At 34.1% G+C, this 882,461-nt stretch overlaps 1 protein-coding gene across 1 annotated transcript; it reads right to left on the bottom strand.

The window, feature by feature from the left end:
• Window positions 1-42,945: 42,945 nt before the first annotated feature.
• LOC140438392 (uncharacterized) lies at window positions 42,946-845,842 on the bottom strand. The gene is made up of 8 exons (XM_072528074.1): window positions 845,527-845,842; window positions 523,138-523,299; window positions 510,504-510,617; window positions 487,570-487,773; window positions 410,915-410,999; window positions 403,087-403,184; window positions 314,955-315,072; window positions 42,946-43,748 (listed from the first exon to the last, which is right to left on the bottom strand). Exons 1-8 carry the CDS (start codon window positions 845,680-845,682, stop codon window positions 42,991-42,993), a joined length of 1,695 nt encoding a protein of 564 aa, XP_072384175.1. The 5' UTR covers window positions 845,683-845,842; the 3' UTR covers window positions 42,946-42,990.
• Between the last annotated feature and the right edge of the window lie 36,619 nt (window positions 845,843-882,461).

Genomic DNA, 882,461 nt, shown 5'->3' with positions numbered 1-882,461 from the left:
GGAATCTCAAACAGGTTTTCGACAAGGAAGATCTACAATTCTACATTCTACATTCTAATTCTACAATCTATTCGTCAAATTTCAGAGGTTTCGATGGGCTGGTCATGTAGTGAGAATGGAAGTCGAAAGATTGCCGAAGAGAGCCCTAGATATTAAAATGCAGGGCGCAAAACCAAAACGAAGGCCACGAAAAAGATGGTAGGATGGGAAGAAGACGTGCAAAATTTACTAGACGTGAGTACATGGAGAAGATCGGTGCGGGACTGGTAAGGTTGGAGGCATAGTTTGGAGGAGTGTAAGGCGATTTGGGCTGTAGTCCCATTGGAGAGTGAGAAAGAGAGATATAGAGAGAGGGAGTGTTTTCGATAGCACATGAGACACGCAGGTTATCACATAAGGAACCATTGATCTTCATTCCAATTACAATTAGATCACAGAGAAAAACACAATAGTTTATTTAATAAATGTATTAATTTTAATCGAAATTGTTCCCATTATAAACAATAATACACCACAATTGCAAATAACTACCTTACAAATAACTGCAACGCATTATAAATACGCATTACTTCAAAATATAATGCAAGGAAAAATAGAAGGAAAACGGAATCCAGGCCGTAGAAGAATGTCATGGCTGCGTAATTTGAGAGAGTGGTTTGGCTGTACCACTAATGAACTCTTTAGGTCAGCTGTAAACAAGGTCAGGATAGCCTTGATGATTTCCAATCCCCGATAGGAGTGGCACAAGAAGAAGAAGAAGAAATAACTGTAGTATCAAAGTGATAATGTTCTTCTAGTTATTAGAGTAAACTAAATTTTAAATTTCAAATACAATCACAAGAAAATTGGAATACCTCGCACAGATTATACGTGGAGAGAGATACAGCTTGCTCCAACTGATTATTTGGGGAAACTTCCAAGGAAAGTGAAGTGTAAGAAGGTAGGTTAGGTTAGGTTAAGTTTAATATGAGTGGGCGCTGTGACTCATCCCTAGGTTAAAGATGTCCTTTCAACGCAGCCTTTTTAACAAATTCTAGGGAGACGTAGAATATCAGAGCTGCAGTCCAAACACCCTGCAGAATTGATTTTACAGACTTAAACTTGACCAGACAAAGGATAAATAAGGTTTCACTTTGAATGACCTTGTTTCTAAGTTTTACTATATTCCCGACAAATAATTCTCGTGCACATTTCATAAAGGGATCCAAAAATAAAACTGATTTAGATTTTTACATTTTTTTAAATTTTGGTTTAAAGAAAGCAGAAAATTGTAAATTGTAAAATAAAGTTAAATTATGTATACAATATTTGCATCATATATGTGAGTGGAAGCGCCTAATACCAACCCACGACACTTTTATGACCTTGAGACACAAGATGGCTTTAAAGCTGCACGCAATATGAATTTGTCTAATTTATCTTTTAACATGAACTGCTATATCAATTGCGCTAGTGTTAAAATATTACTATAATTAGAAGTTGAACAAAGGAGACCCTATTAAAATTTAAAAATGTTGTATCAAGGCAATGGCTCTTTTGATAGTCGAAAAACAGTTTTAACGACAATAATCCGATAAGACCACGTTCGTAATAAGATTCTACAGTCTCAACGAATGGTGACGATTTCTTGGATCTAAACTCCTAGATATCGTTGTAATAGCCTATATCTATATACAAGAACATTTGGTATTGGTATATTGGTATTGGTATATTGGTTCTTATTTGTTGAAGACGAGGAATGTATCTAGTTATTATCAATCAATTGACATATGTTTTATAGTATCTACTAATATAATACGTATAACACTATTGAACACACTAGTTCGTTAATTGATTGTTTAATAGCTCTACAAGTTAATCAAGAAGGATTTCAACTCTTTATTGAACATATCCTGAAGTAGATTGAATCGACCTTTGAATACATCCATGCGATCCACTTTCTTCTGGATCTTAAGCCATTTCATTGGTGAAACTTCTCTTGCTTTGTGAATTATCCAAATTATCCCACATTTGTCAGGTTCTGTCCCTCAACTACTATCTTTTTGTCTCATACAGTGTCTAGTTAACTTTAACATACATTAGGCCACCTTAGAAGAGTTTCTACTTTATCATTCAGTTTCAGTACGTCATGATCAATGTAAAAAGTAGCTCAAGCACCCATTTTTCTTTCTTTCTGTAGTCTTGTGACTACAGACTACATTTATTACGACTAACAGTCGTAATAATAAAAAAAAGAGTTCAGTAGGCGGTAAGGTAGACAAACGCAAACCTTTATATTAATCAAAAAATTGATCGTAGTCGGGTTTTATACAATAAAATTTGATAAAAAAAAATCACAGGCGCAACTGGTAAGTACCAGAAAACAGGGTAGACGATTTGGAAAGCTTAGGCGGATCGATGAGGTGACGTAAAATGTTGTTTTCTGCTCTTCTTTATTACCCCGTTTACATGCAGCTCACTTTAGCAGTAGTGAGCAGGGAATTGAGCAGGGAAGTTGGCAGCTTGAGTATGTAAATACGTCGCTCGCGCTGCCATTACTCATGAGACTTCTGCTTTCGTACGCTCCCTTCGTGGGCGGTTCTTTACCGGAAATCAAAGGACCTGGCACTGGCAGTGCGAGTAACAATGGCTGTTTACATGCTGATCGCTGTCTTGTCGGTGCACGGACTTACTTGTTTATTGTTTGGTAAATTTTTTGTTAACTATGGTTGAGTGGAGCAATTACCAAGTGCTGAAGTTTTTAGAGCTATATGCTAGTGCGAGATTATTGCGGGATTCTTCACATAAAGACCACAAAAAAAAACACAATGTGCCCGATGCGGTTTGTCCTTTAAATTTAAATTTGGTCCTTTAAAACGATATTAATTACTTTACATATATCCAGCACAATCAGCGGAAAAATTCTCCGGATTCCTCACAAGTCAGTTCATTAAAAAAGTGTGTCATATGTCCTCTGTAAAAAAATATTTGAAGCCATTTTCAGATTATTATCCAAATAAAAGACTTTTCGACGTCGACGTTTTTTTTCTACCTCATTTGTTTTTAAAACGTTAAGATAATTTTGTAAATTTAATTCATTGCTGATGGAACACTGATGCAACACTGTTGTAGCTGTATGTAAATAGTCATTTGCCTTAAATGCTACCAGAAATAATCACTGGCTCCATAATCCATTGTTGACGTATGCGAGGATAGTTTTCATTCCACTCCACACTTTGCTTTTGTCATCCATAACATGATGATTTCCAACCTTCGAGAGGAGATGAAAAAAAACTTCTAGAAATAGACAATATAAATAAATCGACAATTTCTATCACCTCCTACACTAAGTGCAAAAAATAACAAATACCATGTTAAGATGGTATGAATCAAGTAAATAATTATATATTGTTTATGATAGGTAGGCGTGTTAGAAAATGTATACGTTATTGTGATTAAATATAAAAAATATACAGATTTATGATCACACTGATGACTAATGTTCGTATTAAATAAAATCAATAACAACACCTTCGGCCGCGAAAGATTAACACTGTTGCAAATTACATATAAGTGTTTACTCATCATACCTTATTAGATGAATCATAAACAGTGCTCAAGATGGTGCGGTTTCAAACCACAACAATTTACAGTTAATAACAGCAAAAAAGAAGGTCAGTGTAAGTCCTGCATAATGATACACAATTATTCTAAAGATATTATAAAAACACTATCAACTTTCACCACAATGTGATAATAAAAACCACAATTGGATCATGCTTAGAATTATCGAAGTAGCCTGAACGAACTAGCCCTTTTTATTTATAATTATTTTGTTTGAAAATGTTTAAAACATGAAGGTGGTTTATTAAAACAAAATAAAACAAACAATAACAAAACTAAGGCGTACGAAAAGGATACAGCTTTTCTCTAGTTTTAATCACAATTTCCTGAAAAAGAATTTTAAGCGAGCAGGCGGTTCTGTTTTATTTCTTTTAGTCCATCCATATCAATCTTCTTCTTATAGTGCCATCTAACTATAATGCATTGGTGGATAATCTTAAGGCTAGGCGTCTATCGTTCGCGGTATGACACAGCTCGTCAGTGTTATTTATGCCTGTCCAATTCTCGACATTTATTTGCGACCCACTCCACTCTTAGCTCCAATCTTTCCTTAGGTAATGTTCTTTCTTTAGTTGAGGGATTGCTTATCTTTTCCCTTTCAGGATATAATAATAATAGCGTTTATTGTCCAACAGAATCCATTTATAGGACAAAATACAAAACTAAAGTTAAATGAAATATTAATAATTAAAGATTAGTACTAACTAAATAACACATTTTTCGAGTATTTTACCTTAACATAAAGAAACTACTCAATCACCTAGGTAGATCTCAGCCATCCTAGTAAGCTGCTTTAAACTGTAGTGAAATATATCGCAGTAAGTACTTAAGGAATTATAGTTGAACATGAGAAATAGAGGAGAATTTAACATAAGATTAGTTCTAGCTTGTGTATTTCTGAACGTAATCGAATTTCTCACTGGATAAGATGCAACGTTAAAATTTATTTGTCGAAGAATATCAGGGCAGTCAATGAGATTATGTAGTAGCTTGTACAGGAATATTAGGGAGGCATTAATATGTCTATATTCTAATGATACTAAGTCCAAACCGCTAGACAACTCACTATTGCTGATGCCCCTCTTGAGATATATGCCGTTAATTATGAAAGACAAAAATTTTAAAAATTCACGCTGCACCTGCTCTATAATTTGGATATGTACATCATAAAAAGGTGACCAAATGACAGAGGCATATTCCAGTTTACAGCGTACAAAAGTGTAATAAAGTAATTTAATTGCCTTAGTATTAGTGAGATTTCGACTATTTCTAATTATGAATCCATAAGATTTAAGTGCTTTTTTAACTTTTAAATTAACATGTTCAACAAAGGTGAGTTTATAATCAAATGTAACTCCAAGGTCTTTAATTTTATTCAAACGTTCAAGTTCATTGCCGTCGATAATATAAGGATGGTATATATTAGACTGTTTCCTAGAATAACTAACTACTTTGCACTTATTGGCATTAAGGTTCAAATGATTTGCATTACACCATTCATGTACACGATTCAGTTCACTCTGCAAAAAATGACAATCATTAAGGTCGCTTATCAATAAATAAATCGTTAAATCATCGGCATAACATAAACATGGTGCAGAAATTGATTCACACAGATCGTTAATAAATAACAAAAACAATAATGGACCTAGATTAGAACCTTGTGGAACCCCTGAAGAAGCTAGGTACTTTTCCGATTTGTAACCATTATAAGCAACAAACTGCGTTCTATTTGACTAGTAAGACCTCATAAAAGTCACGGCATCCTCAGAAAGACCAAAGAGACACAATTTAGAAAGTAATACGCCGTGGTGAATTATGTCGAACGCCTTCGTAAAGTCAGTATATATGACGTCAACTTGACTTCTATTATCTAGGGCCGCTGAGATATATTGTGTGACCATTAATAAGTTTGTCACAGTGGACCGATTGGAGACAAAACCATGTTGATATTGAGACAGCTGATTACGAGTGCGTGAGTAAATACGATTACACAAAACTATTCAAAACTACAGTTTTGAATATTGGGCACACTTTTGACTCCTTCCAGAGACTCGGATATTCCTTGTTAAGAAGACATAAATTAAAAATTTTTAATAGTGGCACAGTTAAGGCACCTATGCAATCCTTAACCAAAAAGGATGGAATATTATCAGGTCCACACGTCATTTTGTCTTTCAATTTCTTACTAGCCAAAATTATCTCAGACTCTAAAATAGGATAAAAATTTAAGTAATCTGCGTTAACTGAAGAAGAGTTAGCCTTGAAATTAATATCTGATGACAGAAAAACACTCTTGAAAATTCTGCAAACACATTCACAATATTTTGTGGGTCGGAGATAGTAATGTCATTATATTTCATCACACCAGGAATTCTTGAACTATTATTTTTCGAATTTACGTACGACCAAAACTTCTTGGGGTTGATGAATAAAGCAATTTGGATATTCTCGACATATACATTGTAGGAGAAACTGATTTTTGATTTGACAAGGTGTCTTAACCTTTGAAACTCAAGCAAATCACACTGATTTTTGAATCGTTTAAACTTTTTTCTAAACTTTGCTTTTAATTTGATGTTGTGAATGATATCAGCATCGAACCAGGGTGGGTATTTATGGCTAAAGTTTTTGTAAACTGGAATATACTTATTAAATACAGAAAAAATCTTATCATAAAAGTTATTTAAAGTTTCATTGACGTCATTAGAAGTATCCAGAGAGTTCCAATCCGTTTCATACAGTTCTCGATATAAAGCAGGAAAATTTGCTTTTTTAAAGTTGTAAGTTAATTGCTCCAAACCATACCTAAATTTAGGCTCTTTTACAAATAGGATATGGTCCAGGTATCCAATATTTCGTACCTTCATTAAAGTGAGCAATTTTCTTTCAGTATTTGGCCTTCTTAAGACTTCTTCGTTTCTAACCCTATCCGTCCGTGGTATGCGAAACATTCTTTACAGGGTCCACGTTTCGAAATTCTCCAACTTATTAATGGAGGATATTTTCAACGTCTATGTCTCCTTCCTTATAATAATATGGACCACACATAGCATTTAACCATTCTGTAGCAGAGATTAAAAAAAATATTACGATTACATAGTAGCGATTTAAATTTAACAAAGGCTTGTCTTGTTAGTTCGGCATTTTATTTCTTGTGGAGGGTCCCATTTACCAAAGCTTCTATACTGACGTTGTATTTTACTTTTTTTTTTCATCATCATCATCATCATTGTGGCTTTACAACCCTGGATGGGTCCTAGCCTCCTCAAGAATTTTTCTCCAGTCGTCCCTATCCATCGCCTTTTTCCGCCAAGCACGTATTCCCATATTTTTCATGTCTTTATCCATGTTATAAGAAACCTTGTTCTGGGTATTCCTTTTCTTCTCTGACCAATGGATCTATCAAGAAGCGTTTTTCTAGCTGGGTCATTTTGTTCCATCCGCATTATCCACCCCAGACGTTCTATCTATGTTTTAGCATAGCTGGTTCCTGGTATATTCTATAAATTTCGAAGTTGTATCGTCTTCTCCACACTCCATTGGCATTAACTGCTCCATAGATTCTCCTTAGTACTTTTCTATCGAAACATCATAACATGTTTTCATTACTTTTTGTTAGAGTCCAGGTCTCTGAACCATATGTTAGAACTGGGCGTATTATTGTTTTGTAAGGTTTTATTTTTGTATTAAGGAGGCTCAATCTCCTACTTTCTTTCTCCTACTTAAGGAGGAGATTGAGCCCAAAATATCATCTGTTAGCCGTGCAAATTCTGCGGTTTATCTCAGCGGTAGTACTATTTTCAGTGTTAAGGAGCGCTCTCAGGTATACAAATTTGTTCACTGCTTCGATTTTTTTAATGCTACATATGCCTCTCGTACAGCGTTTTCCTTTCTACTAACAATATTTGTATCATTAGCATAGGCAAGGATTTGCACTGATTTATTATATATTGAACCAATGGTTGTGATTTGTGACATACGTATTACTTTTTCCACAACCAGATTGAACAGTATACAGGAGAGAGGGTCTCCCTGACTGTTCAGACAGTTCCCCCTGAATTTTTATACATTCAACTTTTTCAAGAGTTAGTTTTGTTAAATTTACTAACTGATTTGGTATTCCTAGCTCTTTCATTGCTTTGAACATTTCTCTTCTATTCACAGAGTAGTAGTCTTTGTAGTCTATAAATATGTGATAAGTATCAGTGCCATATTCTAGTGTTTTTTCTAAAATTTGTTTCAATTCATCTAATGAATTGTTAATTTACCACCTCTGAAACGAGCCTGGTATTTTCCTACTCTCCGTTCTGCATATGGTGCCATACTTTAAGAGTACTGTGGAAAATATTTTATACGCTGCATTTAGAAGCGTAATTCCTCTGTGGTTAGAGCATTCAAAGATATCTCCTTTTTTGTGAATAGTGCAAAGTATTCCAATATTCCAATCATTGGGGAGGAATTTCTGTGTCCATATTTCTTTTGTAAGCTGCTGTAATGCCATTATGGTATCGTGACCGCCTTCTTCTTCTTTATATAGTTCAGCTGGGAGATTATCTATTCCGGTTGATTTGTATCTGGCTGGTTTTTAACTGCATTTTAACTTCAAGAATCGTTGGTGGTTCCTCTTCCCTCTCGTCTGTCCCCCTTACCTCGTCCCTTTCGTCTTCCAGGTTTTCTTCTTCTTCCTCTATATTATAGACGAAAACAAGCGAAAATTTACCGTTTTTTTTACCTTAATTTGTTAATAATTACTTAACCCCAAAAAATCGACTGCAGGAAACATATAGGTTCTTGTTATAGAGGTCCAAACTACTCAAAACAACTGTCAGTTGCCTGTCGGACGAGTGTCACAAACAGGGTACTTTTTTGCTTATTTCCCTGGTCTATTTGGTCTCTTATTGTTTCCATAATTCGAAGGAATAGTATTTTACTTTTTTACTACTTTAATTGATAGTATGCATATTTTCTAAAAAAAAAGCATATTCAATGTATGTTTTCTAAAAGACATGCATATTTAATGCGTATTTTTGGGTTAATCAGTGCATATTTATGAGCACACTTTTTACTTTTTTTGCGTATTTGCCTAATACGTCTAATGATAAGCTTTTAAATGTGAAGGGTGTGGCAGAAAATAGTTCAAATGGGCATCTGCGCCATGGTTAAAAAAAATTACACAAATTTTCCAAAAAATAATTTGCTGCGTGGCAAGATATATAAATATATTTCTTGGATTTGCAACCCTGTATGTTCTCCGCTAATAAATCTCAGCAATTGACACGGGCCTTTATGTGAACAAATACAAAAGTGCCGTCGATCTTTCCTTATACAAAAATGTTTTAGTCATTAAAAAATTTTTAGGAACTTTTCCCTTAGCATTTTATCCTCATTATATTTTTTTGTATCCGGTTTATTTATTTAAGATCAACAAGAATGAGAAACTGAGTGTAAAATGCCATAAAAACGATCTAATTATATATACTGATGATAATTTTTCTACCGTTTTAAAACAACCGAGCAAAATAACCAGTTGTGCCGGAAATTCGCACATTTTGCCACATCCTGAATGCGTAAGAAAGAAAAATCATGATGTGGTTTCAACGAACTGTAGTAATTATGTTTCTATATGATTAATATGATTTAATTTTGCAGTTTTATCTAGTTTATGTGGATGTAAATCAAACAGTGGCCCCGAGTGCCCGGCGTCCCTTTAATGGGACAGGGGTGCGAAGAATCCCCGGGTGGAGAAACAAATTTAGTGTAAGCGATTTAAAACGCATAGCAACGTGGAATATAAGAACACTTTATGAAGCAGGAAAATTAACAACAGTCATGCTAGAAATGGAGAGATTAGACATACAAGTATTGGGCCTTTCAGAAGTCCGATGGCCAAAGTCTGGAAACTACACCAAGGATAATAATACTATTTTCTACTCAGGCAAAAGCACTGGAGAACACAGCCATGGTGTTGGTATTATTATCAACAATAACTTAAAAGAGTTTGTGACAAATTTCATTCCCTTTAACGAACGTATGATGCTACTTCAGCTGAAAGCCAAACCTCTAAACATAAATCTAATCCAAGTGTATGCTCCAACATCTGATAGCAATGATGCTGAGGTCGAAAAATTCTACGCGGACTTAGAACTGTTAACAAAAAACATAAAGAAGCAGGAGGTAAAAATAATTATGGGCGACTTTAATGCTAAAGTCGGTCGAGGAAAAACTGGAAATATAGTAGGAAATTTTGGGTTAGGTAAAAGAAACGAAAGAGGAGACAGACTAGTCCAGTACTGCCAGGAGAAAGAATTAGTCATAACAAATACATACTACGACCTACCCTTACGAAGATTATACACGTGGACTTCTCCAAAAGATAACACCAACAATATAATCAGAAACCAAATAGATTTTATAACGATTAACAAAAGGTTTCGTAATGGAGTACAAAGTGCAAAAACCTATCCAAGCGCAGATGCAGATACGGATCATAATCTATTACTAGCAAACGTCAACATTAAACTCAGGAAACCGGAGAAAAAAGTTAAAACCACCAAAATTAACATCAAAAACCTAAAAGACGACAACTGCCAACAGCAACTAAACGCAGAGATAAATAAATTAACTGAAGGAAGCGTTGAATGGGCAGATATGAAAAAAGCCATACTAAAAGCGGGAAAGGAGGTCCTAGGCGAAGAAGAGAAAATAACTAAAAAAGACTGGATGACACCGGAAATAGTTGAGCTAATAACTGAAAAAAGAAAATACAAAAATAAAGATGAAAATAAATATAAAACCATCAAGAATAAAATCAAATATGAAATCAGAAAGGCTAAGGAGGAATGGATGAACAAAGAATGCCAGGAATTGGAAGAACTCAGCAACAAACATGACACCTCAAACTTACATAAAAAAATGAAAGAACTTACGGGCAACACCAGACAAAGAAGAACACTCATAACAAGAGATAATAATGGAGAAATACTTACTGAAGAGAGCAAAATAAAGGAAGTATGGGAACAATATATAATCCATCTTTTCCATGACGAGAGAGAAAATGAACAAGATATAGGTGAAGAAAAACAATACCTACAAATTTTACCCTCAGAAGTAAAGAATGCCCTACAGAATGCAAAACAAGGAAAAGCACCGGGTCCTGATCAAATTCCAGTTGAACTGTTAAAAGCCTTAGATGACGTTAATATAAAGAGACTCATCCGAATTCTCAACCATATATATGTAGAGGGCAACATCCCGGAAGAATGGCTTAAATCGATATTTTTACCTCTACCAAAAAACAACAATCCCAAATCATGTAATGACTATAGATTGATAAGCCTAATGTGCCACCCTTTAAAGATTCTCTTGAAAATTGTTCAAAACCGAATTTATAAGAAATGTGAGGAGCAGATAGATGAAACTCAGTTTGGCTTCAGAGGAGGCATGGGTACAAGAGAGGCATTATTTGCGTTGACGGTACTCTTGCAGAAATGTCGGGAATATAACAAGAGTGCATATGTATGCTTCATAGACTTTAGGAAGGCCTTTGACCGAGTGCAGCATATGAAGTTAATAGATGAATTAAAAAACATCAATTTAGACAAAAAATACATTGAGTTCATTAAGGCTATATACTGGAACCAGAAAGCAGTAGTAAAGGTGAACGATATAGAAACAAATAATATACCGATTGCGAGAGGGGTTAGGCAAGGATGCGTCTTGTCTCCGACGCTTTTCAACGTGTACTCACAGGTCATATTCAGAAAAGCCTTATGGGAAAGAAAAGAGGGAATAAGAATTGGTGGAGAAATCATAAACACCATGAGATTTGCAGATGACACGGTAATTATGGCTGAGAGTATAGAAGATCTACAAACTTTACTAGATGCAATAAATAGTGAATGCATTCAAATGGGACTTGACATCAACACAGATAAGACCAAATTTATGATAGTATCAAGGAGTCCAATAAATAATGAACAACTAACTCTTGGTGGACAGCAAATAGAGAGAGTGACAAAATATAAATATCTGGGAGCTTACATCAACACAGAATTAGATCCAGACCAAGAGATCCGGGTACGAATAGAAATGGCAAGGGCAGCATTCTTAAAATTCAAACAATTGTTATGTGACAAAAATCTGAATATTGCGCTGAGACTGAGGTTTGTTGAATGTTACGTCTGGTCGCAACTATTGTACGGGGTAGAAACATGGACACTAAAAGCGCAAATAGTTAAAAAGATTGAAGCCTTTGAACTTTGGATATACCGGAGAATGTTGAGAATCCCATGGACTGCCAGGGTCACCAATGAGGAAGTGCTGAGAAGAATGGGTCGAGACAAAAAATTGTTGAGAACGATAAAAGTACGCAAGACTGCATACCTTGGACACATACTAAGAAATAATAAATATAGCCTTCTGCAGGTCATCATGCAGGGTAGAGTCGATGGCAAAAAGGGAATAGGTAGAAAGAGGAAGTCATGGCTGCGAAATATTCGAGACTGGACAAACATGACTGTAGACGAATTATTCCACGTTGCAAAAGACAGAGAAGCTTTTAAAAATGTGGTCGCCAACCTCCGTTAATGGGGACGGCATAGGAAGAAGAAGAAGATGTGATATTTTAAATCAAGGTTTTTTTAGGAGTACTAAATGAACTGCAGTTGAAAATAAAAAAAGAAATTGATAAATATGAAAAGATATTTATTTACTTGATTTATAACGCTCTGGCGGCCATGTAGGGCTCTTTTCTCTCGTATATCGCTACAGCATAAGTTGTACCCTGGCCTCCCCCAACATCCGCCTTCAAGCATTCTTGGCTGCTCTCCTCTAGTTATCCAACCTCAATATCTCTTTAGTATCAGTCCTCACTTTATCTATCCACCTCTTCCATCATAGTTCCACTAAGCGCCCTACTAGGTGTTCTCTTATTATCCATGTAGGGCTCTTGAGCTTTTGATGTTCAACAAAAACCTTGAAATTTATTTGTAAATACATGCCATTCGATTCGTAAACTTATGGGTTAAAACTGTTAATTAGGGGTTGTCTTTCATAAGACGATGTTGCAGGACACTTTGACGTATTTGGTAGGAAATCTTGGATAAAGATTAAAGCAAGCACATGTGCTTTGGGACTTACAAAAACCTGGTCGTTAAACCCTGGAGACCATCTGTTAACGCAAAAAACAGAACACATCAATTCTGGAACCAGGTCGAATTCCTTTCTTGCTTAGTCGGCAAGAACGACGAAGAGGGAAAATTGGTAACTATTGACGACGGGCGTTAAACCTGTGTAGGTGATGGATATGTTGATGTGTACGGCTACTGAATGCTAGTCCAGGGAAAGAACTCCATGAAAAAGATAAGAAAATCTTTCTATATTCTATGATTTAAACACAAGAATAACTCAGACTTACCGCTTAAATTGCGAGTTCTCGATCACACAACCGTATTTTAACGTTAACAGCCATTATAACAACAAAACTAATACTTAATCGAATTATGGACATTTGTGTGTTTCATACTCTTTTTTCCAGACAAAATTAATGACATGGGAACTCAGATACGGTGTATAACACTAACAAAAATTGTAAGGGCTAGAAAAAAAGCAACGCTACACAACTAGCTCATCATACGCTGAGATTTATTTTGCCACTACTGTGCTTAAAAATTCCGAGGTTAAACACCATGGTGCCCAGGGTATGCATGGTACAGGCCCTTAAGCGATGCCCCAGAGAGCTGGCGACTTCTGGGAATTCTTAGCAGGGTAATGACCCAATTCAGATAATGGTGTCAGCTCGTGGGAATAAAAATGGAAAAACGGGATAGAAGTATATAAATAACGACATATCTGAACGAGCAGAAAGAAGACTCCAGTAGCTAACTCTGTCTCAGCTCCAAATATTAAGCCACAACTTGTCCCAAGGGAAACACACTCTGTTTCCTCTCTGAGGAGAGGAACTGGTAAAATCCGAGGGTATAACGGTACAATATCTATAGCTACGTTACAAAATTATATAAGGAGGGTTAAAAGAGACCTCGAGAGAAACACTAGAGTAGCTAAAATCCTAGGAGCACTAACAAGCAGATTAGGTAATATAGCAATGGGGCAAAAGCATTCAAGATGGTGGTAATATTAAGACTCTATCCTGATACTCAATTAGACCAGGCTCAAGCAGACCTGATCGTCAACGAATTGGAATTTGCAGTCAACGAGGCTTCTATTGGAAGTCATAATTAACTTCTAAATTTTAATAAAACAAGCTTTAGGCAGGGACCTGCGAGTGCTATAGTAAATTTATTTTATTATGGCTAAAACCTAATGTCGTGTATTCACCAAAAAGCTAATTAATCACGAACAATGATAGTCGCCAATAAAACCATCCACGTGTTTACTAATACACTCATCCCTACCAAATCCATGATGAAAAAAATAGAAGATATGGCTTTATAAAAGACTGATGACAATATCGAACGTGGATCCGTTCGATATTTACGATATACGATAAGTGCTACGAGCACTATCAAAAGCATCAGCTATTTGATGAAATAAAGATATTTAAACTCAAATATCTTCACCGCGTAATGAGAGGACCACAATATCAGCTACAAGTTATTCTACAATTAAAAGTCATGGGAAAATGTAGGGAGAATGTCTTGGCTCCAAAATATAAGAAAATGTTTAACTACTTATCTAGCTATTTCTTCAGAGCAACTATAAACATAATCCAAATAATCCTTGATAATCGCCAACCTTTGAAAAAAGACGACACCTTAACAAGAAGATTCTTATTATTCCGATCAGAGTTTTTTTAATTACATAATTCTAAAAGATTAGAGCTAATGTGAAATGTCTCGTCGCAGCAATACTGGTTGACCCTATTAATAAAATAATTTTTATTAGCAGCTTATAGCTACCAGCAATTATCTAATATAATAGCTTTATAAAACTCTGTTACAGACAATGAAAAAAAGACAAACAGAATAAAAATAATTTAGCAAAGGAATGTTTTACCTGCACTCGGTCGCGAGATCCCTTTCAGATGCCGGGTAACGTTTCTTTTCTTTTAATCTCTTACCATTTACCATTCAGCCTCGTTTTATTTCTTAAAAACCGTCTGAGTTTCTGTGTGCTTTTTCGAGCTTTTGTTTTGGGAACTTGCGAGATTTTGAGACCATTTACAATGCAAATAGACACGGGTTGGCGAGAGGGGACTAGGGAGCAGCTTTGGATTGTGTTTGCGTTTATCTTTCGGAATGATAAAATGAGTAGGTATTTGAATACAGGGAACTTCGAGTCAGAAACTTTGTGTTTAATAATACGAAACTCTAATCGGAAATGTTTTCTCCGAGTAGAAGAAAATGAATGGGGTTTTATATTAATGTTCATTAAGGTTCTATCTGTATTAATTTAAATAGTAGTGAATGTTTTTTTAATATCGTATGGGATATATGGTTTTTGAAAAAATTACCAGGCTGCATTAGCAAAATAACGAAATTTTATTGAAATTTAAATAGTAATTCAACTTGTATAAGTTATACAATTATAATAATTATATTGTAGATACAATTAGTAATAGTGATATAAAAACCATTCTACAAAAACCGATAGCTGACCAATGTCACTCATTGAAACACAACTTTGTCAAAACTTGTATTATTTTCATTTGGACTATGCTTAAGTCAGTTTACCGAAATTACCTAACAATTCTTACCAAAAATTATTATTCGTTTAAATTTTCCCAACCGTTTTTATGAACCTTTTAACTTCTTCGTGTGCCTGATCCTTAAAGGACATTGGCAATCATGACGGCCCATTTTACTCTGTCTGCAGAAGTTCTGAAGAGTTCTATTGTTGTTTTTCCACACCACTGCTTTAAATTTTTCAACCAGTACCAGCGTCGTCTCCCCAATTCTCTAGTTCTAGTTCCTTCCACTTTCCCTTTTGTAACCAATCGCATCAACCCATATTTTTCATTTTTTAGTATGTGACCAAAGTAGCTCATTTTTCTCTCCTTTATAGTCTTAAGTTTTCCTAATTCCATGGCAAGCAAATCTTTGCACCTTGCTTAATTTGAGGATGGCACTTTTTTGCTAGATATTTGGCTAAACTCCTTTTACCCTATAAAGGCCGATATGTAATTAAGATATGATCAGTGGGCCTCAAACAGTGGGACGTTAATATTTAATTCCGATCGCTTGAAAAGTAAAAATATTTAATTTCCTGTATTTTATGTTCAGTAATAATATTGGATTTTACAATATGTATAATATTGTAATATTATATACTCAATATGTTTATACAGGGCGGTTAAAAGAAGTGGGACGGAATATTTCGAATAATCGAAATTATTTGTCGACATCAAATGTTCATCAAAGTCTCTATTTTGCGTAGAGTGAAAATTATACGAATGGTTTTGCATGCAGTAAAATTGGAAAATACTTGCCAAGTTGCTGATATGTCCAAATTTGAATAAAATACATCCAAGACTTTACTTTCTGCAGACACTGTATTAAATATAACCTTGAAACAAATTGGCACTAAATCACTTCCGAGTTTTCAGCAAAACAAAAGGTTTAAACATGTGTAGTCCAGTAATTAATACCAAAGCTATTGAGAGTATGCAGTCCAGTAATTAGACCGAAGGTACTTTATCGTTTAACTTAAACACGCCACAAAGTCCGAATTGAATTTCCGAAACACTTTTTTGTTTCTTCTTTTTAGCAAACGATTGGTCCTATTCACTGTCTGATATTTCACTAGCAGAGTCGTCACTATCTGAATTGTCTATCCGAATAACTAGAGGCCAGTACTCATCTATAACTCGTTCGGTTTGAAAAGACTGAACGATTATGTCTTCCGTATGTCTAATACAATTTTGCCATTGTTCTGCCTTCATTTGTTCTAGCGATTCTTTCCATAAACCAAGAACGCTAGCGTCATCTTTTGTTTTGGATGCATGTTTATCATAAAAATTTTTGGCTATACCCCAAACTAACTCAATTGCATTATAGTGGCAATGGTAGGGCGAAAGTCGAAGAACTTCATGGCCATATTTAAGAGCCATTTGGTCAGTAACAAAATTTTTTTGAATTTTGTGCTCTCCACACCTTTGAAGTAAATCGACTTTTCAAAATATGCCACTGTGATAAATTTTCTTTTCTGTCAACCACAACTTTATTTCTTCTTTTGTCCAGCTGCTTGAAGGAAATCTCTCTTCTACTCTTGAGTGGTAGGATGCATTATCCAACACTATTATGGATGGTCGCTAAAATTTTTTTAACAAATTTTCTTCAAACCATTCTTCAAAAATATTTGCATCCATATTTCCATGGTAATCACCTGTATTCTTTGTGGACGAAAAAATTAAACTAGCGTCAGGAATAAAACCCTCATCATTTCCAGCATGAAGTATAATGTAGCGTTTACCATTACCGGAACGACTAGAAGAATAACATTTCGTGATGCCATCTTGCCAAGATGATTTTGACATATTTCCTTTAGCGAAAATCCAAGTTTCGTCTAAAAATACAACTTGCCTTGGACTATCAGACATTTTATTGTTCATAAATTTTCTTAAAAAATGCCACCGTTTTGAAACAACATTAGAGAGTTCACACAATACTTGTCTATTATTTGTCTTTTTATATCGAAAACCTAAATGTTTCAACACTCTCCACAAACTTGTTAAACTAATATCACACAGTTCCTTGTCTTTTATTTTTTGCAACAAAGCACTAACTGTTACATGTTCTTTGGCTTTATACATATTATATATAATATTTTTAATTGCAAGTTTAATTGACTGGTGAAAAATCTAAAGTTTTTGGATGTTGACGATTTCTCTTGCTTACTTTATTTATTTCATCCTCACTCATGTTAGTAATTCTTCGGAATGTCCTCTCTGAGATACCGCAAGCATCGTATGTGCGTTTCTGAACTGCCATAACAGATGCCAATGGACCCATATAATTTTTTTTCCAAATTGAAATAACTTTCGACTTTTAGAACTAAACGCCGTTCTTCTGGATATAACACTCTACGTTTCGACTGTATTTTATTTTCTTCCAAATTACTAATTTTGCTATAAAGTACCGATTCACTACACTACTATAAAAAATAGGTACTTATATACAACTACTACACCCTAAAAAGGACGAGGGTTGTACAACAGACGAAACAATAGAACACAAATTATTTAACAGCCAATGCTAAACAAGCATAAACACTGTATTGATTGGGATTGCAAAACCGTTCGCATGTTTTAAATTTGTATTTGTTTTTTATGTGTAAAACATAAATGTTTTAAATAATTAATTTTTAACGATAAACAGAAGAGAAATGTGATGACGTTTGCATTTGATCTACTTTGTCGATAACAGTGTCGTTAACAGAAAGATATTTTAAACAGCATGAATCATGTTTCAATGATTTTGTGGATTTAAGAAATACATTACTAAACAAATTTTTTAAGTGTGTATAAAATCTTAACTGTCTTTTTTCCGGAGATTACAATTATTATGACACATGGTATTTACTCCTTATTTTTCAAATAATATGTTACCTACATTATACGATACGTCAGAAAAAATTAAAAAAAAAATAACATTGCAATAAAATTATAAATCAATATACGAAAACTTGTTGAGCAGTGCTGATTGAAACAACAGAGCAGTAAAATGTTATTTATAAATGTAGTGTAAAATATATCGCTGCTTATCTGGTCCGCTAGTAATAAAGTTACCAGCATTTAATGGCAAAGCGGTCTTCTTAGGTGAAAAATCCTTTACCATACCATTGATGTTATCTTCTAATTATATATAACTTATATTATTCTGCTCCAACCATTCCTTAGTTCTCCCGATATAACCGCACGAAGATAGATCAGGCCAAAACTTTACTTGGTCGTTTTAATAATGGGTGGTAATAATAGCTTTAGCATTATAGCGCTAGCTGGGCATTGGGATTATAGCAGAATAGTCTGCTATCTTTTGGGACTACGGTATACAAAGAAGGTAACAGGACCAGTGCTCCGCTTCCGCCGCCTATGGTTACCTCTGGTTTTACCCAAAGTACTTATTTTATTGGAGTGGCTTTTGAACGAATGACAGCCTACAAGTAGTAAAGCCGTCATAAAAAAAGGTATAGAATACAACAAGCCATTGAAATTATTATTTGACTTTGATAAAGCACTTGACTCAATCCAGCATAGCCCTCTTAAGAGCTCTTACACAAAGCAGTATTGATCATAGGTACACACCTCTTCTTCGGGAATATATAATAGCGCAGCAGCTGCAGTAAGAATGTACTGTAGCGACATAAACATATGTCCCTTTGAGAAGGATATTAGACAAGGAGACACTACCTCTCTTAAACTTTTCACCGCTTTACTACAGAGTGCAATGAGAAACAATAAATGGAAAAATATTAAAGTCAACACAAATTACGAGTTTCTGAATAACTTAAAAGTTTGAAGACGACATAGTTCTTATTGCAGACCGGATAAAATATATCATGCCTGCCAACTTCGTCAAGACCTTCAGAGCTCTTGTACACAAGTTGGTGACCGTTTAATCCTAGACCTAGAAAAGATTTATGCCCCTCAGAATGTTATTGATAAAAATACAAAAAATCAACTTTGGTATTATTTCTACAAACAAATTTGTTTTATGATATATTCTAACTGATTATAAATATAAAACGGTTTAAACTGTCATGCGAACATTTTTATCAAGATATCGTAACAAAAATATTCTACAATAAAAGGGAAAGGTATTTGGTGAAGCAATATAAGAGAATAGACGGGCCCCAGAACAGTGGAACGAGGATATCGACTACATAGAAGAAGTCGACAGACAAAGAAAAAGACCTGAGAACCTTAACGAAATCATCCCTTCTACATCACCGGAGGAGATAAACGAGTTAATTAAAAATAGCTCGCCGAAAACGCACCTGGTCCAGATCAAATAACAAACAGGGCTCTAAAGTACCTACCAGCGAGAGCCATAGTGTATTTAAAAAATATTATAAACGCGATACTAAGATTTAAGAAATTCCCAAACAGATGGAAAGAGGCCCATGTCATAATCTTACCAAAGCCAGGAAAAGACAGCACATTTCCGCAAAATTATAGGCCAATAAGCTTACTACCTGCAATCAGCAAGATTGTAGAGAGAGTAATACTCAGCAGACTCCAAGCTGAAACAGACAGATTAGATATTATACCCGAAGCACAATTCGGCTTCAGATCAGAGCACTCCAGTGAGCTACAAGTACTCAGATTAACATAGTACATAGCAGCTGGATTTAACGACAAACAATACACAGGAGCTGCTTTCCTAGACGTAAGCAAAGCTTTCGACAGAGTCTGGCATAAAGGACTGATTTATAAAATGAGAGAATACGGTTACAGTGGAGCAATGACAAGACTTAAGCAATCGTAGTTTCAGAGTTCGAATAGGACAAGTCCTGTCCGAACTCGGAAACCCGGAGGTTGGAGTACCACAGGGAGCGGCACTGTCACCTCTACTGTACACAATATACACAGCAGACATAGCTAGAACACCAGGTACATTACTAAGTCTATATGCCGACGACACAGCGATATCGGCCAAACATAGAAACATAGACATCGCGGTAAACAACCTACAAACAGCGTTAGATGACATAGAAGAATGGAGTTTAAAATGGAAAATAGCTTTAAACTCCGAAAAAGGCTGTACTTTTCAAAAAGAGGCACCAGCAAGCAGAAGAATAAGTGACTGTGCAAAAGAACCCCGTCGAGTGGAAAAGCGAAGCGAAATACCTCGGAGTAATTATTGACAAAGGCTTAACGTTCAGTAAACACGTAGACGCCACAATACAAAAAGCCAACATGGCCAAAGTGTCAATAAGAGGCCTAGCGGGAAGAAAAAATAAACTAAGAATGAAAACGAAGATAAGATTAATAAATAGTATAATTCTTCCTATACTAACATATGCATCTCTCGCATGGGGACACATATGCAATACATCCAAAAAGAAAATACAAGCGGCACACAACAGCAGCCTAAAAGAAGCAGCCAACGTACGATACGTTGCAGAAAGATTCCTCTTCAGAGAATTGCAGCAAATTAGAGTGACTGAGATTATGAAAGATAAAGCAAGGACAAAGTTCGCAGAGATAGAGAAGAGTTTCCATAGATGGAAGTACAAAAGACCGAAACAACAAATAGTCGAATAATACCAAACATATACTAGACAGAAAATAACAAAAACACCAGAGAGAAATCATACAAAAACAACATAACAGCACACTAAGAAGACAGTTCGTAGCTCGAAAAAACTCGTGGACAACCACAATGAAAAGCGTTGGCCCAGTTACTTTAAGTGGACAAACTTTATATTGTCATATTTTTTAATATTATAATATAAACATTTTATTAATTTATGATTTTTCTGTTTCAGGCAACCTATAAAAAAAACAAAAAACACATAAAAAACGGCCTCAGCCATCAAAAAAATTTTAAAAATACTAACAAAAACCGGCGCAAGCCAACAAAAAAATTAACAAAAACCCCAAAACCCCTTGAGCACTAAGTCTCCGAACTGAGCCTAGCTCAGAGCGGAGACTTGAGGCGCAAGTAAGTAATTTTTAGTTTGCGGATAAGCCACATTAAGATAACAGGATCATAGCGACAATGCGCTGTCCTGAGTTTGATTCGGGTAGGAAACCATGTTGGAATTCTATTACCCAGGACTCCCACATGAAGAGCATTTGGCTGATAGTTGTGCCCCTATCGCGCATCAGAGTGCTATAGGGGGTAAAGGGATGGTCTGGAGCATCGCGGTGGAGTGACTCCTCTTTTTAACTCGAGTTAATAAACCTCGTTCCAATGAATTGTTACACCCGAACGTAATTCTTAGAGGTGAACATGTCTCACAGGCTGGGTTTAATTAAATTGCTTGCTTGCAGAACAGTGGAGAACTCATACATTCCCCATCATGTGGCGTGTAATGCCCTAAAAGTAATATTGGATAGGCAAACTAAGAAGTCTTTTCATTATTTTTGAATTTATTTTGTACTCTAATAAGTCGTATTTCTTAAATACCCCGTATAAATATATAACAATATTCACCTTGATCCTTCATTAAGAAAAACTGATTGTGCCTCAGGTAACATTTATTATTTGTAACCATTTCTGTTTTCATTATTCAACAATAACCTTGAAACGTCTTGGCTCTTTATACACAACGAACGAATTGGCCAACTCGATGGCATCCACCCATCATCATCATTATCATCGTCATCAGCAGCAGCAGACTCGGTCACTTCCTCGAGGCATCACGTCTTTTCATTGGAGCAATGCCATTTCAAACCCATGAAATTATGGTGTTTATGTTTTGCGTTCGAGAACGAATAAATTGCAGACCGTCAAGCGGGCTACATACAATAAAGTAATAACTGTTTTCGTTTTAGTACAGTCGGTAATTTAACAAGTAATCGTTTGAAATCACATTTAAGACTTTGATAAATGGTGCTTCACAGTAAGATTTCGATATTCTGAACACCGAAGTGTTATTCGACAAACAACGAAAGATAATTAGGATAGATTATGTAATGTTTGTACAGCGAATGAATAATTAACAGTACAATTCTGAAGATGATGAACCGTTTCTTGGTCAACCTATTTTTTAACTTGCTTATTATTCTTTCATCTCTATATAAAGCAAATTGCTTGTTTTTGTTTGATCTTCTTCTTCTCATTGCGCCGTCTCCTTTCGAAGGTTGGCGATCCAAATGGCAATTGTAGTTTTGGAAACTGCTGCGCGAAAGATCTCTGCGGATGAGCGGTCGAACCATCTCCTCAGGTCTTTCAGCCACGAGTTCTGGCGTCTTCCTACTGATCTTTTGCCCTGTACTTTTCCTTCCAGTATAACTTGAAGTAATTCATATCTTTCGCCTCTCAGCACATGACCCAAGTATTGCATTTTCCTCTCTTTGATTATTCTTAGTAATTCTTTTTGTTTACACATGCGACGAAGTACCTCAACATTAGTAACTCTTTGTACCCATGGAATCCTCAACATTCGTCTGTATATATACATCTCAAAGGCATCTATTCTTTTTTCTATTATCGAGTCCATTGTCCAACTTTCACAGCCATACAGTAAGACAGAAAAAACGTAACATCTGATCATTCGGATTCTAAGCTGTAGACTAAGGTCTGATCTTGTAAAAAATGTTTTAATGCTCATGAATGTTTTCCTTGCTTGTTCGATTCTTGATAGGATTTCTTTTTTTGTATTACACTGACTATTGATATTTGTTCCCAAATATTTTATGGAATTTACCTGTTCTATTATTTGACCCTTGGCATACACCTGTACGTTTATTGGTGTCTTTGAAAATACTAAAGTTTTAGTTTTGGAAACGTTTAGATGTAAACCGAACATTTCGCTGTGGTGAACTACCGCATTTATTATATTTTGTAGTTCTTGTGCGTTGCTTGCTATTAAGACGGTATCATCAGCATATCTGATGTTGTCTATGCTGATTCCGTTAATCTTAATTCCGCCTTGGACCTCGTCTAATGCTTCTCTGAATATAGACTCCGAATACAAATTAAAGAGTAGCGGTGATAAGACGCAACCCTGTCTCACTCCTCGTCGGATTTGTATGTCTTCGGATGTTGTGTGCTCTATTTCAATTGTTGCCGTTTGGTGCCAGTATAGTTCTGAGATAATTCGCAAGTCTTGTTCGTCAACTCCAGTTGTTCTCAGAATTTCGATCATCTTTTGATGGTTAACGCAGTCAAATGCTTTTCGATAGTCAATAAAACATGCATATACATCTACATTCATGTCTCTGCATCGTTGCGTTAACACATTTAAAGCAAAAAGAACCTCTCGTGTTCCCAATCCGTTTCGAAATCCGAATTGAGTGTCACTCATCTGGAACTCGCACTTCTTGTAAATTCGTGTATGGATAATTCTGAGAAAAGTTTTAAGGACATGAGACATCAAGCTTAATATTCGATAATCATCGCATTGTGAGGAATTCGATTTTTTTGGTAATGCTACGAATGTTGATTTTAGCCAGTCTGTTGGTATTTTACCTGTGTCATATATCTTATTGAATAGTGCTGTTATTAAATCTAGGCTTTTACTTTCGTTATCTGCAATTAGTTTAAGTCGATATCTTCAATTAGTCTAAATCGATATTACTTCTCAATCTTTCTCGCCAAATGCCAAATGCTTCTACATAATACAATATATTGTACAATATATGAATTATATAAAAATATTTTATTAGTATGGGACTTTTCCCGGTGGGCAGGTAGACTAAACCGCGAAAGTATAGTAGATGGCTGATATAGAGAGGGCCTCCCTCTTAATAATGCTGGATCCGTAGCTGGTTAGAGCTTAATATTTTAACAAAGCATATAACAAAGGCTGATTGGAGGAAATGATTCTTGGTTTTGATAAAGTAATAGTATAAAGAAGGTAGCGGAGGATATACTTAAAAAAGCATAGGTGCATTAAAACGTATTGGTTTGATGCTGCATGCTCTAACAGTTTGTAAACAAAAGAAATGATAAACAGGCGGACGGGCGAGTGTAAAATGATAAAATAGGAAACAAAAGAATAGGTAACTGTGTTTAAGGAAACGAGGAAAGAAAAATAGAGATAAAAACATAGAGAATATGAGAAATTCATATTAGAAGAGTTGGAGGAATATTGGCGAACCACAAATAAACACAGCCATTTTTATAAAAGAATTGGAACAGTAACGAGAAGGGTTTCCGGCCAAAAATAGAAATGATTGAGGAAAAGGAAATCATTTGATCATTAGATTTCAATGGGAAGGTAACCAATCCAACAAATAAGCCAAGGGTGAGCAAGAACAAAATAAAAACAACGCAATAAAAAATATGAAAAGAGAAAACAAAATCTGCTAGGTCACAAAATAAACTGTAACCAAAATGAGAGAATAATTATGCCTAATCCACTATCAATATCCAGAATATGATAGGTAATACGCGAAAGCGATAAACTGCAGAAGTTATGGAGGCGCAAACAGACTAAGATCATTGCCTAGTGATCTCAACATTGAGGGCTAGAATTTGAAATACTAGTAAAGAAAATAAAATGGATACAAAAAAATGGAATGTGCAAAAGCTGAGAGATGCAATTGCAGAACGGTACTCGGAAAACATCACCAACAGGCTAAGAAATCAAAATGTAAATAAAGAAGGCCAGACAGATATATACTCCTACTGGACCAGAATAAAGGAAGACATTGAAACAGCAGCCAAAGATAAAATAGAAACAGAAATTTGTGCCTGTAAAAATCATTGGTTTGACTATGAATGCAAGAATGCAACAAAAGAAAAAAATGAAGCCTACAGAAAGATGCCTACCCGACGAACTGGAACAACTGTAGAGAATTACCAGACAAAAAGAAGAGAAGAAAAGAGGATACACAAAAGAAACCACCTAAATGAGGAACTTAAATATGTATATAGAAAAATTCAACAGAGAGCAATCAGAGCATTCTATAAGAATGTTAACATCAACAGAAAAGAATTCAAGGCAACCACAAGACAATGCAGAAGCCAGAATGGTGACCTATTAACAACAAGGAAAGATGTATTGAATAGATGGGTACAATACTTTAACCAGGCACTTAATATAAAAGAAGAAAACCTGGAAGACGAAAGAGATGAGGTAAGGGGAACAGACAAGAGGGAAGAGGAACCACCAACGATTCTTGAAGTTGAAGTTGAGCAATATTCCGAAAGTATTGGGCGGCGACGATGATGATGCCATAGCAGCTGTACTAATTATTATAACTGCCCTGAAAGAAGGATGTACGGCCCTTCAAAGAGACTGCTAAGAGTATGGCGTTGGCGCGAGTTATCCAGGAGAATTTTAATACAGATATCCATTGACTCAATCTTCCTTGCAGAATGAAGAAAATGAGACCCACTGAACAGTATCCAAAAATCTATGGGGAAAATTAAAACTAACGAAGGAAAAATTGCCATACCTATTATGACTCCTTTTCGGATGTAGGTACAATAAATTAATTTTAAAATTTTGAATAACGATATTTACACCTTCAGCCAATTTGTACAAATATTTACTAGAAAACTAAAATGAAATGCATTGTATGACGCTAAACGATAACCTAAAAAGAAGTTCTTGGTGTCTCCTGCAAAACTTATGTAATTGAAGTTAGCAGGTATTGTCGCCGTAGATATTATAGATCAATTTAATGAAAGTGAAGCCCTAACATCAATTAATTAGCCTTTTAATCCCTTTCTGTCGCTATAATAATAATTGTTATTCTATGCTATGTACTTTTTAATTGATAAATAATATTTAATACTCCACAAATTAATATTAAAATACTATTTTTTCTAATAATAATAAAAATGTAATGACGCGATCGTTGCCATAAAGATTATTTTTAGTGATCTAATTTTAGCAACGAAAATAGTAAGAGAAAAACAACAAACAAGAAACAAGGTTTATTATAATAGAAAATGCCACATAGTGGGTCACTGATATCCAAACGAGCGACGCGACGTCGAAGCGGCTGGCATGGCGATGGCGATGACGGTGATCCGAGTAGCACACGCATGCAAAATCGAGTCGTCCTTGATATAAACGAAGCGGCATCCACAACCAGCCGATTTCCAAATGAGTCTCGTTTGCATACCAAATGCCGACGAATTACCAAATAGGAATGCCATACAGGTCAGTATCAGCAACAAAAATGGTCCGTTGCCTCCAAAATTGTTTTACGACAAAAAAATATAATAATACAAAAAAAAAAAAGATAATAATATTGTGTAACGCTGGTTGTTTGGGTAAAAGTTTTGGCTGTCAGTGGTTCCAATTTGATACGAGTTTTGATATTATATAAGAAGGAGTCCCACTTAAACTATTACTTTCATAATTTCTTTATTCACGTCTTTTTGTATCTCAACCTTGGTCTTATTATCGAATATTGTTGTTATATTATAATAAAGTGTCAATGTAATTATTTTTATATTTATTTTCAAAAATTATAATACAGGCAGGGACACTTCGAATTTCGAAAGTAGTTGATGTACGTTCTCTAAATAAAAATATAAATATACAGGATGATTCATGTAATACTAGTATTGCCTTTTTTTTTCCAAAGGAACTTTTTTCCAAAGGAATAACCCTATATAATTTTATAAACTAAGTAACAGTTTCTTGTGATATTTATATATTTCCGCTTCATACAGTAAAACTAATTTCACGTTGGATAAGAAAAGACACAGTTTTGGGTGCCACTATAGTATGCGGTCTACCACGAGAATACGATCGGTCTACCTGTGCATATAGCTCTATTATATTGTGCGGTCTACCGATCGCAATCTCAAAATTCTTGAAGGATTTGCACAAAATAATGAAATACAAGAAAACTCGTATAATAGAAAAAATTCATGCACCTTAATTTAAGAGAGAAAAGCAGTCAATGACTCTAGCTTGCAATGACATGCAGGCACCCTAACCAAATTTAAAAAATATCCTATCTAAATCCTTTTATATATGTATACTCCAGCAAAGAAATAATGAAATGAGTCATACGCGTGATATCGTAAGTTATTGTAAATTTAGCTGTCCTTATGAGTTTTACCAAGAAACGTATCAGTAGCGGAGAATTTATTTTTATTTAGCGTAATTAAAAGCAATATTTTTATAAGAAACGTTAAATGGATTACAAACGAATATCTAATATATCATTATAATCTAAAACATTTTTGGTCTCATTCAAGAATTCCATCTTCTTAGTTTTTCTTGCTGTTCTGTCAATATATTACCTTCCTTATCTCTTTACTTCTTTTGTTTAAATTCCTTTTTGCCTTTGTTGAGTTTCTGGTAACATTTTCTCGTCTCTATTGGCTTACTTATATCTTGTAGTTCTTTGTTCCTAGCTTCTCTCTTCTTTCTGCGCTGGATTTTCTTTTCTTCCTTGCGTAGTTATTTATATTCCTCCTCTGCTTGTCGGGTTCTATACCCCTGTTGCATCATTAAATATGCTTTGGTTTTTCTCTCTATTACAATCTGATATTCTTCGTCAAAACAGTCATTCGTTCTTGTTCTTCTTTGTTTACCTTTCATACCTAGTAATTCTTCAGCTGCTTCTTTCATGATATTTCTGCACCCTTCCCACTATTTATTTATGTTTTCATGTTTAGCCTGTTTTCTTGTTTGATGTTTATATTTTGTTTATATTCTCTATTTTTGTTTGTATTTTTAAGTCTTTCTACATTATGTCGTTCTTTTTTGAAACCTATTTCCATTTTTAAATGTTTAAAATTCCTGCCCTTACTCTACTTTCGATCCAGTAGTGATCAGTACCTACATTTGCTCCTCTTCTGGTGCGAACGTTTATTATATTGGATTGGTGTCTTCAATAGAATGATCTATCATATTTACCGTAAGTCCGTCTGGTAATTTCCAGATGTCTTTGTGTATATCTTTTCGAGCGAAGTTAAAATTATACCATCGATTCCAAAAAAACTACTATGAAAAAGAAGTCACTTTTGAAATCAGGGCATCAAAAATACTTAAAATTCGTTATTTCTCAAGCACCAAATTTTTTGACCAAATCATCAGTTGTGTTCCATACCATGCAAGTTAAACGTTTACTTTGTATTCCAGTTCTTCCTTTGACGGAATTTTTAGTTTTTTATTGACGCTTATAAAATGAAAGTATTTACTTCATTTTGTAGTTGCGGCAATCTGCTGATTCAGCTGTTGATTCATCTGTTGTGTCTTTATTTTGCTGTGTAAACACATTTCGACATAATGTCAGGACATTGATTAATTCCGTTATTAAATAAACTTCTCGGTTATTTGACACTTAAGAGAATTAAATTTTTCCCAGACATAAATTTCGAATCTCGATAATTGAGTTTCGTTCGGTTTACTGTCGTAAACGCAATACGTAGAATTAATTGCGGGGAGTATTGTATTTGTAACAATATGATTCATGTCATTGATGGGCATTGATTGAGGTTTGCATAAGAAAGCTTTTCTCGCCTCATCAATTTGAATGGGGCTCTCGATTGTTCCTATTATCGGGTCTCTTCTCGATATGATGGATATACAAACTTCTCGATACATGTTGTACAAGTCGGTTACAGTATTTGCTGACTTCCCCACTTTCTCGTTAGATGAACTGTCATGGTTATTGGAATAGCTTCCACTAAGAAAAGCTCTATTTCCAAAATATGGTATAGGGTAAGCTTTGATTTGATCCTGTTGTTGAGATCGGTGTAATGAAAAAACTCATTACCCTGACGAACGGATCGTGTTACTTGGCACAATGAGGTCTTTGCGAAGACAATGCAGAGCTGGCCTCGGTTATCCACCTCGCTCTCTGCATGTCTTCTGCTGCATGGCACTTCCACAATGATGGCAAGGTTGAGCATCATCTGTTTCGTCAATAACTCCGTGTTGTCGAGGAAACGCACACTCCTCTGGAAAAAACACGCTTCTATAAAAGTCTTTCAGCGTTCTCGTTCCAAATATTGTGTTTTGACAGTCAAGACTTAACTAATTTCTGTAAATCCAACAGGTTTATTGTATTTGAAAAAAGAGGTTGTTATTTGCGCAAATCCTTCTGGGTAACTATTATGGCGTTTTTATATAAGTTTATTGTATATTCCTAAAAATGTTTATTACTACTTAGCAATAAACATTTTGCCTACCAACGGTTTATTGCCTTTCATTATTGTATGCAAACCCTTCTGAGAAAAGATTATGGTGTTGTTTAGCCGCCGCCTCACACGTCGACAGCATCCCTTGATAGACCCCAAGCTATAGCAGAAACGCGACGGTAGACTACATACTATAGTGGCACCCAGTTTTGTTCTTTTACCGACGTTATTTGAAGATCAGACCTTTCGTAGTGAGTTAAAAGAACTTTTCACAAGTCATATGCGCTCTTTAAGTCGTTTATTGTATTTAACAAGGTCCCTATGTTGCAGAACTCTTATTCCTATTTGTTTTTCGTTTAAGTATATTATATTCTCGTCTGTTAATACTTCTGTTTTTTATGGTTTATTTTTAATCCAGTTATTTTTGCTTTATCCTTCAATCTATAAGTTTTCTTTTAAAAGCAGGTTCGGTCCTATCAGGCCATCATTAGTGAAAACATCTTAAAAGTAGTCAATAGCCACCAATTAAGGTCTATAACCCTTAGTAATATTAAATTTTAAAAAAGTTGTGACACGAGGTCAATGTTACAGGATTTCACTATAACATATAGGGAACATATAGATCCAAGCTCGAAAAACGGACCGTTTGTTTCTCCCTACCATTTTATTTAGAGACGAGACATCTCGTTCGCCTTATTCACCTGTTGCTGTACTTCTTCTTGCACTTTTCCATGAGTATATAATTTGATTCCCAAATATTGTTTTTTTTTTGTTGCCATTACAAAAAAAATACATTTCATTGGTTCCACTTACATTATCGTTTTAGTTCTTTCTGTAGGAAATTATACTGTAACTGTATTTACATATAAACTAATGGGACTAGATCTTTTATCCTGATCTACTTCATAATTAAATCATAGGTCTCTGATTCTTAAATAACGTTGTTTTTTTCATTAAAAAAGAAAAAATATATTTAAATTTTGTTTGAAAACATCGGAATTTAAGACTGTATTTTTCAAAAAATCAAATTATATAACCGTATATTTAAACTCATTTTAAAAACAAAATGGATATAGGTTACAAATTAGATAAATAGTCGATAATTTACAAAGCCGTTTTAAATTACTGGCATGAATTTAGCGATTTGCGTGTGAGACCTGCTTAAAATTCCAAAACGACGAAATGGAAATCTTATAGTTACCTCATATTTACATTTCGAACATAAATCATGCTGATATTTCCTGCATGTACGTTATATCCAATCCAATTGGAATTTTAAATGAAATAGCCTGCTTAGTAATGCGGCTGACTCTAGGTGTTTTCAATTCGGTGAACATTGAACTCTGTTCCTCATACCTATTATGAGAGTCAAGGTAATATACATAGTTGAGTTTGCAAATATACGAAGTTTATGAATATAACAGAATAACTTATGTCATATAGTTAATCTTCTTGCACGTTTTTTTTACAAATACGGTAAAATATTAGCCTTTGGTGTAAACAAAACCAAAAAGAAATCGAAAACATGGAAAATCCATTAAGGAAATTAAGAAAATAACATTATGTTTACGAATACATGACTTCATAGCTTATAATATTGGATGTGAGAAATAAAAGTGGACTTCTGTAAATCCAAAACGTAACAACGTAGCATTCTTGTGCGGATCTCTAGATTAAGGTTACGGTTGCAAAGTAAGTTCTTCAATTTTATGAACGTGTTTCTTGCCATTTCTATTCTAGATCTGATTTCTTTTGTTTGATCTCCATCTTCGGTTAGCCATGTTCCTAAATATTTATATGTTGTTACTCTTTCGATCGTTGTATTATTGATGATCAGGTTATCTAGATTTTGTGGTTTGTTTGAGAATATCATTGATTTCGTTTTCTTGAGATTCATTTGCAGTCCGTACCTTTCACATGCATTGTATACATGTTGTATTATGTACTGTAGATCTTCCATGTCACTTGCAAATATGACCGTATCGTCCGCATATCTAATATTATTAATGCTATTTCCGTTGACCAAAATACCTTCCACAATATCCAATAAAGCTTCTTATGACTCGATAGAGTCAGGCATGAACAAATGATGGAAGTGCTGACGAGGACAGGGGTAGACGGAAGAGACCTAAAAATAATAGCTAATCTGCATTGGAACCAATCAGCGGTGCTCCGAATAGATGAAGAATACACAGATCAGGTCAAAATCTTAATGGGAGTGAGGCTGGGGTGCATAATTTCACCACTGATATTCAATCTGTACTCGGAGCACATTTTGAAGAGACTCTAAAGATATTGATGAAGGCATATCAATAAATGGAGTCAAGCTTAATAACCTGCGGTATACAGATGATACAATAGTGTTTTCCAATACCATACAAGGAATGCAAAACTTAATGAACGAAATAACGGAGACAAGTAGAACATATGGACTGGATATAAACACCAGCAAAACCAAGCTAATGATCATCAGCAAGGAAAAGATAACTGGAGCAAATCTCTATGTGAACCAAAGGAGAACTGAACGTGTCTCACAGTACAACTTCTTCTTCTTCTTTTTATATAGACATGACTCTGTCTGTTTTTCAATGTGCCTGAAGTTGTCGTTCCTACTGATCGTCTTCCTATTGGGGAACCGTCTCTTACCGTCTTTACTACTGTATTTGTTGTCATTAGGCTTATATGATGGTTCCATTCTACTCTTCTATTCTGTTTGCTCTATTCACTTGATCTTCCACTTCGGTTTCGAGCTTTCCGTAGCTAGATAATGTGATGCATAGATATTTAAACTCCATCACTTGTTCTATTATCTGACCTTCCAGCTCCAATTTACATCTTAGTAAATTTGCTTTTGTAATTATGCATTTTGTCTTCTTTGGGGAAATTAACATGTTAAATTTTCTGGCGGTTATATTAAATTGGTGCTGCATGCGTTGTAAATCATCTTCACTTTGAGAGAGTAGTATTGCGTTGCGTCGTCTGCATAGCAGATTATTTTAATTTGTTTTTCTCCTATTTGGTATCCTTTTTTAATTCTTACTTTTTTTATTATTTCGTCCATAATTATGTTGAACAATAGAGGACTCAGGGAATCTCCCTGTCTTATCCCATTGGCAGCTTCAATAGGGTCAGTTAGTTCTTCTTCTACTTTTACTTTTATTGCGTTGTTTTGGTAGATATTTTCGATCGTTTTGATTATTCCTAGAGGTATCTCTCTTGCATACAGTAAGTGGATAACGTCTTTTAATTTGACCCGGTCAAATGCCTTTGTAAGGTCCACGAAACATAGATATGCCGGTTTGTTGTATTATTCTAATGATTTCTCTTGCACTTGCCTCATTATAAATATAGCTTCGGTGCATGATCTTTCCGACCTAAAACCTTGTTGTTCTTCTGCTAGTGTTATAATTTTATTCAATTTATTTGTTATCACTTTGGTTGTTAATTTTAGTGTTGTGTTTAATAAATTAATTCCTCTGTAATTTTCCGCGTCCGATTTGTCTCCCATTTTGAAGAGAGGTATTAGGATGCTTGATCTCCATTCTTGAGGAATTCTGTTTTGAGTTGAGTACAACTACTTGGGAACTATAATCAATGAGTCGTGGGACAATACTCAAGAGATTAAATGTCGCACCAGAAAGGCTAAAGTGCATTCTTGACTATGAGCTCTGTGTTCAAGAGCCATGACCTCACCCTAGAAACAAAATAAGGCTCTTTAAATGTTACGTGTACTCAGTGCTTCTGTACGGAGTAGAAACGTGGACAGTGAAGGCAGAAACTCTATCAAAGCTTCACGTTTTTGAGCTGGTTATACAGAAGAATTCTGAAGATACCATGGACAGACAAAGTCACCAATGAAGAAGTACTAAGGAGGATGAACACAAGTTTCCTAAAGTTCAACAAACAGGAAAGAGTGCTTTTTATTTACTAAAAAGGCCCTTAACAATTTTGACCCAAGATTACTAAAGGATATTTTTACTCACTAGTCAGTCAGGACTATTGTGTACATACCATGTACGTCATACCTTACATTTTTTAGTCGAGGTAATGAAGCACAAAAATCGGCTCAACCTTCGAAAATCGGAGCAGTAAGACGGATTGAGATACAGTTTGGTGCATTAGATTCGTGAATTCGTGAGAGCGTCAGAAAATGTTGTGAACTGATGCGATCATGAAGAAATGAAAAATTGCATTTGGAAAATGCATTTTTTTTTCAGACTTGCAAATTAAAAAAAAAATAAAATACGTCAAATTTTGCTATTCCGCGGTTTTGGTACGATCTCATGAAAGTCTCCGATGTACCTGATGCCCTAGGGTGGACAAAACATGACTCGACTCCGGAAATTTTATGCAGATTCCATACAAAATCATTCGAAACTCGTTTCTCGGGGGTTTTCGAGGTTGCTGAACACGAATATCATTTCAGCGAATGAGAGGAATGCAATAAAAATTTGATAAATATATGTAAAAAATTTAAAAAAAAATTATTTAAAAAAAAAGTTTAAAAGAACAATCATTCATTATTTATCGACTCACAATAGAATGTTCTGTCGGTAATTAAGCGCACAACTGAAAAATTCGACTGTTTTATTAATTTTGCACGTAATAAGTTTAACACTAAAAAAAATTAATACTAAAACTTTACTATAAAAAAAGAGATAAATTAAAAAAAAAATTTAAATTCCAGTAACAACATTTTTGAACCTGGATCTTTGGCAATTGGTATCCAGGTTCCGGTGACTTTCGCCAACATGATATTCGTGCTTAGCGACATTTTTTTCAATATTCTTCTTCTTCTTATGGTGCCGTGCACCTATAGTGCGTTGGCGAATTATCTTAAGGTCAGACGTCTGTCTTTTGCGGCATGCAAAAGTTCGCCAGTGTTAGTTACGCCTGTCCAGTTCTTTATATTTCGCAGCCACGACATTTGTTTGCGACCTACTCCTCTCTTGCCCTCAATCTTTCCTTGGATAATTAGTTGAGGGATTGCGTATTTTTCCCCTCTCAGGATGTGGCCCAGGTATCCAATCTTTCGTGCCTTGATCAAGCTGAGCAATTCTCTCTCAGTATTTGCTCTTCTTAGGACTTCCTCGTTTCTCACCCTATCTGTCCATGGTATGCGGAACATTCTTCGCAAGGTCCACATTTCGAAGGCTTCCAACTTGTTAATGGAAGATATTTTCAACGTCCATGTCTCCATGCCGTATAACAATATGGACCATACATAGCACTTAACCATCCTGTAACGGAGATTGAAGGAAAGATTGCGGTTACAAAGTAGCGGTTTAAATTTAAGAAAAGCTTGTCTTGCTTGTTCGGTACGGCATTTTATTTCTTGTTGAGATATTCACTGAGTTAAAATTTAAATTTACTACTCTGGAAAAAGCATTTTTCAAATGATTTTTCTTATGCACAAATAAAATTTTAAATTTCTTCATGCATTATTCGCATTAGTTCACAAAATTGCCAGACGCTCTCACGAATCGAATGCACAAAACTGCATCTTAATCCGTATTACTGCGCCAATTTTCGAAGGTTCATTGCTTTATTTCTTCCACTATTTGGCGTATAAAACAATAAATATCTATTATTTGCCCGTATTTATAATTCAATTGATATTAATTTTAACTTATAAAATATATTTGTCTCCTTCATTGGTAATCTGAATGACAGTTTCATCTTACTCAACTCTGGTTTTCAATATCAAATAGGCCAAGAAGGATGAAACGGACTACAGTTTCAAAATTACAGGGAGTAAAGAAATCGGTATGTATGATCATATTGTATTTGGTTGTTTTCCAAGTTATAGAGGAATTGATCTATCAGTTTTACTGAGGCCTTCCTAGCTTCCTAGATTTAGAATTTAAAAAATGTAATCACCGAAGTATTTTTCATTTTTTTTAGTGCATACGTGACTTTCAACGAAAAACTATTTATAGCAACATAAATGATTGGCGTGCGTACTGCTTTTGTCGGTTTATTAATCGAAACACATTTAATGTGGTATTGTTTTCTCATCGACAGTTGTAAATTAGTACTCAACGAGGTATTCGCTCGCATAAACCATTTATTATCCATTCTGAGGCATCAGCTTCCTGTTCTAACTCGCAACCCACAAACAAACTGATATCCGCATCGTCGTATTGATGAGTTAGTACAATCAAATTACGATACAAACTCTTGGTTACATAAACGTAATATGCTAGAATTATGTGATGTTTTCTTTATATGATTGTTATGCAAATTATTGAAACATTCAATTTTGAGTCTCAGATAAGTATTTATAAATGGATTTTCAACAAAATACAATATGGCTAACACATATCTTTTTGATGGCACAAACTTTCGTTATTCAGCCAGTTTCTAAATGAATGGCCGCCCCGAATAAGGTTGTAACCCAAAAAAATCATGTTTGGGCAGGAAACGTTTTTTTCGTTTGTAATCAAACTTAAGATCAATAATGTACTTTTTATTATTGGATAAGGAAAACACAAAGATTTATGGGAGGATAATATAGCACAAACTTATATATAAAAAATTAAGGCTATATACGGCAATAGAAAATCAGTTTAGTGGAACAACGTAAGGAAATAAGACAAATATGACTGTTTGTTAAGAAAATGATATTTATTTTTCAAGGAACACCTATACCTATATTTATTTAAATAAACCTACATTATTAACAAAGATGATAAAAAATTAATTCTAATTTTCCGTTGAAGTAAGGTTTAAATAAAATTCCCTATATTCTGGATTAGGAATATAAGCACACATATCCACTAAGTTCTTTTGTTTTCTCTCTTTACTTGCAAAGGATTCTTATAGAACACAGGACGACTTTCAATTAGAATGGCAAAAAACGATATTTAACTCCTCTTTCTTTTTTAGCCAAGAGATGGGAAGTCCAAGGTCGCAATACATTGTGGCTTTCACGACATAATAGATTTGTAGGATCATTACTGGTAATTTTGTACCATACCGCTTCGTTATTTTAGTCTTGTTTTTTAGTAAAGCTGACTCGACTATAGTTAAGTCTTTAAAATCGGTCCTCTCAAGAAAACACAATAAATGACTTAGAGGGTCCTGCATTGGCTATCTTCAATCCAATCTTTTGGATGATACACTATTGCTGTTTTTTCTTACGCTCAATAAGAGCGAAATCCCTATCGCAGGACAAGAAGCTGTGTTGGCTAATTAAAAACTTTTGCTCCACAGATGTAAAATATCTCATAGTGGCCAGGTACTGGTATAATACAATACTACGAAAAATTATTATTTTGTCATCTACATCGGTCTGACCAAACAATTAATTTTCTTTCTGTTTTTTTTTTCTATGGACTTAAAGTTAGTGGTGTAGGCAGGATAGTGTTTCAGCAGAACCTCTTTTTGCTACAATTTCATGCCACAGACACATAAAACCCTCGTTTGTACCCATATTGTGGATTGCTTGATTATAATATGAATATTGACGTTGGTAAAATATGTTAGAATGTTTTAGCGTCGTGCAAAACAATAACTGCTGTAGATCTGTACATAGAACAATAATATTGGGAATTATAATTCTATATCCCCGTTTAAGATAGCATATGCTTGTTCTGCTTTTGCGTGGTGCAGCTTGCTTTCGATTTGAAGTCTCCGCATTTCGGTCTCAGACATGGTGGCACATATAACCTCAACATAAAAATTATCGCATCGAGCGCAGATGTCCAATCTAGATGTGCCAAATCTCAAGTCGAATTCGGAATTATGTATCGGTAGAGATTTTCACTGTAACGAAAATTGGGAAATTTTGCCTTAAAAAGTAGATTTTAGTAGATAGCATTTTGTTTATGGATAGGTCTGGATGCAAAATAAGCTTTTAAGTGTTATTTCTGGAATAGTGGCTCAATTCTTTTGGGAAAAGATTTAATGTGCTCTCTTACAGCTACTTTTACATCATCGGAGATCGCATGTGGTATATTTTTATGTTTTCCTCTTTGATCAGACAATGTTTGATTAAACTTAATTTTTTCTTGAAATTTTTGGATACGTCTCAGCGTAACTTTTAATATGGAACATAGAGTTTTTTGACATACACGTATATTTGTGCTTGCAACAGGCAACATATAAGTAAACGAACAGTTTCGTCGCGATTCACCTTCAGGAACATATCGTCTTTTCACATCTACTAAATCCATAATATTGGCGTAACAACATTATTTGTCTATCGTAGCTAACACTGTAGAATTGTTTAAAAAGCAATTGTTTTTGCTCCAAGTTAATTTTGTTACACCCATACTTACAGGGACAAGTTCTAGCCTGCAACAAAAAAACGCGTTGAAGGAAAACACAGTTGCCAACAAAATTTCAGTTTACTGATTTTTGTATTAAAATTTATTTTTTTTATGGTTAATTAAAATTTAAAAGCTGCTTTCAATTATGATTAAACATATTTTTATGCAAGCACATTGTTAACCTAATTTATATATCTAAAGCTATTTAGTTACTTAAACATCAGGAAATTAATACAATTTTCTGTACTTACGTTTACTGGAGATACTTTTTCAGGAACAACAGTACCTTTTGTGGAAACATATTGCCTCCCAGTGTCTCGTAGGATTTTTCTTTTATTGTCCTTCCACTCACTAAGCCTAATTTTTCTTTTTCGAGACTTATTTAATTGTTTTTCTGTGGCCACAGTCACATTAACACATGCTTCATCCGCCATGTCTAATATTTCTAATGATATTACAACCTTTTACGCCGCGACTCGACTTGAATGCTTTCATAAACATGAAATGAGGTGATTTTCTGCGACCAATTGTATACCAGTATAACAGAAATTATGATTACAACCTTATTACGCTAATAGCACCGATTCACAAATATTGAGGGTTACAACCTTATTCGGGGCGGACATTCAAATTAGCCCAGTCTGATTATACAAAAATCATTGAATTCACGGCAAAATGTTTCGCAGATATCTTAAGCTTTTAACACATAGGTGGGGGTTACTAGATGACGAATAGATAAAAAGATACTCCTATTTTTACCTTGCGTTTTTTTTAAACAATAATTTATTGATCAGAATTTGATTTTTTATCTGTAAGTTTTTTCCCTTATAATTTAAATAAACAATATTTATACCATTTTTTATATCAAGAATATCTTTATTTTCCCGTTTTTTCAATTAAAATTGATAAATAATTTACGCAGATATTTGCAAAAAAGCAGTTTTTTGCACTAATTTATAAATTTAATTAATTTTTTTATTAACAAAATAAAATGTTATTAATACATTTCAACATTGAGGAATTACCGTCCTTTAAATTTGTGCGAAATTTCCCCCCGATCGGTCAAATAGTTTAAAAGTTATTCAATTTATTATTATCCCTGAGGCTAATTATTTAAACTATTGAGCTTTCCCCATATGTATGATGCTAGACACATTCAGCAAATTTCATAGGATTCTTTAAGACTTAGACTATCTCAGAAGTTAAATGCATATTGAGTTTTCATCGAAATTATTTACAAAATAAACGTTTGAAAAAGGGGTATGTTTTTTACTTATAAACAATTGTAATAACTTCTATATTTTTCAAGCTACAGACTTGTACGTAGAACCATTAGATAGCTGGTAAAAAAACTCACATTTAACAAAAAAAAAAAATAAACCTATGAACAATAGGAACGAAGTTAGCGACAATTTTTTTGTTAATTATATCTCTATTGTTTATAAACATTAAGAAGTAAAATGTGCACAAATTTTGAATGAAAATCTTTATATTGAATTTTATAGCTATAAAATTGATCCAATTTTTGGAAACTTAAAATCTTTCGAAACGAAGTTACTTTCGAAAGATCGACATAGGAAAGTGGAGGGGAAACTGTTTTAGCTCCTCGCTGCAAAATTTAATATTATGGTTACGAATTTATCATTCAAAAGCTTCAACAGTTCTGTAGGAATTTCATCAGGTCCATTTGCTTTTCCATTTTTAGCGTTTCTTATTGCGTATTCTACTTATTCTTTCTCATAGGTTTCCATTTCTTCACATTGTTCTTTAATCCACTAATCTTTGGCTTCTTTTATTCTCTTTTTTATGTGTTTATTTATCTCTTTGTATTTGTCTGGGTAATTCTTCATCTTTCTTCTTTGTTCCATCAAGTCTAGTATATCTTGTGTCATCCACCCCTTATTCTTTGTTGTTGTTTTTGTAAGATGTTTCTTTCCTGCTGTTTGTATAGCTGTATTTATGTACTTTAATTTTTGGTAAACGTTGTTTGTATCGTTAATTTGTTGCTGCACTGAACGGAGGTTTTCATTTATTTCTTCTCCTGTTTCTTGTCGTATATTTTTGTTTCTAAGTTTATTTAAACCTAGTGCCTTTCTGTGTGGTCTTCTAATCTTTTTTGGTCTCGCCTCTATCACAGTAACTACCGGGTTATGATCTGAGCCTATATCAGCTCCTGGGTACGTCTTACTACATTTAACAGCATTATGATACCTCCTTGCTATCATAATGTAGTCTATTTGATTTCTCACTATTTTTTCTTTGGTATGTTGTGGAGATGTCCATGTATATAACCGTCGAGGAGGTAATTTGAAAAAGGTATTTGTTATTACGAAGTCTTCACTTTGGCAAAATTGAATCAATCGATCTCCTCTGTCATTTCTGTTTCCAAGCCCATATTTTCCTACTTGTTCTCCTACCTTACCTTGACCCACCTTGGCATTAAGATCGCCCATTAATATGTTAATGTATGGAAAGACTGACTTAATAAGTGAAGACAAACAACCTGCAACAAAAAGGTTCAGATCTGACAGTGAAGTCGAATAAATGAACCAAATTTTAACTTTTAAACCAATGTATGTAAAGAAAATAAAAAAAGTAAAGTTCAATAAACATTGCAAAATTTAATAAGGCAAGTGATGAAAAAATCGACTTATTTTATCAAAGCAGTAAGGCAGATTAGATTAATATTGTATATCATATTTGTAAGAAAAATAGAATATAAATCAATATTGTTAATTATAAAAATACAAACAACTATAATTAATATAAGGAATATAATAATATAATGTGTAAAAAATTACCTGAAATTTAATTTATAAAATATATAAGTATTATTACATCATTGATATAAAATGAAAAAACATATGTTGATTTTCCGGGATTTTCCGAGATTTATGGGGGGTGAAAACTATGTAGTTATTCATAATTCGACGAGCTACCCCAGAATAAAAAAAGAGGCTTGCAGCTGCAAAGGAAGCCGAGATAATGTAAATTTTTCCTACGTGTTGCAATTTGAAGTTACGATGCCCAAAAAAAAAAACGGAGCTGAAACAGATATCCTCTCCACTTTCCTATGTCGATCTTTCGAAAGTACCGTCGATTCGAAAAATTAGATAAATTTTAAGGCTATAAGTTTCAGGGATAAACAAATTAAATAACTTATAAAATATTTGACTGATCGGGGGGAAATTTCGCACAAATCTAAAAGATGGTAATTCCTTGATGTTTAAATGTATTAATACCATTTTATTTTGTTAATAAAAAAATTAATTAAATTTATAAATTAGTGCAAAAAAACTGCTTTTTTGCAAATATCTCTGTAAATTATTTATCAATTTTAATTAAAAAAACGGGAAAATAAAGATATTCTTGACATAAAAAAATTACATAAATATTTTTTATTTAAAATATAAGGGAAAAAATTTATAGACAAAAAATCAAATTGTGACCATAAATTATTGCTTAAAAAAACGCAAGGTAAAACTAGGAGTATCTTTTCATCTATTCATCATCTAGTATCCCCCACCTATGTCTTAAAAGCTTCAGATATCTGCGAAACATTTTTCCACCTTTTTTTTAACCACACTGGGCTAAATATGTATCTTTGTTTTTGACTAGAAATATTGAAACCTATATATTCGAACCAGTTTTTTAAATTACTTTATCGAATATTTTGGTAGTCTTTATTCACACATATTTATAAAATTCATTTGTATGTTTTATTGAAGTTGACATTTTTTTTAATACACCGGATCTATGATAATATACTACTACTTACCCTAATCCAAAATATACCTACTTTGTTTATTGATATTTACCTGATTTAAAAGATGAATTAATTTTGTCTGCCCATGAGACTTACCTTACAGTATCTCTAGGAAACACTACATTGAAATTATTTGTTTCTTTTTCACCTAAAGTCTTTCTATATTTTATTCTTCCTTGGAATTTCCTATCGCTCTACGCCAGATGTAGAACTAATTAGTTATGGTTTGGATATAGCACAGTATAAAGAGGTTCCTCTTTATATTGTGGTTATAGTATATTATTATATTTTTCACTAATGATTTTTGAGCCTCTTTGTATATTTTAAGCTGCCACAGATTGGGGGAGAAATCGTGGAACTATTTCCTTTAATTATTGTAAATATTGGATACCTATTGCCTTATTACAATCAGCATAATGTGATTAGAATAAGTTATTTCATACTAATTTCATAAAGACCAAAAACATTCGTGAGTATGAGCAATCTAGTTATCCAGATTTTCTGTGAGTTACAGTTCTGATATTTGAGCGTGTAAGAAAAAATTATGCAGTAACTTCAGTCCTTTGCATCACAATAATGGTTACGGTTTTTGGTGTTACCGACAAATGACAGTCACCTACAACTTGGCTCATGTTTTAATGTTATATATAAGAGATCTGAAAAGATCTATGGCAATTTTAATATTATTTCTAATTATTTCGAGGAGAGACTTAGGACAATTCATGGTAGCTATCAACAGTTTCTCTTGCCTTAATATTGTTCTGAAGTTATTTTTTTGTGGCATGTTAGAATAATTACTATTTAAATGGGAATAGGCCACAATTAAAAGTTAAAATACGTTTATTGACGTTTCAATTTCCACTTCGGAAATCGTTCTTAAAATACCGTATTTTAAAAACGATTTCCAAAGTGGAAATTGAAACGTCAATAAACGTACTTTAACCTTTAATTGTGGCTTATTTTCATTTAAATAGTAATTTCTCTTGCATTAACGTTGTTAATTATTCCAGATAAGCATATCTCCTCTGATACAGCTTTCTTAATCGGAAGAGCAGTATTGGGTCCCGAACTTTAGTACTCCATTTTGAGCTGTCTTTCCACTGAGCTCCTCTTACTGCAGTGCTTAGTTCTATTTTATTTTAACGAGATTTAAGCCATACAGCTCTCACTCCCTCTAAGGAAAAAATTCACTCATCCCATATACCTGTGGTATCAAAAGGATTGAATTCTGGAGAGGCTCTTTCCATGTTAACGAGCCCTAGGGTATACTGAATTATCTTCCAAAAGATAATAGCTTCTGGACGATGCGAAAAGAACCACCTTTGCATGATCTTATAGAAATTTTCACTAAGATCCAGCTGTTTAATGTTGTCCAGAAGATTCTTGGGAATGACACCGGTGGTAGAGAGAATAATAGGTATAGTCTGGGTACTTTCAACTCTCCATTATCTTCGTATTGGTATCTCAATTGTTATTTTATTATTATTCATTATAGATTTCTTATTAGTTATTTTTACTGATGGTTGTTAGCAGTTACAAACTAAGCTTGATTCACAAGTAATTAAACCAAAGAAAAGATTCAGATAGGGATTCAATAAGAATATGTTTAAAGGGCATTTTTTATTATTTTATTAAAACAAATTTATATATTACACAAATATTAACAATTATCAGGTAAATAATATTCAGGTTGGTCTACTTCTTGGAATAAATTATGCTGTTCCGATTGTTGGTGTGATGGATTAGCATTACTGGAGCTTATTGTAGGATGGCACGGTGATGATATTTCTGTGAATGACGGTTTCACATCTTCCATTTCTTCAGTTTCTTCTAAGCATTCCAACTCAGCATCCGCAAACAATTTCGCTAATTCAAGCTTTATATGAATTTGGTGTCTTGGAGACAATTTTCTAAACGTATCTGCATAGCTCAAAAATAAATGATCTATCCCATCTTGCTTTATTTTCTTTTTATCATGTAAATATTCAATAACTTTATCTACATCTCCTTGTATGGGTCGTTTTTTGCGATTTGTTTGCTTTGACTCTACTGGTGCTTGGGATGTAGACGCCGCCATATCCACTAAAGACGGTGACTTTTCTTTCTGAGGCAAGTCGAATGATTGTAATGGCGTTTCTTCCTCAGGCAAGTTGAATGATTGTAGTTCTACAAAGCTGTGTGAGTCATTTGACTCTAGAGAAGGTGTGGCTTCTCTTGAAGATTGTAATGGTTTATGTTCTGAGGATGTGTTGCTGGAAGTTGTAGCATTTGAAGCATTAACATCGTCTAAAAAACTTAACTGGGAGCTCCAGATATACTGATGACTTTTTTTTCCATAGGAAATATCTCGTTTTACCTGTTTTTTATATTTATTGTAGCCATCTCTTAAAGTCTTCCACTTAGTTTTAACGGAATCATCTAAAAGAAAATGGATTAATTTTTATATGTCGAACATTGATTAAAATCATTTTTAACATTTATGATATAGTTGCACTCATTAATTGCTTGAATATTTTCAATTCTACGACAAAAATACTATTTTGAATGCATCAACGCATACATTTACAGAAATTTATTGTATTTAAAAAAAATCGTATTTATTTATACCTTATCAATGAAATATGTAAGAGGAATGTACGAGAGTTGTCTAGAAAGTTAGAAATGATTCCGCATCACACGCGGCGCCGATCCTCTATGCAGCGACTTTATCTTCTTCTTCTTCTCGTGCCACTCCTAACGGAGATTGGAAATCATCATGGCCACTGCGACTTTGTTAGCAGCGCGCCTAAAAAGTTCAATCGAACTACACCCGAACCATTCACGTAGATTACGAAGCCACGATATTTAGCGACTTTATGCCTGACAGTTACCTTTACCTCTGTCTGTTGCATCACGCTTCACGCATCAGTATGAGCCAAGTCGCGTTACTGTGTGGTTCTTTGCTTTTTTGTGATTTACTACGCATCTTTGTTTTATTTTATAACATTTTGAAATGATGGTGTCCATTGGAAATCTGCCAAATGTGAAGTATGCATTCGGTTTCTGAGTGCGCAAAGGGATCGACATTTGTAGGCAGATAAAGGTTGTTTATAGGGAGAATGTACTGACTGAACGACTCTTCAGTGAGGAAATCATTACGTTCAACCAACGAAGAACCAGTGTGCACGATGACGAACGGAGTGGGAGGCCATCACTTTTGACGGAGAAGTTGAAGGAAAAAGTTAATGACAAAAATCAGAAAAACCAAAATTGGATGACTCTTCTCCACAAATTTCTCGATCTGTCTAACCTAAAACAGTGACTGAGCACATTAACAATAAATAATGTGCATTCGGTAGGTACCAAAAGTTCTTACAGAAGTCCACAAATCAAAACAAATGGAAGCAGTCCTTGATTTCTTGACCCCGATATAAGAGTAATGATATAAGAGTAATGATGGTGACAAATTTCTCGTACGCATTGTAACGAGAAGGAAAACTTTAGTTTCTTACAAAACTTTTGAAATCCATGGAGTGGCATCATGCAAACTCTGTATCTCTCTCTCCCTCTTTCTCTTTTAAGACTTAAAAAGAAAAACCGGATCTGAACACAAGAAAATTTATAACAACTGTTTTTTTTTGGACCGGAATGGTTTCGGTAACGAAACTGAAGGAATTCTTGGGTTGAAAGTAGTTTGGAAACGAGGAATAACTCAAAGATGAAGTGGTATTCGGGCTCAGACGTTTGGCGGTAAAACAGTGATTCCATAATACAATAAATTCCTTAACAACCAATGCAGCTACATTGAAAAATAACCTAATGTGTTTCGACTTTGTAAATAAAGTTTTTTGTGTTGATATCTTGGTTTTTATTTTTTTATGCCACAACGTTCTTTACTTTCTGGACGACCAATGCATAATGAGTTTCAACTGCTAACTGGACTAAAATTTTTGTTCAAATCTAATAAAAATCGTACAACGATGACAATAAGACAAAATAAATTCTACAGCAAATGATCAGCTTAGGTAAAGATGAATATTTGCCAATTGGATATTCTTCAATTTAAAGAGCTAGAAAAATCAATTGAAGAGCTCAAAACGTCCCGGAATTTTGTAACTGTATATTCTTTTAGTTGAAGCCAATATGTTTGATCCTCATCAAAGTAGTTTCTTTTTAATTTCTTTTTTCTTCATGACAATAATAGCAAATTAATGTCTGAGTCAAATGATTCAGTGTAATTGGATCCAGCACAATTTTTACATGCCAAATTGCAATTCAAGCCATTCTTTCTACATCCACATGAGCTGCAGTAGTCTTTTTACAACTGCAAAAAATTAAACTCATAAAACTTGGTGGACCAGGAGCCAGGATGCTATGTCATCTTCACTGGATGATAGAAATTTTCTTTGAGCTCTCACCCCTAGTCTGTTTGATTCAAAAATCCTTCTCCGTATAACCAAGTATGAATTTCTAAATACACTCTTTTTAGATGCTGTGTTTCTACTTCTATTTTTGGAAATAAAGATGAGAAACATGGTATACGGATTACGTTTCAGCCAACTGAATATTTGATGGTCTATATCCATCCGGTATATTAATCTTTCTGAAATTAGGTGAGGCACCATACATGGCTAAAAGTGATTGTGATACATGCTCAACTATTTTCTTAACAGACTAACTTATTTGAAATATTTTACTTCGTGGACAAGGCATGTAAAAATAAAATATGCTTCAAAACAGATGGGATGAGAAACTTCATTTAATATCACTCTCAAACCGGCTTAATTATATCACTCAACGTCTTTTTTGGTCTGTATTAATCTAATAAGCATTAAAATAATTAACATTTTTTATATTCTTATATAAAAAATTGTGATTTTTATAATAATTTGAAATAGAGCAAGGAGAAAAAACGCACGTTTACTATGTAACTTGGAGGATATCTGTGTATTAGCACTTCACCAGTTTCTGGCACATCATCAGTGCTACCAACTGTTTAAAAGCGCCAAATTTAAAAAAATAATGTTTTGGATAATTTTTTATATAAAATTGCATGAGGTGTTCTGAGGTCATTTATCAACGCATTATTCGTCTTCGTAAATTAACATTATACTCCAGGAGACTAGGTTTACCCTGGGTACCAGGTAGCTCTAGGACCATCGTCGTTATCATATTCGTGTCTAGTTACATCGAAAACAACCGAGTAATGACTTTCGACTGATTTGGACTGAAATCAGCATGACACTCTAGTAGACGAGGTCCACTCTGGGCACCAAGGGTATGTCCAACACTTATTTCATCTTCCAAAATCAATTCTACAGACAAATAAATGGTGCCAAATGGGCTCCCCAATATCTCCAACAATTGCCAATATCTTTATGAAAGACTTCGAAACCAGAGCATTATCCACATCAATGCTCAAACCCACATGTTGGCTACGATATGTTGACGATACATTGGTCGTTTGGCAGGCATGCTTTGGTGTCTTTTCAAACCCATCTGAATGGTACATCCTAGTATCGAGTTCAAGATGGAGGTGGAAACTGATTCATTCCTACCGTTCCTCGACGTTATCATAAAGAAAAACAAACCAATTCCAAGGTTTTCATCACTCTGTTTATTGAAAACCCACAACCTTCACAAATTAATTCAGTCATTAATACGCCTGTTTCCAGATCAATACGCCTTTGCGATGATGCAAGCAGACCCTCTGAGCTCTCTAGTTTAAATCAAGCCCTCATCCAAAACAGTTACCGCGAAAATCTCATCAATATGAGCATCCATAGAGATCAATCTCAACCCAAAGACTCAGACCTTCATCATACGAAAGCTTTTCTTCCTTACATTTTCTTTTCTCTCAACAAAATACTTTTATCTCTTCTCCGATCAATCAAACACACTCCAAATGAAAGACACGGAGTTTATGAAATTCCTTGTGCAGACTGCCCCCGATCATATATATAGGCCAAACAAATCGTAGAATCCAAAATAGGATTTATATACATAGCCCCCATCCGCTTCTAAGAAACTAAACCTCTAAACCAAGAATTATTCGAAAAACCATAAAAATTGAAAAACTGCCGACTTGTCTCAATAAAAGATATGACGGCATACCTTCGACTAGGAAACCTCTCATAAAGAAAATACCGAGCGCTCCACCCGTCAATTAAAATCCTACTGTCAAAAATGTCCACGCCAACCTCCACCCAAGCCACATCACCATCGACGGTATAAATGATCCGTCCTCTATTCCCAGCACCAGTAATACATTGATTAGTAATCAGTGTAGTAGTGTCTGGAGGCTTGGGGACTGAGACCTCGGAAGCCCTGAAGAAGACATCGAAGAAGATGTAGAAAGCTGGGCGCAATGATAATCGAAGCGGTTCAACCCGGAAGACTGTTGAGTTTAATATTAATTCCTGTAATAGAATTATTCTTAGCTAGCTAGCATAGGTTTTGTTGCAGTTTCGCAACTATATATACACATTTATATAATATTAACAGACTTTGTGGTAGTTTTGATTCTCCCCGTATTCCAAGATTACAGCTTACAGCCCGTACAAAAATGCATGTGTTAAAAACTACATATTACGAGATGAGCCATCTGCAAAATGACACAGACGTGTATTTGAGATAAGAGACGATTCCATATGCCATATGAGACAAGCGTGCGTTTGGGTTAAGAGTATCTGAGACACTTTGCTTCGGTCCGGTGACCGAGAGAGTCGTTTTATGCAGTAAGGGTGTGGAGGTTGCTCCATTATCAACTTTTTGTGGTTCCTGTACGTCGCTGAAGGCGTCTTTTGCGATAGCGGTTGGTGCTATCATTTCATTGGGTAAGATACAATACACCATTTATGCTGCATATATCAAGTTCGTTTACTTGGTATATAGACTTCATATTTGTTTAGAACTTTATCTCAGCTGTGCCGCGATCGCGATTAAACATTGTCAATTGAACATTTTGCATTTGTTTTGTGTTATTTACTGTTTTCTATATTTGTATTTTGTTAACACCGATTTTATTTCACGTGTGTTTTGTATTAATAATTGGTTTAATTATTTCTATGCACCGCATTATTAATTTGTTTGTATAACGTTGACATTTGTACCCGTAATTAGGTTGTTTTTTTGTAATATTATTAATTTGTCTTTTATCTTTTTATGTATAGTATGTTTGCGGCTATGGTAGGTTTGTCTTTTAGTTGTTAAATACGTCATAGTTGTCGCTTTGTTTGATCTATTAGTGTTCTATCCCTTAAATGGTTATCTTTTTGGTGTCGTTTCATATTAACTAATATTTAAGTTTGTATAAACTCTTGTTTAGTTATAATTGTATGTTTGGTTATGTATATTTATGTTTGATTTCACTTATTTTTAAAATAGAGTTTTGTATAGTCCTCTGGCTTTCATTTTTCTATTTTAATATACATACCCAATGCGAAAGGGAGAAGCCAGCGAGTTCTAGATTGAACATAATATCTTCTCTTCCCTCTCTGATGACCCAAATTGTTATATTGAGGTCATCGTATGTGCAGAACGTAACAGGTTTACATATATATATATATATATATATATATATATATATATATATATATATATATATATATATATATATATATATATATATATATATATATATTCAAGTATGCTAATTCATTATCCAAGATCTACCCCTTTCGGGTCTACAACTGTTATAATCTGTTTATTTTGCAGATTTTAGATTTCCTTGTTTGTCGAAACAAGGTGGCAGTCAAAATAATTTTTTTATCTTTTTTCTCTTAACGTTTTCCTACCTGCCTCATATCCCGCTGGAACTCATAACATCCAAATTTCGTATCCACGACCAACCTCGCCGCACAGATAGAATGCCGCTGGCATGTGATATGCTCCCGCTCTTAGTTCCAGCCCATTACGTTTTCAGACTAAAAAGATTACAAATGCGCGTGAAAGCATTTACAAGTGTTCGTACTCCGCATAATTTCGGTCGAATTTTGTGACCAATGTAAAAGAGAAACACCTCAGATCGTGTGAATGTTTTTATGTTCTGTTGCTATTTGAAGCAAATCAAACACATTCTTAATTTATTCTTAACCATCTACCAACCTAACCTTGGAAAATTCATCTTGATACATAGGTATCAAACCAAACTTTTTTATCTTCTTAAAATTAGGATCCATAAATATGTCGTGAGGTTGAAATGCTCTTTCAATGCATTTTTCTTTCTATTTTTAATTCTTTATCTTTAACCAATTCCGAAACATCAGGTTTCACTTGGCAATGCTTATTAAGCTTTTACTTCCACAAAACGAATCTGTTTACGATGTAAAGTTGAATTTAAATTATGAAAATATTTAAGGTAACAAGGTTTAAACTTCCTGTCCGCTAATATCATCGCTTTCAAGAATCTCAATTAGTATATTCTGAATTGCTATTGAATTCTAGCTCGTCGTTGCATGCTGTTTTGAAGATTTGAAGAGTTTGTCTATTTAACTCGAATATGACAGGCACGTGTAAGGCCGAAACGCTAGAACTACATTCAAGCCAGTGTCTGTAACAATTATTTATTTTTAGGTTCCATCTTCATCTCTTTTAATATTTTAATAAATTTCTGTGCCTTAATACCGCGCGATTTCCAAGTACCTATTTAGATATAGTATATACTACTTAACTACCTAACCTACCTTAACCAATTAATTAAATCTCGAACAAATATTATGAAACAATCACCTAAGAAGTTCCGTAAGGAGAAAATAGGTTATAAAAAATATAAATCAAATTTACCTTCTGTTACATTCAGTGAATGATCATTTGCATCAATAACATTTGATTGTTGTTCATTGTCTGTTTTGCTTTTACTGGCAAGAGAATAAGGAGAACATTTATGTCTTAAGAGACTTGCTGTTCCGGTTTTGGAAACATATCGCAGTATCTTTGTACAGTGATTACACCGTGCAAAATCTTGAACAGCTCCTTCAAACTCTATTAATTCAAAATTCACCCACACATCACTTTTTGCATTTTTATGTTTAAAAAATTTATATCTCTCGTCAGAAACATTCCTTTCCAAGTCTTTTTCAATTTCCTCTTTAGTTTTCATTCTGACAACGCGGCAATAAACCACAAAATACAAAACCGTAGAATGTTCAAACCTCGAATACACGTAATACTGCAACAGCGCTCGAATACTGAGATTAGTTCCATAACGTGAAGCGCCGTAACAGATGCAATGGGCGGAGGATCGTCCAATCGCGAATTGTCGTGACTCACGCTCACCCTCCATCGCTCACGTTCACGCCCATTCACGTGCATTCCATTATTTTACGAACCGCCTCACACTAGCAGTAGCGTGACCAAATTTATTTGTTATGGGTGCCAGGACCAAAAATTGCGTTTTTTGCATTAACATTGCCCACTTCTAACCGCTACTCAGTAACCAATTGTATTGGATGTTTAAAGTAAAATAAAAAAATTTCCTTTATAATGCTAATGTTTTAAATATATGTACCGAATATGGAATTGACCTATCAAACAAAAGCTTTAATTTTAATATATTTTATTCCTGACCTACCATGACCTAACTTCCACCAATAAAGGTACAAGACTTGGTGTTAGAGAGCTATAACTTTCACGCAACTGCCATACCAATAATTTGACATCGATCTAGTTTTATTTATATTTCATACGTTTGACATTTATCAATTGAAAATAAACTTATAAAGCTAATGAGAATAAGTACATGAAAAATACAGATCGATTTTATTTGATTTGCCAAAGAAGTCGTACGGGTAACTTTAGATAAGGAATTATTTAAAAAAAAAACATTATTGATAGATATTTGTTTTTAAGACATAATTCGCTTAAAGCAATCAATGTATATCGAAAAAAATAGATAAAATAAAGAAATGTTTAAGAATGAGAACATTTTAAGACTTTGACGAAAAACCAGTAAAACGAGCAGATATAATAACAAAAATGATGACCAAAATAACACACGAGAATGTAGCTCAAGCAATATGGAAAATAAAGTAAAATAAAGCAGTAAGATGCATAAAAAATATATACTTATTCAAAAAACGAAGCAAAAAAACATGAAATCACGCGATTTTTCTTTTTGCCCCATAACTTTTTTCCACGGGGATATAGATATAGGCATTAATTAACAGAAAAAACTTTCACCCTTCCTCTTCAAAATGACGTTTGGTAGAAGTCTTTAGAATTGTTCTATACCACCTCGGAAATCGAAATAGCTCAATATTTACCCACCCACGAAAAAGAAGAATACAGGATATTATGTAAACCTGAATTGGAAAAGGGACAAACTGCAGAATTTGCACGGCCAGTAGATGCTATCTTGGCCTCAATCTCCTTAAATCCACAATTATATCGAGAAATACAAAAATAAAACTCTACAAAACAATAATACGCCCAGTTCTAACACATGGTTCAGAGACCTGGACTATAACAAAAAATAATAAAAACATGTTAGGATGTTTCGAAAGAAAAGTACCTACTAAGGCGAATCTATGAAGCAGTGAATGACGAATGTAATACGAATGGAACAAAATGACCCAGCTAGAAAAACGCTCCTTGATAGACCCATTGGTTAGAGAAGAAGAGGAAGACCCAGAACAAGGTTCCTTGATAACATCGATGAAGACATGAGAAATATGGGAATACGTGCCTGGCGGAGAAAGGCGATGGATAAGGACGACTGGAGAGAAATTCTTCAGGAGGCTTCAAGACCCACGCAGAGTTGTAAAGCCAGAATGATGATGATAAATTGGAAAAGTCTATTAAAATTGTACAAAACATAAGAAAAGAGGAACTAAAGGCTTCTTCTTCTTCTTTGAGTGCCTCTCCTATCGGAGATTGGATATCATTAGGGCGATTCTAATTTTATTTACTGCTGTTTTGAATAATTCGTTAGTGGTACAGCCAAACCACTCTCTTAAATTTCTCATCCAGGACATTCTTCTACGGCCTGGATTACTGCGTCCTTGGATTTTTCCTTTGTATGATATTTTGTAGGAATGTGTACTTTTGTCCTCCCATCAGCTGGCCTAAGTATTCAAGTTTTCTCTTTTTTATATTCAGTATAACTTCTGGATCGGTATTTATTCTGCGTATTACTTACCTCTTCATTTGTAATTTTATCCATCCAACCTATTTTTAGTATACGGCGGTAGCACCACATCTCAAAGCTTTCAAGATTTTTAACATTCCATCAATTTTTAAGAGTCCATGCCTCAACACCGTAAAGCCAAGTACTGAATACATAGCATTTTAACATTCTAATTCGTAGCTGAATACTAATATCACGATTACAAAATAATTTTTTTATTTTTATAAAGGTAGACCTGGTAATTTCAATATCTTTTTATCTCGTGATTTTGGTCACCTGTCACCTGATGAGGGTTCCCAAGTATTTGTATTCGCTTACTTTTTCGAGTTGGTTACTGTTTATTGCGATACCAGTGTCATGTATTGGATTCTTACTGAAGGTCATATATTTGGTTTTTTTGACGTTCATCCTTATGCCGTAGTTATTACATATCTCATTCATACTTTCGACTAGATGTTGTAGATCTTCCGCTGTTCTTGCCATTATCACAGTATAGTCAGCATATCGAATGTTATTGATAACTTCTCCATTTACTATTATCCCTTCGTTTGCATGTGAGAAAGCTTCTTGGCATATTTGTTAGCTGTAGATATTAAACAAGAGCGGTGACAATATACAACCCTGTCGTACTCCTCTACGTATTTCTATTTCGTCCGATGTTTGGTCTTTTTATATTAGCTCGTTGATTCCAGTACAGATTTAATATTATTTGTATGTCTTTTTTACTAAAGAGAACGATTTTCGAGGTGGAAATTGAAACGTCAATAGACTTGTGGCTTATTTCCAATAAAATAGTATCTAAATTGACCATATGAAACAATAAAACCCTTTGAACGTTGTAGATCCTTTCTAAAGTACATAAACAATAGCCTAGAATGCTGTTGCAGAAATGAACATGTTTAGGTAGAAGAATCATCAGAATCATTGTCTTTGACTTTTGTATATACCTTTCTATCTATCTATCTAATTAGCCTTCTTCGGTCCATCTTTGGACATAGGCCTCCCCAATCCTTTTCCATTCTTCTCTGTCTGTCACTATAGTTATCCACCTAGAGCCCACGTGCTTCTTGATATCATCTGCCCATCTCATTTGGGGCCTTCCTCTGCTTCGTTTATATTCCCACGGTCTCCAAATTATAAGAATTTTGTTCCATCGGTCTTCTTTTTGTCTTATATTGTGTCCTGCAAATCTCCATTTCAATTTTGCAACTTCTTGTCTAACATCCCTCACTTTTGTTTTCTCTCTTATCCACTCGTTTCTCTTTTTATCCATTAATCTTATGTGCAACAGTTAATGGAATTCTGATAAATACAATCAGATATGCAGACGATACAGTTATTTTAAGTGATGACATGAATGGATTACAATGCCTTTTAAATGCCATTGATACAGTGGGAAGAGAGTTTGGCCTAAACATAAACTGTTCAAAAACAAAACACATGGTGTTTAGCCGTTTAGCATATCAAGATGCACGATTATATGTTGATGGTCATATAATTCAAAGAGTGTCCAGTTTTAATTATCTTGGTTGCCATATTACTGAACAACTAGATCCAGATCAAGAGATAAAACGTAGAATCGAGATAGCCCGCACGACATTTTTAAAAATGAAGTCATTCTTCTGTAATGATAACTTGCAACTTCAACTTCGAAAGCGCATGGTTAAATGCTACATTTGGTCAGTCCTCTTATACGGTGTCGAAGCATGGACATTCAAAATATCCACCATTAATCGTCTGGAGGCTTTTGACATGTGACTGCACAGACGTATACTAAAAATTGGACGGCTATGCTGACAAATGTGGCAGTCCTTGAGAGAGCAAATGCTGCTCGCGAGCTGCTTGATAACATCAAATGTAGAAAGATGGCCTATTTTGGACACGTAGTAAGGGGAGACCGATATAATATTCTTCAACTTATTATGATGGGTAAAATCGAAGGACGCAGAGGAATTGGTAGAAAGCAGGCCTCTTGGTTGAAGAATATCAGGGAGTGGACAGGAATGAGGAAAGCTGAGCAACTCTTTAGAATAGCTCAAGACAGAGACAGTTTCGCCATGTTAATCGCCAACGTCAAGGGCACGTTAAGAAGAAGAAGCAACATTTGTCTTTCCATTGCTCTTTGGGTTTTTATGATTTTGTCCATCTTTGATTTTGTAAATGTCCACGTTTGGGAACCATAAGTGAGAACAGGGAGTACGCATTGATTGTATACTTTGGTCTTAAGATGCTGTGGATATCTTTTGTTTTTAAGAATGTAGCTTAGTTTGCCAAATGCCGCCCATGCCAGTCTAACTCGTCTTTTTATCTCTGCTGTTTGGTTTTCTTTGTTAAGTTTTATAATTTGACCCAGATATATATAATCCTGAACTTGTTCTATTTCATCTTGTCCGATCCTCATTGTAATGTCTTCATCTGTATTTGTTATGATATTGGTCTTGCTGTAATTCATATTAAGGCCTATCTTTCCAGCTTCTACGTCCAGTTCTTTCATCATTTCAAATAATTCTTCTTTTTTATCGGTTATCAATGCGATGTCATCAGCGTACCTTAGATAGTTCAAGCGTTGTCCACAAATGTTTATACCTTTTTCTTCCCATTCTAATCTTTTAAAAATATCTTCCAGAGCCTGATTGAAAAGTTTCGGTGATATTGTGTCACCCTGTCTCACGCCTCTATTTATTTGTATTGATTTTGTTCCTTCATATACTTTAATTGTTGTTTTGGCTTCCTTATATATATATATATATATATATATATATATATATATATATATATATATATATATATATATATATTGGCTATTAGTTCCGTATATCTGTGGTCAATTCTGCTGTTAATCAAAGAACTTTTCACTGCCCAATGTTCGACACTGTCGAAAGCCTTTTCGAAATCTATGAACGCTATATATAGAGGAATGTGGTATTCATTTGCTCGTTCTATAAGTATTTTCATACTTAGTAAATGGTCACTTGTGCTGAATCCCTTTCTAAAACCAGCTTGTTTTTTCGACTGGTATCCGTCGAATTTTGTCGCCAATCTATTGGTTAAAATTTTTGTTAGGAGTTTATACATTACATTGAGGAGTGTTATAGGACGGTAGTTTTTTATATCTGCTTTATCCCTTTTCTTGTGTAGGATAATGGTTACGGATTCCTTCCAGTTGTTTGGGATTCTTTTTTCTTTTAATATCTTGTTAAAAAGGGAATGTAGAGTATTAATTACCACTTTTCCACCATATTTCAGCATCTCTGCAGTTATTCCATCTTTTCCAGGCGATTTGTTGTTTTTCATTTCTTTCAATGCCTTCTTTATTTCTGATTTGCTTATTTCTGGCTGTAGCTCTGAGTTGACATTTTTTATTTTAGCCTTAAGTTGGTTTTTAATTTCTTCTGGTGGTTCCTTTTTTGTTTTATATAATTCTGAGTAGAAATAGTGGATAATATTTATGATGTCATCTTTAATGTTTGTTTCTACTCCGTTTACATCTTTTATTTTGTTTATTTCACACTTACCTAATTTCGGTCTTAAGCATTTCATATTTTTGTTGTTCTGTAATACTGCTTCTATTTTTATTTCTTGTTCTTTTCTCCTCTTTTCTTTTATAATTCTGCTCATTGTTTTATTGATTTCTACATATTCTATAGATTTCCTTTTGCCTTCTTCGTTCAGCTTCCTTCTTTTATCCATAAGCTTCTTTGTTTCTGTTGATATATAGTTGTTCTTTTTTAGATCCGTTTTTGCTATTTCTTTTCCTGATGTAATCATCGTTGCTGTAAGTATGTTGTCTATTTCGTCTATATCTGTATCATCACTGTCTAATTTTTGGGTAAGTTGTTCTTTAAGTTTAAGGTGTATATACCTTTATGATGAGTAAAATCAAAGGACGCAGAGAAATTGCTAAAAATTAAGCCTCGTGGTTGAAGAATATCAGAGAATGGACTGGAATACGAAGAGTAGAACAACCGTTTAGAATAGCTGAAGACAGAGATAGTCTTACCGTGTTAATCGCCAACGTTAAGGGAACTAAGCACGTTCAGAAGAAGAGATACCTTTATATTAAAATCAAAAATCTAGAGAATGTCGACATTATCTGGTAAATGTCAAGCTTCCTATTCAAATATTAGGTAAATTTCCGAAATATTTGCTAAATATTCTTATTTACTAATAATAAAAAAACTTACCCTTTATAAGTACATTATTTTTCATTCGACAATATTTACACAAATTCAAATACAACATTACAACTTCATGTGTAACATTTTTGTATTTTACTTGCAATTCTTTAAGCATGCGTGTTCTTCCTCCATGACCAATTCTGGTGTGAGTTTCAGATAGTATAGTGAACAACTCATCATTGATAACGTAATACTGTGCACTCGTTTCTCCTGGTTTTAAAGGTACAATTAACTTTTCTTCATCGTCAACTTTTAAAACGTCAAAACGTTTTAATCGTCTGTAGTCTAAGGGTGTGCTGCACTTAGTTTTGGCAGAAATCACTTCGGAAATTGTTTTTGAGTACCTTTCTTTAGAAAAATAAAAACAATTGTCTTCCCGTTTAGTCGCAATTAATGCTTGTAATGTTTCGAAAAAAACGTCACGATCAACGTCAGTATCCATTCCTTCGTACATTATATTATTAGATAAAAATATAATATTTAAAAAAATATTGCACACAATAATCCTTAAATAATATTGAATCAACAGTCGTATTATAACAAAGAGATGCAACGTGACCTCATTTCGACAAAACCAGCGCCAGACTGTCGTTTAGTCGTTTCTCTATGGAAACCCGCATTTCATTTCACCTCCCCGCAACGCACAGGCATAGCGGTGCTTGTCGACATACACTGGTGATGGTCAGAGTGTAAAGTTGCCTCCCATATATCTATCGTCCGTCGGCAAATTTATACAAATAAAACTATATATGAATATATTCGGTTTCGTCTTTCATCTATATTTGTGGCATATAAATATTGTCTTTTATCAACTTTCGTGGTGTGTGATGTGATGAGTACAAACTTACAAGAATATATGTAGTTAACATTTAACTAACTTACACCTCTAAACGATTGACGGAACTCGCAGAAAACCTTTAGTTGTAGCATTGATTATAAACCACACATAGATACCTCACTCTAAGGGAAAAACGAATTCAGTGTTAAACTCCGCCCACTTACACCTCTTTGCACCTCACGCCTAAGTACTACCAGACTGTATGGTGGCGACATTAATTCAAATCTTTGCCAAGATTGAAAAATAAATTTGAGTTACCTGCTCCGGCCATTGTCTAGTGCAATAGATGACAATATAAGGATGGTATTCAGCATTTTCACAAATAATTTTAACGTGCTTGTAATCTATATTATTGAATTCCGATTTTACTTCAGAAAAAAACGCTAAAAATTGATTAATGAAAACAGTAGAGGTTTTCTAAAAATTATTTATTTATCAATACACTACAAAAAAAATAACAAAATATAAAATACATAATACAATTAGCAGTGATAAATTACATCTCATGTAAATTACTTTTTTGTAACTTTTCAAACAAATTAATTTCGAGAATTGATGCAAATTAAAATATTTCAAGCTAATATACAGAATTTATTTCCAGATTTAGTCTATTCACGATTTAACGAGATCTAATGGATCTAACGAGTTACAAATGCAAAAGTGTTAAGAAGGTTACAATGTTACAAAAGGATTGCGAGGTGATAAAGAACATCAACACAAGAAAGCTGGAATATTTAGGTCACATTACCGAAGGTGCGAAATATGAGATATTAGGCTCATAATACAAGGTAAAATTAAGGGTAAAAGATCCATAGGTAGAAGAAGAATTTCCTGGCTGAAAAACTTAAGAGAGTGATATAGTTGCAGCTCAATAGATCTTTTCAGAGCAGCCGCCAATAAAGTACGGATAGCTGTGGTGATGGCCAACCTTCGATAGGAGAAGGAACTTCGACAAGAAGAAGAGGATATAAATTTTGTTCTGATAGTAACATTGTACTATAAAAAATTGACAATTTATCTAGAAATGGCAATATAGAAGTCAATTATATTCTGTACAAAATAAGAAATTGTATAGAGGTGAACCAAAATAAATATGATTTACTGTTCGATCGAATACTTTTTACATTTAAAAATTTTCTGAGGACTATCTGGAATTACGTCATCGAGGTTTTAAAAGCAAGTAGTATTGAGTACCAAATGCAATTTTAACTTTGACAAAATACCAACGTTAAAAATGAATAATGCAAGTGCTTATCTTGATTAAATGACAGGGAATTTCCAACATATAAATAGTTGAGGGCCATCTGCCTAGGAAAAATAGGTAAAAGCTGATAAACGGATAGGATTAGAAAGTTTAAAGCATCACTAATTAGTTCATATTTCAAAACAAAGTAAATAAATATATTTGAATGTCAATTCTTTTCAAACTAAGATTGTAAAATAAAATTTTAGGAAAAAAAATATTTATTATTTCTTGTTCTCAAGAAGTACTTTCATTATTGACAATATCGAAACAATTTATTATTAAAAGTCGAGAACAATTAAAATCCACGTTCATATTTATATGAAAGTGCTATAAAAATAAAGGTATATTACTCTTGAGAAGAATTAATATTCTTTAACAAACTTGGTATACGACTCATAATATTTGACATCTGATTCTTTCATTTTGAGTTTTAGGACATGCAAGTTTTTATCCATAATACATTTTCCCCTAAACTGAATAAAAAAGTTTTCCATATGATTACAAGGTTTTAAGATATACTGATATTATAAAATACTTGTTAATATCTTATATTATATCTTGTTAATATCTTATTGTAGATAAAACGCATACTTTTGATCTAGCATCATTCTCTGCCACGCATAAAACTAAAGAAAAATCAGCTATAATTAAGTAAAAACACATGTTATTTTTATGAACGCCCTAGACTCAGTACATTGATATAGTTTAGATTTACATGTATCAAAGATATAGTTAGAAAAAAGACGTTTTCATATTTATTTTAAGTACAATTTGTGATGTTTCTGGTTTGTTTACTTTTGTGGCTGTCAGTCTGTTGAATTTTTTGATGTTTATTTGTCAAATTTTTACATTTTGAAGTTTATTTACCTTTACTTTTATCGAAAATAATTAATTTTCTGTGAATCTTTTCCCTTTTAGTTTTTTGTTTACTTTCATTAACGTTATACCACTGACAAGTTTTTAAAAGTTTGATTTTTACCAAGAATTTTATAATTTTTCTTTTATGGTCTTCACAGCTTTCAAGCCAATTAGTAGTTAATAAAATATGCTTAGTCACATAGGTTTCAATTTTTTCAAAAACTGTATTATCTACTTTAAATAAATCAAAAGCCTCGTCAAACTTTTCTAACAATATGGTAGTAATAGTAACAAATAAATATGATGGCCTCTGAAGAAACTTTATTTCTTCGTTTGCGCCATAATCTCTGAAAAGTAACATTAGTTCGTGTTTCTGTAATAGAATTTTATTGTCTTTTAGCAAATCTTCCTGGCATTTAATACAATTCAAATTCTTTATAATCTTATAGTAAATATAACCAGCGACATATGTAACAGCACACGTTTCTAAATTTGTTATGCTAGATTTGCTGGAATTTGCCGTGCTTAAAATTTGGTTGTCATTATTTTCCTTTTGCTTGTCTAAAGATTTTTCTACATGAACTGTTTGGGTTTCAATGGACTTGTCAGACATTTCGACGCTGGTTACTTCGTGGGTTAAATCTAAATTATCAGTTTGTGCTATTTCACAATTTCCATTGTCTAAAGCAATTTTTAGTTTAATATTTGTGTTATGCTTAATGGCAATTCTTAACTGACTAACACTAGGTGTTGGATTGTAACCACCCCTATTGCGGACAATCGAGAAAAATTTTTCTAGAGGATCTTGGTTCAGAAAAGATGTTAAAAGATATGACACATTATATTTTTGAAGTTCCTCCCACAAACATAAAACTGACAAAATTGTCCACTGAAAGCCGTGTAGACAGTGAATAATATTATTTCTCTCTTTCTGATTTTCAAAAACTTTAATTTTTTTAAAATATTCTAAACCTGCTTTTAAGTTTTGAGTTGACTTGCTTAAAGTTGACATTGGCTTTCTGTTTGGATTACTATCACTACAATATTTGCTGTTAAGACCATGAAAAATATTATTTATAATTTTGAAAAATTCAGCAGTATGAGGAGCCGTTTTGGTGTGTAACTGCCCTACAGCTATAGCTGTTAATATTGCTGAGGCAACTGAGAAAATGCTAATTTTACACGCATTTTTTGAAAATTATTAGGGTTTATATGAACGTCTGTTATTTTCACCATGCATCGTGCTCTCACATTGGTTCTATCGATATTGTATGTGTATTCAATATCTTGCCACGATATTTGTTTAGAATCGGCAAAAAACGTCAATTTTTTGTTAAGAAAATTATTTCTTAGACTTTTTAATAAGTGGGGTGTATCAAATACAGTGAAAATCCTCTGATTTCCTATTTCTATTGCAGGCTGATCCTTACATGCGCCTAACAGCTTAAATAAAGCTCTATTATTAGATGCTTGATCACACACTAACACTTTTGGTATATACCCAATATTTTGTAATTTTAAAACAACTTCAACTACAATGTTTTTTAAGTTGTCGCTATGTTTTGGACCACCTGTAACAAAATAACAAATAGGAATCTTCCAGTTATGTAGCAAGCCGGGCATCATGAAAACCAGACCTGTGTTGGCAAGTTTGTTTGTTCTTCCTAAAGCACCTAAATCTTGAAACCCTTCTATAATGTCATCTAATTTATTGTACTCCAATTGTTTTTTCAAAGAAATTTCATCAAACATTAACACACAAATTTTTTCTCACTCATCCATTGTCTCTGCTTTTTTCTTCAACTTGTCAATTAAGGAAGTGTTTAAACCAGTTCTTAATTTTATGACACGCAACCAAGTTTGAATTGTTTTTACTTGATCATAACAGACAAAAAAAAAACAGAGCATATTTACTGATGCAACAGGGGCACAAAACCCGACAAGCAGAGGAAGAATATCAACGACTACGCAAAGAAAAAAAGAAAACTCACCGAAGAAAAAAGAGAGAATATATGAACAAAGAACTTCAAGAACTACAAGAACTAAGTAAATCAACAGAGACAAGAAAATTTTATCAGAGACTAAACAAAAGCAGAAAGGACTTCAAACCGAGAACAACGATGTGTAGAGATAAGGAAATATGACGGCTGCATTGGATAGGACATGTAGAAAGAATGGAAGAAGGCGAAATACCAAACAAAATATTCAAACAGATGCCAGTAGGAAAAAGAACAAGACGAAGACCGAAGCTGAGATACTTAGAACAAATAGAAAATGATATAACAACCTTAAAAATAAAAAACTGGAGAAAAAAAGCACGAAACAGATCAGAATGGAGAAGAATCCTGGAACAGGCCAGGACCCAAAAAGGGTTGTCGAGCCAGTGATGATGATGATGATGATGATACTAACAACGCATTCATATTAAAAAATCTCTTTTGATTTAATTGTATAAAAAATATATAAATCACTCAATATCAACTGATTTTATATAAAATATATTTTAACAGTATTATTCTCATTGACAAAGCGCATTAGGGAAACATAAAAATATTTCCAAAGTTGAGTACTCACCTAAATCAGTTGCTAACTGTATAAATTTTAGAGGAACTGCATTTTTCCTTAATAATTTTCTTTGGCCACTTTGGTAAATATGTTCCACTGCAAAATGATGCTGGCAAATTACCCTCTGTTGCAGGTCACTGATATCCATCAATAAAATATCAATATTCCCGCAATTTCTTTGCCAAATTTTTGTGCGCTCTACGTCTTTCAGGGGAAATTTAAAGAAAGATATATTATTATTTGTTCCATCGTTTCTTTCAAAACATCCCGCGTAAACACACTTATGCGTTACAGAGGCCATTTTATTTAAAATCCTTTTTTTGATAAAATTCCGCTATAACTTCTCACAACACTAATCACAGATAATACACCTATAGGGTAAGTTCGGCCCTGACACTACTCCTATCTCCTTGCAAGTCAGAGAGAGAATGGGAAATCTCGATACGGTTTTCGAATGGCGCCATCTAGTTGTTGATACGTCTTTCGGTTACCACGAGGTGAGCTATCTAGGGTGTGGTTTATAATCAATGGTTGTAGTAAAAGGCACGGTAAACTGCACTGGCGTTCTCCATAATGTTTAATACTTTGCGAAATTTTAGGTATAAAATAAATATATGTGTCATTAACTCGATGTTCATTGTTTTGCATATTATGTTACATTTTTTTTTAATAAATAGTATTCTTGCATACTGTTATTTAACGTAAATTTCTTTCACTTTTACTTCTTCTTTTACTTCTTTTCACAAATTTGTTTTACTTGTTTAATAATATTTTTCTGAAAAAATTAGATATACAAAGTATTAAAATATCACTTTTAATTGTTGTTAAAAAATACTTCGGAGTAAACTAGAACATTTTGTCAATTTAAATAGTGGTGGTTAGATTGACCATATGTCTGTTAGAGTGTACCGTTTTTAAGACGTCTGCGATTACGGGTTAAAGTTAGAGTTTTGGTAAATATATTTAACTTTTTATTTTCAAATTAAAATACTCATACTAAAAATAAAATAATTGTGGGAACCATTTTAATTTATTTATGTACGGCTTCCAACCATTTCTAAACTATTTATCAAACATAATTAAATTACAATCGGCATTCCTAATGATCATTAGGCTAATTTGCTTAATGTGTTTAGGATCTTTGTAAGTGGTTATATTATATTTTACCTCTCAAGCACAACAGTTAGAAAGTTTCTGTCATACTAATCTAAACTCAGTATATTGTAATTCAAACGTGTAGTTTCAAGTGACCATCATGCATAGGCGTAGGTTGTATATTGATGAATTAATTGCAAATGTGCATAAATACCTTACCATGGAAAGAGACAATGGGGGACCTTTAAAGTCATTATTATGTATAAATCAACGCGTGTGTTTGTGACGCACTCGGGATAAGTGAAAGTAAGCTATAAATTGTAATGAAGACTGTCGGAGATTCTCAAGAAGATCTTACTGTGACTGAGTATCCCGAAGACAAGAAAACAACTCGTAAACATTCTAGGAGCATTGACTTACCCGATGGAGAAAAATTTTAAATCGCAATATTTTGTATAGAATGCGTGGAAACAATCAACATGTCAGTTTAGATACTTTACTGGCCAAAATAAGAGAAAGACAAGTTTCTGAAATTAAGAGTACTAGCCTTTGGAAAGTGTTAAGAGATCTAGGTTTTAAATTCAAAAAAGAAAATAATAGGTTACTTTTATGCGAAAGTAGTGTGGTTCACAAAAGAATTAAATTTTTGAGAGAATATACTAGACTTAAATCTGAAAATGCAACATTTGTATACTTAGATGAGACATGGATATGTGCAAAGGTTGGAATTAAAAGAATTTGGCAAGACGACGATTTCTTTATAGAAAAGGCAGATTTGATTTTTTCTCCAAAATCAAAATCATGTATTACCATGAAAACATGAATGCAGATATGTTTGTTAAATGGCTTGAGGAGAAACTGTTACGTAGTCTGAGTGAACCATCAGTTATAGTTTTAGATAATGCGCCTTACAATTCGGATATTTTGGAGAAACAACCAAAACAGTCGTGGAACGTACCGAGCATAAAAAATTGCTTAGTTAAAAATAATATCAATTTTCCGGATTACGCCTTTAAATCAGACTTCCGAATCTACTACTAAATCGCTACTAAATCCCGTTACACCCACCCTTAACAAGACACTTTGAGGTAGATGACTGGCCCTTCCCGAGCCTTCCTCACCAAAGGGCACCCTCTTTTCAGGTCTCTACTCTACGAATCCAACCATCTTTTGATGGTAAGAGTTTATTCAGTGACATTAAAGCAGAGGGAGATATTGGTCTTCTGTCGTTTACCACTCTCATTGCACAACGATATCTGTCCTAGTGAGGACTTGACCCAGCTACCCTCCGCGAGTTTTACTATAAAAAGCTCAAGAAGTTCTGGAAAGAATCATCATTTTAGGATCTATCCCAGATTAGTGTTTTTATCGAATTAACCACCCGAGCTCTTGCGAAGAAGCCCTCTCCGAAAATACACCTTACACCAGGACTCAGTCAAAGCAACACCGTCACCTTCTTCTGAGTTTTACTACGTTGCCATCGCGGTATTGGCAACATTAGTTTTTCAATCCTATCCAAAGTTGGATCCTATACCTTCAAGAAGCTAAAAAAAATTGAAGAGCCTAAATTAAGGATTGGCCTCATACTATCCTCCATCTCTCACATATTTTTCCAATTTTAGAGTAAAGTGGTAACAGGCGTGTCTCTAAAATTTGTTCATAAACTTTCAGGGCCAAGCTTAGAAATGTTCTCTCTCTCTCTCTCCAATGGCGCTATAGCCCAAATCGGGCCTTGGCCTCCTCCAAACTATGCCTCCAACCTTATCGGTCCCGCGCCAATCTTCTCCAGGTTCTCACGTCTAACAAATTTTGCGCGTCCGCTGCCACTTCATCCTCCCATCTTTTCCGTGGCCTTCCTTTTGGTCTTGCGCCCTGCATTTTACTATCTAGGGCTCTTTTCGGCAATCTTTCTGACTCCTTTCTTACTACATGACCAGCCCAGCGAAGTCTCTGAAGTTTAACGAATTCTGAGATCATTGTCTCTTTGAACAGTTGGTAGAGTTCATGGTTGTACCTAGATCTCCATATTCCGTTTTCGTTAATAGGTCCAAATATCTTTCTTAGATACTTTTCTTTCGAAGACTTCCAGTTTTCTTTTTGTCTCTTCTGTCATCACCCATGTATCGCATGCATAACATACTATTGGTCTGATAATAGTTTTGTAGACCCTGATTTTCGATCTCCAGTGTGTGTTTTTGGAGCGGAACACATGATCGAGTGAAAAATAAGCTTTGTTTCCCTTTACTATTCTTCTTTGGATTTCTGGTTCTTCTATTCCATCAGTGTTTAATGCAACTCCTAAATATGTGAAACTTTCTACCGTTTCAATATCGTCCTCTAATTCAACTGTGCGTCTGTTTCCCCTAGCTCTTGCCTGTGTTAACTTTTTTGTCATTTGAATATTTATTTCTAGTCCGGTCTCTTTTGCCTTTGTTTTTAATTGTGAATATATTTCTGCCGCCTCTTCTATTCTGCGAGACATGATGCTAATATCATCGGCATAGGCGGCAATCTGTATTGATTTATTTGTTAGGAGATTACCTCTTCCTATATTCAGCTGTCTTATCACATATTCCAAGGTCAGATTGAATAGTGTCGGTGCCAGCCCGTCTCTTTGCTTTATCTTTGGACTATTGTAAAGTTTTCAGTGAGCTCATTTTGGACTCTGACAGTTGCTATTGACGAATCCATTGTTTTTACCAGTCGGATGTATTTTTGGGGGATATTAAAGCTGTGTAATATTTGATATAACTTGTTCCTATTAATTTTGTTCACAAACTTTCAGGCCAAGCTTAGAAATGTTAGTGCTTTGTAATTATTAAAGTCTTCTTTTGCATGTATAGGAAAAATTATAGCAACTTCCCAATCTTCACGTATTTTTCATTCACGACAAGTTTCTTTCATATATTTAAAAACAGTCGTCCCATATATTCTAACATTTCATCAGTATTTTGTCATGTCCAAGAGTTTTTTTTTAATTTTCTAATTGATTCTTTTAGTTCTTCTTTCCTTTTTCCTAGTTTCTGTTGGTACTAGAGCTTTTACGATATCTAGGCTTTTAACTCTAGTTCTGAAGGTATTACTTCATCTTTTCATTATTAAAGTTTCTTGGGATATGATAGGTTCGTCTATCTTTAATTTTCCGTGTTTTTTATTCTATAAGACTTGTATATCTATATTCTCTTTACTATATCGTTCTAATTTTTTGTATAGAATACCATTTCTTTCACTAGTTTTATTTAATTCTGATATTCTTTAGTTATTTTCTGTCTTATTTGTTAAGTACTTTTTTCCTAACTTTTCCTTAATTTTAATTTCTTTATTTTGTTCAGACCACTGGTCTTGGTTACTAAGGATCCTATAGCAAATGAGGAACGGGAAACAGCATTTGGAAGTCATATCTTGGAACCTGTTGACAGATTCACATATATTGGCTCGCTAGTGACTACTACCAATAAAACAAGCGAAGAAATTAAAAGACGAATAAACCTTTCAAATAGGGCATACTATGGACTCCAAAAACAATTCCTCTCAAGAAATATTCAAAGAAAAACCAAAATTATTAAATACAAAACACTGCTGAGGCCGGTCCTCACATACGGGGCGGAAACATGGACTTTAAGGCAGAAGGTTGAAAGACTTCTGTGAATATTCGAGTGTAAAATACTCCGCAAAATATTTGGAGCTATAAACGATCAAGGGCAGTGGTGCAAAAGATTTAATTTCGAATTATGCCAATTCTTTAATGAACCAGATGTCGTAACGTTCATTAAAATATAGCGGACACAGAATATGAATGCCTGACAACATGATTGCTAAAAAGCTAACGACAGGAACAACTATGGGAAGAAGAAGCAGAGGCCGACCGCGAATTAGGTGGTTAGATGGAGTTGAGACTGACTTATAGATACTAGATAGAGTTCAGAAGATAACAACACGTTGCCAGAAACCGAACAGAATGGCGACTAATCTTAGAGCTAGCCAGAATCCACAGAGGATTGTAGAGCCAAAGATGATGATTTTGTTCAGACCACCAAGCAGTTTGCTTTTTATTATTTGTTGTTTTAATACTCCACATACTGTTGCTATTGGAATATATATGTAAAAGGGCAAAACTGACCGACAAGGGCATAAACATAAACGGAGAAAAGCTTAGCCATCTAAGGTTTGCAGATGATATTGTACTAATAGCTGATAGAATAGATGAGGCCAAAGAACTTTTAAATCAGCTCTACCTTTCCTCGCTAGAAGGGGGATTGAAAATAAATATATCTAAAACCCAGATGATGACAAATCTTGTAGTCAGTGAAGATATACCTATGCGTAGGAACAAGATCCATAGACCAGGTAATGGCCTATAAATACCTAGGTCATGAGATTCGCATAGGAAAAGATAACCAAACCATTGAGCTTCTCCGTCGTATAAGACTGACTTGGGCAGCCTTCGGCAAGCTGAACCATATTTTCAAATCGTCTGATATACCAATATGACTTAAAAGAAAAACGTTTAATCAGTGTGTTTTGCCAGTGTTAACTTACGGTGCGGAAACGTTGACCATGACAAGGAGAACAGTTCAAAAGATCCGTGTGTGTCAAAGGGTGATGGAGCGTGCTATGTTGGGCGTTTCACTACGAGACAAGATCCCAAATCGCCAGCTACGACAAAGAACAGGAGTGGTTGATGCAGTAGAGAGAGTAGCAACACTGAAATGGAACTGGGCAGGTCACGTGGCTCAAATGACAGATAATAGATGGACAAAGCGGATACTGGAATGGAGACCAAGAGATGATGCCTACCGAAGCAGAGGTCGTCCACCAACACGTTGGACTGACGATCTAAAACGTTGTCATAGGAATTGGATGCAAAAGGCACAAGATCGAAATAGATGGAAAATTATGAGGGAGATCTATGTCCAGCAGTGGATAAGCGAAGATTGAATGATGATACTGTTGCTGTATCTGTAATTACTTTTCTGAACACATCCCAGGGTTTTTCTACGTTTCTAGTGCGAAAGTCTCCTATAGTTTAGAATTTTTGGGTTCTCATATTGTATGTTCCACCCGCTATTTTGAATGTTTTTATCATTCGCCGTAGATTACCTTTGTCATGTGAGATCAGGATTGCGTCCTTATCTTCCCTGTTAAATGTTTTCTATGATTTTCCCCCTTACCATTGATTAAAAACTACACGTATGTATAAATCGTTTTTAATCAATGTCATTACTAAGTTAAAGAGATGATTTTTAAATTTGATTTATTATAACAGAATTTTACAGCTGTTGAATAATTCTAGGATGGTACTAAAAAACCAAAACATTTAAACAATAGAAGTAAATAAGTTTAGATGTTCAGCCGTCGAGTCCAAAGCAAAGAATAAGGCATTTAACTCCATAGATATAGTGGAAAGTGTAGAATATATCATCGAAAAGAGCAAATTACCAATAGTGCCTCATAGAAACAGAGAGGAACAAGAAATATGAGAAAAAAATGAGATAATAACTGATTAAAATCACTGAAAATCTAATAAAGAACAAACGATAGCGGTAGCTCTAGTTGCTCCACGTAAAATTAGTACATCTACAGAGTGTTTTTTTAGAGGTATAGAAATGTAAGTTGGTAACACTTTTTAAGTTTGGTTTGGCATTAGTATAAATAAACTTAATGCCTGAACAACGTTTCCAAATTGTACAAATTTATTTTGAAAATTGTGGTTCTGTTCGAAATACCTATCGCGCACTACGTCCATTTTATGGTCAACATAATAGTCCATCAGACCCAGTTATTCGATTAACCGAGCGTAGCATTCAGGAACACCCAAATCAGCCTATCTGTTATCGTGCACAGCAGTGGTATACGTGTCCATCCACTTTATGGAAGATTTTGCGTAACGATCTTGCTTTACGTGCTTACAAAATCCAACTTATGCAAGAATTGAAGGTACATCATCACCTAGCAATGGTCCAAAACGAGATTGCCGTTGATTCAGATTTTCATATGCAAATTTTGTTTAGCGATGAAGCTCACCTTTGGTTGATTGGCTACGTCAACAAACAAAACTGCCTTATTTGGAGTTAAGATAATCCTCAAATGTATGTTGAGAAACCATTACATTTAGAAATCTGACTGTTTGGTGTGCTTTATGGTATGGTGGAATCATTGGAATGTACTTCTTTAAAAACGATGCTGACCAGAACGTTACAATCAATTGTGACTGTATAGAGATCGCTATAGAGACATGATTACTGCCTTTTTCAGTCCCCAATTGTGTTACCATGATGTGCAGAAGCTGTCGTTTCAATAAGACAACGCAACATGTCACACACAGTTTCACGTTTTGGACCGTGAATTCACTTCCAAGATCGTGCGATTTAACACTGCTAGATTATTTTATGTGGGGATATGTGAAGGTGCTAATCTACGCCGATAAGCATGAAACGATTGAACAAAGGAGGACAACATTCGCCGCGTTATTGTCGATATACGGCGACAAATATTGGAAAAAGTGATCGAACGAAAATTGGACCTCCAGATTAAACTACGTCAGAGCTATGACGGCCATATGCCAGAAATCATATTTAAATTATAATGCCAACAGATTATCTTTAGAATAAAGTCAATTTCATGTGAATTTATAAAAATCATCTTTGTTTTATTCCATTTCAAAAATACCTCCAAAAAAAACACCCTTTATTTGACGTTACTTACCGTTTGTATAACATTTTTTATTAACCCATTCTCGTATAACCGTAAATTTCAGATTATGAGAAGCAATATTAAGTGAGTTACAAATGTCGTTAAAATGAGATAATTGAACTAACCATAATCTGTTGTAGACAAATACAATTTTAATATACTTACTACTTTCATTTAGCTCCTTTCCTATATTCGTCCAAACTAAATTTTTCAGTGTTATATTCTTATAATCTTTATGGCTTACATCATAAAGAAATACTTGTTCCCTCACACACTCTATTAAACGTTCAACATCCATCGCTGCTATAGTTAAAAACCGCAACTAAAACCGGTCCCGTCCCGTCGAACGCGACTTAAATAATACCGGTGATGTCGACCAGGAATGTCGATTCAGTAAAGCTACAACGCTGACGCCCCGCTGTTACCGCGCCACTATCGCGCTTTGTTCACTCACTGGCACTGGGCAGACGGCATTAATACACGCCTCGCCAATCACTAAGCAACGTTGAAAAAACAACGTAAAACAATGTTTTGAAGTTTTCTATTATTTTTATCAAATTTAATATTGTACGGTATAATACATTTTTGTAAATTTGATATAAAAAAGATTATTTTTCACATACTGTCTAACCAAAAGTGATCCAACATGATGTTAAACGTGATAACAGGGGTGCAAAAAAACTAGTACAAAAATTGTTTTATGCAAAATTTAAAAAAATTGATACAATACACTCTCCCTAAACTATACTAACTCTAGGCGGTCTAGAGTTGTTAGTATCACATATATACAGTAATACAGTGTGTCCGTAAAGTATGGAATAAATTTGATATTTCCTAAAAGAAAAGCCTTTTAAAAAAATCTAAAACACGCCGAAATGAAAATGAGCTGATTCCAAAAAAGTATAATACTGGAGGTCTAACGGATATAATTTGAAAGATATGCGCTTAAAAAATTAATTTTTAATGATTTTTAATATTAATAAATTATAAATAAATTATAATAAATAACTGGAAAGTAATCCAGTAATTAATACATGACTTCATCTTAAAAGTTCGAATGGTAGCCCTTGTTGTATTTGACAATAAACCAAACGTTGTACAAATTCTTGTAGAACCTTGTTTATGGTTTCTTGAGAAATATTGTTGATTTCTTTACGAATTCTTCTTTTTAAGTCTTCAATATTTGCAGGTTTCGTTTTATAAACAACATTCTTAAAATATATATATATTTAGGGATTCTACAGTATTCACTGCCTTCCCTCGCTCAACCGTTTCCATCTCTCTCTGTTCATTCAAAAAAGTGACCCCACATAAAATAATCCAAAGGATTGAGGTCTGGCGACCTCGCTGGCCATTCAATATGTCAAACACGTCTTCCAATCCACCTGTTCGGAAAAATTTCGTTTAGGCACCTTTTAACATCTACTAAATAATAAACTAATAAAATGTTAGTTAGTTTATAAGTGCAAATTAGTTTTAGTGTATGTTTTTTTTGCTTTTTTAAATTTATTTTATTTGAAGGGCGCGCGAGCCTTTGCTAAAAAAGAATACGGCAAGATTTACTTATTAAATCAAGGTGTTACACATACCGCTTTAAGAGTAGTATTCGTTGTGGGCTGAATTATATAGATCTGAATTGTACAGTCGTTGCTGTGTTATGGCGGCACTACACTTTGCTATGTGTTATTCGTTATGCGTAATATTAGTTCGCATAAGACGACGTATGGACGGTACATTCGTCAATTATTTGCTTTATTCGCACGCATATGCAAAAAATATCCAAATAACGAATAGGCCTATCCGTCCACTTGTCGGTTTTTGACACGAATAAGCCGAATGTATGTGACGACTGTCCACACTTCGCTAGCGCCGGTGGTTATCTCGCTGTTTATCCTAACCTAACTTTACCTTAATTCTCGTTATTCTTAAACCATTAATTCGACAAATTTGTGTTTATATACAACTATCGTACCTATTACGTTTTGATTTGTGATGTACCTATTGTGAAATGGAGTGGAAAAATGAAAAGGGAATGAGATTTCCGGTTTTAAATAAAAATAAGTTGCAGCGACCGTCAATACGTCCACGTCCATTTTTCTCCAAGTGTGGAATAGCGCCAAATATTTGTTATTCGCTGACGAATAACAAATATTTGGCGAATACAACGAAGCCGCATAACAAATTTCTCACAGCGAATTGTGGTGTCGCTATTAATTTTAGGTGTACCTGTTGAATGGTTTAAACTTAAACAAGTAAAAGAAATATATAAACTTGACTATTATATACACACCAGAGACAAAAAAAAATAGAATAAAATAGATGAACAGATTTATTCATTGAAAACAAATTAATTGATTAATGTCTTCCACTATTTCAAACAAAAAACCGATTTCCATTGTACTACCGGTCTTCTCGTTAAAAATTACTTACACATGCAAAGCGTACACATCCTGTCTACCTTACACCGAATAACAATTGATTAAATGTGGGAGTAAACGATGTGTGAACATCTAGTCGGTAATTTGGATATCTTGAATTCATTGACTCAATCGGTTTGCTGTTTTTATTGCATTCTGAGTTGTACAGGATGAGTCAATTATGCGTCAATGGAAGTTTATTTTCTTTAATTAATTGGCTCTAAATAACCGTGAAAATAATAATTGCGAAAACTATAGAGCGTTGAATGCACTCTTCAAAATATACTGCAAATTACAAAAAAAAAATCGGTAACCGACAACAATCAAGCGCACCACCGTTTGACCTTTCGCTTGGGGGTAGCGTTCTATCCCCTATATACTTCGCCATCTTCTTCTTCTCATTGCGCCGTCGCCTTTCGAAGGTTGGCGATCCAAATGGCAATTGTAGTTTTGGAAACTGCTGCGCGAAAGATCTCTGCGGATGAGCGGTCGAACCATCTCCTCAGGTCTTTCAGCCACGAGTTCTGGCGTCTTCCTACTGATCTTTTGCCCTGTACTTTTCCTTCCAGTATAACTTGAAGTAATTCATATCTTTCGCCTCTCAGCACATGACCCAAGTATTGCATTTTCCTCTCTTATATACTTCGCCATACAAGCGGTTTAAAATTTTTATATGATAAAGGTAGGTAAACCCATCCTAAATCTTGTAGGGATAGGACAAAAAGTTAGATTTGTATCACTTGAAGTTATTTTTTTCAACAAAGTTTTTGGCGATGCTTCTCCATCTTCTTTTGCGTTCTGTTTCTCTTCTCCAGTCCAAGACACCTACTTCCCTTAAGTCACTTGCAATATTTTCTAACCATCTTGTCCTCGGCTTTCCTCTCCTTCTATTTCCAAATAAGACAATTTTTAGCATTCTTCAGAATGTCTTTTTTTATGCATTGAAATATATCGTAGTTGAAGGCTCCTTTTACTGATCATACAATTCTCGGTTGTTTATTCTTCTGTATCCTTCCTCACTCTTTATCCCTACCAAAATGCTCATCAGCATTTAACGTTCCCACTTTCTAGCAGCTCTTCTTCAGTTTTATTGAGCACCCACGTCTTGCATGCATATGCAGTAGTTGGTCTTACTATGGTTCGCTATACTCTCAGCTTTTTTTTTCGGGATAGAAACTCTAATAATAACCTTCCTGGACTTCCATATTACCTGTTACCTTTTGACCGTTTTGCGATAATCTCGGTCTTCTCAAGGATGTCTAAAATGAGTCCTAAATAATTGAGCTTATTGAAATTTTGAAATTCATTAACTTAACCATCTTCTATTTTTATCTTCAAATTTTCTTCTCCTTCATCTTGGACCCTCCTCATAATAACGTATTTTAATTTTTTAATATTAATTTCCAGACTATACTTTCTTGCTTGTCTTTCTAATTTTTAGATTCCCTCATTAATTATATCATTGTGTTCATTAGTAGTTTTAGTAAGATAAGCGTTTTAATTGGGAAGCAGTTCGTTAGTAGAGTCTAGATTTTCGTTTGCCCTACTTTAATTATTTTCAATAGTGATGTAGTAGTTCTTTAGTAGAGTGTAGAGTGTTATTTACTGTAATGTAATTATTTTGAATGGTGATGTGGCGTCTGTGGGACAATGTGGTTGAAAATATTGGGTACGATAACAACACTGATTTTGTAAAAAGTGGCAGTGTCATTGCTGGTGTAAACGTAATTCGTAATAAAGAAAATTGGCTTTAAATTGCAAACAATAAATAAACGTCAAGCAGTTATGGAAAGCCAAAGAATCGTCAACAGACGTACTATATTTTTTACTGCAACTTATATACCATCCATATTTCGCTTATCGAAAAGCTCAATTTCAAGGATAAGTACCTTACGTTTTCAATTACACATTATAGTTGACTAATTTTGTGATTTTTTTTGATAACTTGTTTCAGATTAGGCGGCATGTTAGAAATCGATTACGACCGTCGAGGGATGATATATAGGCGAACTTAGGTGACTGTATAACTTTACTGACTTAATTTGATTTGACAGAAAAAACTATAGCTCTGTAGCATATAAAGTAACTTACCCACCAAAACTGTATAGAATCGTACTCGTATTACATACCTGTAACAAGACATTTATTTATAAATACAATTCAAGGAAGCAATATCTTAGTTTCAGAAATATAGATCTCGCTATAGAATAACGGAGAGAAAATAATGTCAATTATTAAAAATCGTGGGAAAATTGAAACCCACAGTGACTGCAATATAAAATATGCATGCCAAAGCTGTTCGTATCAAAACGATAAAAATTCCGCCCACTGCAGACATAAATTGCAGAGGGTTATTTATGTATTGCATATTACTTTTATAAAAGTAACGTGATCGATTCAGCTTTTATTTAGGAAAAATTTTTATATAGTACGCTCCATATTTATAGAATATATTTTATTAGCTTTTTTATTTCTTTTTAAGAAAAATCCTTAAAGAAGTCGATTTTATTTCAATGATAACACTTCCTGAATAAAATTATTTACCTCTCACTTCAACCCCTTTGGGGCTGCAATTACTCATTGGAGAGATAGAGTGTGAAGACTCCTTTTTAACTTTTAACCACAGACGGGGGTCAAATTGATCTCGGTTTCGTCCCATTTCTGTTAGATATGCGCCTGTACGTTTCAGCATCTATTTATTTCTTAGAATAAATTTTGTGAATATTCCTTTAAATAACTTCTTCTCTCTTAGCTCTACAACTCTAAGTGAGTCATGGCCGCGTTTACTGGAGTTCCTTCCACTCTTGCTAGTCCTGTGCAGCAATCTTCCATTGTTATACCCCCATCTTACGTAGATTACTTTTTACTGCATCTTTGAATATTTTTCTTGGGCGACCAACTGACCTTTTGCCATCGGGACTTTCCCAGAAGGTTGTATTTAGTAATCTTTCATCATTCGATCTCAGTACATCCGATTTGCCCTGATGTATCGTACTAAGTTTTCTTCTCAATAATTCTTGGTTGAGTCTGATTTTGCTTTCCTAACTGTGCGTTCTAAGGCGAAGCTGAATAACAAAGGGGAAAACGTTTTGTCGTGCGGTAATTCGTCATAGCGAAATGTTCGGTTTACATCTTAATGTTTCCAAAACTAAAATTCTAGTGTTTTCAAAGATACCAACAAACGTACATTTGTATGCCAAGGGACAAATAATAGAACAGGTAACTTCCATAAAATATTTGAGAGCAAATATCAACAGCCAATGTAACCCAAAAAAGAAATCCTATCAAGAATCGAACAAGCGAGGAAAACATTCATGAACATAAAAACATTTTTTACAAGATCAGACCTTAGTCTAGAGCTCAGAGTTTGAATCATCAGATGTTACGTTTGACCTGAGGGGATGGTTTGACCGCTCATCCACAGAAATCTTTCGTGCAGCAGTTTTCAAAGCTACAATTATCATTTGGATCGCCAACCTTCTAAAGGAGACGGCTCAATAAAAAGAAGTTGCATCTAGCGTTGACACTGAATCCTGTGGTTCCCCGTTCTTTTAAAATGCATTTATAATAGTTATTACGCTCGTGTTTTCGTAAGGGGTGATATAGTGGTTATTTTGATAAACTGAAATTGTTGTTATATGTTTAGTTTTTGAGTAGTGAGCACAAATTAGGAAAGCTTAAGTGGAGTAGATGTGGTAGATAGAATGACTTTAACAATGTAGCCAGGGCAACTAGAAGATGGACAATGTTAACATTTTAGGGATTGCTAAATGTGGCTGCAATTAATGCCTTTGTTATCACTAGTAATCCAGAGCATGCAGATCAAACAATAGGGGATAATACAAATATTCTAAAAGGCGTAAAGCAAACAAAATTCACTGCGCTCTGAACAACACGATTTTTTGGAAAACAAGAAATAGAAAGAGAAGTTAAGCTCAAGGTGTATAATGCAGTAACAATACCAACACTGTTAGTGTTGACATAATAGACATGAGTCAATAACACCAAAATGGACAGCGCCCTGAACCTCAGCGGAAATGAAACAACCAAGAAAAATAGCTGGTGTCACAAAAATGGATCATATCAGAAATGATTACATAAGAAGCGAATTGAAGCAGGAACCGATAGGATCTAAAATCAAAAGAAGAAAATTAAACTGTTTGCACATATTATTAAGATGGTACAGAGCACACTAGCAAGAAGAGTAATGGAATCCAAGAGATACGGTAAGAGAAGAAAGAGAAAACCAAGGATGGGATGGTTCGAACTATCACTGAAAATAGGCAAACAAAAAGGAAAATCATCTCAACAAATGAAAGAACTAGCTAGTTACTGGAAGGGTTGGAAGAGGTGGGTACAAGAAATATGAAAATATCACTCCGACGCCCAAACTGGACATTAAGGAGTTCCCGAGAAAAAAGAAGAAGACTATTTTTTGAATATAAATATTGATATTTCGCTCTTGTACGTTGATCTTTTGCTATGCCCTAAAAGCCATTTTGTTTTACATTGTATTTAAAGAATGGCTACGAAGTTTCGATGTATGAATTCTTGCAAATTTATTGTTTTCTATTTCGGATTCCCACTATATTCTCCATAAATTCATTATCCATAGCATAGTACTTATAATAGTAAGCTAGCAATATATACTTAGTAAACTTTGTGTCGCCATTTTCTTTGAGTTTGATTCTAAAGGCCTTATGGTGGCCTTCCCACCGGCTCCAAATTTTTGTGTTTACGATTTTTTTTGTGTATTATATGATCTTGTAACACCTAAAAAGTACATTATAATCGTATTTGATGAGTCTTTCACTTCAACAAATAAAACAAAATTCATTCATGTAAAGCAAATAAACAAATAAATAAAAAATATAGTCTATGTATGTAACATATAAATATTTATGTTAATCACATGCTGCATTATGTATCCATCAACAAAAATTATCAGACAATATAATCAAAATAAAAAATTACAATAAACAAGTAGTTAACAGTCGTGCCTGCTCACTTAGCATAAATATCGTTACAAAATTAGAAATCTAGTTCAGTGAACCCGAACTGCGATTAGCTGGCATAGAAAATCGATTTTTTTCGTCAAGTTTCACCTTGAGCCTTGTAATTCTCCGCTGAAAAAATGTTAATGGCGGTATGAATAATGTATGATTACGAAATAAACGAGATTTCTGGGAATAGTAATGATGGTTTCACCTTGAGAATCGCTTTTTGGTCAAAACTCGCCATATATCGGAATAACATTGTAGGCAGTGTGTTTTTATACTTAAAAAAGAGTATTTATAGCCAATAAAACTGGTTTGATTGGGCATTCGGTCAATAAGGATTTTTTTATAGTTAATTGATATTCAGTATAATAAAAACAACGGAAAAACACTATATATATATACGAAGTTGGTGTAATTTATAAATTGATGATAAAGAAATGAAAGGGAACATCGTAGATCTTGTTAGTTAAATATGTACTTATTATTATTACTAAATACAGAAGTGCTGAATATTATGTATGTCTATGCCTCTGGGATTGGCAGAGAGTGAAAGAAAAGTATTCAATGTTCAATTAGGACATATACTTAGAGATATTCCAACAGAGAAGATTGTAATAGGAGGTAGTGATTTTATGGTGGATGATAGAAGAGGAAGAATTCTAAATGATGATGGAGATAATATATTGAGGCAATATTATTAATATATTACGTCGATTGGTAACACAATTTCAAAAGTGAGAAAGTCAACTTATCTCATACAAAAGTGGACAAGATCATCTTTGTTGGCGAGCCACCATCTTCGAGAATACACTATGGGGACAATTTTTGCATGTAAGATGTTGCATATTTTGTATTTCCCAACAGTCACAGTTTACATTATCTTGGTTTATTTTCTCCCATTTTTTTTCAAGTTTAAATTTTACTAAAGCGACCCCCGTTCTTATCCTATTCTAGTTTTCCAAGTTTTAAAGTCTAGACATTGAATCTGGGGAAGAGGAAAATATTTGTGAGGTTCATGCTGTACTGTTCCAAGGAAGTTTCTCATGGATTTTAGTCGCTTTCGTGATGTTCGAGCTCTGTATAGGGCATGCTGTTCGTCTGCAATTTGTTTAATTTTCTCTATGTGCTCTGCTAAATTTATGCGTATTGAGCGATCTGTAAAACCCGCTGCTTTATATAGATTTAAGAGTGGCATCGATTTCATGCATCCCGTTAATGTTCTGCACGTCTTATTTAGCGCGGTATCCACTTGTTTGGTGTGAACAGATCTGTTCCAAACGGGCACGCATATATTCAGCAGTTGAAAAAAACAGTACATATGCCTTTGGTCTTAAAACACCAGGACATTTACACCATTTACTTCCACTTAGCTTCCTGAGCATGCTGTTTCCAGTTGTTACTTTCCCTCTCGTTTATATGCAGTATTTTCCGTGGGCCGGTCCAGAGTTACTTTAAGATACACTCGCGATCATAACATCCAGGTCACCTTGAACATTTCAAGTTTCTTGAATATTTTTGCCTCTGGTGCGGTAATAACCTTTTTTTAGACTAATTTATTTTTTATTTGTCATCAATGTTTGTTTTTTAAAAGAAAAAAAAAACGGTTTTTTATTGTTTCTTTGAAAAAGCAGAAAAAAAAACCAAATTGTTGATAAAACAGACATACGAAAAAAAAAAAATTGAGAATACAGAACGTGGTAAAACATCAGTATAATTTCAATGACTTGCAGACAACGGGGCATACTCTCAATTTTTTCTCTGGATTACATGTTGTAGTATGTTATTCCACTCTCTGACTAACAGATTCTTAAGCTCCTGTGCGTTGTTAGGAGGGGATGTATGGGTTTGAATACTTTTTTCAAATCGTCCCAGAGATGTTTGATGGGATTCAGGTTCCTAGCTGGCCAGGGTAACCTCGTAATTCCAACCTCGCCCAAGTATTGCATACTGATATAAAAACATAACAAAATATAAAAACGACGTTTTCTCTAAGCCCTGGCATGGTGGGCATAACATGTTCTTCCAGAATCTGCGTAATGTAGCTTCGTGCATTTAAGGACCCATTTTCGATGAAGGGCAATTCTGTGCAGAAGTCGAAAGACACACCTCCCCAAGCCAGGACCGAGCCTCCACCAAATGGCATTCTTGGAGCAATGCAAGCGTTTGCTTGCATTGCTCCAAGTGCTCCATTGTGAAAATCGTTCACCGATTCTCCTCGAAACTCTTACACAACCATTGGATCCAGTTAGACAAAAACGGGATTCATCTGAGAATAACACTTTGCTCCAATGGTTAATTCCCCAATGCGCATATCGTCGAGCAAAAGCTAGTCCTGCAACTCGATGCGCCTGGCAAAGTGGCGGTCCTGTAGCCGGTACCCGAGAAGATAGTCCAGAAGAACGAAGTCTTCTCCTGACTGTTGCAACGATAATATTGCGATTTCGTACTTCCTGTAGACGATGTCGATGCATAACCGCACTTAGGGGTCCGGTTTCGTAAAGTCTAAAACACGAGGAAAAGGTCATCTCGTGCCGCGGTCGTTCTTCTTCGTCCAGAGCCAGGTCGTCTGGTTAGCAAACCTGTCTCCTGAAAGCGTTGAAGCACTAGTTGAACCGTAGAAATGCTTACGCCTACAGTTCTTACGACCGTCTTCCACAAGCGCAACAATTCTTGACGTTTTGACAACAGTCAAATGCATTTTTGACAAAAAAATAAACAATCATCATCAGTTGGCGCTACAGCCCTTCGTGAGCCTTGGCCTGCTTCAAAACATTCTTCCATCCTTCCCTATCGAGTGTCTGTCTTCTCCAGCCCCTCACTCCAATCTCCCTCAGATCTTCCTGTACATCGTCCAGATATCTGAGTTTAGGTCGCCCCCTTCTTCTTCTTCCGACCGGCCTGTTTAGCATAGTTATTTTAGTGGGATCACTCTCATCCATCCGCATAACGTGGCCCACCCACCTTAGGCGGTTTATTTTGATGGTCTTCACAATATCTGCATCACCAAAAAGTCTATAGAGATCAAAATTATATCGCCTTCTATAAAAATAAACAATAATAAACGATAATAAATACTAATGGTGGCAATAATAAACGTTTGTTCGTTGCATTTAAACAGAAAGTCGAAGCACAAATGAGACATTTAAAACAAGCGACAGTTACAGGTACCGTTCATTTTGAGAAGTGTAGTTTTCCGCGAAATCGGCACTATTGGAATTCTTTGTTACAAAGGAAACCACTAAGCCGACAACAATTCTCAGAAACATGCATTAGTTTGTATTTGTGTTATTATTATTTACAATAAAGTTCGATAAAAATGAAATATCGGTGATAGTGTATTTAGATTGGTCTGTATGTTCTAATTTCTTGCCATTACACGCAATTTGGAGTTTTCGCTTAACTTGGAAGGTTTTAGAAGGATTGGGTCTCAGGAAATTCTGCAAGTAGTACACATTGTGTTTAAAGCAGTTTCTAGTTTCTCTTCTATTTTTTCAAAACTTTTTCCTTGACACGTATTAGAAGATCGTCAGCATAGGGGAAGTGCTTGGTTTCAGTCGGCGTAGGTTCTTTTGAACTTTTCACTTACCAGTATTCTTGCAGAAAAAATGCACGATCCTAACTAGACTGTGTCTTACTGAGTAATAGGCTACTGTTAGATCTTCGAAACCCTCTTGAATGCATTCTATTAGTACGAGGACTTGGTCGGTGAGGGATTTGCCAGGTCTGAATACTGCTTGTTATGGAATGAGTTGCTTGTCAACATTTTTTTCTGTACCGGTCAGGATGAATTTCTCGTATGGATTTAAAAAGTGACGCATGCAAATAGGTCTGTAGCTGCTGGGATTTTTTGGGTCCTTCCTGGTTTTAACAAGGCTATTATTTTAGATTTTCTCCATGATTTTGGAATTTCGCATTCATTACAGCACATGTTATAGAGCTGTAAGATCCATTGTTTTCTCCTTGGCCTAGGTAATTTATTTGTTCTTGGTTCTAGGTGTAGTTCTTTTACTATAAATGGTGTTCCTAGATGGTTTGCCTTCTGATTCAGTCTTCTTTTAGCTTTTCGGTCTTGACTCGTATATCGGTTTTTAGTATCTGTAACCTTGTCAGGTGGTTTATGTTCCTTAGGATCATTGCGAAATTTTTTAACAAGGTTCCTTGCTATTTTTGTACTAGGTGCCATGGTTTTTCCAGCATTTCCTTTGGACTCGTTGAACACCCCGGGAGTCTACTGAGACCTACTTTCATCAAAGTTTGAAACAGTTTTTTCAAAGGTACCGTATCGTATGCCTTCTCTAAATCTACAGATAGATTTATTGCCTTCCGTTTTTCTATTACCTGCTGCAGAACAAATATACCATTAGTGCACGATCTTCCTGCACGAAATCCATTTTGTTCTTCGATGTCTTCGTATTCTGATTATATTCTTTCTTTTATTATTCGACCGTACAACCTCCACACTGAGTTGATAACAGTTATTCCCCTATATTTAGAGCATTTGCGTTTATCCTCTTTCTTGAATATTGAGCTGATGTTTTCAACATTCCAATCATCAGGGATATTTTGTCCTTTTAAGCATTTGTTAAATAGTTTAACCAACATCTTATGTAATATTTTTGGTGCATACTTTACCAACTTAAATGGGATGTCTCCAGGTCCTGCTGCTTTACCGTTTTTCGATCTTTTGATGGCATCGCTTAACTCTCCGGTTGTTATGGTATTTACATCTATCCTATGTCAGTAAGACCTCATAATGGTTTTTCCACTGTTTCAGATCTATTAACTGTAAGTTAGATTTTTCCTTTCCTTCCCTACGGAGAGACTTTATCACCTCCCACGCTTGCCCAACTCTTGTTCCACCCATATACCTACCCACCTCTGCACATCTTCGATCCCACATCTCATTTTTACTTTTCACTACTTCTCTTTTTACATCTCGATTTAATTTTTTATATATGGTGTAATCTTCCTCCTTTCTCGTTGACATCCATTTCTGATAAGCAGTTTTCTTCTTGTTTACTAACGTTTGCATATTTTCCGACAACCATTCTTGATTTTTTGTTTCATGTTTGTCTTTATAACCCAAAGCTTCACTTGCAGCCTCATGAATGCATTTTTTAAGTTGCTGGTATAATTCTTCCGCCGATATATTTTCTCGATCCACATTTGGTAATTTTGTGGCCAGTCGTAATTTGTAAAGAAATTTCGTTGAATCTTCTTTTAAGCTTTCTAGGTTATATTTAGGGGATGTTACTTCTTGTCCCTTTTCTACATTCTGTACCTGAGTGTTATTGTTTTTGCGATAGTTAACTATCACGTTGGCCGGATGCCAACTATCACGTAAATGATGGTCGGATCCACATTCTGATCCACGGTATACCCTTACGTCAGTTGTTTTCAGCTGGAAAGTTTGAAGTTGAATTACACAGCCGATTATCGAGCGCAGATTCCTAGTAGATTGTATCCATGTAAATTTGTGGATGTCTCTCTCTATGTTGAAAAAATCCATTCATAATTTTGATAGACATTGTTTCACAAAAATCTCTAAGACGCATTCCGTTGTCATTGGGTATTTGTTTCCCATATCTTCCTACGACTCTGTTATTTTGTTCTCTACCTACTCTGCCGTTTAAAACTCCTAGTATAAAGATTTCACAGTTTTCTTTAACTTCAGAAAGTATTTCATTCATCTTGTTGTAGAAATCGTCTTTACTTTATGGATCTGCATCTTCATTTGGAAATTATTAATCTTTATAATTTATCAATCAGTCATTTTCCTATGGCTGAATAATAAATTAAGACGTGGATATGCTCCACATATTTATTTAAATAGTTTTTTGACTGTCCAAACCGTGAATGAATTAAAGATCATTCAGCCTTCATTGCTACATTGTAATCGAATAAATTGTTAAACCTTAAAACTGTTATGAGCAAGCAATAAGTACATGGTAATCAAGAGATCTCTTGGGGTGAAAGTAGTTCATAAAATAATATACCGCAATAATTGTATTCGATTTGATAAGCGAGAAATAACAATTCAAACTTCAAATCTAAACTAAAACATGTAAGTGGGAAATTTAATCTCTGGATCTAAATTGTTCGTAATAATAATACCACGTCACGGCTCCTATATCCAACGAGTATATTATATTATATCCACACCTACTAAATCTACCTACAGTGGGTTAGGTAAGATAATTCCGCATGATAGCATTTCTGAGAACAAAAAAAGTCGTAAGATCTTTACGTATCCTATTTGTATATTGTAGGATAATCAAGGTGAAGAATGCGGTTAAAAGTAATATTTTTTTACCTGCGTTTTTTCATCCGAAACACAACGATCAAGGTAGACATAGGCGTACCTTTACAAAAATTAAATGTGTAAAAAACTAAGCTAAATGATTTAGAGCAGGCAAATATTTTGAAAAGTATCTATCTATCTAAAGTATCTATCTACCCCTGCAGAAAAAAACGTACGTAATAAAGGGCAATCAGGAAGTAGTACAGTTTTTTCCGACAAGGTTAATAACAGTTCCGAAAATGGAAAAGTGTCTTTATGTCATAAAACATTTTAGCTATATACTACATGAAAATTTTAACACACAATTTAACATTTCATTTGGATATCCAAGAAAGGATATATGCAACACCTGTACAAAATTCTTAGTTAGTATAAGGCAACCTGAACTGGAATCTAATGAGGAAATCTTAAAAACACTTAATGGATCCTCCTCCTACGTGCCTTCTCTGTTGTGGTTGGCGACAATATGGCAAATTTCTCTCTATTATGGGCTTGATGAATTAATTCATTTTCTCTTGTGTGGGTCCAATCTCTGATGTTTCGTAGCCAAGATTTTTTCTTTCGTCCTATGCCTCTTTTATCTTCAATCTTATCTTCTAATATTATCTGGAGCTGTTCAAATTCCCTATGGCACATTGTGTCCTAGATATGACGTCTTTTTAATTTTGATAGTATTGACCAGATGAAGGCGTGTGTTCATTGCACTCGGTACTTCTTCATTCGTAGTTCTGCTGGTCAAGCTTATTCTTAGCATGCGGCGGTACATCCATATTTCAAATTAATTTAATTTGTTAACTTTATACTGTTTTAATGTCCAGTTCTCATAGCCATATAGTAATAGAGACCACACATAACACTTTAGTGGTCTCAATCTTATTGAGACTGATAACTTGGGGTTACAGAGCATTTTACGCATATTCATGAAACCAGATCTTGCTATTTCAATGCCTCTTCTAATTTCTTTTGAGTGGTTTGGTTGACTATTTAGTTCTTTGCCCAGGTATACGAAGCTTTGGGAACCGAAGGGTAATACCATTTATTTGTATGTTAGGTGTAACTTGTTCATGGGGGTTTTTGTGGAATACCAGAATTTTGGTTTTGGAAAAGTTACTGTCCAAGCCCAGCCTGTGACTTTCTTCTGATAATATGTTCATCAATATTTTAGTTGATCTTCTGTTTCTGCTAATATTACGGCGTCATCGACATATCTTATATTGTTAATACTTAACGGATAAGGAAATTCATCTTAAAAAAGCAGATGTATTTAAAACACAACTAGCTGAAACTCAAAAATCAACTGATTCTTCTGAAATAATTATATATTTTGATTATGATAAGAACCTGCCTTTGCTGTAACTAACGCACAAGATGGATATTATATTAGTCAGTTATGATTGTACGTTTTTGGAATAAAAACACATAAAACAACAATGTATACTTACAAGGAAAATTTTGCCCAGAAAGGGTTAACTGAGATTACAACCTGCTTGAATGATTATATTGAATAACACAAATTATGTTGACGATATATTGGTCATTAATACCCACGGCAAGGATGCTTTGATATCTTTTCAAACCCATCTGAGTGGTATACATCCTAGTCTTCAGTTCAGGATGGAGATGTAAACGGATTTATCATTAAAGAAAAAAAAAAACAAAAGTTTTCATCACTCCTTTTCCAAAAAACCCACTTATACCAACCGCTACTTGCATGCCAACTACCGATACAAATTAATTCAGTCATTAATATGCTTGTCTACAGATCAATACACCTTTGCCATTATGCAAGTAGATCTGCTGAGCTCTCTTCTTTAAAACAAGCTCTTGTCCAAAATTGTGACTGCGAAAATCACATCAATAGGAGCATGCACAAGCATCAATCTCCCGCTCAGGCTTAACCCAAAGATCCAGATCCTCATCATACGAAAGCTTGTCTTCCCTACATCAAAGATATCACTGAAAAAATCGACAAAATCCTCCAATCAAGTGCCATAAAGACAATATTTACCCCCAATAAAAACTTGCATCTCTCGTTCGATGAATCAAAGACAACATTTCAAATAAACAACACGAGTTCATGAAATTTCTTGTGATCTCTTTCCTGATCTTACAGAGGCCAAACCAATCGTAGAATTCAAAACAGGATTTATGAACATTTCATTTCTGTTCGCAGTTCTGATTCAATTTCAGCCCTAAGTCAACAGCATCAACACCAACAGTGTAGTGAAGAGATCTGGAAGTTCAGGAGAGTGTGACCCCGAAAGCTCTAAAGAAGACATCAGAGAGGATGTTGAAAACTCGGTGTAGTGAAAACCGACGCGGTTTAAGCCCGAAGCCAGGTGAGTTTGATATTAATTTTGTAATATGTAATAGAAATTAGCTTTAAGTTTAATTGTACTAATCGCGGAAACATTTCTTGTTAGAAATTAATTATTAATTAATTAATTTTTGTTTAAAATTATGTATGTCGTTATTGAAATAATATTTGTATTTTTAATAAAAGGTACCGTTACGCCCCTGAGCTAAGGTAACTAGTTCTTAGTGGGCCGTACCAGAAATCCAGTTTTTTTGTATTATTACTTTGTTTTGTAATACGAAATGAACTGGTCGACCGTTAAGGATTGTGAAATGGCAAAAGGTGAACAATGTCAATAGTGTTTCGTATTTCGTAGGTCAGCAACAGGTGAAATATAGATTAGTTTATATTCGCATGTTTGTTATTTTACTTTTTGCAGTGAGTAGTAGCTGTTAAAGTAGACTATTTTTACAGTGCACAACAGGCATTGTATGCCTGGGGCAAGTTAAAATAGATAGTCAAAGTAAAAAACCTTTCTTCCTCATCTTTTTCTTTAGCTGGTCATAGTCATTTTTATTAGTATTTTGATATAATCTGCTATTTTTATGTGATGTAGGATTTCGAGGCCGGTAGTTTATAATTGCACATTGTTTTCGAGGTTTATAAGCTATAGCCGGAGCACACTAGTTCACTTCCGAGGTCAAAAAACCCTTTTAATCATATAATAGTTCGCTCTGAAGACCAGAAGACCGTTGTTAGTGGTTTTATATACAAAAATTAGATCTGCCTGACGCTAAGGATACTTCCACTTACACATGGATTAATCAAGTATCTGAAGACGGCCTAAGGAAATCTCCAGAAAAATTGGTGGCAAAAATGCAAGAGCAAAATATCATATTTAATATAATTTCAATTTGTCTGAACTTTAGTTTGTAATGTAAATGTTGCCTAACACATAGGGTATTATTATAGGGGGTTGAAAATTGGGTACAGAAATTATTGGGGTAGAGATAGGGCAAGCAAAATAAACGAAACTGTTGCGAACGACACTCAGGGTTTATTTGGAGAGCTGGGTAGTGGATAAGTGAATGGCAAGGGGGGACCAGAAGACCGTATATTAGTGGTTTTATATGCAAAAATTAGATCTGCCTGACGCTAAGGATACTTCCACTTACACATGGATTAATCAAGTATCTGAAGACGGCCTAAGGAAATCTCCAGAAAAATTGGTGGCAAAAATGCAAGAGCAAAATATCATATTTAATATAATTTCAATTTGTCTGAACTTTAGTTTGTAATGTAAATGTTGCCTAACACATAGGGTATTATTATAGGAGGTTGAAAATTGGGTACAGAAATTATTGGGGTAGAGATAGGGCATGCAAAATAAACGAAAATGTTGCGAACGGCACCCATGGTTTATTTGGAGAGCTGGGTCGTGGATAAGTGAATGGCAAGGAGGTTGGATTGGGACAACTACAAAGATGAAACAAAAGGGGTTAGAAACTTTTTTTAAAATAAATAAACAAAATGGTTTAGAAAAAAAATTACACATTTATTGTTGTCTCCCACAAACAGTTACAAATATAGATAATAACAATAAAATACTATATAATTACTTATAAAGATAAATACCAAAAATAACGAAGAAAAAACACTTACTGTATCCTATCCGTTTACAAACTCTAGAAGATGAAGATACTACAAAACTTACAATTGTTATAATTGGTTTCAAATGAGTGTAGAGTAATAAATCATGAAGTGTCATAAAATTTGCCTGAATTTCGGTGTCGTCATGGGCGTAGGCAAATGGACGGATGTCAACTTCGTCGTCAAAAATTGATGTACCTCAAAATATCATATTTTGGATATTTTGTGATAACCAATTTTATTTAATTTTTCGATTAACTTATTCTTCAAACTCGTATTCCATTATATGGTCATTAAAGCTAATTACATTTTTATTTATAAAAACAAATTCACTTCCTTACTGAACGAATAAAAGCATTAGAAGAAACTGATAAGGGTATGACGCACCTCCTAATATTACTAAGAACTAAAATAAATCAACATGAAGACTAATAACGCGTAATGAGGTTTTACTTACACTTTCATTATAATCCCTCTTTTATTTTATTATTATCATTCGACATTCGACATTCGAGTTAGTAATTGTTGCTACACCAATTAAACGTACAGTAATATTGTGATATAGAAATAGTGAAAAAGTTATAAAATGGCGACATTTACTCCAAAGAAAAGAGGTGTAAAAAATTCTCCGCTATCTGTTAGTGAAAAAGTTATAATTTTAAATGTATATGATTGCATAAAACACGATCACCCTAGTTTGTCTGTGCAAGAAAGTGTTGAGCGATGTGCCTGAATGACTGGAATTGGACAGTCCACGATTTTTAAATTATTGCGAGAAAGAAAGATATCAGGCCAGTTAAGTCCATGCAAGAGAAAATCAGGAAGACCAATAAAAATCTTAGGTGAAGACACCAAACGTGACATTCGAAGAAAAGTTCATTCGTTTTATTTTAAAAAGGAAATACCCACCCTTGACAAAATACTAATGGAGATAAGCCAAGATAACGATATTCCTTTGATATCCAGAAAACTTTTATGGAAAACTTTAAAAAGTATGAATTTTTCCTGGGAAAAGCACAATCGAAAGGCACTATTACTGGAAAGTGATGAAATCATTTGCTGGAGACGAAAATATTTGAGAACTATAAAACAGTACCGCAGAGAGCACAAGAAAATTTTTTATCTTGATGAGACGTGGATAAACGAAGGTTATATAGTCCAAAAAATGTGGCAAGATAAAAATGTAACAAGTGCTCGCCAAGCTTTCATAGAAGGCCTTTCGACGGGTATTAAAGTGCCTTCGGGAAAAGGGAAGAGGCTTATAATTGCTCACATTGGAAGCGAAGAAGGATTTTTAAAAGAAGGTTTGTTAAGCTTTGAGTCGTGTCGGACGGGAGATTATCATGAGGACATGAATTCGGATGTCTTCGAAGACTACTTCGGGGAAATGTTAAAATTTCTTCCAGCTGATTCGGTCGTGGTTATGGATAATGCAAGCTACCATTCAAGGCGCATAGAGAAGGTACCAACTTCAGCTTGGAGAAAGCAAGAAATTATTAACTGGCTGTCAAATAAAGGTATTCAGTTTGAGACGAATTCAATAAAGAAGGAACTACTAGCCGTAGTAAAACAACATAAATCTCGCTTCATAAAATATGCCGTAGAAGATGTAGCAGAAAAGTATAAAGTAACTGTGCTACGCCTACCGCCATATCATTGCGAATTAAATCCCATAGAACTTATATGGGCACAAGTTAAAGGATATGTTGCAAGGCACAATACCACATTTAAAATGAAAGATGTCAAGGTATTGTTTGATCAAGCCATTATGGAAATCACATCAGAAAACTGGCAAAAAGCAATCCAGCATGTTTTAAAAGAGGAAGATAAAATGTGGGAACTGGACAACTTGGTCGATCAGGTGGTTGACCCTATAATTATAACACCAGGGGATGATGACAGTTCTTCGGATGAAGACTATAGTGATGTAGAATTGTAATAACGTATCCAGTAAAGTTTTTGTAGTTTTTGTGAATAAATTGATTTAAACTCCCCACAAGTGTTTCAATATGTAAAGTTCATTCGTGTGTGTTTGTGAGTATTTCCCGATTTCGGTTCGTATATATTTTATTGTTACATTTTATATTTTTTTAATAACACTGTTCTGCTGTATTACATTTTTATTTCCTTTAATATGATTTTTAAGAATGCATATTCTTTTGTCAATTAACCCACTAGCGCGCCTCTGGCTCAGTGTTTATCTGTCGATAACAATGGACTAATCCCTTAAAACAGGGTGATACCTACCTGCTCTTTATGAAACGACAGAATTTTGCAATGCGGACGGAATTTATTGACGGATTATTGACGGATTACCCTGTAGCGCTTTTGAATACTTCATGAGATTTTATTACTCTACACTCATTAGAAATAGATTATAATGGGCGACAATTTGTAGCAGAAATAAATTATTACAAATAAAAAATATCTTTAACTGAAACTATACACAGAGGTTAAACTTTTTCTAAAAGCAAAACAAAAAGATCTCAATTTGATTAGATATTTATTAACTGTCAAAAATAGTGCCAGCTGTCATATGGCAATACTAAATCTTAAAACAGAACAAATAATATGACAGCTATGGCCATACCCTATATTTATAATTTTAATTATTACAATTGCTTAAATTGTTATGAAAGCAATTATTATAAAAAAAATGTCTATCTTTACTTTAAAAGTCCAAACAAAAAAAAGTTACCTGGATTTCACTAAAATTTTTTACTTTACATTTCTGGACTTTACTGGACTTTAGAATTTCTGGGGTTAGAACTGGAGTTAGATTCACCGCCACACGAACAAATTCATCTATAAACTGCGATAGGACAAAATAAAATTGAGGTTGAAATTAACACACTGGACACAAAACGTTAGACTCGGCTTCTTAAAAAACTGGAACCATGTTGGTATTTTTAAAATTTGTTGGAAACGCCGTTTTACAAATATCTCAGATGAGAGACGGCTTACAAATAAGACACAGTGATTACTCTTATTGGAACTGACATATTACTTTGAGTATAAATCACTTTTCCAACAAATTTTGCCGGCTTCTTCAAACTAGACACCGACGTCTGTTCTCAATGACCAACCATGCAAACCTCTTATAACTACACATACTGCACAATTAACTGCCACAACACTACACATTTTCCCACGAAAAAAGTCGAAAAACGAAAAAACTACGAATTTGATGCTAAATTTGGACCCCAATAAAACTAAACACGCCTTTAACAGTGGCCGCCCTTACCGAGAGTGAGTAATTATCTTTGAAATTCATTCGCCCAAATTGGTATAAACGGGAATATTTATTTGAAACCCAGAATATTAAACGGCTTCGATCAAAAGAAAATACCAAAGAAATAAGCGTCCGTGGTATATAAACAAACTGTAAAATGGTTTATTATCGACCTCGGCGACGCAAATAGGATTGAAATATATTTTCGGTGTTTTAACTTGTACGATAGGAAACAGACATACATGGAAAATATTCTTCGGTGTTTTAAGACATATACGAGGGGATTACAATATGTACCAAGGAATTTAAAAATGCTACAAGTTTAAGTCAGGAAAACCTTATTTACAAAGAATAATTTACTTATCTGGGTAAATTGAATGTGACTACAAAATCAAACATCTGTTCTTTCGATCTCGAATAGAATTAATAAATTAAACTTAACAGTTAAAGCAGATATGAGAAATGAGAGAAAATTGTATCTTAAAAACCTTGTGTTTTGTTTTACCATTTTATTTTAGATAATTAATGATTAATTATTTTCATTTGTTTGCATGCAACCAGACGAAGGCTCCATTCCTCCTCGACACAAGCCAATTAAAAGCGAGCTCCTAAAATTTACGAAGGTTGCCTTTCTAGGGTTAAAAAGAAGAATACAAAAAAAGTTGTAAATAAAACCAACAAATTTATTTTACAGATGTATTTTTGTTCATTGTAATATTTGTTAATTTGTTCAATTAAATTAATAAAACACCTATATTTCAATAAATCCGAAATAGTTATAAACGATATTAATCTATTAAAATGACCAATTAAAAATTAATGTACTTTGTTCCGAGCAGCCATGTTCTAAATATGCTTATGCGAAATATTTAAAATCACTCTCATTGTGACGTCATGCGCGAACTCATCCCAAACTCGTGCTCGGGAGTATCATACCTTATGATACTCCCCAGTATCCTCCCCGAGTATAGTTATTCTTTGTATCATGGGTCCTGTCCATTTATCTTAATATCTCATATTTATTTAATCATCTAGTACAATATTAAATTGGTCTTCTTTCATTTGCTCGAACTTCGATCGTAGTTATACAAAATAACAATTTTATAACAAGAATGTGACCATCCTATCTATTAAACCATTTGGGGTAGAATTTCTTCAAAATTATGCCCGTATAATCTGTCATTTGTACGTAATATTTTTTATCAACAGATTTCAACATTATATTTAAATATGAAATTTTTTTATATAGTAAAAAGTGTTACTACACTTTAGAGCTTTGCATGTTAAGTTGCATTGCGAATAGTCCTCTTCCATTATAGGTCCTATTTTCAACCTCTACATTATTTCCAACTACTTCCTTCCACATTCTTTCTATAAAATATCAAGCAGTGCATTTTACTTGCTTTATATGTAAGACACAAAGTCAAATGTAATAAAAGTAACGTCATTCAAGACGTCCTTCACTATAAAAATCGCTCTTCACTTCTAATAAACGATGCACACACAACAGCATTGTATCCAAAATGACTCTTGGGGTGCGAATGCATGCAAAGCAAAGTCGGTAACCATGGCGACGCTCCCATTTGTCCCCATCGGGATGACGTGGAGATGAGAACGACGAGACGATAACTTTCCCGTCCTGGTGATATGACGTCGCTATAATTTAGAGCGCAACGAAATCGATTTACATTTACACACAAAACAAGTAACAAGGAGGCATAATAATTACTATCTGTCTGTCCTGCTTATATTTCGGTGGATAAACAGTGTTTACGATTGCGCAAATTGCTATTTTATCACTTGTACCTTATACATCTCTATCGCAATCGTAGATCACTTCCTCTGGGATTCATCCAGACCTTTGCAATCATCCATTGAATGCAAACTTCGTTCATGGCAGTTTGCAATTATTGTTGACGTTGTCACAAACTGCTTGCGTAAGTTAGCCAGCTAGGTGATTCTTGGCCTGTCGTCAATTTTGCTCGAATAATAACTTAGAGCCATCCATACTTTTCTTCCAATTAATTTTTATTTAAATTATTAAAATTATTGAAATTATTCCTTTCGACTTTTTATAAGTTCCGCTAACTATGAGCTTGTCTGAGCCCTTCTTAGGGATAATTTGATGGGCCCACATGAACTCTTATAAATACCTACATTTTAAACGCTTGTTTCATCTTCTCCATTGCATTTGATAAGTTCCATGCCTCAACAACGTTCGACAAAACAGAATAGACATAACATTAGAAAAGGTGTTTCTTAACTTGTAAGCTTAGATCTTTGCTACACAGTAAGTTCTTCATCTCAAAAAATGCAGGTCTGGCTCCTTCGATTCCATTTTATTTTTTGAAAATAAACATTCCTTCAACGTTCTTCGTTTGTCCAAACGTACCCATTTTCTTCTTTCTGTGCCGTGTCCATATATAAACGTTAGCCGTTTTCATGTTTACAATTTACCTAAGTTGATGAAACAGAAGTAGACGTTCTTTCAAAATGTACAATTATTTTGTAAGAGGATGCACACACTTCACAACTTAAAATATTTGAAATATTTCTAATTCGTACTAGCAACCTCATCCAATGCATAATAGACGTCGTAGTACGACCCAAATGCGAGTAGGCCATTACCAAGTTCAACAAATAAGCGACATTGGCGCTATAGTGCCACCCACCTTCATTACCGTGATAAAGACATCACTAAGCAGAATCTTTCTTTGGATTTTTGACCATCAAAAAGAAAGAACATGATTAATTAATAATAATAAACACTCATGAACATTACAAAACTTTTTTAGACAGAAGTTTTGAACTCCGTATGGTCCAGGAGATTTTCGGTTATGAAGCTCTTTGATAATGTTCGAGACTTCTTCTGTGGTACGACTAATGTCATTTTCTACAATGGAATTGAGTTAACCTACAGAACGCCTTCTCTGAATGCTCCCAAAAATTTTGTTGTGTGCTCTCCAAAAGTGGGTTGTCGTATTTTCGTTTGTTTGTATACTATTGTACTAACTTTGTATCTCCGTAAAGGGCCTGAATAAATGGAGATTTTGTTTTAATGTGTCCAGGATTTGTTGAGCTGTGTTGTTTTCTGGGTCATGTTGTAAGTGTCTTGAAGTCTTCAGCATTATTTCTTTAGCCTTTTGATTACTTCTCTACTTCCTACTCCTCGAATGTATTCCTTAATTTGTCAAATATTTCTACACAATAAATTTAACCTTCCACAGCAGTCGTTTTTCTCAGGGTGCAATTTTGTCATCAGTCCTTCCATTATTAATACCCCGTCGTTTTCTAATCTTAATGGCCATAACATTAGCAGTTTCTGTGCTGTAAAGCAACATCTAGTAGCGCATCTAGTTTCTTATAAGAGTTTATTCTTGATAGAGGTAGTGTGCTCAGTGGGTTTATACCTGCAACTCATTGTTGTCCTGCTGTGTATTATGGTTGAGTTTTATGTGTGGTAACCTCAGAAATCTGTTCATATATTTCATTGAGCACTTTGTCTACAACTGCTTCTTGGTGGTGTATCTCCCATTCGATTTTGCTTCTGATAGTAACGCGTCTGTCTCTGGGATAAGATTCTTTCTTATAATTACCCGGTATTGATCTGTTACTTACTGTTCAGATACTTGAATTTCTGTGTACTCACTGCAAAATTTGGCATACAGATGTTGTCACCTTGTCATAATAGAAATGCAAAATATTTTCATTCATGGACACAGTCAATTTCATGCGATGCCTCGGTCGTGTCGCTTGAGTGAGCGCCGGCTGATGTTCCAGCGCAGCATCATCTACGAATGAAGCTCTTGTTGTTTGACTCACTTGTGGTTGTTGTTCTTGTTGGGCTGTAGCTGATTGTATGACAGGGGCCCACTTCCTCAAAAGCCTACCACCGACGTCCTCTTATAGAGGCCATCCCACAAGCGCAGAACGCAACAGACATAAAAACAGTGTCTCCCTGGATCCCAAGTCATTTCTAAACTCACATTGCTTATCACCCATTTTGCTTTCGCATAGAAGAAATATTCGGTTCTGTAGAAATCGTAAAAATAAGTGTGTGGTTTTTCAAACTGGTCTGAGTCTAAAACAGCTGCATTTGGTGGGCCTGCTTTGATTTGGTAGGGTTATGATCAGCGACTACAACCAATCATCTGGTACTGTTTCTTCGTTGAAAATTATATTAAAAAGCAGTTAAATAGGTAAAGCTTTTCTTTACACAAAAGCTTTGCAGGGATTTGATGTGGTCCAGGTGCCTCATTATTTTTTATTGCCGTATTTCCCTTCTGATTTCAGATTTCAATATACTAGGACGCCTGTCTATCTCGTTTTCACAATGTGTATGGTGTATCTCTACCATTCCCCGAATTGTCATTCGTGATCACAAATATTTCCGTCTACATCTTTAAGTAAGTGATCATTTATTGGTTTTCTAAGTCCGGAGATATATTTTTTTTTTGTAGAACTTAAAGAAGTTTCGTGTTGGAGATCTTCAATTTTTCACAGGAATTATCGAGTTTTAGTTTCTAGCTTGCTTAATTCTTTTTATGAGTTTGATATGTCTCTATTTTTATATTTGCGTTTAATATCCATTAGGTCCAAAATTTCTTGTGTCATCCAATCATGTGTTGTCAATCTTTTAGATCCTTGATCATTTATAAACTTGTAGAACAGTAGAACGAAACGAAATATAGAACAGTGTCTACCCGATACCTGAGGGTAGTGGGTAGACATTTTTTTACTATTACGATAGAGAATAGGTCTACTTCAAGGAAGGGACTTTGCAAACACTGCCCATGTGTTGCTATCAATTCCTTACTGAGAGAAGCCATGTCCCGTTCCTTTATCCTTCCAAAATCTAATTACCTATTTCCTATCTCACCCTGGCAAAGGGCAGCAGCGATCATCAGTACCAGCTCAAGGCGCAGAGAAATGATCCTGGATCGGCTTGATACTGGACTACCACAAGCAATGACTGGAGAACAGCCAGTAACAATACAGGTACACGTAAACTCATCACCAATTAGCATAAATGCCCTTGTAGATAGTACAAACTCATCACCGCAATAAGTTGGGAACTATTTCAGATATAAGCGAAAATAGCACATACTCATAAATATTTTCATTAAAAAGTTCACTATTTAAAACCTATGCGAGATACGTCTAATAGTGTACTCACCAGCAGACACCCGATATAAATATATCAGTTAAATTTTAAAGCAATTCGCTTAAACTAATTTCTAAATTTAATAGATTATCAAGTAAACAAGAAATGTAACAGATAAAAGGCCTTTGGGCAAACATGCTGGTGATGATTTTACCTATCTGCGGTGATGAGTTTACCGATGTCCAAAGGATGCCGGTGATCAGTTTGCTATATCTCGGAGGGTCTAATAATTTTATGGGGGGCTATAAAGTGATGAGTTCGTATACGTCCAACAACACAAGATGATGTAAATCTTGAATGGGCCAATATAAAAAATAGCGTTGAAAAAGCAGCATTAAAAGGTTCAGACAGAAAGAAGAAAATTACAAATAGATGAGGACTCAGAATATGGAATGCGGACATGGCAAAAGCAGTTATAGTAAATTAAAAAGGGTAACAGATTTATTTCCAAAAAAAGACAAGAAATAACAAAGGAAGAACACAATCAGAAAATTCATGAAGCAAATAAAAAAACAAGAACGGTTAGTAACGAAAGCTGGGATAAATTTACCATAAAATCGAGAACGAAGTACACGGAAGACAATCCATGGCGAAGAAAATCATGAAACTTCTTAATAAATAAGAGAAATATGTGGCCAGTGCCCAATATTCATTCTAGAAGACTATAACATAAGAATATTCCAGAATCAGAGTTTGACGAAGAACCGGACAAAGACAACCATCATAATCTCGTAACACTTCAAGCCTTTTTAAAAAGCCAAGAAACGCAAATCCACAAGACAATACGGAATAAATAAATTCATTAAAATATGGGAGACTATTATTAAAATTGCTTTTGCTACAGTTATACTCTTTGCTGGAAGCACCGTAAATAATTTCATTCCCAAATCTATAAAATAAATGAATTTTGAATCTAATAAGCTGAAAACTGCCCCGAAAACCGTCGCCGTTATTTGTCTCAGTGTCAATTGTGAAGCAATCACATTTTATTAGTGCTACACAGAAATCGCTAGTCAGTCTTTACTGCTCGGATATTTTCGTCCTTTTGGTAAATTTGATAGGGATAACCGGAGAAAAAGGGAAAGTCTTTCCGCCGGAAAATGAGAATATTTTCGAGAATAAAAAAGAAGTTGGCATTTGTTTGTTTGAGAATTACGATAATTAATTTTTTTCTTATGTTTGAGTTAATTCCAATTAATTTTTTATTTATTTACGCTTTAAGGGAATATCGATTTCAAGGTCTGTGGTTGGAGGGTAAAAACGTATTATTATATAAAACAGTATATTTGTGGAGAATCGAGACATTTTCAGAAGAAAGGTTTAATGTCAACAGAAAAAAGATAAAATGTTTAGAATATTGAAATACAAATCAGGTGGTAATTTTGGGCAGTCAAATGATTCATAAATCATAGTTAAGTGTACAATATACGATAAACGCTATATCTAAGGAATAAATGAATATACGTAAGTAAACTTGACGCATGATGAATGAACTGGTAAGGGGGAAAAGTTGTGTGATAAAAAAGTATCGGAGCAAATGAAGTTTCACGCCTCGGCAGCGCTGTAGTGAGAACAATAACTTACTGAATGTGAAAATTCAGGATTAGTGGGTTCGAATCCGGCTGGAGATGGGAATTTTTCTGAAAAAGAAAGGTCTCATCTTTTTCAGATCGTTATATTATAAGCAATTCTTCGCAAAGACAATAAAGTGGACTTTACTTAGGCATTCAATTGAAAACAAAGCATTAAGTCAACACATATAAGTACTACAAAAAATTCTGCTAACGTAATTGCAAAATAATAATTAATAAGATGGTTTCACTCGCCTATTCGTAATTAGTAACATGGCGAATTAGCAATAAAATATATACATATAACACAATAAAATGGAACGTGTTTTCAATTAAAATTATCAGTTACTCCAAATAAACATAGTAGATAAGTTTGTTTTAGAAGCAATAGTAGATATTTAGCTTATATATGGTTAAATATATATGTATATGTGTATGTATATATGTATATATGGGTATATATAGGTAATAAATTCTAGCAAATATTCAGTAATTAGTGTTATACCCAATTTGTCCTTAACTTCTGCTCGTGACCTAGTCTAGTTTGTCTTTTTAACAATGTCTTGATGGGTCTCAAAACGAGAAACGAGTGTCTATGTTTTGTAGTTGAGAGACACTTATCCCTAATATAAAAAAATACAAATATTCTGTGGCAAATAGACATGTTCGAATGTCTCCACTCTCTACACACATACCCACAAATATAATAAATGGTGAGACCTTTAATAAGTGAAAAAAAAAATCGCGATGAAACTCATAGGCATCAGGTTATTGAATCGCAATCAAAGTTCTCCAAAACGGATTCGCTGTTAAATAAAAGAAGAAATAATTGGCGAGTACTAAATGAGGAATGTTAAATTGAGGTTTAGGGAACATTTTTTGCAGATACAAAAGCTCCATACGAACAGCAGCAGAACAAATGGAATTGTCGCGGGAAATTGTAAGATTCCATAGTTTAATAGTTTATAAAGTTAAAAAATGTAACTCAAGGTCAAATTAACAACATTTAAAGGGTTTTTACTCATATATTTAGTGGCTTCAAACATGTACATCTAGTAAGTATTAACCACACTTTTTGTAATAACCTTGGTCAAAGTTTTAACTTTCATGTTTGATTAAATTAAAGTGGTTATACTTATTTTAGGATAGCACTGATTATGAAATATTAATTCCGAAAACGTTCTGTGATGTAGCCCGATAGGGTGGTTAATATTATACCTTTTATAAAGGAATTTTTAAATAAATTTTTTGTGATACATTGTATACAGCCAGCTACAGAATTTAATTTCCTTAACTTTGGATTGGACTGTAAAATTTGTTATTTCCCAGTCTGTTTTCCATTGTTAGTAATTATACTTCCCAGGTATCCATAAGTTGTAACTATTTCCAATTCGGATTGTTTACATTTTATGTTTATTTCATTATCTTCCTTATTTTCTTTGCCGCTGATTATCATTATCTTACTTTTTTCCTCTTTTATTTCCATTTTTAGTTCTTCTATTTATTCTACCTATATATCCATTATTTTCTGCATTCTATTCTCGGAATCTGCTATTAGTACTATGTTGTTCTCATACATTAAGGGACTCTATTGTTACCGGTTGTAATCTATGGCATACTATTATTGTCTGTAGCTGGTTGGTTCTTACTCTAGTATTTCTTATCCATTCCTTCATTACTATTATGAATAGCAGAGGGCTGAGTCTATCTCCTTGTTTAATACCTCTCTTCCAATTAACCCTCCGATCTTTCTCCTGTTATTTGTTCTCTTCCTTTTAGTTCTTTGAAAGTACTTTCTATAATTTATATCAACGTATTTGATACATTTATTTTCCTCAAGCATTTCCCTATAAATTGTCTTTCTATCGTGTCAAATGCTGCTATTGGGTCTATGATTGCTAATACTAGTTTTCCGCCCGCGTCTCTGCTTCTTTCCATTAGGTTTCTAATGATATATATGTTGTCATTTGTCTGTCTTCCAAGTCTAAATGTCACTTGTTCTCTCTTAATTCCATTTCTACTTCTTGTCTTAGTGTTTTCTCTATTATTTTCGTATATGTTTAAAGCATACCGATGACAAACATATTGCTGTATAGTTGTCGCCGTTTACATAAGGAGATTCAAATCTTGTATTATGTAGATGACGTGGCGTTGGTTGTCGAAAATGAAGACTCCTACCTCAATTTAATCTCACAGCCAAATCGTTAGATATGACAATATTGTAAGATGTAAACTCGAGGTGAATGGATCAATTATGCAACAAGAGCTGAAGTGTAAATACTCCGGCGTAGAACTATCAGGCTATGGCAACGTTGAATCAGAAGGGAACAAATAACGAGAACAACAAAAATAGCTGGCTATCTAAACAATATAATATGACGTAATAAAAACTTTGGCATTGAGGCTAAATCTAGAATATTGTTACGATAGCACTGCTATGCCACTAATAGAAAATACTCGGCTATGCAGGTGTCCATCGACGGTTCTAGATTCCAAGTAACGACGCTCCACAAAGATCTAGATGTCTGACGTCAGGAGGGGTCTAGAAACCTGTCAGATGAGTCGACATTCCGCTTCCATGAAATTCCAGAATATCGGGACAAATCTATATCTATAACGAGACATTAAATTGTAGAGTTTAGTCGATATAATAAATTTGTACTGTTTAGTAAATAAATGTTATAAATTAATTATGTTTTTATGTGTTAGTGTTAGAAGACTGTAAATGAATTAAAATAAACATTGCAATATACAAAGCTGCTATAAGGTCTATAATGATATACACGGCAGAAACTAGACTATGATGATTAGATTAGATTAGACTAGAAACAGCAAAAACCAAAACATTGCTCGAAGGAATAGAAATGAAGGTATAGCTGGAAAGACTCTTCTAGACAGAGAAACAAGTGAAAACATAAGAAATACATGTGGGGTAGACGATAATAATGGCTGGGTGCTAAACAGGAAAAAATAGTGGAATTAACGTATTAGCAGAATGAAAGAAGGATGGTGAGAATCGCCCGAAATAAATCGCGAACGGGACGGAGAAATAGACCACGAAAAAGGTGGAGCGATATAATTTGAACGACTATCTAATCTAACGATAAAGTTTAAAGAGGCCATTCGATTTGAATAAAGACGGAAGAAGTAGAAAAACGTTCACAAAAAGTAAATGTGTGAGCTGCTATTCTCGGAAATGTGAGTATTGGGCCCTTATTTGTTAAAGGGAACTTGACAGACGATTTGTACTTATTATGCTTAAAGAGACCATTGACATCTTATAACTATCGGACTATAACTATCTGAAAATCGATGCAGAAGGTAATTTAGTCCAGCAAGAGGATCTTGTACGTTTCCAGTAGAACGGTGCTCCACCTCATTCTTCTCTTACTAACCGACAGTGGTTAAACAAGTGATTTCTGAATAGATAGAATAAAATAGATGGATTGGCAGAAGCGCAGGAATTAAGTGGTCTCCGTGACCTTCTTCTAAATGTGTCTATCTTCTAGAGATATTGACGACCACATTGACCCATTTTATTCTATTCACAGCAGCTCGAAATAGATCAGTTTACGTTAGACCAGTCCAGTTCCTAAGATTGGCCAGCCAGGATATACGTTTACGTCCAGGGCCTTTCTTACTTTCAACCTTACCTTGTAGAATCAACTGTAGAAGTCGGTATTTATTATTACGCATGATGTGGCAGAAGTAAGCCAATTTTCTGTTCTTTATGGTGTTAATAATTTCTTTGTATTTTCTTAGCCTCTGGAGAATAGCTATGTTACCTGTGTGGTGTATATATGAGACCCTCAACATACGTCGGTAGCACCACATTTCAAATGCCTCTAAAAAGAGACAGTGATACTCGGAGTATATGCACCAACAGACGATTCGCCGAGAGTAGAAAAAGAATATTTCACGGAACAACTCCAAAATCAAATAGAGCTAATTAAAAAGAACTTGGAGATAATTATAACAGGAGACCTTAACGGCAGAACCGGAAGGAAAGAAAACGATAAAGTAGTGGGGAGATTTGGAGAGGATGAACAAAACGATAACGGAGAACGTCTGATTAAATTATGCGAACTAAACAACCTAAAAATCACCAACGGATTCTTCAGACATAAAAATATTCATAAATATACATGGACGCAAAAAACACGAAAGCTGAAATCGATAATAGACTACATAATAATCAAACAAGATACCACAATAAAGATCAAATATGTGCGAGTCAAAAGAGGAGCAGAATGTGGAACGGACCATAGACTACTGAGAGCAAAAATGGGCATTAATTGGAAACATAACAAGACCCCCTTCACAGAAGAACCGTTGAACACTATAAGAGAAAAACAATACAATATAGAACTACTCCAAGAACAATCAATAGGAGAACTATACCAACAACGTCTAGACCAAAAATTAATAGAATTTAGATACGGCAACATCGAAGAAATATACGAGCATATAGAGGCGAGTATAAAGCAAGCAGCATTCGAAGCCCTTGGGGAAAAAGAACATATAACAAATAAACAGCACTATTATGAAATAAATGAACCAACAAAAAGAATAATTGAAGAAAAAAAGCAACTATACAGAAAATGGCTGACTACAAACAACGATGAAGTTTATAAAAAATATAGAGAAAAAGATAGAGAAGTGAAAATACAAATAACACAGCAAAACAATGAAGAATGGGAAAGAATCTGCTTAAATATTGAAACATATATAGGAGGTACAAGAACTTCGGAGTCATGGAAAGTACTGAGAGGATTGAAACAAAACTCAAAAGAAAAAATTAAATTGGGAAATATACAGGACAAAGAATGGAAGGACTACTACAAGGAACTATTAACAGAACAAAGACCACAATTCATTGGAAAAGAAAACAGGCGAAGACGAAGCAGATTCCCACAACAAGAAATAGAAATTACAGATAGGGAAATGAGAACGGTCATAAAAGCAATCAAAAATAAGAAAGCACCGGGACCTGGAGGCATCTCACCTGAGCTTATAAAATACGGATCAAAAAAAGTACACCGGATGATACAATGGATATTTCAGAAAGCCATAAATGGAGAACATCTCCCAAAGAAATGGACGGCGGCATATATGACATCTATATTTAAGAAAGGAGATAGAAAACGATGCGAAAACTACAGAGGAATAAGCGTAATATCATCAATAGGAAGATTATATGGGAAGATACTGCGAGAAAAGATAGAGCAAGCGATAAAAGGCAAAATCGGGGAGGATTAGGCAGGCTTCACGGCAGGAAGATCATGCATAGACCACATATACACACTGGAACAACTGTTGGAAAAGAAAAAAGCAAAAAATAGAGATATACACTTGGCATTTGTGGACCTGAGAAAGGCGTATGACTCTGTACCAAGGTCAGAACTATGGGAGGCAATGTACAAATTAGAAATACAGACGGAACTCATAGAAGCTACAAAAGCTCTGTATAAAGAAAATAAAGTGTCCATTAAAATGGGAACAAGAATCATAGGAGACTTCACCACAACAAAAGGGCTCCTGCAGGGTTGTTCCAAATCTCCAACCCTATTCAAAGTATACTTAGAGAAAGCCTTGACTACATGGAAAAGAAAATGCGAAGGCATGGGAGTACCGGTACGGAACGAATACCTATATACGTTAAGTTTTGCAGACGATCAAGTAGTGATTACACAAGACCAAGACGACCTCAGCTACATGATGAAGAAACTACAAGAAGAATATACCAAGGCTGGCCTAGATATTAACCTCGCGAAAACAGAGTACCTATCTACAAGTGAAGAAGACATAGAAGATCTACAGATTGATGACAACGTAACAATCAAAGGAAAGGATAAATTCAAATACCTGGGGTTTATAATCACGAAAAAGGCAACAACAGAGGAAGAAATTACACAAAGATTAGGACAAACAAGAACAGCAATCCGACAACTTAACTCAGTATGGTGGGATAGACACCTAAATATGAAGACAAAAAAGCAGATTTATAAAACATTAGTGCGAAGTATTATGACATATGGGGCTGAAAATTGGATCATAAACAAGAAAAACAGCAATAAGATAGTAGCAACAGAGATGGAATGCCTGCGAAGATGCTGCAGAGTAACAAGAATGGATAGGAGAAGTAATGACGTAATAAAGCAAATAACATCAGTAGAAACAGACATACTAACATATATAGAACAAAAAAGACTAAAGTGGTATGGAGATGTAAGAAGAACTAGCGACAGCAGATGGATAAAGAGAATAACCGAATGGAGCCCCATAGGAAGGAGGAAAAGAGGACGACCCCGAAAATCCTGGAGGAACGAAGTAGACGACGCCATGAGTAAGAGAGGACTAAACGATGGAGAATGGAACAACAGAGAGAGATGGAAACGGTTGAGCGAGGGAAGGCAGTGAATACTGTAGAATCCCTAAATATATATAATATATAAGAATTAACTGTATTTATTATCTCAAATATAAACTGTAGTATGAGGGACTTTCGAGTTAACTATTAAGTATATAGGTACTTCATTAATTTTATACATAAAACTAAAAAAAGCCCAAAGTAACCGTTTAGGAAGAAAATGACTATGAATGCAGGTTAAGATTCACATATTATCGGGTATAATCTCAAAAAGAATTAATAGAGCGGAACAAAAACACGGTTATGTACCTTCTCAGTGTATAATTCTGTGTATACACGAAACATTACACGTTTTATAGCGAGCCATAAAAAGTTTCCACGGTAGTGATTTTTCCGTTATGACTCAAATTACAGATCGTGTGCAAGCATCAACTTTCGATTTCGCCATCGGTTTAACAACCCAATTGTTAAAGCAGAACAATCGCGAATAGAATAACGATGTTTGACGAACGAAAACCACTTGGAAAGTTCACGTCGACCACAACACTCTTTGAAATTTTTCTAGAACAATTAAAATCGATGATTATGCAAAGTATTCATTTTTATTGTTCTGCCTTGTAAGCTGCCTTTAGGTTTTTCTTTCGCTATTGTTGCCAAGATCATTATTTTACATTTTTACGATGGGATCTGAACGTTTTTTAATTATTTGTTTAGGCAGAAGGCAAGTAAATATTTCTGTTACTCCAGTGAATAAGTGGTTAAGTCAATTTTGTATAGTTTTCAGGAGACGACTTACAAGCTTTGACATGTGATAAATCCATTTTATATGATAGAATACTAAAATTTTACAAAAAAAATATGATAGAATACAAACGTATTATTGGTCTCATTCTGTAACTACTAAGTGATTAGGATAATGAGATATGAGACTTAACCATTTATTCACCGTCGACTTACCCAGTTATTCACCTCAATATAGTCAATCTATGTATTTTATTTTTTTTGGTTTAATCACTTAAAACATAAAAAAGAATATTTCTTTATTTAAAACTTAACAAAAACAGTTTTACAGTAAGTTTAAAAACATTTATTCTGAATTAGGTTGTATATCTTGGTCAGGATCCAATTCCTCCAGGTCAGTTGTTCGTTCATTGTCTCGGCATTGTTAACACAATAACCTCGGATAATTGGTTTCAGCAATTAATTTTGATATTTCATAAGAAAGCCGTATAAAGTTTTTAGATTGAGCGTTCTGAGAAAAATTCAAAGACATAGTCTTTTCGGTAGCTATTAATTCTCTCTTTTTATTTATAAAAAAATCTACTGGCTTACCACTGTCTTCCTGGTGATTCAATTCCAAGTGCCGCTTCAAATTTGAAGGTTTCATTTACTCATTTGAAAATGCAGCATAACAAATAGCACATAATGGTTTGTCATCAGTACCCTTTATATAAACAGAATGAAATAAAAGAAGCAGCGGTGCAGCGGACGGAAATTTGTAATTTTGTGGATGTGATAGTGGAAGGTTTAAATAAAAGCGGTGATGTCAGTCAGAGCGCGGCTTAAAAAAGCAAGATGTGAAACGAAGAGGCGGGGCGACCCGGCATTTGGTTTCGTGGCCCGGTACCGGGTCGCGACACACCATTTGGGAAACACTGCTCTATATTTACATCTGATATAAAACGGACCTGAAATGTTGGAACATCACTGGAACAAAATCTCTGCATCGTTGTTACTTATGCGAAGCAACATCCACTAAGTTGAAAGGTATTGGCGAATTGTTAAATGCAGCCTTAAACGCTAATCAATACAAACTAGGATTGTCAACTCTACATGCATGGATTCGGTGATTGGAATGTTGCATACATATATCCTATCAAAGTGGCACACAAAAATGGCAAGCGCACAAAGCAAAAGACAAAGATGTGAAACAGAAAAGAAAACGTATAATCCAGGATTCAAAAAGAATTAGCTGCCTAGCGCACGACCTATTCCTTGTAGCTTCCTACGAGCAAACGGATGAAAATAATACTGCTAGAGTGCTGGTCCCTACCGGTCGTATGAGACGACAAATGAGATATCCGGCTGTCTCGCAGCGGCCGTGTCCAAGTAGCTCTTCGGAGCGAAAGGACAAACCGAATACTGCTAGGGTGCTGGTCCATATCGATCTTAAAAGTCGAGCAATGAGATGGAACGAGATTTGGTGGAGCCGTCGCTTCACGTGTCGGGATCGCAGCAACGAGCACAAGGTGATCTAGTTCTCACGCCCCATACGTAGGATAGTAACAGTAACCTGGCCGTCGTTTGAGGTGTCGGTAGTCGGTACGGGGACTACTAGAAGCGAGACGAGTCCATAAGTCGCACTGGTCAATGGGTTGCGTTCCTAGTATCCTAGACGAGCTCATGTGGGACCACTCTGCTTTCGTTTCACTTAAACTCTGCATAAGGGTTTGCAGTTCTATACTATCAATCCCAATCTGAACTTGCGCCTGTGAAACGTGCGTGTAGCTGGAGATGAGTGGTAGAGGAGTAGGCTCCTCGGCGGCAACCTGTCAAATGTGTTTGGCGGTCCGCTATCCCACCAGCGTGCAACTGTTCGCCCTCTCGGGATCACGAGCAGTGGGACGTACGGCAACCTTATACAAGCCCCTTTATTAAGAGAAGCATTGAGAATGCTTTTAAAATAACAGGCATATGTCCTTTAAACGGATATGTTATTTCAAAAGAAGCATTAGGGCCTTCATCATTAACTGACACAGCTCCTGCTTCTTCAGCTTCAACTCACGCAACACCTGAAACTTCTATTTTAAATCATGAACTCACAGTCGATCATATTTAAAAAAAACACCAAAAGCTTTAAAAGGTCCAGAGAGGTCAAGAAAAAAGAACTCTAGTGAAAAAATGCTTAACACCGACAATAGAAAATTCTGTGCCAGAAAATCTTCAGCAACAGCCCTCGACTTCGTACGAATGTGTTCAAAAAGCAAAAAAAAAGTAAAATAGAAGATGATTGGAAGTGTGGCTTATGTGAAGTCCTGTACTCAACTGACGTTAACAAAAGGAATGGAGCCAAATGGATTCAGTACTCATTTTGTTGGATACCATACCACGAGATTGGCATATCTACCCAAGATACTGACGCCGATGAAAAACTATATTATAGATGTGTAATATTACCAAATTTCATAACCACTAACACCAATACACCATACCGTGTCACCAACTTACCTGTCCTCCATAAGTTTGTATGTCAATTTGACATTTACTATCATTATTATTCATTTTTTGTTAAATTAATTCTTCTAAATGTTTACTACAAATAATAAGAAACTTAATAACGAAAAACTGACTTCTTGCTTAGTTGCCCTATTCCTATATTATTATTATTATTCGTATTTTTTATTTTTATCACCAATGTACCTTTCCTTGCCCTACTATAGTTTTTGGCCAATGTGAACATGGGGGTACCTCTCATCCTACCCCAAATATGTCCCGCTTTGAGAGCATCAACGATTTGGTCAATTTACCGCAGACGTAAAAAATTGGAGCTCTACCGCCGCTTCATTGAATGTGATATTAATCGATCTATTACGATAAACACGATATAAGGACTTGGCCATGTTGACAGAATGAACGATGTGGTGAGGTGGCGCCTCTAAAATACCCACATTTCCTAAGGTCAGATTAAAGGAGAAGGAGGGGTACGCCCAGAGCAAAATTTAAGCGCCAAGTGGAAAAACACAGACCATAAAAGATTGTTAAGCCAACGATGATAATCATGATGATGATGATGGGGGCTAAAATGAGATAGAAAACAAAAGATACAAATTGCAGTAGATTGCTTTGAATTGACGTATCTTAAAAAATTCAATTATTTATATTTGAGGTACGATTTTACAATAGCAGTCAAGTCAACCAGCTGTGTCTCGATACCAATTCAACACTAATATTATAACATTATTAATGCTGTTTATTTTTTACAAACTTATGCATCATGGAATGTATTTTATCAATCGAGTACTAGATATAAAGTATAAACCTATAATACTAGCTGAAACTATTACTAACATATTATATACTAAAGACACTTGGGCATTCATTACATTGGTTTGATTCTCATTTATCAGGTGAAATCTCAAATAAGATTACGGATTTTCAGGGTAATTTGTCTAGTATTACAACCTGTTGTTAATATGCCTTACACAATGTAACAACTATTGTTATAAGCATAATATTCTTGTTAAATGTCAATCAGTCAAGCTGGAGGGACAAATACTACTAATGATACAATTTTAACAATATTACTTACCCAGAAATAAAATCTAAATGAGCCTGTTACATACCTGAAACAAAATAATTAATTAATGCTCTACAAAATATTAATTTACTATTCATGATATTCTACAATTTTACTGCAATACAAAGCATAGTAAATCATATACCATATATTTTATTTAATATTCCACGCAAATTACATCGGGAAATTAATGAACCATTAGCAAAACTCCCGATAATTATTACATGGATTAAATTAAATTTTCATAGATTTAATGATGAATGTACTTTAAATTGGAGAATTTACGGAAATTTTCAATATTACAGTTTACAAACGCAAACTAGGCTACAGAATGCTGTAAAATTGACATTAACGTTAATATTTACTCTAATAAACATACTTCATAATGATTTCACTAGAAGAAAAATCGAATGATACAATTTGTAAAGCATATTGTACCAAACTTTTACCTTTAAAAACAGTTTAACCATCACTTGAATGAGCAGTATAAAAATATAAAGTCAAACAAGATATTTTAATAGATCACATGCCGTAAGTCAGTTCAAAAAATATCCGTAAGGGGCGCTTACGTCGAGGTTTGGTATTAAATCATAATACATAATACATTTCAATAAATTTTTGCAGATTTTCAGCCATAGTATCACAGTGTATAAAATTTGTGAAATTAGTGAGTTATTTAATCTTAAGTTTTAACATTTTTGGATAATGGATATTTCGACGTTGAAAAAAAAGTTAGTTTTTTTATTTTCTGTCTCATAGTTAACCAATGAAATAACGCAAATTAAATCTTGTAAGTCTATGTTATATTTTCAAAGTTTAAAACAAATTATTGTTGATAAATAACATCGAGTTAGAATCTATGGAGAAGCTATGAGCATATTAACGTGTGTATTAAAAACGGCGTAGGTAGGCGTGGCTAAATATGGTACCAATATGGCGGTGGGATCATGGCCGGACTCAATATTATTAAAACTACTATAAAAATATGACTAGTTATTCAGAAGATTTAATCATAATCTAAAAAAGTGCAATACATTTTTAATAAACTATGATTTATTTATCCCGCGGTAAACACTAAAAACACGATATATTATACATAAAGATAAATTAATACAGTCAAATATTATTAATTTATTCTCTGAAGTACGGGCCATTACTTTGTTTACATATTTGTATACTAACCTGTAGAACGTTATTCCTGAAGATTTTTTTTTAACATTGCTTCTGCCACTGCAACTACTAGGCGAGCGATTTACCCCTCAAAAGACGCTTAGAAACAGAATATACCGACTAAAATTCTTTTTGCATTTCTAATGCACCAAACGTTTTTTATTCAATTCTATATATTTTTCCAAGATGAAATGTATTTTTTTTTAATTTTTACAAACGGGCCGGCAATTGTTATTAACAAATAACTAATACAAAAAAAGCAATTTCACCGAATTGCTTTGGAATCAATTTTTTTAGGTGTATCTCATCAAAATAAACAATTTTTCTCTCTTGATAATTTTTCGAAAAATGCTTCCTTTTCGAGTTATTTGCATTTTTTTGTTGAAAAAATGCCTTAATTAGTGATTTTTGGGATTTTTTTTCTAAAAAACTACTAAATGAATTGCAATTCTACAAATAGCTTTATAATCTTTAAACCGTCGAGTACAAGTTAGAATATTTTGACAAGGATAATTTTTTTCTATCTTGCTAAAAACGTGGACCCAAATATTTCGAATATGCCTTTCGAGCAGTCTACCGCTAAGTGTGTACAGCGGTTGCGGCGATACAGGCGTGCGGCACGTAGAAATATTTGTTTAAATTTAAAAAACTAATTCAATACAAATATTACGTACAATTTATTAAAAAAAAAAAGATATTTCTAATTATTTTTATATAGACATATTATAATTAAAACAATTAAAATTATTTTTTTACAATGCTATAATAATGTAATTTTTCTTTTAATATACGTGGTGACTATATTATTGAATGTTTTATTACAGTGAAATACATTAAGCAATATATAATTAATTTTCATTGAAAAATATAATAAAATTAAAATATAATATTAATTATACATCGTTTTCATTGTCAATAATTTGAAAATTTTCGTCAACAGCAACAGGATTTCCATCTAATAAGCTGATTTCATTGTCTTCAATAGAGTCGTCTTTAACAGTTTTACAATTCTCTGGTGTACATGCACATACTGCGCAGCATTCTAAATTATAGGAAATACAATTACAATTTTTCGTAGAACATTTTCCGGTACATGAGCAGAAATACTTTTGTAACATATCTAAACTAGTTTCGCCTTCAAAATAATTATAATCGAAACAATTATTTTCCATTGTCCAACCATGGGTTAATGGATCAAGAGATGAAATAATATTGTTTTTTGCTTGAATCCATTCATTTATTTGCCACTTTGCTCTTAAGTAATGTTGTAATAATGCTGGTTTCGAAGGTGGTAATTTTTCATTAGATGCATTTTTTTAGCGCCTACAGCACCTCAACCGCTGTACACGCTTAGTGGATACTCTCGAAAGGCATATTCGAAATATTTGGGTCCACGTTTTTAGCGAGATAGAAACCATTTATCCTTGTCAAAATATTCTAACTTGTACTCGACGGTTTAAAGATTATAAAGCTATTTGTAAAATTGCAATTCATTTAGTAGTTTTTAGAAAAAAAATCCCAAAAATCACTAATTACGGCATTTTTTCAACAAAAAAATGCAAATAACTCGAAAAGGAAGCATTTTCCGAAAAATTATCGAGAGGGAAAAAGTGTTTATTTTGATGAGGTACACCTAAAAAAATTGATTCCGAAACAATTAGGTGAAATTGCTTTTTTGTATAAGTTATTTGTTAATAACAATTGCCGGCCCACTTGTAAAAATTTAAAAAAATACATTTCATCTTGGAAAAATATATAGAATCGAATAAAAAAGGTTTGGTGCATTAGAAATGCAAAAAGAATTTTAGTCGGTTGATGCTCTGCTTATAGGGGTAAACCGCTCGCCTATACGTTGAGAACAAGAAACCATTATTATGCACTATCACAATATATTATTACAGTTTCTATAAAAAGATTATAAAACTAAAAATATTCGAAAAACAACAAACGTAAATAAACATATACGATCTGTCAAAAGTGTCAAAACAATATGGCCGAAGTGAGGTCGTTTTTAGTCACGTGATGCCCTCTCCATAGATTCTAACTCGATGATAAATAGTAACAAATCACTAATATGATAATATGTAAAACTAATTAATAAAAAAAAATAAATGCTGTCCCACCAGGAATTCAATTGATCAATATAGGTAGATCTTAGATAGTGGTGAGGTTATTTGCGATAAAATCTTAATTTTTACCCGTTTGGGAATCGTTTTTATTCACATATTGGCCACACTTAGAAATCCTGAAAAAAAAATTTCTGGGCATGAATGGTTGTAAAAAATAAATATTTTTAATTACCAGAACAACCAGCCGCCGAACTATGCCTTAAAGCACAGCTATCAAAACTTGCCTTTTACTATATTTCTTACCGCAACTGTACATTAATAATTAAACATCCTTTGTTTATTTAAAATGTAACATTTATTGCATATATTAATTATTTCCGTTAAAGCACACATAATTTTTCCATTAAAGTACTGAGGTATTTTTTTTGTAATTAAGCTAGTATTGTGTTATAAATAGACATATTAACATGCATTTGTGTTGGTTGCTCGGATTATGGCAACAAATAAATTAAATCTGACCTTGAACACTGAACTGCACATTCCAACGCTAATGATTTATAATTGTATAATACATAATGTCTGACCTTATGTCAAAGCACGTTTTTTAATAAACGTGTTTAATCTATTGGACCGGAAATTTTTTTACCACATCGCAACTCTCATCAAGCGAACGTGGGAGAATTATTCCATTCTTAATATGGGAATCGCGTTAGACAATTTGTAATTATTATATCTTCCCATTTAATCGGTTTCGACTAGTTTCAAGAGCGAATGTCAGTTCAACAAAAAACATGTGATTTCTACAGGACTGTATCAGACTAAAAATTGTCTTGTAATACTAAAATATTTATGTTTAAGGATGCGTTTATGCACTTCGCTTATGTACAACGTAAAAACAAACATAAATATTCAAAAAATATGCATCTCTGACTTATTATACGGTTCTCTGCTCTACAGTATGCAGCTTAAGTCTCCATGAAATAGCCCTTTGTATGCAGGTTTCTTTTAACTGTCCGCATGGCACATGTCCTAAGAAAGCCTGTTGTGATTCTCAGTTGATTCAGGCTTCTTTTCCGCCCTACTTCAACCCTTTTAACACATGTCCGTCCAATATATATTTTGCCATGCACTTGAGTTCAGATCCAGGCTTTTTCCCGGTCTCAGACGGTGCTTTTGACATTCTTAAAGCTGACTCCGGACTGAAGTATTTTTTAGTTCATCCTCTTCTGGCAAGTTCATTAGCTCTTTCACTGCCATATAGTCTTATGACTTAACACCAATACCAATGTAACAATCTTACGTTTCGCCAGCTGATCAAGTTTTTCTCGTTATTTTAAACAATTAGATAACAAAGATAATTACAAATGTCTTTGGAATTTTGTCAATAAAATATCGCGTAATACAAAGAAAAAGCAAGATAACAAAGAAAAGTTAGATAAAAATATTTTGAAACCAAATAATTCTGTCGATAGAGCCGACATTTAACACAACTTTTTCGTAAACATTGACCCTGATTTATAGCCCATTTAGACATTGCTTAGCTTTGTGCCCTCCAAAATAAATTTTGGCAGGACCCCGGTCTACCTGGCCTTTCGGCATACGACCGTTAGCGCCTCCACTGCCCCTACGAGTCCGACACCAAATGAAGGTGGCACGTCACGTACACAAGGCACGTGTCGTGGGGCTCCACCTCCCCCGTAGTACTTGTGTTGCGATTACCTCACCTATCCGTTATCCCCTCCCACAGGCGGACAGGTGACGCAGGCAGATTAATTTTCAACTCGCACGTAGACAGGTCCCCGCCGAGGATCTCTCCTCTACCACTCTTAAATCTCCGGGCGGGTACGTGCCGGGACACCGACACAACGATTGGTGGTGTAAGGCCAAAAGAGGTGTATACGGGCCCAGCTCGTTCATCCTCGCCTGGTTCTCTTGGAATGAGAGTAGAGTGGTCCCACGAGAGTCTCGTCTCGGATACTAGGAGTGTAGACCGGTGACCGTGACGCCTAAGCGTCCGTGTGCGTTTCTACAAACCCGACACCTCAAGCGACGGCTCTTCACCTCTCGATTCCTACCCATTAGTCTTACGACAGGCAGGGCCTTCTCGCCTCGGCCGTATTCTTATCTCCACGAGCTAAACGGAGGCCCAGTTAGACAGTAAGCCCAATACGATAATTTATTTGAAACAATACTATAATCGAATCCTGACATTTATTCACATGTTACGATAATTTAATCTAAGCGAAATATTATCAAACCAAATATCCTTAGCCCAGAGCCCTGGTTAGATTGTGGTAACGGTAAATAATGGATGTCAATTTATTTCTTACGATGAAGTGGTACACCGCGCCAGACATAGTAAACAACCAATTAAAAAATTACCTTTTCACAATGGACCTAACTACACTTTTTGGGTTTTCGACTAGTTCGAAAAAATTCGAATCGTGTGAAGAAGCGTATCTAGATACAAGCGCCACTGACGTTCGATTCGAATTTTTTATCGAGTCACGGCATACTGTTTGCAATGATAAAAATTTCCGAGTGTGATATACGATCGAATCGTCTAAACGTGACAATTTAAAATTGCCACTGTGCCACTGAACAAATCGACAGCTTTCTCGATTCGATCAAAAATTTGATTCCGTTCCGTCTGAACGGTTAGGTATTAAAATGGAACTAACGAACAATATAAAAAACAGTAGTAAAAATTCTTGTCATAAAAAGATATTTCTAGAGCCCATCAATAAAAAGAAAATAAATAATATAATAAAAGAACTCGAGTTACATAAAATCTCTGTACACCAGTCGTCAGAGAAGAAAATGCCACTGAATCTCTAAAAATCATACGAACAAGCTGAGTTTTAAAATTATTGTAAAAAATGGCAAAAATCGCCCAACGTTTATTTATTTAACAGCTTTTTATACAAACTGATTTCATTTACGGCACGATGCAAAAAATGCATACGAAAGCTGCACTGTTCAACTTTAAAAAGCATTTTGATTTTTGACAATGGAACCCTCTGATCCAAAGATATTTTACGGTCAATTTGAAACAATTTTTACTTAAAAAAAATAATTTCTTGCGCCTAGCTGACATTTAAAATCGCCGGTCGCTTCAAGCGTTGTTTCTTAGAGAAAGGTTTATTCTACAGAAAAAGTGCTAATCAACATTTTTGTTCAAAATTATATCAGCTTCATTTCTTGTTTGAAACATTTTTTTCTCGACGTACATATTCTTGGTAAATCGATGTTTTCCATTTTTTCTAACTAAGAGAGGTGTATTAGTGGCTAACTTTTTTGCATCTTTGTTGGGATCTAAAAAATGACATTCTTAGCAAAATTCAACTTGTTCGTCATGTTTTTACAGATCAAATCTCTGACGACTGGACTACTGGTGTAAATGGTATTAAGTATACAGTATATACTATTAAGTCTTAAGCATTAAGTACATACTATCAAAAAAATTGCTCCAGAAATTGTCATACATTATTCCTTAGAAAAACTATATTTCCAGATGAAATAAGACTAAGTCTAATAAAACTTTTATATGAAACTGTAGAAAAATATAAAAAGTCAAATGATGTAGTATTATCAAATAGGTTATTAAAACAAGATTAGAACATTAGAAGTCTAAATAAAAATGAAATACTGTATACAAATCAGTTTGGTTTTAAAAAAAAGGGACATTCTACTGCTGATTTAACAAAACTTATGTACAGTGCTATCGATCAAAGTAGACCAACAATTACGGTACTTTTAGGTCTAGCAAACGCATTTGATACAGTATATCACCAACTTGCAAGACTAAGAATAAGGCTAATGAACTACCTTACGAAAAGAACAGAATGTCTTCAATTGGGGAAAATCCGAAGTAATGTACAGCGTTGAGTACCTTGAAGTATAGTAATTGAACCCATACTTTTCTAAACTTAAGCCAAAAGGCTCTCACTGGGAGCTTCCACTAAGAGAACACTAACTAATCCCAGGTTACTACGGTATCATATTGATACGATAAGACATATTGATAATAAGAGATATGGTTGATTTGGAAACCCTCCAGTTTTTTAGCTATTATTTGCTAGAGTATCTTTCCTACTGGGCCGTGTCGTTTCTTATATCTAGTTTGCAGCAAACGCCTGGCAATAACTGGAAAAATATTGGATATTTTATCCCTAACGACAGTTGTAGATTATTCACCTGAAGATGTTAACGATGTATTTCAGGCTATTTTAGTTAGAATAACATGTTCCTGAATGACGGCAGGAAACCCTCTGTTTCGGGAAACGTTTTCCTTGGTGCCATCTACAAATTGCACGATGTAAAGTAGCTGTCTCAGTCTGCTTCTAAAAAGACCATGGAAAAGAAAACAACAATTCACTACCTTTTCTTGATGTGTTAATCAGGAAGGAGGATATAGTTACATGTAACCAAAGTCACACCAACAGTAACAGAAAACCAACCCACACCAACAGATACTTAAATCATCACTCAAACCACACAAATATCAAAAACAGAATCACCAAATCACTATATCACGCCTGCTCCAACGAAAATGCATTTCAGAAAGAAATCATCTCTCAACATACAAACCAACTTACTGGCCAACCGATCGAAATAGACTGCCCGATTTACTTGACTTTTTTATCTATAAAGAACTACCAAAAAATACCTACACATAGAATCTAATGAAGACCTATCGTCAAATCATTTACCAATCATTGCAGCAATAATGACAAATCCATCAGGAAAATGTCCACCTCCAAGAATAACGAATAAAAAAACAGACTGGAATATTTTCAAATAAATCCTACAAGAAAAAATAGACCGAAAAACCCCACTAAAACAACCAAATGAAATAGAAATAACAATAGAAACACTAACAAAACAACTGCACAAAGCTGCATGGGAATCTACAAAACATAACTTTGAACGAAAACAGTTCTATAAGGATTGTCCAACAATAATAAGAACAAAAATATTAGAAAAACGAAAACTTTGTAAAAAATGGCATCAAACTCGTTCACCTCAAGACAAAACCAAATTAAACAGAATGTGTTAAGAAATAAAAGAACTACTAAAACAACATAGGAACTAGTTTCCAACATTACCTAGAAAACCTGACACCTAACGCAGTTAGTGATTACTCATTATGGAAGGCCACAAATAAGCTGAAGCGGCCACAAAACCAAATTCCACATATCAGAACAGAAGATTTAAAATGGTTAAAGACAGATAAGGAAAAAGCAGACACTTTCGCAAAACACTTAGAAAAGGTATTTTAGCCGCTAACAAACAGGACAAATGAAGATGACGATATCTATGAATATTTAGACCGACCCATCAGCCCATTACCAGTTATGTTCAAAGTAGCAGAGAAAGTCATTGAAAGTAGACTGAAGAACAACAATATTATACCTAATCATGAGTTTGGTTTTCGTCAAAAACACCGCACAACTGAACTAGTGCATGCGGTGTTAGAAAAGATACAATCAGCCTTCCAGGAAAAGAGCCGGCCGAAAAGGATCCCACCAGGCAATGTCTTGGGACCAATTCTCTGCACAATTTTTACAGCTGATTTCCCAACTCGAGAAGAATCCACAATCGCAATATTCGCAGATGACGCTGCAATTCTGGTTAAAATCTCAGATCACATACAAGCAGCTGAAATATTACAACAAACCATACATTTAACTGAAATATGCGCTGAAAAATGGAAGATAAAGATCAACGAAGCAAAATCATTTAACGTGGTATTTACTAAATGTCCCAAAGAAACAACAAATATTCTAATGCATAACAAGAATATTCCCAAAAATGATAATGTAAAATATCTTGGATTATACCTTGACAAAAACCTAGCATGGAGGACACACATCTGGATGAAGAGGAAGCAATTAGGAATAAAATTCAAAAACACTACTGGTTACTCGGCCGTAAATCCACCTTATCATTATCTAACAAAATATTAGTATACGGGATTGAACTGTGGGGAACTGCAGCATATAGCAACATAGCAATACTAGAGCGATTTCAATCTAAGGTTCTTCGTGGCATCACTGATGCTCCGTGGTTCATTCCAAATGCAATCATTTACAGGGACTTGATGATCGAAACAGTGAAGCAAATGATTGTTAAAAGCAGTGATAAATATTTGAAACGACTGGGAAAACACCTCAACGAGTTAGAAGTAAATTTATTGGACAACTCCAACCAACTAAATATATTGAGCATTAGAACTCCTCTTGATTTACCATTTAGAAAATAGGTCTCTAGACTTAGTTGTAGTTAATAATAATAAACTTACTAGGAGTTAATAATCATTGGACTAAAGCTCGTTCAACAAAAATGCTTAATGTTATAATGTATGTAGAGGTAATGGATTTTGACAAGAGCTGAGTCATGCCGATGCAGTACACAAGTTTACCTGTTATTTACAAGGTCATAGCTCTTGTCAAAATCCATTACCTATAACAGTTTGTATTTTAAAACAATTAAAAAAAACTTACCAGAGAAAGTTTTGGCTGTCCAAAAGATTTTTATTTCATATGTTTGATTTTAACAACTTTTTATAGACGAAATTTCCGGAGAATCAGTAAAATACTTTCTTTTACAACTCACAAATCACAAATCTTTTAATGGCAGAACCCGATGTTCATGAATAAAATCTAACGAGTAATTTTGGCGCTACATTTGAAAACGTTGGTAAAGGATTTCGTGATCAATTTCACCTCGGAGATGAAATTAATTCACCTCAAACTACAGTATTTAATTTATTTTTTGTTGCATAAAAATTTAAAAATCTATAACTATTATATGAATTTAGCCTGAGATAATAAAAAAACAATTAATAATTTTAGTAAAAAAAAACAATAAAAATAAAAATTTTGGCATTCAATCCATTATAGATTATCTAGTCAAGTCACAGTGATTCATATACGTAATTTATTATCTTCTTAATATATAATTATTCCAATCACGTTATGCGGTACTTAAATGAATAGTAATTGTTATAACCTTGAAACTACCTGTATATCTTTACTCATAAACTCATTTTTTTTTAATTGAGATTATTCTTCATTATTGAAGTACTTCTACATTTAATCATTCACTCTTGTGATACAAGAGTTCTGATTAGTACGCTCTTATTATTTTTTAATTGTTCGATTTAATTGAGTAACCACAACTGTAATTATTTAACACAATAGCAGTTAAGTGTGTGAGAATGTTATCAAGATTATTTATAAAACTTTACTTGGAAAGTAGTGATGAATTTTAGCAACAGCTAAATTGAGAGTGGCATAGGAAATAGCTATGCATCATGTACTCCAGTCATCAGAGACGAAAATGCCACTGAACTTCTAAAAATTATAGGAACAAGCTGAATTTTGCAGAGAATATTAATTTTGGAACACCAAAAAAGATGAAAAAATGTTTACCACTTTTATCCCCGGGCTTCCCCCTTAAACTCCCTCGTAGGAGCGCAAAAACGCAAAAAAAACGATTTACCAAGAATCTGTACGCCATAGAAAAAAATGTTTTAAATAAAAAATGTAGCTGAGATAATTTTAAACAAAAATCTTTATTATCACTTTTTGTGAAGAATGAACCGTTCTCTCACAAATAACGTTTGAAGCGACCGTCAGTTTTGAATGTGTTACGCGCGCGAAATCAGTGTTCAATAAAATTTGTATCAAGCTTACCATCTTCCACCGAACATATTCCAAAATTTTGCGATGTTAACAACGTGACATTTAACATTTTCTACTACATACCCGTGACCCTTGAACATGTGACCCTTTTCTTATATACAATTCATTAACACGGGATGAAAAAAATACGAAATACATGCATGTGGAAGGCGGCCACTTGAGGATAATGGAAGATAGATGCAGTGTCACGTTGTTAACATCGCAAAATTTTGGAATATGTTTAGTAGAAGATGGTAAACTTGAAAACAATTCTATACAGGTTGACGACGCATCTGTTATATCCCATTCGAAATTCTGCCCGAAGAAAATTTGTATCAGCTCGACGGTAAAATTTCGATATCTTTTGATTTAAACGTCCTATCGACAAAAATCAGGATGCGTTTTAAAGGTAAAAAGTTCAGCTATCGTATGCAATTTTTGTATTTTGCCGCAAATAAACTCAGATGTTGTAAAGATGATAAATAAATAAACGTGGCGCGATTTTTTATTATTCTCATGAGTTCAATACAATCTATCCTTTTTATTGACTGGCCACTATGAAGTTTCAATTACTAGAGCGTAACCTTCAAAAATCTATAGCATAAAATATTAGTTTTGAGTTTTGACAACAAATGTGAGGCATTTGAAATATGCTTAAAAAACGCTGAATTTAATCACATAACAAACAATCTAAAACGTTTAAAACTTTTTTTTTTCAATTACACTGGTACGTTTTTCAAAAGAACCAAGCTGTTGCTATAAATTACAGTCAAAACCGTCTCATTGGATGCATTTTGCGTGACGTGCGATTATTTGTAATGTAAAACATTAAATTCTGCGTTTTTTATTCATATTTCAAATGCCTCATATTTGTTGCCACAAATCAAAATTGAAATTTCACGTTATAGGTTTTAAAGAATGATTCTAAAAATGGAAATTTTACTGGAAGACTGGTCAATGAAAGTGATCAATTCTATTGATCTCACGACAATCGTAAGAAATGGAAAAATCGCGCCATGTTTATTTATTTAACACTTATACAAAAACTGCGTTTATTCGCGCCAAAAAACAAAAATTGCCTACGAAAGCTGCACTCTTTACCTTTAAAACGCATCTTGATTTTTGCCGATAGGACACTTGGATCAAAAGATATCCAATTTTTATCGTCGAGCTGATAAAATTTTATTGAACATTGATTTTGCGCTCGTAACTGGCCTTCAAAATCGACGGTCGCTTCAAGCGTTGGTTCTGAGAGAACGGTTCATTTTACACAAAAGTGTTAACAAACATTTTTGTTAAGAATTATCTCAGCTACATTTTTTATTTGAAACATTTTTACAGCGTAGAAATTCTTGACAAATCCTTTTTTTTGCATTTTCAGCACCCCTACGAGGGGTAAGCCCAGGGGTAAAAGTGGTAAACTTTTTCGCTTTTTTTTGTGGTCCTAAAATTAATATTCTCGGCAAAATTCAGCTTCTTCGTATGATTTTTAGGGGTCAATTCTCTGACGACTGACTAATGGAATATTTTTTAAAAATAGAACCAAAAATAGGAAGAACAAATAAGGCGCAACCCCGCGCTTGCTAGCCTAGATGTAGAAGATAGGTGTAAGAAATCGATTTACGTAACGGTAGGAACGGCCCTAGAATAATACGTCGTGATAAAAAGGCACCATATCTTTCCGGAGAGCCTTTTAAACGAGAGAGGAAGCAAGTACTTAATAGTCGCAATTGATTATTTTTAGCCTCTCCATCCTCAATCAGACGGAATAGTCGAAAGGCATAATATAACTTTGTCAATACCATTCAATGTTTGTCGCTGATAATCAAAAAGATTGGGATACTTTAATTCCTCGATTTCTGTTAGCCTATAGAAGATCCGAACATGAAGCAACTGGTTATTCTCCATCGATGAGAAATGAAGCTTCCTCAAGATAGTATTTTTGGAAGATTGCCACCATGCGAAAAAGAATGTTCATCCCTGACGTACAAAACATTTGGGAAAAGTCTACGAATTTACTTGTAAAAGTTTGAAGCTTCAAAGTTATAAAGCTAAGGCCGACATGCTTGCAACACGTACAACTTTCGAAAGAGGTGACGCGGTATGGTTATACAATCCTACACTTTGTCCGAAACTTCAACGAAACTGGTAAGGCCCGTACACCGTTGCAAAAAATAAACGATCTTATCTACTGCTCCATCCTGTTGCCATTATTTGGTCCTTAATAGATCAGTTATTCGAGGCGAATATCTATAAAGAGGGAGCAGTGTTTCGAAAATTCCGTAAGTTTTATCCCACATAGAAGAAGTCCCTTGACAAATAAAAGAAGTAGTAGAATTCTAGAATAGTCAAGATGCCATCGAAAAATCCTGAAATGTCTGGAACGTCAAAAATGTATATAAACAGATGTTGTTGGCAGTTTGGATAATAGTTGTAATTGAGTTTTTGAAGTTTATAATTGTCATTTTGTTAAAGTATGTATGTATGTAAACAACAAGGTGTTTGAATAAAGATATTTTAAAGAAGTATAGCAATATGGAGGCATGGACATTTACCAATGTTAATTTGTAGAAGGATCAGAATAACTTAACAAGCCATGTAACGATAGATCTTGGTAATCTTATTTTCCAATACCCATCTGGATCAACCGATACATCTCATGGAGTGCACAACGGGTACAAATAGCATAGACACTTAAGAAAGACCATCACTAAGCAAAATGAGTTTACTTGTGCTGCTGTATCGCCTTAATATTCGTTTATGCTGTCTGTTGCAGTTGAATACGAAACGTTAGAAATCAATAATTTTAGACTACGGCCTATAAACTCCTTAATCAAGGTACCATCGCAAAACATCGTTCACTAAACCCTACCTTGATAAGGCAGGGACGGTTTATTTGAAAAAGAAAAACAACAACAAAGGAGAAAAAAGACACAATACGTGACAATGATAATGAAATTGTTGTTTTTAAGACATCGCGTTCGCAATTGTCGGCGACCAAACATTCCGCTGCGGAATCACTTTCCGTTCCGATTTCGGTTCAGCTCGATCTAGCAGATAGTTCTAGGAAAACGCAGTTTATTTGTTCCTCGCAGAGTTATCTATTCCTTGAGAATTATTCATATGAAGAGTTTCAAGAAATAAGTCATTAGACTAATTGTGTGAAATTTTAACGAGGTTAAATGAAATGAAATAAAATTATATAAAAGTAACAGAAATTAGATCCGTGAGAATATTAAGAGTAAAAGAATTATATTTGCATCTATCATGATCCCTATTCAAACATATTAAAGTCATTTAAGTACATAATTTAGTCTAACAATAATACACGGAAAACTTTTGTTTTCGAAACTTCCACAAAATTTATTATAATTTATTATCACTACAGCTGTTTCGGCAGATTGTCTTTCTCAAATGATCTATTTTTGGTATGCGTTTACACTTTAGTCTTTAACTAAATAAGTTGAGGAGAGGAGAACCGTTTGTCTAAACTTGGTCATTCAGAATTATGTCTGTACTTTTTAATTTGTTAATTTCTATAGATTCTAATAAAGATACCCAAGGGCCTTTATTTTGAATGTGAAGAATTTAAAATTGGTCATTAAGAGAATGATTATGGTCTAGTAGGTGAAGTGCGTACGTAGAATCTGTTTTTCTATTATTGAAAGCTATTTTGTGTTCGGCTATACGTTTGTTAAAGGTTCTGCTAGTTTGACCGATGTAAGTTTTTGGGCAGTCGCCACATTTAAGTTTGTATACACCACCGTGTAAGTTCTTTTTCTTTTAGCTCTTGTTGTTCTTAATATATTTGCTTAAGTTATTGTTTGTTCTGTTTTGTTTCTGCTTGTCGAATTTATGTTGTGTAAGCTACACAACATAAATTGGCAGCCTACCATAGCATATTACATAAATTAACAGAAATTCCCATGTCAAAAAATAAATTAGAGATTTGAAATAATTAAGCAAATAACAGTAGGCAATGGATACAACGAACAAACAATAAATCAAATTTTAAATCAAAAGCTACAAAAGAAAGCCCTGACATTAGTATTTATATCACCAGAGAAAAACCCAGTATCTTCTGCTCGATTGCATACACAGGCAAGATATCAACAAAAACAGTCAAACACATAAAAAAGAAAGAAATAACACCAACTTTCAGAACAAACAACAACTTGGCAAATATATTAAGAACAACAGAAGCCAAAAGAAAAAGTAATAACACAGTGGTGTATACAAACATAAATGTGGCGACTGTCCAAAATCTTACATTGGGCATACTGGTAAAACTTTTAACAAACCTATAGCAGAACCCAAAAGGCCTTTCAATAATAGAAAAACAGATTCTAGGTACGCAGTTCACCTTCTAGAATCTAGAACATAATCATTCTTTTAATAACCAATTTCAAATTCTTTACATTCAAACTAAAGGCCTTAAGCATACCATAGATCACTTGAGAAAGGCACTCTGCCGAAACAGCTGTAGTGATAATAAATTATAATAAACTTTGTGGAAGTTTTGAAAACAAAAGTTTTCAGTGTTTTATTGTTAGATAAAATGAATTTCCATCAAGAAACGGTCGAATCCATCTCATATAATCTAGTCTCCCTCTTGTTTATGATTTCACGGTCTACAATGTCAAATTAGGTTGTTTCTGTAATAAATATGATTATTTACCTTCTCTATATGCAGAATGTAATTTATTCTAATTGTCTAGTCATGAACCCGTCTACGTACCATTTTGTACTTAATACAAATTCGTCGATCGATAAAAAACCTGATATCCAACGTTCTAACCGTGTCAGTGAAATCACCCCAAAACTACCATCAAACTCCATTAGTATCGGGAAAACCTGTTAATCTTATTCCGAAAATACCGCACCGGAACCCTGTCAAACTCTCTCCATTGTCGATCTTTAATTAAAATCAATTTGAGTTTCCCGTAGGGTTTTCCAACGGTGAAAAACAGATTTTCCATTTTCTCCATGAAAGGCAAACAGCGTATTCGAAACGAAAGTTTGAACAGTGTCGGGGATAAGAATAAAAAGTCTTAAACATAATTGGTTAATTTACTGATGTTTATACAAAATTTAATGGTGATTAATTTTTAATTATTAGCTGATAAGCATTTATAGATCATATTTTTTAAAGTATACATAGATAAAATATAATAAATAATGGAGAGGGTACTACAATTGCAAAGTCTTATCTGTCTTCAGCTGTTAAAAATTTAGCCCTGTCCATTGTCGGATGTTTATTAGCCACGATAGTCTTTTCCTTCCTAGTCCTTTCGATCTTTTCTTTCACTATTAGTTGAGCATATTGGTACTTGTTATTTCCGAGTATCTGGTTTAACAAATCCTCTGCATCCCCTTTCCGAGCTAATGTAAACAAAATTAGTATAGCCAATTTGATAGCCAACGCACGATAATCGAGCAGGGCACAAGAAGAAGAAGAATGTGGCCTAGGTATGATGCTTTTTTTAACTTTCACTGTCTTGAAAAATTCTCGTTCCTTGGCTATTCTCTGCAGAACTTCTTCGATAATGATTATAATGATAAACTTTTAGTACAAATCTCAATCTTAAATTACAGTATGTACATGTAAGGGTGCATGCTAGGAGGATGGATGGAAATATAGATGAAGAAAAGAGAGAGATAGAGAGAACGATAGAGGAGTGGCAGAGGGAATGGGCGAGTGATGGCGAAAAGGCAAGATGGACGAAGGAGCTAATTCCCGATATGACGCCGCGATGGGAATGTAAGTTCAGGAAACTAGACTTTTTCCTGACGCAGTGGGGTGCCGGATGTTCCCCCCATCTTTTCAACAGCCAGAGGTAAGCAAATCGAGAGGCGAATGGGTTTCAACCTAGATGAAAGTAACATGGTAAATTATTAGAGGAGAGAGAGAGAATGGAGAAAGCTACACTGTCTGATGTCTGGGGTAATGAAGAATAGGGAGCAGGAGGATAGAGGAGAAACTTGAACCGGGGATCTGAAATCTTGTTTCTTTTTTCTCGAGAGCCAGGAACCGGTAAGTATGAAAATCAGATTATGGCCTCACGGAAGTATATTTTTTCTTTTGTTTTCTTTTGTTAATAAGCATTACTTGAACCTTTTTTTATTTATTGTGATAGTTATGACTAGCTTCTAAGTTTTCCTTAATATAATATAGTTATTTTTCTTTTAAGGTGATGGTTAATGCATAGATTTTTAGTTTTTTTTTTTGAGTGGTAAGACCACTACCCTGGAGAAGACCCTGACGTCTTCTGGCCTAGTGTCATACTCCAGAAGATGCCAGGGTGTCTTTCTCCATGACATTAGATGTCTAAAAAATATTTCCCCCACCGCTACCTGTCAGAATTCAATGGATATCTTCTTAGGCTCGTACTGGGGTCTGGCAATACGACAATTAAAAAAAATTAAGAAGCAACGTTGTAGACTAATTTATAATTTCTGCCCTTTCTGTTATTAAATAGAGAAAACCATAACTTTTTCATAATAAAATATATTTTAAAAATTTGTATTACTGAATTTAATTAACCGCTTTGTCCTTTATTTGCCCTTGATTGCCAACAATTGAAAGCGTGAAAACATTACTAACATTTCAGATTTAATAATATCTCGGTAGCCTAGAGAATTATAAAAATAGGTAGAATATAATCGATTCGGTCCAATGAAGTTTTATATGCATTTATTCAAGAGAATCCCGATGAATTATGCATGGCCATTTGATTGGTAAACAAATGTATTCAAGTTGGGAATTGCACCATCCGTTTTCAACAGGAACGTATCAGGAATCGATTATAGGTATTTATAAATTTGATTAAATCCAATATTGATCGATTTTAAATGAACAGAATGTATTGCAACGACCTGCATACTATAAACGTTTGTACTAATTGAATTACACTTAAATATAATACCTAAGCAATCAGTCAGAGTATAATCCATGTTTACTCTTATAATAACGTTCATACATACAGTTTATTAATATATATTGTTGTGTTTCTTCTTTCCCAACCAAAAGAAAAATAAAATAAAAAATTCATCGAAATAAAATTTTAAGATATCAATATAAACAAATTGTATATAGTAATTTAAGATAAGATTTACTGTAGATAAGAATAGAAATTTGTTTGGCAAACGACCTTTTTCCGTTTCAAACAAAATTATCAAAAAACCTTTGTTTAGAATTAGAAGACATTTTACCTGTAAGTTAATCTTTTCATTATTTGTATAGTCGAGTATTAAATGACCATATTCTAATCTTTTGAAATATGTATAAATTGTGTATTGACAAAACCAATTTTAAAGTAAGCTATTTAGTTTTTCTCTGAAACCGAAATTAGGCTTTTCCAAAATCATGGTAAACACAATTTGAGCTTTTGATTGGATGGTCGTTTTTAAATGGGAATTTGTGAGCCGATCATGAGACCGGAGAAGTTAGTTATAATTTGGTCATCGAAAGAAACAGTCGTTTGTCTCAAGATAGAGTGTGGTTCGTGAGTTTGGATACCGGCATTGTGAAAAGAAGTGAATAGTTTTACAGAAGGAGATAACAAGTAGATTAAAAGAGGTCCTTGTATCTACCGTGGGCATTTTGTGAAGTATATGTGAAAGTATTTTTACGGCATCAAGTTGACAAAAGGAGGTCCTTGTGTCATAAATAAGTAACTGAGTATGGAGAAGTGAATGAGGTGTTTTTGTGCAGTCTGCAGGAGGTTTGCAGAGACGTTAGGAAAGAGTCGAGGTGCCAAAGAGGAGAGATCACATCGTTGAGGAGACTGGACTTTTCTGGGTATGTTCCAACATACAATTCAATAAGAAAATAAGCTGTAAGTGTTTTGTACAATTGAATTTTATATCTGTGAAGGATCGTTTTGACATCATGGTCATTAGCATTAAAATTTAAGAACTGAGGTTTTGTTAGGCTAATCAAAAGTTTAAAGTTTTGTTGTTTCTTGTTTCAAGTAAAGAAAAATTTAAGTAAAATTGGTTTTCACTTAATATAAATGTATGTAGATTTAAAATCTTATTATTATAAAAATTTGATTTATTTTCTTGTATGCTGATTGATAAGATAAAGACAGAAATTGATAATTGTTTTATTCGTTCATATAAAATAAAGAAACGTAAATTTTTGTAATATAATATATTTTTTATTCTTGTCCTTCTTCTCTATCCCGATAAAAGACAACTAGAAAATCTTTGAATCCATCGAACACAGGTAATATAAGGAGTTTATTTTACTTTTGATAACAAATAAGTTATATAATAATAATAAATATATAATATATAATAATATATATATATATATATATATATATATATATATATATATATTACTTTAGCAAATGTATACAGACAAATGAAAGCTAAGGTAAAAATTTATGAAAACACTCCAGAATTTCCTACTACCAGAGACGTTCGACAAGGAGACTCAATATCACCAAAGCTCTTCACTGCAACTCTAGAAAATATATTCAGCAAAATGAATTGACAGAAGAAAGGAAAATCAATTGATGGAAATACCTCAGCCATATAAGATTTGCAGACGACATCGTTCTGATTGCTAATAATCCTGCAGAACTACGAAAACTTATAAGCGATCTAAATGCAGCTAGCAATGAAGTTGGCCTAAAAATGCACTTGATAAAAACAAAAACCATGTACAACGAGCTAATAGATGTCCAAGATGTAATAATAAACAACACAGCGCTTGAGATAGTAGACGACTATGTATACCTGGGACAATGAATATATAAATCTGGCTCCTTACTTCCAGAAGTCAACAGAAGAATAAAACTAGCTTGGAAATCTTTTGGTAGAAATGCAGTTATATTAAAATCGAAGATGCCAATCCACCTGAAGAAAAAAGCATTCGATCAGTGTATACTACCCATCATGACACACGACTGCAAAACTTGGACACTAAAGAAAGAGATAATATCGAAACTCAAAGTCACTTAAAGGTCAATGGAGCGAGGCATGCTAGGTATAACAAAGAGAGATCGAAAAAGAATAGAATGAATCAGATAGAAAACTAAGGTTACTGATGTAATCCATAGAATTAAATCTTTAAAATGGCAGAGGGAGGGACATCTAGCGAGAAGAACTGACAATAGGTGGTCCACTAGAGTTACACTGTGGTATCCAAGAGGCGTCAAGAGGCCAAGAAGACGTCCAAATTTAAGATGGGACTATGACATAAGGAAACAAGCCGGTACAACATGGCACAGAAAAGCGAATTTTAGACAATTGTGGGCAGATATGAAGGATGAATATGCAAGGGAGGCTACAACATAATCCGTAGAATATGCTGAGAATGATGATGATGAGGATATATTATGTATATACAGTGAGGGACAAAAGTATGGGGAATAAATTGGAGACAAATCCCGAAACAGGTGGATGATTTTTATTTTTAAATTATGATTTTTTGGTGAATTTGGAATACTAAAGACGTTATCCATTTGGGTGTGATGACGTAATCGATAATTGTTTTAAATGATACTAGGGGTCGTGTGCTAGCTGGAAGGGATGCGCCCGTTTGCGAAGTCGAATAAAAATGTGCCAGGGGCAACAGACAGAGATAACCTAATGTTAGCGTAACCTGTCTCGTTTTAACTTCAATGCGCAAGTTGTGATTTTAGGACGTCGAAAAGGACTTTTTGGTTTGAAAACCACGTTTTTAGTTAAAGTAAATATTATTTTAATTTTCTATAACATCACCTTGTTCTTCTTCTTAGCCTTCTCTCGTCTTTTTTTTGTACATAGGCATCTCCCAACTCCTTCCATCGACCTCTATCCTGAGCAACATACTTCCAATTTGTTCTGGCTATTCTTTTGATATCGTCCATCCATCTCATCTGTTCCTCTTGGTCGTCTACCGTTGTACGGTCTCCAGTGTTGTATTGTGGCGTTCCAACCTTGCTCTTTTTATTTAGCAGTGTGACCTGCGAAGCTTGACAATTTTTGTTGTGATATCCTCCAACTTTTGTTTTTTGGTCTTGCCCAGTCGTTCCTTTTTTATCTGACAGTCGTAAGTATACCTAACATTGCTTTGTTCATTGCCCTTTCTATTGTAGCTAGTTTATTGATATTTGCCTTCGTTAGGGCCCAAGTTTGATATCCATATGTCATGATAGGAAGGATGCATTGATTAAACACTTTGTTTCTCAAGTATTGAGGATTTTGCAATTCTTCAGTATCCAAACTTTTCCAAATCTGAGTTTCCAAATCCCGACCATGCCAGTCTTGCTCTTCTAGTGATTTCCGCACTTTAGTTTTCTTTGTCAAGTTTCAGAATTTGGCTTAGGTAGATATATTCCTGGACTCGTTCTATCTCACTGCCATTTATATACGTCTGGGATCGGCTTACTTTTATTTTTATGATTGTCTTTTTTTGAAGCTCATACATTTGGTCGGTTGTTGGTTTGTTAATGACAAGAAACAAATAAACAATATCCACAAGGAATCTACGTTCCTGTATTTGGCTGTATACCATATATTAAAAAATTAATTAAAATCCTTTGTAAAAGGTATATATTTAAAATCCCAAACGGGCTGTGTTAGACAGAACGTTTTCGGAATACATCATTCCATCATCGGTGTCTAGGAGTACATGAATGTAGCCACTAAATATATGGGTAAAAACCCGTTAACAAATAATTAGTTACATTTGTTTGACATTATATCTTATAAATACTTAAGATGTTAAAGTTACCGTTGGATTAGGTAACATGGCGACATATGACTCCACGTTGAAGTTGCAAGTCCTGAGACGGTGTGTCTACGAGGACTTTATGGAAGCAACTTGCTTCCATAGGTTCACATTTTCTTTTCCAAATATCCAAAACCCCCTCCAAATAAATCTTAAAGAGTGTAGGTGCAATGCAGCAGCCTTGGCGAAGTCCTTTTATCTATTTGTCACTTTTTGTCCAATCTTTATTACACTCGTCATATCATCGTACAACTCCCTTACAGCATTAATGTAAATCGGTGGAATATTCTTGTCATACGCTTTTTTAAGATCAATAAATACCATGTGTGTCTCCATATCATGTTCCAAACGCTTTTCTATTGTTTGTTTTAGGCAGAACACATTGTCTATACAAGAACGACCAGTACGAAAGCCACTCTGATTTTCAGCGTCTTCCCAGCAATCTTCCATTCGGCAGGTTTCCATTTAAACGTCCTAAAATATTGAATCTATGGATACAAGCAGATGGTATGGACCATTGGAAACCATCAAAAACAAGCAAACTTTGTGGAGAACATTTTCTTCCAAAAGGTTATGTAGTTAAGCCAGGATTAACAGCTAAATTGTTAAAACCGGATACTGTACCAAGTAATTTCTCATTTCCTAGGCATTTATTGACAAAAACTGTACCAGGTAGAAGTATTCGAACACAAGTAACATATTTGAAATGTAAAGGCATCAATTCCTATTTAACCTGATGTTAATACATGGTATTTTCATGAATAAGTTAGCATTAACTTTATTATTAGGTATATATTATATATTAGGACAATATTTTAGGTATTAAAACGGAACCTATGGAAATTGATTTATCTTCTTCATCCACTACACATAGTGTTGAAATCCTTGTTAATAATGCAACTCAAACAATTCCAGATACTACTATTACAGTATTACGTAGAAAGGTCAAAAGTCTCAAAGAAAAAATTAAAAGAAGAGTAAATTTCAAATATAAAAGATTTGATAAATGAAATTTAAAAATGAGGCTATAGCAATGAAAACTTAGATACTGCCCTGAAGAACCAGTTTGAAGGTTAATATGACCTTGAGAGTACACCACAAAATATATAATATGTATTATGTACTTGTGTTTATAAGGTTACCTTTGGAACTTGTACTCCTTCAAAAACAAAACGATGAGGGAGTAAATTCTGAGCAACATAGGTATTCCCCATGGTACAATGAATACACAAGGTATGATATTGCGCATGACATTTGACTGCTGGCCCAGGAGTGTGACGTAGTTAAGATCGCCTGAACCACCTCGAACCCATTATTACAGCTTAACGTACACATTAATTTTGAAATTATGGTTAAAAAGTGATCTAATTTTTTTTTTTTATTTTTTTATTTTTATTTATTTTTGTTTTCATACATATACTAATAATAATAAGTACTCTTTTTGTATGCAAATCCCTTGAAATTTAAGAATTTTCTGCAGAGGAAATACTGTGAATGGGTAAATAGTAGTAGATTTGCTTATTCTGATTCACTGTTACTCACTTCCAAGCAGTTTTACTGAAATAAAAACAAAATAGAGTACAATAGAGACAAATCTGTTTTACAATTCAATATGGTATTTTAGATGAGTTATAATGAAATTTAGTAAAATAAAAAATATACACATTACTATAACCTACCGATTATTATATGCAAAATTTACTTATCAAGCAATATAATAATATGAAAATAAGACACAAATTACACAATAAATATCGACTTCAGACGACTTTACACCGGCAAGACAGAAAGCTTGTATAAAAACAAAAGTTCAACAATAATATCGGTTATCAATGGTGACTATTGCAAATTGCAAGTTATGAGATAATAAATATATTTTAAAGTATCTCAATACTGACTGAGACATCTATTTTATAATAGAAAAATAATTTAGATATATGCTTATATATGTGTCTTTATACAAATGGTATTTAGTTACTATTTATTTATACTGTATAGTATTTTTTTGTAAAACTGAAAGTTTTTATTTGCCATTGTATATCTGGTTTTGTACCTTTTTCAAAGTACGCTGTGCAATTGCTTGTTGCAATAGTGACAATGAAGATAAAATCTTTAGGTTTCATACATTTCCTAAAGATAGTGTGACCAGAAAACTGGATTATATCTTGTTGTAGATAGGATAATTTTAATTGTAATACTGCAAGAATTTGTTATACACATTTTAAAACTGAAGATTACCAAAGAAATCTACAACAGGAACTTTTAAATTACGTTTCTAAAAAGGGTCTAAAACTCAAACCTGAGGCAGTACCTAGTCTTTATTTGCCTAAATCAACATCGGCTACCCTTTTAACCAACCAACGCGTTAAAGAAACGCGTACAAGGAGGCGAACACAGAGAGTCCAAAAAGTATGTTGAGCAGCTTCTTACTACTTCTAGGTCAACGACGTAAGTCTAAATCTTTATTTTTATTAATTATTAGTCATGAAACCTTAAATGGTTTTTTCATATCGATTTGTTAAGTAAGAAACTAGCCTCAGCCTGCTATGCAATTTGCAATAAGAACTGTTTCGGAGGAAATCAATTTAGCATCTTCCAAAATAACATATTTTTCTTTGTTAAATCATGTTATCATTATTAAAATATACAATGTTATCATTATTATAAACAATACCAAGATAATTTTATGTGTGAATATTACAAAAATGTCATTGTAAATGTTGTGCAATATTGTGTGCCCTCACTACACTCATATTCGATGGCCAGCTAGCTCATTCGATATAAATAAAGTTGACTTTGTCATTATTTATTTTGATTTTGTGTTTAGTTCAGTAGGTATATATACGTACAAATTTTGTGTACCTCCATTACCACTTTTCTGTATCTTTTTAAACATCTGAAATATCGAACTCTGGAGTATAAGTTAATTAACCTGTACCTACGTGTAATAAAAGATAATTAAAACTTGTCTTATAAAGGATATCTATGTTTTATAAAGGATAAATATTATAATAACATAATTTTATCATCTCTTTATAATTACTATAATTAAATTAGCCAAATTATATAAAAAAACTTAAAATTAAAAGTCTTTCCTATACAACTACATTCAAATGTTGCGGGAATAAGCGTTCTTGACTACGTCATGCGCGAAAGCGAACCGATTTTGGAACATTATGTATCATACCTTGTGTATTCATTGTACCATGGGTATTCCCCACTAATGAAACAGTTTCCTCACACTATATATTTCTATTTTCCGAAAGCCTACCAATTTCTACGTCACCATTTTATATTGCCAAATGGAAGGACTATTAAGAAATGATTGAGTAGTTATAACTGAACTGCGAGCCTGGTATTCTACATAAACTGTTACAGTTTCTAAAAAAAGAAGTGATCGGTATACCATATTTGAAAAACTGTGCTCTAATTATGGATGCTATGTCAATCGGGAAGCAAGTTTTATGGGATAATAGGGAGGAAAGATTTTTGGAAAATGTGAATTATGGTGGTATAATTGATATCAATAGTGAAATGACAGTATAAGAAGCATTGTTTCTTCAAATTGTTAGTTACATTAACTTACAGATACAGTTAATAATTGCTTGTTTAAGATGTTTGTTTGATATTGGTATTATAAGATTAATAGCTGCAGATGGAGCTCAAGCCAATATTTCAACTTTCACTAAATTAGGTTTTAACTTAAGGTGGTAACTAAATATTGTTTTTTTTTTATCGTAATAACTCCAGAATAAAAGTGGATTGTATGATAAATATATGTCATATGTTAAAATTGGCAAGGAATGCTCTTCCGGAAAAAATCATATCTTCTAATTTAGGGCAAATAAGTTGGAAATACATAGAAGATGTATTCAGCGCAATAAACTGGCAGAACAAAGGCTATCCAATGATGGAGAATATTTCAGTCATCTAAGATTTGTAGACTACATCGTTCTGATCGCTAATAATTAAAGTCGATATGTTAATACTTATCATTACAGATTTCTACCTATACCAAAATTATAAAATCCAGATAATATAAAAAACGTAAAATTATTAATACATTTCATAAAATCTATCTATTTTATGTAAAGATATTGTAGATAGCATTAGTATAACTTGTAGCATCTTGTGATTATGAATTTTCCTACCAATTCTACAATTATATTACACTCTTATACATGTTGCAAATTTCAATGGAAAATATTCAATTAAATCAGCGGAGAGTTGCTACCCTTTACATTGAACATAGGTACATATTATCTTTTTGTTGTTTTCGCCCCCACTAGGGATTGAACCCCGACGATCGATGAAATGCTCAACAGACACGTTCCAATTTAAATGCAAACGTCACTTGCAATTCGATTTGGAAAACGATGGGATAACTTTCAATGTTACAGAACTCATAAAAGATAAAACTGATACAAAAATTATACAGGGTTGGCCACTCAGAATAGTTCCTAATATTTGACAATGTCTATTGGATTTTGTGAAAATGCTAAAACAGCTAAAACAGGATTTTTATTCCAAAGAGGGATATCTTTTAATATATATTATAGATATAGATATATATGTCATTTAATTTTCATTTTGTTGTTGCTGCACACAAGCACAGTGTACAAACCAACAAATTAAACACTACATCCTTAGCTAGGCATTCTCTAGAAAATAGCTATTCTTTTGATTTTGAAAATGTACAGATTTTAAAAAAAGAACAAAACCACAACAAAAGACGTATATTGGAGCAGTAAATACCTCTGGAAAGATGGTGAACACAGTCATGATTCCCAAACCAGGAAAACCCTCAACCAGTCCTGAATCCTAGAAGAGACTCGTGGAATGCCTAGACGCTCATTTCACCATTCCAAACTATCAATTCTGATTCAGAGCTGAACATTCCACACAAAATGCATTGATTGAAGCAGCAACCTTTTTATCACAAACAGTTAACCAAACAAATACGTACCTTGCTGGAATGTCTAGATCCTTCGTGAAAATAGTATATTCTGCAAGATCATATAACGGGACGAAAGAACAGGCGTCTATATTCGAAAGAGTCAAAAACTTATTAAACAGAATTGTTAAGTGGTGCAACAGATGAAGAGTAATACTAAACGCATCAAAACTTCAAATAATCTTTTTCAGATTCCCCCACAGCAGCAGTGTTGGAATGAACCAGTTAACCCTCCTAGGAGAAAATATTTTTAAGTTCATTTTAGCACGACTCTCAACTGGGACATTCATATTAACAACACCTTAGACAGCTTAAGAAAAAGAGCACAACTCCTGGGAGCGCTGTCTGGCAAACTCGAAAATACATCAAATAAAACTCTCTTGCACACTTAAAATACCTATGTAAGGCTTATCATCGAATATAGGGCGTGTACGCTTCACTTAATACTCGCCAAACCAACGCCTTCATGCCTATTGAAAGAAAAATCCTCAGAAAATGCATGAGCAAACGTGCAGATTATCCGTCACCGTTAATCCACCAACATAAAAATATTCCGTCTGTCAAGGGCAGAATCCGAACCCTCATCAAAAGATACGTCCTCTGCACAATAGCTCCAACAACAGAGCAAAGCAAATCTTAAAAACTCCATGCCATCGCCTAGAGCAAATACTCACCTCAAGCAATCCCCCTCAAATGTCGCAGAACATAACTGCGTGCCAAAAACGCTGAATGACTGGTATGACTGGTAACACCGGAAGTACCTTCTCCTCATACCTTGGCTGGCTAATCCAAAATTGTCCTAGCTCCATTCTTACACACAATACCGCCAATATTGGAGCCAAAATCGCACACTCACAACTGACTTTATTCCCACCTCTAAGCTTTACAAAAAAAGGAGCAGCCCTTCCTTGAAGAAGCGCAAGCTTAAACGGAGTTCGAGTCCGAGAACTAATCCGTTAAGAACTCCAACCTGGGCTATTGAGTATTGATCAAAAGTACAGCCGTTCCGAGAGTTCAAGCTAGAGTACGTACTGATCTGGTAAAAGCTTTAACCCGGGTTTTGTAGTATTGATCTAAGGCCAAACCATTCTACTCGTCGGCGATGGTATTGATTGGGCCCTTTCCGTTCCTTGGTGGTATTGAGTAGTGATAGATTTGGCCACCTTTAACCTAGACTCACACCCAGCTCACAATACGTCGGCCTAAAAATGAATATAAAAAAAAACAAAAATAATGACAAACACAGATGACCCCAGACGTATAACTATAAATGGCAGTGAGATAGAACAAATCCAGGAATATATCTACCTAGGCCAAATCCTGAGACTTGACAAAGAGAACCAAAGTGCGGAAATTACTAGAAGAGCAAGGCTAGCATGGGCAGGATTTGGAAAACTTAGTTGGATACTTAAGGACCGCAAAATATCGCAATACTTGAGGAGCAAAGTGTTCAACCAATGCATTCTTCCTATCATGACATATGGATGTCAAACCTGGACCCTAACCAAGGCAAACATGAATAAACTAGCCACAACAGAAAGAACAATGGAAAGAGCAATGTTAGGTATACGACTGTCAGATAAAAAGAGGAACGACTAGGTAAGATCCAAAACAAAATTCGAGGACATTCGAGGAGCAACAAAAATTTCCAAACTTAAATGGAGCTTCGCGGGCCACACTGCTAGACAAAAAGACCAACGTTGGAATACTACAATACAACATTGGAGACCTTATGAAAGTAAACGACCAAGAGGAAGACCACAGATGAGATGGGTTGATGGGTTGACATTAAAAGAATAGCCGGAACAAATTGGAAATATGTTGCTCAGGATAGAGACCGATGGAAGGAGTTGGGAGAGGCCTGAGGCCTATGTCCAAACATGGACGACAGAAGACTAAGAAGAAGAAGAAGAAGAACCCAGACTAAGTATTGATTAGTCTTCTCCTTTGTTTGGGGTACTGACATAAGTAGTCATATTTTAGTAGTTCAGTTTAATATCTAAAGAACTTATTGTAGTTTACCATATACTTTAAATTATTGTTATACCTATGACTTTTTTGGATCTTTTCATTATTAACTATTTTTTATTATGATGTGAAATCATTTTGTACACCCTGAGATGCGTTTTAGGCTTTTTCTACTTTTCTAAGTAATTATTTGTATCTGTTGTTTGAAATATTATATTATTATTTCTGGTATAATATCTGTTATATTTATTATACATAAAATTTTCCTTTTTTAGAGTTTTTATTTAAAATCTAAAAAGGATTAGTCAAACCTAACCCAAAGATTTTTTTTATTGCCAGAATATTTCCATAAACAAGTATTATAAATTAGTTTACCCTAATTCTTTACGGTATTCTTTCACGTACTGTCAGAAAGGTCAAACAAAGGACAAACGAAACAAGTAGCGAAATCCATTTCTTCTAAAAGAGTAACTCAGTTTTGATGAGTGTTTCTTTTCTTTTCTACTGGATGATTCATAGCTTGCCTAAAAGACATTGATTTTCTCCTTTTGTTTTATTTGAGAGGGTGAAAATTCATTTCTTTTAGATAGATAAGAATTAGGGATTGTATAGCGGTTATTTTTCAAAAAGAAAGCTCATTATTAGATTATCACATCAGACATTTGTGTATTCAAAACAAATTTCAAAATTCAATTCAATTTTGTGTTGTATGATCTTAGATTTCGATTACTGTAAAACAGTTATACTTTGCGTTGTTTACATATTATTAATAGTTTTAATGTAAAGTATTTATAAAGTCGAAATCTTCCATTTCCACCTTTCGACAAATTAATATTATCTTCACAAGAACAACCTTCACCAGGGATATCATAAAGTGCAACCGTTTTACATTTATTTATTTTTTGTAGTTTCTTAAAGAACTTATTCGTTCGTTCTACTAGTTTTATTTCAAATTATTAGTTTAATTCATCGACTAGATTTTCAAATACCTCTGCTTCTTTTGGCAACTTTGTAATTTTGAAAATCTGTGTCAGATCTATTTTCTTACTACCTTTTATACAGTGTTTTTTCTTTTATTATTTCTTGGACTTCGTTTCACTACCACTAGGTCTTCTTAGTCTAAAATTCCTTTCCTAAGGTTTTTCCTAATATCTCAATTATAGTGTAACTATCTAATTCATATTCAAATCGTATTAGTACTAACGTTATCTTGTAATATTAATAATTTCTAATGTTATCTCGATAAAGCATTCGGTAAAGTACGACATGAACAATTAATAAATGTCCCGAAATCAAAGAAGATTGACTACAACAGCGAGCAAAAGTACGTGTTAACGAACAGCTGTCAGAAGAAATTAAAATTACACGTGGAGTGAGACAGGGATGCGTATTGTCGCCAATTCTTTTTAATGCCTACTCCGAAGAGATCCTGAAAAAAGCTCTTGAGTGTGAAACAGCTGGAATAAAGGTAAATTGAGTTCTCATTAACATTAGATATGCAGACAACGCTGTGATCTTAGCCGAAAATATTGAAGATCTTCAGAGACTGGTGACCAGAATAGCGGTGTATGGAAAAGAGTACGGTCTAATAATGAACGTCAAGAAGACGAAATTTATGAGAATATCGAAAACTCACAGAAATAACGAGAATCTTCTAATAAACGGAACCAACGTCGAACAAGTGGACAAATTTAATATGCATATCTGAGAACAATGATTAACTCCACAAATGATTACATTCACGATATCAAAATCAGAATAAAAAAGGCTAGAGCGAATTTTAACAAAATGAGAAGAGTGCTATGTACAAGGGATTTAAAATTGGAACTAAGAGTTATGTTGGCGAGGTGCTATGTTTTTTCGACTTTGTTTTATGGAATGGAATCTTGGACCTTGCATGCGACATCAATGAAAAAACTGGAAACATTCGAGCTGTGGGTGTATAGAAGAATTCTGAAAATATCGTGGACAGAACACGTCACAAACAAAGAGGTTCTGAGAAGGATTAATAAAGAAATAGAAATTTTAAATACAATTAAAACAATAAAATTGGAATATTTCAGACATATTACACGTGGAGAGAAAGACACCTTGCTCTAACTGATTATACAGGGAAAGATCCAAGGAAAGAGAATCATAGGGAGGCGTAGAATGTCATGGCTGCGCAACCTGAGAGAGTAGTACGGATGTACATCAAAATGAACTTTTCAGAGCAGCCGTCTCAAAAGTCCGAATAGATATGATGATTGCCGACCTCCGCCGCGGAGATAGCACTTGAAGAAGAATATATGTTTTCCACATTTTCAATCAATATATGGTGATTGAAAACCACGTAAAAGAGACAAAAACTAATTATTCAGGAATATATATCGATCAGGAGAAAAACTAGAAAAAGAGTTAATTTATGAGTAAAATATTTGAGAATCTTTCCTCATAAACAAATACTCATTCGATAATAAATGAGCACTTAAATAAGCCGAACGTTCATCATTTAAATCGCCTTATTAAATGATTTTTACGGTAAACATTTTACATATATTATTAAAAGTGATTTGTAAATGCCGACCCACCTTAATTCATTATGTATTCAAACTTCACCATCAACTTCATCGTGGGTAGTAGCGTTTATAACAGAAATTAAACCGTTAGATAACTTTTGCTTATGGTCACATACGAACACGAGTTCATTTTATTTTATTGTACACTCTCGACATAAAGGAGACGTGACTGCATTACTAAAATATCAGCGCATTGTTCAACTTCCTTAAGAGAGGATATTATGCGCTTAATGGGGCATTGGATTTCCAAACTCGAAGCTCGGAATTTACCCCGAGGAATTTTGACTTACTGTCCTTGACTAACCAACTTCGTGAGTCTCGAGACCGTTTGTATATCAACTCGAAACGCTTTATATTTAAGCATTGTGCTCTGAGTTAGATCAACTTTATCTTTCCTTGAATATTTTCATTAGTAATAGGTAAAAGTAATGAAATGTATGAACAACAAGGGAGCTTTTCCTTTTTTTCTCAGAAGAATTATAATCCGTTTGAAATTTATTAATTGCAGTTTTGACACATCTGATAATTCGCAACCTAATATTATAAACCAGAGACGAGGAATTTGAAAATTATTTCAAATTACCAGTAGCAGTACATAATAATCTGTTATCATTAAGAAACCTGTAAGTTTCTTAGAAAGTATTTTGGCAACGATATTTGAAGAGGAAATCAAAACGTCAATATAAATTTATTTTAAAGTAAAATTTGTGGTTTATTCTCAGTAAAAGTAGTAAAAAGGATTACCAATCTATGTAAATATTCTCAATGATAATAATTATTTCAGTTAAAATTTACATTTTCGTTTATTTAGAATTTAAACATACGTGTAGAATTGTTAGTTTTATACTAGTAGCTAAAAGATCAATATTGAGTGAACTAGTGCAATAAAACTGGCACAATCGCCGTATTTAGTCATGTAAAAATAAAGTATCAGTTAACAGTGCTTTTGAAGACTGCAGTGTTAAGTGTACATGACGCTCTTCTACATGAACACCCAACTATAATCTTTTTGCAATACAGACGATATTTTACCTGAGCTCACCGGTATTGAGGAAATATAACAATAGCTGACCGATTCTTATTTTAATCTCTTTTACGAGGGTTGTCTTTTTAGTTTTGCATATAGCCGCTTAGATGGCGCCACCAATAAAATTTTCCGACAAAAATGTAACCTCAATATTTTGTTGATATAAATCGAGAGTTTCATTGTGATTCGTCAGCTAATTAAGAATGACCACCGTGTAACATATCGGGAGATAGAGGCATCTTTGGGCATTTCAAAGGCCTTGATTCAAAAGATCCTACATGAAGAATTGGGTGTTACGATTACGAAGTTGGTTTCCCGTTAGATCTCTTATTTGCTCACAGAAGAGCAAAAAGCGGTTCGCGTCAATTGTTGTCAAAAACCATTGGAACGGTTCAATAAAGGAAGCTCAAAAAACGTTTATAGTATTATTAGTGACGATGAATATTGGATTTACTCCTACGAATCGGAAAATAAACCCCAATCCGCTATGTGGATGTTTCACGATGTGTAAAAACCAACAAATGTGATCCATTCTCGAAGTGTGTCAAAGAAAATGGCCGCAACTTCTGTGTCAAAATCTGGTCATGTGGCAGCAATTGCTTTAGAAGATCGAAGAACGGTTACTTCTGATTGGTATGTAACTATTTGTTACCAGAAGTTATTGCAAAACTCCGACAGAGTAAGACACAACGCCGAATCACCCTACATCAGGACAATGCAAAAGGCAATAGAGTTTTTGTAGCTTCAAAACATCGAATTGTTAAACCATCCACCGTATAGCCCCGAACTAAGTCCCAACAACTTCTTCACGTTCCCAAAGATCAAAGAATTCAATGCGTGGGCAGCGATTTCAGTCGCCAGAAGAAGCAATCGATTTAAGATTGGAATAATTGTTTTATCAATTGGTTTGAATATATGCAAAAGTGTATCGATCTTGATGGGACAATTTAAAAAAATAATAATAATAAAGTACTTTCAGTTTATATATTTTTTGTCTTTATGTCTATATATAAAACTAAAAAGACTACTCTCGTAAAACATTGACGGGCGTAATTTTGAGAAAATTTTGGGGTGTTTGAATTATTCTTGAAATATTCTTTGAATATTTCTGGATGAATTATTAATTTTATTTTGTAACAATTAAACCCTGAAAATCTGTTATTAGTTATTTTGTATGCAAAAAATATATTTGTTAGCTACAATGTAAAAAAACTTTGAAAATAGCTCTAAGTTTCACAACATTTTGTTTGTAAATAATAATTTTTACTGTAAAAAGGGATGAAGAGTTCTTAAAATTACAAACTTTTTTTGTTCAAATTACTTATTAGAATGAAAAACTGGGTTTTAATTATAGAAATATTTATTTATTTGAGGTTTAACCATAAATATTATTAAAAAAATGTTTTTATGACAAACTAGTGAAAACACAAAGATTAATTTATAAATATTTTGTAGATATACAATTTATTTTACACTTTACATTTTATGACAAATCGTAAATTTTATATTAAAACAATTCAAATATATAATGCAGATTGAAAACCGTCACTAACCAATGATTTTAGCTGTACATTGTAGCTTTAGCTTCAGTGTATAGCATTTTTGTTTTCCACTATGTATAAGGTTTTAATTCACGTATTACAAATCTTCGAAAGAGGAACACTTGAATTCCGAACGAAAAGACATACTCTAAATGTTTATTTATACAGTTTAAATATCATCAAATAAGAGGAACCACGTCTCACAAATAAGCACAATAATTGTTGTTTACATTACCATAATATTTTTAAAATAATTACTGAGTTTTCAAATAAAGCGGGACGATTAAGCTATTTCAAGGTTAAGAGGAACACTCTTCCCCCGGAGAATTTTACCAAAGAGAGTGCGGGGATGCGTAAGAAATATGATTATCCTTGGTTTAGATCTCAAGGCTCAAGGCCAAGGGAGTCAGGTGGAATTCGACGAGACAAGTCGGACCGACATTTCGCCGGTACGGGCGATGTTAGAGGTATTTGGGGATTAAGAGTGTAACTCTGGCAGTAGTTTTAAAAATAGTATTCAGTCAATAAATAGTATGAGGTAAATCATAGTATGCAGTGACAGCAAGAAAAACCGAAACAAGAAATGAAGATTAAGTTGAAGCAGATTAAGTTCATCTTTAACTGTGGTGAATGCGCAATTCATTATAATTTTTTACCTTTTTTATATACTGCCGCAGCATATTCAATAACTATGCTGAATATTTCCTGATGGTGATCAATGAAGAGGGAAAAACACCTGTTATTATTTTTATTTTCTTTAACAAATCATGTACTACATTTTTATGGGGTATATTCCTTTACTTTTTGCATATTTGAATAACCATTGTTTTCGTATATACAACACCAAAATTATATTTGTATTTTTGTAGATTATATGTATATTGTAGATAAATTCTTCTACCTACATATCATGATATGACAATAACCCAGGTAAATTCTAATTTTTCATTTTTTTTTAAATTATATTTATTTTGAGATCATTTTTAAATCAAATATTTTAACATGTCTTCGAGAGAAATAATATTTAACTTTTTATAAAGATGTATTCTAGAAGGTATCATTTTGTATTGTACATTTCTGTTTGTAAATTGAAAATTGATATGTCCAGTTTTTTTATGATAACAACTCGTTGGTTGTTACCACTAGTTGGACTACGTCAATTTTTCGAGCTGGGAATTTGTATGTTCCCTAAAAAATCTAATCCTTTAACATCAACCTAGTGTGATAATAATTATAACATTTAATACAAAATGTGAAGGAAAGAAGTAAGCTTTTTTACAATAAAGAAAACAACAAACACAATACGCATACAACCACTATAAACGAATCGAACGAAATCACCAGGAGAGGACAAAAACGAACAAACTCCTAAAGTACGGAGGACCAGATCTGACAAACAACTAATAAAAATAATTATATAACAAAACAGAATTCCTTAAGAATGGAGATCAAGCATCCTAACACTTCTCTTCGAAAAGGGAGACAAATCGGACCCGGAAAATTACAGAGGAATTCATTTATTAAACACAACACTAAAATTAACAACCAAAGTGATAACAAATAAACTGAATAAAATTATAACACTAGCAAAAAAACAACAAGGTTTTAGGTCGAGAAGATCATGCAGCGACGCTATATTTATAATGAGGCAAGTGCAAGAGAAATCATTACAATGCAACAAACTGGTATATCTGTTTCGTAGACATTAACCCATTAAGGACGAAGTTTTCGAAAATCTTTATTTTACATAAATAATACAAATAACTCTTATGAATGGATAAAACTTACTTAGAAAAAGACAAAAATAATTATTAAATATATTAAAACCTAAAAATATTGCCTGTTGAGAAATGGCAACGCTAGGTTCCTATGGCTACATTAACCGAATGAAATAAAAGTAAAAAATATTCTATGAAATTGAGAGATAATCGGCAAAAAACTTTCTATAGCTGTGTATGAAATTTAACATTACACTTTGTGCACAAACCTACTTCACATTTGGCGCATCTTGTTCTCATGATCGACCTGCATTCTTCACCTGCACACCTAATTTTTTTTTTATTTGGTACTGGTTCCAGTAAATGCCCAACTCCATCGTATCTAATATCATAAGATACTCTATGAAAGGAACGACTTGAGAGTGAACTAGACGGTCGGCCACCTTGTTTTGCAGGCACTCCGTATTTGGTCAGATAGGCTTGCACAATTTCACGCCTAAACTCTAACTGTGTCAACTTGTTGCCGGATTTTTTATGTAGCACCCACGCATTTTGTATAGTCGCATCTAGCATCCAGGTAATCAAGCTCCAGTACCATTTTTTTGCCCTCATCCCTATTCTAAAGCGGTTTATATTTTCGTCCATTAGGTCGGCGCCCCCCATTGTATTATTATATTTACCAATCAGGCATGGACTTTGAACCTGGATGATTTTCTTTTCAGCTTGTGAATATCTTTTCACGAGCGATTGTGGTTCCACCCCATAACATGTTGACGCTACACTTACGACGCTGTTATCCAACCATCTTACAACTATAATACCAGTTTCTCTCTCAAGAATCGACTCTACATCACCCCTTTTGCGTTTCTGCATATTAGCTTTCGATTCTATAGGGCAGTTTTTGGGAATGCGATTTTCCCGTATTGTTCCGGTAAGGCTATAGCCACGATCCTTTATATGTTTCAAAAGGTGGAGGCTCGTAAATAAATTGTCGCAGAAAAATTTGTAGGGTAATCTTGATTTATCATTGGGCAGTTCATCGAGCATTGTGACGAATGGAGCCGCACATGCTCCAAAAACTTTATAATAATGATTATTTGCTTTGGGATCGGTTCCTTGGTACATGTTGAAGCTTACAAGATACCCACTTTTAGTGTTGAGGCACCAAACTTTGTATCCGAAACGAATCGGCTTTCCTTTTATGAACTGTTTACATGAGTGGCGTCCAAAGTATTTCACCATAGATTCGTCGTAATTTAATTCGCCTTCAGGGACGTAATATTCTTTATATTTTTTCTGTAAATAGTCAGCTAAGGGTCTGATCTTGTAATATTTGTCCCTTTCATCGATGGCTTCATTATTTGCAAGGTGGAAAAAACGCCAAATTGTAAGGAACCTATCTCTTCGCATAGCGTTCATGACCATTGCATTACCCATATCGCCTTTCGTATCTCAGTAAAATTTTTTTCCCGGGAGCCAATTATACCCCGATAGAATCAAAATGGCAAAGAAACACCTCATTTCTCCTGCGGAAATTTTGGGGTCGGGAAAGTTCTTCTGTAGTGCATAACTCGTGCATTGGTTGAGAATGTAACTAATTATATCCTCGTCGAAAAATAATTCGAACATCTCGACAGGTGTCAACGTATTGAATGGTTCGTAGCTATATTCTGGGAAACTAGCGGCATTGTCGACCAAATCACCCGTTATCCAATTTAGGGACTCGTATTCAATTTTCTTCACTTGAGAGATAGTTTGTGGGATGAAACTTCCGCTGCTTTCCTGGGAAATATCCATCGCTTGAACTGCATGCAAATCATGCAAACTGTTCTGCAAACTGCAAACCATGTTCAAAGCTTCTTGTAGAGAGAAACCCCGCCTGAAAAAACAAGATGCCTGTAGATACTAGAGTTGGCATATGGCAACGCGATGAATCAAAAAAAAAAAATATTGTAAAAGATCGCTTTTTTTCAAGGGTTGTCAAATATTCACAGAGGGAAAATGACCTTTCTATTAGAGCATAATTGTTACTTTAGCCACTTAGATGTAATAGTTATTCAGAAGTAATTGACAAATTGAGCTACTTACACAAATCTTATATCCATTTTTACAACTATCAAAAACGGTGACTATAAAATCTCACAAACACCAACGAATTAAGTTTTTGTTAGGTGTATATCTTCAAATCACTTATTTTCTGCAGACCGGCACGTTCTTGGAAACAAAACAAACTAACATAACCTCAAAATAATAAGATTCGCACGTCAATACCAGTGTTGCCATATGGCAACTCCAGTCCTTCATGGGTTAAGAAGGCATTTGACCGGGTTTAATTAAATGACGTTATCCACTTCTGGTACGCAAGTAGGAATAATCAAAACGATCGAAAATATCCACCAAAAAACAACAAAGTAAAAGTAAAAGAAGAACTAACTGACACTATTGAAGCTGGCAATGGGATAATACAGGGAGATTCCCTGGGTCCTCTATTGTTCAAACAGACAGTCATGTCGAAATAAAAAGAAGAAGAAAGAGGATTTATTACTTGATTATATAATTTAAGGCTAATTTGATTTAAATTTAAATTTCTCGTGTCTCCTTTTTGGTGGGACGTCCCAAATCACACATGGGACAGATATAGTAACATGGTTGCTACCACAGCTACATTCAGCCAACATCTACCTGAAAACTGCTACTTCAACTTACATTAATAATTGCCATCAGTATATTCTTGTAAAGCTTTAAGTAAGATTTGCTATTAAAATTCCTTTCTTTATGTATAATAAATATGATTAGTTAATATCATCTTTTATTTGTCCCTGTCAAACTCATTGTTCACATTTGAATTTTAGATAAGACGTATCTACACCTGAAACAGAGCTAGTCAAAGCCTTAACAATATAATTGCCTTATCAGGTGTCATTTTATAGTTACACGACTGAGGTGTCATTTTGTTGTTGAACAATTAGCACGCAATGATATAGCTAGCATGTTTAAGAAATGGAAACAAATTATCTGTAACCGAAAACTAAGCTTAGACATCCGAATTAGAGTTATTTAATGCTACGTTTGGTCAGTCCTTCTGTATGGAGTTAAAGCCTGGACATTAAAATTAAATACCATGAGACGGCTAAAAGCTTTTGAAATATGGCTTTATCTTTGTCTTATTACTTATTCTATATAAATTCTTGCCGGGTGCTCTGCATACATGTTCTTATTACGCAGATAACTTTGTAAACTACTTCAGTTTCTGCTAGTGTCTAAATGTGAATTTGGTGTTGCACTTTGTCAAAAGCTTTTTCAAAATAAATAGGGCACACTGCAGTTCTCTTTGAGTTAGCACTTAAACGTCAAAATAACATTAAAATTACTACAAAACGAAGTCCCAAACGTTTTGATTTACGGCAATGGAACCGACAGAAATAAAAAACCAAATAAATATATTTTCCAATATCTCGAATATAAAGTTAAATTTAAAGTCACCCATAAACCCAGCCAACTGGTAAATACTTGTCCGAACGGATTTTATTTACGTCACTTTCGAGCATGAAAAGGCTTCCTCGTATCGTGAGAGATAAAAGTTCGAGGAAAGTGCGTGCACAAGAAAAAAAGGGATATTTATGGCAACTGAGGAATTAATTTATACTCGTCACGAAACTATGTCGACACGGTTATCGTCGCAAGGCCTTTTTATAATTCTGCCGGGTTGTTTCTGTGTTGTTTTGTTGTATTTGGTTGGCTGGGTTTCCACATGTCGCTTTGTCATCGTCCTCGGAGTGTTTGCTGATGATGTACTATTAGAACTGACATCCAGGGTCTTACTTAGCCTAAATCAGATTTTGATTTTAAAATCTCATGAATCAAACACTATTTAAAAATACGATTTTATTGTTTCTTGTGCATTCTGTCGAAAACACTGTTTTTTAGTAAAACTACAAAACACAAACGCAAATCGTAATTGGTATTCAAAACAATCATTTGCCAAAATTATCTGGTAATAACCTGGTACGTCGCTATTTCACAATTATCTCACAAGAAGACAACCTCTCAGAAGTAGCAGAGCTAGCAGTAACATTAAATAGTCAGCCTATTTATTTAGTAGAGGTAGAACTGAACTTAAATTTTCAGAATATTCTCTAAACAGATCTAAAAAATCAATTAAGATTTCAGTGTGACAAGGTTTAAACCACCGAGTCTACAGACTGCGTCTATTTAACTTATATTATTATATTAGTATATGTGTAATATTACGACTGCGCTCGATTAGTGAGATTTAATATTAGGTTAGACACAGACAGGGCGGTTTGCGCCGCGTCTGCGCCTCGTCGGCTGCCGCGCGGCTTAAAACACATTAGGCGGTTTAACAGTGGCAGTAGTTTTGCCATTGTATTCGGTGTTGTCAAATTTAATCGAGTTTTGGTCGTAGAATGGTATAATGATGTCTCTAGAATCATCTAGTGAAAGTGACGACGATTTGTTTTTCCTAATAAGTGCAAGTTTACTTCATATTAGATCAAAGAAGAAGAAGAAACGCAGGTGTTGGATACATCCCATAGTAAATGAACGAAAAAATAATGGAATGTTTTACACGTTAGTTAAAGAAATTAAGGATGGCCCAGAAAAGTTTTTTAATTTTATCCGAATGTCTAAGCAATCTTTTCAAGAGCTATTAGAAAGTATTAAAGAGCCATGTTCAAGAAATAACATCCATATGAGAGAAAGCATATCACCAGAAAAAAAAACTAATAATAACACTAAGGTAAGTAAACTACGTAGTAGTCACATACTTTTCAAGTAACTTAAAAATATATTTGTAATTTTAACTCTAAACCCTGAAAATATAGGAAAAATACATTTTATAAAATAAATTTTTAATTTTAATTAATTTATCGATACATATCTATATCTTCCATAATATATACGAAATTTGGCAAACATTTACAAAAGCAACCAAATAAAACCGCTGCAAAACAGTCTGTGTTGAAGCACAAGATATCTATTACTGACGTGCCGCCAGAAGTCATAAAACTGCCGACGGCGCATGGTACTCTACTTAAAATTTTAACATCCTACATAATTATCAGCAACAGTGTAATGTATACCAACTAAATAGCATTTAAAGGGTTTTTGCACATTTATTTAGAGGCTTTAAACATGTATACCTAGTAGCAGCACTGAAGATAGAATATTTATTCCGAAACGTTCTGTGATTTAGCCCGTAAGGGTTCTTTTGAAATAAATATACCTTTTATAAAGTATATTTTTGTATTGGAAGTAATCTTAGAAATGTCATGCTCTATACTTGCTCTCATACTTCTATTTTAATTACCAATACATGCCTGTATGGGTTGCATAACACTTACTAAAGTTGTTGACAGTTTAACATTTAACATTTATGGTGATAGGGGCAGACAAAAATATATTATACTTGATTCGCGGTTAAATACCCGATTTACTTAAAAACTTCAAAACCTTCGCTGATTCCAAAACCTTCGCTGAACGCTTCCATTCAGTGTTCAGTGATTTGTATAACCCGACAAATAGAAAGATGTTTTATACGTTTTGGTTTTAATCTAAAAATACACTCTCTACTCACTATATACTTAACCCTGAACTATTATAGTGGGGTCAAATTTGACAAACAGGACTTTTAATTTCGTGCGTCACTGGTAGACAGTTTAGCAAACGACCTTGTTATTCCATGTATTCTCCCAATTAAGTACGTAGTTTAGCATACCATACCGCATACCGCTTAGTAGCAAACGATCAGTGGGATAGTGCACATGGGCTGCTGAGTTCCATTTGGATTTGAGCCCACCATCGCAGTTACGTTAGTATTATTGAAAATAATACATTAAAATGGCTTTAAGAATTAGCGGAAGTACGGTGACAAGTGATTGACACTTATAGTGACTCTAATAACAGTGATACTGACAGTGAAAGTGAACACTCTAGTCACTACACAGATTTAGAAATTGACGTAAGTGACTTCAAGCGACGAATGTGAAACAACATTTAATAATAAAACAAATTTTTACTATGGACGGCACAGATAAGTGGGCTAAAAATGCACCATCAAAAACTCGCGTACAGAACATTATTACACACCTTCCTGGTCTTTGTGGACCTGCCTTAAAAACAAAACCATCCAGACCACTTGCATCCTGGTCACTTCTTATAACTCCTGACATGTTGGCCTCTATTCTAGAGTACACAAATGAAAAAATTACCGAGCTCAGTGTGAATTACGGGGATACCTGTACATTTGCCGATCATCAAAACGAAGGTGAACGTAAGGCTTTTTTGGGTCTTTTATACCTTTCAGGTGAGAATGCCGATTCATTATTTTTGACAAGTGTTTTACGTAGATCAATTTTTCGTGCTACAATGTCAAAATAACGCTTCTTCTTTCAATAAGCAATAAGATTTGACAATCATGAAATAAGAGAGTAAAAGAAGGCCAATGGAGATCGACTTGCAGCAGTGTCCTATTTATTTAACTGTTTCGTATCTAACAGTATAGCACTACACCTGATCCGAATATGTTACAATGGACGAGATGCTGATTGGGTTTAGAGGTAGATATAATTTTAAGAATGTAATTTCAGAATGTACATGAAAGGCAAACCAGTCAAGTACGGCATCAAGATCATGTGTCTATGTGACGCAAAAACACATTATTTGGTAAATGCTCTTGTGTATACAGGTAAAAAAAAATGATCCTAACCCCGAAAAGCTATCCATACCTACAAGATCAGTGGAACCAATTACCAATAGTAACGGAAATGTCACTGGTAATAATTGGTTCACCTCAATAGAGCTAGTTGATGAACTAAAAAACTTCGACTTACCTATCTAGGCACCATGCGTAAAAATAAGAAAGAATTATATTCACGATTTCAACCAAATAAAAATTACGAAGTTATTACGATAAGTGTTCATTTGATTTTACACGAGACAATACAATCGTATCATTATGTTCCTAAAAATAATAAAAGTGTAATTATGTCGTCGTCCATGCATCGCGACAAATCTGTTGATCAGGAAAGAAAAGTTCTGTAATTTTTATTATAGCATCTTAATTTTCTTGAAATAAAATTTAATTTTACAAAAAATCTTTTTTTTATATAGGTACACATGCATTTACCAAAAGTACAAAATAAATAATAAATATATTTTTATATCTTGTTTAGAGATTTTTAAAATTCGGGTCATATATGAACCCACGATAGTAGTTCAGGGTTAAAACTTTGGTTTTCATATCGTACGAAACATGTTTTGATGATAATAAAGTATTATTTTATTATGTGGAGAAAGAGAAAATATTTAAAAAATTTGTTCAGTGATTAATAACAGAGTTGCCTCTTTTTAAACAGAAAACTCGATTAGAACCTAAAGTGTTTTCAAAGGTAATAACATTAAAGAAAGGAAAGAGATCCTGGCAAGCCTAACAATAATTAAATTCCGAATTCCATTGAACACATATATCACAAGATATCTACGCTGGTTACTATAATTTGAAACCCGACTCTGTAGGGGCGGTTTTTAGATAGGTCATAACAGCAAAGGGTCGCGTTCAATATCCACCTCACCGCATCGGATACATGCGAAATGCGAAACCTGCTTCTGCTTCGAGCAGGGAATTAATGGGAATAGAATGGATGGAATAGAGCCCATTTCACCGTCGCGGTCGTCTACACGGTAATACACTGTAAAATTTTAGATTAACGTCAGAGTAGGGAACGTTTACCCAAAATTATTCTACAGTTAAAACCTTAATTATCTTTTGTCCGTAATATTTATTTTATTATAGAAAAGAAATTGAAAGTGAGAAAATTGAATATAATATTCTTGAGTTTTCACTAAACTGTATGTGTCTGTCTGGCTCTCTAGCGTCTTAAAGTCTTTCGATATAAATCAATGGAATGAGTATCACCGAGTCGGAAGTTTCCATTTTTTACCACTATTGGGCCGACCCTATTCACCGACGTATGTTGATTTATGTCGCATTTAAACGTTGTGTTTTTCTGGGACTTGTTAAAGTATTTATCATAAATCCAACGTTAAGGAAAACTAGAAGAACCAAGATAATAAGCCCGGTATCTGGTTTTGTTGCTCTCAGGCAACATCATCTTTATAAGCACCTAAGTCAATTTCTACTATATCTAGCTGTTATGTGACAATGATAAATGTAAGCAACAAGTCGTGTTAGTTATATAAAACTGGTGGCAACATTCAATAGAGATATTTGAAAATCCAGTGGATAGCATACATATCCAACGAAAGTGTTGTAACATTTTTTTATATAATTAAAATATTAATTATTTTTATTCCTTTTACCCCCGTGATGATACGCTTATGTTCGGTTTACCGTCTTCAAAATTTTATTGAATGCCCGGAATTTCCTTGCGTCCGAAAGGTTTTTAATCCTTTCCGTCTTAATCCGGGTCTTTTATGATAGATTTGTAAATATTCCGAAGGCTCGTATAGTAATTTTTCTGTAAAGACCCAATCTCGGGATTTCATATTTTATCACGTGCCAAATTACCTCGAACTTTCCGATAGCCGTTATAACCTTATCTTCTCAGAAATACATACAGCTGGCCTATCATTTTTGGGGGGAAGATACCCTCACCTTTTCTTGGGTAGCTTGGTAAAATTTTAGAGGAACCAAGTTACTTATCGGTGGGCATTCGTCGAGTTAAGACGCTTAGTTCACATTATCGTATCTGCTACCTTACCGTCTCTGTGCATTTTCTTTATAAGTGTGTATACACTTGTTATTTTGAGTTTCTTCATCCTATACTATATTAGATTAAATATAGTCATAAATTCAGTGTTTAATACAAGTACAGTATTAACTTCAGTGAATTAAAGCAGCAGTCGCCAGGAATTACTGTAAGTGACATAATTTTAATATCTCCACCTATCTGGGCAAGTAACATGGTATAGCATCATATCATCTTCCATTATCTGGACGTATCCAACGATCATACATGTCATCAAATGTAGTTGAGAGTAGCTACTGAATTTTGCAGTCAATTAAAGAACATTCTATACTTTTTTTTGTTACGAACCAAATAATCGACTTAACCAAGTGCGGTTTGGTTAAATTTTTATGTTTTCACTTCAGTAACTTTTTTGTATTTTTGTAAATTTAGATTTTATTAATTTTTGTTATCTTTGGTTTTTGTTATAATTTTTTATTCATTTTTTTTTGCTGTAATATCTCGAGATACGCCAAAACTTTATTTGTGCATGCTTGTGTTATACTTATATCTTTGTAAAGATATTTTCTAATTATATTTCTGCCTATTTTTATATGTATACCACCATTTTATAGTTGTTGGTGTATTTTTATTACTTGTGTTGCATTCAGCAGCGTCATAATTTTGTTGTTGTTTAATATATTGTTATTGTTTCATGTATGTATTTTATTTGTCGACTCCTAACAAAGTTCCCTGATATATTTGCTTTCTACCTTTAAATATAACTATACCTTTGACCAGTAGAAAGATCAGGCTGATTCAAGTTTCGTAGGTGAGTAAGTGTAATACCTAATATATTTATTTTTTTGTTTATGTAGAGTGTTGACCAAATTTATTTAGTAATTAACTGTGATATTTTTTTTGGGTTTGATCTCTGAACCTAAATATCTTTCCTTATCTCTTTTCTTTTCTAAGGTTTCTTAATTTTCTCCTTAAATCCCAAAAAATTAAGTGGCGCCCTGTTCCCTATCTTGTCTTATCTTTGGTAATTTTACCCATCTATCTTTTTGTTTATTTCTGTATCTTTTTCTAATATCTCCTACCGTATCTTTACTTATTTCGTCCGTTGGACCCTTTCCTGGTTCCAAAAGCTAGTTTCGAACCCACGACTCGCTCTCCACCAACCATCTGGCTGCCGTCCGCAGTGTCTCCATTGGTGACCTTTCTAGCACCATCAAAAAAAGGTTTCCGAGGTTACAGTGTACTAGAATCCATTCACAAAAAAAACGAGAACTGATCAACACTATTAAAACGAAAAAGATACAATAATACTTCGATCATATAATGACGAGGCCTAAATATTGTTTACTGCAGTTAATTATTCAAAGCAAAATAAAAGGAAAACACTAGATCGGACAAAAACAACTATCCTGGCTGCGTTATATTAGATATTGTACAGGCTTTTTAAAGATCTATGTTGAAGGTATATCTGAGAAAATCCCAGACACTTTTCCCAATATTTTTTTCATCTTTGCAAGACTATAAAATGGGAAACACTACTAAATGTTCACCATAATCAAAAATTCTCCTGATTTTTTATAGTGTACTAGAAGTTTGTAATAGCATGCAGTTGCAGGATTTCGTGCCCTTATAAAGGGTTATTGATTAATGATTATATCGTATTCCAGTATAAACAACGCCTTTAAAGGGAACGGGCGTTCAACCCCTCCCGTTTTTAATAGAAGGAAGTTATACAGGATCAGGTTTTCATTTTTAATAACAAGTAAACAACACTAAAAAAGTTATTTAAAAACAACTCCATTGGCTTGCGAACTTCATTATATTGTTTTGATATCTTGAGTATGTTAATTTATTGACACTACTGCTGTTGTTGCTATTTATTGTTTTATAAAGTAATGGAAGTTAAACGAATGATTTTATTATCAAATGCATATTAAAGTCAGAAGGTGTCAAAAATTATATTAACACAGCTATTATTAGAAAATGTAGGCCTACTTTTGCTTAAACCTCTACACATTAAGTATATTATTTTACAATGTACGAACATGATTGCAAGTTTGTAAATAATAGAAACAGGGTTGTAGAAATATATTTTAGACTTACTTACAATCTATTGTATTTAGCTTAGGACGACCGCTTTCGACCACTACAATATTCTGGTCATCTTCAGGTCCCAGACAAGTTTTAAAAACAATTATTACATATTGTATCTAAAAGAGTATAACCGAATAATAATTTTTTTAGATCATACACCAGCCGGCAGAAACCCCAGGTAATAACCGACGGGTCTCCTACGATTCGAAGTTTCCAGAAGAAGGTCGGATGAAAAACCAGTCCGGGTGACCTTCTCGACTGTTCGAAGGGAATCGCCGGAATTCTAGTCTAACGGTTGTTTAGTATAAATATAGAGGACCCTTTTATTTAAGTTATAGTTAGTTTTGAATATGAAGTCGAGTTTTTAGTCCAAAATAAATATTGTAAATAAATGATATAAATTAAAGTAGTTGTGTTTTAGTTCTTAGTGATAAGTGTAAAACTGTAATAAATATATAAAGATTCTAATAAACTTGTAAGTGTTATAAATGTAGAACTTTTGATAATAAATAAAGACAACAAATTAGATTAATAAAAAATACTACAATAAGAATAAAATAGTAAGAATACTTGTACAGTGGGGGACATCAAAAAGATCTCATATTAGACGACATAACCACGATAAAGCACTACTATAACTACAAATATCTAGCTATCAATATTTAGCACGATGGAACATTAGACAAAGCTGTAAGAGAAAGAAATACAAGAGGTAGAAAATTCATCACAATGTTAAACAGTGTTTTATGAGACCAATCCATCAGCATATCGGGAAAGAAATGAAAGGCAGAATTTACACAACAGTCATCATACCAATAATGACATACGCGGCAAAACACGACCTGAAACAGAGAGGACAAGAAGATGTTAGAAACAGCAGAGATAAAAAGACTTAAAAAATTGATGGCAAGACATTATGGGACAGAGCTAGAAGTACATATATATGACGTAGATGCAAGGTGGAGAATATCAAGAACATCAAGAATGACAACAAATAGAGTAGTAAAGACGGCAAGAGATGGTTCCCCAATAGGAAGAAGATCAGTAGGAAGACCACGATGGAACAACAACTTACTGGAGGCACATTAAAAAACAGACAGAGTCATGTCTACATAAAAAGAAGAAGAAAAAGAAGAAGAATCCATTAGCAAAGAAAATAAAAAGAGGATATATGAGACTATAGTAAAAAGTATCACCCTATACAGCTGTGAGGTAAGACCACTGAAAGAAAGAACACTGGTAATGCTGGGAGCAACGAAAATTTTTGAAAGAGTGACACGAAGATCTAGAAAAAAAATTGATTACCAACGAACGCATTAGAAATATAATGGGAATCAAACGAACACACAGATGATTTTTCATCAAAACATTTTATCTGGTTCGGATATATATAAAGAATAGATGAACAACGAATACTAAAGGAAATACTAAAATGACAACCAACGGAAAGGAAAGACAAATCGTAGCGAAGGAATAGACAAAGAGCTGAGAGAAAGAAACAGAAGAGGACATATGGAAAAACCGGACGAAGTGTGATTGAAATTCAGAAAACGGCGGCGAATGTTGTAAACTGACATGTAGTAGTAGGGTTTGTTGCAAAAAGTGCCAATATTACTTACGTATGGTTTGAGGAAGTATATAAACATTACTTACATACCTGTGCAAGGATTGTTGTTAGAAAGCGTTCTGTATACGCCTTTCTAACAAGAATCCTTGTTGGGAATGCTTTAACTTCAATGTAAACGTTCGCAGTTCTACTCGCTTCTAGGATCCCAGCTTCTAGGATCCTAGGAAACAGTCCCAGCTTCTAGGATCCGAGTACTCGTAAATGTAAAGCCGGCATTACTTTGTCGCTAAGATCTTATCAACGGCTACTCTTACATTCTGTATAAGTCAGTTATTATAATTGTGAATGGCATCTAATATACTTTGTTGCTAATAATAGTCGAAATTTCTGTTAAGTATATCAAAATCTCTCTTGCTAAATTGACCGCTTTCCCTCTTCATCCATTCGGATTATGGGATATTTCCATCTATGGTTTCCTTGCATCATCCAATCGTTTATGATTCTAGTGTTGCACGAATATTTGTGTTTTTTTTTTCTAACCATTCGTATTTTTGAAACAATTTGTATTTTGTTCTAATCATTCATCATCACCATCTTCTTCATAATCATAAGCTTCTTTTATCAATCCGTAGTTAATGTAATGGAATGTCCATTTTTTGGAGACCTAATTGTAGGTTGTCTCTCCATCACATTCTGGGGTGCCCAAATGGCCTTTTTCATGTAGAAACCTAATCTTAAACAAGTTTTACAAGTTTCTCGTTATGCAGTCTCTCTACGTGCCCTGCTCACCTTAATCGCTGGTATTTAATCTCCTAGACAACGTCATTATCACTAAAAAGTTCTCGTTTTTGGTCTTATCGTGGTGAGGTACGAAAATTTTTCTAAGCAGTTATCTTTCAAATGGAGTCTTTCTTCACTTGCTTTGGTTATTGTCCATATTTCGCATCCATATACAGGTCTAACAATGGATTTATAGATCTTGAAGATATTTCAAGATATTTGAAAAGTTCAACTCTTTCGAAATTATGGATTTTGACTATAATATATTGTGTAATTCTGTCTCTTCTGCCCGTTCTGTTTATGCACATTATATTTGGTTTTCACATTTTTTAGCTTTTAAGTCTCTAGCTCACAATTTTTTCTGTTGCTCCCTCGACCTTATTGAATATGTCTCTTAAGGATAAGATAGAGTTTCCCATCAGATCGATGTTATCTTCGTATGATAACAGCAATTTGGTCCCTTGAGCTACTTTGAAAAATCCATCCTCCATAAATACTTTGGTCATCTCAATGAGTTTCTTTGGTATTGAGATCTCCGTCATTGCATTCCATGGTATTCCTTTCTTCTACTTTTTTCAAATATCTTGTCGGCTGTTTTGGTTATATTTCTGCAGTTGCTCTCAGAACATTTCCATGTCGATACATTATGTTTGTGAGTCCAGGGTTTGTTGGAATTCTTTTCTATATATTTTTGTCGTTTTGTCATATTTTGCAGTTCATCCCAATTCTATGGTAGGTTTCCTTTTGATTTAGTGTAATTGTGTAGATTTTCTTGCTTTCACTTCTGATCTGACTAACAAATGACCTATGTCTCCAGTCATTCCTCTGAGGCTTTTTACGTCTAAGATGTCGTTTCCATGATCAGTATCTACACTGTAAAATAAAATAGACAGTTTAGGTTTGATTTCGTTACAGACTACCACCATTCGCTGATGTGCATATTTCTACTTCTTGGTTTCATCAGAGCGAACTATATTCTCATCATCAATTTAGTTTTAAGGACTTGATCTTTTAAAACCAAGTCTGTCTGTGGATGTCTTTATGTAGAAAGATGTTTTTTATTAACATATTGTTGCTTGCTGCTATTTCTATAAGACTTTCACCACTGTCATTGAATATAATGTGGAGACTATGATGATCTGATGATCATCTTTATTCTCTCAAAAATATCGTGTCTGGGCCCATAACCAAGCCTGAGAATATTAACAAACATTTGCCCCTAAAACAGTTTGTTGACAAGAAATAACATAACCTAAAACTAAATAATTCTTCTCTTGTACGCTCTCGCATGAAGGTCAAATCTTTAATACTACATTAGTCCAGGAGCTTACGATAACAGACTGTTTTAATCTTATTCTCATTTGATTTTAAACTTCGAATGTTTTGCCCCATTATGTAATTTGTAAATGTTTGATGTTGTTTTGATGTTATTTTTATGTGCTTGTTTTCTGTGCAATGAACGTGAATAATACGTTAATAACGGTTTTTACCTATTTAAGATTGTTTCAATATATTGTATTGTATTTAAACGCAGTTTCTTACAGAGTTGTATCTAAGACACTTTCTGTCTCTCTATAGTAATCTCATTTTATGTTAAATCATAAGGTCTATAAGTTTTTTACAAACTATTACATTTTATATACCCTTGACAGTCTCTTATTACAACCAAAAATCAAATAGATCACATCCTAATAGAAACCAGGCACTCCTCTAATCTAATGGATGTACGTACTTATCGTGGAGCTAATATAGATTCAGACCACTTCTTAGTAGGCGCAAAAATAAGAGCAAGAATCTCAAATGCAAAAAAAGAAAAGGGCAAGAAAAGTACTCGCTACAATTTAAAACTCTTGAAAGAGCCCCGTGCACTAGAAAGGTATCAAAATTACCTTGAACATGAAAGCACAACAGATGAGAATTTTACAGCTAGCGAGCAATGGGATATATGTAGAAGAACAATTAAGAAAGCGGCAAACAACGTCCTAGGACCAGAAGAATCCACTCCACGCAACAGTTGGTTCGACGATGAATGTGAAGATATCACTAAAAGAAAAAATTATGCATATAAACTTATGCAACAAAGAAGAACACGGGATAAGGAGCAAATGTACAAAGATCTTAGGAAGGAGGAAAAACGCATACATCGAAGGAAAAAGCGGACCTTCGAAAACCAGATTATGCAAGAGCTTCAATAATTAAAGGGGCAAAATGAAACTAGAAAGTTCTATAATATCCTAAATAAGACAAGAAAAGAATTTAAACCACGGCTGACGATGTGTAGAGACAAAAATGGACATATAGTCAATACCGCTGACGCAGTACAAAGCAGATGGGTTGAGCACTTCAAAGAACTACTTGGTACCGAAGTGGAAAATGATGCGTCACCCCAAAAACCAAGAAATAACACTCACGTAGAACCTCCTTCAATATTTGAAGTGAAAGACGCAATCACACGACTCAAAAATAGCAAGTCCCCAGGAGTGGATTGTATCCCCGCAGAGCTCATCAAACATGGAGGTAACAGCATTATGCACCAAATTCACAACATAATAGTCAAAGTCTGGGAAGAAGAACAAATGCCAGAGGAATGGTGCACTGGAATCATATGTCCACTGCACAAAAAGGGAGATTTGTTGGAATGTAAAAATTATAGGGGTATAACTCTTCTGAATACAATGTACAAAATATTCTCCAACACCCTGTACAGCCGTTTAAGTACGTACGTGGAAGAAATCCTTGGAGACTATCAAAGCGGTTTTAGGCCAGGTAGGTCAACAATTGACCAGATTTTTGTGCTACGTCAAATCTTAGAAAAAAACCAATGAATTTAATATTGACACGTTCCATCTCTTTGTGGACTTTAAGTCAGCGTATGATAGCGTCCTAAGAGGTAAATTATACGAAGCCATGAATGAACTTAACATTCCCCATAAATTAATAAGGCTCGTAAAAACAACTATGAGTAAAGTGATCTGCAGAGTGCAAATACAAGGCGATATGTCACAAGCGTTTGAAACATATGCAGGGTTACGGCAGGGAGACGCGCTGGCGTGCCTTCTCTTTAATATAGCGTTAGAAAAGACTATAAGAGATGCCGAGTTACACAATAGGGGAACAATCTTTAATAAATCAACGCAGATTATGGCTTACGCTGACGATCTGGATTTGATCGCACGTACTACACGAGGACTTAAAGAGATGACTTCCACCTTCTTGACAGCCGCACAAAATATGGGCCTTAAAATAAACGAGGAAAAAACCAAAATGTTAGCATCTATTCCAAATAACAGAGATAGAGCTAGAAACGCCGAAGAAAACTTCAGTATAGACCAATATAATTTTGAGGTAGTAAATAAGTTTACATATTTGGGTTCTCTCATAACAAACGATAATGACACATCTGAAGAAGTAAAACGGAGGGTACTGCTAGCAAACAAATGTTATTTTGGACTAAGCAAGCAGCTAAAAAACAGAAATTTAAGCCAGAAAACCAAACTAATAATATATAGAACACTCATCCTACCAGTGCTGACATATGGGTCAGAAACATGGACCATCTCCAAAACAGACGCAAATCTTCTGCTCGTCTTCGAAAGGAAGATACTAAGAAGAATAATGGGCGCATTCTGTGAGAATGGTATTTGGAGAAGGCGATATAATTTCGAATTGTACGAGAAGTATAAAAAAATAGTAAATGGTAGAGATGTAATATCCTTCATAAAAATAGGTAGGCTTAGATGGGCTGGACATGTGTCAAGAGCAAATGAAAATTACCCACCCAGACGAACTCTATTATCGGTCCCAGTGGGAAATAGGAGTAGAGGCAGACCACGACTGAGATGGAGGGACGGTGTGGACGAGGACGCAAGGAAAATCGGCGCGGCAAATTGGCAATGGTTGGCGATGAACAGAAACGACTGGCGAAATAGACTAGGGAAGGTCAAGGCTCAACTAGAGCTGTAGCACCACTGATGATGATGATGACAGTCTCTTATTGTTCTGTAAATGTTATAATCAAAAGTAATAATAAACAAATTTTGTGCGTATAACAATTTGATATTTATTAAAAAATATAAATACTTACTTCATAGTAACTAAATCTGACTTGAACATTGCATAGAAATACCAAATTCAACATTTTTTCAAAAATGTTTTTCCCATTTATTTTTTTTTCGTTTCTTCCTGTTTTTTTTTTGTTTAAAAGCCACAATACATAACCAATTTTATACTCCTGCAATGGCAATGCGTGCAACCCTTCCGCTAAAAGCCACTTCCCTGTTTATGTCCTCCCTTACGGCAGCAAAATGTGGGTGATGCGTCAGGTAATGCCGTTCACGTTCGCCAATAAGCCGATTGGGAAGCGTTTGGGTGATTATGCCTTATCGTCTTTCAGGAGTTATGTCTCTCTGACATGGCATGATTGATTCGACAGAAAGTTAATTAAAGGAAAATAGGGAAAACCCTTTGACAAGGCTATGATGCACATTGCTAACTAATTTTATGCTTTACGAAGATCAGCAAAAATTTTTACTACGATTTGACGTAAATGACAAAATGAATAATAATACTCAAAGTAGGTACATACTAAAAACAAATCAAATCGCCAGTGAAGGTAAGGCATAAATGAATATTAATTAATAGTGGAACTATATATAATTTTAAATGTATAAACTTATAAAATAAGAACATAGCCAAACAATAAGAACATTATTTTCGGCACACTCACAAGTTTTTTATAAAAAGTTTCACTCTATCCAATCCAGTAATCCTATATTATCTCCAATAGCACAGGTCTGCAACCAAAAATCTGTTTCAATAAATTCAACTAATTCTTATGCAGAAAATGTCTAGGACGTCAGGATTTTTCACAAATTATGCATGCATATTTAGGTAATGTTGCCTTGTCTAAGGTATGAGATTTTGCACTTTATTGCATTACAGATGCAGCTCCTATCAACCTATCTTCATCTTGGACACGATGCTCGAACTCACTGCGCAGAACTCGAACTGCGCCTTGGTATCCGGCATAAGGTATATTATATATGTACGTTCAGTTTTGTTCCTAACCTTGATGGGATAATAATATCAACTTGGTTCCTTTTCGACAATTTATTCTATTTTGTGTAATGTGACCTACCAAGTTGGTATTATTATAATTTTGTTTACACAATAATTTCGTAGAGGAAGAACAAACGACGCTAGAACCGAAAACACCAGAAATTACCACAAATGAAGAACTTAATATAAATGTACAGGAAGTTTGGAAAATACTTGAAAGCCTGAAGAACAGAAAAGCAGCAGGTAAAGACGGGATACCAAACGAGTTACTGAAATATTGTGGAGCAGCAATGACAGAACAATTAACAACATTAATTAATAAAATTATAAAACACAATAAAATACCGGAAGAATGGAGAACGACTGACCTAATTCTACTATTCAAAAAAGGAGATAAAAACAGCCAGAAAACTACAGAGGTATAAACTTGTTATTAAATACTACGCTAAAACTTACAACTAAAATTTTACAAGTGCTAATAAATCAGAGGATAAGTTTATCAGATGAACAACAGGGTTTTCGTAGTGGAAGATCGTGTACAGATGCTATATTCGATATAAAGCAAATTACTGAGAAATCACTAGAGTATAATAGACAAACATTTCTGTGTTTGATTGACCTAAAGAACGCGTTTGATAGAGTAAGACTCCAAGATGTAATCCATCTTCTGTATAATATAGAAACTCCCCTAAATATTATAAAAACTATCGAAAACATCTACCAAAACAACAAAATGAAAGTTAGAATAGATGGACCACTTACAGAACCTATAGAAATATGCAGTGAAATAAGACAAGTGGATTTATTGAGCCCCATGCTCTTTAATTTGATCATGGATGAAATCATCAAAAGCGTTAACAAAGGAAGAGGATACAAAATGGGAAACAAAGAAATCAAACTACTCAGTTACGCAGAAGACGCAATATTGATAGCTCAAGATGAAGATAGTCTGCAAAGACTAGTCCACAGATTTAACATAAGAGGAAAAGAATTTAATATGACAATCTCATCTCAGAAAACTAAAACAATAGTAGTCAGCAAAGAACCAACCAGATGTAAAATAGAAATTTATGGCATCAGTATTGAATAAGTAATGGAAATAAAATACACTGTCTAGCTGTTGAGACCTGGACAAAGAAGTGAAAAATCAAGTACAAAAAGCAAATAGAATGGCAGGATGCCTTAATAACACTATATGGAGAAACAGACACATTAACACTGAGATGAAATCAAGAATTTTTAAAGCCAGTGTAAGACCAACAATGACATATGCCCCAGAAACAAGACCCGACACAGCCACAACGCAAAGGCTACTGGAAACGGCAGAGATGAGAGTACTGAGAAGAATTACAGGAAATACGCTGAGATCGAAAGAGAAGTGAAGACATTAGAATAAAATGTAACGTACAGTGTATAAATGAATGGACACAAAATAGAAAGAAAGACTGGAATAACCACATAAGCAGAATGGAGGAGACGCGTGTCGTCAAAATAGCAAGAGATAAGTCACCAATCGGCAGAAGTATCGGACGACCGCGCAAAAGATGAAGTGACAACCTTCCATAGCGGTATTAATCCGCCAATGAACAAGCAGAATTGCTTATAAAGAGGAAGCAGAAGAAGAAGAATAATTTCGTAATATAACCTTGCGAAAGTGCATAATTCAACAACTCAATATAACAAACTTTGTGAAGAAAATGTATTTTGTATATTTCGGACTAAAACTTGGTAATCAAGACAAGGTTTGGTCACGTCATAAAGTTTGCTTAAGATGTGTGGAGGATATTCGATACTGGTTTAAAGATAAAAAGAGAAGTTTCTGTTTGGGTTTCCTACGGTATGGCGAGAGCAGAGGAACCTTAGTGAGAACTGCTATTTACGCGCGTGTGATCTCAAAGGACTCAACTGAAAATCAAAGCATTCCATTTCTTATCCAAATATCCCGTCGGCTATTTGTCTTCTTCCTCATGACTCAGAAACACATATGACAAAGTCCCCTGTTACGCTAAGAGAGATACCAGACTCAGATGAATGGGAAGTAAAACATCGGGATGATCAGGACTCAAGCTCTGACTTTGAAGATGGCACTAGACTAAGATTGTTCTCTCAGGATGAAATAAATGATTTGGTGAGACATCTGGATCTTCCCAAAGATGAGTTGGTTGGATCCTGACTTAAAAGTAAAAATTTATTATTATCTGGGGTGTCTTTTTGGTTCAGATACTGGTGTGATACTAAGTGTGGCTTACTTCACCCAATATGGAAATCTAGTTAATTTCAGTGACATTAGAGTTGAGATGGTTTAATTCAAAATCCAGAATGAATCCACTCAATGACGTCCCTTTATCAGTTCGTTGGAGTGCAACTTAAAATCTGTTTTACTCCATAACGGTTGCTTCTATTCCTGTTGTACACTCTGTGTCCTTGAAAGAGAACTTTGTGAACTTGACAATGATTCTTTAAAAACTCAAATATGAAGATCTTGGTCCGAAAATTTGCTTCAAATTACCAAAGTTCTTGTGTATGCTGCTTGGACAACAAGAAAATTTTCTTGTTTTTTATGTTTGTCAATGACAGTCGCGACCGGAAAAATCACTGGTCAATGGAAAGGTGGGAGAAAAGGATACTTACGGTAAGACAAAATGAGTAAAATGTTCTGCAAGAAAACTTGGTCCTCACGAAAAAATCTTCTTCCTCTCCTTCATATAAAAGCCTTATGAAACTGATTGCCAAATCTCTACTAAAAGACGGAACCTTCTCAGGTTTTTCGGAAGCGAAATTGAAGGGATGTATATTTGTAGTTTCAAATATCAGAAGACTAAATATGTCAAACTGAAAAAGTAATTGTGCTTAAGACACTTAAGTACCTTAACACCAAAATATTGCAAAGGGTGTCGATTATACGAACATACATGACTGCTGGCGTTTTTAAGGAATAGTTTGTTCAAACAATACGGCTATAATATATAATTTAAACAGATTGTTTTGTTTAATGCACCATCCATTCAAGATTTGACAAATTTCTACAACTGCTTGGAAAAAACACAAATTATGCAATGGCTTCCGGGAAAGAAATACTGTTTGAAAATAATATGGTAAAAAGAGCTATTGTAAATTTTGAATGCACAAAAATATAAGTATTACTTATAATTCGTCTGTTATCACTGTTAACTAAACCCAATTGAGCACACTGCACTGAAACAGCAAAAAAGGTGGAAATGAGACAAAAATTTAAAAAACAGTAAAATTAGCTCATTTCAAAACTGATCATCTCCATTATTAAATATGTTCATTCAGTTATTATTAATTTAGGACACTTTTCATAGGATTTTTTCACCAACTATTTGCAACTAAAAAGTAAAGTACTAAGAGGTAATAAAACAAAGAATTAACGGCGATAACTCTAAGAACTCGAAGAACGGGGACCTGTTGACACAAGATAATAATGGAAAGATGGAAAAATATTTTCAAAAACTTTTACAGACAAAAAGAAGAATTTATAAGCTAAATATGTACATGTAATAATATTCTAAACAGTCCGGTATTTTTTAGTCAGTTTTGAATGACATTCCTGCTGTTTCGCAGGTATGTAGGCTATATATAATATTTATGTAATACGACTGGGTCATTGTTCTTGTCAAAGTAAACATAAAAAAACAATTTTTCAAATGTACGTTCTTGTCTACACTTCAAAAAGTACACTTCGTCGCTTACAGCGAACAAACAGTTTACCAGACAAAACGTAAAGGTCTCTTTGAAATAAGCTTTTTATTTGGCGTAAAAGGAATTTAAAATCATTTATTTAAGTCTGTGTCAGCTGCAGGCTTTCAGCGAACGAGGCAAATCTAATTTCTGAGAAGGTTGTGTGTCTGGGTTAATGCCAACAGAGTAATGTTTCACAGTTTCCTGACGTTTTCTCCTTCTCTTCTGTGCTTCTATGTGCTCGTAACTTGGAAACTCGAGTATGGGGAATAAGAAACGATGAAAAATAGACAGACATGTAAATTTTACGACTTTTAACTATGTAACCGGGAATGCAAGGTCGGATCTCGGAAGTAATGGGAATTAAAAGAAAATTAAAAACAGTATAGATATAAAACTTAAACGAAAAATACCATATACTCGTATGTATACAAATATATATACGAAAATAAAATAAAATTCTTTATACCGTGCGTTCATATTGTGTGGAAACCCTTCATATTGTTTTTGGAGGACAGAAGTCAAAGCCTCGTACGAAGACGGCTTTACCATTTAATGCTGATAACTTTATTACTAGCGGAACAAGTAACCGAGTATATAACCGAAGATATCTATTACAACTTATGTGTAACATTTTATTGCACTATTGCTATTGTGTCAATCAGCGCTGCTCAAAAAGTTTTCGGAATGATACGGAATATAATATTATCGTACTTATACAGTGAATTTATTAACAAACACGTTTTAATGATTTATTTGTTTAATTTCTTGTGATGTATAATATATTTTTACCTTTGCCCAATAGTCAAAGTTATGCCATTACAAGAACATATTATTACTACAAAAATATGATTTCATCCACATATCATTAAAAACTGATTCATGTTATATAAAAACTGTTATCGACAATAAAATATGTACTGCGGTGGCATGGTAAAAAACAACCACGTATGATATTGCGCACGCCACTATCAGCGATCCCCTTCTGTTGACGTCACAATGAGAGTGGTCGTCATTGTAATACATCTGTTTATAACGGAAATTTCATCGTTTTTTTAGCTTTTGGTACTTGTTGTAGATTTTATAAGATTTTGTGAAATTTAAGTTGGATTTGTAGGCTTTTTACTGTGAAAGAATTATTACTAAGAATATTTTGAACTCTTTAGGTTTCTACTTTACTTATAATAGAAATTATTTTGGTGTTTTATATGTTATAAATAAGGTATTGAAACTCGTTTCTTGTGGCATTTTAAAGTAATTAGTATTTAAATGGGAATAAGCCACAATTAAAGGTTAAAGTACGTTTATTGACGTTTCAATTTCCACTTAGGAAATCGTTCTCAAAATACAAACATTTTGGAATTCTCATTCATAAGAAAGGTAGCAAATAGGATATCAAAAACTATAGACCTATAAGTCTACTACCAATCGTATACAAGATATTCACAAAGATCATCAACAACAGATTAACAAACGCATTAGATGCTGCACAGCCGAGAGAACAAGCTGGCTTCAGAAGTTGATTCAGTACTATAGATCATATTCATACACTTCGAGATTTAATGAGTAGAGCTAAAGAATATGAAATACCGCTAGCATTAACCTTCATAGATTTCGAGAAGGCTTTCGATTCTATATATCCCAAGGCAGTAATAGAAGCTTTGAGCAACCAAGGCATTGACAAACCGTATATAGAAACTTTAGCAAATATATACAGACAAGCAAAAGCTAAGTTAAAAATTTATGAAAACACTCCAGAATTTCCCACTACCAGAGGCGTCCGACAAGGAGACGCAATATCACCAAAGCTCTTCACTGCAACTCTAGAAAATATATTCAAAAAATGAACTGACAGAACAAAGGAATATCAATTGATGGAGAATACCTCAGCCATCTAAGATTTGCAGACGACATCGTTCTGATTGCTACTAATCCTGCAGAACTACAAGAACTTATAAGCGACCTAAATGCAGTTAGCAATCATATTGGCCTAAAAATGAACTTGACAAAAACAAAAACCATGTACAGCGAGCTAGTGGATGTCCAAGATGTAATAATAAACAACACTGCACTTGAGACAGAGACGAGTATGTATACCTGAGACAATTAATACATAAATCTGGCTCCTTACTTCCAGAAATCAACAGAAGAATGAAACTAGCTTGTAAGCTAGCAGCATCTAACAACATCTAGCTTGTAAGCTAGATTGACACTAGCAACAGAAGAATGAAACATCTTTTGGTAGAAGTTCAGTTATATTCAAATCGAAGATGCCAATCCACCTGAAGAAAAAAGCATTCGAACAGTGTATACTACCAATCATGACATACGGCTGCCAAACTTGGACATTAAAGAAAAAGATAATATCGAAACAAAGTCACTCAAAGGTCAATGGAGCGATGCATGCTAGGTATAACAAATAGAGATCGAAAAAGAATAGAATGAATCAGACAGAAAACCAAGGTTACTGATGTAATCCATAGAATTAACTCTTTAAAATGGCAGTAGTCGTTACATTTAGTGAAAAGAACTGACAATAGGTGGTAAACTAGAATTACACTGTGGTATCCAAGAGGCGTCAAGAGGCCAAGAAGACGTCCAAATTTAAGATGGGACTATGACATAAGGAAACAAGCCGATACAACATGGCACAGAAAAGCGAATTTTAGACAATCGTGGGCAGATATGAAGAATGAATATGTAAGGGAGGCTACACCATGCTGAGAATGATGATATATATATATATATATATATATATATATATATATATATATATTTATATATATATATATATATATATATATTTATATATATATGTATATATTTATATATATATATATATATATATAAATATATATATATATATATATATATATATATATTTATATATATATATATATATATATATATATATTTATATATATATATATATATTTATATATATATATATATTTATATATATATATATATATTTATATATATATATATATTTATATATATATATATATATATATATATATATTATATATATATATATATATATATATATATATATATATATATATATATATATATAAAAGATAAAAGTAATCGTTCTACGTTATCAAGAGTCTTCATTGGACCCAACAATGGCAACTCTGTTTCAGAGTGTGCGGATTAAGTAACTAATAGCAATGTCTTATATAATATATAATTATTACTAAACTAAATAATTAGAAAATATTGTTAACTTACTTAAATTGTGTTTTTTATTTCGTTTGTTCATCTACGATTTCAATTGCACTGTGCTTACCTGAAACAAATAAGGCAGTTAAAATGTGTACGTATATATAAGAAAAGAAAAAATTAGTCAAAAGTTATATGTTGCTAATTTTCTAGCGTGTATTATAGTGCTGTGGCAGATATTGCCCATTGCAGTTATTAAAAGTAAGTGGAGACTTGGTCTAATATATGTAGTGGACTGGTTAAGAAATAGAAGAGTAGAATGGAACGATCATATAAGCCGAATGACAGCAAATATAGTAGTAAAGACGACAAGAGACGGTTCCCCAATAGGAAGACGACCAGTGGAAAGACCACGAAAACGATGGAACGACAACTTTCTGGAGGCACAATGAAAAACAGACAGAGTCATGTCTACACAAAAAGAAAAAGAAGAAAAAGAAGAACAATAAATAGAAGAATAAGAAAAAGAAGAAGAAGGGGAGATAACTTATTTTTATCTATCCTTACGGTTTCCCGAAACCATTCAAGTTGTCATGTTTTTTTTTTGTAGCATCCATGATTTGCTAGAATTAGTTTTATTTTTTTACAGGTCAAATTTCCCGATAACTTTAATAAATAATACCAGAACAGCCTTTTTTATAGGCCATTATCATTTAAATGCACCCAAGAACGGTAAAATCGAATTTAATAAGGAATAAACTGAAAAGAATAGAATGAAGATAAATAGAAAATAGATACATACTTATATTTCATTTCTTAAAAAAATTTCTAATTGTAATACCACAATACCAGTTAAAACAAAAAATATTATAGTTAACCTTGATGGAAATATGATAAACGTAAATATTATAAATGAAAATTAACCCCTTTAGATGGATTATTGTGCCGTTACTGACATTGCATTATAGCTTTAAGGTTGTTATCGACATCTTCCTTGAAAACGCCCCATAAAAGAGCGGCATAATACTGCAGGATCGTCTATTATAGCAGGATATACGGTAGAGGTCATTTGAAAGTCATTCGCGCGCAGTCAACTATCTCGGATTACAGTGTCGTTAACTTTTACGCTTTAATTTTGTAATTAAAATACGATATCTGTTCAAATGACATATTAATTGAATTTATATTGATTAGAGATAATTAAACGTTTGTAAAAACATCGAACTTGCTATCATCTAGAAGGAAAGTTATTTTTAATCGATCTTATTAATGTTCGCCTCGGGCTATCGTTACAAAAAACTACAAATCGTTTGTAGGTTATTATATAATGTGGGTAACAGGTTTTAACGGAAACGAGAGCGAAAAACTCAGATTTTGTTTCACGGTTGGTTACTTCTCGTGGTATAATTTAGAAGATATAATAGTCCAGTTATTGTGGTGACTTTAATATCGCTGGCTGGCTTTATTCAAATTTTTCCATTATAGAAATATGCACTTGATATATGTAATTCTAGTAAATTAAGAATTTTGAGTAATAGTTACATGTACAGATTTCCGAAAAATAGACTAGTTTTGGAAAAAAAAAACACCAAGGAGCAAATGATCAAAGAAGAGCAAATAAAATACTCGAATACTTTTCGGGCAAATTCAAAAAGACGGAAAATCCCAAAATTTATGTAGCCTACTTTCATCAGAAAACATTATATAAAAAAACAAGATAAAGAAAAGACAATTAACCAATCTTCTGATTTCTACTTTCTGGTTAAATAACAAGATATTAACATCATAATACTTTAGGTATATTTAGAGATAGTTTTGCTTTTAAGTACGTACATGCCATCTAAGTTTTGGCCCACCTCTACGTCTAATTCCCGCGGAGTGTGCCATAAAGACTCGTCTGGGAGGGTTTGTTTGATCGTTTTAGATGTCCTACCCATCTTAGTCTTCATATTTTTATATGAGTTCTCACATGTTTTCCACCTGATATGTCTTTGTATTTGTTATATATTTCATAGTTGCATCTTGTTTAAATATTCCTCTCAGGATTATGTCGTTTAAACACAAGTAGAAGGTGTTCATCTGCTTTGGAGATGGCCCATGTTTCGGAACCGTCTACCAAAATGAGTAAAATGGGAGTTTTGTATATTATTTTTCTTGTTTTCTAATTTTTTTAGTTCCATGAGCAAAACCGGTTTCTCTAGAAAGGTTTCTGGTCTTACAAAAGCCCTGCGGGTATACCATAACTTCCTTCTTCTTCTTTGAGTGCCTCTCCTATCGGAGATTGGATATCATTAGGGCGATTCTAATTTTATTTACTGCTGTTTTGAATAATTCGTTAGGGGTACAGCCAAACCACTCTCTTAAATTTCTCATCCAGGACATTCTTCTATGGCCTGGATTTCTGCGTCCTTGGATTTTTCCTTGCATTATATTTTGTAGGAATGTGTACTTTTGTCCTCTCATCAGGTGGTCTAAGTATTTAAGTTTTCTCTTTTTTATATTCAGTATAACTTCTGGATCGTTATTTATTCTGCGTATTACCTCTTCATTTGTAATTTTATCCACCCAACTTATTTTTAGTATACGGCGGTAGCACCACATCTCAAAGCTTTCAATATTTTTAACATTCCTTTGTTTAAGAGTCCATACCTCAACACCGTAAAGCAAAGTACTGAATACATAGCTAACATAACTTCCTGGAGATACGTTATTTTTCAGGTGTTGTATTGAATCCCGTATTAAAGGACGGGTTTTGTATGGTTACGTTTTTTAAGTGATAACAATAAAACACTGAAAACTTTATTTTCAAAACTTCCACAAAATTCATTATAATACTTTATCACTACAGCTGTTTCGACAGAGTGCCTTTCTCAAGTGATCTATTTTTGGATGTGTTTACAATTTATAGTCTTTAACGAAATAGGTTGAGGAGGGGAGAACTGTTTGTCTCAAGTTGGTCATTCAGAATTATGTCTGTGTTTTTTAATTTGTTAATTTCCATAGATTCTAACAAAGATAGCTTAAGGCCTTAATTTTGGATGTGAAGAATTTGAAATTCGTCATTAAAAGAATGATTATGATCTAGAAGTTTTCCTTTTATTGAAAGCCCTTTTTAATGTTATGTTTTTTCTATCTCTGACCCAGTATTTGAGGTGATAAATTTTCGTCATCTATTATCGGGGAGAGCAGATTCTTAAAGTGTTTAACCCTTGTATTTAGAACTTCTTCATTTGTATTGAACATAATTCTGTTCTTATCCTTACACATTTTAAACCTTGGTTTAAAGGAAGTTCTGTTTTCTTCTATTATTTTCTCTATTATCGGACAGCTATCATATATGTTTTCTAGCTCATCATGTAATTGTCTTCTTATTTATCTTTCTTGTCCTTAGTTTGGGCGTGTACATTAATAAGGCTTATACTTAAGAACTTGCTTCTCATTCTTAGGCAGCTCATTCTTGGACTTATTGGTTTTAAGTCATAATGCGATGTTTTACGTTGTTATTAACGATAAAAGCAACTTCGTTTTGTTGCAACGGCACTTCGTTACTGTAGTCATACTCTATAACTAGATATAATGATGAATTTATTCAATTTTGATTCAACTACCAATTAATGTACATTTATGTATGTGGATAAATTTGTCCTGGAATCATGGGTGATCAAATAAATATAGTATGTATAATACATTGATGATTACATTCTGAGTTCCCTAAATTCAAAATATTTTAAAGCATTTTAGTAAAAAAAACCATTTTATGCCATTTTACAAAAGGAAGTTTGCGGTAATTAAATTTTGACCTTTCAACCAGCCCAAATATAGTGTAGTAAGCACAGTACAGAGTTTAATTTAATTAGGTTTATTAACAACATTTACTAAATATGTCCCTGTGTTATCAAGATAATACTGTCTACCTGGATCGAACCTGTCTATCTTTGAAGAGTTATAAATTTCGCAAATCTTAACTCTAATCAATTGCAACGCGGTAAACTGTTGCTTTGTGGATTTTACCAAACCAATCTCTTTATAGAAGTAAATTGTGAGAATCTTTGGAAGCGGCATGTGTAGCTAAATGTTTCCTGCTGAGATTTGTATGAACAAAATTCTATATAGAACAAATCCATTTATCAGGGGAGTCGTGCCAGAAATGGAGATTATTTCCCATTATATTATATGATAAATCATGTGAATGACCATACGGAGAGTAATGCAAGAATGGAAGAAATCAGTGGAGAAGGCTTTACCATGTGGGACCGTTGACAAATCGTTAATTATATTCTCAAATCAACAAGGGGGATAGTTCATTATTAAAATTCATAAACTGTCAGTAGTAGTAGATGAAAAATACTATTCCAATAAAACTAACACGTGTTCATCGATAAGGATAGTAAAAAAAATCAAATAATTGTTTCCATCATAGAAAAACTTATATAGTACGTTAAGTTTTAAATTACATATACACCCTATAAATGGCAATGGCATGTACCCACCATAGGAAAACACAGCTTGCATGAAACAACGAACGAAAATGGTCACTTCCTAATTGATTTCGCGAAAGAAAGAAATATGATCATTATGAGCACGTACTTCCAACACAAAAGAATACACCAAGGAACTTGGAGATCACCGGATGGGAAAACCATAAACCAAATTGATCATGTGCTTGTCGAAAAAGATATGCAAAAATGTATAAAGAACATAAGAACATACAGAGGTCCAGATGCAGATTCAGATCACTTTACAGTTGGAATACAAATGAAACAACTTATTCCAGTGCTTAGAAACCAGCGGAAGAAAAAGTATAAAGCAACTAAACCTGTGAGACTACTGACAGAAGAGGAACAAAATAAATATGAAAGAATAGTCAGTAGAGGATTAGATAATATTGCAGAAAGTGGGGATATTGAACAAACATGGATGCAAATAAAAGTATGTATGACCAAAGCAGCTCAGGCCAGTAATAGAAATATAAAACACGAATACAAAGAATGGTTCGACGATGAATGTAAAATAGAACTAGATGAACGAAATAAATTAAGAATGAAAATGATGCAAGAAAAAACAACAGAGATAGAGAGAAAATACAATGAACAAAGGAAAAGAGCCAAAAGAATAATAAGATCTAAGAAAAGAAAATACAATGAAGATAAATTAAAATGTATAGAACAGAGCTATAAAAATAGAGAAATTAGAAACTTATATCAAGGGGCGAAAAAAGAGAAAAAGGGGTACCAAGGAAAACCTGTACACTATATAATATATAGTAGGTTGCATATAAAATACTTGCAGTATATATAAAAGATAAGCTATCTCAAAATATAGATAATGACATAGGGGAATATCAATGTGGATTCAGAAGAGGGCGCAGCACAGTGGATCAAATTTTCCTACTGCGCGAAATACAAGCAGAAAGCTACGAATATGGGAAACCTACAATGGCCCTATTCATCGACTTTAAACAAGCCTTCGATAGGATAAAAGGCAAAGAAATATACAAAGTACTACGTGAAATGGGAATTAGTGAAAAACTGATAAGAATGGTAAAAGTGACACTCCGAAAAACAGAGAATAGGGTTAAAATAAATGGCGAAGAAACAGATAAGTTTGAGGTCAGTGAGGGGGTGCGACAAGGAGACCGACTGTCATCGCTGTTGTTCAGTATCGTCCTCGAAGTTACCATCAGAGAAGCTGGAATCAACAGGTCAGGACATAGACATTATATATCAAAGAAAACACCAATGCTTAGCAATCGCTGACGACATTGTACTGATAGCCAGAAGTAAGCAAGAATTAAAAGAAATAATAAAAAGATTAGAAATGAAAGCGAGAAAGAAAGGGATGTACATAAATGAAGAAAAGACCAAATATATGGAATGGACAGAAAGAGATTACCTACAAGAACAATATCTGACAGTAATAACAGATGAAAAAACATATAAATTCGAAGAAGTAGAAATATTCCAGTATTTAGGAGCGACATTCACGAGAAGACCAAATATGAAGGAAGAAATCCAAGCGAGAATTATGGCCGGTAACCGTTGTATTTTTGCACTAAACAATTTATTAAGAAGCAAAAACATATCTAGAAGGGCTAAGATAAGAATATATAAGACAGTAATAAGGCCTATTGTATTATATGTCAGTGAAACATGGACAATGAACAAATCCGAGCAAGTCTTGCTGGAAGTCTGGGAAAGAAAAGTCCTCAGTAAAATATTTGGAGGTAAATTATGGAATGGTATATGGATAAAAAGACCAAATATGGAATTAGAGGAGATGTATGGAGAGCCGAATATCGTAGGGATCATAAAGTCACAAAGACTGAGATGGTTGGGACACATCTAAAGGATGGAAAACAAAAGGCCTGACTTTTGAGGCTTGAAAGAGACTGCCAAAAAGAATGCTAATGGGAGGAATAGGAGGGAAAAGGAAGAAAGGCAGACCGAAAACCAGGTGGAAGAAGGATGTTGGAAAAGACATAGAAAAACTTAAAATACCAAACTGGAAAAATAAAGCAACAAACAGAAAAGAATGGAAAAGAATAGTAACCCAAGCCATGGGCCTTCTAGGCCTGGAGAGCTAAATTATATATATATATATATATATATATATATATATATATATATATATATATATATATATATATATATATATATTTCTGTAAAGCAATGACAGGGTAGATTTTTAATTTATTTTTGTAAGCAACAACTTATTTTGTGTGTGTTTTTGACGGGAGACCAACTCCTTGCGTTCAGTCAATTCATAATATTTTTAAAAATTTTGAGACTTGTTATTACCTCAAAAATTGCAGAAAATGTCACGCTCAAGAAGTGTCACCAGAAAAATTTGAGGAAAGAGAATACCGGGGTGCACAAATGTGTGCAACAATCGAGGTAGATTCAACACATTCAAGTAGAAGCGTTGTTAGAGAGTTAGGTGTCAGCAATGTTACTGTAACGAAAGTATGAAAAAAGCACGGTTACAAGAATTTTAAAGATTCTAAAACTCAGCAGCTTTATCCAGACTATTACTTTCGAAGAATGGAGTATTGTGAAACTTTAATAACGAAGGCTAATGATGAACCAAATTTTATTACAAACATTTTATTCTGATGAAGTAGGGAGACACAATCCTTCCATTACGAGGTATTGGACGCGGGAAAATAAGCTCAGAAGTGTTGTTTACCGAACTCAACGTCTTCGAAAAGTTAACGTCTTGACTGGCATTTTATGAGAGTACTTAAACAATACTTTCCCGAATCGAGTTATCAGTGGAACAGGCGATATAAAGTGGCCTGCACGATCTCCAGATCTTACACCTATGGACTCCTTTTTTTATGGGGACATTTAAAAAGCATCATCGACGATTATCCTGAGGCTAGAGTCTGAATGAATTTAAAAACCGAATAAAAGAAGTTTTCAATTCTGTTAAAGCAGAAAGTTTTATGACAGATTGGGATACTGTTCAGCCGTAGAAGGTCAAATATTTGAATCATTTCTGTAGGTCATAAATAATTATTTCTTATTTTAATAGGAATAATGGTTTTATAATTTCAATAAGAGTCTATTTTTTGTTTTATCTTTTTAAAGAAATGCGCTTTTATTTTTAATTCAACCACAAAAAATTGTTCACATTATTAAAAACCGATACAAATGCACCGCCTTATAAAGGTTTGTTTTTTTATCGAGTTTATGTTATAAGAAATGAACCGGGCATACGTAATGAAAACAAAAATCGACGGACGCAGGTGTATATCCCATGCATTATTATGTGTTACTAAATGGTTTTCTCGTTTTCTGTCTAGGTGTCGCACGGGATAGGAGAATTACAATTAATAGATCGGAGAGGCAATATTGTCGATTTTAGCCATATTGTTTTTGAAAAAATAAGCAGTTTTTGATGTTTTATTTATAAAATGAGATATTTATTTGCAGTATTATTGGAATTCTTAATAATTTATCTGTTGATTTTAATTTAATTCTTTGGAAAAAAATAATATCAAACATATTTCGATGATTGAAATTTTTCTTGAAATTAAAACTCAACTTCCTGGACTAAAACTGTGGTCTATTCTAACGGTCTCTTTTCTTTCACAGAGAAAAGCAATTAGTTCTGCTTTGAGGTGTTTGAAATTTTGTCGGTAGAATAATTACCACTAGAAACACTTTTATACAGTAGACCTGCTATTGTTGATGTAATTTGGTAAACAACAACCTTGAAATGTGAATAAAAACGTTACCTATGCCGTACATAATTTAAGATAATTATATAGACAAAGCTATAAGACGTCAATTACATGAGAAGTAGAATCCAGTAGTAGACATTGAAGTCTATATTATTGTATTTGAAGAGACTTTTTAATAATTAGAAGCAAGTATCGATGAATATTATCATTTTTAAGGATAAAATCTTCTTACGTAATTTTTTACTTACATTATTGATGATAATTTGTCAGTTCTCTTTGTATTATAATCTTGTCATTAAGATCATTGGAAAGTTTAATGGTAACTAATCTACTCAACATCAATAACACCAAAGGAATAAGATACCGTTTGAAGGTGAAAGCATTGTGAAAAGTAATAATGCTAAGTATCTAAGATCGGTATTATACATTAATTAGGAAATAGATGGAGATAAGTGCAGTAGAGTTAGAGCAAGATGGACGAAAAGGAAGAAGGCGAGTGGTGTGTTCTGTGAGAGAAAAATTTATATATATAAAAGGTAAAATTTCATAGATAAGTAGATAAATAGTGATAATAAAGGTACAATTGAGAATACATAAAGAAGGAAAAATCTAAGGACGGCACCAATTGATCCCTAATTATAAAGCATATTCTGGAATTAAAAGTTCTGGGAGGACCAGGAGAGGAAGACCAAGTAATAACTATTGAAAACGCAATTATAGAAGCCGACCACAAATAGACGCTATTAAATTTTCTTCATAATCATCAATTATATCTGATGAATAGCTTCTTCCAAAAGAAACCACATAGACGATGGACATCGGTAAACCCAAGCGGAAAGATAAAAATGAAATAGATTTCTTCATAACAACACATAAAAGATACGTCAAAGATGCCACAGAATAATAGAGGAGAAATGATAAAATAGAGTAAACCAGGAAACAAAAATGATTATGTGAAAGCTATAAATGTGGCCTTAAACCACCCTTTATCGACGGACGTTGAAACCGTAAATAATGCAATCACAGAAGCATTAATAACTGCATAAAAACAGTACTGTGTTAAACTACCCGGAAAAGAAGAGATACTGAGTGAAAAAAGCAAAAAGTTCATTAAAGAAAGGAAAACCAAGAGACGGGGACGGAAAGGCGACTCAGTTGAACTCAGAGATCTCAAAAGCAATTTGTCAAGAAGGTCATAGGCAAGGATCAGAGAAGGGAGAGAGGAAAACGGAAATATGGAGATATTCACAAAAAAGGTTTGTGATGGTAAGCAAAAATTATTAAACTGAAAGACAAGGAAAGTAATGTAACAACAACCAGGGAGAGACTACTAGAGATAACGAAAGTATCTATGAAGAACTATATAAAAGCCAGTTAGCGAAAAAGGACAAATCAAATATTAACGAACGCACGAAGTCATAAACGAACGAAGTCATAAACCAAAGATCTAAACTACTGCATAACATAACGATAGAGGAAGTGAAATGAACCCTAAAGAAAATGAAAAACAACAAGGCTCAACAACAATACACGAAAAAAGAGGATATGTTATTAGACCTACAGAATTTGAGACCAATAAGTCTGTTGCCCATATTTACAAATGGTTTACCCGAGTCTTCATCAAACGTTTAGAAGGAAAATTAGTTTTTATCAGCCTAAGAAGCAAGCTGAGTTTGGTAGAGGCTACGGAAAAAATAACAATCTACAAGCCCTAAAAACACTGACTGAAAAGTCAATCAAGTTGATATTCGTCGACTTTAAGTAACTTACACCTTACTTGCAACTTACGTTGAAAAAGTAAGAACTAAGAAAGGCTACCAAATGCGAGTAAAATAACTTAAAATAATCTGCTATGCAGACGACGCAATACTACTCTCTCAAAGTGAAGATGATTTGCAACGTATGCTGCACCAATTCAATATAAAAGCCAGACAATTTAACATGTTAATTTCACCAAAAAAGGCAAAATGCATGGTTATAACAGCAAATTTACTAAGATGTAAATTGGAGCTGGAAGGTCAGATAATAGAGCAAGTGATGGAGTTAAATATCTAGACATCACATTATCTAGCTACGGAAAGCTCGAAACATAAGTGGAAGATGGAAGTGAATAGAGCAAGCAGAGCCGCAGGTTGTCTTAATGAAACAATATGGAGAAATACAACTGTCGGGAACGAAATGAAAGGCAGAATTTACAAAACAGTCATCAGACCAATAATGACATACGCGGCAGAAATACGACCTGACACAGAGAGGACAAAAAGGATATTAGAAACAGCAGAGATGAAAACATGTGGTTAGAAAAATTGTACAACACGATGGGTCAGAGCTAGAAGTACAGATATACGACATAAATGCAAGGAGGAGAACATTAAGGATTGGGCAAGATATAGAAGAGTAGAATGGAACGATCATATAAGTCGAATAACAACAAATAGAGTAATCAAGACTGCAAGAGACGGTCCAAGTAGGAAGACCACGAAAACGATAGAACGACAACTTACTGGAGGTATATTGAAAAACAGACAGAGTCATATCTACATAAAAAGAAGAAGAAGATATTCGTCGACTTCAAGAAAGCTTTTGATACCGTGGAATTGGAGTTCCATTACCGGAGACCGGAAGTATAATAACAACTTTAAAAATAAATTACACTTTCAGCATTGAAACGTTACAGGTTTAATATACGTAGAAAAGAAGTATGTCGATGAAATCGTATATACAGTGCACTCCGTATGTTTTTATAAACATGAGCAAGGCAATTGTTGCCTGATGGCTATCGAAGAACCGTCTATGACCAACATATATTCTTAACGGAGACCTATGTACAATGTCAGCTTTTTTAGTCGTTTTCGTCGTAGATAAAATACAGTATGCAGCTCGTTACGGTTTTCGCACGTGTCACAGTCTCAAATCGTTAAACAGCAAAATATATGCTTGTGTCTATCCCCCGCGTCGGTGGAAGGGACTTTGTTGTGGACGGGACTTTGTTCCCATTGGTCAATAGCTTGACAGAAAAGAAGAAGAATTGACAGATGGGAAATGGTTCCGGTCTTGGTTATGGTAAGGTAAGAGAAACAACAAGAAGTCCTTACCCTCTAAAAATGCTGCACATACTTTTGCCAGAAACCACGCACAGTTGTTGAGTAAATCCAACATTTCTTCTCATGTTTTATCTAGACCATCAATTATAATCTTGTGTTTCAATTCGTTATTGTTTTGGTCTTATACGCAATCAACTTTTAATAGTTAAACTTCTTCTTCTTCTTCCTTTGCCCTATCCGTTTCGGACGTTGGCTATTAACAAGGCTAGCAATAGTTAAACTAAAGCACATATAAAAAGCGTTTCCCATTTATAGCCTTTGTAGCAAATTATATAGTAGATAAATCATGATATTCTTTTCATTTTCGTTTTTTAGGACGAAATCCATGAATGATCTTGTTATAAGTATAAATTGCGTTCGTTTACACTATCCGCTTATCGGTTAAACTAGTGAATCCACAGACAGTAAAAGGTTATCGCAGTGATGAATAATAATTCCGTCAAAAACAAATTTGACCTCAATTTTAACAAATTCGTGAACGATGATAAGGTTAACAAAATTCTACATGCGCATAATGTACTCGTATTTATTTTGTTTACAATGATAAACAACCTATACAAGGCTGAATGAACCTTGTTCATTTATTTAAAGTTATTGTTGTAATCAAAACAGCGATAAACAATAATAAAAATATGCTGTTTTGTAGTTTAAAAGTAGAAAGGAAAACAACATTGTTTATGAAAATGTGAAATAATACTATTTGCATCATTTTTATTGGAAATATAACACAAGTATTGAAATAATAATACAATCAACTGTTGTAGATTTATGTTGGATGTAGAGTTGTTATAATCTTTTTTTTATCCCGGAGTTCATCAGCAGTTAATTTTTTTTAAGAATAAACTGCTCTCTTTCAATTGTTTAACACTTTTATAAAAATGCTAGAGTTTTCTGTACTTTCACTTTCACTGTACTTGTATTTTCATTTTCATTTATGTCACTGTCTTTACATAACTTAGTTACTTTCCTCGCTTTAAATTTATTTTATACAATAGCAACACTGAAAATATAGTGAGGCCATTTTTGAAGAAGCATTACTATCTCAAAGTGAAGGAATAATAATTAACGGAAGATCTATTAACAACATAAGATATGCAGATGACACCGTAATTATGGCAACCTCTGCTGAACAACTTGGACCTTGAATGCGACATCAATGAAAAAACTGGAACCATTTGAGCTGTGGGTGTACGGAAGAATTCTGAAAATATCATGGACAGAACACGTCACAAACAAAGAGGTTCTGGGAAGGATGAACAAAATAATGGAAATTTTAAATTCAGTAAAAACAAGAAAATTAGAATATCTCGGACATATTACACGTGGAGAGAAATACACCTTGCTCCAACTGATTATGCAGGGAAAGATCCAAGGAAAGAGAAGCATAGGGAGGCGTAGAATGTCATGGCTGCGCAACCTGAGAGAGTGGTACGGATGTACATCAAATGAACTTTTCCGAATGAAATGAAATGAAAGTCCGAATAGCTATGATGATTGCCGACCTCCACCGCGGAGATGGCACTTGAAGAAGAAGAAGCTGAACAACTCCAATTATTGATAAACAAAACGAACAGTTTCTGTGAAAAATATGGCCTAAAAATGAATATAAAAAAGACCAAATACATGATAATAACAAAGAAAACAAATATACCAACAAACATATATTTGGGAAATGTACCGCTAGAAAGGGTTGATAAATACAAATACTTAGGAACCTGGATTTCAGACAATAATGATCAAACAACCGAAATAAGAGCAAGGATAGAAATACCAAGAAATGCGTTTGTAAAAATGAAAACAATTCTCTGCAACAAAGACCTTAGATTACCATAGACCAACAAAGCACTGAGATGCTACGTGTTTTCGATACTGCAATATGGGCTTGAAAGCTGGACATCAAAGCAAGAACACATAAATAAGTTACAGTCCTTTGAAATGTGGTGTTACAGGAGGATGCTTAGAATAGCATGGACACATAAGAAAACTAACACGGAAGTATTGCGAAAAATTGTCAAAGAATGCGAAATAATAAACACAATAAAAATAAGAAAGTTACAATATCTGGGACACGTAATGAGGGGACAGTGATATGAACTGCTAAGGGTGATAATACCGGGAAAGATAAGAGGAGGAAGGAGTATAGGAAGAAGGAGAGTGTCATGGTTGAAGAATTTAAGGGACTGGTTTAAATGCAGTTCTATAGAACTCTTCAGAGCAGCAGTAGATAGAGTAAAGATAGTGATGACGATATCCAACCTCCGATCGGGAGACGGCACTTAAAGAAGAAGAACACTGAAAATAATTTTTTTTGTTTATTTTTTTTTATCTAACATGTAGTAGAAGCTAGAAGACCTCACATATTTTACATATATATCCTTTTATTCTTAGTTTTAAAATAATTAGTACAACTAGAACTAACAGTTTATTCAAGCCAAATAGGTAGACATTAAGGGCGGATCCAGAGAGGAGGTCATGACCCCCTTCCGAGAATTTAAAGAAATATAAATTTAAATATTTGAAGTTCAAACGTTTATAGTTTTCTCTAAATTTGGGATATATACACATTAACATTCTTGAAGACTTTGTCAAGTTCACCGACGCTTATGAGAACATAAAAATAATATGTAACAAAAAAACACTGGTTTTATTGTTACATAAAATGAATTTCCATCAAGTAACGATCGAATCCATCAATTATTATAGAAATAATAAGTGAAAATCAAGAAAAAGGGAGAGCCTTGGGAAAAATAGTATTAAACTTGTTGAAAGAACTGCATTTGGATCCAAAGAAATGTGTAGGAATCGGTACTGAATCATATTTCAAACAACTCCCTTTAAACTTCTATTAATGTATCGTCCGTCACAAACACAGTGGGAACAATGAAGTCAAGAGAAATGAAGTTTTAAACTGAAACTCGGACAAAATTTAATAAGTTTTTGTGAAACAAAATGGGTTGAGCGCCATGAAAGCGAAATCCAGTTCAGATCTGGCATTTTACATATAATTAAAGCACTAACATCTACCTCAACATGGAAGGATCCCAAGACTGCTACAATTGCATCAACTTTGCTTAATTCTTTATGCACATCTGAGTTTCTAGTGTCAATGATGTCACTTATGTCAATCAATAAAATTAACATTGCCACTATACCCGCTTCTACAAACAACATCTCTTGATGCTAACCTGGCGACTTAGGCTGTTTTCAATGCCATATCGACTGTGAAAGATAGAAGATCTAACTGCAAAGAAAGTTTTAATAAGATTGGATTATTTGTCCTTGTTTTGGTCAGTATTAATTTTATTTTTTTTTGTCGAAGTAGTCGAATAATAAATTTATTTACCCGTAGAAAAGTCGTTCTCCCATCCCGCAGCAAAAATCGCTATCCCGTCCCGCGTCCAGCCCCTTCCCACGGGACAAAATGCTGTACAAAGGGCGGGACGAGACGTCCCGCGTGCATCACTACCAAAATTATTCACCTTTTTTATGCTATTTTAATTTAATAAACTAAACTACATTTCTTTCTTTGCACTTGTTGGACTTTTACCTGGTTAAAATTTTCGTTGCTAGACAAATAAAGACAAATAAAAATACTTTAATAACGATAAGTTTTGAATGTCTTTATGGCATTCAAAAGTGTATGAAAAGTGCCTAAAAACTCACCATTTTAACACTAATTTTTTAAAATTTTCCCCAGACACCCCAACAAAAGTTCATGCCCCCCCTAGAAAATCAATCCTGGATCCGCCCTTGGTAGACATAAAAATATTTAATAGAATAAAGAACAACTATATTATAGTTAATTTGTAATTTTAATTTTGTAACACCAATATTTTGTTCAGGAAGGTAAAATTTTTGTAATGAATTGTCTACAAGGTGTTATAAGAAACGAGACAATTTAAATGTTTTGGATCCTGTTTCTCTTAGCAGCACATTAATGCAAGTATCTGAGAGTAGTATATATAAAATTATAAAACAAAACATAGAAAAAAAAATTTATTCATTTTTCTATAGAAATGAAATTTTAACATTAAAGAAAATTTCTGTGGAAATCGACAATGATGCCGCTTTACCAAAAATTTCACGAGAGGTACTACTACTTCATTTAATGAAGTTTAAATAAATGAAACGATATCGACGAAGCAGTTTATTGGAAAAAAAGTAAGTGAAAAATTTTTTATATGGCGTCGTAATTATCTTAAAAAGGTTTGTCAATATCGCAATGAAAGAAGAAAAATTGATTATTTAGATGAGACTTGGTTAAACGAAGGTCATACGGTAAACAAAGTTTGGCATGATTTAAATATTAAAAGCAGTAGACAGGCGTTTCTTGAAGGTCTGTCTATAGGTCTATACTAAAATCACAATCAAGATGCCCTAGAAATAAACAAACTAAGACACGTTAAATGTTACAAGGAGCACTCTCAAATAATGATTTACAATGTATATACATTGTATAAATCCCAAATCATGATTTATAAAGTTTATAGGTACAGTGTAAATCATGATTCGGGAGTGTTCCTCGTAACATTCAAGTGTCTTGGTTTGTTTATTTCTAGTGCATCTTGACTGTGATTTTAGTATAAAAGCATCATCAGGTAAGGGCCGACGTCTAATAAGAACACACATTGGTAGTGAATATGGTTTTCTTTCTGGCGGACTCTCAGTTTCTGAATCCAAAAAATCGGGAGATTATCACGAGGACATGAGCCACCACACATGGGATTACCACCATACCATTATGAGCTTATTCCTATTGAGTTAATCTGGGCATAAGTAAACAAAAGGTAGCAAGTCGAAATACTATCTTTAATTTATGTGATGTAAAAGTGCTTTTCCACGAAGCCATAAATAACGTTACCTAAGAGAACTGTTAAAAATCTTTTACACGCAGAAAGAAGAAGAAAATATGTGGAATTTAGATATACAAGCAGATGTCAGTATGGAACCCATTGCCGGTGTTTGGTGCAAATAGCGATGTGATTTCTGATGTTGAGTAAAAATAAGTTATGTACAATTGATTAATTATTCAGTTTGAAAAGTATTTTCATGAGTTTTCACCAAGAACGTAAGACGAAGTTTGATGGTATTATTGATATCTTTGGGAACACACATATATTATTTGTTGAGACCCATCTGTGTAACGGGTATAACTGGGTTGTATTTGTTTTTCCTCTGCCCCATCCGTCTCGTGGACTAATGTTTACCTGGAAAGATACTTTAGGACTGTATATGAGTATCAACCACATGGTCAAAATTCATCATCCGTAAGGTATCTCTTATTTTATGTATGATGTTACTGTTTCGTGATCTATTGTAAATATTATCCCGTTCTTGTCTCCTCCCTTACAACGATGTGCAGAAGAGAGACCTCCATCGATGCTGTTGATATGCATCTCACAGCCTCTGTAATTCCAAGGCAAGCAAGTCTTTGCACCTATTTTTTATAGCTTAATTTGAGGATGGCACTTTTTAGCAGCACCATTGGCCATCGTACCACTGGTGCTCCGAACTATCATAATCGGGCTGCTTTGTCAACTTTCAATGTAACCTGTTATTGCTCCCACTCAATTTAAGTGTGAGGTCTATGTTACAATTACAAATAGCTAGTTTCACTTCCTCGAACGCCCTTTTTATTATATCTGTTTGCGCTCGTATTTTTGTTACTTGATCATTAGTTTCAGAATTTCAGGCATATACTTGTATTTTCGAAATTTTTCCAATTTTCTATCTCGTAATTACATGTTTAGTTTTCTTCAATCTTAATGTCACTCGGTTAGTGACATCAAGATTGGAGAAAAAATTAGATTTCTACCAACCGAGAGAGTAGGCAGGATTCCAATCAAATTATGGTACCAATGATCACCTCCATACAGTCAAGACTCCATACTCCAAGACGATCAATGAAAAATCTATAGAATACAAGAAACCTCTTGTCCTCACTTTCATAGATTTTTAAAAAGCGTTTGACACGATCGAAGTAGACAGCCTTATAGAAGCAATGAATGACAGCAGGATCGACCATAGGTATAGTGAACCTATTTACATTATTTACAAAAATACCACTATGACTGTTAAGATATACGATAAAACTCGACCAAGAAAAATAAAACGTGGAATAAGGCAAGGAGATACATTGTCACCGAAATTATTCATAACGGCATTAAAGTATGCCTTTAAGATAGTCAATTGGAACCACAGAGGAGTAACAATAGACGGCGAAAAGCTTAACCATCTCCGTTTCGCAGATGACATTATCCTTATCACAGATAATTTAGGAGAAGTCAAAGATATGTTAAATGAATTGGACTTTGCATGTTCGAAGGTGGGCCTCAGAATGAACCTGACCAAAACTAAGTTTATGACAAATATGGTCCCCAATAACCATTTAACTATTCAAGACAAAGTGGTAGAACTGGTGGAGAAATATACCTATTTGGGTCATGAAATAAGAATCAGCAGGGCCAACATACCAATTAGCCTCAAAAGAAAAGTATTTAACCAATGCGTATTACCGGTCATGACCTATGGGGGTATGGGGCGAAAACTATGACTCTAACCAAGACTACGGCTTCGAAATTGAGAGTGGTACAGAGACGAATGGAACGGTCGATGCTGGGAGTGACGTTGCAGGACCGAATAAGAAACGAAGATCTGCGAAGAAGGACGAGTATTGCTGATGTTGTGGAATGCATAGCGGAACTGAAAACTGAAATGGAACTGGGCAGGCCATGTAGCGAGAATGCATGACTTACGATGGACGATCAAAATTACAAATTGGAGGCCAAGAGCAGACAAACGTAGTTGAGTAAGACCACCTACACGTTGGCTGATGACATTAGGCATATCACCAAAAATTGGCAACAAAGAGCACAAAATCGTAAGGAATGGAAAAGTTTAAGGGAGGCCTATGTCCAGCAGTGATAGTGATAGGACGTGATAAATGATTGGCTGGATGATGATGAACTATATGTTTAGTTCTGTATTGGCTCCCTTTGATATTATCATATTTATTCTTTTTCATATTCATCTTTTGTCCATATTGTTTAATTTAATTCAATTTTATTAGAAAAAATAGTCAAAAGAAAGATAAAATGTCATGTAAAACAACGTTTATACAGTGAATAAACTCCGGAAGTTATATGTACCTATACAGTATATTATTTTCAACCCTTAAAATAAAAGTTGCTCATGTAAAATATCTACCTTATAAATCCATATCGTGATCAAGTCGAATGCAGCCGTAATTTGTATACGTTCCACTAGTTTTGAGGTCAAAGCAATTTGAGGTTATGGTAAGCTTATAAATTTATTTCACTTTCTGCTAACTGCTTTACCGACCGGGTCGTTGCTTCAAGTCCGGAATAAATTACGTGTTATTACATTTTTTAGCGGCAGTTTGCTTTCACCGATTACGTTCGAAAGCAAAAAATAATCATGACCAGTGGCGTATACAGATGATGTAATTTTTCTGCAAAAACTCGCTGAAATCGCATGCGTTAAAACGAAAACAACGTAACAAGTAAAAACAGTTTTATAAAACAAAGATGTTTGTTCTTTTTACATCCTTTCTGATCTTTCAAATGAATTATCCCGTTCCAAAGTCCAAAATTAAAGATAAAAATTGTTGAAACATAAAAAATTTATTGGCTGACTTGAAATTTAAACCACAGACAGACAAATACAACCCAATAAACCCGCATAGGCACTTTTAAGAAATTTTAAGAAAACCAGAAGATAGGGGCAAATTTGCAATGGTTAACTAACTTTCATTAGTGGAGTCAGCACTAGAAAAAGAAAATTCTTATTGCTGACTTCTTTCAGTATAGGCATTTTCATCACAATTTGTTTCTGTTTGTTTGTTGTAAACAAACAAAAAACAAAAAATACGAAACTAAAAAATAAAGTGCCTCAATTAGCAAATTTTTTTTAATCGATTATTATAATGATATCTGTACGAAAAGGTACAACGAAGCGGTGTCGTTATAGAGTACGTAGGAGGGATACACGCTGTATAAATCATTTAAAGGCAATACATAGTATTATAAATTTTCCAAAGCAAAAAATTTCTTTAAAAACAATAGTGTGCTATAGTACATTTAAAAATTATTGATAGCATAAATTTTATAACAAACGTCTACATACAGGGTTGGTAAACGCAGAAAAAAACGTAATCATTGATACCTTTTATCTATATCCTAAAAAAGTTAACGTTTGGGCTGATATCATTAACAATAACATTATTGGCCCTTATTTTTTTGAGGGCACAGTTGATGGTGAGGTTTATCTAGATTTTTTGATTAACTTTTTAGTGCCTACATTACGAAGATTTTTTTCCTATGTTAATCATCCAAATAAGATAGATCGATCTATTTACTACCAACAAGACGGAGCTCCTCTGCATTTTGCACGTTTAGTTAGAAATTATTTAAACGAGGTTTTTCCCAATAGGTAGATTGGAAGACGTGGAACGATCGAATGGCCGGTTAGATCCCCCGATTTGACTTCTCTCGATTACTTCTTATGGGGTTATTTAAAATGTAAAGTATATACTTTACTACGCTATGTGATCTATTAAAATGGTCTTTAATAGACCAAACAGTATTGCTGATTCAAAAGTTAGGATAACGGAAGAAATTAACAAAATAACCCCCGAGGTCATACAAAATGTTGTACGAGAATTCCAAAATCGCCTCGGTTATTGTCAAGAAGTGAATAATGGTAGTCAAGTTAAAAATTTAATTTAATTGTAAAAATAAATTTTCTTACTTATGATTGCACAAACTTAAAAAACTTTTATATTGTTCAACAGAGGACTAAAATCCCTTTCTAACAAGGTGCCACACTACCCCCTTTGTTATTTAAAATATTCGAGGAGGTGCTTATAATTCAAAGGCGGTGCTAGAGGGGGATAATATTTTCATACTGTAAATTATCAATTTAAGAATAAAAATTGACTTGTTTCAGGTTTTTTTTCACATAGTACATAATAACGCTAAAAATTAATTTATTCCTTATACGTGGACTATATGGTATATTATTCGTAGTGTAAACAAGAAACAAACAAGTAACAAAGTAGACAAGTATCAAAGAACTTATCTCTGACAAGTAATGATGGTGTCTAACCTCTCTTGATCAAAACAGTACAAAACTATTGTTTCAAAATGGCGGCTGCGTATGAGCTCTTCACACGATAAAAAGGCCTATTGGTAACCAAAGCCTGCTACGTTCTATTGACGAGTTTGCTATATATTTTTCTTTATTTAGTAAAATGAGGGCTGCTTCTTTGATTTTAGTCTTTTTGCTGGCTGTTTCTTTCATGACTATTGATGCAACTTTCCCGATATCTACACCACTTTGGGTTTTTGGCCATAAAGTTTTGCTCAAATTCTTGCAAGAAAGTATCTGCTTATAATGAAGATAAGATGAATGTGTTGTGTAATCCAAAATGTTGTGTATAAAAATCGTTGTCTAATTGAAAATAGGCGTTGTCAGTGCACAGCATTCATAGCTCCATTATAGCTGATACATTAAGTTTTGATTTTGTTGTCAGTGTTTCCTCTCTAGTTTAGTTCTAATTACTTATAAGGCTTTTTCCAGGCAAATTAATGAATAGGCTGGTAATGTCCAAACTGACTAGCATGTTGCTAGTAAAATGTAATTATGATTATAATCAATTATGATTTTAATCCCACATAAAACAATATTTATCTTAAACATGCCACAACAAAACAGTTTCAGAATCACATTTTCTAACGCTTCTTTAGAAATATCTGTAGATATTTCTGATCGAAAGAGTTGAAAAAATGTGTGATAGTAGTCCTGTTGTTTATAATTTTCCATGGCTAAAATTTTCCATGTTATGTACTGAAATAAAAAACATTTTATGAAAAGAATATATTATATATTGCCAAAAGAACGTAGGAATCTATATTATTCTGTTATCGAGAACGGAAAAACAGAAAGTTATTTGTGTTATGATTAAGTACACCATCACTAACACGTAATTTCAGTTCGTATTGAGAATAGGTGAATGAAAACTTCGTCACCTATGGCAACTCTCCTGCATACTAGATGGGAATTTCTAGTGCCCTTTGGGATGTTTAAACAGAATTCCACTTGTGTGTAATTAGTCCCGTCTGTTGTCACGTAGTGTTTCAGAACATATATAGATAGATGGCTTTGTGTTTCAGAACATATAATTGAATTTTATGGAACAAAAGTACTTTTTGTCCGGTTTTGTTTATTTGTCTGTCGGTGTAATAGTAACAAAGAGTCTAGCTAGGATGAGATGGGAATTACTTGTTCTTATTTACTTTAGCAAATGAATGTAATTTAATTAAAAGTAATTTAAAAGAACATGTTTGACCACAACGTTTTATATCACGAACCGAACGTTTTATATATTTTTGTTTATTGTGGCAAAATTATATTCGGTTATTTTGAGAGATGCTAAATATTAACAATGTAAATTATTTTTAGCATTTTATTAACATATTTTCTTCATCTCTATAGTTTTTTAAAACAACTAAAATTATAAGTGTAAATAATGAACCATAAAATATAAATATATAATAATAGAATAAAGTAAGAACAAAGAATATTTAGTATTTTAATTGGTAATAAGCCACAATTTACGTTTTCCTGCCCCACGTTTTAAGCCAAGTTTCGATTTCCACTTTAGAAATTGTTCTCAAACGATTTTTAAAAACACTTTTCGAAGTCAAAATCGAAATGTCAAAGATAAACTTATTTTAAACTTAAGTTGTGGCTTATTCCCAACTAAAACAGTCATCATGATCATCATCAACCTGTGCGTCCACTGCTGGACATAGGTCTCTCTCAGCTCTTTCCATCTGTTTCTCTCTCTTAAAAGTTTATATATGTATGAAAGCAAACTAATAGAACGGTAGTTTTTTTAAATATGTTATGTCTCCTTGCTTGTGTAATAAAGTAATGGCTGCATTATTCCATTTGAGAAAGAGCTTTTCAAATAAAATACTAATATTAAAATAGTAATTGCATTAAAATGCCACAAGAAAATAGCTTCAGAACAATATAAAGAAATAATTTTAACTTCGTTTAATTTTTACTCTACACTAAAATTTTTACGTTAAATTTTTACTCTGTGTGTCGAAATTTTACTCTCTGACTCGTAGCAAGTATCACCTTGGAAGTTACTCCTAGTTATCCTATGTTAAAGAAAGATATTTAGCTGCTTGTTTAGTTTCTCCCCACATTTGTGGAAATGACCAATAAAGAACCATTAGACAACAATTTCTTGGAGCTTTGCGGCACCTCCACCAATCTTCCTTATGACTGAGACTTAAAACCATTTGATGATTATTTAAGCATTCTATTTCATTTATAATGTCTCGGTACATACGCTACTGAGGGAAGAACGATGATGATTAGTATTTAACCTACATGCACGTTGTTTTTTTTTTGTTATTGTACGCAAAAGGGATTTTTTGAGGGGTTATGTAATTAAGATGTTAATAAACAAATAACCATTTATTGAAGACATTGTTAGTAATTTTAAGTCATTATAGGGTATATGAGAGGAGCTCTTTTATAATGCTTGTCTTCTTTTTTAAACCACTCTATTCCTTCAATGTGGTATTTAAAAAATATTGCTGCATTCTATTAAGATTTCGGTAGTATGAGTTAATTTTATTTATTAGTAACAAAATGCTATGTGGTAGTCTTTGTAAAGTGAAATAATCACCGGTTTGTTGCTGTATTCCGTGTCAAGGGATTTTGATAAAGTCAGTGGGCTAAGCCCCAAGTGGGCCTACATGGTTTTGAGTGAAAAATAAACAGTCGAGTTTTAAAAAATCATATAGTTATCATCCAGGATAACCTGAGGCCCAGGTTTTGGTGTTTTTGTCAGCATCCATTTTGTGTCTTCCATGTGTCGGATCGAGATCGTTTGAAGTTTCTGTCGGGCAGTGTGTTTTTGTATTCAAATCTAAGGTAACAAACTTTTTTGATTAGATTAGTTAGAAAGTTTTATGGATCAGCTAATTGTCATATTTTAGTTTTCTTTTAAATAAAATTAACCTTGATAATTAATTAATAATTCAGAAAAGTTTAGTATTTCATTTTGATATATGGCAGTTAGTACATCGTTTCTGTCATTTGGTTCATAACCATAGGTTTAATTATGTTTAGTTAGAAGGTTCAACTCAATATAAGGTTTGTTGATAAATTTAGATATTTTTATTTATATTAACTGTTTATGTGAAATAAAAATAAATATGTAACGTTTCTCTTTAAAACAGAAGTTTAAAAATTATTTTTTTTTAAAGATATTCCTTGAAATTTTTTAGGAAAGAAAAGCCTTCCTTTCCAAACAACAAGAGGATTTTTTTAAACGGCGTCCTATTTTAAATAGTTTAGAAATCTTGTGTAGTGTTGCCCAGGACATCTCTGTAAGTATTTTTTTATTTCTTTTTGGTAGTTAGTCCTCCCAGTCCTCTCCATATAAAGGAATCCTCATCCACGACTCAGTTCTCCAACCAAAAAACGAGTAGCCGTTCGGAAACGTTTTAATTTATTTGCTTACCCTATCTCCAAGCCCAGTAATTGTTCTGTCCCTCTTTTAACCCCCAATAAGCAAAATGATAAATTGTTACAGCATCAGTAAGTATGTACTATTTTTTATTTCTTATAATCTGGTATTCTTCGTCAAAACAGTCATTCGTTCTTCTTTATTTACCTTCAACGCCTAGTAATTCTTCAGCTGCTTCGTTCATGATGTTTCTGCACCCTTCTCACTCTTCATTTATGTTTTCATGTTATAGTCTGTTTTGTAGCTTGATGTTTATATTTTGTTATATTCTTTATTTTTGTTTGTATTTTTGCGTCTTCTACATTGTATCGTTGATGTTTTTCCTATTTCCTTTCTTAAAAGTTTAAAATTCTGACCCTAATTTCGACTCAGTAGTGATCAGAATCCGCATTTGCTCCTCTTTTGGTGCGGACGTTTATTATATTCGATTGGTGTCTATATATCATTTAGAGTAAATTTAAAATTATACAATCGATTTAAAAAGAAAACTACAATGTAAGAAAAGTAATTTTTGAAATCAGAGCATCAAAAATATTTAAAATTCGTTATTTCTAAAGCACCCGATTATGTTTTCATTTTGTTGGGCTGTGCCATCATTCCTGCTACAAGCCATGCAAGTTAAACGTTTTTCCTAAACGTTTTAAAAGTATTTCCTTTATTGTGTAGTTGCAGCAATCTGCTGATTCAGCTGTTGATTCATCTGTTGTGTCTTTATTTTGCTGTGTAAACACATTGTAACGATAAGATTACTTTATCGTTACTGAGAAATTTAAAATAACTTAATTCTGCCTGTAAGGTATGCAACCAACTATACATGTAATCGTATTATCAATTGTTTATCAATTGGTCAAACTGCTTACCTGTCGCTTCCGCTTAGCTTGGAACTGACGGAAGCCGACGATTTTAAAAGTGTAAGAACTCACTTGATATCGAACCATTGACCGAGGCAGAGAACGATTGGTTGATACTCCAGCGACCAACCACGAGGTTCAAGTTATCAGAAAAGAAATTTTAAGTTATTCAGAGGTGATATTAAGTTGAAGAAGGCGTTTTTTTTTATATTAGAAGTTTTGGAAAAAGAAGATTTTGGTTCAATTGTTGAAATATTGTTGCGTTGGGTGAGTTTCATTTTAATTAAAGTACATCATTTTTTTTAACCATTATTAGTTTCATATTAAAATCATTTATTCAATAATTTTACCTTAATTATATTAGTCAAATCACGTTCAGAATTCTTTCTGTTAGAAATTCTCCTAAGTACACGTTCTCATCAATATCCAAGCAATTCGGTAATGTAAGGAGATCCTTCATTACTATTTGCCTATAATATATTCGTGATAAGTTAAATTTTAGTTCTTCAGTGAAATATTCATAGTAAATTCCCAACATTTTTTTTAAATACATAGTTTTCGATTAATTTTCCAAGGTCACAAAAAGTGTACGAAACCTTCACTAATTATCATCTTCTGACTAGTTTTTCTTGTCCTAACCGCCTTGTTGTTTATCAACTCTGAATAAAGCTAATGAGAGCTTCTTTGATTTTATTTTAGTCGTTGGAGGAAGAAAGAACATAAAGTCAATACAATAAACATTATTTTGGATTTGGTGTAATAGCTTTCAGTTGAGTTTAGTTTGGAGTTTTTTTTTTGGTTTTTCCCGAATATTGGAATAGCGGTTCAGTTTGGTGCTAGAACAGTGGGCTTACAGCTTTCACCCGAACGAGTCCCGGCGGCGTAAGGCGTCCGGAAGAAGAACCTTCTCGACTTGAGAGTAGACAGTTTTTTTTTTACTGTTTTTGTAATATCTTAAAAATAAGTTACTTAAATATTGTTTAAACTTGAACTAGTGAGTGAACGAACCAAAACTTAAAAATAATTCTAGTCAATTTTCATAATTCATATTTGCGTATCATTATATATATTACATTCAATTTTTTCTTAACATCATTTGCTTATTTTTTTTGTGTCATTAAACATTTTAAATATATATATATATATATATATATATATATATATATATATATATATATATATATATATATGTATTAGTAATAACAGGGTAGGGGTGGATATTAATACACTTTGTAAGGTCATTTGTGCACAAAGGTCCATTTTGTATTTTTACAGCCCTACTGGTAACGTCACTGATTCATCTTGGATCTGTTCCTTTCTGAACAGACCAATTGAAATATATCTACAGGTTATCTGATTGGAATCAACTTAGAAATTGTCGAACTGATACATTGTGTTAAATATAGGGAAGGGTAATAATTGTTTTAATATATAAATAGGTTGGTTGTAGTAAATTTTGTTTTAATTAATGAATAAAACTTCATAATAAAAGTTCCTACTTTTCTAGCATATTAGAGGGTGTAAATATATTGTAAATAGGGATCAATAGGTTTTTTGTATGATAGGGTATTTAAGTTAAATTGTACATTACGGTTTACAGGTTTTTTTATTTTATTATTATTAAATTGGGTTATAAGTAATAATCTGTTTTATTAAACAACCTTTTTTTTTAATAAAGTTATATCTAGTTACAGAAAACATAGTTAGCAGCAGCAATAAAGTCACTAGGTGAAGTGTTTGTTAGACTAAGAGTCCAATAAACATCTTCCCTGGCGCCCAAATCATTCTTCTCTCATATATTCCTGTTGTCAGTACTAACCCTTAGTTCGTTTTGGTTATTCTTATATTTTCTTAGGTAATATACATCTTTCCTATTCTTTACTGCTTTCTCAGGGCATGCAAATAGGCCTAACCCTACCTTGAGTATCAACTGGCCAGTCTCAAGCATACCCAGCTAGCCGAACTGCTTTCAGTTTCAACTCTTATTTTAATTTAGTTTCAAACTTATCTTCACACTACTCTACAGATCTTATAACATCAGGGACATAGTTCCAAGGGATCTGCCTACTATATTCGTTACAGTAGCGACCAAAGTGGAGCAAGATAAATTTTGTTACAACATGTCGACATAATGTCAGGATACTGATTAATTCCGTTATTAAATAGATCTCGGTATGTGACGCAGTTGAAATAAATTGTTCTCATGAATAAACTTCGAATTTTTATAATTAAGTTTCATTCTCTTTACTCCCATAAACGCTATACGTAGAATCAATTGCGGGGTATATTGTATTTGTAACAATATAATTCATATAATGCATGATTCGATGTATAACTTCTTCCAAATAAAGACGTTTTGGCATGTTTTTAGAAGATATACATACAGACCAAACAAGCATCTGTGGTTGCTAGTACTGTTTCTATTGACCGATTAAATAATTGAATATCCTTTTGAAATAAAAAGAATATACTAATTTGAGTATTTTACATCTTTACGTATATAGTCGATAATATATATATATATATATATATATATATATATATATATATATATATATATATATATATATTGTTATGATATGCAAAATCGAGAAAAATATTGGGTTGATTAAAATATTTCAAAGTTCAAAAACATTAAAATAATTCAGATAAGTAAGATAATAAACAACAAACATTTCAAAGAAGGAAAGTTATTAAATTCTTGGATTACCTGTACTAAACAAAATGTAAGCTATACATAAATTATTTCTTTGTTATACTTGAGTGACCCGCATAATTTTAAGTGAAATCCAAAGACAATTGAAACGGGTTTTCCAAAATACATTAATGCAGTGATTAGAGACAAATAGAAGAGATTTTAGAAAGAGGTTTTTGTTAGTTTTTAAGAATTATAGAAAATATTATTTGTAAATAAGTTTTAGGAAATTTTATAATTATAGGTAAAAATTTGTTTGTTATCGAAATGAAAAAATGGGGGAATTGTGACGAGTTTTGATTGGCGGAGATTGAAAAAGGTGGGATAAGTATGTAGGAAAAAGTTTAGCGAGATTGAGGAGAGAGAAAGGAGAATCAGTTGGTTTTCCAAGTCTGTAAGACGAACAGGGATTGTTCTCTGGTGGTTCCCAAGAAGTAGCAAGCAGTAGTGTTGAATGTTAGTGAGTTTTTGTGGAGTTAGTGTATCCGACAGAAGCTGAAGCAGCAAAATATTGTAAGTCATATTTTCCTACTTATATTCCAAGAGTCACTGTTCAGGCCAACGAGAGATTCAGTTTATCGTAAAGAGAAGATATTCCAAGAGTCATTTTTCACTCGGGCCAACGAGAGATTCAGTTTATCGAGAGGAGAAAGGCTATCATAATTTGAATGATTGTTGCTTTTGAAGGAGATCATTAAGGACGATATACTTGCAACAATCTGTTGTAAGATTGCTGATTACATAGGGAGCGGTTGAGAGGAGATAATACAGTCTACAAGGAACAAGGATTTGGACCACTCATCATCAGAGAGAGATATTTTTGTTTTCTGCAGTTTTTTTCTTTTATTGATAACACAATTTTTACACGTAATTTAGAAAGGATATAAATATTTGATTAGGAGAGTTAGAATAGTTTGGGATTTTGAGTTTTCAATTAATATTGTTTGTACCATTAATTTTGATTGTTCACGTACGGAGAACAAAATTTTGAGAATCCTTATATGAGATTTGTTTATTGAAAACGTTTGAGTGTGAATTATTTCATTATTTTTATTTCAATATATAGTGTTAGATCATATGTGTTTTTTATTATTCCGGTATTCTCTGGACCTTACCTTTCACATGTAATAGCATAGATATTGAAGCACGAATTTAACCCTGAGATAAAAGAATTAAAAATTGTGATAAAGTCATAATCATATCATTTAAATAATTTTAATTAATCAAAAAAATTAATTAGCTAATTATTGCTTGGCGCACCAAGACTTTAAATATCACAATAATATATATATATATATATATATATATATATATATATATATATATATATACATATAAAGTGACCAGAATTTCGTAGAAATCATGATGGTCACGTGATTTCGGCTACATTTTACCACTTAAGTGCGTGATTTCGGATGACTAATTTTATTTAATATTTGCCAGACTATAGTAATAATAAACTTCAGCCAGTGCCAGTGGCGTAGAATATAGAAATAAATAAATTTTCCCGTGCCACGGTCACATGCTTCTGATGATAGCTAGATATTTGTTACTATAATTGTATGTACTTTAAAGTATTTAAAATTGCTGCAAAATATCACAAAAGAATACGGACGGTGTTAAATGATCAAAAATCATTTTTAAATATTTAAGTAAAACAGTTTACCCTGTTTACGCTCATCATATTTTGACATCAAAATTGTCCAGTTTAAAATATTTATACATATTAATAAAACAAACGGTGCGGTGTATAAACCTGAAGCCATGCTAGAAATTTACTTAAATATTCCTAGTACTCTTAATAAAAATAAATCAAAAGGCAAAAAGCAGCACAATCAAAATCACATTTTATTTTCTATCTTCGATAGCAAATGACCTAATTATTTTCTTCACAGTGCAACTATTTGTATATAACAGTATTTTATTTTCAATGGACATAGTTTGGACGACTTCCAATAATATCATGTTAAATAAATTTATGATGAATTGTTAGAACGAGGTTGGCAGTTTAACAAACTTTCAGAAGCTATTTTTAACAACAAAACTATGTGTGATTGCTATTACTGGCAAATTAGCGATGTTGTTTGATATATGATATTTTTAGAAGCAATCTTTTTAAAATTAGCACTTGCGCAAGTGAAATGTTTATAAAATAAAGGGGAGATTTATCTGGAACTGACGACATTTGCTTTCTTTGAATAAATCTCATTTTTGATGTTTTGATTGACGAAATCTTACATGTGTGTGAAACGATTTGTAGGATTGATTTACTAAAATGTCAAAAATTATTTATATTTGTTGTAAAAATTAAACAGTCATCACACAGTGCCTATCTACGACATGTTCTTTGTTTGCTCGTAAATTATTTAATATTGCAATTTACTAACAGCAAGACAGAAAATATTTATACTGTCTATAAGGAACCGAGTTCTCATATTTTATACTTATAATATTTTCCTGTAAGATCCTCTTCGGTTAAGTATTTTTTCCTAATTAGTTTGATTATATGAACAAGGTATCCTAGTTTCGGTTTTTATACAGTTTGGAAAATTTCCATTTTTTCATTCATTTCCTCAAAACGTGACTATTAGATATGGGATTAAAAACACTAAACACTAATAACGTTTACTAGTGACCATACATCAGCTCCTTAAAGTTTTTTTGATATGTCTCTAACGAAGTAGTCATACATAAGGAAATCAAATAGTTTCTAATGTTTCGTTTTTCATATCAGAAGCCGTTGACAAAATATTCCGGAAGAGGTCCAAAAGTTTGGGCAAATACTTCTGATCTTATGATTAACATCCTTTTAAATATAACCTTTTATTCTCCTGGATTTTAAGTAGGTATTAATATATTTTATTTTTCCATTATCTCGGAAATTTCGTGATTTATTAACTTACTATATTCACTATCGATAATTTTGTTTTGGTCCCATTATCGTTCTTTTGTTTCGCGAATTTTAAGTCGATCTTCTTGATCTTTGTGTTACTTTTTGTCTATAATAAACTGCACAGGCCAACGTTTACGTTACGGAAGCTATTTACGAACGCTTTTGTGGTGCGCAGTTGAAGTAAACAGTTGAAAGAGTCCATTTACGCGACGAGGCGAGTCCGTTATATAATCTTCGCTTAATGTAACATTTAAGATGTTTCACCTACATAAAAATGTTCGCATTGAAAAGGTATTTTATAAACACAATTCTTTGTTCTTTCTTGTTCATTGTTTGGTTTAGTTTTAGATCAAATAGATCTCAATGTGTTTGTTGTTTTAAATGTTGTTGAAATGTTGAATTTATTTCCTATCGTTTTAAGTTTTTCCGTTAATCCTTTTTATACGGTATTGTTATTTTCCTTGTATTATTTCTTGTAAATCTTATAGGATCCCGTTCTCTGTTTTTCTGTTCAATTCGGTCTATTTTTGAAAATTCCTTCGACAGGGGATAATCATTTTTAAGAAATATTTTTCCTCTAAGAACGAATTTTCGTTAGAACAAGTAACTTTGGCTCTATCTTATAAGGATTTAATGATTTCCTTTTTAATATGGATGTTGCGATTTGATTTGTAATTTAGATATCTGTTATCTTATGTTCATGGGTCGAAATCTTAACTTGCAGCCACAGCCAATAGAAAAGTAACGACATTCAAATACTTTAGCTGTTGGATAACAGACAACCTAGGCCCTGACTTAAACAAGCCTAGAAATGGTAAGAACAATTTTCTTTAAGATGAAGACTGTGCTAAGCAACCTTAGCCTCAAAACAAGTGATTACGTAAAAAACATCGAAGAAAAATACTTCTGTTGAAAGTGATATATTTAATTAAAAATTAAATTTAAAAATTCAAATGGATTAAAAGTTCAGAACGTTTTCTGACTAGTCAGTCCTTCGTCAGTGAACCTAAAAGCAACTAATCCCACCAAATTATTAATACAAAATTTTGACTGTTATATGCAAATAGATATGTAGTTTAGATTACTTACTTTTGTAGTACTTGCGTAAATAACCGCAAAAACAGTGGTTGGGTTGTAACCGTCTCAAAAGCTTTAAATTATTTTTCAAAGTTTCAAAAATTTATTATTATGATTTCTGGTAAATATTCAAATTAATGTTGCTCACGCCATCTATCTGCTGAGCGTGGAAGCACCTGTATTACCTCAAGGATCCAACTGCATTTCATAATAGTTCCGACTTTGGCCCCAAAAGCGAGAGTTACCGGGCGCTGCTAACCTCCGCGTTTATTTATCTTTCGTTTATCTTTTTGAACGTTCAGCATACAGGACGAAATCTTGTTTGAGTGGTCTCTTGACGAGGTAAGCCGAAAAATTCCTTTTTTCTTTTATATTTCAAATAAATATTTATTTTAGACCCCTACCGGGAGCACTAACAGTTGCCAGAACTGTGTTTATTGGCCCGAGGTTATCTACATAGCTATGGATATCTGGTATGTGTTCTGAAACCAGAATGTATAGTTGGCCGCCATTCCATGGCACCTTCAGCAATTGGCAGGATTACCGTTATTTGGTATAAGTGCCTTTTGTGGAATATCCAGTTTGCTTTGTTGCACCCCATCCTATAGATTTTTATGGTGGATATTAGGTTTCTGCTGCCGATAGATTCAACGTTCTGAAATCCCAGCCTGAGTACCTAGTTGGTAAAAATTATATCCTCTCTATAAGTCACACAAGCATTTGGATAATTCAGGTTGTACCAATTTTATATTTTTTTTTATTGAACAGTAAAGATTATCTATGAAGTAAATAACAGTGACGTGATTTATTATTGGTCTTTTAATTACATAAATATGTACATAATATAATAAAATATCTTCTATTTAATAGAATATTATATAATATAATAGAATTCTTCCATATAATATAATAGAATTTTTTTATCTGAACGAATTTCGAAATTTGAGATAAAGTGTGATTTTATTTCCATATACGTATGTCTCATTCATAATCTAATGCCAAGATATAAAATTTTTGTTTTCTTACTACATGATTTTAAGTTTAGTTTCGTATGAGCGCGTCTCATTTGTAATTTAATACCTAAACATAGACTGTTTATTTCTTTCCCGGGAAGACCTAGTAATTCTCCTAGAATCTTTTAATAACTTTTTGTTAGTTACAAAATAATAAAGATTAGCTTTGTTTTAAACATTTTATTTTATTTCTTTGTCTGAGCTCGTTTCCTTACGAGGGTAAACTATTAAAGGATGTAAACTATTAAAGGTATATAAATTCTGAAAGAGCCACACCCAACCTCTTCCCGACACGAGCAAAAGGGCCTGGAAAACTCTAGGTTTCCATCGAAAGGGCTCTGCTGCATAGAGCTTTTTTAGAAACTATTTCTAAAAATAGTTTATTAAAATTAAAACAGTAGTTATTATTATTTTTATTTTTATTTAATTTGTTTATATTTTATGAATTAACTATAATATTTTATGAATATTATATTTTATGAATTAACTATAAAATTAAATTGATCAGTCCTGTAGTGTCCATATGCGCTGTAGTAATTATAGTTAATTGTATGTGAATAAAGTAATGTTGATGATAAAAAAAGTAAAAAGGAAAATATATTGGTTTTGAAGGTCAACTGTAGGGTTGGTTGTATATGTCTTAGGGGAATTTAAATTGTAATTGTAAAATAAAGATTATTTGAATGCGATGAAAATGTAAGGGAGTTCTAAGATTATTGATGTTAAGAGAAAGTTTTTAATTGGAAGGGGGATAAGATAAAATGTGGTAGGGATAGAAATATTATGAAAATTATAGTCAAAGTTGATAATGTAAAGTGTAAAATTATAAAATCATTAATTGTGTAAGAGATTCTGAATGGAAAGAAAATTATCTATTGTTTTGTGAAATGATATGATTGTAATGAGAAGATTTTATGAGAAATGTAATGGCAATTGAATGTTGAAAATGTAAGTTAAACTGTTTAAAACATTGAGAAAAAGAAGAAGACCATTAATGAAGGACAGGAAAGACTGGATGAGTTAATCCGGCTAAAATTAATATGAGGTGGGTGGTTTGTTTTCGTGAATTTAGGAAGGAATGAACGAAAACTAACTACCCACCTCATATTAATTTCAATCACATCAACTCAACCTGTCTTTCACATCCTTTATTAATGGTCTTCTGAAATATTTTTTTCGGGTAGGGATTTATGTTTCCGGTTGGTAATCCAATTTCATCGGCATACTGCCGTATAATTTAATTCTTTTAAGTACGGTTTCATCAGTGTAAACCCAACCAGTGTTTGGTTTTGCGGTTATTTATGCAAGTACTACAAACTTAAGTAATTCAAACCGTATCTTTGCACATAACATGCATTTATTGCATATAACTATGAATTTATTAATTTAGTCGAATTACTTACTGTTAGGTTGTAACGATGTGCTGAACGTCCTACAGCAACAGCGTTCAACAGTTCGAACCGTGGGAGTGTCGATAATCACGCATCCATTTCCACGACAAGACGACGAGGTGGGATCCAGAGCGGCTATTTAAAGCGAGCGGCTGGTGGAGTTAAATCAGTCTTATCTGATTGGCTAACGCTCTAGGCTCCCTGGCTCGCTAGTGCATTGAATCTGCAAGCCAACTCGGACAGAAAGACTTCCGCAGTGAGGATTATGCTCTGTCCTTAATCAAGCTGAACTCGTGGGTATAGTGGATTGAACGTTACCGTCAACTCTGACTCAGAGTATAACGTGGATCTGCACAATCGAATATTTTGATTGCGAGAGCGTTTGGCGCTTCCGCTGGACTGAAGTGGAAGCGAGTATAAGTCTGCGTGCGATCGAATTCGCGTATTTCATTTTCTGTTAGTAATAATAATTTTTCTTTTACAGACGTCCGCCGGGGAAATTCACTCTCGCGGGATCCAGGCGGGGATATAGAATATATTTTATTCTTATTTTTGTACCTACGTTAGAATTAATAGATTTTATAGAACTCCCGGAAATTACCCCTTTTTAAGTTTAAGTGATTATGGCTTGTTGTTAGGAGTAGAGGCTCGGACCATGAAAATCGGTACAATGAACCATCTTGAGTCATTTGAAATGTGTATATACCAACGGGTACTTAGAATATCCTCGGTGAATCTTAATCTAGATGAAAAAGATCGCAGACGCTAACTTATCTCTCGACAGCAGAGCTCCAAAAACAAATCACAGAATGAAAGATATAGAGTACCGCAGAGGATTTGGACGTAGACAATATTCCTGGCTGAATCACATACGCTTCTGAGAAACCAATTGTTTTGTGCCGTTTTAACAGTGAAATTGTTGCCAACCTCCACTGATGGCGACAAAACTTTTTATTATCAAAAAAGAGGATTTTAATTTTTATATACACAATACATACGCAAGTTCATAATTACGAGAAAAACATTAATCAAGTATTTTAATATAAAACGTCATGCAATAAATACGAATGACTCATTTTCTATAAAAAATTTACATAGTTATACTTCCTTTGGGCAATGTACAATCATCACGCAATATCATAATTTATAGCAATTTCAATAGCGTAAACAATGCAAGGTCAGGTAATGTTTGACTTAATTTATTCTTTTATAGGTACAATTACCGTATTATAATGAATACAATTTTAATATTATGGTCGATTAGTACTAGAGACAGATAAAAATACTATATATATGTATATGTATATATATAAATATATATATATATATATATATATATATATATATATATATATATATATATACTTACTCAATTATGTAGTATTATATATATATATATATATATATATATATATATATATATATAATACTACATAATTGAGTAAGTAATCGATGGATTTCTAAGAATAGTCGGGATGCGACTTATTACTTACTTTAAAATTTTTAAACATACCAATTTATTTCAATTCTTGTCGTGTAGTCATTTTAATCATCAATTGATGTAAGTATGTAATATCTACAGGTACAAAATTTATAGTTTACAATTTCCAAAAAGGAGAGGGTCAATATATTATAAGCCCTCAACTTTCTTAAAAAGGATTAAAATTTCCAAGCCACAGAACGTGTTTTTCAGATTGTAAATTATTTTAGTTAAGATTAACAGGTTGTGTTTGTAAAGTCCTGTGATTACAACACGCAATATTGTTAGTTTTATAATAAAAAGCGATATTAATCATATATCTCTGATTTAAATCAGTGCCAGAGAACTACGAACACATCAGTGCTTTGTTTGTCTTCGTTGGAGCAACATCTCTAAATGAAGTCAAACGTCCGTTTTAAATACCTAAATCTTCTTCTTCGAATATGAATTTGTTTTTTTTTGTTTTGTTAAGTTGGTTTTTATTATTGAGTAAATTATACAGTACATACATATATAAAGAATCAGTACATATATAAACATCGAGAATATACTACATATTGAGTTTTAAGTTATAAACTATTAACACCTGTATATCTTATAAACTCTTTTTCATCTATTGTTATTTTAGAGAACTGATGAAGCCTTAGAAATATAAGGCGAAACGTCTTCAATTAAACTAATGAAGTAGTCGACTTCTTTTTTTAATTTGCCAACCTGAATGACCGAAGTAAAAAGTAATGGCATGTCTCGCAAAACAGAAAACCAAAAATGGTATATCGATGGAAGGCAACCGTATATACGTATTTCTGACTATTGGTCGTCCTCAGTACGGTGTAGCCAAGTTAGAAAAGGAGAATATTAACTTGGGAAAGGATCAGTACAGGATATATATATATATATATATATATATATATATATATATATATATATATATATATATATATATATATATATATATATATATATATATATATATATAAATTCACAAACCATTACAAAAATATTCTAAAAGGTAGGTAGGTCTAAAAATTTATAAACTATAAATTTTATTTGTTAAACGGTCGAGGCAGCTAAAAATAACCGGGATATTGTGCAAGTTTCTTGTAGTTATTGCATTAATATGTTGTTTTTATCTTTCAGATACATACGAACAACGGTTTAATGCAAATAAATAATTAGCAAACCAAATTATAACTAATTCTATCCACCGTCAGTATATTAAGAAATTTCAATTGCAAATTATTTTTGATAGATACGTAAACAGAACCTCTTCAGTTCTGTAAACTCTAACAACAAACACGAATATAAAATGGTAATTACTACACGCAAAAAATGTTGTAGTAGAAATTGTTTTTACATACGATGTTTTATAAGAGTTCAGGATGTTGTGAGAAGTATAATTTATTCGTCATTTATTCATTCATGTTGATTTATTTCATCGTCTATGATACAGGACAAATAATATTACTAAAATAATAATCTGAAAGCTGCAGGACTATTTGATGAACATTTATGCGACATTATGACATTAATGAAAAAATATGTAAATAAAAGTACAATATCATCCAGTTTATTTAACCTTCCATCGGGCGCGGCTTGATTCAACGGAAATGATACACCGCGCTCATACCAAAATCTATTTTATTAATTTGTTATATATTAGTTATTTTTGTAATTACTATTCATTCATACTACTACTACTTATATTTTTTATTAGACACAATCATATTATACGCTTTAAGTCTAAAATTCGCTGATAATGACAAGTTGTAGTAAAAAATATGATCTGGAGGATCCTAAGATGTTAAGGAGCTACTCCTTAACAAATTGTTTTGAATAGATATTGTTTGAAGATAGTCCAAGCCAACTTACAGGTCGACTTTGATAATGAAGAAGATACAGATGGAGAATATGAAATCAAACGTCATGAAGGCGATTCTGATATGGAAGCAAGAGGTTAGTGGCAATGATGACTAAGATACGAATGGATCTAACACAGAGGATAACTTTTTTGGGAAGAAACAAAAGTAAAGGAAGGAAGAAAATACAATGAAACACAAATCCTATATCACAAAGAATTCAAAATCATATAATCTTATTCGCAAGTTACCGGATTTAATAGGTGCTGCAAGAATGACAAAAACTCAAAGATGCCAAACCTATTGACATTATTGAGCTGCAGGTGTATATTGTGGTTCTGGCGGTCACAGAGGTAACAGACAAAGTTTAGAAGACTTGTGGGTAAAGAAAAAAAGCAGATAAAATTGCAGTAAATCGAAAAATTTTTACAATGTTGGTGAAAAATTCACGAAAGACCTATAGTTTGAAAGAAAATGTAACGATTGATGAGAAACTGGAAAGATTCGAGGAAGATACGGTTCTTTACAGTAGATACTGAATAAACGTAATAAATATGGAGTTAAAATCTACGCACTTGTTGATTTTCAAGTAAACTATGTATTTAATATAGAAATATATGCAGGATTATAACTTAAGGGCCCACTCCATTGTCAACATTTTATATCAGACCGGACGAAATGTAACTGCAGATACATAACTGGTTTATCAGTATTCCATTGATAGACGATTTACGAAGTAAAACATATTTTACTTTGGAACATTAAAGAAAAATAATATCGAAATTCCACCTGAATTGCTGCCAAATAAGACGAAAGCTGTTAACAGTAGCTTGTTTACCTTCAAAAAAGAATGCACTTTGATTTCTTACGTTCCTAAAAAAATGTGTGATTTTGTCTTTTGTTTACACGAAAATAACTGTGTTGATCTTGATACCTGAGATGAAAAAAGAAGCCATGTATTATGACTTTTTAACATGGTACAAAATGCCATGAGGACTTTCGTGGCTTAAGAACTTAAGGGAATGGTTTGAATGCAGTAGTGCAGAACCATTTAATAAATTCCACATAAGTCCAATATTTATAGGTTCAGAAAGACCGATACAGACAAATGCCTATACTGCGAATACTCCCACACTGTTACTTACACAATGCTGGAGTGTAATAGATGGACAGTGGAGAGAAATAAAATGTATAGAGAAATAGGTATGAACCCTGTGACTGTGACAGAGATGATCCTGAAGATGATGGGAAGTAAGGACAGATGAAATAATAATGTACATAATTACATCCAAACAGTCATTAAGAAGAAAGAAAAAGAAGGGATACACCAGATGGACTAACAATAAAGATAAGATCTATATAAGAAAAGGCCCCCTCGTCAGCCTTACAGCGGCCATCCCACTTTTGGTATCCATCCCAAGTACGGTACGTGCGAGTCAGCTGAGCACAACTAGGTGAGGGTGATTTTAGTTGGTAGGCAGGATAACAGGAAGGCATCCGTTTGCAGGACCTCCTTCTAGGGCTATGTTGATTTCACTTTTGAGAACAAAATGATTTGCAAAAGGACAATTCTATTCATACCATGCGCAAAAATCTCTCCCGCTGCCTTGCGGTAGACACTTATCGATAATACATATTAATGAATCTCTTAGATCTCTGGTAGGACTTTACATGCTACAACAGTACCAAGAATATTAGGTAGTATCTATCGGTACTATCGGTAATATTGAAATATTGAAATAAAAAATGAACAATGGAATTTCCAGTTACTTAGTCATACCATTATCTACGGTTAGATAAATATTATTTAAAAACGGCCATTCGAAATAAATTGACGTTCATGCATTTTATGCAGTTTTTGCATAAAATATGTAAAATGTGCAATATATGCATTTTGCATATTTGTCCAACTCTTAATTATTATCTATTGTATTTATAAAGAAACTTGTAAATGTAAAAACTTTTATTTTGGTGAAATTAGGTCATTAAAGGTTAGAATATTTAAATATCACAAAGCTCTTTACTAAACAAATTAGCCTATAAAATTGCATGTTGTGATTTCTAATAAATTTATTATCAAAAAAAAAATATAATATATTATGGACGTAATCGTTCTTTGTTATTTTCTAAAATATTTATCATTTCTGTGTCACTTTAACGCCGTAAATAATAACCTACAGCCAAAATCACTCTTTTAAATAGATCACAATTTTCAACACATCGCTTAATTTTGCAGTAGAGAAAAAATATTTTCGTTTTGTGAGATGTCTGTTGTCCGTTGCACTCGACTGTGATTTATAGAATATTTCATAGGAAATTCCCGTTACTGTTGCAGACACGCTATTTTTTCCACTATCATGGCACTTCGCCAAAAGCAACATCATTGAAACATCCCAACAAACATACATTTTTCAACGAGCCACTAGTTTGGCAACTTGAGTCTCAGTATTACGGATATGAACAGAGAGAAAAATACAAGCATAAACCAATGTTTATTCAATTTGTGTTTCTATTCGATCTATTCAAGCGGTGTTTAGAGATTTTTAAATATTTTTAGAACTTATTTATTTTGTTAAACACAGTAAGTAAACGCAATAAGAGATGGAAAACTCTTACAAAAAATCAGGCAAGTTGAAAGGCCTGAGGTGGCAGCTCCCAATCAGACTTATCTATTTACAGATTGTTAACTAAAATTACAAATACACAGAAGACAGAAGCATCAAACTGAAAGATCAGACGAATCAAAATCACGACAAACCAAGCAAGTCAGGGATAAACAAGATGGAAGAACGGATAGATTAATTCTCCCTTCGTCTATACCTTCTTTAGATATATTATATATTATACTAATACAATTTCTTACTTTTTACTTTCACTATCTACTGCATTAGCTTTATGTATCGTTGATAGAAGTAAAATGTATTTAGTTTTAAAGTGAATACTTCGTATCACTCGGTATGATGTTTTTGCACAGGCCCGAAATAAGATTTGATTGATTAGGTAATGATATTTCTCCATATATCATCTGTTACGTGTACTGCCTGAGTCTACTGCTTGTTGAGAAGCTTTTTCATGATGTCTGCATAGCGCTGTGGAGATCTGCCGCGTTGGCGTTGACTCTGAGGCCTCCTTTGGACCACCAAACCGCTCCATTTTGTGATTACTTCAATGTATATGACCAAAGAACTTTAAAATTCTAGAGTAAACAGTACCAGAGGAACGATGATTGGGTTTCATTTCATCTATAACCGAGATATTCGTACGGCTAGCCGTCCATGGAATTCGAAGCAGTCGTCTACATGTCCACATTTCAAAAGCGTCTATGCGTCGTCTATCTGATTCTTTGTCTACATTGTCAAATATGGACGAGACCAGAGTAGAAACGAGTTTCTTCTTGTTTGTCATAGTAATGTCACGATCACGGTACATTACATTATTCACAACTGCCTGTATTGTTAACTAAAGCTCCAAGATATATCATAGAGGACATTAACTCGCATCCCGCAATAGTTCGGGTTTTACGAAACTGTTGTTGACGATCGATAATAATGATTTTGGTATTGTTGTAGTTAACTTTGTGCCCAATTGAACACTTTCTATCTTGAGTTTTTTTAATAAGTTAGTAATTTCTTCTGGAGTAGAGGTCTGAAGTGTAGTGTCGTCTGCGAAACGGCGAAAGGGAGATAAAACGCATTCTTTTTCGTACTCCTTTCTTCAAAGTGCATTCGTCAGATAGGTATACGTCCATTCATATATGCCAGGTTATCTTAATACAGGTTGCTAATAAGGCGAGTCAAGTGTGTAGGTACACCCATTTTCGTCAATATGTTCCATAGTTTGTCCCATCTAACATTATAAAATGCCTTTGTATGATCAACAAAACATATAAATATCGAGATTTGATATTCTCTGGCTTTTTCTATGATGTTTTTTACATTAAGGATTTGTTCTCTAGTACCTCAGCCCTTTACAAATCCAGCCTGCTCAGATGCTATTTGTCAACTTATGAAGTTTTCTAGACGACGTTTCAGGATATAGAAGATCACCTTACTAGCATGTAATATTAGAGCTAGTAGGCTATACTTGTTACAAATATTTGTTGGACTTTTCTGATATAGAGGTATGATTATGGTCTTTCTCCAATCCTTAGGTCAGATGCATGGGTACCAAATATTATTAAACAATCGAATCGATGTAATATTCTCACTCCATCTACCGGAAGATGCTTCAAGACATCAGCAGTAATAAAATCATATCCTGCTGCTTTGTTCAACTTAAGTCTTTTCAGAGCGAATTTCACTTCGGAAAAAAGTATGTCAGGTTCAGATTCAAAGCTAGTGTGTCCTGTTGAAGAAGAATGGAAAGTGAAGGCCTGACATTCAAGTACACATGGGGTGTACGCGGGGATCTGGTCCGTATCGTCATATAAAGACTTGCAATACGCTCTCCAAACATCTATAACCTTGTCCAAATCCGTCTGTACATTGCCGTCATCATGTTTAATAGACCAAAATTTCTACTTGAATTTACCTGTGAGTAGTCGGACTTTATCGAAGAGTTCTTTGGTATTATTTGTGTCGGCATGTTGTTGAATCTCTCTGCAGATTTTCCCTATATGCTTGTTCTAGTCTCGTCTACAAGCAGCCTGAATAGCTCTAGATAGCTGTCGGTACTGGGGATTTCTAAGAGGGTTCCCAATTCCAGCAATTTTGAGTTTGCTACGTCCTTCAATAAGGTCAAAAGTATTACAGACATTCACACTTTTTTTGGTCCGGCTTTTTTGAGTCGGCGGCAATCATGAGTGCCGATCGTTAAATCATCAAAATTATTAAAATGATAAATTATATAAACATATTTCAGTGCACAAAGCCGAAAAACTACAAGTTTTTAAATATAGTGAAGCAAAGAAGATGTTCAGAAAGACGAATAATATCGTGGTTGCAAACCTAATATAGTGGTAGGTAAACGAGCATATCTGATTCTCTAAGCGGATATACCTAGCTCTCAGGTAAACTCAGGGTAAAAAAAGACAGAACAAAAACTAAAATAGAACTTCTATATCTACAGATGACTGAGTGCAGTTATAGATTTAGTATACATTATACCAACTAAAACTCGCATTAAAAAAAGTTAATTGCAAAATAATAAAGTATAAAATAAAAATTAGTTAAGTAAAGTATAAAATTCTTTATTAAAAATTTGTTCTTAGTTTAGTAAATGTATTTAAACTTACATAAAACATCACGAGAGAGAAAATGAAAACATTTTCTAGCAAACATATATAGCCACATATTCTAAGGACACAACAATGCATCAAAAAGGTCAAACCAAGGTCGACCGTCGTCGGTAAAAATAACAGCCAGAAATCTTCCATTTGACAATATAACCGCCGAAAATAAATATGAAATATAAAAGAAAACTCTGATAAATCTTTTCATTTCCTTGCGATAACACATCAAAAGAGAAAATATAAAATATAGGCGACCTCGTCTTTTATGGCGTACAGAATGTAATAACATAAAGAAGGTAGAAAATGCTGCTGCTACCTACCTATCTTTTTAAACCGAGAAAAATAACTAGACTTGTGTGAGAGAGATGTTCGATATGGGAGTGATCGAAATAAAGAAAATGCACTATGTTAGCAAAATGGAGATATATATTTATACCAAAGTAATTATTTATTGGCTGCATTTCCCCAAGAGTTATGTATATAAATCTAAGACTAAATAAGAGATACAATCTGAAAATAATCCAGGTATACGCCCCCACCAGCGATTACGAAGATGAGATTGTTGAAGCCTTCTATGAGGAAATCGAAAGAGCAAAAAAGCAGGAACCGGCCCATTACAATCTGATAATGGGAGATTTTAACGGGAAACTCGGAAGGAAAAAGGACGAACAAGAAGTAGCAATCGGAGATTTTGGAATCGGAGTAAGAAACGAAAGAGGCGAAATACTTACCAACTTTCTACTGCAACACAAACTGTATGCAATGAACATCTTTTTTAAGAAGAAACAGAGTAGAAAATGGACGTGGGTTAGTCCAGATGGAAGAACTAAGAGCGAATATGATTATATAATAACAGACAAAAAGCAAATTATTCAAGATGTCACTGTACTTAATAAACTATCAGTAGGAAGCGACCACAGACCAGTAAGAGCTAGAATAACGATAAACCTACAAAAAGAAAGAGCAAAGATGATAAACAGTGGCAAACGCATAGTTTGGAATTCACCAAATCAGCCAGAAGCGTACATAAAAAATATAGCAGAAACTTTACAGAGTAATAATCCCAAACCTCTAAGTATCGACGATCATAATAAATTAATTACAGACTCGGTTAGAAACGCACAACTCAAATTCTGCAAGAAAAATTACACCAAAAGTGAAAAGATTAGCAAAGACACAAAAGCTCTCATGGAAATACGACTAAACCTAAGCGAGAAAGAAAAGGGAAACAAAGAAGAATATAGAAAACTAAATAAAAGAATTTCAGCGGATATTAGAAGAGATATAAGAAGATATAATACTAATGTAATTACTCAAACAGTAGAAAAGAACAAAGGTTTAAAGATAATGAAAAGAGAACTCACACAAAGTAAAAAAGAAATATACAAGCTAGAAGATAAAGACGGAAAGGCAACAACAGATAAACAAAACATTCTGAAAATAACTAGAGAGTTTTATAAAGACCTCTATACCAGCCAAAGATCACAAGAAAATTTACCGACACGAGTAAAGACTCTCATAAATCAGGGATCGGAAATACTTTTACCCATTACAGTGTCAGAAGTAAGATCAGCTTTAAAGGAAATGAAGAACCATCGATCGCCTGGTGACGATGGACTCGTTATTGAGGCAATAAAAGCAGGAGGAGAAATTCTATTAAAATCAGTAAGCGAACTGTTTAATAAATGCTTACATGCGGGTACGATTCCTAAAGACTGGAACAATGCAGTGATAGTCTTGTTACACAAAAAAGGTGATATTACTAAATTAGAAAATTATAGACCCATCAGCCTCTTGACACATATGTATAAACTCTTTATGAAAATCTTAACAAAGAGACTAACACCTAAACTAGATTTCTATCAGCCCAAAGAACAGGCAGGCTTTAGGAGAGGATATGGCACAAATGACCATTTGCACACCATAAAGATCTTAATTGCAAAATGCATCGAGTACAACATACCACTGGTTCTTGCATTTGTCGATTACGAGAAGGCTTTTGATACTGTAGAGTTTGAAACCGTACTGGAAGCCCTAAATCAAAGCCGAATAGATTACAGGTACACGTCACTAATCAAAAACATCTACGAGAACGCTACATCAAGTATACGACTACACGAAGACACAGAAAAATTCAGCTTAGGTCGAGGAGTAAGACAAGGAGACAATATTTCACCAAAATTGTTCACGGCAGCTCTAGAGTCAATATTTAAGAACACCCAATGGCAAGATATGGGCATCAATATAGATGGAGAAAGATTAAATCATCTGAGGTTTGCAGATGATGTCGTATTAATCGCAGATGACTTACAGGATACGGTTTCTATGCTACATTCGCTTAAAAGTCTGTCTGAAAGAGCAGGATTAAAGATAAACTTTGAGAAAACTAAACTTATGACAAATCTCGTAATGAGTGGAAATATAACTATCGACAATAATACCATACAACAAACAGACACTTACAAATATCTGGGACACGAGATCAAAATAAACAGAGACAATCAAACAAATGAAATACAGATGCGAATAGGCCTGACATGGGCAGCATTTGGCAAACTAAGCCATATTCTAAAAAGTTCAATTCCCATGTTTCTCAAGCGAAAAGTTTATAACCAATGTGTTTTGCCTGTACAAACTTATGGAGCAGAGACTTTAACACTCACGCAGAAATCTGCGAATAAACTAAGAGTTACACAACGAGCCATGGAACGTGCAATGCTGAATGTGAGCCTCCGAGACCACATAACAAACCGACAAATCAGGCAAAGATCAGGAGTTCAAGACGTCATCGAAAGAACCACGAGACTTAAGTGGAACTGGGCAGGACACTTAGCCAGAACACAAGATGGACGATGGACAAGACGAATTATGGAATGGAGGCCCAGAAATTATAAAAGAAGCCGAGGACGACCACCGACTAGATGGACCGACGACATAAAAAGAGTAGCGGGAAACTGGCTACAAGCGGCCCAGTGTAGAGAACACTGGAAAGAACTGAGGGAGGCCTATGTCCAGCAGTGGACGGGATTGGCTGATTGATGATGATGATGAATTATTTATTACTTGTTAAATGGGAGACCGGGGTTTACAACATGTAGGAGGAATACGTACAAAATGACAGGCGGGTTATTTTGAATTTGGCGGACTTTAACACGAAACAGACAGTTATACTCATAGATGTACTATGGTATAATTTCACTATTTGAGAGAGTGATTCATCGTTTAAAGGCGCAGAAATGCGGAAAGACGTATGAAAATCCAGTGACGTACACTCACTTTTATTTTAACGTTAATTATATTTTATTTTTCAAATATTAATGTTCGAAATAGGCCACAATATATTTATTTACTAGTTTTTACTGACGTTTCGATCTCTATATCCAAAGACCGCTTTCAAAGATATAAATGATTTTTATTTTATTTGTTTATTATTATATATTTTTATAATCTTATATTGTTTATTTTCTTTTTTTTCTATCTTTAAAAACGGAATAGAGATAGAAACGTCAGTGTATTAAACATGTAAATAGATATATTGTGGCTTATTTCCAATCTTCTCCCTAAAAATACAGAATGCCACAAACAAGAAGCTATAGAAAAATAAATATATCTGCCATTTGTATGTTTGAAAACGGTCTCTTTATAGAGATCGAAACGTCCGTAAATTAAACATTTGAATAAATATATTGTGGCTTATTCCCAACATTATTTCTAAAAATACAGAATGACAAGCGAAAAGCCATAGAAAATAAATATTACTATCATTTGTATAATTGAAAAAGGTCTCTGAATAAAGAGATCGAAACGTCAATAAATAAACATATGAATAAATATTTTGTGGCTCATTCCCTACATTCCCCTAAAAATACAGAATGCCACAAACAAAAAGCTATAAAAAACAAGTAATTTTGCAGAAAGTTTACTGATACCAACCGGCTGTCGCGGAAGTTACGCTAAAACGTCTTTTGACGTGACCCGTCCTTAAAGAGTTACACAATGAAATTTTTTTAAAACAAATTAATTTTAATAATTAATATATTTTAAGACAGTTTCCACACCACCCCAGAGGTATGTCTTGTGGCGCGTTACTTTTTTTAAATGGGTGTTCGCCAAGAGCCATATTGTCTTATTAAATAAAATGAACAAAACACGGAAAAAGTATAAAACAAAACAAAATAAAATCCTATAAAACAAAATAAAATTCTATAAAAACAAAATAAAAATAATGTTTGATGTAACAGAACATTGTACTATTCTATTTACACACAAAACACAAACACTATACACATTTAGTATGTTCTTCTCGTTTTTTTTTGTTTTTGGTTTTTTTTATGCTGATGTTCTTATTAAACTATTAGAAAATATTATTCGCTGTCTAAATCTGAAGATGCAGTGCTGCTATTGCTGTCACTACCTTCACCACCTGGTGTAATTATAATTGGCTCTAGTAAAACTTCGATATGAGTGTCAAGTTCCCACATAAGATGTTCTTCTTTAATTATGTGGCCTATACATTTAGCCTATTTCTCTTGAGTTACATGGAGGATTGCTTGAATCAAAAGTTTCTTAATTTCGTTTAATTTGAACGTTTTGTTATTGCGTGCTACTTCTACTTTCACTTGCGCCCAGATAAGTTCAATGGGATTAAATTCGCAATGATAAGGTGGTAGACGCAGAACTTTGACACCATAATCTTTTGCAGTTTCATCTACAGCATATTTAAGATATTCACTTTTCCCTAACCGTGCAATGTCAAGTAGTTAAATTTTGAGCATTGAATCTTCGTATGCAATCCCCTTTTCTGTAAGCCATTCTTGAATGCTCCCTTTCAATTTCTTTCATAATCACCTGTTTTTTTCGACTCAAATTGAAGAAAACCATCATCAAGAAACCCTGTATCAGTTGCTATATGGGTGATGATTAAACGCCGTCCCTCTCCTGATGGATCTTTTAATCCTGTAGATCAGCCTTCTATAAATGCTTCGCGTTTACTTTTGACATTTAAATCTTGCCAAACTTTTCCAACTGTATGACTTTCGTTAATCCAGGTTTCATCCAAATAACATATTTTGCGTCCAGTGCTGCGAATTTTGCATATTTCTTCTAAAGATTTTCTTCACACAATAATTTTTTGTGCTCAATTTTTACTATTGAAAAAACCATGTTTTTTGGTATTTTTATGACGGTAATAATCGCTGCGTGGAAGAATACAGGTTTTGTATGACCATAATTACTACTTGTGAACAAGAATTGGCTACACTGTACGACAACTTCTGGTCAGTTTTTCTATAGAGAAGCACAAATAAATATACTACTTATATATTGTGTAATTTCTTATGAGAAAACGCAAATTACAATTGAGAAAACGGGTAGTGTTCGAGGGCCGGTGTGTACATTTAAATTTGAGGATATTCACCGTTTAAACGATGAATCACTCTCCCAAATAGTGAAATTCTACAATAAACTAGATGTATAATTGGAGGACAATAAGTGAAACCGTTTTTTAAAGTGTAGTGTGCGTGTTGTCCGCTAGGTGGACACAAATAACGGGTCAACATTAAAATTCCACTTGTTTTCGATGATAATTATATGGAATTTTGTGTGCGTGGTTTTAAGTAAGATAATCTTCTGGTATAAAAATACACATTTTTACTTACACCAGTGAGAGAGATTTAAAGGAGCTGAAGAAACTATAAAGTTCATTAGAGCCCTAGATAGACCTTTGACTTCCTTAATTCTAGGAATACATTTGCAAGATATTAATAAGAAACCAATTTTTAAAAGCTATCATTCTTTTCTTAAGAAAGAAATGAATGATATTATTCTATTTACTCTAAAAACAGAAAAACGTTATATTACTGTATCCAGGAAAACATTTGCAAAATAGGATTTGCAATAAGTTGCCAGTCTGTAGGGCACACTGTATTTCCAAAATGTTGATTGCTGTCAGAGGATATGCCTTGACTAAAATTTCACAAGATGCGATAAAGATATTGTTCTCAAAAATTCGACAAAGGTATGGTTTTAATAACAAATCAAATTCATTAGGTACAATTTTTGTCAGCAATAAAACAAATTCTGATGAGAAATGATATTACTTCCTCTCCTGCTACCAATTGTATTCTATGGAATATTCGGAATAACAATGAAAATGAGGGAAACATATATCCAAATAGAGTGGAGAAGAAAAAAAAAAGAATACTGTTTGAAAATAATGAAATCAAATTTGCACCCAATATAAAAGAAGGCAAAGTTGACGGCAATTTCAATGATCAGTTAACCCAAAGAAGTAAGAGAATATTGAATGAGATAGAAGAGTCACATACAGTGATGAGAGTCCAGGCATCAAAGATGATAGGTGAGTCAAATAAAAGATTTGCTCCTTTAAAAAAAGGGACTAATGTTTTGATTCGAGTGCCGGATGTTGATAGAGGTCAATTAACTCCAAGAAATATATTAGCCATTGTTTCTGAAATTAATAATGATGGCTTGTACAAACTCAGTACTGAGAATGGACCACTGGATAAATTATTTTCAAGAACTGAACTTCTTCAAACCGATTCACATGTTTGAATCAAATGATATTAGTAGTAAGAAAATACCCTTGCTAACTGCAGCAAATATGTCATCCAAAGGTTCTGGTAAAGGTTTCCTCAGATGCAACTGTAAAAGGTTTTGTGACGACAATAAATGTTTCTGTAAACAAACGAACAAACAATGTAATTCAAAGTGTCATGGATCGCTGACATGCAAAAATAAATGAAGAAATTTGGTTCTAAAATTTTTTGTGTTTAGAACATATTTTTATCTTTTTTTAAATAAAATTAGAAGTTTCGTTATGTGGGTATTTGTATTTTTATTTGCATCATTTATCATCATTTACATCTTTTATAGCCATCATTTTTATTAACGTATTTTTATTTACATTTTTTAAATAAAATTAGAAGTTTCGCTTTGTAGGTATTTGTATTGCCCATAACGCGAAAAATTGTCGTGTGTATCCAAAGGTCTTCGTAGTTTAGCACTATCGGTCTTCGCATTATATCCATAACGCATTCTGTGCACGTCAAAAATACTCGAAACGCGATGTGAGAAATAAACGAAATTCAATGTTATTATCATATCAACGAATATATATATATATATATATATATATATATATATATATATATATATATATATATATATATATATATTAATATCAACGAATTCGGTTATTGAGTACAACAGTTACACCACGCGGCAATCACGGCACTCTATAATCTGTCAAATTTTGAACACATTCATTTCATTCGTCTTGGTCTCATGGCCGATGACAGGTATTCACACGTTACGATTTTTTTCAAACTGACAAAGTTTTTGTTCATATGATAAGTTTTTGGCTATTTTATCTATTTCATTCCTCAAACACTTATCTTTAACGAAGCAAAAAGAAGTCAGGTGACTTCTCTTCGATAGCGAAACAGGTGAAACGCAAATCCAAAAGATATAGATGTCGCTGCTAGCGTACGCAGGCATGTTATTTTACTATAACAGCCAAAGTAGATGGCATTTTATTTTAGTGTAAAAAGACGCAGGTGTTCATGATGAGAGTAAAATAACTCGAAACACATGTAGAATAATGGTGGTGTTCGAAGAAAATGCAATCGTCTATTTAATTTTACTTATCTTCAAATTAAATGTCGTTTACAAATTTTATTGTTTTAAAACGCTCCACAGACAAAAAAACGACATACATATGTAACGGATAAAATGGCATGGGTATGTCATTTTTTCCATAGCTTTTGTGTTATATGTAAGTAGGTATGTTTACTAAAAAAAATATGAAAAACGAACTTATAGATAAAACTCTTTCCCATCTAAAGACCCTAAAATCTACATCTAAAGTAGTAGAAACTTTGAAATGATAAAATGATATTATTCGTCGGCTCCTACGTCACCTCATCCGTAAGTATTTATCTACTTATGTATTGTTACATTGCGTCTACCGAACTAATGAGCTTAATTATTACTATTTTACAAGCTAATTTTCTGTCATAATCTGTGCGTGTTATAGACATCCTTATTAAATATATAACGAGACCTCGTCCACTGACTTACTTTTCACATACAGTTTTTGGTAGGTAAGTTTCAGAATCCTTTATTTAATTCATAGTGTTATTATTCTGTTTTGCTCAGATATGCCCAATTTTTGGAGAAGGATGGTACTCTGCACCTATCTGTTTACCTAACCTAGAGTTTAACATAGATTCTGAACAACTGAATGCCCATTTATATCTAGCATCGCATAGTGCCATCATGTAGCGCCTTAACCGCAAAGGATCCACTTCTACAGAAATTAGCTGATTTGCACTAAGCTGTAGGTACCTTAACTGCTGAAAAGTTTCAAGGTGAGGTCCGTGTAGAATTAATACTCTGTGTAAATTTGATGTCTGATCAACTAAATGGAGATCTGAATGGAATGCAATTGTTGAACAGGCCAAAATCCACAGAATGGTCTAACGCTAGAGGAAGAACAGAAGTTGATGTTCGTTCTTTTTTTTATTGTGCCATCTCCTATGGAAGTTTGGCGATCCAAATGGCAATTGTAGCTTTGGAGACTGCTGCAGGAAAGATTTCTGTGGATGAGCGGTCAAGCGATCTTCTCAGATATTTCAGCCACGAGTTCTGACGTCTTCCAACTGATCTTTTATCCTGCACTTAACCTTCCAATATGATTTGGAGTAATTCATATCTTTCGTTGGTAACTTTTTGTATCCATGGAATTCTCAGCATCCGTCTGTATATATACATTTCAAAGGCATTTATTCTTTTTTCTATTTCAGAGTCCATTGTCCAAATTTCAGAGCCGTAGAGCAAAACACAAAAAAACGTAACATATGATCATTCGAATTTTGAGCTCTAAACTAAGGTCTGATCTTATAAAAAATGCTTTCATGTTTATGAGTGTTTTCCTCGCTTGTTCGATTCTTGACAGGATTTCTTCTTTTGGGTTACACTGACTGTTGATATTTGCTCCCCATTGATGTCATGTTTGTTCAATTCAATTGAAATCTGGTCACCTCGGTATTGCATTCATTTATTGTTCTTAATAATGCTTTATCTGGACCCCTTAGCACTTCCTCGTTGGTGACTCTGGCCGTCCATGAAATTCACCAAAAACCTCAGTCTCAGCGCAGTGTTCAGAATTCTTTTTCAGTGTTCTTCTTCTTGATGTGTCTATCTGTGACGAATGTTAGTGATGATCGAGGCAATTTTTATCTTGTTTGCAGCAGCGAGGAAAAGCTGCACAGATGCTGTGTTGAACCAGATTCTGAGGTTCTTTACACAGGCTATTGTTCTTCTTACTGGACCTCGCTTTCCAAATATTTTTCCTTACAGGACAGCTTGTAGGAGGGCATAGCTGGATACATTTTGCATAATGTGTCCGAAGTATTGTAACTTTCGAGATTTCATGGTGATCAGTGCCTATTGGTTCTTCTTTATTCTTCTGAGGGCCTCCTTATTTGTGACTCGGTCGACACACATAGTTAGTTTTTCATTATGTATAGAACCCTTGGATATTATCATAAATTGTTATTATGAATTTGAATGTTAAGTTTTATTTGGATGCATTCGGTATTTACTGCATTTAGTCAAGTTTTTAGTTTTTTCATACTCTCAGCCATAAGTACCGTGTCGCTGCAAATCTTATGGTGTTTAGTATTTTGCAAATTTTTATTCTCTCCTTTCGTTCATCATCATCTTTGGCTTGACAATCTTCTGTGGATCTTGGTCTGCTCTAATAATCGTCGTAATTGTGTTCGATTTGTGGCGACGTGTTACCATCTTCTGATTTTTAATATCCCTAAGTTGGTCTTGACTCAATCTAACCATATAATTCGCGGTCAGTCTCTGTTTCTTCTTCCTATAGGTGTTCCTGTCGTTAGTTTCTTAGCAATTGTATTGTCTGGCATTAGTATTATATGTTCAGTCCATCTAAGTCGCTAGTTACATCTTGTGCATTAAAGAGTTGGTACAATTCAAAATTATATCTTTTGCGTCACTGCCATCGGTCGTTTATGGCTCCAAATAGTTTGCGGAGTATTTTACGTTCGAATATTCCCAAACGTCTTTCATCCTTCTGCGTTATAGTCCATGTTGTCGCCTCATGTGTGAGGACCGGCCTCTTTTTGTTCCCATAAGGCTTTTGTGAAGAAGTTAAACGCCTGGGAGACAAGACACATCCTTGCCTAACGCCTCTCACAATCGGTATATTATTTTTTTCTATATAATTTCTTTATATCTTATTATTTGTAATCGGAAAGTGAAGAATGTTTTTTGTATTTTCAAGTGTTATTCGACATAAAAACAGGGATATATAGAATATTTTAAATGAATACTTAACATACATAACGCTCTTTTTATAAATTTCCCAACCCATTACTTGAAAACATCATCTCCGAACAAAATGCAGATATTATATTTGAAAAAATTGCAGGCGAAAAGAAATAAAACGTTGAAACCAGAGAAAAATTGTAATAAATCTCTGCTTTCTATCCCCTTCGAGGCATCCAACGAGAAGTAAAAAAATATAACTGAAGACCGAGTAGAATGTAATAAAAGAAGCCATATTTAGTATCGGAACGGCATAAGCTATCTATCTCTATGGCAACCTCCCGCCGTGTGGCATCTGTTCAGGGTTTCAAGTTGCTTGACGCTCTCGCTCCCAGAAGAAAAATCGTCGTAAATTCTTTGAAAATTGTTTTTATATAACTTTAGAAAATGGGTACACTAAAGGAAGTTAATAGACTGCTTTTGCGTTTTTGGAATTTAATATCTCAGACAAATAAAGCTTTGGGAAGATTAAACTAGAGAGGATATTGTTTATATTGTTTATTTAACTAATAGAGACGACTGATACTTTATAAAAATACATTTTATTAGCAGAAACTTAAATTTTCTTTAATGTGACGATGTGACTTTTGATTATTTTTGTAAGTGAAATCTGAAACGGATAAACTGCTCTTAACTGCAAGCTTAAATGCGATTAACAATAACGCTTCAGCTCATTATGAAAATGTTCTTCAATTGTATCCCAAAGTATGTGCCTCATTGTGCGGGAATACGAGCTGCAATATTCTGGTTAATAAAGCAGTTCCTAAGACGAAATTAGCAACATGTAGCATGCTACAACGTCGTATGTTACATGTTGCCAGTTGTTGCCATGCTCGCATGCGGCTGAGCAATAAAAATTGCCATGTGCGACCTGTTGCACGTTGATCCACAAGGAATGGGGAAATAAGCAATTACTCGTGCGATTTCTTTTGTTTGTATTCAATTATTGTGATATTTATTATTATATATCCAGGTCACGTGGTATGAAGGAGTATCGCTCAAAAATTTTTTTACGCATTTAGATGTTCAAGGCAGTATCGCTATCTGCATGGATCGAGATGTTCACTAAGACCCAGTTGCTTTATGTTCTCTAGGAGCTTCTTCAGAATGACATCAGTAGTAGAGGTAGAGAATAATAAGTATCGTCTAAGTACTTTTATTTTCCATTGTCTACTGATTTGAATCTAAATATCTCCATACTTGTCGATTGTCTCATATTTAACATGCGGATTATTGTATTCCGGTATCGCCACATCGACCACACGAGCACAGTGCGGTCCCAATACAGCTTGTAGTAATTATTTTCATGTATACTGTCAGTGATTTATTGGTAATAAGTCCCTGATAATAATAAACGCCTGGCAGCCCCTGGTAAAATGCTGTATGGTTTTTTGGGCTTGGCATCTATAAGGCAGTTGTAGGTTTGGACCTGAGGGTCAACAATGATATTGCAGGTAATTTTAGGTTGGAATAATCTAATCCTGAATCGCGAGTAGCAAATCCTCTGTTTTGGAAAATATCTTTTCTGATGTCAAAGAGTAGTTCGAGCTGTACTGTCGACATGGTCTTGGTTGTAGTCTTGGTAGTCAAAAAAAAAACGCAAAAAACACAGACGGAAAAATTTGTATCACGAACAAGATTGCAAAGAATGGGAAAGATACATCAGTGACATTTTTGACAATGTTTCTCTATAAAATAATACACATACACATTCTACCTGTGATAACCAGTTAGAGAGAAGTCTCAGTATACTGAAATCAGAAATCAGAAAAGCGATACAGCAAGCCAAAAATAATAAAGCACCTGGACCAGATCAGATCTCTACTCAGCTACTTAAACTTTTGGAAGAGGAAAACAATACCTACTTAACTAACTTCTTTAATAAAATTTACAACGAAGAAATCATACCAGGTGATTGGTTGGAGGTACTGTTTATAAGATTACCAAAGAAAAGCAGGTCTACCAAATGCAGTGATTTTAGACTAATCAGTCTGATGAGCCACATACTTTAGATACTTTTACGAATTATACAATGTTTATAGGAGATTGCAGAAAAATGAAATACTATGGAATTACCGATCAAGCCATTCAAAAATAATAGGAAAAATTTATATATTTTTAAGATTCTCAGTGAAAAATATGGAGGCAATATTTTTAATTCAAAAAGAAAGATAAAAAACCTTGGAACACAGTTTCTTCCGAGAGCATAAAGTAATTACAAAAAGTAGTAGCGTGCTGCTCCCATAAGATGAAGTTGTAACGATTCAAAAATCTTTTAATTTTAACCCCATTTAATTCAGAAAACGGTAAAATTACGTTTTAAAAAACCGAAGAAAATAAGTTCCTATTTAACGCTTTAATTTCAAATTCGAAAATACACTTTAAGAATTTGTTTACAATAGGAATCGTGAGAACGCATTTTCGACAATTTTCTGTATCTACTGCTAAATTTAACATTGGGTTTATATTTTAGACAAATAATGCACAAATTTAAATTAGGTATTTATGTTATAATCCATACTTTCATTTAACACATAGAAACTATTTTCTAAATTAATGTTCTTGACATAAGTAGAAAGGTAGCCACTTCGGAGCATTTTGACCTTTGACCTCTGCGGCTTGAACCATACGCTCATCCATTTCGTACATATAATTATTTTATTCCACTTCGCGCATAACTCTCGTAGTTATACGTTACTAGACGCTCGGCACGTAATGGCGCGCGACCTTTAAAACTGCCTTATGGCATTAAAAAATGCATTAAGCCATACTTATAATATATAAAATTGTCTTGGGTCGTTCAATACGACTGACTATGTAACTTGCTTTGCTATACTATAAACCCAAAGTTTTGTTAGCTAAAAAGCTTATAAATAAATTATGTGCTTTTTTTAAATAAAAATATCCATTTATAATTGTTATATATTTCGATTATAATTACAGTTTAGTTTAAAAGCTGGTTGTTTTTCATTTTAGTTTGAACTATTATAAAGTTATTTTACTCACAATGAAGCCGAGTTACAAGTGAAAAATCGCCTAAATGCCGTAAATTTGCATTAATTTTGCAATACTTCCGCTTTTAATTAATGAATCAAGGTTTACCAAACATAATTTTGTAAGTGTTTTTTAAAAGAACAGAACAGAACTTTTTTTAAAAGTTGCATTTTGTAAATATGATTTATATTTGTTAGTTTACGAATTATAATCATTTAAACAATTAAATTGTTCATAACAAATTCCCGTCACTTCCGACGCAAAAGCAAGTTTGAAACTTGTGAAAACTTTTGAAACACTCTGAAACACCGTGGACTTTGATCGGTAACGAAACAGCCCTATAGGGTGAACTATCATCGCATGCCATGATACAATGAAAGAAATCGCATGCTACTAAAAATCGCACGTAGTTTGGGCTATCGGTAACATCGGTCTTGGTCTAATTCAGCCTTTAAAGTAAGGATCCTGACCTGTACAGAAAAATGTAAGCAGCTTCATAATGAAATAAATTTCTATTTGGTTTCCCCCTATTCTTTGGCAAGAGTGTAGAGATCATTAATTATTATTTTAGTATAATGAACCGCAAGATAAAATATGCAAACTAATACACTACCTAGTTTATCGTCAACTACCCCACAGTAGTTTATTTAAGTCAAATTCCAGCGCTAGTTTTCAAAGAATTACATTTTGTGAAAATACAGGAACTTGAGACTTATTATTATGATTGAAGAGACTCCAATAACGAAATTTTTGACACTTGAGCGATTGAAGATGATAATAAATACCACTGAACATTAATATTTTCCTAGATTTACAGCAAATGTTTTAGTATCATTTTAGAAATCGTAGAATATTCCATAGTAGTAAAAATCCAGGACAATTTTCAGATACTGTGTTATTTTTTTTTAATGGCATAGACATTAGTCATTCAGCCAGTTGCAATAGATTCTCCAATCAGACATTAGATACTGTTTTATATCTATTGATATTTAAATATTCACCAATTAAAGATTTGTTTTTTTTTTCTAGATGTTTCGTTTAATTAACATTGAATAATATGTGCATGTAAATTTGTTTTTTCAATATAAAATTTCATTGTTTGTGACAATGCACCTTTTGCTGAATAAGAATCTATTAAAAATACGTTACTTCCCTAATTTATCTTCCAAATCCTAAGTTATCATCCTCAAGCGGCAAAATGGAAGAAAAGAGCATTGTTATAAAGCATCCAATCTACTTAGGTGCCCTTTTTTATGAGCTACTTCCAAGGAAAGGTCGAGATCCTATCTTTAAAGAGAAGGGTCAACGATTTACAAGTCATCCGCCTTTTTTCTAAGATCCCTTATCGTACTTCAATCTATCTTTATTTTTATCCTTCACATTTTAGATTCAGTTCATTCGCTATCAACGCCTTGGATAACAGAAATAAACATTATTTTTGCCTTTTCTGTTCCTTACGTTCTCCTACAAAGATTTGTTAAGAGATGCGAAGGGAGTTCATAAATATTAAGTTGAAAAGTGTCTTACCGGATAATTTTTTTGAGTTAAATTTTCCAAGATCAACTTACTAATTGACTTACTGACTGACTTACTAATTTCGGTAGTACAAACCAATATAACAAATCACGTCTAAATTATATCTGGATTTCAAATTTCTAAAGAACTGATTTAGAGGAAGAGGAGAATAACCGTTGATATTGCAGAACCATTCCCAGAAATATATACTGGAATAAATATATTCTGGTGGCAATGAATTATTTTATAAAATGGGCTTAAAATATATGCAATTTCAAAACAAGTACCTTAGAAATACATTCCGACGAAGTGTAAAATTTCGAATCGGAATTTTTCCAAAATGTATGGCGATTGATTGGTGCTAACATGTCCAGAACGATACCCTTGTATCACAAGTCAAAAGATGAATCAAACACCTTTCCAAAGTTTATTCGACAATCACAGAGATTAGGACCAGAACATTAATTTGTTCCTAAAGGACTACCGATTAGCAGTGAATGCAACTACCGACCAGAACCTGAACCTGAACGTTGTGGCCTAAACCCAAACCTCGATTACGATTTCGCCTCTTCAAGGTAAGGCTGCTCTCTTTTTTTGTTGTGGGAGTTTGGAGGGGACGAGCCATGTCAGTTGGCAAAAGCAAAACTGCTAGTGTAACGGGAAAAATTTGAAGATGTATGAGAAAGTTTTTATTTTTGGATGAAGAAGCCAACACAAGCAATGAGTAGAAAACCAGATCCGATGTTACCAGCGATATAATACGAACGACTCTTAAATCAGCGTTTTTGGCATGCAGGTTATTTTATCTGCGATCTTGACACTCATCAGGAAGTGTAGAAGTTTAGCTGGAGGGAATGGAACTTTTTACTTAGAGAGCCTGGATTTTTAGCTCCGTTATTTGAGCTGTCTATCGTGCGTAGTACATATTTTATGCTAAGAGAACGGATTCTGTCCTTTATTGTGGGGATATTAGCAAGAAAATGGATTAATTCTGATGAATAATCTGCACGTTTCCTCATGCATTTCCTTAGGCTTTTCCTTTCTGTTGCCAAAATGGTGTTACTTGGGCAATTGTTTAGCGATGCATAGACACACGCTTTGTATTCGATTATAGGCATAATGAAGGTTTTGTAGGTGTGCAGGAAAGTTTTAGTTGTGGTATTTTCAAAGTTGCCAGACAGTGCACCCAAGAGCTCTTGTTTTTATCCTGTCTAGGGTATTTTTGATGGCGATGTTACAATTGAGAGTTCTACTAAATTGAACTAACAAATAGGACACCGAAGTATTAAATTCGAGCCTTTCTCCAAGGAGAACTATCTGGTTCCTCCCGTCTACACCTTAACTGCGAAAAAATCTAAATAGGATTATTTGAGTTTTGGAGGGGTTGAGTGTAACTCTCCATTTGTTCCACCACCTTATAATTTTGTTAAATTGATTTTGTGCTCTGTCTAATACAGACGCGTATCCCATCGTCCCTTGGAAGGTACCTGTGGAGAGAAGTACAGTATGGTAAGCATATAGCAGATCCTGATCTATTTAAGGAACAGGTGATGTCGCTCTTGTAGACTGTGCAAAAAATTGGAACTAAAATTGAGCCCTGAGCGACTCCAGCTTGTGCAGTGAATAGCGTTGAGAAATGGTTGGTGATGTTGACGCGGATTGTCCGATTGGAGGGATAGGAATATACGATTCTTATGAAGGAGGAAGACAGCTTTATAATGGCGTAGTTTTTCAATCAAGCCTGCGTGCTACACTTGATTAAAGGCCTTCTAGACGTCTAAAAAATACCTATGGCGTATCTATGAGGTTCGTTTGTGGATTGTGATATGAAGGTTACTGCGTCAATAAACGCATTGTGAGTAGAATGTCCAGCTTTGAATCCAAATTGAAAGTTTGGGATGAAGAAGTGTGTGTCTAGAAATTCTACGAGTATTTCCTTGAGGGAGAACAAATAAATCCAAATATTATGTTATGCAGACGACGCCGCCTTAATCGCCGAGACAGAAGACGAGCTAAAAAGATTAACATCTACAATATAACAGCCAAAAAATACAATATGATAATATCAGCAGAAAAAACCAAATGTATGACAACATGTAAATACCCACTACGATGAAAAATCGAAATTGATGGGAAAATAATAAAGAAAGAAGCAAGGTCTTGTATCTGGGAATAGATCTAACTAGTTACGATGTTTAAGAAGAAGTACGACAACAAAGCTTAAAGGCAAGTAAAGCGGCGGGATCTCTTAATGACACAATCTGTAAGAACAAACACCTAAGGCAAGACACATAAACAAGAATCTATAAAGCAGCAATTAGACCTATATTAACATACACGGCGGAGACAAGACCTGACACATCTAAAAGAAGACGACTGCTAGAAACAACAGAGATGAAAATACTCGATGAATATCAGGGAAAAGTCTGTTGGATAGGGAGAGAAAGGAAAACATAAGAAGAGCATGCAATATAGAAGACATAAATGGAAGGGTGACAAAACGGAAACAGGAGTGGAACACTCCACAGGAGTGAAACAGAACAAGAAGGAAGAAGAAGAAGACTGTTAATAATTTTTGAGTAAGTAAAAGGAGTAGAGTAGTTATCACTTTATTCAAATACATTTATTCAAATATTCCTTCAGTATTAAATATTCCTATGAATATTTAAACCTTTTTCGCAAAGTAGTTGTCTATCAACAACAAAATCTCTATGGATTTAACTAGTTTATAACAGCTGGGTAATTTAGTGTTAGTAAACTATATCATTATAACACAATATAAAATAAATTAAGGTTGGCTGCCACGATCCTTTTGTGTGGTGGTGTGACTCGCATAACTTCGAGCTATTGTTCATTTGTTATTGTTTAATGTTCTTGACTTTTAGGCCGGTAGGTGGAATTAACCAAAGGAAAACCTTCAACCAAAATTCAATTTATTTATCGTATCGTAATTTTATTAATCTGACAATAAGTGGATGATCAAAAAATCAAAATAATTTAATAACATCATACGGTAAAAAACTTAGATTATATCTGGACCTGAGTATTAAAAGGGACAAACTCTATTTTCGTTGTTTTGAGTAATAAGTCATTTAAATTTCAGGAAAAGTAAAATGTCAATTTTAAATTTAGTTAAAATAGATTTTTGATTACTAATAACGAAATTTCAAGTAAAATAAAAGTAGTATTTCTTATTACTAAATATTGAGTTGTCAAATGTTTAGTAAGTTTGAATTTTGAAGGAGTTTAGCCCTTTAAAAATTAAGAAATAGTAATTTTTTAAGGAAGGAGACCACGGACGTGTACGAACTCATCACTATATAGCCCCCCATAAAATTATTAGACCCTCGGACATATAGTAAACTGATCACCGGCATCCTTTTGAGATTGGTAAACTCATCACCGCAGATATGTAAACTCATCACCGGGATTTTTGCCTGGTTTCTAATGCGAAAGATTGCTTCTTACCTGTTATACTTCTCGTTTATGTTATAATTTAATAAATTCAGAAATTATTTTAAGCAAGTTGCTTTAAAATTTAACTGAGATATTAATATATCTCACGGTGTGGCCTATTAGACGTATCTGCCAATCTAAATGGTTTTGAGATCTAAAAATTTAGTTGCATAGGATTTCGATAGTGAACTTTAAAATGAAAATATTTGTCAATATGTGCTATTTTTGTTTATATCGGAAGTAGTCCCAACTTCGTTATTTGATTTTCATTGCATTTTTATATTTCTCATTGAATTCACGAGATAATTTGTTAAGCATAAATTCGGTCTAAGTCTTACTGTTTTGGCGTTATTTGACTATCTTGAAAATAATAGACGATTTTGGACAGTTAGTAAATATAAAATATCTGAAAAATAGGAAAAGCTAAAAACTTGAGTGTGCTATTAGTGCATTGAAGTAGAAGGAAACTAAATTTTTTACACGCGCAAAGCTTTACAGTTTTTGGCTTCATTGGCGGAAATTTTTAAATTTGAAGTAATCAGCAATGCATTTATTACGACAGAATGCATCAAAATACTTAAGTACAGTTTCCTGTACTATATCTTTCAATGACTTGTACAAAGATCCCGCAATTAGAGTGCTTTTAAAAGCAATGTTTTTACATTTTTTGGTTAGTTTTCGTCATTATTTTTAGGAGTCAGATGAGTTGTTCATTTCATTTTATAAACATCATGACAACTAACCTCAATAATTAGTGTAAGATACAAAATAATTTTTATTCTGTAATTTGTACTAATTTTGTTTATTGTAGCACCCTGATGATGCAAATAAAGATTTGCGAAAGATTGATAGACAAAAAAGAGTAATTCTTTATCCTATCTTCGGCTGCACACCCAAATATGTAGTTGTGTTTTGTAGTCAAACTGATCAGCGTTGACTACAAGCATTTATCGCTTTTTCAGTATATGTATATAAGAAGTCCAATTAAGTCGGTACCATATGGAAAAAATTTTTATTTTTAGTTTTATGAAAAAAAATTTATTCTCTAGTTCTGAATGATCTAGAATTTTAATCATCAGAATCAGATATTAGTATTCTTCAGTCATTTACGCGGTTCGTTAAACAACATGAATTTTATTAAGACTTCCAGAGAATATCCAAAATTCATTTTTTTGACAAACCGCGTATACAACTAAAAAAAATTTAATATCTGATCATTGTATTCTAGGTTTTAGATCATTCAAAATTTTTTATGTAACATAATTATTTTATATAACAAAATTCATAAAACTAAAAATAAAAAGGTTTCACATATGGTGCCGACTTAATGTATATGTATATACCCTGTCCCTGTATATATATATATATATATATATATATATATATATATATATATATATATATATATATATATATATATATATATATATACATATAACAATGTGACTTTAACAATTTAATTAGAAATCTCAAAATGTAATATCAGAACAGGTAATCTACAGCAACAAAGTAATATTATGCCTTGCCTACAAGAAACATCTTATACAGTTAACTTAAAGAACTTAATTACGCTGATTTTTTTCTGTTTGATCAGGATGATTCGCGAAAACCAGTGCGAAACAACTAAACAAAAACGGTATAAAATTTCTACTCACCAGTTGTATGACATTTAGCCTTACACCCTTCCGTCGCACAAGTCCACAAAAGGCAATTCGATTTTTTTAGAGTTTTCGCAATTGAAATTTGAAATTATTGATAACCATCATTTTTTGTCTACATTGGCTCAGGACGTAATAAATTAGCAGTTCACTATCCATGTTAAAGAAACAAGGGCAAATGAAGAGAAATTTTTCTTTTCGCATGATTTTAGGTAGCTATCAATAGAATTTTGTGGAATTCCCAAATAAAAACCAATAAATTGCAGTTGCATTGAGGACATCTGGATTTGGATTATTCTGTGAAATCACCAAAAACTAGCCGTTTGCTGGGATTTTATGGTCTATACCTGATCCGGGGTGCAGGTAGGACAGTGATCAGTTTACCAATCTCTTAGGGTCTATTTTGAAAACCCTACTTTTATGGCGGTGATGAGTTTGTACTATGTACGAGGGTATTTATGGTAAATGGTGATGAGTTTACGTGTACCCGAGACCACATAGGAGCATACGGTCTAGGTACCAGGAATAATAGAGGAGATAGACTTGTACAATTCTGGGTAGACAACAATCTATTAATAGCCAATACCTTCTTCAAACAACATCCTAGAAGGTTATACACATGGAAATCACCTGCAGACAGAAAAGACAGAATTGTTAGAAATCAAACTGACTTCATTTTGCTCAATAACACCTTTAAGAAGTACATACAATCTACGAAAACATACCCTGGAGCTGATATACATAGCGATCACAATCCAGTTATGATGGATTTTAGATTAAAAAGATTTCTCAAAGTCAAAAAGAAAACAGTGACAGCAAAAATAGACATCTCACAACTGAAGAACCCTGAACAGAAAAAAGAAATAAGTATCAAGCTTGAGGAAAAAATAAAAACCATCGAAACCTTGTTACAGACAGACATTCAAGTAACATGGACTGTTCTAAAAACAAAAATAACAAAGATACAAGAACACATCGGGTTCATTAAATACAATAAAAAACACGAATGGCTAACGCAAGAGATCATGGACCTCATAGACGTAAGACGAAAACATAAAACAAGCCCAATAGAATACAAGCGAATCAACAAAATTATTAGAAAAAAGTGCAGGGAGGCGAAAGAAAACTGGATGTGAATAAAATGCCTAGACATCGAACAACTTCAGGAAAAATAAAACACCTTTAATATTCATAAAAAAGTAAAAGGTAGACACAAAAAGAGACAAGAATATTAAAAAATGATAATAATACTGAAAGAATACATACAAACTCTTTTTGACGACGATATACCTTGTTCTCCACCATCCACAGATAATCGAATAAATGAAAAAATCCCAGAAATAAGAAGAGTGACCAAAGAAGAAGAAGTGATTCACGTAGTAAAATCACAGAAAGATGGAAAAGCCACCGGTCCAGACCAGATCAATGTCGAAATACTTAAACTAATTGCAGATAACGAAAGTAAAAGACTAGATTTAATATCAGCACTATTCAATAAGATATATGACACAGGTAAAATACCAACAGACTGGCTAAAATCAACATTCGTAGCATTACCAAAAAATCGAGTTCCTCACAATGCGATGATTATCGAATATTAAGCTTGATGTCTCATGTCCTTAAAACTTTTCTCAGAATTATCCATACACTAATTTACAAGAAGTGCGAGTTCCAGATGAGTGACACTCAATTCGGATTTCGAAACGGATTGGGAACACGAGTGGCTCTTTTTGCTTTAAATGTGTTAACGCAACGATGCAGAGACATCAATGTAGATGTATATACATGTTATATTGACTATCGAAAAGCATTTGACTGCGTTAACCATCAAAAGATGTTCGAAATTCTGAGAACAGCTGGAGTTGACGAACAAGACTTGCGAATTATCTCAGAACTATACTGGCACCAAACGACAACAATTGAAATAGAGCAAACAATATCCGAAGGTATACAAATCCGACGAGGAGTGAGACAGGGTTGCGTCTTATCACAGCTACTGTTTAATTTGTATTCGGAGTCTATATTCAGAGAAGCATTAGACGAGGTCCAAGGCGGAATTAAGACTAACGGAATCAGCATAGACAACATCAGATATGCCGATGATACCGTCTTAATAGCAAGCAACGCACAAGAATTACAAAATATAATAAATGCGGTAGCTCACGACAGCGAAATGTTCGGTTTACATCTAAACGTTTCCAAAACTAAAATTTTAGTATTTTCAAAGACACCAATAAACGTACATGTGTATGCCAAGGGTCAAATAATAGAACAGATAAATTCCATAAAATATTTGGGAGCAAATATCAATAGTCAGTGTAATCCAAAAAAAGAAATCCTATCAAGAATCGAACAAGCAAGGAAAGCATTCATGAGCATGAAAACATTTTTTACAAGATCAGACCTTGGTCTGCAGCTTAGAATCCGAATGATCAGATGTTACGTTTTTTCTGTCTTACTGCATGGCTGTGAAAGTTGGACAATGGACTCTGAAATAGAAAAAAGAATAGATGCCTTTGAGATGTATATATACAGACGAATGTTGAGAATTCCATTGGTACAAAGAGTTACTAATGTTGATGTACTTCGTCGCATGTGTAAACAAAAAGAATTACTAAGAATAATCAAAGAGATGAAAATGCAATACTTAAGTCATGTGTTGAGAGGCGAAAGATACGAATTACTTCAAGTTATACTGGAAGGAAAAGTACAGGGCAAGAGATCAATAGGAGGACGCCAGAACTCGTGGCTGAAAGACCTGAGGAGATGGTTCGACCGCTCATCCGCAAAAATCTTTCGCGCAGCAGTTACCAAAACTACAATTGCCATTTGGATCGCCAACCTTCGAAAAGAGACGGCGCCATGAGAAGAAGAAGAATTTTTCTTGGAGATTCGTCCTGGAATAAAATATGTATTTTTCAAAATTCGTTTATTTAAGTATTTAAAAAATAACATAGCTTCCTGTAAAAACAAAATATTTGTAGTTTTACTGTATTTCTTCCTCTAAAGCAAGATAGTCATCGGCATCTAATGTCGAGGAACGTTTTAGCGTTTAAAATACGTTTTTTTATGATCACTACCGTAGGCAACAACTGCATTCCTATCATATTTTTGGTTGGCTATTGGTAGTTGTTCAAGGGTTAAAGGTTTTACTTGCTCAGAAAATGTAAGACTATCGCGATTTCGCATGGATCCTCTTCTGAGATCGACTTTTTTAAAATCACCATCATTAAAGTCAGTTTTATACAAAAATTGATATGCAAGATTTTTTTGAAACTTTATTTGTTTGATTTGCATCCGCGGTACCAAATCCCTTTGTTCATTTTTTTTTCTGGGCACTAAATTTTTTTAGGACATCTCCATAATTTAAAAATTCTTCTTGGCCAACCTCAAATACGCTAAGTTTGTTATAAAATTTGTCCAGTTCTGTGGCATCTCGACTTCCATGGGACTTTTTTAGCTTTTTCAATAGATGCATGTATCGTATCGGCCTTTATATGGTTGTGCCCTGGCTCCATAAAGTAATTGTTTATCTCAAATAATGAGTTTATGTATGGTAGCTCCTTTAAAATCCTGCAGAACATTGTAGCAACACAAATGTTTCTATTCTGCCCAGAACATGAATCGTTGTAGAAGAGGGTAGACCTCTTCAAAGTTGCCAGCTGAAGTCCTTTTGAAGAGGTCTACTCTCCGGACGCTGGTACTCACGTGAGACATGGTTATATGTTGCCTGAAGTTAAATCTAATATAATCTTAAACATCCTTCACTTTTAACAACAATATGTAGGTACATTTTTTGGCAACTTTAACTTATGTAAAGGGTTTTACCCTAATATTTTGGTGGCTCAGGCATGTTAACCTGCTTTTAACCTGATGATGGAATTATTATTAAGAAAACGTTTGTTATTTTAATGTAGCCCTTCTAAGAGTTTTTTAAATATACCTACTTACAAAGAATTAAACCTCTTATTATAATTTTTGTGGTGATACTAACTCAATAAAGGCACAAATGGAGTTTGGCTCTTTTAATGCTCAGGTCCAGATATACTCGTATCATAGTTTGGTTAGCAAACATGTGAAAATAAACAGGGACAAATAAAGCCAAGATGGAGATCGAAACAAACCTAAGAAAAACAGAAAAAATTCAGTACTAATCTAAGTTAAATATTGCGTTTATATGAGATTAAGCCACAATTGATTGTAATTAAAATTACATTTTTGACTAACTAAAATTTGACATTTGGATTTCCACTCCCAAAATCGTTTTCAACCTTTTCGAGACGGTTTTTTTAACGGATTTTAAAAACATATTCTTGTGCTTTTTTATATACCAAATACACCCTATTTTATCAAAAAATTTTATGGTGTTGATGGGAGTGGTGGTACATATAAATACAAAAAAAATACACTCAAAAATACAAAATATTATTTACGGTGATATACTGCGAAACACTTATTACATAAAGGAATGTCGCACTCGTCGTACAATCGTACAATTAACGTGGAAACAACTTTTTGAAATCATTATATATCGCACCATTCAAAATGTGACGGGCAACACTTTAATTTTGAAAGAGTACGACGTTTTAAGTATCTGGGGGCCGTAATCACAGCTGACAACGATGTTACTGAAGAAATAAAAGACAGAATCCAATCTGCAAACCGCTGTCTATTCGCATTGGATAAGCTCATAAAATCAAAAAATCTTACAAGAAGTTCAAAGATCAAAATCTATAAATCCATCGTCAGACCTGTAATAACATACGGATGCGAAACGTGGACGATGACCAAAGCAAACGAAGAAAAGCTCAGACGCTTTGAACAAAAAATACTTTTCGTTCAAATTAGAAAAATTTTCGGACCTCACGATGACATCACCACAAACCAGTATAAGATCAGAACCAATATCGAATTAAAAGTACTCTAGAATGACGCCGATATTGTCCAAGAAATTAAATCACATCGACTAAGATGAGCAGGCCACATGCACAGACAGGCAAAAGACCACTCGGACGTCCCATAATGCGATGGAGAGATAACATCCAAGCAGATCTCCGGAAAATGAACATTCCATTTGACCCTAGGATGATGGAAGACCGAACAAATTGGAAAAAAGTTGTACAGTCAGCCAAGACCCACCCAGGGTTATAGCGCTACGTGATGATGATGATGATTATATATCGCACCAGAAATTTTTTTATCAAATATTTGTCTTGTCGCTAAATGATTATCTTTTTGGGCAGCAGCAAAATAAGTAGTCCTTGGAGTACATGCAATTCGTCAATATTCACTTTCGAGTTTGTAAGTTTTTCGACTTTATATTTTTGTGCCCTAACAAAAATTTCAGCATTTGTATATCCTACAATTTTTGCCATAGACTCTAACTCATAAAACAATGAAAAGCATCTAAGGGAGTTTGTGCTTCCTTGGTTTTATTAGATGGGCCTTGAACAAAATGTCCGAAGTTAAGTTTTGGAGTTTTAGTAGCGGCCTTTGGTTGAGAGGACCACCTGTGTCCATTTTTACCTTTTAGACTCGACGGCAACCGAGTTTGCTTCTCTTTAGCTGCAATTTCTGGAGATTTTTCTTCGTTTGATGGAGTTTGCTGAGCAGGACATTTCTTTTCCTTGTCGATTTTAGAGCCATTACTTTGTTTTCTTGAAAACACTGAAGTAAACTGTTTTCCAACTCATTACTCAACTTTTTCTTTTCTTACTACTGGATGGCAAGTCATGGTCGGAATCTGATTCATTTTCGCTTGATGATTCGAACTCTGATTCAGATGGACTGAATGCTTCTGAAACGGCATCTTCTGTTTCAGATTCACTTTCTGATTTATCAGAATTGTTATCCGATTCATCTGGCCAAAGTTCTTTCAGGCACAATTGCAACTCAGCTTCCAACTCCCGCTACGTGAGAGCTGTGCATGTCTCTATTGTTCGTATTCATATTTTATACTAAAAAAAAAACAAAACTGATCGAGTATTCTAGGGTCAAAATAACAAACTTGACGTCTAATTCCGGTATAACAGGAAGTGTTCTACATTCAGGACAAGATTATATTTCAACCCAGCGTCATCCAAAACCTACAGCTTCGTAATTTCAGATTTTTAACATAACTGTATCCGCCATCCTACTTTAATCAACACTTGTCGCGCCACACCCTGTATATATATTTCGAACTACAAGTAACCGACCTGACTCAAATGAAATAAAAACAAAAGAGAACGTCATAATGGCCGCAAGCAAAACATTCGTTGTTTATGTAACTTCATACTTTATGCATGTGTCGCCCCCACAGCCTTGCTCTGTTACAGAATTATGTATCGACTCCCATCTGGAATATGTATTCAATTTCAGAGAATGTTTACACATGGGCAAAACAAATTTCTTTTCTTTTTATTTTGCATTCTCTATCCTTACGACCTACAGTATAATCGTCGTAGCTTTTATGTTCCACTGTGGCTTCATGCACGAAAGGTAATTAACTTTATATGAATGCACTCCAGGTGGCGTTATTTAGATAGGTCATTATTATTGTAATAGTTTTTTTAGAAATAATGCTTCGATCACTTAGGATCATTTGCCTTTACAATATCCATAAGCATAAAATGCGCTTCATTTTTATGATTTTTGTTCGTAATGTAATGTACCTACCTACTCACATGTAAGATAATTAAAGTATCTATGTATTTCTATATAGTTTTTAGTCACCTGGTATATGTTATTTACAATTATGAAAAGTTCTCATGTATAATCACTAATAATTATTTGCTGTTAGAAATCAGAATCAATACTCTTCATAAATATTTTCCTATTTAGAATAAATAAGTTTCGCTAGTTTATTCACCTAATACTTCGTATCTATGGAATAATAATAATTTATTTCTCTTATTTCTTTGTTCGATAAGCTATCCGTATTTGCTATTTTAATATTAATATTTGAGTCCAATCTCTTGTACTCAAATCCATCCAGAAACATCGTTAAATAATTGTAGATAACAGAACTTATATATTCATAGTTTTAAGAAATAACAAGCAGAGTGTAATTTTCATCCTCTAATATAATAAATTTATACATGTCAATATATTCTGTTTAATTCCAAAACAAAGAGTTAGTCCGGAGAAGAAATAAACGCATAGTATTCCATAACAAAATTTGGTGTCAGAACGTGGGATATTAGTAGCAGAGTTCCTCTGATTGCTGATAGAAGGAGAGCTGAGGAATTTTTGAATTGACTTGTTTCCTTCGAGGAATCATTCAAAAAAAAACTGTCAGTGTGGAAAAATCGCCACTACAACTAATTACATTGGGGTCCAGTACATCCAGTTCGAAATCCAGTTCCAGTCATAACCCAATTGTAGTTCCATCGGAAGTAGAGGTGAACCCGTGGAATAATAGACTATGCGACCAACAACAATATTCTACTTGTAAGTACATTCTATCTTAAATTCTGTCTCATATTTTAAAAATCTTGTAAACGTATGTCTACTTTATATCCTGATATAAGTAACTTATTTGACGAACAAATACCTTCTCCCGACTCAAATTCTCTTTCAAATTCTTCTACTTCTAATTCAAATAAAATGTCAGTATCAATTGAAATAGCTGAAAAACTTCTCATTCGATTTGATGGTACAAAATCAAAATTATACGAATTCATAGACAATTGTGATAAAGCATACAATTTAGTAAATCCGCAATCCAAACCCATCTTATTAGCCATTATAGAAACTAAATTAACCGATAAAGCTAGGGCCATAACTAGAAACAGAACATTTGACGAATGGAAAGATTTAAAAGACTTCTTATTAGATGCTTATTCTGAACGCCGAACTGAAGGTCAGTGGCAATTGGAATTACATTCCTTACGTCAGATGCCCAGTGAAAATGTAATGTCATTTGCAAATAAAGTTGAAAATTGCTATATAAAATTAATAAATACACTTGATCCAGACTTATCTCCAGATGCAAGAAATGCATGTACTAAACTCTTAAAAACTCAAGCACTAAATGTCTTTATTAGAGGATTAAACAAAGACCTCTCTATTTTAATCAAAGCCCGAAATCCAGATTCCTTAGAAAGAGCTGTTGCTATAGCAATTGCCGAAGAACAAGAACAGTTATCAAGACAAGAAATTTTCAGACCATTCTGTAATATTTGCAAACGAAATAACCATTCCTCAAATAACTGTCGATATAAAAACAATTCAGATAGAAATGTTAGACATCTTCAAAATTCTAGTTTTCAAAACCCAAAATATCCTAATTCAAATCTTCAAAGGTCAAATTCTCAAAATCAAAATTATAAACCTTCAAATTCAAATTCCAATTCTGATTTTCCTCCAAACTTAAGAAAAGAAAATACCAACACTTCCCAACGTTTTTGCAGATACTGCAAAAAACCAGGTCACGTTATAGAAGAATGTAGAAAACGCGAATTTAACAATAAAAACAAAAATCCAACAAATTCTTTAAACTTCCAGAATCCTCGACAACCAACGGTCGATTCTCGAGGAGTTCGTTCAGTTCAGGCCGTATCACAACCATCAACTTCTCAGTCACTTCCTATGTAGATTTACCCTTAGTAAATAATTCTAATCCATCCTCTTGCAAGTTTCTAATCGATACAGGCGCAGATATTTCTTTAATTAAATATTCAAAAATACTAAACATTCCAAAAATTTATTCTAAGTCTATTACTCTACGAGGCATTGATAAAAATGTCTTAAATCCAAATAAAACTATATGTAGTTGTAACGTAAATTTCAAGATAAAAGATTTTGTCCAAACTCATGTTTTCTATGTCGTAGAAGACGATTTTCCTCTTCATTTCGACGGTATATTAGGTAGCGATTTTTTTGAAATAAATAAATGCCAAATTGATTATAAAGAAAATAAATTAAACTTTAAAAATTGTTCTATTCCAATCGAATATATAAAATCTCCATTAAACAATGACAATGACGAATTTCTGAGAGATCAAAATATCGAGACAAGTTCTAATATCGATGAAATATTTCCTTATGATGCTAAATCCATAGAGGATCATTCTTATTTAGAAACCAATGATATCCAAATAACCTTAAGTAGTGAAGAACTACTATCCAATCCAATTCAATCTAAATCTAACTCTAAATCCAAAGAAAATTCAAGTCCAAAATGTGTAAAATCCACTGAGATATGCACAAATAAAACTTGTAACTCTTCACGAAATCATAAATCAAAATCCTGTTCAGAAGAAAAATCCTGTTCAGACGATCTTATACTAAATCAAAACTCTAATTCTAACTCAAGAAGTAATAAAACTATTCTATCCGCAAGAACTGAAACAATTGTTCAAATTAAAGTAATAAATAATGAATTAAGCGAAGGATTATGTCCCGAACGCGAAATCTTTAAAGGTGTATTTTTATGTCCTAGTGTTGTTAAAGTAAAAAATGATTTCTTTTTAACCTCAATCGTAAACACTACTGAAACGGATGTTGAATTAAACGATATTCAAGTAGCAATAGAAAAAATTCCAAATTTACAAAACAATGCAAATATACGAAAAATGTCTTCTTATAAAGATAATACGAATTCTAACAGAATTGCTAAATTAAAAAATGCCTTGAGAACAGATCATTTAAATAGTGAAGAAAAATCATCTTTAATTTCTATTTGCAAGGAGTACAATCATATCTTTTATCTGGAAGGAGATCAACTTACCAGTACAAATGCCATAACTTGCAAAATTCCTTTAAATTCTAATGTACCTATTAGCACTAAATCATACAGGTATCCTGAAGTACACAAACATGAAGTCGAAACTCAAATAAAAGGTATGCTAGATCAAGGTATTATCGAAGAATCAACTTCGCCATGGAATTCGCCCCTTTGGGTTGTGCCAAAAAAGGCCGATGCTTCAGCAAAGAAGAAATGGCGAATTGTTATAGACTATCGACGACTAAATGATATTACTATAGGAGATTCATTTCCACTTCCGAATATAGTCGATATATTAGACCAATTGGGTCATTCAAAATATTTTTCAACAATAGATTTAACATCAGGATTTCACCAGATCAAAATGGATCCTGAGGATTCTCCAAAGACTGCTTTCTCAACTCCGTCTGGACATTATCAATATTCACGAATGCCATTTGGATTAAAAAATGCTCCCAGTATTTTTCAAAGGCTAATGAATACTGTCCTCTCAGGAATACAAAATTACAGATGTTTTGTCTATCTCGACGATATAGTCATTCATGCCGATACATTAGAAAATCATAATAAAAGATTAAAAGAAGTATTCGAAAAATTGTCTACATTCAACTTAAAAATACAACCAGATAAGTGCGAATTTTTTCGTCGCGAAGTAATGTATTTAGGACATTTAATAACTGAATTTGGTGTCAAACCGGACGAAAAAAAGGTATGTGCTGTTACAGATTTTCCTATACCCAGAACACAAAAAGATATTAAGAGCTTTTTGGGTCTCACTGGTTATTATAGACGCTTTATAAAAAATTTCAGTGCTTTAACACAACCTTTAACAAAACTGCTGAGGAAAAATGTTGAATTTAATTGGACAAGCATTCAACAACAGTCATTTGAGAACCTGAAATCAATACTTTGTTCAGAACCAATACTTCAGTATCCAGATTTTACCAAACCCTTTGTCTTAACAACGGATGCTAGTAATTATGCAATAGGGTCCATACTTTCTCAAGGTAAAGTACCAGATGATTTACCTATTGCTTATGCTAGTCGTACCTTGAACAAAGCGGAATCAAACTATAGCACAACAGAAAAAGAATTACTTGCAATTGTATGGAGTGTTAAACACTTTAGACCATATTTGTACGGAAATAAATTTTTCATTTATACGGATCATAAACCACTCACATGGCTATTTAATGTAAAAGATCCCGGATCAAGACTCGTTAGGTGGAGATTAGCATTAGAAGAATATAGCTATGAAATTATTTATAAACCAGGTAAATTAAATCAAAATGCTGATTGTTTAAGTCGTCCTCCTTTAACCATATCTGAAACAAATATTTGCGAAGAAAACAAAAACCCGGCAACAATCACCTTACAAATAAACAAAATGAGTAAAGAAAATAATGACACTTATTCACAGTTCTTATCTAAATCCGAAACTATATTAATAACAAATGATAATATAAAAGAAACAAATGAAAAGATTACATCATTTTCACAAAATTTAGCATTGTTTGTTTCCGTAGATTTAAATTTTAATGAGATCGTTCAGAAACAAATAAATAAACAATTCAGTCATATAGAAAAATTGAAAGCCAAAAATCCAAGACTAAATGACATTATATATATTTCTGATCAAAATAAAAACTTTTATTACATATTTATAAAAAATAATTATTGGGACAATACCTCTTATGAAGATATATTTAATTCCCTAATAAAATTAAGAGACTGGTTATTAAACGATAAAATATTAAAAATTTGCCTACCCAGAATAACTTTTAGCTACGATAAATTAAGTTGGGGAAAAATTAGATCTATGATTAGATTTATTTTTAGAAAAACTGATATATCTATTATCATTTATCATGATATACTAACAAATCCTGAACCTGAGGAAATAACTACAATATTACAAGAGAATCACACTAGTCCTACGGCTGGACACTCTGGTTTTCATCGGACATACAATCGTATAAAAAAACATTTCAAATGGAATAATATGAAAAATGATATTAAAAACTTTATAAAAACCTGTGAATCTTGTCAGAAAAATAAACTCGTTAGAAAAAAATTCGTAAAGCCCATGGAGATAACAACAACAAGCTCAAATCCATTAGAAAAAATATTTTTAGATATAGTAGGTCCTTTACCTTTAACCGAGTCAGGTAATAAGTTCATATTAACATTACAAGATGACTTAACAAAATTTTCTCAAGCTTATGCAATTCCGAATCATGAAACCAAGACTATCGCTGAAAATCTGGTTCGTGGATTTATTTGCAAGTTTGGAAAACCCGATATAATAGTTACTGATCAAGGCCGAGATTTTACTTCCAAATTATTTTCTCAAATCGCCAAGCTTTTTAAAATCAGACATATAAATTGTACTGCTTATCATCCAGAATCAAATGCTGCATTAGAAAGGAGTCACGCTACTTTAGCAGACTACCTTAAACATTATATTAAAGCTGATCAATCCGATTGGGACGAATGGCTAGATTTTGCTATGTTTTCATATAATACAACTAATCATACTTCAACCAAATTCACACCATATGAACTAATATTTGGATATACACCTAATCTACCTAGCAGTATAATACGACCAGTAGAACTCAAATATACATATGAAGATTATTTAGATAATTTAACACTTAAGCTTAGAAAATCTCATGAGTTAGCAAAAACGAATCTATTAGAATCTAAAGTAGTCAGTAAAAAATATTATGACCAAAAGATTAATGACACCGTTTTCTTAGAAGGACAATTAGTATATCTCCAAAATGAGCAAACAAAGAAGGGTCAAACCAAAAAACTTACACAAAATTATAATGGACCTTATAAAATTCTAGAGATAAATTCTCCTGTCAATTGCACAATTTTAGTAAATAAAAAACCAATAAAAGTTCACATGAATAGATTGAAACATGCTTTTGTTTCAGGTATGCAATAATATGGCTGACAAATAGTGAACAAATTCACAAGAAATATACCAATACTCCTATCAACAAATCACCTGGAATCTATTACGAACACATAAAAAATGTTCAATTTATTGAAACTCATTGGAACATATTAAGTCATATTCCTTTACAACCTTTTACAGACAAATTAAATTTTGTAGATCTCACCTATCAAAAAACATTAAGACTGTGTCAAAACAAACCAGTTCTTATTGAATTACGATTATGCGATACTTCACTAAAACTCTTAGGACAAATCATACCTAGACTCTTTCAAGATGAACAAACTTTAAAAAACATAATTCTGCATGAACATTTTAGACCAAAACGCGCTCTATTTAATGCAATTGGATCTGTTTTCAGGACCTTATTCGGTACCTTAGACAGTGATGATGCTGAAAATTTCAATAATGCTATTAACAAAGCTGAAAGTAACGAAAATCATCTTCTTGATTTACTAAAACAACAAATTCATGTAGTAAAAGCCACGATTGCAAATTTTAATAACTCTATTACAAATCTAGACCGAAACAAAGTGATTTTTGATAAAAATTTTGAATCAATTACCAATTACACAGATAAAATGAATAATAAATATTTTAATTTAGATTTAAAACAAAAAATTGAAGAACATTTTACCTTACTAACTTTCTTTATAACAGAATTACAACAAGAATATTCTACTTTAATAAACGTTATTCTATTTGCAAGAAATAATAACCTTCATCCTTCTGTTATAACACCTGAGCAACTAATTCAAGAATTATCTAAAACGGTAACGCATTTACCTAGTACATCGACTTATCCATTTCCATTGACTATCGATTATGCTCATAAATATTTCGATATCATTTTACTTAAATATATATATTTTGATAACAAGATTTTAATTACGGTTAGTATACCTTTGGTTAGTAATACTCCTTATTCTCTTTTTAAACTAATATCTCTTCCTATAATTCATCCAACATTAAAGAGACTTACCTTTATTCTTCCATCTGTCAAATATCTTGTTCTTTCAGAAAATAGAAACATTTATGTTACTATTGATACATTAGAAGACTGTTATTCATTAGATGAAGAAAAACTTATTTGCAAAAATCCTGATACTTTCCGATTTACACACACTAATCCAATTTGTGAAACTGAATTGTTAACTTCAATAACAAACATACCATCTAGTTGCGATACTCGTATAATTCAAACAGAATATGAAATTTGGCATAAATTAAACAAACCAAATTCTTGGATATATGTTTTACCCAAACCAACAGATTTAACTTTAAGCTGTCAGACTAGTACGCCAATATCTATTGTTCTTTCAAACACAGGTATTTTTTCTACTTCGAATAATTGCAAAACTTACACCGGATCAACTATTTTGATATCTGTCTCAAATCCAAAAGAAAGTAATTTTCAGTCTATCATTCCAGATTTATCCCTTCCAGAAGTCTGTTGTGATGATATTAAGATAAATAATGAATCCAAATTACACCTTGTTCCCTTACAATTAAATAATCTCGATCGAGATGCATTAAATTTAGCAAGCCATAAACTAGATAATTTAGAGAAAATGACCTCAGAAACAAATATTAATTTTTCAGACACAAAAAAATAGTTCTTATTTCACTTATGCAATCTTATTTTTGATAAAATGTATGTTACTTTATATTTTATACAGGATAATTAAATATTTTTACCGACGATTTCGTAGAAATCCGTCACATAGTTGTCAACAAATTACAAATTGTTTAACACTAAATATATGTCAAAGTAAACGAAAACATGTACATGAGACAGATTTAAGTATAGATTGTAAACATAATAAAGACAATAATTATAGTGAATCCAAAAAGTGTGAAGAGACTAGTTTCACAGAGACTACACCGATAAGACGAAGTGAAAGACTATCGAGACTAAAAGAAACTATTTAAATGTGTTAAAATAAAATAATAATGTATACAAATGTTTTATACCATTTAAATGAAAATTCATTTTACAATTATTTTCATTCTTACAAAAGGAGGTGTAATGTACCTACCTACTCACATGTAAGATAATTAAAGTATCTATGTATTTCTATATAGTTTTTAGTCACCTGGTATATGTTATTTACAATTATGAAAAGTTCTCATGTATAATCACTAATAATTATTTGCTGTTAGAAATCAGAATCAATACTCTTCATAAATATTTTCCTATTTAGAATAAATAAGTTTCGCTAGTTTATTCACCTAATACTTCGTATCTATGGAATAATAATAATTTATTTCTCTTATTTCTTTGTTCGATAAGCTATCCGTATTTGCTATTTTAATATTAATATTTGAGTCCAATCTCTTGTACTCAAATCCATCCAGAAACATCGTTAAATAATTGTAGATAACAGAACTTATATATTCATAGTTTTAAGAAATAACAAGCAGAGTGTAATTTTCATCCTCTAATATAATAAATTTATACATGTCAATATATTCTGTTTAATTCCAAAACAAAGAGTTAGTCCGGAGAAGAAATAAACGCATAGTATTCCATAACAGTAATATAAATACGCGTTACTAGAATAAAAATATTTTTTTGACGTGACAACGTCTTAAATTAGGTTGTGGCTCGGAGTCATTCATGAAAAAGTGTAACGTCCGCTCACGTCTGTTACAGTGAGTCACCGAACGAGAGAGAGGCCCGCCGGACCGGCGAATGCCTTGCGTCTCTCTCCCACTCAAACATGATCGGTCCGCTGCGCGCGCAGCACTAGAGAATTAGGCGCGTTGAATCGGTGCGTGCTTCCGTGCTTGTGTCTCTGTCTTTCTCGAGCGTTCTTGGCGTTCAAGACACATTACAGCAGAAACACTTCCTTTCATTTCATATTTCTCCTATCATCGTCCTATCCTCAACAGAATCACTCAAATAGAAATTAGTTAAGTTTAAGTTTACATGTACAATGTTTTAGTAAACAAAATATATTTCTATAGTTAAAATTTGTGCAATTCTTATTTTCATTCAATTCCTTGTTCCTATTGTGCAATTTAATAATATTCATATCAATAAATATTCTACCGAGAAAAAGACGTTGTCACGTAAAATCTTCGCCTGTAAAACCGACTTTACAGGCAACCGATTTTTTTTTATTCAATACAATCTAGTCTACGTAAATCGACACCGAACTGAAAGCGACATAGTTATTGAAAATTACACATATTATGACTACATAAAATTACACAAAAACACTTTTAATTTTGTTTTATTCACACTTTCTAAATAAAAATATAAGTAAATGAAAATTACTATAATATACCTATTGATACCTACATTTTTTCACCTTGATTTCCAGCAATCAAAACAAGTTAAAAATTTATGTGATCGATCTTATAAATAATAAAAAATATGTATTGGATTATTCCAACACCTGACCCCAATGTGCCAATCTTTATTATTTTTCGTATTTTTGGAGTTAGTTTCACATTGTGTAACTTTGTTAATAATTCGTAAAATGAAATAAAGAAATTTGAGTTGATGCCAGAAAGATATATTGAAAAGTAAATTGTAGATCATTTATGTATGTTGTATAGATTTCGAAAAAGCCTTTGATAGAATACCACATATGTACATACATTACTATTTCAGTCCGTAGACTCAGTTGGTCTGGACATGCACGGCATGAGATTGCTTGAAAGGTTATCATACAAGCGGTATGATTACTATGATAACCTATCAGAGTTAACGTGAGGGCTACTTCACTAGTTCACTTGTCGAATTATTTGTCGATTTCTGACGATTAATTATGATTTCGGTCGTGGCGTGCGATACCCAATAAACCTAATAAATGCAGCATAAAAATCTACGCATTAGTAGATGCTAAGTTTCCTTATACCGCAAATCTAGAGGTGTACGTTGGACAATAGCCACTTGGCCCATATAAAGTTGATACGAGCAATATTTCCCTCGTTCCTCGCCTCTGCAGTCCTATATCTGGTTCTCACAGAAATGTAACAATGCACATTTTTTTACGAACCTCAGCTTGGCCGATCCTCTTTTAAACGAACATCATCTGACTATGATACCTAGATAAAATGCCTAGAAGACATTTTCTAGAAGCTCTTGGTATGGAACTAGTAAACGATCATCTGCAACGTCGATTTTTGAATAAATGTATTCCTAGATCAATAAGGTCAAGAATAAAAGAAATTTGCCGTATTGAAGAAAAAATTGTTCCAGCCCCAAATCCACAACCAAATCATCGAGGTCGTTGTTTTACTGTAGTAGACAAAAAAATAGGCCAACCAGATATATCTGTCAAAAATGCCAAAAATTAGTATGCTTAGAATACGCAAAATCTATTAGTTCTACTACAGGATGGTATTTCCGAAGACAGCAGCGAAGATTGACTTATTTCCGATCATTCATGTATATACTTTGCGCATCAGCGCATCTCAAACATTTGTTTTTTATTTAGTCTTTGTTTAATTTCTTAGAAATAGTTGTTTTATATTTGTTTAATTTGAGTTTTTGTTATAGTACTTAAAATGTGTAAAAGATATATCTGTTGTCTTTGGACACAAAGAAATTTGTGTCCAAATGTTTTTTTTGTCTATGTTAATTATATATTTAAAGAATCGACAAGTTCTCAGACCGTTTTTCCGAAAATATTTGTTGAGGCATGATGTCACGTTATCCTTGAAAGGTTAAGGTGCATCAAGAGGTTTCAGCTAAAGTTTCTCTTAAGCCTGGTATCAGACAGTGATGTGTTATGTCACCGATATTGTTTAATGCCTACACTGAACCAGTTTTTGAGATAACATTAAGTAATCATTGCAAAGGTATTAAAATCGATAATGAAATTATTAATAACATCAGATACGAAGATAACACCGCCATAATAGCAGAGAGTCTAGAATACCTTCAAACCTTGGTAAACTATGTAAACAACGAATGCACTTAAAAGGGCTTAACAATCAACGCAAAAAAAACAAAAGGGATGGTGTTTGGAAAAATTAATATCGAAGACTCAGTACCAAAATTAGATAACAAAATCCTGGAAAGGGTAGAATACTTTAGATATCTGGGTAGTTGGATTGACTGTAGGATTGAAAGTGACGAGAAAATTTTGACTAGAATAGAACTTGCACGAAAAAGCTTTATTAACTGGCGTTGTGTATTGTACAGTAGAAATCTGTCATTGACCACACGTCTAAGGGTATTGAACTGGTACGTCTGGTCCGTTTTGTTCTACGGATGTGAAACCTGGACAACAAAAATGAAAAATCAAGAAGCGTTCAAGTTGCGGTGCTACTGTCGTCTGCTCAAAATCCCCTGGAGAGCACACATATCTAAAATGAACTTGTGCTAGAGACCATACACAAAGATCGAGAATTGATCAATATCATCAAAATTAGCAAAGTCCAATACTTTGTTCATATAATGAGAGGATCTATATATCGCTTACTCCGGTTGATCATTCATCGAAAAAAATCGAAGGAAAACGCTTGAAATCAATTATCCTGGTTGTTCCTCGAACGGTCGAGGGGTTGTTTCATCTAGCTGCCGAGAAACATTTTATCAGCTAGTTAATAAGACGACAGCCAACGCTTGATAACTAGTACGACACACAAAGAAGAAGAGATCTAGTGGGGAATATTATGGCTTTTGATCAACATTTTTTTTTTGTTAAGAATCAAAAGGAAAATTAAGTAGTTTAGATTTTCAAAAGCAGTTTGCATCTCGGGAAAAGAATATAGTCAATACTTGTTAGTAAACACGCATTAATAGTCCTGAGAGAAATGGGTAGCAAAAAGAGGAAAATCAAAGAAATCGCTCTCATCTTACCAAAGGAAGAAAAAAATACTGCAAACAAATCAATAAAATTTAACAGGATTCGGTTACCAATACTGAAAGAAAAAGTCAGAAATAAGAAAGAACAAAAGCCTAAAAGTTCTTAAACGAAAGTTGAAAACAGGAATGAGGAATATTTATAAGTTAAAAAATGACCAACGACATGCCATTTATAAACAACAAGAAATCCGGAAAATCATCGAAGAGTACTATAGATATATAGAATATTATATAGTCGAGATGATCACATTCCAGAGGTCGAAATCCCAGTAATACAAAATCAAGGATTAGAGGAACTTCTGGATATAACCGAAGAGAAAATTGAATCAGAGTTAAAACGTAGAAGAAGAACAAAACACCTGGAGAAGAAGAATGATAATATTAGGAGGAGAATGCGTCATAAAAGCCTTAAAAACTCTTTACAATGCCTGCCTCTGAATAATTTATACCAGAAAATGGAATAGTGCAGTTATGATAATATTGAATTAAAAAGAAGATGTAAATTCGAAACTACAGATCTATCAGCTTGTTATATCATTTACATAAGCACTTTTATGAGAATCATTACTAACAGAGGGGTACCTAAGTTAGATTTTTACCAACCACTGGAGCAAGCCTGATTTAGGAATGGCTTTGTAACGAATGATCACCTACACAAAGTTCTAGATAAAGAAATTTACTTTAATTTAGAAAGTTACAAAGTTCTAGATAAAGAAGGTTATAGAATATAACAAACCACTGATATTAATATTTGAAGACTGTGAGAAAGCATTTGACTCAGTCCAATATAGCTCCATGTTAAGAGCTCTTATAGAGTGCAGTATTGATCATAAATACACAACTCTTCTCATAATGTCAGAATCAGAATCAATAATCAGAATATACTATAGCAACACAAACACATTTCCCTTGGAGGAGGGTATTAGACAAGGAGCCACTATGTCTTCTAAACTGTTCACCGCTTTATGAGAAAATATAATTGGGAAAACATTAGAGTCAACAGAAATGGGAGTTCCTGAACAACTTAAGGTTTGCAAACATAGTACTTATTACAGATTGGGTAGATCATGCCTGCCAACTTCTTTAATACCTTCTGAGCTCTTGTAGAGCAGTTGGGCTTAAAATTAATTTTTCCAAAACACAATATAGTAACAACCTTGTACTAGCCAAAAACATTTCAACTAATACCACGTAAATTGAACCAGTGTAATAGTATCTGGGTCATGAGATTAAATTGGGAAGAAACAATAAAACAGCAGAATTAAAGAAGAGAATAGGACTAACATGAGCATCTTATGGAAAACTGAAGGAAATCTGTAGATCAGATATTCCCACGTGCTTGAAAATAAAGAAGGTCTTTGATCAGTGCGTACTCCATGTTCTAACGTATGAAGCAGAAACATTGACCCTTACCAGAAAAGTAATCAAAAAAATACAAGTGGTACAGAGAGGTCAATGTTAAATATATTCCTCAGAGACAGAGTTTCAAATCAAATAGGAGAAAAATACTGGTGCTACGGACGCAGTTAAAATAATTACAATGATGAAATGGACCTGGACCTGAAATGTTTCCAGAGTCAGAAATGGAAGATGGACCAAGAACGTTTTAGAATGGTGACTTAAAGACGATGCTTATCGTATTCGATGGCGTTCTCCAACAAGACGGTCGGATGATATCAAGCGCGTTCAGCACAACTGGATTTAAGGTGCTCAAGATCGGATATAATGGAATTATTTACAGGGAGGCTATGTTCAGTGATGGACATGGAAACGACTAATGATGATGATAATAATGAGATGTGTTGTATGACCTATATTCTGCTGATGGGTTTTGCTACAAATTTTTCTTCATGAAGTAAGATGAGAGTTGCTTCTTTGATTTTTCTCTTTTTGCTGTTTGTTACTTTCATTACTATTAATGCATCTTTTCATTGTACTATGGGCCCATTATCCCCGACATGTTTAAATATCTGGAATCTGTTCATCAAAAACAGAGACTTCGACAGACTTGAAATATAGAAGTAAATGTTATGAAAGTCTAATGATTCCTGAAGACATCTGCAATAAACTTGATGAATGTGTCCGTTAATTTACATATTGTCAAGAAACTGATGGATGTCATCTCGACGATTAAAATCACTTTTATATAAGGTCATAGATGACATGGATTTATATTAATAAAAAAAAATGACGCATAAACGAGATACGTATTAATAATACATTTTTCCTTCACAAAGAACAATACAAATACACTTTTGAAAACAGTAGAGGACAAAGATCTATGATAGACTATATTCTGTCGAATAGAGAGTTACAGCCCTCTCAAATCTTGGATGTAAGAGCACTAACATCAGCAGAAATAGGAAGCGATCATAAATTGGTATTATTCAAAATCCGAATGAAAACACATATATGTGATAACAAAACACCAGAATACATCACAAAGACAAAAGTCGACAGCTTACAGGATGACTCCACAAGATACCTATTCCAAAAAAAAAGAATAACCGAAAAAAACAGAAAAACATATATCAGAGAAAATGATGAAGTCGAAGAAAGCTGGGCAAAAATTAAGTCTAATATCTTAGCCTTGGCCAAAGAAGTTCTTGGTAAAAGAAATATAAATAAAAAAAATTCGTTCCCAAGGCGAAGAACTCCATGGTTTTGTACAGAAGTGAAGGAGAAATGTAAAGAAAAGAAAAAAGATTACCTGAAATACATGTCAACCAGAACACAAGAGGCATACCATAATTACAAGACAAGGAAAAACGAAACACATGCACTTGTAAGAAAAATAAAAAATATCCACTGGGAACGCTTTTCGAAAGAAATGGAACATTATTTTTACGGTGTGTAAAAGGAAATATGGCGATTCATACGAGTTCAAAAAAAAAATCGGTTGCCTGTAAAGTCGGTTTTACGGGCGAAGATTTTACGTGACAACGTCTTTTTCTCGGTAGAATATTTATTGATATGAATATTATTAAATTGCACAATAGGAACAAGGAATTGAATGAAAATAAGAATTGCACAAATTTTAACTATAGAAATATATTTTGTTTACTAAAACATTGTACATGTAAACTTAAACTTAACTAATTTCTATTTGAGTGATTTTGTTGAGGATAGGACGATGATAGGAGAAATATGAAATGAAAGGAAGTGTTTCTGCTGTAACGTGTCTTGCGAAAGTCAAGTCGATGGTTGTTCCTTTTAACGTAGTTGACTGAGACGCAAGGCATTCGCCGGTCCGGCGGGCCTCTCTCTCGTTCGGTGACTCATCGTAACAGACGTGAGCAGGCGTTACACTTTTTCATGAGTGACTCCGAGCCACAACCTAATTTAAGACGTTGTCACGTCAAAACGGAGGTAAAGGAACTAATAGGACCAAAACACATAGAAAAGGATACGTGGATTGACTACCAAAAAAGCTCTATGCAGATTAAGAACAAACGACGCAAGAACCGGAAACACCAGAAATTACCACAAATGAACAACTTAATATAAATGTACAGCAAGTTCGGAAAATACTTGAAAACCTGAAGAATAGAAAAGCAGCAGGTAAAGACGGGATACCAAACAAATTACTGAAATATTGTGGAGTAGCAATGACAGAACAATTAACAACATTAATTAATAAAATTATAAAACACAATAAAATACCGGAAGAATGGAGAACGAGCGAACTAATTCTAGTATTCAAAAAGGAAGATAAAAACCAGCCAGAAAACTACAGAGGTATACACTAGTTAAATACTACGGTAAAGCTTACAACTAAAATTTTACAAGGGCTAGTAAAACAGAGGATAAGTTTAGCAGATGAACAACAGGGTTTTCGCAGTGGAAGATCGTGTACAGATGCAATATTCGTTATAAAGCAAATTACCGAGAAATCACTAGAGTATAATAGTCCAGCATTTCTCTGTCTGATTGACCTAAAGAAAGCGTTTGACAGAGTAACACTCAAAGATGTAATCCATCTTCTGTATAATAGATAGGTTTTCCTAAATATTATAAAAACTATCGAAAACATCTACCAAAACAATAAAATGGAAGGCAGAATAGATGAACAACTTACAGAACCTATAGAAATAGGCAGCGGAATAAGACAACGGGGTTCATTGAGCATTGGGTTCATGGATGAAATCATCAAAAGCATTAACAAAGAAAGAGTATACCGAATGGGAAACAAAGAAATAAAAATAAAAAGATAGTCTGCAAAGACTGTTCCACAGATTTAACATAATAGCAAAAGAATTTAATATGACAATCTCATCTCAGAAAACTAGAACAATAGTAGTCAGGAAACAACCAACCAGATGTAAAATAGAAATTGATGGCATCAGTATTGAACAAGTAATGGAAATAAAATACCTGGGAATTACACTGTCTAGCTATGGAGACCTGGACAAAGAAGTGAGAGATCAAGTACAAAAAGCAAATAGACTGGCAGGATACCTTAATAACACTATATGGCGAAACAGACACATTAACACTGAGATGAAGTCAAGAATTTATAAAGCCAGCGTAAGACCAATAATGACATATGCCTCAGAAACAAGACCCGACACAGCCACAACGCAAAGGCTATTGGAAACGGCAAAGATGAGAGTACTGAGAAGAATTACAGGAAATACGCTGAGAGATCGAAAGAGAAGTGAAGACATTAGAAGAAAATGTAACGTACAGTGTATAAATGAATGGACACAAAATAGAAAAAAAGAATGGAATAACCACATAAGCAGAATGGAGGAGACCCGTGTCGTCAAAATAACAGGAGATGAATTACCAATCGGCAGAAGAAGTATCGGACGACCGCGCAAAAGAAGAGGTATTAATCCGCCAATGAACAAGCAGAATTGCTTATAAAAAGGAAGGAGACGAAGAAAAAAAAATGAACGAAAAAATTACGTCACTAGATTAGTACCGACGATATGTCAGCTGTACTCTATATTAATGGGTATTTTACAACAAAAATTGAGTAGGAATTTTCAAACTTTTTTCCACTATTATCGAAATAATGATATTCCATAATTTAGTCGTTCACTGTATATACTCTTTCTAAATATCAAAAATATTAAGCGTATACATTATTTAAAAAGGCAGGAGCTTATTTAACAAAATTGTTAATAAACAATTTAGAGATTAGGTTTTTACGTTTATCATCCGAACTAGGTTATTTCGAATCGGCGCTATCTGGGAAACAAGGTCGTTTATTTTTACAGTTGCTGGAAGTTTATTGTAATTTCTGACTACCAAATGACTGTAAATATTAACTTTTTTTCTGTTTTGTTTACGGCTGCTGAACATAAACACATTTCGTTAGTGAGATTTTTGATGGTATTTCGGCGAAGGAACTGGAAGTTGTTTTTGTGTTTTCGGTGTACACGAATATTCAACATTGAGGTTGATTTATGTTTAATGTTGCTTTCAACCGGTTTTTTGAATGAATCTATTTATAGTCTTGTTTATTTGGTTCGGATTAACTATGAAGCTTTAATGAGTACAAAAAATCAGAGTATTCCATTGTTTCATGCTACGGCATTAATAGTGCTTTAAAGCTGTTTATTTGTGGCATCACAGTTTTAGACCACAGATACTTAAAGTAAAAATAAAAAAGTTTTGCATGATTTGGTTTTCAGACACTAAATATATTATATTCTGTGGAAACCACTTATGGAATAAAATTGTTTGTATCCGTATAGTAGAAAATTATAAAAAACGGTGGGACCTGTCAACTTTTTTTAACCCGTAACCGTGAGTTGGAGTTACGTAGACTCATAGTACTTCAGAAGTTGTAACTTTTTTTCGGTGACCTTGAATCTTGCGTGCGCTCATGTTCTTTCAAGTCACAATTGGGATGGATTTGGTTCCCAACACATCAAAAAATTCAATTCAAAAAATCAATTTTGAAAGTACTGTTTCAAGATGGTATAATGAGGAAGAATCTGACTTGTCTGATATAGAAGATGGATATGATATCGAAGAAGAACATTAATATCAAAAAATTCAATTCAAAAAATCAATTTTGAAAGTACTGTTTCAAGATGGTATAATGAGGAAGAATCTGACTTGTCTGATATAGAAGATGGATATGATATCGAAGAAGAACATTAATATCGACCTTCAAGTAGAAGTGATGATAATGAACACTCTTTTTTAAATGATGAAAATATTGATAAAGAATTAGACCAAGGGAATGAGGATGAAATTGGAAAAAAAGTATTATGGGAAAGATCGACAAAAAGTGGGAGGTAAATGAACCTGTAAAGAATGTGAGAACTTCACAACATAATATAGTCATAATCATACTAGGATTAAAAGGTCCTGCTCGTAGTCTAGGAGATGAAGCCACTCCAGAAAATATATGGATTCTTCTCATCTCTGAAGCTATGATAAATACTGAAGTGCAGTATACAAATATAAAGATTGCAGAAATTCAAACAAGGTTTGCTGTAGAGACACGAACAGATTTGAAAGATACGGATAGTACCGAAATACGAGCTTTGATGGGCCTACTAATACACTCGCGATCATAAAATCCGGGTCATCTTGAAAATTTCAAGTTTCTTCAATATTTTTGCCTCTGGTGCAGTAATAACCTTTTTTTTTGGCTAATGTATTTTTTATTTGTTATCAATGTTTGTTTTGAAAGAAAAAAAATGGGTTTTTATTGTTTTTATTGGAAAAAACAGAAAACAAATCAAATTGTTGATAAAACAGACATACGAAAAAATATGGAAAATACAGAACATGGTAAAAAATCAGTGAAATTTCAATGACCAATATCGTGTATTGCCTCCCCTTGCTCTAATAACCTCTTGCAGACGACGGGGCATACTCTCAATTTTTCTCCGGATTACATGTTGTGGTATGTTATTTCACTCACTCTCTAGCAGATCCTTAAGCTCATGTGCGTTGTTAGAAGGAGGTGTATGGGTTTGAATACGTTTTTTCAAATCGTCCCAGAGATGTTCAATGGGATTCAGATCCGGAGACCTAGCTGGCCAGGCTACTCTCGTAATTCCAACTTCGTTCAAGCATTACATACTGATCCTGGCAACGTGCGATCGCACGTTGTCCTGCATAAAAACGGCGTTTTCTCCAAGCCCTGCCATATTGGGCATAACATGTTCTTCCGGAATCTCCGTAATGTACCTTCGTGCAGTTAGGGACCCATTTTCGATGAAGGGTAATTCTGTGTGGAAGTCGGAAGATATACCTCCCCAAGCCATGACCGAGCCTCCACCAAATGGCATTCTTGGAGCAATGCAAGCTTGTGAAAATCGTTCACCGGTTCTCCTCCAAACTCTTACATGCCCATCGGATCCAGTTAAGCAGAAACGGGATTCATCTGAGAATAACACTTTGCTACAATCGTTAATTCCCCAACACGCGTATTGTCGAGCAAAAGCTAGTCGTGCAACTCGAGGCACCCGGTGAAGTGGCGGTCCTCTAGCCATTACCCGAGAAGATAGTCAAGAAGAACGAAGTCTTCTTCTGACTGTTGCAACAATAAAATTGCGATTTCGTACTTCCTCTAGACGATTTTGATGCATAACCGCTGTTGAGGTCCGGTTTCGTAAAGATTGAAACACATGGAAACGGTCATCTAGTGCCGTGGTCGTTGTTCTTCGTCCAGAGCCAGGTCGCCTGGTTGGCAAACTTGCCTCTTGAAAGCGTTGAAGCACTCGTTGAACCGTAGAAAGGCTTACGCCAACAGTTCTTGCGACTTGCCGTTGAGTGTGACCGTCTTCCACAAGTGCAACAATTTGTTGCCGTTTCAACAGTCAAAGGCAGTTTTGTCAAAAAATAAATACTAATAATGGCACTAATAAACACTAATGGTGGCAATAATAAACGTTTGTCCGTTGCATTTGAACAGAAAGTCGAAGCACAAACGAGACATTTAAAACAAGCGGAGTTACAGGTAGCGTTCATTTTGGGAAGTGTGCACTTTACCGCGAAATTGGCTTTATTGGAATTCTTTGTTACAAAGGAAACCGCAACAATTCTCAGAAACATGCATTAGTTTGTATTTGTATTATTATTATTTACGATAAAACTCGTTAAAAATGAAATATCGGTGATTTTCAAGGTGACCCGGATTTTATGATCGCGAGTGTATATACCGCAATCTATAAATCTAATGATGAAGATATTGACGTCATGTTTACTGCAGACGGAACCTGAAGAGAGATTTTTAGGACTGTTATGAGTGGAAAACGGTTTAGTGTTTTGATCAATTGTTTGAGATTTGATGATACCACATCTAGGAAAGAAAGACTGAAAGAAACACCAGCGGCTTACAATATTAATGACATTTTTAAAATGTTTTTTGAAAATTGTCAAGATGTATTTACCATTGGGAAAAATGCAAAAATGCATGCATTGATGAGATGTTAATCGGGTTTAGGGGATGGTGTAAGTTCCGGATGTACATACCAAATAAGCCACGAAAATATGGCATAAAACTGATGTTGATAACTAATGCTAAGACTCAATTTGCCTATAATCTATATATATACCGGAAAAGGTTCGGATGGAATTGGCCTTTCAAATTCAAAACACAAAATTAACCAAATCCACGCAATCGGTAATTCGTCTATCAAAACCTATATTTGGCAGTAATAGGAACATAACTGCAGATGATTCGTTTTATTTTCTTCAGCTAGTGAAAGAGTTCAGAGGCCTTATCTATGTCGGAACCATGAGAAAATCAAAAAGGAAAATACCTTTAAGGGAAGATTTAAGGCAAACAAACAAAAACACAAGTTGGTTCTACATTATATTGATTTTCAAAACATGAAATGCTAGTTTCATATATTCCTAAGAGAAACAAGACTGTAATCCTCATTTCCTCTATGCATCACAGTCGTGCTACGGATGTTGAGAGTAACAAACCTGAAATATCATTCCATAATTCAACAAAAGTAGGCGTTGATGCACTAGATGAGAAATGTACCATTTACAGCTTATCAAGGAGAACTCGACGTTGGACAATGGCTATTTTTATCAAATATTAGACATGAGTTCCTGAATCAAATTCATGAAGGCACTAGCCAAAAGTCTGACAAAATCTTTTATGAGAAAACGATTTGAAATTCCTAGAATTAGCTTAGATATAAGAAACTCGATGAGAAGAATACTTGCACTCGAAGAACCAGTAAAATTTCCAAACGAAACAAAAAATTAGAGATTTAGAAATATTGTTATTTATGCCCATCTAAACTTCATAGAAAGACATTTTACTTATGCTATGATTGTAAAAAGCATATAAAATGTTTATCATCTCGTAAGAAAAGATGCACAAAATGTGCTACAAAATAATCGTAACGAAAACAAATGTTTAAAATTAGTGTAGTTCACCTGTTGTCACAATTTTTTTACTGAATAAATTTGTTAATTTGTTACATAAAAATTAATGATTAGTATTCCCCTAAACCATAAACCTTATATATATTTTAAACTTCGGAAAAAACACTTTTTTTAATTGATGAAATTGTGGAGGCTTCTTATAATAAGAAGAAATTTTAGTACTGTATAATAATTATATATTATATCTATGAGCGAATAAAGTTCATCTAGTTGTTACTTATTTCAGTGAAATTTTTTCAAATACCTAAATCTTTTTTTTTATTTTTTATTACACCTCACCGCTTACGGATTAAGTGTGAGATTTTAACATAAATTTAAATATACGGGGTTTTACGCAAACCTAGCAGTCCGTTTTAAAAATCCCCTGAACAACCAGATCTCATCGAACTGTATATTAATTAGTGTCTGTTATGAATAATACAAATTGAAATTTTAAAATAATTTATAATTTTTTCCAAGACATTAAAATAAATGCTAAAAATGTTCTCCTTGTCCTTGTTAGCAATATTACAGTCTCCTAAAAAACTCATCCCAAACGTTGTTTAAAGTTTGGGATGATATATAGCGTATTTCTGTTGTATTTATTCTTTCTTTGATGTCTCCAATGCTAGTTGGCTGTGTTGTATATACTTTGTCTATGAAATATCTCCACAGAAAAAAATTAAAGTGCGTAAGGTATGGCGATCTAGGTGACTACTCAACAGTACTTCTTCGTCCAATCCATTTATTGGAGAATATTTCTAAGTAAGTTTTTACCATTAAAGCATAATGGTGTGTTGCCACGTCCTGCTGGGACTAGGCATTTTCATTCGGTAAGTCGCCTCTAATCATGGTAAATACTTTTCGGTTCTCAAATTTCCATATACAAATATATGACCAATAATATGATCACCTATGGACATATGAACATATGGACACATCCAAACAACGAACAAAATTTTGAAGATCATATCGGTAAATTCCTTCAAGAAAAATCATCAACAAATGATATTAACATCCTAAATGACATAATAGTAGAAGCAATAACAGAAGCTCAAAAGAAATGCTGCCCAAAAAGCGCGAAGGAAGAAAAAATTAGTCTGGACACACAGAAAAAAATGGAACAAAGAAGAATACTGAGAAGCGACGAAAACTCTAGTAACGACGATATAAATAAAATAAACAAGGAAGTATCAAGAGAAATAAGAAAAGACCTAAGAAAATACAAAGATGAGAAAATCATCAAAACTATTGAGGAAAATAAGAGTATGAAAATAATGAGACGCAAACTCACAAATGGAAATAAACAAATAGTCAAACTCAAGGATAGAAATGGCAACATCACATCAAACAGAGAACATTTGTTACAAATTGTGGAATCATTCTATGAGACATTATATAGCAACCAATCGACTCTAGATATAGTTGAATATCAGCAGAGGAAGGTTCAAAATCAGGGTTCCGAAGATATCCCAGAAATCTCCTTGGACGAAATTTACAAGGCTCTAAAAAAGATGAAGAATAACAAAGCTCCGGGGGAGGACGGTGTCGTCACGGAAGCGATAAAGATAGGAGGCTCAGTACTGATAACCAAAATTCAAAAGCTCTTTAATCTATGTCTATGGAATCAAAATATCCCAACAAAGTGGAATAATTCAATAACTGTACTCTTACACAAGAAGGGAGATATAGCAGACTTGGAAAGATACAGACCAATCAGTCTCCTTAACCATCTTTATAAATTACACACCCGAATAATAACGAACAGATTAGAGACAAAGCTGGATTTTTACCAACCTCGGGAACAAGCCGGTTTCCGCCCTAATTACGGCACAAATGATCACCTGCAGTGCCTAAAAACCCTGATAGAAAAAACTAACGAATATAACCGTCCCTTCTTCTTCATGTGCCTTGTCCGTTCCGAACGTTGGCAATCAACATGGCTATTCTGACTTTGTTTACGGCAGATCTGAATAGTTCAGCAGATGACAATCCGAACCATTGCCGCAAGTTTTGGAGCCACGAGTGTCTTCTCCTCCCTGGACCCCTTCTGCTGTCTATTTTCCCTTGAATGATCAGTTGTAGTACTCTATATTTATTATGTCTCATAACGTGACCCAAGTATTCCAACTTTCTTTTCTTTATACTTATTCCTACCTCTCTCTCTTTACCTATCCGGCGTAGTACCTCTTCGTTGGTCACGTGCTCAGTCCAGGATATACGTAATATACGTCGGTAAGCCCACATTTCGAAGGCCTCTACTTTTTTCATCATTGTTGCGGTCATTGTCCACGCCTCCATTCCATATAACAAAACCGGGAATACATAACATTTCAGAAGTCGAATTTTGAGAGGTAGGGTGAGGCTTTTAGAGGTGAAAATTTGCTTCATGCTAGTGAACGATGCTCTTGCCTTTTCTACTCTTATACGTATTTCCTTTGCTTGATCCCAATTTGAGTTAACTGTTGTTCCCAAGTAGATGTACGAATCCACGTGTTCAATTCTTTCATTGTCTAATATCAGTTGCTGTGGTGGTTGTTGGGTTTTGCTTACTAACATCCGTCCCTTGGCATTGATATTTGTAGACTTTAAAAAGGCGTTTGATACAGTGGAATTACCGTCCATCTTAAGAGCACTACAAGATTGCAGGGTCGACCACAGATATTGTAATATAGTTAAAAATATATATGAAAATGCCACAACAACCATAAGTCTACATTCAGCAACTAATAAGATAAAGATAAAAAGGGGAGTCAGGCAAGGTGATACCATGTCACCAAAGCTGTTCATTACCGTTCTTGAGTATGCATTTAAAAGACTAACATGGCAACAGAAAGGAATATCCATCGATGGAGAAAGATTAAACCATCTACGTTTTGCGGACGATATCGTGCTTCTGTCAGATAATCTGGGAGAGATCAAAGACATGCTCCAAGAACTGAATTACATACTACAAGAAACTGGGCTGGAGATAAATTTCGAGAAAACCAAAATGATGACCAATATGGTTCCCAGCGAAGAGATACAGATCAATAACAACAAGGTAGAATTAATCGATAAATACACATACTTGGGTCATGAAATCAGAATAACCAGAGACAACCAAACCTGCGAGCTAAATAGACGAATCACGTTGGGATGGGCGGCATATGGAAGGATGAGAGACATTTTTAAAACAAATACTCCAATTCACCTGAAAAGGAAGGCATTTAACCAATGCATCCTACCAGTCTTGACCTACGGAGCAGAGACCCTAACTTTAACGAAAGCTACTGCCGAAAAACTGAGGGTAACACAAAGGCGAATGGAGAGATCAATGCTGGGTCTGACCTTGAAAGATCGCGTGAGAAATGAGGAGATACGCCGACGAACTGGCGTTGACGATATTATACTGCGAATCAATAAACAAAAGTGGAGGTGGGCTGGACATGTTGCTAGAATGGAAGACGGAAGATGGACGAAGAGATTATTGGAGTGGAGACCAAGAGCCGACAAGCGAAGTCGAGGCAGACCACCCACCCGATGGACCGACGACCTAAGGAGAATAGAAACAAACTGGATTGCAGCAGCTAGAGATAGAGAGAACTGGAGACGTTTGGAGGAGGCCTATATCCAACAATGGATGTGAAAACGGGGCTGGATGATGATGAATATGATCACCTTGGGCAGCAAAAAAAACTAATGAGGAAGTACTAGGGATGGTCAACAAAGATGGAGAATTGCTAAAGACTGTTAAACATCGGAAAATGTCTTATCTGGGACATATAGTGGGGAGAAATCGATATAGAATACTACAACTGATCCTTAAAGGCAACATAGAAGGCCCTAGAGGTGTAGGAAGAAAACAGGGTTCTTGGTTAAAAACATTTGTGAATGGACTCGGATATCAAATGCAGGACAATTATTCCATATGTCAGAATATTGAGAAGAATTCGCAATGGTAATCGCCAACGTCCGATAATTCTGGAGTGAAGAAGAAGATACTGGAACCAATTAGCCACAATAAGAATAAATCTTGGAGATGAACCATCTGGGGTGGATAGGACATGTAATTCGGATGGAACAAAATGACCTATCTAGAAAAACGTTCCTTGATAGACCCATTGGTTAGAGAAGAAGAGGAAGAACCAGAACAAGGTTCTCTGATAACATCAATGAAGACATGAGAAATATGGGAATACGTATCTGGCGGAGGAAGGCGATGGATAGGGACGACTAGAGAGAAATTCTTCAGGAGGCTAAGACCCACGCAGGGTTGCAAAGCCAGAATGATGATGATGATGATGATAAACCGTTTTGTGAGCGATATCCGGGTGAATTGTAAGCAATTATTACTAATGTAATTAGATATTTGTAATTAAAGGAAGTTTTTTTTTTGAGTTGAAGTTAGTTAAACCACGTTTGCTTTATTTAATTTCTGAACCCACAGAAAAACGTAACAGTAAATTATTCCATTATAGTATAATTTTAAAAGAGAAAAGTAATCGTTCTACGTTATAAAGTTTTGATTGAACGCAACATGATTATAGTATAATGGAAACTTTGTATCAGAGTGTGCCGCAATGTGTTATGTACCTCTACGTAAACTCTACCTTTAGTAATTCAGGTTAATTTGTTGACTTACTTAAATTGTATTTTTTATCTTTTTCGTTCATCTACGATTTCAATTGCAGTGTTCTTACCTGAAACAAATAATGCAGTTAAAATATGTATATACCAAGAATAGAGAAAATTAGAATTATGCGCTGCAGAATAAGCAATTTTCCGAGTTATTACCGAATTTGTATGTTAAAAGTTATGTATGTTGGTAATTTACTAGTGCAGTGCAGTGGCAGATATTGCTAATTTAAACATAAAGGTAGACAGCTTTAACTGCAGTTAGTAAAAATTTATTGGAGGTCTAATGTATGTAAATATTTTTTAACCAATTATTGACTTCTATAGTTGGACTGGTCTAACGTCAACTGATCTGTTTTAAGATGCTATAAATGGGTCAATGTGGTCACCAACATCATTAGAAGATAGACACATTTAGAAGAAGAAGAATGTAGCGAATGAGGGCCTGCAGAAAACTTACTGGTGCATAGGAATTAGCTCAATTCTAGTAAGCAACAGTTTTTCCAGAATTTTGTAACATTTTTTTATAGTTAATATATTAAATTATTTCTAATCCTTTTACCCCGTTGCTGAGACGCCGATTGCCGTATTTGCCAATAATAGATACGCGGTTAGTCAGTTGACCATTAGGAAATTTTATTGAAAATTACCGAAATATTAAGGAACAATCTACCTACTTATTTAAAAACGACGGTTTAGGTAATCCTTGGTTAATTCCTTTCGGCTCTAAGGCCGGGTTCCTTTATGATAAATTTGTTAAATATCGCCGAAGGCACGTTGTCGTAATTTTTCTGAAGAGAACGTAATTCCGGGGATTTTATATTTCATCACGTTCCTAGCTAGAAGGGTACCGTTAGTTTCGGTGATCGTTAGAATCTTTTTACCTTCTTAGAAATCCATCTAGGCTGGCCTATCATTTTTGGGGAGGAGATACCCTCACCTTTTTTTGGGTAGTTTGGTAAAATTTTAGAGGAACCAATTCACTTCCCGGTGGGCATTCGTCGAGTAAATACGTTTTGCTCACATTATCGTCTTTGTGTCACTTTACCTGTGCATTTTCTTTCTAAGTGTGTATACACTTCTATATTTGAGTTCTTTCAATCTAATACTATATTAGATTAAATATAGTTATAGAGTACCTTTAATTTTAATTATCTTCAGTGTTTGATACAAGTAAAGTATTATAGTATAGTAAATTAACTTAAGTGAAATAGTGCAGCAGTCATCAGGAATTACTGTAAGTTACCATAATCTTAGTATCTACACTTATCTGGCCAAAGAATATAGTATTCTATCATATTTTTTTTCAATCATCTGGGCGAATCTAAGTTCATCCATGTCTTCACCTGTAGTTGAGATTAGAACTACTAATTTTTACATTCAATATTTTCTTACGAACTTTCAATCAGCTACTAAGAAATTTCAATAAACATAATTACGAACATTTAGTTCTCAATCATTAAATAACAGTGCGAGATAAATAATCAACTTAACCAAGTGCGGTTTGGTTAAATTTTTATTTCGGTAACCTTTTTGTATTCTAGTGAATTTATATTTGATTAATTTTTGTTATTTGCTATAATTGTTATGCATTTTTAACCCAGTGTCTCGAGATATGCCATATTAAACAGCAAAGAGAGACCTTCTTTAATCAACTTTAATCAAGTTGAATTTTTTCTTACTCACTATCAGGCTCTCTTCGCTGATAATTGAACCTGTGCATTATTATATTGTATTTGTAAAGGTACTTATTATTCATATTACTGCTTATTTTTATGTGTACACCATCATTTCATAGTTGATGGTGTATTTTTATTACTTGTATGTACATTCACCTACCGACATCATTGTGTTGTTGAATATATTGTTTTTGTTTTATGTATGTATTTTATTTGTCGACTCCTAACAAAGTTTACTGATATAACCATAACTCTGAATATTTACTTTTTACCTTTAAATATTACTATACCTTTGACCAGTAGAAAGATCAGGCCGATTAAGTTTCGTAGGTAAGTAGATGGACGGAGTCCACCTAATATATTTATTATTTGTTTATGTAGAGTGTTGACCAAATTTATTGAATAGTTAACTGTTGAGATCTTTCCTTATATTTGGTCTCAGAACCAAAATATCTTTCTTTATTTCTTTTCTTTTCTAAGGTTTCTTAATTTTCTCCTTAAACCCCAAAAAATTAAGTGGCGCCCTGTTCCCTATCTTATCTTATCTTTGGTAATTTTACCCATCTATCTTTTTGTTTATTTCTATATCTTTTCCAATATCTCTTATCCTATCTTTACTTATTTCGCCCGTTGGACCCATTCCCGGTTCCAAAAGCTAGTTTCGAACCCACGACTCGCTCTCCTCCAACCATCTGGCTGCCGTCCGCAGTGTCTCCATTGGTGACCTTTCTAGCACCATCCAAAAAAGGTTTCCGAGGTTACAATTTTAGTTATGATTGGTAGCTAGCAAGCTGATCGGTCTATACACTTTATTTATTTTGGCGCTTTAACGTTTAGAAATTAAAATTTAGAAAATCAACAACCTTCTATACTAGAGTGAAATGCCCCCTTATTAGTTCTGCATTACATAACTGGGTGAGGTATGTCAACTCCTGAGTATAGCAGTCTTTAAAAATTTTTAGCGGTAATCTGTTGGCATCTTTTTATATGTCTACAAAGGATTCGATCAGGTCTGACATGCAGGTCTGATCGAGAAACTAAATTAAGCCTTAGTGCCAATTCCTTTTCCGAAAATAATCCGCTTCGACCTCTCTGCTCGAACTCTCTTCTCCAAAATCAGTACACTCTTTACACCTTAAGCAAAAGTTCCACAGGGCTCAATACTAGCGCTATACTTCATTCTCTATACAGTCTATAACAGCTACCTGCCTATCCCCAACAATAGATGCGAAAGCACGCCTCTTTATGCTGACAACACGGCCCTACTCTCCGCAGGACCTCCACATGCTAACGGGAGAGCTAACATATCTTGACTCAATCGTCAAATGGTGCAACAAATGGAGACTAACACTACATTCGGCAAAATCCCAACTATTTCTATTTAGATATCCCAGATGTTCTCAACTAAGCCTGGAACGGAACAACCACATTATGCTCAATGAAGAAAGACTAGAATTCACATCATCAGTGATACAAAGATACTCAATTGGAACACTGATATTAAAAACACCCTAAATAGGGTGAAAAATAGAGCTAACCTCCTGAAAGCATTTAGTGGTAAATTTGGGAATACTAACCATGTTACTCTCCTACATACTTACAAAGAACTTATTAGGTCAATAGTCGAATACAGAGCCATCAATAAGGAACAGAAGGGAAAGTCCTGATAACATCCATATAATCCAAATCGCATCAAAACCCTCAGTAAAAGATACGTTTTTCGAACTATTGAAAGATCGAACACCAGAACTAAAGAGATTCTTAAAACAAGTTGCGATCGCTGAGGCCAAATACTCACCAGAAATCCCAAAACAAAGTTCCATTCCTGCCAGCTTAGTAAGCTTCTAAATTTCGCAGGCAATGATCCCGATGAGTACTTTGAAACTCTAGAATCAACCCCCTAAAACACCACATACAATAGCCTGCAATGCCAAAAATGCTAATCTAAGAGCCGTTCCTTAAAAAACCCCTTAGAGCTTGATAGTAGCAGAAAACCTTCCTCACTGAGCAACAAATGTAAGACAACTACCTTCCCATCTTTGCTCATTACCACAAAATTTCACAAAATTTTATCACAATACAACAAAGCGTTTACAAAACCAAAATTCATACTCCCGCAACAAAAAAAAAACAAAGGGGAGCAACCATACTTTGAAGAGACGAAAGCCTAAAACAAGATCCTCATAACTTGTTCTACTAACGGTTTTTCATCCCAAATGTTTATGGGATTAAGGTATAAATTAGGTATACTATTCGACTAAGCATTTTTTTGGTGGTTTCTCAAGTTTATAGGTATTGTTTAGGTGATAGGCCTGCAATATCTGTTTCTGAGGAACGTTTAGAACATATTTTAATTTTTGCCATTGCTGAAGATAATAAACCAAGTTCGAGTAACCAAATAGCGAAGGAAACATAATAGTGATTGGAAATGTGCAAAAAGCGCATATATTGGCTTTATCACATCCAGCTACATCTTACTCAGCGTATTCTACCAAGAGACATAGAACTACGTGCTTTGTTTTAAAAAACAGGATTATAATAGATAATACTTTAAATTTGTATGGGAATAAGCCACAATTAAAGGTTAAAATACGTTTATTGACGTTTCAATTTCCACTTCGGAAATCGTTCTTTAAATTTGTCTCCCAATATTTTAATTTAAGTATGAAAAATATTTTTCTTCGATGCCAAGAACAACGCAAAAATACGTAGTATATGTATCCTGTATAGACACAAATTTCCCAGAAATTAAATTTGTGGTGTGGGATTATCAGGTCAAACATCCTTCCTTTATTTTTCATCGCAAAAGATTTAACTGCACAGAAATAATTAAATTTAAACTGCAGAATAATGTAATTTGGAATTAAATTTTAACTATATTTTTGATTTCGACAAAAGGCTCCCCCGTCATCATCAAATCCTGAACGAGTTCAGTCACTTTTCAGGTGTCGTTGCGAATCACCACGTTTATCAGTAATAATACATAGGTATTATTACCAAAAACTAGAAACATTAGTAAATACAGTGTTTTGCATCGTTTGTAGGAATTGCCTTGATGCTGACTAGGAAATAGTCAGCAACCATCAATACGAAACATGTATGGATTATAGTCTAGTTCTGGCTACGATTAATACTATAAGTGGAAATGATGTTGCCTTTAACCACATCGGCCAAACCAGCACCATTAATCCTTCAGAAGATATACCTATAATGAAGTGCAGTGCCCCACGTCGTACATTTCGGCTGCTAAATCAGCCCAAAAACCTATTTATCCATACAATAAATAAAGTATTATCCTGCAAAATTTAGTATTGTTTGAATATGTCAAAGCTCTGGTTGACATTGTCAGTAATAAGAACATACGTTTTGTCTCTAGAATATCTAAAAATCGAATATGCATTTATCTGAATAGCGCCGAAGCCGTTGTCACTTAGTTAGCAACAATCCTGTGATTAAAATCAAAGAATTTAATATAGTTTTAAAAGATAGCACTTACTTAGAACAAATATCTTAAGGGTGCACTCTCAAGAATAAAAAGTCAGACAAATGCAGGGGAAAATCCGCAATCTAAAATTCCTGCTCTCTATTATTAAAATCACTTAGTTGTTTATCATCAAGAACTAGCTGAAATTCCAGCCACTAGTGTCTATAAAAAGTTTGATCCGAACACGATCACGGCACTGTAAATAAATGGAAAGAACTACGATAAGAACAACAATAATCCTGATTAGGACTCTCTAAACTGCCCCCTTTCAATGCAAGAACTTACATATCGATATGACTGACAGATGGTGACAGATCATAACCCACAAAAAATTGAAAATTCATATTTTTGTGTCAAAGGCAACCAACCGTGCATCCATTATGCTGTTAAATTCTCGTAACCTAAATAAAATAGCCTAAAAAGTCCTAACCCGCTCGCGTTGTTTGTTTACTTCCAACTCATCTTATCCCACAGTGTAGCTTGAATGGCAAAGCGTGTTGGTAGTAATTCGTTTGACCTTTAAAATTAGTTTATAAATCAGCTATAAAATAGGTAAGTCATTGATTTTCCCATTATAAAAATGAAGATCAAGGATCCAAAAGAAAAACTGACAATGAAAATTTAGACAACGAACAACACGAGATAGAAATCAACAATGAACTTTTACAAGATAAAGGATCAGAAGAAGCTAATGACGCAGAGCTGGGCGGTCAAAGAAATGTACAAGAACCCGAAGATATTGACTTAGAAAATGAGAGGCTTAAAGAAAACATCGAAGATTCAGAAGATCAAGAAGTCCGATTAATGAAAAGGCGCAAAGTTGCGAATCCGGAGAACTGGGATAAAAACAAGACAAAACAGTCAATAATGTTAGGAAGGGAATATACTGATTATAGAAGGCTACAAAACATTGTGAAACATGATATTCTATGCCCTGAACGTAAAATGAAGCCAGCCTGTGTCTCGAAGTTTTGCGCTACCGCGCCGACTCGCTTTTGCCAAACAATATCAGAAAACTTAAGAAAAGAAATAATTTTAAAATTTTAGGAAATGTCCTGGGAACAAACAAGGATGTTCTTCGCTCATATGGTTACATACAAGGAGAAAAAAAGATGTTATGTAGATGGACCTTCCAGGCGAAGTGGTACCTGCGAATACTTTCTGACAGTAAAAGGCGATAAATTACAAGTCTGCAAATTGATGTTTCTTAACACACTAGGAGTATGAAAAAAGATGGTACAGAACTGGGTAAGTGCGGCACGAAAAGATGGATTTCTAGAAAGTTGTGACATGATGCAAACAAGGATCAAAGAAAAAAGAGAGTCTACACCAAAAGCAAAACAGGACATTTTGCGAGTACAGAATTTACGAGAGTTTCTGAACAGGCTGCCTAAAATAGAGAGCCACTATTGCCGCAAGTCTACTGGAAATAGTTATACCTGGAACATAATTTCAAATCGAAAACTGAAGTATATAATCTTTATAAAGAACAATGTAAAGACAGGGAGGTACCATTATCAAATTGTAAATTCTCTACAGAATTTGACGAAATGAATTTAGCATTGTTTAAACCACGCAAGGACCAATGTGATATATGTTCATCTTACAAGATGAAACAGGTTACAGATGAACAATACGCATCCCACATTAGAGCAAAAGAGCCATCCATAAAGAAATTTACTGTTTTGTCGTTGATGTGCAGGCAGTCAAATTGTGTCCAGTGTTACAGGCTAGTTCTTTGTACTATAAAACAAAGCTACAAGTACATAACTTTACAGTATATAACTTGGAAAACCATCGCAGCATGAATTTCGTTTGGAATGAGACTGAGGCAGACCTTGATTCATCTGTATTCACTACGTGTTTAATAAAACATCTAGAACAATATTTGACCTTTGAAAAGAAAAATGTTATAATATTCTCGGACGGCTGTGGTAATCAGAATAGGAATGTCGTCCTTGCGAATGGTTTATCGGTTTTAGCTTCCAAGTATGAAGTCGAGATTGAGCAAAAATTTCTAGAAAGCGGCCACACTCAGATGGAGTGTGACTCTACCCACAGTCTAATTGAACGAAGACTAAAAAATCGGCAAATATTCCTACCCTCAGACTATATTTCGGTAATATCAGAAGCCAGGAAGAATCCTGAACCTTTGGAAGTATCCTATCTCACCCACACTTTTTTCTAAACTACAATGACTCTAAAAACTTTCGCTACAGCTCAATTCGTCTAGGTAAACCAAAAGGAGATTTGAAGGTAACAGATCTTAGAGGCTTAAAATACCTACCAAATGGGGATATATTATAAAAAGTGGCCCATGATCAAAAATATGAACTCCTTCCTCAGAGAAAGAACACCGTCAATCACGATTTGGTTTACGATCAACTTTATTCGAATAGATTAAAAATAACCACAAAGAAATGGAAGGACCTTCAAGATCTAAAGTCTGTATTACCTGCAGATGTGCACTACTTCTATGATACGCTGCCTCACGAAGACTTAATCACCAAAGACAATAACAAAAATCAAAAAAAGAAAGCCAAGATTTAAACTTGTTATTTAGTTATTTTATTTTAATTATTCCTAAAAATGTTAACTGTAACGTTGTTTAAATGGTATTCGCTTAGTTTGCTACATTTTATTTAAAGTAAACACACATTTGTATCTGTTTGTATTTGAAATTAATAAAAATAAAAAAATAAGGATTATGATTTAAAATGACGTAAACCACACTTTTATGAGAACACCTTGAGTTATAATAACTTACTACATTTTCTAAGAGTTCGATATACTTGTAAGCCGCCATGACGTTGGTTACAATATGTCGTATCCCTTAGTACCCTGATCAAAATTAAACAAATTTATATTTTTACAATAAACTCACTTAGTAGCCATTACATAATTATTTATTTAAGAAAACATTACACAAGCAATCTTTTATAATTATGCTATACAGTTTTTTGTGCCTCTTGTAAAATTTTCTAAAATTGGGTTACGACCTATCAGCATTAGGGTATCGATGTGCACTGCGTTCATCTATAAACTCAGCCGCTGGACGCGACAACATCCTACTTGTATTTCTCAAACATATATGTGTCATCGCACTTACAGAAAATATTAGAGGACTATAATAACATTTAGCAGTGTGGAAAGTTTCCAAACATTTGGTGAGAGTCTGTTATCCTCCCAATAAAAAACAGGACAAATGTCAAATAGATCCAAATTGATTGACTTTTTGAAAACAAAAGGCTTAACAAAAGGCTCCTAGAAAAATATAGAATTATTGACAAAGTACAAACAGGTTTTAGAAAACAACGTTGGGCTCTAGACAACCTGGCATTTCTTCAAACATATATCTCTGATGCCTTCTTATACAGACAAGAAGTAATTATTTATTCTCGCTATAAATGATATGGTATTTCTAGACAGATGTTATCAATATATTCTGCCGTGAAAAAAAAAAACTATCACCACATCCAACATTGTCCAAAGAAGTATTAATTAACTTAGTAAATGGTCAGTAAAAACTGTCTGCAATTCTTAAGTTAGAAAACGAAGGTATTCATGTTTTCAAAAAGAACCATTACTATATTATTATAGTAATTTTTATAGTCATTCGCCATCCAAACACATTGATAACATAAAAACTAACTGTTTGACTGCATTTATTAATTATTCATCTAAATTGTATTAGGGATAGCACTATGTCTTTGTCTGATCAACGAGTCCATTAACTGGCTAAATGACGATTTATGCAACAAAAAAAAACTTTGTAAAATTTCTACTTTAACAAGGATTCGTCACGTCGCTACTTATTTTCCTCTATCTTCTAAATTTGTCCTATTTAACGTAAAAACCGTAGAACAAAGCAATTGCCATTCCCATGACCTTTACATATCTTTGGCTACTTATTACATACCACAGAAAATGAAACAAATTAAAAGAAGCAGTAGTCTCAATTAGTTGCATAACAAGTTACACAAAAAGTAATGAAACGCTATAAAGATAGCTGCATGAGATCATTGCATTGTTCGACATAATCAGGCAGTTTTTTAATTGAAACACAAAAACAATACAACAACAATACAAAGGACAAAGGAAAGCAATAATTCTCCGAGAACAATGAATCTCAAATGTCGGCGAAAAACAGAAGCGGACTGGTAGATTTATTTTGAATTACATTATTCTAACGGTAAATTGAGGAACTTTTCCTTTCTCTTGTTATACTGTTATATTAACAGTATAATAATGGAAAGAACGATACACCGAAAATTGTTGTTTTTTGCATTTTCGTAAAATTTAATAAAACTCAAGAGCTGTTTGTTTACTATTCTTACTGGTAATAAGCCACAACTTTATTTTAAAATAAGTTTTTAGTTTTATTTTGAGAACTATTTCCGAAGTGGAAATCAAAACGTCAAAATAGACTGATTTTAAAGTAAAATTGGGGTTTATTCCCAATTAAAATAGTAAATTATAAATAGGATGCCACAAGAAAATATCCTCAGAACTGTTTCAGTTGTAAAGCATAATGTAAAGGGTATGTGTGGGGTCGACGTTATTCAATAATTAATAACAGTGTTGATCGTGGTAAAAACATACTTTGCGAAAATATTTAAAATTTAAAAATTGTACCGTTTTAACTTAAAAAAAAAGTATGAAAAACAAAAAAAAAAATGGAAAATCATATATATTAGATTAGACCAATAATTTATGATGGATTAGACAGACATTCCGATTTGTAAGTAAGCTGGAAATTACTATGGCGTTTTTAATTTGAGGAAGTTGTTTATCTTAACTTTGTGTTAATAGAATTTATATATATATATATATATATATATATATATATATATATATATATATATATATATATATTGTAACGATGTCATTAACAGCTATCGTCACCGTCCTGCCAACGCTCCATAAGCACGCACTCCCACCTGTCTAAGTTCCACTTCCATGAAGATGGAAGATCAGCAACGGTATAAAACAAGAGTCGCCGCAATGATCTATAAGAGTGTTGATTTGGCTGCGGCCCTAGGATGTTGACCGAACGGCCAACCCCTTCTGCGATAGTGTTGATCTAGTGACAGCTCTGAACCAGTCTTAGAGTGTTGATCTGAGACGTAACCGTTCTGCGACCAAGTGTTGATTAGTTACTTCCCGCTCCTTGTCGGGTCGAGTGTTAAACGATCCGTTCACCCCCAACCCAGAGATTATTTCCTCTCTTTAGCGCGTGTGTGTATTAACAGATCGTACTTTCGTTTCGATTTTTATTACATTAATTGTATTTATTTTTCGCAAGTATAATCAGTGGGTCATAGCGTTGTCGTCGCCAGGATTAACATTTTAATTGTTTATTGTACATATTAAATAGGATCTAATTTTATTTTGTTATTTGTTTATTTCGAATATATTTTCATTTAAATTAAACCTGTGTTTTACTGAGTCTGCTGCCTAAAAGAGTTACTTAATATATATACATATATATATATATACATATATATATATATATATTTATATATATATATATATATATATATATATATATATATATATATATATCTTTATATATATATATACTCACAGACAGAAATGTTTTATTTTGAGTCTGTTTTGTATAGTATATTTTTTTCCTTTTGAAATATTTTGTACTTTTTATTGCTAAATAAGTTGTACTGGCCTATTGTGTATATTCACTGTCAAGTAACAAATTCGTAGAGAAATTGAAACAAATGAAATAGTCTGATTTTGTTTTTATTAACATTTAATTGGAAAGACAAACAATAACAACAATAGAAAACTTTTTACAGCAATATTGTAACAATTTCGTACTTAGTATTTCCTCCTCTAGCTATAGTGATAGCCTCAATTCTTCTAGGCATGCTTCGCAGAAGACGAGTCCATTCCTCCTGTGCAGCAATTCTTAATTCTGCAATTGAGTTTGGAGGATTTCTTGCTCGTATATGTCGTTTTAGGATGCCCCGTACATGTTTTATGGGATTTGCATCAGGATTCATTGGTGGCCAGTCTAGAGCCTAAATCCCAACATCCTCAAGATATTGTATGACTGTTCCTATTGCATCTGCCCTGGCATTACCACGCATTACCACAAAGTTTTCATACCCGATGAAACCGACATAAAGAAAACCGAGGATGTTGTGTATGTACCAGTCAGCATTCATTTAAATATTCACCTCAATAAGCTCCGTACGACTTTCCCCACTAATGTCACCCCATAGCATAACGGACCAGCCACCAAACCTAACATTGTGTACAAGATTACATTCTGCAAAACGTTCTTCAGACCTTCTGTATACTCGACCACGTCCATTTGGCTTCGATAATTGTATCCTTGTTTCATCTGTAAATAGAACTCTTCCCCGCTGATGTTCGTTCCAGTTAACATGGGCTCTTGTAAATTGCAACCGTTGGGTTTTGTACCGTGGAAAAAGCCGTGGGACTCTGGCAGGTCGTTTTGGATTTAAACCAGCCTCTTTAGGTCTTCTCGTCACTGTTTTGATCCTTACATTAACTTGTCTTTTGGTCAGTAATTAATTTTTGAGACTGGGAGCTGTAAGTGTGCGATTTCGCAACGATTGAAGTCTCAAATATTGGTCGTCTCTCGGCTTTGCACATCGTTTTCGTCCTTGACTAGGTCACCAGGTAAAAAGAGATCAGTCTCATAAAATCTGGGGGAGGCAAAACTCATTAAAACATCGAGATCAATATATTTATATTTCTAGTTTCAATGCCAGAACTCTTAAATCACCTGAAAGAATGTATAAACTGAAAGAAGAACGAACTAGGATCAAATGGGATGTCCTTGGTCCAAGTGAAACGAGATTACCAGGAGAACAATGTACAACTCGCTAGTCTGGACATGTGTTCTACCAATTCCAATTTCGTCTTCTTATTGCGCCGAAGGTTGAAGGCACAAACAGAAAAAGCTTATTTCAAAATAATCCTGGGAGATTTTCTGGGGGCTCCATTCGCAGTCGCAAATTCTGCGAGGTGTGCAAAATCGAGTGGAAACTAACGACTAAAGAGTAATAATCCATTCCCTAGCTACTCGTGGCACGAGAATGAATCAGAAATAAACAAACAAAATAAGAAAGAGGAATTACGCTGCCTGAGTCGTTCGAAAACTATGAAACTGGATCTATACTTTTCAAGATGAAGAAGTAATTAAAAGTAGTCAGAACAATCAGCTCAGCATGGACTGAAAGTGATACAGCAAGTGAGCAAGAAGGGGCAGCGAGGAAAAGGTTTAAGTAGCTGTTAAAGCACGGTAATATAGCCTATACAAATACCACAAACATAGATATCAGGTATATACAAAAAATCTTTTAGGTCGCAAGGTAGACAGATTAACGATACCTAACAACTGTTTTATCTACAATTTTCAATAAACTTTTTAATTATAATTAAATCTAGACCAACATAGGAACTTGCTAAACAATTGGATATTGTGAAATTGTAGCTACACCGTGCCTGTCCACTTTAGTTAATAATAAACTTCCTCATCTTTCATTTTGCATTTGCACATATTTCAACCAGTACTATTTATAACAAAAGAACTCAGAAAATAAAAACATCCGTTTAGGATCTTAATCTCACCTAACAGTATTGAGAACTATCTACAAAATTGATTGGATTGTATACATGTACGCTCGTATACACCCTTAATCGCCCGAGGTCTTTGTTTTGCTTCCAATTGTCTGAATAGCTGTATTGATTGTTTGAAAGGTCATTGCGTTGCTGTTGTTATTTGTTCTCCAAATTTACTCGATCGAGAGATTCGGTTCACAAATATTCCAATCTGAAATGCTATAGGCAATGAAACAAATGAGATATAAAAAAACAAATTGAATTTTTTCAGAAATAATACCAACAATTAAAAAATAAATAAAACTGAGCAAAAATAAAAATTAAATTATACGTTTTGACTTTTAAAGTCGCTTCACTATTTATAAAAATGAACAAACCTCGAATTTATGTATAGTCTACAATCCCATAAGAGATTTTTATTGGGTCATTTGATCCAGCATGAATCACATATAAAACAATCCTCGAATATGGAATAGCAATTTTAGAAACTATGCCGCCATACCAGTTCGTATCGGTATATATGTGAGTCACAAGTGACATAAGGGGATACCACTCAGGTTTTTTTTTGGCCAAACATTTTTGTACATCATTTATAACTTAGGTAGGTAATACAAAAATAATGAAGAGCGACCTAATGGCTTACAAAAATATTCGTACCAAGAGCAAGAAAAATCTTTTTTCTTCAAACGTCAAATAATGATGACATTACTTATCTAACTTGATCCTGTCAAAGTTTGATGTCTCCGCCGGCAGCAGTTTTTTTCCCATTTCTTTACGGCGGAGCGAAAAATGTTGTCATGACAACAATATGAAACATGTCACAAAGCAACAATACAAATGTCATTAACAACAATTAAACATCATTTTTATTTATAGTAATATTAAAAGTACAATTAGTTAATGAGGCATTTTCAAAATTGAAACCGTGCAAAAATGTTCCCGACTCTTGATACGCATTGGTAATTGTTGATGATACTGATGGTCGAGAACAACTTTCAGCAATCATTCCCGATGTTGGCGAATCATGAGGGTTTAAAATTTTTTGAGCATTATCGTTCTTATTTCTTATTAAATCCTCTATATATCCTTCGGCAACCGTGCTTGATTTCCAGCCCCCATGTCGTTTGAGGCATTCTAGATTTCCGCCTCCATCAATTAAAAGTGTTGCTGAAGTTCGTCGTAAAGAGAGACCCGTGTATGCGCTTGCATCGTTTAAATTTAAATAACTAGCTACTTTTTGGGCTACTGCGCTGATCGAATGTATTCCCATGACGCTTCGGTAACACTTTCCATTTTGGTACTTGATAAAAAATCGGTTTTCTGTCAAATTTTCAGGCCGCAGTGATGCATACTTTTTATACAGTCTAATGTAGTTTTGACCAATTATCGTCGCTTGTTTTTTTCAGAAAGGCACGTAACTTTAAAAATTTGCTTATATCCACATTTTTTCTAATAACTAACTCGGATTTTATCATAGAGTATCGTGACCACATTGTAGAAGATTTCCATTTATTTTCATTTTCCATTATATTAAAATATGCCAGTAAAACGTCTTCGGTAACTTGCCGTACTCCTCTTGTATCGCACCACTCTTGGAAGTGCTTGTACGCTAACCGATACTTTATTCCGGACTTGGAGGGCCCCAAACGTGCTACTGCATCATTAGCCGCGGACTCAATTTCGTTTAAGTTTTCCATTTTCGCACTAAATTTGCGCTTGCGGTTGCAACAACAATAAGCTGTCTTTAATAATTGCAAACAACTGTCAAACAACTGTAACCAGGGAGACGCAAATCCCACCGACGACTTAATTATTTTAATTTCTAACATCTAGACGACTTTGATAGTTGTCACAGTTAATTTCGAGTAAAAATAGCGTATGAATTGTACTATTTATGGTTGAAATTGCTACGTTTGAAGAAAAAATAGTATACTTTATTCGGCAAAGAAGCGACTTTTCTTGACTTGCCCTCTATTACGCGCCTCACTTCGTTCGGCGCGTAATATCGGGCGCGTCAAGAAAAGTCATGCACCTCCACCTCATAAAGTAATATACTATTATATTCGGAAAAATGTTTCCCCATTGTAATGTGATGCAGTACAGCATTCATACACAAAGTTTCGAATCAGTATATAGATTAATTTTTTTTGCAACGCCGTACATTTTGGCTAGGACCGCCAAAGTTGTTATTACATATTGTAATTTATATGTCATTGATGCTGGGTTAAATGACCCATGGGTTTGTAGTCTAGTATTTTATTCCACCTAATGAATAGATAGATATATAGATTCAATGAGGTGGCCTTTGGCCTATTTCGCGGGGACCTTTTCAGATCTAGTGTGATCCTCTAATCCTACATTCTCTAGCCTGGCCCTTTTTAAAAGGTCTAATAGCTTCGAGACTAAACCTTCCATGTAGTTCTTTGCCGTTGGCTTTTCCTTGCCTAATTTAAAAAGCCCCACATTTGCGAGGCTGCCTCACCGACACAAAATGTGTTCTGCTGTAGCTTCCTCTAGGTAACAGAATCTGCATAGATCATCATCTGCCAAAATCTAATCAACTTCAACTGCTCATTCAGCTTACAATGTTGTGCTGTTGTTTCCTCTAGGTGACAGAATCTGCATAGATCATCATCTGCCAAAATCCCATCAACTTCAACTGGTCATTCAGCTTACAAAGACCTGTTTGTTAACAGACCTACTATGGCTTTGACTGCTTTCCTGTCTTTGCTTTTTAGGTCTGCTGTATTGGTGAATGTTCTATAATGAACTGTTTCGCCTGTCATTGTCCTGGTAAATTCCTCCAGCATTCCAAAAATTTGTGTGTTACCCACTTTCTTTTCGCCGTTCGTGTTACTGCCTTTGCAACGCCGCAGAAGGGTTCCTGTCCAATAAATGGCATTAACGAGCCTTGTTTGGCCATTTTATCTGCTTTTTCATGGCCCTTTCGGAGGTACTAGTAGATGAAAGATGTACAATAAGCCAACGCTACAGTACGGCCCATTTACAACAGACAGCTTCCAAAAAAACTGTACAATAGTCACTTTTTGCAATATTATGAGGTTTTAGACATTTTAGAGCTTTAAATATAGGCATATGTGTATAGGAGGCACATTTGGTCGCTTGTTCACCTAGAATAAATCACGAAAGATTATTCAGTTTCATAGATTATTGCAAAAGTGACTTTATTATAGACGTTTGTTATTTACTATGACACGAAATAGAGTGTTTTTTCGATGAAGAAACTGGATATACTGTTTTAGAAAATGGTTAAACATTTTTTTATTGTTTTAATCTTTTAATACTGCGATTTGCATACGAAATGTGGATAATATGCCTAAAAACATGTACGCATGTACACCTAAAGAGTATACAGTGTGTAAAAGCCAAATGGAATAAATTCATTATTTAGGTTACTGTACATATTTATAAAAAATCCCGAAACACGTCAAATTTAAATTATAACTTGACATTCTTTAACGTGAAAATGCAACCCCTACCTTCAACCCCCTTAGAATGACAGGTACAACCCCCAATTTTTATATATATTATCGTTTTAAAGGTCTTTTCATTCTTCATTCAAAAATGTTGTCGCTTTCAAGTTTATTAAGATTAATTAAGATAAAATAAATTAAAATCATGTGGTTACCGAAATTCACTAAAATATACTCAAAACTTATTTCCCGTTTAGGTCTTGATAATGAGAAAGTGAACAAAAACCATAGCAATGTGGTTTTTAGATGGTAACCATTAAAAAACTTTTAAGAATTTCCGTGGCAACGTTATTTTAACACGCATTAGTAAATTGTTTTATTTAAGTTGTCAGTATTTTAATTTAAGTAAAAAGTTCGTTCAATTCAATTCTGAAAAATCCTTAAATTAACGGAAATGCATAAAATAAAATTTACAAATGATTGGTTACGGAGATAACACCCGAACACAACAGGAAGTAACTCGCCTATTTCATGAGAAATTTCCTAATTTACCGCCTATATCCCAAGGAACAATAAGTAAAATAGAGAAGCACTTTCGCGAGTTTGATCATGTAAGGCAGATAAAAAAAGCAGCTGCCAATGCACTGAGTGATGAACTCAAATTAGATGTGTTGCTTGAGTTTTAGGAAAATCCACATACATCGAGTAGACAGGCATCCACTACATTCAATGCTAGCCATACATCGATAGTAAACATATTAAAAGAAAATAAATTGTATCCCTATAAGATGATACCTACTCAGGAGCTCATGGAGAACTTTTTTTTGTGAGCAAATGATGGACATGTTGGATAACAATATTATCCAATTAGAAGACGTTATGTTTTCTGATGAGTGTACTTTTTCACTTAACGGTCATGCTAATCGGCAAAATTGCCGCTACTGGGCCACGGAAAATCCTCACTGGATGAGAGAAGAACACACTCAATACCCTCAAAAGCTTAATGTTTGGGCAGGGATTGTAGGAAACAATGTCATTGGTCCCTTTTTCATTGAGGGCAACTTGAATGGCAACAATTATTTGGCACTACTTCAAAATGATGTCATTCCAACGTTGGCAAATTTATATCCTGATCCAGGAAATCCTCAAGTTCCAGCGAATACGATATGGTTTCAGCAGGATGGAGCACCACCACATTACCAACTTAATGTCCGGCAGTACCTCGATACAATATTTCCCAATCGGTGGATAGGGAGGCGAGGATCGATTGAATGGCCAGCGCGATCACCTGATCTTACATTATTAGATTTCTTTTTATGGGGATATGTGACGAGCCATGTGTACAAAACTAAACCTTCTGATTTAAATGACTTAAAAGAACGAATAACGCTTGCGATTAGGTCGATCACGCCTGTTATGTTAAATAATGTTAGAAGACAGTTTTATTTGAGATTAGGATGTTGCCAAGACGTTCGCGGTGAACATTTTGAACATCTACTTCATTAACATTCATAGTTCTTTTTCGTGTTCTACTTTTTATTACGTTTTGCATTACATTTTAGTTTTTGATTGTATTGTAGCGAATTTCGGTAACCACATGATTTTAATTTATTTTATCTTAATTAATCTTAATAAACTTGAAAGCGACAACATTTTTGAATGTAGAATGAAAAGACCTTTCAAACGATATATCACAAGCCTATACTTCCTATTTTAAAAATTGGGGGTTGTACCTGTCATTCTAAGGGGGTTGAAGGTAGGGGTTGCATTTTCACGTTAAAGAATGTCAAGTTATAATTTAAATTTGACGTGTTTCGGGATTTTTTATAAATATGTACAGTAACCTAAATAATGAATTTATTCCATTTGGCTTTTACACATTGTATATACTACTTGTTAGCTATTTACTACTATCTCTCTCTGTCTCTCAATACCAAATAAAATTTAGTTACAATTTGATTTGATTATAAGAAATACTGTAAAAAAATGCAATTTCTTTTGAAACTATCTAAGGTAGACTTATTAAGTACTTCTTCATATATGGCATTATAGTACTATTTTTCTACTTTATTTATTTTTTATTTAACCCACTTCATTACTTTAACTTATTTATGGTTTACAGCAGCGAAATTTAAAGGAATCTTTTTTTTTTGAATAACAATAAATAAAAGGAAAGAAAATTAAAATAGAAGATTAAACAATAGTATTATTTTCCGCATTTTTTAAAATTTTACCTCTAATATTCAACTAATTCGTCTCTATAGCACTGTTAAGTTGACCGCTTAATAAGAAGGTAATTTTTTATTCAATGCCAATCCATCTATAAGATAGAAAACTAGTTCGTTGTTTCTCATTCTCCAAAGACAAATTATAATTAATCGTCTACATAACTATAGCACGTTTCACGAATATAATCTTGACTGCAGCGGCAAGAGCAAATCTATTGCCCAAACTGGGTTAATGATCGCTATAAAAGATGGAAAGCTCATTACGATCGACAGATAATCCCCAAACCATTAAAAGCATAATACGCCATCAAAACTCCGTTATGGCTGAAGATATTTTGTCGTATACTTGAAAAAGAACCGGTCTAGACAGGATTGGATTTAAATATTTAAACGAATAAATTAATATACCACGATCATTTAATAATCCTAGAAGAAACGATTTACGGATATGACAAAGACGAAAAAAAACTAAATGTATGAGAACATCTAAATACCCACTACGATGTAAAATCGAAATTGATGGGAAAATAAGAAAGCAGGAAGCAAGTTTTAGATATCTGGGAATAAATATAACTAGTTACGGAGATGTTGAAGAAGAAGTACGAGAACAAAGCTTAAAAGCAAGTAAAGCGGCGGGATCTCTTAATGATACAATCTGGAAGAAGAAAGACCTAAGATAAGACACAAAAACAAGAATCTATAAAGCAGCAATTAGACCTATATTAATATACACGGCGGAGACAAGACCTGACACATCTAAAACGAGACTACTACTAGAAACAACAGAGATGAAAATACTTCGACAAATATCAGGGAAAAGTCCGTTGGATGGGGAGAGAAGCGAAAACATAAGAAAAGCATGCAATATAGAAGACATAAATGGATGGGTGACAAAACGGAAACAGGAGTGGAATGAACACATTAGTAGAATGGCAGAGGATGAGATAGTATGAATAGCACGAGATAAGTCACCAAAGGGACGAAGAAGTATTGGCAGACTAAGAAAAAGATGGTGCGATAATTTAAACAATTTAGGAGGCTAATATTGAAGAAGAAACAGTCTTTAAAGCCTACATATAAGAAAAAAGAAGAGGACAAAGACATAATATGTATATCAGATTACCGAACAATGTTATAAAAATAATAGAGATGAATAAAGGATTTTCTAGCAACAATAAAGAAACAAGAAAAGTGAGGAACAGGAAAAACAAAAATTAATAGTCAATGTGAGGAGATTAAGGTCATCAACACAAATAATTCATGACACATGTTATTTATATAGCGTCTCTTTATTTTTCAATTGACTCAAGAGAACAACTATCAGGCTCTAATCTAGAGAACCTTATGGCATATGCCAACAAGGAGAAAAAAGGACCCATTACGGAAGTTGATTCTAATGTACATCATATTACTTTATACTACTATCTTCATAATTTAGAGCAAGTCATACTCTGGCATCACATCTTCTTCGCAGAAGCTTTTAAAGATAATAGCGCAAGAATCATAATCAATGGTAAAACAATTAGTAATATAAGATATGCCGATGATACAGTTGTTCTTGCCAGCAACTTGCTGGCACTACATAAACTTAGATTGTAGAATGTACCGATCGTAATGCCTATAATATAAACGTCAGAAAAACGAAACTTCCGATTTTCTCCAAATTAGAAACACAATCAGTCCTCTGAATACGTGACAGAATGGTTGAACAAGTGTCATCCAATCAGATGCCTGAGTGCAATGAGCAGTAGTTGCGATTCGACCAAAAAGGTCTTATTGTTATGTCAGCCCACTCACTACGCTACTGATCCCTATTTTAACGGCGATATGTTGACGTCGAAAAAGCTAACTGTCTCGTCTAGACTGTTCCATTCTGTTTCACTCATGCTATGCAGGTGTTCGAGGTTACCAAGTAGCGGCACTCTAACGTCACGAGAAGCCCTAGAAACTTGTGAAAGGAGTTAACGGTCCGCTGAGAAACTTCGATGGATCTCCAGAATAACTAGAAAAACATATTATAACGTAAAAGAAAGACCTGTGTATATTCGCTTATACTCGTATATTCGTATTTCATCCTAACAGGAATCATCAGAGCGACTGCTACAGAAGCTCTAAACGTGGAAAAAAATCTTCCCCGTCGAAAAGAAGCAACAATAAAATGGCTTCAGTATGGACGCTATAGCGACATCTGATAATAAATCAGAAAGTAGAAATCCAAAGTAGAAAGTAGAAATCCGAAAAGTAGAAATCCAAAGATTTTTATTGACGAAACCAAAATCCAGATTTTTGCTTTTATCCGTGCCTTGTAAGAATTGCAAGGCAAAACAGACGATGTAGATGTAAACGGGGAAAAGGTGTAAAAGAGAAAATGGGGAATCTAAATGTTGCATTCCACAACATATCTCCCAATCTAAGCAAAAATCCTTGGCGAATTGGTTTCTAGTACTTATAAAGAGTATATCGAAATAAAAAAAAAGACAAAAAGAGGTAAAAGAAAGACAGGTAAGATTTAAGATAACAGGACTCATCAGAGCGACTGTTACAGAAGCTCTGAACGTGAAAACAAATCTTTCCCGTCGAAAAACTTTATTTCGATATACTTTTTATGAGTACTAGAAGCCTAGGAAATGCTAGGCGTCATCAGTCTAAGAGATGCAACCGTTATTTATATGGGGTACGTCGAAATTAGCTTTTCGTTACACTGCGCGTTACACTTTCGTTACACTCTTAGATCAGCAACCCTATATGTGGATCCAGGATGGCGCAATCCACAGGACTGTACAGCTCTTCATAAACCTATTAAGAAGAAATAACAATATACTGTCTTTGAACGGCATGACCTCTTCGGGTAACTGCCACACACAGTAATTCGTGCGTCGGTTTCTCGGAAGATCACTTCAATCATGCTTCTCACAATATATAGGGATAGGAGAAAAGCATTATATTAATATTAAAAGATAATACAGTAAAAAGCTATAGCTATTTATGAAGCTTAATAACATGCAAGTAGGAAAGACATACAAAGTAGTATTAAACAGAGGAAAATGTTGCGTAACAATTCTAAGCTCACTGCTGAACGTCCCGCATCGCATTTGAACATTGTCTCAATTGCAACGAAATCTCAGGAAGAAAAGACAGTTAGGAGATAACTTTTTTATTTTTCCATTCTCATCACAACAAACTATTGTAATTCTCTTATGTCTCCATTGATGCACTAACATTTCAAAAACTCCTAAACCGTCTCTGTCAACCGAGTCGGGATACTGAATCATTGGATTTGAATTGCTTTTTTTGTGGAATGGAGTGAAGAATAAGAACAGAAACCCGTTCTTTTAGTTGCAGTCAGCACTTTTTACGTCGATTTACGATTCCACATGAAGCGACACTGCGCGTGTTTCGCCTTTTAATTGCATTTTCATTTGGTTTTGTTTTACTTTCTGCGATTTAGTTTGACTCGTTTAGATGACATGAACAGATAATACTGAACGTTTATATTTTAAAGAAAATTGTCGATGTACGAAAAATGTTATAAGGGTAGTTTAAACCTAAGTTAGGAGCGTGTTTAAGTATAACATGGTTGGGCGCGTGGGAGACAGGTGTCACCTATTTTTAAATTGTCAATTAAGTTAACATTTGCGAAAAACGGAAACAAGAAACATTATCAGTCATGTAGGCATTGATGCCAAATGTCTTTTAAATGATCAACGCATGCCCACTTGCGGCACTTTATAGGTACGTCCTGGAGCTCAGGTTCTGTAGTATCTTTAAACCAAACCAAACATGACTTTCTTTCTTTCTTTTCGTTTTGTTAGTTTTTCTTTTATTTCTGTTTTATTTTTGTTTCAACATGTGTTAGCTTTTCTCCTTTAATTTTCGTAATAAAGAGAGGCTAGAGAACCAATTATTACCGGTTCTATTAAGCGTAAAACAATGTCTTCTATCGAATTGCTTACTCGGTAATGTCATCATATTTTTACATCCGGTTTCGAGGAGCTTAATATCGGTGAAAAGGCGAGAGCTCTTTGCAGATCTTCGAAAGCATTTTGACATGCATCATTCTTCCCACTAATCTCTCAACAAAACAAAGGCCAAAAGGTATAACAGTAAATCTGATAAAGCCTGATCCTGTCGAGATCGCGGTTTTCTCTCGATCAGCTGACTCCATTCCTACTTTGCAGTATCCACTTTTTAGGTCGAGTATAGAGAACCAACAGGATCCGGAGAGAGTAATCAATCTATCGTCTATTCGGGGCAAGGGTAATTATCTTTTTTTGTATAGCATTGAGCTTTTGGTAGTCAGTACAAAAACGTGTGGAACCATCTTTCTGCTCTATCAGAATCACAGGTGAGGTCCACGAACTATTGGATGATTCAATAACCCCTCGCTTGCCAATATCTCTAGCTTCGTCTTGTTTTGCAAATAGAAGTCTTCTTGATTACTGTTTGATTGGCTGAGCTCCTCCGTGATTGACTTTATGGAAGACTATGCTTGTTTTGCCATAATCCTTTTTCAAGGTCTTGTATTACCATATCAACCAGTTCTTTTGGATACTTTGAATTCGAAGGCTGATGTTATCAGCCGTAGTCCCAGAACAAATTGACGATACAGGAACACACTGTTTTATCAAAGTTCTTGTACCTAATTTAATAGTAGTTTCTTTTAAGTTCATGACTCCTGAAAAAGAGTTTTTGCCATAAAAACTCTTTATCATTCACATCTTCGACCATCCATTCCTCCCTCTAGTATCAATCAAGTCTGATCATTCTAATTTATTTACTATGGGCGGGTATAGTTAGGTCACAATTAGTTAGTAAGCGGACATTTTTCTTTTTCTTAATGAAAGGGGAACTGTTCACAGTCGACCTTGGCGACTTTATTTTTTTAACATTTAGTATAGTTAGTATAGTATGAACGACACAATATGATAAAAAAGAAGCAAATAAACATATGGACACATCCAAACAACGAACAAAATTTTGAAGATCATATCGGTAAATTCCTTCAAGAAAAATCATCAACAAATGATATTAACATCCTAAATGACATAATAGTAGAAGCAATAACAGAAGCTCAAAAGAAATGCTGCCCAAAAAGCGTGAAGGAAGAAAAAAAAAAATAGTCTGGAAACACAGAAAAAAATGGAACAAAGAAGAATACTGAGAAGCGACGAAAACTCTAGTAACGACGATATAAATAAAATGAACAAGGAAGTATCAAGAGAAATCAGAAAAAATACAAAGATGAGAAAATCATCAAAACCATTGAGGAAAATAAGAGTATGAAAATAATGAGACGCAAACTCACAAATGGAAATAAACAAATAGTCAAACTCAAGGATAGAAATGGCAACATCACATCAAACAGAGAAGATTTGTTACAAATTGTGGAATCATTCTATGAGACATTACATAGCAACCAATCGACTCTAGATATAGTTTAATATCAGCAGAGGAAGGTTCAAAATCAGGGTTCCGAAGATATCCCAGAAATCTCCTTGGACGAAATTTACAAGGCTTTAAAAAAAGATGAAGAATAACAAAGCTCCGGGGGAGGACGGTGTCGTCACGGAAGCGATAAAGATAGGAGGCTCAGTACTAATAGCCAAAATTCAAAAGCTCTTTAATCTATGCCTATGGAATCAAAATATCCCAACAAAGTGGATTAATTCAATAACTGTACTCTTGCACAAGAAGGGAGATATAGCAGACCTGGAAAGATACAGACCAATCAGTCTCCTTAACCATCTTTATAAATTATACACCCGAATAATAACGAACAGATTAGAGACAAAGCTGGATTTTTACCAACCTCGGGAACAAGCCGGTTTCCGCCCTAATTACGGCACAAACGATCACCTGCAGTGCCTAAAAACCCTGATAGAAAAAACTAACGAATATAACCGTCCCTTGGGATTGATATTTGTAGACTTTAAAAAGGCGTTTGATACAGTGGAACTACAGTCCATCTTAAGAGCACTACAAGATTGCAGGGTCGACCACAGATACTGTAATATAGTTAAAAATATATATGAAAATACCACAAAAACCATAAGTCTACATTCAGCAACTAATAAAATAAAGATAAAAAGGGGAGTCAGGCAAGGTGATACCATATCACCAAAGCTGTTCATTACCGTTCTTGAGTATGCATTTAAAAGACTAACATGGCAACAGAAAGGAATATCCATCGATGGAGAAAGATTAAACCATCTACGTTTTGCGGACGATATCGTGCTTCTGTCAGATAATCTGGGAGAGATCAAAGACATGCTCCAAGAACTGAATGACATACTACAAGAAACTGGGCTGGAGATAAATTTCGAGAAAACCAAAATGATGACCAATATGGTTCCCAGCGAAGAGATACAGATCAATAACAACAAAGTAGAATTAATCGATAAATACACATACTTGGGTCATGAAATTAGAATAACCAGAGACAACCAAACCTGCGAGCTAAATAGACGAATCACGTTGGGATGGGCGGCATATGGAAGGATGAGAGACATTTTTAAAACAAATACCCCAATTCACCTGAAAAGGAAGGCATTTAACCAATGCATCTTACCAGTCTTGACCTACGGAGCAGAGACCCTAACTTTAACGAAAGCTACTGCCGAAAAACTGAGGGTAACACAAAGGCGAATGGAGAGATCAATGATGGGCCTGACCTTGAAAGATCGCGTGAGAAATGAGGAGATACGCCGACGAACTGGCGTAGACGATATTATACTGCGAATCAATAAACAAAAGTGGAGGTGGGCTGGACATGTTGCTAGAATGGAAGACGGAAGATAGACGAAGAGATTATTGGAGTGGAGACCAAGAGCCAACAAGCGAAGTCGAGGCAGACCACCCACCCGATGGACCGACGACCTAAGGAGAATAGAAACAAACTGGATTGCAGCAGCTAGAGATAGAGAGAACTGGAGACGTTTGGAGGAGGCCTATATCCAACAATGGATGTGAAAATGGGGCTGGATGATGATGATGATTAGTATAGTTACAGTTTTTTCAAAAGGTCCATCCCCAATATAAACTAGTCGAAGATTTCAGCAATTAGTATTTTGTGGTTAACTGCCGACTGGCCAATACATACCGTGTAATGGTTCTTGTTGCACCCGTATCAATAACGATCTTCCTTGGCTATCGATAAGACCATCAGTTTTAAAAGCTGTAAACTCCACCAGAGGATATTATGTTAACAGTAACTATAGAAGCTTCCCCCTTTTTTCTTACATATGGTTTTGTAACTGGATGTTTGCCCCGTGAACTTGATTGGCCCGTGAAATTTGAATAGCGAGTTCGTGTTCTAACGCGCTTCATTTAACAGTTTTGGTCTTGCCAATTGTACAGGTTTTTGTAGTTCGCTCTCTCTTTCTCTCTCTCTCTTTCTCTCAAACCATCAAGTCATGTATCCACTGTAATTTCTTTAAGATTTTAACAGAGTCTTCAGGGTAAGCTAACCGCATCATACGAACAACGTTCAACGTACTTCAAATTCCTGTTAGTTCTTGCTTACACAGATTTTACTTTGCAGTTGAACGTAGTATACTTGTTGTAGAAGTACAGCTCTATAGCGCTTTTTCAATCAAACAAATAAAGTTTGATAACATTTTTCTTATCTCTTTTTTAACGTTTTGTGTACTTTTTCAGTTTAATTTTCAATTTTGCAGCCAACATTTAGTGATCGGTCAAAAAGTCGGCTCCTGGATAGATTGTGATGTTTAGTACATACAGTATTTCTAAATATTTTGTTAATAATCATGTATCTATTTAATTCCGAACACTTCTATCTACATTATAATTATGATAAGATTTTGTTAATTTCAATGCTTTTTTGATATCATGATAAAAGGTTTCTACCTCTTCGTCAGAACCATTAGAAGTAGGCGAATAAAAATATATTAGATTGGTTGCTACAGACGATATATTGATCTGTAGGAAGCACACTCTGATCGCACTCACACCTACCAGGTTGTGTGTGGTTACACACCATTTTACTATCGGGTATCCTCATTGCCAGAATAGTAAATATTGTGGTCTTCTATTCTTTTTACTCCTGTATTTGACCAACGCATCTCGCTGATTCACATAATGCCTATTTTGTCTTCGTCTCTAGGATCGTATTATGTGTTTTTCCACTTTCAAATAAGCTGCTAACACTCCATGTTGCTATCTTTCTCATGGCCGACCTAGGGATTCTCTGTCTATTGAACGGCTGCCGGAGACTGGAGGCCGTAATTTGGTTGTACTCGATTATGCTAAATATTTTTCTGGGGATATCCAATGGACTTTAATGCAGAGGTTTCATCCGCTTGAATTATTGGGATGAGAAATGATTTCACCTACCACAAAAAGGTGCTTGTACTCTTCTCAGCTCCTCCACGAAAGTCCGTAGTAAGTCTTATATAATACGTATATTTTTATATAATCGTAAAGAAATAACTCTTCTGCTTTTCCCTGTCATTACAATAATAGTGATAAATAAATCATAATCATCCCTTCTTTTTTATTCCAACAAAATTCCAACAAATTATTATTTTATTGATATCCTCCTTATTTTTTTTTTCAATGTAATAAACTACCCCATTTTGTTTGTTCGGTTTCAATATACGAGACCGGTAATTATGACTATAAAAACGCTCCCATACCGTTATTTTTCTTTTATGTCTAAATAACTACAGCAAACAAAAAAGAACCCAAAAAATCTTAACGACCTCCATTCAAGTCTCCCACTGACAAAAAGGCTAAAAATATGTATTTCAAAAGAAGAAACAAGCATTTTTACCAGCGAAGTATTCAGTATACGTTAAATGGGAATTTTTGATGATTAATAGAGATGTTTTGAAATATTTTTGTGCGATGTATTAATCGCTTACAAAAATAGGTAATTTTACCATTTTTGTAAAAAGCAGATAATATAAATAAAATATTAAAAATAAGAAACAATAAAATCAAAAATGCATTTTATTTATCGTATGGTAATTACAACACATTTAGAACAAAATGCAAAATTATAATCTAAAAATCTAAAAATATGCGATATCGAAAAGCCTTATCAATGGAAATGAAAAAAAAAAAGATTTAGCAGAAATACATGAGGCTAGATAAATAAGTAATTACAAATGAAGAGTTAAACGAAAAAGTAAAAGGTGAAACGGAAGATTTTTATAATGGTCACCACATACAATGGACAGGATACGGAAAAATGAAAACATAGTAATTCTTGTAAATATTAACACAACAGTGTAGACAATATTAAACAGCGATTTAACTAACACAATAAATGTATCGGAAAGCATTTTTCTCCGGTAAACACAAGTGCACGTGGTAGAATACACAAGGACAACAGTCAACGATAGACTACATAACAAAACAACGAATAAAGAAATAATAGAGAGTGAATGAAAAGAAGCAACTAAAGCAGTTTATACAGTGTGTTCCAACGAAAATTTGACCCCACACCCCAGAAACTCAGAAACCAAGAGTTACTTCAAAATTGAAGAAAATACGTCAATTTATATCGGGAGGGGGGACGAATTTTCATGCAAAATTCAAACCATCAAATTTAACCCTCTACTGCCCCGCATCAACCCCAAGTTTTTTTTAAATAGCAAGTGTGGTCGAGTGGCACATCATTTGAAAGGTAGTTTTTTTCTCTACACGACTGTATTTTTTTTAATTTTAGTAATAACTTAAGATAATTTTGGATTTAACTAATTTATTGGTTAAATACCAGTAATAAGAAAAACACGAAATTTCACCAAATTAAGAAAATTAAATGTTCTTAGTGACCTCCAATACAATAATTCAATCAACCTGTAAATCGATGTCAATACGCCACTGTGTTGAAAATAATTTTTTTTCTCTTTGATTAGAGATATTATTGTCAAGGCTTACAAAAATGGAATATCAAGGAACGGCAAGGATTTTTAATACGAACCACCCAGAAAAAAACGTCATTAATACGTTAAACATTTAACTAATAAGTTTGAAGTTACAGGTTACGTTACGAACAACACACAGCACCAAGTAGACCGTCGAGTGCGAAATAATGTAGTAGACCGTCGAGTGTATAATCGACAGTCTATCAGACAAGTATCTCGTACATAGGTGCAATAGGACGGGACACTTCCACATTATGATATAGGTGTAAGACAACTTTTGAATCAACGTTTTCCAGAGCATTGGATTGGCAGGAGTCCAATAGAGTGGCCGGCCAGATCACCGGATCTTTCGTCTTTAGATTTTTTTGTGGGGATACTTAAAATCAAAAATATACGCCACTCCGTCTGCAGATCTTGCAGAGTTGCGACAAAGAATTGTGACAGAATGCCAATTATTGACACAGAAGGTATTTGCAAATGTTTAAAGAGGCTTTGAAAATAGACTGTACTATTGTATGCAGGTCACAGGAGGTCTTTTCGAACATTTAATTCGTTAATTTGATAAAATTTTATGTTTTTGGTTATTACAAATGTTCAACTAATAAATTAGTTAAATCCAAAATTATATTCAAAGTTATTCCGTAAATAAAAAAAAAGTGCCGTGTAGAGAAAAAAAAAAATACCTTTCAAATGATGTGCCACTCGACCACCCTTGCTATTAAAAAAGTAGGAGTTACATTTGAGTGAATGAAATTTGCATGAAAATTCGTCGCCATTCCAATACAAATTGACGTGTTTTTTTTAAATTTTGAATAAACTATTGGTTTCTGAGATTCTGTGGAGGGGGGGTCAAATTTTCGTTGGAACACACTGTATATTTGGATGTTTAAGGGATGTCATCTGGAAGAACACGATCTAATATGAGATTAGATGAGAAAGTACAAATATATATATAATAATATATAAGTATACAGAAATTAAGAATAGAACATCAAATAACCAAATATAATAGATCTCTACAGGATATTGTATAAAAAAGACAGAGAAATCTGGGATGGAACCAGCATGTTACACGAGAGACTAGCCCGAATAGCAAGAGATCAACATCAAGATTAAAACTAACATGAAATAAACCACCAGGAAGACCCTTTAAAAGATGGCGAGATAGTTGGCAGCTAACTTCACAAATACAGCACAAGATTACAGCATTAAAATCGGACAAGAACAGGCTTAAGGCTTAATAGAAGTAGAAAAAGAAGAATAAGAAACGATGACTTCGGCCAGTAAATTCAAAACGTTTATAATTATAAATATATTGTGTTTAATTATATACTAGGCCTAAGAGTTACTGTTTAGAAAGGATAGTCTCCCATGAATAAGTAGGGATATGAGATTTGATAGATTTCCGCTGAGGCAAATCATAATGTTTTTGGTTTGCTTTATACATAATTTTCTTCCAATCTTATTTGCATTTGTGATAATGATATAATATTGAGTAGAAAGCAGATATGGTTGCTTTATCTTCTCTCAGTCAGTTTTATATGCATAAATGATTTGGTAGTGTGTGTGCGACCAAATTTGCCAAATAGATCGTTAAGTGACTCTTTGTTCTATCCTAACAAATCTGGAATTCAGTTTAATATCCTACTGAAAGCTATGCTTAGATATTTGATAGGTTGACTGAGTTATACTCGATTTATCCAAAGCTCAAGCTTCATTTGTTATACCGCTTGTGTGCAACAGCCACTAAGGTTCGAGTGTCTCTCTATCTTCAGTCCTGAACTTCCGGAGGAAGTGTAGTGGTCATCGTGATGTCATGTATTGTTCGTTTCCAAAGATTTATGTCTCTGATTATTTCTTTTAATTCATGTAAAGGTCTTTTCATATTCCTGTAATTTGGTCGATCCATCTTGTTGGGGATATTACTAGTGATCTTCGGCCTTCTACCTTTCATTGGACAATAAGTCTTTCCATGTTTTCTGTAGTTTAGTCCAAAGTATTTAAATTGTTGGAGATGGATTCTGCTGGAGAGCAGTTTGATGATCTTTAGTTCAATTAAAATTGAATTATTTGACCGGTGGTCGGTTCACTTAATTCGTAACATTTTTCTCCAACAGAATAAACTGTGTATTATTCGGATTTTGTGATTCTTTTCATTGCATGCACCACGTTTACACATAGCCCAACAAAAACAACGGACAAGTCGATATTTAGCATCTTTTGCTGAGTCTACTATGCCACATTTAAACGAAGGCTTTCTGAACGGGTTACAATGTTAATCAACGCGTTTATTGTGAAGTGTTCTTCTCGGAAGAGAAATTGAAAGCTGGTGATACTGGTTATATCAAATTCTATAATTCTCTCTTTTAGGATCATCTCGTAAACTTTACCCGGAATATTGATAAATAAGTCGGCCTATACAATTTGTGGTTCATAAGAGGTTTACTCTTTTTTTGGTAGCATGTTGGCGACACCTACTTTTCACGGATTTGAAAACTAGAAAAACTTATTGTAGCCTTGATAATTTTGGGTAGGTAATACTCGATGGGAGTTGTTTAACATAATTCATGGAAATGTTTTTAGGATCTGCTGTATTAGTATTATCCAACTCGCAGATATTATCAATGGTATGTATATATGTAAACACTGTCAAGTGTAAATATGCGGATTTAGATGTTATTGTGCCTTAGATGTGGTATGGCGGTTGTTTTGTAGACCTTCTGCTGATCTTAAAGCTAGGGAAGAGTGGAAAATTGGATGGAGAACGAACAAGACAGAAAAAGACATGTTATCAAGTCAGACTAAGAGTAAGTAAGTTGTCGAAGAGAGTTTGCCGAATAAGCCTTGTGTAAAGTATTGAGAGAAAGTTGGTCTAAAGTAGTTGATTTCGACGTAAGTATTAACAGACAATTGCTTTTAATTTTAAGTCTGTATGTCGGTAATATCTTTGTCGATATAAATTTTAGATTTCATTTATCTATCTAGGGAGCATTAGCAGAAAGAAACTGTTTGAAAAGCTCACAATCTATTTTTGTATAATTTCGGCTTCTGGCGGTTAGTCCAAACCAGTCTTGGAAATTCGATAGGTCCGATTCCTTCTTCGATCGTTGTATGTGATTTTTAATTTGTATGATCGATTTTTATTATCCCCAAGGCTCAAGTGGTTTAAGACATAATACCCTAATTTTTATGTTTCACTAATGAGTTGAATGTCGGAAAATGCGATGTTTTTCGCAAAGAATTATATATTTTATTATATTCTCTGACATTTAAGTACGGATCTGGCTCTAGAATAAAAAAAATACCGACAAATTATCGCGCCCGCATATACATCATTCGAGATGTTTTAATGCCGAAAAAAGAAGTAATAAAAAGAAAAAAAAACGATGACTAGACTGCCATAATAAACACAAACAAATTCTCCCACTCCTCTTTGGATTCGTTAAGATAGATTTTGTTATTATGACAATACAAAGAAAGCCAGAACGGGAGCAATGTCAAACCAAGGTCATTTTTTATAACTGTTGATTTTTTTGGTTTTATATCTCGGAAAACACATGTTATTTCCAGTTTTATTTAGAATGAGTTTCGTAATGCTAACGGTATTCAAAAAATATATGGAAGCTGATTGATTTGATCAGTTTGTTTGATGATATATAACGATCATTTGTCCATATCTAAATTAGCAATGACAGGGATCAGATTTAACATGATAAAAATGGATGGATACTAATTGAAACATTTTTAGAAAATTAATGATAATATGATGTCAGATACTATTCGCGTAAAATATTTTTCTACTCGCAGATTTAATAAGCCCATAATTGGACCGTCAGTCCCCTAAGTAAATTCGTCTAGACACTAAGTAGTATGTAATAAATGACCAACTTTTTAGTAATTTTTTGTAACAGTTTTGGGAAATTTTTCATTATCGCAACATTTTATGCTAAAATAATCGAACAAGTCTTGAGTCTTCTTCTTTTGTCTATTGACTCTCGAAAGATCCATGTGACATCATGTGTCGATCGTTCGGATCGTTGATTTTCATCCTTCTCCGTCTTGGGCTGCTAGGGTTTCATGTAGACAATGGCCAATAGTTTTTCTGGCTTGATCCACTTAGCTTGTAAAAGACCTTCCTCGGGATGGTTTACCATTTGATCTTTTGTTGTTTCATAATGAGTAATCAGTATTTTTTTCATATGAAAGCTCCCTAAGTATTTGTTTATTGATTCACTTTTAATTTTTCTAGACAGCTGGGGAAATTTTTTAAAAATCGCCTAGAAGACGAATTACAGATAAACAGAAGCATATCTGACAAACAGTATGGATTCAGGAAATCCAGATCTTCCGTCGATGCGGTAAAAGAAATAACTGACACTGTAAAAAGGACGAGGAAGAAATGGTCCGTACTCGTAATGTTTGGTGTAAAAAATGCATTCGATTCAGCCAACTGGGGTCACATTATCACCGCACTGGAAAAAGCAAATGTGTCAGATTATTTGATCAATATAATTAAGAACTGCCTTCAATGAAAGGTATTTCCAAGTGGCAAAATCTTAAGACCTGAAAACATCAGCAGGTGTGCTGCAAGGATAGTGAACAGAAGCTGCAGAAAAATCAACAGATGGATGGTAAAACAAGATCTAGAGTTGGCAACAAAAAAAAACAACAAACAAACAACTACAAGGATAGAGCCTATGTACTGTGCTAAATATCTGGGCATCCCACTAGACACAGGAGAAAACCGCTGCATTAATAAAAATTATGCCAACCATTGGCAGTCCAAGTACCCCCAAAAAAGAAGAATGTACCTTCAGGTTGTACATTCTACCCTCTTATAGGGCGCACAATATGGTACGAAGCCTTGAGAATGGCTAACTATAAAGAACTGCTTACAAAGGCACAACCGGGCTACTTCTACGACTGCCCTGCAGGTCATAACGGGTACACTCCTCATTTATCTCCTAGCTAAAGAAAGTGAAACTATATATTAGAGAAAACGATCATCTACCAGAAATAAAATCCGACATAAGATCACATAAATATGCTCCAAATATGGCAAAATGAATGGGAGGCACAAACAGCGAAGGCTCAACTATACCAAAATGTTAATCCCTGATGTGGTTACACAGTCCAAATGTAGATTCAGAAGGTTAAATTATTATTTTACACAATTTCTCAATGGCCATGGCTCCTTTAGGTCGAAAACGTTTAGACTAAAGAAGACCACAAATGATTTGTGCATAGATTGTGGCCACGCAGAACACTGCATTTTTGTTTGTACTATTTTCCAAAGAGAACGGAACAACCTAATATTAAAGGTAGGAGCGATGACACCCAACAACTTGATACAAAATAAAGAAAAAGGAGACGCTAGAAGCAGCGAGACAGGAACAGAGTGGATGAGGTAACAAATTACATATAGTGCGGTCATGGGATCTTACAGCCCAGCCTCACGATGGATAAGACGACCCCTTTACAGCCAGATCTATAATTATATTACGTATAATGTTTTTACGACTTCGTATACCCCTTTTTTATTTTTACTTGTCAGGCCACATACATGTTATTTCCACTTGTCAGGCCACATACATCTGCACTTTTATCGTCCCATATTTTGTCTCTTTACAATACTGTCTCTAGATGTGATATTTTAAGTGGTTCTTATCGTTTTTGGTAACAATGTTCTTCCAGTTTTTCACTCGAATTTCCAGACTGTGCAGGGCATCCTAATGTTTCGTTTCAACTCGTCCGGGGGTGCCGTGTCGAAGAAGGGGTAAAGGGGAACACCTTCTCTAGTCGGTTTAAAACCTTTCCAGCTAAGTACAAAAAAAGTTAAAGTTATTTCTTTGTTTCTCGGTCAAATTCTTCAATTGTATTCAGGCTGACGATCAGTTCTATTCTATTTTCTAAGTCATGTGCGAAGCCTCTCCCATCTGTAGTCCTGATAGTGTAGGGTTTTCTTCTTTCATAAATATTTTACTGCTTACTGTCATTATTACTGAGGAGTGATCTGATACCATATCTAGCGCTTCTTCTATTTTAATACAATTTTGTCGGATTTCTCTAACAATACAAAAATGAAATAACTTTACTATCTATTTAATGTCTGTAAGCCAATTCATTGGCTTGTTAATCGAGTGAAGGTTACAGTTATGCTCTCTCGCTAGTAGGTGTGCTTTGCATTAAAATCTCCGCTCAAGATTAATTTTTTACCAAAATTTTGTATCAGTTCAGAGTAATTTTCTTTTCTAAATTATATCTTGGGGGATAATTTGTTGCTGCAATTTTAATAGTATGTATACAGGTTGTTTCAAAAAAAGGTAACACCGTCTCTATGATAGGTAAAAAACTGAAAAATAATTTTTGTTTTCGAGATAAAAGGCGTTAAAGAAAAAAAATATTTCACAGTTTTTACGATTTTGCCGAAATCACTGGCAACATTGTAATAAAATTTTATAGGAATATGTTTTGGAAGCTGATACATCCTATGAATTTGTTTTTATATCTGATTCTCATAGCGTGCGCTAGGTTCGTACCAAGTATTACAACCTAACTTTTTTAAGGGTAGAATTAATAATTAAAATTCCAACTGAACTTAAACATTATATAAATTTTCACCAAAAAGGTACTCTTGTATTAAGTGTATTTCTCGAGATAATAGACCGTTTTAAATCGTTTTTCCAATTACAAAGCCAACTGTCAACAATTCGAAAAAAGGTTCCTTATAAAAGTTATTAAACAATTTGTAAAAAAAATTAGAAAAATTCATTTTTTTTCTATAATCTTGGTAGTTTTGCATTTTAGAAAAATTTTGTAAAGACAAAAAAGTTTTGCAATTAAATTTATTACAAGATAGAATTGATTGCTAATTGAAAGAATAATAATTATTATTACAAAATTAGCAAAAACTCTTAAAAAAAGGGTAAAAAAAATGATTTTTCATTAATTTTGTTCAAAAATCTCTAAAAGTCTGTGTCCTCCAATCTTTACGACTTCTATAACGTTATTATCTTGTCTCGGTGTTTTATTTCTGTTGATTTTCTTTAGTGCGTTCCTTATTTCGTCTGTTGATATATCAGGCATCAATTCCGACCCTTGCTTCACTAATCTTTTTCCTAACTTTTCTGTTAATTGTTCAATTTTATTTATTTCTGTATAATTCTGTACAGAAATCTTCTACTACCCTTAGAACCACTTAATTCATCTCTTTTGGTGATGATATTTCCACCTTTATACTTTAATTTCAATATTTGTTTTTTGCCATTTGTCACTTTTCTCCATAGAACTTTGAGACTCTTGTTATTTTCAATCATTTGTTGGATTTGTTCACTTTTATGCTTTCGTTGATGTCCTCAGTTTGGTTTAGTGAAGATTCTGGAAATATTTTCCTACTCCAATGAGGTAATACATTTTTGTAATAATGACATTTTTATTTTATTTTAAGTGGTGTTTGGAGTGATTTTAAAACCTGCCTCGATTGCCAAGACTTGTTGGTCGGTTTAGGTCAAGGATGTACGTTAGGATAGTTTCGGAAACGATAGAAAAGGGTATAAGGATCTGACTCCCTCATGATAGGTAGGAGAGACGTCAGCTGCTAATATAAGGCAGGGTCACCAAGCCCTGCCGCAACCTATCCTCTACCGGGATCGTAGAGGAGTGGTACCAGGTAGAACTTTCGATATAAGTTTGGAAAAAAATAGTTGATTGAAAATTTAAAAAGTTATTCTATTAGTTTATTAGCTTAAAAATTGTACAGTTGTTTAAAATTCCCTAAACTCTTCCTATTCAACGGATTTCAATGATTCGAATTTTATTTGAAAGTTTAAATGCTCTTTTAAAATTAAACCAATGTTTACTAAAAAGTATTTATAATTTTTTTTGTTGACGTTGTATAATTTTAAAAATGAATAACTTTTTTTCAAAAATTTAGATTGCAAAATTATTTTACAAAAACTACTTGATCCGTTATGTTGAAATTTTGTGTAGTATTTTCTTATATTAAAAACAAATTCTGTGTAAATTTTGAAGGCTCCATGTGGTTTTTAAATACCTGAAAAAGATTAATGAAAAAACATTGATTTTTGACACTTTTTGAATGATTTTTGCCAATTTTGCAATAATAATAATTATTTTTTCAATTTGAAATTAATTCTTTCTTGAAGAGAATTGAAATAAACTTTTTGTCTTTATAATTTTTTTTAAATGCACGGATGCCGAGATATAGCAACGAAAGGGAGAAAAAGAAATTAATGTTTTTTTCACAAATTGTTTAATAAAAACTTTTTGCTCACCTTTTAATATGTCCGCACAGTGAAATTATCATTTTCAATAATACTTCTAAGCGACTAAAGCAAAAAAATAGGATCATATACGATTTATCCAACCCAAAAACAGACACCGCCTGGTTATACTAACTAATACCTTCGTATTCAAAGAACGAATTCAATATATATTTTGTGAAAAAACAAAGTTAAATGATAGAAGTGTATTTCTTTTAAATTACACAATACAATTCAAGATAAAAAATAATTAACCTTCTTTTAACGACAGAACTGTTTGATTTTTCTGTTTATCTACAAGGATAAACATGCTTTATTAATTATTTTCTCTCTTTGTGAGTTTTCCAATATTCTCATTATATTCTTCAAGTTCCGATTCAACAGTTCACAATAAATTTCATCCAGAGGAGTAGACGTTGTAAGTTAAAAAAGGATAAGCACTAATTATGTTTATTTGATTATAGCTATAAATCTCTTTAGACGATATTGTTTTACCTAGAGAAAGTAATCGAAACATCCCAAGGAGTGATGACAAGGTGGTGACTACAGTTGATTAGCTGAAAATTACTAGCCACCAAGATATTTAGGGTGAAATACGAAGGATAAATGTAGACAGGACTGACAAACTCTATATATGTAGCTCAGTAAGTATTAAATTTATTTTTATTATTGTTGTAAGCGTAAGATACTAGAGCAATCCATCTATGAGATACCAGAGCTAAATCAGCAAGCTGCATGGAATGATCGACCTCAATTCACTCCTACAATTAGAGGTAATAATTACCCTAAAGAAATTAGAAACTTGGTCTGAATAAAAGAAAACTGAGAAGGATCTGGTCCCACTCGAGAGTCTAATAATAATATTGTTCTGAAGTTAGTTTCTTGTAACATCTTAATGCAATTTACTATTTTGATTGGAAATAATCTACAATTGTTTTCAAGTTTTATTAGCATATTTCTTAAGATCATCACTTATAGCACGATACATTGGGTGCACAATGAAGAGGCTCCCGCTAGCAGGTAATAAGCCCTCTACGGAGAAAGAGGTTTGCGCGAATTGGCTCCCGATGAATTTTTTGGAAATTTAGATAACTGAGTTACGAGTGCGTGGTGCTCGGTAACTAAAGGCAAAATCTGCGGAATGGTGCTCGCCGATCACTGACACTCGGGGTCAAATGTTAATGGAATGGATCGGGGCACTAGATCTAGTGGTTTTAAACGCAGGTTTGGAGCCAACATATGTGAGAGACGATTCCAGATCGTACATCGAATCACCCTCTCTACGCAGGGAAACGCCCGATGTGTTAAGAACTGGGCAGTACTAGCGCAGTATACCGGCACGGAACATCAATTCATCGGCTTCTCGATTGGCAAGACGGGGATGTTGGGGGTAGATCCAAACCTTGCCTGTTGAGGTGCCGGAGAGATAAGGTGGATTGGAGTGTATATGATGGGAGTATTAGATGGGAGGTACATGGGGCTCGACGTCTTACACCTTTGGTGGAAGGCCTCGAGCAGGTTATGAAAGCCGCGGTGCATATGACTAAAATTGGAACTGAGCGTACGGGTAAAATGTCTTACTGATGGTGTGGTCGAGATAGAGTAACTGAGAAGAGAGTGCGTGGTCCTTTGCCGGAACTTGACATGGGCGAGAATACGTCGGAGCGCGAAAGAGGTGGAACGTGTGACGTGCTTCCGAGACGAGAAAAAAAGCACTGGAGTGGACTGTGTGACAAGCTGGACGAGGACATCTGGGGTGAAGACGGTGGCATGGTGTACGAAGAGACGTCACGTCGAGGCTGAGCGTGGGGTTTCTTTTACGTTGAATGAACTGGCTGTCGCGGTGAGTTCCCTTAGGTGTGACAGGGCTCCCGGTCTAGATAGTGTATACCTGCCTAAGGCGGTTGTACCTCTGGGACGTTTGGAGCCCACGTGGCTGCTGGAGCACACTTGCCGCGCAATCGTTTCCGGATCCCTGTAAAATCTCGAGGCTCGCGCTCCTACCTAAATTCAAGGCAGGAAAATATCGTCCTACTTGCCTTCTTTTTTGTATCGTAAAGTTGTATGAGAGAAAGCTACGTGCACGTATCGAGGTGATTGTGATGTCTGGAGGCCTCTGGATTGCCTCTGAGATAATATCGTTTCTGCCAGGGTAAAAGTACAGTGGTTAAGGTGACCGATGTGCTTCGGGCAGCACGGGGAATTGGGGTTGATCATCGATGGGTCATCCTCATTCTCCTTGACATCCGAAATGCTTTTAATACATTGCATTGGAGTCTCGTAATAAGCTCTTTGGAAACAAGGAACTATCTTGGGTATCTGAGGAATGTGGTCACTGATTATCTTTCCGAAAGAAAGATTGTGGTGGAGAATCGTGTGATGGTATATGTAACGGCTGGGTTCCCGCAGGGCTCCGTCCTGGGTCCGACGCTGTAAACCTAGCATATGACGTGGTCTTAAACTACGAATATGAGGAGGGTGTTACCTCCTTCTGTGGTGTCCTCTGCACCTTTTTTAAAATATAAGTATAGCATTTGAAACTTTATATATTGAGGATTCTCTAATACAATGCAGCTATATGTATAGAATTAAGTTAATCTAAAGAGTAAACAAAACTGCCAAATAAATCCAAAAATAAAATATCTATATACCCTATAGACTTGACAGTATACCCGCAGTATCACAAACTGATTATAACTAGACGTTTGACTAATTGTATAATATATACGGTTGGTCGATCTATGTAACTGATCATCAGATTAAAGTTTCAAACTTCAGGGTCCTCTTTGTATTGATTAATTTGTCCTTCGGCATAACGGTCGGCGACGTCACTGAGTGCACGTTTCTTGTAGTTGTAGGGTCCCTATGTACCCGTTTAATTAAAGCCCATCGACTTTAATCAAGTTTCCTTTGAAGTTGGTATACACGTGCAAAAATGGCCATATTCACGGAGCGACTGACTGACTGGTTGGTTTGGTCTCTCTTCGCTAATTGAAGAGGAATGCAGAGGTTTCGTAACCTTCGATCTTTCTTTTATTTCACTTCGTGCAAACTTGAAATATTAATAAAGTTTTATACGTAATATTCTGACTGGACAAATACGGTTGGATTACAAAGTTCCACAAAAAATAGGAACTTAAAAGGATTACTTTTTAAACTTTTATAAAATTTATCAAGCAAACATAAAAGAATTATCAAAAAAAAATGTGAGATAAAACCAGTTACCATTTCAATAAAACAAAATTGAATATTGCAATGCAAAAATTTAAAAAGAGAAAATTACAAAAATACAAATTAATCAATTGGAGTCTACCTGAGTGAGTTAACAAGTTGACAAAACTACTGACTAATCTCTACGGAAGACGACTAAAAACTTAAAAGACCTATCATGTATAACCCCCCAATAAGAAAAGTAGATGTTGGCTCAGCCAAAACTAATAAACAAAAAACTGAACATTTTACAGAACATCTGCAACATCTGGAAAGCATATTTCAGCTGAATGTAGAGCACGATCTAGAGGAATGGAATGGACCTCTAAAGAAATGAAATGGTCTCACATTTAATTTACTCTTAACATTAACATCAAACTCTAATTTTATATGTATGTGACTTTAAAACATAAACTACGTATTCTCGATATGTTATCGACTCAACTAATAGCGATATTTCCTTTTTATTAATTTCTTCTTTGTTCTTTCTTATCCCTTATTAGGTTTGTTATTCGTTTGTTACTATTTTCGAAGTTTGAAATGAACGTATTTTCAAATGAAATATAAAGAGATCTAATAAACAACTACAAGAAAGTACTGCTAAACCATCTACCTTTCAACAAGTTAGAAAACAAAACGGTAGTGTGGTAAAGTAGGTGGTATCCTCAATAAACAGGAATAACATCAAGAGCCTTCAAAAAATATGTTATGACAAGACTGTTAAAATTAGAAGGTAGCAATAAAAGAGATCAATCGAGGCCTAGAAACGGCTCTAAAAAAAATAAAACCAATAGCTTGCAATGCTAATGGTCTACTGAAGCATAAAAATACTCCACAGATGTACCTAGATCAACAAAAAATAGACATTTGCCTTGTCTCTGAAACTTACTTTACAAATGAAAGTTATATAAAGCTAAAGGGATACTATACATATCACACAATTCATCCAGCACATGCTGCAAGAGGTAGAAGTGCTGTGATTATAAAATAAAACATTTAACACCACGAAGACACTTTAATAAATGAGTAACTCTAAATATAAGCAGGGAAAATAAAAAAAATTAAACACGAATCAACAAACAAATTCTTAAGGGAGCTTATCTATGAAAAGATAGTGATTGCTTATTATGAAGAGTCACAAAGAGATTCGAGAAGCCAATAAGACGAAGTTGATATTGAAGCCAATAAGATATGCAATCTGGTATTGAGAACTTTTCAACAATCGATGAAAATATTGAGAGGCAATGCAATTAGTAACAGCTAAAGAAATTAAAACTGAAATACCAACAAATATGAATCTAAAAAAGGCACCGGGGTATGACACCATAACCGGAGAAATTTTGAAAAAGTTGCCCAGAAAAGCAATATTTAAGCTATCAAATCTATTTAATGCGTCGGTTAGACTTAAATACTTCCCAAGGTGCTGGAAGGTAGCGGTAGGTAACATCATATCGGCCAATATCGTTGTTGCCAGTGATTCCAAAGTCGTTTAAAACACTCTTATTAAAAAGATTAACACCTATATTAGAACAAAAATGTATTACCCTTTTACATCAATTTGGGTTTAGAAATAATTCCGCAATACTAGACCAGATCGACAGAATCTCTGATCAAATAGAAAAAGCTCCAGAGAAAAAAAAGTATGTTCGGTAATTTTTCTAGATGTTGACCACGCAAAATCTGGCATGATGGGCTAGAATACAAACTGAATTTACTTTTACCTAAATAACATAGCCAATTAATAAAATCGTATATTATTGAAAGATTGCTTAGAATAAAATATGAAGAGTGTTATTCTAACTTACAACAATAAGTGCTGGAGTACCCCAAGGCAATATTCTGGGTCCTTTATCTGCTGTACACCTATCATGTACCTATCAATACACTACCAGTATTACCAGTAGATACACCTACCATTACTAAACACAACCACAACTGATAGATTTGCTAATAATACAAATTTATTAGAAGATAATGATAAGGAAATTGAAGCAAAAGTAAAACTGCAAGAGGCACTCAATGAGGTTAATGCATGGACCAAGAAATGGCGTATCGAACTCAATGAGACTAAATCTATGCATGTAAATATTACCAACAAAAAAATTAAACACCGATGCTATAAAATGGTACTACTACTATACTATATGCCAATACAGCAAACTATCTGGACATCAATCTAGCTGTCAGGCTAAGATGGTAATAACACATCAAAAAGGAAATTGAACATCAAATATAAAAAAAACTGTACTGACTCCTTGGAAAAAAACTTACTGAAACAAAAAATAAACTATATACTGAGTGTTATAAAATTTAATAAAATACACAAAATGTAACAATCGGATTTTGAACGCGTTACGTAAGTAGATGGTTTGCATAGCCCAGAGCACGAAATTCTTTTCTTTTGAGCTTCGTTAAAAAATCGTCAGCTACTATCTATATTTTCTTTCTTGTGGATGATGACGTTATTGATCTCATTTTTGCAAAATCAATAGATTGGCGCATTCAAAAATTCAAAGGAAATTTATGGGATTAACATTATGGATGGCTCATTATTCTGGCTTCGACTCACTATATTCACTCTTCAATGGGCCTCCAACTTGATTCTAGAAGGTCGGCAGCTGAAGAATACACTAAAGAAAAGCTTTATGAACACATAACTTCTACCCAAGCTATAAATTGGGCAATGAAATCTCAGAAATTTGCAGAGAAGCGACCACATGTCGTTTGAACGATTCTAATTGTCTTCTTTTTCTTCTTTTTATGTAGACATGACTCTGTCTGTTTTTCAATGTACCTACAGTAACTTATCGTTTCATTTTTTTGTGGTCTTCCCACTGATCGTCTTCCTATTGAATCTCTTGCCGTCTTTACTAATCTATTTGTTATCATTCGGCTTATACGATCGTTCCATTCTGCTCTTCTATTTCTTACCAAGTCCTTGATATTCTCCACTTTGCATTTTTTGTCTAACGGTTATATTAAATTGGTGCAGCATACGTTGTAAATCACCTTCACTCTGAGAGAGTAGTACTGCGTCGTCTGCATAGCAAATTTTTTTTTTCTCCCATTTGGTATATTTTTTTAGTTCTTACTGCTTTTATTATTTCATCCATAATCAGGGCTGTAGAGTGTGTTATAGAGGTAGCACCTTTTATCGGAACGATCATATCGAGCGTCATAGATGGGAGATGGTTTTTGATAACTGGTCCTTATAAGACAACTAACTCTCACTCATGGCTCCACGAGCCACACCCCAGGCAACTGCATTGATCTGCAGGCTAAACTAAGTGAGGGTAGCCAGGTATGCCAAAAATTCCACTGAGCGATTGCCGGTATAAGCAATCCCACACTTACTGACCAACGGCTTCGGGCGGATGAGTTGATAAGTGGAAGGACATTCTTATGTCCTGGTACTAAGAAATTGGCACCAAAGGCGAATAAATCAAGTAAATGGTCAAAGGCATAAGAATGCAGAAGGCAAGGAGAAATCTCTGCATTAAAGACCCAACTGGATACCTCTAGTACAATCATCGTGGCAATGAGTACTAAAAGAAAAGAAAACTAATCATGGGATTTGGAGCCCAAGATCCAGCAGGGAGGAACAGACAAGGACAAGTCGTTAACCGGCGAAACAATTGACAAACATCTTCTTCTTCTTCTTCTCGTAGCACTACAGCCCAGGTGGGTTTTGGCTGACTGCACAACTTGCTTCCATCTTGAACGGTCATCCATAATAGTTAAGTCAGTGAGCAGCCCCATTGTTCTTAGATCTGACCATATATCTCCATCGCATTCGTGGACGTCCTAAGGGTCTTCTTCCTGTGGGGCCTTCCTCCCATATTAAAAAACATCGAAACAAGATAAGTAAAATTATCAAAAGCAAAAAGAGATACGTGGAACGTCAAAAGCATGTATCAACCTGGTAAAATGCATAACATCTTTCAAGAAATAAGAATAATTAATATAAATATATTAGGTGTAAGCGAAACATGGTGGACTAACTCAGAATATCCTTCGACAGAAACCGGTACCTTATATTACTCGGGAAACATTGACAACCAGCATAGACGTGGAGTAGCAATTATTGTCGATACAGAGGTCAACAAGTCAATAGAGGATTTTGTCCCAATCTCAGAAAGAGTGATGCTACTACAAATAAGGACATCACACAGAAAACTAAATTTGATCCAAGTATATGCTGCCAAATTAAAATGGAGCTTCGCAGGACACAATGCCCGACTGAAGGATAAAAGATCTAACCACGAAATACAACAGTGGAGGCCATGGTTAGGAAAGAGAAGCAGAGGAAGACCACAAATGAGATGGGCTGATGACATTAAGAAGATCGAAGGACACAACTGGAAGCAAGTGGCGCAAAATAGAAGACACTGGATTGATTTGGGGGAGGCCTATGTCCAAAGTTGAATTACTTAAGGCTGAAGACGAAGAATATGCGCCAACGACGGATGCAACAGAAGATGAAGTAGAAACATTTTACCAAGAAATTAAAGATGTACTGAAAATGACAAAGAACAGAGAAATCACGGTAGTTATGGGCGATTTCAATGCAAAAGTCGACAAGGGAAGAGCTGGAACAATAATGGGAGATCAAGGAGTAGGGGAATGTAACGATAGAGGAGATCGTCTAATAAAATTCTATCAAGAACAAAGTCTAATAATCACAAACACGTTCTTTAAATTAACTATGAGACGGTTATATACATGGCGCTCACCAGCAGATAAACCTGAAAAAGTGGTAAGAAACCAAATCGATTATATAATGATTAAAGAGAGATATCGTAACACCATCAAATCAGTTAAAACATATCCAGGAGCAGATGTCACATCAGAACATAACCCACTAATCGCTAACGTCACGCTTAAGCTTAAAGGTATTAGAAAATCCCAAAGAACTCCAAAAATACTTGTTAGAAAACTGAAAAAAGCTGATATAAAAAACAAACTCCAACAGAAAATATACGAAAACTTTGATAAATTAGATACTGACACCTACGAGATAAACCAACAATGGGAAACATTAAAAAACTGCCTCCTCGTTCCATGCAAAGAGATATTAAAAGAACCGATAAGAGAGAGAAAGACAACTGGATGACCAACGAAATACTCGGCAGGATGGACCAAAGAAGATAAGCCAAAAACAAAGACAGTCACAATTACAAAATCATTAACAATGAAATCAGAAAAATGATAAGAGAGGCAAAACAAATTTACTGTGAGGAAAAATGTAAAGAGATAAAAGATCTTCAGAACAAAGATAGAACACAACTCTTTTGGATAAAAATGGAAATACTATGATAACGACTGACGAAAAGCTAAAACGATGGAAAGAATATAATATGGAAGAGCTCTTCGACGACGAAAGAGAAAACCTACATCAGAAGATATACAAGAGATACATCTTTCGAGGACAGAGAAACAAGTATAGAAATTATAAAGGAAGAAATATTGTATGCACTAAAGAACATCAGAAATGGAAAAAGCCCTGGGCCAGATCAACTGCCTATTGATATCCTTAAAATAATAGAAAATGAGTACATGGATGTCCTCTTAAAGCTCTTTAAAGAAATTTATCAATCGAGTGACATACCTAATGAATGGTTGACCTTAACATTTATTTATCTCCCAAAAAAAGAAAAATGCTAATGAATGCACCGAGCACCGCACCATAAGCCTGATGTCTCACACACTTAAAATTTTTTAAAGATCATCCATAAACGCATTTACCAAAATATGGATATTGAAGAAACCCAATTTGGATTCCGTAGAGGCATAGGTACCCCTGAAGCTCTCTTTGCATTCAACGTACTAATCCAGAGAAGCTTGGATGTGAACCAAAATATGTACGTCTGTAATTCCTGTATCTCTCTTGCGTACAATAAGTGGATAATATCCTTTAATTTGACCCGCTCAAATGCCTTCGCAAGGTCCATGAAACGTAGATACGCCGGTTTCTAGTATTCTAATGATTTCTCTTGCACTTGTCTCATTATAAATATAGCGTCGGTGCATGATTTTCCTGACCTAAAACCTTGTTGTTCTTGTTCTAGTGTTATAATTTCATTCAGTTTATTTGTTATTACTTTGGTTGTTAATTTTAGTATTCTGTTTAATAAATTAATTTCTATGTAATTTTCCGGGTCCGATTTGCTTCCCTCCTTGTTCGATTGTAATTTTGAAGTGGAGAAATAAACGAGATGTAAAATTAATTGCTTACTATAATTGATGCTCCAGTAATGATTCCAATACGCACTTGAACTCCCCCAATAGAAAAGCATATATCTATACGCCTCAAGATTCTATAAGTAGAAGCGATGGCCTGTAAAAAGGAAAATCTGGAATTCTGTCCATTTCATCCGCTGACCTAGACCACAACTCTAGGGCATAAAGCGGTATAGTAAGATTGTAATGTTACTTCCAGGAGGCGAAGGTGGTAAATGTGTGCGTGCTTTATGTTACGCAAAAATTCAGAATTCAGGCCGTATAAGTCAAAAATCTGGTCAAAATTATTTATATCTATTATAAGCTCACTGGTGAGCGACATGAAGATACGTTCGCTGTAGCAAACACTGAAGAGACAAGACTGTATTTCGATTTTAATAACATGGTTGCAACTATAAACTGTCTTACACAAATGAAATATGTTGCTTCTGCAGAAATATCACATACATGTAAGGTATAACTCTTTTTTTTTTACCGAATTTTATACCGGGATTAAAATCACCTATTACCAAGTGCCGTTAAAATTTTCTTGAAAGGACTTCTAAAATATCAGAGTCGCAGGTACAAAGTCAGATATAAGAGTCTAATAAAGTGACTAAACAAGTCTGGGTCTGGGTTGTTAACGTTAAAAAATAAAACCATTTTTTGTATTTAGTCGATAGGCAATTATATTTTTTGCTGTTTTTTTTTAGAAAATTAAGGGTTTTTTCATATAAACCATGTGTTTAAACCGATCGTAAAACCAGTTGGTTTATTGTACGTTTTTCATTCCTTCATGATACCCATTCCAGGATTATGAAACCTGTACCAGCTTGTACAGGTCTAGTGGTTGGGTACATATGTTTTTGGGGTCACTCAGTAGTCTTCAAAAGAGATCTAATGCCTCGCTATGCAAGATATGATTGACAGTTTCAGATTCTCTGCTACAAGGTCAGTGGCTTAAATCTCCATGAAACACTCCTATTGTATTCAGGTGTCCCTTAACTAGCGTATGTCCATTAAGGAACATATGACTCTGAGCTCATTTGTGCTCATTTTCAGGAGTACTTCAGCCCTATTAGCGCATGCCCCTTCAATATACATTTTACCATGCGTTTGACCGGGTATATTTTTCCAATGTTATATTGCCTTCGGATACGGGCTTTATTCAGGTCGCGAACGATGTTTTTGGCACTTCTGCAGCCGGATCTGGACCAAAGTATTTTGTAGCTGATGCGCTTCTGGCAAGTGTATCAGTTCTTTGATTGATGTGTATGCTCCGGTTACCTTGAACCCATACCAGTGTGACACTGTTTCGTTCCGCCAGTCTGTCGAGTTCCTCTGGATAAATATAAAATAAATAAAGGGTTAGTTGTCAATAAAACGGTATTTTGGGTTGGGCAATTGGTTTTTTTTCTCTAAGGACAGGTATAACTGGGTAATGAAATCTAAAAAGCGCACATTATTACTCTTTCATCGAGGGCAGAGGTTAGAAACTTTTTTTTTGTGAGTTAATAGTCTCTCTTTTTGACATATATGATGCATACTTATTCCTTGTGATATGCATTTTTAAGTATGTTTTAATATCTAAAGTTTTGAACGCAAGTTGTTACGAGTATATAATTCCCTTTCGTAGATAAGTTACATTATTTAATATGGTTGGAGATTATGTACTTACACTGACAATAAGTGTACACAATATGAACCACCTGAGAGACCAATATGTTCTTAGACCTTTTCCAATCCTTGATATACTTATACGCCATTCAATTATGGTTTACTGAAGAAACAACTTAAGCCAACACTGCTTGACTGTTTCAAATTGGACCGTAATCTGCTACCGTATTGTTTGTTAAATTATGCTCATTTTCGTACCCATTTTTAGCAATAATAAACGTCGACTAAACATACTTCCTCGCATTAACGACCTACGGCTTATCGTTCAGCACGAAACGAGAGATAGCATCTTTCTTTTAAACAATCGACGACGTTGAAATAAAACGTTGCCTCGATTTTAACAGCTCCAATGAGTAGGTAATGGGTAAATGGTCGCGTCGTGATAATCAACTCTGAAATTAAGTCTCATAAAGCAGTTTGTGCAGATGACTGGTTACGTCCGTCCCGATTCGCTGACTCACGCTGATTTTTCTTTTCTTGCTATTTTCTTCAGACAGTAGACAGGGAAGGCGATTACTTATAACGAAAAGTAATAAAGGATACCACAAATTATAAATATTGTGGACTATAATCAATGCTGAGCCATAATAGACTATCTTCTCCTCGTGTGACAGCATTATAAGTATTAAATTGTCGGAAATAATTATTGAGAGAAAACTGTTGGCAATTTTTTACAAGTGGTGTGCCTTGTTAAACCTCAATTATTTTGCCTATAGACTATAGTGCTTATCTGCTTATTACAGACAAATCGATGTTTTTACGAAGTTGGAGTTTAAGTGTTCAAGTTCAAGAGATTTCTATTCGTCATAACTTTTGAACGGTAACTTCAATGTGTTTTGGTCAAGCGTACTACCTAATCGACTGATCTATTCAAACTAGATCAAAAAACTAGTTCGTTTTGTTCATAAAAAAAATTTTACACTGTATGTTTTTGAAAACTCTAATAAAAATTTTACAGATTAGACAAATAGAAAATTAAAATGGCATATTTATTTTTTTCCCCAGACGATTACTTAATTTTTAATTAAAAAAATCAATTTTGACTATGAGATTTCTTAAATACTCCCCGAGATATGTACTTTATGCACGATGGGGAATCACCACATTTCTATGTTGCTGTTCGTCAACATCTTATGGAAATAGGTGAATAGGATGCGAGGGCGTCATGCATGACCATTTATATCACTTGATTTAAACCCTGTTGATTATTTCATATGATGTCGATTGAAGGAAGTAGTTTATCAAGAAAATATAAATACGCGACGGAATTAGTGATTTTTGCAACATTATTAGAAATGATCCCGTAACTCTCAAAAGCTCAATTAAACATCTGACGCTCCAACAAAGACGTTGTATAGAAACAGGTGGATTTATTGTCGATAATTTGCTATTTTCTTCAAGTGTCATCTCCGCGGCGGAGGTCGGCGATCATCATAGCTATTCGGACTTTTGGACGGCTGCTCTGAAAAGTTCATTTGATGTACATCCGTACCACTCTCTCAGATTGCGCAGCCATGACATTCTACGCCTCCCTATGCTTCTCTTTCCTTGGATCTTTCCAGTTTATTCCAATATTCTTGATATTGTTACGTAAAAATATGAGTCATAGTTTTAACCTGTAAACATGTTTTTATTCACATGCTTATGTTTTAGATTTTACGAGAGGCGTCTATTTACCTGAATGGACCTTCCAGAACAAGGTCGAACCGATGCGGGAAATCCAGTTTGCCTTTACCGTTTCGCCGTCGTCTACTCAAGAAGGTTTTAGACGTTTCTAGTCTAACAGTAGTGAATATATAACAGGACTTTTTGGAGAATAGAAAACAGTTAATTCTGAAGACGCGCTCGCGATATTTATTGTTACGCTCGCCTTTTAATAAATTATGTATATTTAGTGATAAATAAATTAATATCAGTTATTGTGCTTTTTAATAAATTCAGATAAGAACCTTTTGATAAAGACATTATAAATTAAAGACATAACAATTAAAGAATTCACAACAAAATATAAATAATTATAAATAAATAAAAGACTTAACAATATTTCAATTTTCTTGTTTTAATTATATTTAAATTTTCTATTTCTTTATTCATCCTTCTCAGAACCTCTTCGTCTGTGACGTGAAATATTTATTTTAAATGTTTTTGTTTGTAAAATTTATATGTATGTATCCAGTCATAGATTTGATTAACAGCTGTTTGTTAATTTGTGTAAGAAGAATTGAAGACTTCTGTCATTTTTCAAAAACTCAAAAAGTTTTTCACACTGGGGTCTATCTTCTTGTGATGGTAGCACAGTAGAGTTGTTGAAAGAAACCAGGAGTCGATTGGAATCGACTTTTGTATTTCAGTGTAATACCTGCAATAAGACTCCAATCAGTACTGCTGCTGTAACTGGAGTCATATCAGTCAGAAAGCATCTACAAAAAACAGAAGAGAATCTGCTGCACAATTTTTATAATACAGCCATGGAATTAATGTTAGCTGCTGGAAAAGAAGAAAAAAGTCCAGCACGAGAATGGGGTGAAGTTTATCCAGAAGATAACAAAGCTTTTATTACTGTAATAGCTGATGGTACATGGGCACGAAGATCAAATCTGTATTTTCTGTCAATTCGAGTGTTATGTGCTTGTATTATAGGAAAAAGAACTGGAAAGCTATTGTTAATAGCTAATAATTACTAAGAATAATCAAAGAGAGGAAAATGCAATACTTGGGTCATGTGTTGAGAGGCGAAAGATACGAATTACTTCAAGTTATACTGGAAGGAAAAGTACAGGGCAAAAGATCAGTAGGAAGACGCCAGAACTCGTGGCTGAAAAACCTGAGGAGATGGTTCGACCGCTCATCCGCAGAAATCTTTCGCGCAGCAGTTTCCAAAACTACAATTGCCATTTGGATCTCCAACCTTCGAAAGGAGACGGCACCATGAGAAGAAGAAGAAGCTATTGTACTTAGGCGTAAAAAACAAATATTGTTGTGTCAAAAAATTACCCAACACGTATGTTAGAAAAATTATAACGAAATTTCGACTGCGATGTAAAACTTAAAAAATAAATATTTTATTGCTGATGGCGACAGCATAAATGGAAATACAGTTCACCAAATATAGCTAAAAGTGTGAAATTCCCATTGCCTGCGCTAACAATGAAGTGAGAAAGTACATATAAACGGTCTGGACCGTCAGTGCGAGTGCGAGGTCCGTCGTTTGACGAATGCGCATCATGATCGTCACGCGTTTTCACACTTTCAGCTATATTTGGCGAACTGTAATAATATTTACTGAGCTCTTCTATGACTTATGTTGCATAAGCAAAGTTACTGAATAACGAAGACCAACGGCATTTTTTTTTTAGATAAGTCTGTATTATTTTACTTCAGTTGACAACAGAATATTATAGGGGGAGAAGTAAAACCGTATACCCATGGTGTTTAAAGAGTTTATTAATGACGTTATTTTTGTTAGTGCGTTAGATATTCCCATGCTTTTGTACATTAATAATTGTCTAATGGGTCCATTTGTAGTGACGATATTTGAAATTTTGATGTAGAATCGACAACGTTATGTCATCGTCCATCACAGGGACTAACTTGACTCATTGAATCCGGCGAATTGAGTTTTTTGTCTAAAGAGTCTGCCGTAGCAAATGATATATCAATAATCTTCGACTAAGTGATTAATTTTACTTACCTTTATCCGGTGGTTCTGGAGCTATTCCAGGATCTGGAGCAGCAGCCCTACCCGATCTTGGTTTCCTTGTGGTTGCGGAATTCGTAACACTAGTTGGCAATCCTTTAATTATGCGATTCTGAAATAAAAAAAATTATATTTTAGTTTAGCTGTTCATTATTTTACTTATCATTGATTAAAATATATAAAATTTGAATAGTGTTAGAAAGAGACCAATCTAGTTATTAAATTCATATTTTTGTGCATGAGATTGTTAAATCGTTTGCTATTTCTTTATCACTTTTATATAACGGTTATTATTTTTTTTTTCGAGTTTTCTTTAAAAGATATACAAAAATAATTAATGGTAAAAGCATCTCACCCATGAAGCTTTCCAATCAATTTAATTTTTATAAAAGAAAGAGATATACGTAAGAGATTGAATCAGTAAAAAGAACGCAGGAGCCTTTAATGTTTTTGACCAAAAGAATATTAAACTAATTTGGGAATGTTATTTCCATCCCTGAAAAAAAATTGTATGAGATGTTTTAGCAACTAGAAATATCAACTTCACATTACTAAATAAATAATGCCAAGCCCAAAGATGTTTAGTTTATAAAGTTATTTTATCTTTTAAACATAGTTGGAAACGTCACATGTTTGTTATTTTTCTTCAAGTAATTATTTTATTCCAATTTCTTTTGATTTTATTGATTTGTGAGTTTTCTGTTTTGTTTTAATATTTTTCTTCTAAAAACGCAAAAAACAGACTTTTCTATCAACTAAATATTCTGTTTAATAATTAATCTTCAATTTAAATTTTCATTTATTCTTGGTATATCCCCCGGATTCATACCCTAATATTAAATGTGGGACATTCGAACTAACGCATGGTGCCCAGGGGCGGATATATGGGAACATAGGGAAATTACCGCCCCCCCCCCCAAGAACGTCCAAAATAGAAGAAAAACTATTATTTATGTATTTTGTGTAGTTTTGGTTTATCTTTTTTATGTCTTTTGGTTGGTGTTTCATTGAAAGTTCCCCTCCCAAGGCAAATGTCTAGATCCGCTACTGGTGGAGGGCACCACAAACGTACCAAGGCTGCAGTCTTAGTTGCTACCTAGAAACCTGCCATCCGCATAGAAGACTTACTACTTTTAGAACACTACACTTAGCCTCCAGAAGAGATAGTATTCAGTATACATATAATTGCCATGTCTTTGTCAACTGTAGTATCGTATATTTGTATAATGTTTATTGTCTTAGTATTATCCTTCAGTTGTACTAGTATCCTGCCCTCTAAAAAATGAATAAAGTAAGTAAAGCATTACAGCATTCGAACTCCATTTCGACGAGTTGCGTTGTATATACCGGCATAATAAAATATACCATTATTGTTTGTGGGATATTTTTCATTTCCTTGATGATCTTATTTCTATTTTTTAAGTTGCATTTTTGTTATTTCTTTTATTAAACGAATTTTGGATGTTGACGACCAAGGAAGCCATCATTTGAATTAGATCAATCTAGTTTGTTTTTATGTGGAGAAAATTATGAAAAAAATAAATGTTTAATATTAGGTAAATAAGGTTATTTTACTCTAAACTTAAATGATAATTTAAATTGCTTAAACAACTGGTTTAAACTGAAAGAAGTGCATGATCAGTAACGAGTATTCCCCCCTCTAGCTCTTATTACTGTTTGCATCTTTCTCAGCGTGCTTTCAAGTAAATTTTGGACATATCCTTGCGAAATTGCATTCCATTGATCCTGTGCAGCAAGCCGAAGCTGCTCTATCGTATTTGGAACGGGATTTCTTTGTCGTATGCTGCGTTTTAGGTGATCCCACATGTGCTCTATTGGATTTAAATCCGGGCTAGACGGTGGCCAATCCAATCTTCGAATTTGTACATCATCAAGATAATTACTCACTATGGCAGCGGCATGTGGTCGAGCATTATCGTGCATTAACGTGAATCTTTCATATCCAATGTAACCATCATATGACAAAACATGATCTTGCTGGATGTTTTAAACGTAAGAATCACCAGTCATCCAATCGGGGTCCAATCACTCCCACAATTGCGGTACGTACCTCCCAACTAATACCTTCCCAAAGAATTACGCTATCAACTCCAGAACTAACGGTCTGGGCAAGATTGCAGCTGGCGAATCGTTCTCCAACTCTTCTGTAGACGTAGTTTTGACCATCTGGCTTCCATAATAGGATTCTGGTCTTATCAGTGAAAAGAACGTTTTTCCAGTTGTCGATATTCCACTAAATATGTGTTCTTGCAAATTCCAAACGACAAGCTTTATGATTTTGGAGAAGACGTGGAACTTTGGCGGGGTGTCTGGGATCTTTGGGAACGAAGATCAAAAGTTTGCATCTTTTGATCTTCGTCTAACTGTTTGTGAACTCAAATTAACTGGTCTAACATTTAATAGCTCATTTCTGAGGTGCATCGATGTCAATGAACGATTTCGTGTAGAATTAAAAACCGAAAAACGGTCATCAATTGCGGTTGTGCACCTTGGGCGTCCTTGACCAGGCCTTCGTAAAAAATTTCCTTTTTGTGCATATCCTTCCTCGTAAAAAATTACAATTTGGACTTCATCGTAGTGCAGAATTGGTGGGATATTTGTTTTAAACTTAATTAAATCAAAACAATATTTAATTAAACTTAATAAATTAAACTAAAAATAACCGAATTAGTATGATTTTTCCTTTACGTGAAGAAGGATCTTTATGATAAAATGTACGAATGACACTAACCACTGAATAAACGTCAAAATAAACATCAAAATATTTCAAACCAGTTGAGTACATTAGCCTACTATATGAGTATTATCAGTAATCTAAAATTATTTTGAAATAATAGTGATTACAAAAAAAAATTGGAAAATTCCAAAATATTCGATATTTTTGTCCATGAGTGTAATTATGTGCGTTTTTGTTTGTTGGATTTTCTTGCAATTTATCTCCTCTTCTGCAAGTTTCCAAAAGATGAAATATGTTAAGGATGGGGAACCCGTTGCTTTTTTTATATATATTAAAAAAGACGAAAACTCGCATGTAAAACTAATGCAGAGGACAATCTATCAACGCTCTTGCCTAATTTTTGTTTTTATTTCAACCGTTATGTTATTATGTTGGTACTTCGTAATTTAAACCTTTAGGTTTTTTTTGTTTTCTCATTTTAAAACTCAAATTCATTCTGTTTCCATCGCTTTTTTTTATTTAGTTCATCTCTTAAGCTGTTTATATGCAATTCTACTTAGGTACCTACTCATTCTTGTTTTTTTTTTGTCAAATCGATCGACTGTCTAACACTTGCTTTTATATGCAAAAAAAATAAGATTTTAAATTCCATTTTGTTGTACAAATCAGATTACAATTAGAATCAAAATAAATAAAAGAATAAGTATTTGTATTTTTTCCTACAAGTATGTTAAAATTTGCTTTTTTTTTATTAACTCATTTTTTTAACAGTGTGTGATAAAATGCTATTATTTGTAATAATATTTTTGCTTTTATTTTATAGCCCAGAATTTACCTTTAATCACAATAAAAAACTATCTGATTAATAAAACAATCATTAAGATTCTCCAAAGCATTTGCTTAATAGATTTATAATAGTACAAAATCCCATTGCAGATCACTATGTTCAACACTACGTTCAATTCACATTTTTACATACATGTAAGAATAGGAAAATACATTGATAACAGGTTGCCAGTCAGAAAGTGTCTGCAAATAGTTTTAATTCAATTATGTATTGGTGATTGATTTTTGAACAAAAATTTAGTTCATTTATTTTTTTATTAGTCCTGAGTGATATCAACTATCTGCTGTAAACTATCACGATAAGTTCAAGTAAACGTAGGTAAGCAAAATATTTAAATATCTATAATGTTTCCTATTCATACCGAAACGGACGCACTACTATTTTTAGTCCAACAAAATAATGCGATGTTCGCACAGAATCCACAACGTTCACGAAATGAGCAGTTGCTTTGTAGTGCTTGGTGTCAGTGAGAAGATATAGATACGGATAATATCAACGGTTGAGTCAAATAATTGCCGATATGGAAAAGAGATTAACACCGCTGGAAAAAGCCGAACAACATACAGGGTTGTATGGCGTAAAAAGCGGAAAGGGAGAAATTTGAATACTGCACCGATGAAGAAGATTTAGCATATGAAACGGGCTGGATAAGAAACAAAAACAGGAAAACTAACAAGAAACGTAAAATGGATACCTTATTATCCCCTCCCTCTCCGCAAAAATCAAGTACAAACACAAATTGAAAAACCAATCAAAAAACCAAAACCACCACCTCCGGTTGTAGGGTTTCCAAAGTGCTGTTGACCTGAGCAAGCCCCTGACAGGCTGGTATTAACTTCACTATGAAAATCATAAACAGTAAAGTTATAAAAATTAATACAGCCAATAGCGATCATTACAGAGCTTTAATAGAGAAATTAAATACGAGTAACCTTTCATACCATACTTATGAAAATAACCAAGGGAATCCAATTAGAGTTGTTGTTAAGAAATTACATCACACATGGCCATCAGAGGAAATAGTAAAAAACTTACAAAAACGATAATATACAGCCATTAAAGCTGACAAGAAATTCAAATTTGAAATTAAAAAACAACTAGATATGTTTATCCTAACATTCAGACAAGATGAAGATACAAATAGAATTTACGGCATAACAGAGCCATTAAAGAGTTCCAAATTAGTCCCGCAATGTAAAAGATGCCAGGCTTACGGACACACGTGGAAATACTGTAAAAAGGAGCGAAGATATGTAAAATGTACCTATTGGTACACTTTACAACAACTTTAAAGATTGCCAAAAACCACCAGAAGATAAACCAAAATGTATTGTGGAGAAAACCATCCTGCAAACTACCGCGGATGTTATGTAGCTAAAACATTACAAACAATGAGAAACGAGAGAACAAACAAAGACAATGTTATAACAGCGCCCCATAGAGTTATTGAAAGCAAAAAACTAAAAACGGTAGAGGTCAGTGAAAAAAGAAGTTACAGCGGTGTAACAAAGAATGCAAGACAAAATAATTCAAATCGATATCAGAGTTACCCGACTAGAGCATAGCGCTAAAGGAGCTATTCCGAAAATCAAAAATGGTTAAGGACCTCCGAATGACGGCGTGAAACGCAAATGGACTGTTACAACAACAGATCGAGTTGCAAGCAGTACTAGACATTGAGAAAATTGATTTGTGTCTCGTTTTTGAAACACAATTCACTAAACAGTCATATATAAAATTTAAGGGGTATAGAGTATATTCCACTGTACACCCAGATAATGCAGCTAAACGAGGAAGCGCTATCATAATAATTAAAGATAACATCTTGCATTAGGAAGAATTAAAATATGCAACTGAGCACATACAAGCTACAACAGTATATGTGAAGATGAAAACACATACCGTAAATATAAGGTCAATATATTGTCCTCCTAGACACTCCATTAAAGGGGAACAATATAAAGAGTTTATGAACACTAGGAAAAAGATACATCATTGTTGGCGACGACTCCTAACAGACAGATGTGATTGTGGAACAAGTATAGCTGATCTAAATCACATATTCTTTTACTCTCCCTTACATGTCAATACAAGTACGTTGGTGCCTCAAGAATTGCTCAAAGCAGGTTTAAAGACGCCATTAAACTTAAATGTACTATTAAGTGAAGGTAATACAAAATTTAACAAAATGGTTATGGTATTTCTACAAAAAATTAAATTAAAGGTGTGAATGAAAAATTTGATTGTTTGAATGGGTATTTTCTTTGTATGTGTACCTATTTGTTGCCCACCTATCTAACCGTGGTTTATGTCTTGTGTGTTACAATGAACTCGCTTTGATGAACCCTTTAGCGTAAAAAGTGTCCTCCATGTGTAATCCTGAATGAATGAATACTAATATTTGTATGTAATTACATGGCTAAAGATTCTAAACAAAGGCTAAAATACAAAAAAAGCTGTTATAAACAAAAACGCGAGGTGTCAAAAATAAAGTAAAAGAGAGCTGGTGCGCAGCGCCACTGGTTTGACATGGCTAGTGTCATGCGTAAGCATGGGTAAAGCATAACTCGCGTTTTTAACAACTTGCATCCCTAATTTGCGACCATTTTTTCTCACGCAACCTTATATCATCATATTAAAAAAATAGCCTTAATTTGATATAAAAAACATATAGCGTATTTTATTTAACAAATAAATAAACGAAATAAAATTTTTGTTCAAAAATAAATTATTATTAATTGAATTAAAACTATTTACGGCTACTTTTTGACTGGCAACCTAATATTAATGTATTCACCTATTCTTTAATGTATGTGAAAATGTGAGTTTGAATAAATACGTAATGAACGTAGGAAGGTTTATATAAAAAATGGACCAATATTGGGCTAACAGCATATAGATTATCTGTAATTTTTGTTAACTTATCACAATAAACAAAATACGGTTCTCATATTTTGACCACTTAACTCCTTTTTTATTGTACTTTTATTTTAATTCTGTTTCGATTGATTTGTTAAATATCTTTCCAATGGAATATTATATCATAAAAATAAATCATCCATCCGATTATTTCCTCAATTGTTGGTTTCCACGCCGTCTTAATTAAACAAAAATCTTGTACCTTCGACACAAAGAACTCTTTTTACAAAGTCAACAAAATGACCTTTCTTCTTGCACACTTGTCAAAACAAATCCAAAATTAAAAAGGAAAATGGCGTTCAACGCGCAATTATAAAAAACTCTGTTTCATCCGGCAGCGTGTACCAATTAAAATTCCCGACTTCAATTCGAAAATCCTTGGGACCTAATCCCACAAAGAGTAATTATTTTTTTCTGTTGTGCTTTCGTCCCTTTTCGTCCCGCCAAAATGTAATTATCTCCCTTTTACTCTTTACCCATCTTTTCGTTAGAGCAAGCAGTAGCGTAGAGTTGCAAGATTCTCGAGATTATGGTTTATATTAGTACTACTAAATAACGAATAAGCAGGAAATTTTGGACACACATGAAAATTTACAAAATATTATATATACTTATACGTATTATTACGTATTATATTTTTATGTATTGCAGCACTACGTCTTTTATACGTCATCAAATTTACCACCTATTTGATGAATTGAGACGTTTTAAATACTTAGATAGTCTTTTTTTACAATCGTGTAGATATTCTTATACATTTAGTCCAGCACAAAAGTAATTAAAAAATTGGCGATTCCATCTAAATGCAGTGGTAAAAACGAAGCAAAAATTAACTATAATAGTGACACTGCCCAATGTTCTTCACCCATCAATACTCCATAAGTAGATTCAGATCAGATAATTCCATGCCCCCTCTATAAACTATTTATAACCATACAATAAGTAAAATCCCTTACTCATATACATCACCTTACACTCACATACCCAGATAATTTCATGGTCCATATAAAGCCAATCCACACACCAGAATCTCTTTTTTTTAAATAACTAAGAAATTACAGCACATTTAGGTACCACCAACTAACTTTTTCTAAAAGTATTAAACATCACTCACTTTTAAACAACAACATGTACATTTTTTGCTAACTTCAATTTTTTGTTTTCAATTTGTAACCCTAATATTTTGGTGGCTCAGGCATGTTATGCCCAATGAAATGGTATGAGTGAAAGTTTAAATTCAGCGTTTTTAGGCATATTTCAAATGTCTCACATTTGTGGCCAAAACTCAAAACTATATATTTCATATTTCAAGCTCTAGGTTTGAAGATTAGGCTCCACCAATGGAAATCCCGCTACAACCGGTCAATGAAAGTAGTAAAACTTATTTATCTCATGAGAATCGTATGAGAAAGTTTATTTATTTAATATATATATATATATATATATATATATATATATATATATATATATATATATATATATATATATTAACCTTAATAAAAACTGATTTCATTTGTGCAAAATACAAAAAATTCATAAGAAATCGGCACTCTTCACCGTTAAAACTCATTTTAATTTTTGTCGATACGACACTCTAATCAAAAGATATCGACCTTGTACCATCGAGTTAATACCAATTTTATTAATTGATTTCGCGCGCGTAACTGACATTCAAAATTGCCGGTCCTTTCAAGCGTTGTTTCTGAGAGCACGGTTCGTTCTATATAAAATAAAAAATAATTATTTTTGTTCAAAATTATCGTAAGCTACAGTTTTTATTTAAAACATTTTTTGGACAAAATGGACATTTTCAGCAAAATTCAACTTTTTTTTGATTTTTTGGGGTTTAATGGCCTTTTCGTCTCTGACAACTGGAGTATTCATGAGCCCGACTAAATTTAAAATGTAAAATTTAAATGAGGAGTCTGTATTTAAATCCACAATAACAAATAATATAAACTATTAACATTGACACAAATTATAATATAATAATCTATAATTGCATTGGCACAGAACAATAACATAGACAGAAGTGATTGTACGTGACAGAATTGAGTGTGTTTAGTAATAGTAACATCAAAATCCAGATTAGTAATAGTAATTTGTAATAGTTACATCAATTAACTATTGAGAACACCGTTCCATAATGAATGACGTGAAAACGTGAGACGGACTATAGTAAGTAATTAATTCTCTCTGAATATTATGACAATGTAAAGTTAATTATATAACTTACTCACATTCTATTTTTTTCCCTATTAGCAATAGTGTTAACTTTATTTCTAGTATTGTTTTATGACTGTACACCTGAAAATTTTAAAGGTTATAACAACGTAATCTGCCCAAGAACCTCAACCTTTTGACCTCTACGTAAATGTCATTATTGAGAGATCAGAATCCCGAGAGGTCGAAAACGCATGATTTAGTTAGTAGGAATATAGGTTAATGGTCCTAACACTAGACTATAAATGATCCTTGTAAATATCCCATAATATTTCAAGCATTATTACTAGCAATATATTATTGTGCTCAAGGATGCCTGAAAAACCACTTCTATTCGGCAAAAATTTAAAGTTTAAAGTACAATCTATCCTAAAGACTTGCGGATCTGTAAACTTTTTTTGTCTTTTATGAAGGTGGTCTTATTTTTTTAAGAAGGTGGGTGTGAAATTGTTCGAAATATACCTTGATCATAGAAATTGGTCGGAACAACCTCCAAGCCTAGATTATGCACGAGTCCTTCTACATGCGTGACCAAAAAATACCGGAGATCGTAATGGTTCTTGCCAAAAGCAGACTGCTTAATTCTTTTTCTCCACTCTACCTATTCATATTAATCTCGCCACCTCTCACTCTCTCCGAACTTCCTAATCGCGCCTAAGAACCCTGTTTCCTATCGGGTCGCCTTTTTCCAGCACCTACTCAGCACTTTGGGCTATCTATCTATTATATACCAACAGAGTGTTTGAGACATTTCGCAATACAAGCATTTGTCATTTTCTGCCTTTCCGAACCTGTAAAGATATGCCCTGAAACAGCCATGTCCTATGAGCAGCTGCGTTAGAAAGTTATCTCCAAACTCTGGTACCCACAGTCCATCCAACTTCTCAGATTCTGAATCAGCTACCCTGTCCACTGCGTCACTCCCTTCATCTCGTCCCATTTCTATTGCCACACTATAATGGGCCTTACTCTTCTTTCTTCTCATGTCTTCTCTCGAATACTCTTCCACTTTCCTTCATCAACACTTGCATCGAAATATACCCGGTGATAACATTCAGGGCCTTGCCAGACACCGTTCTGTATGCACATGCCACCCTCAACAGACCCTTTCTATATGCCGTGTGAGATGCCTTATGTACGACTTTGTTAAAACTGCCGTACGCCAGATAATTCTAACGATTTTGGAATGATTCTCATATTTATTTCTTTGGTGATTTCGTGTAGCCGTGTTGTAGGTAATCTCTTCTCTGGCGGGAACCGTTCCAATATCAATTTTGGAAGTTATTCCTTCCCCGTTCGTCTTACGTGCCCATACCATATTAATATTTATTGATTTTCTATACGGTGTAGTATCGTTTCTTCTATTTTCAGTTGCCTTCTGATTTCTTGATTTCAAAAGTCCATTTCTATTGTTAGTAGGTCATTTTTCATGGCTTTCTGAAATTTTCGCAAATAAACAACATGAATTTCACATTTACTTTTTTTATAATTACAAAATTTCGCATGTATTTTTAACTACGAGTAAAACAACAAAAAACATTAATTAAAAGCTAACATCGTTGTAATTTCTTCAATCTGTCACTGCAATATTATATTCGCTGAAGAATCGTTCTGCGTCTACGCTGTTAGTTGGACTCCAGATGCTCTATAATGCTGCTTTAGCAAATGACGGAAAACTGCACTGTGTAGCAAGCAAAATATCCTTCACATTGGGATCTTCGTTCCTTCGTATCGATTGAAGGATTAATCTATGAAAGTGAGTATGTAAAACTCTCTGTACTCCAATTGTGTCACTGTTCTAAAAAAAGAAATTTTAGAAAAGCTTTCTGAGAGTACACTCGTGTTCACAGTAAAACTTGCAGCTATACATGGGTTAAATAACCGTCCAATGTGTAAGAAAGCCTCGTTTGTGTCTATTAAAGTCATATGGAGAGTTAGTTTATTAAAGGTTTTGTCATTTGCTTTCATAAGCATTTGCTTCAGAGTAATCAAATAAATTATTAGAAAACTTTCCGTAAAATATTTCCATACCTTCGTAACTACCTAGTTATTTAGGGGTGAGTTGAGCACCTGCAGATATTTCGCGGAAATAAACAAAAACTCCATATTTCGCATTTATGTTCAAAATTTCGCCGAAATTCGCATCTATTTCGTAAAAACTAAAATTCCATACCCCTAATTATTATACTACCTCTAAAGTACCAAAATGAGAGAGCATATTCATTAAATAATTTTGTGATTATAAATTAATTTTAGAAATTTTATACTTTTGTAACGCCACTGCATCAATAATAAGGGATAGAAAATATCGTAATTTCCAACGAACCACTTGCGCGTTTTTCCCATACTTTCCATTTTTGCTCTAAAAAGAAACGTTTATTCTTTTTTTCAGACGATTTATTACTTTATCGATCTTAGTTCTTTCCCGGGTGTCGAGATTCCGTGCCTTTGGGTATTTTTAAGTCAGTGGCATGGAAACCACCTAAATGTAGGGTTTCAGGTTAATAAATTAATGTTATGGAAAACACGCAGAATTCTAACCTTGCTATAGTTAATCAACGGAAGGAATGTTTTTCAAAATGATAGGATCTAAGGTACGCTTATGTAAGATATACTTGACGTGTTCTTAAGGAGTATTTTATGATTTTTTTCTTTTGATAATGCTGCATATGAAAGTTGAGATGTCATAGTTAACATTTATTAAATTTAACTGATTATTTGAGGGGAAATATTTAGATGGGGAAAAATAATGGAAGTACATAATACGAAATGCATATATGGTAAACTGGCCTCTATCTGAGAATTATTAATTCACGAATTACACTCTTTCTAAAATTCAGCCAGCAAAGAAATCAACAATTTTTTATTTCAGTTAACCGCATCAACTACAGAAGTTCTGAAGTTCTTTGCGGGATACCTAATCAATTTTGTTTAGTTCGTGTCTTAAGTAATTGTCTTGTAAAAAAGTATGTAACAATATGCATCAGCGCTCCATACACACGCATTCATACCACAAGTTCCTCTTCCAAGACAAAAATCAGGGAGTTCATTAAAGTAAGACACACAATAATCGATGAAATAAAACACAAACAGATAAGATTTTCAAAACAAATTATAAAATAGAAACCAGATGTAAGAAGAACATACAGGAGACCCCGACGAAGTTAAAGAAGCGGTGTAGGATAAGGTAAAGCAACCCTTAAGTTAATTTAAGAATTCGTAATACAGTTTTAAATTTAATTATTTACTTGCATTTCGGATTGAAATTAAGTCAGTACCAAAAACGTGAAGTTAGTAGCGTAATTACTAAATATGATATATTATTACATACGATTATTATTGTAAGCAGACCTTGAAGGTCGCATATTTAAAAGCGATTCATTCACAACATTCTACTGATGGTCCTTTATATAAGATCTTGACCTATCCCAATTGTAAACATGTTAAAAGTTTGTATCAAAGTAAACTGTTTTTTATGTTAATATTAAGTAAACATAATGTAATTTTAAGGTGAAAATGAACAGATGGGAAATGAAAGGAAACGTTCGCTTAGATGTCTCATTTTTTTTTTACTGGGAAATGTAAGGTAAGGGAAACAAACCCTTAAGTTATTTTAATAATCCATAACAGAGTTTTAAATTTAATTAGTCCTTAATTATAACTCCCGATATAGTAGGATCACCAACTTTATATCCTGGTTTGATACTGCTGTAATACTTCAATTTTGTAAAATTGCGGAAATCATTATAATGAAAATACTTTTCTCAACAAAGAGTTTGGTAGGACGAGTTTCACTGCCAATCTGAATATAATCGGAATATCTTTGTTCTTTAAACGACGCTCTATGAGGCTATGTGGGCTATCCACTTCCATCTGTGTACAGTATACGTAATTATGCACGCATAACTTTGTTTTGAAATACATAGCAAAACATCGCAAATAAGGAGCAAGTTTTACTGTTACATATTAACATTGAGTTACACTGATTACACTAGTCTTTCTTTGGTCGAAATATACCCAGGTGTTGCTTGTTAAATTCAGTAGTAAAAGAACTTTGGCTCAAAGCTTTTATATTTTTCTCTTTTGCAAATTTTATATATTCCCTAAACACTTCGTTCTTATATTGAAAAACTGGTTCAAGGTATAATTTTGTCGTAGAGCTCTATAGTAATGTTTCGGTAGTTTTAAAATTGTTTCTAGGTATTCTTTTAATACATTTTTTCTATGTTGTACGTCAGCAGAAACCCTTTTTCGTGATTCATTATGTTGCTTATTTTCCTTGGCATGCATCCCGGATTTATGTTCTGCGACAAACACTAGCTTTTAACCGACCATTCGTTTAATCCGAAAGTATTAAGGAACATTATCTTACAAACTAATTGATTCTGGTTATTGCTTTTTAGGTAATAATAAAAAGACGTTGATCTTCTATATCCTTCTTTTTTTTTTTTCTTGCTATCCACTACATCCACTAAAGTAGCAATATATAATTTTCGTGCTGTCCAAAATATCATTGATTTCTAAAAGGTATTAAACATTTGATCAATAATAATAATATCTGAAAATTCTGAGAAGTTCCTTCCTGTTTTCTTACATTTATTTGACTTACACCTGGGACCAAGCTTCCGTTCATTTCGACACTTTGTGTACTTATACTTTCCATCAATTTTTTTAAGCCCTTCATATCTCCCACCGTGTAGACGTAATTTTTTTTCGCGTTCTCTCTTTGCTCTACTCCATTTTTTTCCACATCAGATGCTTCATCTGATATCATTTCACCTGTATTATTTTCTGTGGTTACAATTTCATTTACCATAGCATCACTTTCGAAACTAGCTTCTCCTTGGATAACTTCTGTTGGAACAAATTCTGGGGGGTCCAGAACTTCACATCGTTCTTTATTATTTAAGACTAGTGCGGGTTCTATGTCAAATATGACATTTTATAAAACCTGTGAACTGTTTTGGTGTGCTCTCTTATTGACGATCGTTTTCTTCTAACCATTGAGGGACCTTATCAGAAATAGTTGGAGTTTCTTCAATTTCTATTTGTACATTGCTGTCATCTGTGAAAGATTTTGGGTTAACTTGTCGAACTTCATTAATGTTGACGTTGGAATGATCTACTAGCATATTTATCTGATTTGTGGAGTTTTATATCCTCTAAAGTCATTTGTCTTTCATTGTTAGATTCCTCGAAGAACAAATCAGTTATAGTTGTTATAATGCTTGTAGCCACCTGCATAATTTTTTTACTTCTGGCCGAGATTTCAGCCATTGTCAAATTGAAAGAAAAAGAATCTTTGTAAAATGTACGTAAATTAGAACGTTTGAAAATGCGAAAGACAATTTTTTTTTGTAAGAGTAGCATATCGAAATTTGGACGGGGAATCATTTAACATATCGGAGAGTAACTATCTGTTAACTTTCTTAACTGGAAAAAACTTTTAAGTTATGCCTTATTAAAACAGTAATATAAATTTACACTCAGTACAATACAATCCAATGTTATACTAACTTACCTTTTTCAAGACACTTATGCAATGATTTCCAGAAATATTAATAAACAAACGAAGAGAGAAGCATACTGTCAACCTCTCTAATGGCGAACTAGCTAGCTCATACGAGTTTTATCACATCGAAGGCTGACAGGAGATTATGCATTAGTGCCAGTTGTAGCATAATATTGGGTTTCGTGATATTTTCATTACGGTAACGTGTGTATTTTAAGGGAGTTTTTGACAGGGGAAAAAACTAAATTCTTGAAAAAAAATCGCATACGAGGTTTTGCAGAATCACCGACGATATTATGTTATTTCATACTCTTATTATAGTAGTGTTATACTATAAATAGGTGATATCTGCGTTAGAATCGATCTAAGTCATATAATTAAATAGTCATATAATTATAATATGTAAAAATAAAGGTAAACAGACATACAGCAAATATCAATTAACAGAGACAACAAAGTAAGAAAAAATGGAACATTAACGTAATACCAGGAATAATAATAAACAAAAGAAAGATGGGTTATTAAATGATTATATTTTAAAAACTATTGTAGCCATAAGTTAAAAATTATAGGTCATCATCATCATCATCAATTAGCCTATATTTGTCCACTGCTGAACGTAGGCCTCCCGTAAAATTTTCCACCTATTTCTATCTTGAGCTTCTTGCATCCAGTTTGTGGTGATGCGCTTGATATCATCCGTCCATCTAGTCGGTGGTCGTCCTCTGCTTCGATATGTCTCTTGCCTTGGTCGCCATTCCAGAATCTTTCTGGTCCATCTATCATTCGTTAATCTGGCAACATGTCCGGCCCAAGCCCATTTAGCCATGGCTATTTTTTCAACTGCATCTGTGACTCCTGTTCTTCTTCTTATTTGTAGGTTTGGTACTTTATCTCTGATGGTAATACCTAATATTGATCTTTCCATAGCGCGTTGCGTAACTTTTATTTTATCTATTGTTCTTTTTGTCAGAGTCAGTGTTTCTGCACCATATGTAAGAACCGGTAAAACGCATTGGTTAAAAACCTTTCTTTTTAAACAAACTGGGATAACAGACTTGAAAATGTTATTCAATCTACCAAAGGCAGCCCATGTGAGACCTATCCTTCTTTGTATTTCAGTTGTCTGATTATCTCGGCCTAAGCGAATCTCACGCCCTAGATATTTGTAAGCTATTACTTGATCGATGTTATGGCTCTTAATCAGAAATTCAGGTTGGTCATAAATTTTGTCTTTGAGGTGTTAATTTTAAGACCAATTGTTTTTGACACTTTATAGAGCGTGTGCAGCATTTTTGTAGCTTTATCAACTCTATCAGATATTAAAACGATGTCATCGGCAAATCTTAGGTGGTTCAGATCTTCCCCACTTATATTAATTCCCATGTTATCCTCTCGTTCCATTTGCTTGAACATATATTCAAGAACAGCTGTAAACAATTTAGGGGAGATAGTATCACCCTGTCTAATTCCACGTTCTATTCGAAACTTCTTGGTATCTTCATGAAGGCGGACACAAGCTGTACCAGTTTCGTAAATACTTTTAATCAATGCGATATATCGGTAATCAACGCGGCAGTCAGCCAATGCTCGAATCATTTTATGATGATCTATAATCTATAGTATCAAACGCCTTTTCATAATCTACGAATATAAGAAAGATAGGCTTGTTATACTCTGTACACTTTTCTATTAGCGTTTTTATAACTTGTAGATGATCATATGTTCCGTATCTGGAGCGGAACCCAGCCTGTTTACAAGGTTGGTAACTATCCAGTTTGTTCACAAGCCGTTTTGTTATTATCTTCATGAATAGTTTGTATGTATGGGAGAGCAAACTAATAGGTCTGTAGTTCTTTAGGTCTGAAATGTCATCTTTTTTGTGCATTTTGATTATTATTGCATTATGCCACTGGGAGGGGGTTACGCCCCTTGTCAAACAAGTATTGAACATCTTTTTCAACACATTTACTAACGTTCCTCCTCCTTCTTTGATTTGTTCAATGACTATCCCATCTTCTCCAGGTGATTTATTGTTTTTCATCTCCGAGAGAGCTAATTTTAATTCCTCTGTTGTGATATCTGGGATGTCTTCTGAGCCTACATTTTGAACTTTTGGTATTTGATTTTGATCAGGATCTGGAAGTTTTTCTCGCTTATACAATTCTGAGTAAAAATCTTTAGCAATTTTTAAAATATCTTCTTTTTTTGTTGTAGTTTCTACTTTTTTATTTACAAGTTTACAAATATTTTTCGATCTTCAGTCATTTGTCGGCGCAGAACTTTTAAACTTTTATTTTTATCAATGGCTTGAGTTATGTAATCAGTGTTGTAATTTCTGACATCTTTTCGAATGGATTTTGTGATATCTTTGTTTAACTGTCTATAAAATTATCTATGTATTTGTCTTTCAATTCTCTTCTTTTGTTTATTAAAACTAAATTAAAATTTTATAGGTATACACCTATAAAAAATATCTACATGCATTTACAAACAAATACTAATTTCTTATTCAAATAAACTTTTTAAAAATTCTAGCCTCGAACTTTTATTTCCCAAAAAGATAGGTTCGTTTCCCCGTCGAGAGGAAAACCAACACTGCCTAACCTCAAAAAGTTTATAAAACGCTTCGTTCCCGCAATAATATCCGTCGCCAGCCAGTCAGCCAACTCTCTGAATAATAAATAAGGATTGTTTCAATTCCGAGTCTGAGACTAAAAGAGAATGTTTCCGTATTTGGCAAACAATGCGTCTAATTTTCAATTCACGTTCATCAAGAAGACCATTCACAAACAGCGATTCGAACGACTTGGTTAGAACGAGAAAGAGAAAAAGAAGAAAATAAACATGAGCGGACTCGCCATATATGGTTTCGTGTTGTAAGCATACATACCTGACTGAACTTCTAATAAACAGACTAATGGATACTTCCTAAACATTTGATTCGGAAAATAGCAAATCACAAACACTTCAGAATGTGGAGGTTATAAATTCGTTTTTGATCGAATCTAAGAACACTTGATGAATAAACCTACTTTGTAAATAGAATACTGAAAATTGTTTTCTAAATTTTCAATAAATTTTGTTTGAAATTCACAAAAGTAATTAACGTGCCCTTCAACCTGGTGGATTTTTAGTTTTATGTTGGATTGGGGGCTTTAGTGACGCACTCGAAATTGGAGTTTGATTTTGAGTAATTTGGTTGATTCTTTTCACATTAATATATATTTTTTTAATTTTTTTAATACAAATTTGTAGTCAATTTATAGCTGTGAGTATCGGTTTTTATTTACAGTTATGTCAGTTATTAATATCACAGCTGCTTTAATCTTTAACTGGGGCCGGCTTCTTTGACCCTACGATTTGTAGTCTTTATAAAGTACAAAATACAACTATGTCATAAAAATTTCAAAGGCAAAAAATAGCAAATATCATAAATATTATTATAACATAAGAACGATTACTATTTTTATTGAAATATGCCACAAATTAAGTTTAAAATAAGTTTATTTTTAACGTTTTCTTTTCAACTTCGGAAATCGTTTTCAAAATCCGAAACATTAATCATTTTTTTTGTTGCTTGGTGAAAAATTCTTCTAATAATTTAATCTTATCTGACTCATTTATATTGACAATTCAGACATACATTATACATTTTAAAATAGACAACTTTAATATCGTCCCTCGTATGGTAAAGTAACAAATCTGCAAAATTGAAATTTTACAGGAGAGCTAAAAAACATTTCAAGTTAATGTGAAAAATAGGCATATTAACCTAAATAAACGACATTTTTGTATTAGATTCTATAAATGTGTCTTTATATAATTAACTTAATCTAAAATTCAATATCCTTTATCAAAGCAAAAAAACGCAGATTCGTTAGTTATCTTTTGCAAAATTATCCCTTAGTCCAATATACTTAGGCTAATGTAAAGTATTGAATATACTTTAGTATTTATATTAAGCACCATTTCCTACAATTAATTTAAAGCTTATATGCGAAAAAATTAATATACTTCACATAATCATAACATAGGTATTAACTACTAATAATATTTTTTATTGACAGCTACTAGGAAACATAATACAAAATAAAAAATATGAAAATAAAACCATGACCAAACACAAAACTTAAAAATTACAACAAAAAGCAATATAATTAGGTATATTGTGTCGTCATATTCAGATTCTTCTGAAATATCTGGTTCAGGTAGAGTATCCCTTATAAGAGTTTGGGTAGGAAGGCTTTCATAAAATCCATGGTATGCACGTGGAATCTGTAGATCTTCGCATAACTTTTTCAGGTCTCTGAAAAGCTAAAATATTGTTTTGCTCTTTGGCAATTTTTTATCATTGTCTCTTAGTTTTCGAGCAGCTTCTTTCCGATTGCAATGTTCTTTATAAGATTCTTCATCGTTCTCGCCATATTTAGCACGTTCTTCATTGGCAATGAAAACTTTACAACGATCTTTCTTAGGTTTATGAAATTTAAGTTTATATTCCTTGAAAATCTTTCGATATTTTTCAATGGAAACTGCTGTACGTTGAGCTTCCAAACACTTTTCCTTATACAAACTGTACATAATTGTAACATTCAATGTTGGTTCTAAGAACTTATATATACTTTTTTTATGACAGTAATGGGACTCGCCACTTGGAAAGGAATGATGTGATAATGAATAATGAAAGTATCGTCTTCTCTTTTATTAACTAAACTACTAAAGTGACTAATTCCCCGAGAATTGGTTTATTTTACTCATGGGTGTGGTTTTGTTTACATTTTTTATAGTCCGTCCAGTAATATAAAAATATTAATTCTCTGTATAGTAAACTCGCGAATGTGCAATATTCGTAATTTTGGACGTGTAGAACTTAATAAATCCCAACGGTAAACTTACGAATCTAATTATTCGTAAGTTCACTGTTGCAAAAGTTGAAAGACAAGCACATACGTTACTTTGAACCCGTTAATTGTGAGTTTAATATTGAAGATACATATTCAATACTTTAACAGACTGTAAATCTAGTTGTAATATGTAATCCTAACCGGTTAATGCAATTTTATACAATTACAGAGAGATAATTAAAATAAGGATTGGTGTGGCTAAAAGAGCCTTTGTTAAATTTAAGAAATACCTTATTCGGTCAGAGTTACTTTTAACTCTTAGACTTTGCGTGATTAAATGTTACTTCTGGCCGATGCCGATGTTAATGTGTAGTGCAGAGATACGATCAATAAAAGCAAAATCAACAGACGAATAGAGTTAAGAAAACTACTTAAAATATTGTAGATGGATCAAGGTGTCCATGACGAGGTATTGGGCTGGACTGGAAAAGGCCTGTTGAGTCTGTATAATCAGCGCAATGATTCTTATTTGGAGCATATTTTGCGTTTTAAGGTTATACCTCCTAAGGATTATACTAATAGGTAAAATAAATTGAAGAAGGGAGTAGACCTATTAGAACAGCAAGTGAAACACCTATACGCTGCCAAACTTATGACACAAGAATAAACAGAAGAAGTAAAATGTTGTCATTAAATGTAGATCACTGTATTAACAATATTATCTCCATTTATGCTATTTCTTCACACTTAAATCATAATTATTTTGTCACAACAATTTCATTCCGGAATATTCTTATTTCTTGTGAAATTTGTATGTACAAATTATTTATAGTTATTTAACCAACAAGTGTATTAATAAGGGCGATTAACAATTGAGATATATTAACGCGCGAGCGAAGCGAGTGCGTTAATGTTCGAGATTGTTAATCGCCATTTTAATTCACGAGTTCGTTACAAAACTTTTCCGTCGACCGTAATTTTCAGAAATAAAAATATCTTAGTTTAGATTTTTATTTACTTAACGATAAATAATGACATACAATGACAGACAGTACTTACAGCGGCTACTTCATTTTAAATAATTTTTTAGTGGGAATATAAATAGGTATGTTTGGTTGCGTACACCACAGGTAACTGCCAATCACAGAGCGTTAAATGTGGTTAAATTAATTTATACAAGCAATGTATGTTGTATTGCCTATAATAAAATCGTTCATTAATAGAATATCATTCATTAATAGGGGTCATTAATCAATGATTTTGACGGTGTTAAAATTAATCATAAATGGACGGAAAAAATAATAAATAAATAATTTAAAATTGAGACCTCTTTGAAACATCTTTTATGTAACAAAGCCTCAATTCGCACCTGAAATTGAAAACTGAAATTGGTCTCTGTCTACATTGAACGGTAAACTATTGATTTGCAGGTCACGTATTGACTCGTGAGGGAGAAAATGAGGATTGCACAAAAGGAACCAAATAGATACGTTGTAATGCAATTCGTGTTTAGCTACGAAATCTTATTTGTACACCACGTGTGTTTGCTTGTTACCTTTCGAAAATACCTTTGAAAATAAAAACGATAAGGAAGGAATACGGAGTTTGCACTATATTGTCTATGAAACAGGTCTGTGATCGTCCTAATAGTAAACATATTCTTACGTTCTTCTGTGGGTTCAGGAAGTAAGTAAAATAAATGTAGTTTATAGTTTAACTAATTTTATTTAACTCATTCAACTACAAAAAAAACTCACTAAACAACAAATATTTCATTAATAATTATAAATACACTAAAAAACGCCATACACGCTACGATAGATCTTTACGATTTAACTGTACCGTTCAAATTACACCGATAATCGCTACGTGTTTGGGGTAAAACTGCAGTGTTTTCTACGATTTTAAAAAACTTAACCAAAAACAATAAATAATATTGTTCTTGAGGACAATCCTGAGTTTCCACACGGAGGCCTATGTCATGCGAATTCTTCGGTCTACATCCGCGTGTTGGTTTTCTTTTCTCAAGTTTTTATTGTTTTGAAGCTGTTTTCTTGTGGTATTTTTAAAGTAATTACTGTTTTAATGGGAATAAGCCGCAATTGAAGGTTAAAGTAAGTTTATTGACGTTTCAATTTCCATTTCGGAAATCGATGTTCTGAATGTGTTTTATAACGCTATAATCTTTGCGGAACCTGCCTTTTCTGAAAGTTGATAGCTGTCGAATTTATTAGATAGAGAGGACTTTGTATGAAAGCGGAATTAGGCTTATGGCTCGATAATTTTCTTTGTGCAATAAAATGACTTGGACATTTTACCAGCTATCTGGGATTCTCTCACCGGCTAAACATTTATTCAGAATAATTCTCATTGCCTCTAAAGTTGTAGTGGCATTTCTTTAGTAATTTTGTCGTCAGTAGAGATACTGTTTATTTTATTTGAGATAGAACGTGCTCAATTTCCTCATTTGTGATCCGGCATTGGTATTCCTACAAACCGATCTTACGCTGTTAGGTCGTGGATTTGTTGAGGACTAAAAATCATTATTAATTATTTTATGGAGTCATTATTTCAAATGAAATATATTCAAAAGATAAATTCAATAAACCTTTTTACGGAAGTAAATAGTTAAATACTGACTGAAAGTTTAACCTAAATAAACAAGAACATGTGTTTTATTTTTTATCGGGGCATGCAGTTAATTTTCCATGCACGTACTCCAAGAGAAGTCCCCAGACGAAAACTTCATTCCATAAAACGGATAACTCTGACAACTTTCCAAGTAGAAAAACAAGGACAAAAGGGAGCAAGCAAACTTTATAATGTAATAAAGTGACATGGAAACCATAATATGAGAATTTCGGATAATATCTTCGGGTATAAGAAAGTCATTTTCGGCAGTAATCACTGTAAAATATAGAGGTATTTCTAGGCAATTTATAAAAGCAGCCAATAACAAAATTAGGACAGAATTCTGAAAAAAATTGTAATTTAAAAATTTAACAAATAAAATTACTTAAGGCGTTAAGTTGTAGTACTGAAAAACAAGACACGAAAGAAGATAATGATAATATACAGTGATTATAATTGTCAACGTAAAAAATAAACGCTGGATCGCTGGAAACAAACGAAAAGAACTATCCCAAAGTCTAGAACACAATAACGGAATGGAACGGTTAAAGAAGAGAAAAACTACATTTCTGAATAATTTGAAGATAAAAGAAGAAAACACTATACAACGATTGCCATAACAGGTTCATCCATAATAGAAAGTAAGATTATATGAGCAATACAAACGGTAAAAAATGAAAAAGCACTTGGCTCGGATGAAGTGAGTGCTGAAATACCAAAGTTTTTGGTACACAATGGGATAAAAGCACTGTGTAGTCACTTCAACATAATTTATGACACTGGAATATTACCAACTGATTGGCTCAAGTAGACATTTGTCATAATACCAAAGAAACATCGTACAAAGTCTGAAGAGTGATGTTTTGAAAATCTTCCTACCAGTAATATACAGCAGAATACACAGGCTATTAGAGGAGATAATTAGTAAAACTCAGTTCGGATTTACAAGTGTGTTGGGAACGTGAGAAGCCTTCCTCAGTATCAAAGTACTGATACAGAGATGTAGAGATATAAATCAAAATGTATTTATCTGATTGATGAAATGGTTTTGAAAATTTTGACAACGTTTGGCATAACCAATGCTATAAATATTGAAAACAGCTGGACAGGACGATAAAGATTTACGGATAATTAAAAATCTATACTAGCATCAAGCTCCAAGAATAAAATTTGAAAAAGAACTGTCGAATGAAATAAATATAAAAAGAGGAGTGAAACAAGGCTATATACTTCCCCCTCTACTCATTAATTTCAGAGGTAATATTTAAGGAAGTCTTAACGGAGACAACAGAAGATATTATTGTGAATGGTGCAACCGGGAACAATATTAAATATGAAGACGATACCTTAGTACTGGCTAATTGCACTGAAGACCTTTAGACCTAATCAGTAGGGATTAAAATCCAACGTTAAGAGAACTAAATATATGATAGTTAGCAAACAAAATTACATACAGGATGACAGTATAAAAGTCAGAGATGCCGTACTCGATAGAGTGGAGAAACACGTAATATCAATGAGTGCGGGGATCCAACCGTAGAAATTAAAAACCGAATGCTCGAGCTCGAGCTAAATTTGTAAAAATGAGAAACGTACTTTGCAGTCACGATCGATCTTAGTATTGACCTTCCCCTTCGAATGACATATCGCTATATCGATCCAGTGCTACTATATGGAGTAGCGTAGACTTTCAATGAATTCATAGTTAAACACTTAAAAGCCTTTGAGATGTGGATGATAACAGACGACTACTAAAGATGCTATTTTGTTTATTTCTTCAATTTTATGCCGCCATTTGTTCTTGATTTATCAGTTTCATTAGCCTAAAATAAGTCAGCATTTAGTAGCATTCATTTTTGTACGCTATGTTTTAGAAGCTTAGGAGTGTAAGCTTCGTTTAGCTTCCTAAGGAGTGGGTTCGTGTCGAAGAGAAAAACACTTGGCAAGTTATGTTTTTTACAAAAAACGAATAAATACAACTATAAGTAGCACTAAATATAACTAACCATTGATTAAATAGCAAATAATAATACACAGAGTATGCGTATTATACCTCAGTTTAGTGTTGCTCAAAATCGGTCTTGGTCTTGCAGTCTTGTTCTTGTTCTTGCGTTTTTGCAAGACCAATACCAAGACCGCCTAATTTTAGCAAGGCCAAGACCAAGACTGACCGTGCAAGATTTAAGCAAGAACAAGACTAAGCCTGCGAGACTCTTGCGTCTTGCAGTTAGGACTGAGTGTGGTTTTAGCGAGTATAGTAGTTCGGGTATATGCTTAAAGACTAAAGAATATGTAATAAAAATTTGAAAAACTGGACTTATGCGCATTACAAACAATACCATAAACATACATACCGAATCAAAATATTCATTAAAAAAACACATTTGACACGTGCTCAGAGGTCATAATTACAATGTAAAAATAAAATATTTTGTACATTCTTTTCCAGCAGACAACTTCTTCGCTCTGAAATTAATTCTCCATATTTTGAGAATAGCCGCCCTCTAATCATAAAAATAATATTCTTGCATTGCGACGCCGACAGTAATATCGTATCGATATTTTTTTAAATATGTCACCCTAGCTAATAAAAAATATAATTGTTCGTGACACCCACTTAATAATTCAATTTTTTTTCCATTATAATTTAGTCAGGAGGAATCTAAATAAACAAATCTTATTGGCCTAAGACTATAAATTGCTTCTGCTGAGTGTGCGATGAGATCATTCGGTTAAACAAAATTTGCTGAAAGAGCGTGGCTAATATTCAAAAGTACCGAGACAAATTAATAACAGATAATGTTAGTAATGAAGTATTTAGAATAACGAAGTAACGATATATAATTCTCGGTTTGATCTAAAAGACCTAAAAGCAAATTTGAGGAGTTTTTCGAAATAATTCATGCATCCCAAATTGCTTTGTGTAAATTGTGCCTACATAAAAAGGTTGAAATGAGAATGATCAACAGAAACACGTCAGATTTAAGGAAGCATCTAATATCTTTTCACAAAAAGGAATTACAAATATTTCTTCCCGAAAAACCAAAATTCGGTGGAGATATCACAAGCTTTTTAATAACTTCTAGAAAAGGTGGACATGTGAAAAAATATAGTTATTACCTTATTACCAATTACATATATTATGTACCTACTCCTTTATTTTGGTAAATTAATGTATTTATTAAGTAGGATCTCCTTAATTTAAAATAACTTCTTTTGATTACCATTGCTTTTTTAACTATTCTTTATTTTTTCAAGTTAGTTTTTTATATATAAAAGTAAAGATAAGATTGGTAAAAACATTTATTTTGCTTTAATAAGTGGATTATAGTTTGTTATCTTATCACCTAAAAAATCTGTGCCCTTGATACATGTATGTGGATTTTTTGCCCATCATGTCCATCAATCCCTTTCTATGCAGATAATGTTCTTTAAAATACAGGCATGCGTATGTCATTAATTTGTTTTTTTTTTGTTTTAACCATGTTTTAGCACATGTAAGCTTAGTAAATGCAAACATTTATTAAGAAACAGATTGACTTCCGTGGGGCCTGGTAGATAGCTGAGTTAGTTAGAGCATAGGCACGGATCGCTTAGATCGTCGCTTCAAACCCTACCCGGTGTCAGTTGTTTAGACATTTATTAATTTGGTTAGTCTTTATTATGGCTATGTTAATTCAAGCTTAAAATGTACTTACTCTGTCTGTTGTTCTAAGATCTAAAGTAACGTTTAATAAATAGAAATAGGTTAATTAATAGGTAACTGCAAGACTTGCAAGACTCTTGCTGCAAGACCAAGACCAAGACCAAGACCGGGAGTGCAATACCAAGACCAAGACCAAGACCAGGTGTATTGGCGCAAGACCAAGACCAAGAATGTCTAAGTCTCGTCTTGTTCTTGCATTTGGGCAACACTACCTCAGTTGATCTTATGGACTGACGTGATGAACTGATATTTATCCCTATTCTGTTTTGACTTTTTATATTATTTTGATTAAACATAGCCAAAACTAAATAGTCAATAACTGATTTTGAATAATAGAATTTTACAGTAAATAATTAATCTAATATTAAATAGATTAAAGTTGTTATTTAGACACAAAGCAAAATGTGGGAAAAATACTTTACGTTTGTTTGAATTAGATCATAATTTGAATTTTCACACTTTTAATGCATCAATATGAAAAAATGATTGTTGTATTTTAATAAGGATTAGAAATGTTGTTATTTACGTATTATAGAGAAAAACAATGCAAAAGTTATTCAGATACATTACAGGAGGAATACCATCTGTTGCTGGCGATTTATATTCTTCCATCTATTTAATTGCCTTGATCACTTCTTCGTATGGTGTCGTGTTATTTTCTCTCTCTGGTATTCTATATCATGGAGACATATATTTCTGCTTCTTGTAAATCTATTATTCCTGATGTTTAGTCCTTACTTAAAGGTTTCTACTAATTTTTTTAGAATGTTTTCCTGTTAGCCGATTATTCCTTCTCCCCTAATCCTAATTATTGATAATCTAAGCTTGAATTCCATTCTATTGTGCTTGATCTCAATACAAAACTGCCGCGTTTCTTTTGGGTATCAAACTTTTTTAGTTCTTTGACCTCATTTTCACACGTTTCCACAAGAGATACTTGGACAAATTAACTTCTTCATAATCACTAGTTTTTCTGCTAATGTTGTAATTTCATTCGGTTTACTTGTTATCACTTTGTTTGTTAACTTTAGTGTTGTGTTTAATAGGTTTAGGATGCTTGATCTCAATTCCAGTGTTATTCTGTTTTGTTCTATTATTTTTTGAATTAGTTTTAATAGTTGTTTGGTCAGATCTAGTCCTCCGTACTTTAGGAGTTCGTTCGGTATTCTGTCCTCTCCTGGTGATTTTCTATTTTTTAATTTCCTAAATGCTTCCTTTTCCTCTCCCTTCTCAATATTTACTTTTTCTTTTGTCGTCACTTCTGGTGTTGGTGGTTCATTATCATCATCTTTTGCAAAGTTTGCGTTGGATGCGCTGTATTTCATGAGAATTCTTATTTTACCTAATACTAGGCTATGGTCACTACCTACATCTGCTGAGTTGGGGCAACCTACGTTGATTATTTTTGATGGATGTATATCTCTGTCGATTATAAGATAATCTATCACAAACCTTTGACCACTGGTTGGTTTTTGTGGCCAAAAAAGTGTTTTTTATACTTAGTTCGTTGTTCGTGCAGAAGTTTATCATCAGATCTCCATTTTCGTTAAAATTTTCGTTATGTTTTTTCTTGATTCCGGGTATCACTTGGTACCCTATTCGAGTGTTAAAATCCCCAGTATCGCCTTCCTTCTACTTGGATTATTACTTGTTATAGTTTTCCAAAAAGTATTTTCCTTATTGCCTGAGGTTTGTTATTTTCTGGGCCCTATACTCCGATAATGTTCAAATATTCCTTCTCCATTCTTACCTTGGGTGTTATAATCCTTTCTGATACGTATTGACACTATTTCATCTAATTTTATCATCTGGTGTATTAGTAAGGCCACACCTTCTTTGGTCCTGTTTTATTTTGCTACTCCGCTACTCTAGATTGATATATTTACCTAATTTTGATTGTCCTTTCCCTTTTTTTTGTTTCCTGTAGAATATATCTATTTGCATCTCTTTCAGCGCTTGGGATTTCTGGGTATCTTGTATTGAACGATCTAAAGTTCCATCTAGTATTATTTCTCATCTGGGTTTTTGTTATTTTTTGCTTGTCCTTATTTCTTGTCGTGGTCGGCTTTACATTATCAGTCCAGTTCCGAGGAACATAACATAAATAAATACAAAAAGTTGTTGCAAAAACCCGAAAGTAACCATTTTTTTCAATTGTTTATAATTATTAAAATAAATAATAAAAGAAAAGAATAAAAAGGTCATGTTCATTCTCTTTAAAAGGTATAAAATTTTTATATTTTTAAAAAAGTATAATAAGTTTTAATTGTTTATTTACAAATAATTGAAGCAAAATGAAGTACCATTATCAAAATATTATCAATATCCCTAACTTATGCCGCGCAGTATATATTTCATCCACTTTGTTTCCGTCAAACAATTCGTTTTCAAAAACTTTCTCCGTTCATTATTTTTACGATTAGTGCATCTCTGAAAGTGAATAAAACCATAAAAAGAATATATCACGTCTGAAGGAATGTCGAAACATGTTTCCTCTCTATCGTTCAATATCATGACATGCATGATGTTAAATCTATCGTCTGGTTTTCAATGTGCTCATTATCTTGGAAACACGTAGTTTATTATAGGAAGATTGGTTTAAGCTCAAAAAAGGCATCTCACACCTAGTTAGGAGGCATTACGTTTATAGGTGATGATTTATGAGGAATTCGTAGTTTTTACAGGAAATGATCACCAGTGAATTAATTAAAAACACAATTTTATTTATCACATTTTTTCTTTAAAACAGTAGTTTTCTAGATTGCATCTCAGATATTATGAACTGTGCGAATATAATAAATCGACCAGTCTATCTGTGAAAAAAATCATTGACTTCACGAACAAATCTGATTTTGCGTTGTTTTTTATAAAAAATCTTAAAAAGTGAAATTTGAAGTAATTTATAAATGTTAATAATTTTGTCTTTTTGCATCATGATATTTAATGTAAGTATTCAAAACTGTGGCAGTTTGAATTATATTTGTTATTAAAAAATAGTTTGAAAAAAGGCTGATTTTTAAGCTTATAAACATACATAATAACTTTCTCATTTGTTATGTACATTTGAAAAGAGGCTCAATGAAAAGCTGGTGAAAAAAACCGGTGGCGGATCCAGCAATTTTTGTTAGGGGGGGGTCATGGGTCTTGAGGATGATATTGATACAGGATTTAGATTTTTGCACCTTTCAGTGGCTGATCCCCACAAATTTTTTGTCTCGGGGTGGGGGGGGGTAGGGGGGGGGGAAACGAGTCATGGGTCTTGAGGGTGATTTTGATATAGGATTTATATTTTTGCACCTTTACGATTGATATGATTTGTGCCTCATGTAAGGGAACCATTTTCTCAATAATTATTTTAAGTGGTATATTAAACAAATGAGAAGTTATTAAAACCCAAATAATCTACGGGTGCAAAGAAGAGTACAACATTAAAGGGTCTTAAACTTAAACAAAAAAATAATTTAAACCCACATACTCTATGACAGTAAAATCAAGTGTACAAGACTATTAAACCAAAGAAAAGTTATTAAAATATAAATACTGAAAAATCAAGGACTGTCAATTTAAACTAGGTATTTTAAAGACAATTAATTTAAACCCACCTATCCTATAGCTACAAAATCAAGAACCAACCAAGGATAAAAATAAGTATAAACCAAAGTTAAGTAATTTAAATGCAATAACTCAATGTAAGTTTAAACAATAATAAATGTATTTAACATTTCTAATAAACTCGTTGGATATCCGATATCAATTTCTATAAACATTCATTTATTCCTTATTGCTATACGGAGTCGAAACATGGACTCTCGGAATTACAAGTATGAGGTGTATAGAAGCCTTTGAAATGTGTGTGTTTTCGAAGAATGCTGAAGATTTCGTGGACAGAGCACGTGACCAATAACGAGGTGCTGAGAAAAATGAGGACTGAGAGAGAACTCCTAAATATTGTAAACAACAGAAAAACGAGTTATCTAGGACATATTTACAGAGAAGAAAAATATAACTTTCTACGACTCATAATGGAAGGGAAAGTAGAAGAAAAAAGAGGTCCAGGAAGAAAAAATGCTCCTGGCTGAAGAATGTAAGAGATGGATACACATTCGATACTAAGAACAGCTCAAGATAGAGAGCAATTTGCTGTAATTATAGCCACCCTTCCGTAAGGAAGAAGAAACCTTAAGAATAAGTGTAAACAGCATTTTATTTAAATTAATTTATTCAACAAAAAACATTATATTTTTAAGGAATAGTTATTTCTACAATTAAGCATATTAGGCTATAAGCGAGCGAAATATTTTTTTACTCGGTATTGAAATTTTTCTCCGAATTATCAGCAACAGTCGGCAACGAGCGGTAAATAAAAGTTCAGTAATTAAAAATACTATAAGAATAAGATAAGTAAATATTATATAATTTTATAAAAATGTATTCTTTTCGCCTATCCGATTTAGCAAATCGCTCTATGATTGCATCAACATCTAGAGAAATTTCAGGATGCACATTGATGGGTGCTAAACCAGTTAACCTTTTTGCAGAAGTTCTATTTCTAGCCAAGTCTTTAGACGCTTAAGCGTAGAACGCTCTGCTGTTGCTGCACTGATTGGCAGTGTAATTAATATTTGAAGAAATATACTGATAGTTGGATACATATGAATATCGCAGTTTTCTAATACTTCTAAAATAAAATCAGGAAGTTTTCCATTATTTTGCACGACTCTTTTCCACTTTTGAATCCACAGTAAAAACTCTTGTTCTATTGTGGAATATGCAGTAAGTAGTTGGTCCAATAATACTGGAAGGTGTCAACATTTTTTTAATGCAACTTTATCTTGTAGTGTGTTATCAGTTTTAGGTAAAACAACTCGAATATTAAATAGATTCATAACTTTCGGTGAAAGTGGTTCTTCTAAATCAGTTAAAATATTGTATAGTTAAAAAGGGGTAAATAAATAGATCTTCGGAAATATTCTTCGTAAGAGTTAGCAGATTGGTTTTGACGACAAGTTTGACGAGAAACTATACAATTCAATCTTCAATTCAATTGAATTGTTGTTCAGCTATTTGTTTACTTTATAGTAAAGTTTCCTTAAAACAGGTTCAGCATTTGATCTTTTATTTTGAAGAATGCATTTAGTGTCCTGTTACGATAAATATACTGGCCTAACTTTTATGACTAATTATTCTGTTTTATTGTAGAAATTTCGGTGGAAGTCTAGATTCAAATTATGGTGAATTCTCCAACTTGATGTTCTCGACTATTCCAGTATATCAGGATTTCGTATATAAATACAACATTTTTATATGGAGGGACAGTTAATACTCAAGACCCGCGCTCGCGAATTTGTACGTACGGATATAATAAATTATTGTCAGATAAGTTAATATAAATAAAGAAATAAATTAAATCCGTAAGTGTTATAAATATTGAACCTTTTAATAAATTCACAACAAATGGTGTCAGAGTGAGATCGAACATAAATTAGACTTATAATAATAATACAAGTGAATATAAAATAAATTGTGAAAATGACGACGATTTATGAGCTGACAGTGACTACTTTAAGAAGACATCTAGAAGACAGAGAATTAGCTTCTACCGGAAAAAAGGCTGAGTTAGTCCAACGACTAAAGAACGCTTTGCTAGAAGAAGGACTAGATCCAGAGACTTATATATTTGAAGACAAACATGATGCTGTCATCTCGTCGATTTCGAAATTAGAGAACAAAGTCTCTGGCGATATTTCGAAAGTTTCCGGCGACATCGCTTCTTTAGAAAGCAAAGTCACTTCTGAGATGTCTGCCCTGGACGATAGAATATCTTCGTTAAAAAACCAAGTTGCTGCCGATATGTTAGCCTTCGAAGAAAAGATTAAAGAGATGGAAAGGAAGATGGAAGAAACAGGGACAGCAGAGAGAGGTAACAATCCGATTACAGTGGAGATAAAAGAAGACGAGACGAAATTTAAGTTGGAGACACGGCCGAAATTTGAAGGAAGTGGAGGTTCTATTCATGTTAAAGTCCCAACTTTCGACGGAAAATCATCATGGAACAACTACATGAAACAGTTCGAATCAGCCGCAAGAGCAAATGGATGGTCTGAAAAAGAAAAGGCTGTAAACCTGACTATCGCTCTTCGAGGAGATGCCTTAGATGTGCTTCAGACCATAGCCGTAGAGGAGACCGATGATTTCGAACAACTGAAGAAGAGGTTAAATATGCGATATGGCCACGAACATTTGGAGCATGTATATCAGTCACAGCTTAAAAATCGTAGACAGAAGAAAGATGAGGCTCTTCAAGAATATGAGGTAGATATTGCCAGACTAGTACGATATGCTTATCCAACAGCTCCCGAAGACATGATGGAAAAATTGGCCGTTCAAACGTTTATTGATGGTCTTCGTGATCATGAAATGCAGAGAACACTACGATTAGCTCGTCACAAGACGCTGGTTGATGTCTTATCCGCCGCCCTCGAATACGAGTCAGCTACGCAGGCCTCTGGTGGGTACAGTAAAGTTAGGACTGTAGAAGAGGAAGGAGATGAAGATAAACTTGACCAGCTCGTTAACATGATGAAAAGCATGACATGCAAGAAAAAGAAGACCATAAAATCAAGAAACTCACCATCAGGAAAACCAGAACGAGTCAACCTTAGGGAGGCAGCTTCGACCCGGAACTCTTCCAAAGACCCTCTCATACTAATAGCTTCTTTGAAATGTCGTGAAGATAGTGTATATGTAGATGGAGACATAAATGGTAAAAAGCATACGTTGTTGGTGGATACCGGAGCGACCAGAACCATTATACGCCCGACAGTTATAAACAGCCGAAAGAAACTGTTACCAACGAGGTTGCGACTTCGGACCGCTACAGGTGAAAATGCCAACATTCATGGAGAAATCCAGGTACAATTGGGAATTGGAGCAGAAAAGTTCGTCCATACTGTTATAGTTGCTGACATCGAAGAGGATGTTATATTAGGAATGGACGTAATGAATATGCATGGATTCCAATTGGATTTTAAGAATAAGGTAATCAAAGTTGGCAACGAGGAGGTATTTCTCCATCCACATAATGATAACACTGTGCAAGCAGCCATTACAGAAGATACAGTCGTGCCTGCGAGAAGCGAAACGATCATAGTAGCGCGGCTACAGGGATTTGTGGACGAAGGGAGACCTGTTATGATGGAGCCTTGGAACCACGACGGTGAGGTTGGCCGTGGAATCATAATTGGAAAGGAATTGGTGACTTCGGCTAAGGAAATTCCTGTGAGACTTATCAATGTCAACGACTACCCAGTGACCATAAAGAAAGAGACAAAAGTAGGAACTTGTGTACCTGTGACATCCATAATCCGTCAGGCGACAACATCTGATAATTCCAACGATAAATTCGACCAAATGGTTGCAGTTGCAGGACAGTCTCTAAATCAGATGGAGAAAAGGAAATTAAGGGAATTTCTTCGGCAGTATCGTGATATTTTCGTACCGAAAGGAGGAAAGACGGGAAGAACTACGGTTGTTAAGCATAAAATTGATACTGGTAATGCTAAGCCAATTCGTCAAACAGCTCGACGATTACCACAGGCGAAAAGAGAGGAAGCTGAAACGATTGTTCAGGAAATGAAGAAAGACGGGGTGATAGAACCTTCTACAAGCCCATGGGTCTCTCCGGTGGTCCTGGTTAAGAAGAAAGACGGAACGACGAGGTTCTGTGTGGATTACCGTTTGCTGAACAACGTTACCAAGAAAGATAGTTATCCTCTGCCTCGGATCGATGACACATTGGACACATTGGCTGGAAGTAAATTGTTTTCTACTTTGGATTTGAAGTCTGGATACTGGCAGGTAGAAATGGACCCAGTAGATAAAGAAAAGACAGCCTTCACCACAGGATCTGGATTGTGGCAATTCAACGTTATGCCATTTGGACTCTGTAATGCTCCTGCGACATTTGAGAGGCTTATGGAAAATGTGTTGAGAGGGTTATCTTGGAAAACATGCCTGGTTTATTTAGATGACATAATCGTCTTGGGGGAGACATTCGAAGATCATTTGAGGAATTTAGAAAACGTTTTTAATCGACTTAAAGCTGCCCAATTGATGCTAAACCCCAAGAAGTGCCAGCTATTTCAAGGTAAAGTCAATTATCTGGGTCATATAGTCAGTAAAGAAGGAGTGGCCGTGGATAAGGGAAAAATCGATTCCATTAAGGAATGGCCAAAACCAACTGACAAACATCAAGTGAGAAGTTTTCTTGGACTATGTACTTACTACCGGAGGTTTATTAAGAAGTTTGCAGATATCGCTAAGCCATTAACGCGACTTACAGAGGAAACAAGAGAGAGATCCAGTTATACAGAAAATCCGAAAATGGAAAGAGGAAAACCGTCGACCACCTTGGCAGGAAATATCAAACCTATGCTCAGTAGTTAAGACGTATTGGGCCCAGTGGGACTCATTTATCATCGAAGATGGCTTGCTTAAACGAGTCCTGGAAAATGATGACGGTTCAGAGAAGAGAAGACAGTTGGTGATCCCAAAGAGCAGAATAGCCGAAGTACTTCGTCAGTTACACGACAGTCCATCGGGAGGGCATTTTGGTGTAAGGAAAACCCTTCAGCGAATTCGGGAACGGTTTTATTGGATGAACAGTTCCGACGACGTAAAAGACTGGTGTAAGAAATGTACTATTTGTGCTACGAGTAACGGGCCTCACCGGAAAAGGAGAGCTCCTATGAGACAATATAATGTTGGAAGCCCGTTTGAAAGAATAGCTTTGGACATTGCAGGGCCATTTCCAGAAAGTGAAAATGGGGGCAAGTACATGTTGGTAGTAATGGATTACTTCACTAAGTGGGTCGAGATTTACGCACTTCCAGACCAGAAGGCCGCCACCGTTGCAGATAAGTTGATCCAAGAATATACCAGCCGATTTGGAGTGCCTTTGGAGATCCATAGTGATCAAGGCAGGAACTTCGAAAGTGATCTATTCCAAGGAATATGTGATAGACTAGGCATGAAGAAAACAAGAACTACCGCGTATCATCCGCAATCGGATGGTATGGTAGAACGAATGAATAGGACAGTTGGCAAGTATTTGACAAAGATGGTGTCCGATCATCAGCGAGACTGGGACCAATACCTTCCGTTCTTCACAATGGCCTACAGATCTGCTGTTAACGAATCAACAGGCCAGACACCAGCCAAAGTCCTATTCGGACGCGAAATGCGACTACCTTGTGATCTAGAATTTGGGTGTCGACCTGGAGAAGATGTAGCAGGTGAAGATTATGTGATCGAATTACGAAGAAGAATGGACGATGTACATGAGTTGGTCCGTTCCCACCTTCAGATCGCTAGCGACCGAATGAAGAAACGGTACGATACACAAGCCGAAAAGGGTTGCTTTAAGAAGAACGACAAAGTATGGCTGTATAATCCCAAGAAGCGAATAGGTTGTTCTCCCAAACTGCAGCAGTTTTGGGAAGGTCCATACCTCATCATGGAGAAGATCAACGATGTCATCTACCGAATAAGCAAGATTCCGAGGGGAAAGCCGATGATAGTACACCATAACCGGTTGGCATCTTTCGAAGGTGACCACGACGTAGATGAAGAAGTGGAAGTAAACCAAGTCCAAGATGTGTTTGACCTCACGTTTGAGGAATTCATGGGTGCCTATGGAGGTACCGGTAAAGCAAGACATGGTGTTACCACTGAAGAAAAGCAAGATCTACTCGCGCTCCCCGATGACTACTCGCTGGCCCTTACCATCCCGGCCAGTATCAAAGACGCACCAGGGTTGGCATCCGTCTTTCGAAGGAAGTTTGGTCGAGTTGCAGAACTTCAATGCCAGGTGCCAGCTCCCGGTAAAACCTTGAAACTCCAAGATGCATCACGTTACCTTTTCTACCTGGTAACAAAAGACACTGCCCGTGACCAACCTACCTACCGAGATGTATGGGAAGCCTTACTTCAATTGAGAGAGCACGTACTAGAGTCCGACGTGCAAAAGTTAGCCATGCCAAAGTTGGAGTGCCGCCAATTAGATTGGAGGGTTATCCGAAATATGGTGGAGGAGATCTTTAAAGACACCGAAGTCCAGGTGTTAGTCTGTTGCAATCCGCATAGTTACTGGTGCGGAGAGAAAACCGTCCCTTGTCATTTTTATACAACTGGAAGTTGTAAAAGAGGGTCCAGTTGCCGATACCAGCATACAGTTCCGGTTCCAGTCCCGACAAGGTTCCAGGAGGAACCATCTTTTAAGAGGGGGGCAATGTTACGATAAATATACTGGCCTAACTTTTATGACTAATTATTCTGTTTTATTGTAGAAATTTCGGTGGAAGTCTAGATTCAAATTATGGTGAATTCTCCAACTTGATGTTCTCGACTATTCCAGTATATCAGGATTTCGTATATAAATACAACATTTTTATATGGAGGGACAGTTAATACTCAAGACCCGCGCTCGCGAATTTGTACGTACGGATATAATAAATTATTGTCAGATAAGTTAATATAAATAAAGAAATAAATTAAATCCGTAAGTGTTATAAATATTGAACCTTTTAATAAATTCACAACAGTCCTCTATGGCCTCAGTAGCCTACTTAAAATCTAATTTTGGTGACTGAAGAAGACGACTAAGTAATACAGTTGTACCTAAAACATCACTAAGACAAACTACTGTTTCACAGTTTCACAAATACCTTGGACAGCAGCCCCCAGTTCCTTTATTTGTATTCACTTACGTATCAGACAGAGATAATGCAACAACAATATTCACTTTGATATTTATTATAGATAAATTATAAAATGTAGCACACAGTCTCTACAATTATAATACATATTCAAATTACAAACCACCAATTCGTAGACAAAACTGAAGATAAGAAATACCTAATATAAAATAAAAATGTGCTGATTTCGTGAGAAAAGTCATGTCATGTACATTGAATAAGCAATAATGTGTGGGCGGTAATTCTATCTCATCGATAACAACCAATCTATCATCATCGAAACAACCAATTCTTAGACAAAACTGAAGATAAGAAATACCTAATATAAAATAAAAATGTGCTGATTTCGTGCGAAAAGTCATGTCATGTACATTGAATAAGCAATAATGTGTGGGCGGTAATTCTATCTCATCGATAATCGAACGATTCTCTGGCACTCAAATGAGGAATTGACAAAATTTGAAAATCGCGTAAATTCGTAGAAGTCTTAGTCGAGGTATATTTAGAATTGTTTGATGAGTTTGAATAATTTCAACTCTTGACTTCCTGCTTATAGGGTTGATGGGATTTAAATTATTTTTTTTAGGATTATTTGATTGATATTAAATTTGGTTTGGGGGTGGTCATGACCCCCGTGACCCGCCCCTTGGATCCGCCACTGGAAAAAACACACTTTTCAAAATAAAACAGAACCTTTTATAACCAATTAATAGGAAACAAGATAGTGTTTGTGAAGCTAAACTCTTATACTTGCGTTGTATTACTTTTTTCTTCTTTATAGCAAAATGCTGAGGCAAACGTCACGAAACTAGCGCAACGAGATGGCATACGGATAGCGTCACAAAATAGCGATTCTTCACATCGATTCACGACTCCCGATCAATTCGTTTCTAGTCATCATATATTGATTCTAAGCAGGTTTAAATTAAAAACTGCATGAAAAATAACGAAAAAAAAACACATTAAATAATAAGTAAAAAATTAAAAGAATATCTGTCAATAAAAGATTCGATTCGCAACGATTGGCAAAATTTATTAGTCATAAATGTCATCCGATTAATAACAATATTGAATCATCTATTTACATTTTTAATAAACTTAATAAAAATAATTTCATATAAATATAATTATTATTTTTAAACATTAGCAACTAAATTTAGTTAGTTCATATAATAATTAAATTTACTATCAGATGCTATTCATTTATATTTTATTATAATTTAATATTCCATTTGAATTTAACAGGTCTGTCCGAACGTCAGCAGTAAACAACGGTAGCTTTGTTAATGCGTCAACAGGTGGTGTTAGGAGCAAACATAACAATTCTTTGAATTATTTGAATATAATTAAATTTGTTTAAAATATAAATAATAAATAAATAATAAAATTACCTTATTCAATTTCAAAGATATTATTGAAATTTTAAAAATATAGCAAACATATTATAAAGCTTCGCAATGGTCTACTGTACCGCCTACTGTAACATCTTTTTTTTATTTAATAATAGTCTCCCGTTTTATTTTTTTTTATTTAACAATCGTAAAACCTGAAAAAATATTTTTTGCCTAGAAAACGTGTTTTATACATTTTAGAGGAAAATGGATCAAATAAATGTTATTAGGTCATAAAAAGTCCTTAAATTTTGAGATTTTCCAAATTAAAATACATAAAAAATTGACGGAGATAATTGTAAAAACCTTATTTTTGCAGTAATTTATAAATATTAATAACTTTTTTTGCATAATGACATGTAATATAACTACTTGAAATTATTAATTAATGGCAATTAATGAGTTATTAAAGTTTGCTAAATTTCAAAGAAATCAACCAAATAGTTTATAAATCATTCATTTGGTACTTGCCCAAACAGTGACTCTACAGATATTTCTTACATTGCAATCGATTCTTTGAGGTACTCGTAAAATACCGCCACGGAAAAGTGAAAGGGAAAATTTTCTGAGCTTAATTTTTTATAGAATGGAACTTCAAATTGAAGCGCGCTGATGAAATTTCCAATATCTCGGCTTCTATAGCACGAATGACCTTCATCTTTACCCTAGAACGGTGGTAGCTCAATAAAATAATAGGAATTGTGCTAATTCCGAAAAAATACTTTGATTAAATTTTTCCATAAAAAAGTCATCTCTGCAAGAAAAACATCTTGCAAAGCATGTTGTGAAAAGTTTCTATGCAATGGCTGTTATTTGTGCTTTATATATAATTGTCAGATAAAAAAGTAACCGTTTTGTTCAATGGTTTTTTCTATAGTTTTCGGACAATGACTTTTATCAAACTGATTTTTTTTTTAAATTGGATTATAAGAAACCTTTTTTCAACATTACGAAAACAATGTAGTTTGTTTAATTTATCCAAACTTATTCAGAATACCGCTTTCAATCTGGAGGCCGAAACGTTAAGTTTCAATTTAACAATGTTTGTGGTTAATTACCATTATATTTGTATTACCAAGTAAAGATTATAACAACGTAACTTTAGTTCTATATTAGACTTAAATTATTTTTCTTTTCTGCAAGCATTATCAATTATCAATAATTACAGTCTGTTTCATTTGCAAAGAAAATAAAAACAATGCTATTTTTCATCAGAAACCAATTATTTCCGCCGATGTTTTGAAGCTATTCAACCACTTTTATTTAAAAAATGACAAATCGATATCCATTTTTTGTCTTTCCCGCATGCAACGACCTTTATCTACACGACCGTATCGATATCAACCAGCAACCGTTCCTGCTCAGTTACGTTTCATTGATCACATCAATCTTTCAAACCGGTTCGGGGCGCGTTTTCATCGAAGGTCAACACGAGCGTACCCTCGGGAATTGTTTCTTATATTCCGGTTATTATTCTTCCTGATTTCTATGCTTATTACATCAGAAACAAACAGCCAGTTTCGAAATCAACTCAGCACGAAGTATTGAAATTATGTGTCATGAACAGTCATCAATTCTTATGTAATTATATCTGTTACAATCAAATTTTTTATTATTATTATTACTAGCATTTGATCTTTTGGATATTGTTGACCATTAAGCGTTATCATTAAGACCAAGAAAAGATGCTGTTATGAGCTTTTTATAAACCAAAGTGTGGGCCTTAAACACTTAAGTATTAAGGCCCCTACAAGATAATGCGTATTTGAAGTTTTTGAATTTTTTTTGAGATTGTTTAACAAATTATCAGCAAATATAGAGAAAGCGTCAAAGTGCCAAAAACAAAGTTTTGAGATAATCTGAAAACATAGTATGAAGATTTAAAAATATTACAAAAACATTATTTGGTATTATACAGTGTGTCCGTAAAGTATGGAATAAATCCGATATTTCCTAAATGAAAAGCCTTTTTTAAAAAATCTAAAACACGTCGATTTTTAAATTTAATGTTCTACATTTTACAATAAAAGTTCATTATACAAGGTGATACACATTACAGTGATGACGTCTTCGGCTCTTTTTTTTAAATATAACACCCTGTATTTTAGGACATTTTTAGATCGATAAAAAATGATCTGATTCCAAAAAAGTATAACACTGGGGGTCTAACGGATATAATTTTAAAGATATGTGCTTAGAAAATTAATTTTTATTGATTTATACTATTAATAAATTATAAATAAATTATAATAAATAACTTAAAAGTAATCCAGTAATTAATACATGACTTAATCTTAGATGTTCGAATTGTAGGCCATGTTGTATTTGACAGTAACCCAAACGTTGTACAAATTCTTGTAGAACCTTGTTTATGCTTTCTTGAGAAATATTGTTTATTTCTTTACGAATTCTTGTTTTTAAGTCTCCAATATTTGCAGGTTTCGTTTTATAAACAACATTCCTTAAATGACCCCACATAAAATAATCCAAAGTATTGAGCTCTGGCGACCTCGCTGGCTATTCAATATGTCCACGTCTTCCAATCCACCTGTTCGGAAAAATTTCGTTTAGGTACCTTCGAACATCTAAAGCATAATGCGGAGACGCACCATCCTGTTGAAACCATAAACTTTTATCAAAACCTCCAAGTTTAATTATACTGGGGAATAAATTAACTAAAGTAGGTACGAGATATCCACTTAAAAACTGAAGGTATGCTGTCCCGTTTAAATTACCTTCGAAATAGTAGGGTCCAATGATTTTATTTCTTACAATGCCAGCCCATACGTTTACCTTTTGCGGGTATTGTGTATGATGTTCCCGCATCCAGTTGGTGTTTTCTTTTGCCCAGTATCTACAATTCTGACGGTTGACCTCGCCATTTAATTTGAATGTAGCCGCATCAGAAAAAATAATATTTTGAACCAAGAGAGGGTTTCGGTGGCTGTTATCCATCATTATTTCGCAAAATTGTATTCTTTTATCTGGATCATCCTCGTTTAATTCCTGTACAACTATGCATTTTACTTTTTTTACTTACTTTTACGTACTTTGTGTACCGTTGTTTTACAAACATCGAGATCACTACTAACCTTACGAACAGAAGTGTGCGCATCTTCTTCAAAAGCAAGTAGAACATCTAATGTTGTAACATCATTTACAGAGGGACGACCTGATTTGCATGCATTTTCAACCGTACCAGTTTCTCGAAATATGTTGACTGGGTAATGGGTATTTCTGGATATTAATCATTAAATAAATTACACACTTCCATCTGAGTTCGCGATTTGTCTCCATACCCAATCATCATGAGTATTTCAATTCTTTGCGTTACACTCAAATTCATATCTACTTAAAATTAATTCTAAGCAATAATTCAGAACATTCACGAATTAATACTATTATTGTACTACTTAATTGTTATTGAACGTTACTAAAAATAATTACTGAGGATATTATGGCAAGCTCATGTGGATCTTTGTTAATTGTGATACAAAGACAGTATAGACCTGTATAGAATATTTTTACGGATATTTTTTCTTATTTTGCTTTGGAGTTCAAATCTATGCATATCTGCTTTTATAAATTTGGTTTAAAATTATGGCGCTTTGAAGTTTGATTGTAGTATATCTACTTTCACTTGTTATCTTTCATCTGTTGTAAATCATATTTATGCATTGATTGTTATATTGTTTTAAAATAGTAAATTGCATTAAGATGCGACAAGAAAATAGCTTTAGAAAGTAATTTTAAATTATTACTTAATGGTTCACTGACAACAAACGGTACAATAGGCTTTTTATGAAAAATTTTTACAATTCCTGCTGAGGCACAAAATATATTTTTGTGTACTATAAATGTTTCAGAACAATTGCAGTTTTATTGACTTGGCATTTTTAGTGGAAGCTTTTGATCTATAATAGTAATGAGAACAACAAATAAAAATCCAAATACAAATTGTTTTCGTGAAGATATCTGAGCGCTTTAAATTCAGGCTACGCCTTTGAATTGCTCCATGGAGCTCTAAACGAATACAGAACACAGAAACGATCTGTATCCGCACAAACACTAGACGGGGCCTATTTCCGACAGAGATTTATGGGGCGTAATGGGCGCTTTGCCCCATTCCCTGTTCTATAGACTGCGTATCGACGACGGCAGAGACGCTATTAAAGAGTAAAGATGACGACGAAGGACCGAAAGGAAAAAAGCAGAATTGATAGACGGAATTCGAGCAAGGAGTTTCCTTCCTATGGGTAGAGAGCTCTTCACGTAAATAAGTATTCAATAAACGATTCTTGATTAGATTTAGTACTTTATACTGTATGATACGTTTAAATTAATAAAACTTATAAAAAATAAAAACCAGGATGTCTTTAAATCCGATATTTATTTGTTTTATTATTTAGAAAATATCCCATTTGTTTTTTTTTAATTGTTAATATTAGCAAATGTCAAGGGTATTAAAATGTTTAATACATATATTAACACAAAAAAGGTGGAAATTATTTCTTTTATAATTATTTAAAACAATTTTTTATCGGTATTACATTACTTATGTCGATCCGATGACCAAGCACGTAGCCTCACTCACTGCGATGTGAATAGTCTGGCTATGGTCTATACTATGTTCGCTTCCAAGATAAGCTCGACGTCACACTGATCGGTGGGTGTGTCGTGTCGTCGCAGCTTGTCATTGATTATAAATTAATGAAGCTGTGACGTTAAGCTGGGACAACACGACATATCCACCGGTCAGTGTGACCTCGAGCTTATCTTGGAAATTAACGTAGTTTATTGTTAGGGTTTTCAGGTCGTGCAAGCGTCACCACGTTAAATGTTTAAGGCTAATTAAAAGGTTTAACATAGTAGCATCAAATCCCAAATAAGTGTTTGACTCTACTAAGAATATGCCCGTGCACCAGGTCGACCTATTATTGAGCATTACAGTAAGATATTGGGGCTTACGAGTCGGTGGCACCCATTCTATTAATCCCTACTGGAAACGCTATAAAATCGGAAAATATATTTTTAAAAAAAATTTTTTATTAAAAAATCCTTTATAAAAGATATATTTATTTAAAAGAAGCCCTACAGGCTAAATCACACAACCTTTATGGAATAAATATTCCATCTTCAGTGCTGCTACTAGTTATACATGTATAAAGCCACTAAATGTATAAGTGAAATCCTTTTAACTGTTTTTTAATTGGTATTCTAATACATGGTTGCTGATAATTATGTAGGATGAAAATTTTAAGTAAATTCATTTCATGGCAACGTAAGCTCCCAATGGACTCGTCTCCAGACCATGAATCCGGACTGAAATAACTGTTATATCGTTCTATTGATTCCGATTCAGACGAATAGCAAGTTGCTGAAAGCAACTAATATTTGCAAATTTTCGACAGGCCAGTGGACAGAAAACTTCTTCTTTCTTCTTCTTTCTTGCATGTAGGCCTTAAAGCCTGTTTCTTCTTTAATATTAGCCTACTAAATTGTATAAATTATCTTTTTCTTGGTCTGTCAATACTTCTTCGTCCATTTGGTGACTTATCTCGTGTTATTCGTACTATCCTATCCTCTGCAATTCTAATAATGTGTTCGTTTCACTCTTGTTTGCGTTTTGTGACCCATCCCTTTATGTCTTTTATATTGCATGCTCTTCTTATGTTTTCACTTCTCTCCCTATCCTTTTCAGACAGACTTTTCTCTGATATTCGTCGAAGTATTTTCATCTCTGTTGTTTCTAGTAGTCGTCTCGTTTTAGATGTGTCAAGTCTTGCCTCCGCCGTGTATGTTAATATAGGTCTAATTTGTATAATTTATTTAATTGTTTAGTTCTTCGCCACCAATGCAGGTGGCACCTCTGTGCATAAACCAGCGAAAGTGAGAAGATTTTGGAGACATTAGTTAGACTTTTTGGTTTGAATCGAATTTAACTCGAACGGCTGACGAAGTAGAGATACTGAAATAACTAAGTATAATAATAAATAAGTATGCATCGATAAAAGACCTATCCAAGGATAAAATCTGCATTCAAAAAAAAATATGTAGCTAAAAAGCAACATGACCAGTTTATAGCAAGTTTTTTCTGTTGTGGATTTTAAAAGAGAAACTATTTTTATTATGAATTTGAAGCCACAGCGGCATGTTTTATGGCAACAAAAACACTATTGTAATAACTCCTGTAAATCCAAATATCTCAGATATTCTCAGCTTATTGGGAAGAAGAAAATTTACAAAACAAAAATATTTTCGGATGGTGGACCACGTCCGAACAACATGGTTCTGCAAGAAATAGATATGAAAGTAGAGTAGAAACTGATGAGGAAGGAGCAAAAGAGGAAGTTTTAGACGAGTACTAAGAAAAGAAGCAAAAAGAGTCCCTACGTTTCGATTAGACAGAAGATGGTATTTTAACTACTTTCATTCCTGATCTTGATCTATTTTTCAGTGAAGAGATCTGTGTTTGGAGTACTTTACTAAGTCGTTTAACATTGACGTTATTAAAAATATCGATTAATAGTTTAAGTTGTATACCACACAAATAACAGAAAAAACAATCAACACTTTTCTCCGTAAACTAATAGATTTCTTATCCATTTTATTATGGATCGAAGTAATAAATTTACCAGCAGCAGAAGCATTCTCTAGAATATTCCAAATTGCAGATATTATGCTGACTACATTATCGATTTTAATGCATATCATGGAGATTTCACATTTTCTGAGTTATAAAATATACCAAATGTGCTTACTGAAGAAAAAACTTTTAGGATATGTGCCAGTGTTGTAATTAGTTTCAGCAAGACAATTTCTGCTCTGTCAAATTCATTAATTCTTTGTTAAGACTGGATTTCTAGTCTGGAGCTTTTAATTTATCTAAATACTGTACTTCAAACTAACAATGTAACCTTTTAGCTACAAATTGAAAAGTTACTTTGTCATGGTTTTGTGAGTTTAATTTTTGTTGCCTACTGTTTGTGGTACCAAACTGACACCATGAATTTCATGTCATATTTTTTAACACACTCTAAAATACTTTACCAGGTACATTGTTAAAGAAGATACCTTTAAAAAAAATTGTGGCTTTATGTGAGGCTCGAGCTATGAAGACCTCGAACAATTTGACGGGCTTAGACACTGATGTTGACCATTTCTGATCCTTAGAGAGTAATAAGACGTTCAGAATATCTGAGTCTCCACAGTTGTTGAAGATTGGGTCACTACAGGCATAGTCTGGATCATCCGAAGTGGTACAATGGTGTCGCCTTAAGAGGTTTAATTGTTGTAGAAATAGTACCACCGTGAGTATACGTTTTAATATGAGTTAAATGAGATTTGTAAAAACTTTATTATAAAAAGCTTTGTTATGAAAAAAAAAAATTAATAACTGAAAATTACATTTTTGGCTTCATACCGTTTATCCTAAAGAATTGATGATAGTAATATTATTTACCTTTACAAATGTATGTAAAAAAACAACTTGGTGATTTTTATTTGTCCCATTAATTGTGATCAACTCTGTATATATATTACTAAAGCAATCGGACCAGCTCCCCACCTAAACTTATCTTCCTTTACCCAGGAAACTTGGGGAGATTGAGGAGGAATTGAAAGGAGGTTTATGAGACCTTTATTAGTTTTTAATAAGATAATTTGAAAGGAAATCTCGGAATGGGGTGGCTGTCTGATAGGGAAAATGAGGAAAATAATTTCGGAATGTTTGAAATGAAATGGAATAAATTTGTAATTACTTACGTCTAAGCCAGGTATACTTTATACGAACTTTTGTGATTTTACGTAGCATTAGGTAAATTGAAAAATAAATTATTAAAACGGAAAAACGTTTATAAAGGTTAAACTTAGCTTTGTACGGTTATAATATCGGAATTTCTTTAAAATGAATTTTGGATATTAAGGAAAATGTATTTGAGAATACAAATTTGGAATAAGTATTAATATATCTATTCACAATATTCGCGTTAGGCAGGTATTCGAAAAAATGTAATTCGGAATTATGAACATTTATTCGACGTTTAATAAATTATGTTTACACATCTAAATACCATCTAAAAGACAGCACATTAAGGCAGTCTGTCGCTTCAACTTCATCCAGATGGTTGGGTACTTATTCCCGTACCATAAACAGAATCTTATAATTTATTTTTTGCGAAGTCACTTAATGTGCTTTTAGATGTTTTTTTTTAAACTTTCGGGTTTTTTAACTTTTGAAGAAATTTTGTATTGTTTCACTAATGGGATGACTAATGGGAAATTTCACTCTTGTAGTGGTGTTGTGGTGCTTTTTAAATTTTTGACTATAGGTCTGAGGACGGCTTTGTAAGCCAAAAGGGCTAAGCGTGGAATTAAATATTTTACACTCTTAAAATACTTTTGTTCTATTCATTAATTTGGAGATTTATTGCTTGCAGTCATCTCAGACGAACGAAGATTTAAATTGTGCAATTGTAATGAAACGACACTATTTCGGTTACGCCAATGTCCTTATTTAACTAATCAGCACAGAGCAACTTTTCCTATCATCATTTAAATTAAACATTACTATTATTAAAGAATAAACAATAACAAATTTCCTTTGTTAAGGGAATATAATCATTTTATATCTCATTAGGAAATTACAGTCAAAATATTTTTTTATTTAACTGCAACTAATTTCTTGTTTAAATTTCAATAGAAAAGTAAATAACATTTGGACGCTTACTGAACTTTGCTCATTAAAATAATAGAAAATATAAATTCTGATAGTAACGTCAATGATCCAACAAACAATATGAAATCTCAGTCAAGTAATAAAAATAGATAGTTAGTAGAGAAAAGTCAGTTAACCAGTCAACGCGTTTGATCACACCTCCTCTCAAAAATCGATGTTAGTTGAAATAAAATAAATAATCGTCAAAATTCTCGGAGTGTTTAAGTTAGTGTTACAAATCTCTTCCCGATCCATTACACAATCTCCTATAAAAAGCTAAATAAAGTACAGAATAGTAGACCTGTTTGGAAACTATCGAAGAATCTTAGCCGAGAATCCACTAAAAGAACTACCAGTTTCTCAAAGCTTTCAGCAAAACAAGTAATCTTTCAACTCTTTAAAAGTGGTAAAGAATCTGGCAGGAAAAGCAAAGAACAACTTTAAATGAAAGAAGATGAAACCAGTCAGTTGAACATACCATTTAATGATGATGAGCTTGAATCTGCCATCCGCATTATAAAAGATATCAGAGTTCATTGCAAATCCGTAAGTTTTAACCCAAACTGTTGGAATGGCTTCTACATGTGATGAACAGTTGTGTCCAAAATATGCGTATGTCCAAAGCATAGAGGAAAGCCAAATTTGTTGACTTATTTAAACCTGGCAAAGATCCCAACGACCCCAAAAGCTATCCGTCGGTATATCCTCTGTTGTCTACTCAAACTGCTTGAATGCATGCTCCCCAATAGAATTACATCCAGAATATTTGAGAAATTGGTCAAATGCTAAATCTCACCCAACACATCGAAGACGGTATGAAAGACACAAGGTATCTGGTTCAGTATTTGTAGATCTTACCGTCACGTACGACACCGCAAACCACAGGAAACTCTTTTAAGAATCGTATAATATCACAAGAGACAATAAACTCACTTGTCTTATCCACATCTTCTTGCAGAGCAGAAGATTTTTTGCAGTGTAAGAGTACCTATACCATAAAACATCTACATCAACAATCAACTTATACCAGTAGATACTAGCACTTTCATCTATACAGAGGACACAGTTATTCTTACGTAAGCAGAAACTTTTGTTGGAGTGAAGATAACCCAAACTGAAGTCTTGAAAGCGATGGAAACCTACTACCAATCAAAATATCCCAAACCAATTTCCGAGAAAACTCAAATGTGCACCTTCCACCTTCGTAACAGAAACGCATCCAGACAACTTAAACATTCAATGGTATATGGAACGGCTGTGTTGGTTTTAAATACCTTGAAGTGACTCTGAATCGCACATCGCATTCAAAGAGTATTATATGAAATTAAAAGGACAACTAGAAAAATATTCTCCGCAAACTTGTTAACCAAAAGTAGAGAGCACATTCGTCCAAGAAGAGTTCAAGATATCAAGAAAAAGATTTCTGGCCAAATTAATCGTTCTAAAAGATTCACCAGAAAGAACTCGCGTTAGCAGAAAGAAAAAGCTACTTCTTAACTTCTAGAGCTTTGGGAAGAAATCTCAACAATTTTTAAGAAATACTTTTAAATTGACTAGACAAAGAATAAGGCTGACCTTGAATAACCTTGTTTATTCTATTTCTGACAAATAATTCGGCCGCATATGCCATAACACTATCAATGGCTGTTTTATATTACCTATATATGTTTTCTTTAAATTTCAGTTTTAAGGAAATAAAACAATAATTTAGGTTATGTTATTACAATTTCTTTTTCACAGCTCTATATACATTAATTGTAAACTAATGCAATGCTGAAACAAAACCGAAAAATACAACCATTTAATCTTGAATCAAAGATATCCAACAAAATCTGCAAACCAGCAGAAAAGCCAGAAGTGTATTTAGCGTGTTTAAAGACGCAATATTGCAAAGATTTTATAAGGCAGAAATCCAACCAACAATTACTTATACCAGAAACAGTACCAATGTCATAAGTATCTAAACAAATAATGGGGAAAACGGAAAGATGCATAATCTATCTAATAACTAGAAAAACTAAAACAGACAAGCAAAACTTCCAGAAGAATCTGTGAAGTCAAAAACATAAATGAAGTATTGAGGTAGCGATAAGCGAGAGTTAGGAAGAAGACCGACGGACTATAGATATTTTGGACATTCGTCAATAAAAAAAAGTAATAACATTAACAATAACAAAGAATATGAAAAAACCGGTAATGTTTCTTATGTAATATCTCCTAAATATGAAGGAAAGAGCAGAGAAATTCAAACTGACATAAATTCCTACAAACATAACAGGGAGTCAACAGGAGATCAAGCATATTAATACTTCCCTTTAAAAAGGGAGACAAATTGGACCCAGAAAATTACAGAGGAATTAATTTATTAAACACAACACTAAAATTAACAACCAAAGTAATAACAAATAAACTGAATGAAATTATATTAGCAGAAGAACAACAAGGTTTTAGGTCGGGAATATCATGCACCGACGCTATATTTATAATGAGGCAAGTGCAAGAGAAATCTGTAGATTAAAAGAAACCGGTATATCTACGTTTCGTGGCACTTAAAAAGGCATTTGACCAGGTCAAATTAAAAGACGTTATCCACTTATTGTTCACAAGAGAAATACCTTTAAAACAATCAAAATGATGGAAAATATCTACCAAAACAACACAATAAAAGTAAAAGTAGAAGAAGAACTAACTGACACTATCGAAGCTGGGAATGGGATAAGACAGGGAGATTCCCTGAGTCCTCTACTGTTTAACCTTATTATGGATGAAATAATAAAAGAAGTAAGAACTTAAAAAGGATACCAAATGGGAGAAAAACAATGTAAAATAATCTGCTATGCAGACGACGCAATACTACTCTCTTAAAGTGAAGATGATTTACAATGTATACTGCAACAATTCAATATGACCGCCAGAAAATTTAACATATTAATTTCCTCAAAAAAGACAAAATGCTTGGATATAACAGAAAATTAACTTAGATGTAAATTGGAGCTGGAAGGTCAGATAATAGAACAAGTGATGGAGTTTAAATATCTAGGCATCACATTATCTAGCTACGGAAAGATCGAACCAGAAGTGGAAGATCAAGTGAATAGACAAACAAAGCCGCAGGTATCCTGAATGAAACAATTTGAAGAAATAAAAATATCGGGAAAGAAATGAAAGGCAGAATTTACAAAACAGTCGTCGGGCCAATAATGAAATACGCGTCAGAAACAAGACCTGATACAGAGAGGACAAAGAATGTTAGAAACAGCAAAGATAAAAACACTTAAAAAATTGATGGCAAAACACTATGGGATAGAGCTAAAAGTATAGATATACGACGTAGATGCAAGGTGGAGAATATCAAGGACTGGGTAAGAAATAAAAGGGTATAATGGAACGATCATATAAGCCGAATGACAACCAATAGAGTAGTAAAGACGGCAATAGACGGTTCCCCAATAGAAAGACGATCAGTAGGAAGACCACGAAAAAGGTTGGAACGACCACTTATTGGAGGCACATTGAAAAACAGACAGTCATGTCTACAAAAAAAGAAGAAGAAGAGACAACAGGAAGTCAGCATTTTTAGAAAATTAGAGGTGACCTAAAAAAATTCGCATAACCTGAAGCAAAAACAGCCTATATACGAGTATAATAAGACTAGATACCAATAAGACGAGTAACCTGTTCACATATCTGGGCGCAAGCATACCGATCACATAATTGGGAAAGCTATGACAGTGTTCACAAAAGTCGGCAATAAGGGTCAGCAATCAGAATGGGCACAGTCACAACCTATACTTTCCAACATTGCCTTGCATGTATTTAGCATCATCCTTCATTGAGTTTATTATTAAACTTTAGCAGATGCAGCAACCAAAAAACTTGCAGTTTCTGAATTATAATACTCTCCATCATGATTATATACTGAGCATTTCATAAATTGGCAAAATAATCTAGAGTGAGATCTTTAACAAAACTCTAGATACCGCAAAATATTAAACATGATAAAACGACATGTCTGGGCTACATAATGAGGAAGTGTAACGCTAAAATTTGATACAAAGTATCTTTGAGCGATGAGTTTATGATAAAAGAGACCCGGAAAAAAAATGGAAAATCTTAGAACATCGTTCGTCAAAATAAAAGGAACAAATTATTTATTCTAACAATTGAGACGGATCGGTATTGTTATGAGTCGAATGAGGAGAAATATAATATACAACCTTGGGGTGTCGTTACTATGAACAAAATGACCAGGGCCAAGAACTTGAAAATTATGAGCAAATAACAAGAAATAATATAATATATAAAACTGCAATATGTTGATCATGAACTGAGAGCCTTCAGATGGAGTCTGCTACAATAAAGTGTGATTCAACCAAAAGTATGGGGAGAATGTAGAGTGGAAATAACGAAGACATGATCTCTACAAAAAATCTCAGATTTGTTCTAATGTATATTAAATTAATGTTGTTAAGCAGTTCATTGTCATGAAAAGAACCATGTTCATTGAATGCAAAACTTTTAAACTAAGATAGTATATCAAGAACAATAATATGTTTTTTTAACTACCTAACGATCAGAGAATATAGATCATTTGAAACTGAAAGTTAATTAAACTTTCAAAATCGGCCTAATAATTGTAAAATTATTACAATATCCAATATTTTTCTTTTAACTTTTGTCCTTTAGACTCTTCAAATGAAATATAATAATAAAAATTACCCACTATAAAATTCTAGTCAATTGGAATATTAACATCAAAAAATTAATTCAAAAAAAGTTGGAGAAAGAACTCGAACAAAACAAGTGTATACATATATTAAAAATACAACTGAAGTGATACAAAAGCGCTCCATTTCCCAAAACACTCGACCCAGACACGCTCAATTCCCCCCAGTTTTACTGCAACAATATCGAACGCTTGCGAAACGTCACCGGCCATTTTGTGATTTGATCCCACCATACCTCCTCTTTCTCAACACTCCTCCTTCCTCGCTCGCTGGAAACCGCCAAAATCAAAATAATTAACAAACTTACTTCAGGTCACAACCACACTTACGGCGTCTCGTTCCATAAACGTCAGTCAAAACAAACAATTAAAAAAAAACGTCTGCAGGACACTGTACACTTTATTTAGAGCACTCACGGATATATCTAGATCCGTAAACGAGAGGTCTCGGTGAAAATAGTAATTGGGATTGAGTGCCGTCTTGAGACAAAGATAACTTTGGAAGAGTGTATGAGGTTCGCAATAGAAACAAAGGATCGCGGACGCGTCACTCTATTCTGCAGAATATGCAGTAAAAGAGGCGATAGAGTCGTAGGCGGCCGCGACTAGACGTAGCAGGCCAGGGCAGGGCGCTATGGTAGAGGCGCAGTCGCCCGTCTGTGTGCTGTGGTGATCTCTCGCTTTAGGGTTTCGTGTAAACAGTGGGTTGCGTCCCAGAAATATTAACCTCTGTTAGAGCTTTATAATAAAATTATATAATCATTCAATTATCTAGAGAAAAATGCGATATTTAAATCTAGTAATCCACATACGTCAATCATACACAAAATTTTAATTCGTTTTAGTTTAGAATAATACCTCTTCCTTCTTCTTCTTCTTTCTATGCCGTCTCCATTAACAGAGGTTGGCGACCACATTTCTAAAAGTTTCTTTGTCTTTCACAACGTGGAATAATTCGTCTACAGTCATGTTTGTCCAGTCTCGAATATTTCGCAGCCATGATTTCCTCTTTCTACCTATTCCCTTTTTGCCATCGACTCTACCCTGCATGATGACCTGCAGAAGACTATATTTATCATTCCTCAGTATATGTCCAAGGTATGCAGTCTTGTGTACTTTTATTGTTCTCAACAATTTTTTGTCTCGACCCATCCTTCTCATCACTTCCTCATTGGTGATCCTGGCAGTCCATGGAATTCTCAACATTCTCCGGTATATTCAAGTTCAAAGGCTTCAAGCTTCTTAACTATTTGCGCTTTTAACGTCCATGTTTCTATTCCGTACAATAGTTGGGACCAGACGTAACATTCAACAAACCGCAGTCTCAGCGCTGTATTCAGATTTTTGTCACAGAGCAATTGCTTGAATTTTAAGAACGCTGCCCTTGCCATTTCTATTCGTACCCTGATCTCTTGGTCTGGATCTAATTCTGTGTTGATGTAAGCTCCCAGATATTTATATTTTGTCACTCTCTCTATTTGCTCTTCACCAAGGGTTAGTTGTTCATTATTTATTGGACTCCTTGATACTATCATAAATTTGGTCTTATCTGTGTTGATATCTAATAAAGTTTGTAGTTCCTCTATACTCTCAGTAATAATTACCGTGCCATCTGCAAATCTCATGGTGTTTATGATTTCTCCACCAACTCTTATTCCCTCTTTTCTTTCCCATAAGGCTTTTCTGAATATGACCTGTGAGTACACGTTGAAAAGCGTCGGAGACAAGACGCATGCCTAACGCTTGCCTAACCCCTCTCGCAATCGGTATATTATTTGTTTCTATATCGTTCACCTTTACTACTGCTTTCTGGTTCCAGTATATAACCTTAATAAACTCAATATCTTTTTTGTCTAAATTTATGTTTTTTAATTCATCTATTAAGTTCATATGCTGCACTCGGTCAAAGGCCTTCCTAAAGTCTATGAAACATACATATGCACTCTTGTTATATTCCCGACATTTCTGCAAGAGTACCGTCAACGCAAATAATGCCTCTCTTGTACCCATGCCTCCTCTGAAGCCAAACTGCGTTTCATCTATCTGCTCCTCACATTTCTTATAAATTCGATTTTGAACAATTTTCAAGAGAATCTTTAAAGAGTGGCACATTAGGCTTATCAATCTATAGTCATTACATAATTTGGGATTGTTGTTTTTTGGTAGAGGTAAAAATATCGATTTAAGCCATTCCTCCGGGATGTTGCCCTCTACATCTATGTGGTTGAGACTTCGGGTGAGTCTCGTTATATTACCGTCATCTAAGGCTTTTAACAGTTCAACTGGAATTTGATCAGGACCCTGTGCTTTTCCTTGTTTTGCATTCTGTAAGACATTCTTTACTTCTGAGGGTAAAATTTGTAGGTATTGTTCTTCTTCACCTATATCTTGTTCATTTTCCCTCTCGGATGGATGGATTATATATTGTTCCCATATTTCCTTTATTTTGCTCTCTTCAGTAGAGTATTCCTCCATTATTATCTCTTGTTATGAGTGTTCTTCTTTGTCTGGTGTTGCCTGTAAGTTCTTTAATTTTTTTATGTAAGTTTGAGGTGTCATGTTTGTTGCTGAGTTCTTCCAGTTCCTGGTATTCCTTGTTCATCCATTCCTCCTTAGCCTTGCTGATTTCATATTTGATTTTATTCTTGATGGTTTTATATTTCTTCCTAAAGTCTAATTTTTAAATTTCTAGGTGCTTTAGTTATGAGTTTTTTCCTCCTACTCGTGACATTCTTCGTGAATTTTTCTATAAATTGAAACTTCTTCTTCTTAAAGTGTGCTCTATTCTTCTTCTACTTCTAATGGAGATTGGCTACTAAAATTGACAACTCTTCTCTGTCTTTAACCGTTATTATTAATGTTAAAATTTAGCCCTCTCCAGTTTCGTATATTTCTTAATCACGATAATCTTTTCCTTCCCCGTCGTTTCTTTCCCTCTATCTTTCTTTTCACTATTAGTAGCATATTGGTACATTCTGTTTCTCAGTATGTAGCCTAGGTATGATGTTTTTCTAACTTCCACTGTGTTGAAAAATTCTCGTTCCTTGCCTATTCTATGCAGCACTTCTTCGTTTGAAGTATGCGACGTCCATGAAATCTTGAGGATTCTCGGGTAGATTCACATTCCAAAGACTCAATTTATTTACCGTTGATTTTTTAAGGGTCCACATTTTAATTGCATAGAGAAGAGTCGACCAGACGTAGCATTTTCATAAACGTAATCGAACTTCGAGTTTTATTCCAAAATCACATATCAGTCTTTTGATTTATTCGCAAGATTTTCTGGCCTGTTATACTATCGATCTTATTAAGACTTATTTCACATATTGATACGATTTTCATAGGTATTCTAACTTTCCCTTTTATTTAACCCGTCGGTCAATAAGTCCCGAGCAAAAATAGTAAAACAAATTTTTTTGCAAAAATTTCGAAGCGGCGATACAATGATTTCAACGGTTTTCTATCTATCTAATCTTTTCTATCTAATTTTTCGATGCTTTCCTTGTAAAATGATTTATCATTGTCTTCAAAATAGGCTGCAGTTTCGGCAATTACTTCCTCATCGGAGCCATATCTCTTGCCACGGAGCATTTTTTTAGATCGGAAAAATGGTGGTAATCGATAGAGGTCAGATCTGGACTATACGATGGGTGCGGAAGCAATTCAAAGTCCAATTCATGCATTTTTGTCATCGTTTTTAACGACTTGTGACACGGTACATTGTTTTGATTAAACAATTTTTTTTTCTTAATCAAATGAGTACTTTTCTTTACGATTTCGGTCTTCAAACGCTTCAATAAATTTCACTGTCAAGTCCCTGAAATAGAGATTCAACAACGGTAGTGTTTTAATATTTCTGCAGACGGGTTATATATAAGTCCTCCACCAACACCCAACAGACCTCTTATTTTGCCCTTGTCAACCTTGGGCTCTTGAATTAAAGCTGCACTGAACCCTTTTATAGCAACAGTGAATTCTGCGGAAGCTGCCTTATTATGCTGGAAATTCGTTTGCAGGACTCTGATTGGAGCCATCGAGGCATCGATGGTTTTGAAGGATAAACCTTTGCAAGTGTACGCCTTGAAATTAGCAGCCTCTACTTCTTTATAAGAGACCTCGTCGATCGCGTATACAAGAATTTGCGCCTCAAGATATATTGAATTAAAAAAATGTGCATTTTTGTTTTTGATTTTGATTTGATCTTGTTTAATAATTTATATTAAAAAACTAACAGCGAGATGTTACAGTATTCAGCGTATTCGAAAACATATGAATACAAGTTTTTTGATGATATTTTAGAATATGTATAAGTAAAAATCAATAAAAAATATAAAAATTCGCTCTATTGCAAAATAAATTAGATTACATTATATTAGAAATCAAGATCTAGATCGTGAGATATTCCGGTCCCAAAATTTTGTTGTTCAGTGAATTATTGCAGCTATATTTTCATTATTTGCTTGTATGTGAAGTTCTAAAGGAACTTCTTTGTGGGATGAAATATGAAATTTTGTCGTACCCCTCTGACTTTACAAACTTCATTCTGGTTATGCTTTGCTTTGTACCGGTTATTGCCTACCGATCTGCTCTATTTTGCTGTGATACTATGCTGGTTGGCTTCTCTTGTCTCTACACCCGCCGGTTACTTTTTTATTTCCCTTTTTCGTGTAATTGAAAGGTTGCTATTAGCTCGCAATGCGATAAGCTAATGGAATAGAATCGCCATTCATCTGGGATTGTGAGGATGGACAGACACAGGGGACGGGATTTTTTCAGTTTAACATTTGATCTGACGTTTTGGTGATTCATAATATATATGAGGTTACACTATATTCTAATTTTGCCATTAAACCCTACACATTTTCTTAAAATTGACGACTGTTCTTTAAGGATAATGTTCCATTCTCTATTAAAAACAATATTTAATAAAAATTTGAACTGCATAACAAATGAAATATTTTAATAATTAACAATTGTCAATTATCATAAGGTGACATGTCACAACTGGCGCAGTCATCCTACTGATTGCGCCATGTTGCATTATTAATAAACATAGATTTTTTATATTTTTATTAACTCTTTTATTTAACAACTTCTACATGATACAGTCATGACAGGAAGTGTTATCCCTAATAATGACATCTAATGTAAAACATAAAATTAATAGAATAATACTTAGAGCTAAATGTATCGCAGGTTCCACTAAACGGGTTTCGATTTCAAGTCAAACATGTGCATTATATTTTTTTTGCATTATATTTTTGTTTAATAACGCAACAACAGCGTCAATTAAAGCTAAAACAATTTTAACATGTACACATGTTTTAATGTGAGCTTTTTTTCAAATATCCCCAGAAAAAGCAGCCCAACGGGTTAAGATCTTGTAATCTAGAAGGCCCCTGGACGTAGGACAGGTCTTATAATCCACAATCGACCTTACAGCAGAAGATTCATTTAGAAAACTTGTCACTTATATGCTCATAATCTGTCAGTGCACTACGACCCCTAAAAACTACATAATGGGACAAATTAAAATCTATAACAAATTCAGACGTTTGACTGTTAGGTTATTATTTTTTTAATAGTTGTAATTATAAATAAGCAATATTTTAAATGATATTTATTCCCAAAACTAAAATAATATTGTTTTATAAAACCCAAATAATTTATTAAGGTCATAATGATCATCAAAATATATAAAAATTAGTGACAATTAGAAGGACAGAAGAAACAGGGGAAGACAGGGGAATGAAGAAACTGCTAAAAAACGTAAAAGATAAGACAATTAGGCTGCGGTAAAGTCTCACTTGGTATCTTCCTCGATGTTCAAAAAGCCTTTGACCAAGTCTGGCATGTGGGACTGGTCAAGAAACTAGTGAACATCGGCCCTACCATTCCCATTCGTCAGACTTATCCATTCATATGTCACTCAGCGGCGAATTACGGTCAAGGAGCGTGATCAATTCTCCGAATCCTTTATTCCCACTGCGGGAGTACCACAGGGTTCCGTGTTGGCACCTATACTATACTCTATATACAACAGCGACTTTCCACCCACACAAACACCACCACCCTACTCTACGCAGACGACACTGCACTACTCACAACATAACAAAACATCGGCTCTACACTCAGGTTCGCTTAAAATCACCTACGCGTTGTTGACAGATGGTGTCGGAGATGGAGAGTGACACCGAACCCAGACAAAACACAAATGATTCTCTTCAGACATCCAAAGCGTAGTCAATTCATCACACCCATAATTTCCGAAAGACACAACTTAAGGCTCGATAACGACTAACGATAATGTTCCATTCTCTATTAAAAACAATATTTAATAAAAATTTGAACTGCATGACAAACGAAATATTTTAATAATTAACAATTGTCAATTATCATAAGGTGACATGTCACAACTGGCGCAGTCATCCTACTGATTGCGCCATGTTGCATTATTAATAAACGTAGATTTTTTATATTTTTATTAACTCTTATTTAACAACTTCTACATGATACAGTCATGACAGGAAGTGTTATCCCTAATAATGTCATCTAATGTAAAACATAAAATTAATAGAATAATACTTAAAGCTAAATGTATCGCAGGTTCCACTAAACGGGTTCCGATTTCAAGTCAAACATGTGCATTATATTTTTTTTGCATTATATTTTTGTTTAATAACGCAACAACAGCGTCAATTCAAGCTAAAACAATTTTAACATGTACACATGTTTTAATGTGAGCTTTTTTTCAAATATCCCCAGAAAGAGCAGCCCAACGGGTTAAGATCTTGTAATCTAGAAGGCCCCTGGACGTAGGACAGGTCTTATAATCCACAATCGACCTTACAGCAGAAGATTCATTTAGAAAACTTGTCACTTATATGCTCATAATCTGTCAGTGCACTACGACCCCTAAAAACTACATAATGGGACAAATTAAAATCTATAACAAATTCAGACGTTTGACTGTTAGGTTATTATTTTTTTAATAGTTGTAATTATAAATAAGCAATATTTTAAATGATATTTATTCCCAAAACTAAAATAACATTGTTTTATAAAACCCAAATAATTTATTAAGGTCATAATGATCATCAAAATATATAAAAATTAGTGACAATTAGAGGGACAGAAGAAACAGGGGAAGACAGGGGAATGAAGAAACTGCTAAAAAACGTAAAAGATAAGACAATTAGGCTGCGGTAAAGTCTCACTTGGTATCTTCCTCGATGTTCAAAAAGCCTTTGACCAAGTCTGGCATGTGGGACTGGTCAAGAAACTAGTGAACATCGGCCCTACCATTCCCATACTTATCCATTCATATGTCACTCAGCGGCGAATTACGGTCAAGGAGCGTGATCAATTCTCCGAATCCTTTATTCCCACTGCGGGAGTACCACAGGGTTCCGTGTTGGCACCTATACTATACTCTATATACAACAGCGACTTTCCACCCACACAAACACCACCACCCTACTCTACGCAGACGACACTGCACTACTCACAACATCACAAAACATCGACTCTACACTCAGGTTCGCTCAAAATCACCTACGCCTTGTTGACAGATGGTGTCGGAGATGGAGAGTGACACCGAACCCAGACAAAACACAAATGATTCTCTTCAGACATCCAAAGCGTAGTCAATTCATCACACCCATAATTTCCGAAAGACACAACTTAAGACTCTGGGGGGAACGACTCCAGCTCCGTAACTAGGTCGAATACCTCGGTGTGGTGTTTCCGCAAACACTACACTGGAGGGGTGACCTGGAAAGAACCTGTAACAAGGTTAGGAGCCGGCTCGGACTTCTCAATTCTCTTAGTGGTAAATTCGGAAAAACACATTCACGAACACTAATACTTACGTACAAAACATTCATAAGGCCGGTCATCGAGTATAGATCCAATATCTATACTATGCAGTCCGGCCACTTCACAAACAGACTACTATCTTTGGGAGTAGAATCTTACGCAGACTAAACCGCAAAAGACCAGACTTCCCATCCGCCCAAATTCATCGCCTATCGAACATCCAGCCCATCAATGAGAGGCTCTCCTCTCTGAGCAGGAGTTTACAATTCGCACAATCCGGGGCCAAAACCTCAGAGTCCAAAGCATCCTAAAAACTACCTGCTCATCCATCGGCAATGTATTCAGAAGAAAACCCAAACCCAAACTCCCTTTCCCACCCGCTATTCTGCTGGAACTCGTCAGCAATGAACTCCCTGATGAATACATTGACATACAGGAGGCAACTCCTCTCTATTACCGTCGTGGCATTCAACACTAAATGCTCACTTCGAGCCTGCCATTTACTAATTATATATTAAACTCAAATAAATACATATTTATATTATTTCATTTTTAGATTAATAAATACTGAAAAGAGCCGTTTTCATCACTACCTTCGCCCCCGATTGTCCAGGCTACGCTGAGCACAGCTGTCGAACAGCAAACAGGCCAACACCCGCACACCAGTGGACACCACACCAAAAACAGTGCCAAACCCACAACAAGGAAAACACGTCCTGAAGAGGCAACAGCCTAGAACGGGACAACAGAAGCATCCAAAAACGAAAAACAACCAAAAGAACAAAATGACGAACAATGAGTCAAAAATAGCTCACTTCAGAAAGGCACTCCTGGCCGAAACAGCTGTAGTGATAATAATTTAAAATAAATTTTGTGGAAGTGTTGAAAACTAAAATTTTCAGTGTTTTATTATTAAATAATTATGTCTTTTCAAAAAATAATCAAATTATTGCATTTACCCCCTATTTATTGTTAACATTTATCTAGCTACATCAAAGCGATGAAAATGATAGGCATTTCTTACACGACTACTTATTTATATCGACCATATGCATACTCTCGTTGATAGTATGAAAGTTTTGTTTAACATAGTAGCAGGAAGTATTTTTCGCGCTATTTATAAAAGTTATTTACCATCAGCATCGCAGCTTTAGAGATCGTTTATCTTTATGGAGCAAAGTTTATGTACTTTTGATGAGACCTCCAGATACGGATTATAAATAAACGAGTTTAGATACGTTACCGCATTTAGTGCGGTAGCTTATTGTAAACTTTATTAAACATGCTGCTAAATAAATATTGTTTTTCCTTCGTTTTCTTTATATTATTTGTACTTATTAGACTCACAAATTTAATTAAAACTAGTTTACACAATTATTAAACTATTGATTAATTTTGATCAGCAATAAGATGGTAAAAGACAACTAAGACTAAGGTATTTTCCATTTAAATATATTCCTCGGTTTTTGATCATCTATCTATTCTCCGTTCACAAATTGTTGAGAGCACGAAATGTGCCTCAAAGTCATAAAACGGTCGTAAAATTTGTATCATCATAGGCGTTCCTGAGGTGTTTATTCATTAAATAATAATATAATGTTTTAATACTGTTATATATAATATTAATAATGTTTTAATACTAATATATTTAGCAAAAAACAATTAAAACTTTCACGGCTAATGTTGGTTATTATATTATATTAATAAAAATAAGAATTTAACCATTAACAATTTTGTAAACAAGAATACCTTATCTCTTTGGACATTTCAATACTAATCTTCGCGTTTAATCACTTTACTAGAAAACCTCGAATTCATATCCGAAGGTACTATTCGTTGCAAGATAATTAGGATGGAATTCCCCAGATTTTTAATAATATATTGGGTATAAAGATGCCGGCTTTGGCCACGTGCCTCGTCTGTTCAGTTTATATTCGAAACTTAACTTAAAAGGGTGAAGTTATTACGAACGAAAACAATTTTTTGTTTAGTACGTTTTCCCTCATAATAAGGGAGAGGAAGTTGCAGCACTTGGTCATAATGCAAGAAGTTGCGCTACAAGATTTTTACGTCATAATTCAAGAAAAAAACCGGAGCGAAGAGGTGAGTTGCTGAAAGGTAAAATGCATAGCGGGAAGATCTATGTATTCCGATATATTATATCTTATACAAATTTCGCTATTTTATTAAATTTTAAATTACACAGTACATCATTTCAATTTCAGTAAAAATTTTCCCAGAAGATCAAATCGTAAGACCACCTACTTATCTATTCTGACTTACGCTGTTAAATCAACCAATTCTATCTGAACACCTTTTGTCTGCAATTATAGAAAATAATCTCTTAAAGAAGAAGTGCAGTCGGTCGGTTTGAATTTTTTATTGCTCCTTAGAAGGTCGGAACGAAAATACGCCGTTAGTTAGGTAAATTTCTGTACTGCTCAGACCATACAATAACAGTATCCGCTCTTGAATATTTTTTCTATAAAAAGCAAAAATTTTTTGATCTAAATTTATTTTACACTTCGCCAGTATGTAATTCAGTTCGACTTTTGCCTTCAAACCCCCTGACAAAGGGGGGGATATTTTTGATACTTTTCGTATTCCTTTATATTTTTATCTTCTGTTATTTCGCCTATTTGACTTTGTTTTTTTATTTAATTAGGGTGTAATGTCGGTTCAAAAGTAAATCCAATGTCGGTCTCAGTATGGTCTAAGTATATTCCAATGTGGGTCCAAAATTAAATCCAATGTTGGTCCAAAAGTAAATGGAATTTCGGTCCAAAAGTAAATCCAATGTGAGTCCAAAGTTAATTCCAATGTTAGTCCAACGTTTAGTTCCACGAAATCTTACGTATATTCCAATATCAGTCCAATGTCTGATATTAATTCTACGGTTAGTCCAAATATATTCCGATGTTAGTTCCAAGTTAGTCACAGGTCCCTGATTGTGAGAATCCATTTTTATTCTCGTTCCTGGTTGGGAGTTCAGTTCTTAGCTGAATATGAAGCCCCTGTGTATTCAGTAGTTGACTACATAGGAGGCCACCGTCCAGTTAATCTGCTTTACAGCACAAAGATTGTGAGTACTTTTTCTTTATATGTATTCGTCAGTCGGTCCAAGTAGTGGCACTTTTAAGTTAAGAAAGTTTCACAAAATATGAGAGACTGGATAAAGACATTTTTTTAATTGCCCGTTATAATCCTTTTACCCTATGACAGCTGATATGTAATTAAGATATGATCAGTGGGCCTCAAACAGTGGGGCGTTAATATTTAATTCCGATCGCTTGAAAAGTAAAAATATTTAATTTCCTGTATTTTATGTTCAGTAATAATACTGGATTTTACTGTATCAAAGGCAAATAAAATGAATATAATATGTAATACAGGGCGTGTTAGAAGAAGTGGGACGGAATATTTCGAATACTCGAAATTATTACGAGTGGTTTTGCATGCAGTTAAATTGGAAAATACTTGATAAGTTGCTGGTATGTCCAAATTTGAATAAAATACATCCAAGACTTTACTTTCTGCTGACACTGTATTAAATATAACCTTGAAACAAATTGACACTAAATCACTTCCGAGTTTTCAGCAAAACAAAATGTTTAAACACGTGTAGTCCAGTAATTAATACCAAAACTATTGAGAGTATGTAGTTCAGTAATTAGACCGAAGGTAATTTATCGTTTAACTAAAACACCACAAAGTCAGAATTGAATTCCCGAAACACTTTTTTGTTACTTCTTTTTAGCAAATGATTTGTCCTATTCACTGTCTGATATTTCACTACCAGAGTCGTCACTATCTGAATTGTCTATCCGAATAATTAGAGGCCGGACCTCATCTATAACTCGCTCGGTTTGAAAAGACTGAACGATAATGCCTTCCGTATGTCTAATACAATTTTGCCATTGTTCTGCCTTTATTTGTTCTAGCGATTCTTTCCATAAACTAAGAATGCTAGCGTCATCTGTTGTTTTGGATGCATGTTGACCATAAAAATTTTTGGCTATATCAAAAACTAACTCAATTGCATTATAGTGGCAATGGTAGGGTGGAAGTCGAAGAACTTCATGTCCATATTTAAGAGCCATTTGGTCAGTAACAAATTACTTTTGAATTTTGTGCTCTCCATACCTTTGAAGTAAATCGACTTTTAAAAATATGTCACTGTGATAAATTTTCTTTTCTGCCAACCACAACTTTATTTCTTCTTTTGTCTAGTTACTTGAAGGACTCTCTTCTACTCTTGAGTGGTACTCATTATCCAACACTATTATGAACGGTCGCTTCAATTTTTTTAACAAATTTTCTTCAAACCATTCTTCAAGCATATTTGCATCCATATTTCCATGGTAATCACCTGTATTCTTTATGGACAAAAAAATTAAACTAGCGTCAGGAATAAAACCCTCATCATTTCCAGAATGAAGTATACACACAGTTCCTTGTCTTTTATTTTTTGTAACACAGCACTGTTACATGTTCTTTGGCTTTACACATATTATAAATAATATTTTTACTTGCAAGTTTAATTGACTGATGCAAATTTAAAGTTTTTGGATGTCGACGATTTCTCTTGCTTACTTTATTTGTTTCATCCTCACTTTTATTAATTCTTCGGAACGTCCTCTCTGAGATACCGCAAGCATCGCATGTGCGTTTCTGAATTGCCATAACAGATGTCAATGGACCCATATTATTTTTTTCCAAATTAAAATAACTTTCGACTTTTAGAACTAAACGCGGTTCTTCTGGAGATAACACTCTACGTTTCGACTGTATTTTATTTTATTCCAAATTACTCATTTTGCTTTAAACTACACTACTATAAAAAATAGGTACTTACATACAACTATAACACCCTAAAAAGGACGAAGGTTGTACAACAGACGAAACAATCGAACATAAATTATTTAACAGCCAATGCTAAACAAGCATAAACACTGCATTGATTGTGATTGCAAAAACCGTTCGCATGTTTTAAATAAGATTTTTGCTGATTATGTATATTGTTAAATTATTAAATAACACCAATACAACCCACGACCATCAATTAATTTTTAACGATAAACAGAAGAGAAATATGATGACGTTTGAATTTGATCTACTTTTTCGATGACAGTGTCGTTAACAGAAAGATATTTTTAAACAGCATGAATCATTTTTCAATGATTGTGTGGATTTAAGAAATACATTACTAAACAAATTTTTAAAGTATGTATAAAGGAGATTACAATTATTATGACACATGGTACCGTTCGCGTCATAAAAAACTGGTACAACTCTTATAACCGAAAATCGTGTTTTTCAAGCTGTGTAAGTTGAGCTTTTCACAATGTATCATTCTAATTTCGAAGGCAACGTTGCCAGTTCAACGAAAATATTATATCAAACCAGCTAAAAGCAGGGCTGTGCGACAGGTCGCAAGTTTATCATATAAGTATATTAACAACTAAAACAATATCGAGCATTCTCGATCAGTCAGTCACATTTATATTTAAACATTTATTTAAACATACATCTTAAAAAAATCTATTAATTTTGAAATTTTCCATTATTTCAGTACCCATACATTGATTCGTGTTTTATTATAATTTATGAAAATATTTCAATTCAAAAATAATGATAGATAATAAATCTAGACATGACTTTAAATTATTATGTTTAATTTCAAATCGAGAGGTGTGATTGGTTTCTCGTTAAGTGTAGCACAAAACTGTATTGAGTTGTGGAATACTACAGTAAATAAAACACATTGGAAAAATTTAAAATTTAATTTTAAATTAATAAAAAATGAATAATTTTTGCAATGAACAAGTGTGGAATTTAAATATATGTATTACAATTCGAAAATTTAATATTTTGTCATAGCTCAATTATTATTAATTACTTCTTGTAATCTACTGGGAGCTGAGTTTATTAAATTTAGTGACAAATTTTCATCTTCGGTCCAGCTTTCCTAGGTTTGTTCAATGATGGTCGATAAATGATCCCTGTTTTGGGGAACTACATTTAATTTTTGTATTTTGTTGATCATAAGTCCCCAAACGTTCTTTATTGGATTATTATCTGGACTTTTAGAGGGCCATGGAAGAACTTCGATGCTATTTTTCATAAGGTAATCCTGTACATGGTGGGCTGTGTGGATTGAACAGTTGTCATGCTGGAAAATAAAATTATTGTTGGGGAAAATTTCCCTAACCGATAGCAACATCACATTATCTAATATATGTAAATAGGTTTCAGTATTGAATCGTCCTTCAATTCTACAACACCTTCTTAAACCTCCTTTATACATCCAAGCCCAAACATTTACAGAGAACTGTCCGGAGTTATCACTTGATAAAATATAGTTTTCGTTAAACCTATTTCGAGGCGGTCTATAAACCCTAATATGGCCATCATAATGAGAATGGATTACTTTTTCATCAGTAAAAATTACACGGTTCCAAAAATTTACTGGATCATTTAAAACGTAATTTAAAGCGAATAGGAGTCTACTTTGTTTATGTTCCTCGCTAAATTTGTATTTTCGGGCGGCTGCACAATTTTTAAAATCTGTTCTTCTAATTCTCCTTAATGCTGTAGTTATAAAAGCATTAAAGTTTGTATTAACTTTTGCTTGCCTTGCCGTATGGAAATAATTAGTTAATGTTTCATCTTGTTGGGCTGTAGTAATAACTGGTCTCCCACTCCCTCTCATTCTATCCAAAGTCTGCTCGTTTTCCCATTTTTTTAATGTTGTGGATTGTGGTTTTGCTTCTATTTAACTCTTGAGCCAGTTGTCGAATAGACCAACCATCTTCTATTTTTGAAATTATTAGTCAGTTTTATTAAACTAACTTAACTGACGTGGCATCTCTAAAAATTCACTTTGACAAACTTGTCAAATCTGACTGATGGCAAGCAATATTTTTTATGTTTAATTTTTATGTTTTATCGTTCGGATATGTTCGGGAAGTTTTCACGTACTGATAACATCTGTAGATACTAAACCAACATTTCTCAGTTATAAGAGGATTTTTTAAGACAGACGATGATATCTTTTTCCGCTTAATTTTATTCTCATTATCATTTATACACCGTAAATCATTTAATTTTGAAAAAATATGCATCTCAATGGGTAGGTAAATGTTTTTTGTTTACATTTTAGACATAATAATGTAAAAAGGTAATAGTCTATTTATAGATAAAAACGGATTACAATTAGAGTGTAGATTCAACCTCCATAAGGAACATTACAGAGAGATATTGGATTGTAATGTAATACTGTCACATTTTGAAAAGCATATTTCGTCCCGAATATTTTATAGTTTATAATCTACGTAGGATAAAGCATAATGTTAGTTTTTCACATTTATCGTTTATGTAATAAATAATAAATTAATTTAGGTAGTTTGCCTGTTACTAAAATTATTGACATAACATACAGTCAACAGTTTGTGTTCTGTGTTCAATGTTCCCTGTGCCAATACCCTAAGTTTAAATATCGTTCAACATTTTGGACATTAACTCAATCCTCTCTCTGGTTATTAAATTTATTAGGATACGGTTTTTTGTTGTTAATAATAAAAATAATACCTATCTAAAAACTTGTATACATTTTTGAACGTTATTTTTTACGTTTTACGTTTTATTTAAATTTACTGAAATTCCGTTATCTGTGATGACAACAACGAATTGTTCACGAACCATTGTGTCCAGTCTGAACACAGGTTTACATTGGGAAAAAAAAGTGTACCAGTTTTATATGACGGGAAGTGTACTACTTATTTTTCAAATAATATGTTCTTGTAAAATCATAACTTTGATTATTGGGCAAACCTACATTATACGATACGCCAGAAGAAATCAAAAAAATTAATATGTAATAAATTCACTGTTTAAATAAATATTCCGTACTCGTACTATTGCAATAAAATATTAAAACCAAAAAACGATAACTTGTTGAGCAGTGCTGATTGAAACAACAGAGCAGTAAAATATTATTCATAAAGGTAGTGGAAAATATATCGCCACTTATCTGGTCCGCTAGTAATAAAGTTAACAGCATTTAATTTCAAAGCCTTCTTAGGTGAAAAATATTATACATGTATTGATAGTTATATCATAATTTTTGGAAGGACGCCACCAGTAGTTTTAACAGCCACGGCAGATCACGTACCAAGATTCGATCATTAACCTCTATTGGGAGACACCATTATAAGATGAAAATATGTACTTGTCAGGTTAACGGCTAAGAAGAACAAGAAGAAGAGCTTATATTTTATCATGAGCTGATAGATTCACCTTACTAACTAATATTATTTCTCTATATTAATTTCCATATTATATTGTGACTATGGTATTGTTTTTAGTTACAATAAAAAGTGTATTGGTAAAAACTTTAAAAATACCCCACTCTACCTGACCTCCAGTTGAACTTGTTTGCCGTATATAATGTTTTCCACGAGTTGTTAAGTACGCCCACTGTTTGTTATTGTTGGAAAATTGCTTGGCATATAAAATTCATTGATTTCCATCGTTTTGTTTGTTTTTCATTTTTCGATAGAGCTGCGATGTGAAGCGAATGGAATTTAGGACACATTAAATCAAACATGTTTCATCGCTTTTCTATTGAATGTTGTCTATCTCATGAAACATGAAAATTCTTTACAGAATTTATAGAAAATAAAAATGTAAAAAATAGATCGAATTCTTTTGTTATTATAAGAATTTTATTAGCACAGTATTTATAAGTTGAATTTGTAATTCAACTTATAATTATTACTTACAATTGCCTGTTGCTTCATTGGAAAATGGTAGACTGTTATTGCATTCATGTTTTGTATGTGTATAAAATTAAACTGTTTTTAGATGGTTTATGGGTACAACGAACAAACCAAAAGATCATTTCTGTTCGTTGAAAGAGCACTTGTCTTAATTGGGTAAGATATTATGTTTCTTGTTTCCACGCATCTTAGTTTTGTATTTTCTCGTTTCAATACAGTTTCAATGTGGACCACCAAATTTTCCTTATCTCAATATGGATCGAGGTTCCCTGATCACAATGTGGAGGTTCCTTATCCAAATTTGAATGCAGACCACCAGGCTCTCAATTCAAGCTGTAATCCGATTAACCGATTACTCAATCCATTGTGATTATAATAATTACTTTATCTATTCTAAGCCAGGTTAAACCAGATGTCACATAGCACTCACTATTTCAAATATTTTTAAAACTAAAACAATACATATTTTATTATTATTATTATTTGCTATGTTTTTGCCTCATGCAGTCCCTATTTTAATCATGATTAAGAAATGGATTAACGAAACATAAATCTTTTTGTTATCATTATGTACCTTACTAGATATTGTTTTGATTGCATATTTATTTATTTCGATATACGATTAAATCGTTCCAAAGAGCACTTAGGATAGGTTATGTTTGTAGTGTACATACTTGAATATATATGTCATATTTGCTATTTTAAATATACTTTTTTATACAGTGAGTTTTAATTTCAGATTACAGGTCGATATTTTCAATTTTCTTTTTACTAATCAAGATAAATTTAGTGTTTAACAATATCATCCGCATATAAAAAAGAATAGTAACAAAAAATGTGATATGAGAAGACTAAAAGATAAGGAAACAATAGACGACAGTCGCACGGATTCTGTCAGAAAAATCTTTCAGAAGAATCACGCCATAATATACGTGAAACCTTAAACAAGATCAGAGAAGAACATCTAATAAAAAATAAAGAGAAGAGGAACAGTTGGATGAATGACAATATACTGCAACTCATGGAAGAACGAAGAAAATCAAAGAATAACAAAAAAATGTACAAAAACATTCAGAGACAAATAAGAACCGAAATACGAAAGGCCAAAGAAAATTGGTTAAAAACACAATGTGAAGAGATAGAGTTGTTAGAACAAAAACACGATACATTTAATATGCATAAAAAGGTAAAACAAGCAGTTGGTCTTCAAAAATCCAACACAGCTAGCAAACTAAAAAATCAACAGGGGAACATCATTACAGATACAAATCAAGAAATATGCATATGGACCACATAGAAAAACTCTTTGATGATAATAGGTTCGAACAACCTCCCTCCTACATATGTAACGACCACTTACCAATCACATCAGATGAAGTGGAAAAAGCAATATCACAACTAAAAGATGGCAAAGCTCCTCGACCTGATAATGCATTTGCTGAATTCATAAAGCTATTTAACACCGATGGTACTCAACGACTAACAAAAATATTAAATGACATATATTTAAACGGAGTAATACCAAGATCATGGCTGAAGTCAACATTTATTGCGCTACCAAAGAAAACAAAATCCGTATCCTGCAATGATTTCCGGATCATCAGCTTAATGAGCCACATTTTAAAGTTATTTCTAAAAACATACATCAAAGGATATATAGACCATGCGAAGAAAAAATCAGCCGTACACAGTTTGGTTTTCGGAACGCAGTGACTCTCTTTAGCATACAAGTGCTATTTCAACGATGAAAAGATGTGAATTGCGATTTTATGCATGCTTCATTGATTACCATAAAGATACATTAAAATACGACAAGCTGATGGAGATATTAACAAATATTGGAATAAACACATTTGAAGAATTATTTACAATCTTTACTGGAATCAAACACCGTCTATCCGTACAGAGGCAGGAGAATTCGATAATATCACAATCAAACGTGGGGTCCAACAGGGATGTATACTATCACCCTTGCTGTTTAACATATACTCTGAGGAAATCTTTCAAGAAGCAGTAGAGGATGTTGAAGTCGGAATTCGAATTAACGGAGAATGTATCAATAACATCAGATACGCGGATGACACGGTGTTATTCTGGTGGTTCACGTGGTATACGCGCTTCAACACAACAACTACAAATCTTTTCAGAGCAGCAGTTTGCAAGATACAGATTGCCATGATGATCGCCAATATCTGAAACGGATAGGCACTACAAGAAGAATATCCGCATATCGAAGATTGTTTATTGGTACGCCATTGATCTTGATGCCTTCATTCTAGTCTTCCAGTGCCTATGGAAATATTTGTTCCGTGTATAGCTTGAAAAGCACCATTTATATTATGCTGGAACAAACTTCGCAGTATGGACTCCTTTTGGTGTTGCTGACGCCTCGAACCTCTTGTAAACGCCTGCCAAGCAACATAAAAGAAGAATTACGACTGATCGGTGATACCTACATCTACAGGAAAGAATTTTTTGGAGTATCCTGATAAAATTTGCACTTCTTGTGAGTCAGAACTTATCTTGCTCTTTTTATATGTGCAATAAAGATCATTTTGATCAATAAATAGATTTCTTCATTCAAATTTTAACTACTTATACATTTTTTTTTTGTAGAAACTAGAGTAAATATCACGAATGTTATTTTCGGGCAAAAAAAGGGCTTTTTTAACGCCTTGGCAAAAAATACACCAATAAAAAGAATATCAAAATAACACAAATGGATAAACTGGGTCACTCGCTACTTGATGCTTAACATTTTAGGCTTAAGTAATCGTCGACAAAAGTTAAATTGTTACACCTTATATAATACACAATATTTTTATTGAAATGCAGCCCGTGACTAATGCCTTGAAATTTTACTTTCAATATTTCTATTCTCTGAGTCACTTTCATATGATCCGATCCCTACAATATCCAAGAATCCGATATCGGATTAGTCACGCATGGTAGCAGACGACTAGTCAAGTGTTAAAAACGTTTTACCTGTTAGTCAACCTAATACACTGTGTTCTTGAACGTACAGTCACGTACAAAAGTCTGAGCCATAGAACTACGGAAATTGGGATAGGCCATTACAGGAAATCGTATTTTGTGTGAAAATTAATCTTTTATAAATCGTTTTTTAATAAACAGATTTCGTTTTAAAAATTGTCTGTATATTTAATATATTTCACAATCAGTAGTAGAAAAAATAGGAAATGTTTTCTTTAGAGACTCAAGAAAAAAATAAAGACCGAAAAGATGGATAATATAATATATGTATTGAAAAAGCTGCTTTTTATTTTTAATTATGCTGATTTTGTACTTATTAATCGAACAGCAAAAGAAAAGACTAATTAAAAAATATTATTGAAAATTAATTTTCGTTTATTATTAGTACAGGATATCACGATTTTCTGATCAGAATTCTTTTTGTATAAATGCATTTGCTTAAAATTTTAACAGTAGGTAGAAAAGAGTTTAAAGATTCAAATCTAGCATATGCCAATACAGTAGACTCGCGATTATTTGAGTTAATTGGGACCGCGCATACATCCGATACCGAAAAACTCGCAGGATAACGCAGAGATCGGGTATTTGCTTAAAATAAACCAAAAATTCAAAAGTTATGACGTACGTAATTATTTTATTATGTACAATTGAAGTATGTAAACCTGTATGCAGAGTACATAGTTAAAATATATAGATACGAAAACATTTACATAGTGGATCATCTTAATGTTTTAAAAAAGTTTTTGATAGATTTTTGCGTCAGCTTCTGACCTCGTTTTGACGCTGCGATGTTGCACCAACGCTGAAGCTCCAATCGCCTTCAATCCTTCGGAGTGATATATTTTCCCGATTATCTCATCTTTGTCATCCTCAGTAATATTGTGTTAATTGATCGACGATTGTATCATCAGCCAGTTCCATTTGCTGATCTTACATAATCAACTCATTGACGTCTTCATCATTTATCGGCAGTTCCGTTGGTAACTGATTAGCGAGGTCTACTATTTCAGCAATACAGTTATTGTTATCTTTTCCATCACTTTTCGCTTCAATTTGAAAAAGCTTTCGCCATGATTTTTGCAAAGTTGTTCACAATCATTCCCTCATCCAACCAGGTCAACAACACTTGGAGAAGCCTTCGACGATAGTTCCGTTTCATAACCTAAAAATCCTTGGTCCTGAGGTTGAATAAAAGATGTAACGTTTGCTGGTAAGAAAACAGCTTAAATGTCACCGCTAGCCGAACTTGCATCTGGATGAGATGGCGCGTTGTCTAAAAGAAGAACAGCTATTCTTGGTACGTTTTTTTTAAGTAGGCCTCAACAACACAAACGAACTCGTCAAAAAAACAATCTTTAAAAATTTGGCAATTCATCCACGCACTACGTTGATTCCTGTAAATGGTGGGTAGGCAGTTTACTTAAATATTTTTAAAAGGCCTTGGATTCTTCGATTTTCCAATAAATAGAGGACTTAATTTTAAGAATCCAGAAGAGTTGCTACACATAAAAAGAGTTACTCGTTCTTTGCTTCTTTTGTATCCAGGCGCAGTTCTTTCATTTTGGGCTGCCAGTGTTTTGGTTGGAAGCATTCTGAAATTGAGACCCGTTTCGTCACAATTGAGGATTTGGTCTGACGTGAGGCCATGCTTTAAAATGAGATCTCCCAATTTTAAATTATCCGGCTCAATTTCAGATAAATCGGCTGAATGTTTTTTACGCGAAATGTTCAGTTATCGGATGCCATACCTCTTCTTCCATCTGTCGAACCAATCATCACTTGCAGTAAAATTTTCCTCACCATCCTTAAACCGTTTGTGAAGCTCGACAGCCTTAGCTTGACTACTAAGGAAGGCCACTAATTGGACTTCCCAACCCTCGAAGATTAGAAAACCATAAAAACAAGGCTTCAGAAGTCTGTTCTTATTCTCCTTTCGTCATAGTTTTCCGAAACAAATCACTTCCACCACTCACACTTTAATTAGCCCATTGTTCAATATCTTTTCGTTTACGTCTTCAATCTCCCAAAGTCATGATGAAGTGTGATTACTCAAATTGACTGGTGGGTGAGTTAGTGGGGAGGCGGAGTTTTTTCGAAAAGTCAATATTTTTGGAGTTATTCGTGACTGAAAGTTCACGTAAAAAAAAATGTTTTTAAACAGTTTTTCAATAACTCCAAAAATTTTGATTTTCTCGGAAAAACTGTTGTTTATATATAAAATGAAGCTTATAAAATAGAGATTCGTTTTTTTTATTACCGTAAACTTAATATTAACAAAATTGTGGCTGTTCGAAAGTAGACTTTTCGAAAAATCCAAACATTATGATATTGAGTAACCGGAAAACGGTAAGTTTTTCATAGAAAACTTATCGAAACTTTTCTAAAGATCTTACAAAATCCTTTAAAATGACCGCTGGTAAAATTGATTTGCACGAAAATTAAGGTAAGTTATAATTAAAAAACTCACCCCCTTCAACACCACCCTGGTTGAAACTATTTGTTGTTAATTTACAATTTACTTTATTGATATACAAGCATTACATTCTGGAAGTTTAACTGGTTTAGACGGCCCAGTTTTGAAAAATTAAGCCGTCTTATTCTTCTTCTTCTCGTAGCACTACAACCCGGGGCGGGTTTTGGCTGACTGCACAACTTGCTTCCATCTTGAAACGGTCGTCCATAATAGTTGGGTCAGTGGGCAGCCCCATTGTTCTTAGATATGACCATATATTGTCTCTCCATCGCATTCGTGGACGTCCTAAGGGCCTTTTTCCTGTGGGGGCTTCCTCCCATATTAATTTGGCAAGGCGGTTATTAGGGAGTCTATGGACATGGCCAGCCCATCTAAGACGTTGGGATTTAATCTCTTGGACTATATCGCTCGCTCTATACATCTGCTTGACCTCAGCATTTGTTCTCATTCGGTATTGGTTGCTATTAATGTTGTGATAATGCCCAAAGATTCTTCTGAGCCGTCTTATTATTATAAACTAATATTCTCATCCTTTTCTAACGTTTCTAAATGTGGATGATACAACACTTCAAATAAAATGGTAATTTTGAATGGTGAAATGATTATAAAAATAGTTTTAAGTAAATATCTAGGATCGATATTTTTTTGCGGAAGGATGTTGTTATTACCAATTGTACTGAGGTCGAGACCAACGGCTTCAAATGGCCTCTGAAGGACTGTGGCGGCTCTGTTAAACTGAAAAATTTGTGATGTCTGTGCCAGGATTGAACCCAAGCCATCCGGCCAGTACCTAGCCACTGAGTTATGGCCGCGGAAAAATGGATGCAGATGCATGCAGTAGACTTAGAGCTGGGTTGAAGAAATGGAAGGAAACGAGTAGTGTATTGTTTGACAAAAAATTTATATTAAAAATGAATGAGTTGGGAAAACTTGATAGGTAACTAAGATAGAAACCCGTGAAAAAAATATATTCAAACAGGAAACATAGTTTTACTATCAAGTCCCAGTGAAATATGGCATGAGACAAACAATTCATATTATAAGGTAATCAATCCTTCACGTTCACAAGTAATTTTATACCGAAATTTTATATTTCGATTCGTGTTATATATATAGGGTAGACATTTACAAACAAGAAATATTTGAGGACTTCTAAAAATATTAACAATGAAACTCGTTAAATTGAAAAAGACAAAGTATTTCTTCTATGTATATTTAGGTTAAGAATGTAAGGATACATCCTCTTTAAGATTCCCCTAACACAAACTTTTACCATGGACTGTAACTTCCCAATCTATCCGAACGCGGCAAAACAGCCAATTCATCTCTTGACGTATTTCTTTTGCGCCTACCGAGAACCCAAAAGATGCGCCCTTCTCTCCTCTCTGTACTACCTGCTGTGGTAAAAAGGGCCTTGACCCTTGTCACGCTTTGAAAAATTACAGGCGTATAAGAACTTAATGGGATACAATTTAAATGTTTAATAGAGTAGGGTCCTCTTTAAAAGCATCCAGATTACGATACGATTAGTGATTTGGATTTGATGAGCGAGGGACTGTTTTTTGTTGGTATGTTATATGTCATGGACCAACCTACATATATAAAAAGCATTAGAAGAAAAAAACAATCGATGTTTAATAAATAATAATAAGAAAAACATAATAGACATAAAATTTGTCACGCCAAAAAGGCATTAAAAAAAGAGTAGTGAAATTAATATACATTGAACAATGCATTTTAGATTAGACTAAAACATGTAACTATTTATAGAGAGCGAAGAAATGAAGTACTATAAAGGACTAAACAAACCTATAGTTAGCACCGGCTTTCTATCGTCCGTAGGCAAATTCAAACAAAAATATAACTTCCAGACCATCTTTTACCACCTTTAGACCAGACAAATTATTACATGCATTTAATATATTTTTTAGCACCAAAAATGAGATGTTTTAACCAAATAATGCTTCAAATATAATGTGCAGAATAATTTTGAATTACGTTCCACTAATAAACTTGTTTTTTTGTTCTTAAAAGTAGAAAAAATTTTCAATTATATTGCTTAATATTTCGTCTAAATAAACTGTACTAATGCCCAAGTATCAATTTTCAAGTTTTAAACTGATTGATTTACGATGAGTAATCCGGTTGTAAAAATACCGGCATGTGCCTTATCTAAAGGACTGGACTTGCAAATTTTTAGTTTAGTTGTATCTTTGCAACTAGCTTGTTTATAAATAGATGCGCATTGTGCATTGCTTTAATTTTTTTTTTGTTTTTTGTTTTGCATTGCTTTGTTGTGTTGTGAGCAATTATAATAATTGTAGTATTTTTTTGTTGTTGTTTTCTTGAAACTGTCTATTTGCGTATAAAGAAAATGTTTAGATCATGGGAAAAATCACCTACAGTTTTTCGTGCTTGGGAGCAATAGAACCCAAGCAGTACTAGAGATAGTGTAGTATTCAACAATCGTCTAAGTGTAATTGATACAAAAAACAATGACACTGAGACTGTAACTGTAGAAAAGTGTCTAAGACTTCCAAAGAAAAGGATTGTTTTGAATGAACAATCTGAGAGAATTTGTATGAACGTTTACAAAAATCTTCAAAATGATCCTGAAAATAGTTGTAAAGGAAGTATTATAAGAAAAACGGCCTTTCTAATAGGAGTTCCGTATTCTACTACGCGCGATATCGTGAAAAGTGATGTTTCGGATGCTGAAAAACCTAAACAAATTAATATTGTGACTGCTAAATGTTTAAGGAATTTGGTTTACGAGGAATACATAAAAAAATGTAATACCAACATTTGATATTATATACACCAAGCTTGGGAAGAAGCTGCCCTAAAACCACTTTACGTAGACGGCTGAAATAACTTAGGTTCAAATACACAATCGTTGATAAACGGGTGGCTATTATGAAAAGTAAGAGGATAGTACACTGGCGTTTAAATTATTTAAAAAAAAATTCAAGAATATCGAGACCAACAGCGGACTATCTATTATTTAGACGAGACATGGTATGACACGCATGATACCGCTAGTAAGGGTTGGATTGATGGTTCACTTGGGTGCCAGTTGAAAGGAGTACCTCCGAATAAAGGTTCTCGGATGATTATTGTGCACTGTGGATCTGCAAATGGTTGGGTGCCAAATGGGTTAATGCTTTGTGGAAAAAAGGAAAAAATAGAAAAATGTAGTGTAGATTATCATCAGAATATGAATTCTCCTATATTCAAAGAGTGGTTTAAAAATACATTACTTCTCAATATAACACCGGGCAGTGAGATAGTTATGGACAATGCTACGTACCACTCAAGGCTTCTCAAATAAATTCTTAACAGTTCGTCTTCAAAACAGGAACTAAAAGATTTCCTCTCAGAAAATAATTTGTATTTTGAAGACAACTATAATAAGAACCAGTTATACTTGAAGTGCTTCGTACTAAAACTTATAAGAAACAATATATACTGGACACTATTGCAATACAACATGGCCATAATGTTTTGAGGTTACCACCTTATTTTTGCATATTCAATCCTATCGAACTTATTTGGAGACAAGTAAAAAAACGGATTCGGAGGAAAAATAGTTTTCCAAAATTTGACGCTAACATGGTCGATTTAATTCGATATGAACTATCAGAGATTACAAGTGCCGACTGGAAAAAAGCAGTAAACCGTGTAGTGAAAGTAGAAAATGATGAGAGCTCGCCTGCAGGAGAAATATTTTAGACAAGGTACGCTAACATGATGATTATTTCAGTTAAAACAACTCAGTTTTTCATTATAAATTGCTAACTTTGTTTAAAACAATATTTTCTTAAATGTAATATACTTTTCCACAGTTTCGTCTCTATGTAGGTACGTCATCGTTAAATGCTAATAGGGATTTTCAGCGCTTCTCATATATTTCAGGCACTTATGACATGTCGTATAATTTTAATATATCTACGTCATATGATGTATGTATGACATATTACAAGTGCCTGAAACAAATGGGAAGCGTTAAAAAACCCTATAGAGATGCCGTTGTATTACCTAGTATTTTTTCTGAGAGGGTGGTAGAGTGATAATTTATTTTACGTTTCACTTTTAACCATTTAAAAAACAAAGAAATATAACGTTTTGCTTGTTTTTTTCCAAAATCAGATTTTCTGCCTTTGACTATAATAAACACATTACACATTGTTATTTTATGATTTAATAATTGTATCAAAAAAATTTGTGTCGGTGAAACAACCAATCTCGCATAACATACAAATATTATCTGTTTGAATTTGCCGACGGACGAAATATCGTTGGACTCGACTATACCAAGTTTCTGCAGCAAGATGAATCACTGTGAAACTTTTTGCATTAGATTCGGGGAAGTGTCAGGAAAGTTTGTGAACAAAATTCATGGTGATAAAATGAAAATTGCATTTTGTGCATAAGAAAAACGCATTTCCAAAGTAGGTACATAGAAAATGAAAATTTTGCAACTTTGCAACTAGACCTCGTTTCCTGTAGTATGTTAACAGGTTAATTGCCATGAGAGGCAAACACGGACTCACACATTGTAGCATGTATAAATTCCTTATAACCATCGAATATTCAAAGTATAAAATGTATTTGGTATGCCCCTGGGCTATGTATAAAATTCCTGAGTTTTTGTTTATATTTGATCATCGCAGAAAGAATTCAACTGCGTAGTAAAAATATGGTCATATTTTACGTTTTAATTCTGCAATTTTCAAACCCAAACAATGATTCATGATAAGCGTTGTTGAAAAGAATCCCGATTGGCTAGTCTATTTGACTGATAGAAATTGTGAGAGGAAACGGAGGAAGCTGGTACACAGAGAGTGAGGAAGGTCAAATTTAGAGGTTGGTTTAAGATCTTGACGGGAAAAGAGCTTGTGTGTGTATTCTTCAAGGAACCGGCAAATTTATATGTGGAGAAGTGAATATTATACTCAAATGTAATGTGTCAGTTTTTGCTGAATTAATCTCCGATTTGTTATATGTGTTATATTATGTCCTAAATGGAAGATCTGTAAGGTGTTATAACGATACAAGGGATCCACATGTATTCGAGAAGTTTTGAAAAGCCAAGCTTTGAAGATTGCAGTTGATTAACCCGAAGCTCGATGATCCAGTGCCCAGCTTCAACAGAGAATCGTCTATTTGTTTGTCCCTGGTCATTTCAAACCATTTTGCAGCTTGTGAGACGCATTTGTGTTATTTTGCAGTGTTTTGAGTCCAGTTCCAGCTGGACATACAATAGTCACATAACTTAAGGACATACAATAGTCAGTGAAATCAGGTACTTTTTTTGTTATAATTTTTTTAAAGTAAAAATAGACACTTTTCATCAATAATTGCTTTCATGGCAAGTTAAAAAATTGCAATAAACAAGTTGTATTAACAGTTAGCATTTTCTTCGGACATTTGGTACATACCTAACCATAAATTTTGAATTTGTTTTGTTTTATTTTTAAAAAGGCTGACCTTAATGTAAGCTCCATTGAAAGATCTAGATGATTTTAATTTATTAATAATTTAAGTTCTTATAGTGTCCCCAAATTCTCGAGTTGTAAATCGATAGTACCATTGTAAGTCTTTTTTTGTATTTTGTTAGTATTATTTGTATTTGTAACTGTTCATGATGAGATAATAATAAATATGTAATGTTTCTCCCTAAACCAAGAGTAGTATTATTTCCTTTAAAAATATTCTAACCCTTTTAATGTTTTTTTTTGAACAGAAAAGCCTATCTTTCCATCCAGTAGAAGATTCTTGTAAGCGGCGTCCATTTTAAATAGCTTAGGAACCTTCTTGTGTTGTGTTGTCCAGGAAATCCATGTAAGTACCTTTTTGATTCACTTTTTGTAGTTACTCCTTTCCGTCCTTTTTTTATTCACTTACTCACGATCCAGCTCTCCAATCAAAGCAAGAGTAGCCGTTCGCAAACGTTCCGGTTTGTTTTGCTTACCCTATCTCCAACCCAGCAATTTATGTCCCCAGTTTTCAACCTGCTATAAGTAATATCATGTGGTAGGAAATATAACCGCTACAACATAAAAGGTCTGACATAAAAGTCAGAAAATGCTGTATAGCTCAACAGCGGCTTCTCGAACTCATTGAAAATACACAACATTTCGAGCCCGGGCAGATGGTCTAGAAAGCATACTTGGCCTGTGCTTCTGAGATGTCAACGAGGACTCACACGGTCCATAATATTTATAAGTAACAATTGCATAATTATATATTTCTTTGTTATATATTCTTAGTAAGAACACATTTTAGGCAAAATAAGCTTTATTTTCATAATACAAAACGTAATAACATTATATCAAAATTGTATATAAAGTACTAATTTAATTTTTCGTCATGAGGTCGTCATCCAATCACATCTGACATCACTTTAAAACCGGTCCCTTTTAGGAAAAATCGCGCATTTAGGAAAAACAGATTTCATTGTTTTTTTTTTGACAGAGAAAATTTTATGGAATCGCTGACAGAACTAACAATTACGACAATTTGTGTCATTGAGATAAACGAACAATTTTTAGAGAAAAATGACGTAACTTAGTGATTAAATCCTAATACCTGGTAAATAAATAAAAGTAAATTATTAATTCCACATATTCTTAACCATTATTTTCTGTCACTTAAACCCTCTTCAACTAAACGTTTTATACAACTTCAAATCGTTTTTTCTCACCTGTAAAATTTAAACTTTGCATTTATGTCACTGTTATATCGGAATGGTGATATGTAATCTACATAATGAACAATGATAACACGCATATTTTATTCTATATCCTATTCTATATCTTACAGATATCAAGTAAAACCACTTAACAGACGTTACCCCCTTATAATTAGAGTTCTTCCGGTAGAACCCCTTAATGGTTTAGAAAACAGACATAATATTTAATTTTTTATTTTATATATTGCAAACATACTTACTATCTTCCTTAATTCTTGATGACCAATTTTGTTGACAAAATATTTTTCTTCTTTATAGTGCTTATTTATATCCAGAATAATTTTTTGGGTTTACCATTTACCGAAAATTTTCGGTTTCTAGCTATCTGTGCCATTAAGCTGCTATTATTCGCCGGCACGTTCAATTACAGCACTTACCAACACATTATTTTCAATCACAAAAGAAAATTACAAAAACGACATCCACCCATAAACAACCAGTTTATAACCGTAAAAGATCGTATTTGCTCTATTTCTAAAGCTTAATCTCGCGCACAAAGATATAATAGCTCCTATGAACATAAACAAATACACCTACGAACACACGTGTCCGGCCTACAAGGTTTTAGTCTGGATCCTGCCGAACGGAGCGGATATAGAGCCCGACCTCCAAACGACATTGAAACAACAGCGAGGCAGTCGAGGGCTCTTATTACACTCTAAAAATATGAAAATGTATTTTGCCGTGAGCAGGAATTTTAAAATAATAGGATTGGAAACGGTAAACTACATAGAGTTAGGAAATATGTTCTTCTGGCATTTTAACAAAGCTAGGACGAGACAGTTATACGTGAACGTTGCATTTAATATTTACATAGACAACAGTGGTTATAAGGAGAAATATTATACTTCAAATATATTATTTTCATATTCATAGATTCTCAGAGAGTTTTGTATACGGTAACTACATTAAATTGTTTAAAAATGTTGAAGAATTCACATGCCGCCACGTCTGAGACCCAAACAACAAAGTATACTTTTCGAAGTTTTTTGGTGCGTTGAATACGAATCTAAGCTCCAAATTGCCGAATTAGCTCTGGTTTCGAGATATACTAACCTAAAACTGCAAAAATAGTGGTTTTTGGCCATTATTGAGGTAATGTAGACCCGCTAAATTTGTTTGATCGTAAATTCATACGCATAACGCTCTTTCAAATGGGTATGGGTAAGAATGGATATAAATTTAAATTTACTTTTTTTTATCAAGTCTATCTCGCTTTAATTCAAACGATCGTTTGAGTGTCTTAGGTCTATGTCCAACTGAAACGTTATGTCTATTAAGTGACCAGCAGTAATCTGCCATCATTCGTACATCCCAAAGACCTAAAAAATGACGCTCTTTCTGCTTGAAGTCTTGGCAAAATCGCTCTTCGATCTCTTCGCTGAATGCAACTACATTTTCTGGAAAATAATTTAAATATGAAAACAGAAAGTGTAATTTCAAGCTCATCAGGGTCTTCTAACTCTAATGCCACAAATTGGTCGCATTGCTCCTGTAGTTATCCTTTCCCAAGTTAATATGCTCCTTTTTCTAACTTGGCTGCACCGTACTGAACACGACCAATAGTCAGAAATACGTATTTACTTCCATCATCTTTTTTGGTTTTCTGTTTTGCGAGACATGCCAATACATTTTACTTATATATATATATATGTATATATATATATATATATATATATATATATATATATATATATATATATATATATACATATGTTCGGATAAGTTTCCGCGGTCAGATAAATGAAAATTACTGAGTTCTCGGGAAGAACCGCGTTGAGAATTTAAAACTCGACGTTTCGGCACCCATTTTGGAGCCATTATCAAGAGGGATACGGTTCGGTTCGAGTTCGGGGTCTCAATCTGCCTACTCCCCTCACTCGAGACGTACCAGTATCGTGTTCTATATTGCAAGAACTGTCTCTCGGCACTGAGGTCTCAATCTGCCTACTCCCCAGTGTCGAGTGACAACCGGTCTTACCCTGTGTGGCTGCTTTTATACTCGCTGTATGCGCGGGAACGGTATGCGCTGACGTGATCTGAACTGACGTGGCCTGAGCGGTGTGGGCGGGAGGTTGCTGAAGAAGGGGTCGCCATGTTGCCGGCAATCGTTTCGCGTCATCGCGCGTGTTCAAGCTGTGAGGCCGTTTTTCGATTTCGATAGCTTCACGAATGATTCTCGCTTTTAATGAGCGGATGGGAGCGATGGTTTTTGTTTTTTCGAAATCTATTTTGTGGCCTGTTTGAATATGATGTTGGGCTAGGGCTGAAGTGGTATCGGAATGTTTGACTGATAGAGAATGTTCGTAAATACGGTTATGGATTCGTCGGTTTGTCTGTCCTACGTATGTACGTGGGCAACTGGAACAAGGTATCTCGTAGACACCATGGTCTTCATTGGGGATTTGGTCTTTTACGGATCTAACGAGATTGGACAATTTGGAGTGAGTGGTGAAGATGGTTTTGATATTAAGAGGGATAAGAGTTCTACTGATCTTGTCAGTGACACCTTTAATAAAAGGTAGAAAGATTTTGGGTTGATCCGGCGGCAAGGTTTCTTTTTTGGATGGAATGGGGTTTAGAAGTTTTTGAATGCTTCTATTGATTTGGGTTTTGTGGTAGCCGTTTTGTAGGAGTGTTTGTCTTATTGAATTGATTTCGGATGACCTGTGATTGTTGTCGCTAAGTCTTATGGAACGGGAAATAAGAGTGTTGATGACTGAATTAAGTTGGGCGGGGTGATGATGTGACTGGGCATTGAGATAGCGGTTTGTATGAGTGGGTTTCCGGTACACGGAATAGGAAAAACTGTGAGGTGGAGTTTTCTGAATAAGAACATCAAGGAATGGCAAAGACGCTTCAGACTCAACTTCCATCGTGAATTGAATGCTGGGATGTATTCCATTCAGGTGGGAGAGGAAGAGATCTAATGTGTCTTTACCATGGGGCCAAATGACAAAGGTATCATCAACGTACCGTAACCAGCAGGTGGGTTTGAGATTTGACGAGGACAAGGCTACTGTTTCGAAATGTTCCATGTATATATCTGCTATTACGGGAGAGAGGGGCGATCCCATTGGGGCACCTTTGATTTGACGATAGAAACGATTTTGGAACGTGAAATATGTATTAGACATGCAGTGTTTTATAAGAGATAATGTGTCTTGGGGAATTTGATGTTTAGAGTCCAAGATGGAAATGGTTTCATCGATGGGAATGTTGGTGAATAAAGAAACAATGTCAAAACTGACTAGTATGTCTGAGGGCGAAATAGAAAAGTTTTTCAGAAGATCAATGAAATGAAAAGAGTTTTTGACAAAAGACGAGGCGTTTTCGGCTAATGGTTGTAAGGATGAAGCGAGATGTTTTGCCAATTTCTGAGTGGGACAGTTGTATGCACTGACGATGGGTCTTAGGGGTCTTATTTTTCATTCTTACCAAATCTTTTTCTAATCTTCTAACACGCAAATACCGTCTTCTCTGTGATCTTGCTTTTCTTAAATCATGTCGTGACCATCAAGTCATTCCAAAATCTTTACAAGTTAAACATCACACCAAATCTTCATCAATTTCCAAAATTCTTAGAGCCACTGGTTTTTCGCTTCTTAGAAATTCAATTCATTCCACCCGACGCAACTTAGATACAACAAATTCCCAACTTCTTAAAACCTACAATGACATCCACTCTTTCAATATCCATCCATTATTATGGGACACTTTCGATCGTCTTTCTCACCAAAAAGCCCAACACATTTCTGACAACAAAACCCAAACCCAGAAACGCAAACTGGACCAACTTATCTCTCAGCAAAATCCACCGCCCGTTTCAAATCAACAACCTTCTACTGTTGTCCATAATTTCTCAGATATTCACATATCCGATTCAGCTACCAAAGCTCTGTCAAAAGGCTTCAATTTCTCTGTCACTCCTCTTTCCATTCCAACTGAGAAAATTATTTGTCAAACTGAAGAAGCTATTTCCCATCTTCCTTCCGACCAAGCCGAAGTTGCCAGACAAGATGTCGCCAGAATTCTCCGTACTTCCAAACCCCCACCTTCAAATATTAGTCTTTCAGAAAGACGTGCCCTCAAAGAACTTTACAACAACCCTGACATCGTCATCCTTCCGGCCGACAAAGGTAATGCCACCGTCATTCTCAACTCTTCTAACTATTTCGACAAAATGTGCGAACTTCTGAATTCCACAGAATACAAACATGTCCCAAATGATCCAACCACATATCTAGAAAAAACGACCAAATCCATTATAAATAAGTCTACTCTATCTCCAGACCTCAAAAAATCTCTTATACCCAGAGAAAAATCATCCCGAATTCCAAAGATATACGGCCTTCCAAAAATCCATAAGCCCAATGTTCCCCTAAGACCCATCGTCAGTGCATACAACTGTCCCACTCAGAAATTGGCAAAACATCTCGCTTCATCCTTACAACCATTAGCCGAAAACGCCTCGTCTTTTGTCAAAAACTCTTTTCATTTCATTGATCTTCTGAAAAACTTTTCTATTTCGCCCTCAGACATACTAGTCAGTTTTGACATTGTTTCTTTATTCACCAACATTCCCATCGATGAAACCATTTCCATCTTGGACTCTAAACATCAAATTCCCCAAGACACATTATCTCTTATAAAACACTGCATGTCTAATACATATTTCACGTTCCAAAATCGTTTCTATCGTCAAATCAAAGGTGCCCCAATGGGATCGCCCCTCTCTCCCGTAATAGCAGATATATACATGGAACATTTCGAAACAGTAGCCTTGTCCTCGTCAAATCTCAAACCCACCTGCTGGTTACGGTACGTTGATGACACCTTTGTCATTTGGCCCCATGGTAAAGACACATTAGATCTCTTCCTCTCCCACCTGAATGGAATACATCCCAGCATTCAATTCACGATGGAAGTTGAGTCTGAAGCGTCTTTGCCATTCCTTGATGTTCTTATTCAGAAAACTCCACCTCACAGTTTTTCCTATTCCGTGTACCGGAAACCCACTCATACAAACCGCTATCTCAATGCCCAGTCACATCATCACCCCGCCCAACTTAATTCAGTCATCAACACTCTTATTTCCCGTTCCATAAGACTTAGCGACAACAATCACAGGTCATCCGAAATCAATTCAATAAGACAAACACTCCTACAAAACGGCTACCACAAAACCCAAATCAATAGAAGCATTCAAAAACTTCTAAACCCCATTCCATCCAAAAAAGAAACCTTGCCGCCGGATCAACCCAAAATCTTTCTACCTTTTATTAAAGGTGTCACTGACAAGATCAGTAGAACTCTTATCCCTCTTAATATCAAAACCATCTTCACCACTCACTCCAAATTGTCCAATCTCGTTAGATCCGTAAAAGACCAAATCCCCAATGAAGACCATGGTGTCTACGAGATACCTTGTTCCAGTTGCCCACGTACATACGTAGGACAGACAAACCGACGAATCCATAACCGTATTTACGAACATTCTCTATCAGTCAAACATTCCGATACCACTTCAGCCCTAGCCCAACATCATATTCAAACAGGCCACAAAATAGATTTCGAAAAAACAAAAACCATCGCTCCCATCCGCTCATTAAAAGCGAGAATCATTCGTGAAGCTATCGAAATCGAAAAACGGCCTCACAGCTTGAACACGCGCGATGACGCGAAACGATTGCCGGCAACATGGCGACCCCTTCTTCAGCAACCTCCCGCCCACACCGCTCAGGCCACGTCAGTTCAGACCACGTCAGCGCATACCGTTCCCGCGCATACAGCGAGTATAAAAGCAGCCACACAGGGTAAGACCGGTTGTCACTCGACACTGGGGAGTAGGCAGATTGAGACCTCAGTGCCGAGAGACAGTTCTTGCAATATAGAACACGATACTGGTACGTCTCGAGTGAGGGGAGTAGGCAGATTGAGACCCCGAACTCGAACCGAACCGTATCCCTCTTGATAATGGCTCCAAAATGGGTGCTTAAACGTCGAGTTTTAAATTCTCAACGCGGTTCTTCCCGAGAACTCAGTAATTTTCATATATACATATATATATATATATATATATATATATATATATATATATATATATATATATATATATATATATATATATATATATATATATATATATATATATATATATTTTGTTATGTTTCTTCTTTCCCAACCAAAGAAAAATAAATAAAAAAAAACCATCGAAATAAAATTTTAAGATATCAATATAAACAAATTGAATATAGTAATTTAAGATAAGATTTAGTGTAGATAAGAATAGAAATTTGTACCTTTTTCCGTTTCAAACAAAATTATCAAAAAACCTTTGTTTAGAATTAGAAGACATTTTACCTGTAAGTTAATCTTTTCATTGTTTGTATAATCGAGTATTAAATGACCATATTCTAATCTTTTGAAATATGTATAAATTGTGTATTGAAAAAACCAATTTTAAAGTAAGCTATTTAGTTGTTCTCTGAAACCGAAATTAGGCTTTTCCAAAATCATGGTAAACACAATTTGAGCTTTTGATTGGACGGTCGTTTTTAAATGGGAATTTGTGAGCCGATCATGAGAACCGGAGGGGCAGTTATAATTTGGTCATCGAAGGAAACAGTCGTTTGTCTCAAGATAGAGTGTAGTTCGTGAGTTTGGATACCGGCATGGTGAAAATAAGTGAATAGTTTTGCAGAAGGAGATAACAAGTAGATTAAAAGAGGTCCTTGTATCTACCGTGGGCATTTTGTGAAGTATATGTGAAAGTATTTTTACGGCATCAAGTTGACAAAAAGAGGTCCTTGTGTCATAAATAAGTAGCTGAGTTTGGAGGAGTGAATCAGGTGTTTTTGTGTAGTCTGCAGGAGGTTTGCAGAGACGTTAGGAAGGAGCCGAGGTGCCAAAGAGGAGAGATCACATCGTTGAGGAGACTGGACTTTTCTGAGTATGTTCCAACATACAACTCAATAAGAAAATAAGCTGTAAGTGTTTTGTACAATTGAATTTTATAGCTGTGAAGGATCGGTTTGACATCATGGTCATTAGCATTCAAATTTAAGAACTGAGGTTTTGTTAGGCTAATCAAAAGTTTAAAGTTTTGTTGTTTCTAGTTTCAAGTAAAGAAAAATTTAAGTAAAATTGGTTTTCACTTAATATAAATGTATGTAGATTTAAAATCTTATTATTATAAAAATTTGATTTATTTTCTTGTATGCTGATTGATAAGATAGCGACAGAATTTGATAATTGTTTTATTCGTTCATATAAAATAAAGAAACGTAAATTTTTGTAATATAATATAGTTTTTATTCTTATCCTTCTTCTCTATCCCGACAAAAGACAACTAGAAAATCTTTAAATCCATCGAACACAGGTAATATAAGGATTATTTTACTTTTGATAACAAATAAGTTATAATTCTTTTTTATTGGCTCAATAAACTAAGATTAAAGTCAAAATAAACAATCATAATAATATATATATATATATATATATATATATATATATATATATATATATATATATATATATCAGTACGATCATAGTAGAAATATACATATTATAATATTGTCTAGGACTGTTTTTTTATAAACAAAATCAAAGGAATTATTTAAAATTATTTAATCCCGATTCCTGAGAAACACTTGGAGCGTCTCCACACCTACCTGGAAAAGGGAGAGGATGAAAGGGAATTTCAATTACAATTTCCTTTCATCTCACTTTACAACAGACTTATATAATTACGTTATAAAAAAAATTATATTAGTAAACTGAATATTACCTTTCAACCCTCATAGTTTTTTTTGTCACACAATTAACTAACTCCTTGTTTCCTGGTTTATCAGTTATTTTACCAGTTTTTTCATCATACCCTTGTTTCCTGCATTACTTCGACATGTGATGTTGAAAGTTATTTTTTGTTATGACAATCAAGGGAGCCTTCACTTAATAAAAAAGCATTCTCACCACACATATTTAAATACAAAAAGTCACACATACATAATATATGTGACTGGCTATATGATCAATAGTCTAAGCCATAACATAAAATACCTTCTGAGTTAAGTCAACCTTCAGCAATTTGAACAATAACTGCTTCCCTACGTCACTTATTACGAGTATATGAAATCACCGGCTCGCATACAACTTCCAAAATGCAAAATATTACTAAATAAATGTAAACTCTTGTTCTAGTTCTTTTACATTTCATCTCCTTAATGTCTTTTCAGAAAATATAAATAAATTTTAAAACAACTTTTTAGATTTTACATGCCATTTAACAACAAATACAATAAAAAAAATGCAAATAAGATTGAATAAGATACTTACAGGTGTGGCAGTTTGAGGTGTTTGGTGAAGTAAGGCAGACGAACGAGATCTTCTTGGTGTTATGCCGACTTTTTCTCCACGCATAATAGATTCAACAACTGAAAAAAATATGTACATTTTTATTATATATATATATATATATATATATATATATATATATATATATATATATATATATATATATGTAGTCCATAAGGATACTTGTGGGAGGGTTATCAGTAACAAAATTGAAGCAGGCAACAAAAGGATCTTGCTACTTCATCCGTTATTGAAGACGTTTCGTATATACACATCATTAGTTATTCTAAAAGTAAATCAATGAGTTTACATTCCTAGAGAAAATTACAAAGAATAACTAGAATTTGCATCTACAAAAAGATGAAAGTGAAACCTACATTCACTCAGGAACCATGCAATTACACGTTCAGTTTTTTTTTTCAGTTTCAGTTTTTCAGGAACGAAGTCAGTTTTTGTAAATGTTGCAAAGAACAGAAGTAAAAAAAGTGTGTAAGCGAATATATACTTTTTAACATGGAGGACAAACAGAATCCCAAAACACTGATGGTGTGTAATTATCGTTAATAAAAGGATTATATTTAACTTTAGGTGTCATAGTATGACCACGTTGTTTCAAATTAAAGCAAAGAAATAGTTACCAGTGTATTCACAAAATTATCCCTTAACCATCTCACAAAGAAATAGAACTCAACAAGTTATTGCTTTGCAAAGTTAATGAATCTGAATCTCACCGAACATTCAAGAAATGACATTTCATTTGACTCTAACAAATAAAATTTGACTATAAAAATAAACCATAGTAATTAATCTGAGGTTCACTACACCAATCAAATCAAAAACTATGTATGTAAAATTTATGTATGTATATATTTATTATTTAATTATTTATTTATTATATATTCATTTATTTATTTATTTTAAGAATCAAAGTAGTAGGTATGTATTTCAAAATTTATGAAATCTGTAAGTTCAAAAGTTTAGTTGAAGTATTTAGAATTAAAGAGTGATATATTTGACTAGTTACTCTTAGTAAGTGACTAGTTACTGGATTTCTACTGAGTGCAGTCCCATGTTTAAGTACATAAAACATTGTCAAAAACTGTCTTTTAGAGTAATCCTTTTCATTACAAATAATTTTAAGCTCTTTAAAGTGAACCCTGTGTTTAGATGCGAGTATGTTGTGCTAAGGTGTAAGAATGTTTCGATAAGTTAATAACACTACGATGTGAAGTTAGCCTACTCTTAAGTGAAAGCCCAGTCTGCCCTATGTAACAAGTGTTGACTGGTATATTTTTTATACAATTACTAAACTAATATAAACACTAAAACGAATCCAAAATGACACACCGAAAGGAAGAAGTGTAGCACACAAAACACTGTAATTAAAAAGAACAAGATAATCTATATGAACCAAAAATTGTGTATTATAACTTATAATTATAATTATTAAAGTAGATTTAGTTTGATTTTATAATTATTTATTTAGCGGTTGTGTATACAGTAATCCACAGTACAGGTGCTCAAGTAGATGTTGCAAAAGAATTGCATGCAAAAATAGTTTACCAGAAATTTAAAACACTTAAGACAGAAGTTTACTTTTAAAATTTACATAACAAGTGTAGAAAACTTCTTAAAAAGTTAGGACAGAAATAAGATTAAATTTCTTTTATGCTAAAGTAATTGAAGTTTTTGAGAGCTACATTATACCAGATTGATTCATTGTTATCCTAAAGTTAGAATTACTTGTTGAAAAGCCCTATATTTACTAACTTCACAATTCTTTAATATTCATCTCTCCGCAAAAGTTGTCCGAAGAAAGTTCCAGAACTTTTGACGCCCGTTAAAATTAGTTTCCTTCTCAGTTGGAAACTTTTTATAACTTTCATGAAGTTTTCCAATAGATTTTCCTTGCCGGCAAAGTTTTTCCATCATAACATCAAAGTTTTATTAATACAGTTAGTGTTGGGGATAAAACCGACGACGAAGTGTTTGGTCGCTTTTCTTTTAATACTCGATTCCCTTTCTCTCTTTTCGTTCGTTTACATCAAAGAACAGACCGGCGCAACTTTGTATATTTACTGTTGGTTTTTGATAGACTATTTGATTAACTCCAGAGTGGAACTTTTTTACGCTTCGAATGTTATTTACTCATGTAACACTTTTCTTTATATCTAATTTGGACCGAAAACGACATCCATATAATCAATGATCGGTACATTTCTGTACAAAAATTCTATAATAAATATTTTAGTCTTTATTTCATAGGTCTGCTAGTCGCCTATGACCATTAGGCGTCATCTTAGGTGGTGAATAGGATAATGACCTCTAGATATACGTGGCAAGTTGGAAATGAAATACTTAACGTGGACTAAAACTAATATTGAAAGGCGGCAGCTGGCTGTTTCGGAATTGTTTGGATAGACCTCAATGGTCAGATGCTAAGAACCACCGGAAAGTGTATAAAAATTGGAACATGGAATGTCAGCCTTTTTGAGACTCGTAAACTTAATACAATTATAGATGTCAACATAATTCAAACCATCAAAGAAGCAAAAAAACAACAGGGCAAACAAAATACCGAAAATCAACAGAAACTCATCAAAAATACGAATATCTTTCGAAATAAAAAAGAGACAAAAATACGAAAGATTTAAAGACCTAAAAGAGCTGAACAAAGTAATATCTAAATACACTTCTCCAAGAAATTAACGCACCACTTTGAAATATTAAAATATTTTATTAGAGTTAACAAAAATTTCCATTGTAATGTTATATTTTGCAAGTCCCATGTAAATGCCATTCGTACACTCTATATTTATTTACTGTGTTTTATCGCTATAGTTTTTTTTATAACAAAACAAAAAGAAGCAAAAAATGTACTAATTCCATAAATATACTAATTTCCAAGTGTTCACGAATTTCATTCGGCTACTGGTTAATTGTTGATTATTGTTAATTGTGTTTATTATGGAGCGTCAATCACGTAATTTAGCCCGAGATGAATGTGCCCAAGTAGTGATACTGTCGGAAGAAGGTTGGAGTTGCTGAAGAATTGGTCGTCGGTTTAATGTGTCCCACACATCCGTCTCACGGGTGTTAGAAAGATTCCTCGAAACAGGGGATCATACTCGCAGACTAGGGCAAAAACGAAACCGGGTAACTACCCCTATTCAAGATCGATTTTTAAGAATTTCTGCTCTTTGACAACGTTTTGTAACACATAGAAGTCTACAAATTCAACTTCGAGACGTGCATACTATACAAATTAGTACTGAAACTTTTCGCCAGCGACTTAGGCAATACAACTTAACACCTAGGATTGCCGCCCAAGGTCCTCTATTAACTGCAGAGCATCGACGGGGGAGACTACATTTTGCCAGAGAACACGTTAATTGGTTAGAGGCTGACTGGGAACAAGTGCTATTTACTAATGAATCCCGATTTTGTTTGTACAATAACGACAGACGTGTTCGTGTGTTGCGACGACCCAACAAACGATATGCTCAGTGTAACTTTCACACACCACATTTTTTGGTGGAGGATCCGTTATGGTGTGGGGTCGTATTTCTTTGACCGCATGTACGGACCTAGTGGTCATACAAAATGAAACTGTTACAGCTAAATGGTACATATTGGAGATCCTGGAGCAACATGTAGTACCATTCGCTCCTTATATCGGTGAAAATTTCTTACTAATGCAAGATAATGCCAGACCTCACGCTGCACAGATCGTCAGAAATTATCTAGAAAAGGTATAAATTAACACTATGGAATGGCCAGCACATAGTCCGGATTTAAATCCGATTGATAATCTCTGGGATATCCTTGGTAGGCGATTAATAGCGACACCGATCCAACCAAACAACTTACAGGAAGTGGGAGAGAGGCTGATCCAGATTTGGAGAGAACTAGACCAAAATGAAATACGGCAATTACTTTTAAGTATGGGCCAACGATATGAGGCTGTTATACATAGTAGAGATGGAAACAGTCGTTATTAAGACTTTTTTCGTATTTTAGTTTACTTTTCTTATCATTATTTTTTTAGAGAACAAAAATATGGTCTTGTAAAGAAGAAAGCTGTCACGGAAAACGAGAGATTTTTAAACTAAAAGACAACCAAGGTTTCCCAACAACAAATAGAGAAAAACTGCTGAAAATAACAGAAAACTTTTACACTGATCTATATACAAGTGATATCAACCAAGGACCAGAGCTTCAGCCGGATATAACTAAAAAAAAGCAGAAACTTGTTAAGATACATTAGAAATAACAATGCCCCTGGAGAAGACGACGTAGTGATAGAGGCTTTAAAATCTGGAGGAGAAACACTATTTAAACAGATTAAAGACTTATTTAATCTATGGCTTGAAAATGGAATAATCTCGTCTCAGTGAAACAACGTCATAACAATACTTCTCAATAAAAACAAAAAATATTTTTCAGTTTAAGTTTCATATCCAAAACGATATTTTTGTGATTGGAATTTGCTAAAGGGTCGGCCCAATTCTGATAATTAAAATGTCAAAAAGTATAAATTAATGAGATGTATCGAAACTCTATTTAATTAAATTTTCAATATTCTTTACTCTTTACTCTAAAACTCCAACAGAACGATTTTTATTGATGGACGACACTAGGCAGTGATGATCGATGTGTAATGAATTTTTTGTTTTTGTTTTGTCTGTATCAAATATAGACCTATATAGAAAATTAATTATATCGTATATCGAGAAAAAAATTTAGTCAGAGTTGGCAGTTTTAAAATTTAGGAACTTAAAAATCATAAATTAGCTTAAAAATAAAATTGCCTTGGATTGTTTTTGATTGAATAAAAAATGAAAAATCACAAGAGAAGGCAGTAAAATAAGAACATGTACATTTACTGTCAAACCATCCTCTAAAAACATGTAAAATACATAAATTTATATAATAAATATGCAAATATGATATAGTTCTGTTACCCTTTTGCCTTTAACCGTTTGAAATTTCTGATTAGTGCGCACAGAGTCCTCTCTAAATTGAAGTTTAGGAATTGTTGTTTTTTTACCAAAAATTGTTAAGTTTCATTTCTGATTTCATAATTTCTTTCTATGTTTCTCATACAAAATTATCCCATAACTCACAGTTCCATGTGTTGAAGTAGACTATTTCTACTTTTATAATTGGTGTTGTCAGTTACGTAGCAGTCGTAAGGTACAGCTGGTTCCTAAAAAAACTGACACGACTCGGTAGAAAATTGAGCAGTGTATTTTGAAGGATGAATCCTTATTATTTACATACTGTCGCTGTCACTGCCCACAGCCAAATCTTAAAATTTGTCAGATAATTTATTCTGTTCAATCCCAAAAAAATGGCTCCACATGCTAGCAAACAACTAAAAGCTAGAATTGTAAGGAAATTAGAAGATGGTTGGTCACTATCTGCCATAGCGAACCATTTTAACGTAAACAGAACAACAGTTTTTAATATTAATAAAAGATGGAGAAAACAAGAAACTCTCGAAAGAAAGCAAGGTCCTGGAAGACCAAAAATATCTACCGCTCATGAAGATCGTACGCTTTTGGAGAGATTAGAAGAGAATACTTTTGAAGATGCGAAAACTGCAAGAATTATGTTACAGTTTCCGGGAAGAAAGCCAACAACTTGGCGCAGAATTAAAGCATCGAGTCTTAGGTACCAAACTGCAGCAAAAAAAAACAAGCTCTTACACCACAACAGAAGCAGGCTTATATTTGCTTTAAACCAGCAGCTACAAAATCAAGATTTTTGGGACAGGGTAATGTTTATAGATGAAAAATTTTTTCAATCTTCTAAAAAGAGCAAAATTGGAGTGTATAGACCAGATATTAATAGATTTAATCCTCTGTATGTTGAGATATCGAGCAACTGGTCATTTTAGCGCCAATGTATGGGGATGGATTTCATCTAGAGGAATGGGAATGGTATGGCGTATTGATGGCAGGTTTGTTGGGCAGACTTATCTGAATATTCTAGAAAACATCATGTTTCTCAGTGTAGAACAGTCGTAACCAGAAAAAAAATTTATCCTCCAACAAGATAATTGTTCTGTTCACACTGCAAATATAATAAACCAGTGGCTCCAGACATCGAAACCTTACCATGACCCAGCTACAGTCCAGATTTAAACCCAATTGAGAATGTGTGGGGTGTTATTATAAAACGGTTGTATCGGCGTAATTTTATACCTCAAAATGCTAAAGAGCTGTGGCACGGTATACAAAAGGTTTGGGAAGAACTCTCTGAAGAAGACAATTTCATAGTTAGTTTCACGCAAATCGACCGAAGACTACAAGCGGTTATCAATGCTGATGGAAATATTACAAAAAAATAATTTTATTTTTACATACCTAAATTTAGTATACCTAGTTTTGATCTTCCAAACCCACGCTTTCTTTCGAGAGTTTCTTGTTCCCTCCATTTTTTATTAATAGAGAAACTGTGGTTCTGCTTATGTTAATATGTTTAGCTGCCTCTGATAGTGCCCAGTTATCTTTTAATTTTGTAACGTTATAACACATTTTTATTAATTTATATTTAAATAATTATTTTATTTTAATTTCTGTATTAATTTATTAATTCCTGCCTTCAGATTCGGTTTTACTATTTTTTCTTCAAAAAGTACTTGGCGCCCTCTGCCTTTCTTTTCTTTCTCTTTCTTTTCGGTAGAATAAATATTTGCCTTCTCTCTTTCTGTCTGGTAGACTAAATATTCTGTTCTGATATGTTGACAGAAAAGCTAATTCCATCATGGGCTTACGTCCTATATCATCTGTGTAAACTTCAGTTTAATCTACCTACTTTCTGTCAATCAACTTTTCTAACATAGTGGTAATATAATATTTTGTCTGTTTTTGAAATTTATAAAAGAAGGCAAAAATTAATATAAGCTTCATTTTTATGGTCTGCAGAATTCTCATGGGTTTATTGGAAGTACTAAAGATTTTATTGGCTGTATTGAAACACTATTGGAGAATATGGAATAACTTGATATTCCTTAGAAGATTTTACTGAATATTTTAAGAAACTATTTATTGAATAACTGCACTACTTAAATATTTTGCCTACTTAAATATTCTTTTTTTATTTTTAATAAATATGATTAGTTACGTAATTGTTTTATTTGCTATCACCTAAGTGTGCAGGTTTCATTCCTAGTTTAAGACAAAACGAACTCACACTTGAGATACTGAGCTAGGCGAAGCATAGACGATAAGCTCTCATGGTTGATTGAGGTATTATTTTTATAATAGTATTTCAATTCTCTTTGGTAGTCTTATCGTTACAATTAATTTAAAATTCTTGCTTTAATATATTGTTGAGTTAAGTGGTTTGTTTTATTCCTTAATAATAATAAAAATAACAACCCTATTTTATGTAAAAACTATCATTTATATAGTCTTTATAAAATGCAGGAATTCAAAATAATATCAAAATTTAGACCTTAATAATTATTAAAATTTATGAATAATTATGTAACATCTATTGTTTGTTGTTTGTTTGTTTATTTTATTATTTGTCTGCCATAATAAATGTAATATAATGTTAGACCTGCTCAAAATGATTAACTCTTACTAAGAGTCGTATCAGTTTTTTAGGAACCAGCTGTACATATGGCAATCGAGGCCGAGTATCTGTTTATAAAAGCGGTAATCCCTATCGAATTATAATAGAATTTATTAATGAAGTAATGATTAATTAGACACGCTTATCTTTGAAATGGATTAAATTTCAACGGGCGATATATCCTACAAGTAGTCTACAATAAACACAGATTTGTCTCTCTTACCTCCATCTCCAATAAGTCGCATTTGCAGCAAAGAAGGATCTTCATTATGCTCTTCTAGAACTGTATCGTCAGTTACTGTCAGGTCCTGAAACAAAATAAAGGAATTTACTATTTTTGTTGAGAATAAGCCACAACTTTACTTTAAAATTAAGTTTTATTTGACGTTTCGATTTCCAAATACAAAACATTAATAAATTAAACGAATTTTGTTTGTGTTGCTTAGTAATAAAAAACTCTTCTAATAGTTTTATTATTTCTTACTCATTCATATTAAAAATTCAAATATACATTATACATTTTAAAGTAGATGACTTTAAAACAATATTGCCAATATTTTGAGTTGCGTTCCTGGGACGACTTTATTGTAAGTTTATTCAATTACATGAAAAATATTTAACTTCAACTTCAACATTCAACTTCAACTTAAAAATATCCGTCAGAAAAATCATAGCATGAGATTTGTCGTACATTTATTTTATTTCAATATTCTCACCAATCTTGATATGTTATTGACTAATAGTGGTATTTTCTTTCTATTGTTTTTCTCGTTAAATATGGGTAACCAGATCTTACTACATTATTCCGAGGAATTTGCGACGAAATTGGATTCATTTAACATAATTAGAGCAGTGTCTTTGATTTTTCCCTTTTTACCATCTGTTTTTTTCAGGACTATACTTGAATCTTTCTACACTATAGAAAGTGCGAAACAATCATCGGAGACGATCAGTTTGGGTTCAGAACCGGCATGGGAACGAGAGAAGCACTGTTCAGTTTACTAGTTCTCGCCCAAAAATGCTACGACCAACAGAAAGATATATTTATATGCTTTATAGACTTCGAAAAAGCATTTGATAGAGTAAGACACGACCTACTATTAGAACGTTTGCAAGAAGTCGGTTTAGATGGAAAAGACATCAAATTCTTAAAAAACTTGTACTGTAACCAAAACGCCAGAGTTAGGATCGAAGGTTCCACATCCGCAGAAGTAGAAATTAGGAGGGGAGTTAGACAAGGATGTGTTCTGTCGCCTCTGCTGTTTAATCTTTACTCCGAGTTTCTATTTAAAGAAGCATTGGAGGATTCCAAGGATGGAGCCAAGGTGAATGGCGTAAATATCAACAGTATCAGATACGTCGATGATACAGTGTTAATTGCGGATTCCGACTTAGGTCTACAACGACTCATCGACAAGACCAACTCGACCTGTGAGCAATTTGGTATGAAAATAAACATTAAAAAAACCAAAGTGATGTCAATCCGAAAAAACCAAAACGTACCTCAACCTTGCACAAGAAATGGGCACATTTTAGAACAGGTCAATAGATTTAAGTACCTGGGATGTTGGATCGATAGCAGCCTAAATCCTGATCTAGAAATAAGATCGAGAATAGAACAGGCCAGAAAATCTTTCGAAAAAATAAAAAAACTGCTTTGTGATTCTCGAATAAAACTCGAAATTCGACTACGTTTATCAAAATGCTACGTCTGGTCGACTCTTCTATATGCAGTTGAAACGTGGACCCTTAAAACATCAACCGTAAATAAATTGGAGGCCTTTCAAATGTGGATCTACCGGAGAATACTCAAAATTTCATGGACATCGCATACCTCAAACGAAGAAGTGCTGCATAGAATATGCAAGGTAAGAGAACTTTTTAACACAGTAAAAGTTAGAAAAACATCATACCTAGGCCACATACTGAGAAATAATAAGTACCAATATGCCCAACTTATAGTGAAAGAAAAAATCAAGGGAAACAGAGGCCTAGGAAGGAAAAGACTATCGTGGCTCAGAAACATCCGACAATGGACAGGGCTAAATTTTGAACAGCTAATAAGAACAGCTGAAGATAGAGAAGAGTTTAAAATTGTAGTAGCCAACCTCCATTTAGGAGAGGGCACTTTAAGAAGAAGAAGAACACTATATGTTTAACATATTTTCGATCTATCAAATTCTCTATATTTAATATAAGATTGTTGTTCACGTGGTCTTGAAGTTTCACCTAAATAAAAATGTTCGCATTCACAAGGTATTTTATAAATACAATTCTTTGTTCTTTCTTGTTCATTGTTAGGTTGATTTTATATACAATATATCTCAATGTGTTTGTTTTTTTGAATGTTGTTAAAATGTTGAATGTATTTCCTATCGTTTCAAATCTTTTCTGATATCATGTATGGTATTGTTATTTTCCTCGTATTATTTCTTGTAAATGTTATAGGATCCCGTTCTAATTTGTTCTGTTCCATTTGGTCTATTCTTGAAAATTCCTTATTTATAAACGACAAAGGATAATCATTTTCTATGAGTCCCTTATAATAAAAACGAATAAGGATAGTAGATGGCAGGGTCACCATGTAATAGAAGAATAAGAAGAATAAAGATATGCCTGGATAACTTGGTAAACAAATCCTGCATCTCATCATACCGCCAATGTATAAATCAATTATATTTCTCGAATGTAACTACATTTTGCCTTGGATGAGGGATAACAACTACATATTTAACTTGTGATGTATCTCGTTTATTGATTACTTATATACATACGGAATAGCGTATCGATCACATTACTTAACACATACTTAATACATTTCGAATAAATTAACTATTATGACTGACTAACGAACTTATATTATTGATTCCTCGTCTACTCTTTATATATCATAACACCTATGACGAATTGGCTCTTTCACTGGGCCAGATATTATTGAAATTGCTAGCCTGCAAGGTTGCACTTTGCTTTAAGAATGTGTTTAAATGTTATACAATACGTGTTCTAGTTTCTAATTGATCTAATAAAAATATGTAAACAATTTATATAATTTATAATGAGTATTTTTCGGGATTTTTTATGAATCTTTAATATCTTAATATCTCAATATCTTACCACACTCTTTTTAACATTGATATTGTGATTTGATTTATAATTTAGATATCTGTTGGTGTTTGTTGGTTTTCTGTACACCTGGGTCTCTAAATATATCTAAATAAAGGAAATTAACCATAAATATGCTTACAAAGTATTATCACAGACAAAATAAGCTTTAAAATAATGTTCATAGTTATGTTTTATCATTAAACGTTTTTATATCCTTGATGCATTAATATCACTGCTAAACTTTACTTATGATCAAATATTTCAAACCAATTTGATCTATTTGTAGTATTTCTTACTGTCTTATCTTTTCGTGTCACCATGTTTAATCCGATTTGAATCATCATCAATCTTATTTACTAATTTTACTGGGAACTAACCATAATTTTAGTTTAAAATATATTTATTTTAACGTTTCGATTTCCACTTCGGAAATTCTTCTCAAAATTATATTAATCAAAGGTTGTTTAATTGGTTCGAATGTTTCACGAATATTTCTTCCTACCAATTCCAATTCCATTCTTTCCCCCTATAATTTGCGAGTAATACATAAACGTGTCTATAACAAAACTAGACGATAGAATAATAGGAAACCAACCGGGATTTAGAAAAGGATTTGGCACTAAAGAGGAACTAAATGTTTACACACTTAAAAATACTTTCCTTTTTCCATTATTTGAAATTAATAATAAATTTATCGAAGTAAGAAATTTGGCCGTTTCCTATATTCAAATTTAATATATTTGCCGTTCCAGTCGATGTCTTATCCATTATCATCACTTTGACTCCTATGTGTATAATATATAATACACAACAGGTACTCTCCCTGAGCCTATGTGTATGAATTTGATACACAAGAGTAGAACGCATTCAAGCGACTGTGTATGTGGTCCGAACGCAGTTGTAATGTATTTATACGTGTATTATCATTCCTTTAGGCTGTGGTAACCAATTTTCAATGTTAGTTCGGTAATCCTAGCATACTAAAATCGGCAACATTGTAGATAAAATTTGGAGACACAAAATCGGCGAGTGGCATGTGGCATACCAGTTACTGTTAGACCTTTATTGTAGTCAGGTTTGTTTATGTACAATGTCTAAAAATAACAAGAGATACCTTCCTTTATACGAACTTGAGCATCTGGCTGAAAATCTTAGCGAAATAAGTGATTGTAAATTTGATGACTCAGATGTCGATCCATTATACACTGATATTTCCGATAGCAGTGAATACTCTTCAGATTTTGAACCACAAACAAAACAGCAGAAAGTGGAACAAGTGGAAATAATGTTAAGTCAACCTAGAATTCAAGATGAACAGTTAAATTTGCAAATAAGCGAAAGTGAATCTGAAATTGAAGATCTAAATAATATAGATATGGTAAATCCTCATATAGGGAATTTACAGGCAAATGTTATATAGAACAATGTTGATGGAAATTTGAATACATTCGACGTTATACATAAAAATACTTCTTTTGGTACAGTTGTAGAAAGTAGGGAAAATGATACACCTTTAACATTTTATAGACTACTTCTAACAGACGAGATACTCGATATTTTAGTGCAGGAAACAAATCGATATGCCGAACAAAAAATTATTGATGCTATAAATCGTGAAAACGTTAAGACAAATTCATATCTCACTAACTGGAATGATACTAACAGAGAAGAAATATTAAAATTTTTGGGAATTTTGATATGGATGGGTTTGAATACAAAACCACGACTACGAGATTACTGGAGCACTAATTTTATCCATCATTGCTCAATATACAAGAAGACAAACATGTCGAGGTGTAAATTTGAAGCTCTTCTTGCTTGCTTCCATTTTTCAGATAATGAAGCTTGTCCCGAAGGAAGCAGATTGTTCAAAGTTGAACCATTGTTGCAGGCGTTCAATAGAAGTTGTCAATCTGCTTTGGTACCAGTCAAATACGTTTGCATTGATGAATCGATGATTCCCTTTAGAGGACGTTTGTCATTTTTACAGTACATACCTGGCAAACGTAATAAATATGGAGAAAAAGTTTTCAAACTCTGCGGAAAAGGCGGCTACACATATCAAGCAAAAATTTATGGCGGAAAGCAAAAAAGACCAAAGGAATAATCACTAGCATCCCTAGTGATCATGGAATTAATGCAACCTTTTCTACACTCAGGAAGAACTTTGGTTACTGAAGACTGTCAAATATTGTAATTTAATGAATTGTATTGTAAACGGCCCAACACCGAAAGGTACAAATGGGTTCTACTGATTAAGTAAGTAAAGTTCTACACTCAGGAAGAACTTTGGTTACAGACAATTTTTACACTAGTGTCAATTTGGCACACGAACTAAATGATAACAATATTCATCTAATTGAAACACTTCGTAAAAAAAAAATAGGAAATACAATCCTAAGTCAGTGTTTGAAGCAAAGCTAAATAAAGGAGATATGATGGCGCTACAGAGCAACACAAAAGTTATTGTAGGAAAATGGATCGACAAAACAGAGGTAACATTTTTGACTACAAAATCTTGTCCAGAAATGGTCGACGTTCGTACAAAATCAGGAATAAAAAAAAATAGTAGAATATAATTCTGTTAAATCTTACATTGACATCTCTGATCAAAAAGCTTCCTACAGTAGGTAGGATAATTCTGTACAACAAAGCTTTGAACAAAAATATGGGTGTAACACAATTTCGCGAAGAATTAGTGACTGCCATTTGCAAAGACAATAATGTTACAAACCCTCAACAAACACACCATAGACTGGAAGAATATGACCAAAGAGGACGATGTGTTATATGTTACACCACACTGGCAAAATCCTTTGGTCGCGCACATGCATCTAAGAATTCCAAACAGTGCAACACTAGGTGTACTGGCACTGAATGTAGAGAAAAAAAATTTATGTGTAACATTTGTTTTTTTAAAACACATAATGTATATTTAAAATAATTTGTTTAGATGTTTGCTTAGGTTTTTTCGTAATAAAGTTTCATAAATAATGTGTATCAATTTCAATACATATAGGCTATGGGTAATGACATTATGAAAAGTCGTCTAGGTGAACTGCGTGTATCAAAAATAAACACACCCTACAAAGCCCTTTTTAAATAAAAAAAATGTCATTATATGAATTAACTCATACATATAAAGCATTTTATTAAAGAACATGAAAAAAAAGTGGTCAGGCTGTGACAACTTATGCGGATAAATAGGCCCAGGAGTTAAAGTGTTATTTTAGTGAAGACCATTGGAAATAGTGACAGTTCATATATTAATTCGCGTAACAAATATTTGACGATCTTTTAATCGTGCAGCGTGCTATATCTCATCCAAACATTGAAATGGATACGTGGGCAGACGAAAAAATGAATTAACTGTCTGTGCGTATGCAAATAGATATTATAACTTGGACAGTTTTCAAAAAAAAGTTAGACGACCTACAGACCACGATCTGGTTTATTTGTAAATTGTTGTATCCTCTCAGAAGTTTTGGCACGAATTTTTGCATGTTCACTGGAATTTCTAAATTTTGTGATGCAATATTTATTTTTAAAGAAAATAGAGATACATTGTGTCGTGTTTAAGATATATGTAAAAAATCGCGATACTTTTTATATTTTGTTTCCTAGTTCTTAGCTCAAAAAATTATTGTTTATATTTCATTTTTTTTAATCCTTCGCTATAAGTATTTTTTAAAATTCAAGTTATAATCTGTCCTTTTAAGAATGATAGCACGAATTCTCTAACGTATATCATTATCCTCCATAAACTATACAAGTCGGATACAGGGTAAGTTAAAATGCATTGATAAATTTAAACCCAGTATTTTACATCAATTTCGAAAAGTAATATTACCACTCGTCAATTTAGATATTTACAAATTTAAATGGTATAAAATGTTTTAGTCTGTTACATATAAAATATTATAAGATATATAAAAACAAAACAACTAATAAAATAATGATAGCACTCACCTTAGAATAAAATTCAATTAACTCCTGCACAAAATCAGAAGACAACTCGTTTCTAAAAAATTTAAGTTAATCCAGGTTATTACGGAAGGTACAAAATCTATCGGTACATAAAGGTCTAAAAATCAGAAAGTCCTTGAAAGTCAGTGGGTTTTATATATATTTTGCATATTTATGTGCAATCGGTGCTTTCCCACCCAGATGAAGACCTCGACCTCACCGAAGAAGTCGAGGAACAGAGACAAAGGCCTGAGGACCTTAACAACATCATCCCTTCAACATCACCGGAGGAGATAAACGAACTGACCACGAATAGTTCACCTAAGAAAGCCCCAGGCCTAAACCAAATAATAAACAGAGCCTTAAAATACCTACCGGCTAGAGCGATAGTATTCTTAACTAACAACAAGACAATAAGTTCCCGCAAAACTACAGGCCAATTAGCTTACTTTCAGCAATTAGAAAAATTGTGGAAAGAATCATCCTAAGCAGATTACAAGCTGAAACGGACAGGCTTAAAATAATCCCAGAAGCACAGTTTGGCTTCAGAGCAGACCACTCCAGCGAGCTGCAAGTACTCAGATTAACAAAGTACGTAGCAGATGGATTTAACGATAAGCAGTACACAGGAGCAGCCGTCCTGGATGTAAGCAAAGCCTTCGACAGAGTCTGGCATAAAGGGCTGATATACAAAATGAGAGGATATGGCTACAGCACAATGGCGAGACTAGTCTCTTCCTACTTGAGAAACCGGAGCTTCAGAGTTCAAATAGGGCAAGTCCTGTCAGAACTCGGAACCCCGGAGGCTCGAGCGCCACAGGGAGCGGTCCTGTCTCTCCTGCTGTACTCAATATTTACCGCAGACGTTCCCAGAACACCAGGAATACTATTAAACCTTTACCACGACACTGCAGTGTCGTGGTAAATGTTGCACACTTGGAATAGCGGCCAAGCACCGAAATGTAGACATAGCAGTAAACAACCTGCAAATCGCGTAGGACGAAATCGAGGAGTGGAGTATTAGATGGAAAATCGCCATAAACTTCGACAAAACGCAAGCGGTGCTATTCAAAAAGAAACATCAGCAACCATAGGAACAACTTACGGTACAGAATAATCCCATCGAGTAGAAAAGCGAGGCAAAATACCTTGGAGTCATCATGGATAAAGGACTCACATTCAAAAAGTACGTAGACGCCACAGTGCAAAAGCCAACATAGCTAAAGTATCCATTAGGGGACTCACAGACAGAAAAAGCAAATTAAGGATAAAAACCAAAATGAGATTAATAAACAGTATTATTCTTCCGATACTTACATACGCATCTCTCGCATGGGGACACACCTGTAATACTACAAAGAAGAGGATTCAAGCAGTTCACAACAGCTACTTAAGACAAGCCATTAACATCCCAATATCTGTAGCAGAATGCTTCATATACAAGGGAGCTATGTACAACAAGTCAAAGTGACTGAAATAATGAAGGATAGAGCCAGAATTAAATTCGCAGAACTGGAAAACCACCCTAGTTCCATACTGCGAGAGATCATGAGATATGACGCTTTCAATAACAACAAATAGTGGAATAAATAAAGGAACCAAATAAAAGCGAAGTCAGACAAAATAAAAAGTAGTGAGAGAAAACATAATAAATAATCAAGAAAACAAACAAACAAAATCACGAGAGAGAAAAACAAAAACCCCTGAGAGAAAAATAAACAAACAGAGGATAGTTCGTAGCTCTAAAAATTTGATAAACACTGCAAATCGCCCCACTGTGTGGGATCCAAGGGGATAGGACCAAAAAAACACCATTAGGACCTTCACATAGACATCATACAAAAAAAAATTAACAAAAAATATTAAAAGCGGCCTAGGTTCCAATGCCAAGAAAGAAAGGGATACTAGACAAGTAAAATATAATTTACATATGCTAAAAAATGAAAACAAAGAGAAACAGTTCCAGTCACATATAAAAGAAACCCTAAAACACACCTGGGCAGTCGACCAGTCAAGCACGGAAATGTGGAACAACTGCAAGGAGGCTCTGAAATTAGAAGCCGAAAGCACATTGGGAATATCCCGAACCCAAGAAAGAAACGACTGGTTCGACCAAGACTGCAAAAAAATAACAGATGAGAAGAACGAGGCATTTAGGACCATGCAACAACGAAAAACTAGAACAACAATAGATAGATACAAAAACTTAAGGAGAGAGGAAAAACGCATACACCGAAAAAAGCAACGAGTCTCGGTAAATGACATATTAGAACTGCTCGAAAGCCATATGAGTCACGGAGAAACAAGAAAGTTCTAACGTCAAATAAATATTATTAGAAAAGAATTCAAACCGAGAATCAACTATTGTAATGATAAGGAAGGTAACTTACTTACCAACAAAGAGGATATCCTTTTACGATGGGTAGAGCACTTTCGAGAGTTGCTGGAAGGGGAACCTACTAACAATATAGAGCTGGGATACCGAAATGAGGAACTCGTGGAACCCCCCTCGGTAGATGAAGTGAAAATATCTATAGAAAAACTAAGGAACCATAGGTCCCCAGGTAGCCATGGCATCCCAGCAGAGTTATTTAAGCACGGTGGAGAGCAGCTCACCAAGGTGATGCGAGAAATTGTTTGTAGAATTTGGTCTGAGGAGCAAATGCCTGAAGAATGGAGCTTAGGCTTAATTTGCCCGTTACACAAAAAGGGAAACCAACTGGAATGCAAATAATTACCGCGGAATAACTCTCCTAAATACAGCATACAAGATATTGTCAAATATTTTGCAAGAGAGATTAAAGCCTTATACTGAAATGTTTCTAAGAGAATATCAGGCAGGATTCAGGCGTGGATGTTCAACCATTAACCAGATCTTTACACTACGACAGATCCTCGAAAAAGCGCAAGAGTTTAACATAGATATGTATCATATTTTTGTCGATTTTAAAGCGGCATATGACAGTGTCTTAAGACCAAGTCTTTACAACGCTATGAATGAGTTAGGAATTTAAAAAAAACTCATATGTTTGATAAAAGTGACAATGGCGAAGATGCTATCAGCAGTAAAAATTCAAAACGACTCGTCAACCCCATTTCAAATACATAGGGGGTTAAGGCAGGGAGATGCGATGGCGTGTCAGCTTTTTAATGTCGCCTTAGAAAAAGTTGTACGAGACGCTAATTTAGATAGCAGGGGAACAATATTTAATAGATCAGTCCAAATTCTAGCATATGCAGACGAAGTGGACATTATAACAAGAACTAGGACGAGAACTGCGGAAATCCTAATTGAGCTAATAGCAGCAGCAGAACGAATGGGGTTACAGATAAATCAAAATAAAACCAAATTCATGGCGACTAACACAAACACAAGAGCTGGAAATGTTGACACAAATTTAATCATCAATGACCAAAACTTCGAAGCAGTCAAAGAGTTCATATATCTAGGGACATTGGTTAACCCCAATAATAACACATCTGAGGAAATAAAAAGGCGAATAATAATTGCAAACAGGTGTTATCATGGTCTATCAAAGTACTTAGCTAACAAACGTCTGTCTCAAAAAACTCGTATAAGGCTGTATAGAACACTGATAGTCCCCGTTCTAACATATGGATCAGAGGCATGGACGCTAACGAAAACAGATGAATCCGCTCTATCCATTTTTGAAAGAAAGGTGCTACGCAAGATATTCGGAGCGGTCTGTGAGAACGGAATATGGAGGCGTAGATATAACTTTGAACTGCAGAATATCTACAAGCATACGTTTGGTGGTAAAGATATTACCACTATAATTTTGCGAAACCGCCTGCAGTGGGCAGGACATGTAGCCCGGGCCCCTGAGTCAAACATGATAAAAAAGATTCTAACAGCGCAACCCGTGGGAATGAGAAGACGGGGTAGACCAAAGCTGAGGTGGAGGGAAGGGGTAACACAAGATGCCGAGAAGATCGGAGTCGGCAACTTGAAAATGCAAGCGAGGGACAGAATAGAATGGCGTAGAAAGCTTGAGAAGGTCGAGGCCCTCTAAGGGCTATAGCACCAAGATGATGATGATGATGATGGCCTAGGTCAACAAAATTTTTTTAAAAAACTAATAAAAACCCAGTGAAATCCAACCACAAAAAAATAAATAAAAAAAAAATCCGGGCAAGTAGGGCCCAAACACTTGAGCACCAAGTCTTCGAACTGGACTTAGTCTGGAGGGGAGACTTGTAGCCCAAGCAAGCAATTTTAGATTCGTGGACAAGTCACTAGAAGATTACAGGAGCAAGACGCGTCACGCTGTCCTGAATTTGAATCGGTTAGGGAATCATGTTGGAGTTTTATTACCCAGGACTCCCAGATGAAGAGCATTTGACTGATAGTTGTGCCCCTACCGTGCATCAGAGTGCTATAGGGAGGAAGGGATGGTCTGGAGCATTGGAGCGCGATGGAGTGACTCCTCTTTTTAACTCGAGTTAATAAACCTCGCTCCAATGAATTGTTACACTCGAACGTAATTCTTAGGGGTGAACATGTCTCACAGACTGGGTTTAAATAAATTGCTTGCTTGCAATCGGTGATTACAGTCAGATGTTTGGTATAATTTGTAAAATAGTTATTTAACGATAGTTATGTTGTGGGTGTTGTGATATTTATATTTCAGGATAGCAGGATAGCAACAACGTCAACTTTTAATCCACAGAAACTGGTCAGTTAAAGTTCTTATTCTCAACAGGAAGAAACTATTATATTGAATGTGCATGGTGCGTTAGTTCACAAAACTCTAAACATTACTGTTCGGGAAATCGTTGGTTGTTGCTCAGTTGTGAGCAACAATTTATCGATTTTTAAAAGAAAGAAAAGCTGGAGAATGTGTCGTGCTTGGAGAATTGGAAAAATGTAACAAAAAACTTTATTTCTTGACAAAAATTATATTGTTTGTTGGAGAAGAGAAAATCTAAGAACAATTAAAAGGTTCCGAATAGAAGGAAAAATAATTTAGTATTAAGATGAAACCTGGTTAAACGAATAGCCACACTGTTTCAAAATGTTGGGTTCATAAAGATATTACCAATTCGCGACAGGCTTTTATGGAAAGTCTGGTTTGAACTCACCTATTGGAAAAGGTCGTAGACTAATAATTACTCATATTGCAATTGAAACTGGCTTTGTATATGGTGGTTTATTAGAATTTACTTCAAGAACCAAAAGATTATCATGAGGAAATGACTGCAGACATATTTAAAGACTATTTCCTTGAGAGAGTTAGTAACATATCACCAAATTCTGTTAATGCCTGTTCCCATTTTCGTTTAATTGAAAAACCACAATCTTTGGCGTGGAAAAAGGCATGAGTTACTTAACTTGTTAAAAGAAAAATAGATCACATTTGATAATATCATGGTTTAAAAAGAAATCTTGAATATCGTTCAACAACACTAAGAAAAATATAAAAAATATGTAATCGATGAAAAAGCTAAAGATCGCGGAATAATTGTACTTCGTTTACCCTCATATCAAAGTCAACTTAACCCTATAGAGCTATTATAAGCACAAGTAAAGGGTGACGTAGTGAGAAACAACAGTGCATTCCAATTCCAATATCGAAAGTCACTGCGAAAATTGGAAACGATGTTTACAGCATGCAATAAGAGAGGAAGAACAGTTATGGAACTTAGATTTCTTAATTGATGAATGCTTATTAGAACCAATTATCATTAAACCTGTAACAATATTATTTGCTTATAGGGGGAATAAACACTTACTGGGCTTGGAGATAGGGTAAGCAAAAAAAAATTTAAACGTTTACGAACGGCTACTCGTGTTTTGGTTGGAGAGCAAGGTCGTGGATAAGGATTTTTTTTTGGGGGATTGGGAGAACCAGCTACGAAAAAGAAATCAAGAAATACTTACAGAAATGTCCGGAGCAAATACTAAGCAAGAAGATTTCTAAACTATTTAAAATTGGGACGCCGTTTTAAAAAATTCTCTTGCTGCTTGGTTTAGGGTTTTTGTTTTCTAATTTTTTTAAGGGTGAATATTTTTTTAAAAGAAATATTTTTCTAAACTCCTAGTTTAAAGTGAAAAAATTACATGTTTATTTTATCAAGCTTTTACCAAGCTTTTCTGAATTATTAATTATCAAAAGTTAATTTTAATTAAAAAAAACTAAAATATGACAATTAGCTGATACATAAAACTTGTATTTATTTATAAACTGTTTAAATTGTTATGAGAGCGAATCTTAGTGTATCAACGATAAATGTTTATTTAGAAACAGCCGCCTGGAATCGTTTTCGAAGGAGATGATTGGTGAATACCAATGTGGCTTCAGACCAAAGAGGTCAACTATAGACCAAATACATATGTTAAGAGGTATACATGAAAAATGTGTTGAATATAACATACCTATTTACAACTTGATATAACGATATGACGCAGGCCTTTGATATTGAAAATGGAGTTAGACAAGGTGATGCCTTATCAACAACACTTTTTAATCTAAGTTTAGAAGCTGTTGTTAGAAAACTGGATATAACCGGCTGTAATAATATAAGATCAATGCAAATATGCGCATATGCGGATGATGTTGCCATAATAAGCCGCAACAAAAGGGTATTAAGCGAAAAAGTTATAGAACTGACACGAGAAGCTGCTACGTTTAGTTTGTACATAAATGAAAGTAAAACAAAATATATAGAGTGCACAAAATCGAATCAACATGAGAATTTGAAGGTAGACAACCACATCTACAAATATGCCTCCACTTTTCCCTACCTCAATAATAAATGACAACAACATCAGTCAAGAAATACAAGCACGGATTCTTAGCGGTAATAAGTACTTTTATGCATACAAAGACCTAATGAAAAGTAAGTTACTGAATCGTGAGTTTAAGCTTAGAATCTACAAAACAGTAATTAGACCAGTGGTCACACATGGATGTGAAACGTGGACCCTCTCAACCACTGATGAAAATCAACTGAGAATATTTGAGCACAAAATACTAAGGAAGATATTTGGACCAACCCAATGCAGCGATGGTTCGTGGAGAATTAAAATGAACCACGAGCTGGATGACCTAATGCAGAGCGCAGATATTGTTAGATTTGTAAAGTCACAAAGACTAAACTGGCTTGGTCACCAAGGAAACAGAACAAGAGGAAGGCCCCGTAAAAGATGGATAGACGACGTAGAGAGGGATCTTAAAACCATGAACATCAGGCAGTGGCGAAGAAAAGTATCCGACAGGGCAGAATGGAAGAAGTTTATTTAGAAAAAATTAACAAAACTACTCGCATCACTGGCTATTTATTTCTTTTTAAATTATTAAAAAAAATTTGTTACTTTAGATTTTGACAAAAAAAAAAACATTGTCCCACAAACTTCAAACAATCAAAATCTGACCTTCAGAAGACACAAAAAGGAGGCTGGACAAATTTTGGTAGAAATCAAATCAAATACCAAAACGGGACTTTAGTTTTTCCTGGATGATAACAATATGTGATCCTTCAAACTCGGCTCCTTATTTTCCACTTAAAACCATGTCGGCTTACTTAACTCTCAGGCACTGTTATCAAATCCCTTGTCACAGGATACAGCTTACAACAAACGGTGATTAACTCACATTACAAAAATTGCCACATGTCATTTTGAGCTCAAATCACCTTCTTCTTACCAAAACTCATGGAATTAAGGGAAACTTTGCCGGTTTTTCAAAACCTCACGAAAACGATGTTTACGTGCCCAGACCCTGAATTGCTCTTGTACGGCTGCCAACATCGAAGTCCTGATGACGCTGCTAATGTTTTTTCTTTTATTTCAGACGGTTTTGCTTATTGTAACTCTAGATATTTGAAGTATTCTACTTCCTCAAACACAGAACTTCCCATTTTGATTTTTTCTTTCATTGGCTTTTCCCCTAATCTTAATATTTTTGTCTTTTCTTGATTTAATCTTAGTCCCATTACCTCTTCTTTCTCTTTTATTTCTTCTGGCATTTCTTTCATTATTTTCGCGTTCATTGCAATAATAGCAATATCGTCTGCATATGCGATTATTTGACCACCTCTTGTTCTTTCCTTTCCAAGATTTCCTTTATTTATATTTCGAAGTACACATTCTAATGCTAGATTTCATAACGTTGTTGATAAGGCATCTCCTTGTTTCATCCCTATATTTATATTGAATTCCTCTGTCTCTCCTCTTTGTGTCTTTGTATTCTTGATCCTTTATTATCACTGTTTCCTCTTTATTTTTTTTTTTCGTTTGTTTTGCCTTTGTATTTTTTGTTTTGTTCTTTAATCTTTTTGTAAAAAAGATTAAAGAACTGCTCTATTTCCTGCATTTTTTTTGTTTACCCATCTTCTCTTACTTTGTCTTATGACTTTCCTAGCATTCTTTCTTAATTTTTTATATTCTTTTTTTTTCCTCTTTATCTGTTCTTAGTGAATTAATTCTGACTTGCACTTATTTTCCTGTTATTTCTCTACATTCTTGGTTATACTATCCGTGTTTTGTTTTATCCTGACTTTTACTGGATTTTCATATTTTTTTCTTACTTCTTCATTACTCATATTATTGACATTCCACTTTTTATGTTGGTTTTTCTGTTTTGTTTCAATTTTAACTTTGTCTTATAGTAGCTGTGACCATGTAGTGGTCTGAATCTGCATGCGCTCCTCTAAATGTTCTTACATATTTTATTAACGATTGTTTTCGTTTATTAATCATTATGTGATAAATTTGCCTGTATGTTTTCTGATCTGGTAACCTCCATGTTACCTTATGTATTTTAGGGCGTTCAAATTTTGTTGAGCTTATTGACGAGACCATTACATTAGTTTAATCTACAAAAAATCTTTAGATTAAAATATTTAAACTTCTTTTGCTATAAAGCTGAGAGTTTTCAAGAGGGGAAAAGAGAGTCTTCTAATGATAATTCCAATCTAATGGCTCATCTAATAATTTCCTCATCTCAATTTCTCTTTTTAATTGTTTTTTTTATTTCATTATATTTATCTAAATTTAGTTATCTATATTTACATCTGCTGTGTAATATTTTCAATCTGTGCTTTCTTTTCGTAACAATTTTATTTCCCACAACTGATAATGTCTGGAGTATTAATATTTCTTGTCCTTTTGTTTAAGTCCAAATATCAGATTGGTCCATGATTGTTTTTTCCATATTTTGCATTTTACCCTAGACACTGTTTTTCGTGGTGATATTATCGTTCGAATTTATTCAAAGTCAAATAAAACAAAGCCAGACAAGCATTTTTTTTCCAAGCGTTTGGTGTTAAACTTTTTTTGCAAAGTTTTCTCATTACTTCTGAATAAAACCCCTCATCTATCAAAACACATCTCTTTTTGACTCGGGAGAATTAGCTAAATAAATTGTCCGTTTAACAAGAAAGCACTTATTCTTCCACATCAAAGAAATTTCGTAATTGCAAAAGTTAGGGGAGAGATACGAGTTAAAAAGTTTTCTGGAACGGAAATATCAGATATATTCTGATTTTGTCAAAGTTTTATTTTTAAGCACATTTATTAAAGATATGCAAAACAATCCATTTAAATTCTGAAATACTTTTTAAAATATCAGGTTATTTGAGATTTTATTAATCTATAATGAAACATACCGCTTTAGGTCACCAAACTTTTTCCATTTAGTTGTCAATTAGTGGTAAATAAATGCTTTTGACAGCTAAAATAAACACTTTGAATGATGTTGGTATACCTATATCGACATGAAACGCTGACCTATGCTTTCTGTTATTTATGTGATCCGTTTTTTGATACCGTCCGTTTCTTTCAAGGATATTGATAAATCTTCCTCTTGGACTATGTGTGTACTTACCTGGGAACTATGTGCTGTGGAAGTCTTGATGAGAGAGTCTTGTGGTTTATTCTCAAAAAAAATATAGTACTCAAAAATCCCAAAATATCCAACAAAGGAAACCCTTTTTTGAATATATGATTGATTCGTTTCATTAATCTAAGGATTTTTCTATATTTTATTGCTTCACTGTACACCTAGAGATGGAAATGCCACTGAACCTCTAACAGTTAGGGTAAATCGAGGAGAGACGGCGCAAGGTAGTTTACCTTGCTCCGGCATTGGAAAATGATTACGTGCTTAAAGCGTGTTTAAATGATCAAAAAAGGTTTACTTTTTCTCCGAAAAACTTGTTTATTGTTTGTGAAGGGTACAACAATTGTTATCAAAGATGTTGCATCCAAGATTTGAGGTAATTTTTTTCATAACGATAAATGTTTATTTTTTTGCTTCACTGTACACCTAGAGATGAAAATGCCACTGAACCTCTAACAGTTAGGGTAAATCGAGGAGAGACGGCGCAAGGTAGTTTACCTTGCTCCGGCATTGGAAAATGATTACGTGCTTAAAGCGTGTTTAAATGATCGAAAAAGGTTTACTTTTTCTCCGAAAAACTTGTTTATTGTTTGTGAAGGGTACAACAATTCTTATCAAAGATGTTGCATCCAAGATTTGAGGTAATTTTTTTCATATTTTTTACAAAATACATAAGAAAGGGTAATTCTTGTCGAGGTCAATGGACTGAGCAACAATTAACAGAGGCAGTTAATGCAGTAAATACTAAACAAATGGGAGTAAATAAAGCTGCACGTGAATATAATATTCCAGCTTCTACATTACGTAGAAGAATATCAAACAATGATTGTAAAAAAGCGTACTTTGGGACCATCTTCAACACTGGGATTGGTAGAACGCAAAATTGTAACTCATGTTAAGAAGCTGCAACAACGAGGCTTTGCTCCGACTACACGAACGCATGGAAATCCCACATAAGTTTAACAAGAATACTGAAAAAGCTGGATATCCTTTGTTAACATTATTTCTTTCACGAAATCCAGATTTGTCCGTAAGAAAAGCCGAAGATGTTGAACAAAACTTCATACTTTTGGAGTCTATTCTCATTGAACTTGATCTATTAGATAAACCTGGCCATATTTATAACATGGATGAGACTGGACTACAGCTAAATAATAAACCAGGATATGTTTTAGCCATAAAGGGTTCAAAAAACGTAGCAGCCATCACATCTGGTGAGAAAGGCGAAACAATAACATTAATAGCATGCTGCAATACCTCCTGTATGTATTTTTAAGGGAAAAAATTAAAAGAAAGAGTTTGAAGACGGAATGCGTCCAGGGTCAGTGGTTTACATGTCTGAAAAATTGGCTTATATAAACAGTTCTATTTTCTTGGCCTGGTTACGAGACCAATTTACTCCACGAAAACCACAGGGCAATGTTTTGCTGATTGTGCATGCCATTCTTCGCATTGCAGCGAGCCTGACATTCTTGAATATGCGGAACAAAATGGCATAACCCTATTTTGCCTACCTATCCACACGACACAGTTCTTGCAACCTCTTGACAGAGCGCTTTTTAAATCATTAAAATTAAATTACCAATTTGCTTGCAATTCGTTAATGAAGAATAACCCAGAAAGAAAAATAACTCGGCTTCAATTTGGGAAATTACTGAAATTTGCTTGGGGAAAGTCTGCTACGGTTAGTAACGCAGTATCCGCTTTTGAATCAACTGGAATTGTACCTTTGGATTCTTCTGTAATTCCCGACGATGCTTTTTTGTCGATGGAGGACAATGTACCGAAGGAAAAAGAAATTAACCCTCACCTTTCAAGGCCTGAATTACAACCTAAAGCTGGTTATAGCAACTGGATTGATTATCAGCTTGACAAAAGGGGGGAACTTTGTTACAGAGTACAGAAACTACAAGCAAAAATCACTCTGAAGTTGATATGTCAATTAGAACTGTAACCTCTGAAATTACTCCAGGAAAATTGCTTGATGAAATCTCACCTCTACCAAATAAACGTGGAGTAGCTGCGGTCAGAAAGAGAAGCAAACAGCTAGGGGAGATTCTTACTTCCAAAGAAACCATTGCTAGAAAGAAAGAAAAGAGATAAAAGAAAGAAGAGAAAGAAAAGCAAGCTAAGGCTTTGAAAAAAGTGAAAGTTTTAAAAACAAATGAAAAGATTATTTCTAAAGGCAAAGAAAACAAAACCAAACAAAACAAAATAAATACAAACAAAATCAAACTAGTTTCAGAATCTTCTGATAATAAGTCAACAACAATAAGTCTCAAAGATGATTCAGATATGGATGATGATTCCGATGCAGAATGTTGTGCAGGATGTTTAGAAATATATTCACAAACTCCCAAATCGGACGACTGGCTTCAATGTATGCATTGCAAGAAATGGTTTCACGAATCTTGTAGCAAATACTTTAATTTCTGCGACCTTTGTGGCAAATTTATTTGTTCAACAAGAAGTACCTAACTAGTTATGTAACATAAAAATGAGTTATATGTAACGTAAAAATGAGTTATCTTAATTTTTTTTTATAATACGCCATCTCACCTTCTTCATAGAGCCAACTCTCCTCCGTTATGTGGGTGAGATGTTTTTTTCATACTTATATTTTTTAACATAAACAAATATATTTAAGTTTTATTTGTATTTCATAACTGAAATTAGTATCAATAAACTATAATCATTATATGAAGTTTTATTTTACTTCCAAATTTCAAAAACCGTTAAAAATACACAAGGAATCTACGTTTCTGTAGTTGGCTGTATACCATATATTAAAAAAATTATTAAAATCCTTTGTAAAAGGTATATATTTAAAAACCCAAACGGACAAAACGTTTTCGGAATCCATAATTCCATCATCAGTGTCTAGGAGTACATGAATGTAGCCACTAAATATATGGGTAAAAACCCGTTAAAAAATTATTATTTACATTTGGTTTACAGTATTTCTTATAAAATGTTAAGATGTCCATCCAACGGTACAAATAATCAATCCAACGGTAACTTTAACATCTTAACATTTTATAAGAAATACTGTAAACCAAATGTAAATAATAATTTTTTAACAGGTTTTTACCCATATATTTAGTGTCTACATTCATGTACTCTTAGACACTGATGATGGAATTATGGATTACGAAAACGTTTTGTCTAACATAGCCCGTTTGGCTTTTAAATATATACCTTTTACAAAGGATTTTAATAAATTTTTTAAAAACACATCCATTCTAAAAAAAGTGGGCCATCTCTCCTCGAATTACCCTATACGAACAAGAATTTTGCTGAGAATATCAATTTTGATACCCCAAAGTAGCTAGGATAATTTTGAACAAAAATGTTTATTAGCACTTTTTGTGTAGAATGAATCGTTCTTTAAGAAACAGAAACACAGAAACTACAGAAATTCTGTAGTTTGCTTCAACAATACCTTGTAATAAAATTAAGGAAAATTTTTGTAATTTCGGAACATACTACCAGAGTGGTGCCTTTTTTCGAATATGCTGGCAAACCAATACTACCAGAGCAATTAGGAAATCTCCATTTTGTGTCCAAATTATTAACTATACTGGCCTTTTCTTTATTTGATGGAAACTTTATATGACACAATATTATCTGAAATACTTGGATTTTTTATAGTAATTAAAACAATATATTTAAATATAAATATACTGTTACGATAATTATCCTGGCCTAAAATAACCGTATTATATTATGACTAATGCTGTTCTGTTTTAGATTATACGAGACCTTTCGAATAGCTGGCATAAACTCCAAGTAATAAAAAAACTGGTTCCATTCGAATCTTCCGGAATTAGGCCTGTCCATTCGAGGCGAAACCAGGTCAATTGAGGTCAACATCCATTCAGTTCTAGAGCAGCTGTTTTCGTATAAATATGAGGGAACTTTTATTTTGAAGGCAGTTAATAAAGAAAATTCGCGCTCGCGATATTATTGTTACGCTCGCCTACTAATAAATTATTGTATATGTAGTGATAAATAAACTTATATAAATTATCGTGCCTTTTAATAAATTAAAGTAGGAACAATATAATAAATTAGTAAAGACATTATAAATTAAAGACATAACAATTAATAAATTCACAACAAATGGTGTCAGAGTGAAATCGAACATAAATTAGACTTATAATAATAATACAAGTGAATATAAAATAAATTGTGAAAATGGCTACGATTTATGAGCTGACAGTGACTAATTTAAGAAGACATCTCGAAGACAGAGAATTAGCTTCTACCGGAAAAAAGGCTGAGTTAGTCCAACGACTAAAGAACGCTTTGCTAGAAGAAGGACTAGATCCAGAGACTTATATATTTGAAGATGCTGTCCTCTCGTCGATTTCGAAAGTTTCTTCTGATGTAGCCAAAGTTTCTGGTGACATCGCATCATTAGAGAACAAAGTTTCTGACGATATTTCGAAAGTTTCTTCTGATGTAGCCAAGGTTTCTGGTGATGTAGCCAAAGTTTCCGGCGACATCGCTTCGTTGGAAGACAAAGTTTCTAACGAGATTTCTTCGCTGGAAAGCAAAGTCTCTGCTAACATCTCTTCGGAAATCTCTAAAGTCACTTCTGAGATGTCTGCCCTGGACGATAGAATATCTTCATTAAAAAACCAAGTTGCTGCCGAAATGTTAGCCTTCGAAGAAAAGATATGGAAAGAGATGGAAAAGAAGATGGAGGAAACAGGGACAGCAGAGAGAGGTAACAATCCGATTACAGTGGAGATAAAAGAAGACGAGACGAAATTTAAGTTGGAGACACGGCCGAAATTTGAAGGAAGTGGAGGTTCTATTCATGTTAAAGTCCCAACTTTCGACGGAAAATCATCATGGAACAACTACATGAAACAGTTCGAATCAGCCGCAAGAGCAAATGGATGGTCTGAAAAAGAAAAGGCTGTAAACCTGACTATCGCCCTTCGAGGAGATGCCTTAGATGTGCTTCAGACCATAGCCGTAGAGGAGACCGATGATTTCGAACAACTGAAGAAGAGGTTAAATATGCGATATGGCCACGAACATTTGGAGCATGTATATCAGTCACAGCTTAAAAATCGTAGACAGAAGAAAGATGAGGCTCTTCAAGAATATGAGGTAGATATTGCCAGATTAGTACGATATGCTTATCCAACAGCTCCCGAAGACATGATGGAAAAACTGGCCGTTCAGACGTTTATTGATGGTCTTCGTGATCATGAAATGCAGAGAACACTACGATTAGCTCGTCACAAGACGCTGGTTGATGTCTTATCCGCCGCCCTCGAATACGAGTCAGCTACGCAGGCCTCTGGCGGGTACAGTAAAGTTAGAACTGCAAAAGAGGAAGGAGATGAAGATAAACTTGACCAGCTCTTTAATTTGATGAAAAGCATGACATGCAAGAAAAAGAAGACCATAAAATCAAGAAACTCACCATCAGGAAAACCAGAACGAGTCAACCTTAGGGGGGCAGCTTCGACCCGGAACTCTTCCAAAGACCCTCTTATACTAATAGCTTCTTTGAAATGTCGTGAAGATAGTGTATATGTAGATGGAGACATAAATGGTAAAAAGCATACGTTGTTGGTGGATACCGGAGCGACCAGAACCATTATACGCCCGACAGTTATAAACAGCCGAAAGAAACTGTTACCAACGATGTTGCGACTTCGGACCGCTACAGGTGAAAATGCCAACATTCATGGAGAAATCCAGGTACAATTGGGAATTGGAGCAGAAAAGTTTGTCCATACTGTTATAGTTGCTGACATCGAAGAGGATGTTATATTAGGAATGGACGTAATGAATATGCATGGATTCCAATTGGATTTTAAGAATAAGGTAATCAAAGTTGGCAACGAGGAGGTATTTCTCCATCCACATAATGACAACACTGTGCAAGCAGCCATTACAGAAGATACAGTCGTGCCTGCGAGAAGCGAAACGATCATAGTAGCGCGACTACAGGGAATTGTAGACGAAGGGAGACCTGTTATGATGGAGCCTTGGAACCACGACGATGAGGTTGGCCGTGGAATCATAATTGGAAAGGAATTGGTGACTTCGGCTAAAGAAATTCCTGTGAGACTTATCAATGTCAACGACTACCCAGTGACCATAAAGAAAGAGACAAAAGTAGGAACTTGTGTACCTGTGACATCCATAATTCGTCAGGCGACAACATCTGATAATTCCAACGACAAATTCGACCAAATGGTTGCAGTTGCAGGACAGTCTCTAAATCAGATGGAGAAAAGGAAATTAAGGGAATTTCTTCGGCAGTATCGTGATATTTTCGTACCGAAAGGAGGAAAGACGGGAAGAACTACCGTTGTTAAGCATAAAATTGATACTGGTAATGCTAAGCCAATTCGTCAAACAGCTCGACGATTACCACAGGCGAAGAGAGAGGAAGCTGAAACGATTGTTCAGGAAATGAAGAAAGACGGGGTGATAGAACCTTCTACGAGTCCATGGGTCTCTCCGGTGGTCCTGGTTAAGAAGAAAGACGGAACGACGAGGTTCTGTGTGGATTACCGTTTGCTGAACAACGTTACCAAGAAAGATAGTTATCCTCTGCCTCGGATCGATGACACATTGGACACATTGGCTGGAAGTAAATTGTTTTCTACTTTAGATTTGAAGTCTGGATACTGGCAGGTAGAAATGGACCCAGTCGATAAAGAAAAGACAGCCTTCACCACAGGATCTGGATTGTGGCAATTCAACGTTATGCCATTTGGACTTTGTAATGCTCCTGCGACATTTGAGAGGCTTATGGAAAATGTGTTGAGAGGGTTATCTTGGAAAACATGCCTGGTTTATTTAGATGACATAATCGTCTTGGGGGAGACATTCGAAGATCATTTGAGGAATTTAGAAAACGTTTTTAATCGACTTAAAGCTGCCCAATTGATGCTAAACCCCAAGAAGTGCCAGCTATTTCAAGGTAAAGTCAATTATCTGGGTCATATAGTCAGTAAAGAAGGAGTGGCCGTGGATAAGGGAAAAATCGATTCCATTAAGGAATGGCCAAAACCAACTGACAAACATCAAGTGAGAAGTTTTCTTGGACTATGTACTTACTACCGGAGGTTTATTAAGAAGTTTGCAGATATCGCTAAGCCATTAACGCGACTTACAGAGGAAGCAAGAGAATACCGCTGGGATATAGACTGCCAAAATGCCTTTGAAACGTTGAAAAAGCATTTAATAACAGCACCAATTTTGGGGTATCCACTGCCAGAAGGAGAGTTCATCTTAGATACGGATGCAAGTAACGTGGGAATTGGAGGAGTGCTGTCTCAGATTCAAGGAGGACAGGAACGAGTCCTCGGATATTTTAGTAAAGTCCTTTCAAAACCTGAGCGGAATTATTGCGTCACGAGAAGAGAACTTCTAGCAGTAGTTAAATCAGTAGAGCACTTCTACCAATACCTCTATGGCAGAAAGTTTCTAATCCGAACCGACCATGCCGCCCTTAAGTGGTTGATGCAGTTTAAGAATCCAGAGGGTCAGATAGCCAGGTGGATCGAACGACTCCAAGAATACGATTTTAAGATTGAGCACCGGGCCGGAGTTAGCCACAGAAACGCTGATTCTCTTTCCAGAAGGCCATGCCCAGCAGAGTGTTCCCACTGCAACAAAACGGAATCCAAGGAAGCAGCAGTGCTAAGAACGACGATTGTCAACGACGACTGGACGCCTACTAAGATAAGGGAAGAACAAGAGAGAGATCCAGTTATACAGAAAATCCGAAAATGGAAAGAGGAAAACCGTCGACCACCTTGGCAGGAAATATCAAACCTATGCTCAGTAGTTAAGACGTATTGGGCCCAGTGGGACTCATTTATCATCGAAGATGGCTTGCTCAAACGAGTGCTGGAAAATGATGACGGTTCAGAGAGGAGAAGACAGTTGGTGATCCCAAAGAGCAGAATAGCCGAAGTACTTCGTCAGTTACACGACAGTCCATCGGGAGGGCATTTTGGTGTAAGGAAAACCCTTCAGCGAATTCGGGAACGGTTTTATTGGATGAACAGTTCCGACGACGTAAAAGACTGGTGTAAGAAATGTACTATTTGTGCTACGAGTAACGGGCCTCACCGGAAAAGGAGAGCTCCTATGAGACAATATAATGTTGGAAGCCCGTTTGAAAGAATAGCTTTGGACATTGCAGGGCCATTTCCAGAAAGTGAAAATGGGGGCAAGTACATGTTGGTAGTAATGGATTACTTCACTAAGTGGGTCGAGATTTACGCACTTCCAGACCAGAAGGCCGCCACCGTTGCAGATAAGTTGATCCAAGAATATATCAGCCGATTTGGAGTGCCTTTGGAGATCCATAGTGACCAAGGCAGGAACTTCGAAAGTGATCTATTCCAAGGAATATGTGATAGACTAGGCATGAAGAAAACAAGAACTACCGCGTATCATCCGCAATCGGATGGTATGGTAGAACGAATGAATAGGACAGTTGGCAAGTATTTGACAAAGATGGTGTCCGATCATCAGCGAGACTGGGACCAATACCTTCCGTTCTTCACAATGGCCTACAGATCTGCTGTTAACGAATCAACGGGCCAGACACCAGCCAGAGTCCTATTCGGACGCGAAATGCGACTACCTTGTGATCTAGAATTTGGGTGTCGACCTGGAGAAGATGTAGCAGGTGAAGATTATGTGATCGAATTACGAAGAAGAATGGACGATGTACATGAGTTGGTCCGTTCCCACCTTCAGATCGCTAGCGACCGAATGAAGAAACGGTACGATACACAAGCCGAAAAGGGTTGCTTTAAGAAGAACGACAAAGTATGGCTGTATAATCCCAAGAAGCGAAAAGGTTGTTCTCCCAAATTGCAGCAGTTTTGGGAAGGTCCATACCTCATCATGGAGAAGATCAACGATGTCATCTACCGAATAAGCAAGATTCCGAGGGGAAAGCCGATGATAGTACACCATAACCGGCTGGCGTCTTTCGAAGGTGACCACGACGTAGATGAAGAAGTGGAAGTAAACCAAGTCCAAGACGTGTCTGACCTCACGTTTGAGGAATTCATGGGTGCCTATGGAGGTACCGGTAAAGCGAGACATGGTGTTACCACTGAAGAAAAGCAAGATCTACTCGCGCTCCCCGATGACTACTCGCTGGCCCTTACCATCCCGGCCAGTATCAAAGACGCACCAGGGTTGGCATCCGTCTTTCGAAGGAAGTTTGGTCGAGTTGCAGAACTTCAATGCCAGGTGCCAGCTCCCGGTAAGACCTTGAAACTCCAAGATGCATCACGTTACCTTTTCTACCTGGTAACAAAAGACACTGCCCGTGACCAACCTACCTACCGAGATGTGTGGGAAGCCTTACTTCAATTGAGAGAGCACGTACTAGAGTCCGACGTGCAAAAGTTAGCCATGCCAAAGTTGGAGTGCCGCCAATTAGATTGGAGGGTCATCCGAAATATGGTGGAGGAGATCTTTAAAGACACCGAAGTCCAGGTGTTAGTCTGTTGCAATCCGCATAGTTACTGGTGCGGAGAGAAAACCGTCCCTTGTCATTTTTATACAACTGGAAGTTGTAAAAGAGGGTCCAGTTGCCGATACCAGCATACAGTTCCGGTTCCAGTCCCGACAAGGTTCCAGGAGGAACCATCTTTTAAGAGGGGGGCAATGTTACGATAATTATCCTGGCCTAAAATAACCGTATTATATTATGACTAATGCTGTTCTGTTTTAGATTATACGAGACCTTTCGAATAGCTGGCATAAACTCCAAGTAATAAAAAAACTGGTTCCATTCGAATCTTCCGGAATTAGGCCTGTCCATTCGAGGCGAAACCAGGTCAATTGAGGTCAACATCCATTCAGTTCTAGAGCAGCTGTTTTCGTATAAATATGAGGGAACTTTTATTTTGAAGGCAGTTAATAAAGAAAATTCGCGCTCGCGATATTATTGTTACGCTCGCCTACTAATAAATTATTGTATATGTAGTGATAAATAAACTTATATAAATTATCGTGCCTTTTAATAAATTAAAGTAGGAACAATATAATAAATTAGTAAAGACATTATAAATTAAAGACATAACAATTAATAAATTCACAACAATACTAAAATATTAAAACAGAAGTATTATATATTTACAATATATAATACATACTTGATGTAAATAATAAATATACTAATAAAAATTACTCTTTTTCAGTTGTTAAGCTAAAGAAAATTTGACCTGGTCTACGAGATACTTTTGGAGGAGAAATTAAAAAAGTTACCAAGAAAAATTCAGGACAAGCAGCTGATACAGAATCGGATTCCAAATTGCACTATTTCAAGATTTCTTCGAGGAACTATACCTCGTAAAATGTGTATCCTAACGAAGAACAAAAATTACAATGGTACAATGAGCTGGAAGCAGAAGGTAATACATTTAAGTTTAAATAAATACATTTAGGGGTAACATACGTACATTTTTTTACCTGCGTCTGAGGACCATGAAGGAATAAGTACTAGCAGACCAACAAGGTAATACCGTTGTGAAAATCAAAACCTAGAAGGTAGTGACGAAAAACATTTCTCTTTTCGAGATCGGAATACGAGCCCAGCTCTGAATCGGAACCCGAGTCTGAAGCAGAATCTGAAGCTGTCAGCCACAATTTAGATTAGATTTAGCAAAAAGTACTGAAAATGTCAATCAACCGATTGCAATTTCGTGGAATGATGTAGACGGATCATCTTTGAAACAATTTGATTTTACTGATCCAGGCAGAATAAATGTTCCTTGCAATTTACGACCTGGATATGTTCAAACCTATTGTTGATTCGGATATTTTAAAACTTCATCATCAGTCTCAATCCACTGCTGGACATAGGCCTCCCCTGTTTGTTTCCAAAGCACTATCTTGTGCTTGCTGTATCCAGTTTTTTGTTGTCTTTCGTAAGTCGTCTCGCCATCGTGTTGGTGATCTTCCTCTGCTACGTTTATCGGCTCTTGGTCTTCATTCAACTAGTTTGTGAGTCCATCTTCCGTCCTTCATTCTGGCAACGTGTCCAGCCCATTTCCATTTTAAGTTACAGCTTCTTTCAATGACGTCTATGACTTTGGTCTTAGCTCGTAGATCTTCGTTTCTAATCCTGTCTCGCAGAGTGGCCCCGATTATTGATCGCTCCATTCTTCTCTGCGCTACTCTTAGTTTTTGTGCGTTTTTTTTTTTGTAAGCGATAATGTTTCTGCACCATAGTTCATCACCGGTAGCACGCATTGGTCGAAAACTTTTTTCTTCATATTAGTTGGGATGTCACTCTTAAAAACGTTCCAAAGAGCTCCGTATACTGCCCATCCTTGTATTATTCTTCTGGATACTTCGGTTATTTGATTGTCCTTACTTATCTTAATTTCGTGACCCAGATATATATTTGTCTACCAGTTCTATTTCTTCATTTTGTATCTCAAGGTGTTTACTTGGTACTAAGTTCGTCATATATTTTGTTTTGGTTATATTCATTTTTAAACCGATTTTATGACAGGCTGTACTAAGTTCTTCCAACATTTTCTTTATTTGTCCCAAATCGTCTGCAATCAGGACTATATCGTCTGCGTAGCTTAGGTGGTGTAGCATCTCTCCGTCCACATTTATTCCTTTCTCACCCCATTCGAAGGTTTTGATCGCTTTTTCTAGAGCCGATATGAAAAGTTTAGGTGACAACGTATCGCCTTGTCGGATATCTCTTTGGATTTTTATTTGGTTGCTGTTATCGTGTAGTTGTATCGAGCTTGTACTAATAAAAATGCTAAAAAGTACAAACCAAAGTGGAATGACGTGTCTTCTAAAGAAATCGAAAAGTTATTTGCCATTTTGTTGTATATGGGACTAACTCCATCCATCCAATGGCGCTACATCCCAAATCGGGCCTTGGCCTCCTTCAACAGGCTTCTCCAATCATCTCGATTTACCGCTGTTCTTTTCCATGAACGCGTTCCCAGGCAGTTTCTGGCATCCTCATCGACTTCATCTTCCCATCTCTTTTTAGGTCTTCCAACAGGTCTTTTTCCCTGCATTCTTGCATTTAATAATTTTCTGGGGATTCTATTCTCATGCATGCGGACCACGTGCCCTGCCCATCGTAATTTTTGCAGTTTAGTATGTTGTGCTAGAGTTGGTTCGCTATATTGCTCGTATACGAGCAATATAGGACTAACTAAATTACCAAAAATATCAGATTACTGTTCACGAACATTTCTGCATCGACATTATTTTGTTCACCATATTATTATGTGTAGAAATAGATTTCTGGCCATACTACGGTTTATTCATTTCGCTGATAATAAAACGGCAAATAAAGATGATCGTCTTTACAAAATCAAACCTCTTTGGGATGCGATGACTAAGAATTTTAAGCAACTAAAGGTTTCCGCAGAGATAGTATCCATAGATGAATCTATCGTACCACTTAGAGGGCGGTTACTGTTCCGGCAGTATTTTCAGGAAATATAGTGTACGTAGGCCTCAGAATAGGGTGTAAAAATTTTTAAGTTATCTCACGAAAGTGGATACACGCATGAAACTGAAATTTATAAAGGAGAGAGGGGATCGAAGTAGCAATAACTTAATGAATAATTATATCGATGGTGGACGTACACTAGTAGCAGATAATTACTATAAAAATTTAGAGTTGGCAGATTTACTTTCAGAAAGAAAAACTTACAACGTTGGTACGTTTCGAAAATATGTGCAAGGGGTACCAAGAGAAATTTTGGATAAAAAGAAAATGAAAAAAGAAAACATCAATAGGAATAGAAAATAATGGTTCGGTTATTGAAAACTGGAAAGATAAGAGATATCAGATAGGTTTATCAGTTTGAGGCACATACTAAACATCGTAGATACAAACAAAAAACCAACAAGGAGAATCAATTTATAAACCGGAAGCTGTTGTGTTTCACAAGTCGTTGTCGTTCACAACAAGTTTAACCCTTTCGAGTCTGACGGGACGTATGTATCCCAGTCATGAAATCATTAAGTCTGTTTGACTAAATCTAACCTATTTTACATGAATTTTAATCGTAACCGACTTTTAAAGAACTTAATAACAATTTTAAAAGAATAATTTGTGTAAGAGGCAACCTTTCGAACGGTTTTCGCGCTCTATTTTCCCGTGATATTGATCTGCGGAATGTGTTTATGTAGTTTTGTTGATGATTACCACAGGGAAAGTTGTGCGCGGTTATTTTTGTTGCAAATTTGTTGAATAAAACTAGTATTTTGTTTTGTGGGTGAAATATATCCCATCAGACATTTTTGGTGGGTTATATGTGTCTCAACGGTCTTGTTTTGTTCTAGATGAGTAGAAAGATATTGAAGCAGAAAGAGCTAGGGGAGGAAGCAGCAGCCATTTTTGCCAGTGACACAGAATCAAAAGTCGATCCTTTTGACACTAGTGACTCCGATGATGAAGACTACAATCTTCATGAAGGCAATAAAATGAATGAAGAGAATCAGATGATAAATGACGAAAGTGAAGAAGAAAGCAGTAGTGACAAAAATGATGAAGAAGGCGAAGGTACGTAGCAACCAGGTATTTGGTTTCATAACGATGGAACTTTTTTACCATGTTTTTCGGTTCCATGGCACCATAGTTTGCAGATGGCAAAATACTAAAGACTTGTTAGCAGTAAGCAATTGCTTTGGTGATAAGCAAGTAGAAGTGAAACGAAAAATGAAGAATGGCTCTAAAATGAAGGTGCGATGTCCTGAACTTCTCGACATGTACAATAAGTAAATGGGCGGCGTGGACCTGGATCATGTTTTGGGCTTGTATGACTTTGATCAGAAGTCTCCCAAATGGTGGAAAATAGTAATTTTTTCACTTTCTGACGATGGCTGTTGGAAATTCTTATGTACTAAACAATGATCTAAAAACGAAAGAAAAAACACCAAAAACACCAAAACACTGGGAAGAAGCCATGCTGTTGTTAAAAGAAAAGCCTCAACTTTACTTGGATGTCCTCCAGCAAAGAAACAAAAAAATGTTCAACATGGGAGATCATTTACCTATAGAAGGAAAGAGCCGTAGAAGATGTCAACGATGTTCTTCTCAGAAAAAAGAAAAACGAACCACCACACTATGTCAGAGCTGCAATGTACCCTTGTGCAAACCATGTTTCACACCTTTTCATTTTCATTAAATATCGATCGTTCTTAGTTTTAGTCCATTTGTTGTCAAAATATGAGATTTTATTTGTATTTTCGATTTTTCTCTACTAAAATAAAGTAATAATTTGGTGTCTGATGGATTAATATAGTCCCACATATATGTTCCAAAAAAGTCTGACTGGGACATATATGTCCCGGATAAAATGGGGAATCTCGAGGATAAAATTAATCTCAATCAGTTTTATTTTTTCATAATTATACGTTTTAAACAAAAAAAGTTCTAAATGGGTTTCTAATTTACCGCAATTCGTCAATATTTGCGATGGTACCATAAGATTTCATGTGAGTATATCCTCGTCGGTCCACGCGTACACATATGTGTACAAATTAATCAAAATTCATATTTTTCATTGTACCTACGTTTCTTAATTTGAATTTGGCGCCACATATCGTTCCTTGAAGCACATGTCTACTTGTTTATGTAAGAAATACTTTAAATTGATACCAAAGTACTGAACTGCAAAGTTTGTGTTTTGAGGACGTTTTACAAAGCACGTTTGTGCTTTGAACAAAATTCAAAGAGCCCCTGAAAATAAATTTAAGTGTGGCCGAATAATTATTGGCCTGCTTTATTATTTTCCCATCAATTTCGATTTTACATCGTAGTGGGTATTAAGATTTGTCATACATTTGGTTTTTTCGGTTGATATTATCATACTGTATTTCTTGGCTGTTGTATTAAAGATGTGTGTTTAATCTTTGGAGCTTGTCTTCTGTCTCGGCTATTAATGCGGCCTCGCCTGCAAAACATAATATTGGGATTTTTTTTGTTCCCCATTCTGTAACCATGACCTTTACGTACTGCTTGTATTATTTCGTTCATTATTATATTAAAGAGAAGTGGGCTTAACGAGTCACCCTGTCTGACTCCGCTTTGTACTGCTTTACACTGTGTAAGATTTCCATTTATCTTTGCCTGTATTCGATTATGGAAGTAAATGTTTTCGATGGTGTATATAATATTGATTAGTATGTTTCTTTTCATGAAAAATCACTGCAAAAAGGCCTAAAAATTAACTTCAACAAAACAAAAGTAATGACAAACACGGAAGACCAAGAGGCAATAAAAATACAAACAGAAAAAATAGGACAGGTAAATGAGTATATCTATCTAGGACAAGCAATCAGAGCTAACAGAGAAAATCAAACAGCCGAAATATCGAGACGAGTAAGAATGGGATGGGCAGCGTTCGGCAAACTTTCTTACGTTCTGAAAAATCAAACAATCCCTCTATACTTACGAAGCAAGGTATATAACTCCTGTATAATACCGGTGCTCACCTACGGAGCACAGTCATGGACATTTACACAGGCCAATTTGGATAGGATAAGGAAGGCACAAAGAGCGATGGAGAGACAAATGTTGGGTATATCACTTAAAGATAGAAAACGTAACCAGTGGATCAGAACCAGAACAAAGACAGTAGACGCGATAGAACAAGCAGCAAAACTGAAATGGAAATGGGCTGGACACAATGAACGTCTCCAAGACGGACGATGGAACAATGCCATCGGAAAGTGGCGTCCATACAATGCAAAGAGATCAAGAGGCAGACCACAGACGAGGTGGAAAGATGACATCAGGAAACAAGGAGGTTCCACATGGCAGAGAACAGCTCAAGATAGGGAAAGATGGAGAGAACTGGGGGAGACCTACATCCAACAATGGAAGGATAGAGAATAGGTTCAAAAAAAATGTTTCTTTTATACAGTAGGTGTAAGACGTCTTCGACTTGGATGCGATAGAAAGCCTTTGTCAGGTATATAAAACAGATATGCTGGTTTAATGTACTCGATGGCCTTTTCTGTGATTTGTCTTAGTACAAATACGGTGTCTACGCAGGATCTTCCTGATCTGAATCCTTGTTGTTCATCTGCTAAAGTTGTTAGTTTATTAATTTTGTTGGTTAGGACTTTTGTGGTAAGCTGAAGTGCGGTGTTCAGTAAATTTATACCTCTATAATTGTTGGGGTTTTCTTTATCTCCTATTTTGAACATTGGTATCGTTATGCTGTTTCTCCATGCGTCTGGTATCTTGCAGTGCAATATTAGTTTTTGTATAAGTTTTGTCATCTTTAGGGTTATACTTTCTCCTCCCTGTTTTAGAGGCTCGTTGGTTATTCCGTCTGGTCCTGGTGACTTTCTATTTTTGAGTGAATTTATGGCTATCTCTACTTCCTAAAAACTGATTTCTATCTTTCTCATTCGTTTTGCTGGTATGTTATTCTATTCCTTCAATTTTTCCATTTCTTTCTGTTGATTTCTTATGAATCTTAATATTTGTTTTTGTGTACCGTAGAAGTCGCATTCCGTCCTTTTTGTAAACTGTTCCCAGTGTTCATGTTTGTTCTTCTTACCAACTGCTTTATTTCATTTCGTATTCTTTATTTTATTCTAAGAATACATAAAAGAATATAATCGTTTAAATATTTACACGAAACAAAAGTAAGTACCTACATTTCCAATTTTTTAACATTATAAAATTTATAAAACGCTATGATAACAAATGAATAAGAGAAACATTTCAAAACAAAAAACTCGAAGTAAGAGGAGGTATAAATTCTGTTCTACAACTCCCGGAGAGTTTCGAGTTGAATTCATTAGTAAAGTTTTGCATCGAAAAACTTTGTTTGAGGCGAATTTGTGTTATCAAACTTTGTTTAATGGAGATAGTTGGGGAGTTGAGAGTTAGAGTTGGAAAGCACAAGGGGAGTTCAGTGGCGTATTTGGAAATAACTAGTTGAGTGGCGTATTAACTTTGCTATTAAAATTTATTGATGAATATGATGTAATTATCTAATAAATGCCTAAGAGGCTTTAAGGTTTGAATAATATCTTCAGATAGTGTTTGAGTTTTTATTTTTTTCTTTAATTCTTGTTTATTTTCTCCTCGAAGTATACACATCAATTCAGTGTATTTGTATATATACCGGGTGGTGAATCGTCAAACGAGCCATAGGAAACTCAATGGAAAATTGTAAACTGTTCCTGTTCCTTATTTTTCATTCATCATCATCATAAGTGGCTCGACAATCCGTTGCGGATCTTGGCCTGTTCACAAAGAACACGCCATGCCTGTCGATTCCTGGCAACTTCCCCCCATCTTCTGACCATTAGAATCTGTTGGTCTTCTTCCACATCATCAATCCATCTCCTTCGTGGTTGTCCTCTACTTTTTGTGTCCTCTGGTTTTGAAAATGTTAATCCCTTCGTGTATTCGTGATCTGACATCCTAGCAATGTGTCCAGTACTGTCCAGCCCATCTATGTCTCTGCACTTTAACGAATTTCACAATATCTGGATCGGTGTATAACTGATATAGTTCAAAGTTGTATCTTCGATGTCATAGCCTATGTTCATTTACGACCCCGAAAATCTTTTTAAGAATTTTTCTCTCAAAAATACCAAGAAGTCTTTCATCATTTTGAGATAAGGTCCACGTTTCAGTCACATATATCAAAACCTGTCTAATTAAGGTCTTGTATATATTATATTATATAAATATAATTTTAAATATAATTAAAACAAGAAAATTGGAATATCTCGGACATATTACACGTAGAGAGAAATACACTGCTTCAACTGATTATGCAGGGAAAGATCCAAGGAAAGAGAGGCATAGGGAGACGTAGAATGTCATGGCTGCGCAACCTGAGAGAGTGGTATGGATGTACATCAAATGAACTTTCAGAGCAGCCGTCTCAAAAATCCGAATAGCTATGATGATTGCCCACCTCCGCCGCGGAGATGGCACTTGAAGAAGAAGATATATTGAGCTTTACTATACGTTTTATATTTTTATTTTCTAAATGTTTCTAGAGACCGTGAAGAGTTCTGTTTGCTATTGCTATGCGTCTTTTTATTTCGTCGCTTGTCGTGTTTGTTGCGTTAACTAGCGATACAAGATATGTGAATTCTTTGACTTGCTGAAAGGTATGGTTGTTAATTTGAATTCTCTGTTGGATATTTCGGGGGATTTTAGAAACCAACATATATTTGGTTTTTTCCTCGTTTACCACAAGTTCTAATTCACTTCCGTCTTGTCCGCAAGTCTTGTAAAACATTGCACCATGTCTCTCATACTTCTGCCCACTATCACTATAGTCTGATTGCCTTGAAAGTAGAGTTTTCTCCGTCAATTCTAAAGCATGAGCTTACATTTTGCATTGTTAGTTGGGTCAACCTAACTAACTTAGGTGGGATCCCAAAGTCTATCATTGCATTATATAATGCAGTTCTTTTCACACTTTCATAGGCTGCTTTGAAGTCGACGAAGATATGGTGTGTATCTTGTATATTTTACATTAAAAGTTATGAGAAACTTTTGATAGAGGATTGAAATCTGTGTTGAAACAAATGTTAAAATTTTTCTGAGAAATAAACACATTCCAAAATATAATACCTTTGTAAAAGTATTGTTATAAGCATAAGATATCCCAATAGATCAATTCTAAGCATTTAACAATTCATATATTATATATATATATATATATATATATATATATATATATATATATATATATATATATATATATATATATATATATATATATATATATATATATATATATATATATATATATATATATATATATGAATTTGGTTTCGAAAATTAGTTTACGGATTTTAATATATATATATATATATATATATACATATATATATATATATATATATATATATATATATATATATATATATATATATATATATATATATATAATGACTTCTTCTATGGCTGGCGCCTTTTCTCACATCCGAATTTCCAGCATTTTCTGTCGAAGCAATCTTCAGTTTTTAAATCTCTGACGGTCTTTTCATCTTCGACATCTTCTCTCCATGATCGTCTTGGTCTACGTTGTTTTCTTCTAGTACATTTTTCTATCTTTTTTGGTCACCCATTTTCAGGTATTCTCTGCAGGTGTCCATATCAGTTTAGTCTTTTGGCTTCGATAGTATCTATTATGTTTAAATCACTTTCCATTTCTCTCCTAATGTTTACGTTCCTCACCCTATCAAGTCTAGTGTGCCGACAACATCGTCTTCAATAGTCCATTTCTACTGCCTTAATTTTTGATTGTTTTTTTTTTATTGATTTCCCAAAGTTCGGCGCCATACAACCAAATACTTTTTATTATTGTTGTATAAATTCTTCTTTCATTTTATTTAGTTATTTAATTATTCCACAACAGTCCGTGTAGCTGTCTAGTAGCTACTCTTGCTTGGACAATCCTAGAATGTATTTCTTCGTTACTCCCTGCTTTTGTTATTATTTATATCCCAAGTATTTGAAGGTCTTAGTTGATTTTATAGTTCCCATTTCAATTTGTAGGCTTTCTGATTTTTCTCCTGTAACTAAATACTCAGTTTTTTGTATATTTATTGTAAGGCCCCAGTTGGTGTACTCCTCCTTCAGTCTTCTAAGCATATAGTCTATATCGCTCTCGTCTTCAGCTAGAATGGCTTGGTCGTCAGCAAAGTGTATCGTGTACAATCTCTCATCTTCAATTGGAATGCCCATATTGCAGCTTTTTCTTCTCCACACTGAGAGCGCCTCATTTAGACATATTTTGAAGAGTGTGGGTGCTATGCAGCAACCTTTCTTTAGACCCTTACCAATAGGAATTTCTCTAGTTAATTTGTTTCTAGTTTTAATATTTACCGTCATATTTTTGTAAAGCTGTTTAATTAAGATCATAAAAAAGGAGAAAAAAAGACAATTTCCCTCAATTTCAAGGTGAAATTGAGGGAACATTATTGTGAATGATGCATAGCATATTTTTGTTTTAATTGTACAAATTTAATTTTTAATATTTTGATTTTTAATTATTGTTCCTTAATATCTTTCATGATTGGCCTTTCTCTGTCTTCTCTATAAAAATAAAATATTATTATCTGACTAATCTCTTTCGTTAATGAGTATTTTTGACAGGAAAATAGTATCAAGTGTTTACCATTAGGTGGTGTTATCTCATTTTTGAGAGAAAAGAAAATTACAAATAATTTTGAGATTCTTCGTCACTGGTTTATGACATTATGTTGGACATTATCAGCTGTGTAATACAAACTGTGTCATCAATTATTTTACTCAACCAGAGTATAACCGAGAATGCAACATAAAAAGCTAACCCAATAAACTTTGCATAAAGTAACTATTAGAGTTTCACCTGTCTTTCATCTTGGTTTGCTGTCAATACTAATTATTGTACCACTTACCCTCCTATCAATTAGGGTACAACATTTCCCCCAAGTATAATATTTCTTTCCTTCTTCAAGCGCTTCGTCGGAAGTTAGTCAAATATAATTTGTCTTGTCAAATGTTTGCGTAAATGGATTGAATGGATTGAAATAGATAACTTAAAGTAGTGATTACACAGAGAGCCGTTAACCATTCCTATACGTCCCTGAAGCCATTAGTACACGGTTCACCAATTATTGTAGTAAATTACAGCGACGGGTTGCTAACGTGGAAAATGTAGGTAATTTCGGCAGTAAATTTAACTGACAGATGGCAGAAACGAAAGTGAATCTTGTCATGTTGAGTCATTATTCAGGGGAACACAAACAAGAATACGGTATATTTATATAAGTTCATTTATTTTATATCACAAATTGGTTTATAATAAAATATTTATTTTCTTTATTTGTTTTATTTTAGAATACATTTTTATAAGTATGCGTCAAAAATGAGCGATGACGAAATAAATACAGGTATATTTATTTCTAGTGGCAAATAGCATAATTCTGCCAACATTGGAATATGCCCCAGCAGCATGGGAACATACATTTAAAACCAAGAGGAAAAAGCTTCAAACAACACAGAATCAAATGATGAGTGATGCCATAGGAATACCAAATACGTACCCCTAAGGTACGTATACAGAGATTTAAAACACAAAAGAATCCTACGAATGATGGACGAGAATGCATATGCAATATTCAATAGCCTCAGAAATCATCCCAATACTAAATTCAGGGAGTTGACGGACTACAACGAGAATGTAAGGACGGTACATACGGTCCAAACAGTAAATCGCAGGATATAGGGAAGACCAGAAATAATGACGAATGTTATAGCCACACGGTATTCTATTAACTTAATTAGGGTAGATGACAGAAGATAAACCAAAAAAAGCCGGCACTATTATTACATCAGACTATTATAAGATGGTGGTTAATAATAATAGGAAAGTGATGCCCGAAAGGAAGACCGACGGGTATACGGGGGCCTTAAGTCGCGTATCATTAGGATACACAGTGAAAGGACCCTGGCGAGAGAGTAGGTATTAGATATAAGTAGAAAAAACTCTAGCTTCTGTCTTTAGTCAGTTAGTACTTAATCACTTGAATACTGATGCGTTGTAATTCACATTAATTGAGTGTAAAAGGCGCGTCAGGCTTTTTATACAAGCCACTTAGGCTCAGGCCCTTCAGGCAGGTCAAATAGAGACCCTATCGCGGAATCTGAGCATCGATGTCATGAACTCGATGGCCAGACCTTTTTCGTGCTCATCCGCCGAGAACAAAATTTAATTTGCCAATTCGGCGACTAAGTAACCGAATACACTTTTTTTTTTGACAGAGACATCGACTTAAGTTGACAGCTCTCTGTTCGAAACACACATTTTTTAGGTATTCAAGTCTCGAAGTCATGTTAGAGTAACTTCAATAGAATCAGTAATGTAATTTTTTTCGGCCCAGACAAGGGGACGAATTTTTTAGGTTTTTTAGATTATTCTAAACGACAAAAAGGTCTCTTGTAATTTTTTTCTGTTAAGTTGATGGCTTCTGAGTTACAAATAATTTAAAACTGAAAAAAAATAAACGACACATAACGATTTTCAGGGCTTAAAAAAACACGTAAAAAATGTAATCTTTTAATGTAACAAGTACCTAAATTCAAGCTCAAACCAATAAGTATTTTGGACTTTTTTAATATTTTTTCGAACAAACTTGAGCTTTTCGCCTTGTCTGAAAAAAGACAATGATTTAAAAAAGGAAGAAAAAGACAAAATAAAACCGTATGATGTCCTGGATTAGGTCTGATGGATAATAGACTAAAAAAAATGTATATATATATATATATATATATATATATATATATATATATATGTATAAATTTTTTTCTCTACGATTAATTGGTATGCGCTGCTTTAATGCATCCTCCTTATTCCTTGAGCCCTTTCAATTTAACGATTACTAAAATACATGGCATGGGTCATTGTGTTTTTGCTATACATTTTTTTCTTTCGTAAAACATTAGCATCTTTTATTTGTGAATTTTACATGTACATTATTATTCAAGAGAATCATTGTAATCAGCAGCCTTGGATTGGTCCTTTGGTCACCTTTTTGTTACTCTTTATCAAATCTCTATTGAACTAGGCATATCGTCGTACAACCCCCTCACATCATTACTGTAAATCGGTGGAATTAGAATTTTCTTGTCTTCTAATTGGGTCAGTATCATACGCCTTTTGAAGATCAATAAATATCATGTGTGTCTCCATATTTTAGTCCAAGCGCTTTTATAATGTTTAAGAAAGAACACACTATCTATACAAGAACGACCAGTACTAAAGCCACTTTGATCTTCAGAGTTTTCCCAACAACCTTTAGCATCTTCAATTCACCCTTTAATTATGTTCCAGTACATTTTACAGATTGAGTTGGTTACACTAAGCCTTGGGTAATTCTTGCAATCATTTATATCGCCTTTATTTTTGTATAGATTGATGATGTAAAGGTATAAGCCAAGAGCTAAAATAGTTTGTCAGGGCAATATTTAATCAGTTTTGTGGGTCCTTGCCATGGTCTGGGAGACTTTAAATTTTTCATAACTTTTTAAATATTTTTTAAAAATTTTTTTAAAATTTTTTAAATTTCTTCGCGGTCGGAAATATCATATTTCTCCAATAGCTTAAATTGCAGGTCGTCAAGAGCTTTTATTATTTCGTTGTATGCATTAATTTGGTGAGGAGTAACAAAATTGCCTAATTTCAAATTCAACCTCATTCGATACAGAAACTGGGTAGACTCATTTTCAAAACCTTGCAGGTTATATCTTGTTGTTGAAATGTGTTACAGTATTATTAACATTCATTTTCATTTTGTCGTTGGCTTCCTTTAAATTTAAATAGTAGTGACGATTCCAGCAAATGGTGATTAGATCCACACTCTGCTCCTCGATGGATTCTAAGGTTATTAACCTTATTGTCGAGTTTCCCTTCCATAATATAGTAATATATTATTATTTCAAATTTCTCATTGGTTAGGTCCACGTAAATTTATGAAAATCCTTGTGCTGATAGTATCCATCCATAATCTTTAAATTCATATGATCTCAGAAACTTATTAATCTTTCATCGTTTTTATTTATTTTTTCGCTAAATGGACCGACTACTTTGCTATTTACTTTTCTTTCGGTTCAAGCATTTCTCAACCGCAGTCAAGTAAAGTTTGATATATTATGTACAACATGAAAAATCTACAAGATAAGTACTCGAAGTTTTGAAACCAATATTTTTTCCCCAATTCTTAATAGAAAACAAGATCTAAACATAAAAACAATTTTAACGAACGATCTCTGTTATTATAGGTCAAACTTTTACTGGTAATGGAGATAAATAATAAAATTGTTGGCAAAGTTTCAATAGCCGTTCAAGTTTTTTTACGGCAATGCTCCAAACCCATCTTTAATTTTAGAAAGATTAAATATAGAACTCAGTAAAGGATATAGTCTGGAAGAAATACAAGATAAATTATCTTACCGTAATGTTAAAACAGAAATATATATTTTCACAATGCATGGCAAACATTACCGCGATCGCCTCTCTATTTGTTCCCTCTATTTTTATTTATATAGTAAGAAGACTAAACTATATCTGAGTTGTCTTCAAGAGTCTAGACCATCTATTTTTGTCTCAGTGTCCATTTTATTCCCACGACGTCTGAAATTGAGACAAAATTCTGCCAGGCACAGTCCCCTAGAGTTCGCCAGCTCTTTGGGAATATACTTTTTCCATTTCATACTTACTCCTCTGTTCAACAAGCAACAATTCGGCACAATTGTGTCACATTTCGGGATTTGAGAGAGCAGTATTTACAGAACAATTTTACTGTATATCTGCTGATTTATAGATTGAGCATGCTGTAAGTGTTTATGTGTGTATGCGTATCTTGTATTAGAGCGGATGAGGGTATCATATTTAATCAACAAATCTACAGTTAATGACTTAGCTGAAGCAATGGGTGCAGCCCACTGTTATTTGGTTACACCCTATTCACACTCGTCCTATTGTCCTATATAATCCTAAGGCGTTCCCTATTAGCCATTGGGACTCAGTTTAGACACGTTTTAGACTAGAACGGATATCACAAACATAATCGGACGGGTCTTATGAAAACACAACATAATAACTGCATATGCAAAACAATACAAAATATGATCAACTTTAAGAATAGCAAAGTATATCTTTTTATTTAGAAATCCAGGTGTGTATAGTATATCCTGCGAAATTGTAACCAAAATACAGTAGGTACGTTAAGTTTTGGATTAGATATTGCAAACTACATAAACGCTACAATCGGCAACATTGCCTCATACGAGGTAATTGTAATTCTTAGATCCTCTCCGACACCTTAGCCGTAGGCTTCTAGACAGAAAACGAGAAAACGAAAACCATTTAGTAACACATAACAACGCAAGGGATGTGCATCTCCATCCGTCGATTTTTGTTTTGCTTACGTATATCTGGTTAATTTCTTAAAACATAAACTCGATAAAAATACACTGACCATTACAAGGCGGTGCATTTGTATCGGTTTTAATAATGTAAACATTTTTTTGTGGTTGAATTAAAAATAAAAGCGCATTTCTTTAAAAAGATAAAACACATAATACTCTTATTGAAAATAAAAAATAATTCCTAATAAAATAAGTAATAAGTCTTCGTGCCCTACAAAAATGATTCAAATATTTGACCTTCTACAACTGAACAGTATCCCAATTCGTCATAAAAACTTCTGCTGACAGATGTAAGAGTTTCTGCTGTAACATAATTGGAGACTTCTCTTATTCGGTTTTTTATTTCATCCAAATTTTCGGCTCTAGCGTCAGCATAACCATAGAGGATGCGTTTTAATTGTCCACAAAAAAAGTCCATGGGTGTAAGATCTGGAGTAGCGCAGGCTACTTAATATCGTCTGTTCCACTGATATCTCAATTCGGAAAAGTATTGTTTAACTACTCCCTAATTATTTGAGCGTTGTGAACTGAACAGCCGTCTCGATGGAACCAAATATTCGCCAGATTTACATCAGGAAGATTGAGAATAGCGAGAAGAACATGATTCTGTAACAAATGGAGGTATACTCTACTCTTCAAGTTGCACTCAATAAAAAATGGACTTATTATGTGGTCTCCTAAAATACCAGTCCAGACGTTAACTTTTTGAGGACAGTGAGTTCAATAAACAAAACTTCTGTGCTGGTTTTCCCGCGCCCAATACCTCGTAATGGAAGGATTGTGTCTTCCTACTAACGAAACAGAAGATTCATAAGTAAATAAAATGTTTTTAATAATAACATTCTGTTCATCATTAGCCTTCGTTATTAGAGTTTCAAAAAATTCCATTCTTCAGAAAGTCATTTGACGACAGACATGTGATGTTCGGTGCGAAAGAGTACTCACACGGCGCCTTGCGATTAAAATCCAGGAAAGGTTTTCTCAGTGGCGTTTTCATGAAACCTCCAGCCTGGTATCTTGCGAAACCAAACACACCCACTGGTTTGAACTGCAACTGGAGGACATGGGCAATACTGAACCAAATTAGATCAGGCGCGGCCGCTGTGAAGACCAATAGAGCAAGATGGGGCCAGCTCGATAATAATGACACCTAATGCACGTGCGGTCACTGATAAGACATGGATCACCTACTCCATTGCAACCAATGCCTGTTTCCGTGCACGATGGACGATCTGTGGAAGCACAACACCAAGGCAATAAACTGCGCCCGAACGCTGGAATGATCACTTTTGGACACGAAAAAGTGTAGTAAGTAAGCGCAAATAGGACCATAAAAAATAATATATATTTCAATATAAAAGATAAAAAGAATATTATCTAAGGAACAATTTTACACAAATTTACAATTGGTAGTAACCATAGAATGATACCATCAATGGTAACAATCAATGTAAAAATAACGAACATAGATCCTGTTAAATTACCAAAAAATAGATGGAACAACCCTGGATACCTGACTCTATTTTAAAAAGCGGAGCTGAAAAAACTTAACGAAGAGACTCATTAATATTCAACTCAGAGGAGTTATATTGTTCGAATTGTGGGATATGTGGAAAATAAATGTGGGCATAAACAAGAGATCTACCTGTTTTATAGAGTGATTCCTTGTTAATATACATACATCTACATATATCAGATAAATATATGTAGGTGTTTACCTTTTTTTGTCCCTTAATATAAAACCAAATCCATGAGAATCAATGCAAGAAATAACATACTATTTATTATTAACAATTCGCAGATTCAAAATTTGAACACATTTATATATCTTGGAAGTGTTATAACAGAAAGTGCAGCCACGGAAGACGATATTCATATGATAATACGAAAAGCTCAACAAACATTCATCATCTTCAGCCTCGTTTGAAGGTCTAGCCAGTATCCACAAAAACAAATATGCGGATATTACAATCGTATGTCAAATCTGTTCTGCTTCACTCGACAAAAACCCTTATAGACAAACTGCAGGTCTTTGTTAACAAATGCACACGAAGAATTGTTCTTATTTTTTTACCTAAAACTATCAGAAATTAAAATCGACTACACCTGACCGAACAGAAGAAGATACTACGAACAAAACCTCAATGACACCAAAGGGATACTTGCTTCTTCATCCTTTATTGAAGACGTTTCGTATATGAATCTATACACATCATCAGTTCATCTAATATTATTCATCAGTTCATCTAATATTATTAAAAATAAGCATAAGTCAATAGATAAAATTGCAAAAATTTTTTTCCTTACCTAGATACAAGATATGCAGCACAAAAAAGATGGAACGAAGCAAAAGTTTAAAACGTTCAGTTTTTTATAAGAAAAAACAGAACTAAGTTAGTTTTTATATGTTAAAAAATGCAAAAAAAAAGAAGTATAAAAAATTGAGTATACGGACAGAATACTTTCTAATATAAAGGACCAACACAAAAGCACTGATAGTGTTTATTGATTAAACATTAATAAGTTTTAGCACTATTAGGTAGCATCATTTGACCATGTTGTTTCAATTTAAGGAAAGGAGAATTTAATTTCGTATTACCAGCACAATTAGAGAGAAAGCTGTAAGAACAACTAAACCCAAAAAACTGCCGCCGCTGCCAAACGATCTGCTACCGGCGGAAAGGAAAAATCTATAGAGAAAGTCTAAAGCTAAAAAAGTAGCATCAAAGACAGATAAAAAGCCGACCAAGACGAAGAAGTTAAAAAGAAGTCAGCATCTAAAACTGCGTCATCTTCTAACACTGTTTCTCAGAGGCCACAGTCAAAACACCAATCAAAGCGAAGAAATCAAATAAAGGCAGTCCTGTGAAAAAACCAATGACACCTAAGCCAAAGACAGCTAAGCCTGCCTCAATTTCACCAAAAGCTAGAAAAACTACTGCTCCTAAGGAGTAATTGTACTAATTAATATATCATCCTCATTCTGGCTTTACAACCCTGCGAGGCGTGGGTCCTAGCCTCCTCAAGAATTTCTCTCCAGTCGTCCCTATCCATCGCCTTTCTCCGCCAAGCACGTATTCCCATATTTCTCATGTCTTCATCGATGTTATCGAGGAACCTTGATCTAGGTCTTTCTCTTTTTCTCTGACCAATGGGTCTATCAAGGAGCGTTTTTCTAGCTGGGTCATTTTGTTTCATCCGCATTGCATGCCCTATCCACCTCAGACGTCCTATTTAATTATGTTTTACGATATCTGTTTCCTGGTAGGTATATTTTATAAAGTTTAAAGTTGTATCGTCTTCTCTACACTCCATTGTCATTCACTGCTCCATAGATTCGCCTTAGTACTTTTCTTTCGAAACATTCTAACATGTTTTTATTACTTTTTGTTAGTTAGAGTTCAATTAATATATTCGAATTATTAAAAACAAATAACAAACATACAAACACCAGTCAAAGTCAAACAATTCACCCTCACATCTTTTCAGCCAAAGCATGACTGTTTCCTAAAACACCGCGATCAAGTAAATCAACTTACAATTTTTAAAAGAGATAACCTCTACAACAACTTATTAACACTTTTTAACACAATTCTTAAATAATCTTTTTTTTTTAAAGCGATTTTTGGAGTGGAAATCAAAACGTCAATAAATTATGTCTTCTTCTTCTTCTTCTTCTTCTTCTTCTTCTTCTTCTTCTTGATGTGCCTATCCGTTACGAATGTTGGCGATCATCATGGCAATCTTTATCTTATCTGCAGCAGCGCGGAAAAGCTGCACAGATGTTATATTGAACCAGATTATAAGGTTCTTTAACCAAGATGTTCTTCTTCTTCCTGGATCTCGTTTTCCAAATATTTTTCCTTGCAGGATGGCTTGAAGGAGAGCATATCTGAATTCATTTCGCATAATATGTCCGAAGAACTGCAACTTTCGAGATTTGATGGTGGTCAGTACCTCTCGGATCTTATTTATTCTTCTGAGGACCTCCTCATTTATGACTCGGTCAGTCCACGGGGTCTTAAGCAGTCTCCGATATAGCCACATTATAATTATGTCTTAATCCCATACAAACATAATTTTTAACTTAGCCATGCCACAAGAAAACAGTTTCAGAACCTTGTGGAAAAAGAATATACCAGATGTATTATCACATAATATATGCTTCCGAAATTTGGCCTAAAAATCAAAACAGAAAAAACACTTCTAACCATGAAAAAAAAATTAACTTCTGGAGAAAGTCAGCTGAAAGGTCACGTTGAAAAAGAGTTACCAATGAGGGTATACACAGATTTATGAACAGTAAAAACACAATTATTAATCACATAAAATACAAACAACTGAAGTGGTAAGGTCATGTTCACAGAATGGGAGAAGATCACTTACCAAAGCAGATACTAGACTGGATATACAGTGAAAACGTAGAAGAAATAGCGATGAATAAGTTGGAGAGAGGGTACCGACGGTGAAATCACAGAAAGGCCAGAATCTCTCCAAAAGCCTCGTATATATTATGAAAATATATAACAAAAATGATTAATGCAACCAAGTTGTTTTAGTACATATTTCTACTACAAAAAGTACGTAGTGTAAATTCGTAAACAGGAATTATAACATGTTCGTCCATCTCTCTGACCTAGTTCCTGGACTATAATGAATAAGAATAGACCGAAAATACGAGAAACGAAAAGAATGTTTGGATTGTTTCTCTTCTAAGATTTACGATGACCAATTTATTATCTGGCTGCCAAGTCTTGGGAGATTTTCGTTTTTGTGAGCCTGGAGCCAATATTTCGTGTTTTACGTTTATTTGATAGTGTGGGAAATTCCACGCTTTGATGTATATTCCCCTTGCTGGCGTGTTTTTGTGTCACACAATGGCATGTTTTGCACATTCGTACTTATTGTACGAATACGAATACGACAAAGTCTGAAATTGTAAATCGTTGTAGTAACATCTATAAGTGTAACTGAAAAAAGATACAATTTTATTGAAACACAGCTTTTACAACGATGACGACTACAAAATTGATGTTTTAATCATATATATTAAATAAAAAAAGAAATAAAATAAATGTTATATAATAAATAAAATAAATAAATAAATAAATAAATTGCTTTTTAAATTATGGGATAATAGTTAATGTGACAAGGTTAAATATTGGGGAATATGAGTTTGAAAAGGTAGAATGCATTACAGTAATTCATAGGTTAGTGATCATTGTAGTAGTATCTAGGTACTCGGGAGACTGAGACCTCGGAAGCTCTGAAGAAGACATCAAAGAGGATGTCGAAAGCTCGGCGTAATGATAATCGACGCGGTTCAACCGGGAAACCTGTTTAATTTAATATTAATTCCTGTAATAGTATTAATCTTAGCGTTAGGTTTAATTGCACTAACCGCGAAAATCTTTAAATTTAAATGCTACGGAAATACAAGATTAGAGAGAAGTTATGATGAACTTACAAGACAAATACGGGAATTAGAGGGAAACTCTCATAGTAGAGGGAAAATAGGTGAAATAACCTAATCGTACACTAAAGACCTTGGGGAACAGAAGAGTACAAAGAAGTTACAAAGTCGATGGGCAAACGACAATTAAAAATTTGAAAGCTCGTGCTGAATAAATTGAATGCAAACCTGTACATTCACAATAACGAGATCGAACGGGTGCACAAATATAAATATTTGGGAACAAGCGTTAATAACAACAATGACATCACAGAAAAAATAAAAACTAGAATTGGAAAGGCTCGAGCTGCTTTTGTTAATTTGAAGGACATTCTGGGAAGTCATGACATTAACTTAAACCTGAAAATGAGATTGGTTAGATGCTACATCTTCTCGATACTGCTGTACGGAGTAGAGACTTTAAACAAGAGCAATATTGATAAACTAGAGGCCTTCGAAATGTGAATATACAGAAGAATTTTGAAAATACCTTGGACAGACAAAGTAACAAATAGTGAAGTTCTTCGAAGAATGAACAAAGAACGGGTGCTGTTGATCACCATCAAGAGAAGAAAGTTGGAATATTTTGGTCATGTGATGAGAGGGAAAAAGTACCGATTGTTCCAGTTAATTATACAAGGAAAGATTCAGGGCAAACGAAGCGTTGGGAGACGACGTATATCTTGGTTGCGCAATTTAAGAGACTGGTTCCAGTGCACATCTAACCAATTATTTAGAGCAACAGCTTCAAAGATACGAATAGCAATGATGATTACCAAACTCCGTAGCGGAGAGGGCACTTGATGAAGGTGGATAAATATAGCAAGAAACGGAGACGAATGGAAGATAGGAGAGATTTAATTCCAATGTTAACATGAAGCTGACGTCGATGGATGCATAGATTACATCTACGATAAAAAATGATTGGTACTTCAAGGTAAGCTCACAGGCATGTAATTATTGATGGAAATAAAACACCCAATGAGAGCCGACGAATAACAAGTCGTTCAATTATAAATAGGCCTAGCAAACTTTAATTTGTGATAATAAACAGAAGAAATATAAATTTCATAACCTATAATAGAAGAATAAAAAAATGTTTGTTCTGATTTTAATACACTTGTTTAATTCTAGACGTAATGTTTACAATCTCACTTAATTAATAGTTGAAAATCCTGTTTATACGACTCATTAAGAAATTATTCAATTGAAAATTAGTGCTAGTCTGCTCTATTGTTCTATTCTTTTGTTTAATTAGTAGACTCATCACAAATTCCGTCAAAATAATTAATTTATATTAGCGTTAACAGTGTGTTCCTGGTTTCTAGTCAACTTAGCTTTAAATGCTTTTAATTCATTAATGTCAGTGTAAGCACTCTGTTTGTATATTGTTTGTATTCGGAGTTAGAGTTAAAGTTTCTAAATGTGAGAGGAATGACAGTTGGGAAAGCTTCGCAAACAGTTTCGTGTAATTTACGACGTAAGATTAGAGAATAAAAGTAAAAAAGTTGCAGTAATTCATATCTCTTTAATGAACTACTATTTATTCTACGGTGCGCTTATTATCTTATGTTTTTTTTAGAAGACAAGCTAGAACAGGTGGATTTTTAAAACAATAGTATGCTTTAAATCCATACAAGCTTTTAACCTTGAATGATTCTTCCTCTTGTTTTTTCCTCTGGAAGCTCACTGATCTACACCAATCGTATGGCAGCAGTAGGCTTGTATATTTTCCATTAACTCGTAGGGTTCGACGAGAGGTAGGTTCTTTTATGTTAAGTAGTTATGTATAGTGCAGAAGTGTGGACGCTAAAAGTATCGATCATGAACAAAATTGAAGCATTGGAAATGTGGGTTCATAGACGAATGCTGAAAATACCTTAGACAGCAAGGAAAACTAATGAAGAAGTACTAAGGAGCGTCAACAAACATAGAGAACTGCCAAAGACTGTTAAACATCGAAAAATGTCTTATCTGGGACATATAGTAAGGGGAAGTCGATATAAAATATTACAACTGATCCTTAAAGGCAAAATAGAGGGCCGTAGAGGTGTAGGAAGAAAACAAGTTTCTTGGTTAAAAACATTCATGAATGGACACAAATATCAAATGCAGGACAATTATTCCATATTGCAGAAGATCGAGAAGCCTTCGCAATGGTGATCGCCAACGTCGGATAATTCTGATATGGTACGCGAAGAAGAAGAATTGATATCGCCATGCAAATAAGTTTAGAAGTGAATAGTGATTATGTTTAAGAGCTTCTGAATAAGCAGAATTTCTTATAAAGAGGAAGGAGAAGAAGAGGAAGAAGAAGTTGATAATTGATAAACTCATGGAGAAGCATGAGCAAGAGCAAACATTCATTGTTTGGATCCAGTTTAAACAGAGGATCGACTAACGATTGGAAACTTAGCTGAAGGTCTCAGTTTAATTAAAAAGGAATTAAAAATTTTAGATAATATAGACTACAAAGAAGAGCGCATTTCTCCTACAATATAAGGAATAAAAAAAATTATTAGCATGCTATGAAAAAATTTTGCGGAAGAAATTGGAGTCGTCAAACTATTTTGTTAGATTTTATGAAGATGTACTGCTATAGTACGCGTTCTTACTAATATATAGGGAGCAGAAAAAGTTCTATTTATAACGATTCAAAAATAATCAAAATCATATTATTTCCGAAGTGATTTTCAAGTTTGAGAGAAGAGAAAATAATCTAATCTGTTTTAAAAAAATTGTATAGAGCGTTATAAAAATATATTATATTTATATACAATAATACAAGGCATTCCTGTTTGACCAAAATTGAAATTCGAATGGCCTTCCAGGACGTACTCCTGCTGCCGGTATGAGTTTAAGCGAAAACCGCTAAAAGCAAATAGTGTAGTATATCCATCTGAACCGTTCAATTATGCAAACAACGCTATGCATATGCGGAATTTAGTGGCGTACAAATAAATTATCCTACAGGTCAGAGTTGGCTGCTTGTTGTTGTTGAGAGTTGGCTGTTTGCTGTTTCCAGTGCCAGAACCAGCGTTGGTGCGGCGAGGGTGAAGAATATATTACAGTTACGTAGCGCGATGAAAGTTTGGAAATTTCCATCGCTAAAACTTCTGTAATACGAACTTTTCATTTCGAGTTAGAACTTTATTATATAAACGAAAAGGTTACTAAACGAAATTGGATTTATTTAGGAAATCCTTATTTCATTTGAATGCTCAGAATATTTCCATGTTTCTAAAGTAATTGGAAAAGAAGATAAAAACAGCATTTGAATATTAATACAATTATGTTACTATTACAGTTACTTAGAGTCCTATACTTTTTTTTTAATAAATTGATATTAAAAACAGATATGAGTTGTACCAGGAGTATTTCTTTGTAAAATATTCGTAGTATACAATTTATATAATTTTACTGATGATCAGTGTTAATTATGATAACAATGCTCCTTACAAGCTTCTTTATTAAGTACCCAATATCAAGTCTTGTAACTACACTAGTCTACTTATAGTTATCATTATATCATTTGACTAGTCTGCTGGAATTGACGTTTAAGAAGGCTACGGTTATATTGGACGCGTACTCTGACGACTAACGAGTCGGACGTACTCGTGCGTAGTCGGACGATAGAAACAAACACGGGCAGATAAATAGGAAGGGTTATATTGAATAAGTACTAGCCGTTAGTTTATGCACGTTTACGGACGACTAATTTCAAAATACAAATTCTTCTGGCAAATTTAACGTGAAAAAACACCTCCATCGCTTTGTTTTCCAAAAGCCCCAATGTCAACGCAGATAAATATGTACTTTTCATCTGCAACTGCTTGAAGTACTACAGAGAAATATCGTTTATAGTTATAATACATGGATCCTGAATTAGAGGGACATCGTATTCGAATATGTTTGACATCGATACATCCTATACAATTCGGAAAATTCCATTTATTCAAAAAATCATTGGAAATTGATCAAAACATGTCTTCTGTTGGAAAAGGCATATGCCGTTCATAAAAAGTTTCCCATATGATAGTGCACGTTTCGTAAACAATTAATCTTATAGTTGTGTGAGACATTCTGTATGAGAACGCCAAAGAGCGAAAAGCGAGTCCAGTGAAAAGATATCTAAAATAACAAACAAAATGAATTAAATATTTTAAGACAATAATTATTGATAATTGTTATTATAATTATAGATAATTGTTTTAGATAATAATTATTGGCGCACACGAATGTGTGCGCCAATAGATGTAATAATTGTTATTATAATTATAGATAATTGTTTTAGATAATAATTATTGGCGCATCAGTACGAATAGAAATACAACAAGTTCTTTTGGAAGCTCAGCAACGTGCTCAGTATGTCTGGCCAAGAACTACTGCAGTGGATCAAGAAGCCCAGCCACGTGCTCAGTCTGTCTGGACAAGAACTACTACAGTGGATCAAGAAATCGATCAAAGCAGGTATTAAGTGGAAATACCATCAGATTCATCAGAAAACGAAGTAGGATGTCCAGGCGTGCGAGAATATTTGCATAATTTTCAGTAGTATAATGACTTTTTTAGTTTATTTTAGTTTTTATATCCTAACTTCATAAAAGTATTTATTTTTTAAGTTTGTATGAAAAATAAATTTAGTTTAATAAATCATTTCATAAGTAATGACTTACATTAATGTTAATGCCAGTTTTTCTGCTGGTTGAATACACTTTCTAAAGTTCGACTGTTTTTCCAGTCTTTCGGAAATATAAGACAAAATATAATTAAATGTTTCAGGTAACATTCGAAAATATTCAAAAAACTTCTGTGGTTGCCGTAACAAATCATTCCATATTAAGTAAAACTCGCCATTTTCTTCTCTATTTCTATATATATCATTTACTCATACTCTTAAGTTTTCTAACATCAAAAGACGTAAAAAATTATTTTCTAATAAATATTCTTCATCCTCGGCCATGTTTTCTGAACACATAGTCGCAGTTAAACGCTTGCAATCCGACCACCTAAAATAGTCGCACTACCAATGTCGTCCGTTTATGTCCGACTGATTGGTCGTCAGACTACGCGTAAAATATAACCGTAGCCTTATAGTTGGCAATATTCTTTTATTTATGGGTGTAAATAATTAAATTTTATATTTATTTTTGTTTCAATAAACCGCCTGATTTAAATGCAAAAGTACTGGAGAACATGTAACGAGTAATTTTTTTTTCAGAAGCCGTCTTTTATAAATCGATTGTACTGAAAAACAATTTAAATTTAATCACTCTGTAGCCTCTAAAGAGTGTTTGCCGCCTGCGATCTAGTACCTCGTAGTCGGCAATAACTACGGTGTCTGCAGCTGAAGCCTCCATGAAATAGCTGTATTGTATGTAGGTGTCCCATATCCATGTATGAAGCGAATGTCCAGTACGTAAGTCTGTTATAATTCTGAATTGATTTCTGGTTCGTTTGCTCAGTACTTTATTCCTATTAGCGGATATTCGTCCAATATACATTTTGTCATGCTTAACCGGATATACTTTCCCAATGAGAGTAGGACATCTGGGTGCTTATTTTAAGCGCCACATTTGAAGTCCATTCTGTAATTAGGATCAGAGCCTGTTACATTCTACCTCTGGCTGTGTCACTAAATTTAATTTAGGCCAAGGTGACCAAGTCATCTTAGTCAGACCATCTATGGCCAATTCTACAAGAGAGGAGATAAGAACCTCCTGCGGATAATAAGACCAGACTGTATCCTCCAGTAATAGCACACGGCTCGTCAGCATGCAGTATTATAATTATACAATAAGATTTGGTAAAACATAGCACGAAAAAGAAATATTACAAATATTATAAAAATTTAGATTCCTTTTTAAACTTTATAAAATTTATTGAAGGGCCTGCGTAGCGCAAGCGGTAGGATGCTTGACTCGCAAGCCGGTGGTCCGGGGTTCGAATCCCACCGCCGGTAAGAACATCTAGACATTTTAAAAATGTCTATAGGTCGACTCAGCCTGAATAAAAATGAGTACCTTGGGTAAAACCAGGGGTAATAATAGACGGTTGAAGCGTAGCACTGGCCATGTTACCTTCCTTGTATACCGTAGGCCCTAGATATAGCAGACTACCCTGCTATACTCCCAAAGCCGCGACAGCGGTATAAAACGGGAGACTATTATTATAAAATTTATTGAAACAATTTAAATTACTGCACCTGTATAATTCCTCAGTACACTGAATGGCAAAAAAGTGGCCACCCTATAAATTTCCAAAAATAAAAATTCATTGGAAGTTTTATGCACTGTTTCAATTACGTCTAAATTTAAATATTTATCGCGATCATTTATGCGTGTTTTTGATAATTTTGACGTTTATGTTATTGTTTTCTGTAGTCGCTATTTATCTTCTACGTTGAAAGCATTTAATTAAACAGTAATTTAGCTTTTCAAACGTGGATTTTGACTAAGTGAATAATTAAGATATGGTGTTTATCTACAGTAGATTTTACTCGAATTATTGGATTGCTACAAGATGGACGAAGTCAAGTTTATGTATCCGAAACTTTAGGTATTCCGAGAACAGAAGGGAGAGCTTTACATCGCTTTATAGAGACTGGTACATACTCACGTCGACCCGGTTCTGGTCGTAGAAGAGTTGCCTCGCAAAGAGATGATCGTTTTATTGTGATGGAACTTTCAAGAAATCGCCATGCCACTGAAATTGCTGCAAGAATCCGTCTGCAGGAGGTTCGAAATGTGAATGTAAGTGAGAGAATGGTTAGAAGACGCCTCAATGAAAGAGAACTAATGGCAAAAGGCCGGCTATTTTTTTCCGAATCACAAGCCAGGCACTGTAGGACTCATTAAATTTTTGCTAGACAACATCAACACTGGGATATACCCGGATTGTAGTCGAATTCTCTTTGCTGATGACTAGTGGTTCTGTTGGAAGTCTAGTGATGGCCTAGACAAGGTTTGGAGATGTAGAAATGAAAGATATGCCCAAACGTGTATGTCCCAACGAAGAAAGTTGGCGGTGGTGGTTTCATGGTTTGGGCTGAAATCTCATTTAAAGCTTTAACTGAACTTATTTTCATTAATGGTCCCCTGAATGGTCACCGGTATATAGAGGATGTTTTGACACAGGCAGTAGTTCCATTTGATCTATTTATTTTGGACAATTTCATCTTTATGTATGATATTGCACAACCATTTGGTATACACATTTGGTATACTGCACGAATCGTGACAAATTACTTGGGGAAAATAGGAATTAATACTGTATGGCCAGCCTGCAGCCCTGATCTGAATATCATCGAATATCTTTGGGATGAATTTCGTCGTATGGTTAAAAGTCAACCAGGCCAGCCAGAAAGTCTTGCAGAACTTCAAAACATGCTTCGTGAAGAATATGGACGCATTCCTCAAGTTTTATTTAAAATTTGTTCCTTTTTTCCAAATCGTATGCAAACGGTTATTGATGTTTTAAGGCATTGTTGCAGTTTCGCAACTGTTAATAAACATTTATTAAATATTAAGACTTTATGGTAGTTTTGATTCTCCCCGTATATCAAGATTTCATGTATAAGGGTGCATCTGGGTTAAAAACTACATGCTACGAGACAGGCAATCTGCAAAATGAAACAGATGTGTATTTGAGATAAGCGATGCATCTACACAATCAGAGTCGAGTTTTATCTCTCAAACCACACACATGTGTGTGCGTTTGGGTTAAGAGTACCTTAAGACTTGCCAGCGGTCCTTTGACCGAGGAAGTCGGTTTGATGCAGAAAAGTTGAAATTAGAAATTTTGTGGTTTCTGGTGTACGTCGATGAAGACGTCGTTGGTAATAGTTGGTGCTGTGATTTATGGGGTAAGCTACAATACACCATAATTTTGTTGCTGCATATATCAAGTACGTTTACTTGATATATAGATGTCATATTTGCTTCGAACTTTTTATCAGTTGTGCCGCGATCGCTTTTGAACTTTATTCAGAACATTTAACGTTATTACTTTTACGTAGATTTGTATATTTTTCATATTGTAATAATTTCATTCTTTTCTTTTTGTATGTATATCACAGGGTTGTGTATTTTATTACCTAATAGTAACTCATAATGTGTATTATGAGTATACTTTTGAATTGAGTTTATTAATTTGTTTTTATACGATATATATATTCATATATATATATTCATATTTTTTATTTTTTTTTGTATAATATTATTTCTATCTATAACGTGGTATATATACAATCGACAGTTTTGTTTTGTTTATGGTTCTCTTTTTGTGTGTAAGTTTGTACTACATATATTCTTCTTCTTTTATTTTATATATTCTTCTTTATTTATAATTGTAGGTATATTGGGTTATGTATATTTATGGTTTATTTCACCTCTTTTTAAAATAGAGTTTTATACAGTCCACTTGTTTTCATTTCTTTTATTTTAATATACATACCCAATCCGAAAGGGGGAAACCAGCGAGTTCTAGATTGAACAGAATATCTTCTCTCCCCCTTCAGGATGACCAAAATTGTTATATTGAGGTCATCGTATGTGCAGAACGCAACATAATGGTCCTTCGAGCCGGATTGTCTTCTTCTTTTTCTGTTTTTTTGTTTGTTTAGGGTTCTCTGATAGTAGATACCTTTTTTCCATGTTCTTTTTCATGTGTAGTTGCGGTTTCCTTATGGTAGGAGCCTTGTCGGTTATGATAACTAGTTAATATGTCGTTGCTTACGGTTTCCTTATGGTAGGGACCTTATCAATTATGATAACCATTTTATGTGTCTTGCTCACGGGTTCCTTATGGTAGGAGCCTAGTTGGTTGTGATAACTATTTGTTGGGGTATTTCTTTTATCTAAAAGTTACCCAGTCGTAGTCTGCCGAAAGACTATTTCGTTGTCGAGGTTCTCTTATGCTAGAGACCTTATTGCGGTTATCACAACCATAGTATAGTCGGGTATTTCTTTTAGCTGGAAAAGATACCCAGTCGTCTGCCGAAAGACGATACCTAGTCTGCCGAAAGACTATTTCGTTGTCGAGGTTCTCTTATGCTAGAGACCTTATTGCGGTTATCACAACCATAGTATAGTCGGGTTTTCTTTTATCTGAAAAGTTGCCCAGTCTGCCGAAAGACATTTGACTTTTTACGTTCTACAAGGTTTATTTACTGTATACCTTTTTGCGGTTATCATAACTATATAGTCGGGTATTTCTTTTATGTAAAAAGATACCTAGTCGTCTGCCGAAAGACGATACCTAGTCTGCCGAAAGACTATTTCGTTGTCGAGGTTCTCTTATGCTAGAGACCTTATTGCGGTTATCACAACCATAGTATAGTTGGGGTATTTCTTTTATCTGAAAAGATACCCAGTCGTCTACCGAAAGACGATACCTAGTCTGTTGAAAGACTATTTCTTTGTCGAGGTTCTCTTATGCTAGAGACCTTATTGCGGTTATCACAACCATAGTATAGTTGGGGTATTTCTTTTATTTGAAAAGTTACCCAGTCTGCCGAAAGACATTTTAATTTTTACGTTGTACAAGGTTTATTTACTGTATACCTTTTTGCGGTTATCATAACTATATAGTCAGGTATTTGTTTTATGTAAAAAGATACCTACTCGTCTGCCGAAAGACGATATCTAGTCTGCCGAAAGACTATTTCTGCTTTACATTCTTTGTTCCAGGTGCTCTTCTGACAGAGACCTTCTTTTTGCGGTTGTTATAACCATTTATTGCATATTTCTTTTTTTTACACATTGCTTTCTCGAGGTTCTCTTCTGACAGAGGCCTTTTTTGCGGTTGTTATACCCATTTACATTACGGTATATCTTTTATACTAAAAGATATCCAGTTGTCTGCAGAAAGACGATTTTGTACTTTACATTAATTTTCAAGGTGCTCTTTTTACAGAGACCTTTTTACGGTTTTTATAACCATTTTACATTTAGACTTCTTTTATACTGAAAGATAACTAGTCTGTCGAAAGACTATTTCTTTTTTATATACTTTATTCAAGGTGCTCTAATGACAGAGGCCTTTTCCGGTGTTTTTATACCCATTTCTTTCTGATTTTTTCATAGTGCTTTTAGTGGAGTATTTCTTTTGTCTAAGCATATACTCAGTCTGCCGAAAGACATTCTTACTTTTACTTGTTTAGGGTTTTCTTATGCTAGAGACCTTATTACGGTTAGTATAACCATTTACATTAGGGTATTTATTTTATGAAAAAAGATACCTAGTCTGTAGAGACATTTCTTCTTTTGTATTCGTTAGTGTTTGTGAGGGTGGAAAAAGTATTTTCGGTTATTACAACCATTTTTTGTTTAATTTTTCCTGATTGTAGGGACTTTAGTAACAGATTGTAATCGTTTTATGTTGGGATATTTCTTTTCCTTGATAAGATACCTGGTCTGTGGAGACTGTTCTTTTTTATTTTGTTTGCGGTTGTCTTATTGTAGAAACCTGTTTCGACTAATACAAGTATCTCTTTGGTTTGTTTCTGTAAAAAATCCAGGGATTTACAATTACTCTTACTCATTCACAATCTTTTTCTTTTCGTCTTGTCAGTTTTAAATATTAGCTGCTCCATTTTTGTCTAAACAATGGAAACCCTCAAATTCAAGAGACGGTCTGCAAAGAATGCAATTATTCGTCAATGTAATTGGATTGCAGAAAATGTTTCATTGGTCGATATTGATTATCTTTTGAAAGTTCGTCTTGAGTATTTACAGGTTGAGTATGATAAATATGAATGCGCACAGGGTGCAATCGAGAATTTATTGGTAGATTCCGCTGAAGATAGCGAGGATCGAAACATTGTAGATGATTTGTTTTGTAAGGCAATGGGACTTATAATATGGGAGCCCGTCCTCTCATCATTTACGTATTATAAGGTAGGTAGTGCATCCCATTGTTCTTCTAGGTTACATGTGGGGGAAAGACCTTCCACACTTATTTCAGATTTATGCCATCTACTCAATATAGTTAAATCTTCTCAAAATCATATGTCAAAAGACTCATCTTTTTCAAAACCTCAACCTCCTTTCGAGACATCCACGTCTCAAATACCTCGTGTGATGGCGCTTAGTTCGTCAGGTCAGCTATCCTCGACTTTAGCTCATGTAGATACTGTCCCTAAGGCGTTACCTACGGGCCTTAGCAGTATTGCATATTCCCTTCTACATGTTGCAGTGGTAAAAGATAGTGAGTCCTACAAGATTCGTGACGCTGATACAGGCGCGAGTTCTTCTACGGGGCTATCCTTTAATGATGTACGTCTCTCTGGGCCTCAGGTCCATTCTAATATTCAATCCTTGTCCAAGGATTTTTCTTTGTATAATTTCCATGATGGGGTGTCTGACGATGACGCTGCCGATACAGCTTCGCGGGGAGCTAACCCCGATACACTTGCTCGATCGAAATCTTGGCATTATGAGCCAAAATTCTTATCGTCTCGTGACATAGACAATTTTAAAGAATCTAATAACTTAGATATTGCGACCATAATTCGGTCAAAAGTTCCTAGAGTTGCATTACACCCATCTCTAGATTTAGCATTCGGAGTACATATGTTAAAAATGTACTCCTATCTTTCTCGTTTACGCTGAGTAAAGGCATTTGTGTTTTGTTTCATCAGAAACGTTCGTAAAAAGCAAGCTGAATTGCTTATCGTTCAAGACTTAAAAAGTCTCTCGTTTCCTCATATATTGGAATCGTTGCCGTCCGGTATTGCCAATCCGGATAATCAGTTGGATATTCCGAATTTATTTCCAGAGCAAATTATTCACCATGCGAAAGTTAACGGTATGTTGAGGAATGCTACCATTCCTTATACTCAAAAGCATCATTTTCTTCTTTCTTCGAACAATCTAGTTGTTTTAAAGATGTTCAAAACACACGTACAGTTGGGCCATGTAGGGCCCCAAGGTACGTCCAATTGTAGAGATCATTTCGGACTTAGTTGTTGCACATTTTATAATGTTGAGAGTCCCATCCATCATTGTGTTACCTGTTCGAGATTTCTTTTTATTGCCATAGATTATGGGATATATTTTTTGCTTAAAGCTTGCGTAGCTTTATTTGTTCATGTATTTGCGCCACGTTATATTAAAATAACGGTTTTAACGTTTGGATAGTTATGACATTTTCTTTTGACATTGTACGAATTCTTTAAAGTACAAAGAATTCTTAGGAGTCGCACCCTTTTTGTTTTTTTTGTTCGTTTTAAAATTGCCTTTTTATGTAAAAAAAGCCTTGTTTATTGAATAGTATAATGTTCGTATTTTATCTATTCTCTGTAGTTCTTTATTTAGTGTAATTTTGATTTATTCTAATTGTCTAAGTCTACTCCTAGTTAGAGTTATTCACCGCTTTTTATCGAGAGAGAGCTGAGTCTCAACCTGAGATATAATTTGCTTATTGTTGTGTAAATTATAATAATTATCTTTTATGAATAAAGCTTATGGAAGAATATAGTTTCTTCATTTTACATTTTTGTCGTGATTATGTCTGTCCAGGTAGATTGCTAATATCTAGGGACAGTGTTATAATTTATACGTTATTTTCTTTTGCCTTTGCTGCTTATTCGTTTTGAATATTTTAGTGGCCCTTCGGGCTACAATTATTCTGTTTGTTTGTCCTTAACTTAGTTGTTGTTGCGGAGAACAATTTCCTTAGGTTTGTTAACCAGGATATTTATCTTCTCCCATTTCCTTGCTTTTCGAGAACTATTAGAAGGTTATTTGTAGTATTTATATTGAGTGCCGTCTCTCATAGGTGTCCGAGACATCCTGATTGTTGCCTTCTAACGATATACATCACTTTTCTTTCTTTCCTCGTTCTTTTTCATACGGTCCCGTTGGTTAACTGGTCCGTCCATGATATCCTGAGGATTCGCTTGAGTAGTCACATCTCGATGGCGTCAAGTTCATGTATTGTATCCTAGGATAATAGAGGAATGCACTTCCTATAAGAGAGGAAATCCGTTTTATGTATAGTACTGAGAATTGTATAATTGTAGTGATGTATATTTAGTATGTAGTTATGTATTTGTAACCTATTATCGTTTGTTGTATAAGTTTATTGTTGTATGTATAAGTTATTGTTCTTTGTGCTCTTTTGTAAATGTATAGCTTTGTAGGATTGTAAGTGTGGCGTTCGTTTCGTAACCGAAGAAGTGTTTACGGTTTCCTAATTTGTACAGTGCGTCGGGAGTACAAAGTACAGTTATGTTTTATTGGCACGTATGCCAACGCGGGGAGAATGTTGCAGTTTCGCAACTGTTAATAAACATTTATTAAATATTAAGACTTTATGGTAGTTTTGATTCTCCCCGTGTATCAAGATTTCATGTATAAGGGTGCATCTGGGTTAAAAACTACATGCTACGAGACAGGCAATCTGCAAAATGAAACAGATGTGTATTTGAGATAAGCGATGCATCTACACAATCAGAGTCGAGTTTTATCTCTCAAACCACACACATGTGTGTGCGTTTGGGTTAAGAGTACCTTAAGACTTGCCAGCGGTCCTTTGACCGAGGAAGTCGGTTTGATGCAGAAAAGTTGAAATTAGAAATTTTGTGGTTCCTGGTGTACGTCGATGAAGACGTCGTTGGTAATAGTTGGTGCTGTGATTTATGGGGTAAGCTACAATACACCATAATTTTGTTGCTGCATATATCAAGTACGTTTACTTGATATATAGATGTCATATTTGCTTCGAACTTTTTATCAGTTGTGCCGCGATCGCTTTTGAACTTTATTCAGAACATTTAACGTTATTACTTTTACGTAGATTTGTATATTTTTCATATTGTAATAATTTCATTCTTTTCTTTTTGTATGTATATCACAGGGTTGTGTATTTTATTACCTAATAGTAACTCATAATGTGTATTATGAGTATACTTTTGAATTGAGTTTATTAATTTGTTTTTATACGACATATATATTCATATTTTTTATTTTTTTTTGTATAATATTATTTCTATCTATAACGTGGTATATATACAATCGACAGTTTTGTTTTGTTTATGGTTCTCTTTTTGTGTGTAAGTTTGTACTACATATATTCTTCTTCTTTTATTTTATATATTCTTCTTTATTTATAATTGTAGGTATATTGGGTTATGTATATTTATGGTTTATTTCACCTCTTTTTAAAATAGAGTTTTATATAGTCCACTTGTTTTCATTTCTTTTATTTTAATATACATACCCAATCCGAAAGGGGGAAACCAGCGAGTTCTAGATTGAACAGAATATCTTCTCTCCCCCTTCAGGATGACCAAAATTGTTATATTGAGGTCATCGTATGTGCAGAACGCAACAGGCATAATATCCGATATTAAACAATTTTGTTCAAGTTCTCTCGTAATTTTTATTGTTTGTAAATCGTTTCGATATTACACTACTTTCTTTTGTAGCCTTCTCATTAAATAAATTATGCTAAGGAATCAAGCAGTAATCGCCATTTTTTATTTTAAACATGAAAGATGTTGAGTATACAATATGAAACAGTGCATAAAACTTCCAATGAATTTTTATTTTCGTAAATTTATAGACTGGCCACTTTTTTTGCCGGTCAGTGTATTTCTTTTAGCTGGGAACTATAAACCCAAAGTCATTTATTTATTTGATTATTTCTTGCTTATACCACTCTCGTAGAGGTTAAATATCTCCGAAGTTAGTCTTGTTATAATCTATCACCTCCAAACCTCTAAAGTAACAGAGGCTCTGCTGGATATACCATAGGATTTGCAATGTAATGCAAAAGTATTTTAAGCAATTTGTATTGGTAACAGTTCATAAAGGAATTGATGGTAATAATATTGTCGAAGGAGCTGGTACTGTTTTTATCGGGCTATAATCATTCTGTGGATACCAAAAAGCAGCATTATGAAAGATGTCCCTAAATAGAAAAATAAACTTAGAGCAGCCTACTGGAAAATATACCAGCCAAAGAAAAGCAAAATATTTATTAGCAAAAATATACTTTAAGTTTCAGGAAAGAATAATCACAGGTATTTTTACTGGTAACTGCTGACTCAGATATTATTTCTGTAAACTAGATAAAGTAGCCAAAGCAACATGAAGATTACGCAAAAATGCGTAGGAAACAGTCAGCCATATTGTAACCAACAGTGATTGTTGTCCAACGAGATAAATATCTGGGAGACGTCTTTTTAGAAACGGATTATAAAACAAACTTAACTCAGAAACGGATAATAGACTTCAGATTATTTAAACTAAAAATTACCAAAACACTACCAATTAAAATGCAACAAAACACTGCCAAATTAGTCTTCCTTCTTTCAACTTTTAACCTACCTCCGGCCAAGAGGGATCCAAAAGGATCCTTTACATTTTTATTTGTATTTTAAGTTAAAGTTATTCTTTGACTAAATCCATTAAAGATTTTTTTACTGTTTTGAGAAATATAGCAATAAAAAATCAGGAAAACAAACGTTTGCTGTTTGTTTGGAAAAAGACATGGATGGACCCCACCTGTTCTTTGTTTCGGTATACGTCAAATTAAGCATATAATAATGTGATGTTATTGATTGTATGACGCGTGATCGGATTGCTCAAAAAGTTGCTCAAAAACAACTTGCTTTGCTGAAACCTAATTGACATATAGCTAACCCTTTGCGGTACTGTTCGGAAACGCAAAACATTCACTCCACCACAGTTCTTATCATCTCCTGAGCGACCACCATTTTCATCATTTTTCGGTCTTCAAATAATGTTGGTTTCCTACGACCCCAAAAAATACTGTCTGTTGTTTTGTTATCAAGTGAACATTATTCTCCAGATATTGGTGATAATATTAAGAAAAAAACCAGATGACCATATCATTACAATAAAACTAAAAGAGCTGTAGACACGTTTGGGGAATACATTTGTAATAGACAAACTAAAAGGTAACCGTAGGTGCAATTTCCGAACAGTATAGATATTGCCAGTGTCTATGCGTTCGTAAAATATACCAAAATTAATCCTGACTGTAATAAAAAAATTTGGACATAATGTGCTTATTCTTTCTTGAATTAGAACAACTCTTAACTAAAGCACTTATTGTAAGGCGCCTCGAGAATCAAAATGTGTGTAACCTTGTTCCACGAACAACCCTAAGTATGATGAAAATGTGTGCTGGCATAGAAGTAGAAGACGGTGACATAAATCATCCAATCTCATGAAAAGGCCGCTGTATTTGTGTCCCAGGACTAAATATAGCAAAATGAGATCAAAACTTTTGTGAGTATTTGTTTTTAATAAATAAATGTAAATATTATAATTTTTTTTATACCTACTACCTATATCGGGCATACACTAGTTCGCTCCGGCAGGGCGATCAGATTTTAATACTCTACAGAAAAGGGTCACAGGTAAATTCGCTCCATTCATATATTTCTTAAAAAAATATAGTTTAAAAATGCCTTTAGTAGATACATAATTAATAATAATGAATAGCCAAGGTCAGCATAAATAGAGAATGTTGTTTTCATAAAAAGCAGGTACTTTGACACATTTTATGGATAAAATGTTTAATAAAAACTCCTTAAAGTTTGTAATTACCTAAATACAAAACTACTACTACTAGTTACTTAAAATACTATAACGATATTACCACTAAAGTAATATGATGTTAGAGCTTATATTTCCTTGTTCCATATTTATTGGGTTTTTCCGTGTTACAAATGGCAAGTGATATATTTCATAGAAAAGATTGGTAACTAGTATTCTATCTGAAATTTTCTGATAAGAAATAAGGATAGTGCGTATCTCAATATTATAATTTCAATTACGCTTTGAATGTCTTTAGTCCATCGTAGAGAAATTTGAAATAAGTGAAATGTTAGGCGACAAGGGCAAGTATATGCTAGTTATTGACAATTACAAGTATAACTTTCATAAAATGCTTGCTAATAATATCAAATGTTGGGCAGGGTGTGGAAAGAAGTTGCAAAGAATTGGCTAAAACTCTAAATATTTGTAACAGTGTAGTTGAATGTAGTGATAACCACAACTATGAAAGTTTATCAAAACATTGTTAAACCAGCAAAAATTAAGTCATTGTGTTAAGCGGAAGACAATGGGACGATTTGTTTGAAAAATCATTTGATACGCAGCCAAATTAAACAAACTGGCACTGAAAATCTTACTGTAAACGATACATTTTGATTAGAAAAAATATTTATAATGGCATAAAACAAGTTATTCTCAAAATTCTGAAGTACATGAACAAAATTGAACAATCGAGTTACGATAGCAACTCTGAGTTGCTACCGAACACCCATTGAGACACATTTTCTCGGATTGCAATCACTGGGAATCTTGCGTTGGCATGATGTAAATCTGTTTATAACTAGAACATCATTTAAATTTATCAACAGATATGTATTAATTTACAAAGTTAACAACATTTAACATATTTAGCGGCTTCACTTATGTATACCTAATAACTGCACTGATGATGGACTTTTTAGTCCGAAAACGTTCTGAGGTGTAACCCGAAAGAGCATTTTTAGAATATAAATATACCTTTTATAAAGGTTCTTTTAAATAAAAGTTTTTATGATTCATGGTATACAACCAACTACAGGAATTTCATTTTCCTTGTGGATTAATTTTTTATTCCATCTATTACAAAAATATGTCAGGTGTGGGTATAATTTACTTTCATTTATACCAGATAGTACAGCTATTATCTGTTTACCATTCGCTCTTTATTCTCTCTAATAAGTACATAGCAATGGTACAAGAGCTCGTAGATCGTAGATCTTCGTTTCTAATCCTATCTACGAGCTAAGACCAAAGTCATAGACGTCATTGAAAGAAGCTGTAACCTAATATGGAAATGGGCTGGACACGTTGCCAGAATGAAGGACGGGATGGACTCGCAAACTAGTTGAATGGAGACCAAGAACTGATAAACGTAGCAGAGGAAGACCACCAAGACAATGGCAAGACGACTTACGAAAGACAACAAAAAACTGGATACAGCAATCACAAGATAGAACACTGTGGAGACAAACAAGGGAGGCCTATGTCCAGCAGTGGAATGAGAGAGGCTGATGATGATGAAGAATGGTACAAGAGATATAAAATAGAAACATTTACTAGAATCACTTTTAGAAATTAAGTTATAAATTTGCCAGAATTAAATAAAGTAAAATAGTGGAAAAAATGAATCAATAAAGATTAGTAGAATTTATCAAAATCAATAAAACACGAACTTAAAACCCTCTAGTTAAAATTAACTTCCAACAAATGTTGATGTTCTTCAATTAAATTTTAATTTATTTAAAAGGAAAATATAATATCAGAAAGTTCGAAAAGTTGATCATCCTTGCTTTATCTTAGATTTAAATAAACATACCGATTATATTTCAAGTCAAAACTTCGCATTATGAATTTCCCCTGCTTGCAAGACTCCTTAAAAGTTTTTGGGTTTTAGAAAGAAAAACAGACTATCCAGTTTCTTTTCAACATCGATTTACAGTTGAAAGTTTCGAGAAGTGTGTACTACAACTTTGGAGTGGGATCTGATTTGTTGGCAGCTGTGGCTTTTGAAAACTTTCTAAATACTGGTTGTGGAGATTTTATTTTAACTTTTATGAATACAGGTCGTTGTTTTAGTTTAACAACGGGTTTGTAACATATACCTCATTATGGGTTTTCGCAAAACTGTTATACTTATATTATTACAGGGTATACAGGATATACGGAGTGGTACATCACTCTGTACGCCTAGAGGCCTTGGCGTCTAAATAAACATTTAATTGTAATAAAAATAACTGAATTTATTTGTGACTGAAACTAAAACATTCAATGTACACATGTTCGTCACAATGTTCACAGAATGTATTAACTTTTTTTACGTTATTTTTGGATATTTTTCCTTCTCTTTTTTTCTGGTAACATCCTTTGACATACTTTCTTATTTTGTGTGAAGATCCTTTTTTTTTGCTAAAAATATGTTCATATTTTCGCTTTTTGTTAGGTGTTTCATTTGCCACATTTTCATTGTCTTCTTTTTCATAAAACAACATTTCTTTGTACACTTTTTCGTGAAACTCAATAATAGATATACAGGAATTATTAATAATTTTGTAAAGCTTGTGCAAATTTACCATCGTAGTACCAAACAGTACTTCAATTGCAACCTTACGGTACCACTTTTTTACTCGTTCTCAAAGCTGAATTATAGGATGCCATTTGATCAGAAAGGTCTATGGAACTCTTTCTTTTGTTGTACTCCAGAACAGCATTTGGCTTATACTTTGTTTGGTCTCTGACTTTTACTTCTTCCATTGAATCTGTATATCTTGTCAAGAAAAGTAAAACATCCCTTTTGTCACGCCATTTTGTAACACAAATTCTTCTCTTATTCTCTCTTCCTACAAGTTCTCCACGTTTTAGCTTTTTGTATGTAACTTCTTCTGGATTATTGCGTCGATTTGAACGAAGTGTACCCAAGAGGTGTGTTTGTCTATCTAACAATTTCTTTGCTAGATCTAAGTCTGTATAATAATTGTCGGTAACTAGTGTCCTTCCTGCATCCAAAAGTAGTTATTACAACATTGGTAGGAACACTAGCTCCTGGGCATTGTTCTTTTCCAAAATAAATCTTCATGTTTCATGAATACCCTCTAGAGCACAGTTTGAATACCTTTATTCCATATTTGTGGGTTTTAAGCGATAAGTATTGCTTAAATATGATGCGTCCTTGAAATGAAATAAGCGATTCATCTATGCAGAATGTATTTCCTGGCGTATACACCTCTTGATATTTTTTTACAAGTTTATCAACAAGAGGCTGAATTTTAAATATGCGGTCACCTGTGGACACATTGTATTATCTGTAAAATACCAAACCTGCATCAATAACTCAAACCGATTTCGACTCTTCACCTTTGGTACAAAGCTACTATATAATCGACTCCAGTAATGACTTATTATGGGCATATTTACCAACCTCATGTATACTATGAGGCCTACCAAAACTTATACATTTCAGTAGTCATAGTTGGAGTCCACTGATGTAATCTGAAACCTTCTGGCATATCCTCTCTGTTAATACTTGAGTCGAATAAAGGTTTGATTGGTAAACCATGGTCTCGATAATATCCTTATCTAAAAATGTAAAAATATAATCAAATGGGGTTTCATTGACTAAAGCTGCTGCAAATTCTAGTCGCATTCCTTCCGACTCATGATGAGTAGGTAAAAAATTTTGGTGAATTCCCTGCGGATTGCTCCAACCTGGCTGCCTGTAAACTTCATTTTTTGATATCTCAAAAGCTGAATCGCTTGTTCTTTCAAATTTGAACCAATGTTATTTGTACCTTCTACTGTTTCTACATAATGAGGATCATTTTTAACTACTGGGATCACCTCATCTTCGGAATTCAAATATTCAGGAGAGTAGTTGGGATCCTCCATCGAATCAGAACGAAAACCAATACAATAAAACAAGACACGACAAGCATTTCAGCTGAACCGCGGGGAGGACCGCTAGTGATATGCCAATAAAATTATACTCTGGGGCTGCGGCGGTCCCTGTGGACCGCCAAAAACTTTTTTTAATATTGCCGAATTATTAATTTCAAAATAAATTTTAATTAAATAAACAAGCCAAAAAAATTTCAGCCCAACAGAAAAAAACAATAGTTTTCCTTTAGCGTTTAACCTGTAGTGTCCACGAGTGAACGTCATAATATACGACACTGTGATTTTACTCACAGTATTTTTAATAATACTAGCCATATTTGTCCAAATTGTATTACGGCTCTCTGTCATGTTCCAACAAAAAATTGTTTTTCTATTTTTTCCTAAATCAAACTTCTTACTTGCGTTTTTATATTGCCATTTGATTTTTTTATAGCTCCCTCCGAGATATTTTTGTTTAGTTTCAGTTCTTACTTCAATGTCCAGCACAAGTAATTTATATTATTGACTTATAGTTTCACTAACTTCACCTTGCAGTTCCTACGTTCACGTACTTTTTTTCTGGTTATAAATAATATATTTATGACGGGAAAATGGGAGCATGGGTTATGGGAGTGTAACGGGAAAAATCTTCTTAAATTCTTTTTCTTAAATAAAAAGGAACATCAAAATTGGAACATACATAATACGTTATTAAATAATAATGTAATGACCCCCACTAAGGAAACCATACCACAAGCAATCAAAAAGTATAAATTAAAGACTTGAATTTTGAGTGGAAGCTCTTGCATGCATTTGTCGTTCTTTGTAGAGACGTACTTTTCTTCGTCCATATGGTAGATGGAAATTTGGCGCAGTTTGAGAATTGCTATTTCAAAATCCACATACAGAACGGAAGAGTTAAAAATTATGCTTCTAATAGTATACTCGTCTTTCAAGAACTGAAACACACGTACGTAGAAAACGGTTTCTTTGCTGGGAAACAAGACATATACAAGAGGTACGTATTATGAGCCCATGAACAGTAAACAGTAGACAAAAATACTTCGTGCAGTATTTGAAGGTTCCTACACATAAATGGTATTTAAATTGCTCAAAAAAATTAAATTTGTATCACAAGATAACACCACGAAATCGACGTTCGAATCATTCTGTAACAAGTACTACTCAACTTCATTTGTTGTTATTTCAATTGAATTTAGCACTTCATGCACTTCCTTCAAATTGGTTGGTAGTTTCAGTAACACCTTCCTCCGACTGTAATACATGCAGTTCCTCATCAGATGTACATAATTCACGCTAAGCGTTTTAAAGCCAGAACTGGTCACGTGTTTGTGAAGAAGTTTCATGGACTTCTCACAAATGTCTTCAACGGTCTCACCACCAAAGTCGAGCACTGTGGTGATGTGTTTTCACATACGAATTACATCCACTGTGCATACTCCCATCGCTTCAATTCTCCAGACAGTTGTGGAAATTATATTTAAAACTGTTCACCACTAGCATGGGTTTTTTAAGTTCGCTCAACTTTTCTGTAGCTTTCATCTTCTACGACGATATGATCAAGTACAAGCAAGACGCAAAACTATCAGCAAACTAATTTGACATAACTTTGCGACGAAGGGGTATATAAATTTAAATAATGATGGGAAAATCCAGTAAAATATATCGCCTACCTACCGGGAAATTTCCGGGAATTTCATTGGGAGCCAATTCGTGCAAACCCCTTTATCCGTAGAGGGGTTATCCGTGCACCCAGCTGCCTATATACGAGCGAACGGACGAATCGAATACTGCTCAGATCCTGGTGCCTGCCTTTCATAAGAGTCCCGAATATAAGCTCAGTCAGATGGTCGTCGTTTGAGGTGTCGGTAGTCGGTATGGGGGCTGCTAGAAGCAAGACGAGTCCATTAGTCGTACTGGTTGATGGCCTGTGCTCTTAGTATTCGGGACGAGGTCACTCTCATTCTACATAACCTCTGTGTAGAGGCCCATAAACGTCTAGTCCCAAGCTGGACGCGTTCGTGTAGCACCACAGGTACTACACGGAGGGTGGAGCCCCACGGTATGGCTACCGTGACACCCTTATCGGGAGACGGACTCGTAGGGGCATTGGTTCTGTCAGAATAGGATAGATTACCTCCTGAACGTTAGCATCAAGCGCTCTGCTCTACCTAAATCGGGGCTTGTTGGGTTGTCTGTGTTCAGGGGTCCATTTACTTCACCCGGGGGAGGGGAAGAAATCTTCATCAAAATTCATTAATGTTGACACCAATTCCTTTTGTGGGTTTGGCGTATGGATTTACTTGAGTTTTCCATGCTTCGAATCCAGGCCGCCGCGCAAGAGTCTCTTGTCAACACGAGAGACATACGGCGAGTCTAGGCCATAAGACCGCGTAGTATTTAAAGAGTCTAGTTAAGGAACCCGTCTGAGCTTGGATCCTTAAATGTGTGAAGCGCGGTGTAACTTTGGGGACAGACCGGCGAATTGACTAGCAATCTGAAAGTACTCGAGTAGATCGCATTCGTTATCAAAAACGAAACTCGAAGTACAAGAACTGGTAGAGTGGGTTCACCAGCCCTCTAAATATCTGTTAGTAAATACTATTGACTAATAAAAATTATTATCAGAACGTTGAATTGCTAAAAACATAGTGTGGGTCTAAATCCACTATAGCGAAATACACCTTCAGATTAAGAATTACAGCACATAAAATCTTTAGTATTATAATTTAAATTTTGGCTTTTATACTTTTTTTTCCAGTCTTAGCATGGTTTAAATTAAAGTAGTACAATAATAATAAATAGACTATTGTTTAATTTTTTTGGAATATTGTTTTTAAGTTGGACCATTATACTTTTAAGAATTGCAAGTAATCACAAAAATCTTTGTGATTAAAAAATGTATTCAAAATTTTCATTCAGTCAATGTATTTAAGAAAAACTGTTTAAATTCAAATATGGTTGTATAAATTAATCAATACATTTGTCCTCCCTGTATTCCTACGATCCCTATAAGTACCGCCATCGGGCTCGTGGAATGCGTCCCTTTAAGAGAGAAGAGCACCAGTCGTTGAAAAGAAAAGACGCAACCCGGCACGGGAACCCATGCACGCATATTGAATTGATTTCGTTCGTTGTTTTGTAGTGCAAACCCTGGTAATTAGACCCAGCGGTAAGTTTTTACCTAGTTTTACCTAAACCTATAAATTGTTTTTTGATTGTTTATTGCAACCATTTAAATTTTAATAATTATTTGCATCTATGAGGAAAAGTCCATTATTTTCTCGCCAGAGTTACCGAAGGAATAGTTCTGTTAATTAAGTGCTATTAATTTGTAATAGTACATTTGTTTGTTAATACCCCACATTGGTCCTTCGAGCCGGATTTGAACTCATTTATTGAAAAAATATTTTTTGTTATATTTAAATTTGAATGGTTGGTTTCGTCTCGTCGTATTTTTTATCGTTTTGAGGGTTCTTATCTTAAGTTTGCGTCTCTTGTCGTGGCTCGAGAATAATTTATGACCTTTTTGTAAAGTCGACCATATGGGACTTTTAAAAGGGGATTATCGTCGTTTTAATAAAGTATCGAATTACAAATCGGTAATTTCGGGGTTTTAGACCACATTTTTGTACACTTTCGTTTGTATAACATTATTGGAACTTGTTAGGAATTTAAAATGGAAAAACTTGAAGAAAAGAATAGGAAGCTCAAATTTTTAAGAAAAACTGCTTTAAATGATATTCAGTTAATTTTCGATTTAGGTTTTAAGGCCCTTTCAGACGTTTCTATTCGCCCTTTATTTAAAATTAGACTGGAAGAATTAGATTCGATTCGCGAAGAGTTCTTAAAACATCACACTAATATTATTAGTAATATTCTTTCTGTACCAGACGCGGATACGAGGGTTGAAGAAAATGTTCGGGAAGTATTTTTGGAACAATTTTATAAAATAAAACTATTTAGTGCGGAATTATCTGAGCCACAATTTGAAACTCCAGAACCATTTAGATCGGTAGTAGTTCCACAATCAAATATTCGCTTGCCTAAAATAGAGCTGCCTAAATTTAAGGGTGATTTTAAGGAGTTTAGTTCATTTTTAGATTTATATAATTCGGTTGTACATAATAACGCAGGCCTAGCAGACGTAGAAAAGTTTAAGTATTTGAAAGGATGTTTAGAAGGGACTCCACTTAGTTTGATTCGTAATTTGTCAATAAATAGCGATAATTATCAAATTGCTTACGATCTAATTGTTAAACGCTACACAAATGTTCGTCGTTGTGCGACCGCGCATTGGGATGCGATCTTGGGCGTACAGAAAATATCGGTAGTTAATTCGAAAAATCTGGCTAAATTAGTAGATACGTTTTTAGAAAATTTAGCCGCATTGAAAACATTAGGTCTTCCGACAGAACATTGGGATTTTATTATGTTTAATTTACTTTTGTCGAAATTAGACGCGGATTCAGTAAAGTTATTTGAGTTAGAAAATAAATCGAATAAAATCCCGTCATTTCAAAAATTGGTAGAGTTTATTGAAACTCAGTACATTGCTTACGATAATTTGAATAGTAGCTTAAGTGAATCTAAGAAATCGTCGAGGGCTCCAACTTATACGGAGCCAAAGTGTAATTATAAACATTCCAATGAGTCAAGGCATAATAGTAGTTCATCCTTTGTTACAAATTCGTCGTCAATATGTTGTGCTTTATGTAAACAAAGTCATTTTCTTAACCATTGCTCGTTGTTTTTGAAAAAATCTCCAAAAGAAAGATACCAATTTTGTAAAGAATCTTCCTCGTGTTTTAGATGTCTTAATCAGGCTAATCATTCTGTCAAGTCGTGTCCAAAGGCCTTTAAATGTAGTAAATGTAATAGTCACCTTCATAATAGTTTGTTGCACTTTGATAGAAATCGTTCCAATAGTCAGTCGTCCATAGAAAATACTAATAATCCAGGGGCATCGGGAGTCGAACAAAATTCGCCTGAAATATCACATTGTGCTGCTAGTTTTATAGGGAAGAAAAACGAGACAAAAAAGGAAATTTTGCTCGGTACCGTTTTAGTTCACGCGATTGATAGTAAGGGGTGTAAACAGCCCTTGAGATGTCTTCTAGATTCAGGTTCAATGAGTTCGTTCATTAGTCGTAAAGCTGCCAGTAAATTAGGTTGGCCTAAAACTCCTTGTTCATTTGAAGTTAACGGACTCAATTCGATGCAAACGAAACTGAATCAAGGTCAAATAAGTTTTTCTATCCAACCTCGTCATCAGGAGTCACCGGTGTTTCACTTGGAGGCTATTATTACAGATCGGGTTTGCTCGGATTTGCCGAGCACCAAAATTGACATATCGACGTGGAATTATATTAAAAATTTGAAGTTAGCCGATCCCGAATTTAACTGTAGTCAATCTATAGATTTGTTAATTGGTTGTAGCATATTTTCGAAGGTGTTGTTAGAAGGTAAAATTGAAGGTAAAGCGGGACAACCAGATGCCCTAAATACCGTTTTTGGTTATATTTTGTTAGGACCTACTAGCACACCTAACCTTTCGTCGACTTCGCTTGTTTGCCTTTCAAATATTGAAGACCCACTAAATTCTTCGTTAACGAAATTTTGGGAACTGGAAAACGTACCGGAAAAGCCAGTTTCAGAACCAGAAGACGTTCTGTGTGAGAACATTTATCTGGAAACGCATAATCAGGACGTCTCGGGTAAATATGTTGTATCTTTGCCTTTTCGTGAATCGCCGCCTTGTTTGCAAGATAGCTATGATATTGCTTTAAATAGATTGCTATCATTAGAACGACGCTTATCTCGTCAACCAAATTTGAAAAAAGAATATTCTTTTCATATGCAGGAGTATCTTGATTTAGGTCATATGGAGTTAGTCCCTAATGCCGAAAAGAAAAGGGGAAAGTATTATATTCCACATCATTGCGTTGTGAAACCAGATAGTGTTTCAAGTAAAATTCGAGTTGTATATAATGCGTCTCAGAAAAGTCCCAGTCGCGGTAAATCTTTAAACGACTATTTACTGGTCGGTCCTAAGCTGCAACAGAACATAGTCTCGCTGTTGTTGAATTTTAGACTTAATCGTTTTGCGCTGTGTGCGGACATTCGTCAGATGTATCGTAATATTTTAGTCGCTCCTGAACACACGGATTATCAACGCGTGTTATGGAGATTTTCTAGCGCTGAGGAAATTCAGGAATATCGTTTATTAACCGTTACTTTTGGAATAGTATCTTCGCCGTATCTCGCTTTAAGAACTCTCCAACAATTAGCATTAGACGAAGGCTCTCGTTTTCCTAAAGCCGTCTCGCTTATTCGTCATGCTTCGTATATTGATGATTTTGTTTTTGGTGCTTCGACTCTCGAAGAAGCACAAACTTTAGTTGACGAATTAGTCGCTTTGTTAAAGTTAGGAGGCTTTGAGTTACGGAAATGGTGTTCGAATGAACCCAAATTGTTGTCGCAGTTTCCTGAATCCCATATTAATCCTCACTCCATTAATTTTGATCCAGAAGCAAATGGTCCTTCATTAAAAATCCTTGGTTTGAAGTGGATTGCACAGTCCGACGTCTTTCAATTTTCAGTCAAATTGCAAGACGTCCCTTGTACTAAAAGATCGTTTTTGTCCGAATTAGCTCGAATTTATGATCCTTGTGGTTACTTAACACCTATTACCTTTTTTATTAAACATTTAATCCAACAACTTTGGGCAACCGGTCTTAAATGGGATAATCGTCCTCCTTCGGAAATAATTCGGGTATGGGAACAATATAAGAGCGAACTATCTCTTATTTCACAGTTCAAAATTCCTCGTTTTTTGAATACTTCCTCATGTCCCATCTTAGAGCTTCATGGATTTGCCGATGCTAGTGAAAAGGGATATGCTTGTGTCGTTTATATTCGTAGTATTGATACTCGTAACCTAGTTCAAGTTAATTTACTGTGTGCCAAATCGAAAGTAGCTCCTATAAAACAGATTACTATACCTCGATTAGAATTGTTAGCTGCTGTTCATTTGGTAAAACTTATGTCGTTTGTGTTAGAGTCGTGGAAGCATATAATATTTCAAAATGTGTATGCTTGGTTAGATTCTCAAATCGTATTGCACTGGATTAAAAGCTCCCACTCGAGATTCAAAACTTTCGTCGCAAATCGCATTTCGTATATCCAGTCCCATAGTCAAAATTATTCTTGGCATTATATCGAATCTCGAAATAATGCAGCCGATGCGCCTTCGCGAGGCATGCTACCGGCCGCTTTTCTATCAAAATTAGACTGGTTAACAGGTCCTTCGTTTTTGTATAATATTCCATTAATTTTTCCAGAGGTTCCTCCCTCATTGCAGGAAAAATCCTCTTTGGAAGAGATAAAAAAAGCTTTAGTGTTTGTTTCCACTCGTGAGGAACATTTTCTGTCTTGTTTGCTGAAAAATAAATCGTCTTTTACCTCGATCCAAAGAATTTTGGCTTTTATGTTGCGATTCGCGCACAATTCTCGTTATAAAAGGTCGAAACGGTCAGGACCCTTGACTTTCGTAGAATTAGAAGACTCGTTGATTATTCTTGTCAGATTTACACAAGAAAAGTATTTTGAAGAACATCTTCAATCAAATTCTTTTCCAAAACCATTTCGTAAGTTGGGAGTATTTTTAGATGATAGTACTCAGTGTTTAAGAGTAGGTGGTCGTCTATCTCAGTCTTCGTTATCGTATGAAGCAAAACACCCGTTTTTGTTACCAAAAAAATCTCGTCTTACTACTCTTCTAGTTCGTCATTATCATGAGAAGTATTTACATGCTGGATTTAAGAGTACTCAGTTTTTGGTTAGTCAAAGGTTTTGGATAATGTCTTCTAAACAAGCCGTTAATTCGGTATTGTCCAAATGTATTAGATGTTGGAAACAATCTCCTAAAAACTTACAACCCCCTATGGGTAATTTGCCTAAATTTCGTCTCGGGGCCATTAAACCCTTTTCGATTTGTGGGTTAGATTATGGTGGACCGTTTTCGATAACCATGTCTCGTTACAGGGGAGTTAGAACTCAAAAGGCCTATTTGTGTCTATTTGTATGTTGCGGTACTAAGGCTTTAAATCTTGAATTAGCTAGTGATTTGACCGCGGAAGCTTTTTTGGCCGCTTTACAACGTTTTTATTAATTTTGTTTTGTTCAGCTTTTGTCAATATAACCGCGACGAAACCACCATTTTAATTTTAATTTTTTTATTGTAGTTTCAGTTTTGAATATTTGTGTAAGATTTGTATAGGAATTGTTTGTATTAATTATCGTTTTAGTTGTTTAAGTAATAATAGTATTTGGAATTCGTTTTGTTTTTTAAAGACCTTATGGCCTTTAAAGGGGGGAGAATGTTTAAATTCAAATATGGTTGTATAAATTAATCAATACATTTGTCCTCCCTGTATTCCTACGATCCCTATAAGTACCGCCATCGGGCTCGTGGAATGCGTCCCTTTAAGAGAGAAGAGCACCAGTCGTTGAAAAGAAAAGACGCAACCCGGCACGGGAACCCATGCACGCATATTGAATTGATTTCGTTCGTTGTTTTGTAGTGCAAACCCTGGTAATTAGACCCAGCGGTAAGTTTTTACCTAGTTTTACCTAAACCTATAAATTGTTTTTTGATTGTTTATTGCAACCATTTAAATTTTAATAATTATTTGCATCTATGAGGAAAAGTCCATTATTTTCTCGCCAGAGTTACCGAAGGAATAGTTCTGTTAATTAAGTGCTATTAATTTGTAATAGTACATTTGTTTGTTAATACCCCACAAAAACAAATATATGGCAGTTATCTGATCATAACAAATATATCGGGCAGAGTTAGCCCAGTTCTACTATAGAATCTTTTTTTAAGGAGTAGCTCATGCAGAAAAATGAGAATTAAAATATGTTGAATTTTATCATAAAATCTATTGTTTAATTTTTATGTATTTATATGACTTGATAAGTTTTATGTCTACTACACTAGATAATCTTCTGTAAAAAACAACAAAACGAAAAGAACAAAAAAGAATCAAAGTAAAAACTTACTCTAGTAGCTTCGTTGTATCCAATTATCACAGCTGTGTACCATTGGGTCGTGCCTTCGGCCCTATAAACTTCAACTCTATATCCAACAAGAACACTAGGGGTGGTTAACAAAATCCGTTGACCATCCTGAAGTTCCGTCCAACGCTTTACGGCTAGTTTCAGTTCGGGGTATTCTTTTACCCCTGGCAGTGGTCTATCCCAATTCTGAAACAGAAATATCATAAATAAAATTTTCTAATTACTAAAGCTACACTCAAATAATGAGTTGCTAATTGAGTGAGAAACATTTAGCTTTAATTGATTTTTGAACTCAAAATTTTTTCAAAAAAGAACTCTTCAAATCGACCAAAATATTTATTGCCTGTGGCAGCAAAATCGTACTGAAGACTCTAAAGTCTACAACATGTGAATCCGTATCAACTTTCAACTGCAAACATACGTTTGAGTAGAATAAGAGAGAATAGCTTTATTATGGGTGTCAAGGCATAACGGAATTGCTGCTAATTAAGAGGGAGCGGGGGAATTCTGCGCACCCCATGGAAAATACTTAAAAAAGTTTCCTAAGTGTACACAGACTTCCATAACTTAATTACTGAAACTTGTATCTATTGGGAACGTTATCCCCTTAAAAAAGTTTTACGGATTTTGAAGAAAATCTGTCATTGCGCGGTATTTCCCCAAGTACGGGGTAATTCTGCGCAGAAATTATTTTATTTTCTGACTGTCTTCCGTTCAACCTTGGTACACATATCGCACGTTAAAACGTACATAAACTTAAAAAGTTATACTATTTAATAGTTCCACGGATAGAATGAAATTCAAAAAGATGAGGACATATAAAAACAAGGCTTAAATACATGCAAATAACGATCTTCCTTCATCCTATCCATCCGAACACCGAAGGACCTTTTTTACTTAAGAGGATTCGTTTTTATTTTTTGCGTACTCTGTAGAAGTAAATTTTATTTTGTTTGTTATTTATTTGAATACATTTTTATTTAACTTAAACCTGCATTTTACTGAGTCCGTCAAATGCGCGCTTACTTTTAGCGTCTCACGAGGTGCAAACTGTGATAATGTTACGAGGTTATGTGCGTGTTATGAGTTTTAGGTATATTTGTTTCCTTCGACAGAGTACACGTCGTGTGGGATTTAAAATTTTGTATGCCAGGATTTGATTTTTGATTTAACCTTTTAGCGATGGGACACATCAATAAGCATTTTAGCGTAACTTTCCCGACAGCCAGGTAGCATCAATCAATATTATGAAGTACTATGTCTATATAAGATGGTTACGGGACCATTTAAATATTAATCACCCAACACGAATAATCACTGAGCGTTAATTTTTTGGAAGGTCTCCTTCTTCTTCTTCTTTTTCTTCCTCTTTATAAGCAATTCTGCTTGTTCATTGATGGATTAATACCTCTACGGAAAGGTTGTCACTCCATCTTTTGTACGGTCGTCCGATACTTCTTCTGCTGATTGGTGACTAATCTCTTGCTATCTTGACGACACGGGTCTCCTCCATTCTGCTTATGTGGTTATTCCATTCTTTTTTCTATTTTGTGTCCATTCATTTATACACTGTACGTTACATTTTCTTCTAATGTCTTCACTCCTCTTTCGATCTCTCAGGTTATTTCCTGTAATTCTTCTCAGTAGTCTCATCTCTGCCGTTTCCAGTAGCCTTTGTGTTGTGGCTGTGTCAGGTCCTGTTTCTCAGGCATATGTATTATTGGTCTTACATTGGCGTTATAAATTCTTGACTTCATCTTAGTGTTAATGTGTCTGTTTGGTCATACAGTGTTATTAAGGCATCTTGCCAGTCAATTTATTTTTTGTACTTGATCTCTCACTTCTTTGTACAGGTCTCTATAGCTGGACAGTGTAATTCCAAGGTATTTTATTTCCATTACTTGTTTATTACTGATGCCATCAATTTCTATTTTACACCTGACTGGGTCTTTGCTGATTACTATTCTTTTAGTTTTCTGAGATGACATTGTCATATTAAATTCTTTTTCTCTTATGTTAAATCTGTGAACCAGTCTTTGCAGACTATCTTTACCTTGATCTTTCAATATTGCGTCGTCTGCGTAACAGAGTATTTTTACTTCTTTGTTTCCCATTCTGTATCCTCTTCCTTTGTTAACGCTTTTTGGAAGGTATAAGAGTGAAATACCAAGGCATGGTGGTATCAAAATAGAAACTTACGGAGAAATGTAATACCAGAAACCAGAGAGATACGATAATATTGTTTAAAAAGGAGATGTCACCCATAAGATCTTCTTCTTCTTTTGATGCACTCCATTACTGGAGGTTTGCGATCACTATATCAAGATGCTCCCTATTCTGCGCCACAAGTAATTGTTGAACGTTCATGCCTATCCAAGTTCTGATATTGCGAAGTTCTTCGGCCCTCTATCTTGCCTATAATTATTAATCGTAGCGGTTATATTTGTCATTTCTAGGTACGAGGTATTTCTTTTCTTAATCGTTATTATAAGCTTTAACTCTCATTGATGGTGTTTAATACTGTTGGATTCGTAATGTGTTGTGACCATAATATTTTAAGCATCCCGCGATAAAGGCATAGTCATTTCAAAGGCCATATCATTGTATTTAATGTTAATGTCCATGTTTCAACTCCATACAGAAGGACTGATCAAACGTAGCATTTAATAACTCTAATTCGGATGTCTAAGCTTAGTTTTCGGTTATAGATAATTTGCTTCCATTTATTAAACATGTTCCTAGCCTGTTCTATGCGTGTTTTTATTTCTATATCTAGATCCCACTTTCTGGATTATTTAGTACTACTCCTTAGTATCTGACTGTGTGTACTTGAGTGAGTTCTAATTGAGTGTTATTTAGGTCAATGCGATAATTTTCATCGGTTTTGCTAATCTCCATTACTTTAGTTTTTTGAAGATTTTTGTCAGTCTTTCATTTTTTCTGCTATCAGAACGGTATCGTCTGCATAGCTGATATTGTTAATATATTTACTGTTTATTTTTATATTAATTTCGGCGCCGTCTAGTGCTTGTTTGAATATGAATTCAGAGTAGAAGTTAAAGAGCAATGGAGACATGACATAGCCTTGTCGGACACCTCTTTGTATACGGGTGGTTTTAGTAGTATGGTTTCATTCTGTACTCTTTCAAAAGCCTTCTGGTAGTCGATGAAACAGAGATATACTTTTTTCTGATGATTGAGGTATTTTTGAATAAGTGTTTGAGTCGCAAACAGAACTTCGCTTGTTTTCAAGGGCTTCCTAAATCCGAATTGAGATTTAGGATTTAGATTTAGAACATTTTTAATAAATTCGATTCTGTATAATATTTAAGAATATTTTTAGTAAGTGACTCATTAAGCTAAATTCGTCGCATTTGCGGGAACTAGATTTCTTCAAGATCTTTGATATTGTTAAATGAAAATTAATTTAGAGTGCAGGTCAATTCCATAATTATTATTTTTTTAAATATACTTAAATACCTTCACAGGTCACCTACTTAAAACCGTAAAAGCAATTTTTTAAAAGACTCTTTGTATTGAATATAATGCAGTCAGCCGGCCTATAGACTAACAACTTGATGACGGATGAAACCGTTTAGCGATCAATACAAACATTAACAAAACCATTAAGTAAGGTCACGGAGTTCGTTACACTCCTAATTGACTTTGATTACATACATACCCAATTTAAAAAGTTGTATACTTAACTCGTGAAGTGCCATATTCAATTAGAATTTATTTAATTCAAGGGAGGTTAAATAACGGCGCTAAAGCGCATACTAGTGTAAAGAGAAAAAAAAAGTTTAAAAAAAATATGCAATTGCAAAGTGCCCACCTTTTAATTGTTGTTAGTTGAGTCAATTGTATTGCTGTTTGCTAAATTTTGTCAAGATTTTTCTTATTTATTTCCAGATGTAATCTCATCTACTAATAGATGTTATTATGCGAAGAAGAACATTTAAATGCAGTATTTACTTATGGTGAAAGCTACAAAAACATTGTCCGTACCATCCAAATGTGTTCTTAAAGCTGTCCTGACCAAGGAACATCTGCATCCTTAAAACAAAAAACACAAAAGAACGAAAAATAGCTGAGATTAAAATAGAAGTTAAATATCTCAGCCTCATCCTGTATAATAAACTCATCTGGCACATGTATGCAAAAGAGATGATCGTCAAGACCACGAAGGCTCTACTGGTGTGGGGAAACTTTGTAGAGAAAACATTGGGATGTAACACAAAAAGCCTGATCTGTATGTACGAGTACACGGTAATAGGAAACCAATAATCACTTAAGGAACATTGACCTCTTCTTCTAAGGAACATAAATATAACATAAGAACATAAGAAAAGTGTGACATAATGGTGTTATAGTTATCTTTAAGACATTAGCTGCCACAAGGATCATCAGCGATCCTAACTAACAGATTACAATTATTGTGTCATTAGGATCACCGGTGTCACTTGTGAGTATTTGTGAGAACGCTCAAATAGTTTTACTGTGGCACACTAGGAACCCATATCGTGTTTATGTTTTTTTGTTAGGCGCGAATTTGAAATTATATGAAGTAAGTATATGTAGTTTATTCGTTTTAAAATCTTGTTGCTGGATTGTTTGTAAGGAAAAACAAAATATTTAAAAAAAAATAATGAAAAATGGGGCTAGTAAAGTTACTTTTTTTAATTGGAAATTGTCTTTCAGATCATGGATAATTTACCAAGTACAAGTAAAACGCAGCGTATGCCAAATAAAAATAAAAAGTTGACAGAGGCGGAGTTGCTCCAATTGTAAGAGGAGGAACATTCTGATATTTTTTTGTTATCCTGTTCAGAATACAACCCGAGTAACGAAGAAGAATCTGATAAAGACGATGAATGTAAAAGTGATTCAAGCTTATTGGAGGAAAATGCACAACAATCGGTAGAATCTAACGACCAGTAAAATAATGACGATGACTGGTACGAAGTTGACTGTACTCATTTTCAATGACCAGAAACAGATTTAAGCTTCTTTTGAGATTCTTACATTTTCCTGATAACACGGCTGTTTGACCAAACTATCTTTGCCATAAAATTAGAAAATTTTTTGAAATGACACAATTACGTTTTGCCCAATAATGTAATCCTTGCTCAATACTAGTTGTCGATGAAAGTATGATTCCCTTTTGAGGAAGACTACTTTTCAAACAATATATACCTTTAAAGCGTCACCGCTATGGCTTAAAACTGTTTAAATTATGTAATCCTGCCGGTTATACTCTAAAAATGATTATGTATACCAGCAACATGGCTAATAAAGGGTAGGATTTATCAGGAAAAATTGTACTAGATTTAGCAAAAGACTATCTACAAAAAGGAAGAGTTGTAATCACCGATAATTACTACACGTCTGTGCCTTTAGCAAAATAATTATTATATGCTAATAGTCACTTATAAGAGACAATACGTAAAAACAGAAAATATCTTCCAGAAGATATACTTTCCGCAAAATTAAAAAAAGGAGAGATAATTTGAAAGGAATATCGTGATAGCATTATAATAGGCGAATGGCAGGACAAACGTGATGTCATCTTCTTAACGACCAGACATGGAATCGACATGAAAGAGACAAGCAAACATAAGAAAGATGGTGTAGCTATAATTAAACCTGAAGCAATTATAGACTACAACAAAGGAAAATATGGTTTTGACGTCTCAGATCAACTCGCAAGCTATTTCTCATCTCTGAGAAAAACTGTTCGATGGTACCATAAAGCTGCAATCGAATACGGCTATCATCAATAGTTTAATAATATATAATTCATTCAACACACCAAAACAGCAAGTTATGTCATTTCGGGAAATGCTAATCTTTAGTTTAGTCAATTACAGTCCGATGCCTGATGCCAAAACTACAAATAATAGGAAGAAGAGAAAACTTTGTAACCAATGTTATACTGAAACAGTTGCAACAAAAGGCAGTAAAGAAGTATGCGAAAATGGTTGCGTTTCGATTCAATTTGAGCTTCTTACCACTCCCTGACACGTGTTTCTGGGTCTTCCCGTCATCAGAGAGAGCTTGTAAGAAAACTCAAACTAAACCAAAACGCACCGGCTACTCGGCAATTATAGACAAAATAATTACCAGAGTATGCTACTAGAGACATCTAGTGATGAAAGATGAAGTTAAATGTGTCGATAGCAATTAAAGTAAATTGTATACTCACGCTTAATCAAGCCATTAAGAGCGATGCTGGGAATATTTATATTCCACTAAGCATCAACAATTTACCCATGTAAATTACTATCTTTCTTGTACTCATTGCGTCGAGTAAGGACGATAAATATGCGAAAATGGTTGCGTTTCGATTCAATTTGAGCTTCTTACCACTCCCTGACACGTGTTTCTGGGTCTTCCCGTCATCAGAGAGAGCTTGTAAGAAAACTCAAACTAAACCAAAACGCACCGGCTACTCGGCAATTATAGACAAAATAATTACCAGAGTATGCTACTAGAGACATCTAGTGATGAAAGATGAAGTTAAATGTGTCGATAGCAATTAAAGTAAATTGTATACTCACGCTTAATCAAGCCATTAAGAGCGATGCTGGGAATATTTATATTCCACTAAGCATCAACAATTTACCCATGTGAATTACTATCTTTCTTGTACTCATTGCGTCGAGTAAGGACGATAAATATGCGAAAATGGTTGCGTTTCGATTCAATTTGAGCTGGGCAGTAAAGAAGCTCAAAAAATCCAAACGTTTCTACATTTTGTAATGTTTGCGAAAAATTTTAATGTGTGACATGTTTCACTAAAAAGCATTTTTTGTTCAAAAAGTTGTTCACGATCACCGGTGATACTACTGGCATATACGTATGTAATATGTCACTGCAGTGCCATTAAGATCACCAGTGATCTTGCTATTTTTTTCAAAAAAGTTTGTAAGAATGTAAACTTACTTTGTATTATTAACCATTTGTATGAATAAATATTGTTTTGTAAGCATTTTTCACTTTGGCACCTAAGGAACTTACGTAACACTCTTATGGTGGCAGCCAATGTGTTAAATAAAGAAAATTATGCTTCAATCAATTCTAAGCTTCTATTTTAATTATTACAATTAAGACAATTTTATACGTTCCACGTAGACGATCTTGTTAATATAATTTTTCATAGACACTTTATGACACTTTTACACTGTATTAATTCGATAAAAAGAAAAGTTTCCGTGAAAAGTTCTCACGATACACCCTGTTTATTTATTTTAAATAAACATGTCTGCTTTTGGTAAAGTAATGTTAAACGGTTGGTTTTTTTTGTGCCCGGGATAATTATTATCTACTTGTATAGAGTTGATTTTGGGTGGCACTATTTTATATTGTGTCTTTTTTTTTCGTGCAATCAAGTTTGCTCCGTGATTTGGCGAATTTATGTTGGAGGGAAATCTTATTTTTAAGGTCTAGCGGAATAGCGGCCGTAATAAACGCAATGCAAAATTGTAGCATAGACAGCAGATATATTAACTTAATAAAAGAAACTATGAACCAAGCTACAGCTACATACTACCTAAATGAAAATGGACACACGAACTATGTACCATTAAACAGGGGAGTCAAACAGGGAGATACTTTATCACCCAAACTGTTCACCTTAGTTTTGGAGGACGTTTTTAAAAACCTAAATTGGAAATATAAGGGAATAAACATCAATGGCCGCTACCTCAGTAATCTAAGATTTGCAGATGACATAATCCTGATAGCTACTGACCTACAGGAAATGCAAACCATGCTTTTAGAACTACATACCGAATCTTCTAAAATAGGACTGAAAATGAATTTAAACAAAACAAAAGTCATGCACTCAAGACACCGTGACAATAATAAACGATAACGTTATAGAAAAAGTTGAAGAATATATATACTTAGGACAAAAAATAATACTAAATAGGGAAATTCAAACTGAAGAAATAAAAAGAAGAAGAAAGTTAGCTTGGGCAGCATTCGGTAAACTGAACTATATACTCAGAAATCAACAAATTCAATTACATCTTAGATCTAAAGTTTTTGATGCATGCATTATTCCGATATTAACTTATGCGGCACAAACATGGACAATGACAAAAAAGAATATGAATATACTTAGAGTCACTCAACACGCGATGGAAAGAGCAATGCTAGGTATATCACTTAAGGACAAGAAAACAAACACATGGATAAGACAGAAAACCAAAGTCACCGATGTGGTGCAAAAATCATTAAAGTTGAAGTGGGAATACGCTGGACATGTAGCTAGGAGCGATCTAAACAAATGGCACAGATCAATTTTAACCTGGAGACCATACCAACACAAAAGACCCAGAAGCAGACCTCCTATGAGATGGACAGATGATCTGAAAAGGACTGCCGTGAAAAATTGGCTACAAGTAGCGTACAATAAAAAACAATGGAAAGGAAGACTTGAAGAGGCTTATGTTCAGATGTGGACGTGAATGGCTAGACGAAGAAGAAGAAGAAGAAGCGAAATAGATTAACAGTTTAACAGTTGTGTTCTGTATTGTAAAAAGGCTTTCTTCTTTTGTTCACATTTTGTCTTCACTTCCTTTCTAAAGTATGGTGTTTTCTTTTTTGATATGTTAGTGTTCGTTACTTTCCTCTCTCCAAGTGATAACTGTTGCTGCGTTAATTATGTTATTTTTAAGTTTTTCCCAGCTTTCCTCGATATCATTTTCTAATATTTTATTCCCAACGATCTTTTCTATTCTTTTTCTGTATAAGTATTCCGTGGATTCCGTATTTAGTCCTTCGACTTTGATTTTTGTTTGTGTTGGCGCCGCATTCTTGAGTGGGAAGTATTTCAGAATGTCTTATTTTACAAAATATTCAAAATATACAATTCAATAAAAATTCAATTATATCGTCATTTGGCACTTCAAAAATAAAAACTATAAAAACTAAACAAAGAACATTTTGGACTTGCTAATAACGTGTTTAGTTCATTGTGATAACTCCACGTAAGTGATTAGTCCAATCATTATACCTTGAAATGAAGATTGAATTTTCAGAATGAAAGATAGGTCAGCTTTAAATAACTAAACACAAAAATTACAAAGTACAAAATATTTTATTCAGAATCTACTTTACAATATTACGTTTTTTGTTTGGCTTCTTTTGATTTTCAGAGTAATATGGGAGATTGGTAAAATATTGTCTTGCAACATCTCCACAGAATTGTTTAAGTACTTGTAAATCATCATACTTCGGCTTTGATATCGGTAGGCGATCAGGAAATAAACGCAAACATCACCTATTTTGTTTAAATTTTACTTTAATGGCCCTAAGAAAAAGATCACTAGTATTTAGACGTACCTTGATAGGCCTGTTCAGGGTAGAAGAATTCTCCATCCTGCAGAAGAGGTTGTCGATCAGTTTTAACGTCAGATGATATCCAAGGCCCATTGTAAGTGTCTCTATGAAACAATTTGGTTACTTCTTTTGTTATTTTAGCCTCACGAATTGGTCTTGTAGGAAATGGGCATTTGTCCTTATATTTTGCTTTTAAAAAAGAGGTCCAATCTCGTATCATATCCTGCTGAACTGGAATTATATTGAATGGGGTGGGGTTTGATCGTGCTGCTCTAAAAACGTCATTCCATTCATTTGGGGTCTCAACTATGCTTTTCTTGTTGACCAAGGAAATATTTTTGTCGAATTCCAGATAAGAATGTCCTCTGATGGGAAACGTTATTAAAACTTTGTCTAGTCTATCAATGCCATGAACCAAGTGATACAGGAAGAGAAATACAGGGTAATTTTTGTTCTGTCCCGAACATGAGTCACAAAATATTTGAAAATCTCTTACATTCGGATTAAGAACTTCACTCATGTAGTGATTCAAAAAGCTTATGACTTCATTTGCACCCTTATTTCCTATATCTTCGGCGTATGTGTAGAATATTGCATCCCGGTTTGAAAGTTGATGTATATTAAAACTGTAAGAGGACAACTGTCGCTTATAATATACATCATTTGATGTAATGTTTGGAACCGGTAAATTCTTCTGGTAGTCCATACATACACATTCTTTGTTAGGATCTGATTTACATAGTTTTCTTGCCTTTTTTTTCCTTGTATAAAACGTCACTGCTCTTAATTTATGTAACTACCCTTATTCCAAGGGTAGTAATTTCACCCTCAATCACTTGTTTTTGATCGTCACTAGCTTCAGTAAGTTTAAGATTTAAACTCTTAATTTTCGCATTGTATTTGTCACATATTGAACAAGTATCTGTTCGGGGGTATCCAAAAGAAAGATTAAATTTATTATTAAAGATTTTTCTGTAACTCTCATACGATACAGGAAGATTGGGATATTTTCCTTTGTAAAGTTCATAGCATTTAGATATCGATAAATCTTCAGGTAGGTAAATTTTTTCAGTATCGTTGAGGCCATAATGGCTTCTTATACCTCTAAATGAGTTTACTTGATCATAGACTGACTGTTCTCATCACTCAATCTTTGGGGCCGATTTTAGTGGCGACCTCTTTGGTCCCTAGGAGACAAGCCTATTTCTTTTAAAGAATTTTGTATTGTATCTAGCCTACGCCTACGTCTTGAAATACCATGTAAGGATATAAAAGCCTTCTTGCAAACAGGAAATTCCTGCATAATATTGCCTCGTTTCACTCTTGCTAAATATCTAAAATTACAGTCTCTACTTTTTGGATCGTCCTGTCTAGGTCTTCTACGAACAACCAATGTTACTGCCATAAGAGAGGTTAGATATGATGACTGTTCATTCCAATTTCCTAATAGATTAAAATCTTTTATAATCTTACTCCTATCCTCGGGCGGAATAATTTTAAAACAACCAAACATTGAGCAGTTACAATCAGAACCTGTTTCATGACTACTAGCTAACATGTTTTGGTTTACATCAGTTAGTCTACCAAAACTATGTTTGTTCTTAGAAGTTTTACCTGACGATGACTTCTCTCTCTCTCTCTCTCATCACCACTAGTATCTACATTGTCAATTTCCATTGTTCCTATATAATTAATTACTAATTAACACTGACTGATGCTCACTCAACGACAACCAATAGCGAACTGATGCAATGGCTCCAAGGAAGGACTGAACACGTTCTTTGCGTTTAGGCAAGCGACTAAGCACACTCTTTTCGTGTGGCTCCAAATTAGAAACGGAAATATCTCACGGACTGAACACGTTGTTTGCATGTGATGTAGACAGGTTCGTAGTACTCGCATTGAACTACCAGAATGCGTTATAAAACAAAATTCCAAAAAATGGACTCAACACGTTTTTCCCGTGGACCCTTCAAATGTATATTTGTGTTGGTCTTTGTGGTCAAAACATAATTCTAAGTTCATTATTCGTGCCGAAGTTTATCAACAGTTCTCAATTTTCGTTTTTAACATTTTTGCTTGGTTCTGGGTATTACTTGATTGCCTATTCGAGCGTTAAAATCCTCCAATATCTTTTTTCTGACTTGATCTAGTACTTGTTGTAATTGGTCATAAAACTTGTGTTTAAAACTTGTTATTTTCTGGGTCGTATACTCCGATGATGTTCAGGTCTTCCTTCTTTATTCTTATCTTTGCTGTTACAATCCTTTCTGATATATATTAACACTCTTTGATATGATTTTGGTACCTTTGGTGTATTAGTAAGGCTACACCTTCTTTGGCCTTGTTTTCTTTTGCACTTTTGCTACTCCACTGTAGATCAGTATCTATTCACATAATTTTGATTGTCGTTTTCTTTTTTTTTTCCTGTAGAGCACAACTGTCTATTTCCTTCCCTTACAGCACTTGGGTTATTTCTTGGTCCCTTGAGTTGAGCGATCTGATATTCCAAATAGTAATTCTCATCTGAATTTTGGATGTTTTTCGGTTGTCCTTATTTCTTGCCGTAGTCGTCTTTATAGTATCAATCCGGTTCCGAGGCTGTACATTGTTTCGTTGGGCAGTATTTGTTTTTACGATTGGTAGGTTGCTAACCTTGCCAATCACGCTCCTTACCCAATTCACCCCTTAATCACCCCAGGCAGTGTTATCAGGTTTGGTAAAACTATAAACTTTTATTTAGGAACGTAGATATCAGTAGATATGGTCCTGAATATTTGCTGAAATCAGTTACAATTGGTATAACTGGTCGATCATCGTAATGGAACATATTTGTATTTCTGAAACATTTTGTAATCTGCTAAAAAATTTTATGGAAGTTAAATATAACCTCTCTGCTTTTGTGTTCTTCTATATAGCCACTTTTCTTTTGATTGTATTATTATATTGCGCATTTCCTCCATTCTATCATTTCCCCAATATTCTTTTACAATTGTAGAATCAAAGAAGATTAATACGGAATGATTACTCTCGACAAATAAATCGGAATATCTCAAAGGAGGCGGTAATCACTCCGCTGGAAGTGAAGATTAGTTATAAGCATAAGTGGAATTTTTTTTCTTAGAGCAAGTAGAACAAAGGTATTGATATTACTCATAATATATAAAAAATGAAAACAAATAGATAAAGGAAATAAGTAAGCATGTCTTGTTAACTCATATTTTGTTTATAGCGTTTTTAAATGCAATGGTTTACGAAGTAACAAAATAATATTTGTAACAAAATAATAATTGTATTACTTAATTGGCACGTGTACTACGGCATTCTATAGTAATTTTATTTTATCAAGAAACTAACTTTACTTTTGTAATTTATACTAGCCCTATAATCTGTAACTCCTTTGACTTATAACAACCCTATTTACTTAAACTGCGGCCCTTTATCGTCACTAAACCAACCAATTGAGCAATTTCACGTAGTTCGACCTAGTATTCTGGCATCGGATTCGAATTATTCATAACAAACAGCCAGTTCGATAAGAATATGCATGCAAAGTAAGTCTCTACACCGAGAAACTCCCCTGTAAATCAAACGGGGGATTCACAGCCCTCGCCCTAGTGCAGGAAATGGTTATTAATAACGGGTTGTTGCCCACATTAATCTAGCTTTTACTGCAGTGGAATCGTCTTTGGAAAGAGTTTACTGGGTTAAAAGTAGTTTCAAAATAAATCGAGGATTTGTTGGAAAAGTGGTTTATCTTTGTGTTCGTTGTTTCACTCCAGAATACAGGATTAAAATCGCCTTTGCATTATGGAAGTGCAAAAGTATGTGGAATATATTCATAATAAATCAGGATAAGATTTGTGTGTAACAAATTTGTTGATACTATTCACTTAATAGAATGTTATGAAGAAAAGTGGTATCTTTACAAATAATAAAGAAATAAATACTAAAAGAAATCACATTCGTCCAAGTCCATTTCTATTTAACACAGTACAAGAGAACTGGATAAAACAAACAAGGTATACAAGCTAAAAAATAAATTCCATATGCTAAAGTTACAAATAAAAGAAGGTGAATGTAATAATATATAAAATTATTAGGAATCACAAACCCAATGGTACCCTTTTTGGTTAATATTCTTTATTTACCGTAGAACCAAAATTATAAAATATGTTTTTACAATTGTTTATTTTGAGCCTCCCATCCGTTGGCATACAACTATCAACATGACGACAAAGCTCTTTGAATTTATTACAGATTTCATTTATTTAACCTAATTTTATTGCAACCATTCTTACCGAGATGCCTGAAATGTCTCACCTTTGGACACAAGCAATGGCACTGTAAGGGACAGAATAGAAGAGGATGTTGCTTCCTATGTGGCAAAGAGGGTCAAATAGCAAGGAATGCAAGGAAGAAACAACCAGATGTCACATCTGGCGATGTAGCGAATTTAAGAAGATGCCCAAAGTTCAACTGACTGGTTGAAAGTAAGAATCACTGAGGACTAGTCTAAAGAATAGTGGGCGAGTGAAAACAGTACGAAAGAGAGTGCGAAAAAGTCCGAGGCTAAGAAATGGCAAACACAGGAAACAAGATCCGAATGCTGAGGGTGCTTCAAACTAACGTGGGAACGACAAAATTAGCACATGATCTTGCCAGGGCTGTCGCCGTAGAAAAGAACCTCGATGTGCTGGTGTCGGTGGAGCCAAATTCAACAGCAGTGTGGAGAAGACGATGGTTTGTGGATACGACTGGGAGGGCTGCTGTATGAATGTATAATATCAAGCTGTGAGTGTATGAAATTATGTCTAAAGAAGGATACGTGATTGTACGGATGGAGGGAGTGCGGCTGGTCTGCTGTTAAGTTTCTCCAAACGTGACAGTGAGCGAGTACTAAAAGAAGGTGAACGAGATCATGTAGTAAGTGGGAAACACAGGAGGAGAATGCATGGTGCTGGGAGCACCATCACTTATCACCTACACTCGTGGCAGGATACTGACTGATTGGGTGGGTACTCTGGAATTCATGGTACTAAACACGGATCTGGAGCCTACGTTCGTTAGGAGAGGTACAGGTACGTACATCGACTGTGACCATGGCGACACAAGGAATAGCGCCGAAAACAAGAGGTTGGAAGGTTTGGCAGACTACACCGGAACGGAGCATTAGTACATCGGATTCTCAATAACCGGAAACGTGACCACTATCGCAGTCCGTGCGTCCGGGACGTCGGGGGGCAGATGAGTTGATGAATGACTTGAAAGTATACGAGGAGCTGATTAAATGGAGAGTCAGCCTGGTGCAGGGCCGATCACCGACGATAGAAAACCTGAAGAGAGTCATTAAAGAAGCGATAGAAGGAAGCAAGATAGGTCGACGAGATGTCAACAGGATGCTATACTGGTGGAATGTGGACATGAATGTGAAGCATTGAGAAATGAATGTATGGTAATGAGAAGAAAATTAACAAGAGCAAGGGGCAGAGCTGGGATTAACACTGATGTCGAGGAGATCGAGGAAGAGTACCGCACACGGAAGGGGGAACTTTACAAGAAAATTCGTACAGAAAAAAGAAGACACTGGAAAGAGCTGTGTAAAAAGCTGGATGAGAACATCTGGGGTCAGAGATAGTGAAGAAGTTCCATGCGTATCCTCAGTACGAAATGCCTATGGACAAAAAGCTTAAGGTAACACTGTCCGAGAGAAGGATTGTGATGGAGAAGTGCACGATCGTCGACGCGACGTGATAGCCGGGGTCACACAGGGATCTGTCTTGGACCGGACTCCATGAAACCTGGCATATGATGGTGTTATAAACTGTGAATATGGAGTCGGTACAACACCCATCGCATTTGCGGATGACAGCTGTGCTGGTAGTGGTGCGGGATGAACCAGATCTCAAATACCGAGTTCGGAACGCAAGCGGCGTCGTGAAGGATTGGATTACACAGCACGGCTGAAATATAAATATGTAGCAGAGAAAACAGAACACCGAAGCCATCGTTCTAGAGAGGAAAGGGAACAGGCAAAATGTGGAACTACAATGTGCAGGGGATTGTCTAACACCCAAGAAACATATTAAATAACTGGGAGTGACGTTGCGCCAGAACGGAAAGTGTGGGAAGTGATCCGGAAGGCTGCGAATAGTACGTCTGTGTTGGGGAGGGTGATGCCCAACATTGGAAGACCCAACTCCGAAAGTAGAAGGGCTTTACACAATGTTGTGCATTCGATCGTCCTCTACGCGGCACCAGTCTGGAGTGGGGCGGTTGAGACAACGGCCTACAGCACACTCATGACATGAGTGCGTAGAACAAGTCTGTTGCGAGTGGCATGGACCTACAGGACTATGTCTGAGGCAGCCTTGTGGGCCATCACTGTATGTGTTGCGCTGCATGTGTTGGCAGTGGAAAGAAAATAACTATATGAGAGAAGAGACCAAGACCTTACTATGGCCGAGAGAAGAGAGGAAAGGGAAAGGTCAATTGAAAGAAGGCAAGAAGAATGGAGCAATACGGAGTATGTGGCACAGTGGACAAATATGCTGATCCCTAACATAAGAGATTGGGTGGACTGTGGTCACAGGCGACTGGATTATTTCCTTATGCAGGTGCTCACAGGACACTAAGTTTTAGGGCCTATCTCTCTAGGTTCAAAAAGGCTGACATGGATGAATACTTACACTGCGGACACTCGGATATTGTGACACATGATGTTAGAGTGCAATAGATGGATAGTAGAAAGGAACACAGTGGAAAGAGAGACAGAAGTGAATTTTGTTACAGTGAGAGAAGAGATTGAGAAAATGATTAAAAATAAAGCGGATCGGACTCGTGTACACAACTATATCCGTGCACAGATCAAGAAGAAAGAAGAGGAAGAAAGACAGCTGGACCAAGGGCCAAGGTTAGAGGGAAACATGATCTAAGTTGAGGGAATATGTTTTGATAAGAGGCGAAAAGTGAGTTAGATGGTGTGAGTCAGACTATGGGAAAGGAGGTAATGCCCAGTTGGGAGTAATACCGTACTAGGAGCGATGAGGGTGTTCTAGGCACTACCTGGAATGTGGTTCCTCTCAAAAAAAGTCATGGAAAGTCAGAAAAGAAGTCAGGAAAAGTGACATGTAGCCTCCTTGTTGTCTGTGGATAGTGGAGGTAGTGGAATGGCAGGAAGACCGAATCCTGCACTAAGGTCAGTCAGGTGGCGTCCTGGACTGGGTCTTTTAAAGATTCCAGAGCCCCCTCTATAAAAACGGAAAAAAGATCACTCCCCAAAGTTTGCATTCGCTTTAAATTTTACATAATTCGGATTATTTTTGGTGTATTGTTTTTCTTTATATTTATTGGACAGTAAATAACTACAATAATAATTTCTTGTAAACCTCTTTGAAATAAATTGGTTTAAGAGGAAAAAGAATTGATATATAAAATATATGACTACAAATACGTAACTTTAATTGTAAATTAAAACTAAATAGGATAAAAATTTAGAATAAAATATAGAATCAGTATATCCTTTTCAAGTACATTTAACAAAGGGAAACAAACAACGACGAAATGATATTTTAGCATCAAAATATGAAAAGCTAAAAGACCGGAAACCTAGTTGTTAATTAAAATTTAATTATTCAGCAGTCGATAAATGAATCATGTCAAAAACAGCATTTCGATTATGCTTTCGTTTTCAATGACAATTCCTCTTACTTTTATGTGGTTTGACCTCAATGATAACATTTAATAATATCTGAAATATAATTACGAGAGTCAAGAAGCCAAATAATTATAATATTTGATTTTAAAACCACATCATATCATTTCATAGTAATTAGAACTTATTTCAAAATTACGGTGGTCAACAAACCGTTGAATTGGATATCATCATAGGCTTACATTTCATTTTTTCTTTAATTCAATGATTTAAACTGGAAAATCGAGAGTTTTGGTGTAGTAGCAGTGGCGGATCTAGACATTTGCAGGGGAACTTCCAACTTACGGGGGAGGAAGTTCCAATGAAACATCAACCAAAAAAATAAAACAGATAAATCTAAACTACACAAAAGATATGAATAATAGGCTTTCTTTAATTCTGAACCTTCTTGGGGTAAGAAATTTTCCTATTCCCCTCTCCCCGTATCCGCCCCTGTGTAGTAGGCGAATATACGTTCATATAGATAGTTGGCATGAACCCCATTACATAACTGATTTAACAAGGCTCTGGAGTGACTACCGAAATAAATAGTTAGTTTCCCACTATCCAGTCAACTGCTTTGGGCCGAAGCAGTTGACTAGATAGTCAACTGCTTCGTAGAATAATCGAGGGCAACTCATTGTATTGGAATCGAGCAATCAGCATAAGTTGAAGAAATAATGTAAAATTTTATATGAAACGGGAAAACTGAATTTTTAGCAGATATATTTATGGAAGAATTTGCGAAGAATATCGTATAAAACATGACAAGAACTCACAGTATGATGAAGATATTATGTAGATGATGTGTTTTTGTCGATTTGGTCTCATGGACCAGAAGCATTAAACACATTTTTGACGGACATTAACCGTAAAGAAGAATCAATCAAATTTACCATGGAAAAGAAAAACAACTCATTACCATTTCTGGATCTATAAAAAAAAAAATAAAAATAAAAAATTTTGTCTAAAAAATAAAAAAATGTTTGTGGTGAACCACCCTTACTCCTGAGATGTATGAAAAATAGATTACGATCTATTCTCAGATCTACCGAATATATATGTTAAATTTCATAAAAATCGGACCAGCCATTTCGGAAGAGTATGGCAACTAACTCTATCACTGGTACACTAATACAGCTATTAAAAAATAGGGGTTAGTAATAAAGAGGTGAAATTTAACGGCTGTATGTATTTTTTATTGCTACATCATAAAAAAATAAAAATTCTTTTCCCAAACAAATAAAAAAAAGACACCTTTAATGTAAGGAAGAAAAGCTTTCGCGCTTTCGTAACCGTTTTGGATGAGGGCTTGTTTTAACTAGAGAGATCACTAGCGGGTTTACTTGAATCAGCGCAAAGGCGAATTGATCTACAGACAAGAGTATTAATGACTGATTTAATTTGTGAAGGGGGAAGCTGACAGTTGGCATGCAAGTAACGCTTGGTATGGGTGGGTTTTCGAATAACAGAGTGATAAAAACCTTGGGATTGGTTTTTCTTTATAATAACGTCGAGTGGATACGTGTACTAGGATGTATACCATTCAGATGAGTTTGAAAAAAAAAACCAGAGCATCCCTGCCATAGGGCCAAATAACGAATATCGTCAACATATCGTAGCCAACATGTGGGTTTGAGCATTGATGTGGATAATGCTCGGGTCTCGAAGTCTTCCATAAATCGAATTTAATGATAAAATGTTCCGTTTGCAATAGAATTTTTAGACATACCTGTGTGAATGTTAGTAATGTAGAACTGGAATTGTTTAATGATAATGATAAAGGATTCGATTGGTCCTGCATGAGTTGTAGACAGGTTGGGAACCAAATAAAAGATCTGAAAGCATTAATTTTAACTTTACAAACTGATATTCAAGCACTTAAAAATGAAAACCAATCAATGAAGAATTCTTCAACCATGTTGGTTATGGAAGAAGTCATTCAGGAAATAAATGAGCGTAGAAAACGCAAACGCAATGCTATTTTATTTGGTGTACCTGAGCAAAATACTCAGCTCCCTCCCAATAGTCGCAATGATAATGATACACAGGAAGTCCAAACAATAATTCAAAGTATGAATACTAGCGTGAATGTCAATGAACTCAAAATATTTAGGCTTGGACAACCAGCACTAGGTAAAAATCGTCCGATCGAGATTACACTTAAAGATGAAAATGACGTCTCAGCATTAATCAGACAAGCCAAGGTTCTGAAAACTGGTATCTACAGCCATGTGTCAATTTCATATGACCGTACGAAAAAAGAAATTGCATACTACAAACAATTAAAGGAAGAATTAGAAGCTAAGAACGCTAACAATACAAGACAATTTAGAATTAAATACTTGGATGGCATTCCAAAAATTGTTCCTTTAAACAGATAGGTCCCAACAGTTTTACACGCCAAGATCTTCAGGTTTACTATCAGAATGTGCGTGGTTTGAATTCCAAAGTAATTGATTTTTACTCTAGTGTTAGTGAATGTGAATTTGATGTCATTGCTCTAACTGAGACTTGGCTCAACTCTGATGTTATTAGTTCGGAATTGTTTAATGATGACTATCAGGTTTTTAGAAAAGATCGAAAGTTCGATGTAGTTAATAAATCGACTGGTGGAGGTGTACTGTGGGCACTTAAGTCAAATTTTGAGTGTGTTGTTGTTGATGTCTCAACATTTGATTTACATTTTCCACTAGTTGATTTGTTGGTTGTTAAGTGTCGCACAGGAAATAAAAAGTTTTATGTTTCAGTATTATATATTCCTGACAAATTAAAGTTGAAAGATTTTGAATATTTTTTTGAAATGTTAGAGCAACTTGAATTATTTAATGACACTGTTATTCTCCTGGGCGACCTTAACATTCCAAAGTATATTGATCAGAATAGATCTGATGTGAAGACATCGGCAGTGCTAGACTTCATGTGTTTGTTTAATTTAAATTAGTATAATCAGGTGGGAAATAATTTAAATCGATTGTTAGACTTAGTTATATCATCAGATACATGTCATGTAAGTCGCGATAATGCACCACTTGTTCAAGAAGATTTACATCATCCAGCATTAATGATAAATATTAATGATTTTCAGAAAAAGGAAACCAGTTTTGTGGCTCATTCTAAAACTAAAAGATATAATTTTAAAAAAGCAAATTTTCCTTTACTGTACTCAGAATTTCTTAATTGCGACTGGAATTTTTTAGATATGTCTGATGATGTAAATACAGTCCTAGAATTATTTTATGCTAAGATATATGAATTATTTGATATGTGTGTACCAATATACAGAAATTATAAACATCAATATCCTACTTGGTACAATGCGGAAATAATTAGAATGATAAAGTTGAAATCAAAAAATATCACAAATTATAAGAAAACAGGTAATATACTTTATATGCATGAATTTAAAAGGTTGCGAAAAATAATTAAACAAATGATTAAAGCTCAATATAACGTTTATCTTGAAAAAATTCAGAATAGTATTTCTAACGAATCTAATAATTTCTGGGCATATGTTCATGCAAAGAATAAAACTTCTAGAATCCCAGGTGAAATGTGTTACAACGGCGATACATTTAATAATCCTCGCGATATAATCCATGCTTTTAAGATGTTTTTTGAAAAAGTTTATTTACCTGTCGACAACAATGTATTAAATAATCAAGAATGTAGTGGTATCTACTTACCCACTATTAATTTTAACGAATTTCAAGAAAACGAAATTTTAGTAGCCTTTAAAAGAATTAAAAATAAAATGACGTCCGGACCGGATAATATTTCAGCATTTTTAGTGAAAGATTGTTCTCGGGTATTTGTAAAGCCACTTCAAAAAATTTTTAACTTATCAATAAAAACGGGAACTTATCCCGAGTTATGGAAAAATGCAAAAATATGCCCTGTATTCAAAAACGGATCGAAATCTGATGTATCCAATTACAGACCGGTATCTTTGTTATCCAATTTTTCAAAGGTTTTCGAAGTAACTCTATATAACCGTATTTACCCTTCTGTTAGGGGATGGATATCACCTTATCAACATGGCTTTATAGATAAACGTTCTACTGTATCAAACTTGGCTGTAATAACTCAATATATTTCAGATGTTTTGGATGTACAAGGTCAAGTAGATGTGATATATACTGATTTTTCTAAAGCGTTTGATAAGGTTGATCACAAATACCTTCTCTTTAAATTATCAAATTTGGGATTTGCTGGAAACATTTTAAAGTTACTGGAAAGCTATTTAATAGGTAGGAACCAATTTGTATCCTATAATGGTTTCATATCAGAATTAATCTGTACTACATCCGGTGTTCCACAGGGATCAAATTTAGGTCCATTGTTGTTCCTATTATATATCAATGATTTATTTTTAGATATCAATAACAGAAAATTGTGTTTTGCGGATGATCTTAAAATATACTGTGAAATTAAAACAATTGCTAACTGTATAGATTTACAGGACGATCTAAATTATATAGATACTTGGTGTGTAAAAAACAAACTTTTTCTTAATGTCAATAAATGTAAAGTAGTAAGTTACTCTAGAAGGGAAAATAAGGTTGATTTTAATTATGTAATTCAGGGGTCAGATCTTGAAAAATGTAATAGCATTAAAGATTTAGGAGTTATATTTGATTCAAAATTAACCTTTAACAACCATATTGAGCAGAAAGTATCCGATGCTATGAAAATGTACGGTTTTTATCATCAGAAACTGTAGAAATTTTAGCGATATAAGACCGATTAAACTGCTGTATCTATCGCTGGTGCGAACAAAACTAGAATATTGTAGCTTAATTTGGTATCCCATTTATAAATGTTATATGCTACAGATTGAAAAGGTTCAACGGAAACTTTTAAAATATTTAGCTTTTAAGGTTGATGGAGTATATCCTGTCCATGGTTATGATTACGATTTGTTATGTAACAGGTTTAATATTGTAAGTTTAGAGTTAAGAAGAATTATATTTTCGGTTTCATTTTTATATAAGTTGTTACACAACTGTATTGACTGCAGTGATATATTAGGTCAAATTAGATTTAATGTGCCAAGAATTACTTCCAGGTCGACTATAGTGTTTACTTGTCCACGTGCGAGAACTAATATGTTACTGAAGTCACCCATTTATATTATGTGCAATAATTATAACAAAATATGCAACCATTGTGATATTTTCTCATGCTCAATTATAATCATCTGGTTGATACCGCACTGGTTTATGGAGTACATTAGATTGTTAATTTTGTTTTTTGTGTATTTTTTTTTTAATTCTTATATACGTAGTGATTTGTTTAATTATATTGTTCTCACTCTTTATTTTGTTTTTCGCCTACTTATTTTTTGCACTTATTTTTTTACTTGATATTTTTGTATCACCTACTAATGATTGTATACTAATTAAAAATGTATCTTAAATTTTTACCCTAGAAATGGGAAACTGTTGGGTAATAAAGCTATTATTTATTTATTTATTTATTTATTTATTTATAAAGATATTGGCAATTACCGGAAATAGTGGGGATCCTATTGGGGCACCATTTATTTGTCTGTAGAATTGATTTTGGAAGATGAAATAGATGTTGTACATACAATGTTTAATGAGATATAAGTGGTCTTGCTGGACACTGTATTACGTTTTCAGAATGTTCAGAGTTTCGTCTCTAGGAATGTTTGTAAAGAGTGAAACGATATCGAAACTTATTAGAATATCTAACGGTGAGATAGGGTATTTTTTAAGAAGTTCGATGAAATAAAAAGTTTTTTTTTACATAAAAGAACACTTAGATAAATAATTAGTGAATTTCTTAATTTAAGAAAAATAAAATACTGTCCGCTGTTGACAACATTGGCAAAATGTACGAAAAAACTTACCTGATAAGGCTTTAGTTGCTTGTAGTCTTTGAAAGCTAGATTATGGTCAACTAAAAACTCTATTGGTTGGAGGTGGGAGGGGATATTTACAGTTGATACCAAAGCAGAAAATGTCTGAAATAAAAGAAAATAATTAGTATAGAGCCATTGTTAAAATAAACTATTTATAGAATTGGCGTTTATAGTAATTTATATTAAAAATATTACATACAATATTTGATAATGTCTGCTACATTGGCAGGCAAAAAGTCAGCAAGAAACAATTCCAGACAGCGGTCTACAAATTCAATAAACTTTATGATCATTATCATTGGTTCTTCCTAAGCAGATTCCTCTATTCCTCTATTCTATGACCAAATACTAGACTGTCTTTCATTTCAGTTTCAGTTTGAACTTCCACAGGTGTTCCTGATGAGGAGTTGAATACCTCGAAACACGTGTAGAACAATGGTGGAATTCGAATTTAAATGAAATGCAATCGTTTACTTCTATTTTAATAGCCTCAAGTAAAGGCTTTGAATTTGCGGTTCACTTAATTCGCTATCGAAGGGAGGTCTCCCGACTTCTTGTTACTTCATAGAATTATATATACTGGATATTAGTGACTGTCGATATAATCAAACAACATGCTTATCCATCGTGGCAGTGATGGCATGCTAAGGACGGAGTCGTATCGTAAGCCTTGTTATAGTAACCGTTTAATAAATTTTCATTCTCAGCATCCAAATGTGTTTCATAAAATCTAGTACGTCTTGCATAAATAAAAAGTCTGACATAGATAAACTGAGCAACATTTATTGTTATTTACTGGAAAAACATCAACAATAAAATAAATATTTACGTATACATATACACTTCACAATACACCTGTGTGCATAACAGGTTGCATACCATTAAGACAGGTTTAAAAATTAAAAATTACCCAGTATGGGCCTCTTGGTTTTTGAAAAGAAATACAATATTAAGAACACCTAATTACATTTTAATCTTATTTCTTTTTGTTTTCTATGTATCAGAGTTAAAACACACCATCAAAAGATGTCATAGAATAAACAAAGTTTTACTATCCTTACCAAAATTTTAGAATGTATTTTGTCCATTATTTTATGTTTGTGTTATTAATGTTGAGGGTTAAAGCTTATTATAAATAATCTTAACGACTAGTAAGTTGCACTGACGAATTGTGATATTTTGTAAATATTTACATATTCTTTTTATCTATATTACAGCGTCTTAAAAAGGAATAAAACAATTCCGAAAGCTAGGTTGGCTACTAATAAACTAGTTGTTTGTATATATATATATATATATATATATATATATATATATATATACATAATGGACTGAGTACAAAATAGAGAGAGCAAAAAGAAAATAGAGAGACAGTAGATATATTAGCAAACGTCGCGACGCTACCCATACTGCACAAAAGTAGCATAAAGTGTATTTATTTGTAAAATTTATGTAATGTATATTTAACTGAACATTAGAATTTATCTCTACAATCTATACATTGTTTTGTTTTGTTTTTATTCGGTGAGCATTAATTAGCGAATCAACGAGCGTCCTCAAAATATTTTTCTTCAGTAAAATAAACCATTAATAAGACAATAAGTTTTAATGAGTTTCTACCGACCCTAAAAATAATGGAAAATTTAATGACTAAAGTAATAAATCATTCAGTCGCTGTTTCAATCTGAAGACAATTGAGACGATTAATTATATAAAATTATCTCTGGTTTATAATGTCACTGGGAAAATATGATTTTATTCTTTTTAGATGACATCGTGATTTACGCTTTATTAATAAGGTACACATAATTTTAAGACAAATATTGACCAGGAAACCGTTTTGATAAAATTGTATCATGAGATACGATTTATAAACTAATGAAAGAAAATTATTAATATACATTAATTATTATATTCAATATTTACGTGCAACATCGCAGGTCTTGATTATTTTACTATGCAACTTATGGGCATAACAGTATACAAAATGCCAAGATGACGGACTGGAGCTGAGAAAATAATGTATTTATAATCTCTACTATCAAGTAGAGATTATGAACACATTATTATTATTATGATAGTATCGGTTTAACTACTCGTATCAAGAACATATATAAACCACCAGTAACTAAATGGCCAATAAATGTAATCAAAGTTCTGGACAATCAACTACAGTTTACACATTGGGGACTTTAACAGTCACCAAAACAAATCGGGATATGAAAACAATAATGAAAATGGGGAAATACTCCTGGAGTGGACCGAAGAGAACAATATCCACCTTATCCATAGTCTAAAGTCTCCAAGACTCCGTTGGAATTTTGACAAAGTAAATTAGCCCGAATATACCAAAGAGCTAGACACCTGCATTCGATTTATTGACCCAAAAGCCAACAATTATCACCGTTTTCTTCTTCTTCTTCTTTTTATGTAGACATGACTCCGTCTGTTTTTCAATGTGCCTCCAGTAAGTTGTCATTCCATCGTTTTCGTGGTCTTCCTACTGATCGTCTTCCTATTGGGGAACCGTTTTTTGCCGTATTTACTACTCTATTTTTTATCATTCGGCTTCCATGATCGTTCCATTCTATTCTTCTATTTCTTACCCAGTTCTTGATGTTCTCCACCTTGCATCTACGTCGTATATCTGTACTTCTAGCTCTGTCCCACAGTCCCACAGTATCTTACCATAAATTTTTTTAAGTGTTTTCATCTCTGCTGTTTCTAACATCCTTTTTGTCTTCTCTGTGTCAGGTCGTGTTTCTGCTGCGTATGTCATTATTCACACTTGCTCTTCCACTTTGGTTTCGAGCTTTCCGAAGCTAGATAATGTGATGCCTAGATATTTAAACTCCATCACTTGTTCTATTATCTGATCTTCCAGTTCCAATTTTCATCTTAGTAAGTTTGCTGTGTAACCATGCATTGTATCTTTTTTGGGGAAATTAACATGTTAAATTTTCTGGCAGTTATATTAAATTGGTGCAACATACGTTGTAAATCGTCTTCACTTTGAGAGAGTAGTATTCGTCTGCATAGCAGATTATTTTAAGTTGTTTTTCTCCCATTTGGAATCGTTTTTTAATTCTTAGTTTTTTTTATTATTTGATCCATAATCAGGCTGAACAATAGAGGAATCAATGAATCTCCCTGTCTTATCTCATTGCCAGCTTCAATAGGGTCGGTTAGTTTTTCTTCTACTTTTACTTTTATTCTGTTGTTTTGGTAGATATTTTCGATCGTTTTGATTATTCCTAGAGATATTTCTCTTGCGAACCATAAGTGGATAACGTTCTTTAATTTGACCCGGTGTAATGCCTTCTTAAGGTCCACGAAACATAGATATGCCGGTTTGTTATATTCTAGTGATTTCTCTTGCACTTGCCTCATAAATATAGCGTTCGTGCATGATCTTCCTGATCTAAAACCTTGTTGTTCTTCTGCTAGTGTTATAATTTCATTAAGTTTATTTTTTATCACTTTCGTTGTTAATTTTAGTGTTGTGTTTAATAAATTAATTCCTCTGTAATGTTCCGGATCCGATTTGTCTCTCTTTTTGAAGAAAGGTATTAGGATGCTTCATCTCCATTCTTGAGGAATTCTGTATTGTTCTATTACTTTTTGGATTAGTTTTAATAGTTGTTTGGTCAGATCTGGTCCTCCGTACTTTAGGAATTTGTTCGGTATATTGTCCTCTCCTGGTGATTTTCTATTTTTTAATTTCCTTAATGCTTCCTTTACCTCTTCCTCCTCAATCTTTATTCCTTTGTTTGTCGTCACATCTGGTGTTGATGGTTCATTATCGTCACCTTTAGCAAATAGGGATCGAAAGTAGTCTGCCCATGTTTCCTTCTGAATGTGTTTCGTTTTTATTAGTTCGTTCATATCTTTTCATTGTCCTTTGATCATTCTCCATATTTCTTTTTGTGTCCCGTAGAAGTCGTGTTCTGTACCTAACTACATTTATAGAAGCTGGCTTTGAACGACGTGAAAAATCTATCATAACATTCATAGACAATTCATAGAGAGACTTATTTTGTTCAGAATGATCCAAAAAAATTCAAAATAAATTTGCATGAACCAAAATATTGATTGTTACAATTTGCTTAAAAAAATGTTTAAAAAAATTTGAACAACTTTTCGCCTTGGCGATCTATTGAACTTTATTTTAGGGTCTTTCATGAAAGTAATTAAACAAAAAAATCTCATGGGAATATTTTTCCGAACGAACCTGAGCTTTTCGCCTTGCCTAGAACTCGTTTTAAATCCAGTAACTAAAAATTCTCGGAAATAATTCTTATCAGATCTCTTTATATCCTTAATAAGTCGTTAAGGAGTCATTCATAATCACTTTATAATTAAGGTTTTAAGATCATTGATACTAAATTAAAAATTTGGCAACTTTTACCAAACTTCATAGAGTATCAATTAAAGATGGTATGAAAACCTTCTGTTAAAATTTTTAACCCGCGAGCCGTAAAAAATTTTGAAAAAAACAATCACAAATATTTATATTTTAACATTTACCACTGTCAGTACTGATTATTTTTACTAAGTTGCTGATTTGACTTCCGATTTTTGTTAATAAAGTGTGTTCTTATCATATTTTTTTTAATTTTCCGAAAATATATATAGTCTTAATACATCGTTGAACAATCTCCTTTCGCTAAAATAAAAAAAAACAAATTTCGCCGTTAAAGGGGGTAATACATTGTGACATTTTTCAGTATGGTCAAACTTATTTTCAACCGAAAATAATTTAAAATTAGCAATCGTTAAACTATAAATTTAAACTGTTTAAAAAAGGATTGTTCAAAACTGAGACCTGTTCAGTTATACCTAACGAAACAGCCACACACACATCAGGTTTATTCACCTGTCCGGTAGAACTGAATTTTCGTCGGTTCTTCAGGTCGCCTGAAAGGCTATTTACTTCCGCCATGTCGTACGGCCGTAGCATTCTCCATGGTGTTTGGAGCTTCTTGATGCTCTACGGCCGCCGCTCTGGAGGAGGATCGTAAGTTTCTTGATTCCATCCTCGTGTTCGACAAGGGGACACTGGCAACCAGAATACTCTAACAGTTCGAAACTTTCTTACAATGACTTGTCTTACATGAATATAAATATGAGTTTAGTATTTTGGGCACGGTGTATACCTCGAGTTCCACAGAGTTGCCGGCACTTCACACCTCGCTGTGTGGCCACGTTCATACTCCTCGAGAGATACAAGAACGTCGACAGAGTGTTGACTCTTCGACTGACCTCACTTCGTGTCACTACCTTTCGTAAACAATATTTGTGATCCTGTAAGGACGGTCACTATTTACGTAAGGTTTCTGGCGACGAAGTGCTATCGCAGCTCGGCCACTGGGTGGAAAAGCAGTTCCAAGCCCGCTTGGGGCTTTTATTTGTGTTTTTTATTGTCTTTTTATCTTGACCGTCAATGGCCCTAGGGAACGCTGTCTCCGACACGATCAGAAATAGTTTTAAGATCACTGTCTTTTCCTATTTCAATGGTCGTGTCTATCTGATAGGGAACGTTCTCAGTCAACACGCCGGTTCTTGTACCTCTTATGGTTCGAGTAATGTCGTAGCAACGGCTTCGTATTCACTCAACCATTAAAAGTATTTCTTCGAAGTTGATGAAGTCGTGTCGTTTCGACGTCTCCGACGAAAAGTCGTCACTTAATTAATAATAAAACTCAAAGTAGTAGTGGTAGTGGCACCAAGCCAACAAGGTCCAGCGGGGCTAGTAGTGTAAAACGACTAGATCCCGATCGGAAGATGTGCGGCTCTTTTATACTCTTTGTGTTTGCGATATCTCAGCAAATTCCGCCGAGAGGCCAATGACAAAGCAGTTAATAACGAGCTTCGTGATTGGCCGGCCAAAGTAACAATCTGTATCGTGATTGGTCACTTTGGCGACAGCCACACACCATTAGGTACACCAGACAGGTCTACCTGTTCAGGTGTACCTGATAGTAAGTGGCCGGCCTAACACGAACCAGTTAAGAAAATTCAGAAGATTAGAAAAAAACATATGGAATAATATTTGTCGCCTTACAAAATGGGAAATCAAAATTATAAGATATTTACTTAATATCTTAGTAAATGTTCACTTAACAACCTGCTTAACAAGTAAGAAAAGATGAACACTTATTCCTATACCTTGTCCAACGTAAAATTAATTTACTATTTTTTTTTTTCATTACGAATTTTATTGTGTTATGAGATTGAGATAAATTACTTTATTTAGAGCAAATATCCTTAGGGACAAATTATTTTCCCAATGAAAACTCTGGGAATATTTAATAAATATTTTATAGAACTGTTTTGTTTACTTTCATTATTTAATATCTATATTTGATAAACAACATGATAATTCATTCGCAATAAAACGATATTAAACGATAAAAAATGATACCATACCTCTATCAATATTTCCTGCCAAATATAAATCAAAACGTCCATTATTTCGCCGCCAATCACAATATGATTAATCTATATACCCATCGTGTGCCGCCTCCTTCAGAAGTCTTCCACAATTTATTTCCATCATCGATGCAATTCAAACAAACAAGTTTGACTCACGATATTACATGCTCGTAACTCATTTAATAATTCCAAAAGCGAGAAAAATGACGAATTGATGTTTATTCTATTCATTATTCACTTTATATCAGAAAATATGGTTGGTAAAGGATGAAATTACTCCTTACGTTGATCATTGACTTAATCAAAATAATTGAAAGACAACACTAAAATAAGTAGTTAAAAATTTAATTTTATTGAACCAGTCAGTAAAAATGACATATTTATTTATGTCAAATATCGTATTCTGTGGTTGATAATTATTTTAAAAATATGTATACGTGTTAGATCGACGAATTTGATCGATTTTCACCAGGCACTGTTAGTTCTCTAAAAAACGAACTATTTATTGCAGTTTTATATATAGTAAGGATCCTAGGCGGTACAGAAAAATGTTAGTGGGCACCTACGGGGCAATAGGAGTATTGTACTTTGGTTGAATCTGAAGTTTGTTGACAAATCGTGCTGTACATAATGCTTATAGAAAAGGCTATTCAGTCATCAATTGTCCGAAAATCTTTTTACGCCATAATAATGAGAAGACCTCCAACATAAAAAAAATTATACGGAGATGTTGGCGTCTCCTGAGGTAAAATTTTCAGAAGCAAACAGAATATTTCACGGAATTTTCAAATAAAATATTTCAGGATAAGAAGTAGAGGTGAAAGTCAAGTAAGGAATGTAAGGTATTAGTCAATCAGACTGTAAGCCAACAGCATTTGCTTGTGCTGGACTTTAAAGTTCGAAGCCAAACAAACAAAAATAGAAGACATCCAAAAGATAATGAGGCCAAAAACCAAATGATGGATGTTAAAATATCAGAAAGAAGGTTTATTCAGGATAAAAGTATTAAAAATATAAGCTGAAATATAAAAAAGAAAGTCCTAATACAATTTTGTGAAATCTGACTACTATTATTAGACATAATGCAATCGAAATACTTGGAAAAACCCCGAATTTGCATGTTTGCTTGATCCAATTATGGAAGTTAGACAAATGCCAAACGAATAGAATAATAGTATATTAGTATCTGGTTACAAAAACCAAGGTGTTAAACAATTTGTTGTGGATGTCCTTTCCTCCAACATAAGGCGATAACCAAACTTTTAAATGGTTGATTATGAAAGACTCTGATTAATTAATCTTCGTCGAAGCAAGGTACAAATCGATTTTGAAGAAATATTGTAGACTAAAAAAGTATTTTTATTTTATTCGAGCAGTTAATACAACCAATTTTATTTTACAATTTGTTTTGAAATAACTAAGTTTAAATGACCAGTTTGCTATGTCGAGTATGTATTTTTAATAAATAGAGAGAGCGAGACGTGCACTAAGGTAAGATATGGTTCTATTAACTGAGAACCACGATGTGATTGTTCTAACTGAGAGTGCGAGATTAGTAATTGTACGTAGAGCGCAAGATGAATCGTCCGAATAGAGAATGTGATTGTGATGTGAGAGCGGCGCCATAAATGTCATGACTAAAGACGAAAGAATATTCTGATTGTCATAATAGCGGGCGTGAAAACAGCTTTTATAGAGACTTTTAAAGCCGGGGAAAGATTTGGCGTTTTCTTTATGGCTTCCTAGTTTGTAAATTCAAAAACTATTAAAAATCTATTTAGTGAGAATAGAACGAAAAAAATACAAGTGTGTGGTTTAAATTATTTCTTATAACCATAAAAGGAAAAGGAATATAACCATGTAAATAAAAATAGGTCTGATCGGATCAAGTGTTTGGTACAGTTAAAATAGTTTTAATATTGCGTCGTGTTAGCCCCGGCCTTCTCCAGCTGATTCTCCAAGGGAAAGTAAATGGTAAGAGAGGACCGGGAAGAAGACGCATTTCCTGGCTTCAAAATTTACGAAAGTGGTATAACACGACTACCACTGAACTGTTCCGCGTTGCAATAAATAAAGTAAAGATAGCCGTGATGATCGCCAACATCCGGAACGGATAGGCACTTTAAGAAGAAGAAGCCCCGGATATATTATGTAAATAATCTGTTCTTATATATGAAAGGGTCAATATAAATTTGAGAGATTTATGAGGTAATAAAAATTTACATTTAGATATTTAACGATAACTGTAAGTTTTTTTGGAAAACTAAATATAGTACAGTGACGTATTTAATAAAGAAATATGTTTTTGTAGAGAAATAAATATATACAGAGCAGTATTAAGAAATATCTTAGGGCTGTAACACAATGTACAAACTACAGAGCAATAACACTACTGAGTCACACCATGAAAATATGGGAAATAGGAAGATAGACGGATACCTGAAAAATCCAAAACATCTGAAAATTGGTTTGGTTTTATGCAAGGCAGATTAACAACAGATGCAATTTTTATTACAAGATAACTGGCGGAAAAATATAGGAATCAAAAAACAAACGTTCACATCGTGTCCATTGGTCTGGAAAAAATATATGATAGAGTTCCTTGGAAGATTCTGTTGTGGGCGCTTAATAAGAAAGAATCTCCGATAAGTCTGTCAAAATTGTAAGGTATATGTATGAGTAACAACTAGTGTTTATACCCAGTATTGCGAAGACTAATACATTTTATGTGAAAGTGGGATTGGTCAGGCTTAGTCCGTATTTATTCTAATTGGAGTTAGATCAGATAATAGGAAAATTTACAGGGAAACAATTTTTGGTGCTTAATATGTGGTGATGATATAGAGTTAGTAGGAAATACGAAAAGAGATTTATACCAAAAACTGGAACAGTGGAACCAAGCTCTCGAAGAAAAATGTTTAAGACTTGGTAAGGCAAAAAGAGAGTGTTTAGAATGTTTTTTTAAGATAGGGTTACTACTATAAATAAGATGAAAACTGGATAATGAAATGATATAATTTTAAGTACCTAGGATTGGTAATAAGGAGTAATGCGGAAATTGATGATGAGGACGGGATGGATGGACCGAAAATTCGATAAAACAACTATAAGATCATGACGTACAGAATTAAATATTGGACAGTTTAAAACTCAAGAGAAAAAATGGCAATTGATATCAAAATTAGGGAAGATACGTTAAGATGGTTAGGGCAAGTCGAGATGCTAATCATCCTTTACAGAGAATTGCTGAATTGCAAGTTGTTGGAAGGGATAGGATAGGAAGACCAAAGAAAACCTGGTGCGAAATGCTTAGGTAGGACATGTCTGAAAAAGTGTGAGTTATAGTGGAGTTAATACATTTAAACTTCAAGATGTTCATCAACTATTATCTGACTTTATATTAAAAATTTCATCTGACAATTGTCAAGAAGCTATAAGAAGTGTCATAGCAAAGGAAGAAACGTTTCTGTGGGAAATGAAGAAACTGACGATGATGAAGAGGATGCCTCCTTATCGGATGAAGACAACTTATGTATTTAGGTATGTAATTATATATTTATATTACTAATTATAAGTTTACTATGACGCTAGTACCCAAAATATATTTATTATTATAGTATTTAGTATTTTTATAAAAATCAATGTGGGTACGTAATACTGACATTTTAGTTTTTTTATATTAAAGTAATTTTATGTTCTCCGTCACTGAGGAGTTCAGTTATTGCTTAATCCCTTAAAGTTTACTCATTTGCATTTTATGATGTATTGCATTTGAGGTTTGTCGCTTTGCTATAAAATTTGTGCTATCAATACTAAAGATATTTCTCTGCTTTTGTTTTAAACATATTGAATATGTGTTGTATTCTAACTTTTCCATTTCACTGCATTTATCTTCCATTTCTTTTTCTTTCGCGATTTGTATCTTTTGTTTTATAAATTTCCGTTTATTCTTATATTCCTCCCCGTTGTTTCTCTGTTATCTTCTTTGCTCCATCAATTCAAGAATTCCGTTAGTTATCATTGTTGTTTTTTTTGTCTTTGATTATTTTAAGTAAGTTTTTCTATGAACAGAGAACAGATAATATGTACTAAACATTCCGTAGACTGGACCAACCGCACAGACGTGTAAAGCCAGCCACTCACGTTCCAACGCCGCAGTACGATTTTGTCGAATGCTACAAAATTGAACGTAATTTGATCGTATTGTTACGAACCTGCTTTCGGCTGGCCCATGTAATGGTTGCATCTCGAAAAGGCATCGAGAATCTTCGCGATGTATCGAGTGCGAGAGAGAACAACCCGTCACGTAGGCGAATTAGAGGTGTGCTACTCAGAATCTTCTAGAACATAGTAACTTTGGTATATATATGTAACGATGTTATGAGTGGAGTTAGTTGATAAGAGAGTACCGAACTGTAAACTTATAAATAAATATATTTATATAAATTCTAACCGCTCGTTTTATTTAAAAACGCTATATTTGCACCATTCGACCAAATCGGCGCGATTTGACGGCAGTCAAACAAGTCAGTCTACGGCAGTACGACAGTGTTGGTTGGGTCGTAAATTTGATCGTCTATATTGTGACAACAACAAAATCGTACGACTGCAAAAAAATCATTTGCTGGCAAATTTCGAAAAAGGCTTATAGCTAAAAGTTTTTAAGAGATTTCTTTGACATAAAGAACAAGAGTGTCTTTGGAAAATAAAATCGACATCATATCATAATAAAACCGCTAGAAAAAAAGCTGTGAATATTTTGGTTGTTAAATTTCAAGAGGTGAAAGCACATACTAATGAAGAGATGGTAAAAAAGAAAATAAATAATTTTCGAATATGTTACAAAAGAGAATTAAAATTATCTGGGTGTAATCGCAATTCTTCTAATAAATGTATGTGATAGTATGTACTATGTTTTTTCAGCAACCAATCTTTGCACCACCACCCACATTTCTTGTATTTTTTTCGTTTAACATTATTGCACTGCAATTGCATTCGACAAAATCGTACTGCGCCGTTGGAACGTGAGTGGCGGGCTTAAAACACTATCGTGTTGCCAACCTTCATTAATTAATGTAGAGGGAACTCGAAGAAGTACTTTGATTGAAAAACGCTAATATTAGTAATAAGGCGTACATAAACAACCAAGGAGATTCACAATCTCTATAACTAATTTATTGATTGACGTCAAAAGTTGGAACTGAAGCTTTTCGTGTAATTACAGTAGCGCGGCAGCCGCAGGTCGTTGACATTTATTTTGTTGACATAAGTAATCTCAATTTATTTGAGCTATAATTTTTAGCGAGTTCTATTTATACATACACGCTCGCATTAAATATAACCTTGGCCAAGTTTAAATAAAGGGGACATAGTACTTTTAGATGGATATGAATATTTGATTAATAATTCTTTGTGTAAACAGGAACATATTGTCGTGAAATGTTCGGCGAATTTAGGTAATAATACAGATAAAATCACAAGAATTGTAGATCAAAGGTAAACAACAAAAATATGAAAATTTAACTAGAGTTTGCCTTTTACAGCAGAAATGAAGTTTCATTGATTTTCCATGAAGAGATTTAGTCATTTTTAGAAACGCTAATAAAAAGTGAACTACAGTATATACTCCAGTCAATATAGATATTTAAAATAACAAAAATTCCCTGAAAAATAAATTTTGGTGGAGAGTTGGGGTTTACCATTACAAATAAAATTTTAAAAATCCCCATCGATCGTATTATGTGCTACAAAAGTTATTCGAGGTCAAAGGTCGAAATTTGAGGTCTTTGGACTTTTCTCAAAAACGGTAAGATTCATAAAAAAAACAGTTGTAGATCTTAAAATTCTCTACAGAAATGGTCTGTCGGATTTTTTATTATGTGAGTTACCATTCTTGAGATACCGCGATTCTCAGAGTCGCATTACACATGGTATACACACATTTCCACGCCACCTGTGAGGTAGTGTACTCGACGCGTTTTTTTACCCTGGTTTCCCCTGTATATCTACTCCACTAACTGTCATGACAACTTTAGGATAATTTAAGGGAACAGTATCATCAGAGAACAATTTCTGTAAGCAATGCGGAAAGCCAATGTTTAGTATTGAATATAAGAATTTTCATTAGTTACCGTCTCGAGAAATGCATAATCTAAATAAAAAAAAGGTTTACGTAAAATTAACTCACCAGCGATGGCCACAGCACTGATCCATGTGAAGGAGACAATGGATCCTTGCGGTGTGCCCATACCAACACTTGTTCTACCATAAAAAGATGGAATAACCCATCTTTATGTGGACATATCCATTCACGTCTCTGCCATTCAACGTCGTCATATTCAACTAGAATCTGAAATAAAAAAAATGAATTTATGTATAATTTTATCTATATTTAGATAGGTATAATTTATTAAGAATACATAACAACATACAAGCACATTGTTTAAGAGTCAAATATATGTAGTATCGATTTTTTTGTCAAAAAGAAAAAGAGAAATCAAACGATTTCTACCTAGCGAAACCGAATTCAAATTCTTACAACTGTGCTTCCTAAAACTTGCGAAGCAAACAGCTGGATAAATTACTCGGCAAGGGAATCTAAAATTTGCATTCCACATGCCGTTCATCCTGGTCAAAATTCGTAGTGAATTCAGTTTCTGGTACTCCAAACGAAGTAAGTAATAAAACATAATGACGATATTAGATTTTTCTAATATAATCTAATTTTCTAATACCGTCATTATGTTTTATTACTTACTTCGTTTGGAGTACCAGAAACTGAATTCACTACGAATTTTGACCAGGATGAACGGCATGTGGAATGCAAATGTTAGATTCCATTGCCGAGTAATTTATCCAGCTGTTTGCTTCGCAAGTTTTAGGAAGCACAGTGGTAAGAATTTAAATTAGGTTTCGCTAGGTAGAAATTGTTTGATTTCTCTTTTTCTTTTTGTTTTTAGATGGCGTAGTTACGTCCGTATATAGTTATTTTGATAACTACTGTCTAGGACGGAACAGATTTTTGTTTTGGTTCAGAGCAGTGGCTATACCGTTCTGAGGAGACCTAAAGAGGTCAAAATACGTATAAGCGGCTGTCGCTGCCCTGTATCAAAACAAAAATCTAATACCGTCATTATGTATTATGATTTTTTTGTCATTCAACTTTCATTGGTAATGAAAATCATAATATTTATTCTTTGCTTTAGATAAATGCTCGCATAGTTTGTTCTACATATACGAGTTTCTTATGTAATCGAAAATTCAGTTTGTTGCCCCTTTGACGTCCATCTCTCTGTATGGTTTTCCCTTCGGTCTCAAGTGATTGTCGCAGGCTTTGGTTATTTAGTGTATCCAGCCGGCCTCAATTTATTTCCATCTATCTGCATATAATAATAATAATATCGTATGGCTTTTTTTGCCGGAGAGATCCTTTCGGATTTTTCCGGCGCCAATTGCATCTTTAACCCTGTTTAAAGTAGTTAGTGTCGATGCACACTAGCCCAGGGGAACCGACGGCTTTACGTGCCCTTCGAAGCACAGTGAACGGCTCGTATCATTTTTAGAAATGAAAATGTCGTTGTTGGTGCCGAGATTCGAACTCGTGCGCTCTGGCTTACAAAGCCAGTATCTTGCCGCTAAGCTACGACCGTCTGCATAAAACTAGCACGATGGAGCTGGTAATAATAGAACTTCCAATGCAGCCTGTTCAATTCTACCTCCGGTTCCTTAGCGCCCTGGATACTCATGTGTAGCCCTCAGTCGGCTCAATATCGGCTCACATGTAGTACTTGTGAAATACTTCCTCCATCACTTGTGGTTGTTGGAAGGTGCGCCAACACAAATTTGATTTTGGAGATATCTTCAACCTTAATAACTCTTCGCTCTGTGTTTGCTTCAAAAAAGAACTTTGTGGTGTTAAAGAACTTTTCAGCATGTGTCTATAAAATATGGTATGGGCTGGTAACTCTTCCTTAATCTTAAGGACATCATTCTTGTTTAAAGTAGTTGGTTAGTTTTTGGATCCTTCTTAGAGTTTTTGTATTTATTGATTTAGTCCATTCTGATGAAACAAATATGGGGCGTTACGGTTCTGTATCTCCTTTATATCTCCTAATGGTCATTAGTAAGAACACCGGCATAAACGCCCAAATTACAATTAACGATACACCGTTAGAAAGAGTGGAAAAAAAGATGCTTTTTGGGATGCAATATTAAGGATACTTTGGATCACAGCTACGAAATAAAAACTCGTATTGAAGAAGCCAGAAGCTCTTTCAACAGCCTTAGGGAGATTCTCTGCAACTTATCTTTAAGTATTAATATACACATAAGAATTCTTAGATGTTACGTCTTTAGTGTATTCCTCTATGGAGTAGAAAGCTGGAGCCTTACAGAAGATGCCATAAAACGATTGGAGGCATCTGAAATGTGGTGCTACCGACGTATGATGAGGGTCTCATATATACACCACACAAGTAACATAACTATTCTCCAGAGGCTAAGAAAAGACAAAGAAATTATTAACACCATAAAAAATAGAAACCTGGCTTACTTCGGCCACATGATGCGTAATGATAAATACCGACTTCTACAGTTGATTCTACAGGGCAAGATTGAGGGTAAGAGAGGCCCTGGACGTAGACGTATATCCTGGCTAGCCAATTTTAGGAAATGGACTGGTCTTACGTCAACTGATCTATTTCGAGCTGCTATGAATAGAATAAGATGGGTCAGTATGGTCGCCAACATCTCTAGAAGATATGCACATTTAGAAAAAGATCTCCTTTATCTTCTTCTTTTTCTTCTTCTTCTTCATACATTTACCAATTTTTGCTTTCAATATCTGGACTCCGGCGGTCCCGCGCCGCTTTCACTTCTTCTTTGCTCCCAAATCTATTACGTGGCCTTTTTTTGTTTGTCTGTCCTGCATTTTACCATCTAAAGTTGTTTTCGGCAGTCTGTTATCATCCATCCTCACCACATGACCGACACTCCAGAGGAGTCTAGCGAATTTTACAGAACGGATCCCTATCTACAAAAATCTTAATGTAGGTCCAATGTTTAGGATGAACGTAGAAGCGGTCTGATGCCTCAAGTATACCGTTTGTGACACACGCATTCCATCATCTATGTTAATGCTTTTCTAATGAGTTAAAACATTGAAAGCCTTTTTAAGTCATCTATAAAACACGATAAATATAAATAAAAAATCGACTCTTTAATAGGTTGAACTACTATTTTCACAAGCGGCAGTTATTTTTACATACACTATGTTGACTTTGTTGAGTTCAATTAATAGGGATGAAGAGTTATTCTCTTCTATTCTAACCTTATTAATAAAGAAACCACTATGGAATAGGTTAAAATAAAATTATTCGAAGGGTTAGTGGCTCAGAGAAACTTTATTGGTACATATTCGATAAAAATATGCAACTCATGATACAAACAATTATTTAAGAGCAGTTTGGAGTTTTCTGGTTACGATTTTCATATCGCAAACTGACTCCAAGAAACTTCATTGTGCCATCCCCAGCTTAAGTTTTTTCAATTACAAACATGAATCTTCACATTTTACACGAAAATATCAGTTAGTATAAGATGGTAAGAGTTCCTAGAAATGAATAGTGAATATGATCTTAATTTATAAAAAAGGCCTTTATACTAATCAATGATGCTCATAACTGAGTTACTAAGACAGAAAAAACTCCAAAATTTTGTACATGTCTGAATGGCGCTTCGCTTTCTAGCAGCACTGTAGTTTAGTATTGGTCTTACAAAATTTCATGAACCTAACTTAGTCATTTGGTGACGTCAATCCACGAACGAAACTATGGATTGTCTGGAGTACGTTTTCATAGCAAGACCGAGTAAAACTAGTTTTTGCATTAATAAAGTAGAGTATCTATATATTTTTTTTAAGCAGTTTTTAATACTTTATATTGAATTTAGTATGAAATTAAAATAACTAATGTTTTTAGGATTAATTTTTTTTTTCGGGCATGCGTATTTTCATAAAGTTTTGAAAAATCCCAAATAGTACATGACGTATAAGCTGGGAGGAACTCTAAAAGAGCCGAGTGTCAAAAAAGATTAACGCAGCGAGGCTGGAGTATGGAGATCCAGGTACAGCTATGAACTCTACCAACTGTTCAAAGAGGCACCGATCTCAAAATTTGTTAAACTTCAGAGACTTCGATGGACTGGTCATGTAGTGAGAATGGAGACCAAACAATTGCCAAAAAGAGCTCTATATATTAAACTGCATGACGCAAGACCAAATGGTAGGCCACAGAAAAGGTGGTAGGATAAAGTGGCAGCGGATGCGCAAAATTTGCTACACGTGAGAACCTTTAGAAGATCGACGCGGGTAAAGTTGGAGGTATAATCTGGAGAAGGCCAAGGCTCTATTTGGGCTGTAGCGCCATTGTAGAGAGAAGTAAGATAAGTGCACAACTTAAGTCAACTGATATTTTTCCTCACGCGAGTCAAAGCCTAGTGCGGACATGCAGACAAGTGAGAAAATACATTTTTAATCGACACTTTGTGCAAAAATTACAAACAACAATTTCCTGCGAGCCTCAGATATCAAAGCAAAATAAAACAATGATTATTTTTAAAGAATTTTATTGACATCTAAAATAACTATAACAACAATTTTCATTTATAGAATAATTTATATAAATTTATAGAAAAACACTCGTACGAAAAATATTTTTATGGCTAGCTAAGAAGTAAACTAACATTTGAATGCTAGAAATTGTAGATTAGACACCGATTGTGAGTAAAAGTCTTTTTCTTGTACCATGCTCTAGCTATAGGTTGGAATAAGCAGTGTCAATTATATCCAATTCTTACCGTAGAATAATACACTAATACCTCGACTTACGCAACTCCGACTTACGCGAACCCGGAGTTAAGCGATTTTCAAATCTCGTGGATTCATCTATTGAGCGTCACACTCTTTCTCGATAATCGATTATACCATCCTCACATTATAGTTCAGCGAAAGTACATATTCGCAAACAATAACACATTCAAAGCTCATTACACCAGACGATCATTTCCACACTTGCATAAAGTTATAAGAAGTTATACAACGTGCTCTCTCTTAAAGACTTGAAAACAATTCAATTTTTTAAATGCAGTGAAAATCACTGGCCAGCCTTTGAAAGAAATTTCACAAAAAACATTAAATGGTGTCTGGAAAACACTGCGTCTGTTATTTTTTTTCTCCACTGACAATAAGGTCGAATTGACGCCAGACCCTGGTGAAATTGTAATGCGGTTAAAGAAGTTGTTGATATCGCCATGCAAATAAATTTAGAAGTGGATAGTGATGACGTTAAAGAAGTGTTGGATCTGACAATTTATCATCTCATAGAAATGCATGACCAAGAGCAAGATTTTAGAAAATATAGACTACAACGGAAATCGCATTTCTTCTACAAAAAATGATTAGCCTGTTAGTTATGGGACGCTAAAGAAAATTTTGTGGAAAAAAAGTAATCCTCGGGTCGTCAAACTACTTTATTAGATTTTATGAAGCATTTCTACATCGAACTAACTTCCACTGGCGATTTTATATTTGTATATCAAAAATTTTTTTTAATTTCAAAACAGAATTCAAGAACTTTAAGCCAACATTCAGTGTCATACATACTAGCAGGTCTTATGGAAGTTTTAAACAAGTTGCCTTTCAACTTCATTGGAATTTTTTTGTCATGTAGCATACAATTCGCCTCCTTCTTCCTCATCTTTCAACTTTTTCGCCATGCATCGCCTTATAATTCCCCATTTCTCTGGAATTCCGATCGTAGATATATTATAAAACTATTATTTATGGCAAGAAATCTCAGAAGAATAAGTCTGGGTTGGGCTGCATTCGGAAAAATGAGAGACGTATTTAAAACAAATATACCGATCCATTTAAAAAAAAAGCTTTTAACCAGTGCGTTCTACCAGTCCTCACATACGGAGCAGAAACCTTCACTCTCACAAAAACATCAGCCGAAAAATTGAGAAGGACACAACGAAAGATGGAGAGATCAATGCTTGGAATAAGCTTAAGAAATAGAATAAGAAACGAGGAAGTTCGTAGACGAACCGGAGTGGAAGACATTATCGAACATATTACAAGGCAAAAATGGAGATGGGCAGGACATGTTGCAAGAATGAAAGACGACAGTTGGACAAAACAATTGCTTGAGTGGAGACCACGGGTTGACAAGCGAAGCCGAGGAAGACCCCCAACGCGATGGACCGACGACCTCAAAAGAATCGTGACCAATTGGATAGCAGAGGCGCAGAACAGAAGCAGATGGAAAAGTCTAGAAGAGGCCTATGTTCAACAATGGACAACTCAGGGCTGATTGATGATTTACGGCAATCATTTTACGGTTTAAAGCTATAATCTTACATGTAGGACGAGTAGTGGTAACCTCATCTTTAAAAGAAAATTCTAGATACCTGTTTTTGCCCTACTAAGATTTTTAACACTTTTTATTCAAGAACTTGTCATTGTCCCCACTGTTCCAGTCTTTAATCTAATTACCTTTTAGCATTTCCTATTAACACATTCATACATTAAGTAGTAAAGAATGCAATTAAAGAGTTTCCTTGTTATAACATTTAGCCCTGAATCCTTTGCAATACGTCTCTCCTACACCTGTCCTAAACATAGTTGTTACTACTTCATACATATATCTCAGAATCTTCACATTCCCAAAATCCACGAAGAACCTTCCGAAAAAGAAGAAACTGTTTCAAGATCAATGAATATTATATATGAGCATTTGTTATATTTCTTTCGTCAATGGTAATTCGACTAAAGGTCAAACGTATTAATCCAAATTTCTCTTTCTCTTTCTTTAAATTTTAATAATTCTCACGTTTCGCATTAAGTATTCGTATTTCCTGTAGAATAATCTTAACAGGCCATTAATACCGCCTAATGTTTCAAAACTTAATCCCCCTACTTGTAATTCTGTCTTTATATTCTGTATCGACTTTCATTCGACCTTCAAAAAGACATTTGGAGCAGCAGTGTCAACCGGATAGATGCATATTCTCGCTGCAGTCAATTTATGCAAGAAGCCAATAACAATAACGACCGGATTTCTCGTGAGTTGTTTTCTTGCTCTCTCATTCTCTTTCTCTTTCACTTGATAATATACGCTGGTCGGCTAGCTCAGCTGAATGATCGGCTGAATTCTATGAATAATTCATAGGTAGTGGCTAATCGACGATATAACGTGATATTAATTCAAAGATATTTCAACGATGTTCATACAGGTTTAATTAATAGTGTAATGTTATGGATGGACCTAAAGACATAATCTATTTTCCGAGCTCTTCACAGGTGTAGTCGGTGTAGTTAAATACATAATTTTGAATAGTGAATGTATCATCATCATCATCATCATCATCATCATTCTCAGTCCATTATGTCTCATAATGTCATAGTCCTATCTTAAATCTTAAATTTTTACGTCTTCTTCATCTCTTGGCCTCTTCGATACCATAGTGTAATTCTAGTGGACCGTCTATTGTCAGTTCTTTTCGCTAAATGTCCAGCCCACTGTCATTTTAAAAATTTAATTCTGTGGATTACATCAGTAACCTTGGTTTTCTTCTGATTCATTGTATTCTTTTACGATCTCTCTTTGTTATACCTAGCTTGCATCGCTCGATTGAACTTTGAGTGACTTTGAAGTTTCGATATTATCCCTTTCTTTAGTGTCCAAGTTTCGCAGCCGTATGTCATGATTGGTAGTATACACTGATCTAATACTTTTTTCTTCAGGTGAAGTAGCATCTTCGATTTGAATATAACTGCATTTCTACCAAAAGATGCCCAAACCAGTTTCATTCTTCTGTTGATTTCTGGGAGTAAGGAGCCATATTTATGTATTATTTGTCCCAGGTATACATACTCGTCTACTGTCTTAAGTGTAGTGTTGTTTATTATTATATCTTGAACATCCACTAGCTCGATTTACATGGTTTTTGTTTTTGTCAAGTTCATTTTTAGGCTTCATGCTAGCTGTATTTAGGTCGCTTATAAGTTCTTGTAGTTCTGCAGGATTATTAGCAATCAGAACGATGTCGTCCGCAAATCTTGGAAGGCTGAATTATTCTCCATCAATGGATATTCCTTTGTTCTGCCAGTTCATTTTGCTAAATATATTTTCTAGATTTGCAGAGAAGAGCTTTGGTGATATTGCGTCTCCTTGTCGGACGCCCCTGGTAGTGGAAAATTCTCGAGTTTTTCATAAATTGTTACCTTAGCTTTTGTTTATCGATATATATTTACCAAAATTTCTATGTATGGTTTGTCAATGCCTTGGTTGGTCAAAGCTTCTATTACTGCCTTGGTATATATAGAATCGAATCCTTTTTCAAAATCTATGAATGTTAATGTAGCGGTATTTCATATTCTTTAGCTATACTCATTAGTTCTCGAAGTTTATGGTACTAAATCTACTTCTGAAGTCAGCTTCCTCTCGTGGCTGTGGAGCATCTAATGCATTTGTTAATCTGTTGTTCATGATCTTTGCGAATATCTTGCAAATTATTGGTAGTAGACTTATAAGTCTGTAGCTTTTGATATCCTCTTTGCTACCTTTTTTAGGAATGAGAATTATATTTGCTGTATTCCAGTGGTTAGGTATACATCTTGAACTTAGGCAGTTCGTAAATATGCCTGCTAAGATTTTCCAGGTTTTTTTGCCAGCGTGTTTAAGCAGTTCCACTGCTTTGCCATCTATTCCAGCTGCTTTACTCAATAAACCAATGTAAAACATAAAGAGAAGGAAGTGTACGAAAAATTAATGACGCAATTAATGATAAAAAGATTTTGGCCACAGTTCGTGACAGATGCACAATTGCTTTAATAGTTGCTTCTTCTGACATAGCTGCCGCGGTACTAGAAGGATGCTGAATGCTGAATGGGTCACTCAGTGTTGAAATTTTCCTTTAAACCTTCAAACGCCAAACAATTGCGCAATTACTAAAGCTGTTTTGGAGACGCAATGATTCTACTCTCTAGCGATTTTAGCTAAATATTATCAGTAATTCCCAGATCGACTGCTGTGGAAGAAATAAACGCTGGCCTCTAATAATCAACTATGTGGCGCTATGAAAAGAAACTTAAGCTGACGAAAAACATGCATTGCTAAGCAGATTTTCTGCCAAGGAGTTCTCCAAGCAATGGCTGGTTTTCGGATTGACGAGCTATTAATAAAATGTTCTCTAATATCATGACAAACGGGATTCCAAGTCTAGTATTTAAATAGCAGTAGACAAGTAAAAGAGATCAGTACTCTTGTGAACTTGTGAACGACTGATCGAAACACTTTTCCAGGCAAGACAGGTGTCTTGCATGTATCAACGATATACAAGAACAGAATTAATTTGGTGCCAAATCGAGACCAAATAATGGATAAGTCACCAATTCAATGTTTTGAACGTTTAAGATTAAGATTATCAATGAGAGATAGCATTAACGTGATGAATAATGATACGTACTTCAGCGGCTGGTTGACATCTATCCTCTGAAATCTTTAGAAAAACTGTTGTTCGTTTACTATTGAGAATTAACGGTTATGACAGTCCGGTTTTCCGATTTTAAAGTTACTGACAGCCATTTTCTTCGAAGTGTTCCATAATTTTTTGACGTGACAACGTCTTAAATTAGGTTGTGGCTCGGAGTCACTCATGAAAAAGTGTAACGCCCGCTCACGTCTGTTACGATGAGTCACCGAACGAGAGAGAGGCCCGCCGGACCGGCGAATGCCTTGCGTCTCTCTCCCACTCAAACATGATCGGTCCGCTGCGCGCGCAGCACTAGAGAATTAGGCGCGTTGAATCGGTGCGTGCTTGTGTCTCTGTCTTTCTCGAGCGTTCTTGGCGTTGGAAAACCGAGAAAGCGTCATAATACAAGTTCACACGTGTGGTTAAAGTATCGTCAGCTGTGTCTGTAGTGAAAATGTGGAGTGCTTAGATTCGTTATTTACAACAACTACAACAATAAAGGTAAATAATTGTACACTAATATTTCATTATCGTAAACTATGATTGATTGCTTAATTGTTAGATTGACACAAAACTTGAGAAACTGAGTTTATAGGTTATGTCATACTATTGACAAATGTTGATAGTGTTAAGTAAATTATTAGTTTAAATCACTCTGCAATCAATCGTAATTCAGTCGATTGAGAAGAAACAGCGCGTTTCAACTGCAAACAACTATTGTGCAATTTAATAATATTCATATCAATAAATATTCTACCGAGAAAAAGACGTTGTCACGTAAAATCTTCGCCCGTAAAACCGACTTTACAGGCAACCGATTTTTTGGTTTTGTCATATACCCAAATGGTAGACTGATGTTTGCAAATTAATATAGTAGCTAGCTAGGCCCCCGCAGTTCATTAATCAGAAAACTCACTACTATAATCCGTATCGAGGACTCAAAGACACTACTTTTTATTTAATGGAGCATCCTGTAACGCCGAATAATCAGCAGAATTAAATAATCCACTGCCAGAATTATATACGCTTTACATGTGCATACTGAAACAAAAAGACCTTTTGCTACCTAATATTGCAAATATATGGTAATTAAATGCAGGAACGGTATTTTGATGAGGATTGTATTTAAATGGGACGAGTTTTAAAGTTTAGATATGGATTTAGGGGTGACTGTAGGATGATGAAAACACTTGTTTTACAGCCAGACAAACCAGTTTTGTTCTGGTATTGTAAGTTTCAATTTAAGGATTAAATAAAGAACAAAATTTTAATCAGTTGGAAAAAATTAATTTTATTGATGACCTAGAGGAGAGTTAGATCTTTATTTATTTCCGATTATAAGGGCCTTCACATTTTACTCTTTTTCAACTTGTCTTAAGTAAGTCTTTAATCTTTCCCATCAACTATCTTGGCCAACTCTTGTTTCCTCCGACCCCCAATGGCTATTAGGTTTCCGAAGGCAGACTGGTCACTATTTTTCCTTCTATTACACACTCTAGGAAGGCAACGGGAAACCATCTAGAGCGTAACTTTCCCAAGAAACAATCATGGAAATACCTGATAAACACAAAGGTACCAGGGGGAGTACGGGGGCTACAAAAATGGAACAGGAGTACTAAGAATCTCCCGAACAGCTAGAAGCATGAATACATTTTCTGAAGAAAGAAAAATAGATACATGGAATGTAAGAAGCATGTACGAATCAGGAAAGTTCAAAAATCCATAAAAAGAAATGAATCGCCTAAATATAAGTATCCTTGGAATAAGTAAAATGAGATAGACAGGGTCTGTTAAAGTAACTATAGACACCGTCACATTGTATACGATTCAGGAGAAGATAGTTCATTACACAAAAATGGTGTAACAATAATTGTAACGAAGGAAACAAAGAAAGCTGTAAAAAACGTCGTCCTATTCTCAGAAGGGGTACTAATATTACAAATATAAACAATAACAATATTTGTGAATATATTACAAGCATATGAACTCACACAAGACTATGCAGAAGAAGAGATTAAAAAATTCTATCATGATTTAGAAAAAGTATTAGCATCTACAAAGAAACACGAGCTCAATATTGTCATGGGAGATTTTAATGCCAAGATTGGCAAAGGAGGACAGCAAGATATCTTAGGAAAGTATGGGCTGTGAACGAAATGAAAGTCTGAACGTATGGTTAGTAACCAGATAGACTTCATATGTATAAATAAAAGATACACAAATTCAGTATTAACAGTCAAAACATATCCAAGTGCAGATGTACCAACAGATCACAATATTTTGGAAGACAATATGACTAAGATTGGAAAGGGTTACAAGAATTAATAAACAACTGTTACTATTGATAGAGAAAATATGTCAATCACACCGCAAAACAAGAAATAACCAGTGTATTAGAAAAAAAAATAAAGTTGACATCGGGCAAAGAAGAAAGTACTGAGGAAAACTAAATGAAAATTAAAGATATATTAAGGACCGTTCAAGAAACAAAATTAAGTGTATTAAAAATAAGAAGAAAACTAGGGTGGATGACTGAAGAAATACTGAGGCGGATGGACCAAAGAAGAGAAGTCATAAATATAGATCAAACGAATACAAGTCCACACAATAATCGGAAAGACGATAAAACATGCGAAAACACAATTTCATAGTAAAGAATGTAATGAAGTTGATCATTATGAAAATAAACACGATACATTTAATCTGCACAAGAAATTAAAAGAGATCGTCAAAAACAAACCAAAAGCAACAACTATCCCAAAGTTTAAAAGACAAAAACGGACACCGAATATTAGAAATCAATGAACAGTTCAAAGAATGAAAGAACTACATTTTTGAATTATTTGAAGATGCAAGAGTAGAACAATATACACTCATTGCTATAACAGGTCCATCTATAACAGAAAATGGGATAACAAGGGCAATATAAACGGAAAAAAAATGGAAAAGCACTTGGTCCCGATGAAGTAAGTGCTGAAATAAGTTTTTCAGAGAAAATGTAATTAAAGCACTGTGTGGTCTCTTTAAGGGGGGTTGGTAAAGAAATAGAACTAATCACCACTATACAAACAAGAAAACTGGAATACCTAGGCCACATGATGAGGAGGCCAAAATATGAAATTTTAACACTCATAATACAAGGAAAGATTCAAGGAAGATCTGTTGGTCAAAGGCAGAATTCATATGCTTCAGCGGAAAAGATGCTGGATTGATTATTTAAATGCTTTTTTAGTCTTCATTTTTGGTGCAAAGTAAGCACTGGTTGTACATGTTACTAATTTTAACCCATCTGTACACATTGCAATGTAATCTGAATACTTACTTAATTTCCTTGAGAGTATTATGACAAAATTGAGTTTGGTATTTAGGAATAATAATGTATGTAGATAGAAAAATTGTCAGGTGTGGTATGTCCAATGATTGCCTAAGAGGATTATAGGGAGAATTTATTAATATAAGTTCATTACAAGTTACAAATGCTTTTGCAAGTGGTGGGGAATTCTTTTTTAAGAAGAATGTATTTGTTAAATCAGCTGTATTTAATTAATTAATTATTTTGGAATTATAGTTACAGCGATAATGTTGGATTAGGAAGTATTTGCTTGCCAGATATTCTCTGAGTAATGAGAAAGGGTTTTCAGAGGTTAGAACCAGTGTGGCTTCATTTGGAGTGCTTTTCATCAACCCTAACACAATTTTCAAAGCTTTAGATTGGATTCTATCAAGTTTACGTAAATTATTTATACTAGCTTACCCATATACCAAGGTATGTAAATTCCGAAACAATTGGTATGGCATTGTCCTGAAGGACACAGTGTCATCTTCAATAGGGTATTCTCCAGAAAAAAATACTACAGCTCACTTTTGGTACGAAATAGTGAGAATGTGCAGTTATCAAAGTTGTACATTATATGTTTTAGTTCAGTAATACATTCGATGTACGTTTTCTTCTGTGAATAGATGACGATACGAATAGCATATTGTAAAAAAGCAATGTGGGAGACTCTAAATTGAGCAAATCATATGTGTACAGTTTAAAATTAGTGGACTTAAAACAGCTCACTGTGGAATGCTTTTTGGTGTAATTATTGGTCCTATGACGACCTACTCACATCGATACGTAAGTTTATCACATACTATATTTAAATCAAGATGGCCATAAGGACTTTTTATGTCGATAAACAATGCACTTGTTGTCATGGAATTGGAAAAGCCAATTTGTACGTATGTGGTCATGTAATGGGGGACTTTAATGATAAAGTCGGGAGAGGAAAAGTTGACGAATATGTTGGGGAATTTGGATTGGGTGACAAAAACGAAAGAGGGGATAGACTTGTGGACTCTTGTCAAAATGAACATTTTGCAATAATGAACACAATGTTCCAACTACCCGACCGAAGGTTATACATTTGAAGATTTCCTGCAGACAACAAAGAGCGCATAGTCAGAAATCAAATAGACTATAATTAGTCAAAAAGAGATACAAAAACTCAATTAAAACAGTAAAAGCATACCCCGGAAGGAAGGCTAGATATCAAGGGAAAACAAGTAGAAAGAGTGAATAACTACAAATACCTGAGAACCTGGGTAAATGAAAACAATGACCAAGGTAGAGAAATAAAGACACGCATATAAATTGTAAGACAAGCATTTATAAAAATGAAAACAATGTTTGTTAATCGAGACCTTCCTCTGGAGCTGAGGATAAGAGATAATTAAGATGCTACGTGTTCTCGACTTTGTTATATGGAATGGAAAGCTGGACACTAAAAGTGGATAATATAAAGAAGTTGGAATTGTTTCAGATGTGGTGCTATAGAAGGATTTTGAAAATCCCATGGACTCAACGAGTTACAAATGCAAAAGGGTTAAGAAGGCTACAAAAGGATTGCGAGGTCATAAAGCACATCAAAACAAGAAACTTGGAATATTTAGGCCACATTACCAGAGGTGCGAAATATGAGATATTAAGGCTCATAATGCAAAGTAAAATCAAGGGTATAAGATTCATAAGAAGACGAAGAATTTCCTGGCTAAGAAACCTAAGAGAGTGGTATAGTTGCAGCTCAGTAGATCTTTTCAGAGCAGCCGCCAATAAGGTACGGATAGCTGTGATGATAGCCAACTTCCGATAGGAGAAGGATTCTAAAATTGAGAATTCATTCTCAATTTTAGAATTCTTTTTTTTTTTCTAGAATTATCATATATTTAGAAAACTAATTATATGATAGTTAGTAAACAAAATTATATACAGGATGACGGTATAAAAGTCGGAGTACTGGCAGAATAGATAAACTCATCTATCTCGGCAGTAATACCAATAACAGCGGGGATTCAACCGCAGAAATTAAAAGCCGAATAGGACAAGCTCGAGCTGCTTTTGTAAAAATGAGGAATGTACTTTGCAGTCACGATCTTAGTTAGAGCTAGATATATAGTTTTTAAAAAAGTAATAATTAAAATATCTTTTATTTGTCTTATTATATGTTTTGTGATTTTAGTAACTCAACTGATGGAGCCATTTTATTGCTGCGTCAACAAAATCACTATACAAGCAAAACAAAGCAAACAAATGAATTCAGCAGACATTCCAACAATGAAAATATATTCTCCAATAATCTTCTTCATCATTTGTTTTCTGGGAGTAACGCTATACGCCAGTCTCTAGGGTCCACATTTATTTTTTGTACCGCTATCGTCTGCTTTTTTCATTTCTATCTAATAAAGGAAAAGAAACCGTTATATTGCTGACATTCCTTATCGAGCGATGTTCTTTTCCATTGTTGTCTTCTTTTTTGTCGTTTGAGCCTTGTCCATAAACTGTAAAAGTCGAGAGTTCACTGCAAATAAAATTCAAATGGTTGCCAGGACCGAACTTACAGGGAGTTTGAGTTACATTTTTTGTATCTTAAAATATATATTTGTTATAAATCGGTAAATAATATAATATAAAATACAATAAATAATAAAAATCTAAAATACGATACAACAATCTAAATACGAAGCAGACGTAGATTGTAGATTTCAAATGCGTCGTTTGACTGACCTTTCCAGACTACAACGTGAAAGATCTTTTGTGTATATGTATCATTTATGGTTGCAGTTTTCAAATAGCCTTTAATGTTTGCAGTCAAGCCTCTTTTTAGATGTGGGGTTTGTTTTAACATGTACTTAAACCTTTGCCTCACTGAATTCTTTATGCTCGCTCGCTGGACCTGATCGCATCGCGGTTTGCCTGATTACTTAGATATGATCTATTTATCTCGATGAATGACCCTTATTTTTTTAATTGTAAATTCAAAATGTGGTGGTTAAAGGCTGATGATGGACCTCGGAGATAATATGAGATGTCGACTCTTATATTGCAATAATACTCTGAGAAATGTCAACCCTCAAATGGTTCTGGAAACAGAACTCGGCTCTGCCAGTCGAGCCGAGTTCTGCTCCTACTCTCACGTCCTCGAAGACATATATGTCGCGTAACCACTGGATATATGGCGTACAATGGATGTACGCTATATAGCAGCGGAGAGAGGGTGAAAGGTGAGTTTCTGGCGCCTTAAAACTGGAACATGTCGACTAAGGAAAGAAACCCCAACAGAAAATCCTGGTCCTCCAAGCTTGGGGGTTGGAGCGATGGAACCCCTTCTCATCATCTGGAAAAAACTCTTTTGACTAAAAATTGTACTCTTGTACAACTCAACAGTTGTTATCAACAGGTCCTCGAAGACACTTTGTCTCAGGACCAATTAACCGATGTAGAGCCATACGTTGCCATGTTACCAATTCCAACGGTAACTTAAACATCATAATTTTAAATAACATATAATGTAACATATTTGTAAATTTATAACATTTAAAGGGTTTTCACCCATATATTTTAGTGGCTCATAGCATGTGCACTTTGTTACACCGATGATGGAATGATTACATTCCGAAAAAGTTCTGTATTTGTGATTTAACCCGTTTGGGTGTTTTATTTATACCTTTTACTAAAAATTTGAAATAAATTTTTTTTGTGATACTTGGTATACAGCCAGCTACAGGAACTTAGTTTCCTTCTGGATTAAAATATTAAATGTTATTAGGGCAATAAACGTTTTTAATTTATTTTTATTTTTATTTTCTTGAGCTACTATTATTTCTTGATTTTCGCAGCAGCCCTAAGCAATAGTTCAGTTCCTTACTGCATTAACCCATCCACAACAACACTTACTCTTTACGCTAACAGTCCTAAAATTAGCATACGCCAGAGCTTCGTTTCTCAAATGTTTAGGTACCTGGGTCTCCATTCTTGCCACTCGATCTATTTCCGTCCTACACCACCGTGGAGTTAAAAGTGGTGTGTCTGTAGCAGATAAATTGGAGCAAGAAAAAATGTACAACAAAAAAGGGATAAATGAAAAACTTTAGGACATGCTGAAAAATATTTATTGAAAAACAAACAGACGGGAAAAGTATTTCGACTCAAGATTATCTTAAATCTGTTTGTTGTTACTTCATCTTGTTTTACTGTTCTTAGATGTATCAGATTATTCGATTGCCTCAAAGCCTCGAAGCTTTTATCAGCACTACATACTAACAAAGACCAAATAGATGCTAAAATATTTATCTTTGATGCAAAATTTCTGTTTTTCAGTGCATGAAATCAGTAAAAAGAGATTTCTAAAGCTACATGGTTTTAATCAATGAATCTATAAGTTTCTACATGAGAACTTTCCCATCCAGTCTATCCTACGTTGATTCCTACTCAGCATAAAGTTCCCCCCTCAAAGTATCAGACTGGGAAGATAGTTTACATAGGATCATTTCCATATTGATATGAAACTCCTTAAGAAAAGTAAATTAACTAAACAAGCAGCCTAGTGCATGTACTATGTATTCCGCATTAAGAATAAGAGAGTTACATTTCATAAATAGCATTTTAAGAAGCTATATGATGCTGAAGAAACGCTGAATATAAACGAATACGAAGCAGATATAAGTGCTACAATCAATGACGAAGAGGTAGAAGCAAAGATCAGGAAGATAAAAAACAGAAAATCACCTGGAACAGATGGTATACCCAATGAACTCTTAAAATATGGAGGTCCTGAACTTGCAAGTAAACTGTCACAACTATTTAACAAAATCTTAAACGATAAAGAAACACCAGAGATATGGCATAAGAGCATCACAATCCCCATATTTAAAAAAGGACAAAAAACTTGCCCACAAAACTACAGAGGAATAACCCTCCTAAATACAACGATGAAACTTTTCACAAGTATTCTTAAGGACAAATTGGAAAGGCAAATCACTAATGCTGAAGAACAACAAGGTTTTACAAAGGGCAGTCTATAACAGATGCAGTATTCATAATAAAACAAATAAAAAAAAAGCTATAGAGTTCGGCATGCCAGCGTATATTTGCTTCATTGATCTGACGAAGGCGTTTGACAGGGTTCGCCTGGGAGACATTCTAAATATATTATTAAAAAAATAAAACGCCGACCAACATAACAAAGATAGTCCATAACCTAAATAACAACAATGTAACCAAAGTTAGAGCAGGAGACCAATTCACTGAAAATATTCTAACACCGGGAGGAATTAGACAAGGCGACAGTTTAAGCCTCTTCTTGTTTAACCTACTTATGGGCAAAATTATAAACAAAGTAACATCTCTCAATCTCGGATACAGAATGGGCAACAAAAGAATTGGTATGGTGTGTTACGTAGATGATGCAGCAATTATTGCCGAATCAGAAGATGATCTTCAGAGACAGCTCTTTCAGTTCTTTCAAATAAGCCGCCAACTAAATATGGCCATTTCTACCAACAAAACTAAATGAATGACAATAGCAAAAGCTCCGCTCAGATGTAAGTTAGTGGTTGAGAACAACCCCATAGAACAGGTGATGCAATTCAGATATCTGGGCATAGATATATCAAGCAAACACGACCCAGTAAAGGACCTAAGGAGTCAGAACAACAAAGCATCCGCATTGTCGGGATGTCTGCGGGAGATAGTCTGGTCAAATCCGTATATGCGCACAGATAGTAAAATTAGAATCTACAATTCGGACTTGCTTACGACCGATCATGACATATAGCATAGAAGTGCGCGAAGATACCAACTAAACGAAACAGATGCTAAGGATTGCCGAGATGAAAACCCTGAGAACAATAGTGGGCAAAACAAGAAGAGACAGGGTGAGAAATACAAACGTTAGAGAACAGTGCAAAATTCAAGTTATTGTAAGATGGGGAAGGCAGCGTAAAAGAATGTGGTACAGTCATGTAAGACGAATGTATGAGAATATACTCCCAAAAATTGCCCTAGAAAACAACCCGCCCGGTTCAAGACCTCCAGGAAGACCACTTAAAAGATTGTGGGATAGTTGGAAATCTACCAGGAAATTAACCAGAGGCAGCTTCAGAATTAAACAGATCGAAAGATCTCCAAGAAGTAGAAGAAGAAGAAAAAGACATTTCATAAATAAACGTATGATAAGATCAAAACTTTTAGGGACAGCAGAATAAAGATTTCATGAAAGTGAGGATTAAAGACTAACTTAAGAACCTTTTTTATATTTTTGCCTTGGTTTAGAACCTTGAGCCACCAATTTAAGAAACCATAGTAAAGAATATTTTGTGCTAGATAAAATAAATGATTTTTTCGAAACTAACATAAAATTATAAAGTTGCTGTTAGGAAAAACTTATTAGAAATGCTGCAATAATCACTGAGTAAAATAAAAATAATTGAGGGTAACAAGAAATCTTATAACTTTATTAAATTACTTTATGTAATATTACTACTGATGTTAAAGAAGAATAAAAAATATAAAATCTGACAAGTAATTTCTTTAATTCTGTTTTGGCCAAGTGATTCTGCCTCAAAACATAGAGGATTTTTTAGAAAATTACTTTATTACAGAAAAAGTTTAAAAAGTCCGACTCTGTCGTTAAAATGATATTTTGGAGAGCATTGCAAGAAAGAAGGAAAGTTTCTGCCCGGTTTTCCCGGCTTTTCACGGAGATCTGGGTCAAAGTTACGGAAGCTTTTATTAGTTGATTTATTTGCGATGTGTTCCGGAGTGTTATGAGGCAAAAGGGACTGACTAGAATAAATACGTGCACTTTTACGGTTACTTTTGTTTGAAGAATTTTAAAACGGTGAAATGAAACTATTTTTGTAATTTTACACTGTATATATTCTACTTTTAGTATCAAATGTTGCCACAAATGTTTAGTATACAACTTTAGAATGTGCTTACAAGAGCAACTCGAACAGCTATTAAGTGACATAATATAGAAATAATGACAAAAATAAAGTAATTATATGCAAATCATGAATGTGTTGCTTGTGTGAGTCCATTTTAAAAAGAGGTAAAAAGAAATAAATTAGACTTACTCACAATCAATTTAATTTTACTACCCAAGACGACCGGTTTCGCTTTCTACAATTTGCAAAGCATCATCAGGTCAGTGGTACAAAGTAAATTAAATGCTGAAATTATAAAAAGCCCATATTAGGATGCTGTCTTATAAGGATATAGATCAAAAAAGTTATAGATCAAAAAAAGGATTTAGTAATTATGCCAATATTACATGTCTGTGTTTTTTAATATGCATAAAATTTGCTTTAGCAGACAAAGTAACAACCCACAAATTGGCAAGAGAAAAAAATCTGTTGAATTGTAATAAATTAGAAATAAACAAAATACTACTTACATTCCGGTACAAGAGTTTTTATATAGTGATTGGTGATACATAGTTCAAAATATCCCGTATTACTGATAATGAGTGATCTTCGGTCAATGTTGTAACTGTCTGACAACTTAGGAGGAAGTTTCTTGAGGGGAGGGATGTTAACAGATGATATAGGAGTAAGGTATATGTTATTGTTTGTTGAAAGAAAATGTGATGTTTTATATTATTTCACATACAACAACAACAAGTCAACATGCGTCTTATTTAGGGTCCCAAAATTAATACTCTATGCAAAATTTAGCTTGTTCGTATGGTTTTTAGAGATCAACTCTCTGTCGACTGAACTACTAGTCTGTTGTAAAAATTTTAGTAATTTGGGTAATTTATACAATAATAAAAATTCCAACACAACTTACTTAGACCACTCCATAGTCAAATTAGCACTACACTGACCGTACTACACCCTAGCCACGTCGGAAGGGTAGAAGGGGTAAGTACGTGCTATGCATTAGCTTCCAAGCTTTCTTAGAACCCTGTTGATTTACCGGTAAACGACGGGACAGCCCAAGCTCACCGAAAATAGAGAGTTTTGCCTTATCCCATTATATGCTTATAAACATTTTTGTTTAGAATTTTCTCAGCTACATTTTTTATTTGGAATATTTTTTTCTAGGGTGTACAGATTCTTGGTAAATCGATTTTTTTGCGTTTTTACCCCCCTGCGAGGGGGGTTTTAGAGGGAAGCCTGGGGGTAAAAGTGGTAAACTTTTGTGCATCTTTTTTGAGGTCCCAAAATTAATATTCTGGGGGTAAAATTCAGCTTGTTCGTATAATTTTTAGAGGTATAGTGTTAGAGGTATAGTCGTCTCTGACGACTGGAGTAAAACTACATTAAACCCTCGATATTGGAGGAGACACCATCGGAATTTCGAGTGAATTTATCAAAAAGGAAATATTTATTAATTTCACAGTAACGCGGTGTTGTCACTTGCTATAAAAATATGGTTAGTCAACTGAAACGGTAAGTTTCAAAATAAAAAAAAATAAGAAACAATAATTTTGAAGATAATATGCTGCATGCTAATCAGTACGAATTAATAAATATAAAAAACACACGGGATGAAGAATATAAAGAACGTTCTTGAAACAATCAAGAAACAAGAATTTATGAAAACCAAGACCAACGTACATATCAAGAAAAATAGATAAAACAAAAAATAAATGAATCTAAAGAAACTACAAGCGATTTATAATAGTAATATTTTCTATGATCTAACATGAACAAAAATATTTAGCATTATAGATAGACCACGGCGGATCCGTGATAAAACGATTACATTTGGATATGAGAGGTAGCATTCGGATATTTGCAGAAAAAGTTGAGAAAAATTTGCAGAAAAAGTGATAATTTCAGTAACAATAATTTACTTATTCTCTCTCAAATAGCTCGGGAATATTAAAAAAAAATAAAATATTTAGAAATTATTACAAACATCGTTTTTTTTCTACTTTCCTTGCTTATAACTCTAAAACGATTCATCGTGAAATAAAATAGTGATAATTGAATTTTCTATTATATAGAAGATACGATTGGTTAAAAATGTTTTCAATGATTTTCAACCACTTAGATTGCACTTAGGACCTTCATAATTGGCCTAAAAAATCTTAGGCCCATAAAACAGTCCAGAACAAAAACTAGACCGTATATAAGTTTGCCAATTTTTTTACATATAAAACAGCACTCATACAAATTAAATTCAGAAAACAGCGTTGCGCTGAAAAATACTCGGCAAGGCGCCAGTTTTAAAAGAAACAAAGTTGAATTACGAACAGTGGTTCCTGAGATACAACCAGTCAAGCATAAACAACAGGATGGTAATCTTTGAACAGTTAACTTATCCATCTGTTTTCGTCTAGTTTACTCTTCTCTGACGTTTCTGCTTACGCTTACTCTTCCTTATTTTCTTTATTGTACATGTAAATAATGTTGTCTATCTAAATTCCGGTTTGCTCGAGTTCCAACGCATTCCCGCACAGATCAATGAATAAAGGTCGTGGCATATTATCATGCACGTTGCGTTTCCAGCACGTAGTGTTTAGTTTCCAAAAAATATTATTTAAATGGTTTTAAATATGAACAATTCACACTTTCAGGAACGTAGCGTATCAGACAACTTACGTATCCGTTCAGTATATTCGAAAAAAATATTTTACGGATGTCGACGGCTACGTAACGAGTCGTAACCTGTTGGTACGGATAATGTGAATTAGAAGTCCGTCGTTTTCCTCTCGTTGTTTATTTAGATATTTGTTTGATTTTGATAAAGAGTATTTAAAAAAATAATATTCAGGGCTATTTTTTCATTTATACATGTGTTTTCATTGCCTTGTGACAATTAAACACGGAAGTGATAAACAATTAGAACTTTTAAACGGAAGTGATACCTCTTCTTTTTTTTTAAATCTTTGTTTTGATATTTACAGTTTGATAGTACAAGTTAAAATGGATTTCGAAAAATTAATTGAACTCGTACGCGGTGAAGAAATTTTATATAACTACAATGATAAATACTATAATGATGCAAATAAAAAAGAAAATATTTGAAGAGAAATCGCACACAAATTAGGACAAAATGATAAGTAGGTATCAAATAATACCACAAATATTTAAGCCGTCTTAAATGTATTAATACATAGGAATATACAAAATACATAGGAATTATTGTTGCCAGTCAAGTTTTCCAGCAGCAGATTGAAAAAATGTTTTAAAGTTGTCCCTTACTGTGAATGAACAATGAATTTTTGTCGCGAAAAGCAAGAACACATCTTCACCGCACCAAACTGAAAAATATTATGTATGAAAATGTGAACGCGCAGTCCGATTGCTGGACTGGAAACGCTACGTGCCGGAAACTATACGTGCATGATAATATGCCACGACCTTAAGTCACTCCGAATCGTACGTCGCATCCTACTGTACTACTCATCCATCGACCGATCTACACGCCAACTCAATGTCGCAGATTCACTTTCACATTTCCATTTTTAATTTTTTTGTTAAACAATAATCTTGATTAACCATTAAACTAATCGGCATGTGTACGCTAGCCCGTTGAGAAATCGGCCTGACATATTGTTCTTGTTTGTTTGGGTTTATATGACTGCGGACACTAAATCCATTAGCCAATCTTCCAATTTTTACTCATTTTTTCATTAGTCATTGTTTCTTATACAATCTTATTCTAAATCTATTACTAAGTAGTATTGATCTCTAATACATAGTCTTTTTTTTTGGTAATTTGTTTCTAGTTTTTTTTTTCTATTATGTGCTTTTTAGTCATTTATATATAAAATAGGTGCTGAGGTCCTCAGAATTCCCGGCCTGACATAAATAAATTTATTTTTTATTTAATAATGCTAAAACATTTTAAATTTCCAATAACGCTAATTGAAACCTGTAGTACATTTTATCAACCTAGTCTCCAAACAGCATCGTTAATCGAGCACTAAAATAAGCAAATTTCCGTTTACACTTTCACCGATGCTTCATTAGCAAATTGTGTATATATGTATATGGACAAAAGCAAAACGAATGAAGCTAATACAGCGAATAACGGGAACTTAACGAGAGGTAATTTATTTTCACAAAAAAGGAAAAATATCGCTTTAAAGTGTGAATATTAATGTATCAGGCCTCGCTTTGGGACTTGAAACAGTATAGACGAGAAACAGCGCCTTCTATGGTAATTGGCCTTTTAAGTTAAACGCGAATGTCTGGCCGTAGTGCCGTTATTACAGGAAACATTTTTCCAGTAATATACTGTTTTTAGAGAGGGATTTTCAAGTGAAAAATGAGGAAAAATGAGTTTCAAACTGGATTTATAACGAACGAGAATGCAATTAGCTTCGTAACTAGAGCTAAACAAAAAATATTTAAGAAATATATTTTTAGCAAAAGCAAAAAAATTATTTTTTTTATATGTTCATTAGTGTAAAAAGATGTTAAAGTAGCAGCGTGACAATTTTCAGAATAATATGATTTCTTAATAAATTGTCACTGTAAACTAGATACAATTTCTTCTTTATTTTCTATCTTCTGTTACTGGCAGTCAGCGTTATATTTTTTACTTATTAAGAAGCTAGTTGTAAAATTAAGTAATTAATAAGTGCTTTGTAACGTTATAAACGTTCCATGTTTGTTATTTTTCTTCAAATTATTATTTTATTCCAATTTCTGTTGATTTTATTCATTTTATAACTTTCTGTTTTGTTTTACTATTTTTCTTCTACAAATAATTGGCGCTCAACTCTTCTATTTACTAACCATTCTATCAAATCTTTATTCCTTATTTTAAATTCTTATTTGGCATCCAATTGATGGCATCCATATTGAACAAGAAATTCTTCTTGATGTGCCTATCCGTTACGAATGTTGGCGATCATCATGGCAATCTTTATCTTATCTGCAGCAAGGCGGAAAAGCTGCACAGATGTTGTATTGAACCAGATTCTGAGGCTCTTTAACCAAGATGTTCTTCTTCTTCCTGGACCTCGTTTTCCAAATATTTTTCCTTGCAGGGTGGCTTGAAGGAGAGGCTCATTTCGCATAATATGTCCGAAGAATTGTAACTTTCGAGATTTGATGGCGGTCAGTACCTCTCGGTTCTTATTCATTCTTCTGAGGACCTCCTCATTTGTGACTTGGTCAGTCCACGTGATCTTAAGTATTCTCCGATATAGCCACATCTCAAATGCTTCCAGTTTTCTGCACATACCTTCTCTCAAGGTCCACGATTCAACACCATAACAAAGGACAGGGAAGACGTAGCATCGCAGCATTCTTACTTTTCTATCAAGAGAGAGGTTGTGACTCTTGAGGAGGGTCTCCAACCGATTGAAGGTGGATCTAGCTTTTCCGATGCGTGCTCTAATCTCCTGGTTCATTCTTCATTTATTATGGTGCCGAGGTAGTTGTAGTGCGTCACTCTTTCTACAGGGGATTGGTTAACGTACAGTTGACCTTCTGTTGTCCTTTTCTTGCTAATTATCATAAGCTTTGTCTTCTTAACGTTTATATTGAGTCCATATTGTTGACTGTAATACGTGATTTTGTTCATAAGAACTTGTAGGTCTTCTAAGTTGTCCGCAAATACTATCGTATCATCTGCATATCTGATGTTGTTTAGCCGGTAATCATTTAGTAGAATACCTTTTTCAGTTTCGTGCAAAACTTCGATAAATATTCTTTCAGAGTATAGATCGAAGATTAGAGGAGACAAAATACAGCCTTGCCTCACTCCACGCATGATTTTCACATAGTCAGTGTGTTCACCTTCAACTCTGAGATTTGCTGTCTGATTCCAGTAAAGATTTCTAATTATTTTCAGATCTTGGTTGTTAATTCCTGCTTCTTTTAGTATTTGCATCATCTTGGCGTGCTGTACTCGATCAAACGCTTTCTCTTAATCAACCAGACATGCGTATACGTCGAACAAGAAATGGAAATAAAATAACTTGAAATTACACTGACCAGCTATGGACACCTGAACAAACAAGTGATAGATCAAGTACAAAAAACAAATAGACTGGCAGGATGCTTTAATAACACTACATGGCGAAACAGACAAATTAACACTGAGATGAAGTCAAGAAGTTATAAAGCCAGTGTAAGACCAATAATAACATATGCCTCAGAAACAAGACCCGACACAGCCACAACACAAAGGCTACTGGAAACGGCAGAGATGAGAGTACTAAGAAGAATTACAGAAAATACGCTCAGGGATTTAAAGAGAAGTGAAGACATTAGAAGAAAATGTAACGTACAATGTATAAACTAATGGACACCAAATAGAAAAAAGAATGGAATAACCACATAAGCAGAATAGGGGAGACCCGAGTAGTCAAAATAGCAAGAGATAAGTCACCAATCGGCAGAAGAAGTATCGGACGACGGCGCAAAAGATAGAGAAAATACCTTCCATAGAGGTATTAATCCTCCAATGAATAAGCAGAATTTTTTATAAAGAGAAAGAAGATGAAGAAGAAACTCATTTTTCAGATTGGCATCTACGATAAGACAAACTTATACCTAAGAAACTGAGCCGGACGAAGCCTTAAATAATTGGCTCCCAACATTATTTGTTGCAACTTTAACTAAGATTTTACTCTCCTCGCGGAACTTACTTTACCTTTCCCAATTTCTGACTATCTCCATCTTATAATTTTACTTTTCCATGTAATGTTTCTTAGGTATCCACTGATTCTTGATGCTTTTATCGGTTTGGTCTTCTATCATTTCATCGTTCGTCATTTAATGGAACGCTCATTTTTAATTTCTGTATTTAGTATAGTGTTACGATAAATTCTGACCCAAAACCGTAAATATATTTATTACTAATATTTTCATTCATTCACGTATTTTTTAGGTAATGCCTACCTGACACACGATGGGTCCCCCTTTGTAATAAAAACAACAATTCGAACCTTCTGGAGACAAGCCGATTTAACCATACCGGTTTTGAGAACAATTCGCCGCTCTGTCTAGTCGAGAAGGCCGTAGACGATTCTAGTCTAACAGTAGTGAATATATAACAGGACTTTTTGGAGAATAGGAAACAGTTAATAAAGAAGATTCGCGCCAGCGATAAATGTTACGTTCGCTTTTTAATAAATTATGTATCTTTAGTGATAATTAAATTAATATCAGTTATTGTGCTTTTTAATAAATTTAGATAAGAACCTTTTGATAAAGACATTATAAATTAAAAGACATAACAATTAATAAATTCACAAAAATAGTATTTTAAGAGAGCAGTCGCCAATCTTGCCTTGATTTTATTAATACTTTTCATGATTTGGTCGATGCCTATGTTTAACAGAGTAGGGCTAAAGCTATTAGTTTGTAAATTGGCATATCCTCAGATAATCCTCCTTTTGTTTTTACTCTTATTCCATTTTTATAGTTAAGTTCCTTAATAATTATTGGTATTCAGCGATTTTTTATTTGTTTGAAGAGTCTTTGTCTTAAATTACAAAATTATAATAACACCATACCTATTATAGATTTAGCCGTCAATGTAGACAACCTGATAATATAGTAATTTATTGTATTACAACATTGACAGTAGTAATTCGTCCCTCATTTAAATCCTGTTTAATCCATTTCGACAAAATTCAATAAATAAAGATGGCAACACAAGTTTTGGCTTGACTGCTTGGATAATACCAATCTTTGGAATGATAACATACATCATTTAATATATTTTACTTTTATTAATTGAAGACATTGGTTTTATAATAAGTAATATGGTTATTATTATATTCTAAATTATTGGCAAAATGTCTTCCTCAAGGCCCCTACGTAAATTTCATTCGTGTAGGACTCTTCATCTACTCTACCAATAATTTTGGCTTGTTCCTCGCAGAAACTTAAAAAAGTTAAATATTCTTGCTTTACCCAATGCTCTCAAAAGTAGAAGTCTAGTAACTTCTTGAATTCCTCAACTTTATTTTTGTTTACTGTCACACCTTTCTGAATCTAACAGCTTCCACATGGTTTGCTCGTTTCCCACGTTTAAGGATTGGTTTTGCCTCTCCTATATCACTGTTATAGTTTTCTTCGTCTTTAACTTTTATGTTGTCTTTTGGAAATCGAAAACTTAAAATGACAGGACTGAACACCTTTCAAGTATTACTTTGTCACGTTTTTCCAGGACTTTACTCCACAATCTGTAAATTTAGTAACGGTTTCTCTTTCCAGAAAAATATCAATATACGTTCCAGGGTTAGTAATTTTAATAATTTTCCTTAATGTCTTTTCTATGATACCAAAAACCCGGTAGGATGGTAGAAAGGAATGTCCTCTAATAGGAAATACCAATTAAATTTCTTTAATATTTGGTGGTGCGTTTTAAACCAGAAAATAAATGCACGTTGCGATCATACTTGAGTGTCTATTTTGTCCGCCGCAACTATCCGCACATAATCTTATCTTAGTAAGTAGAGAAATCATTTAGACTTGACGAAATTCTGGCTCCATCCAGGTGAATAAACACATTGTTATTGTGAAGTTTGGCTCTTGAGGAACTTTTTACGATAGTAAAGTTATATATGTACAGTTGGGGCTGTAATATAGGCGATTTGGTCTTGTACTTTCGCATCGACCAAGTTTTTTTGACAGTCAAGAGATAAAACGAGGATATCTGGCTTTGTTTCCCTCAAATTAGAAAAAAATGCTTTGCCATTAAGTACATAAGTTCTTTTCTCAATTTAAAGCTGATTACATGCCTCGTAATCATATCTTTTTCTTGTTTTATTTTCTCAGAACTGCACCAGGAGCATGCACCAAATCCTCGCGAACCAAAGCCGATGTTATATTCTAGGCAAAATATATTTCTAAAAACAGTTTTTTTTTACTTTAAATTGTTTTCAGGTAGATACTTGGTCATTAGATATTGTGAACAGTTTATTAATAGTTAAATCAGTAGCCAAATACTGTCGGTTACTTTTTTATCTACAATAGTGGGCATCAGAACATTGCAATTTTTCAAGAAACATTTTGACTGCCTGTTTCTTTTGAGCATAAAGGGGTTTTTGTTTTGAACCATCTCGATTCTCTTTCGGGGGTAAGCCGTTTTGTAAAAAATGCGACCAATTCTTTGAATGCGATCCTTGGAAACTCAAAGAATATCTTTGAATGCATTTTGACATACCTATATTTTGAAGTCCTTCGTTTCCCTTATTTTTACACAGTACTTGATAGCTAACGACTTTCTAGATGAACGAGCTTTTTTGCTCTAGATCTTGAAGGGACACCAACAGACATATTTCAAAATAAAGTGTCTTGTTCAGTCTTCGTTTTCAGAGAATAAAATAGGGCATGGAAATCTTTAACATCTTGCATTGTGAGCATTGAACAGCGTTGTTTTTCCCGTTGAATGCTTGCATTTTGGGAAAACAGGTAGTTGCAAATGCGCGTCTCTATAAAAGACATAGATATATAATACAAGAGAGCCTGACTCCTGCAGTACAGTCGCGTTCCCCAGTGCGATAGAGAAAACTGACGCAAAGCAGTCCCTGCATCTCTGTCTAATGGGCCGGATATATCGACCACGTGACCTTCCCATTGGTCATTCAGTCACGTGGTCGATAAACCTGGCGAATTAGAAAGAGATGTAGGGACTGCTTTGCGTCAGTTTTCTCTGTCGCACTGGGGGAACGGGCTGGTATTGCAACAATTGTATTATATGTCTATGATAAAAGAGGGACAAAACCATAACTTAAAATGATCAAATTAGAAACGTGTATAGATTACCTTTTCAATTTTGCTATGTTTTTCTTCCAATTTGTAGCATCACTGGGACGGCGTCTCTATTTTGCTTGTTCCACGGGTAAACAAAATGATTCATTATTATCCGTACTGTAATTAAACGTTTAATATTTTTTGTCAAATAAGTGTTTAAATGTCAACAGAATGAAACCTTTTTAATTGGATAAGACCAGTTTTGGAATGGAGCCCCTAAATGTATTGAGAATGATATGAAGACTTATTTGCACCATTGCATTGGTATATGGAGAATAAGGTTCGATCACGAGATATATCAATATTACAAAGAACGCTCTATAGAAAATTAAGCAAAAATACAACGATTGCGCTGGTCAGGTTACCTTATAGAAATAGATAATAACATAACACCTAGTAGAACGCTTAGTAAATCCCAATAACTATCCAGACAAGACATATTTAAGACAACAATGGTGTTCTAGAAAAAATAGGGCCTATGAAAGATGCTCTAATAAAACTTATCGATGACCACCATAATATGCTTCTCGTTAAAAAGAATGTCGACTCATGGAGTTTATATGTGACCCTGTGTATTATAATAAAGGAAAAGACCTTTATTATAATACAGAATTTTATTAAAAAAACACTATAAACATTATTGAGTCTTATTAAAGAGCCGAAACTGAGATGGCTGATACAGATAGAGAGAAAATAAAACGACCTACTGATTAAGAAGGTCACCAGATGGAACCCAGAAACGGAAAGACCAAGAGAGAGAAGAGAAAACCAGGTTATGGGAGATATCAAAATCCTGAAAGTGAGAAACTGGAGAGAACTATGCACAGATCGAAACCCGTGGAGGAACATTGTAACGAAAGCCAAGTCATACAAAAAATTCTGCAAACTATGCACAAGAAGAATGCAGAGTAATTCACCGCAATAAGCCAAAAAATTCACGTTTCAACTTTCAAATTTCAGATTTTTATCGCAACTGTATCCGTCATTACTTTTAATCAAAACTTGTCACACCACACCCTGTATATTGAATAACACCTGGGGTGGGGTGGGGTTTAATACACGGCTTTTTGTATTAAGTTATCGGAATGTGTTGTTGACTCGGACTTTACGTTTGCTGTGTTGTTGACATGTAAGTATTTTAGTAGGTGTATTTAATGTTCGGGAGTACCGATTTCTTTTAGTACGCGCTTCATTTTATAGTACTTCACATGGTGGAACGCTTTTGATTAGTCGCCGAATTACAAACAATTTTTAGACTAAATTCTCTAGCCTTTCCTATAATTTGTCTCAGGTTAAGAATCTGTTCTCGTGTGCCTCTTCCAAAGCCAAATCCACATTGTTCCTGGGGTATCTTTGGTACGAGTATTGATTCCAATATCTCGTTAATCATAGTAAGAAGAACTTCGCGCGCGTGGGAGATTAGAACTGTCGTACGGTAGTTATTACAGTCAGTTGGTGAAGCATTTTGGTACATAGATATGGAAGTGAGCGTACACCCATCATCTGGTCATTTTCCTGTGTTGCAGATTTCAATACATAGTTTGAACATTATTTCTTTGAGAGTTTCTGCTGTTATTCCATCGTGCCATTAGATTTTCTAGATTTTAATTTCGTTACTGTAATTTCTATTTCGGATTTTAAAATATGCGGTTCTTTTTTCTCATTCGTTTCTTCTGTGATCACTTCTTCATGGTGACTGAAAAAAAATTTGACCATATTGTTTCCCTATCGCCGATACCGACTCTACACAGGCAAATAAGGTTTAACTCTGAATGACCTTGTTTATGAGTTTTATTACATTCATGACAAATAGATCGCCTGTATGTTTTATGGACGCAAGCAAAAAGGCTTAAAGGCGTTTCATATTTTTTCTTTTCTTTAAATTTGTGTTTTAAAGTGTTTTTGTGTTTTTCTATGGTTCTGTATATATAGCATTATCGTAATGAATGAAAAAGAAAAAAATTGATGAAGACATGTCAAAAAGTGGAAAAATAAATGTAAAAGAAAAAGAACATTTTTAACGTTTATTTAATCTTACATATTACCTGCGATAATTTAATTTGATAACCCAATTGAGTTTAGTTTATGTAAATTCTGGAAAGCAAACACCTTATTGATTGTCAGCTATTTTGGATAATAGATAGGCAGGTAATTGAATTGCCCTATTGACTTAGCTTTGATGTAGATAGTTAAACTGAGTTTAAACTTCACATAGCCACATACTCTGTAACTGACATGCAACCAAGACCATTGAAAATTCACTTACGTAATTATAGCCAAACAGGGATGGATTAAACTTATAAATATTGCTTTAAAAATTTTGTAGTAAAATAAATAATTTTTATTTTTATGAGCAAATTAACTATGATCATAGATGATATTAAATATGTTTTAAAGTTTTAGTAAAAAAATTACTAAATTTTAATAAAAAAAATTATCAATTCCATTATCCGCTTTGTCGATCTGTAATCTGTCATTCGAGCCACGTGATCTGCCCAGTTCCACTTCCGTGTTGCTATTCTCTCTACAGCATCAGCCATTCTGATCTTCGTCGTAGCTGGCGGTTTGGGATCTTGTCTCGCAGTGAAACGCCAAATATAACACGCTCCATCGCTCTTTGAGCCACATAGGTCTTTTGCAGTGTTTAAGAGAGGGAACTGTTGTTTTGTTAATATATGAGTCTGGAATTTCCGTTTTTATTGCTTCTTTCCCCAGACGCTGTTGAGTTTGATGCGATTTTTTGATGTGCGGTATTGTTTAGACAAAGATAAAAAAATAAGGATATTTTAAACGATACTACATATAACAGATTGTGTCAGACCAAACAAAGCTTCTGGAAAAACAGAATTCAAAATTCAAGTCTCAAACATCAAGAAAAACAACAGTTCCATTTCATTTTACGATAAAACTCCTCAAGGTGCTTAAAAATGTATGACCTATGTAAGATACACAAGGACTGGCTACGATTACAGCCATTAGTTAGCTCCACCAGATCGCCATTACAACCACTGGCAAAACTGGCTTATACTAGCTGCAACCAGACGAAGTGCAAGCGCACTCTTAGGTTTAGAATACAAGCCATTCTATGAAGCGTATAAAAGATATCACTTCCAATTAACCTTACGAGCGTATGAAGATAGTTACACTAGACATGGTTACGATTACAGCCATTAGTTAGCTTCATCAGATTGTAACGTATTATAAGCAAACTATTTACTTATGTACACAAATAACCTAGGCCCTTTTGCTCGTGTCAGGAAGAGTTTGGGTATGGTTTTTTCAAAAATCATACACAAGCTGTTTGTATTATCTTTAAAATTAAAATGAATTGCGCACCACCGTTTACTAGTTTACACTTGAAGGGAAACGAGCTCAGACAAAGAAATAAAATGAAAAATTTAAAACAAAGCAAACCTTTATTATTCTGTAACCAAGAAAAAGTTATTAGAAGATTCTAGGAGAATGACCTCATCTCGGAAAAGAAATAAATAGTCTCTGTTTAGGTATTAAATTACAAATGCGAAGTGCTTATACGAAGCTATACTTAAAATCATTTAGTAAGAAAACAAACATTTTATGTCTTACGGCATTAGATTACGAATGAGAAATACTCGTATGGAAATAAATTATCCCAAATTTCGAAATTCGTTCACATAAACACATCAGTTTTAATAGATGGTGTGGAATCACAGGCTCTTAATATTAAAAGATGAGTACGGCAAGGATGCCTCGTGTCACCCCTGCTTTTCAACGTTTACTCCGAAAGAATTTTCAGAAAAGCACTTTCTGAAAAACAAGAAGGAATACTTGTGAACAGTGAAGTCATCAATAATTTGCAATATGCGGACGATACAGTAGCTTCTAGTCAAGAAGATCTGCAAACACTGCTTGATAGTGTCGTTGAGAGTTGTAGGGAGGCAGGTCTGGATTTGAACACACGGAAAACAAAAGAAAAACTCGTAATAAGTAAACAACAGCATATAAAACCGTCTATATATGTAAATAATACCAAACTTGAGCAAGTTGATAAAATCGTTTAGCTTGGACAGCAATTAAATTGTAACGCAGAAAGTTACGGCGAAATTAGATCTAGAATAGAGCAGGCTAGAGCGGCTTTTAGATTAATGTTCAAAGTGTTATGTAACGGAGACCTAAAATTGGCATTGAGGATCCGACTACTTCGCTGCTACGTGTTCTCTGTCTCACTTTATGGTGTCGAATCCTGGACTGTGAATAAAATCGATCTAAATCGCCTTGAGGCTTTCGAAGTGTGGTGCTATAGAAGAAATTTAAAAGTTTCCTGGGTGGAGAAGATTCGAAACTCCATAATACTACAACGTCTGAGCAAGATTACTGAGATGATAAAAAGCATCAAGCAGAGAAAGCTGGAGTATTTCGGACATGTAATGAGAGGTCACAAATATAGGTTGCTACAAAATATCATGCAAGTAAAAATGACAGGCAAACGCAGTCCAGGACGAAGAAGAACCTCATGGTTGAAGAACTTGCGAGATTGGTATGGTGTTGATATAAGTATGTTATTTAGGGTGGCAGTGAATAAAATTAAGATAGCTATGATGCTAACCTAAAATAAAAAAATATAATGTTGGTACAACCTGAATTATCCAAATGCTTGTATGGCTTGTAAAAAGGATAGGGTTTCAGAACGTTGAATCTATCGGCTGCAGAAATATAATATCCACCATAAAAATCTATGGGATGGGGGTGGCAAAGTAAACAGGATATTCCACAAAAGGATCCTTAACGTAATTTAGATGCACTCGGCGGATAGATGGCGTGAGCAACATTAATGTGAATATTTACTAGAAATCATAATAATAAATTTTTGAAACTTTGAAAAATAAATTGAAACTTTTGAAACGGTAACAAGATCACCATTACAATCACTGACAAAATTTCTGGCTTACTAGCTACAACCATACGCAGAGAAAGCGCACTCTTAGGTTTAGAATACAAGCCTTTCTATGGAGCTTATAAACGATATCACTTCGTATTAACCTTACGAGCGTATTAAGATATCACGTTAAGAAGTCACGATGGAGAAAATCAGAAGAGTCCTGCAAAAAAACAAAATAGAAGCAATATTTAACACAGACAGAAAAAATTCAACCCTGTTCCCATCGGCAAAAACAAAGATACAGTGCACACAATAAACCTGAACCAAACAATAATGCTAGCTAACATTGAAAATAAAACGAAACGTATAATTAAAGAACCAATAGAAATTGAAAAACATCCAAAACATTTAAACACAAAAGATGATGCCCAAAGATTTCCAACGGAATGAAAAGGGTTACCACGGCTTTTGGTGTCACATAGAAAACATCAGAAACCAGCAATTTTAGACCACGGCCAGCCCGAATTCCAACGTATCCTTAAAATTAATAACATTTCTATTTTTACTAGTATTTCATTTATTAGAAATATTTATTTTGTTTATATTCCTCTTGTATTCAGTAAACGCATTGCCAATCCTATTTCAAGATGACACAGATTAAATTTCAGCGCTAAGCGTATTATTGTTATTGTGTGTAGACAAGCTCGGTATATTAGATAAAGTCGGTTTCTGTATCCGTCGTGTTGCTAATGTTATAACGTTAATACCCCAACAATGCTCTCTAATTACGAACAGACTCATCAATTTTGCAAAACAAAAGTCGATACACCTACGGCAATATTTATTGTGAAAAGCGGGGAGTGTTGGTGTGCAGTATCGGATTAGATATTTTAAAGTTTTCTACAGTAACTGCAAAATATTTTTTAATCTTCTATTAACAAACAGTCTTTAAAAATTAATAATTCCAATCACTTGAAAAGTAAATGATTTAATTTTCTGTATTTTATGTCTGAATCTGAGTATAATATTTATATATAATTTCGTTACTGTAATTTCTATTTCGGATTTTAAAATATGCGGTTCTTTTTTCTCATTCGTTTCTTCTGTGATCACTTCTTCATGGTGACTGAAAAAAAATTTGACCATATTGTTTCCCTATCGCCGATACCGACTCTACACAGGCAAATAAGGTTTAACTCTGAATGACCTTGTTTATGAGTTTTATTACATTCATGACAAATAGATCGCCTGTATGTTTTATGGACGCAAGCAAAAAGGCTTAAAGGCGTTTCATATTTTTTCTTTTCTTTAAATTTGTGTTTTAAAGTGTTTTTGTGTTTTTCTATGGTTCTGTATATATAGCATTATCGTAATGAATGAAAAAGAAAAAAATTGATGAAGACATGTCAAAAAGTGGAAAAATAAATGTAAAAGAAAAAGAACATTTTTAACGTTTATTTAATCTTACATATTACCTGCGATAATTTAATTTGATAACCCAATTGAGTTTAGTTTATGTAAATTCTGGAAAGCAAACACCTTATTGATTGTCAGCTATTTTGGATAATAGATAGGCAGGTAATTGAATTGCCCTATTGACTTAGCTTTGATGTAGATAGTTAAACTGAGTTTAAACTTCACATAGCCACATACTCTGTAACTGACATGCAACCAAGACCATTGAAAATTCACTTACGTAATTATAGCCAAACAGGGATGGATTAAACTTATAAATATTGCTTTAAAAATTTTGTAGTAAAATAAATAATTTTTATTTTTATGAGCAAATTAACTATGATCATAGATGATATTAAATATGTTTTAAAGTTTTAGTAAAAAAATTACTAAATTTTAATAAAAAAAATTATCAATTCCATTATCCGCTTTGTCGATCTGTAATCTGTCATTCGAGCCACGTGATCTGCCCAGTTCCACTTCCGTGTTGCTATTCTCTCTACAGCATCAGCCATTCTGATCTTCGTCGTAGCTGGCGGTTTGGGATCTTGTCTCGCAGTGAAACGCCAAATATAACACGCTCCATCGCTCTTTGAGCCACATAGGTCTTTTGCAGTGTTTAAGAGAGGGAACTGTTGTTTTGTTAATATATGAGTCTGGAATTTCCGTTTTTATTGCTTCTTTCCCCAGACGCTGTTGAGTTTGATGCGATTTTTTGATGTGCGGTATTGTTTAGACAAAGATAAAAAAATAAGGATATTTTAAACGATACTACATATAACAGATTGTGTCAGACCAAACAAAGCTTCTGGAAAAACAGAATTCAAAATTCAAGTCTCAAACATCAAGAAAAACAACAGTTCCATTTCATTTTACGATAAAACTCCTCAAGGTGCTTAAAAATGTATGACCTATGTAAGATACACAAGGACTGGCTACGATTACAGCCATTAGTTAGCTCCACCAGATCGCCATTACAACCACTGGCAAAACTGGCTTATACTAGCTGCAACCAGACGAAGTGCAAGCGCACTCTTAGGTTTAGAATACAAGCCATTCTATGAAGCGTATAAAAGATATCACTTCCAATTAACCTTACGAGCGTATGAAGATAGTTACACTAGACATGGTTACGATTACAGCCATTAGTTAGCTTCATCAGATTGTAACGTATTATAAGCAAACTATTTACTTATGTACACAAATAACCTAGGCCCTTTTGCTCGTGTCAGGAAGAGTTTGGGTATGGTTTTTTCAAAAATCATACACAAGCTGTTTGTATTATCTTTAAAATTAAAATGAATTGCGCACCACCGTTTACTAGTTTACACTTGAAGGGAAACGAGCTCAGACAAAGAAATAAAATGAAAAATTTAAAACAAAGCAAACCTTTATTATTCTGTAACCAAGAAAAAGTTATTAGAAGATTCTAGGAGAATGACCTCATCTCGGAAAAGAAATAAATAGTCTCTGTTTAGGTATTAAATTACAAATGCGAAGTGCTTATACGAAGCTATACTTAAAATCATTTAGTAAGAAAACAAACATTTTATGTCTTACGGCATTAGATTACGAATGAGAAATACTCGTATGGAAATAAATTATCCCAAATTTCGAAATTCGTTCACATAAACACATCAGTTTTAATAGATGGTGTGGAATCACAGGCTCTTAATATTAAAAGATGAGTACGGCAAGGATGCCTCGTGTCACCCCTGCTTTTCAACGTTTACTCCGAAAGAATTTTCAGAAAAGCACTTTCTGAAAAACAAGAAGGAATACTTGTGAACAGTGAAGTCATCAATAATTTGCAATATGCGGACGATACAGTAGCTTCTAGTCAAGAAGATCTGCAAACACTGCTTGATAGTGTCGTTGAGAGTTGTAGGGAGGCAGGTCTGGATTTGAACACACGGAAAACAAAAGAAAAACTCGTAATAAGTAAACAACAGCATATAAAACCGTCTATATATGTAAATAATACCAAACTTGAGCAAGTTGATAAAATCGTTTAGCTTGGACAGCAATTAAATTGTAACGCAGAAAGTTACGGCGAAATTAGATCTAGAATAGAGCAGGCTAGAGCGGCTTTTAGATTAATGTTCAAAGTGTTATGTAACGGAGACCTAAAATTGGCATTGAGGATCCGACTACTTCGCTGCTACGTGTTCTCTGTCTCACTTTATGGTGTCGAATCCTGGACTGTGAATAAAATCGATCTAAATCGCCTTGAGGCTTTCGAAGTGTGGTGCTATAGAAGAAATTTAAAAGTTTCCTGGGTGGAGAAGATTCGAAACTCCATAATACTACAACGTCTGAGCAAGATTACTGAGATGATAAAAAGCATCAAGCAGAGAAAGCTGGAGTATTTCGGACATGTAATGAGAGGTCACAAATATAGGTTGCTACAAAATATCATGCAAGTAAAAATGACAGGCAAACGCAGTCCAGGACGAAGAAGAACCTCATGGTTGAAGAACTTGCGAGATTGGTATGGTGTTGATATAAGTATGTTATTTAGGGTGGCAGTGAATAAAATTAAGATAGCTATGATGCTAACCTAAAATAAAAAAATATAATGTTGGTACAACCTGAATTATCCAAATGCTTGTATGGCTTGTAAAAAGGATAGGGTTTCAGAACGTTGAATCTATCGGCTGCAGAAATATAATATCCACCATAAAAATCTATGGGATGGGGGTGGCAAAGTAAACAGGATATTCCACAAAAGGATCCTTAACGTAATTTAGATGCACTCGGCGGATAGATGGCGTGAGCAACATTAATGTGAATATTTACTAGAAATCATAATAATAAATTTTTGAAACTTTGAAAAATAAATTGAAACTTTTGAAACGGTAACAAGATCACCATTACAATCACTGACAAAATTTCTGGCTTACTAGCTACAACCATACGCAGAGAAAGCGCACTCTTAGGTTTAGAATACAAGCCTTTCTATGGAGCTTATAAACGATATCACTTCGTATTAACCTTACGAGCGTATTAAGATATCACGTTAAGAAGTCACGATGGAGAAAATCAGAAGAGTCCTGCAAAAAAACAAAATAGAAGCAATATTTAACACAGACAGAAAAAATTCAACCCTGTTCCCATCGGCAAAAACAAAGATACAGTGCACACAATAAACCTGAACCAAACAATAATGCTAGCTAACATTGAAAATAAAACGAAACGTATAATTAAAGAACCAATAGAAATTGAAAAACATCCAAAACATTTAAACACAAAAGATGATGCCCAAAGATTTCCAACGGAATGAAAAGGGTTACCACGGCTTTTGGTGTCACATAGAAAACATCAGAAACCAGCAATTTTAGACCACGGCCAGCCCGAATTCCAACGTATCCTTAAAATTAATAACATTTCTATTTTTACTAGTATTTCATTTATTAGAAATATTTATTTTGTTTATATTCCTCTTGTATTCAGTAAACGCATTGCCAATCCTATTTCAAGATGACACAGATTAAATTTCAGCGCTAAGCGTATTATTGTTATTGTGTGTAGACAAGCTCGGTATATTAGATAAAGTCGGTTTCTGTATCCGTCGTGTTGCTAATGTTATAACGTTAATACCCCAACAATGCTCTCTAATTACGAACAGACTCATCAATTTTGCAAAACAAAAGTCGATACACCTACGGCAATATTTATTGTGAAAAGCGGGGAGTGTTGGTGTGCAGTATCGGATTAGATATTTTAAAGTTTTCTACAGTAACTGCAAAATATTTTTTAATCTTCTATTAACAAACAGTCTTTAAAAATTAATAATTCCAATCACTTGAAAAGTAAATGATTTAATTTTCTGTATTTTATGTCTGAATCTGAGTATAATATTTATATATAATTTATTACACACAATAAAATTTATTTTATTTATACCTTAAATATAGTAATCGTTTTGTTTACTATACTATACTATGCTAACAGTTCATTGACACGTTAACGCAATTTTATTTTTTTTTTGTGTGTGTGGGGGTGGTTACTATAAGCTTAAGTTCAAGTTTGTCTGGTCGCCACACTTCTCTCTGGTTTTCGCGATGTATCTCGTAAATTAGCAACCCTACAGAAAATTTTATAAAACATAATAATTGTAGAAAATTAAATTTTCTACAACTTTATTTGTATTACTTTTTATCGTAAAATTGAAAATAAAAAAGTTAAAGCACCAGCTTTATCTCCTTAAGACACTATCCCGAGATAATTCGTCTTGTGCTTGTTGTTTCTAAAAAACACAACCCGAGATATCTCGTTTTGAGCTATTTAGTGGTAATTTAAGCGATTTATTTCGTTCTTTCAAGTTAGGCTTTCGGAATTTGAACGAATTTAGACGAAGTAGTTGTTACAAGAGCTTACTATACAAAGGCCGACTCGGATGGTTTCATACATTCCAAACAAAAGGACACGACTTGGTATAAAGAGCTACATTCTGTGTGAATCCCTCCGGATATGTTTGGCATAATTTATATGGGAAAGGATACAAAGTTTGACGAACAATATAAAGATCTTCCAGTGTCCACACGTATTGTTAGGATGCTAAACTGATCTTTTATTAGCAGTTTGCATAGATACGTACGGTACTATTAGAATGCAAAGAAAGGGTCCACCACCAGAAATGAAGAACAAACTTAAGAAATATAAAATTATCGCATTTCAAAAAGGAAAGGCAATATTAATGATAAATGCGGGGTTTGTGTGCTGTCAACGCTGCGTAATGCCGAAATGGTTACTAAAAAAGGCGAGGAAAGGAGATAAAGATAAGGATTGTTCAAGACTACAACAATACTATAGGTGGCGTATAGTCGACCAACATCTTGCTGATTACCTTGTAACCAGGAAGCGTGGAAAGAGTTATTACAAAAAAATATTCTACCACCTTCTCGAACATGCTGAGGGGAATGCTTTTGTGCTGTACAAGAAAAGCAGAGGGCTAGGAACGCATCTAGAATTTTGAATGGGTTTGATAACGCAACTGATTGAGGTGTGCTACAAAGATAGAGGTGTGTCAAGAGGAAGGAAGATCTTCAACGCTTCCAAACCCACTTAGACTTACTGCTTAGATTTAACTAGAGTGTGTGTTGTGTGCAGTAAGGCGAAGGATGTATCGGCAGAGAAGTTAAGGCGCGTATCAAGGTACTACTGTCTGATTGCGATGTGGGACTTTGTGTGCCGCCCTGCTTCAATACGTATTATACGATAACTAACTTTTAGTTTCTCTTATTTGTGTTCATTATTATAAAAATATAAATAAATATATGCAAGTTTTGTTTTTTACGCTGCAATGCAACTATAAGGTCTTCCAAATAAATACTTTTTGATCATCATCTACAGCGTGCATAAAAACTTTTGTTGTATGGTTTGCTGGGAATTGCTTTTAGATAAAAAACGAACATACAATGCTCTAGGCAAGATAGACAACAAAATCTTTTGCTCGCAGATTTTATTTATCCAACCAAAAACCCGTCAACGACATATCTCGGGATAGTTATTATACATATCATCAACCGCTAAAAAAAATAAAAAACAAAGTAAAAATCAACATTGTATAACATTTGTGAATTCTGCCAGAAGTAAAGAAGCAAGTACATTACTGAAAAAATTGGTTTTTTGAGACAGTTTTTTGGAAAAATAAATGGTTCGTTAAGGGGTTAAATAAGCAAAAGACAATATAAAAACTAATCTCCCTTTCTTCAGCATTAAAGTGTGACATGACAGAGCAGAGTCCTCAACTGACAGATATACTATCTACTGAAGTGAGGCCTAGAAATTTATACATTCCATGTCTGTGACATAGAACAGACTGGAGTCACATACACGAATTATAACTGAAACAAATGAAGATTAAAAATGAAAAATAAAGATTAAATAGGATATTTAATTGATTGAAGAATTGAGATAAGAATTGGACGCCAACATTTTTAGTAAAAAAATAGTAAAATGAGAGATAAAGTGAATAAATGAATAAAATTAAAATAAATTGAAATAAAATATATATTAAAAGAAAAATAACAAACATGTGACGTTTATAATGTTACAAATCTCTTCTTCAATGAGTTACACTTAATATTGGCGACTAAATCTCAGCTAGATCGACCAAATAGTTTGTAAGTTATTTAATTTGTTTATGAACACATAAACATGGGACTAAAATAAACACAAACATATAAAAATAGTGTCTGTATGTTTGTTTTTGTCCCGTGAGTAGTGGCTAGAAGGCAGAGGTTATAATAGAACATAATTTACAAATACTTATAACAACTATAACATCATCATTTTACACTGGATGTGTAGATAAGAATTGTACTGATATCTAAGTATTTTCATTCATTTATCTTATACTCCATTTATGTTGATACCATGCTCGTTCAACATAAATGGAGAAAAGCTCAGTCATTTGAGATTTGCAGATGACATCGTCCTTATATAACCGATAGTATAGATCAGGGGTTCCCAATTTTTTTTTGGTCTCGGAACCCTAATTGATGATATTTTTTTTTTGGCGGAACTCTATTTTGATAAATAAAAGAAATTACCTTATAGTTTGACTTGATCGAGAACTTTAAGATGTTTGCAGCGCACCATACCGGGGTTTAAGCGAAAAGTCGTAATTAGATGTAGTTATGAGTATTTTCTACGAATTTCTACGAATTTAACTGTCGGACGGACGCGGAACCTCTGCACCCCTCCTACGGAACCCCAGGGTTCCGCGGACTACCATTTAGTAACCGCTGGTATAGATGATGCAATAATAATGTTTGAAAAATTATATCACGCTTCCTTGGAGGTTGGACTAAAGATTAATACGAAACAGACGCAAATAATCACTAATCTGGTGCTAAATCGAAATATTGCTGTTGATGGAAGGGATATTGTGCAGACTACATCGTATACGTACTTAGGACATGAAATTCCGTTGGGCAGAGATATCTAGACATGTGAATTCCCACGTCGCATAGGCTTAGCCTGGGCAGCGTTTGGTAAATTAAACTAAGTATTTAATTTGTGTTACATTTTACACACTTATGGAGCGGAAACATTAACACTCACAAAAAAGGTAGGTAGTGAATATTATTCGCGTGACTTAGAGGGCTATGGAGCACCAGATGTTGGGTGTCTCTCTGAGAGACCGAATCTCAAACGAAGAAATACGTCATAGAACAAAAACAACAGACACCATCGAAAAAATCGCATCGGTAAAATAGAATTGGGCAGGACACGTCGTCAGATTATCAGACAACCGATGGACAAAACGTATTGTCGAGTCGAGAATAAGACAAGAAGCAATTCGAAGCAGAGGACGCCCACCAACTAGATAGACTGACGACCTGAAGCCTGTTAGTAATAACTGGATGCAAGCCGCACAAGACAGAGACAGATGGAAAGAGCTGAGGGAGGCCTATGTTCAGCAGTGTACGCATACAGGTTGATGATAATGATCTTATACTATTTTATTAAAAATTACTTATACAGTTAACATCAGAGCAAAGCTGGTCCACATTATCTTAATATCTAATCACACGTATTATTTGGCAAATATAGGAAAAGGTTTCAATATCTTAGCGCACATTCGGAGAGTAAAAGAGGGAAGACGTAAACGCTCAGTTTGGTGACAAGGTACAGTCTTCCTCAAAAATTATTTTATTTTAATTTATTATAACATCTCGAGTCGGTAGGTAGGTATCATTAGGAAGGTAATGAATTTAATGGGTATTTCCATTAAAAGTTTTTTATTAGTTTTTGTTTTTCTCCAACCAAACCCTATATCCCTCAATGATTCACGCGAACCATTGTAGTTGTACTCAGTGGCAAATTTTCTATGTACTCGTCGTAAAGTTTGAACTTGTTTTTCGGTAGTACAAAAATTAATAATAAATCGACGAAGCACCCCTTTGTCGCAGTCATCCAACTTAGATTTTAAAGCAGACTTATTTCTTTTTTTATTTGGAGTACTAAATGTCGATGCAGTACCACCTTCGATGCACTCCATTTCCTTCGAAATGGCTTATATGGCGGATAAACTTACACCTGTTGCTCTTACAACACGTTTTTGCACTTGTTTTAAGTCTATTAGAGGTACGTTGTCCCTTGCTTCTTGTTGCATAAAAGGCATAACATTTGCTATAATTTCTCGGCTTTGACCGGACAAAACTTTTCGATTTAATTTTGATTTAAATTCCATTTTAAGTCACTGGGACTCACTGTTCTTTAAGAAAACTCTGCCGCAGACTGTACCGGCCGAACTTTACACATTGAATTGTTTTCGACTGGTATATTTTCGAAAAATTTAGTGCGCATCAGGTGGGCGTGGCGATTGTAAGATTTTCAAACTACATCCTATGTTTGACAAATTGTACATACTTCAATTTTTAAATTTTTTAACTATTTGTTTTCATTATTGACTGACTATTCCTTTGTACTACTTAAATAATGTCTGTTCGTTTTGTCATATACACATTCGTTTGTATACACTATGTATTTTAAATTTAGTTTCTTGAGGGTCTGAAGATGCTGTAAAAGTTTGTAAAAATAAAAATAAAAATAACCCGAGACTTTTTTGTTAAATAGGTAATTTTTGTAATTTGTTTAAAAAAATTGTTTAAAAAACTTCTGCCCAAAAATTTCGCCCGGCACCATTTAGATTTGTTTAAAGGGAACATTTCTGAACAAAAATCTGCAAAGAAACCGAATCAGAAACATTTTTCCTACGGGAGCGGTCTCACAATATGGACTAGTAATACAAACTAGTTTGAAATAATAGTCTTACTAATGACAATTATTATAAAAAGTAAAAGTATTTGACATTTTACTCATGACAATAAATAAAAAATGACAAAAAATTACCTGTAATAATGTAATTTTTACCACGGTCAGTTTTTTTTATAAAATTTTACGTTGAAGACACTTAACGTTGTAACCAACAAGATTAAAAACAATACGGTTTTACCGGTTTTATTTTTAATGTGATAGATTATGGAAAAATAAAAAATAAATACAAAAAATAAACATATAAATATATCTATCGTTGAAAACCTTTTTTAAACCGGAATCAAAATATTAGCAAGTTATTTTACTATTAAGAAAAATCAAAAGTATGGGACATGGTTTGCATGCTTTGTACAATTATTATTATGTCACATTTCCATTCCCTGTCTATTTTACATGTCATACTAGACCACAGCAAACAATTAAATACACTTCCCTTTGGAGTTGTGAAACAACGATTCGAGGTGAAGTACAATCCTGTAGGTATCCATTATTGAAGCATGTCGATTCCATGTCGAGCCACAATACAGAAATAAAATATCGATTGATTGGCCCGGACATGGACATCGTAAACAACAATGTTGTGTAAACGCCTAATGTTTACTTCACTTAACCATAAATGTCAACATTATCTTTGTGTCTAGCTGCATGACTTATAAATTACTCAACGCTTTGGTCCGCTCATATAATTTAGCGAAGGATATTATTGATATATAATTTGCAATAAAAGGATCAGTCGATAAATGTCCCATAAACAAAGAAGTGATAAAATAGTGTCGGAATTTCAGAGCTATTGCATTACTGTTAAAACATATTAACACTATAGTATATTTGATATTTGTAGAAAGATATTAATTTTAATTATGTACGCAAAATACTTCCAAATTCTACAAAATATGTTTATGTTTATAAATTGTTGTTGGATGCCAATACCAATTTGACAGTTTACTTACTTGGCTTCGACCTTGTAGGCAAATAGCAATATTTTGAGTGGAATTCTGAGAATTATCTTTCTTCGCCATTCCTTAATAGTTTACTCTTGTAAGGAAACGAGCTGAGACAAAGAAATAAAATGAAAAATTTTAAACAAAACTAATCTTTTATTATTTTGTTAATAACAAAAAGTTATTAAAAAATTCTACGTTAAAAAGTAACATCATCCCAGAAAAGAAATAAACAAGTCTGTGTTTACGGTATTAAATTACAAATGAGAATAGTGCTTATACGAAACTAAAATTAAAATCATTTCGTAAGAAAAGAAACATTTTATATCTTGGCATTAAATTATGAATGAGAAATATATGAAAATAAAATTATACTTTATCCCAAGTTTCGAAATTCTTTCACATAAAAAAAATATATATGTATATAAGGTAGAATGTAGATATTTACTGTAATTAAAAAATCAATAATAAATCTTTGATTTTAACGCCCGTGTTGGCAATGATATAGTTCCAGGAATAAAACAGCGATATAACGAAAATATCAGAAATGAAAACGGAGACCTTCTGACGGACCTCTGCAACATAAACGACATTCGTATTAATAATACATTTTTCCCTCACAAAGAACAATACCAATACACTTTTGAAAACAGTAGAGGACAAAGATCTATGATAGACTATTTTCTGTCGAATAGAGAGTTACAGCCCTCTCAAATCTTGGATGTAAGAGCACTAACATCAGCAGAAATAATAAGCGATCATAAATTGGTATTGTGCAAAATCCGAATGAAAACACATATATGTGACAACAAAACACTAGAATACACCACAAAGATAAAAGTCGAAAGCTTACAGGATGACTCCACAAGATACCTATACCAAAAAAGAATATCCGAAAAAAGCGGAAATACATATATCACAGAAAGTGATGGAGTCGAAGAAAGCTGGGCAAAAATTAAGTCTAATATCTTAGCCTCGGCCAAGGAAGTTATTGGTGAAAGAAATATAAATAAAAATATATCGTTCCCAAGGCGAAGAACCATGGTTTTGTACAGAAGTGAAGGAAAAATGTAAAGAAAAGAAAAAAACTTACCTGAAATACATTTCAACCAAAACACAAGAGGCATACCATAATTACAAGACAATTAGAAACGAAACACATGCACTTGTAAGAAAAATAAAAAATTATCACTGGGAACGCTTTTCGAAAGAAATGGAACATGATTTTTACAGTCTGCAAAAGCAAATATGGTGCTTCATAAGAGGTCAAAGAACGGAGGTAAAGGAACCAATAGAACCAAAACACATACAAAACGATACGTGGATTGACTACCTAAAAAAACTATATGCAGAGGAAGAACAATCGACGCTAGAACCGGAAATACCAGAAATTACTACAAATGAAGAGCTTAATATAAATGTTAGGAAGTTTGGAAAATACTTGAAAACCTGAAGAACAGAAAAGCAGCAGGTAAAGACGGGATACCAAACAAGTTACTGAAATATTGTGGAGCAGCAATGACAGAACAATTAACATTAATTAATAAAATTATAAAACACAATAAAATACCGAAAGAATGGAGAACGAGCGAACTAATTCTACTATTCAAAAAAGGAGATAAAAACAGACAGAATACTAGAGGTATAAACTTCATTATAACAACATTACAATATCACTTCACAATATCATTAAATACTACGCTAAAACTTACAACTATAATTTTACAAGTGCTAATAAATCGGAGGATAAGTTTAGCAGATGAACAACAGGGTTTTCGTAGTGGAAGATCGTGTACAGATATAATATTCGTTATAAAGCAAATTACTGAGAAATCACTAGAGTATAATAGATCAGCATTTCTGTGTCTGATTGACCTAAATAACGCGTTTGACAGAATAAGACTCCAAGATCTAATCCATCTTCTGTATAATATAGAAGCTCCCCTAAATATTATAAAAACTATCGAAAACATCTACCACAGCAACAAAATGGAAGTCAGAATAGATGGACAACTTACAGAACCTATAGAAATAGGCAGCGAAATAAGATAAGGGAATTCATTAAGCCCCTTGCTCTTCAATTTTATCATGGATGAAATCATCAAAACCGTTAACAAAAGAAGAGGATACAGAATGGAAAACAAAGAAATCAAAATACTCTGTTGCGCAGACGACGCAATATTGATAGCCCAAGATGAATATAGTCTGCAAAGACAGGTCCACAAATTTAACAGAAGAGCAAAATAATTTAATATGACAATCTCATCTCACAAAACTAAAACAATAGTAATCAGCAAAGAACCAACTAGATGTAAAATAGAAATTGATGGCATCAGTATTGAACAAGTAATCGAAATAAAATACCTGGGAATTACACTGTCTAGCTATGGAGACCTGGACAAAGAAGTGAGAGATCAAGTACAAAAAGAAAGAGACTGGCAGGATGCCTTAATAACACTATATGGCGAAACATTTATTTATTTATCGTATGGCAATTACAACACATTTAGAACAAATACACAAACACTAGTAATATAGGTATTTGACAAACTTTAAATAGTTACAAACAAACATCAAGTGTATTTATATAATCAATTGACTCTGAAGTTGCAAACAGGAAGTCTTCAGGGCTATCATTGTAGGATCTTGAGGGACACTCTTGAATAATGTGGTCGATGGTTTGGTTCTCCCCACAGTCACTTGAGGAGACGGGTTCTTTCCCCATTTATGTAGCATGTATGCACATCTGCCATGTCTGGTTCGGATCCTATTTAGAGTGGACCATGTTTTGCGTGGAAGATCAAAACCTGGTGGCTTGTGGGTAATGCAGGGCATGTTATTTTGCCATTCGTTCCATTCTTGGGACCATGCATTCGTGATGTTGAACTCCTCATGTATCATTCTTGCCGTTTTCATTGGTGGTTTTCTAGAACGGAGACGGGTATTTCGTGCATCCTCGGTATCTTGGTGGATCGGCAGGTTTATATTGTTCATGATCTTTTTGTATTCACGTGTAAGTGCGTCGACTCGTCGTAAATGTGGAGGTGGGATGTGACTTAATACTGGAAGCCATTGGGTGGGAGTTTTTTACGTGTGAACTGTGTAGCCAGACGTGTTAAGGCAGTAGAGCGGAGAGTGGAAACCGATGCTCCCCAGGTGGTACCGCAGAGCTTCTGTATAATGTTATTTCTTGTACTCAACTTTTGGGCAGTTTTTGTTAAATGCTCTTTAAATGATAGCGTTCTGTCTAGTGTTACGCCCAGGTACTTCGGTGTTTTGTTGTGGGTAAGTGCGGTATTTTCAAACCGTATGTTGAGTTCCTTTCCAGCAAGTTTATTGTTCAGGTGAAAGCAACTAACTTCTGTTTTGGATGCATTTGGTTGAAGTCGCCACTTGCGAAAATATTTGCCCAATGTATATAAGTCTGAAGTCAGAACTTCTTCAGACGTTTCTAGTATTCTGCATCGTGTAGCAAGGGCCCAGTCATCGGCGTATCCGAACTTTCTTGACTGTGTTTCCGGCATATCTGCTAGGTATAAGCTAAATAGTAGTGGAGAGAGCACTGACCCCTGTGGTAGGCCATTCTTAAGTTTCTTTGGTAGGCTGATATCTGTGCCCATCACTACTTGAAACATTCGGTCGTTGAGCATGGCGAAACAGACACATTGATACTGAGATGAAGTCAATCATTTATAAAGGCAGTGTAAGACCAATAATGCAAGCAAGACAATAAAGCAAGGTATACAAATGTCTACAATGGTTTTATACGGTTTACTCACAATGTATACATACATATGTCGACAATTTTTTAAGTTCAAATATTTCGAAAAGGCAACTTTGTATAAGATTCTAGTTTGGACCAAAAATGTATAAAAAAATGATACTATAAACATCCACAAGCACAAAATTGTAATCTAACATATTCATAATTCATGACTAAAAGGGTTAATTCTCAAATAATATATTAACTATAAAATTCTTATTTTCTATTTCGCAATTTTTAACGGCTTAAAGACCACCCGGTACATTGAGTGTTTGGTCGTAAAACAAGTCTAAATGCCCCCGAGTCAGCTGCAATCTTGCATATTTTACGCATGATTTATCATGCACAGCTGAGACCGTTCGCGGATGGTTATTATCGTTCCTCTCGTGTTCTTCTTTGTTTCGTCTCATTTTTGTGGTTGTCAAATATTCATTGATTGAGGTTCTTGAAATTACGATCGCTTTAATTCGCCATAGTACCGTTAAGAACAACTTTGGTTATCACAGCCTTCGGATATCTACCTGCTGCGGAGATTTTTATTGAATAAATTATTATTAATGAAAAAGTGGCAGTTTTATGTTAATCATTGTTAAGAAAGTAAATATTTGCCAAATGATACATAATTTAATATAAGGTAAATAAAATATAATATGAAAACATATTTGTTAATAATTATAACAGAATATAAAAATACAATAATTTCGGAATATCTTATTAACTTGTGGCCGTAGCTTAGTGGCTATGTACTGGCTTAACAAGGTGGATGTCCCGGGTTCGATTCCGGCGTAGATACCAGAAATGTCTTAATTTCTAATTAAAATTAGCCGCCACCGTGTTTCGGAGGACACGTAAAGCCATCAGTGCCCGCTACATAAGTACAGCTTATTTCAAGTCGAGTGGCGAGCCCTTCCACGAAATAGTTAATCGCGCAGACAAAAGAATATCTATGATCAGACCCATGCAGTGGCGTTGCAATATTAAACAAATTAAATTATTTGAAATCGCACTAATTACAAAATTACTACTCACTTAAATAATAAATGGAGTTTGATTGTACACAGATTGTTTTATAGATACCAAACTTTATCTTTAATAATTGATACTCTACCTATAAAGTTTGGTAAACGTTAATTTCTAATTTAGTATCAGTAACCTTAAAACCGTAATTATAAAGTCATTATTAATAACTCCTTAACGACTCGTTAAGGACATACAAAGAACTGATAAGAATTATTTCCGAGAATTTCTAGTTAATGGATGTCAAACGAGTTCGTAATTTAGTCTCATTATGTTGTCGAGTCTCAACAAGAATGGTGGTACCACGCGTATTAGAACTATTTTGTAGAATGGAGATGATTAAGTGTAGTACTAGTAAACAGATCAGATTGACACCAGAATCCAAAGGAATAGTTTACAATGTATTTAAATTTATGCAAATACTATTTCCTGAAGATAATTGAACCAGTATTAAACAACGTGTGAGTGAAGCTACTGGAGTACCTTTACGTACAGAAGAAAAGATCATATAACAAGCGAGTATGTTAAAGAACGCAGAGTCAAATAATACACTAAAATTTCCAACTACAACACTTGCTAAAAGGAAAGCAAACGTGACAGACTTGAGGGAGTATGACAAACAGTTCATTAGAAATACCATTCATCGTTTTTATGAGACTTAACGTTGTTGTGTGTCATTGAAGCTTTTGCAGAAAAGGCTTGAAGAGGTGTCCGAGTGGACTGGAAGTGTGAGTTCTCTCTACAGAATTGTGAAAGATTTGGGATTTAAATGGAAGAAAACGAAAGATAATCGACGTTTATTAATTGAACGGAATGATATTCGTGCTCTACGCATTAAATATTTAGACAAAATTAAAAATTACATAAGCGAAGGTAAGTCAATTGTATATGTTGATGAAACCTATGTACGTGCAGGACACACTACGCCAAATAGCTGGACAGATGACAGTGGCAAAGGATTATTCAAAAACATTTCAAAAGGAAGTAGGTTGGTTATCGTACATGGTGATGGGAAGATGGGTTTCATACAGAATGCCCTTTTGATTTTTAAGTCAGGAGCTAAGACAGGAGATTATCATGATGATATGAGTTAAGAAAATTATGAAAAATGGATGAAAAAACAGTTAATTCCCAATTTGCCTGTTGGACCTGTTGATGTTACTGATATTGCGTCATATCATAATGTACAAATTAATTAAGCACCCACCAGTAATTCTAAAAAAATGGATATAATATCTTGGTTGACAGAAAAAAAATTAGCATTTGCAACGTCAATGTTAAATCCGCAATTGTATGAAATCATCAAACGACACAAACAAGATCATATTCAATATAAATTTGACAAAGTGCTGCAAGAATGTGGACATGTTTCATTAAAACTTCTGCCATATTATCCAGACTTGAACCCTATGGAAATGGTTTGGGTGCAAATAAAAAAATTCAAAACAGAACGTTTATTTTAAGTTAGAAGACATAAAAGTGTTGGTGGAACAGGAATTTGCTAGAGTAACTCTAGATAACTGAAAGAAAGTGTGTGAACATGTTGTCAAGGTTGAAGATAAGTATTTGGAAAGTAAACGTTGCATAGATGTAATTACTGAAGAATTAAGGATTGATTTATCACTCCAATCTGGATTTTCGAAGCCGAAATAAAGTAAAGATCAGCGAAATGAGCGAAGAGGAAGAATGGGCATTTATAGAATCGGTCGAATCAGATGTGGAAACTGATTTCAGTAGCGACAATGATGTGAACGATCCAGATTTTGTGCTTGATGAAATATCCCCCGAGGATGAACAGTATATTTCACAGGTGGTTCGGCAAATAGATGAAGACGAATCTGCTTTCGTCACTCGACACTGCGGCCGATTTTTCATTGAACTTGACTGCAGTCGACGAAGCAGTTCCATCAGCTTCGTCAACATTACTTCCTGAACAGAATGTTTCGCACGAAAATGTTATTACGGCAGAAGAAAAAGATCAATACGACGTGCCATCAACATGCCATTGCCCGAAATCGAAATTGCTTGCCCATCAATTGTGCCTGCTGCTGGAGGTTTCACGGGTGCAGGTATGAATTGTTTTGACATAAGAGTATTGATGAGTTTCCTAAACTGGTATTATAACTTTTTCGCAGGTATTGAATCAATAGCTAAAAATTCGGCTGAGTTTTCCAAAATCGTATGGCGAAAACAATCAATGCGTTTACATGTCAATCAAGTAGCCTTCCGGGGTGACTTAATCGTACCATCGTCCATAAAAGCGCTCGAGACACCGATGGAACTATTTCGGTATTTTTTCACTAAGGAATTGGTTGACTTGATTGCATTTGAAACAAATCGAACAGCTCGCCAAGCCAATATCAACACAAAATTCACTACTACCAGTGAAGATATTTTTAGATATATTGGCATTCTCATTTACATGAGTGTTTACCGTTATCCCAATTTGGAAAGCTATTGGGGCCAAAACGCGTTTCAAGCAATAGCAAAGACAATGCCCAAAGGAAAATTCATGGCGATAAAACAACATTTATCCTTTCGTGATGAAAGCACTCGAGTCAAGAAAGGCGAATCCGGCTGCGATGCGTTGTTCCGCATGCGAACATTGGTTGACCTTCTAAACACTCGAAGCGCTTCCATTCCAAAGACTGCTCGATTGTGCATCGACGAACAGATGTGCAGCACCAAAACAAAACATCATTTGCGCCAATACGTGCCAAATAAACCACACAAGTGGGGTATCAAGCTATTTGTTTTATATGATACGAGTGGATTCGCTTATCGGTTTGAGGTTTATAATAGTGCTGGCGACAATGTGATCCTACCGGGCCAGCCTGATATTAGAGCCACATCGAACGTTGTTGTGCGATTGTCACAAATAATTCCAGACTTCGTTCATCACATCTTGTATTTCGATAATTTTTATACATCGTTGCCTTTGTTGGTATTATTGCGAGCTCGAGGCATATATAGTTTGTGCACTATACGAGTTTCTCGTATTCCAAATTGCAAGCTTCCGGTCGATAAAGATATAAAAGATGAGCTACGCGGCTATTCATGCGAATTTGTAGGCTCTGCATTTGGTGTGGACATCAATACTGTCTTATGGAAAGATAACAAGTAGGTGCGATTGGCATCAACGTACGTTGGTATTGAACCATTCGCCAGATCCAACTAAGATCCAACCAAACATTCAGCGAAAGCAGCTCGCTACGACCGAAAGGCTAAAGCATATTTGGAAGTTGATTGTCCCCAAATGATAAGAGAATATAATAGTCACATGGACGGCGTGGATTTGATCGACGGACTTATGGGCCGGTATCATATTAGAGCAAAATCACACGATGCAATCACCCGATTGTTTTACCATTTCATTGACATGACCATAACTAATGCATACATACTGCATAAACGGATCCACGCGGAAAAGGTCAACGACTCAAGTAATGTCTCGGCCAAAGAACGGGTATTGCAATTACCATAATTTCGTGAAGCAGTTGCCGCTTCTCTGGTAGCCTACCAAGAAAAACGGCCCATTGGTCGTCCAAAACCATCAACATCGCGACCATCAACTTCCGTAGATCCACAGCCAGGCAGCTCGAGCGTTGGTCAAAAGTCGAAACATCCACTTCTTGAAGTGCGTTACGACGGTCAAGACCATTTCCGAATCTGGCTTGGCAAAGAAGGTGGAAAGAGATGGTGCAAATTGTGCAAGAAGTCACAAACGCAGTGTGTTTGCTCAAAATGCGATCTCCATTTATGCTGTTCCAACGCCAAAAACTATTTTTTCGATTACCACACTAAAAAATAATTCTTTTTATTTATCTTTTGTCATTTATCTTTATCCATTTAGTATATTATTTTTTATCCCTTAATAAACAACACTTTTTATTGACCTTACTCTTGTCTTGTATACGTGCCCTTATATTCGGCCTAAACTGTCATGCGTGCCCTGAGGCACTGTTTTACCTTTTGTCTACCTGACATATCTGGAAACGAGCAAGCCACCTTTGGATGATTTTTTTGGAGTTTTTACACGCTAATTGTACTAGAAAAAAAATCGCCATTCATTTTTTTTCACGTTGAGAGTTTTGACTGTTAGAGGGCTAATAGTTATTTTTATTCAATTATCCAATTCCATTACTGTTTATTTTGATAAATAGTTTATGCTGTCATAATGTATGTAAGCAATTTTTTTATTAATTATTATTTCATTGGTCGTTTAGATATCCTAGTTTATATTCTATAATTTAATGTTTGCCTTAAGAGTTCTTTCTTGGGTCTGAGAAATATTTTATGAGTTAAGTCTATAAATTTAATCGATAAAACAATGTCCTACCAACCGCAACCTTAGTATTGTAGAGTAATAACTAACTACATGTCTTACACTAGATGTCATGTCTTTCTGTAATGCTTCTTTGTTATATTTTTTATTATTTAATCGTCTTATTACAAATATACATGCAGTTTAAATGTTTACCTGCTGTCAGAGTCATCAATAATTTACAGATGGAAAGTAGTTTTTCATGTAATAGGTGTAATTCAAAGTGACGCGAGACGTCTGGTATAAAATTTATTACCGGCATGAATTTGCCTTTCTAGTTGTGCTTTAATCTTTTAATTACTACTTAGTTCATACTAGGCAAGACAGCTGTTTGATTGGATTACATCGTTAAAAACCAGTTCTGTAATATTCCAGATTACGGGCAGCTTCAGTACTACTTTTTATGGCTTCCTCAAGAACAAGTATGTAATTACGTTGGCACACAAAAGATGAATCTCATCTACTTGTTTAAGAATGATTTATTTACGATTACCTTTTACAATAAGACAACATTGATTTGTTGATATTATTTTTATTACATTCATATAGTACTCTCAATATAAAACGTGAAATGGCATATAAATATAATATATATATATATATATATATATATATATATATATATATATATATATATATATATATATATATATAGGTATATACAGTTCTCCAAGAAATTAACGCACCACTTCAATAAATCAATTGTATTTGTAAACAGGCAAAGAATAAAAAATAAAACTTCACCAGATTTATTCTACATTTTATTAGTAATTATAACAATTTGTCTAATCATTAGAAAATGTTGAAGCACAGGAGAAAAAAAAATAAAACGGAAAATTCTAAAAAAATAATGATAAGAAAAGTAAACTAAAATATGAAAAAAGTCTTAATAACGAGTGTTACCACCTCTACTACGTATAACAGCCTTACATCGTTGGCCCATACTTAAAATTAATTGCCGAATTTCATTTAGGTCTAGTTCTCTCCAAATCTGGATCAGCCTCTCTCCCACTTCCTGTAAGTTGTTTGGTTGGATCGGTGTCGCTCTTAATCGCCTACCAAGGATATCCCAGAGATTTTCAATCGGATTTAAATCCGGACTATGTGCTGGCCATTCCATAGTGTTAATTTTTACCTCTTCTAGATAATTTCTGACGATCTGTGCAGCGTGAGGTCTGGCATTATCTTGCATTAGTAAGAAATTTTCACCGATATAAGGAGCGAATAGTACTACATGTTGCTCCAGGATCCCCAATATGTACCTTTCAGCTGTAACAGTTCCATTTTGTATGACCACTAGGTCCGTACGTGCGGTCAAAGAAATACCATCCCACACCATAACGGATCCTCCACCAAAAAATGTGGTGTGTGAGAAGTTACACTGAGCATATCGTTCGTTGGGTCGTCGCACGCAACACACGAACACGTCTGTCGTTATTGTACAAACAAAATCGGGATTCATCAGTAAATAGCACTCGTTCCCAGTCAGCCTCTAACCAATTAACGTGTTCTCTGGCAAAATGTAGTCTCCCCTTCGATGCTATGCAGTTAATAGAGGACCTCGGGCGGCAATCCTGGGTGTTAAGTTATATTCCCTGGCGAACAAGTCGCTGGCGAACAGTTTCAGTACTAATTTGTATAGCATGCACGTCTCGAAGCTGAATTTGTAGACTTCGATGTGTTACAAAACGTTGTCGAAGAGCAGAAATTCTTAAAAATCGATCTTGAATAGGGGTAGTTACCCGGTTTCATCCTTGCCCTGGTCTGCGAGTATGATCCCCTGTTTCGAGGAACCTTTCTAACACCCGCGAGACGGATGTGTGGGACACATTAAACCGACGACCAATTCTTCGGTAACTCCAACCTTCTTCCGACAGTATCGCTGCTTGGGCGCATTCATCTCGGGTTAAATTACGTGATTGATGCTCCATAATAAACACAATTAACAATAATCAACAATTAAACAGTAGCCGAATAAAATTCGTGAACACTTGGAAATGAGTATATTTATAGAATTAGTACATTTTTTGCTTCTTTTTGTTTTGTTGCAAAAAAAGCTATAGCGATAAAACACAGTCAATAAATATAGAGTGTACGAATAGCATATACAAGGGGCTTGCAAAATATAACATTACAATGGAAATTTTTATTAACGCTAATAAAATATTTTAATATTTCAAAGTGGTGCGTTAATTTCTTGGAGAAGTATATATATATATATATATAAATCTTGAATAATTAGATAATAATTGTTGGCCCTATTATGTATGGAGATAAGCAAATCAATAGGACTCGTAAAAGAACGAACCAGATATGCCTTTTATCAAGAAATCATTTTATTTTTATCTGTATTTTACGACCATTGGTGCAATGCATTTATTTTATGTTGCTGTATAATTCAGTACTATAATTATTTTATGTATGTTGGCAACACGTTTTCTTTTTGTTGATTACTGATGACTTACTTGTCACTTGTCACCGATCTCTGTACACTGTACACTTTACATTATTATTAAGCTGCGTAACCTGCGTAAACATGACATTTATGATTCACTTGTCCAATTACATACATTTTAACCTTTATTTATCATTGGTCCGTCACGAAATTGTCTTGACTGTAGTACAATATTCACATCGACCCCAACAATCTACCAAAACACAAAAGTTATCTAGTACCTACGTCATGTTGTAATAAACATGTTAATATTTATTGCCCATCAAATAGAGAAACAAAGTATACATACTTTGAGATAATTATAAATGAAAAATGAGATGAATCAAGCAAGGTTATATACTGCTAAGACTAGTATTTAGTAATATAAGAATTTAGTAATTATTTTTTTACAAAGTTAGTTACTTTTTGACAGACTACAAGTTACTGGAAATTACTATACAACCAAGCACACGTACTCATAGCGTATTTCATTAGAGTATTTCGTCGTCCTTTTTTACAATACTAATATGTATTCTATTATTCCCATCAGAAACTAGTTGTGGACGACCCGGGATTTTACCTTTTTTATCTAACATATTTTATTATGTGGATTATATAACAATATTGAGTACGTTTTGTGATTATATATCATTTGAAATATTGCTTATTCAGCATTATTATCATCACTTTTTAAAAAATAATAAATTAACTGGAAAATATTAAACCTTTATCGAAAATATTCTCAATAAACTCAAGCTAAATGCTACCAAAAACTTAAGTTGGTTGCCTACATTTGGCGCAACTCAACGATATAAACTAAATTAGCCTAAATTTTTTAATAAAATATATTTTTTATATGTAGGAAATAATAATATAATAGAAACTGACTTTCTTTATACATGCTATAAATTTCTAAACGAATTTGATTTTTGGCGCTATGTCAAACTAAACTGGATGTTAACTGAAATGTTTTTAGTAGATATTAAATGTAATTTTAATATTATCATATTTATTTAAGAAAAACTTACCAACACATTACCTGATGGAACAAGTGGAATACTTTGACTATCCATAATAATAAAATTCAAAATGGAACTAACTAATTAACTTAATAGAACTAACAAACAATTAAACAACAATAAACCTATATTTACTAAAATAAACAACGCTAATAATACAAATATTGACTACAATATGTTAAATTGTAACAACTCGAATATTATATTTTAAATATACAGAGAAAATTTTATGGGTTTAGTATGCACTTCCACTATTTAGAATAATTCTTCTTTTTTCAATGGAAGAAGTCTGCAATAGTAAGTATATTTGAGCTATTAATTCTGAGAGGTAGGAATTTTTGTGTTGCAGGTTTCCGACTATGAATCTGTCAAAATACGCTCCAGCTAAGCGAATGGACCTTAGCCATAGCTTATTTAAAATAGTATTCACGTCCATAACATATAAATGAAAGTGATATTTATTTCTTATTGAAGTTCTTTATCAAGATAGAAGCATTTTGAAAAGAATAAAATCCTTTAATTATTTCTATAAATGCATATTCTAAAAGTCCCTTGACTGCAACATATTAGTACAATAGAGAATAAGGAAGTAAAATAAATAATCGATAATACCAGCAATAATAGTAAAAAGAGAAACTAGACTATCTTGGATACCAATATAAAATATTCAATGGAACAATTTTTTGTAAGTCCTACTTCAAGTCAAGATATTTGTCAAACGAGAATGAAAAAGATATTAATTTGACGATTAAGTTACGGACATAACCTGCAAATAATCACCATACCCCATAGACAGTGCAAAAAAAGCCTGCAAATAGCAGTGTCTCTCTCAACAGCTTTGAAATTTAGAAAAAGTCGAAAACATGCAGTAAATAAATATTTACACTCCGTGTGCGCCTGTCAAGTGTTCAAAAACGTCACCAATAGATAATTTTATTGACGATCACATTGTAAAATGCTGCAAACCAGCAACTACAGGTAAACTATGTTCCAAAATATCCCAAAAAGATCAAAAAGATAATAAATATCAACTGTCTTTTATTAAAAAAAATTAACAAACAAAAGAATAAAAGACAGCTGATTTCTAATATATTCCTGGTGTAAAATCGAGATGATAAGAAAACAGGCTTCTCTCATTAATTTATTTATAACCTTAAATTACTATGCTAAAAAAGGTGCAATATTTCTTATTATAATAGATAAAACGATTTATATTTTTTATTTTTGTAATATGTTCCTTATTATTACTTACACTTTTACAAATTTATTAAATTCCCAGTAAATAGATAGAACCGACAACGCTGTCTCAAAATTGGCGCGAACAAAGCTTACGTCGATATTCGACAGATGGAGCAACTTACCAGCACAAACCTGACGTCACGAATCCAAAATGGCCGCGAGTTGGCTCCACCTTTTCATCCGGATCTCCGCCTCCAACGTGATCGACCACGTGAAACCTGTAACGCCCACTCTGATCAAAACAAACGTGTAACCATGGTGACTGTTTACCACAGCCATCTTTGTGTTTCGCCGCAGACCTGACACTTTTAGAATAGTTGAGAGTAAAAAGAATTGCGTAACTAGGAAAAAGTTTTAGAGGTCAAGACGAGACTTTTCCTTGGAAAATGTCTTTGCCTTTGATACGGTGCATCGCAGATATTCTATTGTTTTATTTATTGAAAACTTTATGGAATACGCTCATTTTAATATTATTTACGAATTGATAATCATTTTTCTTATAGTATCTACATATTACGAATAAAGAAATAGGTACTTAAAAGATGAAATAATAATTGAATAGATGAAAATTCATAAATTTTTAATGAAAGTTATTCATAATTCATAAGGTTAAGTTCATTCATAATGTTATTTTATAATTTTGGATTGAAAATCGTAACGTAAAAAAATGTAAATTGTAATTCTCATTCCGATTAATTGTGGTTTAATCCCATATAAAATATTATTTAACATAATTATTCTACAGGAAAACAGTTTTATAGTTTTGTTATAATATCCATTAGGCGAGGCAATGAAGCACTAAAAAGCACTAAACCTACAAATTTTTCGCAGCAAGTTAAATCGCTAAGCAAATTTTTGCATACGATTCAGGAAAGTGTCAGTACAGTTTTTGAACAAAAAATCGTGGTGATAAAATGAAAATTGCATTTTGTACATAAGGAAAATGCATTTCCAAAGTATAAAGAAAATGAAAAATTTGCAACTCGGAAAATATCGGTAGGAATAAGTTAAATTTTGGTACTCTGAGTTTTTCGAGGTCTCTGAAAACGATGATAACGACGATGGTCTTTGAGCTACCTGGTATCCAGAGTTGACCTCGCCTCTTGGAGTTTTGTGTTATTCTCATTTGAAATCAGTCGAAAGTCATTACTCGGGAGGTTTTCGAGGTTGTTGAACACGAATATTACCACGGCGATGGTCATCGAGCTACCTGATGCCCAGAGTTTACGTCAGCTCCTGGTATTTTATGTTATTTGAAATAATCATATTATCATTAATCATTAGTAGTCATTATTTGAGGGGTTTTAGTGGTCACCGAACATGAATATTTCGTAGTAATACGATATTATAATCCTCACTGTAGCAGCTCCCGCCTGTTACTTCCAAATATGCACTTACAGTTAGTCACTCACTCGTACTCTAGTACTCACTCGTACTAGAACACAGATATTCTTCAAACATAGTTGTTGCAGTTTCGCAACTGTCTCGAGAATGTTGCAGTTTCCCAACTTTATATAAACATTGCTTTAATATTAACACACTTTTTGTCAGTTTTGATTCTCCCCGTATATTTAGCCAAAATTCCGCTTACAAAATCACAGACACTATGGAACAATTAGATAGTTGTTAATACATTGTTGCAAACAAAAGACTGTTCTTTCATACATTGCTGTTAACAAAGAAGCACAGAAAAATTAGTGTATTTCGTTAAAGTTACAGATCGCTTTCGTAACTATCGTCCACACGTAGCGTCAACTTGTCAAAAACACTCCTTTAACCAACCGTCTTTTCTGAGGGAAAGTCTTTCCATCGACCGAACAAAACAGTCGTGTCTTAGTTAGGGGTGAAGGCCACTCCGCAATCATCAATACTTTTGTGGTTCCTGTAAGTCGAAGAAGACGTCGTTTGCGATAGCGGGTGGTGCTATCATTCTATTGCGGTAAATTATAACATACACAATTTGTTACCAAAACTATTTGCTGCTATATCGAGTACCGTTTACTGGTTGGTATATTTTGTTGCTGTTATATTTAAATAGCTACGTTTAATTGCTACAAATTCATTTTTTTCTATGCTGAACTCTATTGAATCTTGTGCCGGAAATTGAGACATTTTAACCTTTATTTGCATCTGTGCACTGTTCAATGGGCATCATCAGTTCATCTAAAAGAGTGTTATTAGCGATACATCTAATATGAAAAACAATTAAGTAAATGATCTTACCTTTAAAAGATCTTTAGCATTAAGATGTTATTATTGTGAAGAAACATCAAAAATTAATCTAATAAATAAATCAGCAAAAACACAGAAACACAGAACGCCGGAAGATTCCCAATTTAAGTAATTTTATATTAATTTTTTTAATTTAACTTTTGAAAACATTGATTGATTCTAAAATCTATCAAAAAATGTAATTGTCAATTTTGAAATGTTATATTAACAACGGCAAGGCTAGGGATCTTGACTGTTATGATCATATCATGCAAAATAAAGTATTTGAAAGCTCGAATGTCAGAACTGACAATCAGCTGGTGAGATTGAAGGAAAAGTTTTGTAGATGCCAACATAAATGTTATGATACATATAATAAAAGAAGTTGAAGAAGAAACCAATAATTTAAAAGTAGAATACGGAAGAATCAATTTTGTAGTATAAGTGCATGGTAAATTTGGCTTAAGTTGCTGATATCAGTTCTCTTATTTAATGCATTAGGTTGTTTCAAAATATGACACATCTCCATAAACTGTCTCTTATTAAGGTTACGTTCTCTACAGAGAATTCTAACATCATCAAAATTCACAGTATATTTGGTGTTGATTGCATGTTCTGCAAGGGCACAAGTATGTTTAGAAAGTTTAATGTCACTACGATGTGAAGTAAGGCGTCCTTTAAGGGAACGGCCAGTCTGACCAATATAACTCGCATCACATACAGAACAGGGTATGTGATAGACTACATTCACTTGTTCCAAAAAGGAAAGAGGTGTTTTAATTTTAGAAAACAAGTTCCTGACAGTCTTAGCATTATTGATAGCAATCTTAACCGGGATATTGTTCTGTTTGTACAATTTAATAAGCTTTTCAGTAACATATGGGAAATAGGGTAGTGAAGAGTAATGGGTGGTGGAAGTTGCAATGTTAGGAGAAAGTAGAGTACTGTTGTTCATAATATTATTAGAAATATATATATATATATATATATATATATATATATATATATATATATTATATATATATATATATATATATATATATATATATATATATATATATGTATATATACTATTGCTTGACATCGATATTTGTGTGACAATCAGAGCGGTCTGTGTGATATAGATATCCAAAGTTCGTCTCATAATATTTAGTTTTCGAAAACAGCTGTGTTTTTACGCTAATTCGTTTACCTTTTGTAAAGCAATCTGGGTTATGAAAAACTACTGGTTTTTTGTACCTTTATCACACATATTTTAATTTGTAAATATTAGGGATTTATATAATCCTTCTTTTGATTTTATTCATTTCTTAACTTTCATTTTTGTTTTACCATTTTTATTCTAAAAATAGTTGGCGCTCAATTCTTCTATTAACTTTCTATTTAGGTACTGAATATTCTGTCTTAATATTTATTATCCACTTTCAATGTTCATTTATTTCAGTTATGTTTCCTGTATTCGACCCCAGTGTGTTTTATGACATAGACATATATAAAATGTCTGTGATCTGCTCCAAGTGACAGTTTATTTCTCCGTTCTGTCATGTCAGTTTTACTTCAATCCAGAAGAAGGTAGTGCTTTTTATAATATTTTTCGTTTACTTAACCTGGATTTTCTGTTCAAAATTCATTTATATATTTAAATCTCTTTCTGGGGTGAGTAAATTTCATATTTGTAGTTGATCATTTTTTTCTGCGTTTATATAATTTCCTATTTTTGACTTTTTATACATAACCTCCAACCCATGTGTTTTTACAGCTGCAGCAGCATACCAGATATCATGCAGAACACAACAGCTGCTTAAAACTACAACGGGCCCGATCCCATCATTTCCATCAACTTACAATCTACTCATTCAGCTACAGTCCATCCAACCAACATCAGAAGCCATGTGATGTGATGTTTATCCATCAAGGCTAACGATTCTCTGGTAATATGCGGTCTGACTTTGCCCTGCTAAAAAATCAGATTTTGGATGGTATTTAAATATGAAATAACATGAGGCTTCACTACTTCGTGAATATAGAATTGTTCCTATTGTTGAATTCGCCCCATTGCACGAATATAGATAATTTTGAATAAAATCAATTATCTGATACAAAACAAGAAGAGGAAGAAAAAAAATTAGCAATCATATTTTTTTACTTGATAAAAAATTTTTGTATTTATATTCAAGAAATCATACTTTAACTCTTATTTAATATCACACTTTCATAACAATCTTAAATAACAAATTAATATAATCATCATCATCAGTCTGTATTTACAAACCTGCGTGGGTCCTAGCCTCCTGAAGAATTTCTCTCAAGTCGTCTCTATCCATCGCATTTTCCGCCAAGCAGGATCAGGTTCCTGTTATATTCTATAAAATTCGACGTTGTATCGTCTTCTCCACACTCCATTGTCATTCACTGTTCCATAGCTGCGCCTTAGTACTTTTCTTTCGAAATATTCTAACATGTTTTCATTATTTTTTGTTAGATTCTTTTTTGTTAGATTGTGTTAGAGTCCAGATCTCTGAACCATATGTTAGAACTGGGCGAATTATTGTTTTGTAGAGTTTTATTTTTGTATTTCTCGATATAATTGTGGATTGAAGGAGGGGATTGAGTCCAAAATAGCATCTGTTTGCCGTGCAAATTTTGCAGTTTATCTCTGCGGTAATATTATTTTCAGTGTTAAGGAGCGCTTCCAGGTATACAAATTCGTTCACTTCTTTAATGACGTCGTTTTTTATAACGAGTGGTCGTAGGATTTGTGGTTGCGTACTTATTTTCATATACTTCGTTTTGTTGGTGTTTATTATTAAACCCATTTTTGTAGCTGATTCTTTTAATACTACATACGCCTCTCGTACAGCATTTTCCGTACTCCCAACAATATTGATATCATCAGCATAGGCCAGAATTTGCACTGATTTACTATATATTGAACCAGTGGTTGTGATTTGTGACATACGGATTACTTTTGCCAGAGCCATATCGAACAGTATACAGGAGAGAGGGTCTCCCTGGCGCAACCCATTATTTGTTTTAAAAGGTTCAGACAGTTCCCTCTGAATTCGTACTCTACATTCCACATTTAACTTTTTTAAGAGTTAGTTTTGTTAAATTTACCAACTGATTTGGTATTCCTAACTCTTTCATTGCTTTGAACATTTCCAAATTAACATAAAACATCAGAAAACGAGATTGCCTCTGGGCACCAGATACCTTGGAGACCATCGCTGTCGTAATATTCGTGTTCAGCAATCCAAAAACCTCCAAGTAATGACTTGTGACTGATTTTAAATGAAAATAACACAAAATTTCAGGAGACGAGCTAAACCCTGGGCACCAGGTAGCTCGAGGATCATCGCCGTGATAATATTCGTTTTCAGCAACCTCGAAAACCTCCCGAGTAATGACTTTAGATTGATTTCAAATGAAAATACTACAAAACTCGAAGAGATGAGGTTTATTCTGGGCACCAGGTAGCTCAAAGACCATCGTCGTTATAATACGTTGAGCATTTAAGTTACTGTGTGCGAATTCGTCTCTTAACTGTTGGCTTTCTCTAGATACGTTAAGTACTAGTTATTGCAAGTTATTGTAATCAATAGCCTTTCTCTAATCTTGAACAAAATATTTACAAAGGTATCGAAATGTTGAGATGGACCCTCCTAAGGGCCATCCAAAAAAAAAAAAACACGGTCCAAACCCGGAAGACGATTAGTTATTAATTGGAACATTGTTCATCATATTATAGGAAATACTTTTAATAATAAACATTATCCACTCCTTAAAACGACTATCTTGGAAATATAAACCAGTAAATACAAACATTATGTGTCCACTGTTTCATTATGTTTGTTCATAATTATGTTCGATCATGATCTAGAATGGGATCATCTCTAGACTTCCAATATTCATCAATGCTGCACCAATTAATGAGTTTCTTGACACTTTTATATTTTACGTTTGTTGTGATTTAGTGTATTTGTTGGCGTGTTGTGTTAATTCGACGCTTAATTTTGTTTTGTTTTCTTTCACGGACTTCTTTCCTGTTTTGTTCGTAAATTGTAAACTTTGTTTTAATTGACCTAAATAAGGCATACTGGTTTTTATTCAGCTAGAACCTTTTCTATGATTTTATCCTTCATTGCCTTGTTACGAAGCACTGCACCTCAGCTTATACCACTTTTGCCACTGCTACGGAATGTTCGTTTGGTTATTTCTGTATTAGCTGTTTACTTAATGTTTCTGTGATGTTTAGTTGAGTATTAATTAATGATAACGTTATTTTCCTTTGCCTCTCGATAACAAATTTAGGAAGCAAATATATTAATGTTACAGGAGTATATCCCATGTTTAGGAAAACCATTTACAGAGATTAAAGCTCATAAATTTGATAAGCGGTTACAGTGCGACCAGTATCGTGTCTTGAAGACTTGAATAGTGACATAAATGGCAAATCTGAAGAGTTTGTTTTGCACGAACTGTGTGGTGGCATACATAAAATCGTTATGAAATTTTTGTAATATAATTCAATATAATCTAAAATTTTCTTGTGTAACAATACTGATCATCGAGAATGAGAAATACTATATATTTACGGGAAGGAAGATTTACGTATGCAATGAAGGGTTCTAGTCACTGGGACAAAGGTACTGTTCAATCTATACAAAACACAATAGTGACTAATGCTCCTCTTTTGGCAGCAGTTACTGTCCAGACTGTTTTGGAATTTTACCAACCTGTTTGACTTCCTTTTAGTGCTAATTTTAGCTGCTAACTAAAAATAATTTTGTAGCTTTCTAGTTTCAGATGACTTTGGGACAAACTAATGTAAAAAATAGATGGAAACAAAGCATAGAGCAACACATTCTAGTCAACTGGTTCCAATATTTGATTTAAATCGTAGGATATGGCTGACATTAAATAGAATTCGTACCGGATGGGGTCGATTTAGTCCCGAGATTGTGGTTGCAGTCAGGAAAGACAAACCATACAATACATTATTTCTAAATGTCTTAAGGCATTTAAAAGAAATGTGAACGTTAGAACAACTCCGGACAGACTAATAAAAAAGGATGGTTTTGTGCAAACAACTGTTTAAAATTATTAAATAGCAATCATTGAGATCGCACCCCACTGCAGATTTATGGATTTATGGGTATGCTAGTCATTCCCCAGCTACATATATATGTAAATAAAAATGAGCGCTTTTTTTTATTTATTTAGGCTGTAACCACATTATTGGGGTTATTGGCGACCTAAAAAATATAATACAGGTAAATTTAGAAAAATTACACTAATTGATACAGTCCTGAGTCTTTAAGATAACTTATTGTGTTTTTAATGTTCATGTTTTGTCCTAAGGCTTCCTTTAAATTATTTGGGATAGTGTGCTTCTTTCTTGCTGCTTCATATGTTTTGCAGTGAGTTAGTATATGCTTCACGGAGAGTGTTACTTGACAATTTTCACACATTGGCGGCATAGTTTTCATAAAATTTAATCCTTCTTGGCATGATTTTTTAAGTTCTTCTGTATGCTTTTTCCAGGAGAGCTTTTGGTCGAAAACCATACCTAAAAATCTAATATTATTTGTGAAACTGAGGGTTTGATTATATAGCTTTAGATGTGGAGTTAGAGTGTTATGTTTTCGTGTGAATAAAATACATTTAGTTTTGTCGGTGAAAATTGTAATTCGATAGTCCTAGACCATGATTCTAACTGATTGATTGTTTGTTGTAAATATTTTTGAATAGATGTAGAGTTTTTTCCTTTGGCAAGTAAAACTAAGTCATCAGCGTATAATCTTCCTTTAACAATCGGTGAGCATTGTTGAAGTATGTCGTTTATGGCTATTAGAAAAGGTTGAGCTTATAACTGATCCTCGTGGTACTCCATTCTCTTGAACTTTTTTATTTGAGTTAACGTTGTTTGATCGAACTATGAAGCTGCAAGATTGAAGAAAATTTGAAACAAATTTTAACATATTGCCTCTGATATTCCAATTAAGCAATTTTTATATGATATTGAATCACCAGACAGTATCATAAGTTTTATTAATATCAAAAAAGACTGCGATACAATCTTGCTTATTTGCAAATGCTTCATGTATTCCTGACTCTAAGTCTATAAATGAGCGCTTTAAAAAGCGCCTTTAGGTTAACACAGGATCACGATCTAAAACTATCTAAAACCTGACTGGACTATTTCTACGAAAGTAATTTATACAATTTACGACTGGATTTCTATGAAATCGGTCTCCACCAACACATTCTCCATATTATTATATGAGGCGAGCAGATTGCAAATAACTTTCGCTAAAACTTTTTAGAACACTTTAAGAAGGGATATACTTCTGCAAAATTTACCTTAGGTATCTCTTGTGTAGGATTATTATTACTGCTAGTTGCTACTTAGATTGCATGGCTTTGTGTTCCCACGATTGCTTGACCAGACACAAATTATTTTGGTTTGATAACGGATTTTTGTTTGTCTGATATACATATAAATCAGCTTTAAAAATATTTTAAATAAATATTCTTTACTCTAGACTAAATTAGTCACAATCTAAGTACTTGCAAGACCACTAAATTCGTCTAGAGGTGTAGAAAAAAAAATAGCATTAATTTAATTCCCAAAAACAGTTAATAAAATTGCTGAATAAATCAACAATTTAGTAGATCGACAAAAGATGTTAAAGCAACTAGCAACTATCTATGTTAGGGATACCCAATAAGTTGGTTAAACTTATACGAATGACTCTGGAGGGTTCCAAAGCTATGGTGAAAATAGATGGAGATATGACGCAGGCCTTTGATATTGAAAATGGAGTTAGACAAGGGGATGCCTTATCAACAACACTTTTTAATCTAACTTTAGAAGCTGTTGTTAGAAAACTGGATATAAACGGCTGTATTAATACAAGATCTATGCAAATATGCGCATATGCGGATGATGTTGCCATAATAAGCCGCAACAAAAGTGTATTAAGCGAAAAAGTTATAGAACTGAAACGAGAAGCTGCTACGTTTGGTCTATATATAAATGAAAGCAAAACAAAATATATGGAGTGCACAAAATCGAATGAACATAAGAATCTGAAGGTAGACAACCATACCTACAAATATGCCTCCACTTTTCCCTACCTAGGCTCAATAATAAATGACAACAACAACATCAGTCAAGAAATACAAGCACGGATTCTTAGCGGTAATAAGTGCTTTTATGCATACAAAGACTTAATGAAAAGTAAGTTACTGAATCGTGAGTCGAAGCTGAGAATCTACAAAACAGTAATTAGACCAGTGGTCACATATGGATGTGAAACGTGGACCCTCTCAACCACTGATGAAAATCAACTGAGAATATTTGAGCGCAAAATACTAAGGAAGATATTTGGACCAACCCAATGCAGCGATGGTTCGTGGAGAATTAAAATGAATCACGAGCTGGATGAACTAATGCAGAGCGCAGATATTGTCAGATTTGTAAAGTCACAAAGACTAAACTGGCTTGGTCACCTAGAAAGAATGCCAGATAATCGAGCTGTAAAAGTAGTCCAGAGATGGAAGCCCCAAGGAAACAGAACAAGAGGAAGGCCCCGTAAAAGATGGATAGACGACGTAGAGAGGGATCTTAAAACCATGAACATCAGGCAGTGGCGAAGGAAAGTATCCGACAGGGCAGAATGGAAGAACATTGTTAAGCAGGCCAAGACTCACAAAGGGGTTGTAGCGCCATTAGAAGAAGAAGAAGAAGAAATCAACAATTTGAACTAACACTAGGTAAGTGTTATTCTGTAATCGATATCTAATACCCCAGAAGTGTTGAATAAGAATTCTTTCACATATTTTTTTCTTCTTCCTTCCATTGGTTCTTTCCATCAATAAGTCCAAGAAATATAACAAAAAACGAATGAAAATAGACTGACTGCAATGTAAATTCTAGCCAGAAATAAAACAAGATTTAAAAAGAAGTTCTTCAAAAACCTCCCAACGCCTGTAAACTGATAAACAGAAAAAACTCTTTAAAATTAATTTATACAATATACAATCTGGTTCAGTTATTTAATTTCGTACTGGAAACATCTATAAAAATTACAATTTACCAGTTTTTCATCAATCCAGTTTTCAATCACCCCAAGTGTCGAAAAACAGAAAAATATTTATCAATAGACCTAATCCAAATTTTACGGTATCTGTATTATTACGCGATTTCCCGCCATCTGTATAAACATGACCCACATATTTCGTAGTGTGTGGTGTGTTTCTGTTTCTGACACACGACGATCGACGATTCCGTTAGCGTAGACACGTGGTAAAATCGACCTTGCTGTTGATGTACCGGTTGCATAACCCCTGGCGTTTGTATACAAGTCCATCAATAGTCAACGGGCAAGGATCAACTGCACAAAACGCCGTTAAGTTTATAGATCAAGAGCTGAGAAATAAAAATTCAAATCAGTAAAATGACAACAAAATATATCTGAATATAAAATACTACATTTATAGAAGAGACCGTGTAAAAAATAACTTTAATTTACATGGTAGATAAACTTGTAATGAACTTAACGTCTTTTTCATAAGATGAAAACCTAGTTTAGACTCTATTCCTGTTCAAGGTGTGATTTTTCTTTCTGGAAGTGGAATTAAGCTCCGCCTGCTGTGTTCTATTGTTCAGCGAAGTGCTAAATCTACAACTAAGTCACAAGCTCCTTGTGTAACAAACGATTTCTTTCAGAATTGTTGGGCTTTCATTAGTACACGTGGAGGTTAGCTGTGGCTGGGTCCTTTTGTACGAGAGATATCGTAGTGTAAGAAGATTGGGAAATCCCAGAAAACCAATCTATCTCTGCCCTTTGTATATTGAATCTGCGACTCTTAAGGAGTGTGTTGGGTACATTCACTTTTCAGCGTGTAGGTTGGTAAATTTTATGTTTGGATTGTGGATGGTGGCTGACGAGTGAGTGCCCTCAGGGTGTTGGGAAGGTGTAACGTGAATTGGTTTCGTATTTGGGTGAATGTTTGATTGATTGTGTTGTTGTAAGTAGAAGTCGATATAGTTTGACCGTACATAAGGTGGGTAATCTCGTTACTGAGAAGGGGAACGTCGAATCTACCTAGTTTCTTTTGAAATGTTTTTGAACAATCTTTTACCAGTATCTTTTGATCAACTCTTTGTTGAATGTCATTCCGTTTAATTAATAAACTAACACTTCCAGTCCACTTGTGCGTCTCTTCAATTATTTTCTGTAAAAGAGTCAATACATGATCAACTTCGGCCTCATGAACATGGTTAGATTAGATAGGTTTAATATAAGTGGGCTCTTAACCAACCATTCCCTAAAAGGTCCATTATTGTGCTTCCCTATCTAGTTGATAATGCTCAAATATATTGAGCCTTATCCTATCAAACCCTGGACAGTTGCACAGAACGTGTTCATCCGTCCCGTCATTAGCCTGACAGAATGTGCAATCAGCACTTTCTGCAATCAGCACGTTCTGTCAGTACAATTTGGTTCATATGTCCCTTGATGCGACAGTGTCCTGTTGATGATTCTCCGATCACTACATGAACGTGGTAAACTGTTTATAGGAGTTCAAGTCTGTCACAGTTGCATTTCGTTTAGCAGGTGTTTAAGATGAAAATCTTTGTGCATTATTTGAATCTGCAATTGTTAACATATTCGCTTCTTGAATTATCATTTCTACTGTGCGTATAGATATTACAGTAGCTTCGCTTACACGTTGTTGAATATTGGTTCGATTACCTTCAAGAAACAGCGTTTGTATATATTTAAATACTTTGTAAACTATTCCATTGGATTCCGGTGTCAATCTGAGCTATTTACTCGTACTAGACTTAACCGTCTTCAGTCTATAAAATAGTTTCTAAGACGCTTATTTGCACCTTTTTTTATAAGAATGGAAAACGTAGTGAGACTGAATTACAAACTCGTTTCAAAATCAGTTCTTTGGACGTCCCTCATAACTATATAATTACGTTGTTAAACTGTTTGTTCGGGCTGTTAGGTCGTTTTCTTCTGACATTAGTTCTCGACATTTCGCCAAGAGTAGGGGTTGGCATCTTTTGGAGATGTTATTGCTTTGCTTGTAAGCTGTCAGTTTTAGCTTACAAGCGAAGCAATAACATCTCCAGAAGATACCAAACCCCTAGTGTTGACGAAACGTCGAGAATTAATCTCAGAAGACAACGGCCTAACAGCCTCAACAAACAGTTTAACAAGTTAGATGACGGCCGTGGAAGCCTAACGTATTTTATATAATTACGGTTTTCAAGATAAAATAATATTTATAAAAGAAAATTTTATTTATTGTTTATGTGGGTAATACAACATACTGAGGTTTTAAATATAAAATAATCTTATCACATTGTTTAATATTGTAATGCCACTGCATAGCTACTTTTATTATCTACTGAATAACTACTATTCTCCACAGCATTTAAAACAAGTTGTACTTTTGTGCTTATTTTATGTTACTAAAGTTGCCGCTTTATGCAGCAAAAACTTCAAGAATAGAATGATTGTGAGAGGTGAAGGATAACTGAAATGGCGAAATAAAAATGTCGTATATATTATTTCTTGCTTTGCTAGTTTTGCTTGCTTTCTTGTAAGTACTTAAAACAGAATTACTATTTGATGAATCTATATAATTGTCAGGCCGTGGAGTTTAGGGGTCTACATTGTAAAAATGACATGCACCCTATCCTCCATGCTATGGCATGTTGGACGAGCCTTACAGCCTGTAGTCGACACCCCGAGGTATGAGCGGAAATACAAAGTGTAACAATACTCATACGCTTATGAAACGCACCTGGCGGATCATAGGGGCCTTCACATTTTGCTCTTTTTCAATGTGTCTTGAGTGAAATGTCTTTAATCTTTCCTATCGGCCTCTCTTGGCTAACTCTTGTTTTTTCCGACCTCGAGTGGCTATTAGGGTAATCCGAGGGCGGACGGGTCACTATAATTCTGTCTACTACACTCTACTACTCTTCTCTCGACTAAGGGAGTAAACCCTAACAGAAAATCCTGGTCCTCCTGGTAGAGGGTTGGGACGTAGGGCCTGCTCCTCTACACCCGTGAAAAAACTTACTGCAAAAAATTCTAAAATCCAGCCTCGGAATACGGACGGGAAAAACCGAAGACGACCTAGCAAACGAACAAGGACTTTGAATATAAATACATCGAATATCCAAGGGTGGAGAACCAAGTCAGACGAAGTCATGACAGAAGTAAAGAAAATAAAATCAGATATCACGGTTCTTACCGAAACAAAGAAAAAAGGCCAAGGTAGTGAAGACATAGGAGGTTTTATACATATTTATAGTGGAGTAGAGAAAGACAAAAGAGCACAAGCAGGAGTATCAATATTGATAAAAAAAGACTTAAAAGGAAACCTGAAAAGCTGGGAGCAGATCAATGAGAGAATTATTAGAGTATCTATTACGTGGAAAGGGCACGACCTCGAGATTATTGGAATATATGCTCCGTCAAAAAATGCATCAAAAGCAGCTAAACAAATATTCTACGAAACCTTATCGGAACTTATTGAAAATATAAATAGCCGCAAAGAAATTGTGTTGTTGGGAGATTTTAACGCTTGGACAGGAACAAAAACAAATGACAAAGTCGTAGGAAAATATGGTGACGCTAAAACAAATGAAAATGGGGAACACTTAATCGAATTCTGTAAACAGCACTCTCTGAAAATCCTAAACGGATTCTACCAACATAAAAACATACATAAGTACACCTGGGTTCAACCAACGAGAAACACAAAGTCAATTATAGATTATGTCATCACAAAACAAGAAACACACATACAAGTTAAAGACATAAGAGTATTAAGAGGACCGGAGTGCGGAACTGACCACTATATGGTAAGATCAAAATGTTACCTACAGTATCGACCTCGGTTACTACATCAAAATGACAACCAACTAGCTCAATCAAAACCCCTGGAATCGAATCTACCTAAATACAATATTGATGCACTGCAAAACGACTCGACATCATTCTTATATAAGCTGCGACTCAGCCAAAAATTGGCAAACCTGATCTACTCCTCAGCCCAGAATACCTATAAAGAGATAATCAATAAAATCAATGAAGCAGCTTACGAAGCGCTCGGCACAATCCAAAAGAACAAAAAGAATACTCCATTGTGGTGGACAAATGACATCGCCAATGCAGTACACAACAAGAAACAAGCATATCAAAAGTGGCTACAAACAAATGATCCAGATGATAGACGAACATATGCAAGATCAAACAGAGAAGTAAAAAATTTAGTAACTAAAGCAAAAAATATTTCCTGGGAAAGTAAATGCGAAGAACCCAACAAATATATAGGGTCAACAAGATCAAGAGAAGCATGGAAAACGGTAAAAAATCTGAGAACAAACAGAAAAGAAACGAGTAGAATATATTTAATAGAAGAAAGATCTTGGATCGAACACTACTCACAACTTTTGACTGAAACAAGACCTGAATTCACGAACATCAGTTCAACAACATATGAACTGGAATTCAGTGAAGACGATGAAATAACAGTACAGGAAGTCGAGAATGCAATACAAACTCTAAAAAATCGGAAGTCATGCGGACCACAAGGTATACCAAATGAATTATTAAAACATAGCCCACAAGTATTACGGGAATTATTGGCGTATGTCTTCACCTTATTCTATAATGGACACGACTTACCACCGGAGTGGACAAAAGCACATATTAACAACATCTACAAAAAAGGAGATAGAAAGAATTGTTCAAACTACAGGGGGCTAAGTGTCATAAATTCACTCTCAAGACTGTATGGAAAAATAATAAAAAACAAAATTGAAAAAGAGATGACAGATGTTGAAGAACAGAATGGCTTTCGTGCAGGCAGATCCTGTATGGACAGTATATTCTCCCTAAAGCAAGTTATCGAGAAAAGATTAGCCCACAACCTTTTAACTCATATAGTCTTTATAGATCTGACAAAGGCATACGATAGTGTACCACTTTCAATGCTTTGGGTAGCAATGAAAAAATAAGGAATAAGCAAAAAAAATATACAAGCAGTATAACAGCTCTACAAAAATATGACGGCAAACATTAAAACTGGAAATAGATTAACTAGAGAAATTCCTATTAGTAAGGTTAAGCTTAAGGCTTAAGCAAGGCTGCTGCATAGCACCTACACTCTTCAAAATATATCTAAATGAGGCACTCTCAGTGTGGAGAAGAAAGTGCTGCAATATGAGCATCCCAATCGGAGATGATAGATTGTACACGATACACTTTGCTGACGACCAAGCCATTCTAGCTGAAGACGAATTACATGCTTAGAAAACTGGAAGTATACCAAATTCGGCCTCACAATTAATATACAAAAAACTGAGTACTTAGTTGTAGGAGAAAAACCAGAAAGCCTACAAATCGAAATGGGAACTATAAAACCAACAGACCATTTCAAATACTTGGGAGTCCAAATAACATCAAAAGCAGGAAGTAGCGAAGAAATACACTCCAGGATTGGCCAAGCAGGATCGCCCACCAGACAGCTACACGGACTATTATGGAATAAAAAAATAACAAAAGAAAATAAAAGAAGAATCTATAAAACAATAATAGAAAGTATTGGGCTGTAGGGCGCCGAACTCTGGGAAATAAACCAAAGAAACAAATCAAAAATTAAAGCCATGGAAATGAACTACTGGAGACGATGTTGCCAGCTCACTAGACTTGATAGGGTGAGAAACGAAGATATTCGGAGAGAAATGGAAATCGATCTAGACATAATAGACACAATCGAAGCCAAAAGACTTCCAAACTGGTATGGACACCTTCAGAGAATGCCTGAAAATAGATGGTAAAAAAAAAGAAGAATGGACTCCGCCAACTAGAAGAAAACGAGGTAGCCCCCCTCGGTGCGCCACTGAGGTAGACCAAGACGATCCTGGAGAGACGATGTCGATGATGCAATGACCGCCAGAGATTTAACAACTGAAGATTGCTTCGACAGAAAACGCTGGAAATTAGGATGCGAGAAGCGGCGCCAGCTCTAGAAGACTCGCTTGTTATATATTATATATATATGAATCTACATATGGCATCATTTTTTAAGTTATCATTTACATAATAATAATTATGCTGTGGCGTCCAAGGCTATTGATTACAATTTTACAAAATGTGTACTACTTATACTGTAAAACATCGTTTAGTCATAATAAAGACAAAAGCAATTGTTCTGTTCAGTTGACGCATGTTTTTAAATTATTTAAAATTCATTAGGATTTGTAGAACAATTATTTTAAAAACTTTAGTTTGTATTGTTATAACGTTTGTATTTCTAAAACGTTTGCAAAAATTTTAAACATGCACATAATAGTGGGCTATCATAAACGAAAACCAATATCCTATAGGCAGATCACTTAAAAGGTGAAAACTGTCAAGATTGTAAAAATCAAACGGAATCAGAACGCAGTAGTTCTAGATAGCAGAGATCGCCGTATAATAAACAACATCTATTACGAACAAACTGCAGCTGTTAGAGTTGGGGATCAGTTAACAGACGACATAAAGATAAAAAGAGGTGTGCGACAGGGATGTATATTGTCCCCATTATTGTTCAATACATATTCAGAGCACATTATGAACCTAGCGCTAACGGACATAGACGAGGGAATACTTATAAACGGAGAACGATTGAACAACATAAGATACGCTGATGATACTGTCATTTTTGCAGACAGTCTTAAAGGTCTGCAGACACTTGTCTCCAGGGTGGCAGATGTAAGTAGCAGGTTTGGGCTTGATTTTAACATCAAAAAAACCAAATACATGGTTATAAGCAAAAATAGGATACCACCTGGTCACTTACTAGTTAACCAACAACCTATAACACAAATTACCAACTTTTGTTATCTGGGTGCAAACTTAAATAAACAGTGGCACCAATCGATGGAAATTAAGATAAGGATCGAGAAGGCAAGATCAGCTTTCGTCAAAATGAAAAAAATCTTTAACAGCCACGATATAAAATTGGACATAAAAGTTCGTTTACTAAAATGCTACGTATTCTCCGTTCTTTTTATGGCGTAGAGTCATGGACCTTAACTGAAGCATCACTGAAGAGACTCGAAGCATCTGAGATGTGGTGCTATAGACGCATGTTGAGGATTTCTTGGATAGACAGCGTTACCAACGAAGAAGTACTACATAGAATGGGTAAAGAGCGCGAACTAGTCATAACCATAAAACGTCGCAAACTAGAATACCTGGGCCATATAATGCGTAATGAACAGCGATACAACCTGCTTCGGACCATACTTCACGGTAAAGTGCATAGGAAAAGAGGTCCAGGACGAAGAAGAATATCCTGGCTGCATAACCTGCGAAAATGGTTTAACTTAACCACTACCGGACTTTTCAGGGCAACAGTCAACAAAGTCAGAATAGCCATGTTAGTGTCAAACATCCGTAACGGATAGGCACCATAAGAAGAAGACTGCAGAACGGTTGGTCTTATTACCATCTAGTATAAACACAATTTTGATTGTTGATCACCCTCTTTAACCACTCTCCTTTTCTTGTTGATCATCCTCTTTACGCGTTCATTCATAATATCTTACTTTGATATTTGTATTTTGGAGTATCAATCTGAGTAGCAATAGACCTAATTCCCTCAATATCCTATCCTATATACTAGGGCAGTCTGAGAAGTACTTAGCCTAGAAAAGAAAAATGAAAATTTTTGAAATATGGCGATTTATTTCTTAACATAGTCTCCTTTTACCTCTATACACTTAGACGATGTAGATCACACCTTGTGAATCCCAAAAAAATTGTGGATATCAACTTTCCACAGTCTTCGCCTTCTTTTAGCTCATTCACTGGGAGACGTCCACTGTTTCGATAGTTCCTTAGGTAGGTAATAGACGGGCGTAAAATACGCCGCGAGAGATACGCAGCGTATTTGGTTAACATAATAGACGAGCGTTTTATTTCACGCCTGTTGGCGGAAAGAGTGTAGTCATAGTCAGTAATAAAATGGATTTAGTTCAAGTCGGATGTGTTGCTGCACTTTGTTTAGTGTTAAAAAAACGAAAAAACAAAAAAAGAATTCGTCGTTGGTGGGTTCATCCTGTTATTAGTAGCAGACACCAGACAGGACAATTTCATTTAAAATTTTGCGAACACAGCCAGTATCCCGAAAAATTTTTCTCATACTACCGCATGTACCGCTTCATTTGCAATTTCACTCCACAATTTGGCCTTTAAGTCCCTATTAGAATATTCCTTTAAATGTAAATTGTAAAGCGCCTTTCAATTTCACTGATAAATTTTTCTGTATCAAACTTTGTTGTGTCTGTACCTCTGGCGCGACAAACGTCTCGTCTATTTGAACACATAAGAAACAATGAGTTGCATGCTAGGTAGTTTCTCTCGCCGCGTGGACAACGCAGCAGATTGCGATTGGCTGGCGTAGGATTGCGAGAGCAACGCTCATGTATTACCGTCCATTGAAATGCATGGTTCCTATTACAACGTAGAATACGCTGCGTATCTCTCGCAGCGTATCTTACGCCCGTCTATTACCTGCCTTAGTCTCTGGTGTGTACCAGTGGATATATTTTTCATCAGCGGTTGCAAAATGATATAGAAACTTCTTCGGATTAAGCTTAACAAGCATCAATCACTGCTTTGAAGTGGTGTCATGGTTGCACTTAAGTGTGCAAACGTGGCACCTATCGCGCCGAAAGTTTTCTCATGCCCAAAATTTCACGAAAGATTTCATTATTTCAGTCAAACCAATTTTTGACGGTTATCATCGAAGAAGAAAAGTCACCGTACACAGCATCTAAGCGCTCTTTGATTTCGCTGCGCGATTTCACTTTCAAAAACAAGAATCGAATCACCGAGCGATATTGCTTTTTTCCATTTTTCCAAAATACATGGACACCCCCGCTTCCACACGAGTTCAAAACAGAACTACGAGTCCGTTTCGACTAAAATTTTGAGATTAACTGTCTACAAGAATGTATTACACGATAGTAGATTTCTCTTGCGATCATCGCGCCATCGGGTAGTGAGGCTAAGTACTTATCGGACCTCCTACGTACCTTTAAATTAGTTAGGTTCTCCGAAATCAATAAACACACCGTACATTTTGATATTATATTCGTAGCACATTTCCTTAGCCTGCTTTGGGGTAAAAATCATTGTAAATCTGGTTTACCAAGACCCACTTGGTATTCGCCTAAATATAATTTCTGTATAAACCTTTAATTTTAATTGAATATACTTATTTAATTCTCACAGTGTTCGTCTTTTTATATTGGCATTAACAGACCTATTTCCTAGAATCTTGATATCTCATATTTATCCCCTATATCCGTTAGTAGTTCATGTATATTTAGCACCATATCAATACCATATCCTTTATTAGTTCCTGTTAAAGTTCATTTAATCCTCCGCTCAAATAGAGTTTTTTTTTAATTTATTGTTAGTAATCACTAATCACATTTCTTCGCTTGTTATTGATGCTACTTCTTCCACCATTTTTCCACCCATTCGTTTTATTTTAAACCCCTTCTCGAAATATTCCCTTTTTTTAATGGCCCCCTTTTTAATCAAAATATGTTTTCCTTCTTTATCCCTAGTGAAAGCAGGCATGGTTTCTATACCTTCACTATTTTTTTTGTTGGCTTGTAGAAGTACCTTAGGTTTTTTTCAACACACGTCCAGTCAATCTCGTTAATTTTCCTTCCGTTTTCTTCTTCTGCATTACATTTAATTTTTCTGATCATCATACCTCTTTCTGTGCTTATTTTTTTATTTTCATTACCCCTATTTAGATATCTACATCCCTTTAAATTCTGTTGGCACTTTCCTTTCATACTGTCTATCTGTAACTATCCAACTGTTTTCATTTGTTTTTCTTTTTTTTTACTTTCTTTGTTGTGTTTTATAAACTTTGACTATTACCAAGAAATGATCAATGTCCATTTCAGCTCCTTTATAGCTTTCTCTAAAATCTGATTTATCTTTGTTCTACCAGCACATCTGGTAAATCTGGACTTTTTATAAATATTATTTGTCTCTTTCATGTTTCTCTCGATCTTCACTTGGATATTTAGCAAGCTTATTCGTTGTCCTTTTACCTTGAAGGTAACAACGTTCATCGGAAATGGCTTGAACATCATTTGTTACTTTATTTTTTTTAATACCATAAATCCGAATCACAAAATTATTAAATATCTTTAACACTTTTTAGAAAGATATACCCTTCTACTTGTGTTGCAGTTTTTTGTTTTACTTCTTGAATTACAAGTGTATCCACGCCATATCTTTCCACAAATGTTTCTTTTCGATTCATGTGTCTAAACTTATTTTTAGTTCTTTCGCCACTGTTATATTTTCTATATTTTGACTCTTTGTTCTTGACCTACCCGTTTACTTTTTCGTTGTCATGTTCATAGTTATTTGTTATATTCTGTCAATTTCTATTTGACTTATTTCTGTTCCATGTTATGGCTTTGATATGCAGTTTTCTTACTGATTATTATCCTTCATATTTCATTTCCTTATCTATTTTCCTAATCAACGGCTGGATTTCTCTATTCTCTTTAATCGTAATCATCGTAAATATATTTCAGTTATCAATTTTTTTAGTTTGTATTTATTTATTATTCATTGATTGTCACCTAACTTGGTGGCTGCCTTTACTTTGGTTTCTAACTTCAAATACTTTTTCAAAACATTTTCCGTTGCCAGTTAAAGATAATGCTTTTGGTCACTTCTATCTATTGACCTTTCTGGTACAGCAATGTTATTCTTTATTTTATAATTTTCCAGAGTTTTTATACTGTTAACTAATTTCATCCCTAAATAAATCCCTAAAATGAATAAAAACCAGTAAAAAGTATTGCAGTAGCAGTAGTTAAACACTGAAACACATGTACCTATACGATAAAGTCACGTTGAGATGGCAGTGTATGGATATTGGATAACAGCGTTGCCAATTCTACTGCCATTGTAAGTTTTGCTACTTTTGTAAAATAAGCAGGGTCAAACTCACGGTAAACTAAGATATGTTTAGGTAAGCAAAAGTTGTTAATAGAAAATTCGTGAATGAAATAAATGGTAATAATTCCTAAAATGCTTTTATACATAATACCGCAGTTAATAGGGAAAAAAATATGAAAAATATTCTACAGGTTTTTTAATGTTCTAAACGGTAGATAAGGGATAACTGATGATAATTCCTTGAAGAATTACAGCCAATTTTGCTTTGTTTATTTTTTAAAGAAAGATGAAGTTTGGAAAAAATCATTTTTTTGCCTATTTTGTTCCTCGTGCATTTTAGGGAAAAATGTTTCAAATAAATGTTGCAGATCTTAAACAGTTTTTTAATTTTTTAGTTTGTAAATTAAAATACATAAACAAATGACTGAGATAATTGCAAAAAACCCCTAATTGAGGCCCCTAGAACACAAGGGTGTAAGTGCAGTTGCTTATCACTTAGCAACTGATATCTAACAACAGGCACGTACTTTTGGCTTCAAACTTTCTACATTAACAACAATAACACCATCAAAAATTACATGTCATTGAAAACATGCTGAAAACTGAAAAAGTGCTACCTAGGTTTTTAAATTTATATCGAACTTTGAACAAAGATTTTTCAAAACTTTGTTTTTGGCACTTACACCCCTTGTGTTCTAGGGGCCTCAATTGTGCACTAATTTATTAAATGTTCATAACTTTATTTTTTGCATAATGACGTCTAATATAACTACTTGAAATTATGTCGATTAATGAGTTATTTAAGTGTGCTACATTTCAACCAGATCAACTAAATATTTTATTACCTTTACTGAGAAAAGAATACCCCCGAAAAACAATTTTCAATCATCTTCATTTTCATAATCTAGTTCATCTTCAGAGTCATCGTTTAATGAAATTCTAATAGGTTCAATGTCATCTTGAATGTTGTCTACTGTCCAAAAATTATTCTCCAATTTTATAACATGGTTGACGTAATTTTTCCAATGTCCATTGTTCTGTACTTTATCATAACCTTCATAAATCAATGTTTTAACGTCGTTTTGTTTGAAACTTGAATTCTTAAAGGACACGTACCGTTTCACTTCACTCCACACCATTTCTATTGGGTTCAGTTCACAGTGATAAGGCGGAAGTCTTAAGATATGTACATCTACGTGGCACTGTTCGTCACTGTGATTCCTGTATTTTTCACCAATACAATCAATTTTGTATTTGTCATAAATATTTTTAAATACATTAGCAGTTTCCAGAAGTTCATTTTTTAAGTAATCTTCTTCAAAATAAATGTCCTTTTCATAGAGCCACTCCTTAATTTGACGTTTCACCCAATATTGTTTGGGAAAATTTAATTTCCTAGAGTGATAAGATGCATTGTCCAAGATAATGACATTCTTTTTATTTTTTGGGAGATTCAGTATTAACATCTCTTCAAACCATTTTTCAAATAGATCTCCGTCCATCTCTTCATGGTAATCTTCAGCACCTTTTTTGGCAAGAAAAGTGATGTCAGCACCTTCAACAAATCCGTCTTTGTTTCCTGCATGGACTAAAACAAATCTTGGTCCTTTTCCGGTCGGAGTTTTTAAACCTGTCGTAAGTCCATTTACGAAAGCCTGTCGGCTATTTTTTATTGTTGTATCTTGCTATACTTGCCCATTGGTTATTCCAGTATTAACCCATGATTCGTCCATATAAATGATATTGGCTCCTTCGTTCCTAAAGTTTCTTTATTTCCCGGAGATAGTGACGCCTCCAAGCGACTATTTCTTGTTTTTCTATTAATATTGAATTTCTACCTTGTTTGCCATATATAAAACCCATGTCGTGCAATAGTCTTCTCAACGTACTCTTGGAAAAATTCGGAAGATGCTCCATTTGCTTAATTTTTTCTAGTACTACGTCAAGGGTTGGAGGAATATTGTCCATAAAAAAACCGTGCACTACTTGTCTTATTCTAGACCGAGTTGCTTCATCATATCTATTCTCACGACTATTCAAATAACCGGTTCTTTTTTTTTCTTATAGGAGTTACGAGTGGACCATTTTTACTTTCACTTCTATATCGGAATATCGTTCGCTCAGAGACTCCAGTCATAGCAGAAACTTCCCGCACTATTGTTGATACACTTTTATCATTATTACTGTTTGATAAATAGTTAAAAACATTTAACACTATTTTTTTGCATTCACTATTTAACAAATTACCGTTTTTGAATTTTATTACACTCGCGGCCATTTTGACACTGACACGACACAAACGTCTGATATCAACTGAAAATTCTTTTAACGACTCTCAAGTATTTACTTGAATTTATAATTGCTGGCATTAGACAATAATTTTGAATTTATAAATAGGTATATTTTTTTAATTCTAAATTATTTTTTAATGTCTGTAACTGTAAATGCAGGTAGAGAAAGTGTGTCATTAAAAGGACATTAAGATCAAAAACGGATTATACAAATAATTATTTCATTTCCACGAATTGTAAACAATTTTGAACAGAAGATATAATTCCGAAAAGACCAGATTTCCGAAATATAACTTTCTATTTTTAAAATACCAACAGAAAAATTATATAATTAAAAAAATGTAGTATTTTTCCGTTTCACATTCATAAATATTTCCGAAATTATAATTCTTTTATAGGAGCCGGCCCATAACGTACGATTGTAGGTACGATTAAAAACTGACAACAATGTAGTTATTTCTGGCATATAGAAAGTACAGGCCTATCTCTGGAACGCTGCCATCTGAATGTGAATTATAGTATAGTAAGAATATCTCCCCAAATAATCTCATCTGTTTTAGTCTAAATGAAAAGCATAAATTTATCTACAAAAGAAAATCATCATTATTTTTGGATAGTTGTTATCCTTGCTTAATTCAAATTGAAGGATATTTCAAACTTAACTAACATATAATTAACTATTTTGTGTGTTATAACAACAATTAAACAAAATTATTGTAAAAACAAATTATTATAATTAATAAGTAAAACCACATGTTTTCGTATTTTAACCAAAACAAAGTTTAATGAGGATCTAGTGAATTAAAATGCAAGATAATCGAAGTAAGAACTCAAAAATTTCGTAATCACTTGGCTTTTACCTTGACATTTTGAAAATCATTAATAACACTCCCGCAAGTGTTGTTACAGCTGCAGTTATTCATATACGCGAATAATAAGACTTCAAAAGTATATACCCCATGAATTTGTATGTCTATCGTCTTGTTTCGTAGTATTGTAGATTCTTAGTAACAGAACAATACAGGTGGGTGAATATGTTCTTTCGACAAAGCATTTTAAAAGAGTTGAGAAGTAACATTATAAAACTCATTTTACCTAGTTTTATTTCTATTGTTATTTTTTCTTCCTAAATTTTTCTTTAGACACCATCGGATTAAAAATATCCGTCCAGGGCGGCGTGCAGAAAAACCTTTGTGGCAGTACTCCACTTCATCCGTTATCTTTCACATTTATTTTACTACAACAATTTTGCTACACCTTTCTGCACTCTATAGTCTCTATTTATCTTTAATTGCACTCGTAATAATAGTATTTATTAGGTTCCAATCATTTTTTTTTTATACTTGATCCTGCCTTCCTGGTTCAAACTGTAAAATGTTGACAAATCCAAAGAGATTCCGAATGGAAGAGCTCTATTTTCGTAATCAGCAACAACATTAAAAAAAAATAAACAACAATCCCTTTTTATCAGCATTTTCTCTTAAGGTAACCATTACGTGGTGGACTCAATAATTTTTGAGAATAAAAAACCTTAAAAGCCTCACAGAGATCACTTTGTAACGTAGGTACACAAAATTTGTGCGTATATACTGAACTAAACACAAAATCAAAATAAATAATGATAAAGTCAACCTTATTTAGATCGGATGAGCTAGCTGGCCATCGAATATGAGTGTAGTGAGGTCACACAATATTGCACAATGTTTTAAATGACATCTTTTGTAATTTTCACACATAAAATTATCTTGGTATTGTTTAATAATGATAATAATATGATGTATACACTACGAGCCTAGTAGGCCCATGGCTTGATGTACTATTCTTTGTCACTCCTTTTCTTTCCCAGTTCGTTACGTTAAGTCTTCTCATATCTTCTTTAACTTCGTTGCTCCATCTTGACCTCGGTCTTCCTCTTCGCCTTTTGCCTGTCAATGCAGTAGGTACTACCATTCTGGGAATTATAGATGGAATCATTCTCTGCACATGGCCCAACCATCCAAGCCTTTGAACCTTAATTACCGGTAATATGTAGGGTTCTTGATAAAGTTCCGTTAGCTCGATATTTGTTCTTATTCATTGTCCATTTAAGTTTTTCCCACCAGATTTTGCGCTCCCAAACCAATAAAAACTCATGGTGTTTTTTGTTGTGACCTTTTTTTCAGAAGCAAACATCATTATTGGCCTTATTACGGTCTTGTATGTCCTTAACAACCCATTGAGAGCAAAAACACCGCGGTTGCCAGACATAATTCTTTTCTGTATTTCTTCCTCACAGTAAGGTTCTCTTGTGAAGATATTTCTCAATGTACTCAAATCTTCTAACTTCTTCGAATTTATATTGTGTTACCTTTGCTCTTATCATTGTTATGTACTGCCCCCGAACGAATTTCTTATTTGTGCATTTTATATTCTTCTTGCTTTATTTATATACATTTCCTTGGTTGCTACCCTCTCTTTCAGTTTCATGACTGTTTCCATCAGGTCTATTTTCCTTCTAGCCAAGATTACCAAATCGTTCGAAAATGCTAAGCAGTGATGTTTTTTGTGGTAGATCAGACCTGTTCTATTAATGTTTGCTTCCTGTATAACCTTTTCTAATGTTATGCTGAACATTTTAGATGATAATGGACCTTAAGCTTTCTGTTATACTATTGTTTATCTTGACTTTATTCGGTGTCCTTTGAAGAATTTATGGTGTTGTTGTAATTTGTTAATAGGAAAAAAGTGGAAAATTTATAAAGTAGATACATAGATAGATTTATTCATGTAAATTTCTACATTATTACATTTGTCAAACATAAAAATACAATACAATACATGATACAGATACTCATCAATAGAATAGAAACTGTAGTAAATCAAGAATTCTTTAACACTATGTTTAAAAGACTTAGAAGATATCTGTTTATATCGTATGGGTATAGAATAAAATAGAAATATACTTTATTGTCACAGAAAATTGTACAATTTTATAGACAAAGCTTACGAAAAGTTAGAAAATAACAATAATGAAATACCCTATCTTCATTGTCACTATTGCAACAAGCAACTGCACTGCTCATTTGAAAAAGGTACAAAACCAGATATACAATGGCAAATAAAAATTTTTAGGTTTACAAAAAAACTACTATACAGTATAATAAACTAAACAGTAACTAAACACCACAGGTATTTTTTAAGACACTTTAATGTTTGAACTAAAGAAAAATCGCGGTAATTGATACAATGTCAAAAAACTCGTTAACTATCATTACAAATAATGGATTCGAGCGTTCTTGACTATGTCACACGCCTGGGTCAGCTGCCAAAAATCATGCCTCAATATCATACCATGGGTATTGCTAGCTCACAAGGACAAAATTTTATTTAGTTATTTGATATTTCATTGAGTTATGGTTCCACTTCAACTTTTTAAATAAAACAAATTCCTCACTGATGGTTATAGCACTAAAAAAATGGTGTTTTTATTTATTGTTATGATGCTTATAAACTCTATACATGGTATATCTTTCAACAATTTGGTCAATTTTGAGAGTGCATAAATAACGTATTTTAAAATTATTACTTACAGTGGCAGGTTCTTCGGATATTTTTAAATTATTTCTAATTTGATTAGCATAGTATCAGCATACAACAGCATTCTAGTAATGTCACTTTGGAACTTGGTTCCTGTTTACTGGTACAATATAACAATAAAATAATCGTGTGATTAAAAAAGAACGAATCGCTTGATGTTATTGTACTCCCACGTGAAATTATCAGTCTCTTGCACATATCTTTTACCACTAGTTGTTACACCATCGTACATATCTATCACAAATCACAATATTCACATAAATCACATACTTATCGGGACCTGCTTTCTTTTTCAGTACCCACCACAGAATCTCTAGAGACACTGTATCATATGCTTTCCCAAGATCAATTAAGATCAAATAACCAGTTCTTTATTTATTCCGATATTGTTTTTATTCGTCTTCCTCCACGATTCTTCGTTTGAAATGGCCGCAGGCCACCAAATATTCTGAAATTACGATTCATAAACATCTGCAGTTGTAATGTTTGTATCTATTTTCCATATCTCACAAGCGTACAAAAGAACGTTGGTGTTGACGATGCAAAGCATGATATTTAGGAAGATGTATATATTATTAAAAATAGGGTGGAGCTGAACAAATGCAGCGTTTGCGTTTCCGATACTACTTTTAACATCATCTAGAGCTCCTCCATTTGCTGTTACAACGCATCCTAGATATACAAAGGAGTCGACTGTTACTACCGTCTCATCTTCAATATCGAACGTTTGGTCTATATTTGCTACATTCAGTCTTATCTTCTTGGTCTTAAAAGTATTAATACTAAGACCGGCAGTTTCAGCTTCCCGGTTTAATGCATTTAATTTAAATTTAATATCGGTAAATCTTTCCTTTGAAGGTAAACGTGGTCCTGGCAGACGACAAATGACCTAACTGCGTAACATCAAGGATTGAACAGGAGACTAGACTTCCAATACCTAATAAGGAAAGCACAGGATAGAGACACATTTGAAAAAGAAGAAATATTTGCGCTAAAAGACATATCCAAAAAGATGAGGGCCTCCAGATGACTGGTTAAATCTCACTGAATTCCCCTGCACTATTTGTTTGTCATTTTTCTCATAATATCATTCAGCACTGATAAGAACAAAGTAGTTCAAATAACTCCCGCACTCGTGGTGATAGTATTTGAGAGCTTCCCTAATATAAGACTCGCCATTGAAATCCTCCATACATTCCCTTATAATGTTATTTTCTTTCGAGGTATAGCATACAGATAATATTACAATAACTTCCATTTATGATTCAGATTGATTTTTTAGTGGAGAGGTAGCTACGCCTTTGGAGTACTTTACCAAGTTGTTTTCACTTGACGTTATTGAAAATATCGTGTACCAGTCTAATTTGTACAGTACACAGGTAGGAGGAAAATCCATCAACATTTCGCCCCGTGAAATAACAGATTTCTTATCCATTTTATTATTGATGGGAGTAAGAAATTTACCAGCAGTAGAAGACTATTGGGCGACATTCTCTAGAATATCGCAAATTGCGGATAATATGAAACTAAAACAATTTCAACTTCTCAGAAGATTTATACACTGTAATGATAACAGCTAAGTTACAGACAAAACCAAAGGTCGGTATTTCAATATCAGACCACTTTTGGATGCAGTCAGATTTATTTGCCAGAGACATCAATTTGAAAATCAGTATTCCATAGACGAAACTATGATTGCATATAAAGGTATTCGTTCAGGGAATCTCAGGCAATATATTCAAAATAAGCCTTATAAATGGGGATACAAGATATTTGTTCGAGCTGGCGTGTCTGGCTATATTGCCGATTTTATTGCATACCAAGAAGCTTTCACATTTTCTGAGTTGTTGTCTAAGCGCGCTTACCGAAGAAGAAACTTCTTTTGGTGTAGATGCTAGCGTTGTTATAAGTTTGATTAAGACCATTTCTGATTCCTCAAATTCATAAATTTTTGCGACAACTGGTTTTCCGGTCTGGAGCTTTTTATTTATCTAAAGGAAAAATACGGGATACTGAGTTTGGAAACAATTAGGCAAAACAGAATCAAGGGATGTATAATGGAAAGCGATAAGGTAATGTCGAAAAGTGGCAGAGGATCATTTATGTATGTTTGATACCGAAAAGGGAATTCAACCCCTAACTTATGTACGAAGATTCTGTAAAACTGAAAAAAGAAGTAAATGTACCCTGTCTCTTTCTAATTACCCAATATATCAAGCACATGAAAATGGTTGATAAGCTAAACTCTTTACTTGGATTGTATAGAAGTCCAAGGGGAGCCAAGAGTCAAAGTATTTTCCAATTCTGACTTGGATATTGGACATGTGTGTCACAAATGCATGGATTTTCTATAAAAATGACTGCAATGCTCTGAAAGAAAAACCTATGAACCCTTTGAAAGCATTTAGACTAGAGCTAGCAAGTTCTCTCGCACGCACAGGAAAATAAAGTAAAAGAGTAGAGTAGAGTATTTATTTAACTACATAACATATACAAATATTGTTTGTAGCAAGTCAAAAAGAACATACATAGTATTAAAAAAGAAATATAAAACGTAACTTAAATAATATATACAAACAAGAACACATATTAAACAGAAAAACATTATGTCAAAGTTACGGTAAGCAGTTCAGTGGATGTTCTGCAATGAGTCATATATTCTTCTGAGCAGTAAAAACAATGTTTTAGAAGATATTTTTTACTTTATCGAAACTATTACAGCTTTTTATACTTTTTGGTAAAATATTGTAATAGTTATAATTAAGACTATTTTTTTCTAAAAGACTTAATCTACAGCGATTTGTTCGTAGGTAGTGACAGTTTCGCGTATTGTGAACATGGACATCAGACTGCTTTATTAAATGGGCACGATTTCTGTGAATTTCAGTTAGAACTTGAAATATCAACAGAGTAGGTAGCGGCATAATTTTGAATTTGATAAAGAAAGGTCGGCAGTGTTCTAGATAACTAACCCCTGCTAAAATCCTGACAGCTTTCTTTTGCATTCTAAAAATTTGAAGTGCATTTGTTGAATTGCCCCATATGATTACACCATAGTTTAGATGAGAGTGAAATAAGGAAAAATATGTCATTTTTAATGTTTCAAAGTTGACAACCCTTGCTAGTTGGCGAATAACAAATAATGAACTTGATAGCTTTTTCTTAAGTTGTGAGATATGAGCCGACCAGTTGAGTCGATTATCAATGGTTATTCCCAATAGTTTAACAGTCTCTTTGTTAACTAGATCATTGTGTAAATTACTTGCAGATATAACCAAATTTTGCGTTTTATCAGAGTTAAGTTTTAGTTTGTTTGCAGCAAACCATGAGCTAGATTTAGTAGAAACTTCTTGAGACATTTTTAAATCATCATTATTTTTTCCTGAAATAACGTATGTCGTATCATCTGCGAATTGTATGGTTTTGTACGAAGATATGAATTTAGGCAGATCGTTGACATAAATAATAAACAAAAGAGGTCCTAAGACCGAACCTTGTGGGACTCCATGTTTTACGGATAGAAAATCGGAGAGATGACCTTTAGACACTACCGCCTGGTGTCTGCCACATAGATAAGAAGTTATAAGCTTAAGAGGGATACCTCTGATTCCATAGTAGACCAAGACCCAGACCAAGACCAGACCAAGAGGTAGACCTTCCCTGCAGCCTAAAAATAAAATTCAATCTTTTCTTGCACTGAAACCAGATAAAGCGACTACACAGGATTCAGTTGCTCATTAGCCCAAACACCTACATCTACCAGTACATCTGGATTTACTGTTATGGAATGCAGTAAATGCGACATATTTGACTAAAATTAAAAATTGTTTTTATATTTTTCACAATGAAGCATAAACGTTTTGGTTACTCATGGTTCAGTTCTAATATTTTTTGCAGCACTTCATATATTCTTCTTACACACTTTTATTCTATATATTTAATGATATTATAATTGATAATCTGATTTATACCTCACCCCATACCTTAGCTATATATTATTGTAGTTCAAACTGGCAATGTAACTTTTTAGCTACAAATTTAAAAGCCACTTTCTTTTAGTTTTGTGAGTTTTATTTTTATTGCTTATTGTTTGTGGTCCCAAACTGACACCATATATCAAATTTCATATTTTTATATATTTTGAAGCACTTTTCCAGATACAGGGTTAAAAGCGTCTCTGTGTTTAACCCGGTCCAGTCGCGAATTTTTTTTAGCCAGGATATTTGTCGTCTACCAGTACCCCTTTTTCCTTCGATTTTATCCTTTATAATCATCTGCGATAACTTGTACTTCTCATTTCTTAGTATGCGCCCCAAATATACTGTCTTTCTTCTTTTAATGGTAGTCAAAAGTTCTCTGTCTCTTTTCATTCTGTGCAACACCATTTCGTTCGTAACATGATCGGTCCATGGTATTTTCAAAATTCTTCTAAAACCCACATCTCAAAAGCTTCTAGCTTTCTAATTAATTCAACATTAACAGTCCAAGTTTACGTCGTCGGCACATAAAGAAGAATATAGTGAATATAACATTTTACCATCCGATATCGGATTTGCAGATTGAGTCTTTGGTTACTCAGAAATTTCCTCATCGTCAAAAATGCTGCTCTTGGTCGAATTTTTGAATTTGGATTTAGATCTTCAATAATCCAGACTCCTAAATACTTTATTTTCACTTGTTCAATATTTTCATTTTTTATCTGGATCCTTGTTATGATTTTACCTCTCTTACTGATAACCATGATTTATTTTCATGTTTATTGTTAAACCAAACTGTTCCCCAGTATCACAAATAGTGTTTAGTAGCGTCTGTAGGTCTTTCTCACTTTCAGCGATAATGACTGTATCGTCGGCATAACGAATGTTGTTTATATTTTCACCATTTATCTTGATCCCTTCTGTAGAGTTTACAAGTGCTGTGTAAATATCTCTTCGAAGTATATATTAAATAGTAATGGCGAAAGTACACAACCTTGTCTCACACCTCTACTTATCTGTTGCGCATCCGTGCTATTTCCATCTAATGTTACCACAGTTGGACTTCAGATTTTAATATTATTGGAGCTTTCTCGCTATCAATTTGTGATGGTTCCGTTGTTGTGTCCATGAAAAGATCTTCAATATATTTAGTCCGTGCTTGTTTTAATTCAATTGGGTTATTTTTTTGTTAATTAACCGGTTAGGTGTGTGAAAATTCGTGATTTTCCAGATCATTCTCTGACTTTTTTATGTAAATTATAACAATCATGTTTTTTCTACAATTCCTCTTTGTCAATGCATGTTTCCATAATCCACTTTTCCTTAGCCCCCTTTATTTTATTTCGTATTAATTTGTTTTCTCTGTATTTATCTGGGTTTTTGTTTCTATATTTTCTTCTTTGTTCCATGATTTCAAGTATTTCCTGAGTCATCCAAGATTTTCGGCTTTCTTCTTTCTTTTGTGGAGTTTCGTTATGTGTCTTTATAACAGAATCTTTGATTTTGCTCCACCTAATGTTTACATTCCCAGTGTTTTTCATTCCTAATGTTAATCATTTTTTGATTTATACATTTGAAATAAATAGTAAATTTTTACATGAAATATTTATCATTAATTTGTTTACTTAAAAATCAGAAGCTGAAATAAAACACATATAAATCAATTAAGATATAATTGATGGAATACTGCTGTGTTAAAACGAGTAGACAGTTATAAATTTTCTACATATAAACTTAGAGTTAAGCCCATATTTTTTCTACGAATGGGACAAAAATTTTTTGAGATCTTAGGATAGCCAGCCCAACATATTAACGATTGGAAGAACTATGACCTATAAAAATTTTTTTTCAGTAATATTAACATTAATAATATTAATGGAATAGTTTTAAAAGAGAATTAAAAAAAAAAACTTAAAAACTTCGCGAAAACCAAAACTTTTTCAGTATCCTGCACCATTTTAATTATAATGCCGCATTAACAAAATAGAGTAGTTCATCCTCTTTAAAATTCGTCGCCCGAGAAGATAAATGATGACAGATAGGACCATAATTCAAACAACTTTTTCCGCGGATATCCAGATCCACCAACAGGAATAATTTACAAGTTTCCCCATAAAAGATTCTCTTCCTCTCGATAGTGACTCCCTAGTGTCCGAATATAGCGTTATATTTAAAATATTTAATAAACTTGACTTATTATGGGTACTAAGATGTCTCGGCCATGAAATTAAGAATGTATTTCCCTACTTTTGAAGAACCAGTTATAATAATGTTTTGTTACATTTTTATCAACGATATTTTGCGTCAAAAATTTAATTTAATTATTTAATTTAAAAAATTCATTTTAAAATTCATTCATTTAAAATTTTCATAAAAAATTTAATTATTAATTTCTCTGTCTATGGTTCATCTATTATTTCTGAACCAATCGCGTCCATTTCTAGACAGGGGCCTTCCTTTATTTTAATTTTTTCCGGAAATAGACCGTTGATAACCAGTTAATTCCCCACAAGGAAATTAAATTCCTGTAGTTAAATTAAATTCCTGTAGCTGTATACCATGAATCACAAAAATTTTTATTTTAAAAAAATTCTTTTATAAAAGGTATATTAATATAAAAAAACTCTATTGGGCTACATCACAGAACGTTTTCGGAATAACTATTCCATCATCAGTGCTATCATAAAATAAGTATTACCACTTTAATTAAAGCAAACGTGAAAGTTCAAATTTTGACCAAGGTTATAACAAAAATGTGATTAAAGCCACTAAATACATGGGTAAAAAACCTTTAAATATAGTTGAATTAATTTTAAATTACATCTTTCATCTTAGTTTTTTTAACGTCAACGATTTAGTTTCAAACCAATTACTTATTGCAATAGAATATTTTTGAAAGTTCTAATATTTTTGGATTATTGTATTTAGCTCATTATTTTTAAGATACGTCTTTTATACTACTTTAATACTACAGAAGTTTCTTCAGCATAATCAAAGTCCTTAGTATTGTCACTTCCTTGAGGTGGATCTGGCTCAACTATGTCAATTTTTTATCTGCCACATTTCTTTTTGGGTTATCCTACAAATGGAATTAAAAAAATAAAGATTTTTCCATTTAGTGCACATGACACTGTAGGAATAAATTTATCCTATAAAATTTTTTAAACGTTTTTTATGAAAAACATGTTAAAATTATATGAATTTAAAAAATAATTGAACAACATTTAGTTACGCTATTAATTAATTGTCTGTCAATAATAATTATCAATAACAAAAACAGCAATAAAATTCGATATTTAGTATAAAACCTACACGTGAGTATTTTACAACACGAAAACACATGGTAAACTAAAAGAAACTTAGGTTACACACCACATATTAACCCCTTACCGCATAGTGGGTCATATATGACACAATACTTAGTTTTATACCTAACCGGTAAGTTATTAATTATAACCGGTAATAAAGCGCCATCTCAATGCAACAAAGTGAACTTTTATGAACATTTGCAAATGGCCGCGGTCTGACAGCTGTTTATAAGAATTATGCAATTTGATATTCAATTATCGAAGTTTCTACTGAATATTTTTGTACATAGAAAAAATAGCGACATCAAGGATAGACCTCCAAGAAAGAATTTCTGTAAGTATTTTCACGCATTTCTTTATATTTCAGTATTTGTTGATCAAAAATATGCTTGTGCCATATATGCCACAATATGCACTGTATATTGTAAATATGGACAGTAAAAGTTTTATTAAATATTTTATATATAAAGATTTTTGCTGATTTTCCCATAATTGTTTTAAGTAATGTATGTAATATAGCAGTATTGAATTGAACAATTATAAATTTATTTGCAAATAAATTTAATGACCTAATATTTTGCTGCTAATTTGAATATGGTGATCCAATTGACTGGCCTAATAGAACTGCAAACTTTTTACAACCGGAAGAGATACGACTGATTTTGCGAAGGTCACACGTTATTATTGAGGTAGGTCGATTCATAATATCTGCTTTGTTTTCGCAAGTTCGCGTTATCGCAAATCTTTACAATGGTTAGATGAGTAAGTGGATTTTACGTATGTAGTGTATTTTTATGGTTTGTTTTTAAAATTTGTCAAGGACGGATTGAGAAAGGTCTGGAAATATATACTTGTGAAGTTGTAAAGGTTATTTGCCGTGACGCAAGAAAACCGGTGCATGTTATTTATAATTACAGATATTCTGATAAACTGATAGTAGTGTATTCACTGCATTTCACAAGATTTTGTTGCGAAATGTTAATAGAAAACTATATTTCATGTTGTAAAATCGTATTTTTATTAATATTGGTTTGAGCATTTTTATTGTGCTCTACATTAATGGGACACCTTTTTGAGGAGGTATAAATTTTTTAAGATAAACAAATAAATTAACGCAATAGTATGTAATTAGCAATACTAAAAACTCTAGACTAGAACAAACAGCCGACCAAACGAGTATGGAAATGGGAAACCACTGCAAGGAGGCTATAAAATCAACAGCCGAAAGTACATTGGGTATAATCCCGAAACCAAACAAAAAACAAGTGGTTTGGCCAATAATACATGAAAAGAATCACATAAAGAGAAGAAAGAATCGGGTGTTAAACGAAATAACATGTTATAACGATTCAAATTTTATACGAGCCAGCGATAAGCATTATCGTTTCATAGTCAGATAAACATCATAAGAAACGCATTTAAACCAAGAACTAACATAATATGCAACAATAAGTGGCAAGAGTGGCAAGTATCTTAACAGCAAAGAGAATATCATGACGACATGGATTGAATATTTCCGAGATTTGTTAGAAGATGAATTTGTTTACAATACAGAACTACAGGTCCAAAACGAGGAATTTATAGAACCTCCCTAAATGGAACAACTACCATAAAACTATCCCAGAGTTAGTTACATGACGGATAACAATAACCAATGCAGTTTATAATATAGTTTGTAAGATCTGAGGATCAGAGGAACAAACGCCTGAGGTATTGAGTCTAGACCTAATATTTCCATTGTACAAAAAGATAAACTGAAATGGTATAACTATGGATGAATAACTCTTTTGAGCACCGTCTATAAAATATTGTCAAATACAAGAGATTGAAGCTTTACAACAGTGCCTGTTTAGGATTATATCAGACAGATTTGCAATGTCCAAAATGACATTTTTTCTTAATCACAATTCACAGTTGGCTGGCACACTTCGCCTTTAAACAAATTTTTTTGATTTTGTCTTTTTCTTATGTGTCAGTTTATATAATTTGTCAATTTTAAAAAAATTTTTACACCATGTATTTTTTAATTTTTAACTCATTTTATGAGTGGTTCGTAATATTGTCACATGTTAGTGAAACATCCAAGAAATACTAATCTCAATAACCTAAGTAAAAAAACAACTTTTACATCTTTTAATAAAAAAATTTTTTTTCGAGGATGTTTTACTAACATTAGCTCTTTATTTTAGTTTTTTCCTGACGATGAAAATAAACATTTTCGAAAGCTTGAAACTCAGTTAAAAGAGTACACTTATTTCACCGCTGCGGATCCCAATAATCCTCAAAGCTCCGTTATATATATATATATATATATATATATATATATATATATATATATATATATATATATATATATATATATATATATATATATATATATATATATATATACAATATTTCTGTATTATTCCGCAACCGAATTGAATTGCATTCAGAGATAAGTACTGTTAAGTTGTTAAGACTGATTGATATTCAGGTTGTTCTAGTCCGTGGGCGAAATACTAGGAACTTGTGTCATCAATCTTCGTTGTTCAACCTGTACTACAATTTGCTTGAACGATGAGTTGCATAGTGTGTAGGCCGTTTTAGTGATTTTCTTAGATAAAAGACCGTATTGTAATAGTTCACGTTTCTTTTAATAGAGAACGGACTGCGTTTGTTAAAATGCTTTTCTAGATATACGTTGATTATACACTCAAACCTGTTATAATCAGAAATAAAATAATAAGACTTATTAACACTTAACTACAACAACTTGTATAAACAACTTCTATTTATACAACTTGTATAAATTTATTTGTAGGCAACGACTTCTAGGTATCCGGTTATCGCGTAATTCGGATGGCTCTTGACCAAATAAAAGGCCAAAGGTGTTTTGTGGTGACCCACACCACAAAACACCGAGTGTATTATTTTATCGCTAAAGAATACGTATCCTTAAAGTACTATGGCTTTTGTTTGCTAAAAAATTAACACTAAAGATGACTGCAGAAGTGTTGAAATTCACAGGATACGTATTAAATCTTAATAGCAATTCAATTGATCTAATAATGCAGAAATGTACAATTTCTACAGCGAAAGTGTTTTAAATAGAAATATACTATCAATTGTAGCAATACTATCAATCATAAATTCATAGTTTTGTTAAAATAGCGAAATTATGTCAGTTTTGATTTACGATTGCCATTAAGTGATCTAACTTTAGTGTTTACTGTTTTCGTCGTTTCAATATTATACTTGTAAATCATACTTTGAGCTCGCAGAAAGTCTATAAACTGAAATTATATCTACCGGTAAATTTGACCTATGAACATGTCAACTCAGTTCTCCAATTAAAGAGTAAAAGCAAAAGAAATAAAATAATTGCTTACATTTATGAAAAATTATACTATAAGTCAAAATAAATACTGTCACTATAGAGTGTACACTACGCAGAACAGACTATGAAGAACTTCTCATCCGTAACACAGCGCGTCCCAACGACGCAAAAGAAACAGGTGTAGGTGTGATCAAGTTATAACCAAACAAACAACCGCGGATTAACTGAGAATATGGCATAGGGGCTGCAGTTTTGGCATTAACTGTAGATTTGATAACGTATGCCCCAAATAAACACACATGTGCACACACACATCGAAAGACAAAATAAATATACACATATGCACAGCTACAACTGTCGCTAAACTTACAACTGCATATATTTATATATGCAACAACAAAGTCAGCAGTACACAGCCTAGTATAGGGTCCAGCTCCTATAAGCATAAGTCCAAAGGTAAAGCTTTGATTAATATCATACTACCAAAGAGGGAAGCCTAGGAAATGAGTGTCAGTAATGGCAAACTCAGGTTGGTATACAGATGGCTCCAAAACCGATGAAGATACAACAAAGGCTGGTATATATAGTACAAGACTAAGTAGAGAAATTCGATTAAATATGTTTCAGGCAGAAGTTGATCTGATATAAAAAGGTGTGCTATGGAACTAATATGTCGACAAGTGGAGAATCACTCAATCGTGATCTATTCCGATAGCAGTTTTATGCAGGTCGATTCAAAACTTGTGTGGGGCTGTTTGGGTACCCTCTTCCAGGTTGGAAGTCGAAATAGATTGACACTAGCCTATGTTTCAGAACAAAGAGGCTACGTAGAAAATGAAAAGGGTAATACTTGTCCGATTGTGCATGTGTGCCATTAATTGGCCTAGTGCGCTGTTTTGGGCTTGCCAATACACATAAATGAGCGTAATAAAAGTTTTAGAAGAAAGTCTAGAAGAAGAAAAAACCGCTCTGCTCGTCTTATGTCAGTGTGAAAAGCTCACAACGCTGTGGTATCTAGAACTCGGAGAGGAAAAACCAAAAGCATCAGGCTATATGAAAGGACCCCCCTCAAGACTGTGGAAGCTCATTGGAAAAATAGGGCTGAATGAGGAGCTTTAAATGGTAAAAGGAAGCACAATACATATGTATGGTTATGGTTATGGTAGATCGGGGCAGGGCCTATTTATGAGCTCTTCAGACACTTAGACCTCCTAAGATTATAAGGACTAAGCCCATAAGGCCCAGACTGCTTAAAATAATCTGCTATAATCAGCAGGAGCTTCAAATCTAAGGTCGTTCCGAACATCTAATCTTTTAGTATCCTGTAGCCTCAGAGAAAACCACAAGTCTCTTTAAAGTTCGCGCGCTCATTTTGCTCAGTTGCAGAAAGACCAAACCTAGGATCTGTCACCTCTGATAGACCAGTGCTGGACACTTCCAGAGGACATATAAGAAGGTTTTCATCTCTTCATTACAAAAACGGCATCGTGGGCCATCCTCCAAAACAAGTAAATGAAGGTACCGCTTACAGTCGCTGGTAAGTATACTAACTACCAGAGAGCATCTTCTACCATCTAGAAGTAGACGTTGGGCTGTAAAACTTTTGGATGGCCCCACTATGTGGAGCCTAGCCTGTCTCATACCTCCATAACTGGCCCAGAAGTCTTGGAACCTCCGCAGAAGAAGCTCTTTAAGACTACCCCGACCAGTACTGTACCCCGTTCGTTCCCTTCTACGCTTGTGTGTCATACCTTTTGGGTGCTCCTAAAACCCTTTGAGCTGCTTGACTGTTAGAGCTGTCTAAGCAAGCCCTATCTATTATCTCCTGAGCACATATCAGAAACGCAAAGATCTCAGATTAAAAGACTGTATAGTTCTTTCGAAAGCCTGAATAGATCTGTAAGCGTCACATTGCGTCAGGCCGACAGCAGCCCTAGTTGTAATCTGTAAATGCACAACTACATGTTTGAGCTTTCAGTGCTAACCCTCCATTTCCGAGGTGTAACACAATCCATGCGATGCATTCACAAGGGAAGAGGATCGCATAAGCGATGTCCCACAGAACTGGCTAACTCTGTCTAGCATTTCATCCCAACTCGTAATAATAAAATAGACCGAGACAGAAAGGGATTACCTAGAAGAGAACACAGCAATTAGTGCATATTTTAAAACCTCAACTAAAAATTTAGTTTTCACAGAACCTGCTGTCGCCATGAGTTCGATGTTATTAGAATACAAGAGCCCTAGATATACCAGAGCCAAATAACAGCACCATGTGTGATGGCGGAAAGCTTACATACAGCAGATCTGACGAAATCCCGAAGATTTGTTAAATGGTTAATAGAAGATTTAAATTAAGCCAATTGGCAGTACGACCGGTGTATAACAGACAGCTGCCAGAGAAGAAAATATTATGTAGTAGTTTTTATCACCTCCCGAAATAATTTTCTCATTCATGGTTCATATATTTCAAAGAAACTTAAGAATATCCCAAAAATAATTATTATGGAACTTTTATAAGTATTAATGTGGGTTAAAAAAAGCTTACTACGCGATTGATCACGCAATTTTCAATTCGCAAATATTTGCCTCATGCTTCAACTGAAAAAAAAAAGAATATGGCAGAAGTTATGTCAAAATAGTCACACTGATCGTGTATCACCAAGAATATAAGTATTTAATATTCCCGGTGTTGTTTATTAAAATGACAAAGTTTGATGAAAAAGGATTACCCAAATCAGTAGTATCTAATACTCGTATATACTTACCTTTTTGTAATTTTATATTATATCTCTGCAAAATTATGTTATTATTATGATTAATAATGGATTATGAAGAAAAATTGCAAACTTATCAAAGAAAGTTTTTTCGGAATGTAGAATTTATCAGGTTGGAAGGCTTGTTGAATCTTAGTCTTCTTACTGCATCGTCTCCCCCAGAAAGTTGGCGATCCAATTGGCTACAGTTAGGAGACATTTCTAAGGAATATAACATCGGACGAACGACTGACGGAGCTTGCCATCATGTCTGTCATGATGTTGTCCATCGAAAAACGAAAAAATTTTAGTTGGAGAAATATCTCACTTCAACGAAAAGGTGATGGGAAGGTTCATCTTCGATAAAAGCAGAAGGATTAAGTTACATTTTAAGAAAAAGGTTATCAGTAAGTACCTATTTATTTTTTTGTATCCTTGAATAAAGCGCCCCCTGAACTTAATTATCACCAGCGGCTATTTATTTCTAGACTTGAACACCTTTTTCAACTGCGCCACTTTGAGTACTTCTTTATCAATAAGTTGTAAATAATTTTGTTTCAGTGCGTCAGGTCTCATCTTGAGCAAATCCCTTCTATCACTGTTACAAGTACCAGTTACACAGAGTTCAAGATATTGTTATCACATGGTTTCTTAAAAAAAATGCAGACCAGTGGTTAAAATTGTCAATGGATCATAGGAAGCACACTTCACAGAACTATATAGCTGCAAAGAAAGTCCCGAAGAGGAAGATTGTGTAATGCAAGACATGAGAGATAATGAAATAGGGATACCAACGTATGATGAATATTTACACATCATTAAAAAAACGAAACAGAAAAAAAACACTTGGTCAAGATGAAATTTCAAAAGAGCTAATTAAAAACGGAGGGGAAACATTATTAACAAATATCTACAACCTAATGCTGGAGGATTGGAAAGGAGGTAGAATTATAACAATATTTAAAAAAGGAGAAGTAACAAACTGTAACAACTCTAGAGGACTATGTCTACTGAGTACAACATACAAAATTCTAACAGCCCTTATCAGACAAAAACTGACTCAATTCAGATCCACTACAGATGAGATCCATATAATTACACAAACAATCCAAAATGCCACGAACACAACATAGAACTCCACACCCTCTTTGTAAACTTCAGACAAGCCTTGGACTGTATTGAAAGAAATAAATTATTTAATGAAATGAACAATCAAGATATACTGACAAAGTTAATAAGATTAACAAAAATGACTATAGATGGATTTTGAGTTAAAATAAGAACAAGAAGAAGGTAGCACAAGCTCAATTGTAATAAAAACAGGAGTGCGACAATGCAATTTCCCAACCACACTATTCAACATAGCAGTAGAAGGAACAGTTAAGGCCAGCGGAATTAAAGGAACTATAACCCACTCCTCAACACAAATAGTAGCATATGCAGATGACATAGTTCTGATGGGAAAAAAAGAAAATATTAAAAGAAGCAGTAATAATTCTAGCAACCGAAGCACGAAGAAGAGGTCTAGAAATTAACGAAGGAAAAACAAAATATTTACCCTGTTTTTTTCTTTTGTGATGACTGCAGGAACTGAACATATCTGCCAACATTTACTCTATTCTAGAAGATAAGATAACAAAACGAGAGAAATCAAGATAGAAAACTACACTTTGAAAGAGTTCAACAATTTAAATATTTGGGAGTAATTTTGAATGGCAAAAATATCAGAAGTGAAGAAGTTACAGAGCGAATACTAGCAGTCAACAGAACATACTGGAGGTATCATAAGCTAATGGAGGACAAGAACTTATCCAGAAATACAAAATCAAAAATATACAGTTGCAATCAAACCAGTAGTTACAGATGCAGCTGAGACAATGTAACTAATGGATAAAAATAAAGAAAAATTAAGAATATTCGAAACGAAAATTGTTTGAAGAATTATGGAACGAATAAGAATGGAAAACGGAGAAATGAGAAGAAAAATGAACTATTAACTAAGAGACATAAGGAGAAGGCAAAACGACCTACTGATTAAGAAGGTTACCAGATGTAACCGTTTCAAAAGTTTCAAAAAATTTATTATTATAATTCCTAGTAAATATTCAAATCAATATTGCTCACGCCATCAATCCTCCGAGTGCATTTAAATTATCTCAAGTTCCTAGTTCCTAATTGTAGTTCCTAATAACTCAGACCTTCGCATTAAAATCAGAGCGTTCGTTAACTCCACAAAATTCATCTTCCCTTTCTCTCCTTGAACGTTCAACCAACAGGACAAAAAATTTGTTTGAGTGGTCTCTTGACGAGGTAAGCTGAAATTTTTTTTTCTCTTATATATTTTCAAATAAATATTTACTTTAAAATCTTACCGGGAGCCCTAATAGTTGCTAGAACTATGTTTATTGGCCCGAGGCTATCTAAATAGCTATGGATTTGTGGTATGTGGTCTGAAACCAAAAATTCGAAGAATATTACGTTTGCTTAGCCGAACAATCCTATATAATTTTATGGTGGATATTATGTTCCTGTTGTAATAGATCCAATGTTTCTGTCAGCCCGAGTATCTAGAGGGTAAAAAAAATATATGCTTTCTACACGCCACACGAGCCTTTGGATAGTTCAGGTTGTACCCATTTTATATATTTTTTTTATTGAACAGTGAAGACTATCTATGAACTAAATAACAGTGAAGTGATTTACTTTTTACCTAATATACAAAGGTATTTTTTTATGTGAACGAATTTCGAAATTTGGGATAAAGTATAATTTTATTTTCATATTTTTTTCATTCATAATCGAATGCTAAGATATAAAATGTTTGTTTTCTTACGATGTGATTTTAAATTTTTGTTTCGTATAAGCAGTTGTAATTAATACCGTAAACACAGCCTTGTTTATTTCTTTTCTGGGATGACGTAACTTTTTAAAGCAGAATCTTTTAATAACTTTTTGTTCGTTACAAAACAATAAAAGGATAGTTTTATTTTAAATTTTTCATTTTATTTCCTTGTCTAAGCTCGTTTCCTTACGAGGGGGAATGGCGCCCATTTAATTTTAATTTTAAAGATAATACAATAAGCTTCTATATGATTTTTGAAAGAACCGAACCCAAACTCTTCGACACGAGCAGAAAGGCCTAGTGGAAACGGGCTGGGCTCCTCTGCACCATCCAAGTGTAGCCGAATAAATATATAGGCCGGGTACAAGTAATTAAATTAAATTACTTCGGATTATCCTTCGACTTTGGTGTATTTCCATTAAGCGGTGGTTCTTGTGTTATCTGGATTTAAATAAACTATTCTTACTCAGTAGAAATGTATTCAATTATAAATAGTATACCTTTAAATTGGTTGATGAAAATACAATAATTATTATTTATTTGCTCGGTGCTTGTATAAGAAATATTATTACTTACAGTTATTGTTAACACGTGATCGGATGATTCACTATGCGGCAGTTGAAAAGAACCGTGTGTCTTCTCGGACAGTTGAACGTAAAAGAAAAAGAATTCTATGCAATCTTTCGCATCGTCAAATTTTGGTCTGTACCAAAGGGTGGTCAGGAGTAGGACGCGGGAGCGCTGTTGCCAGTTGGGATCAAATCCGAACACTCAGATTGTTTGTGTACTTAAGTAAATAGTTTGCTCAAGTTACAATGTAATCCATAAACTGAAAGACTAACGGAAAGACTCAGAGAAAAATGGCAGGACCAGGTGACAAGAGATATCAAAATCCTGAATGTGCACAGATCGAAATGAGAGAAAGAAAATTGTAACGAAAGCCAAGTCATCATAAAATAAACTTTGACAATGTACAAGAAGAATGCGAAGTGATTTACCACAATAAGCAAATCTGCAAGCTCTAAGTAAGAGCGGCAAACATTCCATCAGAATAAAAGGTCTTGATGGTGATGGTTTCTTTGATATTTGTGTATCTTTTGTTTAAAAATTTAACTTAAATTTTGTTTACCATATTGATTATTAGATATTAAAATTTTAAAATTGGGTTTCCGTAATTTTCAAAAATAAGAAAAAATTAAGATTTACCATATATTTAAGATTTACGGAATGCAAATGGAACTTCTTTATACGCTTTACAACGACATAAAGTTTTTACATAATAACAAGAAATTAATTAGGATTTTACGTACAGTTGCTTTACTACGCCAATAATAAAAAATAACGAAAACTATTCAACGAGACTTGTATGTGTAGCGCTGCAGTCACTGGATCGTGTCGTCATCCATCTCTGCAACTTCCTGCTGGTAGTGTAGAATTTCGAGTTTCCGGAGAGCTAGACGAGTTTCCTAAATCCGCTTGGGCATCATAAATCCCTTTAATGGCGTCTCAGGATGCGTAGTTCAGTAGTTCGTACGGTATGGAAGACGGTGAATGTGTTGTTGTTAGATGGCATTAAAATGAAGATTTGACAATGGGGAATGGAGACCGAGTGGAAAGAGTGGGATTTATAGGATGTTGTTTTTGCGATCGGGATTATTCCAAGAGGTGAGTGACCGGTTGCGATGTCTCCAAGGAAATAATATATGATTGCCGGCGAATCTCGCAATTAATTGCTATTTTCTATTAATAAAGTTAACGACTTTAATGGTTATATCTTCCCTTTATTGCACCAACTTTATACGGATAGTAAGTCTTATATATAGTTCTATTAACAAAAGACAAAAGTATAATAAAACCATAGCTCTCGTTGCGAAATTTCATTTAAATAAAACGCAACATAAAAATTTCAGTTTGTAAATGTTCACAAAAACCTTCACTTTCGCTGAAAATACCTTTATTTTGGTTGACGATAAAAACCACAAGATCAAAATTATAAATATCTATTAATAAAAAAAAGGTGGTAAAAACTATTGCGTTTGGGTAATAGATGGGCTTCTGTCACTTTAGTAGGCCGAAGTTAATATACAACTTAGTTGAGATTTGGACCCAGTTCACTATGGTATAATATGCACTTCTGGTAAGAAATACGGGTGAAAATCACAACGACAGCGATGGAGTAGAATGCAATCTTCTGTTAAAAGAGAGACTTCTAGCTGCAATGGAAGCCGAGATAATGTAAATTTTTCCTACGTGTTTTAATTTGAAGTTCCGATCTCGAAAAAAAAACGGAGTTGAAACAGTTATTCCCTCCACTTTCCGATGTCGATCTTTCGAAAGTACCTTCGTTTCGAAGGGCTGTAAGTTTCGAAAAATTGGATGAATTTTATAGCCCTAAGTTTCAATATAAAGTTTAGATATTCATTCAAAATTTTTGTAAATTTTACTTCTTTTTGTTTGTAAACAATGGAGATATGACTTTTAAAAAAATAGTCCCTAACTTCGTTCCTATTGGTCATAGCAGGTTTTTTTTAAATGTGAGTTTTTTTTTACCAGGCTATCCAATGGTTGTACGTACAAGTCTATAGCTTGAAAAATATAGAAGTTATTACAATTGTTTATAAGTAAAAAAACATACCCCTTTTTCAAACGTTTATTTTGTAAATAATTTCTTAATAACTTCTAAGACAGTTTAAGTCTTAAATAATCCTATGAAATTTGGCAAATGTGTCTAGCATCATTAATAGAGCAAGTTCAATAGTTTAAATATTTAACCTCAGGGATAAATAAATTAAATAACTTTTAATCTATTTGACCGATCGGGGGGAAATTTCGCACAAGTTTAAAAGATGGTAATTCCTCGATGTTCAAATGTATTAATAACATTTTATTTTGTTAATAAAAAAATTAATAAAATGTATAAATTAGTGCAAAAAAACTGCTTTTTTGCAAATATCTCCGTAAATTATTTATCAATTTTAATTTAAAAAACGGGAAAATAAAGATATTCTTGATATAAAAAAATGATACAAATATTGTTTATGTAAAATATAGGAGAAAAAGCTTATAGACAAAAAAATCAAATTGTGACCATAAATTATTGTTTAAAAAAAACGCAAGGTAAAAATACAAGTACTTATCCGAGCAGATATCTGAAAAGCTTCAGATATCTGCGAAAAAATTTTCGACCTTTTTTTTAACCTGACTGGGCTAATGCGTTTAGCACTATCTTTCCGTCATTATCGAATCTCGACCTCTTTTACCATATTCAAAACCCATGTCATTTAGTAGCTTACGAAAAGTGGTTTTTGAAAAAGCTGGTAGGTTTTCATCATTCTTCACTCTGTTCATTATGCTTTCGATGGTTGGTGGTATGTTTAAAAAAAAAAAAAAATCATGGACAATTTTCCTTATTCGAGATTTCATTCTCTCATCGTAAGTATCCTCACGTAAATTGGACTGGAAACTGGTTTTCTTCCTTTTTTGTACCGGTTTCAGTTCGCCTTGCTGAGCCTCTTCGCATATGTCATAAATTTTGCGAACACTCACACCGTACATTTTCGAAACTTTTTCCACAGCAATAGTCAAGCTGTCGCCATTTTTTAAGTTTAGATCATAGTTCAATACATTTAACACCATACGTTTTATTTGCACACTAAGAGTCATACACTGAAATTCACGACAGATACTGGCAACGGCTGCATGATGTAGATACTTTCATCCGCTTGCAAAAATAAAATAGAACTGAGCTTCCACAGTTTTTGCCAACAAGTTTTTGGTCTAATAACCCGTACCCAAATCGACAAAGAGACATGTTTGCGTGGAAAATAGGGTTTAAAACACAAAGAATGTGTTTACTGTGGAAGCTATTGAAAATTAATAAATATAGATAAACTATCGATAATAAGTTTTTGATATATTTTATTTTTTATAGTATTTTTCTTCATGTTATTGTTTAGTTCGACAATGTAACTCTCTTATTTATACATCGATGATTGAATCATGCTTTAGTTGAAACAATAATGATAGTCTTTTATACAACCGTAGGCAATCATTGTGTGCGCGTATATTCTAGTGCTATGATTCTTAAATCCGGTCCTGATGTGCCGCTTGGGGTAAAACGGCAACGTGGTCGGCCGTTCTCCCGTAAGAAATACATTGCCTATCTTACCTACACTGCATTCTAACTGTGGCTTCTACTATAGTTGACAATAACAAAATTATTATTGATGATGATATTAAGGGATATTAACACCTAAAGAAGTAAAAAATGCGATATCTCTTTAAGATCACAAAGCACCACGAAATGATGGTATAAATGGAGAAATGACCAAAAAGGGAGGAAAGGTTCTGCATCAAAAATTATATAAAATTATTATGAGAATATGACAATGAAAAATGCCTTAGGAATGTATTGGAAGTGCCATATTAGCCATACATAAGAGAGGGAATAAAGAGCAATTTCGAAACTATAGAGGCATATCTCTTATTAATACAGCATATAAAGTTGTAGCAGTTATCTTGCTAAAGAGACTCTCTTGTTATGCAAACGGTATTATAGGTGACTACCAATGTGGTTTTCGTGCTGAAAAGTCAACGATAGATTAAATATTTACCATAGATATTTACCGACAAATATTGGAAAAAATGGGAATTCAACCTGAATGTACAACCAATCTTCGTAGATTTCCAGCAAGCATATGATTCCATAAAAAGGAAAAGACTATGGCTAACAAGAAAATTAGTGAAACTAACACAAATATAGGTAAAAAACTCATATGCCCAGGTAAAGATAGGAAAGAGAACATCAACGCCATTTAGTATAACATCAGGACTCAGACACGGAGATCCTTTGTTACCGTTGCTGTTCAATTGTGACTTAGAACATGCAATAAGTCAAATATCGTCGGAGCTGACAGATGATTTTGTCAATTAAGGTTCAAAACTGGTGTTGTCATTTGATAATGACATAGATACAGTGGCTCAATCTACAAGAGACGTGCAAGAAGTGTTTTCACAACTCGAGGAAGGAGCAGGTAATCTGGGTCTCCAAATAACGATGAAATATATGGTAGTAACCAAAACTCGAAGGTCTAGAATAAAACAGAACATAACTCTTACCGAATTACCGGATAGCCGATGGCTGCCAAGGTACCGGATATAATAAGCAACTCTTTGTAAAGGCAATAAAGCCAACTTTACTAAGTAACTAGACACATACCACAATATACAATGTAAAATAAGCCAATTTGCAGTGGTACGACCTGTTTATACAAGTATTACGTAAAAAAGATCCGTGGCCTATCTAGAATAATGACAATATTTAGTATTTTTTTAATAGAGTTCACTGAGCAAGATCAGATCTCATCTTCTTCTTCTTCAAGTGCCCTGTCCGTTGCGAACGTTGGCTATTAACATGGCAATTCTGATCTTATTTGCGGCGCTTCTGAATAGTTCGACCGATGTGAGCCCGAACCACTTCCTCAGATTTTGGAGCCACGAGTGTCTTCTCCTGCCTGGCCCTCGCTTACTGTCTATTTTTCCCTGGACAATCAATTGCAGTAGACGGTACTTATCGTGTCTCAATATGTGGCCTAGATATTCAAGCTTTCTTTGTTTAATTGTGTTCACGATCTCATCGCTCATCAATATCCAAAATATAACAATAATAAAGATATGTGTCAATCGAAATAAGGCAAATTAAACTACAGCCGTAAGTTCTATACAACAACGATCAATTACGTTTTGTTAAATTTCAACAATAGTACACTCTACTATTACATTCTCTAACTTAACTGCTAGTGTGCTTCGTCGCCTTTTCTGTATGTACCGACCCTGAAACACCGTGTACTGGAGAAGAATCTGGGCCATTGAGCATTCATTTGGGGCCCGAGGCAGAAAAAATTGTTAACAGACGTGTGAACATAGGTATTTCGCAATTTAACGCGCCGCGCCGGCTTCTTTTTGTACTATTTTTAGGTTTTTTGCTTTCATATCGAAAACCGGAAATTTCGGTATTTCCGATAAAGATGCATATACGTCGATGATTGACTATTGGGTGAAAAAATTTACTCGATAACGGTATTGGAAAATTATTTTCCGAAGTATAATCTGACAGATATATACACGAGGAGTGTGGGAAAAAAAATCAGATCAAAATATTAAAAGTATACCTCAAAACGCAAATCACAAATAATTCTATATAGAAGAGAAAAATAGCTCTAAAACTAGAAAAAATAGCCCAGCGTTCACAGGAAGAAATTAGGATTTTCTAGAAAGATTAATCTAAATATTATGTTTATTTGGGGATTAAGCCACAATTGAGGATGTAATTTTCACAACACCACATAAAAATATTTATTTAAATAAGTGATGTTTCTAATTCCTCATTTTAAAATGCATTGCCTGTCATGTTTATTGCCGATCAAAAATCCACATTTCCAGTTGTAATACTAATTTAAAATTAATTACTATTTAAATGGGAATAAGCCATAAGTAAAGGTTAAAATACGTTTATTGACGTTTCAATTTCCACTTCGGACATCGTTCTCAAAATACAAACAATAGTAAATTAAACAAATTTTGTTATTTGTTACCTAGTGAAAAATTCTTCTAATAATTTAATTTTATCTGACTCATCTATATTGACAATTCAGACATACATTATACATTTTAAAGTAGACGACTTTAAAATGATATTGCCAATATTGTTGAGTTGCGTTCCTGGGACGACTTTACTTATAAAGATAGTTCATTCGATTACATGAAATCAACTTTAACTTGAGAATATCCGTCAGAAAAGATCATAACATGTAATTCGTCTTTACAAAGACAAATACATGCCATGATGACAGTAAATTCTCCTGTTAGTGATTCCATAGTAAATTATGAGGGAAAAACCAGGAAAAAACCTCATAATACTATCCCGACATGGTAAGTATTTGATCGTGCATTTAGTTTACCTTCAATAAACACCAAATTCCGATTTTATATGTTTGTTATTTAAAAAACATAAATGATGTATTCTCTATATGTTACTGACTTACCAATACTGGTATTTGCCTTTTAATAACTTCCTCTTTCAATATGGGTAACCAGATCCTACTACATTCTGCCGAGGAATTCGCGGCAATCTCATTTAGCATAATTAGAGCCGCTTCTTTGATTTTTCTCTTTTTACCATCCGTTTCTTTTAGGACTATATTTGAATCATTCCATTGAACCCTATGTTCATTATCCCATGCGTGTTTACATATTTGAGATCTATTAAATTCTCTATTTTTAATATAGGATTGATGTTCACTTATTCTAACATTTAATGGCCTTGATGTTTCACCTAAATAAAACTGATCGCATTCACAAGGTATTTTATAAATGCAATTCCTTGTCCTTTCTTGTTCATTGTTAGGTTTGGTTTTGGACAAAATAGATCTCAACGTGTTTGTTGTTTTGAATGTTGTTGAAATGTTGAATTTATTTCCTATCCTTTTAAGCTTTTCCGATAATCCTTTTATGTATGGTATTGTTATTTTCCTCGTATTATTCCTTGTATATGCTGTAGGATCTCGTTCTAAGTTGTTTTGTTCTATTCGATCGATTGTTGAAAATTCCTTATTTATAAACGATAAAGGATAATCATTTTTTAATAAAACAGATGTTAACAAATGTTTTTCCTCCAAGAACGAATTTTCGTTAGAACAAGTAATTTTGGCTCTATAGTATAAGGATTTATTAATTCCCTTCTTAATATTAATATTGTGATTTGATATTTAAATATCTGTTGGTGTGTGTTGGTTTTCTATACACCTGAGTTTCGTATCCAGTATCGTTCTTAGAGATTAAAACATCCAGAAAAGGTAATGTGTTGATATATTCCTTTTCCATGGTAAATGTTATTGTCTCTTCTTTATCGTTTATATCATTTAGGAATGTGTCCAACAACTCTGTCCAACAATTCTCAATATGGCCTCATGGATCAGAGTTGTTGGACACATTCCTAAATGATATAAACGATAAAGAAGAGACAATAACATTTACCATGGAAAAGGAATATAATAACACATTACCTTTTCTGGATGTTTTAATCTCTAAGAACGATATTGGATACGAAACTCAGGTGTATAGAAAACCAACACACACCAACAGATATTTAAATTTCAAATCAAATCACAATATTAATATTAAAAAGGGAATTATTAAATCCTTATACGATAGAGCCAAAATTACTTGTTCTAACGAAAATTCGTTCTTGGAGGAAAAACATTTGTTAACATCTGTTTTATTAAAAAATGATTATCCTTTATCGTTTATAAATAAGGAATTTTCAACAATCGACCGAATAGAACAAAACAACTTAGAACGAGATCCTACAGCATATACAAGGAATAATACGAGGAAAATAATAATATCATGTATAAAAGGATTATCGGAAAAGCTTAAAAGGATAGGAAATAAATTCAACATTTCAACAACATTCAAAACAACAAACACGTTGAGATCTATTTTGTCCAAAACCAAACCTAACAATGAACAAGAAAGGACAAGGAATTGCATTTATAAAATACCTTGTGAATGCGATCAGTTTTATTTAGGTGAAACATCAAGGCCATTAAATGTTAGAATAAGTGAACATCAATCCTATATTAAAAATAGAGAATTTGATAGATCTCAAATATGTAAACACGCATGGGATAATGAACATAGGGTTCAATGGAATGATTCAAATATAGTCCTAATAGAAACGGATGGTAAAAAGAGAAAAATCAAAGAAGCGGCTCTAATTATGCTAAATGAGATTGCCGCGAATTCCTCGGCAGAATGTAGTAGGATCTGGTTACCCATATTGAAAGAGGAAGTTATTAAAAGAAAAATACCAGTATTGATAAGTTAGTAACATATAGAGAATACATCATTTATGTTTTTTAAATAACAAACATATAAAATCGGAATTTGGTGTTTATTGAAGGTAAACTAAACGCACGATCAAATACTTACCATGTCGGGATATTATTATGAGGTGTTTTCCTGGTTTTTCCCTCATAATTTACTATGGAATCACTAACAGGAGAATTTTACTGTCATCATGGCATGTATTTGTCTTTTTAAAGACGAATTACATGTTATGATCTTTTCTGACGGATATTCTCAAGTTAAAGTTGATTTCATGTAATCGAATGAACTATCTTTATAAGTAAAGTCGTCCCAGGAACGCAACTCAACAATATTGGCAATATCATTTTAAAGTCGTCTACTTTAAAATGTATAATGTATGTCTGAATTGTCAATATAGATGAGTCAGATAAAATTAAATTATTAGAAGAATTTTTCACTAAGTAACAAAAAACAAAAATTGTTTAATTTACTAATGTTTGTATTTTGAGAACGATTTCTGAAGTGGAAATTGAAACGTCAATAAACGTATTTTAACCTTTAATTGTGGCTTATTCCCATTTAAATAGTAATTAATTTAAAATGCCACAAGAAAATAGCTTCAGAACAATATTAAGAAACTAATTTAAAAGTAGATGTTTAAAGCAAAACCCCACATCTGATGTGTGACGGTTATAGCAAAACCCCACATTTTCTATTCAGCCATAGAGGAGTAAGTATTCCAATCACGTGACTTAAATATATGGTTTTGATTTGATTGTTATTGTTGACAGTACACAATCTTAACAGGTTAGTTTCAGAGGAAAATTATAATTTAATGTTGATTTGTGTTTAATTGAGTAAAATTATGAGTTTAAATGAAGATAATTTAGATAGTGAATTAGTACTAGTTGGAAGAATAAGTTCTGGATCACGAAAAAGACAGTTACAAAGCGTCAACTTCTTAAGGAAAAGAGAAACGCTGCCCCTGCTGGTGGTTGTGTGTTCATAGGTTGCTTACATAAAGGTAAAGCTTTTAAATGTTGTGAAGTTCGGCCTAGTGATGCCGGTGCATTTCTGAAGACACTAATATTCGAAACCCGAAAAACTTTTTCAGGACCAATTAGTTGGGAGGTTTATAATAACAAAAAACGTTCAACGTCGGAGGTCCCGACAATCTTGCTTAGGCCTAGGTTTACAACAAGCAAAATCCAAACCAAAATCGACTTCCGTTACCTACCGATTTCCTCTTCTTCTGTGGGTACTGTGCCATGATGGACTATAAAATTAAAAATGCTACAGGAACTCAAAAGCAGATACCTTTTACTGAAATAAGAATACACAAGAAAAGGGCAAAGTGTTTCTATGACCTAATGAAAGAAACCAAAGAAAAAGAGAAAACTTTATGCTTTGACATGCAGGTGCACCCACTTCCTCGAACGCCCATTCAACAGGCTTTTTATGCTAGACAATTAAGTCTTTACAATGTTTGTGTAATAGATATTAAAAAGGACAACACCCCATACTTTTATATCTGGACCGAAGAGCAAGCAAGCCGCGGTTCAACCGAAGTAGCTTCTGCTCTTCTTAGTTATCTTCAATCAGATGACCTTACAGATGTGACCTACCTGAGATTATGTTGTGATGGTTGTACAGGTCAGAACAAAAACAATCATGTGCTTCATACTTTAATGCACTTTTTAGCAGCCCACGAAGGCACCTTGACACATATTACTATTAATTTCCCTGTGAGGGGCCATTTTTTTTTTACCAGCCGATAGGGTTTTTGGAAGAGCCGAGAAATTGTTGCGGAAGAAACTTACTCTTATTGATAAAGAAGAATATAACAAAATTGAAACTGTGAAGGCACTTGGAACAGATTGATCTCTGAAGGATGTAAAGTCACTTGCTAATAATTATTTAAAACACTTACCTAAAATCAGTGACACAAAAAGAATTTTCATTGAGAAAGTTGTGACAAAGAAAAAATTACAGGTATGGGTTAAAGGCAATGAATTCTATCGGTTTGAACCAGAGCTACACAAATACAGCCTTCTAAAGCAACATAACAACTTGAAAAAAAAATACTGGAAAATCCTATTGAAGACATTCATTTAGTTAACTATTCTTTTTGATGCAAACTGGCAAGACATTGAAAGCCTTATTTGGTACAAAAACATTATTGTTGCTCCAAATGTAGATGGACCTGAAGAAGAGGAGGAAGTTGTTTGTGACTGTTTAGAAGAAGACTGTGCCCATCACGTGTAATACCTAGACTATTATTTAAAGGTTTCACTCTACATGTTTCACTATAACATAAAGTTTCACTGTAATATTGTGAAAAAGGGTAGCTATTTTATTATAATAAATAAAATTTTATTTTTCATATTGTGAAGAACATATTTTTTACTTTGCTTACTAGTTTGTCCAATACTGAGTCCAACCCTACCCTAAAATCAATATTCTTATGCTAAACTATAGTAAATTGATTTGATCAAAACACCACATACCCAAATCTGTTAGGTTCATAAAACCACATGTGACATGTGTTTCATGCATAACCCCACATCTAACAACTTTTTAAAGTTTTTAAATTTTATATTATATTTTTAATTTGTTATACCACTTTCTACACAAGTAAGTAGTTTTCTTAGCCCATAAACCAATACTGAACTATAACTATATTACACATAAAATATGTTTTGGTGAAATAATGGTGAAATAAGTAGATGAATCGGTTTTTTAATCCCCTGAAAAAATAGCCAATGTGGACATGTGGGGTTATGAAAATTACCTCTTCAATTATTGGTTGTAATAAAAATAATATTTTTAACTAATTAGTATAGACGTTACGACTTCGGCTCCTAAAAACATTCTAAAAAAGGGTATTATAAAAATTCTGGGAAAATGTATAACCATGATACTATGATTAAGAAGATAAGATATTGCGCATAAGTCGTGACGTAATTGGAGAGTTGCACGTTCGTAATGTCAGTTTTTTATATGTGTCAATAAATAATCTTTAATAAGTAGTTTGGGGATATCCTTTTGTGTACGATTATTGTAATTATTAAACCTTTATTTATTTATAAATATAATATATATAATTTCATCACAGAATGCATAAAAATCCCATTTAACTTTAACAAGAATTCAAATTCTACTCTCCAATGACGGCATGCGCGAACACAACCGATTTTGTGCTACGGGAAGATCCTATCTTGTTAGTCATAGTATCATGTGTATAACCAAAGTTATTTGTTTTAGGTTATGTCATATCAAAATTAACATGCTTGGCCTCGATCTTTTAGGCAGCAGCATGTAAATGATTGAAAAATTTGAGGGTGGTGTTTTTACCCTAGGTAAATTTATCCTTTAATCAAATTTTGATTGTTTTTGTGTTGTACGTCTCTGTAAACTGTATCGTAATTGTGATTACGTAACGTAAAATTGTAAAACGTAGATTTGTGTTTTGTGTTGCATATGTATTGTGTGTAAGATTGTCGGTGATCTTTTGCGATCTCCTGTTGTTTAGGAAAGTATTTAGTATTTATTTACATATTTTACATTCAATATTTTTATTAGTGTATTATATGATCTTATTTAATGGTATATTCTACCTACTTATTTACTTTGAAAGTACAGTATATTATTTTCTTCTATTTAATAAATTCTCATTGTTAAACTAGCTAACCCATTTAATCTGTTTTTAAGTTCGAAGAAATGGCTTGTCTTTGTTATTTGGTCTCGAACATCACAGAAAACGCTGTAAAATATCAAATTTCTGTAAACATTTAATTAAAATTATCGTCTTTCAAAAGCGCATTACAATAGCGCTGATTTATGGCGGTGCACTTGTCCCACGGACCACCTAAGAACGGTCAGAGGGTTTTCTGCCCATCTCAAGACTTTTTTTATAGAGACAGCATACTGTAATCATATTGAGTTTATAGGTACGTCCCTTTTTGTACCTCGGCCGGTACCGCGACGCGCGATACAACTCTACTCCACTGGCTACAATAATTAATACACCATATTTCAAAAGTAAGGATTTTTTTCTTTCTACAGGTAATAGCAATGAGTTAAGCCAGCTATTGTTTGTAATATTTAAATTAATTGCTAATTTATTCACAATCAAAAGCCCTTCTTTCATCCAGGAGGAAGATTCTTCAAAGCGGCGTCCTTATTTTAAATAACTTGAGAACCTTCTTGTGTTTTGTTGGTTTAGGAGATTTATGTAAGTACCCTTTTGCTTTACTTTTTGTAGTTACCCCATTTCAGTCCCCTTGTCATTCACTTATTCACTTATCCAAAGTTTCAGTTTATTTTGCTTGCCCTATCTCTAGCTCCGTAATTTCTGTTCCCAATTTTCAACCCCCCCCCATAGTAATACCCTATGTGGTAGGCAAAAAAATGGTTACAATGTAAGTTACTAGTGGTTTTTAAAATTGTTTGTAAAATTCTGTAATTCATTGTTATTTTCTATCTCATAATTATATTTTGTTATAGAAGCTATTAAACATTGAAGAGTATGGTCAACTTTACTATTTGGAATATCAAGTTAGTACTTATCAACATATTGTTTGTAGAATACTAAGCAGTACAATTTAGTTATCAGGGATGTATCTAAGATAATAATGGAATTATTAAGTTACAATTGTTGAAATTAGGGAACCCATGTCTACCCCAAAAATCTGAAAGTATTATTTGTTATCATGTTAAAAAGCCTTTGCCTTACACCTTCAGCTGAGATCTAACGGCGTGTTGAATGGAAATCCTGGGTTAAATGAGTTTTAAGGTTGGCGCGTCGAAATTTGGTCGGACCATTCCCATGGCGCGTGGGGTATATACTTGTTGCGCGCCAACATACGAGCTGCTTTGAACTGCGTTGATTTACCGACAAATGACGGGACTCACCACGCCGAAGTTCGCTAAGTGTACTCTATTCCACGGCGTGTGAACTGACAAGTTTGGCGCGAGAACTGCCACTCCACGCGTCGTTGGATCCCAGCTTAAGAATCCTTCAAGAGGGAGGGAAGTAAATTATTTGATGTTATTCCATTTCTGTTCCACAAATTATAAGGCTAATTTAATTAAGAAAGTTGGTATATAAAGATAACACATTATGAAACGTTAAAATTACAAGTTTTGTGGTTTATTGGAACAGATTTTTTTTTAAATAAATTTTTGAAATTTCAATGAGCCCTAAACATGATATACCTACCATACGTCCTAGAATGTTTGTCAAATATTTTGATAGATTATACCTATATGTTGGACTGTTAACGTTACTGATAATTATACGAAATGGAGTGTTTTCTTTATGTAGTTTGGGAAGTCTTTAAATGAGCCTATGTATTATAAATATGACTGGGTAATAAATGGTATAATAAACAATGTAGATCAATATACTGGTATCAACTAACGGACAGTCCCATCCAACTGATTAACTAATATTAAAAACTCAAATTATAATATAATTATAAAATATATTATATTAAATCTATACTTACACTTGACCAATGAAAATTTAGGTATTTACCTAAAACAAAACAGAAAAAATATAAGTGAACTGTGATATAGATGGTACAATGGTATTTTTCATTAATTATGATACTAGAATATATAGAAAAAGATTTTTTTTTAACTAGAAATATGAATATATTGTTCCATTATGTTATTTCATGATAATTCATATATTTGAAAAATATTCTGTAAGACCTGAAACATAAGAGTTTAAAAATATATAATAATAAAAATATATAATATAAGAAAATGTTTTAATTAGTCTTAAGAACATTATGAAGTAGATAGACAATGCAATAATAAATCTAAAATAAATATAAAAGCGTAAAGGGCATGTGTTCAACAATGAACCATCCAAAATTTAAAATTGTCTAGATCAGTCCCCTTTTAACCTAGAGACACGAAATTGTACGAGTAAACACATATTTGTAATCTATTACACATAATTTGATTATCAATAAAGATTAATGTTTTTGAGTTAATATGGTTTTCTTCTTTTAAGTGTATTTGGTTCATTGTGTCCTACGGGTGGTACACAATGAACTAGTGCTGCGCACACATTGAACCATACTATTTTATTTTAAACGTAGCTAATAAAAATTAGGTTTACAGAAACTATAGTAAGATTTCAAATTTTTATTGTTTAAAATCACAAGAATAGTTGAAAAGTACAATAAAACTGAAGATAGGTATAATTCCTATCTGACATTTAATAAAGAAAAAGACACTGTAAACGCAAAATAGCATTGTTGTCGTTTTAATGTTGTCATCTTCTACGTTAGGGTTAAAACCTTGGGTACTAAATAAATTTGGATATAAAATATTAAGATCTTGTTCATACTCTCCACTATCACTGTCACTCTCAAGGGAAATATCTATTTCATCCTCCTCTGAATCTGTATTAACGTCATTAACAAATTGGACTCTCTTCTTAGCTTGTCTATTTTCATTTATTAGCTTCTTTCTTTTAGTTTGCAATATTTTTTCTTCAATAATGATTTTTTCAGGTGCATCTGTGGCAATAATACTTTTTTTAATTTTTCTGTTCTTTCTATTATTTTGACGAGGTTGGGCTTTCAATGCAGGCATAAATTGTTTCTGGTGGAATAAATGATGGTCCTGTTTGACTTTCTGTATGTTCGGGGTTTTCTAATTGAATGTTATTAGCTGCAGAACTGAACATATTCATTTGGCACAGTTATGTTCATCTCCTTGAAGGTCTCTTGTATTATTAGAACTTTCAACATTTGGACATGGTCTATTTGTTACCTCACTTGGCAAAAAGTCCCCGTCTGTAAAGATATCCCGATCAAAGGGATATATACCGCATTTTTTAAAGGCATGGGCTATATTTGTAGGAGTCATGGAACGGCTGTGAGCTATTCCAATACATTCAGCTAAGTCATAAATAGATATCGGCCTACCAGGATTTCTTAGAAGCCATGACTCTACTGGCACTGTTATAATACGTCTTGCATGGCGCGTATAAACCAACGTCAAGTGGCTGTAATTTAGCCGATGTGTGGGGATGCAAAGTTACAATATTAACCCCTGCAGCTTTTGCCAAATCTAAGGCTTCGATGGATAAATGAGATTCTTGATTATAGAATATTAAAATTGATGAGTTATCAGGAGAGCTTCTGCTATGTTTAATGAAATGTTTCATTATCTCTACAAATAACTCAGAATTCATCCATCCTGTCGGCGTAGCAAGGCCTAAGGAGCCAGTGGGGGTGCCTTTTAACATGAAATCATTTTAATTTTTCCGCGAAAATATTAATGCTGGAGGTAAACCACCGGCACATATAAAACAGCACTTTGTTACTAGCGTCTCTTTCTCATCGCTGGTGACTTTACCCAAATACTTTTTCCCTTTTTCGTGCCAATATTTTCTGCGTTATTTGCACCGTTGTGGTTGCAGTTTCATCCAAGTTGTAAATTCTTGTGCCGTCAGAAAAAGTGGCATTCCGATTTATTACAGCATATAAGTTGTCAAAAAAAAAACGATTAACATTATCTCTGTTAAATGATGTCGCAAGTGCCAGGCTGCACATCTCTGGTTTTCTCAGTGACAGATCTGTATGCCTGTTACTAAAACTTCGGAGCCATTCCCTGCCAGCCATTTCTGCATTCTTTCAGGAATCAGGAATTTTGATATTATTCCTTTGAGCCACTTGATATGGAACCTTTCTACATTCAATAGACGTCAATCCATAAAACATAAGTGCACAAGTCTTCAAATAGGTCTTAAAAGCATCTTCTTGTTCACTTCTGAAAATCATGTTCGTCTCATAGTTAGGGACAAATCTCTAATGTTTTCGTTTGGAGCAGGTTTTCTTTTTTCAACGTATCGCCTTAATGTAGGATACGCTAAATTACTTTCTACTGCAGCTTTCCGAATACTCATACCTACCCCTGGTTACTAAGTCCAATGCTGCCTTCATTTGATCAACAGTATGTGCGCCTTTCTTTCTTTCCATTTTCTTAATGCGAGCCACCCTGAAAACAAAAATTAATCTAAAAAATTGAAAGGGTACACAATGAACCATGGTTCATTGTGTCCCAACATAGTTTGTTTCATTGTGTACGTACCGTACCTTGTAACAATCAAAAACCTAGAATTCATTATCTACAACAGTGTATTTTAGAATTATATACCCAAACATTAACTAATGTATCAATGTATCGTACCACAAAAAATAAATTAAAATAATTTACGCATGTACGAAAAAAAAAAGCGAAAAAGCTTACCTTGAAAATTTTACTCGATGCGTCCAAATTAGGTTATCTAGTAGTCTCTGTTTAAAAGTGCAAGATCTAAAAGAACTACCAAAAAGGATTCTTATGAAGTTAATGGAATTAAAATATATATATTTTTTTAATAATAAGAATACAGTTAATCTACAAGATTAATCATCATCTTTTCTTTAACCTAATTTTCACAAGATTGTTTCTAAATATCACCTGGTCCATCCTAGCTTTTTTGACATGAAATAACCACTTCTTTATTATGGCTGCACAGCACAGCACTGACTCTGCTTTTCACTAACTGCTCACGTCCTTGTGGCTACAATGCACACCACTAACTAAGCTTTGCACAACTTTACACATTACACAAGCTCGACTGGTTTAGTCCCCTTCGCATCTGGGGTTGGTTGACAAGAAGCTGAAGTACTTCATGGTTAGGATGCTTATAGAGTCTTTCTTCATGTCTTCTAGTTACTTTCTTAATTTCATTTGGAATAGATTCGATTTTAATGTCTCTGTGTAAATCACTTTGAACATACTAAGGAGCACCTACAATATTCCTTAGTATTCGGTTCTGGAGCGTTTCTAAATTTCTGTAATTGCTTTTTTAATACAGCCCCATACAATTACTGTAGGCCATGGGCCCACAACGATTTCAATATCTGTTTGTAAATCAGTACTTTGTTCTGGGTGGAAAGTTGAGAGTACATAGCTATCAGCAAATACATATTTTTGTACTTTATCTTCAACTGTTCAGTTTTCTTTTTAACATGCTCCATCTGAGTTTGACGTCCAGATTTAAAACCAGGTATTTCGCTGTTTTCTTATTAGGAACAATGCTGTTGTTAAAGATAATTGGAAGATAATTGATTTTCTTGTTAGTAAAGTTAATATGAACTGCCTGTTTGTGTTAAACTTTATACGCCATTTTTTGGACCAGCGTTTTATGCCATTAATTCCATTTTGTAGGTTAACCGTAGATTCTTCTATAGTTGCACCCATTTTCAGGACTGTTGTATCATCAGCAAATGAGGCCAGTTGAATGTTTTCTCTCTCAGGAATGCCAGATGTATACAAAAGGTATAGTACTGCGGTACTAGATAGGTTCCACTATCTTGTGGAACCCCTGCGTTTATTGGTTTAACTCAGAGTTCTCGTTTTCCATTTTAACTCTAAATGTTCCCTGGTGTAGGTATAACTGCAATGTTTCAACATGTTGCGTAGGAAATATTTCCTTCAGCTTTATGTCAAATGCTTTTGCGATATCCAGGAATACTGCTGAACAAATTTTGTCCCTTTCCAAATTGGTATGTCGGAATAATATTCTTTTTTGTTCAATTATATGGTTCATTCTTCGTAGTAGCAATTTTTCAAACGTCTTTGAGATTATGGATAGTAAGAAGATTGGCCTGTATGATGTTAATTCATGGATATTTTGTCGTTTGGATATAGTTATGACCTCTGCAGTTTTCCACAGGATGGGAACATATCTAAGTCTAAAAGATGCATTTATTAGGGTAGTAAGCTTTACTATGGCTTTTCTAGGTATTTTTTTAGTATCTCACTATTGATCAGGTCAAATATAATGATTTTTTTGATTTTCATGATCTGCCACAGGAGTAAATAAAGTAGATCTGTCAAAGAAATGTAGACAGTAAACTGGCTTAAAGCAAATTGTTTTATGTATGAGAAGAAAAACCCAGACATCATTTTCTAGTCATTAAGCAGATTTAAAAAAAAATTCAATGATGACTTTGACTATGATAATTTTTTACATTGTTTTGGTGCTCATTTCTATTTTCAATAATATTTTCGTACTTTTTCTTATTAATAAATTTTCATTATTATGGTGAAAACTCTAGACATATGAAGGGTAAAACTCATTAAGTGTACTATTCAAAGCAATACTTTAAGTTAATATGAACTATTTCAAATATTTAAAATGTGCCTGTTTGTTCTAAAACAAAATGAATCCAAATAAATTTAAATGCCCTATAAACTCAAAACTACAAAATGTCACATAGTGAGTTTTACGTTTACAACGACGATATATGTGTTGGATATTTTTGGATATTGTTGGATTAGTATTGGCTTAATGACGTAATCGACGATTTTTTAACATACAAACCGGGCTCATGGGATACCTCATTTGAAAGGTCTCCTAATCGCCTTTTCAACGATCTATTCTACGAATATTTATTTCAACAGAGTTAAACAAAATTATGTACTTAGTTAAGTAAAATGGAATTACAATAACTACTCATTCGCTAAACTAAATTACGTTACGAAAGAATTTACTGCTCACTGTCTCATTGCATCATTGCTGAAGGTCGTCTATCTCAATATTTCTTATAATTTTATTGTATATAATTAAACATTTATTATAAGTTTATTGTATTAATAAAACAACAGTTTTAGGCGATTAAAAACAAAACACTGTAAACGGATTAGGCTGTGTATTTTTACATCCGACATGGAACCGACTAAAATCCCCACCAATGGAACATTTAATGATTTAATGCATAACTATCATAATTACGACATTTTCGATCATTCTACAGAACTATTTATGAACCATTCGATGTATTATAAAATATATACTTGTAATTGTTTAATTTTTCTGCCGAGACATTTTGTACTGTTGAATTACGTGTCTCAAAAAAATTCAGGAGTTTAACATCTATCATTACGACACACCTGCAATTTGTAGCGGTGTGTTGCTTCATGATGATAATAATAATAAGCGAAAGTTAAAAATTCCGCGTACAAATCTATGCGCTCTAGTAACGACATTCTTCTAAAAATACTACTCCAACGTAGGCCCACACTCCTTTTAAATCTGGAACGTCAGATAACAGTGAATTTAAAATTTTTAGTCGTTAGTTTAGAATACAACACCTGCAAATTTATTTGATGATTGTGTTGGGTATATTAAGACTAACATGAAGTTCTTACTACTATTATTGTTGCATTTGTACATTATAATCAAGTTAATTAATATAATAAACATAAGTAAGTTATCTTAATATTTGACAAAGCACAATTAGATTTTTTGGCGATCACGGAAACTAAAAAGAAAGGTCAAGGAATGGATGAATTGGATAAAGAACATGTATTTTTGTACAGCGGAGTCAGTACCGATAGTAGAGCGGCAGAAGGTGTAGGATGCCTAATGAGAGCAAGCTATATGTCATATGTTAAAAATTGGAAATTTATATCACAAAGAAATTTAAAGATAGAGATAACACTAGATAATTCAGAAATAATAACTATATTAGTCAGATATGGCCCTAATGATGACGAACCATTGAAAGTTAAAGAAGAATATTGGGAAGAGCTCAATGATGCTATAGAAAATGTGAAAGGTAGAATAAATAGTCATTCTAGGCGATATGAATAGCAGAGTTGGTAAAAGAGACGATGATAACATAGATATTTTGGGAATGCAAGGGGAAGATACAAGAAACGATAATGGAAGAAGGATGATAGACTTTTACGTGGAGAAGAATTTGATTATAACCAACACATTTTTTGAACACAAGGATATACACAAGTTCACGAGAGAAGTCAGGAGCAGAAATAAAAAATCAATTCTAGATTATATTCTCACTAATAGAGAATTTAGGAAAGAGGTCACTGATGTCAGAGTTAAAAGAGGCCCGGAAATCTATAGTGACCACTATCTGGTAGTGGTAAAGATAAGATTACTCCAAAAAACACTTAAAACCACTCAACAAAGAAGAAAAATAATAAAGTGAACGAGAATATCCAAAACTATAAACTAAATGACCAAAAAGTCGCAGCCATGTTCAAAAGTAAAATAGAAGAAAAACTAGCCAAATTATCCAATGCACATAGTATCTACTGACAACTTACAGGAAACTTGGAATCAATTTAAAGAAACCATCGTGACGACAGCAAAAGAAACGTGTGGAATAAACCAAGTAAACAGAAATAAGAAGCAAACACGATGGTGGGACGATGAATTAAAAGCCCAAATAAAATATAAAAAACAGAAATGGAAAATATACTTAAACAAGAAAACAGAAAATAGTTACGAAGAATATAAACGACAAAGAAAGGTGGTAAAGAAATGGTGCTGAAGAAGAAGAAGGAAGCCTGGGATGAGTTTGGAATAAAGATGGAGGCAGATAGCCGGGGTAACCAAAAATTGTTTTACAAGGCACTAAAGACGCTAAGAAAAGGTAAAGAAAGAACGATGAAACAGGTGAAACGTAAAGATGACACACTGATTATCAGACCAAATGAGATTATGGAAAGATGGAGACAATACTTCAGCGAACTCCTAACACCAAGACAGCCGAAAGAGGAAACTGTAATGATAGAAGTAGAAGGAGAACATGGACAAGAAAATTATATCCAAATAGAAGAAGTCAAAGAAGCAATTAATAATACAAAGAGAGGTAAATCGGCTGGTCATGACAAAATCACTGCTGAAATGTTAAAGACAATGGGACCGAAAGGAGTTGAATTTTTAACCAAAATTATGAACATGGCTTGGAACCGATGTACAGTCCCCGAAGATTGGAGAATTGGCATAATACTACCAATCTTTAAGAAAGGAGACCCAAGTTCTTGTGAAAATTATAGAGGAATTCATCTACTCAGTATCGTCTCCAAAATATATGAAAGCATCCTAGAAAAGAAATTAAGACACATCGTTGAACCACATCTGGATGAAGTACACAGTAGGTTTAGGAAGGGACACAGTACGCAAAACCATATATTTACGTTGAAACAAATAATTGAAAAAGCTAGAATAAAGAACACAGAAATATATATGGCTTTTCTAGATATTGAAAAAGCATTTGACAGAGTGTCCCAGGAAGCAGTTTGGAAAAGTCTGCAAAATAGAAATATTGACCATCAACTAACAGGTGCTATCAAAAGTCTGTATCAAAATAACAAGAGTTATGTACGTAAGGATAACTTGGAATCAGAGATGTTTGCAATAAACGAGGGTCTAAGACAAGGAGGTGTTATGAGCCCCACACTGTTCATATTGATTATTGACGACATAATTAAAGAAACAAAAGCAAGTATACACAAAGTACATATCGGATATAGTAATCTACGACCGGTCGGTATAGCTGAGTGTGCATTCGCAGATGATCTCATGTTATGCGCTTCCAACGAAAGGGACCTCCAGAAAAATATAGAGAGCTGGAATAATGAGCTGGCAATTAGAAACATGAAGATTAATGTTAAGAAAACCAGGGTGATGCTAATAGCGAAAACTAACCGAAATGTTAACATAGAAATTAACCAACAACTCATAGAACAAGTAGATGCATTCAAATACCCATGGGTTACAATAGACAGAGAAGGTACCATGCAGAATGAAATAACAGAAAGAATAAGTAGTGCTTCAAAAGTGTACCATAATCTTAGTAGAGCATTCATACGTAAACCGGAAATCAACAGAAGAACCAAAATGACAGTTTAAGACAGTATTCCGACCAATCTTGATATATGGAAGCGAGAGCTGAGTTTTAACAAAGCAATTAAAAAGCAAGATACAAGCCATTGATATGAATATGAAATATCTAAGACGAGTAAAAGGAATAACACGACGAGACAAAATAAGAAATGAAGATGTTAGAGAAGAACTAGGCACAGAATCCGTACTACATGCTATTTAAATACAACAAATAAAATGGTTTGGTCATCTGTGCCGAATGAGCGACAACCGACCCGTTAAGCAAGTCTGGAAGGCTAAAGTGAAAAAGTTTAAAACTAGAGGCAGACCACGGAAAACATGGGATGACGAAGTAGGGCAAATTTTGAAAAGTAGGGGATCGGAATGGTCAGAGGCTCAAAATAAGGCAAAAAACAAGAAAGAATGGACAAAATTCGTGCACAGAATAGACTAAAAAAAATTCTGTATTTTCATTGGATTTAAGATGTAATGTATATCTGTAACCTGTATTTGTATTTACCTCACACCTTAGGGCAGAGACGTGTTCGATTATATATATATATATATATATATATATATATATATATATATATATATATATATATATATATATATATAAGTTATCTTAATTTTGAAACAATTTTTTCTATTCAGTTTGTACTCTCTTCTAAAGTAAATTTTTAACTTTTGTTTTATTTTGTTTAATTTACCACCTTGATCGCACAACAGTGAATACTGTGTATTTTAGTATCAACTGATATGACTAAAGCTGTAACGATGGAAGAACTTCATCCAACTAAAGTAAGTAACCATACAATTAGAAGAAGTCTTAATGAAGCTAGTTTGAATGTTTAGAAAAGTATTTATTAATATTTTATATATTTTGTTTTATTCTTATTAATATTGATAACATATATGACCTTATTTAAAAGCTCATTATCTTCTTTAAATTTCCCACGTTCAAATTGGCAACTTATACACATTTCATAAAAGCATGCAAAGTTTTTTGATAAACACGACAATAAACTAGAATATACCCTCAAACATGTATGTGGGAAACATCGATAAGGTTACAAAACCAATAGATCCCACATGTTTTCTTGACTTAGATCCTGTAGCCGTTACATAAACAATGACCAGACATGTCAATCGATAACTGAGGGTCCTACCAAGATGACCAGAATTTCATCAATCTCCGCGGATTGTACACTAGACATGAATTTTCCTTACTAAGGGTACAGCTAGGGTCATGTTATCAAACTAGGAAAACCAAATCAAGATGCTGAAATTAAAAAAAGAACACAACTGGCATGGGACGCTTTCGGTAAATTAGCATATATCTTGAAAAGCACCTTCATTCCTGTAAACTTAAAGAAAAAGGTGTATAACACATGCATACTACCAGTTTGTACCTACGACTTGAAGACAGTAGCCCTTACCAAAAAATCTGCTAAAAAATAGAAACAAGGCAAAGAGCAATGGAACGAATCATGCTTGGAATATCACTAAGAGACAAGATTAGAAACACAGAGATAAGACGTAGAACGAAGATTAGGGATATTGTGGAAGAAATTGCAAAAATGAAATGGCACTGGGCAGGTCACGTAGCCCGATATATTGACAACAGGTGGACACGGAGAATTCTAGAATGGAGACCAAAGACGACAACAAGAAGCATGGGAAGACCTCAAAAAAGATGGGTAGATGACATAAGAACAGTGGCAGGCAAACAGTGGATTAGATTGGCGCAAGATAGAGAAAGATGGAAGCAATTGGGAGAGACCTACATTCAGGAGTGGATGGAAAATGGTTGACAAAGAAGAGAAGAAGAAGAAGGGTACAGCCAAGGCACCTTCCATCATTTCTTACCGCGTTAGGTCTTATTGTAACAATAAAAGCGGTAAGTGTTTATTTAAATAAATTCTTTATGCTTATAATTGTGTCGAGTTTTACCGAGTTGATTGTTCTTCTTTTCACTCCCATATACATTTTACTTTTGGGTTTAATTAATTAACCAGCTATTTCTTATATTTCCTACATAAACGCAGAAGAAGACTTAATTAAGCTAGCTTCAACTTCTGCAGCCAAAAGAAACCGGAAATTTGTGACACGTTATCGAATAGCATGACTAGCTTTTACTACACAACATCAATAAAACTTAATAAAAATCGATAAATCGATAAGATTTGATAAGCAATGAAAAACTGCTGAATCAAGTTCATTTGATCCTTTGCGAAATTCTTGCTGCATTTAGGTGACTATGAATACATTGTTGTTGTGAAATTTGGCGTTTGAGGCACCTTTTACGACAGTAAAGTTTTATGCGTACAGTTGGCGGCTATAATAGTCGATTTGGTCTCGATCATGATGAAGCATCTCGATTCTCTTTCGGGGGTAAGCCGATTTGTAAAAAATGCGACCGATTCTTTGAATACGATCCTTGGAAACTCAAAGAATATCCTTAAATGAATTTTGACATACAGTTCATCCCAAACCCTTCTTTCAGTGCGTCATAGTTGATCGAATTCTCTCTAACGCATTAAGATAAAAGTGACAGAAAAAAACGTAAGTCTGTGATTATTATACATAGAACTTAGAAAAGTATGTATCGTTCACGGGTATTTGCATATTAAAGCGAATTCTACTTACGGATATATAATTGGTTGGAGTTTAGAATGCGCTAAATAGATATCCAATCAATGATGCGCATAAATATAATTTGACGCAGATGGTCTCAATAGTGACAGTACTATGACAATGTCAACTGATAAAATGATAATTGTCATTCCAGGTTAGTATTTTCAGACATTTTACAGTGAAAATTTAATTTTGTATTTATTGTCATAAAAATATTTTAAATATGCCGAGATATACCGAAAAAGAACAAAGAGTAATATTAAAATTATTAAATTATTTTCAATTAGAAGATATTCATATGTATTAAAACGGTTCTTTTTAGAACCACATTTTATTAAAATATAAGATATAATTGATGCCAGCCACATATCCCCTGTAATCATTGATTTTAATGAATCAGGTTCTGAATCGGATTGTGGATTGTTTGAAATATAATATTCATTTTTGTTATTCATAAAAAAAGAAGGTAAACTTACATTCGGTATCTTGTTTTTTAACTAAACTCCATTAACACTATTTCATCTGCATACCGAAACTGGTAGATGAACTCAAAAATCGACTGCTTCACTATTTAAACTATTTACATAAACTTACATTCAGTATCTTGTTTTTTAACTAAACTCCATTAACACTATTTCATCTGCATACCGAAACTGATAGATTAACTCAAAAATCAACTGCTTTACTATTTAAACTGTCCATTGTTTTTTTACCTAAACTTCATAACACTCTTTCATTTACACACCCAATCTAGTAGAATCACTCACTATTTAAACTATTTTCACGATTTTATGATAAATCTTCACAAAATTAAACTAATGGCTGGCACAGAAACTTTCCGAAAATTACTTATCCGAATATGACTGATTTCAATCGATGCTATTTTATCACAGGAATGTTTGCTTTGATGCCTTGCAATTGCCAGTAAATTTTTTTATCTCGCAGTCAACTCTTAAAAAATTCTATACGAGGAAGCGTTATTTTAAATAAACAAACATTCCAATTCCATAGTGTTTATAATAAATAATAATAAATCCATAAATAAATCTTAGCTAATTAAGCACTTTCTTTGGAATGTATAGAATAGCAATTATGACAAAATGCCGTTTCAATATAAGGCGCAATAAAATTTTTTATACAGGACGGGACCTCTAATATGTAAAGTAAAAAAAAAATTGAATTCTTAAAGTTTTTACTTCACATTTTAAAAAAATAATCTTTTCACATTTAGCCGATTACAATCCTGCAACTGTCAGATTTAACTAAAATGTCATGCAATAATTCTCGACATTCTTAAAATCCTATATGACGTCAAAATTATTATAGTGACGCACTGAAAGAAGGGTTTGGGACAGACTGTACCTGTACTTTAAAGTCATTCGTTCCCATTATTTTTACACCGTACTTGATAGCTACCGACTTTCTAGATGAACCTGATTTTTTTGCTCTAAATCTTGAAGGGACACCGACAGACATATATTTCAAGATAAAGTTGTGTTGTTCAGTCTTCATTTTCAGACAATAAAATATATATATATATATATATATATATATATATATATATATATATATATATATATATATATATATATATATATATATAATGAACCAGAAGTATTTGCTGACAACGTAAGGAAGTAAACGTTAAATAGTGGGTTTGCAGCAATTGCTGCAAACCCACTATTTAACGTTTACTTTATATATATATATATATATATATATATATATATATATATATATATATAGCGATAATAGTAAAAAGAGAAATAGCTAAAGCCGTAATAACATTTACGACCATATCAGACAGAGTTGTGCTAGTGAAAATTACCTCAAGTCCCTCTAATATAAATATCATTCAGGTCTACATCCGAATCCACTGAAGAAGAAATAGAAAATTTCTATCAGACTCTAGAAGACTCTCTAAAACTGACCAAAAACATAAACTTATTATTATATCAAGGGCGATTTCAAAGCCAAAATAGGACAAAGTAGAGTCGAGAATGTCGTGGGTTCATGTGGACTTGGCATAAGAAGCGAAAGAGGAAAAAGACTGATTCAATTCTGACAAGAGACGGATATTGTTGTAACGAATACACTTTTTAAACTACACCCAAGACACAAAAGGTTTAGAAATTCTATCACCTCAACAAAAACATATCCAGACGCAGATGTCTTCTCAGATCATAGTCTATTGGTTGCAAATATCAACATACGACTCAAAATAATTCATAAGAAAATGAGGCCCAAGATAGATATAAGACTACTAAAAAAAAAATGACATCCAGAAAAAAGTAAAAACAGATTAATAAGAATTTTGCGAAAATAGTTGAAGACACTAGAGGCACAGAAGACACTAGAGGCATAGAAGAACAGTGGAATGTGATTTGTGCTTCATGTAAGGGAACCACTTTCTCAATAATTATTTTAAGCGATATATTAAACCAATGAGAAGTTATTAAAACCTAAATACCTTATGGGTGTAAAGAAGGGTACAAAATTAAGGGGTCTTAATCTTAAACCAAAAAAAAAAAGATAATTTAAACCCACATATTCTATGACAGTAAAATCAAGTGTACAAGACTATTAAACCAAAGGAAAGTTATTAAAATATAAATACTGAAAAATCCATTATTTAAACTAGGTATTTTAAAGACAATTAATTTAAACCCACCTATCCTATGGCTACAAAACAAAGAACAAACCAAGGATAAATAAGTATAAACCAAAGTTAAGTAATTTAAATGCAATAACTCAATGTAAGTGTAAACATTAATAAATGTATTAAACATTCCTACTAAACTCTATCTTATCGTTGGATATCCGATATCAATTTGTAAAAACATTCATTTATTCCTTATTGCTATACGGAGTGGAAACATGAACTCTCGGAATTACAAGTATGAGGCATATAGAAGCCTTTGAAATATGTGTTTTTCGAAGGAGGCTGAAGATTTCGTGGACAGAGCACGTGACCAACAACGAGGTGCTGAGAAGAATGAGGACTGAGAGACAACTCCTAAATATTATAAACAACAGAAAAACGAGTAAAGTAGAAGGAAAAAGAGGTCCAGGAAGAGGTCCATAGACACAGATTCGATACTAAGAACAGCTCGAGATAGAGAGCAATTTGCTGTAGTTATAGCCACCGTTCCCTAATGAAGAAGGAACCTTAAGAAGAAGTTTTTAACAGCATTTTATTTAAATTAATTTATTCAACAAAAGACATAATATAATTTAAAAATAATTATTTCTATAATTAGGCATATTAGGCTACAAATGAGTAAAATATTTTTTTACTCGGTATTGAAATTTTTCTCACGAATTGTCAGCAACAGCCAGCAACGAGTGGTAAATAAATTTCAGTGATTAAAAATACTATAAGAATAACAAGTAAACATTATATAATTTTGTAAAATGTATTCTTTTCGCCTATCCGATTTAGCAAATCGCTCTATGATTGCGTCAACATCTAGAGAAATTTCAGGATAGGCATTGATGAGTGCTAAACCAGTTAACCTTTCCTCCTAAGTTCTATTTCTAAGCCAAGTCTTTAGACGCTTAAGCGTAGAAAAACTACGCTCTGCTGTTGCTGTATTGACTAGCAGTGTAATTAATATGTGTAGAAATATTCTGATATTTGGATACATATGAATATCGCAGTTTTCGCATACTTCTAGTGAAAACTCTTGTTCTACTGTGGAATATGCAGTAGTAGATGGTCCAATAATATCCTGGAAGGTGTCAATATTTTTTTTTAATGCAACTTTATCTTCTGGTGTGTTATCAGTTTTAGGTAAAACAACTCGAAGATTAAATAGATTCATAACTTTCGGTGAAAGTCATTCTTCTAAATCAGTTAAGATATTGCCTAAAAGGAGTAAATAAATAGATCTTCGGAAATATTTTTCGCAAGAGTTAGCAGGTTGGTTTTGACGACAGGTTTGTTTGTTCAGCTATTTCCTTTACTTCATAGTAAAGTTTGCCAAAAATTTATTATCTATGGCCTCAGTAGCCTTCTTCAAATTTAACTTTACTCGAAGTATTACTCGAAGTTACTCGAAGTATTACTGTATTCAGAATTGTTGATTTTTTTAAAAGGCAATGTAAAAAGGCTTCCGCATAATTCTACACTTACCCCTAGAATAAATGAGTTTGAATCATTTCAACTCTTGACTTCCTGCTTATAGGGTTCATGGGTTTTAAATGATTTTTTTAGGATTATTTGATTGATATTTAATTTTGTTTGGGGGGGGGGGGGAGGTCATAACCCCCGTGAACGCTCACCCCTTGTATCCGTCACTGGGAGAGCGTATACAACACTATCTTATGCCTCCGTCGATTTTGATTAGTTTTGATACTTTATTGTTTGTACTAATAATGGCTGTTTGGTTCAAGTTTGGCAAAATAATTTACAGTAACCTACGTTGATTTATAATGGAATAAACGTTGAACACACTCAAGATACAATGGGCTCAATATCGTATATTAGGTTAGGTTTATAAAAGTCTAATAAAGTACAATAGGTTCATCGCCATTTACTCAACCAATCCATTTATCTAATATTTTTTGAAGCTTACCACATAAACGTATTTAAACAGATAATAATCAGCAATATACAGGTCTAGATAAAAATCGATCATATGTTATCCACCACCCATGGAGTTCCAACGCTGTTGAATGAATCAACACAGATTTATTCAATTATCTATGAAAAATCTCGAAGTAGTGAAAGTTGAACTCGTAGCTCTTTATTTCTTAGATCTCGAAGTGGACCGAACAAATCAATTCTTTTGAAGGTTGAAAGAGAATCTGGGACATGACTGAAATCACGGATTTGACCATTTGGTTGATGGTTTGTAAAATCGAAAAATAGTAGTTTCTAATTATTGTAATTGATTTCTGCTCCTGCAATTACGAGATTGTGTAATATACGACTTATTAATGATCGGAAGAGTTTTAAACATATTGATATGAATTACCACAAATTACAAAATTTACCAAATCCGGTGTAGATATGAACTGAATGTGCTAAGACCTATGCGGAATTATCGTTAATTCTTGTAAATTTAAAGGTTAACAGTTGTATAAGAACTGCGATTCGTTAATAAGGTGTGTATAAGATATATATATATATATATATATATATATATATATATATATATATGAATCGCAAACTGCAGAAAGGCAACAAGTCCAAGTTTGCCAATTTTTTAGGAGAGATAAAAAACTTGGTAAACTCAAACACACTACTGATATTAATTTTTTTGCATTTAAGAATTATGTGATTGGGCATTCTGGACTACTACAGACTTATAAAATATTTAAATATTTTAAGGGGAGAGGGTAGAGAATTTTTTTGTGTTAAGGACATGTTCCCTTTTTGCCGTAATCAAGAAACTTTAAGAAGTTCTAAGGAAAACAATCAATATATAAACAGAATATTTTATGAGAACTAATTTTAATGAAATAAAACAATGTCCTATACATGAAATAAAGCAATTAAATCATAAATTAAAACTTTGAAGTAAATTTCAGTTCAAGTTTTTAGTTTTCTTCTGTTAATGCCGGTGTAATTGGCCATGACAAAATCGGATTCCAAAAATTAATTTTTTCTTCGGGGATGTATACCAATGTTTTCTTCAGGTCTTCCATTTTCTTGTTGTTAATTGGAAGTACAATTGAATATGCTCTTCTAGTAGGAGCCTGAATTGGCTGTACTGTATTCCGTAGTTTGAATTCATCCATTATGAAGCCGCCGATGTTCATCTTACATTGAACCGTGTTAGGATTCTTTGATGAAAAAGTCATTTCTCTGTATTGTGATATGGCAAAAGCCCTTTTTTGGTTTCTTGGGACATTTTTGCCATACGAATCATCACTTAGGCAGGTTTTTTTTATAAAACTGGGGCCACCATGGCCTAAAGTCAATGAAATCATCAGCAGTCATTTTAATAACAGAAAATTTGCCGTCAATTTTGGATGATTTCATTATAAGCTCTTCAACCTCATTAATAGTATAATATCGTTCTTCTTGCTTTAATTTTCTTATGATGATGCCAAAATCTCTGTCATTTGGCATAAAAGAGTGGCCCCTAACAGGAAAGGTTAGTTTGACTTCATTAAACTTTTTTATCTCACACAAGTACATCATCATGCGAATCACAGTATTATTTTTATTTTGCCCTGCGCAGTTGTCCCCAAACAGATAAAGGTTTTTTACACCACTGCCAATTTTGTTTTTTATGTACCAATCTAACATAGTACAAACTTTGTTTGAGCCTTTACCCCCTTCACCTTCATGATAGATAAAAATTGTACATTCCCGTGTCGCGAGATTATGCACACCAAAAACGTTTACAGTGAGCTGTCTAAGGTAATAGGTATCTTGCACATCAATACAAGGTAGAGATACGTTGGCCATAAAATCTATGCAGATACCAACATTTTTTTCAGGCATACTGACACACTGCGTGGTCACTTCTTTCAGTGATGCATAGAACTTTTTAGATTTACGTTTATGTACTGTTAGCTCGGCGACAGCTACTCGCTTTGCATTCTCATTCAAAACAGGACTTTTTATTTTTAAATTTAGTTCCTCACATGTAACACATGCATCTTTAACTGGTTGGGCAAAGCCAATAGAAGGGTAGTTTTCCTTGAAATATGTCGAAAAAAACCTGTAGGAGAACCTTTTCTCAGTTCCTAATGTTGAAATAAGGAAACTATGTTCTTTTTTAATGAACATGTCGTACATGATTTTTAAATTCATATTAGCTGAAAAATACTTTCTTTCTTTTCCTGTATAGTGATGTACTTTGGTGGGGAATGATTCTACATGGGCCCTTAATTTTTCCTGAAACGTTTTTTCCTCTGTTGTCAGTTGGTGTTTCATTTAGTTGCAATAGATGGGACAAACGGTAACACTTTGCTTTGCAGTGTATCCATAGGTTTTCATAAATCCATTTTTACATACTTTTGTACGTTTTCCATTGTGTACTACATAATAAATCACACTGAAAGCCTTGGGTTTCGCGGTTGACGAACTAGACCTGGGTCTTTCCCTTGCAATCTGACTAACTTCCATAACAGATTGGATGTAAATGTCCTGTTCCGTTTTGGTTGTCATGTTATGTAGTTTGGCGAATATTTCAATCATATCTTTTTCAGTGAAAAATCCAAGGCAATTGGATTTGCAACTGAAACAACAAAAGACTTTATTGTAACAGTAATTTAGAGAAAAAGATATTGGAGATAAGTAAATGACTTTGAGGTTAGGTTTTAGTAGCCTAATATTACTTCGAAATATACACAAGATTAAAGTATCAGTAAAATCGTATTTAAACCAAAATGTACAAATTAACAACAATGAATAAAACAATATTTACCTGCAAAAATTTGAGCCTGGTTTTTTAGCTGGTACAGTTTTGCCAACCCAGTTTACATGTTCTTGTCCAGCTACTTTAGACTTCTTTATTATATTCCTTTTATATTTGTCATCATTCGTAACACCTTTTCTTTTCTTGTTTATTCCCATTCCCCATTCCTCATGTGAACCACTCATTTTAATCTAATTATTAACCACAGTGAAGACGACAACAATCATCAATAAATACAGCACAATATTGTCTGACTAAACTCAGCTGTGAGGATAGTTCGAATATTTGCCACGCAGCTCTAGCGCCGCAACTGTTTACCGCAGAAAGAAAACGTGTCCTGGACTAGTTTCTTTTCTGCAGTAAATAGAATATTGAAAGCGTTGCCATGCCAATACTAATATGCGGACGTGTTTCCTTTTTGTAGAAAACGTTGCGTTTTGCTACTGGAAACAATTTTATTAAAATACACAAAATTCGTACATATTGGACTTGTTGCCTTTCTGCAGTTTGCGATTCATATATATATTTCGAGATGGGAGTTAATGATATCTTTTGAATTATCTAAATATGTATTTAGTTTGTTCGGTCAAAAAAATTTATTAGATGCGTTAAGAGCACGGAATACAAATACACACGACAGGAAAAATAAAAAATTCTGTAATTAATTGCTCTGCATCTATTTTCTTATGGCATTTTTATGTTAAAACTCCATTCGCTTAGCTCGGGCATATTTTGACAGATTCATTGTCGGAAACCTACAACACAACAATTCCTACCCCTCAGTATTAATAGCTCAAGTATCCTACTATTGCAGACTTCTTTCTTTAAAAAAAGAAGAATTATTCTAAATAGTGGAAGTATATACTAAACCTATCAATTTTTGGGTAGTATATATTTAAAAAATATATTTTAGTTGTTATAATTTAACATAACTATTTATTATATGGTGCAGATAAATAAATATTGATTGTCGGTAATTCGCAAAGTTCTATTTTATTTACTATTTAGTTTGTTTACTATTAATATTGGCTATGAGTACGTGTGCTTGGTTGTATAGTAATTTCCAGCCACTTTTAGTCTGACAAAAAGTAACTAACTTCACAAAAAAATAATTACTAAATTCACTAGACTGTTCGGACTGGGAATAGCGAACGTTTAGCGAAAATAAAGTTTGTAATGTTTGGTCTTCCTTTTTATGAATGAGTATTATTAAATTTGTTTCTCAGCTTTTTGAGATCGTCCCTATTCTTCTCGCTTCTTTTAATATAGTACAAACATTTTGATTCCATTTTGGCTTAGTTATTTTATCATCTCTGGTGCTAAGACATCTTCCCTGCAAGCTTTTCCTATTTTAATAGTTCGTTCCACTTCTTTTTGTCGTATTTCTAGATTGTCGCATTAATATTTCTCTTGATTGTATTCCGTTTCATTTTGTGCTTGGTAATATTTTTCTTGGTAGAATTCTTTCCATATTCTTGGTACTTTCTCTTTTTCAGCTTTTAGTTGATTTTGACTGTCTTTCATTGTTCTTATATATCGCTTTATAGCTTGTTTGTTCATAACAATTAAGAAATCTTATTAGTGGTGTTTGAAAGACCAAGAATTTAAGCTTTAATGTATAAAGTTTAAAAAAGATTACCTATGAAGAGGATCGTCTACAAAGCCTCAAAATATGGAGCTTCAATTTGCTTCCAATCTGTGTGTACTCTGTGCGTACATTACGAATATGTCTTTTGTTAATAAATTTATAATTTAATTATTTACGTTAAATGTTTAAACAATTTTTGGAATTTTTTTACTATATTTTTATGATTATTTTTGTTAGTAAACATGGAATGGATCATTTACACTTGAATTTACAATAATTTCAGTTTTTATTCATCTAATAGCATGTTTAGCAAGAAATAAAATATAGTTTGTTTGATATTTTTTACTTCTCAAGCAATACTATTTTTAGAAACAATTGAATAGGACTATTAATTTGTTTTTCTCATAAAATCTATTATAATGAAATTATTTACGAAGTTTATTAAAGAAGTATATAATTATCGTAAATATTTGTGTTTTACAATTCAAATTATCCCAAATATTACTAAAAAAATTGAAAAAAAATTGTTTAAATAAAGTAGATGGTTTATTTAACAATTTATTTATTCAAATAATGCATATTCGTAATGGTCGCAAAAATTACATACAAATTAAAAAAAGAAACGTCGCAATCCATAAACAAGAACCAGATACAGTTAATAGCTCCTTAACCCTTCATCGGTATCGGGAGTTTCAAAGCCGGCCGATTTAGAGGACCACATTTTAAAGCTTTGTGGACAATTCTGTTAAACGGAAGAAAAAATATTTTTCGAACTTGGCACACTAAAACTCTAAAGTATCTCCTTACTAAAACTCTAAAGTATGTCCTTTTAAATGAAGCTAAGTAGATCTCTTAATTGTTATAAACAAAGCTGCTGTAAATTTAGAAAAAGGAACTAAATTCGTCCCAAAATGTATCAGGACAACTTTTTCTCATTTTAAATTTGTGCAAAAATACAAGTTTTCCAAATATGAAAAAATAATTTTCCTGTAGGCAATGGTTAAAAAATTATTCTAATTGTTTATAAGCAAAAAGTCGACATGCTTTTGGCAAAATGATTTTTTTCAATTTTTAAAATTATTTTTCTTCATTTTCTTTAATAATGTTGATAGAATAACTCTTCTTCTTCCATAAGCTGTCCGCAGAGTTACTGTAACTTCATTATTTTCTGACTTATATTGTTGCAAAAAAAATTAATTTGGGAAAACAAATAAAGTAACTTTTAAACTATTTGACTGATCGCTTTGAAATTTTGATCAAATTTTAAGCACCATAAATCTCAACATTTTATCTAATATGAAGATTCTATGTTTATTTTTAAAAGTTATTTAAATTTCTAAAAAACCGAAATTTCTGACTAGCTTATAAACTAATAAAACTTTCTAGGCAACAAATAAGGATATAAACATTTTTAAAAGACGCTATTTTGAAGGTTTTTATCTGGCTTATTAAGTTTCTTACTCTCAAATTTGTTTCGAATGCTTCACTTTTTAATGATAGATAAGCTAAGTTGACCATTTTTTGACCTTTTTCACTAAGGTTATTGACTCAAAATAACAAATTAAATCCAAAAAATCGACTGCACGAAACATATAGGTTCTTGTTATAGAGGGCCATACTTCTCAAAACAACTGTCGTTTGCGGAAGGGGTCAGTGTCACGAAAAAAATCTTATTCCCCTGGACTAAAAGTCTTTATTGTACAGCTAACCAAGTCCCTCTACGGCTTAGACGACAATACCTCGTTTCGTCGTACGTTGCTACAATTTCTTACATCACTTCCAATCCAGTATATGCTGTAATTACGTTATTTGTCAATTCCATAAGAACCCTTCATGAAACTCAATTATATACATCCTTTTCCTAAGTTTTTACAGCTGTTAATCAAAGATACAAACTTATCAAGCCAGAACTACTACACTCTCCAATAGTGTTTACTGAAACAACATACTACCACACCTTGAATTTATCCCTCCAAATTTAACAAGAAAGATACTAGCGCTAGTAAAGGACTGTCTTTCTAGAATCGGTAAATACAAAGTAATAGGCACGTCAAAGTCAGAAACTGGAGTTGAAGTTACTGTTCAACAGCCTATCGGATCCTAGAAAATTTCTCCTTGATGCAATATCCACAGAATGCGAATTTCAGATTCTGTCAATTCGATGCCGAGACGACGGAATACTTTCTGTACAAATGCCAAGGGTTGAATGGATAAGGCTCAATATGTTTGAGCAGTATTAACTTGAGCATTACGACTTCATAGAAGTCATATTATGGCATTATGACCTTACGTGACACTTCTACGAAATGTCACCTAAGGCCATAATAGACTATGTTAAAAAGACTGGGCTAAAGAGACAACTATAACCTAGGAATAGGGTGGTTAAGCGCCCACTCATACTTCTTCTTCTTTAAGTTCCATCTTCTATCGAAGGTTGGAAATCATCCTGGCTATTCGGACTCTGTTGACTGCCGCTCTAAAAAGTTCTGCACTACTGCATTCAAACCATTTTCTTAAGTTTTTAAGTCAGGATATTCTTCATCTTCCCACATTTTGCTTTCCTCGGATTTTGCCTTGCATAATAAGTTGTAATAATGCGTATTTTTGCCCTCTCATCACATGTCCTAAGTACTCAAGTTTTCGTTTTTTTATAGTTAATATTATTTCCGCCCCATTTCCTATCATTCTAGTTACTCCACGTTTGACATTCTTTGAATCCATGATATTCGTAGGATTCTTCTGTAACACCAAAATTCAAAGGCGGCCAACTTATTCAGATGGACTTGTTTAAGTGTCCACGCTTCCAAGCCATAAAGAAGAGTAGATAACACGTAACATCGAAGCATTCTCAGGCGTAGTTCGAACCTTATATCCCGAAAATAAAGAAACTTTTTAAGTTTAAAAAATGATGCACGTGCTATTTCAATGCGTGTCCTAATTTCTTTGGTTTGGTCTACATCTGATGTTATCCATGTTCCTAAGTATTTATAGTTATTAACACTCTCAATTGCAGTATCTTCAATAGTCAATTGGATATTTGCATGTGCAGATTTAGTCATGATCATGCATTTAGTTTTCTTTAAATTTATCTTCAGTCGGTACTCATGACAGCGTTCATTAAGGTGTTGCATTACGTTCTGTAAATCATTGTTGTTTTCCGTCATTATTACTGTATCTTCTGCAAAACGTAAGTTATTCAAAACTTCTCCATTGATAGATATACCTTCTATTGAGTCTGAGAACGCTTTTTGAAATACCGCTTCACTGTAGACATTGAAAAGTAGTGGGGACAGCACGCAACCCTGTCGGACTCCTCTGTATTTTGATATTTTGGGTGTACTGGTTGTCAACTCTTACCTTGGCAGTTGGCAGTTACCTTGGCCACTCATACTGAACATAGCCTAATCTAATATACACACGGGTGAGCTACTTGCTATCTCACTTACTGTTAAATATGTTCAACACCCGAACATACACATATCAATATACAGATTCACTTTCCTCTGTTAGTCCATTAACACTACAACCACCATCCTCTCGTTCACGATATTCATGGTATACATCAGCTTCTTTTAGTCCAAATTACAATAATCACTATAATATCGGTAGGCCCTCACATCGGAATTACTGGTAATGAAAAAGCCGATTGCCTTGCTAAAAAACCGCCTCAGAGAAGGAGACCATTATTAATACGCGAATCTGCAAAGCTTTAAAAACTAAATCGAAGAATCTCAATCAATCCACATAACAAATTCTGGATTAAGATCAGTTTGGCGCTGCACAAAGTTCAACCTACAGTGAACCAATTTACATATCCTAGTTCATCCAGAAAAATATGGTAATCACAGAGATTACGTATAGATCATACTCGTCTAATACATGGCTATCTGATGGCAGGTTTTGCATAATCAAATTACCAGTTCAGTACCTCGAATCTACATCAAACATACATTTGTCGAATGCCTATTTTATGTGTAGTACCACATAAATGATAAAGGAAAAACGAATACAAATGTACAAGAAAACGAAAAGATAAAATGTAAACATATTCCATAGATCTAAGAGTATATAGGAAATTGATGATGCTAATATTTCCCCCAACAACGTGAACAAATTTCACCAACCAAAAAGATATCGAAATGCCGAACTTAAAAGTCCCTAAAAGGCGAAATAAAATAAGTAGTTTCATCTGCAGAACTAAGGGGCATAAAGGTTTTAACGGCTTTTGGTAATGGCTATCGCAATTGCAGACGGAACGTCAGGAAGTACATATTTATTTCTGTTTACGGCCTCCAAACCCAGAATTAATGTCTCACTGCAACTAAAATTCAGCTTAAAAGCTCGAAAGGTTAAAAAAAAGATGTTACAGTAGGTGGTACAGTAGACTAGCGCGAAACTACGTTTTTTATAATTTTAAAATTTACTTAAATAATATTTTTTAAACTGAATAAAGTAATTTACTTACTTTACGTAATAATTCACTGAATTACTATGTTTACTCCACAAATCACCTACCTCTAGATGGTTCACGACAACACTTTAGTTGGATATGAAATTCAGCGCTCCAAGACATTTGCATCGGAACTAAATCGAGCGGGAAATTACGCAGGAATTTCAAAATTAAATTTTAGTGGGAAAATTGAATTAAAGCTTAAAATATTTAAATATAATTTGGTATATTTGAAAAAAAAAATTGCGTTTGAATTTTAAAATGTGCAAATTATTTTTAAATTCCAATATACATAATACCATTTAGGAAAAAATAAGACAAAATGTAATTTTTTATTTATTTAGTACCTATAAAACAACTTTGTATATAAATTTAGAACAGAATAGAAATATGCTTTATTACCACTGAAAATTGTACAATTTTATGGACAAATCTTACAAAAAGTCAGAAAAATAATAACAATTTAAAATTTACTGAAATTACGTAAATCATCAATATCACAAAATAAATGGAAATAAAATTTTCAGATAGATAGGTTTTTGTCCTTTCACAGAACTTAAAATTGACGTTTTTAAAATATATAAAGAGGGAAGAGTTCAAATCCCATGATTTTTGTAGTAGCTTCTGCAATATGTTATTTTACTGAGGCCAAAATGATACCGTATTGCTCTTTTTTATAATTTAAAAACAACATCAGATTGGGCAGCTGTTCTAGAACCCCCAAAAAGATGACCATATCAAAGATGAGACTCGAACAAAGAAAAATATGTTATTTTGGAAGATGCTAAATTGATTTCCTTCAAAACAGATCCTATAGCAAAGCAGGCTGAGGTTAGTTTCTTACTTAACAAATCGATATGAAGGGACCATTTAAGGTTGCTGTCTATAAAAATACCAAGAAATTTTACAGAGTCAATTATACTGATCTGGCTATTATTAAGAAGCAAAGATTGAAGAGCTTCTTTATAGTGTTGTGAATTTATTAATTGTTATGTCTTTAATTTATAATGTCTTTACTAATTTATTATATTGTTCCTACTTTAATTTATTAAAAGGCACGATAATTTATATAAGTTTATTTATCACTACATATACAATAATTTATTAGTAGGCGAGCGTAACAATAATATCGCGAGCGCGAATCTTCTTTATTAACTGTCCCTCCATAACCAAAATTCCTCTATAAATATAAAGTCCTGTTATTCGAGAATGAAAACAGTTGTTTCTCGAAACACATCGAACATAGACCGCTGTTTTGCTGAAAGGCCTTCTAGACAGAGCGGCGAATTGTTCTCAGAACCGGTATGGTTGAATCGGCTTGTCTCCAGAAGGTTCGAACTGTTATGTTTTTATTACAAAGGGGGACCCATCGTGTGTCAGGTAGGCATTACCTAAAAAATACGTGAATGAATGAAAATATTAGTAATAAATATATTTACGGTTTTGGGTCAGAATTTATCGTAACATTGCCCCCTCTTAAAAGATTGTTCCTCCTGGAACCTTGTCGGGACTGGAACCGGAACGGTATGCTGGTATCGGCAACTGGACCCTCTTTTACAACTTCCAGTTGTATAAAAATGACAAGGGACGGTTTTCTCTCCGCACCAGTAACTATGCGGATTGCAACAGACTAACACCCGGACTTCGGTGTCTTTAAAGATCTCTTCCACCATATTTCGGATAACTCTCCAATCTAATTGGCGGCACTCCAACTTTGGCATGGCTAACTTTTGCACGTCGGACTCCAGTACGTGCTCTCTCAATTGAAGTAAGGCTTCCCATACATCTCGGTAGGTAGGTTGGTCACGGGCAGTGTCTTTTGTTACCAGGTAGAAAAGGTAACGTGATGCATCTTGGAGTTTCAAGGTTTTACCGGGAGCTGGCACTTGGCATTGAAGTTCTGCAACTCGACCAAACTTCCTTCGAAAGACGGATGCCAACCCTGGTGCGTCTTTGATACTGGCCGGGATGGTAAGGGCCAGCGAGTAGTCATCGGGGAGCGCGAGTAGATCTTGCTTTTCTTCAGTGGTAACACCATGTCTCGCTTTACCGGTACCTCCATAGGCACCCATGAATTCCTCAAACGTGAGGTCAGACACATCTTGGACTTGGTTTACTTCCACTTCTTCATCTACGTCGTGGTCACCTTCGAAAGACGCCAGCCGGTTATGGTGTACTATCATCGGCTTTCCCCTCGGAATCTTGCTTATTCGATAGATGACATCGTTGATTTTCTCCATGACGAGGTATGGACCTTCCCAAAACTGCTGCAATTTGGGAGAACAACCTTTTCGCTTCTTGGGATTATACAGCCAGACTTTGTCGTTCTTCTTAAAGCAACCCTTTTCGGCTTGTGTATCGTACCGTTTCTTCATTCGGTCGCTAGCGATCTGAAGGTGGGAACGGACCAACTCATGTACATCGTCCATTCTTTTTCGTAATTCGATCACATAATCTTCACCCGCTACATCTTCTCCAGGTCGACACCCAAACTCTAGATCACAAGGTAGTCGCATTTCGCGTCCGAATAGGAGTTTGGCTGGTGTCTGGCCTGTTGATTCGTTAACAGCAGATCTGTAGGCCATTGTGAAGAACGGAAGGTATTGGTCCCAGTCTCGCTGATGATCGGACACCATCTTTGTCAAATACTTGCCAACTGTCCTATTCATTCGTTCTACCATACCATCCGATTGCGGATGATACGCGGTAGTTCTTGTTTTATTCATGCCTAGTCTATCACATATTCCTTGGAATAGATCGCTTTCGAAGTTCCTGCCTTGGTCACTATGGATCTCCAAAGGCACTCCAAATCGGCTGATATATTCTTGGATCAACTTATCTGCAACGGTGGCGGCCTTCTGGTCTGGAAGTGCGTAAATCTCGACCCACTTAGTGAAGTAATCCATTACTACCAGCATGTACTTGCCTCCATTTTCACTTTCTGGAAATGGCCCAGCGATGTCCAAAGCTATTCTTTCAAACGGGCTTCCAACATTATATTGTCTCATAGGAGCTCTCCTTTTTCGGTAAGGCCCGTTACTCGTGGCACAAATAGTACATTTCTTACACCAGTCTTTTACATCGTCGGAACTGTTCATCCAATAAAACCGTTCCCGAATTCGCTGAAGGGTTTTCCTTACACCAAAATGCCCTCCCGATGGACTGTCGTGTAACTGACGAAGTACTTCGGCTATTCTGCTCTTTGGGATCACCAACTGTCTTCTCTTCTCTGAACCGTCATCATTTTCCAGGACTCGTTTGAGCACGCCATCTTCGATGATAAATGAGTCCCACTGGGCCCAATACGTCTTAACTACTGAGCATAGGTTTGATATTTCCTGCCAAGGTGGTCGACGGTTTTCCTCTTTCCATTTTCGGATTTTCTGTATAACTGGATCTCTCTCTTGTTCTTCCATTATCTTAGTAGGCGTCCAGTCGTCGTTGAGAATCGTCGTTCTTAGCACTGCTGCTTCCTTGGATTCCGTTTTGTTGCAGTGAGAACACTCTGCTGGGCATGGCCTTCTGGAAAGAGAATCAGCGTTTCTGTGGCTAACTCCGGCTCGGTGCTCAATCTTAAAATCGTATTCTTGGAGTCGTTCGATCCACCTGGCTATCTGACCCTCTGGATTCTTAAACTGCATCAACCACTTAAGGGCGGCATGGTCGGTTCGGATTAAAAACTTCCTTCCATAGAGGTATTGATAGAAGTGCTCTACTGATTTCACTACTGCCAGAAGTTCTCTTCTCGTGACGCAATAATTCCGCTCAGGTTTTGAAAGAACTTTACTAAAATATCCGAGGACTCGTTCCTGTCCTCCTTGAATCTGAGACAGCACTCCTCCAATTCCCACATTACTTGCATCCGTATCTAAGATGAACTCTCCTTCTGGCAGTGGATACCCTAAAATTGGTGCTGTTATTAAATGCTTTTTCAACGTTTCAAAGGCATTTTGGCAGTCTATATCCCAGCGGTATTCTCTTGCTTCCTCTGTAAGTCGCGTTAATGGCTTAGCGATATCTGCAAACTTCTTAATAAACCTCCGGTAGTAAGTACATAGTCCAAGAAAACTTCTCACTTGATGTTTGTCAGTTGGTTTTGGCCATTTCTTAATAGAATCGATTTTTCCCTTATCCACGACCACTCCTTCTTTACTGACTATATGACCCAGATAATTGACTTTACCTTGAAATAGCTGGCACTTCTTGGGGTTTAGCATCAATTGGGCAGCTTTAAGTCGATTAAAAACGTTTTCTAAATTCCTCAAATGATCTTCGAATGTCTTCGATCTTCGATCTTATTATAAGTCTAATTTATGTTCGATCCAACTTCTGGCACCATTTGTTGTGAATTTATTAATTGTTATCTCTTTAATTTATAATGTCTTTACTAATTTATTATATTGTTCCTACTTTAATTTATTAAAAGGCACGATAATTTATATAAGTTTATTTATCACTACATATACAATAATTTATTAGTAGGCGAGCGTAACAATAATATCGCGAGCGCGAATCTTCTTTATTAACTGTCCCTCCATAACCAAAATTCCTCTATAAATATAAAGTCCTGTTATTCGAGAATGAAAACAGTTGTTTCTCGAAACACATCGAACATAGACCGCTGTTTTGCTGAAAGGCCTTCTAGACAGAGCGGCGAATTGTTCTCAGAACCGGTATGGTTAAATCGGCTTGTCTCCAGAAGGTTCGAACTGTTATGTTTTTATTACAAAGGGGGACCCATCGTGTGTCAGGTAGGCATTACCTAAAAAATACGTGAATGAATGAAAATATTAGTAATAAATATATTTACGGTTTTGGGTCAGAATTTATCGTAACAATAGGATAATGCTACTGTCTTATCCACGTTAAAAGAGAGAAAATTAGAGTCGGACCAGGTTTTTATTTTAAGTAGATCAGAAGTAATAGTTGCATGAAGATTTGCAATATTAGAGTTCTCCTAGGTGATACCGGTATCATCAGCAAAAAGAAAAAAATTTTCCATCGATTTTTAAGTTGGTGATGTCATATATAGATAAGGAAAAGTAGAGGGCAAAATACTGAACCTTGCGATACTCCACATACAATGCTTTTGTGACTAGAGTCTGCATCATTTGCTCTAACTAGTAGTTTCCTATTCCCAAGTAAGATTGGAAACACTTCAAAGAAACACCTCGAATACCGTAGAATTTTTTTTTTTATCAAAATGTCGTGATTTACACAATTAAAAGCTTTGGCATAGTCACAAAAAACCGTGACAGTGTAAAGATTAATGTTTAGTGCTCTATAGACCTCATGTAGTACAGAAAACATAGCATCACTGGTACATTTATTACATAAAAAGCCGATCTCACATTGTGATTTTTTACAGATCATTAAACATAAATATTACTTATTATAAATATAACTAATTATAAGAGCACATAACACACACACTATATAACTATATAACACTATATAACACACTATATAAGAATGAATATAAATTAATAACTGGTAATAAGATGACCAATTATGAGAATAGGTAGGATACTATGGACCAAATATATTTTTTATGCGTGCAGCTAATGATCAGTTAAAATATGATACCAAGATCTCGAATTTCCACTTTGCCATTTTTTTAATATTATTTTTAATATATGCGCATTGTAATGAAGACTTGGCTGAATCGCCATTTCATTAAATATTATAGCTATATGGTTATCCATTCCTTCCATTTTTGATGTTGTTGCTTTTAGTGACTTAAATATTAACTTATTAAACTATTAATTCCTGGGCCCCCAATAGTTTGAACCAGAAGTTTGTTTAATGTTGACTTACTGAGTAAGATAAATATATTGGAAAAATACAATATGAACAACCACTTTATTTGTATAAAGGCAAAGCCAAACATTTTTAATTAAGAGTAAATCGTCTTAGCTTTTTTGTTTAATAGCTCTCTCTGTATTGAATTCGAATAAGCATAGCTGCCATTATATTAATGTTCTGAAGATCACCCAATTTATTTTCTTTAAAAAACTCTTTAGCTTCAAACAGTCTGCGTTTAAAAGACTTTGTACAATTTCTTTCCAAAGAATATTTATGGTATAGTTGTTTTATTGCTCCATATAATTTTTTCTTTTTAGGGTAATTGTACTTCTTGATATCTTACACTGCTGCAATATTTTCATCGGTGTGATATTCTTAAGTAAAAATAAATGTGATGTTAATTTCTTTATTCAATCCTTAGAAGGCAAAATCTATTCATTATATTAACCTTCGTGTAGTGGCATTACAGCAGTCGACTGTTTTTTGATATGAGTATTAAACAATTTATTATAAGTACTAGAATAGTTCAGTACCTTCATATATCTTTGTTAGATTTTAGCAATGGGAGATTATGAACACAAGCAAGTAGTGTCCTAGTCTAGTTTTTAGCCCCAGCTGGTCTATGACACGGAGGCAACTAAACTTATAAAAAACTCTAGTATCACTATCCGAAGGTTAAGCAAACTGTTAATTTTATAATTAATCATATTAGAGAATGTTTACAAATCTGCTGATGACAATACAAAATATAAAATTTTAACTACAATTACCTTTTAAATCCTAACCCTCATCAGTTTATACAATTAAAATCTCTTTGTTTGTTAACTGTGCATAATTCTGTTCTGCAACTAAAAAGTTTCATAAAATAGCAACCAATTGGAAAATTATTGTTATCTTCCTAATACTTATTACAATGGGGTATCTCAAATAATTGAAACATATGTGTAGATTGTGCATCTCTGCTTGTTGAAAGACTTTAAACTAAAATAAAAAGTTAATATAATAATTGAAGTTATACTTCTATTGTAATTTGTATGGGAGTGAATCTGTGAAATCATTACATATGTAAGATAATGAGTAAGAGAGAGACAGAAGATATATTTTCCCTCTCTTCCTCTCTCGAATATAAAAATGTTCCTTTTGTAGGTATATATAATTGAATATTATATAATAATACATAAAGATATGTATACATATAATATTATATATATATATATATATATATATATATATATATATATATAATAAAATATTTATTAATATTATTATTTATGTGATATGTTTTGTATTATTTATTAAATGTTCATAATTATATTCTTTTGTATTTCAAAATAATAATCTCAATAAATCACTGTATGATCCAGAACTGTCAATTTTGAAATACGTTTGTGTCATGTCCTCGGTAGTATAGTAGTCAGTATCCCCGCCTGTCACGCGGGAGACCGGGGTTCGATTCCCAGTCGGGGAGGACTTTTTTATTAATATTATTACATGGTAAATTAAACATAAATGCTTAAGTAGAAAAGTTATGTATATTATTGTCATTTTTAAATACTTATGAATATTGCATTTTAATTTGTATTGTATTATTATATTAATAACAAAATAAACAATGAATTTTACTGCAGAGTATGTGTAAAAAAATTTTTGCATTTAACTCCTTTCATACATATATGAAAATAAAAATATACATTTCATCAAAATATTGATTCAATCCTTCATTTACTATACTCCTATTACAGGCCAAAAGTTGTTTATTAATTGTTAGTAAGTTGTTATTAATTATGTTTCTCTTTCTGCTATGTCTTACCTATAGCATTACATAATTAATGATTGTGCAGATTGACTCCCAAATAAATTTGTAACGGCGAATTCGTGTATAGAAGTGTAACTTCCACCGGCAGTCCCACTGGACTGCCACACCCGTTTTTTATACCATGATTCACTTTAAGTAAAATAATTTTTATTAATTACATATCAGGGTTACTTACTTTCTGTTACATTTGCTTCCGCACACAATATTGAAATACTTCTGGGATGTACATTAGAAGGGGAATCTAAAATCAATCAGTTATTTGTTCTCTAATATTAAATACTTATTGAGCTCACGATGCAAATGTAAGCTAGGAATTGCATTTGAATACAATCTATGTATGTATGTATTCGTTTTGTTTTAAAAACTATAGTGGAATTCATCATATCTAAATTAGGATTTTTAATAACACTAAGCCACTTCCTAAATCGTATAATGTCTTTATCAGGATTTGGAAAGGAATGTCTAATTGTTGACGAATTGTTGCATTGTACGAATTATTAATCTGCAAAATACTATTTGAACGCCAGGAACATTTAAAACACAGACCACTGAGGTAGGTGATTTGTAATTTACAAATTAATTTGAGGATAATGCTAACAATAACCCAGATATATTAAATCAAGTTTAGTTTGATTTCTTTGCAATAATAACCATCAATCAAACAATAATATAGACGCATAATAACCATGCTGCATGCTACGACAAATGACATTTAGTTTAGTTTGACCTTGAGCTACCTGCGTGAAACGTCTAGTTATTAGTGGTCTGTGGTTTACTCCTAACGCCACCTGTTGACATATTATTAAAGCATGCGTTGGTTACTTGTGATAGACCTTTCAAATTTAAATGAAATATTAAATTATAATAAAATATAAATAAATATCATTTGATAGTAAATTTAATTACAAGTCAACAACGTTTGTTTGTTCAAAATATATATAATAAATAAATAAAAAAATTACTTAATTCAATTTTAAAAATATTTAAATTTTAAAAATATAGAAAACATAGTATTGTTACGATAAATATGACTCATATTTAACCTGTAAACATGTTATTATTCTAACAAGAATGTTTTCGTAGATTCCCGCTAGAAACCTGTCTGGCGCTCCCTTCTGTTCGAGAAAGGTCAACACAGGTCGCCGAGGGGACTCTAGAATAACGGATATTTTATATAAATAGAGAACCTTTTCATTTTAAAGTTAGTCTGAATAATAATATTGAGTCTAGTTTTGAAATGTAACGCGCGTTTAGTCGGAAATATAAATTGTAATAAATGTTGTAAATAAATTATATAATTACAGTGCGAAATAAATTAGTGTAATATTGTACAAATAAAGACTTTAATAAACTAAGTGTTAGAACATTTTATAGTAAATAAAATTAATAAATTAGATTTAAACCCAGTTTAGTATAAATATTAGAGCTAGTATACTGTATCGCCTACCGTAACATCTTTTTTTTAATAATCAAGTAATAAACGATTATTTTATGGTTTAATATTGCAATTAAGTGGATGAATCAACTTGTGCATTGTAATTTTACTAGCAAATAATAAAACACTGTTATGCAACTGGTAATGATTAATGCAGTAAAGAATTTGACCACTAAACGGTATTAACAAAATAGTACTTGATTATCGTTCACTTGAAATGGATTTAAACAATTTATTGTTCTTAACAGACATAGGCGTGCAATCGGGTGATTTAATAGATTACCGATGTCCCTATAGATGTTTTTAAAAAACACTTGGAGATTATCAGCAAGATCTTTTTATAGCAAGCCTATTTATAAATTATTTTTATATGGTGAACAAGTTTTAAGAATAATTTTCACCTGAAATGGAAAAATCGGATGAACAAACAATCCTTTCTATCGATTTAGATGCATCTGTGTATATAGCTATTTTGCACTCCGTATACTCCTTAAGAGTCGCATTTAAAATCACAAGGACAGGGGGAGATTGGTTTTCTGTGGTTTCCCAATCTCATTGCACAACGATACCTGATCCTACATGAGGACACAGCCACAGCTATCCTTCACGCGTTTAAACCGAACAAAACAAAAAGGCCAACAATCTGAAAAGGACCGTTTCCAACAGAACTTGTACTTAGTAGCGGGTTTGGTCCAACCGGCACCCAAATGCAGGAAATCCTTCTGACACTACTGCTTTACAGCCACCACTTAGTTCCGGAGAGCGGCAATATACACAGATTGACGTTTCCCCAATAAAAAAACCCCACCCTTGAAGAGGCGCCAAAGCCTAACCAAGGTAAAAACATGGTATTCACTAGTTTTATGAAATAATGCATTATATTAAAGCATTAAGGGATTACTCTATAATGCGACGCATAAATGTAGAGATGATTTTTGGGCTATATGTTTATTATTGGGGCCTAATTCGTTGAGCTTTAAGAACGTTGCTATGGCTAAATCAATTTCTTTTAAACTGAGAGGAGGCTCTGCGGCTTCTACGTGTAGTGCTTGTATGTCGGCTTGATATCTCATAGTACCTAAACAGACCCTCAAGGCAGAATTTAAAAATGTGTCAATTTTTCGTAGAGATTCATGGAACAGAACCATAAAGAGTAGAACCATAATCTAGGATGGATCGTATTTAACCCTTTACCGCATCATGTGCCATAAATGGCACAAACCAAAAAGAAAAATTTTTTTTAATGTTTTAACTCAATTTTTGTCGTAGCTGCATGGCAGCCAATATCTGAAACGTATTAATAGTGTACGCGAGATATGCGGCATAGTTCTGACGGCGAGATAGGCAGCCGTGCGCAGTTTTAAATTCATTCTTGTTGAACTTCTGAACCAGGTGAAACAATGCTCGAAGTTAGGGGTTATTTTTCACAGTAAAAACGTTTTTTACGGCGAGAAAAAACTGAAATTTATTGTATTGTGATATTAGATATCTGCTTAGGTGAGAACTAAAAATTAATAATGTTGAAAGTCTCTCGAAAACCCCAAAAAGGGTTTGTGCTATATATGACACACTATGAAGTTATAGACTCATTGATTGTTTTTGTAGATATGGATCCGAAACTCTTTGATGATACAATGAATGCAGTTAGAATTCCAAATAGTACTAATAGTGAAGAATCAGATCTCTCCGATGAAGACGGCACAAATGAGATGATATTGTGTCAAGATAGTGACAATGAGGAGCGTGAAAATTTACCAAGCAATGTCAAGGAAACTGTCATTTCTGCCACATCCTCAGATTCCTCAGATGATGATACCCCTTTGTCTGAAAGACTACGATATAAAAGGAAGAAATCTCATAATTGGGTGAAAGCAAATCTGAGAAGATCAGAAAATGATACAAAATTCACTGCTTCTGAAAATTGACCTTCTTCAATTGTACAATTAGAAACTCCCTTCCTTTTATACCTTTATACCTTTTATATCCTATAAGAGATTATAACATATTGCGTATATTTTATAACACCTTCATAACTTTAAACTGTCGTACTGAAAATTTTCAATTTCGGCTTTTGGTTCACTCTGGCATGAGACCATCCAAATGCAATTAAAACCACTCATTTATGAAACATTATTGCGTCCATCAATGATCATGTGAACATAAAGTTCATATAATTTTATGATGCACTTTCTCAAGTTCTAGTTTAGAATTACCTTTATACAATGGTTAATTTAAGATAATTAGAACATAACTCGGTTTCACTTCTATTTATTAATCTTTTTGATTATATTATGATGAAATAGAAAATATACGGTGGAATGTTGCGTTACAAAAAACCAAAATTTTCTGTGTATTCAATTTAGAAACATAAGTAAGGCCTTGTTAAAAAGGTGGAACATTATGACTCACAACACCTTATACTCACGTAATTTACAGACGTTTAGTGACTATTTGTCTTGATTTTTTTCTCATAGTTTTTATTGCGCCACTAGGCTTCTTGCCTTCCTAAAACTATATTACTTATTATTATATCATATATCATAAGTATGCAGATAATTTAGCGGCTCTAATAGCATCTTTACTAATCTTTGCAAACATATTCAATCCCAACTTCATGGAAATCTGGTAGTAACACCGATATGTAAATTATCGATAAAGTAACATAGTTATAGCACAATGTGAATTGTGCTATAACTAGCAACCTCCTACGCGCTCTTAATGAATGGACTTTGGAATTTATCGTTTGACCGATATGAGCCGATTGATATTATTTATATAGATGTTTCCCGAGCATTTGATACGGTATCTATAAAAAAATTAATGTTGAAGCTAGAACATTATGGCGTGCGTGGTGAGTTGTTATTGTGGTTAGAAAACTTCCTCTCTGAACTTTTTTGGTCAAAGTGGAAAATGACTAGTGTTGCACGTGCAGTAGCCAGTGGTGTGGGATCAATATTACGGACTATTCTGTTTTTGCTGTACGTATCTGATTTAACGTGTGGATGGCACTCACAATCGGTTTCATATGCCGACGATTTAAAGTTATCATTACTGTCCAGATATCGTTAATACTCTTCAGAGTGACCTTAACCAGCTCTCAGAACGGAACATGAAAGGGGCTATTCCAATAAATACACGTAGGTATTGTCTCGTTGAATGTGGATATAATATTCAATATATAACATATTTTTTGGATGGAGCTCCTCAGAAATCGGTACATGAAGTTATTGATCTTGGTGTTACGGCGATCAAACATTAAGTTGGTCTACTTAAACAGCAAATGTAGTTAGTAAAGCCAACTCTGCCTTATACTTTATATCAAAAGCTTTTCATAGAATGTCTCCAGACCTGTTTTTAAAACTCTACAAAAGCTATGTCAGACCTGGTGGAGTAACTTTCAAGATCATACGCCTAATCTTGAAAGTTATTTCGGGTGCCCTGGGTAATGGAATACCCTCTATTTCTCATGACTGGGCTATCACGTTAAGACGAAGTAACACTTGAGATCGAAATGGTAGATTAAAATACTACAAGTTCGAAAACCGAATACGTCCGACAGACCTCACGCCTGTAATTACGGGTTAAATACAGTATTAAAAATTAAGTATTTTTGTTATCCTTTTATTAATTTTTTTTTAATCTTTACCGCACAATTTATATTTTTAGTACACATTTGCAAAGTGAGGTTGCTACAAATGAAATAAAAATTAATGGTAGCCTTACAAATCACAATTGAGTTCTTATTCCCTGAATGTACTTTTCTTGTATAAAAATGGTTATGGTTCACTTCTGATTTTAGTTAATCATAAACCATATGAGTCGCCCAGTTGCAAAACTCGTTCTGTCAATTTTTTCAAAATTGATATGCCATTTCGTGAGTTTTTTCTCCTGCATACAAAAATATATAATATGTTGTGTTGCACAAGTCGTTATAAATCTGTTTAAAACGTATCATATCTCATAACAAACTGAATTACCAGTAATTAAACTGTTGTAAAATTTGTTATGTCCATTCTAAAATATATATGATTCTGGTTACACAATTCTTCGCTGAACGCTGTTTTTATTAAATTCTGAGACATTATAGGGTTTGTGTTATATCGTGTTGGCAGCACTGATTTTGTGTAGTCTTGACAGCTGCCATTCACAAAACATTGTTCGTAAACAAAGCTAGTTTGTAAGCGCATTTATGAAGAGATTTTCCATCTTTTAATGATAATTTTAAATAAAAACAATGAATCCATTGCAAGTTCTGGAAGCTCCACTGGGTAAAGGACGAAAAAAAGGCCAAATAAAGAGGAATGGAAAAGAAATAAAGCTAAGAAACAAAGGTAAGGAATATAATCATCTGCAGGTTAGGTATAGTGGTAAGTTTATCTCGTTTAATGTTATGTACTTATTATTATTACTAAATAAAAATAGGTAACTCTTGTACTGTATTCTTCATTAATAACACTGAATAAATATACAATGTCTAGGTCTTATAAAATGAAAATTATTCATAGGCCTAAAGATTTGTTTTTCCTTCAGACATTCTTCACCTGGACTACCTACACTACCTTCATGTGACCATTCGTCTACAAAGGCTTTTTAATGTGGCAAAGTGAGTCTACAGGATGTCAGGCAAATGCATCAAAAGTTTTATGCAAACTCAAATAGAGAGGCTCAGCAGAATTTTATACGAAGATACGTCACTGTAAGTCAGTGCATGCGGGACAGGCCAAGAAATGGAAATGAGGGAAACCGGAAGAGAAAGGTATCAACGAAATTCTTTATAGGTACCTGTTTTAAGATATGGTCGGCCAGAACTAGTTCCAGTGTGCAAAAATCTCTTTATAAACACCCTAGGTGTATCAAGAGATAGAATATTTAGATATAGACAATATATTAAAAAATACAACATTTTAACAGTACGTTCCATATCTTCTTCTACGGCACTACAGCCCAAAATGAGCCTTGGCCTCCTTTATTTTTTGCCTCCACCCTTGTCTGTCTGTGGCTGCTCTTCTCCATACACGGACTCCTAAAAGTGCTTGTGCGTCGCTGCTTACTGTGTCTTCCCAGCGCTTTCTTGGCTTTCCAATTGGTCTCTTTCCCTGCATTCTGGCGTTCAGTGCTCGTTTTGGTAGCCTATCCTCTCCCATTCATATCACATGTCCGGCCCATTGCAATCTTTGTATTCTAATGAAGTCTGACAGGGGTGTTTCCTTATACAGTTGATAGAGCTCGTTGTTATATCGAATTCTGAAGATTCCGTTTTCCCTCACAGGTCCTAGTATTCTCCTCAGTACTTTTCTTTCGAATGTGTCGAGTTTGTTTTTGGATGTTTCTTTCAGGACCCATGCTTCGCTGCCATAACATGCTATTGGCCGAATTAAAGTTTTATAGATTCTCATCTTTGTATTTCGGTGGACACTTTTAGACCGAAATATATGGGAGAGGGCAAAATAAGCTTTGTTTGCCTGCGTTATCCTTTTTCGTATTTCTCCATCCTCTGCTCCATCGGCAGTACGTTCCATATATATATTTTTAAATGTATACTACATATAAAAGCCAATATAACTACTTTTTATTTAAACTCTGATTATCACCAGTACTCAACTAGGCAAAATGACTTCATCAGAGTACCAAAACATAATACAGCACGATTTGAAAGATCCCAGTATTATATGTGTATAAGTCTTTTCAATCATCTTCCCAACAGTATTAAATCTAAAACGAATTTAAATAAATTTCGAGATAAATTAAAATCTTTTCTATTGCAAAATTGTTTCTACAGTGTGAGTGAATATCTGGGTGATGTAAATAATTAATCCTATGTACTTTTTATCTTTTAATAATTCTGAAATTTTGATATTTTATAAGTATTTTATATTATTTATTCGACTTATCCTATATCATGTAAATGATCTTTCAGGATAAATAAATTATTATTATTATATTATTATTATAGAATTCAGTTCTTGTGTAAAAGTTTCTTGAATTAAATATACCCAAAGATCAACGTACTGGGGACACAAGGTCATTGAAATCTATAGACAAAAAAATGCTGTACCTTATAGACAAAATCTTATAGAGTTCATTCAAGTACTCGAAAGTCATTACTATAGGGGTAAAAATGTAATCCATCAATATCTCCCAAGCGAATTAACTATCAGAGAAGTTTATGAGCAGTATCAAGGCTCTCATGACGAAAGAGAGCTCTCATGACGAAAGAGTCTTAAAGTTAAGTATGGTTATTTTCGAAATAATTTCGACAACGATTATAATTTAAGCTACGGTTCTTCTGCCACAGATGTCTGTTCAACATGCATATCCCTTCGTGACATGATTAAGCGTTGCAGGGATCAAAAGGAAAAAGAGACGTTGAAGACAGAACTCACTGTCCATAAAAAACGGTAGATGACTTTTACAATCTGGTAGGGAGCAGCTGGTCTTCAGAACTATAGCAGCGTTTTCTAAACACAGATTTGACGGTAGTGCCCACTATCAAAGTGGCCGCTGATAGGTGCGGCGGCCAAAACAATAAGATCGCTATTGGTATGCTCAGCAAGTTTTTTGCGCACAAGATGCTCCGCTGTCTGTAAAAAAAGTAACGTTGCTCTTCCCAGTAGTCAGCTATTCCTTCATCCCTCCCGATAGGGTTTTTGGACGAATGGAGGCTAAAATTAAAAAACATTCTACCCTTTTGACTGACAAAGACTACGTCCATATTTTCAAGTCGTGTGCCACAGTTATCCGCTTGCGACAAGGGTCTCCTAAGTTAGACTGAAAAGAAGCGGTGTCAGAAACACTAAAAGAACCTAAAGATCGGCATTTCAGGTTACGCCCCACTTAAACGTGTCCTCAGAGTCAAAGCAAAAAAACTAGAAAATTCTAAGTTAAGAGGGGAAACTAACTACAATGTTGATTTGGGAGTAGGGAAACGTAATATTAAGTCTGGGAAACAGTTGTCAACTTTGAATCCAAAACGTGCGAAGGAAGGTGTACCTAAAAAAAATTAAAATCAAAGACTTGAATAAACTTCTGACAAAACATTTTACCAAGGAATGGGAACATAACCAGGATGTCACTTTCTTTAAAAAACTGTTTGATCCACAGTAAGTTCTTTCTGATCCTCAAGACAATAAATTAGTGAGATCTGTGATGCTGGAGAAGAGTTAGCTATATGAACATGGATATTTAATAGATTTAAACTAAAATAATTTGCAAACTTTATTTGTATATATTTCTGAAACATTTTTGTTACATTAAACATAGGTTCTTAAAATATTCTCTCTCTTTATTTTAATTTTTCTCTCCCATATAGTGCAGCAAAACTTATTTAATTCATTATACTGTAGTAATACTCGTTATGTCCAAAATAAACTCCCCTTAAAATCCGCCTAAATGTTCTTCTTCTTATTCTTTTTATGTAGACATGACTTTTTCTGTTTTTTAATGTGCCTCCAGTAAGTTGTCGTTCCATCGTTTTCGTGGTCTTCCTTCTGATCTTCTTCCTGTTAGGAAACCGTCTCTTGCCGTCTTTACGATTCTATTTGTTGTCATTCGGCTTATATGATCGTTCCATTCTACTCTAACATATGCTTAACGCCTAAATGTTAACATATCTTTTTTAGGACACTGGACATACATTATAATGTACAAACCTTTAGTAAAAATGTGAAAAGGGCTTTTAATACACATTACTTTTTATTCTATAGTTTTTTAATGTTTATAAAAATTTTTAAAAATCCACATAAAGAGTTTTGCAACTGGGCGACTCATATATAAGTATTTTTTCAGTAGGCTATTGAAACGTTAAGATCCTGTAGATTCTTTGAGAAATTAAAAATAAGAAAGAAATAAAGTTTAAAAAATTATTTATTTTTTGTATGATTTTAAATTATTAATACTAAAGGTCGCAGCATATTATCGTGCACGTTTAGTTTCCGGCACTTAGCGTTTCCACTCCAGCAATTGGGCTGCGCGTTCACATTTTCATACTTAGAACGTTTCAGTTTGGTTCGGTGAAGATATGATCTCGCTTTTCTCGACAAAAATTATGTGCAATTGCTCTTCTACTTAACGATGAAGAATGAAAAACTGTGTTAAAAAGAAGGTTTGAAGTACATCCAGTGCTAAGAGAAAGGAAGAAGGAATGTGAATACTGGACTTTATACAGAGAATTAATTGATGACGATGAAAAATATTATGGATATTTTAGACTGAATAGGATTCAGTTTAAATATGTTTTAAATTTAATTTCACCTTCAGTTAAAAAACAAAATACTACATTTAACGAAGCCATACATATCAAACCAAAAAGTATTTTTAAAAAGAAGAGGTATCACTTCCGTACAAAAGTCCTAATTGTTTATCTCTTCCGTGATTAATTGTCACAAAGTAATAAAAACACATGCATAAATGACAAAATAGACTCGAAAATTATTTTTTTAAATACTCTGTATCAAAATCAAACAAATACCTAAATAAACAACGGGGGGAAAACGACGGACATCTAATTCACATTATCCTTACCAACCGATTACGACTCGTTACGTAGCCGTCGGCATCAGTAAAATATTGTTTTCAAATATACTGAACGGAAACGTTAGGTGTCTGAAACGCTACGTCCCTGACAGTGTCAATTGTTTATATTTAAAACCATTTAAATTATATTTTTCGGAAACTAAACGCTATGTGCTAGAAACGTAACGTGCACAATAATATTCCACGACCTTAAGGTTAAACTATTCTGGACAGTTCTGCATCGGTTCTAGACTGATATAGACGGTGTCAAAAAAGCACATCCAAACAAAGTCATGCATTTTTAATTCGTAAGATCTTCAACATCATCAATCTCTGACCACTTTCATCCGAGTTTAGACATTCTTATTTTATCAATTAGCAATGAGACAATCAGAATTAGCTATAGCGGATATCTACTAATTTTACTTTCCTTACTTTTCATAATCACGGAACTGATTGCTAACAACTAATGACAAAATAATTTCAACGGATATTAGATACCGTACTCGGTTTAATCACGAACGATTAATCGATCCTCGTCCTTTAGTCCTTCCCCCAGCTCGCTCTTCTAATCCTTATCTCTCGAAACAGGAATCCGGAAATAGCCTTTCTGTCGACCGCGCTTGATTCAAACAAACCATTGGCGAATGAGAGGAATAGATGGAACGCATTTTCAAGGTACATCAAGAAGATTCGATTCCAGGGTAGGTATTAGATGAGATTTTCTTAAAATCTCGTATAGGTATAGCTGATTTTACTTATAGATAAATATAATGAACTGCTCTTTTTATATTTTATCGTTATAAAGGACGCATTAGACCTCGTAAAAATAAACGATGTACTATATATGAAACCAGTTTACCAAAATCGAGGTCAGCATTAATCGAATACTAACACATCACTCCATTCATGTTGACATCCGATAAAATAATACATATTTGAAAGAAAAAAAAAAGAAAAAACGAAATAATTGCAGAAAATTTAAAAAATTTTTAGAGCTTACTATATATTATATTTTTAAAAATATTCAAACAATATAAGGAATAATTTACAGTCAATTCACTTAATTTTTTCTGGCTTCCTCCACAATAATATAACAAACACAACAAAAGAAGAATTATCTAAATTATTGCAGTCGTTCTGCAATAACCCGCTTAAGCTTTAACGTCGAAAGAGGAACATTTCAAGTGACTTCCGTTGAGATCATCTTGGAGGTCAGAATTTTTATTTAGTCCAATTTTTCTCTATCTACTTCCCTTACAGTTAATATAATTCTCGTTTTTCTTTTTTTCTGACTTGGTTTTAAATAAACCGTTTCAGTGTTCTCAATCTAGATTTGTTGACCCACTTTCCAACGTTCATCCTTGTGCCCTTCCAAACCCAAAAGAGCCGGTAGCATTTTGGACGTCTTTAAACCTGGGTTCTTCGTTTAATCTAAATTTAAAGACAAAACGTCCCCTTGGGATAATTTTTACATTATCCAAAGTAGTACCCAACTTCTGGACCTCTTTTTTATATGTGTGTTTTCTTTTGGAGCAGACTATTACTTCGCAGTAGGCTGGTATGGATGGAGGGATGAATGGACCACCCCCGGGAGTTAAGTTTGATTGTCTGGAGTTGCTTGTACCTGTTGTCTGATGATTCTGTTAGTTTAAGATGGGTGAAATAACGACGCGGTCGCTCCTTCCTGCCCATCGCTCTGCACAAGGATGGTTAACTTACCACATTACAAAGCAAGTCCGGTGCAGACGTGGGTTGGTGTCGCGTCTTGCACGCTATGACCCTACAGAGCGTATACGGAGAACGACAGATGGGAGTTATGAGCAAAGCTGAAGGGTCAGACGGTAACACCGTCGGCTTGAGAAAGCGGGGATGAGTTTAATTGGTAGGCGGTCAGCTACGGTGAGATGTAGCCGTCAGAATCCAACACACAGCTTCCCACAAGTCTTTTGAAAATTCTCACCTTCCAAAAAAATGTTTATTCTACGTGACAGTGTACAGTGACAGTGGGTATAAGCCCACTTCGTATTCTTCTTTCAATTTCCTTAATATATAAATATCTATAGTAAATACCCTCGAAGAAAATGTTTCTGGAGGATCTACCTTTTTACCAATTCATACCAAAAAAATTTTATTACGCATAAAAAAACTTACCCACATATTCCCTTAAGAGCGTAGGCGCAAAATTTCGGGCCAATACTTTTTAAATGCAACCATTTTTTCTAATCCTGAGAAAACTAACAAATATTTTTGAAAAATTTAAACGCAAAATGAAAGATTACATTATTACCGAGGGCCGAAAGTCCCTTAGAATAAACAAAAAGTTTTTTTGAATGAGATATTTGAAATTAAAAATCACACTAAATTTTCTCTTTTTTTTTTCACCCCTGTAACTTATTAAAATAAACATTATAGAAGTTTTCAGGGACTTTCGGCCCTCAGTAATAATGTATTCTTTCATTCTGCGTTTAAAGTTTTCAAAATACTTATTAGTTTTTTTAGGATTCGTAAAAAATGAATGCATTTAAAAAGCATTGGCCCGAAATTTTGCGCCTACGCTCTTAAAGAACCATTCTCTATTTTTGTTTTTTAACGACTAATATTATATTTATATTGACAAATGACATCTTAGCAAATATAAAATAGTAAAATTTATATACAATAATTACTAAGATGTTTTTGTAACACATGTTTTATACACACGTTTTGGAAACTACCAAGTGACTTTAAAACGTTGATACCCATCCACTGTAACAGTAAAAGCTGAAGCTAAAAAACGAAAGAGAAGAAGTAGATGGTTATGACTAGATTTTCTGATAAGCAGGTTTTTAAATTCACTGAATTCTTATGTTCTTTTCTTTCTTAAAGTTCCATCTCCTATCGGAGGTTGGATATCATAACGGCTATGGTCACTTTGTTGGCTGCTGCTCTGAAAAGTTGTAGTGAACTACAGTTAAACCATTCTCTAAGGTTCCTCAGCCAGGAGATGCGTCATCTTCCTATGCTTCTTCTTCCTTGGATCCATCCTTGCATAATGATTCTCAGCAGCTCATATTTTTCTCCTCTGGTTATGTGACCCAAATACTCTAGTTTTCTTCTTTTTCTGCTGTTCATAATTTCTAACTTCTTATTTAGACGTCGTAGTACCTCAGCATTGGTAATCCTTTAAACCCACCGAATTTTTAATATTCTTCTGTAACACCACATTTCAAACGCTTCTATTTTTCTTATGTGTTGTTTCTTCAATGTCCAAGCTTCCATTCCATATAGTAAGATAGAAAATGTGTAACATCTTAGAGCCCTCAATCTGAGATGCAACTGAAGGTCTCTGTTGGTAAGCATTGTCTTCATTTTCACAAATGCTTGCCTTGCAGTTTCAATTCAGACTTTGATTTCTCTGCTTTGGTCATTTTTGTCATCAACCAGGTTCCCAGATATTTGTATGTCTCTACTTTTTCTATTTGGGTTTTCTCTATCATTAATCTTTCATTTCCATGTTGCGTTTTTGAGACAATCATAAATTTAGTTTTTCTCTTATTTATTTTTAGTCCGTATCTAATGCAATAATCGTTAATTCTATTTAGCAATTCTTGTAGCGATTCCAGGGTATCTGCCATTATAACGGTGTCATCAGCGAATCTTATGTTATTTACTATTCTTCCGTTTACAGAGATTCCATCACCAAGATCCGCTATCGCTTCCTGGAATATGGCTTCACTGTACACGTTAAACAGTAATACTTTGGCCCCGTTTCGCTGTCGATTTCTTCCGGTTCTTCCTTCTTGTCGATTATCCTCAAACAGATCTGTTATGTATGTCTTCCATTTTTTTAATTTCTCTTTAATTTCTATAATGATTTTTCCATTTGCGTCTTTCAGAAGGGCATCTTTCTTTTTTCTCAGTGTATTTGTCATTTCCTTTATGTTCTTATGCATGTTAAAGCTATCATGCTGTTTAGCATATGCCTCTATTTCACTGCATTGATTAGCAAGCCAGGTGGATTTGGCCTCTTTTATTTTCTTTCCTATCAATCTCTGTAGTTCCTTGTATTTTGCCTTACTCCTGCCTTTATGTTTCCTTCTTTCCTCCATTAGACCTAAGATTTCTGAAGTCATTCAGAAATTCAAGATTCTTATGTTAGTGACGATTAAATTGGCATTGGCGTCCGAAACCGTAAGCCTAAAGTTGATGATAGCTAGTAGAATTACCCATTTTGAGTATATCAGTCTCAGAATTTTTGAATTACAACCCAACTGTTATGTAACATCAAAAAGCAGAGAAAACTATCAAACCTAGAAAAGCTATCAAAGTAGAGAATAAAATTTATTCATTAAATAAAATATTTTACCAACGCACTCATCTCACTATGGCCAACCCTGCTTTTAGGAAAGTAGAAGAAACGTCATTTCGTAAGTGCTTCTTAACATTCCCACTGTTTTCCTACTCAAGAGTGGATTCGACCTCAAAGTCTTTAATTAAGTAATTATAATGAAATCTTCATATATTATTTTAATTGTTCTTTAATAGTTTGCGAGTTTATGTCAATAGCTAGTAAAAATTAGGAGGGATAGTATTCAACTCGATATTACCGTTTGTTATATAAATAATTCTTGAAGTTTCTTTATATTTCATAAAATAATTCAACTCTCATAAATTATAATTTTTAAATTACTGTAAAATAGGGTAAAACTATAATTGATTTTAATGAAAATTCCATGTTCCATTTGATATGATGTTTTGATTTTAAATCCGGAAATCTTTTTCAAAAAAATGTTTAAATAATATACGAAAAGAAATATTTACATCCTGTCAAACCTGCTATTCTATGACACGTGTTTCGCTATTTTTAGCTCTCCAGAACAACTGATGGTAAGAAGGAATGAAGAATATTTCCCTACGTATATAGGTGGTTAATACAAAACCTTTCAGTCATTCACTGACTAGTGCAATCTAGTTAAATTGAAGCAAACCTATTACAAATATATTATCTGTCCATCCGATCGTGCCTGATTTTTTTCATATGATTCATTTCAATAATAACAAAGCCATCGCAGTACATCGGCTTCATAAGATAAAACCGCTTATCGATAAACTCTTGTTGACATTTCAAGCCCCTATTATTTCTCAAGAAGAGCTTTGCATAGATGAGACGCTTGTGCCCTTCAGTGCTTATCTTTTAAGCAGTACATAAAAAACAAACGGCACAAGTTCGGTATCAAGTTTCAAATTATGTGTCGATAAAGGATACACATATAACAGCGTATATTGTGGTACTGAAAAAATTTAAGGTCAATCGGTGGCAAGTGGAGTAGTACTTACACTCCTAAAAAATCTGCTTGACCAGGGGAGAACATTCCATACTGACAGTTACTATACGAGTGTTGCACTAGCTCATACACTAATAGACCGGAAGACGCACTTAGTAGGAATACTGCGTACAAATAGAAAGCTCAACCCCAAAGATATTCTATAGAAAAAGTTAAAGAAGCACGAAGTTAATCTCGCATAACACCTGTATTATTCTCGCAGCCGAGAGTAATACAGGTGTTGTTGTTCTGAAATGGAAAGATAAAAGGGACGTTTTAGTTCTTAGTACTAAACACAACGATCAACTTGTAACAGTGAAACAAAGAGGAGGTGAAGTATAAAAGCCCAAAATAATTGTCAATTATAACAAATCTAAAGCTTTCATTGATCTTTCTGATCAAATGAAAGCCTATTCATCATCCCTCAGGAAAGGCCTAAAATGGTACCGTAAATTGGCAATTGAGCTCCTTATGGGTACGGCACTGGTAAACGCATACATATTACACCAAGAGGTAGCAAATGAGAAAATGTCTATCACAAAATTCAAAGAAAATCTTATAACGGAATTATTACATTCTCAGATCGACACACATGAGCCTACAGAACCAGAGGTGTCCAACAGAGTCCAACATTATTTAGAAGAAAGTCAAGGTGCTGGTAGAAAAAGAGGCCGATGTGTAAACTATTATAAGAAAATATCACAAGATACGAGTACAAATGCTGCAAAATCTCAAGCCACCCAAAGTAAATTTAGATGTGTCCCATGCGAAAAATATTATTATTTAGCGTGTTTTTTCGAGACCCACAAATGCTTTATAAACTGATATTTTGACGTGACAACGTCTTAAATTAGGTTGTGGCTCGGAGTCATTCATGAAAAAGTGTAACGCCCGCTCACGTCTGTTACAGTGAGTCACCGAACGAGAGAGAGGCCCGCCGGACCGGCGAATGCCTTGCGTCTCTCTCCCACTCAAACATGATCGGTCCGCTGCGCGCGCAGCACTAGAGAATTAGGCGCGTTGAATCGGTGCGTGCTTCCGTGCTTGTGTCTCTGTCTTTCTCGAGCGTTCTTGGCGTTCAAGACACATTACAGCAGAAACACTTTCTCTCATTTCATATTTCTCCTATCATCGTCCTATCCTCAACAAAATCACTCAAATAGAAATTAGTTAAGTTTAAGTTTACATGTACAATGTTTTAGTAAACAAAATATATTTCTATAGTTAAAATTTGTGCAATTCTTATTTTCATTCAATTCCTTGTTCCTATTGTGCAATTTAATAATATTCATATCAATAAATATTCTACCGAGAAAAAGACGTTGTCACGTAAAATCTTCGCCCGTAAAACCGACTTTACAGGCAACCGATTTTTTTTTTTAAAAGATTTTTTATTTATGTAGACGATTAATTATTTCGTTTTTGTATGTTTTATAAGAATATTATTTAGTTTAGTGTTTTGAAAGCCATAAACGTTTTGTAGTTATTTTTTTAAGTATCTAGAAACAGTTTTATTTCGTTCATTTTATCGAAAAATACTATCTTTTCATTTGTTTTTTTTGCCCACAAATGTTTTATTATACATATTTTTCTTCTGTATAAAATAAATAAATTGTTTCATTTCCCTTTATTTTATTTAAAAATATGTCTAGGCAAAAATCATCGCAGTACCTGCAGGCCAACCACAGTTTTGGGTTTCGTAGGCCACTACTTACAAGCACCCATAAAGATATTTAGACGGTGTGTATCTGATGCGGATGTATACGGCCCAAAATACAAAAATACATGTGCATCCACATTGGATATACGCGGCCACTAAATCAGTGTGACGCGTGTATCCATGTTGGATACATGTGGCACGGAACGTGTTAAATATCTAAGAACGCATAGTCATGTAGAAATAATTTGCAACTTTCTACTTTAAACAAAGTATAAAATAATGTGTAAATAGTATTCATTCACAAATCGTCAAAGTTAAGAAACATCATTGGGGCACCTTGGTACTGTCACAACCGAGAACTCAATAGAGACCTCGATATGAAAACTGTTGAAGAGAACATGAGAAAGTCGACGTTATCCAACTCTTTGATAATAACATCTAGTAAAAAGACTCAAAGAAGACGAAGCCTTGAGTCTTTTGGAAATTCTCTATTTGGAAATAGTTCAGTGACTATAAAAGTTTATAATTTAAAAAATACTTTCTACTTACTCCTTTTAAGGCTTTTCGTTGATTATATACTAAAGATGTATTAAGTATTACCTGAAACAAAACAATGCCGTTGTAAATATTTTATGATTAAAAACAGAAAAATTTAAAGTAAATAATTAAGTTATTTTATTTGTTTATTTTTCTGCAGTAGTCACTTTCCATGCATGGCTAGAATGCACAATCAAGTCTTAATATTCTTTATAAAGACTTCGCACATCCAACGCATTAATAGTTTAACATCAGGAACATCAGAGTAAATGGTGCTTTTATAAGCTACTATTATGGTAGAAAAAATGTTAAGTAACACATAGTATGCTAGTATTTGAGATAGGATGTGTAGATACGGGTGAACGGTGATATTACACAAATTTTAAATACAAAGACTGTAAAAACCTTGTGATTTCGAGACGTAAACTGAGTAAAAAGTTATAGAAAACAATTCTGAAAGATTTATTTTGTAAATGAGTTAAAATTATTCGATACTGCCAGTACAATGCATTTTATTTTATTTATTTTCATTGTGATCTGTAGACTTGCAGATTATCGATTTTAAAGAGTTCTTTATCCTCGCACCCCACTTCAAATTGCCACCTGAAAAATACTTTGTGCATACTTTACATCTAAATTCAATATAAAATATGTAGGCTTCATGAAAAGCCTTCTATTCTTTTAAGAGCGACACTTGTTCCCTGATAAGATTCTAAATAGATCTGATTTGTGATGCAGTTGCCGGCAATATGTTCTGTCATAACCTCCGCAATTTTGTAAACTATGCATTTTGCTCTGTCCACTTTACCCATTTTACAAAGATGATACCTGAGTGAGAAGTCTTTAGAGAGAAAACCTGTGATTACTCTTAGAAAGTTCAGCTCCCTAAGAGTATTTTTACGTAGAGAGTACAAGGTTGTAATAGCCTGATGGAAAGGTGGTAATATCTTTTCCTATTGCGGCCGCCCCAATAGACCTTACTTCCAGTGAGGTGTTACCAAATGCCCCTCTATATATATGGCGCTCATAAAGCCACTTCTTGTGATTACATACTTTTTAGAGACCAGTGATTTTAACAGGTTTATGAATGAGACAATAATAATAAGAAAAGAAATAAAAAAAGTGCGCAAAATGAGAGGATATAGAATGGGAAATAAGAAGATTAAAATCTTGTATTATGCAGATGACGCGACATTGGATGCCCAAAACGAGGCGACCTACATCTATTCCTACATCAAAATATATGACAACATCAAAGACACCTGTAAGCTGTAAACTTATAAATAAACAATACGGCAATTAAAAAAAAGAAGTAAACTCGAGGTGAATGGATCGGTTATGCATTAAGAGAACAAACCAAGAGAGCAACAAAAATAGCTGGCTATCTAAACAACACAATATGGCGTAATAAACATTGGCATTGAGGATAAATCGAGACTATGCAAAGATGCTATAATGACCTATAATGACATACACCGCAGAGACTAGACTAGAAACAACAAAAACCAAAAGACTGCTTAAAACAACAGAAATGAATGTACTTCATGGCATAGATGGAAAGACTCTTCTAGACACAAAAACAAGTAAAAACATAAGGAATACACGTGGGGAAAAAGAAGAATGGTGAGAATGGCTCTAGATAAATCGCCAAAGGGTCGGAGAAGGGCGGATGATGCAGGTGGATGAAGTTTAAACAGGCGATTCGCCTAATAGGTAGAAGAAATGAAAAGAAGATAGGCAAGTTATTCTTGGTGAAGAGTTAAACTTGATAAGTAGACACTTTATTATTTTTTTCAAATGTTGCAATATACATGCTGATGTTTGCAACTCTTCGAAACAAAGCAGATCCTAACATTTTACCACCAATCCAAAACATAAATATGATATGATCGACTCAAACAGTAAAATCTGTGAATGATTTCAGAACGTACATAAAATATCGGATATTACGATTCACACTGATATCCCCTCCAGTTGCGAGCACCTTCACAAATACTTATTTCTAGATATATTCTCTTTGGTTTCTCTAGAGGTCGTTTACAACTCATTGAAATAAAGCAGACAAATTTCCGACATTTTTTAAAATATATCGTCATCATCATGCGAGTGAGTCTACCACATTTGGCGTTTCTCGCTTCCTAGCCTCCACATTTTCCTATCTCTCCAATCATCATTTTGAAGGTTTCTGGTTCTCATGGCATCTTTCACTCCTCTATCCTTTATCTTTCGTAAGGATGTAGTGACGTTATGGTATTCGACCTATAGTTGCTATTGATTCTTCTTTCTCCTGGGCGTGGTGTGCTGCCTCAGACAGAGTAACCGGTGTGTGCTCTTTATTTGGTCTGGTCATAGGAGTGGCGATCTTCCTCGGGTTCTTTTACCATCTACTTTGCCTTCAACCACTAATCTCTTCATATCTTCCTTTCTTCTAGCTATACGTAATATCCAAAATACCTAAATGTAAGCCTCGTGTTGACGTCGAGTTCTGTTAATTTTGAGACATTATTGCAACGTGATATTCAGGGTACGCGTATCATTATACGATATACCCACATTTCAAAGGCCATTATACTTCGTGAGTCAATATTTTTGATGGTCCAAGTTTCTGCAGCATAGGTAGCGATAGGAAAGATAAGCGCTAGTACCAGGCGCAGTTTTAGTTCTTGGTTATGGCCGTAATCTTTCTAGATTTTAGTAAGTTTGGCCGTTCCTGATCTGGCCATTGTCTTCTGGTCTCTCCGTCCGGCTCGCGGGGACAAGAATACAGCCGGGGCAAGTTATCCCTGCCCGTCATAAGACGCGACTAATGGGAAGGAATGAAGAGGTGGAGAGCCGTTGTTCGAGGGTTCGGGTTTGTATAAACGCACGCAGGGCGCTTCGGCGTTACGGTCACCGGTCTACACTCCTAGTATCCGAGACGAGCCTTTCGTGGGACCACTTTACTCTTATTGTACAGACCCAGGTGAGGTTGAACGTGCTGCGTCCCTGATACACCCTTTTCTCATTAAGGGCGTGGGGTTACGGCATGTGCCCATGTTGGGGGACTTAAGAGTGGTAGAGAAGGGCTCCTCGGCGGACCTGTCGATGTGCGAGGTTGACCCTCGACCTGCGTTCACCTTTACATCCCAGGGGATAACGAACGGGTGTGCGTAATGCAACACAGGTACTACGGGAAGGGTGGAGCCCCGCGATGCTTCGTGCAACGCGCCACCCTCAAATGGTGTCGGACTTCTAGGGGTTAGTGGCTAGCTAACGTTCGTATTCTGAAAGGCCAGGAAGACCAGGGTCCTGCTAACAATTTTATTGTTGGGGGGTACACGAATTTCGTCAATGTCTTCTGATCTCTTCTGCTCGATAATTTGATTTGTCTGTTTACGTTGTAACCGTTTCAAAAGATTTAAAAGAAACTCATTATATATTTCGATTATATTTTTTTTTTATAAAACTAATAGCCCCATCTATCTGTCAAGTACCTACCTGTAGCCGACTCAAGGATTCTTCTGTAATTCCCAAATATATCCGGTAGATGAGCATATTTTTCAACTTGTCACTCACGCCCAATTTCCAGATTCAGGCGCCATGATAGCGCTTCGCTCTTTTCTGTTAAGACCGTCCAACCGTTAAGACGTGTTTCCAAAGTGGGTCTCAATTCAGAGGTGAGCTAATAAGTCCTTTTCTTGTCCATATTTCAGATAGATATTTATTTTTTTAGACCCTTATTGGAGAGGCTATAATGCTGATATTATATTTCTAATACTCGTCGCAAGATAGTATTGCTATGGAGTTATTCCAGATCATGGCCCAGTAGCAGTATCTTATTATGGAATCCCTAACCCCTCTTATCTAGGATGGTGGTGATTTGATATAGTACGTAGCTGAATCAATGGTTTATTTGGTGACTGATTAAATAAGAGGAGAAACAGAGCAGATTAAGGTTGTACCAATTTTTATTATACCTACTTTCAAGACAACAGAAATGATTATGAACTCAAAAAAAATGAAAATATAGTGAAGTGTTCTAATTTAATTTAAAGGTTTATTTTCTTCATTGTTCCTAGTTGATAAATAACTATATTATTTTCAATGTAAACAAATTTCGAAATTTGGGGTTGATATATATATGCATTCATTTTCTTTATAACCAATTCTTGGTTTAATGCGATACAAAGATTTTTTGTTTATGATAATGTTAACATAAAATAATATTTTGGAATCCCTTTGGGATGACGTAACTTTTAATGTTTTCTTTTTGTTCAATACTAAGAAATAATAAAGAATAGTTTTCTTGTGAACTTTCAATAAATCTTAATTTTTTTGCTCTTCCCCTTCGAGGATAAACCAGGGGTGGCGTCCAATAATAAATTATAATTTCATATTATCTAATTGTGCTTGAATTTAAAATACGATATAGTTTCTATAACCCCGCCCTATTCTCTTCGACAACGAGCGATTCTGGCCTTGTAATATTATTGTAGCACGGCAAGTGTTACATAAATGGCGCCCAACGTGGCGCGTGTATCTTCATTATAAAAACAACGTAATATGTTTATGATTTCTGTTTACATTTCGTATTTTAGACTCAAGTTGTTTGTGTATTTGCTTTTACCCAATTTTTGTTTAATCAGTTTAACTGGTACGATTTTCGTTTTCCTTTAATTTAATCTTCGTAAAATTGCGTAGAAATGTTCTCGTCTGTTATTTTGTGAGATCCTGATACGTATTTAGGATGATATAATCATTCGCCAATGCTTGCCATGCATTTTCTTTTTGTCGGTATTCTTAATGTGAACGTGTTTATTCCCCGTCCGCCTAAGTAAACATCTCATAAATGTGAGAAATGAATTTTGTTTATGTCCCTAAATTAATTCGTATCTAAACGATGGCTTTCTTTGCAGTTCAGTCTTATTTGTTGATAGAACCATAATAATTATATTCCTCAATGTGTTTATTTTAAATAAACGAAATGGCTGTTAGCGTTTGTTATTTGAAAAATCAATTAAGTGAATTTTATTTCTTGACCTTGATTCATGGTTTTTATTCGCAGCTGGGAACTATATCTATATACAGGCTGTCCCGACCTACCTAATTCTAAAATATGTTATCTGGATTCGTGTAGAATAATTACGCGAAATATTTTTTTGCGAGGATTTAAGTTGAGCTCTTTAATTTTGGATGTTTATGTTTAGTCTGTTCTCTGTTAAATTTTCTTTTTAATTTGTCTTTCGTTTATTTTAAAAATTATTTTTTCATAGTTTAACTTTTTCGTACTTTGAAAAGAAAATTTTATTTCCTGAAAAGGAAAATGCTTTCTATATTTTACAGTCCATGGTTCTTTTGTTTTGAATGTATAAGGAAGTAATGATATGACTTCGTTTCTCTCTGCCTAAGGCGTCTTTGTTGAGAATATAGAGCGGAAATATTGTTATTCTCCTTCTGTTATGTTAATTTTATGTCTTTGTGTGGTCAGATGTAGTAGAAGTATGTTTTTGGTACTGGAACTTATTTTTATTTTGTGGTTTTACCTTTTTTTTCTCGAGATGTCCTGTAGGACGTACAGGCACGTGACCTGTATTATTGTATCTTGAGTTATTTGTGTGATGTCAGACTACTGGTATATCCAGCAGCTTTCTTTTTTTTTGTCGTTGACATTTTTGCGGTCTTCTAATAGTTTATTAGACCACATATATCTTTTTGCTTTGAGACTTTTGGCTAAGGCTCAAAAGCTTTCATTTATTATCTTGTGTTCATGATATGGTACAAGTGAAGGTTGAAGTAGTTTACTGTTGTCTATTGTGACTCTTTGTATAAACAGAGGTGAAACAACCCGCTGCCGCCTATTGTGAATTTATCTTTTATCTTTATGTCGACGTTAAGACCACGTTTGTTTAACAATTGAAATAGTTCTGGTACTACCGTTAAATGACCCACTGAGAATTAAAAGTTAATATTGTTTTGACTCTGTTGGAGTTCTGCTAAAGAATGGTAAACATTTCTTTGTGATTTGTATGACGACCATATTGGATTCAATTAGGTGTCAAAAATGTTTTACTATTCAACTTTTTTTATTGTTGTGGTGTGTTACATCCAACATCGTGATTTTTTATTATTGACGACGGACTGTAATATTTTTCTATTTCTTTGGAAGACTGTAATGATTCTTCCGTTCCTTTTAAGTCTTATGCCATGTATGCCATAAACCCATTTTCTTTCTTCTTCTCCAAGATTGTGTATTAACGGTTTGGATTTATTTTCTTCTTTTGTCCTTTTGGGAGTCTCTTTGTTGGAAATTTTCCACTGTGATCAATCCCAGAGGATATTCTTATGGAACTATTGGCCATCCTGTCTTTCTTCTTTTGCGTTAGTTTAATTTTCAACCAGTGGTTGGAAATTCATTCATTACTTGACTGTCATAGTCAACTTTATTATTGTTTGATGCTATTTAGGTTGTCTACCTAGTGGATAACCATAGCGAAGTTTGCTAAATCTATTTAGTTGGCCACCCGCTTTTGTTGAGCTGGAAGCATCCCTCTTTTCGCTCCCAGAAACTTTAACACTGGTCTGTTCCACACTTTTGGTTAGGTTAGAGCCATATTTATGGAAATCTGCCATTGGTCGTTGTGCCTAATAGCCAACGAACTGTACCTGATGTCGATTCATTAAATCGAGCATTCAGTTTAATTTTGCATGTAAATATGTCGTGATTTTTGTTTATTATTTTTTTTTGTTTTATTCAGACCTAAAACTTATCTAAGTCAGTGTTTCGTCGGAAAATTCAGATTTGTCTGAAACCGAATAAATCGGTTTTCTTAAAATTTTAATACCTTTCTTCTAAAATGTTCAGTCCATTCTTAATTTTTAATTTTTTAGTTGATTCCCTTTACGCTTTGCTTACTTAATCTTTGCTACCTTCTTAGTCAGTACAGCACTGATACCCTAGTACTTAGTACATTGAATACCACTTTGCTTCGGCAAATCTGTCCCCTAGTGCTTCTTTCCCTTCAGGAAGTTGACACGTTTCAATTTTTTTTTGAGCTGTCTCGACAACCCTTGTTTTATGTCGGTGGTGTTGACTATTAGTCAGGGAGCATCCTGCTATAGTCAAGTGGATTAGTGGACCTATCCCTATTCCAATTAATAATTTTGTGTATCTCAGATGTTGTCGCAAAGAGACGAGCCTCTGGAAATAGTGTAGGAGACTCCGCACGTCGATCTCCAGAGCAACTCAGTTTGGCTCGCACCCCAGTTCGTTGAACTGTTTTACTTTTTATTATTATAATATTGATCATTTATTGTGTTCAATATGTCTATATATATATATGTATATATGTCGTATTTCTTTTCGACATAAATTTTATTTTTATCTTATCTTGTTCTACTTCGGTATTATTCTCTCTCTAGTTTGTATTGATCGAGATCTTGAGTTTGTGCTACCCCGACCAAGAACCTATATTGATTTTAAGGGTGTTTGCAAAATTTAATCTCATTTTATTTTTAGAATGCCTTGGTAGAATGGGATATTTTTATGCTTATGTTAGTTTATATTACAATAAATTGTACATACCTTTAGTTGTCTTCAAGTGGATACAAAATTCAATTTATCTTATTTTACGGATTTATAAATCCAAGTAATTTTTTTGGTATCTATACCAAAGATATCAAGATTCCTCTGTCTAGTTACCAATGATAGTTCATTATAGTATCTGTTCATTTTGCCTAAGTTTTACTCTTAGTGTGCAGACCTTCGAATTTCGACTCTCTATTTGAAACCCCCCAAAATAATGTTTGAAAAGATTATTGCTGTCTAACATCCTATATTCTGAATGGCCAGACACTGAGGAAGGCTAGGGATGAAGTAAGCGGATTCCCGCTAGTTGACTCGTCGGAATGATAAGCCATTCATAATTGTATTTCAGTAATAAATCTAGAATAACAGCCTCCCGCGTCAGGAAACTTTTTTAGTTCTCCAATACTTGTTTAGTTATGTAATCTAGAATTATTTAGACCCTACCCGAAGTTGACCCTACCCGAAGTTGACCTACCAATGTTGTCCCTATTATAGGCGGATGATACACGTTAGTTATCACAAATTCTAGTTGTCATACTAATAACTAAACATCAGCTTTTTTTGTTTCTAAATATAGATGTGTCTTACAGAAATTCTGATGTCTACCTTTCCCAGTAAACTTATTAAGGCTTGTCTTTGTAGAACTTTAATGTACCCAATTTTGAACTATTAGTAACTCTTTCCTTTTATTTGTGTATTTCTAAATGTGTCTATAATGACGCGCTGCGTTATTACCTTATGTTATTCGTGGATTAAGTCATAGATGAAAGACTCTATGCTTCCGAACAAACGATGACACATTTGTATTTTGTATTTTATGGCGTTAATGATACGATTGTATTATTATTCTTATGTTATTCGTGGATTAAGTCATAGATGAAAGACTCTACGCTTCCGAACAAACGATAACATTATTTTTTTTATGTTTTATTATGTTAGGTCTCCTAACGACTACGCAGTAAATGATCTGTTTTGTATCTTGGTGACAACACTAGTATGTTTTGCTTTATATTACTTATGAAATTTCAAATAATAATATCTTAATTATATTGTTTCGATTGAATGCGAGCATTTGGTCTCAAATAATGATTTGTAGATATGTTTTGTTTTATTTCGCTTTGTTCATGATATTGGTTATAGGTGAAATACCTTAAGCATTTTGAGAGTGAGCATGCAATTTTTTTTTGTTTACATTTTTATAGTTGAGTCATAAATATTCTATGCGTTCTGTTTCACTTTGTTCTGAAATCTTTGAATTGTTCCCACGTGAGTTGTGAAAGAAGGATTCTGTGAGTCCAGATTGTAGCTACATTTGTCCATTCTGTTTGTCTTACCTCTCCGTATATCTATTTCCACTTTTGAAAAGATTAGTATGGTGTGCCACCATGCCTAGTCCGATTCCACGCTGGTACCCAGTTGAAATCGTGGGGAGGGCTGTGTAACCGTTTCAAAAGATTTAAAAGAAACTCATTATATATTTCGATTATATTTTTTTTTTATAAAACTAATAGCCCCATCTATCTGTCAAGTACCTACCTGTAGCCGACTCAAGGATTCTTCTGTAATTCCCAAATATATCCGGTAGATGAGCATATTTTTCAACTTGTCACTCACGCCCAATTTCCAGATTCAGGCGCCATGATAGCGCTTCGCTCTTTTCTGTTAAGACCGTCCAACCGTTAAGACGTGTTTCCAAAGTGGGTCTCAATTCAGAGGTGAGCTAATAAGTCCTTTTCTTGTCCATATTTCAGATAGATATTTATTTTTTTAGACCCTTATTGGAGAGGCTATAATGCTGATATTATATTTCTAATACTCGTCGCAAGATAGTATTGCTATGGAGTTATTCCAGATCATGGCCCAGTAGCAGTATCTTATTATGGAATCCCTAACCCCTCTTATCTAGGATGGTGGTGATTTGATATAGTACGTAGCTGAATCAATGGTTTATTTGGTGACTGATTAAATAAGAGGAGAAACAGAGCAGATTAAGGTTGTACCAATTTTTATTATACCTACTTTCAAGACAACAGAAATGATTATGAACTCAAAAAAAATGAAAATATAGTGAAGTGTTCTAATTTAATTTAAAGGTTTATTTTCTTCATTGTTCCTAGTTGATAAATAACTATATTATTTTTAATGTAAACAAATTTCGAAATTTGGGGTTGATATATATATGCATTCATTTTCTTTATAACCAATTCTTGGTTTAATGCGATACAAAGATTTTTTGTTTATGATAATGTTAACATAAAATAATATTTTGGAATCCCTTTGGGATGACGTAACTTTTAATGTTTTCTTTTTGTTCAATACTAAGAAATAATAAAGAATAGTTTTCTTGTGAACTTTCAATAAATCTTAATTTTTTTGCTCTTCCCCTTCGAGGATAAACCAGGGGTGGCGTCCAATAATAAATTATAATTTCATATTATCTAATTGTGCTTGAATTTAAAATACGATATAGTTTCTATAACCCCGCCCTATTCTCTTCGACAACGAGCGATTCTGGCCTTGTAATATTATTGTAGCACGGCAAGTGTTACAACGTCTGCTACTTTTTTTGAGTTTTTGTTGGATTTAAAGCGTCCCTTCTAAGTTTTCTCCGTTTTTCTACTCCGTGTCTCATCAGTCATTCAATGTTTTTCTTTCCTTGGATTTTTGTTAGGATTTGTAGTATTTATTGCTACGTATTTCTATGTTCCCATGTTTTATTAGGATTGCCAGTAGTTTTTGGTGTATAACTATATCTTCCACTGCTTTGTTCCAATTATGCCTCTGTCTCCTTCTTCTCCTTTGATAAGATGGCTCCCAATTCCGTATTTACAAAGGCCATATATCTTCTGGTGTTCGTCTTAAGCGGCCGTCCCACTTTAATCTTTTTGCTTTTATGGTACTCTATTATAGTTATATAAACCTCAGATCTCGCACTTATTTCTTCACAAGTAACGCTGTTCAACTTAGTTAATCCGCAACGATGCCAAAAATCCTTTTCGAGTGCTTTTAATCCACTTTCGTTTTTCTTCGTAATCTCCGACACCACCAATCTGTATGTTGTAATACTCTCTACAATACTCTTGTTAAGTCGTGTTTTAACTCCGATTTTGGTGGTTCTATTACCTGGTGAAGTTGTCTAATTGCAATTGTTCCTAGTACTATGCTATTTGTATTGTCCTCGTCGCTGCCCCCCTTTCTAAAATAAATTACCCGAGATATTTGTATTTGTGGCTAGCTTTTACTAATTATCGGTTTTCCATTATCAAGTCTGTACAGCATTTTCCTCCTACTAAATACTCCTTTTTATCAAATTTTTTTGCACGCCCCATTTGAGATATTCTTCATTAAATTTCCTTACCACATTGTGGGCGTTTTCTTCGTCACCAGCTAGACTAACCTAATTAGGGATCGTTAAAGTATTACCACAGCATTTCTGGGGAGGGGCGTGTTGTAAAATAAAACTTTATGGTGCGTTTCAGGGGTGGTGGGAAGAGGAGGTTCGAACGCGTTACAAACATTGTTTTTTACTTAAAGAAAAAACAATGGAATTAAAATCTCTCAAGTTAGTAATCCTTTTCATTTATGTTTTACGGGGAATCACTCGATTGTATTGTACAATATTCTAATTTTTTTCCTTTTGTTTATGTTTTACGGGAAATCTTTCGACTGTATTGTACGTCCTTTTTATTTTATTTTCGTTTTCAGTAATACACAGAAACACGTTGATGTAGTCAGTATTGTTAAATTGAAATCATACTTTAATGTAATTAAAATTATTATTTCGGCGGAATACGGAAAGCCTGAAGATAACCTTCGGGATCCAGCAGAACTGAACCTGGCATGGTATAGCGCTCACATCCGTAAATCACAATATTTCTTGCAAGTAATTAAATGCGCGGACGAATGCTGCTGTTGCTACTCTAGAAGTGCATTGAAATCTGTCTTTTCGGATTTTCTGTATTCAGCCTGCCCAATTCTTTAAATCCCAAGTAAGCTCATGGGACTTTTAAGTCAGTTAGATAAAGGATCATGCAAGTTTTCACCACTTCTTGTGAGGTTCTAATTTGATCTGTCGCCTCCATTGAAAGCATTTAAGAAGGTGCCCTATCATTTTTTTTGTCCATCACTACAATGCGACCTAAAGACAGGATATGTGCAACCAGTAGAATCTATTTCACATCCCATATTAGTGCAACCTACAGCGACTTGCTACCATAAGAGCAAATAAGGTTTTCTGCATTATGCGCTACAACAACACATTGCTTGAGGATGCCGGTTGGCTCAACAAAGACGAAGTTGATGCAAGTGGTTTAATAATTCCAGAACCCTCTTCGTTTGATCTCCAGACGCCAGTATTGAAAGCATCTGAGTGTCTGTCAAATCTATGGATAGAGGAGTACTTAGTAACTCCAATTTAATTGTTTTTTAAATACCATCCTCTTTCTTCCATTCTTATCAACAACAAATTTAGGAACTCCATCAGTAGAGTTACGGCATACCCTGGAGCAGATATTAGATCTAATCACAACCCTCTAGTCCACAATGTAAGAGTTAGGCTAAAAGAAATAGAGAAAAAACATACGCAAAAGAATTTTACTATTTCAGATGCCAATGAAAGTAAAATAAGAAATGATGTAAATAACCACATGAAAGAAATACGAACGACCGAAAATATTGAAAAAAACATAGAAATTATTTCGTGTACGTATGACCAAGATAATAGAAGAACACAGTGTAACTAATAGATTCAATAGATGACAGAAGAAATACTAGACTTTTTGAACAAAGAAGGCAATACAAGGACAAGGTAGACAAATACAGAAAAAAAAAAACAAAGAGAATTAAAAAATATACGAGCGGCTAAAATAAAGTGGCTTCAGAAATGGAAGAATTATAAAAGAAGCATGACATGTTCAATTTGCAGCACAAGAAAATTCTTGAAGTTTCTGGCCTGTATAATAAAAAAAACACTAATACTATTGTAGATAATGCAGAAAAAGTTATTAGTGAAAAACGAAAAATATTTGAAACACGGAGTAATTATATAACTGAATTACTCCAAGATAACATGCCAAACATTTTAAAATTTAGGCCTGAAATTTTAAAATCTGAATTTCTTTATACAATAAAATCAGTTAAAACTAAGAAAGCAACTGGACCAGACAACATCCAAGCTTCTTCTTATTCACGCACCATGTCGTTTCAGAACTTCGGTTACGATAAATATTATGACGCATAAAACTGTAAATATATTATTTCTAATTCTATTCTATTCTAGTAATTTCGCCACTCAGCTGAAAGACCTGTTTTACCAACCTGAATCGTCGAGAGGGTCGCCGTCCGAATTCGAAGGCATTCTCGATTAATGGCATTTTATATTTAAAGAGGGAATTTTGTTGAGGACAGTCAATCTGAAAAATAACATCGCGTCGAGTTTTTAAAATGTAACGCGCGTATTGTAATAAATGTAAATAAATTATATAATTATTAGTGTGAAATAGATTAGTTATATTGTACAAATAAAGACTTTAAATAAACTTGTAAGTGTTATAAATATAGAACCTTTGATAATAAATAAAGACAATAAATTAAATTAATAAAAATATTACAATATTAAGAACCAAAGTCATTGATGGTAGAGATCTACGTTTCTATGAATGTTTCTAGATAGATCAATAAAATATTCAGAGAGTTACTAACTATAAATATTTAGGATGCAACATTGCAGACCAACTAGATCCAAGTAAAGAGATCAAGTGCAGAATTGAAGCAGCTCACACAACGTTTCGAAAAATGAAATCATTTTTCTGTGACCATAGTTTAAACTTAAAATTACGTCAAAAAATGATCAAATGCAAAAGATGTCATGGCTCAAGAACAGAAAGAAGAAGATACCTACCTTGTGATTTTATTTCTAATTTTTGTTAAGAATATGATTTTAATTTAAATAAAATGTTTTCATTTCAATTACAATTCCGTTTCTAATTGTATTGCCAAATGCAGAAATAAATATATTAGTTAATGAATTTATTGTTAAAAAAGTTAAAATACAAGAATGCACGAGAAAAACAATAAGGGATGAAGCCAAAAATGTATGTAAGAATGGAGTAGGAAAAACGTAAAAAATTGTAAGATTAGTAGTAAAAGTTTATTATTGCGAGTTATCTTATATATTTTATATAAGATATTTATATAATAAGATATATAATATATTTTATTTACTATTATCACAAATACAATTAAAACAATAACAAAATTAATTTATTTACTTTCCGGTAATTTTTGCAACATAATTATTACTTTTAGGTAGAATGGTCACTGGATGTTTTGTAAAGTTTAAGTAGGGGGAGGGAGGTTTTGTAAAACGTTACGGTGTCTTACATGGCGGGAAGGGAGGGGGTTAAAAATCTTTAAAAATACTACAAAATACTTCAAAAATCTACGTAATACTTGAACGCCCCCTTAGTATGTCGTTGTTTACTTCAATATCCATTTTTCCGCTTTGTATTTCCACTATTTTAAAACTTCATGGAGGTATATTTTAAAAAGAATTAGGCCAATACAACATCCTTTTTCATTATAAGGGCAAGGATTTAAATATCTCCTTCTTATGGTGCCTATCCGTTACGGATGTTGGACACTAACATGGCTATTCTGACTTTGTTGACTGCTGCCCTGAAAAGTCCGGTAGTGGTTAAGTTAAACCATTTTCGCAGGTTATGCAGCCAGGATATTCTTCTTCGTCCTGGACCTCTTTTCCCATGCACTTTACCTTGAAGTATGGTCCGAACTAGGTTGTATCGTTGTTCATTGCGCATTATATGGCCCAGGTATTCTAGTTTGCGACGTTGTATGGTTATGACTATGTCGCGCTCTTTGCCCATTCTATGTAGTACTTCTTCGTTGGTAACTCTGTCTATCGCGGAAATCCCCAACATGCGTCTATAGCACCACATCTCAAATGTTTCGAGTCTCTTCAGTGATGTTTCAGTTAAGGTCCATGACTCCACGCCATATAAAAGAACGGAGAATACGTAGCATTTTAGTAAACGAACTTTTATTGTCAATTTTATATCGTGGCTGTTAAAGATTTTTATCATTTTGGCGAAAGCTGATCTTGCCTTCTCGATCCTTATCTTAATTTCCGTCGATTGGTCCCACTGTTCATTTAAGTTTGCACCCAGATAACAAAAGTTGGTGATTTGTGTTATAGGTTGTTGGTTAACTAGTAATTGACCAGGTGGTATCCTATTTTTGCTTGTAACCATATATTTGGTTTTTTTGATGTTAAAATCAAGCCCAAACCTGCTACTTACTTCAGCCACCCTGGAGACAAGTGTCTGCAGACCTTTAAGACACTCTGCAAAAATGACAGTATCATTAGCGTATTCTATTAAATATATAATATTCTCACTATTAAATATATAATAGATTAAATACTGATTTTAGTACCTTTGAATTAACAAATATGGAATTAATTACAACAGTTATAATACTGAATTTAAACAATAATACTGAAATTGCCATTGTAAACCTATGCTCAGAGAAGCTAATGAAATACAAACAAAACGTACAACCGCTGAAAAGTATAATAAGACAATATTTCGGTTAGCGTTGCACTTTTACCATCAAACTCCACACGGCTGAGCGGTTATGTGGATAGAGAATTGTATGCACGATTCAATTTCGCTCGCTTTCCAGGATTTTTCCTGAATAGAAAGTGTACCAACATACCGAACGCAAATAACGTAAATCGAGTTCTGGGGTTAGAATCCGTGTTTATTTTGCAATTCGCAGTGTTTACTTTGATAACATTGTGAGCATTGCACTTGACGTGGAACTCAGTTAACTTTTTTATTGCCATTCGAATTATCGACTACCAAAAGAAAATAGAAATCGAATTACTCATTAGATAGCATTGGAAAAAGTAATTTAAATAGTTAATGCTTTCGCCAAAAGTTAAAAACGTCATTTTATAAATAAAATTGGAAAATTGTTTTACCTAACAATAAAATTCCAATTACACTGAAGATAAATTATATAAGACCGCTGTAAGACCAGCTATTATGAACACAACAAATTTGAGACCTCGAGGAAGACCAAAATGCAAATAGGAGGACTAGATTAGGGATGATATTAAAAAGATGAACATTTTAAACTGAAGGGAACATCACAAAGAAATGGAATGAATAGAAAAGAACATAAAATAGAGAATTGTTTGTATAATTTGGAATAAAGGCTTCTCTTGGCAAAAACAATAAGGATTTCAGATAATTAGGATTTCAGGCATATCAAAATAGGTTTATCGTTTTTTATTATTTTTTTTTTCTAAATTTGCTAACTACTAAAAATTTTAACTTTTAAGTTTAGTACGGATCAAAATTTAGCTGTGTGCGGTTCTTGTTTTTTTTTTGAAAGTCGATGACAATGCCTAAATAACGAAGTCGAGTACTTGGAGAAAAATAAGCTGACTTTCTCTTCAGGAAATTGCAAATAGTGTTCACAGAAGTTTAGATACTGTATTAAGATGTTATCGCGCATAGCGTCAGAACGGGGGGCACAGGGCGGCACCTAAGAAGAAGAGAGCATCAAGATCGTTGCCTAAGGTTGAAGGCACTACGAGACCGTTGCTTTGCTACCAGGTCTACTGCAAATTAATGGTTTGCAGAATGTGGAAGATCAATTGAACTTCAAACAATTTATCCTCCAATTCGCACTTTTGGTCTTTTTTTATTTCGAAACATTTCTTTTGGAAGCACACTGAGTGCTACCTCTTACCCCTGAACATTAACATAATTATCTTGAATGGTGAAGGAAACGATTGGTTTGGAACCAGTATTGAAATGAGGTTGCCTTTATTTATGAATCTGTTTTTTGTCGAATGGCACGTGCACTACACTGTTGGGTTTATGGTGTGGATTGCCCTTACTTATGGTTCAAGGTCACCTCTAATCTTCGTCAGAGGGAACATGATAGCTCAGCGATAGGTAGAAGAACTTCTGGAACTTTATCTCATACTCTAACTTCAGACGCTATAACATCAAATTTAGGTTTTAATGTGTCTTTCACACATTGCGAGAGTCACCATGAACTTCTTTGAACAGGCTAGAGTCAATATTCTGCTCTGGTCCCCTAGATCCCCAGATTTATTCCCAATTGAACACGTGTGAGGTATAATGAGTCGAAGACTTCGTAATTTAGAGCGTACTCCTCAAACTTTGGAGATACTTCAAGAGGATATTGAAGTACAAAATGCAGTAACTCCTCGAGCAACAGCCACAAGAATTGTTTAAGCAGAGTATACATTGGTTGGTGAAACCAACCAGTAGTAGTAATTATTTGTAGATATATTTCTCAACAATTTTTTTCTAGGCCAAAGATGGGTTTCAATTAAACAAGCCCCGTATATAGGCTGAAAGTATTTAAATTTTTATTCGAACTTTGTTCGATAAAAATCGAACCAAATGATGATAATATGGAAAGCTTTGTTAAGAGTCATCTGCGCATACCGTACGGCCTCAACTGTAGCTCTACAGGTCATAGCGGTAGTACGACCAATACAGCTGCAGGTAAAAAAAAATCGAAAACATACGGCAAGAATAACTAGGAAAAGAAAGAAGAATATAGGGAAACAAATATATATAAAAATATGATAAGAAGAATGGGAAATGAACGGACGGCTACGTGGATGAGAGTGCTAATCCCGAATTTGGAGGAGTGGATCAATTGCAATTACAAGAGCACGAACAACACAATTTCTAACGGGCCATGGATCGTTCAGAGTCGAAAGAATAGACAAAGCAACAGTTGTTAATGACACATCCGAGCATTGAGTTTTTGAATTTAATAGATTTAATAAAGATAGAGCTAAAATGTACGCCGAAGAAGGCATATTCAGAGCGCAAGACATAACGACGGTTATGTCAAGGGGAGAGGAAGAGTTTAAGGAAGTTTTGTATGCAATAACAAAAATTATAGAAAGGAAAGATATTCTAGAAAGAGAAAGACAGAAACGGATAAGTATAAATTAAATATAAACATACGGATAAATAAAACGGGAGGCTGCGCGCGCGATTTAACGGTCTGGACAGACGTGTCACGTTCATAAGCCAAGAGTCGCTTTAGTCGGTAGGCAGGCCCATGGATGAATCCAGGGGCCAGACCCTCCAAAAGGGAAAATGCGTTTGGATGTACTCCATCTACTCTGACTCCAACTCACGCCAAGTACAATTCACCTAAGAAGATTTCCATTTTCAAACAAAAAAAAATAATGATAATACGGCCGAAAAGAATCACTAACTTTTTAAGTAGCTTTAGTGGCTAGATTTTAGTCAGAAGCAGGCCCTTTGTAAGTATTGATGAAGACATTGTCAGTTGTAAATCCTTGGTCTTATAAGAACACATTATTATTTGCACCAGCATATTGTCTGCCAACTTTTTATTGGTCAGGAAAAAAATTGAAATTTTCTTTAGGCTCATTATTTATAAAACCAACATAAAAGATAGAGCATGTATCGCTCTTTAATCGCGATGACTGTTTAATTACTTCAGTTACATTCTTCGGTCGAGAGTTGTAAGTAATATCTCCTTATTTCCTGATCTTAGTTCTTTTAATACTAGTTAAATTGGTTGTTCAAGATTTGATACTATATTAAAATTGCCATTTTAAACACAGAACGAAAATAATTCTAACTGATTTATATTTTCTTGCACTGTTTCAATGGCGTCAAACTGACTTTATTGAAACTGATTTAAAAAGTATAGGCCATATCTTTCACGGGAAGCTCTCTTATAAGTTAACACAGGGAGCACACATTGTTCAAAAATCTTTCTTTCTTTTAAATATGGTACTTCTCAGTTTGACAAAAGCCGCTCGTATTATTTTTATTCGCTTTTACTTTCGACCTATTTTAAATTCGCGACATTCATACATTCAGTGTGTTCCATCCCTTCACACACATTAAGGGAGGCGAAGAAGATTTGGTGTGCACACACATAGCTTAGTATTAGTATAACCGTTATGCGAGAAGTACTTTTTTGTGTAATCATCCACCTCCAACATAAATGGACGCTGCCCAGCCAGTCCAGAGATTCTACACAGTCCAGTGCACCACAAAGAAGAAGATTTTTTCATCCTCACTTGTACCGTAAAATTAATTGATATTGGTTTATATGAATATGTTGCTGCTAGGGGCTATGTTAGATATATATTGGGTTTTTAAATTTACTTTTTTAAACCTAACTGGTTAAATTGAAGCTTAGTGTACTCAGCAACTCTTACGGTCAGTTTCACCAACAACAAATAAATTGGTGAATAGTAGAATAGCGAATACAATTATTTATTAGTCGATTCTCTTTCATTGCATTTCAATAACTATTTGTACGCCACAGTTAGTAATTAGTCGAGTAAATTCTAGTGTAATGATTTTCCACCAAATGTACTCGTTGGCGCAAGCGCATTATATTTATTTACCAATTTAATCATATTCATAACCTAGAATCTTTGTTATTAATTGATCTTTGTTTGTAGAACCAATAATTATTTAGAGGAGGAAAAGGAGAAACTGATTTCAATAATTGACAAATTTAAAGACATTATTAAAAACAAAAAAAAAACAGACAGTGTTTGGTCCAAACAGAAACATGTGGCACAGGAGAAAATTGTTAATTCTCAAAATACCCTAGTTTTCGAAATACCGTATTTTGAGAACGATTTGCGAAGTGGAAATCAAAACGCCAAAAATAAACTTAAATTGTAGCTTATTCCCAATAAAAATAGAAAATTGTATTGGATGCCACAAGAAACGACATGTAGGTCATGTACTCTCCAGAGGATTGTATTTTTACATATGTGCATTCTATCGCTCCAAGGACCCTCGAAAATCTTGAAGTTTTAGAGCAATTGTTTAGAGAAATTATTTTGCACTTTATTTAATTCACTAACGTTCTGGGGTATTTGTATAAACGGAGGACGTAATAGAGCAATGTAATTAGACAATTTTTTTAGAATACGGCTGACTGCTGCCTTTGAAACCTTGAAGTGATCACCAGTACATACATTCTCCAAGAAATTAACGCACCACTTTGAAATATTAAAATATTTTATTAGCGTTAATAAAAATTTCCATTGTAATGTTATATTTTGCAAGCCCCTTGTATATGCTATTCGTACACTCTATATTTATTGACTGTGTTTTATCGCTATAGTTTTTTTTGTAACAAAACAAAAAGAAGCAAAAAATGTACTAATTCTATAAATATACTAATTTCCAAGTGTTCACGAATTTTATTCGGCTACTGTTTAATTGTTGATTATTGTTAATTGTGTTTATTATGGAGCATCAATCACGTAATTTAACCCGAGATGAATGTGCGCAAGCAGTGATACTGTCGGAAGAAGGTTGGAGTTACCGAAAAATTGGTCGTCGGTTTAATGTGTCCCACACATCCGTCTCACGGGTGTTAGAAAGATTCCTCGAAACAGGGGATCATACTCGCAGACCAGGGGAAAGAACGAATCCGGGTAACTACCCCTATTCAAGATCGATTTTTAAGAATTTCTGCTCTTCGACAACGTTTTGTAACACATCGAAGTCTACAAATTCAGCTTCGAGACGTGCATACTATATAAATTAGTACTGAAACTGTTCGCCAGCGACTTAGGGAATACAACTTAACACCTAGGATTGCCGCCCGAGGTCCTCTATTAACTGCAGAGCATCGAAGGGGGAGACTACATTTTGCCAGAGAACACGTTAATTGGTTACAGGCTGAATAAGAACGAGTGATATTTACTGATGAATCCTGATTTTGTTTGTACAATAACGACAGACGTGTTCGTGTGTTGCGACGACGCAACCTCAGTGTAACTTCTCACACACTACACACCACATTTTTTGGTGGAGGATCCTTTTTGGTGTGGGGTGGTATTTCTTTGACCGCACGTACGGACCTAGTGGTCATACAAAATGGAACTGTTACAGCAGAAAGGTACATATTGGAGATCCTGGAGCAACATGTAGTACCATTCGCTCCTTATATCGGTGAAAATTTCTTACTAATGCAAGATAATGCCAGACCTCACGCTGCACAGATCGTCAGATATTATCTAGAAAAGGGAGAAATTAACACTATGGAATGGCCAGCACATAGTCCGGATTTAAATCCGATTGAAAATCTCTGGGATATCCTTGGTAGGCTATTAAGAGCGACACCTATCCAACCAAACAACTTACAGGAAATGGGAGAGAGGCTGATCCAGATTTGGAGAGAACTAGACCAAAATGAAATACGGCCATTAATTTTAAGTATGGGCCAACGATGTGAGGCTGTTATACGTAGTAGAGGTGGAAACAATCGTTATTAAGACTTTTTTCATATTTTAGTTTACTTTTATCATTATTTTTTTAGAATTTTCCGTTTCATTTTTTTTTCTCCTGTACTTCAACATTTTCTGATGATTAGACAAATTGTTATAATTACTAATAAAATGTAGACTAAATCTGGTGAAGTTTTATTTTTTATTCTTTGCCTGTTTACAATTAAAATTGATTCATTGAAGTAGTGCGTTAATTTTTTGGAGAAGTGTATTTGAAATAATCCTGTAGCGTAAAAACGAAAAGCAATTAACAATTGATTTCTCTCATCGATTGGTCTGTTTTTGTTGCTTAGAGGATGCAATCGGTCACCTATTAAGTGTTATAATTGATCTGATAAATTTTTAGATAATTTTGTTTAAGTACTCCCTCACTTTTGCTGCACATGTCCGTCTTCATCAGGGAATGATGATGATGCTAATACCCCAAATTAAATAGGTAGGTATAGCTATATGTATACAAAATTTACAACGCCTAAACATAATCACGTTTACCTACAATACAATTTTCATAATTTTAATTTAAACTGATAAATTTTCTTTATTATAGATATTTAAAGTGGGGTTAAATTATCAATTTATTCGAAGAATAGATATTTATTTGAGCGATAATGAACGAATAACTTATTTTGAGTTTATTCATAGAATAAATCATATTTGACCAAAACGTAGATGTGTCAGTTTTATTTTTTATTGATCGAATAATTTTATTCAATGAATAAACTAGTCGTTGGTGAAAACGGCCAGTAGTAGTTTATTTAATCTGACAACTCGCTAGTGATTTCCTTAAAATTAATTTTAAGCGAAGTTCAATTAAAAAAGATTTTAACGCATAAAAAATCGTTTAAGCCAATATAATTTTAGAAAAATTGTAACGGAGGACCCTTGCCACACTTGTGGCTTGAATTGAGATAACTAGATTAGATAAGAATATATTGAAAATATAAATGATAGCAATATAAATAATCAATGGTTAATAATTTTAGCGTCGTATTTAAATCAAAATGTTGACATAATTTTAGTTTGGATTTAATTTCAATCTAAACTTGTATAAGGGTTGAATTTCTTATTATAACGCGCGGACATTCGCTCCACTTGAACAAATTCAAGTCGATGTACCGTTACCGCAGGTTTACAGGTGGTTGTTCCTGGTGTCCTGCGCGCTGCCACGCCCCCTTTTACACTTGTTTCTGACGGATCGTTCTACGTTGCCGTTGTCACGTTAGTCGACAGCCCAGGCAATCTCTCGGATCTTTAGATGCAGGAATGCCAATGTTCCATGTTCTGCAGTGTTTGTATACATTTGTAGAGGTAACGGTCCTAAACTAACAGATGTATTTATGCGTGCGGTATTATTTCAATAAAAGGTACAATAGAGAAAAACGTAAAAGAACAGCAGAGTATATTATTCATGGAGGTTTCAGGAATGTTACTGAAATAATAATATCCCCACGTCGTGTACAAAAACATGAGGACGTTATTTTTTACGCATACATGGGAATTTTTTAAGGGAATTACATTTTAATTAATGGAATAAAGCTTCCTTATTAAAACAAAGCTTTAAAATAATTTCACGTTTAACTGATAAAAATTATTTAATGAACGAAAAACTTCGTATTTGGCCACAAAAAATAGAAGTGAATGCAGAAATTATCGAAAAATCGACATCTTAAATTCAATACTCTGAATTTAGGAAAATATTTAAAAATAATAGTTATATTATCTTGTACAAACAGCAAACAACCACCAAAAATATTGGAGCGGTGAGATTAAAATATCTACTGATTGTCCAATAAAACAATGAAACGAGGTGGTGCACCTTACTTGTGGTGAATGTTAGACTATATTTAGATAATGTACCTCAAAATAAACTAAGGGATCCCTACAAGCATTAAAATAATAGATCGTTTTGTCGTATTGATGCAAAACACCAAAAAAAAACGCATATTACCGATACCTGTATGATGAATACCTAATCATTCCAAAACTCATTTTAATATTGCTACCGGAACATTTTCCTCAATAGATTTAAGTTTGTACCACCCAAGAATATATCCTAATCTCACATGGAAACATTTTATGTCAACTTTAAAAAATGAAACATTTCAAATGCCAACTGTGATAGTTTTTGCGTTTTGCAGCAAATTCATTAACAAACCTAATTTTATTTGGTGAGTTACACTTTATCACATGATTTGTTTTTTTATTTTAGCTATTGAAAATAATTGTAACCACAATTTATTGAAAGCTCGAGTAATTAAAAAATAATTATCTAAGAACCCCTTTTTATTGACTCCCACCCATCAAAGAGAGGAAAATGCAATACTTGGGTCATATGTTGAGAGGCGAAAGATATGAATTACTTCAAGTTATACTGGAAGGAAAAGTACAGGGCAAAAGATCAGTAGGAAGACGCCAGAACTCGTGGCTGAAAGACCTGAGGAAATGGTTCGACCGCTCATTCGCAGAAATCTTTCACTTAGCAGTTTCCAGAACTACAATTGCCATTTGGATCGCCAACCTTCGAAGGGAGATGGCGTCATGAGAAGAAGACCCATCCAAACAGTTTCATGAGTCAACAAATACTTTTTTTCTTATATATATATATATATATATATATATATATATATATATATATATATATATATATATATATATATATATATATATATATATATTGTTATGGATCAGTTTATCGATCAGAAATAGAATAAAGAGTTTTTTTTATTATTTTAATATACCGCGGGCATATAAGTTAAAATACAACCCTGTACTTATTTGTAATAATTAGAATAAGAGAAGACATTGTTTCCGTGACGGAACAGTTTTTCCTTGAAAGACTGAGTGAATAGTGAAAGGACAATGGAACCCGTATAATTATATATTTAAGGAATAAACTTTGTAATTGTATTTTGCGGTGGACATTTTTCGAAAGTAAATAAGAATTAGATTTAGATATGAGATAACAAGAATTTGGAAGCTTATTTCTGTTGAAAAAGGCAAAATTGTTAATGGTTCCTGAAAAGTAATTTGAGTGAAAGTAGTTAATTTGTTTTAAATATTATGTTGGAAATTTTCTAAATCGGAAATAAGTGGGAAAGATGAATGCTTATGATTGGTTAAAAAGGAATGATGGGGAATGAGAGAGTTGAGAAGGTTGTCTGGGGAGATTGAAAAGATTTTTATGTTACCGGCAGACCAGAAGAGAAGACGTGTTTTTCGTGTAGTCAATCTGAGTACCAGTGTTTTCTTTTGTTAGTGAAAAAGGTGGAAGCTGAGAGCAGATCAAAATCGAGATGATTTATACCTCTTTTGAGTCTGCATAGTCCACGAGATATAATTGAGAAAGAAAGGAGAATTTGTGAATAAAGAGTACCGGTCAAAAGAGGCTTGGGCTTGTGTTTTCGGAGGAGTAGTTTGCTGGTATGCGGTTTGGATCGATGCTGAGAACGGGAAAGATTTGATGGTAGCCGGACATAATCAATCAAGGAAGGAACTGTGGTTTGATCGAGAGGAGACATCATTGGTGTAAAAAATTAAGGTCAGTCAAATAATTTGAATGAAAGAAAACTTTAAGATATTCTAAAGATAAAATCAAATATAAGCATACGAACTAAGATTCCAAGTTTCAAAGAGTTATTTTTTGTGAATAAATTATATTTTATATTGTCAATATTTAGTAGATATTATTATAAAACAGATCAATAGATAGTTTGTAATTAAAATTAAATTTAGAGTATAGGAGTTTGTTGGGAAAGATAATTGCCCACAAAAGTTATTTATTAATGTTCATCGTATTGCTTATTGAAAATAAATAATAATTTGTGTGCATATTTATGTTGTTTTAATGTTAGTTCCGTTTCCTTGTTCTATCCCGATTATGAGCAACTAGGAGATACTGAACCCACTAGAAGAGATATATAAAGTAAACTGATTAAAGCAAAATTAAGAAGGCACCCTGAGAATTTTTAATAGTAATTGATTTGTATGACTCTGCATAAATTAGTGAATTAATTAATTAAATAATTGGATTAATTAAATTAGTGTTAATTAATAATAAAACATCATAAAGCAGATCACAACAATATATATAAACCTGTTAGTGTGTGCAGAGTAAGTAATCACAACATTTATAATATCTTTATTTCTCAAGATTCATTAAAAAGGCCATAGTTTAGGGATTATTTTCGTGAGCTAACCTCCACATTGCTAAAACCCGTTGTGGGTGAAATTTGATATTATTTAGCTTTAGAACAAGGTTTCCTAAATTGGACCAGCAATTGACTAAATTAGACGGGTCCAATTTAAGCAACCGTATTGTAAATTAAACCAGTCCCATTTAGTTCTTGATAGATTTATTTTTTATTTCAGAATATCATCACGTGGTAAATACGGCAAGTGGAGCACAGAAGGTTTAAGCAGTGCTACTTCCGCTTTTCGTAATGGTTCTTATGGGTTTAATGAATGTGCAAGGTTGTTTAAAGTACCTAAAGCTAAAAGACATCTCGAAGAGAAAAACAAACGGGCAAATAATGCAATTAAAAAAATGGGCAGTTTTACTGTATTTAACGAAGAAGTTGAAGCAGAATTGGCTAAGCATATTTTGATTTTCGAAGAGCGAATGTTCGGGATCGGCATACGAGGCGTACTCAAACTGGAATTTGAATTCGCAACAAGAAATAATTTGAAACAAAATTTCAACACAAATAAACGTATGGCAGCCGGAGAAAACATCAATGGTAAGGGCTGCAGGATTTAGCAAAGCACCAGTTGATAAATTCTATGAACTTTGTCAAAGAATTTGTGAAGAGGAAAAATTGACCGCCACTTTTTGACCGCGAGCATTTCTAGTGGAGAGAGAGGGTAAGTACTACTGTGGTTTGTTGTGCTAGTGCAGCAGGGCAGTTTGTACCACCCATGATAATTTTTAAGAGAAAACGTTTTCAGGAGGAACTTTCATTATGTGCTCCGTCTGAGAGCATTGTCACTATTAGCGATACTGTACATATTAGTAGCGATCTTTTTGTGAAATGGCTTAATCATTTCATTGAAACAGTTAAGCCAAGTCCTAAGGCACCTGTTTTGTTATTGTTGGACGGCCACAGCACCCACAGTAAAAGATTAAAAGCTCTACAAATTGCCAGGGATAATGAAATGAGGTTATTGCAGTTATCAAGTCATACCACACGCAGACTTCAACCGTTGGATTTTAAATTCTTCAGAGCCTTTCAAAATGTTTATCGACAACGCATTCAAAAATGGTTGCGGAATAACGTTGTAACCTCGGAAACCTTTTTTGGATGGTGATAGAATGGTCAATAATGGAGACACTACGGACGGCAGCCAGATGGTTGGTGGAGAGCGAGTCGTGGGTTCGAAACTAGCTTTTGAAACCAGGAATAGGTCCAACGGACGAAATAAGTAAAGATAGGATAAGAGATATTGGAAAAGATACAGAAATAAACAAAAAGATAGATGGGTAAAATTATTACAGATTAGATAAGATAGGAACAGGGCGCCACTTAATTTTCAGGGGTTTAAGGAGAAAATTAAGAAACCTTAGAAAAGAAAAGAGATAAGGAAAGATATTAAGGTTCAGAGATCAAACCCAAGAAAAGATATGAACAGTTAATTATTAAATAAATTTGGTTAACACTCTGCATAAACAAATAATAAGTATATTAGGTATTATACCTACTTACCTACGAAACTTAATCAGCCTGATCTTTCTTCTGGTCGAAAGTATAATAATAATTTAATATAATAAGTAAATATTCAGAGTTATGGTTATATCAATAAACTTGTTAGGAGTGGACAAATAAAATTCATTCATAAAACAAAAACAATACATTCAACGACAAAATGATATCGGTAGTTGAATGTACACACAAGATAAAAATACACCATCAACTATGAAATGGGGGTATACATATAAAAATAAGCAGTAATATAATTAGAAAATACCTTTACAAAGATATATAATACAATCATGCACAAATAAAGTTTTGGCGTATCTCGAGATATTACAGCAAAAAAAATGAATAAAAATTATAACAATCACAAAAGATAACAAAAATTACCCAAATCTAAATTTACAAAAATACAAAAAGGTTACTGAAATGAAAACATAAAAATTTAACCAAACCGCACTTGGTTAAATCGATTAGCTATCTCGCACTATTATTTAATGATAAACTGAGACTTAAATGTTCATAATTACTACTTATTGAAATTTCTTAGTAGCTGATGGAATTTGGTTCGTAACAAAAAAATATAGAATGTTCTTTAAATTGAATGCAAAATTCAGTAGCTACTCTCAACTACAGGTGAAGACATGAATGAACTTTGATTCGCCCAGATGATTGCAGATAATATGATACCATACCATATTACTCGCCCAGATAAGTGGAGATACTAAGATTATGGTAACTTACAGTAATTCCTGACGACTGCTGCATTAATTCACTGAAGTTAATACTATACTTGTATTAAACACTGAATTTAATTAACATTAAAGGTATTTTATAACTATATTTAACCTAATATAGTATAAGATAAAAAAAACTCAAATAAACAAGTGTATACACACTTATAAACAAAATGCACAGATACGGTACGATAATATGAGCGAAGCGTCTCACGAGAAATATCTCTTTTCTTAACGAGTGCCCACTCAGAAGTAACTACGTTCCTCTAAAATTTTACCAAACTACCTCCAACAAAGAAGAACGGATATCTCCCACTCAGAAATCATGGGACAGTATCTATTTCTTAGAAGATAAAATTATAACGACATCGGAAAGTTCGAGATAATTAACGGTAATGGTAAATGGACGTGATAAAATATAAATCTTCTAGATTGGGTCTTTACAGAAAAATTACTATACGAGCCTTCGGAATATTTACAAATCTATCATAAAGGGCCCGCCTTCACCGAAAAGCATTAGTTCCTTTCATACTCCGGATTAAGACGGAAAGGATTAAAAACCTTTCGGACGCAGGGAAATTCCGTGCATTCAATAAAATTTTGAAGATGGTAAACCGAACATGAGCGTATCATCACGGGGGTAAAAGGAATAAAAATAATTAATATTTTAATTATATAAAAAAATGTTACAACGTGTGTCGAACTGTATCAATGTTTCAGGTTTCCGAGTTAATTGAAGAGTTTTATGGGCTTGCTGCAACAATGAAAATGCGCAGAACCATTTTCGCCTTAGTAACATTTGGCCTATAGATGAAAATGTTTTTAAAGAAACTGAATTTGCAGCCTCAATAATGTTTGACAGTGCATCAAACTCTAACCATGAATCCCAATAGGAAGCATCATCTTCTGAAGAAGATAATATTCCATTGGCAGAACGAACGAAGAGAGCAGCATCAACTTCCCTATACACTATTTTAGTTTAGGATATTTCGCCGTTACCTACTGTATAAACAAATCAAAATCATCAAAAGTTTGCTGCACCCAGGACCCAGTTGAGCTCGCCTTACAAAAACGGCATCTTAAGTAAAATCGGTTAAAACTACTTTAAAATTATCAAAAATTGGTTGTGAAAAAAAGGTGGCAAAATTAGGTGTAGCTAAATCTGACAGCTGGTATTGTGAAAAATGCGAGTCTGAATCAGTCGAAGAAATTATCCATAGTCTTAAGTGTAAAATTTGATTTCATGCAAAATGTGCCAATGTATCGCTAAGAACTAAGATTTTATTATTCAAATAATATTTTATTGTTCAAATTGTAAAACTTAAGATTGAGATTCATAATATTACATGACAATACACATTTTTTACATTTAGGCTATATTTACCAGTTACAAAACGTTGAATATTAGTTTATGTTATGTTAATATAAATTTTTTAACGCGTTCCTCATGTTTAAATAAATTTTTTAAGATCGGTCCAATTTACGGTGCTAATGGTCCAATTAAAGATGGCGGTATCCCAAAGTGGATTTTTATTTATATTTTTTTCGTTTGAAAAATAAAATATTATATACCATGTATCTATTATTTGTGATTTTTTGGAATATAAACAGTATTTAGTAAATGATTTTGTAACATTTTCTTAATTAATATATTAAATTATTTTTAATTCCTTTTACCCATGTGGATGATACGTTGATGGTCGTGTTTACGATCAGAAATTTTTATTGGGAAACTACCGAAATATGACTGAAGAATATACCTACGTATTTATTTAAAGACGCCGATTTGGCTAATCCTTAGTTAATCCTTTTCCGGATTCTTTTTCATAAATTCGGTAATTGTCGTCGAACGCCCGTTGTAATGTTTTTCGGGAAAAACCTAATCTAGGAGATTTTATATTTCATCACGTTTGTAGCTAGAAGGGACCGTTATGTTCGGTGTAAGTTAGAACTTTTTACCTTCTCAGAAATACATACAACTGGCCTATGATTTTTGAGTGGGAGATATCCCTTCTTCCTTTTTTTGTAGTTGGGTAAATTTTTGTAAGAAAGTTTTACTTTTGGTGGGACAGTCCTTGCATAAGGACTAGATCTTAAGGTATCTCTATTATCGTACCGTTCTCTGTGCATTTCTGTATAAGTGTGTATACACTTGTTTATTTGAGTTTTTTTATCTTCTACTATATTAGATTAAATATAGTTATAAAGTACCTTTATTGTTAATTAAATTCAGTGTTTAATACAAGTATAGTATTAACTTCAGTGAATTAATGCAGCAGTCGTCAGGAATTACCGTAAGTTAGCATAATCTTAGTATCTCCACCTATCTGGGCGAGTAATATGGGATGGTATCATATCATCTTCCATTATCTGGACGTATCTAAAGTTCATGCCTGTCTTCAAATGTACTAGTTGAGAGTAACTACTGAATTTTGCATTAAATTTAAAGAACAGTAAATATTTTGTTACGAACCAAATCCCATCAGCTCAGTTTATCATTAAATAATAGTGCGAGATAGCTAATCGACTTAACCAAGTGCGGTTTGGTTAAATCTTTATGTTTTCATTTCTGTAACCTTTCTGTATTTTTGTAAATTTAGATTTTATTAATTTTTGTTATCTTTGGTGTTTGTTATAATTTGTATTAAATTTTTTTTTTTGCTGTAATATCTCGAGATACGCCAAAACTTTATTTGTGCATGATTTTATTATATATCTTTGTAAAGGTATTTTCTAATTATATTTCTGCTTATTTTTATATGTATACCACCATTTCATAGTTGTTGGTGCATTCAGCAGCGTCATAATTTTGTTGTTGAATATATTGTTATTGTTTTATGTATGTATTTTATTTGTCAACTCCTAACAAAGTTTCCTGATATAACCAAAACTCTGAATATTTGCTTTTTACCTTTAAATATAACTATACCTTTGACCAGTAGAAAGATCAGGCTGATTAAGTTTCGTAGGTAAGTAAGTGTAATACCTTATATATTTATTTTTTTGTTTATGTAGAGTGTTGACCAAATTTATTGAATAATTAACTGTTAATATCTTTTCTTGGGTTTGATCTCTGAACCTAAATATCTTTCCTTATCTCTTTTCTTTCCTAAGGTTTCTTAATTTTCTCCTTAAACCCCTAAAAATTAAGTGGCGCCCTGTTCCCTATTTTATCTTATCTTTGGTAATTTTATCCATCTATCTTTTTGTTTATTTCTGTATCTTTTCCAATATCTCTTATCGTATCTTTACTTATTTCGTCCGTTGGACCCATTCCTGGTTCCAAAAGCTAGTTTCGAACCCACGACTCGCTCTCCACCAACCATCTGGCTGCCGTCCGCAGTGTCTCCATTGGTGACCTTTCTAGCACCATCCAAAAAAGGTTTCCGAGGTTACAATTTTTATGATACAATTTTTAAATATTTATTAACATGTGATCTTTCACACACACACACACACACACACATATATATATATATATATATATATATATATATATATATATATATATATATATATATATATATATATATATACATATTGTTATGTTTCATTTTATGCACATAAATTTGCAACGCCCTGTATATCGATTTGTAAATATTTGTTATAAGTCAGTTTTAAGCGGTGGGTTTATCCATAATGAGTTTTGCCCTGAAGGACTGACAAACATTAATAAATACTTAAATGTGAATAGATAATTGTTTCCCGGTATTTGTAGATATTATATTGTAAAAGCCTTTTGTTTTGTTTCGCTGGAAAGGCAAAAGCCACCAGGTAGTTATTGTATTTAGAAAGTATAAGATAAAACTGTTATTATTTTCAAAGAAATTTGTTCAGAAGCGATGCTTGGGTTTTTCTGATGTAAAATAAGAGGCGGGATATAGTAATTTTCTGATTGTTTAGCGAGATTGGAATGGGGATGAAAGAGAATGAATGTTTGAAAGTTGGGATTAGAAAAGATTATTATGTGATGGACAGCCGAAAGAAGCAAGACAAGTTTTGTGTAGTCAGTTAAGAAGCCAGTACCAGTTTGTTAATAGTTAGAAGTGGGTGGCTGAAAGGTGGAACGAGAGATAGGTCAAAGTTGAGTCGAAGTCGAATACCTCCTTGATTCTATAAAGTCCAAGTAAGTAAGTCATAAGAACTAGAAAAGTCCCAAGAACTATTAAAAATATTTGCGACACCAAGTAAAAAAATACTTGGGTCTCAGGAGATTGTTAGTATATGAAAGAGATGAGAGAATTTTGGAGTTTGTTGAACGAGTTCTGGTAAAAGAGGCCTGCTCGTGTTTTGGAGAAAGATTTGCTGGTATGCTGATAGTTTGATACTTAGAACGGAGAAGGCTTTGATTGGTAGCCTAACATAATCAACAAGAGGGAGCTGTTTTGGTCGAAAGGAGACATCGTCTTGTGTGAATTAAAAGGACAGTCAATAATTTTGTGTGACGGAATTTTTGTATGTTTCAAATAAAAGACTTTAAACCATCAGAAGATCAAAAATTATCGCTATTTTAAAATACCATAAATTTTATAAAAGTTTTTTTACGTCAAAGGATAATCATTAATACTGCTTAATAAATTTAAAAAGTTTTTTTTTAATATTCAGAATTTTATATTTTTTTGAGTACAAAAACATATGAACAAAGATTTCAATATTTCAAAATTTTCATAGGAAGTGCAATTATTTTACGAATATCCAAATTTCTTATTTATGTTGTTTTATCAAGGTTATAAAAAAACCAACCGATAAATATTTGATAAATCTTAATATTATTTCTTTTGAAAATAAAAGATATTTGTATTTGTTTATTTATGTTATTTATATTTATTTCCTTTTCCTATTTTATCCCGATAAGGAACAACTAAGAGATACTGGAAACCACGAGAAAAGATAAATATAACCTAAGCTTATTTATTTTGTTTTGTATAATACAATGGCACACTGAGATGATTTTTTTATTTATGATTTTGCGACACTTAGATAATTAATTAAATAATTAATTAAAGTAATTAAATAAATAAAAAGGTTAATATAAAAGTAAGATAAAGCAGATCATAATAATATATATCCAATAAAACTATAAATGTATCAAAATTAGATAAAAAAATGCCAAATAAGATCTAGAAACCTTTGCTCTATACACACTTTGATCTTGCTCGTTAAAGACAGTAAATATAGACTAGTTTTTTTATTTAAATTAAATTCAAAATAATAGAAAAATTAAGTGGCTGCATATTTAATGACTGCAAGTATATATAGTGATTCGGCCGTAACGTATTTGTAATGCTTCTTATTGGAAAATGTTGCGTCAACGTGTATCTCGTTACGTTTCACTTGTTTCTTACACTTCATCAAAAATACAATATAAACTCGGGTGCAAGTAAAATCAAGCCATCACGAATCTACATTTAGATGGGAAACTGGAAATGGAAGCTTGGATAGCGAGCCCGAAGCTCTGTAAGCTTTTGTCATAATACACATAACGAGAGTGCCGCCATCGTTACGGCCCTTTCTAGAGGTCTCTGCTTTCATATTATTCTTTCTTTTACCAGAGACGTACTGTATAATTTAAGTTAGAAAGCAAAAGAAAAATCGATAACTATATAGAGCACAAAGAGAGAAGTAACTTTTCCAAAAAAAAAACAAAGTTTAAAATGATAATATTGTCTTTTCAACCGGTATATTAAATTTAATAATAAAATATAATGACGAGGTGATATTATTGACTATATAGTCATTAAAAAATAACCAAATGGGAAGGTTAAAGCTATTATATTGTTATAATAGGAAATTTAAATCTCTTAAACGATAATAATAATAATAAAAATCTTTTGTGCAAACCAATATTGAAACTGAAAATATCGCAATTCACCATGATCTATTCCAAAGCAAGTCTTTGAGGACACTATGGTCCTGTATAGCGATGAACACCCTATTCTAGCTATTAAACTCCACTGACTAAAGTTTTAGTATTAAAAATAACAATACTGTAGTGACGAAGTTTAATCATCTATTGTATATGGATTATTTGAAATTAACCTTTCCGTGACCGTGCGGGGTATTTTAGATAATCCAGATGCGGTTTTGTTATTATAACTTTTTAAAATATTTTTATTTTTTTTTGTTCCTCCAGGTAATCTTAGAAAATACATTACTAAATCTTTGTTTTATAAAAAATATTAGATTTAATTTCAATTTTCTACTAAAATTGAAATTAATTACTTGTGGTAATTCCTGTCGTCGGCCAGCTAAATACATAAACAATCTATTTTTAGATTACAGTTAGTCTTTACTTTGCTTTACTTCACGTATGTGTGTATTTTGGAGAAAATGGCGCGACGTAAATATTATACTGAAGAGGAATTACGTAGAATTCTAGAAGAAAGTGACAATAGTGACGATGAATGCGAGCTTAGTGATAGTGAATCAGAAAAGGATAATGTCGAACAAGAAATAGTTCTAGATGAAATTACAGTCCGTGAAAAAGAAAGCGAAAAATCTACTTTTGAGCCAGTTGGCGAAATACTAAAATGGAAATCTGGATATGAATGGAAAACACAACCACCTGCACCTACAAGGCGCAGGGCTCATAATATAGTAAATTGTCGTGTCATGGCTCTTACTTCAATAAAAGAAGCATTCAAATGCTATATAAATGAGAATATGCTAGCTGACATATGCACGCACACAAATCGACACGGAGAAGTATATACTAAAAAATTTAATGAAAATCATCCTGCTGATCAAATGGTTTGGAAAAATGTTACAATTACTGAATTAAACGCTTTAATTGAAGTACTTATAGCCAGTGGAAGGAATCACGGAAGAAAACTTCACTTGGCGGAAATGTGGGCCGAAAATGAACTATTCAAATAACCATTTTTTACTGCTGTAATGTCTCGAAATAGATTCATGATGATCTACAGACAAATACGATTTGATGGCCCCTCCACAAGAACAAATAGAATAATAGAAACAAAAGATAAACTACAAGCAATTTGCAATACATATGATCAATTTGTAAAAAATTGCATTGATAATTATTCACCTGGTGAAAATATCACAGTCGATGAGAGGTTAGCTACATTCAGTCAGAGTTTATATAAAAAGTAAACCTGGTCAATATGGAATAAAAATTTGGGTTTGTTCGGACTCTGATACTGCTTATATTTTGAACAGTCAGATATACAGTGAAATGATAAAAAAACAACGAGAAGTGAATCAAGGTTTTAGGGTAGTTTTAGATATGGTTAGACCCTATTTTGGATCCGGGCGTGGAGTTACTACAGACAATTTTTTTACCTTCATTCCCCTAGCCGAAGAACTGCTAAGACATCAACTTACAATTACGGGAACTCTAAGGGCTAACAAAAAAGATATTCCTGCCGAATTTGCTCCGAATTCAGCGCGCGAAGAACGTTCCTCTATTTTTGGATTTTCTAATGATCACATTAGTGTCCTATGTACTTACAAGGGTAAAGTCAAGGGAAAAATTTAGGGCAAAAGAAGTGTGGGAAGAAGAAAAATATCGTGGCTTCGTAATCTACGTGAATGGTTCGGGTGTAGTTCGATTGAACTTTTTAGGCGCGCTGCTAACAAAGTCGCAGTGGCCATGATGATTTCCAATCTCCGCTAGGAGTGGCACGAGAAGAAGAAGTACTTACAAAAAAGAAAGCAGTTATTCTTTTATCGACACAGTTTCACAGCAACGAAATATCCTCTGATGAAAAAGCAAAACGTAAGCCTAAAATTATTTTACACTATAATAAAACCAAAGGGTCCGTTGACACCGGAGATAAAATGACCAAAGAATATATATGTGTTCGTTCAAGTAGGAGATGACCATTTAGGATTTTTATGGAAATTATTGATATAGCTTCACTCAATGCCTATATTATATTCACTAAAAAGTTTCCCGATTAGAAAAGTAATGACCGAAGTAGGCGAAGGATTTTTTTACAAAACTTGGCACAAGAACTTGCACTCCCAAACGTTCTAAACCGGAAACAGAATAGCAATAATTTTCACAAAACTGTAAAAACCGCGATAAATGTATTTCTTTCTAACAGTAATGCCACAGTATCAGAAAACCCTGCTAGACGGTTGAGGAACTCAACATTATACAAATCGAAGATGCAGCTTTTGTACTAGATCACGGTATAGAAAGACTAAAATATCATGTAGTATATGCAGAAAATCCATTTTCAACATACATCGAGAAGAAAGTAAACAATTTGTATACCCTTACTGTAAAAATAATGAATTTAAAGATTTTAGTTTAGGTAAAAATAAAAACAATGTATATTTTTTTAATAATAAAAACAAATTATTTTAGTTACTAGTGCTTCATTGTATAACTCCCCAAACAATAATGTATAATTTAAATGAATTATTAAAGTATTTTAGTGGGGTACCATAGTTACCCCACACGGCCTGATGCGTAAGTTTTTGTAGCACGGTTCCGGAAAGGTTAATGGCTTCCACCCGAAACCACTTAGATCAGATGTTAAAAACTGTAGAAACCTTCTCAAATGATATTAGTATGCACTTGGGAGTTCGGACAAGTGTTTTAAACATAGTCAGGGGAAAGGTTCAATCAAAGGAAAAGTAAGCACGGAAAAAGGATCATAAGCAAATGAAAATCGAGTTCAGTTCAGAGTTGATACGAAAGGTAAAACAGTTAATCCGTTCATATCTTAACAGTAAACATTTAATATATAAAAGAACCACACTTCAGAAAAACACAAAAACATCATCCCCGTAGTCCAGTAGAAAGAACGATATTACGTTCTAGGTAAACATTCTAGGATATAAATATTTTAAGATTAGTCAAATTATGCGGAAATTAAAGACTGGTAAACAAATCTGGTTTAAATTATTTTGAATAAGATAAAGAATTTATATTAACTGAATAATTGAAAAAATTTACGGATATTTCTGTTTTAAAATTTTATTTTAATTTTGTTTATACATTCAAATTGACAATTGGATAAGTAAAAATGAAGAGGCTATTATAAAAAATATGAATCTTATGATTTTTCAAAATCACGAACTTTTTCATATTGGAAATTTAACGAAACTGATCCAAAACGTCGCTTTGGGTTTTACCAAAAACCAGGTTTTATTTAGGTTGTAAACCGCATGTAGTCTTCAACCGTGGTTTTAAAACCGTCGCGTCGTGGGCGCTGGACCTAGGCTTACCAATTTAAATAGTTGTTCATATAATTGTTCCCCTATGCTGTTAACAAACTTTTCAATTAATTTTCCAATCAGTGATTACGTCAAAAATGTATATTATATGAAAACAAAAATAGTATATTTTTTGTAATCAATAAAATAACTTTGAATTGAAATTAAAATGTTGATTAAAATGTTCAAAATATCTAAAATGTTACAATAATTAATGACTAAATCTCTATATAGAGCGGTAGGTCTTGTAATTTAATTTATTCAATGAATAATACAATAAATTGTTGACGTCTTTATTAATTGCTTCTTGAACATTCACATAGGAATGTTTCTAATTAAGTCTAATAATAGCCAAGCATTGTTACGTTCTCATTCTTAATAATTCAAGTTTAAGAAGCTGAAGACTTATTTCTACGTAATAACTAGAGACCGGAATATATGCAACAGGCATTTTTTGCATATCTGGCATATTTTGCATTAATTTAATATTTTTACAAGAAATTGCATATAACTGCATATTTTTATAAAAAAAAAGTGTATAATGCCAATATTTTCTGAATGTGTCGACCTTTTTTTCGAAATTGTGCAGTCCAATTCCCCGAGGAATAAAACCTCTGCTTCTTACCACACTAGTTGTCTCGTTACAATTCTGTCTACATTGGAATATACTATACCAAGGTTAGATAGATTGTCAATTTCGTTTCTTGTCTAATATCTTTAGACCATAGTAGAGAATTTAGAATGTTTACCGCTTTTTTTCCCTGCTGCGTTCTGTTTTCGATGTCTCTTTTGGTAGTGCCTTCTTTAGATATTATAGATCCGAGATATTTATATTTATTACATGTTTTTGTGTTTCAAATTTCTAACTCTGGATCTTCTTCATCATATCCTATTTTAAGATACTCTGTCTTTGACATACTCATATTGAGGTCACATTTTTCATATTCTTTCTTTAGTTTTCTAAACATGTAGTCCATGTCTTCCTCATCATTCGCTACGACTACCTGATCATCTGCAAAAAATAAAGTTGTTAGACATTAACCACCCCCTATGTCTATTCCCATTCCGGATTCTTGTTTCCTCCACTGCTCTAGCGATGATTGAATATATATTTTAAATAAGGTCGGAGATACACAACATCCTTGTTTAAGCCCCTTTATTATTGGAAATGATTCAGATATAAAGTTTCCTTCTTTAACGACATTTTGCATTTTTGTATAAATATTTGCGATAGCATACACATACTCTCTACTGAGACCTACTTTCGTCAATGTTTGAAATAGTTTTTTCAAATGTACCGTATCGTATGCCTTCTCTAAATCTACAAACAATAGGTGGGTAGGTAGATTCCTTGCCTTCCGTGTTTCGATTACCTATTGAAGAACGAATATACCATCAGTGCACGATCTTCCTGCAGGAAATCCATTTTGTTCTTCTATGTCCTCGTATTCTGATTCTATGCTTTCTTTTATTATTCGACCCTACAACCTCCCCACTGAGCTGATAACAGTTATTCCCAATTAGAGCATTTGCGTTTATCCCCTTTCTTGAATATTGAGCTGATGTATCCAACATTCCAATCATCAGGGATATTTTGTCCTTTTAAGAATTTGTTAAATAGTTAAATCAACATCTCATGTAATATTTTTGGTCCATACTTTACCAACTCAATTGGGATGTCTCCAGGTCTTGCTGCTTTACCGTTTTTCGATCTTTTGAGGGCATCGCTTAACTCTACGGTTGTTGTCTTAATAATTTGTGTATGTTCCGATATTTCTTCTATTTCGATCTCTTGGAATTTACATCTATCCTCTGTCAGTAAGACCCCACAATGGTGTTTCCACTGTTTTAGATCTATTAACTGTAAGTTAGATTTTTTCTTCCTTCTCTCCGGAGAGACATTATCACCTTCCACGCTTACCCAACTCTTGTTCCACCCATATACCTATCCACCTCTGCACATCTTCGATCCCACATCTTATTTTTACTTTTCACTACTTCTCTTTTTACATCTCGATTTAATTTTTTATATATGTTGTAATCTTCCTTCTTTCTCGTTGACATCCATTTCTGATAAGCAGTTCTCTTCTTATTTACTATTTTATATTATTAATCATTTTATGATTGCAACACAAGGGGTGTTAAATTTAGGAATGCAATTCTTACATAACAAGATTAGGTTACATAACAAGATAATTATTAATTGTTCTGTATTTGAATTGATAGTCAATTCGTCTAATTATAGTTCTATACATTTATTTTGTTAATATCTATTATCACATTATCAGTAGCCAGTTCGTGTCTGCAATCACTACCATCTACTATCCCGTTAGGAAAATTGGATTTGTGTTACCGTATACCCCGCCTTAAACGCACTTCTGGATAATTTCATGAAAACATTAGCAATTTCGAGATTTCGAGTGAGTGCCTGGCACACTTCAGCATGCCGGTTTCGGGGATATTGCTTAATTAAGTTACCCCGAGATCAAAGTTACGACTTAATGAAGAAGCATGTACGTTTTATAACCATATACCAGGTGTTACTTGACTTTCAGGATCGTATCAACACGAAAATTAAAATTTGCCCTATACAATATAATGATAATTACACACACACACACACATATATATATATATATATATATATATATATATATATATATATATGTATATATATATACATATATATATATATATATATATATACATATATATATATATATATATATATATATATATATATATATATATATATATATATATAAATATGTTGTTTCCGCGGTTAGTACAATTAAACCTAGAGCTAAGATTAATACTATTACAGGAATTAATACGAAACTCAACAGTCTTCCGGGTTGAACCGCGACGATTATCATTGTGCCGAGCTTTCGACATCCTCTTCTATGTCTTCTTCAGGGCTTCCGAGGTCTCAGTCTCCCGAGCCCCCAGACAGTACTACTCCGATTACTAACCAATGCATTACTGCAAAAGTAATGGAACTTTGTTTACAGCTGTCCTAAACAGTTCGTATGTGATGCATTTCTGTTAAATTTTTCATCCAGGACATTCTTCTGCAGCCCGGATTTCGTCGTCCTTCATATTATTTTCTGGCAGTACATTTTGTAGGAATTTTTATTTTGTGCCCGCATTAAGTTGTCGATTCCATCTCCTTCTTGTTTTTCATAGTCGATAGTTCCTCTGATTTTGTCTAGTTTGTTATTGAGACATTTGGAGAAACATGGCATCTGGGTTTTTGACTATTTGTCAGAGAAATCACTTTTTGAAGTTGCAATTAAAGTAAAAAATTAAACATGTTTTAATAATAACACCGACAAACACATGTGTCTCATGTATTATTTCCATTATTTTTTATGTATTTTGATGAGTAGAATAATTTAAATATGTAATAAAAAATAGTCCATCACATAAGGTTTTCTTTTATATATATACAATATATTTAATAAATACATATTATCTATTTAAATTTCAATGGGGAGCAGTAAAAAAATCTGTAATTTTTTTCTGAACGCCACTCTCGATGTGCTGATCAAATGCTCTGTCTCTTATACGCCTCAGCATCATGATCTCCTGACTGCTGTTGAGGTTGTCTTCTGTCCAACTGATGGCCGTGTTCAGGACTTCAGCAGCAGAAGTTTTTGACGCAGGTGGTCATCATCGACATTCTCCTCTTCAGTTTCTTTATTTTGAATGGTCCTTACAATTTCTTCATCCGTGAGCATTTCTTGGGTGTCAATTTCTTTGTCACAGCCACCTGATGCCCATTCTCGAACCTCAGATTCAGTAATTATAGTCGTGTAATCATGAGCCAGCAGAGCGGCAAGAGGGCTTAAAATTATGTCTATTTCATTGAATGAAGAGTCATTAACAGCCACTAAGTTTGTAAAATTGATGATTAACGATTTGCCAAATTGAAAACGACGTCCTTGAGATTACCTTTCTTCACAGCTAGTGCCAGATCCATTCCACTTTGCTTGTCAGCAAGAATGTTGGAGAGTAAAGCTTTTCGATAGCGCAGTTTTGTGTTATGGATGACATTCTGGTCTATTGGTTGAATCATAGCTGTCGTGTTGGGTGGTAAGAACATGACAAAAATTTTTCCATCTTCACCACGAAGTTCATCAGCGGATGGATGACTAGGGCAGTTGGCCAAGTTCTTTAAATGCAGTTCGGAAGGGTTCGATGCTGTCGGCATTATTCAAAAGTTTCTCACCAGTAATTTTGAGGTGTCTATCTCCATGACGTCGTTTGAAGTTGTCCAATCAACCCTTACATGCGCTAAAAGCTTGGTGATTTGGTAAACATTTCACGATGGAATAACAATGATTTAACACTAGAATATGCTGGTATCTGATCGGCCTATGCTGGAGCAGTACGGCAAGAGATAAGGGCTTGCGGCTTGGTGATACTCCTCCATAGATCCCTACCGGAAGGGCGTGTGCCGCCTAAATACCGGGTATATATATATATATATATATATATATATATATATATATATATATATATATATATATAACAATGATTTTTCAGACAACATTTCACCACTCACCGGAACATGCTTTCTTCGCTGTTGTAGGAACCACATGAACTACTTTCTACCTTCGGATATTAGGAGGGTTTAATGGTTTTCCTTTTCCCTGAACCGCTTTTCGTTTCGCTGACGAACTTTTCGATCTTTTCTGTGTTCTTCTTAATGTCCGATAAGGTAGATTTGTCAATACCGAACTCATTTGAAATAAAACTGTAGCTAGTTGCTTGCTGTATCAACTTGAGAATTTTGGTCTTTTATTCGATAGTCAAAGTGACGTGTTTACGTGGAGCCATCGTGATACGAAAGCATTAACAGAACTAAATAATATGTAGGTGGACAAGGAAAATAAAAACCACAATGTTCGTCAGGCTGAATCATGCCGATTCAATCGTGGGGGAGGCAGGGGGGAGTCGCGCGAGCTCCTTAGGACTACCGCGTCGTTCGGACGACCTTGGATTCGGATTAACGTGACTGTACTATATGTATTTACTTATACTACTATACTTTTTTCACTTAATATACTGATACAAAGATGCCTGGATGTCAATCAAGATATATATACGCATGTTTTATTGACAATAATAAAGCATTTGATAAAGTACGACAAACAATTAATGAATGTCCTGAAATCAAAAAAGATTGACTACAACGACCTCAGGATCATATCAAATTTATATTATAAACAGCGAGCAAAAGTACGTGTTAACGAACAGCTGTCAGAAGAAATTGAAATTAGATGTGGAGTGAGACAGGGGTTGCGTATTGTCGCCAATTCTTTTTAATGCCTACTCCGAAGAGATCCTGAAAAACGCTCTCTCTCTCTCCAATGGCGCTACAGCCCAAATCGGGCCTTGGCCTCCTCCAAACTATGCCTCCAACCTTGTCGGTCCCGCGCCGATCTTCTCCAGGTTCTCACGTCTAGCAAATTTTGTTCGTCCGCTGCCACTTCATCCTCCCATCTTTTCCGTGGCCTTCCTTTTGGTCTTGCGCCCTGCATTTTACTATCAAGGGCTCTTTTCGGCAATCTTTCTGTCTCCTTTCTTACTACATGACTAGCCCAGCGAAGTCTCTGAAGTTTAACGAATTCTGAGATCGGTGTCTCTTTGAACAGTTGGTAGAGTTCATGGTTATACCTGGATCTCCATATTCCGTTTTTGTTAATAGGTCCAAATATCTTTCTTAGGACTTTTCTTTGGAAGACTTCCAGTTTTCTTTTTGTCTCTTCTGAAAAACGCTCTTGAGGGTGAAACAGCTGGAATAAAGGTGAATGGAGTTCCCATTAACAACATTAGATATGCGGACGACACTGTGATCTTAGCCGAAAATATTGAAGATCTCCAGAGACTGGTGACCAGAATAGCGGAGTATGGAAAAGAGTATGGTCTAACAATGAATGCCAAGAAGATGAAATTTATGAGAATATCGAAAACTCAAAGAAATAACGAAAATCTTCTAATAAACGGAACCAACGTCGAACAAGTGGACAAATATGCATATCTGGGAACAATGATTAACTCCACAAATGATTACATTCATGAGATCAAAATCAGAATACAAAAGGCTAGAGCAAACTTCAACAAAATGAGAAGAGTGCTATGTACAGGGGATTTAAAATTGGAACTAAGAGTTAGGTTGGCGAGGTTGGCTAGTCGAAAAAACGAGTTTATTTTATGAAATGGAATCTTGGACCTTGAATGCGACATCAATGAAAAAACTGGAATCATTCGAGCTGTGGATGTATAGAAGAATTCTGAAAATATAGTGGACAGAACACGCCACAAACAAAGAGGTTCTGCGAAGGATGAATAAAGAAATAGAAATTTTAAATACAATTAAAAAAAGAAAATTGGAATATCTAGGACATATTACACGTGGAAAGAAATATACCTTGCTCGAACTGATTATACAAGGAAAGATCCAAGAAAAAGAGAAGCATAGGGAGGCGTAGAATGTCATGGCTGCGCAACCTGAGAGAGTGGTACGGATGTACATCAAATGAACTTTTCAGAGCAGCCGTCTCAAAAGTCCGAATAGCTATGATGATTGCCGACCTCCGCCGCTGAGATAGCACATAAAGAAGAAGACTGTATGTATATGTATATTCAATGTTATGATAAGAAACCTTGCCTGTCTGCCCGGATACAAGGTCACAGGTACGTCCCGACAGATTCAATCTTTTCTCAAAGTCTCAAGCTCAGTCAGTGCTATGTGGTCTCCTAAAAAGGAAGCTTCATTCAAGTCACAGTGCTTTTAAATTATGTTGTGTGTAGAGTAAAACATACTTACTATACTGCGGCTACCTGAGTTTAGAGACCAAGATGCGGATAGTGAGGTGCAACGTTTTGCCGGTGCTGCTATGTGAATTCGACATAAAAAACGTCTTTTTTCTACTGAAAAATAGACTGAAACCTTCGAAATGTTTATCTACAGGGGATGTTAAAGGTATCTTGTGTGTATTATGTGACCAACGTCGAAGTCCTACAGTGCATGAGAAAAGAAGTGCTTAACTTTGTGAAATGGCATAAGCTTGGGTACTTCGACCAGGTAATAGGCAACGAACAAAGATAGCAAATTCTTTAACTAGTCATACAAGTGAAATTATTTGGTAAAAGAGGACAGAGAAACTGTCGTATCTCGTGGCTGAAAAACCGCCGATAATTGTTTGGAATGCCATCCCCTGAACTGTTTCGAAAAGTGGTCAACAAACCATGATAGCCTTGATGATCGCCAATATACGAACAAGATAATGCACTGAAGAAGAAGAAGAGTTATATTGGAATAAAATATTAAATATTTTTGTAGCGCAGTGACATCTAATGTAGCAGATCTTCTAAATAAATGTAAAAATACAATATTTAAAGCCAATGTTAGTTGGCAAAAATTTCTACATACTGGTTTTATTTTAGAAAACAACTCACATTTCTTTTAGTTTGGACCTTATTCATTGGGGAAAACGTGCCCTTTACATGGAAATTAAACAAAGTCGAGTTAATTTTATCATCACGTCTTACAAGTCACGTATCTGAACTAGTAACGCGTCTTGAATTTATCGCAGATTAGGTACGCAGAACGAGGTTTTACACAGTAAATCTGATTATAAGATAATAACAGGAGGATTTGGAAAATCAGTGTACTGGGATTGGAAGTAATCACTCACAACTTGATTAAAAACTAAATTAAAACTACTTACCATACAAGACGATTAACTTAAAAAATATAATTGGATGTTATGTGCTAGAAATTTTTAGTCACTGCCAATGTAATTTTGTATCCACAATAGGAACTCTCCTTTTTTGTACCCGCAATAGAAAAAAACCAAATGTATGACAACATCTAAATATTCACTACGATGTAAAATCGAAATTGATGGGAAAATAATAAAGCAGAAAGCAAGTTTTAGATATCTGGGAATAGATATAACTAGTTACAGAGATGCTGAAGAAGAAGTACGACAACAAAGCTTAAAAGCACATAAAGCGGCGGGATCTCTTAATAACACAATCTGGAAGAAGAAATACCTAAGACAAGACACAAAAACAAGAATCTATAAAGCAGCAATTAGACCTATATTAACATACACGGCGGAGACAAGACCTGACACATCTAAAACGAGACGACTACTAGAAACAACTGAGATGAAAATACTCCGACGAATATCAGGGAAACGTCTGTTGGATAGGGAGAGAAGAAGAAAAAGAGCATGCAATATAGAAGACATAAATGGATGGGTGACAAAACGGAAGTACGGTACCATTAGTAGAATGGCAGAGGATAGGATAGTACGAATAGCATGAGATAAGTCGCCAAATGGACGAAGAAGTATTGGCAGACCAAAAAAAGATGGTGCGATAATTTAAACAATTTAAGAGACTAATATTGAAGAAGAAACAGGCTTTAAAGCCTACATACAAGAAGGAGGAAGAAGAAGGAACTCTCTTATAGTGTGTTTAACAGATCGGAGGTACTTACAAACAAAAGCATATATAATGGATCAGACATATTAAGATCGGAAGAAACTTAAGATATAAAAAAACCTAAATGAAAAAGCCGTAGGACTCGATGAAGTACTTATAAAATTAATAAAGCTAATTATTGATAAAACAATAGATCGAGTATTAGACCAACTATAAAACCATATACATATACTCGATCGGAATAATACCTTAACAATGGCTAATATTAACATAATGTATGTCTAGGCTATGTCTAGAGTCTAGGCCTACAGCGCATGAGAAAAGAAAAAGAAGTGCTTAATTTAAGTAAAATATCATAAGCTTGGGTACTTCGGAAACGTAATACGAAACGAACAAAGATAGCAAATTCTTCAACTAGTCATGCAAGGCAAAGTATTTGGCAAAAGGGGACAGAGATGCTGTCTTATCTCGTGGCTGTAAAACCTCCGATGATTATTTGGAAAAACCTCCCCTGAACTGTTTCGAAAAGTGGTCAACAAAACTGCATAATTTGGCATAATTTTGCTAAATGAGACCAATTCTGTCGCAAATTCCTCGGCGGAATGTAGTAGGATCTGGTTACCCATATTAAAAGAGGAAGTTATTAAAAGGAAAATACTAGTATTAGTAAGTCAGTAACATACCGAGGATACATCATTTATATTTTTATTTAAATAACAAACATATGAAATCAGAATTTGGTGTTATTGAGAGTAAACTAAATGAACGACCAATTACTTACCATGTCGGGATAGTACTATGAGGTTTTTGTCCAAGTTTTTCCCTCATAATTTACTATGGAATCACTAACAGGAGAATTTTACTATCATAATGGCATGTGGTTGTCTTTTGAAAGACGAATTACATGCTATTATTTTTATCTGACGGATTTCTCAAGTTAAAGTTGATTTCATGTAATCGAATGAACTATAATATCTTACAAGTAAAGTCGTCCCAGGAACGCAACTCAACAATATTGGCAATATCATTTTAAAGTCGTCTACTTTAAAATGAATAACGTATGTCTGAATTGTCATTATAAATGAGTCAGATAAAATTAAATTATTAGAAGAATTTTTCACCAAGTAACAAAAATAAAAATTTGTTTAATTTACTAATGTTTGTATTTTGAGAACGATTTCCGAAGTGGAAATTGAAACGTCAATAAAATTACTTTAACTTTTAATTGTGGCTTATTTCCATTTAAATAGTAATTACTTTAAATTGCCACAAGAAAATAGCTTTAGAACAATATAAAGACATGCATTCACTGTCGTCATTACTGTTGCTCATGTACATAATTTTATAATATAAAAAAAATTAATTTTCCCGGAACACATGTCAGTCACCTCAGAAACCGCAAAAAATACTGAAAGGAAGGCATGGTATAATAAACGACAAGGAAGGTATCTTCGGTAACTCTATATCTAAGACTCCCACTAGGGGTTGCTGCTGACGCTCAGACGATGTCTGAATGCGTTCTAGATGGCAACTAGAGTTGCTTGCATATCTTCTTCTGCATATGTCTGTTGGCTGATTTTGTATAGATCTGTAAAATGGTTCTCCCAATATTTGTTTTTATTTTATTTTTTTTTTATTTTAGTTGTTTTTTTGGTACTATATTGTTGTTTTATATATTCCAACCGTCTAAATTTTTCCACTCCTTTTCTATATCGTTATTATTGTATCTTCGTAGTTTGTGTCCTATTTCTTCTCTATACTGTTGTTTTGTTTTTTGTGTTTTTAGTTTATCTATGTTCCATTTTTTTCTTTTTCTTTCCGTGATAATATTTGTTTTGAATATTTTCATCTTTAATGTTGTTAGTAGTACTTTTTCGAAATCAATACATTAGTCTAGGTGCCAGGCGACATACTGTATCACTCACACATAACAGGCTACAATTTTCAGGATAGCTTCATAAGACCTCGACCCCCAAATATCTCTTGGGATACTTTCTGTACCGTGTTCTTTTTCTCTCCAGCTTCTCCAAAAGTGGTCATTTTGAAGTGATGTATCAAATTTATTAATAACGTATTGCTGTTTAATGAACACAAAAGTCGACTTCGTGAAGTATCCGAAAAAAATCTTGTCCGACAAAAATTTTGGTTCCATAAGGGAGTCCACCAAACTAAACATGCCAAAAAAACAACTTGAAAAAATTTAGTAATAACAAGCTGATTTTCTCTGTACCGTTCAAAAATAACGTGAAAAATACCATTTTTACATTGTCCGACAAAATGTACTCGCCGATTTTTCCACCCGACAGTGAAAATCGGCTTTTCCACTGTGTCTGTGGAAATTTATTAAATAACGTTTTTTTATGATTTTTAGTTTTTAAATGAAGAGTACAACTTAATAAATGAATTGTACGACAAAAAAATAGGGCCTTTTATGTAAAAATTAAAAAAATATACAGTCGAGATTACTTTTTTGTAGAATGTGTGAGCATTAAAATTGTAGATACATCCTATTTATAAATAACAAGCTGATTTTTTCAAAGCTGTTTTATAAAATCTCGTAGTATACAAATGTAGAATTGACGGGCATGAATCCGATTTTTTAGTCGGACACGTTTCGTCGTACCCTTCGCTGAAATTGTGTACATAAATTTGCACATTTAATATCACCAACAAATTTAAAACCTGAAAATTGAGGATGGACACTGATAGAAGAAAAATATTACCACCATTGGTTTGATGGCCCTCAGTGTTCTACATTTGATGATATATCTTCAAATATATCAGGTAATAATATTTTATGCTTGTTATTTATATTTGTAATATAGTACTTGTAAAAAATCATAATCTATTATTATTTCAGATACGGAAAGTCAAAATGAAGAGAACGATGAGGACATTATTAGTTCAAGTGATGAAGAGTTAAATAACAGTTCTGATGAAGAATGGCAAAAAAAAAAGTTTAATTATTTAATTATTTTTTATTGTATACATAATATGTTTATATATATATATATATATATATATATATATATATTTATATTATATATATATATATATATATATATATATATTTATATTATTTTTACAAATTTTTTTAATAATCATACAAAATATCATATAAAATATATAATACTTAAATACCAGTAATCCTTGTTATACGCATAATTCTCAATAACGCGATTTAATAAATGCGAATTTTTAAATTTCACGCGAAAAATAACTGATTTTTTCATGGGGCGCTCACGCACCATTTGATTTGTCCGCCAATAGTATTAAACATTAAATAATTATCTAAAAAATGAACTTTGTACTTAGCCCGACGGTTATAAATAAAATTTAAGCTTTTCGTAATATCTGAAATTTATATAGATTGAATAAATAAAAAATTGCCATTTTTTGTCGGACTTTCACAAATCTAATTTTCTTTTCCGTCATTTATTAATAAATTTCCACAGACTCGTGGAAAAGCCGATTCTCACTGTCGGACGGAAAAATCGGCCAGTACATTTTGTCGGACAATGTAAAAATAGTATTTTTCACGTTATTTTTGAACGATTTAGAGAAAATCAGCTTGTTATTACTAAATTTTTTGAAGTTGTTTTTTAGGCATGTTTAGTTTGGTGGACTCCCTTATGGAACCAAAATTTTTGTCGGACAAGATTTTTTTCGGATATTTCACGAAGTCGACTTTTGTATTCATTAAACAGCAATACGTTATTAATAAATTTGATATATCACTTCAAAATGACCACTTTTGGATAAGTTGGAGAGAAAAAGCACCCGGTACAGAAAGTATCCCAAGAGATATTTGGGGGTCGAGGTCTCAAGAAGCTATCCTGAAAATTGTAGCTTGTTATGTATGAGTGATACAGTATGTCGCCTGGCACCTAGACTACATGATCTATTTGATTGCCATCTGTTCTTTTCGGTATCATCCACGTTATCTTGTGTTCTCATTGGTGTTTGCGTTTTGTACTGACTATATATGTTTGTTGTAGATGATAGGTTGCAGATTTTCCCCTGTTATCGTTTGTGACTTCATGTATGGTTTCTTTGCCTGCGACATTTCGGTTATAATCTTCCCTTCCTACCGTTGCATTAAAGTCTCCCATTATTCTCAAGATGTCATTTAAGCTTCCATGCTAGGATATCCTTCCATTAACTGCTTTGAATTGTATTACTTTTTTTCTTAGTCTTCTATTCACCATAAAGGCTGTCCCATTTTTCCCCCATTTGTTTTCTCCTAAATAGCACATAGTAAAATCTGTTTTCCCAATTTTTCCTTTATTTTTCCATCGTATTTCCTGCCAAGCTAGCGTATCGTATATCATCGTATTTCTACTTTTTATTTTTCATTTCTAGGCTATTTCTTGCATCTTAAATATTACTAGCATGGTTTTGATATCCCAGGATCCGATTTTAATGGGCTTTACTCTTTTCATCATATTATGCTTTTTTCTGTGTGTCTTGTTTTGTTATTTTCGTTAGTATTTTCTATTACCATGTCTGTTATCTTGGTCGACATAATTACAGGTATCGTCATTGCATTCTGTATTAATTTTTTGAGTGTCCTCCCTTGATGGTTTGTGGTTTGTAGTCTTTCGGTCAATTTACCATTATCTTTATCCCATTTCAATTCTTTTCCATTAATATTTAGCTTCATGTACGATATTATTGTTATATTTTCCATATCTTCTTCTTCTTTTGCTATTTTCCTAATTCTTCCCTGTATCTGTATTTCCGTTTTACCAATTTTGGTGCCTTCGCTCAGTTTAATCTTTACCTGAAGATTTGTTTCAATTAATTCTTCTAGTTTGTGTTTAATACTCTTGCTGTCGTTGTTCTCCATAGTTAAGCCTTTAATAATTATGTTCTTTTTTCTTTTGCCTCTATCAATTCATTCTATTGTATCATTTGCTTCTTTGAGTTCTTTCTCTAACTCCATATTAATTTCGTTCAAGTCTTTCTTTGCTCATATCATCGAGCGGTGACAGTTTTTCACGCATAATCTGCAACATGTCCTCATTTTGGTTACTGCTCCTATTTTAATTAATTACATTAGTATTATATCTTCTTAGATCTTTTCTAATTTCTGCTGAAATTTTTTATTTAGTTTTCTATATTCTTGTTTGTTTCCCTTTTCTTTCCCGCTTTGATTCCTAAATATTTCCATTAGAGCTTTTAGAGCAAAATTTAAGTTGTGCGTTTTTAATCGGTATTAATTAATTGTGATTGTAGATACTTAGAGGTGTGGAATTATTACTCTGTAAAGGTCCGGCTATATTTGTTATGCATGCTTCTAGCTGGTTTGGTGGATTGCAATTATGCGTTTGCAACTATCAAAATCGAAGCTTGAAAGTACTATATAATCATCACTTACTAAATTTGCTAAAGTTAGACTTTTTACATTTAATACTTATTTAGCATGTATTGCTGTATTAGTAACGATATAATCTATCATCGATTTTTGTCCTCTTGTGTTCTTAAATATGTACTTCGTAGTCGCGTTTGTATTTTCAGTAATTGGAATATTGTCTTAAAAACTATAAAATAAACAAGAAAATATTGATGTACTCTCTCCTTTATATCCAATATTAACCAGTAAATAAATTACCATTATAATTAAATGAAAATACGAGAAGGTACAGGTACCTATAGATTCGTGAGAAATGAGCCGTCTGGAAGTCTGTGGAATAGGTCGAAAGTGTGGATTTCTCCGGGCACCGGCGTTCCTGGAGCTGACTCCAGATCGATGTGGCTTTAATCCAGGCGAATGAAGAAAACCGGGAAAATGAGGGAGAACTGAAAATACCGTCGTTAGTGATGTTCCCCTTTAAGGTCTATACACAAACAAAGTTAGGAATGCATATTAAAGGGGCAGGCTTGCGGCGATAGATGCTGCCAATTTCACGAGAACAGCAAAATAGTTCCTTGGTGAAATATATTGGTAAATACAAGGTCTTGAGTATTTGCTTTGATCGGCAGGTTGCAAGAATATTGTAGTTATAGTTTATTGTTATTTTCACATACTTTTATAATTGCTAATAATCTAACAATCTAAAATAGCTACTATATACTTCTAATATAAGCCTATTTCCTAAACTGTCATTGCCACTATTCTCATATTTTAACGTACCACAATTGTTGTAGAAAAATCTGGAATATTTTTGATTTGGAAAAAGTACAGTTGAGTTTTTTATTTTAAGAATCCAGAAACAAAGAGATCTCTAACTAAAAATAAAAAATAATAAAGCCCATTGAATAAAGGAGGAAATACTAGAATAAATAATAAATGTATTATGGCTTGACATCACAAGATATGGCTTGACGTCACAAGATAATAGCAACATTGGAATCATGAAGCTATCAAGGAAATATACTTGGTTTTATTAAAAATTTTCTCCTAAATAAAAATTGCAAGGTAAAAGTAAACGGTCTTCTATCTAATGCGAGCTATCAAAAAAATGGCACACCTCAATGTTCGGGTAATCAGCAAAACACTTTTCCTTATATCTATTAACGATATAATCAAATCAATGAATAAATCCATTCAAGCAAGATTGTATATGTGGATGATCTTATAATACTCTTAAAGGGAAACACTATACAGATTATATGGCCAGATTACTGCAGGATTTTATTCTCAAAAAGACCAAAGCAGATAAAGGAAATAGCTATTTTAAAACTTCTTGTTCTTATTGCGCCGTTTACTTTCGAAGGTTGGCGATCCAAATGGCGATTGCAGCTTTAGAAACTGCTGCACGAAAGATTTTTGTGGATGAGTAGTCAAACCATCTCCTCAAGTCTTTCAGGCACGAGTTCTGGCGTCTTCCAACTGATCTTTTGCCCTGCACCTTCCAATATGATTTGGAGTAATTCATATCTTTCACCTCTCAACCCATGACCCAAGTATTGTATTTTTCTTTTTTGATTACGCTGAGTAATTTTTTTTGTTTACTCATGAGCCGAATTACCTCACCATTAGTAACTTTTTGTATCCATGAAATTCTCAGCATCCGTCTGTATATATACATTTCAAAGGCATCTATTCTTTTTTCTGTTTCAGAGTCCATTGTCCAACTTTCACAGCCATACAGCAAAACAGAGAAAACGAAACATCTGATCATTTGAATTCTGAGCTCTAGACTAAGGTCTGATCTTGTAAAAAATGTTTTTATGTTCATGAATGTTTTCCTCGCTTGTTCGATTCTTGATAGGATTTCTTTTTTTTGGGTTACACTGGCTGTTGATATTTGCTCCCAAATATTTTATGGAAGTTACCTGTTCTAGTATTTATCCCTTGGCTACAAATGTACGTTTGTTGGTATCTTTGAAAATACTAGAATTTTAGTTTTGGAAACATTCTTTAGATGTAAACCGAACATTTCGTTATGACGAACTACCGCATTTATTATATTTTGTAGTTCTTGTGCGTTGCTTGCTATTAGGACGGTATCGTCAGCGTACCTGATGCTTGCTGCGTTGTCTATGCTGGTTCCGTTAATCTTGATTCCACCTTGAACCTCGTCTAATGCTTTTCTGAATATAGATTCGGAATACAGATTAAATAACAGTGGTGATAAGACGCAACCGTGTTGCACTCTATTTCAATTGTTGCCGTTTGGTGCCAATATACTAGTTCGCAAGTCTTGTTCGTCAATTCCAGTTGTTCTCAGAATTTCGATCATCTTTTGATGGTTAACGCAGTCAAATGCTTTTAGATAATCAATAAAACATGCATATAAATCTACATTTATGTCTCTGCATCATTGTGTTAACACATTTAAGACAAAAAGAGCTTCTCGTGTTCCCAATCCATTTCGAAATCCGAATTGAGTGTCACTCATCTGAAACTCACACTTCTTGTAAATTCGTGTATGAATGATTCTGAGAAAAGTTTTAAGGACATGAGACATCATGCTTAACATTCGATAGTCATCGCAGTGTGAGGCATTGGATTTCTTTGGTAATGTTACGAATGTTGATTTTAGTCAGTCTGATGGTATTTTACCTATGTCATACGTCCTATTGAATAGTGCTGTTAATAAGTCGAGGCTTTTACTTTCGATGTCTGCAATTAATTTAAGTATTTAGACATTGATATTGTCTGGATCTGTGGCTTTTCCGTTCTTCTGAGCTTTTACTGCATACATTTAAATTTTAAAACTTGGGGGCAGACAATTAATTATGTAAAAACAATTAAATATCTAGGTTTAATATTAGATCAAGCTCTCACCTGGAATAGCCACATTAAATATATTTCAGCAATATGTCAAAAAATACTAAAGCTCTTGAAATATCTTTCTGGTACGAATTGGGGAACATACGGTAGAACTCTACTCACATTATATAAAAATCTGATCCGCTCCAAGATCGATTATGGATGCCATGCTTACGCGTCTGCTTCAACAACAATTCAGAAAATTTAAGACTCTATTCAAAATAACGCTCTTGAATAATATGCGGAGCATTTAGAACAACTCCTATCATAAATCTTCAGGCCGAACTCGGTGAACTACCATTATATTTAAGAAGAGAGGAATTAATACCCGCATATGTAGCGAAACGGTACTCTTTACAATGCCACCAAACCGTTAGCTCCTCGAATATTCAGCATGCAAAAACCCACATTCCCTTTTATGAAAGATGCAGATAAATATTAAACGAATTAAATCTTGAAGTCCCCAAAATCTATCCTAGCAAGATTTCAACTCCCCCTCCTTGGCGAATATCTTCTTCTCATATAAATATGGATCTATTGTTAGAAAATAAGAAACCATTCATCATTTAATTAATTCTAAATATCAAAGGATGAAATAAAGAAATATAAGCTAGCGGAGACTAATACTGTCTTAACATTAGACAAGGATTGCACAATCTAAACCTTAAAAACATTGCTTCCATATGGGTGCCATCTCATATTAGAATCAAGGAAAACGATCTGGAAGATAAATATGCACGAGGCGCCTTAGAGGACGCAACTATTGAGATTTATCCAAAAACTCCAGCAACAGTTCTTAAATCATATTTCCACGGCAAAATATTTGACATATGGAATAGCAGATTGCATAAAAAACAGGAGAAATTACTTTAGATAATACTCTACATAGTTTTATTGAAGACTTAACCAAATATTTCAAGAGATAAATGTTCCGAATATCTGAAACAAATCCATTACAATAATTATGTGTAAAAATGAGGAATATGCATATCATTTATAAAAATACTAAACAATAGGTTAACAACACAATTCGATGGATACCAATCAAAGTTTGCTTCATAAAATGATTAAGTACAAGCGACCTCTTAATAAATAACCATGATAATTCTAATTGAAAAAGCAAATGAATAACAAATACTACTACTTTTGTTGCATTCTTCAAGTCCAAAAATTTTTTCTTATAATGTATTGAGAATAAACAAGTTTTTTCCCACAAACCCCAGAACAGGTACACTTGGCAGGATACACAATTCTAACTATTACAAGGTTAACAATGACTATTAACTCATAGTAAGTTTATTACTAATAACTAAAACTATGTTTAGACACCTATTGTCTAATTGGTAAGTCAAGAGGAGTTCTAATGTTCAATCCATTTAGTTGTGTAAAGTTGCCCAATAAATTTACTGCTAACTCCAGTATTTTTTCAGTTGTTTAAAATATTTATCACTGCTTTTAACAATCATTTGCTTCAGTGTTTCTTAGATCAGTGCTTCAGTGTTTCAAGAACCTTAGATTAAACTCGCTCTAGTATTCCTATAGAATAAAGAAAACTCAAAGAGCTGTGGAAAGACAAATGTTGGGAATATCGTTGAGAGATAAAAAGAGGAACGAGTGGATAAGATGCAAAACCGAAACAACAGACGCTGTCGAACATGCATTGAAATTAAAATGGAAATGGGCTGGGCATAACGAAAGATATCAGGATGGAAGATGGAACAAAGAAATTGCCCGCTGGAGACCATATACTGCAAAAAGGTCAAGATGTCGACCGCAAATGAGATGGAAAGATGACATTGAGCAAAGCACAGGTCCAATGTGGAAAAGACAAACAGAAGACAGAGACAAATGGAGACAAATGGGAAAGGCCTATATTCAACACATGAATAGATTTTGGGCTATAGATAGATAGATAGATAGTATTAATATGTTGCTATCTGCTGCAGGTCCTCACAGTTCAATCCCGTATGTTCAAATGGGCCGGATGATTGCTTTATACACTAATCTTTTGTTAGATAATGATAAGGTGGATTTAAGGCCGAGTAACCAGTAGTGTTTTTTGAATTTCATTCCTAATTGCTTCCTCTTCATCCAGATGTGAATCCTCCATGTTAGCCTCTTGTCAAGGTGTAATCCAAGATATTTTACAGTATCATTTTTGGGAATGTTCTTGTTATGCATTAGGATATTTGGTGTTTCATTGTGACATTTAGTAAATATCACGTTAACTGATTTTATTTCGTTGATTTTTATCTTCCATTTTTTAGCCCATATTTTAATTATATGTATGGTTTATTGTAATATTTCAGCTGCTTGTATGGGATCTGGGTTTTTTGACCAGAATTGCAGTGTCATCTGCGAATGTTGCGATTGTGGATTCTTCGTCAGTTGTAAAATCAGCTGTAAAGATTGTGTAGAGAATCGGTTCCAAGACACTGCCTTGCGGGCCCCTGAATTTATGTTATGGATGTTTGACACACTTTCTTCGTATTTTGCATAAAATAGTCTTTCTTCGAGGTATGATTTTAGTATTGTGTATAGCGGCTGAGATATTGCTTTCTTCAGTTTGAATAGTAATCCTTGTCAAATGCTTGAGTAACATCCAGGAAAATTCCATCGCAAAAGCTCTTTTCCTGGAAGTATCTTGTATCTTTTCTACCACCCTATGCACTTGTTCAGTGGTGCCGTGTTTTTGGCGAAAACCGAACTGATGATTAGGTATCATATTTTTGTTCTGTATTTCAATAATCAGTCTACTTACAATGACTTTCTCTGCGACTTTGTAAATAACTGGTTGATGGGTCGGTAGGATGTAATCCCATGTGCACATTTTCCTGGTTTTGGAATCGTTATGATTTTTGCTAACTTTCATTGTGCAGGAAAGTAGCATGTTCTTAGTATCGAGTTTATGATTTGTGTTAGACGTACTATTTCTTTTCTGGGTAGATTATTTAATATGTTGAAAGTTATCAGATCATGTCCAGGCAACTTCTTTTTATAGAGGTTTTTTATTAGACATTTTACTTCGTTAGGAGTTGCCCATGGATGGATGGTTCATTTACTTAGAACTGTCTAAATGTTCATAGATCTCGCCATCTTCATTTAGCCTATTTATTAGCGACTGAAATAACTTTTCTAAGTGTTTTGCGAAAGCGTCTGCTTTTTCCTGATCTGCCTTTAACCATTTTAAATCTTTTGTTCTGATAGGTGGAATTTGGTTTTGTGGCCGCTTCAGCTTGTGGCCTTCCATAATGAGTAATCACTAGCTGGGTTAGGTGTCAGATTTTCTACGTAATGTTGGAAGTTGGCGTTGCTATATTGTTTTAGAAGTTCTTTTATTTCTCTACACATTTTGTACAATTTGGTTTTGTCTTGAGGTGAACGAGTTTGATGCCATTTTTTACGAAGTTTTCATTTTTATTATTGTTTCTAATATTTTTGTTCTTATTATTGTTAGACAATCCTTATGGAACCATTTTCGTTCGTTATTTTTTGTAGATTCGCATGCAGCTTCGTGTATTTTTAGGTCTATTTCTTCTTGTAGGATTTCTTTTAAAATATTCCAGTCTGTTATTTTATTCGTTAGTCTTGGAGATGGACATTTTTCTGATGGATTTGTCATTATCACTGCAATGATTGGTGAATCTGACGATAAGTCTTCATTAGATTCTATGTGCAAGTATCCTTTTGATATTCCTTTATAGATAAAAAGTCAAGTAAATCGGGCAGTCTATTTCGATCGGTTGGCCAGTAAGTTGGTTTGTAGGTTGAGAGATATTTTAGTAGCATTTCTTTCACCACATCGTATAGGACTCTACCTCTTCCCGGGGTAGAGGGGAATAATCTTGAGCCCCAGCTCTTGTGTTTTGAATTGTAGTCGCCAACCACTAAGAACCTGGGTCCTAATAATCTAAAAAGTGTTTCAAATCCATTCTTGTTAGTTTGATAATTTGGCGGGCAATAAACTGCTGAAATGTATAGTGGACCAAAATTGTCTTCTATGGAAATTAAAGCTGCTTGTAGGAAGTAGCTTTAATTTAGTAGTTTTTTAATGTTCGGTAGTTCGTGACGTTTTAGATTATTCCTAATTATTATTGCTGCACCGCCTCTGGGGTTCTTTCTGCATGAGGATATGCTGCGAATAAGTGCGTCTGTTATTTCGATTCCTTGTTCACGTTTTAAAAGTCCATGCCATACAAATGCCATCAATTCTTTTTAGTAATGAGTTCTCTTAACTGTTATATTTCTATTGTCAATAGATTTGTTTGCTGTTGGTTTTCTACTGTTTTTGTAAACTAGAAATAATTGTGATAAAGTGAAATTGACTGTCTTGTTGATTTCCGTTTGTTGTTGGTTGTGGAATAGTTATAGGTTGCTGGTTTTGAACTACTTGTGTATTCTCTTTTAAAGACTAGACATAGAGTTTCTAGATGAACAGAATATAAAGTAGTTGTATAAAAAAACGCTTAGAAAAAACTTGGGACAGATCCAGTAATAAGGACAGAAAATGTAAACGAGATATAAAAAGAAATACGATGGAATGTAATACAAGCTGCAAAAGAAAGCTAGACACAACACTTAACACGTTCAGCCCCGGGTGGCATCAATATGATGGCCTCACTAAATAGTACTCTTCATCAGGCATTACTCTAATGCCACACCAAAGTTTTGTATTCGGGACACCGTGGCATCAACTGTGTCCCCACAACTATATAAATTACATTGTAAGTTGGACAGGATGGTCCGAGGAGCAAAATAATATTTCCTGATCGGTTGTGAGACGGTTTTTATAAAAGATATGGAAATTATAAAACTTTATGAAAAAAAATAAAAGATTTTATTCAGAGTGCAAAAATAATTATATTAATATAACACCTTATTATTTTAAAACAACATTATGTGTTGAGAAAAAACAAGAAATACAATAATGTTTTTTGCATTGGTTGCACAAAAATTTAGAACGAGAACACTTGTTTTGAGCTTCCTTCCGCCCCAATTCATTCTTCATTCTGACGTAGCAAACCACATATCTGTTTTTTCTTCCTTCTACAAGCTCATGACTGACATCGGTGTTATCGTTGATATTAGTTTCAATAGCGGACATTTCACCTAGTAGTTCTATAGTGACTTCTGTTTTGAACTCTGTTATAGTCAATTTAGTTTGTGTAACCTGTGGATATATAATATGAGCATTCACCAAGGCACTTCTTCTTCAAGTGTTTATTTGATGTACATCCGTACCACTCTCTCAGGTTGCGCAGCCATGACATTCTACCAAGGCACTACCAAACAATAATTCTGTGGCTAATTTCCTGTACCATTTATTCCCTCGTCTCAAGCAATGTGAATACACTTTTTTCTGATCTGAGAGATCAATAAAGGATTTTGAATCATTGTAATCAACAATCATTTTGGGCTTTTCAATTTCTTTGCCTTTGTGTAGACGTTTCAACATTTCATCCCCATGCTTTGTACTAATCATCAAGACATCCCTTTTGTCACACCATTTTAACATTACAACTCCTAGATTACTTTGTAGGGCAATTTTTTCATTTTTTTTTAGTTTTTTCTTGACAACCTCTGGACGATTCATTTTTCTGTTTGACCGAACAGTGCCTATAAGGTGAGTTGTACGGCTGAGCAGTGTATAAGCAAGGGTGACGCTCGTATAATAATTATCTGTGAAGAGAGTACGACCACTATCTAACAACCCTTCCATAAGTGATAGAACAACAGATAAAGAGGCATTTTGACCACCCTGACTATCTTTTCCACAGTAAATTCTGAGGTCGTAAGTGTAGCCGTTATCTAATCAAAGCTTATATAATTTGACACCAAATTTGTGTTTTTTTATTTTTGATATATTGCTTGAATTTCAAGCGACCACGATAAGTTACCATCGTCTCGTCAATACAGACATTTTCTCCTGGAGTAACAATTTGCTGAAATCTAAAAATAAGTTTTTGAACCAACGGATATATTTTGTGAAGCCGATCAAAATCCGGTGAGTTTGTTTGTGGCGGTGTTTCATCATTGTTGAAGTGAATATTTGAAAGTAATTGCTCAAAACGATTTCTAGACATTTTGTGTCTTATATTGGTAACAAATAAGTAATTTCTGCTCCAATAGTCGCGTAATCGTGGTGCTTTTAGCAATCCCATCCATATAGTTACCCCAAAGAATATTTCCATTTATTTTCTTGAAGTTGGTATCCAACGTTTACATTTAGATTTGGCTACAACAGGTCGGCCATTTATCTGTTGATCGGCGTATAAATTCGTTTGATCGACTATATAATCGATCAAGTCATCAGTCACAAATAGTTTGTAAAAGAAATAAGGAGTTTCTGTAAATTGTTGTAATATTCGTCTTACCCCAGCATTCTGAATAGTCTGCGGAAAATTTTTCAACTTGGAAGTGTCAACTTCGCTCCATAATAAATCTGAACTCTCCCCTTCATCTTCTTCTGCGACAACAGCAAATGCAGAAATTACAGGTCATCCTAAACAGAAATTAGGTATGACTTTCCAGAATGAACATAAAAGTTTAGTAAAACTTAACTCATTTTCAACGGCCCGTAACGCTATTTTTGGTATACCACTAGGCACTGGCACTGCAAGATTGCGTTCGTCCGGTACTTCACTGGCAATGTAATTTTCTCAATTTCCTAGGAATTTCTTCGGAAGAATCCGAGGTTTCTGTGTCACTGGGTATATAATCATCTGATGATCCAGAATTTGCATAAGGGTCGTCCACTTCTACCTCTTCATCTGACCTAAGCTGTTCCTATAAACTTACAAGTCTTTTCTGTTCTTTTTCGTAGGAATCCATCGAAGAATTCGTGTAATCTAATATTTTATAGTACAATAACCGTACGCAAAGAGCATCGAACAAAGAATGACTCAGAATATAACGTCAAATACTTCCGTCGCTTCATACAAGAATGAACAAGTTTGAGGCATCACGTAAATGCCACGCTGTCCAGACAAACAAATTTATAGTTCTCGGACAGCGAGGCATCAATGTGATGCCTCAAAAATGTTGTGCAATAACTCGATTGTCAAATATTTTTTTTAATTAATCAGAAATGCGGAAAGGCATCCACGCCCGTCTTATTTACAAAAAATAAAATGCTGACCAATAGACAAGAAAAAAAATTATAACACCGGGACTGAACGTGTTAAATTGCTAACAAGGATATTTATGGCATTTGTAACAGACAAGTTAGTGAGAAAGCATGGAAATATAACAGACCTGCCCATGTGTATTGTAAATCTGATTAAAGCCTTTGTTTGCGTTAGATTAGAAGATCTGTTACAGTTACTAAAAGAATGTTAAAGCTAATTAAAGATACACTTACAACAAAACAAAAATTAAAGTCGAGACTGAACGAACTACCATTGGAAGTAGATATCAACTCGAAAATCCAGGAGAGAGATAGCTGAAGTCCATTGTACGCCAAGTCCAATATCCTCCAAATTGAGTCTAAATTCAGTGCGCATAGATGCTACGCACTTCGACCTGATAGTCAGAGTTCACATTCAGAACCAAAGACCTCCAAAATTGTCCGCTATTTTAATGCAATAAATACATAGCATTTTATAGTGCCGTATTTTACTCAGTAAATACAGAACTTTTCACGAGCCAGCTACAAATTTATTTCAAGCGTCAGCTACATCCACTAATCTTCAACTTAGTAATGAAGAAAATCATTTGTCCATAATAAAGCACGAAATTAAAAAGGTTGAATAAAAATACAAGCTTGACAGCAAATAAATAAAACTTCTTTGTTATGCAGGCGACGCAATCCCTGATCTCAAATAACGAAGATAATCTACAGCGAATGGTACAAATATTCAAAACAGTGGCCAGATATACAATATGAAAATATCTAGAGATTTAGAAAATATTTAGAGAAAACACAACTTTTGATACTTGGAGAACAAAATTTGAAGAAATCAGAGCTCAATGTAATAATGGACATGAAAAATTTCTATTAGACATTTGCCACAGAATTATAGTTAAGAGGACATAAATAACTCACAAAACGGTGTAAGCTTTAAAATCGTACATACGTAAATACATCAAAGTGCTTCTATCTTTTTTTGTGCGTATATTTAGCTCTACCCGCATAACGCACATGTATAAAGGGGGAGCACGTAGTGGATACGTTTTTTGTTGTGTCCCCAAAATGTGCCACCAAGTAACGTTCTCCAAAACTGGGGTACAAGAGTTCCGAGGCATAATGGCTATCAAATTATCCAGAAAATTTGGCAGGAATATCGCTTTTATTTGGACAGCTCTAATTAGGAGCCACGACTAATGTTATTGTTTCTTGCACAAGGGTAATATTCATTTTCTCCATTACGTTTATTACAGTTTTATTAAATTTTATAGAAAATATTGCACATAAGTTTTCCGTTAAGAATGACAGAGTGTACGTATTTGCCAAACGTTTTGCATTCTTCTTTCATTCGGGAAAGTTTCAGCATTTGGTCTCGATAAAGAAACTAACACCTTTTTCTATTTTGTTGATATCTAATTTTTATAGATGAAAAGTAAAGTAAATTGAAGGTGCCTCTACGAAGATTGCGTATTAGAGTAGAAGGGAACACAATCGGGTGTATCCTGAATGCGTTGTCTTTTGTTCAAACAGCTATTTCTTCCAACGTCAGACACAGAATTACAAGAAATATACTTATTTTAGAACATGAAAGTCTTTTCCAAAGCTATTTATCACGGTTCCATTAATGTTAAAGGACTAACAATAGACAACCAGACGTTAATTAACAAAAATGTATAAGAAAGCCGAACTGTGATATTTTAGCTTTACAAAAGACACTAAAGCTCAAAGATAAGCGGCTCAAAATGGCTGAGACGAAATTTACAATCCAGAAACCATACAATCCGTATGGGATCGAAGTATTTATGAAGCCTAATTTGAAAGTGAAATCCAGAGATTCCGTAATATTACTTAGATTTTAACAATCGAACTTCGTCCGTGCAGTGCCTCTACAGTGTATAAACCACTAACGAAAGTTTTTAATTTGAAAAATCAGACCTCTATTTTTATAGGTAGTTTTAATTATAGTATAACGTGGAGGTAAGGCTAAGTACATTTGATCGAAAACATTATGATATTATCTTCTTCTTCTTATAGTGCCGTGCACCTATAGTGCGTTGGCGAATTATCTTAAGGCCAGACGTCTGTCTTTTGCGGCATGCAAAAGATCGCCAGTGTTATTTATGCCTGTCTAGTTCTTTATGTTCCGTAGCCACGACATTTGTTTGCGACATACTCCTCTCTTGCCTTCAATCTTTCCCTGGATGATTAGTTGAGGGATTGCGTATTTTTTTCCTCTCAGAATATGGCCGAGGTATCCAATTTTTCGTACCTTGATCAAATTGAGTAGGTCTCTCTCAGTATTTGCCTTTCTTAAGACTTCGTTTCTCACCCTATCTGTCCATGGTATGCGGAACATTCTTCGCAACGTCCACATTTCGAAGGCCTTCAACTTATTAATGGAAGGTACTCTTAACGTCCATGTTTCCATGCCGTATAACAATATGGACATTTATACATAGCATTTAACCATCCTGTAGCGGATATTGAAGGAAAGATTGCGGTTACATAGTAGCGGTTTAAATTCAATAAAAGCTTGTCTTGCTTGTTCGGAACGGCATTTTATTTCTTGTTGACGATCCCATTGGTCAGTCATCATCATTCCCAAATATTTAAATGTTTTCACTTGATCGATTGGACCATTATCTACTTGCAGTTGTATGATATTATACAAAACAAGAACGTTTAAAACTATTATACAAAACAAGAACGTTTAAAACTCCAGAACCGCAAGTTACGATCATAGCAGAACATGGATAAGAAGATATAATGCTTATAATACTTTTGTTAGGGGGCAGATTTCACAACAGTTCCTAGTGTGGCTGGTTTATTTCAAGGACCCAGCACAGTCCGTTCATTGTTGAAGTTAGACGCATTAATTAAAAATTAATTAAAAAAAGGCGACGTGAGAATTCTTTACTAAGGACATCGATAAAGATGTGAGCAAGCTCAACCACGAAACTATAAAGAATGTCAATATTGTGAAGCTAGTGTCACCACAACCTATCACAACCTATCAAGATGTACCAGGCTAAGTATGACGTAGACCTCTTCTTTGATGACATCAAACAGGTTGGTAAGAGCTAATAAAGATCCTTTTCTGAGGGTAGAAAATGAAGATATACCAAACTCAAAAATGAAGGCCATTGAAATGAATTATTGGAGACGATGTTGCCGGCCCACTAGACTTGATAGGAGGAGGAACGAAGATATTCGGAGAGAAATGGAAATTGATCTAGACATAATAGACATAAATGAAGCCAAAACTGGTATGGACACTTGCAGAGAATGCCTGAAAATAGATGGCCAATAAAGTTAAAAAAATGCACTCCCTTCACTAGAAGAAAACGAAGTAGACCAAAACGGTCCTGTAGAGATGTCAAACGACCACTAACATGCGGGCATGTCAGTTGATTGAAAACCTGAGCAATCGCTCTGCTACAAATCCTCCAAACCACTCAAAGGTAATTTCAGACCAAATACTTAGACAGCTATTACCAAATAGTGAATCTGAAAGCAAGAAATTAAGAGACAATAAACAGAGTTCTTAACGACGAGAAAAATTTCACTCTTCAAGAACTGAAAACAGCTATTCGATAGAAAAAAAGGGTTCAGTGGGCGGTCAGTAGGTGTTGACTAGCGCGAAGCTTTACATTAATCAACAAAACTGCTGTTGTTACTGTTCTTTTTATAAATTCCTAATATTTTCAATTAAATTTCTATTCGGCAACAGTTTGTGTTCGTGTATATTTTTTAAGCTTTTTACAAGCTTTATCGCATTCGTTAGTAAGATTTTTTTTACGTTTTCTGTATAAAAATTATGAAACATTTCAAAACTAAAAATAATAAATTATGGCAAGTTTTGACATTTTGAAAACTAAAAAAACTAAAAATAATGAAAGCTTTGACCACCTACAAGAAACCAAATAATCGACTCTTAAGAAACCTTGTAATAGCACTCAGTTTGGGAAACAAGATAAATTGTAAGATTAGAAAACAACTAGAAATACATGGGTATTATTTTATATAGAATTAAACCACAACTGATTGTAAGGAAAATTACATTTTATATCTGTTTTGACGCTTAGATTTCCAACACGTAAATCGGTTTGAGAACACTAAAACTATCATTATGACTTCAGATAATATATACAAATAAAGCTTGATAATTAAATACACTTAAGCTTACCACTGTACTGTCACTGTAGTATGTCACTGTAGTATTTCAGTATTCGGAAATTCGGAGAAGGAGGAATGTGGTTGATCTGTGGAACTTGCTAGACATGCTGTTAAACATTTTGTTAAGTTTAAATTAAGCTTGTTGACGTGAGTCTGTTGTAAGTAAGCCTGTTGAGCCTAGTGGCAAGTAAACAAGTAGTACCGCACATTTTTTACTGTTGTTTCTAGTTCTTAAGAACTTGCCCTGTGGGAGTCCCTTATTATATGATATATGTCTCCTGTTTCAGCCATGATAACCTGAAAGGATCTCTCAATCAAAAATATGGTACAGTAGGCGGTATATTAGACTACGCCTTCTCGTGGCGCTAGTTCCGTGACGCTCGCCTTAGCATTTTACTATAAAGAAAAAGTAAAACAACGCCAGTATAGAAGCTTCGCTTCAAAATTTTTTAGGTTTGTCGCAAGTGTGAGGCTTCTATATAAACAGCATATGAAAATGGCTGAGATTTATGACAGTTTCCAATATTGCGTCATTATTTCAGATCAGTCTCTCCAACAGCTTATATGTCGCGCTTAGTGAAGCTGTAATTGGTAGTCTCACTTTCAGGTTTACCAGGTTTAAAATAAACGATACAAAAAGCAAATAGACTGGCAGGATGCCTTAATAACACCATATGGCAAAACAGACACATTAACACTGAGGCGAAGTCAAGAATTTATAAAGCCAGTGTAAGACCAATAATGACATATGCCTCAGAAACAAGACCCGACACAGCCACAACGCAAAGGCTACTAGAAACGGCAGAGAAAAATAGAAAAAAAGACTGAAATAACCACATACGCAGAATGGAGGAGACCCGTGTCGTCAAAATAGCAAGAGATAAGTCACCAATCGGCAAAAGAAGTATCGGACGACCGCGCAAAAAATACTTACTTACTTACTTACTAGCCAACTCCCACCCTTGGCATGTTAGCCATTTGGTGGCGCGCTGACCAGCAAAAACAACACCGCGCAAAAGATGGAGTGACAACCTTTCATAGAGGTATTAATCCGCCAATGAACAAGCAGAATTGCTTATAAAGAGGAAGAAGAAGAAGACGAGAAGAAAAGTTTTAACGCTTTAGAGTGCTGTAGATATATTTCCATAGAAAACAGTTTTTTTATGAGGTTTGATAACTGTGGATAATGGTCAATTTTAACCTTCTTAATTCGTTATTTACTGCTATATTAGAGTCCTTACCTATTTTAGGGGTTCTATTTAAGGTATAACTTATTGGAGAATGTTAGATATATACATAAATACTGATTTAAGTATTAATTATAATTTTGTTTAAATTGTAAAATTAAAGAATGCACGAACCTTCAGTTCAATCGAATGCACGAACTACTTGCTCTACCATGTAGATTGAAATAAGTAGGTAATTAAAAAACAAAGCTATTCAACGAATAAAATCTAATTGGTTTTCCTAAGCTGCCTTTAAACTTCCTTACATGGTAAATGAACTACTACGCAGAAACCTAGACGAAGAAATAGAAAAACAAGTCAAGGTCGTTTATCTAATTTATTAATAATATCAAAGACGACGGACGGTAGTCGTTGCGTAACATTTATTAGTTATTTAGATAACTGTTAGTACATGATAAATGTTATGTTTGTTTTTAAAATTTTGTCGGAAACTTGAAAACAGTATATATCTATTAATACGCAGATACATACACTTCACGTAGATTGAAGTGGGACACTATTACAGAATAAGTATTACGTACATTAAATAAAATTAAACGATGAAGTTAATATAAATTCGCAGAAAGTTTAAAAAACACTTGATAGACTAATAGACTAAAAGCCCATGGGATATTTTTAATCAATTACATATGAAGGGTATTCAGGCAAAAGTCACATTATCCATTTTTTAAAATTTTAGAGGAAATGAAAAAAACGTCTACAAACAATATGAAGTCATCTATAACGAATTTTTTGTTTACGTTTAGAAAGTAACTTAATAATGAATTTTATAAAGATATGGTGGGAATACACCGCTGAATACAAAAAAAATTACTTATGAATTTGGATAACGTTACTTTTGGTACTAAAATTTGGAGAATGAGAGGTCTGCACTGTAACAAGGTGGAAACAGTTAGTCTTGAAACCAGGCTTAATAGGATGTTCAGATAAAAAATTAATAAAAAAAATATATAATTTAGGTATCTATAAAAAAATTCAGTTTTTTTTTTAAACTTGTTTTATTTTGCTCAAATTTTACTTTAAAATATAAAACTTGCCAATAAAAAATTAAATTTGGAAAATAGGTATCTTATTAACAGCAAGGCACACTTCATCTTCTTCAGTTGCAATTCATTCTTCTGGATCGTCTAATACATACTTGTAAAAATATAATTCTTCAAAATTTCTCCACTAATCTCCATAATGTTTTTTTAAAAGAAGATTTACGTCGTCTTTCTTTTGAGGTTTCGCTATACAATTACCTTTAGCAATAGTCTCAGGCCTTAAGCTACGAAAAGGTTGTCCTCGTTTAGTGATGCTTCGTGCAGTGTCCGCAACTTCTCCACTTATAAGTTGTCTCACCTTGAACCAAAACATGGGTGACGTTTTGTACCTTTTTTCAGATAAAGTAAAGTTGCCTACATGACTGTATGCCAAAATGCAAAGAACCAGGAGCTCTTATTCTTCCTTTGTTACTGATTTCCAATTTGCAACTTTTACGTCATCTCCAAGCTTTTTAACAGTAGCAAACCTGTCTGTTATTTGAATACATTCTTCAGGACCAAAGATTATCTCAGGCTTTCTGATGTCCTTCTTAATATTTCCAAAAACGCGATCAGGAGGGAGAAAACTGTGACCTGTCATTGGAAAAACCAGCTAGAGCTACGTTATATGATTTGGCGCATTTAGCAACCATTTGGCCATTATGACAAGTAAAATTGTGTTTTTATTTTGAACCTCCACACCCATCACTAATAAGACGAACCGCCGTGTATGGGGTCATATCAATAGAACATAATAAATCAAATAAACAGGATGCTATTACATCTGAACCTTTTCCAAACTTCGCTATAGACCGTTTTACAATACAAAAATTATTAAAGTATAACTGTCGAAGATAATAAGCGCCTGATTTTTTTTTGACAATCAAAGCTCAAAATCAACAAGTCATTTTTGACCTCCTTAAGAAGGTCATAAAATTCTATGTATTTTAATTTGTGTACTCGTTTAGTTGTTAGGAGAGTATCTTTTTGTTGTACATCCTTGCATACTTTTAAACCCTACATAGCTACTCGAGGATCAAAGATTGTTGTCAACTTTGCTAATGATATAATAATTAAACGCAAGATCTACAAAGAACATCGTGACAGTTTTTCACAGAACTTAGTAAACCTGGAGCTGAAGCTATACGACCATAGAAAACGACATGTGTTCGCTGAATGGACGCTGGAGTAGTTGGAAACTGACTCTTAATTTTCACCGACAAATTATCTTCAGAAATAGGAACCATTTTTAAATGAATAGGCGCGTCAGCAAAGAGAATTGTCGAATTTGGGACGGTACCAATCCAGATGAGATCCAAGAGCGTCCGATGCATTTCGATAAAGTCACTGTTTGGTGTAGATTTTGAGCTGACTGCGTCATCAGTCCATTTTCCTTTGAGAGCAATGTTGGTCAGGATCACAGTCAACGGCGAATCACCACCAGCCTATAGGTCGATGATTACCAACTTTTTTTGGACAGAATTGTATGATATAGACCCCAACGATACGTGGTTTTAATAAGACAGCGCTACGTGTCACACAGCTCATGCCATATTGGACATTGTGCACGACTTGAGGAAATGGTTATCTCACTTGTAGCGATCGTGCGATTTGACCCCGTTTCACTCTTTCTTTGTGGAGTTTTCTTAAGTTGTAGGTCTAGGCGTATATATCACATACCACAACGGCCCTAAAAGCCAACATAACTCATTCCATTGTTTAAATTCAGCCTGATTTATGCGCCAGAGTCACGGAAAATTAAATATTTTGGATGTACCTATATATAGCCCTTGCAGAGATAACGTGACAAACGAATGGAGAGGCAGATACAACAATAAATTGGATAATATGTGAGATACATAAAAGTCAATAGAATTAGATAAATAGGACATGTGATACGGAGTGGGGACAGCTGACTTATAAACAACTTATTTTGAAAAAAAAAATCAGTTGGAAGAGTTGAATGATGACCTTGAAAAAGTGAAAAGACATTCAAATAGAGTATAGAACCGACAAAAAGTAGAAGGTTGTAGTAAAGACGACAAAGAAATACGAAGAGTTGTAAGGCCATTGATGATGATAATCTCTGAGTTGGATGAGTATCCTTTGCCTCAGTTTGCCAGAGTTTGGTAAGGCTATATATCAATGTTTCTCTAAAACTATGGGATTCTTTGATGATCGAGCCCGTCTTGTCAATTTCACCTATGATTCTCCAGATGCAAGTAATGAGAATGGAGATCCAAGTAAAGCTAATATCCAGATTTCAATACTAATATTCATCAATCAATGGCGCTATAATAGCGCTACAAATTTTATTTGATGAACAATGCAAAAAATTATGACTGAAATGTGACTTCTTTGTATTGTTATGATTATGAAGCTAATGTCACGATTTCTTTGTTAAGATTGCCGTAGTACTCTATGGTCGCTATGTAAAAATGATACTCTTGTTTGTTTATATGAAGTTCTTTTCGCATATCTAGTACCGCTAGCACCAGTAGCGCACCTAGAATTTGCCTCTGGGGGGGGTTTTGGTTGGTCACCAAATTTTTTTTTATGATGTTACCTCCATTTTGAGTCCTTAAAATGTGTAAGTAACAGTGTCGGAATAGGGTCCTGGGGGGGGGGTTTAACCCCCAAAACCCCCCCTCGGTGCGCCACTGGCTAGCACCATGTATTTATCTACTTATATACGGGGAAACCCTAGTTCTACAATTTGCACTCAACTCAGTATTTGTAATTTTTGATAAGTGATCAAACCAATAAGGAAATGTGAAGGTCCCTTGTGAACAAACCTACGCCAGTTTCACTTTCAAATTACGAAAGCAAAATCTTATGTAGATATGTAATTATATTACACTGATACACAATATATTCTTTAGATTCTGCATAACAATATTTGGTAATGACTTATTTTTACGTGTAACAATTACAAAAGTCAAACAATAGATGTCTGTTATCTATTTATATTTCAAGAGTGTAGTGTACAAACAAATAATTATATTTATAGGTCATTGGTAAAGGTTCGTGGGCGATTACGGTGCAATGATCACGAGGCTGTATAGACGATTAATAAGCAATGTTGCCGAGCTTTTTCATAAAAAATCACAAAAGAATCGTTATGCTTTTCAATGAAATAAAGTTAATAATATATTTTGTAAATAATAGGATACATTTTAATTATTATAATTACTGCAAATATGTGTGATTCGGAGAACATTAATAAAAACCGTCGGGTGAAAAACAAAAGACATGAAGAAGAAATGCCGACTGATGGTTCCTCAATATGCACGTTTCACACAGGTGCTGACCTTTCCTATGCTGACATGACACGACACGATAATTTCCAAGTAGGAGAGGAAATTGACATTAAAATAAACTCAAACACAACCAAATTTTTGAGCTTTACGTGTAACCCATATCCAGATGCAGAGCTTCAATTAAATGGGGTTCAAGATGAAAAAGTTCACAAAATTACATATTTGGGAACTATTATAAAGGACCAACTAGATTCAGACATAGAAATAAAATAAAGAATAGCTATTACTAAAACCACTTTTATGAAAATGAAGACATTTCTTCGCAATAATCATCTTAGTTTAGAACTAAGACAAAGAATGGTTAAGTGCTATATTTGGCATGTACTTTTATATGGAGCAGAAGTGTGGACACTAAAAGTATCAATAATGAACAGAATTGAGGCATTGGAAATGTAGATTTATAGACGGATAATGAAGATACCTTGGGCAGCAAGAAAAACTAATGAGGAAGTACTAAGGAGGGTCAACAAAGATAGAGAATTGCTAAAGACTCTTAAACACGGGAAAATGTCTTATGTGGGACATATAGTGAGGGGAAATCAATATAGAATGTTACAACTGATCCTTGAAGGCAAAATAGAAGGCGAGGAATTAGAGGTGTAGGAAGATCATTATTTTTCGAAATATTTGAAATTGTTCTGAAGCTATTTTCTTGCGGCATTTTAAAGTAGATACTATTTTATTGGTAATAAGCCATAATTGAAGGTTTATTGACGCTTCAATTTCCACTTCAAAAATCGGTCTCAAAATACAAAGTGTGTGTGTGTTTGGTGAGTTGGCTTGGAAACCAGTCCTTTAGCCACAGAATTGTAATATAAGATATTAGTTTTTAAATAATGTATCTAATGATAGTTTTGAATACAGCTGATCTGTTTCATACTTATGTTTATTGCACTTAAAAAGAATATGGTTGATGTCACATTGTGATATATTATCGCATGAGCATACCCCAGAAGGGATAATATTTAACTTACCCAAGTGAGCTCGGATAGCACCGTGATTAGTTTTCAGACGTGTCATTGTGGCTGTCAACTTCTTTGGCATTGCGTATTTGAAAATATAGGCAACATCTTGCGGTCAAAATGAACACATTAATAAATTAAATAAATTTTATTTTTTGTTACTTGGTGAAAAATTCCTCTAATAATTTAATTTTATCTGACTCATTTATATTGACAATTCAGACATACATTATACATTTTAAAGTAGACGACTTTAAAATAATATTGCCAATATTGATGAGTTGCGTTCCTGGGACGACTTTATTGTAAGATAGTTAATTCGATTACATGAAATCAACTTTAACTTGATAATATCCGTCAGAAAAAATCATAGCATGTAATTCGTCTTTAAAAAGACAACCACATGCCATGATGACAGTAAAATTCTCCTATTAGTGATTCCATAGTAAATTATGAGGAAAAAAACCAGGAAGGAAACCTCATAATACTATCCCGACATGGTAAGTATTTGGTCTTACATTTAGTTTACTCTCAATAAACACCAAATTCTGATTTTATATGTTTGCTATTTAAAACACATTGAGATCTATTTTAATTAAAACTAAACCGAACAATGAACAAGAAAGAACAAAGAAATGTATTTATCAAATTCCTTGTGAATGCGATCAGTTTTATTTAGGTGAAACATCAAGGCCATTAAAGGTTAGAATAAGTGAACATCAATCTTATATTAAAAATAGAGAATTTGATGGATCTCAAATATGTAAACACGCATGGGAAAATTAACATAGGGTTCAATGGAAGGATTCAAGTATATTCCTAAAAGAAACAGATGGTAAAAAGAGAAAAATCAAAGAAGCAGCTCTAATTATGCTAAATTAGACCAATTGTGTCGCAAATTCCTCGGCAGAATGCGGTAGAATCCGGTTACCAATATTAAAAGAGGAAGTTATTAAAAGGAAAATACCACTATTAGTAAGTCAGCAACATATCGAGGATACATCATTTATGTTTTCTAAATAACATACATATAAAATCAGAGTTTGGTGTTTATTGAAAGTAAACTAAATATAATACCAAATACTTACCACGTCGAGATAGTATTATAAGGTTTTTTTCATAGTTTTTCCTCATAATACACTATGGAATCACTAACAGTAAAATTGTACTGTAATCAAGACATGCGGTTGTCTCGTGAAGACGAATCACATGCTATGATTTTTTTCTGACGGATATTCTCAAGTTAAAGTTGATTTCATGTAATCGAATGATACATAATAACAATAAAGTCGCCCCAGGAACGCAACTCAGCAATATTGGCAATATCATTTTAAAGCAGTTTACTTTAAAATGTATAATATATGTCTAAATGATCAATATAAATGAGTCAGATAAAATTAAATTATTAGAAGAATTTTCACCAAGGAACACAAAAAACAAAATTTGATTAATTTATTAATGTTTGTATTTTGAGAACGATTTCCGAAGTGGAAATTGAAACGTCAATAAACTTATTTTAACCTTCAATTGTGGCTTATTCCCAATAAAATACTATCTACTGATATTTTTGAAGTTAAAAATAAACCGTCACAGTTATTTTGATTAAGGTATTAATTATGTCGGTGTTTTTGAGTCATAGGATTGCATTTATTGTGCAAATGAAATTTTAATCAGTATTAACAAAAAACGTACTGTTATTTATTAAAATTTCTTGAAACGAAGGGATGTATTCCAATTTAAAAACAAATTGTGGTTTTAAAAAGAACCATTTTGTCATAATCTAATTAAAGAACAATTTTAATAACAAGAAATTATCAAAAAACACATTTCAGCTAAACCTTTTATAGCAATGTGACGCCCATTTACCCCAATGTAAATGGTCTCCTTAATATTTTGAGCTCAGGAATCTACAGTTAAAATATTTCCAATTATTGATGAAACACCATTTATAAATCAAAAAACTTTACATGTGTTTTACAGAAGATTCAGAGATCTTGATTATATACACACAGTATAAAAAACTGATTGAATTAAAAAAACTGGAAGTTAGAGACAATTTCACACACAGATTTTGTACTTCGTTATTATTTATTGCGTTAAAATATACTTAATACCATTTTACTAGAAAATTTTAGTTTCAGAGGACCATCAGTAATCAGGCAGAATCTGTATAAATAAAATTTCTGCACGAATGAAAGACCAGATAGTCGACCGAGGTCGACCATAGAGCAGATATTCGTCCTACGCCAGGTGTTGGAAAAAAACTGGGAATTCAACCGCGATGTACACCAAATCTTCAACTTTAAACAAGCTTACGATTCTGTTAGCAAAGAAGCATTGTGGGAAACCATGGTAGAAATGGGAGTACCTGGAAAGCTGGTACGATTAGCACAGGTGAGCACAGAGAACGCTTCCGCGCGGATCAGAATTGGCAGCACCACGTCGGAGGAATTCCTCATTGATACCTGGTTTAGACAAGGCGATCCTCTCGCCCCCCTGCTATTTAATTTTGCACTGGAACATGCGGTAAGGAAAGCTTAACCACAACTGACAAACGGATTTGCCGCCCAAGGATCAAAAATACTATTGGCGTTTGCGGATGACGTGGACACAATTGCAAAATCCACCAAAGATGCAAAAGAAGTTTTCACTCTATTCGAAAACGGAGCCAAGGAAGTTGGCCTGAAGGTCAACGAGGACAAGACCAAGTACATGGTGATTAGGAAGAACCCAAGACCAAGGGTTAGACAAAACGTAACAATCAATGAATACAACTTTGAAGTCGTTAAAGAATTCAAGTACGTGGGAGCGATCATAACATCTGAAAATAAATGAAAAGGACGTGGCAGCCAGGATCATTGCAGGAAACAGGGCATATTACTCATTAATGACCGGACTTAAATCAAAAATACTCTCAATATCAGCAAAAATAAGAGTGTACAAGACAATAATTCGTCCCACAATAACGTATGGAAGCGAGACATGAATTCTGAACCAGCAGGAAAGGACAAAATTACTGGTACTGGAAAGAAAGATACTGTGGACTATCTATGGGCCTTGCAGAGAAGAGACAACAGGAGAATGGAGAAGAAGACAATGGTCAATGATGAACTCCAGGCAGTATATGGAGATGAAAACATAATACGCTACATTAAAGGAAACCGAATAAGATGGGCGGGCCACGTACTAAGATCGAGTGATGAAAGACTCCTGAACGCCACATTCTGGGAAAGGGCCGATGGCAGAAGGTCAGTTGGTCGCCCAAGAAAGAGATGGAAGGACGCAATAGTCAGTGATCTACGCAAAATTTGAATACAGCAATGGGAAATAGCTGCTCAGGACGGACAGCAATGGAGGGAAATAGTAGACGCGGCCAAGACTCACATAGAGTTGTATGGCCAAATGATGATGATGACGAATGAAAGAAAATTTTCAACATGTGACCATATGTCTCCATAAAACTAACCAAAAGAAGGTTAAAATAAGGTGTCTTGAATTTAAAAAGAACTACGGTTTCATTTGTTCTGATTGTTTCGACACATAATTGTTATGTAAAAAAATAAATAAAAATAAATGGCTTTTATTCAATCCCCGTACCGTGGGACATATAAGGTGCACAAGGGTTGTTCGAAATCAAATTAGTCAGGTATTTCTTGTCAGCCCGTGTGTACCACATACGACCACACTCGTTTTTTGTAAAATCATGTTCGTGTTTTAACAAAGATGTGTTTTAATTATTCTTAAAATCATCCATGTCTTTGTATCAAAAATGTATAATTGGTTCGCATACAGCTGGAAGTTAAAGTGTTAAAAAGGCCTATGATTTTATATCATGGTACATATTGTATGTTGCCATGAAATATCTAGGATTTGTAGAAAAACTAATATAATTAGTTGTAATGAAACTGTCCAACACAACTAGCAGAGTTATGGTGAAAGGAATTTTTTTTCAGTTCCCAGTCAATAAAGTATTAAAATAGGAAAATTCTCTATCATCAGATCTATTTAATATGACACTATTTTAAAAAACACACCACAATGTATAAGATGATGAAAACGAAAAGAGATAAATAAAATGTTAGCAAAATTTGAATAAGAAGCTAGGAAATATGTAAATGTAATGCATATATTGTAAAGCAAGTGAAAACCACATATCTGGAGATTGACGAGGATATAGAAGTAGAAAATAAATAGAAAACACTACTAGAAGAAATATTGCGCTTGTTTTCAACAATGTTTCAAATATTGGCAGCATTTATTATTATTTCGTTCAGCATAGTCTACCAATTAAGCCGACGCTACCATACTTATTTCACAACAGTCGCAAATAAAATAAATTTCAGTAAATATTTCAAAACATTTCAATTTCAACAATTTCAAATTTTTTTTATTGTTATAAATAAATAATAATACTCATTAATACAGCATATACTATTACATATAATAAACGAGCAAATAAACTAAACGAACTTGTTTTGAAAGTAGCAAGTTCTGCTGCACTTTTTCGAACCTGATGGCTTGGCAGACTGAAAAGTATGTAGGTAAAAATAGATACGTTGTCCTGAATCCTCATTTTCAGATGTTGAATTCTTATTGCACATTTTAGATTATTTTTGATGCGGTCACGTTAAACTGTATACATACCGTGTTAATGAAGGCTTTAAAAGTTTTCAAGTATGCCTGAGAGTTTTTCAATATCACGTTCATATTAATTGTATTTTACAATTTATTTTTAAACAAAGTATACAGCATTTACAACAAAAAATTAAAAACGGCCAAAGAAAAATAGATAAATGAAAAATGCGAGGAAATGGAAGATATAATAGCTTAGCATAAGTTATTTAACACGAATAAAAAAGTAAAAGATATAAGCAACATAATTAAAAAAAAATTAAATAAGAACCCTGAAATATTTAATAAAATCTACAATCTAGTTAATAATTTGGCGTCTGCTAGCCAAAAAAGCTGCTTAGCGAGGACAGAAATATTGAAATTTTACTTTATTAAAATCGTATTGAGGGTTTAGAAATCATGAAATCATAGGTAGAATAGGTTATAAAAAATTTAAAAACTAGAAAATGTGTTAGTCTAGAACACCAACTGAGTTGTTTTTTAAATTGGTAAACAAAGAAAATATAGGTTTGACATAATGATATTATTTATAGTATTTTTCATATAAAAATGCGTGCACGTCACAATTTATATAAAGTGACGTCACTTATATTTAAAATTTCCAGAACGTCAACCTTAGAGTTCAAATTTTCCTAACACAGCTAATAATACGAAACCCATACGGAACTGCTCGATCTTTCATAGGTGTCAACATGGTATAATAATCAGAAAAATGTAATCATCATTATATTGAGAATTTTAGAATTATATTGATTAAATAACCAAAAACATTTGTTATTATTAATAATATAAATTTTATGAAATAACTATTTAAGTCTAATATTCCACAAAATAATTTCTTCTTCTTAGAGTGCCATATCCCTACGGAACGTCGGTGACTACCATGCTTATAATATTGTTATACTGATCTCGGTCTTGCGCTACGTGTAGCAATTGGTCCGCTGTCAAACCTGTCCACTGCCGCAAATTCCTCAACCAAGAGAGTTTCTTCCGTCCTATCCATTTCTTTCCTTCGATTTTACCGTTGAGAATTAGCCGAAGGAACTCATATCTTGGTCCTCTGATTATATGTGCAAGATATTCTAGTTTACGCCTCTTAATAATATTTAATAGAGTTCGTTGATGTCCCATTCTTCGAAGAACTTCTTCGTTTCTGGTTCTGCTAGTCCATGGAATTTTTAGTATCCTTCGATACAACCACATCTCAAACGCCTCGATTTTATTCATGATATCGGCGTTTAAAGTCCAAGTTTCACATCCATACAAAAGTACAGACCACACGTAACATCTTGTAAACTTTTCACGGATTTCCAAATTTAATGAGTTATTGGATAATAGAGGCTTGAATTTTTGAAATGAGTTTCTTGCCTGTTCAATTCTACATCGAATTTCGAAGGATGGATCCAGATTTTGGGTAATCCAACATCCAAGGTATTTGAATCTCTGAACTCTCTGCAGCGGTTGTTGGTTTAATATGAGTTGGGTTGCGCCCATATCCACTTTACTGGTCACCATGTATTTAGTTTTATCGATATTTATCGACAGTCCCCAATTTGTGCATTCCATATCAACTCTATTGATTAGCTCCTGCAGATCGTCGATGTTTTCAGCTAAAATCACATTATCGTCGGCGCACCGTATATTGTTAATTATTTCTACTCCTATGATAATTTCTTTTTGATCTTTTAAAGCTTACCTAAATAGATTCTCAGAATACACGTTAAAGAGGGTGGGAGACAGTACACAGCCCTGTCTTACGCCTCGTTCAATACTGATTGGCGTTGATTCTCTGTTGTTGGTATTAATAATGGCTGTTTGAATGAAATCGTAGGCTTCCACGGCCAGAGTCAGAATTATAGTTTATTCGTCTTCCGGGTTTGGACCGTGTCATTTGTGAGTGACCCAAAAGTGGGTTCATCTCGACGTTTCGCTACAATTGTATGTAGCTTCTTCAGGAGAACAAAAAAGAAAAAGAAAAACAAGAGACAGGAAGATGGGTAGTTAGCAACGGTAACTCAGTTACTCAACGCAACCAGAGGCGAATACTAACTACCAAGATGGGCATTTGGTCACAGTAACTCAACTACTCAACGCAGCCAGAGGTGAAAACCAAATGCCAGGACAGGGATTCACGTCCAACAGCTCAGAACACTAACGCGTCGAGAGGCAGGGAGTGAATCCGACGATTACTCCGCTACCGCTCTATTTATAGTCGCGGTGACCTGTCCTGTCGGGACGTATCGGCACACTCCGTGGCGCGAACGTCAAGAAGCGCGCGCTGGCCAATCATGTGGCTGCATCGTGGTAGCGGGACCGGACGGCGGCTCTAGACTGAGATTTCAGATGGGAGACAAGTAGTATCCTTCCTCTCGATTGATATTATGTGGATTTTTTCGGATCTCTAGAGATTCGCGGATTTTCCTGGAATAAAAGAAGGGGCTCTTAGAAATAATATGGGTTTTTTCGAACAATATGGAATGACCGGTTTCTTGGCAGTGTTCTGCAACTGCAGAATGGGAGAAAAGACCTGATCGAATGCATCTTTGATGCTCTTGAATCCGAGTTTTGACGGAACGACCAGTTTCGCCAATATACACTTGTCCACAGGAACAAGGAATAGAATAGACACCACAGGAAGATAGGGGCGGTAATGGGTCCTTACCCTCTCCTAATGCTGTTTGGTTCCAGTAAAGTTTAGCAATAAGTTTGATGTCTTTCTCATCTAGTTGGATGCTCTGCAAGGCGGTAATTAGTCTGGTATGCTGAACGCGATCAAATGCCTTTTCGAAATCAATGAAGCACATATATACGGGTTTTCTTACCTCCCAACATCGTTGAAGGAGTGTTTGCATAGAAAATAGTGCTTCTCTAGTTCCAAGGCATCTCCGGAACCCGAACTGCTCTTGACTAATTATTTCTTCGCACTTGTTGTTAATTCGGTTTAGAAGAATATGCAACAGTATTTTAACGGCATGGCTCATTAAACTAATGAGTCTACAATCGCTACATTTCTTAACGTTAGGTTTCTTAGGTAGAGGAATAAAGATCGATTTTAACCAGTCCGATGGAATTTCACTGGTATCATATATTTGATTGAAAAGTACAGTGAGTTCTTTTATATTGTCATTTGAGAGTAATTTTAGCCATTCGCTGTATATTTGATCTGGTCCAGTGGCTTTGTTGTTTTTGGCTTGGTGTATGGCTTTTTCCACTTCAGCTTTTAAGATTGATGGTCCTGTATTTGCACTTAAGTTAGGTAGTGATCCTCGATCATCCTTAAATAATGCTTTAATGTAGTTTTCCCATTCCTCCATTACTTCGTCTTCTAGGGATAGTGCATGACCTTCATTATTCGTTAATGTTATGGGTGTATTTCTTTTGTGTACTGTAACTTCTTTTATTTTCTTATGTGTGTTAAATTCGTCATGTTTTCGTTGCAATTCTTCTAGTTCCTCACGTTTTGCTCGCATCCATAACTCTTTGGCTTCCCTGATTTTTCTTCGAATCAGATTATGCTTTCGTTTATACTCTGAGTTATTTCTGTTTTTAAGCTGTCTTCTTTCGTCCATCATTTCGATTATTTCATCTTTCATCCACGCTTGCTTTTTATAATGGGTGACAGTTCCACTTTGCGTTGCTGTATCGATGATACCAGTCTTTATGTTATCCCATCTTTCTTCGACTGTTGGTACATTGTATACTTGTGTGATGTTGTCTCGAATTTTTTCGTTCATTGTCTGTTCAAAGTGATGTTTAAATTCTTCTTCTTTTAGTTTTTGTCTATCGTATTTCTTTGTAATGAAAGGCTTTTTGATTGTCTTTAATTTTAGGTTGATTCTAGATGCCAGTAAATTGTGATCGGTAAAATAATAATTTTAATTAAATATATTAGACAATTGTACGCAACTGGTACGAAAATACTTCAAATTTTTTGACAGTTCAGCATGTGGTAAAATTGTTTAAAGTGTTGCCGCTTTTTTAGAGTAAGAATTTTGTTTATGTTTTGATTTCTTACACAATTTGATCATAATATATTATGTATTATTAAATTGTATTTATAAATACATATTAAATTTAGATTAATAGCGTTAAAAACTAATTATTGTTGTGTATTGTGATTGTGCTATGACAGAACAACTAAATAGTCTGTAGAAAGCTGATAGGCTTTCGTATAAGGTAGATTATTTTGAACAAGAATTAATGGCGGCACGTTTTTGCTCTAAAAGCGGTAAGTTTAAAATTTAGAATATTTAATTTTGTTTTAAAATGTTTTGTTATGTATTTAAGTGTGTTGCAGTTAAAACTAAGTGTATTTACTGTTAATATAATAGTTTGACAAATAGTTGACATTTTAAAAATTCCTCACTTACTAACTATTCTGATGTTTTGGCAATGCTGTGGGGTTCTGACGTCGTAAATCTTGAATGACATGCAAGCATTTTTATATGAAAAATAATATATATGTGTGTTAACCCTTTCGACCCCCTTGGAACAATAGGTCCCATCATAAATTCAAAAAATTCTATTGCGTAAATGAAGCCTAATTTTACATTGAAATTCAACATAGTGGTATTTTATAATCGTACGACCATGTGGCTAATCCATAGGCAACCCTCCATTCGTTTAACCTATATTTCTCATTGATAAAACCTTAGAACATTAAAACTTATAGACATGCCCTGTACTGAATCGTTGAAGCAAACACCTTCTGAGCAAGTGACGTCACACTATGGCAAGAACTTTTAACATTAGATTGGATTTTTAGAAAAGCGCTAATAAAATTACCTAATTTTAGATGAATTTTAATAAAACTGCTATATTTTGTAAAAGATATGGAAGATATATCATTTAGCAAAGAAATTATATTTTTGAATTGAAGTAATTTTGTAAAAATAAATTAATGTTTTATTTAAAAGTGTACCTATCTCTTCTTGTTTGATAATGAAAAATATATTTAAAGAATAGAAATTTTACTTGTCGGTGGAAGTTTCATTGTAGGGGAAAAATTATGTATATAAATTTATTTATTGACCACAAAATAAAATAGTTTTTGTTAAGCCTTACTTCTAAGCCTATTTACATTATTATTTAGTTTCTCACCTTCATGGTATAACCTTATATTGCAACAATGAAAACAAATTATCTTTATTAGATTAAATAAATGGTTAGTTTGAAAATCATGATCAAACATATTATGTTCTATGTATTCATTAAAGACTGAATTATGCACATTACTCATGATATTTAAGATTAATTTTGTCATTTAATTTTTTTGAATCATATATAATTCTAATTTCACTTTCGGTAATTTTGCAAATATGAATAATATCTTTGGAAGGTTGAATTAAACAATTATTAGGTATAATATAATTTTTGTGTCTTAATTAATAACAAATGGTGATTGTAAGTTATCACTTTCAATTGCACACAAGCATATTTCACAATTTAATGTTTTCTTAATTTTCTTAACTACAAACCCAGCGATATAGTGTACATCACAAACATAAGCCGACAATGTTTTTGGAAAACTTAAATTATTTAAAGTGTAATCATGGTCACTAGTTATTTCTCTTTTATTCTCATGTCTTAAAGTTTTCAATAAGTTGATAAACAATAGTTTTCATTTTCACATGTGTTGTTTCGTATGTGTTGTACTCATTGCTAAAATTATCGAAGGTGCCTGTTCTATACAATTAGCCTTGGAAGATCCAGTAACACTTGTATGCATCAAGAGCCTTTTATACGCAGCTTTAAATTGTTTTGCCGTTGGGTTGTTGCTGTAACCTCCATGACTCCTAATACAACTAAAGAAAACTTCTAAATGATCCTGAGATAGTTTATAGACTGAAAGATACTTCAGACCTCCATCCACATCCTCCACATAATTTTTCAAAATTCCTATAAGTGACTTTAAACTAATAATCATACCAATAAAACCAGTTTTTCTTTGGTAAGCCAAACAGTGGTTTACCATTGTTGGAACACTTAAGTGAAGTGAGGTATTTGATAGATTCTTAAATTTTCTGAAAAATAGCGTGTTTATTATACTGTTGCAAGCTGGATTTTAAGTGTTTTGCCAATAGATTTCTGCTATTTAAAACAACTAAAATATATAAAAAATATGCCTCTCCTCAATAATAAGTTAGTCAGAGGAGAGTCACAGTTCGTTTGCACAGATGCAGGAATAATTGGAACGAAAGGTCAAGACACTAAGGAAGGATTGTTATTAAGTAATTGCCACACCGATAACTTAACCACTGTAAAACGTAAAAAGGACTTAATGGTACAAAAGCAAACGTCTCTTGCCCAGAAGCTATAGCTTCATACAACTGCTGTATGGGTGGAGTTGATTTGGGTGACCAAATGTCTGGATTGTATGATTTAAATAGAAAATGGCTCAAATGATGGAAAAAAATCTTTTTTAGACTCACAATGGATTTTTTACAAAGAGTAGGTGAAAATTTAGTAACCAAAGGAAGAAGCTCTACCAAAGTTCATGTTCAAAAAAGACCTTCAAAGAGAACGAATAATATGATAAATGTGGAAGATCATTTACCAATCATAGAAAAATCTCGTCGTTGTTGTACGGTATGTTGTGCCAAAAAAAAAATTGTTTTTGTTTTTATTTCATATAATAAAAGGTTAAAACCCATTGAAAAATTTTATTTCGATACCATTGGGATATATCGTCCCACTAAAAAAAACCATTGGGACAATATATTCCAGGATAAAAGGACTCCAAACTTGATTTAAAAAAATATTAAATAGGATCAAACCCATCCGTAGAACCGCATTATATGACCAAATAATAAATATTAGATTTTGGTGAGAAGAAAAAAAAGTGGGGTCGAAGGGTTAAGATATAATAACTTTAACATTAACACAATAATTGTTATTTTGTTTATTTTTAAATAGCTATCTCACACAATTTTTAGAAATTAATTTGTTAGTCAATTAAAACGTATGCATTGATACATCAAAAGTATAAATCCATTTTTCTCGGAAATGGTGCGTCATAGGGACTTACCGTAACTGCATTTTTTTTCACAAAAAAATCGAAATATATTAAAAAAAACCTATTCCCACCAAACGATTGGGTGCATTGAACTATAGCTCCCGAAGGAACCATTTTATCTTGTGATTTTCGTTAAATAGACAAAATAAGTTCCAGAAATTCCAGAAAAAAAAAAGAAAACTGTTTTTGTGAAGAGCTTTTGTGGACAGCCTGTATACAAAATTGACCAAGCTTGTTTTGTTCTCACATTTTGTTTCGTTATAATTTTTTCAATGTAAACATTAATTATCCTATCAGTAAAGTTACCATTTTAATGAGTTAGTCTTATAATTTTAGTTTGCTACAAAGTAGATTCGTTAAGCTGATTAATAAATTAATTAGGTTTGCATTTTCATATTATTGCTAAGTTTAATTGTTTTATTCACTTTTAATTGTAATTGAGTGAAATAATTCTTCTATATAAACATATATATATTCTATATATTTTTGAATATTTTGTAATTATATTAATATTTTATTTTGTACATTATAATTATTTAGCAAATCGAGCATTTTTATAATCTAGCATTTATACGATAATACTACGTATTATCGTATAAAATATACTATAATATGTAATAAATATTACGAACTACAGGAAACAACCTGAAAACGGCACTAGTTTTTGCGGCGAGATTCGTCATGAACAAGAGTTCCGGCAAGATATAAAACGGGCAATCTTAACCAAAAGGCAAACCAAGAGTTAGAGGTCAAAATGAGGAACGTAGCACTACCCTACCAACTCTACCCAAAATGTCTGGGGGTTACCTTAGGCATGACTCTGTCGTTTATTATCGACTGCATCAAGACTTCTCCAATATATTGGCTTCTCATACTCAGCCATAAATCTCCGCCTGTTCTATGAAGACAAAAGGTCTTGATAAAAGAATATTCGAAAATAAATAGTAACTTAAAACTCCCAATCTATGAAGACATCGTGAGTTTAGTAGCAAACTGACTTCCATCCATAAAACTACCAACAGTAATAGCCTAACAGCTAATAGTAGATTAGACTGAAAAAGCTCTAATTTAAGTATCCAACCCAGTTCCAAAGCCTGACGGCTTCAACCAGTCACGAAACATATGGAAGAGCCTTAACCGAATTAGAACAGGATATGCAGTACGTACACACAACTTACATAAATGGGGAAAATGGCCTGCCTCCAGCTGCTACTGCAGTGCTCCAGATCAAACTATCCAACATAATAGTGAAAACATGTGGATTGAGGTTATACCGTGGGGACCCAAAAGACTTCTTCACAACAACACCTTTAAGCCTTAAACGGATAGCTCAACTTGATCTAAAGGTATAACATTTCATTTGTATTATCTTGTATTTTATCTTATGTGTTCGTTTTTATATAAGCTTATTTTTGCATTTTAAATTATGTACTTACGTTTTACAACTATGGTTGTATTGTGCATGATTTGTATGTAAAAAGGCTTAAATTTTTCAACTGTAAGGAAAATTTTAAAGCCTTAAAACAATTTTTGTAAGCGTTATAAATAAATTAATTTGTTTGAAATTTTGCTCTTTTTTGCAATGATCTATCTACCTTATTACCCTGGACTACATCATAATTCGCCTATCGATTTAGTAGATTTTTCATAATAATTTTGCAATTTTAATTTATTTAAAAATATTGAAATTCTTTAAAATCTTACACAATAAAAACTGGGCCAAAGTTTACAATTTTTTTACATATAAAAAAGCACTCTTTCTAACGTATTTTTGGAATTAAAATCGGATTATTTGGCTGGCCTCAGGAATGTTTTAAAATTATAAACAATTTTTTGGCTTCCAATATCACTGTAACTATCAGCTTAATGCTAATAACATGTTTCTTTTAAAAATACCGATAAAATTAGGTGGAAGAAAATTGAATTTCATAGTTCAAAATACGTAAAAAATGAATTTTCCAAAAATGTGTCCAATTGAACAATTTTCTTCATTTTCTTATTAATCCAATCTAACTGGGCCAGAGACTCCTAATAAACGCATTACCAAAGCCCAAAGGGGCTTTAGATTTGTTATAAATTAATTAATTTATATTTAAGTCGTCAAAGACGAAAATGCCACTGAACTTCTAAAAATCATAAGAACAAACTAAATTTTGAGTGAAAATGCCAAAATTTAATAAGAAGGCTGCATTCTACACCTTTTGATTTTTTTTTTGATTTTTTGAACGCTTTTGATTTTTGTGGATAGGACACTCTGATCAAAAAATATCGAATTTTTACAGTCGAATAGATACAAATTTTATTTAAAATTGTAACAATAAAACACTGAAAACTTGGTTTTCAAGACTTTCACAAAATTTATTATAAAATCTTATCACTACAGCTGTTTCGGCAAAGTGCCTTTCTCAAGTGATCCATTTTTGGTATGCGTTTACACTTTATAGTCTTTAATGAAATAGTTTGAGGAGGGGAGAACTGTTTGTCTCAAGGTGGTCATTCAGAATTATGTCTGTGTTTTTAAATTTGTTAATTTCCGTAGATTCTAACAAAGATAGCTTAAGCCTTTATTTTGAACGTAAAGAATTTGAAATTCGTCATTAAAAGAATGATTATGATCTAGAAGGTGAAGTGTGTATGTAGAATCTGTTTTCCTATTATTGAAAGTCCTTTTATGTTCTGCTATTCGTTTATTAAAATTTCTACTAGTTTGCCCGATGGAGGTTTTTGGGCAGTCGCCACATTTAAGTTTGTATACACCACTGTGTAACTGCTTTTTATTTTGACTCTTGTTGTTTTTAATATATTTGCTTAAGTTGTTGTTTATTCTGAAAGCTGGTGTTATTCCTTTCTTTTTTATGTGCTTAGCTATTTTTGTTGATATTTTGCCTGTATATGTAATCGAGCAGAAGGTACTGGGTTTTTTCTCTGGTGGTGGAAATACTAATTTCAGGACTTTATTGTGTAGTTTTGATTTAAAATTTTATTAACTGTTTGTTCGTTGTATCAATTGTTTACTGCTATTTGTTTAATGATATTTATTTCTGTCTCAGTTGTATTTTGACATCGGAATTTCTGTTAATCTATGTAACATACTATAATAGGCTGCCAGTTTATGTTATGTGGGATGGAATGATGAATTGTGTATAGTCGTGTCAGTATGGGTAGGTTTATGAAATATGGAGAAGTCGTATCAGTATTGGTAGGTTTATGAAATATGGAGAAGTCATGTTTGTTTTAAAGTCTGATCATTTTTAAATCTAAAAAATTTATGGATTGAATTTGTTCTGTTTCTGTCTTTGACTTAATGTATTTATAATTAAGATTGATTGGCGCCCATTTAGCTTTGCAGTTTTGAAATATTCCGTATTCTTTTTGTTTATGTCAAACTATTATCTATTATTAATATTTATACCCACTCCCGACGTCCCAATAATGAGCAGCGAGTGCTTCGTATTATCGTTGTGTAATGCTCGGCTTATTATCATCTAAAATCAATTTTTTTGTCCTGTCACTGGACAATCTTTATTTCCTAGTCTTCAATCTGGTAAGCTTTTCTCTTTTTACTTATTTTATCACCCAGTCTAATATTAGATTGAATAAAAGTGGACTTAATGATGATTGTTTTCAACGCGTTCTGTTGTTTGACATTAATTTTATAAGACTAAAATGATTGACTCAAGCCACTTTTAAATACCCTTTATATCCAAAAGATATAGTAAAAAAATATCAATATTTCCATCTAAATATAAGACAATAACTATTTTTTTTTTCGCCAGTATGAATCTGGTAGAAAGCGTGTCTTTTCTCCGATCTAGCACATCGTTTTTTCGTAATGGACTCTAGATTCGAGGTTGATGACCGGCCTTTGTGTTAGTAAACTTTCTCTGCCTCGTACACAAGCGAACTATTTTGTATTCCATTTCCATACCGACTGATGAATACACTTCACAAGGAATATGTTAATATTCATTTTTTTCCCGCGAAGATTCACCTGTTTGTTTACATTTAGTGAAGGTCGCCGTGAGATTAATTTGTATTGTGTAGTATTTTATTTTATCTTCAATTTGAACATAGTTGACGATGACGCACGAATTTAATTCATGAAAGCTGATTATTTTCGTAGATTCTACGATCATTGCTTATCGAAAATTATTTGAATGTGTTATTTATGATATTTTAAGATTATCTTCGAATAGTAAGTAATAAAAATAGAAATGTGTATGCAATTACTATGACTTTTTACAAAAGAATTATAGTTTATTATCTATACTAATCTATTGGACTTTTTTCTTTCATAATTATAACACATCTTCCAGGCCCGGTCTGGCTCAAAAGCGCCAGGCCCCCTCTCCTAAAATTTTTAAATCAACCTTTTTTGAAATCCCAACGCATGTAAAGTAAATCAATATTATTAGTTAATTTTTTTAGTTTAATTTTAATTTAAATCCATAAACTTTAATGTAAGTCAAGGCGAGGAGTTTCTCACTGTCCATTATACTCCGTTATCCTCTTTTGTACTTCCTGGATAGTCCAATAAATGTTTAAATGATGTGAGTAATTTTCAAACTGCTGCTACAGAAGTATATACTCGTTCAAAAAATTTGAGAAAAACATGGTAATTGGTAGTCAACAGAACTCCCATTCTGAATTTATTTAGATTGTTTAGTGCACTTCAGGGCTCCATAAACAATACTTTCTACAATGGGAGGACGTTATGAATTTTTATACAATTCTAGTCTTTTAAAACATCTGAAAAAAATCACGTTTGGTGGTATTTTTCCTTTCGGAATTCGCAATAATTCTAATTAACTACTTATTTTCCAAACCAATTCAAGGCCGATATAGCAGCAAATGAGCAAGAAATGTTTAATCTCCAGTAATCAAAAGTCTAAAGACAAAAATAATGGGGTTCGACAGATTCCACACTATTTAACTGACTAACATGTTACAGGAATACCAGATAAAGGACAGTTTTGTCTATCTCGGGTCTAGTATAACTAACGACAGTAACTGTGAAGCAGAAGTTTCGCAGTTACATTATTTATCATCATCATCAATTAGCCTATATTTGTCCACTGCTGAACGTAGGCCTCCCGTAAAATTTTCCACCTATTTCTATCTTGAGCTTCTTGCATCCAGTTTGTGGTGATGCGCTTGATATAATCCGTCCATCTAGCCGGTGGTCGTCCTCTTCTTCGATATACCTCTTGCCTTCCAAGAATGGTCGCATTCCAGAGTCTTTCTGGTCCATCTTCAGCCGTTAGTCTGGCAACATGTCCGGCTCAAGCCCATTTAGCCAAGGCTATTTTTTCAATTGCATCTGTGACTCCTGTTTTTCTTCTTATTTCTAGGTTTGGTACTTTATCTCTGATGGTAATATGTACCTAATATTGATCTTTCCCTAGCGCGTTGTGTACCTCTTATTTTATCTATTGTTCTTTTTGTCAGAGTCAGTGTTTCTGCACCATATATAAGAATAGGTAAAACGCACTGGTTAAAAACCTTTCTTTTTAAACATACTGGGATAATAGACTTGAAAATGTTATTCAATCTACCAAAGGCAGCCCATGTGAGACCTATCCTTCTTTATATTTCTATCTCATGCCCTAGATATTTGTAAGCTATTACTTGGTCAATGCTATGGCTCTCAATAGTGTTGCCCAAATGCAAGAACAAGACGAGACTTAGACAGTCTTGGTCTTGGTCTTGCGCCAATACACCTGGTCTTGGTCTTGGTCTTGGTATTGCACTCCCGGTCTTGGTCTTGGTCTTGGTCTTGCAGCAAGAGTCTTGCAAGTCTTGCAGTTACCCATTAGCCTATTACTAGGGAAGTTTGAAGCCACGATCTAAGCGATCCGTGCCTATGCTCTAACTAACCCAGTTATCTACCATGCCCCATGAAAGTCAATCAACATGGTTAAAACAAAAAAAACCAAATTAATGACATAAACTTGACTGTATTTTAAAGAACATTTTCTGTCTAGAAAAGTATTGATGGATCTCCACCATATATGAAATGGAAATCTTAAAAAAGATTGGTACGTGGCAAAAATCCAAATACAGGTATCAAGGGCACATATTCTTTAGGTGATAAGATAACAAACTATAATCCACTTATTAAAGCAACATAAATGTTATTAACAATCTTAGCTCTACTTTTATATAAAAAACTAACTTGAAAAAATAAAGAATAGGTAAGAAAGTAATGATAATCAAAAGAAGTTATTTTAAATTAATGAGATATCTACTTAATAAATACATTAATTTACCAAAATAAAGTAGTAGGAATATTTTTTTAGCAACCAGAATTTTGGTTTTTTCAGGAAGAAATATTTGTAATTCTTTTTTGTGAAAAGATATGTGTTTCTGTTTTTCATTTTCATTTTAACCTTTCTATGTAGGCACAATTCAAACAAAGCAATTTGGGATGCATAAATTATTTCGAAAAACTCATCAAATTTGCTTTTAGGTCTTTTATATCTATAATTCCAACGCTCACTACTCCGACTATTTTAAAACTATTTGAATCTTTGTCGTCCATGTCAAATTATAAACTTGTCAAATGAAGTTCAGTGATGTCGAAAAAGTACCTACTACTATAAATGTCCGTTACTATTCAATACCCTAAATATCTAATAACAAACCGAGAATTATATATCGTTACTTCGTTATTCTAAATATGTCGGTATTTTGTTTACACGGTAAGCTACATTATCTGTTATTAATAAACTTTTAAATATTATCGAGTTCTTTCAGCAAATTTGGTTTAACCGAATGATCTCATCGCACACTCAGCAGAAAAAATGTTTAGTCTTAGGCCGATAAGATTTGTTTATTTAGATTCCTCCTAACTAAATTATAATGGGAGAAAAGGGTGTCCGTAATAAGTGTTATATTTTTTATAGCTAAGGTGACATATTTTTAAAAAATTTCGATACGATATTACTGTCGACGTATCAATGCAAGATTATTTTATGATTAGAGGGCGGCTATAAATCTGGACAATTAATTTCAGAGCGAAGAAAAGTCTGCTGGAAAATGTACAAAATATTTTATAATTACATTGTAATTATGACCTCTGAGCACGTGTCAAATGTGTTTTTTTAATTAATATTTTAATTCGGTATGTATGTTTATGGTATTGTTTGTAATTCGCATAAGTCCAGTTTTTCAAATTTTTATTACATATTTTTTTGCATCTCATAGAGTCTTTAAGCATATACTTGAACTACTATACTCGCTAAAACCAGACTCAGTCCTAACCGCAAGACGCAAGAGTCTCGCAGGCTTAGTCTTGTTCTTGCTTAAATCTTGCACGGTCAGTCTTGGTCTTGGTCTTGCTAAAATTAGGCGGTCTTGGTCTTGGTCTTGGTCTTGCAAAAACGCAAGAACAAGACCAAGACTGCAAGACCAAGACCGATTTTGGGCAACACTAGCTCTCAATCAGAATTTTACCGCTGACTACAAGGTTGGTCATAAATTTTGTCTTTGAGGTGTTAATTTTAAGACCAATTGTTTTTGACACTTTATAGAGCGTGTGCAGCATTTTTGTAGCTTTATCAACTCTATCAGATATTAAAACGATGTCATCGGCAAATTTTAGGTGGTTCAGATCTTCCCCATTTATATTAATTCCCATGTTATCCTCTAGTTCCATTTGCTTGAAAATATATTCAAGAACAGCTGTAAACAATTTAGGGGAGATAGTATCACCCTGTCTAATTCCAGGTTCTAGTCGAAACTTCTTCGTATCTTCATGAAGGCGGACACAAGCTGTACCAGTTTCGTAAATACTTTTAATCAAGGCGATGTATCGGTAGTCAATGCGGCAGTCAGCCAATGCTCGAAGCATTCTATGATGATCTATAGTATCAAACGCCTTTTCATAATCTACGAATATAAGAAAGATAGGCTTGCTATACTCTGTACACTTTTCTATTAGCGTTTTTATAACTTGTAGATGATCATTTTTTGTAGAGATGTAAATGATCATCTACATTATTTATACTATTTCTTATATCATTTTTTTTCAGAACTTGCTTTATATGCTTCTAGACCTAGTTTGCTTATATTCATAACTTTTTTATGTGCTCTACTAATTTTTCTACTAAGTTGCCATGATTTACTATGAGATCTTCAAAACTGTAGGCAATTTCAACTTGTCCTCTTATTGCAAGACCTTGTCTTTCTATTAACTTCAAAGCAATAATAACAGTAGATGCAACCTGCCTTAGCTCGAATACTTTTTTGTCCGTTTTAGCGATTGTTTTCCAAACAATATACAGTCAACAATTGTTTCCTCGTTATAAGAAATATTAGTTTTACGGAATATTTATGAGCATTTCATAGTCATTTACCGGTTAAAATCTTGACAAACGAATACCTACTGCAATACAGCTGTTTTCACTTATATTATAAGTAATCCAGTGACGATTTAATTTTTGACCAAGCATCAAAGACATTACTTTTGAATAGGATGTAATTAAAAAAAAAGTTGTTTGCCTGATACAAGAGATTTTTTAAAGTAATTTTAGGAATTCGGCTCATCAACAAGTAATTCTTGTCTTTCTCCTTCTTCTTCATCCCCTCCTTTTTCTTCTTTTGTACCTTTTTCTTCTATTTCTTTTACGTATTCATTAAAAAAAAATAACTATCATCTATATTTTTAAAAAATATACTTTTAAGGGGTATTATAGTGAAAATATAGTATTTCTCTGGAAAAGCATCTACTAGAGCTGACTACCGTGTTAGTGAAAAGCCGCGATAAGTAAAATTTAATTGAACTTTGATCAGATAAAAGTCATATATCGAGCACAGTTTAATTAAATCTTGCCCAAGTACTTTCGATCCCTAGATCATCTTCAGGGGCATTTCGTCAATTGCGGCCTATCCGACAAGAACAAAATGTCATAAACATATAAATGTACATCACACTACACTACAATGTACATTTATATGTTTATGACATTTTGTTCTTGTCGGATAGGCCGCAATTGACGAAATGCCCCTGAAGATGATCTAGGGATCGAAAGTACTTGGGCAAGATTTAATTAAACTGTGCTCGATATATGCCTTTTATCTGATCAAAGTTCATTTATTCGAGCATTCAACCTTATATTTATTTAAAATTTAATTTACTTAAGTATCTATGTTTTTGACTTCAATTGGGTGAGTCTAAACTCTTTCATAAAGGGTGGTATCAAAAATAGAGCAGCAAATATGGTAATCCGCCTCTGCTACGAACATCGGATTGTTCTTGTTAGTTTCATCTATTTTACGAATTAGTATTACTATTTATATTATAATAATATCATATTCAAGAAAAAGGCATACACAATGTATAAAAGAAAAATTAAATTAAACAGCTTAGTATTATACCAGTATCCAATGATACTGTACGTCGTAGGATTGAAATATATATACCCGGTATTTAGGCGGCACACGCCCTTCCGGTAGGGATCTATGGAGGAGTATCACCGAGCCGCAAGCCCTTATCTCTTGCCGTACTGCTCCACCATAGGCCGATCAGATACCAGCATATTCTAGACTAAGCCGCAGATTCATTTAGAATTTTAAACTGCTGCGTTAGCCTTTTTGTTTTCTGTACACCGAGCTGGGGATTTGAACTGACATCTCTCGCATTGAAGCGAAGGAGAAGCCAGCCGCCCAGCCCGCTTGGCTATCCGATCGACTAGGATTGAAATAATGGCATTAAATGTTAAAGAAAAATTGGCAAACCAGATAAAAAAATAGTATTTTTTTTGCAATACAACTTGATGAGAGTACATATGTAACAAACTATGCTCAGCTTATGGTTTATGTTTTATATATATATATATATATATATATATATATATATATATATATATATATATATATATATATATATATATATATATATTTCAAACCAAAATCATATTCAAGAAAATCAAAGATTTTTTTTTGGAAAATGGACTAGACTGGAAACAATGCGCTGGTTTCTGTTCGGATGGTGCCCGAGCCATGACAGGAAAATACGGAGGTGTAACTCCAAAGTAAAACTGGTTGCAGAAAATTGTACTTTTACCCATTGTAGTATCCACAGAGAAGCTTTGGTAGCAAAGCGAATGCCAGATGAATTTAAACATGTTCTCCATGAAACCGTTCAGATAGTCAATTTCATAAAATCTCGAGCCTTAAATTCACGTTTATTTTCAAAACTATGCTCTGAAATGGGAAGTGATCACATTCAGTTATTGCTACACATATAGGTAAGGTGGTTATCAAAAGGAAAAGTGTTGAACAGGTTATTCGAGTTGCGTTCTGAAGTAGGTACATGTGTTTTTAAAGGAAACCAATTTTGAACTGCGTGGTCGGTTACTAGATGAATTGCGGCTCACAACACTAGCTTACTTAACAGACATATTTAATCGATTAAATGACCTAAACTTAAGCTTACAAGGTAAATCACATAATCGATTTTCTATAAACGACAAAATAAATTCTTTTATCAAGAAATATGATAAATAGTTATATGATGAAAAATAGTGCTTCAAACAAAGACTTGCAGTCGTTTACCAATTTAGAAAATTTTGTGGTTGAGCATGTAATAAAGATTAAAGATGATCTTATTTTTAATATAAAACAGCATTGTCAAATGCTAATTGATAGTTTTTAAGAATATTTTGACGAAGACTATGCTCAGTTTCTTTGGATATGACAACCATTTACTTTGGATAGCATTCCTGAAACATTAAAACAGGATGAAAAAGAATCTTTAAAAGAACTATCTTGTGATGGGGGTTTGAAAAAAGAGTTTTCAAAATTAGAATTAGCCGAATTCTGGCTAAATATTAAAAATGGATATCCAGTCTTATCAAAAAAAGCATTGGTATTTTTACTTCCTTTTACGACCCCCTACCTGTGTGGAACTGGATTTTCTGCTATGCTACAAGTGAAAAATAAATTCGCAGTAGGCTTAATCTTGATCCAAATTTACGAAAAGCACAATTATTGATCCTGATATCGATTCTCTTGTTGTAGCTATGGAGAACCATCCTTCTCACTGAATTTTTGGACTGGGTTAGACTGTAAGTTTTATTTTGTAACATTTATAATGCCCTTTTTTAAATAAATACATTTTTGCCAAAATTAGTAAATTTTATTATCTACTTTTTTAATATGTGGTACGCGATTGACGCAAAATTTATATAAGTGGTACGTGTAAAAAAAAGTTTAAGAATCGCTGCTCTAGAGTAAAAATTTAATGGAGTAAAAATTTAACGTTACACCGGAAGAAAATGATTGAGGGTCACAAAATATGTACAGTGTTTGCAGACTATACCAAATCTGCAGCATAGAATGACTTCGACAATATTGGTGTGAAATTACCTTCATGAAATTAAAAAATTGACAATTAGTGAAAGGAATATTAAAAGGCTTATTGCTGCTAGATATTTCCTCAACAAACTAATCACTTGTTTCTCAATTTCAGTTTCAAATCACAATTTAAGTTTTATTACAGAATTTATTATAATCGTAGGTAATATGAACTGAGTTATAAACAATATGTTTGTTTTTACGGTGAAAAAGATGTTTAAGAAATTAATTATTGTCCATTTGTTCCACATTACGGTTTCTCATTAAAGTAAAGGCTTTTATTTTTGGCGTGTACAATTTAAAATTGATTTAACATTTTGTTGATATGAATTTCAAGTGATGTTTCATAGATGTACAGAGATGGAATGGTCATAATACACAAGTTTAAAGATTGAGGTTAATAGTAACCTTTATAGTAGAGAGGGGAGGACCTCGAGAATATTGGAATATACGCGCCATTAGAAAGTGCGCGAAAGACAGATAAACAAATATTCTATGAAACCCTACCAAAATTTATTGAACCTAAATAGCGGCAAAAAAATTGTTCTGCTAAAAGATGTTAATGCCTAGAGAGGAAAAAAACAAAAGACAAAGTCGTAAGAAAATCCGAAGACGCTAAAGCAAATAAAAATGGGCAACTGTTAATCGAAATCTACGAACAGCACTCTAAAAATCCTAAACGGATTCTACCTATATAAAAACAGACATAAATATACCTGGGTCCAAACAATGAGAAATACCAAGTTAATTACAGATTATGTTATAACAAAACCAGAAACACACATACAATTAGAAAACCTAAGAGTATTAAGAGGACCGGAGTGCAGAACTGACGACTATATGGTAAGATCAAAATGCTATGTACCTATAGTATCGACTGCTACTACTACACCTAAATGATAACCAACCCGCACAATCAAAACCACTGGAAGCGAATCCACCTAAATACAATATTGATGCACTGCAACTCGACTCAACACCATTTTTATATAAGTTACGGCTTAGCCAAAAATTAACAAACCTGATCTACTCCTCAGCCTAGAATACCTACCAAAAGATAATAAAGTGAGTAAGTCTAATATTTATTTCTACAGCCCAGTTGAAATGGACTCATATGGGCAAGACATTCATCAAATGGTCAATTTTTATGTGATGCTGGGAACAAAATAAACTAAGCTGTTCGTATTATAAATATGATATCCGTAAGTTATCAGTCTAAATTGTTGTTTAAAAAGGTTTCTACTAATTTAAAATTATGTACTACAATATACTACAATGTTTTAAAGAAATTGATTCATATTCAACAACTATATTAACTACAACTAATACTATGAAGATCATTTTCTTCAACTCAAAGTTTTATGAGAACGGGCCGTTACTGCTACAGCTCAAGCTTTATATTAACAGATGCTATGGTACAATTGTTACAGTTGTACCGAGAATTTTTATAAGTCGTGGATTCGACCGTTACTTTATGAAAGTTCATTTTATCTACCAATAAAACACTAAAATCTTTTCTTTTCAACATTGCCACAAAATTTATTATAGTTTACTATGATTACGGCTGTGATCAGGGCTTTCAATAACAGAACAACAGATTCTACAGCACTTCAGTTCAAAACACTACATTAGAATTTATGGAAATTAAGGAATTATAAATTACCGATATAATTATGAATGACGAACTCAGAGACAAACAGTTCTCCCCTCCTCAACTTATTTAGTTGAAGACTATAACATGTAGGCGTAACAACAATAGCTCACTTGAGGAAGGTACTCTGCCGAAATAGATGTGGTAAGATTATAATAAATTTTGTGGAAGTGTTGAAAACAAAAGATTTCAGTGTTTTATTGTTAGAAACTTTTTGTACTTTACAAGGGAAACTAATAATTATTATTATATATTTATATAAATAATATACATTAATTAATCAAATTTAAATGTTTCTTACGAAATACTATAGTAAAATTCACTTTTTTGTGGAAACATGTAACTAATAATTGATCTTTCCGAGACTCCGGCAGGTAAAAATAGTACAGTTTTTATTATTTTCCCGAGCTACCGCAATTTAACAAAAAATCGAACATAGAAACCAAAATATTGCAAATTTTTTCAGCGCGCTCCGATTTGAAGTTTCATTCTAAAAAAAATTGAGCTCAGACAGGCGGTATTTTTATGAGTATCATCACACAACGGGTTACATCTTTTTACTCCTTCTCAACATATGCCATCTACAAAAAGGATCATAAAATTTAGATCTTCGTTTATAATCTGTTCAATTTTAAGAAAACAAATTGTCCTCTTGGTTCCTATTGGTCAAAGATGTTTTTTTTAGAGTGTGTTTCTTCACCATCTTTTCAGTAATGCTAATTACAAGCACGTGACATAAAAAATATCAAAACTATTATAAATGTTTTAACCTAAGAAGTCAGCCCTTTTACAAACGGTTTTTTAAGAACAATTTTGATAAAATGTTGACATTTTCTTATTGTATCTTTAAAATTGAAGATTAATTTTCAGCTTGATTCGTCAACTTACAGTAGAAGCTGGTTCAATACTGTGATGAGGATACACGATTTCGTATACACCCATTAACACGCCTTGTCATCGTTCTGATGACGTGGTCGTTATTCTGTGGGGTATCTCATTCCAGGCTACCACAACTTCGTGAGAACTGCTAAAAGCAGTGTAGGGTGTTGCAAATTCAAGAGCCTGCGACCTATTATGTCCCAGACCAGACATGTTCAATTGGAAGCAGATCAGACCATCGTGGTAGGCAAGGTAAATGGTTGATGTGGTGTTTAAGTTATAGAATAAGATAAGGCTTTACTACTTCCTAAATATAGCATCGGGCTGTCATATTACCTCTGATGAAAATTAGTGGTGATCTGCTACCATAAGCAATAGCACCCTATACCGTAACTCCCACGATGTGGTGACCCTACCTCTTTCTATCAAATTATGGTTACATTTTCTGTCCCATAGAATTCATTTTCTACACCAGAGAAATCGGTCACGAAGATGTTCAGCTATGAGAGGTACCACCTAATGTGGTAAATAAAAAAACACCAAACTGTGGTATTTCGCGATATACCGTACGCATACCAACCATCCTTCAATGTTCTTCAAACCACTGATTTGCGATCGCTTGAGTACTGCTGAATCTGTAGTACTCTTTCAGTGTACTCGGCCTTCCTGAGTCCACGCTCGTTCACACTGCAATATACTGCGTAAGGGTCTGTTAGTCTTCCTAGAAAATTCTATCGATATCTTCTAGGATTATTTAGCAATAAAAAAGGCTTCTTAATCAGATACACGAAATTAAAAAATTTATCTGACACCGTAAATTTTCCAAAATTGAATGCTTTTTTTCACTAAAAAATATAGAGTCACTGTTTGGCAAGTATAGTTGGTTAACTAATCGCTCTCCGGGATAGACAAATTAAATAATTTACAAACCGTTTGGTCGATCTAGCTGAGATTTAGCACACTTCAAAATTCATTAACTGCCAAAATATCAAGTGCTAATATTTCATGTCATTGTGCAAAAAAAAAACAGTTATTAACATAATTGCATTATTATTATTAACATAATATAACATATACATTATAAATTACTGCAAAAATAAGGTTTTGTCGGCAATTATCCCTGTCAATTGTTTATGAATTTAAATTTAGAAACACGCAAATTAAACAACTTTTTTGAAAATGTATAAAAAACGTTTTATACGCAAAAATGGTTTTTTCGCTTGTTATGATTGTTTAAAAAAAAGCAGCTGTATGTCTTCAAGGATTTATCATCAGCTACCCCTCATATACATTTTAGAACCTTCAAAAAACTGTATAAGATTTTTTCAGCTTTTTTTTCAGTGGCGTATTTGTACATATATATATATATATATATATATATATATATATATATATATATATATATATATATATATATATATATATATATATATATATATATATATACATATATAAAGCTTGGTATGACGGAAAAATATCTAAAAATTAGGAACTCGGTATAATTTTGTCTATACATGGAAAAAGAGCCCAAAAAGACATGAATAATTACAGATGAATAACAGTGCTAGACTCATCCCTGAAGGCTTATGAACAAATAATATCCATTTAAAAACAATCCAAAACAAACCTGTCACTAAGTAATGAGATTTAAACATTCATTTGTTTAACTATATTATAAACAACTGCAAATTTACGTGATGTCGACTGTACTGAGCAATTTTGCTAGATCATAAATAAAAATATTAACTCAATTTTTTGAAGTTTAGTATTGTTTTGTTGTTGCAAAGTTGCAGATAAATGAATATACACCCTGTATGTTAAAAATAAACTTGTTATTTTCCAAGGAGTTGACCTAAGGAAAGGTAGATGAACATTGTTGAACAATTTACTGGTTTAGTACCCGTTGTGTTAGTTAACATCAACAACAAGAAAGAAGAACGGAGAGGAGCCATTGCAATCGGGGGAGGTCGTCGACCGAACCTGCCTTGCATGTGGCCTTAATTTCGATCGAGCCATCTCTGAATGTTTAGCCCGCTAGTTTTAGTGGGTGAATTTCGACAAAAGTTCTAATTATTCAATTCTTAGCCGGTGCCTAAAAATATTAATTTTTATCTCTATAGTTATAAATATATTCAGCAACGAAAAAAGATTAACGTTTTTTAAATACCGAATATTAGGATGATTCAGAGACGTAACTAATTAAATTGTAATTACCCAAAAAAAAGTTAATATACCAATTAATTTAAGGGAAATGAGTTAAATTTTATTAAAAATACATTTTTAATTTGTCGTGTTTCGATTTTATTTATTTAAAAATTTTATATTATCTGTACACTTTGATAAAATTGTTAAGGGATGGGATAGGGTAGGGGTGGTGCAAAAATACCACAAGTTGAGCAAAGGGCAGTTAATTTTCTAAGATAAAAAAGTTACTTTGCGGTGTTCATCGTAACTTCTAACTGGATCATCTGTTGATAAAAAACCAAAAAGATTTCGTAAGTTTATGAGTTTCCCTAGGTCGCAAAGTCGAGATATTGTTCATCTGATTGTTTTTTCAAATTTTATTTAATTTAATAAGTAAAAAAAGACGAATTATTCGTCTTTCGAAAATTTTTTATTAAAATTTGACTAATTTTATGTAAAATTAATGAAGACAACAAAAATGACAAGTAGTTTTCGAGATACAGTGAAAACCGACGTAAAAAAATGGTACGCGTTAAAAAAAAGTTTCTTTTTTATACACACACAGTATTGTCTATTCCAGTCCCATATAGCGACGTGCTTCCTGCTCAAATATCTAGAGCCTTCGATCTTTTTGATCCAGCCTTCGATGAATTCTGCCTTTTTTTGTTGCATCTGCAGCCTTTTTATCAGATCAAGTAATTCGATTGTTATCTGCCGCGAGTGTATAATTATGAGAATTTGACACTTTCTTCTTCTTTGTGTGCCGCGCTTCTTTTCAAGCGTTGGCTATCGTCGTATTAACAAGCTGATGAAATGTTTCTCGATCGGCAGCTAGATGAAACAATTCCTAAACGACTTGACACTTTACTTATTCCAATTTATATGTGAGTGCTCACTCACCACACTCACTCACTCACCGCAATCACTCACCTCGCTCACTTAATTCACTCACTCACCTCACTTACTCAACTCACTCACTTCTAAATACCCATAACTCCATCAATTTTGCTCCAATCACTCTGAAATTTTAACTGAATACTATTGAAGAGACGGGCCTGCGTAGCGCAAGCGGTAGGATGCTTGCCTCGCAAGCTGGTGGTCCGGGGTTCGAATCCCACCGCCGGCAAGAACATCTAGACATTTTAAAAATGTCTATAGGCCCCAGGTCGACTCAGCCTGAATAAAAATGAATACCTTGGGTAAAACCAAGGGTAATAATAGACGGTTGAAGCGTAGCACTGGCCATGTTACCTTCCTTGTATACCGTAGGCCCTAGACATAGCAGACTACCCTGCTATACTCCCAAAGCCGCGACAGCGGTATAAAACGGGAGACTATTATTATACTATTGAAGAGTTATACTATCGAATAAAAAATTAATAAATAAAAAATACCCTACCCCCTTAAACATCAGTAAATTGTTCTACTACAACCGAAATGTAAAAAGAATAACTGAAAACAGATCAGTACAAATACTAAGTGACCAAAAAGTATTCCACGGAACCCTTCGTACGATAAGGAATTCGTAGAAGAGATACACGATTCCCATTGTAAAGACTAAGACGTAATCGAAAAAAGGTAATAGACAGTATTTGAGTTCCGTGTATTAATTACAATAATTATTTTTCTTAGACGTTATAGACGTTAATTTGCCTTTGCCATTTTCGTTGATTATGTAGAATTATGCCTTCCTTTACTTTCCTGAATATAGCCTCCACATTCCTCACTCCACACCACTTTCTTGGGTTCTATGATGCTGACTTATTAACGAGCGGTTTGGCTATTTCGCCCCAATATACGTTCTCTGTTATTCATAAATCTTTTGAATCAGTTCCTATTTCTGTAGTCATTATAACCATTGCAAATTCCTCTCTATCTTCTGCTTTTCTTAAAACCGTCTGTTTTTCAGCAGGATATTTGTCGTCTACCATGACCCTTTTCTCTTAAATTTTAACTTTCATAATCAGCTGCAACAAATCGTAATTCTCATTTCTAAGTATATGCCCCAAATATGCTGTGTTTCTTCTTTTAATGGCCGTCAAAAGTTTTCTGTCTGTTCCCATTCTTTACAACACCATTTCGTTTGTAATATGATCGGTCCATGGTATTTTCAAAATTCTTCTAAAAAGCCACACCTCAAAAGCTTTCAGCTTTCTCATCGAAACAACATTATCAGTTAAAGCTTATACATCATAAAGAAGAGTGGATATAACTGTAGCATTTCCGTTTTAGCTCGTATATATTAAAACACCGAAAAATATTCTCAATCTTTTTGCGTCGCTGAGATTGATAATACAAACCTTTTAGTCTGTTTATAATAACACAATTGCTATTTCGTTTGATCTTGATTTTGCTTGGATATTTTGCACATCAAATAAACAGGAATCTGTCGGTCAGATAGCCAAGCGGGTCAAGCGCCTGACTCTCATTCGCTTCACTGTCGAATGGTCTGATCGGCCTATGGTGGAGCAGTACGGCAAGAGATAAGGGCTTGCTGCTCGGTCATACTCACTCCTCCATAGATCCCTACCGGAAGGGCGTGGCGCCTAAATACCGGCGTGTATATATATATATATATATATATATATATATATATATATATATATATATATACAAGAAATACTGGATATTATTGACTGTCGATATAATTTCTTATATATATATATATATATATATATATATATATATATATATATATATACAAGAAATACTGGATATTATTGACTGTCGATATAAACAAAAAACACAGTTTATTAGGGCTGCAGTCAGTAGGTTTGGCCGGGATGTTATAGAAACACTCTTTTGACTTTTGGTCGAGCTTTCGGAATTCTTTTATTCCTTCTTCAAGACACTGTAATTAGAAGAAAGTGTAAATATTTACAACATATCTCAAATTGTCATTACAACTTACTAGTCGTTGAGATTAGTTTTCTAAAGCTACGACACTCAACATTAAAAACACACATATAAAATATAACATTTAAAATAGACAATAGACAATATACATTTTAAAATTTAGTTGGAAAGTTAAATTTTTAAAATTTTGTTAGTGACATCTTTTCATGGTGTGTTTTGACTGATTCATAGAGAACAGAAAAAAAAAACAAAAATAGTGTGATTAAAAAGTAATTAGGAGTTCTTGCTATTATATTAATGGAAGTAGTATCTTAAACCTGTCTTGATAGTATGCAACATGTTTTGTATGCAGGTGTATTACGGTGTGTATTTGTAAAAGTAAATCTTTATTAAAAAAAAAATAAATAAATAAAGATTTACTTTTACATATACACACCGTAATACACCTGCATACAAAACATGTTGCATACTATCAAGACAGGTTTAAGATACTACTTCCATTAATATAATAGCAAGAACTCCTAATTACTTTTTAATCACACTATTTTGGTTTTTTTTTCTGTTCTCTATGGATCAGTCAAAACACACCATGAAAAGATGTCACTAACAAAATTTTAAAATTTTAACTTTCCAACTAAATTTTAAAATGTATATTGTCCATTATTTTAAATGTTATATTTTATATGTGTGTTTTTAATGTTGAGTGTCGTAGCTTTAGAAAAATAATCTCAACGACTAGTAAGTTGTAATGACAATTTGAGATATGTTGTAAATATTTACACTTTCTTCTAATTACAGTGTCTTGAAGAAGGAATAGAAGAATTCCGAAAGCTCGACCAAAAGTCAAAAGAGTGTTTCTATAACATCCCGGCCAAACCTACTGACTGCAGCCCTAATAAACTGTGTTTTTTGTATGTATATATATATATATATATATATATATATATATATATATATATATATATATATATATATATAAACAGGAACCTTTCCGTGTATGTTTATACCGATATGGGAGGATGAGATCACTTTTCGATGGGCTAGTCAGTTTCATTGTTTAGTCCGAATTTTCTTAAAATTCGTTACTGTTATTCGTTATTCGTTTTCAAAATCGGAAATTAAATAGTGAGCAGTAAAGGAGAGGCAGATTGACTTCAAAACGGTAGAGTTGGTTCTCGGAGACAGTTTCAAAACAAATCGGCAAAATTTTTGTTTAATTCCATGAGCTAAGAGGTGAATTTAATCTCAAAATTCTATTTGGCAGTCTTTGTTTAGTGAGTTAGTTAATCACCGTTTTGTTGGATGCTGTAGTCCGTGCCACGAGGTTTGAAAAATAGCATTTCCAAGGTTTTAAGAGGTCCACATGGTTTTAACTGAAAATTAAGTAGCCGAGTTTTGAAGAATACATTTTGTTCATCATCCAACTCATCCAAGATAACCTAAAGCCCAATTTGATGTTTGAACTCCCCATTTGTCCGTTTTGTGTCTCCATGGGCCAATCCAGACCATGTGCAGTTTGTGTGGGACAGTGTGTTTTTTGTATCCAATTCCTGGTTGTGTCAAACAACCTGGTTTCAGAATTTCAAAGCTCCTCGTAAATATATTACTACTATAAATCAAATACGCTTTGGACATGCATGCTACCCATGCCATTTATTTAAAATTAAAGTCATCGATGATGATAGTTGCAAACATTGCGGCAAGCTAGGTGACCTCGATCACATCTTCTTTGAATGTCCTAAATTTATTCAGCATTCAAACTCCCTGTATACAAAATTAACTAAATGCAATACATACGCTCCATATAATATACAGTCTTTGTTAGCCATAGGTTCTGTAACAATATATAATTTAATTATAGAATTTTTGTCAGACACATGCATAGCTTTATAAATCTGGTACTCGTTCATGAAAATTTTCATGAGCGTGTATAGGATTAGACTTGTACCTTTTGTTTATCCTATATGTAACAATACCTTATCCGTGGTCCAGTATTGTTTGTCTGTTAAAATAAATGTCTTGACGGACCCCTAGACGAGAAGCGAGTGTCCTTGTATTTTCCTTCGACGTGTTCTTCTATTAATTATTCGTCTATTTCGTTTTAGGGATATCGCTGTGCATTTGTCTGAGAGAAATAATCTGTACTTATCTGTGTATACTTTTTTAAGGAATATATTATAACCTTTCGAGACTGGCTGAATGACGAAAGTCAATGCCACAAAAAAAAAAAAATTCCAAGGTAACAAACTTTCTTAATAACTTAAAAAGAAATAATCAGCCAGTAAAGCAAAATAGTTTTTGTTAAATTTTTATAAGTAAGATAAAAGATAAACTAAGATTTGCTTTCATGACAAATTAAAAAAATTATAAATACTTAAATATAACTTTTGTGGATCAGCTAATTATCACATTTCAGTTTTCTTTTAAATAAAGTTATCTTTGATAATTAATTAATATTTCAGAAAAGTTTGATATTTCATTTCGACATAGGACAGTCAGTATTATCCTTTTTCTGTCATTTGGTACATAACCAAAATTTTAAATTTTGTTTTGTTAAAAGGTTAAACTCAATGTAAGTAATGTTAATCAACATTAGGATATTTTAATTTATAATAATTTTTTAAATTGCTACAAATAGCGCCAATGTAAGGTTTGTTGTTAAAATTGGATAATTTTATTTGTAATAACTGTTTATGTGAAATAATAATAAATATGTAATGTTTTTCTTTAAACCAGGAGTTTAAAATTATTTCTTTTAAAAAGATTTTTACTCTTAAAAAGAAAAGCTTTTTTTTGTAAAGAAAAGCCTTTCTTTCTAACCAACAAAAGGATTTTTTTGTAAATACTGTATAGTACTGTAAGTATTATACAGTACTTACAGTATATATACTGCAAGTATTTTTTTATTTCTTTTTTTGTAGTTAGTTTCTCCAGTTCCTCAAATAAAGAAACCTTATCCACGACCTATCCCTGTCAACCCCCTATAAGCAATTATATATTGTTACAAGTGACAAATAAAAATTGCTACATAACATTTTACCATACGATATCGGATTGGCAGATTGAGACTTTGGTTAATTTGAAATTTCCTCATCTTCAAAAAGCCTGCTCTTGATTGCTCTATTCTTAACATATAGTTTACAAACTTACAAAGTTATAAATACGTCTTTTTCCTGGTCGCAGCATCTCTTAATAGTTGCATACTTTTTACTGCCTCTCGAATTTTTAATCAGTTTTTGAAAGTAAACTGAGTATTTCCGCTAAATTCTTCACATTTTTCTATAAAGTAATTAAAGGAATGCATGTAATGTATGACTAATCAAGCTTATCAGTCTGTAGTGTTCACAGCTATATGTCTTGCTCTTTTTGGGTATTGCAATGAACGTTGATTACAACCATTCGGTGTGTTTTTTCCAGATGTCGAATATTTGGTTGAAGAGGTTACCATTAAAAGAAAGCACACAGGCATTTAGACCAAAACTGACGATATGTAAAGACAAGGACGAAGAAGTACTAACAAAGAAGCAAACAATTATAAGGAGATGGAGAGAATACTTCGAACAAAACTTAAACGCAGACAATGAAAATAAACAAAACGAGACAATATATTATACGACGGAGCAGCACATAGAGAAACGCTGATGCGCTATGAGAGGCTACTATCATAATAATGATTGTCACGTGAGAGTCTTGGGAAACCAGACTGCCACTTGACGCCTTCACCGCGTGAAGTCCAGGATGGCGTGAGGCGCTTAGTCTCGTGGTTTTCTTTTTCTTGTCATCTTTATGTGTTTTGTGTGTCCGAGCATCGAGCTTTCATAAGTCTACCAGAGCTTTTCGGCTGAGCACACTCCAAAGTCTCAACACTCCGATGGAAAAATGGTCCTCTGTCCGGGCTTTTTAATGTTTTGTTAGTATTTTTTAGTTGGCAGACATAAATGGTTAGCTGCTTACTCGGGAAACATTAATCTTGTAACGGATAAGGAGATTACTTCGTTATTGATTGCATATTGTATGGCCCAAATATTCGAACTTGCGTCGTTGTATGGTTATGAATATTTCACAATATTTCCCCATTCTTTATAAAACATATTTATTAATAGTTCTGTCTATCCAAGAGATCGTTAATGTGTGTCTATAGCACCACCATCTCAAACGCTTCGAGTTTTTACCCGTTGCCCAAGTCCACGATTCCATTCCATACAGAAGAACAGAGAAAACCTTACCAAAGTTTTTTTTGCATTTATCAATTCTTAGTTTTACCCAAGGAAAATATTACAGATGGTCATTTAAATTCGTGTCTATGTAGCAATAGTTCGTGACGGGTGCTAAAAATGAAATGAATGAATGAAATGAAAATGAATGAAAAAACCACGTTAAGAAATGGAGATACTAGAATGTAAACGTGTGAAGAAATAAAAATAACATGGATAAAATACATCTCAATGACATTTGAAGACAAATGTAGTATTACAGTGTATATGTGACGATAAACACCTATTATCGAAGCGGAAGTAGAAGCTGTTATAAGAAGCTGTTATAAAATTTATCAAAGATTGCAAAAATGTAAAATGGAACCTTGATGTTCAATATGATATAATAAAGTGGGAAAATATCACAACAATGGCTGAAATCAACTTTCATAACAATGCCTTAAACATTTAACGCGAATAAAGTTAACATTATCGAATAATACGCTTCATCAGCTTTATCCTGGAGATTTTTGTGAAAGTAATACATAAAAAGACACGTGTGTTTCATTGATTACCAAAAGGCGTTCGCCAGAATCAAGCACAATAGACTAATGAAAAATTAGAATGACCTGACACATTATTTACCTAACCTTAAGAGATATTGATGAAGGAATACTTATAAACAGAGAACGACTCAACAACATAAGATATTCTGACGACAACACAATTTCAGCAGAGTCTGAAAGGTCTGCAGGTTTTCATCTCGAGAATAGAAACAGACAAAGGAAAGTAGTATACTCAATTTTAAACATAAAAAACAAAATAAATAGTTTTGAGTAAAAAGAAGATAAAACCTGGACGATTATTACTTATCGAAGAACCAATAGCACACCACCTTCTGTTGTTAGCTTCTCTGATTGCTCTGATCTCTAATTTTTTAATTCTTTGTCAACTTGCTGACATGTTGTAGTGACCTTTCCTTTGACCTTTTAGATCTTTTCTTTTTCCATCAATATTTTTAATATGTAGATCATCCATGGTTTTTTCTTTCTGTATTTTTAGGTCGGAAATATTAGTTTAAGTGCACCTACATAGAATTATTAAAAAAGATTGCCAATTACTAACTATGAGAGATATTTCGCGATTCCATTCTCCTTTTTACAACATCCAGAAGATAAAGCAAGATAGTTTTCTTCTCAAATATTGCAAGGAATCTGTCCCAGCAAGAATGCGAAATAAGAAAGGTGGACCTTTCAAAACATTCATCTTCCATTATTTTGTGTTAAATGAGGCCCAAGCTCAAATAGAGGTTTGTAGAAATGCCTTTGTGCAGATTTTAGGGATCACAAAGCATCGAATAATAGGTGTATTCCAGCGTTTTAAGAAGGATGGTTCTCTGGTGTCTCAGGAAACTCGTGGTAGCAATAGGAAAAAGACAGAGTTTGCAGAAAAACAAACATCTGTTATTAAATTTATTAAAAAATTCAAAGGAATTGACTCCCATTATAGTAGAGATAAAAGCAAGAGAATTTACCTTAGTTCTAATTTGAACATCAGCCAAATATACACTATGTATGATCAAAGCACAGACGAAACTTGTTTAAAGCTAAAAGAATATTACTTTACACACATTTTTAACACACGTTTCAATGCCAGTTTTACGTCACCTCTTACAGATGTTTGCTCAACCTGACTTGAGTTTGAAGAGAGAGAGAGAGTAAAGCAAGCTGCAGAAAAAAAGAACATTGATATGATTAATTCATGGGAAACCAAAAAGAAGCTTCATAAAATGCAGGCTCAAGCATTTTTTGACCATTTACGGGAGCAAAGAAATGGACTCTTGATAATCTTTTTTGACGTGCAAAAAAATTTGCCACTTTCAAAACTACCTGACCAAATGGCATATTACAGTCGACAGCTGTACTGCTATAATGTTGCTGACATTTCTGGTAATTCATCAACTTCACTGAATCCAGACTCGGAAAGATAAAGCTAAAAAACTTTTTAAAATGGCACAGGGTGTTCACTTTGCCGTTTTCAAGAACAAACGTTTCCATTATGTTCGTAATAAAGCTAAAAATAACGTGTTGGTTGTATACAATTACGATACCGGTAAGCTGTTGTCGATCACAAAAAAAGGAAAAGTTATTTCTTAACTTAATCCAGCTCCAATTACTTTGGGGTATTCAGTAAATCCGAAAACAATGGCTGACGTAAAGAATCTTCTCACGAAACATTTCGTAAATATTTGGGAAGCGTTTGAACGTTTGTGTTGGTATTCTGATGTTACCAATGGTACATCTATCACCGAACCAAATAAAGCAACTGCTGAAATGGATGCTATCAATCAAGAAGATGCTTTGGTAAATCCTACGAATGTGAGGACCTGCAGGATCATACTCGGCACGACATAGTCCTTAATGTATTCTAACGATTTTTTTTAATCTGAGCAATGAAACTTTCTTAAAGTAATTTAATTGTTTAAATAAAGATTTATGATGGAACGTATTTTTTTGTTCATTATTCTAAAAATATATCACTAGCGTTATATTTAAAAACTGCTTCGAAACATGTTAATTACTTTAATAGAAATAATAGTTTTCCGATTGATTGTTCCGAATTTGAAGGTATTTTCATTTAGGAAATAGTTTTAAAATCGGACAACCCCAATTTTAGAATGGTGGAAATTGGGTTCAAAAACGGACAGCTCCAGAGCTTGGTTGCAATATCGGCCAACTCCATTTTCTTTATTGATTTTAGGGAATAAAACATAAATATATTTGCATTTTTGTTATTCAAAATTATTAAGAGACGCTAGAGGTATATTCATAAAAAAAACTCAATTGGATGTAGAGAATATAATATCATAATATATATCATTAAAAGCATCAATACCTGGCGTTCGCTGATATAGCAATAGTATAGCAATACGGATAACTAAAGAATTACAAGAAAAAGCCATAAAAAAGGGTCTATATGTTAATGACATAAAATGTATCCAAGAATATATAAGAGGAAAGTATTTAATAGTACAAACAAATAATAATAAATATAGATTTGAGGAAGTTGGCAGGTTCGAATATCTAGGAATAATTATAACAGGAATACCAAATATAGAAGAAGAAATTCAAGTGTGTTTATGCATTAAATTGGTTACTAAGAAATAAATACATATCAAGAGGTATCAAATTAAGACTAGACAGAACGGTTATTAGGTCTATAGTAACTTAGGCGTCAGAGACATGGACATTAAATAAAAAACAACAAGAAATGGTGCAGATATTAGTACGAAAAGGACTAAGGAAAATATGGAGGAAAAATGGAGAACGGCTTTTAGATAATAAGGACTAATGAAGATCTGAGAGAGTTATATGGGAAGCCCAGCACAGACAACCTTCTGTTGTATATAGAATTTTCAACGGTAAAGGTGAAAGTATTCAAGTGTGTAGGCAGAGATGTCTTAATATATTTCCATTTACAAAGGGTCAAAACTTTAGCTAAGCTAAAGAAACTGGAAGATATTGGTTGCGTAGAAAAAAGCGGAATTTTTAAGAAACCAAAACAGTTTTCTATTGAACACATTGGAGAAATATTTGATAACGTTAACGTATTTGATAACATATTCCGAGATGTGAAAGTCACTATTCGCGTGTAAAAACTAATCGAGAATATCTTACTCCTGATCTTAATGTCCATAGGTATTGTTGTGAATTTATTAAAAGGTTCAATATTTATAACACTTACGGATTTAATTTATTTCTTTATTTATATTAACTTATCTGACAATAATTTATTATATCCGTACGTACAAATTCGCGAGCGCGGGTCTTGAGTATTAACTGCCCTCCATATAAAAATGTTGTATTTATATACGAAATCCTGATATACTAGAACAGCATCGAAAGATCGAGAAGCTTAGCCGGCTCATTCACCATAATTTTGGTTCTAGACTTCCACCGAAATTTCTACAATAAAACAGAATAATTAGTCATAAAAGTTAGGCCAGTATATTTATCGTAACATTGCCCCCCTCTTAAAAGATGGTTCCTCCTGGAACCTTGTCGGGACTGGAACCGGAACTGTATGCTGGTATCGGCAACTGGACCCTCTTTTACAACTTCCAGTTGTATAAAAATGACAAGGGACGGTTTTCTCTCCGCACCAGTAACTATGCGGATTGCAACAGACTAACACCTGGACTTCGGTGTCTTTAAAGATCTCCTCCACCATATTTCGGATAACCCTCCAATCTAATTGGCGGCACTCCAACTTTGGCATGGCTAACTTTTGCACGTCGGACTCTAGTACGTGCCCTCTCAATTGAAGTAAGGCTTCCCATACATCTCGGTAGGTAGGTTGGTCACGGGCAGTGTCTTTTGTTACCAGGTAGAAAAGGTAACGTGATGCATCTTGGAGTTTCAAGGTTTTACCGGGAGCTGGCACTTGGCATTGAAGTTCTGCAACTCGACCAAACTTCCTTCGAAAGACGGATGCCAACCCTGGTGCGTCTTTGATACTGGCCGGGATGGTAAGGGCCAGCGAGTAGTCATCGGGGAGCGCGAGTAGATCTTGCTTTTCTTCAGTGGTAACACCATGTCTCGCTTTACCGGTACCTCCATAGGCACCCATGAATTCCTCAAACGTGAGGTCAGACACATCTTGGACTTGGTTTACTTCCACTTCTTCATCTACGTCGTGGTCACCTTCGAAAGATGCCAACCGGTTATGGTGTACTATCATCGGCTTTCCCCTCGGAATCTTGCTTATTCGGTAGATGACATCGTTGATCTTCTCCATGATGAGGTATGGACCTTCCCAAAACTGCTGCAATTTGGGAGAACAACCTTTTCGCTTCTTGGGATTATACAGCCATACTTTGTCGTTCTTCTTAAAGCAACCCTTTTCGGCTTGTGTATCGTACCGTTTCTTCATTCGGTCGCTAGCAATCTGAAGGTGGGAACGGACCAACTCATGTACATCGTCCATTCTTCTTCGTAATTCGATCACATAATCTTCACCTGCTACATCTTCTCCAGGTCGACACCCAAATTCTAGATCACAAGGTAGTCGCATTTCGCGTCCGAATAGGACTCTGGCTGGTGTCTGGCCCGTTGATTCGTTAACAGCAGATCTGTAGGCCATTGTGAAGAACGGAAGGTATTGGTCCCAGTCTCGCTGATGATCGGACACCATCTTTGTCAAATACTTGCCAACTGTCCTATTCATTCGTTCTACCATACCATCCGATTGCGGATGATACGCGGTAGTTCTTGTTTTCTTCATGCCTAGTCTATCACATATTCCTTGGAATAGATCACTTTCGAAGTTCCTGCCTTGGTCACTATGGATCTGCAAAGGCACTCCAAATCGGCTGATATATTCTTGGATCAACTTATCTGCAACGGTGGCGGCCTTCTGGTCTGGAAGTGCGTAAATCTCGACCCACTTAGTGAAGTAATCCATTACTACCAACATGTACTTGCCCCCATTTTCACTTTCTGGAAATGGCCCTGCAATGTCCAAAGCTATTCTTTCAAACGGGCTTCCAACATTATATTGTCTCATAGGAGCTCTCCTTTTCCGGTGAGGCCCGTTACTCGTAGCACAAATAGTACATTTCTTACACCAGTCTTTTACGTCGTCGGAACTGTTCATCCAATAAAACCGTTCCCGAATTCGCTGAAGGGTTTTCCTTACACCAAAATGCCCTCCCGATGGACTGTCGTGTAACTGACGAAGTACTTCGGCTATTCTGCTCTTTGGAATCACCAACTGTCTTCTTTTCTCTGAACCGTCATCATTTTCCAGGACTCGTTTGAGCAAGCCATCTTCGATGATAAATGAGTCCCACTGGGCCCAATACGTCTTAACTACTGAGCATAGGTTTGATATTTCCTGCCAAGGTGGTCGACGGTTTTCCTCTTTCCATTTTCGGATTTTCTGTATAACTGGATCTCTCTCTTGTTCTTCCCTTATCTTAGTGGGCGTCCAGTCGTCGTTGACAATCGTCGTTCTTAGCACTGCTGCTTCCTTGGATTCCGTTTTGTTGCAGTGGGGACACTCTGCTGGGCATGGCCGTCTGGAAAGAGAATCAGCGTTTCTGTGGCTAACTCCGGCTCGGTGCTCAATCTTAAAATCGTATTCTTGGAGTCGTTCGATCCACCTGGCTATCTGACCCTCTGGATTCTTAAACTGCATCAACCACTTAAGGGCGGCATGGTCGGTTCGGATTAAAAACTTCCTTCCATAGAGGTATTGATAGAAGTGCTCTACTGATTTCACTACTGCCAGAAGTTCTCTTCTCGTGACGCAATAATTCCGCTCAGGTTTTGAAAGAACTTTACTAAAATATCCGAGGACTCGTTCCTGTCCTCCTTGAATCTGAGACAGCACTCCTCCAATTCCCACATTACTTGCATCTGTATCTAAGATGAACTCTCCTTCTGGCAGTGGATACCCTAAAATTGGTGCTGTTATTAAATGCTTTTTCAAGGTCTCAAAGGCATTTTGGCAGTCTGTATCCCAGCGGTAATCTCTTGCTTCCTCCGTAAGTCGCGTTAATGGCTTAGCGATATCTGCAAACTTCTTAATAAACCTCCGGTAGTAAGTACATAGTCCAAGAAAACTTCTCACTTGATGTTTGTCAGTTGGTTTTGGCCATTCCTTAATGGAATCGATTTTTCCCTTATCCACGGCCACTCCTTCTTTACTGACTATATGACCCAGATAATTGACTTTACCTTGAAATAGCTGGCACTTCTTGGGGTTTAGCATCAATTGGGCAGCTTTAAGTCGATTAAAAACGTTTTCTAAATTCCTCAAATGATCTTCGAATGTCTCCCCCAAGACGATTATGTCATCTAAATAAACCAGGCATGTTTTCCAAGATAACCCTCTCAACACATTTTCCATAAGCCTCTCAAATGTCGCAGGAGCATTACAAAGTCCAAATGGCATAACGTTGAATTGCCACAATCCAGATCCTGTGGTGAAGGCTGTCTTTTCTTTATCTACTGGGTCCATTTCTACCTGCCAGTATCCAGACTTCAAATCCAAAGTGGAAAACAATTTACTTCCAGCCAATGTGTCCAATGTGTCATCGATCCGAGGCAGAGGATAACTATCTTTCTTGGTAACGTTGTTCAGCAAACGGTAATCCACACAGAACCTCGTCGTTCCGTCTTTCTTCTTAACCAGGACCACCGGAGAGACCCATGGGCTCGTAGAAGGTTCTATCACCCCGTCTTTCTTCATTTCCTGAACAATCGTTTCAGCTTCCTCTCTTTTCGCCTGTGGTAATCGTCGAGCTGTTTGACGAATTGGCTTAGCATTACCAGTATCAATTTTATGCTTAACAACGGTAGTTCTTCCCGTCTTTCCTCCTTTCGGTACGAAAATATCACGATACTGCCGAAGAAATTCCCTTAATTTCCTTTTTTCCATCTGATTTAGAGACTGTCCTGCAACTGCAACCATTTGGTCGAATTTGTCGTTGGAATTATCAGATGTTGTCGCCTGACGGATTATGGATGTCACAGGTACACAAGTTCCTACTTTTGTCTCTTTCTTTATGGTCACTGGGTAGTCGTTGACATTGATAAGTCTCACAGGAATTTCCTTAGCCGAAGTCACCAATTCCTTTCCAATTATGATTCCACGGCCAACCTCATCGTCGTGGTTCCAAGGCTCCATCATAACAGGTCTCCCTTCGTCCACAAATCCCTGTAGCCGCGCTACTATGATCGTTTCGCTTCTCGCAGGCACGACTGTATCTTCTGTAATGGCTGCTTGCACAGTGTTGTCATTATGTGGATGGAGAAATACCTCCTCGTTGCCAACTTTGATTACCTTATTCTTAAAATCCAATTGGAATCCATGCATATTCATTACGTCCATTCCTAATATAACATCCTCTTCGATGTCAGCAACTATAACAGTATGGACGAACTTTTCTGCTCCAATTCCCAATTGTACCTGGATTTCTCCATGAATGTTAGCATTTTCACCTGTAGCGGTCCGAAGTCGCAACCTCGTTGGTAACAGTTTCTTTCGGCTGTTTATAACTGTCGGGCGTATAATGGTTCTGGTCGCTCCGGTATCCACCAACAACGTATGTCTTTTACCATTTATGTCTCCATCTACATATACACTATCTTCACGACATTTCAAAGAAGCTATTAGTATGAGAGGGTCTTTGGAAAAGTTTTGGGTCGAAGCTGCCCCCCTAAGGCTGACCCGTTCTAGTTTTCCTGATGGTGAGTTTCTTGATTTGCGTCGTACCTAGGGTGCTTACAGGAGCTTCGCACGTGTCCTATTTCGCCACAATTCCAGCATCTGATGGTCTTCGTTTTCTTGTATGTCATACTCTTAATCATATTAACGAGCTGGTCAAGTTTATCTTCATCTTCTTCCTCTTTTACAGTCCTAACTTTACTGTACCCTCCAGAGGCCTGCGTAGCTGACTCGTATTCGAGGGCGGCGGATAAGACATCAACCAGCGTCTTGTGACGAGCTAATCGTAGTGTTCTCTGCATTTCATGATCACGAAGACCATCAATAAACGTTTGAACGGCCAACTTTTCCATCATGTCTTCGGGAGCTGTTGGATAAGCATATCGTACTAATCTGGCAATATCTACCTCATATTCTTGAAGAACCTCATCTTTCTTCTGTCTACGATTTTTAAGCTGCGACTGATATACATGCTCCAAATGTTCGTGGCCATATCGCATATTTAACCTCTTCTTCAGTTGTTCGAAATCATCGGTCTCCTCTACGGCTATGGTCTGAAGCACATCTAAGGCATCTCCTCGAAGAGCGATAGTCAGGTTTACAGCCTTTTCTTTTTCAGACCATCCATTTGCTCTTGCGGCTGATTCGAACTGTTTCATGTAGTTGTTCCATGATGATTTTCCGTCGAAAGTTGGGACTTTAACATGAATAGAACCTCCACTTCCTTCAAATTTCGGCCGTGTCTCCAACTTAAATTTCGTCTCGTCTTCTTTTATCTCCACTGTAATCGGATTGTTACCTCTCTCTGCTGTCCCTGTTTCTTCCATCTTCCTTTCCATCTCTTTAATCTTTTTTTCGAAGGCCAACTTATCGGCAGCAACTTGGTTTTTTAACGAAGATATTCTATCGTCCAGGGCAGACATCTCAGAAGTGACTTTAGAGATTTCTGAAGAGATGTTAGCAGAAACTTTGCTTTCCAGGGAAGAAATCTCGTTAGAAACTTTGCTTTCTAAAGAAGCGATGTCGCCGGAAACTTTCGAAATATCGCCAGAAACTTTGTTCTCTAATGATGCGATATCACCGGAAACTTTGGCTACATCAGAAGAAACTTTCGAAATATCGTCAGAAACTTTGTTCTCCAATTTCGAAATCGACGAGATGACAGCATCTTCAAATATATAAGTCTCTGGATCTAGACCTTCTTCTAGCAAAGCGTTCTTTAGTCGTTGGACTAACTCAGCCTTTTTTCCGGTAGAAGCTAATTCTCTGTCTTCGAGATGTCTTCTTAAATTCGTCACTGTGAGCTCATAAATCGTAGCCATTTTCACAATTTATTTTACGTATTCACTTGTATTATTATTATAAGTCTAATTTATGTTCGATCTCACTTCTGGCACCATTTGTTGTGAATTTATTAAAAGGTTCAATATTTATAACACTTACGGATTTAATTTATTTCTTTATTTATATTAACTTATCTGACAATAATTTATTATATCCGTACGTACAAATTCGCGAGCGCGGGTCTTGAGTATTAACTGCCCTCCATATAAAAATGTTGTATTTATATACGAAATCCTGATATACTAGAACAGCATCGAAAGATCGAGAAGCTTAGCCGGCTCATTCACCATAATTTTGGTTCTAGACTTCCACCGAAATTTCTACAATAAAACAGAATAATTAGTCATAAAAGTTAGGCCAGTATATTTATCGTAACAGTATTTTAAAGCTTTTAAATTTGAGAATCTAAATCCTGTTGTAACACATAACTTTTTTGGAGAGGTGTTTAAAAAGTATTTTCAAAATTGCGATTTGGACCACCGTGTTGACATACTTGTCGTGTTATATAAAATCATGTTTTAAATTCAAACAAGTTGTTATTAGAACATCATCATAGGAAGGCAGAAAGGTAATTAATATTTTAAAGGAAATAATGATTTCCCAATTACCTGATCGCAATGAAAGTACAATATGTATTGACTTATAGCTGGGGTTATTTGTGCCATCGTTGGTGCATTTGACATGTAAAAGAGCTTTCATGTTATAACTTCAGTATCCATGTGTATGATACCAACAAAGCGATAGTATGCATGTGGCACGATGGTATCGCACCCAGGGGAAGTAATGAAATAATCTTTACTTGAAGTTTTTAAGGCGCTTAATTTGAAAAAAAAATTTTCATTATGGAGCGGTAACTATGCCGGACAAAACAAAAATCGAGTAATATTTTATTCTGTAGGTACTTGATAATTATTGGATTATTTCAAGTTATAGAAAATCTGGTAAACTGGTCACAGATTTTTGTCCTGCAGGAGGTACTTCGCTCTTCCACGCAAAAAATGCTGTCCAGCTTTTATTCCAAGTGAAATAAAGGATAGAGTGCTATCTTCAACAGATACTAAAAAATGCCAATCTGAGGTTGATTCTAATCAAGGCAAAATCATGGAATGTTTCGAAAGTGTCTGTCATAGAATATGTTGCTAATAGATAAGTTGAGATTAAGAAAACTCCTCTATAAACGATTAAAAAAAGATGGTACAGTAGGCGGTATAGTAGACTAACGCGAAGCTTATATGAAATGATAGAAAAGTAAAAATTTTGCAAAATAAATATTTATTTTAAACTGTAACAAATTACTCGGTTAAATAAACAATTTACAATTTAACTAATTGAATTTTTATAATCTATGCAACGAGTTACTCCAAATTAAAAAATAAACATCAATTTTCGTTGATTAGAACCGGAGATATTGTGGCTTTTATAAATTTGAATTTATAATTTAGTTTTTGAATTATATTGTCTGAAGGTCTTATAATGAACTTGGAGAAAACAAAAATAATGACAAATACACGTAACGTTAGAGAAATAACGTTGAACGACATAAATTTAGAAACAGTAAGCGAATACATATACCTGGAAGAATAAGGTTAGCGTGGGTAGGATTTGGAAAACTGAGTTGGATCTTAAAAATCACTAAAATAGAACAATATTTGAAAACCAGAATTTACGATCAGTGTATATTCCCTATACTCACATATGGTTCACAGACGTGGACACTCACCAAGTCTAATATGGATAAAATAGTAAAGGCACAAAGAGCGATGGAAAGGTCAATGCTCGGGGTGAGACTTATAGACGAAAAAACAAATAAATGGATTAGAAGCAAAACCAAAGTAAAAGACGCAGGAGAACATGCTGCCAAATTAAAATGGAGCTTCGCAGGACACAATGCCCGATTGAAGGATAAAAGATGGAACCACGAAATACAACAACGGAGACCATGGTTAGGAAAGAGAAGCAGAGGAAGACCACAAATGAGATGGGCTCATGACATTAAGAAGATCGGAGGACACAACTGGAAGCAAGTGGCGCAAAAGAGAAAACACTGGATTGATTTGGGGAGGCCTATGTCCAAAGTTGGATTACTTAAGGCTGAAGAGAAAAATTGTCTGAAGATATTAACACCATCAGGAAGAGAAAATTAGAATATTCCCGGAGTGCTATGAGAAATAAAAAATAAGAACTCATACGCCTAATCTCTCTATTACAATCCCTCCTTACGGAGTATTGGACACTCTTGCGTTTCTTAACCAAAAGTGAAAAAGGGCTGATTGGCAGGATCAGCGCATCCTCTTCTCTTATATTCCTTTGAAATTTCCTCTACAAATATTTTCCATTCCTCTCTGTTTGACTTCTCTCTCATTTCAGGCCAATACTTGCATGGTCTCTTGTTACGGTTCTTTTTCAGCTCTTATCCGGTCTTCCTCTTCTTCTTCTTCTGCCGTCTGGTTGGTATTCGAGTGCCTGTCTGGTTACATTATTTTGGACTTTCCTTAGTGCATGTCCAATCCATTTTTCTTCCGGTATTTTAATCGTGACTGTTATTTCCACTTGCTTTGTTCTTTTCCATACTACTGACTTTGATATTTAATCAGGCCAGTATATTTTTAGGTCTTTTTTTAACAATTAATTTGTAAAAGTTTATAATTTTTTGGTTGTTATTTCTTTCGGTCTCCAAGATTCTGTACAATACAAAAAAATACTCTTAATGCAGCTGTCAAATATTTTGATTTATGTTAATTCTGATATATCGCGTGTGTTTCAGATTTTTTAAGGGGTTAGATGCATGTTGTGTCTTTACTTTTGTCCTACTATATCTAATCTACAACCGCCTTTTTTATGATTGACCCCAGATGTGTAAAGTTATCTACTTTCTCTATTCGTCTTCGTAATTTGTAATTTTAGTTTCCTGGCTGTTGTTTGTAAAGAGTTTTGTTTTTTCTGTATTAATCTTGAGGTCCATTACTTTACTTACTTTCTTCTCCATTATTTATATCGCTTACTTTCTCGATGATCCAGACCGTTATGATAAGGAATAGTGTCGGGGACAAGTACGCATCCTTGCTTAACTCCGCTTTGTATAGCTGTAACTTCTACCATTTTTCCCGCATGTTTTAATCTGGCTCTTTATTTCTTGTGGAATAATTTATCAGGTTAATGTATTTCATCTGTAGTCCACAAGTTTCATAATCTGCACAACACACAGTCCACAACATTTGCTCTCTGTTTATACTACCGAAGACAGCATACAAGATATTGTCAAATATTTTGCACGAGAGATTAAAGCCTTATACTGAAATGTTTCTAGGAGAATATCAGGCAGAATTCAGGCGTGGACGTTCAACCATTAACCAGATCTTTACACTACGACAGATCCTCGAAAAAGCGCATGAGTTTAACATAGATATGTATCATATTTTTGTCGATTTTAAAGCGGCATTTGACAGTGTCTTAAGACCAAGTCTTTACAACGCTATGAATGAGTTAGGAATTCCAAAAACTCATATGTTTAATAAAAGTGACAATGGCGAAGATGCTATCAGCAGTAAAAATTCAAAAGGACTCGTCAACCCCATTTCCATTACATAGGGGGTTAAGGCAAGGAGATGCGCTGGCGTATCAGTTTTTTAATGTCGCCTTAGAAAAAGTTGTACGAGACGCTAATTTAGATAGCAGGGGAACAATTTTTAATAGATCAGTCCAAATTCTAGCATATAGCATCCTAACCGAGCTAGTAGCAGCAGCAGAACGAATGGGGTTACAGATAAATCAAAATAAAACCAAATTCATGGCGACTAACACAAACACAAGAGCTGGAAATGTTGACACAAATTTAATCATCAATGACCAAAACTTCGAAGAAGTCAAAGAGTTCATATATCTAGGGACATCGGTTAACCAATAATAACACATCTGAGGAAATAAAAACGCGAATAATAATTGCAAACAGGTGTTATCATGGTCTATCAAAGTACTTAGCTAACAAACTTCTGTCTCAAAAAACTCATATAAGGCGGTATAGAACACTGATAGTCCCCGTTCTCACATATGGATCAGAGGCATGGACGCTAACGAAAACAGATGAATCCGCTCTATCTATTTTTGAAAGAAAGGTGCTACGCAAGATATTCGGAGCGGTCTGTGAGAACGGAATATGGAGGCGTAGATAAAACTTTGAACTGCAGAATATCTACAAGCATACGTTTGGTGGTAAAGATATTACCACTATAATTAAGCGAAACCGCCTGCAATGGGCAGGACATGTAGCCCGGGCCCCTGAGTCAAACATGATAAAAAAGATTCTAACAGCGCAACCCGTGGGAATGAGAAGACGGGGTAGACCAAAGCTGAGGTGGATGGACGGGGTAACACAAGATGCCGAGAAGATCGGAGTCGGCAACTGGAAAATGCAAGCGAGGGACAGAATAGAATGGCGTAGAAAGCTTGAGAAGGTCGAGGCCCTCTAAGGGCTGTAGCACCAAGATGATGATGATGATGATGATTATACTATCGAAGGCTTTTTTGAAGTCAATAAACATTATATTTATATGCATTGCTATTCGCTAGCTTGTTTTAAGATAATTCTTAGAGTACAAATAATGTCGTCTATAGTGGAGCGTTTAGCGTGAAAGCCTACTTAGTTGGTTCTTAATTTCTTGTCTAGGCCTGTCTTCAGTCTGTTCAATACGATCTTGGACATTATTTTGGATGTGGCGCATAGCAGTGTTATTGCTCGCGAATTTTCGCATCTACTCAGATTGCCCTTGTTTAGCATCTTAATGATTACACCCTAGTTCCATTCCTTTGGTAGCTCCTCGTTGACCTATATCTTGTTAAAAAGTTTGTGTAACATTTCTCTTGATTCGTCTGTGTCGGCCTTTATTAAATTTATCGGTACGTTGTCACTTGCAGCGGCTTTCTTTCGTAATTTCATCATACATTTAGTGAAATTGAGGATAAATGTGATGCAACAATATAATTTACATCAATGGTATGGAGTTGACACCAAACCAGTTTCCAGCAATAGTAGATAAAGTAAATAATTCCATTTATCGTTGTTCTAAGAAAATAAGCTGCAGGTTTGGGAAAATATATTTAATAAATTATTGCTATGGAAAATTTATTTTCTGACACACTTGAGGGTTCATTGGAAGTATTAGCAGCGTCATCTAGTATTTCTAAAATATGTTCATAGTTTGATTTCCCTTGCTTTTATAGCAAGCAGAGCTTTTATCCGTCCCATTCTTTTATCTAAAGTAATATCTGAAGATATGCTTGCTGGAATACTATTTAGTGGGTAGTAGTAACATTATCATATTTAAGTAGTCGGAAAAATTCGAAATCTGAGTCAATGGAAGAATACTAACAATTTAATATCACTTAGACCAGAAGGAGTATTTGAAGCATATTTGCTACAAGAAGAAAGACAGGATATAAGAACAGAGACCACAAGGCAAGCATCAAAAGCAGCAAGAGTAAGTGGTTGCCTCCGAGAAACCATATGGAGAAACAAATATCTGACCACGGAAAGCAAAATGAAAGTATACAAGACAACAGTAAGAGCAATCCTAAGGGTGCGTTCATTACGGAGACCATGGCATGGTATCCTCGCCTATTATAGAGCATAGCACTGATAGTGAACGCTCGCATTTAAAATAATGCATTTATTTTACGTGGCGATGATAATATATAATACCGTTGATTGATTCAATCAACGATAATACCATCCTATGGTCCGATCGAGGGTCGGCGCCTCGTTATGAACGCACACTAACATATGCAGCGGAGACAAGGACCGATACAAGAAAGACGAAACAACAAATCAATAATATCGAAATGAAAGTATTAAGATCAATAGCGGGCATATCATTAAGAGACAGACAAACCAACAAAAGTATACGCGAACAATGCAAAATTCAAAATATTAACAGGTGGATAAAAACAAGAAAAAAAAACTGGAACGAACATGTAAACCGAATGGGACCAGATAGATTAGCGAACATCTGTAAAAACAACAAGCCGTATAGCAGAAGACCCGTTGGAAGGCCATCAAATAGGTGGAAAGATAATGTACAGTCAACAACGACTGAAACAGAATAAGAGGCAGACAAACAGGAGTAATCCTAGTCGCACGAAGAAGAAGAAGAAGAAGAAGAAGAAAGATAAGAGATCTAAGAGATATAAAATGTTGCAACGTTATTAACGTCACATGTTTGTTATTTTTTTTAAATAATTATTTTATTTCAATTTCTTTCAATTTTATTCATTTATTAACTTAATCTTTGATTTTACTATTTTAATTTTAAAAATAGTTGGCGTTAACTCTTCATTCAACTCTTCAATCAACTAAATATCCTATTTAATCTTTATTTTTCATTTTCAATGTTCATTTAAGTCAGCTATATTTCCTGTATTTGACTCCAGTCTGGTCTATGGCGTAGACATAAAATGTACAGATTTCTATGCCCCATTTCAATCGACCAAATATATCTGTCAGTTGGCAACTTTGCTCTGTCATGTCATTTCAATTCTGTAGAGGTGGAATATTTTTTTATGTCTTTTGTTTTCAGTTCAAAACTCATTTATATTATTAGACTTTTCCGGGGGTGAATTATATTTATAATTGATAATTTTTTTACATATCTGTCTTTTTATAATCTTATATTTGACTTGATTTTTTTTACATAACCTCCAACCCACGTGTATATTTTTAAACCATGTACAGTTAGAATCTTTAATATAATATAACTAATTTATCTAAATAATAATTACATTCATTTTATCCTTGCCATTTATCTTTTTTTAGTTAATATTGTAATTATTTTCAATCTTCATACGGCAAGGAAATATTTTAAAACGTATGCAGTCGCTAACTCAAGCTTTACTATTTTAGTTTTTTGGCCTTATTAATTGTTTTCTTGTCCACCTTTTGGTGGGACATACCCTAAACTCCATGTGCTTTGGGTAGTCCCTGTATGGTAACATGAGTTCCCGAAGCATATGGTCAACCATGGAATAAAAACTGTGATGTAAAACTCATCTGCAACCTGAAAATACATACATGCATTCAACAAGCATCTAGATTCAGCTACATCCAAGCTATCATCCGAAGCCACAACTACGAAAACTACGTTCAACCAAGTGATCCAACTGCACGAAGCATGCACTATACATTAATGCCATAAGTACCAATTTAAAATCTTTCTGTAAAGCTATAGGCTAACTATATTGTTTTTGATTTAATATTAAATTTTTTTTTATATTTTTTATGTATAATAAATATGATTATTTAATATCTTAGATTATTTGTCTCAGCCAAGCTCATTTTTCAGATTTACTTCTAAGATAAGACGTTCTCATATCTGAGAGAGTCAGCTAGACGAGGCATAACAGTTAGCTCCCAAAGAAAGTTTTATTGTTACACAATTTGTTTATTGTTATTGTTTTATTGTTAGAAGGTGAGTTTTATTGTTCACATTGGCTCTCAACTTTCAGAGGTAGTTAAATGGTTACCCATTGGCACCCACCGTTTCTGATGGATCGTTCGATGGATACAATGTATAAAAGAATTTGCTAGAACTTATAGAGGAAATCATCACATGAAATAAACCCAATATGATCTGTTAATCTTATAAACCCTAGTTACTTATACTGCTCTGATTTGGTGGAACGAAATAACGCAGTCTTCTTCTTCATGTGCCATCTCCTCTAAGAAGGTTGGCAACCATCATGGCAATTTGCACTTTGGATACCGCTGCTTTAAAAAGGTCAGCAGAAGTGCAGTTAAACCAAGCTCTCAAATTGTTGCGTCTTCTTCCGCGACTCCTTCTACCCTGTATTCTTTCTTGTATTTCTAATTGCAGCAAGTTATAACGTTTGCCCCTCATGACATGTCCCAGATATTGCAGTTTTCTGACTTTATATTTAAAACCTTTTTATTTTTTCCCATTCTTCTCAACACCTCGACATTCGTGACTCTATCCACCCAACTTATTCTTAATATCCTTCTGTAGGCCCATAACTCGAAGGCTTCTAATCTGTCCGAAACATCTTTATTTAATGTCCAAACCTCCAACCCATAAAATAATACGGAGAACACGTAGCATCTCAGAAGTCTTATCTTTAAAGAAATTGAAATGTCCCTGCTGCAGCGTACTTTTTTCAGTTTGTTAAAAGAATTTCTTGCCTGTCCTATTCTTACCTTAATCTCTTCTATGTACTCATTATTTTCGTTAATTATTGTACCCAGATATTTATATTTTTCAACTTTTTTAATTTTTTCTCCATGTATTGTTATGTTTTCTTGGCGCTGTTGGGCTTTTGTAATTACCATAAATTGTGTCTTTTTTGTGTTTAGGGACAGTCCGTTTTCTTCACTGACTTCTACCACTCTGTCAACCATTTGTTGTAAATCCTATAAATAACGCAGTAGAGTAAATAATAGAGTTCTCAAAGTGCAAAGAGTCGGTTGTGTAGAAATCACGGATGCAATGTAATCGTGTCCTACTGCAGGTAATGCTAGACGTTCCTAATTGCGAAATCGCAAAAATCACAATAAGTGTCCTCGCGATTTATACTGATGGATCAAAAATATAAGATGGAATAAAAATAGGGCTTGTTGGGGCTAATACCAGACTGTCAATAGCCCTTGGAAATACTCGTACAATATTTGAAGCGGAACAAAATATTTATTGTCTAAGATACCCAAGCCAAAGGCTCGGAAGTCTACAACTTGATGAGTCGATGACAGCTTGGAACCGCAAACAGTTCCTCAAGGAACTGGCAGGATACAACAAAGTAACTTTGCTGTGGGTGCCAGGTCATACAAAAATTAACGGTAATAAGATTACTGGTAGTATTGTTAAATAAGAAGCAAATACTCCTTTTTTTGAACAATGTCCTTTTATTATTTAGGCTAAGGGCAAGCAAAAAAGTTATTACAACTTTTGCCTCGCTATAAAGAAATACTTTTGGATCTTAGCGTAAGAAGACTGAATTCATAATAATCACTGGTGTTTTCACTGGACATTGCTTACTTATATATCTCTCTGTAAAATGGACAAAGTGCACAGAGTAGCATATAGATTCTGTGAAAATCCAAAGATTACAGCTGTATTGCAGGGAAATTGTTCTCCAATACCATAAGTACCTGAAACAGGTCTTTTAGAGCCCGACAAGGTAACAAATATCTCCCCTAAACAGATAATAGGCTATATTAAAAGCTACATTTAAGAATCCTCAGAATATTGAAAGGCACAAAAGACTTGAGAGACAGAGAACATAACACATCAGACAATAATTGAATATGTACTTAATCAATGAGAATATCTACAAAGAGAATAGATGAAAATTGACTAACTAAACAAAAACTAAATTACCAACCGAAAGGACTAATTAATGAAGTACGCCCTTTGAAAATATTGAGCGAAATTTGATGAAATGAAGAAGAAGGAGAAAAATAAATTTTAAACAGTTTAATGTCGGTTTAATCAGTTATACAAAACCATCAAAGAATGTATACACGCCGCTGCCCTAGAAGCACTAGGGCGATATGAAAAGATCGGACAACAAAAACCATATTGGTGGTGTTCAGCAGTCAACAGTGCAAGAGCCGTCCCTGCACGGACCACAGGGCGCATGGATCGAACACTAGCGACAACGACGGCGCGTAGCTGTCAAGGAGAAATAAGACATTCCTTTTTTTGGTTTTGTTAATTGTAAGTTCATATAAAATTATTATAATAAAGGTGTTAAAAGTCAGAATAAATATTTTTTATACAAGGAATACAGTCCACAATACTTCTGAAGGCTCAGAAATAAAAACATTATTCATGGTCCTTCGAGCCGGATTTTATCAACAAGCAACAAGTTAGTGTATTTTTTATCGGCAAGTGAAAAAGTTTATATGGCATGGTATGTGGTGAGTACACATTTTTTCATTCCTATAATACCTATCCTGGAATAAGAGAGATATTAATTTGTGTCACAAGGTTATTATAATTTCGGTTTGTTAGGATTTATTAATAGCAAGCTTTAAACTTTAATTATATTATACATAGTCGATGCAATGGATCAGTTAACAGTTTTAAAAAGAAAGCGTGGTATTTTTAAGGCACAAATTACAAAATTTGATTCATTTATAAGCAGTTTTACTCACGATAAAATAGTAGAATTACAAGTTAGGGTTGACAAATGCAAAGAATGGTGGAATGATTTTGATCAAATACAAAGTGAAATTGACTTATTAGACACATCAGAGGAACAATTACAAGAAAGGTTAGATTTTCAGGATGCATATTTTAAACTAATAGCCTCTGCAGAAATTATATTAAAGAATGAAGTTAATTTAAACGAGACTATAGCAAACTCAGGTCACAATACTAGTTTAGATCGAAATAGCTTAAAAAATGTACGGTTACCACCACTGGAGGTTCCAACTTTTAATGGTTGTTATCAACATTGGTTAGAATTTAGAGATAGTTTTACTAGTATGGTCATAGAAAATTCTGATTTAAATGATGTTGACAAGCTTCACTATTTAAAAAGGGCTTTGATAGGGGATGCCCAGGATGAACTGGAGCAGCTAAAAACTACTAGCAAAAATTTTACTATTGCATGGCAACTTTTATCTGAAACATATGAAAAGAAAAAACTTATTGCACGTGGTCATATTGAAGCTATATATGAATATCCAAAAATAACTCAGGTAAATAGTTTAGAATTAAAGAAATTGTCAGGTTGTATAAAAAGAAATTTAAAGTCACTAGGTATGTTAGGTTATCCAGTTGAACATTGGGATGTTCTTTTACTTTGTACCATAGAGAAAAAGCTTGATTATTACACAAATAAGGAATGGCAAGAAAAGGGTCCAGTTAACGAATTTTCTACGATACAGGAATTCTTAGCATTTATAGATCATAAAGTACAACACTTACAAAATTCAGAAAGGGATAAACAAGATATAGAGCAAATATCAAAGGAAACAAAAAAAAGGGTGCAAAAAATGACATTATCAAAGTCATTCATTGCAACGTCCAAACAATGTGCACTTTGTAATTTACCGCACTATTTTTATTCATGTAAAAAATTTCATAATTTATCAGTGTCAGCTAGAAGACAAGAGGTAACAAAATCAAAAGCATGTTGGAACTGTCTAAAGGATGGACACTTAGTACAACATTGTACATGGGGAGGTTGTAAACTTTGTGGAAAACGACACAATACTCTTTTACATATGGATGGTAAATTTATAAACAATTCTCATTTACAAACAAATGCAACTCAACTCAACGGATCAAAGGTTGAATCACAAATTTGTGGTATATCTACCCAGAAAGAAACACACACACAGGGAAATGGCATATCTAATCAGGGAAAGGAAGTACATATTCAGGGACAAGGTGCATTCCATAATAATTCAATGGAAGGTACATCTCAATTAAACTTTTTGGGTCAGACAGTTTTTTTGGAATCACATTCGGGTGATATAGGTCAGACATGTTTTTTAGAATCACATTCGGGTGATATAGGTCAGGATTCAATTAATTTTTTAAATCATTCTAAGCAAGGTATATCATACAGATTAAAAACTGATATTTTACTTTCAACGGCCTTAGTATATATGCAAGATAAATATGGAATTTTGCATGAATGTAGAGTTTTATTGGACTCAGGTTCACAGTCAAATTTTATATCACGTTCATTTTTTGAAAAATTACAATTATGGGCAGATAAGGTACACATTCCGGTTAAAGGTTTAGGTCAAGGTATAACAAACATTTCTCAGGCATTAAATGGGACACTTTTATCAAAGTTTAGCAATTATCAAACAAATGCATTTTTATTGGTAATTGATAAAATTTCTGACAATTTACCAACTTCGGATTTAAACTTGGATTTTATAAATATTCCTAAAAACATTGTACTTGCAGATGAAACATTTGGGGTTTCAAAACAAATTGATGTATTACTGGGAGCATCAGTTTTTTGGCAATTATTATGTGTGGGTCAGATAAAACTTGGCAAAGATCAACCAATTCTCCAAAAAACTAAGTTGGGATGGGTTATTTCAGGGCCAGTTAGTCAATCAATTAAGGTTAGCAACAATTCAGTGCTATGTAATTTTTCGTCTAATGTTTTGGAAAACCAAATTGAAAAATTTTGGTTAATAGAAGAATTTGGTGCAAAAAAGGTTATGTCCAAGGAGGACATTTATTGTCAAGAGTTGTTTGAAGCTAGCACGATTAAAAATGAAAACGGTCATTTTGTTGTTAAATTACCAACAAGGTCAAACATTTCTGACTTAGGAGATTCTTATAGTAATGCACTAAAAAGATTTGAATTATTGGAAAATAAATTAAATAAAAATTTGGAAATGAAAATTAAATACCATGAGTTTATGCAGGAATATATCCAGTTGGGTCACATGTCAAAGGTTGAAGATAAAACTGACTTCAATTCAGAAACACCCAACTACTATCTTCCACATCATGGAGTTTTAAAAGAAACATCTTTAACTACAAAATTAAGGGTAGTGTTTGATGGGTCAGCTAGAACTGACAGTGGTTTGTCATTAAATGATGTTCTAATGGTCGGACCAAAATTACAAGATGATTTAATGTGCATTCTTCTTCGTTTTCGAAAACATAATGTAGTTATAGCTTCAGACATCGAAAAGATGTATCGACAGGTTTTTGTTTGCAAAACTCAGCAAAAACTACAACAAATATTATGGAGGTTTTCGGATGAGCAACCAATTGAGACATACAAGCTGAAAACGCTAACATATGGGACCGCTCCAGCAGCATTTTTGGCTATAAGAAGCTTACAACAATTAGCTCATGAGAATCAATTGAACCTGCCTCTAGCTTCCCAGGTGATTTTAAAGGATTTTTATGTTGATGATTTGCTTACAGGAGGGAGTTCAATTGAAGAAGTAAAATCATTAAAGGATGAATTAAATAATATTTTGTGCACAGCAGGATTTTCACTTAGAAAATGGGTATCAAACAAACCTGAAATTTTTGATGAGGATATTCAAATAAAGGGAGACATTGAACATTATCTTGCAGATGATGTTACAACAAAAACATTAGGGCTTTATTGGAACTCAAAGATAGATTCGCTTCAATATAAAATCAATTTTTCTAATTACACAAAGGTTAGCAAAAGAACAGTTCTGTCTTTAGTTTCACAGATATTTGATCCTCTTGGACTAGTAGGGCCAGTTATAATTAAAGCTAAATTAATAATGCAATCACTATGGCAATTAAAATTAAATTGGGATGAGTCTTTACCTTTAGATTTACACACAGCTTGGAACCAGTTTAGGGAATCAATTGCAGATTTGGAGAAAACTCACATTAGCAGGCAAGTTTTGTGTTCTAATCCAATTAATAGACAATTACATTGTTTCAGTGACGCTTCAGAGTCTGCTTATGGAGCAGCACTCTACATTCGGTCACTGGATCAAGGTGGTTCTTGCTTAGTTCATTTATTATGTGCGAAATCAAGGGTAGCACCCTTAAAAACAATATCTTTGCCTAGATTGGAATTGTGTGGTGCTTTATTGGCTGCCAAATTGGCATCGGCGGTTATCGCAACAATAGGTGTTAGCTTTGATGAGGTACATTTTTGGTCTGATTCAATGATAACTCTTCATTGGATTTTGGGTGAACCGTCACAATGGAAAACCTTCGTTGGAAATAGGGTGTCGGAAATACAAAGGCTTTCTAATGGATATAGCTGGCATCATGTTGACTCGCATGATAACCCAGCCGACATAATTACGCGCGGATATGAACCAAAGTTATTAAACACTTCAAAATTGTGGTGGAATGGGCCACCATGGTTAGCTTCTCATAAATTGTCTTGGCCTACTAAGGCTTTGTCAAATTCACACATTTCTATCATACCTGACCAGAAGGTAATTCAAACATTTATATCAACTGTGCAATTTGCTGAAATTTGGAACCGTTTTTCCAGCTTAGCTAAATTGCAGCGTGTTTTTGCATATATACTTCGGTTTGTCACCAATTGTAAATCATCTAATAATAAGACAACGGGTCCTTTTACTGTAGATGAAAAAGAAAGAAGTTTTTTCTGTTTGGTATATATGGCACAAAATGAAGTATTTCATCAGGAAATACAAACAATAAAAAAATCAAAACCAATACATAAATCGAGTAAAATCTTATCATTAAATCCTTTTCTTGATGATACAGGACTATTACGAGTTGGTGGACGTCTTCAAAAGTCAGAATTGTCTTTTGACCAGAAGCATCCAATCATACTCCCGAACGGTCATGTATTAACTAAACTTATAGTGATATCGTATCATCATAAATACTTGCATGCAGGTCCACAAGCATTGCTATCAATAATTCGTTTAAAATTTTGGTTATTATCTGGACGTAGCACGGTTAGGCACATTCTGCATAAATGTGTTACTTGCTTTCGTGTCAAACCTACATTGCTTGTAACTCTTATGGGAGATTTACCTAAATCTAGACTTCTGCCTACAAGGCCATTTTATAATTGTGGTGTAGATTATGGGGGTCCCTTTGAATTGAAAACAAGCTATTTACGGAATTGTAAAGTAGTTAAATGCTATATATGTATTTTTACATGTTTTACAACAAGGGCGACACATATTGAACTTGTATATGATTTAAGTACTAATTCATTCTTAAATTCATTTAAACGTTTCATTGCTAGAAGAGGTCTATGTAAAAATATGTATTCTGATAATGGAACTAACTTCGTTGGGGCAAATAATCATTTGCAGGAGTTATATTCATTTATGAATGATGCAACGGTAAAATCAAATTTTTTAGATTATTTTTCGGAACATAAGATTCATTGGCATTTTATTCCAGCTCACTCACCACATTTTGGTGGCATCTGGGAATCAACTGTAAAATCGGTAAAGTTTCATATACGAAGGGTAATGTGTAATAATAAATTTACATATGACGAAATGTATACTTTGTTGACGCAAATTGAGTCTCTCCTAAATTCCCGTCCTTTATTACCTCTGTCGGAAAGTCCAGAAGACCTTGGTGTACTCACCCCTGGACATTTTCTAATTGGAGCACCACTTGTAGCACTGCCACAAGAAGAGCTAACTGAAATAAATCCGAATAAGTTGAAACGGTATCATCACCTGACTCAGATAATTCAGAGTTTTTGGGTACGCTGGTCACGTGAGTACCTCTCTTCACTTCAGCAGCGAACCAAATGGAGAACAGCAGCTGACAACGTGAAAATTGGATCATTGGTTATTATTCAAGAGGATGGTCTTCCTCCTACTAAATGGGAATTGGGTAGAATATTGCAACTACATGCTGGGACAGATAATGTTGTGCGGGTTGTGACTGTGCGTACTTCTAAAGGTGAATTCAAAAGGCCTTGTGTAAAGTTAGCCGTCCTGCCAATGGATGAACAATAATGGTTATGGTTTACAAGAAGCGTTGTTTGAAAGGCATCACTTAAGCCTTTCAAGGGGGGCGGCATGTTCAGCAGTCAACAGTGCAAGAGCCGTCCCTGCACGGACCACAGGGCGCATGGATCGAACACTAGCGACAACGACGGCGCGTAGCTGTCAAGGAGAAATAAGACATTCCTTTTTTTGGTTTTGTTAATTGTAAGTTCATATAAAATTATTATAATAAAGGTGTTAAAAGTCAGAATAAATATTTTTTATACAAGGAATACAGTCCACAATACTTCTGAAGGATCAGAAATAAAAACATTATTCAGGTGGGATCAAGATATTTCGCAGGAAATAACACAGAAAAGAAAATTGTATCAAAAATATCTGAACACAAGAAATGTGAAAGACAGAATCGAATACAAAAGAATGCAAGCGATGGTCAGAAGAAAAATAATATGCCAAAAGAAAAATAAATCCTGGGAAAAAAAGTGCACCATGATAAATACATACATTGGTGGTAGCCAAAGTTCAGAAAGCTGGAAACTGTTACAAAATTTAAGAAACAACAGAAAAAGAGGTATTATCCAGTCCATATCACCGCAAACTTGGGAAGAATACTTTAAAGATTTACTAACAGAGACAAGAGAGCCCTTCAAACAGATAGAGAACTATGGTTTACAAGGCGTCAGGCTGATAGGATCACCAATCAGAATAAATGAGAGAGAAGTCGAAACCGTATGCAGACATCTAAAGAATGGCAAATCACCTGGCCCAGGAAAAGTAGCTCCGGAACTTATTAAACATGGACCCAAAATACTAATGCAACGACTACGACAACTTTTCCAGGAATGCATAAATAAACATGAAATACCTGAGGAATGGAAAGAGTCGCATATGAGCACCATCCATAAAAAGGGAGATAAATCGAAACCTGAAAACTATAGAGGAATTGCAGTTACTAGTAGTATTAGCAGAATATATGGGAAAATAATAAAAAATCGAATAGAAGAAGAATACCAAGATATGGAAGCCGAAGAACAGGCTGGTTTTCGTGCAGGTCGATCTACAATAGACCATGTCTTCTCTATTACCCAGATAATTGAAAAGAAAGTTGCTCGTGGCCAAGAAGTCCATCTGACGTTCGTAGACCTTAGGAAAGCATATGATAGTATCCCGCTTGATAAATTATGGGAGGCACTAGGGAAACAAATATAAATATAGAATTGATTGAAGCAGTAAAAACGTTGTACTACCAACAAACAACAAGAATTAACACAGGAAATCTGATAACACCGGGATTCAAAGTGACTAAAGGACTAAGACAAGGATGCTGTATATCCCCAACATTATTCAAAATATACCTCGAAGCAGCACTCAACAAGTGGAAGAAAAAATGTACGAATATGGGCATACCACTAATAGACTTAACTTTGTACACTCTGTGCTTTGCGGATGACCAGGTCATCATCGCACAGGACTCTGAAGACCTTAGTTACATGATGCGAAAACTATTAGAAGAGTTTACAGAGTTGGGTTTGGAAGTGAACATGGAAAAAACTGAGTACATGAGTATCGGAGGGGATCAACATAACCTTCTCGTAGAGGAAAATCAAGAGATCAAACTATGTGATGACTACAAATACCTAGGAGTAAAGATCACTCAGGACGGAAAATTGGATGCAGCCATTAAGGAACGAAATACTCAGGGAAGGAAAGGCATAGCCTTACTGAACAGCGTACTGTGGGATAAAAACATCTCTAAAGAAAATAAAAGAAGAATATACAACACCATAATAAAAAGTATCACAACATATGGATGCGAAGTGTGGCCCCTAAAAGACAGAACAGAGAAAATGCTTCGAGCAACAGAAATGGACTTCTGGCGCCGCTCGGCGGGAATCTCCAGACGCGACAGAATAACAAACGAGAGAGTCCGAGAAATCATGGGGGTTACACATAATATTGTTGATGACATCAAAACGACACAACTCAGAAGGTACGGACACGTAAGGAGAATGCCGGAGAATAGAATACCAAGACAAATTCTTGAATGGCAACCAAGAGGTAGGCGAAGACCAGGAAGGCCTAGAAGAAGTTGGAGAGAAGGAGTTGATAAAGAAATCAGAGAAAGAGAACTGGAGGACGATCTATGGAACGATAGAATGAGATGGAGATTGGAAATCGGAAGACGTCGAAGAACGTTGTAAACCGACATTATATATATAATGTCGGTGCCTAAGCACAGCAAGTAAAATATATCGTCAGCTCGTCTTACAAAATTTGTATTTTGAAAATGGATTTTCAAGCTGGAAATTTAAACGTCCATAAAATATTTCTAATTACAGATCTTTTCATCTGCCTCTGTCTTGTGTAGCTTTCATCCAGTTACTGCTAACACGCTTCACGTCGTCGGTTCATCTAGTTGGTGGACGTCCTCTGCTCCGTAGTGCTTCTTGTATTGGCCTTCACTCGACAATACGTTTTGTTCAAAGATTGTCTGATAAATTATTGTCACCAAATTATAATCTGACAACGTGTCCGGCTCAATTCCATTTTAGAGACCTGATTTTTTCATTCTGTCCATTCTTTTAACATTTGCTGCAGGCTTATAGTATCGACTGGAGAGAGTTAGTAAAGAAACAGAACTAATCACCACTATACAAACAAGAAAATTGGAATACCTAGACCACGTGTTGAGAGAACCAAAATATGAAATTTTGAGACTCATGATACAGAAAAAGATTCAAGGAAAGATCTGTACGCCGAAGGCAGAATTCTTGGTTGAAGAATCTACGTGATTGGTATCAATGCAGATCTATTGATTTATTTAGAGCAGCAAGTTTAAAAATAAAAATAGCCATTATGATTGCCAACCTCCGTAGGGAGACAGCACTCTACGAAGTATCGACTGCTTTCACGTAGTCCACGAATATCAGTGCCAATGGTTTGTTGTATTCTGCAGACTTCTTTATCAGGTACTTTATCACTAGTAAGTAATCGTTAGTGCTGTATCCCGATCTAAATCCAACTCGTTCCCTTGACGGATAGAAGTCTGTTTTGACAATTTTTGTAAAAAGTTTAAACAAATAAGCTTAAGCAAACTTATAGGACGATAGTTATTTAGGTCTGTTATGTCTTCTTTTTTGTGTAATAAAACAATGACTGCATTGTTTAATTGAGAAGTGGTTTTTCCTTGGTAAATGCATTCGGTGAAAAGTTTGGCCAAAACCTGGATATTTTGATTTCCACCTAGTTTGATCGCGATGATCATTATTTCATCATCGCCAGGGGATTTGTTATTTTTCATTTATACAAGTATCGTTTTGACTTCGTATGGTGTTATTTCTGACATTAACTCTGACCCCTGGTTTGTGATTTTATTCGGGGGTTGATCTTGTCTTTCATTGGCGCTCTTATACATTTCGCGATAAAAGGATTCAACAACCTCGATGATATCGGTTGTATCCGTAGTAATGTTTCCATCTTTGTTACTTATTCTGTACATATTTTTGTTGCCTATGTTGTACGTATTTCGCCTCAAAACTTTTAAACCTGTTAAACAGAAAGGATGTTGGAACAGCAGACATGAAAATACTTGCAAGGAGAACATCAAGGACTGGGTAAGAAATAGATGAGAAGAATGGAATGATCATATAAGCCAAATGACAACAAATAGAATAGTAAAGACGACAAGATAAAGTTCTCAATAGGAAAACGATCAGTAGGAAACCACGAAAACGATGGAACGACAACTTAGTGGAGGCACATTGAAAAACAGACAGTCATGTCTACATAAAAAGGAGAAGAAGAACTTTTAAACCTTTGTGTTCTTGAATTATTTTTATTATTTCTATTCTATTGTTTTCTCTTATGTCTTGTCAGATTGATCAAAGGATATTTTTATTTACAGTTGTGGTCAATTCTCAAAAAATATAATTTTTTTTTATTGGGAATAACCCGCATCAATCATAGAAGGTTATTAGCGGTGGTACAATATAGACTATAATATATTATAATGATTAATATAAGATATAAACTATAAAGTTTTTACAAAGTTAATAATAATAATAATAAATGTCGTTATTAACAACAGATTAAATTTTCTTTACAATGAAATATAATATCAGTAGGGCGAGATTCAGTTTGTGTACCACTGTGCAACAGCGGCACACAACTGCTCTTCCACCTAACCCCCAAAGTTGATTATAATTTAGAATTTTTTTTGAAGTATCACTTATATTTGATTATACAATTTCGTTTTCTTTAAAAACCTAATGATTTTGTCACAATCCACACTATCTAAAGCACACTTTATATCTCTTGGTAGTTCAGTAGCTTGTCTTTTCATTTGATATAATGGACAGTCTATATCATTGTGGCCTACAGTTATATTGGTGTCACAGGCGTAGCATATTCTAGGAGGTTCCTTCCTTAGTAGGTGTTCGTGCGTCAGTCTAGTATGTCCTATTCGGATACGATGTAGTACAACCTGGTACCCTCGCTTTACTAAATTTGGTGTTTTCGCTGATAGATCTGGGTTTGCTTGTCGCAATTTATTATTTGGTAAGAGTTGCCATTTTCGTAACCATAAGTTTGTTGTGTACTGAATGATGCATTTTTTCATATCTGAGTGAGGAATTTGGTTAGTTCTATCATCGGATCTCTCCATTTTACAAGCTTCTTTAGCCATTTGATCAACTATCTCATTTCCTGGTATCTTCACATGAGATGGTATCCACATAATATGTAGTTGTTTATGATTATTTTGAAGAGCCACAAAGTCTTTTTTAATCTGTTCTAAAATCTGATGATTCGGATATATTTTCTGAATTCCCTGGATTGCACTTAAGGAATCTATGAATATTACTGTCATGTCTTCAGGTCAATTAGGTGTTTGTTGTACTGCCTTGGATATCGCAAAAAGTTCAGCAGAATATATTAAGTAGTCCTTAGGTAGTGGAAACTTGAGCACAGAATCCTCTGTGACAATGGCGGATCCTACTGTTTCCAATTCGTGCGTTTTTGATGAATCGGTATAAACTAGTTGACAGGATGAATATTTATTTTTAATATTGTAGAAGTATTGGAGAAAAAGAGATGAAGGGGTATTCTCCTTAGTATAAGTTGACAGATCTGTGTTACAATGTGGAATTTGTATAGGAGGAGCATAATCAATAGATGTAATGCTACTGAGATGTAATATTCTAATATAAAGTGGAGATTCATTTGCTTCGACATTAAGTCTTTCAACTGGACTGGTTCTGTAGGCCTTAGAGCTAGTCTTAGAATGGTATTTTGTACAATATATAATTTTTTTAATGTTGAGTCCTTAGCTGAATTATATACAATTGATCCATAATCTAATTTGCTGAGGATTAAGGATTTGTAAATGTTTAGTAGCTGTGTTGTGTCTGCGCCCCAGTTATGATTTGCTAGTACTTTAAGAATATTTATGTTCTGTAAACATGATTTTTTAAGTAATTGGATTTGTTTATTCCAAGTAAGTTTTGAATAAAAAATTATACCTAGAAATCTAAGTTCCTCAACGTTTTTTAAAACTTGATCATAGAGTGAAAAAAATATAATTATTAAAATACTTTAATAAATATACTAAAACTGTTTTTTGTGATATAATAAAATAATTCAACATATTGTAGATATTTTCTAACATCGCGTCTATTCCTATTGGATTACATTTTATATTATGTACAGACTAATGTACGTATGTCTGTGAACTCTCAGTGCCGAGCGTTCCTACTTTGGGGATTCGACAGGCACAGGCAGGATAGAATAAAAAAGTTTAGTCTGGTAGACGAAAATGGATTAGATTTAGGGATTAGAGAGGGTTTTTAAAACACATTTCTAATATTCTTCAGAAAGTTTTGTGGATGGATATAAAAGCATCTTGTTTTATTTTTATACCATAGGTAAAAGGACAATACTACGAGTACGAGGAAAAATGGAAATATTTTATGTTTTGAAATGCACAGTTAATTTGATTAGAGACGTAAATAAAGACTATGTTTATTAGTCAAGCTACTATTTACAAATCTTACAAACCATATAGTCCAGGAAATTGAGTATTTCTCAGGACTTCGCAATAGGTATCAGGTAATTAACTTTTTTCGTTAATATATAACTATAGGACGAAAACCGATACGTTTTCTACGAAAATTTCGGCGTTGTTTTTTAACTATTACCAATTTAGTGTAAAAAATGTAATTTTTTACCATTAAAAAGATTGCGTTGCCATTAAAAAGGTATCTACTTATACCTAATTATAAACATTTTATCTTTTAAGAGATAAAAAAAGACTGCAAAATGGCGTATTATAATTTATTAAATTAATTTGTTGCTCCAAAAATAGGACAAAATCTTTAATTGTTTATAATTTCCATTGACTATTTCCATGACCATTTTTATCTCGAAATCGCTATGAAATCAACACCGTGTATATAACAAAGTAATGCATAAACAATTATTTATTTTATATAATAAGGTAAACAATACATTGTGGTTTTTAAATTAAGTTTATTTGAAATCATTTGTATACAGGGTAAACTACAAAACAAAATTACGATTTTCTTAATTTTTTTAAATGGATCACCCTGTATTTTATTTTTTAGAAATATTATATCTATGATACTCTTTTATTTTTATATAGCATTCCCTATACCTAAACTCATTATTTTCCGAGATATTTTTATCTTTCTTCAAATTTCGGAAATACATACAATTTTTGTAAGTATTGAGTATTGAGTGATAATACACTCATGGACAAAAATATCGAATATTTTTGAATTTTCAAATTTTTATTTTTTTAAAATAAATTCTGGTCGAGCAAGTCGTTTATTGTAAAATAGAGTTTATTTTAACAATGTTTAATGAACAATTTTAAGTTTTTATGCGGAGAAAATTGCGAAAAAAATAAATATTTAGTATCAAGTAAATAAGGTTATTTTACTCTAAACTTAGGTGATCCCACATGTGCTCTATTGGATTTAAATCTGGGCTAGACGGTGGCCAATCCAATCTTCGAATTTGGACCTCGTCAAGATAATTACTCACTATGGCAGCGGCATGTGGTTGAGCATTATCGTGCATTAACGTGAATCTTTCATAACTAATGTAACCAACATATGACAAAACATGATCTTGCAGGATGTTTTAAACGTAAAAATCACCAGTCATCCATCCAATCACTTCCACAAGTGCGGTACGTACCTCCCAACTAATACCTTCCCAAAGAATTATGCCATCAACTCCAAAACTAACGGTCTGGGCGAGACTACAGCTGGCGAATCGTTCTCCAACTCTTCTGAAGACGTAGTTTTGACCATCTGGCTTCCATAATAGGATTCTGGTCTCATTAGTGAAAATCACGTTTTTCCAGTTGTCAATATTCCATTAAATATGTGTTCTTGCAAATTCCAAACGACGAGCTTTATGAGTTTGAAGAAGCCGTGGAACTTTGGCGGGGCGTCTGGGCTTTAAGTCTGCTTCTTTTGATCTTCGTCTAACTGTTTGGGAACTCACATTAACTTGTCTAACATTTAATAGCTCATTTCTGAGGTGCATCGATGTCAATGAACGATTTCGTGTAGAATTAAGAACCAAAAAACGGTCATCAATTGCGATTATGCACCTTGGGCGTCCTTGACGAGGACTTCGTACCTAATTTCCTGTTTCGTGGTACCTTTTTAGAGTATTTGAAACTATAGATTCAGTCCTGCTCATCTAGACTGAATCACCCTGTAGAATTACACATATTTTCCATATATATACATATATATATATATATACATATATATATATATATATATATATGTATATATATATATATATATATTATATATTTTTATGGTGTCGCATATTCTTACTGATTTTTCATTAACGATTAATAGTTACCAATTTTAAGTAACGTTTATGAAATTTGATATGAAATGAATATGAAATATGAATATGAAAAAAAAGAAAAAATATTTTAATTTGTTAAGAATGAGACTAATTTCCATTTTCTACTGGTTGGCCATAAAAATTTTGAACTTAAATAATAAATTATCCATCCTCACACCCAATACATCCTTAAAATTTAAATTCAATCCCATTACTTCGTCATACACTGCAGAGTTGTTTGCAATATTACAAGCACTTATCCACATAAAAGAGTTGAAGCAGTCTCTCATAATAACCGATTCACTAAGTTCACTTCATACTATCAAACGTTTATATACCAATAATCCAATTGCCTCACATATCCAATCAGAAATAGAGATTCTAAATATTAATAAGATCACTGTTGACTTCATGTTTGTTCCATCACATTCAGGTATACAAGGAAATAAAGAAGCAGATGAACTAGGCCGCTTAGCATCCTTCAGCCAGGACTCCATTCTTATTAATGAGGTTTCTTCAGATGACTTCAAGTCAGAAATAAAATATAAAGTGTCAAGTGCGTGGCAAAATAAGTAGAGTGCATCACAAAATAAACTCAAGGAAATCAAACAATTAGTGAAACCGTGGCTCCAACCCACAGCGATAGACACGACCAAGTGAGAATAACACGTTTGCGACTTGGACACAGTGACTTTACACATAAACACCTCTTTACGCGAACTGTGCCGCCAATGTGTGAAAATTGTCAAGTAACACTATCCGTTAAGCAAATACTAACTCAGTGCAAAACATATTGTTACGATAAATATACTGGCCTAACTTTTATGACTAATTATTCTGTTTTATTGTAGAAATTTCGGTGGAAGTCTAGAACCAAAATTATGGTGAATGAGCCGGCTAAGCTTCTCGATCTTTCGATGCTGTTCTAGTATATCAGGATTTCGTATATAAATACAACATTTTTATATGGAGGGCCAGTTAATACTCAAGACCCGCGCTCGCGAATTTGTACGTACGAATATAATAAATTATTGTAAGATAAGTTAAAATAAATAAAGAAATAAATTAAATCCGTAAGTGTTATAAATATTGAACCTTTTAATAAATTCACAACAAATGGTGTCAGAACAGTGGAATACTTAAGATAAATTGCGAAAATAAATTACAAGTGAATATAAAATAAATTGTGAAAATGGCTACGATTTATGAGCTGACAGTGACTAATTTAAGAAGACATCTTGAAGACAGAGAATTAGCTTCCACCGGAAAAAAGGCTGAGTTAGTCCAACGACTAAAGAACGCTTTGCTAGAAGAAGGACTAGATCCAGAGACTTATATATTTGAAGATGCTGTCCTCTCGTCGATTTCGAAAGTTTCTGGTGATGTAGCCAAAGTTTCTGGTGATGTAGCCAAAGTTTCTGGTGATGTAGCCAAAGTTTCCGGTGATATCGCATCATTAGAGAACAAAGTTTCTGGCGATATTTCGAAGGTTTCCGGCGACATCGCTTCTTTAGAAAGCAAAGTTTCTAACGAGATTTCTTCCCTGGAAAGCAAAGTTTCTGCTAACATCTCTTCAGAAATCTCTAAAGTCACTTCTGAGATGTCTGCCCTGGACGATAGAATATCTTCGTTAAAAAACCAAGTTGCTGCCGATAAGTTGGCCTTCGAAGAAAAGATTAAAGAGATGGAAAGGAAGATGGAAGAAACAGGGACAGCAGAGAGAGGTAACAATCCGATTACAGTGGAGATAAAAGAAGACGAGACGAAATGTAAGTTGGAAATACGGCCGAAATTTGAAGGAAGTGGAGGTTCTGTCCATGTGAAAGTCCCAACTTTCGACGGAAAATCATCATGGAACAACTACATGAAACAGTTCGAATCAGCCGCAAGAGCAAATGGATGGTCTGAAAAAGAAAAGGCGGTAAACCTGACTATCGCTCTTCGAGGAGATGCCTTAGATGTGCTTCAGACCATAGCAGTAGAGGAGACCGATGATTTCGAACAACTGAAGAAGAGGTTAAATATGCGATATGGCCACGAACATTTGGAGCATGTATATCAGTCGCAGCTTAAAAATCGTAGACAGAAGAAAGATGAGGCTCTTCAAGAATATGAGGTAGATATTGCCAGATTAGTACGATATGCTTATCCAACAGCTCCCGAAGACATGATGGAAAAATTGGCCGTTCAAACGTTTATTGATGGTCTTCGTGATCATGAAATGCAGAGAACACTGCGATTAGCACGTCACAAGACGCTGGTTGATGTCCTATCCGCCGCCCTCGAATATGAGTCAGCTACGCAGGCCTCTGGCGGTTACAGTAAAGTTAGGACTGTAAAAGAGGAAGGAGATGAAGATAAACTTGACCAGCTCTTTAATTTGATGAAAAGCATGACATGCAAGAAAAAGAAGACCATAAAATCAAGAAACTCACCATCAGGAAAACCAGAACGAGTCAACCTTAGGGGGGCAGCTTCGACCCGGAACTCTTCCAAAGACCCTCTTATACTAATAGCTTCTTTGAAATGTCGTGAAGATAGTGTATATGTAGATGGAGACATAAATGGTAAAAAGCATACGTTGTTGGTGGATACCGGAGCGACCAGAACCATTATACGCCCGACAGTTATAAACAGCCGAAAGAAACTGTTACCAACGAGGTTGCGACTTCGGACCGCTACAGGTGAAAATGCCAACATTCATGGAGAAATCCAGGTACAATTGGGGATTGGAGCAGAAAAGTTTGTCCATACTGTTATAGTTGCTGACATCGAAGAGGATGTTATATTAGGAATGGACGTAATGAATATGCATGGATTCCAATTGGATTTTAAGAATAAGGTAATCAAAGTTGGCAACGAGGAAGTATTTCTCCATCCACATAATGACAACACTGTGCAAGCAGCCATTACAGAAGATACAGTCGTGCCTGCGAGAAGCGAAACGATCATAGTAGCGCGACTACAGGGAATTGTAGACGAAGGGAGACCTGTTATGATGGAGCCTTGGAACCACGACGATGAGGTTGGCCGTGGAATCATAATTGGAAAGGAATTGGTGACTTCGGCTAAAGAAATTCCTGTGAGACTTATCAATGTCAACGACTACCCAGTGACCATAAAGAAAGAGACAAAAGTAGGAACTTGTGTACCTGTGACATCCATAATTCGTCAGGCGACAACATCTGATAATTCCAACGACAAATTCGACCAAATGGTTGCAGTTGCAGGACAGTCTCTAAACCAGATGGAGAAAAGGAAATTAAGGGAATTTCTTCGGCAGTATCGTGATATTTTCGTACCGAAAGGAGGAAAGACGGGAAGAACTACCGTTGTTAAGCATAAAATTGATACTGGTAATGCTAAGCCAATTCGTCAAACAGCTCGACGATTACCACAGGCGAAAAGAGAGGAAGCTGAAACGATTGTTCAGGAAATGAAGAAAGACGGGGTGATAGAACCTTCTACGAGCCCATGGGTCTCTCCGGTGGTCCTGGTTAAGAAGAAAGACGGAACGACGAGGTTCTGTGTGGATTACCGTTTGCTGAACAACGTTACCAAGAAAGATAGTTATCCTCTGCCTCGGATCGATGACACATTGGACACATTGGCTGGAAGTAAATTGTTTTCCACTTTAGATTTGAAGTCTGGATACTGGCAGGTAGAAATGGACCCAGTAGATAAAGAAAAGACAGCCTTCACCACAGGATCTGGATTGTGGCAATTCAACGTTATGCCATTTGGACTTTGTAATGCTCCTGCGACATTTGAGAGGCTTATGGAAAATGTGTTGAGAGGGTTATCTTGGAAAACATGCCTGGTTTATTTAGATGACATAATCGTCTTGGGGGAGACATTCGAAGATCATTTGAGGAATTTAGAAAACGTTTTTAATCGACTTAAAGCTGCCCAATTGATGCTAAACCCCAAGAAGTGCCAGCTATTTCAAGGTAAAGTCAATTATCTGGGTCATATAGTCAGTAAAGAAGGAGTGGCCGTGGATAAGGGAAAAATCGATTCCATTAAGGAATGGCCAAAACCAACTGACAAACATCAAGTGAGAAGTTTTCTTGGATTATGTACTTACTACCGGAGGTTTATTAAGAAGTTTGCAGATATCGCTAAGCCATTAACGCGACTTACAGAGGAAGCAAGAGAATACCGCTGGGATATAGACTGCCAAAATGCCTTTGAGACCTTGAAAAAGCATTTAATAACAGCACCAATTTTAGGGTATCCACTGCCAGAAGGAGAGTTCATCTTAGATACAGATGCAAGTAATGTGGGAATTGGAGGAGTGCTGTCTCAGATTCAAGGAGGACAGGAACGAGTCCTCGGATATTTTAGTAAAGTTCTTTCAAAACCTGAGCGGAATTATTGCGTCACGAGAAGAGAACTTCTGGCAGTAGTGAAATCAGTAGAGCACTTCTATCAATACCTCTATGGAAGGAAGTTTTTAATCCGAACCGACCATGCCGCCCTTAAGTGGTTGATGCAGTTTAAGAATCCAGAGGGTCAGATAGCCAGGTGGATCGAACGACTCCAAGAATACGATTTTAAGATTGAGCACCGAGCCGGAGTTAGCCACAGAAACGCTGATTCTCTTTCCAGACGGCCATGCCCAGCAGAGTGTCCCCACTGCAACAAAACGGAATCCAAGGAAGCAGCAGTGCTAAGAACGACGATTGTCAACGACGACTGGACGCCCACTAAGATAAGGGAAGAACAAGAGAGAGATCCAGTTATACAGAAAATCCGAAAATGGAAAGAGGAAAACCGTCGACCACCTTGGCAGGAAATATCAAACCTATGCTCAGTAGTTAAGACGTATTGGGCCCAGTGGGACTCATTTATCATCGAAGATGGCTTGCTCAAACGAGTCCTGGAAAATGATGACGGTTCAGAGAAAAGAAGACAGTTGGTGATTCCAAAGAGCAGAATAGCCGAAGTACTTCGTCAGTTACACGACAGTCCATCGGGAGGGCATTTTGGTGTAAGGAAAACCCTTCAGCGAATTCGGGAACGGTTTTATTGGATGAACAGTTCCGACGACGTAAAAGACTGGTGTAAGAAATGTACTATTTGTGCTACGAGTAACGGGCCTTACCGAAAAAGGAGAGCTCCTATGAGACAATATAATGTTGGAAGCCCGTTTGAAAGAATAGCTTTGGACATCGCTGGGCCATTTCCAGAAAGTGAAAATGGAGGCAAGTACATGCTGGTAGTAATGGATTACTTCAGTAAGTGGGTCGAGATTTACGCACTTCCAGACCAGAAGGCCGCCACCGTTGCAGATAAGTTGATCCAAGAATATATCAGCCGATTTGGAGTGCCTTTGGAGATCCATAGTGACCAAGGCAGGAACTTCGAAAGCGATCTATTCCAAGGAATATGTGATAGACTAGGCATGAAGAAAACAAGAACTACAGCATATCATCCGCAATCTGATGGTATGGTAGAACGGATGAATAGGACAGTTGGCAAATATTTGACAAAGATGGTGTCCGATCATCAGCGAGACTGGGACCAATACCTTCCGTTCTTCACAATGGCCTACAGATCTGCTGTTAACGAATCAACGGGCCAGACACCAGCCAGAGTCCTATTCGGACGCGAAATGCGACTACCTTGTGATCTAGAATTTGGGTGTCGACCTGGAGAAGATGTAGCAGGTGAAGATTATGTGATCGAATTACGAAGAAGAATGGACGATGTACATGAGTTGGTCCGTTCCCACCTTCAGATCGCTAGCGACCGAATGAAGAAACGGTACGATACACAAGCCGAAAAGGGTTGCTTTAAGAAGAACGACAAAGTATGGCTGTATAATCCCAAGAAGCGAAAAGGTTGTTCTCCCAAATTGCAGCAGTTTTGGGAAGGTCCATACCTCATTATGGAGAAGATCAACGATGTCATCTACCGAATAAGCAAGATTCCGAAGGGAAAGCCGATGATAGTACACCATAACCGGCTGGCGTCTTTCGAAGGTGACCACGACGTAGATGAAGAAGTGGAAGTAAACCAAGTCCAAGACGTGTCTGACCTCACGTTTGAGGAATTCATGGGTGCCTATGGAGGTACCGGTAAAGCAAGACATGGTGTTACCACTGAAGAAAAGCAAGATCTACTCGCGCTCCCCGATGACTACTCGCTGGCCCTTACCATCCCGGCCAGTATCAAAGACGCACCAGGGTTGGCATGCGTCTTTCGAAGGAAGTTTGGTCGAGTTGCAGAACTTCAATGCCAAGTGCCAGCTCCCGGTAAAACCTTGAAACTCCAAGATGCATCACGTTACCTTTTCTACCTGGTAACAAAAGACACTGCCCGTGACCAACCTACCTACCGAGATGTATGGGAAGCCTTACTTCAATTGAGAGAGCACGTACTAGAGTCCGACGTGCAAAAGTTAGCCATGTCAAAGTTGGAGTGCCGCCAATTAGATTGGAGGGTTATCCGAAATATGGTGGAGGAGATCTTTAAAGACACCGAAGTCCAGGTGTTAGTCTGTTGCAATCCGCATAGTTACTGGTGCGGAGAGAAAACCGTCCCTTGTCATTTTTATACAACTGGAAGTTGTAAAAGAGGGTCCAGTTGCCGATACCAGCATACAGTTCCGGTTCCAGTCCCGACAAGGTTCCAGGAGGAACCATCTTTTAAGAGGGGGGCAATGTTACGATAAATATACTGGCCTAACTTTTATGACTAATTATTCTGTTTTATTGTAGAAATTTCGGTGGAAGTCTAGAACCAAAATTATGGTGAATGAGCCGGCTAAGCTTCTCGATCTTTCGATGCTGTTCTAGTATATCAGGATTTCGTATATAAATACAACATTTTTATATGGAGGGCCAGTTAATACTCAAGACCCGCGCTCGCGAATTTGTACGTACGAATATAATAAATTATTGTAAGATAAGTTAAAATAAATAAAGAAATAAATTAAATCCGTAAGTGTTATAAATATTGAACCTTTTAATAAATTCACAACAATATGAAGCAGCAAGAAAGAAGCACACTATCCCAAATAATATAAAGGAAGCCTTAGGAAAAAACATGAACATTAAAAACACAAGTTATCTTAAAGACTCAGGACTGTATCAATTATTGTAATTTTTTCTAACTTTACCTGTTTTATATTTTTTAGGTCGCTAATAACCCTTGTGGTTACAGCGTAAATAAATAAAAAATAATAATAAATTATAGTTGTAATAGTATATATAGGTCTGAATCTATATAATTGGTAATTTAGAGTAATTTAACAGCAATCTCATTTAAGTTATAAAAAATTCTAAAGACGATAGTAAAATTTGAATTAAAAAGATATCATTTACCCTTTTATGCGGAGTTAACAAGATTAATTACATGTTTTACGACCTATAGCAGTGCTAACTACAGCCATAAAATCCTCTATTGAAAATAAATCAATTTAACAACTGTAAGTGTAAACTAAATAAATAAATTTTAGAGTGTTGCATACATGGTAATTCATAAAAGAGCAGTAATTTATAATTATTATGTTTTAGCACCACTAGCACACACGTGTGATCAATTTTATTGCGAAAACTTTTTTTGTTGTTGTGTCTCTAATAAAGCACGTTTTTATTCATGATATTTACGTATGTAACAATACCTATCCGTAATAAAAAATTAATATGACACTTGAAGATACCTGAGGTTTAAGAAATAAAGAGCATATTAGCAATCATAGAGCTAAAATTCAATTGAATATTGTACTCTACGAAGATTCTAATAAAATAGTACTATTAAAAAACTTGGTCCCAAGCCCGGATAAAGGAGGTGGGAAACTACAGCCAGGTTACCACTGATAGACTTTAAAACCATACAGCTCTTGGAAACAGGATTATGCCTCGGAACAGTAATGATTTCATTACGACGATTAAAGCGAGAAAGAGTACAACGAATTTATGGAAAACGAGAAATATACTTAGCATCAGTACTTGGAACGTAAAGTCTCTAAACACAAGAGAGCAGGAAATTACAAAAGAACTTGTAGAAAGAAATATAGATATATATGCATTACAAGAGACGAAGAAAAAAGGAAAGGGTCAAATTATGCTGGATGACTATCTGTTGATTTACAGTGGTGTTGCGAAAGAAACCAGGACCAAAGAAGGAGTCCCCCTATTAGAAAATGTTTACACCAAGTACAAGAATGTAAATACCTGAAAGAATAGTAAGTGTAAAAGTTAAACTGGATATCAAACCTCTGAATGAGATTTAGAGCAATATATCCACTATAGAACAACAGAGATAACACCACAAGGGCAAACTTCTACGAACACCTTCAGACTTTACATTACGGGTGATTTTAATGCATGTGTAGTTCCAGGAATAAAAGAGCGATTTAATGAAAATATTAGAAATGAAAACGGAGACGTTCTGACGGAACTCTGCAGCATAAACGAAACCGTATTAATAATACATTTTTCACTCACAAAGAACAATACAAATACACTTTTGAAAACAGTAGAGGACAAAGATCTATAATAGACTATATTCTGTCGAATAGGCTTCTGAAATCTTGGATATAATAGCATTAACATCAGCAGAAAAGGGAAGAGATCATAAATTGAAGAGTGTAAGTTTCAAAGGTACTAAGTGCCAAAACTTTTGATTTTGAGTTATTGCCAAAGAAAGGTTGTGCCATGTGCCATGCTCTACGTCCTAACAAAGGCGCTAGGTGTCATTCCTAATACTAAACTTTGTATAGGGACTGTAAGATGGCGCCAGCGGTATGTGCCTTGCATACAAATTGGTTATGTGCCAGACTGTCAAATTTATTATTATAAATTTTGTTGTGATTAAAGGGTACAGTTTGTTGCAATGAGTGAAGTGAAACCCCGAAGAAGTAATGGCACTGGCAGCTTTGGCAAGGAACAAACACAACATAGGGAGGCTGGCAAAGCATATAAAACTGGAAAACGTAAAGTAAAAGCGGCAAAACCGTTACCAACACAGGAGCTTTGTAACATAATCATGTTGCACTCTGTCTTACTTTTAATTTTAAGGTGATTTGTAAGTGCAAATTTAATTGTACAACTCTATCAGTTATCGCTACAGAAAATCCTTGTTTGAAAAGCTTCACCGAGAGACCACCAAAATTCAAGGTACCTACTTATCTGATGGGTCTTATGCAGCTCCTGCGGGTTAGGAGGCGCCAGCATGGTATATGAGGTTCCGAAAGATAGTAGACGTCAAACAACAGTAAGCTACACCCTACCCAATGAAGATGGAGCCTTTCCTTACGTGTGTAGGAATAAATTCATGAATACCCTTGCTGTAACAAGGAAAAAGCTGGAAGTTCTTGTAAATAAAAAGAAACTTGGCGAAACTTCTTTCTCAGATAATAGGACGTCTCACAAAAAATCGCTATATTCTGAAGATGATCGCTGTGCTATTAAAGAGCCTATTAATTAAATACCCAGCGATGTTGGTCATTATACGAGGGCAAAGTCCAGTAAAAATACGTAAGCCCGGACTTGAGTATTAATTAATAGACTGTTTAGAGCTTATTAAGAGCGATATCCAGATACTAAAGTAACTTAAAAATTCTATAGATCGGTTTTCAAACGCGAATTTCCAAATTTGTCTTGTTAACGACCTCGAATGGATACATGTCACACCTGTCATAGATTGTAGTGTCCACCGTATAAACAACGGTAGTAGCGATCAGTCAAAATGTGAGCTAGAACTTCACCAAAGGAAAGCCGAAAAGGCAAGAGGACTACTCAAGCAAGATGCAATAGATTTACAACAACCTGGTAGCAAGGTTTGCTGCTTATCCATGGATCTGGAACAGGCCATGTTTGTGCCAACGTTAGTTCTTTCAGATCTGTTCTACTTGTCACAGCTTTCCTGTTTCAACTTTGGAATACATGTAGGGGACACAATTAATGCCTCCATGTTCCTGTGGCACGAAGGATTCTCGTAACGAGGCGCAAACGAAATTGCGTCGTGCCTGCACGTTTCTTAAATAGTGGCTTTACTAACACGAAGGACATCATTATTTGGAGCGACAACTATGGTGGCCAAAATAAAAATAAATTTATTTCGTTTGTGTTGATGTTTTTGGTTTCTAATGGCGTATAAGATTCTATAAAGCAAAGATTTTTGGTAAGCAGTCACAGTTTCATGCCTTGTAATAGGGATTTTGCCCTGATAGAAAAACGGAAAAAAACTATGAAAGCATTCGTGACGGAGGATTTGATCAACGTTATTACTTCCGCAAGATACTTTCCACCTTTCGATGACTCCACATGAATAGCTTTGGTTTTTGGAACATTAAAGAGGCTGCTGAGAAAAACTACTAAGCTACAAGTAAGCAAATCAGTTAGGATACGTGTTTAAAAAGAGAATCCTATAAACATCAAAATCACTCATTCATTTTCAGAATTTGAATCTTGGCGTGAAAATAACATTTTAAAAAACAAGACGCTAAATGATTTGAAAAAAAATAAAGTTAGTGATAATGGGACCCGAAAACAAAGTATCAGCGAACAAGAAAAGTGCCTCCAATCAGTGATACCATAGGATACCAATTTACTAGGAGTAGTTTGAAACTGAAAAAGAAGACCCTGCTGAAAACCCTAACATGCAAAATAATGATATATTCCGTCTCATTACTAAAGAAAAATAAGTGGGCACTTAGCACCTTCCTATTTTAAAAAGAATTTTTTTCGTTTCGTTTGTTTATAACATTATTAAGTATACTTTTAGATTCAGTTTTCCGTTTTGTTATATACCGATTTTTTGCTAAAATAAACAAACAAAATTAATCCTTGCGTTTTCTTAACGTTTTTACTAAATATCTCAAAATGTTGGTTTTGGCGCTCATTTGAAAGTTCCATTCTTCAATTGGTATTGTGCAAAATCAGAATAAAAATACATATATGTGATAACAAAATACCAGAATACACCACAAAGATAAAAGTCGAAAGCTTACAGGATGACTCTACAAGATAGCTATTCTAATAAGGAAGAAAACAGAAAAAAGCAGAAATACATATCACAGAAAGTGATGAAGTCGAAGAAAGCCGTGCAAAAATTAAGTCCAATATCTTAGCCTCGGCCAAGGAACGTATTGGTGAAAGAAATATAAATAAAAATAAATCTTTCCCAAGGCGAAGAACCCCATGGTTTTGTACAGAAGTGAAGGAAAAATGAAAATTGAAAAAGAAAAGAAAAAAGCTTAACTGAAATACATGTCAACCACAACACAAGGAGCATACCATAATTACAGGACAATAAGAAACGAAACACATGGCCTTATAAGAAACATAGAAATGATCACTGGGAACGCTTTTCGAAATAAATCGAACATGATTTTTATGGTCTGCAAAAGGAAATATGGCGCTCTATATGAGGTCAAAGAACGGAAGTAAAGGAACTAATAAAACCAAAACACATTGAAAAGGATACAGGGATTGACTACCTAAAAAAGCTCTATGCAGAGGAAACAACAGAAGTTACCACAAATGAAAAACTTAATATAAATATACAGGGAGTTCTTAAAATACTAAAAAAGCTAAAGAACAGAAAAGCAGCAGGTAAAGACGGGATAGAAAACGAATTACTGAAATATGCAGCTATGACAGAACAATTACCAACATGAATTAATAAAATTGTAATAAAGCACAATAAAATACCGGAAGAATGGAGAACGAGCGAACGAATTCTACTATTCAAAAAAGGAGATGAGATAAAACACCCAGAAAACTAAAGAAGTATAAAACTTGTAAAATACTACTCTAAAACTTACAACTAAAATTTTACAAGAACTATTGAATCAGGGGATAGGTTTATCAGATGAACAACAGTAAACATAAACCAAATTAGTGAGAAATCACTAGCACCAGGGTATAATAAACCAGCATTTCTGTGTGTGATTGACTTAAATAAAGCGTTTGACAGTGTAAGACTCAAAGATGTAATCTATCTTCTGTATAATAGAAAAGTTTCCCTAAATATCATAAAAACTATTGAAAACATCTACCAAAACAACAAAATGGGAGTTAGAATAGATGGACAACTTACCAAAACCTATAGAAATAGGAGAATGGGAAACAAAGAAGCAAAAATACTCTCTCTCTCTCTCCTACGCAGACGACGCAACATTGATAACCCAAGATGAAGATAGTCTGCAAAGAGTGGTCCAGAGATTTAATATAAGAGCAAAAAAATTGAATATGACAACCTCATCTCAGAAAACTAAAACAATGCCAATCAGCAACCAGATGTAAAATAGAAATTGATGGTATCAGTATTGAACAAGTAATGGAAATAAAATACCTTGGAATTACACTGTCTAGCTATGGAGACCTGGAGAAAAAAGTGAGAGATCAAGTACAAAAAGCAAATAGACTTGCAGGATGTCTTAATAACACTATAAGGCGAAACAGATACATTAAAAAAAAAAGATAAACCCACACTACATAAAAGACAAAAATAATAGGTTTTCTTTAATTTTCTACCTTCTTGTCCATCCCTCCCCTATATACCTGCCACTGTAAAAATTTAATAAATAATTTGGCGTCTGTAATTAGATATGAATTAAAACTCAATAAATAAATTTTGTTTGTTAATTATATTGAAATTCAATAAAATTAGAAATTAAATGTAATTTTCAGAGTTTAAAATCATATATATACAGCGTGTTCCAACCAAAATTTGACCCCCTCAGAAACTCAGAAATCAAGAATTTTCCTCAAAATTTAAGAAAACACGTCAATTTGTATTGGAAGGGGGACGAATTTTCATGCAAAATTCATGTCAAATTTATCCCCCTACTGCCCCGCATCAACCCCCAGTTTTTTTTAATAGCAAGTGTGGTCGAGTGGCATATCATTTGAAAGGTAATTTTTTTCTCTATACAACACTGTGTTTTTTTTTTTAATTTAAGTAATAACTTTGAAGATAATTTTGGATTTTACTAATTTATGGGTTGAATACCACTGATAACAAGAAAAACATAAAATTTCACCAAATCAACCAATTAAATGTTCTTAGTGACCCCCAACACAATAATTCAATCAACCTGCAAATCTATATCAACACGCCACTGTGTTGAAGATAATTTTTTTTCTTTTTGTAAAAATATCACTTTTTCATATGAATTTTTTTTAAAAGATAATGAATCCTAAACATCTTTTATAGTGTTTACCAGGTTAATTTTGATTTGACATTTGTTAACGACTGATTAATCAGAGGTATTTTTGTAAATGCTAACAAAAATGGGATATTCTAGTGAAGAATGAATAGAATAGAATTAGTTAAGCTATACTATGGAAATAATCAGAGTGATAAGGCTACGGCAAGGATCTTTAATAGAAACCACCCAGAAAAAAATGTTAGTCACCAATACGTTAAACATTTAACTGATACGTTTAAAGCTACTAGTGACGTTAACAGCACAAAGCCCGAAGTAAACAGCCGAGTCTGAAATAAACCAGTTGAAATGGCGTTTTTGGGTCATTTACAAATGGAAATGGAACATAGTGGAGATACAAGAAATTAATGAAGAACAAAAAGTAGAACCCATAACAACAGAGGAACTAGAAAAGGCAATTGAAAGAGTTAAATTAGGCAAAGCACCAGGCAAGGATGATATCACCCCGGAAATGATAAAATTCATGGGAATAGAGGGAGTGGACAGCATGAAAGAACTAATGAATGATATCATAAAGAGAGCAGAAATACCACAGGACTGGAAGAAAGACATTATACTACCAATACACAAAAAGGGCGACAAGAGAAACTGTAATAATTACCGAGGTATTACTATATCAAGTATTCCTGGGAAGGTATTCGCAAGAATAATAGAAACAAGAATAAAAACCCAAATAGAACCAACTATGGAAGATACACAATGCGGATTGAGGAAGGACAGAAGCACGCAAGACCACATATTCACAATAAGACAAATAAGTGAGAAAGTAATCAATAAAAATAGAGAAATACATATATGCTTTATTGATCTGGAAAAGGCGTTTGACAGAATACAAAGAAAGGACGTATGGAGGACATTAAAGGAAAGAGGAGTTGACAGGATAACAATTCATGTAATAAAGGATATGTACAACAATAATACAAATACGGTGAGAACCAACAACGAGGAATCCGAAGAATTTACTACAAGTTAAGGCGTCAAACAGGGATGCGTGTTGAGCCCACTGCTGTTCTCAGTGGTACTGGATGAAGCAATAAAGAAAGCCAAGAGAAGAATGAGAAAACTAACATTAGGATACTGGCAAATGAAACAGACTCAACTATCAGAGCTTCTATTTGCAGACGACATGGTTTTGATAGCAGAAAACAGAGAAGACCTACAGAACAACCTTGAAATCCTAGAAGAAGAACTGTCAAACATAAATATGAAAATAAATACAGAGAAAACAAAAACAATGATAATTTCAAATAAGAGAAAGACACACGCAATACAATTAAACGGAAAACAACTAGAACAAGTGGAACATTTTAAATACCTAGGAGCAATAATTGAATCAAACGGTAAACAAGACATGGAAATAAATAAGAGAATGGGACGAACAGGAAGCTTATTTAACACTATGAAAACAACATTTTTGGGGAAAAAAGAAATACCGGAGAAGGTAAAAACGGCAGTCGTTAAATCAGTAGTTCTACAATCATATATAATAGCGAGTCATGGACATTGACTGGGAGACAAAAATCTCGAGTCAATGCTATGGAAATGAGGTTCCTGAGGAAAATAGCAAACAGAAAGAGGACAGACAAAATACGAAACGAAACAATCAGACAAAACCTAAAACTAGAACCAATAAACGAAAAAATAGTAGAGGGGCAACTAAGATGGTTCGGGCACGTGTGTAGAATGTCGAATGAAAAATTAACAAAACGAGTGTTTGAAACGAGAATGCAAGGGAAAAACAAACGAGGAAGACCAAGAGTTAGGTGGGTAGACGAAATCAGAAAAGAAGTTGAGAAGAAAGGATTGACATGGGAAAGTGCACGAAATCTAACACAAGACCGGATAGCATGGAGACAACAGTGCAAATCTTAACCCCACCAGCCTTACACCTAACGGTAGAAAGGCTTAGGACTAAGTAAGTAAGTAAGTACAAATGGATAATCGACAGTCTATCAGACAACTACCTCGTGAATCTGGTGTATCAGCATCTAGTGTTTATCGAATTATAAAATCTCATAAATTTCACCCTGATAAAATACTTTATCAATTAAACGAAGATGATCCTGATCGGCAGCTTTAATTTTGTGAAGAATTTAGTTAAATCATAAATAACAAGCAACATCGATTGTACAATACGTGTTTTTCCGACGAGTGTACTTTTATGTTACATGGTGAAGTTAATAGACATAATTTTCGTTATTGGAGTAACAGTAATCCTTACTTATTCATGGAAACACATACACAAACACCTCAGAAATTAAATGTATGGGTTGTCATTTTAGGCAATCACGTTATTGGACCATTAGTTCTTGATGGAAATCACAACCTATTTATTGATCCGCTGATCACTGATACATTTGAATCTGATAATAATCTTTTATGGGATGAAATGACTTTCCAACAGGACGGGGCACCTTATGATATACGCATGACAATTTTTGAATCAACGTTTTCCAGGACATTGAATGGGTAGAAGGGGTCCAATAGAGTGGCCGGCCCGGCCAGATCACCGGATCTTTCGCCTTTGGATTGTGTATGTGGGGATACCTAAAATCAAAAACATACGCCACTCGTCGAAGAACTGTGATAGAATGCTGATTATTGACACCAGAGGTATTTTAAAAACGTACGAAGAGGCTTATGCGTATTGTATTATTGTATGGAGGTCACAGGAGGTCATTTCGAACATTTAATTGGTTAATTTAATCAATTTTTATGTTTTTTGTTATTACTGATGTACAACCAATAAATTAGTTTATTGCGAAAGTATCTTCAAAATTATAAAATTAAAAAAAAATAAAGTTTCGTGTAGAGAAAAAAAATACCTTTCAAATGATGTGCCACTCGATCACACTTGCTATTTAAAAAAAAACCAGGGGTTGGTGCGGGGTAGTAGGGGGTTACATTTGAGGGCATAAATTTTGCATGAAAATTGGTCCCCCTTTCAATACAAATTGACGTGTTTTTTTTTTAATTAACTCTTGGTTTCTGAGGTTTTGGGGGGGGTCAAATTTTCGTTGGAACTTAAAACATACTGTGTATATATATATATATATATATATATATATATATATATATATATAAATATATATATATATATAAATATATATATATTTTATATATATATATATTTATATATATATATATATATATATATATATATATATATATATATAAATATATATATTATAAAGGGATAGAGAGATGAGTGAGTGACAAAATGTGAGCTAAGAAATTCAGGAGTGAAATAGTGCAAGGTGCAGTTGTCAAAGTAGAAATATCAGGAAGAAAGATAAATTGATAGGCAAAAGATAGGAAGAGGAGCAGAGAGGAAGGAAGATATAAAAGTATAAAGAAAGAGTTGGGGTATCTATTGGCACAATAAACGATTATGTACAAGATAACTCTATGATGTACTACAAATGAATTACATATTCAGACTATGGAATATGGAATAATGGTGAACACCTATCGAATAAACATTTCTATAGAAAGGCGCAAATCAGAATGGTAAGAATATCTCGTGACAAATCACCAACAGGGCGAAGAAGTATTGGAATACTAAAAAGCGCTGGTGTGGCAGTTTAGAAGATATCAAACAAGGAACAAGCACTTTGTCTTTAAGTAGAGTAATGAAGAAGAGAGGTTGGACTGCACACAATATCATGGATAAAAGCTGTAAGGTATTTTGTAATTTTAGAAAGCCTAGGAGAAAATATAAAAAGGAGCAATATGATAATAATCGCGTGGGAAGGTTAAATAAACAGACAACTACACAATAATGCAGTAGAAGTACAGGAAAATATTCTACAGTGCATGAAAATTGCAGTGCAACCAATGGGAAAACGTCTTCCCTCAACAATTCAGAGAAATAGTTTGCATTCCCGAAAACTGCTACGTCATTGTGGACAGATCAACAGTTCGTCAGTACTATATAAGAAAATATTATTATTGTTTCTGCATAGTTAACAACCTAGAAAAAATTATATTACAAAAACTACATTTTTCGCATTTTTATACCAATATTTACCAACTTTTAATTCAATTCCAAAAGTATGACAATCATATACATTTAAAGACAAAAGGTAATCTTACGATTTTAATTACGCTAGACCTTATGTAATAGTAAACAAAAATTGTGTTTACAAGTGAAAATTCAGAGAATTCCGGTAATTGCCATAAATACAATCATGTGGGAATGTACACACCCCCTTTTTAGTAATTGAGTGTCACTCTCACCTGGAGATCAGTATTTTTATTATCCCTATGAGTAGCAGCTCGTATAACACCACTTCTCCACCCCCACTCACTAATTTTTCCCGATTTTAACTTGCAAATTCCACTCACTGACAGAAATCTTTTACCAACTATCTCCTCACGACACTTGTATGCCATTTTCACTATTGGTAACTAAATTTTAGAATTGCACTGCACACAATTTTGTTTTTCTCACAAAAACGTTCGACATTTGGAAAACACAAAACACGGATTTTACGAAACTCGTAGCTCGCACGTCGATGTAAAGATTTTCCATTCTAGCCTAGTGTGCCGTGGATTCAAGACTTCGCGCTTGTTACTGACGGTTTCGGATGTCGTCGACTTGGGGAACGCCGTTGCCACCTAGTCTAATTTGGTTATACCGTTAGAGAAATTTAACCAAATTTTATGATCCACCTAATAATCACCTAATAATAGTTTCCTAAATTATTTTCTTGTGGCATGATTTTCACTGAATATTTTATATATGGGAATAAACATCAATTTACTGTAATAAAAATTATATTTTTCGTTTTCGTCATTCCGATTTCCAATCCGGAAATTGTTTTCAAAAAATCCTGAAATAAAACTGTGATTAATTTATATATACTGTAAAATATCATTTAAATTCTGACTTTAAATTAATTCAATTTTATTTAGTTACAGTTTTATTGTTATTCAGACCTTCTTATACCTAATATACAGGGTTGGCACACTCAAACCACTTTCCAAAGGATTAGAAATTACGAAAAAACTGTCAAGTAACTCTTCGTATTGCAAAACCTGTGACAAAATTCATGAATGTATGCAGCCGACACTTTAAGAAATCGGATTACTTTTTCCAGGTAAATCATATTTGATAGGAAATTTATTTAGGTAATATTATTTCAGCCTGGTTCTTTTTTAATCATTGAAATAGCATTTTACTGATTTTTTAGATGTGAGGATTGGTAAACGATTTTTAAAAAAAGGTTCTATTCCATCTGAGAATCTACCTATTCGATCTTTGGACAAAATTTTGTCCTCTTCACGAAGATCATCTCGAGAAGAAAGATCAAAACGAGCCAAACAAAGGCATCTACCTAGTACAGTAAACAAAAATTCGAAACCATTATTGCTTCAGCTATAACAACGTAGTTCTAGTGTTTGTTAATTTAAAAACTGACCTCACTTTTCTTTGCCTTTCTGTCGTATTTAGTGTCTCGGCAAACACATGTAGAAATTATTTTCAGATAACAGTGGAAGTTCTTTTATTTATTTATATACGGCATCCATTTACTTACAATTTTTACAAAGTTACACCTTAACAACAATAAATTATTAAAATAACAAACACCTCAGAATAATACAAACATATAAAAATAATACAGATGTACAACAAACTTATTGTAAGATACTTTTTAGTTGTTTTTTAAACAAACTAATTTTGGAGTCAAAAATATCCATTTGTCTTGGTAGGCTATTAGCACTCCGGACCAATCTTGTAGTTGGTTCATTGATACTATAATTAGTGTGGTGAAATGGCACTGAAAAGATTTCTGATTGTCTGTTGCTTCTACTAGGAACTTTAAGACTAACAAGCGATAAGAGTTGTGGACAATCTATAAAAGCATTGATAACTTTGTGTAAGAAACATAAATCTAACAATGTCCTCCTTGACTCAAGTGTTGGTAAGTTAAGACTATCTCTTACCGACTGATAGTTGTATTCCTCTCTCCTGTATCCACTCTTATAGGCTGCTAAACTCAAAAATTTATTCTGGACTCTTTCAATCTGTTGAATGTAACAGTGGTATGATGGGGACCACTGTTACTGATCCAAACTCCAGAATGGGTCTAACGAGACCACAATAAAGTTTTCTAAATGTAAACAAAGACAGGTCCACTGATGTGCGTTGGATAAATCCCAGCACTTTCATCGCTCTATTTGTTACTTGGTTGATGTGGCTTTCCCAAATCTAATACTTCATTTTTCGAGGCTAATGGCAAGTTATTTATGTAGTAAACAAATTCAATTGGATTTCTTTGCCTTGAGAATGTCATTTTATGACATTTGTTTATATTGAGTGACATTTTGTTTAAAGTGCACCAATCATAAAACGATTTAAGATCTTCCTGTAATATAGCAGCATCATTCCAAGATTGAATTTTTCTAAACAGTTTTACATCGTCAGCAAACATAAGAACACTACAATTTTTGATTTGTTGTACTAAATCAACCAGAAAAAAACAAAACAAAACAGGGCCACAATGGGAGGCTTGTGGCACGCCCGATGGAACTGTTATTTCAATTGAAGTGTCACTTCCCAAGTTAACTGCCTGCGTACGGCCACTAACAAATTCTGTAATCCACTGAAGAAGGAATCCAAAATACCCAAAGCTCTTAGTTTTTGTAAGAGAACCTCATGGTTTACCCGATCAAATGCTTTGGAAAAGTCAGTATAGATTGAGTCAACCTGGAATCCCTCTTCAAAGCTGTTGTATATATGATTGACATACAAAACTAGGTTGGCATCTGTTGACCTCCCTCTCATTAAGCCAAATTGTTCAGGATTAAAAATGCTTCTAAAACTCCATATCAGTTTCTTACTAACCAAACAATCAAGCAACTTGGGCAGCTCTGACTAATTACAGACAGCTCGATAGTTTGATATATCGTTCCTTGCACCCGATTTAAAAATCGGCTTTAAAAAACTTTTCTTTCAGAGACTGGGAAAGCTACCAGTACCAAGTGATCTGTTAAAAATAAACAAAATTGGTTTTGTAAGTACACATATACATTTTTTCAGAAAATAGGCTGGGATTCCATCCGGCCCTGCACATAATCGGTTTTTACAACTTGCAATAGTATCATAGACCTCAGTTGCTGTAAATATTATAGAACTCAAACAAATTGAACTGTCAAAATTAAAAAAGGTAAAGTATCTTTTTGTTTATCTGAGTAGAAAGATGAGAAATATTCTGCGAACATATTGGCAGAGTCCTTGATATTTACGCTAACCCTATCATTATAGACCATTCTGGATGGTATATTATACCCATTTCTTTTGTTTTTAATATAAGACCAAAAATATTTTGGATTATCGGAAATGTTATTTCGTATCCCATCTAAATACTGTTTCTGACAGTCCGCTCTTAAAATTTCAAACTGGTTCCTTAAAGCCACAAAACGGTCATAATCATCTTTCTGAAGTATTAAAACCTGCAATCTCCTGGCCAGGAAAAGAAGAGATTCAAAATAGGATACCTGTTAGTTTTAAGAAATTTTCTAAAACAAGACTTATTTTAGACTGCACAGAATTACTTTTACAAAAAAGCAAGTGTCTCAAGTGTCGTGGAATGACATTCTCACTACAAAGGGGACCACACATTAAAAGTTATCATTGGAATAGCACCATCTGGTTTAATTACATTTGTAATACATCATTTTGTACCCATTAAAAAATATAAAACATCCACATATCCTAATTGGTATAACTGTGATCTAAAATCGTTAATATTAAAAAAGAAAACTGCTCATAAAACATTTAAATAGACAGGTAGGGAGGAAGATTATAATATATTTTCAAGTATTAGAACTCAGCGTAAAGAACTTACGAATTCACTATATAAACGACATGTTCAGGAAACTGAAAACAATATATCTGAAAACCCTAGATCATTCTGGAAATTTATAAATAGTAAAAGAAACTCACATATGTTACCATCAGTTATTAAGTATTATAATTATACTGGGGAAAATAGTCAAAAAATCGTTGATATTTTTTCGAACTTTTTTTCAACTGTCTACAATGATCAGTTAATCAAATTCCTATTTTTAAATTTAAGAAATCTGCGAATGTAAGCAATTATGTTGTTGACATTAAGGAAATAATTGATGAGATTCTGAGTAGCCCGTGGAAACTTACCAAGGGACCTGACGAAGTTCCATTGTATTTTTTTAAAAAATGTGTATATACTTTGGCAGAACCAATACACCATTTATTTAACCTATCACTAACATCAGGGATATTTCTCGATTTCTGCAAATCTAGTTTTTTAAAACCAATATTTAAGTCTGGTCAGAAAGATAAAGCTGAAAATTATCGTGCAGTTTGTATACAGTCAGAGTTACCAACACTATTAGATTTTTTTGTAAATAGAATGTTAAGTCTTGATTGTAAAAACATAATAATTGGTGAACAACATGGTTTTAGCTAAGGTAAATCCACAGTTACAAATCTCGTGTATTATACAAATTTTATCATTAACTCAAGTCTGATTCTCAGGTCGATTCAATCTATGCTTATTTTTCAAAAGCTTTCGATAGAGTCAATCATGAGATCTTGATTGCCAAACTTTGTGACTATGGCATTAGCGATAATATCTCAAATTGGATTAAACATTATTTGTCTAATCGTTCTCAAATGGTTAAATATGGTAGTTTTTTGTCAAAACCAATTCATATAACATCAGGTGTTCCACAAGGTTCTCATTTGGGTCTACTGCTTTTTAATATATTTGTTAACGATGTACAAACAGTAATTATAAAAAAAAAGTTCGTCCCAAACCCTTCTTTCAGTGCGTCATAGTTGATCGAATTCTCTCTAACACATTAAGCTAGAAGTGACAGAAAAAAACGTGAGTCTGTGATTATTATACGTAAAACTTAGAAAATTATTTATCGTAAAGCTAATTCTACTTACGGATGTATAATTGGTTGGAGTTTAGAATACGCTAAATAGATATCCAATTAATGATGCGCATAAATATATTTTGACGTAGATTGTCTCGATCATGACAGTACTTTCACAATGTCAACTGATAAAATGATAATTGTCATTCCAGCATAGTATTATCAGCCATTTTACAGTGAAAATTTAATTTTATATTTATTTTCATAAAAATATTTTAAATGTGCCGAGATATATCGAGAAAGAACAAAGACTAATATTAAAATTATAAAATTATTTTCAATTAGAAAAAGAGAGATTACGATCCTGCAACTGTCAAATTTAACTAAAATGTCATGCAATAATTCTCGACATTCTTAAAATCCTATATGACGTCAAAATTAGTGACGCACTGAAAGAAGGGTTTGGAACAGACTGTAACTCCGACCAATTTCTCTTATTCGCTGATGACATAAAAATCTTCAGATCTATTGCTTGCCTCTCTTATTGTGAATGTTTGCAGTTGTCCTTAAATAATTTTTCACGTTAGTGTGAAGTAAATGTTTTAAACTTAAATCTAAAAAAATGTTTTAAAATCACGTTTAGTAAAACGCAGGCTTCTTTTAATAATAATTACACACTTATTGGTACTGTTCTGCAAGATATACGTCAGGCACGGGATTTGGGTATAACACTGGATAGAAAATTGAACTTTAATGATCATATAATGACATAACTTCACGTGCCATTAAAATGTTAGGATTTATCCAGAGAAATTCAAAGGACTTTTCGGTTTTTACGTTTAAAATATTATACTGTTCGCTAGTGCGATCAATTATAGAATACTGTTGTATTATAATATGGTGTTCTTTTTATAATATCAGAAAACTCAATTAGAAAAAGTTCAAAACAGATTTTTAAGGATATGTGATTATAAAATTGGTTTAAGACGTGGATATTAAAATTACAGTTATATTCTTAATCAACTTAAAATGAACAAATTAGAGACAAGAAGAGCTGAATTCGAATTATATTTTTTACACAAGTTTCTAAATGGATTTATTAATTGCCCTGAAATTTTGGGTTTAATCTCATTTAATATACCTATGAGAAGAACCCGTAATTCTGACCTGTTTTTTGTAGATTCACATTCTACTACTTGAGACTATGAGAGCAAGAGTGGGCTAACCAACATTTTGTTGATAATTGAGTTATAGATTGCAATCACTTCTAACGACCTAAAGTTTTAAAGCAAAACCGGTCTAACCAACATTTCCGTATATTATAACATAAATCTCTCCAGTAAGGTGATTTTGCGTTATAGAAAATAACAAAAATTTTAAAACACGAATGGGCTAACCCACGAAGTTGTGAAATAGACCAAAATTGTTCAATACATAAATATGTAAAACAATGCAAGAGTGGGCTAACCATCCTCTTGTACGATAGACCAGTTTTAACTGCTAATCAAGGGTACGTATCACACAATCTAACCTTCCAGTGAATAGATGTTTGTGTTAAGGTGGAAATTAGACTGTGTAGTGCAGTTCCTTTCTTTTTAATCGTACCCTCTATTTGCACTTGGAGATGCGCTATGGTACATGGTACCTACCTACGTGTTCTGCGTTTGTTATTCTCAGTAACGGGAGATGGTAAAAAAATCACAAACTGGAGTTACACCCCGGGATAAAGGAGGACAAAGTACATCAGCAAATAAAACATGTGACGACAAAACTACTGAAGTACAAGAATTCATTAGCAAATTTCCCACATACGAATCACATTATACGAGGCATAAAAGTGAACATAGACGTTATTTTGCACCAGATTTGAGTTTAGGAATCCTTTATAACTTTTACAAAGGAGAACAAACTAGTAATCCTGTCTCATTCCACATATTTCGAAAAATATTTAATACCCAATTTAATATTGGATTCCATGCACCAATTACGGATTCGTGCAAAAAATGTGATTTGTATAACAATAAAATAAAGATCTTGTATAACAGTTCAAGCAGAAAAACGTGAATTTGAAGTAACACTAGAGGTTCACCAACGAAAAGCAGACCGTACTAGATGTGGTATGAAACAAGATGCAGAGTATGCAAAACAAAATCCTGAAGAAATTACAGTGATTGCATTTGACTTGATGCGAACGTTGCCCACACCAGTTATCAGCACTGGAATTTCTTACTATAAACGCCAGTTGTGGACTTACGTCTTAAGAGTCCATAATTTGGCTACAAATAACGCTCATATGTATGTTTGGAACGTGAACCTCAAGAAATAGGATCCTGTTTACTGCATTATTTTAAAAATGTTGTTACAACAAAAAACATTAAAATGGCCGTCCTTTGCGATTTTATTGTGTCACATCCTGATATTGTGGTGGAAAATATTGATCATAAGTTTTTAGTCAGCTGGCATTCTTACCTTGCCTGTGACCAAAATTTCGAAGTAATAAGTAAGCAAAAAAATTGTTTTAAAGATATCTACGTACCTGAAGACTGGATAAAGGTAATAACACATGCACGAAAAAAAGCACATTTTACGGTAATAAAGATGACAGAAAACGATTTCTATTCTACTAAGAAGTTAGAAAGAAATATAACAAATCGCAAACTTGATACACAAAAATCAAAAGTCCCATGGTTACAGATTCAATGGTTGCAATACAAGAAAACAAATCCATTTACAATTTACTACAAATACAGCAATAATGCAGATGTTCTATTTTACTCACTAGATCTCAAAAAGAGGACATCCAGGGAAATACTTCAACTAGATTATTTTTATCCCGATGGACGTCCAATAACCGAAGCAAAAAAAAGAACTTTTGGAATTACTTTCATTTATACCTCCAATACATCATGGATTTTACACAAACATCAGAACAATAAGATCCACTATACAGCGAGAAGAAAAGTTCATTAACGATGAAGATTAAGTATTTTTGTTAGTTTGTTTTTTAATAAAGCACATTTTCAACATTGATATTGTTTAATTGTATTGTACTCTAGGTCTAATCCACATTCCTATTAAAATTTTTGAGGGCACACTGATGCAAAAGCGGTCTAATCCACAAAAAGAGCCTAAATTTATATATTTTTGTTAAATATACTGCAAGATCTTCGAGTTTTTTGTTATTAGTTAATGATTTGTAAACAATGACTACTTTTGGCATCATATTTTAATTTTATAAAATTTCAAAAAACGCATATTCTTGGTTCATGTAAATCCATTATTCAATATTTGAGGTTAGCCCACTCTTTCTCTCATAGCCTCAATTATGGACTTAATGAAGTTATTTCTAGGATGTTACGTACCGCGAATAATTACCAAACAGATTTAGAAATATTTAATACTTCAACTGCATCATTTAAAAAACATGTTAAAAAACTGTTGTGGCTAGCCTACGTATCTTACTGTATTTTATACATATTCTACAAAAACTGAAAAAGGGTTTAGCCCGTCAACAAATAAATAAATAAATATTTATGGTGGCCGTATCTCAAACAAAGAAATTTTTATTCAATCAAGATTATTGGACAAATTGACACCAAATGAGTATGCTATAATTGTAGATAAGGGCTTTTTGATAGAAAATGAATGCATTGAAAAGAAAATCGAACGAATAAGAATTTTTGGGAAAAGGAAAACAATTATCAATGCAAGATGCTCTTTGTACTGCTGAAATTGCTTCAGCAAGAGTAAATGTTGAACGAACTATACAACGGCTAAAAATTTTTAAATTTCTTAAAGCAAGAGTTAATTTATTCCTAGTTCCTTATACGAACTCTGTTATAAATATTATTTCAGGTATTGTTAATCTTTCTGCACTAATACTTGGTAATGATAAATATTAATTTATATTTGTATAATATCTAAATTAACAGATCGGAGTGTAGTGAAGTGTAAATATTTTTTCCAAGTAAAAGTACCTATAAGGAATGAAACAATCTTTTAAAATTTTAAGATTTTTATTTATATAATGGGAATGAAACTGATAATACATTGTAAAAATATACGCCTACCAAAACGTTTAACATGTTTTGTATAAATTCTACATCAAATAGTACTTTGATAATAAGTTTGGACTTATCGAATGGTTTTTCTTTAATTAAAGTAATATTATTTTCCTCAATTATGCATAAAAATATTTAAGGTCACGTAAAATTGATTGCACAGATTTTGTTTTGCCTGTCAGAGGGCACTTTATTTCTACACAACATTTTCCTGAAACAATTCTATCGACATTTACTGCCAGCCATGGTACATCATCTTCTCCTTCTTCTTCAGCCTTAAGTAATCCAACTTTTAGGCTCCCAGGCTTTTAGGCTATGGGGGAGGCATAGGCCTCCCCCAAATCAATCCAGTGTTTTCTATTTTGTGCCACTTACTTCCAGTTGTGTCCTCCGATCTTCTTAATGTCATTAGCCCATCTCATTTGTGGTCTTCCTCTGCTCCTCTTTCCTAACCATGATCTCCGTTGTTGTATATTGTGGTTCCATCTTGTATCCTTTAGTCGGGCATTGTGTCCTGTGAAGCTCCATTTTAATTTGGCAGCATGTTCTCTTTTACTTTCGTTTTGCTTCTAATGTATTTGTTTGTTTTTTCCCGTCTCGCCCCGAGCATTGATCTTTCCATCGCTCTTTGTGCCTTTACTATTTTATCCATATTAGACTTAGTGAGTGTCCACGTCTGTGAGCCATATGTGAGTATAGGGAGGATACACTGATTGTAAATTCGGGTTTTCAAATATTGTTCTAGTTTAGTGCTTTTTAAGATCCAACTCAGTTTTCCATATCCTGTCCACGCTAACCTTATTCTTCTGGTAATTTCGGCAGTTTGATTTTCTTTGTTAACTTTCATTATCTGTCCCAGGTTACTGTTTCGCTTACTGTTTCTAAATTTATGTCGTTCAACGTTATTTTTCTAATGTTCGGTGTATATCTCATTATTTTTGTTTTATCCAAGTTCATCTTAAGACCTACTTTTTCTGAAGCTTGAAATAGTTGCGTCATCAAGGTCTGTAGTTCTTCGAAACTTGTAGCGAATATTACAATGTCATCAGCGTATCTCAAATGACTCAGTTTTCTTTCATTATCATTTATTTCTTTATCTGCTCAGTTAATGTCTTTGAACACGTCTTCCAGTCCAAGTGTTAATAGCATTGGTGAGATAACATCTCCCTGGCGAACTCCTCTGTTGATTGGTATAGCTTTGGTTTTTGCATCTATTTGTATTTTCATTGTAGCTTTCTTGTAAATATTATGTATGAGCATTCTGTATCGGGAGTCTATCCTGCAGTTGTTCAAAGCTCTCTCTATTGCCCAAAGTTCTATGGAGTTGACTGCCTTTTCATAATCAACGAAGCCAATGTATAAGTTCAAGTGATATTCATTGGCTTTCTCTATTAGCGTTCTGAGTCTAAGAAGATGATCCGCTGTACTGTAACCCTTTCGGAATCCTGCCTGCTCTACCGGTTGATATCTATCCAGCTTCGACGTTAACCTGTTAGTTATTACTCTCATAAACGGTTTGTACATTTGGGACAGCCGGGAGATTGGCCTATAGTTTTTCAAATCTCCCCTATCTCCCTTTTTGAAAAGAAGTATTGTCAAACTTTCATTTCAATCATTTGGGACTTCTCCTTTCTGAAGACATTCGTTGAAAAAATTTTTCAATTCTTTGAGAATAATTTCACTCCCCTCCTTCAACGTTCCATCTGGGCCCGGAGCCTTATTGTTCTTTAGTTGTACCATAGCTTGTTTTATTTCGAAGGATTCTATGTTAGAGAGTATTTCTGAGTTGACATTCGTTATCTTTCTCTTAAGATCTTCCTTTGCAGTGTTATCTGGGTTCTTCTTTGAGGAATACAAATAACGGTAAAATGTTTGAGTAACTTTTAGGATTTCGTTCTTTTTTCTTGTTTCTTTTCCATCTTTATCCTTCAATGAAATTATTATAGGCTTTCCTAAGGTTGATGTTAAGCATTTCAGGCCTCGGTTCTTTTCTATTATTTTTTTACCTTGTTGTCATTGTAGATCCTTAGATCTTCCTTTACTCTCTTCTTTATTTGTTTATTTAATTCTTTGAAACCATTGGTGTTTCGCTTTCCTTCGCTTAAAAATGTGCGTCTCTTTTCCATCAACCGTTTTGTTCTATCACTTATTCTGTCTTCTTTATTTTTCGTTTTCTTTGCAACAGGCAGTCCTACTTTCAAGAGTTTTCGTTGCATTTTTTTATTAATTGTGTTCATGTCGGAATATTCTTATGTTCTACAAGTTATTTTCTTAAGACTTTTCTGTACTCATCTCCCTTCTGTCGTATTTTAGTTTGATCTATCTAATTACAATAATTATGTGGCCTGTTTCTACTGGTTTTCGTCTGTTTAACAAGAATCCTTGTTCTTAAAAGGCGATGATCGCTGCCAGTTGTGAATCGATTGAGAGCAGTTATATCTTCAAAAATGTCTTTGTTCCCACATAAGAAGTAATCGATCTCGTTTTTTGTCTTTTTATCAGGAGATATCCACGTCCATTTTCGGTTTGCTGGTTTCTTGAAGTATGTGTTCATGGCATATAAATTTTGTTGTTCTAAGAAGTTATATAATTTTTCTCCTCTTTCATTTCGTCTGCCATAACCATGCGTCCCTATTTTAGTTTCAGTATTTTCTTTTTGTTTACCTAATTTTGCGTTGAAATCTCCCATAATGATAGTATACTTTGTATCACTTTCTTCTAATGCCGTTGTCAAATCTTCGTAGAACATTTCAACTACCTCTTCCTGATGTGTTGTTGTGTGAACATACACTTGTATAACCTTGATCCTTGGTTTTGTTATCTTCTTCTTCTTTTGGCATCATAACCCTGGATGGGTCTTTGCCTGTCTGGCTATGTCCTTCCATTCAGATCTCTCTTGTGCCCTTCTTCTCCATTGTCTTATGTTCATTGTTTTCAGGTCGTCTTCCACGTCATCCAACCATCTCGTTCTGGGCCTTCCTTTTTTTCGCCTTCCTATGGGCTTCCATTGTAACATTTTCTTTGTTGTTTTTGCATCGTTTTGTCTCTGCACATGTCCCAGCCATGACAGTCTTTGACTTTTCACAAATCTTACAATGTCATAACCTTTATTTAACTCATTAATCTCGTCGTTTCTCCTGATTCTCCATGTGCCATCTTCCTCTTATACCGGGCCATATACTTTCCTCAGTATTTTTCTCTCGAATGTCCTGAGTTGGGCTTCATCTTTTTTCGTCATTACCCAAGTTTCACATCCATAGGTTACTACGGGTTTAATCAGTGTTCTGTAGATAGTCATTTTGGTTCTTTTGTCTAATAATTTCGATGTCATCAATGGTTTTATTATCTAGGTCTATTAAAATATAAGCTAGTCTATCAGAAACGCTTTTATATGTAAAAATGTATGGTGTGAGATACTTTTTGACAAGAAATCCGACTCCACCATATGTTTTGTCTATTTTCCCTGTATAGTACAGGCGACTTCCAGAGTTTAGATGCATGCCTTGTTCGACTCTTCTTTTCACTTTTGACAGTTCTACAATATTCCACTTTATCTTGGATAGTTCTTCTTCTAATTCGTAGACCTTTTTATCTTTAGCCATAGATTTGATGTTGTATGTGGAGTAGTAACTGTTTTTATTTGTTCGTATCTATTTTGGTGCATTTTGTTGAGCTTGTGCCTACCCAGAATCCGTGAGGCTGACCGGTTTGCCGCTGTGGGATTCTGAGCTGCTAGCTGAACCCACCTGGGGTATCGTCCCATTTTGTTTCAAGTTCAACATGTTCTGTTTTGAGGGGTATATTGGCATTAAAACACCACGCTTGCCGGACGGGTTGGTGAGTGTTCGCAGTATCACAGCCGGTTAAATCAGTATTTGATTTTCACCTGCGACTTTGTGGTACCGCACCTGTCAGGAATTGTATTCCCCAGCCACGGGCCAGTAATGACACAGCTGCTGACCTGTGTCATGTCTTCCGTTGATCCGCGTGTACTTATTTGGCGAAGCCTTATTCATTCCTGTCCTGCATATCAACAGGAACGTTCCCTATCAGCCATCGAGACGCGCCGTGTCGGGGTTGAGGACTTCCCCGTCCAGTCTGTCTTGCACAAAGTACTCAAATCAAATAATTATTTTAAACATAAGAAGAGTCATTAACATTACTTCCATGACGATCTTCGATTACAGAATTTGGATCTCAGCATTATCAGTAATGTTTTCAAACAAGCGGTTATAATAACCTTGGTCATTTTAAGGTACATATTTTCGTACTAAGTCTCTTAAATTCCTAGTTTTTTAAGGTTTATATCCAAGGACTTTGAGTATGCTTTATTATTAGGCATTGGGAATGCTATATCTCCTTTTTAGTTCATTAAAAATTTTGCGGAAATAAGAAATCCCGAACTTACACAGCATTTAATAAACTTTTATTATAATTTTTTGTATACCCCATTAATCTATAGGTTGATATAGCAAACTTTTCTTTTGGTCCTTTGGGGTCTTATTTAAAAAGTTTTTTAAAATGGTCGGAAAAGTTTAGGATCATCTCTTGTTCTACAGGAACCATCTAAAAATTTTTCAACTAACTTTATCCATTCTGAAGGTAGATATATTCTTTCCTTCTTCCTTTTGTTTTTTTCTATGAGTCTAAATGACCTATCACTTGGTAGAAAACTGTGTTCTGGTTCGGGGTACTGGTGATATATTTGACTAATTTTTTCGTTTTCATTTACCAAAGTAAACAGATATTTTACTAACGTTTGATTTTTGTTCTCTGCAAATGCATTGTCCGAAAAAATGTATAGCTTACTTACTGAACCAGGCAAATATGTGTGTATATAATGATCAAGACAGGATAGTTATCTCGACAGGATAGTGATTTCGTTACTTCCTTTCTTAGCGGTCTGCTCATCATACACATAAAAAGTTGACGTGCCTAATTTTCCCGAATGAATAGAAAAATTATATTCCCAAAGTTGCCTTTTAAAAAACACATCTCGTTCTGAAAGATGAGGTAAAGGCAAATTCTGCTGAAAGTCGAAACATAATATTTCGATGGACTCGTCTTCTTTACTGAGAATAGTAACTTCTTTTACTTTTGTGTAAAACATTTCAGATTTACGAATATCGAGGTCTTTTTTACTCAGACGTGCTTTTTTCTGTTCAGGATCTTTCTCGGCAAATATAAGATTTTGTAATCTGTCGCAAGTTTGACATGTGAGACCTCGGAGTTCCGAAACTAATTATGGTTTAATACAAAACTGCGATTGTAGAAGTCATACGTAATTTTTGGATGGGCTTCTTTCCCCGTTTTTATTACCTGGAAAATTTCATTTTCATACTTCTCTAAGTACAGCTTATGCATCTTCGAAATATTTAACTCTGCAGGCACAGAAAACTTTTTTCCCGGCTATAATGGGAACTCCGCCTTTGGTAATATTTCCTCTGGCATCTGGTTAGGTCAATTCGTGTGTTTTTCTTTCAGGTAGTGCAGATATCTCAGTTTTTCGTAGTAAATATTTCATTTCGTTTAAGAGAGTAGGGTTTAATTTCTAATTCAACCTTTGTTGGCCATATGGCCATAACATATTTAGTTACACTAGGCAAAATTGGATCTAATTTTGTTTCTTTTCTTATCACTAACGTTAATAGGAATTTCTTCGTTAAATAATTAAAATTTACAGTTTTCACTATGTTAAACTTAGAAGAATCCAGCCTTATAGACTTATTTGAAGGCAATCTACTTAAAAAGTCTATTACATTTTTTTCTGTAGACCCGTACTAAATAATAACATTAAAATCACTTAAAAATACTGCATATCGCTGCAATCTATTGGCCGCCTTAACCGGTAATTCACTTTTAGGTCCAAAAATTGACAAATACCATGTTATCTGTGATTAAATTGAACTTCTTTCCATATAAAAATTGGTAGACACGTTTGATTCTGCTTGCTATAGCCGTTTCTTCTTTATATATCGTCGAATATACCTTTTCGGCATTATTAAGCGTTCTACTGGCAAAATAGATTGGTTTTTCCCTACCATATTTAAAACCATATGAGAGAACATCTCCGATCCCATAATCTGAATTATCAACCGTGAAATTTAATTCTAATGTTGGATCATAATGGACTGGTGAAAGAATTGTCTATCATGGGTTGCTTCAGGAATCTGTACTTAGTGCTACATGTACCGTATATATATTCTTTAAATATTCATTCACTTTTCTCTAATTCCATTAAATGTATCCAATATGCAGACGATATCTGTATATACTCCATTCCAGATACTTATGATGCTTGCATTGAAGCTCTAGAGGACGTTATGAATATAGCGGTTGCATGGACAAAAGAAATAGGTACGAGACCTAAGAAAAGTGCACTATTATGTTTTTTACACGGCATAGACTACGTTCACCGGGAACCTAACCCTGTGTAGGAGCACCCTGTCGGTAGTTAAGGAATATAAATATTTGGGTAGAATATTTGGATTTCTATCATACTTGACACTTAGCAAAAGCGAAAAAGGTTTTAATTTACTTTAGTGCATAACGAAGTTGTGGCGCAACCTCTAGTATAGTGTTGCGAATTTATTAAAAGGTTCAATATTTATAACACTTATGGATTTAATTTATTTTTTATTTATATTAACTTATCTGACAATAATTTATATATATCCGTACGTAACAATCAAATTCGCGAGCGCGTCTTCAGAATTAACTGTTTTCTATTCTCCAAAAAGTCCTGTTATATATTCACTACTGTTAGACTAGAAACGTCTACGGCCTTCTCGACTAGACAGAGCGGCGAATTGTTCTCAGAACCGGTATGGTTAAATCGGCTTGTCTCCAGAAGGTTCGAATTGTTGTTTTTATTACAAAGGGGGACCCATCGTGTGTCAGGTAGGCATTACCTAAAAAATACGTGAATGAATGAAAATATTAGTAATAAATATATTTACGGTTTTGGGTCAGAATTTATCGTAACATTGCCCCCCTCTCAAAAGATGGTTCCTCCTGGAACCTTGTCGGGACTAGAACTGGAGCGGTATGCTGGTATCGGCAACTGGACCCTCTTTTACAACTTCCAGTTGTATAAAAATGACAAGGGACGGTTTTCTCTCCGCACCAGTAACTATGCGGATTGCAACAGACTAACACCTGGACTTCGGTGTCTTTAAAGATCTCCTCCACCATATTTCGGATAACCCTCCAATCTAATTGGCGGCACTCCAACTTTGGCATGGCTAACTTTTGCACGTCGGACTCTAGTACGTGCTCTCTCAGTTGAAGTAAGGCTTCCCATACATCTCGGTAGGTAGGTTGGTCACGGGCAGTGTCTTTTGTTACCAGGTAGAAAAGGTAACGTGATCATCTTGGAGTTTCAAGGTATTACCGGGAGCTGGCACCTGGCATTGAAGTTCTGCAACTCGACCAAACTTCCTTCGAAAGACGGATGCCAACCCTGGTGCGTCTTGGATATTGGCCGGGATGGTAAGGGCCAGCGAGTAGTCATCGGGGAGCGCGAGTAGATCTTGCTTTTCTTCAGTGGTAACACCATGTCTCGCTTTACCGGTACCTCCATAGGCACCCATGAATTCCTCAAACGTGAGGTCAGACACATCTTGGACTTGGTTTACTTCCACTTCTTCATCTACGTCGTGGTCACGTTCGAAAGACGCCAGCCGGTTATGGTGTACTATCATCGGCTTTCCCATCGGAATCTTGCTTATTCGGTAGATGACATCGTTGATCTTCTCCATGATGAGGTATGGACCTTCCCAAAACTTCTGCAATTTGGGAGAACAACCTTTTCGCTTCTTGGGATTATACAGCCAGACTTTGTCGTTCTTCTTAAAGCAACCCTTTTCGGCTTGTGTATCGTACCGTTTCTTCATTCGGTCGCTAGCGATCTGAAGGTGGGAACGGACCAACTCATGTACATCGTCCATTTTTCTTCGTAATTCGATCACATAATCTTCACCTGCTACATCTTCTCCAGGTCGACACCCAAACTCTAGATCACAAGGTAGTCGCATTTCGCGTCCGAATAGGACTTTGGTTGGTGTCTGGCATGTTGATTCGTTAACAGCAGATCTGTAGGCCATTGTGAAGAACGGAAGGTATTGGTCCCAGTCTCGCTGATGATCGGACACCATCTTTGTCAAATACTTGCCAACTGTCCTATTCATTCGTTCTACCATACCATCCGATTGCGGATGATACGCGGTAGTTCTTGTTTTCTTCATGCCTAGTCTATCACATATTCCTTGGAATAGATCGCTTTCGAAGTTCCTGCCTTGGTCACTATGGATCTCCAAAGGCACTCCAAATCGGCTGATATATTCTTGGATCAACTTATCTGCAACGGTGGCGGCCTTCTGGTCTGGAAGTGCGTAAATCTCGACCCACTTAGTGAAGTAATGCATTACTACCAACATGTACTTGCCCCCATTTTCACTTTCTGGAAATGGCCCTGCAATGTCCAAAGCTATTCTTTCAAACGGGCTTCCAACATTATATTGTCTCATAGGAGCTCTCCTTTTTCGGTGAGGCCCGTTACTCGTAGCACAAATAGTACATTTCTTACACCAGTCTTTTACGTCGTCGGAACTGTTCATCCAATAAAACCGTCCCCGAATTCGCTGAAGGGTTTTCCTTACACCAAAATGCCCTCCCGATGGACTGTCGTGTAACTGACGAAGTACTTCGGCTATTCTGCTCTTTGGGATCACCAACTGTCTTCTCTTCTCTGAACCGTCATCATTTTCCAGGACTCGTTTGAGCAAGCCATCTTCGATGATAAATGAGTCCCACTGGGCCCAATACGTCTTAACTACTGAGCATAGGTTTGATATTTCCTGCCAAGGTGGTCGACGGTTTTCCTCTTTCCATTTTCGGATTTTCTGTATAACTGGATCTCTCTCTTGTTCTTCCCTGATCTTAGTAGGCGTCCAGTCGTCGTTGACAATCGTCGTTCTTAGCACTGCTGCTTCCTTGGATTCCGTTTTGTTGCAGTGGGAACACTCTACTGAGCATGGCCTTCTGGAAAGTGAATCAGCGTTTCTGTGGCTAACTCCGGCCCGGTGCTCAATCTTAAAATCGTATTCTTGGAGTCGTTCGATCCACCTGGCTATCTGACCCTCTGGATTCTTAAACTGCATCAACCACTTAAGGGGGCATGGTCGGTTCGGATTAGAAACTTTCTGCCATAGATGTATTGATAGAAGTGCTCTACTGATTTAACTACTGCTAGAAGTTCTCTTCTCGTGACGCAATAATTCCGCTCAGGTTTTGAAAGAACTTTACTAAAATATCCGAGGACTCGTTCCTGTCCTCCTTGAATCTGAGACAGCACTCCTCCAATTCCCACATTACTTGCATCCGTATCTAGGATGAACTCTCCTTCTGGCAGTGGATACCCTAAAATTGGTGCTGTTATTAGATGTTTTTTTAAGGTCTCAAAGGCATTTTGGCAGTCTGTATCCCAGCGGTATTCTCTTGCTTCCTCTGTAAGTCGCGTTAATGGCTTAGCGATATCTGCAAACTTCTTAATAAACCTCCGGTAGTAAGTACCTACATAGTCCAAGAAAACTTCTCACTTGATGTTTGTCAGTTGGTTTTGGCCATTCCTTAATGGAATCGATTTTTCCCTTATCCACGGCCACTCCTTCTTTACTGACTATATGACCCAGATAATTTACTTTACCTTGAAATAGCTGGCACTTCTTGGGGTTTAGCATCAATTGGGCAGCTTTAAGTCGATTAAAAACGTTTTCTAAATTCCTCAAATGATCTTCGAATGTCTCCCCCAAGACGATTATGTCATCTAAATAAACCAGGCATGTTTTCCAAGATAACCCTCTCAACACATTTTCCATAAGCCTCTCAAATGTCGCAGGAGCATTACAGAGTCCAAATGGCATAACGTTGAATTGCCACAATCCAGATCCTGTGGTGAAGGCTGTCTTTTCTTTATCTACTGGGTCCATTTCTACCTGCCAGTATCCAGACTTCAAATCCAAAGTAGAAAACAATTTACTTCCAGCCAATGTGTCCAATGTGTCATCGATCCGAGGCAGAGGATAACTATCCTTCTTGGTAACGTTGTTCAGCAAACGGTAATCCACACAGAACCTCGTCGTTCCGTCTTTCTTCTTAACCAGGACCACCGGAGAGACCCATGGGCTCGTAGAAGGTTCTATCACCCCGTCTTTCTTCATTTCCTGAACAATCGTTTCAGCTTCCTCTCTTTTCGCCTGTGGTAATCGTCGAGCTGTTTGACGAATTGGCTTAGCATTACCAGTATCAATTTTATGCTTAACAACGGTAGTTCTTCCCGTCTTTCCTCCTTTCGCTACGAAAATATCACGATACTGCCGAAGAAATTCCCTTAATTTCCTTTTCTCCATCTGATTTAGAGACTGTCCTGCAACTGCAACCATTTGGTCGAATTTGTCGTTGGAATTATCAGATGTTGTCGCCTGACGGATTATGGATGTCACAGGTACACAAGTTCCTACCTTTGTCTCTTTCTTGATGGTCACTGGGTAGTCGTTGACATTGATAAGTCTCACAGGAATTTCTTTAGCCGAAGTCACCAATTCCTTTCCAATTATGATTCCACGGCCAACCTCATCGTCGTGGTTCCAAGGCTCCATCATAACAGGTCTCCCTTCGTCCACAATTCCCTGTAGCCGCGCTACTATGATCGTTTCGCTTCTCGCAGGCACGACTGTATCTTCTTTAATGGCTGCTTGCACAGTGTTGTCATTATGTGGATGGAGAAATACTTCCTCGTTGCCAACTTTGATTACCTTATTCTTAAAATCCAATTGGAATCCATGCATATTCATTACGTCCATTCCTAATATAACATCCTCTTCGATGTCAGCAACTATAACAGTATGGACAAACTTTTCTGCTCCAATTCCCAATTGTACCTGGATTTCTCCATGAAAGTTGGCATTTTCACCTGTAGCGGTCCGAAGTCGCAACCTCGTTGGTAACAGTTTCTTTCGGCTGTTTATAACTGTCGGGCGTATAATGGTTCTGGTCGCTCCGGTATCCACCAACAACGTATGCTTTTTACCATTTATGTCTCCATCTACATATACACTATCTTCACGACATTTCAAAGAAGCTATTAGTATGAGAGGGTCTTTGGAAAAGTTTTGGGTCGAAGCTGCCCCCCTAAGGCTGACCCGTTCTAGTTTTCCTGATGGTGAGTTTCTTGATTTGCGTCGTACCTAGGGTGTTTACAGGAGCTTCGTACGTGTCCTATTTCGCCACAATTCCAGCAACTGATGGTCTTCGTTTTCTTATATGTCATGCTTTTCATCATATTAACGAGCTGGTCAAGTTTATCTTCATCTCCTTCCTCTTTTACAGTCCTAACTTTACTGTACCCGCCAGAGGCCTGCGTAGCTGACTCGTATTCGAGGGCGGCGGATAAGACATCAACCAGCGTCTTGTGACGAGCTAATCGTAGTGTTCTCTGCATTTCATGATCACGAAGACCATCAATAAACGTTTGAACGGCCAATTTTTCCATCATGTCTTCGGGAGCTGTTGGATAAGCATATCGTACTAATCTGGCAATATCTACCTCATATTCTTGAAGAGCCTCATCTTTCTTCTGTCTACGATTTTTAAGCTGCGACTGATATAGATGCTCCAAATGTTCGTGACCATATCGCATATTTAACCTCTTCTTCAGTTGTTCGAAATCATCGGTCTCCTCTACGGCTATGGTCTGAAGCACATCTAAGGCATCTCCTCGAAGAGCGATAGTCAGGTTTACAGCCTTTTCTCTTTCAGACCATCCATTCGCTCTTGCAGCTGATTCGAACTGTTTCATGTAGTTATTCCATGACGATTTTCCGTCGAAAGTTGGGACTTTCACATGGACAGAACCTCCACTTCCTTCAAATTTCGGCCGTATTTCCAACTTACATTTAGTCTCGTCTTCTTTTGTCTTTACTGTAATTGGATTGTTTCCTCTCTCTGCCGTCCCTGTTTCCTCCAGCTTTTTTTCCATCTCTTTCCATATCTTTTCTTCGAAGGCCAACATATCGGCAGCGACTTGGTTTTTTAACGAAGATATTCTATCGTCCAGGGCAGACATCTCAGAAGTGACTTTAGAGATTTCCGAAGAGATGTTAGCAGAGACTTTGCTTTCCAGCGAAGAAATCTCGTTAGAAACTTTGTTTTCTAATGAGGCGATGTCGCCGGAAACTTTCGAAATATCGCCAGAAACTTTGTTCTCTAATGATGCGATGTCACCAGAAACTTTGGCTACATCAGAAGAAACTTTCGAAATATCGTCAGAAACTTTGTTCTCTAATTTCGAAATCGACGAGATAACAGCATCTTCAAATATGTAAGTCTCTGGATCTAGTCCTTCTTCTAGCAAAGCGTTCTTTAGTCGTTGGACTAACTCAGCCTTTTTTCCGGTAGAAGCTAATTCTCTGTCTTCGAGATGTCTTCTTAAATTAGTCACTGTCAGCTCATAAATCGTCGTCATTTTCACAATTTATTTTATATTCACTTGTATTATTATTATAAGTCTAATTTATGTTCGATCTCACTTCTTACACCACTTGTTGTGAATTTATTAAAAGGTTCAATATTTATAACACTTATGGATTTAATTTATTTTTTATTTATATTAACTTATCTGACAATAATTTATATATATCCGTACGTAACAATCAAATTCGCGAGCGCGTCTTCAGAATTAACTGTTTTCTATTCTCCAAAAAGTCCTGTTATATATTCACTACTGTTAGACTAGAAACGTCTACGGCCTTCTCGACTAGACAGAGCGGCGAATTGTTCTCAGAACCGGTATGGTTAAATCGGCTTGTCTCCAGAAGGTTCGAATTGTTGTTTTTATTACAAAGGGGGACCCATCGTGTGTCAGGTAGGCATTACCTAAAAAATACGTGAATGAATGAAAATATTAGTAATAAATATATTTACGGTTTTGGGTCAGAATTTATCGTAACAATAGCTTTAATGTTTTATAGAGCCTATGTGCGATCCATCATTGACTACGGATAATTTTTACACGGATCATCAAGTAATACCAATCTTAAAAAATAGAAAGAGTTCAATATAAATGTCTTCGAACTTGCATCGGTGGGATAATATCCTCACCAATGAATGTAATACTCGTAAAATGTAATGAATTTCCTTTGGAGTTGCCTCCTCCTCAGTCTTAATCCTTTTTGGGATGTGGTGACACCCTCAGGCCTTTACAGTTTTTCACGATTTCTCTCCATCCTTCTCTGTCCTGGGCTAGTTGTTCGGCTTTATGTAACCCTTGGTTAATCAATATTTTTGTTTGATCTACCCAACAGCTTGGAGATCTGCCCCTAGGTCTCTTTCCTTCAACTCTACCCTCGACTATCAGTTTTTCCATCAGTTTTTCCCGGTCACGGTCAGTTATTATCGCAAAAATATTCGTCAAAAATAAAAGCTCGGAAGTCAAACATGATCAAAACATTAAGTGATATTGTGAAAGAAGACTTAACAAACCGGTATTGGGAACTAAAAAATTCTTCCCCGCTCGCAGAAGTATTTACTGAGATCAATGGAGTCGAAAATTTGTACATGAAAATACATGAAAATACATGTACACCATACCTGTTAAATCTTTAATAAAAACACACGTAATTATAATTCGAAAGGATACTAAATCTCATTAAATAAATCACATACTCCCAAAATCCATTCTAGGTGATTTCTCTCTACAAAACTCTTATATTTACAGATGGATCTAAGACGAAGAAAGGTGTTGGTTGTGGAGTATTTATCCAAAATACAAACCAATCATTGATATATACATTACCACCTGTTTGTAGCATTTATACTGCCGAGCTTTTTGCAATTATAAAGGGTGTTACCTGGTTAACATCTAAGAACATACACGAAGGAGTAATATTACAAATCCAATAACAGATTTTAAATCTGCATTGGACTCTATAAAACACACAAAATGTGAAGCAATAAAATGTCCTATGTTATAATAATATTTGCGTTTATTGTCCAACAGAATCCATTTATAGGACAAAATACAATACTAAAGTTAAATGAAATATTATTAATTCATAGGTACTAACTAAATAACACATTTTTCGAGTATTTTACCTTAACATAAAGAAACTACTCAATCACCTAAGTAGATCTCAGCCATCCTAGTAAGCTGCTTTAAACTGCAGTGAAATATATCGCAGGAAGCACATAAGGAATTATAATAGTTGCACATGAGAAATAGAGGAGAATTTAACATAAGATTAGTTCTAGCTTGTATATTTCTGAACGTAATCGAATTTCTCACTGGATAAGATGGAACGTTAAAATGTATTTGTCGAAGAATATCAGGGCAGTCAATGAGATTGTGTAGTAGCTTGTACAGGAATATTAGGGAGGCATTAATTCGTCTAGATTCTAATGATACTACGTCCAAACCGCTACACAACTCACTATTGCTGATGCCGCTCTTGGGATATATGCCGTTAATTTTGAAAGACAAAAATTTTAAAAATTTACGCTGCACCTGCTCTATAATTTGGATATGTACATCATAAAAATGTGACCAAATGACAGAGGTATATTCCAGTTTACAGCGTACAAAAGTGTAATAAAGTAATTTAATTGCCTTCGTATTAGTGAGATTTCGACTATTTCTAATTATGAATCCATAAGATTTAAGTGCTTCTTTAACTTTTAAATTAACATGTTCAACAAAGGTGAGTTTATAATCAAATGTAACTCCAAGGTCTTTAATTTTATTCAAACGTTCAAGTTCATTGCCGTCGATAATATAAGGATGGTATATATTAAACTGTTTCCTAGAATAACTAACTACTTTGCACTTATTGGCATTAAGATTCAAATGATTTGCATTACACCATTCATGTACTCGATTCAGTTCACTCTGCAGAAAATGACAATCATTAAGGTCGCTTATCAATGAATAAATCTTTAAATCATCGGCATAACATAAACATGGTGCAGAAATTGATTCACACAGATCGTTAATAAATAACAAGAACAATAATGGACCTAGATTAGAACCTTGTGGAACCCCTGAAGAAGCTAGGTACTTTTCCGATTTGTAACCATTATAAGCAACAAACTGCGTTCTATTTGATAAGTAAGACCTCATAAAAGTCACGGCATCCTCAGAAAGACCAAAGAGATACAATTTAGAAAGTAATACACCGTGGATAATTCTGTCGAACGCCTTCGTAATGTCAGTGTATATGACGTCAACTTGACTTCTATTATCTAGGACCGCTGAGATATATTGTGTGACCATTAATAAGTTTGTCACAGTCGACCGATTGGAGACAAAACCATGTTGATATTGAGACAGCTGATTACGAGTGCGTGAGTAAATACGATTATACAAAAATATTTCAAAGACTTTCGATAGATTGCAAATAATGGAAATTGGTCTGTAGTTTTCTACCTGACCCTTTTCACCAGTTTTGAATACTGGGCACACTTTTGACTCCTTCCAGAGATTCGGATATTCCTTGTTAAGAAGACATAAATTAAAAATTTTTAATAGTGGCACAGTTAAGGCACCTATACAATCCTTAAGCAAAAAGGATGGAATATTATCAGGTCCACACGTCATTTTATCTTTCAATTTCTTATTAGCCAAAATTATCTCAGACTCTAAAATAGGATAAAAATTTAAGTAATCTGCGGTAACTGAGGAAGAGTTAGCCTTGAAATTAATATCTGATGACAGAAAAACACTTTTGAAAAATTCTGCAAACACATTCACAATATTTTGTGGGTCGGAGGTAGTAATGCCATTATATTTCATCACACCAGGAATTCTTGAACTATTATTTTTCAAATTTACGTACGACCGAAACTTCTTGGGGTTGATGGATAAAGCAATTTGGATATTCTCGACATATACATTGTATGCCAAACTGATTTTTGATTTGACAAGGTGTCTTAACCGTTGAAACTCAAGCAAATCACAATGATTTTTGAATCGTTTAAACGTTTTTCTAAACTTTGCTTTTAATTTGATGTTGTAAATGATATCAGCACGAACCAGGGTGGGTATTTATGGCTAAAGTTTTTATAAACTGAAATATACTTATTAAACACAGAAAAAATCTTATCATAAAAGTTATTTAAAGTTTCATTAACCTCATTAGAAGCATCCAGAGAATTCCATCCAATCCGTTTCATACAGTTCTCGATATAAAGTAGGAAAATTTGCTTTTTTAAAGTTGTAAGTTAATTGCTCCAAACCATACCTAAATTTAGGCTCTTTTACAAATATATCCGTAAATGTTATTAGAAGATCTGGGTGATGAGAGACTTCATAGACTAAAGGTGAGTCATCATGCTTCATTTCACAACTGAAATGCGATAAGACCAAATCTAGCAGTCTACCCAAGTGCTTAACAACATTGTTAAATTGTCTAAGTTAGTTGTCTATGTTATGTTGTTTAAAAAACACGATTGCAAATTTAATTATAACATTTATTTGGGTGAGAGGCCAGGTAGTTATACCAGGGAATGAAAAGCTAATACTCTAGCTAAGGAAGCAGTAGGGGTATATTTAATTACCCCAATACATATTCAATTATTGGTCTACCAAATGCTTCTCGGCAAGTGTATTTCGACTAAAAACGAATCATGGCCGATGGCCGTCGCATTTATTTAAGCTTTGAATATTACTGACACCATCCTAATGTTGTGATATAAGTTCTTATGGAGATCTTAACCATATTTTCTTTAGCTGCAACAAATATTTAGAAAAATCTAATAAATTAATTTACACTCTTATTGAAATGAAATCAGGAAAAACCATCTAAATTAAAAGGAAACCATCCTAAGAAAAATTCTCAGCATCGCATGTAATCAACCTACAGTTGAGGAAGAGGTAGATAATTCTCTACCATTCCTTGACATGAGAATTGTAAGAACTACAAACAATGTGTTAAAAACCAGATGGTTCAGAAAACCCATGTGTAGTAATAGATTTATAAGCTATTACTCACATCATCCAAACAAGATGAAAATGAACCTTATAACAGGATTAAAAGAACGTGTTTTAAGGCTTTCTCATCCAGATTATCTACAAGAAGATCTTCAATTGTTAAAAAATATTTTAATTGAGAACTCTTATCCTCCAGATATGCTACATAGCATGCTTTTTTCTAATATTGTTAATATAAATAACTTTTTTGCTAAATCTCAAAACATTGTATCCAACAATCAGAACATCTATTATCATTCACTACCTTTTATACCATCATTAACACCTAAATTAATATAAACACTAAAGGCTATTGACAATATAAAAATAGCAACAAAAAACATCAAAACTATTTCATCTTTATATTCCAAAACTAAGTATCCTATAGACAAATTAGATAAAACAAATGTAGTATACAGCATTAGTTGTACTCTGTGTGAAGCTGAGTATGTTGGTGAAACTGGAAGAAATCTGTCAAATCGCAATATTTCGCAAAAAAGTGATTGTAGAATTGAAAAACCATCTTGTGCTTTAGCAGAGCATGTAATCGACAAAGACCATAATATGGATTTTGATAACATTAAAATTTTGTGTAGTGAAAGTAATAAATTCAAAAGGACTTTTTTAGAAATGGTTTGTATTAGCAGAAGTGATAATAATTTAAACCAAAGATCAGAAATTCAAAATCTAAGCAAAATTTATAATTATATTATTTCTTTAGAGTTTATTTATAAAACCAGTAAAATATCACATTTTGATTTAATTTTCCATATACTTGTTACATTTTTTCAGGCATCTATCAATGATGAATAAAACTTCTTTTTTATTACTAAATAAAAAAGAATTTTTAAACAAAATTTTAGTTTTTGGCAATATAATTGTCAAGAATGAAAATTTTAAGTTGGCATTTATGACATTGAGGCTTATTTGTAGTTGGTCGCTATTCTAACTTATTTATAAATTCAATTGTTTTTGTGTTAAAAAAGTTTTTCAAAATTATATTACAAAATTTAAGAAACATTTATTATATAAGAAAATTTTTACAATAGTTTTTTGAAATATGTTTAGTAGCAATTTATTAACAAAACTAATTTCATTTAGTGAGTTAATATAATTTTTTTTCTAGTTCCACTTTGTAAGATATTTTGTATGTTTTAGCAGCTCTTGAAAATAATTGTAAACACAATTGAAAGCTCGAGATAAAAAATAGTTACCTAATAGCCCCTTTAATTGTCTCCAACCCATCCAAAACATATATATATATATATATATATATATATATATATATATATATATATATATATATATATATATATATATATATAGTTTACTTCGATTTAATTCAATAAATGTAAATAAATTTTTTCACTGCATATTTCGTAAATGATGGATGCACGTTATAAATTATAAAGTAGGAACAAAGTTAAAAGTTTGTTTTCAAATTAATTATTAATGATGCTCGATCAATGTCGTGTAAAGTTGTTTCAATTATTTAGTAGTTATCAGTTTATATATATTTATGGATTGATGCAGAAATAAAGCAATGTATGATCTAATTTTTAGAGAAAATTGTTAATATAAAAAACATATTTCTTATAATGTTATTATAAATATATATATATATATATATATATATATATATATAGAGAGAGAGAGAGAGAGAGAGAGAGAGAGAGAGAGAGAGAGAGAGAGAGAGAGAGAGAGACAGAGAGAGAGAGAGAAGAGAGAGAGAGAGAGAGAGAGAGAGAGAGAGAGAGAGAGAGAGAGAGAGAGAGAGAGAGAGAGAAAAGGTCAGGATGGCGAATTAGGTGAACTTCAAATCCATGGAAGCTATTGGACGATGTTAGCAATAACTTTTTATTCCACAATACATTCCCAGTTTAACATTGACTTCGTCGAGGGAGTAGTGCTTCTGCATTTTTTGCTGCTTTATTGACCGATTATCTTTCTATTTCTGATAGTTTTCTTCTTCTTCTTTATAAGCAATTCTGCTTGTTCATTGGTGGATTTATGCCTCTATGGAAGGTTGTTACTCCATCTTTTGCGCGGTCGTCCGATCTCTTGCTATTTTGACGACACGGGTCTCCTCCATTCTACTTATGTGGTTATTCCATTCTTTTTTTTTTCTATTTTGTGTCCATTCATTTCTACACTGTACGTTTTCTTCTAATGTCTTTACTTCTCTTTAGATCTCTCAGCGTATTTCCTGTAATTCTTCTCAGTACTCTCATCTCTGCAGTTTCCAGTAACCTTGTTACTGGTCTTGTTACTGAGGCATATGTCATTATTAGTCTTACACTGGCTTTATAAATTCTTGACTTCACCTCAGTGTTAATGCTTCTGTTTCGCCATATAGTGTGATTAAGGCATCCTGCCAGTCTATTTGCTTTTTGTACTCGATCTCTTATTTCTTTGTCCAGGTCTCTATAGTTAGACAGTGTAATTCCCAGGTATTTTATTTACATTACTTGTTCAATACTGATGCCATCAATTTCTATTTTACATCTGGATGGTTCTTTGCTGACTACTATTGTTTTAGCTTCTTATTTTCTTCTTCTTCTTATTATTATCAATTCTTTTGCTCTTATGTTAAATATGTGGACCAGTCTTTGCAGACTATCTTCATCTTGAGCTATCATTATTGCGTCGTCTGCGTAACAACAGAGTATTTTTATTTCTCCGTTTCCAATTTTTTCTGATATTGATGTATGCAAATTGTTGAGTAGTATTCAACTTTTTTAGATGTAGTTTTTACGTACTTTTAACTGTTTATTTATATTTAGTACCCTGTGTCCGTTTTGTCTTCTAGGCTGGGATAATTTTTTCCGTTTCTTACGCTCTTTTTTAATTTCTTGTGCAGGTGAAAGAATCGTGATTCTTCTCATAGCTTTCAATTTGCGTACATTTTTTTTTTCTATGAAATTGTATTTCCTCTTATCTTAGCTTCTGTGCGACCATTTTGTGGATTCTCGTGTATTCTTGCTTTCTTCTTGTTTTTACTACATTTAAACTTCTTCACTGAATGTTATTTAAAAAAAAATCATTTCCTTCTAGTTCTCCTTAATATCTTTTTCTTGGCTTGGTGCCACTATATTTTTTCTTCTAGCATTCTGATTATTTCCTGTTTTACAGTATCATTTGCCATCTTTTCTCTATCATTAGTAGCTTTTTCGCCGTTTAACGTTTTTTATTCTTGGTCTGGTTTTTCCTATAAAAATAATGTGATCTGTCGGTATATCCGCACTTTATCTGTACCTATCTGATAAGTTTTTATTGTCATTACTGAATTTCGTAGCCTATTTGATCACGAACTATCTGCTGTTCTGCTGATCTCTGTTCTTCTTCGCCAATATTCACATTAAAATCTACCATGACAATATTGAGCAAATGTTTCTTTGTTTTCTTGAATTTTTCAATGTCTTCTTCGTCATAGTCTTATGGTGCAAACACTTAAAACATTCATATTTATTGTTGCTATTAGCACTTGCATAATTAATATCCTGTTTGATAATAGCACTACGTTTTTTACAGCTTTGTCTCTGTCCGTCGTCATAATTATTGTTTTCTGCAGAATTGCTTCAGATTATATTCTGCTATGCAGTATAGATTCTGATCGTCGATAGGTACTTTGACAGAGGCTGACCGTCTCATTTTACTTATTTCAAGCTTACATGCTTCTTACGTTACATGTACTTATTTTCGTCTCGTTTGAAAATTTATTTGTGATTAATTTATAGGAAGATTCTCAGTAACCCTGCCTCACATAAGAAGCATCTGTAATTTGGGCCGATGTATTTGCGAGCTATTACCATGATTTTTTTCACCTTGTTTACCAAAATGAAACAAAATGGACTTCTTTATGCCCTGTTATATGTTGAACCTTGTAACAAATACCTCCAACAACACAAAACTATATCAAGATTGAAATATAAGCTGTATTCCAGAATATTGTTGTAGACATTTTGAGAATTATATATTAATCATTCAAAGATTGACTGCAATGCTAAATTGATGTTTCAGGTTGACATCTTTAACAATTTTTTAAAGCGAATATTTAATATTAGAGGTATAGAGGAGGACTGATAAACTGAATGAAATTATAACACTAGCAGAAGAATAACAAGATTTTAGGTAGGGAAGATCATGCACCGACGCTATATTTATAATGAGGCAAGTGCAAGACAAATCATTAGAATACAACAAACCGACATATCTATGTTTCGTGGACCTTAAGAAGGCGTTTGACCGGGTCAAATTAAACAACGTTATTCACTTACTGTATGCAAGAGAGATACCTCTAGGAATAATTAAACCGATGGAAAATATCTACCAAAACACAATAAAAGTAAAAGTAGAAGAAGAACCAACCGACTCTATTGAAGCTGGCAATAGGATAAGACAGGGAGATTCCCTGAGTCCTCTATTGTTCAACCTGATTATGGATAAAATAATAAAAAAAGTAAGAACTAAAAAAGGATACGGGAAAGAAATGAAAGGTAAAATTTACAAAACAGTAATTAGACCAATAATGACATACGTGGCAGAAACACGACCTGATACAGAGAAGACAAAAGGATGTTAGAAACAGTAGAGATAAAAACACTTAGAAAAATTGATGGAAGACTCTATGGGGCAGAGCTAGAAGTACAGATATACGATGTAGATGCAAGGTGAAGCATCAAGAACTGGGTAAGAAAAAAAAAGAGTATAATGGAGTAATCATATAAGCCGAATGACAACAAATAGAGTAATAAAGACGGCAAGAGATAGTTTCCCAATGGGAAGACCACGAAAACGATGGAACAGACAGAGTCATGTCTACATAAAAAGAAGAAGGTATAGAGATACGTATGTTAAGTTCAAATCTTGTGACTCAAATTTAAACCATTTTAGAGACCAGTTTATTTTACATATTGCCTTTCCATTTGTAACTTGTTGAATACCTGTTATTCAGAAACGCCAATTTGTTTATCCAGCTTTCCATTTTATGTAACAAAAATATAATATATAACAGTGTAAGGTCCTCATCATCACTCCATACCAAGTTCACAATTAGTGAATATCTTTTTATTTTTAATAATGTTTATAGCGCAATTTTGATTCATATCATTATTTCTCTACGTTGGTCATTGGTTTTATTTACCCAGGTTCCTAGATATTTGCAGTTGTTAACCTTTTTTTTCCTTCTATGTATATAAGCCTTGCAACCGGTAGCCCAAAATTTACCATCATTAAATAATAAAAACTACTTAAAATTGTGAGTACTGATTCATTTCCCATATTCTACTTGTAATAATAATTTACTTGGTTTTCTTCGCGTTCATTTTTAGTCTATAAATAGAATTATTCGATATACTGAAGTGTATTGGTGATTCTAGACTGTTATCTTCTAGTTCCATAACCGTTATCGATCGTTAGATATCATGTTGGCTACCATATTTGCTATCGTGACTTTATTGACAGCAGCACTAAATAACGATGTAGTCAATTTTCCGTACCATTGCCTTAAATTTTTCAGCCATGATGTTCTTCTACCAGGACCACGTTTATCTTGGATCTTTCTCTGAATGATCAGATATAAAAGTTCAGATTTTTCATGTTGTCTCATAATGTGACCGAAGTATTCCAGCTGGCGTCTCTTTATTATATTGACCAGTTGTGTTGTTTGGTTCAGGTGTCCAAGGTCCTCCTCCAGTTTATTCGCAGTAGTCGTCTGTATAGCAACACCTCCAAGGCTTCCAAGCATTTAAGCATTGCCTTACTTAGGGTCCACGCTTCCACTCCATACAGTAGTACTGGAAAAATATAGCAATATGTCATTCGAACGCGAAGGTCAATACTAGGACCATGGCTTCAAAGCACGTTCCACATTTTTACAAAAGTGGCTTTTAATTTCTATTGTTGGGTCCCAGCTGCCATTGATATTACTGTCGAGATACACTCTCAGCAGTAAGATAACGCGATCTCTACTTTGTCCAATCCGGCATCTCCGACTTTTATACCAACATCCTAGTACATTTAGTTTTCTTAACGTTGAGTTTTAATCCATGCTGATCACAAGTTTGTTTTTTTTTGTTCATTAGATTTTGAAGGTCTTCTCCGCAATTAGCCAGAACTATGGTATCGTCGACATGTCTAATATTGTTTACGGTTACGCCATTAACAATAACACCTTCTGATGTCTCCATTAAGGCGTCCTTAAAAATTTCTTCTGAATACAAGTTAAAGAGTAAAGGCAGTAGTATACAGCCTTATCTCACTTCACTTTTTATATCTATCTAAAATAAACTACATAAAACAGATTAATATTAAACTTATATTTCGACTATCTACATTCTTTTTTCTTAGTACTGCTATTATTTTCTAATGTCGAACTCTATCAAACGCTTTCTGAAAATCAATGAAGCATGGGTTGCTTCATTAATTTTCAGAAAGCGTTTGGAATTAAAGATGCGGGTTTATATCTAGGCATATTTGTGATAGAGAGGTGCTTCTCTGGTTCCTAGTCCTTTTCTGGACCCAAACTGGGTATCATCTATACCTTCTACCTTCTTCCAATTTTTTGTATAGTCTTTAATGTCTTATTTTCAGCAATATACTGTCTTTGATAGTGTTATGAAGGTGGATAGCAACCATTATTGATGGTACATTTGATGTTCCTTCCATTGTTCAATGTAATATTTGCAGAAATTATGGGAACAATTTAAAGTCGTAGATTTGATAAACAATTCTGAGCATATCGCGCAGGTCAGATCTTTATTTTCTAGTTGATCATCTATATTCCTTTCATCAATACATGAATTTGGCGTCATCGAATCTGTTGGACTTGAATTTACATCCGGCGATACGTTGGATTTAGTAGAACGCTTAGATTTCGCCTGAATTTCAGCTAACGACATGATAAATATGTGAAGAATTTCGAATAAAAATATTTACTGATGACGCCAAATTCATGTATTGATGAAAGAAATATAGATGATCAACTAGAAAATAAAGATCTGACCTGCGCGATATGCTCAGAATTGTTTATCAAATCTACGACTTTAAATTGTTCCCATACTTTCTGCAAATATTGCATTGAACAATGGAAGGAACATCAAATGTACTGTCCAATATGTAGAACAATGATCACTGAACAAGTACCAACCTTAGTACTAGATAATATTATTGAAAAACTGTTGGAAAGTTTTCCTACCGAAATCAGAGAACATAGAAAGCAAATATTAATAGATCGAAATAATAATAACAGTTCTTCTAACAGTGATGACAAAGAAGAAAAATATACTTGGAAACATTATTGATGGATTACTCCTGCCATGTAAAATATACCACAATAATAAAAGTTAAAACCTGCATGATTTTAAAGAATAACTGAAATATGCAGGAACGTATCTATCATAGAAAGTAATGGAGTTAAAGAAAGATGGTAGTAAAGAGGATATCAAAAACTAAAGACGTATAAGTCTACTACCAATTATATACAAGATATTCACAAAAATCATTAACTACAAATTAACAAATGCTGCACAGCCAAGAGAGAAAGCTGACTTCAAAAGGATTCAGTACCTTGGATCAGATTCATACGTTTCGAGAAATAATGAATAGAGATAATGAATATGAAATACCGCTTACATCAACCTTTATTTTTTTTACCACTACTAGAGGCGTCCGACAAAGAGACGCGATATCACCAAAGCTCTTTAATGCAACTCTAGAAAATATATTCAGCAAAATGAACTGGCAAAACAAAGGCATATCCATTGATGGAGAATACCTCAGCCATCTAAAATTTGCAGACAACATCGCTTTAATTGCTTATAATCCTGCAGAACTACAAGAACTTTAAAGCGACCTGAATATAGCTGGTAATTAAGTTGGACTAAAAATGAACTTGACAAAAACAAAAACCATGTACAACGAGCTGGTGGATGTACAAGATTTAATCATAAACGACATTGCACTTGAGGCAGTAGACAAGTTTGTATACCTGGGACAATTAATATATAAATCTGGCTCCTTACTCCCAGGAATTAACAGAAGTCTGAAACTGGCTTTGGCATATTTTGGTGAAAATGCAGTTATATTTAAATCCAGGATGCTACTCAACCTGAATAAAAAAGTATTCGATCAGTGTATGCTACCAATCATGACATACGGCTGTGAAACTTGGACACTAGAGAAAGATATAATAGCTAAACTCAAGTCACTCAAAGGTCAATAGAGCTATAAATACTAACAAAGAGAGATCAAAAAAGAATAGAACGAATCAGACAGAAAACCAAGGTCACTGACCCAATTCAAGAGAAGAACTAGTAGATAATCCACTAGAATTACACTGTGGTATCCAAGAGGCGTCAAGAGACCAAGAAGACGTCCAAATTTAAGATGGGACTATGACATAAGGAAACCAGCCAGTACAGCATGGCACAGAAAAGCGAATATTAGACAATCGTGGGTAGAAATGAAGAACGACTATGTTAGGGAGTCTGCACTCTGCACCATAACCGTTGGAATAAGCTGGGAATGATGATGATGATGATCTTATCCAATTTTTAGTTTGTTGAGCGAGTATTTTGAGAAGGGTTTTTTTCAAAATAAATTATAAACAAGACTTAACACAAGTCGCAGTTAGTTCATAGCAATCATGCCTTATATTAATAGTTTAATGTAATATCGATTTTTGTTAAATTTATGGTATACATAGTTATACAGAAACATTAAGGTAGTCAATATTTGTTTAGTTGAATTTTGATTCTTAAAAATTCCACCAATTAGATATAGCTACTTAGGTCATAGAACTAGCAATGAAATGAAATTGGACGGAATCGATGGGATCAAATTCAACAACTTAGAAATATCGCGTTTATTCCGCATTGAGCAGCATTCAATTCTTCTTCTTTAGGTACCGTGTTCGTATTCAAACGTTGGCCGTCATCATATTAACAATTTCCTGAAACCTTGCTCTATCGGCTGCTGCTCGAAATAATTCTTCTACTGTGGTACCACCATTGTCTAATATTTCGCAGCCATGAAAGGTTGAAGTATGCGCAACCCATGATATTTCTAGAATCCTTCGATAGCAATACAATTCGAATGCTTCTAATTTATTAAGCATTATGGTTTTTAATACCCATGTCTGACATAGTAGGATAGACCACACATAACATTTCAAGACCTGCTTGCGAATATACATCTACAGGTTTCTGTTGCATAAAACTGGTTTCCGTTTCAAAAAGGATTTACGTGATATTTCAATACTGGTTATTATCTCCTCATCAGAGTCACAATTCACATTTAACCAGCTGCCAAGGTATTGGCGGAAATAAGCCAGATTCTATTCATTTTTTTGACTCATATGGCTAAGACAGGACAACGTTCTTAGACTCGTTATTGTTTAGTTTCCTTTAGATTGAGCTGATAATAGCCAAGCTTCCATATTATGTATATCTTCTGGTTTTATTATAAATTTTTTGAAGATTTCGAACGATACTTCCAGTCTTATACGATGTAAAAGAGAGGACAGGTTAACCTACAATACTCACTGTAATCTTCTAGTCCAGCAATGTGCACCAGAATGTCATTACACGATCACGTCATTTAAAATTAACTAATAGTTCATTATGGTCTTTAATACACTGCAAAGAAAAATAACAAGAAGAATAGCACGCAAAAATTGAATAAAAAGTATATAGAAAATAAACAGACCTAGACCTAATTAGTCAAAAAATAACTAACATAGTGTGAAACCATTTATTTACTGGTAAAAAGACAAAAAATACAAAAAATAAGAGGAATCAACTTTTTTACTGTTTGCATTTCAATAAAATACAAACTTATATAACTAGAATAAATAAGAAGAGGAAAAATAAAGAGCAAATCTCGATAATGTGCCTCTACCTTAACTAAGATTTGAGAAATTTTATAGATAAAGAGATATTGTCTCTGAGTGTATTAAAAAGATTATAAAGAAATTTCAACCTGTTTAAGGAAATTTTGTAAATTAGACAACAGGGCAAAGACAAGCGCTGCTGGTAACTCCTACTTAGGATAAAACGGAAAAAGTTTAAAGATATCGTTGTACAACTTTTAATAATTCTCAATAGATGGCAGAATATGTTCAAAAATTACCAGTGGCTTTCTCTATGAACAGTTTTAAAAAACAATGAGATAGGTATATTATACTAATTTAAAAGTAAGTAATTTTAAACACAATTTTAATCTGATTTCTGTCAAGTTTTACTTGTGATTTATAAGTAAAATCACATGCAATATATAGAATATAGTAAATGAATTAAGAATTAGGTTAGATCAAACAATACATTATATATAAATAATAATGAATAAGAGTAGATTAAATTTATATTTAGTCGATTCGTAAACTCTGTAGGAGACATGAGTAGTTATAATTATTAATATTAATATTATATAGTTATCACAGTAAAGTGTTGGTAAGTGACTTCACAGCATCATTGTTTTGTAAACTTATAGTCGAGGAGGTGGCGTTACATTTAAACAAGTCATTTCATTTACAATTTTGTGATTTATAAGTAAAATCACATGCAATATATAGAATATAGTAAATGAATTAAGAATTAGGTTAGATCAAACAATACATTATATATAAATAATAATGAATAAGAGTAGATTAAATTTATATTTACTTAGTCGATTCGTAAACTCTGTAGGAGACATAGAAAGAAAAAAGTTGACACGGTTGAAATGGACTACCTGAGAAGAGCTTGCCGTATATCAAGAGTAGAACGTATAACTAATTCTGAAATTAGAAGAAAAACAGATAGAGTACATACAACTTCTGAAAGAATAGAAACTAGACAGTTAATATGGTATGGACACGTACAGAGGATGGACGACAACAGATGGCCAAAAAGGGCTATGGAATATAATCCAAGTAATAGAAGGAAACGAGGAAGACCAGCCAAGTCTTGAATCCAAGTAAAAAAAGATGGCGATCGAAATGCGGGAAGCGGCAGAAGCTGTAGGATCCCCGCTTATATATATATATATATATATATATATATATATATATATATATATATATATATATATATATATATATATATATATATATATATATATATATATATATATATATATATATATATTTCATTTACACTGAAAATCATCAAAATAATATTTTTTCCTAACGTATACGAGCACGAAAATCCAGTAACAGTAACAGCTCTAAAGGAGCCATGTGAAAA

This window comes from Diabrotica undecimpunctata, chromosome 4 (genome assembly GCF_040954645.1).
Source record: "Diabrotica undecimpunctata isolate CICGRU chromosome 4, icDiaUnde3, whole genome shotgun sequence".
NCBI lineage: Eukaryota > Metazoa > Arthropoda > Insecta > Coleoptera > Chrysomelidae > Diabrotica > Diabrotica undecimpunctata.
Note: the sequence above shows the minus strand (reverse complement) of the source record. Positions and strands in the feature narration are given on the sequence as shown.

Bases quoted from the DNA above. Each gene is read 5' to 3' on its own strand.
- LOC140438392 (XM_072528074.1), bottom strand. From the start codon at position 845,682: ATGGCATACAAGTGTCGTGAGGAGATAGTTGGTAAAAGATTTCTGTCA. The intron at 523,300-845,526 runs GTGAGAGTGACA...TTTTTATTTCAG, and splicing joins ATAAAAATACTGATCTCCAG to ATTCTAGTTGAATATGACGA. The intron at 403,185-410,914 runs GTAAGAGAGACA...TATTTTTTTCAG, and splicing joins GCGACTTATTGGAGATGGAG to TTGTTGAATCTATTATGCGT.